Source organism: Bemisia tabaci, chromosome 2, assembly GCF_918797505.1.
Source record: "Bemisia tabaci chromosome 2, PGI_BMITA_v3".
NCBI lineage: Eukaryota > Metazoa > Arthropoda > Insecta > Hemiptera > Aleyrodidae > Bemisia > Bemisia tabaci.
Window position 1 is genome coordinate 16,535,248 of NC_092794.1, and position 1,147,022 is coordinate 17,682,269.

Consider the following 1,147,022-nt stretch of genomic DNA (forward strand, 5'->3'; position numbering starts at 1 on the left):
TCTTCCATGCTGCGATTTGTACTCAAAAATCCTGAAATGCTTCCCAAGATTTACATACAAAAATTGAGGGCAGGGGGGGGGGGGGGGGTGATCTTGAGGGTCAAATGCGTTGGTGGGGAGGGGGGATGTTCCTTTTTCGGTCATCGCTGAGGTGAATATAGCTGTCACATGGCACAAGAGCAAAACCACGTATCTTCATTGCAATGTTTCAAAAGCGCTCCTATTTTATTTTTCCGAACAGAACTTTGTAGCTTGAACTTTACACAGAACATGCGGCTCACAGAGCAGAAAAATCCAGGAAGTTTCCAAGAAGTTATGTTGGCTTATTTTTCCCTCAGAAAAGTAAAGTACAACAAGAAGTTTGCAACGTCGCAAACGTAGATATGCGGTTTCGTACTCTAGCTATCAATATTTAAGTGATCAAGTTTTCGAGGAGGCAAGATTTTGTGAAATTTAATACCTACAAGAATGTTTTATAGAAATCACATGCGGACGTTACTTCTCTGCTAACCTGCCGCCATCATTGTGCCCAAATCAATGACGAAACTTCGAGTGTACTTGCATAAGGATCTATTTTGGTTGCTTTTCACAGAATAGTGTTCTAACCCTATGCTCAATTGCCATTGAGCATTTTGAAGGACTTGAGGTTGCTTATGTAAAGATCACTTAACTCTTAGTCATGCCTGGATTTGGCTATTTGCAGCCCTGAGGCAACTAATGTTGTGTCAGCCCCATGATGGTTCCAAAGGGTAAAACTAAGTACCAGATGGTCAGAGGGACCTCCCCTAGAAAATTGTCAAAAAATAATTTCCCTTTGGAGCTAGTATCACCTTTTTTTCATCAAATTTTATCTGCGCAGCTGTTCATTAAAAAAAAAAAAAAATGAAAAAAATTTCTTAGTTTTTTTCTTCTCTCCTCAAAAATTGAATGCTGCCGGGCAACTACCTGGGTTGCCTACTCAGTAAATCCAGGAACGGTCATAATGACTGATTAAGATGTGATTTATTTGATATGCTCAGAAATTGAGATGTCTTGAAAACAATTTTCAACTATTCACATCGGAAAATTGACTAAAAATCAATTTTGGAGATTACAGGAGAGCCATGCACTCATTTAAGAAAAATCCTCTTTATTGTCTGGTGAGGGCCCATGATATTGGTAAAGCATACAATCCTCACTACTGATTTTTTCTCACAGTTACTTGAGGATAGCACACTCTACTTAAGATTGTTAGTTTTTTATCGATGACCATATAAAATCAAAACTAATAGGTGATCTAAGAATGAGGGCACACTCATTCCATAAAAGGATCAGAGAGGCTGCTGAAATCACTCTGCAGCTGTATTAAAAAAATAAATATTGATGAAATTCAACTTAATTTAATTTATTGAGAATTGAAACAATAAAAAAAATACTTATTTTATTTTAAAACATGTGTACATTCTTTTTCCGCAGGTTATCTTTTTTTGAATTTTTTATTTTTCTTCTGATATTTTATCCTCTTTCTTATTCCAGTTCCATCATCCAGATCATCATCAAGTGCAGTACTTTTCCGTTTCTTTTTCCCACTCTTTTTGTCATCAAGATCTTTGAGACCCTGCAAAAATACACAGCATAAATTAAGACTATTGCAGTAAAACAATTTAAAAATTGTAGGTAGACTCTTCATTCTATAAAAAAACTTTCGAGTAGATTCTAAAACTTCAGCTATTTGCTGCTAATTTAAGCTGTACTTGATAAGATGTAAAAGTAGAAGTAAGCTCTTCATTTTTTTTTACACCAACCGAATAAGTTATAGAATTAATTAATAGGCAGTAAGGTCAAACTGAGCTGCCTGAATGAATTTTCAGAAAAAAAAAGCTGGTAAAAAAGTACAAATAAAACAAGTGAAATTTTGAAGACCAGAAGAGCTTGTTGTTGTGCGTCATATTATCCTTAAGGACATTTCTCTTACAAAACAGAGATCAATACATACTCCTGGTAAAAATGTTGTGCTAGAGAAGGGTTGACTTTGACCTTGCATAAAATTTAACAGGTCTGAGAATTGTAAAATAATAATTCCAGTATGATTGATCAAAAGAAATAATTTTTGAGGTACACAAGGTGAGGGAAAAGGGACTAAGTGATGGTTTCACATCAAGCTTTTACAGTACTTACTATTCTAGCCATCCGTTGTGCATCTGTTACTCGCTCTTGCAAACACATGACTTCCTCCTCTTCTGTTTTATACAAAGGTAGTTTCTTGCCTATCAACTGCTCTATCCTTTGATACAGCTCCACATCATACTGTATAAGTTAAAAAAAAGAATTATCATGAAAGTTTCAGTGAGAGAACAGGGATTTTAGACAAGAATGACAGGTTCAAAATACAAACTGATTGCTTTCAGAGTCATAAATAAATTACCAAGTACTTGTTGAAACAAACATGTATATTGGTTCATCATGTACTGTATTTCTTGGTAAAAGAATCGTATGCATAGTTTCAATATTTGCCCAGTAGTAAGCAAGATTTTGGAATAGTGCTCTTGCCTCAGTAATTTGAGGATAAAACAAGTATGACTTAGGTAGTGTTTTCAGTGTATGATAATTTTCAATGGTTAATTTAATGCACTACAAAGGCTGTCTCAAAAGTAGTGAGCATGATGCTAACTCCATAACTAAAAAAACTTGTGACATCATCTTGGTTTCATTCAAAAGATCAACTCAAAAACAGTTGATTCAGACCTAGACCAACTTATTCTGTTAAACATTGACAAAACTATGACAATTTAAAGTTGACAGTTAAAAATTTGAGCCCTTGCGGGTCTTAGTGAATATTTCTCTTAAATTTTTTCCTGCTCAAAATTAGTTCCTATAACTACTCTTTGATGCTGTAGTTCCATCCAAGATACCTTCCAACTACAGACGATAAATAACAACAGTGTCTAGCTTTAGAGATAACTGTATTTATGGTAATATCCGTCCCCCAATAGCTAGATCAAAGTCCAATCAAGAGAAATGTTTGCCAGAAGGTGACAATTAAATATTGCATGTCGACAACGTAAGTACGCAATCACATGTCTCGCTTGCGGAGTCTGAAAATCTCCACCTCTATGTTATTTTTTTGAAGGAGAACACATTGACATCATTCCTTGAAGTTTTTGCAGAATTTTTTTCTCACAGAGAAAAAAAATCACTGCAGTTTTAAAGAATATTAAAAAGGCGAGTAGGTGAGTGGTTTAAATTGAGTGGTTTTCCGTTTAAAAAATAAAGTATGTCAGGAAGTCCGCAACATCGCAAACCGAGTTATATGATTGCCGACTTACACCTTCAATGTGTGTTGTAAGTGTTCTGATGGTAGTTTTCCATCCATTTTTATTCTATTTTTCAGGCATATAAATGGATTCTGAGAAGCAAACAGAACAGTGTTTGTGAAACATAATTGTATTCAAATTGGACTATCTGTAAGTGAAACTTTCAAAAAATGAAAGAAGACTTCTATGATGAATGTTAAGCGAATGCTTTAGCTGAGTCACAATTTCTTGGTGACATAAAAACTTCCCAAAAACACAAGAAAAAATAACCTGGTTACCTGAGTGACAAAAGTTATGGCAATTCCTGAGCGCCCAGCTCGAGCAGTCCGTCCAACTCGATGGATGTAATCTTTGCTATGAGTTGGAATGTCTAAATTTATAACTACATCTACGTGTGGAATATCAAGACCTCTGTAAAATTAAAAATCATGTTTGATATATGATAATAAAGAACATAGTTAGTACAAAATAAAAAAAAATGGAATTAGGAAATGGAAAATTAATTAAAACGTTTTGATTTCTAGATTCATTTGATAGAAATGGATATGGAAGAAAAAAAAAAATAGAAATAGTGATGATAAAACAAATTAAACCTAACATTGAAAAAACCATAGACAAAAATATACTAATTTTCATAAAAACTACTAAAGCTTCAAATCTCGGTTTAAGATAAATTTAGAGCCACCTGACATCAAAAATACCTACTGCAGATGCACAAACGAGTTGGCCAAGTAAAATATTTTCTTTAAAGATAATTACCAACCGAGCTGATACTAACTTATCAGGTCTTCAAGTCCAAGGACAAGATTGGTTGCTGAAGCGAAATATAGAGGCGTTTTAGATACCATCCTTAAAATTTCAAACGATCATAAGTGGTCTTGCCTCACGTGTACTTTTAATTTTGACTTGATGGGGGATGCACTTATGTGCAAAATACAACCTTCAACAAAAGTTTTTACCTCTTTTTCCTAAGGTACCTATATGTTTGCAATTTTATTTCTACAACAATAAAAAAAAGAAGAAGAATGCTGAAAATTGCCCAATCTCCGAGATAGAGACTTGCTTATTTTGAAAAGATCAACCTCAAACCTCTCACTGCTCCATGAGTTCATTTCCTTTACTCTATACATGGACGCTAAGATCAGTGATCCTAAGCTTGCAGATTTATCCGTGCTGCACGGACATTCCGTTTACCGACACCGACCGCGTACGGACAAAAACCTTATGGGAAAACGCTTCCCTATCTTAAAATATCCGTATGCTTGGCATCATAAAATGACGTAGCAGCCAATAGCAGCACAGAGAGCAGCAGAAGGTACGGGTCTCGCACATGGAGCACTAGAGAACACTGGCTAAGATTCCTTTTTTTGCAAGTGCCATTAGAGTTGAGAATGAATTTGAGAGGAAGGAACTCCAGGTATTTACCTGCTAGCAACATCAGTTGAGATAAGTATAGACCTAGTTTTAGCTTTGAATTTTGTGAGTGCAGCTAGTCTTTTGTTTTGAGACATCTGCCCATTGAGAGGAATGGCACCCAATCCTAGGTTCCGCAACATCAGGGCTACTCGCATTGTGTTTGCACATGTTGAACAAAATACCATGAAGGAATTTCCAGCCATTTCGTTTAATAAGTGAACCAGGTACACATCCTAGAAGCAAAAAAAGGTACATCGATTTTAAGTACACTTCGAAATCTTAACTTTTCTTGCCTTCATGAAAGGGCACACAAGATAAAAAATGCCTGAAAATTTTTAGCTCTGAGCTCCTTCCAATAAAAAAGGAAACAAAATTTCTGATATTTGAATAATAATTACAAAACAAGGCCCCCCTTGCAAATTTTACATAGCGCCCATTTTTTTAACACATAATCTCAACTACTCTCTTCCTCTCCAACTTTTCTCTCTTTCTCAAGAGATTTGAAGAAAATCAGAGCAGAATTAAAATGAAGGCAAACACCTTACTTTTCTTTTGAGTGATAAGCAGGTACATAGTAATTATTTGAATCTCTACGGCAGCGCTTACTTCCAAAAATTCATTTGATGAAAGGTGGGGTCAGCTGTTCTTTTCAAAGCACAGAACGTATTATAATCACTACTTTATAATTACCAAAATGTCATCTGGCCCTTATTGTTTCTTAAATAATGATACATTTCATGGGCTATCTCTTTGAATATAATATCTGGTACAGCAGCAACACTTTCTAAGAAATTGTATGGATCAAATTAAATACTTCGCCCTGCAGTTAACTAGTTAATATTTACTTCAAACTATTGAAGCAAAGCTAGGATTGGTAATCTGAATGTTTTGCCAAGATTATACGATTTCTGAATGTTGAGACAACTTTTTTTCAACTTTTGCCCTGTTCTGAGACATAAAGCTCTAAACTCGGTTCGAGTGACTCATAACTTATGGGAGGATGTAGCATTTTTCAATCTATGGATCTGGAAAAAATAAAATACAAATATACAACTCATACTTAAACTTGTAAAGCTATCACTTGACAGAAAAAAACAGTACCAGAAATTCCCTCCTCTGCAAGCCGCCTTCTGTGACCAGGTGGCAAATAAAGGGGGAATTATTCCTGGACCTTTCGAGAACCCCTCAAATTTGATTGAGGTTGAGCGTAAGTAGAAGAAAAGAATAAGGCTTGCAAAAAAGGACAATGGGCAAAACCCCCCCTGTCTGATTATTTCAGTAAGTATGAACAAAGGAATGATACATAGATAAGAAATCGATAACATGATGGTAGGCATGAAATTTTTTTAAAATGGCTTTTTAAAGAAAATTTTTGAATGTTGTGACCTGAGCTTGAACAATAAGACGAGACTGTGACACCTTATTTAATCACACATGATACACACGATAATCGATGAAAAAGTACAAAACTCAAAAATGTACTTGAAAGTGGGAAAAAGGAGGATCCCAAAACGACTGTCAGCATAATGGACTAAATATAACTCTTGGCAGAAATTAACCAGAGGAAAGCTTTAACATTCATACTACCAATAAAAAGAAACTCTAACCTTGAACTTAACAGGGATAAAAATGTAATACTGCTGCAACTGATCAACTGTTTGATACTTTGTTGAAACTTCCACTTTCACAGGATCTTTCAAAGAGGCTCTCTGCAATTTTTGAACTTTCTTCGTCATGGTTGCAGAGAAAAGCATTGTCCTTCTTTCTCTGGGAATCACTTTCAATATTTTGTCCACTTCTGTCTCAAAATCCATATTTAAAATTCTATCAGCTTCATCCATAACCTTCAAAAACATAAAAAAAACTAGTACAATCTGAAATACTTGGTATATGTAAATATTAAAAAAAAAAAAACAAAAAAAACACATGAACATAGTATATAGTACATAGTAATAATGAAATCTGCCCAATCTCCTAGTTTAAAACCATATTTCACAACAATACCTTGTTTTTCGGTAAATAATTTCTAAAAATCTTATTAATTGGGAACTGCGACCCCTCACTGCATCCCTTGAATTTTTTAGGGAGCTGGAGACTTTAAGAACAGAAGGGGAATTATAACCTACTAATAAAATGTGTCAAATCTCAAAACATTCTACACTAGCGAATTAAGACCTATCTTGTACAAACCCCTTCTCATTCTCACTACCAAGATGAATTAGGAAATTTGTCTGTAGTGTTTTACTTAAAAGTTTGATAAAAAAATATTTATTATGATGATTGGTTTCCAACACTGTCTGGAGGTTTTTTGAGATCTGATATTCAAAGCATTTCCGAGAATTTGGCTCATCACAATGGACCACTAGACAAGGTACGAATTTAAGCAATCTGATACATGTTTCTTAACCAGAATTTCACGTAGAACACGATTAGCGCAACGAATATTACTGAAACTAACTCCTAACGAAGATTTCAACGTTTTTATTTTACATTGGTTACGAGGAATTTGAACTGCCCGCTCACAAGAAACTCAAAGCTCTACTCGAGTCATATCGCGCGCTACAACGGTTTCAGCAAGCTTCTCCATCGAGCAATGTTCATTTCCCATCATATGTTGTTTAAACCACAAGAAATTTGCTATAGCTGAGCTAAACCGTCAAGATTGAGGTTTCCAGATTTTTATATCGCAGAGACTATCATGATGAACGTTTAGCGCGCGATGTGAATCACGTAGAGCATTGAGTTTTCATGAGCGGGCGGTTTGAATTCACGCATCATGAATCATTAAATATCTTCGTAAGGAGTTGATTTCGGTAACTTTTACTATGCGCATCGCGTTTTACGTGAAATTTTGGTTCAGAAACATGTATCAGAATGCTGAAATTCGTACCTAGTCTAGTGGTCCATTGTTTGTATCAAGATTCGCAATGACAGCCCTGTCTGAAATAGAGTTATGAAATAGAGAAATACTAATGTTATTAAAAATTTTATATTCTATTTTGTGGTAAAAATGATGGACTTTGCAGGGATGGCCAATACTGTGTGAGCACTTGCAAAATCTGTTCTGTTGAAGGGACTATTGCGCCATTGCGGTGAGAGAAAAAAGGTGCCTTTAGTGAGTGAAACATAATTACCAAAAATTTCAAAGCTTTCAAATTGAAACCTTTTGTGTTTTCTAAATGATCAACAAGTCGTCCAGGTGTTGCAATAATAATGTGAGGTTTTTTTGCCAACATGATTGCTTGAGACATCATATCCATGCCCCCCACAATGACGACACATTTCACCCCAATTCCTGCACCTGTGGAAAGAAGTAAAAAATTACTGTTGCAAAAAAAAAAAAAAGTCAGACATCATTCTTGCTCTTATTTATGTTGAATTTAAACTGAGCCATATACATAGGTTGTCCTAAAAGTAACGCAACCAATTCTCATACAGTCAAAAAATACAGCTGGCCAACTACAGCTGGCCAACTACAACTTGTGCTGCCTTCAAGAAATATATCAATTACCTTCCAAAAAAGCCCTCACTTGATTGAAAATTTGATAACTACTGTGCTGTTAAGATACACCATTGAGTAAAGCCCTAAATTATTTCACGACAGTTTATCAAGACAAAAGAGAAACACTTTTAAACTAAGATAAAAATTAAATTTTTGGAAGAAGAACCCTTTGAAAACAATTTCTGGCCAGAGAGTGATAAAAATAAATTTTACTCTCCATTAGAGGATTCAGATATTCTTTGATTTTCAAAGCACCGCCTATGACTCTTCAGAGACAGCTAAATTCTTTCTACTAATTTCTTAAAAATGGTCTACCTGAGGGCTTCTTCTGCAAGGGTTCTGAAAAACATTTTAACTACCCGTAAAGTCAAGCTGCGTACCTTGTAAACTTTTATTCAGTTCTGGGAAAAACAAAAGCAGCATTGATTTAGATCTGTAGACGCAATGAGGAATTAGTTTGATTCCTTTTTGCTCTGAGAATCTTGGCATAAATTGTGATTTGTGTGAATAATGACTGGGCGTTTTTATCATGTTTATGTGGTGATATGAGTAAAATACATGGAGAAAAAAGTAAATGGTGGGAATTAAAAATAAAGCAAAGGTATTGTATGTATACTTTCAATATATTCTCTTTTACCTCTCCACTGTAAAAAAAAAAAAAAAAAAAACAAGATTATATTAAAGAGCTGATAATGAAAAGAGTTACCTAAAGCCTCAAACTGTTCAGAAATTTGAAAAGCGAGTTCTCGAGTAGGAGTCAAAATCAATGCAAAATACCGTTGAGGGGTATCTAACAAGGCTTGCAAGATGGGTAGTGCAAATGCAGCAGTTTTACCGGATCCTGTCTCGGCTAAACCAATTATGTCATTTCCTGTTGATTACAAAACAAATTCAATTAGAAATACTTCATCTCAATGCCATTACGATTGGTAGATCAGAGGTCTGAGTGCTCTTGGCACCTTCTCATGCAAAAGGAATCTTGGGCAGCGGTGGTGGCTTGTCGTTTTTTGCAACGGGACAATGGTACAAACGTAGCAAAAGTTTCAAACAAGTGGAAAGAAATGTAATTTCATTACTGTTGATTGAAAATTTAATTGTTGCAGAAAATCAAACGCAATACATCATTTGAAAGTCTGTTGAAAGTCATGACTAAAAATATCAGTATTACATTGAAAAAATAGTGAAGACGTACAAAAATACTTAAATTCTGAGGGTCTTGGTGATAGATGGGAGGATAAAACAATTATGGTAGGAATCGGATTTAATTTTTTTAAAGTTACATTTCAATAAACACCTTATTTACAGTTGGGGAAAAATACCTTCAACCAAATATCAATGATTAGCGTGAGGATTTCTTGAAAATTTCTAATTTCATTTTATCATACCTTTCAAGGCGATTGGAATGGCCTCTTTCTGAATTTTTGTAGGAGCTTTCCACTTCAATGACTTGCACGCTTGACACAAGGAGTCAATCACACCCTAAAAAAAAGACAATTATTTCAATTACTCATGTGAATTTTAAAATCAGAAGTTGATTTAACTTAAAATATGTAAAAAAATAAGAGTGATAAAATTTTATATTTTCATGAGGGCACTTCTTAAATAAACTAGCAAGCTTTTTTTATGATATTATTCTACAATAATTGGATGAGGAAAAACAAGATTTCAATAATAGAGTTACTGGTCCCACTGCGTTTTCCATTGGATACAGGCATTTTAGAATATTAATAATTTCTGGAGAATTCCTCTTGAGGGGATTTTATGAAATTCATTTCTAGTTTTTTTATAGCAGGTAAAACAGTGGATATCTTCCAGCTCAACCTTATGGATAGTTCCAAATCCTGAAAAAATTAATGGACTTTCAATAGTCAGATATTCACAGCTAAAGTCTCTGCAAACTGGGTAAACAGTGTGGATTAGGGGTATGGTCAAAGTAAACTATAAGGGACTGTTCGGAAACGTAGTTACCCGATGCCATACGGACGAGTATTGTCAACTCCATTTGAATTACCGGATGACTTTTAAGTTTACAAATGGGTGCAGAATGTTTCTACAAAACGTCCAGCATTAAATGGAGGTTATCAGGACCATAGGAGTCCGTTCAGTATGCAGAGGAACCAAACTTTATTGGATAAGCTAACTTAGAAACCCAATCCATGCAGATCTCAATGAAGCAAAATGCACAGAGTTTCCTGATACTTAGAGTCAATTCAGTTCGATCGCATAAGTCCGCTATCACATATCTCGTTTGCAGTGTCTGAAAATTTCCGCCTCTAGGTTAATATTTTGAAAGAGAACAAGTTGATATCATTCCTTGAAGTTAATGCAGAATTTTCTCCGCACAGAGAAGAAAAATCACGACAGTTTTGAAGAATTGCCATTGAGTGGTGTTCCGTTTTGGGACATCACAAGCCGAGTTATGTGATTGCCAACTTCCACCGTCTTCACACCTCTTACTCCTAAGTTGACAAGGAGGTGGTCTTAAGTCGGTGGGCCTGACAAAAGGGGGGCTGAACTTTATTGGTATTTTGGCACTGAAATTCAGCATTCGGCAATGAGCCCGAACTGCACTGCCAGCCAATCACTAGCAGTAGAACAGACCGAGATGCCAATGCAACTCGTTCTGGGTATATTTAGAAGGGCTTGTTCTTCCCGACTAAATCCACCTGTAGATAAAAGAGACAATTTTCCTTACCAAATCTTTGAATGTGACAGGAGGCTCAGGGTCCATGATGATGGTCTATTTTACGTATAACAATTTTAGAATAAAAAAAGAATTTAATAATAACTTTTCCGGAGCTGGGATTCACTGGGACATAGTCAGAGAAGAGGAAATTGCGAGATAAGGTAATATCGCGTGTAGAGCTAACAAATTCATGGCCAGTTCACAGCTTAGCATGCGAGGCAACTTCAAAGGTAGGTTAGGAAATTCATGCTGTTTTTGTTTGGTCTTCTAACATTGTTGTCAATTTAGGGTCCCCCATAGCACGAATTGGGTCGGTGCTCGGTGGAAACATTTCTGCGGAATATCTGCCGGTGAATTCCTCATCAAAATTTCACGGAGAAGCCAAACAGGATTGTAAAAAGTTTTTACAATCAGAGAGAGTAATCCAAAATCCTTACAGATAGAAAATGTGAGGAAAAGAAAACTAATTACCACTAATCACCTAACACCTAATCACTAAAATCTGACCAATCAGAGGCTTGTCCGACAGTCGTGGAGATGACGTACCAAACCATCAGCTGGGTTTCAGCCAATCAGCGAATGCGATCTCTCTCGCGCCTCGCCTGACCGCCAAAAAATGTCGGTTCAAATGGATCCAAATTTGGCAACTTAAAAATCTATTTCTCCGTCATTTCTAGTCAGAAAAAAAAATCCGTAAAAATTGTCGACGCTCAACTCTCTCTATGAAATCACTTCATTAAATTATTTTGGATTTTTTTTTCTTTTTTTTTTCAGTAGGAGGCTATGTAAACTGAAGAAGTTGTTAGACACCGTACATTGCAAGCTGATCCCATAGCTGATCCCCCTCCTGCCCACAAGTAGCTCAAGAAATACTCTGTCTCCGTTGGTCTCCCCGGGCAATTTATTTTTTTTTAGAAGTGTCGAGTGCTACAGCTGAAAACACGCCTAGAAAGGAGTAATTATGTGTAAATGATGATATATTTGCAAGTATCGAAAGAATTGAGTGACAAAATAGGAAATGAAAGGCACCATGATGACACGGAACGCTACCCTCTTTGGAAAAGAAGCAAGTCATATAATCGGTGAAATGACACCTTATTTACGCCAAGGTTGATTGCTCCTTCAGATAATGGCAACCGAAAAATTTAATAGACAATGTAATATAGTTCGAGTAATAATACATTGTTGAGCAACGCGAGTAATTTTTGTGAAATACTTATACTTAAATTACCCCGCATCCTCATTCGGTATTTAGATTCAGGGTTGTCAGGTACAGCGAGAATTGTTAAAGAAAAAGTGAAAAATCAATGTTAAAAATTTGATTTTACTCGACAATCTGACAACTTCAAGTAAGGCACATGACGTTTCTGATGACGTCACTCATGTTAAGAAAATTGGTTCGTCTTATCGATGGCCACATCAAAATCCGTGCAATTTGTGCCATCTATCAAATAATTTTGAAATTTCCGGGAATCTAGTAAATTAAAACTGTTCCAAAAACAGGAAACCAAAATGCAAGCAGGCACAGAGATTTTTTGTCGCACGTATTTCTGAGAAGCCAACTGCTGAGCATGCTGGGAGATTTCATTCAGCGCGCATGCGCGGTTCAGTTTACAGTTGGCTTTCGGTAGAAAATGGCGTCAGTCAAGTTTCTAGAGGATGCGGATCATGTAGTGAGTAACGGAGCTACCGAAGCTATGAGCATTATTATTAATTCGAATTCTAGTAAACCGATAATAACCAATAGTCATCAAAGTGCTAATGTTTTGCCTTCTAATATTCTAACGACTCTTTCCTCTCAAAATGTGTCTAATTCTAACCAAAACTCGTTTGTGTCGCAATTTACTCCCGCTAATAGCAATCTAAATAAAACTCAAAGTGTAGGCATGGACCAGGCTAAGCCGACTGGGACCGCGTTAGTTATTAAGACGCACAATAATGGTAACCACAATTCCATTCCGACGACGCAAGGCCTCGTTTCGGCCCCGATGACGGCCAACTCGACCAGCATGCCCACGATAGTGGCCAATTCCTCGCACATAATCCCGGCTAATCTCGGGAATGTACAGTTTGTCAACGTTAATGCCATCAGGGCCAACCAACCGGGTCAGAAAACCATCACCCAAAGAGTGATGATACCCCAGATGATGGGCACCCGACAAGGCACACCAGGGGTAAGTTCTTTTCGTGTCAAGTAAATTTACACATTCGTGCCGCTCTTTTCTCCGCCAGTGTGGCTGCGAAAATGTTGGGAAGAGCTTTGCTCATAATATTTGAGATGTTCGCAACAGGTACAATCTGCACGTCTAAATCTCAAATTTTCGTCAAACTCACTGACGAAATAGGTTTAGTCTGCAGGCAGAGGCGGCAGGTTAGATTTAATGTCTCGACCTGAATTCGCCAGTCGATTTTGATTCTTAAATCTACAATCCGGTCGCTTTCTTGTCTTCAATGGTACAATTCTTTGACCAATTGGCCCTGAACTGATACTTTCATCAAAAGTGAAAGGTCTGCCGACTACACCACACCTACAGTAGTACAGTGATCCTTTCAAACGGATCATTCATTTCCGCAGATGAATTGAGTATTCAACCAAGCAGCAAGGATTATTTCTTGTACCAATTAGAAGCAGAATTGCAATTTTAGGTGATAAATTAGTTCTTTCTGCTTAGAAATTTACTCGCCGAGGAGGTAATATTGAGTAGTTATTTGGCCGAACGTAAGTAAATAACCCTCTGCAACTTCCGTATTCTGCCGACCATAATCATAACGGTACAGTGCATATCATGCCGCTACCTTTATAATTAATCATGTTTATCGAAATTTCAAGGAAATTTTTACCCTAACCTATTAGTTGTCAAATCAGCTCTTATTTTCATCAATATTTTCCCAACGGTAATGACTGCTAGGGCATTCGCAGAGGATTCACAAAACATTTTGTAATCTATTGACTTGCCCAGCAAGCACTGAAAAATTACAGTTCAGAGCCTCAATTGTGAAAAGTACATTGAGTGAATGTCGACACTCAACCAGGATCTGTCACCATTTAAGTAGGGCTAATTTCAGTGTAGGGACTTATTTAAGCATATCCTAAATCCTTCACAACTGTATCAATTTTCATTGTGGAAACAAAGTAATCCCAATCGGAAAGGCTGGAGTTTTTAGAGGGCTTATCACAAGGTGTTTGAGACTGTTTAGAGATTGAGGTTAGGATTGACTGCAAGGACCCAAGGCAGAGCACCTGTTCTCTCAATGCATAAGTCACAATATCGTACCTGCATCGTTTGCTTCCTTAATTGTCAACATAATGTAGAAAGTAATTTTAGCAGCTCACTTATTGAAAGATTAAACATCTGCAAATAAAAGTTTTCACGTGTATGAAAGGAACTGCCAGTGTCCATTTGTTGAGAGAGCAATACAAATATGTTCTGTGCAGAACTAAAAGTAAACAGTTTATGGTTTGTTTTATCAAAGATTTGCTGGAAAATATTTTTGCAACTTTGAGAGGTTGAAGACAAAAAATTGTTGAGATTATCAGTTACTAATCTCTTGCCTTCCGACTTGCACAGGTGCAAATCGAAACTACGCCAGATGACCTTATCTTCTATCTTCCTTACCGTATTTTATTCAGCGATTTTATCGTATCATAGTTTATTTTTCAAAATTGAGCTTCTGAAGTTAGGAATATCTTATTTTGACAATCGTTCTCAACTGTCGGTTAAAGATGGAAACTTCAATGTATATCTTGAGGGGCTTGTTGAAAAGGTATCTTCGAAGATTCTGAGTAAAGTACCCTTTTTCAGAGAGAAAAATAGTTACAGCCAGTCTAAGAGTTAATGAAGCAAGCCCCGCCATAGAAAATGTAGATTCGAACAGAATTCTTGGAACATGGTCAAGTGTTAAGTTACTGTTAGAGAGACGGAGAATGTCTGACCTGAATCTTCCTTGAGATGATATAAGAAAGTTACAGTCTATTTTTTTTTTAAGAGATCAAATTTACTGAACTAGGGATTCTGCAGCATATGATAGAAAGTATTTGGTTTTAAGCTTACACAAGTTCTTCTAAAATGAAAAGTTCGCAGAAAGCGTTGGAATTAAAGTTTATAAAACCGAGGGAATGATAGTGAAGTTGATTTTTCTCCTCAAAGTAACTTACAGTAACTTCCGAGTTGTATTGGTCTATGCAGGCCTCCTCCATCTTCAGGTTTACCATTTTTAATTTTTATTCTATGAGTCAAAAGCTTCATGTAGGTGTTAATTAATCTATTCATCTTTTTAGGGACAGATAGCTTTGCAAGCAATCCCCGGATTGGCAGGAGCCAGTGGCAGTCATATATTGGTGAAAACAGAAAATGGCCAGATTCAGTTGCTAAGAGTTGCCGCAGGACCAGCGACACCCAATGCCCCCATAGCAGCAAACCACGTGACATCTACGGGCAATCAACCAAGTTTCCGGATCCAAACTGTTGTAACGGTAAAGAAATATTCAAAACCTAATATTTGATTGAAAATATATTAATCATGGCATTGGTAAGAAACTTGATATCACATGTAGAAAAATGCATTGATAACTAATGAGATTAAGTGTAAATGGTTGCTGCACGATATTGTTGTAACCACTTATTGTGCTGATTTAACAAACATTATAGCCTCTGACTGCTGAGACCTAAATGCCCGTTAGCTCCGTTTTTCTTTTCTTAAAACAGGTGTAAAATTGTCCCAAGGGCTACGCAAACAAGTTGCCTAAAAATCACTACTTATAACTGAGTGAATTTTTGACCAAATGAACTCAACAAAGTTGCTCGGAAAACTGATAAAATTACTCTGATAAATGTTTAAAGAGTGCTGTGCCCTTTGCAGCAGTCAATTTGAAGTGGAAATCACAATTTTGGCAGTTTCCCCACAGTTTTCAATAAGTGTGGAAATAGTGAAGGTAAAACAGTGGAAGGCTTCCACAATTTTTAAATTTGAAGCAACAGTCTCGGTTTTTGCACTACGCAGTAGAAAAAAGAAATGAAACATTCAAGGGTTTTCCGCTAAAACGGCGATCCTAGGATCGTGTGATCTAGGATATTATTAATGCCTGTTTGAGATAATTTATATTCGAAAAAGAATCATGTTGAAACCGAAGTATAAGCTATATTGATGGTTTCTTGTGCCATTTCAGCAAGCAATTACTGGTGCTGCCGTTCAAACTGCTGTACCTCCATTAACCACAGTTCCAAGTCCCAGTGTTCAACCTCAGCCAGTAAGTTTTGTTCAAGTATTTGTTTGAAATAATTTTTTATTGGTTTCATTTGAAAAAATAAGTTTTAAACATGTTGGGACACCAAAATCAACCTGTTGCCCGACAAGTTTAAGAGGGTGACAAGTTCTGCAAAAGCTCTTGTACCTATGAGAAGTCCTGTAACAGTCCGTAAATTTTACTCAACCGTAAGAAGTCAGAAAATTTTCGCAACAAACCTCAAATTTTCTTATTTTATTGAAACTGTAACCTGGTTCTGATCACATTTATACACTTTTCATATCACTTGAAATGAATTTTTATGCTCGAAATCCTGGAGAAGTTATGTTGAGAGAAGTCCAGCCAAGATGTCTCCTAAAACTTTAGGCAAAAGACGGAACACTGCTGTGGAATTTCTTATAATGACTCAACTTTACATACCTTTTTTTTTTCTGAAATAAGCTGTTAATGCGTATAATATATTTCTCATTATTTCATCGACGATATCAGTGGGAAAAATTTTCTCACTGAACAACTGGGTTCTGGGACAATATGAGCCCACCAATCCAATTAAGTTTTATTTTTAAATTTATTTTCTATTTTTTTTCTCAGCAGGTGGCGAAATCAGACACAACTAAAGAAAAGTGCCGTAAATTTTTAGCCAATTTATTAGAATTATCAAGTAGAGAACCCAAACCAGTAGAAAGAAACGTCCGGAAACTGATACAAGAATTAGTTGACATGAAAGTTGAACCTGAAGAATTCTGTGATCGCCTAGAAAAACTATTAAATGCATCACCCCAGCCGTGCCTCATTGGGTTCTTAAAGGTAAGTGAACTTGTTATGTTACTCTTGTTTTTCGGAAGAACAGGGTTTTCCATATAACAACAGAATCATTTAAACATACGTGCCCACGTTTTTAAACGGATACAAATGGGTAAACAGTAAAAATAGGATTTTTTTACTCCAATGGCTGCTCGGATTGTAATAGGCTGTATTTTGCAATTATTGTTTGAAAACAATATGAAAATAATTATGAATGAAAATTGAAATGAAATTTCTCAAATGAAATTTGCTTTATAGAGTAGGTTTTTTGGGTTGATCACCCTTGAAACTGAACCGATTTTAATGGGGGAAATCTTGTTTTTGTGTATTCTATTGGAGAGCAAGCACATGTTTTTTTTCGACCTGAGACAACTCAAGATTTTGTAAGGAAGTTGTGGCCGCCAGTTCTAGAAATGGTCTGGTAAGTCAAATATTTTACAGGATTTTTTTTTTGTGTGTGTGTTGGCACCTGTTGGATACCAAGGGGCTGACCTTTCTAACTGTTTTTTTGAAGCATCTAAATAATGTAGTACCCTATGTATCATTTCTTTAGTTTAATTTCAATGTTTGATTTACCTCAAAGCAGGGAGTTTACTCAAAACAGGGTTTGTGAAGACACGTCTTTCTGATAAAATATAAGTTAAGTAATCACAGGTAGAATAATTTTGCTGTGTAGACACTTATGTTTCCTCAATTTTTCATTTATGTATTTATTTTTTCATTTTATTTTATAGAAAAATTTACCTTTGCTAAGGCAATCAATGATAGCCAAAGAACTGGTGATTGATGGTATCCGACCACCACCTCCTTCTGTTTTATACACCCAACAGCAGCAGCAACAGCAACAACACCAAACTACTCCTGTTTCTGTTGTCCAACAAGTGCAAGTAGCCAACACTCAGGTGTGTTTTCTAAGTGTTCATCTACATTTTTCAGCCCTCATTTTTGCCTACCATAATACTGAAACAGAAAAATTAAATGTCAACTCCACGGATAAAGCATATTATGTAATGAACTCACTGAAACAGTCTGTGTAATCCTCACTCATTAACTATGACGCATTAAAATTCCTAGATTAACAGACAAAAACAGCGGAATTAAATTGTTTTAAAATATGTAATATCCAAATTCAAGGAGAATAATTATAGAAATTAATTTTTTAATTAATCAATTTTTTTTTATTTTCAGAACAATTTTTTATAAGCTCCGTTTACATCATTCTAATTTTTTATATGTATAAGTAGGGTAGTGTACTTTCTTTCATCATAATTATTTGTTCACAATTTTTATTTAGATTTATTTTCTGTCAGCATCTCATAGTGAACAACTTTGCTCAGCAGGGGGGGTGCTACTGCTTTTTTTAAAATGTACTATTGTGATACATGCATAGAGTTTGTGTTGCCTACTTGTAATCTTTGACCCTGTGAAAACTTCTAAAGCAGAGGTGCAGAGATCTTTCAATCGTACGACTGGCAAGTTGTATTTAGCTGCTGACAAAAATGGGAAGACTGATTCGCCAAAGCCAAGGACAGCGTGTTTTTTGTTTAAGGATTGCAAAATTGCTGTGTGTGGCTGTAGTATGGAACTTCCACAGTTGGTTTTTAGATCAGAGTTATGCTGTTACTACTCTTTAATGTCGCTAATTACCATTTGTCTCTATTGCAATAATTGCTCATTTTTAAGTCAAATTATAAGTTAGCAATAAGATGTTCTTTTTAGAACTAACACTGAAGATTCACCTTGAAGTGTCTATCGAAGAGTTCAACCAATAATCGGTTTTTTTTTTTTGTAGGCAACCAATCAAATCCGGACTGCAGTCCCTGCCAGTGTCACGCCACAAATGCGAATTATCGCCCAGCCTGCGCAAGCTACGGTCCGAACTGTTGCCACTGCTCAGCAAAGACTAGTCACAGTAAGCTAAATTTATGTCCTTTGTTCTTGTATTGGCTTCGCTCATAATTTTCATTTCTCCATTTTTTTACAGGTGAATTGTTTCAAGCCATGTACAGCCAATACCTCTGACTTATTGCATCTCAAAACAGCAGATTCTGTGATTAAACCTTAACACGTTGATTGCCATACCTGTCAATTCAATCAGTATCCCTGTATTCCGGGCTAACTAGTCGTTTAAAACAACCTGCTTCCTATGTCAGCTGAGCTGCGCGGATCTTGATATCTCTCGGCATTTTAGTGAACTAGCAGTATTACTAAATGTCCTGACACAGGGCCACACCGTCATTTAACGGGGAGAATTGCACACACTGTATGAATTTCTGAGGAGCATTTTTTGTGTGTTTCCATGGCTCTGCAGCAAATAAGTGCCAAACACCGTTGCTGTGGCAGGCAATGCGTTAAGTATAGAATCAGATGAAATGCGTTAAGTATAGAATCAGATGAAATGCATTGCTCATTGTATGGATAATACTTTCGGAGGGATGTGAGGGAGGAGCCATTTACAATAATTGAATAGCAGTTGTCAGGCAGCTGTACTTGAACATCTATTGCTGTAAACAGTATCAACATAAAAGTGGGCCTTTTTTAAACCTCCCCTGCAAAAAGTCAATGTGTCTGTTGTATGTAAGATGTACAGCCAAAAGAATTTATGTCTTTCCGGGAAAATTGCGCAAAAATCTCTATGGTACCTAACATAAGTCTGAAATCAACTCCTTAGTGTGCAATCTGCATAGTTAGTACTATTTTTTTTTCCAAATTTACAGCAACCTCTAGCAGTTATTCCGAGTAGCTAGAAATTAGGCTTACCCAGAAAGAGACAAAAGAATATCCAACCTAAGTCAACAGACAATCTTGCACACTGTTACAAACATTTCCATTGATTTAAAAGCTTTCGTTTTTGCAAAAAAAAGAAATAAGAGGGAAACAAATGCTTGTATACAATTGAAATCATGAGCAATATTAAAGCTATATTCTTTGTTTAGCTCCGTCAGGTTTTCTAATGTCTCTTCTTGCTCAAATTTGGTTGCTGGTGACCATGAATAACTGCCTTCGGGTGCTGTAAATTTGTGAAAATAATTTCCAAGCCTTGCAACTTACGCACTAAATAGTGGATCTTAGACTTTTAAGATGAACCCATTACAGTTTTTGTGTTATTTTACCTACAGTAAGTCTACTGCCTTGGATGTAGCTCTCACGTGTAGCAGGCGCCATTCCATGGCTCTCATGCAGACCTGTAAGTTTAAATATCCTTACTACCTAATTCAAGTTACAAACTTTACTCTTTCTTCCTTTTTTTTAAAAGTATATTTTCTGTTTCCCTTAGCCTGCTCGTGTTCAGACTCCAATCACCAAAATCGTTGGGACATCCGCCATCTCAGTCGGCGCTCAATCCACAGTTCCAACCAACGCGACAATGACTAATTGTTTGCCATCGCCACGTGTGGTAACACCAATGCGACCTCCTGTTGTGAAGGCGGTACCAGTCAAGACTCTCCCCACTCAGATGACTATACGACCAACAATAGCAGTGGCAGCCACCACCACTACAACCAAGCAGAGTATAGTTGGCCGACTTCAGCCGGTTACTGCAGCCACTCCTATTTCTAAACCACAAGCGCCTTCCCTCACACCCAAACCAGCTGTCACCACCAAAAAAGAAAAAGCATTTTCTGCAGCCTCTTCCTCATCTGCATCATACGCGTAAGTATTATATGTAATAACTATCGATTTCTTGTGTTGCCAAACGATGCTTTTAAAACTTTATTTTTTAGTTACATTTTTTTAATGCACTTTTGTCCTCAAATCATTATATTATTCAAACATGGTGTTTGCAAGCTGGGAATGTCTGGATAATCTGAGAAAGGGCGGAAATTTTGAAGTAGGTCTTGAAGCTCTGAGAAAGTACGGAAAATGTACCTCTGGAATTTTTTATTTTATACGGGGTTATGAAACAACCAACTTCGTGTTTAGTTTTCATGTTTTTGAAAAGCTGCATCAAAGTCTGCATAATCAGTCATATTGAGTGTGTTATTTTACGGAGTTCAAATGTTAACCTCAGAAAAGTATTTAAGTCCGCCCAAAAGGGTTGTACGTAAATTCTTTTAATAGTATAGAAAAACCACCTCAAAAATGGAACCTTCTTAGTACTTGGAGGTGCACCAGCACCCTAATTGCACTGAGTAAATCGGAATCTGCCTTTGTGCAATGGCCTTCAATCTTTTTCTTCTCTCCCTCCCTGTATTCTCTTCTCTTATTTGTTTTCTATATATTTTTTTTGTATCATGTGATAATATTTCAATTTTCCAGGGCTGATGATGACATCAATGATGTAGCAGCTATGGGAGGAGTCAATTTAGCCGAGGAAACCCAAAGAATTCTAGGTTCAACGGAGTTTGTTGGAACGCAAATTCGGTCATGTAAAGATGATTTATATCTTCACTCGCAACCTCTTATGAAAAAAATCAAAGAAATTGGTGGGTTATATTTTTAATTCAAATTTCCAATGCACTATTAGTTTTTCCTTTAATCCATGAACAGCACCGAATTTGTACCGCTGGAAAGTAAAGTAAATCAAGATTATCATAAGATAAAATTTTTAATAAAAGTAACTACTTAGCACATCTCTTTAGAAAAGGAGGGGTATTGCCAAGGGTCGCTTTCGAGCCCACCTTTAATACCTGCAACTCCACAAGTTTTCGTGCATTGAAGATCTATATTTTATGAAATAGATTATGATTCAGCCATTTCCAGACTCTAGTTGGGTCCGAAAGTGGCCTAATGACGTAATGGCTTAGGCGTGAGTGAAAAGCCCGATTTTGGCAAGAGATGCAGGTTTTTTGGCATTTAATGTTCTGTCTCATATCATACTATCAAAGTGGCACAAAGTCCTACAATATGTTGATTAGGGATATGAGAGAGTCATTTTGGATAATTTTAGTGAAAAACTAATCTTGCGCTTATACCAAACAAATAAGAAGTGTTGAAATCTTTAGCTTTTAGCTACTATTGTTGTTGCGCCGATTTTGATTGGCCTGAACGAATGAACAGTCATCTGTAGGATTGGAATGACAAAGATGATTGTTTTCAGACAGTTTCCAAGATTATTGATGGTAATAAAAGATACAAATAATAGAAATGCCAAAGCTGAATTTTATTTATCTATTAGACGTAGTTAATTCAGTTATGATCCCGAATTTTATGGAAAGAAATCTCAATGGTTGTTGTCCTTTCAAGTGCTGGGTTTCAATTGTGTTCCCTTTTTTTTTCCAGCATCTCAGCATGGTTTAGATGAACCTAGTCCTGAGGTAGCTGCAATAGTTTCTCATGCAACTCAAGAGAGATTAAGAAACCTTGTAGAAAAATTAGCTGTTATTGCGGAACATCGGATCGATTTGAATAAGGTTTGACTAGTTCTAAGTTAATTAGATTTAAGCCAGCCTTCAGCAACAGAAAGACAGCAAGTCACTACATCAGCATAACTTGCTTGAAAGTTTTTTTACTGTTGAAGCAATGATTACTTACAAAAGATGCGCCTGTAACAAATCAGGGGAACTCTCAGCTAATTTCTACCAAATAGACGCCTGAACATGGTAAAACGTAAGCAGTGCTCATTGCAATGTAAAGATGAGATATGTTTGATGAGACGAGAAGATTTTACTGTCAGAAAAAAGCGCATCAGTTTGAGTTTGGGAACCTTTTAAATGTTTGGTTTTAAAATCAGTTCGGATTCAAAATTCTAGGTTCTTACTTTTCTAAGAATCATAATAAATGTATCGCAGTAAACAAAGTTGAGCAAAAAAGAACCAAGAACATTGTAATGTTTCTAAGATGGGATCATTTCTATTTCAGTGTTTGTGGGGAAAAACTGAAACCAAGAATGAAACTTAAAAATATTTTTCTTGCATTTTTTTTTTCTGACTTTCTCCACGCCTAAATGACAGCAACTTTTTGATTATTATTATATGATTTCATTTCTAAAAATCAAAAGTGGTTAAACTTACATTTTTTTTTTTTTTTTTGTAAGATAAGAGTCCCTCAATCTTAGTAGCATTTCATAGCACTTAATCATTTCTAACTAAATTCAATCCATTTATCAATCACCGTTCATTTTTGACAAATCATAGAAATTCAGAATTGAATTTATCATCATCTGTCATATCTATTACATCTCGATTGCCCCCTTTTAGATTGTGAGAGCTGAGTGTTTATTATCTTACTGCAAGCGGCTTTAAATATGACTAATTTTGCATTGTTTTGTTTTCGAACTCAGGCTGATTGGCGGTATGAAGTTTCGCAGGATGTTAGGGGCCAACTTAAATTCCTGGAAGAATTAGATCGAGTGGAACGGAGACGGCATGATGAGGTTGAAAGGGAGCTATTACTCAGGGCTGCAAAAAGCAGGTCGAAGTCGGAAGATCCAGAACAAGCGAAGCTCAAGGCTAAAGCCAAAGAGGTAAGAGCCCTGCTAGTGTTGCAACGGAGAAAAGCAAGACCCTCCTAATGAGCACTTTTCATGTGTTTTTTTATGACTCTTGTCAATGGATTATATGCCTTCACTTTTTGCAAAACTCACTCGCAGAATGCTGCCACCTCCAAGTTGAAATTTTGACTTAAGTTGCATTTAATAAAACAATTCTGCAGTATTCAGTAATTCTGCATTCTTCCTGTAAACTCCATGAAAATAATTGCACCATAGACTGTCTTGAAATTATGTGATGTGGGACAGTCAGCATGTTAAGTTAGTGCGAGTGCGGTGGCCGTAAGAAGAGCACTTTGAAAAGAATGCCAGTGGGTTGCGAAGATAATCGGCTTGGAGTCCTAGTGACAGATGATAGCAGAGCTTGAAGGGACCGAGAGACTGCTGTCCCAGGTTTGAGTACACAGATTTGCACCTCTTAAAGAAGATACCAGGGCTTGTTGCTCATTTTTACTCGTACAGAAGTTAATGTGTTTTTTTTTCTGTTTCTCATCGTAGCTTTTTCTATTGAGTAATGATAATTTTTCGTTTTGTACTACTGTTGATGTTCCTTGCAAAGTTTCTTTAGCAGAGCTTTTTGTGATGAAAATTTATATGCCCCCCTTTTTTTTTTCCTCAGATGCAGAGAGCAGAAATGGAAGAACTGCGGCAAAGAGAAGCCAACTTTACTGCTCTTCAAGCGATTGGACCAAGAAAAAAACCAAAATTAGAAGTGCCTACTTCAGCCAGCAATGGCTCCTCTATGGTAACCTTATTCTCTCTTTTAATAAACCTCCTGAGGTTCTTTTTAATTTTCCACAGTGAAGCGACGGAGGGTGGAGGAAGAATTACTTCAGGAACTTCTTAACCGTCCCATTTTTCAAACTGGCCCTTTTATTTTATGAAACCTTCCTCTTTTTAAATCGTTCCTTATAGAATTCCAGGGTTGCCAGCGACCGAGAAAACCGGGAAAAGTCAGGGAAAAAAAATCAACCGGGAAAAGTCAGGGAAAGTCAGGGAATTTCGGTGTTGGTCAGGGATTTTTCTGATTTTTCGTGGAATTAGGGCGGTCTCGGGCTCGCGTTGCGGGATCAACTGACTACTGCATTCGATTGCGGAGGATGGTGGGGCTCTCGCTCGGCTTCGCGAGGAACTACCGACATTCCGACCATCGCGTCGCGTCGGACCTGCGCGTGCAAGTGAGGGTGTGTGTGTGCGCGTGTAAAAGTCAGGGAAAAATATTGAAAAGTCAGGGAAAAGTCAGGGAATGGAAAAAAATAATTTGGCTGGCAACCCTGGAATTCTCTCTCTCCTTATCTATAAGTTGCTGTGTTTTTGCCCAAAAAAATGCTATTTTCCTGCGGACGCGAACTAGCTTTCCTATTTTCAGAATCCTTTTGGCAACCCTCTCCAGTGTTCAGGGGTTTTTTTAGAGCCGTAAGCTGAATTTAATACTGGTTTTTCACGATCAAGACACTCAATTCTTTTTGAGATGGCAACCTTTAAATGGTGGGGAACTGGAATTTTTCCTGTTCTTCGATGGGTTTGCTTCAAAGGTGATATTTAGGGTTACTATGGATGCTCAACATTAATTCAACTCTAGTTCATCAAAATACAATGAGATTCTAGATTTAAAATGGCAAGAAAGTGGTATTTTTGCGGTTCTCTAATGGAGTTGCTTTAAACTTGAATTCAGGAGGGGTTGAAATGCTGAACACGAATTTTATATTAGTTTGCCAAAGTACTCAGCCATTTTTAAGATAAGGGGCCCTAAATTGCAGGAAATCAGTATTAATCCGATAAAAGTCTCCAACTCGGAAAGGATTGTACATTTTGTTAAACTAGCATCAAATTCATGTTCTGTGTCCCAAAAAAGCCCTGAATACCAAGTTTAAAACAAATCAACTGGCATATAAGAAAGATATTGATTTACTGTTCCTTGAAGGCTGCCATCTTCAAAAGGGCTAAGTATTTTGAAGAAGTAACATCTAATTCCTGTTTAGCATTCCTATAAACTCTCGGATTATATCAAAGCAAATCCATTCAGAGGTTGCCGATATGCTTTTTTCACCCTTTGAAACTTTAACCAGCACTCGATTTGTACTTCTCAATAAATAACAAGGTGGTAAAATGATGCTTGGTCCACACTGTTGCGGGGAAAGCAACGCCAAAAAATTAAAAAAAAATTTCAGTTAGAATAAGAAATTTGAGCTCTGATGAGTATCTCAGTTTAAGACTGTAGAGGCTCTAAGACTCCAATTGGAATGTTTAGCCCTCTTTTCTTTGATAAATAGTGTGGACTTAGCACTACTTTACCATCTTGTCACTCACAGTTCGGGCCACATTTTTCGTGTTTTTTCCTTGTCTTCTCATGGAATCTAGATCTACTCTTAATCTCAGAAAATTTACTGATTTGATTGCATTTTGCTCTTCTTCCACTTTAAATTATATTAGAGGATCAGAATTTGTATTATAAACCCAGGTGAAAAAAAAGGGAAAAAATTAGAGCAGCCTCTTTTTAAGTGTTATTAATTTTCCCTCATTCCTTAATATTTTTTCCCCCTATTAATGAATTTGTATTTATCCTTTTACAGGCTCCGGGTAGTGATAGTTCTCAAATCTCCTCAAGTAGTGTAAATAGGCCACAAGTAAGTGAAGATATTTTTAATTAATGATTTCCCTGAGCATTCTATCAACAATTAATCTTGCTCTCCCACCCCAGACAAAAAGTTTAATTTCCCCCCTAAAAACCAATTTTAGCTTCCGTCCAAAATTTTTAGACTGACCTTGAATGAACTTAAATGCTTTTTACCGTGAAACCACAATAGCTCGGTATCTAGATGAGTTGGAGTTTGCTTAAGTTCAGTAGATTTACTGGAGCAAACTATGGCCTCTGTAATGCTGGTCTTTTCAGACAGGTGTTGACTGCCTGAGATCGAGGATCCATCGGCAGTCAATATGTAGAAAAGCTTGTGTAATCTACAAGTATTGTTCTACATTTGCAGTAAGTCAATTTTTTGGATTGACCAGTAAAATGAAGGTTTCATTTTGGAAGGACTCAATCAACTGTTATATTGCCTCCAATAAAGGTTTATTTCCACAATTGGATTTGGTTCATTTTTTGGACCAAATTCTTGAATCAGACCTTTTTTTTTCAACCCAATCTACCAGTCAACCGAGCTCATCAGAAACCGGTGTTTGAATCAAATCCAAAACTTCCTGATCCACCTCTGGTGGTGGGTCGAACAGTGGATGAGAGTAAACAGTTTCACCGGGAACTTCAAATTTTAAACTATATGCTGAACAAATGGCAGTAGGAAGATGAAGGAGGCTAAAGTTTCGTAGCAATTGTATTCTAAACAATGCAAATATTCAATAAAGTGTAAGCAGTATATATTTTTGCAACTTTGGTACCTGTATATTTTTACTTCATGTTGCGTTGATCAATTGGTGCGCTTTTTTTAACCCCATCCGAAATTCGGTTCATTTTCTAAAGGATTTTGTTGAATATCTAATACTCAATTCTAATTACTCCCAATTCCATTCGTGATGTAACATTCAGTCATCCACAAAATGAACCAAATCCAGTCGCAGAAATTCGTCGTAACATGTCTTTATTATTAATAACAGACTCACAACCGGTGTTCATAGTACTTTAAAGTAAGAGATGTAAACTAATTGAATGTTTTTACTCCCAACAGCTGGCAAGTCGTCCTAGACTAAAGCGGGTGAACATCAGAGACTTCCTCTTCCTCCTAGAGCAAGAAAAGGAAACGTGTCATAGTCAAATGCTCTTCCAAGCGTATCTCAAGTGATGTTGTGTACACAAGTGCTGCGCACCTTTCCCATTCACTGAGGTACAAAACCAATGGGGTTTTTGTTTTCTCAACTTTCTTTGTTATGTCTTCATAGCACACGTATGCTACCATGTGAAGAAACTTCCCAGTCGAACAGTTACGCTAGCCCTAAAGCAGCCATGCTCAGTGCACAAGAGCGTAAGTTTATTTGAAAAAACATTGTTATGACCTTTTGTCACGACTGATTAATCATGCCATGCTTTGATCTGTTTTCAATTGCAAACCGATGACTTTGTTTTCGAAACAGGTTTCACCTTTGTGACCTCTTGTAACGGAAATAAATTTCAAGAATGCAGAAGAAAACTTTATATGAAGAGAGCTAGTTATTTCTACTGACCCACACTGAGTCTTTTTCTTTATCGTTGAGTGCGGTAATATTATCAGTCGCATATTTTGAAGCCACTTTTACAAATAACACTAAACATGATTTGACTTCATGGCATTGCTTAAAAAATGGTCACCTGATTCCAGTACATCCCGTCCCAGATTTTTTATGACGTTTTTTGTCTCATTTTTTAGTCGCTAAAAATTGGATTCGTGTGAGGCTCATTCAAAAATTCATTGTTTTAGGTGGGAAAGTCTTTTTACAAATTAGTCAAAATTATGAAACGAAAATTTTCGAGTTTTAGGATTAAATCTAAACCATAGTACTAAAACTGAGGTAGCGGGGAGCAAGTTCCTGAAATCATAACTAATTTCTAAAACCAAATTTCAATAACTAACTTTAAGTGTTTGCGTATGTAGAATCACATACATAATTTTATACATGTTTTACTGTTTGTCCTCTAACTTCTTTAAAAAGGAAAACTAAAGAAATAAATAGACAAAAAAAAATCATCACAAATCAATTATTCGTCTCATTGGAAAATTATAGTTTATACAATTTTTCCCTCAAATTATCAGCTTTTGCCTCAAGTTTAGTTGTTTGCCTGATTCTAATGGAGTGAAGGAATCATTTCGGAAAATGAGATTATTACTCTAATGATGAATAAGCCAAATTAAATCTAATTCCTAGTGCTAGTGCGTGTGTCTTGAAAGTGATCTTTAGTACTCATGTGTACCACTGGCATAATGGTTCTTTATTGTGATTTTTGCTTATTTGTCAAACATTTCTGACTTATTTTGAAGTAATGCAGTCACAGAAATCACATAAGTTTTGATTTTGCCAAAAATGTTTGTACTTTCCCTTCATATTAATATTAAAAGTTAGGTCGGTGAGTTTATGATGGGCTGGATGTTTGTAAATACCCGTAACTGTTCTATTTAGGGTGTTCTTTTCATGTGCTTGTTTTTAAAATCTCTAGGGGTTTTCTTTTTTGCATGAATATTGGCAGAGATCTATTTTAAGCTCTTGTCAAGCTGTTGTTGTATTTGGTTGATCTCCTCAGAGTGGCCACTGGTCAGTTAGGAAAGGTTCGAAAGATTATTCTTTGAAACATGTATTTTATGAAATGTAAATAAATGAAAAATAGAAATTTTTATCAAAAATGAACCAATGATGCCTATTCAGAAAGACAAACAGTTTGAAAACGTGTTAAGGTTAATATTACCTAAATCATATGTTGTAATCAACCAGAAGCTGGAATTGAAAGCGTAACACTGATTTTCTTTTTCTATTCAATACGTAAATATTTTACTTTTAAATGATATCTGAAACTGCAGATGAAGTCTTTTCAGAACTTTAAAACTTGCGGAAATACCGTTAAATATCAGCGTTTGATCATTACGCCAGCAAAATATGATTATCTTTATTCAGAATCATCAGCTGGTTTTGTTATGAATTTAGCTAGGGCTGTAAGAGTCCTCAAATTTCAAATCTAGTCAAGCGGAGTTCCACAATCTCGTCTCAACTTAAAAAAAGACGTGATGCTTGAGCAAGTCTTCAACTCACAACTCAAATGCCGAAGACCACCCACTTTGAGTTGTTTTGAGCCGAAAACGCCACAATGAATCAGATTGATGATTAAATATGTGCTAATGAGTCAGTGAGGAGTGGACAAATCTATCATTCTAACAGAAATAATGAATACTCACATGCTGTCGTGAATTCAGAATCTGTCTCTTTTGTTCAGAGCAAGCAACATCAAAGGCAATAAGTACGCAACCACAATGTAAAAACTCGAACTCGATTTAAACCGAAAAAGAAAACTTGCTCAACCTTAGATCCAGCCCTGTTGCAGCTTTCATTAAGTTTATAAACAAAACCTATATGCTCATTATGTATTCCAAGTTTTAACTACATACGTACACTTGTCAGAAGATATAGGTCACAAAAAGCTACAAGTTCTATAATGGACCTAGAATTTCTCTCTTTGGTGCTGTGAGAAGAAACACAAGTCTTGAGTGAAAGAGGTGTAATCAGGAGTGATAAATAAATAACCTTTGAGCAAGAACTTCTTTACCATCTTTGAAAATCTTGGGAAATGAAGTGAATGTTCAGATAATGAGATGTTATTTGAAATGAAACACCATTTCAGATCCAGAGAAAACCAGCTTGATGTTAGGAGTTTGAATTGCTATTCCTAACTCAACATGCGGAACAGGTATCTTTCTTTGGACAAGGGTGCTTAAACTCTTCCACGTTTAAAGATATAGGTCGAATATCTTGGTTGTATGTAATTGAAAGCAAACATAAAATGTATGAGCCAATCGCTGCAGCCAATTTTTTAAAGTTTGAAAGAATGTTTTCAAAAGTTGAGTGCTTCTGCATTCTGTCCAGAGCTTGTATTTAGAGGGATCCTATGATAAGATGTTTTTTCTTCCCTTCGAATTGTTGTCCAAGCATATTTGAGCTATGCAATCTGATTATTTCCGTGTTTATAGATAGATGCAACCAAGATCAGGACTCCATCTTTGACCATTCAAATGTTACAACGAATGTTATCCAACCCGAAGGAGGAATTTGAACGAGTTAAAAAGTAATAATTTATATACTGTTACTTTAAATTTACTCAGATTAAAGACTGGGATCTAATATTGATTGCAATCAGAAGGTAACACATAAAGATGCCTGATTCAGTGGATTGTTTTTTGAGCAATTTTTTTATTGGCAAACGTGAGTGGAAGCTGAGTGCGCAACTGCACAAGTATGTTTCCCTAAATTGAAAGAATGCCTCAGAATTTAACCGTTTTTTTGTTTCACATCGGTAGTTTTTAAGCAACTAAAGGCTGAGGTCTGATCTTGGTGGCGTCTAAAAGATGAAGGGTAAATATGACAATTTTTGTCGCAGTTTATTTCTTGGAAATTTATCTACAGATATCTACAAGATTTAGGAAGCATATTTTCTTGAGCGGAGCATGCATGCTTGGTTTTTTCGGGTCTCCTTTTAGCCCTAAAAAATATTGTTTGGAGAAGAAAAAAAAAACTGTGTTTACACTGTGTGTACTTTTGAATGCATCCAGACCGAATCGATATCTGTTTAAAAGTTCCAGCAAGAAACAACTAGTTTTTAGAGAATCCTGCTAATGAAGTTAAAAATATTTGTTTTGCCTGCGACCTGTAAATGAAATCTTCATTTAAATAATGTCTCACTTTTCTCATTAATAGTTATTAACTCCTTTTTCTGTGTTTTGTTTTGTTTGTAAGTCTTACAATTTTATAAAGGCTGGCAGTGCAATTAAGCCGCTTTATTAATTACACTTTTGAGTACATTGTGACATGTAAAGTCACATAAAAAAGTTATATCCATATCGGTAAAGTCCAAACTCCACCTTTAGCATCTTACAAAAAATTTCTCAAGTTTTATGTCAATAGCAGTCATGCGAATTGTATCAGGGAAGCTTGATCATTGCATTGGCAGCCTTTTTTCATGTCAGAGTTGATTACTGAGTAGTTAATTAAAGGTAATGCTATCTCACCTGAAAAGCCTTTGTGTGGAGGAGGTAATAATTACTAAATTCAGTTTTCACGAGAAAGTTCTGGTCTGCAGCTTGTGTGGATTTTAGATTTGACTTGCGTAACCACTGTATCTCTCACTAGACTTGGCGAAAAATTTGCTTCAATCCCATATTTCTGTTGGACTCAGAAGATTGTAAGACATATTCATCTCTTTGAATAGTATTGTTTCATCTTGTGTTGTTTCCCAGTCAAAACCACTGTGAGTGTGTCACATCAGTGATGATTGTAAAATACTGCAGCTCTTAGCTAAATTCATTGGTTAGGTTCCTTTTCATAACAGATTTTTTTTGTTGAGAAATTGTTATCTGTGGCTTACTCTCTAGCCCCCAAGGATCCCTCTTCAAATTCCACTGTATCATGTTTTTCCAAGAATAATCGAGGGCAAACTAGTTTTGAGTCTAAGCATTTGTCCCAGTTGGCCACTCTGACTCTGTTAAAATTATTGAAATTAGTTTAAAAATGTTGTTTTTTCTGCTATTTATTATTCTTTATTTTTTTAAGTGTGTTGTTTTTTCTTTTTGCATCATTTTTCTCTTCAAAGAGTAATGTTTTTTCAATGCAGGGGATGACATTTTTATTCCCTAGGAACATTTATGAACTAAGTTGCAGTGTCAGGTTTTGTTGATAGTAAAATGTTATATGTATGTCTTGGTTTTATCTAATGAGTCACTAAAGATATGGAGTTTATTAAAACAATCTTGGATCACCATGATTTTGCAGTTTTTAAGAACTGTTCTGCTGTGAAAATGAATACCTAGTGAGTAGCGATGGCTCAACTTAGGACTCATGCACCTTGGTTTGTGAGCTCGGTTTGTAGGCTGACCAACTCCATAATGAATTAACACTTAAATTGGTTTTTTTAAAACAATATCAGTGAATTTTCTCCCTTCGTACGAAAATATCCTGTAAACATTTCAAGTCATAAAGTTGCCTAGTTTTTCCTTTTAAACAAATTAAATAATAATAATGGAAAAAAATTAAGAACTGCAATGTATAAGTGCAGTTTCTGAGTGTAGCCATAAGCTAGTATGTGAAAATGATTACATAGTTATGGCTCAACCTAGGAACCATGCGCCTCGGTTTGTGACTATAGATTCTCATCATGAACTAACCAACTTTATCATGAAGAAACTATTACTTATTTCTTTTAAAATAACTAGATAGATTAAATATCTAGATTTTCAGCTCATCTTTTGTATTCTATTACCTTAAAATCCTGAATTTTTTTATTTATTTTTTCTTTCCCTTTAAAGAAACCAGACTTCTCAATGATAGTTCACTTGTGAAATAACCATAAACTAGTCTATGGAACAATACACAGAGGTGTAAACGTGTAGACCTCAATTCAAATTAATTGACCTTTTTAATCTATTTGCACCGCAACTGTAATTTTTACATGTGCTAGCTGAGGAAAATCGTAAACATACCTGAGATAGAGCTCAACTACATCTCAGAAGGTACCATCAATAAAAATTAACGTTTTGAACTTTCCTGAGGTCCATTTCCACTGAAAGGTAAAAGTTAAAAATTATGTAAGGAAATTAACATTCGGTGGACTGAGGTGTGTATTGATGTAATTGATCCTTAAAAAGGTATCACCTGCCTTTTCATACTTTGAAATTCAGGGCAACCACCACAACATAGTCATAGACCAAACCTTTGATACTCAACCTCATTGTAGGAAAACTGCTGTTTAGATGTATGCAGCTCGTATGTTGTTGTCCGTTGTTCCAATCAGTAATCCATTTCTTTTCTAAATAATTTGTATCATTTCTAAATAATGAGGAAATATGAACAAATCCTTGGAAATGCTGGTAAACATTATTTACTATTTTCTGATTACACAGCATATCCTCAATCGTCTTAATATTTTGTACTATTGTTTATATTTATTTGTGAGGCTACTTTTATGACATCATAATCAATGAACAATTAATGTAATCAATGAACAATTAATGGGATTTCAGTCAGGGGTACTATGTATGTCTCATTAAGCAGAATCTAAAGAAATGTTTCAAAAGCACAAGCGTTTCCTCGAGTAAATAATATTGACTGATCTAGTTTTGATTTTTGCTGTATAATATCTGTAATTTTCTTCAATTTTCAGTCTATGTTTGATTAAAATTGCTACACTTCCAATGCGTCAATAAGCAAAGTGCGAATCCATGTATTCCCATTGTGATGCTTCAAAATCCCCCCCCCCCCCACACACTTTATTTTTTTCAAAGAGAAACAAGCCAACTTTCTAGCTTATAAGTTATGAAGAATATTCTGACAACAGAAAAGAAAAATCAAGGAGATTTTAAAAAAATTACATTGCCCAATTTTCTAAAGAAAAAACGAAGTACGACAGGAAGTCTGTCGCAAACAGGTCTGCATGGTTTTAGACTTAGGCCATTGATATGCAGTCATTTTCAAAGGCATAACCATGTTCTTCTGCAATTGGTTCATGTAACAAATAATCGAAGTTATGAATTCATTAATTTAATTTTGTGTCTAAAAAATAAAGGGGGAAAAATTGAAAGAAAACTCATTTTAAATTGTCAAAAGGCATGTTGGAACATCTTTAGAGAATGCCAAATGATATTAGAGTGGTCAATGAAAGTGGTGTACCATAAGTAGCTTTCACATCCTACATCAGTAAGGTGTCCTAGATATTTTTTTTTTCATTCAAGGAGATTTTAAGAATTTGGGAGGATATGGATCAAAAGCTGAAGGAGATCATAACAAAATGTCCATATCAAGGAAATTCCAATTAAAAGTTTGCAGGATATTTCGACCCTTTATGACATCATGTGCTTCCATCTCTCTTCTTTTTCTGCGCACTAATTTTTGCAATGTATTGTTCAAAACTTCAAAGTTTTTAATAATAACTGCGGAATAGGTAGCATGAGGGATCCGCTTAAGGGTCATTCCATGAGAAAGCATCCAGAGGCTGTTACTTGACGGACTCGAGAACCTTTCAAGTCTATAATCTTTTTCTAAACAGGAAATCACTTTGCAAAGTGTTAACTGTAGATAAAGCGCAGCTACTAAACTAACTTCAAGCCTTTCAAATTAGAGTAATCATTGGCTGGAGTATGTGATGTAGACTACCCATTTTTAGTGACTCATTTTTAGATGCACACTATGATCTCCAGAATATGTGTGAACCATGTTATGTATCTATTTAATAATTATTTGGGTTTGTTTTAAGTACTAATACAAAAAACTAGGACAAGCCAAATGGCAGGGAGAAGAGGGAATCTTGCTAACCACTTCTAGTGATAATTGGTCAAGATGTCACTACGTATCATATATTTTTTTATTTGCATCTCTTCTTTTTAGTTATGAGCAGTTGATTTGAGCATGGTGGCTTACATTTTTCCTTATTTAAAATATTGAGGTGATCTGATTATTAAAAAATTCATTGTTCTTGAACTAAGAGTATTGAAAAAAGCCGAACAGCAGTAATGATTTCAGTTTCATTAAAAGTTTCTACTTTTTTGCTATGTAATTTGTCTCTTAATTTTTCCATGTCGATATGCGCCTGAACAAGAAATTGAAAGTAAGTCGAGGAAACCATTTATCATTTCATATTTGACACGAAATAGTGATCATATTCATTCATATTTGAATAAATAATGTGCTAAATTTAGAATCAGATTTTTGGAATAACATTTTGTCAGAGAATCAGTTTTTTGTATTTTCGTACAGCAAGATTATAACAACCATCTCTGTGTAATCAACATTTGACTGGATTGCACTGGATTTACTTCACAAATAAATTGACTGTCCACTGAGCATTATATATTCAGATATGTGAATATCTGTCACCTCAGTAACTCATTAACTTCCAGATTATGAAGGAAATTTCAATACAGGAATCAGAAGCTGTAAAATCAGATCTCTAATTGATCGCATCCATAATAGTTCTTTTGAAAACTGACTGTAAGGAATCAAGAATTCGTTAAACCTAAGATGGAAAAAAATCATTTGGAACTTTCATGTTTCCTCCTAAAGATCATTAGTCAGTTTGTAATCATGACAGGAAATGTTAAGTCACTTCCAGTTCTATAATTTTACGTAGAATTATTGATGTTGCTCAAAGCAGAGTTTCACAATTGTGAGTTCTTATGGATCACATCTGGATTTACACCTTCTCTTTCAAGAGAAATTAAATACTGTTTTAGGCTGTAAAACCATTATAACTTTACTATAGTTCATCAGTTGTCAATCAACATTAACTCATCTGTAAGATCCTTCATTTACGACCTAGATTCCGTTTATTTTACAGACAGTCCTAATTCTGGAAAAATGTAAAAATAAAAAAAGAAAAAAAAAGGAAAAACTAAGCAACTTTGTTTGTTTTCATTTGATAGATTCGGTTACCATTGCTTACATGGTTTTCTCAACCAAGAACCATTTTTGAAGTTCAAACAAATGAATCAATCATTCTCAACTTGATGTGCCAAAAAATCGAAAATTTAGTTTTTGGTGGTTCTATAATGCTGAGGCATAGATACATCTAATAGCATAGTGCCAAGCAGAAAATCGGATTTTTAAGGCCTAAAATACACCTGTAAAGTCAACCTATTCTCCAACAGACTCAAGCGTTGTAAGGCACTCACTTATCTTGATTTGATCCGATTCAAATTTTCAAGAATAAAGGGGTAAATATTTGTTCTTTTAGACCAGGCATGTCTCTGTATGTGAGATTTTAGTATGTTTTTGCCCTTGGAAGCGATCATCAGTAATGTAATTATTAGTAGGTGAGGTATTATTGTACTTTAAGAGAGAGAGTGTAAATGAAAATTGTGATGCTCATTATGGCTTGAAACACTGAAAATTTGACTCTAAATTTGGAAAACTTTCTGAAGTAGTTCCATTCATTCCCTAAAGTTCAAGCGCCAATTCTTGTTTTTCTTCTTTTTCTGTTTGAATTGTAGGAAAATTTCCGGAACAACCACAATCCGATTTTAAATTGCAGTTTCCTAACTTGTTCACTTCTCTGGCCTAGATTTAGAACGGGTTGATTAAAAGAGTTTTCATCGTTTTTCTCGAATTCTAACTTGTAGCACTTCAGTATTTTTGAAATTGATTGATTCAGTCATTGACATAGACTGAAATAAATTCAGGTGCATTATTGAATCCATTGGTTTGGGCTGTTCAAGACACTGCTTGACAATCCGCAGGAAACTTTCAGTTATTAAAATAATCAAAGGCTTTTCAGGAGTACATCAGCTGGCCAATAGTCAATTTTATTGTAAAGAACAAAATAAAGATCCGTCTTTGTAATTTTAGTTGATAATCAATGCAATGGCTGCCTACAACAATAAACAGAATGTTAATCAGTAAATACAAATAAGACCTTTGTAAGTGAACAGGGAACACCTGCTTCAAACATGCAGCCCCTTTGCACAGGCCACTTGTCCCAAGTGTTTCCTTATGTGGCTGAAACAAACTTGCATTATAATTTATTAATGTTCCACTTTAATTTCTAGGACATTTTCCCCCATTTTTTCTTTTTTTAAAAAAAAAATTGAGTTTTAAATATTTTCCTTTTGTGTCTAAGCAAGCTGACGAATGCTGTTATGCTCATTAAATTCAAAGTACAGACTTTTTTATGAACTTACGTGATTTTTCCCCTGGTTTGTTCACTTCTATTACGAGAATGTTGTTAAAAATCCCTTTATCCTCTCTTTTGGCACAAGAATCAATTTTTTAAATAATGTTATCATTTTTATATCAGTGAAGTATATGTTGAGTTTTTCATGTTGATTTTTTTTCTATAGCACATGTTTTGTTTAACCCCTACAGTTTTTCTCTATTATAATACATGTGTTTTAACCTCTGACAAAGAGAATTCTCTGATTCTCCCAACCATTATTTATCTGGATAACATAAAATCTTCTTCCCAAAAGTTGACGAAGCCTTGCCCAAAAAATTGCTGTTTCTCTTAGTTGCTCTGTAATTAATTGTAAAATTCTGTGCTGATAAGTCCTCTCGTGGGACTATGTCCTCTTTACAAGCTCTAGTACTACACGGGGAGTTCTTGTTCAAGCCCTGAAATGGACCTGAATTTATGTCAGCCATCTGACTGATCTTAAGTTTGAATGTTTGCAATAGCAGCTTATGGATCTGTACAATGAAACTCATTCCATTGCTTTAGTTAGTATAGAAATTGTTTTTATTTTCTAAAAATCAATCCTTAGTTATCATTATTATTTCTTAATTTTTTCATTTTTCTATCCTATAGTCACCAGATCCATCATTAGCTGACATAGGATACCAAAGAAGAAAAATGAAAAATAAACTGTGTTGTTGGGTTATTGTCTCCATTGGAAATCGTTAATTGATAAGTTTGGCACGTGCAAGTGGAGCTTGTTAAGTCGAAACTGATGTGTTTTGAATTCGTATTCGATAAAATCTTACTTCTAGTCCCCATTTCAGCTGTATGTGCTCATCAAAATATGAGGAAGCCGAAGAGCTGTAATGGAAAAATGTGTTTCATCATGTTCGCATCATTATCCTTTGTCACCCTGAACAGCAAACTTTCTGAATTTCCGTCTATTTTAATCAGACAATGCGAATTCAAAATCCAATTGTTCATAAGTGTTAATCAGAATCTGTTATCTCCTATTTTCATGTTTGTCAATGACGAAGCTCCTAAAATATCTGTAATTGTAAATTTCAAAATTTTAACATGTATTTTCTCTTTCTGGCTTGTGTTTTATCATAGTATTGCTGCACAATTTCGAAATTATTACTGCTAGTCGCTTTGCTTGTTGAAAAGTGAAGTTGTAAAAAAGTATTGTTACTTTATTCCTTGAAAAATTTGCCTCCTCTGAAGTCTGGAGTTCATTTTAATTGAAGTGAAACTTACAATGATCATTATGTTATTAAGTTACATAATGGGATGTCATAGCTTTCACAGTGAAGAACGATTTTTTCCAGAAAGTCAAGTCGAGCAATCGTTGAAGAGTGAAATGTTGAATGCTACATTGTCACCTTCCGGCCAAAGTATCACAAGTGTCCATTTGTGCTGCTGCACCATGTTGCGGAACTTCTCAAACTTTTCCAATTTTTTACAAAGAAAGTAAAAAACAGAATCACTTGAAAATTTTACTAAATATTTCTTTTATCATCAAGATCAACCCTAGAATTTTTTGAGAAAGCATGTGCTAAAGGTTCATAGAAAAAATTTAAACAATATTGGAGATGTCCAGCCACACAGCGTCGAAGCATAAATGGTGCGTATGATGCTTTTGCCGGAACCCTATATATCTACTGGCCATAGTGACTGGATGAGAGCAGCTGATCTTGAGTTTTCGTCCAATGTCACTTTAGTATAGAGACTTTTTCCTGAGCCCTATTCATGATCATCTGGCCTCCACCAAACTTGAAGACAATGAGAAATTTTTTTCGAAAATTATACAAAGACTTAGACTGTTTGTCATTTCAAAAGAAATTTTCAAATAGCTCTCGAGTTTGCTCAAAGTAGGTCACACTATGTTCAAGGAGAAAAAAAAAAGATCAGGATTATTATGTCTCTTTAATCGATTTGTTTTAAGATTATATTCATTTGAATGTCTTCTCAAAACTTGTTTCACTATTAACTTCTTCACTAATAAAGGTCGGATGAAAACAGAAGCCTTAGGCTTTAGTTCTTCGATTTTTTCAAATGAGGAGTGTAATTTGAGCTTTTCAACACCCCTTACTAGATCCTTTGTTTCCACTCTACTTATGAAAGAAACGCCAGGCCAGATTTTAATGTATGTGATAAGCTGCAAATCTGTGTAAATATTCCTTTTGTTACCTTATTTATTTTTATGAATTTTTTCCCTTGATTAGTTTCTTTTCTTGTTTTGAAAAATCATAGATTCTGAAATTATTTTAAATTTTTAAATAATACAAAGTATAAATTGTTCTAAGTGATTTTTATATGTATCTTGTATATATGTAAGTATTTAAATAATGTACATACTTGTGAATAAAATAGTTATTCCACATATCAAGAAATATGTGAATATAAAAATTAATCCTAAATTTCACTGGCTCCAATTTTTTCCCTCATCATTGTTCAAGCTCCAGTCAATTCATTGTAGGAAAACAGATTTTAAGTAAAAAAATTTGGATTTACTGATGTACAGAAACGTTAAAGGAGGATAATGAGTTGGAGGAAAAGTAAGTTTTGCAATATCTCCTCATTAGAAATTGTCGAGATTTTTTTGGTATCTCACTTGACTGAAATGAGTAAAATGTGTTATGAACACTAGGGACACCACATAAATTAAATTGCCATCCTTAAATTCAGTATAACTCAATAAAACCTAAAATAATGTATGCCCTTATCCCATTCTCCAGAAAGTTATGACTCTTTAACTTTAAAAGGCTCCCTAATTATTATTTCAGCTTAAGAACTCCTGATACTGTGCAGATTTTAATGGCATAAATAAAAAATTCAGAAAAGCAGAGGTGTCCCTTGTGCAGAGAAGCTTGCAAAATGGGTTGATGTAGTTTCCCTAATGTGAGCCATGCCAAGAATTTTCTCAGATGATCTTTGTTACGTTCACTTTGTATCAGAAGCATGTAGTATTGTTGAGAGGCTTCTAAGAGGTTATTTTTGTTGTTGTTAGTTTGACTCATGCCATGGGGCTGCATAGTGCATATTCGTAGTATTCAGCCTCTGCGCTTCTTTCGGTTTTCAGTTAGTTTTATTTATTTTAAAAGTCTCGCACATAAAAACTGCAATTACAGTCATTGCACAGGTCAATAACAAATGAAAGTATTACAATAACAGCAAATTAGCATAACGCATATTCTTTTTGAAGCAGCTCATCAATACTACAAAAAGCTTCACGAAGTAGGAGCTGTTTTAGCTATATTTCCCATTAGAATTTATTTTTGTCGTAAGTAACATTAGTTAAGAGTCCGCACTAAATAAGAAAACGCACTCTCCGACTGCAACAGAGGATCTGCCAACTTGATTCTTTCATTTACTTTCAATGCATAAGTGACCTCAAACGATCTTTTGGCGCAGTCTAAAATATTAAAACTTACTCGGCATGGACTATACCTAACAGGGGCCGCTAGACAAGGTCCTAGATTAAAGGCAATGATACAAGTTTCCTCAACAATATCCACTTGGAACACAGTGGGAGAGCATTTTCAAATTCACCTCAAGAAGAAAAATCATTCACACAAGTGAATTCACCTCACTAGTGAAGTTCGTTCACGTTTGTGTTTTAGTTTACGAAATGTCAAAATCTACTGAAGTCAAATTTAGCTTAAAACTAATGTTTATATGTAATACGATAGATGACATTTTTTTGTGCACTGAATTTTTAAAACCAAAATTTTACAAATTAAGTTAAATTGAACACTGATTATTTGCTGAGTGGACAAGATGTTCTCATGTCCGACTTGAACTGCTTTGTTTTTGGTTTTTTTTGTAAGCAGGAAGTTTGAATTGACTAATCCTAATGAGACTACTAACGTTGATTCTTCACTTGTAGTATGAAGTATGTTGAAACGTTCGGATACACTCAGCATATCCTTAAAGAAATTTTGATAAAGGACAAAGTCTTGAGGAAGTTGAACTCTTACCCTGCATATTGGTCGATTATGAAAGGAGACAGAAAAAGCTATATTTAAAGCTAATGTACTTAAAAAAGTTATATTTGGTATTTCAGAGGACAAAGGTATGGGTAAAGGAACTCAAACAGTGCAAAAAACAATCGTGAATTCCGTGAGAGATAGAAAGGATAAGAAAAATGAAAGTAATGACAAGCAACGTAGGTAAAGAAAAGTTTATTCTTTAAATTAATAAAAAATTCATTGCTTAATAGTTTTAAATCTTTAATGAAAGTTACAAAAAAACTAATCTCATCTCTTTTTCACTCGAAGAAGAAAAATGGCAATGTGAATAAGGCCTTGCAGTAGACTTCTTACTTTACCTCTGTCTAGATAATTTATTAAAAGAAAGTATGCACTCAACACAATACTGTGTTGCTGACTCAGGACAAGAGTCATCAGTGTTAATAGAGGCACTTTCTCTTTGACTTGAAGTAATTAAGGTTGCCGAACGGTAGAATTGGTATGAGTACAATCTAGCTGAAACTTTAGCCACAAGGTGATGTCTTGGAAATGTGTAATGTGATTTGAAATTTTTTATTACGCTAACTTCCATTAAACCACAACGATAGTCAATATTCTCTCATAACTTGGTATGGCTTGTCACAAGAAGAATTCTTTTGTTCGATGATAAGAAAGGCAAAACACATCAAGATAATTTGAACTACCTTTCCAAAGATGATGTCCCTGCAATGCTGCCAAGATTGTGCATACAACTTCTTTTACCATGCAAGGATACTAAACAATTCAAACTGTTTCTATGAATGCATTCAAAGAATATAAATAAAAATGGAAGTTTTCCAAGTACACTCATTTTTCGGTCCACTTTCTGTTATTTGATAGTAACAAATGAAAATATATCTGTAAACAATTGATACCACATTGCAGTGCTCTTGATTCCTTTGTGCAAAATATAGTCCAGTCGACAGATAAGTTTTAGGCAATTCAAACTCCATTCTGAGGGACCTCCTCAGAAGTCTTGTTAGGGCTGGTTCTGCACGGAGAGGGATAAATATCAAATTGCGGTCATGCGGATGGAGGCAACAAGTGCACAGTTTGCGATCTTGGAGACAGTGGTCGAGGGTAAAAAAATGTAAGTCGTACACTCCTTCATTCTCTCATGACTAGAGTTGCCTCTTCAGTGGCCTTTAGATGGCTGTTTGTGCCTGGCAATTAATCGGGCAGCTTTCGGGCAAGGTTATTAAGGAGTGCAGGCTAGAGCAAATTTTGAAATTAAATATCGCATTGATGACAAAGGTTCCAGAATGCAGAGAAAGGACACTCATGGTTGGTTTCAATCATCGCATCACCTTGAAGTGTTTCATTAACTTGAACATCTACTGTACCGATTTGCATTTGGAGAGTAACAAAATTCTGTCAATACCTTGAGTGAGAATATATCTATACCTAATTATTTAAGTTAATGAGTTCCACAATCTTGTAAAAAGAAATAAAGAGTATTGCAATATTGCTAACATTTAGCAGATTTTTAATGTGCAATGAAATAAATAAAATGAAACAAAAAAAATTAAATTCATAGAATGATTTTCTAATTTAATGAAAAATGACTTATTTTAGGCTGTCGGGTTGAAAGGCAAATACAAAAAGTAACTAGGATGACAAAAATTCACAAGAATATAGAGTTACATAGATAAACGAAATCAAGAAAGAAACAATTTATTTGCTACTTTCTAAGTTATGAAACATGCTCAGGGTAATCTAAAAGTTCAGCACCGTCCCTGTACTTTTTTCGCTGACGGAGCTATCAAGTTGAATCAGCAAGAAAGTTAAAGGGGTGATGTGGAACTTTCAGATCACCCTGTATATCACAGAGGCTTTCAAAAAACAGGCGAGATTCTATACATGACCAAATTTATTTACACACTGATGAACTGATATAATACTGCTTTCAGCTCTTCAGGTTAACTTTTTCATGGAGCATCGGTAAAATATTGGGGTTGTATCCGTTTTCTTTTCGATTTCTACAGCACTGAGACCTTTGTGCTCGAAAATCTGGTTCCCTGAAAACATTTTCAGCACCAAAAACTCCATACCAGAAAATTTGTGAGGCTAATTGCACAAATCTCGGACAATTAGTGGAAACTCATCTCATCGAGTTTGCCAAACTTTTCAAGACTGAGCTTCACAGGGTGATGTTTGGCTGATTGCACTTCCAATAAGCTCAGCTTCGGAGAGATTTTCCGACTGAAAGGAGCGAAGCTCTTGAGATAGAGGTGACAGAGGTGGAAGGATACTTTCCACAGCTTGCTGAGCCTGCGACTCAACTAAGCCCTCCCTTGTGTCATTACCTCCGTTTGAGTCGCAATCGTGATTTTTGAAATCTGCATCGTCTGCGCAAATTTTCAGACAGTTTGGACATCTAATGTTTTTAATCTCATTGTTATTGTAGTGCCTTTCTAAGTGTTTCCTCAGCAAAAGGACACTTGTCAACTGCTCATCACAGATATTGCATATGGCTGGATATTTGGGATCATGTGCAATCCTTTCATGTCGCATGATCGTTAGTGCAGTAAATACCTTTGGACACAACATGCACCTTCTTGTTTTTTCTGATGACATATTCGAAGATGGTTCAAAATATTTGCATATCTGCGAATGGATGATGAAGTGCTTCCTTAAAGAGTAAGTGTGATTACACATATCACATTTAAAGCTATATTTATTAGTATGCTTTGTGCGTTTGTGTATGTATAATTTATCCATGGTCTGAAAAGATTCAGAGCAATACTGGCAAGCATAGCAATTAATGTCTGAGTGCAGTCTTGAATGTCTGAGTAGAAGTTTTGAGGTGCGAAAAGTCTTACCGCATTGTGAACACAGGTGGGGCCGTTCTCCAGAATGAATGGTTTCATGGTTGCGCAGAGATGTGCTATCAGAGAATTTTTTATGACAAAAATTGCAGGCTAAATTTAGATGCTTATGCTTCCTCTGTTTCTGGATCTTAATTACCTCCCCATCACAGTTTTTCTCTGGATTTGCATCTTTTAAACGTTCTTCTCGTTGCTTTCTACAACGTGCAACGTGCTCTACACATTTTTCTTCATTAATGCTAACAGCATTACACAGGTAACAAACCAACTCGCTGTGAGAGGCCCTATGTGTCTTCAGCTCTGCCGATGTTTGAAAAATTTCTGAACAAAACGTACATTTGAGAGGTGCATCGATGTGTGTCTTCGTATGAGCAGCCAATTGTTTAAGGGAGGAAAATGTAGCAGAACAAAGATGACAAGATTGTTTGAGTTTCCTGTGAAAAGATTCTTGATGTTGCTGCAAACAGTTCTCTGAGACAAACGATTTGCCACAAGTGTCACACGTGTACGGCTTATCTGCATGATCAATTTGAATGTGCTCTTGAAGAGAGCCCTTTGAAATAAATGAGGAAAAACAAAGGTCACAGGTGTGGTCTTTTGCATGGTTTTGGATGTGCTCTTGGTAGGCCTCCAGGCTCTGGTGCTCACGAAAGCAAAGTGGGCAAGATCTCTTGAAAGACTCTCCATTTGCACTGCATACCTTGCGATGTTTTATCACGGTCTCTTCAGTAATGTACTCACCGTCACAATATCCACATGCCACTATCTTCAGATCGTGGTGGTAGACATCATGGAATGTCTTATGAACTCTGCTGATGAAAAATTTGCTACACCTTTCACACTTGAATTTCCCTTCCTCGTCTGAACCAGTGGTCCACTTTTTCTGAAAACAGAGGAGAGAAATCAATTTTTTTCCCCCACTTTTTGAAGGGTTACCAATAAATCATGCAACACTCTAGAGGGAAAATGAGAAACAGTTAATGCCTCAATTTTCAGATTTGATGGAAATCTATTGATATAATGGAATTGATACATTTTTAAAACATAAAATAACATTGAACTTAAATTGTAAATGTCTTAGAGATGGAAAGTCCTCTGAATTTACAGAAACAGTTTTCTCTCTTTGATTTTTTTTTTCTTTTTTGATGGTATATCATGAATACAAGCATGGGATTGTAATTCGAAAATTTGGAGTGGGTAAGGAGACTCTTAATTTTGAAATTTGATACATTTCCTGGTGCAGTTTGCTTGAAATGGAGTGGAGTGTGAGTTGCTCAAATTGCAAAGCATTTAAAAAAAAAAAAAAAAATTAAATTTTCATCGGCCTCTCAAGCATTATGAAGGATGCAAGTATGAGATACGTTATCAAGTTAAAATCAGACACCGGAATCTCCTCAAGTTTAAATTTAATATGTTTCATTATAAAGTGAGACCTCGATTTATTGGAATTCACAGGAATGACGAATTGATCCATTGAACTTCGGAGTTCGTTAATTCGGGAAAAATTGGAAGGAACCAGAAAATCGATTCAATACATTGCGGAATCCGTTAAAGTGCGATCCGATAAATCGAGGCCTTAATGTATTTGCAGGAAGAAAGCTACAAACGACCAATATATGGTGTGAAATCTACTCTCAGCTCAGAGTGTCTATAATGCAGAATGAGCATGATAAATTTCATGCTGTGCAGTCCTGAAATTAGCTATTTCAGGTGGCAAACAGGGAAAAAGGCGATGTCTTGAAACAAAATTGCAATTGTTTGTCTCCAGCTACTTGGAAGCCTACCAGGCAATGCCCTGATGAGAGGTGAACTTAGAAAGCAAACTCCAGCAGTCTGTTAGTTGAAACTTTATTTGACTTAATAGGCAAGATAAGACAAGGCATAGCTCTCATTTCATAAAACATTGACTGTCGATGTCATGTCATTCTGGCAGAAATTTCAATATCAGGTTGCAGAGTTTAGTTGTTGAGAGATTATTCAATTGCCTTAGGAATTTTGAGACTTGCTAACATTAGCCTTTTTTGTTGCTACTTCAAGGGAAACATATTTTTATATTCAAAATATTGAAAAATGAAAATTCCTGATAAATACTTACAAGTTCTGCTTCACTGTGTACTTTGCGATGGTGGAGTAATGGCTGGATAGAGGCTCGACTGAACACTCTTTCACAAACAGGACAACACTTGTCAGCAGCTGCGTGCGTTTGCATGTGACAAAGAAGTTGTGCTAAAGTCCCAAACTTTTTGTTACATATGTAGCACCCATGAATGACCAATTTGGTGTATTTTGGGAAGGACTCCTGTGATAATCGGGGCATCTGCGGCGCATTAACTGGAGACTTGGGATCAATTTGAGAAATCCTGGGGCATAAAAAGGATAGATAAAATAGAAATTTCCCCGGAAAACGAAAAAGGTGCGGAGAATTTAAATCTTCCAAATTTTCGTGTGCAATGGCGGCAGCTCTTCACATTTTTTCTGGCATCCCTCAATAAACTTTCTTGCCATCATAAAAAATGGAAACTTCCGTTTTCTTTTTTCTTTTGTAGATGTTTACGGTGGATATTTCTGAATTCTGCCTCACTTGAGTTGCTCTAAGAGCCCCAATTGAGATGCTAATACAGTGAATTTCTAAGCAGACAGAGACAAATACATGCAAGCATTTTGATCCTTGAAATTTTTCCCCTGTCAAGATTTTTTGAATCTTTTGTCATTCTTTTGTGGCTGCTAAGGCATGTGATCAGGTATATGCTGCATCCCTTGAATATAAATTGTTTGAGATTTAGAAAACCAGGATCATTTCAGCTTGCAGGGAAAGATGTTTACTTTCAGTAACTTATTACAGATACCTCTCTAATGATTTACCAGGCATAAATATACGTTACAACTGACCAAGCTTTATCAGATGATAATTTTCTTATTCATTCTCATAGGTCTTATATTAACACCTGAAGGATGATGAGCTGAAAAATACATGGCTGAGAGGAGTGAGCCGATCATTAGAAGTTGATTTGAGGAACAACCTTAATATCCAAGAAAAGTTTCTTAAAACAATTTCTTTGTATTTGTTAAAACTATTTCGCCAGATCCAATTTAAAAATCAAATTGGCCGCTCATACTTTGACTAATCTAAAGAATATTGTTGCGTTTTTCCTAATATTATTAAAAATGGATTCGGATGCTTACATTTCCACCTGCATAGGTACAGAAAAGTAGTTAAACTATCAATCACAGAAGTTAAATCGGCTGTTGGAAATTAAAAAAGCATTAGGGGCTTTGATGACAAGTTGATAAAAAGAGCATCAATGAAGTGAAAACAGTAACTTACGTAAACATCAATCGCTTTCTCTTCTTGGCAGGTGATTCATTTGGACTTTGGATGGTACCCGAGATAGGTTTAGAGGGCGCATTTAAAAATTCTTTTGACAACAGTTTAGAAACCTGTGCAAGTACTGTTTGTCGGTTAAAGGAACTGATTTCAAAGCCTTTTGGAGCAACAGGTGACATTTTGCCGTTGCCGAGTGGAAGAGTTGGTAGTGTCTCAGCAGGTTTTTTTTCGGTATCAGAGTGCGAAATATTGGAAGGAACAATATTTATCTCATTAGAATCATCCTCGCTGTTCTGCGTATGAGTTGACAACATACATTCTACAACACCTGAAAGAATTCATGAAATATTTCTTGAATAAAGGATGAGATCAAAAGAACTTTAGATATGAGTATGATTAAAAAAAAAAAAATAATCAAGGCACTTGAGAAAGAAGTCCCAGAGATATACAAGTAAAAATAGACCACTTTCAAGAAAGCATTATTGGCTTGGCTAAAACTTACACAGTTAAATGACTGGATCAAACTTGAGATGAATAACATAGAAATATTGGAGAGAAAATTAAAAGAGGTTACAAATTTTGGCATAGTTAGAATTTTTTACTCAGGGGTGCCAAGGGACTTAAATTTCTACAGTGTTGAGCAGCTACATATAAGATCACCGCTTTTATGAGGAAGGCAGACCCCTAAGGAACCATCTTGATAATACCTGCAATTATGTACATCCAAATTACTTTTATGCCATATTCTGATACTATGTGGCACCTAAGCGCTTCAGTCTCCTACCTTCTTCAAGCATTTACGCCTAGCTACGCTCTAGCTGCAAGCTGAGCTTGGTAGAAGTATTCACTAAAAACAACGAATGGTCCAGATTTTTTTTTTTCAATTACTTAGACTACCACCACTTTGTCAATTTTTGATCAAATGAGTTGATCCTGGCCTTCATCCATACCTTTTGACTTGATCTTTCAAATGAGACCAAGATTTATCCGCTAGTTGGCTTTGTTTTTGAATAACCAAACTAGTCTAGATACTTTTTAGACACCCTATGTGTATTCCAAAGAAGGTTATAATAAAATTTTTAATTTGCACAGAATTTTCTCCCATTAAAGAATGGATTTCTTAAAATAAGAGAGGCGTTTTCTGATGAATCAACGAACAATTGGAATTGTTTGCATTCGGGTATAATGAATGAGACTTTTGATTACTCAGTGAGGGCCATAACAGTTTCGAGTGCCTGGGTTTGAAATTCTAAACATAATCGGGAAAAATCATTAAGTACACTTACTTGTGGGATCGATAATGGAATCACTAGCTGAATTTTCTTCTGAATTCAGACCTGCAAAATCATTGTTATTCCCTTCTAGACCTTTCAACCATTCTGGTTCTTGGTTGGCTGGTTTGGCATAAGAATGTTCAAAATCTGAAACTCTGTTAGATTCCTCATCAGAGCTATAGGCCTTGAGAGACTTCTTGCTGCATTTTATTGGAGTACCATATTTAGTGTACCTCACTGATTCTTGAAATGGCATTGATAGCTCATTTTTCATGCGTTTATTGAGCTTGCTTAAAGGCAGTTGCCTTAATTTGTTTGAGTCAGCTACAAAGTTGTTGACAACATTAGTTTTAGTCAGATATAAACGACTTGGTTTGGCTTTAGAAGTAGCCTGTGAAACAGATTTGACAGATGACCTAAAAAAGGAGGAAAGTACAATTACTGATCTCAATTGAAAAACAAAATATTTTCAAACTTCACACACCAATGATTATCCTCATTTTATCAAAATGTTGAGTATTTGAATCATTAACTCACTGGGTGCCCAGTTTATAGTCGACCGTGGTTATAGAAAAAAAATATAAGAACCTAAAGAAATTAAAGGCATAAAATAAATGTTTCATCACGGACTTATAAATTAAACTCAAAACACCACAGATGAATTCTCTTGGTTCTTAAGAATTTACACTGTTCCAAAAGTACTGAATAATCACGTTTTCTAAATTGTATCATTCTCAGTTGGTTTTGGGAATAATATAAATGTTCTTTTCTTTACTTGCATATTTTTCTAAGGGTAAACTAACTCACAGATACTGATTCCAAACGATAATTTTTGCTGTATTGTGCTTCTCTAATCAAACTGCTAATTATTGGAAAGACATCAGCTGAGCATGCATAACTGAAGGGTGGTGCTAATGGTAGAAGTTGTTTTTGTACATCTCTAATATCCAAATAGCCCATAATAATGCAAGGAGCCAATATACTAAACTGTTACAGAGAGCTACTTATCTTCTTTTTGTTATGTCAAAATGCTTCTCAGGAGAAGACGAAGGAAAAAATTCGCAAATGCACATTTCATCAGAAACTTAATCAATTTCCTTTCTCAGAAAACTTAGTTCATTTGCATCGGTTGGGTATTCAGCTTCATTTCAAGATGACACATTGCATTGATGATTCTGCAGAAATCGTGATTAACTCAACTTGCATAGCAAGCCATGAGTCACTTATGAAGAGAGTGACAAAAGGTCCTTTTGGTGAAACCCTGGCTAAATGCAAGGCAAATGAAGTGAAGCAGATCAGCTAGTATGTCGCTTCAGAGTTGAGCCATTATGACTGCTGAAAAAGGTGGCTGGGGACTTCAAAAGATATTTAGGAAGATTCAGGAGAGAGCGCAAAAGAGCATCATGGCCCAAAGACTGATGGGTCAGTTGCGCTGGTCACAGAATCGTGTTTTGATGCTTGATTCCTGTAGATTAGCTGAAAGTAATAAGATCTGTTCAAACCACAACTTCCTACATAAATATTAACCGAGATATCGCCTTTTGCAAAGCCAGGTTTTTGATGTCATCCAACGCGGCAGTGACACCCTTGGTTACTTCTTCTTTTGTCCGATCAGTGATGCAGAAGGTGCAACTCAAAACTTCAACGATGTTCAACGTAAACAAACTGGAGGTGAACTGACTGACCGCCTAATCTCTTCGGGGCGCATTATCGCATGATAAGATCTATAAAGTGCGAAGCCGTTAGTTTCTTGAGTTTCTTTACGTTTAATAATGTTGAAGTTCCGCATTGCACTTTCTGCATCATTGATTGAACAAAACAGAAAGAAACCAAGGGTGTCACTGCTGTGGTGAATGATGTCTAAAACCTGAATTTTCAATGGGCTATATCTCCGTTAATTTTGAATGTAGAAAGTTGCGGTTTGGATGAATTTTATTATTTTCAGCTAATCTACAAGAATCAAGCATCAAAACACGATTCTATGATCAGCGCAACTGACCCATTCCACAATATTACAACTGGAAATCTAGAATGCTAAAAAGAAAAAACTTACACTCTGACAAGATTTACAGAGGTTAGGATTTCAGGAATTTGATCCGCTTGAGCGGCTGAGGCAGTTTTGGAGCAGTCACTGGGAAATTTCTCCTGGGACTTTGATTCACAGAAACTGCTGCCTGAGCTAGTCCTCGTTTGGGAATTATTGTCAAATAACGTTTCAGTTGCTGTTGAGTCAGTGACCTTTTCAAAGTTATTTCTGAAAGCAATGTCAACCTGAGAAGCTCGATAAGCCAAGTCATTCGTTGTTTGCAAAATTCCAAGACACTCCAGGCAAATAGTTTTTGGATAAGGGTCAAATTCGCCAACCTACGACAAAAGACATGAGATGTAGGTGAAAATATATTTCAATGAGGGCAAAGACTCCTTGCTGAAAAAAAATTATACTAAAATCATTGAGAAAATTTAAAAGACCACTAGACAAGATACGAATTTCAGCATTCTGATACATGTTACTTAATCAAAATTTCACGTAAAACACAATGCGCACAACGAAAATTACGGAAATAAACTCCTTAAAAAGATATTTAATGATTCTTCGTGCGTGAATTCAAACCACCTGCTCATGAAAACTCAATGCACATTACTTGTACTTTTCTGTGGTTTTTTATAACTGACCGATGTCGTAAATGGGAAGGCTTACATGCAATGAATGCAAAGTCAAATGAACTTTTTTAGCTTACATGGGTTGAAAAATACATTGGAATGCCAAAGGCTGGCTATGCTATCAAATAGGGGGGGGGGGGGGGGGGGTCGAGACAATTATCCATCAAGCTACAAGCCCCATAAAAATAAGCTAATTAAGCTAGAAATGTGCAATTTAAACCTTCCTTAGACTCAAAAATTACAATTTCACCCACACCTGATAGGGTAAAATTATGCTGTTTTTAAATGACAAATGCTACTAATGATTAAGAAATCAACAAACCTGAATGGGCAAATAAGTGTTCACTAAATTTGCTATTTCTGTTATTTCATTAAATATCTTCAAACATTTTGTTGCATTGATGCCACAAACTCGACACTTTGCCTTAAGAAATCCATTCAATGACTTCAAGGTAATTCTTTGAAACGATTTATTCTTAAAATTAGAACCAGGTTGGTTGCAAAATTCATTGTTTTTTTTGCTGCAGCCCAATTTGAAGTCAGTAACTGACAAAGAATTTTGGAGCTTCATGCTTGGGATAAGTTCATTTGGATTCTGTTCAAGGCTAGCTCCAGTCGATGAAGTTTCGTTGGAGGAATGCATTGTATGATGGTGAATCTGAGAACAAATAGATTAAAAATAAAAATTACTACTTGTGTAATTCATAATAGGCACACAACATTGAAGCGTACAAGAGATTTGATTTCATCTGACGAGTCCAAGATCAATTAAATAGAGGCTCCTTCTCTGTTCTTGCTCAGTCTTCTGCTGTTATACACACATTTATTGTGACATCACATCTCCATATGATTTCAATATCTCGAAAGTCCGAACGTGCCCCAACAAACCAACATAGGGAAATCCAGAGGATATAGGCAGGAGGGCGGGAGGATTCACTTGATAACTATGTATGATGTTCCAAGCTTATTATACCATCAAATCTTGTAAATGTGATCTCAAACATCTTGGTACATGGCTGGCTTTCATAATTTTGAAGTCTCACACATTAATTGTTTGATTTCAGGCTAGTTTTAGCATTCTTTCGCCAATTGTTCATTTCGGAGGGCATGTTTGTTTGTTGGGGCACATTTCGACGTTTCAGTTATCGAGACGACCGTGTTGATCCGTGACTGCACCTTGAAATGCATCTTTAGAAAGCAAGTTGTTTGGATGTCAAATCAAATGTTTTTGTATAATTTAATTCAGCTTTAAATTTGATTCCTTTGACATCCTTTTGATTTCCTTGGATCTAAAGACAGAATATGCCCTAAACTTTATATCAGTCTCAAGATTATTCACCGCAATGACAGTCTCTGGTAATAAATAGTAAACCTTAGTATTTATAAAACATGGTATTTGCTTGTTTTCCAAAAATTTTCATTGCAAAAATCCAATATTATCAAGGCAGGGAATCTTCTTGAATAGCACTTCGTTTTCTTGCTAGGAACCCCTCACAGGAATGCCAATAGTATTCTTGTGAGAAATACTAGGATGAATACTTTCTGTGCAGGATGACTTCACGTCATAGCCCTGTGTATCATTGCAAGCCAAACTGTAAACCCATTGGTCAAATTGTTTGCAATTGGATTTTATCAAGTTTTTTACTTACTGCTAATCTGTGTTACAATAAAACAAAATTCCCTACAAAAAATGGTGCACCTACAATGTTTCGACGGTGTAAGTCGGCAGTCACATAACTCAGTTTGCGACGTCGCAGACTTTCTGTTACACTTCATTATTTACACAGCAAACTACTCAACAGCAATTCTTTAAAACTGCCATGATTTTTTTTCTCTGTGAAAGGAAAATTCTGCAAAAACTTCAAGGAATGATGTCACTTTGTTGTCCTTTAAAAAAATAACATAAGAGGTGGAGATTTTCAAACACCGCAAGCGAGATATGTGATTGCAGACTTGCGCTGTTGATTTGGTCTTTGTACTGACAGCAATGACAACCACATTCAAAACTCTTGATCCACATCGTGAGGTGGATTGAAGAGTTCACGAAAGTGAATGTTGACCAAAAATCAACAGGCCCCTGAGATTAGTTCTTGACTAAGCCAGGCATTGTCCTCCTCTGCGATGCAATGCTGCCGATTTGGTCAAAAATTTGACCAGATCCACTCGCAGAAATTCACCTTACACATGTGAAAAGTTAAGAAAGGCAGGATTCATTGCGTCAAACATTACCTATCATCTCTAAAGATTGCTCTACAATTAAACTTAGGGACCAACACGAAAGAAGCTTCTAGTGGCAAACTAGAACTCCCATTTTCATGGAATGTAGTTCTTGGACAAACCAAGCAAACACCACCAGCATTAATTACTGCACAGCGGTGGACCGCAACTGAATGCGTTCCTTAGGCGGTGGGTTAAATTCTCGTCTCGATGGTAACTTTCGAGCCAGTTCGCAAGATGAAAATAAAATATTATCGGTGTATTGTGAAAGAATAAATTCATTGATACTTACAGCGAGCACTGAAATTGAGCGTCAACAAACAAATTAAATTTAGAACGAACTGCAACAGAGTAAAGTGAACAGATGTAGATTGTATGCACTTATGTTGGAAAACATAATCATGCTGCAGGGGAGCTTTTGAGTTTGTTAAATTAGCGATTTGGGGTTGTTTTCAAATAGTCAACAAGCACAAATTCTCACGAAATGAGCACGCGGCAAAGGCAAGCGCAAGCCAAGCTCAACTTACAATACAAAAGTTCAATGTAAATAATGTCTGTAGGTAGAAAGAAGAAGAAAACAGGTATGGAGGCACGAGGCAGTAAAGCAAAGCAACCTATGGGGGAGAAGGTACTTCAGTTGTGACGTAAGACTGGCGACTCACCAATCAAACCAATTGAAACAGAGAATGAAGAAAGAACGCAATACGCACCCCCGTTGGCACCCCCGCTTCCATCCCTTTTTTCATTGGTTGTATTTACTCATTGGTGGTCTCATAATTGGTTTTCATTGGTTGTTGTCAACTAACTTGCACTATCGTACTTACCTACGTCATGAGGATGACCGCCAAAACTTAAAACTGACCTTGACCTGCTGAAGTGGTGCCTTACTTACCTAACGTTTCAGAAGGGTGAGGGGTTGAGCCCACATTTCGGGTATAAGGCTGCGTTATTTGACGTAAAATTTGGTGCTTGAAAATGTTGGGGGGAAAATCGACGCGAGGTTGCAATTTTTTTCAAGTAAAATTAATTTCAACCCGCCAAGTTGAGGGAATAGACGGAGGGGGTCGGGAGTTGGATGGAGACTTCCGTAATTTTTTTTTTTTTTTGGCCTTTATTATGAGTGCGTTACGGCGAAAGGGGAGTAGAGAGAAACAACCAATTTTTAGCGACATGTATCTCACGAACGGGCCCCACCATAAATTAATTGAGCGAAAAACAGGCCGTTGCGTTGCTCTACTATACACAGATAAATACTTAACTTTACTAACTGCGCCTCTAAGATTCGATCACGAACCGAATTGATTCGCTATAAACTTACAAACCCACCTCGTTCGTAAAATGAAGCTATATGCCATGTGTTGGATTTTCAGTTCGTAAGTTTCCTCATTGCAACCCTTAGCATTTCGCACACTATTGCGTAACTTTTTTTGAGATGCGCGCAATGTGCTGTTCTCGCTATGTTTTGTTCACTTGCTGCATATAGCGCTCGCTTTTAAACTTTTTTTCAAATACATTGCTATGTTTTTTATCTATGGAAAATAATTCTTCTATCAGACGACAAACTCTTCCTTGATATTCGAACTTCATTCCGTGGTCTTGATAAATATACTCGCGAGTTCGCTATACTTACCTACATGAATGCGTGAATCGTGGATAAGAACGCTGCCATGCTGCTGCAGTTTCGACGTTTGTCAAGGTGTTGCAAGTGCTAGCCGTCCCCCAACTTAGTGCGAATGGACTTTTGTGCGACTTTACTTGATTATCTGACGTGTTTTCGGCCGTGCGTGCCTTCGGTATTTATCCGGGACGTATGACAAGGGTCGTTCTTGTTCTGATTGAGTATGTCAAGCTCCACTGCGATTTTTAACGGGGAAAAACTACCCAGTGACATGGACCCAAACATGGTTTCTATCACAAAGCCTACCCGTGAAAGATCGCGGCGTATTGAAGCTCATTCGGTCGGTGACAAATGTTTTGAGAAATCGGCTCTCAATTTTGACCACTTGTACGCTAGCACTGTGAAAAACAGCGGAGAAAACTTCAAATTCTCCGAAGTCAAGCAAATAAAAGAGCTGTTAGTGCTGCATCTCGATCTCATTCAACAGCAATCTGAGGAAATTCAAGCGAAAGATAAACTTATAGCGGCTCTTCGAGAAGAAAATGAGCTGGTAAGTAATAGCTGCGTCTCTCTCGTGCCATTGAATTCCAAATTCCCGCATCTTTTTGTCGGAATTTTCTCCAAATTTTGAATATTTTTCAGACCTAACCCAACTTTTCGCTCCCTGTTGTTGTCTTGGCAGTTCGTTACTTGTTTATTGACATCCGTTGGTGGGGGAAGGGAGTGCTGCGGAAGAAGTGTTTCAAATTTCGCCTGGATTTATTATGGCTTTCTTGTTTTATTCCTCTTAATTTTTGTAATATTCTGTATTCTGATCGGCTACTTCATCGGTAGGTATTATAATTAAATTCCTAAACTTTCCTATAGTTTTTCAATACAGTGCTCATAATCTGTGTGCAGCAGTAGGCATCCACCATAACCTCTCAGGAACCATTCTGAAGTTTATGTGGTGAATTCTACCATTGTAGAACATTTTATCGCGATCTCTCGCGAAGAAAACGTTTTTTGACAATATTTTAGCCTTTATCACCCTTATCTGAACGCCCAGATTCGATACATCGTTAAGTGCCTTCTAGTTCACCTTACTTCCCCATTAATTTCTTCATGGAAAGGAGGTGTGACAGCATGAAAATAGTGTGGATGCTTGGACATTTTGTTTTGAATTTTTGTCCTTAATTGTATGTGTTCACTACTGAAATATCACCTAATTCTCAGTTGCAGTATTAATATATTTATAATAATGATGTGTAGCTCTGATGAAGTATGGTGTATGAATTACTATTAGTTTTATCAATGGTGTTCGTCTCTTGCTGTTCTCATAGCTGGTAAGGTTAGAAATTCAGTTTTGCACCAACTATTTTTAAGCCGTGTGCTACTGCTACTGCAGCGTATATTGGTTGGCGTGAATAAAAAAATCTACAAAGCAAATAAAGCTTCAAATTGAAAATAGTGTAATAGCAACAAATTGATATCAGATAGGATGATAGACCTATCTTCAGACAAGGTGTTAGTTGTTTGCTTTCCATGTACAGCTGTGATTTTTCTTAAAACTGTCCGAAGACTTGAGCAACTCACCTTTTATCTTGATCCTCTGGGTACTTTGGCAACTCCCCTTATATCTTCAACAGCCATGGGGAAATATGGCTGTTCCGTTACTTAGCCGAGCAATACCCTAAAACTGGGTATTAGAGCTCACGCATCCTATGTTGAGGCAAACGTCAATTTCCGATCAGCTCTGAATTTGCACCAATCAACAGGTTAATACATGTAGTCAGGTGGCACAACTGGTGAATGGTGACCTAAACACTACTTTGACGATTGTCTCAACATTCGATACACGAGCTGTACAACAGTACATTCCAAGGAGAAACGCAGTTCTATGACATCCTAAGCTCTAGCAGATTTTTTGACTGAAACGTAGATGCTTGCAACAATTATCTAGATTTACATTCTCTCTATTATCCTTAAGATGAGTAACAATCTTTTATTATTTTTCAGCTGAAATTGCGATTGCAACATAGCGAGGGGCGTATGGCCCTGAAGCGAAACCGTGACTCACCACAGCGAGAAAGTAGAATTGAGTCACGCTACTTACCAAAAAGGAATGATATATGTGATCCGGACGCCAAGGCAAAAATGGGCGGCAATGGAACCTCAGTGCTCTCCAAAAAAAATGTGCTTCTCCTTGAGTCTGACACCAACTGTATGGTGAACTCCTCCGTCATAGCGCCTGACCGCAAAGAACTTCACTCGAACAAACTTCCTCTCAGTGAGATCAATGTGGCTTCGGCAGATATGGAGAGCTTTGAACTAATGAACATCTCTGAGAGTTCAACCTCTAGTGGGTATCTAAATGGGGTTTCACACTCAAAGCTCTCATCCAGCAAAAAGATAGGGAGGCTAAAGAGAGGGAGCAGGGAAAGCATAGTCTCCGCGGGTAGTGCGAGGAGTAGTCCGAAGAGGACGGTGCCATTGAATCATGAAACTAGCTCCAAAAATGAAAATCATCTCTCCAGTCCTCTTGAAAATGGGCCTCTCAATCTGCGGATAAGGATAAAGAAGTCTGGTGAGTTTACAAACTTATGCAATATTATGAATCAAAATCTTTGTTTAATTTGTTTTTGGTGCATGCTATGTAAGCTTCTTTAGCTGAAGTTGAGGCAGCAGAGTAGCAGAAGCAGCAACCGATTTCTTGTGCCATCCTGAATGGTGCACACATATGAAGCTCTCCTCCTTGAGGCCTGCCTCAACCTGTCATCGGGAGAGTGCATTATCCTGATAGCTTTTCTTTTTTTTTAAAATATACTCTCTTTTCATTTGCCTGCAGTGTAATGGGCTTTTACTTTTGTTTTGGGTTTTTTTTTTTTATTTTTAAGAACATTAGATTTAGAGGCACATAAACATCTTGGTGTCTTGAAATGAAGAACTTCATCAGATTTTCACAACAATTTTGTTTTCCCTGCACTCCAGCTGTTGAAAAGTCCAATTTACAGAGAGGAATAAATTTCTTTAAAGTTACTGCGATTACAGGGTACCCTCCTTACAATAAAATTACAGTAATGCTCAAGAAGCACAATTTTGAAAGATTGATACAGAGGCACATAAAAATCACGGATATTTTACCATTAAGGGTTTGGGATCAGGATTCTCAAGATGAAGCAAAAATAATCCTTGGGAGTGTGCTATCCCTCCACACAGTTCACTTTTTCATGTCCTTGCGAAAGAGCCGTATGCAAAAACGACATTTTTTGCCCCCCCCCCCCCCCCCACTAAAACGTATTCAAACTTCGTCTATCAGTTACTAATACTGGAGCGCTTCTTTCCCCAAATTTTCAGACGCCCCAAAATTTTGGGGGGGCGTGGGGGGGGGGGGTGGAAGTCAAAACCTGTGAACCTCGATATCTTTCGAACGAAACAAGATATTGAGGCCCGGTTGGAGAAAAATCGTCTAAAATTGCATACTTTAAGATTCTTAAGGTCAAAATCCCAAAATTACATTTTAACTTAACTTATGTGCTTTTTTTCAGTTTTTGAGGAAAAACAATTTCTTTTAAACACACTAAACTGAAAGAGCACAATTTTGTATTTGAACCAAAACCAGTTTTTTAAGTTGCTCGTTTTTTTCCGCATCCAACGAGTGGTCATATAAGCTGGGGAACCGAACGGTTCCGGAGTTATGATCGATTGAAGTTTCCGCTCAACGCGCGCCGACCGATTTTCGCGCGCAAAAAAGTCGGATTTGACTGTTATTAAATCAGATTGAATGTTCAAACTGAGCCAAATGCATTATTGGGGACTCTAGAGGGTCGCTGAGTTCGAAAATTACAGGTACTCCAAAAAATTCACGTTTTTAAAATTACATCTCCGTACAGGACCACTGAGCGGCCGGTCGGCGCTCAGTGGGCCTCTAAAATAGCGCTATGGAGCTGTAATTTTAAAAACGTGAAATTGCCAAAACTTATCTCTAAAGGTACGGAACCTTAGGCGCGTCTGGACGCGGCGTCCAGACGCCGATAAATCTGTCTAATGATTTTTGCGCGGGGACGGCACCTTAGCGGCGAAGAGACGCTGCGGAAAACGCCGATCGAGGACGCTCCGATCTGTCGCGAACAGATCGGAGCGAAGACGCCGAGAAATTCCGCTCAGTCCGCTGCCTTTCCTACCGATTTTTGAATGTGTTTAGTTCGACAAACCCACGAATCGATCACAAAGGCCGTGAATTGATCGACAAAAGCCGCGAATCGATCGAAAATTCCGTGAATCGATCGACAATTCCGTGAATCGATCGACAAGAGCCGTGGATCGACCGACCCACCCGTGAATCAATCGACAAAAGCCGTGGATAGATCGACAAACCTGTGAATCGATCGAAAAACCTATGAGTCGATCGACAAACCTGCGAATCGATCGACAAACCTATGAGTCGATCGACAAACCTGTGAGTTGATCGACAAACTCGTGAATCGATCGACCAAGTTGTGAATCGATCGAATTACGTCGATTGGTTCACGTTTTGGTTTTTCGATCGATTCATATCGATTGACTAGATACCGGTTTTCCTTTTAATTGTCAATCATTTCTCGTCTATCGATCCACATTTTTTGTCGATCGAATCGACACCCGTTTTTTAGTAATTTGTCCATCGATTGGTGTCGATCGATTCACGTTTTTATTTTTCGGTCGATTTTTGTCGATCGAATCCACACCCTCCTAAAAAAAAGCGCGTACAGCCATTTTCGCGGCCGAGAGCATACTGTCCGATCAACGAAAATTCGAGAAATTGACGGCGGACAGAGCGGAAAAAATCCACGGATTCCGCTCCTAAGGTGCCGTGCTCCAAAATGTGAGCGTCTTCTCGCCCTCGACTCGGTAGCAGCATTTTCCGCCGGCGCGGCGTCCAGGACGCCGCGTCCAGACGCGCCTAAGGTTCCGTAGCTTAAACGCGCGATCATCGAACATCTTACGGGGTGGTCGCAGTTGAACATCTATTTAAGTTCGGAATATCCGTCCAATTGGCTCCGCGAGTTCGGCCAAAAATGCGCCGCGCCGGTCCCGGCTTTTGACCACCTTATTAAATTTACTGTAGTCTATTCGATATTTTTGTAATCATTCCTCTTTATCGCTTCGTGACACAATAGTTCGTTTCTTAAGATTTGCCGGAATTCCGGACACCGCGCCGCTTTTTAGCTGTCTCCTCAGCTGATCACCAGTTCCGCTTCCAAAATTCCTATGGTTACCATAGGAATCTTATCATCCGAGATTATTTTGTTGCTCCACCTGTGAAAGCCATTTGTCGAGAGGGATTCTCGTTGATATTTCGCATTAAACGTACTAACTTCTGCCAGATAGCCATGCGTACTTTGCAAGCGCTGACATTGTTTGAATCGGGATAGTTTCTCCGTTCAGTTCGATTTTGTATCGATTTTCATCTATCAAGGGGTGAAACTAATCTCAATTTCCTTAACTTTATAAGTGAATGAGAAGCTCTAAGAAATCATAACTATTCTCGATCAGGAGTTCCTTGTGATTCCCAGAAGTGTCTCAGTGTGCTTATCAGTTTAGTTGGTCAAGAGTAGATTATTTTCTCTCATTTGTTTGATTCTCCCTGAGATTTGATAAAGTGAGAGTCCACAAGTTCTCTCGGAATAACTTTTAGTATCCTCGATTTTTCGGTTCGTAGAAAACGGAGCGCAGGCCCTCGGATTTGTGCATCAAACTTTGTTTAGCGGCGTCGCGAAATCTCCCGTAATTTATGAATGGCTCATGGGTAATTTTAGCGGAAGTTGCTCGAAACTTGCATTAAATGCCGATTCGTCCGATTGCGCGCCTGAAACTTCAAATTTACCTCACCGTTCTTGTAACGACGGGGATGAGGTTCCATCTACCGGAAATGCGCCGATCTCTAGACCTGTTCCCGATCCCGATGCCAATGCAGACTTCCCGGGAGGTAATTTCGTCTTCGATCGGTATCCAAGAGTTGTGCTGCTTCGAGAGCCCATGATCGAAAGAAAGCTTAAAATTTACAACCGTGCGCATTTTAGTCACGATCTAACATCATCAGAAACCGGAGGAGTGAAACTTTGCCGCCAGGGGGTGGTTGAAATCGTGCCCTCTGAATCGGAAACACATCGATTTTCATCACCGGAAATGGACGCGAACCCATTGTTCGGATCTGAGCTCATCGGACTTCCGAAATCCGAAATTGTGGTAACGCCAGCGGTTTTTGAACCGGAAACGACGGTAAACAAATACTCTCTAGGCCAGGAAATTTTTCTTTCCACTCCAGAAATGCCAAATATACTTCAACTTCCACCAGGTAATTCAATTCCTGTGTAATTGCCGAACTCATTGAAATGTTACAGCTGGATAGTCGTTTCACGGTAAACGGCAGGTGGAAAAACGTTCTTTTACTCACAGTAAAGTCATTCAAATCGCGAAGTCTTTTAAACAGTATTTTGTAGAGCTCAAGTTTTCATTTTTGATAGAAAATGAACCATGTCAACATTTAGAAAACAATTACTGGCTTCGTCCTGCCTCTCCACTCCCGAAAGTAGATTTCTATCAAGTTTTGAGATTTTTACTTCTTTCATGTGTAATTTTGCTCCTCTTAGCTGTAATTTCTCTTTGAAAAGTCAACTAGTTCTACATATTACACCTAATGTTCTCATGTTGTAGATGATGAGTGCAGTTGCGATGAAACGATGGATAGTTCAGATCTAATGACAACTGACGTTCCTTACTATACAATGACAGGTTGCGCTCCTCCTGATATCTTGAATGAGAAAGATATAACTACCGATAAGTTAGAGGTAAGTTCAGTGAACATAATTTACTTTTTCCAACTTTCGTTAGTCGGACAATTTCTGGACTGCCTAATTCATCGCAAAATTCCGAAGAGCTGAATGGAATCAATGCTTTATGTTAATAATTGTTGGGTAAAATTCCATTGAAATCAATTCCATTACTTATCCTTCTAATTGGCTGAAAAAAGGAGAAAGTGAAATTTTTATGTAAGTATGAGGCACATCAAAGAAAAAATGCCAGCATATTATTAAAACAGCTCAAGGTGACAGGCAAAAGCAGATATTTATTTTTTTAAATCAAACCCCACTTGTGCGCAAAAGTTGTGCAGTTACCTTTAAGCCTGCTGAGGGTTTTTTTTTTATTTTAGGTAATGTTTTTTTTTACAACCTAAGAAATTTTTTTGAGATTGGGCCCTTCGCTTTTGTGAAAAGTAACTTCTTTTAATCATATGTTTTTTGCCATTTCAATCATTTGCGTTTTTTTTTTAATGCTCTTTTGACCCGTAATGTTGAAAGAACATTTTACTTTTTCATGGAACCACCGCAGCACAAGTAGGTCTAAAAATTTTAGATTCTCTCCTCACAAGTTGTGTAACAAAAAATCTCTAGAAATTTCATAAAATTTATGTGACGGTTCTCTTTTAAATAAATAAAATCAGTATTTCTTTCTTACATTTACATTTCAGTAAACAGTGCAATCAAGATTCATTCCTTTGTGCAGGAGACAACGATATGTAAAAAGGAGATTGCCTGCTCTTTTTTCATAGTAGAGATTCACACTAATTTGTAATTGCAATTCAAAGAATGAACTTTGTATATAGGAATCTTGTAAAAAGTACAACAAAAATTCCTTGTAAGGCATTTGAAAAGTTCAGAACTCTCCTTAACAAGGCCGCATGATTCAATCATGTTGACAATGTATAAGTAGTGTGTTTAAAATTATCTCTCTTTAAGGTACAATGGTCTAAGGGCAGGGGCAGTGTCAGTTGTATCCAAAAGACACAGTGAAGTGGAAAGATTTATCATAGGTACTGTCACACAGAAATCATGATTTGCACATTAGCAAAGTCTGAAATCTACTATTTAACGTACAATCTGTTTAGGTTGTAACTTGTTTTTTCAACTACCCCTCGCCCACTGGCACTTCTTCCTAGTCAGTGGTGCCTTACTTTGACTCGAAAAGGACAAAGAAAACCTATCCATTTATTTCAATTAGATTCTTTTTTATATGATCAATTTATTTCAATTAAACATCGTAATCAAGTAAAATATAAAATAAAGAAATTTAAAAAAAAGGAAAAAGAGTAGAATCGAAATCATGCATCTTGATTAAGATGAAAGTAAAAATGACAAATTTAACTTAACTAACGGTATAGCTTGAACCTAACCTAGAATATCTGACATGACATACTTAGTCCGTTTCTTTAAAGTAAACAATCTTGCAATATTTTTCTCGCGCATGATTTCAATTTTTTTCAAGCGTGCTATCTCTTGATCTGTTCCATTCCAGTATAGTTGGCTTCTCAATATAGTAAACTTGTCATGTTTGTTAGCAAGTAATAAAATCTCATCAATACTTCATATTAATTCCAGATTCCCAGTTGGAGGCATAAAGTTTTTACTAGTTGTTACTCAATGGAAGGTACAGAGAACCTTTCTGATGATGTTTTTGAGAAAAGGCATGCAAGACTGGAACAAGAAGAAAAACGACGGAAAAGGTAAACCAATTTCACAAGTTGATTGCCGTAACATCTTTTTTCTTTACTGTAATCGAAAATTCTCTACCAAACTAAATCACTCTGAAAACTGCAAAATTAAGTGGAGAAAATTCTCATGGTGATTCCTGTGCGTTTGTCGTGAAAAATGAGCCACCTAAAAAAGGTGATAAGTGACCTGTTCCCAAAAAGCGTCTGGTCGGTTACTTATTTTTAATTTTAAAAGTTGTTGGAGTTGTTTACCCATATTCTTAATAACAGCCCATGAGTTAAAATACATACTTAGGATAAAAAGAGCAAATGAGTATATGCATCTGAGTGATGCTTGATTCAACTTGATAACACACGATACCGGTGGTGTCTGATGAAGTTTCAGAAGAAATCTGGGATTTTTAAAAGGACAGCAGACAGCTCCATATTCAGTTTGAGTTTTTATTTTTTTCATTACTCATTATTATTATTCAATCATTTCAATAACTTGAGTTATTGTGAGAATGAAATGTAATAATCTTGTAAACTGAGTCTTAATCTGGCAAGCTGCTAAGCAGCTCTTATAAAAGCTAAAAATTTTTAGGCCCAAATTTTTAATTAATATATGTAATAAGCTTTATTATATCTATTTCTATTTATTTTAGATGGGATGTCCAGAGGATAAGAGAACAACGGCAGCTTGATCATTTGCGAGAAAATGAACGGAAAAGGAACTGGCTTGCCAAGTCAGATGATGAGGGTGAAAAAGAAAGACAGCGGGTGTGTTCTCTATATCCCAACGTCTCAGGGACAACACGTATAAGCATAGATGAATCTCTTCCTGTTAATGCTCTCGGAGTAGTACTCAAAAGAGTGGAACCCAGGTTGGTATTACTTATGGTAGTAGTCTATATAGTCTTAAGTAGTGAAATTTACTGTGATATGAAATTGGATTGCAGGTCTAATACCTACTATACTGGTGATGTGAGGTAAGTATATAATGTTGTATTTGTCCAGTCACTAGAGGTACAGCACTTGACCTCGGTTCAGCTGAAGAAAAAATTACCATATAGTCGATGAATCCTACACAACCATTAGGAAAGATTATGGAAATTCACTAACCTTGTACTATGAACCTCAGAATCATGAACAATGACCAATCCACCAACCTACTAAATGGTCCTTCTGTGGGTCGATTGTTGAATCGTTATCGAAAGAACTCGATCGATAAATCCCTATCTCGGTAATGTTTTTTATTGATCAAGGTCATTCGATAATGATTCAACAATCGACCTGCTGGCCTTTGTCGGCTGGGAATCTTGCTGGGAAAACCACCAGCCTTGCACGGTGATAAACACCAAGCATGTCTCAATCCTATGTGCGCTAGGTGCGAGTAGCCTTGGTCCCCTTCCCCCCAAAAGAGAGACTCCAACGTAAAATAATTTTTACCTGCTTACTTTCAGGACCTTGTTTCATTTCATTTTTTTGTTTGTTCAAACACAAGAGGAATCTACTTCCGTATGGGTATATTATGAAGGGGAAAAGTAAAGTGTTTAAATTGAGCTAGGAGGGAGGAGCTTTCAACCGTGATCTTGGGTGCCAATTACCATTCGCTAGGGGTGCAGAAATTTCTCGATCCTGCGACCAACAGGTTGCACTTGGTCACAATTGGAAGTAGGAATGCCCAGGGATTGGGTTTTAAAAAGTAGGAGGGCCGACTTGTATCAGTGTAAAATTTGTGTGATTTCAAGTTATTCAAAATGGATATCCTCTTTGATTTCGGAAAGAAGTAACTGCTCAAGAAATGCTGCCAAGTGAAGAACAGCTATGCCTGCAAAGCAAAATGTTATGCGCGGAATATTATCCCAGTGTATTTTCCCCTAAATCGCATTGGGCAGGCCATATTCTATCTTTTCCGGCCAAAGGGTGACAGACATGTTAAAATGGTTGAAATTTTTTCCTCCAGGTTCTTCAGCTCGGCAAAATCAATAAGGATTAACAATTCATTTATTCAAGTGTATGGAATTCTTATTTAATTTGCAGAGACTAATCATGATATCATATCGAAACCATATCTTGCAAACTTATATTGAAGGGCAAAATGATCCCTTTGCCTTTCGCTGTTTAAAAATGGAAAAAAAGCCATCTTTCTCAGTACCCTCACCAATAGTCCTTCCTTTTTGCAAAAAATGTTAATCCTGTTTTACTAAACACCTCTATTATTACAATCTGGGCATGCATTTAATTTTACTATTTTTGCAAGGTATATCAAAACTACTGAACTTCATTGGTTTTATTTACACAATTTAATAATTGATTCTTATTTTTTTCAGAGAATTTTCGCTACCATGGAAAGATGGTAATACCAGTTGTGGGTTTAGTTACGATAAAGATACATTTACTATTAAAACTCGGCGCAAGTAAGAGTCACCAAGTAGGAGGTAAGTGAAAAGTTCAACTGAGAATCTATCCTAATTATCTCAGCAGATTGTACGAATATGTAGGAAAAGAAACTTGACCAAAAACATTTTAATATCAAATTTCAATTGTTTTAAATAGAATGAACTGTTTAAAACAGACTGTCTGTTCTCTATTTAGTAAATCAAGATAAGGATGATTATAGAAAATTCTTATAAAAATTAAAAGAAAAATTATTCAATACCCATGAAAAATGACAGTCTTGTCATCTTTTTTATAATTTTACAAGTTTCATTTTACCCACTGATTTGACATTTTCCTGTAGGGTTTTTCTTTGAGCAATCTGTGTTATCACCAGTCTACTTATGGATCCATCCAGAATCCCAAAAACCTTGAGTGTATGATGTAAATGGGTTTGATACATTTGTTCTGATAGGTACATAGATAGTCCAAAAAAAAAAAAAAAAAACCCATTAATTAAACTCAAAGAGTTCTGCTTTGATTGGATACAAAATTGAAACAGGATAAATCACTAAGAGTTCTCTACTATTTTCATTATTTGCAATCTTGGGCAACGGTCAATGATAATTATGCCAGTTACTGAGTAAGTTCCGCTTGCAGGACGTTGAAACAGCAATCATACAGCACCTGGAGTCAAAAACTTAAGTGGGACTCGATAAAGTTCTCTGATGTTCCCGTTGCCAGGCTAATGGGAACAGTTACCAAATTTAGTGAAACGTTGCTTCATTCAGATATTTTTGTTTCAATTACAGCCAGCTTTGTTGCATTTAATGGTATTTTTTAAAAGAAATCCAGTTGAAAAAGGGTACTCTATTTTGTATGGAGGCTGTGCCCTGGTGTTAATTCCACACTCACAGCATCTTAAAATTTAGGGGAGACCGGGGCACAGTGACCTGGGATTTTTCCTTTTGCTTTCTCTGCTCTTCCTGAAGAGGTTTCTGAAGATCCGCTATGAGGGGATGATAAGTGTATGTCAGTACCTTAAAACCCCTGGAAGTTTCAAAGATCTGCACCCATTAGAAAAATTGTGAAAAATCCAAGAAAGTTGAAAAAAATGTTGGCCACTGTTCCCCAAGGCTGGGGCACAGTGCTCACGGGACTAGGGCACAGTGACCATTTCTCTTGTGAGTGGCCTTAGGAACCCTCTCTACCCATACAGGAAAGGAAGTTCGAACTTTCTTATCCTGTAAGGGAATTAGGATTCATCTCCTACTCAGAGGAGGGTATTAACGAAATCGTGGGGGGGGGGGGGGGGGGGGTAAATTTTTGGAGGGCAACAATTTGCCAAAATTCACCAAATTAGTCAGTATTTTGGTTAAAGAAGTGATTTAAAGAAAACGAAGGGGGGGGGGGATCTTCATCCCATGCTCCCCGACGAGTTAGGTTAGGTTGGGGGGGGGGGGGTGCCTCCCCCTTCTCTGCCCCTGAGGAAAGAAATCAGTGTGCCCCGGTAGGAGTTTTCATGAACATAACCTTATAACGTGATGATTCTGAAATAGTGGTAAACTTTTCAGTACAGGGTAATACACCCAAAGACATGTGCATTCGAAAATAGCAAGTAGATTTTCCTTGATTCATAATGTTAACGCCAAAAGAAATCAGTAATTAAATATTTAAAATGTGCAAAAACTTCCCTCAAAATAAATGACCTGTTATCATTTAATTTCCGTTGTCAACAAACTGAAGATGCACAGCATAGAAATGAAGTACCTATAGAGAGCTAACACCATACACAAACAAATGTTTCCCCGAGACAACCATAGGAGCGCTAGCGTCGCTTTGTTCACTGTGCCCCGGTCTCCCCTACTCAAATAACTGACCACGAGAAGTAAGAAGGGAGAGGATGGATAAACTTGTGTTTCAATCCTGTGCCAATTGCTTGGTTATATACGTTTGTCATTCTTAGTACACATGAGATGAAAATTTAAAAATGAATTGTATGGGTAGATTTTTTGTGCACAACAAAGAAATACTAATGAATAATGGACCACCAGACTAGGTGCTAATTTAAGCTGTATGATTTATATTATCTCATTAAAATGTCACATAAAACTCGATTTGCACAAAGAAAATTACTGAAAGTAATTCCTAACAAATATATCAACGTTTTTCAATGCATAAACTCAAGCTAGAACACTGCTTCATTGCGAGGCATCTGAAGACTGTTGCACAATTTGATTCACGCAGACTGTGGTTTTTCTTGTGAACAGAAAATTCAAACTTTCTGTAACCAGTGCTAAATAAAAGCTCTAATACTGTGGTTAGGAGTGTACTTCAGTAACTTTTGATGCGCAAATGGTGTTCTGAAAGAAATGTCCTAGAGGAATCATGTATCAGAATGCTTAAATTGGTACCTAGCCTTGGGGTCCATTCAAAGATAGGAGAATCACTGTGGTGTACTAAATTTAGTAGCATATATTAATTGCAGCTCAGTACCTCTAAAAAATGATTTTTTTTGTATTTTCAGGTTCTCTGAATGGTTGAATGGGCTTTTTACGCTTCTGTAACAGGTTGGATCTGTTCAAATTATTTGATTTTTCTTTATTTTTGTTTCAAACATTTTTTCCATGTTCAATCATGGAAATATTTGTATTAGAATTTGAGAAGCCCCTGCTTCCTCTTTCCTATAACAATCACTCAGATTGCTGTGTACCATTGTTTCATTATTATCTACATGAGAACTGTTCTTTTGCATGTATATATTTGACCATGTACATTTTTTTAAGTAACCCTCTATGGCACTAATAATTTTGGGTTTCCAATTCTGGAGAACATAAATCTATGCTGTAGCTTTTGCAAAGACAGTCCCAAATTTTCCCCTTAAAATTTCAAAATTTTGGTCATCATTTTTTCAGAAAAGAAAGCATTGCTAAAAATTTGCAACATCATGCCACTGAGGAATAGCTCAATTTATTATAAAACCAAAAAATAGGTTGTTACTAATGAGTATTATTATGCCATAGAGGGTTAATTGTAAGTTTTACTGCTCTCCAAATTAAAGTGATCAGACTTTTTATTCAAATATTGTTTTGAGGCTGTTTTAAAGTTTATCCCAACAGCGCGTGTTCTTTGCAGATTATCAGTTTGATGAGAAATCTTAGAATTAAAGCAAGGAAAAATAAATGCTGTAGAGTCTACCAATCAAAGCGCAAACAAAAGAATCAAATGAATCGCGCGGCATGGGGACACATATACTTCGAGGCAGAATTTGCCTCATGTAATTAAACTCATTAGAAAAAATGTAATTAATTTTTTCATACTCCAAACTCATCTTTCTCTTGTGGGGAAGACTAGTTTCCAAGAAACATAAGCGTAGGAGAGTAATGCTCAAAGAACGAGAATAAGTATTGATTTTGTTTGCTTTGCCTGAGGCCAATTATAGTTATTATACTCGTATACCCCCCGAATTTCTTTAAGTTATGTAGTCATCAGTTCAGTTGGGTGTCACAAGGTCTCTTTAATCAAGAAGGAGCTAGTCAAGGTGTGTACTTCCATCGACTGATATTCTGTGATATTTGATCAAGTAAATTTCAACTTTATGATAAATCTTTCACAAAGGAACTCTACTCTTATCCTCAGATCATGTGAATCGTTCCATCTTCAATGTATTGATTGCACAAATTGTAAGACAAAAAAATCTTTAAAGTCTCCCCACCCCTCAATCATTTTCATTTTTAACTGGATCTTTTAATATCTATGAACCATCTTATTATTTGATCTGTCATTTTATTAAGTGGTATCCAAAATCTTGATAAATGCAATAAAAAATGTAACCAAAAGTGATCCCCTCAGTCCTGAGTGATATAAACATTTGAATTAACCATGAAAGAGTAGAAATAACACACAAAGGAGAAGAAGGGAAAAAAATTGACTCTGTATTTTTGGGATTATTTTTTTACAACGCTGACTTCATCTACTTTTTGTTCTCTTTAACTCACCTTTGACCCATTAGCCATAAGTATTGCTGTTTGTGCATTCTTGAGAGTCTTTCTGATGTGTTATGGTGGGTCAGTTTAAATAAATGACGAGAGTTGCACCCGGGGAGTTCAGCAATTCTGAAGTATATCCTATGAGCCATTCTGCTGGGTATTTGTCCAAATTTTCTTTGATAGAACAGTATTTATCAAAAAAGTTATGTATATTTTTCCTCAAATTTTGCAAACAATTTGTTTGCAATTAAATTTTCTATCGGGGGAAATTTGACAACATTCAAATGTTTATACAGCGTTTGTTCTTAGCACAGCAGCATTCAAGTGTTGCATTACTCCGTCATTTATTTTCTCTTTCTCTGATTTCATTATACGATTCCCAAATTAAACATGATATCAACCATGACAGACATCTCCTCTCCCAGGTGCCCACTTACTCGCCACCAAGAACTGTACTGACCTCTTGTCGTCACTGAGGTAATTGGGTTTAAGAATTATCCAAGTGGGATTTTTAATTTCTTAAATTTTGTTTGTTTGTTATGATTTAACACCATATTGTATCTCAGCAAAAAATATCTGAAAATGAGAAGTGTAAAACTCTTTAATTAAATCTTACCTAGAAATTTTCATGAGTCTTATACATATGCTCCACTGGAACTTGTAAGAATACTGATGTTATTCGGAAACCTCTGATGGGGAATGTTGCTAAAGAATTCTTACATCGTAGCTCATATTTTTAGTATTATAATAATGAATGTAAGTACAGTGAGACCTCAATTTATTGGATCGCGATTTGATGGACCAATCTTCTGGTAACTTCAAGGGCTTCAAGCTAATTCAAATTAATAGATTTTGCAATTTAATAGCTTGATTCGTCAGTCTCATGAAATCTGATAGATGGAGGTCTTCTTGTAAGGGCTGTACTTTCTCTTTTTCATAGTTTTAATCTGAAGAGGAATAAATCCATTTTGATCTGCTGCTCAACAATAACAATAAAAACCCAAGATGAAATAAACCGCATTAAGCAGAAAGGAACCAAGCCACATCAGCTATGGCCGAATTTGATTGTGCAATTTAATTTTTTACTTAAAACGGTTGTGCAGATTTTTGAGCAAATTTTAGTGAATTTTCTGCTCAGTACAAAGACAATTTTGAAGGAATTCACACAAACGTTCTCTTCTTAAAAATTAAATTGCCCAGTTAAATGTGGCGATGGCAGATGTGGTTTGGTTCCTTTCTGCTGAACGCGGTCCAAATCCCGTCCGGTCCTCTGCAATAATTTGATGAGAATTCACTCAATGACAGATCAAGAATGATCCAGAATTTAAGGTTTACAGTTGTCCTAAACTGCTAACAAATTTCTTGAATTTCTTTTTCATTTCTTTTTATTTTACATTTTCTGTGTTATTAAAAACTGGATAATTTCCAGTCAACATTATAATGTAAAACATTTATTCCTAAGTTTCAAACTTAAGATTTTTTAAACTGATTTTCGATGGATGTAAATTTAAGCGCTCATCACTTGCTGTGTCATTGTAAAGGGGCTAGCAATATCTGATCGAACATTTTCATCTCTTTTTTAGAACAATAGACAAAAGTGTCAATCTTTTAGCTTCATCTTTGAACTTCTTGAATAGAAATGTGTTCTTTAATGTTCATTTGCACACGTTTTTTAAGTCCACTTCTATGAATTATACTTCTACATTAAAGTAATTTTTTTCTGAAAATTGTATTAAAATTTGTTGGAGGTTACACAAATTTGAGTTCTGAACCACAGCATTCCAAAGTTTCTTGGAGTTATTTTTCATTTGGCTCTTCTAATGTTTCACATTTGTTTTTGTATCTTACATATTATAATTCATTGTTGCATTTTCATAAGTCAAGAGAATCATACTTTACCCATTGTCAATGCTCTTTTAATGTCGGGTTGCTTCCTGTTTTCATTTACATCTTCTATCCAATCAAAATAGAAATTTAAAGATATTGCTTCATCAAACCTTTTAAATTTTTTAGGTTCTCTGGTAAAATTAGCTGTTTCGTCCATCAGCTCTAAGGAGCGAGACTCTTTTGTGAATGATATACCAGGAATTTATTATCAACTGCATGTTCAAGTCTGGAAACCAAATAATAGATCTACAACGATATTGAACTTGCTACTAGCAAAAATTTAAAATTTTTAATTTGATCATTAAGATTCTCTGGGAAACATTCTTACCCATCATTTCTTTGTTTTTAATTCTCTGATAATTTTTCTATCTTTTTTTCTATGTTGAAAATAAATCTACTAAATGACCATAGACATTTCAATAGTTTTAATCATCTTGTTTTAAAAGCTAGAATTTTAATTTAATACTCAGTTCCTTGAATGATGATTACAAGGAATCATGAAATGTTACTGTAAACAGTTTTCTATCCATTCGGAACGTTTTATTTATCCACACATTTTCATCACCAGTCAGATTTTAGATGATGCATAACATTTTTTATTGACCCCACGTTACTAATCTTAATTTTTTCCAATTTTTTACTGGCACATCCATCAATTGAAGAGTTTGCCCCCAGAAAGTCGTCTTCGAAAAATGTTTGTTTTGAGAAAAACTCATTTGAAGCTTTGAGAAAATGGCTTTGCACATTTTGACCTTTAACTCCGCTTAGGAACACCGGATCAACATAAAAACATGACTTTGAGTTTCGAAAGGCGCGCTAATGCTGTAAAATTGATTTTCAAAACAAAGAACAATTTCATAATACGCCTTTTCATGGGCAAACTCTTCAATTATCTCTCTGTTACTCACTCAGTAATTTGATCCAATTTATAATATAGTATCTAATACTCTTTTATTTGGAAGTCTATTTCATTTCATAGAAGTGTATCAGTTTTTACATGATTATTACTACCTATAATCCTTCTTTTATCACAAAATACCTCCATTTGTCAGTTTATATTGTATCAACACGCATCCATTCTTGCTGTAGATTGTATCTCCTGTAATGTTTAATTCTGTTAGGCCTTGTCTCCTCGGGGCGTTTTCTTGTGATTAGTCACAGCGAAAATTTGCACTTAGGAAGTGGTGAAAAATATCAAGTGACTCAATGTCAATAACCGCTCCAATTGCAACTTCCCAACGAGCGATCCAACTGTGTAGTTTCATCATGAAGCAACTGAGAGAACAAGAATAAGGAGCTAAAGCATATTATGTATGTCTCATTTTGTTGTTCACTTGATCTGTTTTTATTTACGTTCAGTCAGCTTTACCTATCACTCTGTTTCCCTGTATCCCACCTAAATTTAAAGTAACTTGTTTAATCGTTAATTTGACTCTGTCGCAAGAATGTGAGTTTCATCTCCTCGAGTGGTGACAGCGAAAAATGGCGAATGCTTCTTTTGCTCAACTTGACGCTGGGACAAATATCTCGAAAGCTCCCCGTGGAAACAAGGCATTAGTTCTCATTTGTCCACTAGACTAATCGGGTTTGATCTTATCTCAGGGTGAGAGCTCTACTAAACTTTTCACTCTCATTTTTTAAAACCCAAGTTTTTAAAGGAGATTGTACAAGCGTTTGAAGAACTTTGCCAAAATCAACAAGATTTTGTCTTTATACTTAATTACTGGCACTTAATACAGGACACTATTAAATGTAGCATTTCGGAAATATCCAGAAAGATTCATTCAGGAGTGCAAGTTGTCGATTGTGAACTTCCTAAGGCGCACCCGGGTTCAGCAAATGGTTGTTCAAGGGTCGTAAAGAATGATAGTGCTAAATAGTGTTTCCCCAATATGTTGAATTTATTCTTAATTTTTTATCGATCACAAGTATACAAAAAACATTGTTTCTGACCATTCTCACAAGTTCACCTATCTAAGAAAGCTCACACCAAGAGCTTTGATATCCTCAGAATCAAGGCAAATCTCCCTCAGAGGTTAAATATCCTTTTGCAAACTCATTTTATCATGGAAAACAGAGAATCAAGAACTGACATCTGGGAGATACATCATTTTTAGCCAATTTTGCAATCAGAATTTGAAGTGGTCAAATTATCTTGTTTGTTAATGGAAGAAAATTTCGGAATCATGCTGCGCTTACATAGATCTAATTTACTTACATTTTTAAGCTTTCAGGAATGTTTTAACTCTTTGCTGCATAACTTTTTCAATCAGTCTTATCAGTATCTTTACACTTATCACAGTATTGCAAATTCCAGTGAGGGTCGATTCCTCAGGTATCCTGTTTGTTGCCAATACCTTTCTTCAGCCGAGAGCAAGATGGAAGAATAATAAGTCAAAGGCTCAGTCACTTCCTGTAGTTGTGCCATTTGGCAGTTCAAAGTTTGGCAGGATCCAAAAAACCCTCGACATCAATGATTGTGAAAACAGAGTTTTGATGAAGAGGTTGAGACATCTTGTAGCAGAAATTTTATGAAGAATCGCTCAAAAAATTAAATAATGCAATCTATAATTAGCGTAATTGTCTGAAGTCCTCCACGTTATGCTAGGCTTGAATTCCAAAGTTTTTTGAGTTAGATGCTAATGCTTAATCTTTACTAGGGTCGAAAATTTTTATCCATCCGGTATACATTTATCATCAGTAGCTCTTATTTTAGCAATTCACACGTGGACTTCTTGTAAAACAATTTGAATATCCTACATTGTATATAGCCACTGATTCAGCACAATCTGAGGACATTATTAACACTGACTTCAGAATTGATTAGCTGAGTACTTCGAGGTTCTCAGCCAGTTACAACTACAATTTTGACTAAATGACTTATTATTCTTTTTTTCTTCTCCTCAGTTGAAATTGATTGAATGTATGTAATCTACCAATTAAATTAAATTGTTTAATTTAGGTTTAAAAAGCTTTGTTCTAAGGTTACAGCTGTATTCACAGGCGTGTTTTTATTGTGAACTGTAAATATAGGTTACAGATCCAGGCTCTTGATCTTCGTAATTGAAACGTCACACAAAATTTTACCCTCAGGTGATCATGTTTGTCATGAGGTTCTATCACGAAGGTCCAGACTCAAGCACCTTCATTACTTTTAATTATATCTGTTGTGTGATTAGAATTTTATTTTTATTAAGTACCTGTTTTTCCTTTAAAAATCAGAAATAAAGTTTGTTTAAATACTTCGTTCGTTTTCAATTTTCATCACATCCAGGAATGATAAGTCATCTTATCACCACAGAATCCATATAATTTTTCTCCCCCCTATGGATCCTTGCAACAATGATCTTTCAAAAATACACTCATCAGAATTTCTCAAAAAAGCTGTTGAAAATAATTTTTCAGGAAACTCTTTTTGAACAATATCAAGAGTAAAATTGACATAAAACAGTCTTCAAAATTCATCACCTGTTACCTATTAAAGGTTTTTTCAGAAATTTCTCAAACAAATTTGAGTGAGGTAAGTCTTGTAAAACTTGTAGAAGGTCTAATGTTATTTTTTAACACTTTCCTCACCTAAGTTTAACTTTTTGTAAATTTCACCTAACGTTTTTTAACACTTTCCTCACCTAAGTTTAACTTTTTGTAAATTTCACCTAACATGAAAAAGGGTTTCCTAAAACATAAATTTTAATAGTTCGTCTCGGAGTTGTCTTTTTAAAATTTGCAAGTTTTCCTAACATATTTCTAAAAACCGTTGGAAGATATTTATGTTTCCCTCTTTATCACAGTATCAAGCACAAATTGTTTCAAGAATTTTGATGTACCTTATGTGCACAATTTCAACTACCTTGTATGCAAGAATAAGTACCTACCTAAATCCTCCCTTGCAAATAAATTCTCTTCCGAAAAGAAGAGTTTAATACAAAATTGACCTCCTCTTCTTCCCTGGATTTTCTGCCTTTTGATATCTTTAGAGAGAAATTAAGGGGCATTTTCCCCAAAATTTCAACTCTCGAAAAAATCAGGTATAATGGGGGGATTAGAAGTTGAAGAACCTGGTGAAAGACTTCCCTTCGTATCTTTTCGACAAATAAAGATATCGAAACTCAGTTTACATAGACGACTCTTAAATTAGCTTTTGAGCTAGTGTAAATATCGAATACCTCTTATCTTATAACTTAAAGTTAGGAGACCCGGACGGATTTGAAACCACTTTTTTTCTCACGTTCTTGGAAATACTGGAGAACACCATACTTACAATTTAACCAGAAGGAGAATTAGTTCTTTAAATTGTGCAGAGCATGAAAATCTTAATGCATTGCATCCTGGGAAAGTTTTTGTTGGCGAGTAATGACCGGATAACCTGGGATGACCTACGAAAAACACCGCTTTCGCGCCATTGCATTGGTCTGTACTCAGGTAGAGTCCCGAGTTTAGAACTCGGCTGTTGCCACATCGTCACCTTTCGACCAAAGTATCTCAAGCCAGGGCCTGATTTAGGAGGTGGCCACATGGCACATGTGCCGCGGCCCATGGCGGCAAATTTAGGGGGCGGCAAATGTTGTAATTATTTCAAATGTAGGTATCAAGAAAAAATCTGATTTAGAAAAAAAATCACAAACGAGAAAAGGCGAAAAAATCTCTCATTTCTTGAGAGTTAAAGTATAGTAATTTCTAATTTGTTCGTCTACCGGTGATGCAAGAGACAGCGCCTTTCATTGGTCTAGTTGAGAGAGAAACCAAACACGCAATTTGGCCTGGAGCGGCACGGCGCGGAGAGCAATGATGACGAGGAATTGAGATGGAAGGGAGACGCCCTCGGCGCGGCGCGCCGATCAGCATGAGCACATATCAGCGCCTACAAGACTTAATGAATACTTCACGCATTGCGTCAAACGTAGTGCGGTCGGCTGCGGTTGGCGCGGAACGCCTAGCGCCTACGAGACTGCATGAATACTTCACGCATTGCGTCAAAAACAGTGCTGTTGGCGCGATGGCAGAAATTAAAATCATTAAACCACATTCATGTTTATTCTTTCATAACTTTTTCGTTCATTTCTTATAAATGAACAGCCTTGTCCACACAGAGATAGGTTTCCGGAACTTAATTTTCGCGCAAAATTTCGTGAACTTTGGCTAGTGTTGGTAGGGCTTTCACAAAAAATGTGTCCGACACGAGTAAACGCGTCGTATGCACCCATCCTCCTTCGGCACGTTCACTTGATGGTTTGAATCGATGTTTCAAAACGAATGAAAAGGGACGGCAAAATACAGGCGGCAAGTACCTAGGTAAATCCGGCCTTGTCACAAGCGTCATGTAACGTTTAAAAAATTCTGCCGCCATTTGATTTTTTTACAGAGAAATTTTTCGACGAAGCTGTCCAAAAATTTCAATGAATTTTCTTTGTGCTGCCGATAAAATTAAGTGAAATTTTCAAACAGATTCAACCAACAATTTCTCTGTAAAAAAAATCAAATGGCGGCGGAAATTTTGAAACGTCGCATGGCGCTTGTGATACTTGACCGGAAGGTGACATGTTGCCCGGATCCGTTGCAATATTTTTAAGGGCATGGCGTTCGTTAGCGAAAATTCGGCAGTATCTAAATGAGGGCCATGGAAAAACGAAAATAGGAAGAAACGCCTTAATAATACTTAAACGTCAGTTTTCCAGAGCACGACATTGCAGGTACCAAGTTTCAACTTTGAGGGAAATCGATGGAGCGATTCTATTTGTGTGCGATCGGAGTGAATGATTTGCACATTATTATCATTATTTTTAAGTACAGCCTCTGCTTGTATTTAGAGATAGAAAGACCCTCACTCTACATTATGATGATTACCTACCAAGTCGGTGTTGCCAAGCTCAAGAGTCAAGACGTGGATGGCTATGTGAGTAATTCCCATTAAGCCCTGCTTAGAGAAAGCACAGTAATAGTAAATCAGGAAAAATTGGCAGTAGCGTAGCCCTGTTCTCCCTCCCCTGAGAATAATTCTCCCCAAAACCTTCATTTATCCTTATTTTCAGGATTTTTTTCAAAATTTGAAGCCTCCCCCCCCCCCTCATGGAAATGGATCGCAGACCCCCATTTTTCCTCTCTGGAAAATTTCTGGCTACGTCAACGGAAAGTATGAGTGGGTATTCGCCTTGCGTAATTTTTATTTTGAAATCCTGCTCATCCTGTCACCGGAACCATACAAAAATCTAAAAAAGTACGTAATTTTTTTGATAGACTTGGCAAGTAAGCTCGAACGGCGTGTGGCCGATGCCGTTTCCGTTTCCTCTCTAGATTCCAGTGTCTTTTAGCGTTCGTTTCGGTAAGGCGAGGGGGGGGGGGGGATTAGGAGATAAGGAGAAACTGTATGTACCTATGTGAGAGTATCTATGTAAATTTCCTCTTTAAAAAATAAATTTTACTACAGGTAACGCGGGCAGGATGTGTGTTATCGATATCGTGGTTAATCAGCATGACTCCAACGAAATTATGGGCGCCCGCATGTTGTCGTCCGTTTAGCATGCATGTGGGCATTTTTCTCCTGCTGTATTTCCGATCCCCCGCACCTGGATAATCCCTGGAAAGCCTAAGTTGTGCCCGGGCCTTTTTATGCGTCGTCTCGGACTTTTCCCGCCGTAAAATTTTGGCGGGCTGTTTTAAAATTTGTAAGCTCGAAATCAGCTGGCAACGTGTTCTTATCAGTTGGTTATCAGTTATCGCCGGGTTGTCGTGCTCTTCAGTCCAGTCTTCTCCGCGTCAAGTCTTGTTTCCAACGAAAGTTTATCTGCTAATTTAAAATTTAGATGAGTGCCTTACTTACCTAGTGCTCACTAGATAGTTGGTGGCTGCTTTAATCTAACTAATCTTCAAACTAGCTGCGCAACAAGTCCCTGTGAATATTATTATGAAAATGAACAAAATTTGACTCACTTATCTTTTTAATTGGAATTGTCCACGCCTGGCCATTTCAAAAAGGTTAGTAAGCTGATAATTTATTTTAACAATACAATATTGTATTTTATCCACTTCCTTTCAATTTTTTTTTACAATTTGAAAATCCCATTATAGTAAGTACTTAAGAGAACATTAATTCACAACAGAATTTTGAACTAAAATTTGGTCCAAAAAATTTTCGATGTTTAATTTCTATGGAAAACTGTCACAGCAAAACTTGGGAAAGATCTACAGAGAGATTTATGTGTCAAATGTTGAGAAAAAATTAAATTATATTAAAATAATGTATAGGTAGGTACCTATAGCAAAAACATTGTTACCTATCATTTTACAATATTATTGCAATATAATGCAGTACTTAGGTACTTATTTCGGTTACAAAATGCTTTTTGGAGAATCATCTTCCACAGCTGAATGAGGAAGATAAATGACAACATGCTCTGTATTTTTGTTCCTCACAAGGGTCAAAGCACCTTCTTTCGCTTAGTGAGGAATTCCAGTAGAGAAACAGTCACCTCCTTCATTATACCTTGCTCTGGTGATTTTACCTTCCTCCTCAGTTAATTAGTCTTATTCAGTCTACTCTCCTAGCAACAATGATCAAGGATGTTTGAGTTCAACAGGTTGCCATTCACAAGATTACTGAAAAATTTTAAAGTAGTGACCAAGTCTGTTTATAATATCCCCTGAAATCCTTTAGGTATGCTGAGTAAACTGCAAACTGGCATCACTTACTACAGCTAGTACGAACTTGGATCATTTGCTTTGATAAATTCATGTAGTAAGTAAAGAATGATTTAATTAGATGTCATGTAAAAATTATTAAACAAAAAAATCCATACTGGCAACTCTGAGCTGGAAGATGTTCACAGCCCAGACCTCTCTTTATTTAGCTCCAGTAAGTAATTTGTTCTTTTCATAAGTAGTTAGGGGGCACAATAGTTTGTGGACAGAAGAGTACCAAATTTAACAGCTGCAGGAAGCAAACACTTTTTAACCTTGATCTTGACACGTCTTGATCTTGTGCTTGTGTGTATCTTACATTTTGTTTCAATCCATATTCTTATAACTAAAGTATTAGACTGAAAATTTAACTGAATTTTTTTTGTAAAAACACGTAAGTATTGAACAAAAGCTTGTTTACACTAAAATGACAAGAAAATAATAATTTAAAAAAATCTTTAATTCTATAAATTTGAAACCTACTGTGGCTCCTGAAATTCTTCCTGTGATTATTAAGACAGTAAAATTACTTCTTTTTTTTTTAAAGAAACAGACCAAGTTTACTACATTGATGAGAAATGTATAAAATAAATACATTATACAAAGATAAATCGTAATTTGTATTGATGCCTGCCACAGCAGTTGGAAGGAAAATATTTGGGTGCGCGTCACTGTTGTCTGATAGGAAGCTAGTTCCCTGAATATTTCAGCCATAAAGCGCCTCTGGAGTCAACATGTTCAATTCAATTAACATTTCTCTCTCTTCTTTCTTTCTTTCTTTATCTCTTGTTGATTTTTATTTTTTTGTTGCTTTTTTTGTTTCAGTGAAGATGTCTCGAAGCTTCACCGAGTGGTCAATATGTTTTGGTGTGTTTTTAATTCAGTGCAACTTCATAAGTGGGTTGTGTGACCTGACGTCGACAACACCTTGCAATAATGAGATTGATAGTAGCCCATACAAACCTACTTGGGAAAGTCTGGATAAAAGACCTCTACCAACATGGTATGATGAGGCAAAATTTGGAATTTTCGTTCATTGGGGCGTGTTTTCAGTGCCTTCTTTTAAAACAGAATGGTTTTGGAGTAATTGGAAAGGTAAGATCCATTTCATTTGAATATTCCTAATCTCTTTCACCGACAAAAAACTTACAATAGTTGGTTTAGAAAATAAATTTTACAAGTAATTTTTAGTTTTCGAAGAGAAAAACTAGAAGAGCTAGAAAATAAATGGAAGGTACAGTTTACAAAGATTAATAAGACGAATAAGATTGGAGATAGGATATCAACTATTCAATGGGTTAGTGTCTGCTTGACAGATTAGGCCTCCACGTAAGGTGAGAAATTAAGCTTGAAAGCACTTGTTTCCTTGTCAAAATTTCTGGTAGAACATGATGGACGCATTCAGAATTTCCATTCCAACATATAAGAGAAATTACCGTTTGTTATTTTGAACTTCTCACTTGAGAAAAAACCAAATTTGCCCCAGATGTATTCAACTGTTTTTAATGTACAGTAGGTACTTTACAATTATAAAATTTTCATAATGAGTTTAATTTCCCTTGACTATAGAAGAACCTAGCACTAAAGAAGGAGGAAAGTCTCATAGAACCAGACTACAATTACTCCTAAGATATAAGATTGTTCTTTAAAAAAAGAAAAAAAAAAGTTTTTCTTCTTTGATTTTGTTCTTCCTTTCCTAGGAGGAGAAGGGGATTCGGTGAGAGGTGACCTAAGAACCAAATTTTTTACTTGAGGGGTATCTCTGAATTTTTGATGCTTAAATATCTCTCTGTTAAATCTTCTCCAGTCTGGTGGTCCACTGAGTATAGAATATCAGAAATTACTTTTTTGCTTCGAGTAATCAAGTTGTTTGCTTATCTTTTATGTGATAAATTGGAACATTTTGGGGAATAAGTATTGAAAGCAGCAAAGAAATAATTAAGCTAAATTTAAAATTATTTCGCATTGCAGGGGAGAAGCCCAGTAAAATAGTGGTGGATTTGATGAACAAAAACTACCGCCCTAATTTTACTTATCAAGAGTTTGCCAAAGATTTTACAGCTGAGTTTTTTGACCCCAATGAGTGGGTGGACTTGTTTAAAGCATCTGGAGCCAAGTGAGTATAATATTTTTAAGAACAATCAGTATCTTTTCTCCTCTCTTCTTCCAATTTCCTTCAGTTGTACCCCTGATTAAGGAAATCAGTTTTAAAAATTTGACGGGAAAAAAAGAGGAAAAAATGTAAACGACACTCAATGCAACGCTATTTACCATTCAAAAGACAAAGATATATTGAGACCAAAGCCTGGCTTCTGACTGTTTAAGAAGTACAACTTGTCTAGAGCAATAGAAGACTCACAAGTCACATCACTGACAAGTAACAGGATTAGACATGATATCTCCATCCAAAAGCGTTGCAGAAAAATTTGTCAAAACTTTTCCCTTCAACTTTGAAAGTTGAAGCAAACATATAGAGAAAAATTAATTCTTCCGACACAATATATTACATATAATTATTTATTACAAGTTACTGATCTGGTAATGTTTTAGATATGTTGTGCTCACATCTAAACACCATGAAGGCTTTACTCTTTGGCCTTCAAAGTACTCTTTTAGTTGGAATGCAGTTGACATTGGACCACACAGGGATCTAGTAGGTATAATAAATCATTGATTACTTTTGACGTGGTTCTGTTACATGTAAGAGATCCACCTCACTGAATAGCCTTCATAAGCATAAAATTGCACGAAAGTCACGCTGAGTGCAGCAGGAACAGAAATACCTAGCACACACTCCGAAACACAAAATCTGCATAGTCTGTATCTTGTATTTTCCAAATTAGCTAGGCACGCTGGCACTTTCTCCTTGGTCACTGCCATTTTGGCTGGCTTGGAGGGAGAGACCTTTAAGAAAAATTTGCTGAATGAAGAAAAAATCGGTCATCAATCTTTTTCATAGATGATTTAAACAATTTAAGGTGCTTATTAGTTTTTACTTCTTTTTTTTAAATGAGGAGAGCACAAAAACGTTGAAGGCATTAAAATTATCCTTCATAAAGACTTATGACAGTTTCCAGATAGTTTATCTATTTTATGTACTCATTCATCTCTCAGGGCAAAACTGTTGCCGGCAACTGCAAGAACAGACCTGGAGAGACACACTGAATTTGAAAATATTTGCGTTTCAGAGTATACTTCAGATATTTCTGATGTGTTCAATGTGATATTCATGAAACTTTACTGACAAAAACTTGCAGAGTCTCTGATACAGGTAGCTATTAATTTTCGGAATTATTGGACCGATCAGTTCAAACTATGACACTAACAGAAATTAAAAAAGCTATTTTGTTCAAGTATCAAAATCATGAATTTGTGCATATGCATTTCGTATGCCTACCCTGATCACAGTCGATCTCATGGTCCGATTAAAAAAAAGAAAAAAGGTGGTTTACAATCCTAGCCCTGGTTCAATTCAGTGTACTCTTTCCTCTGAAAAGAATTCCACCCTGTTAGCCAACGGCCAACTAAGTATGAGTTAGCAATGCAAAATTTGGAGAATGCGCAAAGTTTCAGAGGATATTGTAAGATCCTAATATTAGAGACATGCTCTTGTTCTCAGAAGATTTTTATTCTCTTCTAAAACATTTAGTTACTAGTTTTCCAGGATAGTCGTACTAATTTGAAAAAATTTTCTCTTTCCTTCCTTCAGGAGATTTGGCTCACGCTGTCCGCACAAGGTCCAATATGACATTTGGACTTTACCATTCTCTATTTGAGTGGTTCAATCCACTTTGGCTGGATGATCTCAAGTCTAACTTGACAACGCAAAACTTCGCCAAATTTAAAACCGTTCCTGAACTGTATGAGCTGGTAAGTGATCAAAAAGTAAACGGCATCTGTTAGTTGAAATAATACAGCCAAGTAAGTAAGTAGCAATTATGAGAATCATAAAAATGATTAGACCAAGCTACTGTGAATGTCTCCAAGGCTGAGATTAATTAACTGCTGTGCGGCTACATTACATCAAGAATAGATGACCAGGATGAAATGACAGAAATTTCTATATTATGGCTTGCCCTATGCCTAAAACATACATTTTTTTGAACTGATATTCAGCTGGAATGAGATATTCACTCTTGAGAGATATAATTCCACCTATTCCTAAACAGACTTAACATGAATGTAACAATTTTTATAGCTGAGTTACCTTACTTTCTACATTGGTGTACAAGTTCTAGGTGCAGCTGTCAGTTTCTGGAGGCCTTAAACAGAAAAGCTAGCTTTTTCCTCCGGTTGTGTTAAAACTATACTTTTTCAATGTTGATATTGAATTAAGCTTTTGTAAGAGTACATATTCAAACTACATTAAAAATAGTAAACCTGAAAATGGCGCCGTTAATATTACTGAAAAATTATGAGGTTTGCATATTTTAAAGTATTGCGCAATTGTACATGATGTTGTTCCATTTAGGTGGAGAAGTACAAGCCAGAGGTAATTTGGTCTGATGGTGAGTGGTGGGCTCCGTCTGAATATTGGACATCGCAGGAATTTTTGGCTTGGTTGTACAACTCTAGCCCTGTCAAAGACACAGTCGTTGTTAACGACCGATGGGGACATGAAACACTGTGTCATCATGGAGGTTTCTACACTTGTGCGGATCATTACAACCCTGGTGAGGATCCAAGAGCCAGGCAAACGCAGCCTGACTGCTACTTTCAATAGTCCTTTTTTCACGATTGCAATACTAACAGGATTTAAGGTGATTTTAAGTGATCTAAATATAGGATACACAACTACATTGCGCTGCTACACGGTCTCTGTCTTTAAGAAGCAATAATTATCGTAATGAACAGGTTAATGCAAGAATCGGATCCATGTGTAGCAGCATTAATAGTATGTAGTATAACATTAAATTGTGAGGATTCATTGAAAATAATTTAGATCGGAAACTACCATAACGGAAATTGCTTATTGACTCAGTGTGTAAGAGAGAGATAGCGTATTGATATCTCTCTTTCGCACATCGAGTCAATGAGTGATTTCTGTTGTGATAGTTTCTGATTTAAAGTTTCAATATATCTTCACAAATTTGATGTTAAACTGCTCAGTATTAATGCTGCCAAACGGTAAGGATCAGTTTCTTGTATTAAATTGTGCATTACGATAATTATTTCTTCTCGAAGGCACAGACCATGTAGCAGCACAACGTCGTGGCGGATCTGAACCCGAGATCACTCGGAATCCTCTCAATAGAATAAATATTGATTCCAAAATTAATCATATTTTTCTTCTTTTCTTCTCGGGAAAAGGGAGGGGGGGGGGGGGTTGAAATGCATATGTTGAATGATTTTCTTGTTTTTTCTCATTGTTATGGACCAGAAATAAAACTATTTTTGGTTTTTTATTAAAAGATGGGTGACCTTTTCAGGGTTCACAGATTTTGTTCGCATACAAAAGAGCCCAAAATTTTGCTTTAGTCTGTTCCTATACTGCATGATTTGATGGTTTGTGAAATGTTCAACAGTTCTTGAAAAACAATACGGAGTTAGTCCTTTCTTGAATATTCTGTGAGCTGTACTCTTTAGACCATTATCAAAGAGATACACTACCCTTTTCGAGAAAATTTGTTTAATTTTGTAATAGCGAATTCTTTGCTCTCAGAGAATTTACCTTCCAGTTTAGCAAGTTTTATCGCTTCTTAATTTTAAGATTTCTCAAACAATCCATAAAAATTGAAGGCATTTATTAATATTACTAAAATGCAATGACCACTCAAAATGAAAATAAATGAATAAATAATGCTGATTTCCATCATGCTGAACTATTTATGTACTGTTTTATTAACATCCACAGGAAAACTACAAAAATATAAATTTGAAAATGCCATGACAATTGACAAGCAGTCTTGGGGATATCGTCGCAACGCGAAATTGTCAGAATACTACACCAGTGAAGAGTTGATAGCAGAGTTAGTTACTACTGTCAGTTGTGGAGGTTTGTGACCATTTAGATTTCAATTACTAAATAAAAAGTAAACAGCGAGCATAAAATGTTTTGCGTCAAACTTGAAAGCTAGTTTCTGACTAGATTTTGGTTTTAAAACATTTTTTGTTTATTTTGTTGAGGATAATTTATTGGTATCAACTGTTAAGTTCTGTATTTCTACATTTTGCTTTGTCATTAAGAAAATACTTGGAAATTTTAAAAAGATAAAAAGAGCCCTCTATTACTTTTCATCATTGAAAAGCCAGAAGAAGGACAAAGAGCTACTTCTTTAAAATTAAAAGCAAGTGAAAGAATTAAGCAATGTGAAGAAAAAGAAGAAGTGGCGGTAAAATAAAACCACACGATTTTTTTTGCCAGCACCAAAAGCAGCACAAAAATTTATTGCATCTTATTTCATCTGTCAGTCACTTTCAATATTCAAATGTCCTATCAATTCAGTAAAAGAAAACTCGTATTTGATTGTTTGCAGGAAATTTTCTCCTGAATGTTGGACCAACAAAAGAGGGTGTCATAACTCCAATCTTTCAAGAAAGGTTACTGGACCTTGGCACCTGGTTTAACACCAGTGGAGAAGCAATTTATGGTTCAAAGCCTTGGGAAAGATGTCAAAATGATACTTTGACAGGGAATGTGTGGTATGTAGAAAAATTCAAATCAAATAAAAACTTAGAATCGTTTAATCCTTTGTTTATTTGAAACGAAGGCATTTTTAAATGAATTTCTAGTTTCTTCATTGTAAATTAAGGGTTGCAAATAAAAATTAAGATATAAAAATGTTTGGTTTAGTTGAATCGATTAAAAAAAAACCACTTTGTGATAGTGTATACCTCAGATGAAAAATGCTGTAAAGAAGGTTGGAGAGATTTCATACTTTAGGAGAAAAATAAAAAAAGAGCTACGTAAAATAATGCAGTTTTATCTCTCTCCAGTGGAATAGTTGTTGGTTTTACAAAGGCTGATAATTTAGTCTTCTGTCCTGTTCAGGCCGCTCAAAGTAACGAGGCCAATATTGAGTAAAAGGACATAATTCTGACAGAATTGAATCATTCAGTTGAAAAAACTCACTCATTAATTTGAGAGCGTTCATTTGTTGCTCCCAAAAAAATGCCTCATCCCAAACAGTATTAAATAAAAAGGTCCTCAAATAGATCCTTGCCCTCCCCCACTACCTTTACACAGCTGTTTTTTGCGTTGACACCATCGGATATTGGCTGTTAAGAGTTTTTACTATACTTATAAAATTTAGTTTCTCAGGTCTTAATTATTATTAAATGATGCTATTCATTAAGCGCATTCTTTTTACTTTCTTATCATTTCTGTAATTCTCAGGTATACATCAGTTTCTCGAAGTAATTCGCTGTACTTGTATGCCATATCGTTAAGTTGGCCAAAAGATGGTATATTATCACTAGCATGTATCAAAGGCTTGAAAATAGCCGAGCCAGTGCTTCTCCTTGGTTACGACAAACCCATCAAGGTAAGTTACTCATTGACTCATATTTCGGAATTCTTTGGAAAAGTATCTATCTAAGTATAGCGGCAGATGATTAGCAACCTCCTGCTATTTGAGATGAGTAGAAAAAATGCAATCCATCCATGGATTTTCTTCGTTTATGCCCTTAATTTTTTGGTTTCTATTTTCATTCCTTAGCTGGAATACAGGCTCGAGGTTATTGAGGGCAGTTTTCAGGGAGAAACATAGTTTATTTTGTTTTTTAAATTCTGGATATCTCTTGGAGGCCGAATCTAGTCTTCTTACTGAAGTTATTCATCACCATTTCAGAAGAAGAGTTTTGTTCTTTCTACTGGTTTGCTACGCTACAAGTACCACATAAGGCCACTTCTCCCTCCTCCTACCCTCTTTTAGAGGCATTTGTAAGTCAGCCCCGGATTTCATCCCCCTCAGGCGACTTATGTACATATGGATTTTGGACAACTGTATTTTGTGTTTAATTATTAGATTGAAGATTAATGTGTGTTTACTCGAACTCCTTATGGACAAGGTAAATTTTTTCATACCATTTTGTACCCCTCTGATTAATATATATCAGCATTTATTTGTGTGGATCTGTGTCATTTACCTTTGGCTCTTCTTTGTAGTTTTCAGAAGGAGCTGATGCAGTGAAGCTTTACTTTCCATCAAAGGCAGAAACTGACATGAAAATGGGCTACACGTTCAAGTTCACGTTCGCGTTCAACCAAAAATGAGACACCTCTATGAGATATCTTCATACGTAAACGAAGATGAAAGTACTATTTGCGTATATTTGAAAGTGACATTATGAAATAAGTACCTAAATTTATGTTTAAAGTATTTAATTCCCTTTTGAATGATTTTCTCCGCTTCCATTGAAGTGTGCTTCTTCCGTTTTGTATTTATAATTGGACGTATTTCTGCCAAACGGAACTATGTGCATTGAGCCATAAGCCCTGAGACCTATAGGAATACATGCACAACAGGGCTCACATCATAATGCACATAGTTCTGTTTGGCAGAAATACATCCTATCACTTTTAAAAAAAAGTTGTACTCCCTGAATTGACTGTACAGGTCTATAAACTAATTTACTTTTTTCATCTTCCTCCCTTCATTTTTCTGAGGGTCTCAGTGGAAGAAAATCAAAATCAATTTTTTGTTTTTTCACAGTCTTAAATGGTCCATAGGAGGAGATGAATTGATGGCCAACATTGATTGATTCATTGATTGATTTATTAACAATTCCATATGATTATTTCTTTGCCGATGCATTTTCAAAGTATGTCAAACTGAATACACTTAGAACATTCTTACTCACTCTAGTTAAATTACTGGACACTGGTTGTTCCCAATGGTGTTTTTAGTATGTATGCAGACAGACAAAGTAGAATAAATAAAGAGAAGAATGATATGAATTTTGATTTTCCTCCTTACTTGTATAATCTGGCTTTGAAGTAAATATTTAAAGCCTCCTGAGGCACTTGAGAACAGATGCCTGTGTCAAAAAACTCTTTGAATAAACCTATTGGATTACACAGAGATGTAATGCTATTCAACAAGACTGAGGCTCATTATCAACAGCAGCGGACTGTTTCTCAAAGGCTCAATTTCAAGCCTTAAGCTGTTTCATATCGATGGTTCTGAGGAGAGAATATTTTTCTTGAAGCGGATAATTTTTAGTATTGATAACTATAATTTGCTTGGGAGAAAGCACTGTGCTTGCGAACTATCACAGAAAAATCCTTGCAATCTGGTCTAAATCTAAATATTACTTTCCAACTCCAGATAATAGCATCCACCTTTTGGGCGCTTCTGGTTTACCAGACGCGCCCTTCCCAGCCACTGGACTCCTCATTGTAAAATGTGTACATGGGACATAGCTGGTTGTCTCATGGGAAATGACGCCATTTTGATAGAGGCGGTAAAACTTTGATCTTGCTCGTTATCTGTTATTTTTAAAAATAAGCGTAGAATGTTGAGTTTTGGCAAAAAAAATTCTGCAAGGATTTATTACCAGGTTACATTAGTTTAAGGTCCTCGTCATGCTTAAATATTTATTTCCGATCTGTACTTTCTGAGTAAATTCGACAAATTTAGGAGTATCTCTCCATTTAGTGACGTATTGCTGTGCTTTTCTAAGATTGGTTCATTTTCCAATTGTTTTGCTTGTATATCAGTGGACAGTTGCTGCCGCCATTATCCCACCTCAAATTTCAATAATAAAAAAAAAAAAAAAAAATGAGCTTTGCACATGAAGGAAAATTGCTCTAAAGGACTCACTACGTCTTTAACAGCCAAAATCAGACGTTCACATTGAACGATTGATTGATTTAATTCACGAGAATCCAAATATTAATTTGCCTCAAGGCCAATCTCATTGGGCCAAGACGCTAAGGTGGAGCTTCAAAACCAGTGGCGTGGCGTGCTTTGCGATATATCGATTGATCGGTCATTTAAACCTATGGAAAAGGATCGATATACAGGGTGTTCGCAGCGAACACCTTAATAATCGATTATTTACCATAGGTTTAAATGGCATTACAATCGATACATCGCAACTCACGCCACGCCACTGTTCAAAACAGCTGTGGCCAATGAGCGAACGCAATTTCTGAACGCGCCTCCTCATTCTCTGAGCTATGAGTAAATTTTTTAGTTAAATAGTGTAGTTTCTCTCATCATAATAGTGCTTCCAGAGTGGCTAAGTGCCTCCGTGTCCGGCTTAAACTCCAGAGGTCGAGGTTCGATCCCTTGCCTGGAGGAATTTTTTTTTCATGGTTTTCTTTTATGTTTTATTTGACTAAAAAAGTATGGGCAACTATATTACTTCCTTCTGCCACTGAGAGAAGCGCCCTCCGACGCAATTGTGTTGGAACATCTTGTTTCCTTTCTTGAGTTAGTCCTTGGAATTGGGTAACTCAATGGCATTAATTAGAAAAAGCTCCATGGAATTCTTGTAAGTTTTTTTGCTAGCAAAGCACTATTTTTCCAGAATCAACCATACTTTGTATTGAGGATATTATCAGCGATTCTTGAGGAGAACGTTAGTCATTAACAGGTGTTTATTTGGTAAACTGTTAATACTTACAAAATAAATTACACTCTAAAAGATCCAACTAGTAACAAATGCAGAAACTTAACTGAAAAGTTACGATAGTCCAAGTATATCTTTTACCGCTTCCTTATATTTTGCTAGTGTATCAACATCTTCCCCTGAAACAGTACACAAAATGTAAGGTGAAATAAGTCAGTTCAGCTCAGTGGGCCGATTAAGATAAGATGATTAAGATAAGATAAGATAAGGTGGCAAGATAAGATATCGAAATGCAATATATTACGCAGTTAAGATAGGGCTATGTTTTGTCGTACGCACATGGGTTCAATGATCAGACTGTGGAAGAGAACAACCTGCGATTGGTTGTTTCTCGCTGTTTAAGGCAAGAAAACACACATGGAGCTCATTAAAATCTCTTAAAAATTAGTTCTTATAGATATAAATCTTTTGCTCCTTGAGGGGAATCAAAACCAAGGTTGAACTAAATTGCAACCTCATCAGGTTAGTCTAATGGTTGAAGCAAGATGATATCAGCACTGCTAAGATAGCGAAGAAAGTTAGAACTCTTCGATTTCGAAACTTTCGAAATGAAGTTTCCTTCAAAATTTGTTTAATCGAATTTGAAATCACTGATACAGCTAAAATAGCAAAATTCATCTAATTCATGTACACATGAGACCAATGAGAAAGCTGTAAATGAGCAGAAATTGACACTTTTTTAGAAGAGACAGCCGTAAGGGGCATGATTCCTCCAGACAGCCAGTGAGAGCTATGCTTCCAAGTAAAATGGCACCCGTCTCTGCTAATTTCCAACCTTAAAATTTGTTCGTTGTGTGTCTGAAACGTAACCACAAATGCATGCAGAGGATAGCACTTACGGCTATCTTGCCCAACACTAACCCGACAAGGAAAGAAAAATTCTTTTTTTTACACAGTTGGAAATAAAATTTGTCGATATTTAATCCTCCATATGATTTATGAGTACTCCGCCTGAAATATTCGTTCTTTCCAAAAAATTGTTTCAGACGAGTACATCACGACACTAGGACATTAGTTTTCTACAAGATGCATATATATGCTTCGTTATCAGAAAATACTTTCCTTGTCATTACAATATGTCTGATTGATATTGCCTGATATAGTCTCTACATTGGTAACACAGCTGATTTTATTAATGGATTAGATCAGTTTTAACTGTTCTAAAAAACCCTCCTCAAAGTAAGTTCTTAAAATCGTTCATAAAAGCTCAGTACCCGCTAATTTTGTCTGTGGTTTATCTCTGCATTAGAATTCAATGTATTCGAAACTTAATGCTGCCTGTGATGGACGCAAAGACACTTTGTTCAGGTTTTGAAGAGAAAAATGTTGCTTTTGGCTGATATGCATCCAAGCATGAATTTGTGCAAAAACCTTACAGAATAATTTTCTTTTTTTTTTACCTTTATTAAATAAATCAGTGACAGCATTTCTATATTTGATAGCCTCTGGAGTGTTAAAGTCAACCGTTTCAGGATTTGGTTTTCCAGGCCAACACTTCAACTGAACGTACGACTGCTTGGACTTGTTCAAATCCCAGTCATAGTACTCCATATCCACTTCTGATTTCTCTTTTTCCCACTCTGCAAAATTCTGTGGACAGTTTTTAAAAATGAGTAAGGTGAAACAATGACGAAATGCACCCATATAGAAGTGTCAACCACACAGAGATTAAATTTTTTATCTTCATTCAATTAAAGCAGATTCAATGGGTTGTACATCAAGGTTCTTTATTACTATGAAAAAAGAAAAGAAAAAAGAGAATTTATCCACACGAGTAAACTTTGAAACTGTACACATACAACTCACAATTTGTCGACCTGTACACTTGTCAACTCCAACAATTGTGATTTCAATTTGTATTTGGCCTTAAAAGAGGGGGTATTTGAACTTATACATGCTCCAAAATTTACTAAATTGGGGGGGTAGAGGGCTTACATCTAGTCTTTGAAGGAAAAGCCTTCTTGCAAGCCCAAGAGGAGATGATGCTCCAAGAACGACACCATAGATACCTTCAGTGCTCAAGAGATTTAGTGGCTCCAGAGTTTATACATAAAATTAATTTTACATGAAACTACATAAACGAGCTGCAAAATATGTGTCATACCTGCAACAATAACATTTCAAACAAAAAAAGCTGGAATTCACCCAAAAACCTAATTTTGCATCTTTGCTTCTCTGATTCTCAATACTCGTATCTTCAGCTGTTTTCCGGGTGACTCTACAGATTGCATAGAAAACCAGTATTCATAGAAAGATAAAACGTAGTGCCGAGTTGTTTTTTATTAGTTACCCCTCCTCTTGCCAGAGCTGCATTTGCTACGCCAGTGCTCCTTGAGCAACTCATCAAAAGAGTCCAGCATTACGATACAAAATTTTTTGGGATTGATAGAAGCTCCAACTTCGTAAAGCACGCTGTTTTTCCGAATTATTTTTTAACCTTGACTTGATTAAAACTTGGCAAAAAATTAAATCAGAACCTTGAATCTATGTTCACCTATTTTGAGATAAAATGTTGAATCTTATTTCTCAAAACTTGTAGCGCAGTTATTCTCTCGAAATTCTCGAAAGTTGAAGTTCTTTTTAAAGATGCTTGAAGAGTTTTCAAGAGCATCTCTTTGTTGCTACACATCTTTCAGAATTAATACCTTTTTACCATCAAACATAAGAAACATAGACAGTTTTTTGGCTGTTCTGACAAACTGTATTTTCTGAGACCAATTTTTGCAGTTTCACCATCAATATGTGCCTTGAAATTAGTGTTCAAAACTCACACGCGCCAACATGCCCAATGCGCCTAAGAAATTGGTCATGGCGCCTAAAAAATGAAGGCTCTGCGCCAACGTGGCCCCTTAAAATTGCCCCTCCCCCCCCCCCCTCATAAAGAAAATCCTAATTTTTCTGTTTGGCGATTTTTTTTTAAATTTCGACGCGCAGCACTGGATTCTAACTTTTCACTAAGTGCGCCGTGCTATATAGGCAAAAAGTCAATTTGGCCCCTAAAAAATCTTCGATGGCCCCTAAAACTCGAGCTTGATGAGCCTCATGGTTTCTGAAACCCGACGGTGAGTTTCGAATACTGCTTGAAATAGGATCAAATCTCAAGCCTGGATTTCTCAGTTTCCATTCATCATTATTAAGGTTTTTCTAATATCTATCAAGGCTTGAACAAAGTTAACAATTTGATAACAAAGGATAGGATTACAACACTGGAAGAGCTGAAAAGGTGGGCGATCCCAATAATCTGATTGGACTTACCCAAGCCTCATGGTAAAGTGCAGTAATGAGATACATAGCATATTCGTAGTTCTGCTTGCGGACTGGACACCTGTCTGCTACAATACAAACATCATCCCTTTCTTCACTATAATTGTCCTTACATAACCTTTTAAACTTGTCTTTTGAATGTTTGCCTAGTTTCAAAGCCTTCACTTTGAACTGAAATAAAAAGAAAAATGCAAAGCTGTGAGGCGGACTTGATGTTTGACGTTTAGTGAGGATGTTTTTTTGAGTAGGGCCATTTTTTCCACATAAAACCAAAAAATTTCAATTTCATAAATCCTGCAGAAATTTCTGGTGACTTAAGTTGAAATTTTATATGTCCCTTAAACCTCCTTGACTTGAAGTCCTCTGGAAAGTTACGTAAGTGTAGGAATTGTAGCGTACATGAGGAGCACATGAAAATTTTAAGTCGTTTGAGTTTCAAAGAACATACCAAAAACTTTGGCCTAAGAGCAGCTTAATAACAATTTTACAAAACATACATTCTGAAAATATTAATTTTTTAACCAAAGAAGAAAGACAATGTTTGACAAAGGAGTTTTGTATTAATAGAGAGTTTAGAAAAATGACTTTTCTGAAATAAGATAACATTTGTTCTTTCATAAATAATGACAAATAGTTGTAAAACAAGAATTAGATCATATTATACAAATTCAAAGGGGCACTTTTGTGATACCCAGTTTTCTTCTAAATTCAGCTGGGTTGTTTTTTTTTTCATGACCCCAAGCCATGCTTTTAATTGAGATATTGTCAAGTGGGTCTTTGTTGCCGGTTTTTGTTATAAATTGTTGTCAACTTTCAATTTGCCGATAAGAATATCTATATTCACTTTTACAACGTATTCAAGTAGTGGTTCTCCTTGTCAAGGCTCATCAAACTCAGCCATACTCATGGCTTGAGCACATCCATCATGTGGCCAAAAAAATAGTTCCAACTGTCTGTCAAACCCTCGAGTCAGAATGCAGTTTCTTCTGCATTTCCTTGGGAACTTTCTTGAATTGTGGCCTTTTAAGGTGTTTATAGTCCCAAGCTTGGCCTGAGTTAAGGTAATTTGACTAAAGAGAAATGAAACTTAAAAATTTAATGTTAATTTACACAGGTGAACCTTAAAAATTACAGTTCTTTCCTGCAGTCCATCCTATGCTCTTTGGTTTGAGACAAGATTATTTTTAACCAGCATAAAGGCACGGCCTACTTTAGGCTCAAAATTGGCTTAAAAGAGCCTTTTAGGTGCATGAAGTTGTCCAATTCATTAGAATACTTACTTTAACAGTGACAATTCTTGCTTTAGGATCTCTGATTTTTGGTGCAGAATGACAGTAGTCTGAGGTGATAACTTCAAGTGGAAAATGTTGCTCGATTTTTTCATCAGTTTCTAATCCTTCCGGCCATGCTGTACAAAATTTCCTCAGAGCTTCTGTTTGCTTCTTTACGGCAGGAGGGGTTAGGTGAAGGAAATTAGGGATTTTCATTAACTCTGCATTGGCAAATTTCCCCACAGGTGGCAGTCCATCTGACATGTTTCCTTGGAACATAGGTAGCGGAACAGTTGCTGGGTGAAAAGATCTAGGGCCAGGCCAGACACTTGCCCAATCTTGATCCACAGGCATTCGTGTGTACCTACATGATAATGATGAGAATATTATTAGACATATATTCATAATCCCATCAAAAGGACTTTTGAGTAAAAGTTGGCTGTGACTTGAAAAATATTAGAGATGACTGGTTTGCAAAAAAAGAAGGGATATCATCACTTCAAGACCATGTTAATTCTTTTTACAAGGTCTCATTTAAAAAAAATTCTGAAATATTTTTGGTGCAGTCGCACAAATTAGCAATAACAGTTCCTAATATTATTGCTTAAAACCTTATGAAAACAGCGTTGAGATTACTCAGGACAATGTACTTAGCCTCTCTTCCAGGGACAAGTCATATCAGACTTTTCATTTTGCAGAACATTTTTATTTCTTATGGTTTTTGATGAGGTGGAAGCTTTGTTGAACATTGATAATATTGATTTACAAATGCTAGTTTTTTGGATTTGACAAAAATTTCTAAATTGATACTTGGCAGATTTTTCAGTGTTAATTTTGTAAGTGACTTATTTCTTTCTCAATTGACTTGGATAGTAGTCCAGGCAATTGGGCATCAAATAGGGGCTCTTGGGGAAAATTTCCCGGAAAACTTTTTGATGAGTGATTCCTACGTATTTTTAGACGCTGAATCCGAATTTCGCATTTGTGTAGAGATCTTTTCGCCGCTAAAGCCGCCATTTTGAAAAAATGGCCTAAAATCCCAATTTTTGAAAATATCTCACTTATTTTTGATTTTTTGACCAAAGTAGTTATTTTAAAAAATAAACTACATAAAATTCTAAAGAAAACAAGTTCTTATCAATTTTTTGATATGACTGAAATTTAAGCCGCCAGAGCGCGCTGAAAAAACCGCCGAAATTCGAATTTCGCCAAAACTTGCGCTTTTCTCGTGAATAACTTTTCTCGGGGTGACTCTACGTGAAAAATCTTAACTATTAAACTTATAGAGCAACAAATGTAATACTAGGAGTTGCTTTTTTTATTTTTCTTAATCCTGGACGCCACTGACAAGTTTTTGAAGTTGGACTGAAAAAAGCTGAACCGAGCATGGACAGGGCTCGCCAGTATCTGCGTAATTACTCTTCTATGGACTTTTCTAGGGGACTTATTTACGAGTCAGATTGTAAAATTTCATTGGAAGGTGACCCCCCCCCCCCCCCCCCGAAGACCCCCTAATAATTAAATGTCACAAATTACCCCCCCCCCCCCCCCTCACTCTCGCAATTTCCGCTGTTGGCGCAATTCATTTTAGTGAAAGAAACGTGAATTCAATGATTTCATCGGTGATATTTCGAGTAACATTAATAATCCATCAGGTAATTTCTATAAGTTTTCATGAATAATTGCTCATTTTTGGACGGGAAGAGGGAAAATGGACGGAAAAAAGCTTACTTTAAAGTACACGGAATGTATGTACATTTGCATAGTTTTTTCAAGTTGCAATAAAAACATTTCAGAGTTCTCTTAATTTTCACAAATCAAGCAAGTTTTGAAGAAATTGTACTGTGCATATACAAAGTTAAAAAATGCAAATCAAGTAGTATGTCGGGAAACAATCGCAATTTCCCCAAAATTCTAGGTTTTCTGGGGGAAAATCATGCCATGATGGAGGACGACAATGAAAGAATTCTTCCATAGCATGCCTGAGCATATTCCCTGCTGTTTCTAATTACAAAGTTTTTTCAGTCAATTATCTTAATCTGCACTTATACGACAATATTTAGTTCATTGTATTGTTTTGCATCAGAAAGGATGAAACATTTTTTTCCAGGTATCTAGTAGGACTAACCCCAACTAATTTTTGCCCCTGGAGACAAAAATAACTTTAATTCTATTCCAGCAGCCACCACTTTTCGGAAAATCAAATAAAATAAAAATATAGGGCTTTTTCTGCTCAGAAAACCTTCCCTCTATCAAAGAGTTTAGTTTTCAAAAAGTGGTGGAAAACAAATATGGCCATTCCTTTTGGCAGTAAAAATTAGGTGTGAATACCTCATTTGACACTTGAAAAAAAATTTGTCCCCTCCTTTCTGATGCAAAACATTCAGATAAGCTTCAGTACATCATTAGGCTTTCTTACCAGGAAAAGCCGCGCATATTCTCACACATGCTGAAGGGCCAGTAAGCAACAGAATTTTGTTCAAAATGAAAGACCGGTAATGAAGGTATTATCATGACTGAGAGAAAAATTGGAAACTGAAAATTGGGTAAAACGCAAGTAATAATCGTAATTACAAATTTAAATCAACCCGATATTCTAATTGCTGACATATCCTGCAAATTCCTTGTTAGAAAATTATTTTTAGCATTTACATAGCTTTTTTATTATAGTTGTTAATTCGAGAGATACATTTTCAAATATAAAAACTTGGTAACATGGCAGCTAGGATAGGAATTTGATACTTAATAGCCTTGAAATTGTAAAGGTGTATCTGTATACTAAGGAATAATACACTTAAAATAGATCAGCGTACAGGGGTATTTCCGATTTCAAATACAAATAATTAGAGGCCATTCTAAATACACTGCTCACCGTGGAGGCAGGACTGGTTTTTCCTCCCTTTGGAATTTTTTGACAGATTTTTGACTTGTTTTCTTCAAATCAATCACTCGAAATTCTTCATCTGAAAATAATTAAACATATTAATTCAGTACAAGAAAAAAAATAGTAGAAATTTGGCATGAATACTGCTAGTAACAGGATGGTAGAATCGGTCTACACTATTCTGTAGGGGAAAAAAAGCTGAAATTCAAAACATGTTAATTAGATGTAGAATTTTCTTCTTTCTTCTGAAATCTTAAACAAAGCTTGCCCTAAGGTTTATCTCTGTTGATTCCGGCATATCTTTAGCCCATTTAGTCAGCTCAAACATCACATCTGTTGAAATACTTTTCACATTAGCCTTGGGTTTATTCAGTTCTCTAATGTAACTCTCTGACTTTGAAGGACTCCAATTAACACTGCTGTCGTCTTACTTGAACTAGGATCAGCAATTATTTTCCTCTCTAACTTATAGAGGATCCTAGAAATCCCTAACTTCCCTCATTTTCAAGGAAATTCATACGCACCAACCAGAAATATTGAATCACATAGACCGTGCATCCTGTTTCCCGGAAGGCGAGACAACTTTTAAAAATTCACATGTCACTGAGTGTTGGCACCGACCCGCATCGATGAGTTCATGTGTCCCAATTGAGCACATCTGCGCATGCGCAGTAGTGGCTCCAGTGAATTTTTGTCGGATCAAGAGGCTTCATTTCTTGGTTAATAAATAGTTCCGAAAAATGAAACATTGCTGTTTGGTTGTAAAATTATATGTTCTAAAACTTTTCTTCTTTGGAATTTCATCTGAAAATGGATTCTAAAAGAGGTATTTGTGAAAAATTGAGCGCAGGAATGAATTCTCCATTACCTCTCTGCAGTCTCTTCGAGCGCTCTCATCCCTTCCCTGCCCGCCCATCATGGGGCTCCGAGAGACTTGTCTCGCTCCGCCTGTACTAAACCAAGCCGGACGCATGGTCTGCGTGATTCAATGTCTTTGGCACCAACTGATAATTCATCAAGTTTTCCGCATAATGAACTTGGGAAAATGGTCAAAGTATGTGCTGATTAAGTGGTTTTTATAACGAAACCTATCGACAGGGGAACTACCAGACCTTGTTTCTTGTTTGTGGTGTTTAAAATCTCTGCTCCCATTACATTTTAAGGTGAACAAATCAATATAATTTCTTGAAGTTTTCACTAAGTTTCCTTCGCGCGGAAAAGAAAAATCACGATGTTTTCAAGGATTGACGTTGAGTAGTTTTCCATTTAAAAAATAGAGTATGACAGGAAGTCTGCAACGTCGCAAACCAAGATACGCAGTCTAGTAGTTTCATCCTCAGTAGAGGATACAGCATCTTGCAAATCCAAGGTATCAGTGCATTTGCAAGTTGATTAAGCAGATACGTACCATCATCTAACAGCCCTTCCGTTTCAGTCTGGAGCAACGCACTGGTTTGAAATAAAGAGCGAACATGGATTGAAGCCACTGATCTGCATGTTACAAAGAGTTCATTCCAGGGTTTTGAGACAATCATTTTGGCACACTGTAAGGTATCCTTCCCTTTGAACTGCAATGACCGGCCGTAAGCTCGTCCGGAAAATCACATGCTCGACCCTCTGGGCTCTACTCTGGGCATTAGGAAAACGTTGTGAGTCTTGATTCTAGAATTTGAATATTTTGGAGAGGAGGAGAGTCTCTTCGTCGAACGCAAATATAAACAGCTACTTCACAAGCTGCATTGAAGTGTTCGGCACAGATTTAGTTAACAAATTATAAGAACATTTCGGTTCTTCTGGCACTACATCAACACTAACCTCAAAAAGTTGTATCAAGTAAACATTGTAACATAACCTTAAAGCCATTGACGCAATTCCTTCATTTTTCAATTTTTCTGTTTTTCATGCGCCTTTTTGTCTTTTTACTTACTTTTTACCATCAAAGTGATCGAGTGTCTATTTTCTAAATCTGTATCGTGCAAACCTTGTTTTTGTTTCGTTATAATTATCGGGAAGAAAATTATTCTTCACTATGAAATTTGATCGTCCTTGTCAATCACATTTCTATAAGTGTTAACAGGTTTTTAATTTGATCCTTGAATTGTAACGCAGAAACACATTTGTACTTGTCACTCAGACAGAGTTGATGATTTAAGATTCGTAAGTCCGTTATTAGTTCCTTAATTTCAGGACTAAATCACGTGTAGATAACTGCTGCAGCAAATCCTTTCAGGGAGCCAGCGAAGTCTCATAATGGTGGTTGGTATCCAGACGTTATTTACGTAGCCAATTTTTTTCATCGCCAACTTCATAGAATAATGAGACTTCTTACACAATGAGGTACTTTGTTGAACCAAACTTATCAGCTACAGTTTTGTTTCCTTGTTTATTTCATGCAATGCAATGGTCTAGTCAAGATCATTGAGTATGTGGTAGAATCGTTGGACATTCTTATGTAAGTGAATACACAAATCGTCTGGTGATTCAAATGTAGTTCAACAATGCTGACCATTTGGCATTGAGTGTATCCCTTTCCTCACAGTCCGAAACAGTTTGGTTTAACAATGCACCCACAATGGACACTCGTGTACTAAAGTGCTCATAACGATATTTGCCAGTGGTAAGAGGAAGAATTTGATCAAAACATTCCTTGCCAGCTCTTAGGATGGTTCCAAAACTGAAACAGTGAAGCCTATCAAAATAGAGGTTTGTCAAATAAGATGACAGTTGTTTACTTCTTACTGTCGTGCGCAGTAGTCACATTCAGCAGTAGCCCTCAAAGGTAGGTAGATATTGGTTTTCAGTATCTGCATACAACGGCAGCGCGGCTAGCTGTCACTGCTTCCAGTCAATTCTTGATCGCAATTGCACGGCAGCAGCACGGTTGCTTGTAAGTGAAAACATATAGAATAATAGCTTTTTTACGGTGGAAAGTAAACAACTGCTGACTTATTTGACAACCCTTTAATTGGTATTTTTATAATAATGACGACTTCCTGAATTAATGAAATATTATGAATAATACTGGATAGTGAATGGTTGTTTCTGTTGTAATCTGAAATTGGATTATAGAAACTTATCTACTTTTTGTGCTAATTTTTCATAATTTTTTGTGTAGGCCCTGAGACAAGAGATGACCAGTGCCTGAAACTTTAATTAAGAAGAAGGCACAACTGTGAACATTGCTGAAAGTAGGAAGCCCATAATGGGAGACGCTGAAGATAATGCTGGTGACTTAGCAGAAGATGTAGGAGAGTTGAGTCTCTCAGAAAAATCTGAAGCTGCCTCCAAAAAATCTAAAAGTAAGTGCATATCTGAGACAAGGTTGCTTTAATAGCTGTGTTGAATATGAACGATTACCTACTCTCTGCTTAACGTTTAAATCCTGCAGTGAGTAATTCTGCCAGTCAACAAGCAAGGTGAGAAACCAAGCATCTCATCATAATTCTACTCAGAATTGGATGGACTCTAAAAATTTCCAATTGCCATTTCATTTGAAAATTCAGTGCTTTTATGTGCTTGAAAATCCAAACTTTCCTTGCCAAAAATCAAAGTCTTTTTGAGTCAATTTGGTCACTCATTGAAATTTGTACATATACACAGAAAGGTTTTGAAAACCCAAAAAGCAAATTTTTAGGAAAAGGACATATGTGTTCTATTGTCTTTTTCTTGGCAATCTCTCCAATGGAATCCTCGATGAAATCTCATTGGTTCCAATAGAGTTACGCAGTTTTTGACATCAGTCATTTACATCTTCCTGATAGCAGTCAAGAATGGAGAAATTTTGATAAATATTCCTCTCTCCAAATTCCAGAGTAAAAATGAAGATAACATTTTTTTTCATCTTTAGGTGAAACAGTTTTTTGTTGGATTGAAAGCTAAGAATTGCACCGCTACTGCTTTATTGCGCTTTAATGATAACCTCTTTGGTTTTTACTTTATCAGTTTATCAATTGTTTTCAGTTGAAATTTTGCTCAAAGCCACTGGTAACGCTCCAATAGTGAAGAAAAAGAAGTGGTTAGTAGAACAGGACAGAACAATTGGCTCGGTATTAAATTTTTTCCGGCGATATCTGAAACTAGATCCAGCTGAGAGCCTTGTAAGTAATAAAATTTATCATTGAGTTTATTTACAAGTTGATTCTAGGTGGCAGTTCATTTTGAGTCTCATCTTTCATAAACTTACTTAGTGATGTGTGTGCTACTCATAAACAGAGCTGAATTCTTAGTTACTATGTAAAGGGTACTAGGGCTTTTATAGCGAAGTGTATTGAGGCGCATCATATCGTCATTGTGACTGTAGTGTGCTACATAACCCAAAAGAATTATGCTTCCAAAGTTATATGTCAATGAAAAAATGGTAATTTTCTTCATTCTAAGTGAGTGATAGAGGGGATGGCATTCTTCTGGTTGTCTCTTTAAGAGCACCGCGCAGGAACTCGGCTCATTAAGAGACAATTCAGATGTCTACTTCACACAGTAGAATGTATCTTGATTGGTTACATAAATTTTCCATATAAGTCAGCCACCCTGTATTGTTTTCTTGGAAATGAGATGTGTGATCTGAATTTACAATGGAGATCTTGTATGCATCAGAGATTTGCGATTGAATTCCTTATCTCTATGTAAAATTTTGCAAGAAACATGCTAGTACCACTTGTTTTCTCTAAAACCAACTCCGAAGCTCAAAAAAAGCTTTCCAAGTTGAGGTTCTAATGGAGGGTTACCTTCATGCTACGTCAAGAGTCCATCTCTATATTAAGTCAAACTCTCTATGTGCAGATAGGGAGCATCCACGTTAGCAGGATCGCTGTTTTCCAGCTTTTGAGTCCCCAGACAAAGTGGCAACCCTGCTAATGTATTTGCTCCCTATCTGTGCACAAAGAGTTAGACTGAATATAGTCAATGTAGCGTGGGGGATCCCCTCTATGACAGCCTAAACTTTAACAGCTTTTTTGAGCTTGGGAGTTGGTTTGAGAGAAAACCAGTAGCAACATCAAGTTTCTGGCAAAATTTTAAATAGGATGAAGTCCTGAAATCGCAATTCTCTGACACATGCAAGAGCTCCATTTTTTGAAACACATCAATGCCAGTTCAAGAAATGCCTGTATTCGATTGAAATAAGTAGTAATTATGAATCTCAACAAGTTTTTGATCAGGGTGTCTACAAGTCCGGAATTTCCGCAAAGTCAGGAAATAGTACTGAATTTTTAAGAGCGGTTCGGAAGGACTGAAAAAGTGCGGAAATTCCGCAAAAAGGTTCAGAATTTTGGGCGCTTCTGGGTACCAGATGCGCCCTTTCCAACCGTTCGACTCCCCCGATGTAACATGTACTATACTACATGCCCTTTTGCCTTATGGGTAATGACGCCATTCTGGTACACCCGGGAAAATTTGATTTTTTTCTGCATCTGGTACTCGTAAAAGTTTTCGTGAAGTGTTTTGCTTTTAAGCATAACAATCTCGCACGGACGTATTACCTGGTTAAAGTATTTTAGGGCCTCCTTATGCTTTAAATACTTATATCCGAGGCAGTACTTTCAGATCGATTTGAAAATATTACGAACAGTCACGTGATCTCTTCATTTTAGTGACGTATTACTGTGCTACTTTGTGATTGGTTCATTTTCTTGGCGCAGCATCGACACGTCAGCTGTTTGCGGCATTGAGCGGAAGGTTTAAGGTTATGTCATGGACCAAGAGAATGAATAAGGACCCCCAACTCCAGTTAGCGGAGACATTAGCGCTGCCTGCGTTCACGCCGTGAATATGGATGGGTCCAGCCAGCGCCGATGTCACCGCCGGCCGGCCGGTCCCTCTCTTCCCCGCGACCCGCGCTTCCCCTCCCCATTGCTGAACTCCTCTTCACGCGGCCCCGCTCCCCCGCGACCTGCGCGCCCTACCTCGCGGCGTCGCGACGCCGCTGTCCGCTAGATTGCGTTGACGCACCAGCTTTAGAGGTTCCGCCGCTCTTTCCCGTCGTCTGATTTACAGTGAATCCTTTATGTTTCCATTCGCCACCGACTAAAATTCATCACAAAGTGCTTGTGGAAAGTTTCAGGTCTTCGCGGTCGATCTGAAGTTTTGAAGGGTTTTGCGGTTAAAGAATCCCACTTTAAATTCCAGCTTCGTCAGTCTTCGGGTACATAAGTTGGTAGTAATATGCTTTGACAAAGAAGCGCCCTTCAACGCTTGGGCGTTGGAACTGCTTGTTTTTCATTTTTTTGTCATTTTTGTCACAGTCAGAGCAAGAAATTCAAATTTTTGAAAATTTTAGAATTTTGCCAAATGGAGGTACTGAAAAATTACTGAATTTTTCTGTTGAAGAGGTACTGAATTTTTGGAAATGTACTGAAAAAGTACTTATTTTTGGCCAGCCGATTTTAGTAGACACCCTGTTGATGGTTGTAAGAAGTACCGCAGATTTTTTACGCATCAAATTTCAGCAAAAATATTTGAATGTTATTTTCCTTCTTTCCAGTTCTTGTATGTCAATCAATCTTTTGCTCCTGCTCCGGACCAGATCATTCAAAACCTCTATGACTGCTTCGGATCAGATGGAAAACTAGTCTTGCATTATTGTAAAACTCAAGCCTGGGGGTAATGTCACAACTCATTATTTTTTACTCTCTAATATATTCCTTCTGTGAAGGGTTACTATCTCTCAGCATGAAGAACAGTACAAGGAGAGATCCCCTAACATTCTGATTTTTGGTACAAGTATGGTACATTGTGATAAATTCTCTATTGAAGGGGAGTGAAATCTGTGAAAATCTAAATTTTCAAGATTTCATTTCTCAAACTTCTAGCGTGGGCCGATTGATTGGTTTGCTTCTTCTGTAAAAAATATTGAAAGCAACTGCTAATAGACTATCTGTAAGTATACGTCAGCTCAGAAGTGAAATTTTCTGCTGTTTCAGGGTGTGAATTATTAACTGAAAATACTGTACAAATTTTTATTGATCGCTCTTAAATATGTTTAAAAGTTACATTTTACGTGATTTGCTTGTTAATAAACCTATGTTTTCAATGAAAGAATTCTGTGATCTTTTAGTTCTACTTATTTGAGAATCAAAATTCATCGCATTGAAGCAGCTTTTGTATTAAAGTGTTTCTTACACAAGAGCTCTGCTGTTCTCTTTTTTAAAACGTCAGTAGTAGTTTTGAAAAGCAGGTGGGCCTAAACTTACAATATTCAGGCAAATCAAGGTAATCATTCTGTCTGTTTGGTTACATGTTAACTTCAAACTATTACGCTTTTTCTTCTAATTTTATTGGTTCTTTAAGTAATCCTAATGAATCACTATACACTGCTAATTCTGTTTTTTCAACCATATTAAATGAAAAAAATTTAAAATCAGGAGAAGCCTGAAGCTTACTCCTGATTGGAGCATAGTTAGATACTTCGTTGTTTAACTAAAAGGAGCTAACTTTTTTGGTGCATTGAGACTGCCTATCTACAATTGGACGTATTTCTACCAAACGGAACTATATGCATTAAGATATGAGCCCTGAGGCCCATAAGAATATATGCATAACAGGGCTCACGTCATAATGCACATAAGTCCGTCTGGCAGAAATACGTCCAATTGATACCTCTTGACAGAAATGAGTTTTTACAAATGTGTCCACTTACGGACAATGCGTTTATCGTATTGTTAGATGAGTAGCTCTCATTGCTGTCGGAAAGGAAATTCTACCGGTGATTTCTTAGAATCAGTTTGACAAAAAAATTTCAGAGGAACGCTTTTCCTCATTTTGCCTATGTTCCTGAAAATTACAACCTTAGATAAATTGCTCCACCGTTTAAGCATGTGGTGAATTGTGAAAGTAGTTTACCTTTAAAATTGTTCTTGAAGATACCTTTCAAAAACTGGCCACATCCCAAGAGAGCTTTTAGGTTCATTTCATCTTCAGTGCAAGGTTACCTTATATTTTTACTATAAGCCTGTTCTTTTTCCGAGAAGAATCATGAGACATTGCACTGCATCCAATATGAATGCCCAAAATCAGCTGAATAGCATATGTTTGAATACACAGTAAATCAACATCGTCACGTGTGTTCCAAGCTGATTTAAAGTCATATTCGGCAGGAAATCAGATGAGATCAAAGTTCTTGAATTTTTTTTAATCTTTTGTAGTGTAAAGAGTCAATCGATACAACTTCCAGGCTCTCAAGGGTCCTTGAGCTTTCAAGGGCATACGAGGTCCAAGAGTAGTTTTGATTCTGTTTGGAGTCGAGTTACAGCCAGGTGAGCTTTTAGCTCCAGCTCCAGTTTAAAATCCAGTTCCAAATCCAGCCCCAGCTCCACCTCCAGCTAGGATGGAAGAATTATGTGAATGAGTTGATAATAATAATAATCATATTAAAGGACCTCCTTGAAAATTGGCCGTTTCTGACCTGAGCCTGATCCTTGAAATATTTTTAGGAATGATAAAAAATCACCTTTTGGGTCTAAATTTTTGAAATATGTTAATAGTAAGGGGAGGAAATGAGGGTCGAAGCCGAAAGCCCAAAACAATGTCTTTTCTCGATGGTTTGTCGTAGAAAAATGATCTACATACTTAAGATCTGTTAAATCTCAGTTAATATCAGTACAGTAGTCATCAGTCAGAATCACTCTGTTTTAACTAAACTCACTTTGCCGTACGCACTTGTTGTGCCTCTAATTTTTAATCTCTTCGATATTGGGCTGTAGCGTTTGATGGATGGCTGGAGGAAGAAAAAAATTAAATTCCTCTTTAAGTACAAATAGACTGTCCAGGCTTGAAAACAAGTCCAAGTTTATGGTGGACGTAAAATAATTTGGTCGAGAGCTATAATTTCTCAAAGTTGGTGCAACAAGTGAATCTGGTTCTCTTTCAGCCTGAATATCTTCAGGGCCACCTCATCAACTGTAGGCTGCAAGCTAGTGCATTGTTTTACTTCTGTATATTATTTCTGAAGGAAATAATTTGACAAGGATTAAAAATTGAGTTGTATGCATGTAGTGTATAAAGGAGTGAAGGCTTACATTTAAGGCTACTCTAAAAAAACATCATATTCATTCAAGAGTTTGTGTAGAAGAATGATTTTTGGTGAGTTAGTGACTTCACTAGCTATTGATTTTGCTGAGCATGATGAGGGAATTTTCAATAAAATCTACTAGAACATCTTTCTAGGGGAAGCTATCAGGGACTTAATGTTTTTTTATTTTAAACCCTCTCCATCATAATCATTCAATTCAGTGATTTTGGGCATTGTACTCTTAAAAGAAAATTCTGTATCAGTCCTAAAAATTTTCCAAAGATCAGACTTAAATCAGGAATAGCTAGTCATGAATTAGGTTTTTTTTTAATTTATCAGCCACGGTCAATAAGTGGTGTATAAACACTTAAAAAGTTTTACACGCTTTATCACTGCTCATGCATTAGCTTATCACATTTCCATGCAATTTTCAGAATGCGCAGTGTTTCTCACTCTACTGTCTATGGCTACTTGTGCTACGCTTTGTAGACTGGTACAGACTTTACAAGTACAGGTTTCATTATATCCATAGTTGAAAATCTGCAATGGTCTTGAATTCTTAAACTGATATGTTCTTTCTACAGGAAATTTAAGGAGAAAAATTATCTCCACTTCAAAAAAATCTTCAAGCACTTTCTAAGCTTTGTAAAGCTTTGGAAATGTTTAAAATATGGATTTGTTGTGATGAGAAAACGTCAAATTTCAGTTTGATAGATATGCTGTGATATTAAGCTGTCCAGTAACTTCTGCTTTCTTCGCAAATGAATGTAAAAAACTCTTTGAAGGGAAACATAGGTATTCGATGCCGGATAAATTTCATCATTATTTGATATGATGCTCTTCATTCCCCCCTAGCACAATGGTTTGAAATATCGACTTCCTGTGTGCCAATTTTGAGGAAATACGGGCTGAAAAAGGAATTTTTTGGCATCTTTATGTACATTTGCCCACAAAGATGTGGCACCGCCATTGTTTTGGATAGGTGCAATCTTTTGTTTTGAGGTAATGGATGCGGCGTTTGCCTTATCTTTTCAGCTGGTGCGCTGCTAGGAATTTGAAACTTTCCTCAGTCCCAAACATTTCCTGCACATAATGCATATAAAAATACCAAGAAGTTAACTTTTTAGCCCTGCTATCCTCAAAATTACCTACCGCATGGTAAGATTAACTTTAAACAGTCATAAGGAGGTCGTAATGCACATAATATGCAATAATGACAAAATTTACTCGTCGCCGCATCTTATGGCTTTCTTTGCAGGGTCCTTTAATGAGTTGGCCAAAAATATCATATTTTTCTGGCCATTAATCATGCACCAAGTGTTTTGCATTAGTCTTCATGGCAATGTTTGAGAAAATCTTCTCTCTCGCTAAAGTTGTATTTTTACACTTGAAACAAGCTCTGCAAGCTGTTTTGACACCAAAAGAAATGTAAACATGGCACTTAGAGGACAGACCAATGGTGTAAACATGCTGAAAGTAAACAAAAAACACGCAATTTGGAACTCAGGACACGGTCAAAATGTTTGTGCCATTCACCAAACCTAGATTGTGGTGAGCAAACTTTTTTTATCATAAAATTAGTTTATAAACGACTCCTTTTGTGCCAAAATGAATGTACGTAAAAAAGGTGTGAGTTAAGCTCCGGGTACCAATCTATTATATCTCATTATTTTAGGTGGAGGTAAGCAAAATCTAAAACTTGTTTTCCTCCAAAAGTGTTCCTAATTTTATAAAAATTAGAAGAATGCCAGGGATTTCAATTCTTCACCTTCTTCTTGAATTGAATGAATGGGGAAAAAAAAAAAAAAAAAAAAAAAAAAAACCATGCAGGTATCCCATTGATCGATGCAACAGAAAACAGTAAAAACAGGCCAAAAACTAAAATACAAGTGCAGTAACAATAATTGAAAAATGTTGTCTTTATTTGTAAAATTTAGTAACAATAAAAAAATAGACAGGTAACTTTAGCTTATAAAATATCACTAGCCTTCTTGGTTTCGCTCAGTGCTTCTGTTGACAAGTTAAGAGCCGTTCTACCTTTTTATAAAAGTCAGAGAACGAGAACAAGAAAACTTTGCCCTAACCTGAGTCATTTTCGGTATGCATTCAATAAATATTCTTAAGATTTCTGTACAATCTACTAAATTTATTATCTATTTTTTATAACACAAGGTTCTGTATACAAAAATAGCCTGCAATTTTGAGGACATACTCTCGAATGAATGCATTCCTTCACTGCATTTACTCTCTCCGCAACCATACCTAATGTATGATAGGAACAGTATTTAAACATAGTGCACGCCTGAGAGCCCAGCAGCCCAAAAACCATTCATTTTTATTATTGCCCAATTTTCTCAAGTGAATACTTCTCCACTTCAAGCATAGAAGGGTTAAGGATCAGTTGACAAATACATTGCTGAAGGAATTGGCATTCAAATAAAATGCATCATTGGTCTCGTATGTATTTTTTTTTATAGAATTAAAAACCTACATTTTTTAAACTATTATTACATCTTACAAGGACAAGTATCACCCTTTTTACAACATGCATAACGTACTGTATCACAAATTCCATGAGATACAGAAAAATAACGCGACATGCTTTTTTGATCTCTAACATGTAACAAAGTACTAGTTTTGGGTCCCAAGTTCTGATAAATGTTATTAACTCAAAAGAAATGTCATTATGTCAACTTATAATTAAGCTGCTTTTCTTTCCTTACCAGCGGTCTGAGTTTTTAGTTTCACAGAAATGTAGTGAATAGGTATGCTAATAAATTCTGTTTGGTTTTGGAGGCTGTAAAAATGTTAATTCAGTCTAAAAAATACCTAAATAATAGTCGGCCTCATATCCAGCAACTATCTCTGAATAAGTGGATATGAATTTCTGCGGAAGTTGGGATTTGTTTCCTGGACGTAATCCGCGGAAACATAAAATCTCTTTTGAACCATTTTTCGAGGCCTGAAGTCAGTCATGCAGTAATGGAGCTCTGTTCACTAAATACAGTAAAAAAAACCAGAGAGGATAAAGAGAATTTACGATGCAATTGATAGAGAGCGAGCTCCAGCTGACGGTGTTGCAACGTAGAAAATAGGTGTTCGTGAGTATTTATCGCTAATGTGATTGACAACGTTGTGAACCTTGTCCTTAGCCACAAGTGTAACTGTGCAACCTCCAAAGCCTCCGCCTGTCATCCGAGATCCAAGCACTCCCTCAACCTCACTAGCCAGTTGGACTAGTTCATTTAATTCAGAACATGTTACTTCGTAATCCTCCCTGAAAAATCAATATAAATTTATTTTAACTTGTAAGCTTTATTACTTATTCTTACTGCGTTCGAAAACTTTCAATTGTTTTTTAAACAAAAAAAAATTGCATTTACACCCTCTCTATTTAAAGCCATAGCTAAGGGTTGCACACTGCAAGGGATGGAAGTTTTATCCCCAGTTTTCACATTTAACGCCAAAAAGAAATGCTAATTTTGAGCCCGGTATATTTAAAAAGCATTTTCATTTATGAACAGGCATATCTCAGAAAATATAGAGGTAGCATACGAAGAAGAAAGAAGGTGTTGTCTTTTTCTGCAAGGGTGGTGAATCTGGTGCAGTGCCGAAGCAGCAGCTTGCATAAAATTTGCAAAATATCATTTTAAGCAGGAAAGCATAATCTGTAACGTAGGTACCTACAAAAAGGAGAAGAAAAAAAACAGATTTTCACCTCCTGTGTACTTCAAAATTTTCCAGGAATCCCGCATGAGGTAAATTTTGTAAACGAGTCGATATAAAAAGTAAATAGACAAATAGCATGAAATTGCCAGTAGAGCGACGGTTTGAACAAAATTTTAAAAGAATCAGGCTTAAGCATTCTCAAAGTATTTTTACTGGACCTATAAAATGAACCAACTCCTTACCTGAGGGATTTGTGGCTCTCATACATTAACCTTCCGAAGTCCTCTAAATGCCCTGCCTCTAATGCTTTTGCTGCCTTTTTGGTTCTTTCTATTTCTGTAACAACGTGACGAGCTCTTCGGTAGATCTCATCTTGTAGCAGTCCCTTTTTGTTGGCCTCTGTCAAAAAATGTCATGGTTATTAAAATTGTTTTTTGTTTGTTACCTATGGTAATTCCAGTCTGGAAATATAGTTTTACAATTATTACACCATTATTGAATAATATTGTATTGAACAAAATCTAATTTTTGGAACTGGGCATAAAATATTTTAATTCAAAGCCATTTTGAAAACTAACTAATACGCCTTTAAAACGCATAAATCTAATATGTTTGTGGAAAGAAACTTTTAATCACTTCTGAAGATTGTAATGAGTTCAAGTTAAAAATTGGAACCAAACCAAAATGTTGAAAATTAAAGAAGAGACTACGAACAGCTACACTTATACCCACAATATACCAAGCTATGAGTTTCTTTGGTGTGATGAATTTCAACTTTCAAGAAGAAAAAAGTCCCTTCCCCTCCCTCAGGCAGTAATTTTTCAGTAAGAATATGGTTTGCCATGTCACCTTCTATATCATTAAGCGTTGCGTCCCTGAGTTTCTTCTTGTTCAAAACTTGAGCTGCTTCGGCACATTGCTTCACTCTGGCTGCAAATTCACTACTTCCTAGTTCATGGCGAACATTGGAATTTGTAATGAGGAAAACATGTTCTTTGCTTCTGATTGGTACTGATTGAGCTGTATTTGTCCTGAAAATATTTGAGAAAGATTGAAGTTTTCAGCAAAATCCCCTACATAAAATCACAGTAAAACATTATTGAAGGCAAAATGCTCTCGACCTGCTGCCCGTTTTACCTAATCGTATTTTAAGGAATAGTATGTGTCTTAAACGGAACGTTTCGGAATTTCAGAGCATCTTTAATTTGTTGTTTAAAAAAATAAATGAATACGAAACTCCCTGTGAATATATTCGGAGAGATTAAGAAAATCTGCAGACAACTTTAAGAATATCTGTGGTTTATTTTTCTAGCTTCTGCTTCTTGTTTTCATTTAGTTTTCAATGGACTCTTTATTCGAATATTTTTGTCTGTACTCTGCATGATTCGTTCCTTCAATTTTACCCGTCCACTCTTCAAACTTATTATCTCTCCTCTGTCTCTACAGTTTCTTTCAAATCTAATGCTGTATCATCGTTTCTAATCTCGCCAAACGTAGGTAGTGCGGCTGTCGGTCGGCGCGACACGCATACTAGCGCCTACAAGAGTGGAGGAATACTTCCTGCATTGCGCCTAACGTAGCGCGGTCGCCAGTCGGCGCGGGAAGTATGCTAGCGCCTACAAGACTGTAGGAATACTTCACGCATTGCGCCAAACACAGTGCGATCGTTGCACACTGGAGAAAGCAGCCGATCTAGCGCAGCAAAAATCGTGACGCTCGTGGAGTTCACTGCATCTCATTAGTTTTTCACACTTAATCGATCATGAGATCTGAACACTAAAGAAGCATAACGCGCCGATTTTTTGCATATCAAGACTGCTATCATGGATAAATTTTTACCTGCAGTCTATTAAAAGGGCAGCACCCTCATTACCCATGACAGATATGAATTGATCCATAATGCCACAAGGCATTCCTACAAAGTTTCGCTCTGCTGCTTGACAGGATAGTGCCTTTTGTACTAAACTGAAAGAAATGGAAACATAGGTATTACTAATTTATTTTTATCTCTTGGAAGACATCAGGCACCTATATAATAGACGTATGTACTTACACTTTAACAGTCCGGACTAAGGAATGGAAAATATTTAGACCAGCACCAAAGAATGGAAGTAAAACAAAATTTGAAAACATTTATTTCCTCCTAGTGTTCAAAAATTAAAAAAAAAAAAAAAAAAAAAAAAAAAAACAGTAAAATATGAAGTACAATAGCATCGTACTCTTTATGAATGGCTGACTTTTCATGTTTGTAATATAGTTAGGTATCATGAAAAATTTCCTAAGGTAAAAAAAATTGGACCTCGAGAGCCTCCTCGGTAGAACCGTCTATAGATTGAGGGGCTTGGAGGACAAGGCGCATAAATGCAGTTTTTGCTATTTCGAGGAGTACGAGTTTGAATTTTCAAAATTCCATGAATTCCTGTGACGGAAAGAATGCTCAAAGCGACTTTTTGATGCTTAAAAATTGGAGTTTGGGACACAGTATATTCATTCAGACTAGTTTCACTTGAAATCATTCGACACTCTATGAAGTTGATAAGAGTGAAAAAAACAAGGTGGAAAAACGGGAAGCAAGGCTAAAAATACTTAATTAATAAAACCAGAGACGTTATTCGACTCAAAACTGAGTCATTTTCAGTCGGAAACAATACAATTTTTAAAAAAAAAAAAAAAACAACAACAACAACAATTTACTCTTTTTCTCGGATCCCGGCCACCACCATGCAGGGCTCAGGTTTTTTATTCGTTTTTTTTTAAAATTTTTATTGTTTCCGACCGAAAATGACTCAGTTTTGAGTCGAAACGTCTATCGGGTTTTATTAATTGTGTATTTTTATCCTTGTTTCCCGTTTTTCCACCTTGTTTTTTCCACTGTTATCATCGTCTCGGGCTGCTCTTAAAAAGAAGTTGATAAGCAGAGGAGCCTACCTTTTGGTGCGTTGCTTTGTTAATTCTTCCAGGAATGTGTATGTTGCTACTTCCAATGCTGCACTGCTTGAAAGTCCACCACCCATCGGTACGTCAGAGATAATCAGGGCATCAAATCCTGGAATATCCCCTGAAAGTACGAAGTTTGAAACTCAGTAATGCTGAAACCTTTGCCCGTTGTTTGTCTCCGGTATTTTTAGATTTTTGTTGGATAGGTATCCATGTATGGTCAATAATGGTCTCGAAATGTCTGTTTATGCAAGGACATTTTTCTTTCGTAGGTACCGGATATTGCACTCAGCACCCATCGAAATGTCCGCATCACCGACATTTCTAATCTTCTTGGGGGGGGGGGGGGGATCCGGGGGTGTACGAGCATATCACTGAAGAAAGAAGTTCGGTCATATGAGCCGAACGTTTAGTGTTCCATATTACACTACGGACTATTCGGCTTGTCCAATCGAATTCTTGGTTTGTCCAACCGGATTCTCGGGTTGTCTAACCAGATTCTCGATTTCCCTGGTAAAAATTGGCGATAGGAGCTGCGTTTCAAAATACCCTAGGAGTTCTTATAGCCGACTGAAGAAGGCGATAGAAAATCATAAAGCTGGCTGTAGAAAGTGGAAAAAATCATACGGCCGGGCTACACGAAGCGATAAAAAATTATGCAGCCGGGCTATCGTTCCTATCACCGGGCTTTACACTTTATCGCCTGGCTGTTGCTTTTTCGCCATCGATTATAAAAGGCTGCAAGAAATTGTGTCGAAATTCGTGTGCTTTGGAAATCATTAAGTTTGAAACGGAACCACCTTAATATTTACAAAACGCACATTATATTTTCCTTCAATACGTATTTTTTTTTTTCATCAATTAAAATGAGAATAATCCATACAGAGTGTGCAAACATTTCAAAGTCATGAGTCGAATAACGCTGACTCCGCCAGATTAAATATTAGAGCCTAACACAAAGCGGAGCGGCGGCGCACTGGCGCCTACAAACCTAACAGGGATACTTCACGCATTGCGCAATGCGTGAAGTATCCCAGTTAGGTTTGTAGGCGCTGGCTGCCCGCCCGCCTCGCCGCGTCGCAGCGTACCACGGCGCTTGAAGCAACTATTTCACATCAAAGGTATTGCACAGTATCATACGAAATTGAAGGCGCTCCAACATATTAGGAATGGCAGGCATCTTTCAAAAGTACGGAGCTTTCCTAGCAAAATAAATCAATATACTATACTGCCCAAAAAGAGAGCGGTAGTCCAAAAACTCACCAAGTCCTAGCATCCGTAATTAGTAACGTTTAGCACACACTTTATGGCCAGGCTGTCGCTTAATCGCCATCGGCTATAAAAGGCTATAAAAAGTTGTGTTGCCGGCTATAGAAGCTTTTGGAAATCTTACAGCCGGCTGTAGGTCCATAGTATTTTTGAACACAGATTCTACTGCCAATTTTTACCAGTGTTGTCCAAACAAACGCTCGGGCTACAGGATCGAACTTCGTTCGCCGGTTTGCTTTACCGCTGGAGTTCGGTTACACGATCCGAAAGTTCGATTTGACAAACCGAATAATTAGGGTGATACGATATACCGAACGTTCGGTTCATATGCCCGAACTTTCATTTTTCAGTGACTCACTTACTAGGTTTCGAACGAGCTTCGCTAAAATACTCTTTTCCCCTCCAACATCGCTAAAAACAAGTTTAATAATATCACTAGTTTAACTATAGTGTAAAATGCTCTACCGGATCCTAATACATGATGCTTTAGCTAAACGTGACTTCTATCAGAAAATTTCAAGCAATCTGTCTAGAAATCTAGTAAAAGCTGTCGAATCGACCAATTGACTGTTAACCCAATCGTCCTCGAGAGTACTTTACTTGGCTTCAGCTGGTGAATTTTAGTTTGCGATTTCAAACCAGTACTCAGACTATTCTTTCATTAACTTCTTGTTTTTTTTTACCTCTTATAATCAAATCATTCATTTAATTTTGCATGAGCTTAGAGAATTCTGTTGGTACCTACCGGATTTTTTTGCTCGCCAGCGCTTCATACGAAGTACTTGTAACAAAATACTTTTTTTTTTTATTTATTCTTTATTGCAAAAAAGGATTCACAAAAGGAGGGTACTAAGGCCCTTTGGCATACATCCCCCAGCAAATACAAGTTTACAAATAGTTCTTAAAAGTAGGTCAAAATATGTGTCAAACAAAATTTGGTCTAACCTGTAACAAAATACTTGTAAACGATCCTATTTTTCATATTTCTTCGATTGCTTCATCGACGTGCTATCGGTTTGAATGTACCGAGTTTGGATTTTTTTGGACTGGATGAGACGGAATATGCCTAACTCAATATTAGAAGGAGCGATTCGTCTCTTTAATCAAATTCGTGCATGGGAAGTCCGAGGCCTGTGTCTGTAAACTCTATGATTTCGTGCCCAATCATAAAATCCAAAACTAATAATGGTTTTTGTATCTTAGAAAATTAGATCAGGAGTAGAATTAGACTGTTTTAATACCTTCAAAGTTTTTTAGTGTGCCTTTCACGTAATTAGCCCATTTTGGTGGATCATCTGTCGGTTCCAACGCCTTTACTGAGGGTATCGGAAATTCCGTCCTGCTAGGTTTATCAGAATCACTCTCTAAAGTAATTATTCTAATGGTTTTACTGTTGTTCTTCCTTCCAACGACAATCGTTACCATAGGCAGTGCCTGAAAAAAAATGCTCAAATTAGGAGGTGTTATTGTGTGTTTTTTATTTTCCATCAAACTTCTTGATCGACTTAATCCTGGAGAGTGAGAGCCCAGCCCTCTGTGCAATTTTCCGTCTTGGGGAAAGAGGAATTTCTCAATTTCTTCGTTCTTAAACATTTCAAAAATTTGTAGGGTTTAGTTCATCCCGTTCTCTCTTACCTCGGTGAAAACAATGGCAAAAAAATACCTTTTTGCAATAGTTTTAAGATGTTTGATAAAATGAAAAGAAAAATGATATTAACCTACACATTTATGGTTGAAGTGCAAATCCACGTATCTCCATTGTGGTGTTTCAAAATTGCCTTTTGTATTTTAATTTTGCGGGGAAAAACCAGCCAACGTTATAGCTTGACATTTTTATAGAATAAGCTCTCTGCTAAAAGAAAGGAGAAATCAAGGGAGGTCTCGAGAAATTACGATGTAGAGTTTTCCATAAAAGAAATGAAGTGTGACAGAAAGTTTTCAACGCTGCAAACAGAGATACATGATTTCGCACTTTTGCCATCGACATGTCAATTCATCGTAAGGACAAAGGGAGTTTCAGTGATGCGACTTTAAAATAGAGGAGGGGGCACTGTCCTTAAGTAACGTCAAGTCAGTGGCGAGGCGTGAATGATCGATAATCGATATTTCCCCATTTGCAGCTGTGGTAAAGAATCGATTATCAAGGTGTTTGTTGCAAACATCCTGTTAATCGATCCTTTTCCATACGTTTAAACGGCAGATCAATTGATGTATCGCAAAGCACGCCGCGCCACACAGTGGATCGAGTCAATAAGAGAGGTCGGACTATATTTGGAAACATTAAACGCTTATAACTCCATTTATACGAAACTTGGAGGTTCTAAATGTGGTTTCATTTGTTTCCTCGTGAAATTTTCTCGAAGAGGCACCACTTAAAGTTTACTTAGATTGTAGCGAAATAAACATAAAAATTTGCAGTTTTAGTCAAAAATTTCATGTCCGATTTCTCTGATTGACTCGATCCACCGAGCGCCACTGCGCCAAGTACTTGGAGACTGAAAGAAGAGGGTATTGGACTGCCTTATGGACCCGTTTTAGGGAGGATGAGAGGGAAGAGTGGACGCGGTATGCGGGCAGAGTGGGGTCAAAAAGGTGGAAACAGTGCTCGCGGCATCATTCAACAACGATTCTTTAGCTTTAAAAGAAAATTTTTGCACACAGTATCTTCAAAGTTGCCATCAAGGATTGGAAAAATTGTATTTTTTTTCGGAGGGAGCAGAAGAGTGATATAAAAGCTAGAGAATGGTGTATCAAGGCCAGAGCACAGCGTCGTTAACTTTGCCCGCGCTCACATGACAGCAAATGTGCCGCTTGTTGCATGCATGCAAGTTTGAAGGCGCTTTCTTTTCAATATCGCACGACCTGCGGTGGCGCGGCGCTGAAGCGGAGCACAGTGGAAGGAGCCAATGAGAGAGGTCGAGCAAAACTTGAAGACATTTTAAAGCTTGTATATCCGTAAATATAAAACGGCGAAGTTTTGTAGTAGTTCTACTGGTTTTCTCGACAAATTTCGTGTTAGAAACACCCCTTAGAAATTAGAACCGTTACGAAGTTATCATCAAAATTGCAATTTCAGTAAAAAATTTCATGTCCGACCTATGTCAGTAGTAGCTTGTTCCACTGTTCGGCGAGGCGCTGCGTATGGGGGGTACATCATTATGTCAACGCTGCACTGTAACTTCCTTGTTTTCTTAATGAGGTTCCTCTGAGTCCATACCATTGTATTACAAGCTTCATCAGTTATCTGAGACGTTTACCTACTTAACACGAGCATATGCCTCTTTCGTAGCCGCTATATTTTGAAGGGAATCAGAATTTGCAGGTTTCACATTGACGGTGAATCTACCAAACCACATATCTCGATTTGCGATATTGCAGAGTTTCTGCCATACTGAAATTTTTAAATGAAAAACTGCTCTACATCAATTCTTGAAAACACCCGTGATTTTTCTTCTCTAAGTGAAGAAAACTCTGTGTGCACTTCAAAGACTGATATTGAGTTGTTCTCCTTCAAAAATAATAGAATTATAGTGAAGATTTTTAACACATAGCAAACGAGATACGTGGTCTGGTAGTTTCACCGTCGATATTCATTTAAAACGGTGACTGAAGATGGTGACTCCATCGTATTCTCTGTATAAAATTATGCACGGACGTGCATCTCTGTGCTTAATGTTTTGCACCCTATCTGGTGGTTCATCGGTCCCTCCTCTACCGTAAGGTCGCACCTCTATTTCCACATGACCCCCGAATAGTATAAAGTTAGATGGAGAACAGGTGTCACGTGGAAATCGAGATATCTACGCCCATACGTCAGAGGAGCGACGCATTGTGCTGGAAAATATTAACTGAAAGCAGCAGGGAACAATTGCTTACCATTGGTAGGACGAATCCATCATTATAGTCCAAGTGTTCTCCTATGAGATTCACTCTGCCGGGAGCACAAGCTGCAACTTCGGGTTTCGTTTTGAATTCATTTTCAAAAGCATCGCAACCTTGTTCCAACAACTTCTCGACAGGGATGGTTCTCTTAGGATCCGGCATCCTGAAATCAACGTAAATATTCCATCATAAGAGCTGGAAGTGTTTGTTTTATCCTTATACAAGAAAGGAGATGAAAACCCGACATTGCATGCGTCAGGATTCAGGCATGTGATATTTTTCCGATTGCGAGGAAAAACGTATTTTAAGTTCGAAATTAAATGGAGTCCTATTTACGGCACAAACAAAACCAAAACTAGCCCGAAAGCCGAAAACCGAGTCTTGATACCCGAATTTTTAGGATCATAATACTTATTCTGTTATGAATCCTATTTCGAAATCGCGAAAACCCCATTTTTCTTTAAAAGAGTTCCTAATCTAATCAATGCACTCATCTGGGCCCTTCAAACGAAAGGACAGGAGCCAGAGGAGCTTACTTGCATTTTAATTTGCAAAGTTTTGTTTGAACAATCATTTTTTTTCTCAAGAAAGGTTCATATTTTTTAAACTTTAAAATAATTTTCTTCGTAATTCGATGAATATTTTCGGTTGTCGAAGTATAACATAGCCCAATAACGATGAATTAAAAAAAGTAGGTATGGATTAAGGGTGGCGCATTAAAAGCGGCTGCCACATGCGGCATCTCAACACAGACGCTAAATTGAGAGGGAAGAATAATAATGAGGAAAAGGAGGAGTGAAAACATGAAGAGAAATGGTAATTATTTATATTTGTAAAATTTATCGGGACACGAATAGGTAGCAAGTTATTCGAAAACACAGAAATCCCGCTGCGGGTTTTCACTGATTTTGAACCGATGAACGATGTCATTAACCTTTGGTAGTACTATCTGGAGTCGCCTTCAATGTCACGCATAGGCAACAAACATACCGGAGAGCTCGAATAGTTATCTACTCGAAAAATACATATTCACATCGCTCGATAAGTTTCGATCGAACCGATATACGATGTTGGTGACCTTTTCGTAGTTATTGTGCATCTAAAGTTGACCTCCAATTTTTTTACACAGGCAACTAACAGGGCCGCATTAGCGCACAAGAGCCTAGGGTGCTGGTCATGAGGGGCTTGAAATCCAGAAATTCAAAGGCCGCATGAGCCTATGATTCCCGAAATTCCAGTTTTTCTAAATCCGTCTCTTAGACTTCAAAGATCCCTAGAGGATCTAGAATATATATTTTAAAACAAAAATTTCGTATACCGGTGAGCACGAATAGTTCTGTTACACTATTTGAAAATGATTTTATCGGCTCATGGCCTTTGATCGATTCAGGTCAAAATGTTGCCTTTGACATCCTGTTTAATGACACTGGCAAGTCGCGTCGCACATTGGAACGGCAACATTCAACATCTGTCCAAATCCCGCCCCGTAAAATCAATGACTGCTAATTATAATTGGATGGAATTGAGAGCATCAAGGACCAAATTTGCCAACAAAAATACGCAGGGTTCGATGAACTTTCTTTCTCATACAGGAAGAACTTATCTAGGTTGCGAATGTGGAACTGACGTCTAGATACTACCATTTTAACACGTGGGAGCCCGTATTGCCTACATTTCGAAATAGAGGCAACTTAAATGTCGCCTAGTAAAATCGCTGAACCAACTACCTCACTGAGAAAAAACTATGGTTTATAAACCTATTAGAGGTAAATATGGAACACCTATAATGGATCACTAGACAAGGTATGAATTTAAGCAATCTGATACATGTTTCTTAACCAGAATTTCACGTAGAACACGATGCGCTCAACGAAAATTACCGAAATTAACTCCTTACGAAGATATTTAATGATTCTTGATGCGTGAATTCAAACCACCCGCTTATGAAAACTCAATGGTCTACGTGATTCACATCGCGCGCTAAACGTCATCATGACAGTCTCTGCGATATAAAAATCTGGCAACCTTAATCTTGACGCTTTGGCTCAGTTATAGCAAATTGCTAATAGTTTGAACAACACATCGTGGGAAATGAACATTGCTCGATTGAGAAGATCGTTGAAACCGTTGTAGTGGGCGATTTGACTCACGTAGAGCTTTGAGTTTCTTGTGAGCGGGCAGTTCAAATTCCTCGTAACCAATGTGAAATAAAAACGTTAATATCTTGATTAGAAGTTGGTTTCAGTAATTTTCGTTGTGTGAATGGTGTTTTGCGTGAAATTCTGGTTAAGAAACATGTATCAGATTGCTTAAATTCGTACCTTGTCTAGTGGTCCATAGTCGTAAATAAACTAATGATTCTCGGTCTGTGAACCATACTAAGGTCTCTGTACCTAATTAAGGTACAGAGACCATAACTAAGGTATATGTGCTATTATTATATGTAGAGGTACTACTATTAGTGGTGTTCCATATTTACCACTAATAGGTTTATAAGCCATAGTTTTTTCTCAGTGACAGAGAAAATTTTCCTGCCGCGGGAGGAAAAATTGTCATCCATTTCTGTGCCTAAATTATTTGATTACAATTTTCAAAACGTCGTCTTGTCTATGTTTGAACCAAAACGCCGATAATAAAGAGGATTATTCAGCAATTAATGAGTAAAAGTTTTTTTTTTTTTTTTTTTTTTTTTTTTTTTTTTAAATCGATTAATACCGATGTGATACGATCTGGGTGAAAGGACCGCATACTTATTTTAAAAGCTTATCGCACTCCGATTATTGTTTCTTTGGCCTTACTATGTTTTCAACGAGCAACTCGTACATTTTTCAAGAGCGCCATATTTTTATCTTAACTTTTCCCCTTCCTCGTATGTGATGTAATCAAAATTCCCGGAATAATCGCGCTTGGCCTCAAAAGAGATTGCATCGATTTCACACCAGACATTTTAGAAAGCCAAAACCTTCACAAATAGCGTGGTTATTTGTTTTTCAGCGAGCTCCGTTAACTTTTTTACGGCACTAATCAAAAAAGGTACGTACTAGCATCACTTCGCAATTAAACACGAGAAATATTTAGAAAATGAGTTTCTCCTTTTTCCTCGAAAGCTATCGCAACTAAAAAAAAGAAGAAGATAAGAAAAAAAACCTTTCTGAAAGTGTTTTTTTTTGACCAATCAAACGCTCAGAATCAGGTTAGAAAATAGGGAAACTTCTATTGAGTAAAAAACAATGACTAAAAGATAGAGAACAAAAACTAACAACTAAAAGAACAAATCCAACTCGGAGCAGCGGAGCAACAAAAACAACTAAAAGGTACACCATCAGGAAGGGATGAGTGGAGGCTATATTTGACGGTCTTAAGCAACTGCCCTCTCTAAGCTATTCGCGCGATGCATGACATTAAAAATCTAGGGGAAAAATGTTTCAGGGTATGCGATTGGAGGATGGTCTCTAAAGCAAAATATTCTCTGGAGACAGAGGGAAATACATACTTTTTTTCGGTTTTCCTCACTCAGAGAGAATAAAATTAAGTAGGCAGTGCAGCATTGCTGCCAGATGGTGCTGAAATTCAGCTCTTTCTACATGTAAACAAATGTAAATTACTCACATTTTTTCGCAAAATCCGGCAATCCTGCAATGCAGAGGGGTTATTTTTTTTAACAGCGCGTGTTGCGCCGCACTGTGGATCGAGTCGATGGGAGAGGTCGGACAAAATTTGGAAACTTTAAAAGCTTATAACTCTGTTGAATCAAAATTTTTTAGATTTTAAAAAAGGTTCCATTGGTTTTCTCGTGAAATTTTCTTGTAGAGGCACCCCTCAAAAGTAAAAATGTGACGAATTAAACCTCAAAATTTGCAGTTTTAGTCAAAAATTTCATGTCCGACCTCTCTGATTGACTCGGTCCACTGTGCGCCGATTCAGCGTCCCGTGTCTTTGTACTATCGCCGAATTTAGTTTCACGCATAGGCCGCTCCAAATCAAATGTAAACTGTGCGACGAGGCGCAGCGCGGCGTGGCGCGTTTCGGAGATATCGGGTGCTGACTGGACCTATCTCATCTCATGCCAACGAGGAAAACGGAGGCACATGAACAATTGACAAATCTGCTACTTTTTCAAGAAAATATCCCTCAGACAAGCATCTATAGGTGCAAACCCATAATTGACAGCGCAACACCGCGGTCACTCGAAAATAGAGCTAAAATTTCATGAGGTGCAACTGATTTTTTTCTTCTAGACACCGCCGTGCCGGCAGGTTACATGGAGTTCTTTGGGACAAAGGCGTATGCGCGCATCCGCCCTTTTTCCGGAGAACGCGTTTTCTGAAACTGGATTCTTCCTAGTTTCAGGAAATATACATAGTGTATTAAAAAGTCGTGCCCCCCCCCCCCCACCCTTTTTACACAACGATCCACGTTATCTTGTAGGGATCATAGGGGAATGTAGTCACAATGTTCCGTTTTTGCAAGTATACTCTCAAAGACTTGTTCTTTCAAACTAATTAAATTTCGTGCGAAGATATTGGCTAGTACCAACGCTATGCACTTCTGAACTTTCAAATGCGATTTCCGCGGAACTACCTTTTTGAGCACACACCCTTGTTCCAAAGGACTTCTTAATTCAGGATATACTTCTTCGCGCAGGAAGTTTGAAATTGACGCAAAACTGGTCCGCTGTTGAATATGAAAGATTACACAAGTATACACCGAAAAAAAAATGAATGCTTCATTAGCGAATTCTCGTGTAATATTCAGCCCTGGGTCCAAGTATGACCTCGGTTTGTCCCTGTCTCTGCCATTTTCCAGGCAAATTGGGATTATTTAAAAATGAATTTTCCAAGGAAAATTTGATTTTCTGGAAATTGATGCATGATCGAGATAAACCGAAGTAATTCTTGAATTTAGGGGCCAAGGATACATAGACACTAGCCAGACATGTATTGCATACCGCATGTCCAAAAAACATGTCTCCCTTTTTCTGATGAGAGTTTTCCGGTCAAAATGGCATTATCCACCCACGAATCATATATAAAACTGATCCGTTGTTTTGAGTCCGGAAGGACAAAAAATCATTTTATTCAGATAGCTATAATTGAGCTACTATATCTTATTTTTTGCTTCTGACCCCGAATCGACCTTTGTATTTTCCACAACCCACTAATTTTCCGAAAGATCGAGTTTGCAACAAAAAAAACCCTTATTCAGATGCCAAAAATACGCATTTGTATAAACCTTCGGATTTCCAAAATATTGGTCAGAAGTATATATAAAAAAAAAACACGGCCATTCTCTGATCTAGCAGCAAACATATAGTTAGTGGAAGGTCCTCCATTAAGGACCTAGATAAAATAATTTTTCCGTTCTTTCGGACGAAAAACAAAATGATGCGTTCCACTTGGGGCTTTACAAGCGCATTATGTCATTTGACTGGAGAAAAATTGTTATTAGAAAAAGTGAGAGACATTCGTTGGACGTGCAATAACCTGTATCCTTTTGTATTACTCGATCCAAAAATTACCTTATTCATTTCTATCGGACACCAGTTCCCTCGTAAAATTAAACGTTCCTCGCATGGACGGACTGGCTCACATCTAAGAGCGTGGACCCTTGGCCGGTTAAGGGGGTGTCGTATGATATTTCCCGGGGGATGCACCCCCAGAGAAAAATTTTTAAAATTGAGCGTGTTAAAGTAACCGATGGACTTGTGAAACGAAAAAAAAGAGAACAAATCACAGCTACCAGACGCATCCAAGCTCCGTTATTTCTAGAGATTCTGAGGCAGATCTGGCCACCTAAAATACTGCTTTTAAACACTAAAAGTCTGAAAATGATGAACCCAAGAAACATGACAGCTGGAAAGATCTTTTTAGCTTCCTCGATTGGAAAATGAAACATGCAATCTAGTTAGTACAAGGTGAAATTTTGAAGGAGAGAGAGAGGGAAAAAGAGTGTTGAGTCTAGCAAAGGACAAGGTGTTTAGTAAGGCAAGTAAAAAAAAGAGATAGGAACAAATCAATTAAATGCATCAGGTATATACGGCAGGAAGATCCATTCAGCAATAATTTTGTTGGAAATGAGAATATTTTCAGACGTGACCGAACAATTGAAGCCTAACTTTGTGAGATAGCATAACCAAATTTTATTGAAATTCACAGACTGAATGGCCTATTTTGGATCCAATGTTGAATACTGACTTTTTGCGAGGAAGGTGCAGTCATTTTAATGATATTTTTATTAACACTTAAATGCTGAAGCCGGGTCAAATTGCGAGGCTTCCTAACAAAACCTGCCCCGCAGATTGGATGGGGCCGGTTCACGCGAGCTTTAGATGTTGGTCTGCAAATCATTCCAAAAAAGAATCGAGTATCAAATCAACACAGTCGAAGAAAGGAGGGACCTATTTGGGCCTCTTTTTTAACTTTTCTCCCTGAATCTAAGAGACACCTCATTGGCAGCACATAGCGGAGCATTGCGAGTTCATGCCCCGGGCCATTGCGCCTTCAATTTTGCAGATGCAACACGGACATCCATCAAGCACGAATAGTCGTATCTCTGCGCCGTGATCAACGCGAGTCCTTTCCCTTGCTCCATTTCCTTATTGTGTTGGTTTCGTTTGTCTCACTTGTAGTGGTGCTTTAAAGGCTACGTGAGCAACACAGTCGAAGGTAAGAAAAACGTAATCCGGCCTCGCTTTTTAACTTTTCTCGCGGATCTGACTAACAGCCTAGAGAAGAGCATATTGCGAATTCACGCCTCACGACTCACGCCATCGCGCTTTTAATTTTTCGCGATAGAGGATCACTTTCCGAGTCCAAAACACCGACGATTTTTGAAATCAAACAAGTACGGATAGAGAGAAAAGGGTTCAAAGATAAATATTTCAACTCGCATATCTCGTGAACGGTTTGTCGTAAAGCGATGATCTTAGTCTCAAAATATAGAGGAAACCACCACCTTTCAGACAATGATGACAAAATTGGTCCATTTTGAAAATGTCATCCATTGCTGTCACGTTGCCGTAGTTCAAATTTTCAATTTTTAGCTGGGGCGATACCTTTATAGGTCACTCCTAGATTAAATCATTCGTCAAAAATGACAAGATCAGGATAAATGAGTAATATGCAATGGATACAGGGAAATCAAAGTTTTCGATCATAAAAAAATGTATGTTTACCTTCAACGGTTCGCTCGGTAGAAATAAGAGGAAAAAAGAGGAATTGCTAATAAAATCGTACCATTTGAGCTTTTTAAATTTAAGTCCATCCTACAGAAACGATTTGAAAAAGAGGCATGAATTTTTGTTGATGCAACGAGAGTCAGCTGAGGCTAGTCTTGTAACATTCATATGTCTCGATATTTTGTTCTTTTTTAATAATTTTCTTCGGGAATTAGCTATAATGGGGTATAAAAATGCACAACCTTGCAATTCGTGATTGGTTTGGGGGCATTTGGTGATCTTGGGACTCGGAACAAACCAGGTCCAAGTGTACCACATCCACTTTGAAAAATCATATCTCTCCTCCAACTTGTTTCCTCAGGATGAACTTGTGCTTGTTTTAAAGCTTAAACGGTCTACTTTCATCAAAAAATAGTTAGATTACTTTTTGTGCGATTCCTTCAACGTCGCAGCTAAAAAGGTGAAAAACTGAACATTTGAACTTCGGCAACGTGGCAACAATGGATGAAATTTCCAAAATGGACCAATTTTGTAATTATCGCCTGAAAGCTGGTGGTTTTCTCTACATTTTGAGACCAATATCATCTTTCTACGACAAAGCGTTAGCGAGATATTGCGAGTTTAATTTTTTTACTTTGACTCCCCTCCCCCTCCCTCCGTGATCGTCCGATTTCAAAATGCGTCAGTGTTTTAGACTCGGGAGGAGATCCTCTATCAACTTTGAAAATATTTCGAAGATCAGGCCAAGGTTGAAACGGACAATTTGGAATGAGGTCCTTTCTTCCTTGCTCTAGTCACAAGAACAAGAGGCAAGTGAGAATGGGAATCGATGCGCGATACGTCATTACGAATCTTTGTTTACATTCCAAAGAGCCAAAAACGTGAATTCTCACGGTGAATGAGTGAAAATGTCTGTGTGTGTTTCATGTGCGTCTGTGTTAGTGACTACGCGCTCACAAAGGAACCAGTGCGTCTTCATGAGAGCGTTATCAGGCAACGCGCCGCGCCGCGCCGTCGCTAAATAGTCACCAGAGACTCTGCGTGAAACTAAATTCGGCGATAGTACGTGGGTGATATCGTTTGTGAATGAGGAATAAAATTTGAAGTGTTTTCAATATGATCAATATCGAAAATACTTTCTCTCCTCAAAGGGCTGAGCTTTGAAGTGTTCTGAGTCATTCGCACTTCATCCACGCCCATGTGCTTGTACGCAGTTTCAAGCTCTTTCGTGTGAGCATTAGCATTTCCTTTCTTACTTCATTCGATTTTGCTCTAGGAGGACCAATTTTGAATCTTTTAAAAAACATTGAGTATTCCACAAATTGTTGATGTAGATTCTTGTAAAACGAGTAGATATAGTAAAAACATAAAAAAAGAAGATCACCACAGTCAAAATGTAAAGGTAGAAACACTATCGGACGGCAGATGGATCGAACGCACACTGGAAAAAAAACACATTGGATCTAGAGTCCAGACTCTTAAAAACATCGACAAGAAAAAATACTCTTGATTCAATCGGATTTTTGCTTAAGAACCAAGCCTTTTAATTTGGGCGGATTTCCTTTTGATTCAGGCGAAAATCTGATTGAATCAAGAGTATTTTTTCTTGTCAATGTTTTCAAGAGTCTGGACTCTAGATCCAATGTGTTTTTTTTCCAGTGCATGTAACAGAATGGTATCTTGATGGTTATTTTTGTAAATTCGTACATTAGAGCGAATTTAATTTAGAGGCTCGGTACTACTTTTGTGCCCGAACCTCCGAGCTGCCATTTTATTTGAGTTCGGAACTTCCGATTCGATAACTAACGATTCGCAACGTTGGTGCGTGATTTTGGTACCACCTCGCGAGGTGGTTGTAAAAAAGGTTCGACCTATCGAAAAACAACGGACCTGATTGGTCGAATCTGGTAACAACGGTGCGGTGTCCTCTGGTGTTGGTGACTGATGAGACAAACCGGGACAGAACTTCCCAAAGAGGTTCGGAACTTTGAATAAAATTCGCGTATAGCTGTACTCAATTTAGGGGCAGAAGGAAAGGAAAAGAAAAGAAAGGGGAAAAAAGAAAAGAAAGGAAAGAAAGGAAATTCGGCAACATGTGAATGCTCAATGCCCCTACGGCTTTTTTTCTCAAAGCGGCAGCACTAACCGATATTTTATGCAGTTTTACCCTTTCCGTTTGAATTTCTTTGATCACAAGGATTTCTGGCAGGATAGATTTATTTTCTGACGTTGTATTTTTGACAGATCGTAAAAGCAGGGACTAAGAATACCCCCGGCACGCTCCCTCGCCGCCCACCGGCGCTTCAATTGATCCAATTGATTTTGCTCTTATTTACACAGTTGTCGCTTCTGATAACACACGCGCGTCGATAACGAGCCGGAGCGAAATTTCAAACGAAAACTTCGGGCTCCTTCTACCCACCCTGCAACGAGATGGGGGCAATATCGGAGAAAACAATGGCCGGGCAGTAATGGCCTCTCAAACTTTCTAGCTTTTTGCGATCCACTCGATGATGGCTATAGATCCTGTATTATTTCAGCATCTGTTTCAATTTTTTGGACACTCTGCAGCTTGGATATTAGTTCTGCCACATTTTGAAATTATCTCAGACTCAATCGACATATCAGACGTATTTTCGGAGTTTTTAAAAATTGAATCTTTCCCCAGTGGCATGATTTTGCAAAAGTCCAATAGTTTTTTTTCCTTTTTTTGAGAAATTGATTCCCTTACCTCTAAAATGTTGGAAAAAAAAAATTGGTACTCTGTTTTTTTATGCAAGCTATAGCTACAAAATAGATTAGTGTCCCCTACAATCTGAGATCCAAAATTAATTCATGCCACAGAGGGTTATTGGGCGACATGTTTGCGCTCTTGTTTTGCGCAGTTCCGTTTCATGCCCTTCTATTTCCCTTTATGAATTAATTTGCTCCCACATCTTTTCACTTCCTGCGCAATCGAACCAATCCCAGGAGCACAGAGCGGCCGGCCCGCCGCGCCGGAGAACTCCCAACGGTCCCATATAACCACAGGCCTGGACCGAACCTCTACTTCGAATGGTCATTATCAAAACATGACCGAGAGTGTCAATGCCCCACAATTCATTAGCGTTTCCGCTGTTTCGTCACAATCCATCGGAAAAGAGAGGGAAAGATGTGCGCGACTTGAGGTGAATTTTATTTTAAGTTCCGAACCTGTTTGGGAAGTTCTGTCCCGGTTTGTCTCATCAATCACCAACACCATCCTGGTAAAAATTGGCAGTAGAATCTGTGTTCCAAAATACCATGGACCTATAGCCGGCTGTAAGATTTCCAATAGCCTCTATAGTCGGCAACCGATATCTTATAGCCTTTTATAGCTGATGGCGATTAAGCAACAGCCTGGCGATAAAGTGTATGCTAAACGTTACTAATTACGGATGCTAGGACTTAGTGAGTTTTTGGACTACCGCTCTCTTTTTGGGCCGTAGTATCTTGATTTATTTTGCGAGGAAAGCTCCGTATTTTTGAAGGATGCCTGCCATTCCTAATATGTTGGAGCGCCTTCAATTTCGTATGATACTGTGCAATACCTCTGGTGTGAAATAGTTGCTTCAAGCGCCGTGATACGCTGCAGCGCGGCGCGGCGGCGGCAGGCGCATGGCGCCTACAAACCTAACGGGATACTTCACGCATTGCGCAATGCGTGAAGTATCCCTGTTAGGTTTGTAGGCGCCAGTGCGTCGCCGCTCCGCTTTGTGTTAGGCTCTAATATTTAATCTCGTGGAGTCAGCGTTTTTCAACTCATGACTTTGAAATGTTTGCACACTCTGTATGGATTATTCTCATTTTAATTGATGAAAAAAAAATATGTAGTATATATAATGGAAAATATAGCTCTAATTCCATACTCTCGAATGTGGCGTTTTTCCTTCGCACGGCAGATTTGGCAACCGACGATTTGGTGTTTTTCAGTGGCGTAGCGTGCTTTGTAATATATCGATTGATCTGCCATTTAAACCTATGAAAAAGGATCAATAAACAGGGTGTTCGCAACGTACATCTAAATGATCGATTTTATACCGTAGTTTTAAGTGGGGGAAATATCGATAATCGATCATTCGCGCCTTGTCACTGGTGTTTTTGGATCTCTAAAGAGCTGATCTGCTTGAATCTGTGTTCCAAAATACCATAGACGTACAGCCGGCTGTAAGATTTCCAATAGCTTCTATAGCCGGCAACACAATTTCTTATAGCCTTTTATAGCCGATGGCGATTAAGCAACAGCCTGGCGATAAAGTGTATGCTAAACGTTACTAATTACGAATGCTAGGACATAGTGAGTTTTTCGACTACCGCTCTCTTTTTGGGCCGTAGTATCTTGATTTATTTTGCGATGAAAGCTCCGTGTTTTTGAAGGATGCCTGCCATCCCTAATATGTTGGAGCGCCTTCAATTTCGTATGATACTGTGCAATACCTCTGGTGTGAAATAGTTGCTTCAAGCGCCGTGGCACGCTACGGCGCGGCGGCGCGGCGGGCGGGCAGCCAGCGCCTACAAACCTAACAGGGATACTTCACGCATTGCGCAATGCGTGAAGTATCCCTGTTAGGTTTGTAGGCGCCGGTGCGCCGCCGCTCCGCTTCGTGTTAGGCTCTAATATTTAATCTCGTGGAGTCAGCGTTTTTCAACTCGTGACTTTGAAATGTTTGCACACTATGTATGGATTATTCTCATTTTGATTGATGAAAAAAAATGTGTAGTAAAGGAAAATATAATGTGAGTTTTGTAAATATTAAGGTGATTCCGTACAAACTTAAGGATTTACGAAGCACCCGAATTTCTACACAATTTCTTATTGCCTTTTGTAGCCGATGGCGAAGAAGCAACAGCCAGACAATAAAGTGTAAAGCCCGCTGATAGGAATTATAGCCCGTCGGTGTAATTTGTTATGCACGGAGAAAAAAACTTCGTGCGTGGGACCCGAAGTTTAGGTCATGTAGATCTCTGAAGTTTTCGGATTGAGCATCCGAACACTCAAGGTCCAGCTGCTGAGGTTTGGATCTCACATCTGAAACTTCAGTTCTTACATCTGAAGTACTTCGGTTTTCACATCCGAAAAACTTCGGTTCTCACATCTGGAGTACTTCAGATGTAAGAACTGAAGTTTCAGATGTGTGATCCAAACCTCGACAGCTAGACCTTAAGTGTTCAGATGCTCAATCTGAAAACTTCAGAGATCCATATGACCTAAACTCGGGTCCCACGCACGAGGTTTTTTTTCTCCGTGTGTAGCCCGGCCGTATGATTTTTTCCTTTTTCTACAGCCAGCTATATGATTTTCTATCGCCTTCTTCAGTCGGCTATAAGAACTCCTATGTTATTTTGAAACGCAGCTCCTATCGCCAATTTTTACCAGGGCAGTGGACACCGTTGTTACCAGATTCGACCAATCAGATCCGTTGGTTTTCGAAAGGTCGAACCTTTCTTAGAACCACCTCGCGAGGTGCTACCAAATCACGCTCCAACGTTGTGATTCGTTGGTCACCGAATCGGAAGTTCCAAAATCAAATAGAATGGCCGCTCGGAGGTTCGGGCACAAAAGTAGTGCCGAACCTCTAAATAAAATTCGCTTTTGGAACGATGTTCACACTCTACCGGTTTTCGAAGACTCTCTCACGGCGATCATCCGAGAGCAATTATATCTCGATGCCTGCCATTTGGGAATAAAAAATAACGATGTTTGCCCTGCGAGCCAGCACCCCCTACCTCTCTCTCCTAGTCGTCCGTCAACCCCTGTGCTTCCGTGCTAAGGGAGAGAGCCGTATTGGTATTCTGCTGTTGCCGAATTCCCTCTGTCACAATATTTCTTTTAGAGAAAAGTTGTGCATATATCTCCTTGGAATTTTTATGTGTTTTACATTAAAATATGAACGAAATTGTCTAAAAAAATTGGTGGGAAAATAATCAGAAATTTCCCAGTAAATTCGTTTTTTAATTGAAGGAAATGTGGCAACGTCTGATGGCTCATACGGCGTTCTTCCTAAGCACGGCAGTGTGGAGAGGGCAAATCCGGCTGGGGCACCCAAACATTAGGATTTAGCTTGGAAAAGTACAACTCCACGTGTTCTAATATTTCGCTTCGATCGGTTCTCTAATATTTTTCGAAATTGATTAGGTAATCAAATGGTATGGGCTGAATCCAATCACCTCTTTTTTGAATAATCAAAAAAGAGTCATCAATTGAGTCATTAGCTCAGCCACATTCGTACTCCCCCCCCCTCCTCTCGTAACGCACCGTAACGCTAATTCCACCCCCCCTTATTGCTTACGTAATACTTTAACGGCCTCTAAAAGCCGAGAAAGTTTTTAAAAGTTCCGCAAAACAGTACGTTGTTAAATGGCATTTTTCGCAAAACACTATATGTTGTTAAATTGCCTTTAAGAAGGCAAATAGGCTCCGTGGGCCTGGTTACGACTCGACCAGATCAATCATTCACTCTCCCTATTTCTCGGCCCGTTGGTCCGGATACCGGAAAAGGCTGCGGCTGGATAGATTAAACGAATTATTATCGAATTTGTGGGGCACCGAAAATGCCAAATGTCCCAGTGGCCCTAGGAAGGAAAGAATCCTTTTGTTTCGATCCCCTGACGTCACCGTTTTCGATCACATTAAAGACGAACTTGAAAACAAGTCGAAGGAATAAGAAGAACAAAGCGAAAGTCGTATAATCCTCCCTGGAAGTAATCGCTAGGCTTTAACGCGGGCATCGTACGCGAGCCGCGACAGGTTTTCCCCTTGGAGGCACATTTTCCTTCTCGTAACTACGTAAAACCCTCGCGTTGGTGTAAAAGTTGTAATTTGCTTTCTCTATCGTAATCCGACCTTAAATTTTGAATCTCTCTCGTGTCACCGGTTTTTTTCGATTTCAGATCGGTTTTCGAGGTAATCGCGATGGCTCTTAAACAAGGCGGGAGGGAGGGGGGGGGGGGTTGCTGAGAACATCTATGATCAAAGTGCGGAACCCCGTAACCCCATTGCGCTGTTTCAGAATTTCCGCTCGTATTTTATTTTTTGGAGGAGAAGCAAGGCATTCTTATTTTTCGACACTAATGCAGAATATTTTGCAGACGGTGAAGGAAAGTGAAGAAGATTTTCAATAAATCACGTTGACTAGTTTCCCAAAGGAAAAATAAAGTATAACGGGGTCTGCTACGTTGCAAACAGAGACACATGGTTTTGCACTTTCGCCATCGCTAATCAATTCGAAGGGTTTAGAAATAGAAGGGGCTTAAACTGCCTTTAAATTCTCATTTGACAATTATTTTCTATTGATTATTAGGTGTCTAAATTAAATTGAAAATACGCGAGTTTCGTCGAATCAAACAGAAAAGTCACAAATGGCCCGTAGAAACTTTTCGCAAGTATGACTTTTGATCAGGATTAATAAAGGCGAGTTAAATGCAAAAAAAAATTGGAAATCGAATTGGGCACATATTCCCATAAGCAGTTTGCGGGGTCCTTTTCATTCCTGCTTTTACCGGTAAAATGGCCGCAAGAAACCACATCAACGCGGAAAACAGCTTTTTCACTCTTTCAAAGTCTGTCAAAGTCAAGTCTATCAAAGTCAAGTCTGTCAAAGTTGTCTCGCTAAGAAAATACATATGTACGGTGTATGACGCTCGTACGCATGACGATCTTTCAGAAAAACCTAGCTTTGCCGGCCAAGAGTGTGATCTCTCTGCCTGATTTTTTTTCGGCCACTTTCTATGTATAGGCTCGAATTTTTTGCGCCACTTTCCAACCGTCGCGGATAACCGAAGGTCTGTATAGATGCATTGCAGCCTAAATGGACCACAGGGAAGTTAAGCACAGCTTTTTTTACGACGTCTTCTGTTTATAGAGGGCAAGTTCACCGTGATAAGATTTATCTACAACCCTTGAGAGACGCATGAGTTGTGATATGGATTAATGAGCATGTCCCTCTTCAAAATATCAATTATGCTGTGGAATAATTTATCCGCGTCTCTTTTAATGATTAACCGATCCTCGGCGGAGCAAAACCTCTTGGAATTGATTAACCAAAGTGTTTTGCGGATAGACTGAAACTAAACTCTCGAGAGTTAAATTTTTCCATGCATCTCGATCTCGAACGTAACCCAAAGAGAATCTGATACCTATAAGCTCATAGAATGAGATTGCTGTTTTTGCGAGTGTTGCCATTTCGAGAGTGCAATGAAAACTTGAGCCAAGAGGCTAACAGTAATATCCTCGAGATATTACTTGAGCTCTTAAATACTCTCGAATCACAAAGTTTCGTAGCCAATGCCTATGTGGTTTTATATAATGTTTAAACATTTCGGTTGTAATGATAAATTTTGTTGCCGATGTGACATTTTAACCTCAGTTAGTTAGGTTTTGAAATTGAGGCATTATGGGTGCAGAAAGGGCATTAAGGGCCCCCCCCCCCCCGGCCCCCTAAGTATTGACCCTACATTAAACCTCGGAACATCCAATTGCCCACGAAACTAGTCCATTCATCAAGAATGCAATGATTTCAACTGTCGAGAGGGTATTGTTGCCTAGTGAACATAATGAAGGGCATCCCTCTTCGCAACCTCATTCTCATGTAGGTAAAAGTGAACAGGATCTCGTGAGTAAGTAACTCCGTGGTTCAGCAACATTCTCGTATTTTTGAAAATTATTAACTCGGATAGTTTTAGCTTTATTTATGTCAACCATTGTACTCGGCATTATACGTAATCGAGAAAGCATTTATCGAGGGCCGATGTTGATATCGGATGCTTTGATTTGATGGTATACAAACCGGTTTATTTTCATCTAAGTCTTTAAAGAAAACACCAATTTTCTTCAATTTTTTTTTTCGATTACGAGAATATTTTGTGAATTTTTTCCGTACGATAACGCTTTTAAACAGCGAATTTTTTAAATTTTCGCTGAAGAGATACGGGAGGATGGAAAGGGTGACACGCTTTTATTTTTCTGCAAAAAAAAATGATCACTTGTGTAAATAGTCACACGTTCGCATAATTCAAATGCATTTACGAGTAAGTTCTGACTTTTAAGACCATACCAAAGCATTAAGCTTTTTAATTACCGCGCCTGACAAAGTCAACTTGAACGGATAGAGGTCAAAGATAAGCACTGAAAACACTGACCTGCGGGTCAGTGACGTTACTCGTGTGATAAGACCACATCAACATTATAGAGCGACCTACGCAAACAACGATCCAACGAAAATCGATTGAAAGAAAGTGGGAAAACTGATTGAGTAGGTCGTCATGTGATGGCATTTGAGCGGCATTTTTGTGATTTTAAGGAGAATTGTTTAAAGTTCAAAAATGACAGGATATTACGGCTCATATCGACGGTAAGTCGGCAATCACAATACTCGGTTTGCGACGTCGCGGACTTCCTGCCATACTTTAACTTTTAAACGGAAAACTACTCAACGGCAATTCTTTAAAACTGCTGTAATTTTTCTACTATAAGCGAAGAAAATTCTGCAAAAACTTCAGGGAATGATGTCAATTTGTTCTTCTTTAAAAAAATAACACAGAGGCGGAGATTTTCAGACACCGCAAACGAGAAATGTGATTGCGGACTTACGCCGTCGATATAAAGGATAATAACATGTTGCGCAGTTGAATGAAAGGTCAGTTTTTGGTCACATTGATTGAAAAGTGTACCTATTTTGAGACGAGTTTTGTTTTAAATTGCCAATATCTTCCCCGTTGCTCCCCCTCCCTCTCCTCTCAAGAAAAAATTAACATAGGTCACATAGACATAGAGTGACATCTTACATCCTTCGCAGGCTCTAGCGCCTTTAAATCCTCTTTGCACTCGAGATTCAGTGGCGTGGCATGAATTGCGATATATCGATTGTTATGCCATTTAAACCTATGGTAAAGAATCGATTATTAAGGTATTCGCTGCGAACACCCTGTCTATCGATCCTTTTCCATGGGTTTAAATGGCATAACAATCGCTATATCGCAAAGCACGCCACGACACTGTCGGGATTATCATTAAAAGTCCCCGGAAATAACTCAATTTTTATATTCATCCATTCTAAATCCATTCAGGGCCGGATTAAGGGGGTGGCCACATGGGCCGCGGCCCATGGCGGAAAATCCATAGGGAGCAGCAAATTTTGAAATTTTTTAAATTGTAGGTATAGAAAATTCGGATTTAGAAAAAAAAATTACAAACTAGAAAAGACGACAAAATCTCTAATTTTCTGAGAGTATAGTAATTTTTACTTTTGTCGTCTTTCAGTGATACAAGAGACAGCACCTTTAATTAGTAGAGTTAAGAGAGAAACCAAACACGCAATTTGGCCTGGACCGGCGCGACTTAGAGAGAAACGATGACGAGGACTTGAGATGAAAAGGAGAAGAACTCGGCGATCGGCATGTAACACATATTAGCCCCTACATTAATGCACGAATACTTCATGCAATGCGGCAAACACAGTGCGATTAGCGTGAAACGCATAGCGCCTACAAGACTGCGTGAATACCTCACGCATTGCGCCAAACACAGTGTGTTTAGCAGCTGTCGGCGGGAAACTCATAGCGCCTACAAGACTGTCGGAATACTTCACGCATTGCGCCAAACACGGTGCGGTCAGCGCGGCGCGGCAGCGGAAGTTAAAATCATTAATCCACATTTATGTTTGTTCTTTCATAATATTTTCGTTCATTTCTTATGAATGGAAGGCCTTGTCCACACAGAGATAGGTTTACGAGACTTAACTTTCGCGCAAAGTTCCGTGAACTTTTACTAGTAGTGTTAACAGGGCTTTCCCAAAAAATGTGTTCAACAACAAGTAAACGCGTCTTATGCACCCCTCCCCCGCTGGCACGTTCATTTGATGGTTTTTATTTATGTTTCAAAACGAATGAGAAGGGGGCGGCAAAGTACAGGCGGCCCACGGGCGGCAAGTAGGTAAATCCGGCCCTGAATCCATTCAATAATCACGATTCTGCTCAAAGAAAAGTAGCAAATAGCTCATTGGAGTTAACAACGAAGAAAACGCGAAGCGCAAAATGTTTCAAGTTCAGAATTGTTTACTCATACTCGAGTTTTTATTTAAGTGAGTCAGACAAATGGACAGCATTTAGCAATTTGGAACTATAAATTCTGGCTGCTCTGGAAAAACACTTGTGTGCGTAGGGAAACTTAATGGCACATACGTTGTTTTTAAACCGGGATAGAATTAACAGTTCCAAATTGCAAAATGCATGTATTCTAAAAGTAGTATTGCGTGCCACTTTTTGAGTATACTTGTGGGAGTGCTTAGGAAAATTGAGCACAGTTTTCAGTACTACCACTAGGGTAGGTTCATAAGTAGGTGCATAGCAGGTATCATGATCGTGGAGTCAACATTGATTCCCGTAAAATATGCTAACAAACATGGAAAATGTACATAGCTGGTAAAACGTTCTATTTTTTAAGTTCTCGCATAAAATTCTCTTAAAATTCGAAGTGGATCGAAACCGCCGGATCGCTTTAGTGCAACGTTAAAAAACGAGCTGAGCGATGAAGTAAAAAAATTCAAAAAAGTACTTTCTACGAAAAAAATTGACATCAACTTCTCTACCCATGTAGGTACGGTAAATGGTTGCCTTATCAAAAAAAATCAAAATGGTCTTCAAGCCGTGACGTCGCAGTGAAAACGTTCGTTCACCTCGACCAATAAAAAAGGACCCGTTGGTTATATCTTTCAGATTATGCGTTTTTAAACTTTAAAAGGGTTTCCATTCCTATTTTTTTCCGCCGTCGCTCAGGTACTTTAATGTATTAAATTTTTTGCGGTTTGTTTTTCCTCGTGGGTATCTTTTCCTCATAAGTGCTGAACAACATGAAATAATAAAGGGATGTATACGTGTGTACCCTCTTTGCTCACCGTTCGGATTGTTCTCGTGAATTATAAAAGAGCCTCTCTGTATTACAACTTTAGCCGTAGCGAAATCACGATTTAACACTATCTCGAAATGTCATTGGAATTCTCGAAAGAATTTTTCTACCATCAGGGGTTACGCCCCTCTCACCGCCTCGCGGTCCAACCTCCCGAAGCACTTCGCGCCTTAAGAGTCATGCGTTACACGTTCCAAGTAGCAGTGATCGCGATAAATAGCGATTTTATCGGTTGGTTATCGCGATTATATCGGTTGCAATATATCGAGATATTATCGCATAAAAAATTACGATATATGGCGATTAAATCGCTACACATCGCAATTTTTGGTTCGATAAAATCGCGATCAATTTTCGTCGATAAAATCGAGATTAAATCGCCATTCATCGCGAGTTTTACTTCGAAAATATCGCGATAAATTGCCGGGCGATAAAATCGAGATTTTATTCCGATAAGATCGAGGATAATCGCTCAGATGTTGATGATCCTGGCGATTTTATCGCCGAAAAAATCGCAATATATAGCGATTTTTCTCTCGAGAAATGCTACTTGGGGTTACGCGTTATGCGTTATGCGTTACTCTTTTGATTTTATTTTGTAAAGTAAGACTTTCGACGAACTGCCGCTTTTAATCGTCATGACGTGAAAAATATTTATTGTGATTTTTCATGTGAATCACCACTTCAATGCAGATAGAGCCAAGGAGGAAAAGAAGCATGAATCTCCAAATTAACTTGTCAATACACGATCCCTTAAAAACTCTCCAGGAGCATTTAGCTCGGAATTGTGGGGACATGAATTTTTGGTTCGCAGTTTTTCAATTCCAAATGTTTAATGGAAGTGCGTTGATTTTTTATTTCAGTCCTCTTTTTATGATAACTCATGCAACCTGAAAACTCTAATGTACAGGTAATGCTCAGGAGAGCAAGTTCAGACTGTGCGTGCTAGTTTTTTAGAAGATTTAACGGACGCACGTCAATTTTTTACAGAAACTTAGGGAAGATACGTGCAGGTTTTTCCTCTCATCTCATGAGCCAACCATTTTTAAAATCGTTCCGTCTAGCTGCCCGACTTTGAAGGACGTAAATTGCGTTTCAGTTCGCGTTTGTGCACGTCTTTAAAAGCTTTTGGATGACGGCAACCCAACAAAAAAGAAAACTGTACGAAAGCACATACGCGTACTTGTAGTAAAAAATGTAAAGCCTATTTACAGGCACTCAAAGCAGAGCAATTTGCTAGAAACGGGTTCAAACTGCCTAATGAATGCGAACAGAAACGAAGTATCTACGCACTGAAAGTTGGAACAAAGTCAAGTATGATTTTCCACGGAAATCGTGAAACCATTGTGGTTGTGAATCCATTTGATTTGACAGGTATATTTGAGTTGCGTTATATAAGATAGGTCCATGTTTTCGGTTTTTTTTTTTTGTTTTTTGTTTTTTGTTTTTTTTATCACCGCCGCTCGATTTTAGTTGAATATTTTCCTGCTTGTATCGCATCCCGTATTGACCTGAAAATTTCGATGTAGACGATGCTGACATTTTCAAAACCGAAGCTTACTCAGATACAAATCGAATTGGATACCTAGAGAACTAATATTAGTGTTCTTTCTAGATTCTTTCTACTTTCCTGTAGTTTGTTTTCTGGATGAAATCACTCTCTTATCTCGCTGTAGTTACGTACCATTCAATAAAGTGCTAACCAATTCTTCTCTATTCCCTCGTGCTCTATGGAGTATGTTTTCAAGAGATCATCACGCATGTAACTTATGAAAGCTCTTTGACTCCCTAAATTGCTCATAGTTCGTTCAAGAGATCTACTGGGTATAATTACATAATTTTACAGGATATCGGTCCGTTCTACCTGATAACATTTTTTAAGTATGATCCATTAATTTAATATCACGCAATGAAATTGTGAATTTTTCATATTAAATGATGTAAATTTTCATATTTTGTCATAGTTTGCTCAAGAGATCTATTGAGTCAACTTCACGATTTTAGCTGGCATAGGCATACCTTCAGCTGTAAATGAGCCAGCTCTCATTAAATCCTTGAAATATGACTCAGAGAGCGGCACCATCGAAGGCGCGAAGCGTCCTCTGATAGGGGAGGGGGGCGTCGCCGTCAAGTATCGGCCAGGGGATGTACCGAGTGCCCCCTATGTGACAGAATCTGTGAGGAGGGACCTTATCCTCCGGGCGAAAATTGTCTGCAATTTTTTCCAGAAACTTGCACTACGTTCTTCTACGACCGAAGAATTTTGTCTGGAGCCTCTGTACTCACACCTTCTTCAATTTTTGAGCTTTTAGGATGAAGCTTGCACCAAAGCTCCCAGATTTTCTTCCTTCATGCATTTGAACAACGTCAAAGAGAATTTTCTCCCGAAAGGATATAATGGCACTTTTCACAGATGTGGTCACATATCATCACCTTCCGGCCAAAGTATCACAATCGCCATGCGACGTTTCAAAATTTCCGCCGCAATTTGATTTTCTTACTGAGAATTTGTTGGTTGAATCTGTACGAAAATTTCACTGAATTTCATCGGCAGTACGAAGAAAATTCAGTGACATTTTCGGACAGCCATGTTAAACAATTTCTCTATAAAAAAAAGAAAAAAAAGGAAAAAAAAAAATTGGCGGCGGAAATTTTTAATCGTAGCATGGCGCTTGTGATATTTGAGCCGGATGTTGACGGTATATTAAGAAAACTCATCGCAATCTATATAATACGGTGTATACCCACACCCGTAATGAAATAAGGATTCCTCTCGAGACGTTGGACGGCATCCGAGCGAGTGAAGAAAGCTGCTCCGTGGAGAATGTATCACGTTGAAACGCTCAGCCAGAGCTTAAAAGCCTTATCAATAAGCAGAGGCTCTCTCTGTAGGTGTTTTCGTGGGCTGTATTAATTTCGAAACACGTCGAAGTTTGACTGAGCGCACCGCGCGGTATAGCTTTTTCAGCGTGTCCCGAAGGATTATAGCACATAGTTGGATATATTGCGGCTTCAAATCACGGTATTCGCTCACGATAACATTGCCTGCGAGATACACTCTATCACCACTTGACAACAATTTTCTCCTCATTCCTCTTTTCGAAGACCCCTGCAAAGTCATTCTTCCCTGAAACACCTTCCGAAGGTACCTAAACTGTGAACTCGGGAGAACTCGTTCCTTTTTGACTAAATCATGATTGATTAGCAACGTTGTATCTTTGAACGCGGAAATAAAATATGGGTCATGGTCGCTGGACGTGTGAGCGAAAATAAACCATCGGTACTTGCTTGCTAGCACAAATTATTATAAATATAGGCTTTCAACAGGTAGTTTATTCGATATTAGGGTGTGTAAAAACTTTACAACACTGTATAGTTTTTAGTTGCCAAGTGATTCTCCCTGCTGTTCTGTATATGCTGTTAATATATAAAAGGTTATTGCGACCTGTTTGGTTTCCTCCGGTATTTGAGATTATTTAATTATTGATTAGTTTAGCTATTGAAAATAGCTCCATTTGGTGACCCCGACGTGATTATATACTCGAAATCTCTAGTCAAAGTGAAAAATAATAAGGAATTAGAGTGAAGATGAAATGTTTGTGATTGAGATAACCTAAAAAAAAAGAGAGAGTAAAAGTAGACGTTGCGTTTAACACTTTGACAAGAGCATTTCTTACTAATTCATTATTGAGGATGCAGTGAGCGGTTTTCGCCTCCATCCGATAATAATATGAATGCAGTGAGCGGTTTCCGCCTCCATTCAATAATAATATGAATGCAGTGAGCGGTTTTCGCCTCCATTCGATAATAATATGAATGCAGTGAGCGGTTTTCGCCTCCATTCGATAATAATATGAATGCAGTGAGCGGTTTTCGCCTCCATTCGATAATAATATAAATGCAGTAAGCGATATTGTCGCATACAAACTGAGAGCTTAAAAGCTACATCATTGAGAATGTAGTGAGCGATATTTTTCGCCTCCATTCCCGATGTGAACTCATGAATTAAGCTTGGATAGAAATAAGATTGCAGTGAGCGATATTTTCGCCTCCATTCTTATCCTTGCAATACTTGTGTAAGACCTGGGCCTAGGCTTCTCATTCGATCGGACAGAGGCGGTGTCTCGACACGAACGAAAATTCTAAAATAAAAAAAAAAACGCATTGCTAGGTACATTGTTGCCAGGCAAGCTTGATGATGGATTAATGTCATTTAGACTGCATAATTTGATAATTTAAAATTGTGTAAATCCATTTATTGATTTTTAATGCCGTTGGAAGCGGTAAAGTGCGGTTCTTAAAAAATAATAATGAAGAAATCAAGAACTGTCAAGGCATCGAAAGCTTCGCGAATCAGCCCAACGCTTCCCAATACTGATCATCATGAAAAGTTGAATGGATTATTAACCTCAAAAGAACAATTGGAGCGTCAGCTGTTGAATTTTAAGAAATCTGTGGAAGGTGATGTTTCCTCACTTTCAGCAATAAAAGCGCGGTATGATGAATCCGCGGCATTGTTGCCACATTATTTCAAAATTTTGCGTGAAATAAAAAGCATTGATATGCTATATGGAAATAATAGTCATGTTGATGAAGACAACTTTGATAAGTTTGAAAGCACTTATTATGAAACTGTTGGAAAAGCTAAAGAATTGTTGGAGACGCAACCAAGTGTGTTTCCAGTAGCCAAACCTACAACGGCTTTGAAAACTAAATTAAAACCACCAGAATTACCGACCTTTTTTGGAGCTTATGAGCAATGGCCTTCGTTTTTCCAAATGTTCAATTCTTTAGTTCATTCAAACATGAACTTAACGGAGATCATCAAATTTCACTATTTACGGTCGTCTTTATCAGGAAAAGCCCTCTCTTTGATCAGAAGCATCGACTTCACGGAAGCAAATTATCTAGTTGCGCTTCAAACTTTGAGAGATGAATTCGAAAATAAGAAGATAATAATACGCAATCATTGCGAAGCGATAGTCAATCTTGGTTTCCCCACGTGTATTTGTAAGAAAAAGGAAACATTAACAGCAAAAGATTTAGAAAATATACACGACAAAATCAATCAGGCGGTACAATCACTGAATGCTTTGAAGGTGGATACTACCTCTTGGGACCCACTAGTGGTTCATTTAGCAACTGCAAAATTCGATCAAAGCACACTGACGGAATGGGAAAAGGTGGTGCCTACAAAAGATCACCCAAGGCTTCAAGAGCTGCTTGAGTTTTTAAAGAAACGTTCATTTTTACTTGAGTCGGTAGAGCGCAGAAAGTCGCAGTCAAAATCAAATCAAATCTTCTAAATAAATTTTCCAGCTTGAACAAGATACTACGAATTCTAGCATATCTATTAAGGTTTATTAACCGTTGCAAAAATGCAATCAAAGGCTCAAGAAAAGGTAACATCAAAAAGAAGATGAGTGCGCTATGCGCTATGATGATGCCTTTGCGTGCGCTATATTCAGAGAGAAGCATTTTCTCAAGAAATAATGTACCTGGCTAAAAAGTCTGGAATGGTTCTCCCTTCAAGCAGTGTTAGATCGCTGCACCCTTTTTTGGATGAAGACGGAATTTTGAGAGTTGGAGGCCGTTTGATAAATTCTGAACTAACATTCTCACAAAAGCATCAAATTCTGCTGTCAGCAAAGCACAGGTTTACAAGGCTGTTATTTCATCCAAAACACCTCAAACTTTTACATGCACCGCCACAAACCTTGCTAGCACACGTACGGCGAGGATACTGGCCCTTAAATGACCCAACAGAAACAAAGAAAACTGTAAACAGCTGCATGAAGTGCGCAAGGACTAGTCCAAAACAGTGCTCACAAATAATGGCTCCGTTACCAACGTCAAGGGTGACACAAGCGAAGCCGTTTTCAAGGGTGGGTATTGATTACACCGGAGCGTTGAGCGTAAAAGCATCATCCAGAAAAAACGCTAATGTGTTGCGGACATATGTCATAATTTTTGTATGCTACGTGTCGAAAGCAGTTCATCTTGAAGTGGTTTCTGATCTATCTTCAAAAGCGTTTATTTCTGCATTTAAAATATTTGTAGCAAGAAGAGGATTACCTACAAAAATTTTCTCGGACAACGGTAGAACATTTTTAGGAGCAAGCAGTCACCTTCGAAAACAGTTTGATTCACTAACAAAGGATCCGGATATCCAAAAATACATGACAGAAAATATGATAGAATGGAAATTCAACCCTCCCAATTCTCCTCATCATGGTGGACTTTGGGAGTCAGCAATAAAAATATTCAAATCGCAATTGTATAAAGTAATAAGAGCAAGAATATTTACTTTACAACAATTAACGCAGCTTGTCCCTCAAATTGAAGCTGTGCTCAATTCAAGACCTTTGGTACCCTTGTCCAGCGCCCTGAAGAGTTTGACGTATTGACGCCAGGTCATTTTTTAATAGGAAGACCTCTCACGTCTTATCCTGATAACACACCTACAAAGCAATCTACAAAAATTCTACAGGCGTATGAGGCAATACAGGAAGGATTCAACATATTTTGGAGGAAATGGCAAAGGGAGTATCTTCAACACATTCAAACATTTTCCAAGTGGCACTCAAAAAACGTATCTCCGAAAATAGGATCGCTAGTCGTAATAAAGGATAGACACTGTCCCCCGATGTTTTGGAAACTAGCAAGAATACAAAAACTTCACCCAAGATCAGATGGCATCACAAGAGTAGTTACATTGAAAACAGCAACATCCACACTAGTGAGAGCCATCACTGAAGTTTGTGTATTACCGTTAAGTGATGACTAATTTTCAAATTTTTAATGATATTCAATCTGTATACATTTTTTAAGGGGGGAGAATGTAAAAACTTTATAACACTGTATAGTTTTTAGTTGCCAAGTGATTCTCCCTGCTGTTCTGTATATGCTGTTAATATATAAAAGGTTATTGCGACCTGTTTGGTTTCCTCCGGTATTTGAGATTATTTAATTATTGACTAGTTTAGCTATTGAAAATAGCTCCAGGGTGTATAATTAGTATTGAGGCCGTGCTGTTACAACCTGATCATCAGCAAAGCATTGGACGTAAAGGGTTCACATATGTAGTAGGGGTGGAACGCTCAATTCGGCACTCCTCTTTCGCCATTCCCTTGAAACGTGATCTAGGTACCCCGTAAAGGCCGCATACCTCAAATAATGACGTATTTCGGTCCATGGGGGACGAGGGAGCCCCCGAGGATGTCCTCCGTGTCATCTTACACTCGTTATATCCCATTACACAATTTCTCAATGGATTTTGCTAAAACCACCGTGTTCTAATACTCATATCCGGTTTACAAGCAGATAAGCTCTTTAGAGATCCAAAAACACCAGTGGCGAGGCGCGAATGATCGATTATCGATATTTACCCCGTTTGAAACTATGGTGTAGAATCGATCATTTAGGTGTTCGTTGCGAACAACCCCTGGTAAAAATTGGCGATAGGAGCTACGTTTCAAAATACCATAGGAGTTCTTATAGCCGACTGAAGAAGGCGATAGAAAATCATATAGCTGGCTGTAGAAAGTGGAAAAAATCATACGGCCGGCCGGATTACACGAAGCGATAAAAAATTATACAGCCGTTCCTATCGCCTGGCTGTTGCTTTTCCCCCATCGGCTATAAAAAGCTATAAGAAATTGTGTAGAAATTCGTGTGCTTTGTAAATCATTGAGTTTGTACGGAATCACCATAATATTTATAAAACGCACATTATATTTTCCTTTACAACATATTTTTTTTCATCAATTACAATGAGAACAATCCATACAGAGTGTGCAAACATTTCAAAGCCATGAGTTGAAAAACGCTGACTCCACAAGATTAAATATTAGAGCCTAACACAAAGCGGAGCGGCGGCGCATTGGCGCCAACAAACCTAACAGGGATACTTCACGCATTGCGCAATGCGTGAAGTATCCCTGTTAGGTTTGTAGGCGCTGGCTGCCCGCCCGCCGCGCCGCGCCGCGCCGCAGCGTACCACGGCGCTTGAAGCAACTATTTCACACCAGAGGTATTGCACAGTATCATACGAAATTGAAGGCGCTCCAACATATTAGGAATGGCAGGCATCCTTCAAAAGTACGGAGCTTTCCCAGCAAAATAAATCAAGATACTACGGTCCAAAAAGAGATATGCGGTAGTCCAAAACCTCACCAAGTCTTAGCATCCGTAATTAGTAACGTTTCGCATACACTTTATCGCCAGGCTGTTGCTTAATCTCCATCGGCTATAAAAGGCTTTAAGAAATTGTGTTGCCGGCTATAGAAGCTATTGCAAATCTTACAGCCGGCTGTAGGTCTACACTGGAAAAAAAACACATTGGATATAGAGTCCAGACTCTTGAAAACATTGACAAGAAAAAGGACTCTTGATTCTATCAGACTTAAGCTTAAATCAAAAGGAAATCCACTCAAATTAAGTGGCTTAGTTTTAGATTTAAGCTGAAATCTGATTGAATCAGGAGTATTTTTTCTTCTCGATGTTTTCAAGAGTTTGGACTCTAGATCCAATGTGTTTTTTTTTTCCAGTGAAAGAACGTAACTCCATTCCAAAGCTCCAAAATTGATTCAAACAATTCATTTTTTTACAAGAATGTATCTATGCAATTTTTGTCCAAAATTCTCCAGATTTTCGCATGAGATTAGAAGAAAAATCAGTGGAATTTTCAGTTAGAAATACTCAAGCTTCTCTCAGAAAAAATGGAATTAGGGAGTGGAAATTTAGCAACATTGAAATGTAGTCACGTTTCTTCGTCAGAGAAATGACGAATTAGGCATACGCTGTAAAAACGGCCCATTGTAGCAAGATCATACTGATATCTAGAGTCCCCAGTTCGGATAACCTATTTATGTCAGACTGTTACGTCGATGTGTGGAAAAAAGGTTCAAGTACATACAGGGTGTTTTCCATTTATCGCCACGACAGCGTTGACGCGAGACTTCGTTTAGCGTCCGTGGGTAGAGCCGGTGGCGAAAACTCGACGAGATAATCGGAACTGACAATGAGTGGGAAGTGCATCAGTAGCTGCAAAAATCTGTCAAAATTTGATAATGACGGAGATTCGTTGTACCAGAGCACGGTTGGCAAGAGGAAAGGAGGGGAGGGGGGTGTTGGTCCTAATCCCCCATCAGATCATTTTGATTAATCGCTATTGGTTTCTGTATGTTTTCCATACATGATGGGTTATTTGAGTAGTTTATTTTTCTTTGATTTTTGGGCCACCACAACGATGATGAAACTGCGGAAGTGGGTATCTCGGAAAACACGATATTTCAGGAAAGCAAAAAAACTGTCTATATTCCTCCTGATGAAAATTCCTACGATGAAAAATAAATGCGAGGTTGCAATTTTTCATCTAATATTCATTATGAAACTCTAATTTGTGGGAGAAGGTGGCAAACAGATTATTACAAACATTTTTTTTGGGGGGGGGGGGGGTGTAACCTTGTGCTATGGTTGCGTTACCAGGGGTGGAGAAGTCAAAAGTCCGAATTTCTGAGTTAATTATTTTATGAGCGGCCCAAAATACAAATATTACTAATTTTTCAGTTATGGAAGGCATGCTGTGTGTTGATAAAATGACATTTTTCCATGCTCAGTGCACTGCAACGGAGATTCTGCAAAAGCCGGACGGAAGTTTTTTAAGACGGGGTCAACAGATATTGCTCGTCTCACCGACCGGACAATTTATCTCTGTTTTCGCTCGATAAAGGCTGTAATTAAAGGGGGAGAAAAAAAAACATGATCCATTTTCTTAATGAGTGCGACGATGTCAGCCCGACCCGACCATCGTGCTCTCGGCGAGAAATGTGCCTTACTCGAACTCGAACAAAACAACGCAATATAGAACTTTTCATATTTGTTGCGGCAGCTCCACTATTAACGTATCCCCCGTTCAGTCAAGGTTTTCCAAACAAGGAGGAAAGGTCGCACTGTGGCCAAGTTGAACGTGACCCACTTTTATCGCCGAATGAAGTCGCATAGGGTTAGATTGTACCTAACCATGGCCCGGAAAAAACTCGTCAATATTTTGCCGATAAGATTCTCATGTTCGAAAACGAGGTACTCGAAGCTTTTTAGTGCACAATGTTCGTTTTTTTCACATCTGTGACAGGGGATTAGATAAAACCTCTATGGCATACAATGCCAAAAAAAGGAGGAAAACGATTTTAAAATTTACAATTATCTCAGAGGATTATGGGTCTCAAGTATACTTTGGATTTTTCGAAAATTAGCGAGCACGGAAAATGCCATTTTCTTACTCGTAAATAAAATTGAGAAAATTCTAACAAGTGCTTCGCGTCGTCATCCACTTAAAATTTCGTTGAGAACACTCGTAAATTCTGTTCCTTAATCTCTGAGTCAGTCAAGTGGCTCGTTTTAGAACATTGCTTGAATCACTGGAGTCAGCCAGGCTCCAGCGTAGCACATCAATCTCGGGAAACTGTTGGATAGTGTGATGATCACTGATCAGGCTCGTGCTTTTTTTTCTTTTTCTTCTTATTTCTTTTCCAGTTTATTTGGTTTCTATTCCTGTTTATGTAGTATTTTAGAAATCTACAGCCATCTATATACATACATGAGTTTTAATATGGAGATAATTTTATCGTCAGCAGACATCAGGGGAATTCAGGCTCGTGCTTCAATCGTAACTTTTTTTTTCACAGCACATAACTGCAGTATTCAAAGATGAAACCATTAAATCCAGGAGGTGTCACAAGGATGTGCATCTTTAATGACGAAAGCCTCATTTGGACGTATTTCTGCCAAACGGAACTATGTGCATTAAGACATGAGCCCTGTGACCCATAAGAATATATGCATTACAGGGCTCACGTCTCAATGCACTTAGTTCTGTTTGATAGAAATACGTCCATTTACTATGAGGAAAAATGAGATCCGCATCTCGAATTGTTTACACGATCTTACCTGGCTCCTGTCGAATTTGCATTTTTGCTCACCTATCGTTTGCCATCTGGCGTGAGAATGCGACTCCAGGAAGTTTTTCCCGTCTCGTAAAACGGCGAAAGACATCACTGTTATTTATATCGTATGCTGTTACCACTGTTTCGACTCCTGTGGCCCCGCTTTTGCCTACCCACTAAAATGAAGGTGCAGCACCAGCCTATTACTCACTAACAATACTTCTACAACTGACCAACGCATTACGATTTCTATGATATTCCTACTGCCTATCTCCTAAAATGAAGGCTGAACATGGTAGTTTAATTAACTGATGCCGGAATCACACACTGAATTTGGCAGCTGAATGTAAGAGTCTACAGTCATCGCTCAACGGCTGAAATTTCGCAAATTCGAGTTATTTTCACGCAGATTTGTATCGAATCTATTCGAATAGTTCAGACAAATCTGACAGTGTCCGATGTTGGCTAAGCCTCGTTGCTGAATTGTGCACGACATGCGCAAAATTCAGGCATCAGACCCATGACTTCCAAATTCAAGCCATATTCAGCTTGTGATTCCGGTTTAAGGAGTTAGATGAGAGGTAAACAGGTGATAATGTCCAAAAAATGCCAAAAGTTTCAAATTGAATGGAAAATTAATTTACCCACTTCATGATCTCATATTTTCCATGAAATTACTAAGCTTATTCATTTTTTTAACATTAATGAGATGAGGTGTCAGTGAAAGTTATTCGATTTCACCCATGCAGTTTAAGAGTAACGTTGGAAACTTGGAGACTACAAAATCTTCACTGGCACCATTTCATATTGCAATGATATTTTTGGGGTGAATTGCGCAAATAAAGCGGGGAAAATCATGGAGATATATTTCTAACCCTCTAATCGCCCTCCATCTACTGATCGCTTTGGTTATTTCTTAGTATACTGTCCGATATCAGCAAAAAGCTCTAAAACGCATCTCTAAAAGGGAGGATCGTGCAACGGTTGTACTTTGTTCAGTGTGTAATTGTACTGTGATCGGGTCAATAAAAGTAGTCTATGTGGATTTTTTTTCGCAGAGAGTGATTGTGCAGAATTGAGTGGGATTGCAGGACGTCGTTTTGCGATTAGGAACTACAATTTCTTACTCATCCGTAAAAACACTTACTTGCCCAGGGAAAACTAATGGTACATACGTAAACTGAGTTAGAAACTGTAGATTCCAAAATTGCAAAATGAAGTCCGATTGGCTATCTGAGCAGCATGATCGGATTTTGGTTCAAAGATTTAAGCGCTCTCAGTGAGGCAACTAAACGAGGCATTCGGTTGCGTTTTCCTCACATGAGAACCACCATCAAAATTCTTGCTCCCAGTCTCGATTCGAAGATGAGGAAGGCGGATTTTCTGTAGCATTTTTAAAGTCAGCTGACAGAAGCGACACTTGTGGTAATTGCAAATTCTGCTGAATCCCAGAGCACCCAAAGAAATTTCGAAAATAAAAACGACCGGAAAATGTCACAAAAAGATCAAAAGCAGAGCACGTGTCTCTAATCCCCTCTCCCATGTAAAAATCAGGGGCATTCCTTCGAATATGCCTGGACAGGAAATCGCTAAAATTATACGTCATCCGTGGTTTTGTTAAAACTTTTTTGAACTTGCAAACAAACGACGAGGATAAACATGGATTTTGTAAAGAAGGGGATGTAAAGAAAAGCACCCCTCGACCTCCCCTCCCACGATTTCCAGGTCCCTAACGTAAACTGCGGGACGCGATCGAGTCCTCGGAAGTATGATCGGGGTCACAATATGAATCAGAGCTAACAATCTTGTAGGCTCCACGCAAGTTTACACAGATTTGGAAACAAGTTACGTGCTTTCAACTTAGTTTCTAAGATTATATCAACCCTTCTCGTAAAACTCAATTTTTATCGAAGCGAACTTTGCGCCTCACCCCTTTCACCGTCGCAAGTTTTCACTCTGTACCCCCCTCCCCACCCCTGGTTTTAAAATAAACTCAACGAAAAGCTCTATCGACAAAATTTTGACGAAGCGTCAGATAAGGTTTTTGAACCGCACAAGTTAATTTTTTTTTCAGCACAACTTATTTTTTTCTACAAAGTTGTTCAAAAGTGTATAAATGCAAATCAGCGAGACGGTGGCAGGGGGACTTGAAGAGATTCTCATTCAGGCGGAAAACTTCACTCCAAGTGAATCGAATTTGATACGCTTTATCTTTTTTAACTTTCGCTCTAGGAAATCAATTACTTTCTGATAATACCTAACAGTTGCTGGTGTAGCACGCACATGAGTTTAATTGATTTAGGTACATTCATTTCTCCGAATTTTTGACGTCGCAGCACTCCTGTTATACTTAAAATAATTCTTACATGGAAAGTTAGTCGACGTGAACTCCTAAAAAACTTCCATGATATTTCTTCTCCGTGTGAAGGCAGGTCTGTGAAAAGTTCAAGGAATGGAATTGATTTGTTCTCCTTACAGAAAGTAACCCAAAAGCGGATATTTTGAAACACCGGAAACGAAAAACGTATGGTAGTTTCACCGTCAAAAGTATGACGGACAAAACGGGAAAACTCCAAACTGAGCTATTATTGCTTAAAGGAGTGCTTCGCAAACAGTTTGACACACGGAACGCTCGAAAATTCCAAACCAAACTTAAGTTATGATAGTTTGAAGTCACGGTGGTTTTATCTTTACATTGTAAACTACTTGCGTATTTCTGAGGAAAGTCATTCAAATTTTTAATCCACCGTTTTCATAGACTCCCTGGTAAAAATTGGCGATAAGAGCTGCGTTTCAAAATACCATAGGAATTCTTATAGCCGGCTAAAGAAGGCTACAGAAAATCATATAGCTGGCTGTAGAATGAAGGCATGGCAATTTCTAATTTTGTCGTCTTTCGGTGACACAAGAAACAGCACCTTTAATTAATCGAGTTAAGAGAGAAACAAAACACGCAATTTGGCCTGGAACGGCGCGCCGCAGAGAGCAATGATAACGAAGACTTCACATGAAAAAGAGGAGCCCTCGACGCGGCCCGCGGTTGGCACGTAACACATATTAGCGCCTACAAAACTGTATGGATACTTCAGGCATTGCGTCAAACACAGTGCGGTCCGCAGTGGTCGGCGTGAGACGCATAGCGCCTGCAAGACAGTTGGGGAATACTTCACGCATTGCGCAAAACATGGTGAGGTCAGCGCGGTGCGGCGGCGGAGGTTAAGATTATTAAACCACATTTATGTTTGCTCTTTCATAATTTTTCCGTTCGTTTCTTATAAATGGAAAGCGTTGTCTATACAGCGATAGGTTTACGAGACTTAACTTTCGCGCAAAGTTCCGTGAACTTTTGCTAGTAGTGTTGACAGGGTTTTCGCAATAAATGTGTCCATCACGATTTAACGCGTCTTATTCACCCCTCCCCTCCCCTCCCCTTCCGGCATGTTCACTTGATGGTTTTATTGATGTTTCAAAGCGAATGAGAAGGGGGCGGAAAAATACAAGCGGCCCATGGGCGGCAAGTAGGTAAATCCGGCCCTGTTTGAAGTCACGATGGTTTTATCTTTGCATTGCAAACTACTTACGTATTTCTGAGAAAAGCCATTCAAATTTGTAATCCACCGCGTTCATAGACTCTACATTTTTAAATTAAAATACAATTTCATACTCTTATGATGGGCATGCATAGAAATAAATTCAACCGTTATGTGATTCATTTTTTGGAATACTACTTCTCAGTCGAAAACTTGAAGTTCGTTTCGTGGACCCAACTTGAGAGTTCCGTTTCCGCAAAAAGTTTTAGGCTTGGGAGATCATGTGGTTGATCCCTCTCTGGAAAGTATTATTCTTACTTGAGTACCTCCAATGCTGGAACTCAAAGGAAATTTTTCTTGCGGTGGCGCTCGAGTGTCAATGCATTGCAAAAAATTGGACTACATTTTGTACTTAGGAACTCCAATTTCTGGCTCAGTTTGAAAACAACATACGTACCCTTAGCTCCCTTATACACTTATGAGTATTCAGGGATGAACTGGAAATTTTATAGTTCATACAGGGTGTTTCAGACCACCCGTACCAGGCCTTTTTCTCGGCTGTTTTAGGTCGCACGAAGTCGGGGACCGCGGGGTTGAATAGGGAATCGACCCCAAGGAATCCAAATTTTGTGGTCCCGAAACCCCCTCATCCCCCCTTGGGAGGTAAAGGGGGGGTCACGATGCTAAAAGTCACGGTTCCCGACCGAATTGCGGATTAATCGCATCAGAATTGAAAAGCACGGAAAATTTCACGTGAAATTGATCCCTAAAAATCCGTAATTGGCCCATCCAAGGCCTATAAATGACCCCCTAAAGAGGGGGACTGTACCCCCTCCATAATTTCTCTTTGGTCTCAAAATTGACGTAGATTAGACGTAGATTAGAATTGACGTAGATAGAAAAAGATGGTTTCCCAGGTAATCGACCCCGAGAAATCCAAATTTCATTGTCCCGAATCTCCTCTAGCCCCCCTTGGGGGGTAAACGGGGGGCTCAATTTTAAAAATCGGGGCTCCTTTCCGAATCGCAAATTGATTGCATCCAAATTGAGGAGCAGAACACTTTTACATCTTTAGTGACCCCAAGAGTTTTAATTGACCCCCCTGAACGGCAGAAAGTAACCCCTGAGGAGGGGGGCTTCGCCCCCTCCAGAAGTTTCTCAAGATTCCTCTTTGGTCGCAAAATTGACGTCGATTCTCCAGAAAAAGACGGTTTCTGCCCACATGGGCAGGTAGCGGAGCTTAGGGACCATGAAATTCAGAGTCCTCAGGGTCGATTACCTGGAAAACCGTCTTTTTCTGGAGAATCGACGTCAATTTTGCGACCAAAGAGGAATCTTGAGAAACTTCTGGAGGGGGCGAAGCCCCCCTCCTCAGGGGTTACTTTCTACCGTTCAGGGGGGTCAATTAAAACTCTTGGGGGTCACTAAAGATGTAAAAGTGTTCTGCTCCTCAATTTGGATGCAATCAATTTGCGATTCGGAAAGGAGCCCCGATTTTTAAAATTGAGCCCCCCGTTTACCCCCCAAGGGGGGCTAGAGGAGATTCGGGACAATGAAATTTGGATTTCTCGGGGTCGATTACCTGGGAAACCATCTTTTTCTGGAGAATCTACGTCAATTTTGAGACCAAATAGAAATTATGGAGGGGGTACTGTCCCCCTCTTTAGGGGGTCATTTATAGGCCTTGGATGGGCCAATTACGGATTTTTAGGGATCAATTTCACGTGAAATTTTCCGTGCTTTTCAATTCTGATGCGATTAATCCGCAATTCGGACCGAAATTTATAGTTCTTAATTGCAAAATGTAGTCCAACTGAACTGTTAGAAGAAAGTGGGGTGAGGCAACATGAGAGGGGGTTGAAAAATCTTGAAATCGAGGATCACTGTTTTCAGGCGTTTTTTGGCCTTAGAATGCACCCCTAAATATTTTAAAAACATGTCATGTAACTTCATGAAATTTCACGCGAATTTTCATGAAATTTTCCATCTCTTAACATGCCGCATACTGCATACCGCATACTATTGCTCACCCCATGAACTCGTACTTCCTCTTTCTGAATTATGCTCCCCCACAACAGAAACACGACGAACCAATGGATGAGATACGGTGCTGGACAGTGGCGAGGCGTAAATGACCGACTATCGATGTTCCCCATTTGAAACTATAGTAAAAAATCGATTATTAAGGTGTTCATTGGGAACACCTTGGGAACACCCTTTGGGGTATCTATCGATCCTTTTCCATAAGTTTTATATCGCAAAACACGCCAAGCCACTGGTGATGAAGCCTACCATATATTAATGGGAGGTGGAAAGCTCCCGCGGAAAATATTCCCATTATTAAGACGGAGGTAAGGAAAGAGAGAAATCCAAACTTTTCATCGTTTGAGATGAACCGGGTCTAGTTTTTTTTATGCATTTATCTCAAAAGGAATTGACTTTCAGCCGAAGTTTCGCCGCTTTAATTCCGAACATTTAAGAATTAAACCAGGATACTCTGTTAGTAACAACGTTTTGTAGTAACGTGAAATGCTTCACCTTCTACTCGGATCATGTGTGAGATTGCACGTCCTGATTAAGCTCGAAATCCATGAAATGTCGAGATAAGAAAAAAATTCATTGGAAAATAGCCGGGTTTAGCATGAGAGGAAAAACTGAAAGTGCAAACGTTCCGTGCCTGTTACACTTTTTTTTTCATCTACGAAGAAAAAAGCGCCAAACTCGGAGTTGTGACGCACTACCCAACTTTACCTACTCTAAATCAAAGTAGGTATACACTGGAAAAAAACAAATTGGATCTAAAGTCCAGACTCTTGAAAACATTGACAAGAAAAAATACTCTTGATTCAATCAGATTTTAGCTTAAATCAAAAGGAAATCCGCTCCAATTAAGAGGCTTGGTTCTTGATTTCAGCAAAAATCCGATTGAATCAAGAGTATTTTTTCTTGTCGATGTTTCTAGGGGTCTGGACTCTAGATATAATGTGGTTTTTTGTCCAGTGTAGGTAACCATTGATATCGATGATAACGTAAGTCATGCTTACTTGTTTATCTCTAGAGGCTTTCTTTTTTGTTTACTTTTATGTTTCATTTTATTTTTTTTCGTTTATCATTCCTTCTTCCTTACATAATTATTCTGATAAAATTCACCATGTCAAGTAGCTCCTTGCATTGTTCTGCTCGTTTCAGATGATAGGGGGAACAGGCATACGACTGGTTTAAAATGATTTGTATGTTAATTTTGTTACTATTTATTTTTCTCTCACGTAGTACTAATTTTCTGCAAAGCTTAGGTACGGTTCAATTAGAAGTTGATGATAATGCCGCCTTCATAACGGATTATTTTCTCCTTAATTTTATTCTATTCTCTATTGAACTTAAAATAAAACGGAATTAACAAACTTAAATAATTTCTTTAACTTTTTTTTTAATAATTTACGGAATTAATGAACTTAAATATAATCGTGTTAGTGTAGTTGTCAAGGAACCCACAAAGCAGAATTATTCAAAATGATTCAGTTAGTTTTTTCTTTGAAAAATATTTTTGTTTACTTTAATTTCTTACCCGGCACTGGAGCTGTATACCTATATAAATAATTGGTCTACTCTGTAGAAAAGTCTCCGAACTTTTTAGTTGCACATTCATCAATTAAAACTGCAATGTAGGTCGCGTATACCTACAGCCACAATGAATTCTCGAAAAAATATTTTAAGCCAAAGTAGTGCGAGTTAAACAAAACTTTACCTACCTAATTACTCAGAATACACAAATTTTGTAAGAGGAGGAAGTGTTTTTAACATAGTATAATTAAATCCGATCGCGGTCGCTAAATAATAGAAAGTTACAGTAGCAATTCATAATTTGATCATCCTTTACACAACATGACATATTTCGTCGAACAATAAGTTTGGATTCTAAGTATATGTTTTCCCGAGTGTATATTTCACTTTCAATAAATTTCACGGACGCACAGTACGTAGAGTGAGTACGTGCTGTGCGCGGAAATGTCAATACTGAAAAAACTCACCTGGAAATCCGATTGTTGTGTGCTGGAACAAAATCCCGGGATGAGCTCACACGTGGACGCGGAACTGACGTATTCCCGAAAATCCCGAAACTTGAGAGCGAACAAGCGGTCTGCGCGGTGTGATCCACACAAGTGACTTAATTTTACGATAAGCTCCCGCAATTGGCGTTCTTTCAACTTTTGAACCGACAGGCGCTGCTGCCAAGTCGGGCTGTCACCGCTTGGATTCTAAAACTAAAGACAGAAACGAAGTAAGGATTTTTATGTCCCCTTAGAAAGAAGGACAAAAAAGAGGGAACAGATTTAATAACATACATTATGAGTGGCATACTTCTTTTGTGCTGATTTAAACGCTATCCTGGTCCTCCTTAATTATCCTTTTTCTAAAGAATTTACATTCTATTTTGAAAGTATATTTGGTTTAGTCAAGTCACCTTACATTACCTATAATTCGATGGCCAGAGTGCGACTGTGCAAGACCATGTATCGCCATTGTTTTGAAGATTTCCGCAACAATTTTATTTTTATCGAGAGAAAACAAGCCAACCTTACAGCTCGGACTTAATGCAACAAATTCTGCAACCAGAGAAGAAAAATCCAGGCATTTTCAAAGAAATCACGTTGAGTTTTTCACTGTTTCTCTCTGGAAAAATAAAATAGGAGCGAGATTTTGAAACAGTCTAAGGAAGATAAGCGGTTTTGCACTTTAGCCATCAACATGTCGCAGACAATTGGCATCCCTGGCCATTTGCAAGTGCCTGACATGTTGATTCTATAAATTACAATCCTGCGCATCAGCGCAATGAATATTTGATGGATGATATCCTCCAAAAGCGCTAACTCGGCTTGAAGCGCCTTCAACTTTTGTGATACTCAACGCATTGCCACGGAGTTAGTTTAGTTGCCTGTCCGATCCAAACTTAACTCGGGTCATGGATTTTACTACTCGTTTTCCTGAGTGTGGCTGCTACCATCATTTTATCGCGGCGAAAAAAGTGTCTATTAACATGAAGGAAAAATAAGCTTTCTAATCTTGTTATTTTATTTCTGAATTATATCTTTATCTAATCGTCCGTTAGTGGCTTGCAAATTGGCAATTACCGATTCCCTGCGACAAATAAATCCTGTGATAAATAATTTGTAGCTCCATGCGTAACTAATTTTAATCTGAAACTTTGCTATTCTTTAGTACAATATTGACGGCTAAAGTGCAGAGCCACGTATCTCCGTTTGCGACGTTGCAGAATTCTTGTTATACTTTACTTTTTCTTTGAAAAACTTGTCAACGTAAGTATTTAAAAACTCCCTTGATTTCATTTCTTTGTCAGCGGAAAATTCTTTATGAATTTCAAGCGATGAAGCTGGCTTGTTTCTCCTCCAAAAAATAAAAGAGGAACGGAAATTTTGAATCGCTGTGATAAAAATACGTGGTTTCACGCTTCGTCCATTGATATGTATATATTTCGATATTTTACTTTGCCTTTGCGAGGATGAAAAAGAGAAATACGAGTAGCTACCATCAAAAAGCTGAAATATCATGCAATTATAGGACTTTCCGACCATTGGACAGCAGAAAAGTACTGCTTTCATAGCCTCCCTCAAAATTCATGTCCCCTTAATCGACCTTAAAAAAATCCTCGAACGCCAATGTAAAAATCGCCGACCATCGGAAGGCACGAAAAATACCGTTTTTATAGCTTTCCTGAAAATAAATGTCCCCTTAATGGGTCTTAAAAAATCCACGAACGCCAATGTAAAATCTTCATGGAGTAGCACATCATTTTCCTTCATATTTTTGCATGAAATTAGTATATTTGCGGTATTTTATGGATGACCATAAATCTTCACAGACTGATTTACCGCATTTTTTCTCAACATTCTCAAGTACCCTGCCCTATGTGTATTCAATTTTCACCTAAAGAATTGAGAATCATAATTTTAAACTATTTTCATGGATTCTTTACTTAAATTAAATAACAATTTGATTTTCCTCCGAAACTCGGCATCTCGCATTTGAACGAATTCCAATCGCCGTTGCTAACTTGAGTGACGAATGACACACTTAAACTACACCACGTACCTCAATGAAAGTGCAAATTTAATCTAAATCTAATTCGGCAACATGCCATTTCGTTTCAGCCGGGCTCAACAGTTGGGTCATGCTCGTGAAGGCACACCAATGACGTAACGGGCGGCTATTCTTCAATTTCTTATTGTAATCGTTGCACATGATAAGGAAAAACGGGACATGAGCAGATGGGTCCACCCTTGAGCCGCTCATTAGAAGAGTCGTCAAAGTCGCGAGTTCTTTGACTCGAAAGCTGTGATAAGGATCACTATATTATTATGCTCTCGTAATCAGGTGGTAAATTGTTTACAGCAAATCATTGAAAGCTGTGCTGAGCTTATCTTATCTTTTTTATCTAATTTCCTCTTTCTCCTCCACTCTTTGAAGTGGGCTTTGGCTTGGATCGACGGGTGTATGTGCTACACCTATACTTAGTGCAATGCACTTCGGCGCAATTTTCTAGATTTCACCGCGACCTGTAAGATTTTGCTGCTTGTATGATTCTCTGAGTTCGAAAACAACCCAACTATGCTCTTTACGATGTTCATTTTTTCTGCGTGGAGACACTCCTTTTCTGGCTGTTGCGCAGTGTTTGTCGTCTCTTATGAAAAATTTCGTTTTTTCGAGATGGTCGTTTTTGAACTGCGAGAGATTCGATAAGGAACGCTTGGATACACGTTGGAAAAGTACAGTCTTGACATTATTTTCAAAATTGCCTTGTATGTTATATTTTTTTAAAGATGAGGACCTATTAATCAAAACGTCTCCTTGCAATTTCCTGGAAATAATTTACAGGGAAAATTGAGAAAAAACCGATTCGTTAAGTTTATCTCAAAAAATAAAAAATCAAGGATGATTTGCAACGTCGCAAACGGAGAGACATATTTCCAACTAGTACAGCTTTTAAAATAATACCTACCTATTGTATTCTGTCAATTATCGTCGAAGATTAGATAAGTATTCAAAGCTTTGGGCAAAATAATTATTAAGTTTCGAAATGTGTACATATTTCTATTGAAAATTCTTAATTTTAATTTTTTTTTTTGTAGCATTGTTATCTGGTCACTTCATTCATGGAATATGAAGTCAGAGATTAAGACAAATGTTATCACCGATTAACCCAGTTTCACGGACTTTGTAATCAATGGTACAGGCTCGGACTAGCCATAAGGCCAATCTGCCATTGGCAGATACGCCCCCTTAGCGCGCCGAAAACGCGCCCCTCTGACAGATAGCAAAATAAGAGGAGAGAAAAATTACGACCGAGAATATATGAGGAAAATTTCTTAAATGAACGGGAGAAGAGAGAGTTGGGAGTAAAGAAAGGTGCTTTTACGCATGATAGTGGTGAAAAGAGGTCCAAGAACTACTTTCTGAAGCGTAAACACTTTTCTGTGAAATTTTCACCTTTTTGTTGACATTCAGGCGCTTTATCATCCCCTCCTTCATTCGCTATGTGTAACTCCCTTAGAAGCGATGTTGATTCAATTTTTAGACATACGGACCCTTTATAGACCTCTTAAGAGGCCTTTAAAAATATATCTTCCTTTTCAAAATGACTATTGATTTGGACATATCATAGCATCTCGGGCAAACTGAACCTTAATTTATCTTGAAATTCAAAAATAAGAGACATCTAAAGTGTAAACGCGATACAACTATTCGCGCAAGATGGATGTCCACATTGCATATGAAAAATGTAAGACGCGATGGCGCGAGTCGTGAGCTCGCAATGTTCTGCTCTATGCTACTAGTTTGAAGCACCATCACGAATAAACGCAAACAAACACAATATGGAAATAAAGCGAGGGAAAGGATGCGCGTTAACGACGGCGCAGAGATACAACTATTCGTACTTGATGGATGTCCGTGCTGCATCTGAAAAATTGAAGGCGCGGTGACGCGAAGCGTGCGCTCTCAATGCTCTGCTACATGCTGTCAATGAGTTGTCGCTCAGATTCGGGAGAAAAGTTTAAAAAGAGGCCCGAATACGTCTTGCCTGTCTTCGGCTGTGTTGATGCTCGTTCTTTCTTCTTTTTTCAGGTTCTTGTCTGATTCTTTTTTAGGATGGATTTGCAGACCCACGTCTTATAAGCTCGTGTAAACCGCAGCACTGGCTCGGTTCTTTTGGAAATAATGGTGCTTGGATGCGTTTAGTGGCTTTAATTTTTTATGTATTCTTTAATTTCAGAAGTCTATCGGTTACTTCAATACGTTCAATTTTGCAATTTTCACTCGGTACGATTAATAATTTTTGAATCTGAAAATAGACTAAACTTGTGCTGCTTTGCCAAAATTTTCTGAGCCCCTCACCACGTAGGGGTTGCCCTACCCGGAAATATCACATTATGCCCCTTTAACCAGCCGTGGGTCTACGCCCTCAGGCGCGAACCAGTCCGATCCTGCAATAGTATATTTCCTACATGGGTTTTTAGGTAATAATCGCACTTTTTGAGCAAATCCAGCCATATGTAGCAAAAATAATCGCTTATACTATTGAAGGCTGATTTTTATTGAAACGGAAAATTTATCATCGAAACCTTTGGTTTTCTCAGGAAAGTGGTCGGATATAGTGGACCATTTTTTACCCAGTGCGAATTTGATTTGCCGTTCCACTTTCCCTTTAGTGAGCATAGATGCACTTACAGGTCCAGAAAATGCCCTATTAAGGGAGACACGAATATCAGCAATTATAATTATGCAGTGCCTAAAAATGTAATAAGTATGAATACAAATACATTTTGTTGTGAAAAATGAAACTTGTAGTGTGAGTTATCAGAAAGGAATCATTATCTAAAAATGTTCCGGAATGGGTGTCCCTCTGAATGATGAAGAAACTCTTTACACGTTATGCTTTGCTGATGACCAAGTACTTATCGCCCAAGATCAGGATGATGCTGAGTACATGACTCGAAAGTTGGTGGCTGAGTATCGGAAATGGGGCCTCGAGGTGAATGTCAGCAAAACCGAGAAGTTGGCCGTTGGCGGGAATCAGCAAAGTATAGAATTAGAGGATGGGCGGCAAATTGGAAGCTGCGATATTTACAAATATCTAGGAGTGTTTCTAACCCAGGATGGAAGATTGGACCAGGCCATCAAGAAGAGGAATATGCAGGGTAGGAGGGCAATCGCTATGTTAAATGGAGTCCTTTGGGATCAAAGGATCTCCAAAGAGAACAAAAGAAGGATCTACAACGCGATTGTCAAGAGCATAGTAACCTACGGGTGTGAAGTATGGCCGATGAAACAGCGGACCCGGGAGGTTTTAGAGGCAACGGAGATGGACTTCTGGCGTAGATCCGCTGGTATTTCCAGAAAGGATCGCGTCAGGAATGAGACGGTACGGGAAATCATGGATGCCAAGCAGACCATCGTGCATGACATTATGACGAAACAACTCATCTGGTATGGTCATGTCCAGAGAATGGCAGGAGACAGGTTGCCGAAGAAGGTCCTTGACTGGGTTCCTCCTGGGAGAAGACGCAGAGGGTGCCCAATGAAAGGTTGGAGGGAAGGGATTGAAGCGGAAATGTTAAGGTGCTCAATCCCCCAAGATTTGTGGTTTGAAAGAGAGCAGTGGAGGTTAGGAGTCGTAGAGCGCGAGGGAGTGCTGTAAAGCGACTTTTATGTATGTATCATTATCTAAAAGAAAGAAGAGCTTACAGCCTCATTCAATCAAAGCAGGGAGCGAAATTTATGTATGTGTATGTTTTTCAGAGGGTGACTATATTCATGCGCCTATGTAAGATTGTGGCCTATCCGAAAAAATTGAAGGCAAATTCCGGTGGACAAGATTACTAACACGCATTGTCTATTGCTTCTATCAGAGCTCGGGGCGAGATGATAATAAATAAATAACTGTTGGTTCCCTGTCAGATTGTTACCAGGTAGGGCCAAATTTAAAGCGGAAATCAAGTTTACGATTAAGAGGAAACATACATACATATAAGTCGCCTTACAGCACTCCCTCGCGAAACGACGCGTTAAAATGAAACTGTCATTCTACCCAGTCAGCACTTCATAGAAAAGGAAAATGAATATTTTTCTACAGCACCATATTTTTTTAACCCAGCGTCTTCCAGTGGAGATTTTAATAGCAGTAATCCAAAATAATATGTGCACAGGGCCTCCCCTCATCAAACCAACTCTTTGTCCATACCTCTACCTTAAATATTGTTTTTGAGTTTACGGCGAGGACATAGGCCTACGGCAAGAAGGTAAAACAATCAATAGGAGCTGTGCAAAAACTTGGAAAGCTTGAAAAATATCTTTTTTAAAAATTCTTTTTCGTTTTTATGTTCTTAGAAAAAGTAACGAATATGTGGCATGAAATTTTAACGGGATAATTGTAACAAAGGTAAAAAAAAATCTGAAATAAATTCGCGAAATAATAACGAGTTGTTTTTCCTCCATGATATCAAATATAAGAGGAAAATTGCAACGTTGTACTTTCAGATACGTGTTTTCAGAATTCCTCCATTAATTTTGCTTCGTACCTACTTATGGAACTTTCGCAGACGATGTGTGAACTGAGCCTATTCGCAAACGTGGTCTACTTGAAGTTTCCCTTCCATTTTCTCGGATAGGCAACAATCGCACAGGAGAGCAAGTTTAAGTAGATCTATTTTGTGACACGGATTCATTTCGCTTCACATTTTTTTAAGACAGGCGCCAGAAATACTCTCTCACTGCGCTTTCAAGTTACAGCGTCAAGTGAGTAGGTTAGGTACTTATCGGTTAACACTAATATGACAGCCACCTGTCTGACAATCATGCACGCCTTTGCACAAATGAAACAATTTTCTTGTCATCTACTCTATGATTTTTCAATTCCATCTTGATGAACTTCGTTTGATGAAGAACCTTCTTGTACCTACCTATTCCCCCAATGGAGATTTTGCATGCACATTTTTTAATGCTTCATCTGAAAGTGCTTAAAGAGCTGATTTCACAGTATTTTTTATAATTTTTTTCTGATATGGGGAATAGTATAAAAATAGATTTAAAAGTGAGGAAATGCACCGCCTAGTGACGTCATCTGGCGGTATTTCCCATTTAAACACATGTATTTTAGCAGATTGAATAATTTTGTCATATCTTTTCCAATAATTGTTCAATTCATGAACCAAGGGTATCATCGTGTTCAGTTCACTCAGTAATTTCCACTTAAACACGAAATTCATCAAATTTTAGACGCCTCCAAAGTTTCTATTGCTGCGTTTTAGCCGATGAGAATGAGAATGAGGATACAAAAAAACTTGGACACTACCTCACGCCGCGCGAACATACTTGTCCAGAGGTAGATCCAGCAATTTGGCAACACCGGATTTCCTCCATTGAAACCTATGCTAAGTAATCGATTCTTGTGGAAGCACGACCCTGGTAAAAATTGGCGATAGGAGCTGCGTTTCAAAATACTATAGAAGCTCTTATAGCCGACTGAAGAAGGCGATAGAAAATCATATAGCTGGCTGTAGAAAGTGGAAAAAATAATACGGCCTGGCTACACGAGGCGATAAAAAAGTATACAGCCGGGCTATAGTTCCTATCGCCGGGCTTTACGCTTTATCGCCTGTCTGTTGCTTTTTCGCCATCAGCTATCAAAGGCTATAAGAAATTGTGTAGAAATTCGTGTGCTTTGTAAATCCTTAAGTTTGTACGGAATCACCTTAATATTTACAAAACGCACATTATATTTTCCTTTACTACATATTTTTTTTCATCAATTAAAATTAGAGTACCTGTATAGCGAGAGTATGGACAGATGTGAAACTCCGAAAATCCATCAGGCCTTCACCGATGCTTCTGCGAATAAAGTTAGGGCCCAGAAATGCAGCCAACCTATGAATTTCAATTATCCAGAACGATTTACTAATACTATTGTTACGAACCGTCGTTTATTAAGCACGTGTTTGACTCAGTTTTTGCATAAATTTACTCAATTTTGCGGAAGAACGCTCATTTATGTACATTCTTGGCCATCTCGGTTAGAATTGGAACCTGCAGACTGGCAGTGAAATTTTGTGCGTTAGAAGTAGGTTAGAAGGGTGGTTGCACTTTTGGGCCCTAAGCCCTCCATGAAGCGATCTGTCCATACTCTCGCTGTACAGGTACTCTAATTAAATGAGATGAGAATAATCCATACAGAGTGTGCAAACATTTTAAAGTCATGAGTTGAAAAACGCTGACTCCACGAGATTAAATATTACAGCCTAACACAAAGCGGAGCGGCGGCGGCGCACTGGCGCCTACAAACCTAACAGGGATACTTCACGCATTGCGCAATGCGTGAAGTATCCCTGTTAGGTTTGAAGGCGTCAATGCGCAGTGCGCGCTGGCTGCCCGCCCGCCGCGCCGCGCCGCAGCGTACCACGGCGCTTGAAGCAACTATTTCACACCAGCGGTATTGCACAGTATCATACGAAATTGCAGGCGCTCCAACATGTTAAGGATGGCAGGCATCCTTCAAAAGTACGGAGCTTTCCTCGCAAAATAAATCAAGATACTACGGCCCAAAAAGAGAGCAGTACCTATTCCAAAAACTCACTAAGTCCTAGCATCCGTAATTAATAACGTTTAGCATACACTTTATCGCCAGGCTGTTGCTTAATCGCCATCGGCTATGAAAGGCTATAAGAAATTGTGTTGCCGGCTATAAAAGCTATTGGAAATCTTACAGCCGGCTGTAGGTCTATGGTATTTTGGAACACAAATTCTACTGCCAATTTTTACCAGGGAACCTGGCTTCTCCAAGAATCGATACATTTCCATAAGTTTAAATGGAGAAGAGACAATGTTGCCAATTTGCTGGATCCGCAAATGTACTTGTCCCAATTCTGTCACTTTTTTTCTACTTGGGTTTGGGTGTGAGGTGTAAATGTGTATTTCGCCACTCGCCATACCTCTTCCTCATTTTCCTCTATGACCCAGTGTGAGTACCTGAGTATGATTAAAGAAGATTGGCTATTCAAGATGGTTTATTCGGAGGAGCTCGGTTGACAATGGACATGACCGATCGATTTGAAGGCGACCTTTAACTCTGGAGTTAATTTCCAGAAAATGTTCTTAGGGAGCTTCCTTTTCATACGGGGTTTCCTGAGATCGGGTACTTCAAGTCCCCATTCAATTCATGATGACTGTGCAGTTAGCTTATAAAATAGTATTTACTTACTCGTAAAAGGGGAGAGTGAATGGATCCATGAGAAATTCAATTTATTGAGTTTAACTTGTGTTGTTTTTACCTCTTTTCTTATAACTTACTTACTTACGGTAATTTTTGTCTCAGAAAAAGATGAGTGAAAAAAAAGCTAGCCCGAAAATAAAAAATACAAGATACTGTGTTGATCTAAATCTTTCCTCAGTGATTTTACTTTCATTTTCCTGCTGAACTGATGGGAGATGAATTTGTCGTCAACTTCTTGATGATGCTCAATAAAGAGAGAAATTTTTGCCCCTTTCCGTAAAATAATATGCGTTATTTTCTGATCTGATGTACATCAGTACATCAGATCAGATAAAAGTAGAAGTAAAATCAGTGAAATTTAAGTACTTACCTATCATGCCCTCGCAGTAGTTTCGTCACTTTTTTCCAGCCCCGGAAATAAGGAGCACATTTACTTAGAGCTAGAGCTCCCTCCGCCTCTCACTTTGGCGAGTGCGCCTTCAATAACTGTGACGGCAAAATACGCTGCTTTGGAGTACTAAATACTTGCGCGCGGTAGTTTTGTTACTTCCGCTCTGTCTCAGCAAGAAAAGGCCCATCGAGAATCTGTCATTTTCGTTCTCACTTGACCTCTACCTATGTATCGTCATCTCACATAGGTACCACTTCCAAAAATCGTGAAAATGGGCGTTTTATCTTTAACTTTTTTGTTATGGATTGCATTAAATGAAAACAACCCCAGTTACCTAAGACTATTTTTCAAGGTGCTATTGTCAACCCTTGAGTGAAAGTTTTCCAGTCGCACACCTTTTGTTGAACCGATTGCTCAGAGGTCGGCTGAAAGCCTAGGGCCTACGGCCCGTCAATAATGTGCCCATTTTTTGGGAAACATGGGGATTTTCTTCAAATTGATCCCAAGCAAAACCTAATGATGAAACATCCTCTGATGAAAGGTTTGGCAGAGTTCAAAGCGGTAATACAGCAATACAGCGCTGCAAAGTTTGCATTACTTACTTTTAAATAACGTCGTAATCGCGTAATAACGCCTTGATGCATCTATACGTGCTCTATATCCATATTGCATAATAAAAATTGAAGACGCTCCGGTCATTCTAGCCCATGAAGCAGAGCTCATAGTGACACGCTGTCAGTTAAAATTATGCGTGATGGTGAAATATGATATCTTAATTCGTGAAAATAGTGCAAAAATATCCTTGTCTATCCTTTACCCTTAGTTTTCATCTTGCCGCTTAGGTATCTGTCTGGGCAAGATGCGCCACACACGGCTGCGTGCACTGCTTCATGGCAAAGCAATAAAACTATTTTCCAGTTTTTCATATGCAACACGCGGGTTCATTGAGTATGATTAGTTGTATAATAGCATAAACATCAAAATAATAGAATATGTTGCTTATCTGAATTGAGATGCATGAGAAGCCCGGCAATGTCTTATTCTACCCAAATGCCATTTAAAAAAATGAATTAAAGGATGTACTAATATTTTAAAGTTGTTCAGGTGAACAAACAACAATCTTTCTTCATTTTCAGGGGCTCAATTTCGTTGCGGAAGCGCACAGTTGTATTGTATGTGGACAGTAATGTGAAGGCTGCCTTAAAAAATAAGAAGGTATAAGACTTTCTACACCCCTGATTGTAAGTATATCCTTAACTTCATCTCACCTGTCACTATCTCTTCAAAATTCTTTCCTTAGTATATTTGATAAATGAATGCGCGAGGAAAAATAAAAAAAAGAAATATTTTAACTTTCAACAAAGCTGTATTGTTTCACTGTACATCATTTTTTATATTCCAGACATGGGGACTATGAACTTAAATGCTACATAATAATTTCAACAATTAAATAAAACATAAGAAGGCGGATGAGGGAGAAACCTTTACTGTTGAATCCATTGGGATGAAAATAGACCTAAATTCTGAAAAAAAGAAAGAAAGAAAGTAGGTATCATGAATTTCGAAATTACAACACCAAAGAGGTTTTAACAAAAGCAGTGTGGCAAAGCAGACAACAAACAACCAGGCAACTATCTCATTCTTGTACTGAAAATGAATCTTAGGTACGGAAAAAAAAAAAAAAAAAAAAACACTTTTAAAACTATCACAGGGTCCATCCATACATGACATGAGGCACTCAAAGAAGACGGATGGTTTGAGCCTGACATGTAGAATTCACTGAAAAAAAGCCTGTGACTTGACATTTAAAAAGTAGATAGGAAGAGAGAATGGAAATTAAAAGTAAAACTTAAACTTCTCTATAGCTTTTGGTGCAAAAACTGTGGAAGGACACTTGACACATCTGGAAGGAAGGGGGGGGGGGGGGGGGGCAGAAACAATTGATAATTGCCACAGTCATACATAGAAGGACTGATCAAAGGTTTACAATTTTTTTCATTTTCTCTTCTAACTCTTCATTGAGAAATTGAAAATTATACCTAGTGAAGGTATTTGAATTTTCATTCCAACTCAATTTCATATCAAGAAGAGGAAGAGAAGAAAATACCCTCAAAGATTAAAAACCTTTCATAATTTCAACAATACTTTATTGGAATGATGAGGTAGGATGAGAAAGAGAGATTATCCATTATCATTCCTGGAATATTTTGACTTTCTCCTTAAACAGTTTCTTAGCATTTCTAGAATTTCAATTCCCGACAGCCTTCTTCCGGCAAGTAACTGTACTACATCAAAACTGTCACCGAGTTTATCTTTGCTTTCTCTGTGAAAAATACATTTTTCTCACAGTGGATGTGCAGGCCACTAAAACTACACCAAAATAACTAAACCTGTACATTTAAACTAAAAACATGCACCAAGACCTTGTTCCTAGGGGCAAAACGTACTCAATAAAATGGTGCGGAGCACTATTTTCATTTTTAACCTCCTTCTCGTTTAGTCCACTATATGTGATTACCTACCTTCATGTTGAAGATATGCGCAAAGATTTAGTCCTGATTCAATGGAGGCCAGTTTCGGTACTTAGTATTATACAAAGGTACATACTGCAACACTGTCCTGAACTCAGTGTAATAGAAAAGGGTCAATGTTCCAGCAACGCCCCACAGCCCTGCTGAGGTTACCCTGCAACAAAGATTGCAAACCATTAAAAATGGCATGAGAAGACTGAATAAAAGATTCCTTAATAGGTACACATATTTTGAGTCTTTTGAATGAACATTATAAATTAAGGGCTTAAATTTTTATAAAGAGGCAAGTGACAAATTTTTATAATAATTGCATTCAAGTATCTCCTGTTGGTAAGACAGGGATTGAAAATTTCCTCGCCTTCATAAGCCCTCATAAAGCTCTCTGGTTTGGGGCTAATGGTACATCCTCCTGGGCGAGAAAGTTTTACTTCAAAAATATTGATTATCAATAAACTGAACCAGCTGAAGAAAGAGACCATTGTTAGAGCAATAATTTTCTTGTTCCTAAACCATGTATCTCAGTTAGCAATGGTGCAGATTTCCAGTCCAAATTTTTTTTTTGGTACAAAACTATTCAACCTCATTCTTTAAAAACCTTCAGGATATTTTTCTTCCGTAGGTGAGGGGAAAAGTTTCTGAAAAGCTCAAGAATTAATATTGCCTTATTCCTCATAAACAAAATTGAAAAAGAAAAATTTTGAAACATTGTAATCAACAAGTGTGGTTCAGGTATTTAATCTTCGTTGAGATCAATGGTGGAAACTGATGGGAAAACTGACATGGCTTAATCAATGACGAAGCCAACTACACACATACAAGCCACTTTCACAGCACTCTAGAGCTCTGCGGCGCCTAACCACCACAGTGCCCAGAGAAACCAACTAAAATTTGGACTACCTGATGGTGCTGCAAAGGTATATTGATGTTGAAACTCCCAAATCATGCATCTGTTTCACAGTGTTTAAAATTTTCCACTCCTATTTCATATATTTCAGGGGAAAAAATTAACATTGTTACCAGAAATTTTTCAGAAATTGCTTTGCGCAGAGAAGAAAAATGGCAGAACTATTTAAAAGATGACTTTTGTATATTTCCACTTGAAAAAATTAAGTATGACACAAATCTGGCAACGTTACAATTCAAAGGACATAGTTCCAGAGTTTCTTCATCGACATGCGATAAGGATATTAACAAGAGGCTCCTGCCTATGCTAGTATTTCAGCATAATTTCTCTCACGAAGACTAGAATTTTCTTATTAAAATATTTTTCCACATTGTTGAATGATTTGGAGGTCCCAGGATATTCACACCATTGATTCAACAATGCTAACTCATTCAAAAGGTGTTTTCAATTTAGATTGGTGTACAGGAGGTACAAAGACTATCAGAAAGTTATTTATCTTGGGTGACATTTATTGTAACCATGCCAATATGAGACTTCTTATCTAATCATTGCATTGTCACAAAAAAATTGTAAATTTTCTCATTTCAATAAAATACAGAGCTATTGTTTGAGGCTTTCCTCCATCATTGGCTAATCACTTTAGAGCAAAAGCTCATTCTCTGCTGGAGTTGGATGCGGTATTAAATAAGAAGTCACGCTGAAATAGAGATTATCAGAAGTAATGCCAGAATTGAACCAAGTAATTGGTTTTCTTCACGCAATAAATCCTCCTCATACCTGAGACTCTCTCTTCATACACTTTTATCAAGGCCTTCCACTTAATCAATAGATAATACCCCATCGGGAATTAAAAATGAAAAAGATGAAAAAATATACCAAAACACGCATATTGTTGAGTAAGATTTAATGGCTTGGATCTATTTCAGGCTTACCCCATCTTCAGCAAGCACTTAAAACAAAACACAGAAACAAGTTTATTACAGTCAAGAATTGTCACAAAAGATGGGCTAAGCCTGAAATGCATCCAAGCCATTAAACCTTATTCAACAATATGCGCGTTTCGGTATATTTTATCATCTGTCATAACGGCATGCGAAATGCGTTTTTCCAGTTAATTAAAAATGTATAAGTTAGGTCTTCCATAGTCCTGACATCATATTAGCCTAGGTGCACTCCAGAGGAAAGTAATTTCTTTTCAAAACATCTTGTGATATCACAGGGTGCAATGAAGGTACCACTTCTAGAGAGGGTTTAGAGCTCCAAGAAGTGACTAGGGAACTACAAAAATTTACAGCTAGAAACAGAGGGAAAGATGTTTGCAGTGTCTAATGCCACTTTTTCATGTAAAAGGCAATTTATGGGAACGTAGAATTTTTCAAGAATGACTCGTGTACTTCAAGGGAGCTGGCCCTCGATAATGGCCGGAACCACAAAAAGTCAGGAGTGTGAAACATCTCTGATAACTTTTACTTGACCTTATAATGTATGAAACCATTAAACTGTTATCATCTGAGAGGCCACTTTCAATGTAAGTTCAAATGCAGTGTAATTTAGTAAATATAGTATAGTTTACTTACGCCCTGAGATTCAACGGAGAAGAGCTGACTATGACCTTACTAAGGTTAAGCCTGAAATAAAACACTAAGTAACTTCAATGAAACTTACCATGCCTTAGCAAGTTGGAAATGTTTCGGTCCAAGCACCATTTTCGAGGAGTGTGGTGGAATACAATAAAATCGAAAAGGAGAATTGGAGTTTTTTCCAGCTGACTTCCTCTGTTGACTTGTTTGATAACCTCAAAAAATATTGATCAGTCGAGCCAGAGTCGAGCTCAGTGCTGCTGTCGTGGCTAACACGCTAAACTTGTCGCGGGACTTTTTAAAATGACGCGGGATTTTTTGAAATGACGCTCCGTCCACAGTCGTGCGCTATCAAGCCGTCAACATTGTATTTATCCTTCTTTCCCAATTTTTTGTGCTTTTTCATTTTTATATATATCAGGTGGCTTAATATAATATTATTTGGTTTTTCGGGGCCATGATACGTGGCCCGAAAGAAATTAATCCACAAATGCGAAAAGCACCTTAACTAAATGAATTTTATGCGGTCAACCTCTGCCCTTTACGTTCATATTCTACTATACCAAAATCATCCACTATGACATAACTAAAAACATAAAAACCGTGCTGGGATCATTTTATTTTTAAACAGGTCCTTTGCCTAGAGATCTAAAGTCGTATAAACCAGTGGAGCCGTTATACCTACTGAAGTCAAAAGAACTTCATACGGGAGAAGGTACTGCGGACCCATTCCAATGAACACTCATATACTTAAACGCTTTCGGATGCTTGGTTGCGTGCCATCACAAGGGATGCTGGGAAGGGCACACAATGGCTTCCTGGGGGGCAGGGCTCCATGGATATCAGGTGGGGCACCCCCGGGGGGTTGGGCTTTTTCGATGTCAGTATGGAATGAATTCCGGGAAAAAAAGAATATTTTTAAGGGATGCCTCAATCGGGGAGGGGGGGGGGAGGCGCTGCTTTTTGACATTTACGTAGTAGATTAAGTAAGGACGTAGGTACAATTTGCAAAACAAGCTGGGGGAGGGTCCAGAAAAATGTCACCCCCCCTTAAAACTATATAGGTCCACGTCATGCGTCTACCCTCCCCTGGCTAATTTTATTTGCCCCCCTCCCCCCGGTCAATTCTAACCCCCCCCCCCTCTAATTCTACTCGTGCGCGCTGCACTATACCTATTGCTTTGCCGTTTCTTTGGCGGAAACGGAACGTTTATACCGCCATCATTTCTGTCACGTGATTTTTCCTTTTCGCAAAAAAAAAGGCGAAGAAGAAGAAAACCCTCCTCTTTCTCCCGGGTTTTTTTCGCCCACTTTTTCTCGGCACTCGACTACATAACGTCAAGCTCAAGTAACGTGGTCGAACTGGCATGCGATATATCGCATCGATTAGGTAAAAAATCTCGGCAGATTTTGAATTTTTAGCATAAAAAAGGACGATAGCCCCTGCGCATTAACCTAAAGAATCATTCTGAACCTAAAAATCGGCAAAATTCAGAGAAATGAAAGCAGAATAGTGTTTGGAAAAAAACCTCGCATTCGATACAGAAATCGATAGTTGAATCAAATGCGAGGTTTTCTTCCAAACACTATTCTGCTTTCATTTCTCTGAATTTTGCCAAGTTTTGGGTTTAGAATGATGCGCAGGGGCTATCGTCCTTTTTTTTGCTAAAACCTCAAAATCTGCCGAGATTTTTTACTTAATCGATGCGATAAATCGCGTGCCAGTTCAACCACGTCACTTGAGCTTGATGAATCATCTTAAAACAAAATTGGACGGATTTGAATCAGAAAGTACCTACTACATTCATTGTAATATGATCCCTGTCGTGCATGCATTCTTATTCTTATGGATCTCAGGGCTCATGTCAGAATGAATATTGTTCCTTAATACAAGGACGTTCAATTGGACTACCCTGGTAAAAATTGGCAGTAGAATGTGTGTTCCAAAATACCATAGACCTAAAGCCGGCTGTACGATTTCCAATAGCTTCTGTAGCCGGTGTAATATCGATGGCTGAAATCGAAGAATGCATAGCTCAATCGCAACATTTAAAAATCTCTGGCTATATTTTGCTTTCTTTACAAATAGGAAACCAAAATATTTTATGAAATTTTCTACGTAAGTGATTTGGAACGCGTAAAACAAATTCACAAAAAAATTAAAGGAGATAGTTTGCTTATATGCTTTCAAAGAAAACAGGACTCGAGAGTTACAACGTCGCAATCGGATACACGCATTTTTCATTTTTAGCCATCGATACCCTGGTAAAAATTGGCAGTAGAATGTGTGTTCCAAAATACTGTGGACCTAAAGCCGGCTGTACAATTTCTCATAGCCTTTTATAGCCGATGGCGCATGGCAATTAAGCAACAAACAGACGATAAAGTTTATGCTAAACGTTACTAAATACGGATACCAGGACTTAGTTAGTTTTTGGACTACCGCTCTCTTTTTGTGCCGTAGTATCTTGATTTATTTTGCGAGGAAAGCTCCGTACTTTTGAAGGATGCCTGTCATTCTTAATATGTTGGAGCGCCTTCAGTTTCTTATATTACTGTACAATACCTCTGGTGTGAAATAGTTGCTTCAGACGCCGTCGTACGCTGCGGCGCGGCGGGCGGGCAGAGAGCGCGAAAAGCGCATTTGGCGCCTACAAACCTAAAAGGGATACTTCACGCATTGCGCAATGCGTGAAGTATCCCTGCTAGGTTTGTAGGCGCCAGTGCGTCGCCGCTCCGCTTTGTGTTAGGCTCTAATATTTAATCTCGCGGAGTCAGCGTTTTTCAACTCATGATTTTGAGATGTTTGCACACTCTGCATGGATTATTCTCATTTTAATTGATGAAAAAAAAAAAAAAATGTTTTAAAGGAAAATATAATGTGTGTTTTGTAAATATAAAGTATATATTCCGTATCAAACTTAATGATTTCCACAGCACACGAATTTCTACACAGTTTCTTATAGCCTTTTATAGCCAATGGCGATAAAGTGTAAAGCCCGGCGATAGGAACGATAGTTGGTGCTTTTGTTGACGGTCAAGAATCCGGCGAAACTTTCTACGTGTTTCATCATGGGGTCAACTCTTGCAAGTTCCTGAGCTTCTGCGATATGTCCGGCTTCGATGAAAGGAGTCAGAAACAGGGCATCATCTTCCTTCAGTACGTTTTGGCTATCAAAATGAGTGGCATAGCCGAATGTTTCAGGAATCAAATACAGCAAGGATACTAACAGAGAAAGGGTATGTGGTGACATTTTAGTAAGTATTTATTAGTGATGAACGTATGTCCTTGTCATTTAGTGTTATTTTTCCTAGCTTTCAAGACTCTGCAGGAAAAGTTGAAGAACAATATTGCAAATCTGCAGAAAAACACCGAAATATATACTGGAGGCTTCTTTCACCCTGTTGTCTAAGAAATCTTTTTGTTAAAATCACTCATGCGCAAGTCGCAGATTATCAGGGTTGAGAATTTTACAACGCGATAGGAGCCTAATATTAGGTTTCCAGAGCTATGAACGTATCCTATTTTTGGAGAAGGAAAGGAGAGGATTTATGATAATCACAGATGATCCTAAAAATGAAAGCACACAGTTAGTAATAAGTGCATCACGTGTAGTGCATGTCCCTCAGCAGTTCCGATATATTATGCGGGTCATTAAGGTTGTAGTGGTATACCTCTATCTATAGCTAAATTCACACAGACTCGTTCTCCTGAATATTTAAAGCACTTTATTCGGAGGATCTTTCTAGTTGTCCGCTTACGACAACAACCAGAAATGAGGTGACGCTACATTTTTGTGCATGTTTCCTTCTTTTTCTTGTTGCAAATTTGTAGCTAAATAAATTTTGACTGATTAAAACACAGCACAATCAATTTTAGAGGGTAGAGAACAACTTGAGTGGATATCACATCACTATGAATTAATATACGAAGAGACTCGTGGTAAATTCATAATGCGTGTAATAAGATTAAATGCCTCTCGAGGTAAAGATATCTTTTCAATTTTCGTGAATGAGATAAGAAGCACTTACGAGTGGATTAAAAGTCCCGCCATTCAGTTAAACCCGCATCTCTGTAGTTTGTTCTGATATCGGAAGGTATTCTGCCAAATTAATATCTTTGTGAAAATATTGACTGAAAAAAGCACACATGTATAACAGAATGGACGAAATGGATGTTAGTTATACGCGGCCTCTGTCATTTCTTAAATCCCCTTCAAATCGCCGTGACGCAAAATACACAGCTTCTTTGAAAAGGCTCCATGAATCGTTTAACACCCGGGTGTGCTGTGGTTGTAGTTGTTCAGCGGAATCTATTCTTTTTCATATTGATATAGCGTCCTCGTGAACTCTATTTATCCCGGTTTTCCTTATGTAAAAGTGATTTATTGCTCATTCAATTTAGATTGTTGTTAAATGTTTTATAACATGTAGCTGTGAAGAATATTTTTCGTAAAATTATATTTGCCCTCACGGATTTAGAATGGTCTGGATATTCAGGGCTTCCCAGCGCTCTTAATGTGAGAGGAGAGGGAGGCAGGGAAGTAGGGAGGAAGAAAGTGTGGGAGGAAAACGGAAACATTTTCGCAGCTTACTGAAGAGATGTGACAATATTCAATTTCATTTCCAGTAAAAGTATTAGGGAAGGTGTGTTGTGAAAAAGAGCGAAGAAGACTTGATTTCAGAAGGATTGGAGTAAATGAACTGAAAAAGGAGCTAAATACGGATGTCGGGGAGATTTTTACGCCCGAAACAACACTAGACTTCAGTCGTCACATCCATGTCTTGTGGCCATTTTCCCCGGATGACCATCTCGATTTTGGAATTTTAAGATTTTTGAGCTGCAATATTTGGACGGCCTGTAGAGATTTTTGGAAATTGGATCTGAGAGAGTTAAAAACGCTCTATAAATAGTGGAGCCCATCCGACTGGTGAGAAAAAGATGTCACACCCATGCCCGTTGACATTTTCCGCGAATGACTATGTACAGCGCGGTATTTTGAGTTTTTCTAACTACGATATTTTGACACGTATGGAAATGTTAAAACTCTCGATCCGCGAAAGTGAAAAACGAGCTATAAATGCGCCGCAAGTGAAGCAGCGGGAGCTTGTCTGGAGAATCAAAACGCCTTCATTTCCGTGCGTATGCAACGCGAACATCCATGTGGAGCCCGAATAGATGTATCCAGGAGTTATAATGAAGTCCTTGCATTTGTGTTCGTCGCATGTAGTGCAAACTGAAGGCGGTTTGCTTGTTTCCGCTGACCCTTGAATTAATTCCAGCGTCCTCTTTTGTGCCAATAGAGTAAACTTTTGGCAATTTTTATCGTGATACTGCCAATTTTTTGGGAGAATGCTTTCATTGGTTTTCGCAACAGTCAATTCGCAACGTCGCACATCGACATACGCGTTTTGCAACTCTCACGGTCGATTTGGAAAATACCGTGGAGTTGAGAGGGATGAAATAAAAACAAATTAAACAGCTGGTAACAAGGCTAATTTTCACATAAATGCCACCAAAACGTCTCGGCTGAAAACTCAACCTTCCTCAGTTGGATAAAAACAGTAAACAATTTTAAAGATCTAAAAACTTAGTCCTTGGCTGTACCTTTCAAAGCGAGAAAAATGTTGTTATAAATTACTTTTGATACTTGATTACTTTTGATAACAACGTTTTTCTCGCTTTGAAAGGTACAGCCAAGTACTAAATTTAGATTTTTTTAAATTTTTTTGAAAATTAAAGCTGAGTTTTCAGCCAAAACGTTTTGGTGGTATTGATGTGAAAATTCGTCTTGTCACACTGTTCAAATTGCTATTATTGTATATCTTGCTGAGAAGGATGTAGCTTATCGAATCATCACGGAATCTAATCGATACTTGTCCAGCATAAATAGAAAATTGCAGTGAGAATTAGAAAAATCGCAAATAGAGAAAAAGGTCTACTTTGTAAAATTCACGATCGAGAGTATCTTTGCACGTTGGATAAGTCCCAAAACCCGAGACCCGTGCTGCCCAGAGGCGTGGCGTGAATTGCGATGAATTGATTGTTAAGTCATTTAAACCCATGGTAAAGAATCGATTATTAAGGTGTTCGCTGCGAACACCCCATTAATCGATCCTTTTCTATAGGTTCCAATGGCAGATCAATCGATAAATCGCAAAGCACGCCACGCCACTGGTGCTGCCGACAGCAAAGAGAGCAGTAAGTGAATTTCTGTATGAGCCGTGGTTAGCACACGCTTTTATGTGTCTCGAGGCTCATTCCAGCGTGCACTTACTGCTCTCTTCGCTATCGTGGCAGTGTGCATGGAAAGCAGGCTGCCGGGGCGAGAGCTCTAAAGTGTTTACCCTAACCCTTTCATCCATAACCGCCCACCACCCCTCTCACGATTGCGAAACATGAATCATCAACCATCGATAGTTTCACGCATTTAAAGCCGGCGATGAATCGACTTTTAATCGTCGATATTATTCCGAAGGTTCAAATGGTAGATCGTTCGATTCATCGCAAAGCGCGCTACGGCACTGCCCCCCCCCCCCCCCCACGATCGCTACAAGTAGGGGCGCAGCGAACCCGGAATCCGGAAATGGAATCAGAGTCTGGCGAGTCTCAAACCCGCGCTCGCGAGGGGAACCCCAGAGAAAACCCACCCTCCCCTTCTTTCCGGGGGGGGGGGGAGGGGGGCGCATGCGTTCCGCCGAGTCGACCATCTCGGAAGGGCGCATTCTTCCCCGTCCGCACACGGAGCGTTTCGCAACCGGGTTTCCCGATGATTCCGCTCTACTGACGTGCTAAGGAAAAACGCCGTATGAACCTTCAGGCGTTGCCGAATTTCCTTTGATTAAACTCGAATTTCCTAGTGAATTAATGAATATTTCTCGTCCAGGTTTCAAGATAATTTTTTTTCGCAACTTTACACAAATTTCCTGAAAAGTTCAAGGAAAAATTTTCACAACTTTCCTCGAAAATAATCATTTTACCGCAGGGAATTTGACAACTCTCGAATGTTCATGCGGCGTTTTTCCTTAGCACGGCGGTCTAGTTTTTCTATAGGAGTGGAATCGCAAATGGGTGAAACCTCGCGTAACGGTTCCTTTCGGTCAGACATGGACAATTTTAAGAAATTTATTCGCGTGAAATTTCATGAAATTTATTGAAACTTCTGGGGATGCATTCAAGAGGCCAAAATGCGCCCAAAAACATCAAGTCTCTCTTACTGTCAAACTCGTTGGCTCAACCAAAGGGGGTCAGTAATCTATTGAACACACGCTGTGAAAATTTTGATACGTATGAGATGTTTTTGCCTAGTCGCCAGAATGAAGGAGAATAATAAGCTGCGCTATGGAGGGGTCTAAAACGACAACAAGTACCTGATGAGCCTCCGTTTGGATGACTTGGCAGGAACGGATACAACGCTAAGAGTCGAAAATAGTCACAACTTCAAGATATTTGCCTGAGTGTCACTTACAATATTGAATGCTAAAACAGCCTCTAAAATATTGTTGATGCTTCTTTGTGCTGCTTCGTGATTTTTTTTATGAGTGGCATTCTCGTCAAGAATGGACCTGAAAACCTGGAATTTTGGGCAAATTTACTAAGTTTTGCTTATCTAAGGACCTCGAGTATTATGCAAAACATGATTTTGGCATTGACGCGATCGACCAATTTTCATGAAATAGTATCTCTTAGGGTGATTTTTTTGAGGCTCAATTGTCGTTGAACTGGCAAGCAATAATATTCTATCGAACCGGTTGAAAATCTCCAATGATTTTGAATTTTTAACCAAAATTTGACGACTGCCTACTGTGCTGAAATCTGATTTAATATTTGAAATGAAAAAAGTTGCAGCATTCGAATAAATTAAAATAGGAGTAGCTGGACAGTTTCGTGGTCCCCAACTCTCAAAGAACTTTGTGCCTTCAGGAGTAATGCATTAATTACGCGTTACTCTTATTGTTTTTTAATATAGAGTAAGATTTGGCGACGAAAAAACTATCGCATTCCGCACAGCAACCGTCGGCATTGAATTCATTTTCATTCCAAATCCCATTTTTATTTATTTGGAAATCGCGAGTTTTTTCACAGCAAATGATTGTTTTGATTGCGCATTGCTTGACTGCCTATCATCATTTTTGTGGCTTAAATGTCAAAATAAAAAAAAAAAGTTTTCAACCTAATCAATGCAATATATCGAGCGCCTGTTTCGTCACGCTGGAGTTTAGGACGAATCGTCTTAACAGACAAACAATCCAAGTGGCGAGGTTGCAATAAATTGCGCTCTTATTATGGAAAAATGATTGCTACTATACTGCATTGCAGTGTTGTTCATGTTGCCTATCCTCTAACTGAAGGGGCGTCTCTTACTGGAATTCATTTCATTTATCTTTGCATTGCAAATTGTCTATCGCTGGCTTAAGTGCAAAAATCACGAATCTCCATTTGTGACGTTGCATACTTCCTGCCATACTTTGCTGTTCTTTGGAATATTAGTGAACGTAATGACTCTGAAAATTTCCATGAGTTTCCTTCTCTGTTAGCAGAATATTCTGCAAACATTTCAAGCTATAAAAAAGCCTTTAGCATTTCTCTTCGAAATAATAAATCAAGTGAGAAAATTTTGAAACACCGCAACACAGATTCCGCACTTTGGCCATCACTATCTATCTGGACCATGGAACTCATCTTTTAAAGAGTTTAAAACTGCCATTAATTGATCAAATGTTGTAAAAAAAATGCAATTTTATTGCATTACGTCGGAATTTTACTTCAATTTGTCTATTGCACCGCGCCACTCCGCAAGTGGCGTGTTGAGACGCCAGCTTCATTTGGACTACACTTTGCAATTTGGAACTATAAATTCTATCCCGGTTTAAAAACAACGTATGTGCCATTAGTTCCCCTATGCACATAAGTGTTTTTCCAGGAGAGCCATGAATTTATAGTTCAAATTGCAAAATGCAGTCCATTTATCGGTGGCCAGAATGCGAAACCACGTAACTCCAGTTGCAACGCTACAGACTTCCTGTCATACTTCATTTTTTCATCGGAAAACTATAGTCAATTTGATTTCTTGAAAACTTCCTTGATTTTTCTTCTATATTAGCGGGATATTCCGCAAAAATTTCGAGTAATATCGTTGATTTGTATCTCTTCGAAAAAATAAAATAGGAGCAGAGATTTTGAAACACCGCGATGAAGATAAGTGGTTTCGCACTTCAGCCATCGTTACACTGAAAAAAAGTTATGGGCTATATATAGACATAAGGTCTGTTCCAGGCTCACAGGCCGAGAGTTCCGGGTGCTGGAGCCGTAGCTTCGATTGCTTCGGGTGCTACACCCGGAACGCGGACGGTATGTCTATACAGCCCGTAAGTACGGCTTCCACGGCCGGAGTTTTTTTTTCAGTGTATGGTGCCCTCAGTTGACAGAATTGGTGACGCAGCGTTTAAGAATATATTATTTTCAATTTGCACGTTTCGAGGCGACGTTTCTCGTGGTGGGTCGGCGGGTTTCAGAATTGGTTTCCAGGGAGGTCCGCCGAGCTTGCGCGGAGAGAATCGTCGAGAGAACCCGCTCCGGGGCGCCGTCTGATGCAGGGTTGGAACTAGCATCAGTGAGTAAGCGGCTCGTATTGACGTAGCCACGCAGCCCCCTCTCGGCTCGCACCCCCAAACCGCGTGTCGCCTCGCGTGTTGCTCCCCTCGATATCCGATTCGATACATCGACGCAACGATTCTTTCCACGCGCTCCATAGGTCTATCGATGCGATGTCTCGCCGCCTGACTGCGCCGCCGAGTGCCACTATCCGTCCTCTTGGTGCCTGTCGCTCTTTTTGTGAGTAGAACTTTGTTTACCTATGTCACGGTGGATTTCGCATGGGTGTGGCAGGGAGTTTGCACTAAGGGGAAAGAATGAAAAGCCTGGCTGGCTGATTTTTTTACTACGAATTCGAGAAATTTTAGCCGTCAGACTACAGATCTGCGATTTGAAACTCTGATAGCTGCATGATAATAAAAGTTTTTGTTCGGAGTATTATTGAAGGGACTCAAGAATTGAAATGGGAAATTCGACACGTGACCCGAGACATTTTTTGGGTTTTTTTTTGGGCAAAGTTACAGTGAATAATTTAGATTTCTGAAAGGCAAATCTAATTGATTTGATGGGGAGAGTATTTTAGTGGAGACCTAACCTCACTTTTCGAAGAGTGCTTTAAAAATGTTTGGATTTCTTGTGTCATTGGCAAGATGCATGTTCCTATGATCACTCTTTCAGACATTTCTTGAGTCTTAGTGGAATGAACTGTAAAATACTAAAAAATATTTCAAGAAAGACCCACCGCGCTGTTTCTAATTTTATCTGAAAATTTCGCTTTTAATTTGGAAGGAAGTTTAGATTTAAATCCAACTTTTTTTTTTGCATTTTTGAATAATTTTAAATTAGTTTTATTTTACAAAAGTTAAAAAGCATCGGTAGTCAACTGTCACGAGGTTTTTGCATTGCATATAGACGGAGTCTAAAGGAAGCTGAACCAAGTATAACTACGTTGCATTTAGCAAAAAACCCTCCTCTTTCAATCTTTAAGCAAACTATATATCGCTTTTATATTACGAGCATGTTCGACAGAAAACTTTAGTACCTCTCTTCAATAGCATTAAGGAAAATCTCAGTAAGAACGGTGACCAGTCTCAGGAACATTCCGATATCAAAATTCTAATGCTTGTTTACCGTTCGTCATTTAAGAATGGTGTTTGCGGAAAACGACATGATTTTTGGATGAATATGATGAAGGGACCTCTAGCATTTATTCGGAACACCTGTATGATAATCTAAATGATGGGAAATTACAGCTCTATTCATGAAAAAGATATTTCAAGTGTGTGCTTATGCCCGGAAAGAGGTACTTACCTTGAAAATCAATTGCTATGTATATTCCTTGGTTTGAATTTCATCATTCATTCATCTCCTATACAACGGCTGGATTTATTTTTTTTAAACAATCCGTCGGCGGTAGAGCATTTTTCCCAGTAAAAGGCACTTAGAATTAATGAATGGTGGAAGGGTTTTCTCGAAGCGTACACTTTCAAAAATAAGTTGTAGAAAACTAATCCGGTAAAGATCTATGCGAGGCGTGAGATTTCTCTGGTAAAAATCACTTAATGGTAGGAAAATTTTCAAACTGTCTTGCAAAGCAGAATGAAAATTTTGGTGGTAAAGTATTCTCTCAATAGTGAAAACAAAATTTTTGATAAAAGCACATGCCGGCAAATTTTTTCTCCATTCAACATTACCTCAATTAGAAGTTAACAAAATTTCCAATTTGGCCCGTAGTGCAACAAGCAGAGTGGGTTTTGCCCAGAACAAGGCTCCACACAAAGCCGTGATCGGTTTATCTTTGTTTTTTTGGGAAAAATCTATGACAGTTCATCAAATTCCACTGGTAAATTACGGATGGATCGACTTGCGTTTCAAAATTTCTTCCTCTAATCGATTGAAATAACGCGATTCCCGGGATGGTAGCGGGATTATCATCCCTATATATATATATAAAGTCGCTTTACAACGCACTTCGGCGTTCTACGACACCCAAACGCCACATATGCCTGTCTTCCCAGAGGTTATCGGGCAACTGACAACGCAACATCTCTTCGTCAACGCCCTGCCGCCAACCCTTTACGGGACGCCCGCGTCGCCTCTTCCCAGGTGGTACCCAATCCAAAACTTGTTTGGGCAACCTCTCCTCCGACATTCTTTGCACATGTCCATACCAGCATAACTGCCTGGACATGACGTCGTGCACGATATCTTTCTCAACCTTCATCACCTGGCGAATTCTCTCATTACGGACACGGTCCCGTCTCGAAATGCCGGCAGATCGCCGCCAAAAATCCATTTCAGTTGCCCTCAACATTTCTTGCGTTCTTTTCGTCAAAGGCCACACTTCACTACCATAGAGCACGATACTTTTAACGATGGCGTCATATATCCGGTGCTTGTTTGCCTTTGAGATGCTCTGATCCCAGAGCACCCCGTTCAGCATCGCGATGGCTCTCCTGCCCTGGATGATCCTGTCCTTAATTGCTCTATCCATCCTTCCATCCTGATCAAGCCAGACACCGAGATACTTGTACTCATCACACTCTTCGATGCGCCGTCCATCCTCAAGCTCTATGCTTTGCCGTTGATGCGCTGCTCCCACGACCAGCTTCTCTGTCTTGGACACACTAACATCCATGCCCCATTTCCGATATTCTTCGACCAACTTCCGCGTCATGTAATCTGCATCTTCCTCATCTTGAGCTACAACGATCTGGTCATCGGCAAAGCATAGAGTATAAAGGGTCTGCCCATCAAGGAGTGGAACGCCCATTCCTGCAACCTTCTTCCTCCATTCCTCTAAAACGTGCTCTAGGTATACCTTAAATAGTGTTGGTGACAAACAACAGCCTTGTTTTAGTCCTTTTGTGACGAAGAAACCTCCGGACAACTCTCCACGACATTTAATTCTTGCTATCGTCCCGTTATAAAATGATTTAATTGCCCCCACAAGTCCTTTGCTAAAACCCCTTTTTTCCAAGGCTTCCCAAAGTTTCACTAACGGCACGCTGTCATAAGCTTTCTGAAGATCCACAAACACCAAGTGCAGCTCCTGGCTGACCGCCCTTTTCTTCTCGATGACCTGGGTAATGGTGAACAGATGGTCGACGGTAGACCTACCGGCTCTAAAACCAGCCTGTTCTTCGGCTTCCTGGCCGCTCCAAAACTCTTCGACCTTTGCCTTGAGAATTTTACCATAGACCTTGCTCAAGGTCAAAATTATCATCCCTACAGACGCAAATATCCCTCCTGTGTTGATTTTGAGCAGTAAAGAGGATGCATCTATTTCAACTCTTGAGAGGGTTTTTGGCCCATCTGATATAATGAAGGCGCATGGCAGTCGGCAAGCCTGTCAGCGTTCGTTAGATAGCTGAATTCATTCTTCGTATTAAAAATATTTCTCCCCTGGTGAAAATTGGCGATAGGAGCTGCGTTCCAAAATACCATAGGAGTTCTTATAGCCGACTGAAGGAGGCGATAGAAAATCGTATAGCTGGCTGTAGAAAGTGGAAAAAATCATACGGCCGGGCTACACGAAGCGATAAAAAAGTATACAGCCGGGCTATAGTTCCTATCGCCGGGCCTTACACTTTATCGCCCGGCTGTTGCTTTTTCGCCATCGGCTATAAAAGGCTATAAGAAATTGTGTAGAAATTCGTGTGCTTTGTAAATCCTTAAGTTTGTACGGAATCACCTTAATATTTACAAAACGCACATTATATTTTCCTTCACTACATATTTTTTTTCATCAATGAAAATGAGAATAATCCATACAGAGTGTGCAAACATTTCAAAGTCATGAGTTGAAAAACAGTGACTCCACGAGATTAAATATTAGAGACTAGGTAACACAAAGCGGAGCGGCGGCGCACTGGCGCCTACAAACCTAACAGGGATACTTTACGCATTGCACAATGCGTGAAGTATCCCTGTTAGGTTTGTAGGCGCCAATGCGCCAATGCCAGCCCGCCGCGCCGCGCTGCAACGTAGCACTGCGCTTGAAGCAACTATATTACACCAGAAGTATTGCATAGTATTATACGAAATTGAAGGCGCTCCAACATATTAGGAATGACACGCATCCTTCAAAAGTACGGAGCTTTCCTCGCAAAATAAATCAAGATACTACGGCCCAAAAAGAGAGCGGTAGTCCAAAAACTCACTAAGTCCTAGCATCCGTAATGGGCCTGTTGCAAACTTTTGCTAGAGCTAAAATAAGAGTTGTTTCTTATAGATAATGTCTCAAAAATAAGGATGAGCGCATCGGCAAAGTCTGAAATGCACTCATAACTTCACAATTTTCGTAAGAAATTTGCGTTTTTTTGAGCTTCCCGCTTCAAAAACGATACTACGGCACAGGTGATCATTTTGTTAGAAGAGTCGCTCCATCGTCGGCAATATTCATCATGGCCGACGCTTGCGCAGTTCCGCGCGTAATTCGAGGAGAGTTCAAGGTCAATCAAGATGGGCGAGGAAAATATGAACGTAAACACGCCGATTGTTATCTGGTCTAATCCTGTTCAGGTGTTATCTCGTCCCATCAAACGTGTTTTGGCGGATTGGCGTCGGCCATGATGATTATTGCCGACGATGGAACGACTCCTCTTACAAAATGTTCACCTGTGCCGTAGTATCGTTTTTGAAGCGGGAAGCTCAAAAAACCGCAAATTTCTTACGCAGACTGTGAAGTTATGAGTGCATTTCAGACTTTGCTGATGCGCTCATCGTGATTTTCGAGGCATTATCTATAAGAAACAACTCTTATATTTGCTCTAGCAAAAGTTTGCATCAGGCCCATTAGTAACGTTTAGCATACACTTTATCGCCAGGCTGTTGCTTAGTCGCCATCGGCTATAAAAGGCAATACGAAATTGTGTTGCCGGCTATAGAAGCTACTGGAAATCTTCCATCCGGCTGTAGGTCTGTGGTATTTTGGAACACAGATTCTACTGCCAATTTTTACCAGGGTCTTTACCTAGAAATCACCCAGATGAGGAATTTTAGTGTGATGTTATTTATCTCAGTTCAATGGTATGTATGGATGTATAAAGCCGCTTTTATAGCGCTCTCTGGCGCCCTGCGACTCCTAGCCGCCAAAGTCCCCTATACTCCCAAGCCCTTCAGGGAGTTGGCAAACCCTTATTTCTTCTAAAACCCCCTGTTGCCACCCTTTCATTGGGCAACCCCTCCGTCTCCTCCCAGGAGGAACCTAATCAAGCAACTTCTTTGGCAGCCTTTCGTCTGTCATTCTATTGACATGACCATATCAGACAAATTCAATGGTATAATGGACAAATTATCGATGCACAATGGTTGATCATTATCAGTGGCGTGGCGTAAATTGCGATATATCGATTGTTATGCCATTTAAACCTATAGTAAAGAATCGATTATTAAGGTGTTCGCTGCGAACACCCTGTTTATCGATCCTTTTACATAGGTTTAAAGGGCATAACAATTGATACATCGCAATTCACGCCACGCCACTGATCATTATCAGGCCATCTGCTGCGCTCTTTACACCTAACGTTTTGGTCGATCATGTCTATGTGACCTTCATGTAGCGCTACGGTTGTTATCACGTAACAGAACCGTAAAACGGTGCGTAGGGCTATGAGTTTTCTAGTATTTAAGAGCAGGTGTACAACAATTTCAGAATTATTAATCCTTATGGTGGCACGAGGTAATCTATCAAAGGTATAGTTTAATCAAGTTCTTTTGTCGAGACGTTTTACCGATGTCGCGTCGTTGCTCGACTTCGAGAAACTATTTCAACTCCCATGTGATCACATTGCATACCCAACGAATTGAAGGAACTTGAGTGATAGCGGAGATCTGCAAGCAAGCAGCCGAATTAGTGAAAGGCGCTGCGCGCCGTGGCTGGGGAATGCCTCAACCTCGAGCGTTGTTTCAACTTCATCTCAAAACTTTTGAAACTTTAAAGTTTGCAAGCCTAGTTTTTAGTTGTAGCCTTAGCCGGAGATTGCCAAGAGCTATGCAAATTTTTGATAATTGGACGTATTTCTGCCAAACGGAACCATAGACGAGTGGGAAAGATGGGGTGTGCTCTAGAAAGTTGCATAAGAAACAATATTAAAGTGGGTGTGATTCCCTTTGGAGTAATGGAATAGCGGGAATTTACATTCTATCAAACGGAACTACTTGCCGACTGAATGTGGCACTCATGAGCCATGGGTATGGGGTAAGAGCGTTGTGGACAGGGCTCATAAGTTAAAAACTTCCGCGGCAGCGGCTTCGTCGCTGACGTCACTGGTACTTTATAATTTCCATTCGTGCTTAAGGCCCTCAACGAACGAGTACACCCCTTCTCTCCAACCTGTTTCTGGTTCCGTTTGGTAGAAATACGTCCAATTTTGAAAAAAGCAGCAGCAGGGAATGAGTGGAATCTCAACGAAGTACATAGGTAAAATCAAGGCGGACATATTTTTTTAGGCGTCATCTCCAATGACCAGCTCGTGAATGTCTCAATTGTCTCTTTCTTGTCTCTTTCTTTCTCTTATTTTCTTTCAGCTTCTATCTTCCTTATTCATTTAGTCTCTAGTCTCTCTGCTCTCTTAGTCTTTTCCAGTTACCATGCCACCGTTGCGGGGCCTGCTTCATAAATTTGACCTTTTCAAGGCAAATTCAGAAAAATTTCTCTGATCTTTGGAAAATGACACTTGTTTTGCCTAGAAAATGAGCCAAAAAATGGTTCATTCTCCCCTAAAGCAGTCTATTTTGTTATCTCATCTAATACCAATCTCTGCACTTGCCAACTTAACATGTTTGAAATAGGTAAATTGGGGAGCTTGGAGGACAAGGCGCACAAGTGCAGTTCTTGTAACCTCGAGAAATGCATGCTTGAAGTTTCGAAATTACACGATTCCTTCTGGCGGAACGAAAGTTCAAACTGCATGACATTTCGATGCTTTAAAATTGGAATTTGGGAGGGAACTTTTCACAGAATATGCATCAAGACTAATATTACTTGGATTACATTTTGCAATAAGGAACCACTATCTCTGGCTCTTCCACAAAAGCACGTATCTGCATTGGGAAATCAATGGCATATATGTTGTTTCTAAAATGAGCCAGGAATAGTGGTTCCTTATTGCAAAATGTAATCCACTTGAAATCATTAAAATCTCAATTATTTCAAAAACTGCTTTTATGCGCCTTGTCCTCCAAGCCCTTTATCTGTGGCGAAAGTAACGGGGTTTCAAGGCGTCACTTCCTTGTATGCCTGAAGGGTTTATATGCAAATCAATATTTTTCCACTGGATCATCTCTGGCCGCGTTTGTTTACCTGCCGAGCCGTGCCGCCGGGGCAAATATTAGCCCCGTCAGTTTCGTTGCCACTTCAACCGCATAATTTTGTTAGCGGTGAGATTTTCCCTCCTTAAAATTTTCATATTAGTAGGACACGTATCGAAGCTCCCCTCCCAATTGTGCGCTTGCAATCAGTATAGTGTACCGTATACCAAAAATCTCGCTTACAGGGACCGATAGTTCTTCAGATGTTTTTCGGTTCAGATGACTAAGCCTTCAGAAGGCAGGACTGAACTTTCGTTCGGAAAACGAAGAGATAATCGGACCGCGTTAAACAGAAAGGAACCATGCTAGATAATAGCTGATGAGCTATTGCCAAACTTAATTGGAAGAATTCATTTTTTACATGAAAACGGTTGGGCGGATTTTCGTGCAAATTTCAATGAATTTTCTCCATAATACGACGCAACTTTCTTAAAATTTTCAAAGGAATCCGCACAAACGTTCGCTCGTAAAAAATTGACTTGCCCACTTGAATTTGGCAACAGCTGATGTGGCTTGGTTCCTTTCTGTTAAACGCGGTCTAATTCTGAGAAGTGAAAATCACAGTTCACATGGAACATGGAACCAAAGTTCATGAAATTATACAATAAAATTACAATTTTCTCTTAATACAACTATATCGATGGTCAAAGTGCGAAACCACGTGTCTATGTATGCGACGTCGAAGACTTCCCGTTATAATTTATTTTTTCTTTTTAAAATCCGCAATTAACGCAATTTTCCAAAACTTTTTTGATTTTCCTCTCATGCAGTCGGTAGAATATTCTTTATAAATTTAGCTATAAAGTTGGCGTGTTTCTCTTCTCAAAAAAAAAATAGGATCAGAAATTTTGAAACGCCGCAATGGAAATACGTGGTTTTGAACTTTAGCCAATGATATTGTAATCCATGTTACGTGAGTAACGGGTAGGTACAACAAAGAAGGTCCAAAATGAACTAAATCGGTACATTTCATCAATATTTTCAGTAAACCAAGTAACAGAACAAATTTCTGTTTCTCTAAAAGAAATATAAAAAAACATATCTGTTATCTATATGGTAGCTTTATATAAACAACGTGTAACGCTTATATAAAAAAGATAAAAGTTCAGACCTAACCATAATATATGAAAAATGATAAAAACTAGATATGGTAATTTTTTTTTATAAACAATTTTTTTATATAACGCATGCATACGAAAGTGTTAAAAGTGAACATTTTTATGTAACTATTGTATAAAAAAAGGTCATCATTTTCGTGAACTTTTCGCGAATTAGGAGAGTTTTTAGTATGTTTGCGAAAAGCTCACGAAAATTATGACTTTTTTATGTAATGGTTAAGTACATAAAAATGTTCACTTTTAACACTTTCGTATGCATGCGTTATATAAAAAAAATTAACTTTCGCACATAATCTTTATCTTTTCCTTCAATGGTTATGCTCCTAGGGAAGTTCCAATATGCACTAAATCGGTACATTTCACCAATATTTTCAGTAAGTGATATAAATTCGGTGAATAATGATCTTTCAACGGTTGGTCCCTTTTTTCGGACGTGCCATAACGTGAACTAATGACAAATCAATGGACGCCCATTTTTCACCTCATGGCAGCGCCCACGACTGTAAATTCAGAACAGCGGGTAAGGAGGGGTGTGTTACGGAATGAATGAGGGGCGCCGATTAGCGTTTTCCATCCTGTCAGGTCTAAATTAGAGGCGTTATGCCTCTGTGTAGAAGGGAGGGGCTGCATTCTCATTATAGTGCCTTGCACGGTGCCGGCAACATTTAGCGCACAGCAAGCCTCGAATTTGTCAAAATTGACCCACTTTTATAATGGCGGCGTTATTGCCAGCCAGCCAGGGCATAACTCATCAAAAGCCTTTCGAGGGTATTTTCTCATTTGAAACCGCGTGGCATTGCTCGTGTAGAGTGATGTTCTTGGCCGACCCGTATTTTCAATGCTGACTTCATATGTACTTATCGATGGCTGAATTGCGAAACCACGTGTCTCCATTGCAGTGTTTCAAAATTTCTGCTCCTTTTTTACATATTCGAAGAGAAACAAGAATTGCCTTCATCAAATTGCCTATATCGACGGCGTTAGTCGGCAATCAAATAACTCGGTTTGCGACGTCGCAGACTTCCTGTCATACTTTATTTTTTAAACGGAAAACTACTCAACGGCAATTCTTTAAAACTGCCGTAATTTTTCTTCTCTGTGGCGAAGAAAATTCTGCAAAAACTTCAAGGAATGATCTCAATTTGTTCACCTTTAAAAAAATAACATAGAGGCGGAGATTTTTAGACACCGCAAACGAGATATGTGATTGCCGACTTACACCGTCGATATGTAAGCGTTTCACGCCGCTGACCATTTCGACCACTGACAAGCAGCGACCGCACTGTGTTTGGCGCAATGCGTGAAGTATTCAGGCACTCTTGTAGGCGCTAGTAGAAACTGTAGAAACAGAGGAGAAGTTTAAAGAATGGCTGGGTAAAATTGATGAAACGGCTCATGCAGAGTGCAGACAAAAAAGTTCGAATAAATGCTTGGTCGAAAATTAAATGAGAATAAGAAGCAGACGCTAATGCGAGTACATATTTACCTGAGAAAAAGAGACTTACATCGGAGGAAAATTTTGACGTAAAGCTAGCGTTTATTTTGCCCGTAAAGAATGGATCTGCTGCACGCAAGAGATACAGCCAAATAAATGTACTGTTTATGGGTAAAATTACACGAACATCTTGCTGGGTGACATCACAGTCTGAAATCAATTCCTTAGCGCGCAATCTGCGTTGTTTGTAAAAATATTTTTCAAGTTTCTCGCGTCTGCGGGCAGTTTTTTTCAGTCACCGACGACCAGGTTTGCAAGATTATCCTGAGTAAACAAGCGATTCCACTTACTTTATCTATTGTATGATTTCAATCGTTTTCTAGCATTTGTTTCCTTCTTGGTCTTTATTTTTCAAAAATAAAAGCTTTGATTCAATGGAAATTTTACAAAAGGAGAGTTTATAACAGTTCGCGAGATTGTTTATTTACGAATTAGTTAAGGTCTCTCTCCGGGCAAACCTGACTGCCGGTCACCAAGAAAGACTGTCCGCATCAGGACCGGATTTTCCTACTTGCCGCCCAAGGGCCGCCTGTATTTTGCCGCCCCCTTCTCATTCGTTTTGAATCATCAATAAAAACCATAAATTGAACGTGCCAGCGGGGGAGGGGTGCATAAGACGCGTTTACTCGTGTTAAACACATTTTTTTTTGGGAAAGCCCTGTCAACACTACTAACAAAAGGTCACGGAGCTTCGCGCGAAAGTCAAGTTTCGTAAACCTATCTCTAATGGACAAGGCCTTCCATTCATAAGAAATGAACGAAAAAATTATAAAAGAACAAACACAAAATTTGGTTTAATGATTTTAACTTCCGCCGCCGCGCCGCGCCAACCGCAACGTGTTTGGTGCAATGCGTGAAATATTCACGCAGTCTTGTAGGCGCTTTGCGTTTCGCGCTGACCGCACTGTGTTTGATGCAATGCGTGAAGTATTCATGCATTCCTGTAGGCGCTATCCGTTTCACGCTGACCACAATAACCGCACTGTGTTTGATGCAATGCGTGAATTATTCGTGCAGTCTTATAGGCGCTAATATGTGTTACATGCCGATTGCCGCGCCGAGGGCTTCTCCTTTTCATCTTAAGTCCTCGTCATCATTTCTCCCTAAGTCGCGCCGTTCCAGGCCAAATTGTGTGTTTGGTTTCTCTCTTAACTCGACTAATTAAAGGTGCTGTCTCTTGTATCACCGAAAGACGACAAAATTAGAAATTACTATACTCTCAGGAAATGAGAGATTTTGTAGCTTTTTCTCGTTTGTAATTTTTTTTTCTGAATCCGATTTTTTTTTGTACCTACATTTAAAATGGTGGGGTGGGGGTGCCCCACGTGACCACCCCCTTAATCCGGCCTTGGTCCGCATACGTGGTAAGTTTGAAAAAGCGTGGTACAAACTACGCAAATTGCTCACCAGGGAGTGGATAGGAGACTTTTCATGACGCGCCAAGCCGAGACTCTCCGGATGTAGCAGGGAAAAAGAGGGAAAAAATAACATTATCTTCAATCGGGGCTGCTGGTCATTATTACCTACAACTCGTGCTACTTTGGGGGAGGGTATTGAAGAAATGAAATTGATCTATGCGCAGTAGCTTAAATGGCTCATCTCGTAAATCTATTAGAATAAGTGATGCCGTCTCATTTTGAACTGCGACAATTCTTGAGACTCACCGTACATGGCAGCCTGCAGCCGTCATTGGGTCGGACCACATAGCGATCCAGAGGCACTTACAATTAGTAAAATGATAGTCACTGTCCTCTTGGAAATTTTATGCTCCTCCATTTCAGTGGGAACAATATTCCTCAGATTAGCCTTTTTTAAAGCTAATTGCAGATATCGTGGGAAAAGCGCGATTTCAAGGAAAATTCGACTTTTTCAGCCGCAAAAAACTACCACGATATCTCATGACCCAAAAGTTACAAATTAATGAATGTACAGTGTTTCTTATGGAAAATTTTGAGTTCTTTAAAAAAGGTCCTTGAAATTTTCCCGTGTGTTTGATTGTTTTTAAGATATAAGCAAAAAACCGGTCGCCGGCGGCGTATTTTGGTAACCTGTAGGCCATAGTCCAGTCAAATTAGCTCTAAAAAAAGGGCAATCTGGGAAAATCAATGTAAGTATAGAAGGTTTCTTTCCGGAAACAGAACAACTCATCAAAATTTTACTGGAATCGGCTGTCCGCTAGCTGCTAAGGCTCACAGAGGGCCAGGAATCGAATTTAGCTGGACAAAAGTCCATTTTGGCTTGTCCAGAAAATTCGAAAATAGACACCACTGAGCGATGAGGTATATCATGGAGTATCTGTACATCACTGGGTTTGGGGGTCTTATCACTAATAAGACTGCGATGCCAAGATTTTCCCGAGCGCGCGTGGTGTGTTTATTTATCCTATATGCTGGCTTGGTTCAACGCTCATCCAAAAGGTTATGTTCCACAAACCTTCGAGTGTTTCCCAACATAACGAGTGTTTTACCAAGTTAGATTCACATGTTTTCATTTTACTTTAAGGTATTTTTATCAATTTTGTGCATTGTATAGTCTGGTACACAAAATTAAAAACTGGGCACGAAAATGTCCTAATTTTTAGGTTTAAAGTGGTCTGCAATTTTCTGTAAAGATCTGTAAGGTTACGGACCGCTACCATGTGGTTCAGTACATCCTAAACATCTAAATTTTCATTGGTTCATTTGCTTTTTCTTGCTTTACCGTGAGTTATGAATTTTTTTGTGACGCAAGATCGAGGATTTTATGCTAATTTCTTATATTAGATCACTCACGTGCCAGGCATTGGCGATTCTTGCATGTTGGCATCAATGCTCTTTCTCATTGTAAATACACTAACGAAAATCGATTCTAGGTTAGGATTTTCGATATATATCGATTCTATCGTAGATGTGTTCATATGGATGAAAGACAGTGTTGCCAAATTGCAAGCATGTCGTATAATGGCGCTATCCTTAATCTACTTATATTGTTATTATAGATGTCCATACAATTGCTGCCCGACTTCTGGGGTTAAATTATGACTGATTCTGAATAAAATTTTCTAATTCAAGGTTTTATTCCGGCTTTGCCTCTCTATCTTCTAATTTCTGGCAAAAGAAGCGCATTCTTTAAAACAATATTTTCATTGGTTCCGCCAAAAAATACGCGACAAGCAGACGACTCCTGAATTTTCTGGACATGTCTGGAGAGTTCAAATGGTCAATTTTGTGTAAGAACACACTCCGAAATTTTAGAATTTCTTTGGTCTACTCGCAATTTTTCGCAATTTTCTGAGCAATGAGTATTTTCGTTGGGCGAGATGAGATTCAATACTATAATTACGCTGAAAAATACGCGACATGCAGACGACTCCTGAATTTTCTGGACATGTCGGAAGGGTTCAAATTGTCAATTTTAAGTAAAAGCACACTCAGAAATTTGAGAATTTCTTTGGTTCACTTGCAGTTTTCGGCAGTTTTCTAGGCTATGAATATTTTCGTTGGGCGAGATGAGATGCAATGCTAATTCTGCTGAAAAATACGCGACATATATTTCCATATATTACCCAAAGATAAATCATCACTTTTCAAATTTTTTAAATTTTAAACTGAAAAATGTTGAACAAAGAAAGCAAAACTGTAATTTACTCACTAAAATAACCCTCAGAAACCAATTTCTTCACACAAAACAATCTCAGGTACCTCTGAAGATTTGAGTGAAAAATTGCTATTAATTACCCGTTGATAAAGCAATTTTTTTAAATAATTCTCATCAAAAACTTCAAAATTTCTTTAAAGAAACCCAAAATATGGATTCAGCGATCTAAATTACCCCTAAAAACATACATTCTCTCATATTAGTAAGTTCAGGCGCCTCTGAGGACTTTTGACCGGCTAAACTTGGCTGCTGGCCCTCCGTGGGCTGCCTTGATGTGTGTTTGGCGCAATGCGTGAAGTATTCATCTAGTCTTGTAGGCGCTAATGTGCTTTTGGCGGCGACCGCACTGTGTTTGGCGCAATGCGTGAAGTATTCCTGCACTCTTGTAGGCGCTAATATGCTTTCGTGCCGACCGGTGAGCGCGGCGGCCACACAATATTTGGCGGGATTAGAAACGACGATACAGCATTAGATTTGAGAGAAACCATAGAAACAGAGGAGAGATAGTAAGCCCGCTTTTTTCTAGATGATGACCTTAGCGGACAGCCGATTCCGGTAAACTTTTGCTATGTTCTTCTGGTGGCCTAATGAAACATGTTTCCGCAAAGAAACCTCCTATATGTATATTGATTTTCCCAAAAAAATTCTAGATCGACTGGACTAATGAAAATGTCATGGTGAAGAAAATTGCGATTCCATTGGCTTAAATGGCAATTTTATTTCAATATTTTCATTCCACCGTGCCACTTTGGTACCTGGCTGTGGAGTGAACAGGATTATCCTTTGAATACTTCAAAGGTGAAGCTTCTTCGATGTCTATTGGAGAATCTTCATAATGGCAAAATTTGCTACGTCAGATTTAAACACATTTCAAACGAGGAAATGGTGCCGGTCAGTCTTCAATAATCAATGGACTGTAAAACTTGGTAGCCAGCAAAGTGTCGGGCGATTCACGCCACTCTTTCTTGGGAATAATTGGATATATTTCTGCCAAACGGAACTATGTGCATTATGACGTGAGCCCTGTTATGCATATATTCTGTAGGGTCTCAGGGCTCATGTTTTAATTCACATAGTTCCGTTTGGTAGAAATACATCCAATTGAGCTTTCGTAAGTACACAGAAGTGTGCAACGGTGTTTGCAGTTGAGTATAGGTATCTTAGTGAATCCGTTAAACTTGGAGAATGTGTGACTGTGTGTTTTGCGTCGTCTTAACTATGACTCCGTATTTCTTTAGTAAACGTCTTGCCAAAAATCAATCGTCTAGTCAATCAAGAATCCTGTCGTTTAACTTACATTCGGAATCGGTTTCACATTTTATCACATTTTCACCTAACTTAGTACCCGCGGCGCGATTACTAAGTGCGCATTACGCGAAGTTTGAATCACCGATTGCAAAAACAAAGGAGTTGTAGTCGTATGGGTAAATTAAGTACGTGTGCTGTTTTTACGTGAGATTATGATGGAGCAGAGATCGTATCAACCGTGTCTGGTGATCCATTAGCCTACTGCAATATGAGTCAGCATATTAAATCAAAATTTCCTAATCCGTCGGGGTTCGTTGGTTTCATGGCATTCAGTACCACATTCATTAACACCTACTTAAAATACTTTTTTCACCTCAAACCCAGGGTAGCGCCTCACACCCCCTCCTGACGGCCGACCGGAATTTAGAGCTTCAAGCGCCCTTTTTTTTCAACTAAAGCAACTGGAGTCAGTGAGAAATGTACGAACAACAAAAAATAAAAGAAGGAGAGAACAATAGAACGTTCATTAAAACAGGACATTATCAGCTCAGGGTGGTTATTTCATGGGCGGTCGCATTGTCCGCACAGCCTATCTTCAGGGTAGTCTATGTCTGAGTCATCAGACTCTTTTTTCATTGGTCTGTTGTTTATCTCAGTTGAAACTGAAAAATAATCGAATTTTGTCGCACAATCTGACAATGATACACTTGGCAAACGGTGAATAAAAGGGCAGAATAGTACTCGCGGGGTTGAAATGGTCGAGTTTTAATTAAAACAAGAGGGAGCAGTGCGTCGCGCATCGTCTAAATTGCACGGCGCAGACGAAACGCTGTTGGGTGAGACTTTTCGTCGTTCCATCCACAAAAGAACGTAACTGTATTCCAAAGCTGCCAAATTTTTTCTAACAAATTGCATACTAACCAAGAGAATCTTGGGCATTCCTTACTGAAAATTTCACAGATTTTTCCTAAGATTCCATGCAAAAATCAGAAAAATGTTGGATAAAAATTGCAGAGGCACATTTTTCGCTCATTTGACTAATTCTGACTCATTTGTGTCAATTTGGCAACCTTGGAGTTAAATTCAGTTCCTTCGTTTGAACGACGACGTTTTGTCAACAGAATTTTTTTTACATCTCTTTTTAATTTTATCAGGATTATGACCTTATAAAAATGGTAGTTAAGTGTGCCGAATAAGATCACGAAGAAATGAAGAAGGAGGGGTTAAGACGTAACCTATTATGCATTTCCAATGAATTTTGGTAGCATCCTAATAAATCAGGTGACTTATCAACCCAAATGTTGCGGCACTATCCTATACCTTAAGTTGCGGAACAACTACTACTACTACTACTACTACTACTACTACTACTACTACTACTACCACTACTACTTCTTATACTACTACTACTACTACTACTACTACTACTACTACTCCCTGGTAAAAATTGGCGATAGGAGCTGCGTTTCAAATCACCATAGGAGTTTTTATGGCCGACTGAAGGAGGCGATAGAAAATCGTATAGCTGGCTGTAGAAAGTGGAAAAAATCATACGGCCGGGCTACACGAAGCGATAAAAAATTATACAGCCGGGCTATAGTTCCTATCGCCGAGCTATACACTTTATCGCCTGGCTGTTGCTTTTTCGCTACCGGCTATAAAAGGCTATAAAAATTGTGTAGAAGTTCGTGTGCTTTGTAAATCCTTAAGTTTGTACGGAATCACCTTAATATTTACAAAACGCACATTATATTTGCTTTTACTACATATTTTTTTTTCATCAATTAAGATGAGAATAATCCATACAGAGTGTGCAAACGTTTCAAAGTCATGAGTTGAAAACGCTGACTCCACGAGATTAAATATTAGAGCCTAACACTAAGCGGAGCGGCGGCGCACTGGCGCCTACAAACCTAACAGGGATACTTCACACATTGCGCAATGCGTGAAGTATCCCTGTTAGGTTTGTAGGCGCCAATGCGCGTTCAGCGCTGGCTGTCCGTCCGCCGCGCCGCGCCGCAGCGTGCCACGGCGCTTGAAGCAACTATTTCACACCAGAGGTATTGCACAGTATCATACGAAATTGAAGGCGCTCCAACATATTAGGAATGGCAGGCATCCTTTATTAGTACGGAGCTTTCCTCGCAAAATAAATCAAGATACTACGGCCCAAAAAGAGAGCGGTAGTCCAAAAACTCAGTAAGTCCTAGCATCCGTAATTAGTAACGTTTAGCATACACTTTATCGCCAGGATGTTGGTTATCGCTATCGGCTATAAAAGGCTATAAGAAATTGTGTTGCCGGCTATAGAAGCTATTGGAAATCTTACAACCGGCTGTAGGTCCATGGTACTTTGGAACACAGATTCTACTGCCAATGTTTACCAGGGCTAACATTAAGTCACTCTCATAGCGCTTCTGTGCGCCCTGTGACACCCAACCATCACTGATAGCGACTTGCGGAACTACCACTGTTAATTTGAAATGCCCACATCATCCCACACATGTGGTAGTGTCAGATTTTACGGGATAACCCCTGACACTTTTTTCCGTATGTTTTCTTCAAAAATATGGCGGGATCTGTTGAAGGAGAATTAATAAAATTTGTAACTCCTAATTAAGTAAGTCAGTGGTCTCCTTTTAAAAAGTAAAATAAGAGTGGAAATTCGAATCACCACAAATGAGACACGCATTTTCGCCGCTTCACTGTCCAAACATAGGTCTTATCTGTTCAGATAGTTCAATGTCTATACTTGCTCTCTAAGTGTATAGAGAGTGACTGTTACATTTCCGGAAAGCTGGCGACGATGCTGTTTGAAATGCATAGTGAAATCCGTTCCACCAGTTCACGTTCAACTTTGGCTGAACGCCTGATGAAGTTGTAGGGCGGGACAGGAGCAGGTTCCCAGTAAAATACGGTCAAAGTTTTGCTGACGATCAACTTGAGCTCAAGTTTGAAATGCTCTACGAATGAGCGCATCGTTAGTTGTGCAGAGGGCGCATTCTCATGCTCGAATTTGTATCCATTTTTTGGATAAAATCTTTTGGACTGTCGACGTTCTGCAGTAAATGTTTTTTGTTAATAACCTATCAAGAGTAAAGCAAAAGGATAGAATCGTTTCATAGGATTTTTAACTAAATACCTCATTGCTCTCCTCTTCCTGACGCTATGCAGGCATTGGCGGATCCAGAAAATTGGCAACATTGCCTTCTCTCCATTTATAGCAATGGAAATATATCGATTCTTAGAGGGGCCAAGTGCTCCGCCAGGAATCGATTATTTAGCATAGTTTAAATGGAGGAAATCCGGTGTTGCCAAATTGCTGGATCCGCCTCTGTGAACAGGGTTGGTCAAGATACTTTTCCTTTTCTTTCATCCCAGGCGCTGTATTTCAGGAGTAAAATGAAAAAGGCGCGCACAGTTGCCATTTTTTCAGAATGGCTATTCAACCGGTAGCAATCTGAAATTTTGAAAACTTTCGTGAAATGGCAACACTGGAGAAAATCCCCACACCGAGGAGCTTTTGTGGTCTTCAGGACTATACTTACTTAAAGTTTTAAGCTCCGGAACAATACTCGATCATTCATCCTCTCTTCAGTTGCAATTGGACGTATTTATGCTAAAAGGAACTATGTCACACGCAATCCCTATGCACATAGTTCCTTTTAGCATAAATACGTCCAATTGAGGGGCTTATTTCAAAAACGGTGCAAATACTATTGAATCCCAATGTAGCAAGCGCCTTTCTTGGGAAAGAAGTAGTTCAATGCGATGCTTTCGCTTCCTTCACTACGCTTCTCCATGACTTCCTTTGTTCTCTGCTCTTTCAGTTTTAATTTATGATTCACATTTTTTCCTCATATGTGTAGCAGATACTTTAGCAGGAGGAATCTGCGTAAGAGGGTTGAAATTTAAAAAATAAGCATGTAGCAAAATTGCGCATCAATTTACAATAATCTTTAATTTCCAGTTTTAAGAGTTAACGAGTTTACGCATTTCAAGGTTGCCACTGGTCCCATTGCATACTTAAATAAAGACTTGTACTTTTTTGTGTGAATTTATATTTTAAAAATGGCATTTTGAATGTTCATATCAATGTATAAGTGTCTTGATCAAATGATAATTTTGAACCTAATATTTCTTCAAAAATTTCTTGTAAAGTATCACAAACACAATCATTAAAAAAATACCATAAATTATCATATTTAATTCATTAAATTTGCAATAGTTATTTTTTAAAATCAAAGTTTGTTACTTATTACATTTTAAGTTAACCGCACTCATGTCGGCGATGGTGAAAAGAGAACTCGCATCTCGATTGCTGATTTTGAAAAATCCACATTTTATGGTATTTTCTAGAGAAAAAGTAGACTTTTGGGGGAAATTTTAAACGAAAAAAATACGATAACGTAAATAATTCGATAACGTATATTATGACAGTTGGGTTCTCTTTAACGTCGCAGATGGATGGCCATGTGGTCAAATTTCGTAGTTTATCATGAGTGTCGCCGTCTGTCACTGACACTCACGTTGTCATGGTAGAAATATCTGCATGAAAAAAAAGATAACAGATCAATTACTAAGGGACGATTCGACTGTTCTCATAAGCAACGTAAAAAGTTGAATGGGAGCAAACAGCAGGCTGCGAAAATGTTCCGCTTTTTTCGGGATTAGGTGAGAGAGATCGACACCAGGCATCATCTGTGATCCAGCGGAATTGCCAACTGTTGGAAAAATTTTGCCTTTTCTACCCTGTTCCTCATGAAAAAATTCAAAAAGCGTTAGGCAGACTAGTGCTTGTGTTTCACCGCGGAGGATTAGAGACCTATTGTGAGAATGCGCACCGCACCACTGAGCGAGAGATTTTTGAGAGAACAAAAGGGACTCTATACTTGATTGCATGGTGAATTCAACGAGACTCATTTATCGATTCTTCCTGGGTTCACTGGTGAGTGGTCAGTTAGTTGGGTGGTTGCAAAAAGCTTTAGCTGCCTGTAAAAGTTTTCGCACAAAAAATACGTAGCTAGAAATGGTGCATTTTGGACAAAATGCAGCAGGAATTTGTCTGAATCGATCCATGTGAGGTGGAGTGCACCAATGCACTAATTCCAGACGAAACCTTCATTTTGATCACATGCCATCTTTCAAAATGAGTCTCTTCTAAAGTATCTCTCATTACTGTCTATACTTAATTTTAGGTATTCTCTTCGACGTTGCAGACAGCTAATGCGGTCGAAATTCCATATAATTTATCATTGATGTAGCTGTCTTTTTCTTACGCTCATGTTGTCATGGTAGAAAATACTTGCATAGAAAAAGTGAAAATAGATTATTATATGGACTATTTTGAGGTATCTGTAAATGAACTGACCCTGCCGCATTCATCGTTTTTGGGTCAATAAGTGTAAGGGCCCTATATAGCCGTCATATCAGGAGGGCAACTTTGTAATACGTTAAATAATTAAAACCTTTTTCGAAAAATTGACTCTGTCACGACAAAAATCAGAAATCAACTTTATCGGCACGTTATTCAACTTTGGAATTATTAAATGTGCAAGAAAAACAAACAAAACCCTCACTTGGTGTCGCGTGCAACAAACACTGAAGGACTCAATGAGTTTATTTCATAATAACGCCTGGATGCAACTATTCGAGCACAATGGATGTCTGCATTGCATACGCGCGAAAGTGAAGGCGTTTTGACTTTCCGGGTACTCTCGGGATCACCCGCAGCGAAGACCGGCGCAATAGCGGGCGGTTAGTCAGAGATGGAAAGTAAAATTTCAAAGGGCTTGATTACAATTCACAAAATTTGAAATTTGTTAATATTTTTGGACGCACTTATCAAACCTTTGGAAGTCTGGAAGCGTTTCAGATGAGCTTCCTGTTGATGCTGTAGTATGTGCTGCCCTTATGAGGTGAAATACTCTAGAGGGACATAAAGGGGAGTTTAGAGAGCAATTTATCCCCAACCTAACCTCCAAACCAAACGAAAACTTTTACAAAGCGTAAATGTTTTAGGCGCGGGGTGCAAAATGTCAAAATCGAGAACCACTGTTCATAGGCGTTTCTTTGCCTCCCGAATGCCAAAAGTTTCTTGAAATTTCGTGAAATTTCAGGGGGATATAAATTTCCTGAAATTTTCCATCTCTGCGGATAGTATTCTAAGGATCCAAGAAAACAGAACGCCTTCAACCTTCGATCATAGAACTACAAACACATCTCTTAAACGTGAATAGTTGCAGACAGGCGTAGTATGTGAGTATCGTTCGTGCTTCAATTTTGACATCGCGATTTGCTGCACATGATTTTTAGAACAACATATGTAATGCTTATTTTTTAGCGTGCAGACGTGCTAGACTTTGCAAATTTCCGATCGTTTTCTCTTTTAAAGAGTACTAGGTGAGTTTTCCTCAAATTCACGTGGACTTTTTGGGTGCTAGGTAGGTAGTCCCCAGGAAGCCTAAGATGACTCAGCCAATCAGAAATGGATCTTTAAGTGGTCTCTTTCTTGACGCTGACATTACAATATTAGAAAAATCCGTAGGATTTTTGTCATTTTTTATTTTCTTATGCACGCATTTCTTCTTCTATGAGTTTAAATTTGGCAATATGCAGTTAAGTGCGGGTTTGATATGCCTGCATTTATGCAAGTATGCAACCGGCTCAGCGTCCAGCACCCAGTTGAAGGGACTGTATGGAATGGGGGCGCTCGAGTCTGCAATGATGTCGTTGTGCGGTGAATATTAATCATTTCTCCAGCGTAACTAACATAAAAGCTTATTTTAGACGTAAAAATTGACAACGCCGCTTCCAACCCGCTTGATTAAAACCTGCCGCGACCCATTCCAAGATAAATATAATGCACTCATTCTCTTCCTCCTTCATTTCTCCAATCCTCTCGTCGCTCCTCTGGCGTAAGGGCGTCTCTCGATTTACGCAAGAGCCTCAAAAAGCATGGGTTTCAATGTAAAATAGGGCTCACGTGGAAACTGAGACACGCTCTTATGTCAGAGGGGCGACGCTTCCTGCTCGCCTTTTCTGGAGAACTTCGCGAGTTGAGGCTCATTTCAGCCTTGCATAGGAAAAATCTAGAAACGCCACGTTGCACAAAAGTAAAAACTTTTTGGAAAATGTTCGAGCGAGGTAGAGGGTAGATCTATAATAAAATATTGAAGTAGAAAAAACACTGATTAAAACAAAGTTTTCGTGAATCAATGACTGAATCGAACTCTGCAAGTGAAAGTATTGATATCGGAGGACCTAGAAAAAATCAGTAATCTACAGTATGCAGTATTAAAACGGTCCCTTCTAATTACCCAACTTTAGCCGTGAACTTTCAGTTCAAGATAAAGTTCATAGTGCCGCTCCTTTTTAACTCCACGCCGCAGGAATATATCGACGGTGTAAGTCGGCAGTCACGTAACTCGGTTTGCGACGTCGCAGACTTCCTGTCATACTTTACTTTATAAACGAGAAACTACTCAACGGCAATTCTTTAAAACTGCCGTGATTTTTCTTCTCTGTGCGAAGAAAACTTCAAGGAATGATGTCAATTTGTTCTCCTTTAAAAAGGTATCATAGAGGCGGAGGTTTACAGACACCGCAAACGAGTAAAGTGATTGCCGACTTACGCCATCGATATAATACTTTTAATAAACGCTGACTAGAACCTATATGCTATACATTTTATCAATATGATAAACGAAGATGGTGGTCTGTCTTTTTGGATCCTCGAAGTACAGCCCGTCGTCGTTGTCGGCGCGCCGCGGGTGAAGTGACGAGTGCCTGGAGAGTTAAAACGCCTTCATCTCCGCGTGTATGCAACACGGACATCCGCAGAGCTCGAATAGTTGTATCCGGGCGCCGTCACCATCGCATCGCTGCGCCCAAGCATAGCGACGCGACAGTGACCTCACTTCTGCGGGTCGATTGTTGAATTGTTAGAATATTGATGCAATGGTATCTCGATATTGTCAATAAAGTGTCCGGGAAAAGTGAATGGGTAACATGTTGGTATCATGGTGGACTATTTCACTAAGTTAATACCATGCTGCTGCCATATCGACAATCCAATCCCAACATGCTTCTGGCATGTTTGTTTTTAGCACACTGAAAAAGAAATCTCGGTGAATTTACTAAGAAAAGGGTGAAATTACCAAGAATTCAGGGCTCTATTTGATCCCAGTTTTTCTTGGTAAAATTACCATTTATAGAATTGGTAATTTACCGAGAAATCTCGGTAAAATTATTGACTTTCTCGGTAATTTTACTGGACCCCGGTAATAACGCCATTATTTTTTATCGACTGTGGTAGAATTACCGAGATAAAATGGCAAAGTTACCGGGAATTGATTACCAATAAAAGTGGTATTTTTACCCCCAAAAAACAGTAAAAATACCGGTTTTTAGGTAAGCTTACCACTTACCAGTCTGTCTTGGTAAAATTACCAATAATTGGTAAAAAAAATGAGATGGTGAAGGCACCAACGGACCTTGGTAAAAACGCCGAGAATTTTTTTTCAGTGCAGGCGATTGAAGCCACCGCGGATCCGACTTACAGATTTCTTTAATATCTGGTTTTTCTGGACAATCTGGAAGCCGCGGCCATTCAGAAACTAACTTTTGCCACAAAATTTCTGTAGTATGCATATTACAATTATTACATGTACATTAAAATTCGATCATTTCATGATAATAATGTTTTCAAAAGTGTCATTATATGGTATCTCAAACCGTCGCTGAATAAAGGAACCAGCTCCAGGCTTGTAAGACTGAAATAATAATTATCTATTTCTGTTTCTTCGCATTTCCACTCTTTGATTGTAAAGTTGCACGAACTGGGTTTCGCTTTAATGCAGTCAACACGGGTTTAACGGATCTTTAATTTACGTCTCCAACTCGACAATGAGCCTTTAACCTACAGCTTTGAAATATCCAATCTCTCATCCCAGCTCGAAAATGAGGAAGTACAAGCTTGAAACACCAATTTCTTCGCTACCAGCACAGCATGGCATACAATGGAAATAATTTGAAAGAAATTTAGCTGAGGATTTAAGGAGCCGAGCTTTTCGGCTTATTGGATATTGAGTTTATAATATTGGGCATTGAATATTTTTCCACAATAAACGTTTCCATGACATGCCTCCCAAATCACAGAATTCAAAAATTTTCTCCCACAGTGCGTTAGCATCATCTGCACTGCCGTGCAAAGGAAGAACGCCGTATGAACATTTGAGAGTTGCCAAATTTCCCTTGATAAAACGTTTATTTTGGATAACATTCATGCATATTTTTCCTTTACTGGAAAAAACACACTGGGTCTAGAGTCCAGACTCTTGAAAACATTGACAAGAAAAAATACTCTTGATTCAATCAGATTTAAGCTTAAATCAAAAGGAAATCGCTCAAATTAAGAGGTTTAATTCCTGATTTAAGCGAAAATCCGATTGAATCAAGAGTATTTTTTTTGTCGATGTTTTTAAGAGTCTGGACTCTAGATCCAATGTGTTTTTTTCCAGTGTTGAAATTTTCAGATATTTTAGATTAAATTGCGTGCATAATTATCTGAAATTTTTGGAAAATAATATTCAAAATTTTATCGGTAGTTTCGGTTCCTATCGGAGGAAACTTGGCAACGTCTGAAGGCTCATACGGCGTTATTCCTTAGGACTTCGAGCCTTAGCGTTCTTTTTAATTGTCTTCGATACGGCCGGGCGCCAGAGAAGTCACCGGCGCCCCTTAAAAGTTCAAGCAGACGTTTAGCGTTTTAATGCTTAGTAGGAATTAATATTTTAAAAAGCACGGGCCAAACTCGCCCGTTCTCTCCTCTCGTCCTCTCTTCCTTTCTATTCTCAACCCTTGGCCTTTTATCTTTTCTTCTACGTTCATCCACTCAGCCGCACAACTCGGCTCTTCCGCTGCGGTGAATTCTAAGCGGAGTGGGATGAATGTTTTAGAAATAGTCGCTTTTGTTTCCAATTCATTCTCCAAATTAGAACCTGAATTCTTTAAGGTATAGTCCATTTTGATGTTAAAAATGTTTTTGGAAGATTGAACTGAAGCTTCTACAAGAAAACCTTTTCAACTTTGAAAATGAGACCGGTGAACCAACCAAACCAATTAATAAACGTGCAACACACATGTCAATTCGCTCCATTCGTGTAGTTATAGTATGGGATTGGTATAATGCTTATACTTTAATCTGTAAATGCATGAGTCACTTATTTGAAATCTTAATCATGAATAATTTGCCTAAAAATCCCTGATAATTTTTCAGCCCCCCTCTTTATTATTTTATCAGGACGGTTGAAAGCACCGACTTTTCACTACCCGTTTTTAATGTTGAAAAAGGTGCAAAAACGAGCCACCTTACCCCTTCCCTCACCCTCCAAGGGTAGCTGAGGGGCTTTTGAGACCATGAAATTCGGATTCCTAGGGATTAATGGTCTATACAACCCCATGGTCCCTGACAACGTACGATTTAAGGGAACCGCACTGGAAACAAAAAGTCGCTTGGATCTAGCGTCCAGAGTCTTGAAAACATTGACAAGAAAAAATACTCTTGATTCAATCGGATTTTTGCTTGAATCAAAAAAAAATCCGCTTAAATGAAGAGGCTTGGTTCTCGATTCCAGAAAAAATCCGATTAAATCAAGAGTATTTTTTCTTGTCAGTGTTTTTAAGAGTCTGGACTCTAGATCAAAGCGACTTTTTTCCCAGTGCGAGAAAAAAGCCTGGTACTAGTGGTCTGAAACTCCCTGTTTAAATCCCCAGATGTAAAGAAAAAAATTCCGTTTTTCAATGAAGAAAGCGATTAAATATAACCTAATTAATAATTAATTCACTACATCGGTCGAATCTCACCCGTCCTCTAACTATCTTTTTTAGGGTAAAATGACGATATAATACAAAGTTATAACCAGTGTAGCTCATGAGATTGCACAGAATTTTCGGTCATACTTTTGTTTTTAACAGAACATTGCAGCATTGCGCTGTATACAAGAAATGACAAGATTAGGTCCGTATTAAGTGCTAGAAGCAGAGACGTAAGAACCTATATATTGTGCTATTGCAGTTCTTTCTCAACCTCTTCCTATTATTTCTCCTTTCCATACAGCTAACTTCTTCAGTGTAGTAAATGTTGGCTGTATTAAACTTTTCCGAAGAAACTGCGCCGTGGACTTTCTCAACTGTCTTTGAAACTTATGAAAAGCTGCTTAAACTTTCACAGGACAGACTTTTCTTGCGAGAATCGTGTGAATAAAGATGCCAAACTGGGACGAAACCTTATAAAACACTTAATAACAATAAAAGCTAAAAATTATCAGTGGATACGGCCCCTGACCACTACTCGGCTAAACCCTCGATTGATTAATCTCCCAGTGTGTTGATCTGAATAGAGCGGGCTCATTTGAGGAATTTCTTCTATCAACAGCCTCAAAAATCATGAGGATGGCGCGGTAGATCTTTAGAACAAACTGCGGAAAAAATGAAAATTTATGATGTTTAAATAGGAAAATTCACAACTTCATCACATTATATACACAAATTTAGGTAGATATTATTCTCCAAATATGGAGTGTGCCATGGCCGGATTTACCTACTTGCCGCCCATGGGCCGCCTATATTTTGTCGCCCTCTTCTCATTCATTTTGAAATATCAATAAAAACCATCAGGTGAACGTGCCGGAGGGAGAAGGGTGCATAAGACGCGTTCACTCGTGTTGGACACATTTTTTACGTAGGCCCTGTCAACACTACTAGCAAAAGTTCACGGAACTTCGCGCGAAAGTTCAGTTCCGTAAACCTATCTCTGTGGGGACAAGGCCTTTCATTTGTAAGAAATGAACTAAAAAATTAAGAAAGAACAAACATAAATGTAGTTTAATAATTATGACTTCCGCCGCCGTGCCGCGCTGACCACACTGTGTTTGGCGCAATGCGTGAGGTATTCATGTAGTTTTGTGGGCACTGTGCGTTTCACGCCGCGCCGACCGCTGTCGACCGCACTGTGTTTGACGCAATGCGTGAAGTATTCATGCAGTCTAGTAGGCGCTATTATGTGTTACATGCCGACCACCGCGGCGAGGGCTTCTTCTTTTCATGTCAAGTCCTCGTCATCATTTCTCTTTGCGCCGCGCCGCTGCAGGCCAAATTACGTGTTTGTTTTCTCTCTTAACTCAACTAAATAAAGTTGCGCAGTCTTTTGTATCACCGAAATAAGACAAAATTAGAAATTAATGAACTCTAAGGAAATGAGAGATTTTGTCACTGTTTCTTATTTGTAATTTTTTTCTGAATCCGATTTCTTTTACCTGCATTTAAAAAAATTGCATTTGCTGCCCCCTAATTTTGCCGCCATGGGCCGCGGCCGATGTGGCCACCCCCTTAATCCGGCCCTGGAGTGTGCGTTTATGTAGGGACTATCACCTCTTAAAAAATCCGAAAAAATCATGGAAATTGGCTCAGTAGAACGGTAGAATGGACCGTGACAAATAATCGAAATTTAGGAGAGACGGTGAGTGAGTTTGTAGTGCCTAATAATGATTGAAAGTTCCATGTTTTTATGTGTCGTTACCATCTATCTATATCTATACTATAAGCTCCAAGACCTCCTAATTTTGCGAAACTGGTAACGCTTAGTTCAAGCGTTCTACCGGGCCGATTTTCATGATTTTTGCGGTTATCGACGGGCAATTGTCTCTAGATAAGCCAACTCTTTTCAGATTTTCAAAATATGGCCCAGGTTTTTTTATATTACGTGGTAAAGTTGCGAATTCTCCCATTTAAACAATGTAAATTTATACTTTTTGTCATAGTTCGTTTGAGCGTTCTACCGGGCCGATTTCCATGATTTTTGCGTAAATCGACAGGTAATAGGCCCTAGATGAGCCCGCTGTAATCAGATTTTGGAAAAAGGACCCAGGTTTTTTTAAAATCACGTTATAAAAGTGAGTGAGTTTATAGAATGCTCTGGTACTGCTACCGCTATGCGCGGGAGGATGCGCAGTAGTCGAGGAGGTTGCGCAGTAGCTGTGTAGCCTGCGCATCAGCTCTACACTTATGTACACAAGATTCGCATTAGCAAATTCACGTCGAGCGGTGGCCGAGTCGTCTAAGACGTCGAATGCGTCCACATGTCTTCGATATAGGTTCGATTCCCGACTCAAGAAATCTTATAATTACTACCTGACTATCATTGATCATTGTTTTACAGCAATATTTCATCAAGCAGTCATTCCAAAACGCGTCCTTTTAATTTTAAAGTAATTTTAAGTATAAAGTTTAAAATTAAAGTATATCTCATATCGTAATTTTTTAGGGGAAAAATAAAACTAACACTGATAGGAGGGTAAAAATAGGGCCGCGAAGCGGCCCACTGATGGCGCGGGGCGCCTTCAGGGGGTTGGGCCGCGTAGCGGCCAGGGGGCGTAGCCTCCTAGCAAATAAATGAATAGTAATTAATGAAAGTTCATTCGTTGGGACAACACGGAGAAAAAATCCTCGTGCGTGGGACCCGAAGTTTAGGTCATATGGATCTCTGAAGTTTTCAGATTGAGCATCTGAACACTTAAGGTCTAGCTATCAAGGTTCGGATCACACATCTTTTTCGGATGTGAGAGCCGAAGTTTTTCGGATGTGAAAACCGAAGTACTTAAGATGTAAGAACTGAAGTTTCAGATGTGTGATCCAAACCTCAGCAGCTGGACCTTAAGTGTTCGGATGCTCAATCCGAAAACTTCAGAGATCGATATGACCTAAACTTCGGGTCCCACGCACGAAGTTTTTTTCTCCACGAACTTTCTGAGAGGGGACAAACCTTTTTTTTTTCTTTCTTTCTTTCTTTCTTTTTTTTTTTTTCTTTGTAGGCTTCTTTTAGATATCGACGGTGAAACTACCGGTATCTCGTTTGCGGTGTTTAAAAATCTACGCTCGCATTTTATTTTTTTGAAGTAGACCAAATTAATATCATTCCTTGAAATTTTCACAGAATTTTCTCCGCACGAAGAGGAAAAATCACAGAAATTTTCAAGACTGGACGTTGAGTAGTTTTTCATTTAAAGAATAAAGTATGACAAGAAGTCTGCGACGTCGCAAACCGAGATACGTGGTTTGGTAGTTTCACCGTCGATATGTAATGTCTTATTAACTTATCTTCGGATACCGCTTTAAGTTTACTCTAACGCTCCCTTTCTCTAATCGAAAGAGATTAATGTAGCGCGCAAGCCCTTTGCACTTGGTTCCTTTTAGCATAAATACATCCAGTTGTTCCATCGGTTAATGACTTTACGGTCATAAATACCTAAGTGTAATCTCATTCAAGATAACATGATTCACTTTATTAAGATAAAGTGAACGCATTAAGCGAACGCTTAAGTTATGACGCTGCTGGAACGAAATCATTAATTTCGATTGTGGTAACCGCATGGGATATTGTCGATTTCATTCGCTTACTTTACGCCATTATCTTCAATAATCGATTTGAACAAAATCGTTTTCACCGTGATCGGTTTGTCGTTGTACTATGAGCACAAGTTACATGCTGAATTGACGCAATGTGTTTCAGATGAGCCAACAGTGGACATGTAAGAGGGCAAAATGGTGAAGTAGCGGGCTATCCGAGACTTTCCCGAAACAAGGTAAGCTACTTCATGTCATTTTGGATGAGTGGGTTGATACTTTTGAGATTTACTTTTTCATTTGGCGACCACTTGGAAATTGTGGGAACTATCCCGTGAACTCTCTCGGGCATAAATAAAGCGATCATTGAATTTGGAAATAAGTCTCGATTGGCAAAGACTCGTAAATATTTTCGTGAAAAACAGGCTCGCCATAAGATTTTAGTAGTTTTGGTTGACTTTTTAGACCGATTAGCAGGTACGTGCGTATATTTTACCTACGCTCATTTATAAGCTCCATGAGTTTAACTTTCGTTTGATTGGCATTTTTCATATTGGTTGTAGACATGCCAGAAATAATAGTGTGTTTACAAATTATTATTATAATTATCGCTTTATCCTCATTGGCCGACAATTATTTCCCTTTCCAAAATCACAAGAATTTATAAATTAAAAAATTGAATTAACAAATGCCTCATTCGGTTTGAGTGCATGTATTGACCGGTTAAGTCCACGAAATTTCGGGTTCAAAAGAGAAGAAAGAAAGTATAAGCTGCTATTGAACTTTTATGACGAAAAGTTCATGAATGCAATGAATTGCATGACTGCATTCATCTAAAATGAGCTCTGAGCTTCTTTTAAGTATGATATACTGAATCTTCATGTGATATCAAGATTACAAACACTTTTTACAGCGTCTGTAAATATATGCCGGGGTCTATACTTATTTCAGAAATCAGTACTAATTCTCTCAAAGAGGAAATTCCACCTCTTATTAGGGGTACTCCCGAAAACACCTCTCTCCAATAATGTGTCACTCTTTTTGGAATGAGCCCTGGGCAGTCCTTATCATAATATGTTTTCGTGCGCATCAATGCACGAGTGTTTACCTGCATCGCTGAGCCTCAAATATAAGCGTCACGAGGTAAACATTGGTCACACCACCAGGAATCTAAAATAGCTCCCACACGATCGATTTACCCTTCCCCTCCAATCCTATCTCTCCGCCACCAGGCTCATCAATTTTGCACGACGAAAAACAGTTTAATTGGCCGAAACGCCGAACTGAATCGTCTGCTGCGCTTTTCCTACCATTCCAACACGCTCGATCGATGGGTTTGAACCTCGTTTAGCAGCTTTTTTTCTTAAAAAAAAAATAAAAAAAAAATTACCTATTCTTTATTTTTTGGATGAGCACTGAATTTTTCTAAAATAATGTCGCTGCTGAGGCGTTAAAAAAAAGAAGAAATAAAAAAAACATATTGAAGCGCTAAAAGGAAACAGTATCTTGATAGCATTTTCCTAAATTTTACTTGTATTTAATTTTCCCAAGATATATATATAGGTCCCCTCAAGCTTAAAATGTTTCGCAGAATTTTCTCACGGTGTTGGTATTTGGTGCATGACGTTTCTGCATACGATTTTACTGATTTTTTTGGGCTTTTCACGATATTTTACTCAGGAACAAATATACTACAACTCTGTAAAAAGTCCCTGCCCCTGCCCCATTTCCACATGTTTTACTTACCATTGTTTTGGCAAATGGCATTACTTGCCGCATTGTTATCGCGTGCGAAAATTGTTATTAGTGAGTATTTGATTGTGATCAATTTGTGCGGATTACCGAAAAATCACACTGAGAAAAAATGACACTAAATAGGGAAAAATACCGATAAAATTAGCTCTGAATGAAATCAGATAGGTAACCGCTGTGTGAGCTGGCTTCTGTTTTATTTAGTTTGTATTGTTTTTCAAAAATATTTTTCTTTTTAGAACAATGCAAACAAGTGCATTGACACAACATATTACATTATCATCCCAAACTGAAATTATTAAAGATGCTTTAGCTTTTTTGAAAGCAAAGTCTCCAAGCAACTATTCGCGCATAAAGGATGTCCGCGTTGCATGTACAAGAAATTGCAGGCGCTCTAAAAATTCTAAATCGCAGCTTACAGGTAAACATGCTGTCACTGTAACAATCCTCGGCATTCCGGGTTGTGTCGCTACAGTGTCACCATATCGAGTGATTAGTATTGTCAGGAATCATTTGTGATACAATCGTTGTGCAAAAACGTTTTCTTAGGAAAACTTTGCGCTAAATTATTAATCAACCATGTCATGCACTCTCATAAATTTTTGAATTAAGTGCGTATTTTAATGACTTTTTAAAATTGAAATTTTCTATGAATGTCTTTTCACTCATTCAAAATGCATACTTCTCAGAAAATTTTAAGGGAAAACTTCAACAGTGGTCTTTGAAAATTAAAATATAATTAGGAGGTTCCGTCCCCTAGCCTTTTTGCGGTAGAAGCCCCCGAAGCACTTTGAGGCTCAAGCGTTATGCTTTACGTGCTCCTCATATGCCTTTATATGATAGAGTATGATTGGAGAATTTTAAACTTTGCTATGGAGATACGCATTTTTCGACTTTTGTCATTCATATGAATACTCTTGGAGGCTCTGGAATTTAAAACACAACTATTACACGATGGTATAATATGATCATGTTCCTATTTCGCTCATTTCATTTTTTTACCATGTTAATCATTGCCTTCCTTAGTTTTTTGTCTACTCTGTCTTTTATTGCCCAACGACATTTTATACTCCTCATTGATATCATTCACTGGCCTGAAGTACCTACTTCCGAGGGTTATGTCCTACTGAAAGACGTGGATCGACCTTTTTCCGTGGTACCCCTTTAAACCTACTCGTGAAATGCCAACCTTGACCCATCGCTTTTTTATTTGAGGCGACATTTTATCGATGTTGTTCCCGGACATGTGTGTACTTTCGTTCATTCGAACACTGACCGCCGCTAAGTGGCATCAATTTTCGTGCTACGCTTATTACCTTTACGCCCACCTCTTTAACTTACTCTTTACGTTCTTTGTGTTGTCATGTCACCTGGAAAATGTTCGTTGGCGTTATCCAGAGAATAAGATTAGATCTATTGGCACTAATTTTGGTATTTTTACTACTTAATTCAGTTCGGTAAAATTTGACTTAACCTTTTTTTTTTAGCAGTAACTTAACCATTTGAAAATACTACCTAATTTTTCAGAAGTTTTGTGAATGTTTTTTATCGAAAATTTTGAGATAATGTAGGATAGGCATTAGTACCGAATTTCTAGAGAATGCCCGGACGCAGGTGGAGTAAGTTCGCAACTAAAAAGTTTTGTAGGCGCTCATATGCGTTTTGCACCGACCCGCGCGACCGCACTATGTTTGGCGCAATGCGTGAAGTTTTCCTGCAGTCTTGCAGGCGCTAATATAACTTCCGCGCCATCCGGCGCGCGGCGGCCGCACTATGTTTATTTCAAGCTATAAAGTCGCACTTTGGCAATCGATGTGAACTTATTTTTATCAGCATTGTCTTGGATTCAACTTGGTCTATTAGTACTCTTGTGAATTTATGATTTTTTTTCTGTGTTTTTTGGTACTCTTTCGATCAGCCAATTTTCAAGGCAATCAGATTTTCGGCGATGACCTTCAACTGCAGCGTCTACGCACTAACACGAAGATAATTTTAACACCGCGGCGTGGCATCAAAGCCTTTTAAAGCTCCGCGTTTTGCAAAACGTTCGGGTGGTTCATATTTGATGTTCATAAATCAGTAGTGATTTTGCAGGTTGACAACAATCTTCAATTCCATTCCTAAATCCATTAAAAATATCGATTTTAGGGGAGGCAAGCTGCCTCACCAAGGATCGATTGTATTACATACATTCAAATGGGGGATAAACAGTGTTGACAACTTTCAAGCAGTGCCTTTGGTCTAATTGCGGTCTCCCACTCCGCCGTTCTAAGGAAGAATGCTGTATGAGCCTTAAGACGTTGCCAAATTTCCTGTGAGAAAACATGAATTTTCTGAAGAACTGGCGAATGTTTTTCTTCCAAATCTGAGAATTTTACTCGTAAATCAATCTACAGTGTGTGAAAATTTCAAGGTAAAATATTCGTAACTTTCCTCAAAAATAAATATTTTATAAGGGGAAAGTCAACCCTTGAATGCTCATACTGTGTTTTTCCTCAGCACAGCGGAATGGGGGTCTCAACGTGTGCAACAACTTTTGCCACGCGTATTATAGCAAGTCGATGTCCAAAGAGTGAAACCATGTATCTCGGTTTGCGACGTCGCAGACTTCCTGATATTTTTTCTTTGGAAAACTAGTCAACGTGTTTTCAATTGAAAACGTCAATGATTTTTGATTTTATGTGAGCAGAATATTCTATAAATAAACAAGCCATTAAGTCAGCATATATCTTCTCGAAAAAATAAAATAAGAGCGGAAGTTTGTTATACAACGCAATGGAGATAGGTGGTTTCGCTTTTAGTCATCGAAGTACTTTACCAAAGGGTTTGAAGTCAGAAAATTTTGCCGCTTTATCGACCACTACCGAGACAAAAAAGAGATGTCCTCGTGTCACATGGAGACAATGAGCTTACGCCGTAATTGGCTGTCAAGGAAAGTTCCTCTCAGTGTGGGGGAGGAGTTTTCTACGCGCTTTACTCCAATTTGTGAATGTGATGTGTTGTCGCATCAAAAGTCGAATGAGGTTAGTTGTATTGCCGGGGGTTGGAAAAGCGCGTACTTGAATTTGTGACTCCAACTTTATTTCGACCAAAGAATAAGAAAGTTAACTGGATCCTTTGTGGAACCGGGGAGGTTACCATTTTACAAAACACGGTTTGTCTTTCCAAAAAAAGACCCGAATATTTCTTCGACATAAGCAGCTTCCTGTTCGGCACAAAAAACCCCGAAATTAAATGAGGCTTAGTTCTTTGGCACCATTTCTTCAATGGAAGAATCTGGGGGACCGAAAAAAAAATCGACCGCGGCGGATTTTTGTCAAAAGCGTTGTTTGACTTGACAAACTTTTACTGAAATTCAGAATCTTTATTTAGTGGGTACTTTAATATACCATTTTATTTGATGGTTTTCAAAATTCTTTTACGTAGAAAATGAGTCCAGTAAACTGTATTTAATGAAGTAAATAATATGGTTTTGAATACCTGGATAAGAGATGTATCTTTTTTTTTGAGCGCGCCCGCTGGCGGGGTTTTTTTTATGGAGAGTCTTCATGGGAAAACGGTCATGAAATATCTCATCGTTAAACCTAAATTATTTATTACCAATAACATGGGGAGGCATTTTCTTGTATACAAAGAACGTAAATAAAATTTTTAACACTGCCTTATCGGAGACGGACAATATTTTTTTTAAGCGTTGACAAACAAGGACAACGCAAATTTGGTAAGGGATGCGACTAGACGGCGAAATTAAAGAGACCAACCTCTCACCAAACTGATCTGTTAAATGTTGAAGGCATAAAAGCCAAATAAACCACAGGAAGAAAAAACAAATAAAAAACCGGTCAGTCGCATTGAAGATGTGAACCGGACTCACAAAAAACGCGGGGGGTTGGGCTGCGTAGCGGTCAGGAGGCGCAGCCTTTAGTAGAGATGAATTTTTCGAGTGATTATTTCAAGATGAAATATTGACACACCCATCCACACGTTCTCCACCAAGTATTAAATATATTAACAATACTTCAGTCAATCACGGAATTAACTCCCGTAAAATTGATGTTTTCAATCATCTTGATTTAAAAGAAGCAAAGTGTAAATTGCAAGTCACCTGATACGTATGTTACGCCTCCGTATTCAGCCATCTCAGAATATCGTTTCAATTCCAGTGGAGTGGCGTACTTCGCGATACATCGATTGATCTGTCCTTTAAATCGTACGAAAACCTTAATAATCGATTATTTATTACGGATTTAAATGGGAAAATATCGATAATCGATCATTCACGGTTCGCCACTGTTCAATTCCTGTGGTTTTTGCGACGCTCGAGGGCCACAACCTGGTGTCGGACGACGATAGAGTGAAAATTGTCTTTAGTCTCTCGTCGCACCTCCCATCCAGGCTCCACCGTCTCGCTTTTCATGGCTCGCAGTCATCCCGCCGGGATTAGAGCAAAATGAACTGGGTTTATTAGAAATCAAAGCTCCTCTCGCAGAACTTGACGAAAGTAAGTCGCCTGTGCCAGAACCCTTGATCCCCTGGAACTTCCATGTGCAAGGCTTATGCACAGTATTGCCTGTCTGTTTGAAAATCTTCCCCGATTTCCCGGGACTGTCTTCACTTTACGAAACGTATAGAGAAATTGAATCGATTACTTTCAAAATTACGTGAGTAATCTCTATTTTGTTGGTAGAGGGGTTGTTTTTTCTTTGTTTTCTCTGTTATAATCAACCATGTCTGACTTTAAAATAGCCTTCTAAACACTTTCGAGTAAATTTTTTTTTAATGAAATTCAAGAAATGCTAAACGTATTTAATTACGGATGCTACGACTTAGTGAGTTTTTTAGATTACCGTTCTCTTTTTGTGCCGTAGTATATTGATTCCTTGTGCGAGGAAAGCTCGTACTCTTAAAGGATTCCTGTCATACTTGATGCATTGAAGGACCTTCAATTTCGTATGATACTGTGCAACACTTCTGTCGCGAAATAATTGCTTGAAGCGCCGTGGCACTCCGCATAGCGGCGGGCAACCAGCGTGACACGCGCATAGGCGCCTACAAACCTAACAGGGATACTTCACGCATTGCGCAATGCGTGAAGTATCCCTGTTAGGTTTGTAGGCGCCAGCGCTGCCAGCGCGCATTGCGAGAAGTATCCCTGTTAGGTTTGTAGGCGCCAGCGCCGCCAGCGCGCACTGCGTGAAGTATCCCTGTTAGGTTTGTAGGCGCCAGCGCGCGCGTTTCGCGCCGGCAGCACGCCGCTGAATGACCAACTAAGTGGGATTTTCTGGTCAGGAAAGCTCCACGAGCCCGGTGAATCGCGAGGGAAGCCTCGGAGCTACGCGCAATCGATTCAACGTCTAGGATCTACTACTAAAACTAAGCCTACTACTTAGGATTCAACACTAATCTCGAGATTTTTCTCCATATTGAAGATCGAGAAAAATCGACAGTGACAGTGGTACCATGTTGTAAATGGGTCTGTTGCATGAAAAGATTCAGCCAACATAATACTCTTATCAAGAGTTTTGCTTGAAAATCACGCTGGGCACATCAAAAAAGTCCGAATTCCTCACCTTAACGCGCAATCTGCGCAGTTTGTAACCCGCTTTTTCAAGATTGCCACGTTTCCGGGCAGTTTTTCTTAGTTTCCGTCGACCAAGTTTGCACAGGCAGAGGAGTGAGAAAGAACTACCCAATTATAAAAGTTTGTGGGATGCTAGAGATTCTCATTCCGGCAACGTTATTAGAGACAGTCGAATTTATGATACAAAATATATGAAAAAGCCACTAAAACTAAAGAAATGCATCCGTGGAGACTTACGTGAATTTCCAATGATTGACTTCGCACATGCGGTTAATCAACAGTATCATATCATACCGAATCAGTATACATAATAATCTCGATGTCCAAAGTGCGAAACAGTGCATCCTCGTTTGCGACGTCGTACAGTGGCTCGAGTCAATCAGAGAGATCGGACATAAATTTTTGACTAAAACTGCAAATTTTGATGTTTATTTTGTCACATTTTAAATTTTAAGGGGTGTCTCTTGAAGGATATATCACAAGGAAACCAATGGAAGCACTTTCAGAGCCTCAAAGTTTTGTATGAACGGAATTATATGCGTTTAAAGTTTCCAAATTTTACCTGATTTCTCTTAGTGACTCGATCCAGTGTGCGTCGCAGACTTCCTGCCATACTTTAACTTTTCTTTGCAAAACTAGTCAACGTATTGTCTCGAAGATATTCTTGATTTTTCTTCTCTGCCAGAAGAAAATTGTGTATACATTTCATTTCATAGGGCGTTGGCTTGTTTCCCTCTGTAAAAGTAAAATAGGAGCTACAATTTTGAAACACCGCAATCGATTTACGTAGTTTTGCACTCTGGTGATCGATATGTTGGTTCAATATACGACATTCGTATAAAAACACGCTGGTGCGGAAAACTAATACAATACCAGTATTATATAAAGAACATTATCATGCTGATATCATACAGGAGAATCGACTAATTCACATTATGATATCATAGAACAAAATACCAAGCGCAAGTTCACAATTTACGTTGCAAATCGACATTACAACTGCGAAAATTCGTATTTCGATTGCGGTGTTTCGAAATCTCCGCTACTATTTTATTTTTTAAAAGGAGACCAAATCAACATCATGGCTTGAGTTTTCACAGAAAATTCTGTATGAAGAGAAGAAAAATCCCTGAAATTTTCAAAAAATGACGTTCAGTAGTTCCCAATGTAGAAAATAAAGTATAATAGGAAGTCTGCAACACCGCAAACCGACATTTCTGCAGTTTCACCATCGAAATGCTATTAGTGTCCCTGAACCGCCTTTCCCTCACCGCATGCTCGGTACACTCAAGCTTTTTACATTGTTTTTTGTTCGCCATAATCTTATACGTCTCAACAAGACTTGCAAACGAGTCCTTGTGTTGTGGCTGCCGTGCAAGCTCTACCTGTAAATCGCGAAAGAAATTTCTAGGAAGGACGCGAATAAAGCTGCATACATTTCATACGTTTTCCCCCTCCACTTGACAACACTGCTCGAGCCCTTTTTTTGGCGGGCCAAGTCACTCTGCACCGTGTGTGATAAAACTTTCTATGCCACGGTTGTTTGAGCGTTTTACCACCGGCTTCGATGCAAATCGTCGCTCCTCTGGTGAAAGACCGTATCTCGATATTTGCATGAGCCCCAGAAAGCATAGATTTATGTGTAAAACGGGGCTCACTTGGTACTTAAGATACGCCCTCACGTCAGAGTGACGAAATTGATGCCGGCTTGCGTGTATTTTGCTCCTTTTCTCCGTCAGTTTGGGTCACGTCCTAATTTTAACACGGTAATCCACTCACATGCTGACATCTTATAAGAAATACCGGCATTGAGAAAATTCATGAACAAAAATTCCAAAATCGAATTGTCATGTTGAATCATTGCTCTCATTTTCCGGAACTGGTACCAAATTTCGGGACATTTGAGATTTTTTTTTCTGAATTTCTCCCGAAACTTATGAAATTCCCGAAATTTTCCGGATCTTTTGCATTTTCCGGAACTTTTGATAAAATCTAAAAAGAATCTTGGAAATTTTGACAGTCATAGAGTGGGAGAAATTGGAGCAAAAAAGTTCCGGATCCCGAAACTTTCGACGGTCATGGAATGGGAGCACTGTGTTGAGTGTCCTTTTATACGCTTTTATGAATTGCTCGAGGTATACGAGGACCGATTTAACAGAAGCGCACAAAATTGTTTTTGGAAAGGATGAGTTGAGGGTAGTTTTGAATTTACCTCCTCATCTCACGTTAAAAAGTTAAAATATTTTGAACGTGGAAACGCGTTAAATGTCGTCCTGGACATCAAGTCTGAAGGAGCAATTAAAGATCAGACTTCTTCCTTGGTTCAGACTTATCCGTCTATAGAATTTGTGACAACGTATTTTTGGGATTTTGAAAATTGAATCTTTCCTCTGAGACATGATTTTGCAAATTTTCATTAGCTTTTTCCCTTTTTGAATAATTGATTTCCAAAAATTCAAAATGTTGAAGAAAAAACATTGGTACCCTATGTTCTTCATGCAAGCTACAAAATGTGTCCCCCAGAATCTGAGATCCAAAATTAATTCATGCCATGGAGGGTTAACGCGCGATTTAGTGCGTTTTTGTTTTGCACTCTGTCTACGTTGCATCGAGCCTACTTTCATCGCACCCCCCCCCCCCCCCCCCCACACACCAACCCCGAAATGAATCAGTGCACCATGAATTCCGCATCACAAAATTCCAACACTGCGAATTCCCGGCAGTGTAATTGTGCAATTGTAGAAAATACTAGTTATCATCTCCGGCGTTTTCGGGTGATTGCTGAGGTGAGGGGGGGGGGGGTTTGCAAAGGTTCAGTCGTCTGAAATCGGTGTCAAGAGGAAGGCGAATAATGGTTGGCCCAGAGCTCAGCATTCATCCTTTCATCGGCGCAACCAAAACTGCCGTCAACCCTTGCAGCTCCTACCTCACCCCCATATCCTTCGCCCCCCCCCCTTCCCCCGTTTGTCAACTTTGGCAGGCGGTCGTGTTTGCTGCAGTGACTGCAATCTGCTATTGTCTCGACCTCCGGGACTCGAGTTATTAGCAAGACGGCGTTGTCAATTTTCATGGAGAGAAGGTTTCTCGCGGGGATGTTTTCGTGCGGAGACGCTCGGATGGTTTCAGAAATTTCGCTAGCATACAGCGTCGAGGCAGAGCTCAATATTGGACTTGGGGTCGCCACTCCACGCGGAGAATATTCGGTCGATAACATATGGACTACATTTGGACGTATTTCTATCAAACGGAACTATGTGCATTAAGACATGGGCCCTGAGACCCATTAGAGTAGATGCATAACAGGGCTCACGTCATAATGCACATAGTTCCGTTTGACAGAAATACGTCCATTTTGCAATAAGGAGCCACTGTTTCTGGCTCCTTCATGAAAGCACCTATCTGCACAGGACAACCACAAAAACATATTTACGGTGAAATAGCAAATGTGTGTATTTCTGATGCGGTGTTCAAAAATCTTCACTCTCTCTTCGTTTAAATTTTTTAAAAGGAGACTAAAGCAACATCATGACCTGAAATTTTTCTGCTGAAAACCTATCTGCACAGGACAACCAAAAAAACATATTTACGGTGAGACAGCAAATGTGTGTATCTCCGATGCGGTGTTCAAAAATCTTCAATCTCTCTTATTCCTATTGAATGTTTTAAAAGGAGACTAAACCAACATCATGACCTGAAATTTTTACCGAACATTCTTCTATTAGAGAAGAAAAATCATCGAAGTTTGCAAGAATTTACGTTGAGTGTTCTTCCGCGAAGAAAAGAAAGTAAAACAGGTAGTATATAGGGTGATCCAAAAGTCCCTTCCACCCCCTCTAACTTTTTACCTAATTGAGGTAAAGATTTGAAACTTGGGGGATATTCCTAGGTCAAAGGGAGCTACTTTTTGGCCCCCCTAAAATTATCAGGGGGGCCCCCCTTGGGGGGGGGGGCAACGGCCCCCAACTTTTAATTTTCAAATGGGAAGACCCCCTTTGTGATAGCTCGTTCGAAAGAGCATAAAAAAAGAAAACTTTTCGCGCAAACCCGAAGTCAATATCTCAAACCGTTTCAAAATGGCGGCCGGTTAAAGTTCAAAATGGCCGAAAATTCACACCGGTTATTTGTCGATGGATTTGCGCGAAAATCGGTATGTAGGGGTATTTTGACACGAGAAAAACGAATTTGACGTTAGATTTTCAAAAAAAACCGAAATTTCCAAAATGGCCGCCGGTTAAAGTTTAAAATGGCCGAAAATTGTCACCTCGGTTTTTTGCTGATGGATTTGCCTTAAACTTGGAATTTGAGAGTATTTTGGCATAAGATAAACAAATTTGAACTTAGATTTCTAAAACAATCAATTTTTTGTCATTTTGAACTTTAACCGGCGGCCATTTTGGAAATTTCGGTTTTTTTGAAAATCTAACGTCAAATTCGTTTTTCTCGTGTCAAAATACCCCTCCATACCGATTTTCGCGCAAATCCATCGACAAATAACCGGTGTGAATTTTCGGCCATTTTGAACTTTAACCGGCCGCCATTTTGAAACGGTTTGAGATATTGACTTCGGGTTTGCGCGAAAAGTTTTCTTTTTTTATGCTCTTTCGAACGAGCTATCACAAAGGGGGTCTTCCCATTTGAAAATTAAAAGTTGGGGGCCGTTGCCCCCCCCCAAGGGGGGCCCCCCTGATAATTTTAGGGGGGCCAAAAAGTAGCTCCCTTTGACCTAGGAATATCCCCCAAGTTTCAAATCTTTACCTCAATTAGGTAAAAAGTTAGAGGGGGTGGAAGGGACTTTTGGATCACCCTGTATAGACTCTTATAGACGTTATATAATACGTCTATAAGAGTCATCAGACAACGATTCAACAATCGACCCGCAGAAGTGAGGTCACTGTCGCTATGCCTGGGCGCGGGCGCAGCGATGCGATGGTGACGGCGCCTTGATACAACTATTCGAGCTCTACGGATGTCCGTGTTGCATACACGCGGAGATGAAGGCGTTTTAACTCTCCAGGCACTCATCACTTCACTCGCGGCGCTGCACCAACGACGGAGCGTGGTTTTAGGAGCAATTATTTGCGCCTATATCAAGTTGCTTACAGTTTCCTGGTGAAAGAATAAAACATGATTGAAAATAAGATAGTACGGAACGCAGTTAGGTTGGTTTTGGCTAAATTTGTCCAGTTGCTCGCGCACTATAAATCATCCGTCGCACCTCCATACCTTTACAAGGAAAGGTTACCTGTGATCCGGAGTTAGATACAAACTATACGGACATCGAAACTAATCAGCTGGCATATTTTAACCTTGAACTGGCATTACGTACAATGAAATTCTCGTTGCAAATTGGTTATCTCTTTTACCTCCAAGCGTTATCTTTGCAATTCGCTTACTTAAAAGCTCGCTTGCAGATTAGACTCCCGCGCAATTTTAAGACCTCTCATAAATTTGTAATCTCGGCTGTGTCAGAAGTCGCGTTTGATAAAAAAAAAAAAAAAAAAAAAAAACACAGTATTTTTACGATGCTACATACAGATGGTAGCCTGGTAGTCAACACTGTAATTGCAGATAACGGGGATTCCTAAATATATTCTGGGGGAGTAAGAAAAAAATAAAATTCAGTTGTTGATTCAGTAAATTGCTGCCGGCATTTTCGATGCTGTTGAGGTTAGCGTGCTTAAGATCTTGTCTTGTCGTCGCGTTTTTTTGTAAGTTAATTTTATCGGCATTTTTGAGCAATCGTTTTTCTCTTTGAAAAACACGTGGAAAGCGTTTTAGGTCGATTTATTTAATCGACCACCTTCTGAACTAGATTACAATCCAAGCGCGTAGACGTGGATGTGTATCGCTACTCAGGCCGTTGAAAACTTTCAATCACATTTTAAACATTTTATTCGATCCACTTCATATTTAAACGGTTTTGAAAGCGATTACAAACGCCTTTAAGTTCTAATGAACATTTTTTGAGTATAATTTTATTCAAATTAGGATTTTGTTTTGTTTAAAAAAAAATATTAATCAAAGAAAATGTAAAGTACCTACACGTAATCAATAACAAATTCAATTTCTTCGAATGAAACAAAATTGGAATTCAAACTTTCTGTCACTCAAAAATTTTTATACTTTGTATAAAAGAAATTGTTCGCATTCTCATTAAAATTGCTTTAAATCAATCATTCCGTCCTCTTTGAAAAGCGTTTCTAACCATTTTTTTTAGGGGGACTCAAGTTATTTTATTATTAAATTAAGGTGGTGATTGTGTTTGTTATTGTTGAAGGAATGGGGCGAGCGGTGCGGACGGCGCTGCAGAGGAACCGTGATCGGGCGAACCTGAGCTTCTTGTTGGCGGTGACATTTTTCGTTGTTTTCTCGGTGATCGTTCTCTCGGAGGTCTTCTTCATCGAGGAGAAGAATCGCACGGGGCCTCGCTCCCAGTTCCACCAGAACTACCGCCCGGCCACTTCCCAAGATTCGCCCAGTTTTGTCCAGGTAAATCCTTAAATCCCACCTTTATTTGAATCAGTGAGAACGAAAACACACCAACTAGGAAAAATCAAAATAATCAAGACCCACACAAAACTGCACAGTAGGTGAAGAAGTGAATTTAAGAAAAATATTTTTGCTGCTGAAAGGCAGGTGCTTATGGACTTTTTATGGGTGCAAGCTGGAACAGATGCGCTAACTGCAATGACCTTTGTGTAAATTAACTGTCTTCAGTGGAAATTGAGCATTTTCGAGTTACCTAGTTGGCGTGTTTTCGTTCTCACTGATTTATTTTTAGATACATTGCAGGTAATCATACTGAAAAAATGGTATGCTGTTTTAGCTCCTAGGATGTCAAAAATATGTCTGGTGATTCTCAGATGCTGCCTTGATTGCCTACGCAGTTGAATTTGCGTTCACAGGATGTAATAAAGTTAACTGCGGGGGCAGTAAAGGCAGCATCGTGGGATCACCAGACATATTTTTGACCTCCTAGGTGCTAAAACAGCATATTATTTTTTTTAAAATGCAGTTAAATCGGGCCTTTTTTTTATTTTCATCAAGGTATTTTCATCAATGCCTATGCAGCTAGTCGAATTTTGAGTTTTCAAAATTGTGTAAATTTACGGCGAAGAGCTCAAGTGTCTACTTGCTGGAATCGCCACTGGCTCCATGTGAATAATACCTACACAGCGTTCCTGCTAGAATAGGTAGTCTCATTTGAGGGTCAAGAAAAAGCGAAAAATCATGCTAACATTTTTACTTTCACAATTTATTCCTATGACTGTATTAAACCAGTATTTTATTCGATTAATCACAGCAAAATTTCGAAAATTCGTGGGCAGGAAAGCTGAGAAAAAAAAAGGTCGTGTCAAGGGAGTTATCCGAGCGCGGTCTGATCCTCCGTTTTCCGCCTCCCCCCCCCCCCCCGCTTTTCCGCCTTGCGGTGCTCTTCCTTCGTCGATCCTCTGACGTAAGGGCGCGTCTCAACCTCCGCGTGAGCCCTGTACTACATTTCAATCCATGCTTTTCGGGGCTCATACGGCAATTGAGATACGCTCTTACGTCAGAAGAGGAAGACGTCTTTACGTCGCTCTCTGTGGGTGCATTTTAGATTTCTAAGCGACGCACACTTTTTTCAACGGGGATTATCGGAGGGGTCTCGATGGTTTCTCACGGAGGGGCAGCGTCGCACAGTGGATCGAGTCGATCAGAAAGCTCGGACATGAAATTTTTGACTAAAACTGCAAATTTTTATGTTTATTTCGTCACATTTTAAACTTAAAGAGGTGTTTCCAGAAGAAAATTCCACGAGGAAACATATGGATCCACTTTTAGAAGCTCAAAATGTTGTATAAACAGAGTTATAAGCGTTTAAAGATTCCGAATTTTGTCCGACCTCTCATTGAAAAAAAATTTTCAGCGTTTTTACCAAGGTCCGTTGGTACCTTTACCATCTCACTTTTTTACCAATTATTGGTAATTTTACCAAGACAGACTGGTAAGCTTACCTAAAAACCGGTATTTTTACTGTTTTTTCAGGTAAGAATACCACTTTTATTGGTAATCAATTCCCGGCAACTTTGCCATTTTATCTCGGTAATTCTACCACAGTCGATAAAAAATATTGGCGTTTTTACCGGGGATCAGTAAAGTTACCGAGAAAGTCAATTATTTTACCGAGATTTCACAGTAAAATTACCAATTCCATAAATGGTAATGTTACCAAGAAAAAACTGGGATCAAATAGAACCCTGAATTCTTGGTAATTTTACCCTTTTCTTGGTAAATACACCGAGATTTTTTTTTTCAGTGTATGAAGTTTCCAAATTTTGTCCGAGCTCTCCTATTGACTCGATCCACCGTGCGTCGGTCGCGGATGACGGATGGAGCTTTTGTGAGCGGAGCGCTGAACTATGACGGATAGACCTTTGTGCGCGGGCATTGTAAGCTCGGTCCCAATTAATGGCCTCCTCGGGAGGTTTTTTACCTGCTTGTCTTCGTCCTGCCTGCGCGAGGTGCATCCTCGTCTGCGTAATGACCCGCGCTTTTTTTTAACGTCAGGCGCTCACCTTCCGTTGCTGCCGTTTTTCCAGTCGTGTTCGGACGGATTTAACCTGAGCTAGCCCGACCGCATTTTAAACTACACTTTATCTCCTCGATAACTCCTCTCAACCGATCCATCGAGAAAAAAAGGAGGTGTTAGCATCTCGGGCATTTTGGACTTTTTTGATGACGTCCCAAGTAGCAGTGATCGCGATAAATAGCGATTTTATCGGTTGATAATCGCGATTATATCGGTGGCAATTCATCACAATATAATCGAATACAAAATTGCGATTTATGGCGATTAAATCGCTATGCATCGCAATTTTTTGTTCAATAAAATCGGGATCAATTTTCGTCAATAAAATCGAGATTAAATCGCCATATATCGCGATGGATTGCCGGGCGATAAAATCGCGATTTTATTGCAACGAGATCGAGGATAATCGCTCAGATGTTGATGATCTTAGCAATTTTATCGCCGAAAAAATCGCACAAATCGTGATTTTCTTTTAAAAAATGCTACTTGGGATAGGTCGGTACGGACGAGTCTGGAAATGGTGTAGTTTAAGAAAAAAATGCATTTTATGTGAAGTGTTTGAAATTACATCATGAGTTGATTTAAGCCAAAAAATCGGACGTTGTGGTTCGTTTTTCATACTTCGAATTCCGGATTTTACTGGAATATCGACGCCATGTTGTACCGACCTACGTCACAGGGTAAACAATCCTCAAGATGCAAACACCGATGCAAGAACTCAATTTTTATTATTCATGCAACCGATCGACGAGATCCGATCGACAACCGTGAATCGATCGATCAAGCCGAGACTCGATTTACATTAGCCGCGAATGGATCAAAAAATCTGTGAGTTGATCGACACACCCGTGAAGCGATCAACAAGTCTGTGAATCGACCTGCTAAAACGTGAGAAACACGATAGTGCCACTGGTTTTCTCTGAAATCAACCCCCAAGCTCAAAAAAACCTCTCGAAGTTGAGGGCGTAATGGAGGGGATATCCACGCTATCCTGAGAGTCCACCTCCACATCAAGACAAACTCTCCATGCAAAGATAGGGGGCAAATACATTGACAGGGCTGCCACTTTATTTGGGGACTCTAAAACTGGAAACACGGCAACCCTGCTAATGTATTTGCTCCCTACCTTTGCACGGAGAGTTTGTCTTGATGTAGAGATGGACTCTAAGGATAGCGTGGGATATCTCCTCCATTACAGCCTCTACTTTGAGAGCGTTTTTTGAGCTTGGGAGATGATTTAAGAGAAAACCAGTGGCACCATCGTGTTTCCCGCAAATTTTTGCATAAGAATCAACAGTCAAATCGCAAATTCCTCACACATGCAATATCTCCATTTCGTATGATACTGTGCAACACTTCTGTCTCGAAATAGTCGCTTGCGCGGCGGGCAACTAGCGTGACACGCGCACAGGCGCCTACAAACCTAACAGGGATACTTCACGCATTGCGCAATGCGTGAAGTATCCCTGTTAGGTTTGTAGGCGCCAGCGCTGGCAGCACGCCGCTGAATGACCCAATTGGGAATTTCTGGTCTGGAAAGCTCCACGAGCTCGGTGAATCGCGAGGGGAGCCTCGGAACTACGCGCAATCTATTCCCTTCATTACAGCCTCAACTTTGAGAGCGTTTTTTGAGCTTGGGAATTGATTCCAGAGGAAATCAGTGGGACCGTCGTGTTTCTCGCGAACTTTTACATGAGAATCAAGAGTCATATCGCAAATTCCTCACACATGCAACATCCCTATTATCGTCGTGCAAATCGTGCTCCACGTGAAATTTTAAAGAGGGAACATGGATGAGAATGCTTAAATTATCGTACCTTGTCCAGTAATCGATCGATTCGCCCTGTTTCCCTATTGTTGCGGATATATGCCCACCGGAGCGAGCTTCTAACGAGCAATGGAGATGTTGCATGTGTGAGGGATTGCGATTTGACCATTTATTCTTATGTAAAAGTTCGCGAGAAACGCGTGGTGCCACTGGTTTTCTCTGAAATCAACTCCCAAGCTCAAAAAAAGCTCTCAAAGTGGGGCCTAAATGGAGGGGATATCCCACCCTACCCAGACCCTGAGAGTTCACCTCTACATCAAGACAAACTCTCCATGCAAAGATAGGGAGCAAATACATTAGCAGGGTTGTCGTGTTTTCAGTTTTGGAGTCCCCAAATAAAGTGGCAGCCCTGTCAATGTATTTGCTCCCTATCTTTCATGGAGAGTTTGTTTTGATGTAGAAGTGGACTCTCAGGGTAGGGTGGAATATTCCCTCCATTTCTGCCTCACTTGGAGAGCTTTTTTGAGCTTGGGCGATGATTTCAGAGAAAACCAGTGACACCATCGTGTTTCTCGCGAACTTTTACATAAGAATCTATGGTCAAATCACAAATTCCTCACACATGCAACATCTCCATTGTCGTCGTAAAAATCGTGCTCTACGTGAAATTTTAAAAAAGGAACATGGATAAGAATGCTTAGGCCTTCTCCACACGAGCGCGGTTCGCGGAACTTATTCCGAGGAACTTGCTCCCGGAACAAGTTTTAGCTGAGCTAAAAACTTATTCCTCCAAAACCCGGAACTTCCCCCGTACTCCGAGCTTCTATATATGTTTCTTTTGATGTGAATTTGTTATTTTTTGTTTTTTACGTCCTTTACATGTCTTGACATTTATTTTTGTTACTTTGGCGGCCGTAATAATCTATTATTTTGCGATAATTGTATAGTTTTATTGAGGTTCCGGTTTCAGTTCGGGCGAACTCGTGTGGACAGCATGCCTCGTTTCAAAAAATAAGTTCCGGGAACTGAGCAGTTCGTCAAATAAGTTCCTCGAACTGCGCTCATGTGGACAGGGCCTTAAATTCGTACCTTGTTCAGTAATCGGTCGATTCGCCCTGATTTCCTTTTGTTGCGGATGCCCTGCGGAGCGAGCTTCTAACGAGCAATTTCAGCCGCAAAGAAAGCTAGCTGCGGCACTCGAGGGTGGCCCTTCGCCGCTTTTATCGGGCACCATGTCGCGTCACCCTCCCCCTCCCCCTCCGGCGCACGTCGCCGTGTCGGTGCCTTTCTCGCAGCGAGTGTTTGTGCTAATCGTGCGGTCGCCGGAGCTCGGGGGCGGGAGGAGCCACTTTGAGCTTTTATCACGTCGAGTGTCGTATGGAGTCCCGACCGTCGTGTCGTGTGCCAGCGGCGAGACAGACACTTCGATAATCTCATTTCCACCGCGAGAGGGGTTTCGGGTCCTCTTTCATCCTCGCCCAAACAAATCTTTGCTCCGGATAAAAAGCGACAACAGCCACTTAAGTTCCCGGATGAATGTTGCAAAATTTCACGATGACGTCATAGTGATAGCCTCAGTAGACTGATGACTGATTCAGTGGCTACGTCATTCGATAAAATATCGAACCCTTGGTGCAAATGTAAACAAAGACAGAACATTGTTTCTGATTCGCTCGCGTCATTTTGCGATCATTCCCGCCCTTTGCACCATGGTGGTAAAATGTGTCCGAGTTGATGAGCACTTTAGTTGATTTATGACCGGTCAATGAGTGAATTTTAGTAAATTAGTGCAATTGACTCATGAAAACAAGTAAAGAGTGGCGACAAGGGGTGGAGGAGGAGATCAGAAGGTGGCAATTGCCTGATGATCTCTGGAGGATAGGGGCGATGGCGATTGAGCGTCGCAGAGCGCGAGGCTGCGCTATGAAAGCGGCTTTCATACGTAGGTTGAAATCAAAAATCGCTCACTATCGGCTAAGCTCTTAATTGTGTGCTAACTTTAAAACCACAAAAAGCAGGTGCATATTCTCTGATTCATCGCAGATTGTTTGGCATGGAAAACTAAAAATAATAATTTTTGATGCTATTTGTTTCCGCGCTTTTGAAAAGTCAGCCAGAGAAGTCAAAAGCGGGCTTCCTTCTCCCCACGTAGCATTGATCAAGCGAAAAATCGCGATATTTTTAAATTAAGTTGCGATTTTTCTCCGATTCTTTGGCGATGATCGCGCTAGATCATCAGCATCTATCGATTATCCTCAATTTTGTCGCAATTTTATCTCTATAATATCGCATTCGATAAAATCGAATTTTATCTCAATTTTTCACGATTTTGGTTCGACAACATTGCGCTATATCGCCGTCGATAAAATCGCGATTTTATTGCAATTTATGCGATGAAATCGCAATTTTTCATACGATAATATTGCAATAAATCGCGACGTCGATAAAATTGCAATACACTCTCCGATCAAATCGCAATTTATCGCGATCACTGCTATTTAGGAGCTAGAAGACACACTGTGTCTACTTCCGCTTCTCTCGGTACACAGTGGACCTAGTCGATAGAAGAAATCGGACAAAATCTTGAAACTTTGAAATTTTAGATTTTCGAAAATCAAAATTTGAAATAGCCAAAAATTTCGTGGCCTGCCTCTTCTAATAGCTTGTTCCACAGTGCGGTGTCCGCTGGGAAATAATAATGGAGGAAGCATCAGCGTTGGTCGGAAACTAAGGAGCCGAAGTTGGGCGAACGTTAGGAATTCCAGACGTTTACTCGGCTTTGTCCCTTCGCCCAATGCATGATTAATGAAGGTATCAAGCCCGCGCCAGGGAAATTAGGTGAAGCGAAATTCGAGAAAACTTACACCCGGGATTTGATTTATTTCCACCCGCCGGCCGCCGTGCCACACCGCCGCGCGTGCACCCCTCCTGCATCCAGTATTTATGATCCGAGAGCGACACTTCGCGGGAGAGGAGTGGAGCGGGTACAGATGCGACCTTTATTCACAGCGTTGTCTGCCTTTCATTTTATCTCAGCTTTTTGCACCCAAGTGCACAGCGTTGGACAAGGTAACGACGCAGTGAGAAACCACAATATCTGCACTTGCAAATACATAAGCAATACGAATGTCCCTCGGTTATTCGGCGATTTAGGACAGAGGTTCACGCTGGATGGGGAAAACGCTAAGGCCTTGTCTCCACGGGACGTTTTCATGGGATTTTTCCCAAGTTCGAATCGCAGGAATGAAACTTCTGAGATTTTTCCCAGTTACCGTCTCCATGGAACAAGGCTCATACGCACCTGCGACTAGTTTGCGCGGGAAGATAACTTAGTCAAAGTTGCGAGTATTTAACCGGGATTAAAATAATAAGTGCACTCAATTGATAATTAGACACAGTATTTTAACTAATTAAACATGAACAATGGAGTAATCAACAAAATATCGCACAATTCGTTTACACTTCTTCTTCTTCTCTCAGTGGGTCCTAAGGGTAAAAGGACCATACTTGGTACTGGGAAAAATATTGATTAACTCAATATTTTTCCCAACTTCGTAAGTGGGATTTTTCCCTGGGACAAATCTCGTGAAACGGCCCGTGGAGACAAGGCCTAAATAGATCGAAAATACGAATCGAAATGCCGTCGTAAAAACAATACAAAAATATACATACATACATACATTTTTTCCGTCACAAAAATATACATGTAAATCGCGACCGTTGTTTCGTCTCGTGAGTTACGACCCGAGCAGCTTAGGCATGGGATAGCTAAAGCGCCGCACGTAACCGCGAACCGGATGTGCGAAAATTACTGTACGTCAAAAAAATAAAAAATGAGGGGTCAACTCCCTACCCACCCCCCCCCCCCCCTATTGGCTAGCGCCAATCCTCTCTACGCGTCATACGCAAGGAGTAAATCGATGGCCAAGGTGTGGAACCATGCATGTACTCCCATTGCAATGTTTTCAAAATCTCCGCTACTGTTTCATTTTTTCAGAGAGAAACGAGCCAACTATATAGCTTGAAATCTATAAAGAATATTCCGCTGACAGAGAAGAAAAATCAAGTTTTCATGAAATTAAGTCGATTAGGTTTTCCAAGGGAAAATTAGAGTATGACAGGAAGTCTGCAACGTCGCAAACGGAGATACATGGTTTCGCACTTTGGCCATCGAAATGTATTTTACCGAGTGCGGTATCTCCTTGACGAATCGTGTCCCTCCTCCCGCCCAAAATTTCAAAATCATGATGTAGTCCAACCGATTCCGAATAAATATATACATTCGACCGATGCTGTTAAACCTATAATTTTTGTTTCAATAAATTTGAACATAGAGAGCACTGTTAGGATTGCTTGAAGGATTCATAACTTCGAAACTGGTGAAAGAACTATTAATTTCATTCATAGACCTGCACCTATTAGAGCCATCGACCTTTTTTATTTTTATTTATTCATTTATTTATCTATTTTTATGTATGGTGTTTATTATCTTTTGTTCAAACCTCGCCATCGATAAACTCACAATCAGGAAGGAGCCGTGAAGATAGACGCAAAGTTGGGTTCATCTTTTGATACAACTATATCAACTCTCGCGTAGCGCACGGCGGTATCTCGCTAAAATGAAGGCAGTTTGATTTCGGTTGATTCGGCTTCTCATTTTGCTCTTACTCCTCCACCTTCTAACTCCTCTTTTCGCCCTCCCCTGTTTCTTAGGCATATTTATCTTAGCACTATTTGCGACTTGTCCCTCCTCAAATATGCCAACCAACTTATTTTTCAATATATCTTCCTTTCCTTCCATCGAACGCCGTTGAGAAAAAAATAAACCAATGAATCTTTTCATCTCCAAGTGGAGGTTTTTTTTGTCATTTTTCTGGTACATACTTTATAGCGATGGCGAAAGTGAGAAACCACGCGCCTCCATTGCGGGGTTTCAGAATTTCCGCTCGTGTTTTATGAAAAGAAACAAACCAACCTCATTGCTTGTTTATAAAGAATATTCTACTATCAGAGAGGGAAAATCAAGGAAGCTTTTAAGGAATTACTTAGTTTTGCTACGAAAAAATGAAACATGGCAGAAATTCTGCAACGTCGCAAACGGAGATACGTAGTCTCGCTTTTTGGTCATCGATTATGATACTGATGGAAGCATGTGGATCCAGGTACGAAATACAGACTGTTCGAGTTGCGGACACGAGTGCATTTTAATACCTTGAAATGTTACCGAGACAGCATCAGCTAACATATGGACTGCATTTTGCAATTTGGAACTATAAATTCTGGCTCATCTGAAAAAACACATATGTGCATAGGGAAACTAATAGCACATACGTTGTTTTTAAACCGGACCAGAATGTATAATTCCAAATTGCAAAATGCAGTCCATATCACACATCGATGACCAAAGTGCGAAACCACGTATCGTATCTCATTCGCGGTGTTTCAATACCTCTGCTCTGGTTTTACGTTTTTGAGGAGGACAAGCCAACTCTATAGCCTGAAATTTTCGCAGAATATTCCTCCAACACAGAGGAAAAATCAAGGAAGTTTTCAAGAAATTACGTTGATATTACTTCAAGGAATGATGTCAATTTGTTCTCCTTTCAAAAAAAATTAAGAGGCGGAGATTTTCAAACACCGCAAACAAGGTACGTGGTTGTGGACTTACGCCATCGATATGCATGTAGGAACCTTTATGTAACAAGGTGGAGAAATGGTGCTGGGTCCACACCATTTCGCGGGGAAACAAGGTCAAGAAATTCCAAAAATTAAAATTAGAGTCAAAATTACTTTAATTAAATTATTTATTATTATTATTATTATTTTAAATAATAATAATTTTTTTTATTTAATTTTAATTTTTGGAATTTCTTGGCCTTGTTTGCCCGCGAAATGGTGTGGACCCAGCACCATTTCTCCACCTTGTTACAGACAGTTCGGGCCACTTCTTAGTGTTTTTTTCATTCGGAACCTTTATGTTCATGTGCATTTATTTAGTTTTTGAGTCGGAATATTCCGGATAGGGAGGAGCGGTAACTGTTAGCCGATTGGTGTTTCAACTGAGTTGTTATTATTTTTCAGTCGAATGAGGTTCTGTACCCGGACGACGGGGACAAGTTCATCGCTCTGCTCCAGTACTCGGGTCAGCTCCGAGCCACGGGAGGAGGAGGCGGAGGAATTGGAACGAGCGGGAGCTCCAGCACGAGCGGAGCCGCGAAATTCGGGGCCGCCTACCCCCTCAGGACTCACCCCTTGCCCACCGCAGAGAACCTCACCGCAACCGACGCCCTTTGGCTCCCGGTCGCTGCCACCACGTAAGTGTTCCTCCCCCTCCCCCCGCATCCGTCCGATCCCATATCTTTAAAATAAAAAAAAACAGAATGGATCGATGGACATGGACAAGGTGCGAATTTAAGCAATGGAAAATCTGCCTGCCCAGGCAGCCATAAGAAACACTGGAAAAAAAAAACCACGTCGGATCTAGAGTCCAGAGCTCTTTTTGTCTTTTCCTCTTCAATATGCTTCTCGTATTTTTAAATGTTGAAATTCCAAAAATTCTGTATCTTACGACGTGCTGAAAATTTCAAGATCAGTGTCTCTTCGGGAGCTAAGAATTGTTTAACATACTATTGTGTGTGCAAATTTTTACTGAGAATTTTTTCTTACAGGAGTAATGAATTATTTTGTCTGAAATTAGGAAAAGAGTCAGAATTTCAATCTAAGATAGAATATTTGACTATTTGCCTAGGCATTTGATTATTTGCCTGCGACACATATAAGGCATAATCTCATCTTTAATTGGACGTATTTATGCTAAAAGGAACTATGTCTCACGCAAACTATTAGCTTATAGTTCCTTAAAGCACAAATACGTCCAATTTAAGCCCAATTTGTTTTAAAGTCGGATAAATGGGACGCTCAGGTCATCTCTACCACGCCGTCTTCGTTGCGTTTCCCACCACCTCGAGAAGCTCGATAAGTCATCATTTTCGGAATCCACCTGGCTGACATTTTTTGTAATTCAATCATTTATGATCAACTCTACACTGGAAAAAAAAACACATAGGATCTAGAGTCCAGACTCTTGAAAACATTGTCAAGAAAAAGGACTCTTGATTCAATCAGATTTAAGCTTAAATCAAAAGGAAATCCCCTCAAATTAAGAGGCTTGGTTGATTTAAGCTTAAATCTGATTGAATCAAGCGTATTTTTTCTTGTCGATGTTTTTAAGAGTCTGGACTCTAGATCCAAAGTGGCTTTTTTTCCAGTGAACAAATAAACAAACAAACAAACAAACAAACAAACAAACAAACAAACAAACAAACAAATAAACAAACAAATAAACAAACAAACAAAAAAAAGCTGGAAATGAGATATTTCGAGGAAATTTCACTACTCTCAGCCAATTAGTACTCATATGAATCAAAAATCTATCACAAAAACCCGCTCCCTCAGATTACTCGATTGACTTTTGAGGCTATGTTTATGTTTTGAACCGATCGACTTCGATACAATCTCACCCGTTCGATGTATCGAACACAATCTATATGACATACACTTAAGGTAGCGTCAAGGTAATGAATTGCAATTGAGGGGCTTGGAGGATAAATCGCATGAGTGCAGTTTTTGCTACTTCGAGAAATACGTGTTTGAAATTTCGAAATTACGTGGATCCTTACGGCGGAAAGTTTTCTATTTTTTTAAACTTTTATTAAGAACACAACTACAGCGTATTAAGTGTTTTTACATTAAGGTGATTCGTCAAGCTCAAAATAAGTGGTCGAACTGGCATGCGATATATCGCATCTTTTAGGTAAAAAATCTCGGCAGATTTTGAATTTTCAGCAAAAAAAAGGACGATAGTCCCTACGCATGAGCCTAAAGAATCATTCTAAACCCAAAAAATCGGCAAAATTCAGAGAAATGAAAACAGGTTAGTGTTTGGAAAAAAAACCTCGCATTCGATTCAGCTATCGATTTTTGTATCGAATGCGAGGTTTTTTTCAAACACTATCCTGCTTTCATTTCTCTGAATTGTGCCGATTTTTGGGTTTAGAATGATTCTTTAGGCTCATGCGCAGGGGCTATCGTCCTTGTTTCCCCTGAATATTCAAAATTTGCCTAGATTTTTGACCTAAAAGATGCGATATATCGCATGCCAGTTCGACCACATCACTTGAGCTTGACGAATCACCTTAATAATTGATTCTGTACCATAGTTTCAATTGGGTAAATATCGATGATCGATCATTCACGCTTGGCCACTGCTATTGATAGCCGCAAAAATCATGAAAATCGGCCCGCTAGCTGATCTTTAGAACAAGCCGTGACAAAAAATACAAACTGAAATTGTTTCGATGGGATTTACAACCCTTCTACTCCGGAATATAGGTACAGAAACTGGCGAAAACTTTTCAAAATCTGAGGAGAGCGAACTCATCATAGGACTATCACCTACTGATAGCCGCAAAAATTATGGGAATTAGCCCAGTGGAATGAACTGTGACGAAAAATGCAATGGTTCAATGACATTTCGACACCGATTTTTTGTCCGCACACCTGGTTCTTCTAGTAGTTTATGTCCACGTATTTTTTTCGGCGGGGGACTTCGTGCCGTAGTACCTTGAATTATTTTGCGTGGAAAGCTCCGTGCTCTTGAAGGATGCTCTATCATTCTTAAAATGTTGTAGCGCCTTCAATGTCATTTGATACTGAGCAGTACCTCTGGTGAGAAATAGTTGCTTCAAGCGCCGTGGTACGCTGCGGCGCGGCGTAGCGGGCGGCGCCTTGATACAACTATACAACCTCGACGGATGTCCGTATTGCTTCCAAAAAATTGAAGGCGTTTTGAATCCCTGCTCGTACTACCTGTAGTTGATTCGATCGCCAGACGCGTTGGTCGGCGGTGACGGGGACTTGATGCAACTATTTAAACTTGATGGATGTCCGTATTCCACAGACTGAAGTGCGAAACCACGTATTTCCATTGCGGCGTTTCAAAATTTCCGTTCTTTTTTCATCTCTTCCATGAGAAACAATCCAAATTTACGACTTTAAATTTTGAACCAAATCTTCTGCTATCGAATACGAAAAATCATGGAGAATTTAAGTTTCATGTTGACCAGCTCCTCGAAATAAAAATAAAATTTCTAAGGAAGTCTGCACGTCGCAAATGGAGAAACGTCGTCTCTCATTTTGCCCAAAAATATGTATGTATAAAATTGAAAGCATTATGACTTCCCTCTCTCAACTTATTTTCGTCTGTAACGATAAACAATGGGACTCGTTTGCTACGGCGCGGGCGGCTGGCCAACTCCCAACGCGCATTGACGCCTACAAACCTAAGGGGATACTTCAAGCATTGCGCAATGCGTGAAGTGTTCCCTTAGGTTTGAAGGTGTCAATGCGCGTTTCGTGCCCGTAGCACGCCGGTCCGCTCTGTGTTCGGCTCTAATATTTCAAATCGCGGAGTCGGCGTTTTTAAGCTCATGATTTTGAATTTTTTGCACATTCTCCATGGATTTTCCTCATTTAAATTGATGAAAAAAAATATATCAATGGAAAATATAAAATAAGTTTTGTAAATATTATGGTGGTTCCGTGTCAAATTTAATGATCCCCATAGCACTTTAATTATTTCTTTTATCTTTTGGTTTTTTCCCCTTTTATATTCATTTTTGTATAGTTTCTTTCAACACAACTCTTATTTTACGCGTGGACGTAAACTACTGGACAAAACAGGCACGCGGACAAAAAATCGTCGACGGAATGTCCTGAAACCAATGCAAGGAATCAAGGAGTTCATAATAATGATGTCTGAAAATGTATTATCTTTTCAGTTTTAAATTCTTCGTCTATTCGGCTTATTTGGATCAGCGAGGCAACAAACTTATTCGCGTAATTGCTGCAACTAAGACAAGGAACCCTGAAAGAGTGTGGTGTAGACTATGGTCTCCTTCGGGGAATGATTCCCAAATCGTCAATGGAAAAGTAAAGGTATGAATTTCAGTCCCTTTGACTGCATATTTTTACTTTTTTTAAATCATCATCGTTGTTGCATTATCTAAATTAAGGTATCCAGTTGCTTTGGAAGTGCCGAAGTTAAATCTAAAGGTGACCAACAGGGCTGTATAGAAAAGCGGGGTGTGGCAACTGAGGGGATGCAGTTCTTTGCAGCAAATTATGGAAAAGTCTACGTACATGGAAAATCTGAGAAGTCTTAAAGCAAAGTAATTTACATAATCCTATGGATTAGATTTCAAAGAGCGAGCAAAAATGAATCTTTAAATAAATCACAATTCTAATACAAAAGATAAAATATTGATTTTAACAGCTTTCCAAAAATGTTATTTTTGGGCCTTAAAAATATGAGGAGAAAGCCATTAAGAAATTTAAAATACAAGACAATTTTGAAGAGAATTTTTTTCTCTTTTTTCCCATCATTTTTCTCACTCTAAACAATAAAAATGTGAAAAAAAAATATTGAGTGATTAAAAATGAAAAAAAAAAAAATCTTGGTCAAGCCATTCATTGTTGTTTTCTTCCATACATATATTGAAACCCTTAACATCAAAGAGCTCGATTAAAAAAAAAAAAAAAAAAAAAAAAAAAAAAAAAAAAAATATGCATTGAGAGTATGAACCATTAAGTACCTACATTCATCGGAGTTATTTTTGTCCAGGTAATTAGAGAAAATTGGAACCTGAAGTATAGTGCAGTATTCATACTGTGCTCTGTGCCTCACAACCTGACATTTGGATTATGGTCGGTGTCGGTTATTCATCAGTTACATGCACCCATCACAAATCTGCTGCTGATAAGGAATCTAGATGTTCCTTCCCCGGCTTTCTCTCTCGGCCCTTCTCTCAACACTAGCTCTAACACCAACACCCTGGCTGTTTGCGTCAAACCTCTTCACTTTCACTATAACAGGGTAAGGAGACGAAATCGATAAAAGTGACGTAAGGGTAAACAGAGCATGATTAAATTTTATAAAAAAACTACATTTCATCTAATGTTTGGGTCTTTGAACTTTCAAGTAAAAACAAGAAAGAAAATAATAAATAAGTTCTTTCAAAGCAGTACCTATACGATCACAATTATGCCATGGTATCACTTGATGGTAATACTACAAAATGATGTATCTCAATTCGTAACGTTGCAGATTTCTTGTCACATTACTTTTGGGGGGGGGGGGGGGAGGCGGAGGGGGGTTGTCTACTAATGGCAAACAAGTTTGTGTGATTTTTCTTCGCCCCTCTTGAACTCTCTCAAAATTTTGCATAAAAAGTCTAGTAATACTAGCTGGTCTAGTAAGCTGGAAGATAATTTTGCTATAGAAATTTTGAGACACCACACTCCAGCTACATGCTTTGTAACTTTAGCTGTCGCATTGGTTCAGTTGCCTATACATTTCTTACGTATTACTATAGACCTAATCTTCATCTTGTTTGATTAGCTTCTGTCTTTGTCTGTGTAGGTGAACCAGCTAATTGAATTTATCGAACTAAATCTGCTTCTGGGAGCGTCACATATGATTCTGTACAATGCATCGATTGGGCCTGATGCAACTTGTGTCCTGAAACAATACGTTAATGAGGGCCTCGTTACAATTCTCCCATGGAAGCTGGACATGATTTCTCAGAAAGAGATTCGCACCGTAGGCCTCTTTGCAGCACTCAATGATTGTCTTTATCGTTGTATGCACCGCTACTCATATGCTGCATTCATCGACCTGGATGAGTTCATCATTCCGCAGCAGCAGAAAACACTACCTGAATTGATAGGGTAAGGCAATTCATTTGAAAGGTAACCTGTAGGCCATAGTCCAGTCAAATTAGCTCTAAAACAGGGCAATCTGGGAAAATCATTGTAAGTATAGAAGGTTTCTTTCCGGAAACAGAACAACTTATCAAAAGTTTACCGGAATCGGCTGTCCGCTAGCTGCTAAGGCCGCCTTATTGCGTGTTTGGCACAATGCGTGAAGTATTCATCCAGTCTTGTAGGCGCTAATATGCTTTTGGCGCCGAACTGCGCGGCGCGGCGACCGCACTGTGTTTGGCGCAATGCGTGAAGTATTTCTGCAGTCTTGTAGGCGCTAATATGCTTTCGTGCCGACCGGCGAGCGCGGCGGCCAGACAATATTTGGCGGGATTAGAAACGACGATACAGCATTAGATTTGAGAGAAACTTTAGAAACAAAGGAGAGATAGTGAGCCCGTCTTTTCTCAAAATGGTGGCCTTAGTGAACAGGCGATTCCGGTAAACTTTCGATGCGTTGTTCTGGTGGCCGATTGCAACATGTTTCTGCAGAGAAACCTTCTATATATTGATTTTCCCGGAAAAATGTTAGATTGACGGGACTACCAGTTCTTCAGAGGGGTAAATTTTTGAAACAGTGGCACGAAATAGATTCTTCTTACAATTGTTCCTGTCACTAACATTAGGGAAAAATTTTCGTAAATTTCGAAAGGTGACGAAATGGACAAGATTTGTCTGTATATTTGATAATTGTTATTTAACTGATATGGTTGATTTTTGTTGATAAATGCTTCAATATTCAGCTCACTTCAGCTGGAGTAGATTGCGTTGTCATACAGAAGCCACCATCATCTTAAATTACGATTACCTATCACAATTTCAATGCATTCGAAAAAATTAGTCACAGTTATCGTGACCTTATGACTTCGGCCGTTGCATACTTAGCAGTTCATCCCCAAAGAGGTCCTTTTTAGAGCTCTTAGACCACACAGAGTTTGACGCACACACAAGAAAAAAGAAAAAAACCATTTGAAGAGCTTTTCGGCGATGTTTTGTACTTCAGGTATAGACAAACTAATGCTTTCAATCATTATTATGATCCCCATCGGTAACCGCATTGATAATAAGATTATGTCAATAAAGTTCAAAACTTTAAAGTTGCTTCATTAACTCCACTTTCTTTTTGACAGATGGCTTGGACAAAAACTGAATCTGCGAACAACAGCCTCCTACTCTTTCCAGAATGCATTTTTCTACCTCCAGTGGTCGGATGACAACACAATTGACCGCAAATATGCTCCAATAATCAACAACTTCGTAACACTCCGCAAGACACGCAGAAAAACGAAGCTTAACCCACACAAGCAGCGCTCCAAGTATATTTGTAGACCAGAATTTGTCGTTGAGGCAGGCAACCACTTCATCTGGGAGTTTCATCCCTGGGCATGGTACATTGAATGTCCCTTCTGATGTTGGACTGCTCCATCATTATCGGGTCTGCGAGTTCGGTGGCAATGACTGTGTCAAATCCAAGTCTGTTATTGACCAGATAGCATACCGATATGCAACACGGCTGGTGGTTAATTTTCATGAGAGGTACACAAGCTTCCCATGCGCGTTGCCCAAGTTGCCTTTCACCTTGACACTGTCACCGGGGGCATCATACTACAATCTTACTGACATCAGCGAGATGAGTAGAGGCATCTTGACCAACATTACACGGAGGGTTTCGATGAAAATGAAGAATTACTTGTTCTTGAACAAGAGGCCTGTTAGAACTTTGTAAACTCGATTCGCACTGATCTGTTAGGGATGACTGATCTCATGTTCAAAATCTGACTTAACTTACGATCGTTACTGTCAGGGAAATGGTAGAAAAAATGTCATCGTTCTGTACAGATATTTCCTTGGATATATTGAAAAAATATTAAATATTTTGAGGCATGTTTTTTGAACTTTACAGAATAGATCAAACTTAAAATAAATGATACCTTCGAAAGGACAAAAGGGGTCCTCGTCAACCTCTAGAAAACCTTCTTCTACGAGGGTAATCCCAAGTCTTGCGCGTTTTTCTCTCATTTCAAAATTATTAAAGCTAGAGAAAATCCGATTAGACGTGCACATTAGGCATACTTTCAGCTTTAATTTAAGCTCAAGTTTTTAAAAATCGGATAAACAAGACGCTCAGGAGGTCAATTCTCCCGCACCGCCTTCGATGCGTTTCCCGCCACCTCCCGGCGCGCGGATTGGACCAACCTCCGGACATTTCCATCGTTCATCGCATTTTCCCCGTACCTACACTGCTTGAAGTCTGGGTGTACCTAATGTTACATGGCCTAACACCTTCCAAAGTCAAAAATCGAATTACTGACCGAACTTCACAGTTCTCTGGCTTTGAAAGTGCCATAACTTTAAATCACACTTTAAACAAGCTTACACGAATGTCGAAAGAACACTGATTGCACTTATCATAGAAGGCCTAAAAAATAGCATGCAGCACAGGTTAACGACCTGGTAAAAAAATTGATAAGATTTCAATACGATTGGATCAGATTGGCCGCAATCGTCCTCACATCTTACTTATCACGGAGACCGTGCGCCTGGAAACGCATCGGGGGAAATGACCTTCTGAGCGTCCCGTTCATCCGATTTTAAAAAAAAAAACTTGGGCCTAAATTAAAGCTGAAAGTATGCCTCATTTATGCACGTTTAATCGGATTTTCCCTAACTTTATTACTTTTGAAATGAGAGTAAAACGCGCAAGACGTTTGGGATGACCCTCGCATTTTCTAAAAATCAAAAACGAGTTATGCCCTCACCAGAAATATTCAGTTTCAGATGGAGTTGTGACAAATTTGAACTTTTTGGGCTTTGTCGTGTTAAACGAGGTATACAAAAAATTCAGCTTCTGAGTACTTAGTATATCATCTACTTGGTTCAACTCGAACTTAATTTCTGCCGACATTTGAATTCTTCCTGGATAAAAGTGTGTTTATTCTCATAAGAACAATCGAAAACACAGGAAAAAGCGGAAACAAGGCTAAAAATACACAATAAAAGGCAGGACGTTTCGGTACCTTACGGCACCATTATCAACTGCAAAAAGAATTAAAATTAAAAAGAAATTAAAATAAAAACCAGCAAACGGCGTTACATCGTGAAATTGGTAAATGAGACTGCCTTCTCATAAGAATACCAATGAATTCTTCTTTGAAAAAGGAACTTCTCTAAAAAAGAACCAAAGAATATTAAGGCTCGAGACACACAATCTGTATTGAAGTTGATAACACGTTCTACGTGAGAGAAAATGTTTCTACCCTAAAATAAATTTTTTTCTCTTCAGCCTTAGAGGCCTTAAGGGTAAGAGTCATCCTAGAGATTGATCACTCTTGCACTAAGGCTAGCAAGATTCAGCTTGCCAGATAAGAATAAAAGCCCTATAGGTGTGAATGGTATTTCGTAAGCTTGTTTTTATTTTCATCTATTTCAGGGAAAGTTTCTAAAAACTGCTTGTCTATTTAAGTATCTACGCCATTCACTATCGGAAAAGCTTTTGATTCATCTCTGAAGGTTGAATTTTTGATGTGATACTTTAATTAATTTAAATATTTAGAGTTATTTGTTTCCTTCTTTTAATTTATTTAATTTTCTGATCCTTGTTTCATGTTCTTTTTGATCAATTTTTCTAACTTTTTAAGCAAGGCATATTCGCAGAGACAGGTATTGATTTTACCTTAGTTTATATTTAGGCCGTTACCATTGCAGACCTAATACTTGAAATTTCTTTTCAGCAATTTGATGAATTTTGGTCGTTTCTTAATTATAAGATTTTGAAAACTCACTTCTTGTTAAAGCATGCTCACATTAAAAATGATAATATTACGATTTTGGTTGAAAACAGTGGCGGTTGTAAAGTATTAAAGATAGAAAATTGATGATAATGTCAAAAGTTCAGTTTCCAGTTTATGACCTGAGAAAGATCTATTGCCTCACACTGATTAAGGAGGAATTGGCATTGTTATGATCATTTAAATTAAGTCTTAGATCCTCTTGGATTGATTGAGCTGCTTAAAAAGTTTTCTTCCATGAATTTTGATATTTTAAAATTGAAAGTTATGGAGCTTCTTGATTTATTGCTGCTTTGCCTTTCGATAATCATTTCTCTAAAATCCTTGAGCGAGTATCAGTTAGAGATACTTCAATGGAAACACCCTTTAATGTGTACTTGAAAATAATAAAGAAAATTAAAGGTTCTCTTCATTGCATGAGACCTTCGAAGTACTTTAACCCACAGAATATCGTGGATTTCTATGTTTACAATAAAAATTAGAAAATAATGCTGAAGTCTACTGCATGTGACAGTCAAAGTGAATAACTATGAACTTATCTAATGCGAGTTTTATAAATTTTTAAGGAGGGTTAAGTTTTCGCAACAAGTAGCTGTATCAAACAATACAAAATGTGTACATATGATGCAAAGTATCGAAAGCAATTACAACACTTGCGTCTTAGAAGGCCACTCTTCTTCAGTATAGTGGAATGATTTTTGAAACTTATGACAGCACAACAAGACATCAAAAATCTATATCTAACATGGTGCAGAGAGGGTTTCATCTTACTGTGCTGACATATTTCCACAATCGACCCACTGATGATTAGCATGGTCGTGTTTTACCCGAATTTGATCTCTCTATAATCCAGTATTTCTAGTTGTAGAAAATATTTTCTCAATGAATTTCACTATTTTTGTACATTTTTAACGTGATATTTAATGTTAAACTCTCATTTTATGAAACTTTATTTTATAAAACTACTAAGTATTAGGAATTATTATGCATGTATTATGCGAATCCTACGCACGCATGGAGGTGATACCTATGTTTAAGTTACTGCAGGTGATACCCTGTTTTTCGATAAAAAAACTGAAAGAACAGCCAAATTAGTTATTCTTCATATTATTGTGAGGAAAGAGTTTTGCATTTAAAATTGATTGAGCAGTCATTATGCCACACTTGATAATGCATAACTACTAACTGCTTTTAACAGGGACAGATGAAAAATTCCTCATTTTTTTGATAAGAATAATTTTGTTTGTTCTTCGCCACAGAATCTATGCAAGAATACTCATCTGAACAAAAGAAGCTTTACATATAAAAGTAGCGGATGTTGACATCCACGATTATTGGGGTTAACAACTTTTTAAATCCTCAACCCCCAAGGGGGTTTCTACTAAATTTCAGACTCAACTTTCATTTTAATTATGGCGAGTAGTGAATAAAATTGAGGCAGTGAATGTGATGGCAGTAGAAGTCAAAGGCCTGCTTTGAGGAGGGGAGTCCTTCCGGATGCTCGAGATGCAGAGGTAGACAAAACTGTTGATTATATCATAAATGGACTTTGGGAAAGTCAATTCTAACCCCTCTTCCTTTCCTCCACAAATCGTTAAAAGAGAGACAATATGAAAAGATAGTAAAAATAATCACTTTCCAGTTTTTGAGCACAACGGAGATGGATTGCAAGGAGGTTTTGAAAAGTCGAAAACCCTCTTCCAGCCAACACTTTGTCTGGAACTCATGAGTAAATATACAAGGGTGCAGAAAATCACTCATTTCTCAATTCTCTTCGCTCAACAAGCAACTTTGATGTTTCCAAGTAGTGAGGAAAATTTTCAAGGAAGGGAAATTTAGGGGCTAATATTACACTTGATTATCGCTCCTCGGAACTTTCTGTACCCCTGAACAAACAGAGTGTTCCGCTAGAAAATCGGTTATTGGTAGATTAAAATAAAATTGAAGTTCAAAAATTTTCTGTTTTTTTGTTTGCAAGTGAAATTTTGCCCGTCAGAAGGATTTCACTCTGGAAGGGAATTTACTATGACTGTTTGTTTCCATTTATTACTATCTTTGTGAGAGGCTTAGAGGCTAAAATATTCAGCCAAATTCCCTGTGCAACCATGTGAATGACTCACAAAGTTCTAAGTTTTTTAAAATCTAATAGCCCTTGTTGCATCAAAGACAGTCACATGTTAGGGTGGAAGATGGGTTGTTTTTAGTGAGCCCAATCTTAAGTAACTTATTGCACAAGACATGAGTTGAATGCTTCAAATTTGTATTTCTTCTTCTCGATCTTTCAATTGTTAAGAATTTCCAACATTCTTGTAAGCATCCATATCATGTTTGGCTCCTTCATTTGCTTTATCTTCAAATGATTTATTGTTAACCTTGAGGATGAATTTTTAAGACATTTTGTAAATAGATGACTCTTCACTGATGTAACTGATGTGGTTATATTTTGAAAAAAAAATGTCTTCCAGTTTATAAATAAACTATGATTGAAAATGAAAATTGATTTCTTCTTCGAACCAATTTCTGGCCCAAATCATCACGGAGCAAAAAATATAGAGGGAGATAAAAATGTGGATTAGCCGCTCAAGCCTATTATTTATATCAATTTTTCACTCCAATTTTCTACTGCACTTAACTTTTCCAACCAACTAAAGAATTAAAAAATTTATCTCTGGATGTCTTGATTTAACCTTTTGACTCCTGAGTTAGATTTGCAACCGTGCTTCCCCACCCTAGGTTAGGAATGGCAAAAAAGACTATTTTTAGTTTACTGACCCTCATTTGCCTAATTTTCGACCAAACAGCTTGAAATGGACGGAGTTAAACAGAAAGGAACCAAGCCACATCGGGATCGAACCGAGAAAAAGAGGTTTAAAGTTTGGCTTCTGCATAAGACTCAATGTAAAAGATAAACTTCAAGTTCAATTTCTGCAAAATTTGCTACAACAAAAACTTTGAATTTTTGGCGATAGATGGTAAAGAAGTGGTTGAGTTCAAAACCACTCATAACTCAATTTTTTCCAAAATGTGGGTTGGTTCCTTTCTGTTTAATTCAGTCCAAATGTGTGTGCTTTATCTTTAAGTATGTACGAGTGAAGATCAGTCATCAAAAGTTGACTACTAGCACCCAATTTTTTTTTTTTTTTTTTCAATAAATAAAACCAAAAATGAAGATTTTTGAGGTTCCAAGACGGGAATACTTGTCCATAAGGGCTCAGTGCGGTATTGCGATCACGCATATACTCTTCCGTAGGAGGCAAAGGGTTGAGAATGACTCAAGGGTATCTAATAAGAAGCAATACAAAAATACCTCAGTTGTGTGGATTTTCTTTCTTTTATTGAAAACAGGTCAATTGGTTAACTTATACATTATGGATTTCTCTGAGACGTCTGATGGCTGATCTCACAGACGTAGCGGCAGTTGTGGCATAAACATAAGCTCCACCGGCAACCGTTCTTCGACACCTGTCACATGACCAGATTCCTACACACGATCTTCGCATACTTTGCTGCAAAGAAAAAAAAACACAAATCAATTAGAAACAGTATCTATTAAATAGTAGCATGGTAGTTCATACCAAAAACAGAAAACTAGGCTTGGCTAATTTTCTTGATCTAGGTCGTATCCTCGGGTGCATAAAAAAACAAAGGTTTGAAATGTTGCTGCCCCAGATAGTAATCTGTGCCACTTGCCAAAAAAAATTGTTGCCAGAATCTGGGTTATTCATAAATTTTACTGGTACCAAAAGTCAATTCTAAGATGAGATTAGTAATTTTAAGTTTGACCCTCCATTTTGTACAAAAAACCTATCATAACACCAAAACTGTGCGTTTGCATAAAAAATGGCAAACAACCAGAATTGTAAAATGTGAAATTTTGCTCCGGAAAGACATCATTGTTGAAAATGAAAATCAAATTAACCTGGAAACATTTGCTGCTATATTTTTTTTTGGTCCTTGGACCTCCACGTCCACCATGTAACTAATTGTTAAGAATCAATATGTTCTGAAAGGATTCACCAGCACATGCATATTAATATTTCTGATGTGGACGCGTTTTGAAGGATCTATCTCCACTTTGAAACACCTCTTCATTGGGAAAATTAATGTAAAAGTGCAAGAGAGTCCTCGCAGGAAATATTGACAGTTAATTATCTACATGCAGCCATTCTTAACAGGTGGTTTTCCTGGTATGTAACGGGCATACCAGCTTTTGTAGTATCATTATTTGGTAAGAGGATTTGAAAAGTGCGGTCACTCAAAAAGGGCGTGAGCATGCATATCCACGGTGTGAGTCCGCAACTGCGTATCTTGGTTTTGCAATGTTGCAAAGTTCCTGTCATACTTTATTCTTTAAACGGAAAACGACTCGGCAGCACTTCCTTAAAACTGCGGTGATTTTTCTTCTTTGTGCAAAGAAAATTCTGCATACTTAAGCTTCAAGGAATGATGTCAATTTGTTCACCTTTAAAAAATAACATTAAGGTGGAGATTTTCAGACACTGCAAATGAGATATGTGATTGCGAACATACGCTGTCGATATAGAGGCGGAGATTTTCAAACACCGCAAACGTGATATGTGGTTGTGGGCTTACGTCACCAATATGCCTTCACATCAAAGAGGTCACCAATTGAATGTGCTGATGTGACAGCAAGATATATAATAAGAACATTATTCTTAAATTTTAATTTTCCTGATTAACAATGACATAAAAAAAAAAAAAAATCCTTTGGACATCCAGAAACATCTTGCAATTTTCTTCATATAGGTAAATTCACTCTTAAAGGGAATAAAAGTATACGCCCTTGATTGCTGCAAGCATGTTTGTGTTTTGTTCAGATGAATTTTCTAAATGCTGTAAGTTAAATATAAAAAGAGAAATAAAATTATGTGCGATCGGCATACCTTTCCACAGAAAGAACATGTGTATTTGGAGTGTTGGGTTATTTCAATTTTCTTGACCTGCTTACGTAAACTGGCACCATATCGAGTACCGTATTTACCAGTGATTCCGACCTTCTTCGTTCCGCGAGTCTGAAATCAGGCATGAAAACCGAGCTAAGTTTAAGTGCATACAAAGCTACATCAAACAATAGAGAAAAGTAAATCTGCTATCGGATAGAGCTGAATAAACATATCACATTCATGTGACTAAGATAATTCCTTCCAAAGAAGTTACTTGGTATACCTTGTTGGTCACTTGTGTTGCGTTGACTCTACTAGCTTGGATTGTATCAAAATAGACATGGATGAAACATAGAATTTGCCAAATGCATATTCACAGAGACAAATTGAAGGTGAGGAATTAAAATCAAAACCCACATTAACTTCAACTGAGATAGTGAATAGTAAAGCAGGGACTGGTTGTCATACGAAGCCGTACAACCACTATACCATGTGGTCTGGCTTTCATTGCCTGAGGTAGAATTTTCTGGGGACTGAAAATGCTTTTTCCCGTTGTTAGAAGAGGGAAGTGTGGCAACAGAATGCTGCATTTTCTTTCGTCTGAGTTCTATAGACTAATTCTGAGCTTCCTCCATCGAAAACAACACAGGCCTATGCGAGTTCAGAATGCGATTGCTAGGTGAGGGTAAGGCGCAGAATGCTCAAAAATGAACCTGTTATAATTTTTAGCGTGTAATGATGCATAATAATTCTTTGGAAAGAAAATGTGACACTTACCATGTTTAGAACTAGGTAGTTCTCGGTTGTCTACGTAAACGCACACGTTTTTCCGTGAAAAATAAAGTAAAGATGGTATCCCTAACCTCCAAACTCCAACTGCCCGTCAACGTTGATTGATAAACAACAATCAACTGCCAACAAGCGACACCGATTGGACACCGTATTCTGGCGTACGTATGCCGCGAGTTTTTGAAAGAGGTCAAGCTTTTAGAAGTCAAGCGCTACTTGTGCTACTACATAATAGAAAGTTTTTTTTCTGGTAAAGTAATCCATTGTAAAGGGAAATGATCTTTCTAGTGATCAAAAACTATCGAAGAGGCTGTTTGCCTGCAAAGCAGAAGTACATAATATGCCTGGTAAGAAACATAACACAGCGACGCGAGTCCCGATTTTAGACCTCACACTTATTAGACTTGTTATACTTAGTTCGGAGAAAGTATGATGTTCCTTTCAAATCTGTGTATGATTATTGATGAGTGAATACTGTGTTTGTGCCATTGGTAGAAATGACAAAACAAAATTTTACAGTAATTATTCTATACATCGGTCTGAATGAAAATAATGAAATATACGTAAGTATTAAAGGTGTATCAGCACTTCTTGGCGACTGATTCTTTTTTCTCTCGATGGGCCAGTCATACGAGGACGAACATCTGAAATAGCATAGCGCACCAAAACCTTCTTTTCTTTAAAAAAAAAAAAAAAAAAAATTTCAGTACATTACTGCATCTTTCTCACACTTTTCCTCCAATAACTACTTTTTGCTCTTTGAATTAGTATGAGTTTTTTAACTATGACAATAAATTTTTTTTCTTTTAAGTACCTTGGACAAGAAGTTTACAAAATTAAACTTTGATGTATACAATCATGGATTACCATGGGTGGTGGTGTTTTGCATGTTGTTATTTTGAGGATTTCCAGAGGTAAAACAAGTATAAGAGAACTAAGTACTAACATCAAAAGCCCTTAGCTTCTCATATGCAAGCAATGTAAAAATAATTTTAAACCGACCTACTTGATATTTTGACCTTGTCAGTAGATAGGATCGTTCGTAATTTTCATAATTTGATTTACTTGTAATTTGAATCTTTTGTAATAGTTAAGTTTTGCATTGATTTCTGAATTTTTTGGATTTATTAATTTCAATTACTTTTTGAAACAGGTTGTGGCAAAGGACACCAGAGTTTCCTTTAGGTACTTAAGTTAGATATTTTACAGGTTGAGTTGATAATTTTTTCTTTTTTTGTTTGTTTTTGTTTGTCTCTTTTCTACATGGATAATTATTATAAAATATTTGAAAATATATATTGTTGCTAATTGTGGCTTGCAAATTTGTCCTGGGGATCTTAAAAATATGAGAAACCATTATGAATCAAAAATTGAAAATCAATAATTTAAACCCCAAATCAGCTTTTTTGCTGTAGGTACCTACTGGATTATTCAAATTTCCACCTTGGAGGCGTTTTTACCTCACACAATCACATCAACTAAGTAATTTGTTTGTGTACAACATGAAGATACTGCTTTGGAGGTAAAAAATATATGATGAACTTTGAGAGTATAATTAGATTACAACAACTTTGTGAAACAACTTTTATTGCACGTGGTACTTAAAACTAGATGAAATTAACAAATAAAAAAATTGTGTTTGAAAAAATGTATTACCATTTATTAACACTTCTGTGCGTTTTGAAAAGATACATACATTTGGACCTAAGATACAATACACTCCATAAATTAGTTCTTGAGCTGACTAGCTCAAAAGGAGAGATTACCTATCAGCTTTGGTCAAAATGAGAAAAAACTGAATAAAACTGCATTTATGTATCTTGAACACAATATGATAAGAAGTAATTTGAAAGTGACATCCTTAGATAGAAACGTAAGATTTAAAATAAAACAACATATTCAATGGAAGATTTAAAAAAATTAAATTTATTTCCTTTAAAAAGTAGGGTGGTTTTCAGTGTCTACCATGATCATCTGTCATTTTCTTTGATAAGTTTTAGCTGTTTGAATTACTTCATTTGCAAGTGGATTGATAAAATAAATAGGTAACTTTTATGTTTTAAAAATAAAAATGTTGTACCTGCTACTGCAAGATATCATGCTACAAACCCTCTCATCAAATAATTTAAGAAACTAATTGTTGCCTTAATCTTTGCACGGTTCTGCAGTTTAAGTAGTAACATAATTTAAACACAGATGCAAACAATATAAAATTTGACTTGAAAATAAATTAAAAACATATGACTAAACAGGAACTAAACTGTACAACATTGAAATGATTATAAACGCATTCCTTCTTGAATGCAAAACTTGTCAAAAATACTTCACGGATAAAATCTACATTTTTAAAAAAGTCAAAAGTTAAAACTTTGGAATTTAGAGGTTTACCATTTGAAGAGAAGCACCTCTAGACAAGTGATTTTTTGTTCAAATTCAGTAATTTTTCTAGAAGAACTTAAGTGTTTATTATTTTTTTTTAAAATTCAAAATTGTTTTCAACAATTTGCCATAGCTGCCGAGACAAATGAATAAATAATAAATTATCAAGTCTGGTTTCAAGTGAACAAGTTCCTCTCTTGACATTCAGCAGAAGTCATAAAGACTGTACTTCTAACTGATCGCAGAAACATCAATTGATGGCTGAGCTATGCTCCTATTAATTTGCTGGTGTTCATGCATTTAAATTCAATTTGGCCTTTTTGAAATTATTGCCTCAAGCTGCGATACAAAAACTTAATTATGTACATTTATTTTATACACTTTACAAACAAAAGCAAAAAATCTACCTAAGGCAACCAATGTCCGCAAATGTCTTGCATTCTGGAGAGGATAAAGTTGTGCAAAACCCATTTGAACTTATATTTCTCTCAAAAGAGACTTTCATCTAAAACGTCTTTACTGAAATAATTTGCATTTCATTGTACTATTTTGTTGAAATTGGAGTTCTTATGTAACAAATGGCCATTGTTGACTTAACAAACAGAAAAACAAATATAATTTTTAAGAAACTAAGATATTCAGAGAATACATACATACTGCGGAGAGGTCCTGTCAAAAAATGTTTTTTTCTGAACTTTCATAGTCTTTTACCTCATCATATTTGCAGACATTGTGTGAATTGAAGAAATCTTTGACACCTTCAAGTTGCAAACACTAACTAAAAGAGATCGGCTAAACCTTTCGGTCCGGCAAAACAAGGTACTTCAAGTAGGAACTGAGCTAAATTTTTTTTTTACTTGACTCTGTTTCCCAGTCAAGGAGAGACTTAACATTAAAAGGCTAGAAAATATCACAATTTGCTTATCCACGACTTTCTTGAGTCACTCATTTAGGGCTGCCTGAAGAGCACTCCATCATCTGGTGAGGGTTGCAGAGGAGAGTTCTGTGGCGTAACGATCCATCATTTCAAAAACGACTCCGTTGCTCCATCCAAAACCAATCTGAGACTCATACTCTCCACCTCCACCATTGTCACCTGCCTTTTCCACATTGTACTGGAAAAATAAGATGTACACGATTAGCACCAAGTTGATACTTCAAAATTTGAGTGTCCTTTGAAAGATGTTCAGTGTAATTTCATTCTTAAATCATTTCAATGCACCTCATGGGGACATGATAACAACTGAAAAGTAGGACATGCATGATTTAAGACAGATTTTTAAATTAATCGAGTATAATTTAATTAATTAATTGATTGAGTTTCGAATTAGTACATTTAGCAGACACGAGCCAGCAAAGACAATACTTGAGTTTGTCCATTCGTCTCATTCTAATACACATAGGACAACATTGGTATGTTGAGTCGATTCTACATTTATGTATCAGACCCCAGATACAGATATACCGACCGGCGTTTTTTTTTTTTTTTTTTTTTGCCATTAGCTCCATTAGTCGCCATATTGTGCCATCAGAGTATGATGTCCCGCGTTATGTTAGACTTAAAAAGAGGTACGGTATCTTTCATGTCACTGTGAGGTCACCATTTTTTTTGATAATCATCTGTTCAATCACTCTCAAGGTTCTGATAGCAGAACGACGATCAGTTGAAGCGCTTTGATCAGCTCATGCTGATTGAAGCGCTCCTGGTGAGCAGAATATGGAAGTTTGAGCAGTAATCTCAAATTTTCAAATTTCTCAAGAGGCTTGGTAATCAGTTCAACATCTTGAATCATAACTCTGATGGCCCTAATATCGCCCACGATGCTGATCGTAGTGAACAAAATGCGACTGTGGTCTTCTCATCAGCATCAAAACCTGGTCATGGGGGAGGATAAGGGATCACAATCTCATCTCTGTGATTATTAAGTAAGAACTAAGTTCTGCGATGAAAAAAGGGGGGAAAAGCTCAGAAAAATTTTGCTCAATATTACAAGAGGGTTTTTCACAGTACAACTTAAAAAATCTTAAACCTTGGCATTGATTATGAGGGGAATCTGCTAGGGAAGGAGAGAAAATTTTACGCAAACGAGTTGTTCGCAATCCTAAAAGCTTGGAACGAAAACGGTTGACTACCAAAAATTTTCTTCAATATCAAACGCATTCTGCTTAGAGAATGATAGCGTTTGTTCAATATTTACTGCAAAGAAAAAAAGGAAAAAAGGAAAAAGAAGTTATATAACCACATTTGCTGTCTGATGGAAATGACTCTTTGAGGCTACTGGTAAAAAATTATTCTAAATCAAAATGTTCCATAACACAGGAGAATTAACTTACTTTTTCATACATAAAACCAGTTTTTTGGAAACCAAGGTAGTTGGAGTGGACCCAGTCTTGTGCTAGCTTCAAGGCGATTGCTTGCGCCTGGGGAACATTGGTGCGGTCAAGGCCTTGAATCAAGAACACTTGAACAGGGGCCCATGCGTTGGGAAAGTCCCATTGCTGTCCTGTCCTTTCCAAAGAAGAAGGTATACCTGAAAATGATTAAAAAACATGACAGCGTCTTTTAAAAGTTCCTGGAGTTTGATTTTTGTGCCTGACTTGTACTTTCATGCTCATTTTTTTCTGCTCCTTCAATGTAGTTGATAGGGCATCTTTTTTTTTTACTTTTTTAAGCTGTAGCAAATTTCTTCATTAATATTCTCCCACAAAAAGTAAAGGCTATAGAATGATCTCGAATTTACTCAAGACTAGCAAAGCTCAAAGGCACTAAAATTTTCATTGACGGCTTTTGGTATAGTTTTGATAAGTTTAGTAGAGTTAAGAGTAAGTGAGTCAGACAAGATAAGCACCTCTGTATGAAGATGTACCTACCATGATAGTGAACAGTGTAGTCATCCTTGATGATTTTCTCCCGTTTTATGTACTCAATGACTTTGGCTGCCATGAAGTTTTTCGGCTGAGAGTAACTCTCAGTCCATAGTGGGGCAATGTTGGAAGGGAAAAAGTATTTTCGGTGCTGTTTATTTATTAAGTCATAGTCAAACCAGGATCCAATGTTTTCATTCCATAAAACCTTTAAAAGAAAATATGAGAAATTCAAACATTGAAACAAGCAGGTACACCGGAGTCGGTAAAAGAAACGCCTGATACGCCATCCAAAGATACGTCACAATTGGGAGATCCCCATTTGAAAATGTTGAAATTTTTGGAGACTGCTCCCTTCCTTAGACCCCCTTGAGGATTGAGGGGTCGTGACCTCTCCTCCCCTGCCAAAGTTATCCCCTTGATGATTGGGATAATAGTCCAAACTGGAAAATTTTAACTGAATACGTAAAAAAGTTATTGGTTATCAAGCGTTTCTTTTGCCCATCTCAATAGAAAAAGCTAAAATTATTTATCTTTACTCTCATACAACAGAGCAGATTGCAAACTTGCTAGGGTGTAACTTGGTCTTTTTTCTGTAGGGATATCAATATTGCAACTGGCAAACAGGAAGCAGCGCTTTTGCGGAGCGCTGCTCATGCCATCAAAACTGTACTACCAAGACCCTTGATCATATTCCTTGTAGTTCAAATAAAAATAACCATATTGTAGCTTTGTCACACATCAGCAACTAAAGAAGATTTTCTACCATAGATCAAATCTTTTATTTTCTTTGGGGAATTGAATTTTTTTGGAAAGAGTGATTTGGTTTTCAAAAAATAGATATCTAATCTTAGAGTTTAGGATGATTACGGAAGAAGGAATTTATGATAATTTCAGGGTTGAATAACACAAACATTTTATATTTAAAAAGGACTCGGTTTTAAAAAATTGAATCAGCACATACCTCATTTATTGAAGCAAGAAGTTTTTCTGCGATTTCCTTAAAGTACTTTCCTCGGTACTTATCGCCCATCATGTACCACCATTCGCTCAGTAAGACAGCATTCTTGTGGAGAAATGCATTTAAGTCGACAGGTATTATACTAGGCGTGTGAACATCCAGAAGTGTGCCTTGAAACAGAAAATTGTTTCAATAAATTCCCCAGTTTATGATAAATGATTTGATCTTGAGAACTCATTTACAATAAATGAGATGTACTGCTTAAGAATCTAGCTTAAATTTATCAAAATTTCTGACTTTCTGATTCAAACTTGCATGTTAGGATCAGTCCAATTCTATTCATGGCGTTTCCTTCTACAAATAAAATACCAAGTAAAAAAACAGTGCTATCACAGGTGTACAAGATGGAGAATTTAGGTTTCAGAGTTAGATAAATTTTATTTGTTCCAAAGCTGAACTGGAAAAAAGTATTTTTTCACTCAGTTAATGGAAGTTCAAATGAACGTATCATTACTAAATTAGAGTAAGTACAAAACAAACGAAGAAATCATCCCCGGCATTTCATCATTTGACCTTAAATCTATAAGAGCAAGTTCAAAACTTACCATTGCCTGCACCGTCTTTGATGAACCATCTAGATGAGAAATCCCACCCGCTTTCAGCTGCTGACTTGATACGAGTATACCATCGGGTGCGCTCACTTTCAGATGGAAGGGTTTGAGCAATTTCATAATCCTCTCTATAAGAATATAAAATATAATAATATATCTCTATAATAATAAAAAAATGAAGGCTACTTTGTCAACACTTGCAAATTAGCATAATGATGAAAGTTAGAAGACAGAAAACTCACGTTTCTTCTGCAATTTATACAATTTAGGGGGCAATTCTCCGCTTATTTGCTGGATTACTTTATATTCCTACCATTGAGTGACCAATGTCTCATAATTAGATGGTCTGTGATGAGCCGAGGTTGTAGGGCAAGTATTATAACAATCAGAGAGAGAATGAGAGAGTATAACAGAGATTATCATTTACTGATGAGGTATTGATTTTTGCAGGATTACCATCAGTGCACTTAGACGCTAACTTCCAGATCATCAAGATAATGAGGTAGCAATTGAACAATTATGAAAATATTGATGACTCTAAGCCACGTTTTTGGGAAGTAGGAATTCATTATTCATTCTTATGACTGGTTCATTAAGATTTATTGAGATGAATTGCTCACCGATTTTCTTGGATTCTACATGTTGGAGAAAGATGCTGCTGCTGCTGATAAATTTTATTCTCTCACTCAAAAATTTGAATGAAATTAAAATCATTTCATCCAAAAAATAAAATGTTTTGTGCAGATGAACGACTTTAAAAAATGTATCTCAAGGAATGTATGTACTAGCTTTGAGGCAAACACTTTTCTGAGATTGAGTTGTTAAACTTGCTTTTTAACGAATAATTTTTGAATAGAAAGTGAAAGACCTGAAAAAGTTAGTGTCACTCATTATCACTAAAATAAATACACGGCTCGTAAAAATTATGAGCATTATTGCTTAAAACTTCAATGAGTGTACATTAAAATTTAAGATTTAGTAATTACGGACAAAAAGTGAAATATTCTATGAGCAATAAAACTGAAAAAAAGTAGATAAAATATCATAATAGGAACTACATAATTTACCTGTAAGATTCTGGTCTTGGTCCATTTGAGGGAGCATAATATCGGAACATATTGTAAGTTTTTTTGTCTTTGATAAATTTTACTTTCCGGTTCGTCTGCCACCATTCAAACTCCTTTGTCAAAGTCTGTGCAGCATAAACATGTAAAAGACTATTAGAGAAAATGGGATTCCGAAGTACTGTAATATATGTATTACTTTGTTGGCGAATCAGTGTAAAAATATAGGGTGCTAATGTTTACTTTTAATACCGTTAGGGGACTACACAAGTTGAAATTCTTTAAAAAATTATTTAAAAACACAAAGATAAAACACACTCACTTGCACAATTTAATGAACAGATTTAGCAAGAAAATAGAAACAACAGAAAAAGATGACTCTGCAAAACCTGGGATATATGAAATCAACTGTAACACTTGCCACAAATGTTACGTGGGCCAAACGAAAAGATCATTGAAAATCAGGGGCCAAGAGCATGTGAGGAATATGAAAAACAGAGAAATCACACGCTCGGCGGTGGCACACCATTTTTGGTCCACAGGACACAATATTAATTTTGAACCCAGGCTCCTCAAGGAAGTAAAGGAGCAAAAACTGTTAGATGTATGGGAGAATATTTTCATTTACAAAAAGCGGAACAACAATTTCAATTTTGACGAGTCGGGCGCCACGAATGTGTTGTTCAAATTTATCGACGACAAACATGACAACCCGGCAAATTGGCAGAATGAGCTGCGAGGTAAACAAACACCTTCAGTCGCGGCTGAGGATGGGAGCTAAGCTCCCGAAACGCGTCCCGGTTATTATTTTATACAATTTTACGCAAGTGAGTGTGTTTTATCTTTGTGTTTTTAAATAATTTTGCTAATGTTTAATCTTGATCAAATTTTCACACATGAAAATGAAAAAATCATGCTTATTCAAGAATTCAAAACATTGAAAATTTGATGAACTTCAATGAATATGTTTTCTGAGATTTTGCTCAGGGCAAAAAGATGACATATTCTCCAATGAGGGGGGGGGGGTCATTATGTTCCTAAAATATTCGATGAATATTTACTGTTATCATTGTGCAGAAACTAGGCTCATTGATAACAAGAGAATATTTTAGACACTGGTTCTGTATGAGTGTGTTTTCCTCCTCTGTCTACTAGAAAAATCTTCTGAAGTTGCAAAAAAATAACACCTGGTTCATTAACCACTTGACAAACTAACCATTAAGATGCTATTAGTCGAAGCTTGAAAACTTCTTCAGATTCCTAGGTAGGATGGGAAAGTAAATAAAAATTGTTTTGAGCAGAAAAGCACAATGATAAGAAAAATAAGAGGGGAAACAACTGAACTGGAGTTCAGGAAAATCATGAAAACAGTGAACGATAAAATCGAGAATTTAGAGGAAAAAGCGGAATGAAAAACACTTGATAGAAATTGATAATGAAATTACGTAGCAAATCTGAATGACGTAGCACACTTAAGTGCCAAGTGATTTATCTACCAAATCCTAGAAGTGCGCAACTAGTGAACATAACAAATAATGTGCAATTATGATAAGAGCAACACTTGTAAGAATCTTGAGTACTTGGAAGGGTCAAATAAATTACGATCAGACAAAATCTACCTTTGTGTACGTATTGTATGTTGTATAACTTTGTAATGCTCTTGCCTTCATCAACTTCAACTTTGTGTTCAGTATTCACCATCACACCAAATTAAGTTTCAAAATTTCCAGGTCAAAAAGGATGGAAAATAAAGTTGGACTGCAACTTCTTTACAGCAAGAAAAAGCTAATACAATCCAAATGAATCAATGAACTCACCTTGATATTTTTTTTGATGAACTGAAAATCATTGGTAGCTTTGTAATAATTATTCATCATCTGGATTAGCAATGGAGGTTGTGAGCGGTTCAAGTAATAAACTCTGGAGCCATTCGGTATGAAACCTATCTTTTGGACAAGGCTTAGTAGATTTTCAATGATTCCTTTGGCTGTATCGTTCATGTCACTCAAAAGGAGTCCATTGATGATCCAGTATGTGTCCCAATAGTACAGCTCTCGGAACCTGAGGCCATAAATTACTGTGTTTAACTTTATATTAATGATGAAACAAAAAAAAAAAAAACATATCTCGACTTAAAGACTTTTAAGAGAGCAAAATCTTTTTTGATCAATTTTATCTACCATTCCAAAACGGTTCTTGATACAGGAGGGGAAAAGTCCCGAGATCAAATTTTTGTAGTAATCACTATTGATATCTTTAATTGCAACTGTAAATCAGTGATATATCTACTGATATAAGATATTCTCAATACTGAAACAATTGGTATAAATTATACTTTGTCATTCAGAAGACATTCTATATAAATCTAGTTTGACTTTAAAAATTCTCAAAAAAGAACTTATAATTTAAGTACATTTAATTTGAAAAAAATAATTTTGCTCCTGAGATATAGCACTCAAAAATAACCTTAAAAGGTAAGAGATCAAAAGAAAGGAAGGAGACAATATGACGGCGTAACTCACCTGCCACCAGGAATGCAAAAGCCGTTTGGAACATATATCAATGAATAACGATCACTGTTTTCATTCACTTCTGGTTTGATCTTTCGGGCTAGAATTTTCCAAACTTGTTGTAGTCCACTCAGGAATTTTTTGTAACCTGTAAATTGAGCAAAAAACTGCCAGTCAGAGTTTATAACAAAATGTGATAGAAAACGATGGAAGAATGAAATGAGGATGTCACAGAGGAAATATTCAGGGCTTTGAAGTCCCAAACTCTGTATATTCCTCCTCCCACACCTTTAGATTAGGTGAGCCTCTTCTACAATTCTTACTTTCATCACAGATTTTGATTTGTCTATGAGCTAATTTCGATTGGTAACCTTATTCAACAAAACGGAAAAAAGAGTGAAAAAAATAAGGCTGAGCTGTTTAAAAACTTCCTGATTATCATACCTTCATCCGAAACTTTGGCCATGAGAGTTGTTTCAGGTTTAAAATCAGGCGGGTCCCACTTTTCGAGTTCATCTCCATCTTCAAAGTGCTCTGAGACAAAATCGACAAGCTCTTCTTTTGAAGGCGGTTTTCCCTCATTCTTAGCCTTTAGTTCTTCATATTTGGACAGAATATAGGGTTCAGAAAATTTCATCCGCTTGTCCACAAAGGTCTTTGAGTCAGGATAGATGTGGGCCAGTTCAACATCATGCAAGAGTTCACTGTCGCAGTAGATTTTGCTGTAAAAGGAAATAGACAATGAGGATAAAAAAATTACCATCAGGTCCATTATTTGTCGTTCACAACCACAAATTAACATTGATCATACATAGGCATGCCCTCACAAAGAACCTAGGCTTTAAATTCTTTCAAGCAATCTATTTAACAATGGATGGTAGCTTCTGTTGACTTCCAACACAAGATTGACAGGGATTAACTGCCACCAAAATGAGGGCTTTAAAATAAGCAGAGTTATTAGGCAAGAAAACTGAAACAATCGAAAGTTCAAAGAGTTCAAAGTTCCCTTTTCTCCTCTTCATGAAAAAATAGTAGGGCGCAGCTCAGAACATTAAAAGGAAAAAAAATAAACATTTCTTGAGTATTAAATAAATGACTCTTTCTACCCTCTACATAAACTCTCTTCCATTAAAAAAGTTATTATTAAAAGCTAGAAGCAGCAGAAAAACACTTCCTTTTGAAATTGCTTGTTCCTCTCAGAATTTTTTTGATAGTTAATTGGTTGGAATGGTGGTATCAGCAGAAAAAAATAAGCTGGGGCTTCACTTTTTGTAGAATTTTTTTAAGAAAAGAATTTCTTAAAAATTAATAAGAATGTTACCTGCTCCTGATAAAATTTAATATTTTATTAGATTAGGTTCAAAATATTAGACTAATGTTGAATTGAGGCATTCAATTTGAAAAAGAAAGGAGAAAGGGAAAAATACAAAAACAAACACACTATGCAAAGTAGAAAAAATTACTGATTAAATTTTGACCGAATTTTAAGTCGAGTATTAAAGTTGAAAAGTTGTGCAAGATTACTTGAATGTTGAATGGAAAACATTATTTTATAAAAGCATTTGAAAAAGCTAAATATTTAGGTGCAATATGCTCACAGATGAAAGAGTAATGAAAGTAGTGAAAGGTAGTGAAAAGAGTATCTTTTATCTTTTTTCACTGTTTTAATTTTATATTTTACTTTATAAAGACAGTAGACTCTTTCATTTTTGATATCCGATATATACGGTTACACAAGTTAATATTTACATATTTCTGCAAGAGAGTCTACTCTGTGATGATTGAATTACTAAAACGACATGAAAATTTAATTTAGATGAATGCTCAAAAAATTAAAATCGTTTTACGGGGAGATTAACTCACAAATCAACGGTTGACAAACAAGGTAAAGTTAATATAATGACATATTTTTTTTTAAGAATATTAATTTTAATTCATCACTCTAGGGTCTTCTTTATAATGTTCCATTTATAGTCATAAAAACTTTTAAAACTAGAAATTGTGTTAAAATGCTATTGCTTTGAGTCAAAAATTACATTTCAAATCAAAAAGAAAAAAATAAATGAGAAAAATATACTCTTTGGAAAAAATTACCTGTAACAAGAGGGTAAGTAGTTAGTATTATAATCATCAATAAGATTGTAATCAAGGCTTGTTGATAAGCAAACTGCATTTAATGCGGCTGAAACAACCAATAAAAACCGCATTTTGGGGACGGAAAATTACCACTACAACAAAATCAAAACTCTGCAACCATTAAATGTATAAATGCTGGGAAAACTTGAGAATCCAAATAAGAAACCCCGAACAAGAAAAAGATTCAAAGCTCACACCCCACCGTACGAGAGTGAAATCTTGGAAAAGCTGACTGCTGAATTTGTGCCAATCTCCTACGAATATATAGCAAATCTACTTGCTCTTTATCCACCCCACTTCCCCTTGCCCATCAATCTCATTGTCAGGAGTGACAACAATCAATGTAGATTAGACAAAATCTCAATTAGCATCTTAAAAGGAGTGAAAAACAACTGACGTAAGGAAGAGAAGAATAACAAAAATCTGAGCAGAACCTGGTGAAGTGTTTAGCATAATTCATAAGTGGTCAAGTTGAAGAGCAAGAGAGGGTGGAGGGTAGGGACTCTTCTGTTTGCTTCTTTCTTTCTTGTCTCCTTTCATCTCTCTCAATTCTGAAAAGAATTAATGAAAGCTCTGAATACTTTAGCTCACCTTTTCTCCTTCCGGCTGCAAAATAGTGATTGTTCCTATTCACTCGCCTGCGTGGCCAAAACAGGTGGTCTGACAGGAGTTGAAGCTGAAAGATGTGCAAATTGTGGCCGGCTTTGCTTTGATCACTGAGAAGTAAATTAGCACTTCGGGCCAGTAAGTGTGGGAAGGTCTGCCACAACATTCTTTTAAAATGTGGTTGGACACTGAGTTTAGGATGATCTGTAGCAAAAATTTAAAGAGAAAAGTTATTAGAAAAAAAGGAACCCATGTGCTGATTTTTATAGAATGTTTAAAAATTTAAGACCTGTGAATCAATTGAGGGGCTTGGAGAATAAGGCACATAAGTACAGTTTTTGCTATTTCAAGAGATACTTGTTTGAAGCTTCTAAATTACATAGATCCTTATGGCAGAGAGAAAGTTTAAACTGACTTTTTGATGCTTAAAAATTGGAAATCAGGAGCGAATTTATCACAGAATATGCATTTAGACTAGTTTTACTTGAAATCATTAATAACTCAATTTTTTTCAAAAACTGCACTCATGCCGCTTCTTCTCCAAGCCCCTCGATTAGTCTTCTACTAGACAGTGCTTTGATTTGTTTAGTTTTTACACACATATGAGCGTGTCAAAAAATTGTGTGTGAAAGGATAGCTTGTAATACAGTCATCTACTCTTCGAGGAATGCATTAGCTTTGGAGAGCTCCATGCTGTTAGAATTTTTTTGTGTAGGGAGGCACAAGCATTTTGAGAGGGCCAGGCCTGCAAACTTATGCTCATCCCTCCTCTTTACCCCAAAGAACCCCCATCAAAGAGACCCACCACTTATTTATTTATTTTGCCATTGATGCATTTACTCCCCTCTGGGGTTAGTGCAAGTCATCACAACATCATAATATTCATTTTTAAAATACACAATCATTACCATCAACATTCTTTGGCTAACATTGTGCTTTTAAAAGTACAAAATTTTACTAAAATATCCACAGAAATGTTTAAGAATCATGATACAAACTACAGTGGTTAAATAAGACAATGCAATAGAAAATAAAGAGCAAACGCATGAAGATGAAAGATGTACCACTGGAAAGTTCCTGTTTGCTGAATGGAATTCAAATTATATTAATGCTTTTCTAGAAAATTAGCTCCTGAAACTATGAAAATAGATAGAATTAAAAAAAATAGTATGGAACAAGAATGTCGTGTAATTGATTGAAATTTCTGAATAAAATTTTAAAAACGTTAGATATGTTAAAATACTAAGTTTTTATTGCCACTTTTGTTACAACTGATTACTCTTCCTTGCCCTTTTTCTACTACATTTCCCTGCACCTAAGATGGTTGTTAAATACCTAATTAATTTGCTGATTTTACTATTTTAATTAACTATTTAATTTTTCTTGGACTTACAATGTGCATTCATATCATAAATTCTATCTAATATCTAATTTTTGCACTAAAGAGGGCAATGGTGGGGGGGGGGGGGGGTCGTTGAGAGGAAATGTTTTTTCTTCTATTTAAGGTCTTATAAATGTACTTATTCCCTCGCTGCCCTTGAAATTCTTTCCTTAGTTACAAAGAAGAAGAAAATAAACAAATATGAGGTACTTAAACCGTTAAAGATAGGAAAATGCAGAAGTAACCTTGAGCATTAGTCTCTTACCTATAGTAGATCAGACCATAAGGAGGTTAAAAAATGACACAGACAGACGCACAATAATTAAACAAACGTTGTGCAAGCACATAAAATAATAAACAGACCCAGCTCAAGATTTTTTTTTTTTTTTCATTAAAATGGAATGTAAATAAACCTTTAAGTGTCACTCATGATGAGAAATTTAAGGTTTTTCAATCTGTCACGATAAAATTTGAGTGTTTTCTGAAGAGTTTCATGAATGAATATTGATATCATATCCCTAGATTTAATTCTGCAGCTGCAGTGAATTAAACAAGGGGTTAAATGCTTATATATTAAAATTTGGCTTCGCGGCAGAGTGATAAAATTTGACATTTAAAAGACGTGACATGGAGGCACGTTTTGCAGCACATGTTGGAGGTAAGTGCTGTCTTTCTTTGACGTCATTCATTCTTTTAAGGAGTGTACCTAATTATTCATTTAAAACTGAAGTTTTCAGATAAGAGAAAAAATTAGGGGACAATTTTTTGATGAGATACATTTTGAATCCATTCATGTCACTAGAATGAAATGAAAATGAACACAATGAATGCATCTTTAGCTCCAAATTATTGGGCCAATCTGTGGAGCAATTTGTCTAAAATCTGAAATCTATCATCAATTAGCCTAAAATATAGCTGTATAACTGTATTTTACATATGAACCGTGAAACTGCAAAAATGCCTATCTTGGTTATAATGCTTCAAAATCTCAGCTCATATTTTACATTTTAAAAAGAGATCAAACCATAGATGAAAATATACGTAGTATACGTATACGTGGTATCTTTTCATCCTTGACCAAGCAACGTAGACCTGGCCATGTCCTTCTTCTGATGTCGGCTCAGACCCCCCCCCCCCCCACAATCTGTTATTTGAATTGATAACCCAATTTTTAAAATTTAATGCAATTTTAATGCTAACTTTTATCTTTTACAAAGGTGCTTCATTAAAATATGGCATAGGAAAAGGGACTAGAGAGCTCATGGGCTGTACACTTTCCTTTACATCGAGTAATTCAGTGCTCATGCATTTGTTTCTGTACTTAAAATACTAATTACTTCCACCCATTAATTTTGTCCCTGATTTCCTTTCAAAGACTCAATGAATTTCATAAAAGAAGGATTCAATGACTGAGAAATTCTCTGCAGCTCGAATGAAATTTCTGCAACTCTTACAAATCATAAAAACCTCTAATAAAATATAGTTTGAGAACACGGACAGCCTTCATTGATAGAATGATCGAATAAGCTACTTGCTTTATTATGAAAGAGGATAAGATGCACATGAGTGAGTATGCACTCTGAAGGCCACCTGTAGTAAATAGCACATGAAACAAATTTTAAGATAAGATGTGAGTGAAGGAGAATGAAGTAGGTTTGAAATGCCAGCAAAACTATGAGCAATGACCATTCATCATGCATAGACGTGGATTCAGTCGATGAGGTCATTAATTCAACTGCAAAAAGAGTGGCAAAAGAGATATATTCAAGTTCTGCTTCCAGTGCTTGAAATCATTTGCTGGGAGATAAAGGGTCAAGTAGTCATCGAGTTTTAGAGGCCCTCCAGTTACGAGATCATCTGGACTTAACTCAAAGTGTTTGATAATGAAATACGTCTTTAACAAAAGTTGATAAAAATTAATACTTAAACAATCAAGTTTAAAGCTGCTCTTTCTTACAAATTAGCATTTCAATACTTATGAAATGTAGTTTAAATGATTTAATGCTCATGTGTCCAGCAATGGTGAGGTCAATGACTTATAACCACTATTAGAGTATCATTTGAAAAAGATTCCTTCTTATTCGAAGTTTTTCTATTCTTTATATTTTCTCATGGTGGTTTGTAAGTATACCGGGTGATCCAGAGCACCCGCCCACTGTCTCTATCCGGAGAACCACTGAAAATCGAGTTTTGAGGGCCAGGCCCGCCACAAGGGTGTGGATACTGAGTCCATGGTACCAGGGCTCGGGCCTTGGACCCAGTATCCCCACCCTGATGGTGGGCCTGGCCCTCAAAACTCGATTTTCAAAGGGTTCTCTGGATAGAGATAGAGGACGGGTGGTCTGGATCACCCGGTATATTACAGTGGGTTTTAATTCTCACCTAAAATAGGCCTTAATTAAATTCTGATGAGGAGGGGAGGGGTTCAAAAAGGATGGAATCCTATGGGACGCACAGTGGCCCATCTCAGGAGTGCCAAAAAGTAATGACGTCCTCTACCTTCCCTCTTCCACAAAAACACCAGTTTGAGAAGTATGTGATAATATCGAGAACTCTCACATCTCTCTTCGAATATTAGTACATTGTCATAATTCCCTCAATTTTTTATCATAGTTTAGCTGCTCTTTCGTACTGCATTAAAGGAGATTGAAATCTTCAAATTTTTATCGATCACATATGGTGGGATACTTACTTAGAGATTGGAGGCAACTGATAACACCTTATCATGGAATTTGTGTTCTATATTTCGATTGGACATAAACATTCTCCAGACCTGCTGCTGAGGGAGGGAGGGTTTCGTCACAAATCCTCCATCTTTTCTACATCTTCAGTTAAAGTTTCCCAGTATTTTGATTTTTCAATGCCCACTTTTCAAAGAGGGAGACTTTAAATTTCACAGTAATACGCAAACGAGTCAAAGATAAAATTTTAATGATTGTGGATCATCAATCATCTTAATTAGCTACAAAAAAAGTGTTCATCACTGGAGAAAGCACAGTAAGTTCGGATCATCATCATCGGCCCTGGTGAACCATGAAGTCCTCCTTTTTAATTTCTAAAAGATTATTTGTTGGTTTGAGTCCTCGAAAAAGGCATGAATAAAAAAAAAAAAAAAAAAAAAAAAAACTGTCTGATCTACTTTTCTTCCTGATCTGGACTCAGGAATTTCAATGAAAAGCAAATATTGAACTAATGAGTAGAAAAACTTCACGACAAGCACCTAAAGACGAAAACATCCAAGAAAAAGTTACTGAGAGCTAAAATCATGATTGACATCCAAATTTCAAAACTGTATGAAATTTCTTCTTTGTATTAACTGATCAAGGAACTCTTAAGGGCTTTCTTTTAATCCGAACCGCGGAGGATCGTTACAAAACGCAGCACTTTTTATCCTGTTCCACTGGCACGTTCCAGTGCGTTCCATGTGTTCCAGTGGAACTCTTGGACCACTCTTCCGAGGTGGGCTGAGGTTGGTTAAGGCTGCAGTTAGACCAGTCGAACCAGCCTGATCTGCTACCATTGCGTTCCACGGATAAAAAAAAGCCCTTCAGACAGAGGTCATGTTCATGCAACATCAGTCAACCAGTATCTACAAACAATGGTCATTCCAGGAAGTGGGCTTCTCAAAATTTTTGGTGCAATTTTGATAAATTAGAAAAACAATCCACACTTCAAAAGTTATTTATAGGAGCTAGTCAAAATGGCTCAGGATGTTCTAGTTTGAATTTTGACAACAGCTGTTTCCTGAAAATCTGCGATAGTAATTTAAGAGCATGCCCAAATAGTAGAGTCATCGCCAAATTAGTTTATGCACTTCTAGACTGTGACAGAAGATCGTCTGATGTCACTTTTGCATGTAAAGTAACTGGAAGAAACAAGATGGAAGTTCATCCATCTTAGTCTGAAAGTGCGTAAACTTACTTGGCATGGACTATAATTGATCTTAGTAACTAGATCATGCTCCTCACTAGGGTGCAGTATGCATCAGGTACATATCAAATGAATAAATAAGATCAATCGAATCTACCATGCACCTCAAGTACGGCAACATTCAATTTGAGCCAAACGATCACTGTCTAAATTGGGAGGTTCGTGTTCAAATTAAGGTTGTGCTTCGGATAAAGCGTGGAAAAAATTGAATGATAAATGATCAGAGGAGTTTGTTACCTTCAAGGAATTGAATCTGCTGAATGAAAAACGATGAGGAAGAAACAAGAGTAACTAACAAGTACACTTTGGTTTGAGTTGTTTGAATGCTGAGAGGGAAGAAGAGAACAAAATAGGAGTTTACAAAAACTTCATCAATAAATTTCGGAATCGCAACCTTGGAGCTTGAACTTATGCACTTCCTTCATATGGTGAGAATGAGAAAAACGTTAAAAATATAGGGTCGAGGCCGTGAAGTAAGTCTTGCAGCGCAGTACAGCATGCCCGTCACTAGGGTTATGTTTATGTTTACAAGATGCTGATTGGCCCGATCGGTCAAATTCAGCCATCCTCAGAAACCGCCAAAACTTTAAAAAACCGCGATGAGTTCTACTTTGAGGAGCCTGAATCCTAGTTTCATTCGAAATATTCATGAATTCTATCCATTTTACGGACGTATTATCTATCTGTAGTCCAGGAGGTGGCTGTCATTTTGATCTCTCACGTCAAAATGGATAAATTTCTGAAAATCAACAGAACTGCTCTCCCTGATATTAGAACAATGGTCAGCCCAATCAGAGCTGGAGCATTTAACGCCGAAGGGCTCTGAGGGCAAGAATGCCAAAAAAATGTCTTAACCCATAATAAAGCAACCAAAGTTTTTCCAATGCAGTATAGTTTCGTGCGCAATCAAAGAGTTCCCTGTGATCAGTTGATGTGACCGGAAATGCTGAGAATTTCTGGAAGATACTTTCTTGGCGCTTCCCTTTCTTCTTTATAAGACAACTTCTTCTGGGACCAGGAAGTAATATTGCATGGGAAAAACTTTGTCTGCCTTAATGTGAATAAGACATTTTTCTGGCATCATTGCCACTTTTAGAGCCTTACTGCAGTAGGACGCCCCAGCTTTGGTTAGGTCGACAACAAGGTTTAAAAGCAGGGAAGAAGTTTTGTCGATTTTAAAAAATTTGTCCATTTGTAATGGGACACCAAAGCAACAGCAACCTCCTGGATAATAAGAAAGGCTAAATAAAAAAGTGGGTAAATGAAACAAGGATTTCAAGAGATATGAAAGAATACATCTGCATATTTCACTTGAGGCAATTATATACTGGAGAACACTAACGTCAAATTATTGAAGTTTTGCTTTGAGTTTTTGGCAAAAGCAGGAATCAATACATTAAAAAGGGCAGATCAGCTGATTATTCCCAAAAATTATTCTTTCATAGTTCTAATTTGAAGTATAAAGTATTCGAAGTATTGATTAGGAGACTTTATTCTATTATATGGAGAAGAAAAAAGAATTACTTATTATTTAAATCTTGGGGAAATCAATGAATAGTGTTGTACTGTTGAAAGATTCTGTTTGGTTGCACATTGATCCCTTGAATAGTAAAAATCCGATTGAAAACAAAGTATGTTTGAAAAGAAAAGGCATTTGCATTTATGTAATCAGATCAACGTTTATTTGTTGAATCATACTTGGCAAAAAAAATACAAAATAAAAAAAAAAATCATTCTGTACAAAACAACGTTACTAAACAACAAATTCGAAACAATCACTTCAGTCTGCTTATCTACAAAAAACTTAGGAAAAACACTGTACACGACTTTTCACAGGAATAGTTACAGAATTAGACTCGAATTTAATGGAGTGAATTCCTTCAGTTGTTATTCCAACCCTTATTTGCAGGATGCAGTTCATAAACTCAACTATTCATTACCAAACCAGCATGATTTCTTCCTAGCTAGATACCTAATAACAAAGTACCTACAATGAAAAAATAAAGATATTCATGCATACATTTACTGTGCAGACATGCGAACAGACATACTTAAAAAAGAGGCGATTATTCTATGACAGGACAATAGAAGTTGAAACAGTTACTGGAGAGAACAGTTGATCAAATATCGAACAAAGAAAAATAGATCATTTGAGGAGAGCTGTTCCTCATTGAGGTAATTTGGGAACTAACGGTGAATATGATGAAATTCTCCATCGCACAAAGAAGCATTTGTAACATGTTGGCAATAAAAATGAACAGTGCCTTACAAAGACTGCATACAATATCCTATTTTTCACTTTATAATTTTATGTTTTCATTGTGCACGGCCTTGTCCATTCAGTTTTTGCCGACTCACCTAATACAAAATAAATCTGTAAAAAAATAGAAATCAGACGGCCCACTATTCCAATACATGTCACTGAAATCAAATGAATAAGTAAGTTGGTGCATTCTTGTGTGTAGAAACAATTTTCCACCTCAAAATTCTTTGTATTCTAAATTGAGAGTAAAAGTCACTTTAGAATAAAAATAATATTCTGTCAAGAGTGACTCATTTACACTTATGATATTTCTGAGGCAAGAAAATAAGCCTTACTCAGTTTGCGGGGGAAAAGGAGAAGTTGATGGTGCACAAGCTATTCTTGCTTAGATACTTTGTGATGTATTGCATAGTGTGAAATGAAAGACACGGATTTTTTTTAATTTTGAAAAAAAAAGAAAGGAATCCCTTACTGTATTCCTTTCAGCAACTATTTTCAACCAAAAATATTACAAGAAAAAAATGGTTATCAAGAATTCCTTTTTTATGTGAGATGAGCTCATCTTATGAGCTACATTTTTAACTGAAATCATGTTTAATCGAATACCTGAAAAGAAATTGATTCATGATTTAGAATCTCAAGCAATTATGTTTTTTGGCTGACCTATGGCTTTTCTTCGACTATTCCCTCTCTTATAAGTTTAGTTGAAAGCACAAAAAGAAAATTTATAATCCAGACAACATATTATTAAATATTTCTGGGCTGTACAATAATACTGAAAAATAAATATGGCTGCTAGTTCAATACAAACCAATTTCAATTAATTAAATCTAGTTCAATCTTCATCAGTGCTTTATAATCCTTTATTTACCATCAATTATTTTTTAATGAAAATTTACCTACATCTTTGCAATAATTCAAGAACTTTCATGAAGTTTCATGGCTTGGAAAATCGTAAGTTGAAGTATGTTAATTTACCTCAATTTTTTTTTTTCAAAAGAATCTACAGATATACTGTTGAAATGAAAATTCATGGTGTAGAATTACACAGAAAGATCTGCTCTTGAACTCACAGCCTGAGAGCCAGGTACATATTTTCGCAGTTCAGTCATTAAAAGAGTACATTATGATGAATGTACAATATATGAGCTAGAAGCTGAATAACCCTCGACGGAGTTTACGAACCCCGTCTCATACTGTTTCTACTTTTCCTTTCCGTCGCGCAGTTTTCTTGCTGGAGACAGAAATCTGACTGAAAGAGGTTTCAAGGTCTGATGGTTCTGCTGTATCATTCACAGGTGCATCTTGGCTGGAGCTTGCATTGCTGGTCTCAGATTGTTCTTCCACAGATGAGGCCACGTTTGCTGGATTAATTGTCTGTGAATAAATGCAAAAAAAACCAAATGAAAGTGATGAACACTGGCTGCTTCAGTTCATGGTTTACAGCGTGGTTTATCCTTTGCTTCAGAGCAAAACTTACCAAAAATCAAATCAAAATAAACGATGAGGTAAGTTTTTGATGGTTTTAAAAAAATGTGACGGTATGATGGCCAATACTTGCATCTGAGTTATTTTATTTAGGGTACGCTGAGAGATGAGCACAAACTCCAGATGTAGATGTTTTCTGCAAAATTGATTTTTTTCATAAACTATTTGATCAAAAATTTCAAACCGACAAAGTAACCAAACTGAGAATATGTTGCTGCAATTCGCAATTGCACTGAGAGATGGGCATGCAGTGACAGGTAGCTGTCTTAGTAAGCCCCCGGATAAATTCTCAAAAACTCAGGCTAGTTTAATAGATGAAAGAATTTCTGAACTGTATATTTTTACTAATTTGATTCTTCTCTGGTAGATAAGTAATAGGGAGCTTAGCTAGACAAATGACTCTCGTATACTTTCAACGAGCAAGAATTGTTTTTTGTTAAGGAAACTACACACACATACCTTTAAAGCAATATTTTCTAAGGGAATGTCTTCATTGGGACAATAGGTTGTGGAAGGTTTTGGAGAGCTAGACAAACTCCGACAATGACCATTGGAACTGCCATTCTTTGCTGCTAAAAGTGGAAAAAAAAAACAGCAGAAATTAAACTTTTGAAAACATTGCATGGTGCATATAAAAAAAATGTGAATTTTAAAACTCTAATTGAAAGAACAAGATGGATTAGTTGCTATTTTATTTCTCTACTCCCATCATATATTTTAAGAAGTTACCACGAAAAATTTCAGATCAAGACTTTGTGGAAAATTTCAATACCATATGATTGTTTTGTTTCTGGTTTTTTTTTTCAATTAATTTGAAATTAATATAATATACATGAATACTACTTTTACTTTTTCCTAAAAAAAGTTCCGGTAGTTTTTCATATTTTTAAAAATTTATCCCAAGAATTTTGAAACTCAAAACTAGTGTGTTTTTTTCAGAGAACAGACTGTAGTAACAATCAGAGATTTTGCCATTCAGTTTGACAATTCAAGGGTAACTAGCATGGCAGTTGTCATAGAGCAGAGTGATTCCCTTATCTTAGATTTCTCAGTTACATGTACATCTGTAATAAATTTCGAATCCTCATGAAAATGAACTTTGAGTAATAGATCATGATGCTTCCATGGGTAAATAAGTAAGATTGGGACATTAAAAAAAAACAATGAAAAGGAAATAAATGGTTCAGAATAAGCAAGGAGGCAAAAATTAAAATTCAAGACAGAAAAAAGCTTGCGAGAAGAATGTAAAAGAATTGCAAAAGGAAGACCAAGAGGAAAAAATTCAGAACACAGGAAAGAGAGAGCGGAGGCAGAACAAAAGAAAAAGGTTTTCAGAGTATGCAGCACTGGACAAGAGAAAATTTTCGGTCAAGGCTGACACTTTTTTTCTCTTACTTACTAAGTTGATGATAAATTCTTACGATCATTATGACTGTAAGATACTTCGGGACATATGCACCAAAGAAATTAACCATTTCAGTCATCACACAAAAAATTTGGTATCTTCAGTAAAATAAATAATGTAACAAATAAAAATAAATACTTCTTAGGCCAGTAAATGTTTTTATGTTGGACGTTTTTCCCGACAAAACTCTAACCTCTAACCTCTTTTGCTATTCTAAGAAAAAACATTTTGACTTTTTGAATGAAAAAAAAAATAATCTTGCTTTCTCTAGAGCTTTCTAATCCTCAAACATTAGTTGAGACTGAATATGACTCTCCACACAAAAAATCTGAATTTTAAAAAAGAAAAATAAAAAAAACTTGAGAGGGGACAAAGAGGTCATTATCAGCTAAAGATTTTGAAGGGATGAATGAAATTTGTACCAGCAAAGGAACTAGACGGGACTTTGATGGGAGCAGCAAAACCGGGGAGTCTCCTTCCGCCAGATCCTGCACATAAATTTAAAGTGATGATAACAACTGAGGAAGCGAAAGTTTGCTGAGGATAGATTTACAGGTACAGAAAGCAAATGACCATTAGAGTGTTTGTAGAGAACATACATAAAAGTTTGTCTCAAACCCTCCGGAGATGTAAAATATTCACATTTTGTGGTTTGAGGCAATCCTCCCTCGCCTTTTGGCATAATGATACGTGCAGGACATGGAAGGCTAAATCCTAGCGAGGCAGTGCACAACTATGCATCACTGCCACACCCGTTGAAAACACATATTCCTTGAAAATGAGGGAAAGTTAGGAAGGAATTTCTTGTTTTTGCTTCCCTGTCAAATATTTATTCCTTCACGCTGGAGCTAATGTTTCAAACATTTTAAATTCTCATTGACATCCCAATTTTTTTTTTTTTTTTATCAAAATGAATATCGATTTCAGTACTTGTTTTGAACTTGCATTATTAGTTTTCAAAACCCTTAGTCATGTTAAAAATAATACACATTCAATATGACCTCTGATTCTGTTGAGGAAAATTAAAATACCTACACATGATCACGAACAAATCCTAACTCGGTCTGATCTGGGGGAGCGTGGCATGGCTAATAACCTAAGACTGCTCAAGTTGGGAAAATACATAAAATTACAATTTTTCATCGTCCTTCACACCAATTAGCAGTGATGTTTAAGTGGCAGTACAAGGAAACGAAACCTGACCCCAAAATTCGATAATTTTTTAAGTAAGGGGCTTTTGAAGCTAATACTTACACAAAATGCAAAGATAAAGTACACTAATAGATTATCAGATTTCTTTCAGTGTTAGTAGAATATAAGAAAAAGCAAAATCTGAGAATTGCCTGCATGACTATTGGCAATACGCTTCCATCCTTATCAAGACAAGTTAAATCCTTGTATCATTTTCTCTGAATATTATCATTCATTATATTACATTGCATGCTATATCCTGAAATTTGTTGCAAAATTTACGGCAGGCTTAACAAGACATGGTTGCAGATGGCACGATACTGATTGGCTGTTGAAAGTTGACTTCACTTACGCGGATGGCGGAAGAACATTCGTGAACCAGGCGAAGAGTGAGTAGTTTGAACAGGTAGATCGAACAATCTGGCCAGTTGGTTCAGTTTTTGCACTCTAGCGATGGTCCTAGCTTTGGTTAATCTAAAGAAAAATTATATAGTGGATAGAAATTTGAGAAACTCTGATAGTGAAGAAATAACAAGGAAGGAGGTAAGACAGATACCAAAAGATGTAATCTTTCTAACCCCATGAGAATTATCAAAAAATAGCTATTAAGGATATACAGTAAGACCTCAACTTAATGGAACAATCTACTGGTCCCTTCAAGGACTTCCAGCTGATTCGAATTGACAGATTGCGTGATTTAACGGATCAATTCGTCAGTCTCATAAAATCCGGTATATCCAGGTCTTACTGCAGCTGTTTTATTAGTAAGACTTAGAATAAAGTATGTTACCATGTACGCATGGAAACAGAACATTCATTAAAATAATGAAAGTTATGTAATTTTGAAGATTCTGGAGATGGATACAGATAATGTAAATTCTCCATAGAGAAAATGGCAAGAAATTGGTAGAAATGAATTGACCACAAGCCTTTCAGGAAACTCTGCAACCTCTTGATGGCTAATTTCTATCATGTTCGTTCCAGTCAGAATGGGACTGTTGCATGCAAGTGATACAGTCTAATTAATATACTCTCCACAGGCAAATTTACACAAAAATCAAGTTCCGAAAAAGTCCGAAATCTATTCCCTAGCGCACAATCTGCATAGTCTATGGAATGCTTTTTCAAATTTCCTGCGTCTGTGGGCAGGTTTCCTCAGTCACCGCCGACCAGGTTTGCACAGGCAGAGGACGAAAAACAACTAACCTGAGTAAACAAACGATTTTGCTAACTTTTTCTAATGTAAGACTTCAATTGTTTCCAGACGTTGATTTTCTTTTTCTCTCTTTATTTTGCAAAAACAACAGCTTTGAATCAATTGAATCTTACGCAAGGAGAGTTTATAACAGTTCGCGAGATTATTTGTTTATTTAGGTTAAGTCTCTCTGCGGGCAAACCTGACTTCTGGCCACCAAGAAAAACTGCCTGCATACCAGTAAATTTGAAAAAGCGCGTTTTACAAATCACGCAGATAGCATGCCAAGGACTAGGTTTGAAACTTCTTTGATGTGCCCAGTGTGATTTTCAAGCAAATGTACCCATACAGTGTATTCAGTTGCCTGTATCTCTTACATTCAACAGACTCTTCTAGCAATAAAGAAGGAACCATGCAGCCATAATAAATACTTTAAGTTCAATTCTATTTAGGAGTTTGAATATTCCAAACACTGCTTCTCCCCCATAATGTAACACAGGGTGTTCAAGAAACGCTTAACAAATATTTAATTCATAAAATTTAGTGTCTCCTGTGACAGTAATTTTGCGAGAAATTTTTATGACTGAACATGCAGGTCATACAATCAAGAGTATTGCTTCAAAATGAAAAAAATTATTGACAAAACCAATCTGTAGCACTACTTCTGAGAAAAATGAAGATTTTGACTAAGAAAGTGTAAAAACTAGGACTATGAACTATGAACTATGATAGAAAATTGTACCTTTGTTTAGCAGCCATACATCTGACATGATCATCGAAAATAAATTTGGCAGTCAGAGCTCCAGATGTTGAGTGGTGCATTGTGACTGATAGACACTGCGGATTTTCTTTATCACCAACAACCTGTATCCAGAATACACACTTAAAATAGGTACTCACTTTAACAAACCGAGATTATTAATAGGTGGATAAAAGGATTTGCTCTGTTTTCAATAAATAAGGTTATGTTGTCCAGAAATTTTGAATTTTCTTGCTCTCTGCTGATTCCTTGATTTTTTGGAGGCAAATCCCTGATTAAAATCAAGGTTAACTGTTTATTCCAAAGTTAAAATTAAATTCATTGTTTTTTTTTTTTTTTTCTTTCTTTATAAATTTTATAATGCTCTATCGATACAGACCATCAAATTGATATGGTGGTTTTGAAATAGCCAGAGAGGAAATTTTCTGCTCTCAAGACCATAGGAATCCCCTGATTTTCGCTAAATTTATCATTCTCTGAGGAATCTCGATATTTCCCTATTTTACCAGGTCCAAGACACCATGAATAAAACGTAAGAGATGGTAGAAAGGTATGAGATGTAGTTTCATTGAGTTTTTGGTATATTACAGTCAAGTTAAAATCAGGACCTTAATAATCACTTTGAAGAAACTTGGCAATAATATTTTCTTCCTGCTTTTTGCTACTTTGGCGTTTTTCTGGGTTTGAAAACTTGTAAATAAGCAAAGTAAAAGCTTTTAGACAGCTGCTTTTTACTGTCTTCCGACAAAATGTATTTTATTTGCTGCACATTTCGATTTTCAGAACATTCAGATAAGTTTTAAGACTGATTAGAAGAATCCTATGTAACTAATTTAAGACTGATTAAATACCAAAGCTGGGCGCAAAGAGGATAAAAAAGTAATTGGAGGGCAGAAAGTTAAATTTCATCACTTGACCACACACAGTTACGAAAAAGACAACAGCAGCAGATGAGATTGGACCTCATTATCATATTAGACCTGTAAGCTCCAAGGAGCAAGGTAAATGTCTTTGTAACAGGATCCATTATATAATGGTTAAAATATCCGTTTGCATGGGCAAGATCCAGTGCATGCAAGTGTAGTATTGACAATGTTCTATGCACATAATATGTATTTTGCTTATAAATAATAAAATTACAAAAATGTATACTTCCCTAGAAAGAGGAACAAAAATCGCAGAGAGCAATGTCATGATTATTAGTCAGAAATCGTCCTACAAAAGATGAAAGAATTTAAAAAAAAAATGTATTGTTTGAAAAAAGAATAACAATGACCTCTATGTCCTGTAGAAAAGCTGCCAGTTTGACGATTCCCCAACCTAATCGTGAGTCTGGCTCGATCAGGATTAGATGAGTTGAGTCAATTACGAGGAACCGTTTAGCTTTGATGCCGTCTTTACCGATGAATATACAATGAATTAAGTCAGCGTTATTAAAATCTAGGGCAGAGTTAACTTGATAACAGTTGCTCCTGTCCGTCAGTGGCAGTTGAAGCTCCATTTCTCCAGTTAGCATTAAACTGAACTCCCGAATCAACAAAAATACCCTGATAGCACGCCTTGCCCTTTCAACCTGAAAAAGGATAAAAAGGAAATGATGAATCAATAATCCGCCAATTTAGGAGGCGTCTCATCACTAGCATTCTAATTGTTCAATTTGATTGAGTATTTGCTTTTTTCTTAGCATTCTCAGAGCACACTTGACTGAAACTTTGAAATAGAGTAAACCCATATATTTTTGATAATTCAAGGGGAAACATAAACATGGGATGAATTGATGAAGTTTGGAATTATTGTATTTTATTCAGAAATACGTATTCCTCTTTAGTATATCCTTGGAGCATGATGTTTTCTAGTCAGTGTACTCCCAAGCCCTAGAAAAAATTTGACTACATGCATTTATTTTTTCATTCCGTTCATTTAAAATTGATTGATTTCATCTTAGCTGAATAAACATGAAGAGGAATTTTATTAAATCTGTTTTACACAAACAAATAAAGCAAAGAGAGTGAACTTTGGAAAATAATATCCCTCACATTAATCCCTTAAAAGGGCCCGTCAAAACTTGCCAAAAGGAGCTCCTCAGAACCTTTCTGGGCCAGTTCATGGAGCAATCCCCTGCTCGCCCAGTCCGCCCCTGGAGGTATCTCTTAATTTGCATATCCTGCAATGCGCAAAGTTAATAAAAGGAATCTGTTCTACATTCATAATTAAGTAGAATGGGAAAAAATCGATGTACACAAGATCAAGAGACTTACGTTTCCACAGGGAAGACGTTTCCTAAATTCTATACCAGTTAGTGGAGTGCAAGTGGTGGAAGGTGAAAGAAGAATTTTTGAATCCATCATCAAAAACTCAACATTTAATGGTTTCCGTTTCATATCAGTGTATTCATCCTCAAATGTGTCCAGGAAAACATCATCATTCTACAAGCAGACGAGAAAAACTTAGAAAAACAAGGGACATTGGAGACAATTTTAAGAATTGACTTTTAAATACATTAGAAAGATAATGGAAGTTGAGGATAGTTTTGAGAACTTTGAATTTAAAATACATTTTGAAACATACTTATGAGCAAAAAATGAAGGAAGCTTGGTAAAAAATCCTGCCAGAGGTTACTGATTTGAATTTTAAATATTCCAATTACAGAGATAATGATGTTAGAGTGCTTCTTATTGCATACTGAAAAAAGAAAAGCAGATGTCAACTGTTTGAAAAAAACCTCACAGCTTTGAAAATGAGTTGGGACATTTCATCGGTGCAAGGATTCAAGCTTTTGCCAAATGAACTAAACCCTATTTTACTAAGTATGCTTCATACCTTGAAAAAAGTCTGAGCTAATTGAATAGATTCCTCTTTGGCGTCAATCACAGCTGCAAAATGAGCGTCTTGTAGAATTGATCTGCCATTTAGCACCACAAGTCGTTTGAGTAAAGCTATTGTCAGTTCAAGGGTTACTAATCTGATACCGCTTCCTGGAAAAAATTAATGCAGACAGTGACTACAAAATTGACGTTATTTGATAGAAAAGGGAGAAAAAGTCCCACACACACACACTTGGTCAAGAAACATGACAAGCACAAAATCTTTTTTTAGGGGGAAAAAAAAATTCAACCTGAACCTCAAAAAAAAAAAAAAAAAAAAATGCATCAGCATTTGTGAAAAGATGTTCTATTTTTCTCAAACACAATTAGCATTTTACAAAGGGAAATGAGAGCTTTACAATGAGCTACAACTCAAGGCCAGTTAAAAGAAAGAAAAAAAAAAACAATTATTCAGTACGTTTACAATACAAATTATTACAGAAAAAATATCTGTCTCAAAAGATTCTATTTTAGCCTGAGGCATTTCCTTTGATAGGTAAAGCTAACAGTCTGATGCAGCAATAATATTTTCCTATGTAGTTGAGCTAGGGGTTCAAATTAAGGGGTAGAAACAAGGGGAAAATACTTACTTGGTTGACAACTTAAAGACATGATTTCAATTAATTTTTCTACGAGCCGAGTATTATATTTTGGTTTTTCACTGGGTCCTGCAATGAGAGTACCTGCTAGTAAGTCTTGATTGATACCTACGAATACAGAGAAAATAATTAGCTGAAATAAAAAGCATTTAAAAATTGACCGACTAACATGAATGTAAACATGAAAATTTTGCAAATTTTGAGAAAAATTGAAAAAATAAAATTTTCAGTTTTGCTACTCACTAATCTGCAAAGTTCACTGAAAAATTTTGATTTTTTCCCCCAAATTTTTGGATGAATTATAAGCTATAGTAATACTTGACCATTCACCCTTAACTTGTGTATATTTGATTACACGGTATTTTTGGTATCCGGCGCAGGCTTTGCCAAAATGCATTAGATAATCGAGGTATTCTTGTAAATCTTTTAAAATGAAGTTTGGAAATCCAAGAAATACACTTGTATCAGTGAACGGTTAGGCTTGTAGAAAAAAAACTCTTTTCAAGGTTATGTATTTCAACCTGAATTTGTCTTATTTAGGAGCTGACAATCATATTTCCAAAAGCACTTCATGCTATACTATTAAAAAAATAAACTTTAAACACAGGAATTAGTTTTAAGATACCATTTTTACCTTTGTTACAAGATATTGAGTGCAAAAGACACAAAGCAAAGAGCGCTTTATGGTCGTTTTCTTCACAGCTGAGTGCTTTGATGATAGTTTCAAAAAAGAAGCCTGTCTGAAGCTCTTGTGCAAGTATTTGCTCCTTTTCTTCATCCGTGATGTTTGAAACGTTGGATTCTGTTGTCGAGACTATGCTTGTACTTGGAGTCGTTGCACTATCTAACGATTCCTCTAGTGTTTTGGGTGGAGGCACAAAACTTGGTATGATAAGCTGCAAAATGTGCGAAAGTGATTAAAAAAATGCTTAATAGGAGGATTGCACGTTATAAAAAAGGGATGTACAGTGTTCCTCTGAAAGTGGGAAATCATACATACTAATTATGCTGGTTATTAACCTATTTTCAATATCCAATGGTCCATACGCTGCATCTTGATTTGCAATACATCTGGACCTTTTTTTTGCAATTTGCCACATACTAAATAATTCTTTTGGCCTTATATCTTATTGTGATAAATTTATGTTCCAAGGCATGAATCATTTTATGACTTAAAAACCTACTTTACATTTCCAAAATACAGCAACTGAAGATTATACTTAAAATCAAAGTTTGTTTCAGTAGTAATTTAGAAAGTTACGGAATGTGATGCAAGGAGAGATGTAGGTGAGTGACAAAGTAACAAAATGCATTCACAAAATCAAAAGGACTTTTAAATTTTAGGATACTCCTTCTAAACTTTGAGCACCTATGATGGAATTATTTTGTAATTTTTGAGACATTTTTTCTTTATCTCTTGCACAGCATTTCTATTGGCTGATAAATTAGATAAATTTAAGAACATACCTTGTTGGAGACAGGCGAGTCTTCGTCGTGTTCAAAAATATCTAGGCTTCCTTGGAGAATGATCTCTGTCAGGGTTCGAACTAAAGGATACATACTGATGATGAGGAAGACTTGTGACAAGAGGAAAAGTGAGACAATTGTACTCATGCGCGGTTTACTAGTTTGTGCAGGTTTGAGCTGATCATCAGGTATTAACGAGAAGATGTAGAGAGGAGTAAGGAGTTTGTTAAGAAGGTGATCATTGAGCACCTCATTTAGATCTGATATATCCAGAGTCAGGATGTCGTTGAGGTAGTGCAGATGGTCCAGGTGCTCTGCAACCAGGTCTGCAAGGCAGTGGATTTGGTTTTGATTGCTGCAAAAAAGAAAAGAGTCCCCTATTAAAAAGTACGCCATAACATGAATAAATTAATACAATTTGATATACCTACTATTTTAGCTGTCTTTTTTATCATGTTGTATTCATTCAAATTTCAATTTGAGTCAGTACTCAACTATAGATTGCAAAACTTTAGAAAGCTAGGTTTATCAGATCAGATTCCCTTTCTTCATTTCCATTTTTAGTTGTATTTTTTACTTGACCAAATTCTGAGATCGATACATACTTGCTCATGATTTACTATATGGTATATGATGTGATATATTTTCGGATATATGAGAGCTAGACATAGAATACTGTAGGAGATAAAATCTTAAGAACATACTTAGCATCATTGGAGACACAAGCATCTAACTCTAGCACATGACTGCCGATAAACCAGACGAGGTTGGAGAAATATGGAGCAGCTGTTTTGTTCCGAATGAAAGATAACATCGACTTGTCTCCTACTTTATATACATTGAGCGTTAATGTCCTCACAGCAATTCGAACCATTGACTCAGGATGGTTAAAAAATTTAATTGCTTCCGTGTACAGCGGAAAATCATTCGTGTGCTGAAATCACAAAAGCATGCAAAGCATTGGTGATATTCTTCTTGGTAAGAGGCGAATTCTTTACAATATAGAATACATTTGTACATTAATATTTCTATATAATGTAGAGAATATTTCCATGTTATGAAGTATATTTGTGACAAAAAGTGGAGGCTGAGGGATGTAGTTGGTGAGCAGCTCTGTCTACTGTCTAGGGGTTGATAGGCTTTGGCGACCTCAGGTTGTATGAACTAGCCAATGTATCTGAAATATAATCCTTAACAAAAACCTTAAGACAGTCACTTACTCCGCACTGAGCTTACTAACTGACACATTTTGTGGTACAGGCTGTAGCTCTCTCTACTTAATTTTCTCTCAGAGGCTATTTTGGTCGGTTATTTCCTAACTCTACCAAAAGAATGCCCAAAAGCCCCTAAATTTAGAAAACTACAAAGAACCAACCAGTTCTTTATTAATGGTGAAATTCCATAGATGGGTTAAATTTGGTACTGACCAGGCACTACCAACTCTTTTCAATTGGGCCAAATTGAACAGAAAGGAATCAAGTCACACTTCGGGAAAAAATGAGTTATAAGTGATTTTAAGCAGAACTAGCTGCAAAGCCTGCATACTTCAAGTCAAAAATTCTGAGTCAAGATAAAATATTAAGAATGTGAAAATAAGCATTTAATATTGAGTTTTACAGAAAAATAAAACTTCAGACCTGTTTTTCTCCGTCTGAACTCGAGTGACTTGGTAGCTTTCTGTTAAACTTTGTCCACTTTAAAAGTAGCCTAAAATATTTGAAAGATGACAAGACTTCCTATTTTTTGTACTGAGGTACCAGAGTGTCAACTAAAATTGACTGGCAAAAAATCGGTGATATTTTTAGGCTTCATGCACCAATAGCCACCCTAATATTGGGCCACTTAGTGACTTGTATTATTAAAAAAACAAAAAAGCAGTATTATGAGCAGTCACAGTTTTGCCTTGCTGTAAAGTGGTGAGTTTAATCGGTGACATTTCCTCTTGGGTAGCTACAGTAAAAAATTGTAGATTTGATCACTACAAAAAGAAGAAGAAAACCTATTCCTCATTACCTGCTGGATGCTGAGAAATATTCATTTATTTTACTTGTTCTTTCATCACTTGTTTTGTAAAATCATTTATAGAGATGAGCTTACCACATTATAGAAGAAATTCACAGTATGTACATTCAGTTTTAAAGATAAAGTCTTCAGGAATGATATGTAATACGCCATGACTTCTTCGTCCGAGAAATCAAATTTATGAACAATTATGGAATTCACATGGTTATTACTGAGCAAGTAATCTGAAAATAAGATAAACATTGATTTAACCTCAACCTGGTCTGGCATCTCCTGTTTCACACAGGATATGTGATTTCAATATAAGTTGAATTCGAAACACATGAGTTGTTTAAATACCTAGCTTACTCGTAAGATAAAGTCAATTAAAATGCAACAAGGATTAGCCTGATAAAAATGAGATTACCATTGAATTAAAGATTTATATTTCCACAGAAGACAGGGAACTGATGATTAATAGAGTTATGCGCAGGCTGCTAACTGAAAAGTAATTTAAAAATTCCCCAAAAAGTACCACAATCTGTGGGAGTGAGGTTTGACAGCTTAAATTGAGATCTTAGAAAATCTTGAAGAAATCAAGAAATGGACATTCCATGGAGATCCACTGATGTTATGAGAAGAGAGCATCTTCATAATGAATAAGTTCATGCAATAACGGGGATTGAAAATAATACAGTGTGTGATATCATGACCAAGCTGCCAAGCAATTGGTTTAGACAAGTGCTAAGGCTGACGGAAGGATGGTTGCACCGACAAATGCTGACTTGGGTACCTTCCAGAAGAGGGCAGCATGGATGTCATGTGCAATGTTTGAGGAAGAAATCAGTGACGTGGCGTGAATGATCGATTATCGATATCTCGCCATTTAAAGCTACGGTGAAGAATCGATTACTACTTAAGGTGTTTGCTGCGAACACCCTGATAATCGATCTTTTTTCATAGGTTTGAGCGGCGTATCAATCAATATATCGCAAAGCACGCCACGCCACTGGAAAAAATAGATGGTGACATTTGCTCGATGATCTGTTGGAAGATAAGTTTCAGTGGTGATAGGAAGTTGCAAAGGGCCTGACTTGTTCACGATAATAGTGAGATTTTCTGTCCATTTGTAAAATTTAACTTATATCCAATAAAACAACAAAACAAAAAAAAAAAAAAAAAAAAAAAAAAAAAAAAAAAAAAAGGAAAAAATCTGATTACTTACAAAGAGAAGTTTCATTACGAATATTTTCAAACAAAATATTTAAAGTCTGCAAAAGCTGTACATTCACGTAGCTGCCACACTTCTGTTTCAGGATTTCCAGAAAGAAAGATAGCATATTTCTTTCAAGAAAAAAACTGTAGAAAAAACAAAAGCAAATAATTAATAAGGGAAAACTTGTAAACCTTGAATAAGCATACTAGATCCAACTTATAATACATTCCTACGATGCTATGCCCACTTTTTTTCAAACTAAAATGAAAATAGTGTATGTCTCAAAAAATACACTAATAATAAAAGTATGGGAAGTTTCCTCCCAACCACTGAGAGTGTAGTCTTGGAAAGGATTTTGAAAATTATTTGTTATCAGGATCTGATAAATGCGTTTCGATGCTTGATATGAAATGAAAAAAAGCATAGTATCTAAGAAAATTCTGCTTAAATTTTGATTTTTCCTTCTGCAAGTAGTTACAAAAATGGAAGCTGCGATTCTTCCAGCAATTTCTCTACAAAAAACACAGATGCTCTTGCAATGGCACACTTTTTTTTTTATACATTTATTGGGCCCATGGAATATTGATGGTGAGACTCCCAAACCACATAACTCCTTTGTCGTATTTTTAAGTCTTGGCTCTTATTTTACTTATTTTTTAAAAGGAGGTCAACATCATTCCTTGAAGTTTCTACAGCATTTTCTTTGCAGAAAGAAGAAATTTCCATTTAAAAAATGAAGTATGTCAGGAAGTCTGAGATGTTGCAACAGAGATACGCAGTTTGGGAGTTTTACCATCAGTATAGCATGAAACTAGCATGACCACTTTCTCATCAGTCTTTTGAAAGATTTTAAAATGGTTTGTATAAATACAAATTTTCATTGAACCTCAAAATTAGAAAAATATAAACGTTTTCCGATGTTCAACACTTTAAAATGAGATATGTATTAGGATGGGAAATTCATACAAAAATTACACAAATTATGTAGATGGACATAATAATAGTTAAAATAGTGAATCTCCTGGAGTAAAAGTATACAATTTTTATGAATATAACTGAAGATAAAAGGGCACACACACCCTGCGTATTGCTTTGATAATAAAATTGATCATGGTGATTCATCATCCATTAACATTCATCTGACTGCATGCGTTCGGCATCCCATTACAGAGAGTCTGATCACAAACAAGGCACTTTTTCTCACTATTGCCTGCTGACTTGGCTTGCTCTCTACATTGCAGGGCATCTTCAATGTCCATGCAAGTCCGAATAATATGCCACCTCGAATTTTTGCGATTGCATGATATAACACAGGATTTCCTAAAGCAAGTGCGTAAAGCAGCATTGTTTGTTGAGTTAAATTTGTAGCATCGAGTTGTGGAATCGCCCCTGCATTCGTAGCAAGGAAGAGCAACTAGAATATAGCCCACCCATAATGTAAAACCTAACATCACCAGGATACAGAAAAATTTAGCGAGCGCATCCCCAAACTCACAGTCTATACACATTTTAAAAATCACATGTCAAATTTTGATACTTTCCAAATTTTGAGGTTACAAGAGGAGTTTATTGGTTATACAATTACTTAGAGTTTCTATGGAAACCTGTAAGACATTGAGGATAATACTTCCTGATAAGAATGAAAATTTGAGATTATTTTCAAGAATGTCCAAGACATGACATGACAGGACTTAAACTTGGCTAATAAAGGTTTTTTTGATCAACACAAAAATTTGTTGCCTGAAAGTATAATAAGGAAGTCTTTGACAGAAGAAAAGTTTCCAGAAAGCAACAGGTTATGCTGGAAAGGAATTGATTAGCAGCAGGCTTTCATTTTTTTGTTCTCTTTTTTATCATCAGTACTGTGTTATAATTTACTGACCACCATTCCTAGAGAATGGACTCCAAGGTTTTCACAGGTAACGTATTTGAATGAACTTACTCAAAAACACTGCTGTCATTCTGGTCGCCCCAGATTAAAATTTCAGTTATTGACCGAAGAACTTCCACCAGTAGACCTCGATTGTTATCTGTGACGGTTTTATTTTTCAAGAGAACATTGTACAGATGTCTGAAAAAGCATTAAACAGTCAAAAGTCAATAATGATTGTAACAAATTATTAAAAGCTTCTCTAAGTTTCTGACTAGGGAAGGAACTAAGGAGGCGCTGAAACGCGGATTTCTTAAAAAAGATTGTAACTGTTTTCAGACGTTTTATCAAGAGAATTTAAAAAGGAGCCCACATTCCTTTTCCTGGCGACAGCACTGAAAAAACAATAAAAAAATCTCTACTATCCTGTCACCTTTGAAATGTAGAGACTAGTGTTTGTACTTTGCATGACTATCCCTGGATACGAGGAGTAGTAGTAGTAGTAGTAGTAGTAGTAGTAGTAGTTTATTATTCAAAAAATACATAAATACAGGAAACAGAAGATAATCACTGGTGGCCAGCCTTAAGAATACTTTAAGATATAACGAGGCGTCTCTGTTGCAATATTTTCTCAGATCATGACACTACATGTCATCTCCAGTACGCCAAAATTTTCACAGTTAGACTATAATTTTGTAAAAAAGTCCGTACTAGTTGCTGAATGACAGAAATATTTGTCCTTGGGACTAAATCTTATACCATGAAAGGCTATATGGGGAAAAAATCAGCGACAGCGATAGAGATGGTTTCGTCACTTGAAACAAGAAGTATTCTCACTGAAAAAAGAAGGAAATTTCTCTGGAATGCACTCTAAGCTTTGTTTGTTTACTTAATGCAAAAGAACTCCATGAACTCCTAATTTTTGAACAGTTACATTTCTTTTAAGTTTCACATTGCAATAATATCAATCAGAATTGAGCGTTCAAAATAACTATGGACACAAACCATTATGCTCCATTGGGGAGTGACTTACCCCTGCAAGAATCAGAACACCTAATTAGATGAAGGCTGTCTTGTAAGAAAGGCAAGACTCAAATACAGAAGTTAAATATGTATGCGCTGACCTTTCACTGATGAAAATGAGAGACTCGGCTACCTCTAGTAATAATCGGCTTTGGGATAGAAAGAACCAAACAATGACAAAAGCATGCATAAAAGAAAGGTGTGCTGATGACTAAGACTGGTCTTAATGAATAAGACAAAGTAAACTTTGAACTCTTTGAAAGAAAAGTAAGAAGTCCGACTGTCGAAAAACTTTCAGCCAAATGTTGAGATTGCCACCTAGTATCTACCAATGCCATTTGCAATATCATCATTGGGACCTACAGTACCACTAATGCACTCGCCAATCCGTGAAATCAGTGACTAGTTGACTTCACTTTCGGGAACAATGCGAAGAATCAACAGAAGTTGACTTACTTTAGATTCTCCAACGAATGAGGGTTCTTGGGTTTCCCAAACCCACCAAACAAACGATACATTGTGGGCGGACTTTGAATCGAAAATAAATTCTAAGAACACAACACAATAATATTGAGCACAGGGCAAGACATTTTGCGGGAGAGTTTTTTTACGTTCATGGAAGTTTAAACTTAAATAACAATCTGTGATAACAGATAACAACAGGGGAGAAAAACAATAAAGTGAGGTTAATGAGACTGTTTATTGATGCGAATCGTTACGCCAACGTTTAGTCATCTTCTTCGAACACGAAAAGCACGAAATACGAAATCTCCCGCCCAATTACGAAATTTAACGCGCGAAAAAAGAGCGCAACTTATCATTTGACCGTTTAGACTCTTAAGTCCGATTACGCGGGTATCCGTGACTTTTGAGCTGAGAAGTAGACGTTTGGGAACAGCTATGATTTTATACGATCTTAATTCAGTCAAATGGAAGTTGAACTCACTAGAGGGAAATAAAATATTTTGGTAATTTTCGACATGGGGCGGTAAAACTGTACCATTTCCAAAGCTTTTCCTTGCTCTTAAGCTCGATATTTCCATTACATTAGCTTGTAGAAAGAGATCAATATATAAATTAGCCAAAATGGGAAATATTAATAATAACAGAATATTTTTTTTTTAAAAAAAAAAAAAAAAAAAACCTACACACCTGTATTCAAATACTTACATTTATTTCAATGTGCACGGTAAAAAAGAAAAGAGGTAGAAGAAGAATGAGATTTTCATAAAATAAGTAGATTAATGATTTATTCCCCCCTCCCCCCACTGGTTGTTTATTTCCCGGGACATTTTTGTAGAGTCACTTCCAATAGATGACTTAAAAGACCGAGAAGAAAATAGGAAAACATTACAGACTTCATATTTACCAACCAAGTACGATATAGTAGTGACAATAAAATGTAACTTCATTGTTGTGGTGTTCTTTTCTTGGCTGGACAGGGTGTTGGCTGACTATTACATAGCACCGAATCACAGACAGCACATTGAGCCCTTCCTAAAGGCCTGTCATTCTTTTTGCTTTTCTCTGCCTCACTTCTGCAATAAAATGTATCGTCAAGGCTCATGCATGTTCGGGTGATAAACCACTTTGTATCCTGCTTGGAACATTCTGTGATGCAGGATTTTCTGAAACACGTGCGCACGGCTGCACTGTATGTTGTGTTGAATTTCCAGCAAGCACTTGTCTCAATCTCTCCTCTGCACTCATAACAAGGAAGAGCGACAAGGATGTAGCCCACCCATAATGTGAAACATATCATGAACACAAGACAGAATAATTTTCCAATTATATCACCTATATTTATGCACATATTTTGAAACTCACAGGATAAAATTTAGAATATTTTCAATTTTGAGGTTAAACAGAGTTGTTTTTGTAGTTGCTGCTGTTGTTGCGTTCATAAGGTTAACCATGAACAACTCTCCGGTGTTTCTATGGAAACTTTCGACAGAAAAAAGATCTTTCACGTAAATTCAATTAAATAAGTAACATTGAAACTAGTGCTCACTCCTGAGCATTAGGAAATGCAATTATGATGCTATCACCTTGATATTCAGATGGCTTGTCTAGCGACTACACTTAGTGCAGCTCAGAGAGAATTTCCCTCTTAGTCATTGAAAGAGAGAAGAGGAAGGAAAAAAATATGATAAGGGAAAAATTTCAAATAGAAAGAAGGAGAAAATGTTTGATTAGATGTCTTAAAAGATTCAATACTTAGATAATAAAAAGATGAGGATGTAAGAAAAAATATTTTATACCCAAATATAGAGGTAAGGATGTCTGGTGGATTTGGTAAAACTTGAGCTAGTCTGAAGAAAGAATGATGTTCAGCACTACGTTTGTAAATATACTTTCAGATGCCTCTGGATAGTATTCGATCCATAGACGTTTTCTTCATTCTGGCGGGAAAAAAAAAACCAAATTACAAACATTCCATCAATTTCATGACAAATAAGTTGGCATTTTACCATTAAGTACTTGATTCAGCAAGTGACATATGAAGAGGATTCACGCAATGGAGCTCACTCCCTAAAATTAGAAGGTCTCCAGCAAACTTTACACGAAAAAAGCATGAGCTTACATTTGAAATAGTCGTAAATAGTCAGTCAATTGTTCCGGGTAGAACATGGCTCACAACTTAGAGCTTAAAATTTTCACAACTAAATTAAGAATACCTGAAAAGCAAATATTAGAGCAGAAAGGAATTCATGTGCAAGTAGTTGCCGTTTTAGTATTTTATACATTTTTCTAGAAGAAATACCTAATTTGAGGTGCATCCTAGGTGGAATGCATTTTCTCTTCAATTTCAGACTCGAAGTATAGAAAAGAAAAACTGCAAAAGATGAAATCATAGAGGCCTAAAAAAATTCATATTTTACACCCCAAAAGTATGAGCTTCAAACCTTTTACTTTTTACCAAATTTTTACTTGATCTACAGGGTCCTACAAAAATTACAGTCCAGTGTTTCCAGCAAGGTAAATATAATTTATTAGGTGATAGAATAGATAGTAAATAATCTTTTTGGAAACTTGAAAATACCCATTCTGACAGGGTTTTACTAAAATTATAAAACAGAAAATTTGAACAGACCATGCATCAAATTTTAACAAATCTCAGAAGTTGAGGATTTTTTTTTCCAGATGGAGTATCAAAAATTCAAAAAATAGGAATGTTCCCAAAGCTTTTAACCGGATTTGTACCAAATTTTATTTTAATACAGCTCAAATTAAGAGAATCATAGTATTATCAAAAGAATCAGAATTTTAATTCTTTTAATACGACCACTGACAAAATTCTAATTACCATCTCATTGCAAGAGAAAATATTGGAATAGAAAGAGAATTTCCGCAAGTACATATCCCACTATATATATACCCACCAATCAAACATTAATGTTTGATTGGTGGGTTGTTAAAGTGTGTTAGTTCACAATGTCACAATGAAAAATACAAAACATTGAAGGATCTTCTTAAACTTACAATTTTATCACACACTGGTGCATGAAGTATTTTCCTTTTGAGTAAATTTTGGAGATTCTTGTCCTGAAAAAAAAAAAATGGTGAATATTAGGAACAAAAAATTGAGGTGCTTTCTTTGAAGCTCAAGTTGTACGTTAATCCTAACCAGCACATAAAGACCTGGCCCCTTACTCTCGTTAGTTCATAAAACTTAGTGAAATTAGTCAGGCTCTCATGTACCCACTACACATAAATATAAACCTCTACAACGGCGGCCCGATTATTGAAACCATGTCAGCCCGACCGGTCTGATACTTCACTTTATTTAATTTAAATATCATCTGATGTGGCAAAATTAAAATAATGTACCTAAGTGAGAGGCCGGTTTGTCTGAAGAATTAACTTACAGCATCCACAGGTGCACTTAAAAATCTGAAGATGATTTGCACACACTAAGATTGCAACAGTGAAACTCCAGAACCATGTACCTCAAGTGCGGTGTTTTCAAATCTACACTCTTATTTCAATTTTTAAAGGAGAACAAATCAACATCATTCCATCAAATTTCACAGAATTTTCTTCTCACAATGAGGAAAAATCACAGCAGTTTGTGAAAATTTCCGCTGAGTAGTTTTCCAGGCAGGAAGTTAGCAATGTCGCACACTGAGATATTGGAATTTTACGTCAATTTATCAGAATATTTTTTAATTGACAGAATTGGTAAATTTGTGCTGGTGAGGCAGAATACCTGAAATTGATTTTTCAATAGCACAATCTTGCACCTTACACACTTGCGATTGATTTATTACTTCTCAACTTGTTTCCCAGGATTAGGAAAATTCAGTGATAAAAAAACAGAGGATCCTCTTGAGCCTCGGCAATTTCTATTAGCAATCTACCAGCTTCGTCAAATTTGACGATGCATTGTCCTGAGATCATGACACCAGAATAAAGAATCTTCAAACTCTAAAAATATCTGAATATTTACAAAATCTAAAGCACTGGATCTCCGCGTCGTTCTTAATTTTACATCCTAATTATTTGTGCTGTAGCAAACACAGCAAGACTACTGAGCCTTCCTAGGAGCCAGAGTATTTGGAGACTAATAAGTTAGGGGTTGAAATCTTCCCACATCATACTCTAACCTCAAAAGTTTGATAACTATTTAAATCAAATACATACGATAGATTCAGTTGACAGTAAATTGTCTATGCCCATGGTTGAATCGGTTGTAGATACTACAGCTACCTGAGGAATGATTATGAGGGTAATAATTGGAATCCATGAACGATTGAGAACAAATCTGGGATCATCTGAACTTCACACTCGAAAAAGCAACTATTGACGCATCAACACGTTCTGTTTTTCTGATGATTCCACAAGACCGGAATGAAGATATGGCAATTTTAACATCTTTGCTAAGCATAGATCTAACTTTAACACAAACTTTTAAATCAATACGTAGAGGAATTTACGTCGTAGAAGTAATAAAAGCCGGGAGGATTCACCGTTCACTAGCTTTGTTTACAAACTTAGCCATGTGCGTGCCCGCCATTTCTGATTCATGAATGAAGCATTCAGAACAGAACGGACCAATGAGAGACCGAGAATTTGTCATCGTACTCATCGTAGTACTATACGTAGTATTCTGTAGTAAGTGTTGCCAGATCGAATGAGCAGATGACGGTATAAGCTTTCTAGGCATAGACAAACGGAAACAAACCAGATATTTCAATTGAAATGTTGCAATTTTGCAGCTTTCGTGCTCTAATAACTCGATAGCCAACTGAACCTTGCTCAGATATATTCTTTTACGGTATTAGGGAGCATTTAACGTCGAAATCTAAGGATTCGATTTTTTTACTCTACTTGACGAGGTTGTTTATAGCTGAACAATTAGCCTATGCGGACTAATGTTATTTTTCTCTCGAACGTTCACACTCGGATCAGAAAACCTGTCCAGTCAAAAAATTAATCCCCCCCCCCCCCCCCCTATCTTTTTTCGGAAAAGTTCTCTATGAGAGAACTTAACACGTTTGTGGAGGAATTACACCATGACGCAAAATCGAATGCGTGTTTTACGACAAAAATCATCACTTTTTAAGATTATTCCATGAGAGAACCTGACACGTTCTAAAATATAATTCTCTTGTAGCATATCAAGAAAATCTAGGAGAATTATCAAAGTCATGACTCACTTTACACACTCTTGGAAACATTAAATGGACTGCATTTTGCCATTTGGAACTATAAATTCTGGCACATCTGAAAAAAACACTTATGTGCACAGGGAAACTAATGGCGCAAACGTTGTTTTTAAACCGGGCCAGAGTTCATAGTTCCTAATTACAAAATGTAGTCCAAATGACCTTCCCGACGTATAGGATGTAAAACTTTGCTCAGGAGGTTGGCGATTTTTAGTTCTAAACGGAACCTCCCAAAGTTCCAAGGTATAAAAAAAAAGGTGAGGACACTGACCCCCTCTGCATTGCCCTTTTTTTTACTTAATGCGGTCGCGTGGTCAAAATTGAAGTACCTACTTTAATATGTAAGCAAATGAGCCACTTTTTAATTGAGTAAAATCGTAGAAATAACAAAGTGTAACATCCGTATGGTTTCAATTTTTGAGAGCTGTATCCGTATACTAACGAGTTCAACCATTATTTTTCTCTGCGCTGACAATGAGTGTGGCATTGAATCTGTGTCGGCAGGTTTGAAGCTGTCTCGTTGCATTAAGCCGTGATTCGATCACGGGTTGAATTACATTGTAACTAGCAACCAATCAGCAAATTACAATGATATAAGTTTGCCTGGCAAATAGTGGTTCTAATTTACATGCAGACACAAAAATTTCGCTGAGAAGTCCCCGCTTCTCTTTTCCTCTCAATTTTTCCTGTATAAGTTTCAGAAGTTGACATCTGCGTGTATTTTTCCCGGATCTTGGATTACATACAGGGTGTTTAAGACGACCCGCACCAGGTTTTTTGCTCGGTTGTTTTCAGTCGTGTGAATTCAGGAACCGCGGGGTTGAATAGGGGGCGGACACCAATTAAGGAATCAAAAGTTCGAGGTCCCGAAACCCCTCGGCCCCCCTCGGAGGTTAAGATAGGGGGGGGCGTCGTGACTTTAAATGTTGAGGTTCCCTTCAAAATTTGAAATTATTTCGTCAAATCAATTTAAGAAAGTGCAACAAATTTTACTCTAAATCAATACTAAGAAATCCAAAATTGAGCCACTCGAGTTCGAAAAATCGACCTCTATAGAGTTTGGGCAAAAGGCCCAGACCCTCCTCCATAAATAATGCAATATCGCCGATTGACATAGAAGCTCAGGAAAAAAATGTTCTTCTGCGGGTAATCAACCAACAGGAATCCAAATTTGACAGTGCCGAAGCCCCCCCCTCCCCCCCGAAAATTTTCTGGTGTGATACAGAGGGTCCGAAATTTTTTAAACGTTCCAAGTTTAGAGGTGCCTTATAAGCACATCAAAAAAATGTTCGTTGGGCTTCGAGACTGTCGAATTAGGATTCCTGGTCTTCGATTACCTAAGAAAACATATATTTTCTGAGCATTTATGCGTCAATTAGAGGTATCGAATTTCATTGAGGTGGCCAGGCCCAGTTTCCTACCATTAGGGGTCAATATTTCGAACAGGAGTGGCTCGATTTTGGATTTCTTGGTATTGATTTGGTGTGACATTGTTCGTACACCGAGAAAAAAAATCATAGTTACTCTACGGTTATGCGGTTGTAATGTCACACGGGATTCCGCGATAGTAGAACCGTGGACTTTGATAAGATTATTGATGAGCGTAGTAGCATAACCATGCTTGTAGTAGAATCATTGTGCTCACTGTCATATTACGGTAGTCACGGTAGCATTGCCGTGCTCATCATTGCAATCATCAAAACCCACGGCTCTACTACCGTGAAATCCCGTGTGACATTATTACCGTGGTAACCGTAGGATAACCGTGTTTTTTTTTCTCCGAGTGGCTTCTGGATTTTACGGAATAACTTCAACTCACTCAACCCCTATGTATTACACGGTGGTGCCTAATTGTTGTTCTTTATCAAGTCAGTTTCTTGTTGTTTTTAATTCATACTTCATTTTTTATTCAACGAAAGTTCATAGTCTAAAGACCGTGCGCAACACGTGCTACTAGTTTGAGGCACCATTACGAATAAGACAAACGCAAACAAACACAATATGGAAATAAAGCGAGGGAAAGGATGATCGTTTACGACGGCGCAGAGATACAACTATTCGTACTTGATGGACGTCCGTGCTGCATCTGAAAAATTGAAGGCGCGATGACGCGGAACGTGAGCTCTCAATGCTCTGCTGATATACTGTCTAATGAGGTGTCGCTTAGATTCGGGAGAAAAGTTAAAAAAGAGGCCCGAACACATCTCTCCTTCTTTCGACTGTGTTACTCACGTAGTGCTGGAAGCACCATTACGAATAAGACAAAATGAAACAAACACAATATGGAAATAGAAGGAGGGAAAGGATGCGCGTTTACGACGGCGCAGAGATACAACTATTCGTACTTGATGGACGTCCGTGCTGCATCGGAAAAATTGAAGGCGCGATGACGCGAAGCGTGAGCTCTCAATGCTCTGCTATATATCTGTCGATGAGGTGTCGCTCAGATTCGGGAGAAAAGTTAAAGAAGAGGCCTGAACACGTTTTTTCTGTCTTCGGCTATGTTGATACTCGTTCTTTCTTCTTTTTTCGGGTCCTTGTCTAATTCTTTTTTAGGATGGACTTGCAGACCCACGTCTGAAGCTCGCAGCACTGGCTTGGTTCTGGAAATAATGGTGCTTGGATGCGTCTACTGACTTTAATTGTTTATGTTTTTTTTAATTTTAGAGGTCTGCCGGTTACTTCAATACGTTCAATTTTTCAATTTTTACTCTGCACGATTAATAAACTTTGAACCTAAAAATACCGTAAATTTATGCTGCTTTGCCAAAATTGTCTGAACTCCTCTTCATGTAGGGGATGCCCTACCAGGAAATATCACATTACGCCCTTTTAACCAGCCAAGGGTCAGCGTCCTCAGATGCGAGCCAGTCTGACCCTGGGAAATTGACAAATCCCGAGAAACGTCTCGTGGAGACACGCACACCAGTGGTATGGCGATCGATTATCGATATTTCGCCCATTTAAAGCTGTGGTAAAGAATCGATTATCGAGGTGTTCGTTGCGAACACCTTGTTCATCGATCCTTTTCCATAGGTTTAAAGGACAGATCAATCGATACATCGCAAAACACGCCACGCCACTGACGCACACGGCCCGAGAACATTTTAAAACCAGCCGGCAATATAATTGAAATCTAATATTTCACAATCCAAGTGTTTTATGGCTGTTTCACGGTTAATTATCTTTTGATCAGTTCAAATTTTCCACATGAATATTATTGGCTCTTGTATTTAAATCACATTCTCTCGCTCGGTAGTAATTACCATGAAGTTTTAGTGAGAACATCAGTGAAAGGAATCATTTAGAGATCGCTGTCCACATTCGCTCGGGAGAGAAATGACACTAAAAGGCGACCGTCTCGACGCATCCTTGACCGGTGGCATTAGAGTGCGACGCATCTTGCGTGATCTCCGAAACCAAATGCATCGCAAGTGCACTCCATGGTTGCCATGGTTGAAATTGAGTTCACAAGAGATACGCTCCTCGCTCCATCTTCTATGGTTCGTTTTGCTCTCATGACCAGATTTAAATTTAACTCTGAGCACCAAACAGTGTTCCCGGGTGCGAGATCCGTACGCTCTACCGCTCTCCGTGCTGCTATTGGCTGAGCGTCATTCTGTGACGTCACGCGTACGGATATTTTAAGATAGGGAAGCGTTTTTCCCATAAGGTTTTTGTCCGTACGCGGTCCGTGTCGGTATAGGGAATGTCCGCGCGGCACGGATAAATCCGTACGCCTGGCATCACTGGCACCAAGAAGATGACGAGGGGTGGCGGGAAGGGAGGCGGATTACACTGGAAAAAAAAACACATTGGATCTAGAGTCCAGACTCTTAAAAACATCGACAAGAAAAAATACTCTTGATTCAATCGGATTTTTGCTTAAATCAAGAACCAAGCCTCTTAATTTGAGCGGATTTCCTTTTGATTTAAGCTTAAATCTGATTGAATCAAGCGTATTTTGTCTTGTGAATGTTTTCAAGAGTCTGAACTCTAGATCCAATGTGTTTTTTTTTTTTTTGCAGTGTAAGAAAATGATAACTTAATTTGACGAGTAGGGAATTTGCGCGGGAAATCGTTTCGCTCCGTTTTTGTTTTTCTCGACGAGTAATAAGGAATGAGATTCGTATTGCTTTCGGTTTATTCAGGTACTGGTAATGAAAAACCGGTAAGAGTCAGTTCTCCATAAATTCCGGTAAGAGTCAGTTCTCCATCAATGTTGGCCTTCTCATCCACTGCCACAATGGTGCCTGCCTGCCACTGGGAAGCTGAGACAATAATTCATGTAACATTTGTAAATAGTATCTATTTATAAAGTCTTAGAGTCTAGTGACTCGCCAGCTAATAGTTTAACCGTATATATAATGTTCATGTAAAAACAATTAATACCTAGTAGTTTTTTTAACAAATAAAGATTTTAAAAAAAAATTAAAAACAACTTAATCGGCCAGAAACGATAATAAAAAATAAACAACTTATTGAAATGGGACTAGGGTCACAAAAATTAATAAAACATGAGAAACCGGGACCTTTCGCAGCTATTACAAGCGCATTTTCAACCGGAAAATAAACAGAAAAATTAAACAAAAACTCAAATTCACTAAACCTCATCGTTGTTAATGTAAGGCTCTAAATTTTAGGTGCTTACTCGCAAAATTACCCGTATTGCGCACGGTCTTCAGACTATGTAGGTACTTTGGTTGAATAAAAAATGAAGTATGAATGAAAAACAACAAGAAACAACAATTTGGCACCACCGTGTAACACATAGGGGTTGAGTGAGAGTATAAAGGAGTGATTTTTGTGTGTTCCTCGCCGGCACTGTGCATAGGCGGCAAAAATACTGCACGCAACTATTCAAGCTCCCATGCCGCTCATATTGCCATCACAAGAATTGAAGGCAAACTGGCAGAATGAGAGACACGCAATAAGAGAATGATTTGGATCGCATTTAGCAGAAAAGAACTAGCGTGATTACGGTGCTGTGAAAATGTTGCTTCTTCAAAATTATCTAACCAATCTCCCAGAATAGCAAATAGTTTTTTCTCCCCGCCAAAAAACTGTTAATTTTAAAGAAAAACAATTGGGTAAATTTGGACACTGCACATATATATCAAGTATTTTAAATGGAAGAGAGGAAGTTTCACGATTTTGAAAACACTGTAATCAAGGTTGTTTCGCTCTGCCGAATGCGATCCCTTTATCGTGTTTTGTCTACCAGGACTGTACTCAAGTGCTACTGCTTTAACTTTTAAGATACGAAATTTGGTCATGCACGAATAGTTCGAAAAGATCCCGCAAGTACATAGTCCAAATAATAATCGGAATCCACAGAACGATTATGGTTGCTGGGATTTTTTATTTAACAAATAGTGCTTGAGATACCATCAAAGTTCGAAACTCTGAGTTAAATGATGTTTAACCGTGGCAAGAATTAGGTTGATTTCAAAACGGGGTTGCTTATATGGGAATCTTGCGCTCCGTAAATTTCTGAACTCGCTCAGATCTTCTCGTAGGTAATTTCTCTTCATCCACCACCACCACCACCACCACCAGTGGCGAGGCGTGGATGATCGATTATCGATATTTTCCCATTTGAACCTATGTTAAAGAATCGATTATCAAGGTGTTCGTTGCAAACACCCTGTTTATCGATCCTTTTCCATATGTTTAAATGGCAGATCAATCGATATATCCAAGCACGCCAAGCCACTAACCACCACCACCACGGACTGTACCTTCCCGCAATGGAGAAAGTAAGAGTTTAAGAGTGTGAGAGTGCGAGGGTTGGAGGTTTGAGTTATAATTGACCCTAGTCAGTGTTCCAACATTGATGTTGCCAAATGTTTCATTCGTTGCAATGATCATCACTGTAGAATAACTTAAAGGTTTTCCCATAAACTTTCTGGCATCATTTTCATGCACATCACAGGAGCGCTCGAAAATACCAGAAAAATTTTTAGTTATAAACTTGTATAACTACAAGGAAGCTTGTTTCTCTTAAGTTTTCCCATCATAAATTGTCAAAAGTCGCTGCGAAACCACGTATCTCCGTTTACGACGTCGCAGACTTCTTGTCATGCTTTATTTTTTCTTTGAAAAACTAGTCATTGAAATTTCTTGAAATCTTCACTGATTTTCCTTCTCTGTCAGCAGAATATTCTATTGAAATTCTAAGCGATACCTAAAGTTGGCTCGTTTTTCTTCGAAGAAATAAAATAAGAAGCGGAAACTTTGAAACTATGCAATGGAGTTAGGTGGTTTCGCACTTTGGCCATTGAAATATTAATTATGTACACTGAATTATGTACATACCCAGGGTGATTCATTAATTCCGCACCATGCTTCTTACTTTTTTTGCTGACTGCCTGAGGCTTTTCAGAGGTATTGGTGTAAAATCTGGAGTTCTTTTCATTCGAAGTCAACTCCCCCCCCCCCCTTCCCCAGAGACCCCAAAAAATATGAATGAGGAAAGAGAGTGGGCTCCTCAAAAGGAGTGGACCCTGCTCCGCACTCATATAACTCTACGTTCCTGGGTGCAAAATCGTGGCAAGCGAATGATCGATTCTCGATATTTTCCCCATTTGAAGCTGTGGTAAAGAATCGATTATTAAGGCGTTCGTTGCGGAAACCTTGTTTATCGATCCTTTTTAATGAATTTAAATGGCAGATCAATCGATATACCCCAAAGCACACCTTGCTCGTGCAAAATAGGTTACGGAGTAAGATGCACTCTTCCGATATTTTCGACAGTGCATATTGTTGCAAGGGTTGTCTAAAGCCCAATTCACACCATCAAACTTGTCATCCAACTCTTGGATGCAACTTGTCGATTGAAAAGTTGGATATTGTGATACTGACGAGAGAAAACGACGATTTGATGAAAAATTGAACGGAAACTTGAATGTGACGTCACATTCAACTTTACGTTCAACTTTCCAACTTTTGGCAGCGCCAATTTGATGGAAAGTTGAACGAAAAGTTGGAACGAGGTCTTCCGACCGACATGAGTCGAAGCTGTGTCTTCGCGAACCGCAGGCTGAAGACGATATCACACTGTAACGGTGATTGAATCAAATTTTTTTGCTTCCAACTTTCCATCCGACTTTTCGTTCAAATATGTCGGATAAAAAGTTTGATAGTGTGATTGGGCTTGAATTTCTTGCGATTAATGACGTCTCATGGAAGCCCTTTATGAACAGTCCCGCGGTTACCTGGCACAGCCAAAATCGACAACAACGGCACGGCGGGCAATTGTCGTTTTTCTACGCTTGCAAACCTGACGCAATCGAGAGCCGAAAGACATACAAACGGACCGACCCGCCACAAACAAACATCAGCTAGGAGCGGACACAATCATGCCCTCACTCGCACAATATTGTGCGACAGCCAGACAGAGGTGAGGTCCATTCTCCATTTAAACACAGCCATCAGTTGTTAAATGACGCAAAATCATCTGGCAATACTTAATACACAAAAAGTCCGATTTCCGCGTAAAAACTTCTCTGAGAACTCTAAAATTTTTTACCCAATTTAGGGTCAAAATAGGTCCTTACAAACACCTGTCTGTTTATGTCGAAAATTTCCAACTAATGTTTTAAACTCAACTTTTAAGCAAGAAAGCGGTTTTTTCGTATTCGTGAATTATTCTGTCTTCTTATTCGCAGAGGTATCTCAAATTATTTCAACCTGATGTGGCACTAAACCAATAACAGTGTCCTTTACAATGAATTTTTTTTTTTTTTTTTTTTTTTTAAATATCCTCGAATAATTTTATTTATTTTGACAGATTTCATTCTTATCATCTCTAAATGTCTTAGCGTTGCCTTTAATCAGCGGAATTGAAGTAGTTCAGATGTTTCCTGTTTTTTCCTTTTTGAAGATCAACGAAATGATAGACACAAGTTCCACACGTAAGAACGAAAAATTCCGTCTAATCGAAGGAAACCTAAACGTGCCATGAAAAAACTTTGGTGAACACCTAATGATTGTATTTTCTGCGCAAGTTTTATCTCCGATGTGGCAACAACGGTTCGATGCCAACGCAATGCGACATTGCGAATAATTAGCGATAACAAATGATCAATGTTGATCGTTCCAACCTAACACCACAGTACTAAACCGCATCATTAGCGAAAATCAGATTTGGAACCAACCTCTAACGGATCACTGTGCCCGACCCGGGTGACCCTATTTTGATTCAGCAGCAGGATTGTCACTTGTAGAAAAATTAACGGGAATTTTCAGGCAATATCCAATCAAATGAAAATTGACGATTTTTGGCCGCACCGGATCGCTTGACCTATCTACGGTGTCCATCCATCTCTCTTCCTCTTATTTATAACTCAAGACAGTTACGGAGAGTAAATTTCCACAAATTTTGACTGAAACTCAAACCTGAAACGTGGCTACACTGCTGCGGGCGATTGTCACAGCTCCTGAGCCACTGATATTGCCTATCTAGGACATTGAAGGCGAAATGGTCAGAATGAGCGCTAAACTCTGTGAGTTGAGTTAATACCAGTTGCATAATTTCTCTTGTTTAAACGAATGAACAGGATCCATCTGCTTTAAAGCAGCTCGCATTGCCCTCTTGCCTTTTTGGGTTTTTCGGAAGATATGGTCATTGATTTGGAGAGGATTTGTGGGTCCTTGAAATTGCTAAAACTAGATTTTTCCCTATACTTGCATGTGACTCTGTCCAGACCGTAGATCTACAGCTTGGATTCACGGAAATACCCTAAAAAAAATTTGAAAAAAAATATATGTACATATATTCGAGTATAGGTCTTGAAAAAATTTTCCAGACAATTTTTATTGAAATTCTATAAGCTTGAAATAAGTACCGACGAATAAGTAAATCATGAAAATAGTTTTTTTTCCCACCCAAAATTCCATCAAAAGGTAAGCATTGAAAAATTTTAGAAGCCTCGAATAATCTTGTCATTTCAACTAAGTCACGGCTAAATTTCCCAATAACCTAAACTCATATGATTATTTTCCAGAGGTTTGGCCCCGGGTACAACATTTATATTCGAGATTATTGTGCATCACTATGAAGCTGATTCCGTTGGAGTTGTTGTTGTTCCAGAGTCACACTCACACTCTCCCTCTTCACGCGGGTGTTCACGTACACATGCAAGAGCTAAACCAATAGACTAATATCCCAACAAACGAAATAATGAAGAGAAAGATAAAGCACTATGGTGAAGAGCTGAGTCATGCGCGCGTCGCTAGCGTAGTAAAATCGACAGCAAAGTTTCCAATTTTCTCCACAGCTTAGATCGCCACTAAATTTGTTGCACTATTTGACATACTTTTGACTGAAAGAGTGAAATACTTACTTACGAACACACTAAAAAAAAGTTCCTATAATTTCAAAAAAATCTCATTTGTTTTCACAGAATTTTCATTATGTGATTGAACAGTTTTGTCAGATTTCTCGCGGAGACAAAAAAAAATTAGGAAAAAACTATGCGTGAACACAGACATTTCTTCTAGGTTTGGAATGGGGGGGGGGGGGTGTTAGGCGATTTTGAAGGGCGGTATCTGATTGTAACTCCTTTTTAAGGCACTAACTTTGAGATGTAGCTTCGTAGTGAGCGGCATGAACCAGCGTCACTCATCAGTATGAACATGAAGCTCGGTTAACGTTTTGGTAAAACCCAATGGAAAGCTTAAGTTCTAGAATTCTTCACCGTCAGGTTGAAAAACAATATTACACCAAACTTCGCTGTAAAAGTCCAATGAAAACACGTATTTACCAGTGCTTCATCGTCCAAACAAGTTTTGACTACAATTGGACATGAAATACCGAAAAAACTGTATCTTTAGGTTTTTACTGCCTGATTTTGACGAGGCTAATTTTAACCCGTAAATTCGCGTTTTGACTCTGCATAACATGCACATTTATGCACAAATATAACATGAATGTATTTTTTTTTTTTTTTTTTTTTTTTTTTTTTTTTAGTGAGAAAATGACACGAACTCTCTGAGTTATGATTGTTATTTACAAAACTAGCGATTGGAAGCAAAAATTTCATCTCTAAACTGGTCGGATTTTCCGAGGAAAATAAAAACACGTTTAAAATGTAAAATCTCAGAGGTATTTCTAAACCACTACATCTCGACTCCGTTCCGAACCCCGACCGCTTTTGCGCTCGGCACACTACGAGTGAAAGAGCAAGCATCCAAGGCCTTATGTAAATTTATCAGCAACTATTTGCATTTCAAAATTTCAAACCCTCAACATTTTTTTTGGTTTTGCGCTGTGACTGAATTTTTTCGTCGTAGGGGTATTCAGTGAAGCAACGTCCATGACAAACGCTTAGAACAATGTCGCGTCTGGAAATATTGATGTCTACGTGATTCGAGAATCATCAAATTTGTTCCCTTTTCTGTAGTATTTTTTTATTTGAATTTTTTTTTACAGTTTGGTGTGAATTTTGCAAAAAAATGGACTTAATTTGTCGTCTCCGCTTAGTGATGTTTTTTAGGTTTATTTATCATTTTTATGTATTACTGTGCGTGCCTTATACCCGATACCGCTTTCATTGTCTAGAGTTTTTAGATCATTAATATTGATGTAATTACTCTCTGTATTATAATTTTTTCAGTTGCAACAATCATTATTTTGAAGTGATCTATGAATTTAGAGATGGATCTTGATGATGGCTAAGCAATAACGGTAAAGTAACAATGAAATTACTCTACGTAAAAAGTTTATGCTCTCTCGTTGGTTTTATCTCTATCATATGGAATTTAACGATGATTTTTTTTTTGATATTAATTTAAAAAGAAAGGAGAGGGTTCATGGCTGGTAGTTTTTTTCTTATTTGCGATGTCTCTATGCGACTTTCCATTAATTTTTCATTATGGCTTACATACGACTTAAACTTGCTATGCGTTTATTTGCCCTCACACTTTTTTACATAGTTTTTTCAATACTTTATGCTTCTTAATTATTCATTAAATTTTTCCTCATTGAAACAGTCCGGCGAGCGGGATTAAAAAAGTTAACAAAGAAGCTCATTGAATGTTGCCGCGTAGGCACGTGCTTTGCATTTGGTCAACTGGCTAGTTTGAAGGCGTTTTTGAGAAACAGGTTTCCGCAAGTCGCGTTTTCACTTTCCCTGTGCTTCGCGAGCAATGCATGAAGATTCGAACTGCCTATGCCTATGGCGCAAAATAAAGGGATTGTAAATTTTTCATACTCCCTTAAAAGGGGATACGCTGATCATATTTTATATCATCAACATCTTGCGGATTTTAATTTGAATACAGTTGTCTCAAAATAAATTAGTTCTATCAAATCGTTCTTTCTTCAATGAAATTTTCAGTAGGAAATTATTCGAGGATATTTTCTACGAGCATGGATTCTCAACTCAAGAGATTACTAAGGGACAGCTTTGTGTTTTTTTTTTATATTTTTAAGTTGACTAGTGAATACGAAAAACTTATACTTATCAGAAAAGCCCGTAGTGAGATGAGCACTCGTCGGAATTAAAACGAAAACCGCAGCAATAGTGGAAGCAGAGACAAAGAGAAACCCTCCATGGGTATCTTGATAATGGTGGAAGCTTTTACTTTCCAACATTCGACTGTTTACCTACCTACTAGGTGGATGCTTGACAACGTGTTGGAGTACTTTGTTTTTCAAACAAACCGAAGTTTGGTAAACTTGTTTGGCTCACGATGTCACCCACAGCTCATCGTCTATCTGGTACCTAAGTAAGATGACTGGTGCCTCCATGTAATTGTTCATGAGGATGTGTTATTCCAGAAAGTAAAAGTTTCCACCTTTCGCCAAGAAGTTATTGGAGGGTCTTTTTGTCTCTGAGTAGAAGGTTCATCGAAATGCTTAACCTTATTTTCGCAGAATCGCAACGCACTCGAAATACGCTCTATTTCTCTCTCCCATTTTTAAAAAGGCTTGTCGCTGAAGCAGGTGGCTCATTGCAAGACAGAGGTATTCAGGGGTCAAAAATCAGTTATATCATATTTGATCCACTCTCACACTTTGAGTCACCTCCTTCAATGACTTCTGCATCTCCAGGTGCACTCACCTCGATCTGCGTTGTTTGGCCATTTCCTTGCATGAGATAATAAATATTACTTTAATGCATTTATAGCTCTGTTACATCGTCGAGTACCGTGATCGCTCACCCTCTATGTCTCAATTAGGAGGCTAATAGCTCTGCGATTGTTCTTTTGTGCATAATTGCACCCGCACACGCAAACAGCGTTGCCAATTTGAAGATTTGGCCTGCAACTTAAAGCGGGAATAGATATCAGGGGGTAAAGCGCAAAACCACGTATATCCATTTGCAACGTTGCAATATCTTCCTACCATACTTTACTTTTTAATTGAAAAACTAGACTAATTTATTGGAAACTTATTTGATTTTTCTTCTCTGTCAGTGGGCTATTGTGTTTCCAAGCCATGAAGTTGGGTTGTTTTTCTACGAAAAAAATCAGATATCGGCAGAAATTTTGAAACATCGCAATAGAGATACGTGGTTTCGCAATTTCGTCATTAATACAGGGAATGTAACCGGAATACATCGTTATGAATCGAGTAACATCGAGATTAATGGGCGATAAATTGTGACAACTTGAGATGAATGGGTTCTAGCTTGGATGAATCGAAATTAATTAAGATAATAGTTATATTACGCTGGGAAAAAAAACTCCGCATCTGACGCCTGCACTCACGGGTTATATAGACATAACGTCCGCGTTCCGGGCTCAGAGGCCGAAAGTTTCCGGACGTGCCACCCGGAGCAAATGAAGCTACGGCTCCAGCACCCGGAACTTTCGGCCGCTAAGCCCGGAACGGGCGGTATGTCTATATAGCCCGTAACTTTTTTTTCCAGGGTAAACATAACACGTTTGGGGCGTTGTTGTTTTTCTTTTTCGCATTTGATGTGTTTGTTGATACAAGTACGTACATTGCCCCTCCCCAAAAAAAACTGTGCTCCAATGCAGGGCGTAACGACAGCACGCGGTCACGTGACCAAAACAAATCCAGCTTGTATTGTTTACACCACCCGGCGAGCGGTCACTCGAAGAAGACAGGAGCCACACGCGGCCCCCTCCTCGACCGACCATCGGGGAGGGGGGGGGGGCGCCGTTAGTATGGGAATGGAGAGAGTACAATCTACGGTCTACGAGCTCGTCATTCTTAATCGGACGACCTTGGTTGATGAACTTGAAATTCGTGGCGTGAGCCGTGCAGCGTCCCGAACTCGCGGGAAGTTGCGATTCATCGCTGCCGTCTGATATTTCGACAGAGGTGCATCTCGGTTCGACGTGGGCCATCGATCGTATTTCATATAGTGGTTCGATGGATTGTTTGGTTCAATGCAATGGAAAATAACCTAAAACAAAAATTTTAGGGTTTAAGTCAGAGAAGCTGAAGAGGAGGAAATTCCGAACAATTGCACTTTCCATTTTCAACCATAGGATCCCTTCATTTTCCCTTTTTCTCCTTCATCTATCGTTGTATTTATAAATTTAAACGGACTAACCAAAGGCCACCAGCGAGAGACTCCATAGTTCGTCTATTATTTTCCCCTAAGTCAAAAAGAATCATCCGTTTCAACCAACGGATCACTAAATTTTCCCTTTACCTCCTTTGTCTACCGCTTTGTCTATCACCTTTGTCTATCAGCTTGCACGTTACTGACCGCAGATATCTGTACTTCCTCCTAGCTCCTCATACTTTTGTACAAGTACGAGTATGTATGCTAACAAGGAGTGAATTTCATGCACATTTTTACGGAAAATCTTTGGAGACTTCGAGCGCAAGGATAGAAAAGAAGTCTGGATCTCAGGCGCGGCGCGGCGCGGCGGTATTCTTACTTTAACAGACCTTACATTTTGTCCTTTCCAGGTCTTTTGCGAACTTGGAAAGAAAGCAGGTTTATATGGAGTGGTCTAATCACGTACAAAAATTCTCACGAATCAGCTCGAAGGTTAATTACCCTATTTTTTTGCGCTTTTGATTTAATAAAAATTTAGCAAAAAAACTTCAAAAAATTATCATCACGGATAAGACATTATTAAGTTAATACCTGCACCAAAATTTTCCCACATTTAAATCATCAATATTGTACCACCCCCCTCCTATCTCCAAACTGTTTACCAATAGGGATAAGACTATAAATGAGGAAAAAAAGAATGTTTGATATTTCCATACATATGCTAACTCGCTACATAACAACTTCTTTCATTCGATATTTCAAAGGAAGTGCTGATTTTGGAATTTACTAATGAGCTCATGAATTTAGTTCGTAAAAGTGGAAATTTGCTGCTGTAGTTCGATCATATTTCTTGCGTAGAATAGCGGTGCACATATCTTGGAATAACCCGATGAGGAATTTTATCAGAAGCTGGATACAGTTACTTATTATGGTAGGTCAGCTCGAGGAGATGAGACACAAACGAAGCTAACGTAAAGTCACAGGTTTCAAATTAATCGATCCAATAAAAAGCAAGTTAGAAACTAAAAAAATTACCGCCCAAGAACTAACGAGCACACCCCATATTTCCCACTCGCCCATAGTTCTGTTTAATAAAAATAGGTACGCCCGATTTATTTTTACTGGGAAGTATTTTTTTTATTTCTTTTTCAACACTTAATACTGACAAAGAATGTTGCGTCCCTAAAATAAGTCTTTTGCTAGCCATTCAAATTTTCTTATTTACATCCCTATCGCGATAACATTCTGAGGAGATTCTTGGTTTGTGTGTCAAACCTTGTCAAACCTACACCTACATCGGTGCTGCGCAAACAGTTATACGCTCCCGGTTGACTGTATGGTAAGAGTAGATTGTATGGTAAACCTAGACTGTATGGTAAAAGGAGACTGTATGGTAAAAGTAGACTGTATGGTAAAAATAGACTGTATGGTAAAATTATGCATTGCGTCAGACTTGCATGGGCCGAATTTCGTCGGTTTTTTCACACTGGGTGCAACATCCATTGATGAGTTCAAACCGCACCACCGGGTCCATCGGCCAATCAGAAGCGCTAAGCCGGACTCAAGTGCAGCCGAGACCCGTCCTAAATATATTTAAGTACGGTGGAAAGACCGACAAAATTCGGCCCCAGTTATCAAGCCGCCTGGATGGCAGCTATGTCAACCGTTTTCATATAGTGAAAATGCATTGAGATGGGATCATCATCTGAATTGGTTTAATCGCTGCAATTAATTTTCTCTAGTAATCGCTCGGATTACAGTGTAAAAACAAGTACCAGTGTAACTGATGATGCAAACCGATATCTACGCTTCATTTCAGAAAAATCAAAGTTACTTTGGTGATTGATATACTTACAAGTTGTATTGGTAGTCTTCATCTCAATGAGTTTATAGAGGTAGTTCATTCAACTTGTCTATCAGTCCCATGATTTTAAGGCTTTCTGATAAATCAAAACTGGACATGCTTTTTACTCGATTGTGGGATGGGATTAATTGGATTACCGTTTGCAATAAGGAACCACTATCTCTGGCTCTTCCATAAAAGCACCTTCCTGCATAGGGAAACCAATGGCATATATGTTGTTTCTAAAATGAGTCATGCAGAAATTATGGTTCCTTCTTGCAAAATGTGGTCTATATCATGCTCATTTATAAAAAAAATCTGTCAATAGCATATCAACATTTCAAAAATTGTGTACCAAAATCGTGTATTCCACTATCAAAAATTCAAGTATGGCAATCCGATTTATCCAAGAGTCTTAACGTTTCCTTTCTTTGTGTTTTTCAGTTCCATACGACAATCTCACAAACATTGATATTGAATGTATTTGTTTTGAACTATCAATAAAAAAAAAAAAAAAAAAAAAAAAAAAAAAAAAAAAACCAAATGAACTCTTTGCTGTATTTATGAGCGACTTAACCTACAACTATATCAGGCCCGACGCTGAGATCGTCGAAATATCGCCTTGGTGTCTATTGAAGCAACGCCGTGGTTTGTTCCCTCTTTGATTTTACAAAATTAGGAAACTATATTTTAGAAAAAAGTGATTTTACAGAGTTGAAGATTTTGTCGGGAAATTCTGCAAAGTTTTTTGCTCTTATTTGAAGTATATATTTTAATTAAATAATTTAAACGACCCTGTTTCAAGAGCGTCATCAATTTTAAACGGCTACAAACGTAGTTAGTGTCTATAAAAAACAATTAAAGGAGACTCACTGAGTTCAAGTTTTTTCGCTTTCATGTCTACTTAATAGATTGGATCTTTTTGTCACTTTTTACACTTCGTTAAATACTTTTCGATGTGCGAATGGTAATTATTGAGTTGGGTGGGTACCAAGCAAAGTGTCTCCAGAATTAGTTTATAACGATAGATAATGAAATCTTTTGACTCAAGCACACATGCTATGTTTTTTTCACAAGGACGAGACGTATAAGATTCTAGGAGAGAAGCGCAATAAAGGTGCATCGTAATAGTTTGAAAATCTAAGATATCATCTGGCGACGATCTTTGCCGATAACGAGGGTTTTCATTCGGTCTCATTGCGAACTCCGCCCAGGTAAAGGGCGCTAAGAAAAGTCCGCCTTTCATTGACTTATGATCTACTCAAGTAAAAAAAAAAAAGAAAACCTTCATACAGTTGCCAAATAAACCTACTAATTTGATCTCCGCACTTGCGGAGCGGATCTCTCTCTGCGAAAACAGTAGATTCCGGTTCGTAACATAAGATACATATATTACCGGCAAAATGGGGCGATTCTGCTTCTTATGAATATCACTAGAGCTTTTTGACAACCATAAAAGTTCCGGATGTCATTCTGAGCTTTTCAATGGTGCACTCCGTCAAATTTTAACTTACCCCAGTGCGTAGATCTATGTACAATTGTATACGTGATACCGGCTTTGGCATATGTATGTATAAAATAATTCATTCTGATAAAGACTTACTTATGAATAAATTTAAAAAAAATCTTTCTAGGTATCGTCGGTAGAATTCACTAAAAAAAGAGAGAGAAAAGCAATCTCCAAATATTAAAAACGTAATAAGTGGTGAATGGTTTCAGAGGTATATTAGGTATAAAAACACATTTTGAATAATATTTTGTCAAATATTATTTCAGGGTTAACATTCGCAATTTTTAGATGACCACCGACATGACTTTTCTTACACTTCATAAAAATAATAACTTTTTTAAAGTTTACGCATATTTTTTTCTTCTGCGACAGGTACATTACCTATGTAGGTTTATTCTTTGTTTGCAAATGGAATTGTGAGGGAAATATCTTGGATCATTAAAATTTGAGGACGGCAACCATGCACATAATCAAATTAGCGAGCCAATTAAAAAGAAACGCATACTAATTAGCAGCGGTTAAGGATCGAGTCTGGAACCGCTAATGGTGTCATTAATGTCGTATTCACATCATTGTATTCGACCACCAATATTTTCCTCCGTTTTATGTTTTGTTTATTTGTTTTCATTATTCGTTTCATCGTTTATTACTTATATGCGAATTTTTTTAGTCATAAGCAAGCATAAGTATCATAGTCACGAGAAGAGAGCGTAAAGTTAGTTCATTTTCTCACGATTGAGACTGATACCCAATTATTTGTAGCCCCAGTGCTCACTGCAAATCCATTAAGCCTACTGAGAATTTGGGGGGGGGGGGGAATGAAAATGTAATCTTACCTTGGTCAAATTATGCGTGTTGCCCTCAAATTGAACTACTCTCGAGTAAACTCTAGGATAGGCAGTCCAAAGTTAAGCAATTGATGGTTGTCTATGGAAGTTGGATGTTCATTATCTAAAATTAGACGTGAGTAATTTTTAAGTAAAATTTTGATAAATATAGATGAAACAATTTATTGTAAATGATGCGAACATGAGAGCATGATATTAATCCACTTTTCATTTTATCGCACGTATGAGAAAGATTATACTTGCATCTTATGAATGCCAGATTTCTGACACTCTTTGAGCTCCAAAAAAACACCGATCGTATGATATTACACTATTCCGTGGAATTTAACGTAACCAAGTCACAACTGCAACAACTTAATATCTTAGCTCAAATGCTGGGAAGAATGTACGGCGATTTTTCATTGTTTTCTTTATTCTTTTTTTTTTCTAACCGAAAACTTTGTGGGCCCAGAGTTGATTTATCATTCTGCATAATTATATTTAAAATAGCTAAACTCACTGCTCCACGCTGAGTGAAGTCTATTCCAACTTTTTCCCTCGTGCAATCGTGACATCAAATAGTGATACCACTATTCGTCCAGGTGGGAGCGTGTATTGCCTACTTTGAAAACTGAAGGCGAACCAGCAATGGGCTAAAGTCACCGATCGCGCTATGTGTGTATTTCGACTATGAAGGAGGGCGTGTTGCCTAAACTGGAAACTGAAGGCAATCTGTCGATGAGCTAACGCTCGGTATATCACGTTTTTTTAAGTGTATTTTCCGAGGATATACACTTTTTTCTTATACCCGGAAAAGTCCATGGATCCCAAGTAATCAATAGAGAATAATCCCCAGATTTGGGGATGAATCCCAGACTTTGGATTGCTATTGCCAGGTAAGCGAGTGTCATACGTAGGTATGGTGTCTATAATCCAGAATCGTGTAAAACCGCGGATGTTATTGAGATAGGGTTTCAACCGTCAGTAAAAACCGGACGGACCAGAAAATATCAGGAAACTTGATGTAATCAGGAAAAATCAGGACAAATCTTACTGCACTCAAAAAAAAGTTACGTCCGTAGTAAAGTCCGTTCCGGGTGCTGGAGCCGTAACTTCAATTGCTCCGGGTGCTACGCCTGAAACTTTTGGCCTCTGAGCCCGGAACACGGACGGTATGTCTATATAGCCCGTAATCACGGCTTCCACGGCCGGAGTTGTTTTTTTCCATTGTGGTACGAGAAATTGATCCTTTTTTTAAGTAGATGAATTATATCTTAATTCTATCATTGAAGTTTTTAGTGTATTTTAGTGCCGGCTGTCGGCTGTTGATGTGTGAGTGGAGTGAATACCCGTCTCGATGGAGTTTTCAAGCGCTAATAACTCTTGTCTGGTTTCTCCAGTTCCGCAGAGGCGGTTTCCTTGAGACGTTCATCCTTCCATTACGTCCTATCATTATTAGATTAATTATTACCGATAGTTATCAAAGCTAATGAAGCTTCAACTTGCCTCTCTGGTTTGGACTTAGCCTTCTAGCGCAACCCGAATAGCAGTCGCAAATTCACTCCCGTTAAAAATTTTGAGTCGAGATACAATATTTTGAGCATGGAAATTGTCGTTAAATTCAGTCTCACGAGGAATAAAGATTGTAAACTCTTATTTTTTATTCAAATCTGATGAGATTCTGTTAAACTCGGGCCATTTGGATTGCATTTTGCAAAAAAGAACCGAGAGCATTCCTAATGTCACTAAGCTTGTGCAACTTTTTTTACCTTGCATGAATAAACTGATCATCTAAAGAAGATTCATCTTTACTCTCAATAAACTATAAATTCAAGACAAAAACCCTTTTGTAAATTTAATTTTTTGCGTGATTCCAGTAATTGTGTTGCAAAGAATGTAAGTTGCACAATCCTAGCGACATCGGAATGCAAAATGCAATCCATATATTTTATGGGCCATTTAGGCTTAATTGGATTACATTTTGCAGTAAGGAACCACTGTTTCTGCCTCTCCTATAAAAGCACCTTCCATGCATGGGGAAAGAAATGACATATATGTTGTTTCTAAAATGAGCCAGAAATAGTGGCTCCTTATTGCAAAATGTAATCAAATTGAACCATGAAATAGTAAAAAGAACTATGCTGCACGCAAACCCGTCTGCAACGTTGCAAACGGAGATGCGAGGTCTCGCACTTTGGACATCGAAGAGCGGTTTATGATAGTAGAGTTTAATGTAGGGTAAGCCGAGGCTCGAAATACACCGTCATTACGAGAGAATAATGAGAAAAAAGTAAGAAGTAATAAAAAACATGAATTTCATGACAATCAAGTTCGCAACACTGGCGGACAATGACGTCGCGCTTACGGTGCGGTGCGGTATGCTGCCGTGCTAAGGAAAAACGCCGCGTGAGCATTCAGACGTTGCCATATCTCCTTGAATGAAAAACGAATTTACTGGGAAAGTTCCGAATATTTTTCCTCCAATTTTTCAGAGAATTTTGTTCACAATTCAATCTAAAATATCTGAAAATTCCAAGGAAAAATGTGCAAAACCCTCACCAAAAATATACGTTTCATTCGGGGAAATTTGGCAAGTATCGAAGGCTCATACGGCGCTCTTCCTTAGCACGGCGGTGATGATGATGGACCAAGTGACGCAATACAAGGTTGCTAAAAGCTTTCTCGCCACTCCGCCCGCTCCGGCCAAGTGGCCAGTAATGTGCCGGGCGGCCGGAAAAACGCCGTATGAATATCCGGATGTTGCCAAATTTCCCGCTACAAAAAATGTATTATTGAGGACATTTGTGAATATTTTCCCTCTGAACTCTCAGATACTGTAGATTAACCTGCGAAATAAATTCTCTAAAAAATTGGGCTAAAAATATGTACAAGTTTCCTCGGAAATTCGTGTTTCATCAGAGGAAATTTGGCAACGCCTGTTGGCTTTTCCGGCGTTTTCCCCAAGCACAGCAGTAATGTGGGTATTGGACTTAACTCCCCTGGTCGCAATCTTCGCCTGCGAGTAACCTTGTCACTAGTGACACGACCATTGCCCAGTGCCCCCCCCCCCCCCCCTCCCTTGCAGTTGCTTATAATTCTGCAGACCATAGCGTGCGACCGAGAGGACATTGCGCCTCTCTTGAAGACGGAGATGAGTGATTGTATTTGGCGACAACAAACGTCGATAGACGCATCAAAAATTTTCCAAACAAACTGATGACCTCAAAATCTAGAGCAATTGAAAATGTTGATATGCCAAAATCTACTGCATTACCTCCGCTTCGCGTCATCATGCGAAGATAAGAAAAAGAGGTCCGGTGGTCTACACTGATTGCATTTGTAATTACGTTGAATGATCTTGTGCTCTACACTGAAGCAACACAGCATGCAAATTAGCATTCAAGTGATCCTTGATTGTAATAAAAACGTGAATTTACGAGTAAAAAGAACGGGCATTTCGAAATAAAAGTTTGGCTGCCCTTTTCGGTCATACCTTCGCTCGCAGAGGCATCGCTGAGGGCCTGATGGATTCTCAAAATAACAGAGATGTCCATTATTGTCCATACTCTTCCTATGTAGGTCCTCTCATTTGGGAACATTGAAATGAAGAGATGCTGCACTCTTCTACTCTGTCATGTGCCACGACAAGCGAAATTTTTCAATTACAAATTAATTTCAATAAATAAATAAATAAATAAATAAAATAAATTTCAATTAATTTTACAATTCAAGCTCTCGTCGAAACCGAAGTTTTAAGTCGTTCTTAGAAACTTCCTCGGGTCAATATTTCCTAGGGTTCTCTCCAGTGTAATGAAAATTGACATGCCCCATGCACATTCAAAAAGATTTTAAATCAATGAGATTTGCAACAGTCTTTTAAAAATTGCAAAGCTTCATAAGTTTACATTTATTTATCTATGTACAGGGCCGGATTAAGGGGGTGGCTACATGGGCCGCGGCTCATGGCGGCAATTTTTCAATTTTTTTTAAATGTAGGCATAAAAAAATATCGGATTTAGAAAAAAAAATTACAAACGAGAAAAGGCGACAAAATCTCTCATTTCCTGTGAGTGTAGTAATTTTTAATTTTGTCGTCTTTCAGTGATACAAGAGACAGCACCTTAAATTAGTCGAGTTAAGAGAGAAACCAAACACGCAATTTTGCCTGGAACGGCGCGGTGCAGAGAGCAATGATGACGAGGACTTGAGATGAAAAGGAGAAGCCATCGGCGCGGCGATCGGCATGTAACACATATCAGCGCCTACAAGACAGCACGAATACTTCGCGCATTGCATCAAACACAGTGCGGTCATTGCGGTCAGCGTGAAACGGATAGCGCCTACAAGAATGCATGAATACTTCACGCATTGCGCCAAACACAGTGCGGTCAGCGTGAAACGCATGGCGCCTACAAGACTGCGTGAATACTTCACGCATTGCGCCAAACACGGTGCGGTCTGCGCGGCGCGGTGGCGGAAGTTAAAATCATTAAACCACATTCATGTTTGTTCTTTCATAATTTTTTCGTTCATTTCTTATGAATGGAAGGCCTTGTCCACACAGAGATAGGTTTACAAAACTTAAATTTGTGAACTTTTGCTAGTAGTGTTGACAGGGCATCCCCAAAAAATGTGTTCAACACGAGTAAACGCGTTTTATGCACCGCTCCCCCGCTGGCACGTTCACTTGATGGTTTTTATTGATGTTTCAATACGAATGAGAAGAAGGCGGCAAAATACAGGCGGCCCATGGGCGGCAAGTAGGTAAATCCGGCCCTGTCTATATATAATTCTTCCTTGATCAAACGAGCACCTCTATACATAAATATAGCAATTTTGTAATAAAACTTCTCTCACACAGCTATTTCAAAGTGATGAGTTGTGAAATATTTCGAAAAGAAAAAACAATGTCTCCGCTCTACGCTACGTTTGGTGAATAAGTCCTGCTTTCTTCCCTCGGCAATCGTGACATTTGAGAGTGATGCCACTATTCGGCCATGCGGGAGCTCGTGTTGCCTACTCTGAAAACTGAAGGGGAACTGACGGTGAGCTAAAGCCAGATCCACGTCGTTTCTCAAGGTTTCCATGTTGCTGAAACAATCCTCTGATAATTCTCGACTTTTCGGGTTAAATAATACGTTTTATGATTATCAAGGTTTTTAAAATCCATTAGGAGGACCCGCGAACCCTGTATTCCTGCGATTAATTCATAAGGCCGCGGTGTTGGGTACGGGCCTCCTAGCACGCCTTTCGGGCATATTTCCACTAGTCTGGCTCTATGCTTTAGTTCCTATACATAATAGTGAGAAGGATAAAGTCTGATAAAGATTTGCCAGAACTGACTTGCTTGGAAAATCATTTCAAAAAAGTAAGGGGATCATGTCTAAAAAGACCTGTGCGCGGTGTCGCGTTATCTACTTGTTTTATAAAGATGGGTTCTCGACCTTTAAAAATTGAGGCCTTAATAAAAGCATGCAACTTGCCCGGAAAACTACCCTAGCAATTCTTCCATAATTATAAGAAGGAGAAAATATGTCACATGATAACTGACACTGATGAACGGTAATCGTCAGATTTGCAAGGCCTCTATTTCATTTGCGAGGGTAAATCATACAGGTATAAAGAGGTTTTGCAAACGTGCTTCACTCCTCTACAGTAAGGTCTCCTTGCCTGCGAATCTCGTGAAATACCTATCATCATGAAGTACTCGTATGAATCAATGTTGAATAGTAAATACGGAAGTTTGGGGGAGGAAGAAGAAATAGAGGTGCGAAGTGGAGATGATGAGTCAAAGCACATAGTTGCCAAGGATTTCAATTGCCCCCATCATTTTTTTTCTTCAATAATTATATGAAGGTTTTTGACAATCGCCGGTAGAAGTTAACAAGTATACCTGGACGGACTGGCTCATCAATTAAGGAAGTTTTTAATACCAAAAAACATGCATGTGTCAAAGCATTATGATGGTCAGGGTGTATTTATGAGTCATTTTAAAAATTCCCTTCATAAATAGAGACCCAACTCGCTCATTGACGTCCCCATGACGTTCAGTATAAATGCCTATAATCATTAATTTGAGAATTGCAAATCAAAGTTAAAAGTCCCAAACCATGTACCTCGGGAAACCCATTTTTTTAAGAGAGCGTAGGAACTACCTTTATTTCTCATCTTTAAGGGTGGAGGGGAAATAATTTTTGGAGACGAGATTCTTGGGAAAAAATGCTTTTCATCAGCATTTTTTGAATGATATTTCCATTTGTCGGAGAAACGACCAGGAAATTGAGATACTTGTTTTTGAGACTGCGAGCCAACATCAAATCGCGAGTTCCTTGGTCTGAGAATTACTGTTCTAAACCCAATTGGTGCGTATTTTGATCAGATGAAGGCAGAGAACAGACGTTAGCGTAACCGTACACTATCATTTTGCTTCTTAGACGGTTCAGTCGGCCCCACAGCTAAATTGGACGTTTTTTTTGTCAAACAGAACTATGTACATTATGACGTGATCCCTGTTATGCATATATTCTTAAGGGTGTCAGGGCTCATGTCTCAATGCACATAGTTCCGTTTGGCAGAAATACGTCCAATTGAAAATCGTGTTACGAATAACTTGAATGCCATTGTTGCACGAGCACAAAATTGAATGGTTAAAAAAATTCCTCGCCTCCGGAAGTATTATTGACAAAATCTCCCTCCGCGAGATTCCCGGATTACCAGTCGCCTTCAATTACGCACGTATGCCACATTGATAACAAAAGATTACCTTCTCTCCTTTAACCGTCTTCAGTCACGGACATTATTCCATTTCACTGTCTTAAAATCAGGCCTGGTCATTTGAGTTTTGACAGTCCTTTCACCCATCCAAATATCTCAAACTCAACTCTAAGTTATTACAATCTTAACTTGGTAGAGACGAGAAAAAACTCCAATAACGACCCGAACTGTATGTAACAAGGTGGAGAAATGGTGCTGGGTCCACAACATTTCGGGAACTTTCTTTCGGAACCACGTGACTTGATGCAAATTGAAATTTTTTCCAAAACCGACCGGTCTCGGAACCATTTTTTGGAACTATCGGCTTTGTTTTCCTTCGAAATGGCGTGGGAACAGTATCATTTTTCCATCTTGGTAGAGACTCGATGTTTACATTTTAGTGTGCCAAAAATTGTATTCTGCCACACTAAAAAATTTGCCTTGGTTCGTGGTTCGTATACGCAGGTATAAACAATGTTACCCAGTCTAGGTTACTTGCCAGTTTTTGGACGAAGTTACGCGTTCTCATTTTTTTTTTTTTTTTTTTTTTTTTTTTTTTTTTTATGCTTTAAATATTTCGATGGCCATTAAAAAACATTTCATACACCTTATTTTTCTCCACTTGACTCAAAACCTCCAAAATCGAGGCACGTGGTTTGGGACTCCTCCGCCGAAATGTACCTATACCTATAATACCTACACGTACCCTTAGGCGCTTTCCTTAAAATTACCGCCCGGAGGTAATTGTATACTTTTTAAATTAATCTTACAGAAGTTGAATTCGTAATTTTATCACTGGAAGGGAGAGAGTGTAGAATCCTCTTTAAGAAAAGCAACGAGCTGATTATTGGAATGGATGGACAAAGCTATAGACAAAGAAGATAAAAGGAAAATGGCGTAATGTTATTGATTGAAAGCTGTGGTTGTTGTGGACTGAGGGCGAAAATTATGGACAATAAGGCATCTCGTGGGTTGCCGTTACTTAACTCATCATTTCCCTTCTCTATCCATAGCAATCACCCGCTTCCACCAATAGGTTTGCTCCATTTCCCCTCTGTTCCTCTTTGTCGGTCGCTTTGTCTATCAATTTCAATGGCCAGCTTCAACCGAGCCAAAACTCAACCACCGAGGTAAGTTTGGCGAGCCTCTTCGGCCAAAATTCTGGGCAAGTCCACTCGCGTATCCGTCGCGTCAGCGAGTCAACTGAAAATGCACACACGGCAACAATGCTCAAGATGATGAGTCGATGACGCATGACGGACCGTCATCGCTGGAGGTTACGCGAGTAGAGTCGATGCTCTAGATCAATGGGTGATCGTGACTTACTTATTGCAGGCCCCTGCCCCCCCCCCCCCCCCCCCCCCCCCTGCGTTCCTTCCTGTCTCGTATCTCGCTCCTCACTTTCCGATTTCGACGTCGAGGCTCAAAGAAACCGAAACCGTCGAGAGCATGCCGCGTGCCGCGTAGCGTCGCGACGCGACGGGCGACGCACCGAGAGAAATAATTCAGCCACTTTAATGACGCGCGTCATACGTCATCACTGCAATGCGTCCCGATCAGAAGTGGATCTGTCGCATGATTTGGGATTAGCCTGGAAAGTACCTGAGTGCTTGTAGGGCGAATTTTAGCGGAAAACATATACCCGAACCTACAACAGTTTTTGTGACTGGAGATAAGAGGCTTGAAAGTGTACTCTGTAAATATATTTTCATCAGCTTGAAACTCATATGACGTCACATGAGCCGACGATCCATGAGTTCAACCGCCGCGCCGTGCGATATACATCGCGATGAAACAATTCATGGGCTTGGAGGACAAGGCGCATAACTGCAGCAGATTTTGCTATTTCGAGAAATATGTGTTTGAAGTTTCGGAATTACATGGATCACAGCGTAATTACAGCGGAAGGAGAGTTCTAACTGACTTCTTGATGCTTAAAAATCGGAATTTGGTAACGAATATTCCACAGAATGTGCATGAAGTCTAGTTTATTTTGGAATCATTAACATCTCCATTTTTTCAAAAACTGCACATATGCGCCTTGTCCTCCAAGCCCCTTAATTCCTTTCACGAAACGCAGCAAAAATATTCACTTCAAACAGCGATGACATTGTGACTACAGTTGGGATATAAAACCTTTCGTAACTAATTGTAACTGACAATGAGAAGGAAATGAACGATCCCGGATGGAAGAATCCATGGCGGTCACTTCTTCATATGGCGTCAGGGAATGCGTTGGCTCCATCTCCCACCGTTTGAATAAGGTTGGAAAACCGGCAACTTTGAGAGACGTTTTCTCGGGTATTTGCTTACCTAAATGAACAAGGTTAGGTTGGAACAAGGAACAAGGTACATGTACATTTTTATACATAATTTCCAAAAATGAGAGAAAGTGTTAAAATCTGTGCAACAACTCTATCGGGAATAAGAGGGCACGAGCTGGGTTTTTCCTGGGACCTCCGTCCGACGGAAATTGCCGCTAGCAATCTCCCCTGTCATATTCCCTTCAATTAAAAACGAATTTACTGGGAAAATTGTGAATATCTCCTTTCCAAATAGCTCACACTATTTTTTTTTCGCAATTTTATCTTAGATACCTAAAGAACTCAAGGAAAAATATGTCTAACTTTGCTCGAACATACATGTTTCATCCGAGAAAACTTGGCAACCCTCTAATGTTCATACGGCGTTCTTTCTTAGCACGGCTGTATATATCGGGAACGCAGTCTGCTCATTCGCGTATTTGAAGAAGAGTTTAAGTGAATTCTTTTAAGAGGAAAACCCGTGCCAAAACCTCGAACCGACTGGCACCGAGCTGCGCTCGCAATATCTGTCGATTCGATTCCGTCATCACCACTCCCAAGGTGCTTGTCTACTTTAATTTGACCCTAGATGACTATCGATCATATGAGGGTCATCAGGGTCATCCTAAAAGTCTCACACATAGCTACGGAAAAGTGGTTGGGTTCTCAATCCGTAAACTCAAAATTGGATTAGGTATTGATGTTTCAGCGGAAAGAAATGGTCTGCAACAAGGCAAACACCACTGATACAAACGCTTAAAAAGGTGCTCAGAAGTTTGCCTTTCAAATAATGCAAGTCGTTACCCTGGTAAAAATTGCAGTAGAATTTGTGTTCCAAAATACCATAGACCTACAGCCGGTTGTAAGATTTCCAATAGCTTCTATAGCCGGCTACACAATTTCTTATAGGCTTTTATAGCCGATGGCGATCAAGCAACAGCCAGGCGATAAAGTGCATGCTAAACGTTACTAATTACGGATGCTAGGACTTAGTGAGTTTTTGGAATACTGCTCTCTTTTTGGGCCGTAGTATCTTGATTTATTTTGCGAGGAAAGCTCCGTACTTTTGAAGGATGCCTGCCATCCTTAACATGTTGGAGCGCCTGCAATTTCGTATGATACTGTGCAATACCGCTGCGGTGTGAAATAGTTGCTTCAAGCGCCGTGGTACGCTGCGGCGCGGCGCGGCGCGCTGGCAGCCAGCGCAAAACGCGCATTGGCGCCTACAAACCTAACAGGGATACTACTCGCATTGCGCAATGCGTGAAGTATCCCTGTTAGGTTTGTAGGCGCCAGTGCGTCGCCGCTCCGCTTTGTGTCAGGCTCTAATATTTAATCTGGCGGAGTCAGCGTTATTCAACTCATGATTGTGAAATGTTTGCACATCCTGTATGGATTATTCTCATTTTAATTGATGAAAAAAAATATGTATCAAAGGAAAATATAATATGTATTTTGTAAATATTAAGGTGGTTCCGTATCAAACTTAATGATTTCCAAAGCACACGAATTTCTACATAATTTCTCATAGCCTTTTATAATCGATGGCGAAAAAGCAACAGCCAGGCGATAAAGTGTAAAGCCCGGCGATTGGAACTATAGCCCGGCTGCATAATTTTTTATCGCTTCGTATAGCCCAGCCGTATGATTTTCTCCGCATTCTACAGCCAGCTATATGATTTTCCGTAGCCTTCTTTAGCCGGCTATAAGAATTCCTATGGTATTTTGAAACGCAGCTCTTATCGCCAATTTTTACCGGGGTAAGTTCGAGACTATCGAGACAGAGCCTTTTGAAGTTCTAATGCAATAAAATCGCTCATAGGCGGTTCCAGGAACTTCAAACTGAGAGAGGGGCGAAAGGGGGGGCGGGGGGTCCGGGGAGATTCCCTCAACAAATTTTCGAAATTTCAACGCATCCAATACGCATTGTGAGTCGATTCGTAATGGATAATTATGAAAGATAAGCTTTCTCCCTTCTTTCCGTCGTTCCTTCCTTCTCTCATTCTTCCCTCCCCCCGTTTTTCAGGGGGGGGGGGCGTATGCCCCCCACGCCCTTCCACCTTGGATCCGCCTTTGATATCATCACTAGTCACTTTTAACAGGGCTCTTTTGTATTTTTTGAAGTGATAACTCGATTCGCAATACATGCCCGTTGGCCGGGGAAAATCCAGGCTACGGAAACAGCTACTATCGACTTTGTAGCGTGTTCGCATGTACACATTAGTGCGTATGCACCTGCTTATATTCACTTAAAACCTGTTGGTGCATACGAGCAGGGCTGCGTGGGGTTGTGTAGCACGGGAGCTGCGACCTGCGTGTCAACAAGTGTCATTAGCGGAAGGGATTTCCGGCTTGCAGAATGCGAGTGATGCGAAGTCGGAAACTGGATGGCGGAAAGGACGCCGCGCGCGCGTGCTGGCAGCGCGGTGCGTTGCCACGTTCCTCGCCGAGTATTGTCGATTCGATATCAAATATGGAGAAAAAAACTTCTTTTCGTCAACAGTTGACAAGAGCGATCGGCTGCTTACTGATCGTGCCATAGGGGCAAGAAAGACACATCGGTGCCGAACAGCTCAAAGAATTCCTGAGGTCCTCTGAAGAAAATAAGGCTAAATAAAATGAAATTTAAAAAAAAAATTAAATAAAATGCACTAAAATATAAAAAAAATAATCGAAAACAAAATAAAATAAAACAAAATCAAATTCAATGAAGCAGAATGAAATAAAATAAAATAAAAAATAAAAAACATTTAAAAAAAAAATAAAATGAACTAAGCATCAATGCTGCTATGCACAGATATTGATGAGGGAAAATGCCGAAAGAACATTCGGCAGCAAAATCTCTTGTCCCAAGTATGACGATGTGTTTTGAGAAAAAAAGGTGTGAATATTATTCAAACGGCAAATCGACGGTGTAGGTCCGCAACCACGTATCTCGGTTTGCGACGTCGCAGACTTTCTGTCAAACCTTATTTTTTAAATGAAAAACTACTCGACAGCAATTCTTGAAAACTGCCATGACTTTTCTTTTCAGGGCAAAGAAAATTCTGCAAAAACTCAAAGGAATGATGTCAATTTGTTCTCTTTTAAAAAAAATAGGAGCGGAGATTTTCAAACACTGCAAATGAGATGTGTGTTGCGGACTTACGCCGTCGATATAGATACAGTACCGTTTGCAGACAAATTTGCACAGAATTTGAAAAAAAAGTCTGCAAACTTGCAATTTTAATCAATCCAGGTGAAGCTAGGATTGTCCTTGTGAAGGCCCTTTTCTACTGATAGGCTTAGAGAAAAATATGCGGCCGAGCTGCATGATATTTTTGCGATATTCGTATTATAAATCAAGAAATTTACAGCGCTGGTTTAAAAGTAGACCAATTACAACAAAATCCATTTTATGGTAGGTGCATGTAAAAAGCGAATGTTGAATATTCAACCCAAGAATACAGACGTGTGCGAGTAGTCATTGCTCAAAAGTATGGACTCATTGATGAACATTCTTCTTGGTGCTCGTTTTCGTAAGAATTTGGCCAGAGGAGCAATTAATTTTCAAGACTGATTCCAGGATCAGATCATTCCATCGATAATTCTGATTGCTTAATATAAATTCATGAGTACTTCGAGTTCCGCCCCATTTGAATTTCACACACTCCGAATAACATCTGAATTAATGGATTCCAGGCATGAATTGAAATCAATTTACCGTGGTTTACATTAATTCGTCAACAGGTTTATCCATTATATGATAATATTAATTCTGCTTTTGTTATTTTTTTAACAAATGCAAATTGCACAATGACTAATTTTCGTGAATAGAGTTACGCTTTGAGTATTAAGTACAGGAATTTTTGCGACATGATTTCATCTCATACAGTGACTGAAAATAAAATAAAAATATAAAAGTAAAATTGAGTTTCTTTTGTTTCATTAAAACCAAATGACAAACATTACCGAATTCTGGATCCCGGGGGGGGGGGGGGGGATGGTCGTATTTGATACATCAAACAGGTAAGATTTATCTTTATCGATTAGTTCAACAAGTAAACATAGCCTCAAAGTCAATTCAGAAATCCGAGGGAACGGGTTTTTTGTGATAGATTTTATATTCCTTTGAGTATTAAATGGCAATGTAAAGTGAAGTTGTTAGGAATTTTCACATTTTCAGCTTTTCTAACTTAAATCCTACAATTTTTGTTTGGGGTCATGCTCTATTATTTTGAAAAAAACTATACATCAAACCATTATCGAATACGATCCATTTCATTTCATTTCATTAGGATACGCTGTGTACATTTTAGTCAATTGATGTGTGAATGTGACAACGCGGATAAGTGCGCACTTGCTAAAACAACCAGTTCTGAGCTTACAAGCTCTTAGTTCCCGTCTAAGTGGTCTGTCTCACGATCAGCCTCCCAATCAGGGATGTTGCCAGGTCAACATTTTTTACTTAGAAACAATAAGGGTATACTTCCAATATTATCATATAGTGATAATTATAATTATTCGGCCGTGACGCTTTATGTGGCTAGCGTTATTGATACCTCATTAATCGCCTTCTGCATCGATTATTTCACAGAGAATAACTCGAGTAGCAATTCACTATACATAAAGTACCTGAAACAAAGCCAACTCTGTTACTTTCATAGTTAGATTAAGGTAATTCGATGTCAGCAGTTGTGCCTCGAGAGATTAATCTTTTATCCGGTTGAAAGATCATCGTGCAGTGCTTTAATGGCTTATGGATACGTAGGAAAGTGATTAAACATAGCATGTACCATGTACTTGTATCACGTTAATGCATGAATATATGGGCTTTATTGGTGCAGGACGTTAAACACACGATTTCGATTCGGAGCGCCTCCGTTTGCTCGTGATACTTCACGCACTGCCGGACGGTTAGTTTAATTGCCTAGCCGACCCGAACCTAACTTCGGGCTCCAAAATTAGGTTTCTTTTCTTCATTTCAAATACGATTTTGGCCGCAGAGAGCGTTTATGTCTAGTAAGAAATACTTTCTATAGCTATATGAATTGTACGCTACTAATGCCGCGTAGAATTTATGATATTTTAGAAGGAGTAATGTTATTCTCGTGTTTTAACGAAAACCATTGAAATCAGCAGAGTGAACAGCCGTTCCGTTTAAGACAGCATGAAGAGTTTGAATTTTAGTTGTTTGTGTTGGACCCCGTTGGCAAAATTGTCTAGTCTGGAAATTGGGCAACTTAATCAACGATTTCTGGGGACACTTCAAGCCACCTCAAGTCATACCCCAGTCCACAAACTAACCGATGCTCTTATGACCATTCCATGACCTGGGCAGCCAGTCCGCATGACTGACCGATCAAAAGTCTAAAAATTACGGCAACACGTCACTTCAGTTAGTGTATTTATATATTGTGTATTAATTTTACAATAAAGTTTTTTTCCCTCTCTCAAAAGTTCTTAGTACAGATTTACAACGCGTTTTTTTTTTATTTATTTATTTTAGTCGTTCGTTAAAGTATAGCTGTAAGTACTTTCATCTCAACGGCGCTCACCTTCTTCGGGGAGCTTAAAAACACGTCTACATAGAAAACTTATGAGCGCTTCTTACCACCCTGAATACGAACGTGATAGAGCTTTCCCGCTTGTTTTCATCCCTCTCCCATTTTTCTTCACACGCTCTTTTAAAACCTTAGCTGTAAGGCAGCTCTTGAGCTCTTCCTTGCGCAGTATAGCGATAGACACCAAATTATACGTCTTTATATTCATCCTAGGATCTATGCATTACTTGCCATATGTTTTTGACGGATGATCCGACAACCACGCCTTCAGTACCCGTGCGAGTAACCGCTGCTCAAGGTCAAGGTTCACGAAACGCGCGCGCGGGCCGCGGAATCCGACTCCGAAGATTCCAAAATTAAGCTCATTTTTTTGCCGCGCAACGCGCTTATTCTTTCTCGAAGACATTTATTTCCGAGCCTTCTTCTTCTTCCTCCTCCTTTTCCACTGCTCGAGCTCGCCCACCCGCCAGCGCGGCGCGGCGCCCGCGCCCGGGGAATCAGCTGATCGCCTCGCGCGGGGCACGCGCCGCGCGATTAGATCTCGCTCGGCCGCGGCGTGGAAATCCGAAACTGAAACGGACTCGACACGCTCCCGTTACCCTGATCGGCGGAACGTTCACGCCTGATTGTCTTATCCCCGGCGGCTAATTTTGGCAACTGCATACTGGAATCAGTAGCTCCGTGCTCCTGAAGAGTGAAGAGTGATTTGCTGGCGGACTTAGGGCCGTTTGTAAGATCTCTTGTCAACCTGTGGTTACCAAACCAGTGGTCAGACTCTGACCAGCAGTCAATCTGCTACTAGTTTGAGAGAGAGAACAAAGGCTGACCGGGACTTGACCTGAAGAAAACCGAGAGTCATACACACACCTATACTGCCGTGCTAAGGAAAAACGCCGTATGAACCTTCAGGCGTTGCCAAATTTCCATGTATTAAACACGAATTTCCTAGTAAACTTATGAATATTTTTCTTCCATTTTTTCAGATAATTTTTTTGCAATTTCACCCACAGTTCCTGAAAATTTCAACGAATAATATTCATAACTTCCTCAGAAAAAAACATTTTATTGAAGGAAATTTGGCAACTCTCGAATATTCATACGGCGTTTTTCTTCCATAGCACGGCAGTATACCTCTGGTCAAGCTCTGGTCAGCTCAAACCACCGGTTTGACAAGCACCTGACCATAGGTCTTATAATCGGCCCTTACACTGTCAGAAATTTTGGAGTGAAATTCTCTTCCGGAGTCTATATAGCACCTAAAAATCCTGAATGAACTCGTTATGCGGATTTTCAAACGCTTTTAAGGTGGTAATTACACTTCGCATTCATATTCCTCGGGATCTGCAGGCACCAAATACGGCTTTTCAACGACTTGAGCGCGCACCGTAGAATACGCGCAATGCATGAAGTATCCTGCGTACTTGTAAGGCGCTATACGATGCGTCGCTCGCACCGTGCTTTGCGCGCAATGCATGAAGTATCCTGCGGACTTGTAAGGCGCTATACGATGCGCCGCTCGCACCGTGCTGTACGCGCAATGCATGAAGTGTCCTGCGGTCTTGTAAGGCGTTAGTATGTAGTTTCGGGCCGGGCCGCTCAATGTTTGATGCGATTATGCAAATTTGCGGAGTCAGCTGTTTTTAACTTATAATTTTGAAGGTTTTGTGAAGTTTGTTGGAACTATTGTCATTTCAAATGATAATATATTACAAAAAACCCAACTAATTTTTTATCTCTTCGTGTACATCTTTTCATAAATAATTTTAAATAAAAGCATGCAAATGAAGCAACTTTTTCGTGTAGGCTCTCACGCTGCTTAGCATTGTAATGGAGTGATCATTTTGCTATTTGGCACTACAATTTCTGGCTCATCTGTAAAAACTCTTGTGTGTATAAGGAAATTAACGGTACACGTCGTTACTTACCAAAGTCAGAAATTGTGGCTCCTAATTTCAAATGAAGTTCATTTGATCAATGAATCCTTTCAAAGCGCAGAGTATGGATTCGACTAAGCGGACGGAGGGTACAGATTCCATCGAAATGAATCGATCGAAAAGTAAAAACGTGAATTGATTGAAAAACTCGAGAATCGATCTAATCGACACCGGTTTTTTAACAACTTGTCGGTTGAACTGGTGTCGATCGGTTCACGGCCATCGGTAAGGCGGCAAATATTTGAAAGTTTACTAATTCAATTATAAATAATCTAACACTTAAAAATCACATATGTTTGTAATTAATTTTGGAAACAGTTGTAAAGCAAAATTATAATATATACTTCTTTTGACAATAGTGACAACAGATTTAAGAGAGAAAAAATCGGCAGGAAAAGTTAACTGAGCTAAAGAAGACCGCCGTATGAGCCATCGGGCGTTGCCAAATTTCCCTCAACGGATCACGAATTTCCAGGGAAATTTGTAAATAGAAGCGAATTTTTGCGATTGAATATCACTCACCGTTGAATGATATTCGACGATTGTGCATTTTTCTTTAATGATATTCGACTTCTTTGTTGGTCACACCGGAGACCGTTGAAATCCATCAATTTTAAATTTCGAATTCACCTCGGGACTTGAATTCGATTTTTGAATTGATGCAATCGATGTCAGAAACTTCATCTTTCACCAGAATTTTTGTCTCTTATTCTGTGTGCGTGTGTTTTTTTTTTTCAACGATGATATTTTTTTCTGTAGGTATATTATATCGAGTATTCAAGCTTTCAAAGCATTTATCGTGACATGAGTATTATATATTAATAAATTACTTTTCCCGATTATTTTGTTTTACTCCCTCTATTTTTTATTTTGAACTCAATGCTGAAATCCCCCTTTCATCTAGAAGCCTTCGTCCGTGTACTGCACAATTGCATTTTTACTGAATTTGCTTTTGAACCGAAAAAAACAGCTCTGAGAAATAAAACCAATACTATTTCTAAAGCATGAGAGTCGCTCAAGATTATGATTATGAACCGAGAAATTTTCAGATTTCCTAAGCCTATTACGATCTGTCATGATTTGTTCATAAATACGAACTGATTAATTTATTCCGTCGTGGCAGCTTTCGACTTATGTCATGCAGATATCTATGAAAGGAAATTAAGTTCAAGGTAGGTTTTTTCAGAAGCGTCTCGGGCGATCTCTGTCGGCTAAATTTTTTAGATGAACCGCTTCACAAGAAGAAAAAAAAACTTTGCAAATATACATATACCCGCATGGAATATAACTGTCAAAACTACCTTATTTAACTCGTAGAGTTGATCAATAAGGCCAGGCGTGAAAACCAGCGGATACATGATAAATTGCCTTGTCACTGATATTATTATATAATTTTTGTTATATCATGCATTTTCCTCATCATATTAGATTTTTTTGACGAAAAATGAAATAATATGAACGGAAAGATACGTGTTTTCCGCAAAGTTCTTGATAAAAATGAACCTTAGTTGATTTTCCGAGAGAGGATATTGTGAATAAATAAATCCGACCATGTAAAGAGTTTGCACTATTGTGAAGCAACAAACCTATCCAAGGCAATCATACGTTGAATTGTCGATCCGTAAAGCATTTTACTGATTAAAATATAATTAACTTGTTGGGTGCAGAAAGGGCATTTTTCTGTTGAGGTGTTTCAGAAACTCAACCTCTACTCTATGTTTTAGAGAGGAAACTATTGGACGAATTCTCTGAAATTTTCCGTTTTCAGCGTTGAGGATGAGGCTCTAGACAAGGTACGAATTAAATCGCTACTCTAGATGTCCTCTCTTCAAAATTTCACTACAAAAACGAATCACGCAACGGAAAGTCTGAAAATCAAATCCTAAACAAGATATAAGTGTTTACAATCGACATTGGTTAAATGGCAAGCAGTGGCGTGGCGTGCTTTGCGATCTATCGATTTTCCCCCATTTGAAGCTGTGGTAAAAAATCGATTCTTAAGGTGTTCGCTGCGAACACCCTGTTTATCGATACTTTTCCATAGGTTCAAATGGCCAATCAATCGATATATCGCAAAGCACGCCACGCCACTGCTAAAATGCAAATGACGTCATTTGTACACTCGAGCTTCCATTTGACCTGTGTCAAGAATATTTGCTAATGTCTCATTCAGGAGTTGATTTCCGAAACTCCTTTTGCGTGATTCGTTTTCAATGAAAGATTTTAAAGAGAATTCTTGTGACGTTAAAGTCTAGTCCAGATCCTGTCTAATAGCCCATCTTAAAGAATATTCAATAAAATTTTCAATGAACTACGTACATTTGCTTTAATCATAATAGATGAAACGTTAGCGGTGATTTTAAGACACCGCAACCAAGAAATGTCCTTTCTGCATCCAGCAGCGCTTCAATTATCGAAGTTTAAAGCACTGGGCGGCTTTATTTGAGGTAAATGAGATATTTTAAAGAGGGTCACCAAAAGCGCTCACCGCTCGTTTAGTTTTGTTTCACTCCACGTTTCAGGTTACGCCCTTCTGCAGGCCCTAAGGATCTTCAGGAGTCGCGTTTAAGCCCCTGAAGACGGGCGTAGCCGGAAAGAAATCGAGTAGAAACTGAACGTGCGTTCGGTGACCTTTTTTTGAAATATTTTATTTAAAACATTCTTATAGCCTTAGGGAGATCTAATTAAATTTTAAAACAGAAAAACGGCGATTACAGAGAAGTAATTACTGAAACCCGAGCGGTAAGTAGGCTGGCTCACCTACCAAAATAAAATATAAAACAAAATATACGCATTTTTTTTAAGCAAGCGGAGTAGTTTAAAACTGGCATTTTTCCTTCTTACAATTATCGATATTCCGGCTAATTCTGTGCAAATCGTTTTTTCTGGGGCCTCATTCGCCGGCTTCAGAAGCTTCGCCGCACACTGGACCGAGATAGTGGGAGAGGTCGGACAAAATTTGGAAACTTTAAACGCTTTTAACTCCGTTTATACAAAACTTTGAGGTCTTAAGAGTGGCTTCATCGGTCTCCATGTTACATTTTCTGTTAGAGGCACCCCTTAAAATTGAAAATGTGACGAAGTGAACATCAAAATTTGCAGCTTTTGTCGAAAACGTTATGACCGACCTCTCTGATTGACTCGACCCACTGTGCGCCGTGAAACAACCATGCCTTTGAGTCACTATTACCGGTTTTTGACGTTAATTTTCGTCAGTTAATTAGGATTAGATCGGTAACCAAGTACCAAGTGAAGGAAAAATGTAAAGTTTCATAAAAACTTCCATTTATTCAAACTTAAAACAGGTCCGAAGTTTTTCAGCGGCACAGCAGCTTTTTTTTCACCTACAGCACGTAGCTACCAAAACTTACAATAGCCTACTACTATCGCTATATACCCACAATATCTATTCTAAATTCAGTCAGTTCACTAATAAAAAAATACATTAAAATGAGGGTCGAATACTGTAAGTAACGGAAAAGTAGAATAGTGCTGGGTTTATACACCGAGACAATCACAACCTAAAAATCCAAAAATTATGATTTCCCTCTAGTTATAATTTTTAGATTTTTTCTCTTTTGTTTCTCCCGCAGAGTAGTGTGAACCTATATCTATTCAACTATCATGATTTTTAGTTAATCATTAGACTTAACCACATTTATTCCCAACAATATTTCTTATCGATGTAAGTAAAAAGACATGTAATCTGTCACGCTAAGGAAGAACGCTGTATGAGCTTTTAGACGTTGCCAAATTTCCCGTGTTAAAAATCGGATTTTTGGAGACAACTTGAGGTTATCCCCCCTTTTTTACAGGAATTTTTCTCAAAATTTGATAAAAAAAATATCTAAAAACATCAAGGAAAAATATTCATAGCTATCCTAAAAAATGCACATTTTATCGGGAGCGACTTGGCGACATTCGAATGATCATGAGGCGTTTTTCCTTAGCAGGCAGTAATAGTGCACGTGGAAAACTCGTAGATCAAATATGACACACATCTCCCATTGGTTGGGTACTGCATTCTACGCCTCCTTCTCTTAACCCCTCCTTCGCCCCCCCCCCCCGCCCTGGTGCCCCAGGCGACGAAGCAATCACTCAACTCCTGGCGGGTAGGCCGTCAATCAGTCCTACCTAACCTGATCGTGAGTATACTACATGCTGTCGCGCAAGTGGGCTTTTGCTGGTGCGGAAGTGTCGCACCGTCGCGTCATGTCAGTCGGAGGACTGTGGTAGCTTCTCAGATGGTGCACAAGTTTTGCTTTTGCTATTGTGGGCCCAGTCAAGGCCTGATATGATAGATGCCAAAATGCGCCTCTTGTCTGCTGAGTCGGTTTTGCCATCAAGGGGTAGGGGGTGAGGGAGGGGTCTACCGCGAGTGTCAGCAGCTTTGGTATAATCAGCCTGATCCTGTAACTTATCGAGATATGAAGCCATTCAAAACTCGATCATTTCGGAGAGTGAAACGTGGTACCATGTTGAAGTCAATATGATATCAACGTAAGACAATACTTAGAGTAAAACAATTGGACTGCATTTTGCAACTATAAATTCTGGCTCTTCTGGAAAAACACTTATGTGCATAGGCAAACTAATGGCACATACGTTGTTTTTAAACCAGGCTAGAATTCATAGTTCCAAATTACAAAATGCAGTCTAATTGCTCTGTTAATTTTTTTAGATTTTTGCAGCCTCTATAAGGAAAAAAACATTATGAGCCGTCAGACTTCACCGAATTTCCTTTGATGATCTAAGTTGTTCCAGGAAAACTTGTGAATATTTTTCTTCCAACTTTTCAGAGAATATGCTTTCAATTTATTCTATGGTATCTGAAAATTTCAAGGAGAGATATTCATAAATTATCTGAAAAAGTATTTTATGGCGGGAAATGTTGGCAACGTCCGATTGTTCATATAGCTATTTTCCTTAGCACGATACTACAAACTTACTATGCAACTTTTTAAACTGACGTTTATGAGTCCGTCAGTGACGAGCAATTTTTACATCTTATTTAATACTGAAAAAAAAAAATCGTACGGATCCATGTAGGATTGTAGGCTAACAGAAATTCGACACTTGGAATGAAAATATGCCAAAGAGAAGATAAGAGCGTTGTTCTGCTGTCTGATCCAAGGGAGACAGCTCATAGTCATCAGCAAGGCCAGAGGCCTTAATGAAGCCAGTGGCAGAAACGATCTGAATTAATGATTGATAGACTCGCAGCGTAGTGCAGTGGGTGCCAAGAAGTCTTGTCACTTGAGATTGAGATGATTTAATAAATGAGGAAAACATTCAAGAACTTATTACATTTATTAATCGAAGAATTCTTATTATCATCGACGAAGACTCTGAGAGACTTTAAATTGAATTTTTCACCTCCTCGGAAAGGGTTGATGATTCAAGTCCAACGGATGATTCCTGATTTAGGCATCGTACCTGCAGCCTGTCCTCCACGCATCTTATTGCGAGAGAGTTACATTCAATTTAACATTTTTCAGCGGCACCTTAGGCTACTTTAAGGTATTGCTTGACCAATTTCAAGAAACTGGGTATTTCAACGTTAGATAATAGATAATATTTCTATAGTGGGCGAATATAATTTAAAACCCCATGCTACCTAAGTTACCACATGGAGGATGTCGTTAACCAAAGCTAGGATCCAGACTTCTTTCCTATCCTTGCGTTCAAGTCTCCGATGATTTTCAGTAGAAGTTTTGCATGAAGTCACTACTTTTTAGCATACATACTTTTTATAGAAGTATGAGGAGCTACGAGGAGGCACAGATATGTTCGGTAAGTAACGTGGAGGCTGATTATTAAAATTGATAGACAAAGCGATAGACAAAGAGGTAAGGGAAAATGAAGTGATCCATTGATTGAAACGGTTGATTCTTTCGAACCAAGAGGGAGAATAATGGACGAACTACAGGGTCTCTCACGGGTTAGTTACTTTATTTAAATTGATAGATAAAGCGGTACGGAAAAAATGTGTTAGGGGTCATCCCGTAAAATTTTGGTACAACCACAATTTGTTTGATGATATGGACATTTCCAACCAATTGTAGTATAGCACGGCGACTTAGGTTGGGATAGTACCGCAACATTTGGCCGAATTTATTGGGGCACTATTGCATTTAATTGGGATACTACCACAATTAATTGGAAATACCCATATCATCCAACAACCCATACCTCTTTTTTTCCGTGGATAGACAATAGAGATAAAGGAAAAATCAAAGAGACAAGCTATAGGGCCTCTCGTAGGTTGCCGTTAGTTAGTCTGTTACTTGCCTCGTTCGCTCATTAATTCCACCCATTTCCACCAATAAAATTGCGCCATTCTCTCTTTGTGTCCTTTGTCTAATGCTCTGTCTATCAATCCACTGAGTAGGTTTGTACTTGTCAAAAATGTGAGATTTCTAACGTTGGCTGACAGTCCCAGTCTCGCGCCTACGAATGAAATTAGAGTGTACCGCACCCTCTTTTTTCGTCGCTCCTCTGACGTAAGGTCGTATCTCTATTTCCTTATGATCTCTGGAAAGCATAAAGTAATACGGAGAACAGAGCTTACTTTGAAATGAGGATATGTCCTTACGTCAGAGAAGCGACGTTTAAGAAGTCCCCACTGAGACATCGTTGGAGAATTTTTCTGCCGATTGCGGTGCTAAGGGAAAACGCCGTATGAACATTCGGGAGTTGCCAACTTTCCGCCCATAAAACGGTTATTATTGAGGAGAGTTACGGATATTTTCTCTTGACGTCTTCAGATAGTTTAGGTCTGATATCGAACAAAAGGCTCTGAAAAATCTGAGGGAAACTTTGAAGAAAAATTTTCACAGATTTCTTCGAAAAGGAGTCACTAGATCGTGAACAAAAAAAAATCGATTTTTTTTTTTTTTTTTTTTTATAAGAATGAATGTTCCTGGGCGATTTTCGTCCAAAATTTGTCTAACTTCAGCATAGGATCAGAGGAAAACTCAATGAAATTTTCAGTAAAAAATGTCCACGATTTTTCCCGTATCAATGCTGTATGCAAGGGGAAATTAGGCAACATTGAAATGTGGTTACGTTTTTTCATGAGGGAAACGACCAATACTCAGAGAAATTCCCTGAAATTAATATATTATCGTAGGAAATTCGGCAACGTCTGAAAGCTCATAAGGCTTTTTTCCTCACGATGGGAGTAATCTGCCGTGGAAGAACGCCGTTTGAGCCTTTAGAGGTTGCCAGATTTCGTTCAATAAAGAACGGATTTACCGGGAAAATTGGAAATATTTTTTTTTTAAATGTTCAGATAATTTTCTTCGCAATTTTATCTTGGACATCTGAAAATCTTACGGAGAAATATGCATGACGTCCCTTAAAACTACATGTTTTATGCGAGGAAATTTGGCAATTCTCGAATGTCCATATGGTGTTTTTCCTCAGCACGGCAGTATTGGAACTATTGGACTGTCGGAAGGGGATCTGAGGCAGAGAGCGACACGGGCAGAGCAGAGAGCGAAATGAGTGGCAGGCGATGACTGCCATGCTAAGAAAAAACGCCGTATTAACCTTCGAGCGTTGCCAAATATCTCCAGATAAAACATGTATTTTTGAGGATCGTCATGCTTATTTTTCTCGAAATTTTCAGATATTTCAGATGAAATTCAAAACAAAATAGTCCGAAAATTTGAAAAAGATGATGACAGTTTTCCGTAGTAAATTCGTTTTTTATCGGAGGAAATATGGCAACGTCTGAAGGCTCTTACGGTGTTCTTCCTTAGCGCGGCAGATGAGGTGGGGGTGGGAATGTGAGTGAATTCCTCCGGGTGTGCCACCGCCTTCACGGACAGGGTCTGGGTCCAGTCTGCGGTGAATACTAATGGCAACCATCAAGGGAGGACCTTCATCCGGCGTCGCCTTGTGCCCCGCCGTCGCGAGTCGCAAACTTTGAACTTGAGCTTCGACTCGCACCATCCGAGCCAGGTGCTATGGCTCGCAGAATTTTGGACTCCCACCAGAGCAGAGGCGAGACATCATAAACCCAACGTATAGATCCAGAGACCTATGGATTTGTGTCAACGACCGCCATTGACGAACCAAAAACCTGATTCTTGAAATTGATAGACGAAGCGATGGACAAAGAAGACATATGGAGTATGGAGCTACCCTACTAATTAGATTGCATTTAGCGAAAAGGCGCCAGCGTGATTACAATGTTTTCAATATCATGCAAATTTTGTTTTTCTCTTAAAAATACTGAATATATGCACGGTATTACAATTTGCACGACTATTTCCCTTTAAAATTAACAATTTCTTGGTGGGATGCAAAAACTATTTGCTATTTTGGGAGATTTTTTACATAATTATGAAGAAGCAACCTTTTAATAACACTGAAATTGCGCTGGTTCCTTTTTATTAATGGCGATCTAATTAGAATGGGTGGTTCTGGACTAACTATAGGGAGTATAGGGTTGCCATTAGTGGTTTATTGCCTTTACCTCGTTTGTCCATTGCAACCACTTGCTTTCACCAACAGGATCCTTATATATTCCTTTTTTCCTCTTTGTCTATAGCTTTGTCTATAAATTCCAAAAATTGGCCCGCTGAGCTGTCAACGGACCTTAAAAGCACGCTTGAAAAGTGACAGTTTCAAACAGCGAGCTGCAGTGGCGAGTCTTGAAAATTGGCAACCCAGCTTTTCTTCAATTTGAATGTATGTAAAACAATCGATTCTTGATGGGGCAGTTCCACGTCTAAAATCCATACTTTTAATGGAGGAAAAACAGTGTTTCCAACGTGCAAAATCGCCACTGGCGGGCTGATTGCACGGTTTGCTCGCAAGTAATGGTGCCGTACAGTTGCGAGGCGTGAATGATCGATTATCGATATTTTCACATTTGAGACTATGGTAAAGGATCGATAGTTAAGGTGTCCATTGCAAACACCCTCTCTATCGATCCATTCCCATAGGTTTAGATGAAAAATCAATCGATGTATCGGAAGGCACACCACGTCACTGATGCCGGACCGCGCCTAACAATGAGATCTGGTCTTTTTTCTACCCTTGCGTTCAAGTCTCCAGTGATTGTTCCATCAAGTACCGCATGACGCCTCTTTGTTAGCATGCATACTTTTTACAGAGATATGAGGATTTAGGGAGAAGCACAGATATTTTATGAATTTAACCTGTAGGCTGATTATTAAAATTGATAGACAAAGCGATAGACAAAGGAGGTAAAGGGAAAATGAGGAGATCCTATATTGGTAAACGGGCGGTTGATATAGATTTGTATCTAAGAGTTATTAGAAAACTTTGGCAATCGGTAAACTAGAAAATAACGGGTTCCTAATCTGTTAAAAAAGGAAACTTGAACCTGTGGAGTTGGTAAAAAACTTCAGTTATGTTTTTCAGCATTAACGTAAAAAAAAAGGTCATCATCCTCTTGATTTTGGAAACTTGTCCCGTGATCTGACCGAAAGTAAACGTTTTGGTTCATCGTCTCTGTTTTTAACGCAAGGGAGACGAAAAGACCAAAGAGGTTGCCATCATAGACTCAATGGATAGAAACGTCAACTGATCCGCAGTGATCGACGTGTTATGAAGCGTGTTGATGTTCGAGTTGGAGCGACGCACTGTGAATCGAGTCAATGAGAGAGGTCGGACAAAGTTCGGAGACTTTACAAGCTCGTAACTCCGTTCATACAACACTTTAAGGTTGTCTATAGATGGCTGTAGGTTCCTCTCTTGGAATATAAGCCAATAAACCATCAGAAGAAGAAGAAGAAGACACTTTAAGGTTTTAAAAATGGTTCCACTGGTTTCGTCGTGAATTCCTTCTGGAGGCGGCCCATACTATTTAAAATGTGACGAAATAAACATCAAAATTTACAGTTTTAGTCAAAAATTTCATGTCCGACCATTTTGATTGACTCAATCTACTGTGCGACGTCGTTAATATTACACACCTAAATATACCTATTCTTTTATCGAGTGATAACCAAAACTATGCCGGAAAATGTTTCACAAGTATATTAAAAACATTCGCATCATTTCAGAATTTTTTTTATATTTTTCTCATCAGGTCTGAACCTCAAACGCTTAACAAGTAGCGCGAATATAACAAAACTCAATCTGCAAATGCGTTGTGAGAACGTTCAATTTTTTGAAGTTTAAAGTCTTCTTTAGTAGAAAAAGAGTTTAACACTCCCTCTGAACTGGGAGGAAGGATGAGCCAAAGAATGTATGTTCCTGCAATAAAATCAGTCACCGTATAGATCTGTTGTTTCATTTGGTCCGAACCCCCCTCCCTCCTGGAAACTGAAGATTGATAAATATCTCTTGTTGTGGAAGGATTGAAATCTAGCGAAAATATAAAAAAAAATACATCACACTTTATTCCAAAACTGCGGTGTAGTTTTAATATTAAACAGTCACTTAATTAAAACAGTTGTTAAAGTTGTTTTAATTTATAAAACAGGTATTCACCTGTTCCCATAGCTTTCACAGTTGTTCTATATCGTTGAAGTTCACTCGATTTCCAAAAATAGCTTCGCACGGAATGTTAATAAATTTCTCAAAATAACTGGATAAGGGAAAAAATGCACGCAAATGAAAAGAAGTCGTTCACTATTATTTTTTCGTTCAAAACACCAGGAGATTGCATAGATGTAAATAACTGGCGGAAAATCTTCGAGGTTACACAGTCAAAACCCTCTAATTTAAATTCAGATCCAGCCATACTTTAAACCAATTTAAATTTTATTAAAATATACATACATGTGATTCCTTTTCTCGGATTAGTGCAAGGAAAGAGAGGTGAAAAGTCTTTCTACTCAGAATTATAAAGGCATGCACGTTGTGTGTGTGTGTGTTCTGCAGTATTTCAGTGCTTTTTTCGCACGTCAATTTTTTCTTGTTTTTATTTTTACTGATATTGAATATTTCTTTATCCTCGGGGAAATTCTCAAATCCCATCCCACTCCCTGACTATTTATGCTTAGAGCTTAAAATCAAAAGAAATCAAATTAACTTGATCTTAATATGTAACCTTAAACTTAGCATCAAATCCGAGTGGAACTTCTTGCCAATGTTAACGCAAACGCAGCCTGCGACTTTAAAGTGAGTTTTCAAAACTCTTAGCCCCCTGCCCCCCTCATTTTTGGTTGCAGAGCGGGTAAAAACCGGGAAATTCACTACAAATAAGCCCGAAACTAATGTCCAACTTGAGAAGGACCCTTGAAACGTTGCGATCAGTCGGAGCATTGAAATACAGGGACTGCCGCCCCCTTAAAGTACCGAAACATCCATAAAACCCCCGCTGCCCCCCTCATTTTTTGTTGCGGAGCGGGTAAAAACCGGGAAAATCGCCAGAAATGATGCCCGAAACTACTGTCCAACTTGACGCGGACCCTTGAAACGTTGCGCCCAGTCTGAGAACTGCAATATAGGGACTGTCGCCCACTTTAGGGACGGAAACATCCATAAAACCCCCGCTGCCCCCCTCTTTTTTCGTTGCAGAGCTGGTAAGAACCGGGAAATTCGCCAGAAATGATGCCCCGGTTCCTATAACAGCCCCGCAATGAAAAATGAGGGGGGCAGCGAAGGGTTTTATGAATGATTCCGACTGATCGCAACGTTTCAAGGGTCCTTCTCAAGTTGGACATTAGTTTCGGGCTTATTTGTAGTGAATTTCCCGGTTTTTACCCGCTCTGCAACCAAAAATGAGGGGGGCAGGGGGCTAAGAGTTTTGAAAACTCACTTTAAAGTCGCAGGCTGCGTTTGCGTTAACATTGGCATGAAGTTCCACTCGGATTTGATGCTAAGTTTGAAGCTCTTCTGTGACTTTCCGCATTTTAATGCAATGTTTCATTGTAACAGGCCCATCCCCCCCTACGGGGGGGCTGTGGTGGCCCGGGGGCAATATGAAGACTTTGGTATCAGACCTGGAGTATTCAAGGACTCTTTGAAAAGAGAAACGGTACGTCTAAGAGCCGCCGAAGCTACTCTAAAAAATGAAGGTACGGACCCCCTAAATAACCTTTGGACCCCCCTAACTTTTCTTATAGCATACAAATATAAGTTATGTTGAGTGGTCATTCATCAGGAAAGTACGGAGTCAGATGGGATTTTAACAATTGGACCGCGTTAAGCAGAAAGGAACCAAGCCACATCAGCTATTGCTACTTTAATTGGACAATTTATTGTTTTATATGAAAACGGTTGTGCGGATTTTTGTACAAATTTCAGTGAATTTGTTTTCTAGTGCAAAGAAAATTCGTTAAAATGTTCAATGGAATCCGCACAAACATTCTCTCGTAAAAAAATTAAATTGCCATGTTAAATTTAGCAATAACTTATTAGGCTTGGTTTCTGTTAAACGGGGTCCAATTATTAGCAGATCTAGTAGGGCCAAGGGGGCTGTCTGTCCTCCTCTTTCCACCACCCAGAAACCCTACAATGAATGAAAACAACCAAAGAGTGTGTGAGATTATCTAAGAACATCATTTTTTAGTCAAAACCTAAAATTCTCTCCTCCTTCCCCTCCGTTTGAGATGGTTGAATCCACCCTTGCTAATTAATTACCTTGCTTTAGATGTGTATGATGCTGACTTTACGATAACAGACCAATTGATTTCTTATACGATTCCACACGCGAAATCAGCTTGTCGTTGAAATCACTGACCAGTGTGTACAATTCAAGAATAAGTGCTCTCCCGTGTTCATCTCCGTCTTCGGACATCCAAATAGTTATGGTCGATCGACAAGCAAAAGGAGCAAAGGACTATTGTGACCTTTTCTATTACAGTACTGCCATGCTAAGGAAGAACGCCGTATGAGCCTTCAGGCGTTGCTAAATTTCCTTTAATAAATCACAAATTTTCGGGAATGTTTGTGGACATTTTTTCTCCAGATTCTCCAGAAAATTTTGTTCGTAATTTGATCCAAATGGTGTAAAAATTTCAATGAGAAATATTGATAACTTTTCTCAAAAATAAAAATTTTATCGGAGGAAATTTTGCAACTCTCGAATGTTCATACGGCGTTCTTCCTTTAGCACGGCAGAGCAGGAGCCAGTAGCTCTTAATGAAAGAGACAAAAATAGTTCAGCTTCTAGCGCAAATAATAACTGAACTGTTTCTATTCAAGACTAGAGCTTAGATGTCGCTAACCTCCCCTTCATTAGTTCCTTGATCCGGCTAAGGAGTGATGACAATTTGAATATTATCCGAAAGCAGATCGGGCATATGATTTATAGTTCGGATACCTCGCTTCGCTTGATCCTGTGAATGAGTCGTTTATGTAACATTAGGTAAGTGCAAAGCCGGAGCTGTGAGCCCAACGCACAGTTGACTACTAAACTCGTGCGCAGTACTTTATCACACTTTCGGAAACTCATTCCGCCGGACTTTTAAGTTCGCGGAACTAGTTCGGCTGAGGTTCGGTGATTGTTAACGCGCATAGACGAAGCCTAATGGTGGTGGTAAATGGAGCGTTAATAATGAGTCAATTTATGAGCCACGGTAATACACTGTGAGTCCTTTCATACGGTTGAAAGCTACTTATTAGACTGCAGGCTGCAGCGCATTGCTGCCCAGTAAAGTGAGTCTCAAAAACCGAGCTACCACTGACTCTACTGCAACTGACTACGTCCTCTCTAGACTGAGCTGTAAATGAAGTCTTCTCTTCAAGTACCGAAGATATAATTTCATATTCCAATATTCGCATGATTGGTTGAAAAGCTGAAACTTTCAAAATAAAATAAACATGGAATTTTGAAGTTAATCAAAATATTCGAGAGTACAGTTTCTGATAAGAGGATTAAAGTGGAAATTCAAGAATAAATTAAATGAACTTTTTCATCGAAATGTATATTGTTTTAATCTTAACGAAAATACTTCTATATTCTAAAATTGAACTTGAATTTATAATTTTGGAAATTACGGGTTTTATCTCGCCTTTAAATTTAATTTAAAAAATTAAAAATTTAAGTAAAATTTAATAAAAAAAATATTACACACTGACATCACAGAAATAACTTGTTTTCTTCTTATTTTCTTGCTACCGACTAATGCACATTGTAAATACTTGAATTGAACCGATTAATTTCCAAATCACGTGAGGGCTAATCTCAGTTTTGGTGATAGAGGGGTTGTTGTTTCTTTGTTTTCTCTGGTATAACCAATGATGTCTGATTTTGAAATAGCCTTCTAAAAGAACATACATTTTTTGGAATTTGAAGATTGTCAACAAAGCGAATAAAACGGTTTTCTGATTTTTCTCGCATTCGCAATTTTGGCACTTGAGTGATTTGGGAGATAATTGGTTCAATTACCTGTAGTTATTGATTTCCTAATTTCCAGTGGTTTGTATCAGTTCTGTACCCACAGTTTCTGGGTAGGAACAATTTTTACTTCGTCCGATGCCTCGTCGTTATGAAACAACGAAAGTCCAGTTTCGAGCCCACTTTGCGGTGGTAATCTCCAGCACGGAAACGGAGCGCAAATCAGTAGCGGATCTTGTTTACGTCAAAACCAGTTTGAACCCAAGCGGCCAGCGCGGCGCCGCCGCCGCAGCGCGGTGAATTAAACTTGAACTCGCACCCACCTCGTATCGTGCGAAATTTCAAGTTTAAGGTTAGCCTCAAAATCACAAGTTCAAGAGGAAACGCAACGGCACCACATGCGGACGCCGCGATGCGCGCTACCTCGATTTTCACGCGCTTCCATTTTCGCGCCATCAAAACAAAGTTTAGACATGCACTGATCTGGTCATGAGGGGGCTGTAACCCCCCTATAAGCGGAACCAAAGGAGGGCCTGGGGACCTGTCCTTCCCCTGTATCATTCTGCGGGCTGATTATTGAAATTGATAGACAAAGCTATAGACAAAGGAGACAAAAGAGATATGAAGAGATCCTATTGGTGGAAGCGGGTGGTTGCAATGGACAGAGGAGGTAGGTAATAGACGAACTAACGGCAACCCACGAGAGACCCGACAGTTAGTCTATAATTTTCTCCCTTTGTCTATAGGAACCACCCGTTTCAACCAATAGGATCGCTCCATACTCCCCATGTCTTCTTTGTCTATAGCTTTGTCCATTAATTTCAATAATCAGTCCGCTGACCCCTTCCGAGAAAAACGAGAGATTTTGCAGACTAAGCGCGTGATACGTTTTCCATCTCTAAAATTGCAATTGGATCAATTATTTGGTGAAAATAGCTCAAAATGTGCTTCTAAAAGCCTCAGTTTTTCTAAATCATCCTGCGAAGGCCCTCAAGACCCCCCTATGAAGCTAAGAAACTCCTCGGCCCCCTCCTTTGAAGCTGTGGGATCCCCACAAGCATCCCTTCGTGAAATGTCTTTTAGTGCATCTCTGAACACACCCTCCCCTGAGATTTCGACTCTCCTAACAAATTCTCTAAGAGTTTAGGATGAACCTGTAATAATAGCTGACAGTGAGTATAGATCATGAGGTGTTCTAAAGATTCTTAATCATTTCATTCAAATTTCAAGGAAGATTAGGGTGCGCAACGGTTCATGATTGATCCCTGATCGCACTACGTTTGAATCCTAGAGTGAGAACACATCACCAATTAGTCAGATTTGAGTATTGTAAGACTAAATCGCGAGCTTTTTCGCAATCGATGTTTGCAATGGAAAACGGTAAAGCGCAGTTCACATCGCTTAAAATAACAAAAGGGTCACTGAGATCGATATTTATCAACGGCTCTTGAAACGATACATGATGAATATCTAATTTTGATGAGCATTGAGATACACCGCGAGAGGGACTAAAATATCAACGCGAGAGCTTTGCTTTGAGATTTTCAAGTCATTCTGGGTGACATTAATCCGTCGCTGAAGTTGAAGCCGGCCATTCGTAGGCTTGGTATTTCAGCTTCGAAGCCCAAACGAGAGGTAAGTTCTCAAAACTTTTCTTTTGACTGGATTAAAAAAACATCAAAGCTGGAACATTCTGTTGAAGCGCATTCCGCAGTTCTAAAATGTAAATCTATGGGACCCGATCAGTTTCCCGAATTATAGCGATCATGCGGGTTCCTTTAAGTCGGTTGCATCTCAACCACTATGTCAAGCTTAGGTCTTCGGTAAACCCTCTTTAAGTGCACCTCAATAGGTGGGGCTTAAACACGAATCCACCTGCTTGGAATTGGATTCTCTCATCATCTGATCAGTTTCAAAGTTTCCTCTCAAGTTTCAAATATAGAGGGTTAGACTGTTGATTTTAAAATAATTCGTTCATATCCTAGGTATTGAAGGAAACTTTCCAAATTTAATTAATTAGTAAGAAAATAGCGTTTTTTATGCCCGTCAATTTACACTTCCTCCTCGTAAAGAAACCAAAATTTGCTGGAATCAAATCGAGCACTAAGCTAATTTCGGCTGTACATTTCACAAAAATTTCCTGCTTGGTGACTTTTTTTTTTTTTTTTTTGACTTGATTGCCTAAAGGTGCCTCATTGTATCAGAATAGGGAAAACATTGTGAGACAACCAAGTTCAAGTTATTTGCCAAAATTTCAGGTAGCTTTCAATGACTGATTTGACCTACGTTAATTATCATTTTTTAGCGAACGGGGAATTTGGATTTACCGTTAATAGTGTGAACTACGAACGCTGATTTCTCACTAATGAGTTCATTTGGATAGTCTCCGATGAATGTTCAAGGTGTTCCGCGTGAAATTTTAATGAAGGAGCTTTTATTTTAGAGGTATAATTCGTATCCTATAGTGTGACCCACACTCTGTCCTCATTGAAAGTGGAGAGAGCCTTAAGTGCAAAAATACTATTTTGAGAAAATACACCTTTATGGGTCCAAGCGTAAAATGTTATTGACAAGTCTTCCGGTTTATCACTTATCAAGCAGAGGATGCATAAAGATACTTCAAGTGATTAAAAATCAACGATTCTTATTTTCAACTTTATAAAAAGGGCTTTTGTCATATTCATGTCGATGTATACAGTGTAAGGCAAAACAAACTTAAGTGCTATCTTCTGCATGCTCTCGTGGTCTTTTGGACACTCAAACAAATTTTAAGGTTCGCAATTGGCAGACAAGGGCACCATTATACTAAAACTACAGTTCTGATTTGCTCTCTGGTGGGATAATACCCTAAACTGTTGTTTTGTGGGAAACGACATCAATTTTTACGCACTTACGGCTCTCTCATAGGTCTCTTTTGTACGCAAATATTACAAATTTTGCTGTATTAGTTACCCAAACAGATCGAAATCCAAAATTATCTCCCTCTTTACCATCCCTTTAGACTCTGATAATTCAAAAGTCATTACTGAAATTTTAAAACTTATTAAGCACCTAAATCCCAATATTTAATGAGTTCCCCTGGAGAGATACGTAAATAGCCATTGTTGCTAATCATCTTTGATAAACTAACGAACTAACTAACTAACTAACTAACTAACTAAATCTGTGATTTCATTTAAAAAAGATTACATGGATTTTGAAACCAACTCGATTTCGAAAATTTAGGAGGCACGGCTCGCTTCATCATCACAGCAGCACTATACAAGATGTGGATAGAACTGAGGGATTTGGAAGGCCAGTGGGAATGAGTACAGTTTTTGACGATATTGATCTATTAAGAAATCCAACTGAAACTAGTTTTAAAATATGTCTTGTGAAAAATTCCTTACCAAAATCCAATTTTTTACACAAGGCACAGAAATTGAGTTTGAATTTTCTCCACACTATTTTGAAACTTTAAACATCCATTCCTTAAAAAAGCCAGGGCCGGCTTTAGAGGATGGCCACATGGGCTGCGGCCCATGGCGGCAAATTTAGGGGGCGGCAAATTTTGCAATTGTTTTGAATGTAGCTATGAAGAAAAATCGGATTCAGAAAAAAAATTACAAAAGAGAAAAGGTGACAAAATCTCTCATTTCCTGAGAGTATATCTCTAATTTTGTCGTCTTTCTGTGATACAGTAGACAGCACCTATAATTAGTCGTGTAAAGACTAAGAGAGAAACCGAAGACGGAATTTGGCGTGGAACGGCGCGGCGCACCCTCGGCGCGGCGCGCGGCGCGGCAAACGGCATATGACACATATTAGCGCCTACAAGACTGCATGAATACTTCACGCATTGCGTCAAAGACAGTGCGATCGCTACGGTCAGCAGCGGGCGGCGGGAAACGCATAGCGCCTACAAGACTGCAAGAATACTTCACGCATTACTTCAAACACAGTGCGTGGTGCGTGCAGCAGCGGCCGCCGTGAAAAGCATAGCGCATACAAGACTGTAGGAAAACTTCACGCATTGCGCCAAACCCATTGCGGTCAGCGCGGCGCGACGGCGGAAGTTAAAATTATTAAACCACATTTATGTTCGTTCTTTCATAATAATTTCGTTCATTTCATATAAATGGAAGGCCTTGTCCACACAGAGATAGGTTTACGGAACTTAACTTTCGCGCCGAGTTCCGTGAACTTTTGCCAGTAATGTTGACAGGGCTTTCGAAAAAAATGTGTCCAACACGAGTAAACGCGTCTTATGCACCCGTTCCCCTCCGGCACGTTGACTTGATGGTTTTTATTGATGTTTCAAAACGAATGAGAAAGGGGCGGCAAAATATAGGCGGCCCATGGGCGGCAAGTAAGTTAATCCGGCCCTGAAAATAGCAAAAACTAAACCTTCACCACTTGTACTCCAAGCCCTTCGACTTATTTTTCATCGATCTTCACAACCTTCTTTTCATCTATTAATTTAATATATTTAAGTGCTGTTTTGTAAGTACAGCACTTAAATATTACTAACTACATTCAATAATGTATATATAATTCTACCTCTCCTTCCTCATTGCTAATGATTAATATATATATTATTCTATCTCTCCTTCTCTATTGATAATGATTGTTAAATATCTTCTTTTCATCTCTTATCACACTGGAAAAAAAAAAACACATTGGATCTAGAGTCCAGACTCTTAAAAACATCGACAAGAAAAAATACTCTTGATTCAATCAGATCTAAGCTTAAATCAAGAACCAAGCCTCTTAATTTGAGCGGATTTCCTTTTGATTTAAGCTTAAATCTGCATGAATCAAGAGAGTCCTTTCTCTTGTCAATGTTTTCAAGAGTCTGGACTCTAGATCCAATGTGTTTTTTTTTTTGTTTTTTTTGTTTTGTTTTTTTTTTCAGTGCATATAAATCGTATCTTCTTACATCTGGATGAAATATTCGGACGTCAAAAGAGACATTTGTCTTGTAATGCAGTTTTTGACATGCTACCGCTCAGTACATTTAAGTCTTGTTACGTGGTCGCTCGTTCAGTTGACTTCTATTACCTACCTCTTCGGAAAAAACCTGGGTAACAATTCCAGACGGGGAACCGGCAACGTTGACCTCTTTTGCGACGCCACTTTTCGTCGCCGAATCGGTCGACGCTGATTGCGCAAAACTACCAGTGACGTAAACGCAACGGAGTTTAATCCCCTTCCAGTTTCCCCGACAAATTCCACTACCTACAATTCATATTTTGACGCGCGACTCCTTTTTTCATTGGGTCTTGGTCTTGCAGCTGCTGCAGAATGTCGGACAGAACTAAATTAATACAGAGTGATCCAGGGTTGAACGGCCAGACTGCAGGAGCCAAAATTCCCCTGAGCCCCCCACTGAAAAAAAAAAGCTCGGTGTATTTACTAAGAAAATGGTAAAATTACCAAGAATTCAGGGTTCTATTTGATCCCAGTTTTTTCTTGGTAAAATTACCATTTATGGAATTGGTAATTTTACCGAGTTAATTCTCGGTAATTTTACTTACTTTCTCGGTAATTTTACTGGACCTTGGTAAAAGCGCCAATATTTTTTATCGACTGTGGTAGAATCACCGAGATAAAATGGCAAAGTTACCGGGAATTGATTACCAATAAAAGTGGTCCAATTCTTACCTGAAAAAACAGTAAAAATACCGGTTTTTGGGTAACCTTACCAGTCTGTCTTGGTAAAATTACCAATAATTGGTAAAAAAAAAGAAGTGAGATGGTAAAGGTACCAACGGACCTTGGTAAAAACGCCGAGAATTTTTTATCAGTGGACAGAACTAAATTAATACAGAGTGATCCAGGGTTGAACGGCCAGACTGCAGGAGCCGAAATACCCCCGAACCCTCTCTTTAAATTGAGATTTCGATTTTTTTTTTTTGATCATTTATGAAATCAGGGGATAAACGTACGGGGGATTAAACATTTTCATGAGATTTGGTCCACAACCGCTGCCAAAATTCAGGAAATGCGCGATTTACATTCCGAAATTTTGGGGAAGAGCGTGGCTCCGACTGGGGGCACTTTTGGAAACAACTTTATACAACGAAAAAGTCTTCTCTTGACCCATAGAACCCGCTCCTGCAGTCTGGCCGTTTAACCTTGATCACCCTGTATTTTAGGGCCCATATCCTTCATTTCGGAGATAGTGCATACTATAATTACTGTAGTGGAAAATGCAGGACAAAGAGGGTCCAACAACTGGATCGCATTTAGCAAAAAAGAACCAGGTTACAGTGTTTTCAAAATCGTGCAACTTCTCTTTTTGGTTTAAAAATACCTAATGTATGTATAGTAATAAGATTTACACAATTATTTTCCTTTAAAATTACCAATTTTATGGTGCGAAGCCAAAGCTATTTGCTATTCTGAGAGATCTCTTTAGATAATGATGAAAAAGCCACATTTTTACAACACTGTAATCGCGATGGTTCCCTTTTACTAAATTCGATCCAACTAGACTTCAGGAGCATGAGTCATGAATCGAGAGAAGTATTTTTATTTGTAAAGTTATTTTTTTTAAAAGTGCCTTGGTCAGAGCTACAATCTCCAAATATTTGGGAAAATCGTTGTTTCTTCCTGCGTTTTCGCAACAATTTGGTATGGACCAAATCTCCAAAGGGGGGAAGGGAGTTGAGGCAAATGTTACGTAATCGTTTTTGGGGGATTTGAACCATCATTATAGGATCACGTTCCAGGGGGTGGGTGGGTGTCAACAAATCGGGAAAATCGCATTGTGTAATTTATAGCCCCCGGGGCCACTGACCAATGAACTAAATGTTTTTCTCGTCAACGCTGTCGAATTTTGGTAGGGTGACTCCCAGCGTTTGATCACTACTTAACTGCCTAAAAGGCATCTTTAAGCCGAAAAAACCTGAAATAAAACTGGATTTTCAAGCCATTACTTGATACTAGCTGGAGAGTCGAAGATGAAATTCTTATTCGATCAATAATACATATAAGGCTGGCCTTTTACAAGAGATGGGGAGAAACTGGTCTCATAAAACTCCAATGTTTCTTCTTTGCCTTTTCGATGGATGTAGCGATACCGCCGGTATTAGTGAGCATAAAAACTTGGCATCTGAATACAGTAAAAATTAATTTTTGCTAAGCACAAACTACAAATATCTAAAGACACGCATAGTGATCCATTATAAGCTTCGAGAGTATCGGTTGCTCTCAGCATCAGTGTATATTGCTGGTAAAAAGAAATAAATAATACGGTATAAATAAACGTTTTTTCTCGGAGATTGCGGCAACACTGTATGGAAAAATGGAAAGTTTTGGTTGGAATCCCCTCGTAAATGACTCGGTCGGAATAGGAAGGAAAAAATATAAAAAGAATAAAAAAATAGGGAGGAAGAAGAAGATACGCGAAGACGAATCCGGAATCAAATCTGGCATAATTACTATGCGCGCGGATTCTATTTTAATCGAGCGGCAGATTTTCGGATGTTGCTGATTCGAATTAGCTCAGGATCACGCTCCGCCGCGTCTTGGCGCCGGCGCAGCGTTGCAGTCAGCAAGTTTCCACCCGTATTCCGGTTTTTTGACGATTTTTCGCGTAGCAAAGAGACTCCTGGCAATTAAGTACTCAGTATCTGGTCATTATTTTCGCATTCATCGCTTACCCAAACTTGAAAAATCATCGGATCAGGATGACTGGCAAATGAAACACTGGAAAAAAAAAACACATTGGATCTATAGTCCAGACTCTTGAAAACATTGACAAGAAAAAATACTCTTGATTCAATCGGATTTTTGCTTGAATCAAAACGAAATCCGCTTGAATTAAGAGGCTCGGTTCTTGATTTAAGCTAGATTCTGATAGAATCAAGAGTAATTTTTCTTGTCGATGTTTTTGAGAGTCTGGACTCTGGATCCAATGTGTTTTTTTTTCCAGTGAAAGAGGAAGATACATGATATCAGTTCGATACGCGAAGATGCCTGTCATACTGCTAATTTTCCCGCAAACCAAAAATGCAAACAGAAACTAACTGAATCGTTGAGTTCAGTACACTCACAATATTAATTTAAACCTAAGGTTTTTTTCTTTAAAACTGGATCAAAATGCAGAAACAACTTTACAGACTTTAACGCACGGGCAGAAAAGTAGGCGCTCCGAAAAACTGCTTGACGCATGCTTGACGCAATGCTTGACGCATCGAAACATTCTTATTTTAAAATTTGATGATGCTGAACCACCCGAGGGATCGCCAAGACTGCAAAATCCTCCGAATCACTTCAGAGACTTTAACGCACGTGCAGAAAAGTAGGCGCTCCGACAATTGCGAGTTGCTTGACGCATGAAGACCTTATCATTTGAAAATTTGCTCATGTCGTACCACACCAAAGATTTTTAGATCTTCAGTGGCACACATTTGTTCCCTGCCTGCAACTTTGATTCATTAAAAAATTATGAAGGTTATGAATATTGTTCCTTGAGATTTTCAAGAACTTTAGATGAAATCGCAAACATTTACTATAAAATTGGAACATAAATATCCACAAGTTTACCAGGATATCCGTGTTTTATCAATTGAAATTTGGCAACGCCTGAAGTTCATACGGCGTTTTTTTCTTAGCACGACAGCGTGGGAGAGAGGAACCAATAATATCGCCGCTCTCTCTTCCTGCTGTATAGAAACTGATCATTGGCATTACATGCTTATTTTTGCTATAATTTTTGGGCGTGGATGATCGCGCTGTCTTCAGAAGTTATTTTAATTTCAAATAGTCTCAGTTTTTATAATTTCAGAGCACTTGCTATGAGTACTTGTAAAGAGTCAGTGAATTTCCATTTCCATAAAAATAAAAGCTATTGCGATTTTATTTTAAACAACGAAATCCGCACTATGAAAAAATTCAGGAGATAAGGTCATTTTCCCATACATTTAAGAAAATTATACACTTTATGTCCAATTTTTAACATTTAAATGTAACTTGTCATCAAATGAATTATTAATTGAGAAATATGATATGCATCGTTCACAACTTAGTCCCATAGAGACTGCTAACAGCATTCTGAATTTTATAGAATCGCCCAGGGATCTTGGAATACAGTGAGGCCAACGATGTATTTTCGAAATTATTTTGCAACACCGACGTAATGTTTCACCGACTTGCACATTCGAGACTCATCAAAAACAAATGGAAATGAAAATGTTGTTGTTCTGGTGATATAATCACCATTCGCAAATTTCGAATGTACATACGTGAGGTTGCTCATTGCAAAATCTGTTGATACCTAATGTTTTTTGCTGTAATTTACTCAAGGCGGTGATTCGCATTTTCTAGCCCAGAGCAATGCCTTCGACCTTGCACCCTGTATGTGTCCGTCCGAATGGCCAAAACAAAACAAAAAGAATCGCACATGCGGTAATGTTGCAAAATGTAAGGCATTCACGGAAGAGCGGATGCTTACAATTCGTAAAAATAAGTTCAATTTTAAATAGAGCGATATAGAAAAAAAGATGTTTTCGACTTTTGCAACACCACATAGGTATATAGGTATACGTATAATAGAACTTCGAACAGTCTCTGAAAATTATTTTAATGCACCCGGGCCATTAAAATTGATTGTATGTATTTTAATATTGAAACTTTATTCATTAAATGGTGTATATATTTTCTTCTCTCCATTGAAAAGTGGAATTGCTCTAAAAATTGTACTAGTCAGGTAAAAGTTGTTCGGTATACTCGAGTTTCCGACCGTGATAACTCTCTAGAATCCCAAAGAATATTCTTTGCGTGTATTTTAGATCATATTTGTGCCCATTAAAATTTTTAAAGAAAGTTGTATTTATATTTGACAGGTTTCGACCCAACACAGGGTGGATTAAAATAAATAACGTTACCTATTCTAAACTACGCTCTTTGAACAGCAAACTTACAACTACAATTTTCCACTTTGATTAGAAATCTATTGCACTGAAATAATCATAAGCCTTTTCTCCATGCAGAAGTAAGTACCAATGAAATTTCAATTCCAAATTCTCGGCATTCAGGCCTCTCTCTCTGCGATCGATTCTGAAAGTGTAAAGAGAATACGATATCTCCATCCTAACAATGTTCGTAATGGTGTCCTATGACTTGTCAAAGACTTCTCAAATTATAATGATTATGCCGGATGTGAATTTAAGCGCATCTTGATGATCGTCCCAACATGATCAACGATGTGTTGTTCATGTCAACGCGTTTCCTTGCTTGAATGAAAAATCGTCTCTACTTCCCTACGGCTCGCCTGAAATTAGAAGCACATTATAACCGCAGAGCTTCTAAATTATCCAAACTGACTCGCTAAAATTATAGTACAGTCTAGAATGTGAGTGGCCTCATGTTCAGTGATTTCCAGGCTCTATGAGGAGCATAAGTACCTCCTCAATTAGTCGATTGCTAATTCCCCGGTTTTTTGCGAGTTTTCGTCCCATTCCTATAATATGTTTACTGATATGAGGGAATTTTACACGAGGAAATTCAAAACTCAGAACTACGCCGCACACTGCGTCTTCAAAATTTAAACAGAGTTTACAAATCTCAACGTGGTTTCATTGCGAGGTATAAAAATGATAGGTGTAAAAGGAATAGCCAATAACAAAAAAATAGTCGGGGGAAAACATTTAAGGTTTTTTCTCTGTATCACGCACCTGAGAAATATTTGATTTTGAGCGAAATTTCCAAAATTCTCGACTTTGCGGGATTTTTGCAGGGACTTTTGACCTTACAAATAATTTGGGAGAAAATGCGGTCTTATAGACCAATCGTCAGTGTTCAATAATGACTCCGAGCGGTGTACAGCTCCGAGCTTTTATGTTCGGTTCAATTTTTATGAAATTCGGTTGCAAGAATCAATTTTTCAGTTATGTGAATGAGAATTTCAATCTGACAAAGTGAACACTTCACACATTACTGTCCACAAAAACTAGGTAAAATTCATAATTTCTTTGTTCATTCATATTTTTTTTTTTTTTTTTTTTTTTTTTTTTTTTTTTTTTTTTTTGCCCCTTTAGTGTGATAGAGTGTTAGCTATACCTCCATCACATCAGAGTCGAGTGCTTCCCTGGCTTAAGGGAGATCATGCCTAATGAATGATTCACAACTAAAAGATAATTTTAGCGAACAACTACAAAGAGAGACCCGTTATTTTACTAATTCAAAGAACCATTAGACTCCTTCTTTCTAAGCGCAATCTAAGCTCTTTCGACCGCACTAGAGGTAGGTCTGACTGTATGTATGTCCCCAGTATGCGATAAAAAAATGTTATCCTTTCTATATCAGTGGCGAGGCGTGAATGATCGATTATCGATACACCTTATTTGAAGCTATGGTAAAGAATCGATAATTTAGATGTTCATTGCAAACACCCCGTTATCGATCCATTTTCATAGGTTTAAATGGCAGATCAATCGATACATCGCAAAGCAAGCCACGCCACTGTTCTTTATTGACAACGAGCGGAAGAATTCCGATCGGAGTCTGTATTCCAGGCCTAAAATGGATGTTTTTCTCGCTTTGACCTTTTGAAACTTTCTTTAGATGTCAAAGACTCTTGAAAAATGTGTAAGACTTCAAGGTACGAAGCAACGGTTTTCCTGCAGCCTTTAGGTGTGTTTTGGAATTCAAATTCAGTTTCGTTTTGATTCGAAGCGCTTAGATCAAGTATATAAAATGCATTTAACTTGTAGTGGGATTTCGCCAGAACAGCTTCTCTAACTTTAAGTCACTAGGCTATTGACTGATATTTACGAGCGCTGACACAAGACAGCATCCTCGACAGCTCGAGAAATAATGTGGATTTACTGCTGTTTTGTCTAAAACGACGTGCGTTGTTTCTGGTTTCTTAAAAATCCCACTTTTTTTAAAAAAAAAATGAGACGAATTTTGCCATTTTAGCTAAGTCAGTCATTTAGGTTAGTTCGCAGACTTCTCGATAGAAAATTTGTCGTATTTTCCAACTTTTTTCCGCTTCCCAAACCCCGAATATTCGTGACTCGGCTCGGCACTCGGCGAATGCCGCGTAGTCTGGACCCGGCTTAAGGAAGAACGCCGTATAAGCCTTCGAGAGTTGCCAAATTTCCCTTGATAATATATATATTTTTGAGAACATTCATGTATATTTCTCCTTGAAATTTTTAGATATTTTAGATTACATTGTGTACAAAATTCTTTGAAAATTCTGGAAAATAATATTCGCAATTTTCCCAGTAAATTCGGTTTTTATCGGAGGCAACTTGGCAACTCTCGAATGTTTATACGGCGTTCTTCCTTAGCACGGCCGAATGGGACCTCTTGATACCCGGAGCTTGACACACGCAAAAAAGGGAATTTTTTTTTCCCCATTTCGAAACTTTATCTGTCATCTGATTGACGAGAGCGAATGACCATGAATGGTGTCTGAGCGTTGGACTGATTCATCCCCCACTGGATCTAAAGTCCAGACTCTTAAAAACATCGTCAAGAAAAAGTACTCTTGATTCAATCAGAATCTAAAGCTTAAATCAAAAACCAAGCCTCTTAATTTAAGCGGATTTCGTTTTGATTCAAGCAAAAATCCGATTGAATCAAGAGTATTTTTTCTTGTCAATGTTTTCAAGAGTCTGGACTCTAGATCCAATGCGTTTTTTTTTTTCCAGTACCCTCTAAATTCACACCGGGCGAAAAAGGAAATGTGCGCACCAAAGAAAAATATTCCACTCACGCTTGGCTTGGTGTTAAAGAGCAAGAAATTCGAAATAGTTGACCACGATACGCTTCTTTGGACTGCTTTTAAAAGTCTTATAGAATCAGATGACTGTTACATAATGGTATGAAAAATAGGACGGATTTTAAAGTATCGAATTCCGCTTTTCACGAGAGTCCAGCTCGAAGGAAAACCGGAAAACGAGACGGGGAGGTTGCGTCGCCTAGAGTCCCTTTATACTGAGAGTCAAGACAATTCGGCTCATGGATGTCACAAACGGGAATAAAGATTACAGAAATTGAACGTTTTTCGTAATCTTTGATCGGCCCATTCTCAAATTCCTTTCTCCGTTCCTCCTCTCATTCCGTTTGTTCCTTGCCGAACCCGTAATTCCCTGGTCCATTCCAGATTATAATCTTTGCATTCGGTAAAAATGTAATCTTTATTCCCGTTTGTGACACTGTGGAGGCCTAAAATACGGGAACCAATCAGAAATGGATTCAAATTGTCTTGACTCTCAGTATAAAGGGACTCTAGCGTCGCCGAGTGGAGGATGTAGATTTCGCGAAATTCCTCGGTACGAAAAGAAGCGGGCAAATTAAGCGGCGATCCACGTGCCGGGCGCTATGCCCCGGTCTACTTGCGCGACTTGATCTCGCCAGGAAGCCAATACCTACCCTGGACAGTAAGGAAGAACGCCATATGAGCATTCGAGAGTTGCCAAGTTTCCTCCGATAAAATGTTTATCTTTGAGGAAGATCATCTTTATTTTTCATTGAAATTTTCAGAATTTTTAGATCAAATTACGAATTAAATAATATGAGAAAGTGGGAAACAAAGAGAATGTAGAAGCAGCCCGAAACGGAAACGACAATCGAAAACACAGGAAAAAGCGGAAACAAGGCTAAAATACAAAATATAAAGGCAGGACGTTTCGGTACCTTACGGCACCATTATCAACTGCAAAAAGAATTGAAAATAAAAAAGAAATTAAAATAAAAACCAGCAAACGGCGTTACATAGTGAAATTGGTCAAAAATTGGTGAAATTGGTGAAATTTACCAATTTCACTACCTATGTAATGCCGTTTGCTGGTTTTTATTTTTATTTCTTTTTTAGCAGTTGATAATGGTGCCGTAAGGTACCGAAACGTCCTGCCTTTATATTTTGTATCTTAATCTGAGAAATTGGAAGAAAAATATGCACAAATTTTCTTGAAAATTAGTGATTGCTCGAAGGAAATTTGGCAACGCCTGAAGGCTCATACGGCGTTTTCCCTTAGCACGGCGGAGTGGACAGGAACCTTCCGAAGTTCACTCGGTGTCTAATCCAGTTCCCGTCGAATAAACCAGTCTCGATCGAGATCGATTTGCGAAAGTGTCAGCCCCATCACTCCGACACCCGCGTCGCGTCGCCTCGCCACCGTCGAGTCGCAAAAATTCGAACGCTCGATCTGTTGAACTTTCGTGGGAAAATCGGGTTTTTTTCTCAAAATTTGGCGTTGTCGTGCGCGCGATCGCGAAGCAAGTTTTTCTGCTCGGAAACCGGAATCGGGCGAACAATTGGCATTTTTTACGACCTTTTTTTTCCCCCCGTCGATTTTTCGAGGCGAGCGCTCCAGCTCACCTTGGTCTTGCCCGTGTCTCGCGTCGGGTGCGAATTATTTTTTCTCGCTCTCCTCTCCTCTCGGATTCTGCGAGGCGGAAACGCGAGCGGTGAAATTCGCGAGAGGAAAAAGCTTCGCGAAAAATTTCTGCGAGTTTTTTCTGCGTCTTGCGGCGGCTGCGACGGGCCGGGATCGGCGCGGCTTCCGGTTTCGAAACCGGAAATCGGAAGAGGAAAGCGCTCCGGTCGATCGGGTGGCTCCTCGAATGTTTCAGCCGGTGGCTTCTTGCTCATCAGCTCTGAGCCACGCCCCGCGGTGGCTTCTCTCAATTATTGCGATTCGGAAGAATTTCACGAACAGGATTATATGGTCTTAGTGAGAATCCAAACTCACTGTTAAGGTTAGGAGGAAGACAGAGGCATCATCTCATCGACCCCACTTCCCTATTGGGATCGCACAAAGAAAAATCGCAAAAATAACGCACAAAGAAAGAGTAGCTACATAGTCAACAAACAATAAAAACAGGCCGTCCTCGTTGCAAATGTTCAATTTCCGATCGAAAACCAACTTTTTTAAGGCTAGAACGTGCAATATACTGCCGTGCTAAGGAAGAACGCCGTATGAACATTCGAGAGTTGCCAAATTTCCTTTGATAAAACAGGTATTTCTGACGACATTCGTGCATATTTTTTCTTAAAATTTTCAGACATCTAAGATTAAAGTGCGTGTAAAATTGTCTAAAAGTTTTGGATGAAAATAAACACAATTTTCCTAGTAAATTCGGTATTTTTCGAAGGAAACTTGGCAACTTTCTGAAGGCTCATACGGCGTTCTTTCTTAGCACGGCAGTATAGCTCAGGATAATTTGCATACATGTGTCTGAAATTTGATGAATTTCGTGTTTAAGTGGAAACTACCGAGTGAACTAAACACGAGGATACCCTTGGTTCACGAATTGAACAATTTTTGGAGAAGATAAGACAAAATGATCTAATCCGCTAAAATACGTATGTTTAAATGGGAAATGCCGCCAGATGACGTCACTAGGTGGTGCATTTTCTCACCTCTAAATCTATTTTTATGAAATTTCCCGAATCAGAAAAAAAAGTATAAATAAATACTGTGAAATCAGCTCTTTAAGCACTTTCAGATGAAGAAAAAAAAATTTTGCTGAATGAATATGAGAATACTGATCACTGGTATTCCTGGGAATTTTATCGTTTTTCGGAAAGTTTACAGCGTTTTCCACAGCTAATTTGAATTAAATAGCAAAATTAATAAACATTAATAATTCATATGGAGTTGGTTCAATGGTTAACTTTTCTACTCCTGCGTTAAAGTCACTCAGAGTCTCCGAGTGTTGGCCCTTTTTGGATTAAATAGCAAAATTAATAAACATCAATGATTCTTATGAAGTTGGTTCAATGGTTGACTTTTCTACTCCTGCGTTAAAGTCCCTCAGAGTCTCCGGGTGCTGGCCCTTTTTTTCACGTTTCTTGGATCGATCTATTTTAATAAATACGTTATTCTGATGATCGGTACTTAGAAGGATTGGATGCGGTAAATATACCGCTGATTAAGAGAGAATGTTGGTGAAATACAATTCTATAAGGAATAAATGAAGTGAATAAATTTTATGTGAAAAGAAAAAAAGAAGAAACCTAAATAAATTTCAAAGAATCCATTTTTTTTTATTCAAAATTATTGTAACTGATGGATTTAGTTAGATTATTCCATACAAAATAACTCATGATATGCGAGAAATACTTTTTGATGTACAGTATTAATTAATATTGAAATTCTGTTTTTCTTTGTTTTTTTTTTAAAAAAAGTTTCTCAAAACAAGTGACTCCAAGATTATTTCGACATCGCTTCCAAAAATAAGATCGTGGATTCTGAATACTGTTATGCAAATTTAGGTGTACATAATTTCTTCTGACGTGCATAAATTGAGCAACGAATGAAAACAGGGAGTGTGCGTTATTGCAATGATACCAGCAAACCTATACCATGATAAAACGATGCTATTTTATTTTTCTTGCGTTTCTTTGTTCACTTTTAAGTAACATGTTCAGGTTGTATAATAACATAAAACTTCAGAGTTGCTGTTTGGTCGGAAAAGCTTCGAACTGAGAATATGCGATTAGAATAAACGATGACTAATACGTACTTACCTAGCGCCGCAGGCAGATTTCCAAAGCAGGAGAAAAATGAGAAAATCTGCATATTAACCAAGTCAGAAACGGGGCTTTCACAGGGATGAGACATAAGAGCTGGAAGGAACGCCTGTAAAATTGTAAAATTTCGGCTCTAATTTGGGAAGTGAACTTTTCACCCACGCACTTTCACTTCAAGCTCTTCACTGAAATTTTTTTTCTTAGGATATTATTTTGACTTGAAGCGTCGTCTCTTGTCGACAAAATTTGGTTTTTTTTTTAGAACTTATAATCGGTTTTTTTTTAGTTTAAGAGACGGTGTTTGTCATCGTATTTTTCATTTAAATCCAACGATAACAAAAGAATGTTACTTTTATTTTAAAAAACTGGCTTTAAAGAGAATTTTTCCGACAAGTCAAGTCTTCAAGTCAAAATAGAATATCGATAAATTTTTTTTTCAGTGTTGACTGATCAACAGTGAGTATCAACGATAGAAACACTGATCTTGTTTTTTAAATTCTACTTGTAGATTTTTTCATCCATTTCATTTCATTTTTTATTTCATTAATTGGAAGAATGATGATTATTATTGTTGCCAATCCCCTGAAGCGCTTCGCGCCTCAAAATAAATGATCAATAACATGCGAATATTGTTAACGCAATAACGCATTGTTATCCGTGTTCTCGAAGTTACAGGCTGAATTCAAATAAGCTGAGAGGACTCAGGCGCGATAAGAAGTCTACATCCGCATTGCCGGTACATGAGTAAATGTTCCTTTTTCCTGCGAAGTCGAATTCTTCCAAGAAAAAAATCTGACCTCGATTTCTTGTATCGGTGAAGTAGATTCACGAGACACAAGAGAAAGAAGAGAGGACAAGAGAAAAATTACTCATGCACACACTACTTCTGGTCGTAAGTAAGTTCGAACGGATAGCCAAAAATGATAGTGTTTCCTTGGAGAATTTTCTCTGTAAAGTAATAAAGCAATTTTTTATATATAATATGCCGTCTCATTAATCACCTGAAAGAAGTTGAGACATCAAATCTTCTGTACCGACAAAACAATGAAAATGAGCTTTGCTCGATTGAATAATAAGATTTTAAGAAAGCTGATAGGAGATATTATAGAATAATCGTTTGTCTGTGTAATGTGTCTTATTATTTTTTGGAGGCGGGAAAAACCTATCACGAGTAGCATAAACTATTACCCACAAAAGAGAGTGTGGTCTAACTCGACAAGTATTGCAGTCGCTGTGAAGATATTAAGCTACGAAAAAGGTGTTTTTCTACCTCTTCATTTTTGGCAAGTCGAAATGTATTCCGATTAATCTTATGCCCCTATCAAGAAAGAAGCTGAAACCACTTAATTGGGTCTTCAATATTAAGAGAATAGCGACCATTGAAAAAAGTGATTATTTGGAAATGCAAATGTTGTGCCTCACTCGCAATAATATTTGCACATCAAAAGAAACATATCCGTGCACTGCTGATATGTATTATTAATAATGACATGTTTTTTTTCATAATCTCTACAGCTTAAAATGATATTAGCATGCTCAGCAACCATTCGATTTCGATGGCTAATTGCATTACCTTTTAAAGTACTTTATCGTGAAATAAATAAAGACTTCAGTCTCAAACTTCCAGATTTGTATAAACTATGAATTTCATTCATTACTTGCTTTTAACTCGTAAACGGAGTCCAATTTTTGAGCGAATCGAAAATAGAAGATTCAAAATTTGTGAAAATTTGATTTAATAAATATTTTTTTTCTTTTTACAATAAATAGAACATACAAAATTAACATTACATAAGAGCTAACCTAGACTTACAGAGGTACATGAATCAAACAGGCACAATGGATAGAGAGCAAGAATACCTTACACAGAAAAGATGCTAACGGGATGGGGGGGATAATAATAAATAAATAAATTAATAAATAAATAATAACAACAGAAAAGACGTGTCTAGAATTTGCAAAGTATGAATTCGGAAATAATTACAAAGGGGAAAAATGGGGGGAGGGGAGGATGCTTGAGTTATCAACGAGGTGCGGATTTCACGCAAAATTAAAATTAATCATCATAGTCGACAAAGACTATCTCGAAACACCAGGCTTTTTTAGACGCTTTTAGTGTATTTTTTCTGATTGATGGTCCACGCGTCGAAGATTTCGACGATAAGATCATCGAAGTCTGAAGCGTCTCGTTCACTTTTATTCTCATCTTGTAACAGGTTTTCAGGCAATACAAGTCTCGATAAAGTGAACAAGAGTTAGGAAAAATAGGGACTCTGAGAGTGATGTAGATAAAAAAATTACATAAACGTAAAATACCCCTTCGAAAACCCGCTCGTCAAGTTTCAAAGCAAGTATTTAAAGCTACAATTCAGGTTTGTTTGCCTTAGACTAATGGACTTAAACTACAGAGTCAGTTGGATCGCGGAAAAATCCGAGTTTCAGAGGTCTCATGAGGGGAACAGATTCTAAAGAATTATTCGCCTCGGCTGGTTACGAGTAAGTACGAAAGCGCTCCTTGCGTCTGGCGGGAAAACAACTAATTTATCCGCTGCCACTGCTTGTACAGGTCGTGGGCATTGATCTGGCCGGAGTTACTTTAACAAATATGTACCCGTCTTCGTATAAGGTAAGGCGAAAAGATTTTGGATCGAAAATGCTAATTAAGGGTGAAAGAAAAATGTACACAACTTATTCTCGAATATAGTCAGGTATCGAGCCAAAATATTTTTTGCCGTGAGACTAGATTTTGACTCTCCCGTTGTAGAAACCTTACTAAAATTTACTTGCTTGACAATTTTTGAAAAAAGTGGTAAAGACGAGAACTATCTTTGAGTGCACAGTAATGTTGTCGATTTATAATCAAATTTATGGAAATTATTGCTGAAACGATACAACTATGCAAGAGTACACGCAGAAAATTTTATTTTGTCCTAATTTGGACCCGAAAGACCAGAATGATGGTTGGTATCTGGGAGCCAGATGGTACTTCAAGGGGGTCGCTGAAACGCAGTAAAAAATCGCGTCAGACCATGCTGGAGTGAGTGCTCATCAGTGGCGTGGCGTGCTTTGCGATATATCGATTTATCCGTCATTTAAACCTATGGAATCCGATCGATAGAGAGGGTGTTCGCGACGAACACCTTAATCGATAATCGATTCTATACCATAGTTTCAGTGGGGAAATATCGATAATCGATAATCGGTGTTCGCGCCTCGCCACTGGTGCTCATCTACTACATCAGGATCTATTGACAATGCGCTGGTTAAGGTATTTGTAAAGCTGGGAGAGTCGCTTTACGAAGAGGATTAGCCAATCTGTTACGTAACCCCATTCATAAGTGAGACGTTAATCACTAGTTTAAACAAGGGCAAATATATATTTACAAGCAAATAGCCGACGACGGGGTGGCGCGAGGGGAGGGGGCGACATTCGCGCTCTTTGTCGCCTGGGAATCTCAGGAATTCGGCGGAGACTTCCAGTGACGGCATCACGGTCCGCCAACCACAGGTCATCCAAACAGACTCTCCTTCCTGTGAGTAACGGAGGAACACGGAAAAAATTTAATTGCGGACTTGACAATTCAATCACTAAAAAAAAATGACTGCAATGTTTCAAATGTAAATTTCACAAAATGGAAAGCTAATTTAACCACGGGGGTGGTTAATGTAGCATTTTTGTGTTGTAAAATCTACATTTGAAACATTGCAGTCACTTTTTTTAGCATTTGAATTGTTAAATCAGCAATTTAATTTTTTCCGTGAAGGAATTTTCACATCTCTTCTCTTCCCAAATTTTACTATTTTCCCTTTTCAGATCCGAACGAGCATCATATTTACATCGATGTCGAAAACAGATAGGCCACGCGTAAATAAGCTTGTGGTCTTAAAGTGAGATTAAAATTAGTGAGTATACTCAGAAAAATAGATTACGATAGAACCGTAGAGCTTATGTGAGAAGCTTCGTAAAGGCAAATGTAATTTTCGAAATTTTTGAGAGCTTCCATCGTAAGTTTCCTCAGTATTAGCCAATTCTGGCTCCATTACTAATTCAACTGTAAATAATATATGTATATGCAAAGCTTCTCGCGGATCTACTAAACTCTGCGGTTTTCTATCGAAAGCTACTTTTCTCTGCATAGAAGAAAGAGATGCATGAACCTGCTATTTTAATGGTAACTTCATGCCTATGTTAAAGATCTGATAGGAAATGGCGAATAAAAGGATCTCATGAGGCTTTTCTGAAACTCAACGAATTTTTCCTCGTCAGGTTGAAGGTCAACGTGATGGCTAACTGACGCATTACTCCTTAAATGACCGGGTCTGATGTATTTCAAAGAATGTTTAGTTTAATTTTTGCGCAGAAGGTATTGTTGAATCTAAAAATTTGGTTCGATTGTCAAATGTTTTCAAATGTGTTCAACTCATTCGATCCGAAAATACGTAAATTCTATCAGAGGAGGCTAAATTAGTCATCACGATGACCCTTCCCGAGCGATCATTGTGAGAAAACAAACTAAAAGGAATTTTACAACTACACAGTACAAAAAAGGTGAAAATCAACAACAATTTACAAATACTAGACTAAACACAATAAACAGGGAACATTAAGTCCAAGTCAGCCGACAGCTGGGTTACAACTGAAAAAAATACGTGGGTTAGGCACGTGGAAATATTTTTATGGTGTCGCCGTCAAATTGAACGGCATTAACGGGAATTGAGGCCCAACTAATTTTGTGAAACTTTAAAGAAAGAAAAAAATTGTACTTCTATGAGAGAACCGCATACAACGCGGAGCAGTTTCGCATGTTTAAAACTGCCCATAAGTGTAGGTAAGCCTCTCGTGCCAGATGATGCCATTTTGAGGATTCATCTCGTAGCTGTAGCAATTTACAATAGGTACCAAATGCATGCGATCGAAATTTAAGTCAAAGGGAGGTTTACATCATCAATCATCATTCAATAAGTCTATCTGAAGAAATCTAGGGGAAAATAATAGAATTATTAGAGGTTTCAAAGAGGGTTTAAAGGATACTATCACGTAAGTATGAGTATGTTGAAAAATAGGAATGGAATGTTTTCAATCACTCATTAACGGTGAAAAAATAGATCAATTTGCAGATAACGTCACAAAATGAAACGATCATTCGAAGGCAGTAATTATAGTACATTAGAAAAAGTTTGAAATCGTTGATGTTGTGTTTTGAGAAGTTCAGTAACTTTTTGAATTCTAATTGCTTTGAGGTTCGTTCATGATACTCTCAATATTAGAAAGAAGTTCGTCCTAATAAGCACTGCACTCTCTTCAGCGTAACTTGGAAAAAATTTGGCGTTAAAATTATTTGTATCCAAAATATTTTGATTATAACATGAATGCATGCATCAGTAATGAATTCTGATACATGTAAGTTAAGTACCTTCTGAATTTACTTTTCAATTTACAATGCTGTCGCTCGCTGCTTTGTGCATGAGAAAAAGGTCATTTAAATGCAGGTAGGTATTGAAAGAAGGAATATTGCACGTGTAATTTTTAAAAACAACAGATCCTTCGGCAACTTTCTTTCAAAGATAATAAACTCATTAGTATAATTTCCATAAATATCGTAAATTCAGTATAATACAAGTGACTGTATCAGTATTTTCCGAAGCACGGCGGACTTCAAAAGGTGGCAAAATAAAACAAACGATTGTAGTCATTTTGGCACATAGCTGTTCGGTTATGCGACTTAATGACATCATTCGCCCATTATCACAATAAGGAAATGATCATCAATTCGCGTAAACTAACAGAATGCGCAAAAAATCCTCACAATCAGACATGAAATTTTTCTTGGTGTTTATCTCGGAGTACAAGAGATAGCAGGGAGGCGTTTCCAATCAAACAAATCACGACAAGATCAACGAGATCCTATCGAAGTGTAGACAGCACGTTTTAATGGTTGTTATTGCACACGCATGCATTTTTAATCTTCTTCATACCGAGAATGGAAAATAAATAAAAATTTTACTGCAAAATTGGTGGCACTAAAAGGATCATTTTGAATGATAGGTCAACTTCAACTCGCAAGGAATAGATTGTTCTGATGAAATGCAAGCGAGCGACAATGCTTTGAGGAAAGGAATGGAGATAGCTCTAGAGGAGTCTATATTGGTAATGGCAAGATTAAGGAAAAAGAGTTAACTTATATCTTATCTCTACAACAAAAAGGGACAAACTATCTTTAAAAATAAACATTACTCGATTGCCTATCGTTTGAGCAAATAAGTGTGAAGAATCGAGCCGAATTGAGCGTTAAAGAACCAGTGCCATTAACAGAGCTAGGCGCTCAGCGGATTCCTGTCACTCTCAGTTTAAGAAAAGACATTTGTCCGAATGCATTAAGAAAATCGTACAATTACATTGTTATAGCGTAATTTTTGATTTGAGGACAAGTTAAATACCCAGTAGCGTGAATTATCATTACTCTCTGTACAACAGCTCCGAATCTACACTAGTTACTATTCTCGCGTAAAGTAGTGCTATATGATCTTTCTACTGCGTTTCTTCAAAAGTGTAATTGACGAAGTTTCGCAAATTCCTATTTCGCCTTCAATTTGGAAGGTAGGCCACCAATTATCCAGCGTGCAGTTCGCAATAATCTATCCGCGGTAGATCTTGTCTGGTAGTATATACATGTGTTAATGTATGACTGACGATTTGACTTTAGGGCTAGTTCCTATCAAGTCTCTGTGTGGTGAGTGAAATAAGAACTTATCTAAATTCTTGGGTTTTGATGATTACAAGGGATGGATTACGGACATATTTTCAGAGTTCCTTCGTCGTTTCTTGAGGCACAGGTCTTTTTTCGCGGGCTGCTAATAATATTTGTATCTAATTAATGGAGTACATAATGTCTTGAGCGAAGGTACAGTTGAGCTGACGGAAATATACATTTTATTAAAAATCCAGGTACGAGTTGTCATCGCAGCCGGTTTTAGAGCAACTTGCCAATTTCGCATCCGGAGAAGAATAGCATGGACGCTAATCTGGCAACAGCGACGACGACCGGTCGAAGATTTCCTGGCGCGTCGCGACGAGTATGCAACATTTTTTTCTCTCGCTTAGCGGTCGAATCGGAATCGCCTTGAGATGAACTGACCGAGAAACAATTATTACGACACGAGGAAAGGAATTTTTGTTCCGCTGCGGCGAAAGTTTGGCAACGCGGCGCTTCATCAACGCGTTCGGACCAGGATCCGGCCAAGGGTCCAAATTTTCGCAATTAACTCGTTTGTTGATATAAAAGACAAATATTGGTAAAATTCCACATTTCCTAAATTTTCTTGAAGGAATGTTCGCCTTAAGAGGAATTTTCCTTTAAAATATGAATACATAGTTCGAATAGTGAAGGAAGTGCATGAGGTGCAAAAATAGGTACCAATTACCTAAATGCTCCTGCAAATGCACATCTGAAATGGTGTTTTCAGTTACTTATTATCACAGTATTGGGATTCTTTAAGGAAAATATTTGAAATCGAAATTTTTTTGAAAAATGAAGAAAAAAGAGGCGGAAATGGGATAAGCTTAAATGTTGCTCTTTATACAGAAATTGGTGTTACTCTCATTAATTACTTTCAGTTTAATGCACTCCGACCAATTTTGTGAGAGATTTGTAAGTCACCGGTGCATAAACTTGTATTGAAGCGCCGTTATAGTGCTGTTACGTAAAATTTAGCGGGTTTCGAGGAAATTAGACGAAAAGACGAAGGAGATATAAAACCGGACGAAGAAGCGAATGGGCGTCAACTATAAGTTTTTCAATGTTACGGCTACGTACGGAGCAGGACTTGTCGTCCGGGCCCCGCGGGCACGCGTCTGATGAAGTTGCACGCACAGTCCAGAGCTGCCAAAATGTGCGAAAATCGACCTGTTTTCGATGCATTTTAATGGAGAGCCCGGCCCAATCCGACATAGCCGGAAAGCCAAAATCTGTGCACCAGCCAAACTGCGCTTCACTTTCGAAAACGCGACGCATCTAAACCGGTTCAACGGTGGCAGTTCAACGCACCGGTTCCGAGGAATCAATCGCGCTGATTGCATCAAAGCCCCGCACGCATTAGTGAAGTTCGGCAGCTCGATGGTCGCATTCATGAAGAACTTGGCCGAAAATCCGGCCCGGAGGAACCAAAACATCTGACGACACGGCGCGCAGTGGGAAAAATTAGGAGTTCATGGGCGAAACTGAAAAATTCCACCGCTATTACTAGTAATTACAAGGACTACAATAATTTCTTAGTTTGGTTTTTAAAAGCCGGGTTCATCCGTAAGAATGAGACCTATCTTAAATGATTCAAACATATTTCACGTCAATGAGCAAAAAAAGTTCGCGGTAAGAATTGAACGTTCATACCGACTGATTTTACCTCCTGATGGGGTGATTAAAAGTTGGTGTGATAGTCTGTTAAAGGCCAGTTTTTTTATCACTTGCGTACGATCGGTTTGCCTACATAACTTTAACTTCGACCCACTGCTGTTCTTCTCGGGTTCAGAAACCTATGGAACACGTGCGTTGATAGAAAAAATTCTTCCTCTTATGGATCTTCATCAACATCTTTCTCTTCTTCCCGAGTCCACGCCAAATAAATATACGCACTTTTAGACTACGACAGAAGATCCGCCGTCTTGTCTCTTGCATTCAATTTACGTGTACAAGTGACATCAGACGATCTTCTGTCGCAGTCTAAAAGTGCGTAAACTTATTTGGCGTGGACTCGACTAGAGTCCCTTCATAGAGAGAGTTGTGACAACGCGGCTTATGGATGTCACAAACGGGAATAAAGATTACACAAATCGGACGTTTTTTTTGTAATCTTTGATCAACCCATTCCCGAATTCTTATCTCCGTCCCCTCTCTCATTCCAGTTGTTCCTTGCCGTACCCCCAATTCCCGGTCCATTCCAGTTTATAATCTTCGCAATGGTGAAATGTATCTATCCGTTTGTGACACTGTCGATGCCTAAAGTACGGGAACCAATCAGAGATGGATTCTCATTGTCTTTACTCTCATTACGAAGGGACTCAAATGACTCAATGCCTCAATGGGGGGCAATGCGTCAACCGCGCGTTAGAGGGCTAACCACACACCACCGATAGGTTAACAGTACCGGGGGAGGAGGCCGGCCTATTTGGCGGTCGCGGCCGTTTCATAATCGGGCCGTTGTTGTTTTTTCACTGTTTACGCTATTGTGAAGTGTAAATACCCGCGTTGATTTCGTACGTTTTTGGCATTGGCTACTCCCTGCCTGCTCGTGCGCGCGCGGGCCTTCCGATCAATTAGTGTCTCGCACCTTGGCGCTCCATCGTCGCGCCGCGCCGCGTGTCTAACCTCGGATTTCCAACAACAAACGTCTCGCCGCGACCTGCGAGTTGCGAGCTGCGAGTCGCGAGTCGCAGCCGCAGCCGCCCGGCCGGAAGATAGGCCATTTTCGTAGACCGTTTGTCGTTTTTTCCGCGTCCGATTTTCCGTCGAGATGATTGGGCATCTGGCGACGCGGCACGGAGCGCGGCTCAAAATGTTGAAAATCGAGCCGATTGTTATTTGTCGCCTGGCGGAAATAATCGCGCTTCGATCTGACCCATGTGTGTGGCAATCGGAAAAGCGCGCCTCAGATGGCTGACCTTGACCAACCTCCGCGAATTTCCCTCCTCGCTCGGTGGACGGAACTAGGTCTTTCGGTCACGAAAAATTTCGCTCCGTCGAAGCTTAAAATTGAGTAATCAGTTATCTTAAGTCTCTGATCGTAATATTTCAGCTCTTGCGCTCACAAACAGGATTCTGCGACTGAAAAGAAAACTCGGTGATTAGATATTGGTTACATGATGATTTTTCTCCTTGAGCGGTGGAGAAAATTTACATAAAAGGGGATGAAGAAAATGGTCTATGAGGACGATTGCAATTTCATTGCTTTCAATTTTTTGGCGTTTAGCTGAACTTAAAGTTTGCCACATTCCATGATAAACTAAACGCTAAACCGCTAAAAGCTGGAATTCATTGTCAGCGGGGCCCACAGTGCACTAAAACGTCCCGATGTGCCAAACGAACGAATAGGTATTCATGCGGATTTTTGAATCAACATTAAATCCAGAGAAATTAGGTCAGGGAGTCCTTTGTTATTTCCTGAAGCGCCGCTATTAATACACGTATCAATATTCATAGTACAGGATGCCAATTCATCGATTAAAATTATTGTATCTCTCAACTATTCAGTAAAAGCTGACAATTTGACTTGTCAACGTGGCAATGTTGGCTTAACGCACTCTCTCAGACTCATACATAATTAAATTACTTTTGAGGATGATTGACGAAAATTGCGCTGTTGACAAACTTGGTAAAAATGACCAATGCATCGAATCTTAAAGGGCTCCCAAAAGGGGATCCGCAAAATGACATTATCAGTGCGATTTGTGTTCCTTTGCAGTCAGTGGTTTAAATGCAAAGCTACATGGATGGCTCCCTGATGTGCAAAGGATGGACCCGGATTCTGGCTACACGCCCTCTACCGGGCCAGCTGGAAAAGGAGAAAAATTGCCGGTCGGGATAATTGTTATTATAGATATATATCAGTATGTTTTCCAGTCATGAAAAATTGCTTACGTAAAAGACTATTTGCGCGCGACGCAAGGAATAATTAATGATTGTACGAACTAGGAAACTCTCGGCCGAGTGAGAAGTTAACAATTGTGCCTTTGCGTAGAGCAGATTATATTGCAGCAATTTAATGAGCTTCGATCAGATGCTGCCAAGTTGGGCTCGAATTTTTCGTTCAAACGATGCGAAAAAGAGGTATTTATGGTCTCAATGCGGCAACGCTGCATTCCGTCATCCACGAGGATCGGGAAAACTCGAGCCTTGCCTTGGTTTTTCTCGTTACCCATTTCACAGCAATGAAAACGAGCAAACTTCAGCAATTTTCAGAAAAATGGTCTAAAATTACTATGCAAAACCACGAATAATGTGCGAATTTTTACTCAAAAAATTACTTAGGTCCACAATAGTCTCATTAATGTGACGAAGATAAAGACTTGTATGTCAATGGGACCATAATGTACAGGAGAATAAAACTTTTGGCGGAATTCACTGATTCAAGATGTAAGTCTTTCAAAAAAAGATTTCACCGAGAGTGGATAAGTGCTCCATATATTTTAATAACGCAACGCTCTTACTCACGAAACTACTAGGACAAATGGTTAGAATGATTGGTGACATTTCCACTACCTGGGGGAATAGAAACCAAATAGAGAGGGCGAGAGACTTGTTTGGATCCGGTTAGACTCTAATCGGTACACTTCGATTGAGACGGTTTGCGATCTCTAATGTTATTTGCTGTGCGAGTTTTGAAACCGCGTGAAATTGAAAATTGCTATGCGCAGCATGCTATATCAATGGAAATTATTGTACGGTTTTTTTAATGCATTCTTATGGACTTTTAAGAGCAAATTTGAAACTCTAGCTCTTTTTTATTTTATTTTTCAAGAAAATCGAAAATTTTGAACATGAGGATCTTCGTGCCTCCTATTAATATATTTTGCCTTTTATCGTGACTTTTCATTCTTCACAAATAGTATTCAAGTCGTAAGTCATATTTTATTTTTCTTAAAAAAAAAAAAGAAAAAAAAGAGGTCCGAATGAATTGATAATTCTAAACAAAACAAACTTGCCGGCAGTTTTTTTCTATTTCTTGAAACCCACTTTTTTAAACTTTGTCTCATAAATGTTTTTACCGTATGAAAATGCATTGATTGATTTGATGTAAAATCAAGTTTTCGAGGACTCTACACATTTCTAGATATTGAAATTTAAAATTGGCAATTGCTCGAAAACAATCGTATGTGTTGGCAATCGTGCAGCTCGATTTATCACAAGAATATCAATATCACAATGTTCCGCTAAAGTAGTTACAAAGAATTCATAGATCGTGCAACAAATTCGGCAATGAAATTATAGAAGGGTTTTTTTCAGTCGTTTCCACAGATTTTTCCTAATTTTTGAACTTCATGAACTAAGAAAAGTACCTAGGATATTTATTAAAATGGGCATCGATAAACGTTAAAAAATGAAAAAAGTATTCAGGTTGATCAGAGGAGAATGCAAGCAGGATGATGATTTGAACTATGATTTCAAATGTATTTTAATTCATCAATATGGATCATGTGTTTAAAATAAACGATAGAGACATTTCAAATGGAGTGCTTCGCAAACTGTGCGATTTATTTTTTCTTTTGAAAAAACTCTAAATCCATGTGTAACTGTGAAAACGCACGATTGAAAAGGGCATGTCCTTTCAGTGGCGATATATTTACAAAAATTCAGAAAAATACGGATGTCTTATTACGTTTAGGTATGTATTTTGCAATGCTAAGCACTACGGATTCGTAATAATCTGGAGTGCATAGGTACTTGCCACAGAAACAGTCTGATAAATTTTTTTTGTTTTTTTTTTTCATGGACTTGCTTTCATGACGTGCAAGTATAATTTCTGTCATGCAGACACATCTACGTAATCAAGGAAATGTAGAAAAAACTCTGAGTCTGTAAATTTTTGAGACTCAATCTCATTATGGGACTTAGCACATCTTATTATTCGTCAGGACAACAGTTAACTAGCAAATTAACCTACCGAACTAAACGACAGTCATCAACACACTTGACAACTCAATTAAACCCAACTTTTGTCAGAAGTATAAAAAACGGTTTCTTGTTTCTGGTCCATAACTTCCCACGGATGGTTGGGATGTTATTTATTGCACTAGCCATGAATAATAAAAAAATAAATTATTAACTTAAGGAAATTAGGCAAATTAAGCCGCAGTTTTTATCGGATTGGAGATAGTGCCTCCGACAAATCTTCACAAAGGCACTGTCTCCGGCGAATTGTCCTCTTTTTGGACAATGAGGGAACTTTTGAGCAAATTTACACCGTCAAAACAACTTTCAAAAAAAGGGAGTGAGGGCAATATAAATACCACGGCTACTCAGACTTTGGCAACTCTATATCAGTTTTTCGCTTAGTACTCAAATCAAATGACTGTATGAATGTTGATGCTCCATCCAATGAAGCATCAACCAATGAGCAGCATCTAAGACCGAAAAACTGACCGTTGTCCATCTGCGAATTATGGCGGTTGACCAGGATGACTCCTTTAACCTGACACTTAAGAGCTAGCAGATATGTTAAATGTAATCATAACTTTAGGAGAAAAGAACCAAAAGGGGGAAAGTTAGACATTTTTGAACCTCTCCGAACTCTAAATTAGACAACCATAATGAGGTTTCATTCGGATTTGAAGATTCTGTACAGAGGTAAGTAAACTTTGGAAATAATTTTACGGACTTCCTTGCGTTTACAAAACGCACCACAGTTTTTCAGTAAAGCGTTATGAATATAATCATAAAACAACTTTTAGGAGCTACTGTACCACCCGCCAGAATCCTTTAAATTGAGGGTTGTTGGAGACGCACTCCTTTCTGTACAGGAAAAGGAAAAAAATCACGAGAAATAATTGCACGAACGGATACCAATATTTCCACAGGATAAAAAAATCCGGCAACTCCGTAAATTATGTACAAATCGAAAAGAGAATCGGAGGACTTTCCCAGCCTTCACGGTAAAAATCGGACCGCGTTTAACAGAAACGAATCAGGCCACATCAGCTATTGCCAAATTTAATTGGGAAATTTAATTTTTTACGAGTGAACGTTTGTGCTTATTCTTTTGAAAATTTTCAGGAATTTGCTTCGTGGTATGGAGAAAATTCACAGAAATTTGAACATAAATCCGCACAACCATTTTTATGTAAAAAATCAAATTGCCCGATTAAATTTGGCAATAGCTGATGTGGCTTGGTTCCATTCTGTTTAACGCGGTCCATTTGAATGGCGTTAAAGTTAGTTTCCCACTTCTCTTTACGGCCAAAGAACGGAGTCAACCACAAAGGTCCATTCGCGCAAATTCCTCGCAATCATCACAGGACCTTTTCCCGTCAACAACCCTGCACCAACTAACATACGACTAAATAAATAAACGATCCAGCTCCGGGGGCCCCGGAGGAGATTCTGTGATGCGAAAATTGATTGACTAAAAAAGTTTTGATTGGCACTTATCTGGCACCCGCCCGGCTCCTGAGCGACGCCTCCGGGGAGATGTAGGAATTCTCGAGGGTCTGCGCCGCCTTCGGGATCGGCTTGGACGCGTCGTGGACAGCCGAGCCGTTGGTCTGCGCGGCCTGCTCCGCCGCGAGCTTGGCGGCCGCCTTCTGGCCCTTGGCGTACGACTGCTTGTAGAAGTCCGTGAACAGGAAGTAGAAGAGCACAGCGTGGGCGCCGATCCACCAGACGAAAGCCTTCGGGTAGTCGCAAGAGATGAAGAGGAGCTGGAACGCGTGGACCATGATCAAAACGAACTGGACCAGTTGGAGGACGGTCAGGTACTTCTTCCACCACAGGTATTTCTGGACTTGCGGCCCGAAAGCGGCCAACATGTAGTAGAAGTACATGACGATGTGGACGAAGGTGTTCAAGAGACCGAAGAAGGTGGAGTGACCGCCGGGGGTGAACTTGACTCCGAACCAGACGGACATGGGCATGATACCGTGGTGGATAACGTGGAGGGTGGACACTTGGTTGTACTTCTTACGCATGATGAAGAAGAAGGTGTCGAAGAACTCCGTGAACTTGGAGAAGTAGTACCACCAACACATATCTACCGTGTCCAGGGCTTGGGGTGAGTTCGAATAGTCTATCGGCTGGCAGAAGAACGAATAGTCACCCCACCATCCCGCACGGAGGGCCCTGTAGAAGAGCCACGCTGAAAACACCACCTGGAACGCGTTGTAGACGATAAGCGTGTTCTTTAGTTTGTAGGGCTTGCGATTTTCCATGAGTTTCGGGCCGAGGTACTTGACGATGAACACGTAGGTCAGGACGATCGACAGGGTGGGCGCGGGTCCCGACATGAGGAACCAGCCCTTGACCCTCGGGTCGGACTTGTTGTCCATCAAATCCACATACCCGTCGCGGACGGCTCTTATAACGGACGCCATTTCTTTAAAATTTAAAAAAAAAACTAATTATTTGATTGAAAAATAGTCAAACTGGGTTTAGTAGTGCGTTTTCGAAAGGTATATTGGAGTCGGAAGGGATCGGCAAAGCACTGAGCACGACACTTAGTAATCCTCGTCACAACACTGGGTAAACACTGAAACGCGCGGCGCACTTGAAACGCGATAAGATTAGGGTGCGATCGCGGTGCGGTGCGATCGCGAGCGAGCGAACGAACAAACTGAGGAGTGCGAGACGCTGCGGGTCGCGAGTGGCAATACTCTCCGTTCGACGGCAAGGTCGGGTCGGCCAGTGTCAGTCGGCGGCAAGCCCGGCAATGTTTTATTTAATCCGAGAACTGGTACTGGTATTCGGTAACTGGTGGCTGGCCGGCCGCGCGCGGTCCTCCGGCCCGGAGCGGCTCACCCCCGGCTCCCGGCTTTTCGGAAAACACGCGGAACGGCCTGGGAAACGGGTTCCCCCGCGCGGATTTTTCCAGCGGCGGCGGCGCCCCGAGATTCACCGCAAAAGCAGCGCTCCAGCCCGCGCGCCCGGCCGCGATGACGTCAACAGGAGCGGAGAACCGTTGCCGGGAATCACCGCCACGTTCCAGCTCATCGTTGCCTCACAGGTCTTGTCTCCACGGGACGTTTTCATGGGATTTGTCCCAAGTTCGAATCGCAGGAATGAAGCTTCTGGAATTTTTCCCAGTTACCGTTTCCACGGGACGAGGCTCATACGGCCCTGCGACTAGTTTGCGCGGGAAGATAAATTAGTTAAAGTCGAGTATTTAGCCGGGATTAAAATAATAATTACACTCAATCGACAATTAGACACATTATTTTGAAAAAACAAACATGAAAAATGGAGTTTTAAACAAAATATTGCACAATTCGTTTTCACTTCCTCTTCCTCTCTCAGTGGGTCCTAAGGGTACAAGGACCATACTTGGTACTGGGAAAAATATTGATTAACTCAATATTTTTCCCAACTTCGTAAGTGGGATTTTTCCCTAGGACAAATCCCGTGAAACGGCCCGTGGAGACAAGGCCTCAGAACGGTGTGCAGAAATATTCTGATAGCATTTGATTATGCCATGCAGAAATTGCCATTTTTTCCATTTTTCTTTTTGATGGAGAGATGCCAGCTTCCGAAGGATCTCTACCGTGACAGATTCTTGTGGCGGTTAGGCGTAGCAGAGCGCCCCAGCGCGCCGTTAAAGTGACTTTTACATACTTACATTTTGATTTTGCCCAGAATACTCACATCGAAATTATTTGGACGCAATAGTAATATTAGCTGAAGAAAGAGACGTTGAAAATCATCCTTGATTTTCCAACCTTTATTTGCGTTTATGTAATCATTGAAGGAAAAATGTGTTTGATTTCACTGTTTAAAATCGAGGAGTGGAAATGGATGTCGGAGTTTATACAGCGCCCAAAAACCCCGAGTGGTTAGAATGCGAAGTGACAGTAGCATCATAAAAGAGCAGATTCCGCTCCGTAATAGTGTAATTCACTCCTTACGGAGAACAGATTCCACTCCGCATTCATAGCACTCAGGGTTTTTAGGCGCTATATACCTACACTTTAGCATAGCACAGCTTATAAGACCAACAATTATTGGTCGTATAGCCTCAAATATAAAATGTTTATTCCCCAACGCTTGAAAAATTTAATTGAGGACTAAATTATTCCTTCATTAGAGAAATAAAACAAGTGCAACATCCTCACGTTAGTTGATGCACACTGGAAAAAAAAACGCAATGGATCTAGAGTCTAGACTTTTAAAAACATCGACAAGAAAAAGTACTCTTGATTCAGTCAGAATCTAGCTTAAATCAAGAACCAAGCCTCTTAATTTAAGCGGATTTCGTTTCGATTCAAGTTGCAAAAATCCGATTGAATCAAGAGTATTTTATTCTTGTCAATGTTTTCAAGAGTCTTGACTCTAGATCCAATGTGTTTTTTTTTCCAGTACAGTTGCAAAAATGATGCAGCGGCATCAGGTTAAACAGCAATCAATAACCTATCCTCCGTTTGGAATGCATGGCGTAACGAGAGTTTGAAGGAAAAGAGGTACGGAAAGTTCACAAAGTGTAATTTAAATGCAACGTTCTTTTGAATACATTTTTACATGTTTCCATAAGGTACAATTTTTAGAGTAATCTTCGGGGAATCCCGAGACTTTCCGGTGATGGAGGCCTGAAAACGTTTCACGTTGGTTTCACCGTAAGTGACTCATCGTAGAAACAGGAGACAACCTTGATGTGCGTTTTGGAGTCTATGCATTTTCCCGCGAGAAGAGGCTACGTCAGGGTACGATCCAACGAGAAGGTGGACACCCATGCACTTTTCCATTGGCGCGCTCATCCATAAATTATGATAATGGAAAAGTCATGGATCGCGGTTTGATGTGAACATAAAATATTCTTCGCGATAATATCCATAGCGATCAGGCTGCATCGGAATTTTGACGCATCAGAGCGGATTGAACTGCTAAAGTTTGCATCGAGATGAAAACGGCGATGAAAATACCCATCGGACGCACAGTGGATCGAGTCGATCAGAGAGGTCGAACATGAATTTTTCTACTAAAACTAAAAATTCTGATGTTTATTTCGTCACATTTTACATATCAAGGGGTGCTTTTAGAAGAAAATTTTGCGAGGAAACCAAAAGAACCACGTTAGGAACCTCAAAATGTTGTAGTATGACCGGAGTTATAAGCACTGGAAAGAAAACCACATTGGATCTAGAGTCCAGACTCTTAAAAACATGGACAAGAAAAAATACTCTTGATTCAATCGGACTTTTGCTTAAATCAAGAAGCAAGCCTCTTAATTTGAGCGGATTTCCTTTTGATTTCAGCTTGGATCTGATTGAATCAAGAGTATTTTTTCTTGTCAACGTTTCCAAGAGTCTGGACTCTAGATCCAATGTGTTTTTTTTTTCCAGTGAGCTTTTGAAGTTTCCAAATGTTGTCCGACCTCTCCTATGGACCCGATCCACTGTGGGACGCAGCATTGAACCACTCTCCTTGTAGATACAAATAATCTGGGAAGAATCGGGTTCATTATCATAAGAAAACAGCTTTTCTTCGCAGTTTCTCGCTGAGCCGAGGAAAATAACCCTTAAGTCGCGAAATTATGATCGACTATAGTGTAAAAAAAATATATTTGTGACGACGAAAGTTCCCTTGTCGTGATGGCATGATAGTTTCATCACGATGCAGGGGAATATTCGTTGTGACAATAATTAAAGTTGTAATCGGAGTGATCAAACGTGTTCTTGACGCAACCACTATCCCAGAAAATTGTTCCTTTTTGATAATGAATCTAATCGTTCCAGCTCATTCAGGATCATTCAATTTTCAATGATCCTGAATGAGTTTGAATGATTCTTCAATGAGCTTGAATGATCCCGAATGAGCTTGAGTGCGCTGGCTCATTGGATCGTTCAACTTGAATGTGCATCGGGTCATTCACCCAATGTGCTTGAATGCGCTGGCTCATTCGATCATTCAACATGGATGCACTAACTCGTTGGATCGTTCAACTTGTATAATCAGGATCATTCAATTTGAATGATTCAATTTATCAGCTTATTCAAACTCATTGGGCCAATGATCAGGCTTATCGTAACTGAATCATCGAGAGCATTGAAATTGAACGACCCAACATGCTGGCTCATTCAAGCTTATTAAATCAACGATCAAGATTATTGAAGTTGAATAAGCCACCAGAATGATATGGATGATATGATCAGCAGATTCGGATATTCAAGTATCGGTCTGATGAGAATCTATCATAAAGAAATTGTAAAAAGTATAGAAGCAAAAGTACGTGGGTATCCATACTCACTTTGCAGTTTTTCTTCAACAGAAAAATGAAAGGGGAAAAAAAAACAAAAAAAAAAAAAAAAACATATGATGATAGAAAAAGTTAAAAAAACACAGGCTCACCAGAAGTTTAATCCAATTCCTTTTGAAGTAAGCTCATCCTCCGCCCTATTACAGTAATAGCGTGAATGTACCTTTAATAAAAGTAGTTTGAAGGTGAAAATTTTTGCTACAAACCATCTCCCCCACGCTGTCAAGAATTCAAACCACAAAACAGTCATGATGGGAGAGGCTCGTAGCTTTGCCGCCGAGTTGTAAAGCTGCTCTGCTCTGGCTCTGCCGTGCCAAGGAAGAACGTCGTATGAGCCTTCAGACGTTGCCAAATTTCCTCCAATAAAAACCAAATTTACTGGGAAATTGCGGATGTTACTTTCTGAAATTTTCAGATAATTTTGTACTTAATTTAATCCAAAATATCTGAACTTTTCAAGGAAAAATATACAAGAATGTTTTCAAAAATACATGTTTTATCAAGGGAAATTTGGCAACTCTCAAATATTCATACGGCGTTCTTCCTTAGCACGGCAGTGCTGCGGGGATACTTCTCATTGACTACTGAAAAAGTTAACTAAAAGGAAACATGTTAAATTAACAGCATAACCAGAAAAATGTTGAATTGAAGAATGAACCGCGCGTTTAGAATTACACGAGCAATGTCGCCGTTACTTTGATTTTAAAGAAAGAAAGCAGCAAAAATTACATTGGGATACAAGGATATGTAATTGATTTTGTCTTTGAAATAATTAAATTACCTTAGATTGTGCTTTGAATTGAAACAAGGCCGAACGTACTTACAATTTTGTGCTCGAGTGTTCGTTCTAATGAAGTGTCATCAATGGAGAAAATTTTATCGGAATAAAATTGTGTCTTCGGAACACAAAGCAGTGCATTTGATGGCTGGAACACGACTCACAAGTATAAGGTAAGTTCATACTTATAACTTGTTAAACAGTCTAGGGAAATAACAAGAGATAGAATTCAAAGCAGTATAGAAGAGAAATTACAGAGCAGAGGATTTTAATTATCGAGAAAAGAAGGGTTTCCCTCACACTAGCTTTTCCGGTAAATTCGTTAGTCTTATGACAATAAAAAAAATGAGCCTTACATGATAATATAAAAAATAGAGACAAGAAAGTGACGTAATCGTAGCAACCCTTAAGACAGGAGGATGGAAGAATATTTAAGCAATGTGGCAACGCCGTTACTTCCCCGCCTCCCGCCACTGGCCACTCTGCAGTTTGCTGCGTGAGGAAAACAAAGGAAGATGCCGTTGAGCAAGGGAAGATTTGGAAATTCCACCCCAAACCTACGCGGCCGAGGGCTCGCGGGGCTCGCGTTGGTCTGATCTGATCAGTCTAGGACTACGATTAGTCTTACTGCCTGCGTATCATTAGCGTGTCGCCGCTCAGATTTTTCTTCTGTGTTGCTTTAAATTTTCTCGTTTTTTCCCTAGACCGTTTAACAAATTATCAGTATGATCTTACCTTATACCTGTGAGTTGTGCTCCAGCCATCAAATGCACTGCTTTGTGTTCTGAAGATACATTTTTACTCCAATAATATGGTCTCCATCGTTGACACTTCATTTGAACAAACACTCAAGCACAAAATTGTAAGTACCTATTGGCTTGTTTCAATTCAAAGCACAATCTAAGTAATTTAATTATTTCAAAGACAAAATCAATTACATATCCTTGTATCCCTATGTAATTTTTGCTGCTTTCTTTCTTTTAAATCAGAGTAACAGCGATGTCACTCATGCAATTCTAAACGCGCGGTTCATTCTTCAATTCAACATTTGTCTGGTTATGCTGTTAATTTAATATGTTTCTTTTTAGTTAAATTTTTCAGTTGTTGATGGAAAGTATCCCCGCGGCAGCTTTGCAACTCGGCGGCAAAGCTACGAGCCTCTCCCATCATGACTGTTTTGTGGTTTGCATTCTTGACAGCGTGGGGGAGATGGTTTGTAGCAAAAATTTTCACCTTCAAACTACTTTTATTAAAGGTACATTCACGCTATTACTGTAATAGGGCGGAGGATGAGCTTACTTCAAGAGGAATTGGACGAAACTTCTGGTGAGCCTGTGTTTTTTTAACTTTTTCTATCATCATATGTTTTTTTTTCCCCCTTCATTTTTCTGTTGAAGAAAAACTGCAAAGCAGTGAGAATGGATACCCATGTACTTTTGCTTCTATACTGTTTACAATTTTTTATAACAGATTCTCATCAGACCGAGACCTTGACTCATTGGAATTCAACGATCAGGATCATTCAAGCTGGTTTGGATTCAACGATCAGGATCATTCAAGCTCGTTGAAATGCAACGATCAGGATCATTCAAGCTGGTTGGGATTCAACGATCAGGATCATTCAAGCTCGTTGAAATTCAATGATCAGGATTATTCAAGCTCGTTGGAATCCAATGATCAGGATCATTCAAGCTCGTTGGAATCCAATGATCCGGATCATTCAAGCTCGTTGAAATCCAATGATCCGGATCATTCAAGCTCGTTGAAATCCAATGATCCGGATCATTCAAGCTCGTTAAAATCCAATGATCAGGATCATTCAAGCTCGTTGGAATCCAATGATCCGGATCATTCAAGCTCGTTGAAATCCAATGATCCGGATCATTCAAGCTCGTTGAAATCCAATGATCCGGATCATTCAAGCTCATTGAAATCCAATGATCCGGATCATTCAAGCTCATTGAAATCCAATGATCCGGATCATTCAAGCTCATTCGGGCGCATTAAAATTCAATGATCAAGTGAACGATCTGGATCATTCAAATTTGAATGAGCTGACGAAAAACTCATTCAAATTGAATGATCCGGATCGTTCATTTTTCAATGAGCTTGAATGATCCATTTTTTCTCGGGTATGCCTTTCTGTAGGCATCACTTAAATTACAAAGAATAAATCTGTGCATAAACGGAGTTAAAAATGTTAACATGCTTATCTACTGGGACTAAACCACTAAAAGTAACTATAAGTTTAGTGTTTTTAAAATTCACTGCTTAAATCTGACTCTCAAATAAGAAAATAGACGTTGATCTGACAACTTGATATTAGCGAGAAGCTCCGTGGAAAAGAGGATACAATCATCGGGTTAAAAAAGGCGTTCCTTCCCTCTACGAGCATAGGCGTAGCTAGGTGTAGGGGCCTCTCCCCCACCAAGAGAATGATTCCCCACCTTGATCGCACCCTCACCGGGAGGTCAATGGGGTACGGAATATTCCCCTGCACGGAAGGGAGTCCGGAGGCATTTCCCCAAAAAATCAGTGGCGTGGCGTGCTTTGCGATGTGTCGATTGATCTGCCATTTAAACCCATAAGAAAGGATCGATAATCAGGGTGTTCGCATCGAACACCTAATAATCGATTCTTTACCATAGCTTCAAATGGGAAAATATCGATAATCGATCATTCACCCCTCGCCAGTGCAAAAAATGTTTGGCAACACCGCGCGTGAAGCAGTGGTTCTGGCTCAATGTCAGTTTGCATTCAATTGTTAGTGTAGGCAACACAAGCTCCTGCGTGATCGAATAGTGGTATCACTCTCAAATGACACGATTCCGGAATTATTTCCAGAATGTTTTGCGCGGGACAAAGAAAGGTTAGTGCAACTTCTCGAGAACAAATATTCTCGTCGGTTTTCCTGGTAATAAATAAAATGTGACAACAAGCCTGCAATGTCCCGAAAGATGATGCGTATTTTGCGACATTCAACAGCTATATACCTAACATGTAACAATAATAAAGCAAACAATGAAAAACATGGCACTGACTCTTCTCTGATTATATTAACCTTTGTAATTATGAAAGTGTGATGCAAGATAGCAGCCCTCTTCCATTAATTTGAATACATTTAAAAATTTCGCGACGAAAATACTGAAAACGTCGTCTTTTTCCGAATTTAATTCTAGAACTTTATGTCGAATGCATACTGTGTATTTACACATGCGCGATTGAAATCTGTAAAAAGAACTCAAAGCGTACTTTGACCTCAATTTAAATCAGCTCATAAATCCACCTTTTAACGAAACTACGACACTATAGCACCACTAAATGTAGCATTTTATTTGCCGTATCCAAATACATAAGAGGAGACCAGCGCGCACTAAATCTGTAGATGGAGCGGGAACGGCATTTGCTTCACCTCCCAACTTTTGAGGATTTTTAAATGAAGAACTGAATATGATGAATTATTCCTGATGCTTCCTTTCTTGATATTGTGAAATCTGAGAGTGAGATTCTATTCGGTCACAGAAGTTCGTATTTCTTACACCTAAAACTGAGGGCAAACTGGAAATAAGCTTAAGTCAGATCCGTGAATTTTGCAATGTTTTCCCTGGTGCTAAAAAAAGTCTCTGATAATTCTCGATTTTTCAGGTTGTCGCGAAATAGAAGGTAGTATCTTTTAAGCATTTAACAGCTTTAAATCTTTGAAGGGAACTAACGAGACGTACACTATAATCTCAAGATGTAAGTTGATAAATCTACGTTTTATTGCTGCGTTTTCAATGCACTAATCGTTACCTACCTCACTATACACGTCGATGATGAGGATTTCTCTTACTTAATCTTTTTGTCCGTGCATCATTGTCTCCGTCAAAGCGGTCTTTTGGCCTCAGCTCGAGGATACAGTTCTCACGTTTCCTCAAGTTTCAAAGGGACATCAGGTATGCTTCTAGCCTCTAATAAGTGCGTTTACTTCTTGTGTCATCCTGCGTTCAGAAGTACCCGCGATACCAAAGTTGCTGCAGCTATATTTTTGGTTTGAATTTACATGTATGTTATAACATACTTTAATTTAGCCAAAAAAAAAAAAAAAAAAAATCCAAACGTAAAAAAAAAAAAAAAACATTTTTCTGTTTTGATGGCAACAGCGGAGAGGCGTTTCCTCGCTGAAGGATTCAAAAATCTACAAACGAAAAAACAGAAAATCACGGAAACAACATGCTCGCTCGATCAGCGTCCAGTATGCCAAAGCCGCACGAAAATGATATTTCCATATTATATAATAACTTGGCCGTGATTGCACGGGGATGGGAATTTATTTCACTTTTTCCTCCTCCTGATTGCAAAATGTCAAAGTTCGATTACACTTTTCATCTCTTCCACGTTGTTATAACACAGAAAAAATTGATGACAATGGTCTCCAAAATTCCTCATTTTGCGACACAGTCAGTCTTACGAGTGAAATGTCCTCCTGGCAGGGCCAGATTTAGGGGGTGGCCACATGGGCCGCGGCCCATGGCGGCAAATTTAGGGGGCGGCAAATTTTGCAATTTTTTTAAATGTAGCTATGAAGAAAAAGCGGAATAAAAAAAAATTACAAACGAGGATAGGTGACATAATCTCTCATTTCCTAGGAGTATATTTCTAATTTTGTCGTCTTTCTGTGATACAATAGACAGCACCTTTCATTAGTCCATTTAAGACTAAAAGAGAAACCGAACACGGCATATGGTCTGGAACGGCGCGGCGCAGAGAGCAATGATGACGAGGACTTTAGATGAAAAGGAGTAGCCCCAAAGAGTAGCCCTCGGTGTGGCGGTCGGCATGTAACAAGACTGCATGAATACTTCACGCATTGCGTCAAAGATAGTGCGGTCGCTGCGGTCAGCAGCGGGCGGCGTGAAACGTATAGCGCCTACAAGACTGCATGAATACTTCACGCATTGCGTGAAACACAGTGCGGTCAACAGCGGTCGGCGTGAAACGCAAAGGACCTACAAGACTGTAGGAATACTTTACGAATTGCACGAAACCCATTGCGGTCAGCATGGCGCAGCGGCGGAAGTTAAAATTATTAAATCAAATTTATGTTTGTTCTTTCATAATTTGTTCGTTCATTTCTTCAAATGGAAGGCCTCGTCCACGCAGATATAGGTATACGGAACTGAACTTTTGCTAGTAGTATTGGCAGGGTTTTCGCAAATAATGTGTCCAACAAGAATGAACGCGTCTAATGCACCCCTCTCCCTTTGGCACGTTCACTTAATGGTTTTTATTGATGTTTCAAAACGAATGATAAGGGGCGGCAAAATGCAGGCGGCCCATGGGCGGCAAGTTGGTAAATCCGGCCCTGATTAGTAACCTCTCAAGTTTCAATTTCAAGCACATAGGTTATTTCCCCCCGTGGATAGTCGCTCATTCATAACTATCCGGGAAAAATCGGGCGAAATATTTTTCCAACAGCTATTGAACTATACCATAACCAAAATGCAATTACAATGCTGGTTTTGTGGTTGCTAATGTGACTATACCGCCATTATTTCATATTGACATTTGTGAAACGCGTACCTCCTCGTTTTTCCTTTACTGCATTAACTCATTCTAATATTAGCGAATAGGTATTGAAAGCTTTCGTTTTTATGCAAAAATGTTTAGTCATATTTTTCTGGGAGGGGTTACTAGATACACATTTAAATGAATGCGGTCTTGATATTAATATTTCCGCACGCAGCACGCACGCTCTCGTTTTTTATAATCTCTCAAAGATGGTGCACAAACGAATTTCTTCTTTTGAAAATATCTTAAGAAAATATCAGGAGTAGGGAATACTCCAAGAATCAACATTCTATGCAATGACACTTCTAACGTTACGAGGTAATTTTTACTTATATTTTAAAATTAAAATTTGATTTCTCTTCTCGGGCACAAAATTGACCGTAGTTTATGCTAATAAGCGTGATAAAATCAGAAATTCGCGTTGGAAATGTGAACACAGTGAGCACAATCTTAGAGACACTCAAAATGGCATGCACACTGAGTTTTCTTGAACATTCTGTGGATGGCAAAGATTCCTGATAATATTTCGCCACGGGTATATGTTTAAAAAAAATTTTCTGCAGGTGTCATTCGAATGAAATAATGTATTCATTACTTAAAATGTTTGTTCATGTAAACGCAGGTCCGTCTTAATGAACTCTCAATAAGTACGATTTGTAGTCCATACCTACTACTTTCAGTTTTATGCGCGAGGCTCCTTCCAATTTCGTGCCGATACTTGTATTTTTGCCGAGTATCCATGTATACGAAAATACTATTTCAAAGTGAAGATCAAACCGGACTATCGCGATTTTACATTTTATTTCAATGCATATCAGCACATAAAAACTTCACCATACCTGCTCGGGGTATACGAGGATCAACTGCTGAGGACTTCTGACCCGGATCGAGGATCGAGTGCAAACTAATTTTCCGCCAAGATTGATCTGCGTTTTGGACTTTCGCGCAAAATTTATGAATGTAAATCACCAGGCAAATCACGGATGTTGTTAAAACTCCAGCCTCGTAGAGGAAATTCTTGTTTAATCAGACATTCATGAGGTGTTTTCCAGTATCTAAAGAAAGAAAAATAAACCTCCGTGTACTGGTATATGACTCCAAGAAATCACAAAATATTCGGTGCAGTCTCCCCCCCCCCCCTCAAACAAATAAAATATGGCAACCTCAATAAAGGCACGTTGGCTCAGCTATTGCATGTTGCTTACACTTTGAACAACGCAGAGCAGAAAGCAACACTGCCTCTTCAAAAGCCTGCCAAAATAACATATCGACGGTGTAAGTCGATTTACGACGTCTCAGACTTCCTGTCGTACTTTATTTTTTAAACGGAAAACTACTCAACGGCTGTTCTTTAAAACTGCCGTGATTTTTCTTCTCTGTGCGAAGAAAATTCTGCAAAAACTTCAAGGAATTATGCCAATTTGTTATCCTTTAAAAAAATAACACGGAGGCGGAGAATTTCAGACACCGCAAACTAGTTATGTGGTTGCCGACTTACACCGTCGATATATTATAAAAGACGCAATATGGTTCAAGTAAACAATGATTTTTCAAATTAGCGGGAGATTCAAATTTTCCATGACCCAGGGCTGCATAAAACGTTGGTATCTTGGTCAGGAGTTACCTAATTTTAAAAATTTAGGAGGCGGCAAATTTTGCAATTTTTTTAAACGTAGCTATAAAGAAAAATCGAATTCAGAAAAAAATTACAAGCGAAAAAAGGTGACAAAATCTCTCATTTACTGAGAGTATATCTCTAATTTTGCCGTCTTTCTGTCGTATGATACAAGAGACAGCACCTTTAATGAGTCGATTTAAGACTAAGAGAGAAACCGAAAACGGAGTTTGGCTTAGAACGGCGCGGCGCACAGAGCAATGATGACGAGGACTTTGGATGAAAAGGAGTAGCCCTCGGTGTGGCGGTCGGCATGTAACACTTATTAGCGCCTACAAGACTGCATGAATACTTCACGCATTGCGTCAAAGACAGTGCGGTCGCTGCGGTCAGCAGCGGGCGGCGTGAAACGCATAGCGCCTACAAGACTGTAGGAGTACTTCATGCATTGCGCCAAAACACAGTGCGGTCAGCTCGGCGCGGCGGCGAAAGTTAAAATTTTATTAAACCACATTTATATTTGTTCCTTCATAATTTTTTCGTTCATTTCATACAGATGGAAAGCCCTGTCCACACAGAGATAGGTTTACGGAACTTAACTTTTGCGCCAAGTTCCGTGAACTTTTGCTAGTATAGTGTTGACAGGACTTTCGCAAAAAATGTGTCCAACACGAGTAAATGCGTTTTATGAACCCCTCCCCCTCCGGCACGTTCACTTGATGGTTTTCATTGATGTTTCAAAACGAATGAGAAGGGGGCGGCAAAATACAGGCGGCCCATGGGCGGCAAGTAAGTAAATCCGGCCCTGTCGTTAACATCTCAATTTTCTTAAAAACTGCATGTATGCGCCGTGTCCTCCAAGCCCCACAATTGACCAATAACACTAATTAATCACCAATGGTTACGTTCAGTATCCTATAGCTGTTTTCCTTGCGTCAAAATCTTCAATTCGCTCAATCTATCATTATTTTAGTCCTCAGCTCCATAACATTCCCGATTTCTTACATTTTACGACAGGGCTCCTTTCGGTTCAAGTATATGTGAAAAGGAGGAAATAGAAATGACCCAAATATGCAACAACAAAAAAATAAATAGAAGAGGAAGAAGAAGAAGAAGAAGAAGAAGAAGAGAAGGTACAAGTTTCCATCAGTTAATAACCTTCAAATCATTTGAAAACTTCAGCCAATCAAGAGGTATTTAAAGGGAGGTTCTACGCTAGTTGACCGGTCAACCTGCTGTTGTATCATGACAAAGTGGTCTAAGCTGATTATTGTGAGTGACCAGCTGACCGGCAGACGGCACGCGCTACGCAGTTCACCGCACATTTCCTCACTCTAGTTCCATTCGGTTCCCTCGGTTTTTTTGCCACGTGCGACCTTTCGCGATTCGTGACCTCCTGTTTTCTGGTTCATTGTTCCACGACGCGCAAAGTCGCTACAAGAATCAAATCCCAATTCGAGCAAGTGACGCAAACATGAGCTTTTTTCCTTCAATAAATCAAACCGAGCTCGCAATAGGGTTACGAGAAAAAAAAGGAACAGAGCATCGCTGGGTTATTTTAAGCAGATACCGGAAAAATATATGAGATCTTGTCTAGAGATAATGTGAGCATTCCAATACTAGTGCGGATCGTCCACTCTCCACAATACCTCCTGCGGGCCGATTATTGAAATTGATAGACAAGGCGGTAGACAAAGAAGACATACCGGGAGTACGGAGCTATCCTATTGGTTGAAATGAGCGGTTCCTATAGACTAAAGAAGAAAAATGATGGACTAACTATCGGGTCCCTCGTGGGTTGCCGTTACTTAGTCTATTACCTGCCTCTTTTGTCCATTGCAACCACCCGCTTCCACCAATGGGATCCCTCCACATCTCTTTTGTCTTTTTTGTCTGTAGCTTTGTCTATGAATTTCAATAATCGGCCCGCTGATCCCAAAAAACGTCTAAAAACAGCGATTTCAAGGGAATACCTACAGCTGATCGCCGGAAACACTCTTTAGATGCGCGCGCAAGTTGGGTGCATAGCTGCGTTAAATGATTATTTTCCGGAAGTAAACAGCATTTCCGGTTACATCAGCTGATCCCTGGAAACACCCTCTGGTTGTGCGCGAAAGTTACAGCGTCAAGTGGATATTCACCGGAAATATTCGAGCATTTCTATTTACATCATTACATCAGCTGTTCATGCCCAATCAGAGTGTCTCCGGTGATTAGCTGATGTAACCGCGAAATGCCGTATACTTCCGATGAATATTTGATGCTGTAACTTCCGCGTGCAATGAAAGAGTTTTCCGGCGATCAGCTGCATGATCAAACAGTAAATGCTGAGTATTTTCGGTAGAAATTCCCTCGAGAGACCACGTATCTAGATTGCGTGTTTCAAAATTTCCCCTCTGAGATATTTCATTTCTTCGCCCAAAATAAGACAACTTTGTAGCTTAACAATTTTTACGGGTTGTTATACTACAAAAAGTGAAAATAAATAAAAAAAAGGGTTCAAGAAATTACGTTGACTATTTTTCCGATAAAAAATAAGCACGACAAAAAGTCTGCAACGTCGCAAACAGAGATGTATGATTTCGTACTTTTGTTATCGATATGGTGGATATGATATACTCTGTTACACCCCATTGGTATAATTGACTAGTCCCCTTAGAATGAAATTCTGCGGGATTCTTTGATTAGATCATTAATCCAGGTACGAATTTAAGTTTCCTAATGTATGTTTTCTTTTTAAAATTTCTCGAGGCACTTTTTTCTCGTGATGAAATTTACTGACATTAACTCCTAACCAAGATATTCACGTTTTCGTTCAGCGCTGGCTACGAAAAATGTGAATGTCCCACTCACAAGAAAAAGCAGATTCTACGTGAATCAAATCTCGCACCGAAACGGTTTCGGCAGGCTTCCTAATCAAGCAGGGTTCCTAGGTCTTTCAGTTGTAAGCAACATGACAGCAAAAGCTGATCGTGAGCCGATTAGTCCGGGAGATTGCTGTTATTTCGGTGTCTAACTTCAAAATAGACAAATTTTTGAAAACTGATAGGACTTTTCTTCTTGATCTCAAAACCTATTATCGGCCTAACTGGAGCTGGGGCGTTTTGGGAGGTGTGAGGCTGTTGTTGACAACAAAATTCTTGGCTCCACTCTCATTAAAATTTGACAAATCCTTTGTCTTCAAATGATGTAATCGGATTACCTGTCACCAACTGTTCCGATCGATTTTAGATGAATCCTAACATTCACCGCGAATCTTAACGTCATCGTCATTTGGAGAGGTAAACCTCGCAACGGCCGACCGTCGCACAGTGGATCGAGTCAATGGAAGAAGTCGGACATGAAAATTTTGACAAAAATTGTAAAATTTTACGTTTATCTCATCACAATTTTAATTTTAAGGGGTGCTTTTTATAGATAATTTTAAGAGAAAACCAATGAAACTATTTTTAAAACATCAAAATGGCATATTGATGAGGATATATGCTTTTAAAGTTTCTAAATTATGTCCGACCTCTCCTATTGACTCGGTCCACTGTGCGTCGCTGGAAAAAAATATGGGAACGTCAGTCGGCTTAACTCCCATTGGAAATTTAAACACGCACGCGGATTTAACCAAACGCCAAGTTTTTACATGCAACTTCAATGGAAATTCCGTATGTTCGAAAAAAAAAAAAAAACAGCGTTCAACGTCACCTTCACAGCGTTGGTGCATGCATACCATCATTGCTGCACGTGGAATACCCAGAGCAAATCTTCTTAACCTCAACTTATTTTTTTAAATTTCTGACATGGAATCCCAAAGTTTACCTTTTAGTTTTATCAGCTTCTGAAAATTTGCTCCATAGCCCAGTGGATTGAGTCAATTAGAGAGGTCAGACATGACATTTTTTACTAAAACTGCAATTGGAAGTGACATATTGAATTTCAAAGGGTGCCTGCAGCAGGACATTTTACGAGGAAACCAATGGAGCCACTATTAGAACCTCAAATTTTTCCACAAACGGAGTTAAAAGTGTTTAAAGTTTCTAAATTTTGTCCGACCTCTCCTATTGACTCGATCCACTGTGCGGTGGCGCATAGATGCAAGATGAGTCGTCTCGGGAGCAATGTTAATTGAGCTGTCCGTGCAAAAAAATTGATACAATGGAGATGTTGCATGAGTGAGGAATTTGCGATTTAACTATTGGTTCCTATGTAAAAGTTTGCGAGAAACACGATGGTGCCACCAGTTTTCTCTGAAATTAATTCCGAAGCTCAAAAAAAGCTCTCATGTTGAGGCCAAAATGGAGGGGATATTCCACGCTATCCTGAGAGTCCACCTCTACATCAAAACAAACTCTCCATGCAAAGATAGGGAGCAAATACATTGGCAGGGCTGCCACTTTATTTGGGGACTCCAAAACAGAAAACACGGCAACCCTGCTAATGTATTTGCCCCCTACCTTGGCATAGAGAGTTTGTTTTGATGTAGAGGTGGACTCTCAGGATAGCGTGGGATATCCCCTCCATTTTGGCCTCAACGTGAGAGCTTTTTTGAGCTTGGGAGGTAATTTCAGAGAAAACTAGTGGCACCATCGTGTTTCTCGCGAACTTTTACACAAGAATCAACAGTCAAATCGCAAATTCCTCACACATGCAGCATCTCCATTCCACAAATGGCGAAAATATCACCCTCTCATTTCGCAGAATCCATTATGCTTCTTAAGGGAAGTTACAAAAATTTCATGGACCTCACCCTCTTCCCCCACAGTTCAACCCGTCAATGAGTTTGCACGACTGTGAGATGTGGCTATGTCGCGGGTAAAATTTCTAAACCCAATATCTCGAGGTCACTTTACGCCTTGCGAAATTCGCACTGCCAGAATTATGCCGATTCCGAACCTATGCAGACCTTTCCTGCGAGGTGAATTGGCCAGATGAATTGCAAATGAATCGGATTTTCGGCGGTTCTTTCCATGTTCTGTTTGTATCCTTTCGGTTTTGTTTATTTCTGCATATACTTTGACAAATCACCGGTGCTTTGATTTGAGAACCGCGAAACAGAGAGCAGCTCTGATATGAATTGATGATTTTTCGATTCACGAGGTAATGTTTCGGAAGACGGGTGACTCCCGATCAGGAAATCATCTTTTTATGAATTTGTTACGGCAATTTTACGTAATGGAGGTCACAATAATTGCATGATTTTTTCTTACCCAATTCCACTAACATCTTGATCCCGATTAATTTTGAATTATTGGATAAGAATAATACATGAATGGTGGAAGTGACTCCCCATCCCAAGCTCTAGTCCATGCGTCGGCGCCACTACTGGCTAGGGTCGTTTTGAATGAGCAAAAAACCCTTTTAAAAGCAATCCACTGATATTAAACAGAATATTTAGCTTTTATTTGTTAAGGACTGTTTTTTTTGGGGGGAGGGTTCACGTGGGGGAGTTTCACGTGTAAATTGAATTTGGAGATTTTAAAAGCACCCTCGTATATTCCATGAGATTTTCATCAGGAAACATGTGCTATACGGTGTTTTTTTCTTACACTTCAGCTATAGTCCATTTTAATGTAAGACTTCATTGTGTTCCAGTTACATATTCATCTTTAGTTAGGATGATTTGCAATTATAAACTTAAAATTATACCAGTTGATCTGTTTAGGAAATTTGAAAAATAGCTAAAAAGAGAAACTTGGGTCATAATGTCCTCAAAAATTCCAATTTTTCGAGATTTGTTTTTTTAACGAGCAGGGCCGGATTAAGGGGGTGGCCATATGGGCCGCGGCCCATGGCGGCAAATTAAGGGAGCGGCAAATTTTACAATTTTTTTTAATGTAGCTATAATGAAAATTGGATTCAGAAAAAAGATACAAACGAGAAAAGATGACAAAATCTCTCATTTCCCGAGAGTACATCTCTAATTTTGTCGTCTCTCTGTGATACAATAGACAGCACCTTTCTGTGTCGAGTTAAGACTAAGAGAGAAACCAAACACGGAATTTGGCCTGGAACGGCGCAGAGAGCAATGATGACGAGAACTTGAGATAAAAAGGAGAAACCCTCGGCGCGGCGCGGCGGTCGGCATGTAACACATATTAGCGCCTTCAAGACTGTATAAATACTTCGCGCATTGCATCAAAGACAGTGCGGTCGCTGCGGTCAGCAGCGGGCGGCGTGAAACGCATAGCGCCTACAAGACTGCATGAATACTTCACGCATTGCGCCAAACAAAGTGCGGTCAGCGCGACGCGGCGGCGGAAGTTAAACTTATTAAACCACATTTGTGTTTGTTCTTTCATAATTTTTTCGTTCATTACTTATAAATGGAAGGCCTTGTCCACACAGAGATAGGTTTACGGAACTTAAATTTCGCGCCGAGTTCCGTGAACTTTTGCTAGTAGTGTTGACAGGGCTGTCGCAAAAAAATGTGTCCAATGCGAGTAAACGCGTCTTACGAAACCCTCCCCCTTCGGCACGTTCACTTGATGGTTTGATTGATGTTTCAAAACGAATGAGAAGGGGGCGGCAAAATACAGGCGGCCCATGGGCGGAAAGTAAGTAAATCCGGCCCTGTTAACGAGAACTTTCAAGCTCTCTTAAAGTTCACATAAGTGCGATCTGCTGTGTAATTTACAATTTCGTGACGCCTGATTCTCTAAAAAAATATGCTGTTTCGCTGAAAAAATCTGCGAAGAATGAATTTTTGCGCTAAGAACATTTTTTAGAAAGAAAAAAAATTGGGACAGGTAGAATTGGGCGATAATATTCTTGCTTCAAACGCCCTTATTGCGCTATTCGCATTATGAAAAAAAGAAAATGCACCGGGAAATTTAGCAATGTTCAAAAATAAGCCAAATTCAGTCGAGTTTTCTCGAACGTGGTTTCGACATACATCACTAGTTTTTTCAGCCGTCATGAGTTCGCATTTTTCCTGAGTTCTGAGTATCCGACTGTTTTGCAACTTACCAAAACAGTGATCTAATTCACCTCACAAAGCCCAACCTTGCCCGGATCTTCATATACCTCTTTTTGACATTGCATATATCGAACCTTTTGAACTAGTGTGACAGCTTGAGGGGCGTTTTTGCTCTTCGTATCCTATAAAGTGCGAAATATAGGGATGCAGCGGGCTGAAATTGATAGACAAAGCGATAGACAAAGAGGACACAGCATGGAGCGATCCTATTAGTTGAAATGGTGGTTCCTGTGAAATCGAGGGAGAATATGATGGACTAATAAGAAAACCGCACTTTTTTACTTTTAATTCTTGTTTCAGTAAATTTTTAAATAATCAAATTTCGTCCGTCTAGATTTTGCCTTCAATCTCACGCATAGGCAACAATCATTTCGGAGAGCGCTTCCGAAAAGCGAGTTCTTTCGGGATATCCTGTTTCCAGAATACGTCTCCTCACTCTCTCCTATTGATTAAGCGTTTCGTTGAAACAAATCTCATACTTAGATTTCGTCTATGCAATTCGGCATCAATGCATCGAGAACAATGCTTCATTAAACTACCAGCGGCTGGTCTTTGAACACTTTTTTCACTTCAAGTTCGACCTGATGACCCGTTGAAATTCGGCGCTTACGATCACCTTGATCCCCAGTGTTATTGCCCGAAAGTGTTTGCGTACCCACTGCAAGATCAACTGGACGTATTTCTATCAAACGGAACTGTGTGCATTATGACGTGAGCCCTATTATGCATATGTATTCTCATGGAGCTCAGGGCTCATGTCTTAATGCACATAGTTCCGTTTGATAGAAATACGTCCAACTGAACTTTTTATCTCCTTAGGCACAATGGACCACTAGACAAGGTACGAATTTAAGCATTCTGATACATGTATCTTAACCCTATAGTCTGCCTGAGTGGGGTCAGATTGACCCCACGGGAGTTTCAACTCTTTGACATTTCTCGTGGTATGCACGACATTTTTTGTCCTTCACAGAAAAAAATGTGCATGAGAGATCAAAAAATTCACGAGTACCCCTAGAAAGCTTGAGCGGGGTCAGATATCCTTATAACATATATTTTACTATTTAGCATCACAAAAGCTTACTTTGAAGGTATATTCCTTTGTCTCTTTTTAATTTTTTCAGAAACTTATAAAACAAGCAAAATTTTTCAGATTTTTTTCGTTTTCAGTATTTAGTAGCCCTATGATTTTTTTTTTCTCATGCTGAGAACAACATGGGAACATGTGTGTGATAAAATGGTTGCATATCCTGCGCCGTGTTTTTTAAAACTTAGATATGCTTTATGGCTAAGGCCTGTAAGGTTAGTGCACTGATATTAACTAAAAACATGAAAAAAACATAGCTAACTAATTGATTTTCAGCTGGGGTCAAAGTGACCCCGCTCAGGCTTTCTCGTTGGTTCAGAGGCTCAGGCAGACTAGGGTTAACCAAAAGTTCACGTAGAACACGATTCGCGCAACGAAAATTACTGAAACCAACTCTTAACGAAGCTATTAACATTTTTATTTCACATTGGTTACGAGGAATTTGAACTGCCCGCTCACAAGAAACTCAAAACTCTACGTGAGTCAAATCGCGCACTACAACGGTTTCAGCGATCTTCTCAATCGAGCACTGTTCATTTCCCACCATGTGCTGTTCAAGCTATAAGCAATTTGCTATAGCTGAGCCAAAGCGTCAAGACTGAGGTTGCCAGATTTTTATATCGCTGAGACGTTTATGATAACGTTTAGTGCGCGATGTGAATCATGCGGAGCATTGAGTTTTCACTAGCGGGTGGTTTGAATTCACGCATCAAGAATCATTAAATATCTTCGTAAGGAGTTGATTTCGGTAACCTTCGTTATGTGCAACGTGTTCTACGTAAAATTTTGGTTAAGAAACATGTATCAGAATGCTGAAATTCGTACCTTGTCTAGTGGTCCATTGGACGTATTTCTATTAAACAGAACTAAGCGCCATCGGGGGAGGAAGGGAGAGGGGGGCTTGGATTGGCGGGTGTTGCGGAACGTGATGCTCGTTCCGTCCTATACTCGCAATGCTTTTCCATGGCGCTTAGTTCCGTTTGACAGAACGCGCTTTCCGGGATTCTAAAATCCTCAAAAGGAACTCAATTTGGTGCTTAGTTCCGTTTAACAGAAATACATCCAATTTATGTACCGTGAAATTTTTCTGATAGAAAAATTGAAAATTGCACATATTTGATATCAAGATGGTAGAAAATAAAAAAGGAAAATCATCGCAGTACTTTCAACATCTATGATTAAAAGAAATTTCAAGGATAGCTTGTTCTAAACGTTTGAATGTTTCTTTTACATACATACAAGTCGCTCGCACAACGCGCTCTGGGGTTCTGCGACACCCAAACGCCATATAGATCGCATTTAGGAAAAAGGAACCAGCGTGATCACAATTTTTCAAAGTCGTGATTTGGATTTTGTCACCGATTTTGTCGTGTGATTATCATTATATTTATCGTACGACTATCAAAACAAGATTTTATGACACTTGCTCATCACTCATACCTATCGACCATCACCTTGCGCCATCCCTCTTAATAATAACCGAGCCTTAACGCCTTAACGCGGAAAAATATTGTGAGACCCAATAAAGTTTGCTTCGAACAAGTCGCAACGATGTGTTAACGGCTCAAAGTCATCGGAGTGACACTGAACTTCTGAGAATCCTGAAAAGCACTCAAGAGGCTGACGCGCGGGTTCAGGTGGCGCCTCGCAGCAAGACTTCCAGGCGCACGCTTATTAACGTGCTACCTTTATTAACGCGCATTATCCGCCGAAGCAAATATAAAGTAACTAAATTGCAAATTCGATAGCAGGCGGAGATCGAAGCTCGGTACAGACACGAGCGCGGAAACGGTCTCTTTTCCTTTTCGCCTGGGTAGAATGATCCTTGTTGACCTTGCGTCTGGAACAACCGGGTAATCGACCGCTTCATTTGGCTACTCGAAAAATATTACACGCGTTGATGCTCCATAACGGTAGCTGCGGTAGGTTTCGGCAAGGCAAGAACGAAAAAAACATCGATCTCGCTGACATAAACACGATATCTACAAGAACCTGGACCATCACGAGCTACTCCTGTCACAAAATCGTGTTTTGATTGGTGGTTCTCACACACAACCTTGCGATGACGATATCGATTCACACCCATTCACCTGAATGACAAGTCTTGATTCGTGTATCTTTATAGGGAGAGTATGGCGACTGGGTCTTATGAGGACTCTTAGGATCAGAGGTAATAACGTCGACTTTAGGAGGGGTTTATTGACGCAACCTTTGACGTTTATCACCTGCTCCACCTGTACCTAACCTTGCCCGAGTAGAAGTTTAAGTTGAAAGCCCCTATCAGACGATCAAATTAGGGCTCTCAAAGTGATGTCAGGTGCGGGGTCATGCGACGCCACTTTGAGAACTCTACTTTGATCGCATGATACGGGTAAAGAGGTATATATTTTTTTTTCTTTTTTTTCAAACGTAATGCACAAAATTTATATCAAAGCTGAATGCATTTATACGCTCACTAATGTAATTGGAGTGAATTTCACGATGATGCGAAGAAATAACCTTACTATCTGCCCTTTTGAAGCATCCGCAGGCAGCATCCATTTTTTTTTTTTTTTTTTTTTTTTTTTTTTTTTTTTATCCCATGAGCTTCATAAAATCTCAGATGGCTAAGCCAATCGGAGGAAGATCCTCCAATGGTATGCTTTGTCTCTAAAGGTACCTACTCTAGTCTTGATCAATTCATTCACCGAGTCAGCGTAAAGAATATTCCATACTGATTTAATCGCGTCAATGCTGCATGTGAGGTGCACAGGTGCAGACTAGCGATGGAACAGTGACACGCTTATTGAGACCCTGTTTCTTCCAGGGTCCCTCTGAGAGCCTGGCTGGACTTCTCTTAGCAGAGAGAAAGTTTAGGGGCCATCTCTCGGAGTCATATACATACACATCGATACCCACATACAAATTGACAAACTCATTGAGCACTGTGTTTCAAAAAAAGTATCAAAAAATGGATGAGGGAGTCCCCAGTCCCGCTAGGAGCCTGTTGCGGAATATCTGTATTTGTAGATAAACATGTTTAGAGCGTGCCTGTACGGTGGAATTCAGATTTTAAAACGTGTTATTTAAGGGTAGAAGTTAAGAGAAGTTTGTGCAAAATGCGGAGGACGACCTGTCTGAGTGTAGACACGTTCAAATTTGGTCGAAGAAAAACCAAAACATTAATCATCAACTGTCTCCTACACGGGCATGGTGTTGGCATGTTTTGAATACCCGATACTGCTTCCTCTTTCTGGCTGTGATCTGAGAGGAACAATTCATTCATGAAAGATCTCTCATGAACATTGAAAGTCATGTTGAATAAAGGATTTCAAGGTCCAAGAAGGTTCGACTCTTTGGTCTTTAAAAAATAACATTTACGCTGTTTTGTAAAATAATCTCGGATTCTTTGTGATCAAATCTCCAAATTATTTTTAGATCTTGCTTTCCTGCTGTTATGAGTGGACGGTACCTAAAAAATCGGCAAATGAAAGAAAGAAAAAATGAAAACCGAGAATATTTCACCCAAAGTATCAAAAAATTGAGAATTCATGCAAAATCTGAATTCTTGCCCTCTTAAGCCAAACCGTTGCGAAAGCCTAGCGTGCTGAATAGCCTGCGGTTGTTTGATACTTAAAAATGAAAAAGTCCTGTGAGGAAAAATTTCAAATGGCGAGGATTTGCAATTCATAAAAAAAACAACGGTTTGATACCTATTCATAATAATTCCTAAATTCTAAGAAAAATGAAACATAAGTACACAATTTTAAGTCACATTTCTTTTTAATTTACGCGCAAAATAGGATTTTTTTTAGGTTTTTCGTTCATTGATTATGTATGTGAGCGTTATTTTTCCTCTAGTGCCAACAAATACCTGCGATACTTACTGTCAGCCTAACATCGCATAATGATATCACCTGTGCTAAATTAATTCAGATCCATGTGGTTCTCTGGTGTGATATTTATTATAAGAAATCTAAGCGGCTTGCAGATCAATCGTGCGAGACTTGAAGTCAGTTTTATTGAGTTTTAAAAACGATGTTTTGTTATTGTTTTACTAACTTAAACTTAACGATAGCAAAACGACGCTTATTTCACTTTAAAAATAATCGACAAGAAACGAAGCTTTAAGTAAAAATAATAAAATTTGTTTTCAGTCATACCCTTGATTCAACCGGCTGTTTGCTCACATCAAAAGGAAATCCGCTTAAATTAAGAGGCTTGGCTCTCGATTCAAGCAAAAATCCGATTGAATTAAGAGTATCACTGAAAAAAAAGTTGGTTTTTTTCAGTTAAATAAGCGTCGTTTTGATATCGTTAAGTTTAAGTTTAAAAAAATAAAAAAAAAAAAACAATATCAAAACAACGTTTCTTTAACTCAAAAAACTGACTATAAGTTCTGTACCATCGATCTGCAAGTCACTCAGATTTCTTGTCAAATTTTTTAAGAGTAAAATAACAACTTAATTTGGGTATAGGCTGCAAAAAAAAAAAAACAAGAAAGGTTAAACAAAAACCCGGAACGTTTCAAAATATAAACAATTTCATTCTCAACCGGAAAAAAAATAAAAATAAGCCGTCGATTTGCTGTTATTGCGAGACCGAGACTCAGACTTTTTCAAGAGTCTAGACTCCGGATCCAAGAGATTTTTTTTTCCCGTGCGAGGTGAGAGCTTGCCCGCGTTAACCTAACCTAACGCGATGTACGCGATGCCAAGTCCCGGACTCCCGGCTGGGCGCAGCGAGCCCCGGGCGCCCCAGGTCCCGGGTCGGGGAAATCCCAGGAGGAAAAGAGGATCCAGGACGCGGGAGGCAGGAGAAGCCGCTCAAAGGCACGGGAACGGGTTCGGTCGTTGGACCCGGATCTGTCTGGGGCATGAGCGGAATCCTCGGCCGGGGGGAATCTCCCGTCTCTCGCGATGCTTGGATATTTTTATCACAATTTATTCGTAAAGATTATGATTTTAATGAATTGGAAGATCGGGACCCCGGAATGTGACTCATCGCTGCAAAAAAGATGTCCAACTTCCACCCGGTCTTCCGTCACAGCGGTGTGACATTGACACTTTATTCCGGCAGTATACACTGGAGATTTTATTTTTATTTTTATTTATTTATTTTTTTTTTTTTGAGATATTATTTTGAATTGAAGCGTCGTTTCTTATCGACTGAATTTGGTTTTTTTTCTTTTTTAAGTTAAAGCTGGGCGGATTCAACTTAGAGTCAGTATTTTAAAGTTGAAGAGACGTTTTTTTTTTTTAAAGAAAAAAAAAATTAAAAAGTACCAGCCTAGGTCAACAGTTAAAATGAAATAAAATTTGAAACTCACTAGTCAGCGAAAATTACGAAACCGTCCGACCCGTTGGATCATCATCAGGGGCGCGACTCAAAAAGACGATGTTTTATTTTAGTGAATTTAACTTGAATTCAACGATAGCAAAACGCGACGCTTTTTCAACTCAAAACAACTAAATTTTGTCGAGAAGAAACGACGCTTTAAGTCAAAATAATATCTCAAGAATTTTTTTCAGTGTACCTTCGAAAGCCGCTCTACAGCCCTAGACTACTTTTACAATGCCCTGCAAAAATTATTAAAAAACATTTTTCAAATGAAAAAAGGCTTGAATTCTCATTGGAAAAATTATCTATGGCCTTCATTTTTTTTTTTTTTTGAGTTAGAAGAATATTTTGATTTTGTTAACTCCATTGAAGAACAATTGAATGATAGAAAGGGTATCCCGGGATAAGCATGTCAAAATGCCCTTGTGAATGGATTTTTATTTTAACCATTTTAAGTCATCAAGGGGGTCCTAAAACTTAGGTTTTGGGGGGTTTTAGCCCCCCAACCCCCTCCGCCCCCCCTCAGACCCCCAAAAACCGCTTTTTTGGGCTATTTTTGACTATGCTAACGTCATTTCCTCATAACTTTCGTAATTTTCGATAGAATTGAACCAAAATTTGTCAGAATCTACATCAATTAGCTTAGTTTGTGTAGAAAAAAATTCATTATCATCGGATAATATTTTAGCCCCTAAAAAAATTCGTAAAATTTTTGAAAAAATCATTTTTTTCCTTTTTTCGCGGCTGGGTGGCGTATGGAAACATGTACACAAACAAAAATTGTCTCTTTTCTTACTTTATACATCCAATAAGATACAGGAAAAATTTCGTGTTGATCGGAGTGGTGCGCCATACTTAAAAACGCAATTTTCTAACCTCAAAACGGCCTAAAGGCCACCATTAGCCTCCTTTGATGACTAGGCGTGGAGAAATGTAGTGAGAAATATCCGGTTTTATCGTCTCACCTCTTAAGTGATCCACTTAAGTACCTAGAGTCAAAATTTCGAGTCGATCAGAGTGGTGCGCAACACCCAAGCACGCAATTTTCTAACCTCAAAACGCCGAAATTGCCCATTTCGGCACCCATTATCACTTCATGTGAAAAAATAAGAAGAGGTACATCCGATATTATTGTCCTACCTCATGAATTAGACACTTAAGTGCATTTAGTCAAAATTTCGTGTCGATCAGAGTGGTGCGCAACAACCGAACGCGCCGATTTCTAACCTCAAAACGCCGAAATTGCCCATTTCGGCACCCATTATCACTCCGTGTGAAAAAATAAGAAGAGGTACATCAGATTTTATAAAAAATGAGAAGAGATACATACGATTTTATAGTCCTACCTCATGAATTAGGCACTTAAGTGCATTTAGTCAAAATTTCGTGTCGATCAGAGTGGTGCGCAACACCCAAGCACGTAGTTTTCTAACCTCAAAACGCCGAAATTGCCCATTTCGGCTCCCATTATCACTCCGTGTGAAAAAATAAGAAGAGATACATCCGATATTATTGTCCTACCTCATAAATTAGACACTTAAGTGCATTTAGTCAAAATTTCGTGTCGATCAGAGTGGTGCGCAACACCCGAACACGCCGCTTTCTAACCTGAAACCTCCCAAAATTCCCATTTCGGCACCCATTATCACTCCGTGTGAAAAAATAAGAAGAGATACATCCGATATTATAGTCCTACCTCATAAATTAGGCACTTAAGTGCATTTAGTCAAAATTTCGTGTCGATCAGAGTGGTGCGCAACACCCAAGCACTCAGGGAAACCTCTAAACTCCCAGGATATATATGACGGTAGGGAGGCTCGCCCATCCCCACGAAGAAGCGTTCCCTCCTCCAAACTTCCATAATACGTAGCGGTGCAATGAGTACTGGCAAATTCAAGTCAATAAATTAACAAGAGGTTAGAAAGAATCCTAAAGTGAAAGGAAAACACTTTTTTAGTCAGGAAACTTTGTTATGAGTGAAAGAAACGGGTTTTTTTTTTTAAATATAATTAATATAAAACGGTAAATACGACTATATGTATAGTCGTATTTACCGTGGTCTAGCATTGGCCTTAGTATACCCTTCAGCTCGCCCAGAGGGATTCCCTTCATGAATCCCCAGACACACCACGTGAAGTCTGACCCACTTCAAAAAAAAAAGAAACCACACCTTCAATTTGTTTTTTTTGTTTTTGTTTTAACCTAATATACGTACAAATTGTTTCAGAGGTAAACAAAAAAAATTGTAATGAGCAAGTGTTTGTTGACAAAGTCTGTTAAAATGAACTTTCTTTGCCAAGAAGAAATCATACCAAATACCCACCAAATTAGGTCAAATTTATCTCGTGCTTCTTAAAAAAAAATCCATCCTGTAAATTCAAACGCGAAATTGCGATTGACACCAGCAAAATGGAGCAACTTAAAACCATTGATCACTCGTCTTTATTTCTTGACACTGATTTTTGTTTATTTTCCGATTTGTATATCATGTCTTACCTTAAGTAATAATTTTGTCATCTCTACAATTGTAAATATTAATTATATTTTAAAAAAAAAAAAACCCTTTTCTTTCACTCATAACAAAGTTTCTTTACTGAAAAAGTGTTTTCCTTTCACTTTAGGATTCTTTCTAACCTCTTGTTAATTTATTGACTTGAATTTGCCAGTACTCATTGCACCGCCACGTATTATGGAAGTTTTGACGAGGAAACGCTTCCTCGTGGGGGATGAGCGAGCCTCCCTACCGTCATATATATCCTGGGAGTTTAGAGGTTTCCCTGAGTGACCGGGTCTGCTACGCGGCAGGGTGCCAAAATAAACTTTGAAATGTGCATCATGCAATTTTCAAGCGGGATCTTGGCTGATATACAGTGATAATGAATGCCAAAATGGGAATTTTGGGAGGTTTCAGGTTAGAAAGCGGCGTGTTCGGGTGTTGCGCATCACTCTGATCAACACGAAATTTTGACTCTAGGTATATTCAAGTGTCTAATTCATGAGGTAGGACTATAAAATCGAATGTACCCGCCTCTCTTTTTTTTACACAGTGATAATGGGTGCCGAAATGGGAATTTTGGGAGGTTTCAGGTTAGAAAGCGGCGTGTTCGGGTGTTGCGCACCACTCTGATCGACACGAAATTTTGACTAAATGCACTTAAGTGTCTAATTCATGAGGTAGGACAATAATATCGGATGTACCTCTTCTTATTTTTTCACATGAAGTGATAATGGGTGCCGAAATGGGCAATTTCGGCGTTTTGAGGTTAGAAAATTGCGTGCTTGGGTGTTGCGCACCACTCTGATCGACTCGAAATTTTGACTCTAGGTACTTAAGTGGATCACTTAAGAGGTGAGACGATAAAACCGGATATTTCTCTCTACATTTCTCCACGCCTAGTCATCAAAGGAGGCTAATGGTGGCCTTTAGGCCGTTTTGAGGTTAGAAAATTGCGTTTTTAAGTATGGCGCACCACTCCGATCAACACGAAATTTTTCCTGTATCTTATTGGATGTATAAAGTAAGAAAAGAGACAATTTTTGTTTGTGTACATGTTTCCATACGCCACCCAGCCGCGAAAAAAGGAAAAAAAATGATTTTTTCAAAAATTTTACGAATTTTTTTAGGGGCTAAAATATTATCCGATGATAATGAATTTTTTTCTACACAAACTAAGCTAATTGATGTAGATTCTGACAAATTTTGGTTCAATTCTATCGAAAATTACGAAAGTTATGAGGAAATGACGTTAGCATAGTCAAAAATAGCCCAAAAAAGCGGTTTTTGGGGGTCTGAGGGGGGGCGGAGGGGGTTGGGGGGCTAAAACCCCCCAAAACCTAAGTTTTAGGACCCCCTTGATGACTTAAAATGGTTAAAATAAAAATCCATTCACAAGGGCATTTTGACATGCTTATCCCGGGATACCCTTTACCTTAATTTTTTTTCAAAGATAATAAAATGTCATCGATGACAGAGTTAAATTTCTTCGAAGTGAAAAAACTTCTTTGCATTAAAACAAATTCCTCCACTCAGCAAAAAATTTCTTTCGGTCAAATACATTTTTCCATAAGTAGGTGAAAAAAATTGCGCCGAATAAATTTTCTTTAAATGGAAATCTTTGTTTTCAGTTATAAGGACGTTTCTCACCACTGTTTCAGAATGAAGTCGAAAAAAAGCAAAGCCAAGTAAAAGAAAAATAAACTATTAACATTTTAATACTTCATGTTTATATTTGGCTTCAGTCCAAAAATACGTATTAATTATTAATTTGGCGGTGCGATTTTTTCTTTTCATTTACCTACTTCAAAAAAATTAATTGACATTTTTACATAGAACTCTCAGTTCTTTTTCATCATTCATAAGAATTAGCTCTAGGAATGTGTCATTGAAAAAATGGTTTTCCAATATCCAGGCACAGCAGTTGGCGGATCTTTCTGAAACCTTGCGCTCACATACATAATGCATGACCATAGTGCGAGTACTTACAAATCTTATACTCAGAGCATTATTTCAAAGAAATCTAGTGAAGAAAAAACAATTTTTTTTTTATTTCAATGTAAAAAAACAGCTGCGGAAAAATCAGCCTTCGACAGAACTTTTGACTCTATCCGACAATAGTTTGCCACTGTCGTTTAAGGCTACCTTTCCCGTCGACAGTCATATACCTATACTTGCATTGATCTTAATTTAACGGCTCTCACATATGAGGGGATTTCATAGTACATAGAGAAGGAGAATTCTGTATTGACTTTATATTTGATTCATTGGCAACATCTAAAAGGTGAAGCAAATTATTTTTTAATACCCGACCCGTGTGGATTGGCATCAGGTCACAGAATTGCACGTATAGAATTCGTTTGGCATCACCGTAGATCGGAGATAAGCTGCAAATATGAGCTCACTTATAAATAGATGGCCGGGTTTTTCCTTAAAACACCCACAAGGCAAATTTATGTCGGATGTATCTTATTAGATCGGATTCTCCGTCGACTTGGGGGTCCATTGTTGCCAAATGTATCAAAGGAATTCAGCATCTCTTTCCAGATATAAATGGAAGACACCTTACCTATAATTACGCTGAATAATAAAAACATCAATGACGCAAACGCATAATGCTCGTGCGGAAAAATTCCTAATAAACAATGTTATGGAAAACTTATTGATTGAACAATGGCTACGGGCAGTGCTCTACAATTTTTTTTATTGACAACATGTTTTAGCTATGTTTTGACGCATATGATTCACGCACCTTTGGTCCCAAAACTTTTAAGAACTCGCCAACATTTATTTGGAGAAGTAAAGTCAACGTGGAATGAGACAATCGTTAAGTTTCGATGAGTTTAATTCCGTGCTTTTATTTTTCTCAGTTTTTCCCCCACACTAAAAATTTACGAAAATTTTGGGGCTGACTTCCTCCTGGACCCTCAATTTTTTTGTGAAGTTTTCAACATGGCGAAGTAATGTGAACAAGGTTTTTCACGCATTTAAATTTACTGGAATCAAAGCCGCGTGTAATATGTTTCAGCACGCCCACTTGTCAGTTGCTTGAGAATTTGATTCCATTGCATCGATTCGAACCCAGTACTTGCTGACGTAGAAGCAAAAGTGCTCACCAGGTCAACCCGGCCAGCATTTTGACAGAGGTGTAAGTAAGGAATAGAAAAACCGACTGATTGAAAACATTATACATATTTTTTTTTATTCGCCCTATCTCGTCGACCAAGATGACACTTGTTATTGACAAATGGAAAAAGGTCTCGAGAAAACGACATTTTTTAACGTTTATCGGAAAAAGTGAAACCAGTTTTCCCCTCTGACATGGAATTCATACTCTGACTTCTCTGAGGATGCGGTCCAGTGGCTTCGCGCTGTTTACATCGAATTTTTCAAACTAAAGGCCATCTACCTATCACAGCGCTTAGGGGATACACGATTGCTGGACACCCTCAATACTTTATTCTCCTTCGCTCATTGTCATCCAATTACCCGTGTATTCAAGAATAAGGGTAAAACCAATTTTCTGAATTTGCATACAAGTCTGAAATGCTGATTTTTGTTTTAAACCAGTTTTCTAAAGGTAAATAGACCTGATTTTACTTCGGCCTTATAAATTGCTACGAATTACGATAGCCAGTGGCCTGCGTCCCCTGGCTGGTTCACAGCCGAGGACTCCAAGTTGCTACAAGTTCCTTTTGTGTAGGTTTACGATAGCATTATGGGATAGGTTTGTTCATGCCATGAAATGAGAATGAAATTAAATACAAGCGTTTTTATAAGAGAGTACATCGTATCGTCTTTTTGGACAACCTTTCTGGAAAAAAGTGAAAGTTCAAGTCCAAAATCCCCGAAAAAGTAAATTTCAGCATCAATAGAAATAAAAATAAAACTAGCATTCTCCATCCATTTAGATTATCAAATAATCTTAAAGTAGCCCCTTTACCTTAATTCCTACTCTTCCAATTCTATACACAAATATTAATATTTATAGCAATGGACATTCGCGGTGCTCGGATAATTTTTTCCTCAAATCCATGAAATTTTCTTCAAATCGTGAATATTTTTCTTCAAATTTTACCGACCATGTTTTGCGCAATTGAACCTATAACATCCGAAAATTTCAACGAGATCTATTCATTCTTTCCCCCAAAAATACATATGTTGCGCCTGGAGAAATCTGGCAACTTTCGAATGTTCATACGACGCTCTTCCATAGTAAGGCAAAAGTATGAGAAATCCTTAACCGCGGATTCTCATCTCCCAATAGATTCGTCATAAACTTTTTCCATCAAAAAATCCGCTCCTTGAGCCGCACCGATATGGAAGTGAGTCACAATGGAAATAGAACGGGACATTTCAGGAAGTCGTCCATTGCGTGGCGGGATTTACGTGCTCTGGACGTAATACTCTCGCTCGTTCCAGCCGTTGGAACTAGGTACATGCGACATTGCCGCGCAGCGCACAGTAAGCAGTGAGCACCGGTCTAGTCCTCAATGACGTCATCGGGACGGGGCGGAGCAAGAGGCTCGATGACTCGAGCAGAGGAAAAAAAACCGCAATGAAACAGTAAATTTTGACCGTTTTTTATGAGTTTCTAGGTTTAACGACCATCTAGGATGTCCTTACCGTATACCTACCTTTTTAATGCATAAATCACTTCAAACTCTCGAATTTTGGTATTTTTTGATACGCTCTGATATCTTAACCTCAAATCCAGAATTTCAACCACATGCGTGAATATGCCCGAGCACCGTTGCCAATAATCACACGATTTGTCCGCACCGTAGCCGTCCGTACCGTAGCCCGTAGCCGTCCGGTACCGTAGCCCGTAGCTGACGCGCGATGCGGCCGGGTCTACGGTAAGTACGGACAAAATGCGAAAGTCATCCAAAAATCGGTGCGCTGTTTGATAGATCATCCCACTTTACTTTATTTTATCTATCACCAAAATTTGGAATTTAAAAAAAAAAGAGAGACGTATTTTTTTTTAGTACGACGCGACTTAGAAGAAGGAGGCTTTTTTTTCGATGATTGCATAAGGATCGCCATCTTTTTATTTTTTTCATTTTTCCTTTTAGAACTTTGAGTCCTCTTTTTCGTCTGAAGTTCATAGCAATTTATTCGTTTAATATTTATTCGTGAATATCTAACTTATTTTTTTCTTATTGTCCTTTAAATATTTATTTAAGGTGATTTGTGACCACATTTTCGATAAATTTACCTTTTTGTTTTCTTTCTTATTTTGTAAAAGTGCACCTGAAACGTTCTAACGTTGTCAAGCTTGTTTTAAGAACTCAGCTTCTAAGATTTGTCCCTAATTATTTAATGCGTTTACTTTAAAATAAAAGCAGTTCATTATTTTTGAAAAACTGATTTACTTACTCTTTTTACCTTTATTGCCTGTAATTATTTATAAAAGTGGCACTTATAAGCTATGCTATAACTTAGCAGTTTATTCCCCAATGAATTTCAGTTCTTTATAATTCGGCCCTTGCATACAGTAATATTTACGAATGCCTCTTCGTCCTTACCGCAGCCCGTTTGTCCGTACCGTAACGTTATTGTCCTGTACCGTAGACCAGTAAAAAATTGTACAATTTGTAGCTTTAAAAAGAGCAAACCTGTAGAAATTCTTTAAAAAAGTTGTCTACCACATCTTCTAAGTTAGTTCTAAAGAAATTAATTAAAATTAATCGTATAATTACATTTCCCGGTTTTTATGGGAGAAAAATGATGGCGCAAAATTCTATAAATCGGACTTTAGAGCAATTTGGGTGCTAAATTTTGGAAGTAAAAACTTTGAAGGAAATTTTTTTTTTATTCTTCTACAAGAATATATCTCATTGAGTGCAAAAAAACTTAAAACGGTATTATTATCGCACGTATTGATAGAAAAACAAGCCTGTTTAATTGGTCTACGGTACGGACAAAAAAACTTAACTTCCAGCGATAAAAGAGGCCAAAAAATTTTTTCTGTTGAAAAAGAAGATTGACCACTATTAAAATCGATTCCATATCATCCAACAAATTGGGGTAGTATACCACAATTTTAGGGGATAACTCCTGGCACTTTTTTCTGTGTGTCATCACGCGATCCCAAATTTCCTCCGACAAATCACGAATTATCAGGAAAATATGTGCATATAATGTTTTCCATTTTTCAGGGAATTTTGTGCGTAATTTGATCTAAAAAGTCAATTTTTGTAAGGAAAAATATTTATGACTTTCGTGAGATATATATATTTTCTAAGAGGAAATTTGGCAACATTCGAATTCTCATACGGTGTGCTTCCTTAGCACGGTAGCAGCTCATCTCTATGCCGTGTATCTATAGAAGAGCGCTACCACCACACAGCGCTGTGTATTATTTCCAAAAGCACCGACGAGGCAAGAGACTTTAACGCCAATGTAGGAAAGTAAACTAGTAATGAATATAGCAGTAACATCAGCTGAATGTGACATGAATAGTAGCTCATCTTTATGCCATGTATTTAGAGGCGTTATTATAATTCTGTGTTGTTTATTTCTAAAATCATTGACAGCGCTAAAGACTTTAACGCCAATGTAGGAAAGTAAACTAGTAATGAATGTAGCAATAACATAACTGAATGTGACATGGATAGTAGCTCATCTTTACGCCGTGTATTTAGAGTCGTTAATATCACGCTGTGTTGCGGATTTCTAAAATCATTGACAGCGCGAGAGACTTTAACGCCAATGTAGAAAAGTAAACTAATATGAACGTAACGAGTTGCGCACATTGCAAAGACTGAGTCGAGCTGGCAGGTTATGATACATTTATATGCATGTTCCTCTCTTTCTACTAGGTTTTTGACCTAGGGTTTTGACCTTACTGGACAACATAAATGTGGCGTTAAAAACGCTGGACGCACCGAAAAAAAAGTAGCTTGGCTCAAGCATGACGATTCTTGAATTTGCAGCCAAAAATTTTTTTTATCTTGCTTTAAGCTGAATTTTTCTTGATACAAGAAAAATGATGCTTGGGTTAAGCAAAAAAGTAGTTTATATTAACCAGCAAAATTCTTGATTTAAGAAGAAATACTTCTTGGCGGAAAATTTAAGATTCTTTTTTTTCTCAGTGACGAGAACGTAGGACCAACTATAATTAGTAGGACGAATTTCCTAGGACAAAATTTCGAGGGTGGAAAACCGTGGAGAAAACAAATTGGAAAAAAAGGTTTATGCACAAAAAAATTGGACCAAATGTCCTTAAACCGAATCAGAGAGTCATTATCAATTATACAGCCCTTAAAAAATGAGAGGGAGAGGTGATCTCTTTTAGCGTGACGGGAGCAATAAAAGTTACAATCAAAATATCAACAACAAAAATACCGATATTCACCTCAAGAGGGGAGGGGGTGAATCAAAGCGTGACGCGCATATGGAGGGAGATGGGGGAGTGGTGTGGAGGGAGGCGTAAATCTGCGTGACGAGGGGGAGGGCGGTTTAAAATTCCGAATTTCAGTTTGATGTAATTTATGCACGGCCCCTATAGGAGTATTTTTCCTTTAGTCATAGGTCAACGCCTTCGACGCAAGAGGCCTCGATCACGAATCAAAGACCAGGCGCACTGACGTATGAGAAAATTTTAATCTAAAAGAGTCCATTAAGTGTAAAAACAATGAATTTTTTAAAATCATCTGGCAACTCTGAACCAATACTATTGCAGAATGTAAAATTTACACGCACATAAACTACCACCTTGCTTAGGGAATTATTCAGGTAGCACCACCTATTCGAAACATGATATATTTTTCTTTATTTCCTTCTTCTTTTATACGTTCTTCCCATTTAAACGAGCGGTTTTAGCCGTGCAGTTCTGGCCGAAAGACTGCGCGCAGCAGTGGAAAAGTTTGCACACAGCGCATGCACTATGCGAGCCGCATTCGTAAAATTTCCCGTATTTTTCCACCGCATTCTTATCTCAGTCCTCTTTCTGATCCGCAGGGAGCCTCAAAGTACTTGAATTATCCGTGTGGGTGAAGTTTACGAGCCATGGTTGTCAAATTATGCAAGCGCACTGAAACGAATACTCTTATGCTAAGGAAGAACGCCGTATGAACATTCGAGAATTGCCGAATTTCCCTGCATAAAACGTGCGTTTTTGAGGAGATTTGTGCGTGTTTCTTTCAATTTTTCAAATATTTCAGAAAAAATTGCGGGCATAATTAATTGAAAAACTGGAGGAAAAATATTCACAATTTTCCCCCAATAAAGTTTTATTTTATTAGAGGTAATCTGGCGACGCCTGAATGTTCATAAGGCGTTCTTCCTTGGCACGAAAGAATAGGTAATTTAAGTACGGGTAACCAAGTGCAGTCATTTATACTGAGTAAATCTTTATTCCTTATACACTTTGTGAACTCAAAAACTGCTCATCCTTTTATATTGCCTCATTTTGCAGTAATAAAACGCCTCGTTATACAGTCAGCGAAGAAGTATTTTATCAGCTACTACTAATTCTTTACGGTTTTTACAAAATATCGATGATGAAACTTCCCAACCATGTTTCTCGGTTTGTGACGTTGCAGACTTCCTGTCATACTTCATTTTTTTTTTTTTAAATTGAGAAATATTCAATGTCAACATTCATAATGTGAAATTTTGGTCAAGTAACACGCATTAGAACTTTTCGTTTCTTGTCTACAGTGGCGTGGCGTGCTTTGCGATATATCGATTGATTTGCCATTTATACCTATGCATGGGAAAGAATCGATAAACAGGGCGTTCGCAGCGAACACCTTAATAATCGATTCTCCATCATAGGTTTAAATGGCATAACAATCGATACATCGCAATTCACGCCACGCCACTGCTTGTCTACTCTACCGTGCTAAGGAAGAACGCCGTATGAGCCCTCAGACGTTGCCAAGTTTCATCCGATAAACACAGAATTTACTAGGAAAGTTATGAATATTATTTTCCAAAATTTTAAGGCAATTTTGTACGCAATTTAATCTAAAATATCTGAAAATTTGAAGGGAAAATATGCATGAATGTTATCAGAAATACATTTTTTACCAAGGGAAATTAGGCAACTCTCGAAGGTTCATACGGCGTTCTTCCTTAGCACGGCAGTACTGGTCCGTTCAACCAGAGGAAAACTGGAGCACCGTGAGAGGAAACGGAAGGAACCGGGAGGAAACGCGGCGCTTGTGCGGTGCGGCGCGGCGCGAAATTGAGGCAGAAGCTGAGGTGATTGATATTCTGCGCACGAGACATGATGCTATGAGTGTCCGACGGGTAGAGTGCGAATAACCAACGAAGGACTGTCCATTGAGTCATCCCACACTCAGCTACGACTATCCGACCACCTCATAGCATCGCCATATTTACGGAGTATATCAAGTCTTGCTATGAAGTCTGTTCCAGGATGACGTAATACGCTGGTAAAAACGACGATGTTGGTACCTTGTTGAGATCATGTTGTTGCCAACATGGTCTGTTTTGGGAACGGTGAATGGAAAATGATTTGATGCTAACAATAACATGGTTTGATATCGAACCGGAAAAGATTACAATAACACCGTGTCAGTTCGCCTTCAATTTTTCGTGTAGGCAACGTGAGTTCCCACGTGGTCGAAAAGTTGTATCATCCCCCTTATATTAGTCCGCAGGTCTTTGTCGGGGAATTTTTGGTGGACACGATAACTTTTGTTAGAATCGCGTCAACTTATTTAAATTTTTTAGTGGTCTGCCTTTTCGGTCGTGTAAAGGCTAAGTTATTAAGTTAACGAAGTGATCATTTATTTAAATTACAATTTATGGCAAAGCATCTAAACCCGTAATTTCAATCAACATTTTAAAGTATTTCGCTAGTATTTAAATGAGCAATATCGCGAAATAATTCTAACGTATCATGTTAATCGTTTCCCTGGTAAAAATTGGCGATAGGAGCTGCCTTTCCAAATACCATAGGAGTTCTTATAGCCGACTGAAGAAGGCGATAGAAAATCATATAGCTGGCTGTAGAAAGTGGAAAAAATCATACGGCCGGGCTACACGAAGCGATAAAAAATTATACAGCCGGGCTATAGTTCCTACCGCCGGGCTTTACACTTTATCGCCTGGCTGTTGCTTTTTCGCCATCGGCTATGAAAGGCTACAAGAAATTGTGTAGAAATTCGTGTGCTTTGTAAATCCTTAAGTTTGCACGGAATCACCTTAATATTTACAAAACGCACATTATAGTTCCCTTTACTACATATTTTTTTTAATCAATTAAAATGAGAATAATCCATTAAAAGTGTGCAAACATTTCAAAGTCAAGAGTTGAAAAACGCTGACTCCGCGAGATTAAATATTAGAGCCTAACACAAAGCGGAGCGGCGGTGGACTGGTGCCTTCAAACCTAACAGGGATACTTCACGCATTGCGCAATGCTTGAAGTATCCCTGTTAGGTTTGTAGGCGCTAATGCGCGTTCCACGCTGGCTGCCTGAGTGCCCGCCCGCCGCGCCGCAGCGTACCACGGCGCTTGAAGCAACTATTTCACACCAGAGGTATTGCACAGTATCATACGAAATTGAAGGCGCTCCAACATATGCAAAATAAATCATATGCATGGAGATTTCCTAGCAAAATAAATCAAGATACAACTGCCCAAAAAGAGAGCGGTAGTCCAAAAACTCACTAAGTCCTAGCATCCGTTATTAGTAACGTTTAGCATATCGACGGTGTAAGTCGGTAATCACATAACTCGGTTTGCGACGTCGCAGACTTCCTGTCATACTTTATTTTTTAAACGGAAAAATAACCCATGAAAATTCTTTAAAACTGCCATGATTTTTCTTCACTGTGCGAAGAAAATTCTGCAAAAATTTTAAGGAGAGACGTCAATTTGTTCTTCTTTAAAAAAATATCATAGATGCGGAGATTTTCAGACACCGCAAACGAGTTATGTGATTGCCGACTTACACCGTCGATATACACTTTATCGCCAGGCCATTGCTTTGTTGCCATCGGCTGTAAAAGGCTATACGAAATTGTGTTGCCAGCTATAGAAGCTATTGGAAATCTTACAACCGGCTAGTAGGTCTATGGTATTTTGAAACACAGATTCTACTGCCAATAATTACCAGGATTTAAAGAGTTTGCTCCCTTCTTATTTGTTTCTTCTGAAAAAATGAATGCTTTCAATCCATTAAATCTTCGATGAATGATGTGTAACATGTTACGGAGATAATTTGTTTATTTGGCGGGCGCCAGGTTCTCCCTGACTTTTCAAAATTCTCTGACATGTCCCGGTTTTCCCACTATGTGCGACTGTGGCTATTCTGGCTGTTTTAGCCGTTTCAGTGATTTCATAAAAAACAAATGAGATGAATTTTGAAGGAAACTCGAATTCGAAATTTGAGAGCTACACTGGAAAAAAAAAAAAAAAAAAACACATTGGATCTAGAGTGCAGACTCTTGAAAACATTGACAAGAAATATACTCTTGATTCGATCAGATTTTTGCTTAGATCAAAAGAAAATCCGCTCAAATTAAGAGGCTTGGTTCTTGATTTGAGCAAAAATCCGATTGTATCAAGAGTATTTTTTCCTGTCGATGTTTTTAAGAGTCTGGACCCTAGATCCAATTTGTTTTTTATCCAGTGTACGGCTCTCTTGGCTATCACGGCAGAAAGTGTGCGATGTCTTCAGAGCAGGCTTTTCGCGCACCGACAATCGCAGCCGTATCGCTCGATCGCGCATACCTACTTACGCTGCACCACGTTTTTCAACTCGGCGCTTGCCCCACCGCGTCGCGTCGAGCCGGACAGGAAGCAGCTAGCGAGCGTGGAGGGGAAGTGTTTGCACTTGGCGCAGAGTTTCCGGTCTCGACTTTTGCGCAGTCGCACGCTGAGCCGCCGCCGCAGCCGTCCGGACGCGGGCTTTTAACACGCCCGTGCGAAAATCAAAATTGCCCAGAATCGGAGAGCTTTCTTGGAAACTGATCCGTGACCGCGGACCACGTGTCAAAAGGGAATCATGTATCTACCGCCGTCAAAAGTAACCCTTTGACATCAAATGAGGCTGCGAAAAACGTCGACGACCTGTTCGGCCTTCACCTCTAATCTTTACGTCAGCAAAACTGTGGTTTCTGCCGAGACTTGAGTCAGCCGTAACTCCCATTTTAATTTTTCGGGGAGCGAATCGAAATATTTCGACCAAGATTGAACCAATATTCTCCAAATTTTCCAATCTCTATTTTAGTGGTAGAGGGTTTCTTTTTCTTTTTTTTTCTCTGGTATAAGCAATCGTGTCTAATTTCAAAATAGCCTTCTAAAAAAAGGTACATTTTTTGGAATTCTAAGATTGTCAACAAACAAAAGGGTTTTTCTTGTTTTTCTCGCATTCGCAATTTTGGCGCTTACGTGATTCGGAAGATAATCTGTTCAATTATTATTGCCCCCCCTTTTTTTTCCTGCTTACTCCGAGCGTTAGTCGGCACCCGAGACAAGAGGCCCTCCATTGCTATCTTGGCAATGGTGGAATTTTTCACTTTCGAGACTCCAATATTCAACTGTTTACCTATCTATTAGGTGGATGGTTAACAACGTGTTGAGAATTTTTTTTCGTAAACAAACCGAAGTTTGGGAAACTTTTTGGGCTCGTAACGTCACCCGAAGCTAGTGGGTCACCTAGTGGGTAGGTCAAAAGCAGAAAAAGGGTGATGACTGGCCCTCCCTTAAATTATCCATAAGAAAGTGTTGAATCCTCGAAAGTAAAATCTTCCACCTGTCGCTAGGAGCCCAGTGGAGGGTCTCTTGTCCCTGGTCTCTTGGCTATATGATCAGCACCATTGAGTTCTCGAAGTAAAGTTAGTTCTCCGCCATCAAAATGTCTCACCCTCGATGCATTTGACTTCGGTCCTTCGGTTACTACACGGAGAAAAAAACTTCGTGCGTGGGACCCGAAGCTTGGGTCATATGGATCTCTGAAGTTTTCGGATTGAGCATCTGAACACTTTAGGTCCAGCTGCTGAGGTTCGGATCACACATCTGAAACTTCAGCTCTTACATCTGAAGTACTTCGGTTTTCACATCCGAAAAACTTCGGTTCTCACATCCGAAAGACTTCGGTTCTCACATTTGAACTACTTCAGATGTAAGAACTGAAGTTTCAGATGTGTGATCCAAACCTCAGCAGCTGGACCTAAAGTGTTCAGATGCTCAATCCGATAACTTCAGAGATCCATGTGACCTAAACTTCAGGTCTCACGCACGAGGTTTTTTCCTCCGTGTACATTCGCCGTTGCCGGTTTAATTTCAACCTATTAAGAAAACGAGCCTCGCTGTTCACGACTTGGCGGGTCAAACTTTCGAGAAGAAAAGGTGGCGCCTTAGAGCGGAAGGACTTCGCATATCATCAAGTCGAAAGCGGCGTTGCGGAGGATCGGAATCCTGTCTCACAAGTGAGCAACATTGGCGTTGCTGTGTCGGCACTGAGGCTGTAGGAAGTGCCGGTGCGTTATCAGGTAATGTCAGTGCCAATGTCAATGTCAAAGTCAATCGAAGCGAGCAGTAGCCGAGTGCGAACGGTACCCCAAGTCGGGAGTCCTAACCCGGTTGTCCCGGCAACGAAAAAACCGGTTGCGCGCCCCAGTCGCGCGCCGTCGCGCGCGAAACTGGTCTCGTTCGAGCCTTGATGACGCAACACGGCGAAGTCGCGTTGATTACAGAGTATAGAGAATTGGGCGCCTAAAATGCCTCCGACTTAAAAATTTTTGATGCGCAGATTATCCCTTAAAAAGTATGATGAAGACAGGCTGGTTGAGTGAAAACCTTTGAGGATTCAAGTCACAACTGATCGAATTTCTATCGAGGTGGATGTGGTGAATTTCTTAAGTGCGGCCAAACTTTTGGTCTAGTGCCAATAAATCGATCTGAGGCGTGTGCAAGGAAACGGGCCGTCGATTTTGCTTTCACTGAAAAAAGGATGCATCTCAAAATTCCTCTCTTGTTATTTCTATTATAACGTGTTATTTTATTTCGTTTCGGCGGAATGCATGCATATACTTTCTCGAGTATAAATCTAAAGAAAAAAAACTCCCCGAAAATAAAACTCTACCTAGCTGAAGATATATTTTTATCCGTCATTTCATGAAACCAGATGAGCGCGGTAAACCAACGACTGAGTGTGTAGTAAAACCGTCGGAAACTCTAGCAGAACCAGTGTCCGCACCATCACACCTCAATCAGTGGCTTTAACAATTAAATTATTATTCGTTCCTTTTCCCCTAGTGTTTGGATGATAAAAAAGAGAATCTTATTTTTACAGGCTAATCGTATTTCATTTCACCCTAACTCAATTATTTTTCCCCTCATTGTTATCCTCCCACAAATAAAGACGATTCACTATCTTTGCGTCTAGTCTCAAAAACGGCAATTAAAACCATACATGTTGTAGTTAACATATATATAGGTAGGCACTCCAATTACCACCGATCAGCCAATACTAAAAAAATCTCGAATCGATAAATTCTTGGGAATAGAGGTGAGATTGCTCTCCTGACTCCTGAGGCGTCCATGTTTACTATTGTCTATTTCAATATCAAGGGTGTCTTTTAAGTTCAGTACTTGGAAAAGTAATCGACATTCATGCTTTCTCCCTGTGTTCAAGTGATAAAATTAATATCGGGGAAACAGAATTACCAATCCAAACTAGCTAGCCCTCTCATTCAATTGGATCATGAAGTCAAAAGGATCTGCATCAGGACAAGATGATGTGACTGATTCGAGATGCGAGCGTCTCAAAATCCTCAAAAAGCGCCTTCAATACTTTGCTTCGGCAACCTTCGCTTCAGCCTACTCGTTACACTGGGAGAGACTTTTTCTGATTCAGCATATTTCATGCGGACGTTTAGGTACACTATGATATGGTATATATCATTAATTATGACGTCACTAGCTGACTATGCGCTGTCAAAATTCAATTTAACAATACAAATTAAATAATAACTCCGCGGTATTTTCAAGATTAAATCCGGAGAACTTCAGCTTTTTGCCAGTGCTACGCGTGTTTGAAAGCACTCGAAATACATTTTCATTTTTGAACAGAAACAGCAATTCGACGGCCCTAGTGCAATACCACGTATCTTCATTTGCGACGTTGCAGAGTTCCTAGAACACTTCAGTTTTTCCTTGGAAAAATATTAAACATGATTTCTTGAAAACTTCGTGATTTTTCTTCTCTGTAAGCAGGATATTCTGTATTTTCAAGCTGTATAATGTTGACCTGTTTCTCTTTGAAAAATTAAATTAGGAGCGAAGATTTTGAAACACCTCAATGAAGATACGTGGTTTCGCACGATATCCATCAAATTCTAGCCACGAAAGTCAGTCTATGATAATTGGCCTAGACTTTCAGACTTACTATGTAGAGCAATCGAAAAAAGCTTTTAACTGCCTGTTAACCAAATGGTAGCGATGAAGTTTAATCGAGTTTAACCTGAGTTTATTAATTAATTAATCATCTCTGCGCTGATTTGAAATCGTCCACATATTAGACATCCTCGGTCCCAATGTTATGGAGCCACTAAAGTTCGAGCCAGTCAGGAGCTGACCTCTCATTCAAAGATGACCCCATAGTTATGTACCAAAGTTTTCATTTCCAGTAACACACGTCTCGCGGCTTAAAGCACCTTTTCAAAGCGGTTGCAGGTCGGAATTCAATTAAGACGCTGACTTATTACCGCGGTAATTGTTTCGTGCCACACCATCACTTTATCCAGCATGACACAGCAATGTGACCTGAAGAAAAATCAAGCAACTCATAACGCCCGCGTGTCATCTGGCGCCATCGTTCTGCCAACAGTAATTTCTATCCTAGATGCTCGATGCTGTCTAAGTAAACCTGACATCCCAGTTCCATAGCATGCCTCTGCACTGCCGCATTTCAATTACCAATCGAATGTAACAATCTTTTTTTTATTAGTATTGGTTTAGTAACCTCGGGGCCGCTTCATTCTTTCTCAGCGAGCTGATTGTTGAAATTGATAGACAAAGCTATAGACGAATAAGACATAGGGAGTAGGGAGTATTCAGCGATTCTAATGGTTGAAATGGGTGGTTCTTACAGACTGAGGGGTGAATGATGGACAAACTATTGGGTCACTTCGTGGGTTGCCATTAGCTAGTCTATTACCTACCTCCTTTGTCCGTTGCAACCACCCGCTTCCACCAATGAGATCCCTTCATATCCCATTAGTCTTCCTTGTCTATATCGCTTTGTCTATCAATTTCAACAATCAGCCTGCAGGCCCTATTTAAATCTTTGAATACTATAATTTCGAGGTCCGGGGGCTCTTTAGTTGCTTTTAGAAGCCTTTACAGGACCCTGTTAATATTACTGAAAGTTTGATGGGTAACGTGCGCTAGTTACAGAATCGTGTTTTAATGGTTTGGGTTTGTAGTTTAGGAAAAAATAGTAAGATCGGTGGCGATTCTAAGAAGTTGGCAACACGTGTGACGTCATCCGGCGGCGTTTTCCATTTAAACACATTTACTTTAGCAGAATCGCTTATTTTGTCATATCTCCTCTAATAAGCGCTCAATTCATGAATCAAGGGTATCTTCGTATTCAGTTCACTCAGTAGATTAAGATAAATAGAAATTTATTTATTCCTATGATGATTTTGCATTAAAAATAACAAAATTTATGTTTCAGTCAATTGAGTTTCGATACTTTTTTATTCATCGGTTGAATACGCGTTTAAAATGTGCTGCATGGCAGAAAAAAGTGAAGATATTTTCGATTTTGTACACCCACACTTCCAAGGAAGGAATTCTCTCTTCTGAGGCCTTGACGTGCACCATTTACCCCATCATCATTCTGTTTCGTAACTTGCAACTCCTGTGATGCACTTCAAACGCATACTTTTCGGTGTGATGTCACCGCCCCTAATCCACGAGGAAAATCGCTCTTACGGACAATTTGTCTGCTGCGAGTGGCAGAGAACGACTGATTTCGTTCGATTACTAGTATTAGTCTAGCATCTCTAGTAATGGACCCGCGTTGTCAAGTCTGCTGAAATTTGCTGAATACCTCGATGGGAGTGAGAAAAAGTGAGATTTTTTTTGCCGATATGCTTTTCCAAAATAATCCGAGAGTGAATCAGCATTTTTAGATTTTACTATACTATCAATGGAGAATTTGCACGAAAAAATGTCGGTATCGCTTCATCTGATTGTGCCAACTTGATGAGCTGAGTTCACAGTATTTTTCATAATATTTTTCTACTATGTGAAATTGTAAAAAAAGAAAATGTACCGCCTCGTGACGTCATCTGAAGGTCTTTCTTATATAAACAAATATTTTAGCTGATTCGGTTTATTTTGTCATACCTCCTCCAATCATATTTCAATCAATAAACTAAGGATATTCTCGTACTCAGTTCTCTTAGTAAATTCATCTTACACATAAAATCTATGAAAAAAATCGAAATTTTACGAGAAAGGGAGCCACCTCACGGTATTACTCTCGTAAAACTTACGTCCAGGGAAATGTATGTAAACATTGCTAAAAATACTAAATAGCGTAAATATTTTGAAAATGTCTTTGGACACTTCCTTACTCAAATACCTTGTAAGTGTAAATACTTGTAAGTGTCACTGAAAAAAATCCGGTAAAAGGTTTCCTTCTTTGTGAAATTAAACAATTTCCTTGAGAGTTGACTCTTTAGAATTTCGAAGTTATTTATGCGTTTTCAACAGCATTTTTTACACGGGATGTTTGATCAGAACAGATTTTGCACGCTTTTTTAAGTGCACAAATGATGTTCGACCCTGCTAAAAAGATCATGTTGATGAGTGAACCATGGTATCAACATAAGACAAGTAAAATAAATGATCTGTTAATTGGAAATATTTTTAAGCAGTCTCTGAAGCAGATTTTTCCTGTACTCGAATTCAGCAGGAGAATGGCTGAAATAAACATATAATGAATGACCGTTTTCCTAAAAATAAAATTAAATTAAATTCACGTGGGTTTCATGAAATTCCACACCTTCGAAGTTCGAACACAGCTGTTAAGGAGATACGCGGAGTTTTATTCTTTGGGTGCGTTGGCAACCAGGTAATGGTCTGCACCACGACTGAATAAAGCAATGCGCATCATTGGGAACTCATTTCTCTGTGTCATGCTTTAATTAGCCACGCGATCACGGCTGGCGATCATAGCGCTCCGTGGCTTAAAGATGCACTTTGGAGGATATTTAAAATAAATTAAAGAAAAAAATAAGCCCGCAAGACAAGGTTAGAATATTACGAAACTATCAGCACATCATCTAGCCGATTTTTACCGAGGCACCCACGCCATAGACAAATCATGCTTAGCACATCGCTGTATCGAAACTGAAGTACAAAAAGTATGCTCACATCCGATATGCGTTTGTGCAAAATTTCGTGGGTATAGTGGATGTCATTGTAGCATAGATGAAGGATTAAAGACATTCTGTCATTTTGGACGCAGTACTGCCGCGCTGCAGGGCCGGATTTAGGGGGTGGCCATATGGCGGCAAATTTAAGGGGGGGGGGGGAACTTTTGCATTTTTTTTAAATTTAGGTATAAAAAAAATTGGATTCAGAGAAAAAATTACGAACGAGAAAAGGCGACAAAATCTCTCAGTTCCTGAGAGTATAGTAATTTCTAATTTTGTCGTCTTTTAGTGCTACAAGAAGAAGCACCTTTAATTAGTCGAGTTAAGAGAGAAACGAAATACGCAATTTTGCCTGGAGCGGCGCGGTGCTGAGAGCGATGATGACGAGGACTTGAGATGAAAAGGAAAAGCCCTCGGTGCAGCAGTTGGCATGTAACTCATATTAGCGCCTACAAGACCGCATGAATACTTCACGCATTGCGTCAAACACAAGGCGGTCAACAGCAGTCGGCGTGGAACGCATAGCGCCTACAAGACTGTAGGAATACTTCAAGCATTGCGCCAAACACAGTGCGGTCAGCGAGGCGCGGCGGCGGAAGTTAAAATTATTATTTATGTTTGTTCTCACATAATTTTTTCGTTCATTTCTTACACATGAGAGGCCTTGTCCACACAGAGATAGTTTGTTAGGAGTGTTGACAGGGCTTCCGCAAAAAATGTGTTCAACACGAGAAACCGCGTCTTATGCACCCCTCACCCCTCCCCCTCCGGCATGTTCACTTGATGGTTTTTATTGATGTTCCGAAACGAATGAGAAGGGGGCGTCAAAAATCAGGTGGCCCATGGGCGGCAAGTAGGGAAATCCGGCCGTGCCGCGCCGCAGTTGAAGTGATGAGTGATGAGCGCCTGGATGCAACTATTCGAGCACCACGGATGTCCCTGTTGCATAAGCACAGAAGTTAAGGCGTTTTCACTCTGTGGGCAGAAAACGCCTTAGCTTCTTTTCTTATGCAACAGGGACATCCGTGGTGCTCGAATAGTTGCATCCAGGCGCTATACCGTAATTTACTGATTTTCATCGAAACGTTGTCAATTTTTTGAAAAATGATTTGACTGTTTTACATGTATCACAAAGTTTTCCTTCCAGATTAAGGGCTGCAGATTTGCATTATCTTGCCTACGAACTTAAGCAGAACAGAACCTAAAGAAGTTCTTCGAGCGTATATCACGTAACATGATTGTTTCTGCGGAAGAATTAAAAAAGAAGTTCAGTTAGAAATATATATTAACTTGCGGTCAGCCCAGAACCCGGTGAGGCAGGACTCAAAACTTGTAGGAAAAATGTCTTTATGCCGAATCATCATTCGCGCTTTTGAAAATTTTGAAAGCTGTGGCAGTGTTTTTTTTTTCTTTCTCCAAAATCTCATTAATGTTTCGTCATTAATACCCTTAATTGACTGAATAAGCTGCTAGTAGTAAAAGAGGAGAGGCTTGTGGAAAGAATATGAGACGATAAAATTAACGCTGAGGGCAGGGGGAGTTCCAAAAAAATCCTGATTCATGACGACAGCATCCCTTTATTTTTCATCTCGCCACGCCACTGTCGAATGTATTTTCCAAGTGAATTGAGTTTAGCGTAGGAAAGGGCTCCCATCAAATCATGAGCCTGTCATCTGATTTATAATACTTCCGCGCACAGAGACGAAGCACTTCAGAGTAACGAGGGAAGAAGTTTCCCTAACATGCATTCATGAAAACTTTCCTGGTCCATTCGCGTGATCTAGGTACACGGCGTCACCCGACATGAGTTAGATGCAATATATTTAAAATGTAGACCGGTAACCTTTGTCATTGAGCTATTTTTACCAAAGCCTCCTCGTGTTGCGTATCTCCGCCTACTGTAATTACTGGCAAATCTGCGGTTCATCAGCAGGGAGCCTCGGAATACACGTACAACGCTGCTCAATTTGTAATAAGATCAGCAGACAGCTTGTTTAGACACTCGAGCGGAATAACATTTTAGCATTTAAAAAAGAAAGGGGGGAAATGTTGAAAGTAGTCGTAGATCCCTGCTCCTCCACGAGTCCAAGCCGAAGCCATCGTCTTTCGATGAGTTACAGTACGAATTAGCAATTTCAAGAAGGATTATTATGGAAAACAGGTATTTGCGGGGTTATTTTTAGATTCGCTAGTCCTACCTTTCACATATTGATAAAAGTCGTCCTGCTCGAATCGACCCGTCAAGCTCTTTCTCTCTCTTTTCTGTAGTTTCAATTTCAATAGTAGCTTGTGGGTAAATATATGGTTCATCTTAATTTCACGTTTTCTTGTTTGTTTCTTTGTGATAAAGAGATTCTCAATTTTAATTACAAATGAACGAATTTATGTTGATACGAGGGGTATTCAATAAGTCTTTGCATCTCCCCACCCCTCTCCATTTCCACAAAAATCATCCAATTTTTAAAAACGATATAGGATGAAGTAACATCCCAGATATCGCAGTTTTCAATTTTCACGGTAGATGCGAGTTTTCTACTGATTTTGATTAGCTTTTTTGTCCATTGAATCGGTGTTGGTCGGTTCACGTTTTTATTTTTCGTTCGATTCGTGTCGATTGAATACACACCCTCGCGTTACATTACATGCAAACTTCCTATACTCTTTTTTCTTTTTTTCTTCACCGAACAATTCGCCTTCTCCTGCTTCAGCAGCAATTGTTGATACAAATGTGTTATGCGTACTGATTTCAGGTCATTACATACTCGACTCTTTTAGGGCGTTTTATGTGCGAAAGCAAGTCGCCTTCAACTGCGTCCGCAGCAATTGTTGTTACGAATATGTTGTGCGTGCTGATTTCAGGTTATTACATACTCGACTCTCTGAAGGCGTTTTATGTGCGTAATTAGCGCGACCTGTCGGAGGAAAACAGAAGTCAGATTTGAATGACTCTCTCAATCCCTACTTCGTTCGTTCTCCCACAGGTCGCGCTAATTACGCACATAAAACGCCTTCAGAGAGTCGAGTATGTAATGACCTGAAATCAGCACGCACAACATATTCGTAACAACAATTGCTGCGGACGTAGTTGAAGGCGACTTGCTTTCGCACATAAAACGCCCTCAAAGAGTCGAGTATGTAATGACCTGAAATCAGTACGCATAACACATTTGTATCAACAATTGCTGCTGGAGCAGCAGAGGGCGATTTGCTCTGTGAAGAAAAAAAGAAAAAAGAGTATAGGAAGTATGCATGTAACGCGAGGGTATGTATTCAATCGACACGAATCGAACGAAAAATAAAAACGTGAACCGACTGACACCGATGCAGTGAACAAGTAAATAAAAAAATCGAATTAAAACCAATGGAAAACTTGCATTTACTATAAGAATTTCAAATTGCGATATCTATCGAAATTAGGATCAGCCAATATGTTGATTTTTCGCGTTTTTAAGTTCACACGTAGCATAGACTCTCTCATTGCAAACCGTTTTGGGGTGTATTTCCGTCGCATTTTTTTTGCTTCGTGGTGGCAAGTCATCTTTCTTAAAACATTGTTTCCTACTGCAAGTTTTCCTAATAATTTTTTCCAACCCGGTTTTTGTCCCCGGTTTGGTTACTTTGCGATACAGTCAGTCCTACTAGTGAGATGACCTCTGGTAGGGCCGGATTTAGGGGGTGGCCACAAGGGCCGCGGCCCATTGCGGCAAATTTTGCAATTTTTTTTAATTGTAGCTATACTAAAGAAAAATCGGAATCAGAAGAAAAATTACAAACGAGGAAAGGTGACAAAATCTCTCATTTCCTGAGAGTATATTTTTAATTTTGTCGTCTTTCTGTGATACAGTAGACAGCACCTTTCATTAGTCCATTTAAGACTAAGAGAAAACCCGAACACGGAATTTGGTCTGGACCGGCGCCGCGCAGAGAGCAATGATGAAGAGGACTTTAGATGAAAAGGAGTAGCCCTCGGTGTGGCGGTCGGCATGTAACACATATTAGCGCCTACAAGACTGCATGAATACTTCACGCATTGCGTCAAAGACAGTGCGGTAGCTGCAGTCAGTAGCGGGCGACGTGAAACGCATAGCGCCTACAAGACTGCATGAATACTTCACGCATTGCGTCAAACACAGCGCGTGCAGCAGTGGTCGGCGTGAAACGCATAGCGCATACAAGATTGTAGGAATACTTTACGCATTGCGCCTAACACAGTGCTGGTCAGCGCGGCACGGCGGCGAAAGTTAAAATTGTTAAACCACATTTATATTTATATATATTATTTATTTATATATTACACATTTATATTAATTTTTTCGTTCATTTCATATAGATGGAAGGCCTTGTCCACACAGAGATAGGTTTACGGAACTTAACTTTCGCGCCAAGTTCCGTGAACTTTTGCTGGTATAGTGTTGACAGGGCTCTCGCAAAAAATGTGTCCAACACGAGTAAACGCGTCTTATGAACCCCTCCCCCTCCGGTACGTTCACTTGATTGTTTTTATTGATGTTTCAAAACGTATGAGAGGGGCAGCAAATACAGGCGGCCCATCGGCGGCAAGTAAGTAAATCCGCTCCTGCCTCCTGGCTTTTTTCCTAAGGGTATTTCCTGGTCCGAGTTTCAATTTTGAAAATAACATAGGTACCTCACAAGTTAAAGTTGTGGCTGCATGCCCGCAAGTAGTCGACGACTTTATCCTCTTTCTTGCATTGAGGATATAGAAGGCTCATATTGAAGACCTCATATTGAAACAAAAAAAAAACAAAATAAACAAGAGTAAATTGGAACGAACAAGAAATGAAGGTAAGAATCTACTTAATCGACAGCCCTTCACTGCGGGTTATAAGGGGTTGCCTCCATCAGTCATCCAAATCTCCTCAGAACTTCAGACAGCAACGAATTCTTAATCGAAATCGGAGTGAATGAGCGATGAATTGAGTTATATGAACCCGATTGGCCCCGTGACACAGTTGCATGTAAATGTGGGTGTGCATTGTATGTTTATTATCTGACAAATGCCAACACACAGTTCGTTGTGACCACAAAATCGAGAGGCACCATCGCAGCGGGGAGCGGGGCCCCCGAGAAGTCTGCAAAGGTCGTAACCTTGACTCCTTGTGGCTCTGCAACTTAAAATTGCGAGATTCTTATTCCTGTCCGTTTTGGGCTAGTGCTGCTCATTATTGTCATAAACGATTTTCTTAACAGAGAGAAGAGGTGCTGCCTGACTATATCTCTGGTCCCAACATAAAACGTGAAGGGGGGCGGGGGGAGCGACGGAACTGCCTCCCTCCAGAAATTTCCCCCCTAAGAAATATGTAAGGGATTTTGCTAATTGCGTGACGTACCGTTCAGTTTGGAGATTGGCATCGGAACAATTTTTCAGTGAGAGCAGCTCAAAATGCTCCTCGGACAACTCAATTTATAAATATTTTCCAGGGACGGCCTCCCGGACCCCTCCCTTAAAATTTGGGATATTCCCCGAACCGTTTTTAATGACTGTACCGTATCCAAACTCCCTTTGGAATAATTTTAGCTTGATTCTGTAAGCAAAGTGACTGGGGCGCGAGGTGCGTACAATAACACGGCAATAACTCCGGAAATACAATTTTTCAGGAAAGTGTAAAAACTTCCTAACTCCCCCCCCCCCCCCCCCAATTGGCAATACAAACGTAAAACTTGGTGAAAATATCAAGAATAAGATGCTTCATGAGTTCCTTCACATTTTTTTGCAAAATAATGTTAGCAGTTACGAAATATACTACGGTAGAAATACGGAGATACGTGTTTTTGGAACCAAGGACTTGGTATACTCCCGGAACGGAGATACGTGTCAGTGGCATCGGCGATTAAAACCTGTTTTTTACCAATTTCAAACCATGATTGCGGTCAAACGGCGAATAAAACATAATAATTCATCGATTTCGTGTTTTGAGTGAACGAAGTTTGATGCGCCTTCAATTCAACATGTATGCAATCTTTGAGCTCTCGTCCGCTCTAGCGATCTCGTCTCGGTGATCGAAGCTGCCCATGAGTTGTAGCTGGTAGAGGCTAAATGAACCAATAGAAAGCCCGTGGACTCTTACTTACCTTCAAATTATTATTCAGAGTTATTTTACCCACGGGATTTTGAAACGGGAACGGAGCGGGTTTCTTTCATGGTACGTTTCTACATGACTTCCCCGCATGATTAGAAACATGAATTTGAAAGAAAACACTCGGAATCAAATGACTCCGATGAGAAAAAAAAACACGCCGAAGTTGCATCAACCACAAATAACAAAGTATTCTTTGACTTGCATGAATATTCACAAATTAACAACATGGAAAAACACTGTAATGATAAAACGCTTGAGTTAGTTGCGTCAACACAAACAAAAAACAGCTGATAGCTGATAGTCAGTTTAGTTCAGCTCCGTGCCGACAGAGGCCGCTTCGACTGACTGCATAATGCAATAGTGATATCTCTTATCACTGACAGTAACAATGAAAAACATTAGTACGTTTCACAACCATGAAAGAGACATGAACTTATTCAATGTCAAATGTCATGAAGTTTCGTATCGAAAATTTTCGTGAAGATTTTCCTGTTGTTTTCCTCGATTTTTCGTGAGCCCTTTAGCACTTCTCTATGTTTTAGTGCCACTGTATGCACTAATTACACATTCTGTTCTGAGGTATCCTTGTGTCATCAACGTCCTGATGTAATGCCATCGTGATCAATTATTTCTTCTTATACTTATCCATTCAAATTTAAAGTTTCGTTCTGTCCTGCGAGTTTTTGGTAAGGCATTCCATCTTATGTAATTCCTTTTAAAATTATCATTTTGATGTAATTGTTTGATGACAGAAATCGATAGGTGTATCGAATGCGAATTTTTTTCCTAACACTATTCTGCTCTCGTTTCCCTGAATTTTGCCAATTTTTGGGTTTAGAATGATTCTTCAGGCTTGTGGGCAGGGGCTATTGTCCTTATTTTGCCACTAATTCAAAATCTGCCGAAATTTTTTACCGAACCGATGCCTTATATCGTATGCCAGTTGGACTGTATTGCTTGACCCTGAAAAATCACCTTAATGCTGATTTTACAATGTCACAAAATTCAAACAGTCGATCGTTTGGTTCAGTAGTGATGCAGGTTTCTATCATCCAGCCATAATACATACCTACTTCTGGCTGTGCTTGATAAAAATGTTATCTCTACAGTAGAGTGTTTCAAAATCACTGCTCCTATTTTATTTCTTCAGAAGGTAATGGGTCAGTTTTTTGTTTATCTATCCATTGTGCAGAACATCTTTAAGTGAAGACGGAAAATCATACAGCAAAATGGACTGCATTTAGCAGAAAGGAACCAAGCCACATCAGCTATTGCCAAATTTAACTGGGCAATTTTATTTTTTACTGAAGAACGTCTGCGCGAATTCCTTTGAAAATTTTAAGGAATTTGCTTCCAACTAAGTATGACAAAAAATCCACTGAACTTTGCACAAAAATTCACTCAACTGTTTTCATGTAAAATATTAGATTGCCCAGTTAAATTTGGCAGTAGTTGATGTGGCTTGATTCCTTTCTGCTCAACACGGTCCAAATATCTTTAAAGAAAAGATGAAAATCACGGAAGATCAAAAAAATTCACATCCATGAATTTGCCATCGAAAAGTTTTGTATGATGAGAAGCCTGCTACTTTGCAAACTGATTTACAAGTCTCCTCAGGTTAGCGATCAATAATAATTATATCTTGGTGTCACAATTTGATTTGAATGAAAAATTAATTTTTTTCCAGAATGATGAGAGGGAATGTGTCACTGCCAGGTTATGTTACTTTACACTGTGCTGAGGAAATCATCTCCTCGCTCACTTCAGCAGCTTTTACATCCGCAAAGCATAAGGCAATATTGTAAAAATGAGGAAGAAGGGAGCAGTGAAGAAAAACGCAAAATGGAATTGTTCTCCCAACTGGAACTTCCAGAGGAGCCAACAAATTGCTGCATGTCTGGCTGTGCCAACTGCGTTTGGATTGAGTATGCCAAGGAACTCCAGACTGTCTTCCATGGAAGTAACGAAAAAGCGAGGGACATTATCTTGACTAAAATCTCTGACCCAAATATGAAGGCATTTCTCGCCATGGAATTGAAGATGTTGGAGAAAGAGTGAATTTTATCAAAGAATGTATTGCATGTAGTAAAATGGTATATACCTTTCTATCTTATTTATTTAGTCAATGATTCTACTATTCTTTTGTCGGCCATATGCCAAATTATGTTTTTCATAAATAATAATTATGAGATCTTAATTTACTCCACCTTCAAGTTTAATATACTGTCCAATCGGGATTTCTTAATTTTACGGCAGGCTTCAAGTTGTCAATAGACGAATCATTTTGACTTTCTTTGTCCTTTGCCAAAGATTATCCAACACTTCGCCTCAGCCCTGAAATCCTAAAAAAAGACCAACGCAGCCATGGCTAATCTTTTGCAAAACAGTATATGGACAATGGACATCCTCAGACTCCCATATATTTTTAGTTAGATTTTTGAAAAGAGAGTTTAAGGTCATCCAAAAAGTAAGCAAGTTTTCCAATTTTATAGCTCCCATAGCAGAAGGAATAAATCAATTGGTATATTGTTATGTGGCTGGCATACTTTGAACTCTAAATAAGCTCAAGTTTTTGAAAATTGGTTGTGAGATTTGGAGGAAAACTTTTTTTTACCGAGACCCTCCTGAATTTTCCTAATTATACTTTTGACGGGTGCTGGGAGGTTAGACACTGAATGTATTTCGATCCTTATTTTTTCAGTTTTGATTTGGTATTTTTTTTTTTAAATAATACTAATTTTGAACAACCAGCAAATCCAATTTTTTATGAAAATCTCCATCTTCAAAACGGAGGGGCTTGGAGGACAAGATGCATAGGAAAGTGCAGTTTTTGAAAAAATTGAGATATTAATTATTTCAAGTAAGACTAGTCTTAGGGCATATTTTTTGAAAAATTCGCTCCCAAATTCCAATTTTTAAGCATGAAATAATCAGTTTAAACTTTCTTTCCACCATAAGGATCGAAACTTCAAACACGTATTGCTCCAAATAGCAAAAATTGCACTCATGCGCCTTGTCCTCCAAGCCCCTCATGTGTTAACTTTCAAACACGATGTCAGATTCCAGACCCTGCCCTGATTCCCCTCTCTGTTACCTTGTGAAATTATGCTTACAGTCTTCAGACAATCTACAAGCAATGTATTAATTTGTACTAATTTGTCAATATGTTCGGATCAAGTCAGTATTATTGTGGGCTACTACAGAAGAACTAATCAGTCCATCACGTGCTGAGTGATAAGAATGCACTGCGGATGGCGATTAACAAATAACAAATTTGAGTTTCCGGTGAAACTGGTTGATTAAGAACTGAAACACCAAATTGAAGCTAAAAATTGAGGATTAAAATAACATTAACATCGTTGTTTCTATCACTCTGTACGGAGGAGACCCAGAAATTTCTATGTCATCCACCACTGTGCTAGGAGGTGAGCATGCGTGGAAACGGGAAATGTGTTCTCAATACCGTTGAGTTCTTCAGTGAACCATCGATTGTTTTTCAAAGCCTCGAACTTGTTCTAAAGTTGAGAGTATGCCTGGCACATACTTTTTTTACTGAATCTAATATATTTCCTTATGCGTATAGGTATAAAATAATGAAACTTACTGTTCAGGCAATCTTTTTGCCTTACTTTTTTTTTTATAAATTTTTCCTTCTTTATGTTCTGTATTTAATGAACTTGCTATATAGCACTTATTTAGGTGATTTTTTTTTCAGCTTACATTTATTTTTTATCACTTTTCTCACTTTTTTTTATTTATTGCCATTACTTTGTCATTATTCAGGCACAAGGAAAAATGGAATTCACCGTTTGGAGAAATGCTTGTGCTCCAAGATGACTATAGCCTCCTCCCATTATTTCAATGCCAATGACCAACTCTTTACTGCCGTTGCTGAGTATGTTAAAATCGGCTTCAAGCAAATCAATCCAGTGAGTATTCGTAAATGCTTTAGCTCTAAAAATTGAATTAAAACTGTGTGATTCTAAACCTCCATTATAGAAAAATAGTTTTTAAACTAATTATTTTTCTATAAATGGAGAGGTTGAATCTGGAATCCTTGTTTGAAAGGAATTGCCAACTCTTCACTTGGTAAGCACGTGCTCCCAGTCAACGAGTATCATGGATGAATTTTTGTATTCTCACGATTGAATCAAGGAAAATCCTAGGAATTGAACCAAATTGGACCAAGAAAACCAATCCACATTGAAAAAAAAATGAGTTGGGAGGAGCTTTAAGTGCTATTAAGTGAACTCCAGTATGCCGCAGAGATTTGCAATTTAAGTACTTTTTTGGAGAGTTTGGCTGGATGTCAATGTGAGCTCTCACCATAACATAGGTGATCCCTTCATTTACCGCCTCAACTTTGAGAGCTTTTTTTGAGTTTGGGGTTTTGGCTTAGAAAAAACCATTGGCACTTTCGAAGTTTCTTGAGGAAATTTAGCTCAAGAAAAAATACTTCAATTGCAAATCACTGTGGCATGCCAGAGCGCCATTGATTGTATATTTTCTTCCATTAAAGATTAATGAGTGGGAGGGGGAAAAAATGTATTTTGAATTTTGGGAGTAACCTTAAATCTTTGCATTTAGCATTAAGTCTTAGTTCTGTGCTCTCATGCAAAATAAAACTTTAATCTCTTTTTCTCAGTTTCATTGTGATTCGACTTGTTTCCTTCCTGATGACTTTGGTTCAGATAAAGTGGTCAAGGTCCTTCATTAAAAAATGAAGTGAAAATAGTAATCTCATAAGAATGCACCTTTAAATATTTATAAAATTTATTTATTTTTACATCCATGTAAATAGGTACATGGATTTAGACATCAGATAAAAATGTGTGCTGTTATTTGGTTTAGGATGATGAGATGAGATTTGTACGTAATGAATTAGACACAGACATCTAGGGCAGGCAATTCTTGGGTTCCCTGACACAAGTACTCTCAAGTTTTTGGAATGTATGTGTAGATCAGTCTAAGGCCAACTAAAACCAAAGGTTTTTTGATAGAAAAAATTACTCTAAACAATAATAGCTTTTTTATTTGTATTTCAATTATACGATCACATAATGAAATGCATGAGTGTCTGAAGATCAATGAGTGGCAGGATTAAAAAAAAGTCTATATATTTTTTTCTTTTTCTTTGAGAAACAAAACGTAATATTGCGATGCAATACTAACGCAATGATCGATGGTCAACTCAGCATGAAGGTATCTGGTGCTTGGCTCTGAAGGAATATTTGCACAATTTTGTTGTAAACTTCAGCTTATTATATTAGGCACTCGTCATTTTTAGGACTCTCAGGAATCAACCGAACACTTTCTACTTCATCAAAGGCACAACATTCACAGACATAATGATGAAACTTGTGAGACAAACAGCTATTTCCAAGTTGATCACTAAATATAAGTCCTCACAGATTGTTTTCCCTTGTTTTCTTAGCAAGTCAGTTGTTCTTGGATTTTTCTTTTATTTTTCAATGCCAATGCCTCTAAAAATTCAGAAACATTAATGCTAATCTAAGATTTATTTTTTTTTATTTTTTTACTTTTTTCCAGCAGGTGTGGAGCGATTCAATAAATCTTGGAAGGTTCTCTGGTTACATTTCAAAGTAGGCGATGAAGGAACTGTGTCTCTGAATGGGCATAGACCTAATTTTGAAAAAGATATTTTTATCTAAATCACAAGGAATCAAATCAGTCTATAAACGTCATGAACTTTATGCAAGATCATTAAATACCTAGATGTAAGGCGTTTCTTGATTTTTATTATCAACCAAAGCATTTTAGAACAACAGGCACACCGTTTAGTGTATTTCAAACGAGTTGTTTTGATGTTCGATCAAAAGTTTTTGTACAACTTAAATCAGTTTTAAATTTAATTCCTTCAATATCCTTTTGCGTTCCTTTGTTTTAAAAATAGAATATGCCCTAAACTTTTTTTCAGTCTCATGAAAATCCACCCTAATAGCAATAACTTTTAATGAGCAATTTTCAAGAACTCTTATAAAAATTGTTAAAATGTCAGTTTCAGGAAACCCTATTGGCTATTTTTCAAAATAAAATGTTGACTCTTTGTGAACTGTATGTAAAAGTCTCCTCCAAAATAGGTATTACCACATACTTTTTAAGAGTTTTTTAACACTTTTCCTTAAATTTTATCTCTTGTAAATTCCACTTCAAGTATACTGAAAAAGAGTTTTTGAGTACTATTTAATAGTCTTTTTAAAATGTAAAATGTTTTCAAAAGGCATTGCCCAGTGCCCAGTGCCCTAATGGCATCTAGAGATTACAAAGCTCAAAAGACAGCTCAGTGTTGAAAAATCAGGTTTCAATACAATTTTCTAAGCAAAGCAAAAGCTGCTGATAGTATCACATTTATAAGTAAGTGATGCACTGTACATCTAATCAGGTGCATCTTCTGGATCAAAATGAAAACGTTGTAAATGTGGTCTTACGGCTGTGTCCATTGCATGATCAACGGTTCTGTCAATTGGTTGAACAATGAACGGAATAGTAGCTAACCCTATTGCACTAACAAGATATTGCTTGTCGACCCGTTTTGTTTGCACATTACGCAGGCAGTATCGTGCTGCATAACAAACACGGTTGATGAGCAGACCAGGGATTATCACAGATGCAAAAGCTTGCCATAATAGCACATCACAGAATACTAGGAAGGTCTTTTTGATGCGTCCATTCTCCGTAGAGTTCTGAAAATTTTTAAAAAAAATTAGGTGAATCAGGAGAAATTGCCTCAGAAAATCGTTCTACAATTACGCTGTGAAAATTGATGTTTTGGTTAGTCAGGAACTGCGAAATGTATTTATTTTAGAGCTTTAATTTGCAGTCATGCTCTTTTTTCCAACTTAATGCACTCTTTTTAATCCAATGGTGCTCATGAGTTTGAAACAAGATGATCTAAAACAAATTATCATAGTAATTAGAAAAAGGAGCATCGAAAATTCAAATAGGTCTGTAATTCCTGAAAATTTTCGGCAGTGCTCCATCTAAACTGAATATAAAAAGAGAACCTTGTTCACCAAATCAAGATTAATATGCCTACATTCTTAAATGAAAAACAATTTTTTTTTCTTTTTTTTTTTTTTTGCAAAAGTCAACTCATTACCCACCGAATGAGTCTCGGTGGCCTTATGAATAGCATCTGCTGCCACATAGGTTGATGCAATTCCATATGTGAAATTGACCGCTCGATTACTGATGATACCTCGGAATGCTTCTCCAACTTCATTTGCATAGCCTGAAAATGTCAAAATAAGGCATCCGTGTGTGTAATTAACAGTCGAAGGACCGAACGTAATTGATACAACTGAGTAATATTCTTAGAAGAATCTAGAATTCAATTCTAGAAGTTATTATTCCGCGAGATTTTTAATAGTTTCCATCTGCAAAGACTTATACTTATGTGAGTGAGAAAGTGCTGAAGGAAGAATTTTGCTCTTTCGTTTACTCAGCTAAATACCTAAATGATGGTATCAGTCTCTGGGCATTCATGTCATTTCCTGTGGTGCACTTTCATAAAAGTGCGTTGTGATACATTTAAACCTTTACTTAGAGCATTTTTCGTGCTCTGCGTCGTGATACATTTAAACCTTGAAGAGCATTTTTCGGGAAACAGATAATGTCACGATAAAATTCAGTAATAGTTTAATTTATTGATACAATACGCAACGCTGGAACTAAGTTAAGAAGTTAGAGAAACAAGAAAAGTGCCCTCAGTATAACGCATGCGACGAATCACCACAACGTTACAACGCCTGGATGCAACTATTCGAGCTCTGCGGATGTCCGTGTTGCATACGCTCGGAAGTGAAGGCGTTTCAACTCTCTAGGTGCTTACTCACATATTTGTCCGCGGGCGTAGACTGCGAACTACGATGATCAAAACTGACAGATTGCTTTATACTACGACATTCTATTTCTCAATATACATTCTATTTCTCATTCTAAATTCTATTTCTCATTCTAAATTTTATTTCTCATCCTACATTCTATTTTTTTTCGTCTATATTAGAGAGGTATCTCTTAGGCACGAATAGTTGCACTCAGGCATAGGATGTGAGTATCTTTTGTGCCTCTGTTTTGATAACACGGAACTGACGATACCTGCCTATACTGATCATGAATAAATTATAGATCAACTATTTGCGCCCGAGTAGTATATGAAAGGAGAATGAAAGCAGCGCTCTGTCACGGATCCTCACACAGTGCAGCCCGGCGGCGGCCCGCCGCGGGTAATGACAGTTGTTGCATGGAAGGTCTAAACGCCTTCATATCGGTGTATATGCAACACGGACAGTCGTGGATCTCGAATGATTGCATCCTGGTGTTATGAAGAATTTTGTTAAGTGTCCGTCGCATGCGATACTGACCGAGGCGTTAACTTAATTCCAGTGTTGCGCTTTGCGTCGAAGAAGTAAACTGTCACTGAGTTTTATCGCGACATCGACGATTTTCCAGAAAGTGCATTAATGGCTAGTCCTCGAAATCTCAAAATTTAGGAATCTGAGGATAATTTTTAGAGTTTCCTTTAACCTACCCTGGTATAAAAATTGGCAGTAGAATCTGTGCTCCAAAATACCATAGACCTACAGCCGGCTGTAAGATTTCCAATAGCTTCTTTAGCCGGCAACACAATTTCTTATAGCCTTTTATAGCCGATGGCGATTAAAGCAACAGCCTGGAGATAAAGTGTATGCTAAACGTTACTAATTACGGACGCCAGGACGTAGTGAGTTTTTGGACTACGACCGTTCTCTTTTTGGGCCGTAGTATCTTCATTTATTTTGCGAGGAAAGCTCCGTACTTTTGAAGGATGCCTGCCATTCCTAATATGTTGGAGCGCCTTCAATTTCGTATGATACTGTGCAATACCTCTGGCGTGAAATAGTTGCTTCAAGCGCCGTGATACGCTGCAGCGCGGCGCGGCGGGCTGGCATTGGCGCATTGGCGCCTACAAACCTAACAGGGATACTTCACGCATTGCGCAATGCGTGAAGTATCCCTGTTAGGTTTGTAGGCGCCAGTGCGTTGCCGCTCCGCTTTGTGTTAGGCTCTAATATTTAATCTCGTGGAGTCAGCGTTTTTCAACTTATGACTTTGAAATGTTTGCACACTCTTAATGGATTATTCTCATTTTAATTGATGAAAAAAATATATAAAGTAAAGGAAAATATAATGTGCGTTTTGTAAATATTAAGGTGATTCCGTACAAACTTAAGGATTTACAAAGCACACGAATTTCTACACAATTTCTTATAGCCTTTTATAGCCGATGGCGAAAAAGCAACAGCCAGGCGATAAAGTGTAAAGCCCGGCGATAGGAACTATAGCCCGACTGTATAATTTTTTATCGTTTCTTGTAGCCCAGCCGTATGATTTTTTCCACTTTCTACAGCCAGCTACATAATTTTCTATCGCCTTCTTCAGTCTGCTATAAGAACTCCTATGGTATTTTGAAACGCAGCTCCTATCACCAATTTTTACCAGGGATACTTAGATGAATCAGCTTTTTTTTCCCATTTTTTTCGCCTTTTTGAAACTACTCTGCCATGCTAATGGAAGAATGCCGTACCTATGAGCCTTTAGGCGTTGCCTAATTTCCTTTAATAAAATATGAATTTTCGGGGATTGCTATGAATATTTTTCCTCAAATTTGCCAGAGCATTTTACTTGAGAATAGATCTAATTTATCTAGTTTCAAGAAATAATATTCGAAACTATTCTCTCAAAAATAAACATCTTATCGGAGGAACTTCGGCAACCTCCAAACCATACGGCGTGTTTTCCTTAGCACAGCAGTAGGTACCTACTTTTGACGTTAATGTACGTGTAAAATTTCTAAAGCACATAATCGCTGATAAACATTCATGAACGCTCCCTAGTCACATCACACCGAGTAAGGGGGGGGGGGGGTGTTGCATGAATCTTACATAACCCTCTTAAAGAAAACACACGAATATGGCATAAAAAAATACTGCAAATTTTAGGTTTGTGCTCAACAGTTAACCACAATATTGGGCGTCAAGCGTCACGTACTTATTAATGAAGGGTTCGAGATTACGTTAAAAAGCGTCACAATAACGGGGGGGGGGGGGGGGAAGTGCGAGAAATGCGTCACTGAATTTTGAGCCACCCTTGTGATGAATGACCCTAAGTTCAGAGACACTGCTAATGCGCACAATATGCATCAAAATACGTTATAAAACTTACTAAGTAGTATACCTAATATCTTTAAAGAAAATGATTCCAGATTAGATTCAGGATCATAGAGTCCAGATTAGGATCAGCGGCTCTCGTCCTGGAATTAAGGTCAACCAGTCATACTGTGTTTGAAAGGTCAGTATTTTAAATCGAAATAAATAAGTATGTACCTACGTACCTAATTTAATACCTTTTAACTTACGATTGCAATTACAATTAGGAGGCTATAATCCAAAAGAGGCAGAGAATGTTTAACAATTTTTAAGGGGGATTTTTTACAGGTAAAACACAAAGTAGAACATAAACCCACCTAGAAATCTAACTGGGGTATCTCTGAACAAGTCCTTTTCGGTTTCCGCATTTGATGACATGAGGCTGAAAGTTCAACACGATCTCGAAATCGAGCGCAACACGAGTTGGGCGATCACTTGAATATGACCTACTGCCACTGATAAAGGCACCGTGTAAAATCGTTGCCGACATGAAGCAGTTCCGAGCATCGTGCACTGGCATAGAGAAAAAAAAGGAGGTGTTTGCATTTCGGGCATCTTGGAATTTTTTGATGACTTGATGACGTAGGTGGGTACAGTGTGGAGGGGACGTCCCTGTACCCAGCTGTACCCACCTACGTCATCAAGTCATCAAAATATTCCAAGATGCCCGAAATGCAAACACCTCCTTTTTTTTCTCTATGGTGCACTGGCACCAACAGATTCAAACTGCATCAGCTGTTGGAACTCAATTGGCTCAATGGATCTTTTGCTCGCAGTGCAATCTGTTGTGACCTTTCGCCGCGGCTGACTTGCGCCGAGCCCGCGACGATGTGAACCTGCTTGATTAATAAACGGAGGTGTCCGATTGGTAGATCTGGATATTGGCGCGAAAACTCAAACTTCCACCGGTGTGCATCGGTCCTGAGGTCACGAATAGTAGGAACTTTTCTGTCTCGATCCTGTGTGATTTTCCTTGTCCCTTGAAAAATTTTAATCTTCAGAGCAGGCGTAGTGTCGAGATACCTGCTTTAATTTTAGTTCAGGTGACTCCTCGATCTAGACTCGTGAAGCTTTTTAGACCAGAAATCGGACTCATTGGGTCATATTACAGAGGTCCAGTTTATGGTTTCACCCAGATCGGAGCACTTCCGATCTCGACCCCCAAATTCCAGTCCATGCAAGATTTTTCTCGACTTTTCGGACGGGAAGAAAAATTTCAGATTATCGTCGAAACTTATGCACAGGGGTCTTGAAGCAAAAAAATGCGACAAAAGTGTACCCAAAAAACGATTTACAGGGGGTGAGTTTATACTTGTGGACTTAAAATCGCGAAAAGTCAAAATCTTGGCTAATCCAGGGCCGGATTTACCTACTTGCCGCCCATGGGCCGCTAGTATTTTGCCGCTCCCTTCTCATTCGTTTTGAAACATCTATGAAAACCATCAAATGAACGTGCCAGCGGGGGAGGGGTGCATAAGACGCGTTTACACGAGTTGAACACATTTTTAGGGAAAGCCCTGTCAACACTATACTAGCAAAAGTTCACGGTACTTTAGTTACTTAAAAGTTACACACGGTACTTAAAAGTTAAGTTTCGTAAACCTATCTCTGTGTGGACAAGGCCTTCCATTCATAAAAAATTAACGAAAAAATTATGAAAGAACAAACATAAATGTGGATTAATGATTTTAACTTCCGCCGCCGCGCCTCGCAGACCGCACTGTGTTTGACGCAATGCGTGAAGTATTCATGCAGTTTTTTATGCTCTATGCGTTTCACGCCGACCGCTGCTGCACGCTCTGTTTGATGCAATGCGTGAAGTATTCGTGCAGTCTTGTAGGCGCTAATATGTGTTACTTACATGCCGATCACCGCGCCGAGGGCTTCTCCTTTTCATCTCAAGTCCTCGTCATTATTTCTCTCTAGGTAAGTCGCGCCGATCCTGACCAAATTGCATGTTTGGTTTCTCTCTTAACTCGACTAATTAAAGGTGCTGTCTCTTGTATCACTGAAAGACGACAAATGTAGAAATTACTATCCTCTCAGAAAATTAGAGATTTTGTCGCCTTTTCTCGTTTGTAATTTTTTTTCTAAATCCGAATTTTTTTTATATACCTACCTACATTTAAAAAAATTGCAAAATTTGCCACCCTCTATAGATTTGCCACCATGGGCCGCGGCTCATGTGGCCACCCCCTTAATCCGGCCCTGGGCTGATCCTGCTTTTGAGATATCGCATTTTAAAATTTTCAAAGTAAAGGCAAGTTTCTACCGATTTTGATTCGCTTTATTTATTTATTTGTCCATTGAATCGGTGTTGATCGGTTCACGTTTTTACTCTTCGTTCGAATCTTGTCGATCGAATACATACTTACACTCTCGGTACATGCAGACTACCTATCATACTCTTTTTCAACTGAACAATTCGTCTTCAGCTGCGTCTGCAGCAATTGTTGTTATGAGTATGTTGTGCGCGCTGATCTCAACTCATTACATACTCGACTCTCTGAAGGCGTTTTATGTGCGCAAGCAAGTCGCCTTCAACTGCGTCTGCAGCAATTGTTGTTGAGTATGTTGTGCGCGCTGATCTCAACTCATTACATACTCGACTCTCTGAAGGCGTTTTATGTGCGCAAGCAAGTCGCCTTCAACTGTGTCTGCAGCAATTGTTGTTACGAGTATGTTGTGCGCGCTGATCTCAACTCATTACATACTCGACTCTCTGAAGGCGTTTTATGTGCGCAAGCAAGTCGCCTTCAACTGTGTCTGCAGCAATTGTTGTTACGAGTATGTTGTGCGCGCTGATCTCAACTCATTACATACTCGACTCTCTGAAGGCGTTTTATGTGCGCAAGCAAGTCGCCTTCAACTGTGTCTGCAGCAATTGTTGTTACGAGTATGTTGTGCGCGCTGATCTCAACTCATTACATACTCGACTGTCTGAAGGCGTTTTATGTGCGCAAGCAAGTCGCCTTCAACTGCGTCTGCAGCAATTGTTGTTGCGAGTATGTTGTGCGCGCTGATCTCAACTCATTACATACTCGACTCTCTGAAGGCGTTTTATGTGTGCAAGTGGCGCAGTCTGTCGGAGAACGAACGAAGTAGGAATTGAGCGATTCATCCAATTTCACTTCTGTTGTTCTCCAACAGGGCGCTCTACTTTTGCTCATTAACCGCCTTCAGCACGCACAACATACTCGTAACAACAATTGCTGCAGACGCGGCAGAAGGCGAATTGCTCAGTTAAAAAAAAGTGTATGATAGGTAGTCTGTATGTAACGAGAGGTCTGCATGTATTCGATCGACATGATTCGAGCGTAAAATAAAAACGTGAACCGATCAACACCGATTCAATGGACAAATAAATAAAAAAAGCGAATCAAAATCAGTAGAAAACTAGAATTTACTGTGAAAATTTCAAAATGCGATATCTCGAAATTAGGATCAGCTAAGATTTTGACTTTTCGCGATTTTAAGTTCACACGTACTTTAGACTCACCATCTGCAAGTCGTTTTTGGGTACATTTATGTCACATTGTTTTTGCTTCAAGACTACGTAGTTCGAGATCTAGAATTGATCGTATAGTACCAAGGCTCCCCGGAACTTTCTCAGCCGAGAGACGGTCATAAACGAGGCTTTTTGACCTTTTTGAAAGTCCACCGAATGCGCGAACCAGCGGACTCTTAATAGGCTCTTATAAAGCTTTACATACCAGAAAATCGGACTCCTCGGTTCATTTAAAAGATGACAATCTTTATTACGGCCCGGTCGAAGAACTTTTGATTTTGACCCAAAGATTAGTTTCTAGAGACACGAGATTAGTGTCGTCGAATCCTACCTAGTTCGAGGCATAAAATCGGGTGTTTTTGACTGTTTTGATCGCATACCGATGTGCGTTGATGGTGAGATCCAATGAACTTGTTGAGCATTTCTGACTAGAAAATCGGACTCAGTGCATCATTTCCAGGGGGACTACTTCATTCCAGCCCCATCGAAGAACTTTCGATTTTGCCCTTAAAAAGTTAGTCCCTTTGACACCTGTCAATTTTCTTGCTATAGGTAGGAGGAGAAAAAGGAGGTCTTTTCAGACCCAAAAATTGGACTTATTGGGTCATTATAAATGGAACAAGCTTGATTACAGTTCAACATGAGAGCCTCCAATTCTGGCGGTTGCTCATTGGCTTCATAGATAATGCAAGAAGCAATTGGACAGTTCAAATGTGATAACTAATTGAGAATATATGTATATGATAATACATCTCAGTCAAAATTTTGACTTACAGCCTTATTTTGTTGAATGGCTGTGGTATTTGAAAGTTATTGATGAGGCAATGCTATCATTCTTTGAGGAAATTTCCCTTAGATTTGCTTTTTCTGAAAAAATATTTGATTAGGATCCTTAGATAGACAGAAATTAGCTTTTTCTTAATGCCCTTATTGCAAGATGCTGGATTGCTTTTTTTATATTATGAAGACTGGGCTTAGTCAATATCAGACAAGAAAATTTTCTTAGTATAGATTATCATTACTCATTGATATTGAGCGATTGAGACAATTACATTTCACTGGATCTTGGCGCCTCAATACTTTTTTTTTTTGGAAGAGCTTTAATGCTTCTTATAAAATCTAATACTCCTTAAGGAAACTTAGGCCAGTAAAATGTTAGTTTCAGGAGAGCAGATAGAGGCAGATTCTGTCATTGAGCTACTTAAGTGACAGTTTTTAAAGGGCAAATGGACAAAAGGTAAAAGTAACCAAAACTTGAATTCAACATTCAAAATCACATGTATTTTTAAACTTAACAAATAAAAATAATTTACAGGAATAAATTAAGTATTAACAAATTTTTAAGGCACTCATCATTGAATGCCCAAAAGCATCAAGTTTTACAAATAAGTGTTCTCAGAAATTAACTTGAATGCGTCAATCAACAAGGAAGTAGATAAATTTCAAAATGTTCAATTCATGTACGCATAAAATATAGCTATGTTTGAAAAATTCTAGGACTACATTTTAAAGACTTAAGACCGACCGTTCAAAAATATATTGGAAACACTAGACAAAAAAGTAACATTGTTAGGGCCAGTTATTTTTTTAGATGAGTCAATGAATTCAAGACAAAAAAAATTCACACCTGAAATGAAAGAAAGAGTTCTCTTTTTGTGTGTACCCGATTTCTGATCTTCATTTTTATTCCGACTTGGCAGCAGCAGCAGCAATTTTAACTACAATGATCTCAGGAGGAAAATTTTTTAAGTGAAAATTCATATCATCAAGTAAAATATATAAATCCTCTAAGATTCAAAGCATTCCAATAAAAAGTGAATTTCCAGGGAGCAAAAGTTTTTTTTTATGTATTAATCCAGGGAAAATTAATACAGAAAAAAAAACCAGAATCTCTGTGCACACTTTTTGAACCGTCATAATGGACAAATGACGAAACAATTTTGGCCATTTCATGCATTGAAGATGATAAATAAGTGAATCAGGAAGTTGCTTAAAATTTTAAAGGAATATCTAAAAATAATATGTATCTATAATTGGTAACTCTTCATTAAAATTCATAAGAATTGAACATTTTAGTTTATAAAATTAAGATGATCTAGGATAGGCCAGAGGATAAAAAAATGAGAAGAAAATGATTTTCCTCGTACAATTTTTGAAAAATAACCAGAGGAAAATGTAATGGTATTCCTTAGATTCTTACTTGTGATTCAAAATAGATGGTCAAAATTCACTTCGTTTTACTTCAAGTTAAATCTTCAAGCTCTTCTTCAAATTCAACCTTGAAGCTTTAAAGGGGCTCAGTTAATGCCTTTTTTGACGCTCTCATTAGCCAGTGCAAAATACAAGTAGGATGATCGATGAGCAACTTTAAAGTCTCTAGTTTGAACTTGGAGCAGGGAAATACAAAGAAAGAAGAACATGTTGCAATAGTTTTATTTTTAATGCTTACTTTGTACTAGCACCCTAAATTGGGAGCTGTACAGAAGTTTTCTCTTACAAAATTTTGTGACGAGGTTCCCCATTTTTCTATCCTCTGTAATTCTCTTTATGTTCTCATCTACTTCAAAAATAATATCGTTCTATTCAAGAACTCTTAAACCAGTAAGGGAATCTTACTGTTCAAGCTGGCCTTAGAGTTGCAACCAAAAACATTTTTTGAGCAAAAAAATATTTTTCAATAATATACTCTTACGGAGAGGCAATGGATAGTAATCTAATTACGAATATAGTGGAATAGGGGCAGGAATATATTCTTCAGAAAAAATGAAGGAGTTTTGGGAAAAGGGAGTGAGGACCTTAGAATTACTCTTATTTAAACAGCTGTCGAGCATAATACCAAATGCGGAAGAAATATTCACTCCTACGCAGGAGTGAGCCCCGAGCATAAGTCCTGATGTCTGCGTCCATATTTGCTTCCCGAAGCCATGATGTAGTTGTCTCTGTGCTAAAACTGAGCGATGGCGTATCCTTTTCAATGCCCGAGATCTCTTCCACATCTGCGTCTTCAGCTCCTGTTAAAGGACAAAGCAAAAAAGACATTTTTATTTCATGAGCAACTTTTTTAATATTATTGCTCACCACAGCGAGCAGCTAGCATAACCTTCTTGGAAAATGTGAGTACTTTGAAGTTAATTTAAAATCTCAGATAAACTTATGTAAATTTAAAGAGGATACTAAAATTTCATGGCTGCAGACATATGACACACACTTAAGTAGTGCTGATTGGATAGGGACAGCGGTTTTATTGTCATCTACGTATATGACCAAGACCACTTGATACAGACCATTCATCCTACGGGCATTCACATGCCAATTATGCTCCCTTTTACCCAACATTTTTTAAATAATGATTGACTATTAAAGTTGACTGAATGGTTAAATATGAGTATTTTTCAAAAATCTTTATATACCATTTATCGTTTTGTCCTACTTCAAAATATCAATGTAAAAGTTAACGACTAAGATCAAGGCCCACCAAAGAAACAAAAGAATAAATTCTTAAATAATGAGTAGAAATGGGGAAATTACTTTCTACCACCCTGTTTTGGAGATTTCAACGCAGTATTTCTGAGAGGAAAATTCATATGTGATGGTAAAATGCCCCCCTCCCCCCAATCGTCATTCTAATATCATCACCAAATGAAAAAATTGTGTTAACGGAGGAATATTAAAGCTACAATAAAGCTTGAACAATTATGGAAAAAGATATGACTCTACGATGTAAATAAAAATCACAGGTTAAGTAACTTAAAGTGTGTTTCTGAACCTAGACACAGAATCTATTTACAGAGGGAGAGGCACCCAACGTTAATTTACATGTGCTCGGAAATGGTTGGTATCTACTAACTTTTAGTTTAGGAGGAAGGTAAGTACATATTAATTTTTCATGCCTCAAAAGTTTTAATCCCAAAAAATGTGCTGATTAGTGAATTACATGGCAAAAATTGGTTATTTCCGCTATTTTATGGAAGAGAAGATTTGATCCATTCCTCACTTTGTAAAAAATGATTAGTTGATTTAATTTTCCAAAGTTCCGTAAAAAAAGAATTTTGGTTATAAATTATAGAGATATACACTTTAGAGGTTTCGTACAGGAAAATTTACACTTTCAGTGAGTCAACTCTATAAATGAACGGTGCGGTAAGTGTTAAGAAACAGATACATCCGGGAGTGGAAAATTTCAGAGTGAATACTCTTTTCTCGTCGATTTAGGGGATGAATTTATATCAAGACCTGTACAGAAGACAATGAGCGAACAGTGCCGGCCTCAGGACTAAAATGTCACTTAAGTTAGTATTATTCTTGTTATAAATGTTGCTAATATGAAAACATGATACATCCAAAGGAAAAAACAATTTTCTCATTCCAAACGGAACATAGATTTGGTGCTCAGTTATCCCTTTCGAGAAAATGCTTCTGACATCTCACGTAAAAAATTGATCTTGCACCATTCACACATCCTCTAATTCCTCCCTCTCTAGATCGTGCTAAAAAAAAAACTACTTCCTACGTTGGAAAATCATACATTCTTCTGCCGACACTGTGCTCAGTGATTCAAAACAACAGATCGATCAACAAGGGAGACATGAATATGTGCACTGGCTATCACCGATGCTTAAAAAGATTGAGCTTACTAAATTATGACTAGGTAAAATATAATTGACCAACTAGACTATTCAACTTCTTCACTTTGCCCCTGTGTCAACTGAAATAAAAAATCAAATCGTCAAGACCAACTGTCAAATTGAATATTAAATTTCGAGTGGAGAAAAAAAAAGAGAAAAGTTTATCACTCAAAAAACTTCTCAAAAAAGTTTGAGAGAACTTTTCTGAACATTATACATTTAAAGTACTCATTACAGTACTTTACTTCTCATACAAGGTACAGTATCTTCCTCTCATTATTTTAGAGTAAAACCATGAGACGGAAGAGCTGATCCATTAACGATGGAAAAAAATAACATAATGGAAGACTTTTTACATTGTAAATTTAAATTTAGCCTACCTGATGGTCGTTGCATTTTTAGCGGTTCTTCGGATTCGAGAGGTTCACTTAGACCCACTTCATTTCGAGCGAAAATTCGGATCATGTATTCGTGATTCTCCTGAAGCAAACAGAAAAATTTATCATTAAGTATTTTAGAGGTATATACTTACTATAAATGAATTAAAAAAATGTTTTGGTTTGTACTATTTGCATTGAACTCAAGTTCACAATTATAAATATTACATCAAGAATGTTCCAAATTATTTGGTTCAAGAAAAGGGAAGAGCTATGACATCATCAAGCCTTCAAATAAATTTTTATTTTCGGATTTAAAATTTTAAAATTGTACACCACCATTTTACTTAAAAGGCTCCCTACCTGGACGATATATCTTGCTAACCCAAGGCAGTTACATGCCATAGTTTCACATGCGCTCAAGCAATATTCATAACATTTCATGAAGTTTTAAAATCTTGTAAGTCAAATTTTTTGGTCAACAGACTGACCATTTTTTCTTTCATGATACTAGGTTGAGCAACAAATACAGCAAGAGATGGCCACTGGTGCTTTCGGCCAGAACCCCGCAAAAACCTTAGGCGTTAGCTTCCAATAACGTTAGGCTTTCACTTTTACAAAGTTTTGGTATAAAAATGATCTCGATTTAAAAATGAACTTTGCCAGTCTGCTGAGAAATGTTATATCAAGGTTTCATTGTACCTACTCTCTTCAGATCAGACTAGCCCCTTGACAATAATCTTGATTGATGAAGTGGTCCGTATTTACAGTAAAGGGTCTGATGCAGATTGTGTCAATGATTTCATTTATAAGGAAAAAAATAGTGACTAAACTCACTTGTAAGTCCTTAACCGTCAGTTTCTGGACATCAGCCTTGACCTTTCCAACTTCCATCCACATTTTCTTAGATTTGTCTTTGATGGCAATGACGTAACCTTTGACTGGAGAGCCACCATCTGTTTCCGGAATGCCCCAAGCAAGGACCACTGAGTTTGCAGTGATGACTCTTGTCTCCAGGGGTGCAGTTGGAGGGGACGGAATAGCTGTAACAAACAACACAACAGTTATGTTCCTTCTCTGAAGCCTACATACCGATGAGAACATAATACAAAAAACAGGAACCTACTTTCCTGTAGTTGAGTGCAAATAAATAGATTCCAAACAGAAATTTATCAACAAAGGCAAGCTTAAACTTGAAAAAAAAAAAACAACAACGACGACAAAGTAAGAGGACCAGTGATCAGATACATAATTAATTGTTGACAGTTAGCATTGATCTGACATCACCCCACATTAAACTTGGAAGAGTGATAATGACCTGGAAAACTGACAGGTATTACCCAATAACAGAAATGGCAACTGTACAGTTCCATGCGGAGGACACTTTCGATGAGACTCTTTCTGGTGACATCAGTCTTGGAAAGTGCGAGACTTCACACCCTAATGGCACTGATGTTGCTTATGGCAACAAACAAAATAAGTCTAAAATCCCAGCTTCATTATAAAGTTTTAACTTCTTTGTCACAAACAAAACTCATTCATGTGAGCTTCACACTGTAATTTAGCTTCAACAAAAAACTTTTAGCAAAAAATAAAAGTGGTTTCAAACTTTGTGAACTCACTTGCTGAGGTTTTCAAGGCGATCACATCAGTTGACGCTGGAGGACTTAGTCCGACTTTGTTCTCTGCTAGAACGCGGAAGAAGAAGGAGGATTTCTCTTTGAGATTCTCAATGGTATATTCCATGATGTATGGTTCTAATGTGACAACTTTCTCCCATCGGATTTTGATCCTTAGTTGGGCTGAATCTTGCATCTCTATAACGTAACCTTGTTGGGGAAAAAAAATATGATTTTAATGAGAAAACAAACATGGAAACTTTTAGGGCAAATAGAGGTGGACGAATGGGGTAATTTTTAGCCTTGAGTCAAATTGAAATATATGTTTAAAAAATAATTTAGCTACTGAATAGAATATTTTCACTCATTTTTGACAAGAACTATCTTCTCTGTTGTTTAAGGCAGAGTAAAAAAATGATTATTTGTGAAGCAAGCATCTCTTAAAAATTTGAACGCAAAGATTCCATTTTGGTGCTGATTCCTTAGTATAGGAAAGCAAGTGGTAAATCAAGTCTGAAAGACAGAAAGTAGTTATTGTTGAGGATCATTAATGAATAAATTCATTAATCAAATAATTGAATGAAGGTTTTGCACAGAGAACTATGCCCAGAATACTGAGAAATTCTGCTCCAGCTAAATTTCCAGCTTTTTTCATATGATGTTTCTAACGATCTCTTGCGGAGGATGAGCATTAGAAATCGAACCTTTTACTGGAAAAAGTATTTTTCAGCAATTCAACGCATGATATTTTACAAAGACAGGGCCAATTGCAATGTTGCATTGTTTTTCTGGTGTTTTGGATCAGGAGTAATAAGTATTACTCGCGTAAAATTGATCTTGACTTATTGTAATGTATCTTGTAAAACTTATTCATTTGGATAAGTACTTCATCTTTCAGGGGGAATTTTTTTTTCTGTCTTTTTCCGTTTTTTTGATCTCAGTGCAGTTTGTGTAGAAAAAGGCAAATTAAACTTCTGCCCTACCTGTTAATTCAGTATTTCCTAAGAATTCTGGTTGTTTCCATCTCAAAGAGACACTCTTACTAGAGATGTTGGTGACTTCCAATGCAGTGGGAGCAGAGGGAACAGCTGAAATGTTGAAGAAAAAAATTGAATATTCACATGCATTAAAAAGAATAGAAATCAACAATTTGAAACCAATGTAAGAAAATACTGCAGGCTTCAATATCAAGAAATCCTAGCAAGAGAGAATATTATAAACAATTAAACAAATTTATGTACATATGAAGGCTGCTAATAATAATTCATTGGCAAATTAATAAAAACTTAAATATCATAATTTTCTTGCTAAAGTTGTAAGCTTGTCAACACTACTTTGAGAGTTTGTAACTTGAAACCTATTGATGCACCACTTGACTGAGGAGAGACAAAAGCAACAGTCTTGACTGTTGCCCAAAACTCTACGTTTTCACACTTCAGAAGACAAAAAATTGTGGTTTCTAGGGAAAATTTCTAAATCAATTCTTCTTGATGCAAATAGCAATATAAGTATTACACATTGAATAGCTCAGAGACAGTCTGTAATTAATAGTGGCATAAATATAAACTACTTTCACAAATCCAAGGGCCTCCATCAAAGTCAGCATTTACTCTATTAACACATAATTAGATTTCAACTTTCAACTGCGACACAAATTCTATAAGACTAATTTTCAGGCAGTCCCAGAGATAATTCTGTTAAAAAAAAAAGAAAAAAAGAAAGAAGAAAAAACAGGAAAAGAATTAATTCTTTCCTGTGACATGCAAACTGTGGACTTTATATATGTACATGCACTGATTTGATGCCTAATAAAGCTTTGTGAACACCTGCAGGTGTTTGATGTTGAGCCAGTGTATACCCGACAATACACAGCAAGAGTTACGCTGAAAGACACATTGCTATGACAAAAGTGCGAAACCACGTATTTCAATTGCGATGTTCAATATTTCCGCTTTTGTTATATTTTTTCGAAGAGAAACAAACAAACTTGATGGCTTGAATTTTATACAGAATATTGTGCTCACAGAAACAAAAATTAAGGAAATTTTCACGTTCATTCATTTTGCGTTGACTAATTTTACAAAGAAAAAATGGATGCCAGGAGGTCGGCAACGTCGCGAAGAGAGATATGTGGTTTTGCACTTTAGTCATTGATCGGTATTTTGATCATTTTTGACAAAAATTATGATAATTAGAATAAGACCAAAGTGAGGAAGGACAAGCCTCATTGATTCATACCTGGACCTGTTGGGAGAATTTTTGGTAGGGGTGGGATAGGATGCTTGGAGAAACCAAGACCTGAGACTTCCTCTTCAAACTCTGCTCCTGCCTCTGGCGCGGGGCCTCGGGCATTTTTGAAGCTGAGGATTGTCTTTGGGGGTGAATCAGTCATTCTAGGTCTAGTTGGTCTAGGGGTCGATGCTGGAGCTACAGGGGCTACAGCTGGGGCAGAGGCTAAAGCAGAAGTAGGAGCTGAAGCAACTGAAGTAGGAGCTGAAGCAACTGGAGTAGATGATTCCTCTGCAGGTTGGCTGATCTGCCGCTTGGCTGGGATTCTGATCGTTAACTGGGCTTCCGCTCTAAAGTCTAGTTAGCAGTGAAAAGCAAAGCAATAAGCAAAAAACTGCGTAAAGCAAGAATGAAGTAGGGCATCAAAATAATACAAAGCTGGAGAAAAGTTTCGCAAGCATTTTTGGTGGAAAATGAAGTAGCAGATTGAAAAGCTAATTTTCTTTTCACACAATGGAGAATTTGCAAGATAAAATTGTATTTCATCTCAAAAAAGTGAAAAATATGTGCCAACGAGTTTGTTATCTTTTACAAGTTTCTTTTCTTATCTCTGATTAAGATAATTCGGTAGTACTGAGTAGCACTAAAAGTAGGAGTGATTAATTGATTTTCTTTTGAAGAAATAAGTTGTAAAAGGGTGGAAAACACAGAATGCATATTTGCCCATCCTGTCAAAAAATTTTTAATAGTAATTGAATTAAAAAAATCAAAGATATTCACGTTTTTAGTCATTAACAATAATTAATAATTACATTAATATACTTTTGAACACTTGCAAATTTTCCAATGAATTCAAATTGAAAGATCCACACGATTTCAGTGAAACAGAAAGTAGAGAGGGACAAGACTTATTTGGAAGACATTTTGGAGCAGTCGATGTAATTTGATTTCACTCCATAATTTCAATATCTCATAAGTAAAATATGATTAAATGCAAAGAAGTGGCATTTAAAGTAAATGAAGTCTAAGAATTGAAAACGATAGAGCCACTCTACACACAAAAGTTGCAATAAAGCAAAGGGGAGAGAGGAAAGTAAAACCAGAAATACTCACTTATTTCTCTACCAGCAATAATAGATTCTTCTGCGACATATGGCACACTCTCGCCGATACGATTTCTTGCAGTTATCCTGAAATCGTAGGATTCATCTTTCTTCAAATCTTCAATGCGTAGATGTCTCTCACTGGTGACTCCAACCTTTCAGATTAAATGAGAAAAAGAATCAGTTTTAGGATGAAAAAATGATTTGGCTTATTTTCTAGAAATGACTTTGGAGTAATGAACGATTAAAATTGATTACAGGTCTTCCGCTTATACCTAGGTTACTTTGTAATTTCTTATTTTTTTTCCCCTCCCTTTTTTTGTTCCGTTTTTATACGGAAATTTCTATTTCTTTTTCAGACCTTCTAAAACCTTAAAAATGGTCCCCTAGGCTATACACTTTGAAGGTAACAGTGTAAGTATTTATGATAATAATTTTTGTTGACTTATGAATACTTTAACAGAATGTTATACCACGAGAACGCTCTGGAAAATTTTTAAATTTTGTATAAGACTGGATGGAATTCTAAAATTCTAACTTTTTAAAATTTTCCAAGAAAAATTAGGCTTTGCAAAATTCCTTGCCAATGTAACAAGTGAAAGATTAAACAAAACTATTCTATCGGGAACTAAAGTTACAGAAGGGTCTTACTATGATGGAAATAATAAATTATTTTAGCCTGTAATATATCTCTGAAAGCTGTTGATACACTGATAGACTTAAATTGTGTTTAATTTCCTCATCAAAGGCTAAAACTAAAAGAATCCACATAAGTATTACGGTTTCAAGCTTTCTTATTCCACAAATTCAACTTTGCCTTGGACAGGGTATAACTTAAAAATGAACTGAAGTATTACCTTCCGCCAACTGTTACTATTTGATTCTTTCATTTCTACAGTATAGTCTATTATGACAGTGCCACCACTCTTTTTCGGGGGCTGCCAGGAAATCGTCATTGCGGTATCTGAAATATCAGTGACATCCAGCGGACCTTGTGGAGGTGATGGTTTATCTGTAAAAACGAAAAATTCATGTTTTTTTAAAAACACTTTATGATAAAAGTTAACAACCAAATACTTTCTAAGCTGCTGCTAAAATTTTCACAGACTAGAGCCTTGATGTAAGATTCGAAAGACTCGATGTAGGCATACCTTAAAGTGCCACTAAGTAAAGGTTGAATTAAAGAGTTCAAAGGATTTTAAATGCATACAATACTTGCTCCATCCTTATTATTTCACAAAAAATGGTAAAAGCAAGTCTGAAAAAATTTTCAATTTCATTAATCACTTCATCTTTAAATTTTTAAGTTGCTTCAATAAACATCTTGGTAGAAAAATGTTAATGACTTACCGAATTTACATTTTATTGTAATTGGTTCACTTTCTAGTGGTTCTGAAACTCCGATTGGATTGTGCGCCGTGACGCGGAACATGTACTCGCTGTCTTCCTCCAGCTTTTGAACAGAGTAGGCCGATATGTCTTTATTTACGTCTCCAACCTATAAATGATAATTTTGTAAAAGTTATAGAAAACAGAGAATTTCAAACTCAACTTGATTTGAAAAATACGGGATTAAATAATTGCACTCAACACACTTTGCAGAGGATAAGCAAATAACAAGTTAAAGGCATGAGCACTTTTCTAGAAACTTCTCTTCACGAAACTTTTTGACAATCACGACAACAATCAGAAACAACAATCATTTAACAATCAGGAAGATTACTTAACAATCATTTACAACAATCAGAAAGATTACTTGAATATAGAAGACTTGTGTCTTGCACTAAGATACAGATGTAAAGGTATCTATTACCTGTTGAAAATACATCAATGAAAAATACAATTAGTAATCAATGGTGCCAAGAATTTTTGGCAGGCAGAAGCCCCATTGATTGATCTCTCGCCTTCTGTTTACTTTGATAATATGATGAGAATAATTTTATTTGACATTGTTTGAATCAATGAAGACTCACTTCCTCTGATAGAAAATGTTAGCAATTCAATCGGTGTAGCTTTACCTCTGACTACTTTTTATCATAAGTTATTACGGTGACTCGTTCCGGACTCTTGGCAAGATCAAACTGGCGTATAATGTGTCGTCATATGTGGTCGTATAATGTGTCGTCATCCTCAAAGTCAGAAATCTTGGCAGATTTTGACTTTTAAGTTAAGAAGGGGACAATAGCCCCTAAGCATAAGCCGAGTGAATCATTTGCAATCGAAAATTGCGAAATTCAGAGAAATGGAGGCAGGATTTTTCTTAGAAAAAAAGTCTCATTAGATGCAGAGGTTGATTACTGAGACCAAATGCAACTTTTTTTCCCCAAGAAGAACTCTGCTTTTATTTTTCAGAGTTTTCTCAATTTTTTGGTGGAAAATGATTGGGTACGCTTATGTGCAGGGAATATTGTCTTCTTTTTAGCTATGAAGTCAAAATCTGGCGAGATTTTTCACTTAATCGATGCGATACATCGCACTCTAGTTCCACTATGTCTAGAACCAGGGATGCATCTTCTCAGAAAGAAAGAGGAATATAACTAAGGTAAAGTTGGACTCAGAGTACGAGTACCTTCTTCCAGATCATTTTGTTTGTATCACATTTTTCAATCGAATATTTAGAGATCTCAAGACCGCCATCATCTGTTGGCGGCTTCCATTGGATAGTGGCTGCAGTTTGATCCATTTCTTCTACGATGATAGGTCCTTGAGGTTTCCCAGGTTTATCTGCAAAAACATCATGAAATAAGATACCAATTTTTTCAAATTCTTGACAACATTTTGAAACATTTCGGACAAGGAGATGTGGATAGTGCTGCCACAGAGCATGCAATTGGACACAATTTTGCAATTAGGAACTAATGCTTTAGGCTCAACTACAAAAGCACCTATCTCCATGGGGAAACTAATTGCACATAATTTGTTTCTGAAAAAATAAAAAATAAGAGAATAAAAGTATAAAGTAGACCGAATAAAAGTTCCTTATTGCAAAATACAGTTCTAATTAAAATCAAAGAAAAAAAAGGAATATTTAGGGAGCCTTATGTTTTCGTGTATTTTACTTCCGCAAGTCTTTTTATCTCTATCAATAAATTTAAATTATAAAAATCTTTTGATACAAGCATCCTGTTGGGATTTACCGCAAGTTTGAATTGGAAAAATTTAGACCAGAAGGTAATAAGTAACTATTGATTCCAGAAAACTTTTCATCTTAGAATAAAAATTAGGAATCCTCAATTACAAAATTTTTGTGACTAACACTGCGAAGAAAATTTTTCCCCCTCGCATTACATGAACTGGGATAACATGCTGTCAAAATTGGGAACTTAGTTCTTTTTGCTTTATAATTATGCAGCACTGTGGAGAGAAAATATCTTTGAAAAAACATTATAGAATTAAAATTAAAAATTCATGTAAGATGAAAAATTTAAGAATATTTGGAGCATAGGTGACAAAAATAATAAGAAGTTATACATTCGCATTCAATGATGCAGACATGTAATCATATACACTTGAATCGAAATGATAATGAGAAAGAAAACAAATGTCAAACAGTTTCTTACGCAGGACAGGCATCTTATTTTTTTAATTGGAGGGAACAGAAAATATTAGGAAACGGTCCAGAAATATTAGGAGTCGTTACTTGGTCTAAAAAAATGCAAGAGGAGAAGAAAAGGAAAACAAGAGTATATTGGTTATAAAATGAATTATCCATTTCAATTCGGCGATAAAAAGGTAATTTTTAGTTATTATGTATCCTTAATGTTTGTGAGGTTTTCAACATTTTTGGAAACATGGTAAAAGGAAAATGGTACAAGAGATGCAAGACACTTAGATATCACTCTACAAAACCTCAAAAATCATTCAACTGTCTCATTATATAAAATGTTTATCTTAAAAGAGAAAAGTGCCCTTTTTTATTGAGTCCCTCCCACCTGATAGAACTTATTAGGGGGCTTAGATGAAATCAAGTCTTGAAATAGCAAAACCTGGTAGGGATATTATTCCAGTCAAGATGTAATTTATTTTCCATTTCTGATTGTCTGGTTACTTTAAGTAACAAAAAGGTACTACTTTCCAGTTATATACAGAGAAGGAGGCACTGCAACATCTGGTTTTTATGTTACTTTCCGTCTTGGATCTCATTAATATTGACCGGTAAACTGCTGTTGTTTAGTCGGAACAAACTTATTTTTCAAAATAGAGACAAAAATTTAAGAAAATGTTCTAATTTGCAGACTTTTAAATTTTTTGATGATTTGGATTCATTTAACAGGCGAAAGATGGGTTTATGGGAATTAGAGGAATTTTTTTCTCTTTTATTTTTCAGAAAGAGTTCGAAACAATGGATGCAAGATTTTTTTTTACAGATGGACTCAACCAACATATAAACATTCCCAAAGATGCTTGCAAAAGCATTCTATCACAGAATCCGTGCAAATTTTTGAAGAAATTTACCGCCTGAATCTTCATCGTCTCCAATATTCTCTTCATCTGTTGAATTTTGCAAAAACAATTAATGAGTAACAAAGCAGCAAAAGGAAAAAAGCTCAGAAAGCTCAGCTGTAAGATTGTGCTAAAAATGATAAAACCATGAGCAATGGATCAGTTGCGTCTGTCAAGAAATTTTGCTTTTATGGTAAAAACTCATAGGATGGCAAAAAATCAGTCCAGACGCCAAGTTTCTGGTGTCAATACTGACATATATATCACCATTTGAAAAGTAAATGACATTATCTATAACAGTACAGCATACCATGGTTTGTTTTATCTTGATTCAATCAGAGTTATCCACTGCAAAACCAGTGCAAATGGGTATACAATAAGTAATGAATCCATGGTGGAAAAAGATACTGCAGCAATGCTTTAAATTTTTACAGGTCAGTACTGCCGCTTATTATTATTTATCATGGATATCACTACCTCAAACATCAGAACAAGATTTGAGATACGTACAACTGATCCACTGAGTTGATTTAGGTGTGATTTTGTGGGGGAAGGAAAATTCTCAGATTTAAGTTTAAGAAATCCTGCTGCTAAATTGAATTAAGACTTGAATACCGGTGATATTTTAGTACCAACACCAATCCTAGGGTTATGAAACTGTTATTATTTTTTACTTACATAATTGAAAAAGATAACAAGAAGCAGAAGCAAATAATTAGAAAGTTAGTTGATGATTTTGTGCGTGGCCATGCCTGCCTGGTGTTCTTTAATGAAAGCAAAAATAATGGTGCTGTTGATGTGATACTAGCAAAGCGTTTTCTGAGCACCTACCTGAGCTAAATGCCCTATCCTCCTTCCCTCTCCAATAAATACAATTTTTTTTACTGAAATGCACCAGAATCTTGCTTTGAAACTCTAATACCTAATACTTTTGAAATAATCTATTTAAACTCCAGTGGTATAAAACTGGAAACATCATAACACAGTATTCCCAATTGGTACTCCTAAAATAGGAGCTTCCATTGTAATTATTAAATTAATGTTGTATTTTCATGTCGTTGGCAAGAGGTGCATTGCTGAAGCAAACTGTTAGGGACCGTTTAGAAACGAAATTACTCTATGCCAAAAAGTCAGCATAAGCTGTTGAATTACCCTATTACTTCTAAGTTTACATATGAACGACCAGCTTTTCTAGTCAACGATCAACAGTCTTGAGTAGTCGACTGGACCACATGAGCTGCATTAAGTACACAGAAGAACTGAACAGAATCGGATAAGTTTACCTCAACAACGCACCTAAAACTCTGTACCGGCCTCATTAGGGACAAGGGACGACTACATGTCCTATGAAATTACCTGATAAAAAAATCATATTTTATTACCTTCCTCAGAGAATTTTTACCCCTGAAATCAATTGCAACGGTTTGAGTCCCTTAGCTGCTCAAATAAGGCTTAGGTACAGATAAAAAGTAAGGTACTCTTGTTTAGAAATCCTAGGGCCCCATAACTTAATTGTAAATATGTATAATTTCCAATCGCTGGCTGAAATAAAAAAAAATATTTTTCAACGAAAATCATAATAAAGACACATACCTATAACTCGGAGCACCAATTTTGTTGTAGCAGTGCCTGCGCTGTTTGTTGCAGACACAGTATACGTAGCACTATCCGTCCTTTCCACTGAGTAAATGGCAATTGTTGTACTTTCTTCATCAATGTAGATCTTGCACCGGTTGTCACCTGTGATAGTGTCGTTGTTCTTCTGCCATTTAATTTCTGGCCGAGGGAATCCAGAAAACCTTACCTCAACCTTCCATTGACCTTTGACCCGCATTGTTTGGTTAGTCAGAGCTTCATCACACTCTAATTTGGGAGTATCTAAAAAAAAAATGGAAATTATTGTAAAAGATGGCAAAATTATTGACGCTCTTTGGTGTTAAATAAATTCAGGTGGGAGGATTGGCCGCTCAGAATAAAAAGCGAATCTGTGGCTGAACCCTGGGAGCATGCATTTTAATTGTGATATTGTGAATTTTTCATTGTGATTTATGTTTAAAAAGGTAATTTTTTTTTAAAAAAAAATCCACAACTTTTGTTCTTCCTGTGAAAAGCATTCTAAAGAGATTACAGACTGTAGATTTGGTTCGTCTCATTTTAAAAAAATAAAATAGTAGTTAGCCATTGGAGAATGAAATTTTAAAAAGTAGAAAAGATGAGTCCAGATTACCATGCGTTTTTTTTTTTTTCTAAATCAGTTCTCACAAAAATGCCAGGGGTGATGTAATGGCAGGGGTGAGATTACTGAAACCTCCAAACACATATATTTTTTTCCAAGTTAGTATTTCACAAAGGTATTCTTAAAATTACTTAGTTTCCTCATTTGGAATACTAGACACAAGTTGAAACCTTTTTACCATAGGCGAGGATGATGTTTCATGCTTTCTTCCAGAAAAGCACAATTTGTACCTAAGCTTAACCGCCCTAATACTTGGGCCATTCAGTGTTACGTATCTTCCCTTATTTATCTTTCCTCTTTATAGTGACTGAGGTAAAGAAAAGGAGTACCTTGAACTTTAACGACGCATTTAGTTTCAGCTGATCCAGCTTCATTCTTGGCTTGGCAAGTGTAAGTCCCTTGCGTTGTTTCCAATGCCTCTGAAATTTTGTACTTTGCAACATTGTTTTCATAAGTTATTGACTTGGACTTGATGATTGTTCCATTTTTGAACCTGTTGGCACAAATAAGAGAAGCATTATTCATGCACTAAGCTTGCAAAAGAAAAAAGTTAATTAAAATTCCAAGTCTAATTTAAAACCACCACTATTCAAGGTGCTAACCAGTTGGCTGGATTTGATTTTTTGCGGTCTTTGTCAAAATTGAGTTAAATTTTTTTTGAACTGTTAAAAACTTCAAATACTGATGCAGAGAAATGAATCATAGGTAGGTACATTGGCTACTGTGCTCCTTTTTTTATGCTTTTTTTCTTCATGATTCAAGCTCAGAGGTTTGGCTTTTGATGCAGATTAGCTTCAATCCTTAGCAATGTTACTATTAAGTATCACAATTCTTCGAAATACTTACAAGGTATGTCTTAATACATACTGTGGAACAGTAGAGATTGTAGATTTTGATTGATGATGTGTAATTTGTATTACATAACAAATTCTACAGCTAATTTAAAAGTCACTAGTGATGTTTATACCATTTGATTTCTGGTGCTGGGGTTCCGCTGACCACACATTCTAATGTCAATGGTTTTTTCAGACCGACAGTAACATCTTTCAGTGAATCTTGAATCAGCGGAGCTTCAGTTGAGAGAGGAGCAGCAATCTTTACATAACGAGTGTTTTGCGAAACTGGTCCAACTCCTACTTCATTGACTGCCGCAACGCGGAACATCACTTCATGGTTCTTCTCAAGCCCTGTTACTTTTACTGTTGTTTCAGTGGTTTCAATTTTCTTCCATCTGTAGAAAGCAAAAGAGGAGAATGCAGCTTATCTAAAGGAACGCATTATAGAGATTCATTTATTGTCATTGATCATCGAATCTTTGTGGCTAGAACTCCAAAAAATGCATCTACCTTTCTTTTTTCCTTGAGAGAAGACAACCTCTAGTACTGAGGGAATGTTAAGGCTTTGTATTGTCTAACTTTCATGTGACAGAAAACTAAATGTATTTATTTAAGAACTTGATTACTGGAGTTTTCTGATGTAACTTATTAACCCGTTGCCTGCCATGCTGGTTGTGTCAACCAGCATAGAGGAGTTTCGCCATACCAGTGATAGTTTGCATAGCTAGGCTACCATGAGACTAGTGGTTGCTGTAGCCGTGTATATTTTTAAGGCGTACTGACATGGCCCCAGCAGGACAAAGCGACTTTGTGGTGCCAGAGGAAATATGTATCTAAAATACTGTGACAAGCAATGTGTTCAGCAAATACTTAGAGGGTACTTAAGAGGATTAGAAAAATTCTGAAAATTTTGAGACGTGGATTTCAAGCCCTGAAAATTATTATTATACAAAAATACTTACACCATGAATTCATCTTTGTCATGATGTTCAAATACATAACCAGTTATGGGTGTATTTCCATCAAATTGCGGAGGTTTCCAGTGCAAGGTTGCAGAGTTGTCAGTAACCATAACAACTTCAGGAATGTCCGGCGCACCAGGAACTTCTGTACTCAAAAGAAAATTAATTTTATGGGTTAAAACTTGAATTTATGTATAGTAGAATGAAAACATTGTTTTTTTTTTTTATGGAGAAATTATAAACATACTAATGTTGCAGCAGAACAATTACAACAATTTTTAAAAGCCTTAGAAATGTTATCTTTTTTGTTCAATTACCATATTATTTGCAAACTTTGGGGATCAAACCCATCCCCCATCATGGAGCAAAAAAAAAAGAAAAAAAAGGGACATATGGTTCTAGTCCGAGAGCCAGATGATGTTTAGTGACAAAATCGTGACACAAAATTTTACCAATTAAATCTGCACTGACACAGAAAATGGTCGTTTGCTACGTGATGGTACATACTTGCTACAACGTGGCAGACGACCATTTTCCGTGTCAGTACATGTAAGGTCCATCGATTTACGTGGTCAAAACTTGTGTCATGTGTTGGTCACTAAATATTGACTGGCTCTTGGACTATTTTCCCTGGAAACTATTGCACGGCACCTCCTGATTTTACTGCAAGCAAGTTGACAATGTGTCTAAATACATCTATTCCAAATCAGGCAATGTTACTTCATACGTCACCTATCAAAAATGTCTCGAGAATAGATTTTCACCTAGAATTCTAAAAGAAAAAACTTCACCAAATCGTGGAAAAATAAGAGTGGTCTGACCTACAAATACTGAGTGGCTTACCTAGCATAATGAGTGTCAGTTCTGCAGATGCTTCTCCACTATTGTTGACCAATCTAAGTGTGTAATTTCCAACATCACTCTTTTCTACTTGCTTTATTGTTAGGCTTGCTGACTCCTCATCAGAGCTAAAACTCACCTGAAAACATATGGTTAAATTGGATTAAATACTGAAGTATGTATTCCTGATCTTTACCACTGAATGATGTAAAATTGAGGATTAAACAGAGAGGAACATTAAAATGAGAAGTAATGATGGAAACATGATATTACAAAATTTACTGAGAAATCCCAGCTTTTTTCGAGAAAATTAAGCTAAACTCTCTGTATAAGCAGTTGAATATACTTTTAAGAGATCATAAATAGTGAGTAGTGCCTCTTTAAACTGGAATTTAAATTAAAGGGAACTGAAACAACTTTTAAAATATACACGGGTATAAAATTACCCGTTTCATTCTACCATGCCAATTTCATTTTCTGATGTATCGCTTTGAGTATTATCAAAATACTCACAAATAAGATAAGTATCAATGTTACATTTTTAGAGGAATCACACGTCGACAGTAAAACTCCCAAACTGCATAACTCATTTGTGGTGTTTTAAAACCTCCACTCCCATTTTATTTCTTTGCAAGAAAACAAATTAACATCATTCCACGCAGTTTCCACAGAATTTTCTTTGCACAGAGAAGAAGTATCATCGAAGTTTTAAAGAATTAACGTTAAGTTGTTTTTAACTTAAAATGTTCGGTGGGACAGAAAGTCTGCAACCGAGGTACGTGATTCGAAGGTTTCACTGCCAAGATTTCTTTTGTTCTCTAGGTCATATGTTTTGAGCCATCAACTGTTTTACACACATCTACCAAAAGTATACTGTAATAAAAGTTTTTAATGCCTGACTTACCCGCTTGGACTTTTGAATAACTTTTCCATTAACAGTCCATTCTTCTTTCACAGGTTGATTTGATGAGAATTTTATTGTGAAAGTGACATCCTGGCCTGTCTTAACTTTAAACTCTGTGTCATGAGCCTCTATCTTTGGAGGAGTTTTTGTAACTGAAATAAAAATTACAGGTTAGCAGCACAAAATACCTCCTTAAAATCTTTGAAAATAAATTAAATGATGTTATGTAAAATGCCTTTCTATTTGAGAACCTGCTTTTATGCCAATAAAATCATCCAAATTTATAAAAAAAGTTAGACTTTATTTATGTTATGTCTGCATAAATTATTGGTAAAATTTGTCCTTGAAAAGATACTCAGCTAAGGTGAGCGTGGTATCAAATTCAGCAGCATTTTACCAAGGAAAAGCAAATGCAAAAGCAATTGACTTGCTATGAAGAGAAAATTTTTTTGAAGCATTCTATGTTTGAAGTCTGTAGTTCTTCTATGAAGCTAAGTGTAGAAAACAAGTTAAAATTTGGCGCGCTAAATATTCTCTGTGCACTTTAGATATTTAGAAGGAGAGTACAAGTTTCTGAATAAGTTCGAAACTATCCTTCGACTCAACTTTAGAGAATATGAAATTTGATTCCCTGTTGAAAAATGCTACTCAATTTTACTTGAGAAAATAATCCAACGTTTAAAATAAGGAGGTTTCAAACATACTTTCACACTTGAGTTTTGTTGTCGTCTTAACATTGGCTGCAACACAAGTGTAATCCGTTTGATCCTCTACAGTCGTCTTCTTGATGATAAGTTTCCTGGTTGTATCACTTGAAGTGATTATGTACTTATCAGACTCTGTGATTTCTTTACCTTTCCTAAAAATATCAGGCAAATAATTTTGACTTCGTTAAGTTGTAAATTATAAACAGGTGAAAACATGCATTTGATGGTGAAAAATGTAAGATATCAAACTAGTTTCATTCAAAAAGGTTTGTACCACACGGAACTTTTCAAAATTAATTTTGAAACCACTAAGCAAATTCCCAAGTTTCTATTTAGGTTTTCAACTGCTCTTAGAAATCAGAATGCCCTTGCTATTCCCTAACTTTCTTGATGGAAATCCCATGAGTACTTACTGAAAAATTCTCAGACTTGAAAAAAAGAAGAAAAAAAACTTGCACTCGGTGTGGTTTCCATCGGAATGAAAAGAATCCTTGATCACCAGCGAAAATCCGTAACTTTCCAGGTTTCTTCAAATTCTTGAGCTTCTCCAAGTTTATTATCGTTCATTATTGATACGAGATTGCTGCCTCTTATTCTCTCTTGCTTTTTTACTCTTAGCCTCTGATTATAATTATTGAGACTAATTAATGGCCTAACAGATTAGCTGAAGGTTATGCATGAACAGCACATTGTAAATTAATACTGGCACTTATAAGAAAAAAAAGCACAACTTACTTCAGCCACTTAACTTCTACATCAGGTTTTGAGAGCTCAACAACAAATATAGCATCCGTTTTGATTGGCACAAGAGTAACCTCCGGTAGTCTTGTGACGAATTCTACAGCAGGTTCTGTGAAAAATAAATACTTGACTTAGGATGACTCAAAATAAAAATATTTGATGGATAACCTTCACAAGATACAGCGTAAAGAGAACTCTCAATCCTTCATAGGATGAAATATTGGGGGAGTTCTCATGACACAGCATTTTAAACATGTAACAATTCTACTCATAGTCAAAAACCCAAAACCGTAGGTACTATTTAAAAACTTTGTTTAACACCTGATTTTTCAAATCTCAAGCTTAGTTTTTATAATAGGGAAGCTGTAAAAGCATTCTTTTGTGATTTGATCCCTCTTTAGGGGTCCATGTAAAATACAAAAGGGTACTCAATTAGTTCAAATATCAAAGAATACTGAAATTTAACTTGAATTTAATTTCTTACATCATAAGTTTTAACTACTTTTGAAACCACTTCTGTGGTTTTCAGTCCTGACATATGAGAGCATTTTTGGTTCTTTCTCTTCTGATAAGATTTTGAAATCCTTTGATCACCATGTTTACCAATAAATTAAATGGCGAGATGTAAAGGAAAAAAAAACTTTCAACTGCGCCATAAGCAAAGCTTGCCCTGTTAGTTCCTCTTCTTTTTACACTTTTTCACACCCAACATCTTACTTAAATAAGGTCATGTAACTTTTGAAGCACACAGTACTTACCCTCGACAGTAAGTTTAGCCTTAGATACTTGGTCACCAACACGACAGGCATAGACGCCACTATCCTCCAACTGCGTCTGATAAATCTTCAGTTTTTGCTTCTTTCCATCGATCGAAAGCTGAACATGCTCCGAGAACTGTAGTTCTTTGTCATCCTTAAACCACCTTAAAAAACAAAAGACAAAACTCTTGAAGGATTCTTTAACAATTAGGTACTAGGGTTCACATGAATATCTCTCAAAATAATATTTGCAATGCTCAGCAGAAAATTTAAATAGTTTTACAAAATGCGAAGATACTCATTCTCGTTGAAAAAAAATAACTTCCGCATAATTGATGAGGAGGAAATCAAACTATTGTTACAAGCAAATCAATGCAAATTTTCAGTGACTGAAAAGTATTTGCTGTCCAATTTTTCTAGGAATTTTATTCACAATGTAACAATTCGCAGAAAGCATCTGAAAATTTTAAAGAAAACTTCATGGCCTTTGTGAGGAATAAATATTTTATCCCAGGAAAGGTACTGTCCAAACATTTATGTGGCGTTTTTCCTTGACTCAACAGCAGAGTGGTACAAGAATTGATGGTGGAGGAGGGAAGGGAGACATCGCGACTCACTCCAGTTTATGCTTGCTAAAAGACAAACATCTCAAAAATTGTACACGGTACCTCTTTCAACTGTAAGAAGTTCAGTACAACATGACATGCTGAACAGCATATACATAGAATCTAAGCTGATTTCATTGGAGGTCACTCTCTGTAAAGAAATAAACTCGTCCATTACAGACTTTAATATATACAGAAATAAGATTCAGACAACATACCTTCGAGTCAGGCATTACTTTCAGTGCTATGCAAGCTGGAATATTCCATTAAATATGTATATCAGTACTTAACCATAATATTTGGATAGCGTTGTCCAAGAAACATACAATAAAACATACCTGACCAAAGCATCGCCTTTGCTCAGCTCCACATCAAACACTGCTTTGTCGCCTTTGGAAATTGTCTGATCTTGCATCTTGGTAATAATCTCTGGAGGAAGCTCTACTACGGTTACTTCAGCGGAGCAAACATTGTCATCAACCGAGCATGTGTATTCACCCTCATCATGCACCGATGTTGAGCGGATGAGTAGCTTCCGAACAGGGCCTTGCTGCTCTGTCACATACTTCTCACTGGGTTTAATTACCTTTCCATCTTTAAGCCACTTTACATCCTTTGTTTCAGATGAAATTTCTACTTCCAGAACAGCTGTTTCTTGCTCTGTCACTTCTAGATCTTCCAGCTTCCGCAAGAAATCATGTTTGATGCCTAGAATATGAAAAAAAAATGAGTGATATCTCCAGAAATCTTCATGGCCTTTGAGTAAATTGAGCCAATTTTAGCAGAAAAAAAAATCAATCCATGTGATGTCAAAACTGAGAAAAAGTTGGAAGTACAATTTCTCAATGTGATTCAAAGTAAAGATGAGATTTATAAAATATTTTCATTTTCAAACAGTGAATAATTGATCTTGACTTCAAATTTGTGATCAAGGAAAAGATGATGATAAGATTGAGTAATTTTTTGAGAGGTTCAGATTCCCAATTTTGATTTAATCCAGTCTCAAAATTTATTCCAGGAACATTCGAATCTGTTTTCGCCCAGTTAAAGGGCAAAATCAGGTCCAGGTTGGACTGGTAAGAAGCTACAAAAACCCGAAAAGGTATTTCTAGTTTTTTAGGGAGACTTAAAAGACTTCAGAAAGAATAGATTTAGAGGAGAGGGAATCGGCAGAACAGCGAACATCCAGAGTTTCCTTGCCCAGTACAGTCACTCTCAACATTCCTTTCAAATGGTGAGCTGGATAAGGAGAAATCAGCTGCACTATTCTGAGACAAGTGAATAGTAAATGAATGATTATTGCAAGATACTCTTCCATGCTCCGCCTGTCAGCTTCGACTATATTCAGAATTCAGAAACTTGCCAGAATACGTTCAGTCTGAAGAAGATACTTCTGGACTTCTCACAGACAAATCTATAACATTGGGCGAGTTGAGATTTTGTTGGTGAAAATCCGACTTAGATGCTTATTTCAAATTTCCACTTAATGAGTTCCATTTAAATGGAACCCACCGCAATTTAACACAGCGGCGGTTAACTGTATCTAAACACCTTTTTCGATTCCACAGTCCTCTTTCACATTCCTAAAGATTTAGCTCAATTACAACAGACTACCTTGAAAAAAACTCATTAATAATTAATTTAATGTAGATGACACTCCATCATGATGGTAATGATAGCATAACTAAAGAATAAACTTACTGTGAACCGTAACCGTTGTGCTGGTTTCTTGGTTCTTGACTGAGCAGGTGTAGGTGCCTGAATCTAGGGGTGTGGCACGTTTAATGATCAATTTATGCGTACGTCCATCTTGAACAATGTCTCGATGGTCCATTCCGCTCAACTCTTTGCCATTATGTAGCCATTTTGTTGAAACAGTATGAGATGTTTCACACTCGAGAGTGACTGTTTCTGTTTCATCTACCTCAAATTTAGACTTGAGCTTCTTAGTAAATGTTCTGAAAAAAAAAACAATCAAATTAAAGTTGACAAAATTAACCCCTTGTATTTTAGCAACGACCCTCATCAACAGAACTGCTTTACCACTCTCACTTGGGTGTCAATATGTAAAGTAGTGAGATGATGTGCTATTTTCAGTGAATATGTTCCTAAGCTATCAAAGATCTAGGAATTTCTACAAATTGTGAGATATATTCGCTACTTCAACTTTGGAATACCGATTTTGAGCGTGATGATAAAGTGTCAAAATGCGATCGTTCACTTTGCTGGACACAGCGTTTAAAACACAATATGTACAGACTACTTTGTTAAGCAGGTTATTGGTTTTTCAAAAAGCCAATAAACATTGCATTTGGACGCGCAGTGGGCTAGAAATTAAGAAAATTTCGTTTCTGACGTAACAGATCCTTTAAATGCAAATATAGACAGGTAGGGTGACCCAAAAAATAATTTTAGAGCTAACAGTCAAATTGGTAAAACTCATATGGCTCCTTTTCCTGCATTAAATCGCCTGCAGCCTGGAGAAGATTACCGAAAGCTCGTATCAGTCACAAAAGAGACCCCTGAAAATTATTTCATTTTGACTCTAGTGTATGATTAAAAACTAATTCTAACACTTTCTCGATGACTTACACTTTTTCCACGTCAACTGTGATCCTTGCACCATGTGTAGCTGTACCCAGGTTATTTGAAGCTACACACTTGTAATCACCCGCATCTTTTTCTGAATCTGCATTCTTGATTACAAGTTCAATGTTCTCTCCATCAAAGGTTTCTTTGATATTGGGTGAGTCCAGCAATGGTTTGTTATTTCTGGACCAACAAGAAAAAAAAAAAAACAATTAAAATGTAACCAAGTAAAAAGGTGTTAGGATAGTGCTGGGTCCATATTATTCTGTAGGGAAATAAAATGAATCACACAAATTACTTTTGATCCTCCTCGACTCTACTATCTTTCCTAATTTAGCCTCTCCGATTTCTCTTCACACCAATTCCATTGCTAGTATCTCAGCTCGTACCTGACCAAACCACTTAATTCTTTGGCTTCGCTTACGCTTGACAAGGATCTTGATGATGACCTCTTGAAGTTCCATCAAAATGTTCCGAGAGCCAGTAAGCCTGCACTGGTGTGCAGGCTTAATCTTAAAAGAGAAAGCAGAACGCCCTAATTTTAAAATATGGGATTTTTATAATAATAAAATAGGAATACTTAGACGCTAGGTAGTTAAATACAAAGGACCTGATGCACTGAATTTTCATATGGTAAGATATCAATAAAATCAACTGAATAATTTATGAACCAAACTAAGAATTGGCGATAGTCACTTGCGAAGGTGAATCATACAACTTACCTAAACCATGTAATGATGGGAACAGGATTTCCAGTGACTTTTGCATAAAGTTTAATGGTGCCTTTCTCTTTGACTGTTAATTCTTGGAATCTTTCAACGAATAATGGTGCTTGCGGGCCTGGCAATTCTGTCAAAGAAAAAAACATTAGCCATGATTAAATAAAAAAGGGAGATTATAGATGATGTTTCATTTAAGAGGTACCTACAGCTTTTTGAAGAAAATTGAGTAAATAAAAGGTTTACAAAATTTAAAAAGTTGATGAAGATGATTTAAATTGAATGATAAAAATGTAATGACCAATCGGCAGTGAATGATGGGTCACTAAACCATGAACGAATTTTGACTTGCGAATACATTTTTCTGAGGGTAAATGATGCATAGAAAATGATGCGCACATTAAACCCTCAAAAAGTAATTAAAAAACCAGAAAATAAGCAGTTCAGAAAGTGAAACTCTTCCGCAAATTAAAACCGCCCCAGTTTCGCCCCCAACTGAATGATGTCTTCCGGCACCAATCAAGGGAGCACGGGTTTCTACGGTTTCCGTTAAATATCTTTTTACTCCTCAAATACAAAATAATAAGAAAGTAAAAACTATACCTCCAGAATCAAAGAATCGAATATCATTCATGTTATCTGCGGTAAACAAGCGGAAATGCTACATTAAAATATGTTTTATTTTAACAAACATCAGTGGAAGGAAATGACAGGACTGCCGTAGTATGTTTTTTCCATCACTTTCCCACCATTTCGGTGCGTTTGAAATTCCGTCGAGTCTTTGGACTTTATAAAAGCAGGCTTGTCCAGGATTTTGGCTCCAAAAGTACTCAATAATCACCCCGTAATCTACTCACCTGGTTCATTCAATTATTATTATTGAATATTATTATTTTATATTATATATTTAATTATATATATATTTAATATTATATTATTATTAAATATTAAACACAAGATTTAGGGACCCATTGGCTGCAAAGCCACTTGAGAGGAGGAGCAAAGTCCGGCTTGTCTGTAATTATTCCTTTTGATAACTTTGCAATATGTACATACAGGTCTATGACTAAATTCAAAAGGTGAGTAAAAGTTTCATCTAAATAAACTTTTTCACAGATTTAACCCTCTATGGCATAGTGTTACAAATTTGTAACAACGTATTTTTAAGGTTTTAAAAATTGAATCTTTCCCCTGTGTCATAAATTTGCAAAATTGCATTAGTTTTTTCTTCCAAATTTTTGAAAAAAAAATTTTGGTGCTCCATTTCCTTTATGCAAGCTACAAAATAGATTAGTGTCCCCTAGAATCAGAAATTCAAAATTAATTCATGCCATAGAGGGTTAAGATAAAAGTCAAAATGCATATGGCTGGATTGAGTAAAAATTACGATGAAAAAAAATGTCGTACCAGTTTCAACTTTAGTAGGTGGAGGGACATTTAGCCCTGGTATAATCAAAGTGACTGAGTCCTCAAACTGAAGGTCGCTCAGGGCTGGAATGGAATTACAGCAAGGATGGAAAAAAAGAAGCAACAAAAGAGATTTAAAAGCATTAGAAAGGATAAACAAAAATGAGGGGGAAAAAAACTTGCAAAAAAATTTTAAGCAGATCTGGCACCTGAGTACTGATCTTGGATCATTCAACAACTTTAAATTTTCTTAGAGAAGCTCTGGAGGAGCTAGCGATTAGAGAGGAAGATTTTTTTGAGCACCGTGTCCTCTTTACATCATACAAAAGCAGGAGCAAATAAAAGCAAAAACTAAAAAGAGCACACTTAAAAAATGAGCTGTAAGCATCTACATTAGAGTAGTCTTTAACTTTAATTTGTTTGATATTTTAAAGACTGATACCCTAACAAGTCCCAAACTGGTGAGTTCTGAACAAAATTCAAAACTCACCAATTTGATACTTTTTGGGAGGTCAACTGTAAAATGATTGAAATGGTTAAAAAAAGGACCATCCTAATCTTTAAGCTAAAAACTTTTGATTCTTCATGTTCAAATGTAATGGTGCGGGACAAGCAAAATTTAAAACTTACATAAAACATTATTAGTGACTTTCGAATTAAAAAAAGCTGAAGAAAATGTAATTTAATAGTAAGAGTTTGAGAAGCAAAAATTATAATGGTTTTTTCAGGTAGTCTGATGTTAGTCCAGACTTGATAAATCAAACAATATTTTATTGAGAGTAAAAACATTGTTTACCTTCAACAATTAGAGTGGCTCCAGTCTGGACAGTTCCCAAATTGTTTGTTGCTGTGACTGAGTACCGCGCAGAGTCCGAGGGCAGAGGTTTGATGAGCGTCAAAGAGTGAATACCATGCTGAGACTTAGTCAGGTTCTTTGAAACAGATTTGCCATCTTTAAACCATTTCACAGTTGGAGCTGGGTTCCCAGTAATCTGCGTACTTAGAACGACGCTGTCTCCTTCACTTATGGTCACATCTTGTAGTGGTTCCAAAATTTGAGGTGGCTCTTCTTCACCTGTTTTCACCTGAAATTTGAGTTTAAATTGGTGAAATGATGTTTTGTTAATTTCTTGGATGATAATCAACTAACCATTTATTTATCAAAGGATCCTGCGTCAATGACAAATTCTTAAGAGAGATCAAAAAGAGTATACAAGTGACAAACCCCAGGTTATATTAAGTTAACAAGGAAGAAAATAACATATTTTTTTTTTTAAAAAAAAAAACAAAAAAATAAATTTTAAATTTTAAATTTTTTACAAACCCCATGGAATTGTGCAAAACCCATAAGATAGCATCTTGTGTGCAAGTAACGAAGTCACATCAGTCATAACTGAGGGAAAGAGTTTTAAATTTTTCTTCTCCCATAAGACTCAATGTAAGAGAGAAACTTAACTTACATGCCGGAGATACTCAAATTTTACAGAGGGTTCAAATTTTCAGACGGAGAAAATACAATATTAAACCGACAGCTTAGAAATATATATGCTTGGAATTTTTTTTTAAATTTGTGGCTTCGTTCTTTTTTCCTATATGCAGCCTAGTAGTGGTAGTAGTTCAAGTATTAAGTAACGCATTTTCTCCAATTTTTTTGACTCCCCTCCCCTTCTTGTAACAAACCCGTACCGCAGCTCTATGCCCTCTTTTTGAATTACGTAATGCTGGTCTGACCCCCCCCCCCCCCTCCACCATTTTCAGAAAATCAAGACAACGCTGAGAAACCAGCTTGAGGAAAATTCAGGGTTTTTGTGGAGATATTTTGCTAAAATACAACGGGAAGAGATCAACAAAGGTAAGAAAATACACAATTAAATATCAGCTTATTTAACAATGAAGTTGAGGATATTCTTACCTTCAAGACAATATCTATTTTTGCTTCTCCTTCTCGGTTTTTCACTACCACAGTATACTTCCCATCCTGCTTCTTGGTGACTTTCTTGAGTTCTACTCTACTACTGTAGCTATGCATGTCTGATTGTGTGATGACAGTCACTGTTTCCGATGATTTAACTTCCTTGCCATTGAAGTACCATGAGACCTCCGGCTCAGGCACAGCCACAAAGCGGCACTCCAATTCGACATTAGTGTTTTCATCTGCACAAATAGCTTTTGGTTTTCTTGAGAAAGTCGGGGGGATGCCTTCGATAATGTCTGCTAAAGATGATTCTCTGTAAAAAAAAAATGGTGCCAAATAAACTTTGGTTAATTTTGATAAAGGAGGAAGAAGAGAAGAACCTTTTAGAAAACAAAGTTTAGTTCGAAAGAAAGAATCGGATAACAAATGAAAGACTATTTCCTCGTCTTATAAGATTTTCATATTAATTCTAGCTGCCCTTTAGGCACTTCAGGCAGCGTCAAAAACTTTGATTGAGAGACTGATTTGGTTAGCATATTGGAGTTACTTGAAAATTCGGAATCTTGGTTCTTTACAAAAAGAACTTTTGTCTAATTTCTATTCAACTCAGGAGATAAAATAATTTTTTATTTGTATTTAATACTTTGTATGATTTCTCTCAGTGTACCCCTGTATATTTAATAAAATTAAATAAATCGGTTTTTTTTTAAAAAAAACAAAGGAAGAGTGGAAATTTTGAAAAACCACAATTGAAATAAAAGGCTCAATAAATTCTTCAGCTTTGCTAATTTCGAATCAAAATTAAATCATTTCCTATTCACATGGACCCCAATGGCCTCTGATATAGGTCATGGATAAAATACCTGGATAAACTTCTTCTAGAATGCCCAGTTATATCGGATCCATGCTCGGATAATGGAGCATCAACAACTAATTCAGTCGTACTAGACGCAAATCCTGCAGCGTTTTTCGCCACACAGGTAAAAGTTCCTGCATCCTCGGGGAATACTTCTCTAATGATCAGGGTTGCAACATTGTCCTCATCATAGAATATCTGAAAAAAGAAAGCAGACATCAACCTTTATTTCACATCTGCAAAAGGGAGGTCACGAAGAAACAGATTCACCCTTGTAACCTTGAATCTCAGATTTCAGAGGGAAATCTGACTTGAATTTATGGGTTCGGTATGAAAAAAATAAAGCCTAATTTTCAACACTAAATTGGAGATATGTTTAGAGTTTCTATAGAAAGCAACATTTTTCACCTGAAAATCTTGAGATGGCTTGATGATAGCTGTTTGTCTGAACCAAGTAATTTGTGGTCGCGGATTGCCTTCAACTTGACATTCAAACTGCACAGTGGCTCCATCAGGCACATGCTTGGGCTGAAGTTTCTCAATGAATTTTGGTGCAGACGTGGCGTCTCCTGGTTCTGGTTCTGAAATCAGGAATAAATCAAAGTTAGCCAAAGTTACCCTCTTAAAACTGGGATGCCACTTAGTGATCAGAATGGTAGATTCGGTTTCTATGCCTAATAATTTTCTCTAAGGGTAGTGACCATGATACTGTGAAAACTTTCCGCGTGGCCATCAATCATTTACAGAAATTTTTTTTACGGAAGCTTTTCGTGAGTTCCTCTCATAATGCCTGATGATTTTGAGTTCCACCAATGGCAAAATTCCATTTTAAGATGTATAAGCTTTGATTCAAAAGACCAAATCTAATGAGTCATCTTTGGCTGTCTGATAACAATGATGACAACTTTAGAGGCATTTTTTTAATGATTTTTTTCAAAAGGGCCGTTCTTCCTAAAGCTCCTCATTAATTTCTATTACACCAAACACTGATAAACACCTTGAAGACCAAACACTCATTCTTTTATATACCTGTAGAGGGGTTTTCTTTTAAATTAATCACAGATAATTATTCTTCTAATTATTTTCTTTTTAAATATTATATTTACGAGTAGATGGAATTTTGGTAGTCCGAACATACATAGTTACAATAACAAAATGGGGAGACAAGGTTTAAAACGTAGGAAATCTGAGACGTTCTAGGTCTGAACAGTCCCTTTTTGTATCGGCGAATACAAAAAATAAGAGACAAAAGCTAACAATCTGCTACGTTTCAAACAGAGCAAATAGACCCAAATGTCTCTCTGAAACGTATCGGATTTCCAGTGTTTTTATCCTTGTTTCCCAACTTTGTTTTTGTAACCTTATACATGTATAAATCATTTATTGAGACTGTTTCATGACTTCATAAAACCTACAATGATTCAGTACGATGAACTTACTTTTAAAGACAGGGAGTTTGTCAATTTTCTCGTGCAATTTCTTCTGCACATATAAGGCATAGCTGGCTTCATCACGCAAGTAAACAGCTGGAACCCATCCTTTCTCTTCTGTCAGGTGTTTCTTCACAAACCACCACTCCTGATTTGTGCTCTCTGCTCATAAAAAGAGGAAAAATAGGGCAATCATCAAACAATTATGGGGGGGGGGGGGGGGGTTAAAATTTGTTAGAGATAAATGGACAAAGATGATAAAATTATTTTTTGCAAAATCCCATGTCTTTTGCTACAATGATTTAAAAAATAATGAAATCAGTAGGTACTTTTTGGACACAATTTCACAACTAGATACAAAGCTAAAGCTTTAATTATATTGGAGAAAAGCTTTAACAGTAATTTTAACATTGACTTCTTAAATTAATTCACAGTTCCTTTCCTGACCTGCCATTAGGAAACTAGCCATTAGAGTTGACAGAGACTCCTTAATGAACTATTACTACGCCAACATTGACTCCATTATTAACTATGGCATTCACCTGTGGGGATATGCCTCGGATGTGAGTGATATCCTATTAGCCCAAAAGAAAGTTTTGCGAAAAATAGCAAAAAAGGTAGACTTCAGTCTTGTAGAAGGCTGTTCCCTGAACTCCGAGTTTTGACGGTCTCTGCTAGTCACATTCTTATCTCAATCAAGGAAGCGATAAAAATGGCATATATTAGTATAGGAGAGAAGCAAAAATGACCATCGAATGGAAACAAGAAACATTCTGGAGAGAACTACTAGAAATGATGACACGGGCTGGGACTGGGATGGCTTTGAGTTTAGGGCTGTCAGATTTTTTAACAAGTTACCCAAAGAGTTGAAAGAAATCTTTGTCAAAGCTGAGTCGCCGAATTTGTTCATTAAGGTTTTAAAAGAACACTTTTTAAAAAACCCTTTCTACGCCTTGCAAGAGTTTTTAAATTTGTAAGATTACTTTTTTTTGTAACTTTTTCTAATGTGACTTGTATTGAGCCTTTCTGTTCAGGCTAATGTACTAATCTTTACAAATAAATAAATAAATAAGACCTTTCCTGACATCAAAATAAGTATCTTTTTTTTAACTTTCTCTTTTTTTTCTCTTCAAATAGCCCACGAGGGCTAATCCTTGCGCTTTAGTCCCGTCCCCCCTCTGTCCCTACAACCAGTTCCAGGCAACCATTGTTTGAGACCATCAAACTCGGGTCGCCTGGCCGGGAATCGAACCCGGGACCTCCCGATCATAGAGCTAGCGCAATAACCACTACACCATAGGAGGCCGACTTTCGAAGTATTAACGGTTTAGATATTAAAAAGACATTTACCTAGAACATAGACTCTTTCACCTTCAACAAGGCTGAGGGCATCTTCATTCTCAGCGACATACGAACAAATTGAAAACAGAATTTCTCCTTCATGATCAATATCTGTTGTTTCTGAAAATGTAAAAAAAAATCCAAATGAATAAATACAGTACTTTTTGGTTAATTGGTGTGATAAAAATGTTTAAAAAAATAAAGAAATTAGTTGATATCTGGTTAGAAGAAAAAAGGTAAACCTAAAAAATTTTTAAAATCACAAGCCAGATTTTCAATTCAATTTCAGTTTGATATGCAGGATTTGTTCATACAAGCGCAGAGAAGCAGTTGCTCCGTTTTGCAAGTATGAATTTAACTAGAAAAAAATTAAGTTAAAAAATGGTGTTGAACTTTGAAGTGATGAATTAGACAGGGAAACTGAAACTATGGGATCCATTAAAATATCTGAAAATAGCTTGCGCCTGAGAACTCTTACCTTCAAATTCTTGTTCTCGAGTGATGGTGGTGGTGACAGTTTCTGAAAAAGGGAGGAAAAAGGAAGACAAAAAAATTAATGAGAAAGATTCACGAAGAAATGAGGAGGGCAGAAGTTAATGATAAAAAAGCTGAGGTGTGTACTTTAAAAAGTACCTACAAAATGGAGGATTTATTCTGCTATATGAAGGAAAGGATAAATCAAAGTGAGGAAATTATTTTTAAAATTTCTGTTTTGACTTATTTAAATGAATTCAATTTTTATTTTATACAGTTAAAAGGGAAGACAATTTTGTTTTGCAATGTTTTTTTTTAACCTTTGACCCTTCCTTAGCAAATTTTTAAAACATATTTATACAAAATTGCACAAGAAGAACAACACCTAAGTAATCCAGAACATTATTAAGTGTCATTCCCGCAAAGAAAATAAAGCAACTAAGGTGGAAAGTATCCTATTTAGAACAAAAATTCCTTACTGCAGAAGGAAAAAGCTTCGTTTGCACATCCTCTTGTCTGCACTAGACTTTATGACAGATGTATTCTGAGTTAGTATGAGTTGCATTTATCTACCTCTGTTCATAGAGAGTTAATGTAAACATTGTGGATAAGATATTTAACAAGAGCTGATAAAATAAAAACTGCTGGACTCTCAGGCAACCTGGATGGTGTATCGATGTTGGAGTAAATATTGGTTACTGCAGCACTTCTATAAATTTAAAACGATTAAAGAGTTAGGAAAAAAGTCAAAACAGAGTAAAAAATAAAAGAAATTTATTGAAAAATAGTACAAAGCGATGGAGGGGGGAGGGAGAAGCAAAAAACGGAAGAGAACAATTTAATAATGCAAAGATAAAAACATACATCCTTGAGAAAATAAATGACAAAAATTGTGAAAGCTTTCTTATAATAGTTATAATTATTATGATCGAGAAGTAGGTATTAGAAGAAAAAAAAAATAAAAAAAAAAATCATTAAGCTGCTGGAAAATTTATCCTGAAGGTAATAAGCTGCGTAAAGAACGATGCACAGTAAAGTTGATGAAAATGAAAAATATTCAAAGACAACAACACAATCAGAAAGATACAGAGACAGCAAGAATTTCTAGGATAAAAATGGCTATAGGGATGCAGTCCTTCTTGGACAAAACTTTTTTTTTACCACAGAGAAATCCAATGTGAATAAAAATTATGGCTTCTTTCCAGTCAGCTCGGAAGTGATCTTTTTAAAGATCCTTCCCATTATTGTCGCTCTCATTTCATGCTTTTAATTTTCCTTGTTTCTTCGCAATCAAGCAGAGAGTGATCTGATTTTTCTTCTTACTCAGAGACAAATATCTTAAATATAGCAGATAAAATTTCGGAGCTCTCCACAAAAAAGCGGTAACAATGATAAACAGAATAAGATAGTATTTAACTTGCTTCAAATTCAACAAAAATAAGCCTCTCATGTGGTGTTTGCTCTAATTTTTCAATTCTAAGAAGTAAAAGGCATAAGCTTTAAACAAAGGTCTAAGCGGACAAAACCAGAAGCTGGAGAATAAGAAAAAAATCAGCCCGACAGTGCAATCAGAGCTACAAATGGAACAGTACCTTGATGGAAAGATGGAGCTGATGGTTTTCGTTTGACTTTGATATTCAATGACTCCTCTTCACTGATAATGCTCTTGCGCTGCTTCAAATTTCGCTTGACCTGGACTTCCTCCTCGTCAACCTCTTCCACACTGTACTTCACTACGGAACTCTTCCTCCTTTTAAGTGGAACACTGATATCAGCTTCTTCTTCCTTAATAGTCACCTCCTTCTGAACTGTTAGTTCTGCAGACTCTTCCTCAAGCTTCGGTTGCAGAGACGGCTTCCGTGCCAACTTCACTTTGCCAGTCATTGATACATCTTCCTCCTCATAGGTGTTGAGGGAGATCTTGAATTCCTGATCAATATCCTCAACAGTTTTCGTCTTTCGAGGTACAAGTGTAAACTCGCTCTCCATTGATACTTCCTCTTGTGGTTTGGGTTTGGGCTTGGATTTTTTTATTGAGAACTCAACTTCACCCTCTTCAGTGACCGATGGCTTCCGCTTCTCAACCCTCTTCTTCAGCTTAAATGACTGAGAAGTCACCTCTTCAGGCAGCTCTTCAATCATACTTATATCCTCTGAATCATCCACTCCAGTTTCTTTAATGATGGTAGTCTCATCTGAGACTTTTTCCACAGGTTTCTTTGGTTTCTTTTGCACCAAGGTAACCTCTTCAGAAATGCTTTCATCGACACTGGATTTTTTGCGTTTCTGTTTGACTGTTGTGACTGTTTCTGTTTCTTCTACCTTTGGTTTTGAGGGTCTCCTCTTCTTGAGTGTTTTTTCTTCAGTCAAATCTTTTTCATCTGGTTGATCGACAAGCTCTTCGATGATGACGCTCTGAGGCTCCTCCTCCTCCTCTATCTCTGCCTCTTTCTGAATTAAAATCTCATCGGCTGCTTCTTCGACGACTGTTTTCTTAGGTTTCTTCTTCTTTAACTTAATTTCTCCACTTATCGTTTCTTCGGGGCCAACTTTTTTCTTTACCGGTTTGGAAATAGTGATTTCCTCTGAAACATCTTCTGGAAGCGTCTTTTGAGGTTTCTTCGGTCTTATTACAAATTCTTCAGGGATTTCTTCTTTAACTTGTGATTTTGTAATGGTAACCTCCTCTGAAACCTCTTCTGTCACAAGTTTCTTTTTTGGTTTTAATTTGATTTCTTGCATGACTACATCTTCATCTGATTCTTTAGCAGGTTTCTTTATTGTTATTTCCTCAGCAACCTCTTCAGTGCGTGATTTTTTAGGTTTCTTCGGTGTAACTTTAACATCTTCTGAGGTCACTTCTTCCAATACTTCTTTCTTAGGTCCAGGTTTCAGAGTTATGTTTTCTTCAATGATTTCCTCTGTGACTGAAACCCTGGGCTTCTTCTTTATTTTCACCTCCTCTATGACCTCCTCCTCAGGCTTTTCTGCATCTGGCTGAGGTTTAACAATCGTGACTTCTGCTGCAACTTCCTCAACAACTGATTTCTTCGGTTTCTTTGGTTTAATTTTCAATGTTTCCACTGCAGTTTCTTCAGGCTTTTCTTTATCTGATTTTGGTTTCACGATCGTTACCTCTTCAGAGACCTCTTCTACGATGGACTTCCTTGGTTTCTTTGGTGAAATTTTTACTTCTTGAACCTGAACATCTTCAGGCTTTGCTTCTTCCGACTGCGTTTTTACAATTGTGATTTCTTCGGTAAGGTCTTCCACAAGAGACTTCTTAGGTTTCTTTGTTTTTAATTTCACTTCTTCTACCACGACTTCACCAAGTTTTTCATCAGGCAGTGGTTTAAGAACTTGAACTTCTACTAACTCCTCAGTGATCGATTTCTTCGTTTTCTTTTTCTTTATCACCCCTTCAACAGGAGCCTCTGGTTGAGGTTCCACTGCTAAAACCTCTGGTTTCTCTTCTCTATGTGTCAACTCCTCTGGAATAATAGGTGAGGGAGTTGCTTCAGTCGCTAGTTCTTCCGGTTTCTTCTCTTCTACTGGTTTCGATTCCTCTAATGGCACTGTGGGTGTATCCTCAGCTACGGATTTAGCTTTTTCTTTCTTGGGTTTTTTCTTCTTGACTTTGACCTCGTCAACCACATCAGCAGGTTGCTCATCCTCTTCTGAAGGCTTGAGCTGAACTGTTAAAGAAGCTGGCGCTTCATCAGTCGGTTTTTTTATTGAAGTTGGTAAAGCAACTTTTTCTGAGACTGAGACGTCTTCCTCATCATAGGTATTCAATTCAATTTTGAAATCTTGGACAATGTCTTCCACAGTTTTCTTCCGTGCAGGTACAAATGTAACCGTATCTACAATCTCAGGTTCTTCGACACTTTTTTTGGGCGCTTTAATTGGTTTCAATGAAACAGTTGTCTCAATTTCTTCTTGATCATCGATTGGTTTCACCACCAACTTTTTCTTGGGGGCAGGTTTTTCCTCAATTACTTCAGGTACTTTTTCGGGAATAGGTTTCAAAGTAACTGCCTCTTTTTCGTCTTTTACATCTGGTACTTGTCCTTTTCCAAGCTTCAAATCTGGAACATCTGGTTTTTCTTCCTTGCGAACTGGTTTTTCACGTTTGAACTTGTGAAGTTCAGGTTCAAAAACTTCTTTTTCTGGTTTCGTGAACTCTGTTGGACTGAATTCTTCAAGCTCGGTCTGCTCCAGATCAGACAATTTAAGAGGCTTTACCTTCTTTTTCTTAAGTTTCTTAGCTTCCTCATAGTTCCTGGATAGTACACCGTGGTCTACTTGAACTGGTTCTAATTTAGTGATGACAGGATGTTTCTCTTCTGTTGGAAACGGCACAGTTTTTAACTTACTTTTCAAATGGATTTTTGGGATTTCTGTTGTTTTTGGCTCTATTTTTTTGGGAATTTTAGAGACTTTTTTCAAGGGAAGGACAGGCTGATCAATTTTTTCTTCTTTTGACTTGGGTTTTTCAAGCTCTTCTGTTTTAGGTTTCGTTGGTTCCAACTTTTGAGGCAATTTTTCTGGCTTCTTTTCTGGTAACTTTTCTACCTCCTTGGGTGCATCTTCTGCTTTTTCAACTTCTGGTAGCTTTTCGTCTTCAACTTCTGGCTGCTCTTCTTCCTGCGATTTTTCAGGTTTTTTCAATTTCTTCTTCTTTTTGGCGATCTTGATTTCATCTTGATCAACGTCAGGCTTCTTGGGCTTATCTTTTTCTTCTGGAGGTTTAAAATCAATTACTTTCTCTTCAGGAGGGGCAACATCTTCTTTTCTTGGAATAGGTCTCAAATTTAATTGTTCAGTAGGCTCAGGCTCTTTTGGTTTCTGTTTGTATTTCAGCTGAATATCCTCTTCAGGTTTTGGCAATTTTTCTTTCGGCTTCCCTAATGGAATAGATTTTTCTTCAGGAATTTCCTGCGTGTCAATCTTCTTGGGCTGTTTTCTTTTTGGTTTCTTTTCAGCTACTTCACTAGTTTCAGGTTGCTGCAAAGGTGACTCGAGATCCTCTTGTTCAACATCATGATCCTCAAAAGAACTAGGCTTGAATTTGGGAGGTGAAATTTCTTTTTCTGAGGGTTTACGATCTGTTCTTGATAGAGTCGGTTTCTCTGAGATGGTCTTTTCAACCAAAGGCTCCTCCTTCTGTTTCTCAAATGGCACCTTCTTGAGGGTGACTGTTTCTCCATGATCAATTTGTACGGGAACTTTGCCTTTGCCTAATACTAAGTGCTTTTCTTCAATTTCTTCTCCTCTTGGCGCAAGTTTCAACGGATGCTGGAATTTTGTCTCCTCTACTACAACATTCTCAGGATGGTGCTCAAAAACCTCTGGAACATACTCTTCAAGTTTAACAGGCTCTAAGTCTGGTAGGATCTTGGTTTTCAGTTTGGGTTTCTTAATTTTCAAGGCTTCTTGATAGTTCCGAGACAAGATTCCATGATCAAGCATGGCAGGCTGCATTTTAGTGATAACAAGCGTTTTTTCACAAGGCGGATATTCCACTCGAACTAATCGACTTTTCAACAATGGTTTTGGAACTTTCGGCTCTTCTTTATCTTTCTTTTGAGGCACGGGACGTTTCTTCAACTTGATGGATGTAAGAGAAATTGGCTGTTCCACTTCTTTTGTCTCCAGCATTTTCGGTTTTTCCTCTTTTCGTTCCAGTTTTTGGAGTGTAGGTTTTTCTTTCCCCGGCTTTGGCTTCATCGGCGTCAATGCTTCCTCCTTAAGTTCCGGTTTCTCAACAGTCTTGGGTGGTTGCAAGGAGTCGGTTTCAGGAAATTCTTCGGATTCTTTTGGCTCTTTTAATTTCTTCTTGGGTTTCATTTTTGGAATTTTGGAGACCTTTGCCTCAGGTACTTCTGGAACTTCTGAAAAGGACAGAAAAATATTTTAGACTGTGCACCTAAATTTGGGGGGGGGGGGGATCTAAAATCTGCACCGTATATCAAAGCAGTAGATTCGAAAATCTGTAAATGTTATGCAATGTGAATGATGAAAAACAGAACTTGAAATGACCTCAACGACGTTATACCTTAAGCAGCAAATGGAGTTATCTACCTAGAATCTTACAAAATCTGCATTTTTCTAGCTCTATTTGTTCAATCATACAAGGGCGGACGACGAGATAGTGACACCTAAGATAATTGACTTTAAAGTTGAGAAAAATAGTTGACGAAAGAATACTGCTGATTAGTAATAATGTCTATATCGACGCTAGCTTTTTGCAGGAAAAAAAAAATAATTCGACATGAGAGGTTTATTCATTAATATTTTGAATGATATACTGAACTTTCTGATGTAATAGAGTCAATCATGACTGATAAATGAAAAACCCTCCAAAGAGGGGACAAAAATTGATGAAAAGCCCATCAACATACTCCCTCCCTTTCCTGCACTTTTGCAAACTTTTTGGCGGAGTAAGAGATGAAGTAAAAATTATCTGGTCTAAAAGTAATCTATCTAAAAGTGAAAGTATCTGGTTTTAAAAAAAATTGGAGTATATACACTTTGAAAAAAATTATTTAGAAGAAAAATGTCATTATTTCAGTTCACAAAATGAGCTTCTTCATATTACAGCAAAAATCATGCGGAGTCATGGGTAGATGTTGTAATTAAGGGCTGAGCGTTACATCGAAAATAAAAATAACATTGTTCATTACAATGTATAGAAATCACTGACTGCCTTGTACAAGGGGTACTTTCATAGCCTTTCATCAAAGTGAAAAATTAAGTTTTTGATAAAACAATCAAAGATCCTAACAAGACACATCCTAACCAAACAGGAAGTTGAAGATTTAGGTTGAAAGCGTTAGTATTCCTCATTTGAATGTCTAAATTATAATTGGCCTGGGGTGTGCAAAACATTTTTCAAATTCTTGAAAAAAAAGAGAAAAAATCTAAAAACTTGACCACTAGAAGTTAGCTGTTCCAATAAATCCTGTTATCTTCAAGAGTGAATTCGCGAACGACCTGCCCTGATGTATTAAAAGATTTAATACATGTTCTCTTGTGAATCTGCCATGATACTTTCTTTGAAGTTTCCAATGTCTGAAATAGCTATGGAGGAAGTAAAAAAATAGAAAATCATTGAGGAACCACCATTTCTTATAAAAAGAGGAAAAAAAACGGATCCTAGAAGTGTAAGCAATTATCGGAAGTACAAACAATGAATTTTTTTTCTTTTTCAAAAAAAAAAAAAAAAAAAAAAAAGCATATCTACACACCTACCTAAAATGATTAGCAAAAGGCAAATTGTTACGGAGCGCAATGTGAAGTGCAAAAAGATAAGAGGCGTAATTGCATGCACTCAATCAAAAGAACAATGAGAATATTGGAGAGTTCCAACAGTGGAAGTATATAAATAAATTGTATGGAATTAAGTTTTCTTCGTTTGGTGAAAACTTTTGTTTAAACACAGGATTAGAGGTTCCACAAACAGGCAAAAGCATAATCAGATATTTGATAAGGTAAAAATAAAAATAAAAACTGGCCTCTTAAAAGTTAAAAAATAATATTTTGAAATAAATTAATACACCATGCATGGAAGCTATCTTGTCTGTGAGAAGATTCCCATTTAACTTACCTAAGTGCCGTAAAATAACTTGTATCACAAGGGTAACCTTACAGACGTTAAATTTTCAGGGAAAGATGTGCCCCAGGGCCTATAGGTGCTAATGCCAAATTAGCTCGCCAAATTTTAGAGAGCGACAGGGAATCTGCCAAGATGTTTCCAGCATTTAGTTTTAATGCAAATAAGGAGGCAGATGAGGATAGAACTCTAAAACTCAGTTTCAGAGAAGAGGTTACTGAGGCTAATACAGTAAAATCATTTGAATGAGACTGAATTTATGCTAAAAATAGAACGAGTATGAGAAGCGACAATGTTTATGAGCAACTATTAAGTGCAGTAAAAGTAAGATGAGTGATGAGCATTATATGAATAGATGGGCAATGTGTGGTAAAAATGAGGAATTATTTTATTAATCATTTTATTAATCCATGTAAGAACAATGTCATGAAGAAACATAAGAGGGTCTAAATGCTTGATTTAACGCTGGTAAAGAAACCAAGAAAATACTCAATTTGGATGTTATGTCATTTTTGTTCCTAATGAGGAGGGATGGTACTTTATAATCTTTCAGAAAAAATTTTCTTCTTCATTCAATGTTCTATCCAACCATAGTCTTGATTACAAACTTGACAATTTCTTATAATATTTTATTTTCTTCCATAAAATATACTACTTCCCTTTTTTATTTGTAAATTTGTGAGTGGTATTTTCTAAAGTCTAAAAAGTATACAAAGGAAACGTAAGGCCATAAACAATAATCAAGACTCCTCTAAAAAATGTTAAATATGCCACGAGATTTGGAACATCGCAAACCAAGATGCACAATTCAGTATAGTTTCACAATCCATAATCAAACATAGCAAGAACTCGTTACGCAAACGGGTGTGTGTGACGATGCCTGCAGGGATAACTTCAAAATAGATAAAGTTGATCCTCTTCGAAATCCAAAGGCCGAAATTTTCTCCCCGGATTAAAGTAAGACAAAATTTAATACAGCCCCATTTTCAATACCTGCTTAGATCATAGCAATACCAAGACATTGTTCTTTATATCATGAAATTAGTAATGTTAAGTGAGTAAGTGGAATCCACGGCTTATTCATCTCAAATAAATATGAAACGAGGTGTTACCTTCGAGAGGGATAGTATCATGTGGGCCTGGTGCATCATGAGTATCTAATATGAAAGAACGCTCTTCTTCCTCCGGTAAAATCTTAACATCTCTTTTCCTCGGTGGAACTTTGCGAGCATCCTTTTTCTTAATTGGTCCACTATTCGGAGAACCCTTTCCTTCATTAAGAATCGGTTCAGAAAGATTTTCAGTGTCAGGACATACATTGCGCTGAAGGGAAGATTTCGGAGTGTCATCCTGATCATTTTCTGATGGTAACTCTGTTATTGTCAAAGACATTTTTCGGAAATCCTCAGGTTTTTTGGCTACATCGTCAACATCTTCCTCCACAATTGAAACATGCTCACCTAAATCATCAACCGTTTTGGTAACTAAACGACTAACTTTTTTCTGAACACCATCTTTCCCGAACGTTGTCACGATTTCATTGTGCACACTAGTTACCTTTTCTTTCACAGGAAAATCTAAGTCAGTTACTTCAGATATTAATGAACTCCGACGACGCGCGTATGTTCCGCGAATTTCTTCAAGGTTATCCTTCAAATTCAAACCATCCTCGACTTCTTCAACGAACATAAGTTCAACACCATCTTCTTCCGGTTTTGAAATTTTTCGTCTGACAATTACTTGCAGCTCGTTATTGGCCGTTATGATCTTCCTCTCGTTAACATCCGCAAATTGTAAATCACAAATCGATGGAGCAGTTTCCTCTTCCACCGGAAGTACGTCAAACGGCTCCACTTCTTCAGAGATTTCATCCATTGTGTCTGAGAAGGAAATACGAGCATTCGTTTTTCCTAAAACATAATCAAGACCTTGATCCTCCGATATATCTTTCGGGAACACAACATCGTCCCTCAAAGTTCCCGCTTCCAAATCCGACAGCTCTTCAATTTGCGGACGTTTGATCTCTTCTTCCGCCACTTCGACGGTTTCCTTGCCGTCGCGGACAGTTTTCTTGGTCTTGCGCTTGACCACCTTCTTGCGGCCTTTGTCGTCGACTTGGGTCAGCGTTTCAACTTTGGTCACCACGCTTTCCTCGGTCGGCTGTTCGGATTCTAGGGCACTCACCGGGCTCGGCGCCAACGGTTGGAGCTCTTCCGGTTTCTCGTCCGTCAGCTCTTCAATTTCCGGACGTTTGATCTCTTCTTCCGCCACTTCGACGGTTTCCTTGCCGTCGCGGACAGTTTTCTTGGTCTTGCGCTTGACCACCTTCTTGCGGCCTTTGTCGTCGACTTGGGTCAGCGTTTCAACTTTGGTCACCACGCTTTCCTCGGTCGGCTGTTCGGATTCTAGGGCACTCACCGGGCTCGGCGCCAACGGTTGGAGCTCTTCCGGTTTCTCGTCCGTCAGCTCTTCAATTTCCGGACGTTTGATCTCTTCTTCCGCCACTTCGACGGTTTCCTTGCCGTCGCGGACAGTTTTCTTGGTCTTGCGCTTGACCACCTTCTTGCGGCCTTTGTCGTCGACTTGGGTCAGCGTTTCAACTTTGGTCACCACGCTTTCCTCGGTCGGCTGTTCGGATTCTAGGGCACTCACCGGGCTCGGCGCCAACGGTTGGAGCTCTTCCGGTTTCTCGTCCGTCAGCTCTTCAATTTCCGGACGTTTGATCTCTTCTTCCGCCACTTCGACGGTTTCCTTGCCGTCGCGGACAGTTTTCTTGGTCTTGCGCTTGACCACCTTCTTGCGGCCTTTGTCGTCGACTTGGGTCAGCGTTTCAACTTTGGTCACCACGCTTTCCTCGGTCGGCTGTTCGGATTCTAGGGCACTCACCGGGCTCGGCGCCAACGGTTGGAGCTCTTCCGGTTTCTCGTCCGTCAGCTCTTCAATTTCCGGACGTTTGATCTCTTCTTCCGCCACTTCGACGGTTTCCTTGCCGTCGCGGACAGTTTTCTTGGTCTTGCGCTTGACCACCTTCTTGCGGCCTTTGTCGTCGACTTGGGTCAGCGTTTCAACTTTGGTCACCACGCTTTCCTCGGTCGGCTGTTCGGATTCTAGGGCACTCACCGGGCTCGGCGCCAACGGTTGGAGCTCTTCCGGTTTCTCGTCCGTCAGCTCTTCAATTTCCGGACGTTTGATCTCTTCTTCCGCCACTTCGACGGTTTCCTTGCCGTCGCGGACAGTTTTCTTGGTCTTGCGCTTGACCACCTTCTTGCGGCCTTTGTCGTCGACTTGGGTCAGCGTTTCAACTTTGGTCACCACGCTTTCCTCGGTCGGCTGTTCGGATTCTAGGGCACTCACCGGGCTCGGCGCCAACGGTTGGAGCTCTTCCGGTTTCTCGTCCGTCAGCTCTTCAATTTCCGGACGTTTGATCTCTTCTTCCGCCACTTCGACGGTTTCCTTGCCGTCGCGGACAGTTTTCTTGGTCTTGCGCTTGACCACCTTCTTGCGGCCTTTGTCGTCGACTTGGGTCAGCGTTTCAACTTTGGTCACCACGCTTTCCTCGGTCGGCTGTTCGGATTCTAGGGCACTCACCGGGCTCGGCGCCAACGGTTGGAGCTCTTCCGGTTTCTCGTCCGTCAGCTCTTCAATTTCCGGACGTTTGATCTCTTCTTCCGCCACTTCGACGGTTTCCTTGCCGTCGCGGACAGTTTTCTTGGTCTTGCGCTTGACCACCTTCTTGCGGCCTTTGTCGTCGACTTGGGTCAGCGTTTCAACTTTGGTCACCACGCTTTCCTCGGTCGGCTGTTCGGATTCTAGGGCACTCACCGGGCTCGGCGCCAACGGTTGGAGCTCTTCCGGTTTCTCGTCCGTCAGCTCTTCAATTTCCGGACGTTTGATCTCTTCTTCCGCCACTTCGACGGTTTCCTTGCCGTCGCGGACAGTTTTCTTGGTCTTGCGCTTGACCACCTTCTTGCGGCCTTTGTCGTCGACTTGGGTCAGCGTTTCAACTTTGGTCACCACGCTTTCCTCGGTCGGCTGTTCGGATTCTAGGGCACTCACCGGGCTCGGCGCCAACGGTTGGAGCTCTTCCGGTTTCTCGTCCGTCAGCTCTTCAATTTCCGGACGTTTGATCTCTTCTTCCGCCACTTCGACGGTTTCCTTGCCGTCGCGGACAGTTTTCTTGGTCTTGCGCTTGACCACCTTCTTGCGGCCTTTGTCGTCGACTTGGGTCAGCGTTTCAACTTTGGTCACCACGCTTTCCTCGGTCGGCTGTTCGGATTCTAGGGCACTCACCGGGCTCGGCGCCAACGGTTGGAGCTCTTCCGGTTTCTCGTCCGTCAGCTCTTCAATTTCCGGACGTTTGATCTCTTCTTCCGCCACTTCGACGGTTTCCTTGCCGTCGCGGACAGTTTTCTTGGTCTTGCGCTTGACCACCTTCTTGCGGCCTTTGTCGTCGACTTGGGTCAGCGTTTCAACTTTGGTCACCACGCTTTCCTCGGTCGGCTGTTCGGATTCTAGGGCACTCACCGGGCTCGGCGCCAACGGTTGGAGCTCTTCCGGTTTCTCGTCCGTCAGCTCTTCAATTTCCGGACGTTTGATCTCTTCTTCCGCCACTTCGACGGTTTCCTTGCCGTCGCGGACAGTTTTCTTGGTCTTGCGCTTGACCACCTTCTTGCGGCCTTTGTCGTCGACTTGGGTCAGCGTTTCAACTTTGGTCACCACGCTTTCCTCGGTCGGCTGTTCGGATTCTAGGGCACTCACCGGGCTCGGCGCCAACGGTTGGAGCTCTTCCGGTTTCTCGTCCGTCAGCTCTTCAATTTCCGGACGTTTGATCTCTTCTTCCGCCACTTCGACGGTTTCCTTGCCGTCGCGGACAGTTTTCTTGGTCTTGCGCTTGACCACCTTCTTGCGGCCTTTGTCGTCGACTTGGGTCAGCGTTTCAACTTTGGTCACCACGCTTTCCTCGGTCGGCTGTTCGGATTCTAGGGCACTCACCGGGCTCGGCGCCAACGGTTGGAGCTCTTCCGGTTTCTCGTCCGTCAGCTCTTCAATTTCCGGACGTTTGATCTCTTCTTCCGCCACTTCGACGGTTTCCTTGCCGTCGCGGACAGTTTTCTTGGTCTTGCGCTTGACCACCTTCTTGCGGCCTTTGTCGTCGACTTGGGTCAGCGTTTCAACTTTGGTCACCACGCTTTCCTCGGTCGGCTGTTCGGATTCTAGGGCACTCACCGGGCTCGGCGCCAACGGTTGGAGCTCTTCCGGTTTCTCGTCCGTCAGCTCTTCAATTTCCGGACGTTTGATCTCTTCTTCCGCCACTTCGACGGTTTCCTTGCCGTCGCGGACAGTTTTCTTGGTCTTGCGCTTGACCACCTTCTTGCGGCCTTTGTCGTCGACTTGGGTCAGCGTTTCAACTTTGGTCACCACGCTTTCCTCGGTCGGCTGTTCGGATTCTAGGGCACTCACCGGGCTCGGCGCCAACGGTTGGAGCTCTTCCGGTTTCTCGTCCGTCAGCTCTTCAATTTCCGGACGTTTGATCTCTTCTTCCGCCACTTCGACGGTTTCCTTGCCGTCGCGGACAGTTTTCTTGGTCTTGCGCTTGACCACCTTCTTGCGGCCTTTGTCGTCGACTTGGGTCAGCGTTTCAACTTTGGTCACCACGCTTTCCTCGGTCGGCTGTTCGGATTCTAGGGCACTCACCGGGCTCGGCGCCAACGGTTGGAGCTCTTCCGGTTTCTCGTCCGTCAGCTCTTCAATTTCCGGACGTTTGATCTCTTCTTCCGCCACTTCGACGGTTTCCTTGCCGTCGCGGACAGTTTTCTTGGTCTTGCGCTTGACCACCTTCTTGCGGCCTTTGTCGTCGACTTGGGTCAGCGTTTCAACTTTGGTCACCACGCTTTCCTCGGTCGGCTGTTCGGATTCTAGGGCACTCACCGGGCTCGGCGCCAACGGTTGGAGCTCTTCCGGTTTCTCGTCCGTCAGCTCTTCAATTTCCGGACGTTTGATCTCTTCTTCCGCCACTTCGACGGTTTCCTTGCCGTCGCGGACAGTTTTCTTGGTCTTGCGCTTGACCACCTTCTTGCGGCCTTTGTCGTCGACTTGGGTCAGCGTTTCAACTTTGGTCACCACGCTTTCCTCGGTCGGCTGTTCGGATTCTAGGGCACTCACCGGGCTCGGCGCCAACGGTTGGAGCTCTTCCGGTTTCTCGTCCGTCAGCTCTTCAATTTCCGGACGTTTGATCTCTTCTTCCGCCACTTCGACGGTTTCCTTGCCGTCGCGGACAGTTTTCTTGGTCTTGCGCTTGACCACCTTCTTGCGGCCTTTGTCGTCGACTTGGGTCAGCGTTTCAACTTTGGTCACCACGCTTTCCTCGGTCGGCTGTTCGGATTCTAGGGCACTCACCGGGCTCGGCGCCAACGGTTGGAGCTCTTCCGGTTTCTCGTCCGTCAGCTCTTCAATTTCCGGACGTTTGATCTCTTCTTCCGCCACTTCGACGGTTTCCTTGCCGTCGCGGACAGTTTTCTTGGTCTTGCGCTTGACCACCTTCTTGCGGCCTTTGTCGTCGACTTGGGTCAGCGTTTCAACTTTGGTCACCACGCTTTCCTCGGTCGGCTGTTCGGATTCTAGGGCACTCACCGGGCTCGGCGCCAACGGTTGGAGCTCTTCCGGTTTCTCGTCCGTCAGCTCTTCAATTTCCGGACGTTTGATCTCTTCTTCCGCCACTTCGACGGTTTCCTTGCCGTCGCGGACAGTTTTCTTGGTCTTGCGCTTGACCACCTTCTTGCGGCCTTTGTCGTCGACTTGGGTCAGCGTTTCAACTTTGGTCACCACGCTTTCCTCGGTCGGCTGTTCGGATTCTAGGGCACTCACCGGGCTCGGCGCCAACGGTTGGAGCTCTTCCGGTTTCTCGTCCGTCAGCTCTTCAATTTCCGGACGTTTGATCTCTTCTTCCGCCACTTCGACGGTTTCCTTGCCGTCGCGGACAGTTTTCTTGGTCTTGCGCTTGACCACCTTCTTGCGGCCTTTGTCGTCGACTTGGGTCAGCGTTTCAACTTTGGTCACCACGCTTTCCTCGGTCGGCTGTTCGGATTCTAGGGCACTCACCGGGCTCGGCGCCAACGGTTGGAGCTCTTCCGGTTTCTCGTCCGTCAGCTCTTCAATTTCCGGACGTTTGATCTCTTCTTCCGCCACTTCGACGGTTTCCTTGCCGTCGCGGACAGTTTTCTTGGTCTTGCGCTTGACCACCTTCTTGCGGCCTTTGTCGTCGACTTGGGTCAGCGTTTCAACTTTGGTCACCACGCTTTCCTCGGTCGGCTGTTCGGATTCTAGGGCACTCACCGGGCTCGGCGCCAACGGTTGGAGCTCTTCCGGTTTCTCGTCCGTCAGCTCTTCAATTTCCGGACGTTTGATCTCTTCTTCCGCCACTTCGACGGTTTCCTTGCCGTCGCGGACAGTTTTCTTGGTCTTGCGCTTGACCACCTTCTTGCGGCCTTTGTCGTCGACTTGGGTCAGCGTTTCAACTTTGGTCACCACGCTTTCCTCGGTCGGCTGTTCGGATTCTAGGGCACTCACCGGGCTCGGCGCCAACGGTTGGAGCTCTTCCGGTTTCTCGTCCGTCAGCTCTTCAATTTCCGGACGTTTGATCTCTTCTTCCGCCACTTCGACGGTTTCCTTGCCGTCGCGGACAGTTTTCTTGGTCTTGCGCTTGACCACCTTCTTGCGGCCTTTGTCGTCGACTTGGGTCAGCGTTTCAACTTTGGTCACCACGCTTTCCTCGGTCGGCTGTTCGGATTCTAGGGCACTCACCGGGCTCGGCGCCAACGGTTGGAGCTCTTCCGGTTTCTCGTCCGTCAGCTCTTCAATTTCCGGACGTTTGATCTCTTCTTCCGCCACTTCGACGGTTTCCTTGCCGTCGCGGACAGTTTTCTTGGTCTTGCGCTTGACCACCTTCTTGCGGCCTTTGTCGTCGACTTGGGTCAGCGTTTCAACTTTGGTCACCACGCTTTCCTCGGTCGGCTGTTCGGATTCTAGGGCACTCACCGGGCTCGGCGCCAACGGTTGGAGCTCTTCCGGTTTCTCGTCCGTCAGCTCTTCAATTTCCGGACGTTTGATCTCTTCTTCCGCCACTTCGACGGTTTCCTTGCCGTCGCGGACAGTTTTCTTGGTCTTGCGCTTGACCACCTTCTTGCGGCCTTTGTCGTCGACTTGGGTCAGCGTTTCAACTTTGGTCACCACGCTTTCCTCGGTCGGCTGTTCGGATTCTAGGGCACTCACCGGGCTCGGCGCCAACGGTTGGAGCTCTTCCGGTTTCTCGTCCGTCAGCTCTTCAATTTCCGGACGTTTGATCTCTTCTTCCGCCACTTCGACGGTTTCCTTGCCGTCGCGGACAGTTTTCTTGGTCTTGCGCTTGACCACCTTCTTGCGGCCTTTGTCGTCGACTTGGGTCAGCGTTTCAACTTTGGTCACCACGCTTTCCTCGGTCGGCTGTTCGGATTCTAGGGCACTCACCGGGCTCGGCGCCAACGGTTGGAGCTCTTCCGGTTTCTCGTCCGTCAGCTCTTCAATTTCCGGACGTTTGATCTCTTCTTCCGCCACTTCGACGGTTTCCTTGCCGTCGCGGACAGTTTTCTTGGTCTTGCGCTTGACCACCTTCTTGCGGCCTTTGTCGTCGACTTGGGTCAGCGTTTCAACTTTGGTCACCACGCTTTCCTCGGTCGGCTGTTCGGATTCTAGGGCACTCACCGGGCTCGGCGCCAACGGTTGGAGCTCTTCCGGTTTCTCGTCCGTCAGCTCTTCAATTTCCGGACGTTTGATCTCTTCTTCCGCCACTTCGACGGTTTCCTTGCCGTCGCGGACAGTTTTCTTGGTCTTGCGCTTGACCACCTTCTTGCGGCCTTTGTCGTCGACTTGGGTCAGCGTTTCAACTTTGGTCACCACGCTTTCCTCGGTCGGCTGTTCGGATTCTAGGGCACTCACCGGGCTCGGCGCCAACGGTTGGAGCTCTTCCGGTTTCTCGTCCGTCAGCTCTTCAATTTCCGGACGTTTGATCTCTTCTTCCGCCACTTCGACGGTTTCCTTGCCGTCGCGGACAGTTTTCTTGGTCTTGCGCTTGACCACCTTCTTGCGGCCTTTGTCGTCGACTTGGGTCAGCGTTTCAACTTTGGTCACCACGCTTTCCTCGGTCGGCTGTTCGGATTCTAGGGCACTCACCGGGCTCGGCGCCAACGGTTGGAGCTCTTCCGGTTTCTCGTCCGTCAGCTCTTCAATTTCCGGACGTTTGATCTCTTCTTCCGCCACTTCGACGGTTTCCTTGCCGTCGCGGACAGTTTTCTTGGTCTTGCGCTTGACCACCTTCTTGCGGCCTTTGTCGTCGACTTGGGTCAGCGTTTCAACTTTGGTCACCACGCTTTCCTCGGTCGGCTGTTCGGATTCTAGGGCACTCACCGGGCTCGGCGCCAACGGTTGGAGCTCTTCCGGTTTCTCGTCCGTCAGCTCTTCAATTTCCGGACGTTTGATCTCTTCTTCCGCCACTTCGACGGTTTCCTTGCCGTCGCGGACAGTTTTCTTGGTCTTGCGCTTGACCACCTTCTTGCGGCCTTTGTCGTCGACTTGGGTCAGCGTTTCAACTTTGGTCACCACGCTTTCCTCGGTCGGCTGTTCGGATTCTAGGGCACTCACCGGGCTCGGCGCCAACGGTTGGAGCTCTTCCGGTTTCTCGTCCGTCAGCTCTTCAATTTCCGGACGTTTGATCTCTTCTTCCGCCACTTCGACGGTTTCCTTGCCGTCGCGGACAGTTTTCTTGGTCTTGCGCTTGACCACCTTCTTGCGGCCTTTGTCGTCGACTTGGGTCAGCGTTTCAACTTTGGTCACCACGCTTTCCTCGGTCGGCTGTTCGGATTCTAGGGCACTCACCGGGCTCGGCGCCAACGGTTGGAGCTCTTCCGGTTTCTCGTCCGTCAGCTCTTCAATTTCCGGACGTTTGATCTCTTCTTCCGCCACTTCGACGGTTTCCTTGCCGTCGCGGACAGTTTTCTTGGTCTTGCGCTTGACCACCTTCTTGCGGCCTTTGTCGTCGACTTGGGTCAGCGTTTCAACTTTGGTCACCACGCTTTCCTCGGTCGGCTGTTCGGATTCTAGGGCACTCACCGGGCTCGGCGCCAACGGTTGGAGCTCTTCCGGTTTCTCGTCCGTCAGCTCTTCAATTTCCGGACGTTTGATCTCTTCTTCCGCCACTTCGACGGTTTCCTTGCCGTCGCGGACAGTTTTCTTGGTCTTGCGCTTGACCACCTTCTTGCGGCCTTTGTCGTCGACTTGGGTCAGCGTTTCAACTTTGGTCACCACGCTTTCCTCGGTCGGCTGTTCGGATTCTAGGGCACTCACCGGGCTCGGCGCCAACGGTTGGAGCTCTTCCGGTTTCTCGTCCGTCAGCTCTTCAATTTCCGGACGTTTGATCTCTTCTTCCGCCACTTCGACGGTTTCCTTGCCGTCGCGGACAGTTTTCTTGGTCTTGCGCTTGACCACCTTCTTGCGGCCTTTGTCGTCGACTTGGGTCAGCGTTTCAACTTTGGTCACCACGCTTTCCTCGGTCGGCTGTTCGGATTCTAGGGCACTCACCGGGCTCGGCGCCAACGGTTGGAGCTCTTCCGGTTTCTCGTCCGTCAGCTCTTCAATTTCCGGACGTTTGATCTCTTCTTCCGCCACTTCGACGGTTTCCTTGCCGTCGCGGACAGTTTTCTTGGTCTTGCGCTTGACCACCTTCTTGCGGCCTTTGTCGTCGACTTGGGTCAGCGTTTCAACTTTGGTCACCACGCTTTCCTCGGTCGGCTGTTCGGATTCTAGGGCACTCACCGGGCTCGGCGCCAACGGTTGGAGCTCTTCCGGTTTCTCGTCCGTCAGCTCTTCAATTTCCGGACGTTTGATCTCTTCTTCCGCCACTTCGACGGTTTCCTTGCCGTCGCGGACAGTTTTCTTGGTCTTGCGCTTGACCACCTTCTTGCGGCCTTTGTCGTCGACTTGGGTCAGCGTTTCAACTTTGGTCACCACGCTTTCCTCGGTCGGCTGTTCGGATTCTAGGGCACTCACCGGGCTCGGCGCCAACGGTTGGAGCTCTTCCGGTTTCTCGTCCGTCAGCTCTTCAATTTCCGGACGTTTGATCTCTTCTTCCGCCACTTCGACGGTTTCCTTGCCGTCGCGGACAGTTTTCTTGGTCTTGCGCTTGACCACCTTCTTGCGGCCTTTGTCGTCGACTTGGGTCAGCGTTTCAACTTTGGTCACCACGCTTTCCTCGGTCGGCTGTTCGGATTCTAGGGCACTCACCGGGCTCGGCGCCAACGGTTGGAGCTCTTCCGGTTTCTCGTCCGTCAGCTCTTCAATTTCCGGACGTTTGATCTCTTCTTCCGCCACTTCGACGGTTTCCTTGCCGTCGCGGACAGTTTTCTTGGTCTTGCGCTTGACCACCTTCTTGCGGCCTTTGTCGTCGACTTGGGTCAGCGTTTCAACTTTGGTCACCACGCTTTCCTCGGTCGGCTGTTCGGATTCTAGGGCACTCACCGGGCTCGGCGCCAACGGTTGGAGCTCTTCCGGTTTCTCGTCCGTCAGCTCTTCAATTTCCGGACGTTTGATCTCTTCTTCCGCCACTTCGACGGTTTCCTTGCCGTCGCGGACAGTTTTCTTGGTCTTGCGCTTGACCACCTTCTTGCGGCCTTTGTCGTCGACTTGGGTCAGCGTTTCAACTTTGGTCACCACGCTTTCCTCGGTCGGCTGTTCGGATTCTAGGGCACTCACCGGGCTCGGCGCCAACGGTTGGAGCTCTTCCGGTTTCTCGTCCGTCAGCTCTTCAATTTCCGGACGTTTGATCTCTTCTTCCGCCACTTCGACGGTTTCCTTGCCGTCGCGGACAGTTTTCTTGGTCTTGCGCTTGACCACCTTCTTGCGGCCTTTGTCGTCGACTTGGGTCAGCGTTTCAACTTTGGTCACCACGCTTTCCTCGGTCGGCTGTTCGGATTCTAGGGCACTCACCGGGCTCGGCGCCAACGGTTGGAGCTCTTCCGGTTTCTCGTCCGTCAGCTCTTCAATTTCCGGACGTTTGATCTCTTCTTCCGCCACTTCGACGGTTTCCTTGCCGTCGCGGACAGTTTTCTTGGTCTTGCGCTTGACCACCTTCTTGCGGCCTTTGTCGTCGACTTGGGTCAGCGTTTCAACTTTGGTCACCACGCTTTCCTCGGTCGGCTGTTCGGATTCTAGGGCACTCACCGGGCTCGGCGCCAACGGTTGGAGCTCTTCCGGTTTCTCGTCCGTCAGCTCTTCAATTTCCGGACGTTTGATCTCTTCTTCCGCCACTTCGACGGTTTCCTTGCCGTCGCGGACAGTTTTCTTGGTCTTGCGCTTGACCACCTTCTTGCGGCCTTTGTCGTCGACTTGGGTCAGCGTTTCAACTTTGGTCACCACGCTTTCCTCGGTCGGCTGTTCGGATTCTAGGGCACTCACCGGGCTCGGCGCCAACGGTTGGAGCTCTTCCGGTTTCTCGTCCGTCAGCTCTTCAATTTCCGGACGTTTGATCTCTTCTTCCGCCACTTCGACGGTTTCCTTGCCGTCGCGGACAGTTTTCTTGGTCTTGCGCTTGACCACCTTCTTGCGGCCTTTGTCGTCGACTTGGGTCAGCGTTTCAACTTTGGTCACCACGCTTTCCTCGGTCGGCTGTTCGGATTCTAGGGCACTCACCGGGCTCGGCGCCAACGGTTGGAGCTCTTCCGGTTTCTCGTCCGTCAGCTCTTCAATTTCCGGACGTTTGATCTCTTCTTCCGCCACTTCGACGGTTTCCTTGCCGTCGCGGACAGTTTTCTTGGTCTTGCGCTTGACCACCTTCTTGCGGCCTTTGTCGTCGACTTGGGTCAGCGTTTCAACTTTGGTCACCACGCTTTCCTCGGTCGGCTGTTCGGATTCTAGGGCACTCACCGGGCTCGGCGCCAACGGTTGGAGCTCTTCCGGTTTCTCGTCCGTCAGCTCTTCAATTTCCGGACGTTTGATCTCTTCTTCCGCCACTTCGACGGTTTCCTTGCCGTCGCGGACAGTTTTCTTGGTCTTGCGCTTGACCACCTTCTTGCGGCCTTTGTCGTCGACTTGGGTCAGCGTTTCAACTTTGGTCACCACGCTTTCCTCGGTCGGCTGTTCGGATTCTAGGGCACTCACCGGGCTCGGCGCCAACGGTTGGAGCTCTTCCGGTTTCTCGTCCGTCAGCTCTTCAATTTCCGGACGTTTGATCTCTTCTTCCGCCACTTCGACGGTTTCCTTGCCGTCGCGGACAGTTTTCTTGGTCTTGCGCTTGACCACCTTCTTGCGGCCTTTGTCGTCGACTTGGGTCAGCGTTTCAACTTTGGTCACCACGCTTTCCTCGGTCGGCTGTTCGGATTCTAGGGCACTCACCGGGCTCGGCGCCAACGGTTGGAGCTCTTCCGGTTTCTCGTCCGTCAGCTCTTCAATTTCCGGACGTTTGATCTCTTCTTCCGCCACTTCGACGGTTTCCTTGCCGTCGCGGACAGTTTTCTTGGTCTTGCGCTTGACCACCTTCTTGCGGCCTTTGTCGTCGACTTGGGTCAGCGTTTCAACTTTGGTCACCACGCTTTCCTCGGTCGGCTGTTCGGATTCTAGGGCACTCACCGGGCTCGGCGCCAACGGTTGGAGCTCTTCCGGTTTCTCGTCCGTCAGCTCTTCAATTTCCGGACGTTTGATCTCTTCTTCCGCCACTTCGACGGTTTCCTTGCCGTCGCGGACAGTTTTCTTGGTCTTGCGCTTGACCACCTTCTTGCGGCCTTTGTCGTCGACTTGGGTCAGCGTTTCAACTTTGGTCACCACGCTTTCCTCGGTCGGCTGTTCGGATTCTAGGGCACTCACCGGGCTCGGCGCCAACGGTTGGAGCTCTTCCGGTTTCTCGTCCGTCAGCTCTTCAATTTCCGGACGTTTGATCTCTTCTTCCGCCACTTCGACGGTTTCCTTGCCGTCGCGGACAGTTTTCTTGGTCTTGCGCTTGACCACCTTCTTGCGGCCTTTGTCGTCGACTTGGGTCAGCGTTTCAACTTTGGTCACCACGCTTTCCTCGGTCGGCTGTTCGGATTCTAGGGCACTCACCGGGCTCGGCGCCAACGGTTGGAGCTCTTCCGGTTTCTCGTCCGTCAGCTCTTCAATTTCCGGACGTTTGATCTCTTCTTCCGCCACTTCGACGGTTTCCTTGCCGTCGCGGACAGTTTTCTTGGTCTTGCGCTTGACCACCTTCTTGCGGCCTTTGTCGTCGACTTGGGTCAGCGTTTCAACTTTGGTCACCACGCTTTCCTCGGTCGGCTGTTCGGATTCTAGGGCACTCACCGGGCTCGGCGCCAACGGTTGGAGCTCTTCCGGTTTCTCGTCCGTCAGCTCTTCAATTTCCGGACGTTTGATCTCTTCTTCCGCCACTTCGACGGTTTCCTTGCCGTCGCGGACAGTTTTCTTGGTCTTGCGCTTGACCACCTTCTTGCGGCCTTTGTCGTCGACTTGGGTCAGCGTTTCAACTTTGGTCACCACGCTTTCCTCGGTCGGCTGTTCGGATTCTAGGGCACTCACCGGGCTCGGCGCCAACGGTTGGAGCTCTTCCGGTTTCTCGTCCGTCAGCTCTTCAATTTCCGGACGTTTGATCTCTTCTTCCGCCACTTCGACGGTTTCCTTGCCGTCGCGGACAGTTTTCTTGGTCTTGCGCTTGACCACCTTCTTGCGGCCTTTGTCGTCGACTTGGGTCAGCGTTTCAACTTTGGTCACCACGCTTTCCTCGGTCGGCTGTTCGGATTCTAGGGCACTCACCGGGCTCGGCGCCAACGGTTGGAGCTCTTCCGGTTTCTCGTCCGTCAGCTCTTCAATTTCCGGACGTTTGATCTCTTCTTCCGCCACTTCGACGGTTTCCTTGCCGTCGCGGACAGTTTTCTTGGTCTTGCGCTTGACCACCTTCTTGCGGCCTTTGTCGTCGACTTGGGTCAGCGTTTCAACTTTGGTCACCACGCTTTCCTCGGTCGGCTGTTCGGATTCTAGGGCACTCACCGGGCTCGGCGCCAACGGTTGGAGCTCTTCCGGTTTCTCGTCCGTCAGCTCTTCAATTTCCGGACGTTTGATCTCTTCTTCCGCCACTTCGACGGTTTCCTTGCCGTCGCGGACAGTTTTCTTGGTCTTGCGCTTGACCACCTTCTTGCGGCCTTTGTCGTCGACTTGGGTCAGCGTTTCAACTTTGGTCACCACGCTTTCCTCGGTCGGCTGTTCGGATTCTAGGGCACTCACCGGGCTCGGCGCCAACGGTTGGAGCTCTTCCGGTTTCTCGTCCGTCAGCTCTTCAATTTCCGGACGTTTGATCTCTTCTTCCGCCACTTCGACGGTTTCCTTGCCGTCGCGGACAGTTTTCTTGGTCTTGCGCTTGACCACCTTCTTGCGGCCTTTGTCGTCGACTTGGGTCAGCGTTTCAACTTTGGTCACCACGCTTTCCTCGGTCGGCTGTTCGGATTCTAGGGCACTCACCGGGCTCGGCGCCAACGGTTGGAGCTCTTCCGGTTTCTCGTCCGTCAGCTCTTCAATTTCCGGACGTTTGATCTCTTCTTCCGCCACTTCGACGGTTTCCTTGCCGTCGCGGACAGTTTTCTTGGTCTTGCGCTTGACCACCTTCTTGCGGCCTTTGTCGTCGACTTGGGTCAGCGTTTCAACTTTGGTCACCACGCTTTCCTCGGTCGGCTGTTCGGATTCTAGGGCACTCACCGGGCTCGGCGCCAACGGTTGGAGCTCTTCCGGTTTCTCGTCCGTCAGCTCTTCAATTTCCGGACGTTTGATCTCTTCTTCCGCCACTTCGACGGTTTCCTTGCCGTCGCGGACAGTTTTCTTGGTCTTGCGCTTGACCACCTTCTTGCGGCCTTTGTCGTCGACTTGGGTCAGCGTTTCAACTTTGGTCACCACGCTTTCCTCGGTCGGCTGTTCGGATTCTAGGGCACTCACCGGGCTCGGCGCCAACGGTTGGAGCTCTTCCGGTTTCTCGTCCGTCAGCTCTTCAATTTCCGGACGTTTGATCTCTTCTTCCGCCACTTCGACGGTTTCCTTGCCGTCGCGGACAGTTTTCTTGGTCTTGCGCTTGACCACCTTCTTGCGGCCTTTGTCGTCGACTTGGGTCAGCGTTTCAACTTTGGTCACCACGCTTTCCTCGGTCGGCTGTTCGGATTCTAGGGCACTCACCGGGCTCGGCGCCAACGGTTGGAGCTCTTCCGGTTTCTCGTCCGTCAGCTCTTCAATTTCCGGACGTTTGATCTCTTCTTCCGCCACTTCGACGGTTTCCTTGCCGTCGCGGACAGTTTTCTTGGTCTTGCGCTTGACCACCTTCTTGCGGCCTTTGTCGTCGACTTGGGTCAGCGTTTCAACTTTGGTCACCACGCTTTCCTCGGTCGGCTGTTCGGATTCTAGGGCACTCACCGGGCTCGGCGCCAACGGTTGGAGCTCTTCCGGTTTCTCGTCCGTCAGCTCTTCAATTTCCGGACGTTTGATCTCTTCTTCCGCCACTTCGACGGTTTCCTTGCCGTCGCGGACAGTTTTCTTGGTCTTGCGCTTGACCACCTTCTTGCGGCCTTTGTCGTCGACTTGGGTCAGCGTTTCAACTTTGGTCACCACGCTTTCCTCGGTCGGCTGTTCGGATTCTAGGGCACTCACCGGGCTCGGCGCCAACGGTTGGAGCTCTTCCGGTTTCTCGTCCGTCAGCTCTTCAATTTCCGGACGTTTGATCTCTTCTTCCGCCACTTCGACGGTTTCCTTGCCGTCGCGGACAGTTTTCTTGGTCTTGCGCTTGACCACCTTCTTGCGGCCTTTGTCGTCGACTTGGGTCAGCGTTTCAACTTTGGTCACCACGCTTTCCTCGGTCGGCTGTTCGGATTCTAGGGCACTCACCGGGCTCGGCGCCAACGGTTGGAGCTCTTCCGGTTTCTCGTCCGTCAGCTCTTCAATTTCCGGACGTTTGATCTCTTCTTCCGCCACTTCGACGGTTTCCTTGCCGTCGCGGACAGTTTTCTTGGTCTTGCGCTTGACCACCTTCTTGCGGCCTTTGTCGTCGACTTGGGTCAGCGTTTCAACTTTGGTCACCACGCTTTCCTCGGTCGGCTGTTCGGATTCTAGGGCACTCACCGGGCTCGGCGCCAACGGTTGGAGCTCTTCCGGTTTCTCGTCCGTCAGCTCTTCAATTTCCGGACGTTTGATCTCTTCTTCCGCCACTTCGACGGTTTCCTTGCCGTCGCGGACAGTTTTCTTGGTCTTGCGCTTGACCACCTTCTTGCGGCCTTTGTCGTCGACTTGGGTCAGCGTTTCAACTTTGGTCACCACGCTTTCCTCGGTCGGCTGTTCGGATTCTAGGGCACTCACCGGGCTCGGCGCCAACGGTTGGAGCTCTTCCGGTTTCTCGTCCGTCAGCTCTTCAATTTCCGGACGTTTGATCTCTTCTTCCGCCACTTCGACGGTTTCCTTGCCGTCGCGGACAGTTTTCTTGGTCTTGCGCTTGACCACCTTCTTGCGGCCTTTGTCGTCGACTTGGGTCAGCGTTTCAACTTTGGTCACCACGCTTTCCTCGGTCGGCTGTTCGGATTCTAGGGCACTCACCGGGCTCGGCGCCAACGGTTGGAGCTCTTCCGGTTTCTCGTCCGTCAGCTCTTCAATTTCCGGACGTTTGATCTCTTCTTCCGCCACTTCGACGGTTTCCTTGCCGTCGCGGACAGTTTTCTTGGTCTTGCGCTTGACCACCTTCTTGCGGCCTTTGTCGTCGACTTGGGTCAGCGTTTCAACTTTGGTCACCACGCTTTCCTCGGTCGGCTGTTCGGATTCTAGGGCACTCACCGGGCTCGGCGCCAACGGTTGGAGCTCTTCCGGTTTCTCGTCCGTCAGCTCTTCAATTTCCGGACGTTTGATCTCTTCTTCCGCCACTTCGACGGTTTCCTTGCCGTCGCGGACAGTTTTCTTGGTCTTGCGCTTGACCACCTTCTTGCGGCCTTTGTCGTCGACTTGGGTCAGCGTTTCAACTTTGGTCACCACGCTTTCCTCGGTCGGCTGTTCGGATTCTAGGGCACTCACCGGGCTCGGCGCCAACGGTTGGAGCTCTTCCGGTTTCTCGTCCGTCAGCTCTTCAATTTCCGGACGTTTGATCTCTTCTTCCGCCACTTCGACGGTTTCCTTGCCGTCGCGGACAGTTTTCTTGGTCTTGCGCTTGACCACCTTCTTGCGGCCTTTGTCGTCGACTTGGGTCAGCGTTTCAACTTTGGTCACCACGCTTTCCTCGGTCGGCTGTTCGGATTCTAGGGCACTCACCGGGCTCGGCGCCAACGGTTGGAGCTCTTCCGGTTTCTCGTCCGTCAGCTCTTCAATTTCCGGACGTTTGATCTCTTCTTCCGCCACTTCGACGGTTTCCTTGCCGTCGCGGACAGTTTTCTTGGTCTTGCGCTTGACCACCTTCTTGCGGCCTTTGTCGTCGACTTGGGTCAGCGTTTCAACTTTGGTCACCACGCTTTCCTCGGTCGGCTGTTCGGATTCTAGGGCACTCACCGGGCTCGGCGCCAACGGTTGGAGCTCTTCCGGTTTCTCGTCCGTCAGCTCTTCAATTTCCGGACGTTTGATCTCTTCTTCCGCCACTTCGACGGTTTCCTTGCCGTCGCGGACAGTTTTCTTGGTCTTGCGCTTGACCACCTTCTTGCGGCCTTTGTCGTCGACTTGGGTCAGCGTTTCAACTTTGGTCACCACGCTTTCCTCGGTCGGCTGTTCGGATTCTAGGGCACTCACCGGGCTCGGCGCCAACGGTTGGAGCTCTTCCGGTTTCTCGTCCGTCAGCTCTTCAATTTCCGGACGTTTGATCTCTTCTTCCGCCACTTCGACGGTTTCCTTGCCGTCGCGGACAGTTTTCTTGGTCTTGCGCTTGACCACCTTCTTGCGGCCTTTGTCGTCGACTTGGGTCAGCGTTTCAACTTTGGTCACCACGCTTTCCTCGGTCGGCTGTTCGGATTCTAGGGCACTCACCGGGCTCGGCGCCAACGGTTGGAGCTCTTCCGGTTTCTCGTCCGTCAGCTCTTCAATTTCCGGACGTTTGATCTCTTCTTCCGCCACTTCGACGGTTTCCTTGCCGTCGCGGACAGTTTTCTTGGTCTTGCGCTTGACCACCTTCTTGCGGCCTTTGTCGTCGACTTGGGTCAGCGTTTCAACTTTGGTCACCACGCTTTCCTCGGTCGGCTGTTCGGATTCTAGGGCACTCACCGGGCTCGGCGCCAACGGTTGGAGCTCTTCCGGTTTCTCGTCCGTCAGCTCTTCAATTTCCGGACGTTTGATCTCTTCTTCCGCCACTTCGACGGTTTCCTTGCCGTCGCGGACAGTTTTCTTGGTCTTGCGCTTGACCACCTTCTTGCGGCCTTTGTCGTCGACTTGGGTCAGCGTTTCAACTTTGGTCACCACGCTTTCCTCGGTCGGCTGTTCGGATTCTAGGGCACTCACCGGGCTCGGCGCCAACGGTTGGAGCTCTTCCGGTTTCTCGTCCGTCAGCTCTTCAATTTCCGGACGTTTGATCTCTTCTTCCGCCACTTCGACGGTTTCCTTGCCGTCGCGGACAGTTTTCTTGGTCTTGCGCTTGACCACCTTCTTGCGGCCTTTGTCGTCGACTTGGGTCAGCGTTTCAACTTTGGTCACCACGCTTTCCTCGGTCGGCTGTTCGGATTCTAGGGCACTCACCGGGCTCGGCGCCAACGGTTGGAGCTCTTCCGGTTTCTCGTCCGTCAGCTCTTCAATTTCCGGACGTTTGATCTCTTCTTCCGCCACTTCGACGGTTTCCTTGCCGTCGCGGACAGTTTTCTTGGTCTTGCGCTTGACCACCTTCTTGCGGCCTTTGTCGTCGACTTGGGTCAGCGTTTCAACTTTGGTCACCACGCTTTCCTCGGTCGGCTGTTCGGATTCTAGGGCACTCACCGGGCTCGGCGCCAACGGTTGGAGCTCTTCCGGTTTCTCGTCCGTCAGCTCTTCAATTTCCGGACGTTTGATCTCTTCTTCCGCCACTTCGACGGTTTCCTTGCCGTCGCGGACAGTTTTCTTGGTCTTGCGCTTGACCACCTTCTTGCGGCCTTTGTCGTCGACTTGGGTCAGCGTTTCAACTTTGGTCACCACGCTTTCCTCGGTCGGCTGTTCGGATTCTAGGGCACTCACCGGGCTCGGCGCCAACGGTTGGAGCTCTTCCGGTTTCTCGTCCGTCAGCTCTTCAATTTCCGGACGTTTGATCTCTTCTTCCGCCACTTCGACGGTTTCCTTGCCGTCGCGGACAGTTTTCTTGGTCTTGCGCTTGACCACCTTCTTGCGGCCTTTGTCGTCGACTTGGGTCAGCGTTTCAACTTTGGTCACCACGCTTTCCTCGGTCGGCTGTTCGGATTCTAGGGCACTCACCGGGCTCGGCGCCAACGGTTGGAGCTCTTCCGGTTTCTCGTCCGTCAGCTCTTCAATTTGCGGACGTTTGATCTCTTCTTCCGCCACTTCGACGGTTTCCTTGCCGTCGCGGACAGTTTTCTTGGTCTTGCGCTTGACCACCTTCTTGCGGCCTTTGTCGTCGACTTGGGTCAGCGTTTCAACTTTGGTCACCACGCTTTCCTCGGTCGGCTGTTCGGATTCTAGGGCACTCACCGGGCTCGGCGCCAACGGTTGGAGCTCTTCCGGTTTCTCGTCCGTCAGCTCTTCAATTTCCGGACGTTTGATCTCTTCTTCCGCCACTTCGACGGTTTCCTTGCCGTCGCGGACAGTTTTCTTGGTCTTGCGCTTGACCACCTTCTTGCGGCCTTTGTCGTCGACTTGGGTCAGCGTTTCAACTTTGGTCACCACGCTTTCCTCGGTCGGCTGTTCGGATTCTAGGGCACTCACCGGGCTCGGCGCCAACGGTTGGAGCTCTTCCGGTTTTCTCGTCCGTCAGCTCTTCAATTTCCGGACGTTTGATCTCTTCTTCCGCCACTTCGACGGTTTCCTTGCCGTCGCGGACAGTTTTCTTGGTCTTGCGCTTGACCACCTTCTTGCGGCCTTTGTCGTCGACTTGGGTCAGCGTTTCAACTTTGGTCACCACGCTTTCCTCGGTCGGCTGTTCGGATTCTAGGGCACTCACCGGGCTCGGCGCCAACGGTTGGAGCTCTTCCGGTTTCTCGTCCGTCAGCTCTTCAATTTCCGGACGTTTGATCTCTTCTTCCGCCACTTCGACGGTTTCCTTGCCGTCGCGGACAGTTTTCTTGGTCTTGCGCTTGACCACCTTCTTGCGGCCTTTGTCGTCGACTTGGGTCAGCGTTTCAACTTTGGTCACCACGCTTTCCTCGGTCGGCTGTTCGGATTCTAGGGCACTCACCGGGCTCGGCGCCAACGGTTGGAGCTCTTCCGGTTTCTCGTCCGTCAGCTCTTCAATTTCCGGACGTTTGATCTCTTCTTCCGCCACTTCGACGGTTTCCTTGCCGTCGCGGACAGTTTTCTTGGTCTTGCGCTTGACCACCTTCTTGCGGCCTTTGTCGTCGACTTGGGTCAGCGTTTCAACTTTGGTCACCACGCTTTCCTCGGTCGGCTGTTCGGATTCTAGGGCACTCACCGGGCTCGGCGCCAACGGTTGGAGCTCTTCCGGTTTCTCGTCCGTCAGCTCTTCAATTTCCGGACGTTTGATCTCTTCTTCCGCCACTTCGACGGTTTCCTTGCCGTCGCGGACAGTTTTCTTGGTCTTGCGCTTGACCACCTTCTTGCGGCCTTTGTCGTCGACTTGGGTCAGCGTTTCAACTTTGGTCACCACGCTTTCCTCGGTAGTCTGATCGGATTTGATGGTGCTTTCCTCTTCTTCTTTTGTTGACGTTTTCAGAGTTTTCAGTTGTGGCTTTCCGAATTCAATTACCTCTTGAATTGTTATGGTGTTTTCTTCATCAGAATCATTTCTTTTACCTGTTTTAAGGACAGTAGTTAAAATTTTTCTTTCTGAACCAGAATGCTCAGGAAGGTAAGGGCCAATGGAATATTCCTCTTTTCGCTCGATTATACCAGGGTAGGAAGGGCGTTCTATAAGATACTCATTCTCAGTCATCTCTGTTGTTGTTTCTAGGTTTGTAATTTTTGGTATCGCAAGAGCAATGCTTGATGTCGCGTTGATGTGGTGTTTGTGTTCATGTGTTTCCAGTGTTCCTGAAAATTTAATGAGGTAGAATGGAAAAAATCCTAAAACATTTGAACGGAGGTCTTGAACCAATTTTTTTTCCCCCGATTTTTTTCATTTTTCAATCACTAGCGCTTTTCAGGGGAAGGTAGTTGAGGGGGGGATGAGCTCTGATTCTATTTTGCGTATTCTCATGATAGGGTCATGCTTTTTTCCTAATTGAGAAAGGGGTAGGAGAAACGAATCGGTTTTCATTTTTTTTTTTTTTTCGTGTGTGAGTATAGTGAGCATGAAGAATTCCGACTTGTTTACAGGAATTCGATGAAGTGGGGGATAGTTCTCTTTTGCATTTTTCCAGGTATTATCTGTTTGTTTATAAGGTTCATCTCCTTGATGAAAGCATAATGATTCAGGACCTGTAGTAATTCTTCCCGTTTGGTTCACCTTTGAACGAGTTCATTTTTGATTATGTAACACTCAAAGTACAAATATACACAAATAAGGGGAAAATATTCATATGGGTTAAAACAGGATCTAACTAAAATACTTAAGGAAAAATTTTCACAGAAATCAACACCGATAAATATACTTTGTCTACATTGAAATATTTATCAGTATTTTCTACACACAAAGAAAGGAAAACACAAGTCTGCAATTCATGTAATATAAAGTGGAGAAAGTATTGGCCTTCTGAAAAATGTAAATATGTGTAATTAAGTTTTAATGGTTTATGTATAAAGATGGACTTGCAACTTTATTAAGCAATTTCTTTTAAATTTTAAATTTTTAATTTTATTTATTTTTTTATTTATTTATTTTTTTTTTTTGCTGTTTTGCAAAGAGTTAAAGGGCAATCATAGAGCTCAGAGATGGATATACAATGAGCTCTTTGTGCTAAAAACACTTTTTAATGCCTCTCAATTATATATATTCGTACATGAAAAAAGTTGTTTTCTCCATCACAGTGTGCTTCGCCGTAAGTATAGCAGAGCATAGTGTACAAATACATATGAGTCCCTTATAAAAAGCAAAATGAGAAAATGCATCTATTTGTAAAACTCTATGAACATTTCAAGTTTCGTTTCTAGAAAAAGGGTGAGAATTGCAATTGCTATTGAACTTCACAGTTGTTGATAAAGAGTTCCTTAAAATAGCGATCATTTTCATGATATTGCAAACAAGTGTCAAGAAGTACGTAAATTTCTTACGGCTCAAAAATGCATTCACATCTAATCACATCCATCTAATCACATACATTTGCTAACAGATAAAACAAAAGAAATAGAGACTTACCCTCTTTTTCTTCAGCCTGGACCTCTGTTACAGCAACCTGAGCCATACTTTCTTCGATTTTGGTGTCAGGAATCCTTGGGTGGGGTAGTGTCTCAACTGATATGGGAGTGAGTGATTCTTCGGCAGTTTGTGCGTAAGTTGTGATGTGATCGTGTGGTTTGGTTAATATTTCACTTGCAGAAAGTGTAGCGGGTGAAGAAGTTTCAAATGGTTCTGTAGAGGTAATGGGAAGAACCTCTGTTGTGATGGCAACATCTTTAGAAGTGTCGATTCTTTTAGGTTTGACAGATTTTTTCTTGGTGGTCTGTTCTGTCATGGTGTCACTATGTTCTTGTACTACCACATCAGTCATGATGAGGCTTCTAGCTTCCTCAAATTTTGCATCACCAACTGCAGTTGCTTTTGGCGACTTATTCTTTAAAACGGTTTCAGAATCCTGAATGGTTACGGTAGACGTTTCATAGCTTTCAAGGGGTAAATGAGTAGCATCCACTTTCTTTGAGTCTGGCTTTTCATCTTTCAGTTTTCTGATTGATGATGATACAATTACTTCTGTCTGCTCGAATGCCTCTAAACTCTGTACCTCGGATGAAGCTGTGATAGTTGCGGGTGACTTTTTAGCATCGTAGGGTTGTTCTTTGTCTTCTGGAGTGACATGTTCAATTAAAGGACTGACTTTGGTTTCATTTAGTGTTGGTGTTGCTTTTTCTGCTGCGGGCTGGACTGTTTCAAGTTTCTGCTCAACTTCATTGGTGTCAACTTCTGTTTTTATGACACTTTGAAGAGGAATATAATCTGCTTCTGCAATAAATGTTTCCGTTTTCTGCTCAAAAGATCCAGTCTTGTGACTAACAACAACCTCTGACTTCTGCGCAACTCGCTGTCCTTCAATGTTGAAAGAGGCTTTAAAAGAATCGGTTTCAGGTGCACTTGGTAAGTCTTTTTCTTTATAATTTGGAACTACTTGCGTGACTTGTACACTTGATGTCTCTTCCATTAAAACATTGGGTTGTACACTTGGTCGTACAAACTTACCAGTGAACGAGTCCTCTTTTTCTTCCACTGTCCTCTGAGAAACAATTACACTTTCAAACGGCTCTTGGGTCTTCACAGCTTTAGCTTTAGGGGTGTCTCCTGATGTTAAGAGACTAGTTGAAGAAACTGGCAGAACTTCTAGTGCCTGTAAAGGCTCTTTACTGGTAAGAATTGGTTTAGCAGTTTTCTTGGATGGTTTTTCTGGAACTACTAACTCTGTTTCCTTTTCCTGGACTGTTACTTTCATTACACTTGGACTGACTTTGGCTTCTTCAAGAGATATTCCAGCAATTTTCTTGTCAAACTTGGGTGTATCTGAGAATTCCGTTTCGTGCTCATGTGTAAGCATTTCGGTTTTTGTAAGACTTGTGAAAGTAACATGTTGTACACTTGCTTCACTCATGGTTGGCTTTTCTGGTATTAGTCCCTTTTCACTGATAGCAGGAACGACTTCTAAAACCTGCGGAGCTTCCTGTTCTGAGAGGATGGATTCAGCTGTTTGAATAGAAGGTTTTGAGTGCTCTTTCATCTGTTGCTCTTTGTCTTCAGAGATAATCTCTGTGATGGTTAAGCCTTCGTCTTCTTTGAGACTTATTTGGGCTTTCTTTCCAACTGGTTTGAATTTTTCTTCAAACTCTTCACCGAATTCTTGAATGATGGGCTCATTTTGAACTAAACTTTGCAGATACGATTGATCTGGAGTAGCCTCCGCTAAAAGTGGTTTTTGTAATAGAAGAGTGGACGCATCAGAGTGGGTTACAATCTCGCTTATTTCCACTCCTTCATGCGCCTGAATGTCTTGCTCTGCTGTGGATGAGAATGGTTTAGATGATGGTCCGAATTCCGTTTCACTTTCCTGGATGACAATTTCAGATACATGGACACCCTTATGCTTACTCAGGCTGACTGACACTTTTTTTGTTTGAGTTTTGATTGACGAGAATGAGCTTTCTACCTCATGAACCATTGTTTCTGAAAGTTCTGCTGTTGGCAGATAGTCTTGACTTCTTTCGGCTTTACTTGGTTTTGTTGGCTGGACCCTTAAAGGTTCAATTGCTGATTCAACTCCTACCTCAGATGTTTCAGCCACAGTTTGATTTGAACTTACAATAGCGATATTAGGAATTTCTGAAGGAAGAGGTTTGCCTTCAAAAGTGCCTTCTCTCTCTTGAGGGAAGACTTGCATTACAGAATGAGCATCTTTGCTTTTTTCAATTGCTGGCTTCGCTGATGTTGAGAATGGTTTGAATTTACCGATGAATTCCTCTTCTTTTTCAGTTAAATATTGCTCCGAGACCATTACACTGTGCAAATTTTCTTGATCAGGTTTTGCAACTTCAAGAGTAGGTGCTGAAAATTTATCAAAGTCTTCAACCGATAAATTGACTGTTGTTTCAGATTTTTGAGCTACTTTTCTAGTTTTTGTAATATCTGTCCCTGCAGTTTTGGGTTGAATTTTTTTGGATTCTGTATAAGTGGTTTCTTTTTCATGGACAAAGGTCTCCGTAACTGAGACGGAATCACCAGTCTCAAGAGAGACTAGAGCAGCAGTTGTTGCTGGCTTCTTGTCACCTATAAAGTTTCCTTCACTTTCCGGAAGGATGTTTTCTTGTTGAATCAAACTCTCATGAGGAACAGTTTTAATACCAGCTTTCAGCGGTTTTTGAAGATCATGTTTGAGATCTTTAACGTCAGTGTTAACAATTACCTCAGAGACCTCCATCCCCTCTTGTTCTGGGACAATGCGCTTGGCCAATAATTCCTGCGGTTTAGCTTTGAGCTTGAGAGCATCTTCTCTATCTTTTAATGCAACTTCTGTTACAGTTATACTTTCTACCGTTTCCAAAGTTGGTATAGCTGATGATTTGGCTGGTTTTGGTTTGGAAACCAAAGTAGATTCTGTCTCAATAGTAATTGTTTCTTCTTGCTGAATAGATTCAAATGGCTGTTGAGACATTGTAGCACTGACGTTGGGCTTTTGGGGTTGTTCCAAAATTCCTTCTTTATCTTGAACACGAATTTCAGTGACATTTAAACTCTCAGCCCCACTTTCCAATGAATAAGAGGCACTTTTTGAGGCTGGACTGACAAATTGAGGTAACTGAATTTCGGTGTCTGTGGGTACAGTGACAGTTGTTTCCACACTACATAAGGGGATAAGCTTTTGTGAAACATCTTTTGTTTCTGGGGCTGAAACAGCTAAATTACCTAAACATTCATTAGGAACTACTTCTGCAGCAGATGGGAGATGCTGAGGGACAACATTGATCTCAGCTGCAGACGAATCGGGCATTTTTGAAGGTAGAAGAGATTCTTCTTTGATTTCTGATGAGCTTAGCGTGACCATCAAACTTTCAGACTCAGTTACACAGATATCTGCTTTTGATTTGGTAGGTCTCTCTTCCTTTGGCAATACTTTCTCCGATTCATGTACCACAGTTTCACTAAGCATGATGCTCTCGGAAGCCGGCTGGATAGGAACAGCTGAAACTATGTGAGATTTGACATCCTTAGACTCATAATCAGTGGCTGTTAATTCAGTCATAATTTCAATATTTTCAGCTACAGGATGACCAGTAAAAGCTGGTTGCGCCTTTGCAATACTTGGTTTTGTATTTTCTTCCAGAGAATTCTCTTTGTCACCAGGAGTTGTAACACTGACCATCAAGCTTTCGACCTCATCAATTCTTTTTCGAGCTTTTTTCATATCTGTCTGCGTCTTTTCAAAGGAAAGTTCTTTTTCAGAGATTGTTGTTTCTGAGACGAGTAAACCTTCTTGAGGAGATTGCTCACGATGGGCAAACTTTTTAGGAGACTCCTTAGTGTCAAGGATTTTTGCTGTTCTGAGATCCATATTTTCAAGCACTTCAGCGACAATTTTTCCAGTAAAAGCTGTGTGCGCCAGTTCACTTTTTGGCTTTTCTAAAGGCATCAAAATTGACTCCTTCTCGTCGGGATTTACTTCAGCAACAACAGCACTAAGTCTACTCTCTGCTATAGATGGTTTACCTTTCTTCTTTTCTGGCTTTACCTTGGTTTTAAACTCTCCTTCCTGCTCGATAGGTGCAATTTCTGACTGCTCTAAACCTTGATATTGTTCCTGCTCAGGAACTCCATGAGCTTTCTCCGGGGAAATACGGATTATTTCTTTAACGCTACTCTGGGGTACAATTTCAGTTTTTTCAGCAACTAACTGAGGAGAGTAGCCAGGCACTGCCTTGCGTTTGTCTGGAGAATCACGTTTAAAATCAGTTTCTGACTCAGCACTAGTAATTTCTGTGACCAGGATACCAGAAACTGCATCAGTTAACTCAAGTACAGCGTGTTTCTCATCAGGTTTGACATCATTCTTAAGTTCACTTTCTTTTTCTGCATAATCAATTGCAACGACTTGTATACTTTCAAAAGCAGTTTCAGATGTAACCTTAGCTACATCAGTTCTACTTTTGACATCTTTCAGGGGAGAGACACTTAACTCTGGTAGTATTTCAGTCTTAATTGCTGTATTCTGCGGTAAAATGGAGCATTCTGCAACTTGCGATGAGAGCCTTTCTGGAGAGGACATACGAACTTCTTGGTCTTCTGCAATTGTTTCTGTTATATGCACACTATCTTGCTCAGAAAATGAGATGGATGCCTGGTGTCCAATTCGCTTGACTCCTTCTTTGAATTTGCTGTAAGCTTCCCCGATGACAGCTTCCTCCACAACAGTTTCTTGAAATGGACTGTGATCAATTTTGGCTATAACTGCAGTAGGTTTTTGTTTCTCCAAATCCCCTGCAGCAGTATTGGGCAAAACTTCATCAACATTTGCCACTGGCAAATGGTGAGTGGGAACTGGTTTGCTCCGATGGCTTTCTGGCAATTCAAGCTGGGGTAAACCACTCTCTTTTTCTGCCGTTTCCAATTCTGTAACTGTGATACTGGTTTGAGGGACAACCCCTTGTAATCCATGAGAGAATGTTGGAGTCTTCTCAGTGAATGTATTTTCACATTCTTGCGCTATAACTTGAGTAACTCGGGTAGCTTCGACCATTTCATGACCAACGGAAGCCTCTTCTGGGACAAATTTCAGTGGCTTCACAAATTCAGAGAAAGCATCGCCTGGAATGGCTTCAGTCACAGACAGTGATTCCTGTGGTTGATAGACTGTATTAGGTAAAACTTCAGTTGGCTTTTGCTTAGGGCTGAACTCGCTTTCTGCTTCATGGAATATCACTTGTGATGTTAAAGAAGTTTCCAAACAACAGACATTCGTTTCAACCTTTTTCATTGTTGGTTTTTCCTCCTCTGACAAGGTAGTTTCACGCTCTTCAGGCTGAGTTTCTGTCATTACCAGTGAGTCTACAGCCGAAAGTTGTACATCTGCTTGTCGATTTTCAGGAGCAAAAGTCTCAAATAATTCTTCTTTATCTTGAGCTTGAACAGACTTTACTTGGATGCTTTCTTGTTGCACTAATTTCTCTACTGCATGAGTCAAGTCAGGTCCTTTGCTGTGTGTCAAATTTTCTTCGCTTTCATTCACTCGGACCTCAGAAATTATCATGGAGTCTTCAGGCATTACCTCCACAGCTGCTTGTTGGGAGATGGGCAATCTTGCTGGAGTGTAGGAGGACTCTTTTTCTGGTAACTGAATTGTATCTGTAACAATTAGCTGTTTCTCTGGAACAACTGACTTTGATGCAACTTCCGTGGCCACTTTAAGATCTGGTTGGTAATTATCGGGCTTCATTTCTGGGAAGACTTCACTAATGACAACAGACTCAACTGCTGGGATCTCAACATTAGGCTTCAGCTCATTCGACTTGGCTTCACATGGAAGAACTACTTCCGACTCTCCCTCAAGGATTTCAGTCACCTCAACACCTTCTTGTGTGATGACTGATTTTTTTGCATGCGCAGTTTGAGATTTCGTGCACGTGACCGTCCCTTCTTTAATGGACACTTCGGTCTCTGACACGACTTTAGCCGCGTGAAGCTCAGTTAAGGTACGGGATGCTAGAGTTTCAGGTTTTACAAACTCAGGCGTACTGCTGAAACTCGAGTCAGGATGTACTTCATCCACTATTAAACCTTCCTTCGGTGTGATTGCTGGCGATGCTTTCTTCCCTATTTGTTCAACTTTTTGAAGAGGCTCAATCGTATCCAATACGTTGGGCTGCGAGATTGAATACGGCTCCGTTGGACTCATTTTCCGCTTGGCTACTTTCTTCTCGGGGGCAGTGGAAGTTTTTGTTTTGGCTTCTTTTTCTTGTTGTTCGACAATTTGCTGGGTTGCCACTTTCTGTACAGATACCCCGATACTTGCTGTTTCTGCAGAAATTCGTCCATCATCAATTAGAGAAACAGACTGGCCAGGAACTGATTCAGTCACTTGTTGGGAGCTTGTTATAGGTAAGGTTTTCAAGGACGGTACACTCAAAGGCTCGATAGGCTCAGTTACTTCTTCATCAAACTTAGCTTCTTTCGGCTTCACACCTTTGATTACTGTTTTCTTTTGTTTCTCAATGACCTCTTCTATCAATTCTTCTTCAATTTCATCTTTAAACACCACTTTTTTCTTCTTTTCTCCTCGTTTTTTCTTGATTATTGTTTTACCTTTCTCATTAACAACTTCATCAACTGTTTCTGTGAGAGAGACGATAGTTTTTTCATCATCGGTAGCATTTTTGATTGTTGTGTCCTCTGTTATGTCCGTTATTGTCAGCCTGTCTTCTGATTCCCTCCGTTTACTCTCAGTGGTTACTTGTGTTTTTGTTTCTTCAACTGATTCTGTGAAATATGTAAAAAGATGTGTTAGAGAGAGGACAGTGATCTAAAAGTGCTTGAGGTGATTACAGAATTTCATCTACGACATCGTGTCTTTCTTTTACATTATAAATGTCATTAAATTAATACCTGGGAAAAACTTGAAAATGTACAAATAAACATCATAAATAGGCACGTAGTGTAAGTACCTGTCTAATTTGACCTTCCTAGAATTGCGGACACAAAAGAAGAGTTTTGCTTCTAATTGTTGGACAAACATTTTGCATCTTTTATGAGTGATGCCCTATCAATTTGAGAGTTTTAGTCCGAACAAATCAAAGTAAACTTATCAGGTTAAGAAAATGGGATTTGAAATGGCAATTTTCTGATGATGCTAGGGTTGGACAAGGTTGTGATATATGTACAACCAAATAGAATAAAGTGATACCTATATTTAAAATAATTTTTCTTTCATTGTAGGTATAAGGTAGTGAGAGTTGTCTAAAGCACTAAAGTTGTAGATGAAATCCTTGGAAAAAACAGAATGATAGAAAAAGAAAAAATCTGTGACTGCTCTGCTAAGGTTCTGGACGGACTCATTTCCATTAGAAATGTGTTCAACAGATAAGAAGGTACGTAAGTATGAAGATGAAGGAATGTTTAAAATACAGTGAAAAATTTTTGTGCAAGAGTACAAGACTAAGTCTTAAATTGGAAAGTATTGTAATGAAAAAGATGGGAACGTGTGTTACAGGGATGAGGATTCTTTGCAAGGTTATATTTTTTAGATTATTACATGTGTTGTCAAAGGCTTAAATGAAAGAATATTACTATGTTAGATTATCTGTTTTCTGTGATTTCTATGTCTATGAAAATTACACAGACAAGTGCACTACTGTAGAAGATGATGTCAATCATCCCTTTTTTCCCATCATTTGTCAGCAATAATTCTGTTAATATTAAATATTTAACACCTCGGCATGATATTTTCCGTATGGACAGACAAGTTACATTCCACTGTAATATTGTTTGTTAGTATGTGAATTTCAACCATCAATGTAAAATTTTGTAATGATCGAGACTAATTTATTAGGTCTCAGCTTCAACTTTAGGTAAAGGGTTGTCTAGTTGCCTCAAAGTGCCGACATCATGAGAAAATACACTTCTGTGTTTTAACCTCCTCTTGATATCAGGAAAAATGTGATATCCTTATGAGGCATCAAGGGGTTCTGCAAGTGATAAAACTTGAACTTTGACAACACATCTAATATCGATGGCTAAAGTTGAGAGTTTTTGCATAGCTTTTGGCTGATGAGTCAACTGCAATACTAGTGAGAAATGTTAATGAATCTGAACTAAAGGATTAAATTATTAGCAAACTGCTGATACATTAAAAGCAATAACTTAGGAAGCTAAGCTGTTACTTAGAGATTTATCCACTTCGAAAATTAAGTAGGAATGGGGGCTTTGGCAGAATTGTTTTTTTCTTCTTTTTTTAAAAAAAAAAATTCTTCCCCTTCTTGAGCCCTCAAAAGTATTCTGTTCAACATCAAAAAAAAAAAAAAATGACTTGAACTGTAAAAATGTTGACAACTGAACGCTGATTCCAAAAATGATCTCCGTTTTTCTTGATTACTTCGGTTATGGCAGGAAGGATCGGAATTTTCCCTAAAAATAGAGCTTTATTTTGGGTAATTCAATTTTCTAGAAAATCTGTAGAGAGGAAAAAATCTAGGTAATTTTTAAAATTCAGAATGTAACTCTAATGAAGTAGACCTCTTCATTCAGCATATGAATAGAGCTTCGAGCAAATTTACAGAAAGGCAGCTTACTGAACGTTCAAAGGAAGCAACAATTCAAATACTATACTTAGGGCTCCCTTTGAGGGATATCCCACATGGTTTGATACGCAGAAATCACTCGAGATTTAGGCACCATCATTCCAACAAGTAAAATTAATAATTGAAAAAGTATGCCTTCCTATTTTCAGGCTGTTTCCTACAAGAACCAAGCAGTATTCATGGAAATTTTTTCAGGAGATTGGACCATTCCTATGTTTAGAGGAAAATAGCAGCGCAATTGCTGCGTGTAAGGGCATGTCTTTTGGATGGGAAAATGTAAGCAATGACTCTGATTAAATTGGCTTTAGTAAACTTCTTCTTTCTGTTTCCAGGTGCAAAAGGAAAAAAATCGAAACTATACTTACTTTTAAAGCTTCTCAGATGTGAGATTCGCCAAACAAACTGCAGTTAATGAGAACAAAAAAGCTCACACTAACAAATCACGGCACTAAATTCTTGATAAAAAGCATAATTAAAGCCACACATTTAAAGAAAATTTAAAGCATTAGTCAATTCACAGTATCCTAAAAAAGCAGGATTTAATCAATATGGATTTGAAATTTTACAAAAATTAATAAAGGCACTTCAAGGGATGAATTTTTAAAATATTTAAACGAATAAATTCGAAGTTACTATATCATCTTTTGAAAGGAGGAGACTTTAAAACGTAGAAAAGAACAGTCTTTTGTATTTTCAAGTTTCAGCAGATAATTTGAAAGCACCTGAAAAACTATCAAAATTTAACTTCCTTGGAAAGGCAGCAATGCAGCATATTTTAAAGCAACTTTTTGATAAAATACACAGATGCTTATTGTATTTACGACCAAAGAGTTGAAAAACCGAAAGTAGTGGGCAAAAAAAGTTAGACAAGGACACAGGCCTCTTTTGTTGTGGTAGTTGTTAAGCTTGTTCTACAACTAAGAGATCCTGGATTTAATTTCTGGTCAGGGTAATCATGGTCTAAAACAATGGATTAAGTGGGGTGGAGATTTGTCTCTGGAACTATCTAGTCTGGGGAACGAGAACAAGAGAGCAAAGGAACTTTCTCCTAAGCATCAAACTGTCTAATGCTTCAAAAACTTGAGATTGCGACACTAAAAAATAATTAGTTGTATAAGAATTCAACAATAACTGTTAAGAGAAGGCAACGGAATTTTAGCAACATTTAAAACTTAAAAGCAGTCTACATTTGTGTAAAAAATAATCCTACTGTGATATTTTGTCAAAAACCATTGATCCTTCCCCAAAATCAGTGTGTTTAAGTAATGACGAATGGTCAAAAATACTATGAGCAGTTGGATAAATCGATTAATAAGTATCTAAGAGAGGAAGATTTTTGAGTTTCTTTATGGTCAATTGACTCTTCTGCAAAATGTAGTTGATAGAATAAGAAGACGGAGAATACATTTTGAGAATTTCAGTAACTGATTGAATAAACTTTACAAGTCAAAGCAGAAGAGTGTCTTTAAAAATATTATCTGGTGAACGAATTCTAACATGAAGCTGACCTTTTTGAGCTGCAACTGATCAAATAGAGATGAGAAGGTTCCAAAGTAAAATTACATTGAAATCTTAACCACAATGGTTTTCTTCAAATTGACTTTTGAAGCATTTTAAACTCACTATAACCATGAGTAATTTGTTAGAAAGCAGAAGTTTAATTTTAATATAAAAAAGAGGTCCTTTTTTGCACCACACATAAATAAGCAGCAATAAGCAGTAAATAAAAGCATGAAAACTATTTTGGGAGACTTGATGGGTATAATGAACAGTCCGTACAATAAAATAAGACAAAAATAAAAAAGGGAAAGAGAAATCAATCAAAATAAATAGTCAAAAAGAATCAGGAACCAAATTCCATTGACCAGCATGGGTTACAACTAGATCGACCCACCCACAAGGCTAGCATAAGCTCCCTTATTAGCTGACCCCACTGGGTTTGAAGGGTATGTTTAATTTATTTACGTCTTACAACATCTAACAAAATTCAGGTCTAAAATTTAATAGGAATTTTATCAAAATTCGTGCTGCTTAAAAATTGCTTGTACAGGTTCAGAAGCTTCAAATCTGTTGTGTACTTTCAGGACTAAATGGGAAAATGAACGAGTAATATCTCAGATCAGAACTCAACAGTGATTGCATTTAGTGATAACTAGGCTTGAAGTAATAAGGTGGTAAAGTAGTGTTCAGTCCACACTATTCTGCGGGACAAATTGAGGCAAAAAATTCTAAAAATTAGCATTAGAGTTAAAGAATGAACTGTGACACTAATTTATGGCCTTCATTTCCCTGCAGAATGGTATGGGCTCAGCATAATTCTACCACTCTGTTACTTACAGCATTCAGGCCAAATTTTAAGTATTTTTTTCTTGTCGGAACTTAAAATGTACGTGAAATTTTAAATGCTCCTTTTTTATGTAGTTTTGGCAAAAAAGTAATTCATTAATAATACGTAGAAAAACATACGCTTCAATTCAGACTTGGAATTCTTCCTGATTACGAGCAGGAGATAAAATTACTTCCATTTTAGAGGCAATATGAATTGAGCATGGTTGCTACTAATAGGCGTTGTGTATCTTCCTATATAATCATGATGAACTTTGAAACGAATGTTCAGGAAAATGTCAATTCTACTCTGACAGTAGATCCCCATTAATAGGTACTGTCAGATAGGTGAGTACATTTTTTATCTGGTTATGCCTCACGCAAAAAAACCAGAGAACTCCTGCATTCATTTCTACACTTCCATAAGTGCACACACATAAAAAGTGCAACAAAACAAATTTTGGAGTACACAATCGTCATCAAATTTCAATGATTAATCTTATTTTTTCAAGAGTTTCCGTTTTAATAAAAATATGCTGGTAACAGCTTGGTTACATACATGGTAAATAGAGCAGAATTGTTGATGCATTCAGTCCTGACTGATATGCAATCAAATTTATAGAGCTGAACGTATTTTAACCAGTTCTTGGTAGATACGTAAAACACTTTAAAAAAAATTTCGTCAAGACTTGAGAGAAGATCTGAATCTTTTAGCTTATGACTTACTTTAACATTTTTGACTAATCTATTAGCTTAGCAACTCAAGTCATTCAATAAATAAAACTGTTTTGGAAAAGAAAAAAATTAATGAACTTTTGGCAACACTAAAATTTCTTACAATAAACAACCCATTTAAAAGCATAAAATATATGATTGAATGCAATTATGCAATTTTGAGTCCTTGTTTCTTTTTTTTTTTTTTAAACGGTCATTAACTCCCTCAATTTAACATACAAAATTTGAACAAAATGGACACTTGAAACCCGTCAATAATTATAAAATATGGCATACATTATTCCCTAAATTTTTACATCTTTCTGGTACACTTTTAAAGTAAACTGACCGAAAAAATTCCGTTTCAAAACAAACTCAATGCTAAACAAGAAAAAAAGTGAAAGTAATATAAATTAAGTTTTTAAACTTCTGACTAAAAAGAAACTAACCTTCAGTTTCATCACGGCGAACAATTTTTGTTCCTTTCCTAGAAACTTTTTTACTCTCTGAAAATAAGAAAAAGTCAAAATAAATTAAACATTGAAAGGGAAAAAATTCTCTAATTTTTATCCAGTAAACTACAAAGTCAGGGTAGTTTCTGTCAAAATTTTCTTGGTTAAAACATTGTAAAATGATTTTTTTTAAATATCAACACTGACACTGCCAGAAAACCATAAAATTCTTCAATTTACTCCTTACCAGAATTAGTTTTCTTTCATGTAATGAACAGTCCGAAATTAGAAAAAGCTGAATTTATTTAAGATAAACCTCTATCAGGGTGTAAAACAAATTGACCAAAATAATACAATTAAAATAAGTAAATTGTTTGGTAAAACGTTTAATCAGAAAATCAAACAAAAACAGAACAAAATAAAACAAGCAAAAAATAAGTGAGCATTCAAAAAGACAGACAAAAATTACAATTTTGTCACTCAACATTAATTAACATTTTAAGTATGAAAAGCAAACTACATGCAGTCACAAAAAGAATATGAAAAATACGAAAAACCATAAATAAATGTACTAACATGAGGCATATAACATGCTAGAAAAAAACATAAACTTACAGCAGTAGAGAATCAGGCAAGGGACTCAAAAATAAAAATACTTACAAATAAATCAAAAATTTGTAAATTGTGTGGTGTGGCCCATAAATCATTGAAAGTAAATCTAAAATGAGTACTTAAAAAGGATTTACTCAATTTCAGGGATCTGATTTAGATTGAAACAGAACACTTAACAGAGAAGATGTTCTGTCTGTTGGTATCAAAAAGGGAAATACAGCAAGACCAATTTTCAATGGATCAGTAGACAATGTACAATTCAAGCATTCTGATTTATGTTTTCTCTTCAAAATTTCCAAAGGAGGCGATAGGCGCAACGCAAATTACTGAGAGTAACTGCCAACTAAGATAAAGCGTTTTTATTTAGCAGTTGGTTACAAAAAATTTGAACTTTTCCCTTACAAGAGTAACTTCGGTCTACTTGAATCAAATTGCATACAATAAAAGTTTTGGCAACCTTTTCAATAAGCTGTATTCTTTCCTTGCCCTGTGTTGTTTGAAGTGTAAACAACATGCAACAGCTGAGCCGAAGCCTCAAGATTGAAGTTACCATAATTTTATTCCGCAGAGACCATTATGGTAAAGTTTCGTAACTCTAATAAATTATGGTTTTTCTATGAGCGCTAAGTTCAAATTAATGCAAGAAAAGATTATAATATTTTTGTTAGGAGTTACTTACAGTAGTTTCTGTTGGACTAATCAGGTTCTACGTAAAATTTTGATAAAAGAACATAAGTCATAATGCTTAAATTCACACCTTACCTATTAGTTCATTAAACCAATTTAATGCACATGGCTTTTTAGCAAGACCACCACTTAGGAAGTCGAAAAATTGGTTCAAGATCAGTTCTGCAAACCAAAAAATTTTCGATGCTTTGATATGGAATATTGGATGGCTTGATAAGAATTGTCCTACTAGACTACTTTTAATCAGTTGGAAATAACATCAAAGCAGAAGATGCAGAGAGTTACTAGGAACTCAATTTTTTTAAGTAAGCATTTTAATGGCTTTAATTTGCTTTGTCCATTTACGGTAGACTGTCAAATTTGAGACGTTGAAATGTCCAGGAAACATGCTCACACCTGATGCATTTTGTAATACTTCAGATATAAATCATACATATAAATGTTTGCTAGTCCTCTAGCATGTCTACACTTGAAATAATGAAATAAACTTTGGCATCACAGACAAGGATAAGATAGGTATAAATAAAATTATAAAACATCATTAAATAAATGCAAAAACATGACAAGTTGAAAACTTCTTAAAAACAAACACAAACATCGTGCAATTTCAAATTGTAAATGAAGAAATATATAAATAAAATAACAAATTCTACGGTCTTAAAGAAATCACAAATAGCAGTAGCAATTTAAGCGAACTACAACATGAGTTAAGAAGTAATTTCAATTTAATGACACTTGGACGAAGATTAAGCACATAGTACTCTCAAAATCCTACAGGGTTATAGAGTATTGACCTTGTTTTAGTTTTCTCAAAATGATCATAAGAGTTTTAGAAGACCAACAATTTTCGGGAAAAGAAAAATAGTATCTTTGCAATGAGTTAGAAGGCTCTACCTGAGCTTAGTAATAATTTTTGACATTATATATTCAGGTAAAATATGCTTCAATTTAGATGTGCCAGCCTATTGCAAACTGATGGAATGGTATTAAAATATTACCCAAAGAAGGAGTCATTCATTACAACAAGGTCAAAAAACAATGATCTATTTGTAAGCAGAATTTGTTTCACCTATCGTATGCATGGTACAAATAATAGATGCAATCAACTACAGAACAAATAAAATAAAATAAAGAAAAAAACAAACAAAAAACACACTTACACGTACATGGATGATAAGAGAAGTTTTGGCTCACCTTGAGTGGTAACTTTGACAGTCTCTAATTTTCTGTCCTCCGTTGATGCCTAGAGAAAAAGCAAATATTTGTCAAGTTGACTAACAGGTAGAGAAATTTTAGAATATGATTGTACAGGAAAAACAGATCGACAGTGAAACTGCAGGAGCATGTATTTCAGTTTGTGACGTTACAGACTTCCTGTCATAAGCTGTTTTTCTAGATGGAAAAAAACTCAACAATTTGTTGAGAGCTTTCTCGAATTTTTTTCTCTAGGTGAGGGATATTCTGTGAAAATTTCATGCAATACCGTTAGTTTGTTTTCTTTTCATTGAATAAAATGAACGCAAAGATTTTGAAAAACCGCAAACAGAATATGAATCGCTGCACTTTTTTTGTCAAAATAAAGATCCTTGGATGTATTAAAATTAATTAAAATATATCTTCTCTTTTAATATTTTCTAATGCTTCTCTCTACCAACCATATGAACTAGCCATGAGAGCCCAAGGGGTACCTATAAGGAAAGACCTGTCTTGAGGGAAAAAAATGCCTGAGCTGAGACAGGAAAAAGAGTTCACAGCCTGGCTGACAAAGGTGCAAGTGGCTGGGAGAAAATGCTAAAAAAGGGATGAGCAGATTGAATGTATTCACAATATGAATAAAATCGTGATGTGGCATTGCATCACAATGTAACAAACCAGATGTTGGAAATCGACGGTGTAAGTCGGCAATCACATAACTCGGTTTGCAATGTTGCAGACTTCCTGTCATACTTTGTTTTTTAAACAGAAAACTACTCGACAGCAATTCTTTAGAACTGCGATGATTGTTCTTCTCTGTACAAAAAGAATTTGGCACAAACTTAAATGAATGATGTCAATTTGTTCTCCTTTAAAGAAATAACTTAGAGGCGGAGATTTTCAGACACAGCAAACGAAGTATGTGATGGTGGACTTATGCCATTGAAATAGAAGACAGAGGGATGATATGAGGAACAAAATACTTAAGTATTTGAAGAAGAATCCATACAATACATTAACCAGGGCAAAAGGGCTCTACAGTAGAATCTTACCATAGCAATTTGCTCTTGTTGCCAGGGCTCCGACTGGAAATCAGACGGAGAGAAAAGTGTCAAAATTTCCTCCACTGTTGTATGTTTAAGCTCGATAAAAGAGAGGAATGCACGGAAAACACCAGTCATGATTTGCTCTGTTGTTGTTTCTTGCTCGAACACTTGTGATATCAGGGAGCTGTGTCCTTCCCTCTCCACCAGGGACACCATTGCTGCCTGTGCAATGGGTGTTCGCAAAGCAGGGAATGATGCAGTCGTGAATTGTGTAACAACCTTGGGAAAAATAAATCAATAAATTTAAAAAATATCGTGGGTGACGAATGGACTACTTGACAGGGTCAGAAATTAAGAACCACATTATGTGTACCCTCCATCAAAATTTTATTTAGAACACAATGGACCCACTTAAACTTTCCGAATTGAACTCACAGGTTGGAAAAAAGTGGTTTTTGCCTAAGTTAATTGACGCTTCTTGCTCACAGAAAAACCAAAGTCTACTCAAGTCAAACCTAGCACTCAAGTAATTTCAGTAAGTTTTACAATGGAAGAATTTTAAAGATACCTTCCTGTCATTGGATAAAGAAAATGTGTGTGAAACCAAGCTCTAATTAGTTGTCTGGCACTTAGGTTGATTTCAGTGGTTCAAGGTTGCATTAATATTGATCTACTAACCCACTGGTCCCCAACAAACGGGTGAAATTCATTCCTATTTTTAGCCTAATTGGAGGAACTTCGCTCATGGCCTGAAACATTATCCAACAGTCTTAAAATGCTGGTTCTTTGAATGGTCTATTTTAATTGCAAATCGTTTGCACAAGATAAAGATCCTTGGGATAGCATGTAAAAACGATAAAGTAAAAATTTCAATTGAGAATGAACAAATAATACCTCTTCAGTTGAAACACCGCTGCTCAGCATGATACCAACTTTGGCAATTTCTTTCAATGGTTGCTTCCCTGGCCCAAACTCTTCTGCATTCACAAGTTTCATTAATTCTTCCACTTCCACAGCAAATCGTTTGTCTATCACTGGTTGTGCTCGACGAAGAGTTTTCTTTGGAACAACAAGCTCTTCAGTGGACCCCTCTGTTGTGACTTGTGACACAGAGATAGCTTCTTGTGTTGTCCTGGATGTCTTGGCCGTTCTTGTAACCGTTTGTTGCTGCTTTAATGTTGTTACATCTACTTCAGATCGAGTCTCTGTGACAGTGACTGGTTCTTGGACTGGACGCAGAATCTTGGCCATGCGCCGCAGCCGTTCTTTAAGCGGCTCAAGTTCACGTGCTACCTCTTCTGCCCGAGCTTCAGTTACTTCTATCGGCTCTTTATACTCTTCAATGATCTTTGCTATTTCAACTTCCGACTTAAGTTCTTCTACTTTCTCCTCAATTTTCTTTTGAGTGGCGACAGCTGTTACCTCAACTGGTTCGGCAACTTCTAATTTTGTGTCTGCAACACCCTGAAGAGTGATCATAAGACCCATGAAAATTTTCATACATACAATCAAATAGGTTAGACCTGAAGGTAACAAACACAGAAATCAATGCTCATGCAAACTGGAAAATATTTGATAATTGGTACACCCCTTCATTCTCTTTCTAAGTTGAAATTTTCATCTTTAGACATTAACGGGGCAAAGGGAAAAACTTTGGATTCAAGATGGTGTGTCCCTCACATGAGAAGGAAAAAAAGACATGATTTTCAAATTTTGCAATACAATGGTAGGGAAAAGTATTTGGGCCTTTGAAAAAATAAATTTAATGCAAGGTAAAAAACTTTGAAAAGATGAAACTTCACCACTTTTCATCCCTGCATGTAAGAAGCAGGATCTGAAGTGATATCTGACTAAAAAGTGCTTTCAAAATATTCAAATTGGTGGTATGGTGCACATTTTGCCAGGTATTGAGAACTGTATTTTGAAAAACATGGCAGAAAATTAAATTTTGAAATTTGCCGATCTTCCTATTAGATTGCAAAATTAAAAAATTGTGATCCTTGATGCACCCTATTGTACCCAGTCTACTCATGAAGATGCCATTAGAATGCTGCTTCCTCCTCCTTGATGTGATTCAAGGTTTACTGAGTGCAGGGTAGGGAGATGAGCTAACTATCTTCGCACCTTTTTAGTTTAAAAAATGCCGCATATTTGTGAAATATTTACCTCTTCAACTGGTTTTGGAGTTAGTTCTTTCGTTTCATCAGTTTCCGGTACTGCCTCTGTTTCTTGGACAGAACCCCTGAAAAGAGAATAAAACAGCGTTAATACGTAGACAATTAAGACGTTTAGTAAAGCAATAGAAGCATGACAAATAGTCAAACATGATGCTCCACTAATGTAATTTCATTTTGTACCGTAAAAATGTATCACACACTTTCAGTGGGGTTGAGGGAAGTCAACACAGACAAAATGATAAGTGGGAAAAAATAAAAGTCCCGGGGACTCAGTGGAATTATTTGATCTTGTTTTTCAAACCACATAGGCAGAGAAATCACCTAACTTGGAAACTGCTTGTTTGTCGTTGAAATGAGTGCCAGTGCCATTTGCAGTGCCATTAATTCACATGAAAAACATAACTTCAATTTACTGATGAAATGTTGCGATGCTAAAGGGGATTCTCTGAGACTGGGGCATTTTGAAGGTAACAAGCAGCAAATTTACGAAGCGATGATTAAGGCAATTCTGCTCTTTGGTAATGAAGTGTGGCCTTTGACGAAGCAAAAGCAAAATATGTTAAGGGCAACTGAAATGGATTTTCGGCAGCGGTCTGCACGTCCGTAAGAAAAGAATTCGCCTGATAAAGTAACATCATGCATAATATCATGTCTAGACAGTTTTTGATGAACAGAGTCGACGTTGACAGGGCTTCATAGTGAAAAATATAGGAAACAAATCTGTATATTTCTTGAAGCTGACCAAAAGTAAGTGAGTTTCCTGTCAACTAACCGCTTTTCTTCTAGATCCTTGGACTTCTTCTTCTTGATGACTCTCTTCTTCTTCTTGACTTTAATTTCTTTATTTTCTTTTTCTTCTTCTGCTTCATCTCTTATTTGGGATTCAAAGGCTTCCCTTTCCTCAGGTGTCATGTCGCTGGCTGCAAGGAAAAAGACAAACTTTACTCCTTACAGTATTACAAAATACAAATAAATAAGATATAAAGCTGAGAATAATGGCAAAACTCAATGTTGCCTCACACCAAACGATCACAAGAATTAAAAGAAAAAAACGAATGGAGTCAAAAGTATCAAGAGCAGATACTTTCAATCTTCGAGGAAGGAAAAACAGTACAAAAAGGAATGAAAATAGAATAGTACTAAATGCATTAAAGAACCGAAATTAGTTATTTAAAAAAATGTACGTTCCAGATACTTGTGTGTTTGAAGATCCCTGGATGCTGGTTTGACTGTCCCTGCAGTTACATATGCATTTCCAGCATTTAAAGTTAACTGCGCGGGCAGTCAAGCTGGTATCTAAGGATTACCACACTCATTTTTTCAGACAAATTCACTACTCATGACATCGTGCATATTCCAAAATTCGTTAGTCGCAAAGGCGTGATGTTCGCAAATGTCGAATAGTACTTGAGTCAGCCGAAGCGAATATTTGCTGAATAATTGCGGCAAATATTCACAATTTCTGAATATACGCACAGCCCTACGACATAATAAATCTACATAAACACTCCTCATGTGATGTGACTCCTCGAACACTCATATGATGTGGAAAGAATGCTTTTTATGAATGTTGAAAGCATGTGCTCTGAACAACCTTCCAACATGGGGACTATTTACAGACTTTATCACCCGCCACTGCAACTGCTATATGTTTGTTAAGTCATAGCTAATCAGAAAAGCTCAATTTTGTTTTATTTTTTCAACAACACTCTAATTAACGCTTTATTCTTTGTTGCGGCAGTACAAAGTTTTCCTTACTGATGATCAAATTTTTCAGGAATTGTAAATGCTTACGGATGCAGTAAAGTTTGGCCTTTGTCGTAACTTCTCCGACATCACTAACTGCTTTGCAAACATACGTTCCTGCATCTTCAGGTTTAGCGCTTAAAATTTTGACAGAGCTTCTGTTGTTCTTGATGGAGATTTTAACATTCTCAGAATTGAACAGCATCTTGTCATTACGGTACCAAACAACATCTGTTGACAAAAAATTAGGCTTTGATTAAACATCATTGACTTGCTTCTGGTAAGACTAGTTTCAGAACCAAATAAATACAAAGGCAGAAAGATAAATTTGGCGGACAAAAAGAGATAAGAAGTATATGTCTTCCCTTTGTGTCTCCAAAGGATCAATCGAGAATTTCATACCCTTACGTTATATAGACAGTAAACAATTTCGAATGGGCGTACTCAATGGACCTCTGTACAAGGTACACATTGAGGTATTTTGATGCATGTTTCCTCCTCAAAATTACATACAGAACACGAATAGCGCCATTGTAATTTCTGAAATCATCTCTTGACCAAGATATTGGTCTTTTCATTTAGCATCATTTACGAAAGATTTGAATTTTCGGCTAAAATAAAAAACCAGAGTCTACTTTCCTTCCCCGCTCTGTATTACTGTAAGTGCAAACAACGTTCAATAGCTGAGCCAAAGCGCCGAAATTAATGTCATCACATTTTTGTACTGCGTAGACTTTCATAGTAATGTCCAGTGTATTTAATTAAAATTCTTACATTCAGCCTTCCCGTTCATAAAAAACCATAATTAACTTAGGTTAAATCGCACGATACAAGTTATTGTGGCGGTCATTGCAATATGAAAGTAAGGCAACCTCAATCAACAGCACAAGGTGGGGAAGGAGCACTGATGGATTGAGAGGCCTGCCAAAACCGTTGTAGTGTGCTGATAAGATTCATATAAACTCTGGTTTTATATCTAAGCAGGAAATTCAAATTTTAAAAAACCAATAAGTAATAAATTTAATAAAATCTTGGTTAGGAGTTAATTTCCGTAAGTTCCATTGTAAGGCGTTTCCTACGACAAATTTTGATTAGAAATCATACATCATTAAGCTTAAATACGGACCTTGTCCAGTGGTCCATTGTTATACGGATTGAAGAATTTGTAGTGACAATGGCCACTAAAAACTGAGAAGTCAAAAGAGGGAATTTTAAAACACTGATTGTGAGTGGACTGAAACTGAAGGTATTTAATATATCAGTGGATCAAAACAAGTATTACAAATAATTTTAACTACATTCACTGAAATAATTCTGTCTTCTGTACAAAATCTTTCGGCGTGCTCAACGAGATCTAAACTTAAAAGTATTTTGCTGCATTTACTGTGCGTCAATAAAATTACAAGTATTCACCAAAAGCATATTGAAAAATAAAAAAATTGAGAGAAGAGTCAATTACACAAACCTGGTAAAGGTTTTCCAGAAAATTGACAATCAAAGGAAGCAGTTTCATACTCTCGTGCTCTTACATCTGTGATTTCTTGAACAAATACAGGTGGAGAACGAGTGTCTGAAAATTTTAAGAAATGAAAAGGTGAAACAATGCAAAAGCTAGATGCAAAGATTAAAAGATACAGAGAGGGGTTAAACCAAAGCAGATAACTGTTTTGATTGATGCTGATGCATTACTGCCTTAGTTTAAAATATTTTCACAAAAGGAGACTTCTACAAAAATAAGGTCCAATTATAGTTTTTCATGGTTTGGAAAATTTTCATGTCGAATGGAAGAAATTATTCAGAGGGGTTTCGAGGGGTTGATTCCATACTTGCTCTATGATGCAGAATTTCAACATTCACAGAAAATGGAAAAAACAGGCATTCAATTCGACTGGGTTCATCCCCACGACCAGTGATCTTCCTAGAAAGCCCTCTATAGACTTTACAGATAATTTTTCTTGAATAAAGCACTTAAGGATCCAGAATTTTTTTCTGAAATGATTCATTTTTGCACAAATTCTGATGAGCTATTACTTTCTTAGGAGCTATTCGTCAACCTTATTTTCAAAATCATCTTAAAAAACAATTTCTTTGAATCATCTCCTATAAATGTTATGAAGTTCAATTAAATTCTTTTCGAGAGAAAATTTCATTCATCAACATACTTTTGGAAAACCAACATTAACACTTTAACTGCCAATGCCTTTTTGGTTCCTGGTCTTGCTTGTGGAGGCAGGTGACTGACAGGAAGAAAGTTAAATACAAGCGTCTTTAGAGAACCACCAGCGCCATCTCCCATATGTGCATATGTATACTGGGTTAGCACAGGTATTAGAAAATAAAATTTTGTGACACCCTCCTGAAATTTTGGTAAGATTCCCGAATACCTAATGATATGAGAGAGGGCTAAAACCTACCTATTCCAAACCTAAACACGCAATATTTTTGGTTTGTGACATTAAAAACATTCTAGATAGCAAAAAAAGCAGATTTAACACTTAGCAGTTTTAACAGACTAATTTCTGGAACTTCCTGAAATTTCATGGTTTTCCTAATTATCTCCCACTTAGGCAACCCTGGTGTATTTATGAGACTGTTAAAGGGTAGCGATAAAAATGCATCTGCAATTTTTTCTTGATAGTCTTTCCTACTTTTTTGTTTTTTTCATTGGACTTAATTGCTACTTACACAGTTAAGCTAGTTTGAGGATTATTTTATTCTACCGTATATTGTGGGTTAATGAGAAAATTTGAAAGCAAATTCATATTTTTTGAATAAAAATGATACACATGGACAAGTGAATTTAAATGGATTGTTGCTTTTGCAAACCCAGCAAAAATAGTTGGAAGCCACTGCAGCATGGCAGGAGGGAATGTCACTGCCAGTCCCTGCCGACCAGTTTAGCGGTCAATGTGTTAAACGGTTTCCTGGACAGCATTGAAGTTGATGAAAAAATGGTAAACAGGTATTCAAAAATAAATCAAAAGAGAATGGAGAGATAAAATTTATACAAACCTTAAATATTAACAGGTGACTAGAATGATTTTGTGGTACTGTCAGTTTTCTGAGCGTAAAAAGAAAATGCGTTAGTAAAAATCAAACACAGGGAAACAAACAAAAAACAAAAATGATAAGTTCTTGGGGAAAAAAAGAAAAAAAGAGAAATCAGGTTAATGAGGGTCAAGTTCTGAGGGGGAAAAAGTATTAATAGAAGGCCAAGGAAGAAAGTTATGGTATGTTAACTAGTCTTTTTTAAATAATCTAACAGAAAGACAAATGCAAAAGTTGGAGAGGATTACAGAGGAGTTGGAAGAAAACAATTATCAGATGGAGTTGAAATAAGATAATCAGATACGATATGTAGGTATTATAAAATTGTTGATGCACAATGGCTTCTCGGGCCTGCAAGTAGAGAATAGAAACTTGAGTAAATGATGTAAAAAGGAAAAATTTGAGATGAGGTTATGAGCAGACTGATGAAATTTAAAAAATCATGGCTATTATGCTTTGCACAATTCTACTCTAACTTGAGTAGAAAAAGGTACAATGTATTCTAATACATCCTATTATGGAAAGTTGGCGAACAGTGCCAAAGAAATGAGATTCTTTTCTGAATTTTCTTAAAATATGAAAAATAGACCATCCTCCATCCGGTTTTTTAACTGTTTCTGAAGAGACTGTAATCCTTAAAGGAAGGAAAAACTTAATAGGAGGTTAAGATACGAGAGATAGCTGATGATGAAAAGACAGGAGTTCAAGAGTAAAACTGGATTCATATACTTTATTAATCAATGTGCTTAATCTTGTTTTGACTGAGTTCATTACGAAATAAGATAAAGCTCAATGCTGAAATAATTTCCGTCTTAATTGCAGTATTATTATTATTTGTATTATGGACTATATATGCGTCATATATAGATGGTTCAAGTTGAGAACTGTGTACCTCGGCTTGCAATACTGTAAAGATGTCCATACATATGTATAAAACACATACTTTTCTTTTTTTACCAAACAAACAGTTCCTCTCGAAATTTGTTGTGAAATTTTTTTCCTTATCCAAATAAGTTCTCTCACAATTTAAAAAGCATAAGTTGATTAATTTCCTCCTAAAAATACAAAATATAACTATAGAATTTGAAACATTGAAATTAAGACACACAATTTCTTACTTGAGCCATCAATATGAATATTCTTATTTTAAACAAGAAAAATTTTCGACTGAGCCCAGGGCAGAAATTTTGGCAAATCACTATTACTTTTGTATGATGTTACTTAATTGATTCACTGCATTAATACAATCTTTGAAAGAGAAAAAAATAAAAAATGACCACCTTAAAATTTTTTTAAAATTATTCCCCTACATTCCTACCACTAAACTATACAGGTATGTATCTCTGTTTGATGAGAATAAATTCTCAAGAACGTTTATATTTCTACTTTTCTCCAATTTTTGAAAAGATGAGTACTTTTTCATTTGAAGATTTCTCAAATTAAATTCGAGTTTCATTTAAGAAAATGGCCAAATGTGTCTCAAGGCACATTGGTTTGGATACCCTTTTTTCAATTTTTTCTGAGGATAAGAAAGTCTTTTGGACTACATTAAGCAAAAGAGAAATCATGCACATTAAAAAAGACAGTGCTAGACTTGTGGTTTCTTTTTGCTTAATGCAAGCCACTTAAATATTGGTTCAGTGATCACTGCTACTGGGGTGCAAACAAAGACCTATTTAGAACCGTTAATTGACCTACTAATACGTCTGCTCCTTTCTACTGGGCTACCAACCATGGTTACTCAAAAACAGCACAAAAGCGTTAGTACCTGACAACTTGTCAGAGGTCAGGAAAGCTGCGGCCAATCCATCCTCGTTGGTTGAACACTGACTCTCAAGAAGCAAAAACTCCTGCAACTCCTCCAGACTATCCGCCGTATGGAGTTGAGCAAATGCCTCGGGATCAATTTCGCGTGGCTCCAATGGGTACAGCGTGTTATAGATTGCGCAGTTGCGCAGTGGGCCTAACTGGGGGTTGGAAACAGAGAGCTGGGCATAACCAAGCCGTGGATTAGCGTAAATATTATGGCAGGAAGCTGACAATTGTCTATTGTCCTGAGGAAGTAAGAAATGGGCAGGATCTGGGGCGGAACTTGAGCTTGTCGATGGTTCAGAATTCTCTTCAATTGGGGGCAGGAGATGAAAGCTGGGGGAGGAACCCATATCTACATCATCATAGTCAGGATGTGGAGAGAATCTGGGAGAGGTAGGGGAAGAGGGCGTTACAGAGATGTCACCCAAAGAGGCCCAACTACTTTGAGGATTCACACTGGCATGCTCTAAGCTGTCCACACTCATACGATCCGCCAACTCCTCGTTACCTTTCAGCTTTTCTTGGAGAGCTTCCATCTCCGTCACCCATTTCGGTTTGCGGTAGTCTTTTGTTCCAACAACACCTAATAAAAAGAGACAATACAATCTTTGAGTAAAATAATCTTACAAGTGTTTGGATATGATTGCGTTAACTTTGCTCATAAAAACACGCTTCTGCAAGAATGGCAATAAACATATATGAGTTGCTCTTTCTGTTAGACTAAAGAGCTTAAGTTGTTTGAAATCACAGATACTTCTTTTAAAACACACATTTTCTTCAAAGTGCATGGTAACATAGCCTAAATTAAACTGTTTTTATGAAGTTTTGATCTGCAAATGCTGCATTTTAAACTTTCTCTTCATCACAATTTATGGCAACTAAGGAATGGGACTTGATTTATTTTAAAGGCATCAATAAATACATAGACTTGCTTGGCTCTCAATGATAAATTTAGTTTCATCCAATTGCATCCTAAAAATGTTTGTAGAAGCAAAATATAAAGGACACATTCATAAAATAAATAATGATGGCTTTGTCATGATTACTATAATTACGAAGAATTGTATAATTCGCTAAGTTCAGTGCATTTTTTTCACATGAAACTTGAAACATGTGCAGTTCAGTTGAAAAGCTACACAGAGGAACCTTCTTGAATTTTAATTACTGGAAAGCTTTCCATAATAAATGAATCAAAATAAATGTGACTTAAAACTACCAAGATAAAAAACAATTTAATATACATGCATATGTAGGCCCGATTTTATATGAGTAAAATAGGTACTTTTTTCTGTTTATGCAAATCAATGTTTGGATACATTGAACACGCGAACAATTGCACTCAATTCAGCTCTTTGACTAGAAAAAAAGTACCAACGACGCTTCCTGCAATAAATACAATATATGTGACACAATAAGGCAAAATGTGTTTTAAGGTAGGAGGAAAAAATACTGTGACTAGACAACAGCTTACAGTCTTTAATTCTGTATCAATTACAGCACAAAAGGTACAAAAATTGACCCATGGCCAGCAGTTCAAAGTTCGAGGATGTAAAACAGAGAATTTGAGAAAAAAGTAATTAAAATTAGTAAACGATATTGCCAATCTTAAGGAAGATTTCTTCAAACGCTTTTAACATCATGAACACATAATGCTAATTACGGTTTGAAACTTTCAACCAGTGTTCTTGAGAGTATTAAACAGTTTTTAGTATCCAAAACTGTGTATCAATATTTTTTACCCTAACCTCGATTTTTCGATGTATTGAACTGTTAGAGTACCCACCTTAAAGCACATTTTCCCCTGCTGCGTCACATATTTTCTTGATACATCAGTATAAAGAAACAAACATAACATAAAGAGAAAAATTATGTCTTGTGATGAAAATATTAATGAAAATTCAAACAGTGAGTGAAAATAAGATTTGAATTTTGTACTGTTTTGAGCAAAATGTTAAGATGGCTGCATCTGTTTTGTGAATGGTTATGTATGTAGCGTGAGATTAGGTAAGAGGAGAGAGAAGTTCAGGAAAAAAAGAGGAAAAACCAGAGGAAGGAGAATAAAAAAGAAACAAATTTCTCCACGGGAAGGAGAGAAGAGCATTACTTTTCTAGCAGAGAAATAGAAGCAGAGTTAGATGAGCATGACCTGGAAATAAAAGAAATATCATATTATATTAGAGTAGATTCAAACCTCATGGTATTTGCATCAAGTTGAATAATTTTTTTGACATTTTATCAATTATCTTTGGTTACACCACCAAAAAGACTACTAAACTTTTGGGAGGAGTTGAAATGGGAATAAAGTTCAAAAAAATTTGACCAATACGGCAAAATTACTTTAAAATAGATTGCTTAACAATGAGCAATGTTGATTGATTGATCTAAAGATGTATAGTTTATGAAATTTGTTAAAGTTGACCAAGACTTTGCACACAAAAAAAAACTCAAATCTAGCAATAGATACTAGATAACTTTAAAAAATAGTTAGGTGAATTACCATGGAATTGATTCACCGAAAACTCAATTTGTTCACCAAAACAAATTTTTCAGCTTAAAAAAAAAAAAAAAAAAACCTCACCAGCTAATGGAAATTAGATATTTTGGGTACAGCAGAAATAAATTAATATAAGATAAACTTGTTGAGAGCAATAGCACTTAAACTATTGCTCATGTTCTACTTGGAAACATGAGAGTGGCAGCAAAGCTTAAAAGAAAACAGCAGTCAGCGTAATCTCAAATCATTAGAGGAATAATTATTTGAAATTGGATTGCTTAAAGTAAAGCTTATCTAAACAAAATAAGAAGATAAAAAAACAGCTTTGACGCAAAAAAAGAGCATAGTTGCCAAAGATATATTTAGGTGATTTGATTAGCAAATTCAAGAAAATACCAGCCATTTAGAAATTATTATACTGAAGGACTTAAAAAGTAATGAACTCCACCAACAGTGTCTTTTTGTTATTTAAGAACCACAAAATTCTAATGAAAATGAGAGAGAGAAAAATCAGGCAAGCGATATTCAAAAGCAAGGATTACCTCAGACCTGTAGAAAACTTTCAATTATTACTAAAATTAACTCACAGCCTTCAGTGGCGATTATGCCTTGGCAAAGGAGCTTTTCTTACGTCGATTCCACAATCATGAGGAAATCACGAATCATAAAATTCAGTAATGATTTGCTAGCAAATTTAGAATTGAGCATCTTAAAGCAACTTCTGGCACAATTTATAGGAAATAATAAAAGTATCAGTATGAGGTGCACTTCATCCTCTGTCTTACCGAAGTACGAAACACATGAGGAAGCACCCGCTTCATTCACTGCTTCACACATGATTTCAATCAAATGTTCCTCAGGTTTGGCCTCAGGAATCGTTAGCACAGATGTTCCGTCTTCAAAATCTTCAATTTTTGTATTGTCAGAAGGATATACTGGGTTACCATTAATGTACCATTGGATTTCCGGTTTTGGCAATCCTTCAACTTTGACTTCAAATCTGCAAATCACAAGAGAAAATAAACCATTATAGAGGATTTTACTATTTATTCCAGTAGGAAAGGTCAATGTCACAGCTAATGTGGAAGAAGCAGGAAGGGGGGGGGGGGGTGTTTCACCCACCCAATTGAATGCAAATCATTTGTGACAAGAAGAGAGTAAAAAATCTGATTATTCTAGGTGATGTTTTGTGAGATAGTAAAAGCTGTGAGATGAAAGGTTGATATGTACGATTCCTGGGATAAAAAAGTGTGGACATTCTTTATCCTCCGGCGAAACCTAGAGTCTATACGGCTTCGCGGCACGACTAATAATAATTTTATCTTGAAAAGAAATACCACACATCACTTCTTAGCTTTGTAAAGTCTTAATCTATCTTTTCACTACATACTAATACATTCTTTCACTGATAATAAATAAGTTCAATTAATTAATCAATTGATAAAAGAAAAGATTTTGCTTAAAAATTAGATGCCCAAGTCTGCTTTTCATTCTAAGCGCACTTTCTTGAATCTTTTCAATACATAGAGTTTAAAAAAGTAGCGTTCATTAATGTAGTACTTGTGTTTGAAAAGAGTATTTCACTAATTTTTTTCTTTTCTGTATCAACACTAAATGTTTATAAGCAGCCATGATTAAGAGAACTACGATACACATTTACAGAGTTAGGTCAAAGAGTTGGCAGTAAAAGTGGTGTACAATCATAAATACATGGGTCTGTGGACTTAAGAATCAATCAGGACAAAAAGCACGTTTGAAGTTATATTACCTTGCAATATCATTCTCTTGAACAACTAATTTTTCTTCCAGGGGTACAATAAAGTACGGTGCTTTATCCATTTCAACATCTGACGGCTCCTCTGAGACATCAGTCAAGAGGTCCTGGAGACAAAAGACAAGTTGGTTTCAAAAGGGGCACAAAATAAGTAGGATGACGAAAAAAATCAGTTTGGAATGTTATTTTTCAATAAATTGCACCAACTTATTGGATACCATTCTGAGATTGGAATTTGACTCAAAGCAGCTTCCAGGAAGCTCAGACCATTTTTTCCGGCTAAATCACATGGACTAAAGTTTGTAGGTCGATAGAATGGTATGTCGCAAATTTCAACTACAGCTGGAAGAGAAGTTGTTTCTCTGGAGTGGCATTTTTCAAAGGGTTAAGTTGCTACTTGAGGTGTCTGATTGAGGATTTCTAAGTTTGATTAAAATAAGAAACAAGCAGTTCCAACGCCGAAGCGTTGGAGGGCGCTTCTTTAACACTGCGCATGCGAGGAACGTTTTCATACGGCCAAGCGAGAGTATTGCGGACGGACGATGTATAACAAATTGCCTACGTGAAGGTGGTCCGGCAGCAACATACCCGCCGCTAGTCTCTGGAAAACAATAGAAAATAGTAGTTGCGTACGTTGCCAGCGAGCGCGCTGCGAGCGCATCTGTTTCAATTACCTAGCATCGAGTCGGGCCTCTAACTTTCTATTCTCACTGACATAACCTTAAACCTTCAACCCAGAGCCGCACACAGCTGACGCTTGACGATGCTGCGCCGAGAAAATGAACTAATCACAAAATAGCACAGTAATACGTCACTAAAATGAAGAGATCACGTGACTGTTCGTGATTTTTTCGAATCAATCTGAAACTACAACCTCGAATATGAGGCATTTAAGCATAACGAAGCCCCAAAATAGTTTAACCAGGTAATACGTCCGTGCGAGATTGTTATGCTTAAAAGCAAAACATTTCACGAAAACTTTTACGAATACCAGATGCAGAAGAAAATCAAATTTTCCTGGGTGTACCAGAATGGCGTCATTACCCATAAGGCAAAACGGTATGTAGTATAGTACATGTTACATCGGGGGAGTCGAACGGCTGGAAAGGGCGCATCTGGTACCCAGAAGCGCCCAAAATGAACTACGATTACAATCAAACTGCAATAAAAATTGGAAATTTGTTATCATGTCATAGATGATGGTCTGTTTTGCATCTATGATCCATACCTTATTATTGCGGGCAATACCTAATCCAGAAATACGAGCTGATCTACGACAGAGATCATCTTGGTGGCCTCTAAGACCTGCTGGGTTTGCTGTTTCAAGGGCCATACTTTACACCAATAAGTTTATATACGTATGACAATTGCGTGATAAATCCGCCATTTGATATTTCTGAAGATCTTTTGGTCCCAAAGTACTCGATCGAACATGGGCTTTATGGGAACATGAGCTTTCCTTGGGGTGCAGCTTATTTCCGTCATCTCTGAAAATCGACGAGGTCTGGGTGGAAATCGGTTCTGTCTATGTGAAAAATAGACTGTATAAAATTTGAGAAAATTTGAAGCTTTTTTAGATGATGCTCAAAGGGATCAAAACTACGGGCAAAATTACATTGGTTTGAATGGGCGGAAAAACGACTGATCTGCGAAAATGCTTTTTATGGATCTAAAATGCGCTTAAATGAGGAAAATCTGACCAGCTCTTAGTGAGGCATCTAGGGGCCCATTCAAAACGAGAAAATCACACTTTTGATCCATGAAAGGGCACAGGTAGATCACGGCATAGCCGGTTTTGAGGCACCGCGCCCGCAGCTAAGTGACCGCTTTTGAGACTTTCTGATCGGACTCAAAATAAGTGTTCCGAAGTTGAAGAGGCAAATGTATCTCACAACTTGATGAGAAATAATGTATAATAGTTGTTTTCGCCCTTGAGAACTATACTTGGCCCTTTACAATGTTGCCTCCCATACTATTTCTCGGGCTTGGAACAAAACTGGTGTACATATTTTATCTTGCACTTGAGTGATTCCCCCTACCCTCACCCATGGGTCAAAAGTGTGATTTTCTTGTTTCAAATTGGCCTCTAGATGCTTCTCTAAGAGCTGGTCAGGTTTCCTTCATTTAAGCGCATTTAGATCTAAAAAACACGTTTTCGCAGATCAGGCGTTTTTCCGCCCATTCAAACCAATGTAATTTTGCCCGTAAGTTTGATCCCTTTGAGCATCATCTAAAAAAGCTTCAAATTAGCTCAAATTTTATACAGCCTATTATTTTTATAGATAGAACCGATTGCCACCCGGACCTCATCGATTTCCGGACACGGCGGAAATAAGCCGCACCCTAAGCTTTCCTGCCTTGCATATTTCTATTTTTAATGGCTTGGTCCAATCTTACATCCTTTGTTATGAAAACTCCTAAGTGCTTGTATAATTCACAGCTTTCAATCTGCCTTTCATGTTTTAATTCTTTGCTCTGGTGATTCCTGCCCTCAGTTAACTCCTTTGTTGAAGTCACATTAATGTCAATGCCCCATTTTCAATACTCAGCCGCCAACTTTCGAGTCATGATAAAAAACCTGACCAAATACGCGTTGGTAACCATGAAAAATGGACTGAATAGTCTCGTTAAAAGCTTACTGTTTTTCAACATTGTAACTGGTTGCCAATATAAGCGAAGTTGTCCAATCGTTTAAGAGGCTTTGAGAGAATATCTCGAACAAATAAATATGAAGTTACCTTATCAGCAACATCTTCGTCTGAGTCATCAGGAGCAGGAGCCACCGATGCTCCTACTGTTATTGATGCTATTTCAGAATCAGGAGAATATTCATAAGCTGCAAAAAAGAAGAAAAAACTTAGCAGTGATTCATACAATTTTTTAATGTGTCCAAATTTTTTCATTTAAGCAAAAAAACAAGACCAAAATAATACTTTGCGTTGATATGATCAAATTGTGATATGTACATAATATTACCCCTCCCTCCTTCTACCAAAAAATTAAAGAAATAACATAGTCTTTAAAAGTTTCCGCGCTGACAATAACTCTAATAACTTCTTTAAAAGTTTCCGTGCTGACAATATCTCTAATAACGTGGAAACTCTAAAAACCAAAGCTTGAGAAAACAGCACGGAGCAGATATTTTGATCTGTCATTTTTGGGGCTCAAAATTGTGGACATATTCACATGACAAAAAAGACACAATATCAAGAATGCAATATTGGTAAATTTTTCAATGACTCCATCAATGTACTGCCAAATCAGCGATTTTTTGTCATACAGTGGGCTCTGGTTAACTCAAACACTCTTTTATCGATGATATCCCTCAGAAGGAATATGACAGGCTGAGATTAATATAAAATAACTTACGTTCGACAGCCAAAAATGTAGAGCAAACTGCTTCACCAGCAGGATTGACGGCTTGACACACATACTGACCGCAGTCTTCGGGGAATACTTCCGAGATGGCCAACTCACACACACCTTCGCTATTTTGTGTTACAGAGACCACCTTCCCCTCTTTGATCGGTTTACCATCATGAAGCCATGATACCAAAGGTATTGGATGTCCTGTTACCTGAAAAATTTCCAAGAACAAAAATTAAACCAATGAAACTAAATTGGGCAAAGCCTCACACATGCACATGAGAAATAATCTTCATTAACCAACCTTTAAATTAAAGGAACTTTACGCTTGGATGAAACTTACTAAAGAGAATTCAATGATTCAGATGTAAGCTCTTCCTCAGGCCTATTTCTCTCTAAAATGGTAGAAATAGGCTAAACTATGAATTTGACTAAATTTAACTAACGTCACTTACAAGGGTCTAAAAACACATAAGAGATTTTACCTTAGCTTTGAAGAGAACCGGTTGACCATCCATGACTCTTGCTGATTTTGGTTTCACAATAAAGCTGGGGGGAGTGAGGTCTTGTGCTACATCCATCTCTGGAATGACTGAAAGAGAAGCAGTGCACGTTACTGAGCCCGCAACATTTTCAGCCCGACAAGTAAAATCACCAGCATCTTCATACTTTGCTTTTGCAATCATCAATGTTGAGCGATTAGCTTCTGAAGTGACGCGCAATTCTGGGCTTGACTGGAATGAAAGAGAAATAGAATTGCTTATATGTGATAGAAAGGTCAGCTGCAGGCAAATATGTTCAAGGTTTGGACTCAATTACATAACAGAAGTGTAACTGTTTTTAATTTGTTGTATAGATGGACTTATTTTAAGAAAATGCCATCTGCCGCTATTAGTGAAAAACTTAATTTTTTGCAAACATCTGTATGATAAGTTGATGCACGTCGAAAGTGAACCTGTAGGATGGCGCACCTCCATTTGTGACATTGCAGACCTCTGTCATTTTTTATATGGAAAAGTGCTTGACATCATTTCTTGAAAACTTCCCTAGTTCTCCTGCCATGTGTGAAGGCTATTTGGTGAACTTCACAAATCAGTAACACAGATTTGATCCCCTTAAAAGAAATTCAGTGACAGCGATGAATCAAAAACACCGCAAACACGATATGCATTTCTCCAGTTTTACTGCTGATAAGCAGAATGCTCAAATCTTACACTTGAATAGGCTAAAATCTATTGGGATCAGTGTTAAAAAAATTGCCTAATATTGAATTTTTTAGAATTCAGACCCCAAATTCAAATATTTTGAATTAAGGAGTGATTAGGGAAAATTTTGAAAAAAAGGAATTTTCCAAGAAGCTCTATAAATTGAAATTTTGAAGCCAAATGCTCTATAATTCAAAATGGACCACTAGACAAGGTACGAATTTCAGCATTCTGATACACGTTTCTTAACCAAAATTTCACGTAGAACACGATACGCACAACGAAAATTATCGAAATCAACTCCTTACGAAGATATTTGCTAATTCTTGATGCGTGAATTCAAACCACCCGCTCATGAAAACTCAATATTCTAAGTGATTCACATCAAGCGCTAAACGTTTATCATGACATAGTCTCTGCGATAAAAAAATCTGGCAACCTCAATCTTAACGCTTTGGCTCAGGTATAGCAAATTGCTTATAGTTTGAACAACACATGGTGGGAAATGAACATTGCTCGATAGAGAAGATTGCCGAAACCGTTGTAGTTCGCGATTTGACTCCTGTAGAGCTTTGAGTTTCATGGGAGCGGGCAGTTCAAATTTCTCGTAACCAATGTGAAATAAAAACGTTAATATCTTCGTTAGGAGTTGGTTTCAGTAAATTTCGTTGCGCAAGTCGTGTTCTACGTGAAATTCAGGTTAAGAAACATGTATCAGAATCCTTTAACTCGTACCTTGTTTAGTGGTCCATTGAAAGGATGATAGAGAATAGGAACGAATAATGGAACAACTTTGATGACTTAAAGATAAGAGGCCAGAAAAATCCCTCACTACCTGCTAGCGTGGAGGTTTACTTGAAAGCCATGCAATTTATTTACTTTACCTATTTATTTATTTATTTATTTTACGTTTTGGTTGTAGTTAAATAGAAAAAACTACATGGTGAGTGATATACACATTTTTTGGAGAAGAAATCTGTAATTTTGAACTTTTCCATGTTGAGCGCACAACCGCTCTATTCAATTTTGGAACTATGCACTGATTACACAGCTAATTTTCGTTGGTCCGACAGGAGAAGCAGAAGATTTAATCACACATTCCCCAGGTTTTAGTCCACTCCCATCAACCCAAACAGAATAGGAATTCGAATCACAAAATATATGGTGACAAAATTTCAAAGTACAGAGAGGCAGATCCCGCCAATCCAAATTACAAAGCGCTTGGTCCAACTCCTTCAAATTATAGAGGTGATTAGCAGGTTGTCCAGGCCCAGCAAAAATTTTGAATTTCTGTGGGGGGGGGGGGAGGAATTTCATTAAATTTTTACAAAGTAATGCGATTTGTCCGCAACTAGCAGTCGTTCATCCTGGTCGTAATGTGCTAACTGGGATGAGATGATGGCACAAAATGACAAGTAAGTTACAACATAAAATATACTTACTAAAATGTGCCAACCAAGTTTTCAGAGGAAAGAAAGTTGCATTTCAATAAGAGAGAGAGAAAGGTGGCCAAAAAGGGGAACCTACCTTGATGGGTGTGGAATGTTGGAACCATTGGAATGAACATGTTGGATATGAGTCAACCAGAACTTCCATGATGACTGCACCAGCTTCACACACAAATTGGGGCTTTAGAGCTTCAATAAACCTCGGGCCTTTGACATTCTCCATTTCTTCATCTATTTTGTCTGAAAAAGCCCCAAAAAACCTCTAAGTAAATTTTTTACAAGTCATTTTCCAAATGCTGCAACTTAGTCAATATGTTTTACTAGAAACCCTAAAAAGGTCTTTATTTATAGGTAAGAGTCCAAAGAAAACCAAGTATTAAAAGCTTTTTCTATTCATCAGATGGTAGTGTCACTATATAAGAAGACAATAAATTTTACTAACCAATTACAGTCACAGAGCTTGAAGTGCGCGCTTCACCAACAATATTAATAGCTCGAACTTCGTACTTTCCAGCGATGTTTGATTTGACATTTTTCAAAGTTAAGGTGCATTTGTTTGGGTGGACCTCCAAGTCCGATGTTGAATCTAATTCTTTCCCATTTCTGAATACTTTGACCTCAGGTTGAGGGACACCAGTGAATTCAGCCTCTAAAGTCACCGTTGAACCTTTAGGTACGGTCAGAGCTTCCAATGGTTTAATGATGCGAGGGGCCTCGAATTTGGACACCTCTTTCACGACCGGAACTTCACCTGTAATAGAGATAAGGGTTTCATTTCTTTTGCCCTGATTAATGTTTCATAGAGTTAAGTATTTGCTTTAGTAAATGATGATTTAGTAAAGCATCAAAAGGTGATTTTAAACTTCCTTTCACCTATAGGCCTCAATGTAATTTTGAATAGCAAAAAATGCACTTATGTGCCTCATCCTCCAAGCCCCTGAATTGATCATTTTACATGAATTGAGAAGAGCCAGTGTTACCAACAAACAAGAATTGTCATTGCTAGACAAACTTTTTACAAGATTATCTAACAGGTGATGCCATACATGGCAAATAAATATTCACTTCATGCATTGTAAGACTTCTGTCGACAAATATTTCCTCTCAGAAGTCACGAAAAAAAAGATACAAAACGAAATAAGTCACTCTCATTACAGAAAACGTCTCTGCACTTTCAATTCAATTATGACCTGAAAACCAGTTTGAGAAAATGGGCTGATTTTCCGGCTAATTACCATTTATTTCAGTCCTATTTTTTTTTAAATAACACGATCTTTTATTCATTTCGTTCCTAGGAAGCCTAAGATTTTTGGATGGTCTCAACCTTTCTATTCCCTTAAAACATCAACTTCTTTCGAGGGATTGAAAAATGCATTTAGGAAATTCTCGAACATATAAAAACTGTAAGTATAAGTCATTCCGAACTAAATTACCTCCCATTCCTCCTCAACTATTAATGGAAGCCTACAAAACAAACAAAAAAAAAAAAAAGAAAGGGGGGGAAGGAGGATGATGAATGTTCAACTTTCTGAGCTAAATCGTTGAGAAACCAAGTTGCAAATACCTGGTATTTTTACGTTTTATTTGGACGTCATTTTGCAATTAGAAACTACAATCTCTGGCTCGGTTTAGAAACAGTGTACGTGCCATTTGTTTTCCACATGCTCTAGCTCGGTTTAGAAACAACATACGTACCATTGTTTTCCTATGGATATACATGTTTTTGCGGATGAGCTAGAAATTGTAGCTCTTAACTGCAGAATTAAATCAATTTGCTTAGGTACAGATATGACATAACTGAGACATATGCACAATTGAGCGACAGTCACTATTGAGCGACACCTTCTACAGTTGGACTACATTTTGCAATTAGGGACTGCAATTTCTGGCTCAGTTGAGGAACAACGTATGTACCATTATTTCCCCTAAGCACATAATTTTTTCTACGAAGGAACCGCTTCATGTGGGTAGTTCCTAATTGCAAAATGTAGTCCGGTTTCCCACAAGGTCATGCACACAGGATTTGCATACTTACTCAAGGTCGATAGACCTAGGTCAGTCCGTTGGAAAAGTTGGGTGTGATAATCTCTGCAAATCGGGGGTGAGGGCTGTCCGCGTTGCCAACAGATTCCCCCGATTTGCTTGTCCCACTCTGCTGTTCTACCGATCCGATTACATTGGTCATATGCAGATCGGGAAGATTGGGGAGGAACTATGCAACGGGGCCGCGCAAACGCAAATCGGGAAGATTGGGGAGGAACTATGCAACGGGGCTGCGCAAACGCAAATCGGGGAAACGTTTGGAGTGAAACAGCAAATTGGGAGAATCCATCGCCAGATCGGGAAATTCAAAAGAACGTCTTGCTAACGGACCGACCTAGGTCTATCGACCTAGATACTTACTGATGACGAGGTTGGCTTTGCACTCGGCCCGACCGAAGACGTTGACAGCCTTGATGGAGTATACGGTCTCGTCTAGCTCGGTCACCTCGGAGATGGTGAGGGTAGTGCGACCCGTCTCCGGGTTGAACTCTACGACGTGGGTTTCGTCCGGGACGATTTCCTTCTCGCGGGCGAACCAAAGGACCGTGGGCAGCGGCGAGCCTACAACCACCGCTGTGAGGACCGTCTCCGAGCGCGGCTTGGCCAGCACCGGCTTCAGCGGCTCCGTAAACTTGGGCGCATCGCCCGTCACCTCCGGCTCTGCAAAAGGAAAAAAGAAGTGTGTTACGAAACGTCGATACCCCTTGGAAGTGCTGTACGGTGTCTTCCCGAGTGGAGATAAAAGGGAGAAGCAAGAGAAAAGAGATCGAAATTTTGAAATTAATTTGCCGAGCTGTTACTGGTTACATTATGTCTGCACGGAAGAAGCTAAAGGCACATCGACGGTGAAACTGCTAAAACATATACCTCGTTTACGTTATTTCACAATCTCCGCTCACGGTTTAATATATTACTTGCCCGGATGTGGCTACCGCCACTCATGATCAAAGGAGAACGAATCGACGCTATTGCTTGAGTTTCGCATAATATTACAAGATAATTTTCAGGATATGACGTTGCATATTTTTCCACTGAAAAATACATTATGACAGGAAGTCTGCAGCATCGCTAACAGAGATACATGTTTTGCGGTTTCACTTTCGACGTGTATTTTCTCGAAATCTATACATCGGGAATATTTTTATTCAAAACTGGCCTGGACAGAACATTTTTTTATCAAATTGCACCAATACACCTTACATGCCTTAAATTTTTCGTGCGATATTAAAATGAGTCCTAGAGGAGGATTGATAGGTATGTGCCACTATTAAGGTGAAAGTAGAAACATTTTATTTGAGCTGTTGTGGTTTCAAGTGCTCGGCAATCAAAATAACTCGAGTAACTTTTTAGAGCGAAGACAGTAAATTCTGTGGATGATAAAACGAAATCAGGAATACAAAACTGAGCAGGGAAACCGCTAAGTGGTAGGAGGTATATTAGTGAGCATTGGCAATAATCAAGAAGGCATGCTTTGCGGATAAGCGAACAAATATTTTTATTTTTTCAGACCCATTGTTTGCAAAGATAATCACACACTTTTCACAAAGAGCAACTGATAAGCCTAAAAATGAATATAAATCGAGGCGTTCTAGATACCTGGCAAGGCAACTTGTTGATTCGCGTTAAAATTAGTAGAGCAAAATATTAAAGAGTTCAACGGGTAAAAAATTTGTTTAACAGTTTTAAGTTTTAAGCCTTTGTTACTGAGCTCAATAGGATCCCTCTCCTCCACTGTTGCCAAATAGTGCTGAAAAAGTATCAGAACTTTCCCTCATTTAAACCCATATTAGTAAAATATCGAAAATGCATTGCAAAATTTAGCAATTATTGTGCCCTCCTCCCATCTTACGTCAAATATTGAATGGTGCTGTCAAAATTTCGGGAAGGGATTCTGAAGATGCGAACAAGTGATCTAATGAACAGAAAATGATCAGCGAAGATGTTACTTCTCTTCTTCATGAAATAGTTTCTAAAAACTACGTAATGCCAGTAAATAGACTTCGAAACTTTGAAAGACACCAGCTAGGGAGATTTTTTTTTTTTTTTTGCAACACTGGTAGGGCTGATAGACTTAAATACTTTCCCTGAATTAGACATTTGCAATTCGGTAAGGATACTGAAGATTCCTCTTTCAAAAGAATTAGACCATCTTGACTTTCAAACCTAAATAATATTTTCCTCGGCGAGACCACATTTTGTGTTTGTGTTACAGAAAAACAAAAGCACAAAGTTAAAATCTTATGTTATTTGGTATGAAAAGTTACACAGGAAAAAACAAAAATTGAATATCTATTATGAGTAAGCGCATTTAGAGAGCAAAATTAAATTCGAATTTGAAAAGCAAGGTTTTATGCCATCCTGATATAATACTTGCGGTTGTTAGTGCTGATGACAACAGCACAAACAACCCCTGCAATGAGTCTCACACAAAATACTTTTCCAGCCCGTTTTGCAGGCAGCTGGTTTGCAATTTACATGGGTTATCTGCGAGCACATTGCAAGTTCCCAGCGATCACTACAATTTCCCATAACGGACTCAAAGCGTGAAGAGTAAAATTAAGGATAAAAAAGGTGAAACTTTGAAATTGCCGTGAAAAAAAAATAAAAAAATTGAAGATTATTCATGGCCAAAGGATTACCTTGAAATGAATTTATGGATATAGGATAATCGAAACAGCTAATCAAGTAAAACATTACAGATTACTATCGACTTTGAAAAGTTTTCCTCTTCGACACGAAAAATGAAACATACCACACGTCCAATATTGCTAAGGCAGTTAGTTTTTTCCCCCATCTTTTTGAGATAGGTCACGGTTACTAGGCACTGTTCTGGCAACACGCGAACAAATTAAAGCGAACACAAATTTTATTGTAAATCCAAATTCAAACTCAAATCCACACGCAATCTTCATTTCAATCGCAAAATTGGTACCTAGCAGAATGAGGTTGGCTGTGGAGGTGGCCACGCCTGCCGAGTTAGCCGCCTTACAAGAGTAAACCCCGACGTCCTCCTGTCGGACGGAGTGTATCTTCAGTGTCACGCGGTTCTCCTCTACAATGAATGAGTACTTCTCTGACTTAAAATTTCCAAGCCATTGAAATACCATGTGATCTCGGGGGACGGAACGGCCTCTACCACACATGTAAGTGCACACGGCATATCATGCTCGGTCACGACCGGCTGGAGCCGCTCTGAAAATCGGGGTGCCTGGGTCACCTTCCGGAGGGGAGAAGGCGATTTTCGCCCATCACGCTTTTCAACGAGAAGAGTGTCTTTCTCTTTCTTTTTCTTCTTCTTCGGCTTCTTGTCACTTTCCACTTCTTCGACGGGCTGTTTGTCGATAGGTGCCGGTTTGCCGACTGACAAATCTTTTTCAGGACCAGTATCCTCAGGCTTGTCTTTCTGGATAGGTTTCAGGGAAATGGTTTCGGGTACTTCGTCCTTCCGCGGGCCCTGTTTGTATCTTAAATTGATGTCGGGAATTTCGTCTTCCGGTTTAGGCTTCGGTTTTCCCAAAACCAACGGCTTTTCTTCCGGAGCGGGCGCTTCTGGAGCAGGTTTTTTAGGCTTTTTCTTGGGTTTTGTTACCTCAGGTGATTGATCAGGCGTTTCCTTCTCAGTTACCTCAGGTAAAAGCGTTTCGTCTTCTGGGAACGTTGTTTTGATCGGTTTGATAGGTTTTAGCTTGAAGGTAGCGTCTTCCGCGGGTTTGTCTTCCAGATGAGGGGACGGTTTAAGTTTCTGGGGTTTATCTTCTTCCGGTGGAGCTTCGGGTTTTTCTTTACGTGGGATCTTTTTCAACGTGACAACTTCCGGGAGATCTTCCCCGGGAGGCATTTTGCCTTTGCCTATACGTAGACCTGGCTTCTTTTCGGCTTCATCTTCAGGCTTCGCGGGTTTTTCTGCAGGCTTTGGCACATCCGGCTGCTCTGGCTGATCTTCAGGACGTGGCGTCTCTTCGAATGGTTCAAACTTTTCAAGTTCTGGTAATTCCAATTCAGAGGGCTTGAAACGTCTAGGTTTGGTTCTCCTCACCTTCAGTGCCTCTGCGTAGTTTCGAGATAGTACCCCATTATCTACGTAAATTGGTTCAAGTTCCGATATCTTGGGCTTTTGCTCGGACGGAGGGTATTCTAAACGCACAATTCTACTCTTTAAGAGGATTTTCTCTAATTTCACGGATTCAATTTCTTTCTTTGGTTTTACAGGCGCTTTTTTCAGTTTGATGGTGGCAAAGCTTGGTAAATGATCAACGTCCGTCATTTCTAACTTGGTAGGAGAGACATCCGTTATCTCCATGGGGTGAAGCGTGTACTTCGGTTTTTTCTTTCTCTCGGGAGTTAGTTGAGGGGCAGTTTCCTCTTCAGGGAGTTCTTCTTCTGGTGCTGCTTCTAAAGTTGAGTCATCAGGTTTACTTTCACGGGCTTTTGGCTTCTTTTGTTTCTTCTTCGGCTTCTTGTCACTTTCCACTTCTTCGACGGGCTGTTTGTCGATAGGTGCCGGTTTGCCGACTGACAAGTCCTTCTCAGGACCAGTATCCTCAGGCTTGTCCTTCTGGATAGGTTTTAGGGAAATGGTTTCGGGTACTTCGTCCTTCCGCGGGCCCTGTTTGTATCTTAAATTGATGTCGGGAATTTCGTCTTCCGGTTTAGGCTTCGGTTTTCCCAAAACCAACGGCTTTTCTTCCGGAGCGGGCGCTTCGGGAGCAGGTTTTTTAGGTTTTTTCTTGGGTTTTGTTACCTCAGGTGATTGATCAGGCGTTTCCTTCTCAGTTACCTCAGGTAAAAGCGTTTCGTCCTCTGGGAACGTTGTTTTGATCGGTTTGATAGGTTTAAGCTTGAAGGTAGCGTCTTCCGCGGGTTTGTCTTCCAGATGAGGGGACGGTTTAAGTTTCTGGGGTTTATCTTCTTCCGGTTGAGCTTCGGGTTTCTCCTTACGTGGGATCTTTTTCAACGTGACAACTTCCGGGAGATCTTCCCCGGGAGGCATTTTGCCTTTGCCTATACGTAGACCTGGCTTCTTTTCGGCTTCATCTTCAGGCTTCGCGGGTTTTTCTGCAGGCTTTGGCACATCCGGCTGCTCTGGCTGATCTTCAGGACGTGGCGTCTCTTCGAATGGTTCAAACTTTTCAAGTTCTGGTAATTCCAATTCAGAGGGCTTGAAACGTCTAGGTTTGGTTCTCCTCACCTTCAGTGCCTCTGCGTAGTTTCGAGATAGTACCCCATTATCTACGTAAATTGGTTCAAGTTCCGATATCTTGGGCTTTTGCTCGGACGGAGGGTATTCTAAACGCACGATTCTACTCTTCAGAAGGATTTTCTCTAATTTCACGGATTCAATTTCTTTCTTCGGTTTTACAGGCGCTTTTTTCAGTTTGATGGTGGCAAAGCTTGGTAAATGATCAACGTCCGTCATTTCTAGCTTGGTAGGAGAGACATCCGTTATCTCCATGGGGTGAAGCGTGTACTTCGGTTTTTTCTTTCTCTCGGGAGTTAATTGAGGGGCAGTTTCCTCTTCAGGGAGTTTTTCTTCTGGTGCTACTTCCGGAGTTGAGTCATCAGGTTTACTTTTACGCGCCTTTGGTTTTTTTGCTCTCTTTTTCGAGCCCACTGGTAGCGGAATTTGACTTGTAACTTCATCTTTTGATTCTGTGGGGGACATTTGATCAATAGGACCAATCTCAGAGTCTAATTCTTCCAATGAGGCACCTTCAGGCACTTCTTCCTTCGGCAGTGAGGCTACATCTTCATCCTCTGACTTCTTTGCTCCTGACATGGGACTTTCGTCTTCACTCGAGGACTTCAATTGTTCGGTATTTTCTGGCTGCAGACTTCCTTCCTGAGCTTCGCTATCAAGCCTGGCAACAGGTATTTTAGAGGGTTTTTTCTTCTTTGATTTCTCTTTTGTTGGTCTTGCTTTAAATTTGTCTAAATCAATCTCTTCATCGTCACTCTTTCTACCTACAGGTGTTAATTTTTCCACTGTCAAGTCTTTTTCAGCGTCATCTTTTTCCAATTTTGGTTTCTTGATCGGTTTTAGCACAATCGTTTCTGGTATATGTTTTTCGGGCGGACCTTGCTTTTTTCGAAGATTGATACTTGGATGTTCTTCCTCGCCTTTCTTCTTCGGTTTAGCGAATATAAGAGGCTTTGTCTCCGGTTGGGAATCTTCCAATTTCGGTTTCTCTACTTGCTCTTTGGATTTGTGGGGCGCAGGCGTTTCTTCTTCTGGAAAAACTGCAGTTTCATCAGGTATGGGAGTTTCATCAGGTGAGTGAGAAGTATCTACTTTGTCTATTGGTTTCAGCTTGAATTCAAAATCTTCCGGATGTTTATCAACAACTGATGGGACTGATTTTAATGTCTGCGGTACGGTTTCATCTGACTTCTCGGAGGGCTTTTCTTTGGTAGGTATTTTACGAAGGGTGACTTCTTCAGACTGGGCAATTTCCTTTGGAATTTTACCTTTCCCGATTTTTAGTTTTGTTGCCAGGGGCAATTTTTCTTCTTTCTCACTTGGTTCTTTTTTCGGCTTGAGTTCTCCTAGTTCTTGGGGTGATTTTAGTACAGGAGTTTCTTCATAGGGCGTATATTTATCTAGGTCTGCCAAGTCCGATTCGGAGGGCTTAAAACGACGAGGTCTTTTCTTTTTCAATTTTAAGGATTCTTCGACATTCCGAGATAAGACACCATTATCTACAAAAACGGGCTTCAAATCTTCTACCTTCAAATGCTTAATCGACGGAGGGTACGGAACCCTTGTAAGTCTACTTTTTAATAAAATTTTCTCCACTGACACGGACTTTCGATCTCGAGGTCGTTGAATGGGAGCCTTTTTTAACTTAATTTCGGCAAATAATGGCACTGCACTAATATCTGAGATTTTTGGTTTCTTGGGACTTATTTCTTTCTTCTTCAGAGGGAGCAATTGAAGATCCGACGGTTTTTCTGGTTTAAGAACGTCTGGTAATTCTGATTCCTGAGAAGTTGACGCAGGAATTTCTTGTTCGATAACAGTGATAACCTCCTCTTCATGAGGTGTTTTCTTTGTTTTCCTGCGAATTTTCTTCTTTTTACCTAATTTATCAGTCAGCACTTTCTCTTCTACTAAAATGGGAATACCCAATTCGTCTAACTCGACAACTGGCATTGCTTCGATTACTTCAGATTCTTGCAACTCTTCAGGAATTATTTCAACGGCGTCTTCTGTATCAGCTTCATGAACTGGTAGTTCTTCAATCACTACATAATCAAGTCCATCCTTCCGAACCTTCTTTGTTCTTTTTTGCTTCACCTGTTTCATTCCCTTCTCGTCAACTTCAGAGACGGTCTCAATTTTTTCGATTACTTCTTCTACGGGTCCTATCTTCGATGGACTCGTTTTATCTTCAGAAAATTCGCTAACCTCTGATTGTTTAATGACCTCTTCGGTGACAGTGGTGGTTTCTTTTCCATCTTTGACAGTTTTCTTTACCTTTTTACGCAAAATTTTTTTAGGCAACGTTTTCAGTGGAGTCTCCTCTTCTGGCGCGTGACGTAATGAGTCTGTATGAGTTGCAGGCGTTTCGATTAGATCATCTGGAATTTCTTCTACCGTGGGTTGCTGTCTTTCTTCACTAAAACACCTTTCGGATACTTCATCGGTCACATCAGTTATTTCTGGCTGGTCAACAAATTTGTGCTCAACTTCAACGACCTCTTTCCCGTTCTGAATTGATTTTTTAACTTTCTTCTTGACAAATTTCTTCCTACCAGATTCGTTAGTGTCGGTAATTGTCTCGGTGTTAGCATTCTCATTATCCTCATCGGATGGTTGCTCCACTACAGGTTGAGCGTCTTCGGGACCTTCAACTGGACCCTCAGTAATGTCCTCGGGATGTTCATCAAAGGTAACTTGCTTCACTTCCTCCTCAGTAATAAGAATGACGTCTTTATCGTTTTGGACTTTTTTCTTGATCTTCCTCTTTATTAGTTTTCTATTTCCCGACACGTCAAAAACTGGCTTGATTTCGACAACGACTGGCATATTCATTTCATCAAATTCAACTACTGGTATAGTAGCAATAATATCGAGAGGACCTGTGAAATATGGCGCAGCCTCGTCAGTCAACTCAGTAATTTCCGGGCCGCGTGATGGAATTTCTTCTGTAACTACGGTTTCTCGCCCTCCTTTTTTTATCTTCCTCGTACGTTTTGTAATTACTTTTTTTCGACGTCTTTCATCAACTCGCAATAATGATTCTTCTTCTATTTTATTCTTATCCAGCGAAGTCAATTCTTCGACTAGCTCATGTGGCGCTATTTTCGTGATATCTTCTTCAACAATAGAGACAGATTCCGTACCATGCTCTTTTATTTTCTTCGTCTTCTTGCGCACGATTTTCTGTCGACCAACATTGTCAACAAAAGATTTGACTTCAACTACCGACGGAGTTCCTTTTTCATCGAATTCTACGAAAGGAATTGCTTGGATGAACTTAACGGACGGCAAAGTGGGTACAATTTCATCAGTCATGTCAGCGATATTCGGTTGCTTTATTTCCGTCTCTTCCACAGTTTCAGTTTCTTTTCCATCCTTCTTCATTTTTTTCGTTCTTTTTCTCACAACTCTGCGTCCACCCTTTTGGTCATCAAAAATAAATGTTTCAACTTTAGTTACAACAGCCTCTTCTATCGTAGCTTCCTCTACAGCGGACTCCAGTTGTTGCTCATCCGGTTGCATTAAAGGTTGCACTTCTTCATCAAAAATTTCAGATGTCGACGGCTGTTTTATTTCCTCTTCGGTGATAGTAATGATCTCCTTCCCGTTCTCGGTGGTCTTCTTTGTTTTCTTACGAACCACTTTTTTCTGACCGAATTTATCGATGAAGGATTTGACCTCGACAACGGTGGGAGCACCACTATCATCCCTCTCGATCACAGGCTTAGCCACGGTTAAATCACTACCTGGTAAACTGGGTGCAAGTTCATCTAAGACATCATTAATCTCAGCATTGTCGATAGGCACTTCCTCTACTAATTCAGTTACACGACCATCTTTTACTATCTTCTTCTTTCGCTTCTTAATTATTTTTTTACGTCCAGTTTCATCAACTTGAATAGTTGTCTCAACTTTCACCACTTCCGCTTCATCATAATCAGATTGTTCGGGTTTCATTACTACATCTGAAGGGCATTCTTCAACTTCTTCTGGAGCCAAATGGGATACATCTTTGGACCTAGGAGACTCATGAGTCTTGAGTTTCTTTTTCTTTTTATCAGGAGTATCCGTAATTTTCTTCGGTTTAATTTCCTCGGCATCCGATGGGACTTCGAAGGGACTAGGTTTACCAATTGAAATATCTCTGCCTGGCAACGTATCATCCACTTTTTCTTTCTCAAATGGTTTAAGTATTATGGAATCTGGTGCATCTTCTCGTGGTGGGCCTTGCTTCTTCTTAAGTTTCAGAACTTTAGAATCTTCGTCCGGTCCTGCCTTTGGTTGTCCCAGTACAAGCGGTTTGTCCTCAGGCTGTTGATCAGCCTCAGGGACTTTGGCTCTTTTTCGCCCCATTTTGTCTGGTTTGAGCGGATATCCTTCTGACGGCTTCATTTCCTCTGGGCTAGTCGGTTTCTCATCCATCTGATGCTTGGTCTCAATTTTATCGAACGGTTTAAGAGTAATATTAACATCATCACGAGGAGTTTCTTCAATTGTTCGTGACGGTTTGAGATTCTGGGGTTTTTCTTTACCTAAAGATACCTCAGATTTCTCTTTTGGAGGTATTTTTTTCAATGTTACTTCCTCAATATTTGAATCTTTGACAGGGATTTTCCCTTTTCCGAGTACAAGTTTTGGGCTTAGTTGAGCCCCTTCTTTTGGCTCAACTTCATCTGGTTTGGACTTTCGATCTTCAAGAATGTCCGGAATCTCCTTAGCTGGCTCATCTACAAAGGGTGTATATTTTTCAAGCTCTGCAGTATCTACTTCAGATGGCTTGAAGCGTCTGGGCTTTTTCCTCCTGAGCTTTAACGATTCTTCTACGTTTCGGGATAAAACTCCATTGTCCACGAAAACTGGTTCCAACTCTTCGACGGTGAGGTGTTTGATAGACGGTGGATACTCGATTCTAGTTATTCTACTTCTGAGTAAAATTTTTTCAATAGAGACTGTCTTTTGAGTTGTGGGACGTTTAACTTGAGCCTTTTTCAATTGAATATCTGCAAACAGAGGGACTTGGCTAATATCAGCGAATTTTGGCTTTTTTGGACCAGCCTCTTTCTTTTCAATAGGTTGTAACTTGACGTCAGACGCTTTTTCAGGCTTTGAAGAATCATGTGAGGATACAATTTCTGAAACGGGTCGTGAAATTTCTTCCTCGACGACAGAGATTATAGTTTTTCCATCTACTTTGGATTTTTTCGTTTTTCTTCGAAGCTTTTTCTTGTTGCCAAGTTTATCATAAAATACCTTTTCTTCAACTAAGATGGGTGCGCCCATTTCGTCTGACTGTATGTTGGGTACAGCATGAACGAGGTTCGAAACGTCCTCTGGTACATCATCGAACAGCGAAGGCGTGTCGGGAATATGAACTGGGACATCTTCAACGACTATTACTTCTTCGTTATCTTTCTTTACTTTTTTAGCCTTCCTACGTTTGACTTTCTGCGGTCCCCGTTCATTAACATCTATTAGAGTTTCAACCTTTGTAACAGTAACCTCATCAGGGTAAGCATCTTCTGAAGTAAGGGGAACTTCGGAGGATTCAATAGGTTTTGTAGCATCAGGTACAGTATCAGAAGGAATCGGAACTTCCTCTTCGATAATAGAGACTACTTCGTCCTTCCCGTCTACCATTTTTCGAGTCTTCTTACGGATAACTTTCTTTTTTCCTGATTTATCAACGTAAGCTTTCACCTCAACTAGCGTAGGAACACCTTTCTCATCAAGTTCCACGGATGGTGTCGCCTTAATAACTTCATTCTGAATACAATCCGGAACCATTTCATCTAGAACATCTGAAATTAGAGGTAGACTAACCTGCTTTTCTTCGATTACGTCAATTTCAACTCCATTTTGAACGACCTTTTTTTTCCTTTTTTTGACGACTCTTTTATGACCTGCATCATCAATTTTTATGGTGGTCTCAACACTTGTAACACATTCATCTTTTTTAGGAACTTTTAGAACCGAAGCTGTATCTGAAGGTGCTACTTCGAAAGGAAGAGACTTGTTTATTTCGTCTTGTAACTCTAAGACTGTTGGTCGTGTTATTTCTTCTTCAACAAGGGTTTTCGTCACTTTCCCATCGATAATTGTTTTCTTCGGTTTCTTTCGGATGGTTCTTGCGCGTCCATTTTCATCTATAAACGTTACAACTTGGGTAGGCGCTGCAGACTCTTGCGGGAAGATGTCTTCCTCTTCTGGCTCAGAGAAACCTTTCAATGGTTTCTTCTTCTCTGGAGATTTTACGGGTCTATCTTTTTTATCCTTGACCAAAGATATTTTTTTCACGGGGTGATCGGTTTCTTCCGGCTTGCTATGTGGAATTGCAGGTTTATCGAAAGATTTCTCTGGCTTTATTGCGCTTCTAATTTCGTCGGGAAGTTCTGCTATTTCAGGCTGTTTGAGGAACTCTTCGACTATATGTAAAACTTCTTCACCATTTTTCGCACACTTTTTAGATTTTTTGCGGACAACTTTCTTACGCCCAGTTTTGTCTAAAAATGCCTTGACTTCAACAACAGTTGGCACACCCTCATCATCGAACTGGATAACAGGCTTTGCTTTGATGAGCTGTAAATCAGGGAGAACTGGGGCTAACTCATCTGATATCTCGGTGATTTCGGGTTCCTGAATGTATTCTTCCTCCACAACTACTTTTTCTACACCATCTTCCAAAATATTCCTCTTTCTTTTCTTCACGATTTTTTTCTTCCCACTTCTGTCAAGTGTTACAATCGTTTCAATCTTAGTAACGGTAGTTTGCTCTTCTGGTTCTTCTTCCACTCGTGGCTCTAACGATTTCAGAGACAGGTGTTTCAGCGGGTGAGTCACATCGTCATCCAATCCTTCTACTACAGGTTGCTTCAATTGCTCTTCAACGATAGTTATTATTTCCTTTCCAGCTATTAATTGTTTCTTAGTTTTCTTTCGCACGATTTGTTTCTGTCCGGTTTCGTCAATAAATGATTTTACTTTAACGATACATGGCGTTCCTTGATCGTCAAATTCAACTGTCGGTGTTAATTCGACGACATCAGTGGTAGGCATTTCGGGTAACAATTCGTCTACTCTTTCTAGACTTTCAGGTTCTTCAAACATCTTTTCCTCCATGGTTTCCAGTACCTTGCCGTCTTCGGATACCTTTTTCTTTTTTCTTCTTATTGTTCTTTTTCCGCCTTGGGTATCAATTTCGATTTGAGTTTCAATTTTTTTCACCTCAGTTTTCGATCTGGGTTGAATCGTATATTCCAATACTTCAGAAGGAATGTTCTGAATGGAGAGCGGCTCGACGCTATCGGTCAAAACTTCCTCAGTTATAGACACCACTTCCTGACGCCCATGGACGGATTTCTTAACTTTCCGCTTAAGACTTTTGGGGCGTCCAAGACTATCAATGACAGGCTTGATTTCTACTATCATTGGTATGTCTTTCTCATCATATTCTACATGAGGCACAGCCTCCAACGCAAGCATATCTAATGTGGTTTCGTCTGCTATTTCAACAATTTCCGGCTTTTCGGCCAACATCTCTTCAGTGACGATAGTTTCTTTTTTATCTTTGACGATTTTCTTAGTGCGTTTGCGAATCGTCTTTTGATTACCACTTTCGACGACTCGTGTTAAGGCTTCTTGGACGGGTGAATTTTCGACGGCAGCCAATTCAGCGATTACATCCTCAGGGGCACATTCTGTTAGATCTTCTTCCGTTATGGTAACAGTTCCTGCTCCATCACCAATGTCTCTAACGGTCTTTTTACGGACAATTTTTTTACGGCCCGTTTTGTCAATAAACGACTTAATTTCTACTACTGCTGGTGTTCCTGACTCAGTAAATTCGATATACGGAACTATTCGAGTGCAATCAACATCTGGGGTAAAAAAAGATGTAGTTGGGGCCAACTCATCGCAGATGTCACTGATGACTGGCTGAAAAATATTTTTTTCTTCGACAGTTTCAATTTCACTTCCATTTATTATTTTCTTCTTTGTTTTCCGTTTGACAACACTGGTTTGATCTTTTGGTCCGATCTGTACGACGGTTTCTATCTTTGTAACAACCGTTTCTCCGAGTGTTGCATCTTGTTCCACGGGCTTTACATCTTTTGGACTTCGAGGAGTTAACTCTTTGACTGTTGAATCTGATAAATCGTCCACCACAGGCTGTTTGATCTCTTCCTCGACAATTGTGACGATATCCTCTCCACCATCGGAAGTTCTTTTCGTTTTTTTCCGAACTACTCTCTTACGACCTAAGTCGTCAACAAAAGACTTGGTTTCAACCAGAGTTGGAATACCTTTTTCGTCACGTTCAATTATAGGTTTCGATTTGATGATTTCAGTGTCAGGTAGACTGGGAATAATTTCTTCCAGTAGATCCGTCAACTTGGGTTCATCTATATGTACTTCTTCAACCACTTCTGAGTCTAGGCCATTTTTTTTGACCTGTTTAGTTTTCTTTTTTAGAATTGTTTTTTTACCTTTGTCGTCAATGCGGACAGTAGTCTCTACTTTGGTTAAGATCGTGTCATCATCAGGTACATCCTTCATCACAGGTCTCTTTCTTTTCTCAGCAGTTTCACCAAATGGTTCAACCGTTTCTTGGGGCGTTTCCTCAAATGCGTGTTGTTTAATTACTTCCTCAATAGTCGTTACAACTTCTTTGCCACCCGTTAGAGTTTTCTTCGTTTTTTTCCGAATTGTTTTTTTGCGTCCTTTCTCATCAATGAAGGACTTTATTTCTACCACTATTGGAATGCCTTTTTCATCACGCTCAATTGTAGGCTCTACTTCAACAAATTCTATGGAAGGAAATCCGGGAACAATTTCATCACATAGGTCAGTAAGTTTCGGTTCAAGTATCTGAACTTCTTCTACCACGACTGAGTCCTTGCCGTCTCGTTTGACCTGCCTAGTTCTCTTTTTAACGACGGATTTTTCACCTCGTTCGTCTGTGCGTACGACTGTCTCGACTTTAGTAAGATTATCTTTTTCCCGTTTATCTGGCTTCAAATGGATTATTTCTGTTGTGGTCGGAATTAATGGGTGTGATTCATCAGTTGAAACATCTTCTATTAGAGGCTGTTTCAATTCTTCTTCGACTATTTGTAAAATCTCTTTGCCGTCCTCGGTTGTTTTCTTAGTTTTTTTCCGGACCGTCTTCTTCCGTCCTGATTTATCGATGAACGATTTTACTTCCACTACCGTGGGAGTGCCTTTTTCATCAAGTTCGATCACAGGCTCGGTCTCAATATAATCGATACCCGGAACAAGTGGCAAAATTTCATCTCTGACGTCTATCGTATCAGGATTATCAATTTGAAGTTGCTCCACTACTTCAGTATCTTTACCATCCATCCGAACTTGCTTTAGTCTTTTCTTGAATACTTTCCGCTTACCTTTCTTGTCCGTGCAAACGAGTGTTTCTACTTTGGTCACTATTCCTTCATCTTTCTCTGGCTTCACTTTCTTCACAGATTTTGGACTTTCGAAATCTACATACTCTGGCTTTTCTTCAGATGAAGGTTGCTCTAAATCTTCTTCTACCACTGTAACAATTTCATCTTCACCTTCTAAGACTTTCTTTGATGTTTTACGCACAGTTCTTTTGCGTCCCGTTTTGTCAACAAAATGTTTAACTTCCACAAGTGTACAAAAGCCTTTTTCATCACGTTCAATAACAGGTTTCGATTTTAAAAGTTTAAAACCTGCAGCAAGGGGCACAATCTCATCCGCGACATCAGCAATTTCAGGGTTTTCAAGTTCTACTTCTTCTACAACTATTGACTCTTTACCGTCTTTGGATATCTTCTTCGTTCTTTTCTTTGTGACCTTTTTCCGACCATTTTTCTCAGATCGAATGCTCGTTTCAACCTTAATAGTCACCGAATCATGTTTTGAAATCTCGAGTGGATAAGGCGTAGTACCTTCCTCTGGCAGAGAACCATGAGGCTGACAAGTATCCATTAGCTGTTCAGCGAATGGCTGTTTCAATTCTTCTTCAACAATAGTCAAAATCTCTTTCCCACCTTCGACAGTTTTCTTCGTTTTCTTACGAATAATCTTCTTGCGTCCTTGTCCATCAACGAAAGATTTAACTTCAACTACAGTAGGTACATTCTTGTCATCTAATTCAATTGCTGGTTTAGCCTCCTCAACCACTAACCCAGGGAAAGAAGGTATCAGCTCATCAGTTATATCAGTCAAGTCAGGTCGATGAATTTGAACCTCCTCTACAAGTGTAGTCTCTTTGTCACCTTTCAAAACTTTCTTTTTCTTTCTTTTGGAAACTTTTTTATTGCCACTTTCATCTATCTGGACGACGGTTTCGATTCGAGTGACGTAATTGTCATCCGATGGTTGGTCATCGAGTTCCTGGGCTTGAATTTCAGTCTCAGCAGTTTCCTCTGGCGCCGATGGAGATTTCTCGGACATTGGAATCGGTTCAACGCTCATTTCTTCCGACGATATACTAGGTGAAGAAGTTTTAGGTTTCTTCCTCTTTTTATCGGGAAAGACTGGTATTTCTCGCGGCGACAGTTCCTCAACGTCACTGGTTCCATCACTTGGCTTTGGCTTTCCGACGGATAGTTCTTTTTCTGGCTTATCTCTCTCATTCTTATCCTTCGGAAATGGCTTTAGCTTTACTTCATCGGGAAGATTATCCTTCGGAGCTCCTTGTTTGTACTTAAATTTTACATCTGGACTGTCCTCTTCCGTTTTAGGCTTAGGTTTCCCATACACTAGGGGTCTTTCTTCAGGTTGCGGAGTCTCTTCAGGAATATTATCACGTATTTTTTTCGGTCTCGTAAGGCCTTTCTCTTTAGAGGAAGGTTGTTTTTCTTCCACCGTTAAATTTGGAAGATCGTCAGGACGGAAAACAGTTTCAGTTTCGTCTAAAGGTTTTAAGCCAGAATCTGCGTCCTCGCCAATTTCATTTTTTATTAACGATGGGGGACTGGGTTTAGTAGGTTTTTGCTCCTTGGGTGAAACATCTTCTATTTTTCGTTCTGGTATTTTCTTCAGTTTCACTTTTTCTTCAGCTTTTTCATCGTCAGGAACTTTCCCTTTCCCAATGAGCAACTTGCGGCCGTCAGAGGGTTGCTCTTTTTCTTTAACAGGAGCTTTGCGAGGCTTTCGATCTTCCACGGTTTTCTCTTCTTCATCAAGAGGATGGTCTTCAAAGGGAGTGTATTTTTCTAATTCGACTGAATCTGACTCTGACGGTGAGAAACGTGAGGGTTTCTTCCTCTTGACTTTCTTGGCTTCCTCAATATTCCGCGACAACGTCCCGTATTCGATAAAAACAGGTTTTAGTTGTTCTGAGATCGGATATAATAGAGCCGGAGGATACTCAACAATTACTTTCCTACTTTTAAGATGGACCGGCTCAATCGAAACGGGTTGCTTCTCTTTTGCAAATCTGGGAGCGACTTTTTTCAACTTGACGCCAACGAAAGGGGGTGTGTCTTTTTGCGGCGAATCACCGGTCTCTTCCGATGGAATAACCTTTTGAGGTTTGGGCGGTTTTACATCTGATACTTTAGCTTCAGATTCTAGTGAGCTAGGTAGCACTTCAGTGACTTTACTTGTATCAGCCTGTTCTTTTGTTGGTGTTTCTTCAGGCAAGCTCGGTTTCCCTCGTTTTATTTTCGGTTTTTTATCAACTTTCTCGCTTAATTTTGTAGAGCTTACTTCTTTGGGTGAAAGTTGTTCAGGAGAAGACAATTCTTCCGAAGTCTGCAACTCAGGAGCATCTTTTGATTTTGTTTCCGTTAAGGATGGAGCAAGAATGGCCTCTTCTGCCTTTTCAATGTGTTCTGGTCTAAACTGGCTGCTAGACGGCGTAGTGGTTTTTTCCATCGTAACAGGTTTTTCTTCGGGAGCCCCAAAAGGTCGCATTTTCAGATCTTCGTCATCCAAAGAAGGTCTAGGTCTTCCGAGTAACTGCGGGAGTGCTTCTTCTGCAATTTCAAGTGCTGGACTTTTATCAACTTGTCCTGCGACTGAGGGACGCTTCTTTTTCCTCCATGAAGGAATAAATGATGTTTCAGGTACATTTTGCTCAGAAGGAAGATCTTTACTTACTTCTGGAGTGGCATGAAAAGCGTCAATTACTTTTACGGGTTCAACTAATTCAACGGACTTACTTAAAAATTCTGCATCTGAAGGAAAAGATTCCTGTTTCAAAGCTTCTAACGCTTCTTCAGCAGAATCAACGGGTTTTTCACCGGATGTCTTGCCACGTTTCTTTTTCTTTATAAGTCTGATTTTGATGATTGGCAGATTGTCATCTGTATCACTCAATTCAGGTATTCCAGTCTCCTCGACTACGGACTTCTTAGGCCCCTGAATGACCGGCTTTAATTTGACCGTTTCCAACGTCTCCCTTGGAATTTCTTTCTTTTCGAACTTCCGTGGTTTGAGCTGCACTTTTTCCTCAGTCCAAGGAACTGTTTTTTGTTCCAAAGGTTGGTCTTCGCCGTAAGGTATTACAAGATTCCCGTCTAACACTCCATGGGGGGCCGAGACGTCAATAGCGGGCCGTGATTCTCCCTGTGACTTTTCAGTTTTACGTTTTGTCTGCGATTCAGGCCTTATTTTTTCTTCCATCCACGGTCGTGGTGTTCTTTCGGTTAAAGATTTCATTCGTTCGGGGCTATGTTCTTCGAGCTTTCCTACATCTGGTATTACATCAGGAGCTTCGTCAGCTCTGTCCTCAATTTTCTGTTCATGAGTTTTTGACATTTCACTAATACGGGGTTGAGGCTGCACTTTCTTGGGCCTCCTCCACGGTGCTATCGTGGTGTCTGGTAAATCTGATTCAGCGATTTCTGAAGGAGCAGTGGCCTTGACTCCTTCGGTCTGTTCATTTGGTTTGGTTTCCAGAGGTGAAGTAACTGTTTCGCTTGATGGAAGGCTTGGCCTCTTCCTCCTCCATGGAGCTACGGATGTTTTTTCTTCAACCGTTGAAGATGATACACCAGGTCCGTCAGGTTTTTCCGGTCCTTCGATCTTCGGTTGTTTCAAGTTATCTGCAGCGCTGCCTTGCGTTAGCTCAACAGGTTGGGGGACGTTTTTGTTTATGAGAAGATTTTCAGAGGAATCCTTTCTTTCTGATGGTTTCTTTTTCCTCCAGTCGAGTAGTTCAGTTTGCTCAGATATTTCGAACTGTTTGGCATCTGATGATTTTCTTAAGATATTTTCTGATGGCGTGTCCTTCGGTTTGTGCTTTTCTTTTAGAGCAATAACATTTTCTGATGAATCGCGTCTATAGGTTCGGGTTTTCTTCCGCCAATCTTGGATCTCCGTCTGATCAGACACTTCCAATAATTTTTCACCATCAACATCATCTTCCGACCGTGGTAAGTTTTTCAAGTCCAACAAATTTTCAGATGAATCTCTTCTTTCTTTACGGTGTTGTTTACGCCAATCCAACAATTCTGTCTGATTTGAGACTTCAAAAACGTTGTCCTGCTTTTCTGTCTGCGAGGTCTTCTGCTTCGCAACAAGCTGTGATTTGGAAATGTCTTCTGCTTTGGTCTGCCATGGGTATTTGTCTTTGATTACTTCCTCCACGTTCAAAAACGATTCTTTGGACTTGACCGATTTGAGGGTAACTTTTTCAATCGTCTCTTTACTGGGCTTTCGCTTCTGCGTTTCAACTTTTTTCAGATTAACCACCTCTTTCGTCCAAGGCTGCGTCTGATTGGTCGGTAACTCGCTGACAGGTCCCTCGGGGATCTGTTCTTTCATTTCGATTGTCTTTTCAGTTTTCTTTAAAGTAACAGTCTCCATTTTTTCTTTCGTTAAGTCCTTTTTCGGTAATGTGGTCTTTTTTAATTTGATATTTTCTTCCTTCCACTGTCTTGGCGCGCGGTATTCTTCCGTCACTTCTTCCGCCAAATCTACGTCAGTTTCATCAGTTTTAGCTTTTTTAATGACTTTTTTCAAGTCTTGCTTCAGAGACTTGTACAATTTTGCCGGAGAAATGTCGGATTTCGATGTTGTTTCCTCTTCGATCCTCACTACTGCCGTATCATCACTAGTTGACCTCAACTGAACTTTCTCAACAGTCTCGTGAACTATTGGCCTTTTTTGTGTCTTTGTTTGTTTCAGTGTGATGGGTTCTTGAGTCCATGGTATGACTTGAGACTCCTCTCCTTCTTCTTCAGGGATCATAGGCACTGTTTGGGAGCCTCGCCTGACTGGTTTCAAGGAAACTGCCTCCAATTTCTCTTTCTCGATCTCCTTTTTTTCGCTGATTATTTTCTTCAGTGATACAGGAGTTTGAACCCACTCCGGAACGCCTGTTTCTGCTTTATGGCGCACCTCTTCTATTTCTGATTCAATTGTTGCGTAATCATAGGATTTCCTTCTGACAGGTTTTAAACTATCCTTCAATGTATCATCTACATGAGCTTTTTCCGATACCGGCCCTTTCAATTCCATTTCCGCGATTTTTGTCGAAGCCTTCTTCATGACGTGCTTCAGCTCCATTTTGTCTAGCTTTTCTTTGTGACTTTTTCTCTTCTCAACGGTTACCTTCTTCAAAGCAATGGGTTTGTCCGAGAACGGAATTTTTCTGACCCTTTTGTCTTCGTCTTCTTCCTCTTCTTCAACTTTTTCCTTCATTTCTGTGTCTTCAATTGTGATTTCTTCGAAAGTTAAAGATTTCCGCCTAATTCGTTTTAAGTCGAGCTGTTTAAGCTCTTTCTCAAGTTCTGGACTTTCCGGTTTTTTCTTTTCAACGCTGATTTTCCGCAGCGAGATTGGCTCTTCAATCCATGGAACTACCTTGACATCTTCCGTCTCCGTTAGAGATCCTCTTCGGAGCTCTCCTTTCAACTCCTTTCGAGTTTCAGTCTTCCTTAAAGTGACCTTCTCTTCAGTCCAAGGAATAGGTTGACGCCTATCATGGAGAGAACTATCCCGCGGAACAGTTGAGGTTCCTTTACGACGCATTTCGAGGGATCTACTCCTACTGCCGCGCCTCCACGGCGCACCCGCGGAGTATGCCCGGCCACGACGTGAAGTCTTCCGCCAAGGTAAAGTATAATCACCAAAAGGAAGAAATATTTCGCCTACCATTTCTCGCGGTATTTCGCTTAATGCACCTTTCATTACGGGCACTTCCGGTTTCGGAGATTTTCCCGGCACCCCGCTCATAGCACTTACCTCCCCGAGATCACTTTCGTCGAACACCTCGAAGTCGTGCGACACTCCTTCCCTTCCTGAAAGTAAAATGTTCGTCAGGAGTCTGGGCGGCATACATTTATTTGGACACCACGCGAAAACACGAAACACAACAGAGAACAGATAGTGACAATTACACTAGATCTAAATACATAATACATGAGAATAATCAAAAGTTAAATGAGATTTCATTGAAGTATAATCCAAAGTTTTCCACACTTATAGGTACTAGACGGAGCACCTGCAAAAAGGAAAAGAGGGAGGGATAACCATCTGAGAACTTAATTAAGAGGAAAGATGCCGAAAAATTCGACAAAAAAGTATTTGCACGATTTAGAACTCCTCAATGTACTTCAGTCTGTGTCGCACTAATAATAGAGAGGAACAACAAAAAAACGAACTGGATGTCGTGGAATACTCTTTCGAGTATCTATGCGCTCAGGAAATATAAAAAAAAAGAAAAGAAAAAAAAGAAGAAGAAACATTAAAACACACTAACCAAATGAAGGCAACGATATAAATCCATGTAATGGGTCCAGAAATTCGCTGTTACTATCAGACTATGAGTCATGGCTCCATTTTTTTTCTTTTATTTCTTTTTTCTACGGTGCTGTGAAGTCCTTTATTCCAGAGTTAAATACTGCGGCCTTAGAATAGTTTTTAGTTGTTGTCAGAGAGATAATGTAAGTTGGAGGGGAGTGTTAGTGTTGTAAAGGAGGTTGTGCACATCTACATATTTATGCGTTGGACTTTCAAATTTTCAAGGATTATTTAGGAAGACTATTTAAAATCTATTTCACCAGACCAACTCGTCAGTCGCATGAAAATCTGTCGCCCTCGCCACCTCTGGGATTCAAACCCGGGTCTTAGCTCCACAAGATTGTGACAGAATATCAGTGGAAAGTGAGTGAGAAGCTAAGTGAGAGACAGCGATAAGATACGGGTGCAGACAATTCTCTATCATGATTCACATTTCATGTAAAATTCAGCCAAATTATATCGCGGCGCAAAATTTGATAAAATTAAGCATGGCTTTTTTCTTATTGAATTGTTATATGAAACTTAATATTGCCTTTTTAAGGTAACTTTTGGCGAAGATTTATTTGAAAATTCACTTTAAATAAGTCGGAATTATTGCTCCTCTGAAACCATTTTAGAGACCGCCTTAAGTTTTTCTACGCCTGAAATGAGTTCGTATACCTAAACAGTTGAGTAGAATTTGAGACTCGAATTTAATCAACGCCTTCCCAGTATCGGTTCAAAGAGAGAAAAAAAAATATACACCACCTAATTTTAGCCACAACATCAAAACGGACACGGCCTTCAGAGCCCTGAACAGGAACAAAGTCTCCAGTGTCTTGTTGTATAAACACAGATCACCGCACGATTAAAAATACTTGAGATCCAAGGCAATCACAGGAAGACGTCACGCATCAAGATACGAGCCTACTTTTATGGAGACCAATTATTACACTTAGGTTCTAAATGTGATGAAAATTGGAGGGAAAATAGACTGATTAAACTACAAGTTTGAGCGAAATATATGTATTCGATCACAAAAAACAATTTCATTGTAAATACTACAAGACAGTGCTACCATTCCATGTCCGTCAAAAGTTCCGGGATTCGGAACTTTTTTGTTCCAATTTCTCCCACTCCATGACCGTCAGAAGTTCCGGAAATCTTTTAAGATTTTTTCAAAGGTTCCGAGAAAGTTCCAGAAAATTCAAAAGTTCCGAGAAAGTTTCGGAAAATTCAAAGTTTCAGGACATTTCGGGAATTTCAGAAGTTCCGGAACATTTCGGAAACTTCAAAAGTTCCGGGAAAAATTCAGAAAAACCTCAAAAGTTCCGGGAAATGGGAGCACTGCAAGAGACTAGGGATAAATTACCTAGTGTCTAGAAAATTCGGTCTGTAGGTTTTTCGAGTGAATGTGAAGGCGAACTCGAAGGGGTATTTTAGCAGTAGGTAATGGTTGCGCTTTCTTTTGGTGGTTCCTAAACTTACGTAAAATCAAGGAGGGAGGGGAGGATAAAGGAATAAAATATTTTTTCGGACATTTCAGGGCAAAATGCGAGATTTGCCTATTTGCCGCTCATACGTACAATTAACATTCCCTTTTGAAATTTTTGGTGACTTTTTTTACGATTTGAAGAACATTTCCTGAATTGGACTGCATTTTGCAATTTGGAGCCATCAATTCTGGCTCATCTGAAAACCCACTTATGTGCTTGGGGAAATTAATGGCACATACGTTGTTTTTAAACCGGGCCGGAATTTATAGTTCCTAATTGCAAAATGTAGTCCAATTTATGTATGACAGCGGCGGAGACAAGGGGGTGGGGGCGGTCCAGGGGGTCTAGACCCCTCCCCCTCTTAGCCTCGTTAATTGTCCCTTTTTTTACTTTCGGAGGGCACACATGAAATATTATCAGGGTCGTCCGATGTAAATGGACCCCCCCCCCTCTCCCCTTAAAGTATTCCTAGCTACGCCACTGATGTATGCACAACATTCATACTCATAACAAGATAAAATAAGCAGTCCAAATCATAGAGGAAAAAAAAGGAGGTGTTTGCATTTCGGGCATCTTGGAATTTTTTGATGACTTGATGACGTAGGTGGGTACAGCGACGTTTAGCTAAATATGAAAAACGGACCATAATGTCCGATTTTTTTACTTAAATCAACTCATTATATAATTTCAAGCACTTTTTATAGAATGACTTTTTTCCTTAAATTACACCATTTCCAAGAAAATCGACAGGATAAAAACGTCGCCTGTACCCATCTACGTCATCAAGTCATCAAAAAATTCCAAGATGCCCGAAATGCAAACACCTCCTTTTTTCTTCTCTATGAGTCCAAATAAACTTTTGAGGAGTTGCAATGCAACTGAGAACCTCCGGCTCTTACCACTTCAATTCATCTTTTAATGCCGGTATATCTCAACTTCTCTCGTCGCCGTCATTCGTCAATCCTTCAATGTTTCTCGCGGATCATATCTGCTCGAAGCAGCCACCGACGAGATCAATTCTCGAACTTATATTTCACGATGAAATAAATAATATGACGGGCGGTGGGCGGTGAGAAAATAAACGGGGGATAAGAACCTCGTCGGAAAAGTGAAACACGTCGAGAGGGGGTCGTAAATCAGGGCAGAGGGGACGGTGCACGCCCTCGGGTGCGTCAACTCGGCCCACGTGAGATTTGTCACGAAAAGTCAAGTTCACAGCTCCCTAATCCCATTAATCGATGACAATTGGCACGGATTTAGATCGGTGACGTTGACGTTCCTCCCGGGAAAAAATCCCGTCACCGAGGAATCTCGTCGAGAGAGGCGACGAGTGAATTCACCTCGGGGGCCGACTATTCGTCATAATCGAAAACCGAGCAGTTCGGGCTCCGTCGAATTTCCAATGAGTCAGTCCTGAGGTCTGAATAAAAATACATAAATAGATAAGTCCTCATCCCGTGTGTCTAGTTCTTTTCCATATTGGGAAATCCTGATTTTTCCTGATTTATGACTGCTAAATCCTGATTTTATAATTTTTCCAAATCCTCATCAATTCACCGAGGAATCTCGTCGGGAGAGGCGACGAGCGAATTCACCTCGGCCCGACTATTCGTCATAATCGAAAACCGAGCAGTTCGGGCTCCGTCGAGTTTCCAATGAGTCAGTCCTGACGTTTGAATAAAAATACATAAATAGATAAGTCCTCATCCCGTGTGTCTAGTTCTTTTCCATATTGGGAAATCCTGATTTTTCCTGATTTGTGACGGCTAAATCCTGATTTTATAATTTTTCCAAATCCTCATCAAATCCTGATTTTTTGCGGAGAAAAATTTAAATTTCTGTATAAGCGTATGCGAAAGCAGAGGAACTAGCTCGATAAAAAAATCCGATCGGACAGCCGACTTTTCTCGAATCCTGATTTTACGACCTTTTTTTCCCTCAAACCTGATGAAATCGGGCTTGAATCCTGATTGACCTCAAATCCTGATAGAATCGGGGAAATCTGGAAAATCCTGATGCTGAACACCCGGTCATCAAAATTTTTCGTAGAGAACAATTTCCACACAGGTCAAAGTCTCATGATCACGCAAGTATTAAAAATTATCATGGTCCGCGTAGCATTATGTGAATTACATATCAGCGCTGAGATTTGTGATATTAAAACTACGTTCTTGGGTAACTTCCCGATTTTGTTCGACAAAAAAATTTTGATAGCAGATAAAGGACATGTCGAACAACTAATTTTTGCAAATCAAAACCGACAAAAATCGAGATACATGGTTTGGTAGTTTTACTATCAATGCTGCGATAACATGGATGAATTTCGCAACTGCATGGGAGCGTTATGTATGTTGCCTATCTACTAATTGAAGGCGCTCCTCTTATAGTGATTTAGTGCGATGCATGTTTGCAATGAAAATCATTGCCCATCTTTCTGATACTTGGAACTAGATTTGTTGATCGTTTAAAATTAGCATTTTGAGACCAAGTGGAGTAAAAATATTGCTGTTTCATGCTGAAAAACTGCAATGTTATTGCAACTGTAATTCAATGTAAATGTCACATGCCAGGGCTGTGGTTTCCAGAAAAATGAGTAAGTACTTAAAATTTGTGAAATGGTGAATTAGGTGTTGAGTTCTGATGTGTACTAATGTGTAAGTTACGTATCGAAGGCCAAAAAGGCAAACCGCGTACCTCAGTTTGTGACGGTGCAGACTTCCTGCAAGACTTTATTTTTTCCTTGGAAAAATAGTCAACATACTTTCTTCAAGGCTTCCTTGATTTTCTTCCTCTGTTGGCAAAATATTCGAATACATTTCAACCTAATATTGACTGGTTTCTTTTCAAAAAAATAAACTAGGAGCGGAGACTCTGAAACGCCGCGTTGTAGGTACGTTGTTTTGCACTTTGGCCATCGATATTTTTTAACTCTACTAACTAGTTCTACAAGCTGCAAGAACACTTTGCAGAAGAGAACAGCAAGAACAATTCGATGTGGTTACGTTTTTCCTTCTTCCGAAAGAAATTGAGCGCAAGGTTTTAAAATGAAACAATTAATAATTAATGTCTGTCGAGTGTGCACAGGCGTTGCAGTCGGAAATCATACGCAAGATAACACCCACACTCGCGGGATTCAAACCGGTGACCCGTCGAATGAAGACGCACGTTTCGCAGATGACAACCATGACCTCGGGGCTCCGACCTCCCGCCGCACAGTGGGCCAAATCGTGTCCGTAGCGGCGCTTAATTGATAACTCCCGCTAGATCAAGCATATCGTTCAAAACATGATGATTCTTAGGGTAATTTGATCCCCTCTTTCCAAATTTTGTGTCAAAAAAACCGGCAAAAATGTCTAAATGTAGGTTTTGGACGTCGAAAGCTGAAGAAATTGCTCGATAAAAAAGAGGATCTTGTGCTCTTATAAAATGGGGGAAAAACACAATCATCGAACTGGAAAATGCAATCTTATCATCTAACCTTGTAATTCTATTGGAAGGAGAATATTTTCGGTTTTGAAGATCCGAAAAATATTGATTTTTAGCTGCAGGGCATGAGATCAAAGTTGCCCGAAAAATAAGCCTTAAAAAATGAATTTTTCAGAATATTGTAGACTGGGAAAGTGTCATTGCGGTTCGTTGCGCGGTTCTCTCTGGTATTTTTAGAAAGCACATATCCTAGAGATACCATATACCAAAGCACAAACGGTACAAACCGGTACAACCATATTTGTCGGGTGCTTATTTGAGGCGACCTCCAATTTCCGCGAAAATCAGATATAGAGGTTTTAAGGAACTACGTCACACAGTAAAGCGGCCAATGAAATATTTTAACACAAATTCATGTTTCAATGGTTTTTAAGGTTTCTAATAGCATTTCTCGCTCTTTCGATACATTAGGGTGGAAGGAGGGGGAGGGGGAGGCCGACCAAAATCAGGCAGTCAAAAATTTTTTATGGTTAACAATTTTCTTGAGCTCAGTAAATAATGATAATTTTTTTACATCCGTTCACGCATTCAGCCCAAATAGGACTGGTTTTAAACCAATTTGGCAATGAATAAGAAAATTCTACAGTACCATTGGTGTCAGCGACGGTCAACTCACTCTAAACTTAGGTGCCATGGTACTGTAGAATTTTCCTATTCATTGCCAAATTGGTTTAAAACCAGTCCTATTTGGGCTGAATGCGTGAACGGATGTAAAAAAATTATCATTATTTACTGAGCTCAAGAAAATTGTTAACCATAAAAAATTTTTGACTGCCTGATTTTGGTCGGCCTCCCCCTCCCCCTCCTTCCACCCTAATGTATCGAAAGAGCGAGAAATGCTATTAGAAACCTTAAAAACCCTTGAAACATGAATTTGTGTTAAAATATTTCATTGGCCGCTTTACTGTGTGACGTAGTTCCTTAAAACCTCTATATCTGATTTTCGCGGAAATTGGAGGTCGCCTCAAATAAGCACCCGACAAATATGGTTGTACCGGTTTGTACCGTTTGTGCTTTGGTATATGGTATCTCTAGGATATGTGCTTTCTAAAAATACCAGAGAGAACCGCGCAACGAACCGCAATGACACTTTCCCAGTCTACAATATTCTGAAAAATTCATTTTTTAAGGCTTATTTTTCGGGCAACTTTGATCTCATGCCCTGCAGCTAAAAATCAATATTTTTCGGATCTGCAAAAGCGAAAATACTCGTCATGCAATGGAGTTTACCGCAGTCAGATGCATATAATGGTTTGAGGTTCACGAGTGCTTTGTGAAATCAGCGAGTATACAACGCGCGCCTCAGGTTGCAGAAATCTGGGTTCATCACATTCCACATGCTGCATATCTATCTACGTGGAAACCGCAGATATAATGAATATTTTAGATATTCCCATGTAATTTCGTTATCAGTAGGTATCTAAGCATCGATTAAGATAGCTCTGATGTGGAAAAAAAAATGTCGAAAAATTGCATTTCGCGCCGCTACGGACACGATCTGGCCCACAGTGCGCCGGCTACGTACTTGACCTCGAAAATTGCCCATATAAACCTCCCAGATTCGAGTTTTTTCGAGTCAAGGGCAAAAAAGAAAATACAAAATGTACAAGTGTTCGAAGTGCAAAACCACAGGTACGAGGTTTGCGTTTGAAAAGTTCTTCCTCTATTCTATTTTTTTAAAAAATGGACGAGCAAACTTTATAGCTTGAAACTTTTACAGGATACTTAGCTAACCCGGAAGAAAAATCGAGGAATTTTTCAATAAATTACGACGACTGGTTCTCCAAAGAAAAAATAATGTATGACAAGAAGTCTGCAACGTTGCGAACGGAAAATGGTTTCGCACTTAGGCCTTCGATATAAAATATTGAGTTAAATATAATAATCGCGGTGTCAAGTAGGTACGGTTTTCGTGCTCCTTGCAGTAATCCAAGACCAACTACACTGAGAAAAAATTATGGTTATGATTACCATATTAGTGGTATTCAATATGAACTCATGGTTAGTAGTTGCCATAACCAATAATAGAGATATTTTTACCATTAATGGTAATTTTACTGCCGCACACTTGTAAAATTACGATAGCTCCAGTAAAAATATCACTTTTATTGGTTATGGCCACTGCTATTTAAGAGTGCATATTGAACACCACTCATATGGTAATTATAACCATCGCTTTTTCTCAGTGTGAGAGAGGAAGAAGAAGTGAAAAGACAATTGTGTGAAATTTTTTGTTTCCTCGATTGTTTGTATTTGTTTGATCTTTAATTGAGTTGAAACCGGTAAAATACTCAATTTTACGAACAGGTATATCTTCCCGCGAAAACTTGTCGCCTGAACGTAAGAGCCCCACCCCGTGGAGATGATATCATGGGAGAAATCCCCGAAGCACCATTCTCGGGATTCGACCCTGGGACATATCCCATAAAAACGTCCTGTGGGGACAAGGCCTAACAAAAAAGGAGTAAGTAACACCAAGATCGAACCAAGGAAAGATATTTATATTTTATTCTTCCATCAGACTTGATGTTAGAGATACAGCTCAACGCCTACTCACATTCATAATTTTCCTAATTTGCTTTGAATTTTTGACGAAAAAAAGTCTGTGGCTACTTAGATAATCTCAGAATAGACTCATTTTTTCTCCAAGAGGAGACTTAGCCCCTTTCTATTTCATTCTATATAATCACTACCGCATTCATTCGTAGTGGGATTCGGGGAACTGAAATAGCGAAGGGACCGATTCGGAAAGGGACCGTCGGAGCGAGCCGACACCAACGCGGAGAAGACGCATGACAGCAGGGGCTAAAATTAGCGCCCGTGATGTTGGGCCCCCCGAGTGGGCGTCTAGGGGAGGGCTCGGCGCTCCACGCTTCACGGTGCGCTGTCTGAGAGCTCTGTAACACGGCACACTTGGACGTGGAGAGCTGACTACCGTCTCGAACAATGCGTGTGGTTGACACTTCCTCGGTGGTGAGAAACCAGAAACGTCGAGCATGGAGGCTCCCGCGGTGAAAGTTAGGGGAAGCCGCAGAAATTGGTCTGTTGCGCACGAGAGATTCAGTCGACCGCGTATACTTTCAAAAGCTGAAGTCGCACGAAAATGGAGCTCTTGCACACGGAGAAAAAGAACCTCGTGCGTGGGACCCGAAGTTTAGGTCATATGGATCTCTGAAGTTTTCGGATTGAGCATCTGAACACTTTAGGTCTAGCTGTCGAGGTTCGTCTGAAGTACTTCAGATGTGAGAACCGAAGTTATGTGTGATCCGAACCTCGACATCTAGACCTAAAGTGTTCCGATGCTCAATCCGAAAACTTCAGAGATCCATATGACCTAAACTTCGGGCCCCACGCACGAAGTTTTTTTCTCCGTGCATGTGTCAGGAATTTATAATGTAATAACCTTGGTATCTATCGTAAAATTTCGCGGAAAACACGACGATGCCACTGATCTTCTCTGAGATCACTCCAAAGTTCAAAAAAAGCTCTCAAAGTTGAAGCCGGAATGAAGGAGATCCTACGCTACCCTGCGAGCCCACCTTACCTTAATAACAAGTCACACTCTATGTAAAGATAGGGAGCAAATACATTAGCAGGGTTGCTGTGTTTTCAGTTATGGAGTCCCTTAAGAAAGTGGCAACCCTGTTACTGTATTTGCTCCCTATCTTTGCATAGAGAGTTTGTGTCGATATAGGAGGTGGACTCTCAGGGTAGCGTGGGATATCCCTTCCATTCGGGCCTCAACTTAGAGAGCTTTTTTCTTAGCTTTGGAGTTGTGAGAGAGTACGGAGAGTACGAAAGTATGAAATACGAATCATGAAAATGCAAAAAGTACATAATGCCGGAATGCTGAAGAGTGTTCAAATCGAGCATTGACACCCTTTCGTCTCGCTCTCTGGGGTATAGGAGGTTCGTGCTGAGATCCGAAAACGTAAAAGCGGGAACTAGGTTAAGCCGGCAGTTAAGCGGGCCCAGGTGAAGGGAGTTGAACCGTCTTCGGTAAGTGACTTATTAACGACCCGTAACACCTAAGTTTCCCGACAAATCAACGAAGAGAGTACAATTTACGCTCGGTGAATAATGCAGAAATAGTGGATTCGTTCCAAGAAGACTGAGTTAAGTAATGGGGCCCGGCGCGAGCCTAGGAATTCGTATACCCCTTGATTTTCTTTCTTTTTTCCCTGTACACTTCCGCGTGTTATGCATTCGTCTGCGTCCGTATTAATGAGGGCTTTGTTCTTTTTCACGTTCTCCGTGTCGGGGCAGTAGAAGGGCCTGATTCGGGAGTCCTAAACTTCGGTGATAAAAAGAGCAAGTTCAAAATTTGAAGAGATTTTTCAGCTCATGTCTATTCCCAGAGGTGTCTGTGTGTCTTCGAGCGGAGGAAACTTCCTAAGACTTAGAAAGGTGTGGTGGAATGTTTGAGTGGATTTTTGTACATAAAAAGATGAAATTACATACGTATTTTCTCATTTGAACACTGACAATGTTCATTAATTGTCACAATTCGTTCTTCGTACAGGACAGTAAGTGTCCGAACCAGGGTTGCCGCAGAATTTAAAGAATGAAATTCCCTGACATTTCTCTGATTTCTCTGTCACATTTTGGTTAAAATCCCTGACAATTGAGGACATGCCAGATAATCAAAAAGACATGATTTGAAAAAGTTTTCACGCAAAATTCTTCGTTCGAAACGTCAAACCCATCCTAGAAAGTAAATAAAGGTGACTTACCACTTTTTCCCTGACTTTTTCCGTCATTTTCCCTGACATTTCCAGTATTTCCCTAATTTTTTAGAATTCCTTGACGTTTCCCGGTTTTCTCGGTATTCCCTGACTGTGGCAACCCTGCTGCCTTCGAGCTACTCGAGCAACTGAGAAACCCAACAACTGCCTTCAGTGCCGCCGTGCTAAGGAAAAACGCCGTATGAACATTAGAGAGTTGCCGAATCTCCCTTGATAAAACGTTTATTTTTGACAACATTCTTGCATATTTTTCCTTGAAAACTTCAACAATTTTAGATTAAATTGCGTATCTACAAAATTGTCTGAAAATGTTAGAAAATAATATTCACAATGGAGATGTAGCATGTGTGAGGAATTTGCGATTTGACTGTTGATTCTTATGTAAATGTTCGTGAGAAACACGATGGTGCCACTGATTTTCTCTGAAATCAACTCTTAAGCTCAAAAAAAGCTCTCAAGTTGAGGCCAAAATGGAGGGGATATCCCACCCTACCCTGAGAGTCCACGTCTACATCAAGACAAACTATCCATGCAAAGATAGGGAGCAAATACATTAGCAGTGATGCCGTGTTTTCAGTTTTGGAATCCCCAAATAAAGTGACAGCTCTGTCAATGTATTTGCTCCCTATCTTTGCATGGAGAGTTTGTTTTGATGTAGAGGTGGATTCTCAGGATAGCGTGGGATATCCCCTCCATTTTGGCCTCAACTTGAGAGCTTTTTTTGAGCTTGGGAGTTGATTTCAGGGAAAACCAGTGGCACCATCGTGTTTCTCGCAAACTTTTACACAAGAATCAACAGTCAAATCGAAAATTCCTCACATCAATTCCTCCATTTTCTCAATAAATTCGGTTTTTATCAGAGGAAACTTGGCAACAACTGAAGGCTCATACGGCGTTCTTCCTTAACACGGCAGAGTAGACAAGCGCCACGAGTCGACAACAATCCGAAGCGAGGCCACGCGCCGGCGATCGTCAAGAAGGCGGGAAAAACAGTAAAAAAGCATGAACAGGGAGCAGGAATGCTTTATGAGCATGATAATCCGAGGGGGGCCTGCGGGGGGGGGGCGAGGGGGTTGTCACGGCAAGGAATAAGTCACTCGGTGGCGTGGCGCGCGCGGCAGTGCGCCATGCCGATGAGTAACGGCACCGAAATAGCCCCGTCTCCCGCGGGGCGGCCGCTGAAAGCGCTGAAACCACCGGCGTAGCTAAATTTAAACGAATATGACTGTATTTTCTTGGAGGGGCGTTGTGACGTATTCCCGGTTATTGAAATTACTTGTTTGTCTGGAGGACAAGATTGCCGTGATTTTCGCTGAGGAATTAGTCGTTTGAACATTCCGATGTCGCCCCGATAAGATATTCATTCTTGACGTAAACACACTGGGAAAAAAAAAAAAAAAAAACACATTTGATCTAGAGTCCAGACTCTTAAAAACATCGACAAGAAAAAATACTCTTGATTCAATCGGATTTTTGCTTAAATCAAAAACCAAGCCTCTTAATTTGAGCGGATTTCCTTTTGATTAAAGCTTAAATCTGATTGAATCAAGAGTATTTTTTCTTGTCGATGTTTTCAAGAGTCTGGACTCTGGATCCAATGTGTTTTTTTTCCAGTGCACATAAGTTTTGTATAATGGTTTGGAATTTTCAGATAGTTCAGAATGAATGGCGAGTAAACTTTTCTCGACGATTCGAAGAAAATGTTGTTTCCAAGCCTTCCTGGTAAATTCGTATTTTATTGAGGAAAATTTGGCAACGTCCCGAAGTTCATGCGGTAGTGGTGCGGCATGGCAGTTTTCCTCTGCGCGGGAACAAAAGTTCAGGAAAAATCAACAATGCTTTCGGATTTTCCTTCACGAAGAATTGATCATCTCACTGGATTTTTACTTCGACGTGATGGGAGACTTGAACGCTGGATGAAGAATATAAGCGTGGTTTTTCAAGTATGCATGTTTCTTATGATTTGACTTGCGTTGATTTTGGCTTTCCCGCGAGCGGGATGTATGAATTCGCTGATTTTCATGTTAACGATAAACGCGAATATTTCATGTATTATGTGTGAGCAAATTTTTGAACTTTTTGATCAGTTCAACGTATTCTGCGTGCCTATTTTTCTCACAGGGACATGTCTCGAGAAAATAATCAAAATTAAAAAATTCTTGAATTTAATTTATTTCTTTAATTTTTATTGTTATTTATTGTTTAATTGTGTGTTTTCTATTTGGACCATATTTTGCAATCAGGAACTACAATTTCTGACTCAGTTTAGAAACAGCGTGTGAACCATTAGTTTCCCGATACACAGATGTCTTTCCTAATTTCTTTCAAAGAACCAAATTTCCTATTATTTTCTGGTTTTTACTGACGTTTTAGAAACCCTCCAAATGCATCCTCAGTCCATAAGTTTCAAAACATTTCATGAAATTTCACGAGAATAAATTACATTTTCCATCTCTGTAAGACATCCTGATTTTGTCCTGCTTTTCCTAAAAAACATCGAATTTCCTAATATTCTCCGGTTTTGATTGACGTTAGGTCTGTGTAGTCACCCTTCAAATGCATCCTTGATCCATAAGTTTCAACAAACTTCATGTAATTTCTTAAAATTTCATTTTCTATCTCAAATTGTCTGTAATTCACTCTGATTTTTTCCTGGTTTCATAACGACATCGAATTTCATAATACTTCCCGGTTTTTACTGACGACATAGACTCCTTCCGAACACTGGAAAAAAAAAACACATTGGATCTAGAGTCCAGACTCTTAAAAACATAGACAAGAAAAAATACTCTTGATTCAATCGGATTTTTGCTTGAATCAAGAACCAAGCCTCTTAATTTGAGCGGATTTCCTTTTGATTAAAGCTTAAATCTGATTGAATCAAGAGCCCTTTTTCTTGTCAATGTTTTCAAGAGTCTGGACTCTAGATCCAATGTGTTTTTTTCCAGTGAATGCATCCCCATTCCACAAGTTTCAAAAAAGTTCCTGAAATTCCTTGAAAGCTCACGTGAATAACTTCACTTTATTGCAAGACACCCGATAGATTTCAGCTTTACGTACAGATCCGACATCGCCTGAACGAATCACCTCCCGCACGCATGAGGAGGGGATAGACCTCGGCGAAGAGGGACGATGAGGCAGCCCGGGGGGGGGGGGGGGGGGGGGGGCAACGCGGCTGCCGGGAACCGCGACTCCGCAGCTCGAGTCGAATCGGGTCGCGGAGAAGGCGCCAGTTTTTCAAAGCGCCACGCCTGAAACCGAAGTGGTCGCCGCGCGCGGGTCAAGTTCGCCCGCCAATCGAAATCGCGACGCATCGACAAGTGCTTCGAAAGTGATAGGTCAGTTCGCGCGTGTCCCTATCGCGTCACCGCCAGGATGTGGTATCATACGGCTAAATTCAATCGGAAGTGATTGGGAATCGTTCGCTTATTGAAATCATGATACGCGGATTGCAAAAAAAGAAAAAAAAAAAAAACCCATGTGTAGTGGTAACGCTTTGAGCGCGGGAGACAGTGCGAAAGTTCATCGTTCGCGCGGGAAAATTTCCGAGAGTGATTGAAACACCTGAGTTAAAAACAGAGCTCGTTGAAAATGTTACAATTTAGTGCTGGAAAAATGAAAAGTTTCTAAGTTGAGCCGGTTTCACTGTTAACCAGGATTCGTGCGATAAGTTAATCCGAAATTATTTTAAGGATGTCGTTGATAAAAATCGTATTGAATACAGTGCCGGAAACATGGTGTGCGAGAATTACTCGGTGAGAACAAGATGACTTTAAATGTTTCCTAACGACGATAAAAATTTAAAAATTACTTTGGTTATCGCGTGGACTAAGTGCATCATATTACTTACGTAGAAATCAAAATACCGTTTGTCCCAGTGTTCACAAATTCATTCAAAAAGGAGGAGGAAAAACATTAAAATCAGGTTAAGGTTCCAATGTTCAATTTGAGAGTTCGTCGGGCACAAAATTCGTTGGACCACGAGAACTAGTTGTATTTAAGAAGAGGAAAAAATCAAAGGGAAAATCCTGTTGCAGAGAGTTGTTCCACAGCTGAATCTGTTAAACTATTGAAAGGTTCAGTATGAATTGTATGATAGTCGAGAGAGAGTCAACATTTTGGTGCGATACCTTCCCACGAAAAAAATTATACAAATTACTGTCTCTCAATCAAACAAAATAGCAATATGCGAATTTATAGAGAGAGGCAAACGAGATTTGACTCTCTAAATAACTAAGAGCTTAAACTACGAAAGAGCTAGAGAATATTAATAGGAGGTGAAGTGCTTGAAACTTAAGTCTAAAATTAAATTCTTAACTTTTGTTACTATTCTAAAGATAGTTGAAAGACTTTAACATCAGAAAAATACATGACTTAAAATAATTAGTTAAAAAAGGATGATAAAGACTATGTCACAACATATTTAAAGGAAAATTTTAAAATTAAAAAAACTTAAAAGTATAAATAAGAAGTGAAGTGCTGGTGAAGCTCACATAAGATAAAACATTTAATTCAAATTTGTTATTCTGAAGAGCTGAACAGAACTTAAAATTTGCTCTACTTTGAAAAGAGAAAAAGCTAAACAGTAAAAACAAAATAAGGAAAATTGCTTGAAAAAATCCAGGTACCCCAAGTGTGATTGCAGGAAAAGAACTACCGATACAAATTCAACAACTATATCAAAGGATCAGTAGTTTTTTTGTTCAGCTACAAAAAAAGTAGCATTTTTTTTCGTAAAAATGAATTCATTATAATTGTTTTTAAAATTAAGAGGGTTTTAGTTAAAAGGATTTTTCCTCCTCCTTTTTTTACAAATACTGATTAGATGAAAATTCGAAAAAACGATTAAAATTATCTGCTTTGATCCTTAAAAAGTTCAAAGTTTCCAGTTTTGAAAGAAGTGAAGTGAAGGTTCGTGTGAAAGGAGTGCTACAAGATTAGTGTAAGTGTGAATCTTCTACAGCACCTTCAGTGAGGAATTTGCAGCAAACATGGATTACAATTCTGGGGATACCTAGCTCGTTCATATTTCCTTTAGAAATTTAAGTTTAGTTTTAATTTCATCACTAAAGACTAAAATTTTGTTTTTAAAAGGAAAAAAACCAATAAATGGAATCACGATACAGAACTCACTGTTTTAGAAATGTCATTAGAAAATTATCCTTACTCATCCTCATTATTTAAAGTTGGTTTTCCTAAATATAAAACTTGCATGGACTACCAGTAGTATGAAAGGGTATGGAAACCACAGAAAACTGATGACCATCTGATGAAATAAAAATATTGTTAAGTAGATATCAAATAATTGGAGAAACATTATCAAATATTTCATATACAAAAACTGCTTAGTTATAATGATTAATGCGAAAATATAACATTTACTATTTCTATCATTTCAGATACATAACTTGCTATTAACTGCAGTAGTCTATGGTTTCGATATCCTTTCAGTTGAACAAGAAGAGCTATCTTTCTTCAATAATCGTTTCATACCAGTAGGTTTGAAGAGTGCGTCAAATTCATTATTGAAACAGCACTTGATTCTTAAGAACTTACGAATCAGAGAGGGAGAATATTTTTAAAGGATGATGTCGAGAACTTGAAATAGTGAGTGAATCACCCAACAATAATAACAACAAAGTACTATAAATAATTCCACGCAAAAAATATTTGATGGCTCAGACTAGTCATTCCCACGGCCAAGTTCATTATCATTAAAGGCGAAAGCACCTTCTACCTACACAATTCACTCATAACTTTGACATTTTTGTTACAACTTGATAGAGTCTCCTAAAAGAGGGTTGAGCACTTCAAAATAAATTGTCAGATGGGATCTATAAACTTTTGGTTTTAAGTTTTCCACTTTTAAAATGCAAAAAAAAAACAAATTATTTCGTCAATGTAGAAGTAAATGAAACAGTGCTCAGTGTATTTACTTATCACTAAACCTTAGAAATGCAGATTTATACTGGAGCATTTATCAGTGGATTTATAAAAATATTCTCCCTCTCAATTCCTTTCATATATTTCCTACATTAATTGAACTTTATTTTGAAAGTTAATGCAGTATTCGTAGAATTGGTAAATATTTTCTTTGGTTTTCCTGAGAGCAGCTCTTTTGAGGCATTAAAGTCATAGAAAATTCTTCTTGATTGTTTGAGTTTTTTTCACAGACTGCTAAAATTAAGTTCTTGAAGACACTTCCTTTTAAATATAGTTGGCAGAAGACTGCTTGCACATGTTATCTCAGGTCAATGTATTCTTGACAGCACCTGCATGCGGTCTAAATCTTTCATGACTAATGACTTAAAATCTAGACCATTCATCGACAAGAGAGCGCAGTTGCAGCAGTCAAAAATTGGCACAGCTGTGCGTAGTTGCCTGTCAATTATTTTTAAGGCCCTGCTAACTTGACAAAGCAAGTAAAAGGGACATTAAAAGCTACAAACTGATATGAATCCTTCCCATTATCCTTCACAAGGAGCAAAGTTAGGTTTGCAACCTGTCTGTTGCCTTATAGTGGGAACAGTTGCCTTTGGGAAACAGATTTTGATCTCAATTATGCCGATTTAATTGGGCTGGCATGAGGTTTGGCCTTATTCAAAGGATATAAAAGAATCAAATGGAACTGAGGGAAAAACATTTCTTGCTTCAATTCTAAAGAAGTTGTGAGAAGTTTCTTCTTCAATTTTTTTAATTGAGATGGGTGATTTCATGTAAGTTACGTTTCTTTACTTCGAAAAAACTTGAGTGGGGCAACATTTGACCACTCAAAATCTCAAAATGATAGTATTTTATTTTATGAAAAATACGCTTAATGTTTGCATTTTGTAAAGGGGTAAAAAATAAAACTGGCAAATTAGATTAGCAAACATTAATTTTTTAACTTAATCTGCGAATTTTCTCAGCTGTCAGCATTAAAATCTGGTTGAATGGTGAAAAAAACTACATAATTGCAACTTAGCATTTTTGGAGGTACTTTGTTTGCTTCATTGAAAGAATTCAAAGATCTAAAATTATGCTGCCAAAAAGCAGAATTGCTCGTGAAAGAATAGACGCATTATGGAATAGCTATACTGTAAATGATAAATTCTTCAGAACAGGAGAAAACATGATGAAAAATTTAAGAAAACCCTTTGTGTGACTTATTTATGAGATGTTTTCACGGAAGATTTCATGAAAAAAGAAAACTACTTTTACAGGGGAAAGGGAGAAGACCCTCACTTTTCCTAACTTGGATGGAGGAACACTCATTTTTTTCAGATACATAAATAAAAGGAACCGTGATCTTTCCAGGAGAAAAAAATATGATTTTAAAGAGGTAGCTTGTAATAAGGAAAGGTAAATATTTTAAATATCTTGACAAATTGAAGAACCTTCATTTATACAACTCAACAAAACAAAATTAAGGATTTCATCTTGTGCCTCTATTCTCTTGATGATTTGAAATACTAGTGGACTGAGAGTACTCTTATATGACAAAAAAACACAATCAGTATTGGTGATTGTACACCACTAAAATAATTCAAAAAGAAAATTTTCAGAAGGTAAGTACCTACAATTTTGTCTACTAATTAAAGGAAATATTATTCAATTTATCATGGAAAAAGAATTTTCCATGAACAAAAACTACCTATGAATGAGACCTGAAACTTTACTAAAGTTTTTTAGAGAACAAACTTATTTATGAGACACATCATGAATAAATTGAAAAAAAGAAAGAAAAAAGAATGTACGACATACTGGGTAAGTTATGAGGAGGATGAGGGGTTCAAAATATCAGCCATCATTTTTGTCTCTGGAGTACAAAATTGGAATGTCTTGAGCTTTAATAGTCATGGCATAACATTGAAAAGGTTCTCGACGAGGTTTGACAACACAGCATGAATGATGACATATTACCAAATTGATTGTAAAATTATTTTAACTACTCTAAGATTATTCTTCTGAGCTTCCGATTTGGTGGAGAAATTAAATTAAAACTACGGACTTCTATTGTTGTACAAGAGGGTATTTGATCGTTTTTTTAAAATTACATGCTTGAGACTTGATCATAGTAATGCAGTCTTTCCTCATTGACCCGTAGCCAATATTTTTAATTTTTAAAGGATTTCAATTTCCTACATTACTGCGACTAGAATTCAGCTATGAGATTGAGCTATTTGAGAAAATAAACACTCCTTGCTCCCATTGCAATTAAAAGTAACATAAATATCTCTGCTGGTGAAAATCTACCTAAACTTCTTGGCTCAAGCAACAAAAAAGGGACAGTTCAACAAAAATCATTCAACATTTCATCAGCAACTGCGTGTTTCTCATTCGGGCTCTCATTAATATGACCCACTTCCCTCTCTAAGCAATTAGCATGACCTTGCCGTTTGGCAATATTGGTCGAGTGCACACTGTATTCTCAATTAAGCTTCAAGTAAAATCACTTACTAAAACTGACAGATTAAAGTTGGGTCAAGATTTCTCATTGCCAGTTGAGACTTTGATTAAAATTCAACATTCTCAATTTTGAACTCCAGTGCTGATCACGATAATGGGATATGTCCGGTGGAAATAATTCCAAAAACAAAATGTCAAAAATAATTTCTTAAGTTTTCTAACATTTACGGTTTAGTTTGTTCCTTGTACTTAGATTTCAAGTCCTATTACAGATTGCAGGTGAAAATAGGAGAAAAAGAAATAGAGCAAAAGAAGATCTGCAAAAAATTGATTATACTGAAAGTTAATTATAGGAGACACTTTTCAGACTCCTGATTTTTCACCTAGTAATCATTGCAGTGGAAATTACCTTTTGAATTTTGTGACTTCTTTGAATTAAGAGAATTTTTGAAAAGTTTCCAACAGCGATGACAATAGTCAATTATTGATTTTTGCAAGACATACATACATGGATAACTGAAACTACGTATTTAACATTCTTACTGAAAAGTGTTGGAAATTATAAAGAAACCCTAAAGGGACACGTAATTTCAGTGATAATGAATTAGACATAGTTTTAAACTCTTAATAAGCAGACTGCAACCAGGGACGCTAGATGCCCCAGAAAATGCTGACATGAAAAACCTAGAGCAAAACTGGGGACTTATAACCGAAAACTTGGCAACCCTGGATGCAGTGTGCACCTGTTTGCCAGAAAAACAGCGTTCAGTGAGAAAAATAAATAATATATCAAGATGCAGAATTTCTTGGCAAGCGTTCTGAATTATTCTCGTGTTTGGGCAGAGCAGAAAATCTAGGTAGATGTGCTGCAGAGGAAAAACAGAAATACAGGTGTTTTCAAACAAATTTCGTTTTATTTACTTAACCACAACAAGACCGTTTTTTCTCTCCTTTAGACTAGAATGAATTTCAGAATCACGAAAGCGTCGTCTCGGTATGTTTTGATGCGATCATCTTCCTTCGTTGATCTCAAAGCAGCTGTTGGCGTGAATAGGTGTGAGTGCAGCAGTGAGCAGGAATTGATGTTGCAGTATTTCAATCATGATAGAGGAAGATATAGGAATAACTCGAACAATCTCATAAATTTGGTAATTTTAGGAATATTTCATTTATCCAAGGAAAAGATAGATGAACAGATAATTCATTAGAAACTCCTCTCTTTTTATACCCAACTTATGTAAACGCATTGATTTGATTGCGAAGGGAGCAGAATGACAGCAGTTGACCAGGCCATTTTTGAGGGTAATAACTCAAAAATGTAATGATATGACTATCTAGCAGAGGTATCCCACAATTTTATTGAACTTTAATGGAAGAAAATCCAACTTTGGATGTCTTCCGAAAAAGTTGAGTAGTGAAATAAATCATTTTCTGTGCCAAAACCAAACGTGTTTTTTGAGTTTTATCCTTTTTTTCTAAAAAAAATCTTCTTTTTATAGAAGTTCCTGTCTTTAATGGTATCATTGACAATCAGTTAAAGTTGCATTCATCTAAATGCCTTCCTGCTCTAGAACATGATTAATCCTACTCTATTAATGCTATTGCACTTTTCCCCATTTATAATGCTCCTCATTTAATACGGCTTTTTTCAAACCATCTTTACACTGAACTGTTTAAAGGACACTATGGGCACTATATGCGCAAGTATAAAAACCAGATAGGGCAGGTTTGCTTGAAAAAATCTTGCACATGCAGTTTAATTTTTTTCTCCAGTCAAAAATTATTTTTGACGCCTATGCAAGATGAGAGAGAAAAATTCACTTCTAAATATTTTCAATTTGCTCCCAGAAAAACACTATAAATCTCTCTTTTAAAACTGAACAATTGAAGTTTTGGAGGTTCCTCGCCAATTCAAAATTTTGAATTTCATTTCTTCTAAAACGCAATTATTTCTCTTTGATGATAACCAAAACTAAAATTACACAAGGGCAATCTCAAAAAATTTGAAAATTCTTTATCTCCGGCTACTAGTGAAAACGTAGGTATGGTTTTCGGTCAATACTGGAGAATCAGTAGCTGGCAGAAAAAAGTAAAAAAGCATAACATCAGCAAGCACTCAGACGTAAACAGAGATTATGTAAAAGAATTAGCATCAATCATGGGGAGGATTGTTGAATGGCTGGACAAAAGGCCGATTAAGGACACTTAGCCAAATATGGAAGGTTGTTGGATGCAGAGCACCAGCCTAGAATTGTATGCCTATCATGGTCAAGCAGGCCAAGGGAACCACTCCAGTTTAAGCTCCACTGGAGACACCTCTTATTACTTTATAATATACTCTTTGTCTTGGTGGACAGAGGCCACCACTGCCTTTGTTGACGAATTTCACTTTAAATAGCCTTTTACTCGTGTGGTTATGAGAATCATTAGGAACTCATACTCGGAGTCCAAGGTTTTGAACGATTCCAAAAATTTTATAAAAATATTTGATACTAAGGAAATTCAAAAGATGCCATTTGAATTTTGATAAACTAAAACATAACTCCTGTCGTTATTTTATGAAGGCTTAAATTTTAAATTCTTTTCAAAGATTGATTTTTGGGCTTCCAACATCAGAAAGCAGTTCCAATAAAACTTGAAGTGTAACATTTGACAAGAACAGAAATTCTAGGAATAGAGGATTGAGTTTGCTTCAAGATTGAAATTTCTCTGACAAATTGAAGACTAACCTTCGACTCTAATCCCTGCTACGAATTTTTAGACGACTGTCACAGAGGTGAATCGACAAACAACTTGAGAATTCAACCTGTCAGACTGAAACTTGATTTTTCAGATTTGATATGAGACAAAGTGTTTCATCTCGTTCTACAAAGTACGACAGATCGAGCTGAATATAAAACCTTGAAAAAGTTAACAACCAAGCCAACAAGCTAGATCAAGAAGATTCGTTCGAGTCAATTAAAGAAGAAAATAGTCGCAGTCATGATTCATTAACCTAGCTTCATCACATGATAACGAACTCCCACAGAGATTAGATCAGAAAATAATCTTCATGCCCAGATAATATTTGGCACACGGACCGACTTCTTGATGAGGTTGGTTCCACCCAATATTTAAGCACCTAAATCATAGGGAATCTACTTGGAGTCACTTGACAGCACATTGCACACAGTTCAGTGGCAAATTAGTCATGATTTGTGAAGCACTTGAACAAATCAACACTACATTTTTGTACTAAATCTTCATACATTTTTCAGTCACCTTTATAAGGCTTCAGGGTTCATTTAAATACATTGCTTGGCTGAAAAGTAATAATTAGACCTACAGAGTCACGGTAAGCCAAATATTAGGAAAATTATTGTAACAGTGTTGGACAGTACACGGATTGCTATAAAATGTGTGAGTTTGGTCAAACCTCAATTTCATGGAGTAAAATAGTGCGTTCTTACTGTTTAAAAACCTCTCGATTAGTTTCTGTAACTCGAAAGCTGGATAACTTATTACGCGGATCTTGGTTTCATTTGAAGGAGGGCATAAACAGCCACAAATTAAAACTGAAGTCAACTTATTTGAACTAAAAATTGACAAGAGTGTGGTAGTTTAAAAATAGGCTGCATCTATATTTGTTGGGGCATTTTTCTTCTTCTAATAATTAGCCTTGAAATCTTCATTACAGATAAAGTATTTACCTGAAAATGCTGCTTAGTCACTGCACTACTCAAAATGTGACCATACGTAGTAAAAATGCAGAAATGTGTGAATAGTCAGTTGCATTAAGTTCGTGTTCCCTGAGAGACATGAGTTTCACTTAAACGATGCTCTTGGTGGAAAGTTACCTTTTCGAGTGATTAATTGTATGTCAATCCATGCTTTGGGTGATTACACAAAATGTCATTCTTCCGTCAATTCCTTGACTAAAAAAGTTTGCAAGAATGGTGCAAAACTGGAGGAAAGGGTCATTTAAAAAAAACAACACTTGAGGACAGAAAAATGGTGCAACTGACTGATTCAGAAATTTTTGCTAGGTTACCATTAGTACATCTCAAAAAGGTATTCTTATGACTCAGCAGCGCTGAAAAGTTGCGTTACATGATTTTTTTTTTTTTTTTTTTTGGAAAAAGAAAGTCCAAAAACTTCCTAGGAGACAAAAAAATCCTAGACAATTTACTTATTTTTTCACACTACCATATTATCGATTTTTGGTTCAAACAAGCTGATTTTAGTTTAAACCAATAGCTATTGAGGTTTCTTCATAATAAATCAAAATGAGCTCAATGAGTAATAAAGTCTTTAAGTTACAGGCCCAGGTCGTTTTAGGCATTCTTGTAGTAATTGATGACAAACTATAAAAGGGCCACGAAAAGGGAGGGAGAGCGAGAAACAGCAGGAACCAAAATAGTATAAAATCAGAGGAGACTATTCATACTTCAACAGAGACAAACTTAGAGGCTTTCAACCGCCAACGGCTGAAATATACTATCAAATTGTGCAGGAGAGTGCTTTCTCAAATGGAGTTTAAAACCTAGTGAAACTAGAACTTGGCAACCACCTCTAAGAGACCCAGATAGGGCAGAATTTAACCACAGCGGAATCATTCAGTTCTGTCCACAAAAATAGATGGAGGCAGACTCCAGTAACTAAAAAATTGGAAAGCCTAATATGAGTCAAACCAAAACTTAAAGTTCTCACAGGTGAACACACAGTTGTCAACTTTCAAAACTTCTGGCACATTATATTCATATTAAGTTCTAGAAAGCATACATTCTAGCAAAGAGACCATAATGTTCTGAAACACATTTTTCAGATGCGAGACAGAAGCTGCTTGTGATTGTATGCTTGAATCGACAGAAACATTTTGACTATTTGTAGATATAAATCCTCCTCGGTTTTCTTAAAATTTTAAAAGCCCTGTGTTCCTTAATTTCCCAATTTATACTACGGTTCTATGTGACACAAGGCTGCCAATCAAATTTCTCCTCATTACCACGAGTTTTCTAATTTTAGATGTTTTTGCAAATTTTCCTGTCCAGTCCTCTTGTGCCATACATTGTGGATTTCTCCATTTTGCTAATAAATGTTACTTTTGATTTTTGAGTCTTTTGGGTTGCACTATTTTTCACTCCCAAGCTGAAGTTCATAATAATGTTGGGCAAAAAATATCACTCACCCATTATATTAACAAAAATCAAAAAGAAAAAAAAAAAGGAGGAAAAAAGAGGAGAAAAATCAAAGCATTCCAGAGAGGAAAATTTACTGAGTAAGCGAACAGATTGTTGACCTGGCAATTCTCTTGTAAGCTGAGACTTTTTCTTTTCTTATCTTGGTGTTGGATACGTTTGGTATCTTAAGAAGTGTAATTAAAAAGCTTCACCGAGATGAAAGCATATAAATAGCTTTATGCTTGGCAATAGTTTTCTGTCTAGCTTTTTCTACATAAGTAAACGTTCAGAGTAAAAAAGTTGTCATAAAACTTAAAAAGGAGGAGAAAAGCTAAATTCCTATTTTTTTCTCACTAAACATTGCATTCGAAGAAAGTATTTAGTACGTAACCGACTAGGTTTCAAGCTGAGTAAAAAATTCATTTGTGAAACTGAGGGTAGTCTCAAAGTAATATGGAAGCTAACTGGCAAGACTGGGAAAACAAGACTAACTTAACCTGATAAACTACTGAGGCCTGAAGAAAGAGAAGTAACGAGGAAAAGAGGAAGAAGAGGGGAAGTCCGCACAGAAATAATAACAGGGGTCCCTTGCCTCATGACTTGCAGAGGAAGAGGTGAGACGGAGGCAGGCTTGCCCATGAAGCCAAGTAAAACTGCAAGAAATAGAATTTTATAAAACAAAAATAGCTCTCAGCTGAAAACTTCTCTCCTCCTCGACGCAGCTGCAACTATGAAAACCTATTAATCACACCTCTGTCAAATCAGCATTAGAGTGTTAGCTCTTATCGAACGATATTTACGATCAATTAAGTTGGAGGAAAATTCGAAAGATTTTTCAGTGTTTGGTCGAGATATCGTCTGGTGACAGATAAATTAGCCGAGCCAAGCTGATGATTTATGACTGCCAGGAGAAACAGAGCTCAGTGATGTCAAATTTAATAATTTGAAAAATAACTTATTAATATTTTTGGGGAAATAATGACTGAAATTATCTAACTGAAAAAATGGACGAAAAATTTGTAATAAATGTTTGATAATTTCCTTCTTTTGCCGAGATGAAAAAAGTCACTCAGTGTGAGCTCTTCACAACTTTTACTAAATAAAGATAATCACAGGGCAATTAGGACCATTTTAGTTCACTAAATTTAAAAAAAAAAAAAAAAAAACCATAGCACAATAGATTTCCCCCCCCCCCCTGATGATTTCTCAAAAAATAAATCATCACATTATTTAAGGAGCAAAAGATGAAGAAATTAAAAAGGTGGGTGTCAGGTGGGGGCCAAACTTTTTTCTGACTTATGATAGCAAATTGACAATGCTGGCTGAAATGTTTAAGTCTAATCTACTAAAACCAAACAGATGCCGTAAGAAAAATGGAAACAGTCCATTTTAAAAATAGATTTGGGAGAATCAATTTACAAGCGTTTATCAGAGAAGTAGTTTCTTTGAATTTGTTTATTACGTCAAAACTGCATGAAACTCAAAAAGAGAGATAAAGGTTTCATTCAAACTTATTTTGAAACATGGTTGGCCGTGAGAGCTGTAAGTAAAAGTAACGAAAATAACTGACTATTTACATTTTAGTTCCATCTAAAGCATGCTGAAACATCAAGTGCAAACACAGCCTTGAGAGTTTACCACTTTCCAACTATTCCTCACTCTTTTCACCTCTGTTGAGCTACATACCTAAATAATAATACCGGCCAGAGTATAACCTACTGCAATTTTTCAGATCTCGGATTAAAATAAAAATAATTTTTCACCATGCAAATATCTTGGGATTGAACATTGCTCACACAAAATACAAGGTAGAAGATTACGACAACTAAACTGACCAAAAATTTAATGCCACTCCTTGAAAAGAAATTTCACCTTCTTCAGATATCTCAAGCCTCACAGATGAATAAAAGGAACAACTAAAGATTAAATTGCTAATGAGTAGATGAGCTATCCCAAATTTGGTCTGAGTCTAACCTTCACTCTCAGAAATGGTTACAACACAGACACACAGTCACTCAGGTCCTCATTCATTCCAAACCATTGAATTCAAATGATGAGAATTTTAGACCAACTTTGATTGGATGCCAGACTAACAAAAACCAAACAAGCGAACATACAAGAAAAAAAAAATATAATATGCAATGTTGCCCTTCTAGTGAGAGAAGAAGTAACAAAAGAAATATAATCCAACATGAATATTCTTCACCAAAATAAGGGGCCGTTTATAAAATATGTAACGTACTTAGGGGTAAGGGGGGGGGGGTCAAGGAGAACGTTATCCTATTTTGCTTTAAAGTGTTAAGGATAGGAACAGGACCAGGAGCCCTTGGTCACAAAAGTATTACAGGGGAGAGGGGGGTCGAAAAATCCGAAATACAGCCTTTTGTAGTTACATAACAGCCCCTGGATTCTTTCAAATACGGAATACGTGAACTATTAAAGCTCATAATTCTGAAGAATTGTACTTCACAAACTGCCGGGAAAAACTTCAGTAAAGGGCTTCCGGATGTACTTTTTGAAAGAATATCTTGCTACAACCTTGATTGATGCATATACTGTAGTCAATGTTGACAATACAAAAATGTTAACAATTGACTTTGGCCAGCGTAGCTTAATCATCATGTTTTCAGGGTAATAATTTTGTAATTTCACGCGAAAAAAGGTTTCAGTGATGTAAAATGAGAGAGAGAAGCAGCACATTCTGGCAATCACGGGGATACATCGAGTGCTGTTACACCTACTAATCAACACCAGAAACTTAAGATAAATTTTACAGTAGAAAAGGAGGGTTCGTCTGATGCTGTGATGTTATGCTCCTTTCTAATTGTTACTTTTATCTTCTAAATTCTGCCCATGAAAACAGGACAAGACATTTTTTCTAATCAGAGACTTTTATGATCAACAGCAATTTTATTAAATACAAGGTTACAAAAGACAAGCTTAGAAATAAAACAAAACAAACTATCAATGAGTTAATTCAAGCACTTCACCTTAACTTTAACATTTTTAACATTTGTTTTCATTCTCTTATACATTTTCAAGCACTTTTCCCCGAATTATTTAATGAATTCTTATTCATTATTAAAATTATAATAGTTATATACAAACCTAAGAGGTTTTAAAAATTCCTTCTAACAAAAACTCCAACCCTCATAGTATTCGCTGGGCGAAGAAAAAGCACTATGATTGTAATAAAATAGGTATTACACTTATACCTCTTTCATGAGGGAAGAGAACGAAAACGGCAGAAAAAATAACGTAACATGATAGTATCAAAATAAAAGATTTCCAATGAGCTGCATCAACATATTCTTCCAGGGAAAAAGAACTGTTAATGTAGGGACACGTGGAAATCTAAGGGCTATTCGGGAGGGAAACAAGAAGATGCTCATACTTAAATAAAAAAATAGACTCAAAAGAAAAAAACTAGGTCAGGATTAGCGCTTGAAGCATGCCTGAGGGCACTTTTCACTTGGTTAAAAGCATAAAAATAAAAACATTGAATAAAACTAAAATAACAATATTTTGAAACCCCGAGGGCAGGTGAAAAAAAATGGTTGCACACTGCCATATCAAAATTTCTACAAGATTTTTTTTGTCAGATACTTTGTTCAGCTCTGGATTTGACCGCGGATAGAAAAATAAAAACAAAGTACTAAAAACGGACGTTTTCCTACTGCAAGAGCCTTTCAAACTGAAGTTGTTGCTGAAAACAAAACCATTTCACAGGTAGAAAAGAGCGCTTACAGGAAACTCCCAACATACAGGCCTAGTTTTATTCACTCAATACTGGAGTTTCAAAAACGTCTGAGCACATAGACACTCGAAAGGAGTCAACAAAATATATTTACAATGCAACCGTATGATAAACTGACTTTAAAAATTTGGCGACGTTTCTCAGATGGTTTTATAATACGTAATAAGGTTAGCAGAGTGCCAAGCATACAAAGAAGTTCAAAAGATCATTTCTGAAATTTTCACTTTAATTCATAAATCGATTCTATCAGAGAATTTAATATTACATTCATTAACACTATATCACACCTAACTGTTCAATAAGCAGAGACGAAAACCAGAAAAGCAGTACAATTTGTAAAAAATGTGGTTTCTCTACAATATATTATTGCGAATTATAAAATTTTAATTTTCTTTGTTAAAGAAAGTTCAATGCTCCAAATTTTGAAACTAGGAAAGAAGGTATTAAAGTTTAAGGCCGTCGCCATTCTGTACTTAATCAGAGGCTAGGAGTTCAAACCTAAAGAAAAAAATGAACGTTAACAGCAGTTCACAATAAATCGTCAATTGGAATTTTCAAATTAGAACTATCAAATTTTTTTAAATAAATGCTTGACACTCTGTTGGTGAATTCAAAATCATTGAGGAACAGATAAAGAGAGAACCACAACCAGAAGCACTTCCTCTGAGAGGAGCAGAGAGAGAGAGAAGACACATAGAAAATATACAGGGAGTAAAGAAACAGGGAGAAAGAAGCGTGATTATTTCTTACTTTTGACGATCAATCGAGCCGATGTTTCAACCTGTCCTGTCGTGTTGGTTGCTTTGCAGGAAAACACCCCTGAGTCCTCTTCGTAAGTGGAGGATATTGTTAGGACAGCTTCGTTGCCTTCATGGATCATCTGTAAGAAGGAAACGGAGAGGTTGATTACTGTAAACTATAATCGACTTCAACAAGCTGATGATTTCAGGAAGGACGTATACATAAGAAATTCTATAATGAAATTAGCAAAGATCAGGGAAAAGTATTGGTACTAGCAGTTTCGTTTCTTTCGAATGAGATAATGGATAAAGCTAAAATTGAGAAGATGGACACATAATACAAAAACGGGGCAAAATATGTTCAAAATTGCCACTAGAAAAGGTACGAATTTAAGCATTCTGATGTAGGTATGTTTACTTTTCAAAATTCATGTAAAACACATTATGTAACAAAAATTACTGAAATCAATGCCTGATCAAGATAATAACGTTTTTTATAATAGCACTGGCCATGAAAGAATTGAGGTCCCCACTCACAAGGAAAACCAAAGTCTGTCAATCAAAACACCCACTACAACGGTTAGCAAAGCCTCCTGTATCAAGCAGTGTTCCTTCCCAGCAATGTGATGTTCACTGTGTAAACAATGTGCATCAGGGGATCCAGCAAATTGGCAACATTGTTTTTGCCACATTTAAACCTATGGAAATGGAGCGATTCTTGTAGGGGCCAGTGCTTCGACAAGAATCGATTATTTAACATAGGTTTGAATGGAGGAAATCCGGTGTTGCCAAATTGCCCAGCCTAAACATTCTTTCATATCAAGATCAGGTAGAGAAAATAGAGTGCTCTTCGATTCTCCTTTTCCTGTAGTCGCATGCCTGCGGAACCAATATTTACAATACAACAGCGCTTGCTAATGGGAATATTTTCACCGATAATAAGCTGTTCTTTCAGTTATAACTTTCTGAAATTATCTAAAAACTTTCAGGGTGTTCCATGAAAGTTTTCAAAGTAGCAATTACAAAAAAAACTGGTTTTTGACGCTTAACTCAACTTTTGTGGAACATTAAACGTTTTGATCAAAATATTGACTAGAATGTTCTTTTGACGTTTTAGTGTTATCTGACCAACTATTTTTGCCAATCCTGGTTCTTGACCCACATGATCAAATTGAAAACATTGGTATGAAACAATTTTATAGGCTGATTTCTTTGTGAAGTTATACCATTTTCTGATTAAAGAGAGGGGTGGCTTGTCAAAGTTTGTACGTATTTTTTACTAATATATTATCATCTTTAATTTTCGAACAGCTACAAACCTGAAAGTCGGGTGAGTGCGGGATTAAAACGCCTTCTCTGAACCACTGAATAGAGGGAGTGGGCTTTCCGGTAACTTTGGTGCGGAATTGGGCAGAACTACCTTCTGGCACAGTAACATCTTTCATTTTCGATAAAGTTGGTGCCACTTCTTGACTGTCAGGGCCTGCAAATTGACAGAAACCAAAAAGTTATTTTTGTTGGCGGTAGAGACACCTGCAAAATTTATTTTCTGTAGATCATAAGGTAAACTTAAAACCTGGTGAAATTTTTACCACCATTAGGATCACAAAGAAGCATGCGCCTCAGAATTGGCTGTAACACTCTGATGCTTTCGTTTAATCCACTTAAATTGTTAGTTTAAATAATATGAACTAGATATATTTAATATGCCATTCTATTTTATGATATCAGGGCTGAATATTCTTCTGAGCTCCAACAGGAAGGGTTTGATAATTTGCCCCATTTTCGTGTGCCACAGTTCCTGAGGAGTGTGAAACACCCTTAACCTTTTTTCTTCAATAATTCAATTTTTTTTCTGAAACGAAAATTTTTAGGTCAATTTCGCATGGCTCCACAATAGCTTCATTGTGTGATTGCCGTCATATGCATTGATTTTGTGAAAATATGTGTATTTCACTTTTTCCTTTGCAGCAGCAGTAGATAGCAGTAAAAAAACCAAGCAATATTTGGGATTTAAATTTTGTAAAGATATTTTTCTTAACACAAGAGAACCAAAAGTTTTGAAACATTGCATTGTTTAGTTTTTGGTTAAAACAATACAGCAAAAATTGGTGGAAAATTAGGGGACCAGAGATGAACCTGCTTTCTAGCTAAAGCCATCCAAATGTTACTTCCATTTTCATATTCAGCCATTCATTATTACTGAAAAATTTTTGAAGGTTAGATGCTCACCTAGCACATTAAGATTTGCTGACAAGACGACTTGGCCACCAGCATTGGAGGCAATACACTTGTAGACACCTTCGTCCTCTGGAAACGCCTCTGAGATCATGAGAGAATAGACATCGCCCTCTTTGGACATTTGGAAATATTTCGATGGCTTGATCACTTTGTCTCCTTTCTGCCACTTGATTTGCATTGCTGTAAGAAGGTAAACCAATACCTCACTTAAAGGATCACTCATTTAAAAGGCATTCCGACAGTTGAAAAAAACAGTCTTATTTTTTAGTATATTTATCTTTGATCTCCTAATTCACATTGAAACAAAAATGATCATCAAAGAACAGCATGATGCCACATGACATTTGTAAAGGAAAACTTTGCACAACTTTTTTTCATCATTGGCATATTAAATAAACTATGTACACATTCCCTGTGGGCTCATTGATTTATTGTATCTCTGTTTGTCAACTTTATTAAGGTGGAGGAAAATGATTATCAATGAATCATTAAAAATCTAGAGCAAGGAAGAGAAAATACCAAAAATAGACAACAGAAATAGACATTTTGACAAACAGGGGGGGGGGGGGAGGATCTAAAATAAATTTAGAGAGGAAAGTTGCTCCAGTGGTTCTTTACGTAGGGCTACTACTGTGTTGAAGGTTAAAAATCAGCAGAAAGAATTTGAAAAGCTAATGAATATGAATAGTAAATTTTTTCCTGCAAATTATGACTCTCTCATTCTTAACAAGGTGGTAAAATAGAGCCAGGCTCACACTATTTTGCAAGGAAAGCAAGGCCAAAAAGTTAAAAAATTTCAATTGGAGTCAAGAATTTTTTAGATTTTTTTTCTTCTACTTCTTTTTTATTACTAACAGATTCTCAGATTTGCCAAAATTCGCAGACTGACTTGTAATAAGTACTGAATAGACACACTTTCTATTGTTAGCTGGCATTAATATTTTGAAAGAAGATAGCTGAGAGAGGAATCAAACACAAAAAATGCAGACTTACGAGGATTGCCAGAGATCTTGCATCTGAACTTGACTGGCTGACCTTCTTTCATGGTTTGATCTGCCAAAGGTTCGAGCACAGCAGGAGCTTGCTGAGGTGAAGGTTTTGACTGAGCAAATTTGCTCGCATTAGACACAGGAGTCTGAATTAAACATTCTGCTTCACATCTACGGAAAGCAAAAACAATTCTTAACAGCACATGATTACTATAGTTGGAGGGATAAAAGGCAGGTAGCCTGACAGAGAAAATAAATAAGTTCCTTGGATAAATCTTTGAAAAGGTTCTAAAAGGGGTGTTGACCATAGAACAAAAAGACACTTCAACGGAGTAAGTCCACAACCATGTATCTCAGTTTATGATGTTGCAGACTTCCTGTCGTACTGTATTTCATAAATGAAAAACTGGTTGACGGCAATTTCTCATTACTGCTGAGGTTTTTCTTCTCTGCAAAAACTTCAGGAATAATGTCAATTTGTTGTTCTTTCAAAAAATAAAACAAAAGCAGAGATTTTCAAATACCGCAAGTGAGTTACATGGTAGCGGACTTACTCTGTTGACATGCATTTCTAGCATGTAGTTTGAATTTTGTTTTAACGCAAGGTTATAGTTCATTTTTTTATTTTTACTTAAAATTGTGTATGTACTTCTAATGAAGTGTATCTTTGACTTATGTATTTGATTCTTTCAAGTAAATTCATAAAAGAAGAGTTAGAAGTTGACCGATCTTACCTTGCTTCCCCTGCTTTGTTAATGGCTACACACTCGTAAGTTCCACTATCCTCAGGAACTGTCTCTATTATGAGCAGTGTGTACAAATTGTCTTCTTCGATGGTTTTGTAGCGAATATCAGATGAAATTTTCTTGCCATTCTGGAAAATGAAACCGCACAAGTAGGTAATACAACAGTAGAAAAATGTAATTCACAATTTTTGTTACAGTCAACATGAGCAATTTCAGCCATTTTTTCTTTCTGAGATATTCTTCCATAAGATACTAGCATCTTTGGATCAATCTTAAAATGTATTCTGTCAAGAAAAAATTGTCGAAGCCAGAGAGAAAAAAAAGAGTGACAATTGTAAGATTTTAAATCCTACTTAAAAACATAATCAATAGAAAGATTTCGTATTCTGACTTTCGATTTTTATTCTCTTACATTTCTCCCAAACATCCTGTTACTTAGAAAGTTATAACGGTATTTGATCCATTTTGTTTACCTTCAGCCAGTAAACATCCAATGGTTTTGTTCCTGTAATCCGAGCATCAAAACGAACAAGTTGGCCGGTATTGACAGCTGCACTTTGAACTGTGTTAAGGAAGCTTGGTGGCACAACTCCACCCCTTCCTGGTTGCCTACGCTCCTCAACCACCAAATTGGCACTGCACTTCGCCTTCCCACCTCTGTTTTCGGCGATAACAGCAAATACACCTGAATCCTCCATGAATACCTGTTCAGAAAGATTAAAGAACACGGTAAAACAAAAGAAAAAAGAGGAGATCTTAAATTTGAGAACTGAAGCTAACATAAATGTCGGTAACTTTTAAAAACCCAACACATAGGATGTCCAGTGCCTCCGAGTAAAGAGAGGCGTAACTCAAGTTTTTGGAAAAATGAAGCCAGAAAACACATTTTCGAGTTAAACTATGGCAAGTAGCATTTCCAATTTCATTCAGGAAATGTCTTTACATTTTTTGGAAAAGAGGGAAATAACAACTGCTGAAATGTGTGAATAAAATTAATATGTTTTGTATTATTCCAAATGGTATTTTCCATTAATTTATTTTCACCCTTACAAAAGAAAAATGTCATTTAGAGGGGTACCAGATTAAATCTGTTAAAAAAACATGTTAGGTTCAACGATTAATACGAAAGTACCTGACGGATGATCAGGACCGACTTGGTGCTAAATGTATGGATCTGGAAGTCAGGTGAGTTTTGGATGAGGAAATCTTCACGGTACCACTTGATTGTAGGTAATGGATCTCCATCAAATTCAACTTCAAATCTAGCTTGGTCTTGCTCAAAGGCACGACAAGGCTGAATCTTCTTTGTAAAGATCGGAGGTTTCGATGGTTTCTAGAAATAAAGATAGAATTTTTTAGGAAGAGGTTGCTTACAGGGTAGCCTGACCTGTGACTTCTAGGCGCTTTTGAAGTTTATTTGAGAGACTTTCAATCGGAGAATTGAATGCTGAGATCACGGCTCATTTGAAAGAGAACACGGCTCACCTAAATGCAAATGATTTTCAATAATGCATGATCATACGAAAATCGGAATTAGGCCTCAAATCAGTTATGTCAGCAGCAATTACCTTGTGATAAAATTCAGTTACCTTTTTACGAAAATATGTTCTGAGTAAATAGTCAATTTGGTCGAGGGAAAATAATATAAGATTAAACAAAAGCAGCTTTCCATAAAATAAGATATACATCGGAAAATCTTCAAACAAGCTGAAAGTTAGTCCAGTTTACTTTCCTTCATAAATGACGGGTATTTCTTAATAATGAAGGGTGAAAGTCATTACAAAACTATACAAAGACTATATCCTTCATCAGGATAATCATAAAACCAATATTTTACAGCCAAAATTTTGAGACGCGCTCCTTGAAATTATCTCAACTTGAAATCTTTTTGGAACTGCCTTAAGCATAAAATTTCAATATACATTTGAAACTCTCAGGGAGAGTTCCATTTCAGGACGCCTCTGGAAAGTCTGGCCTAAGAATCTGTCTTAAAAAGGTCTTTAACTGAAGACAATTGAGGTATCTTCACAGCTACTGGCTCAGATCAAGGCCAAAGTTTCTCAAGCAATTTTGACTGATAGGTTAGCATCTTAGAAAAATCATTCACAAGAAAATCATTAGCCAAAAAACATCACATTGCCAAGGTAACGCGAGCACCAATTACATTTTACTAAAACGTTTAATCATTAATAACGAGTCTAGCAACATAGTGCTGTTGCCAACAAATCAATGTTATAATTTTTCATTATAAAAATTTGCGCACACTATTATGACAATTTCAAGGACTAATCTTGATGATAAAGAAATATTAGATAAAAGTTTTGAGTAATTCTGTTGAGTAATTTATCCATAAAAAGTTGGCAACACAGTTCTTCAGTACACATGATGCATAAGATAATTTGGCAATGAGGTAATGAGAAGTTTTTTTTGTGCTCAGACGAGATGTGTTAAAATTTGAAAGAGTTTCATGAACAACACTCCAATTAAATAAAAAAAATAACAAACCTGCATGCATAAAAAATCTGTGGTTACTGATACAGATTTTTAGTATATTTTGTTTTTCTCCTGCATTGTTTTCAGGGCAAGGCAAATAGTGCATTTGACTTTTAAATGATAAAAATAAAATAAAAGGATTCCTTAATTTTGTCATTTTTCAAAGATTCTCTGAATTATACCATCAGATACCCTTTTTTGGATCTGCCTCCCTTAATAAAAAAAAAGGATCATTTTCTTTCATACCAAGCTTTTCTACATTTAAAAAGTATGTAATAAAACAATTTATGCTACTTTGTTTACACTGCAAATGCTAGGACTACAATAACGCACTGACTACTTGCACTTCACCTACGAGCCAAGAAAAATAGGACGTACCACTGGGCCTTGAACAACACGTTCATGGGTCTCTCCTGTGTGCTCGACTTCCGTTGTTTCAGTTGCAGTAATTTTTCTAGTGATTTCTTTATCACCTTTCACCTATAGAGGGAATTGCGGAGAAATTTATGGTTAGCTCAGCACCGAAACATTCAACATTTTAGATAAAAACAAAACCAGCTAGTTTAGGAAAAAGGCTTGATTCAAAACAAATGCGTTGTGCAAGGCACAACAGGTGTAAAAAAGCAAAAAAGACAGAATAAGAGAAGGATTAAACACTTGAAATCTATTCAGAATTTGAAGAGTGTTCATTTATACTTAAAGCAAATAGACAAAGCTTCAACAGCTTCTGTTGGGCTACACTGAAACTGAACTGTAGAATGAAATGGAATACTTTAATTATTTTTAAGCACCTGTTTTTTATTTTTTACATTTTTTTTTTTGTTCTTATAATTTCCTTCATATTTACTTTTTCATTTTTTAAATGCAAGTTATCAAAAAAGTTTTAAAGATTTGTTCACAGAAGACAGTCATTACAAGAATCTCCAAAATATCTGACGATAAAGAGCTAATAGTTGTCCTCTTTCTTAAAATTTACATACTTGCTGATACAGTTACATTCACATGATAAATTAAAAGATTAATATTGCATAGCACAACAAGAATAAGCACCTTGTGAGTCCTCTAGCAAGTAACTCTTGTTTTGTTTATTTCGCTCACTTTTCAATATAAAAAAAGCGAGGGAGTGAAGAAGCAGGGATGATCTTCAGCAATTCAGTACCATCTTTCATTGGCAAACTGGGAAGTTGAGAATTGCTGTGCAGAGAGGGTATTTTTACCTAAAGGTAATTACGCATCACTGAATCCTGAAAGAGGAAGGAGGATGAGGTGAAAGGTTAAGGGGCAAGGTGTCATAAGCTGATAAATGGAACTTTCATGGTTAAGCTAGCCAAAAAAAAAAAAAAAAAATAATCACCTCTTTTTGTGTTTGCTTCTGTTTTTGAACATACACCTCTTTTCCATGCACCTTTGATTCATGTGGCTCTGGCACAGACTTTTTACGCTCGACAACTTCTGATTCTGTGACTTCCGTGTCTTCTGATGTTTCAGACTGATCTGTTTGGCGTCTAGACTTCAGAATTTTAGATTTTTGCCAAGGCATCAGTTCTGGCTCAGGTTTATCCCTGAAAAATAAAAGCGTTGTCAAAAGTAAATACCAGCTTAAGCCGTGTTTAAGCGTAGTTGATTTGATGCAGATTGGATACAGATCTGATTTTGCAGAATAGACCTTGTGGAGTTGAACCGGCATGTTGTATACACTCTTGATTCTGATGCATTTACAAGTTGACATATTATTATCACTATTACATTCTGCACCACTTCATACTCTTAACTTCAGTGGGACTTGACTAGACGCACTCTTGATTTTTTTTAGTGTTAGACTTACATTGTTGTGCGCACATGGTTGTTTCTCTGATGAGCTGCATTAGTTTGATGCGTGGCATTGACACCCATCTAGACTCGATTTATTTAGACTTAATTTTGTAATAAGTGGCTACTATTACAGGCTTATTTTAAAAAGGATACATAAGCCATGAGTTTTCTTATGCAGATAGGTTTCTTTATGGATCAGCCAGAAATTGTAGTACCTGACTACAAAACGTACTCCAATTTTCCTGCAATTTGGATGACAATGTGTCCATCAAATAATACTACACCTTTTCTGTGTCAAATTAATTGATCATTGATGCAGCTATGACATTAACATGATAACATGACATTAGCAGATGAACATTTCTTTAGTGAAATAGTTGAATTTAAAAATAATTAATATGGAAAGAATGAAGATCTTGGAAAGATCTATTATACAAAAGACATTGCAAGGTTCATTCCCTGAATATTCAAGGATGATACTTTGCTCAAGTAACATATAAAAAGTACTTCAACATATTTATGCTAAAAAGAGCTAGCACAAATGAATTAACTCAAAAGCAACTGCGTACATAGGATTTGCGAATTTTTTACTTCTTGTAGATTCAATTTTTCTTTATTTTTGGGAGATATGTATGTGCAAATTAAGATTACAGACAAAGAAACTTTATTTTACTTATTTGCTCATTACAGAGAAATGACCATCAAGTAACGATTAATTGCTTGTATGAATAAATTATCACATCTGAAAAGAAATTTGAAGATTGATATTGGTCAAAACAGATCTGGTAACTTTCACAGTTGACCAGAATTTCAGATTGAACATAAATAACAAGAGTGTTCTTCACTAAAAACCATCAGGGAATAATTTTCATAAAAATGGAAGGGTGAGTCACTGTTAGAAAATAGATTGAAGGTTGATGCTTCACTTACAGTTTAGATTCATAACTTTGTGCCATGCCCTTCGCCAGAGACTTTTGCGATACTTTTTCACCAGGGATAGCAAACTGATGGGAAGCTTCCCGGATCCTGGTCTCTTTGACAAGTTGTTCATCTTCCAGCTGAACAAAAATTTAAAAAATTGCTTAGACTATAATAAAATATCCATGAAGGAAAGAAGACTATGGGGGAAATGAGAGTCCAATTTTAATTAATTTTTAACTTGCTACAGTACCTAACAAAATAGAAACCATATGGAATTTAAATTAAACAAATTCTGATTACAAAATTACATTGAAAAACGTAATAATATTTTAAAACACCAGAAGAGGAGAATGAATTACATTTTTGGAAATTTTTACTAGTTTTTCTCAGTTTGAACCAAAATTTTGGAAGGAGATAAATATTTGTTCAAAATCTTAGAAAGAGGTAACTAGGTAAAATGTAGTGCTTTCTGTGATTGAAGTTGTTTTAAAAAAATTTGAATTATTAATAGAGGCGTTTTCTTCTCTCTACCTGGTCAGGAGGATCAATAAGTGGGAAAAGGATGTTCATCTGATGATATTCTTAAAAAAGTAGACTGATAGAGGAATTTAATGATCCAAAATCCATAAAATCGAAGGGATCCAAGCAATCTCCTCGCAGGAGATAGAAAAATTGATTCTCACCTCTTTCAATTTGCTATAGTAGTCCTCACTCTTCTTCATCTTGACATTCTTGGTCCACTCAGGCTCTGGCTCCTTGACCACCTTCTGCTTGAGGTGGTCAACATTTATCTCTGTTTGCGCCGTGCTGTGTCTCTCCTCAAACACTCGTTCAAGTTCACAGTCTTGCCGATCCTGTTGATAAGCTGTCAATTCGTAGTCATACCACGCTGAACAAGAGAAAATTATCATTATAGCAACTGAAAAACTGAGAATATTTTTTTTATCAACAATGAGACCCTAGGAGGGTATTTTCAAAACAAGAATACACTCGACAGCTTTTAAGAAAATTAACCTGCTTGATTTACTTTAGAAAAAGTCTTTTTCTCTCACAAAAGAAAGGATGAACATTAAAAAAAAAAACATCTATTTTAAAGAGACAGGAAAAAAATTTTAATGATGAAACTGGTCGGGACAGTTGCGCAATACGTATTTTGACTATCTGAAGAGTAAATTTTAATGGATGTATAGAAGTAATAACTTATGAAACCTACTAAGGTTCCTAACATATCAAATGCACATCTTAGAAGAAATAGAGTGCATTCAGCATTCAATTGCTTTGATGCCTCATTTATTTTTAGTAATTACTGACACCAGATTTTTGCAGGATGGTGACATTTTTCTGCCCTCCTGTTAAATCAATGAAAATTCTGAAATTGAGGGGTTAATTTTCTTGGAATTTTCTAAGATCTTTCATCAAACATCAAGGAATCTTTTCCCAGCTTCATTAGATAAACGCATCTCAGGCAACATCAAAAACTGTCGAGGAATATCTACATGGGGAAAGGAATGATTCTAAGCAGCTTGACAGTGAACAGTTATAATTTGCTACTGCTGATTTTGTTCCATAAACGAAAGTACAAAGCGACTAAGATAATTGGGAAACTAAGGTGTAAGCCATGCAACTCTCAAGACTTAAAGGGTTGAGTGGCTGCAAGAGAGGCACAAGAGACTTTAAAGCCTTGACTTGATGAGCCGCAAACAGCAGCAGACCTTCAAGTCCGGACAAATATTTGAGATGAAAATTAAGTGAAAATAAAAAAAAATTGAAAATAAAAATCAGGCCATTTTTTTAAAACTTGAAGGTTATCTATGATTAAATTTTGAATTCCCTCCTGCAACATTAGATATTTTACAACATTTGCTTTCAAACTTCAATGAAAAATAAAAGAGCAGTCCAACTAAATAATGTCTTACGAGATTTTAAACCTATATACAGAACACATCAAATTTATCATGCCCTCCACTCTCTAGATTTTTAAGTATACTGTCATGTCTTGGAATTCATGCTGCGGGGACGAGAAAGGCTTTTACTGTTGTAGACAACAACAGCAACAATAATGACTAAGGGCCAGTCATATAATATTGACCAGAGGGAATGGACACACCAAGGAAAAATTTGGCATGCATAATCGAACTACTAAATATTCTAGATATCAGTTGAAAACACATAGGACACCTGCACTACAAAAAAATCTCCTCAGAGGAAGTCACCTCAATACAGGATTTTTGAAAAATCTTGAATGCTCAGAATGTAAACATAGTTGACAACATGGAAATTCAACATGAATTTGATTTTCAAAAAACTCTACCTCTACCAAAAAATAAACAATGAAGCAAAAGGGTATGTACACTTTAACAGATGTTTGGTTGAAACATGTTTTGTTACATGGAGTGACAAATAATCTTAAAGCAGAGTTCATGCTCTTTTGCAACTTTAAAATTACCATATTCGATTAATTTTTTACTATATTTAGGTTTTTTGAAACGAAAACTGAAGGCTAAATAGACGCTAAATTGCAAATCTGTCACTAGGTCTTTAATAGAAATAACTAAAAATAATATTTAGTCGTGTCCTGCAATTCGATCATTTATAATCTATAGTTGCCCTGACATGTGAAGGGGATTTTTCAATGGGTCTGTGGCATGCAAGAGACACAGCCAACTGCATACACTTCTTGAGGGTAAATTCGCTCGAAAATCACACAAAAAAGTCAGAAATCCACTCATTAGCGCGCAATCTGCTTAGTTTGTAACACTCTTTTTCAAATTTACTGCGTACGCTGGCAGTGTTTTTTTGTGGCCAGCAGTCAGGTTTGCCCAGAGAGAAAGACCTAACCTAAATGAACAAACAATATTGCGAACTGCTCTAAACTCTTCTTGAAAAAGGTTTCAATCCATTCAAAGTTTTTTTTTTTTTCTTGGCAAAATGGAGAAAAAAAAGAAAACAAACACTTGAAAAAGATTGAACTTATATCATACAATAAAAAAAGTTAGTCAAATCGTTTGTCTACTCGGATTAGTTTTTCTGATTCCTCTGTCTGTGCGAACTTGGTTGACAGTGACTGAGAAAAATTGCCTGCAGACGTGGGAAACTTGAAAAAATGTGTTACAAATTGAGCAAAGTGCACTCTAAGGGATGGATTTCAGACTTTTTTGATATGCTCAACGTGATTTTCGTGCGATTTTACCTGATAGTGTATTTATTTGGCTGTACCGCTGGCATACGACAGACCCATTCTGAAGATAAACATGCCAATTTTTAAGTTCTGACAGTACGCAAAGTTACCGATTGTGACACAGTGAACACATTAATTGGTGTTGGATATATATACATACATATAAATTAAACAAGGAACAGGATTCTGTATGAAACACAGAAAAATAAGGGGAAAAAACAACAAATACCTAATCCCATGATAAAATTGAAATGAAAATCCATCATGCTGTTGGGCTACGTAAAATGAAATACACAGCGTACCCACACAAAAAGACAGTGAGAAAAAAATGATATCATACCTGAGAAAAATTCTTCAGATGAAAGCAAAACTGTAGATTAAAACCAAGAGTTAGGGCGAAAGATCCTCCGAGCCAGAAAAAAACCATTAAGAAGCAGAAAAGGTTGGCAATTAAAAAAAAACAGGAAGAAGGGAATGACTGGATCGGAAAATGGTTGGGGGCAAAGGAAATATAAGGTAAGAGGATGTTCCAGTGTGATGTGTGGTATGTTTGGAATGCAAAGCTGAGATTTCAAGAGTAATCTCGTCTCCCGATTCAACATGACAGCACAGATGATATGCTTTCAAACCGAGTTTCTTGTGGCGAAAGAAAGAAAATTACTCTGGAAACAGCAACTTTGAACCGGAATGTATAGCTGGAGTGTTAAACTAAATAAAAAATTACACTATGCAATCCATTATGAAGTGCTATCGGACAGTATCTACTCAAAATCTGAGATCATGAGGAGGATCGTTGTAGCTCTACATGAAAAATCTCTAATAAAAGTCACTCATCTTTGAAGTAGGTACTGCTAAAAAGATTTCAAAATATTACAAACGGCAAATTTGTTTTTTGAAAATGCTACCGCTACGGATTTGAGACTGAGACACATGAAAAGAAAACAACTAACATTTCACATAAAATTTTGAATAACATTTCAAATTGAAAACATCTACATTTTACTCAAACAGTACAATTCCCTCAACAGAAATTAAAAATCGAAACCATTGGATAATGGAATGCATATTGGGTAATATGTATGAGTGCCAAAGTGCATTTTGCTGAAACAGATCCTCAAAATAGCAAACATTGAGAGTGAAAATTTGGTGCTGCTACCGAGGTAACAAAAGTAGATATGATTTCTTAAAGTAAAATTTTCTGAGAAGTAAAGGAGACCATTGCAGAATATGATGATTTTGAAGATCTGTTCCATGGAAGTGATTAGGTACCTGATGCAATGTTAAGTATGCGTCTGGTGAGTATGCGTTTGTATGCGTATGCATGAAGAGTTGCGAAATCGAAAGATAAAATGCGCTACTGTCGATGCAGTGTGTGAAAATAAGAGATGGCAGCCAGAAAATGAGAAAGTGTAAATCTGAGATGATAGTGAAAATGTAAAATGTAACTGAAAAACTTATTCAAAAAAGCTGGAAAGAAAGATAAATTAAATCAATATGGTTCATTCACAGTTGAACTGGCAACTGCAGCTGCAGCAGTTGCAAATTTAATAAAAAAAATAAAATAAAGTGAAATGATAATGATAAAAAAAATAAAAGAGAGATGAGACATAATAGTTTAACACTGTGAAGAAACAGCTGAAAAGTAGAAACAATATTAATTAGAACAAAAGATGAAAATTGTAAGAACTAATTCTAAATGAAAACTTTATGACCAGAAAAAATAAAATTGGTTGACCACTCACGTCTAGGCGAGTTTTTGAGAACGCCACGGTAATCATTGGCGCGTGGTTTGACTGTAAGTTCGGTCTCAACGCGAGCTTCTCCAGCCGAATTTCGGGCAACAATTTCAACCTTTCCGTGATCATACTGACGTGTCTTGGGGATATCAAGATGCCACATGCCGTCATAGGTAAGCTTGTAACGCATTCCCTGTAAGCAAGAAAAGTAAGACCATTTTAGGTACAGATGATTTAGAGTTTGCATAAGATAAGCATTTCTCTTTATTAACAAAACCAAGATTCTCTCATTACATTTAAGATGAGGAAAGTCAAGGGTGGCGAGAATTTGCGAGTGGCAAACTTTTGGACTTTGCTGAAAAAAACATCCTTCAGAAATGCCATTGAAATAGACGTCCCTGTATTCCTTTTTCTCCACTTGTCTTTACAAGTCATGGAAAGATTTGAATGCAGCAAATGCGAAACCAAAGCGGTCTCTCAGGAGGCCTTTCATAAATTACTTCAAGCTGTTGTTACTAGGGATGGACGATTATCGAATTCGAATGCGATTATTTGAATATTCAAAACTTTTAGAATGTGATTATTGCGATTGTTCGAATCTTGCAATTTTGAATACTTTGGAAGCGAATATTGGCATATTTTCGATTATTGCCTCGATATTTGATTTTTTTGGAACCATGGAGCGTGGTACGGTTATTAATAGAGATAAAAAGACACTTTTAACTAAGTCGGTCATTCATTCCCAAGTGGAGTTGTGGACGAGTTTTAATTAATAACGAGATTGACGATAGGGATGGATGGTTATCGGATTCGAATGCGAATATTCGAATCTTGCGATTTCGAATACTTCGGAAGCGAATATTCGAATGTGATGCGATTATCTTGGTGCCAATAATTCGAATATCGAATATTCGATTACCTAAATATTCGACCATCCCTAGTTGTTACTGTAGTCATATTCTTATTCTATAGATTTTTAAAATCTTCCATGACATTACGCAGAATCCTCAATAGAATTATATAAGGTGAAATCTAACACTTACATTTACAATTGTATGACCGTTAATAACCCACATCACTCTTGGTCTTGGATAACCAGTAACACGGCAACAGAAGCGAGCTGGTTCTCCTTCATTGACAGTGCATGGTTCAGGTTTACTGGCGAAAACTGGTTTTGCTTTTGGTTTTTCTTCTTCGTCCGGTTTCTCTACCAAGCTCCTGAAATTATGAAAAGTTAATTAATACAAACTGAATAATCATGTACATTAGTGTACAGGAGTTGAAGGAGACATTCTGATTAATTCCCTTGATTAAAGAAGAACAAAAGCAGCAGGACTATTCAGTATTTAAGGATCCAACGAATCTCTAACAAATACAGTTTAAATAAAATTCAATACAGAAGAATATAGCCGTATAAGCCGTATAAATTAATAGCGTATAAACCATAGAGGAGCCTTCGTAGGGATAAATGAGTCCATACTGCAGCCTTGGGGTTTCTTCTCTTCTTGGAAAAAATTCTGAGGTTAAAATTATAGTTCTTTATCGAATGAATATTAAACCGTTCTTTGGAGTTGTCACTCTTGGTATTACATCACTTTATCCCTTCAGGGTGAAAAATAGGAAATGAATGATGGATGTAAAAAATTCTTACGTGGACCAAGCAGCTTCCAACTTTCTGATCTGCTCGATACTTTTCATTCCTTTGGGCAATTGGGAGTCATAGATGATTCCTGGTTTGCCGGTCGTCTTGATGATGGCTCTTGTTTCATCCATACCGTACAGATTAGTCGCTCGGCAAACATACTCTCCACTATCTTCAGGATATACCCAGCCGAAGTTCATAGCAACGTAGCCAAAATCGTATACAGGAGTGAACCGGTTCTCTGGAAAAAAGAAATTAAAGGTTGACAGTTAAAGAAAAAGAAAGGCATATAAAAATTTTGAGTTGAGTAACTATCAGCGGAAAAACTCATTGTTGTTTCGAGGTCTTAGATGAAAATGAACCCTGCTAAAAAACGCAGTCGGTATCCAGTAATCGATTCACATCATTATTAAGACAAGATGACATCAAGAATATTTCCCAAGTTCAGCTTAGATGGTAGCCTTTTTTCTATTACCAGCCAACGAAAGAGTCATTAAATCATACTCAGTCTTGCAGCGATATTATGAATGAAAAATACTTTGTTAGCATAGAGATTTTGACAGAACTGGCGAGTGGGAAAAAGTTGGGAAATTGAAGGTTATGACATTAAGCTTTTACTGTAGGTTCATTTTAAATAGACCACTCTGAATGAGTCTAAACAGTAAAAAACGACCATTACTCCTGGCTTGAAAATAAAGTAAAAATTAGAGGGTTAAACCTTAAGATTTTAGGCCTAGTGTTAATTTTTGACCTTCTAAAAGTACGTGCTTACTTTGTGGTAGGGGTTTGCCATTGAAGAACCATTCAACTTTCATGTTGGGGTCGCCTACAGGAGCAAGCTGACACTCAAAGAGGGTTGATTGCATTTCTACAAGATTTTCTTGGTTCTCAATCTGGGTTACAAACCTAAGTAAAAACAGAAACAAAATCGTCTGGAACTGGTAATGTTTATCAATACATGGAAAAGAAATGACAAAGTACTACTAATTACCACAATACTATATTATTATGCTATAAACTTGTTTCAATACTTCTGAATTTAAGATGCACAGAAACACCGTAAAAACCTTTCAAATCCTAAGATGTTCAGGCTGGGATGCCTAAAGCTTTCAAGGTTCATTAATGATCTGCTGATTAAGAGGCAAAAAAATTGGTACATTCACTATGTTCTACTTTGGGTCCATCATGATCTCTACAAGAATGTAAGACATTTCTAAGACTGAATAAATTAAGGCATCAACTGAGGCTATTCTGTGGTCGGTGCCTACTCACTATCCAGATAGTTTTCCGAAAAAAACTCTTATTTCTTACAAAGTCTCTTCATTTTGCATGTCATTTCCTACAAAGCAATTTTCCATGATCAGTTTCTGAGCTTAAATTTCACCCGCTCACTACTTCAATTTCATTGATCATGAATATGAAGGAAATAGAATTTGAATGAGATTCTTACCGAGGTGGCTGTTTCTTTTCTGGTTCATAAAGATCCTCCTCTGTCAGGAACACCTCTGATGTATATTGCATGATTGTTGCTTCCATAGCGATGACAGCATCTGATCTTTTCATTCCTTTGGGGATTTGGTTGCTCAATATGATCGTCGGAATTTCTGTGACCAATCGAAACTCATTATTACTTCATTTTATGAGATTCGCACATATTAATAGATTTCATGAGGAAACATTAGATGAAGTAATACAAGTTGAGTAAATTAGAGGAACACAGCGCTTACTAAATATATTTACTAACCCTTCAAAATCAATCAAAGCAGTATGAAAATTAGTGCAAACCCATTGGTATGAATTGTTTTTTAAATGTTTTTGGTATAATTCTTTAATTTTGGTCTTCGAACAGTTAAACCAGGGACTGTGAAATGAATAGAAAATAACAATAAATAAGTTGATTAATTGGTGCAGGATTCTTACTCGCCTCTAATTTTGATGAAATTCAATCGAACAATTTATGTGTGATAAAAAGAGAAACCTACTTTTGCAAGAAACAGTGGCTTTGGTGAAATCTTCCCCGAAGTTATTGTAGACTCTGCAAACGTACTCTCCGGAATCTTCTGGATACACATAAAGAATGTCAAGCGAAACGTATCCTAAATCAAAGACTGTCTTGTATCGATGACCTGAGGGGAGGAGTTTTCCATTACGGTACCATTCAATTTTCAGGTTTTGATCTTTCTTTGGCTCAACTCTGGTTTCAAATCGCACCGGTTCTGCCTCTCCAACACTTACAGATTGAATCTGAAATATGATGAAAGAGAAAATTAAGTAAAAAGGAAGAGATGGTGAAAATGCTACTACTTGTAACTCTGATTATTTCCATAGGAGTAAAAAATAATTTCAAAAAAAGTTGTGAGGGTGAAAAGACACTTTCAGCAAATTACGTTCAAAGTTATTGGCTGTCATTGCTGTGGAGCCACCTTCCTTTAGAAACAAGCATTTATGTTACTAAAAAAACAATATCTAGTCTTAGAATTTTGCAAAGTAACACTTGTACATGCACTGAATTCATGATGCACTTCTCTAAAAAAATGATGCCAACTTGCTAATACTGTTTTTCCACCTGGAACCTCATAATTTCTATGAATTTACCTTAACTTTAGTGAAAATTGTAAAATTTATTGTTATCATAACACTACAAAAGTAGCTGATATTTTAACATGAAAAATCAACATCACTATCTTAAGCTATCTTATGCCATCAAAATGCAGTTTTGAATTGAGATTCTGTACATTAGATGAGGAAGAGAAAGATCAAGTTGGAGGATGCGTTTGTGAAATATTACCTGAGAGAGGAATCGAGGTGGTTCCTCAATAACGACCTCTTCTGGTTGTACTTCGGGAAGCATACCTTGCTCAAGCTTCATCAGTTTGTCCATGCTCATTGCGTCTGGAAGTTGTGAATCCAGGACAATATCTTGTTTCGCTGTTAAAGAAAATTAATTTTCTGTCAATACCATTATTTGTTTTTCTTAAATATGTGCTACCCAATTTAAGGGCTGCGCTCAACTTGATTCTACTTGACTTGAATCGAAAGTCATTTTCAAAGATCAAGAACACTTAAACTCGGATTGCAAGAATGATGAGAAACTTTGATAATCATTTCAAACCAAAAAATTCAAGCTTGAACAGGCCAAGATATAATAGAGGCAATTTCTTACCCTGATAGCAAACCTTATTTTACAATACTGAAGGATATATTACTTTACGTGAAACAAGGGCTGGGCGGATTATTAAAAATAAATCCTGAAGAGATGATAAGAATTTGAAAGGAATGATTATAAAATCAAATGGGTTAAAGGAAATTAAAGTCTCTGTTTTGCAAATTATGCATGAGAAATAACATGTGTCACAAATCTCAAGAGAATTCTGAATAATACAAATAAGAAGAGAGAGAGAGAGGAAAGAAAAAAAGAATTTTAAAGTTAGTTAGGTAGTTCAAATTTCCTCACCTAAGCAGGTGAGTTTGGCCTTCGTGAATGCTGTACCCCACTTGTTTGTAGCCCTACAAAGGTACTCTCCGGAATCTCTGGCATAGCAGTAGTCCATGTCCAAAGAAATGAATCCAAATTCATTAATCATATGAACTCGAGAACCAGTTGCGAATGGACGCCCGTTGAAGAACCAGTCGATTCTCATGGTTGAGTCTTTGGTCGGTTCAACATAGCATTCAAAGTGAGCAGGATTACTTTCCTCAATTTCGATGTCCTGGGAGAAAACAAAATTTTCGGTACAAACAAATTCATTTTTCAATGTTTAACTAAAAAATGAATGGATACACAGAGATGATGTATTCCAATACAAGAAATAATACCATTTTTACTCAGTACTGGATGAAATAGAGACCATTTCTCACTCTGATAAGAAGGCTCACGCTACACTACTTAAATACAGATTAGTTCATGTTAAACGATGGCTGGAGGGGTTAAAAGATTTGATAATTTTGAGCAAATAAATTTAAATTTTGAGGGTTTCAAATTAAAATTGAAGGGATCAAACAATTGACGAAGTTTTATGAAATTCTGATGATTGATAATATTAGAGAGGAGATTATTCCCTAATTGACACGTTAAAGAGCAAATATAAAAACTAAAGTAAATTTTCCCAATCAAGGGTTTAAACTCATTATTATGAATGTAAATGGTCGGTGTTTTCATGGTGTTACTACTTTTTAACGGAGCTGTTCCGAAACCTATTAGGACACCCCTACATTAAGTACTGAGATTTTTATCTAAGATCATGAAGTGATCATCATCATTAGACAGTAAAACAATTTGATTCAGAAAACATTTTACCGAGATTTCTGTCATAAATCTTGGTGGAATAGCCTCTTCCTCCTCGGCTCTGAGTTCCTCTCTCCTGTGCAGAGATTCTTCGAGCTTCTGGATGTGCTCGGTTGCATTTAAGAATATGTTGGGGATCTGTGGTTCCAAGACAACCCCTTGTCTACCTCGGACTTGGAGTTTGCAAGATACAGTTGCTTCACCATGACTGTTAGTAGCCTGAAAAAAGGATTTAAGTTGAAGGAGCATCATATAGGAAATTTTACTTTACATAAAAAAACCTCACAATGAAAGTTTGAGCAGCTACATAGACTTAATAGTCATTGAAGTTGAGATTCACATCAAGTTATGGGATTTCCGCAGAATATATATGTGCCATCTGGCTGAGGATATTACAGAGAAAAAAAATTCTGCACGTTAAGAGGTTAATTCATAATTACGGAATTGAATGAATGACCAAAAGTTGTTGTCGTCAGCAAATATTCCATTCCATTGATTGAATACAGATGATAAAATCAGGGGTAGAAGATTTGACAAGCTAGAGACCGATACCTTCGCAATGCTGCAACATTTAACATCTACAGCTAGTTGGTGACATTTTTTAATTACAGACATCTGTGGTGACATACTTGGTGGGGAGCATGCACAATTTAATTTCCTAGCTTCAAGAACTTCTGAAAATCTCATTTGATACTTCTGATCTTTTACAAAAAATATTCTGAGATCTCAGCTGACTGACTTTAGGGCAAGAAAAATCACTTAAAAACCTGCGGTATTTAATAAAAACACAGCAGGATCAACTTTTTCTAATTTTGATTAAGCTTTGACAGGAACAACTTACTTTGCAAGTATAAAGCCCTGAGTCTCTAATATACACGCCAGAGACCTCAAGAATGACAAAACCAAAATCATTGATGGTCTTGATACGCGACCCAGCAGAGAGAGCTTTTCCATTGTGGAACCATTCAACTCGCATGCTGGAATCGTTGGCAGGCATGAGCCGACATTCAAAGTGTGCCAACGAATTCTCCGACAGGGCTAGATCTGACGGGGTGGTGATGAATTCTGGTGGTTTTCCTTGCTCATCTTCTTGCTCGATAGGGCCACGGACTTGTCCCAGGCCTTCCAATTGCGCAATTTTGTCAATGGTACCTTCCATTCCTTTCGGAAGTTGTGACTCCAGGATGATGCTTCTCTTGCCTGTGAAGGAATGAACCAAAATGATTGTAGTAAATGCATGATTAAAAAAGATTGGCGAAATATTACTAAATCTGGCTATCTTACGTCTTACCCAATGTACGTTTGAAAGTTCGAACTTCCGATGTATCTTTGTAAAGCTAGACATATTCTTCCTATGGACTTATTGGTGAAAAAAATGATTTAATGTTTCATATTCCCCCAATCTTTAAGGAATATGATATAACCTCACTTTATCCAAATCTTTCACTTTTATTAGGAGTCTAAAAGCATTGTTCCAAAGAAAGCAAAACTAATTGAACTTAAAAATCTATTTAAAGAAATATATTAGTAACTTTTCAGGGATTTTCAACAATGAGCTGAGTTTCCTTTTTTTATATATTTTTCAATAAAATAAAAAGTAACGTTTAAGTTTGATTCGAAACTCAGAGATCAAATTGTGAATTGTAGATTCTGTTTTTGGCTAAAAATCAATTTGGTTTCCTTTCAAAAGATTTTCCATCTGTAATTATTTATGCAAAACAGCTAGAAACTTTGAACTCAAAAAATTAAATTAATCCATGTCAAAAATGGCAAAGCATGTTATAGTGAAGGTCATTTACAGCACGGAATATTCTCAAGTGCCCATTGGCACACACTTCATGATGATAAAATTCATACAATTTTCATTTAACAAGGACATATTACCTTGTACTTTCATGTGAGATGTGGTGACAGCTTGGCCATGCTCGTTAGACGCTCGACAAGAGTATTCACCAGAATCTTCAGGGTAAACTGGAGAGATTTCTAAGATGACAAATCCAAAGTCGCAGAAAGTCCTGAATCGAGAACCAGTTTTTAAGGGATAACCATTCCAGAACCATTCAACCTGTGGGGAATAGATTCATAAACCTTTCAGAAAAAGAAACCTGCGATAAGATAGAAATACATTTTACTTAAAATAAATACAAAGCTACTAATTCAAGAGTTTTATTATTTTCTGAGTGTCTGGCATAACCAGAATATTTAATGTTCAATTGATGTTCCAAAATGGAAAAGGAAAAATTTAAGTATAAAAAAAGCATACATACCTTAAGTTTGGGATCATCTGTTGGTACGACTCTGGCCTCAAAGTGAGCGTTTTCACCTTCTCGCAAGTCGTCCACATTTGCCAATGGGATTGTGAACAATGGCGCCTGTTTCTGATCGATTCCAGTTCTCTCCACACGCGATGATACCATTGAGTCTTCCAGGGTCTGAATTTTCTCTAGACCTCCTTCCATGCCCTGTGACAACATACATTTATGTGATTAGACACCATTAAAAAAGAGTTTTTCTGAATGATGACTTGTGCATATGAGTGGGGTTAGAGCTAAGAAGAAATTCGAAATTTTATTGCACAGTAGGAGTCAATGTTAATGATACGTTGAACCCTAATTTCCACATTCATGATATTTTTTCTTAACTTTGTATTTTTGATAGAAAAATGTCAATGGTTAAAGTAGCATAAAAGTTCTTTACTTTTTCTCACTTACCTGAGGTAGTTGTGATTCCAAAATGAGGCTTGCCTTGGACAAACAGGTCATTTTTGCTTGCGTTGTGTCTGTTCCATAGTGATTGGTAGCTCTGCACTCATAGACACCGGAATTTTCTTCATAGCAGTAAAGGATATCCAGAATGACAATACCAAAATCATGGAAAGTTCTGTAGCGATGTCCATGGGGTAGTTTCTTGCCATTGTAAAACCACTCAACCTGGAGCAGAAAAAAAAAAAAAAAATTAAAATGAGCCGATTTTTTGGTTTACCTCATTAAGACAGACAAGGTTAAGGGACTTATTAGGTTAAGGAACGGCAGATTTTGATTATTCCGGTAATAGTAACTTTAACAATTTCTTTTTATTTGGATTCCTAAACTAGCCAGAATTCAATCATCAAAAAAATGAGAAATCGTATGAGTGTAAGAGATTCTGCGGTCTATACAGTTTGATATCATGCGGAAAATGACTGTAGGGCTCCTATAAAATAATCAACCTCAATTCTGAATTTCCGACTGTCACAGGAAAAATTTATTTTTTATTTTTCACTGACAACTTCGCATCTCGCAGCCAATTTCCCTGAAAATTTCAACTTCCAGTGCAACATTGGAAAATATTCATTTTTTTACTGGTATTTTTAGAAGATTCTGCCAAAAAGTTTTGATGCTTTCATGATACATTTGTGAATACAATTTTGAAATCAAAGTTAGTGAAATTGCTTTTTTTGGCAAATGCTACTGTACTTTTCAAAAGTAGAAGGAAAGGTTACTAAACTTACGGTGAGATTAGGATCATCTATTGGCGTAAGTCGGGCTTCGAAATGAGCACTTTGCCCTTCCTTCAATTGTGCGATATCCATGATATGCGAAGTGAACTTAGGTGGTTCTCCTCCGGTTGGTACTCCATCGGGGGTAAATTTGACACCTTGAGCCTCCAACTCACGAATGCGAGCCAAGGAATCAGGTTGCAAAGAGTCTAAGTAAACGCCTCCTTTGCCTTCACACTCAATGAAAGCACTTGTGGTATCCTCACCGTACCTGCAGGATTGTAAGAAAAGGGCAATAATGTAGACCACGCAGTTAAATATAAGTTGAACAGAAAGTTAAGAATAAAGCATTTAGTATTTTTGGGAAGTGAAGTTTAAAATTAGAATAGTTCAATACATTACTTTTGGTCTCAAATAGAAAAAGAGCATGCATGCATCATTTTAAAGGTAAATTCTCTATTTAAAGGGTTTATTCTGATCTTCAAAAGTTATTACAGTAAGGTAGAGGAGAAATGCGAACTGATTTGAGATTTCTAATACTGAATAAGCCATGCTCTTTTTATTCTGGTCAAAGTTTCACCAACAAAAAACATTTTCAAAAACCTTTGCTCTTCCTGGCTTTCTGCCTTGGTAGATTTATAATTTAATGGTGCAACTTGAGCAGAGTATTAACTCAACATTAAAATAGGTCATGAGAGGGCTTACTTGTTGCTTGCTTTGCAGACGTATTCTCCCGAGTCTTGACTTTGCACGTAGGAGATGTCCATGACAACGTAACCAAAGTCAGAAACTGTCTTGATACGGTTCTTGTGACGAAGAGGTTGACCGTTATGGAACCATTCCACCTTGAGGTCTGGGTCGTTGACGGGGATCAACGTGCATTCGAAATGAGCTGAGTCACCATCCTTGAGACCAGTAAGGGACTGAAAGGAACAAAATTAGTTCTTTTATTAGATGAAAATTATCATTTACGAGTACCCATAGAGGGTGTTGAAGACAAGTTTTTAGGTAAAAGAGAGGCATAATGTCACAAAGTCGAGCAAAACTACTATTTTGGCAACATGTCGAATGCATTGACTGCCTGAGTTTGACTGGGTTTGATGAAATATGAAGAAAAGGATGCCACTCTCCTCTTGTCATAAAAATGAATCTAGATACTTCCATTAGCATGAGGAAAATCGATAACTGACGAAACGAAAGTCAGCAACACAGGCGTAATTAACAAAAATAAAAATAAACATGACAAAGGTCATGCTAAGGCCGGCTAAGGGAAGGAAAAAACAATATAGGGTAATCATTTGACTGCTCTCTTGATGGAGATGTAAAGGGTCCTTATAGTCTCAGGGACAGATTTCTTGAAAAATGTATAAAATTAGTCAAATAAGTTTAACTACATTTCTAAAAAAAAGTAAGCAAAAAGTAAAATTAAGGTGTTGGTATCATCGTTTGGTTTCAGCAAAAAAAAAAAAAAAAAAAAAAAAAAAAATTGGAAAAGAAGAGAAGGGGATTTTACAGGAGCATAATTAGCAGGAGATGGACTTCATTAGATACAGAGAAAATAGTAGGAAATCAATGCTTGCACAGGAGTTTTCAATAATCCACAACAGACAGCACCAGGAAAGGGGAACCATTCAAGTCAGTTCCGGATCTCTTTTAACAAAAATAAGGAACAGGATTAGGTTTTATAGACAAATAGTGAGGAGGAAAGTATAAAGTATGGTGAATCTATTCTATTTAAAGAATAACTCAAAATGTGGATCACAAATTAATATACTCTTCTACTCGTCCATTCGCACGAGTAGGTTAAATTCGTAGAGCAAACACAGATGGATTAAGGCACACAGACTGATCATTTGGGTAAAAAAAAAGGGTTTTGAGGTATTTCAAAGTTAGTAGTACAATAACTTTACAAGGAAAAAATATGTAACAAGGAGTCTCACCTGAATTTGTGAGGTGAACTGAGGGGCTTGTCCCTTCAACTTCTCGCTGCAGTTGAGTTCAACATTGATTTCAGCTGTGCCCCATTTATTGGTTGCTTTACAGGTGTACGAGCCTGAGTCTTCAATCTTCACATCAAAGATTTCAAGCAGCACCATTCCAAATGCATGAACAGTGCGTATGCGGTGACCTAAGGCGAGCAAGGGATGATAAAGCACATTAAAATATGATAGCTTACAACTCAGATCTAGTCTGCCGCGCATAACGCACGTAAAATTCAACGTGTGTTTAAGCTCTGAGCAACTTATTCTAAACAAAGTGAATGAATGTAGATAAAATGAAAAAAAAAAAAAAAAAAAAAAAAATCAGCTTTCTCTATCTCTTTCATTCACCATATTTTACATACTAAAAATGCCTGAAAGACGTTTCCTTGAGTAGCAAAAAATACTAATTTTCACAATGTTTACTTCGTCTCATTTTTTTCTTTCTATTTTTAACATTTTTTTCCAACAGACTCAAATCAGAAAATGAGCAAGAACTTATGATGTGATAAAAAAGAAGAGCATTCACACTCAGAATAGCAGCTCGTTCTTTTTATTTTCTTTATTCTCATTTTCACAATGACAGAGTTTATTCGTAACTAAAAGCAGGTGGCTGCAATTGCACATTTTCCCCTCCCTTGCGAAGCTTTTTTTGGTATGTTTGATAATAGTAGGTCGGGGTACTGTTAAAAAAAGGTTGTCATTAAAAATAAAATTAAAAAATTCCTTACTTGCTTCAATCTGTTTGCCATCCTTGAACCATTCAACAACCATGGTTTGGTCACCAACTGGTGTCAAAGAAGCTGTGAAGTGGGCATTTTCACCTTCCCTAAGATTTGAAAGATGCTCAAACTGCACAAAAAAATTAAAAACAATTCCATATTATTGAAAAAAGATTTAAAGATCTTCATTGGATAGTAGTTAAATCTGATGAGGAGCTCACTGATTTTTCATGTTTCAGAGGTTTGTTTTCTTTCTTGTAAAAAATTAGGGAAACCCCAATAAAACTAATTTTCAGAAGGTGCAGATTCTGTTCCCTTGAAATTTTTTCCCCTTAAATTTGACATTTCTCCATACAGCATGCTTTTAAATCACTTATCATAATATTTGCGCACAACTTACAATTTTAATAAGGCAGTTTTCAATTAAAATAAAGTTTTGTTAACAGCATGATCTTCCAAAAGAAGTCAAGAAAAATTAACTATTAGGAGCTTGATCATTTCCTTTTCATTATGGAGGGAACCAGAAAATTCAGTAACCTGAAATTAAAACTAGGAAATTCAACTAAAAATACTTGATACTCGTAATTCCTTTTTTCTCACTAGGATATTGAACGCACCTGAGTTGTGAAGACAGGTGCATGTCCCTCTTCTTCGATCTCAAGGCGTTTCTCTTCTTTTTGCAACGATTCCTCAAGATGCTGGATGATCTCAAGACCAGCCTCTCCCTTAGGATGCTGGGTCTCTTCGATTAGGCTTGTTTTGGATGTGCAGTAGATTGTAGTTGAGGTGTACGCCTCACCCGCCAAGTTGGTTGCTTTACAAGTGTAGACTCCTTGATCACGTTCATAAACCTCTGTCAAGTCTAACGTTACAAAGCCGAAGTCACTCGTCATTTTGAAACGAGATCCTGGAAAAATTGAACGAGATTTGTTGGTTTTGATCATTTGGTAACAGCAATTAAGAGGATATTTTTAATTACCAATTGATGACAATATATTTGCTATAATTAAGAGCTTCACTGTAAATTCAATGTCTAAATATTATGATAAATTATTTCATTTTGGTTTTGAAGTATTAATTTGATCTCATAAAGACATTGAAAGGTAAGTAAAAAAGTTCAATTAACTCAAAATAAAAGAGAGAAAGAAATAGATCATTTGAAAAAATAAAGAAAAAGAGAGGAGCCAGTTACGACATCAAAAACATACTGACTTAATAGTTCCTGCAGATAACTTGCAATTATTGACAGTAAATGATTTTTTTGCTTCATACCAAAATATTTAAATTTCTCACCAACAAAGACACTTATTTAATGGTGTCAAATGACTTACCATGTTCTAGAACATTTCCATTGAGGAACCATTCAACTTTGAGGTTGGGGTCGTTCTTTGGCTCGACTGTGGCCTCCAAATGTAAGGCTTGGGTTTCACCCAGTCTAAACTCAGGCTCGAGAGGGGTAATGAAAACTGGTTTTGCAAAAGTTGTTTCTGGCGCTTCGCTCGGCCGCTGGTAACGAGAACCGATTGAGTCTTCAACTTCTTTCACGCGCTCTAACCCGGCTTCGCCTTGAGGATGTTGCGTGTCAAGATAAATATCTTTTTTGCCTGAAAAATTAGTAGCAACAACTATGAAAAAAGAAAACGAGTCACTTGGACAATTATCGCAAAAAAATAGGCTTTTGGTTGATTCAATTCTACATATTCGAAGGTATTTTTAATTATTTTTTTCCCTTATTCAATTGTCACCTTCCGGCCAAAAAATCACAAGCGCCATTTATGCTTTGGCACTATGTTTCTCAACTTCTCGAACTTGTCCAGTTTTTTTACTGAAAAAGTAAAGAGCAAAATCACTTTAAAATTTTACCGATTACTTTTTCCGCCATCAAGATTAATCCCTAAGATATTCATGAAAGTATGTGCAAAATCGTTAAAGAAAACATTAAAACAGTATTGAGATGGTCGCCTAAATAGCGTCTGAGTATAAACGACATTTGTGACCGTTTAACCGGAAGGTGTCGAAATATTAATGCTTGAAAGAGAATTCATACTAAGAAGAACAAAAAATTCGAGAGAAGCTTACTTGTGCATCTGAGAGACCCGGCAGTTGTTGCTTGGCCTTTGCTGTTGGTTGCTTTGACAGAATAAATACCAGAATCTTCTGCATAGACAGATGTTACATCCAAAGCGACATAACCGAAATCATAGGTGGTTTTGAATCTTGACCCGGTGGGCAGAGGTTGACCATTAAGGAACCATTCTGAAAGAATTTCATAATGGAAATATAGAGATGGAAAGATTTTGATGATAATTTTAGCATAGAATTTTTGCCACTTGATGCAGGAAAGAATAGTACGAGGCATAATCAAAAATTAGGCATTATTCAATAATGATAATAAAATATTCTTCCTGACACCATTTTCTATGAAAATATGAGGTACATAGAAAAGAAAACGCTTTACTGACAAAAAATTTTCTATAAACAAATAGCAATTGGCAGAAATGCAACCCAAATGTTGCTAGGTGACAAAAATAGGTTTCTGGGACAAAATTACTCTCTGAAAGACAGATCATCGAACAGAATGAGAAAATAGAAACGTTGTACATTGAGAACTTTGGGCTTCTTTACATCAAGGAACTAAAACTCATTTAATTTGAGTCAAACTACAAGGTCAGTGGAAAAAGTCCTTCACTAAAAAACTAATAAAAAAACAGAGATATGAAGTTCTTCTCACCAATATTCAAAGTTGGATCCTTTGATGGTTCAACACTACACTCAAAGTGAATGTTATCTCCTTCATTACACTCTACGTTGTTCAAGTGAGAAATGAAGACAGGGATTTCGAAGATGGGTTCGGGTGACTCTACTTTTGTTGGTTTTGGTTCTTCAAGAGCCTCAATCAGTGGCAGCGCATCTGGGTGAAGTGGTTTGGAAAGAAGCCAGTGGCGATCTAAAAATTAAATTACGGAACAAGTTAACAACCTTTGTAGAACCTTTGAAACGGTAAAGCATATTAGTTTAACATTAATTGCAGAATTATTCTTAAATTTTGAGAATCAATATCAGACATACATAAAACATGATTGAATTTAACAAAAACATTAATGCACACAAGACAGTTGAATTCTTTTTTAGAGCAAAACAAGAGTCACTGAAAATTGTTTAAAAATTCCTACATGGATTTTTGAGGGTGGTTTTTGATTTTCACATTTTTATTTTTTTCTTCACGTATTTCATTTTTTCCTTTTTCTTTTTAATACAAGACTGGAATAATTAATAGAAACATTCTCACCTTCAATTTTTAAAGTACAAGTAGAAACAGCTTCTCCCAAAAGATTTGTTGCTTTGCATGTGTAGATGGCAGAGTCATCTTCACGGAGGTTGTTAATTGAAAGAGTGACCAATCCAAAATCAAAAGTACTGCGAATTCGAGAACCTGAGGTGCACAAAAAGATTAAACACTAAGTCATAAAATATTCATTCAAGACAGTGGTATTTCTTAAAGTTACTGGGGGCTGGAAGTATCTTCAAAGATCTTCAATAAATCTTTTTAATTTTAAAATAAGTCAATTTATACAATATTAATCATTCACATGGACCCTAAATGTACTAAGTTGAAAAATTCTTCAAGGAAAAAATAGGGCTCAGCATAGTGAGGGACAAGATTGAAAAATATGTAACATCAGTCTTACCAGTTGTGAGAATAACACCATTTTTGAACCACTCAATACGCAGGTTAGGATCAGCGCGGGGCTCAACTTGAGCTTCCAAGTGGACATGCTGGCCTTCCACCAATTTTGCCTGATTTTCTAGATGAGTGGTAAATACTGGGGCTTGCTGCGGGCTCGTGTCAATGAACATTTCTGGAACGCGATTCATCTCAGCTTCTTTCAGTTGGATCTTCTGCCAAGCATCTTGTTGGATAGCATCAAGTTGGATGGATGATTTTGCTGAAAAAGCAAAAGCATTATGAAAATTCATCCGCACGAAAACAGTTCACAGGATACAACTGGGACGCTGACCGCATCATTTTCTCACCCCTTAGAACCAAACTCAGGAGTGAGAGAACGGTTGCAGCAACTGCATATTATCCTCACATCTTAACTAAGAAAGAAAAACCTTGGCTGTATAATTCCAAAATTATTTGAACATAGAAATCTAAAATAAAAAAAAAAAAATCGAAATAAAAAGTCGAATTGACATCTCAGTTTCTCTTTTTTTTCCGGTCGTGAGTTTGTAATCATCTCAAAGTTTCTTGGGTTTTTTGCCCGATTTCTTTTGTTTTTGATTTTTTATATTTTTCAACAACCTTTCCTTGATTAAGGTGTTATTTTCCTTTGTTTTTTGGCTGACTAAGTCAGTCTTCGTAATGATTTATGATTGATCATACTCTGAACTCCAATAAAGCTGGATTTTATAAAAATTTGAATGAGAAAAGAAGCCTAAACTTACATTTGATTTTCACAGCTGAAGAGCTGACTGCCTCTCCAGCTTTGTTAGTGGCTTTACACATGTAAACACCCGAGTCTTCTGCAACCGTCTTCGAAATATCCAAAGTGACAAACCCAAAGTCATGAGTCGAGTGGAATCTTGATCCTGAGCAAAATAGAAGTTCACATAAAAAAGCCGCAAACTTGCAACTGATGATGGTATAAACTCCTACTTCACTTTAATTTCACTAACATCAGTTTATCCAGGAGAAAGAAACAGAACATTTGAAAATTTCTATTGATTGAACATGTAGCGGTAAGGAATATCTGTGATTCAGTGATATTGATTTTATTAAGTAGATATATTTTCTACCAGGCAAGATAGAGGTGGAGCCATTTGACACAGTCTATGCTGATCTAAATCTAAATTGAAAAAAAAAAAAACCAAAACATTCATGAAGAGCGTTCACAGTTATAATAGAGCAAAAAAGATCCATGGTGAAGTTTAATGATGGTCACACTGCCAATTATGAAATATACAAGAATATTACAGCAATACATACATGTTTTATGCATAATAATACCTTAATTATTTGCTCTCACTTATCCAGTTAAATAGCTGTTCTTTCGTTTTCTTCATTCTTAATGCATATTACAAATGATTTTATGTCTTTTTAAGCAGTTCCTATTATCCAGTGGTGCCTGGCTTGCACTTCTGAGACTATTCATCAGATAATCGAGGTATCACCATAGTGTAAAAAATGGATGATTACTGCTGAAACTTACCCATTTTCAGTTCCTTTCCGTTGACATACCAATCGAATTTCAAGGAAGGATCACCAACTGGCACAACCCTACACTCAAAGTGTGCCGTTTCTCCTTCCCACAACTCTTGAGGTCCAGTCAATAGCTGAGTAAAGATTGGTTTCTCGAAGTGTCTCTCCGGTTCTTCTGGTCTAGGTGTGACTCGCCCTTGCTCAAGTTCTTGAATCTTCTTCATACCTTCTGGATGTTGCGTCTCTAATTGAATATCAGCTTTGGCTGCAAGCACATTGTACACATCACAAATTAAATTTTATTGAGAGAACAATAACTTCCAAACTCCATGATAACGTCATAACTGGAGTTTCTAGATACGCAGTCAACTTCCAATGATTTGTATCTCAGCTGCTTTGGACAAAATTTTCATAAAGTTAATCATTTATGTGGACTAGTCAAATTGCTGTACGATATATGTTAACACTTTACTACTAGCTTGACTTCGCAACTAGAATGGTGTCCACTTAATTCACTAAACCCACTTGACAAAAATTGCTTTGACACAGAAAAATAAAGCAGATCAGTGTGCTATAAAAAACATTTGGAAGCTTTGGGAAATTTGTATTCCAGCCAAGCTGGTTGCAGCAATACACCTTACGGCTTTAGTGCAGAAGCAAAAGAGAGGTTACGATGAGCGAGTTTTTACTTTTGTAGGAAGTAGTAGGGGATAAGATGCATTTAAAGAACTTTAAAAACTTACTCTTTATCTTCATGGAGGCTACTGTCACAGCCTCTCCAAGAGCATTGGAGGCTCTGCACATGTAAACACCCTCATCTTCATCTCTGACATGAGATATATCAATGGCAACATAACCAAAGTCTTCTGTTCTTGTGATTCGAGAGCCTGTGAAAGATAGAAAATAAAAATAAAGTACAAAGCTAGAGGGGAGGAAAAGCAGAACAATATGCAAAATGGGTAATATTCTTCCAGGCATTCTTCCTCTTTGCAAATCAAAGTCGGTTGCTTAAAGAGAGCGGTTTTGGGCCTACAACGGAAGGGAATGACCGTTTTTGAGTTATTAGGGTTCGACTAGATTCAGGGAAATCTACCCCCATTTTTTCTTGGACTTCCTTTTTTTTCTAACTGATTATCGAATTTCTAAACAAAGCAGTAATTATCAATAATTTTAAATATGTTCATAACTGATACATCATTAAAATGTGATTTTTTTTTGGTGCAGAAACATCAAATTTTAAGAAATGATACATTAGACAAAAGAAATTTGAGAGAGAACCAAGGGTGATCAACACATGTTCTACCTTGTTCATTAGAGGTGCTTACTTGTTTCAAGAGGCTTTTCGTTCCTATACCAGTCCACTTTCAGAGTTGAATCTCCGACTGGAATTAAACGGCATGAGAAGTGAGCAGTCTCTCCTTCGTTGATTGAATCTATGTTCTGAAGAGGTTGAGTGAACACTGGTCTCTGTATTGTGACAGGTTCGGGAACTTCTGGCTTTTGAGGCAAACCAGCCTCCTCCAATTGCCGGATTTTATCGAGTCCCTCTGGTCGCTGAGATTCTGTGATGATACTATCCTTGGCTGAAAGTAGAAAGACAAACTAACATAGAAAATTGATCAACAGTGTTCAAATCCAAAGAAGGCAAGATAGCAGAAAATGTGGCTACATACTTAAACTTTTTAAATGAGAGTAGTTATGCCACTAAAAATTACTTCCAAAACATCACTATAGAAAACTATCTGATTATATTTTCAAGCTAGGGGCATGCTGCTTTTAGCTTTGAATATTTTTCTTTCTTCAGGGTCCTGTCAACCTAGTTTTACTTGTTGAAGCACTATTCTGGATGAAAAAAAATAACAAGAAGAGGTAGCAATATAAGAAATTATACTGAAATACGAGCAAATAAAAAAGCATGTTGAGGGCTCAATGCAGACTGAGCAGGAGTTATTCGAGGAATATTATGAGCCTGGCTTTGGTTTGGTTAATATGTTTGTTTCAAACAAAATTGTAGAAAAAAGTCATCATTTGTTCATTAAAATGGCAAAGAGATAAAAAACAAACCTATGACTTTGAGTTCGATGGTGGACATGGTTTCTCCAAGGAGATTGAGAGCGCTAATGGTGTATTCGCCCGCATCCTCAGGGACACAATGGTCGATGTCGAGCGATACATAGCCGAAATCAAAAGTGATGTGGAATCGAGAGGCGGACGGAAGTGCTTCGCCTTCGTGGTAAAACATAATATGCAAGTTCGGATCATGCAAAGGCTCAATTTGGCATTCAAAGTGAGCGGTCTTGCCTTCGTACACCTCTGTTGTACCCTGTGCAAGCAAAGAGGAAGGTTAAAAAAGGACAAAAGAACAATCAATAAAATTTCAACAGTCTATTAATAGTCTATGTAAAACTATGATCAATTAAAAAATGTCAGGCTTTTACAATTCCTTAGGACTCAAAAATTTCTCTTGGCAAAATTTGAACATTGAATTAAAAATCTGATCAAAATCAATTTTAAACTTTTTGGCAAAATTGAAAAAAAAAAGGAATTTATGACCAGAGTAATTTTAAGTGCGGCGAATTTTATTTTCAGGCTTCATTATTCCACAAAAATTTCACAATTTATTCCACCTTGTTTTAAATTTTTTTATCCAAAAAATCATTGGAGCTTTTCTTGCTATCAAGTATCTACTAAACTACTAGAAAACATTTTTTTCCAAGATTTGGAGCATAGAAGTTTGCTGTATTTCTACATCTCCTTCTTGCGTAGAATTTGCGACTTGTTTTTTAGAATCGGTATAAATAACAAGGGCATACAGAAGAAAAATTAAATTTAAAGGGTAGTTTTTTACATTTTATTGACAGTATCAGTGTACCAAGAGGGAACCGTTTACTATTCAGGTTTTATTGCAAAATAAAAAAAAAGTTGCACAATATTAGCAGCATTGAAATCCTCTTGCTCCTTTGTGTTGAAATGAAGTCAATTCTTCCTTGGGAGAAAAATGAATATATCTTTGCAAAAGCAGTGGCACTGTTTTATGATTAACAGGGACACCTTTGTTTTAAACGCAACCTGAGGACCATCAAGAAAGGTCAGCGACACAATTTTCAAACAGACACGGATTTTAGCTTAACATTTTTTGGTAACATATTCAAAATTTCATCAAGATTCAACTAAATCCAGAATTTGATTGAATACAGGTTTCATCTCCTATCAGAGTAATTATTAATTTTGTAAGGAAAGATAAAAGAGAAGAGACTTCAAAATATGGACGACAAAAAATTACCCTAAGCTCTGAAACAAAGCGTGGGGGGATTTCAATGGGTTCTTCAATTTCCAGTTTTGCTGGTCTTCCTTGAGCTTCAAGTTCACGGATCTTCTCCAAACCATCAGGATGCTGTGACTCTAGATAGATACTGCGCCGAGCTGTAAAACAAAATTAAGAATGTTTCTTCTAAAATATGCAAAAATACTAAAAATAAATTAAAAATTATGATTAGTATTCAGCTTCAAAGACTGTGAATTTGAACAGCACATGATAGTGTAAAAGAATGCGAGGAAAGAAAATCATTGAATGATATTTTCCAAGAATTGAGGAAAAACGGAATTAGACTTAGTCTTAGAATAAAATTTTGTGCGGGAGTAGAATTTCTTGTTTTATTTTTTCTTAATATATTTTTTCAATATTAAATACATTTTCAACCAAAATGTCTCATTCCAGTGTACTGTATATTCTGTCAATATTCCTGAAATAAAATAGGAAACCACTCACATTGAACCTTGATTTCACATGTATTGACTGCTTCCCCATGTTGGTTAGTTGCTTTACACATGTAAGTTCCGGAGTCCTCAGGATAGGCGTAAAGTATATCCAGGGCAACATATCCAAAATCATGAGTGGTCCTGAATCGATGGCCTGTCTTAATTGGGACTCCATTGACAAACCATTCAACGCGCAGGTTAGCATCGTTGATAGGCTCCACGCGACACTCCAGATGAGCATGGTCACCTTCACGCAGTGCCTCTAAGCTGTGAACGAATGAACACAGAATGAAACTTGATAATTTCTGGTAGCTTTTTTGTAATATTTAAAGTCTAATTTAAAGACTACGAATTAATTTGGAATTTTGTGTCGAAAATTTGTGAAAAAGGATCATTCTTTAGATTTTATAACTTCCCGGATCGTCCTGTTCAAAAATATTTTTTCAGCGAAAAAACTGTTGCTGTGCTGATCACTGTTTTTTTGCCACATGAACTTTGATCCATGGTGCATTCTTAAAGTTCTTAAGTAGAATTTTCGGGCTTACTTCGCAAATGAGGAAAAACAAACCTGCACTAATGATATTTAAAGATTAAAAAAATGGGTTACCTGTTCAGAGGCGTGATGAAGACCGGTCTCTGAACTTCCGGCTCAACTTCCTGTGGTTTGGGACGTTCGTACGCCTCTAACTCACGGATTTTCTTTAGCCTTTCTTCATCAAGCGTATCCAATTGCAAACTGGATTTAGCTGAAAATAGGAACAAAAAATCATCGAAATCTTTCCTCCACTACTTTAGGAATTTAATGTGCCCTTATTTCTGTCTTATATCCAACGTCCTCCTTACTCTATCTTCACACAACAATAATAAAATTTAAAGTGGTTTTTATTCTCAAATATGTGGATGAAATAAAGAATTTTAATCAAATTTTCCTCCCCTTTAATGATCCTTTAAATAATATTTTGCAATGGTTACCATTATGAAAGCAAGAAGATATTAGTTGAAAAGAATGATAATTATTTTCAACTAGAACTTTGATCATCAAAAATTATCTTTTACAATTCCTGAAATCCTGAAGCGACATACATGGAGACACTAAGCATATGCTTAAGTTACTTAGTAGGTACTTACTTTAAAAGAATACATCCGACAGAAATGCATCAAAACAAAAAATGGTGGATATTATAACCTTGAATTTGCACATTGAAAGAACTTAAAATTTCTCAGCATTTTCATTAAGATTAATTAGAAAAAAAATTGTTGAGTAGAATAGAGAGGAAATTTAGAAATAACTGAGGACTATTACAAATTTAACAAAATCATTATCATTACTAAATTTTGAAAGGAAATGTGGCAAACTGGAATTATTTGAAAAACTAAAATTTAAAAGAGGTTAGGTTAGATGCAAATATCATTGATATGGCAACCGTGAAGACTTGAAATTTTTCATGAAATGGGGAAAATTCATACAAATTGAATTGAACTGAATAAAATGGTGCTTTTTAAGGGAAATAAATTCGAAATTTTCTGTAATCCAAGAAACTGTTAAATGTAAAAATAAATAAATAGTGAAAACAACAGTTACTTAAATAAAAATAAATAACAATGATAATTATTGAGTGTCTTCCTGGGAAAGGGCAGAGATATGAGAGAAGAAGAGTTGCTTAAAAAATTGGATGAACATCCTCATCGTAAAAAGTAATAATTTGGGGTTATTGGGGTGTATCTACGATTGATTCACTTGAGATTTGTCATGAAAATCTATTTGTAATCATGGGATAAGTGTTTACTTGGTATTATGAATGGTAGTATTGTTAGGTATTACTTACAGTCAACCGATACTGAGCAAGTAGAGATAGCTTCTCCCAAGGAATTTGAGGCTTTACACATGTAAGTGCCAGAGTCTTCAGCATATGCATACAAGATATCAAGTGCAACAAATCCAAAATCATATACAGTTTTGAAACGATGACCTGCAATACATTGAATACACGAATCAGTCAATTTGCTCATATTGAACTTAATCTACATGCAAGGGAAGAGGAATGTGCAAAAAATTATCTTTTTTGGAAACATCGTTTAAAGACGATCAATAGATAATATATTTTTCCATCAGTTTTAGAATTATGGTTATTTTTCTAAACAAACTTTGAAATTCTTTATTTTGGTTCATTTTCAGTGCGTTGCTCTTATAATCTTTTTATGCTGCCTTTGTTGCGTTTATTGCAAATCCTTATTTTGATTTTCAAAAGTGATTTTTATTACGAATTTTATATGTATTCATCATAAAGTAGTTTGAATTTTTTTCCGTTGATTCAATGATAAGTTCAATGACAGAGAGCTGAATTCAAATCGTTCTCAGAAATTTTTGAACCAATTAATATTTGAAAGAGTGTAAAGGCAGTGAACTTTCATACAAATGAAAGGCAAATTTTTATTAGATCAGCTTTGAGTTGATCAGTTACTAAATTGCGCCTTTCTTTTAAAAAATCATCACCTTGAGGTATCGGCCTTCCATTGCAGAACCACTCGACTTTCATTGTGGGATCATTGACAGGCGTCAGCGTTGCTTCCAGGTGAGCAGACATGCCTTCTGCAAGGTGTTCAATATTGTTCAGACCACGTCCAAACATCGGTTTCTCCAAAAGAACTGTTTCCTCTGTTTGAACTTTTTTGTAGCGAGAGTCATCTTCAAGGTACTGGATCTTTTGTAAAGCACCTTCGTGCTGGGTGTCCAAAATGATCGATGACCGAGCTAAACAACATTCAAGAATAAAAATTGTCAATACATAGATGATACACGATGATGAAAAAGTAGGAATAAGGTGTTAGGAAAAGAGAGAACAGATAGTAGTTTGATAAAAAATTATCTGTTAGATTTGAGTGACGGTGACAGCCTCAAGTAAGGTTAACCAACAAACAACAATGCAGAAAGTCCAGAAAAATGTGGTATTTTTCTCCCCTTGTGATGATTTTCTCTTAGGTAAATATGCATATCCATAAAATATGCGCTTCATTTTTCGGTACATTCAAGCTCCAGCGAGAAGGTAAGAGTATTCAACTTGAACTCATTGGCAAGTCATGACAAAAATACCAGATTATAATTGACCTTTGTTAGAAACTACTGAAAAATCCAGTAAATAGAAAAAACTTTTTTTTTTTTTTTTTTTTTTTTTTTTGCAGCAACAATTCTACATTTGGAATTCTGCTTGTGGAAACCATTCTTTGTACATAGTTGGCATACATTGCAAGGTATAGTACAAGACTGAGCTCCAGAATAGTATAAATTAAATTAGTTTTCACCTTCGTTGGATGTTTTTTTTTTTTTTCTTTCTTTCTTTTTTTTCTGGTTCTCATCCCCTCTTAATGGGAACAGAGTAAAAAAAATGTCAACCTTGACGGCATTTTGTGAATGTGCTCATCGCGATTTTTGAGCCACTTTCCATTAGATGAATATCTTTTTTTCACTAGAGCTAAACTTTATGAAAAATCTATCTTCCACTAAATAGCAAGGTATTAAATAAATTTTCGGTATGGAGAACTGGCACAGACCTGAAAAAAAATCTGGTAAATTGTTAAATCCAGTTAGAAGAAATTAGGATTAACTTACATTGAACGTGCAATTCAATATCAGATGTGGCTTGGCCGAGTTTGTTGACAGCTCGGCATGTATACTTTCCAGTGTCTTCTCCGTAGACCGACAGAATATCCAGAGAGGCAAATCCAAAATCAAATGTAGTTCTAAATCTGTGTCCTGGATAAAAAAGGATGGTTGTCAGTAAGACAAAAATAGAGATTGAAATCCTTGAAAATGTTGAGCACAAGACAACAAGAGTATGTGTGTATTTTTACTGCATGTTGACAGAATAGAAAACTCCTCATGAAAGGTGATATTTGTTGATACAATATAATAATGTCAGTGAGTCAAATAAGACCGGATAGGAGTAATTCTTGGATTCTTGCAATGGAGCGCAATCGTTTCATCCAGAGTTATCAATGGAAGGGATAAAATTCGATAGTTCATTGTAATCCTTCTAAATCTTATTGAAATCAAGCTGACTATTTGCTCTCATTACTTACAAATTTCAATAAGTCTGGTTGCAGAATGCAAATAGGATCCTCGCTTAAAACCATTTAAGTTACTAAAGACACTCATTACTGCAGCAGGTGGCCTATGTTCTTGCAAGATTCTAAAAATAATTTGTTCGTTGTTTACATATAACATAATAGAAATCAATGCTCTGCTAAATTCTGTAACCTTTGCATTTCGTAGGTTTTTTTTTTTTTTCTACTAAAAAAACCTTTGTAAATGCTAGTTAACAAGCACTTGGGATGCAATTAAAAATCTGCATGATAACTTGAATTTAATGAGAATCAAACCTGTTTGTAACGGTTTTCCATTGTGATACCACTCCAGTTTCAAGCTAGGATCTGGGTACGGCTCAATACGGCATTCATAGTGGGCATTCTGTCCCTCAACTAATTCTGTAGGGCCATTCAGCTGAACGGTGAAATTGGGAGCTTGCGTAACTTTGATTTCTTCTTCTTCTCTTCGCTGGTATTTTGTTTGTCCTTCTAGCGTTTGTATCTTTTCCAGAGCGCCTTGATGCTGGGTGTCCAGTTGTAGAGATGCTTTGGCTATAGGGCCGAAAGAAAAATAGATAGATTTCAACAATATGGATTTAAAACAAGAAGATGGCGAATACATTGTCTTTGTGAAGCCAAAGCTTGCAATCAAGCAAGGAAAATTGGGGCTGATTATTTTTTAATGTTACGCTCATCTAGAGGAGTGTTCAAAAAGAGTAGCATTAATTCTTAACATTTTTATTGAAAGTATAAAGTTATGAAGGGAAAGATAGAGAGAGAGTAGAAGAAAGGAGGTGCTCACATTGAACAACTAATGTTGCAGAGGTGATGGCTTGACCCAAATCATTCACGGCTCTGCAAGTGTAAGTTCCAGAATCTTCAGGGTAGACATACTTCATGTTCAGTGCCACATAACCAAAATCGTGCATTGTTGTGACACGATTTGCTGCAATAAGAAGGAGAATAATTGGATCAATAAAATGTATGGTTGACATGGAGTTTGTTTTTATAAAAATACTAATAAATATTTTTAAGTTAAACTAAGGAATCAATTTATTCGATATAATATTTTTAATTCGTAAACTTTGCAAATGCATTATTTGCAATGCTCATTTCATCGTTGAAACAAGTCTTTCAATAGTCTCGACCAGTAGTCAACCTTGATGATTGACAAAATATATGGTTAATTATTATGCTAGTTTGACAGAATGGAGGGTCACAAACATAATACTATGGAACTTTTTCAAGTAGGTAAAGTATTGTCATTTCATTTTTATGAGCAAATACCAAAAAAGTTATGATAAAAAAAGATGTGAAAAACTTCAAAATAATGCAAAGTTAATCGCTTAAGGTATCGTTGACTCTCTTGAGAAGAATTTTTGAACAAAGCATGAGCATACATTTTTTAATCAACTTACATGCAGTGATGGGGACGCCATTTCTCAACCACTCAACTTTGAGCCTGGCATCACCTACAGGTATAAGCCTAGCCTCAAAGTGAGCAGCCTGGTTTTCTGCGACTCTCAAATCTCTCATAGGTTGTGTGAAAACAGGAGCTTGATTAACAATCTCCTCTGTTACAGCAGAGCGATGGTAGCGCGAAGAGTCCTCCAGCTGGTGAAGGCGGCTCAGAGCATCTTCATGATGAGATTCAACAAAAATGGATTTCTTGGCTGAAATTAGAAAAGACAATTTATCAATAACATAGGTTGAAAACCAGTTGAAGGCAACTTCGTTTTGTAATTTTTTAAATGTTCTAAAATATTTGAACAATCCGCCAAAGGAAACCATGGAAGGAGTGACTACATGAAGGTTCACTGCACACAAAAACTTACCTGCAGCCATGCAATAAACTAGTAAAATATTGAAAGAAACTTGGCCCCTAAATCTACAAAAAGTGCACCTTGGGCTTTCATTTATTTTTTCATATTATGACAATTAGGTAATATCTTTTAATTCATTGGCATAATTTTATTTTTTTCCAGTTCAATGGCTGACCCCAAGTCAATCTTTTATGATCTTCTCCTAATAGGAAAATTGATACCTACACTGAACATTTAAGGCAGCTGAGGTAACAGCTTCACCCAAGATATTGTATGCTCTGCAAGTATAGGTTCCAGAGTCTTCTGGTAAACAGTGTGTAATGTCCAGCGCAACAAAACCAAAGTTGTTTGTCTCAGTGAATCTTGAACCTGTGAAAAATAGAAACAACGAGTTAGTACAAAACCTTGGCAGAAAAAGGTTTGCATCCCTGAATCAACATGAATATTTTGTTCACAGACAGACGACTTACTAATTTGAAGAGTTTGCCGAAAAAGGGTGTATTGTAAAATTGGTCTTTGTTTTAAAAATCAATTAAACAGCATCTAAGAATTAGAGGCAAAAATATGCAAAGCCACTTTGAGCTCAAAGTTTCAAATGCGATTTGCACAAAAAGGAATTGTTCCACGACGCCTTTTTGCAGGCAAACTTTCACATATTATTAGAGCTTAAAAAGCACAAGTATGAGGTTGACATCATTTACTGGTATCTTGTTAACTATTGATAAAAAATAAAAACTTACAAAACCCAAAATTTTGGATGTATGCCATAAAGACCTAGGTAGCTTCTACAATACCTTAATTTAAAGTAATCTTGTGACATGTACATAGCAAAATTATAATCATATTTTCATATATCTTTTTCACATCAGTGCGGCCACTATGACCAAAAAAGCGCTTTCACTGCCAGAACTTTATTAAGATGAATTCAACACCTTTGTAGAAGTCCAAAAACTATTTTCCGGGCAAAGAAAAACTCATTATTATGAGAAATACAACTGCTTATGGAACTTCATAAAGATAAACAATTGAACCACATTTAAATACATTTTTACCAAGAAAGGAAAGTAAACATCAATCACATACCTGACTTTAGCGGAACATTGTTGTGGAACCACTCCACCTTCATTGTGGGGTCAGAGACAGGAATAATTCTGCACTCAAAATGTGCTCGCTGGCCTTCCTTGATATCACAGTTTTTCAACGATGTAGTGAAAATCGGAGCTTGCGACGTTGTCTCCTCAACATCTTCACGACGCTGGTACCGCGCACGGTCTTCCAAATAGTGGATCTGTTCAAGACCAACCTCATTTTGGGTTGAGGTCACAATTTGGGCTGAGGAACGACAAGTTAATGTGACTCTGGTTTCATCAACGCCAACTAAGTTTGAGGCACGGCAAATGTAAGTGCCAGAATCCTCTGCTATAAGGTCGATGATGTCCAAAGCCACATAACCAAAGTCGTGGATTGGTCGGAACCTATGCCCTGAAAAAGAATAATTCATAATTTAATGTATGAGTTGAATTTTTAAATTTTATGTCTGTCCAATGCAAATTCAATTAATGGAATTAACAGATTATTAAATTACAAATTCCAATACATTTATTATATCTTGATCTGGAAAATTTTGCAATTTTTTCTCTGATACTAAGGATTTTGAAGCCTTCATGTCTCCTTCTTCAATAGAATCCTAATACATTCAGACCATTTTACAAATCATTATTTGACCTGTTTTTTAACATTTTGAATCAAATGGCACTTAACATCATTCCTCTATCTCTAAAGTGTCTTGCCACAATACAGCATTACTTCACAGTACTTGGTGAAATTCCTACCTCTCAGCTAGAGATATGTAAATTCATGCCCATATAAAAAACTGGTGATCACCAAACTGGAAGAAATCCGCCAGTTGAGGTAAAGACAACCTATTTTTACAGGAAAATGAGAAGATGGGTGATTAATCCTTACCGATTGTGACTGGTCTTCCATCTTTGAACCATTCAACTTTAAGATTAGGGTCTGTCACTGGTTCTAACTTGCACTCAAAATGAGCATGCGCTCCTTCTCGTTGATTCTCTAAAGGTTTAGGTTTGGTCAAGAACCTCGGTTTGATCTTGATAACTTCATCTACGTATTCAGTTTTCTTGTAGCGAGAGGAGTCCTCCAAGTACTGAATCTTTTCCAGGCCACTTGGATGCTGTGTTTCCAAGAGTAAGTCTTTTTTAGCTGAAAAATTAAGGGTTTAAATTAAGTTTTTTTGTATATTTTAAGACTCGGTGTTTGGAGGTGCTCTGTAATATGAAACATTTACATGCTCCTAATTAATTCTCGACAGTTCAGGCTGTTTTACAGCTGGGCACAAGATCAACAAGATATATGAACACGCTGAATATTAAGGGAATTGCCAAGTTTTTTTTCGATTCAACGCTTCATTGATTAATTTTTTTGCAGAATCTTAATGGGGTTATGTAAAAAGGTAAATTTTAAGGATCATGAAAAGTAAGAGCGCTTTCACTTTCAATTTCATTATGGCTGCTAAATATTGGGACAATTGTTGCATTATGGTTTACTTCCACAACTCTACATGTTAGACATTCATTAAAGACCTTTAGTTCATTTCAGTGTTTCTGATAACATCATGTCAAACAATCTTACGTCACACTACTTTCCATCTGATAAATACAACACACTGAAAATACAGCATAAAATAATCAAAAGATAATCCGTAAAAAAATTCTTACCAATTATTCTAACAGAGCAAGATGTTACTGCCTCACCAAGCTGATTGCGAGCTTGACAGGTGTAAACACCTGAGTCCTCTGGATACACACACAGTAGATCCAAGGCAACATAATCGAAATCGTATGCAGGTCGGAATCTATGTCCTACAAGAGTAGAGAAAAAATTAAAATAATTCATGAAAGAAATTCGTTTACATTCTAAGACAGTAAAACGGGGAAAAGCGGTTAGGAATTGAATTAAAAGAACAAAATTTCAAATTCAGAACGGTTCCTTTTTTGATATGCCGATGAGATGACATTCCTACGACAAAAAGACAATATCCAACATACCTAAAACTATCTAACTAAAACTGTGATGAATATTTTATTACAATACTTAAAATTATTTGAAGGAAATATTTAAAATCAATTTTTTTTGTTTTTTTAATATTTCACTTTAAAATGTATATATATATGGCCAAAGTGGGAAACAAGGTACCTCCATTATGTTGTTTCAAAATTATTGCCCCTAATTTATTTTTTAAAAGAGAAACAAGCCAACTTACTTAGCTCTAAATTTATGCAGTATACTGTGCTAACAGAGATGAAAAATCAAGGTAGTTTCCAAGAAAATACATTGACTAGTTTCCCAATGAAAAAATAATGTATGACAGGAAATCTACAACTTCAAAAACGGAATTACGCGGTTTTGCACTTCGGCCGTCAATATATCTTCTGAATGCCTCTCCAAACCTAATATCCCTACAATAATCCTGCAAGAAATTGAAACAAATAAAGTAGCGTAAAAGGATTGCAAATCAAACATTAGGCATTGACCACCGGTAGAGGTAATAGTAAATGTATGTAGTAATGTATATGGAGGAATTTAAATGGAGAAATTTTACGTACCAATTCTAACAGGTCGGCCATTGACAAACCAATCGACTTTCATGGAAGAATCTCCAACAGGCTGAAGGCGACACTCAAGGTGAACGTTTGTACCTTCAACAGTCTCAATATTGTGTAGCGATTTAGTGAACTGTGGTGGCTGCATGATTGTGGAATCTTCGGTAATATACTGGTGATGGCGTGATCCTTCTTCCAAGTACTGAATCTGCTCGAGGGCTGATTCATTCTGCGACTCCGTTATGATATCTGAACGAGAGGTAACCTGGTACAAAAAAAAAATCAATAAATAAATACAAAAAATGAAATGATATTGTATTTAAATGCAACTGGGGGAAAAGACACATGGAATACTGAAAAAAACATTTTCTTATGACACTTTTGTAGTCTTCCCTGACATTTTGAGGTTTTCTCTGATATTTTAAAATTCATTAACATTTTCCGGTTTTCCCTAAATGAGAAGACCCTACATAGTTGTTTCCTGCAGTTATTGATACAAGAAATACAATGATTAGGGTGAAATTGCTCAGAGCATGGTCCCTGTAGAGAAATAATGCTTCCTTCTGCAAAGCAGTAAAAAACAGAGCGCTTATGACCAAAATCTTCCAAAAGTATTTTTTCCCAAATTGTTGTTATAAGAATAGAAATGGAGAAATTGCAGGTGTCTGCAATTTTGTGAGTTGCGTGTTTAAGTGGAAACCACTGAGTCAACTGATCACGAGGATACCCTTGGTTTCTGAATTGAAAAATTATTGAAGGAGATATGACAAAATGATCTAGTCTGGTAAAATACATATGCTTCAATGGGAAATGCGACCAGATGCCGTCATTATGCAGTGCATTTTCTCACTTTTAAATCTATTTTTATATTGTTTTTCACGACAGAAAAAAATTACAAGAAATACTGCAAAATCAGCTCTTTAAACTTTCTTCGATGAAGCAAATAAACATTTGTGAGCAAATTCTTGATAAAGAAAATAACAGTGAACTCAATTCACTTAATAATTTCGAATAATGCAATGTGCCAATCGGCAGAGCAAAATGTAAAACATTACGTAAGAGCCCCTCAGGTTGGAACGATGAAGTTTAAAATCTAATAATGAGATGAAATCATACCCGGACACAAGCAGATGTATGAGCAGAACCCAAATGATTTGTGGCACGCACAGTGTATTCTCCTGAGTCGATGGCAGTGACATGAATGATATCCAGAGCAACATAACCGAAGTCATGATATGTTCTAAATCTTGATCCTATTACAAGAAAAAGCAGAGACTTGGTGCTTAAAAGTTTCAAAAATTTAAACAAAGAAATCATTGAAAAGGCATCTCTCAAATCGAAAACATAAAGGTATACCGATGCTTACAACCTGAATGCAGAAAAAATAAAAAACCAATATATTAGATGGATGCTCCACAATTGTGCAACTGCTTTCCACTGATTTGATTTCAGGATAGTAATTTGGCAGACTTATGCTATTTCGGTTCAATTGGTACATTCCATAGATTCAGCTTAAGTTCAAATTTTTAGAGAGATTTAAAATTTTGTAAGATATGATTACAGTTGAGAAAAGAATTGTTGGTTAACCATGCAGTTGTTTATAATTCGCAAAAAAATTGCCAGAAAAGACAAAAATTTTATTCACTAATTGTTTAAAAGTAAAATTGAACTGCCACAAAGAGCTTATGGACTATGAAGCAAACATAAAGAGCACTTACCAATCGTAATGGGTTTCCCATTTTGGAACCACTCAACTCTCATTGTTGGATCACCCATTGGCTCTAGGCGGCATTCAAGATGAATATTCTTTCCTTCGCTGACAGGAGGAGGATCGCTCAGTGGCTGGACAAATATTGGTTTGGATTTTGATATTTCTTCAATCTGGTAATGCGGTTCGACAAACTTTGAGCTTTCCAAGTGCTTCGTTTTTTCATAGGTGCCATGATGCATACTAGATGTATCAATACTTGCACGAGTTTCCACCTTTATACAAAAGTATCAAGTGTTAATTGGTTCAATTCAATTTTTACATCAACACTGAGTAAGTTGCTTATAATAGGTTCAACCTGAGACCTCTAATCCTGAAAAAACAACATGACCTCAAAATATGAATCGAAGATGGGCATTATTTTTTTTGATGAATTTCTGATGAGATTAATCCTTTGCAATATCGATACCAAATAGCCATAGCAATATAAAGGGCAGAGAAGCAGGGGAAAGCAAGGAGCTGTAAAGTCTCAGCGGAGGTTGAATGAGAGTTGGACGTATTCATACTTAGAGGGATTATAGGCATAGGGTTTTCGTGCAAAATAGTTCCTTTTAGCACGAATAGTCCAATTCTATATTAGGAGGGGGAGGGGTGCAGGTGAGAGCATGACATAGGGGGTGGGGAGGAGGCAACTTCGCTTAAGTACCAGGAAGGGTAGAGGATGCGCTGATATGTGGAAGTGACAGAGCACTGTTATATGTTATGCTCATAATTTTATAACCTACAGTGAGATTGATTCTTATGACTTAATCTAGTCAATTTTGAAAAATCGTTGCTATCCAAAACACTGTTCATCATCAGTTTTCATAACTGATGAAGAATAGAAAAAAAAGAAACAAAGAAAAAAATTAGTTGCTTCTTGCTCTTTAAGAACATTAAGAGTAAAAACTAACCTGCATTGATGCCGAGAGGTTGGCTTCTCCCAGAGCATTTCTTGCAACAATGGTATAAGTTCCAGCATCTTGTGGTCTGACGTCCAAGATATCCAGGGCAACATACCCGAAATCATGATACGTTTGAATACGGTTGGCAACCATTAACAACTTCCCATTGAAGTACCACTCGACAATCAATGATGTATCGCTCTGAGGCTCAACTCTTGCCTCAAAGTGTGCTTGTTGACCTTCTGCAATCTTTGTTGTGCCTTTGAGAGGGCCTAAGAAACGAGGTTTTTCTGTAACGATAACTTCTTGCTCCTCTCTGCGACCATAACGTGAGGAGTCCTCAAGGTATTGAATACGTTCTAAACCGCCTGGGTGATGCGATTCTGAGATAACATCTTTCTTGCTTTGAACCGTGAGCTTGGCAGAAGTGTGGGCTTCACCAAGCTGATTATAGGCACGACAAGTGTAGGTACCGATGTCAAATGTTGTGACCTGTTTGATTGTGAGAGCAATGTAGCCAAAGTTAAAGAAGGTGGTGATCCTGGAGCCTGTGGACAGCAAAATTAAAACAGATAATAGTAATTTATAGTAAAATCTTGATTATCTGGCCTAATTTTCCAAAGTAAGGAACGTTCTGGCAAAAAATAAGAGAAAGAAAGCAGGAAGTATAGATTGAGAGAGCCTGGAATTTTGAGGCTCCTTACTCTTTAACGAACTTCCACAAACTTCATGTAAATTCTTTGTTAAGCAAAAAGCTTAAATTTGCTCCTCAGCAACTTATCATGTTCACTGTCATGCCCATTACAGTGAATGTTTTGTTGTTGATTGCACCAGGCCTAGGACGAGGAATAGGACTGAGAATAAACCAAATGCTGGTTAAAAGATACGCAGCGGTCAATTCTTCATATGATGTTAATAAATCTGTTAGCCCAATATTTTTCTGTTTGAAACAGTATTGTATTTTTGAAGAATCATTTCCTCAACTGTACTTTGGTTAAATGAGAAAAATTGAAAGGTAGGTGATCTCATTTTTCACATCCTTTCCAAAGGAATTAAAAATAATCTGCAAAAGTCCCTTTATAAATAACTTCAAGATGAGATCTGCTCATTATTGAAAGTATATTTAATACATCTGTGAATGTAGTTATTGCGTAGTTTTAAAGCAACTTATGTGTTTATATGAAGTAAAAAAAGAGATACATACTTGCTTCGACTGGTCGACCATCTTTAAGCCACTCAACACGTAACGTCGAGTCACCAAGAGGTTCTAGTCTAGCTTCAAAATGTGCGAAACCACCCTCTCGGATGTCCAACTGATCTTTGATTGGCGATTTAAAGACAGGTGGACTGATACTCTCGGGTGGTTCTGCCACCATTTTCTGAACATGTCTTTGTTGTTCTAATGCTTCAGTTTCATGGATGTAACGTTGCTGCTCCGGAATACCCAGATCCCCTGTGACACTGCTCCGAGCTAATAATCATTGAGGAAAATTATTAGGTAGAAGAAACATAATGGAATTCAGAAGATAAAAAAAAGATTAAACTAGTGTAATTTGATTAAATTTTAAGATTTATGCTTCATTTACAAGTAGATCAGAGTATTACTACAAAAATATGCTGACCATTTTACAATAACAAAACAATACAAGAATTATTGAATCTATCATTGTCAAAAAATTGTAGAGGACATAGGTAGTTATAATAATAAAATTGATGTAACTATATTATTTTAGCACATCTAAAGAAGCTGATGAGGACTTAGGGAAGCAATGTATTACACCCAGTGACAAATATTGAGTAAAATATTTTCATCATAATCAAGTACATGATAAAAATCGATGATTTCATCTATTAAGAAATAAATGCACACAATAAAAACAGTAAAATCGTAAAAAAAGCAATTATTATTGGCAGAGCAAAATTGATCCATGATGATTCTATAGTTCATTTTTCTTTTTAAAACAATTTGACACAGAAAACTTACCGAACACCTTCAAATTGGAGGTTGATGTAATTTCTCCCCAACGGTTAATGGCTCGGACGGTGTACACTCCAGTATCTTCTACTCGGAGATGCAAGATGTTCAGCGATATGTAACCAAAGTTGAAAATAGTCGTGATCCTGGAACCTGTGGGCATAATTAATCATTAGTTTGGAAGAGGGCAAAATTAAAAAATGGAGGTTAATGGAATGTGCAAATTGTATAAAACAGACTGAGAATAAAAACTGATGATTCATGTGCGCAGGAAAAGTAAGTATTGATAGCAATTTGCAAGGTGATGGTTTCACTGCATGCAACATTGCACGGCTGAAATGCTGTAACAACTACACACTAAACTAACACTAAATTTTAGGGCCTAACTTGAACTATGAATCATATTGAGTTTAACTAAAGGGGGAAAAATTGGAATTTTTGGAATCTTAAGAAAAGGATATTTAAATTTTTAATAAATTCGTAAGTCATAAAAATAGCTTACTGGCAGTGATAGGTTTCCCATCCTTGTACCACTCGATTTTCATTGTAGGATCGCTGACAGGAGTGATTTGAGCCTCAAAGTGAGCATTGCGTCCTTCTTGCAGCTCGCCTAAGTGGTGCAAGGGTCGAATGAATGCTGGCTTTTGCGCTGTAATTTCCTCTTGACTTTCTTGCCGCTGATAGCGAGAGTAATCCTCTAGCTGCTGGATGTACTGTAAACTGTCAGGGTATTGGCTGCTCCGTTCGATCTCTGCACGACCTGAATGAAATAGAAAAAATGTTGGTATTCTTCCGAAAAGTAAAAGTATGCATCATTAAAATTGAATTACACTTCATAGTCACAGAACAATAATCCAGTTGTTCAGGCGACCCTATTTTTATCTCGATGTTGCTCTCTATAGGATATTAAGAAAATTGGTGACTTTGATAAGTCTATCTTTGCTGTCAATCCAAGCACTTTATTTCACTCTTAGATTTTCTCCAGGCTCAGAGCCCTCCTTTTCTTAATAACAGACATTCATCGATAAACTTGTCACAGAATATTACCTGTGACTGATAGCATGGCACTTGAGTCAACACCTCCCGATGCGCTGGTCACACGGCACGTGTATTCTCCACTATCTTGTATGATAACGCTTAAAATGTCCAATGACACAAAGCCGTAATTGAACATGGAATTTACTCTGGAGCCTGAAAAACCGAATAAGAATTGATAGATTAGACACACATTTCAATGTTTAAGCATGGGAAAATGAAAAATAAATGAATATAACTATCTCCTTTGGATCTTTACCTCTTATAAAGCTATTTCACCATGGCGAAAACTGGCACCTGTCTCCTGAAGTGTACTGTGCCTTATACATGATCTCTATACCTGCTTTCCTGAATGTTACAATTAAGGTTAATTAGTACAGAAAGTTCCAGCCTTCTAAAATTCCCGCCTGTCAAGTAGTTTTCCACATTTCCCCTGGAATTTTAAGTGTGGCTTTCTTATTTATTCATCATTGATTTTTTTGCTTATTAGGTATTTGCTTTAATTCGATAGTAAATATTTTGCAACTGAGCAGTTCACAGCACTGTGACTGTCCGCGAGAATGTATTAGGTACTATCGCAAATCTCTACGCTTAGCAAGATAAAAAAAGAGGCAGAACTTTTAACAATTTTTCCACCTTTCCATACTTTTGAAGCCTTTCCATAATTCCATGCACCTGCCTCAGCACTGGATGAGCACTCCCACATTTTCCACATCCCTGAATATAAGACTGAACTTACTTGCAGGAAGTGGGTGTCCATTAAGGAACCATTCAACTTTCATTGATGGGTCCCCAACAGGTTCGATTCTGGCTTCAAAGTGTACACGGCCACCTTCATTTTGGGCTTGATCTGATAGAGGAATTATAAAATGAGGAGGAGGATAGTAGCGGTCTTCATCTGGATGCGGTGCGTGGGGCTTGGCTCTTTCCACGTGTCGCAAATAAATAATTTCTGGACCTGGTGCTGGTCTGTAAAAAATTGTGAACAAATCGACTTATCATAAGAGACATAATGGAAAAACTAAGCGACTGCTTTTCTCCAATAATTTGATCAAAATTTCAGTTTGAAAGAGCTGGTCAATACAAAAAAGAAAAAGCTTTAAAAGTTGTTCATTTTCAAAAACAAACAAAATGTATTTTGCAGGGCAGTTATTAAACCAATGTAAATATTTTTACATGCAAATAGTATTTTAGAAAAAAAAAGACTTCAATAAGGTTGTGGTATTTATTGAAAATCTGGAAGGTGTACAGCACATAATTTAATGAGCTTAAAATGGACTTTTTGATGACGTCTAAATTTGATAGTTAATACAAAATATTTCAATTTGAGCAACTGAGGACCTCAATGTTGATCCAAATGAAGAGGAGATAGCTTAAAAGCCTTCTACAATCTTTATTGCATTAGACTTATTGAACTGAAAGCGAGTACTTCAAACTAAAAAAAAAATGAAACTATGATAAAAGAGAATTAGAAAAAAGGCATTTTCAACTTTTTTGTCTAATTTATACATTTCACACTGATTCACTTTTTTGTCCAAGCTGAAATAATTTTCAAAATATATGAGTATACTTAGAAATGAACGGTCGAGTCTCATATTTTTATGCTTCTTTCAATCTGTGTGATTTGCTTCCTTGGTTTGCTATATCTTAAAGGCTTAGAGATGAAATACTTACTCAGGTTCTATTACTCTAGTTGGTCTAGGCAGATTCAGTCTCCTGGGTTGATCATCCTCATGAACATGAGGTCTTTCAACAAACAGCCGCGCGCGAGTGGCTGTAGAACCAGCAACATTTTGAGCAGTGCATTGATACCACCCAGAGTCACTCAGCTGCGCGCGAGAGATGTCTAAAACAGATGCACCACCATCTGTAGACACACTGATGGTTGGTCCTGATGAAATTGGCACACCGTCCTAGCAAACAAAACGATAAAATTCCATTGATTATTTAGATTTAGAGCAAATAAAATAAGTGTCGGGTGAGGAGGACAGCATTACCTGGTCTTTAATAGACTGTTCATGTTCTATCAATTTTAATCATAAAATCATTATAAATATAATTGACTGAACTTTTAGTAAACAAATAAAAAAAAACATAAATATTATTTTCCTTACTTTTATCCTCAAATATTCCGAATAATTCACTTTTTAGATAGATTATGCATTGCTGGAAGCAAGATGTTGACTGAAACAACTATTAAAGCAATGTGAAACAGAGGGAATAAGATCAGTGTTTTGGAACCAGAATTTGATTTATGCTGATTCAAGGAAAAATGTAATTTCACCTACTTTGACTCGGAGTCAACCTAATTTGCGTTTCATAAATAATTATTACTTTGACAATACATATCTTAGGAGTGGCAAAAATAAAAAAAAAATTAAAAATGAATGTAAAAGAATAAAACAGCTTTAGTTTTAATTTGAAAATCAAATAAAAACAGGCAATTTTCTTGCCATCAATCAGTGAATGCTGATAGCTTAGAATTATGAATAAAATACTCCTCACTTTCTGCCATGAAATCCTTGGAATGGGAGTACCGACAGCTCTGGCCGTCAAGTTGACTGGTTCTCCTTCTTTGACGTGCACAGAGCTGAATCTTTCTACAAATTTTGGCGCTATAACTAATTCTTTTTCAATAACATTAAGATTACACTGAAACAAAAAAAAGGTACAAATGATAACCATATAAAATCTTGAAAATGAACTCAACATCATCACATATCATAATTAAGTTGTTCAAAGGGAAAGTGGTAAAAACCCCTTAAATTATTTCTGAAGGCCTGAGGATAATTCAGTTCCACAAGAAACCTAGGAATTGAGGAAATTTGAAAGAGGTGTGCAAAAATGTGAGATTGCAGGTTACATTAGGAAATGTACCTACAGGCAATTTTGAGAGTCAATAATCGCTCCTCCCGCCAATGTTTGCAAGCACAAGCATATAATGAAATATTGCAACCATGAGCCCACACAGCAGTTTTGCACTATAGTCCACGCCACGAAAAGTGGCGGGTGAGGGGCGGAGACAGTCGGCCGGTCTAGTCTATCGTTGAAGGGTTGAAGCGCAGGTATTGGCCCGTAGTTGAAACGGGGTAACGACTGGGCCAATACCTGCACTTCAACCCTTCAACGCTAGACTAGACCGGCCGACTGTCTCCGCCCCTCACCCCCCACTTTTCGTGGCGTAGACTATAAGATTTCACGACTAATATTCAGTGCGGAACTTGCAATCACAATCTGCAATTTTGAGCGAAAATACTTCAATTTTATTAACAACCTCTCGATTTACCTTTGAGGGACCTAAAAAAATGTCTTGCTTTTTTACCTAATTTTATTTTTTGTTTTTTTTCCCTTCATAAATGAATTGTCGACGTTAAACTTTCTATGAGGTTTCCCGACACAAACTAAAGAGAAGAAAGTGCAAGAGAGATACTGCTAAGCTAAAGAAAAATGCTGTATGAACATTCAAGAGTTGCCAAATTTCCTCCGATGGAATGTTTATGTTCAAGTAAACTTATGAATATTTTTTCTCGAAAATTTTAAGATAAATTAGATCTGAAGAAATATTCACAGATTTCCCTGAAAAGAAATTTAGCAGCATCTGATGGCTCATACAGTAATCTTCCTGAGTTTTGCAGCTTAAGAATGAAACACAAAAATAGCCCGAATAATTTAACAAAACAAAAAACAATAAAATAGGGAATCAAGGCTAAAAACGAACAGAATATGTTTTGGGGTGGTTTCAACTCCCTCCTTGACTATGAAACAAAAAAATAAAATGGCAGGATACAGAACACTTACTTGGAACGAGGTTTCACCAGCTTTATTCCTTGCCACGCAAGTGACTACACCAGCGTCATTACGACTGACACTGGTGATCATAAGAGCATTATTTCCTGATTCATTGACTAGAACCTTATGAGTGGCATCATCACAGACCGGTCTGCCGTTGATGTACCAGGTAACATCTGGGGCTGGCTTTCCTGTCACTCGACAATCAAACCTGGTCATCTTTCCTTCCTGAACATCTCGATCTGGGCATACTTTCAAAAAGTTAGGTCCTAGCATCTTAACTTCATTACTATCGATCACAGACTCTACTTGTTCCACTTGGGACATTTTTCTGTAAAAAAGAGAAAGATTTACATTGATAGGATGCAATATTAAAGCAAATCATGTGAAAAGATAAGTCTAGTCTGGTGAAGAAGTCAAAGAAAAGTCAGTCTAAAAATGTGACATGCTTTGATTTAGGATGATAACAGCTGCAATCGCTGGTTGTTCAACATACTTTAGCACAAATCAGGCAAAGATGAAAAGTCACTCTGATTTTTTTTGAGGCAATCTGAGTAAGTTTTGGTTCCCACCATCTGTACAATTATTATTATGCTAGCGAAGTCAACGTTTGTTTATAATGAGAGAATGTAACTTTTATAGACAAGTAACTTAACTTCAACTTACTTTTCATAATAACTATCATGAATTGCCGCAGGCTCCACAGCCAGGTAGGCTGAGGAGACAATACATCCTTGAGGATTTTCAGCGAGTAATGTATAGTGTCCAGAATCCTCTGCGGTAATTTTTGTGATTTTCAGAGTAGCTTGTTGATTTGAAAAATTCATTTGTACTCTCTGAGATGGTAAAATGCGCTGTCCGTTTTTGAACCATGTTAACTGCAAAAAGAAATTCAGTCTTTTAATTCATCACCAAAAGCTTCCTATCAAAGTATTTATACACAGTGATGGGGGGGGGGGGGGGGCATGCAAGGAAAATATTGATAAATCATATGTACATTTTCTTTAATTTTGCATCCTGTTAATTTTGATTTCAAACAATTTTTTTTTTTTAATTTTGGAGGACTCTGAATAATGAGAGAGAAGCATCTGGAACCCAAATTTTGAAAGAAAAGTTCACTACAGTCAGGTTTCCTATATTTACTCACTAGTTTGATTGACAATTTAAACAACTTTTATTACAAAGCATGATCTTGCTTGATGAAGAAAAATCAATTATCGCTGATAGTTAATTTTTCTAACACAAGAGTAAAACTCACGCAAGAATAAAAATATTTTTGATATTTGACACAGTCTCATTCCATTTACTTCAATTATTGGTGTTTTTGGGGATCAATGGGCGAAATACTGAATGTGAAAGATTTGAGGAAGTCTTAACATAAATGAGTTAGATGTACGAGAAAAAGGCATTATTCGACATCCAGTAAAGTATTTTTGGCTTGGCCTTGATCCAATTCCATTATGCAACCTCAAGCATTGCTTCCAAAGCATATATAGATATACATCCAAAGAAACTTTAAATCTGCAGTTTTAAAGTTTCATATGATACTGATATACACAAATTGGCTGCCATCAAAATTGAGGTAAATCACTCAAATGGTTTTTTACATTTTCTTTAAGTATTTATTTATTTAAATTTTTGTTCGACTACATGTAAGAGGAGTCTTATTCTGGAGCTTAGAAGAAGAAAAGAAATTGGTCTTCCATTCACTGATGTTACCAGGTAAAATACCGACTACATTTTACTGGGCCAAAATTTTTCAGGTTCAACAAGTGACTTGAACTTATACGTTCATGATTGTTATCTTTGTTCCTAGTCCAAATCAATTTTAAACTTGTTGCATCAGCACCTATATTTTTTGAGACTAACATAGAAAAAGAAAAACCCAGAAAACACAGGAGACTTAGCAACAGCTTCATAAAAGCAATGGGACAGTCAACAGGTTACCTTGCACGTTCTCTTTTTCCCTGCTGGACTTGGGTTATTTTTTGTAGGAAAAAACCAAAGGAGAAAAAACACTGAAAGGAGAGGTAATTAATTATTTCAATGAGTGTCAATGGCAGCTACAAGGTGAATAAGATACTTTAGAGAGGTCTTGAGTTACACTTACTCTAGGTTGAGGGTTGGCAGATATTTTAGTAATAAATGTGGCATCAGAGCCTTCGACTAATTTTGAGTTCCTTGGTTTCTGAGATATTCGCGGCGCAGTGATTGGTCCAGGTGATGGTGTAGTTGTTAATTGCGCATCAGTTTCATTGATATAGCGACGCGTGATGGACTCTCGGAATGAGACTTCGCGCAAAATGCGATATTCGAATGTGTCAACTTTGAAGTCCTGTAAGTAAATACAAAATAGTAAGAATAAATAAAACTCAAAATTTACTCAGGAAACAAGAAGTTCCTAAAATTTTCTTGGGAGGATACGCAGGAATAAATGCGAATTGAAATCTGGATGAAGTAAGGAGAAGTTGTGTTTTTAAGACAGGAGGAAGACTGAGACTCGATCATAAAGCTTTTCCAAATGGATATCAATGGTTAGGGTGCAAAACTCCATGGGTACCTCCATTACAGTGTTTCAATATCTCTGCTCCAATTTTATTTTTTTGGACTGAAACAAGCCAACTATATAACTTGAAATTTCTACAGAATGTTCTGCTAACAAAGAGGATAATTCAAAGAAATCTATAAGAAATTATGCTAGCTAGTTTTGCCAAGAAAAGAAAAGTATGAAAGGAAGTCTGCAGCGTTGCAACCAGAGATAGGTGGTTTCCCACTTTGGGTATCCATATAAAGGTACCTTCCGGAATTTAAACTATACGTAAACTGTATCATGAGCTTAATATTACACTCAATTATATAAAATCATACGGATAGCAGGTCTTGCTAACCATGTCACAATTTTTATTTTTTTTAATATTTTTTTTATTTTTTTATACTCACTTCTTCTACAACCGTATGACCATTGGAATAAATATTTTCAGCCCTATGATTTGTAAATTGAGGTTGCGGCATCTGTTGCAGTTGGCCTGGAAAATTAGAGAGAAAAAACGATACTAATTAGTTTTATTTTTAATATTATTTTCTTTAAATGAAAATAGTTTGTTCACTGTTATATAAATCATTTCCATGTTACTCCTAACTGAATGACTAGCTTCAAAAACAGACAAACTTGAGATCTGTTCAGATTCAAATTTTCAAACTTTTGATTTAGGTTTTTTATCTTCCGAAAAAATATTCATTCCTAACTGCTGCTTAGATTTTTTTAAATTGACTTATTCAGATAAAAGACTCATGCCGGACATTTGACTCAATTGTCTTTCATTTGCTGGGAGATTTTCAAAATTCTGAGTTAGGCGCTTTTCAGAGCACGGCATTCGTGTTGCTTCTGTAACACTAAAGACATTTACGTTGCACTTGTTTTTCTTTCTATTTTTGAATTAACATACCTACAACATCAAGTTACATGAATCTTTTTCAACACATTAAACGCTCAAACTCTCCCCCTAAAAGAAGAAGAAGAAAAAAAAAAACCATTCTAAGAGAGCAACGTGCTTTGATTTTCAAAAATGACAGCCTTCTGAACTACCATAAATTTCTCCTCATCAGTGTACCATGGAGATCAAAATTGTAGGAATAAAAAGTTAGGTAAATGAACCTGGAAGCAATTATACATTATGAGTTGAAAACTTGTTCCTTCAGAAGGCAAAGCGTCAACCTTTACAGATCCTATCAAAGTAAAAAACCCTATCATTATCATGCTCTTATCTACATCTGGCTCCACACAATACAAGAACGACCAAATTTCACAAAAACTTCAGCTGCGTTTGAAAAAAATACCCATTATAAGGTAGTGAAGGTTGCGATGCTCAAGGCTTCATTTTCGGACTTGATTCTACATTTATCAAGCATAGATAAACAGGCAAATCAACATGAAAGCAAACTGCAGGGCCTGCTCGTTGTCGAAGCACAGACAAGAACTAAGGTGAAGTATGAAAATTACCTTCTGGTTGGATGAACACAGCACAAATGGCTTCTCCATACTGGTTTCTTGCTGAGCAAACGTACTCCCCTTCATCGCCGGGACCCACTTTACGGATGAGTAGAGAAACATTCCCTGTTTGTTGCTCATACCTCATCTGGTACTTATGGGAATCTAAAATAAGGCAATTAATTTTAAGTGGACTGCAATTTAATGGTTACGAAGTGTCAATGAGGTACCAACAAGGGATTCTGGTTTGAGATGATGATAATAAATAAGGCTTAATACTTGAAAACAAAGAACATTGCAATATCCGTAAAGGGTATCCCGGGATAAGCATGTCAAAATGCCCTTGTGAACGGATTTTTATTTTAACCATTTTAAGTCATCAAGGGTGTCCTAAAACTTAGGTTTTGGGGAATTTTAGCCCCCCAACCCCTCCACCCCCCCTCAGACCCCCAAAAACCGCTTTTTGGGGCTATTTTTGACTATGCTAACGTCTTTTCCTCATAACTTTCGTAATTTTCGTTAGAATTGAACCAAAATTTGTCAGAATCTACATCAATTAGCTTAGTTTTTGTAGAAAAAAATTCATTATCATCGGATAATATTTTAGCTACTAAAAAAATTCGTAAAATTTTTTAAAAAAATCATTTTTTTTCCTTTTTTCGCGCTAGGTGACGTATGGAAACGAGGACACAAACAAAAATTGCCTCTTTTCTTAAGTTATACATCCAATAAGATACAGAAAAAATTTCGTGTTGATCGGAGTGGTGCGCCATACTTAAAAACGCAATTTTCTAACCTCAAAACGGCCAAAATGCCACCATAGCCTCCTTTGATGACTAGGCGTGGAGAAATATGTAGAGAGAAACATCCGGTTTTATCGTCTCACCTCTTAAGTGATCCACTTAAGTACCTTGAGCCAAAATTTCGAGTTGATCAGAGTGGTGCGCAACACCCAAACACGCAATTTTCTAACCTCAAAACGGCCAAATTGCTCATTTCGGGTGATTTCGGCACCCATTATTACTCCGAGTCAAAAAATAAGAAGAGGGACATCCGATATTATTGTCCTTCCTCATAAATTAGACACATAAGTACATTTAGTCGAAATTTCGTGTCGATCAGAGTGGTGCGCAACACCCAAGCACGCAATTTTCGAACCTCAAAACGGTCTAATTGCCCATTTCGGCTGAATTCGAAACTCATTATCACTCCGTGTCAAAAAATAAGAAGAGGGACATCCGATATTATAATCCTACCTCATAAATTAGACACTTAGGTACCTTGAGCCAAAATTTCGAGTTGATCAGAGTGGTGCGCAACACCCAAACACGAAATTTTCTAACCTGAAATCTCCCAAAATTCTCATTTTGGCATTCATTATCACTGTATGTCAGCGACGAGCCCGCTTGAAAAGTGCATGATGCACATTTCAAAGTTCATTTTGGCATCCTACAGCGTAGCAGACCCGATCACTCAGCGAAACCTCTGAACTCCCAGGAATTATATGACAGTAGGGAGGCTCGCTCATCCCCCACGTAGAAGCGTTCCCTCCTCCAAACTTCAATAATACGTAGTAGTGCACTGAGTACTGGCAAATTCTAGTAACTAAATTAACAAGAAAACGGCGTGTTCGGGTGTTGCGCACCACTCTGATCGACATGAAATTTCGACTAAATGTACTTAAGTGTCTAATTTATGAGGTAGGATTATAATATCGGATGTCCCTCTTCTTATTTTTTGACACGGAGTGATAGTGGGTTTCGAATTCAGCCGAAATGGGCAATTAGACCGTTTTGAGGTTAGAAAATTGCGTGCTTGGGTGTTGCGCACCACTCTGATCAACTCGAAATTTTGGCTCAAGGTACTTAAGTGGATCACTTAAGAGGTGAGATGATAAAACCGGATGTCCCTCTTCTTATTTTTTGACACGGAGTGATAATGGGTTCCGAATTCAGCCGAAATGGGCAATTTGGCCGTTTTGAGGTTCGAAAATTGCGTGCTTGGGTGTTGCGCACCACTCTGATCGACACGAAATTTCGACTAAATGTACTTATGTGTCTAATTTATGAGGAAGGACAATAATATCGGATGTCCCTCTTCTTATTTTTTGACTCGGAGTAATAATGGATGCCGAAATCACCCGAAATGAGCAATTTGGCCGTTTTGAGGTTAGAAAATTGCGTGTTTGGGTGTTGCGCACCACTCTGATCAACTCGAAATTTTGGCTCAAGGTACTTAAGTGGATCACTTAAGAGGTGAGACGATAAAACCGGATGTTTCTCTCTACATATTTCTCCACGCCTAGTCATCAAAGGAGGCTATGGTGGCATTTTGGCCGTTTTGAGGTTAGAAAATTGCGTTTTTAAGTATGGCGCACCACTCCGATCAACACGAAATTTTTTCTGTATCTTATTGGATGTATAACTTAAGAAAAGAGGCAATTTTTGTTTGTGTCCTCGTTTCCATACGTCACCTAGCGCGAAAAAAGGAAAAAAAATGATTTTTTTAAAAAATTTTACGAATTTTTTTAGTAGCTAAAATATTATCCGATGATAATGAATTTTTTTCTACAAAAACTAAGCTAATTGATGTAGATTCTGACAAATTTTGGTTCAATTCTAACAAAAATTACGAAAGTTATGAGGAAAAGACGTTAGCATAGTCAAAAATAGCCCCAAAAAGCGGTTTTTGGGGGTCTGAGGGGGGGTGGAGGGGGTTGGGGGGCTAAAATTCCCCAAAACCTAAGTTTTAGGACACCCTTGATGACTTAAAATGGTTAAAATAAAAATCCGTTCACAAGGGCATTTTGACATGCTTATCCCGGGATACCCTTTCAGATGAAACATACTTTCTTTTGAAAAGAGAGATAAAATTTCGCGTACTCTTTGACAATTTTTTGGGACAAGTTTCGGGAAGAGATGGCCTCATCATCAGCCAGCAGCGAACTGCAAACGGCCGGCAGCGCATTTCTCAACCCCGAAACCGTCCCAAAATAATTTTAAATAGCGCAAGTGAGTACGCGAAATTTTATCACTTTTTTAAAATATTGTCTTGTGACTGTCCCCTGCAAAAGTTTCTATACTTCCTTCCTCCAGGGCAAATACCTACAAGTCTTAATATAAAAATTAATGAGAATTTTCTTTGTTAAGTTGGTGAAAAGTATCAGATGTTTGAAAAAGTTAGGTAAATGAATGTTTCTGAGAGACGGAATTATACACTGTCTTCCCCAAGTGTTGGCACACCTTAATAATGGTCAGTAATACTGCCCTGCAGAGAGCCGTCTGTTCTTGAGGAAAATAACTCCGGCATGTTTCAATCTATAATAGACGCAGTCAAGATGTGTGTGGCAAAGAGAGGCTCTTCTATTGCTCACTACCTTTGGATGTTCTAATGGTATGGTAACATTAAAGCTAAAGTGTATACATTCCCCGAACAGAGTTAAAAAAGAATACCACCATTTGAGCTTCCACTACTTTTGCAACAAAAAGGTTAGCAACCGGGAGGAGAATATTCCAATTACTCTAAAGTTTCAATGCTCAAGAGGTAGGGGAAGAAACGATGGTACTAACAATTTTCAGTTCAATTCTTGCCAGAAAGTCATCAGATCAGCTACGCATTAAATAAACATTAGAAGCTGATCTGCGGGCAGCTGACGCTAGTGCATTAACGATGAAAATGTACACAGTAAATTTGAGGGGGGAAAAAATCTAAGTTATGACAATACTCACCGACAAGAGGAACACCTTTCCTGGTCCAAGAAACAACCGGTTTAGGAACACCAGAGACTTTTCCTTCAAATAATGCATCTCCTCCCTGAGCAAATCTGGCATTACGAAAAATTTGATCGAATACTGGTGGAGAGGCATTGTTGGGTCTGAAATCAGAACAGGCAAAGTAAATACATGATGTATCAAAAAAGCGTGTTACAATGTCTCCCAGATATAATGCAAGGAGGAGTCAACTAACAATGCAAATGTGACAAATCAGTCAGCTTAAGATTTAAGTTACCTTCTATTATTAAAAATATACCCATGTACATACATAGCAGTTCTAGCAAAATTTGAGTACCTAAAGGCAAAATGATTATTTCATTGTAATGCACAAGTTCCAGAAAAACATTATCGATGGCTAAAATGCAGGACCAGATGTATCTCAGTTTGCGACATTGAAGACTTCCAGTACCTAAGTACTTTCTTTTTTCCTTGGAAAACTTGTCTTCATAAATTCTTGAAAAATTCCTTAAGTTTTCTTCTCTGTTAAAAGAGTATCCTGAATAAATTTCAAGCTATAAAGTTGATTTGTTCCTGTTCGAAAAAATAAACTGGGAACAGAGATTCTGAAAGACCACAATGGAGGTACCAGGTGTCTCACTTAAGGCATCATTCTTGAATAATCCATCATCTCGTACTTGATTATTCAAACCTCTATTTCCAGCCATCAACCTGCAGCCTTATTGTTGAAATTTTTTGTTTGTCGGGACGACATAGATGACATAGGTTAAAAGGCAGAGCGTGATCGGTCGGCTATGTCTTATCGCTGCTTAGTCGTGTCTATGTCGGGTTGAACTCACGACAAGCTAACGGCACCTCATAAGTTTCCGACAGTATGTTGTCCATTCTACCTGACAAAGGCACGACAAAGCAGCAATAAAACATAGCCGACGAATCACGCTCTGCCTTTCAATCTATGTCATCTATGTCGTCCCGACAAACAATGGATTTCAACAATCAGGCTTCTGATCTCTTCTACTTATAACTGCACATGAAAGCATGCAGTTTCAATTCATTTCTGAGTTGGACCAAAACAAATTTAAAACAGATCATGAGGATAGAGATAATTATTTGACGATAGGTGTGTCGACAGCATAAGTCCGCAATCACATATCTTGTTTGCGGTGTCTGAAAAAAATCTCCGCCTCTATGTTATCTTTTTGAAGGAGAACAAATTGACATCATTCCTAGAAGTTTTTGCAGAATTTTCTTCGCACAGAGCAGAAAAAGCATGGCAGTTTTAAGAATTGCCATTGAGTAGTTTTGCACTTAAAAAATAATGTAGGTATGACTGGAAGTCTGCGACATCACAAACCGAGATACGTGGTTGCAGACTTGAGCTATTGAAATCTTAGAAAACACCAGAAAAATGACCCCTTAGTCAAGTAAACTTGTACGAATGTACAAGGTAAGGTAATAATTAAGTAGGTAATAGGTATGTGGAGGAACACCTGACAGGACTGGTCCGGTCTGGAATGAAAGGCGATTAGAATGCAACAAGAGATTAACAAGCATAAATGATGTTTGAGACATGAATAGATACCTTCAAATCTCGGTTTGCACGAAATATAGTGGTGCTCGGCTTGCGAAAATTTCGGAAGAAACATAATTAGTGTGGAGTAAATGCTCTGAAATGAATAAGTCCAACAAGTCGGCGTGATAAACATGAAAAGATGTTGTTGTTGTTTTTATTGTTATGATTTTAGGTTGGGAAGAAGAAGAAGACACAAACGACGTGGGAAAAATTTGCAAGGAGGGCCAACTTATGCGGAAAAAAGCGAACATTTAGAATAAACTTTTACAGTTCTACAAGTTTCGAAAATGTTTTGATACCGTAATATTTCTGTTTTACTTTTTGGAGATGCGCTGAAGAACGTAAAAACACAATTTTCAGCACGCTTATACATTGAAAGATGCGGATGAGGTAGTGGTTTTCTTCTTCCATTGGTGGCAGACATGTAAACTTAACGATCCGTTAAGTCAACTTAAGTCTGAAGCGCCAAATTTGAAAATTGGCGGGAAGTTTCAATTTGACGGGCGATGGGTCACTGTGCCGCAATCTACAAGGTGGCCCTAAAGTGACTGAAAAGTGCCTATAACCTTTTGACAAATAGAGATAGAGAGTCCTGGTTTGAACCATTGCTCATTGTGACAAGAAGCTGATTTTTTAAAAGGGCTGAGTTTTGTGTCCCCTCAACGAGCGCGCGGAGGGGGGGGGGGGGCCTTGAAATTTTAATGGGGCTTGAAAAATAGAGATAGAGAGTCCTGGTTTGAACCATTGCTCATTGTGACAAGAAGCTGATTTTTTAAAAGGGCTTAATTTCGTGTCCCCTCATCGAGCGCGCGCGGGGGGGGGGGGGCCTTGAAATTTTGAAACGACAACCCCCCCTTGTGTGATATATCGTTGAAAAGAGGACACAAAAAGAAGAATGTTCGGGCAAATCAGGGATCAATCCAGCTGATTTGATTGCCTTATTGGGCCCTGAGAGCTACATCCCCTAACCTCAAAATTACCGACATGTTCGTAGTCTCCCTATGTAGGTACCATAGAGTACATAGAGTCGTAAGGTAAGTGGGAGAGCTGGCGCCACTTTTAAGCATTTTCCATGTCCCGAATTCCGAGACTCCTGTGTGACGCCGGGTCACTTTTTCGATACATAATCGATTGTTTGCGATACACGGGTACCCGGCCATCCGATGACAATAACAACAACAACAAAGGAGATAGGAATTACCACGTATTCCACACCGCCATTTTGGATCGAAAATGTATCGAAGAAGCGACCCGAACTCGGCGCACACCGGGCTCGGAATTCGTCGAGCAGAACATGGCGCCAGCTCTCCCATTTACATTACGACTCTATGTACTCTATGGTGGGTACTCTAATGTGCATACGAATTAATTTCAACAGGAAACTAGGGATATCCCCGCATTTCTCCGTTCATTGCTGTCCGATTGATGGCGTCGTCGTGTGCGATGCGGAGTGTCAACTACCCGTGACGCCGTTTATCTTGCCGCTTGCGGTTCCACGCCCGTCAGAAATTTGGCGCCTAATCGGAGATGCAAGTGCAACTGTTTTGGCACCTGAGGCGAGTTCGGCCGGAGCCGCAAGGCCAGCAAAAACTCACGCAGAACTAACAACTGCTCGTGTTTACTTGGGCGAACTGTCTCGGCCCGGCCGTGACGTCTGTAGGAATTTTGCATCGATGCAGATGTCGCCGGCGCACAATGGATCGAGTCAATCAGAGAGGTCGGATACGACATTTTTGATTAAAACCGCAAATTTTGATGTCTACATCGTCATATTTTAAATTTCAAGGGGTGCCTCTGAAAGAAAATTAAGTGAGGAAACCAATGAAACCACTTTTAGAACCTCAAAATTTGTATAAACGGAGTTATGAGTGTTCAAAGTTTCAAAATTTTGTCCGACCTCTCCTATTGACTCAATCTACTGTGCGTTGTCGTCTTCGGGAAAAAGGTTGGAGCGTCGCGCCTGCAGACGACGCGTCGGCCACAGAAAACATTCAATGCGCATTTTTTTGTCACGGACATTACATTTTGGCACTTTCGAGTGTCATTAAGTCTTTAATATTCGGAATAAAAAATGTGAATGAATCCTTAGACCCACGTGAGGACACTCGCTGCTCGATACCCCGATCCGTGGATCGTAGTTAGACGGTGTTACGGTGTCCGGTGTACACCTCAAAAACACAGTGTACTTTCCGGTACACGCAGTATCGGCAATTTACAGAACGGAACGTACGTGTAACGGTGTAGCGTTTGAAGTATATCTGCGATGTTGAAGGCGTTGTATATGGTACGCGCGGGCGGGCGCGCCTTTTATTACCAACGATAGTTCGAACTTGCAGCGCCGCCGGCTAATAAAAATTATTATTAGAAGTGCATTCTTCTTGCTAAAAACTCTGCATGTGCTTTGATTTGTATAAATATGTGTAAATTACTACTCGCACATTGGTTTTTGTGTGATAATTGCAACTGCGCTAAAAAAACTGTTGATAGTAAGCAGACTGTGCGTATTTTGTGCGTTGAAGTTACTTTGGCTGCGCTGAATTTTTTTTTTTCAAAATTGACTCGACTGCGGAAATCTTTCTTCCCTCGAGGTGAAGGCAATGACCTCGACTCGTATTTCCAAAATCTAGTGGTAAAATGTTACACGGAAAAAATGGATCGCTGATTTACCAATTTTGTAGTTAAAAAAAGTTTTCGACGTGTTTCAATGTAGATTTTACTATGAAAAATGCTAATTTAAACACGTCCGTGGTTAAATCAGCTTTCCACAATTGTAAAATGTACATTTGAAACATGTGGGACATATTTTTCAACAATTTAATGGTTAAATCAGCAATCCATTTTTTTCCGTGTAACATTTTACCACTAGATGTTGAGAATCTGAGTCAACATCATTGCCTCCACCCAGAGAACCAACATTAAGACAACACTGAAAAAAAAAAAGAATCTTAAATTTGCGGCCAATAAGTATTTTTTCTTAAATCAAGAATTTTGCTGTTTAATAGAAACTACTTTTTCGCTTCACCCAAGCATTATTTTGCTTGTATCAAGAGAAATTCAGCTTAAATCAAGATAAAACGAATTCTTGGCGGCAAATTCAAGAGTTATCAGGCTTGAGCCAATCACCTTTTTTTTCAGTGAAGTTTTGACGTACGCCTTATTCATTAAAAAACCACACAATTTTCGGGAAAATTAATCACATAAATATTCATAGATAACCAAGACATCCAATACGCAAAAAGGCAAACACCTCCTTGTTTTCTACATAGTGCAAAACGTTTTGGTGACCGATACCATGAGAGAATTTCGGCCAGGACCTGGCTTTCCAGGGATGAAAGGTGTTCGCAACGGTGTGGGAGAAAAAATTCGCGAGGGAATCTGGGTCGCAGCCAATTTGTTTTGACGGCTGCGGGACGGAAGAGCAGCGCAAAACACACATTTTTCACCCGAGACGAGGGGTTAAAAATAACCGAGACCCGATACTTTCTCGACTCCGCGACATTTTTAATTATTCGGGTTTTGTAATAAGTTCCAGAGTGCGTAATTCGGTAGGGCAACAAATTCTCCGCCGAGAAACTCAGGATGAGCAGGGCCATGCAAATCGACGCATAATAAAATCAAAATCGGACGTATTTTTGTCAAACAGAACAAAGCGCCAATTTGAGTTCCTTTTGAGGAATTCAGAATTCCGGATAGCGTGTTCTGTCAAACGGAACTGAGCGCCATGGAAAAACATTGCGATTATAGGAAGGAATGAGCCCGACGCCCGATTCCGCCGCCAATCCAAGCCCCCCTCTACCTTCCTCCCCCTATGGCGCTTAGTTCCGTTTGACAGAAATACATCCAATTGATAGAGAAAAAAAAGGGTCAAATTTTAAACTGTTTAGAAAAATAAATAGACTGATTTAGTGACTACGTCATTCAAGAGTTCGTATCGAACTCTTGGTTCAAACCACAACAAACTAACGTAACCTCATGTACGCATTCTTTGTGAGTTATTGTGTTGATTTATTAGAATTTAATCATTGACCGGTCATAGATCAAGTAAAGACTCATTAGACACGAGAAATTTCGACTGTAAGAAACACTTTAGCACCATGGCGCAAAGGGCGCGAATCAGTGACAAGGTTCTGTGTTTGTTTACATTTGAACCAGGGGTTCGATATTATATCGAATGACGTAGCCCCTAAATCAGTCTATTGGAGAATTGGACTTGGAGGATCGGATGGTCTAAAAGAGTGACTCGCAGATCTTAATTTTATGGCTGATGAATTGATTGAACATCTCGGTCAATTAATAGGGACCGTCCGCAAAGAAAGAAAAACGAAAATTACTTTAAGCTTAATCCTTTCTTGGAACAATATCCATAATGATTCTACCATCGAGATCCAACGGAAATCATTTCAAAGCTCTCGGCCTGCATTGTTGATCAATGCCGTACCTTCTTCTTTCGAATATAGCCAATTTTTATTGATTTTATCTCTTCCGATTTTTATAATCACTTTTAATAATTCAATATCTGCTCCGGTTTTCGCACCCTAGTTGCGTTGTTTTTCCTACGCATCGTTTAAGTCTCTAAAGCAGCTATACTACATGCTCCACACAATTTCAGCTTCATGTAATATCCGTCATAACACAATCTTGTGACTTATTTGGTCACACTTTTATCAAACTTCAACCATATTTCGAAGAAATGTTGTCCAAAATGTTCGTATTTGAATCAAATTTCTGAGACATGATTAAATTTTCGTCTGTTAATTCGACGAATTGTGACTGAATTCAAGCGAAACTCAACAACTTTTGAACGTTTGATAACATCGGACAGTGTTAGAAGAAAATGATAAAGCAATTGCGGGTGTTTCATCAATTTCAATGGAAACTCAATCGAGTTTTTAAAGTTCAATGAAAATCATCAATGTTGTAATCGTGTGAATATTGAGGATGCGCGATATTTTGATAAAGTCAGAGTTGCATGCAAAACAGTCAAATAGCGAGAGTTTGATGTAGGCGAATTCTGACGAACTTGAGGAAGATCAAATAATTGGTAGAATGAAGCTTTTGCATACGGTATAGGGATTTGTAATTCAAGTGTACGCTGATTTGTGTAAAATTTCGCAAGAAATAAAATGGTACCACTGGTTTTCTCCGAAACCAACTCTCAAGCTCAACAAAAGCTCTCAGATGGAGCTCTTGCATGTGTCAGAGATTTGCGATGTAAGAACATTTTCTTGTTTAAAACTTCGCGAGAAACACGATAGTGTATCCGAAATCAACTCTCAAGCTCAAAAAAAGCTCTCCAAGTTCAGATCGTAATGGAGGGGATATCCCGCGCTACGTCGAGAGTCTCGTAGATACTACTGGATGTGGCGACTGCCATCCTGAAGGGCGGGGGCACGTAAAACTTCTTCATCCCTCTCTGTTTTTTTCCGTAATTAGTCATAAAGTGGATCGGTATAGGCCTACGGGGGAAGCAACCACTATTAAAAAAAGAAACAACGCGCCACTGAACTTACTTCCTGAGAAAACAAGTATTTAAAAGTCGGTCTTTCCCTGGTGAAAATGATCTGATGGGTACAGCCTTTTTTTTTTTTTTTTTTTGTTGGTTCGACAATCTACTCTGGGTATTCAGCCTGAATTTTGATGGGACGATTGTCATTGGCTGGCGTATGATGTGGGCGCAGCCCAATGGCGGCTACCCCGGTATTGCGTGGAAAGAGTTCCATTGATAATCAGTAAAAAAATTCGACTTCAACCGCAGTGGCGAGGCGTGAATGATCGATTATCGATTTTTCCCATACGATAAAGAATCGAATATTAAGACGTCCGTCACGAATACCCTGTTCATCGATAATTCTCCATAGGTTTAAATGGCGGATCAATCGCAAAGCACGCCACACCACTGACTTTGACCTATCTCAATGGCAAAGGACGAAATTTGGCAACCTTCGTACATCCATACGGTTATTCAAGTTATAAAAGTTATCAGAATTTTCGCAGTAAACGGCAACCGAGATGCCGGTGTCCAAAATGTAGGGAACGATATTCCTTCCCGTTGAAATGAGACGGGAAGAGTGAGAGGGTGTGAGTTGGGCGGTCAATAAATAATAGGGACACCGATCGTGCAATAGTGTTTCTGGCAGGAAATCAAAATGAGGCGAGAAGATAATTAGCAGCACTTACGTGACAGGCTGTGGCTGTGTTTGTGAATGTTGACGGACCATGCCTTGAACTGGAACAAACAGACCAAAAACATCATTAGCAAAATTTGGCAGACTGTAAAAAGGAGTTATAAAATAACAGGCAAAAGCACAATGGAGTGATGAAACCATAACACTAAAGCTTCGCAAATATTTCTCCGGGTCGAAAATGGTCAACATTCAGGTTTTATGGGTCTTAATTCTGGATGCTCTAGGAGCCTTGTTGATTCCAAAGTTTAGGGGGAAAGATCAAAACAGCTGAAACTACGATACCTCGTAGTTTCAGCTGTTTTGATCTTTCCCCCTAAACTTTGGAACCTTCAACCTTTGGAACCCTTTTTGAACTTTCTTCATCTTACCAGATGAAGAAGTTTTGGTAAGTTGAATATACTGTGACTTGGAGGGTCCTGCTGATACCGGTGATAGATCAGTCACAATATAATGCTGCGGGCACCGCATGCCGCAACATTAACAGCGTAATATCGTTGTAAATATTGAACGTAGAAAAATTTTGTTCTGATGAATCTTATTGTTTTTAGTTGAGCCACAAGAATCAAGCATCAAAACACAATCCTGTGACCGATGCAACTGACCCATTGTAAAATTGTGCTCATAAAATGCGATGGAAAATTAAAAGTTAACGCTGCATACAGTTCCTTAATACTGAGAGTAAAGATAATAGAAATCCATTTCTGATTGGTTTCCGTATTTTAGGCCTCAACAGTGTCACAAACGGGAATTAATGCCGCAATCACACGCTGAATTTAGCAGCTGAATGTGGAAGTCAACTGTCAACGCCCAACGGCTAAAAAGCAAATTCGAGTTATTTTCATCCAAATGTGTATCAAATCTACTCGAATAGTTCAGACAAATTCAACATTAGTTCGATCGTTGCTAAGAATCGTTGATGAATTTTTCGCGTGACGCGCAAAATTCAGGCATCGGACCGATGGCTTCCACATTCAAGCCACATTCAGCTCCCTCATTCAGCGTGTGATTGCGGCAAAAGATTACAATTTCACCAATTGCAAATATTATAAACTGGGATGGGCCGGGGAATGGGGGTACGGCAAGGAAGTACGGTAAATGGAATGAGAGAGGGGACGGAGATAGGAATTCGGGAGTGGGTTGATCAAAGATTACGGAAAACGTCCGATTTGTGTAATCTTTATTCCCGTTAATGACATCCATAAGCCGTGTTGTCTCAACTCTCTCTATAAAGGAACTCTAACGCTGCATGAATTCAAGATTTATAACGAGGGAAAACAAATTAGGGTGCACTGAGAAAAAATTCTCAGCGTTTTTACGAAGGTCCGTTGGTACCTTCACCATCTCACTTTTTTTTACCAATTACTGGTAAGCTCACCTACAAGCCGGTATTTTTACTGTTTTTTTTTTTCGGGTAAGAATACTACTTTCATTGATAATCAATTCCCGGTAACTTCGCCATTTTATCTCGGTAATTCTACCACAGTCGATAGAAAATCTTGGCGTTTTTACCAAGGTGCAGTAAAATTACCGAGAAAGTTCAATAATTTTACCGAAATTTCTCGGAAAAATTACCAATTCCATAAATGGTGATTTTACCAAGAAAAAATTGGGATCAAATAGAACCCTGAATTCTTGGTAATTTTACCCTTTTCTTAGTAAATACACCGAGATTTTTTTTTCAAGGCGTGAGATAGAGCGGCAACGGAGGTGAGTGGTGAACTTGGGCGAGCTTTCCAGGCTGCAAAACTGCTGGAAGACGGTGCGCTAATTCGCATTGACAAGAGAGGTCGCCTGCGTACCAAATACGGCACCAAAAACTCCTCCCCGAGCCCCAGCGCAAAGATTATGCATCATCCGAGTCATATCTCATGATCCGACCAGACCGGACCCAGACAACAGTCACAACAAGACCTTCTCGGAGCACTCGCCGAGAGAACGAGATCCCTACGTCATCGGTGCTTCTCGAAAAGAAGTAGGTCAATTTTGTAAGTGGTCAATGGAGATGTCGCATGTGTGAGGAATTTGCGATTTGACTGTGGATTTTTATGTAAAAGTTCGCGAGAAACACGATGGTGCCACTGGTCTTCTCTGAAATCAACTCCCAAGCTCAAAAAAAGCTCTCAAGTTGAGGCCAAAATGGAGGCGATATCCCACCCTACCCTGAGAGTCCACGTCTACATCAAGACAAACTCTCTATGCAAAGATAGGGAGCAAATACAGGACATTGCCAGGACAAAATTTTGAAACAGGGCGGAGAAGATACATGAATTTACACTTTGGCCATCGATACATATTACGAAAAATCGACTTTCTGTCTTTTGAAACAAAATTTATGCTTTTAAATACTGAGTATAGATAAATTAAAGAGAACATTTCATAAATTTCAACAAGACTTAGATAAAAGCGTGGAGCAGGCATTGGCAGATCCAGCAAATTGGCAACATTGTCTTTTCTCATTTAAACCTATGGAAATGTATCGATTCTTGGAGGGGCCAGGTGCTCCGACACGAATCGATTATTTAGCATAGGTTTAATATTGTAGGAAATCCGGTGTTGCCAAATTGCTGAATCCGCCTCTGGGCGCGGGTAAAAGTAGAGTACACGTATCTGATCGAGTAACAAGCAACTTCTCACCTAGAAGAATCCACATAGCAGACGCCGCGAGCAATGCGAGCATCAAAAAGGGCGCCTAGAACCCCAGAGTGTTTAAACCCCCCTCCCCCTGTCACGCGGCTACACCCTCCCACTGAATTGTCACACGCCGGATCGGATTATGTTTTATTTTCATGTAACTGTCATCGCTCGTTCCGGTCGAATCCTCAATGAACGCCGTTGTCAAATTTCAGCATGGAGGACCGTGATAAATTAAAAATGAGGGAGACCTGTCTGGTTGTGGTAGGATTTGGCAAAAAGTTTCCTGCCCCATTCAAAGAGGAACTTTATTAATAGAGCGCACGTTCTGAGGATTCACCTCTTTCCTGAACGCTCGGATCTCTCCCACGAACTATCCGCGTTTATTTTGCGATCTCGGAGCTCGTATCTTCGGATTTAGAAACTAGACGCAGAGATTGTTACAGGCATTACGCCATTATTGAATACTTTTACGACGACAACAGGTGTCAAATAACCTAGGCCGATTTTTAGGTATAAAGCGCCATCTTTGCTCTAATTGGTCGATGAAGAAGCCAATCGAAAAACGTCATTAGAAAAGCATAGATGACGTCGAAAACCGTAATGATGTCATCTTGGCCTTCTTGACTACTTCCTCTCCAAATTATAGTAGTTTCCGTAATACAATAATAATAATATAGCCGAATTTATTTTTTGAATTGAAGAGACGCACTGGGAAAAAAAAGAAAAAAAACACATTGGATCTAGAGTCCAGACTCTTGAAAACATTGACAAGAAAAAGGACTCTTGATTCAATCAGATTTAAGCTTAAATCAAAAGGAAATCCGCTTAAATTAAGAGGCTTGGTTCGTGGTTCTGATTGAATCAAGAGTATTTTTTCTTGTCGATGTTTTTAAGAGTCCGGACTCTAGATCCAATGTGTTTTTTTTCCAGTGCGGGGCTAGAATCGTTATTCCAAAATATTTTGCTTCGTGGAAGTATCAGGTATACGCACACTGACCTATGTTAGGATTGTTTTCAGTTAGTTATCCTTGATTTTTAAACTAAACTTGCACGATACTCGGTGCCGATTGTAAGCGCGAGAATTTGCACCGTGTTCAATGCAAATCAAGTTCAAAGCAAGGAATCCTCAGCAGCACTCAGCTGGATTTGCGTTGTTTCAATTTATTTGCATTCCACGTTTAAAAAATAAAGTAAAGACCCCGGTTGCTTTTTAGACTAAATATGAAGACTAAATAGGTGCTTAATAAATAATATATGACGTTTCAATTGCACAGATTTAAAAAAAAAAAAAATATAAAAAAGATTGAAAAAACGTTCAAAACGGTATAGTCAAGGTAATGTGTCCATTTTTCCCTATCTACAAGGCGCAATTATACTGGCAGTAATTAAATATTCGCTAGATAAGTTTTACGCGTGAGGTTTCCATTATTCGTGTTATGATTGCTACGGGTGACAGAAGATAATTCTACACAACTGGCAACAATGCAAAGCACGATTCTTGCGTGGATGCGATCGGGTGCCAAACTTATCCGTCGAGCTTTGGGACCGGGATCGAGGAATCTGTTGACCTTTGACCCACGGTTTAAACTCCCCAGACCAGACGTGGCTGCCCCACGACTGTTGCCAGGCATCCCCAAAAAATCCCCGTCTTGAAAAAGTAAAAATATTGCAGTGCACCAGGGCCGGATTTACCTACATGCCGCCCATGGGCCGCCTATATTTTGCCGCCCCCTTCTCATTCGTTTTGAAACATCAATACAAACCATCAAGTGAACGTGCCGGAGGAGGAGGGGTGCATAAGACGCGTTTACTCATGTTGGGCACATTTTTTGTGAAATAGCCCTGTCAACACTAGCAAAAGTTCCCGGAACTTTGCGCAAAAGTTAAGTTCCGTAAACCTATCTCTGTGTGGACAAGGCCTTTCGTTTATAAGAAATGAACGAAATAATTATGAAAGAATAAACATGAATGTGGGTTATAATTTTAATTTCCGCCACCGCGCCAACCACACTGTGTTTGGCGCAATACGTGAAGTATCCCTACAGTCTTACAGGCGCTATGCGTTTCACGCTGACCGCACTGTGTTTGGCGCAATGCGTGAAGTATTCATGCAGTCTTGTAGGCACTATGAGTTTCACGCCAACCGCTGCTGATCGCACTACGTTTGACGCAATGCGTGAAGTATTCATGGAGTCTTGCAGGCGCTAATATGTGTTTCATGCTGACTGGCGCGCCGAGGTTTGCCACCCAAGGCTCCACCCTCCTGTCAGCGGCGACTCTTGAAAATTGGCAGCACTCTCTGTTAAAATGTATGTAAAAAAATTGATTCTTGGTAAAGCAGCTGCCTCAAATCGATATTTTCAATGAATTTAAATGGAGGAAAAACAGCGATGCCAACATGCAAAATCGCCACTATCGCAAGAACCAGATACTGATTTTATTGACAAGTCAACCAGATTCGTCAACATTGGTCGCGTCAAGAGCGTGAACGTAAGGGAATAAAAACAATTGGGCGATAAAGCTAGCATCGGATTCACGCGAAAGCCGCTCAGGTGCGAACCCTGCCAAAACGGCGTTCCTTTTTCGACTATTTTTGGTGATTAATTTGCAGCGGATTGGAACTTGGAAGCCTCCAGCTGGCTGACGACCAGCGGACCCGCCGCAGCCGCGGCCCTTTGCCGAGCTTCGACTCGCGTGGCATACGAAATTCATCAACAGAATCTGACTCATTTACGGACCGATGCGATGTAAAAAGTGAAACTTCTAGGAGCAAAATGCAAAACCGCGTAACTACATCGCGGTGTTTCAAAATTTCCACTCCTGTCAGGGTTGCCACACAATTTGGAAAATGAAATTCCCTGACATTTCCTTGATTTCCCTGACATATTTGAGTAAAATTCCCTGGCAATCGAGAATATGCCATACGGCCAAGAGGACATAATTTGGAATTGTTTCCGGGCAAAATGTGTTGTTCTGGGTGTCAAATCCATTCTAGAAAGCGAATAAAGGTAAATTAACGATTTTTCCCTGACATTTTCGTCATTTTCCCTGACATTTTCAGGTATTCCTCGACTTTTTAAAATTCCCTGAAATTTCCCGGTTTTTCCTGACTGTGGTAATCCTGTCCTAAGTCAGGGATGTAAAACGACCCAAATTACATCGCCAAAATCAAGCCAGTGCTACATGTATGCTCATTCACATTCATTTGTTGAGGAAAAATCAAGAAATTTCCAATCCTCTGACAACCGCGGACCACAATGATGTCTCCCACCGACCAAGTCGCATCGTCTATAAATACCTGCCATTGACGCAGATCAACATCCATAATCTTTGCTGCTTCCCTAGTCTCAAAATGTGTCGCATTCCTTCAGGTCCCAGTAATTTAAAGTATTCCAAACACTACTTCACTCGTTTCTGCTACAAACGGTCTGCATTAATGGGTCACACTGAGAAAAAAACTTCGTATCATTTGAACCGAATGTACGGTGTTCGAAATCGGCCGTATTGTTCGGTTCATGTAACCGCTCTCTCGATTTTGGGAACCGTGTTTTGGGAACCGTATCCTCGGTTCATGCAACCGAGCAATCAAACCGAACAGAACTAACGATAAAGTTCGGTTGCATGAACCGAGATACGATCCCCAGAACCGAGTGAGCGGTCGCATGAACCGAACAATATGGCCGATATTGAACACCGTGCATTCGGTTCATTTGAGCGAACTTTTTTTCTCAGTGCAGTTGCGTTGTCATAGAATCGGGTTTTGATGATTGACACATCAGCAAAAACCAAAACTTTGAATACTCGTAGCCTCCCTGTAAACCGCCAGTTTGAGAAAGTGGGGTTTCTTGAAAAAGGTAAAATAAAAAAGTGAATAAAGATAATGTCGAATTTGGTGTTCTTGAGCCAAAAAACTCCTGGGTACCTAGTTTTACGCGAATTCACCAGTAAGCGAGGGAGATTTCGATTTTTGCCGTATTTTGAACTATGACCAGCCACCATTTTGTCCAAAAGAGGTTGCCATTTTGAAAAATAAAAGTTAAGGATCACAGCCGCAGCCCCCCCCCCCTCACTGGAGCCCCAAAAGTAGCTCATATTGATCCATAAATATCCCCAAAGTTTCGTTCCAAAATATGAATTAGAAGTTCGTGGATGGGATAGACCGGCCTCATGGGGCACCCTGTACATTAATTTCCTGAGTTCTGAGATTTGAAGGGTTCAAACAAGTACTACGTGAGGTAAGCAGGGGGAGTCTGCGCTCGCTTTAAGGACTTTACTAGGGGAAGGGGGGAGGTGGGGGTCAAGCCCAGTTTTGCTCAATTCAAAAGCAGGGGTGACCGGGGGGGGGGGGGGTGTGGTTCATCAAGAAGTCGGCAAAAAAGCCTCACGCAATACTTGAAACGAGCCAAATACGTCAATTAACACAGTTTCCACTGTTTTTCTCGTAAGGTCGTTTCTCCAGCTGGAGTGTTAATGAGAATGAATGATTCAGTCAATGATCACACTGGAAAAAAAACACATTGGATCTAGAGTCCAGACTCTTGAAAACATTGACAAGAAAAAGGACTCTTGATTCAATCAGATTTAAGCTTAAATCAAAAGGAAATCCGCTCAAATTAAGAGGCTTGGTTCTTGATTTAAGCAAAAATCCGATTGAATCAAGAGTATTTTTTCTTGTCGATGTTTTTAAGAGCCTGGGCTCTACATTCAATGTGTTTTTTTTCCAGTGCACCACAAAAAAGGGGGATCCAGCGCTATCTGGCCGAGTGACCTAGATCCAGATATCCAGGCGAAAATCTGCGCTGTCATCACATCGCCCACCGCCCTCAGCGCCATTTGTCTCCGGGATGGTTCGAGGTGGGAAGCGGGATTCGAAGCGGGGACCTGCCGTTGCGGAGACCCGCGAACGGGGCACTTGACCGACGCGGGGAGGCGGTGCGCGACGGGACGGCGGAATTTGGCAGGCGCGGCGCTTTCTACTTTTAAAGCGGCGCCGGGTGGGATTCGCCCTGCTCCCGCGTGTTTATCTGGCGGCCGCGGCCGGTTAATAATTTTATTGAAATGCTATCGCGTTACACGAATTGGGGCGCTTCCGCCGCTGCCGAACGGGGCTCTTTTCCCACTCTCAGCCTCATGGAGAAAAAATGAGAAAATTTCAATTTTTTTCTTCTTCTTTTTGGAAGACAATACTTCCTTTACCCGTGAGGGAGCACTGAAAAAAAAATATAGTGTATTTACCAAGAAAAGGGTAAAATTACCAAAAATTCAGGGTTCTATTTGATCCCAGTTTTTTTCTCGGTAAAATTATTGAACTTTCTCGGTAATTTTACTGGACCATCGTAAAAACGCCAATATTTTTTATCGACTGTGGTAGAATTACCGAGATAAAATGGCAAAGTTACCGGGAATTGATTACCAATAAAAGTGGTATTCTTACCTGAAAAAAACAATAAAAATACCGGTTTTTAGGTAAGCTTACCCGTCTGTCTTTGTAAAATTACCAATAATTGGTAGAAAAAGTGAGATGGTAAAGGTACCAACGGACCGTGGTAAAAACGCCGATAATTTTTTTTCAGTGAGGCAAGAAAGTAAAAAAGGAGGTGCACTGGAAAAAAAAACACACATCGGATCTAGAGTCCAGACTCTTAAAAACATCGACAAGAAAAAGCACTCTTGATTCAATCAGAATCTAGCTTAAATCAAGAACCAAGCCACTTAATTTAAGCGGATTTCGTTTTGATTCAAGCAAAAATCCGGTTGAATCAAGAGTATTTTTTCTTGTCAAGGTTTTCGAGAGTCTGGACTCTAGATCCAAAGTGTTTTTTTTTTTCCAGTGTGTTGGAATCTTGAGGATTGTTTACGCCGTGACGTAGGTCGGTACAACAATGCGTAGAAAATCCGGAATTGAGAATTTGCAGGTGTCTGAAATTTGATGGATTTCGTGTTTAAGAGGAAACTACTGAGTGAACTGAACACGAAGATACCCGTGGTTCATGAACTGAACAATTATTGGAGAAGATATGACAAAATGATCGAATCTGCTAAAACACATGTGCTTTAAATGGGAAATGCCGCCAGATGACGTCACTACGCGGTGCATTATCTCACTTTTAAATCTATTTTTATCCTATTTTCCCATTTCAGAAAAAAATTATAAAAAATACAGTGAAATCAGCTTATTAAGCACTTTCAGATTAAGCAATTAAAAATTTGCATGCGAATTCTCCATTCGAAGTATGAAAAATGGACCATAGCGTCCGGTTTTTTTGTTTAAATCAATTCATGATATAATTTCAAACACTTTTTGTAGAATGACTTACTTCCATAAACTACTTCCAATGAAATTGCCCGCTTTAATTTTTATGTTTTCGACGAAAGCGGAGTTGGGAGCTATAAGTGAATGACCGCGAAAAGCGATCGAGAGAAAACCGGACTGCAGCGCTTAAACGTAAACAAAACCTTTCTGATTTTTCAAAAAAATCGAGGAATTTGAAGACTCGAATCTGATCGAATTTGGGAAATCCTTAGACGCACGCTACACTCGAAAAAAATAATCGTGAGAATCGGCCTGTTCGATGTACAGATCTTACTGGTACAAAAAAACTCTTCGTTTTTTGAAGATATAGATTATAGGGAGTAAAATGGGCAAGATGTAGGATGAAGGTCACGCACAGTACTGTTTCGCCTTCAATTTTTAAGTTAGGCTAGGGAACACCCTCCGTGCAGTAATAGTTGCCTATTCGAAGATTTGAGAAATATATTGTCCCAACTTCAGTGGATACAACAAGCGATGCATGGATTTGAAAAAAAAAAATCCTCCAAACCCGCTTCATGATAATTCGTCACCTCCCGGTCAAAGTATCACAAGCATCATGCGGCGTTTCAAAATTTCCACCACCAGTTTAGGTTTTTACAGAGACATTGTTCTACGGGCAGGGCCGGATTGAGGGGGTGGCCATATGGGCCGCGGCTCATGGCGGCGAAATGTAGGGGGCGGCAAATTTTGCAATCTTTTTGAATGTAGGTATCAAAAAAAGAGTGGAAGAAATCGGATTTCAGAAAATAAATTACAAACGAGAAAAGGCGACAAAATCTCTCATTTCCTGAGAGTGAAAGTATTGTAATTTCTAATTTTGTCGTCTTTCGGTGATACAAGAGACAACACCTTTAATTAGAGTTAAGAGATAAACCAAACACGCAATTTGACCTGGAACGGAGCGGCGCGGCGGTCGGCATGAAACGCATAGCGCCTACAAGACTGCATGAATACTTCACGCATTGCGTCAAACACACTTCGGTCAGCAGCAGTCGGCTTGAAACGCAAGCGCCTACAAGACTGCATGAATACTTCACGCATTGCGCCAAACAGTGTGGTCAGCAGCGGTCGGCGTGAAACGCATAGCGCCTACAAGACTGCATGAATACTTCACGCATTGCGCCAACACAAAGCGGTCGGCGCCGCGGTGGAACTTAGAATTATTAACCCCATTTATGTTTGTTCTTTCATAATTTTTTCGTTCGTTTTTTATACATGGAAGGCCTTGTCCCAAAAAGGATGGGTTTACGGAACTGAACTTTTGTTAGTGTAGACAGGGCTTTCACAAAAAATGTAGCCAACACGAGTAAACGCGTCTCATACACCCCTCTCCCACCGGCACGTTCACTTGATTGTTTTTCTAGATCGTATTCGACAGATCACACAGGTGAGATTATATTGATATCGATTGGTTCAATATGTAACCACAGCCTCAAAAGTCAATTTAGTAAATCTGAGGTAACGGGTCTCATGTGATCGAATTTTATTCTCTCGAGTACCAAATAGGCAATGAAAAGTGAAATTGTTAGGAATTTTCTCATTTTCAGCTTTTCCAAATTAAATCCTAAAATTTTTGTTTGAGGTTATGTTCTATTGTTTTGAACCAAACGATACATCGAACCACTGTCGGATACGATCTATTGATGTTTCAAAACGAATGAGAAGGGGGCGGAAAAATACAAATTAAATCTTTGTGCTGCCGATAAAATTCAGAGAAATTTTCAAACAGATTCAACCAACAATTTCTCTGTAAAAACATAAAATGGCGGTAAAAATTTTGAAACGTCGCATGACGCTTGTGTTACGGAAGGTGACGATATGCAGCCCTGCGGTTCTGCAAGCTGTCCGTAGGGACTGAGGGGGTGTAGGTGGGGGGGGGGGGGGGTGTTGGAGAGCAAAGAATTCAGCCAACACTGCCCGGGTCCGGGTGACGGAAACGTCGCCATCAAACTCCCACGAACGCAAGACAGAAACATAACAACGTGGGGTTTAACTTGCGACTGGATGCGCCCATCATCGGGGAGCATGGTTGTCGATGAAACTGAAAATCCTAATTCTCCGATTTATTCGTTTTCGAAAAGCAAGTATAGGAGTTCCATCTACCGGCACAGTTAAAAATCGAGGAGTGAAATTCGGTGCCGGAGTCTATGTAGCGCCCAAAAACCCCGAATGATATGAAAGCGAAGTGAAATTAGCACCAGAAAAGCGTATGTCACTCCGCAAAAAGAGTAGATTCCGCTCCGTAATAGTGTAAGTCACTCCGTCAGGAGTAAAGATTCCTCTCCGCATTTATATCACTCGGGGTTTTTAGACGCTTTATAGACTCAGGTACAGAATTTCACTCCAAAATTTTCATCAGTTTTCCGTCCCTTAGATCGTGTGACTTTTCGACAGAAACATTTCTAGAAGAGGTTAAGTCCTCTTAAAAACTTTGGACAAAACGGACAAAATTTGTCGCTATCGTTTTTATTCTTTTTTAAATTTTCAATAAAGTCAAAAACGTGCTAGTACAGTAAAATATTTTTGAAAAAGACGGCATTTATCATGAAAATAGCCTGCAAATTGATTGTTAAAAAAAAAAAAAAAAAAAAAAAAAAAAAAAATCTGAGAAACTATCATATTGAACGAAAGAAGATTTTAATGGTAAGTCTTTAAGGATGAACAAAACATCTCTTTTTCTCGGTTTCAGCTTTATACAACTTTGGTTGCCATCTGATGAGCTCGGTCCCTTTGATGTTATACTTTCAAAGTAAAAATCACAGGACATGTTGGAAACGCGATAAAAAATGTTTTTATTTTTTAAGAGTGCTCACACTAAGCTTCAAGAGGATATTTCACCCGGAGCAATTTTTAGCCTCACTGTAGGCGGCTGGCACGACTGGTCACTTCAAGCTCCTTTTTGGCAACAGGGTGCGATGCGACACTTGGTGACCACGTCTCTATTAATCGCGAAACGCGGATCAAGTCTGGACACTGAAATATTGTTTCCGCCGGAAAAAGCTCGTCCATGTTTTCGGCGAATCCGTGACGAACGGCGACGCTGGCGAAATTCGTTTTTTCTCGGGTGCTCAACTCCTCACTGCCCACATTCTAACAAACGACAAGGGATGAAAAATGATCCCCCCCCCCCCCCCCTCACTGAATGCCCACCTAAAAACTTTGCGTTTCCTTCGCTGAGCTAAATTTGATAGCTGCTCCCGATAATAACGAAAATCGGAAAAAACAAGGTCGATAGACCTAGGTCAGTCCGTTTGTCCCATGTTCTTTGGAATTTCTCGATCTGGCGACGATACTTTCCAAACGTTTCTCCGATTTGCGCTGCTCCGCTGCATACCTCCCCCCCCCCCTCCCGATCCCTCCGATCTGCATAGGACCAATGTAATCGGATCGAGGGAACAGCAGAGTGGGACAAGCAAATCGGGGGAATCTCCTGACAACGCGGACAGCCCTCGCCCCTCGCATTGCAAAGATTATTACACTCGACTTTCCAACGAAAAAAAAATTAAAAAAAAAAATATAAAAAAACATTAAAAAAAATAAAAAAATAAAAAAATTTAAAAAATAAAAAATAAATTTAAAAAAATAAAAAATAAATTTAAAAAATTAAAAATAAATTTAAAAAAAGGTTTTCCTAACGGACTGACCAGGTCTATCGACCTTGGGGAAAAAAGTATAGATCTCATGTCCAAATTCACGGAAGATAATTAGGAAACCTCAGATTCTGCACATTCTGCCTCTCATTTCATCCCATACTGAAGTGCTCATAGTGTACGTAACCATTGCCTAGGATCTTCCTCGTAGGCACCGGTTTAAGATGAAACATGCTATTCAATTTTATCCACGCGAATGCATTCTTTCCGATTCCGAAGGCTGCATCGGGAGCATATCATATTGCCGAGTCCACAAACTTTGCATTCAGCCCATTTCAGTATGCGCCCATTGACTACGACTCGGAGAGCCGTCAGCACTTAATTAATACATAATAAAGTGCGAGGACTGGGCGCAGCGTCGTCAGATTTCAGCCCAAAATGTGGCAATTTCACGCGGCAGGAATAGGGTAATCGGGTGTTTTTTCGCAACCAACGGCACCCACGAGGACCGTCTAGTGCCCGCGCCGGGTGGCGGATGAATCACGACGACTCGATCAGCAGATTAACACGCCCCCCCCCCCTCAACTGTTGGATGCGGGGGGAGGCGGTGAGTAGAAATCAGTTTCCTTTTACGGAAACAACCGAACGAGTTACTGATCGTTGGAAGTTGTAGTCCGGCTGCGAACATCGCGGCGCTGAGGAGAAGACGGACCTTGCGTCTGACAGATAACGAGAGTCTTAGCGCCACGCGATGCGAGGGGGAGGAAGGAGCTGCTTTACGGGGTGCTTGGCAGTGATGCAACATTTCCTGACACTTGAATATAAAAATATACGTGAAATAAAATTTCATGAAATTTCGTACGTTTTTTTAAAAAAATTCATGCAACAGACGTCCGTGGAAATGTCAGCTTCCGGAGGATCTCTAGTATGACAGATTCCTGTGGCGGGTAGGCGTCGCAGAGCGCCTTGGCGCGCCGTAAAAGCGACTTATATATGCATACATCCAATGAACATGGTATGCCATTAAATGCACAGAAACAGAAAAATCCAAAATTTGAAAAAAATATCACGAGGCGAATTTTAAGTTTCGTAACAAATTCTCGGATGATAGTTGCGGGTTGCATAAAAAACGGTCGCAGCCCCTAGAAAACCGTTGCTTCGATTATCGGCGAAATGAAATTTCACAAACTTTCATTTCGTGAAATTGATTTCGAATCTCTGAAGCTCAAAGGCCGATTCCAACTTCGAGGAATTCGGATTTTGGTGCGCGAGATTGTTCAACAGTCGAATAATTAAGCTTTACTATTACTGCTGATAATACTCTAATTTTATGTATTGCTTATAATTGCACAGCACTCGGGGGCTACAGCCCCTGACCACTTTGCGGTTCAACCCCCTGACCACTTCAGGCCTTAGGCGCAAGGCGTTATGCCTACCATACCTACTCTACCTATGCGATGCTCTTTCCTATATGAAACGCTATAAACCGCTTTTTAATACACGTTTTTAAATGTTCATTTTAAACTGCAACACTCTCAGAACAGTGAGCTGACTGCTGAATGACCAAACAGCGGTAAGCAGAAATCGTCTCCGGAGAGAATACATCTGGTCTTTTTGACTTTAGTTGCAATAAAACTTGGCAACAATGTTGAATGGGTCTTCTCCAGGCTGCCGGTAACTTTACCAGTGGGTAACCCGGTCAAGGTTCTCTTGAATAAAATCAAAATACATTATAGCGCCATCCGTTTTTCTGCACCTGATACCATTCTTGAGCTTGTTTCTTTATTGTTTTTTTGGTTAATTTTACGGACCTATTGTTGGCAAAATTTGACTCGCAGGATCTCGCCGTTCACCGATCTGAAATCAACCGTGATTGCATGCAACGGAGAAACATGGACTTCGAGTTGCCAAGCGGCTCAAAATGTCTGCTATATTTTCGGAGGACACATGAACATACTGTCATTGCTAAGGAAGAACGCCGTATGAGCCTCCGGACGTTGCCGAATTTCCTTCAGTAAAAACCGAATTCACTGGGAAAATTGCAGATATTTTCCCCCAACATTTTTAGACGATTTTGTACACAATTTAATCTAAAATATCTGAAAATTTCAATGAAAAATCTGCTTCAATTGCGTCAAAAATACACGTTTTATCAAGGGAAAATTTGGCAACTCTCGAATGTTCATACGGCGTTCTTCCTTATGCACTGCAGCATAGGTGTCCAGGAATTTTTGCTTAACATACGGCAATCCTGCATAAACCACAACGTGCGCATTCATTGGATTGCATTTTTCAATAAACTACAATTTCGGGCTCAATTCAGAAACCACGCATGTACCATAACGAAACTGCCAGACCGCGTATCTCGAAATAAAGTATGGTTCCTCATTGTAAAAAGAAATTCCGACGTATGTTTTTATGTTCATGAGATCAAAAATATGACATTGATTTCATTTTGTAATGACAAGCCACTACTTCTGCCTCATCCATAAAGTACCTATCTGCATTGGGAAACTACGACACAGATGTTGTTACTAAAAGTAACCAGAAACAGTGGTTCCTTGCCGCAAAATATAGTCTACATAGAACAAAACTGTTTCCTTCTGAACGCGAATACGTTAAAAGTTTTCATAATATTTGGTGCTTTTAATTTCATAACATCACAAGAGAGACTTTTTAAAGATCATAGAGAGGTTTCACCCCACTTACAGCTCTCATGACATCTGAAAACGGTAATGCGACAATCGGAGAAACGACGTTATTTTACGATTAAGCACAACACAGTTACATTCAGTTGCATAAGCGTGACTCAGAGTTAATTCAGGCCGAAATTTAAGTCAAGTCTAAAATTAGAGCCGCTGGCTAACAGTTGCGGGAATCGAGATTTTCATTTCGTTCAGAATACGGACGTACCAACTACTTTCGCTGTGTACCCTCAATGACGTATGAGCGAGAAGATAATGATTAAAAAAGCATCCTCTGGCAAAAATATTAAAATCGTCGGCTTAAAAACCGTCCGAACTTAGCCCGGCGCGTTTCGAACTTAATGCGATACTGTCTAGAGACTGGGACCATTATGTTTACATCTGTACTTCATTTTGCACTCAGGAACTACAATTTCTGACTCATACGTAAAAACACTTATGTGCATGGGGAAACTAATGGCACACACGTTGTTTCTAAACTGAGCCAGGAATGGTAGTTCCGAATTGCAATATGTAGTGCGACTATGGTTTGAAGCTTGATGCCCATCCCGGCTTGGGTTGCCACAACAGCCTTTTGGTTATAGCGGAAAGTGAATGTCCTTTGGCTCTATGAGAGCCAGCCCGGACCCTTAATACGGCGCGGCGCCCTTTAAGCGAGATTTGTTCGGGCGCCCCTGGTGGCGTAAATTGGAGGGCACTTCATGCATTTTTTATTTTAAATTTGACAAGCCTTAAAAATGACCCGAGAGGGTAAACAGTTGGAAGATAAGCAATATATGTTTTAGTGATTGGTAGATATGTCAGAAATTCAGAAATTCCTGACTTTTCCCGCGAATTCCCTGACTTTTCCCGGGAAATCCCTGACTTCTTCGACGAATTTCCTGACTTCTCCCGCGAATTTCCTGACTTTTCCTACGAATTTCTTGACTGTACCCTCACTTTTCCACAAATTTCTTGACTTATCCTACAAATTTCCTGACTTCCCTTACTTTTCCCACGAATTCCCTAACTTTTCCTCTACTTATCCCACGAATTTCCTGACTTTTCCTGCGAATTCCTGACTTTTCCGGAATCCTGACTTTTCCGACGAATTTCCTGACTTCTCCGACGGATTTCCTGACTTTTCCTACGAATTTCTTGACTGTGCCCTCACATTCTTGACTTGTCCTACTTTCCTGACTTTCCCTTACTTTTCCCACGAATTCCCAAACTTTTCCTCTACTTTTCCCACGAATTTCCGACTTCCCTTTTCCACGAATTTCCTGACTTCCCCACGAATTTTCTTACTTCCCCCACGAATTCCCTGACTTTTCCCACAAAGTCTGTTACTTTTCCCGGTCGTCGCAAATTCCCTGACTTTCCCAGTATTCCAGAAAGCCCTACTAGTGGTAAAATAGCTTTTGGAGTGAAATGCACTCCAGATTTCACTTGGAGACGTCCAAGAGCGTGACAAGAATTCGTCTCGGAGCGGGAGATCGGGGGACCGGACTGGATCCGCGTCTTTCCGGGTTATTTGGCGTCGCCGTTGGTGAGCGGGGATTTGGAAACGGAGCCGGGATCGGGATCGGGCGCTGCAGGGTCAACAGACCCGACGCCGCTAAAAATACCGGCAAAAATAGGACGCACACGGCACATCTTATAGTTCTTACGGGCAACGGGCGCGGGCAACAAGCCGTGTCCACCGAGTTTTCTTTTCCCCGAGGTGCTTCGTCCGTCGTCATGTCTTCGCCCGTGTCCCGTGTTTCAGTCAATGTTAATATCCGCGGAAACCCCGTCGACAGCTCCCGCGTATCCTCTTACACCCCCCACCCCCCCACCCCCCCTCCACCACCCCGCCGCCGCTCCCGCCATCACCACCACCGCACCACAAGTTCACAGTTATAACCTTCTCAACGCGAGGATGCTGCGACGCAAGGGGTTGTCTTGTCAGCTATGAGCTCTTCGGCTCAGCTCAAGTTAACGACGGGCAGGGTCAACGTGGAGGACCTACATATCGTCGCTCCTCTGACGTAAGGGCGCATCTAGATTTTCACATGAACCTTAGAAAGCATAGAGATATATGGAGAACGTCACGTAGAAACCGAGATACGTCCTTACGATAGAGGAGCGACGACATGAAGAGAGAGTATGGAAATGTCGGAATATGGAGCTCTCAGGACCCAAAAGGGCGGCCGACCTTCCAGCACGAAAGATACTGGAAAAATGCCGCTGCCAATCTTCAATTAGACATATTTCTGCCAAACGGAACTAAGTGTATTATGACGTGAGCCCTATAATTCATATCTTCTTATAGGTCTAAGGGCTCATGTCTTCATGCACGTAGTTCCGTTTAGGTTAGGTTAGGTTTAGGTATAGTTCCGTAAATACCCCACTGAGGGGGTCTGGAGGAATCCACTAACTCCCAAAAGAGGGTTCGGGGGATGCCCCAGCTTCATAGGAGATCTGAGGACCCTCCCCGGGAAAATTTACACGTGTTTGGAAAGCAGGTGCCTGAGTGAAGATACGATAACGAAGTGCGATAAGCGTTTCTAATATTGTTTTTTTTTTTTTTTTTTTTTAACTTCAACGAAAAAAGGTGGCCATTTTGAGTTTCGAATAAAGTTTTAGGACCGAGTGACTCATTTTTCTTTACCGTTGTATGCTTTTTAGAGCAGGAAGCTCTTTACGTGAGGAGACGGTAAGGAGTAAACATCAGAATTTACCGATGCGTAATTTTTCAGCCAATTTTCTTTAAACACAATTATTTTCCTCGCTTTGGTTGAGGTCTGTAACACACCCAGATGATTTGCATCAGAACTCGGGCCTACATGAGCCTATGAATGCGCTCTCTGATGGGTCATTTACTGGCGACACGCATACCTGAGGATGATTTTTCTTCTCTAAAATTAATTAAACTGAAAGATTCCATCAGGACGAATATGTGACGGTACAGTTCGGTTGTGAGACACTCGGATCACTCACTTGCAATTTAAATATTTTCTTGCGAGCCTTCATGCTGGAAAATGTTGTGCTTCCCAGGGGCCCTGCCGCCCCCCCACCCCACCCCCCGGGCCCTTGAGTCCCGGCAACCCCCCCTTCCTTGCGAGAGCCCTGCAAAGGGACCGTTGGTTCCGCGAGAATCTAGGATAACTCTTGAATTTTTGACGGTCAGACGAGGAACGAACACTGTTTAACATTTTTGAGTGGAATTCTGCGCCGCCCAAAAGCCCCCGGGCGAAATGAATGCGGAGCGGCTTACGGAGCGACTTACACTATTACAAAGCGGAATCCACTTTTTTTGCGGATAGTATCATGGCACTTTCATTGTGCTATTTTCACTTCTCACTCATTATCACTCGGGATTTTGGGGCGTTACACAGACTCCAGCACCGAATTTCATTCCTCGATTTTGAACAGGGCAAAGCAATTGCTGAAAAAGTCGGCGATGAACGGTACCTTTGTGCCTCGTGAAGACGTGTATGGGCCATTCCGTTATCATTTTGATCCATGTGACACCACCCACTCACACACAAAAAACCACGGCACGACACACGACGCCGAAAAAAACCACGGCGGAACGAGGAGAATGCGAGGATATTAACATGAGATCGAGGAGACTGGCCGTTCGGCGGCGACAGTAGGTTAGGACTGATTTGAGTAGGTCTCGTTAAGGCAAAGACAACTCGGGAGCCGAGACCTGTGCATTCGACCTCCGGGGAGTGTGCGGCACGGCTTCGGCGGGTGGCAGCGATGCGACTCCAGCACCGCGGGTCCCTGGCTCCAGGACCGGGATTAATGACACCTTCCCCTCGCCCTCGCCGTCATGCCAGGAGCAGGTCCTCCGGAACGTCGCGTCGTATGCGTCGAGCTCCTGTGAAAGCTCAATGAATACGATGTGTCGCACGGGTAAGCTCTTACACTCCAGGAGCTGGTTCTGTACAGGGTGTTCCAGGATTAAGTACGAATATTGAAGGAGTCGATTCTTTGGGTCGAAAAAAGACGATTGCGTGGTGTAACTTTTTTCCAAAAAAACTTTCCCTGGGTGCCCCATTATCCCCTACACTGGGAAAAAAACACATTGGATCTAGAGTCCAGACTCTTGAAACATGACAAGAAAATGACTCTTGATTAAATCAGATTTAAGCTTAAATCAAAGGAAATCCGTTCAAATTAAGAGCTTGGTTCTTGATTTAAGCTTAAATCTAATTGAATCAAGAGTATTTTTCCTTGTCGATTTCTTTAAGAGTCTGGACTCTAGATCCAATGTGTTTTTTTTTTTTTCGAATGTATTATCTACCTATTATCCCCTATTATCTCGAAAACGATAAGGCATATTGAGCATACTGAGCGGAAAAACGCAGGAGACATTTTCTCAATATTTTTCAACGCTAAGTCTAGTAGTGCCGTTAGAGATCAATTTTTGTCGCTAGAAACATTAATTTTGGCTACTTTTAGGTTCGATACCCCCCTAAATCCCCCCTCAAAATGAGTTTCCCCTTTCTTGGAGGTCAGCAATGAAAATAACGCAAAAATTACCCCCAGATACCAATTTTCTATTATATTGGTTCATAAACATTGTCACACTGTTAAAAAGACGATTTTTTTCTCCAACTTTGGGGGCCGTTACCCCAGGGAAAGCGTTTTCGGAAGAAATGTTATACCACAAAAACGTCCTTTTTTGACCTAAAGAATCTACTCCTTCAATATTCGTACTTAATCCTGGGACACTCTGTATAGAGCCCCTTTATATTGAGAGTAAAGGCAATGCTGCCGTGCCAAGGAAAAACGCAGTATGAGCCTTCAGGCGTTGCCAAATTTTCTCTGGAAAATCACTATATAATTTATGTAAAAAATTTTCAATATTTCTCTGCCGATTTCTCAGATAATATTGTTTGTAATTTGATGTAAAGTGTCTGAAACTTTCAAGGAAAAATGCTCATAATTTAATTTCCTCAAAAATAAACATTTTATCGGAGGAAATTTGGCAACTCTCGCACCGACAAAATTGTGAAATCATCGCATTCATTTGCGATAAAATCGCGATTTTATCGAAGGCGATCTATCGCAACATTGTCGAACAAGAAATTGTGATGATTTGAGATATAATTACGATTTTATCAAACTCCATTTTACAGAGATAAAATTGCAACAAGATTGAGGATAATCGCTCAGATGTTGATGATCCTAGCGATTTAATCGCCATAAAATCGTAAAAAAATCGCAACTTAATTTCAGAATATCGCGATTTTTCTTTTTGAAAAATGCTACTTGGGCATGAAGGCATCATGATAACCTAAAACTCGTAAACCAATCAAAAAGTGGCACAACTTTCCTGTACTGAAAACATGGGAATGACAATACGCGGTCTGTATATAGGTATACTCTATACCCCGATCGCTAAATTTGAGCGCTAAATTAACAGGACCTCACAAATACCAAAATCTCAAGTTAAATGCGGATCAATAGGAATTCTTAGATCTTCCAGGGTTTTTAGTTGGAACTGTGATTACTGCTATATGTGCATACTGCACGGTGCCTGCTAATAAGTACCACTGCAGAAGACGATTATCGGCAGCCCTGATACCGAGTTTTTTACATTTTGAAAAAAAGTCACGAAGCAAACAAAAGTTAAAAAAAAAAAGTTCAAAATTATCCAAAGATAAATCCCATGAAAACAAACATCTCACGCTAGATCTCTGATGCTATTGAGTGCACGAGGTCAACTTGCACCCCCCCCCTCCCCTCTTTCTGCAAAAAGAGGAACTGGTAGGCTAGGTAATGCTGTTGGCCGTTTACTAACCATACCCTATGAATAGATGGACTGCACTTGCAATGAGTAACTATTATTTCTGGCACTTCCATAAAAACACCTATCTGCGAAGGGAAACTAATTTCACATACGTTGTTTCTAAAATGAAACAAAATTGGTGGTTCCTAATTTTAAAATGCTGCATGTCCAAATGTATGTGTACAACTTACAGCAGATTCTGAGCAAAAAACGCGATAAAGGCACGAAATATGAAACAAGGTGTCCCATTCCGTGGGGGGGGGGGGGGGTGTGTTGAGTCTTGGTACAGAAAGTAAATGAACGTATGCGATATTCCTGAGTGTTGATATAGCCTTTTACTTCGGAAAAAGCGTATACAGCATTTGGCCTCGCAAAAAACGGTTGCTTAGCACCTAACCGTTTAAAATGGATGGTTAAACTTGGCAACTTTTTGAGCGAAAAAAAGCTTGACCACTTCCAGCGCGGATACAGAGAGAGAATCGGGGTTCATTCTCTTGAACAAGAAGAAAAAACCAAAAAGAAAATGCTGGTCGTTGATAAGATATTTCCGGTTAAGCATATTTCTTTACTATACTGATGGTTACATTGAAATTTTCAGGCTGGGTAGATGTCTATGAATAGTCGCACTTAATGCTATACGGAACTATGTTGCACGCTAACTATGTGCACATATTCCTTGTAACATGCTGAAAGGAAATATGTGCAAACGACTTAAATAAAACGGAACTACGTGCATAGATTTTGCGTGTCCTTAAGTTCTTCAGATATAATCATTTGCACTTAGTTCCTTAGCATGAATTACGTCCATATGGGTGGTAAGCTTTTATGCCGAGCGCGGACTTAAAGTTTTTCATAGACTTTGAGACCAGGGGAGCTCCCCCCCCCCCCCGGATTTCCTAGGATCACAAGCAGCACTCTATTCAAAGGCTTCTACCTTGCTGCTGCTGCACGACATGCTGCTCGATCCTGATCTGCCGCTGCTGCGTCACCTGCTCCGTGTACTGTTGCTGCTGCATCTGCTGGATTTGCTGCTGCTGAATCTGCTGCTGATAGCGCTGCTGTTGCTGCTGCTGCTGCTGCTGCTGACCGAACTGCCGATTCATGGCGCACACAGCACACAACACTCACAGGGGCTAACACACCCCGCACTCCGGGGGCAGACGACAGGAACCGCGGTAAAGGGCGCGAAAATTGGTAAAAGATAATCGATCGGACACGATTGGCGAGCGATAAGCGATTCCTAATCACAGCGGCGGGACTGGGGTCATATCGTACGCGCACGGTCGGGTTGGGTTCGGTTCGGGGTTGGGTTTTTCGAAGCGTCGGAAGAGAATCTGAAGGAATGCGAGCCGCGTCGAGGCTTTGGGGAGGGCCCGCGCTCGGGGATGCGAGGGGGAGGGGGCGACGGGTCCAAAAATACCGCCTGGTTCCGCCGGGCGTATTTTGAGACGACTGCGCACTGGGCCCGTGTCCCCCGGCACCCCCCCCCCCCCCTCATCGGGGCAGGCACACGTAGCCTACATACTTGCGGGATTTGCGGTGGCGTTGCACCGGTGTATGAATGGCCGCGGAAGGAACAATCCACGTTACAACCCGAGATGTCCATTATCTGATGAGCCCCAAGCTTCATGAGTGTGCCTGAATGCTAGGGTGCATCAGATAATGGAGAAGACCTATTTAAGCACCGACCCAATCAAATGCGACATCCGAACATTGCCGTGCTGAGGAAGAACACCGTATGAGCCTTCGAACATTGTCAAGTTTCCTTCGATAAAAACCGAAATAACAGGAAAAATTGTGAATATTTTTCTCCGAAATTTTCAGAAAATTTCGTACGCAATTTAATCTAAAATATCTGAAAATTTCAGGGAAAACTACGCATGAATGTCGTCAAAAACACATGTTTTACCAGAGGAAATTTGGCAACTCTAGAATGCTCATACGGCGTTCTTCCTTAGCACGGCAGAATAGCAGCCTCGCAGAATGTGAGCTTCGCTTGACGATTCTCCAGCCTTTGGATGGACCATTGCAGTCGAATACTTCACCTGCCCGGCAATAAGAATGGCGGTGATATTGCAGCAACATTGAAGCTGTAGTAATGTTGTTGCAATGATTTCAGTAAACCCATTGAAACACCGTCAAGCACCGGTTCCAGCATCCGTATCTTTCGGCCTCTGAACCCGGAACGGACGGCATGTCTGTAATAGAGCCCGTAACTTTTTATTTCAGTGCACCATATAGGTACCCAACTTCGCCCAAGAGACGACGAAGCGTTGGGAAGTCTGGGCTAAGTGCGCGGGAGTTGGGGCATTGGTGCAAGGATAAGGAGTCTATGACCCATATTGCTCCAATAAGTGGGGATGCCACTAAGTGTAAACTTATTAAGGATGAACCCGAGTAGTTTACTCTAATAGGAAATTAATGAGCGATAATGAGCCGAATTGGAGGCGTTAGGGCCGCCAAGACAAGATAGGTCAAATAAACAGACGCGTCGAGCGGGCGCCGGCGCAACGCTCTTCCGACTCCACACTCGACAGCGATGCCGGCTCCGGACTGATTATTGAAATTGATCGACAAAGCTATGGATAAAAAGCACGACGGGAAAATGGAGCGATCCTAGTGCATCGTCACCTTTCGGTTAAAGTATCACTAGCCCCATGCGACGTTTCAAAATTTCCGCCGCCATTTTACTTTTGTTACAGAGAAATTGTTTACCGAAGCTGTCCGAAAATTTGAATGAATTTTCTTAGTGCTGCCGATTGAATTCAGTGAAATTTTCAAACAGATTCAACCTAACTCAATTTCGCCAAAAATTGGACTTGTGCCCTTTTAATATTTAGTGATTCAGTTGCTGTTTGCTATATTTACTCGATCTAGTTATAAATTATCGATTGGTTTTTGTTACATCGTCCCGATCTTGTTTCAATCAGTTCGCCTTCAAAGCCTGGATAGGCAAAATGAGCGTCTTGGGAGCTCGAATAGTTGCTTGTCCGCTGATTTGCTAAATTCACTCACTATGTGGAGATTCTCGATTAGCACATGTCAAACCGTGCTATGATACTATTGGGTCCAGCCAGCCTCTTCGAATTAATTGATCAGTACAGCCAATAGTGGCGTGATTAAATGACGGTCAAAAAAGGTTTAGCCTTCCCCTTAGATTAAAGGAGAGGGCAATGGAAGGTTCTATCGTTGATTGATAAAGAAAGAGCCGTATACAAAAACGACATTTTTCGCCCCCCCCCCCCCACTAAAACTTATTCAAACTTCGTCTATCAGTTACTAATACTGGAGCACTTCTTTCCCCAAATTTTCAGACCCCCAAAAAATTTTGGGGGGGCGCTAGGGGGGGTGGAAGTCAAAACCTGTGACCCTCGATATCTTTCGAACGAAACAAGATATTGAGGCCCGGTTTGGACGAAAAATCGTCTAAAATTGCATACTTTAAGATTCTAATGGTCAAAATCCCAAAATTAAATTTTTAACTTAACTTATGTGCTTTTTTTCAGTTTTTGAGGAAAAACAATTTCTTTTGAACAGATTAAACTGAAATTTCACATTTTTTGATTTGAACCAAAACCAGTTTTTTAAATTGTTCGTCTTTTTCCGCATCCAACGAGTGGTCGTATAAGCTGGGGAACCGAACGGTTTCGGAGTTATGATCGATTGAAGTTTCCGCTCAACGCGCGTCGACCGATTTTCGCGCGCAAAAAAGTCGGATTTGACTGTTATTAAATCAGATTTAATGTTCAAACTGAGCAAAATGCATTATTAGGGACTCTTGAGGGTCGCTGAGTCCAGAAATTACAGATACATCCAAAAAATTCACGTTTTTAAAATTACAGCTCCGTACAGGACCACTGAGCGGCCGGTCGGCGCTCAGTGGGGCTCTAAAATAGCGCTACGGAGCTGTAATTTTAAAAACGTGAATTTTTTGGATGTATCTGTAATTTCTGGACTCAGCGACCCTCAAGAGTCCCTAATAATGCATTTTGCTCAGTTTGAACATTAAATCTGATTTAATAACAGTCAAATCCGACTTTTTTGCGCGCGAAAATCGGTCGACGCGCGTTGAGCGGAAACTTCAATCGATCATAACTCCGAAACCGTTCGGTTCCCCAGCTTATACGACCACTCGTTGGATGCGGAAAAAGACGAACAATTTAAAAAACTGGTTTTGGTTCAAATCAAAAAATGTGAAATTTCAGTTTAATCTGTTCAAAAGAAATTGTTTTTCCTCAAAAACTGAAAAAAAGCACATAAGTTAAGTTAAAAATTTAATTTTGGGATTTTGACCATTAGAATCTTAAAGTATGCAATTTTAGACGATTTTTCGTCCAAACCGGGCCTCAATATCTTGTTTCGTTCGAAAGATATCGAGGGTCACAGGTTTTGACTTCCACCCCCCCTAGCGCCCCCCCCCAAAATTTTTTGGGGGTCTGAAAATTTGGGGAAAGAAGTGCTCCAGTATTAGTAACTGATAGACGAAGTTTGAATAAGTTTTAGTGGGGGGGGGGGGCGAAAAATGTCGTTTTTGCATACGGCTCTTTGAGGTAAGAATGCTATCGGATATTGTATGAATTCTCTTCAGGTACACCCCCGGAGGGGTAACCTGTAAAGTCAACCGTGTAAAGTTACGACAAGAGTATTTTAATTCTATTCTGGATTTTACAATTTTTTTGTAATAAAGCGTTTTGTGACATAAAAAAATTGAAAAATCTGAATGGAGTTCCGGCGCGTTCAGGCTGTGATCAGGCGTGCGACTGTAAAGTGGCACTAAACGTAGTTTGCCTCTATTCAGACGATAAGGCAACAACAGATACGAGGAGTTGAAACAATCGTACTTAGCGTTTAGCTCAGTTCAAATCGTTTTCCTGGACTTACAAATGTTAAAAAGCAATTCGACTGACTGCAATTTCATTGCATTGAATTACATTACATCGTAAAGGATATTAACGTTTGGCCTATATTTTACGACGTGTCTACCGCGCACGATCTCGATTAGGTGTACTGCGTCACATTGATTTTTTGAAGTAACCAAATCAATACATTCATTGAAATTTTCACGAATTTTTACTGCGCAGAGAAAATCCGGATTTCAAGGACGGTATTGATAGTTTTCATAAAAAATAAATTATGACAGGATTTGCGACGTACGCAACCGAGATACGTGTTTGGTAATTTCAACGTCGATTTTTAAGACTTGTTACGCGCAGATCGATAGGGACGGTAATGATTATAAAAAATTAAAATTAATGGAAGGACGCTGATGGACACGTGATTTTACTTCCGTACGATTTTGTTTACTATCCTTGCCAATAAAACACTCCGCTGAACTGTTGATAGCTTGAGGTACACAACATTGTTGATATAAATTTAGATTGCGTTGTTTTTGTTATTGTTGGTAAAAAATTCTCAAATTAGTTAGGACTCATCTCAGACAGAAAGTCCCTCTGATACGAAGTTGCCAAAATGTGCTGAGCATTTTTCCGTACAATTTATCAGGCATAGAATGAGGCGAGGAAACTGGATTGCTGCCAAAGTTTGGCGACAGTGCCCGACGAGAAATATGTTGTTGCTCCCTTCGTCTCTCACCCTGGAAATGTTACGGACTCAGATATTCATGTTTTAAGATTTTTTTCACTCACGAAATAGTCACAGTTTAGCGAGAGCGAGGTATCTCAGTTTCCTACACTGAAAAGGAACCAGATTCGTTCGATTTCAGTTATCTAGTCAAACTGCGTTACCACCGATCATAGGAAAAAGGACCCTAGGGACCGTCTAAGTATTGCATAGAGAAAGTTCAAATAGCCCGTGTGAAGAAGTAAGACCTTTGCCTACTGATATCCATTGGCGGATCCAGCAAATTGGTAACACTGTTTTTTTCTCCATTTGAACCTATGGAGATGTATCGATTCTCGGAGGGGTCAGTTGCTCCGACAAAAATCGATAGTTTAACACAGTTTCGAATGGAGAACCAGTGGTGCCATATTGCTGGATCCGCATAAAGTGCACTGTTACAATTCCCCTTCCGTCTGCGTCACTCTCTCGATGACCGCACTCAAAACTCGAAAAGTAAAATAGAACAGGGCTACGTCCCTTCCAAAGAAGAATAAAAATTAAAGAAACAGCAATGCGTTTTTTTTAGAAGAGCTTTGTTGCGGGGTTTACACTATAGATGCTTTGTTTGTCTCCACGGCTTATACTGAGCATAAAAGTAAAGAATCTACGGTATACGACTTGACAACTGCGAACGAGAATATAAACGACCAGATGTCAAATCAGTATGCACGACGCATCGTCCTTAATGATGAGCTTAGCGGCGTGGATCTGTTCGGAACTCAATTACCGGTCACACTTCCAAGAGAACAACTAACTTACATGATCTTTAAGAGCTACTTTGACACCCGAGCTTCCTCGCAAGATAAATATGACATCATATTAAACTTGCTTTATTAAAAGCGTGCATTAGCGTATGATGGGTGTATTTCATTAAAATTGATTTTTCTATCAGATGCGATAAATTTTAGATCACAACAGTGTCTAATGATACTTCAAAATTCGTTTCCCCGCAAAAGGCTGTAAGACCTCTTAGGCTTGCAGGCTGATTGTTGAAATTGATAGACAAGCGATAGCAAAGAACACAGAAAGGATATGGAGGGATCTTATTGGTGGAAACGGGTAGTTGTAATGGAGAAAGGATGTAGGTAGGTAATAGACTGACTAACGGCAACCCACTAGAGACCGGATCCCTATTCCCGGATTCCTTCATCTATGAGACCCACCCATTTCAACCAAAGTATCGCTCCTTACTCTTCATGTCTTCTCTGTCTATACTGTGTCTATCAATTTCAAGAATCAGCCCGCTGGAACTTTCAACTTGGCTAAAATGTCGTTCGTGACATGCATTCCTAAAAACATAGTCCAATTTTCCCCCTCTTTTTTCCACGTCTTTGAACTGCCCTGGTAAAAATTGGCAGTAGAATCTGTGTTCCAAAATACCATAGACCTACGGCCGGCTGTAAGATTTCCAATAGCTTCTATAGCCGGCTACACAATTTCTTATAGCCTTTTATAGCCGATGGCGATTAAGCAACAGCCAGACGATAAAGAGTATGCTGAACGTCACTAATTACGGATGCTAGGACTTAGTGAGTTTTTGGACCACTGCATGCTCTCTTTTTGGGCCGTAGTATCTTGATTTATTTTGCGAGGAAAGCTCCGTACTTTTGATGGATGCCTGCCATTCCTAATATATTAGAGCGCCTTCAGTTTCGTATGATACTGTGCAATACCTCTGGTGTGAAATAGTTGCTTCAAGCGCCGTGGCACGCTGCGGTGCGGCAGGCGGACAGCCAGCGCGAAACGAGCATTGGCGCCTACAAACCTAACAGGGATACTTCACGCGTTGCGCAATGCGTGAAGTATCCTTGTTAGGTTTGTAGGCGCCAGTGCGCCGCCGCTCCGCTTTGTGTTAGGCTCTAATATTTAATCTGGCGGAGTCAGTGTTATTCAACTCATGATTTTGAAATGTTTGCACATCCTGTATGGATTATTCTCGTTTTAATTGATGAAAAAAAATATGTATTAAAGGAAAATATAGCGTGTGTTTTGGTGTAACGAGGTGTAAATGGTCTTAGATGCTAAAGCACCGCTTTAAAATAAACTTATCTTACTACTTCTACTTTCTTTCTTTCTTTCTCTCTTTCTTTCTTTCTTCCTCCTTTTTATCGGGGAACGGAAGAGCGGAACCACCTCCCCCCCCCGCCCACGTGTTCTGATCTCATTAGCTCGACTGATGCGCGGGATTATGGGCTTTGCTCGGACAAGTCCCGTTGCTTCCATAGGTGGCTGCAAGTTGTGTGCGATGCGGCCTCAGTTGGGAACTTTCGATCATCGCTTTCTGACAAGTTTGACGGAGCCCGAAGGCCAGGCCGCGCGGCATCTGCGATCGACGCATTCTTCGCTGCGGGCCGCAGTTCATCTTCGTCAACGCACTAACTGGTCGCCGCCCAGTGTCACCGCGGTTGACCAATGACCAACCCAGTTTCCCCCGACTCCGCAGAGGAAGATACAGGGTTGTCATTTTCTGGATGACCAAAAGTTCAGCATCATAAAATTCCCTGACTTCCCTGACTATTTCCTGACCTTTCATGAGAAGTTCCCTGACTTTTTGACTCCAGAAAAATTGCTCTGCGCACTTGCTCAAGAGGCAAGGCAGCAGAAAAACCAAAATTTGGAAATTAAAAGCCCATACCTTCTCATAGTTGTACCAAAAGTACACTTTCCATCCCTACATGTAATAATCGAATCCGTGAGAATGAAAACACACCAACTCGGGAAAATGAAAATGTTCAAGGGACACGAATACGAACAGTTCACTTGAAATGCGCTAGAGGAAATCACCACAACCACACAGCAACAATTCAAAAATTCCCTGATTTTCTGTCAAATTTCCCTGACATTCCCTGAAATTTTCCGGTCGTTAAAAATTCCCTGACAATTTCCCGGTTTTCCAAGCCCTTCGGGCCTCCGGCGTTATGCGTAGCTTTCATGATTTTAAATCATCGAGTAGATTTGACAGTAATCCTGCATTTGCTTCAATTTAATAAATGATGGTCTTGGTTTCGAACTTGCTCATAAAATTTCCAATTTCTCTTTCGCTGCGTTGCAAAATGGGAAATAGACTGAAATGTTCAAAGTTTTTATTGAAATTAAAAAAAAAAAAAAAAAAAAAAATAGTACCAGCGGTGACATAAATAGCAAGACGACAAACATGAACCAGAAAACTAAAAGTAAAAATAAACCCGTTGTAAACTCTAAATTAGCACGCCAACGAGCGGGACTCGAACGTCAGACCTCTCGAACGAGAAGCATCTCTCCACCGACTCGACCGAAAAATTAATCTCGGAGAGGTTGTCACCCGCAAAGCGCGAGGAATGCAGTGAGAGAAAACTCTAACGAAGCAAAAATATGGGAACATTAAACATCACAACATAAGTTACTAGGAATAAGACTGAGGGATTAGGAGATTATCGTAGCGCAGTGAGAAAAATAGAGCTTTGGTGGCTAATAGCCAGATTTTAAACTGAAAAATCTCGATTAAAAAAAAAAAAAAGTTGATGTGTTGCAGTAGGTGACCATATAAAGAGAAATTTGGGATTAAGAATTGCGATAACCTACTTTTATAAAAAGAGTCAATAAAATATAGGGGACACGGAAAAAAGTGGCGCCCTATTAAGAATTACGGAAAAATGCAGCCTACTCTGCCGTGCTAAGAAGAACGCCGTACGAACATTCGAGAGTTGCCAAATTTCACTTGATAAAACATTTATTTTTTACAACATTCATGCATATTTTTCTTTAAAATTTTCAGATATTTTACATTAAATTGCGTAGTAAATTGTGTGAAAATTTTGGGGAAAAATATTCACAGTTTTCCCAGTAAATTTGCTTTACATGGAAGGAATCTTGGCAACGTCTGATGGCTCATCCGACGTTATTCCTTAGCACGGCAGTACTGGAATACAGTTACGGACACTAACGTAGTGGCGAAGATCATCACAGCGCTTGGATGCAACTATTCGTGCTCCATGGATGCGCGTGTTGCTTGGAAAAAATTGAAGGCGCCCTAGTGTTTTCTCGCTCTGATGCTTTGCGCAAGGAATCTGGTATTAAGGCCCTAATTTCCTGGAGAGTGTGTAGAACTTAAACCCACAACCATCCTTTTTTTCGGTGCACTATTTTAAGGGACATTATTCTAGTCTCAAGATGTCCGTCCGTACCAAAAAATCGTTCACCTTCTGGAAAAAAAATTGAGATTACACATTTTGGGTCGTATTTATGCCTCTCGTGGGACACTCGTGACTGTTGTTCTGCCCTACTAAGGAGGAACGCCGTATGACCTTCAGGCGTTGCCAAATGGCCTTTGATAAAACACGAATTTCTTGGTAAACTTATGAATATTTTTCTTCCAATTTTTCATATAATTTTGTTCGCAATTTCACCTAAAGTTCCTGAAAATTTCGAGGAAAAATATTCATAACTTGCCTCAAAAATAAACATTTTATCGAAGGAAATTTGGCAACTCTCGAATGTTCATACGGCGTTCTTCCTTAACATGGCAGTGTTGTTCTGTCCTCCTAAGGAAGAACGCCGTATAAACCTTCGAAGTTGCCAAATGGCCTTTGATAAAACACAAATTCCTTGGTAAACTTATGAATATATTTCCCCCAATTTATCAGATAATTTTGCTCGCAATTCCACCGATAAGTCCTGAAAATTTCAAGAGAAAATATTCACAACTTTCCTATACAATGAACGTTTTATTGAAGGTAATTTGGCGACTCTCGAATGTTTCTTACGGCGTTCTTCCTTAGCACGGCTGTGTTCCACATGTAAAAATGAAGAGATCTTAATTTTATCCGCGGACAGCAACCGATTTGGCTGTCGGTTGCAGGTGCTGTTAAAACCGAGGAAAAATAATTGGGGCTACGAACGTGAAGGGAGATGGGAAAAGGGGGAGGAGGGAGTGAGGGAGGAGTCATAAGCATGAAGTTTAACAGCGGACGTTACCGCGGATGAAATAAAATTGGAACTTGTGCGAAGTTCTGCAAGGTCGTTAAAATAATTCGGACACTATCTGTTCTGTAATGAAACTGTTAATACAAACAATGACAATGGCGTAGGTTTGCAGGGAACACAGATATCAGTGTGCGGGGGTAAGGGGGGGGGGGTTGGGTCCAGCGGTGGGTCTATGGAACTTCGTTTTTCTTTAAACTGCTAAATTTCAAGCCACCATAATATATTAGGGTTTGGTTAGACACATTTTGAGGTTTTTGTCTCAAAATGTTCGTGATACGATTCTTAACTCTTTAGTATCCGTAACTCAATTGTGAGTTTTTTGGTGGACCACGGCCTCTTCTCTTCTATCGTACGGATAGCAGTTAAAGTTTTGATGCAATTCAATTTTAAGACTTAAGACCGTGTCAGATTCGTCAATACGGAAACTCAAAATAATTGTCTCGGCATATCCTAACATAAATCATTATTTTAAACTGCCTCTGAGAGTTGAATGAGCCGATTTCCCGCGGATAACCGAGAATATACATCATAGTTTTTTTTTTTAATTTCTTTAATGCGTCGTTATAAAGAGCTTCTCTCTCAAGTCAACGAAATATCGACGGTGATACTGGGAAATCAGGAACCTCGTCTGTGACGCTGCAGACTTTCTGTCATAATTTATTTTCTAGATGGGACAATACTGAAACGTCAATTCTTGAAAACTGCCCTGAGTGCCCTGTTTTTTCTTCTCTGAATATTCTGAATATTCAAGAATATTCTGCGAAAAGTTCGAGCAAAAAGTTTTGGTTCGTCCGCCTTGGATGGAAGAAAATGGAAACGGACATTTTGATACGCCCCAAACGAGATGTACGCCTTTTTTCAATATCCCCGTCGATATTGATGTCCAAAATGGGAAACAACGTATCTCCATTGTGGTGAATTAAAATTTCCGTTCCTTCTTTATTTTCTCGGAGAGGAACAAGCCAGCTTTACGGCTTAAAATTTTACAGAACATATTGCTCGCAGAGAATGAAAATCATGGAAATTCTCAAGAAATTACGTAGATTAGTTTTCCGAAAAAAGTCCGATAAGAGTCTGCAACGTCGCGACTGGAGATACATGGTTTTATACTTCAACCATCGATTTACTTGATCGGGATTTACTTTGTAGATCTCAATTCCGAACACTCCTTCGTCAAATGCTTAATTTAAGAACGGTGATGGTTATAGCCGCGTGTCGTGCCGCTGTGTCAAAACACGCATTCCTTTTTTATTACAAACGGCAATTAATTGGTAGTCTAGCCGGCGCTAAATTTGTCACTTGCTCATTTGCTGCGTCAGCGGACTTTCGTTGCACTTGGTGATGAAACGACGTCCGGCCGCTTTCGGTCGACGCCTCTAGAAAACGCCCCCACATCATCGTCGCCTGAGGTCCAAATGGACGCATTTAAAAGAAAAAGGCACCATATCCACTCTAACATGAGCTCTGAGATCCATAAGAATGCGTCCATGACAGGATTTATGTCACGATGAATAAGGCTCTTTGGATTAAAATAAGTCTTTCACGCAGTGATATGAGTATGGTATGGTGAAGCATTTCACGAAATTTAGAAGAAAATGAAATTTTCGAAAAGTGTGAAACATTCATTTCAGGGGCAGGGTAAGTAACCCGCGCTAAAAATGACCTCAAGAAGGAAATCCTATTTTTTCCATTTTACTCTGAATTTCCTTTCCCTTTTTCTCATGTGTAAGACACAGGGATGAACATTCGTAAGAACTTATATCCAAACAATACCAGCAGCGTTATATACCGTGGGCTAATAATCGACGCAGCTCGAAACATATTTTTCATCATACTTTATTAATTGAATCGCTGGGTGCAAAAAAGGCGGGTTGCGGTACCTCAGGATCTCCATACAAGTTTCATCCACTATACTTAAAAGCAAATGAATGGAATTCGTTAAAATTTTCACTAAATTTTCTTGATGATTTTGCATCGCTGAAATATACAAATTTCAGAAAATTCACCTCATAGTTTCCTCTCTAAAATATAAATTAGCACTAGAGATTCTGAAACACCGCAATCGAGAAATGTCTTTTCTGTACCCAACGCATCAACAGCGAACCACTTCCGGAAAAACATGAGTCACAAAAAATTTGAGGAGATTTTGGCACCCTATTAATTACCACAAATCAATCGACTATTCATTTTTGAGGTCCTCTTTTTCGCGTATGAAAAGAGTTTCAGATTAAGTTACCACCCCTAGGAGCAAAAAAAAAAAACCAGTTTGCTTGGATAGTCCAACTTTTCAATTAGTCAAGAGGGCGTGTCTTACTTAGAAGAGGAGATTGTCGAGGGAGGGAGGGTAAGAGGGGGTTCGCGTGGAAGACGGGAGCAAACATTTTTATGATGTCATTATGGCACTTGCCAAATTTATACTCCCTCTCTATTTATAGCCTCTCCATCTTCCGCACGGCATGCCGCCAAATATCGCAAGAAAGAGTTCGAATTAACCGTAACCATGCAGCAGGCGGCGCACTTTATCCAATCTGACAACAGGGGAGAGGTCTCCTCTGTTTGCACTTACAGTCATCAGTTTCCCATTTGATTCGCGTCTTGGGGGTCCGAGTTCTAGCGGACAGATTTTCGCGAAATTAACCCGAATCGTGTTCAAATTTTTTTACAATTCTATGAATATTGCTCACAAGCTATCCAGGCTAGTCCTACAATCATGATTTCCGTCGGATCTCTGTCAAAAAAGACAGAGATCGCATGGTTCAAAAAGTAGAGACTCGATGATTTTAAAGTTTAACGTAGGTATGTTCAGTTAATCGGTTCAATTGGCGAGGTTCGAGAGGTCTCCGATGGAACGAGGGTTCGACTTCCGAGAATAACTTTCGGGGGTTGCTAACATGCAGTTGCACTGAATTCGTTGTATTATTCTTAACTGGACGACTGTGTTCTCCCATAAATCGTTGGAAAAGCGCGGATAGTCCAACTCCTCCCGAATTGAGAGCGAGGCACGACTAGAACGAACTTAAAGGATCCGAAAAATTCTTCCTGGAACTACTGTGGTACAAAGAACGAAAAATAGTCGATCCAGAGCGGCCGAGGTCTGATCCAACCATCCGTTTCCGGAAAAAAAATCGAAGAGGAGTTGTATAATTCGTCTGAGGTAACTCCTGGCTTCTGTACAGTTGAGAGAAGTATCAGAAATTTTGTATAAATCAGGGGGTTAAGCCCCCTGACCGTTTCGCAGTCCAACCCCCCATCCCCCCTCCCCGAAGCGCATCAGGCGTTATGCGTTACTCTAATGATTTTATATTACTCAAAGAGCTAAACTCAAAAATGCTAATTCACAATTTCCACCCGAAAAATTATTGTTTTTTACTTCTTCCAACTCCAAATCCCCATTTCATTAGCGGAAGGAAGAGATGAATCCGCCACTTTCCTTCAATATCTTGATTTGTCCCTATTTTTGTCAGGGGATAATTTGAATATTAATTTTGAAGACACTTGGACGTATTTACGCTAAAGGGAACTACACTGAAAAAAAAAAACACATTGGATCTAGAGTCCAGACTCTTAAAAACATCGACAAGAAAAAGTACTCTTGATTCAATCCGAATCTAGCTTAGATCAAGAACCAAGCCTCTCAATTTAAGCGGATTTCGTTTTGGTTCAAGCAAAAATCCGATTGAATCAAGAGTATTTTTTCTTGTCAATGTTTTCAAGAGTCTGGACTCTAGATCCAATGTGTTTTTTTTCCAGTGTATATTGCACGCAAATCCTATGCATATAGTTCCTTTGAGTAAAAATACGTCCAATTGGGGCTGTACTCCAGGCATTTGAACTTTCATTATTTGCAGGCGGATGCGTAGAACACCTTGAACGGCAACCCTGTCCCAAGGCCGTGGCGAATTTTGACGTGGCGCACAGCGAGGTATGCGTTGCGTAGGCCGAGGAAATGGTGGTCGATATCCCCGCAATCTTGTTACCATGTTTACTTAGAGCCTCCCGCGGCCCGAAAGATTGTTTACGTTCCCTGCATCCATTGCAGATTCGCACGGTAAACGGATAGAAGGTCGTTACTGCAAGACTTCATTACACTGGCCTATATTCCTTTCGTTTTTGTCTAACGTAATAGAGACTACAGAAAGGTAATATCCGGCTGAGACAACAAGTACATTATTTCATATAAATACTTCATCGAAACGAATAATGGAAGGATAGCTGGCGATGATTAAAGTACGCTACAAGAAGTGCTCATAATCCATTATGCTTCCCTTGGTTCCGACTAACAAAAGCTAACAGATATTTTACATTCGCGGTTAGTGTAATCTCTGCACCAACTAAAGAAAACTCCGCCACTTCCAACGAATTCAACGCAAATATTCAGAGAGTTAAACCCTTAGATCTATGAAATCATCAAAAGCCATATTGAGAATAGCCGAATAATTGTGTAATTTTTCAGATCATTGTTAATGGCTATTTGTGTATTACTTAGACTAAAATACTCCCCCATCGCCCCCCCCCCCACACAAGAAAAAAAAACACCTATTTTTTCACAATCAAACAAAGCAACATTGTTCCTTGAGGTTCTCAAAGAATTTTCTTCGCGCAGAGAAGAAAAATCATGACAGTTTTTAATAATAATCGTTGAGTAGTTTTCCATTTAAAAAATAAAATACGAAAGAAGTTTGCAACGTCGCAAATCGAGATACGTGGTTTGGGAGTCGATTAAGTAGTATTCACGATAAAATCCTTAAGCGTATATCCGTCAGTTCGGTTAGGATACTCCTAAGTTGGGTCATACCACTATTCGTGTTCTGGTGTGAGGCTGGAGGTATCGAATTTTTTTGAAGGCGGATTGAATCTTTCCGGCTTACAGACGCATGGAATAGGAAATAAATACGACTTGAGAGAGCGGGACCCTGACGTTAATACTTGAATGAAACAAACACATTAAACAGATGTATTTGGCATAGGACTGACTTGACAACGGATGAACATTTCACTCAGTTTCCCGTACACTGTAGCGAGTAAGTTAATACTGCGTGATCTTGGCCAAGAAAAATTAACGAGTTGGAAGAGAGCATCGGTGCAGGTAACAAAGACGCGGATATTTTTGACACGATCCTCAGCCAAACGGTCCCAGCAGGTGGGGAACGTTCTTTTACATCCAAGTTCATGGAAGAAGTGCAAATATTTTAAGAATATCGGAAAATGAATTTCTGGCTGCGACGAGAGTAATGTTCACTGCGCAGATGGTCACCTGCTGGAGAAAGAATGAATGCTCACTTCGGGATTACGTTGAATTTTTTTGGATCTAAGACATTCAGTACGATGAGAAATACGTTGCAACGTTGCTGTTACTTGAGGATTTTTTTTTGCGTTTGGCTGGAAGCCAGGTGGACGCTGTGTTGGGGGATATTCACTAATAATGAAGTTTAGTGCGTGAGGCGGAGTTCAGAGTAGGAGAAAAACTCTAACAATCCCTAACTCAACGTTGTTATAATAACACCTTTTCATTCTTCTCTTAAAATACGTCAATGATTTCGAACTTTAGCGATTAGGTCTGCAGTTCAAAATTTTGAAGGATGACTTCGTTTTCATACGGAGATATTGCTCGGAGCTTCTCGCCACTAGCGAGAGTTTCAGCTCGAATTGGAAAACTTATTTTCACCCCATCTTGATTTCTGAGTAGATAGTTCTAAAATTGGTACTCCACTGGGAAAAAACACACTGGGTCTAGAGTCCAGACTCTTAAAGCATCGAAAAGAAAAAATACTCTTGATTCAATCAGAATCTAGCTTAAATCAAGGACCAAGCCTCTTAATTTAAGCGAATTTCGTTTTGATTCAAGCAAAAATCCGATTGAATCAAGAGTATTTTTTCTTGTCAATGTTTTCAAGAGTCTGGATTCTACATCCAATGTGTTTTTTTTTCCCAGTGTTGAGTTACACTTTTCCGGGGTTGTAAATTGATTCTTCTTGACCTAAACAAGGAAGCAATTAATTGCACTGTCCTACCCATGTCCAATCAATTTAACGGGGTAGAAATGAGAGAGAAAAAAAAAAAGAAAAAAAAAACACGTTTTTCGTGGCGATGCTTCAAAAATTCCTCTATTGCCTACTTTATTGACCGATTGACGTCTTGTATTTTTTTTTTTTTTTGACAAAGCCATACTGGCATGAAATATTGTGGAAGTAATCTAACTAGTTGGGCAAATTTCGCGAAAAGCAGCGATTCATTTTTGTTGAAAATATAAAATGGGCCATTGACTGACTGAAGCATAATTTATCAATTAAAATTGATGCTTTGTTCGTTGCTTCGCGAGAGAAGTGTAAACGGACGTAAAGGGCCATTTTATTATGATATAGACGCTTTTGAGAACGACGGAACTAGATGCTGAGAAATTGGGTCATCAGTTTTGGACACCTTCACGCTTTGTCATTCGTCATTTGATCAAAGACGCCGGAACCGAAAACCGAGGGATTTTGTAAAAGTAAAAGAAAGACCAATTCGACGAAAATAGCTCAATCAAGCGGGCGTGGGAGCGGCAAAGACCTACAATAAATAGCTCATCGATGTTTGACGGGGTTGTCGTGATGTACAATAAAATTCTTCCGCATTGCGATTTTAAAATCGGAGTTTTGGATGATTAATTTGCGAACGGCAACAATGCGCGACAAACGTTGCCGTTCTGAGGTCAAAATTATTCTGCGGGCCGATTATTTAAATTTATAGACAAAGCTATAGACAAAGAAGACTAAATGGATATGAAAGGATCCCATTGGTGGAAGCGGGGGGTTGCAATGGACATAGGAGGTAGGTAATAGACTAACTGACAAGACCCACGAGAGACCCTATAAGTAGTCCACCATTTTATCCCTTAGTCTATAAGCCCCTTATTTCAACCAATAGGATCGCTCCATACTCCCTATGTCCTTTTTGTCGATCGCTTTGTCTATCAATTTCAATAATCAGCCCGCAGGAGCAAAACGGGCGCGCCGTTACGCAACACGCACATGTGGAAATATGGAGCTGTTAGTGCTCAAAAGGGCAGCCAATTTTTTAACACATAAAAATGTCTTTGCCGATCTTCAGATTCCAATGTCAACCCAGGATGGCCAAGAATGTTTATAAATGAGCGTTCTTGCCGCAAAAAATAGTGGATTTATTCGAAAACTCTGTCAAATACGTGTTTTTCAAACGAAAAGTAGTGACAATTGTAATAATAAACCATGCTGGATATTTTGAGGTCATAGGTTGGTTGCACTCTTGGGCCCTAAAAGCTCCATGACCTTACCTCAGGGTGAAACGAGGCAACGCTGGACTGCTCATATGGCGTCGAAACACAACATTGGCCTTTCAAGCTCCACTTTTCTATGCCGCGATTTTCTTAACGCGAATTCGAATAATCGCGCCGAACACGGTGCGGTCGTTGTGAAGCTCATATCAGCGCCTGCAAGACTGTAGGAATACTTTACGCATTGCGCCAAACAGTGCGGTCGGGGTCTAACGCATATCAGCGCCTACAAGACTGCATGAATACTTCTCGCATTGCACGAAACGCAATTCAAGAATTATTTGCGATAAATACTCGACAACGGGTATAGGCACATTGCCGCTGACTGGATTGAAGGCTCCCTACGTCTTCTTTGTCTATAGCTTTGTCTATAAATTTTGATAATCTGCCCGCTGTTCGTACTTTATGAGTATTTATATATTTTCTCAAGACGAGTGGACTTTCAATGCGTAAATAACCGACAAAAACAATGGTAAATTTGAGAAAAATTTAGGAGGGGGAGGGAGACCCTGTGAGATTAATGGTATTTGAAACGATAGCTGTTGGTCTATCGGTGGGTGCTCGGGTAAACTTGTGGTTTTATTTTGAACTACATTTCGCAAAAAGGAGCCACTACTTCGGTTATTTCAGAAACAATACTTCAATGACTAAAGTGCGAGACCACGTAAGAGCTCCATTTGCAACGTTGCAGACTTCCGACCATATGTTATTATTTCTTGAGAAAGCTAGCGACGTAATTTCTTGAAAACTTCCTCGATTATTCTTCTCTGTTAGCAGTGTATTCTGCCGTGCTAGGGAAGAACGCGGTTATCGGACATTTCGTCGACGATTTTTTGTCCGCGCACCTGTTTTTTTCCAGTAATTTACGTCCAGTTTTTTCGGCACGGGAGTTTTGGTCCACGAGCCGGTTGAGACCCACAGTTAAATGGCCCACATGTAAATACAAACGACAATGGCTCACGACGTTATTGGATGAAAATGTATAATATGAAAATGAGAATAATATATAGTTGAGAGTTTTGGTAAAAATGGGGGAGCGTCAATTCCATGAGACAAAATTCACTAAGACTCTATACACCTCTTTGGCGTAACAGACTTAATTATCTTTCAAGAAATTCCCACCTTCTTATACCGGAACCGGATAAACCTCTATATTTGCCTCAGCTAAAGACTCTTAGATTTTTTCTGTGTACAATAAGTATCTTGATTTATTTTGCGAGGAAAGATCTGTACTTTTAAAGGATGCCTCCCATTCTTAATAAGTTCAATTTCGTATAATACTGTGCAACACCTCTGTTGTGAAATAGTTGCTTCGAGCGCCGCCGCACGGCAGGCGGGCGGCCAGCGCGAAACACGCATTGGCGCCTACAAACCTAAGTGGATACTACAAGCATTGTGCAATGCGTGAAGTATCCGCTTAGGTTTGTAGGCGCCAGTGAGCCTCTCGCGCTGGCAGCACGCCGCTCCGCTCTGTTAGGCTTTAATATTTATACTCGCATGGTCAGCGTTTTGTAACTCATGATTTTTGTTTGCACACTCTGCATTGATTATTCTTTGACTACTTTGACCATCGATATGGGTGGTTCCACGATAACTGGAATAGTATTGTCGCCGTGACAGACAACACATTTTTCGGTCATATTTTTAGTAGAAATGATGATCACTCTAATTTTTTCGCATTATTCTTCAAAGGGTTGCGTATTATAATGCTTTCTAATGATTTATCGCTCTACTTCTCAAGTAATATTAAGTAAATTCCGAAAATGTGCTATCTGTTACGCGGTAAAAAGTCAGCGTAACAGACAGCATATTTTCGGCCATTAATATATTCAAATTGAAAAGCAGAGCTACAAATCGTTGACAAGCGTTGTGACACGTAACCAACCCTGTATAGATTAATGCAAAAAAATTCGAGTGATTGTTATTACTACTAGACATATGACCGAGAAATGTGTTGTCTGTTACGGCGACAAAACTATTCCAGATAACGTGAAACCACCCATATGCAGTTCCACACTTCGGTCATCGATCATCGCGCCATTAGTTTCCCTATGAACGAAAAGCGCTATTCTGGAGGAACCAGAAACAGTGGCTCTTTGCAAAATATACCTCATTTCGCGATAAGGAACCACTATTTACGGCTCATTTTATAAACAACATACATGCCATTGGTTTTCGTATGCAAAAAGGTGCTTTTACGGAAGAGCTGGAGATAGTGGTTCCTTATTGCAAAAGGTAATCCAAATGATGTCCATTTGGTAATGGCTCCGTCGATTGGTCAGCGTTGCACGATGTAGGGATCACCCTGCCTCTTAAACCCACCGGAGCGAATATCGCACTGTAGAAGCACCGCGACCGGCGCACAGTGGATCGGGTCGACAGGAGAGGTTGGACAAAATTCGGGAACTTTAAATGCTTATAACTCCGTTCATACAAACTTTTGAGGTTCTATAAGTGGTCTCATTGGTTTCCTCGTGAAATTTTCTTCTTGAAACATCCCTTGGAGTTTAAAATGTGACGGAATGAACATCAAAATTTGCAGTTTAAGTCAAAAATTTCATGTCCGAGCTCTCTAATTGATTCGATCCACTGTGCGGCGGGTGATAACTAAGTTGCATGATTTACGAGCTTCAGGCGTTCGATGTTTTCGTCGTTCAGAAATGGAAAAAAAAAAAAAAAAAAAAAAAAAAAAAAAAAAAAAAAAAAACATGGAATTGAATCGCGGGTGTAAACGGGGTTCGGGAATTTCTCTCTTTTCCGCATATTCCGCGGCGATGACGGTGGAGATGGTCTCACGCTGAAATGAATCATTATTATGAGGTCATCCGCGCGGCGATTCAAGGAGGGTATTTCTGGACGCCTGCATCATCGAGAGTGTTGCCGCGATTGTCGTTCACGCAAAAAGGGAGTGGTACACACTCAGAAACGGCCGTTTTCGTCCACCCTTCTCGCACCTTCCTCGAATTTTCACACCTCATTCCCTCGCATGAGACTCGCTTTTATCGTAGAATTTTCTTGTTGGAAAAAGTTTCGTTCACACGAGGAACTAAAAACCGGCCATTTTTGTCCATCCTTTCTCGCATCTACCTCAAATTTTCACACCTCGTTCCCTCGCATGAAACTTGCCTATATCGTAGAATTTCCTTCTTGAAAAAAGTTTTTTTAACACGAGGAAGCGCGGCACAGTGAATCGAGCAAATGGGAGAAGTTAGACAAAGTTTGGACACTTTAAAAGCTCAAACTATCCGTTCATACAAAACCTTGAGATTGTAAAAGTGGTTCCATTGGTTTTTGGTTTGGTATTTTTGAATGCAAAATAAATAGGTAGCAATTTAATGTCTATTTATTGTAATTAAAAATTCAATACTTAAAATTGTGTGTGCATCGTAGATTTGGAATCTCCGTCAGATTCCAGTCTTCAAAGCCCGCGAACTATAAATAGCATTATATATTGATAGAAAGATCGACTCATAACTCTAAGTTTTAATGATAAGGAGAACGTTATTTTTGACGATGGACATTATTGAGAAGCTTAGAGACAAGACGCATAAATGTAGTTTTTACAATAATTCCGTGAAATACGAGTTCGAAGTTTCGAAAATGCATGGCTACCTATGACGGAAAGAAACTTCAAACTGACTTTGTGATGCTTTAAAAATTGGAATTTGGGAGTAAATTTGGCACAGGATGTGCATTAGGGTTTTACTTGGAATCATTAATATCGACGGTGTAAGTCGGCAATCACATAACTCGATTTTTGGCGGTTTAAAACGAATTCCAGGATTTTGAAGTTTCACCGTCGATGTATTAAAAATCATCCACAAGTTAAAAAGAAAGGCCCAGTCAGGTAGTCCGCAAAGGCAAAATGTTCAGTGGAGCGATTTTGATCGAGTTGGGTTGAAAAATCAGATTTTAAGCTTTGTTTGTGATCTGCAAGAACTACCGCGCGCTGCAAGTCTTCAATTTTCATCAGCAGTACGTAATGAGAGCTTTTGAGCTGGAGAAAAGTCTCAGCTGATAATAATTATTGTAAGGGCGTCTATTTCCAAATTGTAGGCAAATTTTCAAAGTTAAATTCAGATCCTCGAGGTCTCTCTTAGCCGAAGAGATTAATGTACTTCAAGAAATGGGAAAATGCAATTAAATGGATGTAATCATAAATCAATGCAGAGGTGGTCGCAAACCTGTAATTAATGAGAGAAGGTAAGACTACAGTATGCTGGACCCGAGTCAAAAAGATCAAGGTCTCATGTACAAATTAACTGACATGGCTTGAAACTATGATATGAATTTGACCAATCAATGTTTCCAACTTCATTAGTGCCGAGATAGTGGATTTTAGTTTTCAATTTTTCCTTACTTTGTACTAAAACCACTTAACACCTGTAAATTGTTTCTCACTAGCGTGTTTTAGACTTCTAGAGTAATTTACTACTTTAAAAGTAGCTTTTGGATGGATACTGATGATTAAAAACTTTAAAATTCCTGACAATCCAGATTGACTCGGTTTGAAATAAAAATAATCAAAGAATAGAATTACTTGGTTAAGGGATATTTCAAATCTTCTTCAAATTGAAAAAAAATTATCCATGAAAAGTTTCATTGTATAAAGATCTGCTCCCATACTTTAGAAATATTTTCTATGCATTTTTAGAAAGGATGGCGTTATTCGGCGGTACGGTGCCGCCGAATAGCCACTTCGTTTTAGAAAAATTGAGGGGCTCGGAGGACAAGGCTCATAAGTGCAGTTTTTGAAAAAATTGAGATATTAATGATTTCGAGTAAAACTAGTCTTAAAACATAAGCTGTGAAAAATTCGCTCCCAAATTTTATTTTTAAGCATCAAAAAGTCAGCTTGAACTTTCTTTCCACCATAAAGATCCATGTAATTTCGAACCTTAAAATACGTATTTCTCGAAATAGCTAAAACAGCTCTTCCGCACCTTGTCCTCCAAGCCCCTTAATTCCAGAGGGTATTCTTTAATGTTTCTCTATTTTCTTGGTTCCAAGTCCGGAGGGGGTTATCCCACGCTTAAAGTTAAAGCCCCATCAAACAACCAGCCCCGAACAACCGTTGTTTGGAACCATCGAACTCGGGTCACCGGGTCAGGAATCAAACCGAGGACTTCCTAGCCGTATGGCCAGCACTATAACCACTACACGCTGTAGGCCGACGAGAAAATCGATAGAGAAAATTGGAGATTCACCCTAAAAAATCTAATTTTCTTACCCCTAAATATCAGGGCTCTATGAGTGACGAAAACTTGTATTGGTAAGGGAAAAATACTCATTTACACTTCTGACCAAAAACAACTAAGCTGTTTTAGAGTGGGTAACACATAATTCACTATTCCTGCCACGTGGTGACAATCATTCGAATTGAAATAAAAATAAACAAATTGTCAAGAAAAAGTATCACCTACCTTTTCTGGAGCCAATAACTTCAGTCAAGATACATACTACTGAAGTTGTTTAATGATAAAAATATGATACACCATCACCACAATCAATAATACAATCACTAAAGTAATCTAAAGTTACTGAGATTTTCGAAACCAATTCACCAAAAATCCCTGGTAATGACACGTTTTTAAGGAATGGCGCATTAAGGAGAGAAGATTTTGCTTTGGAAATAATTTTATAAGAGAGAACCTTGCCCTACATTAAAAAAGAGTGCTGTTAAAGTCTAAAAATTCACTAAATTGTACTATTTTATCGTTGCTCTTATTATTTCCAGTGATGGGAACCTACAGCCTCCTACACATTACTTTTAAGGGGGGGGGATGTATGTTTGAGAATTACGAGTACGTTGAGAATAGTAATATTCGTGATGTGTAATATATCACATAAACTAAGGGAAAAATTAACGATTTCCTTGCTGACAAGTTTCAAATTTTAAAGATAGTAATGAAAAAATATTGAAAGAAACAGAAAAACGTGACATTCCAGGGATTCAAACCACCACCACCGAAACTATCTGCTTCATCGCTAATAATATATTTGCTTTTAATACAAATATGATTCCTACGATATAATCTGTTCATGAATACTACAGTCTAAGCAAACCGATTAGACAGGAGTCGACCATCATTGTCATTGACCAGCAAAGAGAGTCTCAGCCTTAAACTTGAACGTTGCTCATAACACCTACTTATGGCTCAACATTGTTGTGAGCAAAATTCTCATTTGCTGAGACGATTTTTATACATTTAAGAAAAAAATCGGTAAATTTTTTGTTGCCAGTAGACAATGAAGAGGTTAAAAAACGTTGAGATGAATAAACTGGATGCTCGCTGAATCGAAACAATGCTGCAATAAAGCTAGCCTGAGGCCAGCAGGTTCTTGCAATAATGAGACATTGAAATTCTTGGTATGCCTGAAGATGTATTTAATCTAACATTGTCTGATCTGTTTGCATGGACCATAGTTATCATATGAATCTGATTAAAAAATTGAAAGTTTATGTTGTTTGTTGTTTGATGAGAGGAAAATGTGACATTACAGCAAAATTGAAATTGAATGATTATTTTGTGAATAATTTGAGAAAGAATTAGAATGAAAAGACAAAGAAAGTTGATGAAGACAGGACTATTTTGGGCAAGATAGAGCAGAGATCATGGGACTTTTTCAAAAATCATTTGAAGACAAGGGCCTGCATAATCATTGAACCTTACAGAGGGTATTAAAGCAAAATCACAATTTTAATTTATAAATAGGAACATTATTTGAAGATTACAATTTTAAATACCCATCTTCCCATCGTCTTAATCAGCTGTGAATGTTGTTAACCATTAAATTACTGACTCAGGATTTTAATAAGGCATTATTTAAATGGAAAATGTAAGAGTCCACTAACATGTTCGAGGAGACTCAAAAAAATCTTTGTATGGTAAAAATATAAAAAAATGACAGCATTTCTCTTATTTGAAAACAGTAAGGTCTTAGTTTGAGGATGTGTTCACTAAAAGAGGGTTATGCAAAACGGCCAAAAAGTGACCCCGCGGGGATTGTACGAAACTTTGTGGGATGATTGTATAGGTCATTTTGGGCCTGCATCTGGCTGCTTTTAGGCGAAAACCGCAGGGAAACAGCGTTGCCATTTTTTAAAGTCGTAACCTTCAAACAACCATAACTTTCGCAAAAATGCAGTTACAGAGCTCGTATTTATACCAACAAATGCGGAAAAGTTTGCTCTATCGACCAACGCAAAGGAAATTTTTTTTTGAGTCCTTTGTTGCCACGTTCTGGCCATTTTTTTAATTTTCATAATGATTAAAAATCACGTTATCACCTAAAAGTGTGTTTGCAGTTGGTGGGGATTGAATAAAAACCTGTCGGAATTATTGTTCGTTCGATTCCGCATCCATTGATATGTTATACTTTTATGAGAGGCTTAGAGAATCCAAGTTACAGCGATTTAAAAATTCGGCCACACGCCCGACGCCCGATTTTGACGCTCGTTAAGGTACGTTTCGCGACTCCGTGTTGAAGGAGAACGCCTAGATAAAACAAAATTCGAAGAGCCAGTTCATGTTTTACGCTTTTTTGAAACTTTCACGTCATTTTTAGAAATTCAAGTAGCGGCGGTGTGGCCGGTTTTCGATATTGTATCGAGATCAAGATCGCTGGATCTAGGTCCCTTTCCAAAACTAATCATCAGACCGCTCGGGTGATTCGGTAGCCTTAAATTTCGATACCTCGTTATTGTCGGGCACCAGTGCCGTTGCAAAGAGATAGAAGAAACCATCGATTCGATAAATCGACAATTCCAACTACAGAATAAGGCTGGACGTGATTTAATGAGTGATACATTTTTTTGTGATTGCTGCGGCGGTTTCCTTGAAAACTGGCAACCCCGCCTCTACGCGAATTCCGACGGAAATTAGGCGACGTTGTTAACATAATGTCGCAAATGGTCAGTTTAGGATAAACTATGTAGCTAGACGTGATTAAATGAGTACTACTTTCAATTGTGATCGCAGCGGTGGTTTTCATTGAAAACCGGCAACACCGCCGCTACTTGAATTTCTAAAAATGACGTGAAAGTTTCAAAAAAGCGTAAAACATGAACTAGCTCTTCGAATTTTGTTTTATCTAGGCGTTCTCCTTCAACACGGAGTCGCGAAACGTACCTTAACGAGCGTCAAAATCGGGCGTCGGGCGTGTTGCCGAATTTTTAAATCGCTGTAACTTGGATTCCCTAAGCCTCTCAGAAAAGTATAACATATCAATGGATGCGGGATCGAACGAACAATAATTCCGACAGGTTTTTGTTCAATCCCCACCAACTGCAAACACACTTTTAGGCGATAACGTGATTTTTAATCATTATGAAAATTAAAAAAATGGCCAGATCGTGGCAACAAAGGACTCAAAAAAAAATTTCCTTTGCGTTGGTCGATAGAGCAAACTTTTCCGCATTTGTTGGTATAAATACGAGCTCTGTAACTGCATTTTTGCGAAATTTATGGTTGTTTGAAGGTTACGACTTTAAAAAATGGCAACGCTGTTTCCCTGCGGTTTTCGCCTAAAAGCAGCCAGGTGCAGGCCCAAAATGACCTATACAATCATCTCACAAAGTTTCGTACAATCCCCGCGGGGTCACTTTTTGGCCGTTTTGCATAACCTCTTTGTATATAGAATTTCTTTCAACCTACTATCCTTAACAATCCGTCAATGCAGAATGAGTGTGCCTTTAGAAATCATGAATTATTTGTCACAACTGTTCTAGGAAGGTTTCAAAAACAATTCAAGAAAACTTCTGGTCAAGGATTTTCAAGACACCTCTTAAATCTTTAGCCTAGCACTGTTCCAAATTCCTACCGTTAAAAAGTTTCACTGAAATATAGATTTTAATCTGGTTCACAAGAAATTGATGGATTTAGAAATGATAGTCTCTAACTATATAATAGAGCAAAACTTAAACGTTCTAGCTTTCACTGAAAAATTTTCCAGCTCTTTCTCAGAATTAGGTAGCGAATTTTAATTTAAAAATAGTTTACGTTATTTTAGGGGGCCAGAATATTAGACGAAAAAAATTCCCTGGCTTTTCAACATTTTTCCTCACCATAATGATGAAAATTCCCTAACTTTTTGCAACAAAAATTAGCATGAGAGCAAAGAGCAAGAGCAAGAGCAAAGAGCTAAAAATGATAATGGACCACTAGACAGGGTATGAAATTCAGCATTCTGATACATGTTTCTCAGCCAAAATTTTACGTAGAGCACGATGCGCACAATAAAAATTACCGAAATTGACTCCTTACGAAGATATTTAATGATTCTTGATGCGTGAATTCAAACCACCCGCTCATGAAAACTCAATACTCTACGTGATTCACATCGCGCGCTAAACGTTATCATGACAGTCTCTGCGATGTAAAAATCTGGCAACCTCAATCTTGACGCTTTGGCCCAGCTATAGCAAATTACTTATAGTTTGAACAACACACGGTGGGAAATGAACATTGCTCGTTTGAGAAGCTTGCTGAAACCGTTGTTGTGCTCGATTTGACTCACGTAGAGCTTTGAGTTCCTTGTCAGCGGGCAGTTCAAATTCCTCTTAACTAATGTGAAATAAAAACGTTAATATCTTCGTTAGGAGTTGGTTTCAGTGATTTTCGTTTTGTGAATCGTGTTCTACGTGAAATTCTGGTTAAGAAACTAGTATTGGATTACTTAAATTCGTACGTTGTCTAGTGGTCCATTGGCCTTATCTCAATACAAATGACAGAAACATATGAGCCCTGTTTCTTTGGGTGTTAATCATCAATTACCTCAATAAAATTCCAATTCCTTATGGAAATTCATTCCTCAGCCCACTATTTTGAGTGTGATTCAGAGCTCATAGCTGGTTTTTTTTTTTTTTTTTTTTTTTTTTTTTTTTTTTTTTTTCGGAATTTCAAGTTTTGAGATGTTTCAAATTCCCAGTCTTCTTCACGAAATTTTCTGACTTATTCCAGTATCCCTATTTTTTCTGGCCTGAAAAAATTCTCCAACAATTCTCTATTTTCTAAATTTCCAAACCAGCAGACATATTGTGTCTGTTTCATTCACTGATGTATTTATTTAAGTCTACTAGGGATTTTATACACTTTCAACTGCGTAGCATTCAAATCTTATTAGATTCAGTCACCATTTTTATAAAATTGTATTACCTTCATTCATCCAGCATGACACAACTATAAAGGCCAATTTTCTTTAATGAACTCAAACTAAAAGTTTTTACACGGCCATTTATTGAATTTTACAATGCACCTTTGTACACTTAACAACATTAAATTGACAACAAGCCTATCATTGCTTAAATGCACGGTTAACAATTGATAAGAGAATACAAATTTGAAAGAGAGAAACAACAATCAATTAAAATACATGTAAAAAGAGGCACAACAAATTTTTCTAAAATATTCTTCATATAGATCCAAGGAGACTTAAAACATGGCAGATTGTGGTTAGCAAATTTTAATTTAAAAAAAGAATATTTCTATGGAAGAACTGTGGACGGTGCTTCCCTGAAGAAATAGGAAATAGATAAAGAGAGAAGGGGGATAGAGAGAGATTTGATGATAGGATCTCATTCCCATAAAAATATTTACTTAATTTCAATTACAAAATAAAAAATAAAAAAATTCAGTGCCTATCTGAACAGCAAATATGTCAGGTTGACTTATGAATGGTATGGTCCAGAAAAAAAAATTGAAAAACGAAAATAAAATAAAAAGATGAAAAAAAGAAAAAAAAAACGGGACTTCTTGATACTTTGGTAAACAATTATCCGTAAGATAATAGCACAAGTATCAGTTCTAAGAATTGATGGTCAAATGATCTGATTAGAACATAGTCAAAGGCTAATGCCAGTCTCACCAAAAGGCCTCTTTCATTCAAGGCATAGCAAAATCACATTAATTTAAAAAAAGGGCGTTTTTTGGAAATTACTGAACATGAGAATCATCTAACTGTTAATCATCTTTTGCTTGGCAGCCTAAAAAAAACGTTTTTAAAAAACTCGTAGATTTTCTGCCATTTTGTTGTAACACCCAGCTTTATGGGATTACCTTTAATTCAAGAGCGGCAAGGACTTTTAACAGATGATATCTCACTCAATACTTTTGGGGAAAAGCAAAATTTCTTTAAGAACTGAAACAACCTTAAAGTACCATTTCTGCGATTTTAGATTAATTTATTCCATACATGATATGAGTAAGTATTCAATTTAACTTACATTTAATGCATCCATGCCAGTCTCTTTTTTCCAATGAAACCACAAAGAGTTATAGAATACATCTTAAAATTAGAGAAGAAGCCTTAACTTTTTTCTCTGATTCTGTCTAATTTTTCTCAGACAAGTCCATAATTTTTTCAATTAGTTGGACTGCCTGCCAACCAACCAGTTTGTTTTCCAACTCTTCAAAAGTATTTGATTTTTTTTAAAAGGCTCCCGACCACTTTAAGATATTTAAATGTTGTATAAATCTCTTTGAGCTCCCAGACCTCCACGAATCTACAAAAGAGCAGATTCAAGGGTGAGCATTTAAGTTTCTAGTTTTCATGAGCGATATGTTGTAAGGTCGTCTAATTCACGACTTAACAAGCATCAGATTTCATCATCATTTACAACCACAAGTTTAGCAACAGAAAATGATGATAAGGCTCCACCAAATAAGAGAGAGAGAGGGATAGACAAGAAGAGAGTACATAACTGACACCAAATTTGATGAAAGAACCGCATGCTCCACCCCGCAGACTTAGAGAAGATTTCTTCTATTCTCACCTGAGACTGTCAGGGTTGCAGATGTATCCGAAGTACCGTGTGCGTTATTTGCACTGCATCTGTATAAACCAGCATCATCTAAGAGACAGAAAAATCAGTTTAGAAATGAGAAAGACGCACTGATCAGCTTAAGAGACATGAGATTATTACAAAAGGTTTTAGGTTTGAAACAAAAAGGAGTAAGACCAAAATTGCCTTGACAAGTCGGTAAAACAAAACCTGAAGGCGCAATACAACTTTAAGATTCTTTAATTTTTGTCTCATGATTTTTAAACACAAAAATGTTCAAAATGTATACAACGATGCACCAAAGCTGGAAGTAACCAGGTTCCTAAAACAAATTTGACAATTTAAAATATTGAAAAACAGTCAAAGTTTCTTTCCGAAAATTTTTGACACCCCAGTGGCGTGGCGTGCTTTGCGATCCATCGATATTCCCCCATTTGAAGCTGCGGTAAAAAATCAATTATTAAGGTGTTGGCTGCAAACACCCTGATTATCGATACTTTTCCACAGGTTTAAATGGTCAATCAATCAATATACCACACAGCACGCCACGCCACTGTGACACTCTTCTAAAATTTACACTCAAGTTTTATTTTGTTAACATTGTTTAAAATCCCATGTTTTCTGGTTAAAGTAAATCAGACCATCAGAAAATGATTTTAACAATATCACACCATAAAGAGAGTTTTCCATAAATTTCCTGACCATGGTCTCCTTTATGAACAGATAGGATAAGCAAAAGTTTGCAAAACTTACAGGAATATGCTTGAGGTAAAGTCAATCTACAGACACCATTGCGGAACTGAATGTCATATTGGTCAGAAGCTTCAATTACGGCCGTGTCTTTGAGCCAGGTTATTTGAGGTGTTGGTTCTCCTTGGACTATACATTCAAAACGAGCACTTTGCCCTTTCACAACAGCAATATCACGGAGGGGCTGAAAAATAAAAGTTTGTGTGAATCAGTTCAAAAAAGAAAAAAGGTTTAAGATATGTTGAAACCAATAAAGTGGATTAGCGTTACCGATGATAAATTAAGCTAATGAAAGTTTAGACTGACTGAGAAAGAAAGAAAAAAATGATAGTGAATACAATTTTGAAAAACCCATTTTTGAAATATCGAATACACATCAATAATACAACTGTGTTCTGAAGATTCCAGACGAATACTTCATGCAATGCTGTGAGCAAGTTCTTTAACTGACAAGAAGAGAGGGAATAAACTTAGTTGACCCTGCTTTTCTGAGATACTTCATTTGACTGCAACTCCAATTCTAACTGGTTGAATTCTGCTTGTGGATAGCACAGACAATGGACCACTAGATAAGGTACGAATTTAAGCAATCTGATACATGTTTCTTCACCAGAATTTCACGTAGAACATGATTGGCGCAAGGAATTTTACTGAAACCAACTTCTAAAGAAGATATTAACGTTTTTATTTCACACTGATTACATGGAATTTGAACTGCCTGCTCACAAGAAACTTAAAGCTATACGTGAGTCAAATCGCGCACAATAACGGCTTCAGCAAGCTCCTCAATCGAGCAATGTTCATTTCCCACCATGTGTTGTTCTAACTATAAGCAATTTGCTATAACTGAGCCAGATTTTTATATCGCAGAGACTGTCTTGGTAATGTTTAGTGCACGATGTGAATCACGTAGAGCATTGAGTTTGAATGAAATGAGCGGGTAGTTTGAATTCGCGCATCAAGAATCATTAAATATCTACGTAAGGAGTTGATATCGGTAATTTTCGTTGTGCCAATAGTGTTTTACGTGAAATTTCGGTTAAGAAACATGTATCAGAATGCTGAAATTCGTACCTTGTCTAGTGGTCCATTTTGAGCACTAAGCAAAACAGAGTAAACTGATGGTCTAAGTCACACTCTCCATACCTACAGTAACATTTGCATCAATATTTCAGTGATGCAGAGGTACAGCATCTTTGAGCTGTTACCAAATTCTCGTCAGGTTCGACACATCAATCAGCAAATCAATAATTATCAAACTTTAGTTGCTTGCAAGATTTAAATGGATTTTGGGCTAGAAAATGACAACATGCTACCCAGGCAGATGGAATCTGCAGTTGCATAACTGAGCTGTGTTGATGGCTGTGTTCATGTTGTGACAAAAGCTGATGGGAAGATTAAAATAGTCTTCAAGATTCAGAAAAAAAATATGTCAATATATTGCATAATCACTAATGATGAAAGACAACTGGAAAAGATTGAATACTGAAAATGATCATAATAGAGAGAATATGAGGTTTTGATGCACTTACAGTAGTGAAAAATGGCGGTTTTTGAATCAAATCTCTATTAGCACCAGCATTAACAGGTGGACCACCAGAGGAATATTCTGGAGCTATCCTGCTCTCTCCCCAAGTTGTACCTGAGAAAATAAAGAGAGTGAGTATTAGAGGGGCTATATCTTCACCAACAGAATAGATCCTATTTTCGACATACTGAACTATATACGTGACTATACTTAGCTATATTGTAACTTAGTGGAAAACTCCTATGAATATTTCATACACTTTTTAAAGTGAGATCAGAGAAATAAGAGTTTTAGATATAAATGGAAAAAGGAAATTAATTTGGAAATACAAAAGGTACTCTTCTAAAAATACTGGAAATTTTTCTGGAGAAGAAATTCTAGTGAGAAGGTTGATATTCTTATCAACTGTCTATCAAGTTTCGATAGCTGAGCAGAAAAAATGGAAAAAAGATCAAGTGAAAGAGAGACATTGTAAAGCATATCATTTTACTGGGGGATCAATGTACATATTTATTTTTTACTCTTTTTTTATGGCATTTTTACATTGGCCAATTTACATTGGCATCAAACATTTTTAAATGTTTTTCACAAAATTATCTTAATTCATTATTTGTTGACACAAAAAATTCACAAGGAGGAAACTACACACAATTAATAAATCGATGCCCAGTTATCCACCAAGTGTTAAAAAAGTTTTAAAAAGCACATTGATATAGATTTTGGGGGGGGGGGGGGAGAAATATACTATCAAGAACTAAAGGTGATTTGGACTAAGATACCGTTTGCAGGATTACCTATTCTGCAAGAAACAAGAGACAATATGGAAAGTTAAAGAGACCCTCATCTTGAAGAATTAAATTCAGCATTGAACTTTTGGCAAAAACTTATGTAATTTTTTTGGCAGCATTTTTCTATTCAATATAAAAATTGAAGATGTACATGCAACTGGATGTCATTAAGCAATGAAACCGTCTATAGGAGGCATTCAAGGAGTCAGTTGACACCCCCTGTTCGATCAACAAAAATGGCTGAGAATAATAATTCTGATCTCAAAATTTTTCTTAGGGCACACTGAGCCAACAAAAGGAGCTGCAGAGAAATTGAACATGATGCAACCAGAAGATTGCACTCCTCACGTGAATCAGTGGCAAGGCATGAATGATCGATTATCAAACCATTATGCATGTAAAAATAATTTGGAGCAGGGATTATTTTGCAATTAGTCCAAAAGGATAAGCAGGCTTTTAAAATAAGATTACCTTGCATACTGTGATGAAACAGAGTTTAGAAAGGGAGATGAGTAGTTTGAAAAATAGTTTCTAAAAAAAACAGGGCGTTGCCTACCTAGGTTAGGTATGAGGTTTGAAAAAGGAAAAAAATGCATTTCCTTTCAAAACGATAACAATATGTATGTTCTACAGAAGAGAAAATTAAAGAATTTCTAGTATTCTGGAAACTTTATTGATTGTTAAAAACACTTAAAAAAGAGAACCTATTATGATGATGGTTGAGAGGGCAAAAGAAACTGCAACGACACATCAAACAGACTCCTTCAAGGTATGTAAAAATGATACTTGAAAAGGGAATGAGAAGCACACAGCACACACATAAGTGAGACAAGAAGCAAATGACACCAATTAGGGAGCAGGATTGCAATAAGGAAAGTTTGAGAACACAGTTTTCATCCTTTCATACAATACACATGTGTCTTTGAATGTAACCAGAACTGAAGGAGGTAGCTAGAAAAATTGGAACTGAACTACCATTTTCCTGGCATCTGGTGCTCATATTTTGGCGCAAAATGCAATTGCATACTACTTTTTAGAGAGGAAAAAAGTTCACTTTTTAATATTCCGCGCAGCAGACAAAATTTCAATAAAAATCAGTCACACTGTAACCATGAGACAGCAAAAAAAACCATTTATATCTAAATAAAATAATTTCAGAACGAACACTTTGACCAATTTTACAAACAGAACATTGAAAATGTCAATTTTACAATATATGTTTGAGTTAGAATGAAGTAGAATATATGTTGCAAAGTGCCATTTATGCAAATTAATCGAATTTTCTAATCATGTTTCAGGACAATACAAGCCCAGAATTTGATGAAATTGATAGCCCATGATATTTCCTTTCCTCATAGAATATACAGTCGGCCTAGAGACTTACGGGTAATTTTTTTTTCTTTTTTTAAAGGTTCAGGATTTACAGGAGGTTTTGACAAAATTTTAATCTTGGAGAGGAGCCATGAAGTTGGAAAAATCAACCCAAAAAAAAGGGATCTATCTATGTATGTGACTTCAAAGGAAAAAGCAGGATGATTAGGCACATCGATGAAGAAAGATTGTTTGGAGGATACAGGAAACTGAACACAGATTGATGAAAACACAAAAGGGGTCCATACACATGATCGTAGCGCAAGGAAATTGTTTCTAGATTTAGTCATTACTTTACGAGCATGGAAAAGAACCGATGACTAAAACCTATCTTTCAGCCCTCATTCTTGAAATTATTACAGGCAAGAATCTTCGAATTTTCTTGAAGACTTCATAAAGTACACAGCTGGAACTCTGAGATTGACTAACAACTACATACAAAACATGTTCTGACTTCCCTAATTTTTTTTTGTGTTTCAGGTTTTCCAGAAGAGGGCGAGTCTACAATGGTCGACTGTTGCTTGAAACTTTTAGATATTTTTTTTTATTACCGCTTGTATTCATAGAGAATCTGATCACAGATAATTATTTAGATGACAGCAGAAACAACTTGATTAGTTATCTACAGCAAAATACCAATTTCCCTTATTGTGGATAGACCCCTTTAGATGAGAATGAATTAATAACCTGCAGAGTGTCGGCGCTGGTTGAGGTTGGGTGAAAGAGAGGAAAGAGGAGAAACTGGTGAGCTTGGAGAAGAATACGGGATGATGGCCGATGTGGAAGACTTGAGGCAGGAGCGCTTCCTAGCCTCATTTCCAGAGAACTCACTTTCCGACATCGGATCCCACGTGACGGACTTTTGTCGTTTCGGTTTCGACCGATTCGTTGCTGCTGAGTTATCATTTGGAGTGACAACTCCGAATTCGTATCCAAAATCGTACTTGAAATAGACTAACCCAGTGGATGGATCAATCTGTTTTGATCCTGGAACCATTGAATTTTATGCTTATACTAACAAAAATGTTATTCTTAAGAAAAGTAGGACCTCCGTCTGTTAAATTCTTCATTATTTTTTACTATTTCTTGGCTTTGAATCAATTAAAGAAACCGCACAAAACCACACACTAGCCACAAGGAACACTTTTGCTTCTCCTTGGTACAATCATCAAGAAGTGAATTGCTAACCATTCTTACTGAATGATGAATGAGTTGTAGGATGAAAAGGGAAACAAATTTCAAATGTTTTTTATGATGATGAAATTTGAGAATGATTAACTTTTCAAAAATTGTAAGATAAAGATGGGTATGAGAGATGAATGAGATGTACTGTTTTTTTTTAAAAAACAAATATGCAGTTACCTTTCAAACAGTTTTTTTCATTATACATATTCTTTTGTGGAAGACAAACAATTATATGATCATGAATCAAAATGAAAATGATATTTTATAGAGAATTCGGTACATGCTGTCCATAAAATATAATTTTCTGCTCCACTTAACAGATCTCAAGTTTTATTTACAAAAAATCTTCAGCAGATAATTCCACTCTCAGTGACAAAAAAAATTGGTTAGTTTCTTACCATGTTCGATATTCCTGGATTCTTGTTTGTAACTTTGAACATCATTCGTTCGTAGTTGCAGTGCTTGACTATCTGAATCTTTTCTATTCACATCTGATATGATATCACCAGTAAATTTTTGAACTTTTGACTTGAATCTGTTGTTCAAGTTTTGCATTTGATTGTTCACTTCATCTGAGAAAAAAAGTTTACATACATGATCATCACAGTAATTTCCATTTAAAATGTGAAGATAGTCGAAGAGAACTTTAAAAAAATCACATTTCTAGTAAAACAGGTATTTGAAAAAGAAATAATTACATCAATTTTCATTACGAGATGCTTTTTCAGTCAATTTGAAAAGGTGAGGGGAGAGATATTTGGGATCAAATAGAAAATTCATACTTTTACAGAACAACACATTTTCAAGTTTGCTCTCTTGAAGAAAAATAAGTGTGGAGAGGTCAATTAATTTCTTTTTTTTATTATTAAGAAACATTTACCACTGACATAAAACAATGTTCATTTTCACATTTCAAATGAGTAACTTATATACATTGCGCTTGTATTAAACTCTCTGATAATACTTAATCCATACAATGAAAGAGCGACGCCAAAAACGACCGTTTTTTGGCACAATTTGGGCCAGAAGGGATTTTTCTGAAACCGGGCCCAAACGATACCTTATGATACCCTAAAACTCTGGTAAAAATTTTAGCTTGAGTATACGCACGATTTTTGAGAAATGAGGGGGCAAAGTTGCCAAATCGCCATCATTCTGGACAGCATTTCTACAGCAAAAAGACGGGAAAAATGGACGAAAAAGTTACACCTTTGATGGGTTTTGGCTGTAAATGTTCTCATTGGGCCCCCAAGCATTTAACTGTGTTCAGTTTCAAAAATTTTGGTCGCACAGTGGTCCAAAATGAGGGGAAATCGTCGATAAATCAGGATTCTTTGTCAATTTTTTAGAAATGGAAGTAAAATTGTCGGTCTGCTGCAGTTTTCATGGCTAACAATGTTCGTATCGGTCATCAATGCATGAAATTGTGTTCAGCTTCACAAATTTACATCGCACAGTGGTCAAAAATGGGGGAATTAGTGGACAAATTAGAGATCCTCTGTCAAACTTTTTAAAAATGAAGTGAAACTGTTGATCCCCGGTAGAGTTTAGATCCCGGAAAAATTATTTAAATTCTTTTTTTGACTATTTAAATTTTTTTTAAATTTTTTCTCTCCATTTTTCCTTCTTTTTTTTAAATTTCTGAAAGTTTGCATATTTTATTGAGATAATGCTACAAAGTCTATTCTATAACAAAGTTCTATAAACAATACGGTCTGACATGTAGTAATAATTAAAAAAATTAAAAACATGAATTTTTCCGGGATCTAAACTCTACTGGGGACCAACAGTTTCACTTCATTTTTAAAAAGTTTTCAGAGGATCTCTATTTGTCCACTAATTCCCCCATTTTTGACCACTGTGCGATATAAATTTGTGAAGCTGAACACAATTTCATGCATTGATGACCGATACGAACATTGTCAGCCATGAAAACTGCAGCAGACCGACAATTTTACTTCCATTTCTAAAAATTTGACAAAGAATCCTGATTTATCGACGATTTCCCCCCATTTTGGACCACTGTGCGACCAAAATTTTTGAAACTGAACACATTTAAATGCTTGGGGGCCCAATGAGAACATTTACAGCCAAAACCCATCAAAGGTGTAACTTTTTCGTCCATTTTTCCCGTCTTTTTGCTGTAGAAATGCTGTCCAGAATGATGGCGATTTGGCAACTTTGCCCCCTCATTTCTCAAAAACCGTGCGTATACTCAAGCTAAAATTTTTACCAGAGTTTTAGGGTATCATAAGGTATCGTTTGGGCCCGGTTTCAGAAAAATCCCTTCTGGCCCAAATTGTGCCATTCTTGGCTGTTACCACTTTTTATTGCAGTTGAGTAAGTACCAGATTTGAGATGGATAATAATGCAAAAAAAGGCTGAATGGTCATTTTGAAACAAAAACTTGTTTAACGCAGAGCTCAGAGCCTAAGATTTCAGAACAGTTTGCAATTGCGCTTAAGAACCTTGTAAATATTCATGAAATGAATTTTGAAAAATACTTACTAGACACAGAATTGGTGGTTGGTGATCCAGCAAGAACAAATTCTGGTGGCTCTCCTGGCTGCAAGGTAATATCATTGCTACTTTCAAACCGTTTTCTCATCTGCTCTACCCGCTCCAAACGCTTTTGTTCAGCCATGTAGCTATTTGAATCAAAAGGTATGCTATGCTGAGATACAGTGCTCTGAGATCGCGACTCGCTTCCATGGTCATAACTATAGGTTTTTGTTGTTTTTTCTACATTCACTATGTGCTTGCTAGTTTCTGTTGATTCAGTATAACTTACTGTTGATGATTCTGTGGGTGCAAGTTTTGAACTTCCGATATAGGTTGGTGTGGTTTTGGTCGGAGACTTGGGCTTCACCATCAGTAATGAATTAGGTCTAGACTGTGTTTGTGAAAATGCTTGTGTTTGATACGAGTGGTTTGATGATTTTGATGCATTTGCTGATACGTTGACTGCGCTTGGTGAGACTGATTTTGATATGTTGACTGCACTTGGTGAGACTGATTCTGATATGTTGACTGCGCTTGGTGAGACTGATTTTGATACGTTGGCTGAGAGGCAAAAGTCTGATATGAATTGCTGGGAGAAGATTGAGGAAAAGACTTCTGCATCTTTGTTGGCGACAAGATTTCTTTTAGTTTAACAGGGGTTGTTGATTTTTCAGGTTCAAACTTGGATCGTGGAGAATCTTCAAAGTTAAGCGGAGGAAGGACATTATTTTCATACTTTTTCCGCCTTGAAACTGGTGTTAAGTTCGGGCGAACAGGTCGGTATGAAATGTCTTCAGAGTCTGAGTCATGAGGTTTCCAAATCGGAGGTATCCGCACGGATTCATAGTCTGTTCCATATTCACTTTGGCGGAAATCTCCTTTGATAAATTTGGATGGACTGGCAGGTGGAGGCACGATTTGTTTTCTAGCAGGTTTAGCTGGCTCTGGTTGGAAGGGAAATGGCTCTAGATTCAAGTCTTGCAGTTTGACGGTTCTTTCTTCAGGCTTGAATGAGGTAGCTCCCTGAAAAAGAAATAAAATTGGTCATTTTTATTGTAATTTAAGTTAGGTATCATTACTGGGTTAAAGATTGTAGAGGTAACAAATAAAGCACAAAAGAAAACAATTTGTACAAAGGGGAAAGGAGAGCCTCAAAGACCATGTAAAATTCATGGAAAAAATGGAGAGTAATAATTTAAAACTATATAGAAGTTTCTTTTTATTATTACTATTTCTTGCACGTGTCATGATAATGCGCATGTGCTTCATTTTTTTCATGCCAGTTTACGATCTAAAGCTCCTAAAGTTAATTAATTTTTTAAAAACTTATTGGGTGATTGATATTTACTCCAATTATGAACGCAGTAGATCATACAGAATGAGAAAATAGGAATTTTTGACAGAGAAAAAAAAACTGAAAACATTTGCTCCAAAAGAACCAGTCTAACTAGTAAAAAAAAATTACAAATGTTTCCATAGTTCAACAAATATAAATAAATTTAAAACAACTCAATTACCAGGGGGGGGGGGGAGAACTGGTGATATTTTGACCATCAATAAGCATCAAGTGTAGTTGGCTTACGGCAAAAGAAACGGAATACAGCAGGAAAATAAAATAAATGAAGAAATAAAATAAAATACAGGGTAAAAATGAAAAAGAAAAAAAAAATTGGGAAAATAGGACAAAGAGCACAGCAATCAATATACACATCTGTAGAGCAGTAGTCATTGTTCGGCTGAATATTTTGGACGGCATCCGTTAGAAAAAGCAACAGATAAATATGTATAGATTACTATCAAAACAACCGCAGGAAATTGAGAGGGAAAATAATTGAAGAGTATATATCAACGGTAAAACTCCCAAACAACATATCTCGTTTGTGGTGTTTTAAAATCTCCGCTCCTATTTCATTTATTCAAAGGAGAAGAAATCAACATAATTATTTTGAGTTTTCACAGAATTTCCCTTGCAGAAAGAGGGAATAATCACAACAGGTTTTAGGAATTACCATTGAATAGTGTTCAATAAAAAATAAAGTATGTATGATGGAAAGTCTGCAAATTTGTAAACCTAGATACTTGGTTCGGAAGTTTCACCATCGATATGTACATCCTTGAAGAAGCAGAAGCAGAAAAAGGGATATCATTGGCAAGGAAAAGCCAAAACTTTCCGTTATTGAACACAAGCAAATCTCTAAAGAAATCTCGAGGGTATGGATGAGATTCACATATGACTAATAATTCATGAGAAAAAAAAAAAAAAAAAAAAAAAATTATTTAGGTAATTATTTTGATTAACGCTAAACTCCTTTCACAAATAAAGAATTTAATTAATTTTTAAACATCTGTCACACCCACAACAAGAAAAAGCATGTAAACTATTTTGTAAAATAGGTTTCATTAAAAAAAAATGAAATACTATACATTATGGATTCGTTTGATGAACATGAAGGAGATGATGAATTTTAAAAAGCAGTTCTAAGAAAATCAGTAATGCAATTGAAATTTGGATTTATACGCCAATCGCACTCGATTAAAATTCAAACAAATGAAGGAGTGGCTTTATGAGGAACGCAGGAGCTATCTCTGATGTTTATCAAAAGCAATTTTTGAAACAAAACAAATTACACTCAGCTTTACACTTTCGATTAGTGAAAATATTAACTGCAGGATTAAAACACTCTAAAACATCATTCTCGGTGTTTGAAACAGGCTAACCTTCTTGTAAGCTTTTGTGGAAGCGGGCAAAGTTGCATACTTTCTTTGCTGCCAATTTGATTCAGAAAAGTTTGACTGCTTCAACAAATGTCTTGGCTCATCAGTATCAGCCATGTAGCCATCCGATTGGAACGACTTCTTCGGTTTCGTCTCCACTTTTGTCGTGCTGGAGAAGGTGTTGCAATACTCAGGTGGAGAAGACGGCTGAAGTGAGTTAGGCAGTGCACCTGAATACTGTGTTGAACTAGACTTATACATTTGCTCTGAATACATCTCCGCATAACTGTCCATATGGCAAGACACAGGTCTCAGCTGCCGCGATGTGGCCGAGTACGAAAACTGGTTCGGAGGGATCTCTACAGACAATGGTCTCTTAGTGTGAGCAATCCATGGTGGAGCTACTTTCTGGTCATGGGTTTCACTGAATCTTGACTCCTGATAGGACGAATGGACATTTTCTTTCTGACTTTCTGCTGTTTCTTTGGAGCTTGGTGGCGGAGGTATGGTGCGCACAGCCCCTAGCAAACATTTGCTGGGACCTTTCTCTATGTCTTTTTCAAGTCCTTCTTCAATAACCTCTACATAAGATTGTCGTCGCAGGTTTTGCGGTGGCTCAGCATATGCTAACACTGGAGGAGGGCCAGGTTCTAAGTGTAACGCTTCCAAAGAGACTTCTGTCACTGGAGGCTGGAACATTTTCACAGGTTTAGGGGTAAATTTTTTTGGAACGTAGTCTGGTTCAGAGGGCTTGCCTGGAGGCCAAGATTTCTTTGCCTCAGAGGGTTTCAGAATCTTCTCTTCCACCACAGCAGGAGACTGGCTATGGAAAGGTTGGAATGCAGACTGTGGTGTTGGCTCCGTATGCTGAATGGTTTGATTTGTAGATCCTGAGGAATTGTAAGTTGTGGACGAACTGTACGATGAGTAGGAAGACATCATTTCTCTTTTTTCTGATGTAAATGAGGGCGTAACTGACTTGGCTCTTAAACTAAAGGCCGGTTTTCCCACAGACTTTGTTTGCTCACTGCAAAAACTTTTTGATTCGGCCCGGTAACCACCTGGTATTGCTTCGCAAGTCGAAGACTGTTCGACAACTCGATTAGACCATGGCGCTGTGACTTCCTCTTGCGGTGACTTGGCAGGAGGCCAGGTTTTCTTCAACGGTTTAGTCTGGATGGGGGTTTTGGTCTCATATGGTAATGGCTTTGGGAACACGGGCGAGGTTGGCTTAAGTGGAGCAGCACTGTGGGGCCGAGACCATAATTTCTCCATAGCAACACCCTCTGCAGATGGACGTGGCGAAACGGCTCTTTTCAACTCTGATCCATACCAAGATGCAGACATCTGCGATGACACGAAGGAAGGAATGGGAGAGGAAACTCTCTGAGACTGAGGACTAAGAAATGCAGGTGGAGGAGATGCCGCGCGGGGCTGAGGACTGAAGTATGAAGGGGCTGGGGCAGCAGACTTGAAGGGCTGCGGGCTTGCATTAGCAAGATTAGAGAAGGGAGCCACTTTCGTTGGACTTAGATACGGGGAAGAGGCTCTTTTGACGGGTGATGGAGTTCTTTTAACAGGTGACGGTGTTCGTTTGATGGGTGAAGCGGGCCTCATGATAGGTTCTCCAAGGACTGTTGAACTCTCTTCCTTATGTTTACTAGACCATAATTTTTCCATTGAGATACCTTCTGCGGATGGTCTGGGTGATGAGGGCCTCAGAGTGATGTTTTCTGCTTGGGGCCGTAGAATTGGTAAATGATCTTTAACTTTCTGATCTACATTCGGGAATGGCGCAGGCTGAGTTTGTTGCAAAAATGTTGCATCTTGACTGCCACTGAACTCCACTTTCTTCTTCACAAACGCCTCTTCTATTACCTCTTTCCTCTCTTCCGTTTTAAACGATTTCGGGGGCACATTTTCAGAGAAAGGAGTGGTTTGATATGCTGATGTACTTTGATGGCTTGGGGAACTCTGATACGCAGGAGTGCTTTGGTATGCTGGGGGACTCTGATAAGCTGCGGTGCTTTGGAAGGCAGAGCTACTCTGGTATGCTGGTGGACTCTGATAAGCAGAGGTATTTTGGTATGCTAATGTACTCTGGTAAGTTGGAGGGTTCTGATAAGTAGGTGTCTTCTGATAAGCTGACGCTTGCACTGATTTCTGTTCCACTCGTTCTGAAAACTTTTGCTGTAGCTCTGAGCTATTTTTCCTGCTGATTGTTGGAAAAATCTTTACACCACCAGATGGAATTTCAATTGGAGATAGCTCCCTCTGCGACTCTTCAATTTTCCGCACTCGGCTCAGCATATCTGGTTTGGGTCTTGGAGCAGTGACTTTTGGAATGTATCCTATTTCTGGAGGTGGCCCAGGTTCTAACTTCAGCTCCTGCGGGAAAGGCTCGATGGTCTTTGTCTGTTTCATAAATGATGAGCTAGACTCAGAAAAACTTTCATAACTTTTATTTACGTACGGCGATGGTAAGCTCGTTAAAACCGGTACACTACTACTGAAGGAGGGTTTCGGAGTTTCTTTGACCGGTTCTGAAAATGAACTAAAACTTTTAGTGCTTGACTCGTATTTTTCTTGAGAGCTCCCAGTTTCATTCTCTTTGATTATATTCTTGAAAAAGTCTAACGCACTACGTTTCGTAATGGATTGGTCTTCAATCGTTGTCTCCTCTGTGGCGTTGGAACTTGTTGTCATGAAGTCTGGTTTCTCGATTGGTTTATGTTCTACAGCCGTGGTGAACATTGGAGTGGGTTCAATCGGTTTGGAGGGAGAGGTAAATTGAGCTAGAGGCTGAGATTCATTGCTAAGTTTGATTACAACCTGTTTGTCTCTTTTGACCGTCTCAGAAACGAAGACAGATTCTGACAAAGCAGATGAGGATTTTGATTCTTCATGAAATTGTGATATACTTTGCGTGGGATGAGAGTTGCTGTTTTGCCATGTTGATTGCATAGTACTGCTGGGTGCGGACCAGTCACCCTAATTAAATAATAGAGAATTAGAGAGAATGAGATAAGTTGAACATCCTTTTCTATTGTAGAAAAGAAGGTAATATAAGAAAAATTAAAAATTACAAAAGTACCTGCAATGATTTAAAAGACTTGTCTTTTGAAGAAAAGGACGAGAAAAAGAGCGAAACAAAAACTAAAAACTAGTAGGGGAAGAGAGAAAAAGAAGATTATAGATGATAACATTTAAAGATTAAAAATCTGCGTTTAGAGCAGTAAATAAAGCGACTAGCCTCAGGGGCAGCAATGTGATCAGACTAAACATGAATGACGAACATAATTAAATTGAGAGATACGTTGTTTGCACTTGAGGCAAGTTCCTCAGGGAAAGTTTAGGAAAATTTACAAATATAAAGTCTCGAAATTTTCAAAATTCATTAATTCCTTTGCCTCATTTTACACAGACATACGTTTCCACATATCAAAAAATAAGTCAGTGTAAAATAAGGAGGGGGTTTATCGAGTTTTGAAAATTTCGAGACTTTATGTGTATTTACAACAATGCTCTTCGTTTATAATTTAATTCTCTTTGCCATTATTTCAGCATAAGTAGATTTTTATTTGGTTGAAGAGAAACTGGAAAACATATTATAAATGCCACATCTTATAATTACTTACCGATAATTTGGTTTCAATGACAGTTTCATTTGGTGCAGATGAAGGTGGTGGCTCAAAGACATACACTGAAGCAGAGCTACTAGATTCGCCGGCTTCATTCTTTGTCTTCACTGTGTATTGGCCTCCGTGTGAAAAAGACACTGTTTGCAGATGAATGAAAAGCACAAATCAGAGAAATAAGAAGCACTGGTATTCTCTACATAATATTCCAAGATTCAATTAATCATAAAAAAAGAAGAAACTCATTACTGCGACCACAATTAAGGGGCTTAAAGGACAAGGCGCATCAGTGTAGTTTTTGAAAAAAATGAGCTATTCATAACTCAACTAAAACTAGCTTAAAAGCATATTCTGTGAAAAATTTACCACTCGAAATCCAACTTTGAAGCATCAAAAAGTGAGCTTAAACTTCCTTTCTGTTGTAAGGCTCCATGTAATTTTGAAACTTTAAACACATATTTCTTGAAATAGCAAAAACTGCACTTATGAGCCTTGTACTCCAAGCCCCTCAATTGAATTTCAAATCCAAGGGTGTAAAAATAAACATTTTAGGATCAAATTAGTATTTATACATTAAATAGAAAACTGAGATACGTCAGAAATTCTGCAATTCAGAGAGTTTGGTGCAATTGTACTTATTTTTTTAAATAAATTTGTTTACATCCACAGTTCAGGTTATTACCATTGAAAAATTGAAAGTCACACTCATACATTGGTATTGAAATTCCTGAATCTTATCTTCTAGATCTCAATTAGATACAGGGTTTTAGAATCTCCTCTCCTATTTCATTGCTGTAATTAGGAAATAAGCAAAATTATTTCTTAGAATTTTCAAGGAGTTTTTTACACCCATAGAGGGGAAATCCCAGAAGTTTTCAAGAAATGGCATAAAATGATCTTAAACTAAAATTATGAGATATAACAGGTAGTCTGCAATGCCACAAACCCAAATAAATCCTCTGAGAATCTCACTGTCAATATAGAAATTTACCGGAAATCTTAATGAAGCTGAAAGAACAATTCAATTGTTCACAAGAAAGATTTTTATATTGTAGACAAAGGATCTTTTAATTTTTTATTTTCCCAAATGATTCAAATTCTGCTGCCAGAAATAATCATAACTGCATATTTGTAATATCTTGCCATTGCTTACCTTTATCAATGATTAGAGCATGGGAATTTCCCTGGCTTCGAAAACGGAACATTCCAGATGATTTTGGGATTTCAAGATTGTCTTTGTACCACGTCACTGTTGGTTCTGGCTGTCCCGTCACCTCCACCTCCAAAATGACTCTTTCATTTGTTGGTACTGTTTGAGATTGTAATCGGCGACCGATTATTGGCGAAAATACATTCTCTGGAAATGAAGCAGAAGAGGTGAAAATTCTACAGGATTATACAAGGTGATAGAAAGGAATATTCAAAGGAAAAAAGCCTTTGCTAAAAACTAGGTAATTCAAGTTTTATGGCTGGCGTCATCGAAGTGCATAAATATATCAACTTAAAGTTAAAAAAAAAAAAAAAAAAAAAAAAAAAAAAAAAACAAGCCAAACCAAAATAAGTATGTAATGTGCCTAACAATGTTTCTAAGAAGCCACAAATGCTGATTACATTTGTGGCTTCTCAGGATTAATTGATGCTGGTTCCCATAGACTGGTAAGGCAGTTGACGTGTTAATGGGTGCCACAGGTATAACCTTTTCTACTATTTATTGATCAGTGAATACGTGCCAGGTACTAGACAAAACCTTACTTGAGTACAGCACAATTTAATCATATAAAATTCAACAAAAATAAAGAAAAGAGAGTTTACGTACTTTTCACAACAATATCAGCAGTACAGGTTGCAGAGCCGAGATCATTTTCTGCTTTGCATGTGTAACGCCCTGCATCTTGAAGGTTGACATCACTGATTTCCAATGATGCTTTGTTTAAAGACCAGCTGATCGTGAGTTTACCTGGGATTGGGTACACTTCCACACCATTTTTACTCCAACTAATGTTTGGTGAGGGGAATCCTTAACAAAATTAGAAAACATTAAGAGAAATTGAAAAAAAAAATACAAAAATACAAAAATTGTTGGTTTGGTTAATTCTTGTCATGTTTGCCAATATTGAAGTTGCACAAACAAAAATACGATTTGATTGTCCTGCATATTGAAGTTAATGTTGATAGAAAATAGTGTAAGTCTGTCTTGGGAGATTAGAAAACTACTGAATCGTTTAAAACGAAAATTTCTCGAACTAAAGCTTTCACTGATGAGATCCTTAGAACAGATAATCTCCAATTTTCAATCCATTCCTTACAAATTTTTCTCATTCACTACATTACTAGGTGCTTGCAATATATGGGTGCATTAAAACTCTTATAGATGGTTCGTTGACAAAAAAACAACAAACAAACAAACAAAGAAAAAAAAGGGAGAAGGAGGAGAAGAAGAAAGCGAACACACTAACCCAAAATTTTCTTCTTGACGGACGAAACAGTTACACACCAAGTAAATTTGATGGTTTTTGTTTCGGAGGGAAACTATACCTTGTGGGAGTAGCTTAAATGTTGCTACCAATTTTTCCAGTTTTGACATTAGAAGCTTCAATTACATATCTAAGTTAGCTCCTGTTGTATTAATTTTAAAATTTATGTAAACAATAATTATACTAAAAATAAGGAACAGTAAGGCATGACATCCACTTACCATCGATGATTCCTTCCAAGGCAACATTAGATCCTTGATCTACAATTTTTCCCATCAGCGTGGAAACAAACCTGGGTGCTGTTTGTTTGCGAATGGGTTTCGGAAAACTTAGTGCATTGGGGAGATTTGTATTCGATTGATAGCTTTCATGTTTTTCGAGGATGCCACCAAAATTTGATGAGCTCTTGGTGCTTTGATGATGTGATTCTTTTCCATTTATATTTTGGTATTCTTCAGTTTCTAATGATTCCATCTATTGATAAAAACAAGACCATAAGATTAAAACGAAAATAAAAATTTTCCATAATTATACCTTTCAATGGTATTCACTACAACAAGTTTAACTCAAGAAGATTAATACATATCTCAATGTTTCGAATACTTGTGGCCAGCTGAGTATTAAGGAGACCTTGTTTTCTCATACGATGGGGATGAGGAAAGTGGTTGCAGTAAACAAAATAAATTCCCGCTTCCAAAAAGAAGGGGAAGACTATGAGGTTTCCAATGTAACAGTAAGAGTCAAAGCTGCTATTGTAGAATGGTGGTATTTTTACTCAAAGTAAATGAATAAATAAAAGGACAAGAAAAATTAAGAGAAACTGGAATGACAGTCACTGAACCAGTTGAAGGAAATGGATGTTTGACTCATTGTTCAATCCACAGTGGATTACAAAATAAAGGTGAAAATATAATGAGAGAGATGACAACAAAGCACCGTTTTTGAAAACAAAAGTGGCTGAGAGCAGTCTCAAAGCTCCTTGTGACAACGTTCTCTACTGCACATGGTTGACACCTTTCCAAGGTCGATGACTTCAGACTGTCATTACTAAATGTCACTCTGTCTGAAACTGAAATTAAGCCAGCAGGCTAGACTCAGGACCCAGGACTCTAGGCTTGGAAGATTTATGAGCTGCTAAACTTCAACTCATTTAAAACTTCCCAGTATTCAACACTATTTTCTTAGGTCGTGGAATGAGTCCCTCTGACTGAAGGCTTAGATTGTGACTCACACGCACTTTTAAATACTTGAACACCTTACGAGGTTGTTGGGTTCTTTTCTAAGGACCAATAACAGTAAAGAGTAATTTTTTTTGGGGTGTTTAACATCTATTTGAGAAAACTGACACAGTTCCCATTACACTGGTGTAATACTTAAAAAACATTTGAGGTTGAAGGGGTTAAAAAATGGTATTCTTGATTTTGGATATTATGAGTTTTTCAGTATAACCAAGCTAAACAAAAGAAAAAAGAGGGCTTGAAAAAATACAAAAAAAAAGAAGAAAAAAATGAAGGAATCAGTTTGCACACGTTTATAGAAGAAAGTCATTCAGTCTCCTACAATTTATATTTTAATTAAAACTCATAGCTGAGTAAAATATTTTTCTTTCCCTAGAAGATCTCTGTACAAAGAAATTTGATTGATATAAACTGGAATATACAACTAACTAAATTGATATAAAGTTTGTCATTTCTCCACCAAATACAAATCTAAAAATCCCACGATAACAAAATTTTCAGTTACATTGTATTTGAAAAAATTCTCTTAAAATGAGAAACTTGAAATGAAGGGATCATTTAGCTGCGATAGGGCAGGATTGACACAGCAAAATTATTGTAGAGGCTGTCTGCCCATTACTTATATTCAGAGACATTCACTCACTTTATATCAGATGGTAAAGAGGATTTTGGCTGAGACTACTGAGGCTTGAAATAAAAGCCTCACCCTGAAAAATGAGTGATCGCTCACAGGACTCATGAGTTTTCGGAGTTATATTTGACCATCATATTAATGGTAACATTAAAACAGATTTGAAAAGCTTAAGGTGCAGTTAATAAAGGGCAAAAAGGTAACAAGACACTTACAGTGAGTGGAGGCTGACTTCCGGACTGTTTCATACCACTTTCACTGAGAGACTTAAAACTTTGGATCTGTTGGGTCGGAGCACAGCCGTCGATCGATGATGATTCCGAGAAGAGCGAACGTTTCATTTCATAAGAATAGGACTCTGAGGATGTGTCCATTGTTTGGCCTGGGGCCGGAAACAATTCCAGCCTTCTTCCGATATCTGCAGACAAAATATTTCAAATTATAACAAGGTAAAAAAGGGATTTGTAAAAGATCACTGAGAAAAGACATAAGGTGTTCAGTCAGAAAAAAATAAAAATATGAAAACACAAATGAGCGATTATTTGTAGAGTAGTAGAACACTTTACATGAGAGAAAAAAAAATGGAAATTATGGAAAACCAATGGCATCACATGTGAAAAAACCTCACATTTAATAAAAAAAAGAAAAAAAAAAAAGGTAAGAATGTTCCATACAAAGAAGTGGTTTGAACAGATTTTTACCAACCTCTAGGAAAATTCTCTTGATGCAAAGGTCTATGTTTGAGTTGGAATAGAGGATTTTTTGTGTTTGTGCATTAGTTTTCATAAGAAACTTGTCTGTGGTACGTCAATGGTAGTCAATTTTATTGGCAAATAAAAAGTGAAAAATTGCAAATAAAAGCAAAGAAATGGGTCTGTGGTAAGTTTAGAGTCAATTTTAGTGGCAAATAAAAAGTAAAAAAAAATTCATAGGGAAGCTTAAACATTAAGAATAAATAAATAAAAATTTAGAACTGAGAGATGGACTACAGATAAAGAGGCTGATCAAATTGATTGCAACAGAAATTGTAAAAAGTTGATGTGAGGGCAATGGAAAAAAACAGCAAATTCACAAGCAATTGAAAAGAGGGTATGATTTAGAAGGTGATTGTAATAGTTGTAGCTGTTAATGAGAAAAAGTAGAAACCTCAAAGAAAAGGCCTCCATTTGTTTCCCGCAGCACATCATTAAACGTTTTCATCTACTTCTTTGGAACAAATATCTTTCTTGCAAAGAATTAGAGTTATATTCAAGCATCATACAGACAAAACGCAATTTAAATATTTTCAAAATATTATATTTTTTACCAAAAAAAAAAGAAAGAAAGAAATTGAAATATTCATGAAAAAGAGGCAATAGGATAGATAATATTGGGGAAGAATTTGGATTGAATGCCGAAATTTTCTTTCTAATCCAAATTAAACTATAATCCGTCTTCTTGTCCAAATTAGTGATCTATAGTTTCCAGGGATATTAACTTTCTAATCCCACATAATCTGTCAGGAAATTCTGACAGAGTTATCTTCCTATCCCAAAGCACATTAATCTGGGTGCTTTGGTTATAAAATAAACCAATCTTTGTAAAAATCAAAAGAGAGGCGTGTTGATTCTGAGCGTTGAGTATAATGTTTTGACAGAATGACAAGGGATTAATGAGTAGTAAGAAGACACATTAATAGTTCTGTGAGCTTGGTTGAACGTAGTGATACAAACATATTGTTATGAAAAACAACAGACATTAGTAAACACCAAAAGGAATGATTAGAAAAAATAATTTATGTTGGAGACAAAGCTGTACATTAGTGAGGACTCTGAGAAAGATCAAAGAGACTGAAATTTAATACAGGCAAATAACTATAAAAGTGATGGACTTCACAAGTACACAAAAAATGTAAGTTTATAAAAGAAAAAAAGGTCAAAGAGAAGCAGAGAAAAGGGTGTAAAGAAAAATACAATATAGAATTAATGAGACTATATCAACACTTAGAATGGTTGAAAATTATTTCACTATAAATTCAATATATCGCATAGATATAAGTACTGGAGGAAATAGAGGAAGTATCTCACACAATAAAAAAATCACAAATAATTCAATAAGTACAGATACAAATTTAAATGAAAAAAAGAATGAGACAGAGGGGACGAATTGGAAATGAAGAAAATTTAGATTGAGTAAAAAAGCTGGTGTTTTAGAGAGAGGTTAAAGAGACACACCAACACTGAAGTGCGAAGGTAAGCTAAGATGATGAACAAAATCTACGAAATTTAACCTATTCTAGGCAAAAGATTATGAATGATCATTGATCAGATGATAAATTTGTTCTCAGTCTTCTTTCTTTTGAGAGAGAACACTGATAAGAACCACACATGTTTTTCTGAATTGAAACTACTGAAGGACGAATATGTTGAGATAGGTGGTTAGTGAGGGAGTTTAAAACAACAAAAATAGGTAATAAAAACGACCGAGGAAAATAAAAATAAAATAATATTAATGATTCATCTGTACAAAAACCATATTAAAACATAGAAGCGGGATTAGTTTTAGTACTTGAAAATAGTTCAAAGAAAATTGGAGAAAGAATAGACAAGGCTGATGCATGTCCAGAAAAATAGGAATAAAATAAAACAGCGATAAAATATAATAAAAAGAAAAGGACACAGTTACCTGAGGTTAACATGATCAAGTAGGATCAGAATAAGAGAGAGTCAACGGAGAGTAGGTAAAGTGTGAGACTGATAAAAATACACGAGGAATTAGACTCAGGCTATTTTTAGCGCAGACATGATTCTTGCCGTTACTCTGACCTCACAGTTCAAAAACTCGGGAAAATTGGCCCGACGCACCATAAAACATAAACATTCAGGACATGCACGTATGGATCTGCAGTGAAAGTGATAATCACAGAGATACAACCAATTTCAAGTCTTGATTCCTCATTAGCGACTGCTAAATTGCATGCGCAAATGTATGCTAACAGCTTGAGTGTGTGTACATGCGCTTCATGTGACTCAGTTTTAGTTTGCTCTTTTTGGCTCTTTTTATCTTTTGCTTAAACCTCGCTCACTGAAGGTTCATAATTAATGGCACAGTTTCCACTTATTTGGGGATCTGCTGATCATGACAATCGGATTAAAGATTAATGATAATATGTCTAAATATTTTTCAGCAATTTGATTGTAGATTAATACATTCACCATTCACTTTTTTTATATGTGTCACCATCTACACAGCGACAAAATTAAATAATTATCCCTTAAAACTGAAACTGGCTTGAATTCCTTTGTAGCATGAACAGTTTAGGACTAACGACTCAGTTTTAATGGAAAGAAAGTTTAAAAAGAAAAAAAAGAAAAAAAAAAACTGTCATGAGTATTGGTCCTGGATTTATTTTAAATGATATTGGTGTGTATGCAATAGGAGAATTTTTCCTAGCAAATATCTGAGGTTACATAAATAAATCACCAATTGTATTCTAGCTCTCAAGTTTTTAAGTTCTTAAGAGTTGACCTCATATTATTTCTCAAAATATCATACACCTTTCAAAACCAATTTCCAAACCTAAATCTAAAAACAAATTCTAAAGCTACATCCATTTCATGGAGAGAATCTTTTAAAACAGGAGAATTATCATTACTCAGAACTTTAAATACAGAGAAATTTCCATGAGTAACAAACATGTTTTAATAATAATTTTTGTGAACTAATTAAAATTGTTTAAATGGTGACGAAAGTAAAGTAGACTTTATTTCTATCAATGAGTTCTACTAATGATTTATTTTCTCTTGGACTCCTTATAGAATGAGCTGTCTTTGTCTATTTTAGGGAAGATAAAGTTAGGTTGATGAAAAATATGTCGAGAACCATGTACCTTTCAGAATACAACCTTCGCATGGGTCTTACTTTTTCATATGACATTTCTGACTCTTTGATGTGAAGGAACAATTTTACAGGACACCGAAGCCAGTAATACCCGCGACACATAGTTTGTCAAACTCCCTCTGTCTCCAAACAAGCAATGGTCTAATATTTCATCAGCTTTATCAGTTTGAAGTCCTGCCCATGTGGAATTTCGGTTTGAGAAAAATACTCTTTTACTGCAGGTGGATAAGATAAATCTAGCGAAGAGTCAAGGGTATTGGGGGGGGGGGGGGGCGCTATTGATGATATTAATAAAAACCTGCAGGGACTGCGACATTTTCAAATCCGGTGAGATGTTTGAAGGCTCCTTGGAATACGTGTTTCATAATAAACCCTTCCGCTTGTTATAGGTGATTGAGGAACTGATTGTGTAATGGAAATTAATTTTGTCCACGACCTCCCGTTTCGTTAGGAATATACCTGAGAAAATCCTGACTTGATGGATATTAAAATAATCTGATTTTTGTTATCACGCTCGTTTCCTGGTCTCTGAGTGCGCGAGTGATGTCTGCGGGCCTTGGTCTAAGCTTTGTACTGCTGTAGTTACGTATGTATTTATTCGATAGAAAGTTGAAACTTTTCTTCTTTTATTAGCTCAAGGGGGAAGAGGACGTGCTACCTTCGGGAGGGATCCGCTCCAAAAACCCCATAATCACGCCACAGTGTCGTGAATGTTCAACGTGAGGCAACTCCAATTATAAATTAGGATTGAAAAGCTATTTAAGTTGACGGCAAGTTGATGAGGATTTTTCATTTCCGAAATGAAGGCCCCTCTTTCTGAGGCTATTTTGAAATTCCCGCTCGCTGACAGACATCAAAAGCGGAAGGGGGTTTACTGGCGTCCTTTCAGATAACAGAAAAATGCGCAGCTTCATCGAAAAGTCCAACTGCAATATTATTTCTCAAAAGGACATTACAGAGTTCTACGCTCGACTGCAGGAATACTCTTCGCATTGCGCAAAACACAATGCGGGCGGTGGTCGGCGCGAAACGAATACTAGCGCCTACGAGAGTGCGGGAATACTTCACGCATTGCGCCTAGCACAGCGTGGTCGCTGGTCGGCTCGAGGGGCGTATTAGCGCCTACAAGACTGTGGGAATACTTCACGCATTGCGTGTTCAGTACAGTGCGCGCTTTAAAGATAGTCGATCAGCAAAAGACGGACGAGCTTCGACGTCAATGACTCAATATACTAAGATACCATTCAGGGGTGCAAAATCTCTTTAATCACTCGATCCTAGGATTCCAAACTCGGGATGGGCACTGTTCGGAAATGGTCTTCCGCGATTAAAACGAGAACCTCTCTATAGCGAAAGAAATCAGCCAGTCCCTTGAGTTCTCGTCATAGAGAGAGGTTACTATATTATCATTCTCTATTCCCTTTTATAATGTCACCTATCAGTAATGCACGAAAAGCGATCAGATAATGCAAATGTGAATGTGTGCATTACTATTTTATGGGTTCAGTTGTGTATGTAAATCAGTAGTGCTTTGACGCAAAAGGAGATGCCGTCGACTTATTCCTCTCTTCTCTTTTAGTTCAGTAGCTCAAGTAACACCGATGGAGAGCGTATATCGATGGCCAAAGTGCAAAACCGCGTATTTCCATTGCGTTGTTTCAAAATGTCCACTTTAAGTTTATTTTTTGGAAGAAAAACAATCCAACTTTATGGCTTGAAATTTATCCTTACGGAATATTTTGTTAACAGAGAAGAAAAACCAAGAAAGCTTTCAAGAAATTACGCTGACTAGTTTTCCAAAGGAAAAATTGAGTCTGATAGGAAATCTGCAACATCGCAAACAGGGATACGTGGTTTCGCACTTTGGAAATCGATATCTGTATTTTTCAGTGTGAGCCTCCCGGAAAATTAAATTTCAGCCGCGAATTCCCGGAAACTTTCCCGTCTCGGGAACAGGAGAAAGTTGTCACGAAATTACGCTGACTGATTTTCCAAAGGAAAAATAAAGCCCGACAATCTGCAACATCGCAAGCAGAGATACGTGGTTTCGCACTTCGGCCACGGATATCTGTATTGTTCTGTGTGAATTTCCGGGAAAACTAGATTTCAGCCAAGAATTCCCGGGAACTTTCCTACCTCGGGAAGAGGAGAAAGTTTTTAAGAAATCACGCTGACTGGTTTCCCAAAAGAAAAATCGAGCCTAACAGGAAATCTGCAACATCGCAAACGAAGATACGAGGTTTCGCACTTTGGTCATATATATGTGTATTTTTCAGTGTGAGTTTCCCCGGAAAATTAGATTTCAGCCGGAACTTCCCTGTCTCGGGAACGAGAGGAAGTTTTCACGAAATTACGCTGACTGGTTTTCCAACAAAAAGATAAAGCCTGACAATCAGCAACATCGCGAACGGAAATACGTGATTTCGTACTTCAGCCATGGATACAAGTATTTTTCTGCAAGAGTTTCCCGGAAAACTGGATTTCAGCCGAGAATTCCCGGGAACTTTCCTGTCTCGGGAACGGGAGAGTGTTTTCAAGAAATTACGCTAACTTGACAGGAAATCTGCAACATCGCAAACAGAAATACGTAGTTTCGCACTTCGGTCATCGATACGTGTATTTTTCTGCGTGAGTTTCCGGGAAAACTGGATTTCAGCCGAGAATTCGCGGGAGCTTTCCCGTGTCGGGAACGGAAAAGTTCCCGGAGCATCTTTTTCTCGGGGCAGAGCGCGAAGCAAGGCGTCACTTCCGCCCCGGGGCCGGGGGTCGTTAATTCCGGCAAATGAGGCGCGGTGTAAGTGCGTGAACCCGAAGTGGGCAAGGCTGCCGGTCCACCTGGGAACTTGAGAAAATCCGCATGGGTTTTAGGGTTACGAGGAGCGATGTGGCAACACCGCTACGAGCGTGACACACCTTAGCACCTGTTCTCGACGCTGTGCGAGTTGCACGAGGGTTGCTAAAAATACCACCCATGTGATTGCATTTCCCGCGTGCGGCGTGGCCAAGCGCTTCATGTCGGAAAAACAAAATACTCGTACTCAATTTCCCAGAATTCTCAAGCGATAGAAAACATTTTCCAATAAGGAACTATAATATTTGACTCATCTTTACGTATCGACATTTTCATGTGCATGAGAAAACTGATGGCACGTAAGTTGTTCATGAACCAAGACAGGAATCTCAGTTCCAAACTGCAAAATGTAGTCCAAATCTTCAATTCAAAGACGTAAAATCAGAATATTAAATAAAAAACACACGATTTAGTGACTCATTCATGTCATGTTAGGAAACAAGTCGTATGAGCCTTCAGACGTTACCATATATCTTCAATAGAAGTCTTTACAGGAAAAATTATGAATTTTCTTTTAAGTTTTCCGACAATTTTAGTCGCGATTTGATCTCAAATATCTAAAACTTCCTGATGTTTGTTAAAATAAAACGTATTTCAATGTGGCATTGGTGCTTGTTTACTACAGACGACATGAATTAGATGTCCTTCTTTTTATTCTGAAGGTAGAGTTTCGACTTCCCAATTGTTTCCATATATATACGAAGAGAGGAGAGGCACATTCGACGGAATCCGTAGAAATCCGTACTAGCTTTTGATCGGTGCAGGATGGCATCGTTCGGTTCGGCGCGAAACCGTGGCATTTTATTGCGGAAAAGTCGCACTTTTCGAACTGCTTATTTCCAGGTTTCTGAGTTACCTTTTCACGTTTTTAATGTGTGCATCATGTTCTACGCGCCATTTGCCTTCAAAAAGACATGTTCGCAAGTCATAATTCGTTCATAGTTTTGTCATCCATTTTTGGGTCGAAATCCATGTATCTACAACCATGAAGAAGGACCTATCGTTTTAAAAATCGGACGGACACGTTTTGAACCTTCTTTCAAGCTGGCCTATTTTTCTCGGTTCGAGTACAGAGGACTTGCGGGTACAAAATGCTGACCGTCACTTGACGCGTTGAAGAATAATTAATACTAAAACAAATGCTGCATTCACATTCGTCTTCAACTTAGAGGGTAGGCAAAACGGCTCCGCTGAGCTGGTTTAGTGGCATGGTATCGACTATCAGACTAAAGTTCTGAGAAAAAGCTTCACTCACTACTCTCATCATGTCGATGGCTACAGTGCGAAACCACGTGACTCCATTGCTGTGTTTTAAAATCTCCAAACCTCGTTTATATTTTCGCGGAGAAACAAAACAACTACATAGCTTGAAATGTCTACTGAATATTCTGTTAATTGAGGGGAAAAATTCAAGGAAGTTTTGAAGACATTTCACTGAAAAAAAAGTATCACAATCTATAATATATGAACCGCGTTTAACGGAAAGGAACCAAGCCACATCAGCTATTTCCAAATTTAACTGGGCAATTTAATTTTTTACGAGAGAACGTTTTTGTGGATTACTTTGAAAATTTTAAGGAATTTGCTTCGTACTACGAGAAAAATTCGCTGAAATTTGCACGAAAATCCGCACAACCGGTTTCATGTAAAAAATTACATTGCCAAATTAAAATTGGCAATAGCTGATGTGGCTTGGTTCCTTTCTGTTTAACGCGGTCCATATACTCCTGGCTGATTTTGGCGCTAGATATAAGAGTAGTTTCACTAGCCAGAGATATGGTTAATCCAACTAAATTTTCGGTAGACTCAACCGTACCTCTGACAACTACTTTTAAATCTGGCGAAATTGTGATTCTTTTTTTCCGTGTAAGTTTCGTAAGTTTTCGGCTGAAGTCTTCAACATCACAAACGGAGACACGTGGTTTCGCACGTTGGCCATCAATATCTCTTTCAACGCGGGATTTTTCAGTCCATTTTCCCCCTACATTCAGTGCTCTTCTTTAAAAGGGTAGACCAGTGCAGGGTATCTGAAATGTACTGGATTTGTGTTGGATTTCCTCTATTGCTGGGGTAAAAAAAAAATTATTTGAATTTTCCTTGTTCGTTGGATAGTTTTGATCGTCAAAAACCTACTAATCCGTACTGCTGATACACTAATCCTAGTGTTTTATCTTCAGTTCGTATTGATATTCGGCACGTGAAATGGAGATGTTGCATGTGTGAGGGATTTGCGATTTGACCATTGATTCTTATGTAAAAGTTCGTGAGAAACACGATGGTGCCACTGGTTTTCTCTGAAAGCATCTCCCAAGCTCAAAAAAAGCTCTCAAGTTGAGGCCAAAATGGAGGGGATATCCCACCCTACCCTGAGAGTCCACCTCTACATCAAAACAAACCCTCCATGCAAAGATAGGGAGCAAATACATTGGCAGGGTTGCCACTTTATTTGGGGACTTCAAAACTGAAAACACGTCATCACTGCTGATGTATTTGCTCCCTATCTTTGCATGGAGAGTTTGTCTTGATGTAGAGGTGGACTCTCAGGGTAGGGTGGGATATCCCCTCCATTTTGGCCTCACTTTGAGAGCTTTTTTTGAGCTTGGGAGTTGATTTCAGAGAAAACCAGTGGCACCATCGGGTTTCTCGCGAACTCTTACATAAGAATCAACAGTCAAATCGCAAATTCCTCACACATGCAACATCTCCATTCCGATTTTCCGAATGTGATTGCTGCCGGCGTGAATCATTGAGCGCACGCAGGATTGCAAGGTGTGCCGGAGCCACGCGGCTGGCGTCGCACGGCGTCGCGACGCCCATCGTGCGAGGGCGGGGGACTCCGACGTTTACAGCGCAACAATTAAGACGCCTTGTTTTCGGTCGCGTGCATGTCATAGCCACCCGTAAATCTTGTCTAGACTCCAAAAAGTTATCTTCCTCCTCCCTGTTATTTTTTATGCGTTCTCGTCGAGCAAAGAAAACTTAGGAATCGTTGTTGCAACGTTTTGAAAAAAATCAACCTGCAAGTACCCACGAATCCTCCAAAAATTGCGATTATGCGTAATTATTTCCGCCTGAGTGCCTGATTTACCAAGAAAATTCGTAATCACACCCGAGTTCTTGCCAAAATCGATATAAAATGTTATAAGACAAAATTCATTCGTCCAAGAGCGTATCGGATCGCAATGAATTAGAAAACTCGCACGTAGCACAAATCGTCGCTTTCTTCCCAAAAGCACGCAACTACATTTCAATGTAGCCAAATTTTGCTTCGCAAATTGCATATTTACCAGGAGAATCTACAATTTCAAAATTAATGATTTCCGATGGTTTTTTCTGGCTTTCATTTCTTTTGAAAAGATATGTCTCATAATTATACATTATTCTTTATAAGTCATTTTTAAATGTGTAATTTTAGTTTTTTTATAAGTACAAAAATATTGCAAAAACTTAACACATTTTCAAAACTTATTTTCCCTTTCACTGGATGTTTCCCTTCGTGTCGAACTGATTCCGGCAAAATACTTCCGCATCATGTTTCAGCGACAGATGAAATGAGGTTTCCTTTCTGCAATCGTGTACTTCTATTACCAAAACAGAAACAAACGAGCAAAAATCTGGCAACATTGCCAAGACTTAGTCTACACAAATTTTCCGTAGGGACACGACACCGCGCTTGAAACTCGTCAATGCGTCAAATTGAATCGTGAGGTTGTGACTACTTATTCATAAGAATATAGTCGTGTTGGTTGCATACGAACGCAGTGGAAGGCGTTTTCCTACTGATGTGAGGCACATGGCGCAGGCTGGAGTAGAGCGGAGTATTTAAAAAGTTTTATTCGAACTACATTAAGAAATAAGGAACTACTACTTCTGCTTAGTCATAGAATCACCTATCGGCATATAGATTAATGGCACATATGTGCTTTCTAAAATGACCCAGAAATATCAGTTCTTTTATTGCAATACGGTGTGTTCTTAATTCAAGCAAAAGCACGTCGACGGCCAAAGTGCGAAACCATGTTTCTCCGTTTGCGACGTAGCAGATTTCCTGTCATACTTTATATTTGCTTTGCAACACTAGCCGACGTAATTTCTTGAAAACTTCCTTGATTTATCTCCTCGGTTAGCAGAATATTCTGTATACATTTCAAGCTATAAAGTTTGCTTTTTTCTATTCCAAAACATGAAATAGGAGCGAAATTTTAAAACACCGCAATGGAGATACATGGTTCCACACTTCAGCCATCGATAAAGGTGCCGTTTAAGCCTGATCAATAAAGCGCAGTTGGTGTCGGGGAATCAGTTACTAAGGAAGTATATTTCACAAAATATTCTTAAAATCAACACAAAACAAGTAACCGTCCACGGGGAAAAGGTCCACAAAAAATTAAAAGTGCATGAGTTACTGATACCCGAGGGCTGATTATTGAAATTGACGGACAAAGCGATAGACAAAGAGGACGTAGGGAATTTCGAACAATCCTATTGATTGAAAAGGGTGGTTGTGATGGACAAATGAGGTAATAAGTGATGGATTGACTGAGGGCATCCGGCAAGAGACCCTACAGTCTGCATGGAGAAAAAAAAAACTTCGTACGCGGGACCCGAAGTTTAGGTCATATGGATCTCTGAAGTTTTCGGATTGAGCATCTGAACACTTTAGGTCCAGCTGCTGAGGTTTGGATCACACATCTGAAACTTCAGTTCTTACATCTGAAGTGCTTCGGTTTTCACATCCGAAAAACTTCGGTTCTCACATCTATGTGAGAACTGAAGTTTCAGATGTGTGATCCGAACCTCGACAGCTAGACCTAAAGAGTTCAGATGCTCAATCCGAAAACTTCAGAGATCCATACGACCTAAACTTCGGGTCCCACGCACGAGGTTTTTTTCTCTGTGTGTTAGTCCATCGTTTTCCCCCTTGGCCTATAAAAACCACCCGTTTCAACCGGACAGGATCGCTCCATACTCCCTATGCCTCTTTTATCTAACGCTATGTCCATCAATTCCAATAATTAGCCCGCAGAGCATTGTGAAATATTATGCGCAAATTTGCCTTGTTATGATGTTAAAGTCAAGCAACGTTTTCCGTCATTAGACGTATTGGATGAGAAACAAGTATTTCAAACGCAAACGGACTCGCATCACATATGTTTAAAATGTAAGCAAACTGCTCTTCAATCATCATCAGGGGCCGGTTAGTTATGCTAACGTTGAGACATCAATCGCTACATCTTTAAAATTGGCGAACGTTGGATCTCTAGCAGCGCTTGATTTAATATGAAAAAGTTTCGACCAGAGTCACAATCACAAGTGCCGCGTTCGTTCAATTAGAACTTTTTCTTCGTGAGACCGTATGTACATTACGTTACGTACTTAGCATACCTTTGATGATTGTTACAATCAGTGGCGAGGCGTGAATGATTGATCGTCATCGTTTGAAGCTACGGCAAAGAATCGATTATCACAGTGTTTGTTGCGGACACTCTGTTTATCGATCTTTTTCTATGGGTTTAAATGTCAGATCAATCGATATATTGGAAAGCACACCACTGGTTACAATTGCCGAATCTGATTGATTTAAGGTTTCTTGCTCATTAAATTTTATTGTAAGTGATACGTTCGTAGTCAAAACATGCATATTTTCGAATCACGTGGTAGACGTTACACATTCCTTTCAAGATTAAAGTATAAGAAGAGTATAATTATTTAGATTATTCTTTATCTCTTTAAAAGTTAAAACATTCAAAAATCTGAATTACAAACATGCAACCATTTCTTAGCAGTGGTCAAAAACTAGATTGGCATTTGACAAGATGTCCGAAAATATGACATTAGTTTATGACATGTAAACAACTAGTACGTCTGAACGCACTTAAGTTAAAAAGTAATATCTCAATTGTGGCATGGGCTCTGCCATGCATGTATTTTTTAGGTCTCAGAGCCCAAGTCACTACGAAGATAGTTCCTTTAGATTTGAAATAGGCACGAAAACCTAACTCATTCAGAACGGCGACGAGCGTGTCGACAAACTATCCACGAAGTTTAACGAACGTGCAACCGGCAGCAGATGAAAATTCGTTGCCAAAAAGTTTGGGCTCAGATCTCTACTTTTACGAGCTTTCGATTTCACCAAAAATTCGAGCGTATTTTATGTGAGTGAAACTTGTTTGGCCACGTCCATCGTGATTATTTTGATTGCCGCGAAATTAGACTTGCATTCTCGTTCGCTTTCAATACACTATTAAACGCGGGATATGACGCCAGGTCCCTAAATGGAGGATTTCCTTGACCAATTCTCGTAATAACTGCCAGCGCCTGAACGCGAGGCACGCCAAAAATTCAACCGCTAAATAATCGGCGGTTAATGGAGCAACGTGCAAAACTGGGTCAAAATCGATCGCATTTATCGAGCGCTGAAATGTAGTGCGCGGTTGATGCATTTGAATTTTGATTTCAGGTAATTGTGATTTTCCGAGAATGTTGGTATTGAAATAATTGATTTCAAACAATTGATTGATTTTATCAAACAATTCGAACATTTTCTTGAAAAACTATAACAATGGGTTTGTTAAACTTAAACGTTGGGCGTTTGTTTGATGTTAATCGAAAACACTGCAGCCAAAGTCTCTATTGCGAATACTGAGCGGAAAACACGTTTACTTCTCTTGATGCACTTGCAAAAGCTTTCAGGCTACACAGTTAAAAATATCCGTCTTGAATGTCACTCTGTGTTACTTTGTGTTACTTTTCTTTGTGTCAGGTCAACCTAAAAGGCTTGGTTCCTCAACACAATTTTGTGTTAAATCGACCCAAAACCGTGGGTTACTCTGAGAAATGGGGCAAAATTATCGTCGAATACCCGTATCTCGGTGGTTTCACTGGGCGTAGACTTCAGCATGTTTCAAAAACTCGCTTTCAGGTAATTGAAACCATGTTCACCCTGCCAAAACGTGCTCATGAAAGTATTGCACGGTTTCCCATGGACCTGTTGAGAATTGGCCCAGGGTCCCATAGGAAACCTCAGGGTCTGAATGAACCATCTGGGAGCGCTGAGGGTTTCATGCAGGTTACTCTTGCTGCCTCATAATGGGTTCCTCTCGGTCTCTTCATTTAACCCCATGAGGACCCATGGCATGGGTTCCACTAGGTTCCTATGAAATCTCCGAGGGGACCCACTGAAATCTCATGGGCCCCCATGAGACCGTTTTGACAGGGCAGTTTCACGCGAAGTTAGTGACTCTGGGATGGCTCGCCTGTATCAAATTATACCTTCGCCTAAGTTTACTCTTTGAGGCGGAAAGACAAAAAATTGCGCTAACTTACGCAGATTGTGAGGTTGAGAGTTCTGTCCCGATGTGCTCATGGTGTGCTGAAAAAAAAGCTCCGGCCGTGAAAGCCATACTGACGGGCCATATCGACATACCTTCCACGTTCCAGGCTCAGAAGCCGAAAGTTCCGGGTGTAGCACCCGGAGTAGTCAAAACTACGGCTCCGGTGCCCGGAACTTTCGGCCTCTGAGCCCGAAACGGACAGTATGCAACTATGCAACCCGTCACTTTTTTTTCAGTGTGATTATTGAGCCACTTTTCGTGAGAAGCAACTCAACTCATCGCTCTAGCAAAAGTTTGCGACAACCCTATTACAAACTTAAGAGGGATGCCATAAGGGTACTGAAGTAATAGATAACTTTTTTTTTACGCTGGAAAAAAAAATCCGGCCGTGGAAGCCGTACTCGATGCTATACATGTAGACATATTGTCCGCGTTCCGGGCTCAGAGGCTGAAAGTTCCGGGTGTAGCACCCGGAGTAGTCAAAGCTACGGCTCCAGGACTCGGAACTTTCGGCCTCTGAGCCCGGAACGGACGGTATGCCTATACGGCCGGTAACTTTCTTTTTCCGCAGTGTACCTTTATATTTGCCGACGCGTTTCCGATTATTTTCGGACGCCTGAAATGATCTCATTGGCGATTCATTGCCGAGTTCCGATGGATCGTGAAATAGGGGAATCAGGCTGGGAGGAGCTGGAGCCTGGCGCGGCGCGGCTAATAACGCGAGGGTTTATTTCGCTAACGGCCGGTCTGCTTTGGGCGGGCGCGACCGGAGTCACAAAACGCGGATTTTACGGCTTTTATTCGCCACTTGGACGGCGGCCAGGCAAACGCTATATTTCCGAGAACCCGGGCAACGCTCGGAGCCCGAGCGCGGGAAACATGATCTTTGAGATCTGCTCCTGTTGCCTGATCGACCCACATTTCACTCCGTTTCCAGCTGGAATCCTCTTACAGTGAAGCGTTCATCCCTCCACGTACAAACTGGAGCTCTCAAACTGGTTTTACATCAAACCATCCGTCAAACTACCATCCCTTTTCGTCAAACTAGATACCACACTAAAAACTGGATGCGAATGGTAAAATACGGAAAATTTTGTATCTACCATGGTGTCTAGAGTTGTTGACTATGCTCATTCCCTGATTTTTAGAAACTCATTCCTTCACTGGAAAAGAAAAAACACATTGGATCTAGAGTTAAGACTCTTGAAAACATTGACAAGAAAAAGGACTCTTGATTCAATCAGTTTCAAGCTTAAATCAAAAGGAAATCCGCTCAAATTAAGAGGCTTGGTTCTTGATTTAAGCTAAAATCTGATTGAATCAAGAGTATTTTTCTTGTCGATGTTTTTAAGAGTCTGGACTCTAGATCCAATGTGTTTTTTTCCAGTGAAAAGGGGTGGTAGTTTGACGGATGGTTTGATGTAAAACCAGTTTGAAAGCTCCAGTTTCTACGTGGAGGGATGAACGCTTCACTGTAAGAGGACTCCAGCTGTTTTTAAGTTATGTTTTTAAGAGTCTGGACTCTAGATCCAATGTGTTTTTTTTCCCAGTGTCGTCAAACTAGATACCAAACTAAAAATTGGATGCGAATGGTAAAATACGGAAAATTGTGCATCTGCCATAGTGTCTAGAGTTGTTGACTATGCTCATTCCCTGATTTTTAGAAACTCATTCCCTGATTTTTAGAAACTCATTCCCTGATTTTTAGAAACTCATTCCCTGATGAGAAATCAAAGTTTTCCCTACTTCCCCGAGATTTCCCCGAGATAAAACTAAAAAACACTCTGGAGTTACAGGTATCGATTTTTTTCCATCTTTTAGCCAATTATTTGCCGCACATTAGAATATTTAATTCCAAAAGCGTTTTTATCTTCACATTATACGGTCGATGAAAGCTTCTCTAGGTATTCTTGGGACGATTTGAACATACAAGTGGTCAATAATGACGGCTTAAGTGGAAAGGCATGAACATTAAAATGGTCTCTAAGCGGTAGGGGAGATTCCTGGTTTTTGGCACAGATGCCCTGTTTTTCCCCTGAAAGTTTTCATTCTCTGGCGAATCACGGTTTTTCACGATTCTTGCCACCACGTCTATGATTTATCCGCCAGTTTTGCACCAAATTTTTTGAAAGTCTCAAGGTCTGGTCTAAGATTTTTCTCAAATGCATCGGTCTTCTTCGAAGATTGCCATCCCGACGATCTTTGAAAGGCAACAGACAACAATCACTTACACCCATTAAAATTGACAGACAAAGCGTTGGACAATGAGGACATAACGAGTACGGAGCAATTCTATTGGTTAAGGGTGGTTCACACAAACTGGGGGGTAGAATAATGGACTAACTGAAGGGTGAGCTGCCGTTATTTAGCTCATTACGTACCTCATTTGTCCATTCCAACCACCCGCTTCCACCAATAGGATCCCTCCATATCCTTTTTGTCTTATTTGTCTATAGCTTTGTCCATAAATTTCAACAATCAGCCCGCATCTCTCTGATTATTTGCGCGTGGAGGGGACGCTTGAGAGTTGAAGCTCACTGGTTCTTCCGTAAAACGAGTTAGTTTAACGGGAGACCCTGCGGAGCACAATCTGGAGGCAGTGTTCCAAAAAAGCGAAAACGCATGTATTTATAATGGCGGCTCCATTAACCTCCTGTTAGCCAAGGAGGAGTCTAATCAGTCATTCTTTCTCCAAAGGTGCCGCTCATTACGAGCTGCGTTCCCGTCAGAACAAAAAGTGTGTCTGACACCCGCCGCACAGTGGATCGAGTCAATGAGAGAGGTCGGACAAAATTTGGAAACTTTAAAAGCTCATAACTCCGTTTGCATGAAACTTTGAGGGTTTAAAAGTGGCTTTACTGGTTTCCTCGTGAAATTTTCTTCTGAAAGCAACCCTTGAAAATTATAATGTGACGAATCGAACGTCAAAATTTGCAGTTTTAGTTGAAAATTGCATGTCCGACCTCTCCTGTTGACTCGGTCCACTGTGAGCCGGCTTAAATTAGTTGCTTCAGCGTCCCACAACTCTCGCAGCACTCGTGTAAGAAAAGCGAAAGAGGGTGATTCATGGTCGTTTGCTTAGTTCCTGTTCATTCTGAGTTCTGTTGATTTAGATCCGGGTTTTATACATTTTTCATGGGAAAAATTTAGCGGTCACATTTTGAGACTGATTCATTAGAAAGTGATTTTATTTCGGATCCGTTTAAGACTACGGTGCTATTGGCATAAATGAGGGGCTTGGAGAGCAATGCGCATAGTTGCAGTTTTTGCTAATTTGAGAAATGCGTGTTTGAAGTTTCGAAATTACATGGAGCCTTCCGACAGAAAGGAAGTTTAAACTCACTTTTTGATGCTTCAAAGTTGGATTTCAGCTGTAAATTTTTCACAGAATATACTTTTAAGCTAGTTTTAGTTGAGTTATGGATAGCTCATTTTTTAAATATTTCGTTCTAAAAGGACTATTCTTCATGGGTTTGGGTAGAAGATATTTAGGGATGGGAATAGGTGTCAATGAGACCGTTTATTTCTTGTGAGAAATTAGTAGAATTATAAGTACCAGCAGCATAAGGTTAAAAGTTTCGGGGGGGGGGGTCGAGCATCCTGACAGAGTGGCCAGGCTTTTTCCAAGAAATTTATCCAGGCTTCGTGCTCAAAGATCGAGCTGGAGATCACAATTTGCATCAAGCGATTTGCAACGTAGCAAACAATTTCACTAAGAGGAGCTCCTTCTAATAGTAGACAGGCAACATGCACAGCACTCCGATGCAAGGGAAATAATTTTACCATGTAATTGCAATCTGTGCTGCTGGGGAGCTCGCTGCGAGTTTCAAAATGATGTAAGTGGGAATTAAACTGAACTTTCATGCTGAAGGTATTTCATCTCGTCTCAATTAGAGTTCAAAACAATAACAGTTAGTTCTGTTCCATCTCTCTTCTCCCTTTGCCGATGCCGAGAATTCCGCGAAGAGAAATGACGTCATTATTTAGCCCGGCAGGCACGCAGAACCTCTCATCGACCGCGTGAATGGAATAGATCGATTTAGGAGTCGTGGCCTTGACCAAGTGGATTTTGATATCGGAGCGCATCGCTTTGTCCGTCAAAACACGAACGAAGGGGTTTCCTGGAAATGCTTTTATAGCCCTGGTTTTAACAAAACTTAATTTTTTGATAGACCTTCATTCCCTATATCAAATTCTAAAAATTTAGTCTTCTCTCCCACAAAAAAGGGAGAGAGAGGGGAGAGAGGGGAGGAGAGGGGGAGAGAGGGAGAGAGAGAGAAAAACTAATGGGTCTGAAATTGAAAAAGGCTTAAATCAGAGAAACCCCAATTTTTAATTTATCTCATTCCTCGATATTACCCTGATTTTTAGCAGCAATAATACTGAACAAAAATCATGCAGAGATGAATTCGATTTAGAGAATAAATTGTGTAAACAAAAAATAAAAAAGAATAGTAAAAACATGGGAAAAGATGAGACTGCAGATCCAAATATGTTGGCAAATAATTGGCTCCTTGGCCTGATATTTAGCATGACTGGCAGTGGACCAACAGTTCAGGGGTCTCTGGTTCAAACCCCGCGAAATGTTTTAACAGCAACAGCAAAAGTAAAAATAGGAAGTTCGTGGGTGGCATTGATTTATACTTTCCGACATGTACATCATGGTGTGTTTTAATTTTTTTGGATATAGATGAACCAATGGTGTAGTATTTCCTCTTTTCACAGTGCGATTTCATGTAATAAAATTTAATTTTAAGTTTAGTGCGAGAATTTTGCTTTGAATAAAATTTTGAAAAAGTGCTCTCAAACAAGTGTTAGACTGTGCTAAACTGCTTTTATTTTAGATCTTAGACCTATTTTTCTCATTTCTTGCACAGAAGAAGCAGCTTTCTTAAAAGGCGTTTTCCAAGATAAGGGCCTCCTTGCGCCTAATTTCTCAACTGAGTAAATTGATTGTGGTCCCTCGAAATATTGTGCTTAAGATCAGACCATCAATTTCGAAACAATGATATGTACAACATTTGAAGAACATCAACATTTTCAAAAATACCCAAATTCACGATGGTAAAGTTTCAAGAGTTTCAGTTGATTTCTATCATAGACATACTAGCTTAAATTACAATACTGCATTCCAGAGTGTCCACTTAAACCGGCAGGCAAAAATTAAGTACTTTTATGGTACTATTTCAGTAATTTCCAAAAAAATTTAGTGCCTCTTGAGCATGAAAAAATCAGTACTTTTTCGGTGCCTTTAAAATGATTGTTGATTTGAGTTATTTTTAATTAGTTATTTTTCTTATAGCTTGTTTATTTTAAATTATTTTATACAAATTATCCGTTTGCTAAGTACAATTGTAGCTTGAGCGCACTTAAACTGTGCGGTCAAAACTGCAATTGCAGCTAAGGAAACCCGACAAGACTAGCGTGAAGGCTACTTCAATATCAATCTTCCATCGCATTGCTAAGGCGCAACGATACAACTATTCGTACTCTACGGTATGCGTGAGGTATCACGCCTCAATTGAAGGCGTTTTCGAAATTACCAACTTTCCAAACCGGGATTCTCGTTTCGCATAAAATTCGGAGCATGACATAAACGGAGTGACTGATTTTACGACTTAGTGCAACAGTTATGCGCACATCTACTTCTTTAAATTTTTGTTTATAGCTTTCACTGGAAAAAAAACACATTAGATCTAGAGTCCAGACTCTTAAAAACATCGGCAAGAAAAAATTCTCTTGATTCAATCGGATTTTTGCTTAAATCAAGAACCAAGCCTCTTAATTTGAGCGGATTTCCTATTGATTTAAGCTTAAATCTGATTGAATCAAGAGTATTTTTTCTTATCAATGTTTTCAAGAGTCTGGACTCTAGATCCAATGTGTTTTTTTTCCAGTGTTCGTTTCAGTTGATAATATGCGTGTAATTTGTTCCGATGTGTTTTCGTTCTATTTCAGCTTTTTGTACACATTTTTTACTATACTTTCGTGTACTTAATGGTTGATTAGAGTTTCTTTCATTTAGTTATTTTTTTTACCGCTTGTTTATCTTGAGTTCTTCTATAAAAATTATGAATTTGCTAAATACAATCCTAGCTTGAGCACACTTTAATATATGCGGCCAAAACTGCAAAAGCGGGAAAGGAAACCCGACAAGGCCAGCGTGGAGGCTACTTCAATATTAATCTTCCATCGCATTGCTAAGGCGCAATGATACAACTATTCGTGTTCCTTGGAATGCGTGAGGTATCACGCCACAATTGAAGGCGTTTTCGAAACTGCCAACTTTCCATAATGGGATTCTGGTGTCGCATAAATTGGGTGTCTACTAAAAATGGCTGGCAAATATGAAGTTCTTTTACGGTACTTTTTCAGTACCATCCCAAAAAATTCGGAACCTCATAAGCAGAAAAATTCAGTGTTTTTGTGATGCCTATAAATAACGAAATTCGAAAATTGTCGAAATTCACGCGCAAATCGCGAGAAAAATGACGTTGCCAGGAAATTCGAAGCTCATTGGTGGCCTGAGGATCAATTGGCTTTAAAATCTCGATTCAGCGGGAAAATACTGCACTAATAATCATTGCGCAACGGATTTCATATTTTCCACGCTGTTTTAAAAAAACCCGTGGTATGAAGCAAAAAATTTCGGACCTTTATAGGGAATTTCCGTGCTATTTCAGTACTTCCGGAATGCCCTCAAAACAGCAGTGCTACCTCTGGAATTTACGGACTAGTAGACACCTTGCTTTCCTTTCTAAGTGTGTAGAATATGAGTTTATGAAAATATAAAAAATTTATTTTAATAATAGCTCCCGTAAACCTACAGAGAGAAGGCACCAGTCATGACCCTCGTGGATCTCATGATATAAATAATTGAATTCGGACGATTTTCATCTAAACTTCGATGGAATCAAGACTAGCACATCAACACAAATTGACAAATCATAAGACAGTTACAAAATTGGCTTGAAAAATTCCTTGACCGTCCACGTCCTTTCTGGCAAAATAAAAGATGACTCCTGATTTTTCATGTCAACAATTTGCACCCACAAAGTTGAAAATGAAAAATTTGTTGTTTCAATTTCATCGCAAATGACAGAAATTCGTGAATTTTTTCTTCAAGAATATCTCATTCAACTAACTGAAATTGCAATCTTCACTGATACTGATTCCTCTATTCACTATTCAGAGTATGACTTAGAGCACTGACCCTCAAACTAGACAGGGATTCAGTTTGATCCAGAGAACAGCACCGACTTTTTAAAAATTTAAAATCAAAAGATCTTTCAAAAATCCAGTCTATTTCATAAAGTTCTCCGACACTTCCCTGATTTCCCTAAAGTGATGATATTTCTGGACAATTTCCTGTTTTCAAGGTTCACCAGACCTGTAGATACCTTGAATCAAAACAAAGTTTTGTGGTTTCTATGCAATTGTTAATGGGGAATTTCGATTTCATTCACTTTGAATATTTCATCTGTTTGCAAGACAGCTAGCTTAGGAGCTTTAAATTTTGGACAAGCACCAGAAATGCATTAGGGAGAGTGTCAAAACAGATTTGCCACATTATGAGGCACTAAAGTTACTGGCAAACTTTATGTGTGCATTCAAGTGCTTGCGCACAAACTGACACCACTGGCATTGCAATGCACATAACTGATGCCCTAGTGGCATTAATAAATCTGGGTGAGCAACATTCCTGTTATCACAAGAATTTTCAATAGAATATTTCAAACTGTTCGGAAGCTATACACACAGCAGAGTTTAAATTCTGACCAGAAATTGGGCACTCTTAAGAAGAGCGACATTAATTAGAAGGGCAGAGAGTTCTATTTACATTGAGAATTCCGGATGTCAAGCAAAATTTTCTATCCCTTCTCCCTGACTTTCTAGGTTTTCCTTGACCCTTGGATTTTCCATCTCCCTGACTTTCCCTGACTTTTTTTGCCGAATGGAAAAACATAGTTCAGCGCCAAGTATTCGTACAGATTGATAGAGGATTTTTTGCAGAGAAAAGTCTGATACAGACCAAGAGAGAGCGTTGTAAGGCTCCTTAGTAAAGCGCCATGAAGTTATGCAAAAAATAACAATCTTGCACAAGAGTTATAATTCTCTCAGTTGTGCATTTACTCTTCCTAACTTTCCCGGTGGCAGAACACTCTGGAGGATTTTACTCCACAAAAAGCAAAGAAGTAAAAGTGCTGTCTGTAATCCGTAATCCAGTCACTAGCCGTTTCACATCGCAACCAACACTCCATCTTTCAAAAAGCAACTTCCGAACGACAGATACAATTACTTTCCTCTGAGTTAAACCCTCTTTAAGTGAAATTTTCCCCTAGGTCGAATTTTTTTAAGGTCCCATCAAACTTTTCATTCGTACAAAAAGCCCTTCAAGTGGAATTTCTTTCTAAGTGGAACTAATAATCAGGTCCCTGTGCAGTTTAACTTGGAGGGAGTTAACAGTAACAAGAATTTCAAACACGGATCAAATGGGAGTAGCATAATACAAAAGATGCCAATTATATTTTTGCCATTCAATTAATATTTATGTGAACACTATATTTTTGATTGGAGGTGAATTTACAGACTTCCCATCGTGTGATTTGTTTTTCTCCTTAACCTTCAAAGAGAAATAAAGTTGCGCGGGGCTAAAATTCATACCTTGTCTAGAGGCTTATTTGGAATAATGTGATTCCTTGGGGCATTTAAGACGATTTAAAAGTTTCCACACTCTTTTAACAAATACATCTCTCCGTATGGTGATTTTCAATTAAAGTACACCAGACTCTACTTGATCAAATTAAAATCAGAGATAAAAATTAATGAAAAGAAAGACGTTAAAACCAAAGAGACCTTGCTTTTAAAATTAGATTGCGGCATCAACTAATAGCAAGCAAAGTGATTGAAGGTAACAACTTCCCGAGAAAAAAAAGAATATGATCAAGGTCTTACCTTCGACGATGAGGTGAGCATCGCATGATGTTTTACCAGCCTCGTTTTCTGCAATACATGAAATTTTACCCTGATCTTCTGTCCTTACTTCAGGAATTGTCAAGATTTGGCGATCACCACTTGTTGAAACTAAGAAGTTACTCCCAGAGACAGGTTCATTGTTGAAATACCATTTTATCTATTTAAAAAAAAAACAAAAGTAACAATTGATTGAAGGTTGCAGTTGTTAGGGAAGTAAAAAACAAATAACAGTACTGGTCTGAGGTAGTGACGTGAATGAAATCAGATTCTTGGGGGAAAATGAAATTACTGATTTGAATATGAAAAAGGGACAGTTGGCCCCTTGAGACAGTGAGGCATATTCAATCAGAAGGAATCTGTTCCCTGTCTTGCTATGTAATGGAGTGGTTTTATACCTTGGAAAATTGAATGAGACAACAATCGTCAAAATGAAAAACAGAAATACAGGACCCAGCAAAGAAAATAAATATAACAGCATGGCTATAAGCATGCTAAAAGATTGTTTCTGAACTGATTAGGGATTCCGCTGGGATGTAAACATGTGTTAAAAAATAAAGCAGAAAGACTAGTGAAAAAATGTGTACAATTTTTTAGAGGGATCTTTCAAATATTTTTTCTTAGTTTCCTCCTTCAAAATTAAAATAACATTATTTCCTCCCTAGTAAATAATAAATCACTCCAGAAGTAATAAGGAAAATGACCTCTTTGACACAAATCAGAGGTTTTTAACTCTTATTACAGTATCATATATCACTGAACATATATCATAAGAAGAGGCTGATAATGGAAAATTTCGAAAGATGGTTTACCTTTGACCAAAACATTCTTTAAAGGCTAAAAAAAACGATTGACGTACAAACATTTCCTACATTAAATCTCTCTCATTGAGAAAATTCGTCCGTTATCCTAAGAGACAGACTTTAAAGTATGGTCTTAACTTCAAAAATATTTTCAAATGTTTAAAATACTCTATTTTTAAAGAAAAAAAATCTTGCAATCTTGCTTTAACTTGCCTTTGGTGCTGGTTTTCCGACAACTTTACATTCGAACTTCACAGATCCTTCAACAGGCACAGTTTTGTCTGAGAACATTTCAATAAAAGCAGGGATGGATAATTTTTCCTCTAACTGAATGTCTGATGATGGTTTAGAGTCGAGAGTGGTATTTTCTTTCACGATCAGGTGAGAGAAACACTTCACTTCACCTAAGGAGTTGATTGCTTTAACTGTGTAGACGCCTCTATCCTCAGGTTTAACATCGGTGATGTACAGTTTGTGGGTGCCATCTGCATCTTCTGAAATCTGAGACAGGCAGAAGAAATTAGGTATCTGAGTTTTAGGAGTTGGAAAAATTGGGCCTGAGGGCACTGCACTTCTGCTTCATAAAGAAATTTAGCGCTGTTCATTGGGATGATTGAACTGCATTTAGCAGAAAAGAACCTAGCCACATCAGCTATTGCCAAATTTGACTGGGTAATTTAATTTTTAACACAAGAAAGTTGGTTCTACCACTTGAGGGTACTGGTTTAAACAATCTTGCAAATGGGATGTTTTTATTGAATGTCAATTATTTCTTCAGAGGAACTAAAATGTAAAATTTCATAATCCGACTTTTTAACAATCTTGTGGTTACAAACTTACTTGGACTCTGCTTGATGGAGCTATTTCAGCATTGTTCAGATACCATCTAACGGTTGGGGCCGGCTGCGCAGAGATTGAAACTTCAAGAGAAACTGAGTCACCTTCTCGTGTTAAGATATCGTCTAAAAGTTTATTGAATTTGGGTAAAACTGTTTCTGTTACTTCGATAGTTTCAGTGCTTTCAGGTCCTTGTGGTTCTTCGATAATTTTGACCTCAGGACCTACGTACAGAGAATTCACATTAAAGTTTGAAACAAAATTATGGGTGGAAGATGAAAAATTGAAGGTCATTGCGACTGTCATGGCTCATTATTTTGCTCAGAGTTTGATTGTGTGGAATGAAAAAATAAAAATAAAAAACTGAGCTTTGAATCAAGTGGCAATGTGTGAGTCTTTTAAAATTAACTGATTTATGCCACTTTTTGACAATTTAAATTTCAGAAAATAACTATTTTTTTTTTTTTTTTTTTTTTTTTTTTTTTTAAATGCAAAAACGTCTATTTTAGAGTATTCACACACAAAATATGTCTGCTGGTACTACAGATGAAAAAAAAAATTGAGGTAAAATTACTTTGAACTGATAGTGAGCAGGAACTTGAGATTTCTCCAGCTGAGTTAATGGCAACTACTTCGTATTCACCACTGTCTTCTTGACTAACATGGTCTATGACTAGAGTACAACGGTCACCAGCAAAAATCAACTGTAAATCGGACGATTCTTTCACAGGTTTTCCTTCAAAATACCAGATTACCTGTCATAAAAAAGACACACAAATCATTATCCACTTCTCAAATCATAATATTTCACCAATTCAAACGAGCACATATTATAATTTATCATTCCAAGTTGATTGAAGATTGAGGGCGAAGCAACCATAATTTTTATAGCAGTTTTCTACACTATCAAATGGAGAGATTTTTCTAAAACTGTGCAAATACTCGAAATCTGTCACCGAGACCACCAATGCTCAACCGATTTTGATGGAAAAGTTGGATTGCATTTTGTAAAAAAGCATTATTTTTTTTTTGTAAAGCATTGCAATGGTGCAAAGATTGTGCAACTACATCCTTCGCAATAAAATTACTGAAACCATAAAAAAATATGAAATTTACGTAATCATTTTTGTCTTAAATTTATAGTTTTTAGCAAGTAAATTAGGACCTGTTGATGGATAATCTGGTTTTTCTTCCAAGACAAAAGAAGATGCACAATTTTAGCAACATTGCAATGCGCCTGGTTCCTTTTTGCAAAATGCAATCCAGTTATCCATATAGTAAGCGCAAAAATTTGTCAGAATCTACATGAAAAAAGAGGAGGAAAAGTTGAAGTTACCTCAGGCTCAGGTTGAGCAACAATGATACAGTCCAACTGGGCTTTTTCTCCTTCAACGACAGTCGCGTCTTTCAGCGGCATTTTTATCACTGGCTTCACCAACTCAGAATCACTAGCCAGTTCAGAATCAGAAGTTTCTAGAGGAGGGATTCCTTTCACAGCTGCAGTACAAGAACAGGATGCTTCACCACTCAAGTTTTTGGCGAGTAATCTGTAAACACCTGCATCTTTCGGAAATGCTTCATTGATGGTTAGGCCAACTTTATTCCCATCATGGAAGAACTGGAAGGGGAAAAAAATAAACTGATATTAGGAAAAATCGAAACCTATGGAAGGCAAGTTTATTTTGTACAGGCTAACAGGCACACTAGGTAAGTATGACGCAAGCTACTATTAGATTATGCTATAAATGCAAAGCCTGTACACCAGGAAACGCAAAACAAAACAAACGCTCGATACGCCGTAACTTTTTCAAATTTTGAGTTAAAATATTCCAGTATGGACTGTTGTCCTAATCAACTAAGAGAGGATCATGACCCCTCACCCTTCCACAGGAGGCCGGAAAGGAAAGCAACCCCCCCCTCCAAAATATCAACGTTTTCAAATGAGGACCCCCTACTCATGACAGATCAGGTTATGGCGTATCAATCATTTCTTTTGTCCATCCCAGCAAGTTTTCCCTTCACAATCAAAGGACTAGACAGATTATACAGTAAGACCTCGCATTATCGGATCACAATTTGACGGATTTGGCCTCCGGTCCCGTGAAATCCGATAAATCGAGGTCTTACTGTACATTCTTTCAAAGAGACGGCTCAGCACATATTGAACCAATCAATACCTATCACACTTTATGGCATTTGATCTTGTCAGCTTTCACTTTTGATTCCTACCGTTATGGAGGTCATACAATTTTGCAGAGGATCGACAACTTTTGAACAAGTATTCCGAAAAGGTAACATAATTGCAGTGAAAAACTTACCTGGACATCTCTTGTCTCAGGGATGACTTTATCATTGTGTATCCAAATAAGCTCAGGATGAGGCTCTCCTTCAACTTCACACTCCAACTTGATCTTCTGGCCTGCACGAGCCATTACATTAGAAGGGGGCTGATAAATCTTGGTGCTTTGCTCACTGCCTCTTCACTTCCTTTGCCTAAAATGAATAAGGAAACAATTTTAAGATTGTTCACTAACATTACTAATAAGTAAAAACAGGGAGAGAATATGCATGAACATGATATCAAAAATTGTAAGAAATCTTAGGTTCTGAACAAGGTATGATTTTAAAAAAAGTAAAAGTTCTTATTTTTCGACACATTTTTGGATTATTTTTATACTTTGGTTTCTTTATGGTGGTCAACTCTCTTTCTAGCTTATTACTTGATTTTTTTTTCCCATCCATCAATCTTTTCACTTTCTTCCCCCATGTAAGTCTTTTTGCAGTGAGGGTTGTTCCGCAGTTTTTAGTTATTCAGAATAATTCCCATCTGTATTGAGATCATTAAAAACTAGACAGGATATGGACCAAAATTATTACGACCTTCTTCTAACACTTCAGCATATTGATGGTCAAAGTGCAAAATCTTGTATCTATGTTTACAAAGTTGCGGACTTCTTTTTTTACTTTATACATTATTTAGAAATTTAATCAACATGATTGCTTTCTTGAATTTTCCTCACTGTTAACTGAATACATGTTCTATAGAATTGCGAGCTATAAAGTTGGCTTGTTTTTTTTATAAAAAAATAAAATGGGAATGGAGATTTTGAAACGACACATTCAAGATACATGGTTCCTGGTTCTTGACTGTAATTTATTATTTGGGTCCAAATCATTTAGTCTATTTTACAGGCCCTAGGTTCTAGAGCCATAAATTGAGAACTCCTGACCAATAGTGTACGATTATCTCTGGGAAATTTCAAAATACTTACTTTCAACAGAGACACTTGCATGTGAATAACTCGATCCCGATGCATTGGTGGCTTTGCATGAATACTTCCCGCAGTCATTCTCCGTTGTCTTTTCTAACTTCAAAATAGCTTCCCCGTTGTTGTAAGATATTACATAGTCGGAGCTGTTATCAATACAGACGTCATCTTTGTACCATTGTACAGTTGGTAGGGGGTTGCCTGTGACTTGACAAGAGAGTTCTAGCTCTTCACCCTCTTTTGTTACTGTGTTTTGAAGCGGTTTCACAAACTCAGGAGCAGAGATGTGTTCGTCGGATGGAACCTCTGAAAAAGTAAGGAATATGATACTCACATTATTTCCTTAATTTTGAGTTCTCATGCGAGTATTTTACCATTATTTCACTAAATTTGTGATGAAGAAACTCCTGTATTTAAAAGTATTATGAATGGCTTTCTAAAATGATTGAAGCTATGAGCAAGGCTAGTAACATCTCAACAAGTTGGCTGCCATGCTGTCCCATGGGGACCTGCGATGACTGGTTCCACAAAACCATAGAACTCACTAAGGAAAGTTGATACCATTGACGTGCGCAAAAAATTTACGGTGAATGTGCTAGATCGAGGAAATCTGAGGTGTGTGAAAACTCTGGGAAACCTCCCTTCCTAATGAATGAAACCCCCAAGATTTACCCGCAAATTTTTTTTTTTTTTAAAGCTTTAAACTTTTTAAAATAATTGTAAGTGTACATGCGGACTCTAAGGAACATGTGATGTTGGCCATGAGAAATTTCACCATGGAAAATATTAGTGAGAAAGGAGAAAAATCGTGGAGAGAATTTTCATACATAATAAGTCAATTAAATGCGAAAGAATATTACCACCAAAATTCTAAAACTCTTCACCTCTCTTAATTTAAAAATCTAAATTTTCGTTTAAACTCCCATTTTCAAAATTATCCGTAAAGACGTTCATGGCCTGAGACGCTGAATGTCTTAAAATTATACTAACTAACTAACTAACTCAAAATTTGTTGGTGTGTCAAGGCACACCCTGGCCTACTACTGCGTATACTTTGTGTGATAAACACACACAAAAAACTGGCCAGAAAAGTAAGAATCACATACAGATGACAGTGGTGCACTCTTTAGGATACTGCAATAACAATCAGTCATGATCATAACAAGCTGGCAGCTCTAGTGGCACTCTGGCAGCTAGCAAACTACAGCTGGCGTAACACTGTGTACCTTTGGAACGACGTTGCGTTGGCTTTGTGAGACTGGGGACTGAAAAAGCCTAGACAGTCAACTAGCTTAAAGCAAGCTCTGTGATGTTCATTTTACTCTCGAATCTCAGATTTATATGTTTCAATAACGAAAAGTTGCTTAAGCTACATCAAAATTTAATACAAACTTTCAACTGAACTTCACTCTTACCAGTGACAGAGAGTACAGCCGATGTTGAGACAGAACCTGCCTCATTAGTTGCAACACATGTGAACTGTGCTGAGTCTTCAGCAAATGTTTCTTCTATTGTCAAAGTGCAGATACCATCTTCAAATTTTGTCAGGTAATCAGGATTATTTTCTATCGATAAATTATCTTTGAGCCACTTAATTTTAGGAGTCGGACTACCGGTAATTCTGGAAAGTACAATACAAGATATTTTAAAAAAGTAAATATTAAATGATAAAATATATATGGGATCATGAACTGATCAATAAGTACATTGAAGGAGAATCACTTTTGCGGTGTTTTTTCATCTTTTACTTTTGACATTGAGAATTAGGAGATTTATTATTTATTAGTGCTCCGATTATTTGTAAAATAATTTCGTCTGCTCAATGACCCTAGCTAAATTTATTTTCTCAGATAACGTTCAATGATTTTCTAAAAAGGCTATTTTTCAGGAGCATACTGTATAATCTTGACATCAATAGCTTGGGATGAAAATCTTAAGGCTTTCAACCAGTTATTGAATGATTTGGAATGAACAACTTTTTGTGAAACAAAATGGTATATTTGCTATATGTAGCTTATTTTGAAAATCCTGATATTATTATAAATAAAAAAAATTTCAAACACTACCTAACACTGAGATGTTACCATAAAAATACATACCTGCATTCTAGAATGAATTTTTCACCTTCCTGTACGGTACATGGTACGAGAGGTTCAGTAAAAACTGGAGGTTCAAGCTTCTCCTCCTCGTTGAATTTTGCTTTTTTTTCAGGAGGTGGGGGACTGGGAGATTTTCTATCCTGTTTTTCAAGTACTTCTATTCGTTCGTCTGGAGGTGACTCTTGTATCTGAGACAAAATAAACAGTACCCAATAAGTGGAAAGAGATCGAGAAGAGGTAAATTAAACTAAACCTTAGTAATTCCCAGATACATACAGATTTCTCCTTGAGGAATTCGTCATTGTTCTCGAGAAAGAGCACAACTCCATCCGAAGGTTCCAAAAGTAATTCAAACAATTTTATTATTCACAAGAATGTGACTGCACAGTTTCTGTCCAACATTTTACTGATTTTTGCTCTGTATTAGAGGGAAAAAACCGAAAATTTCAAGTAGAAATGCCCCATAGTTTCCAAGTGAAAAAGATAATTTGCTGGGGAGTTTCTGAATATTCCAACTACCACGAAGAGGCAAAAGACAGTTTTACTTTTGAATTTGAAAAACATTTGAAAAATGAGATTTTGGTGCAGTTTTCAGTTAATTTATTTGGGGAGTTTCCTCACATTTCTGAAACACCTTGGCACAATCAGGGTGTCTACAGACTTAGCAGGAAAAAATTCCCTGATTTTCCAAGATTTGACCTGTCGAAAATGATCGACATTTTCTGACTTTTTACATTGACAAAATAAAGACGTAGAACTGAAGATAAATGTGATGTACTCACAGGATCGACTTGAATTTCTTTTTCTTCCTCCTCATCAACTTCCTGAATGGTAAGCTCAGAATGCTCATTTTCTTCGGAGATCTCAGATGGTTTCTGTACTGTCTCATCCAATTCCATTTTCATTTCTTCAGTTTTCCTATATGAGTCTCCGAGAGCTTCCAATTCTTTGCAGACTGACTGAAATGATTCAACTAGTTCCTGACTTTCAGAGGTCATCTGTTCTACAGTGCTGGGTTTCTCCTCACCTGAAATAATAAAAAAATAGAACAAAATATGTAGAAATATTAATAATTGAATTGCATTCATTTATTTCCCATTCTTCTAATCATCTACGGTATTTTTGGTAGTTATGAGATGGGGTACTAGAGACACTTTCTCACCACTAAAGATTGCAACGGAAGTCGGCCAAAGAAAATCATCAGTTATTATCACCTGATAGTTTATGAAGATAAATTACTTGATGACCTCCTGAATTTTAGAGTTTGATCATTACATGGAAAAAATTGTTTTCCATTTCTGGAGTTCCTTCAATAACTTCAAGGTTTGTGAAACATTGAACAAGTTTTTAAAATAAAAGCTAGCCTGTAACAAACTTACCAAAAATTTGAGCTGCAAGTTGAGATATTTTGTCAAGCCGCTCTTCTTGCCTAACTTCTTCCGGCTTGAGGAAGAGTTCTATTTGTTCTAGTAACTGATTGATTTCATCAGGGCGTTCTACTTCTGATGTTTTCCGTGCAATCATAATTAAGAGTTTACTTCCTTCCCTGAACCACTCTTGCGCCTGAAAATTTGAAAAGCAACACTAAAGATTAGAAAGTCTTACATGAGAAGCAAAAAGATTTATTCTTTCACCAGCTATTCGACCGACTTTGCTATGAGCTGTATGACTTGCGGTAAGCTAATTAGATGTTAAGGACAGGAAAAATTTATAGTTTAGAGTCGAAAATTGTTGTCAAACTTGTGCTAGGTTCTAAATTAAACGAGTTAATGCATACATGTGAAAATGAATAAAATCAAAAGGAACTGTGTGAGTAGGTTTTACAAATTTCATTGTTCGTTTCAATTTTGCGAATAGTTTTTTTGAGTATGAATACCTCCAATTGACATTACACTTTTTCACAGTCTCGCCTCTGAAGATGAACAGTAAAAGGAAACAAATGCTTACTCAGTTAAAGTCTCATGAACATACAAATTGACAAGAAAAAACGCGGCAACATTTTTTTTTATAAAAAAAACTTTTTTTGAGTTTACTATTGACACAAAAATTAATAATTAAGTATACCTATAATTTTGATGGGGATGATTGGTGCTACTTGACTAGAAAATAAAATACTTTTCTGTCAATGATCTATGACACTTGTCAAATCAGTTTCATATTAGAACTTAAAATAAAACAACACATTTATTTTAACGAGATCATGGAAAAATGAAGATGCCTGAATTAAATGGAATCGGACTTTAAAAAGAAAGATTTCATAAAAAAGTTCTTACCTCTTCTACTAATTGGAAATACTGGATACTTAAATCAATTAAATGCCTACTTTTGTTAACTTCCTCTAAAAATGCTTCCCTAGATTTCTTTAATTTGCCTAGTTCCTCATTGATATGGTCTGAGTTGCATTCACCGCTATTGAGCATAGCCTCAGCAGCAGTGATGAATGTTTCAATACGTTGTTCTAGAAGCTGAAACAGAGAGGGTTTAAAATGAATGCAAATCTAGGGCTCATTATGTTGTGCCACATGAAAAATATTAAAATTTTCTTTTCATTAGTTTGAATTTCATTCTCTTTATTTCTATTTAGGTAATTATTTTCAATCTTGATTTAAAATTTAGTTTGCTCAGAGATAAATTGGTGATTAGCAATACATATTTATGTTTAAAAACATCATAAAACTTGGAGACTCATTTAAAGTTTGATAAATAAGTATAAAAGAAGATATTTCAGTTTTCATAAAGTAAATAGAAAACAGTTAAGTACACTACAGCTCATTTAACGACAGTATTTCTAACTATGGGATAAAAACTCTATTAACGCTTAAAAATTTTGTTCTGCAGAACCTTCAAATTGTGAGTTTGGTGACATCAAGCTTTGAATATTCTGAAGATTTCTAGCAATAATTGAATTTTTAGCTCCATATTTAAATGAAATCTTGTAAAAATGAATTTTTTGTTTTCAACTTTAAACTCTCTTGTAACCATAGCATAAAGTTGTTGATCAATTTGCAGACTGAGTCTTATAGACATGAGGTGTTTGCAAAAAGTTGACTTTTTTGCACTAGAGAGCAGAAAAATTTCGGAATGGGAAGATAACCTTCCATGATACGATCCTGTTTCCATGTTGAAAATACGAGTAATTCAATAATGACATGATTACTCTGATCTCAGAGCTTGAGTTCTACAATAATTCCAAAAAAACTACATAGAAGGTAAATTCTAAAATATGCTTAGCAATTCTATAGTAAGCAGAAAAGTTCAGAACTTTGCAGATAAATTCTTCAATAACTTCAATACCTATTGATACAAGTTCTCTGTGGTCTAGCTCATTAACAAGTGATAATACCTGCACAGTTTTCTCAAAGTACAGGAATGCAAGAGATGTTGATTTGGCTGAGGAGAGGCTTTCGCCATACTGTCCACGGATGGTGATCAGCTGTTTAGATAAATCGTCTAGATGGTGGTTGATATTTGCCAGATCTGTATCAAATTGACACAGCTGCTGTTTTTGTTCAAGCTTAACTTTGTACTCCGCCCAATTCCGTTCCCAGCTACTTCGTTTCATGTCCAGCAAACGCCTAATACACGATATGTCCCTTTCACCAGCACTTTCTGGTTCCTGCATCATAAAACAAAGAGGGAATCAATCAAAGATGGTACCTGAAAAGTATACTTCAATTGTATAATACACTTTTTCTGATTGTATGGCTTGACACTAAAAAGCGCTTGTGCTGTGTTCTGTGAGTTCTAGAAACAACTAAGGTACACTATGAGTAAAGCCCTTCCTCTGTACATGCATATATACCTCAATCGGATATTCAGATAGAAGATATGTTGAATAAGTTAAGTTACACATACTGCTTAATTATTAGAATTAGAATTTCTGAGCCTTGGAGAAAAAAAAATGGGGGAAAAAAACGGATCAAACCAAGCACGGCATTTACAAAACAATTAGAGAATAAATTATATTATTTTGCTTTTCAAATTAACCATGTAGGTCTCTGAAGAAAAAAATATACTGCTTGGAGAGTAATAAAGCCTCAGTTAGTTTGTTCAATGATCTAAAAAAACTTCTGTACCTGTTGCTTGATTTGATTGATGACTTTAACGCTTTCTGAATGAGACTGTCGAAAACACTCTGATATAGATTGTTTAAGGCTATCATGATCATCAATTGCAAGATCTACAGCATTTAAATTATTTTCTATACTATCAGCGTTGTAGTTTGATTCAGATTTTATGACTGTTTCTTCTACCTGTAAGCGAAAAGAAACAAGTTAATTAGAGAATTAATTGAGTAACGGTTTAGAAAAGGTGCAAATTTCAACATTATGATGTACGTTATCTCATAAAAATTTCATGTGGAACACAAAAGATGAGACAAAAATTATTTGAAGTAACTCTTAACCCAGGTATTAACGTTTTTTGAAGCAGAAATTTCAAACTTTCCGCACATAAAAAAACCACAATCTACTAGAATTACATCAGACACAAAGCATTACCATAACAGTCTCTGTGATATGAAAATATGGCAATCTCAATCTCAACACTTCGGCTCAGCTGTTGCATGTTGTTCACACTTTGAACAGAACAGGGTGGAGAAAGAATATTACTTGATTAAGAAAGCTTGCCAAAATTGCCGTAGTGCCCGATTTGATTCACGTGGACTCAGGTTTTTTTTGTTTTTTTTTTTTGAGGAATTCAATTTTATTTGTAACCAATGCTAAATGAAAATGATCTTGGTTAGGAGCTAATGTTAGTAATTCTTGTTGCATAAATCGTATTCTACATGAAAATTTTGCAGAGGAAACATGTATCAGAAGGCTTTTCCACGAAAGTTCCAAAAACAAATTTTAACCTTGATGGAATAAATTAATGAAATAAAAAAAGTCAATACGTATTACTTGAATAAAATTTATCATGTTAACAACAATCAGGATAAATACAAGCAAGATGCAATCTATACTGAAAACTTTTTCTTAAAGAAAAACGTTGGATAATCTTAAAAGTTATTTTATCTGAAAACTACTGAGAAGTTGAGTTATGAGACTCAGGATTCACCGAACAATATGGTAACACAGCACCATTTAGCTTTCAATAAAATAATCTTGTAGCAGTCTATCACGTCACAGCTTAAATTCAACTCAAAGCTGCCAAATTGAACAGAGTCTGTATTGTTTGGTGTGCAGTAACAGGGAAATATTAAAAATTCCTGCATATGATGGCAATGAATCTCCGACTGCATGAAATTGGTGGCATGCCTTGATGCAGTTCTCAAATTTTTCTCTCTCATCTATGGCAGCTAGCCAAATATTTCTTCTGAACATCGGAAGCCTGATTGTTTTCTTCCAGGGTTTGGAATGTGATTCAACTCATTTTGATATTCAATGTAGCAACAAATTTTTCTTCACAAAACAAAATAAATATATGTATTTGACCAAGCAATATTTAGGGTTGGCGAATATGCACCTATTTTCTATTTGTATTTAACAAGCTAAATATTTTGTACTCACCTGAGATAAGTTTTTAAAGAATTTAATAAGCATATCTGCTAAATTTTGATAATCTGAGATAATCGCCAATAGTTTCTCGTTGAGTTCTCGTAAGCGAGGTGGCACTGCATCCTGAGCCTCACCTATAATCAATTTAAAAAATCTAAGTACTGACACAAATCAAATTCTTGAAATGCAGCTAGTGCATAAATGAAAGAGCCTCTCAAAATAATTGGTCTATATTGGCCACTTCACCTTAAACACCAAAAGTTCATTGATAAAAGGCTTTGAAAATGAAACCTCAGGATGAGGAATGCCTATTGTAAAAGTTTTAGCTTGAGCTATGAGCTAATTTTATTGACGCGGCTTTGCATAATGAACACTGATCGGCATGAAATAACCCCCTTGTAGATGTTATAAATGTAAACTTTGAATCGTTAATTAATCAAAATCAGGTTTGAACGCAAATTAAAAATTCTGACAAAGGCTTTTCCCATTGAAAAGTTGTATTTCAATCACACCTCGATGAAATCCTCAGGTTCCCCAAGAAAAGGGGCCACTTTTGAGGAGAATCTTCTTGGAGAGAGAGCACATTAATACATTTTTTGGGAGGAAGAGTGATTGCCTTCAAGGAAAAAATGAAAAGCTTTAGTATTAAAGGGAGATGACTAATGTGGTTTTCATTTTCTTCCTAAAGACAAAAAAAAAAAAAAAAATCAATCTTAAAAATTACATCATATGAGAGTAAAGGAGTGAGTAAGATTAACTGTTCATTTCAATATCTTTTGCTGGGTTGTTCAAAGCTTTGAGCAACAGATTGTCATTAAAATTTTAGAAATGGAGAAATTTTGATAGAACATAAGTGTAATATATACATACTTCACAAGTTTGAAACCATTTGATTGGACATTTATAGAAAATTATTCTATCTAAAAAGGTTGCGGTGTCAATTGGACGTATTTCTGTCAAATGGAACTAAGCGCCAATTTGAGTTCCTTTTGAGGAATTTAGAATGCCGGATAGCGCGTTCTGTCAAATGGAACTAAGCATCATGGAAAAACATTGCGAGTATAGGACGGAATGAGCCCGACGCCCGGTTCCGCCGCTAATCCAAGCCCCCCTCTACCTTACTCCCCCTATGACGCTTAGTTCCGTTTGACAGAAATAAGTCCAATTGAAAATGAGAGATTGATAGAATTCGTTTTCTCTAGGATTCATCTTCACTTCGATGCACTGTGTGATTTCCAATGATTAGAAATTATCTCTAAATACAATCTCATGAGCAGAGGTTATCAACTGCTCCTTAATCTGGGAAAATTTCGCGAACACAAAATATCCTGAAATCCTTTGCAAAATCAAGAGGGAATATCTTAAGAATTCAACTTCAAAAACATCCACTCATTACCGCTGATGAGACTCATGAGAGCTACTTAAAACCAGCAATGGATAGATCTTTCACGGATAAGGAAAAATTTAAACAATTTTTTTTTTTTTTTAAAAAAAAGTAAAAAAGGAAAGAGAGTAAAAGAAATAAAATGTAATATTACCTTTGCCAACTAAAGCCTCAGCAGTCTGGATTCTTGCTTCGATTTCCGATTGAGTTCGTTTGACTTCCGGCAAAATAACGTTGAGCTTGTTTTCAATCTCAGTTACTACAGCATCCGATGTAGTAGTTTCTTCGTTTATAATTGGGTAAAGCTGACTATCCAGTTTGGAAACCCAGTCCATGGTCTAGAAAAAAACAGACCAACATTTTATTTTAGTCAAACCGATATAAATCAAAATAATTCTTGTAACAAAGTTGTATCAATTTCCTGAGTTTTACCAAATTTGATGACCCAGCTCCACTAAGAAGTCAAATGCAATCTGTGCTTCACATTCTTGCTGAACATTTTGTTATGCTGAGAGTTTGCCTCTGCTGTTTTGTTGCTTTGTATACTTTCAACAACATGATTTAGAACTCATAAAAAGTCAAAACTTCACAAACATATTTGTTTGGTCGAAGATATGTATTTTTTCTTCCTCTCATTCAAACTCATTTAAAGGTAAATCAAGTTAGACAGTGAACTGAATAGTAAACAGATTCTGTTTACAAAATTAAGAGGAATTATACAAAATCCGAGAGGGGCTTTCAGGTACTCAATATTGTTTTAGAGCAAAAGAACTGTTCTTGACCTCATCGTGAAGAATTCTGCATTCAACACCCACAAGTTGAAAGTGAGAAAGACCAATGAATTCTTTCTGCTAAAAAAATAACCTACATTCTGAGACAGAGATTCAGTCAGCGCAAGGGGAATTTAGACAGGACATAAATTGCCAAAAAGTGAAAACAATGGATTAGAGGAACTTGGGTTTCACATTTTGTTTTCATTTCATTGCCCCTAAACTTAGGAGCTCTCATCCACGCAAAGAGACTGGCTCGTAAAGACTTATTTGATGCTCTCAAATAGTTGGGACAAATTTAAAACGGAGCACTGCAGACATGGTCTCTCAGTGAGATTTTGTGGCTGTTAAGCCATTACTGAGTTCATTGAAGTACTTTTTGGTTAAACTAAGGGCTATTCGACTATTTTTAAATTATCCATAAAGTATTATACATTGGAGCCAAGTTGAACTGATAGAATGTATGTGGCATGCAGATTTGTTTCCCTAAAATTTGGAGACACTTCATATATCCTCTGAACTTCGGAGAGAAGAAAAGTATAAATAAAATAAAGCTTGTCAAAGAACAATTAACAGATATTTTGAGAGACAATTACCATCATCAGGGAAAATTTTCATTCCTCAATAATATTTTAAGTAACAGGTTTTGATTCAAAATTTACTGAACCAATTATTTTGATACAGAAACCGGAAGATTTAATTTTGCTAATTTTAGAATACTTTAATCACTCCGACTGACATAATTATTCTGATTGATGATGTCATCTCCCATGTTAGGTGAGCCTTTCATGTCATATGTCATGAGTTACCAAATAAATGCAGAAGTATGATCATCCAAATAATTAGGGAAAAATAATACATTTTAGTTTCTGACTGAAAAAGAGCCCTAATCAATAGATAGACAAATAATGGTAGTTATACCTATTACTATGGTTTCTACCTGGTTGACCAGTACATCACATTTCGTATATGAAGAGACTATAAAGTCACCTTTTAACAGACAGGTACAGTCTCGACGTCAAATATTTAAAAAAACTTTCATTTTTAGCAACTTTTTTTTAGGATTTCATTTTTCTTCTTTCTTTTTGAACGGAAATATTTTTGCACAGAGACAAGATTTTCCTTTGCATTATGTCATGGTTATCGACTTTAAGAGGTCCGAGTTAGTGACCTCTTTGCCTTCTAGTGACAGGAGATACTTGCTTTGATACCAATAGCATCCTCTTAGCAAAGGAAAAAATTATGAGAAGGGAACTTTCTGATCACAGTTGCAACATGAGGCTGAAACACAACTCTCACAGGTTCAAGCACCTACTAATAACATAGATCATAACTAGTACAGCCAAATATACAAATATACTCAGATTTCCCTCCTAATTTGACAACACTGATATCTTGACACAACAAGCATACGCAAAGAAATTAATTAGACTCAATTCAAGGACCATGCGGTGGTTTGACACGGCGTCTCCGTCCGACTGGGAGTTGGCAGTGCACCAAATTGTATTCTATAAACATGCAAAATTTGAGTCAGGGGATCTGTTTGATATGTCTCTCACAGTTTCCCGTTCGAAGGATTATTCAGTTTCCGAGTCAAAGTTCATCCACATCATGAGAATGAGCAATTAATGCAAGTCCAATCAGTCACAGAGCTCATTAATCTTCATTTGCACACATTTTTAAAGATCTAAGTGAAAGATTCAAGTTGAAGTATCTGCTTGAAGAGTTCACGGTTTTAATTTTGAAACATTTCCAAAAGAAGCTAGTAATATGAAATATTTTAATCCCGAATTCAGCAAAAAAGATAATTAATGAGACAAATTTTGAAATATGAGTATTTTTCATTTGGCTGAAAGAAGTTGGTTGACTTTTCAGTTAAAATCAATATGAAATTTGGAATTTCATAAGAAGGATTTTGCATTAGACAGGTTAGATAGACCCTGGTGGATCTATGAAGGTTTTGGTAACTTCAGATGAGAAACATTTATTGAGTTCACTTTCATGAATATACTCTCAACGATTGGCAATCTTGCTGTCAACAGTCAGTCAACAGGTCGATAGGGTTTCCAACCTACTAAAGCGCCAAAAATTTTGGCAGGTCACTGCATTTCTCAGACACGTTGCATCTGTCTTTAAAGTTGGGTTTTGCTATGTCTGATTCTGAGACGTTACAATGATATTTGCACTGCCCGAATAGTAAAATTAACTTTGGACAAATTGCTGACAATGACCTATTTTTGGATGTGATTAATAGCTGGCCTTCAATGAGGGCAAGAGAAAAGTTCCAGGACGTAGCGTGTAATGAGTTTAGCTGGCAATCACCCTACTTATTTAATTATTAATAAGCTTCTGCGTTACATAAAACTAATAAAACTGCAATGACAGCCTAGAACTTCAAAGTATCCGATCTTATTTCAGAGTTCCATGTTTCATATTAGAGCATGCTATTTTTAATTTTACTACGGCATTGAAGAGACTAAAGAAAATATTGATGTCACTCTATTAGGAGACATATTATTTGAAATTATTGATCCTCCTTTTACCTCTTGATTTGTCTTTTCTTTTGTTGATTCTTTCACTTGATAATGGTCATTCCCGAAGGCTTATTATCTTCAGATTTCGACCAAACGATTCATGTTATCAAGATAGGATGATGATAATTAAAAAAACCAAGAACTAAATCGGATTAAAAAGTGTAAGTTAAAACTAAGTCTGCGGACAGAGAAGATAACTATTGTTGTCTTCTTACAACAATGAAACAGTCTCGTTTCCATCCGAGGCTCAGCTATAGCTGCTTTAAAATTTTATTTGATTTAAATTTTGGTTTTTTCAATTCCCTTTATTTTATTTTGATAATGTGACAACATTGTCTGGTCAAGATCTGGAAATGGAAGGGTAAGGTCTTCCTATATGGCTATTATTACGTGAAACAAACAACAAAGAAAAACATGAATCAAGAGGTAAGAGGATTGATAATTTGAAATGAATTGAGGAGACTATTACAGAACCCCAAAATTATGCATTGACATTCCTCCACAGAGACAATAACATTGACATTGAAAAACTGCAGGATTTTAGGAGAACCTACAAATAAAGTCATGTGGACTGACGCGATGGGAAAATCATCAACTATGAGTTTCAACTGGACGTATTTCTACCAAACAGAACGATGTGAATTAAGACATGAGCCCTGAGACCCATAAGAATGTATGCACAACAGGGCTCACGCCATAATGCACATAGTTCCGTTTGGCAGAAATACGTCCAACTGTAGTATGCTTTGCTCTGATAAAAATATAATTGAGTGATACTCAATTAAAAAACAAATCAGTTACGTCAACTTAAATGCAGAGAAATTCTTTACAGGCCGGCTTTAATGGATGACACGCAGAAAAACTGCTTTGCTCCTTACACACTGTGTGATTGTTGAAATTAAAGTAGGTAATCTGCTCTGTAAATTTACGAGGGTGCAGAGAGTTCTGAGCTTTTGCATTATCATTCACTCTTTATAGATAGCACTACCCACCTCTCATAATATTTCCCTCCAATTTAAAAAATGATGCCTTTTGTTTGCTTTGATGTTAATTTTTGATACAACAGGTGCTGACAGAGAACAATTCAAAATTTTGCCCAAATTGCAGTTGTCTGATTGTCTGTGCCGATATGCAAGTGTTGCAAAGCCCCACAGGGATTAAGAAAAAGCTCAAAACTTTTAACCCTTTAAATTGTTCACCCTTTCTACATTTTCATGTGGTTGAACTGAGATGTAGTCGGACATATTTAAGCATTTAAGCTAATACCAAAGCTACCTGAGTGAAAGGTAATGATAAGGTAGGTGCATAACTTTGAGGAGAAGATAATCCCAATTTCAACAGTCACAGTTTGCGAGAAGCAATGCCATTTTTTCCAGTATGAAAGATGTGATAAAGACAAGATCTGCTGTAATGTGCTTGATGATACTAATGATACAATTTACGGAGGTATTCAAGTCTCACTAAAGTTAGAGGCTTTGAAAGAGAATCTTTGCACTCATGTAATTATTGATACCTCCGCAATATTTACTAGGTTATATTGTTGCTAAATTTATACTTGCTTTCATTGCAAGGTTTGTCAGTTTGACTCATTTTTCAACTGTCAAGAAATTCAAAATAACTGATTTCACCGAGTGCATGAAAAACTTATCTAGGAGGGAAAAAGCCTGAGAGCTTTTAATTGAAGCTGAAAATTTGCCATAGCCAGTTAAAACGATGACTTTTAAGGAGACAAAAGCATACAAACAGTTATGTAAACATCAAATTGTGATCTTATATATCAGATATATGAGTGGTTGAACAAATTTTTATCATGTAGATATCCTGTGTAGTAAATGGTCCTTATCCTATGAGAATGCATGGAAGGGGACTGAGGGTGTAATTTAATAAGTGCCTAAAACTAATGCTGAGCTCTTTGCACCTTGAGTAACTTTAGAAGATATTATTTTCATTTTGATCATTAGAAAATTAAGAACAGGAATAAGACCAAGCTCCTTACTTTGGGCGCTGAGGAGTAGTGCTGCTTCCGATAAAATATTCTGCTGACAGTAGAGAATTTTACCCAAAACGTGGTCAAGCTGATTTACACTGCTGTGATGGTAAGAGTCTATAGTAATCAAAACTGCACGCACATTCACCGTATCCGATAAGACTGTCACCACAAGCTTCACTGCTTTGTTCACTATTGAATTTTAAACTTTCTTTTTTTTCAAAAAAAGTAACAAAAATTTGAAAATATAATTTTGTTCTTCAAAGCAAAAATATACGACACAAACTTAATAATTTCAAAATCGCACTTTCAAATGTTCTCCCGACTTGTAGGCAAAAACACTTCATTTTAAAACTTGTATGGCAATCAAACATTTAAACTATCAGTTGCGGTTTCATTAAATTGGAAGCTCAGAAACAATTCCAAATGTTTCTTCACGAACATACAGAAATTAATTTTTGACAATACGACAAAATATCTTCAGAAAACAGTTCTTATTTTATAATCAACATTTAAAACATCATTTAAAAAATTCATTATAGTGATTACACACAGGGCATACACTGTCATGAATTATTGCTTAACACCTGTTTTTATCGCGCACTGTTAAACTTCTTTATTTTGAGAGTTGAGCTATAACACTGATTTCCTGTTGGTAAAAATTTGACTGGATGTTGCAGAGGAAAATGAGAGTGCAGTAACTGAAAATACTTTCATTGCTAAGAGAAGAAAAGTCCTGAGCCAGACAGGAGGGCAGGACTGTTTTTAGGCAGGACGAAAAAGAAAATAAAAAAGCACCCCGAGAGTCCATTAATTAAGGCGATTGATCGTAAAACACTTCACTGGCGACACAAATTGCCCGAGTAGACTCACAGCTGCAAGTGACAGGTCGAGAGTCAAAATAAACAAAAATAGTCTGAATTCCACTCACCTTGCTGCTGTCTGCCATATTCTGCTGCCAGAGGTCCCCTATTCGCTTCCTGTGTTCGCAAATCTGTGCTTCGATCGTTGAGAAGATGGTGCTTAGGCGAGTTTCGCGACTGGTGAGTTCTTTGATGAGGGCGTCGATGCGTTGCTGAGCATGGTCCACATCGAGGTACACATTGCGGCTCTGGAAGAATGAAAAAAATAAAATACACTAGACAAATATAAAAAAGAGAGAAGAGGCTGGTAATCTGGCACTAAGTCAAGAAATTAACAGTCATTTTTTGACTCAAAATTTCTTTGCATTGATGCCAAGTTTTCTGAGATGAAAACAGGCTCCTCTTGAAATGAGAATAAACTCTTGAACCACATCTTTGAATCCTTCTATACATTATAATTAATACCTTCCTGTAGGCCTGTGCGTACATGCAAATTTACTGATCTCCCCATTTGGTGACAGTCGAAGTTATGATAAGTTCATAACTCGAGATATGAAACCCTAATCCTTACATTTACAAATTTTACATTTCTTACAGACTTGGATAAATGTAAACACACGCAGACTTCTACTTTCACCCCCTTCCCCCTCCCACCCTCAAGATAACTGCCATTCCAGTCTAGCTTGGACAGAGGTATTGGGTTAAAAAACAGTATGAAGAAGATCATATTTTGGAACTACACGAAATACTTTTCAGGACTTTGATTTAATTTCCCATATTTATTTTTTGTAACTTGTAACTGGATGTAAGAAATATCATGCATTCCTAACAATGAAATGCCCACAAACATTAAGAAATAGAATTTGGAAAATTTTGAGATTCAACTCTACTCTACTTGAGCAAGCAAAGGTCTTCCAAAAAATTACCTCCTTTTTATGTCTACTTCTGGATCGACATAAACAGATTTCTTTCCAAATAAATTACAATTAGGTTGGAACTTTCACTCTTGTTCTTTTTTCATGCATACAAACATGTGTAAAAATCGATTCAATAAAACATTTTAGGCAGTTCAGGATCAACTTAAAAAAATTATGCAAAAAAGAAGAAAATGCTCTTTCTTCCAAGGTTTCGAAGATGTTTTTTTTTTTTTTGGGAGAAGCAACAACGTTACATGTAAGGAGAAGGTGAAAATTCCATTAATAAGAAGTTCACAACGCCGACTCCTTAAAAGCCCTCCCCCCCCCCCCCGCCCACGAATAAAGCCCTGAGAAATCTTTGAATTACTATTGAAAGGTTGGCAGATTTATATTAAACCTCATGAAGAATTTTTCGGATGAAAAACTGAACTAACCACTGGGTAGATTCTGTGATTCTAATTCATTTCGAACTGCACGTGTCGTGCACGAAACTAATGGGGGTCATTGATGTATGAGAAAGAAGATGTTAACTCGCGAATGACAGAGATTCGTATAGGTAACTTTCTGTGGAGCATTCAGTCAACCGGGAGTAAATCATGGTGTCTAGAATTACTGGCCATGCTCATTCTCTGATTTCCCCCTAATTTTCAGGAGCTCATTCCCTGATGAGAAATTAAAGTTTTCTCCCATTTCTTCAGGATTTTCTTGAGAAAAACTATATGACTATCCGGAGTGCCAGACATGAATATCGTTTTTTTTTTTAAAAAAAAATCTTTCAGTCGAATCTTTGGCGCACATTAAAAGTTCTAACTGCAAAAGCGTTGATGTTTAAAATTATCCGGTCAATGAAAGCTCCTCCATTATTCTGGCGAAATAAAGGTTCAAGAGGTCAATAATGGCGGCTCAGGTGCAATAACATAAACCTTAATATGGACGTATTTCTGTCAAACGGAACTATGTGCATTATGACGTGAGCCCTGTTATGCATGTATTCTTATGGGTCTCAGGGCTCATGTCTAAGTGCACATAGTTCTGTTTGGCAGGAATACGTCCATATGGTCTCTGAGCGGCAGAAAAGGAAATTCCCGGTTTTTGGAAGAAAATCCCTGATTTTCCCAGAAATTTGTCATGCCTTAATGAAACCCGGTACACCCGGGTTGCCCGGTCTTAGACACCATGGAGTACTTAAATAGGCAGATCCCTCGCTTAATTAAAAAAATCCTTCAGCCTGAAAGCGATCTGTGTGAAAAATAGGTCCAGAGATTGGCTGGCAACGGTGCGCATCCTGCGGTATTAATAAAACGGGATCATAAGGAAAGCCGAAGTTTTCTGGAGACACCCCCGCCCTTCCTCCTCGCCTGGTCGCCTTGCCTTCCCCTCCTTCCAGGGCTGGAGTGGCTGGAGGACTCGTTAAATATTTTTGGACAGAGGAGGAGGAGGGGGCGGGCCCTAGCTTCAAAGGAAATGAACTTCAGTTGTAAACGGCGTTGCTGCAAATGATGTCGTCGTAAGACGCGCGACTGCAATACTCTCTTCGGGCCACCACGTCACGATTTCACAATAGCCATCTTCCGGGGTAGGTGTTCAGTGGAGTTCTTGCCTGCGTCAGGAATTTGCGTTTTTTATGTGAATTTTGGCGAGAAACACGGTGGTGCCACTGGACGCCTCTGAAATCAACTCCCAAGCTCAAAAAAAGCTCTCTAAGTTCAAGCCATAATGGAGGGGATATCCCACGCTATAATGAAAGTTCAACTCTAAATCTATAATAGTCAAACTCTTAATGCGCAGATAGGGAACAAAATATATCAGCAAGGTTGCCGTGGTTCAGACCTAGGAGTTTCCAAACAAAGTAGCTCCCTATCTTTGCATGGAGAGTTTGACTAGATATAAGGTGAATTCTGAACCTCGGGTTATGCTTTCCGTTGCGGCCTCAACTTCGAGAGCTTTTTTGAGTTTGGGAGTTGATTTCAGAGAAAATTAGGGGCACCATCATGTTTTTCGCGAAATTTCACACAAGGAAGAGCACTGAAATCGCAAAACTCCAACGGGTGCAAGAACTCCATTGCCATTTTGCGGGGGGAATGTTCAGTTTGCTCAGTATGCTCAGTGGAGCAAACTGGAGCAACTGGCATCTTAAAAGCCCGTATCAGACGATCAAAGTAGAGGCTTCAAAGAGACTCATCGATTGCCCCGACTTGAACCGCCGGCCAATGAGAGGGCCAGAATAGGCATCGATGAAACTCTTTGAAGCCTCTACTTTGATCGTCTGATACGGGCTTAACTGGAGAGACTTGAACGCGTGACTGGATTTTACGATTTGGGCGAATGATCCAGCAGGATCCTGCCGTAGAATCACGCCTCGAGAGTCAAGCAGCATTCGGAATTTTTATTAAAACTCAATCCCATAACATTTTCTGACATTCTTGGCGACAGTTCGCACAATTTCGCATGAAAAAGTAAGTTCGTTGCAGATGAATTTAGTTCTTGACTGCAGCAGAGTGTTTTCCTCTCGTGGTCTGCAACCCTGCCGATCTGGTTGAAAAAGTCGACTAAATCCACCACTGGAAAAAAAAAAAACACATTGGATCTAAGTCCAGACTCTTGAAAACATTGACAAGAAAAAATACTCTTCATTCGATCAGATTTTTGCTTAAATCAAAAGGAAATCCGCTCAAATTAAGAGGCTTGGTTCTTGATTTAAGCAACAATCCGATTGAATCAAGAGTATTTTTTCTTGTCAATGTTTTCAAGAGTCTGGACTCTAGATCCAATGTGTTTTTTTTTTTTTCCAGTGACTAAATCCACTCGCGAAAATTCGCCTCTTTTCTCTCGCGTTATGCAATAAAACTAGCAAATGCAACGGTTCCGAGGCTATTTTCTACTGCGCCGATTTTTTAGAAGGGAAGGGGGTCCAGTCCAGACTCTTGAAAACATTGACAAGAAAAAATACTCTTGATTCGTCAGATTTTGCTTAAATCAAAGGAAATCCGCTCAAATTAAGAGGCTTGGTTCTTGATTTAATCAAAAATCCGATTGAATCAAGAGTATTTTTTCTTGTCGATGTTTTTAAGAGTCTGGACTCTAGATCCAATGTGTTTTTTTTTCTAGTGACTTGCGAAAATTCGCCTCTTTTCTCTCGCGTTATGCAATAAAACTAGCAAATGCAACGGTTCCGAGGCTATTTTCTACTGCGCCGATTTTTTAGAAGGGGGGGGGGAGGCCCACCCTGGCCCCTTTAGAGCAAGGCTCATGACAGTGTTGCGCCCTTTTCGCCGGGGAGCCAGGAATGACGTGACTCCCACTCCACGTGTAATAAACGCCGCGTTGCGACGTTTCGGGAGTTTTGAGCCGCGCGCCTGGCTGTCGCGGCGGCTTAATGACGCGAAGCGATCTTTCGCTGGCGGTTCAAGCTCTGACAGGAGGGCGTAAGAGGAAGCCGCGAATAGGTGTCAAGACGAACATCATCAAGCGAATGGAAGCGTGCCGGCTAAACTTGGATGCAAAACGCCCCGAGTTGCGAAATTTTCGCTCGAGCACGCGTAATGAGAACGCTGCCGCACTGGAAAAAAAACACATTGGATCTAGAGTCCAGACTAGAGTACCTATATTAAGAGAGTATGGCCACCGGGCCCCATGGAGAGGCTTAGGACCCAAAAATGGCGGTGCTTTGTTTTGGTTTTTGTGGATGGGAGGAGGGTCATTGCCAACTTTTGACGGTTATCACCAACCGCACTTGCTGCCAACCTTACTACATCTAAGATAATTTTTCTCAAAAATTGCACACGATCAGCCTTAAAAATATGTAAAGATGTCGCAGTGCATTTGAGTAAATTTCTCGTTACGATGAGCAATGAAAACTACATTTTCAGTCATTTTGCATTACATTAATTTATGGCGTCCGCCATTTTTGGGTCCTAAGGGCTCCATTTAGCCTAAGATGGCTGAGCCAATCAGAGGTGGTAACCCCAGTGGCCATACTCTCTTAATATAGGTACTCTAGTCCAGACTCTTGAAAACATTGACAAGAAAAAATGGATCACATTTTGCAAAAAGGAACCGCTAACTCTGGCTCTCCTGTAAAAGCACATATCTGCATAGGGAAACCAATGTCATGTGAGCTGTTCCTAAAATGGGCAAGAAATAGTGGTTCCTTATTGCAAAATGTAATCCAAATACTCTTGATTCAATCGGATTTTTGCTTGAATCAAGAACCCAGCCTCTTAATTTGAGCGGATTTCCTTTTGATTTAAGCTTAAATCTGATTGAATCAAGAGTATTTTTTCTTGCCGATGTTTTCAAGAGTTTAGACTCTAGATCCAATGTGTTTTTTTTTCCAGTGTGTCAAAAAAAAAACGCCGTAGGTATGTGCCTTCAGGCATTCCCAAATTTCCTCAGACAAATCACTAATTTTCAGGAAAATTTGTGAATATCTTTCTTCCACTTTCTCAGATAATTTTGTTTGTAATTTAATCGAAAGTGCTCGAAAATTTCAAGGAAACATATTCATAACTTTCCTAAAAATAAACATTTTAACGGAGGAAATTTGGCAAACCTCGAATGTTCGTACGTCGTTCTTCCTGAACACGGCAGAACGAAAAACACTCTGCCCATCGACGATGAGACTTCCAAAGCACGTATCTCGTTTGCGGTGTTTAAAAATCTCCGCTTCTATTTTATTTTTTCAAAGGAGAACACACCTACATCATTTCTTGGATTTTTTCAGAATTTGCTTCGCACGGTCAAGGTCAGTCGACTCGGGTATTGAATCTGAATAATCCACATGCAAGTCGATTATTGAAATTGATAGATAAAACTTCAGAAAAAGATGACAAGAAGGGATATGGAGGGATCCTTATGGTGGAAAAATTGCGACAAAACGTCGCTAATCTTGAATCCAATCCATGCGTTAACCGCCGAATGTCTCCAACTGCGGGCTGATAATTGAAATTGATAGACAAAGCGATAGACATAAAAGACAGAGGGCGATTCTTTTGGCGGAAGCAGCGAGCTGATTGTTGAAATCGATAGAGAAAGCGATGGACAAAGAGGACAAAAAGTATATGGAGGGAGCCTATTGGTTGAAACGGGTGATGGCAATGGACAAAGGACGTAGGTAATAGACTAACTAACGGAAACCCACGAGAGACCCGATAGTTAGTCCATCATTTACCCCCTTAGTCTATAAAAACCACCAATTTCAACAAACCCAATATTATTGTCCCATATTTTTTTTTTTTGGATAGCTCCGTACTTTTTATGTCTTCTTTGTCCATCGCTTTGTCTATCAATTTCAAAAATCAGCCCGCGGGTGGTTGTAATGAGCAAAAGAGGTGCGTAAAAGACTAACTAACGGCACTCTACGAGAGACCTCATAATGAGTCCGTTTTTTTCTCTCAAAGTCTAAAGGTACCGCCCATTTCAACCAATCCCTGGCAAAAATTGGCAGTGGAATCTGTGCTCCAAAATACCATAGACCTAAATCCGGCTGTAAGATTTCCAATAGCTTCTGTAGCCGGCTGTACAATTTCTTATAGCCTTTTATAGCCGATGGCGATCAAGCAACAGCCAGACGATAAAGTTTATGCTCAACGTTACTAAATACGGATACTAGGACTTAGTTAGTTTTTGGACTACCGCTCTCTATTTGTGCCGTAGTATCTTTGATTTATTTTGCGAGGAAAGCTCCGTACTTTTGAAGGATGCCTGCCATTCCTAATATGTTGGAGCGCCTTCAATTTCGTATGATACTGTGCAACACCTCTGGTGTGAAATAGTTGCTTCAGACGCCGTGGCACGCTGCGGCGCGGCGGGCGAGCAGAGAGCGCGAAATGCGCATTGGCGCCTACAAACCTAACAGGGATACTTCACGCATTGCGCAATGCGTGAAGTATCCCTGTTAGGTTTGTAGGCGCCAGTGCGTCGCGCGCGATGCGTGAAGTATCCCTGTTAGGTTTGTAGGCGCCAGTGCGTCGCCGCTCCGCTTTGTGTTAGGCTCTAATATTTAATCTCGCGGAGTCGGCGTTTTTCAACTCATGATTTTGAAATGTTTGCACACTCTGTATGGATTATTCTCATTTTAATTGATGAAAAAAATATGTTTTAAAGGAAAATATAATGTGTGTTTTGTAAATATTGTAATTCCGTATCAAACTTAATGATTTCCAAAGCACACGAATTTCTACGCAATTTCTTATAGCCTTTTGTAGCCAATGGCGATAAAAAGTAAAGCCCGGCGATAGGAACTATAGCCCGACTGTATGCTTTTTTATAGCTTCGTATAGCCCGGCTGTATGATTTGCTCTGCTTTCTACAGCCAGCTTTATAATTTTCGATAGCCTTCTTTAGTCGGCTATAAGAACTCTTATGGTATTTTGAAACGCAGCTCCTATCGCCAGTTTTTACCAGGGATAGGATAGCTCCATACTCTTTATGTCTTCTTTGTCCATAGCTTTGTCTATCAATTTCAAAAATCAGCCCGCGGGTGGTTGCAATGGGCGAAAGAGGTACGTAAAAGACTAACTAACGGCACTCCACGAGAGACCTCATGATAAGTCCGTTATTTTCTCTACAAGTCTAAAGGTACCACCCATTTCAACCAATAGGATCGCTCCATACTCCCTATGTGTTCTCAGTCTATTGCTTTGTCTATCCAGTTCACTCCACGAGAGATCTCATGATAAGTCCGTTATTTTCTCTACAAGTCTAAAGGTACCACCCATTTCAACCAATAGGATCGCTCCATACTCCCTATGTGTTCTCAGTCTATTGCTTTGTCTATCCAGTTCACTCCACGAGAGATCTCATAATAAGTCCGTTATTTTCTCTACAAGTCTAAAGGTACCACCCATTTCAACCAATAGGATCGCTCCATACTCCCTATGTGTTCTCAGTCTATTGCTTTGTCTATCCAGTTCACTCCACGAGAGATCTCATAATAAGTCCGTTATTTTCTCTACAAGTCTAAAGGTACCACCCATTTCAACCAATAGGATCGCTCCATACTCCCTATGTCTTCTCAGTCTATTGCTTTGTCTATCCAGTTCACTCCACGAGAGATCTCATAATAAGTCCGTTATTTTCTCTACAAGTCTAAAGGTACCACCCATTTCAACCAATAGGATCGCTCCATACTCCCTATGTGTTCTCAGTCTATTGCTTTGTCTATCCAGTTCACTCCACGAGAGATCTCATAATAAGTCCGTTATTTTCTCTACAAGTCTAAAGGTACCACCCATTTCAACCAATAGGATCGCTCCATACTCCCTATGTGTTCTCAGTCTATTGCTTTGTCTATCCAGTTCACTCCACGAGAGATCTCATAATAAGTCCGTTATTTTCTCTACAAGTCTAAAGGTACCACCCATTTCAACCAATAGGATCGCTCCATACTCCCTATGTCTTCTCAGTCTATTGCTTTGTCTATCCAGTTCACTCCACGAGAGATCTCATAATAAGTCCGTTATTTTCTCTACAAGTCTAAAGGTACCACCCATTTCAACCAATAGGATCGCTCCATACTCCCTATGTCTTCTCAGTCTATTGCTTTGTCTATCCAGTTCACTCCACGAGAGATCTCATAATAAGTCCGTTATTTTCTCTACAAGTCTAAAGGTACCACCCATTTCAACCAATAGGATCGCTCCATACTCCCTATGTCTTCTCAGTCTATTGCTTTGTCTATCCAGTTCACTCCACGAGAGATCTCATAATAAGTCCGTTATTTTCTCTACAAGTCTAAAGGTACCACCCATTTCAACCAATAGGATCGCTCCATACTCCCTATGTGTTCTCAGTCTATTGCTTTGTCTATCCAGTTCACTCCACGAGAGATCTCATGATAAGTCCGTTATTTTCTCTACAAGTCTAAGGGTACCCCCCATTTCAACCGACAGGATCGCTCCATACTCCCTATGTCTTCTCAGTCTATTGCTTTGTCTATCCAGTTCACTCCACGAGAGATCTCATGATAAGTCCGTTATTTTCTCTACAAGTCTAAGGGTACCACCCATTTCAACCAATAGGATCGCTCCATACTCCCTATGTGTTCTCAGTCTATTGCTTTGTCTATCCAGTTCACTCCACGAGAGATCTCATGATAAGTCCGTTATTTTCTCTACAAGTCTAAAGGTACCACCCATTTCAACCAATAGGATCGCTCCATACTCCCTATGTCTTCTCAGTCTATTGCTTTGTCTATCCAGTTCACTCCACGAGAGATCTCATAATAAGTCCGTTATTTTCTCTACAAGTCTAAAGGTACCCCCCATTTCAACCAATAGGATCGCTCCATACTCCCTATGTCTTCTCAGTCTATTGCTTTGTCTATCCATTTCAATAATCAGCCGGCGGCAGGATGGTGTCAACAAGAGGGCTTTGACCACCCCTTCCGAGCGACCGGGCAACGTGAGATGAGAAGGGCGAGGTAGAGATAGCGGGGATACGAAGGGAGCCGCGACAATTTATAATCGACGCTTTATTTCGGGCGCGGCGCGTTATTTATAGCCGGCGAAAACCTGGAAAATATTGGGCAAAACGAACGGAGATAGCTCCTGCAGGAACCGCGGCGGATGGCTGGAGGCTGCATTGTGCGAGGCCCGATACTGCCGTGTTCAGGAAGAACGCCGTATGAACATTCGAGGGTTGCCAAATTTCCTCTGATAAAACGTTTATTTTTTAGGAAAGTTATGAATGTGTTTCCTTGAAATTTTCGGGCACTTTCGATTGAATTACGAATAAAGGTATCTGAGAAATAGGAAGAAAATATTCACAAATTTTCCTGAAAATTAGCGATTTGTTGGAGGAAATTTGGCAACGCTTGAAGGCTCATACGGCGTTTTTCCTTAGCACGGCAGGATAGACTCTGGAATAGCGTTGTGAGCAGCCAGGAATTTTAACCGCATGAGGATCGTGAATGAAAAGATACTACTACGATGAACATCTCCTTATTGTAGTTGCGGTCATCACCGCGTGAAACCATGCATTTCGACAAAAATCGCCTGAAATAGTAACTGGTTCCGATAAAGTTTCCTAAGAGTTGAATAACTTCAACTTCCTTCCGTTTGGCCGCATACTTAGTTGCTTAAAAGAGAGAGAAAGGGAGAGAGAGAGAGGGAAAAAACGCTGCCAAAGACAGGGGCTTAGCCATGTCAAGGATAAATGAGACTTTTGTGCATCAGAGTAACTTTAAACGTACTTGAGGGGTTGCACGACATTTTGGCGCCATGTTGAATTTCTCGAGGTCAAAGTGGTGTATCACTTGAAATTTTCGCGCCCGTGGGAATTTTTCCACCGTGTATTTTTGCCATCGGCGTAAGGAAAAGTCTTTAGGACATTTTCAGGGACACCTCTTCAATTTCCACGCGACTTCACTGTCAAATTAGCAATAATTAAGGAAAAGATTATCACAAGGTTTACACAGAATCACCGATTCCCTGAATCGCGATTTTCTGACTGAGTAAAAGTAGAGCTGAAAATATTCCTAACGATCAATCGGATTTCAAAACACTGGTATCGATTTCGAGAGGAATTGCTGTTAACAAGGCGGCGCTTGGATGATCACGAATGCGATATGACTTCGACGATCAAGTTGGAGGGAACTGACGATAAAAATCGCCTGCGCGATGCGAGAGGTACACGGCTGTAGTAGAAGTTGTATACCTGGCGTTTTGAAGGAGTTTCTACGTCAAGGTGCTCCACGTATATTCGTGGATATAACTGTGAATAAATAAACAACGCAGCGCCGAAGAAAAGACGAGAGGTGACAATATTTTATTGTAGGTTTTTGGCAAAGCTTTCTCTTTTAAAAGATTTAATGCCCTCCTCCCCCCCCTTCCCACACAAGTTCTATAGAGGTCAATACAACAATTTCTTAGTTTATTCACCAAGAAAATATATGTGCTATTTTTGTAATTGATATTGAACAACAAATTAAACAGATAAGGAGAATGCTGCTGACTTTTCTAAACAATAAAATTAGCCTCTCTTCTAATGCAATCCTGGCGGAGATCCTAAAACAGTTGAAAATCTGTTTGACTTGGGACAGACAGTCTGTGCTTCATGCTGCTTAAAATTTGAGCACTTCTCATGTCATGATGCAATTTCAAACTAAGAGGCTGAGATGTTTGACCTTTTACATGTAATTTTTTAGACAGGAAAACTCATTCATCCAAAAAATATTCTGGAAACTATAACCCTGAGGAACTACAACTGTTTTACTACATTGTAATTTTTCAGACAGTAATTTTTTGTAGTTTTCAAGAGAGAAAGCTTTGGATTTCGATGAAATGACTATTACTTCATACCTCACTTAATATTTCTGAGAAGCAGTTCCTGTTTTATTCATTACTCATTAAAGTATCGAGGCACCAACTGAGCCCGGCAGAAGCTACAATGCTCTTGGTCATCATAAAAATGATAGCACTATACTACATTGCCTCTTCAGATAGCAGGAACTTTAGCTACTAACTACTACTAGCTTTTTCAACTAACTACTTGAAAAAATTGGATTTTCCAAAAAACTGTTTGGTAATAAGAAAAACTATAATAATTTCGGATGAAAATGGTGAAAACTAGTAGGACAGCAGCACAAAGAAATTATTTTACATTCAGACAAGAAAGAAACAGATAAACGTTGGTGTGATAGAAGCATATCGGTGCATTTATGGCCTGCATCACCTCATCATTAACCTGCACCCCATGGTACACACATACCAAATATTATTCGGATTGTAGCAAATGTAACTTCAGCTGAAGCTGAAATACATATGAGACGACACATATGAAAGGAATGGATGACAACATCCACTATTTTTAAGGATGATGGTTTTAACAATCTCTGGACCTTCAAAGAAGAAATTTACGATGAAAAATAAATATACAATTCCATCATAAACCTGATAAGATTAGAAAAAACTGGTGACAGAGACTCACCTCGTTTACAATTTGCCGGAAGTTTGTTTCCTCTTGACGCAGTTCTTGGAAATGCGCCTCTGTTGTGGCCCAATACTCCCTCAATGTCCTGAAATTTGCATCATCCATTGTTCCATCAACTTTGATATCACTTTCCAGGGAATCAAACTCGCTTAATACAGTTTGTATCTTGCTGTAAATTCGAATGAACGCTGAAAGAAGTGAGACACGCCGTTCAAGAACATTCTTCAGCTGAACCCAAAGCTTATGGAGCTCCTCTATTTTTGTTGTGACATCTAATTTTTGCTCTGAGTTGAGACGATCCAGGAAGTCATGTGGCAAACTCATTAACAGTGAATTTATTTCACAGCCTTTTCCCTAAGCAAAGAAGAAAAAAAAGAATTCATTAGACCAATAGTTTCATAATATAAAATTAACAAGACTACTGTAAGAGTTCGTCAGACAAAATTAATTTCTTTCTAAAGACAGTCTGACACTCACTAGTCACTACTGAGAAAAAATTGGAGCCTCTGCTTCAGACTCAAGAATTAGGAACCTAATTTATGATTGTCCGTGATTTAGTTCCAGTTTCTGTTACCAATATACTAAGGGTATAATACTACACATTTTGCTTTCTGAGATGTTCAAGTTATTGAAAAGCAGTAAAAAGGAAATTTTGCCCAGATGAGATTAAAACACTGAGACTAGAAACAATTTCAATCCAGGAAAACAATCTGCATTCCTTGACAGGCAGATGTAATTAATCTACAGTAAGACCTCGATTTATCGGATTTCACAGGACCGGAGGCCAAATCCGTTAAATCGCAGAATCCGCTAAATGGCGCTAGTCGGTCTCGCTGAAGGGACTGGAGGATCGATCCATTAAATCAGGATGCGATAATTCGAGGTCTGACTGTAATCATATCTGAAAGAACATGAATCATGGAAAAGTGAGAGTTAATAATTTCTTCACTGCTGACTTGCTTTCATTGAAGATTGGACAGGGACATAAAACTATTGCGACAGACTTTTGCAAAAAACACTATGTAATGCTTTTTGTAATTTCACATCAATAGGTGAAAGCAAAAGTGATTATGTACAATGAAGATTTCATTGTGAATACACATTGCTGAGGACTATAAGAGGTCCTTCTATTGGAACTTTTCTGGATTAGCCTCAAACCTAAGTTTTTTGTATTTAAATTGGTCTTGCGTATTTGAGGAACAAATGAACGTCACGCGATTTGGAGAAAAATAATTAATTTCTCTTCGGAGGGCAAACAATTCGTATCTGCGACCATGATTACTAGAGTACGTACAGTCTGGAAATTTTGAACATAGGTAGTCACTCAATATTGAAAAAAAAATCCATTAAATTGATCCATACCTGCATTTCTTCTAGCAACTGCAAATGTGACGTGAGCTGGTTCCTTGCAACGATGTCACTATGTCCAACATCTTTGTTACTTCTAACAAATGTATCCGGGTCATTTATCAGCCACGAATAAAGCTGGATGGAGAAACAATGAAGGATTATTATTTTTGTACATGGTTGTGATACTTATGAGCTGTATGAGAAATGATTCCAATTTTTCGCACAGTGACTTAGGTATTTCGCTGAAGTAAACCGATTTTAAGGTAGTAGTAAGTAAACCGAAGTAAAGACATTTTGATGTAAAGATATTTGCGTAATCACACCTTAGTCTCGAGAGAACAATATCATCACTAGATACAAGAGAGACAATTAGGAAAGAGCTAGAAAACCATATACATAAATATTTTTTTAAAATCAATTTATTTATTGACTAAGAGCTGTCTTCATTATGGTTGATGGGTGAAATTAGTCAGAGAAATTCAACATCTAAATTATGAGAGACATTAAGGTTGAGACTTCTGCCTATGTAACAAAATTTGCCATCAATACAAGATATTTCTCTGGCAAATTTTGACAAAATCTTGACAAATTTTGGGGTCACCATTTTGCTCTATTTCATAAATGTTGCAGTGCCTTTCAAGGACTCTTTTAAATATTTTCGCTCCTTCACCACGAGGAGCCCCCAATCTTGGACCAGTATTGGAATGGCTAAATTCCTGTTGGACTTAATATCAAAGACTAAAGATAGTTTATGAACTCACCTCGTTTTGCTTTTCTAGGAAACTATTTAATAATTCTGAAATTTTGATATGCTCTTCTTGATACAACACGCTTAGGTTTACTTTGCGATTTTCTATTTCTTCTAACACTTTTTTGATACCCTGCAAAAGTAAAGGTAAAACTTACTATTAAACAAATTATGGTCTTCATAAGCACAATTAGAGAGGCTGAAAATGAAATTTTGCATCAAAAATACATGGATAGAATACTTTTTGATGTTCGAGAGGGGCAAAGAAATTGCTTAGAATGCGACAGGCTGGTCATGGTTTGATTGTCTAAAAAACTATGAATGCTACCAAAAATTTGAAAACATCAGGGCTTTCATAAGTTTCTTTATTCTTTCAAAATGGTGACATTTTGAATCTACCTGTTTGCTAATTTTTGCACCAAAAATGGTTTGACGTGCTTCCTACGTGAAGAGGAGAATGACGGGCATAGATTCATGTACACATTGATGTGAGGGCTACCTTAAAAAATGAGCAGGCAAAGAACATTCTACACATATTCCTGATATTAGATATACAAGTTGAAATGTTGATACTGCAGCTTTGATTTCTACATTGAAACACAGCTACAAAAAAACATCACTAAGATATATTTTGGATAGGTACAAAACCTTTGTCCACACTCGTTTTTGTATTAAAACATCCATAACTAGGTGCTACAAAGGATATGAAAATTGAGCAAAAATAGTAATGTGTAATGTTTATCGTGTGGTCAACATAAGTGTACCTCCTGCACACTGAAACATTATGAATCTTTGCTTAGAGTCTATCAAAAGAATGAGCAAACAATCGGAAAGTTTCATTTTTTTTAAACATTTTTAAATGATTTTTTTTTTTTTTGAGTGTTTGATCATACTATATTTTTGGTGTTCAGAAGTGAATCTAAATAGAGCAAGCAGCATCGCTGACTTTTTTAAGTTCCTGGCTAAAACACTTAAATCTGTTGTATCAAGAGCAAGCAAGGTTTATAATAATTTTCATTTTGATCTTTAGAGCACGCCACTAGAGGCTTCTAAGTCCCTAGTTTCTGCTCATTTCAAGGGTGTTATTTAAGTTTAATGTATTTGTTTTTAATTTGTGATGTCCTCTTATACGCTGACCATCTCGTCATTTTGTTTTGTTTCCTTCTTGTTTGATAATGGATTTTTCTCCCAAAGGCGACAAGGTGCCTTAGAAATTTTTACAGTTCAACCACACCTCATTGATCAATTGATAAAAAAATATTAAGTATGTGTGCATGGATGCAAAAATTTGAGGGTAATACAGCTTCTCCTGTGTATTTTTATTGGGCATTGTACATATGTACATATCATAATTTTTTTTGTTAACTGCTCAGCCTTTTTCATAAGGATTAGATTGAAGGAGTCTTTTGCCTCGGTAAATTAAAGTTGTGAGAGAGAGAAGGAAAGACAGCTTACCTCAGCACCTGGAGCTTCTTTCAATATTAACCGTCCTTGCGCTATGACCTCATTTGTGGTTTGATTTAACCTCTCAATAACTGAAACATCAATTTGCCTTTGGACATCTATTTCAACTTGTAGTTTGTCTAGCTCTGCAAAAACCTGACAGCAAAAAGTAGGGAAAAGTCTGGTTAGAACTCTTTTGTAAACGGTCATGCACAAGTAAATTTGTGATTTTTTGGTAACACAGAGCTTGGCTTTTCATAGAGGATGGAGTCTTAAAATCAAGTTGAGTCTGAATACAAACTTTTTGAGAGATTTGGAGTTTAAAATATACGATAAAATTTGAGACAAGTAACATGCAAATAATTTTAAATAGGTAATTTGAGGATGAGATATTTGTTCCCAACTTTCACCATGCTTATAGATTTGTGATGAGATTATGTTGTCTATTTTAAGATTATTTTCCCTCATATTGACAGAGGATTTTACCGGATTTTAATGAAAAATTAGATTAAATCAAAGATTGATTTTTAACGTTTTACCTTTTCTCCCATTGTATGAAAACTAGCCGCCTCCTTTATTTACAACATTTACCCAACTTCTGAAACTGTTAAGATAATACATCGCTACATGAGGTACCTACGAATTTATGAACTCTAATACAGGTTCCCTCTTCAAAATTTCCTAAACAACAGGATTCACAGAAATTAACTCCTGACCAAGATATTTATATTTTTCTTCAGTACTAGTGTTGAAAAATTTGAATTTCCTGCTCCAGATAAAAAGTAGAATTTACGTTAATCAAATCGCGCACTAAAACGTCTTAATTGGCTTCTTAATTGGGTACTGTTCCTCCTGTGTTGTTCAAAACGTAAACAATGTACGAAAGCTGAGCCAAAGCATCCAGTTTGAGGATCATATTATCATACTGAAGAGACTGTTACAGTAATGTTTAGAGTGCAATTTAACTCAAGTACATTATAGCTTTCTTAAGCAGAAAGTTCTAGTTTATGCATAAAAATCGTTAGGATCTTTCTTAGGAGTTATTTTCAGTAATTCTTACTGCAAAAATCGTAATCTTCATGAAATTTGGATGAGAAAACAATGAATTCACAACTTGTCTACTGGTCCATTGCAATAATTAGTGCACCACTTAAAAGTTTTAAAACATCTACCTATCTATAAAAAAGTACTACTGCAATGCAACACATTGCAGTTCCTAAATGATATTCCAATTTAGCATGATAAATTTTTCCAGAAATCTCTCTTCATGCAGTCTTTTGTAGTTCAACTTGATTTACAAGAGAAATATTGAATAAAGTAAATGATAATTACATTATTTGCAGATTGATAAAATTGAATTGCTTGGTTGAGTAACTCCTCTCTCCCTTGCAATTCCTGAATGTATTCTGCAGATGATTGGAGGATGCTGTAACCGCGCTTTGAAGAATCTGCATTCACAGGGTGGCCACCCATGAGTAACTGCTCTCCCGCTCGCAACACTTTCAAACTTTGCTCCTGAAGCTCCTTCAAGAAGAAATACATTATGAAATTAACCAAAGTTGAGGGTACAAGCAAATTGGAGAGGAACATTACATACGATATTTGAGGACGATACAAACTGACAGGATTCAATGAGGAAGGAAGAATTAATTTATGGCTGATTATAAATCCTTCCAAAACTACAGACAAGTATACCTATCCACTGGTTTACGCACTCCCCGAAACTTAGATGAGTATGAAAAAATATGTTCCTCCGATTGTGACATTAGAAAACTCGGCTCATATTCCATTTATTTTTAAGAAAATCAACTGACGATTTTTCTTGAAAATTCCCACTAATTAATTTCACACATTTAAATTAAACAAAAGAAAATTTCAAGGAGTTTTCTTCTGTAAAAATAAGATGAGATTGGAGATTTTTCAAACTTGGATTGGAGTTCTTTCATTTCATTAAGCCATCAATACATGATCTATTGGTAAGAATATGAAGTATTCGAACACATTCCACCAAAAAAATTGTCAAAAGCTGGAATACTTCCAAACTGTCTTTTCTAAAATCTGATCATCAGGCATGATGCTATGAGCATCTTTAAAGTTCTGTGAGGATTTTCAATTTTAGAGCTTTTTCTTAATCTTTTGAAATTTTATATAGAAAGAGCAAATGCTAACGATAGTAACTGTGTCATTCACAAGAGACATTGAGATCATTAATTTGATTTAAAGTGCACAAAGGGGTACATGATAAATGAAAATATTTTAGGCACAAGATCTACAAGAACTTACTTTAGCTTCAGGTAACAAAGATTGCAGGGATTCTAACAAGGACTTCGCTTCAGTCTCAGAGCTTCCAAGGTTGTTCTTCAATCGACTTAAAGTTTCGTGTCGATCGAACAGAAGAGATTCTAGTAAAGTTAAATCAGTTGCTAAAAGTGATAGAGCAAGGCTCTGCTCCAGTAAAGTTCTTCTTCGTGCCCATATCTGTTCAATGAGGTGTCGTTGGTCATGAAGCTGCTCTATCCAATGCTCCACTTGTGATATTGCTAAAAAGAATTAAAAAAAAGTTAAATTAAATCATACTTTAAACTTTGATGACCCCAACACCTTACAAGATGCAAACCAAAATTCAAAATGCAAAACCACTCCTCCACCTGACTCTAAATCTCTTCAATCCAATCCCTATTTCCTAAAACATTTACCAACAATTTCTTTTACCCTGTTTTTAAAAGGTTGTATAGGTATTTATGGTAATTTCCTGAAATTGCTCGTCATGTCTTAACTTTCACGCAATCCAAAGATTACAAGGATGTGCATTTGTTGCATCCAGACAGCACATCATATGGCTGTTCCTGCACTTAAGAGATTCTGCTGAGTGACAATTATTCACAAGTCCGGAAAACCCTTTTCATTAATCAAAGAAGTTCAAAATATGTCTGGAAAAATTGTAGAAGATATACAAGTGTTACATTATAAACATAATATCTAGGAGGTTTTACACTGCCAGCGGCTTCAATGAAATAATGGTCGGTTACATTTGGATACTTACTTTTGTCAGAAATTGATATTTTAAAAGTTACAAATCATAATGAGATATTTTGAAGATATGCATCATCACTATTTTTAAGTATTGCAAAGATTCCAAGTTGCATTTTGAGTAAACACCAAGCATCAGTGAGTTCAAGAAATCACATAGTTCATTCGACATGCAAAGAAGAAACTATGTATCCAATTCACATGTTTAAGCTTCTTCTTCACTCTGTGAAAACAGGGGCATATTTACGATTGATATTTTTGTCTAGAGAAACGAGTGAAAGGATTCGAAGTCAGACGAACGTCCTCGAGCGTCGCCTCATTTTTTCTTCAGGAAGTTAGTGGATTTTTTTTCTTCTCATACTTAAAACAAAACATGCATTGGTCATACATACATTCATACATGGTCAAAACATACATTTGGTCTTGTATAAACAGTTTTCCATTTTTTAAGGTCTTTTAGGAGAAAAATAGTGGAGAGCTTCTTACCACTTTGCATGACTAAATTTGTTAAAAAATGGGGTTTCACAGGGTTAAAATCCTGAAAATTTTCTCGAAGCAGCCCCCCGGACTCCCCGCTGCACCTGAGGGGTATTCCATTCCCCCTAATGGGAGGCTTGTCCCCCCTCCCACAGAACCTTATCCTGCATACGCCACTGTGAAAATAGTTGATTTGGGCTAGTAATTGGAAAAAAGAAAACAAAGAGGGTTCTATTCCAATTTCCATGTTGAATATAAGGCTGAAAAAATGGACGCCATAACTTTAGAAAAAATAAAATTCATTCTTACCTAAAAGAGAGGAAGTTCTTGTTCCATCTGGTCTGGAGTCTCTTTTCTCATTTGCCACTATTCTTAAGGTTTCAAGCATCACTTCTCCTTCCTGAAGTGTCGACATTAGAGACTCCAGCATGGCACGCTTCACTTCTTGTAAATGCTCTAAATTTTCTCGTATTAATTCGACATTGTCTGGTATCGGTGACCCGCTACAAAGTAATTCTAATGCTCGCACTCTTTCAAAATAAATTTTGGCTCGACTGAAAAAGAGTAGATATTTTTAATGAATAAAAGAGACTTAAAGAAAGAATCCAGTAAAATTGTCCTATAGAAACTCACTAAACAGACTTTTAAAGCCCTTTCTTACTTTCTTTTGTTTTTTTGTAAGTGCATAATAGAATTTATTGTCATTTCTACGGATGTAGATCAGCGCAGTTCTTTAATGGTACCTATATTCATCTTTTTTTTAAGAACAGTAACACTACACTGAATTGCTGAGAGGTGATCTTAGTGATTTGGATGAAAAACCAGCCACTGATGCAGTAGACACAAATGTTTTGAAGAATTTCATTATTTTCGGACAAAAAATTGAGAATGTGACACTTGTTTCCCCCCTTCTTGCAAGCATGGTAACAATTAGGAGAACAAGTTTTTAACAATTACAAATCTGAATTCTTGCAAAACTCTGGCAATTTGTAAAAGACATTCACAGTTTACAAAATTTTCTTCACTCATGGCTTTAAACCATGCAAAAATATCCCATGTCAATTTTTTTGGGTGTTGATTAGCAAAAGTACGGACTTTCTTGAAACTCTCAACTATGGTGGGATTCATTTCTTTAATGCTTGATAGAGGATATCCAGGAGTACCAGCTTTTTTCAATGCTTCCCTACAACCTGAACACCTTTTTAACTTACTTAGTTATCTTTATCTGTACCTTTGGTAAGAGACATTTAGATTTAAAATATCTCTCCGCCGCATAAGGTGTTTGATGACGTCTTCCCACGCTTGGCTCAAGGACTCCGCCATTGCTGCATAAACTTCTGGTCGAGGTCGCTGAGATGCTATCAGTTGGTCGGCTTTTCTAAGTAATTCCTCTGTTGGACTTTGCTTGCTCTGGAACAAGTAAAGATTGAATAAGAGAGGAGATAACCTTAACAGATCCTGAGATTAGGTAGTGAATGGAAAATCAGCAACTCAGTAAGTTCCTGCATGTTTTCTTAACCTACTGTCTTCCATACTGAGGTGTCCATTTTTCCAGAAAAGGTAGTTAGATGAGATCTGGCTTATTGTCAAAATTTCAATTGAAATTTTTGGAAAAATTAGTTGACCATTAATTACTTCACTGCCCTTTTGCTCTAGGCTACTGATACAATGATGATAACACTCTACCTATAGATCGATTTTGGATACTTACTTAAAGGTGATCATTCACACGGCACTAAAACTGAGTGCTGTCGGTGTAGCAAGGGCAAAGAACGTTATGACATAGATTAGCCACCTGAATGAGGGAAAATCAATGCGATGTAAGAAACATTTTTTACCTGAATTTTCATTATGACGTCTTCGTGAGTTTTTTGAAGCTGAGTGGCTTCTTCTAAGGAATCTCCAAGAGAGGTTAAGGCAGGTATTGCCTCGAGCATCTTGAGATGAAACCATTCTCCACTCTGAAAGAGAGAGGGATCAAATGTTAAATTGATATTGAGGATGGCTTCCACACATATTCGTACATTCAATTCACATATATCAGTCAATAAAAAGTTCCTTACGTAACTTGTTTCTTGACACTTGTCCAGAGAAGATCAAGGGTCCGAGAATTACCTTCGGGAAGATTGGTCTCGTGGAACAGATTCAGTCATGTACAAATTGAACTAAGGTACACTAGAAGAAAGTATCATAGTCAATACCCCCTAGACCTAAGAGGTATTGCAATAGTGAAGGTTTACCGGAGGTATTGCAATAGTGAAGGTTTGCCAGTGATTGAGGACTGACAGGGAATCTGTATCTAGAAGCATGGATGAATACATACTAGTGAGTAAAACGGACCATAAAATCTTAAGAAATATAAAGTACGAGCAATGATGCGTAACAACAAAAGAAAAAAACTCGCGGATTATAGCTTGACTTACTTATATTTAGAACATTAGTAATTAAGAAAAGTGAATAAGTATAATTGCACGTGGGATCGGAATGTTAGTAAACAATCGCTAAGGTGAGGTGGGCGCGTGCGCTGGTCCGCCATATTGCCCGCGGCGATTCATGAATGAAGCATTCAGAGCAGAATGGACCAATAAGAGACCAAGAATCCGTTATCGTACTCATCGTAGTACTATACGTAGTATTTTGTAGTAAGTGTTGTCAGATCGAATGAGCAAATGACGGTAATAGCTTTCTTTGCCGTGAAACATGAAAATGTACCCGAAATTGCAAATGAAATTTTGCAATTTCACATCTTACGCGCTCCATTATCACGAAATCCACTTTAACCTTGAGCAAATATATTCTTCAGGACGCTAAGGAGCATTTACCGTCGAAATCTGAGGATTCGATTTGTTGACTACTTGACGAAAACCGCGTAGCTGAATACTTAGCTCTGTGGACTTACGAAGTGTTCGTTTCTTCGAAAACGCGTTTACATTCGGAACAGGAAATCTGTCAATTGAAAAAATTATTTTTTAAATTGAATTATCAATCAAAAAAATTATTTTTTAAATTGAATCATCAATCAAAAAAAGTATTTTTTTAATCGATACAATGATTAATTATTGACCCTATCCCCCCCCCGACGTTTTCGGGAATTTTTTTTTTTTTTTTTTTAGTATTTTTGTCCGTGGAGAATTAGGAAATAATGTAAAATCGAATGCGTTATTATTAACGACAAAAATAATCACATTTTTTGGCCATTCCATGAAAAAACCTGACACGCGTCAAAGATTAAATTCACTTTTAGCAAGTTTTTAAGGGGCTGAGATAAAAAATTTGGCAAAAAAAAAAATGGGAATTTGAAATTTCACGTGAAAGTTTATGAAGTTCTCCTATTTGTAGGCAATTTTCATGAAACTTTGGAAACTTTTAAAAATTTCATTTCAATTGCACGTGAATTTTCAGGTTATTAACGTGTAATTTCTAAGGCGCTCTCAGTGAGGGGGCATTTCTTGAAGACGAGAGATGTGAGAGAGCACAAGTCAAGCACAGATGCGCAATCACGCCATAACACCTTATATGCAGTTCTTGTCTCTGCTTCTTTAGGAACAAAGCGGCAACGTGGAATAGACCCTCATTCTTGTTTGCATTGTTGCATAGGCATGATTTTGAAGGCACTTTCTCCCTAGTTGATCGCGGCATGTGGCAATGCGGCATGTCCATCATGATATGTCGCATGCAAGCATCCTACGCGCTTGCAGAGATTCCTGTGCAGCTCTGCTTATTTTCTTCAAAAAGAGGATTCGAATCACAGTGGTTGCGGAAACGATTAGATGATTGTTCGATCATTCTTTAATGTTCCTGGATTTTTAGTCATATTTTCAAAGATCTGTGAAAGTCACGTCGCACTGTACAACCGTGCTAAGCAAAAACGCCGTAGGAGCCTTCAGACAAGGCCAATAATCTCGTGAGATAAAATAAAAATTGCCAGGGAAATCTGTCAATGATTCTCTTTCAATTTTTCAAAGAAATTTATTCGCGATTTGATCTAAGTTATCTAAAAATTTCAAGAGAAAAAAGTTATATTTCTCCTCTAAGATAAACATTTTATCAGAGGGAATTTGGCAACGTCTGAGGGCTCATGTGGCTTTTTTCCATAGCACGGCAATGTAGAGGCTGTCTGTATTATAGATGAATGCACTAGAAAAAAAAACCACATTGGATCTAGAGTCCAGACTCTTAAAAACATCGACAAGAAAAAGGACTCTTGATTCAATCAGAATCTAGCTTAAATCAAGAACCAAGCCTCTTAATTTAAGTAGATTTCGTTTTGATTCAAGCAAAAATCGATTGAATCAAGAGTATTTTTTCTTGTCAATGTTTTCAAGAGTCTGGACTCCAGATCCAATGTGTTTTTTTTTTCCAGTGTGAGGGTCAATTGGGAAAAAAACCAAATTCATCAGCTTGCGAATTTTAAACTTTAGAATTCGGCAAAGCAGTTAACTCATTTTTGCCAAAATTGTCAGTTAGGTTGTATTGTTCGTTAGCCCTCGATATGCATTTAGGTAGGGACTCGTATTTCCTCGAGAAATCTCGGTTTGGAAAGAGATGACACAAAAGCACTTCTGAGGAAGTCATCAAAATACAACACGTGGTAACGTTGTAATTCGCTCGTTCTTGGCCACCAGTCTACTTCAACGAAAAAGGCGAGACACGAATCACGAAATCATGCCGAGGGATCCAAATATTCCTTAAATTTTGGCACTATTGCGGCGGATTCGTGTTTCATAGAGATGTAATTCAATGCCAGGATGGTTCCGGTGCAAAGTCATTAAATGTGCGGTGAGTACTTGACCAGAATTCATTATTTTGTAGGAGAGCCAGTGAGCCAGTGAGCTGTTGGAATTATAATTCTTGTGCGCTCTCATCTTGCTCGAGGTTCGCACCTGCGACGAGCCTCGCACTGAATCGCTTGTTCCTTGGTCTGTATAAGAGTTTAACAACCATTTCGTTGAATCTTCAACACTGGGAAGGGTAATAACTCAAAATGAAGGGTGCCAAAGTTCAGAATGGACTACTAGACAAGGTGTGAATTTAAAAATTATGATACATGTTTCCTCATCAGAATTTCACATACACCACGATTAGCGCGATTAGCGAGGATCGGAAGCGCAATGAGGCTCGCCGTTGGCACCGCGCAACGGCGCAACACAGTTGATCGAGTTAACGGGATAGAGATCGGACAAAATTTGGAAACTTTAAAAGCTTATAACTCCATTTATACAAAACTTTGAGACTTTAAAAGCGATTCCACTGGTTTTCTTGTGAAATTTTCTTCTAGAAACATACCATAAAATTTAAAATGTGACGAATTAAACATCAAAATTTGCAGTTTTAATCAAAAATTTCATGTCGACCTCTCTGATTGACTCGATCCATCGTGCGCCGCCGCGCAGCCTGGAGTGCCCGGATAGTCAAAACGCCTTCATTTCCGTGCGTATGCAACACGGACATCCATGGAGGCCGAATAGTTGCATCCAGGAGTTAAGAATTTTAAATGAGTGTTCGTCGCATCCGGCACTATCTGAGGGCGCTTTGCTTGTTTATCTTGCACCATGACTTAACCCATTCCAATGCCTGATTGATTTGCCTGCCGGGCCTAGAAATACGATGAAGTTTTTTAATAAAATACTTGGTTGCACCAATTTAAAAGAAATCTGTTTGATATTGGAATCTGAAGATTAGCGCAGCTGCAGTTTCCTAGTATTGTTAATAGTTTGTCTTGCTTGATGATTGGATGTTAGATGGTAATGTTGGGGTGGCGCTGATGTCATCATTGGGGTGTATGAGGTGCCGTCAGTTTTCTTTAAACTTAATTCCATCAATTTAAAGTTGAACTTCTTTTTATCGGGCTGCATTTTGTTTGATGATATTACCTTTCTCCCGATCACTTGTTATCAGATTTTAGGCGATAGCTATTTCGATGTTACTTACACATCATCATCAGGTCACTTGGATTTGATAAACACTAAAAGTCAACTTGATGTGTACGTAACATCGAAATAGCTATCGCCTAAAGTCTAATAACAAGTGATCGAAAGAAAGGTAATATCATCAAACAAATTAATATCATCACTTAAGTACACTCTTAGAAATTAAATTGTTATAGTATAAACCCTGTGTTCATAACGCATTTTTGATGAAAGGATCTATGAGCACAGGATTTGCGTGGAGCATAGCCCTTTCCAGTATTAATACGTCCAATTCTAAGATAAATACAAACTCTGCGGTAGGGCGATCCATTGGATCGTGCTTAGAATCTAACATTTGATGGCGAAAATGTGTGAAATTCATATCATCTTATAAACACGAACCACTACAATCATCAAACATTTTTGAGGGTGTACTCTCTTCATGTTTAAACAGTATCAGCACAGCAGGGAGAGTCTTCAAGATCGAGCCAGTGGCATGCTTAGCAATATATCGATTGATCTGCCATTTAAACCTATGGGTAAGGATCGATAAACAGGGTATTCGCAACAAACACCTAAATTATCGATTCTCCATAGCTTCGAATGGGGATGTATCGATAATCGATCATTCAGGCCTTGCCACTGGACCAGACAAAATAAGCTCTTTAGTGCGTCAAGCCATGATCGACTGGCACATTTTTGAATCGATGACTCGCGATCTATTTTCGAGTCCGGGTTAATTATGTCGATGCCCAATGCATGCTCGCCTCGCCCCAAGTCCATTTGCCGCACAAGTGCGTGGGTGAATATATGGCTCCATTAAAATTGAAAATGGGCCTGTTGCATGCAAGAGATACAGCCGCGCGAATAGACTTTTCAGAGGTTAAATGACACGAAAATTACGATGGCCACATTAAAAAAGTCGGAAATACACTCCTTACTGCGCAATTTGCGTTGTTGGGAACGCGCTTTTTCAAATTTCCCGCGTCTGAGGGCAGTTTTGTAATCACCGGAAACGGCGGGCTCGGTGATTTCCGGAAGATACCGAGTCGTTGTTGTTGTTGTTATTTTTTTCCTTCAGTTTGTTTACAAACCCAACGTGATCTCTTATAGTGGTCCATATACGCTTTATGCGGTAACCAAATCGATCAACTTTTAAATATCCAACGCAATCCTTCTACATTTCATTTCACGATATCACGAGCTCCGATTTTTAGGTTATGTTGTCAGTTTTAAGTTGACCGGAATAGCTGCGAGTTGCCGTTAATTGTTTCCGTTAGAAAACTGCCCCCAGCCGCGGGAAATTTGAAAAAAGCGCGTACCTAACAACGCAAATTGCGCAGTAAGGAGTGTATTTCAGCCTTTTTTTAGGTGACCATCATAATTTTCGTGTCATTTAACCTCTAAAAAGTCTATTCGCACGGCTCTATCTCTTGCATGCAACAGGCCCATTGAGTAATTATTTTGTGCCAATGTTCTTATTCAACAGGATGAATCTGCACGTAAAATTCACAGTGCGACCAAGCTCTTAGGCCAACATTCTTCAAAATTCCATCGCTGAAGCAAACTCCTTGTAGGCTGAAGTTTGGCGGAATACTGAGTTTCAGAAATGTGGAGATGTAAAATTGAGATTTAAACGAGGTATAGCGCCTTGAGTGTAATCGGAGACTGGGAGAACCTCAAAGGCCGGAAAGAGAAAGAGCGAAAGAGAAATTAGAGAAGGGAAGGTGAAACGTGGAAGCAGAGAGAAAGAGGAGAAAGAGGAATAAGATGATGAGGTGGGCGAAAAAGAAGATAACAGAGAAGAAGAAGAAAATCGGAGGAAGGGTAGGATGAAAACATTAAGAAGAAGAGGCAGAGGAAAAGAAATACAATAAAGCAGACGAAGAAAAAGAGGAGGAATGAAATACAGGAGAGGAAGGAAAAGAAGAAAATAAAGAAGAAGAGAAAGATAAAGAAAATAGGAAAAAGAGAAAGATGAAGAAAATAGGAAAAAGAGAGAGATGAAGAAAAGAAGAAAAAGAGAAAGATGAAGAAAATAGGGAAAAGAGAAGATGAAGAAAATAGGAAAAAGAGGAAGTAGCGGAAGATAGAGAACAGCGAGAAACAGAGGAAGAAAGGGAGGAAAAAGAAAAGATATAGACGAAGAAGAGTAAGGAAGAAGAAAAAGATTTAAAGAAGGAGAATAAGTAAAGGAGGAAGAAAAAGGCAGAGTATTCTCAGTTGAGGGTAATTCGGTAAAAACTTTTCAGAGACGATGGGACTTCAACGCCCTTGATGGGTAGTCAACCATTTTACAATTACACTTGGAAGAAAGTGACTCATTTTGTAATGATCCCAACTCTGTACAGCGGACACTTTTAATCTGGAGAACATGTAAATTGTATTAAAATGTAAATATTGTAATTCCGTTGTACGGGGGTCAATAAATATTACTTAAAAAAATAGATATATAAAAAATAAAAATAAAAATAAAAAACAATAAAAAAACGTGAAAGAAGATCCATCGACCCATCATACTGAAAGGCAATCGAGGCATGGAGGCGGGGTTACTGGTCAGCGTTTGACCGTGGCCGAGGTCGGGTGACCGCCAAGTCGGCGGACTCGCGAAGCATCCGCGGCACGTCGCGTCCGCGTCGCGCGGTGACGGCAACGCAACGGCATCAACGGGGGCAGTGTCACACACTCCATCAGTCACGCAATCCAAAGCCCCGTTCCTTCCTTGGTGTTGGTGCCTCAAGCCTCAGGTTCCAAGTTCACTCGACGCATCCCTCAAACTCGGCTAGTCCCTCAACCGCTGAAAGGTTCCAAAAACGCACTGCCGTGCTGAGGAAAAACACCGTATAGCCTTCAGGCATTGCATATTTCCTTTAATAACCGACTTTACTGGGAAAGTTCTGAATATTTTTCTTCCAATTTTTCAGACAATTTTGTTCCCACTTTCATCTAAAATATCGGAAAATTTCATGGAATAATACGCATAAATTTCTTCTTCTTTAACACGGCAGCGTGGCGCTTGGATTAATGGCCACCTCTTGACTCAATACCGAGCCAATGATCCATTGGACAGCAGGTCAACACTTGGCTCGCATTTAGCAAAAAGGAACCAGCACGAGTACAGTGTTGTGAAAATGTTGCCCCTTCATAATGGAGAATCTGCACGCAAATTTTTAATTGCTTCATCTGAAAGTGTCTAAAGAGCTGATTTTACAGTATTTTATATAATTCTTTTCTGCTATGGGAAATAGTATAAAAATATATTTAAAAGTAAAAAATTGCACCGCCCAGTGACGTCATCTGGCGACATTTCTAGTTTAAACACATGTATTTTAGCAGATTAGGTTATTTTCCCTGGTAAAAATTGGCGATAAGAGCTGCGTTTCAAAATACCCCAGGAATTCTTATAGCCGGCTAAGGAAGGCTACAGAAAATAATATAGCTGGCTGTAGAATGCGGAGAAAATCATACGGCCGGGCTATACGAAGCGATAAAAAATTATGCAGCCGGGCTATAGTTCCAATCGCCGGGCTTTACACTTTATCGCCGGGCTTTACACTTTATCGCCTGGCTGTTGCTTTTTCGCCATCGATTATAAAAGGCTATAAGAAATTGTGTAGAAATTCGTGTGCTTTAGAAATCATTAGGTTTGATACGGAACCAACTTAATATTTACAAAACACACATTTTATTTTCCTTTAATACATATTTTTATTCATCAATTAAAATGAGAATAATCCATACAGGATGTGCAAACATTTCAAAATCATGAGTTGAATAACGCTGACTCCGCCAGATTAAATATTAGAGCCTAACACAAAGCGGAGCGGGAAGGCACTGGCGCCTACGAACCTAACAGGGATACTTCACGCATTGCGCAACGCGTGAAGTATCCCTGTTAGGTTTGTAGGCACCAATGTGCGTTTCGCGCTGGCTGCCCGCCTGCCGTGCCGCAGCGTGCCACGGCGCTTAAAGCAACTATTTCACACCAGAAGTATTGCACAGTATCATACGAAACTGCAGGCGGTCTAATATATTAGGAATGGCAGGCATCCATCAAAAGTACGGAGCTTTCCTCGCAAAATAAATCAAGATACTACCGCCCAAAAAGAGAGCAGTAGTCCAAAAACTCACTAAGTTCTAGCATCCGTAATTAGTAACGTTTAGCATACACTTTATCGCCTGGCTGTTGCTTGATCGCCATCGGCTATAAAAGGCTATAATAAATTGTGTAGCCGGCTATAGAAGCTAAAGGTAATCTTGCCGGCTGTAGGTCTATGGTATTTTGGAACACAGATTCTACTGCGAATTTTTACCAGGGTTGTCATATCTTCTCCAATAATTGTTCAATTTATGAACCAAGGGTATCCTCGTGTTCAGCTCACTTGGTGGCGTCCTTTTAAACACGGAATTCATCAAATTTCAGACACCTGCAAATTCTCCATTGTCTAAAAAATCTCCCAGAACGGCAAACAGTCTTTGCTTCCCACAAAAAAATTGTTAATTTGAAAGAAAAATAATTGTGTAAATTTTGATATGGTACATGTATCACGTATTTTTAAAAGATTAGAAGAAGTTGCACGATTTTGAAAACACTGTAATCGTGCTGGTTCCTTTTTTACTAAATGCTATCCAATTGAGAATTGGTCTCTAGACAAGATATGAACTAAAACACTGCGGAACATGTTTTCTCTCTCAAATTTCACGAAGATCGAATCACATTATTAGAAGTTAGGAAATCGACTCCTGGGCAAGATATCGATGGCTAAGGTGCGAAACCACGTATCTCTGTTCGCGACGTTGCAGCCTTCCCGTCATACTTTATTTTGGTCTTGGGGAAACTAAACAACGTGATTTCTTGATCACTGCATTAGTTTTTCTCCTATGTTGGTAAAACACTCTACATTAGTTTAAGCTATGAACTTGGCTTGTTTCAAGGAATGATATCGATTTGTTCTCCTTCAAAAAAAAAAAAAGAAAGAAAAGATTTTTGCATAAGATCAGCAGAAAAATCAGAGAAAATTCCAGTTAGAAATTCTCACAGTTCTCCTGGTAAAAATGCAACTTGCGAGAGGAAATTTGGCAACATTGGAATGCAGTTACGTTCTTCCATAAGTTGAAGGACGTTTTGAGGTGAAAACTCAAATCATCGGTCGCTGACAGTCGGGCTCTTAAATGGACGGTGATGAAGTTGAATTGGACGTATTTCTGCCAAACAGAACTATGTGCATTTAGACATGAGCCCTGAGACCCATAAGAATACATGCATAACGGGGCTCACGTCATAATACACATAGTTCCGTTTGACAGAAATATGTCCAATTGGAAGCTCGTTTGGCTTGCTTACCGCTCTCGACGCCCCCGACACGACGGACGGACAGCACAGCCCGGTGGGCGAGTTTTCGCCCCAGCAAGCAAGACAACGCCTCAAATCCTCGACAAATCGTCCATTCTACGTAGAGTTGACTAAAGTGAACTTAACTTTCTTGGCGAGAGTAATGCGAAAATACGCTAAGGTCAGGAAAAAATTGAATGACATTTGGACTGAATTTTGCAATTAAGAACTTTAAATTCCGGCCGGTTTAAAAACAACGTATGTGCCATTAGTTTCCCTATGCACATAAGTGTTTTTTCATATGAGCCGGAATTTATAGGTCCAAATTGCAAAATGCAGCTCATTTTATAAAACCATATTTATAAGCCGAAAATTATGATTGGATCTTTAAACTCTCCAACTTTCCGTCTTGATTCCGTTTTCCCCATCGGTAATCCAGGATTGCGCGAAAGGTCCAAGAAACTATATGAGAACTGCGCAAAATAGGCGCAAGGATTGCGCGAATAGAAAACTTAACATCTGCTACAGGAATGCGTGAATTTAAAATGAAATTAATTTAAGGTAGAAGTTTGGCAAAACAGGAAACAGTCGGAAAATAAACGCATTTTTATGTTAACGCTTGTTGAGGTTATAGTTTGTTGACAGGTCATCGATATCTTACCTTCTTATGGTAAATGAAGTGAGAATATTGAATGATGGTCGTGGGTTTAAAGAACCTTCTTAACTTTTCTCAGAAAAAATATTTACTCGGGAGGAACGAGGCAACGATGGAATGCTCATACATCGTCGAAACACAACGTAGGCCTTTTAAGCTCTATTATTCGATGCCGCAATTATTCTAACGCGAGTTCGAATAATCGTGCAAAACACAGTGCGGCCGGCGTTAAACGTATATTAGCCCCTGCAAGACTTCAGGAATACTTCACGCATTGCGCTAAACAGTGCGGTCGGCGCGCAGCCCATATCAGCGCCTACAAGACTGCATGAATACCTCTCGCATTGCGCCAAACGCACCGCAGTCGGTCAGTTGGCGTGCGTAAACACATATTAGCGCTGCAAGACTACATGCTACGAGGAATGCTGTAGGACTGCGTGTAATCATTCTTGACTTTCTGTTCCCGTTTTTACCATAATTAAAGGGAAATATATGTATCCTCATTGTAACGACTCAGAAACTCTGATGATATTTAATTTAATTTTGATATGTGCAGTCGGTATCAGAAAAATTCGCGCAATCCTAAGCATCTCTAAAATGATAAAAAGGGGGCATTCGCGCAATCCTATCATAGCCTTCCCTCTGACTTTGTCACAACTAATGTTGCTTGAAAACCAATTATGACTTGACTCACCAGAACTTCATTTTCTTTTGACACTAAAGATAAATGAAAAATGCATTGCTTCCTTACCTGAAACAGAAAAAAAGACAAAGAACAATGAGTAAAATCGGGGGGCATTCAACAAATTATGGGTGCCTATAGGATGAAGCAGGTACATGCGTGTCATATCCTAAAAAATTGAAATATTCATTGATTTAAGTTAACTCGACCCGGCACAGGGTGTCTGAGTAAAGCGGTATAGGCTCAGATTCTCTGTTTCAGCCGCCTCAAAGTTATCGATCCTAGTCACAGCCAATATTTTAGAGAGTCCGCACTACTACAGATCTTCCCAATAGAGGGTGAAAGTTTCTTTCTGGGTTCAACGCTTCGAAACACCTAATGATGACAGGCGACCAAGAGTTGAGCAATTGGGTTAGCAAACTTAACTTGCTAAAGTCGCCCAGGAAAGTGCTCACCCCGACGTTCATCATTCAACATTTGGCGAATTTTACACCAGAAAAGTTGCACATCGATTAGGTATCGTTGAACGAAAAGTAGCGTATACATCCGAACTTAACTTTTTTGCCTCGCCCGATTACATTGGCGGATCCAGCAAATTGGCAGCATTATTATTCTCCATTTAAACCTATGGAAATGTATCGATTCTTGGAGAGGCCAGGTGCTCCGATGAGAATCGATTATTTAACATAGGTTTAAATGGAGGGAATCCGGTGTTGCCAAATTGCTGGATCCGTCTCTGCCCGATTACATTACACATTATTATTAGCACGGTCTCTAAAATATATTGTCTCTGATCTCGGGTGTGAAAATTCGTTGCCCAAAATGTATCCGGTTTTTCGGATCAGTGATGAGAGGCGACAGTTTAATGACCGGAACGGAGTGATGGCAGTGGCCGCCAGGTCTCAAGGGATTGAAAAAAGGCCCATGACCGCGAGTTCGCTCTTTCGGCGAGCGTTGTCAGTTGCCGAGTTCTGCACTGCCTTGTTAAGTAAAAACGCCGTGTAAACTTTCAGGCGTTGCCAAAGTTCCTTTAATATAATACGAATTTACCATGAAAGTTGTAAATGTTTTTCTTCCAAATTTTCCCGAGAATTTCACTCGTAATTGGAATCTAAAGTGTCCGATAATCTAAATGAAATGTTCATAACTAGAGTACCGATATACGGGAGAGTATTGCAGTCTCAGTCCTTTTACTACAGAAAAAGTGTGCCACTCTCTAATTGGTCGGCTGTCACGAAGCCTCAGAGTTGGACTGATGTAAACAAATCCCAGCCCCTCCGCTCCTAGTTTGGCCCAATGTAAACAAACAAGATGGCGACAAAGTTCTACAGAGTTTTAGACATGATTTTGGATGTGACAGAGATTTTTGTATGATCGACTTCTGAATCGCGCTCCGACCGACCTTTGATGGATAATTTTGCCGAAAATTCACCTCTGAATGTGATTATCATTCATATTTCAGCCGATAATACGCGTTCCTCTGGGTCGTGTTTGTTTACATCGGACCAACTTTGGAGCTCCATGATAGCCTAAAACTGATGAACCAATCAGAGAGCGGCACAGGGATGGCCATATACTCTCCGGTGTACAGGTTCTCTAGTTCACAATTGAATCAGTGAGAACGAAATACACCAACTCGGTAACTCTTAAAAGCTCAATTTTCATCAAAGAGAGTTAGTTTTCATAAAGTTCATTGAAGTTAACGTATCTGTTTCAACTTGGACCTTTGAAGTGTCCTTAAGTACTTGTCTTTCGGCACCAAAAATCTTTTTCTTGTGTAACTTCTCCAACTTCTGTGCAGTCTTGCGTGTGTCTTGAATATGTTCATTTTTTCGAGTTGGTGTGTTTTCGTTCTCACTGATTCAATTATGCTTGTAAATATGTACTTTTTTTGGAGTTAATTTGGCAACATTCGAATGTTCTTACGGCGTTTTTTCTTTAGGCCGTGGTCGCGGTTCATGCGAGCCATGACGGGTGGTGCTCCGGTGACCGAGAGAGCATCAGCAAGCGTCAAGCTGCCGTAGAAGGCCAAGTTAAGCTCTTCGCGAAACCGTTGCTTTTTGCTCGTGTTCGTGTCCAGTCTCCGTTGACTGGTGACCGGTGACTGGTGAGTCTCCAGTTTACCCGGGCTGGATCCTTGTTGGGCCCTCCAGGCGATCAAATTACCAACATTTTGTGGCACTCATCATAGGCGGATCTAGCTACCCGCTACCCCTCCTTCCCTCCCTTGATCAGGGGGAGCCAATTCTCTCTAAACTGGATCCGGCCGTTTTCTCACTTTCTTCCGTCTTCCTTAACTCTCCATTCACGCAATTATTTGGGGGGGGGAGGGGTTGGAGGAAAAGGCGCATAAGAGCAGTTTTTGAAAAAAAATGAGATATTAATGATTTCAAGTAAAACTTGCCTTAAGGCCTAGATACGTACGGCGATTAATCGCCCCGAGTGAAAGACAAAAGCCAATGGAGAGCCTTGATTTCGATATATCGACGTCAATGGATCGAAATCAAGGCTCTCTATTGGCTTTCGCCTTTCACTCGCGGCGATTAGTCGCCGTGCGTATCTAGGCCTTTAGTGCATATTTTGTGAACAATTTGCTCCCAAATTCCAATTCTTAAGCATCAAAAAGTCCGTCTGACCTTTCTTTCCGCCACAAAGATCTCTGTAATCTCGAAACTTCGAACACATATTTCAAGGAACGGCAAAAACCGCACTTAGGCGCCTTGTCCTCCTGCTTATACTACTTAATACTACTCGGTCCAAAACTACAAAAATACATATTCGTTCTACGAAAAGCTACCCCGTAGCGGAGTTGAGAAAGACGCACACGTTTCTCTTCAGAGACATATCGTCGTTTTCCTCACGAAAGAACGTAACTACATTTCAATGTTGCCAAATTTTCCTTCATGAATTGCATTTTAACCAGAAAAATCTTAGGCATTTCTAACTGAAAATTTCACTGATTATTCTTCCTAATCCATGCAAAAATCAGACAGATTTGGATAAAAATTGCACACTTACATTTTTGTAAAATAAATTAATTATTAGAGTCAATTTGGCAACCTTGGATTGGAGTTACGTTCCTTCGTGCGGGAGACGACGATATTTCGAGAATTAAAATATAACGGCGTTCACTGTCTTCGGTCATGGTTGCTAGGCGACTCGACGCTTAGAGGCTAAACTTGAGGGGCCCCCTCCCCCCTCCGCGGGGCCGGAGATCGGGATTGGAGGAAGATCGGTTTGCGAAGTTGAGTTGTTGATGCTACGCGTGCCGCTACTTCATTCATGATTCCTCGAGCGAAGCGCAGGGGCGCAGGCGTAGTTAGGTATCTGCCGCGCTGGCGCTGTGGATCCAAATGGGAGGTTCCTCCGTCTGACGGACGCCGCACAGTGGATCGAGTCAATGTGAGAAGTCTGACAAAATTTAAAAATTCTAGAAGCATATACTTCCGTTATTACAAGATGTCTAGGTCTTGAAACGGGTCTACTAGTTTTCTTGTAAAATATACTTTAAGAAGCATGCACCCCTCAATCCTTAAAATTTGACGAAATAAACGTGAAAATTTGCAATTTTAGTAAAATAATTAATGTCCGTCCTCTCTTATTGACTCGATCTACTGTAAGCTGGCGTACCTCCGGCACGTTTGAAGCTTCAAGAAAAAAACGGAGGTCGTCGCAATTTACGATTTGCCCACCCCGTGACGTAGGTGGGCTTGCAACGGTGTCAAAATTCCGGTAGAATCCGAAATTCAAAATATGCAAAACGGAACATAACATCGGTTAATTTGCCTCAGTTTTTTGAAAACATAATTTCCGACACGCTGCCAAAAAAGATGCTTGATTGGGTTCCTCCTGGGAGGAGACGAAAGAGAACGCCTGGTGAAAGGGTGGCCACATGGGGTTTTGGATGAGGCGCCTATTCAATCCGCTACCCATATTTTACTACTCCACCCCACTTTCCCTTACGATTTTTTTTCGCGATTTTCATTCCGTTCTTATGCCTCTTTTTCTTTCGACCATCGTAGATCATGTTCCGCTATGCTCTCAGTTAATTTTCTCTTTCATTTCTACTTTTGTTCACCCATTCGGGGATTTCAGTGATTTTTTCAGTGATTAGTGACGTAATATTAACAAAATTGTTTTCTTTTTCATGGTAAAGTATCATTATCATTGACTCCCTCGACAATTCTGAGCTTATAATACCATTCTTTTATATTTCCTCCCTTTCTATAGGAATTAACGAAAATGAATGAGCCGCTTCGCCCCACAATCATTAATACGGTCCCTGATGAATCGTTTTTTAGAGCTTTGTCTCATTTCATGCGAGATTAACTCATAGGAGATCCGCAAAGCTTACCTTGGAGGGTCGCGCCCTCGGGGGGGGGGGGGGGAGCGTGAAGCGGTCAGGAGGCGTAACCCTCTTGTAACCCTACTTTGTAATTTTACCAATAATCGAATAGCTTCCATTCAATTGACTTCCAGACTCACAGACTCCTATTGAGTTCATCAAATGGATAACCTCTGACGTTGACTCTTTTGTAAATGAGTGCTCTGCATAATATACACGTTCACTAAGATTTAAACGAGCTTCTACCAGGTGAACGACTCTTGACAAGATACGCAAAAAAATTTAGTTTTACTCACCACAAATTCAATAAAATGTGTGTGCGATTAAATCCTGAAATAATTAATATTTGAATAAACTGAAGAAAATGCTGATAAAATGGAAGATCCACGATGGGCAAAAGTGGAGACAATCTCTACCGTTGACCAATTTATCGATTTTATCAAAGAGAGAGTTGACTTGAAAAAAAAAATGCCTGTTTTCCGTGGGTAGAAAGCTAAGACCCTTTCTTCAAATTAGAGGAGAAGTGACCACGTGACTAAGATATAAATATCATCTGCTAATACGTGATATCGGCGTCACAGAAATTATCAGCGCGTTGATAAAGATTTTCTTCGAGAAAGACATACTCTCAGTTTAATCAACCAATTACATCAAGACACCGATCAGTGGCTCGTCGTGTTAAACCAGCAACTTATTTACGAGCATATACTAATAAAAGTACATATTTTTCTTATGTCAAAATAAGTGTTGATCAGTAGTCCTATGAGCACACTAATATAAGTATGCACGTTTCTTATGTGAAAATAAGTGTTGATCAGTAGTCATACGAGTATACTAATTAAAGTATATATTTTTCTTGTGTGAAAGTTAGTGTTTATCAGTAGTCATCCGGATAAACTAAAACTTTTCGAGTCGTTTCTTGTCTCTAACATGTTTATATCCGAATATTCCTTCGCAAAGAGTGACAAAATTTTCATATATTGTGTTCTGATCTTCGGCGTTTGTGGCCGGGGCCTGGGCAGCTCGTGTTCTTCCTATAAGGGAGATTTCTCTTTCGTAAAAGCGGAGATTGATAGGTTCTCTCACTACGATAGAAACAAGAACGGACGGTTAGATTGGCGTGAATTCAATTCAATTTATAGAGATCTCTTTCGTAATGACAAAACCGGGCAGCAATACGATTTACCACAAAGTGTTGGCGACGATATATTCGAGGTCTTCGATCAAAACTCCGATGGTGCCATCGACCGAGGAGAATTCATCCCGTGTGCTAGTGAGTGGATCGCTCCCTTAAAACACCCGCGAAGTGCTTTCTTAGCCATCGACGTCCAGAATGATTTTATATCCGGGCCCCTCAACATCAGTTCGTTCCCGGCGGGACACAACGGGAAGGACGTTGTAGAGCCGATCAACCAAGTACTGCGCACAGTGCACTTCGGGAACGTTTATTTCGCCATGGATTATCACCCTGCAAACCACTCATCGTTCATCGAAAACGTGCACTTGCGTGAATTGGACCCATCGAGTGAAGTCAGCGCCGCAAATGCCAAAGTGTTCGATACAGTTGTCTTCAAAGGGCCCCCGAAAGAGACCCAGAAGCTCTGGCCGCGTCACTGTGTGCAAGGAACTTGGGGCTCGGATCTCCATAAGGACTTGATATTGCCCAATGGAACGGTGAGGATATTCAAAGGCACAAAGGACGACGTTGATTCGTATTCAGCGTTTTGGGACAATAATAAATTATCTGAAACGGCTCTTAATGCACTTTTGAGGAAGGACGGTGTGACGAATGTGTATATTGCCGGGCTCGCGTATGATGTGTGCGTCCGGGCGTCTGCGCTGGACGCCCTGAAATTAGGCTACAACACGATTTTGATCGACGACTGCTCTCGCGGTCTGGACCCCGCAGGGATCGAGGCCACCCGAAAATCGGTGTTGGAAAATCACGGTCTCGTCGTGAATTCCACTGAAGTGAAAGATATGGTCGACGGAATGGACAGGAGACCGGAACTAGGCTTCAAACTAGCTTTAACGTTGAAAAGAAAAACTGCTTTGACGTTGAAAAGAAAAACTGAAAACGAAAATGAGCGACCAGAAAAACGAATTTCGAGTGTACACGGAAAAAAAAGGACTGTCATTTTAATCGTCGCGACTGTTAAGGGAACAGCCCTTGGCTGTTAAAAAACGGCACAGCATCCTGGTTATTAAAATAACATTACCTTTGTCTGTTATTATAACAGGCGCTTTGCTGTCACATTGACAGTACATATATGTAACAATGACAGCAAAATCTGCTCAACCTACATCAAATAGTATGTTACACTGACAGCGCAGCTGCTGGCGTAAACGCCGGTTCCCCATCAGATTGACGTTCACGCTGCTTTCGATTTAACAGCGGCCGCTGCTGTCGAAAAAGCAGCGTCGCTGTTTTCATGACAGCCGGTTCGTCTTTGAATTAAATCCACGTTGCTGTCGATGTAGCAGCGCTGCTGCTCATGTAAACGCAAATTAGCTTTTGAATTTTCATTCACACTGCTGTTAATGTGGCAGACACGATGCCACGCAGCTGTAAAAAACCATGGTCATACTTACATGCTTATGTAAATAGCTGATAATTGCTTAACTGGTTTCAAGTAAATGATACAAAAACCGTAGATAATATTCCGGTCAAAGTAACATTTACAGACTAAATCAGTTTCACAATGAGTTAATTCACAAACATTTTAACAGTTTAAATGCACAATAACACTACATTAAGTATACATCTTTGCAGTTCTCGGTTGGGCAGAATTGATCATGGCCTAGGGGTCGGCAACAAATTATGTGAGGTACATTTTAAACCCTTCCTCTCCACAGATTATTTTCGTTTTTCCAAATAACCCAACTTATCACTCGCGGCCTGGACAGATATTGCACATACACTGTATTACACATTGAAACACTTTACGTCATTAAGACAATGTAACGGTGTCACGTTGGCGTCATCAATAAAAAACAACGTAAGAACCAAACAGCCGATCGTGCTCATGAATTAAAAACACCAAAAATGTATTATAAAAGAGTTCAAAAAATTCTACCAAGATTAGGATTTGCTAAATTATAACTTCAATTCATTTCAAAACAGCCTAAATTTCTTTAAACCAAAAAAAGGAAAAAATCACACAATGGAATTAGGATTCTGCAAAAACCCATCGGAAAGTATCGAAGACAGGGCTGATGGTATAAATCTACAGGAAACGAAATAAAAAGCGTGCCTGCATATAAATATGTAAGGCACGCTAAAAATAATAATTGGATGCACTGGACGCAAACCTAATTGATTTGAGAGTGCATGTAACGTCAAGGTGAAGTTGAAACCAAAAAACGCAAATATATAGCAGAAGAAATTCCGAGTTGAGTGGATTCATAATGATGCCTTACAAAATGACGTCTGCCCGCAACTGATTCCAGTGTGCCCAAATTTGATTATATCGTAAGAGTTACTTTCCTACGGAGCTACTAATTTTGCAGATCGCGCACTGAGTATCAAAACTAATCACTTTCTTCGCCAAAATTCACTCGCACACACAATTTGAGCACGATTTCGAAACGCAAACGCAAGACTTCTCCGACTCAAAACCACTGACTGTTGAGCAAACGAAATCCCTTTAAACAGTGATATGGCCGCCTCAGCGAACAGACTGGACTGGACTGGAATGCGCATACAACGCCGAGGGAAGAAACAGCCGTTAGAGTTTTGAGAATTTCCCTGACCGGGCCCTTTGTCAGATCGGCGCGCAAGCGCAACCCTCGAGAAGGAGGGTGGACAGTGGAGACTGGAGGGTAAGGAGAGGTTTTCTGCGTCACCACTCGCAGCGGGGCGATCGACGACTGTTCATAACTGCGCATGCGCGCTGCGCCGATCGCGCGGGACTGGCTGGGATGGGATGCTCCGTGCAACGGTCAGGATTTTACCGTCAACCCGCTGTTAAATGAGCATTCGAAAGGGCTGCTATTTCGACACCCTCGCTGTTGCTTTAGCAGATTATTTGTGCGAATTTAACGGCCTTCAAAACATTAGACCAACACCTACACGAATGTAAATTTAAAATCCAAACGAATGTCAAAATAACGTGTGGACTGTAAAATCAAAAGTCAATGACAGTCATTCCAAAAGCTTCAGGAACTGTTGATTTAATGAACCGCACTGATGTTAACTCAGCAGTCGTGTGATGATGGAATAACATACAGAATGTTATTTCAAAAGCATTAATAAGATGTTGAGCTAACAGATTTGCACACTTTTGTTTCAACATACTTAAAATGTTCAATTAACAGTCACGACAACTAAAAGAACAGAGAAACGTCAAACAAATTTAACATTCAATGCGACTGTTAAAATGACAGGTCTTTTTTTTCCGTGTAAACGTTGCAAGTGCCTCCTCTGAGATTAAGCCCTTATGGGCTTTTAAACCAATTACTGCTTCATGTCCCCCGTGGAAATCGACCTCATGTAAGTGTAACTGTGTAAGTGTCTGCTCTGAGAAAAAGCTGTGGCTTATAAACCAATCACTGGTTCATACTCGTACATGGAACACCACTAACAGCAGTAAAAGCAACATACGTATAATAATAGCACATATACCCTAGTGGTGGTATATATACCTTACTATGGTACGAGATACCTTAGTATGGTTCACAGACCGAGAATTATTAGTTCATTTAGGACTATCAGTGGTGTTCCATATGAACGACTGAATTGGTTTATAATGCCATAGATTCGTCTCCGCGTGAAACTTTGAATTTTTTTTTTTTTTTTTTCTTTTTTTCCAATCCTATTCAGAGCATAAAAATGCTGTGTATTAACGAAAATAATATTGGCTCTCCTCCATTTGATGATACACCGAACGTTTGATACAAGTAATCTGACACAGATTTGAAGACGTGTTTGTCCTTTTAATGACTTAAATAAATTAAATAAACCTTTTAGTGAAAAATCAATACGATGCTTGAATTGAGCACTTCATTCTCTGCATGTATTCTCAAGATTTCTTTCGCAAGATGACTGGTTTTATGACATTTTTCAATTCGTAATTCAATTATATCCACCCAGAGAGTAAAGCTTTGCAACGATAAATACGTAGAGTCCTAGCCAAATAAGTTTATACGCACAATCACACTGCGACAGAAGATTATCTGATGTCACTTTCACATGTGAAGTAGATGGAAGACTCAAAACGGCGGATCTTCGGTCTCAGTCTAAAAGTGCGTACATTTATTTGGCGTGGACCAGAGCAATACGTAACGGAACTATAAAAATACGTACATTTTTCGACTCCAGGATTTTAAAATACTTGCATAAATTTTATTTATCCTCAAAGGAGATAAGCTGAGTTTTTGTGCGGAATTTATTAAAAAAAATGTTCGAGGGAATAATCTTTTTACCCAGCATTGTAAAATTTAAAAAAAATATTAGATTAATTTTTATTTACCTCTTTATTTATTACATCGTATTTACGTCTGGCAGTGACAAATAAATATGATTTTATTATATAAAATTGCAAAAAAAATGTGATTTATCTATTACAGAGCAGTTTCTTCTTCTGAGTTGAAACTATACCACCATTTTACGGGCATCATGCCTAAGTTTAAAAATGAAAAAAAAACATGAATGGTTTATTAAATTTTACTTCTCTCATAATAAAACCAAAGTCTGAATGTGAATAACCATAACTCTGACAACCGATCTACACGTGTTTTACCATGCTTAATTGGAATTGCTTACTCTGAATCGGCAACAGTGATGATATAGCTGCAGTTAACATAAACAGAGAACAGGCGTGCTTTGCGCATCGCACGGAATAAGCCCAATTGTTTCCGGAACCCCTGCCAATTTTTTTCACTATTCGTAAACATAGTAGGCTCGTATTAATGTCAGTTCCCGACTTGACTAACATTAGCTATTTTTAAGTTTCCTATCTCATGAACTACATATGGTGCTCATTGGCGATTCGTCCTTCCAATCTTGGTAACGGAAAGACTTATTTGCGAGGCTATAAGTGAGGCGGGTGAAAGTGGTCTAAATTAGCCCGAACGTTTCAAATAAACCTCTGAATTTATTATTTCTTTTTACTGGAAACTTACTTGAATCGGTGAGAGTGAAAACACACCAAATCTGATGGATACAAATGGATCGCATTTAGCAAGAAGGAACCAGCGCGATTATACGGTGTTTTCAAAATCGTGGAACTTTTTTTTTCTCCTTTTAAAAATACTCAGCATGTATAATGTACAGTATTCAAATTAACACAGTTATTTTCCTTTACAATTAACAATTTTCTGGTGGGAAGCAAAAAGTATTTGCTATTCTGAGAGATTCTTCAGATACTTTTGAGGAAGCACCATTTTTACAACACTGTAATTGCGTTGGTTCCTTGTTACCTCTTTCAATAAAATTGTCCGTAAAGAAGCTTCTGAGCTCGTTTCCTCGAGACTTCGTTTTTGCACTTACGGCTCTCTTCGCTATCACGGCAGTAAGGCCTGCGTTTGCTAACTAACTGATATGGCGGCCGATTGCTATTCTGCCGTGCTGAGGAAGAACGCCGTAAGAACATTCGAGAGTTGCCAAATGTCACTAGATAAAACAAGTATTTTTGACAACATTCATGCATATTTTCCTTTGAAATTTTCAGTTTTTATGGATTAAATTGCGCACAAAATTGTCCGAAAATTTCGGAAAATAATAGTCTTCATTTTCCCCAGTAAATTCGGTTTTTATCGAAGGAAAATTGGCAACGTCTGAAGGCTTATACGGAGTTCTTCCTTAGCACGGCAGCATTCCGTGAAGTGGGGGCACCTGCTGAGTGGGGGACTGAAGTTTCCCGACAACATTTTGAATGGAACTAAAGTTCCCATGGCAATAGAGCATAAACAAAAAAAAATATACGTAGCAGTTGAGAGTAGATTAGGAGAAGGAAAAAAATTGTCAGTGACTCGGTTTGTTTCGTTAAAATGAAGGTTGGTGAAAATGCCCCAAACGAATTTTTCGATTAACGATTAACTTAACCATCTTTTAGGTACATCATATTTTACCCCACGTAACGGTAGGTGACTAAAATTGAAAACACCAACCCACATCATTGTTCAGAGAATTATACGATAATCATACTACATTGCTGCTTGCTTCCAAAGTCATGAAATTGACTTATTTTACTCTCCTCATTATGAATACATAGACACGGCTCCGCGGTGTCCGCGCCCAAATTTCAGCCAAATGCATTTATCTATCTGCATCATAATTACCGAATCTCGTTTGCTTTGGGTCGCGCGAGGACCCATGTGACGCTTTTGTAGTGATGACACGCTGTCTTCAGAGTTCACCCAGTTGGCAAATTTCCGGCACCAGGCTGCCAAGTAATGATAGGTTTTTGGGACGAACAAGCAAAAAGCAAAATTTACTCATTCAAGACTTCTCGAATTTCCTTTGGAAATTGCACTAAATTTCTACTATTGATACATAATTTTCGCTGAATTTTGCCACTTTTCATGCATGGGAAATTTTCCAGGACTTTTTCTGCGTTATGATTTGTTTTTTTTTTTTTTTTTTTTTTTTTTTTTTTTTTTTTTAACGTGTTGCGAGATACTCAGAAGCAGAAGGTGGATAATTGGAAAGATCAAATAAAATGTTTAAAAATTTTGTTTTTTTCAGTATATTGTTTCTTTCGTATTTGTTTTCAGTATATGTTTACTACTTTCTGATTCCGTGGACTAACATCAAATGGGTGATTATGTAATAGATATAGGTAGGTAGCAGTCCTCGTTACGTTTGTCAAATAGGCGGGGAAATTGAGGGCAGCCTTTAGTTTAAAGTTCATGGAGCGAGACATGCCTGAGTGTTTTTTGAGGAAACAATTATTCGTACTCCTCGGTGTGTTTGTTGCCTATGCAGAGACTTTGAAGGCGACGCTCAAGCGAACAATGTTTATATAACTTTGCTTACGCATTGCTTATTGGTTATCAAAGTTCGCGGAATGCGCTATAAGTGTGTTCTCCGACGATACAACTATTCGCACTCCTCGGCTCGTTTTTTGCCAAGCGGCAAATTTGAAGGCGACTCTTAAGTATATCCTGTCAATAGGTACATAACATCATTTATCGGCTTAAGCAAAGTTCATGGAGCCCTATACGCGTGAATTCAGAACAGATATTGAATTCACTCGCGATGCGGGTTGTTTCATCGCGTGTGCGCTTCAATTGAAGGCGAATTTTAATATCTACCCGAAAATAGGAAACTGAACCTTTACTGGGTATGCGTTGATTAAAAACGATTTCTGTACGTGTATACAGCTCGCAGGACAATTTTACGGATTTTATTTTCTGTTCACTCACAAGTTAGGGTGCGGGAACTTAAGTTTCTCCTCAAAAGCCTTCATACGAAATACTTGAAGGAACAATCGTCAATTTAAAATGAACGCAACATCGGATTTCGCCGACTGACACTTTTCTGAAAGATCACGGCAAGGCCAGAAAACTTCAAACCGCCATACGACCTGAACTTCGGGTCCCATGCACGAAATCGTTTTCTTTGAGCAGCAGATTCGATTTAAATAATTTTAAGGTCATGTTCTCTCCCACAACATGGCCGATGGCTTGCCCGGGGAGGGAGGGGGGAGGTGCTGTCGGAAATCCTCCCCCCTTCCCCCCGGCCAGTGACTGGAAAATTTGCCCAAAATATGTCAATTCTTCGTGCTTTCCAGGAATTTTTTACCTTGTGGGAAATTTTGGACCGTGATAGCCCCCCCTTACGCCCCCCCTCGCGGTGAAAAATTTTGGCTACGCTACTGAGCACGGCAGAACGGGATTGCATGGAGAGGAATCAAAGAGTCCGCCGACGAATGGGATATGGGAAGTGACTCATGATCTACACCAACCGGAGTAATCTTTCGCGGAGGAACTAGCACTCGGCACTCGGCAGTATGCTGCCGTGCTGAGGAAGAACGCCGTATGAGCTAACAGACGTTGCCATATTTCCTCTGATAAAATACGAGTTTGCCGAGAAACCTGTGAATTTTCCCTCTAGTTTTCGGAGAATTTTATTCGTGATGAAGAATTTGCACACACAAATTGTGTTGCTTCATCCGAGAGTGCTTAATCAGCTGAGCTTGCAGTGATTTTCATCATTTTTTCCTTACATGGGAAATTGGCGGAACTTAGATTTAAAGGTCAGAAAATGTGCCGTCTTGTGACTTCATCTGGTGGTATTTTCCATTTAAAGACATGTATTCTTTTGGATTAGGTTATTTTGTCATATTTTCTCCAATAATCCCTGGTAAAAATTGGCGATAGGAGCTGCGTTTCAAAATACCATAGGAGTTCTTAGAGCCGTCTGAAGAAGGCGATAGAAAATCATATTGCTGGCTGCAGAAAGTGGAAAAATCATATGGCCGGACTACACGAAGCGATAAAAAATTATACAGCCGGGCTATAGTTCCTATCGCCCGGCTTTACACTTTATCGTCTGGCTGTTGCTTTTTCGCCATCGGCTATAAAAGCCTATAAGAAATTGCGTAGAAATTCGTGTGCATTGTAAATCCTTAAGTTTTTACGGAATCACCTTAATAATTACAAAACGCACATTATATTTTCCTTTACTACATATTTTTTTTCATCAATTAAAATGAGAATAATCCATACAAAGTGTGAAAACATTTCAAAGTCCTGAGTTGAAAAACGCTGACTCCACGAGATTAAATATTAGAGCCTGACACAAAGCGGAGCGGCGGCGCACTGGCGCCTACAAACCTAACAGGGATACTTCACGCATTGCGCAATGCGTGAAGTATCCCTGTTAGGTTTGTAGGCGCCAATGCACGTTTCGCGTTGGCTGCCCGCCCGCCGCACCGCAGCGTACCACGGCGCTTGAAGCAACTATTTCACACCAGAGGTATTACACACACACACACACACCCCTACCATACGAAAGTGAAGGCGCTCCAACACATTAGGAATGGTAGGCATCCTTCAAAAGTAAGGAGCTTTCCTCGGAAAATAAATCAAGATACTACGGCCCAAAAGAGAGCGGTAGTCCAAAAACTCACTAAGTCCTAGCATCCGTAATTGGCATAGGCGTAGCTAGGGGGGTCCTGGCCCCCCCAGAAATCTCGTGGCCCCCCAGGAGAACGGGATCCTCCATTCCTCACCTCCCCCCGCTCTCTTCACCACGAGAGGTGGTCCCATGCCCCCCCCCCCCCCTAGAGAAATTTCCTAGCTACGCCCCTGGTAATTGGTAACGTTCAGCATACACTTTATCGCCAGGCTGTTGCTTAATCGCCATCGGCTATAAAAGGCTATAAGAAATTGTATTGCCGGCTACAGTAGCCATTCTTACAGCCGGCTGTAGATCTATGTTATTTTGGAACACAGATTCTACCGCCAGTTTTTACCAGGGATTGTTTAATTTAGAAACCGACCATGTCGGTGTGCTCAGTTTTCTTAGCAGTCTCGTGTTAAGCTTTTTCTCTTTTTTTTCTCCTTTTTTTGTGTGTGTGTGTGTGTGTCGCACTAGGTGGTTTTAAAATTCCCGAGGAAACACGAGATTCACAAAATTTCAGACACCTGAAAAACTCCATTAAATCTAAAGGATTTGAAACTTTCAGAAGAAGATCATGATTCTCCTAAAAAAGAAAATTTTACTGGAGGAAATTTGGCAACTCTCGGGTGCACATACGGCGTTCCTCTTTAGCAAGGGAGTATGAGACTCCGCTCCTAGGCGTTCGTTAAAGTCCACCCACGGCTTAAGCCCCCCCCCCCCCCCGGCTCCGCCGGCGCCGTCTCACAGCGCAACGCAACGCGGAGAACAAAGAGCTTTCACGCGGACCGCTCCCGACGCGACCAAGACGCGATTCACTCGGATGATTTTCACTCTTTCCAACTTTGACGGAGCTCCACGTCCGTTGTTCCGCCGCGGATACCCTCTCCTGATTGGCTCGCGAAACATATTAAGGGGCTTCCACACTCGTAAAAATCGAGGAGTGAAATTCGATGCCGAACCCGGTAAATCGCCCAAAAACCCCGAGCTATATAAATGAGAATTGAAATTAGCACCATGAAAACGTATAACGCTCCGCAAAAAGAGTAGATTCCACTCCGTAATACGTCGTTCCCTCACGAAAGGACGTAACGATATTTCAGTGTTGTCAAATTTCCCCTCGTAACATGCATTTTTATTAGGCGAATTTTAGTCAAAATTTCGTTTTTTTAGGACGTTTAATGTTTTTTCGTTTAAATGTAATTTTTTCTGAATTTTTTGAATTTAAAAACTGGTTATTTTTTCAATACAACTTTTATTATTCATGCTCTCCTACCAGCGATTAGTAATGTTTAAAATAATACCGATTGGTTTATTCAACACCATTTTCTCATTAAATTATAGATTTAAACGATAGAAGGAGGGGAGGGTCTGGCCAGCCTTACGTAATTATTTAGGGAGGGCCCAGGCTAGCCTTTCGAGTGCCTTACGAGTGCCTTACGGGGGGGTCTAAAAATCGGAAAAAGTGCCTTCACGTTATTTGTGGACGGCCTCTTAATCATTGGCGGATCCAGCAAATTGGCAAAATTGTCTTTTCTCCATTCAAACCTATGGAAATGTATCGATTTTTGGAGGGGCCAGGTTCTCCTACAAGGATAGATTATTTAGCATAGGTTAAAACTGAGGAAATTCAATGTTGCCAAATTTCTAGATCCGCCTCTGCCCTTAATATCAACTGGACTACATTTTGCAATTCGGAACTATAATTTCTGGTTCAGTTGAGAAACAACGTGTGAACCATTGGTTTCCTTATGCTCACAAGTGTTATTACAGATGAGCCAGAAATTATAGTTCCGAATTGCAAAGTGTGGTCCAACTATACAGTGCGCGTGTGTTTGTGTCTGCGTCCGAAAAGTAGGTGAAAGCTTCGTCGGAGCCCATGCGCTCGATTCCGTAGAACAGAGAAACAATTTTAAGTCTCGCAAAGTTCGCTGCATGGGGCGAACCCCCTTACGCCCCCCTCCTCCCCTCCCTATCGCCTCGCCCGACTAAATTTAGCGCTGAATCGTGGCTTTAACTCGCATGCCCGATCGAATTGTTGCACTGTAATAAAGCGGAGATGAATTACGGGATGATAAAAATTCTTGCTGGCAGGACGCCTCGGGAGCCGGGGTCTCGGGTTCGCATCTCGGCCAAGGCTCCGCGCTCACGCATCAATGGAGAGGAATTTTACAGTTGTTTGGGATTCGCTTGAAACCCGCAATAACCGGCGAGATGTTTTCGGGCTTTCAAATGGCCCGTTCAATGAGTATTGTATATAATTAGATTTGGTCTGAATGAAATTTATTCTTGGAGATTTTATGACTGCCTTTCCATTGGCGGATCCAGCAAATTGGCAACATTGTTTTTTCTCCTTTTAAATCTACGGGAATGTATCGAATTTTGGAGAGGTCAGGTGATACGACAAGAATCGATTATTTAACATAGGTTTAAATGGAGGAAATTCGGTGTCGCCAAATTGAGAGATCCGCTTCTTCAAACTTCGCCTCAAAATGTTTAATGCTGCTTATGGATGCAGCGAAAATACTCAATAATTAGATAATATGCTGAAGATTTATTTTTTTGATTTTTCGCCCACCCCGACATAGATTGTGCAACGTCATCCTTTGCAATAAAATTACTGAAATAAGGAAAAAAAATTGAAATTTACATGGTAATTTTTGTCTAAAATTCACAGTTTTTAGCGAGTAAAATAGAAACAAATAATGGATAAGCAGGTTTTCTTCCTAGACAAAAGAAGTTGCACAATCTCAGCAACATTGCTCCAGCAAAGCTCCTGGTTCCTTTTTGAAAAATGCAATCCAACCGGCCTAACCTACCTGACCAAGCCTAACTTACTCTGCTCTAACCTAACCCTGCTGACTCTCCATGTGCTTCTGGAGGCTATGCGAACTTTTCGGAAGTCGACCCATATTTGGGGCACTAAGTGCAAGCCCTCAGATATGGGCATGTTTCCACGACTGTAAGCTGACGCCATCAGCAGGTCCTCACATCTGTTGTATGTAGCGATAAAAGCAGCTAAAAGAGTGTACAGCGTGGGAGGAGGCAAGCTAGAGGAATGCGGATAGACGAGCATACTGTACTGGAGGTACTTACATTCGCGTCGCTCATAGATCGCCGCGAGTTGTAGCTACGCGCGCATTGGCTATTCTGCCGTGCTAAGGAAGAACGCCGTATGAACATTCGAGAGTTGCCAAATTGCCCCGGAAAAGCCATGTATTTTTGAAGAAAATTATGTGTATTTTTCCTTGAAATTTTCAGACGTTTTAGATAAAATTGTGAACAAAATTGTCTGAAAAAATTGAAGAAAAATATTCACAATTTTCCTAGGAAATTAGGTTTTCATTGAAGGAAATATGGCAACGTCTGAAGGCTCATACGGTGTTCTTCCTTAGCACGGCAGTATTTGCACAACGCGCGAGTCCAAAGAACTAAGCCGAAGATGCATACAAATATATTTATTTTTCTGGAAGCGGTGTAAGGTTTATGGAGGCACTTGTATGCAAAATATACCGGCGGGCTGATTGTTGAAATTGATAGACAAAGCAATAGACAAAGAAGACATAGAGTATGGAGCAATCCTATTGGTTGAAATGGGTGCGGTTCTTGTAGACTAAGGGAGAAAATCATGGACTAACTAAATGGTCTCTCGTGAGTTGCCGTTAGTTAGTCTATTACTTACATTTTCTTACATGCGTTCTTATATTGTAAGGCTCACTAAGGAAACCCTCTAATTTTTTAAAAAGTATTTTCCAAAACTCGATTCAACCAAACATTCGATTCGACCACTTATTGGACGTAAATTTATCAAATTAAAAACCAGCAGCTTCCTACATGCAGCAAAATATCTATGCTTATTCTGTTTATTTATTGAAATCAATGTTTATTTTCGTTCACAATTATTAAGATTAGGGTAAAATTATAAAATTAAGTTTTTTTTGCTTAAACGCACCTAAGAAAGGGGGATGTGGCCACAGTAAGCAGGTATCCAAAGAAAGCGTTGGCTATCCTGCTACAGTTGCCCTGGTAAAAATTGGCAGTAGAATCTGTGTTCCAAAATATCATAGACTTACAGCCGGCTGTAAGAGTTCCAATAGCTTCTATAGCCGGCAACACAATTTCTTATAGCCTTTTATAGCCGATGGCGACTAAGCAACAGCCTGGCGATAAAGTGTATGCTAAACGTTACCAATTACGTATCGACGGTGAAACTACCAAACCGCGTATCTCGTTTGCGGTGTTTAAAAATCTACACTCACATTTTATTTTTTTGCAGTAGACCAAATCAATATCATTCCTTGAAATTTTCACGGAATTTTCTCCGCACAAAGAGGAAAAATCACAGAAATTTTCAAGACTGGATGTTAAGTAGTTTTTCATTTAAAAAATAAAGTATGACAGGAAGTCTGCGACGTCGCAAACCAAGATACCAAGATACGTTTCACCGTCGGTATGCTAGGACTTAGTGAGTTTTTGGACTACCGCTCTCTTTTTGGGCCGTAGTATCTTGATTTATTTTGCGAGGAAAGCTCCGTACTTTTGAAGGATGCCTGCCATTCCTAATAAGTTGGAGCGCCTTCAAGTTCGTATGATACTGTGCAATACCTCTGGTGTGAAATAGGTAGTTGTTTCAAGCGCCGTGGTACGCTGCGGCGCGGCGCGGCGGGCGGGTAGTCAGCGCGAAACACGCATTGGCGCCTACAAACCTAACAGGGATACTTCACGCATTGCGCAATGCCTGAAGTATCCCTGTTAGGTTTGTAGGCGCCAGTGCGCCGCCGCTCCGCTTTGTGTTAGGTTCTAATGTTTAATCGCGTGGAGTCAGCGTTTTCCAACTCATGACTTTGAAATGTTTGCACACTCTGTGTGGATTATTCTCATTTAAATTGATGAAAAAAATATGTAGTAAAGGAAAATATGATGTGCGTTTTGTAAATATCAAGGTGGTTCCGTACAAACTTAAGGACTTACAACGCACACGAATTTCTTTACAATTTCTTATAGCCTTTTACAGCCGATGGCGAAAAAGCAACATCCAGAAGATAAAGTGTACAGCCCGCAATAGGAACTATAGCCCGGCTGTATAATATTTTATCGCTTCGTGTAGCCTGGCCGTATGATTTTTTCCACTTTCTACTGCCAGCTATATGATTTTCTATCGCCTCCTTCAGTCGGCTATAAGAACTGCAATGGTATTTTGAAACGCAGCTCCTATCGCCAATTTTTACCAGGGTGCTTTAGCTACTAAGATAGATAATAAACCATTCAGGTCATCACGGTAAATACAGTCATTAGCGGGTAGCTAACAATATTTAGTATTCATCTCCGTGTTCTCAGGGAAAAAAATGAAGCAGTAATACAAGAAGAAAACGTCACTACTTGTTCTCTCTACTTCATTAGATACATTTTGTAGATAGTTAAACCTTTGTGCCAAGTGAAAAATTCATGACGGATCAAAATTAATTCAATGCTTCGGTAGTAGTTTGGCAACTGTGCGCCTTGCCGTTTATTCCTTTGACGGATCCACGTTCGTCTGCTCCCAGTTTGGCGAAGGGAATGCATTGACAGTGAAAGGCCACGGCGCTACGCGACAGTGATGGGATGCATCGGATTTTTTTGTCAATGGGCCGCCAAAAAAGGGAACCACCAATAGGTTTTTGAGCTGTTCGCCATTCGAAGAGTTTTTTTCTTCTTTTTTTTTCTGTCTTGCGTGTGAAGAAAGTGTCACGTTAATGTCACATGGTGTGGAGTTTAGAAATTTCCTTCTTTCTGTTTCTCTTCTCTTTCTCGAGATATAGTTCCATTTCTTAAATATAGCAACTTCTAGTCGAATTTAATTTGGTCTAGCACTGACCTTTAGTTCCCCCCCCCCCCAGCTCGCCCAAAGGGATCCCCTTCCGGGATCTCCCATACATCACGCGGATTCTGTCACACTCAGAGACAAGAGACACTCTACTGGCCTCTTGGTGACAAGTGGAAGCTTTTACTCTTGGGGATTCAACAGTTCCTTCAATACTCTTTTTTCGGCTGTTTACCTACCTACTTGCATGGTGGGTGATGAACTTCGGGTGACGTTATGAGCCAGACAAGTTCCCCAAACTGCGGCTAGTTTGTAAAACGAAACTGCCAAACCATCAACCATGTAGGTAAGTCAACAGTTTAATGTGGGGTTTCCGAAAGTAAAAGCTCCACCATAGTCAAATTACGAGTCGAGGGTCTCTTGTCTCTGGACGTACTCCAAGAAAAAAAAAAATTATTGAAATTAAAGGAAAATTTAATTAAAAGGATGTGTCCCATTAAGGAGGGTATTTTGGCCCTAACTTTAGTCGAAAATTGAATCAGCTTAGAAAAATGTCATGTATGGTCAAATCGACTCTTTATCAACTACCCTGTGAGAACTTGTTATTATTTGAGGTGTTTTTGAAAGGTTTTTGCCTGATTTACCAGCGCAAAGTAGTGAAAATTTACAGGTTTCTCGAATAATTCCTCATTATCGGCCCTAAATTAGATTGCTTATGTATGAGCACAAGCGACTACCACTTTCTCCTTTAAATATGTTGTAATGAGTGTACTAAAGATTAAAATATTCGAATATGAAAACGGTAGTCGCTTAAGCTCATACATGAACAATCTAATTTAGGACCAAAAATGAGCAATTATTCGAGAAAACTGCAAAACTCCACTACTTTGCGCTGGTAAATCAGGCAAAAACCTTTCAAAAACACCTCAAATAAGGACAAATTCTCACAGTATAGATTATTAAGAGTCGATTTGACCATGCATGACATTATTCTAAGCTGTTTCAATTTTCGACCAAAGTTAGGGCCAAAATACCCTCCTTACATCCTTTCACCGTGAAATTTGGAACTCTTATTTGTCATGAATTTTTCCATCTCAGCACTTGGGTATTTCTGCATTTGCGGCAACCCCGCCAGGGGCCGGCGTATGTTCTGGCCAATATTCACTTGATCGATTCCTTGAGCTTTAAAAATAACCGCGGTGCAGCAGCAGGCCCGGCTCCAGCTCCGCTTCTGGGCCGAGTCGCACGGGGCGATGCGTGCGGAGCAATATCTCCGATCAATGGAATCGGATAGGGGGCATCCGGCATCCACCATCCATCGACGAAGACCGCCACGCAGATGGACGATCCATTTATAAACTCCCGTCAACGGAGCTCGCGGTGCCATGACCCCGCGAGCCGGTCCCAGGATTCGCGAGAGGGCCTCGTCCAACTTCCCTCGCATACCACGTTGCATCCGTGCTAGCCAATCAGGGACGCGGGTTGTCGAAGGCAGAAGGAGAATTTTTGCGATTGGATATCATGTACGTTTTTTCGATGAAATTCAACCCGCTCTAGAGTCCCTTCATACTGAGAGTCAAGACAACATCCCCTCTTGGAGTCACGAACGGGAATAAAGATTACACAAATTGACAGTTTTTCGTAATCTTTGATCGGTTCATTCTCAAATTCTTTTCTCCGTTCCTGCTCTCATTCTGTTTGTTCCTTGTCGAACCCGTTATTCACCGGTCCATTCTACATTATAATCTTTGCAATCGCTGAAAATGTAATCTTTTTTCCCGTTTGTGACACTGTGGAGGCCTAAAATACGGGAACCAATCAGAAATGGATTCACATTGTCTTGACTCTCAGTATAAAGGGACTCTAACCCGCACGCAACATGCAGAAAAGTTAGCCGACAACACCGGCTTGGACCGAGTCAATAGGAAAAGTCTGGAGTATTTGAAAGCATACATTTCCGAAAATATAAAAAACAAAAGTTTAAAAGTAGTTTCATTGGTTTTCTCTTGAAATTTCCTTTCAGAAACACCCCTTGAAATTGAATTTGTGACAAAATTAACATCGATATCTGGAATTTTAACCATGAATTTCATGTCCGACCTCTTCTATGAGCTCGTTCCATTATGCGACAGTCAGACAAATAACTGGACGGCATTGTGCGATACGGAACTGCAATTTCTAGCTTATTTTTGAAATAACATATGAAAGGCTTAGAGAACAAGGCTCATATGTGTTGTTTTTGAAAAAATCGAGATATTAATAATTTCAATTAAAACTAGTCTCAATGCACATTCTGCGAAAAATGCCCCCAAATTCAAATTTTCGAGCATCTTTGAACTTTCTTTCCGCCATAGGGATCCCTGTAATTTTGAAACTTCAAACACGTATTTCTCGAAACAGCAAAAACTGCACTTATGCGCCTTGTCCTCTAAGCCCTGCTTCATCTGTTTCAGTAATTTTCCTATGTAGATGGGTGTCTTCATGTATAAGCCAGAGATTTTAGTTCCTTATTGCAAGAATGAATTCTAACTGTTGTGCGCTACATTACGATACCTAAAAGTTCAAAATCGGCCCGAAACATAATTGCTCAACAAGTACTGGCTATTTCTTCGATTAATCAATCGGTATACTTCGATTAATTGAGGCAATCTATTATCAGGACTTGGCGGGATACCGATGGCAATTAATCGAATAGTTAAATGATCGAACCTCCCAATTAAAGACACTTACGACTTTACCGTCTACAGTGACGGCGAGATGCCAATGAGTCTGTATATTCTTTTCAGCCTCATTGGCTCACAATACCGATGACAATCTATGATTCTGTTCAAGATATGTTTCTCATGTCTCCATATACCACGAAGAAATGCTGAAATTGCGGATACAACACATGCTGTGCGCTTAGTTCATATGACAGCTCGACTCAAACGTTTACATTTTCCGAAAAATGAACTAGGTAGACACAGTCCACATTTCAAGAAAGAAAAAGCAGAAACGTACTTGATGTAAATTTTACTAAGGGTGTGCCGATTTTGGATTTTTAGGCACCAATTTCATGTGAAATTTTCCGTACCTTTCAAGTCTGATGAATGTGAATCGCAATTTTGTCGGGAACCCCGACTTTTAGGATCATGACCCCCCTTACCCCCCCCCCCCCCAAGGGGGGCTGAGGGTGTTTCGGGACCATGAAATTCGGATTATTCTGGGTCAATTTCAGAATTAACCCCGCGGCCACTGACTTCATACAACCTAAAACAACCGAGAAAACAGCCTGGTTCGTACGATGCCGATTCTTAGAGTCGCTCGATCAGTGTAATCCCCGATAATTTGAAAAGTCGCGCGTCAATTTGAATATGTCGCCGCGCGCGCCAATGGAATTGGCGGGAACCAATGGGAGTGCGAGTCTCGACTCGTTTACATTCGCGTTATTTTGATGAGGAAGGGAAGTTGTGAACAAATGTGGTTACTCGTCTTCTTGTAAGTGTTGAGGGAAAGTCTTTTTAAATATTTAAAGCTGCTCGAGGTACTTTATTTTTTGTATGAATACGAAGTAGTTTTCATGTGTCTATTTTAACTACGTGTCTCCAAAATATATTCAATTCTATGTTCCCTCTTTCAATCTTCACAAGTCGACGATTGAAAGTGTGCTCTCAGTGCTTACCGATCTGTTCTAAAGTTCTCGCATAAAACTTAGGAAAGGCGCTGGTGAAAACCAAGTAAGTGTTTTTTCTTTTCATGTTTTCTGTATTAAGGCATCATGCTTTCAAATAACCCTCACAAATATGTTATAACTTTAGAATATTTAAAAAAAAAACACACGCTTTCACTAAGAGATTACATGTTGGACGCGTTTTGCTGGCGACCCGGGAAACCATCATCAACTGACATCTCTAATCATGTCATCTTGTAAATATTTTTCCTCCGATTTGAGGATTCCGTTCGTAATTTAATAAAAAAAAGTCTGAAAATTCAGGAAAAAAACTTCATAACTCTCTTCAAAAATATATATTTTTCGGGAGGGAATTTGGCAACATTCGAGTGTTTATACGGTGTTTTTACTTAGCACTGCAGAAATGGTGCCTTCACTGGGCCAGCTCAATTGAATCGGTTGGTTACAAAAGGGCTCAAGCGCCAGGTATAAAAATACGAAAACAAAACAGTAGAAACTGTATAAACCAACCCGTTTTAAATTTCAGATTAATCAATAATATGATGTATTAATTCATAGCTTTCATATCTTACAGCTCTGAAATCTATGCGAGGGGTCAATTAAAACGGTTATTACCATTTTTCTCGAATTCTCAATTTTGACGCTTGAGCCCTTTCGTACAAGACCGATTCAATTCTTCTCTCCGAGTCTGAGTATTGATATGATACTCTCTCCCGAGTGCATATTTGTCTGCCCACAGATTGCGAGAATGGCCCGGTTATTTCCTTGGATCGAGTGGTACGCGCGCGGAAGGGTGGGGGGGGTTAGGAAGAGGGGGGGGGGGTGCCAGGGCGTGTGTCGTAGATGCACTACGAGTTGTACCCCCGCACGAAGGAAAAAAACGAGCACGGTCACTTTCTCCGATGCAGAATGGGCGGCGCACGGCGGGGGGGGGGGGGGGGGTGGTGACCGTCGTGCATTCTGTGGCGCCCAACGTGGGACCTGTCGCCGGGGCCCGGGGACACCGGGACGCACTCCAGACGCCGCGAGGACGGAAGCCGTGGGCCCCTCCTTTCAAAATGGGGTGGGCCTGGGCCCCCATAGTTACTCCTGGGACAATTAAAAATCGGTGGGTCCGTCGCATTTTTCAGGAAGGGACCAGAAAACAGGGTACGAATTCAAGCATTCCGAAACATGTTACTTAGTCAAAATTTCACGTAGAACAAGATTTGCAAACCTTTCAAAATCGTGGAGTGAAATTTGGTGCCGGAGTCTTATTGGTGTCCACGGAAGCGGTGGGCCCCTCCTTGCAAAACGCGGAGGGCCTGGGCCCCCCTAGTTACTCCTGGGACAATTAAAAATCGGTGGGTCCGTCGCATTTTTCAGGAAGGGACCAGCAGACAAGGTACGAATTCAAGCATTCCAAAACATGTTACTTAGTCAAAATTTCACGTAGAACAAAAGCAAACCTAAACTGAACCTAGCAGTTACTTTTCAAAATCGAGGTGGAAAATTTGGTGCCGGGGTATAAATGGTGCCCAAAAACCCCAAGAGATATGAATGCGAAGTGAAATTTGCACCATAAAAGCGTATGCCACTCCGCGAAAAGAGTAGATTCCGCTCCGTAAAAAGAGTAGATTCCGCAAAAAGAGTTGATTCCGCTCCGTAATAGAGACAGAGGCGGATCCAGCAATTTGGCAACACCGGATTCCCTCCATTTAAATATATGTTAAATAATCGATTCTTGTTGGAGGACCTGGCCCCTCCATTAATCGATACATTTCAATAGGTTTAAATGGAGAAAAACAATGTTGCCAATTTGCTTGATCCGCTAATGTTTCGAGAGTGTCACTCGCCATAAAGAGAATAGACGGTTCCGCTCCATAATCAAGTGAGTCACTCCCCAAGAGAGTAGATTCCGCTCTGCATTCTTATCACTCGGGGTTTTTGGGTGCCATATAGACTCCGGCTCAGAATAATATTCCCAAAATTTATAACTGTATATAACTTAATAACAATAACTTGAATACAACTGTGATACGTTTTGTGCTTGCAGGCACCTCTGTACGAAGAGGTGGACGCTGTTGACTAGAAAACGGAGCTGATTGACCGATATCGGTCGCGGCTGCGGCCGTATGTTTAGCTAAGCAAATGATTGTAATCGAAACTCGGTGGTGAGTTGGCAACACTGTTTTCTCTCCACTTGAGTGTATGTAAAATAATCGATTCCAGGCAAAGCAGCCATGCCTCACCTAAATCGATATTTTCAATGGATTTAAATGGGGGAGAACAGTGTTGCCAACTTACAAAGTCGCGAGCGAGCGATTCGCACCAACGACGGACGACCTTCACGTCTCGGCATTTCCATGCAGATTCAACAGCAACCAGTTTCCCGGGCCGCCGCCGTTGATTGTTTGAAAGTTGCACCGGTGTCAATGATCAAACTAGAGTACCTCCGTCCTCCATTCAGAGAATAATGTCATTCTGCGCTGTTTTTTCATTGGTTCATTAGCTTTAGGCGTTTCATGGGCTCTTCAGGACCGGTGTGCTGATTATCGAAATTGATAGACGTAGACAAATGAGACGGAAAAAAAATGGAGCGATCCTTTTGGTCTGCCGTACTGAGGAAGAACGCTTTATAACCCTTCAGGCGTTACCATATTTCCCTTGATAAAACACAAATTTCCTGGTCAACTTATGAATATTTTTCTTCCAGTTTTTCAGATAATTTTGCTCGCAATTCTGCATTAAAGTCCCGAAAATTTCAAAGGAAAATATTCATAAGTTTTCTCAAAAGGTACACGGACTTTATGTCCACTTTTTTTACGTCCACAGACTTTTTGTCCACAATTTTTACGTCCACAGTTCTAAAGCCCACACTATTGTCAAGTCCATTACTTAAACGTCCTTTAAGATAAATTCACAAATGTAAAGTCCACTAAAATCAAATTCAAGCATCATATTTTAGTTCGTGTGTAAAATTATATTGAGAATATCGAAATGAGAAAATTAAGAGATAATGAGGTGTTGTTATCGTGACTCATATTTTAAATGAAATGTTAATTTCTTATTTTGATTCATCTTTTCAAATTGTCTTTGGTAAATACTTGGTTTCATTTCTATCCTTGAAACTTCCGATATAAAATATGCCTTAAACATAGTAAAACAAAACAAAACATAACAAAATATGCCTTTTTAATGAAATTGATTACTTCATTTTAAAAACATTTACATTTTTAAAACGTGGTAAATATTTGTAAAATCTTTTCCAAGCAATGGCATCGATATGAATCTCAATGAGCCGTAGTTGTGATGCAAGAAACAATATACAAAAATTAATAAAATAGGAGAAAAATTAAGAAGCACGCAATTTTTTGTTTTTAACTTATTTGTACATCGACCTTCTAGAGTCAAATACGTCCAATTTTGAGCGTTTAGTTGCGCTCACACCACGCTGCAGCACAGTAAAAGCCCAAAACATAAAAGAATAAATTTGAATGCTTTGGAAATCATTATATTTGACACGGAACGACTATTATACTTACAAAAAACACATTATATTTTCCAGTAGTACATATTTCTTTTCCATCAGTTTAAAAGGGAATAATCAATGCAGAGAGTGCAAACATTTCAAAATCATGAGTTGAAAAACGCTGACTCCGCGAGTTTAAATATTAGAGCCTAACACAGAGCGGAGCGGCGTGTTAGCAGCGCAGAGCGCGCACTGACGCCTACAAACCTAACGGGATACTTCACGCATTGCGCAACGCATGAAGTATCCCGTTAGGTTTGTAGGCGCCTATGCGCGAGTCACGCTGGTTGCCTGCCGCGCCGCAACGCTTTAAGCGACTATTTCGCGTCAGAGGCGTTGCACAGTATCCTACAAGATTGAAGGCGCACGAAATAACTAGTTAAAGAGGACTTTCAATTTTGACTGCATCTACTACTGAAAAATGTTTAATTTGGCATTGGAGCGTTTCCTAGACTCCCGCTTTGGTTTTCATCTTATCATATCCGTACAGTGTACACATGAACATATGTTTTTATCTGCTTTTAGAGTCTGTTCTCTTTTTCAAAATTCTCTGTAAAGACGTTAATAGCCTGTGACGTTGAACGTCTCAAAATATACTAATTAACTAATTAACTAGTGGTAGTATGCATTTATTTTTGAGGTGGTTCCTGTCATTTAAATGAGAAGAGAAAAATGTGGACATAACATGTCCACAATTTGGACAATTTTGGATATATTCATGGTTGGACATTAAATCATGTGGACTTAATAAAGACTGGACTTAACGTTTAGTGGACATAAATTTAATTAACATTTATTTAATGGACGAAAAGTAGGTGGACATAAAGTCCTGGAAGCCCTCAAAAATGAACATATTATCAAAGGAAAAGTAGCAACTCTAGAATTTTCATACGGCGTTCTTCCTTAGCTCGGCAGTGATGGAAGTGGGTGGTTGCAATGGTGAAAGAGAGTAAGTAAAAGAGTAACTAGAGGGTCCTTATTTCAGATTGAATTGCGAACATAATTGTTCGGAAAAATTAAAGTAAAATATTCACGATTTTCCCGGGAAATTCACTTTTTGCCGAAGGAAATATGGCAACATCTGAAGGCTGATACGGCGTTTTTCCCTAGTATAGCCCCCCGAAACAGGCTTTCGAGTGGACATGCGGCACCCGTGAGGATGAACATTATGACGGGCCTCGTCTAAGAATGGACCCATCACCATCACAGACATCGCGCGGCCGAATGACTGGGGCCCAGCCTCATGAATAAATTACTCTCACCTTTTACTCCTCACCCGCATGACGCAATACGATCGGCGAAGGAGCATTGGATGGCGTGGCGCTCTTTACGATATATCGACTGATCTGCCATTTATCCCGTGGAAAAGTATCGATAAAGAGGGTGCCCGCAACGAATACCTTAATAATCGATTCTTTACCATAGCTTTCAATGAAGAATCGATAATCGATCATTCAGGCCTCGCATCTGTGAAGGAGTGAGGTGGGCGCGGTGCGGGGCTCACCCAAAGATGGACTAGCGACTCTGCTGCCGCACCAAATAGGTGTTAGCGGGTGGCGCTTCTACGAAATCCCGCGCCACGAGCCTTGTGGATGTGTACGTTGAGTGAGGCCTGAGACGTGAGGCGAACTTGACGGAGCTTTTGGCCACCGTGTGGTCCTCCAGAACACCATAAAAGAGGTCAAGTTCTATATTTCCCTCGCCTGAGCCTGTAGAGACCTTTTATTCTGGAGGAATGGTCGCATCTATGTACAGCGAGAAACGGTGACCGAAATTCTGAATTGATATGGGAAGTAGAACATAAAGTAACATATTTTTCAGTTAATTTTTCTTTGAGTTACATTCCTGATTAAATTGATGTGTTACACTGAAAAAAAAAGCGAAGTTGATTTAACATTCTGGACGTGAAAAAGGTGTGTGAGAACTTACAAACTGCTGAATTAACTGCTACAGTAGTTATACTTCAGCAATGTCAAGGTGTAAAACGAACTGCCGTAGTGGGTAATTTAGCATTGTGTGAGTTCTCGCACTCTTTTTTTAACATCCAGAATGTTAAATCAACTTCACTTTTTTCCGGTGTTGTCTTGGTTTCATTCATCCCTCCTTTTTCCCGACCCTGCTATTCCTTCATGTTTTGTTCCGCGTGAATCATAATTCCAAAATTCAGGGTATTGGCTCATCGAACTACCTTTCTGACCCAGTCAGACCATATGCTTGAATATTTTCCATTTGGTGATGTGTGCCAGGGCAGATTTCCTGTTAGATCAAAAAGGATTTTTGTTGAAAGTGCCCAGACAGAAAGTTCTCGTTAAAACTACCTACAGGATATCTGATGTATCAGATTTTTTGTCGTACTTTCCTCTTTAAAAGGAAAATGACTTCTTGAAACCTTCCGTGATTTTTCCTCTCTGTGTGAGGCAAATTTTGAAAAAAAAAAACTTCAAACTGTTAACTAAAAAAATAGCAAAGAAGCGGAGATTTTTAAGCACCTCAAACGAGCTACGTGGCTCGGGAGTTTTACCGTCTATGTGTAGCAGGAACATTAATTTTCTCAGAGTGCAAGTATTAGGATTTTAATCCACCCGACAAGGATACGACGCACTCGTTTCATAATTTGATTAAGGTTTCTGAGAGTGCTTTGCCTCTGTGCGTTGATTGCGTACCTCATCTCCATCTTCTAAATCAGTTTTCTAGTTTATAGCAGATGGAGTCCTTAGGCAATCCAGAGAGGGCAGGAAAGTACTCCGTCACTCAGTGAAACAAAGGAGTATTCCGTGCTCGTAAGTGCGGTGTTATTTTTGTTGCGAAAGAGCCAACGATGCATTCTAGAAAACAATGAATTCTCCACGCCAACGTATCAATGCTCATGATTTTGAGTGCTCAACGCAGTTCAGCACCAGTAAGCAATTGTACGGCAATAGTTAGCAAAATTTTTTATACGAATCAATATACCTTTTTGCTGACAGGTACAGAGGTAACACACGTTTTCGACAATGGAAAACACTCTCTCCAAATTTAATTTTGAAGGCAAATTTTGATTCATAGAATTCGTTTGTCTATTAAAGCTTTCATTTACTTATTTCACTCGTCCTAGGTATTTCACCAAAACATGACATCATAAAAGAATGTATAATTTTTTTTTTTAAAAAAAAAAGGAAGAGCAAAAGTGAAGACTTATATAACATCTATCCTTCCTAACACAATACCTACCCTAAGTTCTGGCAAGGAAGTGCTAGTGAAGGAGAGATATCAGCACTTAATTTCAAGTGCTGAGAGCAATACAGAAAGAAGAAGAATGCCGTATGAGCATTCAGGCGTCGCCATAATTCTTTCAATAAGAACCGAAATTACTGGGAAAATTGTGAAAAATTTTCCTCGAATTTTTCAGACGATTTCGTTCGCAGTTTAATCTAAAATGTCTGAAATTTTCAGGGGAAAACACGCATGAAATTCTTCAAAAGTACATGTTTTATCCGGGGAAATTTGACAACTCACGAATGTTCATACGGTGTTCTTCCTTAGCACGGCAGAATAGCTTAAGTTTTGTCGATTTAAGGTGGTTTCATCAATTTTACTCCGTGGATCACATTCTGTACTTAGGAAAACACTGTTGCTCTTCGTTCCGATGCCAATGAAAAGAGGAAACAATTGTAGGAGTGGTTTGATTTGATCATAAAATTCTTTAGAATTTTGTCCGTAGGTAAGTCAATAACCCAGCCTCGCTCAGGAAAAACGCCGCATACTGTGGTATTTGATCTCCTGAGCTGGTGAAAGATAAGAGACGACAGATACCTGCATAGCAAAAGTGGGGGGCGGGGGATGTAAAAAAAATCTGAAAAATTTTCTGACGGCATTTATGGCCTGCAGGCTGCAGATGCATGCAAAATTCAGCCAATTGCAAACTTCGCTACCTTAAAATTAGCAGAGTGATCCGGCAGAGACGGTTCAAGGCCGTAGCGCTGCGGCTCCCACTTCCAAGAAACAGAGGCCCGACTACGGCGCCGATTTGCATAAAATGTAATCCACCGTCTTAACTGGCCCATTGATTTTGGCCTCTCTCTTATCGAACCCAACACGACAAACGATCCATGTATTCGCAATTGCTAAAATATCGACAGTCGATACATCAAAAGTAATCGATAGCTGCCGTAAGGGTTCATTAACATAACAAAAAGTATCGAAAATATTGATGCTTGGCTTTAATTGCGGTTTGCTGTAGGTATCCGCAGAAAACAATCGATACTATGACAGTCAAACGCCAGCTAAGAGCTATGCATGAGTGTTTGACTTTGCACTTATGGCCTCTACATTTGAGCAAAAGCGCACTCTTACAGACATGAAGCAGGCTTGCCAGGCTAATGTAATACATCAATGCCTAGTTTCGGCGAATCTGATGTTTTAGACGATCCAAGTGGCAGCACTGATGTGTGGAGGTGACGGAAGTCACAGAGGCATGAACGGTAGTCGAGGTGTCTGTTGACATCGCGTCTTGGTGACAACATGAGCCCAAGGAGCAGTAAAACGTCATTAGATGCCATATTCATAAGAGCTCATTCCTTTAATTTTCAGGCCTTCTCGAGCCCATAGAAATACTTTGGTGAAAGAAGGCAACCCTGGTAAAAATTGGCGATAAGAGCTGCGTTTCAAAATACCATAGGAATTCTTATAGCCGGCTAAAAAAGGCTACAGAAAATCATATGGCTGGCTGTAGGATACGGAGGAAATCATACGGCCGGGCTATACGAAGCGATAAAAAACTATGCAGCCGGGCTATAGTTCCTATCACCGGGCTTTACACTTTATCGCCTGGCTGTTGCTTTTTCGCCATCGATTATAAAAGGCTATAAGAAATTGTGTAGAAATTCGTGTGCTTTGGAAATCATTAAGTTTGATACGGAACCACCTTAATATTTACAAAACACACGTTATATTTTCCTTTAATAGATATTTTTTTTTTTCATCAATTAAAACGAGAATAACCCATACAGGATGTGCAAACATTTCAAAATCATGAGTTGAATAACGCTGACTCCGCCAGATTAAATATTAGAGCCTAACACAGAGCGGAGCGGCGACGCACTGGCGCCTACAAACCTAACAGGGATACTTCACGCATTGCGCAACGCGTGAAGTATCCCTGTTAGGTTTGTAGGCGCCAATGCGCGTTTCGCACTGGCTGCCCGCCTGCCGCACCGCAGCGTGCCACGGCGCTTGAAGCAACTATTTCACACCAGAGGTATTGCACAGTATCATACGAAACTGCAGGCGCTCTAATGTAGTAGGCATGGTAGGCATCCATCAAAAGTATAGAGCTATCCTCGCAAAATAAATCAAGATACTACGGCCCAAAAAGAGAGAAGTGGTCCAAAAACTCACTAAGTCCTAGCATCCGTAATTAGTGACGTTTAGCATACACTTTATCACCAGGCTGTGAGTTGCTTAGTCGCCATCGGCTATAAAAGGCTATAAGAAATTGTGTAGCCGGCTATAGAAGCTATTTGAAATCTTACAGCCGGCCGTAGGTCTATGGTATTTTGGAACACAGATTCTACTGCCAATTTTTACCAGGGAAACTTTAGTCTCAACTTTACCAATAATTCTTGAAACTCTGTTTAAACTTTTCCCTTCTCCTTTTGCATAATGCAAATGAAGCTAAGAAATGAGCTGGTTTTGAGTATGTTTTCTAGATACGTACATAAAGCCGCTTTCATAGCGTTCTTTGGCGCTCTGCGACATCCAGCAACCAAAGTTCCAAAATCCTTCAGAGAATTTGCTCCCACTCCTTTCCTCTAAAACCCCTTATCGCCACTCTTTCACTGGGCGTCCCATTTTTCTCCTATGTATTTATATCCCGTACATTTTCTATTATGCAAATTTTCAAGGGAGAGGGGAGGCAGATGATACCATTTTTAAAAGGCCCCTCTTGGAGACTTAAAACACCCATAAGGCTCCGTCTGAAATTCAATTTTCCACGACAGCGCTATAATTCGTCGTTTATCTGACGTAGGGGCGTATCTCGGTTTCACATGAGCCCCAGAAACTATGTATTTATACGGGAAACAGGGCTCATGTGGAAATCGAAATACGCTCCGTACGTCAGAGGAGCGTCGAATTACGGGGCAGATCGGCAGCGTGGATGGCGGCCGGAGAAAGCCGGGTCGCGGCTACCCGGCCGGCCACGCGGCGCGGCGTCTTCGGCGAAAACGTTGCAACACGCTTTGACGTCTGCTTCCGATTTGAGTCCGCCACTTTGCCCCATTTCCGCACATCTGGAAGACATTTCCCACTTTCCGTTGAAAAAAAGGCCTTAGCGCGTTTAAAGGTCTCGTCAACCCGTGCGTGCGGTGCTTAAAAAGCAAAAAATGTATATGAAATCAATCAAAAGTGTCTTGAAAACGGTTGAATCAGAAGCCGCACTCCAAAACTCGACAAAATATTATGCGGAAGCCACATTTCGAGATAGGGCTCAGAAAAAATTAGACACTCTTTCTAGTCTCCTAGTGACGGTAAAGACTTTAGCAGGACTTCACCACTCAGAATTAAATTATATTTCTTTTGGATAGATGTATCAGGGCCGGATTTGCCTTTTGAGCGAGGCGCGCGCCTTGGGGCCCGCACTACAAGGCGAGGGGCAGGGGCCTGCACTGCAAAGTTTTCCCGCCTTCTAACTCCGGCATATACTTTTTAATTTTTCCTTAACCATGGTATTTCCCGTTGTTTCCTATTGGCTTACAGTTAATGCTGCGAGGGGCCCGGCCCTCTTACTCCCCATCGTCGCGCCTCTAAATCTGTGCGGGAAATACTCCTCAAATCGCGATTTAGAGGAGTTGAAATTTAAAATTTTATCGAGCCCGAAGTAAAAACATCACTAAACGAACTCCCTTCTTCGTTGAGTTGCATACACTTTTAGGTAGCCTGATGTGGAAGCGGAAGAAGAGTCAACGTTGAAAATGAAAACATCGAGCAAAAATTTCACAAATGAGCACAAATAATTGTGGTTCTTGTGAGATTCACAATGAAATTCCTCAAAATGCACTGCAAAAAAAGAAAATACATCTAGAGTCCAGACTCTCTTAAAAACATCGACAAGAAAAAGTACTCTTGATTCAATCAGAATCTAGCTTAAATCAAGAACCAAGCCTCTTAATTCAAGCGGATTTCGTTTTGTTTCAAGCAAAAATCCGATTGAGTCAAGAGTATTTTTTCTTGTCAACGTTTTCAAGAGTCTGGACTCTAGATCCAATGTGTTCTTTTTTCCAGTGTGGAGTTTAATTCTGCAAACAGAGCCAGAGGGGAGAGAAATTTTTTGGTGGGGGGGGGGAGGGTTGGTCCTAGAGTTACCGGTGACCCGGAAAAGCACAAGGAGACGAGTCTGCTCAATTGGCATTACTGACAACCATATGAATAATAATAATGGTAAAAAAGAAGAAAAAAATTGCGACGTGTTTAATTGGTAGTTTCACGCGTCGTAAATTTTTTCCCGTTGGGAATTGCGTGAAGCACTCTAGTAGGTTCAGTAAACTTTTCTTGGCGTGACCCGACAAGTCCACGGGGCCCGGCGCGGCGCGACGCGGCGGCCCAGTCGAGTCTCCATGTGGGGATCATGCATGGTCGCGCGGTGGTACCGAATACCGGTATTTAGCTCGGCTCCATAAACAGATGTACCGTAATTACGCAAACTGGGGCTCCCCGAGGGGGAGGAGAGGACTCGAAATCGGTGGGCAGCTAAAAAAGCGCCGCGCCGCTCGATTCCGGCACCGGAGTCTCGGAATTCACTCCGGAAGGGCTTTGGCCCCGGTCAAGCGATTCCGGTTGAGGCAGAGGCGCGATTAAGAGAAAAGTGAGAACATCAAGCGGTGGAAGGTCACCATTGCCGCTTGGATCGGATTTAAATCTTCACCTTCCGGCCAAATTATTACAAGCACCGTGCAATATGTACAACACTGAAAGAAAAATCTCGGTGTATTTACTAAGAAAAGGGTATAAAATTACCAAGAATTCAGGGTTCTATTTGATCCCAGTTTTTTCTTAGTAAAATTACCATTTATGGAATTGGTAATTTTACCGAGAAATCTCGGTAAAATTAGTGAACTTTCTCGGTAATTTTACCGGACCTTGGTAAAAACGCCAATATTTTTTATCGACTGTGGTAGATTTACCGAGATAAAATGGCAAAGTTACCTGGAATTGATAACCAATAAAGTGGTATTCTTACCTGAAAAAACAGTAAAAATACCGGTTTTTAGGTAAGCTTACTAGTCTGTCTTGGTAAAATTACCAATAATTGGTAAAAAAGTGAGATAGTAAAGGTACTAACGGACCGTGGTAAAAACGCAGAGAATTTTTTTTCAGTGAATGTTTGAACCAAATATTTCAAAATTTGACCAGAGATTGATCCAAAGAAAATTGCAATTATTTGAGCAGGAGTAAAAAGAGTAGGGCACACGTTTACGAAGAAAGTACACACGCCTTCCTTATTTCGTCACCTTCCGGCCAAAGTATCACAAGCGCCATGCGACGTTTTTAAATTTCCGCCGCCATTTTATTTTTTTACAGAGAAATTGTCGGTTGAATGTGTTCGAAAATTTCACTGAATCGTATCGGCAGCGTGAAGAAAATTCGGTGAAATTTCAAACCGATTCAACTAAAAATTTCTCCGTAAAAAAATAAAATGGAGGCGGAAATTTTTAAACGTCGCATGGCGCTTGTGATACTTTGCCCGGAAGACGTGACGAAATAATGAAGGCGTGTGTACTTTCTTTGTATGCTTGTGACCTATACCTTTTTAAGCCTCGTCGAACTTTGATTTAGTTGGTCCGATCATTGTAAATTGATGACAAAAGTGCGAAACCACGTATTTGCTGCGGTGTTTTAAAATGTCCGCTCCATTTTTCGCAAATATTTACTCTAATTATACTTTAAGTTTGTCTACTTCTCAAAGTCCTACCCTCAGACATTTGTCTAATGCAGTCACAGCGCATCTGTAATTGTGTGCTTACCCAAAGTGGCAAGAACCCAACAACGGCAAGAACATTCTTCGATTGTCACAAGAAACATTTTTGAAGCTCTAGGAATAAAATTACCAGCAGCGATCATTTTTTGTATGTAGGTAAAATGAAGATGCTTACTTTTCTCGTTTTTACACTCTGTCAGATTCAAAAGCAATGTAAACAAGAAAAAATTCACTTTTTGCTTGGTTATACGGTAATGGGTTGAAATCACCATTCTTATTGATAAGTTTTAGACGTGTAAAAATCTTCATACTGGGACAAAAGTTCATCCACTTTCGTTTTAAATCCGCTGGCATCCTGAAGTAAAGTTCATCCTGATCAAAGCCACACGTGTTGTTTCTTACTCACAGTCTGCCTCAAGACGAAGCGAGAGGAGGAGGATTTTAAGGCATTCGCGCCAGAGAAAACAACTCAGTAGCCATGTTTACAAACAGTTCACTTTGACGGGAAAAATAAACCAACACCAAGAATTTGATGATCAGAGTGGCGTTGTCACTTTAGTCGGTTAAATTTGACTGATTTACATAATTTCTAATGGAGAAAGAACAAGAAATATTCGCAAATTGGCAAAACGGGTTTTGCAAATTGACGCATGGAAAGTTATTCATACGTACAAAACACGTACTAGCAGGTTGATACGAGTCTTAATTTGACGAAAGTTCATGCAGGTGTTTACAAGACATGGCTTGCTAACCTTACTCCATGATATAAAATCGTATAAGTAACGCGTTACGAATAACGCCCGAGGCGCGTTAGCCCCCTAGTAATTTTGAAAATGGCTGAGTTGTATATACTCGAAACATTTTGGTAGTCCGTAAAATGGAAAAATTGTGGTTCGCACTTAAAGAGGTAAAGTCTCATTCCTAAATTTTTAGCGATCTGGATACTTGAAGGTACAAAAAAAATTGCGTCGATTTTTAATGTTGTATCGTTGTGAAGATTCATTTTTTTAAAAGGAATAGAAGAGGGGACAGAAAAGAAAGAGGTATTAGTGAAGTAGAATGGGTTGATTTTTGCAAGATTGTAAAAATAAACCCATACACCAGAGGCCATTCACACACCTGGAAGAAAAAAAAAAATACGAAGAAGAGAATGAAAGAGAGGTCAGGTTCCTGCATTTTTTTTCTGCATTCTCTTTTTTTCTCCATTGCAAATTGGTAATGATGATCTTCCAAATCCAATAAAACGAGGTGAGTCGTGAAAGGCCGTCATTAAGTTCATTGATCTTTCAGGTTCGCATGTGTGACAAGTCTGAAAGTACACGCGGCCTTCCAAATGGGTTTCATACTCTCTTCATCAGAGAATTATCTCTCAAGCAGAATGGTACAACGCAGGGTGTATATTGCTGCGAAGGCGAAGAAACCCAAGGCGCCTTCATTTTGCCTGGATACATCACGGACATCCGTCGAGCAATATTAGTTGCATCCGAGTGTTACTATTTTCGTGAATACGTTGAAGAAATGACAAGAAACATTTCTTTACATACATTCCAAAAAAAATTAGGTATCATTTTTCAAACCCCACTTACACGAGACTTAAGTTGAGACATGAGGCTACTCAAAATAAATGAGTATAGTGTCTAAGGCAGCCATAGGTTTTTCTTTAACTGTAAAAGGCACTTACTTTAAGTAATGCGATGACGATGTTTGTGTCACCACTCTGAACAGCAATCGTGCTCACAGTAGTTGTTTGAGCCGTAGAAACAGCTGGTTTGTATCCGTTTTCGGCCATGGCACTTTATGGAGTTCACAAAACTGCTAGAAGCTCATGTGTATGCTTATCACAATCACTCACATCACAATCAGCGCGGTTAAATTCTAAGAGCAATCCATAATTAAGAAAGGTTGAGGTTGAGGACCAAATTACGTACGTAAGAACGGATCTTTGTAGGTGATGCCTTTCATAGTTTCATCCTTGGAACAGTCGTCACTGCTATAACGTAGGGCGTATCTTAATATCCACGTGACCCTTATTGTCTATATATCTCCATACTTTCCAAGGCTCATGTGAAATTGAAGATACGGCCTCACGCCAGAGGAGGGACGCAATGAGTAAATGGTTTTTCATGGAAATAAGAGTAATGGCACGTGGAACTTTAGGGGCAAAACACAAAAAATCTTTGAAAAGATGAACTTATTAGAGCACAGAACAAAACTGATTTCGTTTACATATCTCACCATGAACGAAAGAAAAAAAGCGAAAGAAAAGATAGAAAAAAGTCCTCTTTTTCAGTTTAGTAGATATTATAGTAAACGAGACAATTTTTCTGGGGTTGGAATTGGTGTTTAAAGGATTTTTAGTTTCCTTTTAGATACCCTTTACAATTTTTCGAGCTTCCACATATACTCGATGGAGTTCAAAAGGAAGGAGCCAATTTCTTTTAAAAAACAAGGAATCTATACTCATCGGTTGCTAAGCAGAACTTAGTGAACATCACTATCTACGCTGTTAATATTTCTCTTTAAATCGATTTCACCTTTAGGGAATCCGAAAGAAAGAGCCGACTGAACTTTTTATGCTCGTCTCTCTGAATTGGTTTGGCTTCGTTTTCATTCAGAAAAAGGGAAGCCAACTTATTAAATATTAAAAAAATGATGATTTTTACAGTTTATAGGACTTTTTTATGGCCACAGAGGCAGATACTAGACTATTTTAGTTTCGCACAATTAAAATTTCGAAAAAAAAAATTTCACAACAAGCAGACCTCTTGTTTCTCCAAGAATTTGATTCCTTTCAGTTAAACTCGATCCAATTTCAAAAACTAGTCACACTCACGTCATCATTCTCCCGTAACTCGCATACATACAAAGATCCGCGTACGTAAGCAAATTGGATCTAAAAAAAAAAAAAACTAAAGAAAAAAAAGCCGAAATTTCAATTTTTTTTTCAAAAACAAATTACGCGGGTTATCGCATCGAGTCGGGGTTTCGCGGGTCGAAAGCGGCGCGGCGCGGTGCGGTACGAGACTGGGTCGCGAGAGTTAAGGTTAGGTCGGAACTGAGCCCGCGACTCCCAATCAGCAAAACATTGACTCCCCCTTCCTAGGCGCTTGCCGCCTGCCTCCTTCTCGGGGGATTTCTGCTTTCTTTATTCTTTCGTGTGTTGCTCCGTGTGCCTCGAGTGGGGGCCCCGGGAGCTGTGCCCGGTCGGGAAATTAGTTCGCCCGACGACCAACCGCCGCGCTGCAGTTAGTCGCTTTCGCGCCCCAAGATCTCGTCGGTGCGACATCGTGCGTTGTTTCCCGTTTCTTACCATGAGGTTGCTTCTGTAATTAAAAGTTCGATTTGATATGTGCCTAACCCAGGAACTAAAAAAAAAAAAAAAAAAAAAAATGGAAATAAAAAATATCGATGACGAAAGTGCGTAAGGTATCTCCAGGTTGCAACGCCGCAGACTTCCACCATACTTTACTTTTTATTCAACATGCTATTATTTTTCATCAAATTTTTATCAATGATATTTTTTCCACCCACTCCTTGTTAGTTTCTTTGATCTAAATTAAATTTTGCAATAAGGAACCACTGTCTCTGGCTCTCCCATAAATACACTTATCTGGATAGGGAAACCAATGACATGTATGTTGTTCCTATAATGGACCAGAAATAGTGGTTCCTTATTGCAAAATGTAATCCAGATCGAAAAAACTAACAAGAAGTGGGTGGAAGAAAATATCATTCAAAGTTCGTTCAGATTTTACATTGAAATTTGGAAATTAGAAAATCCATTATGGCCTAATTTTTCGACCTGCACGGTAATCCAGGATTGCGCGTAAGGTCTAAGAAATCATATGAAGATTGCGCGAAAAAGGCACAAGGATTGCGCGAACAATAACCTTAACATCTGCTACAGGAATGCGCGAATTTAAAATAAAGTTAATTTAAGTTAGAAGTTTGGCAAAACAGGAAACGGTTGGAAAACAAACGCATTTTTATGTCAACGCTAGTTAAGGTTAGTTTGTTGACAAGTTATCAATGTCTTACCTTCTGATGATAGATGAAGTGAATAGATTGAATAATGGTCGTGGGTATAAAGAATTTTTCTAACTTCTCGAGAGAAATATTTAATCGGCAGAAACGGGGCAACGTTGGAATGCTCATGCGGCGTCGAAACGCAACATAGGCCCTATAATTCGATGCCGCCATTATTCTAATGCGAGTTAGAATAATCGTGCCAAACACAGTGCGGCCAGCGTTAAACGTGTGCTAGCGCCTGCAAGACTTGAGGAATACTTCGCGCATTGCGCCAAACAGTGCGGTCGGCGCACAGCCCATATCAGCGCCTACAAGACTGCATGAATACTTCTCGCATTGCGCCAAACGCACCGCAGTCGGTCAGTTGGCGTGCGGAAACACATATTAGCGCTGCAAGACTATAGGAATGCTGTAGGACTGCGTGTATTCATTCTTGACTTTCTATTCCCGTTTTTACCATAATTAAAGGGCAAATATGTATCCTCATTGTAACGATTAAGAAACTCGGATGATATTTAATTTTTATTTTGGTTACATTAAATGAAAATAGAACAAACGAAAATACCGCGTCGAAATATTCGATACTTTTATTCGTATCATTATTCTTTTTTTATATCATTTACTTAGGTAAATTTGTAGAAACTTTTTAGAAAAACTGTGTGTAGCTCTTTAAAAAATATTTATTAAAAATGTAACATCAAATGCTGCACAACGTTGCAATCAGAGATAAATATACGCTTTCTTTTGAGTGCACCCGTCGGGTTTTGAATCCATTCATTACTTAAAAATCTTAATAGGGTTGTTCTACGATTTTTTACGTGTAGTTTTATTCAGTGGAAATACGTAATTGCGCTCTTTAGCCATTGGCACGGATTGCATTTCAAATTAATGACCGGTCGTCTAGCTTTTCTTTCGACATTTGTCTAATCTATCTTAGATGAGCTGAATGATATAATAATACAGCATTTGTCTAATTGATACCAGAACGAAATTTACATATGAAAAGCCACAATGCGAAACCACGTATCTTCATTGCGGTGCTTCTAAATCTCTGCTCCTATTTCCTACATATATATAGCTTTAAAATATCTACGGTTTATTCTGCTGATAGAGAAGAAAAATCAAATTTTCGATGAAAAAATAAAGTATGAGAAGAAATCTGTAACGTCGCAAACAGAGATAAGTGGTTTTGCACTTTGGCACTCGAAAACTAACACTGTAGCGGTATCTATCGGAGAATAAAAGCACTTTCGATTACGGAACGTGAGGCATCGCACCGTGGAGAGCCCATTATGACGTAAATTGCGTAGTTTGCTTATCGCAATGACTCACGGTATCATCTCCCTTCTCCCTTGCTCCACTCCAATGTGTTTGGCTTTGGAGCATGTTTACCAGATTGTGCAATTAAATAGGTATATTTTACATGGGTTTGAATGGGAAAAGTGCTGATTTTTTATGCATTATCTAGCAACGATGCTTTGGAGTGGATCTTCCGGCGCGTCCGCCGGCCGGCCGCGGGACCAGTTCGCAATTATTTTCATCTCGGATTCCCTGCATACCAGTCTGTCTGAATAATCGCTCCCGTTTAAAATTTGTATTCAATAAGTGAACAGTCCAAAAAGTGATTGTGTTAACTATGAGCATTTATTAAACATTTATTGTGCTTTTTTGTTTGTATACCACCCAATTCCTCCAGCACTTCAGTGAGTACTATAGTCTTAACTCTTAAGCGTATGCGCTTTGCAAAATTTGATTTAAAATTATTTTAATTCTTCAATAACTAATTAACTCACCTTTGATTCAATTATGTTTTGAAAACCCAACTTTTAACTGCCTGAAAACTGATTGCAGCATTGCTACCGGGTTCAGCTCCGAGGTGTTGATTTTTCCGCCATCAATATCCATTTCCCGGCTGAAGTATCTCAAGCGTCATGCTACGTTTCAAAATTTCTGCCGCCATTTTACTATTTTACAGAGAAATTATTGGTTGAGTCTGTTAGAAAATTTCACTAATTTTATCGGGAGCACAAAGAAAATTCATTGAAATTTTCGGACATCTTCGTTGAACAATTTCTCTGTAAAAAAATAAAATGGCAGTGGAAATTTTGGAACGTCGCATGACGCTTATGATACTTTGGCCGGAGGTTGACGATGTGTTGATTCGGTTCTGCTTATTTTGTTCTTTACGACATGAGAATCGTAAGTACATTGATGCTCTGGGGATCATGATTCATGATTGTGGCGTGTGTCGTTAATTGAGAGACCGAAAATGAAGTGTTCTTGCGTTTCAATGAGTGCAATGAGTGTTTAAAACTTAAAAAAATTTGATTGTATTAAGTGATGAATCATCATCCAACCATAATTGCTTAATCGTTTGTGAACGTATAAGCTGAGGTGGCTTATATTTGCTAGACTCTTGATAAGCACTCGGGGACCTGTCATAACATTATTTTGACGCATGCCGATTTTTACACACTTCTTATCTATTGTCATGATATGAGTGTCTCTGCTATTCTTTGTCGGTAATCACTATTATCATGTCAAAGGCTAAATTTTAATAACATCAAACTGAATGACAATATTTCAAAATCGTTTTTTTACATTCATTTTTTTAAAATCAATTAATATTATGGCTTTCAATTTTTACCAATAATCGTTACGCAAAATAGAATGCCGCATTTTGAGATAGGCACGAGTTTCCAGAGCTAAGTCATCGATACACTACTGAGGACAAGGGTCAAAAAAGTCAGTGACCTGTGACACAGAGATGAACGTTAACGGGTCGATCAAAATAATTTATAATCAGTGCCTAAATAAACAAATAAACTTACATCTTACTATTTGTATGAGCTGAGACCAACTGATATTTAAATGCCAATCGGCTTCAATAGAATGGGGCACATCGCGTTTTGTGAGGGAAGGCACTACTTGTCCGCAGAAGAGTACAATTAGGTATATCTCAAATTTACATATCCATTAATATATTTTTTTATAGCTCCATACTTATACGAAAAAAGTACACGCTGCCTTGATATTATCTCTAATAAGATGGTTACTGGTAAAATCTGATAGAAAATTTTCAAAAAAGTATCTTTAAAAATAAGCGATAGAAAATGTGCTGAATTTTGTTCCCTTAAATTCATCCTACTTACCAATGGGATCTTCAAAGGCCCTAAAAAAAGGTCAAAATACACTTACCGTGAACGGAGAAAATCGATCGTGCAGATAAAAATCTGCCCGTCATACGAAGATATGAGTTCGTAAAATTGAAAAATAATTTAGCAGTTACAAAATGCTCCAAATTATTTCACGTCTTATTACTGTAAAACGATAGGTACTGCATATTTCGCACAAAGATTACATAACATGTAAGTACAAATAAATAAATAGTGCATAACTTCTTTCCGTGTAATTTTAACGTAAAGGTTGCGAGTCATTACGCACTTATTCGGAGATTCCGCGCTGTAATATTTTCTTTGTAAGTTCTCAATTCAGAAAAAGTAATTTTCAAGAACAGATTAGCTGTAACATCTACCCAAAAGTAAATCATACATTTTAACAAAAGCTGAGCAAAACCTGAAATTTTTTTGCACCTGAGTTACTTCTTTACGCATTAAAGTTTTTCATCGTTCAACTTCAAAATCACATGGCGATGGCGAAACTACCAAAGCACGCATCTCGTTTGCGGATGTTTAAAAATCTCTCCTCCTATTTTGTTTTTTCAGAAAAGAACAAAGTAAAATCATTCCTTGTAAGTTTCTCAGGACTTGCTTCGCACAGAGATGAAAAACACGGTATTTTATAAAAATTGACATTGCGTGGTTTTCCCATTAAAAAATGAAGTATGACGGGAAGTTTGCGACGCCGTAAACCGAGATACGTGGTTAGGGAGCTTCACCATCGATGGGTAACTAAGCATTATGTTACAATAAGGGATATTTTTCAAGTTATCGCGCCTCTAGACCAATTATTATTATGGAACATTTTCGGGAATAACGAAGAAGATTTACCTCAGTGATGCGAAATATTCACTCATGCTTCTATAGATTAACCGACACTAATATGGAACATTATTTGAAATACTTTTGAATTTCAGGAGAGAAAATTCATCTGTTTCTTATTTTATTTTACTTCATTTTTTTTTCAATATGGGTGTCGTTTTTTTTTCAACGATGAGAAAAGGATGATAATTTAAAAACTTTTTAAGCGTGAGCATGACATGTTCTTTGTAGCAAGCCGAGTAATTGGACTGCGCAGTGCAGAAAGGAACCAAGCCACATCAGCCATTGTCAAATTTAACTGGGCAGTTTAATTTTTTTTACAAGAGAACGTTTGTGCAGATTCCCTTGGAAATTTTAAGAAATTTGCTTCGTACTATGCTGTTCACTGAAATTTGCTCAAAAATCCGCACAACACTTTACATGTAAAAACCCTGATAAAAATTGGCTGTAGAATCTGTGTTCCAAAATACCATAGACCTACAGCCGGCTGTAAGATTTCCAATAGCTTCTATAGCCGGCAACACAATTTCTTATAGCCTTTTATAGCCGATAGCGATTAAGCAACAGCCTGGCGATAAAGTGTGTGCTAAACGTTACTAGTTACGGATGCTAGGACTTGGTAAGTTTTTGGACTACTGCTCTCTTATTGGGCCGTAGTATCTTGATTTATTTTGCGAGGAAAGCTCCGGACTTTTGAAGGATGTCTGCCATTCCTAATATGTTGGAGCGCCTTCAATTTCGTATGATACTGTGCAATATTTCTGGTGTGAAATAGTTGCTTCAAGCGCCGTGGTACGCTGCGCGGCGGGCGGGCAGCCAGCGCACTGGCGCCTACAAACCTAACAGGGATACTTCACGCATTGCGCAATGCGTGAAGTATCCCTGTTAGGTTTGTAGGCGCCAGTGCGCCGCCGCTCCGCTTTGTGTTAGCCTCTAATATTCAGGGTGAGCGAAAAGTCCCCGACCCCCCTCTAACTTTTGAACGAATTGAGCTAAGGAAATGAAACTTTGGGAATGTTCCTATCTCAAAGGGGACCATCTTTTGAGGGGGTCAAAATTTTGGTCCCCCCCTCAGGGGGGACAGGGGCCCCCAACTTTTTTTCTTCAAATAGCAACCCCTATCTTGTGATACCTCATTCGAAAGAGCATAAAAAACTAAGAATTTTGGCGCAAACCGCAGATCAATATCTCAATTTTTGACCGAGTTATGATAGGTCAAAGGTCAAATTTTACCTATTTTCAAAAAATCATAACTCCGGTTCAAATTATCGTAAAGAAAAAAATAAAACGGGAAAATTTACCAAATTGTGTTCGCTTTTACGTAACAATTGCAGAAATCACTTCGATTTAATTTTAAGGGGGGGGCTCGGACCCCCAAATACGTCAATTCAAAGGTCATTCAATTTTCCCGCGAAATAAGCCAATTTCCTCTGGATTTGCCTCCACATTATCTCAGTAAGGTCAAAATCAGTTCAACATTACGTTGGAAGTCCCCAAATTTCGGGAAAAGTTAAAAAAACGAAATTTAAGGTGATTAAATTTGACCGTTTAAATTTCGTTTTTTTAACTTTTCCCGAAATTTGGGGACTTTCCAACGTAATTTTGAACTGATTTTGACCTTACTGAGATAATGTGGAGGCAATTCCAGAGGAAATTGGCTTATTTCGTGGGAAAATTGAATGACCTTTGAATTGACGTATTTGGGGGTCCGAGCCCCCCCCCCTTAAAATTAAATCAAAGTGATTTCTGCAATTGTTACGTAAAAGCGAACACAATTTGGTAAATTTTCCCGTTTTATTTTTTTCTTTACGATAATTTGAACTGGAGTTATGATTTTTTGAAAATAGGTAAAATTTGACCTTTGACCTATCATAACTCGGTCAAAAATTGAGATATTGATCTGCGGTTTGCGCCAAAATTCTTAGTTTTTTATGTTCTTTCGAATGAGGTATCACAAGATAGGGGTTGCTATTTGAAAAAAAAAAGTTGGGAGGCCCTGTCCCCCCCTGAGGGGGGGAAAAATTTTGACCCCCTCAAAAGATGGTCCCCTTTGAGGTAGGAACATTCCCAAAGTTTCATTTCCTTAGCTCAATTCGTTCAAAAGTTAGAGGGGGGGTCGGGGACTTTTCGCTCACTGTTTAATCTCGTGCGTGGAGTCAGCGTTTTTCAACTCATGACTTTAAAATGTTTGCACACTATGGATTATTCTCATTTTAATTGATGAAAACAAAAATGTAGTAAAGGAAAATATAATGTGCGTTTTGTAAATATTAAGGCGTTCCCGTACAAACTTAAGGATTTGCAAAGCAAACGAATTTCTACACAATTTCTTATAGCCTTTTATAGCCGATGGCGAAATAGCAAGAGCCAGGCGATAAAGTATAAAGCCCGGCGATGGGAACTATATAGCCCGGCTGCATAATTTCTTATCGCTTCGCGTAGCCCGGCCGTATGATTTTTTCCACTTTCTACAGCCAGCTATATGATTTTCTATTGCCTTCTTCAGTCGGCTATAAGAACTCCCATGGTATTTTGAAACGCAGGTCTCTCTTATCGCCAATTTTTACCAGGGAAATTAAACTACCCAATTAAATTTGGCGATAGCTGATGTGGTTTGGTTCTTTTCTGCTTAACGCGGTCCAATTGCCGGGCTTGGAGGACAAGATCCTTAAGTGCAGTTTTTGAAAAAATTACGATATCGGTGATTTCAAGTGAAACTAGTCTTAATAAATTTTCTGTGAAAAATTCGCTTCTAAATTCAAATTTTTAGCATCGAAAAGTCAGTTAGAACTTTCTTCCCGCCATAAGGATCCAAGTAATTTCGAAACTTCAAACACGTATTTCTCGAAATAGCAAAAACTGCACGTATGCGCCATGTCCTCCAAGCCCCTCAAGTATTGATTTTTGAAGTACAGTGTGTTTCTAATAAGCTTATTTTTCTTTGTTCAAGGAAGTTGCCGAAGCATGGAGTACTGGACAACGGTGGGGACGGCAATTGCCGGTCTGATGATCGCCCGGACGATGTTCCAAGAGTATCTGCCTCAGAGGTTCCGCAGCTTTTTCGCGAGGTTCATCAACCGATTCATCGGGTTCTTCTCTCCACACATAGAAATCACTTTTCAGGAGCTCACAGGAGAGCGCCTCAAACGCAGTGAAGCCTACAGCGCCATTCAAAGCTACCTCAGTGCAGAGTGTTGCGCCTCAGCGAAACGCCTCAAAGCCGACATCTTCAAAGGCAGCCAGTCCATCATCCTCTCCATGGACGACCACGAGGAGGTCTACGACGTCTTCCAAGGCATCAGAGTGATGTGGTTCTCGTGCAAGACCACCCCCAAAAACCCGTCCGTTTCCTTCTACCCCTCCGAAACAGAGCGGAGGTATTTCACCCTGACGTTCCACAGAGATCACCGGGACACCATCACCAAATCCTACATCCCTTACGTCCTGGAGGAGGGCAAAGCAATCGCGTTCAAGAACCGGCAGAGGAAGCTCTACACGAACAACCCGAGTTCAAACTGGTACTCTTACAAGCCCCTGAAATGGAGCCACGTTCCTTTCGAGCATCCCGCAAGTTTCGACACCCTCGCGATGCCAAAGAAAGAGAAGGAGTCCATCAAGAAAGACCTCTTGAAGTTCAGTAAAGGGCAGGAGTATTACAATAAGATCGGGAAGCCGTGGAAGAGGGGGTATCTCCTGTACGGCCCTCCAGGGACCGGGAAGTCAACGATGATCGCAGCGATGGCCAATTTCTTGAGCTACGATGTGTACGATCTTGAACTTACCACTGTCAAAGACAACTCCGAGTTGAGGAAGCTGTTGATCGAGACAACTAGCAAGTCTATCATAGTGGTTGAAGACATCGATTGCTCGCTTCACCTCACCGGGCAAAGGGCGAAGAAGGAGGAGGAAAAAGTTGAAGAGGAAGAAGAGGACCCAGACAAGAAGGTTATCAAAGAGATGGAGAGGAGGCTAAGAGTGACAGCAAAGTGACTTTGTCTGGTCTCTTGAACTTCATCGACGGGATTTGGTCGGCTTGCGGCGGGGAGAGGATCATAGTTTTCACGACGAATTATGTCGATAAACTTGACCCGGCTTTGATCAGGAGAGGGAGGATGGACAGGCACATCGAGATGTCGTACTGTTGCTACGAGGCGTTTCAATTGCTCGCTAAAAATTACCTAGGCGTTGAAGATCATGAATTGTTTGTGAGGATTGAGAAGTTGCTTAGCGAGACGAAGATGACGCCAGCTGATGTTGCGGAGCATCTGATGCCGAAATCCGATGACGATGATGCGAAAGGGTGCTTGATGGACTTGGTCGAGGCCCTTGAAACCGCCAATATTGATCAGGCTAAAAATGAGGAGAAGGAGGAGAAGAAGGAGGAGAAGAAGGAGGAGAAGAAGGAGGAGAAGAAGGAGGAGAAGAAGGAGGAGAAGAAGGAGGAGAAGGAGGAGGAGGAGGAGGAGGAGCTGGAGCAGTGGATAATAGAGAATAATAGGGCATGTGAGGAGAAGAAGGAGGAGAAGAAGGAGGAGAAGAAGGAGGAGAAGAAGGAGGAGAAGAAGGAGGAGGAGGAGGAGGAGGAGGAGGAGCTGGAGCAGTGGATAATTGGGAATAATAGGGGATGTGCGAAGAAGAAGGAGAAGAAGAGGGAGGAGAAGAAGGAGGAGGAGGAGGAGGAGGAGGAGGAGCTGGAGCAGTGGATAATAAAGGATAATTGCTACTTGGCAAAAAAAAAAGGGGGAAACAGGGAGCAGAAACATTAGTTTAAGAGATTGTCGGATTTTAACAGGATAAGCCTGACTACATTTCGTGTTGCATTTTCTTTCATTTCTCAGGTACTTCTTTTAAACATGAAAAATATGAAAAAGTATACCGAAACACGCATATTGTTGAATAAGGTTTAATGGCTTGGATGCATTTCGAGCTTAGCTCATCTTCAGCAAGCACTTAAAACGAAACACAGAAACAAGTTAATCACAGTAAAGAATTGTCACAATGCATGATGGAGAAAAATATCGAGAGGCAAAGCGAACTAAAAACTTGGGAACTGATCAAAAATGAAAAAATGTTAAAAAATGTTAAAAATGTTTAAAAACCAATGGAAATAGCTGATAGAGTTAGCAGAAAAATATAGTAAACAAAATGAAGTATAGAGTGAAAGACGCTAAATATACGCTTTCGGTATACTTTTTCATATTTTTCATGTTTATCATAACAGCACGCGAGATGCATTTTTCCAGTTACTTTTTTTAACCGAAAATTTAACAGAATAATGCCTTAGACCCTTTCTGTGAGGCAGGGACATTAATAAGGCCTCTAATTGGGCCCTATTTGAATTTCCTCAACTTTATGATTTTTCCCCATCGAAAGTTTATATTTTACGAAATTCAGCATGATTAGATCATTTTGGACTCTTCGGGTCTAATACGGGTCTAAACATGGGCTCCGTGAAAAATGTGCGGTAAAATAGTTAAGTAATGGAATGCCATCAGAAAATATGAGGGTCTCTTCAGTTGATTTGTAAATAAAAAAAAAGTTCTAAAAAGTTCTAAAAAAAAAAAGTTCTAAAAAAAGTTCTAAAAAAAGTTTCTAAAAAAAGTTACGTATAGTTACATATATAGTATATTATAGTTGCATATAGTTACATAAAGTTTATAACTTGGTGACTTTGGTCCGCTTAGCTATACTCTTCGATGTGTTAAAAAAAAAAAACGGATTATAAACATTGAGGATTATTATGATCCTCGAGGACTTTAATGTATCCTTTAGTTTATTGCAAGATTATGCATATTGTATCTATTTTACTAGTGACCTAATAACAATTAGGCCTGTTCATGGATTCAGGCCTAATTGTTATTCATTCACTTTGAATACTAATTTATGTATGATTTGATTTAAAAATTTTGCAACATCACTTTCAATTTGTGTCCGTAATGATAACAAGCAATCGCAAAATTGCAGCAAAAAGTTGATTGACTGGGGTACGGGGTGGATCGTACGAACTGCGTGAAAAAGTCCTCAACAGCGCGATTGCGATTAAAATCATGATAAAATAACCGCGTTAAAGACATTATGAAACTAGTGAGAATGCTCAGTAAATCTTCGTAGCTGAAATTGCTGTAACGCTGTGAGTTCCTATTGTTTTGCGGAAACGCGCAAAATTCATCACCATTATCTTATGTTTTGGTGTAATTTTTGGTGTTATTAACTTTTACCATCAATAGAACGATCAAACAGGTAACTGTATCGTTCTCTTATTTTAAAATGTAAGGTTATCTTAAAGTCGAAACACTTTTTGATCGCTCGTCGTTGTTGAAAACGAGCGATCTCTTGTTGCTACGGGTCCAGTGATTTTAAAAAAGTCGTATACCTAACTTCATAAGCGATTTTGTTTTTTGTGTATCTCCAATGGAGACTAAGCTCATTTTTAAGAGTGATAGAATGAGAACTGAAAATTTCAGAAAAATATTGTAAAAATAAATTCCTGAATTTTCGTATTTTTTAAAGGTGCTCTCCATAATTGTACGTGTTATATTATAAGGAAACCTTTCTACTTAATACTAATTACTTAAATCATTACCAATATGTTGTATTTTACTTTTTTAATAAATAATAAATTAGCTCTCTTGGCTTGAGGAGAAAAATTCAAGCTTCAAATCAAGTGTCATTTTGATGTGAAAATATTCACGCATTCCTCGCTTAAAAAGTGAACTCGCACCGCATTTTTCAAAGGAATAAAGTCATTCGGTCAATGCCTATTTTTATGATGAATAAAATACCATGAGTCAGAAAGGAGATAATTTGGCATTTGACGATGAAAAAAACCCCAACGTATTTCAATTTTATTGCAAAGAATTTCAGTAAGAGGAGCCCCTTCAATCTGTGAGTAGACAACATGCATAACATTCCAGCACAATAGCAATAATTACACTATGTAATCGGAATCTGTGCTACCTGGGCTGGGCATGTATGGCCGATCGGTTAACCTCATTGTTTAGAACCCCCTTGCAATAGGAATTGTTACTTACTTACGAAATGATAAATATTATATAAAAACCGCATAATAATGAGAATTTATTCAAATACTATAATCATAAAAGTGGATGACGAATTTTAATCGCTTCACAAAAATTTATACAACTAAAATATTGAGATGCTTTCTTAAATGACTAAAAGATGCTCTTAATACTATAATTAATCACTATCGTCGAAAACAAACATGCTTATATTAGCATTTAGAACGCCTAATGAAATGTTTTTACAAGTATAATAATTTTAGACACAATCAATGTTAGCATTGCGCTTAAAAATGTCCTGCTTTTTGAAGCTAATAATAGTACTTTGAGCAAATTCATACTTAAATTGATCATGGCAAGAAATTCATAAATGAATGAAATCCGGGGTCAGGTGAAATTGAAAGAAAGAAAAACAACAACAACAATAACAACATCAAAAACACCATTTTAGGAGTTGGAAATTGAATTTGAGACCTTCTACCCTCTGAAAAAATTAAATTAGGTGCGCTGTTGCATCTTTTTCGGTTTTATTCGAAAGGATTATACTAAAAACTCCATTTTATAGAAACATCATAATTATGTGGAGCTACTCATACACGTGAATCTTACTCGTCCGAAATGAAAGGTAACGGATCACCTTAATAATAATAATTGAACAGTAGAGATTGAATGGAGATTTTTCCTTCACAATTATGACAATAACAATATTTTGTAGCTTATTCATGCATAAAGTCTAAAAACGTGGTCAACAGTTGTGTTCATTACTACACTTTCGAGAAATTTGTCTTCGGAATTTTATATCCATATGTTCTCAGCGCTTTTGCTGTATTTCTGAAAAAAAAATTACGCACCAACTTTGTCTATTTAAAGTATGAAAAACTGGTTACTTCCTCGGTCATTCAATGTGCGGTAATTGTAATTATTTCTATCACCATGAGCAGCTGATGATAAAAGGATGAGATATTAGTCAACGTAAAACACGATAAGTTGGGAACAAGTTTCCGAAATTTTGAGTCTTTTGACTCAATTCGCCACTTCAGTTCGTTTTAAAGTGAAATAAAAAAACATGGACAATTAAGAACATTGTAAGAGGAAAACGAAAATTAAAACCAAACAATAACAAATAAGGAGTAAAACAAATAAATCTATGAATCAGAAAGTTACTGACGATTCAAACTTATACTGAATGATAGTAACAATTCGAAAAGAAAATTTAATCACCACTTTAATATTTTTAATAAAAATATGGAAAACCATTGCACAAAAATTAATGAGTGGTCAAAATTAGTAGGGTACCCCACAATCATTGCTAGAAAAGTATGACTTTTTGTTTGTTTTTTTTGGTTTTAAGAAAATATCCAGTCTTTACCTTATTTGGGGATCATTTTTGAAAAAGACTAATCTTTCAGGATTCTATAAGTGTATCGACTATATGAGAATGGGTGCATTTGTCAAATCAGGCTAACAATTAAATCTCAAGATCGTTAAAAAATTCATCTCTCTCTAACTTTTTACTCGTGGTACCTTCAACATCTCAATTAAATTTTTTTGTTAAGTGAATAAATTGCGCTTAGTATCAGTGATGATAATGTTTATTTTCAAAATTTCTAGTGATGAAGTGGAGGATCCTATGCGATAAAAGTATATCAGTCTTGTTAATTTAATTATAAAAATTAACTAATTAAACAGCAGACGTAATCTTCAAAGGGTGTGAATAGTGTTTCAAACTTTTATGCGAGTTAAAGTTACCATGTTATTTTGGGAGTTCTATGTCTCCTGAGTTATTACAATAAATTAGTGAGCAAAATTTGAGGCTTTTCATTTATCCAAGGATGGGTGGATCTGTGAGTGAAAAAAAAAGCTGCGAAATAACCGTGAAGGAACGGGTGAGAAAAGTTTAGTGACCACAGAAAATTCAACTCAACAAGCAGCTGCATTTATCATGCGACGCATTTTTTAAACTTGTAAAATCAGATGTGAAACGTGCATTAAATAAAAATAAATTACACGTCAATGACTAAAATGATTGAACTGACAATGAGTATTTTTAACGCACCGTTTAAAAACCTTCAAATTGTAAAATTTTTTGTGAATTTTTTTAAATGCCTGAAGAAAAAAACAGAGTGAAAAATAAGGAAAAACTCTACTGCAATTCAACCCTCTTTTGAAAAAATGAAATTGGAGCAAAGATTTGAAACGTAACAATCGGAAAAACGAATTTTTCGACTTTAGTTTCGAGTTTTTAAATCACAAAGGTCACTATTTAAAAGCATCGAGTTTCAGGTTCAAAATGTATTTAAAATCAAAGTTATGCTCTATCATAAACTTTACGAGTTGTTTAACGTACTCAGTTCCCACTTCTCCTCCGTACGTAAGTTGACGTTCAATGATTTCGGGAATCGTCATCTCACGGTACTCCATCTTCGTCCAATCATCTTCGAACATCGCAGGCAGAAAGAAAGCGGCAAAAGTGTACCCGTAAAAGCCCCTTCGTCGAACGTCCAGCTGGATATTTTCGAAAGAGGGAGGCTCTACAGGACTGAGATCAAAGTTTGACGTCAAAGCCGTATGATAGGTCCGTAGAACGTCATTCCAGTGATCGGCCTTGAAATTGGGGGAAGAATTCATAAAAAGATAAAACGAGAGATCGATTACAGGAGATGAGTAACGTGAGGTAGCAAAGTCGAAAAACATAATCTCTAAAGGTTTGTCATTTGAGTCATATTTATAGAATACATTGTTCCTACAGAAATCTCCATGACAGACCACTGCCAGAGGTTCCTCCGGAGCGACTACTTTAGCCATCGAAATATCTGTCTCCTCAACGACGGTTAACAGATCCTTTAACTTTTCCTTAAAATCTGGATCATTTTGTAGGGGCACGATGCCTCTTTTACAGTTTTCTTTGAAGAAGGCGTCTGGATTTTGTAGCCTTTTTTTCGTCCAGTGAGTCTCCTTAAATTTGGCAACGATCTCATTAAATCTTCGGGGGAACTTATGCTTACACGTTAAAGACATCGCGTGGAACTTTCCCAGCCACTTGACAGTGAGTTCGATATGAGCGTAATCATTGAATGCTCTCCACGGTGACATTCTAAATCCGTATTTTTGTACGTTCTCAAAAATTATAGGATATCTTCAACCGGGTTGCTTTCGTTTGCGTATGCGTACACTGAAAAAAATGAGTTAGCGTAAGATGACTAAAAATGGTTTCTATACACTAACTCATATTGTGTGATTTGGACACACATGATTTTTGGTTTCTGTACACTAACCACTATTAGTGCTGGGAACTAATTCCGCTACTCTAATTCGCATTCGGTTGGGTTGGGTCAACCTAACCTCAAAACTGAGAGAGGAGAAAACGGCTTAGCGAATGATAACTGGACAATACTTTCAGGAAAAGAAGATTTCTTAAAAGATGAGAGGTAAAAATCAACTGACCGGTTCCAAATGAACGACAGAGGAAAGGAATATCCCATAGGTATGTGCAAGTAGACAGAATTATCCTTTAGAGAGACACACACTCACACATGAAACGGTAGCGAATGTTCACACTGAATAAACATATCTCGTCCGAACACTTGAGATATTCTTTTGAAATTACGGAGAACACGAACTATAGAAGTAAGCAGTAAGTTCACAGATTTTCGTAAAATATAAACTGAACGCGGAACGCTTTAATCGCAATTTAATACAGAAGATTGACGACTCCAACGAATATCATGCTTGTTTACGTTTTGAATCGAACAGACGATTTCTAACCTTAACAGGTTTATTTATGTTGCTTTCGAACGTTTTCAAGAAAGAGAGGACACTATAAATCATACCGGGAGTATTTACATTGTCAAACGAGCCCGAAATTTCACATTTTAATTGATTTTCACGAGCTGACGCGATTGAGGCTGTTGTACCGACGCCACTTTTTCGAAACTAAATAAATGTAACGGACAATGTGGCAGTTAGTGTTGAGGGCGAATTAGTTTGACCCGAAGGTGAATTTGTCTTACCACAGCGCTAATTTTACAGCTAGTGCTGTTTTCCAATTCTGGTTCGCGCTCTAGTAAAGTCAAGTCAGCGTATGAAGCGAATTGATTGGTGCTTCAGTACAATAAATTTAGTTCTGAAGCCTAATTTTGATTCTACTTGGCGAGAACTTACCAAATTAGTTCTCAACGCTAACTACTTTTTTTCAGTGTAGAAGCACTTGGGAAAGATTTTGGAGATGGAGCCGCTTGGATCACACTCGCGGAACAGAGGAAGGATTTCTGAGTAAAATAAAACCTCGTTGTAGAGTTGGATGTTAAAGGAATACCTGTCGGACTCTTCGAAAAGTTTGCCACCAGCTTGTGCCTTTACCACAACACTCAGAGCTTTGCGATGTCCGTTTTTGGTCTCAAGAATGACGTCACCAAAAAAGATGCTCGCGGATAAATGATCCGGTGCGTTATGGTCTTTATCTGTTTTGAATTCCACAAATTTTTCTATTTCTTGGCCAAAATTTCCCTCCTTTGCGACTTTCGGCAATATTTCGGAAGTCAATTTTTCTAACACAGACATCGTTTTGAACAGCGCGACTTTCTCAAAATGCGTTGAAATCACTGCAATGTGTGTTTCGATTGCTGTTGAAAAATGAGTGTTTTGTAAATTGGATGGGTATAAAAATTAGATCTAATCGTGAATCTGATCACGAATACCTGAAAATCGATAATCCCGACAAAATTTGATTGAATATGAATTTAAGCTTACTGATGATTTAAATATTTAGTTTTTACCAATACGACAACCTCAATATAACGAAGGAATTGGACGGACTCGCTGGCATTGTTAGCACATACAGGAAGAGTTTCTTTCTTTGTTATTCACTAGATACAGCGCACATAAAACCACGATATCACACACACCGCAACTTACTATCAGAAATTACATTGAAATACCCCTTGGATTCAATCTTTTTGAGCCTCCCTCATCGATGCATTTTTTATGTTTAAAAGTACCACAGTGATTTCTCAACGCATATTTACACGATGTATATTTGACTAACGGACTCGACACGATATGGAAACGAATTTGACAGCCCCATACGGACGCAAGATTGATGCGAGGTACAAGTTATTGATTTTTCTTATCTATTTGAAGTGGCGGTTATTCCTCTGTCTGTGGTGGGCTTAGATTAAAAGAAAAATATGAAGGAAGTCATAAAATACCTGGCACAACAGTGTGAGTGAACGGAGTTTATTCTATGTAGGTACGTAATTGCCTACTCATTGTCGTAATTTGTGACCACCTTTACTTGTAGCGGATACAAATCTGTGTTAAAATGAAAAATCACATATCTCCATTCGCGGCGCTGCAGACTTCCGATCATAATTCATTTTTTCTCTGGGAAGTCAACTTATTCTATTGATTTCCTTGATTTTCAGACATTCCTCGGAAATTTCAAGCTACATAAATGACTTTTTTCTCTTCGATAACATAATGACTGATGGGCAGAGATTTGAAACACTGTAATGGCGAAACGTGGTTTCGCGCCTAGGCTATCAAAATATTGGAAGGAACGTTTAAATACTGAGTAGGGTGCAATTCACGACAGAATATTGAGAATTTCATATGGCCTACACTTTGCAATTCGGAGGTATAATTTCTGGCTCATCTGTTAAAACACTTATGTGCATGGAAACTAATAGTACTTATGTTATTCCTAAATTGAGCCAGAACTTGTGGTTCCTAATTGCAAAATGCAGTCCATGTACCACACGCGCGGGAACGTTCGAACGGGGGGCGGGGGGCTGGGGCTCCCTCCCTATAATTTCCGAGATTCTTTCCTCTCCTTTATCCTCCCCTTTTTTTCGGAAGAAGGGGGAGGGGGGCGCACGTCCCTTACGCCTTCCTGGATGAAAATTGTGAAAAGTCAAAATTGCATCAATAAAAGGGAAGCTGCCCTCCTCTCGACTGAGTCAAACCTTTCAAACACACTAAACACAAGGTCCCTTTATTCTGCCCTGCCAAGGAAGAACGCCGTATGAACATTCGAGAGTTGCCAAATTTCCCTCGATAAAATATGTATTTTTGACGACATTCATGCGCATTTTTCTTTGACATTTTCGGATATTTTAGATTAAAGTGCGTACAAAATCGTCTGAAAATTCTGGAAAAAAATATTCACAAATTTCCCAGTAATTTCGGTTTTTATCGAAGGAAACTTGGCAACGTCTGAAGGCTCATACGGCGTTTTTCCTTGGCACGGCAGTATTGGAGTACGTTTTTAGACAGCTTAAGATTTTTTTATCGTGTTTCACTTGGGCGAGACGTGACAAAACGTATAAAGTTTTTAACTTGAGTCTCCAAATGGCATGAATCGCGTTGACGCGGATCATGTAAAGACGCCTGTCATTGCCTGCCGGGCAAGCTCTCCATAGTAGTTCTTGGAGAGACAATCGGAGTCGTTGTTGTTCCGCTCGAGCTTGGATCGTTCGGGAAGTTCGCCGTTGGGCAAGTCACCCTTGGAGGGGCCTTTCGCCTCCGGGTCCGCCATTTTGGGGCTTGGGTCTGTCATTTTGGAACTTGACCCCGACGTGGATTCCTCCGAGGCAGGTGAGCTGCACTGTTCCGAGTCGCTTTTCGAGGACCCCTCTTTTGGATCTGGGGTCGAGTCTCCCAGAGGTGGAGTCGTGAATTCTTCTGGTGGACCATTCAGGGTCGCGCCCTCTGCGAGGGTGTCCTCTGGCGGAGGAGGCGGTGACTTGTCTTGCTCAGGTTTTGGTACTTCTGGGCTCGACGTGGATGCCTGTAAATATCAACAAATAAAGTGTTGGTGATGGAACAATAATAGTGTTTCATTAGATTTACTCATTGATGGCACCATGAGCGTGTGAATCTGCCTTTTTTAAAATACGTTTTTGGATGAAAATGTAAAATATTTTGGAAGAATGAGGGTTTGCTTGTTTTTTCCATGTTTTCTTTTCCTTTGGTCCAACGGAGAGTAATATATAATTGAGATATTTAGGTAATAATTGGGGAGCGTCAATTCTATGAGACAAAATTCACTAAACCTCTCGACATGACACTTCTTTGGTGCAAGAGGTCTTAATTATCTTCCAAGAAATTCCTACCTCGTTATACCTAACCGGGTAAACTTTTTCATTCGCCTCAGCTGAAGGCTTTTAGATTTTTTCTGTGTACGATAAGTATCTTGATTTATTTCGCGATGAAAGATCTGTACTTTCAAAGGATGCATGTCATTCTTAATACGTTCAACTTCGTATAATAGACCTTTGTTATGAAATAGTTGCTTCAGGCGCCGCCGCACGGCGCGGCGGGCGGGCGGCCAGCGCGAAAAGCGCATTGGCGCCTACAAACCTAAGTGGATACTTCACGCATTCCGCGATGCGTGAAGTATCCGCTTAGGTTTGTAGGCGCTAGTGAGCCTCTCACGCTGGCAGCACGCCACTCCGCTCTGTTTGGCTCTAATATTTATACTCGTAGAGTCAGCGTTTTTTAACTCATGATTTTGAAATGTTTGCACACTCTGCATGAATTATTCTATTGAAAATTGATGGGGAAAAAATCTGTATCAAAGGAGAATATAATGTGTGTTTTTTTAAATATTGGTGGTTCCGTGTAAAATTTAATGATTTTCAAAGCATTTAATTTTTTTTACATTTTGTGCTTTCACTGTTTTACTGTGCTGCAGCGAGGTGTACGCGCAACCAAACGCTCAAAATTTAACGGTTTTTACTCTAAAAGATGGATGTACAAATGAGTCACAACCAAAGATTGCGTGCCCCTTGGTTTTTTCCCTCTTTTATTCATTTTTGCAATTTATTTTAACACAACTGCGGCTCATTAAGATTAATATCGATGCCATCGCTTGGAAAAGGTTTTACAAATATTTGTCACGTTTAAAAAATGTAAATGTTTTCAAAATGAAGTAATAATTTCGTAAAAAAAATAAATAAAAAGAAGTACCTATACATTTATAAGGTATATTGTACATCGAAAATTTTAAGGATAGAAATAAGTGCAAATATTCACAAATGACAATTTATAAAGATGAATCAAAAGAAGGAAGTAACATTTCATTTAAAAAAGAGTTATCATAACAACACCTCCTTCTCTCTCAATTTCTCATTTTTATATTGTCAATATAATTTTACATACGGACTAAAATATAACGCTTCGACCAAGTCACTGTTGCTTATTTTACGCGTGGATGTAAACTACTGAACAAAACAGGTGCGAGGACGAAAAATTGTTGACGAAAGGTCCTGAAACCCCCAGGTGTGTATGTTGCCTATGCGGCTAAATTGTAGGCGAATCTCAAGTGAACGATTATTACCAATATTGTCGTGCTAAGGAAGGACGCCGAATGAACATTCGAGAGTTGCCAAATTTCCTTCGGTAAAATTTGTATTCTTAAGAAAAGTTACGAATATTTTTCCTGGAATTTTTCAGGAACTGTATGTAAAATTGCGAACAAAATTATCTGAAAATTGAAGAGAAAATATTCACAAATTTACCAGGAAATTCGTGTTTTATCAAAAGAAATCTGTCAACGCCTGAAGGTTCATACGGCGTTCTTCCTTGGCACGGCAAAATAGGGAAAAAATTTCCTTGCGTCCAAAATGTCGCGCGTTTTGGAGGGCACGAAGCGCACTCCTGGGAATGGGCCGTGTAGCGGCTTGGGAGCCAAACCTCCTAGTTTCTTATACACTGGGAAAAAAAACACATTGGATCTAGAGTCTAGACTCTTCAAAACATTGACAAGAAAAAATACTCTTGATTCAATCAGATCTAAGCTTAAATCAAAAGGAAATCCTCTCGAAACAAGAGACTTGGTTCTTGATTTAAGCAAAAATCCGATTGAATCAAGAGTATTTTTTCTTGTCAATGTTTTCAAGAGTCTGGACTCTAGATCTAATGTGTTTTTTTTTTCCAGTGCTGTTAAATGTTGCGTGTGAATCAATTTATGGTGGTTACCTCGGGCGTGGACTGTTTCTCATCGATGAGTTCGAGATCAGAGCCGGTTTCGTCCCACCACGGGTCGCCCTCGGACGCCGTCTGGAAGGAGGCCTGCGAGGGTGGCGTCCCTTCGGGCGTGCCCCCGGGGGTGCTCTCCGATGCCGTCAGGAAGTCCTCGTCGGATCGGTTCTCGTGTCCATCCTCGGATTTCGGCTTGGGTAGACTAGAAAACCATTCCTGGAGCGAGCAAAACGTGACAAGCATGACAAGCGTGCAAACGTGACAGAACAGTTTAAGTTTGAGAAAAGTCGAAAGTGTATAAGCGACGAACAGGAGAAATTTGTTACTGAGTGATCGACAAGACGATAAGAACAAGTGACGTAACAGCCAAAAAATCAGTGGTGAAGCGTGAATAATCGATTATCAATATTTTCCCCATTTGAAGCTATGCGCGCCGCGCCGGTCGGCGAGAAACGCATATTATTAGCGCCTTCAAGACTGCAGAAATACTTCACGCATTGCGCCAAATACAGTGCGGTCGTCGCTATGGTAAAGAATCGATTATTAAGGTGCTCGTTGCGAACACACTGTTCATCGATACTTTTCCGTAGGTTTAAATGGCAGATCAATCGATCGATCGCAAAGCACGCCACGCCGCCACGCCACTGCAAAAAGTGTGATGCGCACGCGTGATAACCATCGTGGAATTCTGCTCCGATTAAGGAATGAGGTGGGTGATTGGGTCGAAAATAGAAGTATGAGCGTGCTCATCATCAAGTTTTTTTGCTCATAACAAGTCATTTTTACAGATTTAATTGATAACGTCTTACAGTGGATGAGATATCATTCAAGTGATATCGTTCGGATGATATACCATCTGGACATTTTTTCAACTATTTGAGCCGTGCATTAAGGACATCAGGTCTATTCTTTCCAATTTTTAAGCCTATCTGTCTATTTTTCTATTCATGTCATTCTATTCTTATATTCATGTTGATAGCTAAATTCACCACAATAAAATTTTTTTCTGATACCTACAACATTTTTCTGAGATGCGATTGAACTTGAACTCCTAGTTTCAAAAACTTAGTAGCCTTTCAAAATTTCGTAAAGAAAGTATAAAGTGTATACATTCTCGATTGTTAATACTATTGCGTAGGTCATTTTATTTGAAGTAGGTATTTATATTTATTAGTATCGCGTGATTTGTCTACTGAGTTGTTTAGATGATGCTTCATGTCAAACGACAAGGGATACGCGTGTAATTACCTCAGATGATGGAACGGATGAAAAGATGCCTTCGAGGATTTTTTTGACTTCGGATTGCGAGCCACAAAGAGCTGCATCCAATTTCTCGGCTGATCCTGTCACTTCGGACAATTGCTCGGCAATGGCCGCAATGGCAGTGGAATTGCTTTCGTCATTCCTGTTAACAACCCAAAGAATCAAACATAAATCAAAAAGCATAATCTAAAGCTGTTGGTGCTTTTAGCCGTGTGCTTGAATTTAAATATCGTTAAACAAACCAGTCATTGGGCCCTTTATGAAGCGCCTGTCTCTTTATGTGAAAAAATTAGGTTTTTAATCGCATAGGGGCTCGGTTGGAGTAATTCTATACAAAAAGCCCTTGCACAGTAGAAGATTGAAACTATGACAGCCTGGAACAGACGGAATGTTTTTCCTCAACATTTTTTTGTAGGTGTGATCACACCGCTAAACTTTGTTCAAGCGAGAATTACACTAAGCAAATAAGTCATACCTATACAGGAGGCTTTAAAAAATTGAAGTGGCCGTGGAGCTTATGGATTTTCGGGTGATTTTTTCGAGGGCTTCCGGTGTGTTAAGAGACGTCTTGCGGAGCGCTTTGCGGCTACACACTATCTAAAAATCTTCAATTTGTCTCAAATTTTAGATAGTGCGTTAGTATTTTTATGGTTTACAACCCGTATCTAATCAATTGGTCTGCATTTTGCGATTTCGAACTATAATATTTGGCTCAGTTTAGAAACTGCACACTAGAAAAAGAACACATTGGATCTAGAGTCCAGACTCTTAAAAACATCGAAAAGAAAAAGTACTCTCGATTAAATCAGAATCTAGCTTAAATCAAGAACCAAACCTCTTTAATTTAAGCGGATTTCGTTTTGATCCAAGCAAAAAATCGATTGAATCAAGAGTATTTTTTCTTGTCAATGTTTTCAAGAGTCTGGACTCTAAATCAAATGTGTTTTTTTTTTCCAGTGCATATGCAACATTAGTTATTCACTATGCACATGAGTGTTTTTACGAATGAGCCTGAAATTTTAGCTCCAAATTGAGGAATGTTGTCCAATTTTCCAACATGAGCGGAATAAGCTGCACAAGTGCACCCTTCAGTAGTGCAAAACTAGTAAAGACATTCATGTTGGAACTCACGCTAATTCTTGGCAAAGTGGTTCCTTGAGCCGTGTCCGAAGTAGTCGGCCAAGTCTGACCATGCGTCCGACCTCAAGCAGAAGTCTCTCCCGGCTGGCCAATAGCCGTTTTACTCTCACACGCCATTTCCCCTTCCCCGCCGCTCCCTCTTCTAGCTCCATCTCTTTTAACGTCTTTAATAGTTCATTTAGTTGTTTGCATTGCTGAAAAAAAGAAATAAGCGAATAAATAAATAATGAAAATTAACAACTTTATGGTTAATTGATAAAACTAAAGAGAGACGGATCGTAAAAACGCCACAAAGCAAACTGAAACGCACTAATCAACAGCTGCTAGTCCATTGGTTAGGACATGAACCTCTGATTAATTGAGGTTTTTCTCAAACGAAGCAACGTTGGAATGCTCATACGGCGTCGAAACGTAACATACGCCCTATAATTCGATGCCGCGATTATTCTAATGCGAGTTAGAATAATCGTGCCAAACACAGTGCGGCCAGCGTTAAACGTGTGTTAGCGCCTGCAAGACTTGAGGAATACTTCGCGCATTGCGCCAAACAGTGCGGTCGGCGCACAGCCCATATCAGCGCCTACAAGACTGCATGAATACTTCTCGCATTGCGCCAAACACACCGCAGTCGGTCAGTTGGCGTAAAACACATATTAGCGCTGCAAGACTATAGGAATTCTGTTGGACTGCGTGTAATCATTCTTGGCTCTCTGTTCCCGTTTATACCATAATTAAAGGGAAAATATGTATCCTCATGGTAACGATTCAGAAACTCAGGTGATATTTACTTCTTTTTTTTATCTTTTTTTCTGTTTTTTCTGTTTTTTTTTTGTTTTTTTGTTTTTTTTGTTACATCTAAAGATAGTAGAACACACGAAAACATCGCATCGAAATTTTCGATACTAATTTGAGATCATTTTAGATAAATTCGCGGAGACTTTTTAGTGAAACTGTTTTTAGCTTTTTAAAAACATATAAAAATGAAACATAAAAGTGGTGCATACGTTGCAATCAGAGATAAATATTCGCGTGAACAAGCGGGTTTTCAGCACCAGAAAAATTCGCGCAATCCTATGATGCATCTCCAAAACGATAAAAAAGGAGGCATTCGCACAATCGTAGCCTCTGAAAAAACGGACAAGCGTATTTTTTCCGATCGATACACTTGAGATTCGGGAATAGCTTACCTGCTGAACGGTCCTATAAAACACGGCTGAAACACGGAGACGGGTCAGCTGCTCCTGGCCGACTAGATTGAGTTTCTTCCAGGCTTGCCATAAGTTATTCGTCAGTTCGCCGTTCTTCTCTTGCGGTAACTTACACGACTGTCGCAAAGTCAACGCGGCATTTAGTAGCTGACACCCGTACTCATACGATGCCTGCATATATAGGAGTAGATTAAGTATGCATGTAAGAAACAATGATGTTATTTTTTTCAAAAACACGGCACTTCTTTTCTTTTTAAACAAATGTTACTAAAAAAAAGGTAACTACTACAAGAACTATAAGTCTTGTATGTATATCTACATGCATTAATTCAAATTTAAGAGGGTATTAAACAACAAAATAATCTTAGAATAGGAATTACGGAATTCTCGATCTGTATTTTCTTTCTTTCGTTCTTTCTTTATTTTTTGGAGAAACTAATAATCTTCTATACTATAAGCTCCGAGACCTCCTAATTTTGCGTAACTGGTGACGCTTAATTCTAGCCTTCTACCGGGCCAATTTTCATGATTTTTGCGGCTATCGACGGGCAATTGTCTCTAGATTAGCCAACTCTTTTCAGATTTTCAAAATATGAACCAGGTTTTTTTATATTACGTGGTAAAGTTGCGAATTCTCCCATTTAAACAATGTAAATTTATACTTTTTGTCATAGTTCGTTTGAGCGTTCTACCGGGCCGATTTCCATGGTTTTTGCGTAAATCGACAGGTAATTGGCCCTAGATGAGCCCGCTTTAATCAGATGTTGGAAAAAGGACCCAGGTTTTTTTAAAATCACGTTATAAAAGTGACTGAGTTTCCAGAATGCTCCGGTACTGCTACCGCTATGCGCGGGAGGATGCGCAGTGGTCGAGGAGGTTGCGCAGTAGCTGTGTAGCCTGCGCATCAACTCTACACTTATCTACCAGTGATGCCAGGCGTACGGATTTATCCGTGCCGCGCAGACATTCCCTATACCGACACGGACCGCGTACGGACAAAAACCTTATGGGAAAAACGCTTCCCTATCTTAAAATATCCGTACGCGTGACGTCACAGAATGACGCTTAGCCAATAGCAGCACGGAGAGCGGTAGAGCGTACGGATCTCGCACACGGAGCACCCGGGAACACTGCTTATCTACACAAGATTCGCACATGCGACTTCAAGTCGAGAGGTGGCTGAGTCGTCTAAAACGTCGAATGCGTCCTCTGTGAACGCGGTGTGGGTTCGATCCCCGACTCATGTAACCTAAATTATTACTTGACTTTACCATTGTTCATTGTTTTACTGCAATATTTCTTCAAGCAGTCATTCCAAAACGCGTCCTTTTAATTTCAAAGTAATTTTAAGTAAAGTTTAAAATTAAAGTATACCTTATATCGTAATTTTTTAGGGTAAAAATAAAACTAACACTGATAGGAGGGTAAAAATAGGGCCGCGAAGCGGCCCATTGATAGCGCCTTCAGGGGGTTGGGCCGCGTAGCGGCCAGGGGGCGTAGCCCCCTAGTCTCTCTCTCTCTATACTATAAGCTCCGAGACCTCCTAATTTTGCGTAACTGGTGACGCTTAATTCTAGCCTTCTACCGGGCCAATTTTCATGATTTTTGCGGCTATCGACGGGCAATTGTCTCTAGATTAGCCAACTCTTTTCAGATTTTCAAAATATGAACCAGGTTTTTTTATATTACGTGGTAAAGTTGCGAATTCTCCCATTTAAACAATGTAAATTTATACTTTTTGTCATAGTTCGTTTGAGCGTTCTACCGGGCCGATTTCCATGGTTTTTGCGTAAATCGACAGGTAATTGGCCCTAGATGAGCCCGCTTTAATCAGATGTTGGAAAAAGGACCCAGGTTTTTTTAAAATCACGTTATAAAAGTGACTGAGTTTCCAGAATGCTCCGGTACTGCTACCGCTATGCGCGGGAGGATGCGCAGTGGTCGAGGAGGTTGCGCAGTAGCTGTGTAGCCTGCGCATCAACTCTACACTTATCTACCAGTGATGCCAGGCGTACGGATTTATCCGTGCCGCGCAGACATTCCCTATACCGACACGGACCGCGTACGGACAAAAACCTTATGGGAAAAACGCTTCCCTATCTTAAAATATCCGTACGCGTGACGTCACAGAATGACGCTTAGCCAATAGCAGCACGGAGAGCGGTAGAGCGTACGGATCTCGCACACGGAGCACCCGGGAACACTGCTTATCTACACAAGATTCGCACATGCGACTTCAAGTCGAGAGGTGGCTGAGTCGTCTAAAACGTCGAATGCGTCCTCTGTGAACGCGGTGTGGGTTCGATCCCCGACTCATGTAACCTAAATTATTACTTGACTTTACCATTGTTCATTGTTTTACTGCAATATTTCTTCAAGCAGTCATTCCAAAACGCGTCCTTTTAATTTCAAAGTAATTTTAAGTAAAGTTTAAAATTAAAGTATACCTTATATCGTAATTTTTTAGGGTAAAAATAAAACTAACACTGATAGGAGGGTAAAAATAGGGCCGCGAAGCGGCCCATTGATAGCGCCTTCAGGGGGTTGGGCCGCGTAGCGGCCAGGGGGCGTAGCCCCCTAGTATTAGTCTACTAATTTAGTCTCTTTGTTTTTACATTTTTCTCTTCGCATTGCATTCACATTCTCATACCCGATGCATCGCATCGTATTATTACAAATCAAACGGTAAAGATAAATAGAACTTTACACTCCATTTCGACGGTGTAGGTCGGCAATCACTTGACTTGGTTCGCGACGCCCCAGACTTCCTGCTATACTTTACTTTTTAAATGGAAAACTACTCAACGGCAATTCTTTAAAACTGCCGTGATTTTTCTTCTCTGTGCGAAAAAAACTCTGCAAAAGCCTCAAGGAATGATGCCAATTAGTTCTCCTTTAAAAAAATAACATAGAGACGGAGATTTTCAAACACCGCAAACGAGATATGTGATTGCGGACTTCCGCCGTCCATAGTTTTCGCAGTTGGAAACGTTGATGAGTTAAAGGTCTCCAATTCTGTTCCTCAATAAATAAATGGAATTTGATAAAAACCGAACCTTTGCCGTTTCTTGGAATGCTTGAAGACGGTCTTTTTGCATTTGAATTTCGTAAATGTTTGAGCCAACGTAGGAATGAGATTTGAGCAAAACGTGAAATAAGTCCTCCAACCACTGCACCGCCTGAAACACACCCGCTGAATTATAGTAAGCTTTCATTTGAAACATAATTAATTCCTATAAAGAAGGAAGGAGGAGCCAGATTCTTTAAAATATTCTTGAAATTTTTGAAAGGTAATGCTTGGAATTTGTTTAGCTTTACGCGGATCCTAATACCGTTAATACCTTTTATGTCCCTCACCGGTTCAAATCTCGCTAAATTGTCTCAGCTCAAGCAATAAAGTAGTTTCTGCCACATATTCTCCTGTGAATTTTTTTTAAAATTGTTTTTATTGTATGCTGCATGCCTGTTAACTTGTCCAAGTGCAATGACTCGCATCGACTTAGTAAAGGTTTGATTGGTGAGGCGCTTTAAAAACACGGCCTCGGCTGAGAGCGCCTTCAATTCCTGGCGAGACTCTCCGCTTTGCCAGGCAGTTAGTTTAGTTGCCTATTCGAACAAAACCCAACAAAGGTTACTGATTTCACTATATGTAGGTACTCACGAGTTGAATTTGATTTTCCTATTCAACAAAAATAGATTGCGCTATATATGCTGTGGGTTGCGAATTGCTTGCGCCACAAATATGCCATGATCTGCGAGATCTCTTGTTATCTGCTTGGAACAGTGTTTGAAACTCATCTTAGAGTTTCAAGAGCCATGTGGCGCATCAAGCTCGATTTTAGGCGCTTTGAGGATTTTTTGCCTCTTTGCCTCTTTGATCGACTTTTTGCATATAAATCACGGCGCATTTAGTGAAAAGTTAGATGCAAGATGTTTTAGGTGCAGAAATAGTAACTGTAACTTGGTGGAAATTTAAAAAATCACCAAACAGAAAGATTAGGATTTTTTCGGAGGGGAAAGGGCAGAGGCGGATCCAGCAATTTGGCAACATCGGATTTCCTACATTTAAACATATGCTAAAAAATCGATTCTTGTCAGAGCACCTGGTTCCTCCAAGAGTCGATACATTTCCATAGGTTTAAATTGAAAAAAGGCAATGTTGCCAATTTTCTGGATCCTTCAATGGGAAAGGGGCAATTTTTAGGGGCCACGTTGACGCAGAGCCTCCATTTTTTAGGCGCCATGACCGATTTCTTAGGCGCATTTAGCGCGTTGTCGCCTGTGAGTTTCGAACTATGGTTTGGAATCAGAGACAACTTGGAATATACCTGTGTGGCGTCATTTTCATAGTCGTGGATGTGGGTGACCTGCTGGAGGGTGAGTCTTTGGAGCTCGACGCTGTCCCTGAAGAGCTGCCTCCGAGCGGTCGTCATATCCAGAATCTCGCGCACGTTGATGATATCGCCCTCGTAGTCCACCTCCAGCTCGCAGCCCAGGGCGTCTTTCACCGGCATCGATAGTAAATCCGAGAGCTTTTCGCCTTCTCGCACTATCTCGTTCTCCAGATTGTCTGCGGAAGGAGTGAAGTGAATAATAAAAATGAGGAAAAGCAAATAAAAAAGTGTTCTACACTGGAAAAAAACACATTGGATCTAGAGTCCAGACTCTTGAAAACATTGACAAGAAAAAGGACTCTTGATTCAATCAGATTTAAGCTTAAATCAAAAGGAAATCCGCTCAAATTAAGAGGCTTGGTTCTTGATTTAAGCTTAAATCTGATCGAATCAAGAGTATTTTTTCTTGTCGATGTTTTTAAGAGTCTGGACTCTAGATACAATGTGTTTCTTTTTCCCAATGTGTTGGAAGCAAAATGACTGTCTCAAAACCAGTCCTGAAGAGAATGTTTGAAATTTATTTAAACACTACGAAGCCCAAAAATAATATAGCGGGGTAATACGTCCGTGAACAAATTTTTTTATCGAAAGCTCAAAATTTGACATCGGTTTTTATAACCACAAAAATATGAAAAATATTCAAATTTTGGTGCCTGTACTAGAATTGCGTCATTTTCCATAAGGCGACACGCTATGGACTCTGGTACATGTTACATCGGGGGGTCTCAGCGGCTGGCATCTGGTAGCCAGAAGCGCTAAAATTTGAATATTTTTCATATTTTTGTTGTTATAAAAACTGATGTCAAATGTTGAGCTTTCGATAAAAAAATTGTGCACGGACGCATTACCTTGCTACACTATTTTTGGGCCTCGTAATGTTCAAATAAATCTCAAACATTCTCTTCATGACTGTTTTTGAGAAAGTTGTTTTGCTTCCAACAGGGACGTATAGTGTTTGGCTTTTTCTGTTCCATTTTTTTTTTGGTTTTACGTTGGGAACTTTAGGGAGTCCAGTTGAAACTATACTTCTACAAGACCAACTTTAATAGACCCATGTTTCAATATGTTCGTCCATACTACATTGGATTCCTAAGAATAAGACAGGGTCAAGACAAAAAGGGTTGTTGATCATTGTCGACTTGGGAGAGCGGAAGACATTTTGAACTGAGTAGCTAAAATGTGGGCAGAGATAGTTGTTACTTACCTATGTTGACTTGACAGTCTTGCAACTCTAATAATGTATAGTGGGCAGTCTCGGAGTTTTCGATGTCGGTTGACATGACAAGATTTTCGTAAACTTCACTCGTCGTTTGGAAATACTAAAAAAGGATCAAATGAAACTGGATTAGGATTATAAGTAGAAAAGGCACTAACACTGCTAAAAAATGAGTTGATAGAATGGGAAGTAACGTTTTTCTGTAATTTTCATTTTATTTTATCAAAACACGGTAGAATTTTTACAATCATTACAGATTTTATATAAATCCAACGGTGGGATCTCTAACAGACTCACTGTTAGATGCTTCTAATTAGAGTAAATAATTCTCAACCGATCTCAATCAATCTTAACTGTTTCGTCATTCTGTTTTTAACGGAGAGGAAGATATATAACAAATTTCCTCTAAGTATCCGATTCTTTCAATGCTTGCTCTTTTACGTCTCCAGATCCCGATAAGATAACTTGAGTTGCGCCTTTTAAATTCGAGTGATTGATCCTCATCTTTGGCGGAGCCAGCAATTTGGCAACATTGTTTTTCTCCATTTAAACCCATGGAAATGTATCGATTCTTAGAGAGGCCAGGTGCTCCGACAAGAATCGATTATTTTATATGGATTTAAATAGAGGAAATCCGATGTTGCCAAATTGCTGGATCCGCCTTTGCGTTGCTTTGAATTCACCTGCACATTGCTCGTGCTGTATTTAAGCATCACGTAAAGCTCTGAAGTAATATTTGCGTGGACTTACTTCAGCGACCAGCCTGAAAAACCGAGATGACGTAATGAGAATATTCCGTCTCCTCTCCAGTCGAGTTGCAAAACTTCTGCAGACGAAGTTCATGAAGTCTCTTTGGGCCTTTAAGTCTTCGGGAAGGGTCACTCCATTCTGCGCTAGAGTATCTATTTTATGTAGAAGCTCCGCAAAATGGCCGTACGTTTCCTGTAAAAAGAGTGAAGAGCCATTATGAGGTTGATCTTGATTTGTTAACAGAGGAAAAACATTGCAAAAATGAAGTGCATTGTCACGGGTCCTCCTCATTTTCCCCTACGTGAAACCTACTTGGAAGGAAATGAAAATTCTCTGAAATTCTAACGAAATAAACTTTCATCCAGACAACTTTGACCTATAATATGGAGGCTTGTAATTCAACGTTTCTGGTTGAAGATCACCGCGTGACGCACTGTGAGAAAAGCTGAAAATACGATGGGATTCAGGTGGAGTGTGACATTTGGCCTAACCATCACTTTGAAGGGACTTCCTTTTTCACGAGGTAAATTTTGTAATCAAGATAGTGCTCCGGACTGCTGGTAAATTAATACTTCACATTTCATATTCTGATTTTCTCCCTCTCTTTTCGAAGCATTGGAAAATCAATGTCTTTTTTTTACTTTTACTTTAATGAGTGTATTCATCCTTTATGCATAATGGTGTGCATTAATTTTCAAGACCTAGGCGCATGCAAAGTTTCTATCGAACGTTTCTATCTAAACCATCCATTTCAACCAATGGAATCGCCTTATGTCCCCTTATGTATTCCTTATGTCCTCTTTGTCTACAGCATTGTCTATCAATTTCAGCAATTAACCCGCTCAGCTAAAAATGATTGATTTTCGGGTTTTATACACTGGAAAAAAAGTCGCTTGGAGCGAGAGCCCAGAGGCTTAATAACATTGACAAGAAAATTACTCTTGATTCAATCGGATTTTTTTTTGAATCGAAGAGCCAAGCTTCTTAATTTGAGCGGATTTCCTTTTGACTCAAGCAAAAATCCGATTGAATCAAGGGTACTTTTTCTTGTCAATATTTCTAAGAGTCTGGACTCTTGATCCAAGAGAATTTCTTTTCCAGTGTAAGTATAAAACCCGAAAGTGATCATCTTTGAAAGAAAAAATGATCATCTCTCTATGTAGAAATCTCGATGTGGAGAATCATTTATTTTAAACTGATTAGAAACACCTCACTGGAAAAAAACACATTGGATCTAGAGTCCAGACTCTTAAAAACATCGACAAATACGCTTGATTCAATCAGATTTAAGCTTAAATCAAGAACCAAGCCTCTTAATTTGAGCGGGTTTCCTTTAGATTTAAGCTTAAATCTAATTGAATCAAGTGTCTTTTTTCTTGTCAATGTTTTTAAGGGTCTGGACTCTAGATCCAATGTGTTTTTTTTTTCCATTGCTGCGCAGAGTTGAGGGTAAATTTGCGGTTTGGATGACAGAGTTAGACGGAGGATACGGAGAGATGGTAACCTAATATGGGTTGAAAGGTTCTTTTATGTGGCTTACCCGACACTGGAGCTCGAGGGCCTCGTGGTCCCGGCGGAAATCCTCCGAAGAGGCGACGTCGTAGCCCACTTCCTGTTGAGTGTTGAGCATCGTCTCACCGGGTCCCAGAACCCAATCGGTCACCCGCCGGACACCCTCCTCAAGAGCATCTATCTCCTGTTATCAAAAATTAAACAAAAAAATCAGTTTCCTGCAATAAATCATGCGCTTCGAAATGCGATTTAATCTCGAAAAAATGATCTTGTCAATGTTATTGGGAAGTTCATTGGACAGATATAAAGTCTCGTAAATGCACTGCCATAGAGTTTAAGGACATTCTAACGTACTAAGGAAAGCTCCGTATGAACTCTCAGACGTTGCCAAATTTCTTTGACAAATCACAAATTTTGGACAAAATCTGCGAATATTTATCTTCCAATCTTTCAGGGGATTTCGTTCGTAATTGGATCTACATTGGGCAATTTCAAGACAGGTAATATTTATATGTATTATATATATATATATATATATGTATAAATTATATATTTATTATTATAGTTTTATTATAGTTTATATAGTTTATATAGTTTTATTATATATTTTATTATAGTTATTTAGTATTATATATTTATATATATAAATATTTAATATAAAAATATTTTTTCAAATATCATCAAGTATGTGCTGAACTTACTTTGGCATTGAATATTTTCCTATGTAAATTGATCCATGCTTCCTCAACGAGAATCAATTTTTGTTCTATAATTTCTAGGAGTTTATTTACTCTATCTTTAGTATCGATTAGATCTTGCGGTAAAGTTTCTAGGTAAGCAAAATCCCGGTCTATTCGTTCTAAAAGGCTTCGTCCTGCAACATAGAAATGAACAACGTTATTGGCTTATACTAGACAATTTCAAAAAGGGATTGATCCGTAAAGTACCCTATGAAATAAAAATAAAATAAAATTTTCTGACTTTACATTTTAGCTGAGAACGATTTTCCATTGAGAAAATGATTGTTCCCGCGCACGTTGCTGCACGAGTGCGCTGTTCAATAACGCTCAAGAAAATTCTGACGTTAAAAAGCGCCGATTATAGATGCAGACTGGAATAACTATTAAAGTTCAGAGAAGGCGCAAAACACGATGGTGATCGACACTGAGTCAGCCAAAACATTCATAGTTAGCAGTTGCTGGACCTCCCGAAATGGAGTTTTCTGTGTTGAAGTTGAGTTCCGAATTTTTGTGCAACACTTTGACACCTATGTTTGTGAAGAGGTAAAGAAAGACCGCGATTCTGATCCTGGCTTTTGGCTGCAGCATTCCATTACAAGATGAAAAAAAGCTTTGAATTTACCCGCCAGTTACGATTTTGCAAGTTGACAACGCTGTTTTTTCTTCATTTAACCCATTAAAAATATCGACTCCAGATATTCGATCGATTATTTGATAATCGATCGAATAATTGAGAATCGATTTTTTACATACATTTGAATGGAGGAAAAACAGTGTTGTCAACTTGCAAAATCGTAACTTGCAAGAATTGTCATTGTTATCCACACGGATCGTGATACAAGACATTTTTTATTCGGCCGTCTGTTCGCCATGTGAGCATTTACATTTTAATATTCGAGTAAAAAATGTAGATCGTATTGAAGAAACTCTTTGAAAATGTTACTAACAACAATTTGGCATTATTGGTCTTCTTAAAACATGCAAATTGTTGACCCACATCCGATATCTGATCTCTCTGTCGCGAATCCGGGCGGGTGATCAATCTCCAAAGAAATTCAGACGTCTGTCTGCAGGGATTTGCCTCACGACTCGATCAGGCCTGTCCAATTCGTCTTCCTCCTGACATAAGGGCGTAACCACGCCCTGTAATGAACCCTGTCTACCATACAATTCAATGCTTTTCCGGGCTCATCTCAATAAACAGTTACGCCCTTTTGTCAGCCGGAGGACGAATTTATTGAGGAAAAAGACTGCAATGCGGAAGTAATTTTTTAGAGTGCAGCCAGTGGCATTGCCTGTAGTCTGCTCAACATGGTATTGATGGCAGAAGGCAAAACATGTTGATTCCCTAGAATAAATGAATGCGCAAGTCTCATAGTATTTCATTCACATTTGTCGGACAAGCTATCATAATTATGTTGGCTAAAGTTGAAAAATGCTCCAAAAGTTGACTCTGGCATTGCTGTCATTTTACTTTGCCGGGATCAATTCTGATTTCCCAAAATTACGAGAAAAAAGTTCCGATTTTTTCAAAAGTCCCGGGAAAAAATTCCGGAGTACACCCGGATTTTGACGAACGTCAAATTTGATAAAAAAAAAAAAAAAAAAAAAAAAAAAAAAAAAAAAAAAAATCGGATTTGCTAGAGTCCAGACTCTTAAAAACATCGACAAGAAAAAGTACTCTTGATTCAATCAGAATCTAGCTTAAATTAAGAACCAAGCCTCTGAATTTAAGCGGATTTTGTTTTGATTCAAGCAAAAATTCGATTGGATCAAGAGTATATTTTCTTGTCAATTTTTCAAAAGTCTGGACTCTAGATCCAATGTGTTATTTTTTCCAGTACAGGGACTTTGTGGCATACTTGTTTCCAAAACTCACCCTGATGTAGGGCCTTAGCAGCGAGATCTTTGGCGAAACAGTAGAGGTCGGCGCTTATAGACAGAGAGGCCTCGGCTGTGCTGAGTCTCAGAGCATCTTTGTCTCCCCCAAGTCTCAGGCGAAGACGCTCCAATTCGGCGACGGCATTCTCTGCATCCTTCACGAACACCTCCACGTGCTGCAACAAAAAATCAATTTAAATTGCAATTTTAAAACACTCAAAGCGAGATCCTCAATAAAAAATACAAAGTTATTGCTTGTGTACTGATAAAATAGTTATTTCCCTCACAAAAAACGTAAGCGCATATCAATCTCCCCAAAATTTCCCTCGCAAATTGCATTTTTACCAGGGGAATCTCGGGCATTTATGGCTTGAAATAAATTCAGTAAAAAATACAACGTTGCCATTTTTACTGATAAAACAGTCATTTCCCTCACAAAAAACGTAAGTATTTGAAATGTTCCAAAATTCCCCCGCAAATCTCATTTTTATCAGGAGAATCTCGGTCATTTCTGGCTGAAAATTTCTTTGATTTTTCTTCCGATCCCACGCAAAAATCAGCAACATTTTAGATATAAATTGCATAGACAAATTCTCGTAAAAAATTGAACTGTTTGAGCAAATATTGTAACCTTGGAATGGAGTTACATTCCTTTGTCCGGATAACAAATAAATGGACTGTATTTTGCAATGTGGAACTAAAATTTCTGGCTCAGTTTAAAAACAACGTATGCGCCAATAGTTTCCCTATGCACCTAAGTGTTTTTACAGATAAACCAGAAATCGTAATTTCGAATTACGAAATGTAGTCAAAATATCTCCCTTGATTCGAGGTTACGAGTATTGAGAGTCAAAACACTCGTAATGATGTTTCACTTTCACGCACTATTTTTAGGAGTATAGTATCTTCCTTTTATTTAGGAGACCATAATATTTCAGAGATTTGTCAGATCAAGCAAACCGGTTGGAGAAAAAGTCAATTTAAGGGACGACAGAGTTTTTAAATATCTAGTTAGCCACAATCTATCTCCAGGAGTGGGACTCATAGTGGAGCAAAACCGCACGTCCGAACAGAATCTCCGGAGACTTAAACGACCGGTTAGGAAAAATGAACACACTTCACTAGATATTGTGAAGTTTAGAAACAGCTCGTCAGCGTGTCCTGAGCTGATAAATATGAGTTATGAATCTTAAACCTCTCTTATAATCGGCTACCACTAGATTAGTATCCGAAAATGACTAAAAATGAACCGCAGTTGGATCCCACAGCTGATCTCCAAGTTTCAATCAAACGCTTCATTTTTTCAGGCTGTTCGTCGAAAATGTTTGCCGAATCATATGAAAAGTATCAGTAAATTCAGAAATCATCTGCAAACTGATTCTTAGAATAATTCTGAAAATGCAGCTTGAGCTTGGCTACGAAGATACTCATAGAGAAAAAAGATGCATAACTTTGATAGTTTTGGCAAAGTCTGGAAAAAACTCAACAGTCTCGACTGACCTCAACTTTTCAACAGAAATTTTGCCCATTCGTCCGATATTTTAAAAGATGCTATCCAAGATTTTTCAAGATTCCAGATTATCGAAATTACCACAGGTTAATTTTTGGCGACTGGCGGCTAGGAACCTTCTGCACATCCATTCCATATGAATTAGTTGTTTTCAAAAAGGGCCAGGTCCATTTCTTGATAAGTTTCAATTTAGCATGTCCTTTTATGTAACTCAATGCAAAAATGGACTTGTTCCGTTTTGAAAACAATCAATTCATATAAACATGTTAAAAATCGCGCTCATGAGTGAAATGACTCCGATGTATAAGGAACTTTTAGAACAGCCTATACCTACATTAAGTGCTCATCTACATATCAACTTATCTAAATTAAGATCTGCTTAACCTGGAAACATTAATATTTTATAGTGGTCTATTTTGTAGATGTTATGAGCCGCTGTATGACATTCGGTGGAATTTAATCGGATAGACTGCTCGCCATAATGTGAGCAGTGACGAACACGAGAATATAATACCACGAATTTGGGAAGGAGGGGGGGGGGGGTTCGATTCGAAGCTGAGTTTATGATGTTGTCATGATGCAGTCACAATATTTTATCGAAACCATTCTGAAATGATGGACAGTTTTCAGTGAGCCAGGATCTGTTTTAGGTCTTATATTTGAGTTTCAAAACTTTTTAAAATATTAAACCCACTTTCGTTCTTTAATTCGATCTCCTCAATTAACATATTTAATTGGTAATTACAAGAGTATGGATCGAGTCATCATAGAAAAATTCTATCTTTGAAGGAATAGTCGAATTTCATCTTCTGAGAGAACGTTTGGGTACCTTTTAAGGAATTCGCTTCGAACTATGCAGGAAACTCGCTGAGATTCGCGCAAAAATCCGCACAACCGTTTTCCTGTAAAAAATTAAATTGCTTAATTAAATGGCAATAGCTGATGTGGCTTGGTTCCATTCTGCTTCACGCGGTCCATATCTCTCTATTTCCTGCATAATTCCTTGTGCAAGAAGGACGTTTGGCGCGGATGCAACTCTAGATTCCTCCTGGATTGCCGCAGGTACAAATGCTGGAGCTCAATAGGCCGATTCATTTGCGTCGGAATCACGATCGGGATGGGACTCAATTGTTGCCAGTGAGCCGGGCTGGCCGGGCAGCGGAAGATCAAAACAATCGCGATAAAAAGAATCAATCTACATACTGATTCCAGTTGAATGACCCAAGCCATGCTCCATACTGCTCGAGCGTAATCTCTTACGACTCCGGATTATGGCTTCTATCACGCTCGAAATGCGAGGAGACGCTGCGTACATGGACGTGTTCGTGCTAAAAGGAACTATGCGCATAGGATTTGAGTGAAACATAGTTCTTTTTAGCATAAATATACGTTCAAAAGATCACACCGTGTTGCGAGTTCAGAGCAAAGAGCCTTGGACGGAGTTTACAAGAATTGAGGGGCATGGAGGATAAGACGCATAAGTGCTATTTTTGCTATTTCGAGAACCAAGTGTTTGAAGTTTCGAAAGTGCATATATTCTTATGGTTGAAAGAAAGTTCAAACTGACTTTTTGATACATACAAATTGAAATTTGGACGTGAATGTTTCACAGAATATGAATTAAGACTAATTTTACTTGAAATCACTAAATTTCAATTTTTTCAAAAACTGCACTTATGCGCTTTGTTATCCAAACTCCTGCTCATTCATTTCAGGTCTAATCCGCATAACATTTGTGATTCAGACTTAATCCTCATGGGGTATGAGCATTTAAACCTATCTATCTGGGTGTTCTGGGTGGAACCAACCAATGTATCGAGCGGCGTAGTTACTGAATCACTCTATAGATTGATCTAGTGGCTACGTCATTTGATATAATATCAAACTCTTGGTTAAAATGTAAATAAACAAGAACCTTGTTTCTCATCGCGCCCATTTGTGCTCTTTGCGCCATGGTGGTAAAATGTGTCCAAATTGTTCCTTACAATTGAGAGTTCTCGTCTTTGAAGAGTGTTTAATTGATTCATGACCGGTCAATGGCTAAATTGTAATAAACTGACTCATGAAGAACTCGTACATGAGGTTCACTGAAAAAAAAAGAATCTCAAATTTGCCGCCAAAAAGTATTTCTTCTTAAATCAAGCATATTTCTGGTTAATATAAGCTTCTTTTTTGCTTAACTCGAACATTATTTTTCTTGTATCAAGAAAAAGTCAGCTTAAAGCAAGATAAAAAAAATTCTCGGCGGCAAATTCAAGAATCATCATGCTTGATCCAAGCTATGTTTTTTTTTCAGTGTTATGTTAGTTTCTTTTGGTCTGAACTAGAGTTCGATATTATATAGATTGACGTAGTCATTAAGGCCTTGTCTCCACGAGCCGTTTCACGAGATTTGTCCTAGGGAAAAATCCCACTTACGAAGTTGGAAAAATATTGATTAACTCAATATTTTTCCCAGTACCAAGTATGGTACTTGTACCCCTAGGACCCACTGAGAGAAGAAGAAGAATTGAAAACGAATTGTGCGATATTTTATTCATTACTACATTGTTAATGTTTGTTTAGTTAAAATAATGTGTCTAATTGCCAATTGAGTGCAATTATTATTTTAATCCCGGTTAAATACTCGACTTTAACCAATTTACCTTCCCGCGAAAACTAGTCGCAGGACTGTATGAGCCCCGTCCCGTGGAGACGGTAACTGGGAAAAATCCCAGAAGTTTCATTCCTGCGATTCGAACTTGGGACAAATCCCATGAAAACGTCCCGTGGAGACAAGGCCTAAAGCTCTCTATTCTGATGGATGGTAAAGCACGATGGTGGAGGTCGTCCCGGTTGCAACTCGCTCTTTTCGCGCGGAGTGGAAGGCGCAGTGAACTTGAGCCAGCGACGCGGCGGTCAAGCGCATAACCTTTCACGACGGGCTCGCAACTTTCCTTTCTGCGCGTCTGGTCGGACAACCAGCTGGACCAGAAGGAGGACCATATCGGGACCGCAGCCAGCTGTAGCCACGTGAGAGCGACATCGGAACAGGAACGCAGTGACATTTCGCCGGGAGCATCCGACTGGTTTCCCGGATTCGGACGCCGCCGCGCTGCCGCCCGGTTCGACCGCCGAGTTGATCGGTCCCCGGTTCGGCTCCGGCAGAGCCAGATTCGACCCGAAAAAAGTTCACGCGAAGCAGGAAAACGCAACTGCATTTTTGAGTCGCGGTAATTAGAATACATTAAACGGGAGAGCACGCTGTAAAAGAAAAGAATCTTAAATTTGCCGTCAAAAAGATTTTTTTCTTTAATCAAGAATTTTTCTGTTTAAAAGGAACTACTTACTTTTTCGCTTAACCCAAGCATTATTTTGCTTGTATCAATAAAAATTCAGCTTAAATCAAGATCAAACAAATTCTTGGCGGCAAATTCATGAATTATCATGTTTGAACCAAGCACCTTTTTTTTAAAAGTATTGCCATCTCTATGCCGTTCTTTCATAGGCTATCATAGAGCTTTAACATTGGCACAATGTAAACAAACCCGACCTAGAGGAAGACGTATTATCAGCTGAGAAATGAATGATAATCACACCCAAAGGTTAATTTTCGGCAAAAACATCAAAGTTCGATCCGCACTCAATTCAGAAGTTGATGATAAAAAATGTTTTTATCACATCCAAAATCACGTCTATAGACTTTTGTAGAGCTTTTTCGCCATCTTTTTTGTTTACACTGGGCCAAATGCGGAGCGGAGGGGCTATAGGGTTTGTTTACATTAGTCCAACTTCGGAGCTCCATGACGCAGCCGACCAATCAGAAAGTGGCACACTTTTTCTGTAGTGAAAGGATTGAGGTGGCAATACTCTCCCGTATATAGGTACTCTAGACAAAGCGATAGACATACAAGGACTACAAGACTAAGAGAAATTGAAGTGATCTTATCGGTGGAAGTGGCCACTGATGATTGCCGGAGAGAACTCATCAAAGAGAAAACAAGAGTCGCAATTTGAATTACGCACCGAGTGGCACCCCCTACTTTTACGAGTCGTCTCTGATTGGTTGATCAGTCTGGTTGGTTGGTTCATTGGTTGGGTGACCATTTTCTTTGCCCTCATAGAAAATAACACGGGGCTCTTTTGCATCGAGAATATCTCGAAAACAAGGAAAAATTAAACGTTGGAGATATCAGAAATCAATTCTCCAGATTTTTCTGAAAAATATGAAATTTTTCCATAAAATATCGGGGAAGGTTGTTCTTACACGTAAACTGTGACAGGTTTTTCCGCGTATTCTTAAAATTTACTCGTCATATAGAAGCTTTTTCGAGTAGCTTCGTTGCCAGGGATGTACGAGAACACGGAGATTTCACACAAAATCTGACATCGCATCACAACAGCGATGGCTGCAAACCGGATACTGGGAGTTGTCATAAATCTCGACGCTGGGCTGATAGGCAACCTGTTGCCCATTGGATCCGGTGCATGACGGGGACCCGATCACTTGTTGCCGGATCAAGTGGAAAATTATATCGCACTGAAAAAAAATTCTCGGCGTTTTTACTAGGGTCCGTTGGTACCTTTACCATCTCACTTTGTTTACCACTTATTGGTAATTTTACCAAGACAGACTAGTAAGCTTACCTAAAAACCGGTATTTTTACTGTTTTTTACAGGTAGAATACCACTTTTATTGGTAATAAATTCCCGGTAACTTTGTCATTTTATCTCGGTAATTCTACCACAGTCGATAAAAAAATATTGGCGTTTTTACCAAGGTCCAGTAAAATTACCGAGAAGGTTCAAAAATTTTACCGAGATTTCTCGGTAAAATTACCAATTCCATAAATGGTAATTTTACCAAGAGATAAATGGGATCAAATAGAACCCTGAATTCTTGGTAATTTTACCCTTTTCTTCGTAAATACACCGAGATTTTTTTTTCATAGTGCGGCTCCTTAAACGTGACAATACAAAATAAGCAATTTCTGTAAACAAGACAGCTCCTCGTGACCATTGCTGCGATGCCTCTGAAATTTCGCTGTAAAAATCCAATGTAACCTGTGAGTTTTTTGCAATAATCGACAACCATGGATGGATGCGGGATCAAGCGATTCGAACGGCAGGTTAATGAGCACGCCTGCACCTGGAGCTTCGAGCTTCGCAACTTCAAATGGTCGGGGCTCTAACCCCCCTCCTCCTCTCACCGCGCGCGCGCTTCAGTGTAAGTCGCAGAAACTTTCTCTGTCTCTTTCTCTCTCGAAAATTCCATTTTTATAACTCGCTGTTTCCAATTTTTTACTCGAATACCTTTATCTTTGATATGAAGAAGAAAAAGAATGAATTGATCCTGAGTAAATATTAATCTTCTGTGCTAAATTAGGGTTTTGTCCGATTAAAACTCTCTAAAATGAACTGCGAGGGTATTTGCTGTTCTTTCTACAAAAAAAAAACAACGTAATGCTGAATCGCAACATCCACTGATAAAAGTTTTCCAGTTCTTTATTAATTTAACAAAAATTTTCAATTTGCAAATCTAATCTTTTTGGGAAAGTTACATCATGTATACCATTTGCAGGAATCACACTCGGATAGCATTTAGCATAGAGGAGCCAGCGCGATTACAATGTTGTACAAATGTTGACTCTCCATAATAATCTGAAAAATCTTCCAAAATAGTAAATAGTTTTGATTATGTTGTAGCATACTGCACAATAGTTTTGGTTTCCCACCAATAAATTGTTAGTTTCAAGGGAAAATTATTGTGTAAATAATACTGTGCACATTATTATGTATTTTTAAAAGAAAAGGAGAAGTCGCAAGCTTTTGAAAGCACTGTAATCGTGCCGGTTCCTTTTTGCTAAATCCGATCCACTTTATCTTACAGAAGTGAATTGAACTGCTTTTTTTTAGCAAAAAAAAAAAAAAAAAAAAAGAAATTTAGCACGGAAGACATAACGATGATTTTCCTCAATGACCCCTTTGAAGGGTTTAGATTCAAGCAATATTAATGGAGAACTGGGCTTCAGTCAATGGCTGTGCAATTTTTTATGGAGCCCATGTCTCATTAAGAGTGAAATACACACATTTTTTCACGTATACAGTAATCGTAAGAGTGCTTACGTACTGGACGTGTTTATGACAATGGTTACACAGCCTCGGAAGGACTGGGTATAATCATGCAATCAGCTGAACTACCGTGCAAAGATCTGTGAAAGAAGGAGCACGCTCCGGAAATTATCCGCACAGCTTTCCTCCGTAGTATCCCTTACAAGGATGACACATAGTGCGGTATTCTTTTTCATTATTAAACCAAGGGCAATGGTATACGATCGTATGCTCCTAGAACGGCTAGTGATTATTTTAATCGTTGATTTTGTTTTTGAAAAGACATATGGTTTGTACAAAACTTGAGAACTCTTTTGAGGAATGGAAATTCAAAACCTGGTTAGCGCTTTCAGGTTTTGCTTGGACTGTGCAACAGTTAATTTACCAAAATTCAAGGCCATCCGATGGCCCAAAAAACCCTTTGGGAGCCCATTTGCTTGAGAATAACGGATGATGTCATGAAAATACGACCAAAATTTACAAATAATTTTTCAATAAAAAGTCATTTTAGCGAAGGTATTTCACATTTTTTGACGGTGAGAGGCACATTGATCAGTTTCAGCGAGACCCACTGACCATTACCAAGTTTTAAATTTCTATACCTTATTAATATTACAATTAAAGAAAATAAATTAAGTTGGTAAGAACGATTCAAACGTTTCCATCTTAAATTGATCTCAGTAAACAAAGGTGCCTATTTCACATTAAATATGTTTTCCCTCAACGTACGTAAATACCTATACCACAGCACCATACCATGGTGCATTGGTCAAAGATGCAGTACTATTTAGGTCACTCACTAAAACTGACATCAAGAGACTGAACTAAGCTTTGATAATCAAAAAATAATTTCCTCGATGTTAATTTTTTCCTACAGTTGTTTCATGTATAAGAATTTCAGCCCGCTCTGACTAAAAAACCGACCTTTACGGAAAAAGATATTATCATCTTATGTTGAGTCATTGCTTCCCGCGAGTGGAAGTCTGAATGATTGATTACTGAATCTGACAACTATGTTTCTTGTGAGCTGGACCAATTAACATGACGGTGGCTGGAAGCTCACATCACGGTCGACAGCGAACAATTCTTTCCATTCCTTGCAACAACTTTTTAAAATTATTGGAGAAGCATGATGAGACACAGGAAAGATCAAGGAATTTAGCAGGAAGTTCGCGATGGAAAAAATCCAATGTATGGAAAAAGTAAATACCGAATTCAGAGGGGAGAACTCTACCTGATGACGAAATATTATATCAATTATACTTTAAATATGAATGTAATGAGCGTACAATTAGATGGTAAACTTACATTTCGATTGTGAATCCACTGATCGTGGTTATAATGCCAGGTACCGTTCAATTCTGCAGGCAGTTGCGATGGGTCGACATACTTGTGCAATCTGGACAGCGGTGTGTAGGTAGGCTGAAATGGAAAAATCAAATTTTTAAAACTATGATTATTTGTGTTGTGTTTTTAGGAGCCAGCAAAAAAAATCATTGAAATAAATTATCATTTATTTATTTTTCACAAGCAGAGCAGGTTTGAGGACGTTTCCTAACTTTTACATGGGGTCGGCTTGATTTTTTGTTTTATTTAAACTGATCTTAAGGTTCAAGAGTGTACAGGATTAATTGAATGTCTGATCATTTTAATCTTGAAATGGGATGAATCAGTTTGAATGCTTCGATAGCGACCATTAAAATTCAAGAAGAGGAGAACACAGTGTTCGAGTTGCCAGCATATTCATTCATTCCTTTTTCTTCTGTTCTTAGTCTTCATATTTCAGTATTGGTGACATTTTCAACCTCCTATCATACTATTAGTTAGGTATATAAAAATTCCTCGACGACATTTTTAAAAATTTCCTCAATGATTGTTTCTTGTTAGCTTGTAAAACTTTCAAGCGGTGAAATTGGTATATTACCTTTCAAAAAATTAAGAACATATTTTTTTGCAATGTCACGATCAAAATAGGTATTAGCACTATTTCACGATGAATATGCAATCATATTTTATTATGGACCATAATGAGCATCTGATTGAGTGTCTCGCACCAAGTTATAACTCAAATCTTGAGCATACAGCCTCTCTCTGAAAGGCGCGGCTGAAGGTGTGAATACTCGGAGTTTCGCGATACTATTGAATATGCCATGAATTCCCTTCGCCATCTGCCAAAGTCACACCTCTCTCAGACAAGCATGCAAAATGTCGATTGCGCGATCCGTGGATCGTGGGCTGGTGGTGTGCACCTCAAAAGACGGTGAACACTCTAGCAGGAGCAGTATAGGCAATTCGCACAACGGAACGTGTGTGCAACGGTGTAGCGTTTGAAGTATTTACACGAGTTGAAGGCGCTGCATAGAATTACCGGCGGTAGTGCGCATTCGTGGCGCCGCGCCGGCGAACTGAAATTATTAGAGGTGCGTCCTCCTTGCTGATAACTCTACACGTGTTTTGATTTTTATAAAAATGTACACATCACTGCTCGCACATACTGACTTTTGTCTTGATTACTGCAGCTGCGGTAATGTTTCGTTGATATTACCTACACTATATATTGATAGCCAACAAGCGAAAACCATGTGCCTCCGTTTACAACGCTGCAGACTTCCTGTCATACTATATTTTTTTCCCTGGGAAACTAGTCAACGTAATTTCTTAAATTGTTTTTGAGTTTTCTCCTTTGTCGGAAGAACATTCTCTACAAACCCCCAGCTTTTAAGTTGGCTTGTTTTTTTTGAGGAAGTGGAGGCGGAAATTTTGAGACACCGGGATGGAGAAATGTGCTCTTTCGCACATTAGCCATCGATATTTTTTCTTGTTTAAGTTACTTGGACGGCGCTCAGTGAATCAAGTCAATCAAAGAGGTCGGACATGAAATGTTTGACTAAAATTTCAAATTCTGCTGTTTAATTTAATTTAATTTTGATTTAAATTGCAAGGGGCAGCTTGGTGAAGAAAATTATACGAGGAAACCAATGAAATCTTTTTTAGAGCCTCAACGTTTTGTATAAATGGAGTTATACGTTTATAAAGTTTTCAACTTCTGTCCGACCTCTCCCGTTCCGCCGATCTATTGTGCAGCGCCGATTTTTTGGTCAAAATTATGTCGACTGCGGAGAGTTTTCAGCTGAAATTACTCCGACCTCCTTGTATAAGAGTGCTTGGGGAAAAATTGTGTTCGCCGGTACGTGCGTACACTGTAGAAATTTTTTCACCCCGCATCAGGTTCAAGTTCTTTTTTCGTATTGTTTATTGATTTATTTTGTTTTTACCGCCATGGCGTGGGTTTTAATAAAATATATCATGTAGGAAATAGTTCACTGGAAAAAAAAACACATCGGATCTAGAGTCCAGACTCTTAAAAACATCGACAAGAAAAACTTATTTTGATTCAATCAGATTTAAGCTTAAATTAAGAACCAAGACTCTTAATTTGAGCGGATTTCCTTTTGATTTAAGCTTAAATCTGCTTGAATAAAGGGTCCTTTTTCTCGTCAATGTTCTCAAGAGTCTGGACTCTAGATCCAATGCGTTTTTTTTCAGTGTAGGCGTTTTCCACGAGCTTTGGCTCGACTTTTGAATCGATATCGAATGACCTTAATCGATAAAAACATTGCTAATAAGATAGGGTTGTATCGATCAGGATGATTCGATAATTCGATAAAAAATCATTGCATACCTCTCCATCCTTGTGAGATCGGGCGCAGTTGTCGACGCGTTGCTTGTCCCAGAAGGCCTCCGGCCGAAGAACGATGAGCGCTGAAACGTCTCTGCCGAGAGTCTCGCTCACCTGTCGCACCACCAGTCGAGCCATTCGCCACGAGCTCGCTTGCGCGTCCACGATCGCACACACCCCATTCCGCCGTGTGTCCGGACTGAAACACAACCATAACCACATCAAATTTACACAAAAAGTAAGAAGAAGTAAACAAAATTGAATGCAATGGACCACTAGACAAGACACGAATTCAAGCATTCTAATACATGTTTCTTAACCAGAATTTCACGTAGAACACGATTCGCGCAACGAAAATTACCGAAACCAACCCCTAACGAAGATAATAACCTTTTTATTTCACATTGGTTACGCGGATTTTGAACTGCCCGCTCACAAGAAACTCAAAGCTCTACGTGAGTCAAATCGCGCACTACAACGGTTTCAGCAAGCAAGCCTCCAATCGAGCAATGTTCATTTCCCACCATGTGTTGTTTGAACTATAGGCAATTTGCTATAGCTGAGCCAAAGCGTCAAGATTGAGGTTGTCAGATTTTAAAATCGCAGAGACTATCATGATAACGTTTAGCGCACGATGTGAATCACGCAGAGTGTTGAGATTTCATGAGCGGGTGGTTTGAATTCACACATCAAGAATCATTAAATATCTTCGTAAGGAGTTAATTTCGGTAATTTGTGTTGTGTGTATAGTGTTTTAAGTGAAATTTTGGTTAAGAAACATGTATCAGAATGCTGACATTCGTACTTTGTCTAGTGGTCCATTCTGCCAAATGTTACCCCAGACAAGTGGGAAAGAATGTAGTAGTATGAAGTATGTAGTAGAATGAAGTATGCTTGTTAGTCGAGGGCCGTAAGAATGAATGGAAATTATAAAGCGCCGGTGACGTCAGCGGGGAGGAAGTCGCCACCGCACTTGGTCGTCGTCCGTATCAACTCACGAGCTCTGTCCACAACGCTCTTTTCCCATACCCACGGCTCATGAGTGCCGCATACAGTCGGCGCTTAGTTCTGTTTGCTTGAATATAAAATCTCGCTTTTCCATTTTCCCATAGGGAATCACGCCCACTTTTACATTGTTTCTCATCCAGCTCTCTAGAGCACAATCCATCTTTCCCACTCGTCTATAGTTCCGTTCAGCAGAGATACGTCCAATTTTGTGTTGATGTGGGAAAACACGGAGTAAGACAAGCTGTTGGTTGCTTTTTTTGTGTTAGATTTCCTGTGTCAAATCGACCAAATCTTTGTGTCGAAAATCTGCTTATTTCTTTCACGCCTTCTTTTATTTCTTGTATTTCTCATGAACTCTATTTTCTAAAGTGTCAATGACTTATGTACTGTTTAGCACCTGTAAATTAACGTCTTTACCAACCAACCATTCTCTCCGCTTTGAAATAATAGAGCACGTTCGTTATTACTGTGAGGTCAAAATTTGTTGTAAGCTACGCAATACGAAGGTTCATTTTTCACTTAAATTAAATGCTAAACGTAGGGAACAGTGAAAACCCAAACTTTCAGGATGTTATACGAGATAGTAAAATTGCCATACAATTTAATACCATTTGGACGTATTTCTGCCAAACGGAACTATGAGCATTATGAAGTGAGCCCTATTATGCATATAATCTTATGGGTCTCAGGGCTCATGTCTTAATGCACCTACCTTCGTTTGGCAGAAATACGTCCATTTTGTGTGTGCTTGGCTCCTTTTTGATAAAAACTGCGAGTACATTTACAAAAAAATTATCAATGAGAAAGTACTGTTGTATTATACGTTTCACGGTGGTTCATCTCTGAACGTATGAGCTCTCGACTGTTGAGTCATTCAATTTTACGTGTATCAACTAATTGTTCCCTCCTCAATTTCCTTTTACCTGGCTCGAGACATGTCTAGAGAGGTAGGTAGAGATTGGTCTTGCGTTGTTATCTGCATGGTTTAGACCCTCACTCACCCCCCCCCCTCCTCATTGCTCTCGGGTGTTTGAAGAGTAAATTAGATGTTGAACCGACCGGCCACGAATTAGGCAACCACAGCGCGACATAGACAACCAGTCTATGATTTTATTAGTTTAAAAGGTTTTTCACGCTGTCTGACATTCTAACTGTCAGGATTTATTACGTAGCGGCTGTAGACATGGCTTTCACTCTCGTCCGAGAACGATTAGTTCCTTCGGGGACTCGAGACTTTAAAAGGCGTCCAGATAAACGGTGTGTACACCAGCGGATTGTTAATGCGACGACCATGCTTTGTGGAGAGATTTTAATTGTATCCAGTAATTTAGGATGACAAAAAAGGAAAAAAAAAACGTAAGGTTATGAAGTTTCAAACTCACTTTTTTCCGCTCTGTTTTCAACGTAAGTATAACTTGAATTATGTAACGAAAAAGTTAAAAGTATACTGAAATTCCATCAACACCCTCTCGAAATTTGAAATTTGCACTCTAAAAAAATTAGAAAATTGATTTATTCATTTCTATATTCCCAAACAAAAAATTGTAAACTTTTACTCGTACAACAGGTTTGGAGAAAGCGAGAGACAAAGTTTTAGAGCTAGACTGCTGTCCTAAAAAAATACGCTGCTTCTGCACGGAGAAAAATCTATGGCTTATAAACAAATTAAGGGCTCACGTGGGACACCACTAATAGTAGTGAAGGCAGCATATAATAGTTAGTTAGTTACTTTTATTTAACGACGATCAGCATCTAGGCTATTTACGTCGGGGACTAGGCAATTTTAAATTTTTAAATTTAGTTTCTTGAAGAGTTTTAAAATTTCTGTTACTACCATTGGACTATCTGAACACAAAGGGTGGATGTTAAATGGTACATATACCTTAGTTATGGTATATATACCATTACGAGCTACCGCAGTATGGTTCACAGACAGATAATCATTAGCTCATATACAACTATTAATGATGTTCCATATGAACCACTGATTGGTTTATAAGTCAAAGTGTTTTCTCAGTGTGATACCATGCAAGAGAACATAAATAAGAACTTGCCTGAATATAGAAGCGAAGTATCTGAGAACTGTATCTAATCGGTTTTTATTCCAAATCTGCGTCTCTGGAGGTGCAGGCACTATGAGAATGGGCCTCCCTTCTCTGTCTCGGCCTCCCGGGACCAATGCTACTCGAGCTTGTAGCAGGCCTAAAATAGAGGCTGCCTCCATCTGCAACAGAGATATACCACAATATTTAGTTAATCATAAACTAGAACAAACACAGAACAATGCACTGAAAAAAAATCTCGGTGTATTTACTAAGAAAAGGGTGAAATTACTAATTCTATTTGATCCCAGTTTTTTCTTGGTAAAATTACCATTTATGGAATTGGTAATTTTATCGAGAAATCTCGGTAAAATTATTGGCTTTCTCGGTAATTTTATTGGACCCCGGTAAAAAAGTCAATATTTTTGATCGACTGTGGTAGAATTACCGAGATAAAATGGCAAAGTTTCCGGAATCGATTACCAATAAAAGTGGTATTCTTACCTGAAAAAAGGTAAAAATACCGGTTTTTAGGTAAGCTTACCAGTCTGTCATGGTAAAATTACCAATAATTGGTAAAAAAAGAAATATGATAAAGGTACAAACGGACCTTGGTAAAAACGCCGAGAATTTTTTTTCAGTGTGGGTAAACAAGTTTAAAAACAAAGATGTAAAAACCTGGAGCGTTTCGGGGTGATCTCAACCCCCTCCTCGCCCAAGAAACAAAAATGAAATTTAAAAAAATAGGAAATTAATAAAAATAAAAAAATAATCATAAACAGCGAGGCCAATATCCTCAGTTACATGATGCACGACTAGAAACTTCTATTTTTTTTATTTAATCAAGAGCTGGAGCCCTCTCTAGGTTTGGTTAACTTTTAGGCCGCTAGACAAACATCCACCGCACATGGTCGGTACACTACACATCCATGCTCCAGTATTTTAAAAATTTCAGGAATGAAGGGCGAGTAGGATCTGTTTCAGTAGATCTACTTGACAGTTTCGAGAAAATTTGACACCACTACCGAGATTCAGACCCTGGACCTATTGACCTAAAGTCAGACGCGCTGACCACTAGGCAAACCTAAATAGGATAAATTACACCTCTCCTACTGTTTGCAACAACCTAAGGAGTATGACGGCATGCTTATGGAGTCGGCTTGGGGCATTCTGCCAATTATTCAGCGACTCTATCGATGCTTAAAGTGCATCAAAGTGTATGAAGTGTAACGACGTATCTCTTGCAGACTTCGTGTCATAATTTATTTTTTCTCAGGAAAACTACTCAGTCAATTTCTTAAAAATATACTTGATATTTCTTTTCCGTTGCCAGAATATCCTGTATACATCCCAAGCAAAACATTTGGTCTGTTTTCCTTGGATAAAATAAAAAAGAGGTAGAAATTTTGAAACATCGTAATGGAGATACAAGGTTTCGCACTTAGGCACTCGATATTCCGAGATGGAACGGCATCGGCAGCAGCAGGTGCCTGGCAGTTCTGCTTATCAAGATACACAAGAGTTTCTTGTGCTCCAGTTTGATGAACTTATCCAAATTTTAAGCTTTTTGGCTGCATCTTCTCTAATTGGAAAAAAGGACGTTGGTACAGCATCAGCATTATTTGCGTATCAGTGGTGTGGCTTATTTTGCGATATATCGATTGATTTGCCTTTTAAACCTATGAAAAATGATTGATAAACAGGGTGTTCGCAACGAACACCTTAGTAATCGATTCTTTACCATAGCTTCAAATGGGGAAATAGCGATAACAGTGTTCGAAACTCACAGGCGCCAACGCGCCAAATGCGCCTAAAAAATCGGTCATGGCGCCTAAAAAATGAGGCCTCTGCGCCAACGTGGCCCCTAAAAATTGCCCCTTAAAAATCTGGATTTTCACAGGAAGTCACATAAAGAAAGAAAAACAAATCTATTCGAATAGAAAAAACTCAGAATTTTCAGCACTACAAGTGAAAATTTGCTGTTTCTATTCTTCACGATATCATTCTCAGTGCTGCTGTCTTCCCCAAGTTACAGCTACTTACTAGTTTTGATACAAAAATATATTGCGTCTAACTTTTCACTAAATGCGCCGTAATATATAGGCAAAAAATCAATTTGGCCTCTAAAAAATCTTCAATGGCGCCTAAATATGGGGCTTGATGCGCCACATGGCTCCTTAAACTCAAAGGTGAGTTTCGAACACTGAGTCGCGGATCCTCCACCCCCTAACCAGGCAGGCAACACTGTCCTGGGTGTCTGGATGCGTCTCAGAGGAGCAACAGGTTTTAAACAAGGGCAGAGGAGGAGGTGACTCCCCTGGCTGGAGTTGCTACTGGCGCGATGTTCATGGTTGTGTACATTGGTCGGGTTGTATTTATTGATAGATGCGCGGGGGTTACTCGCCTCAATCTTAGTGGGGAGGGGGGGGGGGGCATCGAATAAGATTGGAGGCAAGCTGGGCATTGTTTCAGGGACGTGGCAAGGAGCAGACATTATATCTGGTTATGTCTGATCTGCTTTGTATTTTTCACTCTTCCAACCACCCATCAACCGGTCACTTGAGAGTCACGATTGAATGGTGATTAGTTCGACTCCGAGCTTTAACAGTATAGGTACACTTAGGTACACGAAAGTGAGAAGATCATACGGCTCTCAAAATGTTTGACACCTCGCTGGTTAATGTTAGGATTAAACTTCAGCGTGCATAGCTTTCATAGTGATTTAAAATTAGTTGTGTTAAATTTGAAGAATTTTCAATAAATTTAAACTATAATTATTTTAATAATTCAAATAAGTATATAGTCTCAAATGGGAGTCTAATTATGGGATTTATAATGATACAAATAGGTATATTCCCTTTTTATTTACGATTTATTTCTATCTTTGAAAATCATAGTTAATTTTCGTTCTTTTTTTCCTGGCTTCTAGTTTATTTTCCAAACACGGAAAAAATAGACTGCTGATTTAACAATGAAATTGTTAAAACGTACGTCCGACATGTTTCAGATGTACATTTTACAATAGTGGAAAGCTAATGTAACCATCCCGAAGTTAAATTACACGGAAAAAACAAGACTAGTGTGAGCACTACTGGCCGTTAGTGGGAGTAGTTGAGGCTGGCGTCTAAGCGCTGTACAGCTCAACACCGGAAGGCAGTGCAGGTGGGCACTGAACATGAGTAGTGCTAATTCAGATGCCGCGAGACGTAGTTGCGCTTAACAGGTGTAAATTCACCCACGAGACGTCGCACGGTGGATCGAGTCAATGGTACAGGTCGGTCATGGGCGATTCAGGCGAATCGCATTTTTTAAGGGTCAAAAGTGTTCCTCAAGAGTTATATTTTTAAGGATCTGACATTGATTTGAAAGAAATATGTTCATTTTTGTGACAGAAGGCATCAAAGAGGGGCTTTGCGTAACTTTTTATTTTAGCGACAAATCGTCCGAGTCTTGCTATTCCATTTAACTTGCTTCTGTTTAAATTAATGCTAATTTCATTGACATATTCTTGTTCTTCAGAGTCTGGAGAACACATGCACTAGTAATTTTTTGTATTTGGCCCATTTTTTCAATGATTAAGTTTGCGCTAATGTGCTCATCTCAAAAAAGCGAAAAAAAAAGTTTAGGTAAACTTTAACTACCCATCCGCCACCATCCGCCAGAAAAATTTTGTATAGGCATGTTCGTAGAGTCCTGAGAATACGATCCCCCCGCAAAATTTGGGTGCCACTTTGCGCCACTTTGGCCGTGACGTCACTTTTCTGTTGCGTTTCCGAGATTGTGCGCGAGCCCTTATCTCGAAAATCAAGCGACCGTTAGGCTGCCGCGGCACTTAGCTTGCTTCTGTTTAAATTAATGCTGGTTCCATTAATTGATTCTTATTTTTCAGAGTCTAAAGAAACACAAAACGCTAATAATTTTTTGTATTCGGCCCATTTTTTCAATGATTATTTTTGCACTAATGTGCTTATATCAAAATGCAGAAAAAAAAAATTAAGGTAAACTTTTAACTGCCCATCCCCACCATCCGCCAGAAAAATTTAATTAGGCTGTTCGTAGGAGTCCTGAAATACGATCCCGCAAAATTTGGGTGCCACTTTGCGCCACTTTGGCCGTGACGGTCACTTTTTCTGTTGCATTCCGAGATTGCGCGCGAGCTTTATCTCGAAAACCAAGCGACCAGTGAACTCTCGTAACTGCTAAATGACCCAGGTAGGTATGATTCCTGTACATCGAAACTGAAAAAACAAGTTTCATCACCATCAAGACGATGCTCTTTGGCCCGTTTTTTTCGTATTTTCATTATTTCCTAAACTACATATCTATAGGAGAACTAAAAAAAAAAAATCGGGCATATTTCACTCGGACATCCCTTCATATCCCTTATAGAAAGCTTTTTGGACGTATGCGTAGATAGCTTGAGGAAACATTTAGCAAGTAACCCCTCCCCCCTTTACTTGCCTGGCCCCTGACTATGAGCCATTTTATCTGTTGCCTCCGCGATCGCGCGCGACCGGTCACTGGTGAACTCTGATAACTGATGCATCTTTCAAATACGTACATATTTTTTTAATTTTACAACCTATTTCGATGTAAACAAAGTGCAGTTTAGTGCGAACGAATTAAAACATACACTGCGAGTACGTTTTAACGTTACAAGTCCGGGAAATTTTGGAATTTTTTGCGGTTTTTTTGCGTTGCTTGTTTTTTAAGTTTGATGCGGTTTTGAGAGCGGAAGACGAGATGAGAGTGATGGGAACGAATATGAAGAGGAAGAATAAGGAGAAGCAGATGACAGATGACTGTACATGCATGTTTAAAATTTTTTTTTTCTTTTCTTTTTTTTTTCTAGCCATCTAGTGTTTTTCCTGCTCTAAGTCCCTGTTCCGTCCTTGAATGTAATATGATGATTTTAAAGTAAAAGTGATCTTGATATTTTCAAAGAATTCATAAATGTATTTCATTTGTTTTTCTCACCGATCTTTATGCATAAGAATGATATCTTATGACAAAGTTTCGAAATTAACTTTGCAGTGAAGGGAATGATTTATCTGATGCAGCAGCTCATAACTGGGGAGGTATTTTTGCGTATTTGTGACACTTATTAGTAAGTTTTCATAATTTTATTCATAATTTATCCTCTTCCATCATGAAAAATTAAAAACTCCGTCCTACGAAGTAAAACACAGACCCTAAAACTTTGCACCTGTATAGTTTTCCCCGACATAATGCACAAATACGGGTCTTCAGGTACGTTGTTCACCAAAAATAACATCAAAAATGAATTCTAATCGCGAAAAAATTACATGAGATTGATGGTACATAAATCGATCAAATGACCAGGAATATTCGTTATCCTCGTAACATTGGAAGCGCAACGCTCCATGACCGACCTCTCCCATTGACTCGATCCACCGTGCGTCGGAGTCACGATAGCCTGGTGGTAACGCGCTGGTCTTCCACCGGCGCAACCCGAGTTCGATCCCAGGCGGAGACGTTTCATATTTTACGCTCGCTCCAAAGTCACTCTAGGGCTTGACACTACTTCTTCCTTAGTGACCCAGCCTCGAGCTGTTTAGTGCCCAGCACTCCTCTGACTTGCTGGCTCCATTTGATCTAACCCTCGTTAGTGGCCCAGCACTAACATGTAGGTCCCAACCCTAAAACTCGTTTTTTTTCTTTTCGTGTAGCATTTTTTTTTAACTGTAAAATCTACATTAAATGTGTCGGACGCTCATTTTAATTACAAATTGTTAAATCAGCAATTTCATTTTCCTCCGTGAGGTGAGCTCTCAGCTGCAGGAGTAATGGAGTCTGCAACTTGCTTTGAACTCCGATCATAGGTTATTTCTTTGCACAGGACGTTGTTCCTCGCTTTAAGTCATCACAAAGGAAAATCCTCGATCGTAAAAAAAAAAAAAAAAAAAAAAAAAAAAAAAAAAAACCGAGAGAAGTTTGGCGCTCAATGTGAACAGAGTAAACTCTGGTTTTTAAGAGAGGGCAGTTTCAATTGACGTAGACAAAAACAAAAATTATCAGTAGATCGATTGACTACTGACTGTCTCCTCATAGTGCTGAAGAACCACCTCAATTTTCACCCTTCTTTAATTATTTACCCTATATGGTAGTTCATTCCCTTAGCTTTAGAAGAGTATTTCGGAGGAGCGCAATGCTGTTAAAATCATGTAACGAGCCCTGGCCTCGCCACACACAGGGACGGTGTCAATAGCAGAAGTCGGACAAAATCTGTAAAGAATTCTTATATTTTCGAAAATATAAAACAAAAATGTGTAAGAGTGGTTCAATTGGTTTTTTCGTAAAATTTCCTTGCAGAAACACCCCGTGATATTGGACATGTGATGAAATAAACTTGAAAATTTGAAATTTTAGCCTAAAATTTCATGTCAGACCTCTTCTATAAGCTCGCCCCACTGTGCGCCGGTGGCAAGATTGCCAATCATCACGCGGACTAATCACTTTCACACGAACGCCGAGCCCGTGTCTCAGGTGTCTTAGGTGAGGCGCTGAGCACTGCACTTAAACTAAAATAAATTTGTTTTTTACTCGGAGCCGGAGGAGTTTTGCATCTCGACACCGGTAATTTCGCCCGGCAAATGACGGTCTCGGCATCTGGTTCTCAAGTAATTGCCGCACATTGCGGTCGCAACCTGCCAGTACTAAGAAGGAACGTCGTATTAGCCATTAGGCGTTGCCAAATTTCCTTCGACAAATTAAGGATTTTCAGGAAAATTTGGGAATATTTTTCCTTCTATTCTTAGAGGATTTTGTTCGTAATTTAATGTTTAGAGTCCGAAAATTTCAAGAAAATATATTCATAGCTTTCTTTAAAAATAAACGTTTTCTGATAGGAAATTTGGCAACATTTGAATGCACGTACGCTGTTTTTACTTAGCAATACAGCATAGCCCGCATAGGTCCTGTTCCCGTTTTTGACTCAACAACGCTGTTGGGCATGAATAAAATAGCAAAATTTGAAATCGTAAGCAATTAAGTTCGAATTTCATTTTGCTCTTACATGAAAAAGCAAACATTTGAGTTGAGAAACCTATTTTTTAAAATACTGGTTTCATTTTGAATTTTTCAAAAGTTTTTTTGAGTTTTTCTTGTGAAAGAATTGCAAAAAAATACAATAATATTTAAGATTTCAAAGACCACCGCGGCTAAAACCCACACTGAATCTTACATTTTATTTTAATTTTTTGCGATTCTTTCATATGAATTATTTCTGTCAATTTTATCACTTGCGATGTGGTAATGCGAAACGGGTGAAATTTGAAGGAGAGTTAAATTCCCCGCGCGAATTTGCCATTTTTCCTCATAATAAAAAAAAAAAACCCCGATTTTGCATTCGAATAATTTTAACTTTATTTTAGGTAAACTATTACAAGACATTTCGCGCGAAGTATTCACAAAATATTGTAAGAGGGTGGAAAAAATCTCCCAAAATTGTATGCCAAACATTTATGGAGACTCCTTCAGAAAAAAGGGGAATGAAAAAAAGCAATCTAGCGAAATCACGGGCTTTACAGAGTTGCGATGCTTTCGTAATTTTCCAACCAAAATATCCTTTTCGTAAGCAAATGAAATCAGATCATCAACTATTTTTCTGGCCGCAAATGGTTTCAGTTCACGATTGACCCCAAGGTGCGAAACTTGCATAAATTCGACTTTTAGTCGGAAAAATGATATTCTAAAATGAAACCGTGCGCAAGTTGAGCTTTTTCTATAGCATGCTCGAATCATCATTAGTTTCTCGGTGATGCAAACCATTCATTAGCGATCAAATAATATGGTGAACATTATTCCCGTAACTTTCAGCCGTAAATAAGCTGGCTAACATGATTTGGGCCCAATCAGTAAGGTGTTGAGTGTAAACGACTCAAGCCGTCTCTCGAAGAGTCGAAGAGGGCCAGTGGCGTGGCGTGCTTTGCGATGTATCGATTGACCGCGGTCATTTAATCTATGGAAAAGGATCGATGTTCGCATGCGCAACGAACACCTTAATAATCGATTCTTTATCATAGCTTCAAATGAGGAAATATTTATAATCGATCATTCACGCCACGCCACTGAAGAAGACGCAACCTCCAAAAAGTGCAACGGGATGGAATTAATGGGTAGCGAAATGAGGACTCACTGTCAGCGCGAGGGATTAGTTATCACCAAATCTCATCGCATCCAATGGAAATACGAGACCAAAAAATCCGGTTCTGAAGAGCCCAAGGCAATAAGAATGGTCTGTGTCATTACGAGCTTAAAATGCAATTCAGTCACACTATAGGGGCCCAAGATCGTAAGGCGCCATTCGAACAAATTGTGTACCCCAGCAGCCTCGAGACAAGCTCAGAAGCCACGCAATCGTCAAAAATTAACTGAAAAATTTGTCCAAATAACAAGGATTTTTATTTTTAATATCATCCTCTTTTTTACTAAAATAGATACATAACATGCGGTATAATCATGATAGCATAATAGTTAATAGTATAAGTATACCTACTATTAAATATATTAATATAAACACGATTTAATCTGAAATTAAAATTGTTGATAAACCTACATTCTCTTTCCAGTGAGGGGTGTGTTTGTCACACTTCAGTTAACGTTCGTACGGGCAAGGGTGTGTCAGATGTTGGAGAATTGAGACGTCGATTTTCGAGAAGCACGCGTCAAAGTATTTACAAAAATATGCGGAATTTAGGAATAAAGGAGTTAAGGAATTTATTCTAAGCCTTTGTGATAACCTCTCTTTCTTAGCATTACAAATGGGGGGTCCGCGGAGTTTTATGATTTTTATATTTTTGTTTCCTGGTCGATGAGGGAGGGGTTGAAACCACCCCAAGACATCCCAGGCATTCTAGTTTTTTAGCCTTAGTTTTACATTCTCTTGTGTTTTGTTTTGTTTAGGAATAAATCAATATTACATTTTAAAAATATTCAAATTTGTCTTTATCGCGGATCATTCAATTCTATCGTCCATTTCTTAAACATCTATCTGATGCCCGCTAACTTGGTAGTTGGCTGGTTTATTATTCCACAGTCTTAAAGCTGGGACGAAACTTTCATCGCCCCCCCCCCTTCTCCGCCTACTCCCTTGGAACAAACCAACGGTTGTTCGTATATGGGTCAAATATCAGGCACTTTCGTCGTCACGAATTTTTTAGCCATTTCAATAAAAAAGAAAGAAAAAACCTGGGCAGTAAGTCATCAATATCAGACGCTGGTGTTTAATTTCGGAGCGGGGGCCCGAACAAGAGGGGGTGGGAGGGGGAGGCGGCAACGATTTTGACACTCGATCAATGGATTTAAAAACAAGGTAGGCTCCATTAACTCGGATCGCCCCCGGGACGAATAAACAACGGCGGACGGCGGCCTGCCTACCATTAAAAAACACACCTATAATATCCTAGTAAACATAGTAGTCCTAGGCCCACGCTTGTTGCCGAATCGCCGGTACATTACGAGTCTTCTATGTTCCGATTGATCGATATTGCGCTCTGTATTGAGTTCACGTGAGGGTGGTAATCTGACAGGCTCGGGTATGTTAGACCCAATGTGCAATGGAAATCAGAGGACAGCGAAGAGAAAAAATAAAAAGAGGAGGAAGCAACAGTAACGTTAACAAGATAAAGAAAAATTAGAAGGAATAGGGAGAGTATATGAAGAAAAGGAAGAAGGAGACGGAAAATAGATGGAAGATGAAAAGGAGGAATAATAGCTGAGAACGAGAAACGAACAGAAGAAAGGAGAGAGAAAAAGAGGAGGAATATTACAAGGAAAAGATACACTTATTTTATTCATCCATCTTATTTTCTTCTTCCTCTTTCTATTCTTCTTCTTTTTCTCTTTTCTTTACTCGTCTTCATCCTTTTTCTTTCCTCTTTCTATTCTTTTTCTTCTGCTTCTTCTTCATATTCTTCTCGATTGTATTTATGTTCATTTTTATACCCTTCTTTCAATTTTCCTTCTTCTTCTTCGTCTTCTTCGTCTCCTCCATCCTCTTCTTCCTCCTATATTTCTCTTGTAACAAGCCTCGGGACTAGAGAATATAAGGATAAGCGTAAACGCACTTCTTGCCCTTTCAGCAACGCAAATGAGAGGAAAATACTATTGATGTACGAAATGAATTATACAATATTACCTCTTTGGACAAGGAATACATAATCCTCTTCATTATACTTCAGGCTAAGAAATCTTCAAAAGTCTGAAACTGTCAATGGTGATTTTTAGACACAGAATCCAAGCAGAAAATCATTTACTTTCGAAACGCTTCGTCTATTATAGCCGGACACTCCAAAGGCACTTTGATATATTAATATTAATATAATAGTCAGACCCTTAAAGGCAACGCCGCCGGACGCTGGGAAGCGGGGGCAGCGCCACCGTCCATTTTACGGCCTCCTTTTGGTTTCATTTTTTTCGACAAGCGGCATGGCCTAAACTCAGCTGCTGGAGCAAGAGCGGGTTCAAAGTGCTTTTTTATCCCTGAATGAAAAGGTGTGAGAAATCCGAATGTGATGACTGCGTTCCTTCAGCTACTTGGGGCCGTGAGGACGTGGGGGTGAATCAAATTAGACGCGATTTCGTCATCAAAAGTAGAGGAAATATATGAACATGTTCTCAAGTTAGTCATCGAAGCTAAAAAGGATCCTACTTAATACAGCTATGAATAGATTACAAAATAATATATAGTATTATATCTTCCTCCCATGCACCAGTGAAGGGTCTTTGATTAGTACCTGGGGTTTTGAAATAAGCGAACAGAAAGCTTCCGATTTCTTATTCGATCTCGACGTAACCATTTCGACCCCCCCCCCCCTTTGTTTGTAGTGCTCTCGTGACCTAGGTTCCTATGGTTCAGTCAGTAAAAACAAAATAAAGTAATGCTCTTAATCAGCGTAACGTTTTTTCGTGGACGCTATGTTAGCTTCACTGAGTATGATTCTCGTGAAATTTTCCAAATGGAAGATTGGTTAAATTACAAATCTCTGCTGCATACTCAAGAATTTCATCGAAAGCGCGCGACCTAGAAAGAGACACGTGTTTTGGCAAAACATACAGCCCAGTAGTCTGCACACAGTGGGCTGCTGTGTGGAATGTTAATGTTCGTTGTCATTCATTAACATTAAATGAAACGCTTAATTTGAAGCCCACACGTACCTGTTTGCTACGATCATTTTTAAGTAGGGATTTGGGTTGTTTTTAGAAATCGTCCGTAATATAGTTATGGTTCGGTGCCGGCACAATGCCCACTTATCAATTATTATGAGCGCCAAATTTTTTTAAAAGCAATGTTAAAGATACTTCCGCATTCAATTATAAGTTACTACATTTGATTTTTCCCGGTATTTTTGATGAAACAAGTGCGTTTACGCCCATCACATCCGATCTGTCTTTCTTCATTTTGACTGTTTTTCAGTGAAATCGGGTTGTTTCGACAGAATGGCTTGCGATGGCTGGATGGCTTGGATGGCTTGGATGGCTTACAATGTAGATCTTCATAAAATCAGTGCTCCAAATGTAATATCAGACTTTTTGTCGCTTTTGATTATTGAGATCAATAGTGGCATTGCAAAAATAATATTTTATTCGTGTTGCGCTGAAAAAAAATAATAAATAAAAAATCAATGCTAATTTTTCGTTAAGAACCCAATCATTTACCGGGAGGAAAATTTTTAGCATCTCATGACACCCTCATGAAAACTACCTAAATAGTTCAAACCAGTTTCTTTTAAAGTTGGGTTTGTTCTCTTCTGGCAAATTGAAACTTGTATCAAATGTAAACTAAAATGCATGTTTACTAAAATTTGCCCCTCCAAGCTTTGACTATCCTCTTCAGTTGATTCTCTTCCAAAAATATATCTTACCTATATCGCAAAATTTCGCTTGTGAACTGCATTTCTTGAGGATATTTATCTCCACAATTTAAGGGAGAGAAATAAAAACAACGATCTCGCATTTCTGAATCTGGAAGAGAAAATGAAGCATGTGTCTGAACTTGAGTGGTTTCATTACCACAGTGCCGCGATGGGAACGGGTTTATGGACTCGATAAAACGCGGATAAACGCAGCACACTCGTCCAGGAAGACAAATTGCCCGATTTAGGATCCCGCGTTTGGCGCAGGTAGCCGGTTTTTGGCATTCTCCTGATGAAGGCAATTTTGGTGAAATTTGTCGTGTTTTCAGGCTCCACTATTACTAGTATAGTGGCTTCAGGGTTGCGACTTCTCAGGAATTTGATCTATTAATGCTATGTGTTAACTACTTTCTTTTTCGACGCAGGAATTGTTGAGTAGTTTATTAAAATTTCAAACGTTTTTGCTGATATGATTAACAAAACTAAAAGAAAAAAAACGAAGGAAAAAGAGAGTGAAGATCCGAAATCTATCGTATCGCCTTTTAGTTAATACCTCGGCATGAAAGGAATGCGCTATTGAGAGCGGCACTTTGATGCAATTGTGCCTGCCCGGTGACAAACGAAATAATGAAAAAAATAAAGTAGGATGTAATTAGTTTTTACAAACTTCTCTAACACCTATTTTTGGGGATTTACACATCCCATATAAAACAATAGACCTAAGGTAAGACAGGTAAGAAAATACAGAAATATATTTTATGCTCAAAAGCCAATAAATATTTCATGAATATTATATGGAACAAAATGACGCCAGTGTCGTGGATTGCTTTGCGCTTTATCGATCGATCTGCTACTTGTATCTATGGAAATGGATCGATAAACAAGATGTTCGCAACGAACACATTAATAATCGATTCTTTGCCGCAGCTTCAAAATTGGAAAAAATCGATAATTGATCATTCACCCGAGCCACTGAATGACGTATTTTACGTATCTAATACTTGTCCATTGAAAACGGCAACGAAAGTCCTAATCTGTCAACCTTGCCGCTCTACATGCACGATCCAGTGGCGTGGCGTGCTTTTGCGATATATCGATGTGTTATACCATTCAAACCTATGGAAAAGGATCGATAAACAGGGTGTTCGCAGCGAACACTTAATAATCGTTTCTTTACCATGGGTTTAAATTGCATAACAATCGATACATCGCAACACTCACGCCGCACGCGCCACTGGCACGATCCATGGTGAATAAGCGCGGGAGTCCAGAATTTTCGTGATCTGTGTTCGTAGTGACTGCTCTAAAACTCCAGACACAAAACATCAAATACGGGGATTGGGAGTTAAATTAAGTGCTCTTTCGGCAATGGTGCCAAGTCGCGCACGAAATTTTGTCCTTTATACTTCAAGGTAAATGGAACATTACTCACAGTTGCATGTCGGCAACCGAGTTTCCAGATCGCATCTTGTACTTGTTCGACAATCTACTGACAAATCTAACATTGCAGGTAGATTTAGGCATTTACACCTCGAGCTTTTGATGTATGGATTCTGAGACTAGCGCACCACGTGCAAGAGGTTGGAGTTTCACATGCGATTTGCGTGTATTTGATGTAAACTCCTAAAAACACATATTTTGGAACTTTACGGAGGATTACTCTTAAAAAAATTAAGTGAAATTTTAATTTGCATTTGATAAGACATGATTTGGTTGAAAGGATCAACACGTGTACGGTAATTTCTGAGGTTGTAAATTTCCAACAAAATATCACAGAATCGAAAGAAATTCAGTACTATTTTTCTTCAAAGCTCTGTCAAAGTTTCCTCTCCCCAGGCGCTTTAACAATACTAAGAAATTTGAATATGCGATGCCTAATAATTTTCAATTGAAGAAAAAGATCGTTAAATCTCTTAGAAAATTTGAAGGTAGTATCATGAAGGTATTTTCATGGTTTAACCATCCACACCATATTCGGAAATGAAACAACAGCAACTTCAGTGCAGAATTAAAATAAGTTTAAACACGCTGAATCGCAATAAGATATTTGGTGACTTTACGCTGGAGTAGGAAAGTAAACTAAAGTGCCAAATCTACAGAGAACTTTTGAAATTTACTAATTTTGCCACTGAATCCAAATCAGATATAAGAGATCGAGTGGGCAGGAGATTGAGAGGTGAACACGCTGTGTCGCAATAAGATATTTGGTGACTTTAACGCTGGAGTAGGAAAGTAAACTAAAGAGCCAAATCTACAGAGAACCTTCGAAATTTACTAATTTTGCCACTGAATCCAAATCAGCTATAAGAGATCGAGTGAACAGAAGATTGAGAGGACAGCTTGCCATTAGACTTGAGATTTAAATAATAGATTTATCAGGAAAAAAAGACGAAACCATGCATGTTCAAAATTTGCCTTTATTTATGCCTTTATTGATTCAAGTTGGTACGAATGATTGAATTGTACGTAGTTCCATCGTTTAGGTTAGGCTTCCAAGCAAAATAACCTAGCTACGTCTATGAATGGCAAATAGGCAGTGAAAGGGAGAAAAAATATACGAGAAAAAAAGGCAAGAGAAAGGTTTCGAAATTTGTGATGCGTCATAAAATACTACAAATATCAATTCAAGCACTTTAAATTGCCGCAACGGTTTTTCCTGCTCCTTCAATTTTTAACTTATAGATACCTACTTGTACTTGAAAGTCTTACTCTGAATTTCCTGGTGGGCAAAAATTCTGTATTCTGAAAATCCACTTGTGTTTTTACCAAATTATTTTTGTGTAACATGCGGACTACTACACTATTCCTAGTGTAGTTTCTTAGTGCCCATTTTTTAACGGTTGTCAACGGAGTCATGGAATTTTAGCGTGCAGTGCACCTAACATAATGTAACGACTTCATTGACAGCTTTTTGACCAGAGTATTTGTAGCCACTATTCTTGTTTATGGTACTTGCATTAATATCGGGTCGTACAACCTAATCTTTAGTTATAATTAAAAGGCAAATAACTAAACGAAAGTATATCCATTACTTATAAAATGATTGAACTAATTATTTTTGTCTTTATGATTGATAATTTTTGATAGAGAAATTTACTAATTGACCAAAAATTAAAAATCCTTTCAAAGATATTTAGTTTAATATTAGTCTCAAGTGCCAATACAAGTAGTTATGGTTCTCTTGCTCCCGTTCCCATGAGAACCATAATTTTCCGCAGGAGATCGTGAAATATTCTCAAGCATCGCTTCAAGTGCGCTCGACATCTTTTAAACACATCAGAGAATTAATAAGCCGGCGTATTATTATGTATAATCACTTTTATAGTCCACACAATCCCTGCTCGATGATGCTCCAGAGTGGAAAAAATAGACACCGGAACAGGAGGATCGGATTCCGCGGTCACGGCCTGTCGGTGGTCAAACATCAAGAAAGCGAATATTAATGCGAAACCTACAGCGTTTTTTCCTGAGATCTTCACAGGGAGTTAAGGTTTCGTTTTGTTCCAACCTAGCCTCGGAATCGCTGTTGCCCTTTTGCTTCCATTCACCTGAATAATATCTGGAAAAGAGAGATCTGCAGGTGCTGAAGGGTACGTATAGTTGCCACCTCTAAGGATTAAGAAATAAGACTCTCAGCAGAGCAATGATAACGTTTCTTCGGGTTTCAAGAGGTTTTTTTTTTTTAAATTTTACAGAACCTCTCTTTTTGACTTATAAATTACAGTGAAGTCAGAAAAATTTTTCTCAGAAATGGACATATTTATGCCAAATAGAATATTTAAAAATGAATGAAATAAAAAGAACTTTACGCACAGGATTTGCATGCTGCATAGTTCCTCTAGCTTTACTTCATGAGTACATAGTTCCTTTCAGCATCAATACGTCTAAATGAGGCCTCTAAAATTGTCAAAATGCGGGTTTTGGAGATAGCGCTAGTTAATAATTTTAGATTTTCATTTGAAAATTCAAAGAGGCCAACATCGTAGGAGATGAAAATTGTCTTTCAGTTGCATTAAAAATGATATTTAACTCGTAAAAGACATAGGTAACATAGGGTATCCTGAATAGCTTACCGACTGTGTAAGTCCACAATCGCACGTATCTCGCTTTGCGGCATGGCAGACTTCCTGTCATACTTTATTTTTTAAATGGAAAACCACTCAACAACAATTTTTAAAAACTGCTGTGATTTTTCCTGTCTGTATGCGAAGAAAATTATGTGAGAACTTCAAGAAATGACATCAATTTGTTTTCCATTAAACAAATAGAATAGGAGCAGAGATTTTCAAACACCGCAAAAACGATACTTGGTTGCGGACTTACAACCCTCGTTATGCGTCCATTAACACTTGACTTTTGCACTATGATGACCGTAAACGTTGATCAACACTGAATTTCAGTGGCGTGGCGAGCTTAGCGATACATCGATTGATCTGCCATTTAAACGTATGGAAAAGGATCGATAAATGAAGTGTTCGCAACAAACACCTTAACAATCGATTCTTTACAATGCCTTCAAATGGGGAAATATCGATAATCGATCATTCATGCCTCGCCACTGCGCTGAATTTCTATTCATCATTCTTTTGATATCAAACAGTGCATATGGACAAATCAAAACGGATGCTCAAGCAAATTCGACTGTTCCTTCATCGCTCAGCAGAAACGCTTTCAGATCAGCGATGGAGGCTGGAACCACCATTGATCGCTTGAATTTGTGAATGCAGTGAAAGTTCCTAAGCTGCGCTCAGGATCAACTCGATGAGGACATGTATTTGAATATCCTCTCGCTTCCGTCAGATGTGCGTCAAATGTCTATTTTATAATGATCATAACGTACTTAGAATACATGTGCATTATGCTTGCACCGTAGCGAGAAGATTGTAATGATCAGTGTAGAAATGGAGAAATCCGTCATTCAATTATTACACAAGCAGGAAAGGACCATTAAATATTCAAAACAAGATCTTCATAAGACGTATGCAATTTATAAGGTGTCCTTTAGAAGATGTGTTGGCAATTTGGCTAGAGCACTTCAATTTTTGTTTAATAGCGCATGCAGAGCTCCTATATCCTCACGACTGAAAGCGAAATGAAAGAAGAAAAATTCAGTAATATCAACTCCGCGGTGTATTTTCCACAATTTCTTTCAGCGAGTATCTCCAATCACTAGGAGGGAATATTGAGATAAACGAATAAATGAAACATACCTGAAGGTAACTGCCATTCTGTTTCATTTCATACGATAAATCTCTTTTCCATTTGGTTAGATTTTGAACGCATAAAAGTTTCTTATACAGCTAGGTTGATCTTACGTCAATCTCGAGCAACGTGAAACCAAGCGGTTTCTTGCAAAATGCAACACTAATCACAGACTGCGTGTAGCTCTAAATGACTTGAATTCATTGTTAGTATATTAAACGTTTGCCTATGGAGCATCAACGATGCAATAATATTTGCTGATACCAATCTCTCCTCTTCCTTAGTTTTCTTCTAATCAAAGTGTGTGCGTGAGAAAAATGTTTCCACTCGTTGCCCCGATGGGAATCCACAGCCCTAGGCATTGACCTACGCAAGTTAACGTGTGCACAATGCCGTCCAGATTTTCTCCCGCGGTGACGCGCCTTTGTTCTTTCACATGTTCAATTACTCCTTTTTGCTGAGGAATAATTAGACGCACAATGCTACTTCCTGACTCTTAAAGAAAGCCTCCAAACGCAGACGCGGTTAAGAGATTTTCTCCGACGAGCCTGAACGGGTTGCGAACTCTCAACTTTCTTGAAAAAAGCTTTTGTGGCTGCAAAAGCTCAAAATACGAATATGTTCAAGCAATCGCCATTCTCAATGAATAGTCGTGATCGAAATATTCAATACAAAAATAAATAAATTAAAGTAAAAATAATGAGTGTTAATTTGGATTTTTTGAACTTTTTTTTAAATACTATAACCTGAATTAAGAGTCATTTTACCTCTGCAGCTTAACTTGTAACACCCCTCCGGTTTTCAACTGCGCCTTAGGGATTCTCAAAATTAGCCCTAACGTGTTTCGTGATGGTTTCTGGCGTGCAATATATTGAATCGACTAGGTGAAAAATCTCGATTGGAAGAATTCACAGCTTCATCACGAAAAACATAATAGACAAATAAAAAAATCAGGGTCATATTTCCAAAATCTAAATAGTGCGGGTTTGTATAGGAAATATCTCCTACTTGACACGAAACGAAACTCTAGGGGGTCCGAAAGCTTAAAGGAATGATGGTTAAAAAGTTTGTTTTGTCCTGACCTATTAGACAGAGCCTATGATCGGATTTACAAATCAAATATAGATCAAATCTAGATACTGATCGGGCAAACATTATTTACTGAGCTTTTATTCAGATCCGAATCAATCCGTCTCTCTACGTCTTCCATTATCTCAAATTGCGCTGCCGATGGCTTTCTCCTTCTTCCGAAGAAAAAATGTATAAGCGGAGAAATCCTGCGCGATTAAACTTCGAGCAGCGATGCGAAAAACAGGTCCTCGCAGATTATCGGTGACCTACTAAACGGTGAAGTACAGTCACCCGCGATTGGCAAGGAATTGGAAAAAAAGGGCTCGAGCGAAGATGAAAAAAGTCATAAAACAGCGTAGTATTTCCAGAGCCGAGAGCATGCGGTGGACATCTGATTAACTGCCCAAGAGGGGTCCATAATCAGTGCATCGCAGTTGCAACATCAAGCGTGGAAAACTTCAAATTAATAGTGGTGTGAAGAATTCAATAAATTAGAGCGGAATAGCTCAAATTTAAATGCATTTACGAGATAAAAACAGTACGCCTTAAAGTCATCTTGTCAGATTTTAGTCAAAGGATTGTTTCTCCGCCTCGCGTTTCCCAAATTCCGTTTTAAATATCCTAGTGTTTGAGATTATCTCAATGGTGGCAATAGGAATCTCAATTCGCGATATTGCAAATTTAAAAAAAAATAGTTTTCAAGAAATTAAGTTTATCGAAGTAAAGCTCATCAACGTTTTGAACTTTGAAATTATTTTGTGCTTTTTTTACTGCTTTTTTGCCGAATTTACCTACTTGCCGCCCATGGGCCGCCTGTATTTTGCCGCCCCCTTTTCATTCGTTTTGAAACATCAATAAAAACGAACAGGGGGGGGGGGGGGTGCATAAGACGTGTTTACTCGTGTTGGACAAATTTTTTGCGAACGCCCTGTCAATATTACTACCAAATTCACGAAACTTCGCGCGAAAGTAAGTTCCGTAAACCCATCTCTGTGCGGACAAGGCCTTCTATTTATATGAAATAAACGAAAAAATTATAAAAGAACAAACATAAATGTGGTTTAATGATCTTAACTTCCGCCGCCGCAGCGCCGTGTCGCACTGTGTGTTTGGCGCAATGCATGATGTATTCCCTCAGTCTTGTAGGCGCTATGCGTTTTACGTCGACCGCTGCTGATCGCACAGTTGTGTTCGACGCAATGCGTGAAGTATTCATGCAGTCTTGTAGGCGATATGCGTTTCACGCCGACAGCTGATGACCGCACTGTGTTTAACGCAATGCGTGCAGTATTCATGCATTTATGTAAGCGCTAATATGTGTTACATGCCGACCGCTCCGCCGAGGGCTCCTCCTTTTCATCTCAAGTCCTTTGTCATCATTGCTCTCTACGCTGCACCGTCCCAGGCCAAATTGCGTGTTTGATTTCTCTCTTAACTCGACTAATTAAAGGTGCTGTCTCTTTAATCACCGAAAGACGACAAAATTAGAAATTACTGCACTCTATAGAAATGAGAGATTTTGTCGCCTTTCCTCGTTTGTATTTTTTTTCTGCATACAATTTGCTGCCCCCTAATTAATTTGCCGCCATGGGCCGTGGCCCATGCGGCCACCCCCTAAATCCGGCCCGGGTACTGTACCTTTAAACAAAACTTTATTCGTTAGTGCTCTACCTTCGAATAAAACGGCCAGATCTCGGCCACCAACATGTAGGGTTCAGGTTTTTCATCTTTTTTTCCAAACTGTTATTTTTCCGACTGAAAATGACTCAGTTTTGAGTCGAAACGTCTCGGGTTTCATTAATTGTGTATTTTTAGCCTGTTTTCCGTTTTCCTCCTTGTTTTTTCCACTGTATTACTGCACCTAAGCCGTTCACATTGCCTATCTTAGTATTGAAGGCGAACTTGTCAGAATGAGCGCTCAACGAGACACTGTTCATAGCAGTCAATTAAAACAATTTTTCATCCGAATTGTCGTGTTAACATTGATGGTTACATTTCTGCGCGTAAGATTACCGTGTCTACTTAATTCCTCCAAATCATACAATAAGGTCATTATAGATGGAGCTTGTTTATTGACTTGAAGAAACAATTTATCACTGATACTACAATTCCTGGGCATGAGAATATGAATGGCGTTTTACCAGTAAAATTTTGTTCGCCTCCTTTTTCAAGTACCTACTGCAAAAGTCACTCGGTAAAGTCAACTTAACGGTAGAAAGTTTTCCGGTTAGTTTAAAAAAATTCATTCGATAAAGACATATACCTTAGCGGTAGAAATTTTTCTTTTTAGGGATATGGCACCAACGAATGACGTTTCATTGGAAGCCACGGTGCCGACGTATAACGCTATCCTTTTTTTAAAAAAAAGAAAATAAAGAGAAAAGATTAATCGCACACACAGACTTTGGAGTACCTATTCCATAATTTAATTCGTGCGTGGTTTTCGTTGATCTCGAACACAAGTTTCAAACGTGTGTATTCCGGGCAGGATAGAATTAACCTTGCGAAGCTACGCAGCTACAGCTCCCGTGGGACACGTTGTAACTCCACCCCAATATTGCAAAATTGACTCAAACAGCTCAATTTTTTACCGGCACACGACCCTGCAATTTCTGTCCAAAATTTTGCTCATATTTGCGCATGATCAGAGGAAAATTCACCAACGTTTTCAGTTAAAAAAACGTCCATTTATCTTGGAAACGACGATTTCAGAAAGTTCAGAACTGTATCAGCTTTGAACGCTTTACGCTGGCAACATGGCGTACCTTTTACTCGCGGCGTAATCGCGCGAATCAGCGAGCAGCAACTATCCATTAAAGCGTTTTATGACGCCGCATAACGGGACATTTTGCGAGTAGATAAGAAGAGGATGGAAAAAGGATAAAGTCATGACGATGCCTCCTGCAAAAGAGGGGAGACACAAGTTTGACGCGGTATCGTCATTCGAGATTACGGGGATAGAATATATGTGTCACCAAATGAAGACATTTACTCGAATTCTCAGCTTTTCAAATTCTATGAAAACGCACAACCTATGAAAAGTAGATATTATCACGTTACTCTCTGATCTTTTTGGACTTTATCCGCACGATCGCGGTTCGCGGAACTTTTGAGCGAATTCGTTCAACGAATTGGGGTTTTGCGGAATAAGGTCCTCTAAGAAATTACGTCGCGGTATGATGTTAACGTATCCCCCCCCCCCCCCCCCCGCCGCAGTCTGCGGTTCGCGGAACTTTTGAGCGAGTTCGTTCAACGAATTGGGGTTTTGCGGAATAAGGTCCTCTAAGAAATTACGTCGCGGTATGATGTTAACGTATCCCCCTCCCGCCCGCAGTCCGCGTAAAAAACAACATTTTTTAGTCCTGCGGATAAAAATTCTCTGTTGGATTCAAAGAAACTCCAATTATAAATTTCCGGACGAGGAATCTCGTTTTATACTGTATTTTTGTCATTTGGACGTATTTATGCTAGGAAGAACTATGTTGCACGCGAACCCTATGCACATAGTTCCTTTTAGCATACATAGAGTACCTATATTGAGAGAGTATGGCCACTGGGCCCCATAGAGAGGCTTCGGACCCAAAAATGGCGGTGCTTTGTTTTGGTTTTTGTGGATGGGAGGGGGGTCATTGCCAACTTTTGACGGTTATCACCAACCGCACTTGCTGCCAACCTTACTACATCTAAGATAATTTTTCTCAAAAATTGCACACGATTAGCCTTAAAAATATGTAAAGATGTCGCAATAGTGCATTTGAGTAAATTTCTCGTTACGATAAGCAAAGAAAACTACATTTTGAGTCATTTTGCATTACATTAATTTATGGCGTCCGCCATTTTTGGGTCCTAAGGGCTCCATTTAGCCTAAGATGGCTGAGCCAATCAGAGATGGTAACCCCAGTGGCCATACTCTCTCAATATAGGTACTCTAAGCATACAGACATTCATTTTAAAGAGATGTCTCGTCATTCTAGATATATTTTCGGTTGACTCAACAAATATCCTCGTACGGAAATTATCAGCTGGAGAATGTTCCTAGCAATAAGTGTACATAAAAGGGATTTTTAATAAATCCATTGAAAATATTCACATTCAGTGTGACTTCAAGTTCCTCTCTCGCCATGAAGGTGGACCAAACCTCTCCTTCCTCCTGGTGCGAGATATAATTATTTATAATCGGTCTCGAAGATCCGCCACTGGTATACCTCGATTGAGGTGTAAAAATTCCGACACGGCTGTGAATGAAAGTGTTTTCATAGCGGCGAGATTCCCAGACGATTCGAGTAGAACTATTAAAAGCTTGGTTTTATCACTGCATTCATCGAGCGGTTGGTTGAATCCGGCATTCTCTAACAAATCGACGGTGAAACTAAAAAATCACGGATATCTGTTTTGGTGTTTGAAAAAGTCTTCTCATGTTTATCATGCTCGTCCGCGCATTTTGGCGCCAATTTTTAGAGAGTATTCTAACAATAACAAGAAAATTTTACAAAAATTTTGGGCCAAAACGAATATCAGGATCTCTTTTGAAGAGTAAAATGTGACAAGAGATCTGCACCGTCACAACTCAAATGCGTAAGATTGGTGCTTTCACTATAGATATTGTAATTTGCTTCTATTGCAAAATTTACTAATCTCCTTTTTGTACATGTTATTTTTCTTAGTCAATAAAACAGACGCTCAAAAAAAAAATTATCGATATTGAGTGAACATAAGTCTTGGATCCCCTCTTTAAACTCGTGATTTTCATGAGGTTATACAGATTAATGAAAGATCATTTATGAATAACTTCGTCCAGAATTATGATCGTCTCCAAATTAGCATTTTTCATATTATATCTGTTTCCCGCGACGAACAGAATTTACAAACTTTCCCTAAACGAGCGCAAAGTTTATTTACGTAAAATAAATACGACCGGTGAAATTGAAATTGCCATTCGCAGAGAGATGCATTGCGCTTTTGGGTCACTGAATTTTCTCTGACACGATTGAACCTCAGCTGCTGAGAAGTGGTTAGCTACATTCAACTTGATTGCATAAGTATCAAAAAAGTATTTACTCATTCAATCTTGGATGCTGTTTGGTGCAACGTTTTATTCACTCCAACATTCACCACGCGGTCTTGTGGTTCAACTATGCGGCTCACCTTCACCTTTTGTGCATTTCACTCGCAAAATATGGGCATCGGCTACTTCGCGCAGTGAACCGAGAACAATGGTGAACCAGCAAATTGGCAACATTGTATTTTCTCCATTTAAACCTATGGAAATGTATCGATCCTTGGAGGGGCTGCATGCACTGACAAGAATCGATTATTTAGCATAGGTTTAAATAGAGAAAATCCTGTGTTGCCAAATTGCTGGATCCGCCTCTCACCGAGAACTTCAATCATACAAGCTAAAAGCTGTGCTTGTAAAATGTATCTATCAGTATTATTATTTATTTCCTTGAAAAGTATCGTTGTATCGGCTGCATTTAATCATTAATATTGAAGTGGATCTCCAGGAATTAAGAGTGAAAGAAAAATGTTCTGCTCAAATGCTACTAAATCCACTTACTCTAAACTTCATTTTTACATTTACTACTCAGTTAAAAATATCCAAATTTATGGTTGGGATACTTCCGAGTTATTTTTTTCCGGTCGGATCAACGGCTTTCCGCTAGCGCATTGTGATCCAGGATCGATCCTGGTGGCTCGCGTCAGATTTTTTCAGATTGCAAATTTTCAACCCATAAAGGAATGTACCCTAAAAAACAAACTAACTAAAACATATTAACCTCACGTTTAAGGTACTCAGTGTTGTACTCCCCATATTAACACAAAAAAATGGATCACTTTCTCACTAAATGCTCTCTTTAGTGACACAGCCAGGGTGGCATGAAACGTAGGTAAGAAAGAAATGAAAGGTTGGAAATTCAGTACTGTATTTCATGAAAGTTCACGAGGCTGTGAAATATTTCATATTTTTCTAGTGGCTAGAGTAAGCAACCCGCACTCAAACACACCAAAATGGAAGAAAGTCACAAAGTTTACATTTTGTGAAATATGAAAATGAACCGGTATCTTTCAATAGCTTTCATAAATTTCTGAAATTTCTTGAAATATTTCACGAGAAATTTCAAGAATTCATTTTTCACACTGGAAAAAAAACACATTGGATCTCGAGTCCAGACTCTTGAAAACATTGACAAGAAAAAATACTCTTGATTCAATCGGATTTTGCTTGAATCAAAACGAAATCCGCTTAAATTAAGAGGCTTGGTTCTTGATTTAAGCTAAATTCTGATTGAATCAAGAGTACTTTTTCCTGTCGATGTTTTAAGAGTCTGGACTATAGATCCAATGTGTTTTTTTTTTTTTCCAGTGCATGAAAATTTGCTGCCTTGAACGGGTATGCCTAGAGTATGCAACCCGCACTCAAACACAAAAAAACAGAAGAAATTCACAAAGTTTACATTTTGCGAAACAAGAAAATGAACCGATATCTCCATAGCTTTCATAAATTTCTGAAATTTCTTGAAATATTTCACGAGACATTTCAAGATTTCATTTTTCATGCAACCTCGCCACCTTGAACACGACAAGACGCACACCCAGCAAAACGAGGATGCTGAAAATTGACGAGGTCAGGGCGAAGGGACCCGGAGCCCCGGAGGAGAGCGAGGCCGAGACGAGAGCATGACTGGGACTCACCAAACGTGCTCTCCGGTCGTTGAGGTAGGTTGCAGGATCCAGGCGATGCTGATAACAGCGGGCACAACACAAGCACAGGCACAGGACACACACAACACGCGCGGATCGCGAGCGATCGTCCGCAGATGATCGGCATGGGCGCAGGCTCCGGTGAGAGCACAGACGAACGGAGCACAAGCACGGCCCCGCGAACACTGACTCCGCCGAGGACCCCAACCCAGACCGGGTTCATCTCTGAACCCCCCCCCCCCCCTTCCACCCCCGCCCTAGCCCGAGCGGGTCCGCGGGCCCGGGGGCTTATCCCCGGCCAGTCTGGTAAACCATAACCCCGGCTCATGGTGGGATACTCCTGCCGGCGTCCCGAGGATAGGACCTTGAATTGGATGCTCAAATACAAACGAAAGGGGGCTACTCCGAGGGGGCTAAAATTTTAGCCTCCGATTAACGTTATTTTCCGCGTCTTCTTGAAGTGTTCAACATTTTGAAGCGCAGAGACACTCTTCACCGAAAAAAAGATGCTGTAGTAACATTCCGGATGTTATGGTTGTTAAAAAATGTGCGACAACTCTCGGATGTAACATCCTAGGATGTTACTTTAACAGCCAGAGTGGTAATGACAACATCCAAGGGTTTTCGCACATTTTTTCAATATCCCTAGGATGTTACTACAGCACCTCTTTTTTTTCGGTGTCTGTAATTACCGCGCCGATGTTGATGATCTCTGTGTTATCTCTCTCTCTTATCACCAGTTTTTCCGTCCAAAGGAAGCTGGTGATTAAATGCAACCTTAGTAATCTTTGTTTCCACGAGCTTTGATTTTGCTCCACTGCATGGGCCAAGTCTGTTTATATTGTAATCTCGGTCTCGCAATAACAGCGAATCGACGACTCCTTTTTATGTAATGTTTTGGTTTCCGGTTGATAAGGAAATTGTGACTAGTTCGACGCGTTCCGGGTTTTTCTCTGATTTGATCCCCTTTTGCAGCCTTTCCCCAAATTAAGTTGTTATTTTACAAACAAAAGTCCAAATTGACCCAAGAATAGGTAGATCGCATTTAGTAAAGAGGAACCAGCGCGATTACAGTGTTTTCAAAACTGTACAACTTCCTCTTTTCTTTTAAAAATATTCAATATATGGGTAGTATAAACATTTACACAATTTTATTGTGTTCCTTTTCCTTAATTTCCTACGACGGATGGATCTTCAGATGCCTATTGGTACTTAGGAGATGGTTTGAAAAATTTGCTTGATTTTTTCTTCCGGATTTGAGCTGAATCTTTCAATCTCAAGCACGGTGTTTTGTCTAACAATTGCTCACGTAGCATTATTGCTGCGTTTGTCTCCGCTTTATTTGAGTGTGAAAACTGAACTGTGAAGTAAGTAAACCACGATATCTTTTTATTCGCGACTGCGCTGCGGAGAAAATACGACACCGCACATCTCTTGAGCGCACGATTGTATCTCCACAGGTGTATTTGAGTGCAAATATGCCGGGTCAATTATATTTTTCCCGAATTCCAGGCTATTTAGAGGCCTAAAGTCGGATTTTTTACTGGAAGGAGGCAAAACCTTTTTCGTTTGCTTTTGTAATGAGGAGAGGTTAAGAAACTGGCGGGAATGCACAGTAAGGAAAAGAGTGAACGAAAAGTGACAAACATTTGGAAGAATTACAAATGACGAAAATTAGAAGCAGAGCTATGCATTTAGCTGAAGCGTCAGTTTCATGTGGACACTATTAAAAGCCATAGAATCATAGAAAGCTCCTTCAAGGCATTAGACAGGCAAGAAATCACCGCAAGGCACCGATTTTGTTCAAATACACGTTCATACATCGCTGCATTAACGAACCATATTGTTAATTTATTGGTAAGGATCGTTCATCTCAAGTTCGCCTTCAATGTTCCTACATAGGCAACAAACACACTGCAGAGCACGAATAGTTATCTCCTCAAAAAACACTAATTAATCTCGTTCCATAGACTTAAATAAATTTAAATACCATGCTTAAACCTATTGACAGATATCGGCCTTTAGAAATCAGTATAATCAGAATTTTTACGATCATTTTAAAATACAGAGATTATAATACACGTATTTTATTAAATGAGATGAGGGAGTGTCAACTCCCTGATGACCTGTGGGAAGACCGAGCTTTGTGGCGATTAGGCGTCGTAAAGCGCCAAAGAGCGCTATAAAAGCGACTCATATATATATTTTATAATAGAAATGTATTATTTTTAATCAAAAATAATAATTTTCCAAACATCTTTCTTTGGTTTTAATTTCACTTCCAACACATACCAAAAAAAGAGAAATTTATTTTACTATACTTATGTGTTCGACAAAACTAAGGAAAATAATTTTCTTCCTGAATTTAACTTTCAAAAAAAGAAAAGAAGAAAAAGAAAATGTGTACATATTTCTGTTGCATTTCATAACTTTGGCGATCGATCCGACAATGCCGTTGAGAAGGTCATTGGCGATGTGGACGAGGGAACGGAAAAGGAGCACGGTGGAGGCAGGCCAGGACCCGAGCCAACTTTTCCCAGACCTCGCTGTCGCGCTAGCCTCCTAAAAATTCGGTTTCGAACCGGCGTCATGCGCCCCTTGCACGAGCTGGCAGTGCGTGAGCCTAAGTCGAAGGTAAAACGTATTAATTCGTGGTCGGCTGTAAAAGGTGGGGCTGCGGCAAGCAGCTCGCACCGCGCCGCCGCAGTATGCACGGAGGAAAAGGCTCAGCGACGATGCTGCCGATTTCAGATCGAAACACTGCAGGATCGGTATTTAAAAGAGGAGTTTTTATGATACTCGGCAACCCTGAAACCGGTTGCATGTTCGTTCGCTCTCTCGGTGCACTCGCTGCACTAGGATGCAGCAGTGCCGAAGTGGGAGACTGCGAAAGGAGCCGCTGGAAAAGGATCATTGCAGCGAAATTAAACTGAAGGGTATTCAAACTGCATTCAGTAATACTACTATAGTGAGTGGGCGTACACGATTTTGGTCTACATATATCAGTAGAAATTCTACTCATAGCAACTGAGTATATAATATCGGTGTAAACATGTTGTATACATCAGTACGATTATTTTTGTTTTCTTTTCTTTTCGTTTCATTTCTTTAAATGCGATCCTTCTGCTCATGAGAATCTCCGTATTAAGTGAAATTCAAAAGTAATCAATTTTTGTTTGGGTGTATCTTATTTTTATTTATCTATTTATTTTTTTATTTCTTTTAAATTATGCAAGGACTACCTACTATTTGCAGGGCATCATAAATTTATCGTTTGCTCCAAAATATGCCGACAAAATATGCTCATTTTTACTTACAAATTATAATTGGCCAAAAACGAGCACAGAGATACTGATATGTCATTGGACGTTTTGCTCGCATCAAGGGCAATTCAACTGACATCGATATAGTGACCCAACTGACACCAGTAGAATTCTATACCTATTTTCACTCGTCGTCATTTTCAGCGGGGTTTTAGGGAAATAAAAATCATCTTGCTGGTAGCAGGTCAAGCCTCTGAAATAGATCCTGAATATGCTTAAGTGGAATATTGTCTGCTGAAATCATTATTCTTTTCTAGTTTTGCATGTCTATTACGCTGACTATTTACCGCAGAATAGATAGCACATTTTCGGAATTTACATAATATCAATTGAGAAGAAGAGCAATAAATCATTAGAAAGCGTTATAATACGTAACCCTTTGAAGATTAATGCGAAAAAATTTGAGAGATTATCATTTCTACTAAAAATATGACCGAAAAATGTGTTGTCTGTTACGGCGACAAGACTCTTCCAGTTATTTTGAAACCACCCATAGTCACGTTCACGCGGTTTAACTATAGCGTTAGCAAATTAATATATCTCCCACTAACTATGGCGAGGCGTCTTGCTCTTACGAAGGCCAGTTTGCCTTCAACATCTGAGTAGGCAATGTGATTGATTTAAAACCAATCATAGTTGCTTGCAGCAGTTTGGCCACTCACGAGGTTTTATGAATCGCTACACAAGGTGCAAATTTAAGCATTCTGATGACTCTTAAAAAAGATATCTCACATTTTTTGGTGCGTAAATTCGAACTTCTCTCTTTAGAAAAATCTAAGTCTACGTGAGTCAAATCGCACACTGAATGTCACCGTAATAGTTTCTGCGGTATGAAAGTATGGCAAGACCATTGTAGTGCGGGATTTGATTCAAGTAGACCATTGTTTTTCTTGTAAGTGGCAGAGTTTTTAAAGAATTGTTTTACCAAATTCCACCCTCAGGATCAGTATTTTTTTCAGTGGAACAAGGTGTCAAAATCGTATCCCTGGAGACTTTAACGATGGGTTAGGAAGAATGAACACACCTCACTAGATCTTATGGAATTTTCAAGCAATTTGTCAGAATGAATGAGAATTAAAACTTCTTAAGTCCTACAAGTGGCTGCCTCGAAATACATTTCTACATGCCGCCGTATGGTACCAAATGTTTTCTTTTTCTCGAAAAGATAAGGTTGCACCCATAAGATGCCGCTCATGTGACTTAATCACAAAACATTTCGGTCCCCCCTCCGTTTGCTTTGAAAAATTAAAATTGTTTGAATATTTACGCTAGATATCTGAAGCTTTTATCTCCGGGACGGATTAAATAATTAGGCCACATTACTTAATGAGAATAATACTGTAAGCAATGTTGCCAAGTGATGTGACAGTATTATAGCTCAACATCATTACAGTTCATCATTAAAGGGAGAATGTCGTGGCAAGTTTTGACCGTAAGAATGTCGAATGCTGGGTTGAAAGGGAGGTATCCACTAGCTTTTTCACCCCCTGAGTGTAAAATGGTTAAATGCGTGTGAAACGTGCGCTACCTCGAAATACCCGAGAGAGGAGGTAAGGCAGCCCGCAGCAACGCTGTAGTTCCAGCCAGCATCCACACCGACGCTCAACAATCAACAATCAACAAAGCGTGAACGGTGAGCCCCCGATTAGCTAAGCACGCCAGGAGTGAGATGATAACCAGATTAAATGAGGCACGGAAACCGGGATTAAGGTTAGACATGTGCAGTACTCGTGCCCTCAACCCCTCTCCCCCCCCCGCTAACTGCCCCAGACGGCCGCGTGACAGGTGAAGAGCAGAGAAGTGGCTTAAATTGCAGCTTGATTGCTGGACTTTGCTGGATTCATGGCGGATGACCGCGGAGTGCTGAAAAGTGCTCCAACTGACTCCACTGCCGTGATAGCGAAGAGAGCAGTAAGTGCGTGCTGGGATGAACCCCGAGACGCATAGAAGCATGTGCTAACCACGGCTCATACGAAAATGCTCTTACTGCTCTCTTCACTATCACGGCAGTCTAGCCACGGCTTGAATACTTTCCAAATGAGACCGACTACGAATCATTCTGCTGTGCCGAGGAAAAACGCCGCATATACCTTTAGGCGTTGCCAAATTTACTTTCACTGGAAAAAAAACACATTGGATCTAGAGTCCAGACTCTTGAAAACATTGACAAGAAGAAGGACTCTTGATTCAATCAGATTCAAGCTTAAATCAAAAGGAAATCCGCTCAAATTAAGAGGCTTGGATCTTGATTTAAGCTTAAATCTGATCGAATCAAGAGTATTTTTTCTTGTCGATGTTTTTAAGAGTCTGGACTCTAGATCCAATGTGTTTTTTTTTCCAGTGTTGATAAATGACGGACTTTCTGGGGAACTTGTGAATATTTTCCTTCCAATTTTTTAGATAATTTTGTTCGCAATTTCACCTAAAGCTCCTGGAAATTTCGAGTAAATATATTCATAACTGTCCTGCTCAAGAAAACATGTTTTATCTATAGAAATTTGGCAACTCTGGAAGGTTCAAATGGCGTTTTTCCTTAGCACGGCAGCATTGGCGAAGTTCGAGCGGCGTTTGATTTTGCTCTTGGTGTGAGGAAAAATCATCGTTCCTCGGTTGAAGGAGCGTAACTCCATTCCAACGTTGCAAAATTGTTTTGAATGATTTAATTTCTCAGAAGAATATAACTTTGCAATTTTGGGCGAAAATTTGTTTCGCTTTTGCCCGTGATCTAGGAAGAAAGTAGCAACATTTTTGGTTAAAACCGATCAACAGACTCCTAGTAAAAATGAAATTTCCGATAAATGACTTTGCAACGTTCAAGTATGGTTACGTTCTTTCGTCTTGGAAATGGCGAAATGTGAGGCTGATAAACTGCAAGCCATTTGAAAGTATGAGCACTAATTACATTAGCGGCTTTCAAATTTAGTTGAATTCATATTCTTGGCTAGAGAAATTCAGGAATTTCTGCATGCCTTCTCTCTTATTTCTTTTACTCATGAGTACACTCTCACAGATCAAAATGTCAAATTAGCACAATCAAAGTGTTCATATGGCATTTGAATTCTGTGATCAACACAAGCTCATTGGTAGGACGATACACTGAATGTAGACATTTTTGGAACTATAGATTGATGGTGAAAAGTGCTCGCACCGGTGTGATACTCAATGTTGTTTAAGTTTTAATATTAATTACAACGCAAGCTTTGAAAATTCCAGCATATTGCGTCGATTTTCTTTGGTAAACTTTAAAGATTTCATCTTTATTTTATCGACAATGCATACATTACTCCCCAAACAATCGATTATATTTATGTTTCCCACATTCCTGCTCTCTAAAATCTGTCTGCTTGAAGACGACCTTTGAGTTGTTCATAATTTTTCACTTATTTCTAGGCTCCAAAATCGTTAATTCAAAAAAATCACGTAATTCAGAGGTCTTCCATGGGTTTCCATCGCACGTACTGACAGTTTTCTCCTGATTTCGTATTTCCGCTTGTCATAATCTTCTATAAAATATCAATTTTTCGAGTTGGGTTGTTTTTAAACTGACATATTTATTTACTAAAAAACTTTTCCTCAGTATGATCAATTGTGGTAAAACGTTCATTGTGCACCCATCCTGACCGGCTTTTTAAGAGGTAAACCTGTAGGAACTTATGGAGATTTAATTGAAGAAAAAGAGCGCAACATTAATAGTCGTTATTGTTTCGCCGAAACATGCAAGACTAGGGTGGACACGGAGTGGGGTATCTGGTGGGAACACTGACAGGAGATTTATGTCACCACCAGGTAGGTAAGGTGCCGCAGATCCCAGCTCGCCCTCAGTGGCGTGGCGTGAATTGCGATGTATCGATTGTTATGCCATTTAAACATATGGTAAAGAATCGATTATTAAGACGTTTGCTGCGAACACCCTGTTCATCGATCCTTTTCTATAGGTTTAAATGGCATAACAATCGATATATCGTAAAGCACGCCACGCCACTGCTCGCCCTACGTGCTGCTTGCAAGCTGGGTCGTTTCGCAAGTTTTATGTAGTGGAAGAGCGAAGTGGTTCAATAAGTGCATCATGCTCGCAGGTTAAGTGCACCGAAGCACACAGTCGGGAGAAAATGTATCTTTGGTGGTTAAAAATTAGCACCCACTATATACGAACATTTACAACTACCTACTGCCAAAGCCACTTGTAGGCTAGGTCACTTGCTGTTATTTGGATATCACAAAAAGGAAAATGTAAAAAAGCCAGTTCATTTTCTTGAAAACTATTTTCAGCCAAAATAAAAATGGTTTTTGTCACCGAAGGTTTCGGTTTGGTACACTGTGCGATTGAAAATATCGGCTTCTGATTGGCATAGGTCGGACCCAGTAGAAAAGCGGTTGTAACTAGAATTCTTAAGAGACTCATGCTGCCCTGCTAAGGAGGAACGCCGTTTGAACATTCGAGAATTGCCAAATTTCCTCAGATAAATTGTCTACTTTTGAGGAAAGCTAAGAATATATTTCCATCAAATTCTCAGGAACTTTAGGTGAAATTACGAGAAAATTATCTGAAAAATTTGAGAAGAAATACTAACAAATTTTCCTAGAAATTCGTGATTTACCGAAGGAAATTTGGCAACCCCAGGAGGTTTATCGGCGTTTTTATTTAGGACGGCAGCATGGGGAGCTGTACTTCTCTACATTGGTGATTTTGCAAGTCGGCAACACTGATTTTGCTCCATATAAATCCATTCAAAATATCGATTTTACCGACCAAGAATCGATTGTTTTACATTTTAAGTGTAGACAAAACAGTCTTACCAACTGCCTCTCGAGGATCCCTGCGTATTCACCGTGTCAAGCGTCCACAGAATAAAATCAACTGGAGAGCATTAGAGAAAACATGAACAGCACAGGACCGGATTTAGGGGGTGGCCACATGGGCCGCGGCTCATGGCGGCAAATTTAGGGTTCGGCAAATTTTATAATTTTTTTAAATGTAGGTATAAAAAAAAATTGGATTCAGAAAAAAAATACAAACGAGAAAAGGCAACAAAATCTCTCATTTCCTGAGAGTATAGTCATTTCTAATTGTGTCGTCTTTTAGTGATACAAGAGACATCACCTTTAATTAGTCGAGTTAAAAGAGAAATCAAACACGCAATTTGGCCTGGAACTGCGCGGCGCAGAGAGCAATGATGACTAAGGATTTGAGATGAAAAGGAGAAGCCCTCGGCGCGGCGATCGGCATGTAACACATATTAGCGCCTATAAGACTGCATGAATACTTCGCGCGTTGTGCATTGCGTCGAATACAGTGCGGTCAGCAGCGCAGCGGTAGACGTGAAACGCATAGCGCCTACAAGACTGTAGGAATACTTCTCGCATTGAGCCACGCAGTGCGGTCAGCGCGACACGGCGCGGCAGTGTCGGAAGTTAAGATTATAGAACCACATTTATGTTTGTTCTTTCATAATTTTTTCGTTTATTTCTTATAAATGGAAGGCCTTGTCCCCACCTAGATAGGTTTACGGAACTTACCTTCGCGCAAAGTTCCTATATTCCTCAGTTTTTCCTACAGTTCCTCAACATTAAAAATATACTCGGTTACCGGAGGCAATGTTCATTTTTTATTGCACCACCATTATTGATGAAGAAATGATGCTAGGCCTGCACCATTGCGCGGGGAAAACAAAGCCAAGGAGCTCAAAAAATTTTCAATTACAGCCGAAAAATAGTTTTTTGAGCTCTACTTGAAAATTTTTGGAACTTCTTGGCTTTGTTTTCCCCGCGAAATGGCGTGGACCCAGCACCATTTCTCCATCTTGTTATATAAAGGTCGACCCACTTTTCAGTGTTTTTTATCTCGCACCATTAGAGTTAACTCGCCAATATTTTTACTAATGTGTTCAGTTTTTGGAGCAAAAATGTACTATAAGGATCAAAACTCCTCGGATATCAATAACTATATTCAATATATTATTAGATTTGAGCCAAAACTGTAAATTCATAAATTCCCATTACCCTCAATGTCCGATTCTTGAGACCATTTTCACTTAAAATCGCTTATTTAAGCATAGCCAGAACTTTCGATGTATATATGTATGAAAGGCACTGAAGGCAAATTGAAGTCAAAGATATTTCATTACAGTATCTTTAAATGTTGGCATAAGTAATGTCAGTCAATGTCAAAGAGATATTGAATGCTGCACTCAATGTAAGGAGCCACGATACGATACGTAAATCAGAATTAATAAATCCAGCGTTGTAAAATAGTGCAGTTTCAATTTATATTTTCGTACTGTATTGTGCAAATGGTATAAAATTAATGGGAAACTACGCACCGGTGTGTCGAATCGGGACCTGTCAGCCGGGGCTAATTGGTTTTAGTTTCAGCACATAATCAGGCGCTTCGAGACAAGTACGTGCCGCACTGCGCTCGGATTCTTGAATCGTTCTCGAATGACCTGATTCGATACATCCCTATATTATGAATGCATCTATCGATTGAGGTCTATTCAACAATCGATAGTCTGAACACCGGCGCGGAGTCCGGATTCTAGACTCAAGGGTCCGCACATCAAGATCCGTTAAGTTCCGATTTTGTGAAAATTAGTGAGTTGGCAAAAACTGCAAATGCCTCGTCATCACGCGGAAAAAGAACTGCAGTAGAAGAATAAGTGCGCGCACCCACCATGGAGAAGTCATCAGATTACTCTGATGTAGCATATTTTCACCGCGGGGGCGGCACGCAGTACCCGGTTTCAGCGTGGCATTGAAGTGGCTATTTAGCGGCCAGGTGCATCCACCCCGGAATTTGAAAAATCTACCCACCAGATTTTGGCCCTCAAATATGACTTTAAAGTATCTTGCTGCACGATGCAAAATGAGTAGAAAAGAAGGGAACTATGTACTGAAATAAATAAAAAAAACCACAAAATTGTTAGTACCTAATAATTTGTGTCAGGGTGCCTCATAGTGCATCTAAAATTCAGTCAATCCTTCAAAGTTTTCCAGGGAGGCCCCAAAACCCTCTTTGTACAGAAAGATATGATATGATATACTCTCCCCTTCTCGGTGAGAGCGGTTACGGTTTGGAATAACTTTTTTAAGGGGAGGGGCGGAACTCTCCCCCCGAAAAATTAACAAGCCACGCCTATATGGTGCGCACGGTAAAAAGGAATATCTTGAAATTTTGTGAGTGCTCCCAGGTCAAAGGAAATAACTTTTGGGTTCCCCCAAAATCTTTAGGGGATCACTCTGAAAAGAGGTAAGAAGTCTACGGGTAAAGGGATGAAGCGGCCAGACTTTTGGATCACCCATGTGTGGCGCAAAAACGGACTTGTCGCGAGCTTACAACGCGATGTATAGAAAGTCTCATCAGGATGTGACTGATATTCTAGTTTCAGCTGACCCACAATTTATTCGGAGATCCAAGGTACACCATTGCATTGCAAGCAAACTTTCCCCGCTGGGAAGCGCCCCTGAATACTCTAACGACACCGAAACCCAATTCTCTCGGCATTCGACGGGAACAGCTCACAGCTAACCCATATCCGCCGATTACTCGAAGAAATTACTATGATTCTTCAATGAATAATAGGTTACGGAGCCACCAGCTCGAGACCAATCATCCAGATGGGCTCCCGATACGGAAGTTCATGGATAATATACATTCCTCTCGTTAACTTCCCAGCGGACCTCGTATATGAGAAATCGACGCCTCGACAATCGAAGTGCAATTCATCGAAGCCTAATATGACCCATCCTCCTACTTGATCTCTTCCTCTTCCATTGATGACTATATAGCACGGCTCTGATTGTCGACCTCTCAAATTATTCCGAGCGTATACAAATGACTGATGAGTGTAAGATTCGTCAAAAAGAAACGAGATCGGTGCTTTTCGCATGGTCTCATAACTGCATAACTTACTTTGTGTTCTCCTTCACAAATTAACACAAAAATTAGGATACTTCTTCTTACTGTGTAGGCCTATCGGGATTTATAGCAAGGAACATTAATTCATCAAGTATATTTAAAAATTAAAAGAGAAAAATGACGAACGGACCGAGTTAATCAAGAATGAACCAGGCCACACACAACTTACACTGAGAAAAATAGGTTTAAAGTTTTATTCCTCCATAAGACTCAATGTAGTCAATAAACTTCAACCCCACTTTCACATTCACATATACTGATTTTTTTTTTCGACTTTGAGTTTTTGGCAGAAGAAAATATACGACTAGTGGAACTCAAAAACATTCTGAACTCAATTTTTTCGGAAATGCGGGTTGGCTCCTTTCTGATAATCTCAGCTCAAATGGCAGCAAGATGAATCCCTTTCTCCGTCTGATAAACCCGCTATGCTGGACCAATGCCTGGATACGTATGGAGATAGACTCGGAAGTAAATGGGTGAGTAGGCGAGTTTTTAATTAAGTCCGACCGCTTGGTTCCTTTTATCGCGTAATCGATTCACCGGTTCCCGTTTTTTGATCGGTTGCGTCGCGCTTGCGACTATCGAGGGCGGAGTTTGTTGGCGGCTTTTCCAGCGGTGCCTCCTCTTCCTTCCGGAGAGGAAAAAAAATCCTTTTTCAGGTCGTCTCTGTGAAGGAAAAGGCTCACTGGAAAAAATAACACATTGGATCTAGAGTCCAGACTCTTGAAAACATTGACAAGAAAAAGGACTCTTGATTCAATCAGATTCAAGCTTAAACCAAAAGGAAATCCGCTTAAATTAAGAGGCTTGGTTCTTGATTTAAGCTTAAATCTGATTGAATCAAGAGTATTTTTTCTTGTTGATGTTTTTAAGAGTCTAGACTCTAGATCTAATGTGTTTCTTTTTTTCCAGTGCTGCGATTTGTACAGAAGAATAGAAAGCGGCCAGAAAGTGAATAAATAGAGGGTAAAAAGATACACGACGGCCTGATTTCTTGTGATATCACAAACGGCCTCATATGAATCCGTTTAAAAAGGGGTTGAATTCTTGGTGACTTTGAAAATAATTTTTTCAACTCTCTGCGTTGACGTCAAAAACGTGTCAGCTCTAAAATACAAAATTTTTCAGGAGACAAGAAAACCCGCACAGGAGGTGGACAAGGATCACTTTTCCGACTAGAACTCAATTAATTTCGAAGAAAAATCCGACTTGGCACCTTTTTGAAAAATGCCTCAATTTGATTACATGCGTAATGGAGAAATGCAGGTATTTTCATTTTAATGTACTCCCGGAAACGAATTTTAAAATAGAAATGGAGCGACATCCCAATACTTTAACGTAACACCTCTTTCTCCTTTCGCTTTGGCATCAATGCATTGGCCCACTCGAACTGTGGGTCCGTCGAGATGTGTGATTTACGGGCACTAAAATCGTAACTGTGTGTCCTATCCTACCTGACGATCAAATACTGGCTGTTTACACCTTGAAAATGACTTCTTCCACGCTGATGGGTGCTTAACACTAGCACACACACAGTATTGACGCCGAATATCTCGAAAAAAGGCGAGATGAATCCTGTTGTAAACACAAATTACCATTCTATTCTTTCTGAAAGCAAGCATCAATGGAGTCATCCGCATTAACCAACTGACACAGTTTTTGCTTACAACTGCGTTAGACAAATTAGGTTCCATTAATGACTTCTTATTAACGCTCATCGGAAAAAAAATAATTTTCAAAAAAGTTTTTTTATCCAAATGTGACGAATGTTTATACACTATGAGAGTACTGATATTTAATGACTTCTCTCTCTCAAATAAAATTTCCAGAGATTGATTAATACTCTACTTTGCAATTCTTGCGTTGTGTTGTGAGTAGGTGCTTTTGTCATTTTTTAGCAACAGCGATTTTCACCTTTTTGATCGTAAGTTGAGCTGCTTGTATTTCTATTCGAATAATAGTTACTCGTGGGATTTCCTCATCCACGTTAGCAATTTATTTACCTATTAGTTTTCTTTCTTCCAGGAAATTCAATTGCCTTGCCGAATATACATAATTATATTCAGCATAATTCAGAATAAGAGAATAGTTAAACAAATGTTAATAAAGAACGCTCTATCAGACGGATATTTAAGGAAAAGGTCTTGGGCAACCTCATTTCTCTGCAAATCTCAGCATTTTCTCCTAAAAGAAAAAGAAAACGTAAAATTCAAACTGTTTTATCCATTCCCAATTTTTATTGGATCATCGTTCGAATACATAATGCGGAACAAACATCTAGAAACAGTATCTATAATATAATTCGATCAAAACCCGCTATACCTTAAGCATTATTTTCCTATGATGCGTATTATTTCACAATATAGGTCTTGACTACTCCTCTGTTATCCAACTTTAATAAACTCCGCCCTAATTTTGATTCCGTACGTTGGTTAAAAGCTGCGAGTCCCCGGTTACTAGCAAGATCATCTTTTTACTACAAAAGAATAGGAAGTACTTCTGCCAATGTGAAAAACAGCCTTGACCATCTTTCACGTGAAAAATTATGAAAATGATTCCATCCGACAACAGCGCTTAAGGGCGTCGCGATGCAGTTATGAAGCGCGGAAGGGGGAGGGGGTTCAAAATTGAGGAACAATGCAGGTCGTCGAAGTCATGCTTACACCGTGGAGCACGTCGCGACACGTCAGCTGTCGTAATTACAGCCCAACGTTGTCATATTTTCCCTAAATTTTCAGTAAGGATGAAGCGTTGAGTGAATTATTTTTCCAGTTAAATCTGGCATCGCAGCGTGAGTGGCGTTACTGCTAGGGCGGGCGTAAGTGTGAAGCTTGCAGCCGAGTGGATAATCGGCCACCTCGTCGACGTGACTGGCCGTCGCGACGCCGACGCATGAGTGCGAATATGATGACGTCTTTGGCGGATTCAGCAATTTGGCAACACCGGGTTTCCTTCATTTAAACCTATGGAAATATATCGATTCTTAAAGGGGCCAGGTGCTCCGATAAGAATCGATTACTTAACATGGGTTTAAATGGAGGAAACTCGGTGTTGCCAAATTGCTGGATCCGCTTCTGGATGACGTCACAGTAACACACGACGCACACCAAAAAAGGTTAAGGAGGACAACATGGGAGGCTCAAGCACTGGTATGAAGGTTACTCTGCAACTTGAGATTATACGCGTAGTTAGGGTATGCTGCTTTGGGAAGAGCTTGCCCCCCCCCCCCTTACACCAGGGGTGTAGGGGGTATAGAATACCCTCCAGTTTAAAGGGGGTGTCCCAAAATGTTTGAGACTTGCACCCAGGTCGAATATTTTTTCTTTCCGTGGTCACCTTATAAAAATTGCTGGTCATGAATTTGATTTTATTCCTTTTCCCTCTAAAAATGAAGTATACGCTGGTATTTTGAAACGTTTCGATAGGGATTCGAGTCTTAGTAATTGGATTCTAACGTGAATGATCGTTGAAAATTTTGATGCTGAGAAATGCTCCATTTACGAGGAACTTTAAAACTACGATTCTCGTCTCAGTGCGCCTTCATCGTTGTGTGATACTCTACGCTCGGCCACGCAGTTGATTTAGTTGCCCATACCGCTGACGTAGCTTATGGGACCAGCTAGTGTCAACAGTGCGAAGTATATCTGCCTATATCTTCGTTTAAGTCTCTGTGTTATTGCACTAGCTGCCAACATAGGAGCATGGCTTTTTACAGTAGAGAGCTACGTATATCTAACTGGAAACTTCATGCAGGAACAACGTTTTTGTTCACACGACAGTCCGATGCACACCTTCCTATCCCTTCGTTTAAGTCTCCGTGTCGTTTGAAAAAAAACAATGTTAAACCAATAGGGGAAAAACAGGTCTCAATATTTCTTAGTCTACAGGAACCTGGAACTACCCACTTCAACCGATAGGATAGCTCCATACTCCCTACGTCTACTTTGTCTAAAACTTTGTCTATCAATTTCAATAATCGGCCCACAGGCATATCTCGTAGTGAAAATAGGGTTTCAGGACATTTTGTCAACGATTTTTTGTCCGCGCACCTTTTTTGTCCAATAGTTTGCGCCCACACGTAAAATAAGCAACAGTGCTTGGTCCAAGCGTTATATTGTAGTCGGTATGTAAAATTATATTGACAATATGGAAATGAGAAATTGAGAGAGAAAGGGATGCTGTTATGGTTGCTCATTTTCTGAATGAAATGTTATTACTTTCTCCTTTTGAATCATCTTTTTAAATTGTCATTGGTGAATACTCCCATCAATTCAAATGAGAATAATCAATGCAGAGTGTGCAAACACTTCAAAATCATGAGTTAAAAAACGCTGACTATGCGAGTATAAATATTAAAACCTAACAGAGCGGAGCGGCGTGCTGCCAGCGCGAGAGGATCACTGGCGCCTACAAACCTAAGTGGATACTTCACGCATTGCACAATGCTTGAAGTATCCACTTAGGTTTGTAGGCGCCAATGCGAGTTTCGCGCTGGCCGCCCGCCCGCCGGCGCCTGAAGCAATTATTTCAAAACAGAGGTGGTGCATAGTATTATACGAAATTGAACGTATTAAGAATGACAGGCATCCTTTAAAAGTACAGATCTTTCCTCGCAAAATAAATCAAGATATTTATCATACACAGGAAAAATCTGAGAGGCTTTAGCTGAAGCAAATATAGAGGTTTATCCGGTTTAGGTATAACAAGGTGGGAAATCTGGAAAGATAATTACGTCCTGTTACATCAAAGAGGTGCAGAGAGTTTTAGTGAATTTTATTTCATGGAATTGACGCTCCCCCATTTTTACCAAAACTCTTAACTATATATTATTCTCCTTTGGACCAAACAGACAAAACAAAAAAAAAACAAGCAAACCCTCATTCTTCCAAGACATTATACATTTTCATCCAAAAACGTCGTGAGCAATTGTTGTTTGTATTTACATGTGGGCCAATTAACTTTGGGTCCCAACTGGCACGTGGACCAAAATTCCGTGCCGAAAAAACGCGTGGACGTAAATTACTGGAAAAAGCAGGTGCGCGGACAAAAAAACGTTGACGAAATGTCCTATAATCTGAAAATAGATGAATGTATCCACATTTTCAGCCATTTGACCGTCCGATTGAAAAGTTAGAACTGCTATACAATCAATATTCCTCTGTTTTGATCTTGGTGCGAAGATTTTCCCAATGGGCTAAAAATGACGCCAGCGAGAGACAACCACTGCAGCGAGGCAATTAAGGAGAGCAAAGTGATTGCAGCTCAACATTCAAGTTGCAACAACCGGTTTTATAATCTTTACGTGCGACTAGTTGCTGTTGCCGGTTGAGTGATGCCAAAAATGTGCAAAGGGCAAGGAACTCCGCGATTCATTCGCAAAACTGACCGCGTCCTCGCAAAACAATAATTTCATTGCACTGAGTGAAATACTAGCATATGCGCTCTTGAAAATGAGTTTGCTCGGCGTCTGTATAGATGTCTGAAGCTGCGCCTTTTAACTTCTTCTCTCGTCAGGAAAATTTTACAGGTTCTCGATGATTAGTGATTCTTTTCCATTGCATGACCCCCATTAGGGCCCAATGGAGGTCTAAGGCTAGACATGTACAGCGGACCATTCAGCTAAATATCCAAATTTATTTCCACACTCTGACAAATGAAATATATATATATACGGGCCAATTTTTTAAAAAAAGGGATATAGATAAGGGTCGTTTTTGAGCCCACCATAGCTCAATTTCCTCAATTCTACAATTTTTAGCCCATTGGAGTAGGTACTTTATTTTACTGATTGCATTACGAGTTGGTCATCTCCGGTCTCTTTTCGGGTCTAATAATGGCCTAAACATGGATTTGAATGCCAATTTTGGCGCAAAGTGCGGATTTCCGGTAATAGACCGTAAACCTGCAAAACTCGCATTTTTTTTTTTTTTTGTTGCCAAAATTGGCCTTCAAACCCATGTTCAGACCAGTATTAGACCCAAAAAGATACAGAAAATGACCATTACGATGTATTCTGCGACATACTCGACTTCTAACGAGCAAAAAATCGCAGAGTTGAGGAAATTCAGCTCTAAAATGGCCCTTACTGATTCCTCTCCTTTTTAAGGAACGAGTGTTTTCAATTTGATTCAACGCTCAATTGGTGATAGGTCAAAATGTCCAAAAAAAAAATGTCCAACAAGCAAGAATGTCCAGAGTTGAGAATGTCCATATTGTAAAAATGTCCAAGTATCTTAAATGTCCAATACTGGTTTTTTGGCCAAAGACAAAAATGCCCAAAAGTCCATTCCCTTTGCAAAAAAATTAGAAGGTGGCGACATTGTCGGCTTGAATACTAAATAAATTCGAATCCATGGAGACGACGGGGAAGATTTGAGAATCTTTTTTCTTGAACTAACCTCAGTTGTGAAACTTTTTGGCTTTTGTAAAATTTTCGTTTGTTAAAAAATGCGGTAAAACCAATTACAGGGGCAAAATTTTACAATTTGTGATTTTTTTATGATTCTAAACTAAACTGATTGGTGAAAACTAAAAAAAATTGGTGATTTTATTGTGATTTTTGTGATGGCGAACCCAAGGCTATTGAAAAGCCAAATCAAACAACATTGATCAAACAACAAATTTCAAAGAAGTCGAAAAGAAATCAGGAGAGAATCCTACAGCGCGTCCAACGCTATCAAGAATTCAAAGATGAAGATGACATTCCACGGTACCTAAGGGGCATTGCCTATTACATTCGAGTTTCCAACGAGCCCGAAGACGAGAATAATGAGGAAAGTGATCAAGAATGAAGAATATCTAGAAACAAAAATAAATGGACTTTTGGGCATTTTTGTGTTTGGCCAAAGAACCAGTATTGGACATTTCAGATACTTGGACATTTGTAAAATAGGGACATTCTCAACTCTGGACATTCTTGCTTGTTGGACATTTATTTTGTGGACATTTTGACCTATCACCGCTCAATTAATTTTAGAGTAAATAAATCACGATAACCAGCTGAAAAACTTTAAAAACAATTACGTAAGATCTCACTTAAAATTTTGGGCCTCTACCTTGGATTAAGTTTAGTATCTTCGTGGAACGATTATATAAATGCTTTTCGACCCGTCACACTGCAAAAAATCCTTTGGTTGCATGACGATGCCGATAAGATGGAAACGCGATCATTGCACCAAAGGGGGATCTAGGCATTACAGGTTGTTCAACCGGTGCGGCGTGGCGTCAGCTGTTCTGCTCGGTCTCTTGATGTTGTGACTCCTCGCGAATATTGCTAGCTCCCGTATTGGCTGCACCCGCAACACTTCAGTTCCGCGCTTGACCGGCAATGCGAGTTATGCGTATGGTTTAGAAAATTAGGTTAAATTTGGGGACCAATTGACCGTATTTATACCAAAAGGAACTATGTCTCACGCAAACCCTATGCACATAGTTCCTTTTAGCATAAATACGTCCAATTGCTCGGCGCCGTGGCGGTCAATTTTCACCATTAGGCGAATCTGCCCAGAAAAAATTAACTCCAGCTGCGGAAGCCGCATACTTACGGGCTACATGTATGGACATACCGTTCATTCCGGACTCAGAGGTCGCAAGTCCTTAGGTGTAGAACTTAGAAATTCTGCGGGCTGATTATGTTGAAATCCATAGACAAAGAAATAGACAAAGAAGACAAACTGAAAATGAAGCGATCCTGTATATTGGTGGAAGCGGGTGGTGTAATGGACAAAGGAGGTTAGCAATAGACTAACTAACGGCAGCCCATGAGAGACCCTGTTGTTAGTCCATAATCCCCCCCTTTAGTTTATAACTACCTCCCGTTTGAACCAATGGGATCGCTCCATGTTCCTTATGTCTTCTTTGTCTATAGCTTTGTCTATGAATTTTAAGAAGCACCCTGCTGGTCTCTAGCTTGCGGCCCGATTATTGAAATTGACAGACAAACCTATAGACCAAGAAGACATAGGGAGTATAGAACGATCCTATTGGTTGAAATGGGTGGTTCTGATAGACTAAGGGGGTAAATGATGGACTAATTATCGGGTCTCTCGTAGGTTGCCGGTAGTAAGTCTATTACCTACGTCCTTTGTCCATTGTAACTTCCTGCTTCCACCAATAGTATCCCTCCATATCCTTTTTGTCTTCTTTGTCTATAGCTTTGTCTATCAATTTCAATAATCGGCCCGCTGGAACTCATACTGACGGTATGCTTATAAATCCCGTAACTTTTTTCTGTGTAACCGTTGAATTCCAAACGTAACTTTTACCCTTCAGCAAAGATAGCCGAACGAGGCCTCAATGGTAATGACAACCTCCCTTTGGAACCGATAGGATCTATCCATGTTCCTCGTGTTTCCTTTGTCTATAGCTTTGTCTATCAATTTCAATAATCGGCCCGCTGGAACTCATACTGACGGTATGCTTATAAATCCCGTAACTTTTTTCTGTGTAACCGTTGAATTCCAAACGTAACTTTTACCCTTCAGGGAAGAGAGCCAAACGAGGCCTCAATCTCTGGTGATGACAACCTCCCGTTGAAACCAATAGGATCCCTCCATATCCTTCTTGTCTTCTTTGTCTATTGCTTTGTCTATCGCTGTTTCTATCAAATTCAATAGTCAGTCTGCTGGAACTGATGGTCTGCTTGTAAAGCCCGTAACTTTGTCCCGTGCAACCGTTGAATTCCAAACGTAACTTATACCCTTCAGGGAAGACAGCCGACTGAGGCCTCAATCTCTGGTGATGACAACCTCCCGTTGGAACCGATAGGATAGATCCTTGTTCCTTATGTTTCCTTTGTCTATCAATTTCAATAATAAGCCCGCAGAAGTTCACAAGCTCACAGTTCTTTCCCCCTTTTCCCATTGCAACCACCCGCATCCTCCAATTGGATCCCTCCACATCCTTTTTGTCTTCTTTGTCTACTGCTTTGTCTATCAATTTCAATAATCAGCCCACTGGTCTTTGAAACTGACGGTATGTTTGTAAAGCCTGTAACTTTTCTCCGCGCAACCGTTGAATTCCAAACGTAACTTTTACCCTTCAGGGAAGATAGTCGAACGAGGCCTCAATCTCTGGTAATGATAACCTCCCGTTGGAACCGATAGGATCCCTCCATATCCTTTTTGTCCTCTTTGTCTATTGCTTTGTCTATCGCTGTTTCTATCAAATTCAATAGTCAGTCTGCTGGAACTGATGGTATGCTTGTAAAGCCCGTAACTTTTCTCCGAGCAACCGTTGAATCCCAACGTAACTTTTACCCTTCAGGGAAGAGAGCCGAACGAGGAGGCCTCAATCTCCGGTAACGCTCGACGGTTTCTCCGGATGCCTCGATGCAGGATCCATAATTTTTCGGGGCCGACCCCAATCCGACCTTTGACGGGGGCCCCGGCCGGACGGACCAACGAAAGTGGCCGCGGCCGGAGACGACTGAGACGAGCGGAGCGGCCGGCGCTAAAAGCTCCGCAGACGGCCAGCGCGAGTCGCGGACGACATTCCTCGGCCGGCCTCGCACTCCGGCCGCCGCAAAGCCTTGCGCCTTGCCTTGCCTCCTGGCCTACTTCGGGTACTTTGCATCCCCCCCCCCCCCCCCCCGCCTCGGACCGAAGACTCCGATTCAGCATCCGACTGCTGAGTGCTGCTGCACTGCGAACCCGCCTTCTGACGTCATAATTGCCACATCGAGCGGTGAAATTCACCCGCCGCGCCGGTCGGTTTCAGACTTCTGAAAATCTTGGCTCTGAGCTCCTCGCGCGACTAGACGACGAACCTTGGAGGAAAAAGAAGGGTTGCACAAGTGGGATGAAAAATATTAAGGATTGGAAATTGCAGCGGTGAAATGGAGATGTTGCGTGTGTGAGGAATTTGCGATTTGACTTGATTCTTATGTAGAAGTTCGCGAAAAACAGGATGGTGCCACTGGTTTTCTCTGAAATCGATTCCCAAGCTCAAAAAAAGCTCTCAAGTTGGGGCCAGAATGGAGGGGATATCCCACATTATCCCACGCTATCCTGAGAGTCCTCTTCTACATCTAGACAAACTCTCCATGCAAATATAGGGAGCAAATACATTGACAGGGCTGCCACTTTATTTGGGGACTCCAAAACTGAAAACACGGCATCACTGCTAATGTATTTGCTCCCTATCTTTGCATGGAGAGTTTGTCTTGATGTAGATGTGGACTCTCAGGATAGCGCGGGGTATCCCCTCCATTTTGGCTTCAACTTAAGAGCTTTTTTTGAGCTTGGGAGTTGATTTCAGAGAATACTAGTGGCACCATCGTGTTTCTCGCAAACTTTTACCTATGAATCAACAGTCAAATCGCGAATGGGCCCGTTGCATGCAAGAGATACAGCCGTGCGAATAGACTTTTTAGAGGTTAAATGACACGAAAATTACGATGGTCACACTAAAAAAGTCTGAAATACACTCCTTACTGCGCAATTTGCGTTGTTAGGAACGCGCTTTTTCAAATTTCCCGCGTCCTGGGGCAGTTTTCTAACGGCAACTCGCGGCTATTTCCGGTCAACTAAAACTGACAACATAACCTAAAAATCGGAGCTCGTGATATCGTGAAATGAAATGCAGAAGGATTGCGTTGGATATTTAAAAGTTGATCGATTTCGTTACCACATAAAGCGTACATGGACCACTATATGAGATCACGTTGGGTTTGTAAACAAACTGAAGGAAAAAATAACAACAACAACAACGACTCGGCATCTTCCGGAAATCACCGAGCCCGCCGTTTGCTCGTTTCCGGTGATTAGAAAACTGCCCCCAGACGCGGGAAATTTGAAAAAGCGCGTTCCTAACAACCAAAATTGCGCAGTAAGGAGTGTATTTCAGACTTTTTCAATGAGACCATCGTAATTTTCGTGTCATTTAACCCCTAAAAAGTCTATTCGCGCGGCTGTATCTCTTGCATGCAACAGGCCCATTCCTCACACATGCAACATCTTCATTTTCAACACTAGAAAGGAGTGAATTTTGAATTTCCGTGCAGTGCGGCAAGGTCGGATGCCGAACCGGGGCTGGCCCTTTGCCGAGGTCCAGGATAACGGCGCAGGGCTTTTTTTCTCCGCCTAGGGCCAATCCCATGTCCAATCCCCACATCAATCGGCTTGCAAATGACCGCTCACTCAGTAGCGTGTCGTGCTTTGCGATAAATCGATTAATCCGTCATTTAAACCTGTGGAGAAGGATCGATTATGACCGAGTATCAATGTGTTTGCATCGAACACCTTGATGGTCGATTCTATATCATAGTTTCAAATGGGGAAATATCGAAGGTCGGAGATTTACACCTCACTTCGCGCCTGCGCGGAAGCTTGCTCGAGATACAGTCAAGGAGGATCCGCCGGCAATTTTCAGTGGCGTGGCGTGAATAATCGATTATCGATATCTCGCCATTTGAAGCTATGGTAAAGAATCGATTACTAAGGTGTTCGCTGTGAACACCCTGATAATCGATCTTTTTTCATAGGTTTAAATGGCATAGCAATCGATATATCGCAATTCACGCCACGCCACTGGCAATTTTTCCTACGCGGCGCATGGGAACGGATCGCCTGCGGACACGCACCGTTATTAGGGACTGCGCGGATGCACCGGGAAAATATTCACAGCTAGGTTTTGTTATTATTGCATAACATTCAATTATACAAATCAATGACCCGCAGTCGTCGAGAGGAATGTTTGCGGTATTTCCTATGAATTTCTGGGCGATTTTCAGGATGTGTTTTTGCGAATCGCTGCTATTTAACATCAAAATGTTTGTTGACACTTTACTGTAAATAACGTAAATTTTGTCCTAAAATTAATCCATACTCATTATCCTACCAGGGAGCTATGCCCTACGACCGCTACGTGGCCCAACGGTTTATAGGACATTTCGTCAACGATTATTTGGATTACATTTTGCAAAAAGGAACCATTATTTCTGGTCCATTTTAGAAACAACATACATGCCATTGGTTTTCCTATGCAGATAAGTGCTTTTATGAAAGAGCCAGAAATAGTGGTTCCTTATTGCAAAATGTAATCCATTTGTCCGCGCACTTGTTTTGTCTAGTAGTTTACGTCCACGCGTTTTTTCGGCAGGGGAATTTCGGTCCACTTACCAATTGAGATTGTGACCCAAGTTAATTGGTCCACAAGTAAATACAAACGATATTGGCTTACGAGTTTTCAGGATGAAAATGTATAATGTCTTGGAAAAATGAGGGTTTCCTTGTTTTTTCTTTGTTTGTCTGGTCCTAAGGAGAAAAATATATAATTGGAATTTTTGGTAAAAATGGGGGAGCGTCAATTCTATGAGGAAAAACTCTCTACACCTAATTGGTGCAACAGGACTTAAGTATCTTTCAAGGAAATCCCATTTTGTCATACCTGAACCGGATAAAACTTTGATTTGCCTTAGCTAAAGGCTCTTAGATTTTTCCTGTGTACCATAACTTTGCGACGGCGCGGCACCGGTGCGGCGTACCACGGTGCTTCGCTACTATTTTGCCACAGAGGTGTTGCACAGTATCATACGAGATTGAAGGCACCCCGACGTATCATGATTGATGGCATCTTCCAAAAGCACGAAATTGCCTAGCAAATTAAATTGAGTGACGACGACAAAAAAATAAAAAAAAAAAAAAAAAAAAGGTAGTTATTAAGTCCTAGATTTGTATTCGATAACGTTTAGCATGATTTTGTTTCTTCATTAGCGGACAAAGTGACTTGATTCTAACAGAGACATGCTTAAATTTACCGCATAGAAGATTTCCTTATGAATTATAATAAAGAAAATAATGCTTGCACTGGAAAAAAAACCACATTGGATCTAGAGTCCAGAATCTTAAAAACATCGACAAGAAAAAGTACTCTTGATTCAATCAGAATCTAGCTTAAATCAAGAACCAAGCCTCTTAATTTGAGCGGATTTCATTTTGATTCAAGCAAAAATCCAATTGAATCAAGATTATTTTTTCTTGTCCATGTTTTCAAGAGTCTGGACTCTCGATTCAATGTGTTTTTTTTCCAGTGTGTTTAAAGAGGAAGAGATACTTATTTATAAAGAAAAGTCACTTACATCAAGCAGAAGCCCACTCCCATTCAGCGATTTTATTCTTGGTTCAAAATAAAAACTTCGTTACGGCATACTCAAGAATGTTTCTGCCTAAATCAAGTCACTTTTTTCTCTAATGAAATTCAAAAATTAAACTAAAAGTTATTTAATATAGATGGCAGGACTTGGTAAGTTTTTGGACAACCGCTCTCTTTTTGGGCCGTAGTATCTTGATTTAGTTTGCGAGGAAAGCTCCGTACTATTAAAGTATGGCTGTCATATTTAATATGTTGGAGCGCCTTCAATTTCGTATGATACTGTGTAAGACCTTGGTTGCGAAACAGTTGCTTGAAGTGCCGCGGCGCGGCGGGCGAGGGCATCCAGCGCTACACGCGCATTGGCGCCTATAAACCTAACAGGGATACTTCACGCATTGCGCAATGCGTGAGGTATCCTTGTTAGGTTTGTAGGCGCCAATGCGCGTTTCGTGCTAGCAGCACGCCGCTCCGCTGTGTTTGACCCAAATATTTAAAACTCACGGAGTCAGCGTTTTTTGACTCATGATTTTGAAATGTTGGCACACTCTGCATGGATTATTACTCATCAATATTTTTTCCTCTTATTAATGATTCATTCATAATTGAAGCATGGATCAATCGGAACTCAGTTTACTGCATCTTTAGATGTTTTGGATGATAAAAAATTCATCTGTGTAATTCAAAACAATGTATATTACAAATTGTATAACAAAACTTTATTGAATCAACAGCTACATTCATATTACAGGATATACTTATGTACAATTGTTCTCGCAGGGAGAGATTGGTCAAATTTCAGCGACAGTCGAGAGTCAACATAATAAACAAATAAGCATAACACAGGCATGTAGAAAAATTCGATGTATAAACTAAATAAACACGAACTTGGAATTTATCCGTGGTATTGATTTAGTTTTTAACCACAAACATTGAAATTTCATCATCTGAGCAGCTTGCATATACCAATTAGGAGAGCAAGATTACTGAAAAGGCTTTCTGTCAAAAGATTTTTGGCAGTTTAGCCTGAAATAAACTTGAATGCTTCCTTTCATTTTTCATAAAGAAATATAAATACGAATAAATAAACCAGGCACACAGTAATTTGCTGTATTTTCCATAGAATTGGTCACGACTGAATTTCTAAGCATGTAACAAAAGCAAAAACACTATCCGTTATAAAAATATAGTATAAAAATCAAAATTTTACCTCTAAAAAGTCTTGCTATGGTGAACTTATAAAAATTTATTGATATTTCAATTATCAGTATGGAAAAAGCAAAGGAGTATATTAAGCTCGATCGGCTTTTCGTAATAATTCATGAGTTCCTAAGAACGTAACAACAAATTGTACTTTGAAAGTTTGAAAATAGTTTCCCCTCTTAAAACCGGACGAGGCTTCTTTGCAGATCAGCCAAGAATCCAAGGAAGAAATAAATGTGTATACTTAAAAGATAATTTCCGTAAGGTTTCAACACGGTTTCGACGTATGAATACAACTTGAACATTCTTCGGGGCTATCTGGGTATAATCAATGATTTCATGGTCAACGTCGGTCAGTGCAATGGTGAATCTTACGACGAACTCTGGGCCCTTTTCTCTCCCCCCCCCCTCTCCCACAAAAAATTAACAATTAAAAATAAATTCTGAATCAAAGATTTAGTATTACCTTGTAAGCCAGGTAAAAAAGCTTTAGCCGATTTGTCAGTAAAATTCTCTCTCAGCCAAGACTTGCAAGCCGAAAGCTGTGCAATTGACCATAAGTCCATTATGGAATGGTTTCAAATTTGGATTTGTCTTTTCACGAAAAATATGCCTCATTGAATCTCGAGGTCTTTTCCGTTAATTTTGCTAATAGTATCTCTGGCCTCCGCCTGTTTAGCAGCGTTTCACTCTTCCTTGGGTTTCCGCCACTTCCGTATCTTCTCTTGCACCGTTTCCTGCACTTGCCGACAGAGCATCAGAACCAGGAAGGGTATCGAGTACAGCGCATTGTCGAAGAAATAAAAATAGCAGGCTACCAAAAACAATCCTAAGTCCATGACGTAATCACACAGCGAACTAACCTTCTTCTCGACTTTCCGCAATTTTTCCTCCTCCTCGGGCGACAAAACCGTCTGTTGAGCAACTTCCTCCACCACCTCTGGTTCGGGTTTCACTTCCGGCGTCTTAATTTCCGGAGCCCGAGCTTCCGGCGATGAGACGACTTCCGTTTCCTCTTTGTCTTCGACGCTCTCCACTGCCTCCGGCGCTTCTTGCGCCGCCGCTTTCAGATCCTCGTAATTGAGGTACAGCGTCTTCGGGGCCTTCTTCAGTTTCCCGAACTCCCGCACGATGTCGCTGTAGTGGCTGATGAGCACGCTTCTCGGATCGGGGTCCACCCCGGACACCCTCCGCTCGGCGTCCTGGAAGTTGACCGACTTGGACTTCCGGTCCAGGGAGGCCGGCTCCTCGATTCGGACCCGTCTTCCTGTCCGCCGCTCGAGGTCGTCGCCGAAGGCTTCCGAGGACAGGGCTTTCGGGATGATGTTCAGTTCGGACTCGACGACAGCGATCGGGGCTTTGCCCGCGGCGTCGTCGGAGGGTCTTCGTTTCAAGATCGGCTTGAGGATGTTCGATTCCGACTTCATCTTCGTGCCGTTGGCTTTGCTCGCCTCCAGAGTGTTGACCGATGGGAGGTGGACATCAGGCGGGATTATTATCTCACTGAAAGTGTCTTTTCGAGATAGGGACGAGCCTCTCGGCGGTGGCTGGACTTTGGGCTCAGGTGGCGCTCTCTGGCTGGAGTCTGCCGAAACTCTTGACAGCGGACTGCGAGAGCGGCTTCTCCTATCCGTGTGCGAGGTCTGTGGGTCTACAGACGGCCGTGGTACGGGGATCATGTTCCTAGGATGATATGTTTCCGTATCGCTTGTCCTTGCGGGTGGTTTAGTCGTCACTGTTCGACTCCTGGGACGGTAAGCCTCTGGTCTTGCTTCGAATTCATCGGATTCTTCTAGCTCCTCGACCTCATCAAAAGTCTCGGCAATGAGCGGCGGCCGCCCTTCGACCCTGGTGTCGAAATCAAAGTCGTCTTCGTCCGAGACGTCATCTAACGGTTCGTTGACGTCGTCCAACTGCTCGTTCGCCTCCAGCGAGGAGTTGTACACGTTTGCGCCGAACGTAATTTTAAGCGGCTTTTTCAATTTAACGGAAAGGATCCGGTCATCAGCTTGTCCCGTTTCCCGACCACCCTTTCGCTCCTCCGGTTCCGGTGTAAAACCTCGCCGAGTGATTTCCGGAGTAGAGTGTTGGATCTTCACCTCTGGGACTGTTCTTCGGTCCCTGGGTTTTAGTTCCTTCGGCTCTACTTGCTCCGGAACTGTGCCCAAGCCAGTTTTCCGTAGGCTGCTTTCTTGTGGTTTCACGTCTGGTTTCGCAATTTCCGAGCGTTTGAGGAGTGTGTCTTTCTCTAGTTTTGCTTTCTGAAGTCGGTTCTCGATCATCATCTCGTTGACCTGTTTGTTTTTGCCGAGAGACGACCTGGAGCCGAAAGAGTGGCGCCTCTCCAGCTTTTTCAATCGATCCATCTCGTCCTCTGTGAAAGCTTGGTAGAATCTGGCCATGGCTTTTTCGTGGAGCAGTTCCGTCGAGCTGACAGCGTTCCGGATTTCTACGTCGTCTGGATAGTCGCAGCTGCCCAGCTCCGGAGCGGACAAGGACATGGGTGGGGCGATTGCCAAGTCATCGAAATCTGATAGGTAGCTCTCTCGATCTACGTTAGCTCCTGATTGGGAGAAAAAGAGTTTCAACATTACTTTTACACGTCAATTCGTTTCTATCAAATGGATTACATTTTGCAATAAGGAGCCGCACTATTTCTGGCCCATTTTAAAAACAACATACATGTCATTGGTTTCTCTAGAGGCCCTCGGCTTGAGATAGTGGTTCCCTATTGCAAAATGTAATTTAAAAAATGCCATTTTGTAATCTTTTGTGAATTAAAATATGTTGGAATGTCGAAAATGCTCTCTGTTAAGGTTGGTAATAGGGCAATAGGGTCAGCTTTATTGTAGATGCATATTTCTTATTTAAACTGAGTGTATAACTTTGAATACTCATGTCAAAAAATGTAAAAAAAAAACTTTCGCTCTCTTTGCAAAAAACAAGAATAAGTTTAAAAACACAAAATATAATATTACACAAAAAGAAGAAAGCGGAAGAAAAAGAAAGAAGAGCAAATCACAAAAATAAGCACTTTAAGCATCATAAATCCATAGAACCCTCTCCCTTTTCTGTATGAAGCGAACTTATAACATGCATAAACTGCTAGCTGATTCAGGAGATGTGAATAGGAAACGTTATTTTTTGGATGACCCTCGTTTAAGTCATGTGTCGATGGTGAAACTCCTAAACCTCGTATCTTGGTGTGCGACGTTGCAGAATTTCTATCATACTTTATTTCTTAAGTGAGGAACTACTCAATGTCAATTCTAAAAAAAAATCCGTGATTTTTCTTCTCGGTACGGGACAAATTCTGAGATAATTTCAAGGACTGGTGATTTAATTGTTCTCCTTTAAAAAAATAAAACTGGAGCGGCGATTTTAAACACGGCAAACGTGATACGTGGTTTGGGATTTGGGGGTTTCGTCGTCGATATGCCGTTAAACGAAAAATTGTAATGGGAAGTACCGGTGAATGTTATAGCAGTCAAAATCCAAAGCTGTAAAATCAAGTAGAGCTTTTTTTGTAAAAACGAAGCAATAAAAATGAAAGAGGACTGCTCATTTCAACGTTATCAATGTTATAAGCTGTCAGCTCATCCCCCCTTCCCCGCGGGCAACAGATGGGCCTAGGCTAGTCTGTGAGCGTATTGGGTTCTCAGAAAAACAGATCTGCAGGTTCAGATGAATAATGTAAAATGAAATATCAGATTTTAAGAAAGAGCCGATTACAATGGCCGAAAAACAATTCAGTGCCCATGCTTGGAGAAGCAAGCTGAATGGCAACACAGATTTTCGGTAGGTGCCAGGCCTATTTGGATTAATGGCTTGCTTTTCTTGCTCTGCAATTTTAGGGCCAATACCTACCAAAAACTTAGGAGGTGCCATTTCGTCGTTACTCAGACATAAGGGCGCATTTCGATTTCCGCATGAGCCCCAGAAAGCATGTATTTATATGTAAGACAAGACTCACGTAGGAATTGGGATACTTCCTCCAGAGGGACGACTGTTTAAAATCAGGCATAAGGGTGCCAGGACTACTCACCCACACGTTTTTACCCGGGACTTTTTAACCTACGTATACCTACGTAACCTAAATTTTAAGTGCAACTCTTTTAACCTACGTATTTTTTTTTTTTTTTTTACCCACAGGCATTCCCATCAAGTTGCAAGTTACAAAAGTTAGTATTTAACTCCGCTCTCGCAGTCATGCTTGAAAAACTGGTAACCGGAGTTAGAAATCAAGTTGGCCTTCAACTCGCTGGATACAATTTCAGCGGCTCAGGAGTTGAAATAGTTGTATCAGGCATCCTAATTTAGCTTGATGTCTGAGACGAGTGACTTTCGGTGTAATCTTTGTGTTTTCAATAAACACCGCAGGGAAACGTCGAATTACTTTTATTAGAATCTTCTCACCGAAAAATATTTTGATATTGCCATTGAAAATAAGTTCAAAGGTTAAAATTATGAGCACAGGTCTCGTGGACATGTCTGAATAACTAGGAACTGGAATCAGAAAATCAAGTCGCACTCCACTCGACCTCCCCTACGACTTCTACGGGTAGTGTAAAATACATGCAGGTGAAAACCCATTATTTGCACGAATTCATATTTAAAACAGTGCATGAGGGTATAAAGTCCGGGGGTCAAGAGTTGTGGGTGAGAAGTCCTGGGTAAATATACCGTGGGTGATGAGTGTGGGCGAGTCCTGGAATCGGCAAAAGAATTACTCCTACGAAAGCCTGAAGCTCACTTTCACTGCGGGCATAATGCGCCACGGATACGGCGAGACAGCGATGATAGGTAAGTAAATATTCCATAGATATTCAAATTTTCGCTACAATCGATGAAATACCCTCCCTCGACCAATTTGACCAGTCCCTAATTTGTCCGTGTAATTGGAAAAAAAAAATGTTGTGAGGAGGACAAGTTTCTATCAAAACAGCCCAGAAAACCGAAAAAGCTAACGTGAAAGCTAACAAAAAAGCACACGAAGCCTGAATCAAAGAATGCTTGGGTCATTTATCCCAAATGGAAGAAAAATGTGTAAAAATAGCATATACGATTGTTGCTGCTGCAACCCGCGACCGTAACCAGTTATTTGGGCCTTTTTGTTTTTGGATCTTTGATCTCCAGACATTTTTACACTTAGACTTTTTTTGGACATCATCTCATCACCGCTGACACATACATAGGCTTTAGTTGTGTTCCTCAATCGCCTAAAGAGCTTTATGTTATTATGTCTAGTGGTCCATTATTCGGGCTACTCAGGGTGGCATGAAACGTAAGAAAGAAATGGAAGATTGGAAATTCAGTGAAATATTTCATGAAATTTCACGAGGCTGTGATATATTTCATATTTTTCAGGGGCTAAAGTATATGTACCCGCAGTTAAACACACAAAAATAGAAGAAAGTCACAATGTGTACATTTTTGTGAAACATGAAAAGGAACCGGTATTTTTCAACATACATTTCATGAAAAATTGCACGTGAAATTTCAAGATTTTATTTTGCATGAAATTTTGCCACCCTGGGGCTATTGTTGAATATCCTTCTTATCTTCAAGAATACGCGAAGCGTGTTTTAGCGAGTTATGCGAAGCTTACGCCAACACCAGAAACCAGAGGAAGGAGAAAAGAAGACAGCTCAAACTGGAAGCTCGAGAGCGAGAGGAAACTGAAATACCTTCATTTTCGGGGTGCCCCGACTTGTCGGGCAAAAGGACGAGCATGAGCTCCGAGTTGGACGTACCCATTTCGAAATCATACATGGCGCTCATGTATGCCGTCTCGGACGCGACGCTGCCGCCACCTGGCGGCGACTCGAGCTGAGACCCGGACTCGACCGGAACCTCCGGCTTTTTCACTTTTTTCCGGGGCTTTTTGACCGGCGCCACCGGTTTCTCGGTCTCGATCTCCGGGATCTCGAAGTCGATCTCCGGGACGACGGAGATGCCCGAGTCGACCTCCGGCGACGGCGACGCCTCGTGGGACCGAGTCGCCTTCCGCTTGGACCGCCGGTGGGAGACTACCCTATCCTCACTGACCACTATCTCCGGCACCACCCCGGAGAAGCGGGCTGGCTTGTTTTCGTCTAGGTTAACACTGTCAATTGTATAGTTACCGAGTCTGGAGCTTGCGTCGGCACCCGGCGGTTCAAGTAGCCTGAAAAAGAGGTAAAAAAAAGGAGTTACAACACTGAAACAAGTTACGGGCTATATGCAGAGACAAGAGACCCTCCACTAGTATCTTGGCCATGGTGGAAGCTTTGACTTTTGGGACTTCAGCATTCTACTGTTGACGTACCTACATGGTTGATGTTTAACAACGAGTTGGCAGTTTCGTTTTGCAAACAAGCCGAAAATGGCCGAAGTTTAGGAAACTTGTTTGGCTCATGACGTCACCCGAAGCTCATCATCGACCATGTAGGTAGGTCAACAGCCGAAATTAGGGTGATGACTGTTGCTCCCTTATAATTGTCCATAAGGAACTGTTGAATCCCCGAAAGTAAAAGCTTCCACCTGTCGCCAAGAGGCCAGTGGAGGGTCTCTTGTCTCTGGCTATATGTCGCAGGCAAATAGTGAAATCAGGCATTTTGTCATATCCATCGGCAGAAAGTTAAATTTTGACGGTCTATGAAATTTTGTGAATTCATGGCGAAGAGCTCGCGAGTTTTATCTTCTCATTCGCTTTGAAACAGCTGTGAAAACCATCAAGTGAACGCGCCGGAGGGAAAGGGGTGTATAAGACGCGTTAACCTGTGTTGGACACATTTTTTTGCGAAGGCCCTGTCAACACTACTAGCAAAAATTCACGGAACTTGGCGCGAAAGTTAAGTTCCGTAAACCTATCTCTATGTGGACAAGGCCTTCCATTTACAAGAAATGAACGAAAAAATTATGACAGAACAATCATAATTGTGGTTTAATAATTTTAACTTCCACCGCCGCGAAGCGCTGATCGCACTATGTTTGGGACAATGCGTGAAGTATTTCTACAGTCTTGTAGGCGCCATGCGTTTCACGCCGACCGCTCTGTCTTTGACGCTATGCGTGAAGTATTCATGCAGTCTTGTAGGCGCTAATATGTGTTACATGCCGAGACTGCTACTCCGAGGACTTCTCCTTTTCATCTCAAGTCCTCGTCATCATTGCTATTTGCGCCGCGCCGCTCCAGGCCAAATTGCGTGTTTGGTTTCTCTAATAACTCGACTAATTAAAGATGCTGTCTCTTGTACCACCGCTAAACGACAAAATTAGAAATTACTATACTCTCAGGAAATGAAAGATTTTGTCGCCTCTTCTCGTATGTAATTTTGTTTTGGCGCGTATACGTAGTATACCGCCTTTGCGATCGTTTCGAACCCTGCTCGATACAATAACCGAGTCCCTTAGTTCCTTACCGAAAAGTGACTACCGCGAACTTCTGAGATTTTCCAAAGCGTGTAAAAAGTTTATTTATCCATCAATAATTATGATTTAAAGTTGTTTCTCATTCTGGGGCTCATTAGTTTATGTGCAGTGAATACCAAGAGTCTACGTTACTTGGTTTTTTCAAAAAAAGCCTAAGAATGCGACGCGCTGATTTAAAATATGCATATATGAGCAGAATCAAGCGAATTGATTCGAGGATGGCTGAGCAGGTCGGCACTCTCGAAATGAGAATTTAACTCCTCCGTTTTGTTCAAAACGTTGCTTTGACAGATCTGTAACCTCGGTTATACTTTCCAAAAGTTGGTACCCGTGCTCTGATAGTGCAATCTGTGTAAGTGCAATCTGTGATGAGCCTCGAGACTCATTAGACCATTAGCTAAACGTGGCTCATACAGGAATCCACTTACCCCTCTCTTTCCCACGCTCCTGCTCACTGCGTCGGCGTCTCGACGAACAATAGCTAATGACGGTTGCCAAGCGATGCCGGGATCCTCAGCCCCTCGCCCAATTACTTACGCTTCATTAACCATTTCACCGTCACGCTAGGATTCGTCCAATTTTCAAAAAAAATTGTTTCGCGAGTTTTTAGCAATTTTTTCCTTACTCTCCGTTAAAACACGAATTAAAAGAGGTCTCATTCATAAAAATCGGCCAAATAGAAGAGAAGTTACAGTATTCGAAATCCGAAGAAATCAACAAAACTTCTCCAAACAAAAAATAAAATGAAGGGGGGGGGGAAATGTATAAATTACAATTTAATATGATTGACCTCAGAATGTGACAAGCAATTCAATTATAAAAAGGAGAAAAAATTGAGTGAAATTACAAAAAATTAGCCTCTTGCAAGGGGCTTCCTTGTATGAGTTTTGACCTGAAGACAAGTAAATCCCGTTATATTATTAAAACGAAATTGACTCCATAGTTTAATGCCTTAGTTCTTGAATACGATTATTTTAAGCACTCGATTTATATCAGCAATTTTACCCATGAGGTGATTTCCTGAGAGCTGATAATATCACGAATTTCTCATAGAGCCCTTCAAAAATGGCTTGCTTTTTGGGCAGCCGATTCGGCCATCAAATCGGGGTTTAAATGGAAGCTGATAATAACACAAAGCTCTGAGAACAATTTTAAGATGAGTATAGGAACGGTTTGTACATTACGAGGAGAGGCGGGCATTCTGTTCAGCATATCGATACATAAGTATTTTCACACGTAGAATTCAATTTTCACGTCAGGGAGTCGACATATTTTGATTTTTTCGATTTTATACGGGAAATTTATGGTTTTTCGGGATTGAAATTACTTACAATTGTTTCATGAAAAATGAATGCACCCAAAATGACTATAGCATTTTGACTTTCACATACCTACGTGCACTCACTAAATTGATTGGTAAATTCAAAGAGTGGGTACATCGACCTAGTATATCAAGTTTCTGCGATTTTTTACGGCAAATCGGTAGATTTTCGGGATGTGGATTGCTTACTTTCAATTCATGAATGAATAAAGCATGGACATGGTTGAGCTTCTTTGCATGAAAAGACGTTTAAAATAACAAAATCAAGACATATTTAATACAATTGCATTTATATCGAGTCAATTTCTTTTCAATAATATAACGGGATTTATAATACCGGTGATTTGGGTATTTTAGCCCCAAAATACCTTTAAATCGACTTTATCTTCTAGGAATTCGACAGAATTTTTCCTTTCTTCGCTTAAATTTTTCCGTAGCACTTTTCTTCAAGAATCTGATAAGATTTTGCTTGAGGCGGATCAAAAAACTTAAATTTGTTCGAATAGCTTTCTAGATTCACAATACACGGTCTCGTCAAGGTGCGTCGTTGACCTTGCAGTGTTGGATCGTGAATTCTCTTGTTGTGCTGCTTGCCTTTTTTGAAATCTCTGTAAATGAAAACTAAAGGGGTTGATATGTGCGAGTTAATGACGCGCCTTATCAACACATTGTGTTGGAGTTCACTGCTTGTTTATATCTGCTTTTAAAAAAATTGCAAAATTTGCCGCCATGGGCCACGGCCCATGTGGCCATCCCCTAAATCCGACCCTGCTCCGGGTGCTGCGCCCGGAACTCGGACAGTATGCCTATGTAACCCGAGAGTACGGTTTCCACGGTCGGAGTTTTTTTTCCGTGAATCATATCATCTTCCGCGATAGGTCTCAAGTTCGAGTCCCGGTACACAGTAAGAAAATGTAACCTATATTTTGTGTTATTATGGGAAGTACAAAATGTTGGTCAATTTTTATGTGTTAGTTTTTCCTGTGTCAAATCGACTAAATTTTTGGGTTGGAATGACCAAATCTTTGTGTTGAAAATCTGCGACCTCGTTGAAAATTACACGGCAGCCGCCAGGATCACTTCGGCCCCGTGAGATTCCGGCATGAACAGGTTTCACTGTATTTAAATTTTAAGTTTTGAAATATTCTAAATTCAAGGAGATATTATTGTTTTATTGGCTATTTATAGAGAGCGATAATTTTCCACTTAATATATAGTGATATTGCAAAGTACATTGAAACCTGTTCATAACATAAATTCAAAAAGACCGAGAAATGTTTTCGTTTTCGGGGTTTATGAGCAGGTTTAATCACATGCATGCATGTACCACAGGACCGGAAAAATTTCCGTTAAGATTGGTTTTCCGGTGTAATACACAATTCCTATATGAACGATTAATAATCTTCTTTTAAGGTCGAGAAGGTTTTCTCACATTTCTTCATCAAAATTAAGCATGGCTAAAAACACAATAACATATTCTTAGTAATGACAGAAAGTAACGGCTCACCCTCTTTTTGGATCAGGAATAAAGATGACGTCACTTTCACGGCTAGGCTCACTCACACCGTATGGATTTTCCGCTTTAACCCTAAACCGATACTTGGAACCTTCGATCAAATCAACTAATGTTGTTGTTAGTTGCCGACACGTGGCTGCTTTAAGCCAAACGTTCCAGCCTATCTACAAACAATGATAAAAAAAACATACTTATTAAAATGACGCAAAAGTACCTAAAAACATAATGTGGGTCCCCGCAATGAACCACAAGACAATGTCCGATTTCAGCATTTTGATACATGCTCCTTGACTACAATTTCACGTAGATTACGATTCGCTCAACGAAATTAACTGAAATTAATTCCGAACCAAAATATTTAATGTTCCCTGGCGCGTGGATTTAAACCTCTCGCTAATGAAAACGCAATGGTCTACGTGAGTAAAATCGCGCAATAAACGTACCCACAACAGTCTCTGCGGTATGAAAATGTGGCAACCTCAAACTCGATACTTTGGCTCAGCCTTTGCTTGTTCTTATCACTTTAAATAACAGAGGAAGGAGAAGGAACATTGGTCGATTGAGAGGTTTGCTGAAACTGCTGTAGTACATGATTTGACTCACGTCGAGTATTGCGTTTCTTGTGACCAGACAATTCAAATTTCCCAGAACCACTGTAAAATACAATCGTTAATATCATCGTTAGGAGTTGATTTCAGTAATTTTCGATGCAAGAATCGTGTTTTACACAGAATTTTTATTATGAAATACACGTATATATCAGAGTGCTAACTTTGTACCCTCTCATAGTGGTACACCATGCTAGAATGAGAGCGCTTGAATTTTTCTGGCCGATGTAATCCATTTTCCACATAATGTTTCACCAAGCCTCGAGTGCTCTTATCGTCATGGATCTTCTTAGCGATGGATACTGTATTATTTTATTGTATAATTTGCATTATTTAAGACGTATAAATAGAAATTACTTAGTAAGCGTTGATGGCCGCACGTAGACATTGTTTGGATATTCAAAGAATGATGTTCTCAAGGAATCAAAATGGAATTATAGATTTAAATTCTGTCACTGCGTTGTAGGTCAAATGAAATTCAAATCCAGCTTTAAAGAATCAAACGTTTTACACATGGTCCAAATTGCGAAGGATTCTTTAAGCCCTCATGCATCAGCGAAGACCACAAATTTCTTAAATATTTTTTTTCCACTTGACAGAAGAGTAACCAATGCGCGTACTAGTGCGCAGGTATTTAGCTCATGATTGTCGTGAATAAATGATCAATCCTTCTACTTTACACATTTGATACATCTTTGATTAATTTTTTTTACGTTGAATGAGTTTGAAATCGGCACTTGGATACATTCTTATTTAAAAAAAAAAAAAAAAAATGACTTCCTTTCCATATTTGCCAAAAAATTCCGGTTGTTTCACAAATTACCTTCATTGTAAAGAGCAAAATAAAATGAAGAGGTACATCTTGTTGTTTCAGAGCAACTGGACTTTTTTTTTTTAAACAACTGGAATTATTTTACGAAATATATTGATAAATTTCGTTCCATTTCGATTAAATTTAACTCAATGCGGGTAAATTGCTTAGTAGTTTGCAATTTACTAAACTGCTGCAGTAAACCAAAACGTTACGTTAAACGTAAACCAGATCACGAAAATGATAACAGTTATTTTTGGGCGTCGCCACCATAAAAGGGGAGAGGATATTTTATTGTAACTTACCCTATTATATTCGATGATGTAGTTGCCTATTTTGCAGCCACCATCATCTTGTGGCTCAGACCAGGAAAGCGTCACTGATCGCCCCAACGTCATCACAACTTGAATAGAGTCAGGAGCTTCTGGTCTATCTGTAAATTATTTAGAAACGCCTTAAAAGTTATTGGCATGTGTTCTAATCATATCCAGCTCATTGATTGAATTGATTGTCTAGTAGATTCAAAAATATTTGCTCAGTGTGCTCTGCTGAGTTTAAGATACATTCTCCGCAAGATTGAGCTCGACCGCCAATAAATCGCCTTCAACTACAGAAGATACCACACCACATTACAGATGTGTTCGAATAGTCGCATCACTCTATTTTGCAAAACTTATGAATCTACATTGTGTGCAAAAACAGTAAGCGATTTCAACTTCCTACTGTTCACTCATGAAAATTTTTGATCCATTGGTCGGGCGTATCACAAGACTAATTTTCCATCCCAGACATTTCAGTGCACCGAAAGTGGTGATTTAAAAATATGTGCATTTGGTTCGAATGTCAATAAATGTACTGTAGGGCCAAAATTAGCCTGGAGTATTGTTGCTTTTGCTTTTTTCCGTGTACCCGCAACGGTGATCTAGGTTAAACGCCAGACTGCAGAGCGAAACACCCTAGACCCTCTTTTAACATTGAGATTTCGACTATTGTCAGAGTATCTATGAATCTCAGAGCATTAAAGTACGGGGACACAAAGGACTAAGAAAATTCGGCCCCTGAGCCTGATTCTCACCTGTGACTGTGACAAGAAACGAGGCCGTGTCTTCGGATATGTTGTTGTAGGCCCTGAGCGTGTACTCTCCTCGATCACCCCTCTTGGCTTCGGCCACTCTGAGGGTGGCGTATTTGTCGACGAAGGAGATCTCGTATCGTCCCCCGTGAGAGAGGAGCTCCCCGTTGTGGTACCAGCACACCGTTGGAGAGGGCCTTCCGCCGACGTAAACTTTCAGCCGAATTATCTCGTCCTTCTCGAACAGGAGCCCGTCCTCGTACTGCCGGGATAGCCGAATTGTTGGCGGAGCTGAAAATTCAACATCGTCATTTGAAAAACTGTCCTGGGGAAGGGAGAGCTAGCCTGTCGTGATAGCGAAGAGAGCAGTAAGTGCAAAAATGAAGTTTTGAGAAACCGGGCTCAGAAGCTTCTGACCGGGAAACTCTATCGAAGAAACCTCCGTTCTTCGTCAAATTGCCACCAATCGTCCGGAAGACTTGTAGAGATAGTTTGGATGACTAAAATTCGACTGATTTTATTTCAATTATACAAAAAGGGTATTTTTCATTTTCATGGCAGGCTATTTTTAGACAAGAAGGCCGTAAGTGCTATCTATGTATGCTTTCATGGTTGCGTTTTGGACACACAACAAACACATCTGCAGGTTAGGAATTTCCAGAGGAGGGCGGCACTTTACTTGAGAGCACTGTTTTCACGGGCTCTCTGGAGGATTAATGTCACTTATTGCTGTCTTGCCTGAAACTGTGTCATTTTTCGCGCACTTACGGTTCCCTCATATGTCTCGTTTTTATACAAAATCATCGTCTGAGATGACTCATCCCAGATAGCACAAAAAGTTCGGAGAATATTCTGACAATGTTCCGACTTTTTGGGCAGCATTTGAATATTCAGAGAATATTCTGAGAATATTCTGGATCAGCAGGTAAACTCGGAATATTCTCAGAATGTCCTCTGAACATTCGAGCTGAGCTCGTACCCGCCCGTGGCGGCGCGGACCACCTGGTATATAGGTCCCATGTAATTTTCATGCTTCAAACGCGTTTTCTCGACATCACAAAAATGTCACACCTGATTTATGCACTGAACCCCCCGCCCGGCAAGCCGGCAATGTTGACGTTTTGGCAATGTTTCATGGAAATGTTTCACGCAACATTTCACAGTAATATTTTTCAGCAATGTGTTGATATGTATTTGCAACGTTGTCTTATAACATTTTCTGACAATGTTTTAAAATAATTACAAGAAACATTACAAAAACCTTGCAACGCAACATACTTGAGTAATATTTCATGATAATGTTACGATAATATTTAACGCAATATTATTAAAACGTGAATAAGTAATGTTATTATCATATTCATAAAAAACACTGCAGAAATATAATACAATATTTTTCAAAACATATTTTAATTTAAAATTGTAACAATGTTTATTAAATATGTTTCCAAATAATATTATAAATTAACATTTCAGTAATGTGTAAGAACTTTATTACGTAAACGTTTCCAAGTGTCACAGCACGCGTCCATAAAAAGTTACTCGCTGTGGAACGTAGATTTTCTTATTCTAGCCGTGGACATTGGAAGAAGGACCGATTGTATATAATGTTGCCGCAAAGGCCCTTGAAGGGGCACTGTTTATGCACCGATACGGGCAGTCCGAGTCAATCTTCCTGCAATGCAGCGACCTTTGGCAGCGACGTATCAACTCTTTCGATCTTATCCTATTCTCGACGAAGATTTTTTTTCCTCAGTGAAACATATTTTTGAGTCAAAGAAATTGAGTGTAACTGAAATGAAGTATTTTATTTAAATTTAGAAAAAAATTGGTCTCATTGATGTTTCTTTAGATGAAAAAAAAATATTAATTTTAATTAAAGAAAATTTCTTTGTCAAGAAAAAATTAGCTGTGTGGGTGCCTTTCTTTAGATTTTCGCGTTTTCGGATGATCTGCTCGTGCTTGAAGAAAGTTTTATCTTTAAAATATGGTTTAATTTATTTGAAAACGCGAGCCGCGCCGTAACCATACGATCATACGATTCGGCTTCTTCCGGAACTTTTCGGGTAAGTACGACAGCGTGCTTCGTAGTTTCCCTCCAAAACTCACGACCTAACCTACAATTCCGCCGTCCGTTTCCGATATGCCTGGTTGCGGTAGCGCTAGCCGTTACCTCGTTGTTACAGCCAGAGACGATTTTGGTGTATTTTTCCAGTCTCTCTTCTGATGCAGCCTCCAAAATAAATGTAAGTACTTAAATTTTGTTAGTATATCATTCAGGAAATGTAGATCGACAGACCCTACCCAAAATTAATGATCTAAATCAACTGAGATCTTCCTCCCTCCAGCAACGAAATTTCTGTTCTCACTTCCTCACATGAAATGACATACCTGTCACAGTGTCATTATTATGAGAAGAAAAGTCGTTCTGGAAAACATGGAGAGGGCAGGTATCGTTTAGGACTCACTGGAAACCATGAAATACTTTTGTCTCACAAGTTGGAAGTCTCTATTACTCTCATGAGACAACACTGCAGTGATAGCGAAGAGAGCGATAAGTGCAGGCTGGGATGAACTTCAAGACAAATAAAATCATGTGCTAATCATGGCTCGTGCAGAAATGCGCTTATGGCTCTCTTCGCCATCACGGCAGAAAGGTGCGCAAATTTAGACCTTCGTCCCGATTTGACCAATGTCCCACTCACTAAGTTGGGCCAAGCTCATCTCGCTATTAAAACATCTCATCGCTTCTTTATTATTAGGTCATACCTCCATTTTCACACAAACCCTGCAAGTACGCACCAAGTTATATGAACATTATGGCTCAGTACAATACAAAGTTGCGTCCATTTGTCCTAGGAGTGATGATATGTCCCGTTCTCTATTATTTTTACTACCCACTCTACCTGGTACGTTTTCATTAGGTTGATCCAACACATAACCTCTTCTAATTCTCTCAGTGAATGTAAAATGATACCTCTTGAATGTTCAGTACATCACTCGCGTGACTTAGCACTGTCAGCGAAAAGGACCTGCAACTAAGTATCATAATTTGTTTCTGTGACATATACAACTGACCCATTGTACTTTTCTTAAAACTGAGCTTCTGCATGTTAGAATATCTAGTAGGGAATAAAAAGAAATGATGTTCTCGTGAGCCCTGCCTCCGTCTCTTTGTCCCTTGATTATTTACTACCACCACGGCAATGTAGATTGCCGTAAAAATTAAGCATGATCAATCATCACATCGGAATAGCATTTCATTAAACTGCGTGTAAGGACCAAGATATGAAAGTATCCAAGCGTTCAGAGCGAGCCAGTTTATCGTCTCTCAGGCTCCGTTTCACTTGTACTGAATGCTAGGGCATTATTACACAAATGAACTAGAGTGCGGTAAACAGTATGTTTGTTTTTTCCAAGAGCACAATAAATGAGAAAAATCATGTTACATTGCACTAACCTAAATTTTGGGAACTTGTAAGGTCAATTTTCAAAGAGATATGTGTTAATGATGTAACAATTTCAATTGTTGTGTTTGATTGGAGGGGGAGAAAAGAAGATAATTAAAGTCCGATTTCAGATGCCTACTTTTTCTCAGTTTAAATATTTGCTGAAACGGGTTGAAAATAAATTGTTGGCAACTTGGTTTTGGTAAGTGTTCCTCTTACCTGTACCTCACTTAGGTACCTGTTTTCTACATTAGACAGGGCAAAAAATTAAAATCCTCAGTTTCAAGAGAGTTCTGGAAAAAATCTCTGGTATTAACAATTGAGAAGTTACACCGATTTATAGTTTTTGAAAGAATTGCAATTTTATGATTATTTTAAAATTTCATTCTACTGAAATGAAACAGCTGGAGATCTAGGTAATTTTTTTTTTCAACGGATAAAATTTGCACGTCAAGTATGAATAAAATCTAAGAGCTAAACAGTCACAAGTCACCTCATCGAACTGTCACCATGCCTTGTATAATGCTGTTTATTTGTCTGTTTTTCAGGTTTTTGAAGGGCTTCCTGCACTCCAGCTTGCTCCCTCTTTCTGGATTTCTTACATTCTGGATTAAGAAAGCGGCTACTATTCTATGACATGGCTGTCAGTTTCTCATCTGAGCAGTCATCCGATAGGAAATTAGCAGCGACTAAAAATCATCTGGTTTTGAGAAATTCACCATGAATCGCCTCAAAGCAACATCATCAAAAGAAGTTGAAGTGTGTTCAGAGAAAATAAACATAAGTACTTAGCAGCTATTGTTTTCCTAAAAATTTTATGTCTGACCGGAAATTTTTTAAGAAATTTGAAGTGGTGTGAAGTTCGATTAGTTACCTTTAATATGCATTGCTCTATTCTAAAGGAGAAAATAAATGAAAGTGAAAGTGCTGTGTCCAAAGTATCATGAATAGCATCATTGGTGTTTTTCTTCAGGTTTTATTTTTGATGAAGGATCAGTTGAATTTGGTGAGTCATATCTATTATATTTTCCTTTTGCATGCTATTTTGCCACAGGAAACTGTCAATAAATGAAATAAAATTACCTAATGCCCTTGTAATTGAATCAATTCTGCATTTTTTCCCTTCGGTTTGTTGGCTCCATGAGTCTGAAGCATGTAGGTACAAATTTATTCTGAGATATAAGCCTGAAACGGGTGGTGTATATCACCCTGTTAAATTTCACCATAAAGTATTGCAGCTAACAGGCCTCGTTCCGACACTAAAGCTGCAGTAATATAAAGAAAAAGAAGATAAGGAAGGAGCAAATGGAACTTTTCGGCTCTGAAGTGATGTAAGCTTCAATTGATAATCAATGCATGAATAAATCGTCACCTTTCGGCCAAAGTATCACAAGATCCATGTGATGTTCACAAATTTCCGCCGCCATTTGATTTTTTTACAGAGAAATTGTTCGACAAAGCTGTCCAAAAATTTCACTAAATTTTCTCAGTGCTGCTGATAAAAATCAGTGAAATGTTCAAACAGATTCAACGATTTCTCTATAAAAAAATTAAATGGCAGCAGAAATTTTTAAACCTCGCATGGAGCTTGCGATACTTTGGCCAGAAAGTGCCGATATCAATATTAGCTTAAATTTTGGTCCAGAAATGGACACCTCAGAATTATATAAGTGTTACTTAATGTACAGTAAATCGTTAGGTAATCATTTGGTAAAACTGATTTAATAAACCTCAAGTAACGATTACTTAAAGTCCTTCTCAAAAAAAGTGACAGTTTTACTCAAAATTGATTAAGGATCACTTAATCGTGAAGTAAATGTGAATTCACCATTACTTTAAGCTTACCTCAAGCTTACTTTACGTTTACTTTTCCCTTACTTAATCTTGAAATCCAAATGCTACATGGGATCACTACGAGCACGATCACACACACTACGAGCAATCACTGTGCTGTCAATACTTTTATTTTTATAAGGTATCATTGTATTTTTTGGTAATGTTTAGGAAAATAATCATGATTTTAAAATTAAATGCGTGTTGAAGTTACAATTTCAATTCCTTATCGTCATTTAGCTTCATTTACTGTAGTATTATAAATTTCCACCGTCAATATTTCTTCAAATCATTATCATCAGCAAGTATGTCAATTCTCAATTGTGTTACCTGTTTTGTGACTTTCGGTAATTTATATTCAATTTATTATGTTTCTCATTTTCTTTATTTTTTCTAGTAGGTAAGAGTTTCTCAGGGGTAATTTATATTAAATTTATTATGTTTTTCATTTTCTTTATTTTTTCTAGTAGGTAAGAGTTTCTCAGGGGAAATCCTTGTGATAAGAGCCCCAAATTTGTGTTTTCTTCCTAAAAAAAGGCGCAGCTAAGCAATGTCAAAGCGCACAAGTAGGTGTTATTTTTGGCGTTCGAATTGTAAATTTTATTTTCTCATTTGACCACTTCTCCAGTTCAAGCTATCATCAGCGTTCTGTTCTCAATCGCCTACAGCTTATTTGCTAAATTTGATTTTTGAATAAAGATACTTCTTTCGTTTTTCCTCTCTAGATTTTATGGTATCTTATTTCAAAGTTTCCACTGCCAGCTTCAATTACCGTAGAATCATGAATTTCCACCGACATTTTTTGTTCCCCCCTGTTACGAGAAATCCCTGTACTGTCAATTCTTTCTTAAAAAAAATATTACAATTTGTAATGACCAGAAAAATAATCATGATTTTAAAATTAAATGTGTGTCAAAGTCGCAAATGATCATTCAACACGCAAATGTATTTAATTTTAAAAGTGTCTTGATTTCCTTCCTTTTTTTGAATGCCATAGAAAATGTTCAATTTTTTTTCTATCAAAATTTAAAAAAAAAATCTTGAACATTTCCTGTTCTTCAATCGTTAAAAAATAAAATGTCCGTGGAAATTTTTATGTGGAATTTTCTTCTCTGTAATGTCCCACGGATGTTCTTTGATGGAACATTCCCAGAATATTCCTAGAATATTCCTAATGTTCTGAACTTGTTTCATTCACACTTTCTCAGAATGTTCTGAGAATATTCCGAGAACATTCTCAGAATATTCTGAGAATGTTCTGGATTTATCAATGAATGTCCTCAGAATATTCTCTGAATATTCCTGTGCTATCTGGGATCGCAGGCAAGATATTGTAATACTTCCATCATAAGATTACTTATAAGCCGTCAAAATCCATTCTTGTAATGAAACAAATCAAATGTCCTGCTCCAGAAATATTGACTCACCCTCTAGAGTTAAGAGACCCGGAGAAAATGAATTGTAGTCTCGTAGTAGAATGAAAATTAGAAGCGGATCCAGCAATTTGGTAACACCGGGTTTCCTCCATTTAAACCTGTGTTAAATAATCGATTCTTGTCGGAGCACCTAGCCCCTCCAAGAATTGATACATTTCCATAGATTCAAATGGAGAAAAACAATGATGCCACTTTGCTGGATCTGCCAAGGAAGTGATCCTACGTAAGGAGCCATCTTAAGAAAAACTTTTTTTAAAAAGATGGAATAGTTACCCTCGAGGACAAGTTTAGCCTTGGTCTGAGCGTGACCAGCCCTGTTGGTAGCAGTGCATTTAATTTCTCCTTCGTCGCTCATGGCGGCCTCGTAGATGATGAGCGAGCTCGCGTCTCCATTGGTCACAATCCGCTGCCGCCGGTTGCTGAAGATCTCGAACCCGTCGTGGTACCATGCTACTTGCGGAGTTGGGGTGCCCTCCACCCGCACTGTAAACTCTACCTGAGTATCAAAAAACATGTGATGCATGGTAAGCAAATTCAAACATTTTTTTTTTTTTTTTTTTTTTTTTTTTAAAGTATACTTTATTGTTAGCTTCCAACAGGGGAAATATAAACAATTTGCTTAAATTACGAGATAATTGTATAACAAAGCGACAACATGATAATCGGTTATTAACATAAGATTAAATTCAAACATAAAGAGTGGAAAGGTTTTGTTTAAAATAAATAAATGACTTGTCTTGACAAAAAAAAAAAAAAAAAAAAAAAAAAAGAATGGAAAAGGGACTGAACTTATGCAAATCAAGACTATGTTTCATAGCTGTACTAAATATGACGGGCTTGAAGGACAAAGCGCAAAAGAGCAGTTTTTGAAAAAATTGAAATTTTAATGATTCAAAGTAAATCTATTGTCTTAATGCATATTCTGTGAAAAATTCGCTCCCAAATTCCAAGTTTAAGCATTAAAAAGTCAGTTTGAACTTTCTGACCGCCATACGGGTCTATGTAATTTCGAAACTTCAAACAGGTATTTCTCGCAATAGCAAAAACTGCACTTATGCGCCCTGTCCTCCGAACCCTTCATACGTGATTCTTTACATGCTGATATTGACGTGAAGGCCTTGAAACATTCTCGCCGCATACCATACTTAAACGTATTTCTGCTCATAAAGGCTATTTCCATTTAAATCTTCCGTCACATTCTTACGGCGCAATGATACAACTATTTGAACTCTCCGGAATGCGTGAGGTATCACGCCGAATTTGAAGGCGTTTTCAAAACAGCCAAGTTCCGTTATCGGAATAATCGTTTTGCATAGTTCATATTATTTTGTTTCCATTTCTAACCACTTGTATTTATTATGATCCTCCATAAAAACCACCCATTTCCTAAATACAATTCTAGCTGAAGCGCACTTAAGCGCACTCATGACTGCAAAAATGTCAACGGAAACCGAAAAGGCCAGCGTGAATGAAGGCTATTTCAATTGCAAACTTCCGTCGCATTTCTAAGGCGCAATGATACAACTATTTGAACTCTCCGGAATGCGTGAGGTATCACGTCGCATTTGAAGGCGTTTTCAAAACAGCCAAGTTCCGTTATAGGTATAATAGTTTTGCATAGTTCATATTATTTTGTTTCCATTTCTAACCACTAATTTAATTATAATCCTCCCATAAAAACCACCCATTTCCTAAATACAATTCTAGCTGAAGCGCACTTCAGCTATGCATTCGCCACTGCAAAAATTTCAGAGGAAATCGACAAGCCCAGCGTGCATGAAGGCTATCTCTATTTAAATCTTCCGTCACATTCTTACGGCGCAAAGATACAACTATTTGAACTCTCCGGAATGCGTGAGGTATCACGCCTAATTGAAGGCGTTTTCAAAACAGCCAAGTTCCGTTATCGGAATTATCGTTTTGCATAGTTCATATTATTTTGTTTCCATATCTAACCATTTGTTTAATTATAAACCTCCCATAAAAACCACCCATTTCCTAAATACATTTCTAGCTGAAGCGCACTTAAGCGCACTCATGACTGCAAAAATTTCAGAGGAAATCGACAAGCCCAGCGTGTTCAGCCACAGCGCTGTTTTCATTGATTCCCTTGAGAAATAATGTCACATCCTCCTGTCATGCCTGAAATTACGTCATTTTTTGCGCACTTCCGGCTTTCTATTATGTCTCGTTTTGATACAATTACGATGAATTTTGCTGTTTTCGATATTTCAGTGATTTCACCTAAAAGATATTAGACAAATTTTGAAGGAAACTCGATTTCAAAAATTTGACCCTTACTGCTCTCTTCGCCATCTCAGTAGTCTAGGTTCCTTTTTGCAAACACTGAAAAAAAAATCTCGGTGTATTTACTAAGAAAAGGGTAAAATTACCAAGAATTCAGGGTTCTATTTGATCCCAGTTTTTTCTTGGTAAAATTACCATTTCTGGAATTGGTAATATTACCGAGAAATCTTGGTAAAATTATTTAACTTTCTCGGTAATTTTACTGGACCTTGGTAAAAACGCCAATATTTTTTACCGATTGTGGTAGAATTACCGAGATAAAATGGCAAAGTTAGCGAGAATAGATTACAAATAAAAGTGGTATTCTTACCTGGAAAAACAGTAAAAAAATACCGGTTTTTAGGTAAGCTTACCAGTCTGTCTTGGTAAAATTACCAATAATTGGTAAAAAAAAAAGTGAGATGGTAAAGGTACCAACGGACCTTGGTAAAAACGCCGAGAATTTTTTTTTCAGTGAAATGCAATGAATTTGATGATATAAAATTGGGCTGACCTTCTCATTTTCGAGGGCGGTGGCGTCGTGGAGCTCCTGGTAGAAGAAAGGGGCGGAGGCGACCTGCCTGTGGAGGGTGACAGCGAAGGGCTCGGAGAGTGGGCCGGGTTCGGAGAGGCCGGCCGCGTTCTCGGCGCTCACGCGGAAGTGGTAGCGCCAGCCGGGCTCCAGACCCGACAGAACCAGCTCCGTGCCCCGGACCAGGGCCGGCGTCGCTCGCACCCAATGAGGGGACCCCGTCCGCCGGTGCTCCACAAGGTACCCTGCCAACAGAAAATCCTCCTTAATACACAGGCATCAATACATCCAGGGCCGGATTGAAGGGGTGGCCACATGGGCCGCGGCCCATGGCGGCTTTTACATTTTTTTTAAATGTAGGTATAAAAAAAAATGATTTAGAAAATAAAATACAAACGAGAAAAGGCGACAAAATCTCCCATTTCCTGGGAAAATAGTAATTTCTAATTGTGTCGTCTTTCGGTAAAACAAAAGACAGCATCTTTAATTGGATTACATTTTGTAATAAGAAACCACTATTTCTGGCCAATTTTAGAAACAGCGTACATGCCATTAGTTTCCCTATGCAGCAGTGGCGTGGCGTGACTATATCTGGTAGGCGTTCGGTAGGAGTGTTAACTTTAGGGGGGAGGGGGTAAGAAAGGTTCAATCCCCTTCCTTAAAGGGGGGTTCGGGGGGCCTCCCCCGGAAACTTTATAAAAAATGAAGCCGCAAGAACACGATTTTAACCCTTTCTGGTGAAAATTTTGCCGGTAAATTGTCACTGAAATTTTGATCTTTTTACCGATCGTTTTCCTGTAATTTATTTTGTTAAATGATAACGTATTTTCGCAACTAGCACCTGCAGAGAGAGGTGGGAGAGGGAGACTGTGAAACTGGGAGATGCGGCCCGCAGGCGCAGGGGGGGAGGGGGGGAAGCGGAGGGCGAATCGCGGCATAGAGGAAATTCGGCGGTTCGCAAACCCCTGCGGACCACTGTTACAGGAAACAGCTGGACTGATGAGCGGCTCTCCTCTCTCGTTCTTTTCCCCTTCCTTTTCTCTCTGCTGTGTTCCCTGCGCGAGCGCGGTCCGCACTCGTCTCCGAACCCAATGCTCACGCTCCGCTCTGCGCCGCGCGCCGGTGCCTCTCCTCTCTCGTGTACCCTTTGCCCCTTCATCATTGCACCCAGGTTCTCTCTCCTCATCGTACGCAGATCATCCAGGTTCGGTAGCCGGTGCGGACCAAGCGTCACAGGATTTTCTCTCTCCGCCGCGCCACATGCCGCTGTCGGAAGCCAAGCGCCCGATACTTATTTGCGATCTACTATTCTGTATTCTGTATATTGCTTCCCACATTCTTAGCCATAATTTATTAATTGTTTCAAAATATTTTAGGGTGTTCGGCGAACACTGCGAACCTATGGACGCCACGCCACTGGCTTTTATGGAAGAGTTAGAGATAGTGGTTCCTTATTGCAAAATGTAATCCAATTAGTCGAGTTAAGAGAGAAACCAGCCTGCCATTGGATTACATTTTGCAAAAAGGAACCACTAGCATTGCAATGATGCTAAGATTGTGCAACTTCATCTTTTGCAATAAAATTGCGGAAATCGTGAAAAACTATGAAATTTAGATGGTAATTTTTGTCTTAAATTTACATTTTTTAGCGAGTAAAATAGAAACTATTAATGGATAATCGGGTTTTTCCTCCAAGGCAAAAGAAGTTGCACAATCTTAGCAACATTGCAATGCTAGTGGTTCCTTTTTGCAAAATGCAATCCAATACATCCAGGGCCGGATTTAAGGGGTGGCCACAAGGGCCGCGGCCCATGGCGGCAAATTTTACAATTTTTTTAAATTTAGGTTTATAAAAAAATCGGATTTAGAAAAAAAATACAAACGAGAAAAGGGCGACAAAATCTCCCATTTCCTGAGAGAATAGTAATTTCTAATTTTGTCGTCTTTCAGTGATACAGGTGACAGCACCTTTAATTAGTCGAGTTAAGAGAGAAACCAAACATGCAATTTGGCCTGGAACAGCGCGGTTTAGAAAGAAATGGCGACGAGGACTTGAGATGAAAAGGAAAAGCTCTCGGCGCGGCGGTCGGCATGTAGCACATATTAGCGCCTACAAGACTGCATGAATACTTCACGCATTGCGTAACACAGTGCGTTCAGCAGCGGTCGGCGTGAAAGCGGCTACAAGACTGGTGGAATACTTCACGCATTCTGCCAAACACACTGCAGTCTGCGCGGCGTGGCGGCGGAACTTAAAGTCATTAAACTACATTTATGTTCGTTCATTTCTCATAAATGGAGGGCCTTGTTCGCACAGAGGTAGGTTTACGGAACCTAACTTTTGCGCAAAGTTCCGTGAACTTTTGCTGATAGCGTTGACAGGGCTTTCCCAAAAAATGTGTCCAACACGAGTAGACGCGTCTTATGCACCCCTCCCCCTCCGGCACTTTTACTTGATGGTTTTGATTGATGTTTCAAAACGAATGAGAATAAGGGGCGGCAAAATACAGGCGGCTCATGGGCGGCAGGTAGGTAAATCCGGCTCTGAATACATCCCCGAGATAGATCTAGGCTGAAAACTGTGTACGAAGCCCGTGTCTCATGATGAAATGAACTCATCAAATGCAAGATGGCGGAAATGCGTACTGGTTTCCCCGCAATCAAAAGTGGGCGGGCCGTCAAATGTTGATGAATAGAGCCCAAGTGGACTTGCGCGAAAACCAGTACGCATCTCCGCCATCTTGCATTTGATGAGTTCATTTGATCGTGGGATATGGGCTTGATAGAACTTCAATTTGGACCGCGTAAAGCAGAAAGGAGCCAAGCCACATCAGCTATTGCCAAATTTAATTGGGTAATTCAATTTTTCACATAAAAATGGTTGTGCGAATTTCGGTGCAAATTGCAGTGAATGTCCTGCATAGTGCGAAGCGAATTCCTTAAAACTTTCCAACGAATCCACACAAACGTTCCTTCGTAAAAAATTAAAGACAAAAGCTGATATGGCTCCGTTCGTTTCTGCTAAACATGGTACATTTATAAGTGAATATTATGAGTGAAATTCGGGTTTTTTTCTTTCAAGCGAATGTGATAAATAAAGAAATGAATAAAAGTCTACTTTTTATAATGTTATATTGATAAAAACTCAGACCCTCCATTCACGCGCTACCATAAACGCTCAAAACTTTCTTTGAAGCCCTAGGGGCTGGGACTGCCTATGGCGCCGAGCACCTCATTTCTAATTCTGATGGGACTTAAATCAACGAGACGGCTCTTCAATGGCGGCATAAATCTCGGTGGGCCCGAAACTGGGTCATTGTTAAGCATCTCGAATTGTTTGCGAATTCCCGCAGCGTAATTATTCCGTCTGCCCAAAGCCCGGCGACGTTTTGACTTAATTTCAGCCAACGAGACGCTTTTCGTCAGCTTGTCCAACTTCGCTTGTTTTGACACTCGTATTCTAAGTATAATGAATGGAGTGCATGTGCTGGTTATGCGACAAAGCAAGAAGAAGGCGAGAGAGAAGAATAAACCTCTACGTATTGTGCCCGAGCCGAAAATTCACCTATTCAATTCAAATGTGTCCCATTAAGGAGTATATTTTGGTTGGCCCTAACTTTGGTCGAAAATTGAAACAGCTTAGAATAATGTCATGTATGGTCAAAGCGACTCTTAATCATCTAACCTGTGAGAACTTGTCCTTATTGGAGTGTTTTTGAAAGGTTTTCGCATGAGTTACCAACGCAAAGTAGTGAAGTTTTGCAGTTTTTTCGAATAATTGCTCATTTTCGGTCCTAAATTAGATTGTTTATGTGAGCACAAGCGACTACCACTTTCATATTCGAATATGCTAATCTTCAGTACACCCATTACAACATATCTAAAGGAGAAAGTGGTAGTCGATTGTGCTCATACAATAAAATTCGGAATTCATGAAAAACTTGGGGATATTTCTCTATCAATTTTTTACAAGAGTTCAATCACAATTTAATCTAGAGTATCTAAAAATTTCAAAGGAAAATATTCATAATTTTTCTTAGATATAAACATTTTATCGGAGGAAACTCGGCAACTCTCGAATGATCATACGGCGTTCTTCCTTAGCAAAGCAGTATTGGCCTGCGGCAAAATCTCGAGTCATTGAATCCCTCAGTTTTAACCCATAAACTAAATTTAGAGCCAAATCAGGTGATGGGTAAAAAATTAACCATTAGAGGTTTCAAACTTTACAGTTCAATGTCACCGCAGTATTATGCAACTAGGAAAGACTCAGAGAAAGGGTTTAAAGAAAGAGTTCACTATTTTTGGGCCACAGCCAAAACGTGTTGACAATTGAAAATTCACATGCTCCCTTTGATATTCAGGTTTAAAATTTACTCACATCACAAAGTTTTTCCCCTTAATAAGTAGGTTTGTTTAGTTCTACTAGTAATTAACTACTTATACTGGTAATAATTAAGCCGCTTTTGTCACGAGGGCTCGGAAGTTTTGCGACCAGTAACGCGTTTTTCCATCAGCAACCAGTCGTTACTTTTTCAGCTCTACCACTCGCACCACTTGAGCACCCCCATCTCCTTCCGTACAAAAATTTCCAATAAAGCGATTCAAATGGAGTTATGGGTCGAAAAAAAAAAAAAAAAAAAAAAAAAAATCAGATGTCGAACTTTAGGCGGTAACCTCTCAAACGCATTTTGAAAAGGAAGTTAAGAGCGGTGTTTTTACTTTTCGCGCCACGAGAAGGTGAAAGTTCAATTGTACTTATGAAAGTTTGTAAACAAAGCATATTAAGATTTCGAGTACATTTTTCTCGAAACTACCATAAATTTTATGAACTGCAATATTCAAATATTCATAACTCCGGTTCGGTTTGACAAGTTTAGTAATGTTTTTTGTCTCTTCCTCCCCCCTCCCCCTAATGTTCATAGAACACTTCTTTAGACCCTGACATCAATGACTCTGTAGACTAAGGTACCATCCAGGGTGTAAATGAATCTCTATGATCCCTCGATCCTTGGAGTGCGGGCTCGCTATGTGCACTCACTGGAAAAAAACACATTGGATCTAGAGTCCAGACTGTTGAAAACATTGACAAGAAAAAATACTCGTGATTCAATCGGATTTTTGCTTGAATCAAAAGGAAATTCGCTTAAATTAACAGGCTTGGTTTTTGATTTAAGCTAGATTCTGATTGAATCAAGAGTACTTTTTCTTGTCGATGTTTTTAAGAGTCTGGACTCTAGATCCAATGTGTTTTTTTTTTCCAGTGCTGGTCGAAAATGGTGTATGTATACTGCGGTAGGTCTGGCACGAAGAAATAAAAATTGTCAACGATTAAAGCGCGCACCGTAGTGTACGCGCAATCCGCGAAGTATTCGCATAGTCTTGCAGGCGCCAAGTCAAGCGCGCACCGTAGCGTACGCGCAATGCGTTAGGTTTTCCTACGGTCTTGCACGCGCCAATATGCGTTAAGCGCGCACCGTGCTGTACGCGCAATGCGTGAAGTATTCCCACAGTCTTGTAGGCGCTGCACTGTGAGGCAAAGAAAATATTGTTTGGCGAAGATCAAATCCACAGTTCTGTATTGCGATTTTCCAAATTTCCGTTTGTATTTGATAATTTTTCAAGAACAACTGCTAGTTGTCAATATAGCAATGGAGGGTCTTTTGTCTGCGACTTCAATAAAGAGGTAAAAATGTATGAAGTTTACGTCACGGTGGTTGCGACACATGTCCCGGCACATGATAAACTGTTCAAAACTGTTACTGTTCAACTGTCTATTTGAAAATAAATTTTTGAACGTCTTTAGATATCCGAACTGGCTAACCACATTTTCAGTTCGGAAAATCTGGGGATTAGAGCGAATGAATTCACCGTTTTGGATTGGGTTGGCATGTTTATTAGTCTTGAAAAGTTTGACAGTATTTCCTTCTATTTAAAAGAAAAAAAGAAAGAAAAAAATATTAAAAAGTAACTCAGGAAATCAAGCATTGTGAGACTGAATATTTCTCCTCTATTTTTTCTTAATTAAGGGGTGAAAAAGATAGCCACTTTGATAGCCATTAATGTATTGTTAATATTGATGCAAATCGATAGCGAAGACGTACTAAACCGCGTATCTATGTTTTTGACGTTGCAAATCTTCAGTCTCATATGATGATTCACAGAAGGGATTATTGTTTTTGCATATAGTTTCGTTTGATTTGTTTTTTGTTTTCCTTTGAAAATGTTGCTAAATAATTTCGAGCAGTAGGTATTCTTCTAAAAAATAGAATATGAACGGAAATTTTAGAACGTAAAGCAATTGCAATCCATTGATTTAGTTTTACCGTCGAACGTTCCCGGCAACTAATGCGAATCTTGATGCCAAGAGTGACGATTCTTTCCCGAAAACTTAGAGTAACTAAATAAAGCAGGACGTTTCAATGTTCACTAAGGAAAAAGATGTAAGTACGCTCCTAAAGAAGTAAAAATACACACATTCTTACAACTCCTGATGGCACTTAAAATATGTTTTTAATGTTTAAATGTGACTGCTCTTCGGAAATTACGAACGTTTCTTTCTTTAACTTGAAGGAAATGAGGGGGTTGATTTCCAACTGCACTTTTAAAGTGCAGCGACACATCGGTAAAGTTGGCAGCAGTGTTATAAAATCTGTCATCACTAACATCCACTCTTCAAATGCTCCTGAGCTACATCTTAAACTCTAAATAGCACATGACAAGCCGCAGCCCATTGCAGCTCGTTCACCAAGATTAATGACTGATGGAATCGTTGTGATGCGATGACCACTCTCGTCTAACATAAAAAATACTATCGAGGGAGAAAAATTTTGGTGCACCCCACGATGAATTCTCTACATTTTAGTGCGAAAGAAAGATTATCGTTGGGTATGAAGATCAACTCACCGATTATCCTGGATCCACCATGATCATACGGTGCTTCCCACTGAATAGTGAGCACATCTGGAATTGTGTTACTGGCATTTGGCACTAAAAAAGGCTTGCCTGGAGGAGAGGGCCTTCCTGAAATAATGGGAGGAAATCATTAATAAAATAATATACTGGCGGACAAGAGGTAGAATATTTGTAAGTCCAGCAGGCGCTGTTTTTAGAGGATTGAGCCAGTGGCGATTTTTACAAGTAGGCAACACTGTTTTTTTCATTTAAATCCGCGAATGATACCGATTTTAAGCGAAGAATCTATTGTTTTAAATACGTTTAAATGTGGAACAAAAACGTGTTTCCAACCTTTAAAAATCGCCACTGGACTGAGCCTTTAGTTGAGCAAACTGACCGCTTCAACTTACCTTAGGCGTCTCCCCCCCCCCCCCCCCCCCCCGTTTACCCGAAAAAAAGGTGAAAGAAAAAAGGGAAGAAAGAAAGAATGAAGGAACGGAAGAAAAAAGAAAGGAGGACGCTTATAATTGAACGTATTTATACCAAAGGGAACTATATGCATAGGGTTTGCGTGAAACATAGTTCTTTTTAGCATAAATACGTCCAATTGGTAATATTCATTACAAAATGAACTCCAACTGCATATTAGATGCTTGAAAATTTCGAAAGATTTTCAATGGAGTCCCCCGGACCCCGCTTACGTCCCCCGTTAGAAGTGTCAGAATCCGCTTATGTAGTTCACAGAACTGAAAAACTTCCGACGGCAGAGCGTGATTGGTCGGCTACGTCTTATCGCTGCTTTGTCGTGCCTTTGTCAGGTGGAATTCACGACAAGCTAAAGGCAGCTCTTCAGTTTTCGACAGTATGTCTTCCATTCCACCTGACACAGGCACGAAAAAGCAGCCGACCAATTTCAGCAGCCGTTTTCCATTTAAAAAGAAGAGTATGCCAGAAAGTCTGCAACGTCGCGAACCGCGATGTGTGTTATGGCATTTTCACCGTCGGAGTGTGTTCAAGACACATCAAAGGGCATACCTTTGATTTCAAGGAATTTCGAGCTTGCTGGCTAAGAAATTAAAGGATTAGTGCCAATTTGAGAGCTCGACTTGGATCCTTGTACACGGGCCGAATGGGCAATTGCTTCTGGAAGAGAGCGCGAAGCGCCTTCTCGGGGTTGGGACACTCAGCGGCCAGGGGGCGTACCCATAGTGAATGCATAAGTCTCTACTGAACAAACTGCGTCGATTTGGTTGATATTGCTGATGTCACTTTCTCCGTTCGTAAGTCCTATTATATTCCTGCCTCCAGTGAACATTGCATGGTTGCACTTTTGCAGCGAAAGCACACATGGTATCATTTCGCCTACCCGCTTTTCTTTTCGCGTAAACAATTGCGACGGACGCTGACCGGTCCCCTCTGCCCCCCTGTGCCCTTCTTTACAGCCACCATCACGCGAGTGAGACGTCTGTCATTCGCGCGCCGTTCGGTGGCCGGCACCGCATTGTCACATTGTCACCGTAAAATTCAACAGAGCGATATAAAAAAAGAGTGTTCACAATTCGGGCAGTTTACAGAGAAGTCGATGACGAAAGCGAGCACAACATTTCTTTCATCGATTTACTCGAATGTGGTGCGATGTACGGAAAGAAGTGATTTAAAAGTGTTTAAATTTGAGGCCTAAAGGATCAAAATGCATTATCTGCATTTTTTTGGGTAGTTGAGCTAATATTAATTATTCCAAGATTTTTTGCCCTCTCCCCGAATATGAAGCCCGCTTTCATCGGTAACGACGGATCCATGCTATATGTTTAGAATTTGTTTCATAAGAGACGAAATCCAAGCTAAAACTTTCGATTTTACCTCATTTTTAAAGTAACAACAAGTGAGTATCAATAAAAATTATTAACACCAGTAGGTTTTGGTTCTTATTCTAAAAACTACCTAGCACCTAATTTCAGTTACCTAAAATTATAAGGAACTTGTCATCTTGTAGATATTACTTCATTTATATAATCTCTTACTTGAGCTTTGTATTGTAGTTTAAAACATGTATCAAATGAAAGTAAAGGCAAGTACTGTTTAAAAATCAAATGAATCCCTAGTAAAAGTGAGTCAGCATGACGTCAGGCTATGTTTCATAAACTACCCTGAGTCAGACTGATTCAGGCTGACGTCAGGCTGATTCACTTTTACTAGGGAAACTTCACTTAAAAATCGTGTAAATATTTGTACCATCGAACAAAAGTTTTGCTAAAATTCATGTATTTAAGTGCTTTTTATAAATATTTGCCACTAGAGTAGCCTCTAATAACATAATTCAGGGCAAACTGATATTTTCCTGAGATTCATCTTATTATTGTTACCATGGCAACAACGGAGGTGGAACAGACGCGTGCCGCTTGAAGTGCCGCTTACACTTACCGAAATAAAACAGCGTCTGAATTCTCGCCATTGGCACTACTTCCCTCCCCTCCCCTCCCCCTCCACCTCACCCCCGGGGGCCAGCTGCGTCATGAGTCTGATCTCATTCGGTAAAGCTCATGGGTCGAACTTGTCAATTATTATCGCTGGGGCCGCGAATATTCGAGGCCTGCTCGCACCAATGTATATAGGGTGATCCAAAAGTCCTGTAACACCAGGTCCAGGCATCACACTTGTAACTTTTCAACAATTTGTGATCAAAACATTGAAATTTTGTGAGAGCTCCTAGGTGAAAGGAAACGACTTATCGGACCCCCTCCCCCGAAAATTTTCAGGGGGCCGCCCTGAGAAGAGGCAAGATCCGTAGAAGTTGGTCACGCGGGAATGTTGGATCGCTCTGTGCATCTCTGAGCCTCCAGTATACGCGAGGCCATGCCCCAGGCCCACATATGGATTAAGATGAAAGCCGGGGTCCGTGGGTTGAGATCGTTTCGATGCAGAAATAATTACGAGTTTTGGGGTTTATTTTTTAAAAGCAAATCGGATCCACTGGAAGTTGATTTACATACATACATATCAAGCCGCTACCTCAGCGCACTAGAGCGCTCTGCGACTCCAAATCGCCATCGGAATCGATTCTCCCACAAATCATCGGGCAGATTACACCGTCTGATCTCCCCCTCCACTCCCTCTCGCCAACCTTTTACTGGACGTCCACGCCGCCCTCTTCCGGGAGGAACCCAATCAAAAGTTGAAAAGTTGGAAGTTGATTTATATTTCATGAGAAAAGTATTGAATTTTGAAGTTAATGAGCCCATAAACAAGTCAAAATTACGGCGAAGAATATTAATTGAATTATTAGTACCGATATCGATCTATACAAATTTTTTTTCGGCAGTACATTTGAATTTTTTTTAGTGGGTTAATTGCAAAGACAGTTATTTTCAATTTGGTTTCATTAAAAATCAGTGGATTCTAGAGGTAAGGATGGCTGGTGTGCCGACCGCGTCGAAGACTTAACGAAAGGTAAGGCGCCTTCTTCCATTTGCATATGCAACCCGCGCAACTCTCGTACACTATTAGTCGCATCTCTCGAACGTCGAACTGCGATCAGAATGTCACGTCATCCCGTTCATCGACCGATATTAGATTAAGGATGTTTCTAGGGACTGAGACAAATATTAAATTGAATTATGCTTTTGAATTCTTGGATTTGAGGGTCTCAATTGAACTTTATTTAGCCTTTATAGTCTTAATTTAGCCAATAGACCTTAATTTAATAAAAGGGTTTCTTTTGAATTTAGCAAAAAAAAAAAAAAACTTCCTTTACAACTTTGCGCGACTAAGTTCCGTTAAACTACAAATTATGTTTGTCTAAATTAAACAAACCTTTGACAATTTCTAGCATGTTAGACGGTTGGATGCACTTATGCTAAAAGGAACCATATCTATATAAATTAAATCAAAAGGACATTTAAAGAGGGCAAATTCTATTTGCGCTTTTTCTTTTGCGCCCTCCATATAGCCAGCAGATGCTTTGGGGCCTAATAAATTTAATTTACTACTAATGCGACTACAAATTATTAAAGCACACCTCTGCCTAATAATACATACTCTCCTTATAATGTGTTTGTAAATAAAAGAGTGTTCCAAGTAGGAGTCAATAAAACATTCCTCTCAAAACAATACTTTAAGTGTTCTGAGAGAGGATAATGAAAAAATCTTTTTGATTCAGGAATCCACACAGACGTTCACTATTCGATTATCCACTCACAGACTGAATATTTTCGTTGATAAGCACTATTCTTCGCCCCAACCATAAATATCCACGCTACACCAAATAAAAAGGTGCGATATCCAACATTGAGGTTGTTAGACAATTTTCACACGTTTCTCAAAATGCTTATTTTACTCCACTTCGATGGCTACAATGCGACATCACGTATCTCCATTGTATTGTGGTATTTCAAAATCTTCGCTCGTAGTTTATTTTTTCAAAAAGGAACAAGTCAACCTCATAGCTTGAAATTTATACGGACTATTCCACGAGCAGAGAAGAAAAATCAAGGAAGTTTCCAATAAATACGTTGACTAATTAGTCAACGTATTTATAATGGAAAATTTTCCATGCAAAAAATAAAGTTTGACTGAAAGTCTACGACGTCGGAAACTGAGATATGTGATCTCGTACCATAGCCATCGACTTGTTATTCCTTACATCAGTGTCCACGTTAGACTCACATCCTGATATGTAAAAGTAACGGCAGGTAGGTAGGCATTTCACAGTTTTTGCACACTTTTTAACAACCTCGATGTAGGAATGGAGAATTTGCACGCAGATTTTGTATTGCTTCATCTGAAAATGCTTAAAGAACTGATTTTGCAATTTTTTAATGATTTTTTTTCTACTGTGGGAAATAATATAAAAATGGATTTAAAATTGGGAAAATGCACCGCCTAGTGACGTGACCTGGCGGCATTTCCCATTTAAACGCATAAATTTTAGCAGATTAGATCATTTTGTTATATCTTCTCCAATAATTGTTCAACTTATGAGCCAAGGCTATCCTCACTTGATAGCGTCCACAGCCCGTATATGCCCAAAACAATTTTTTTTAAAATTGATTTTTCATTTACTCGTTGTTTTTGACGTTATGTAGACAGGGTAAAGACGTGTTGAGGCACAACAAAAATAAACTAGGCTTGCCTATATCCCAGACATGGATTATCCTGAGTTGAACACATAAAATTCCCTAATTTACACTGACACTAAAAGTCAAAAACTGCGATGGGTCGTTAACGACCCAAAGGGCATATATGGGTACACGAAATTCTTCAAATAACAGACACCTGCAAATTCTCCATTGCGCCTTTTATCCGATGCAAACAATGAAAAAAGCACTCGGCGAATACAAATCCAGAAGGTGAGATGGAAAATCCATTGGCCATTTTATGGATTGGACCGAAAAATATCGGACCAAACTTACTGGACTAAGCGGTACTGGGCGAAATTTATTGGACTAAAATTCTCCAGGACGAAAAAAATTGGACGGAAATTCCTGAAACCCAGCTAATGAAGGTAATCAGCAGCCACTCCCAGATTACTCACAGAACGGAAACTTACTGAGTCGAGGTGCTAACTGACTTTGATACCTTTAAGGGTGGAAATCCGTGCTTAAACAACACTCAACGGTCGGAAAGGAGGTCCATGGTAACATGATACGAGGAGCCCGGCTCTGAAATCTCGACGCGCACCACAATCACAACATGCTCGCGAGAATTTTCGACACGTTGACACTCGCGATCGGCGTGGGCGCATCCCGAATTCCCGACGCGGGTTCGAAGTTGGAAGTTCAGGTTGTGCTTCTCACCTGTTCCTGAAGAGCGGTAGTAATCCTTTTGGCTGAAAGAGTCTCTCCTTTTGCTGTGGGCAGCGCCCATGTTGGGCACTCGTCAGGCGAACATACTCCCGAAAACGTTCGCGCCCCTCCGTGCGTCCGGCTGTGAGCTCCGGGGCGTTGCCACGCTTTCGTTAGCTCCTTTCTCCCTTTTCACTCGCGTGGAGAGCGAATGGAAAGCAGTTCTTCTACCTCTTCCTCTCTCTTACTAATAATTGTTAAAAATTTTCTTCACATTTATCAATTTAATATATTTTAGTTATATTTAAGTGCTGTTTTATTAGTGCAGCACTTAAATATTATTACACTGAAAAAAAAAACTCCGGCCGTGGAAGCCGTATTTACGGACTATATAGACATACCGCCCGCGTTCCGGGCTCAGAGGCCGAAAGTTCTGGGCGTTGCACCCGGAGCAATCGAAGCTAAGGCTCCAGTACCCGGAAATTTCGGCCTATGAGCCCGGAACGTCCGGAAAGTCCATTTAGCCCGTAATTTTTTTTAAGTGTACTTATATTCTTCTATCTCTTCTTCTCTCTTACTAATAATTGTTAAATATTTAAATATTTTCTTTCCATCCATCGATTATTTCTCTTTTAGAAAGCGTTTCAACATATTTGTTGATAACCTCTTCGAATTTCCTTCTCTGTCAGCGGAATATTCTGTATTAATTTTAAGCTATGAAATTGGTTAGCTTCTCTTGGGAGAGATAAGATAGGAGCGGAAATTTTGAAACATCGCCGTGGAGATACGTGGTTTTGCACTTCGGTCATCAATTTTTTTTACGGCAGCAGGTCGAGAAGGCACTTTGGCTATCGAAGTAGCCAAAGTGCGATACCGCGTATCTGCGTTTGCGACGTTGCACATTTCCTGTCATACTTCATTTTTTCTATGGAAAACTAATGTCAACGTAATTTCTTGAAAATTATCTTCATGGTTCACCCCTGTCGGCTGAATATTCTGTACCTATTTTTTTCAATCTACAAAGTATAGACTTTTTTCTCTTTGGAAAAAAAATAGTAGCGAAAATTTTGAAACATTACAATGCAGATACGTGGTTTCTCACTTTTCCGTACCCCGATCTACCCCCATAGTCTTTGCCGGGCTTCTCAGTATTTGCTGCACAAATTTTGGGAAGATTTGTTCTCGTGCTGAATCATTCAACTGTTTTTCACAATAAATGCTGTTGTATACATCAGTTAATGAAGGAACCTTAAGAATAAAACTACAAATTGAGAGGAACTATCTCCATTGTGAAATGATTCCTGAGAACCATAAGGCTAAATCCATGACAGGGCTCATGTCACGATGGGGATAGTTCTTTTTTATTTAAATACGTTTGAATTTGCCACGACCCACAGTGGATCGTCAACGGGAGAGGTCGGACAAAATTTGGAAATTTTAAACGCTTTTAACTCCGTTTATACACAACTTTAAGGTTCTGAAAGTGAAATCCATCGGTTCCTTGGTAAAATTTTCTTCCAGAGACACCCCTTAAATTTAAAATGTGACGAATTAAACAACAAAATTTGCAGTTTTAGTAAAAAATGGCATGTCCGACCTCTCTCATTGACTGGATCCACTGTGCGACCGTTGGTTGTAGAGCACATTATTCGGTGAGAACAAGGATCTGATAATGATATTTCAATGGCACAGTGTAGGAACATAGTAGGTCATTGAGATTTTTTGGAAAAATGAGACATTGATTGTTTGCAGCCGAACTGTGCTCATAATATTGCACGTAAGAAATAGAATCTCAGAACTGAAAATTCAACTATTAACTAGGTATAATAACTGTTAGATTAGACCAAGAGGGCTTATTTGATTTTTCAGCATTTTTCAAGCCAAAAAACTTGCCATTTCATATATTCACACACTGAATTGCGATTCGATTCTTTCAGTTCCGACTTGTACAATTGCCTCTTTAGTGGCAAACGAGGCTGAATGTTGAGAACCACAGTGAAAATCATAAGTCCGCGGTGTAGAGTTTTTGAAATTATGTGGGTTTACTTTCGTTAGCTCCTTTCTCCCTTTTCACTCGCGTGGAGAGCAAATGGAAAGCAATGGACCACTAGACAAGGTACGAATTTCAGCATTCTGATACATGTTTCGTAACTAAAATTTCACGTAGAACACGATGCGAACAACAAAAATTACCGAAATTAAATACTTACGAAGATATTCAATGATTCTTGATGCGTGAATTCAAACCACCCGCTCATGAAAACTCAATGCTCTGCGTGATTCATATCGCGCGCTAAACGTTATCATGGCAGTCTCAGCGCTATAAAATTCTGGCAACCTCAATCTTGACGCTTTGGATCAGCTGCAGCAAATTGCCTATAGTTTGAACAACACATGGTGGGAAATGAACATTGCTTGATTGAGAAGCTTGCTAACAACGTTGTAGTGCGCGATTTGACTCACGTAGAGCTTTGAGTTTCTTGTAAGCGGGCAGTTCAAATTCCTCGTCACCAAGGTGAAATACAAATGTTAATATCTTCGTTAGGAGTTGGTTTCAGTAATTTTCATTGTGTGAATCGTATTCTGCGTGAAATTCTGGTTAAGAAACATGTATCAGATTGCTCAAATTCAGACCTTGTCTAGTGGTCCATTACGGAGACCATGTCGCACTGTGGTTGAGTTACATGCTTCCAAAATGGAGGCATCCAGTGACGTTTTCTGACTGAAGATTGAGAAGCAGCAGATTGGACGCACGTAGGCCAGTGGTACGGGAGCTACAAACATCCCTATTTCGCCTTCAATTTATAAAGTAGGCCAAAGAACATACCTCGGGCAGGATTAGTTATCTATTCGCAAGTTTGTTTTTCGCGAGTTTACAAATTATTGTCCGGCAATCAATAATCCTCAACCACCGCATGATTTTGATACTGGCTCCATTTTTTTGTGAAAAAGAAAAAAGAAACAGGCTTGCTGCTGAAAAGTACACGATGTTTAAACAACCTGACGAACATTACCATGTGAGATGAGACAAACCCATTTAAAAATAATACAATAATCGGTTGGCGTGAATTTTTGGATACTTAGAGAATCTCAACGAGTTTAAAATTGAAACACACGCTGGAAAAAAAAAAAAAAAAAACACATTGGATCTAGAGTCCAGACTCTTGAAAACATTGACAAGAAAAAATACTCTTGATTCAATCAGATTTAAGCTTAAATCAAACGGAAATCCGCTCAAATTAAGAGGCTGGGTTCTTGATTTAAGCTTAAATCTGATTGAATCAAGAATGAATTTTTTCTTGTCGATGATTTCAAGAGTCTGGACTCTAGATCCAATGTGTTTTTTTTTCCAGTGCAGCAAAAAGGAAGTATAGGGTAATTTTTTTCTCGAGTTCTCCGGAGCGATCAACCTTAGGTTAGGCTCGGTTAAAAGGCGTTTACCGGTTTGAATTCTATAGGCAGTGGTTGGAATGATAAAAATCCCGACTTGTCTGATCCGGCAACAATGGTGCGAAAGGCGCAGCCGCAAGGGAGACGAGAATAGCCGTCGGGATAAATTATAACTGCGGTGGCGACCTCTCAGTGGAAGCGCGTAACTCAGAATAGACCCTGCCGGAGGAGATACGCGCCCGCCCTGAACTCAAATTTCCCCCGCGTCCCCCTCCCCACCGATAAGCGCCTCCGAGTGGGGGGACCACAAAGCAATTTTTCAAGTAGAAAAATCTTTTGTTCTACGGCTGAGTAGGGTTGCGGTTTTTTCGAATGATTCGATTTCGGAAAATCGATTTGATTTTCGGTAGCAAATCTATTTGATGTTAAAATCGGAGGAAAAAAATCGATTTCAGAAATATCGTTTTTTTTTTCGAAATCGATTTTGCAACCCCTTAAAAGTCCATTTGGTATCCAAGCGCCTCCGAGTGGGGGGACCACAAAGCAATTTTTCGAGTAGAAAAATCTTTTGTTCTACGGCTGAGTAGGGTTGCGGTTTTTTCGAATACTTCGATTTCGGGGGATCGATTTGATTTTCGGTAATTAATCTGTTTGATGTTAAAATCGGAGGAAAAAAATCGATTTCAGAAAAAATCGATTTTGCAACCCCTTAAAAATCCATTTCGCATCCAAGCGCCTTCGAGTGGGGGGACCACAGAGCAATTTTTCAAGTAGAAAAATCTTTTGTTCTATGGCTGAGTAGGGTTGCGGTTTTTTCGAAAACTTCGATTTCGGGAAATCGATTTGATTTTCGGTAATAAATCTGTTTGATGTTAAAATCGGAGGAAAAAGATGGATTTGAGAAAAATCGTTTTTTTTTTTCGAAATCGATTTTACAACCCCTTAAAAATCCATGTTCGGCGGCAAAAACATAAATACTACTAAAACTGAGCTTGAAATGAAACCCGGGTCTCACAGAACCTAGGCCTTAAGACACGTCCAGCGTTCTGCCTTCCCAGGCGCCATGCGCAAATTGCGCCTAAAAATGGGGGGGGGGGGGGGGGCTGGGCCATCGTGGCGCCGGTTATAGGACATTTCGTGAACGATTTTTTGTCCGCGCACCTGCTTTTTCCAGTAATTTACGTCCACGCGTTTCTTCGGCACTGGAGTTTTATTCCACGTGCCAGTTGAGACCCAAAGGTAATTGGCCCACATGTAAATACAAACGACAATTGCTCACGACGTTTTTGGATGAAAATGTATAATGTCTTGGAAGAATAAGAGTTTGCTTGTTTTTTTGTCTTGTCTGTTTGGTCCAACGGAGAATAATATATAGTTGAGAGTTTTGGTAAAAATGGGGGAGCGTCAATTCCATGAGACAAAATTCACTAAAACTCTCTACACGTCTTTGGTGTAACAGGACTTGATTATCTTTCAAGCAATGCCCACCTTGTTATACCTGAATCGGATAAACCTCTATATTTGCCTCAGCTAAAGGCTCTTAGATTTTTCCTGTGTACGATAAGTACGAGTATCTTGATTTATTTTGCGAGGAAAGATCTGTACTTTTAAAGGATGCCTGTCACTCTTAATACGTTAAATTTCGTATAATATTGTGCAACACCTCTGTTGTGAAATAGTTGCTTCAGGCGCCGCCGCACGGCAGGCGGGCGGCCAGCGCGAAACGCGCATTGGCGCCTACAAACCTAAGTGGATACTTCAAGCATTGTGCAGTGCGTGAAGTATCCACTTAGGTTTGTAGGCGCCAGTGAGCCTCTCGCGCTGGCAGCACGCAACGCGCCGCTCCGCTCTGTTAGGCTTTAATATTTATACTCGCATAGCCAGCGAATTTTAAATCATGATTTTGAAATATTTGCACATGCTCTGCATTGATTATTCTCATTTAAATTGACGGGGAAAAAATATGTATCAATTTATCAAAGGAGAATAATAATATAATGTGTGTTTTTTTAAATATTGGTGGTTTCGTGTCAAATTTAATGATTTCCAAAGTACTTTAATTTTTTATTTTACATTTTGTGCTTTTATTGTGCTGCAGCGAGGTGTACGCGCAACCAAACGCTCAAAATTTGACGTATTTGACTCTAAAATATCGATGCACATGAGGGTTAAAACTAAAGATTGCGTGCTATTCTTGGTTTTTTTCCCTCTTTTATTCATTTTTGCAGTTTCTGTCGGCACAACTGCGGCTCATTGAGATAAATGTCGCTTGGAAAAGAATTTAAAAATATTTGCCACGTTTTAAAAATATTAATGTTTTCAAAATGAAGTAATAATTTCGTAAAAAAAAAAAATTAAAAAAAAGAAAAAAAAAGTACCTATACATATATAAGGTATATTGTACATCGAATATTTCAAGGATAGAAATAAAACCAAATATTCACCAATGACAATTTAAAAAGATGATTCAAGAGGAGAAAGAAATAACTTATCATTTAGAAGTGAGCAACCGTAACAACACCTCCTGTTCTCTCAATTTCTCATTTCCGAAATGTCAGTAGGTATAATTTTACATACGGACTGAAATGTAACGTTTGGACCAAGTCACTGTTGCTTATTTTACGTGTGGGCGTAAACTACTGGACAAAAAGGTGCGCGGACAAAAAATCGTTGACAAAATGTCCTGAAACCGTGGCGCCTAAAAAATTTGACGGATTGAACTTGCAATCGGAAAGCAGCGGTCGCGATGAAGCGCCCTCTATACGCTAAAATTTAATTGGGCTCCTAAAAAATGGTAGATGGCTCCTAAAAATTAGGCTTTCCGGCCAAGGTGGCTCCTAAAATTTTAGAGAGAGGGCAGAATACTGGACATATCAACGTCGGGAATTCCGATTTTTTTCAATAATTCGATTTTGGCTAAAAAAATCGATTCGATTCAATCGATTTTTCAGCACAACGCAATCGATTACAAATTGTCATCCCTAGGCTGGAGTGGCTTTAAATTGCGCGGAGGTTAAAAATTTCCGCGGGAAAGGTGCCATTCTGGTGCTCGAGAAATTAAACAGCAATTTTCATGCAGTTCTTTCATAGGTAGCTTTTCCATTACTAAGACCACCAGGCCCGCCACAAGGGGGGGGGGGGGGATACTCGGTCCCTGGTACCGGGGCCCGGGCTCCGGAGGGGGCCCGTGTTACCCGTGAAAAACCACTACGAATTCACATGCAACCCTTGTTTCGTAAGAAAAAGTGAAAAATTTACCCTAAAAATTTCGCAAAAGGTGAAAAGATTTTCAGAACCACGCTGGGGCACTATAGAATTCTTCTTAAATTTTTAAAGAAGTATACTTCTTGGAAAATTTCTATATATTCTCAAGATTTTCAGTACAGAGGGATATTTTTAGTAACTGCGTTTCATTTTCTTCCGTCGTCAGATGCTAAGAGTCTCCAGTCTGGGCATCCTCGACTTCAATGGCTCATGGCTCAACTCCCTTGCCATAGACAAACGAAGAAGGAGTCCAGGGGGGCCTGGCCCTCTTAGAACTGAAAATAGTATCATATGCCCCCCCCCCCCAAAAAAAAAAAAATTTCCAGATGTTTTGAATGCAACAATTCGCAAGTATTTTGTGCTGAAAGTATAAAAAAAAAAAAAAACATAACTATTCCGCAGAAATTGATGGAAAAATTCTTTATGGAAGCTTCAAAATGCGTCCGATTAGTCGTATAAATTCTAAAATTTCTCGGGGATACCCCTCGGACCCCCGCCCCCTCCGTGCTTGGGGCCCGGAACTTAAAACTGGTACCAGGGCTCGAGATGGGATGTGGCGAGCCTGCATGAAGGCTATTTCCATTTAAATCTTCCGTCACATTCATACGGCGCAATGATACAACTATTTGAACTCTCCGGAATGCGTGAGGTATCACGCCGCATTTGAAGGCGTTTTCAACACAGCCAAGTTTCCGATACCCGGATTATCGTTTTGCATAGTTCATATTCTTTTGTTATATTCCGTACCACTCGTTTATTTTTAATCCTCGTAGAAAAACCACCCATTTGCGAAATACAATTCTAGCTGGAGCGCACTTCAGCTATGCATTCACCACTGCAAAAATGTCAAAGGAAATCGACACGCCCAGCGTGCATGGAGGCTATCTCCATTTAAATCTTCCGTCACATTCTTACGGCGCAATGATACAACTATTTGAACTCTCCGGAATGCGTGAGGTATCACGCCGCAATTGAAGGCGTTTTCAACACAGCCAAGTTCCGATACCCGGATTATCGTTTTGCATAGTTCATATTCTTTTGTCATATTCCGTACCACTCGTTTATTTTTAATCCTCGTAGAAAAACCACCCATTTGTAAATACAATTCTAGCTGATGCGCACTTCAGCTGTGCATTCACCACTGCAAAAATTTCAGAGAAAGTCGACAAGCCCAGCGTGAATGAAATATTTTTTTTTTCTTTCTTTCATTCTTTTTTAAGAGCCTCTGAAATTGACCCTCCGTCCATAAGAGAGAGAGAGAGAGAGAAAAAAAAAAACATTCTTGACAATGTAATGCCAATTTGTGTCGTACCACCTACGCCTTCTCGAGGTTGAAACTTTTGGTCATCCTTTAGTAAAACTTTTTAAAGAACAGAGACTCAATGTGTAAGAAAGTATTGAAAAAAGGGGTTAAAGCAAGATGTTCTTGTAGAAAGTATTTCATTAATGCTCAAGTCCTATTGAGATAAAAAAATACCTTGAGTGTGAAATAACATGTCTCAATCCAGTGAATTCTTCAGGTATGTAATTACACCTAGAAAGTATCTGAAAATAAGAGAGCTAGAAAAGTCCATGACAGACATTTAAATTACGATTGCATCGACGAATGTATGTATTCTTTGATATGAAAAGATTAATAAATACCTACATTTTTATGATGTGTGGAGGTCAGACAGAATTTAACAAGAAAATTTAACGTCAAAAAATCTATAACATTTATTTTAAATACTTGTATGCAGGTGAATACAGTTTAGATTTTCCAGCATGCACAAACAGTTTGGAAGCAGTCAATGATTGGGTACAATATGTTCCCTACTTGAAAATTGTGTCTTTTTTCTTAATTAAGTATGCCACTTAAAAAGTATTATAAATGAACAGATCAATAGACACTTTCAAAAAATATAATTACTTAGATGAGGGTTATTACATAGACTTACACCTTGCAGAGTGCACTCTCTTCAAAAGAATAAGCATCAGAACTCAGGTTGCAGCTTTGAAGACGTACCTTGTATTTATTTAAGTCTGTGGGACGCATGATTTCCTATCTTTTAATGAGGTAGAAAATATATTTTCTCAATATTTACTCAATTTGTCTGAAGCATCCTTTAAGTGCAATAGGGCAAGATACAAGACAACGTAGTGATTATTTAGCTTTGTCTCTGACAAAAATAGAATCACTGAAATTAAAACAAAGTGAAATATGAGTTCTCATTGAAAACTTTTTTGCTTAGCTTTACCTTTCAAAAATAATGAGTTAATAGATTTAATATTTATTTTTGCTCAGTCAGAGGAGACACAACATCAGGACATGGTAGGTTCAGCTGAAATTATGAGTCCTAGCGACTAACCTTTGAGGTTTGAGAGAGCGACAAGTTTTGGTAATTGGGACCTTAAAGGTTTCAGAGGACCATTCATTTAGCTTCAAAAGCTCCGTGAAGAAACAGAGGGTCATCTTGGTAAAGGATGAAATAATTCATCAGAAGACTAGTAGGTATTCTAAAGTAATTTTACTCCTTTGACTTAACACAAGGTAGTGAAGGAACTTTGTACTAAGGGTTTAGGGAGGAATAGTTTTTTCGCTGTTGTTTAAAATGGAGGTGACGAACAAAATAGAATCATAGGTATCAAGGGAAACAATCACAAGAGGATTACCTACTTTCTGGACTATTTTTAACAAATTGTTTATGATAAGTTACATGTGACGTGTAGATATCATATCCTAAAGAAACAAGATTGTCATAAAAAACACGATATTGTACCGGAACAAAATAAAAGTTGACAACCTGTGCAGGAGGCCATACAAACCACTCGGCTATGTACAGATTGGTTCCTTTCTTTTTAAAGTCCTCCAAAATTGTGGGAAAATCTGCATGCTCTAGCGTACCTAGGGTTACAAGTAAAACGAAGATCCCTACAGGCGAGTATACTAATTGGTCTAACAAAACTTTCTTGACAACTGTTCGCATGGTTGTTCCTGGAAGTATAGATTCCAAATATTTATACCAGGTATGGCATATTACACCAACTGTAACACCAGATATGGTAAGATTGAGGGTCCGCCTTGGGTTCCATTTGCTTCCTTCGAAATGCGCTTCTTGCCGCTGCTCAATTATATCTCCAACACCTGATAGCGTACCAGACAGCCCGACATTTGTCACAATCAGATACTTGCTGAACAGGAGTGATTTAAGGCGCGTTAACTTTTTGAACATCATATGAAGTTTATCACTCTCACGAGCATAAAAAATTCATCATACAGGTGCAGAAGTATTAGCACTCCTTGGTGAAATCTTTCACATTGAAACACGTTCTTCAAGAGCGACAATTGTCTGTTGATAGCTCCCAGAGTGACTTTGATAGGAAACAAATTCAATTGTTGTCAGTTTCATATACTAAGAGCCACTTTAAATCAACGTTTTAGGAGAATAGAGTGGTTACAACAACGCTGTTCTTTAAAAATTCATAAAAAATGGAATGTCAAGACCACCTACTTGCACTCTGGAAAATTAAATTTAATGGTTTCACATTATACTGTCGAGTTTTCGAACCATCCAGATGAAAATTATGGAATGAAGCACTTCACTTTGTATAATCTTGAATTTTGTCCGAATTATTTGGCGAGAAGCTTAAAAAATAATAGAAATCAAAAATATGAGTACAGCACTGTCGATCCGGAACCAATTCTTAACTCGTGACTGCGGAGAGGTTATGTTATGAACCAGATAACAATAACAATGATAAGATTCGAAGAGCCAACCTTAGAAAAACAGTTCAGCTCTTCTTACCTTCGAGAAAACTTTGAAGCATTTACTTTAATTTTCATCCCTGATTTTTAAATGTTTTCAAACCATAGATTTTTAGCTTTGGTAAGATATTAAAACAATTATCAAGTTTTCAATTTTGTCCTTAAAAGACGGCATGCCAAGAACGCAGTGTAAAATTGGTGTCTCACGTTGGCTACTTGTTGTCACGTGACCTCGAAAATGTCCTTTTGTTGATAAACACCAGAATTTCAGAACATCCAGATTTCCAGTGGCTATTATTTGCAAAAATAGTATTTTATCTCCATCTTAATCCTGTAGTGCACATTAGTAGCTTTGCTGAGTAAACTTTTTGAAAGTCGTTCTTTTTCTCCTAGTTTGATGATGTCAACGTATTGGGGTCACCGTGCAACCAGCCTCGATGTCTCTAGAAGATGACTCCCAACTCCCAAGCATGACTAAGCACTTTTCTTTCATTATAACAAGAGAACGCTCGAGAATTGTGGCCGCAGCCTATTAGCCTGTCGTGAAATTGCATTTTATCTATTTTCAACGCCTCACAACTTTTATTCTATTTCGTGAATGTTAGTGTATTCCTCAACCTACATCTACCTATCAACGCATTCATAGGAAGACCAGCTTCCAAAATGAACAGGAAATATGAACGAAAAATTAGCTCCCTTGTAAGTATTCATCTCATATTACTTCTCAACAGCTGTTAAATATGAGACCTGCATCTTTTAAGCACTTATTGAAATTATCCTGTCATCAGTATTAACATTTATCGAAGTGGTATAATCGAAGTTTGAATTCTCTGCGATGAATTTTAGGCAGTTATATTAATCTTGCCCAGCCCTTGAGCATATGAGGAAATGAAGTTTTCAGCAACCTCTGTTTGATCCCTGTATTGCAGATGAGAATTATAATTGTGTAGGCCTGACACAAGATAGTTTATCTTCAGGAAAAACTCAATTTGGCAAACAGGTCTCATGAGCTCTTGTTTATTGATGCTTTATCACAGTAAGACTTGTTTCAGTGTGGTAATCAGTACATAGGGCTTTTTTTTTATCGCGGATCAGGGTGGATCGCAGTGGAACGCGCTGGATCGGAATCCTGAGCGATCCGGACCGATCCAAGTGTTCCAAGTGATAAAAAAATCCAAACTTGGAATTCGGTTCGATTTGTTATTGTTTTGATTTTTTGGGGACGGCAATCACGGCAACTTCCTCGCATTAGGTTAGGATCACAGTGGATCGCGAGCTCGCCCCACCTCGGAAGAGCGATCCAGCGTTCCACTCTGATCCACCTGGAACGCTTGGATCACGCTGAGGAACGGAATAAAAAAATACCGATGTTCCTCGCGATCCACATAAAAAAAAGCCCTCATGTACCCTTGAAAACTTACTAACTATAACATGACCAATATTTTGCGAATCTGCATTTCAGGGAATGCTTACATGTTTGCCCTTGTGTCCTGCTTCACAGTTGGGAAGTGAATTGTTATGGGTAGTTCCTGGTTGATGACTCATGAAGCTAATTTGAATTCTTCAGCCTTTGTATCATTGCACTCAGAAAGAGTATTTCACGAATGAATTCTAGGAAAATTCTCACCCTAATTTACAGATAAATTGTATTTAAGAAGAGAGAATCTTAATAGCTGTGTACTTAAACGTTTGTCAATTTATAACATTTTGTTGCTTAGTCTTAAAGCTTTGTTTCTTGTTTGTAGCCTCCCCTATCGCCAAACCCTCTTCTAGACATCAGTGATGATGAGCTGGTTTCAATTTCGGTCAGGGATCTAAATCGACAGCTGAAGCTCCGAGGGCTAACCAAAGAGGAGATTGTGAAGATGAAGCAGAGACGGAGAACTCTTAAAAATAGAGGCTATGCAGCAAGGTATTTCTCAACATTTTATCTATTAAAAACTAATCAGTGAAAGAGGAGTAAAGGGACGGAACCTCAGGCGGGTCTTTCCGCTGATGAATCTACCAGATGCTCTTGCTTGGGGACGGCAGTTCAGTTAAAAAGTCAAAATTAATAAGATTTCTTATTTTATTGATGCAATATATTATCTGCTGAGTACCTGTGATGAATCACCTAAGAGTGTCATACTAAAAAGTATGTCTCAAGAAGGGATTGCCTAGTTATATTTATTGTGATAATGCCAGCAACCATACATGAGCTGCAAATAGGTGTTTGAAACTTACTTCTGCAGCCGGCCAATTGCACAGCTGAACCCAGGAGGAGGAGCTATCTTAGATATATAATTAGGCTCCTCCCCCGGATTCAGTCCGGATATTCTCTCCCTCTCTGGGCTCGTAAGGATGGTGCCTGGTAGGGGGGTGGACGTCTGTCTTAGTCTAAACTCCTAAGGGAGTTCAGGGCGAGCTGGATGTCCAAGCCCCAATTGGGATCAGCTGATGGAGTCTCGGATAGGGAGAGGAATTAGGTTTTTTCTCAAACCTTTTCAATTTTGTACTGTTTTTTTGGTGTTGTCTGATGTAGAGAAAAGTTCGAAAAAGTCTAGAAGTTTTATCCATCCCGAAAGTGAATTCCCTTTTATTTTGTCTCCTGCAGTTCCTTTACGGGTACCTGATTCCCCATATTTTTCACTATTGATAACTTTTTCTCCCTTTTTTTCCTAAATAGAATTGAAAAAAAATGACAAGTATTTATTCCTCAATTGTTTGTTTGGTTTTCAGTTGCCGAATAAAACGAATTGAGCAGAAAGATGAACTCGAGACGGAGAAATCCCAAGAATTGAGAGATCTCGAAATGATGGAGAAAGATAACAGTCTTATCAAAGAAGAAATAGAGCAAATTGTCATCAAATTTGAAGCTCTGAAAAAATTTGCGCTGATGAGGAAAGTGCCTATTCCACTTGATCTGGAGTCCTTAAAAAGTGGATGCTTATGATGCTTTTGGTAAGTATAATTTCATTCAAAGCATTGCCATTGCATACAAGGAATATGAAAGATAGGTGCATGTACAAAAATTCAAATTTTTAAATTAATAGAGGCAAAAAGTTTCAGTAGTTTCATTGTATCATGTATTCATGCACATAATTTTTTATCAGATGGAAGCCAAACGGTTAATGGTGCTGGTAGTTGAAATGCAGTAGGTAGAGAAAAAAAAAATAGTGAAACTGCTGTGTTTAAATAACTACCAATTGTGAATTTTAGAAAGTGCTAGGAAGAAAAATAAGGAGCAATCAAACTATTGTTATTAGTATAACACAAACAACTAAATAAAAGTAGTGGGAAACAAGACTAAAATCATGCAAACAACTCGGAACATCAGGATCAGAAACATTAATATGTGATTTTATTTAGCTTTATTTTTTAAAATTTTTATTTTTCGGTTGATAATGACCTGAGAAAACAAGTCAAAACGTCCCAAGTTGTTTGTGTAATTTTAGCCTTGTTTCACACTAATTTTGTTTGTTTTTTGTGTCATATCCAGGGTTTCAAATTTGTACTGATTAGTATATATTTACGACGAACAAACTATTCTCTTACAGTTTCACCAGTTTTAGGTATGAAGATCATTTCCTCAAACAATGATTTTTGATAATTTTGGTGATGGAAACAGTCAATATTAATCTGGCTGAAAATTTGTAAGAAATATTAGTATTATTTTTTTGGAAAAGAGCATAATCATTTTACGAATTTTACAAACCAAACCGGCTACTCTTTTGGGGCACGAGGTTGTGCATTTTTCTTTAAAACCTTGAAATTTTACCTCTCATAATTGCTTTGTTTGGTCGATGAAAGGTTATTAAGTACTCAAAAATGTAAATTTCCTTTGTTTAGTTGGGTTGTTCCACCAGGTGTATCTATTATACTAATGCCAGCATCGAATGACGTAATATTAGCGTTAATATTTACCTTTTCTTTTTCCAGGAATACGATGCTCTTCTGTAATTATTGCGGTGGTGGATGATCTAGCATTAGAAGAGAATTCAAAGTCAAGTGAAACTCTGCCAGCCACTATTTCACTTGTGGCACCTGAGCTCAAAACTATCGATGTCCTTTCAAAGTGTTCAAGTGTAGCCATTTTGTTCAGTGATTTATGGGTAGAGTAATGTTGAAATTAGCGTTTTGATTCTTTTAAATCATTTGCCATCTTCAGGAGAGAGTGCAAAAAATCTCGAGTTCTTTTCTGAGTTTGATTTATTGATCTCGCTACTCATTTCCTTCAAGGAGAAAAGGGATCCACGGATGACAAGCTATATCTGTCAGTGAATCTTGAAGATAATAGTTTTTGTGTTTTGCCCCTCAAACTTGTTTTTGTGTCCCACAATGGTTTCTAAAGGAGACCCATCAGTATATCAAGACACGCAGTTTTGGTCTCGGGTAGTTCCAGTTTTGTTTCTATTAATAATGCTCTCATCCTCTGCCTCTGTCATTTGACATTTCTCTTCTTTCACTCTATGCAGACTAACAAGCCTGTATGAGCCAAGGTGAAAAGTTCCTATCAGTTTGCTTCTGTGCAAAGTTTTCAAGTCGTTCAACCAAAATGTCTAACTGGTGATTCTGCCAGCAAAGTATGTATTTATGAATATTATGACATAAAAAGAAATTTAATCATGAAATTTAGTCCAAAAAATCTAAGGTGAACTTCTGTGAAGACTCTCATAGGTTGCTGTTATAATATTCTTCTAGGTTCTCTTCCAACCATTGGTCATTCCTCAGCAATTCGTTTCCTTTGATAAGCCTTGTCTCCAAAGAACGCTTTCTCGTGATTTTTTGCCATTGAAAGTCGCACTTGCGAAGTGGCGACTAATATTGACTAACTCGTTATTAAAAGCAGTTCCGAGTAGGGTCCTTGTCGATAGTCCAAGAACTAGTGAGGGAGGAAGGGAAAGCAAATTGTGTGATAATTTGGCATTCACTCAATTGTTCTTGTCTGTTCAATCTGAATGACTTGCTTTGTGCCAATTGTCCTCAACTATTACCTTGATTGAGTTTAGATACTCCATTTTTACTAACTTATTTTCCTGTGCAAATTTGTCGCAGGAATGTATGAGCCCCGCATCATATATATACCCTGCGATGAATGTTCAGAGAACTCCTCAAGGAGGCAAGACCTTGAACTAGAGTAAAATTTTCTCAAGGCTATCTTATTACCAAAATTATCGTCTAAACCATTAGAGTCATGTCCAGGGAGAAGCCACTATTGTGATCCCTTGCTGCTGGAAATCACCACTGATGGACCCCGGTTTTGTTAAGTTACATCACAGTGTAAAGTTCCTCAGTTTTCTGAAAAGGACAGTTAATTAAATAGAGACTGAGCTTACAATTAATCTCAGAGATTTGATTAGCAGAGATAGTATGGTACTAAATCCATTCTAAGGTCGTATTGTATAGGATTGACCAAGTTGTCTACATCAAGTATTGTAAATATGTGAGACTTTACTATTCTTCTGCTAAGTTGTGACATTTCATGCAATTCCTTATTTTAAACGTAGTTTGTAAGGTAATTATTTTTTTTTTCATTCGTGGTACTGGTGTAAAATTTATTTTTGTATCAAAAATAAAAAATAATTTTTAAATATACGGCGAGTTTTTTTTTAAAAACAAATAAAAAAAATTATCCAAAATATCTCTTTAAAATTTTGTTTGAATATTTATAATAAAGAGGGGAAGTATAACAAATTTTGAAAAGACCGGTGGGTGGTTCCCTTTAAAAAAAAATAAATAAATAAATAAAATAAAATGAAACAAGTATATGGAGAGGCTTGTAATTCCAAAAGGAGAGATATACATTTTCTGGCTTCAACCATCAGTGTTGACAGTTTGACTTGGAGTCAAAATTACATTTAGTTTTGCTCGTCCTTCATGATTGAGTTAGAGTTTCGCTCATAATTTGCAGACTGGTCATCTTGATATTGTATGACATTTTTCATTAGAAGAGAATTAGGAGTCCTGATAAGATAACTAACTAGTAGACATTAAAGCGGTTGAGTTTTTGAGCTCTATATTTATGTACAAATTAGGATGAAAGTCGGACAAGTTTTCATTATTCATGAAAGTACAAATTATTTTGTTCTGTTAAACAAATACCAATTTTAACAAAGAAATATAAAAGTAAAACTCATATGAATTTACATTAAAAGTAAAAAAAAGGTGAAAAATAATTTAAGAATCGAGATAAATAAAGAACAATATCATAGAAGAATTAAATAAAAATTTACAAAATTGATTCAAATTGAAGAGGTTGAATTAAATGCCGATAATATTTCAGTTGTTGCTGACTCAACTGATTCAGGAGAGCATGGAGATACCCATTTAGTAAACTTTTCTCAGAAGGTGAAGGGACAATAGCTTTTTGAGTGTGACATGTCTATGAGAAAAACGCATTTTGATATAAATTGTGGCCAGTATAAAAAGATGATTAAAAGAGATAGAAAAAAAAGAAAGAAATCAGACACGTTGGAAAAAGTTATCTTTGCACATGCACTTAGGTTGAAAAAAACTTAAAAGAGACAAAGGAAAAAATAGAAAAGAATAAATCATACAATAAATCTAGAAAATAAGCATCTACATACATCCTCGATTCTAAAATTTGCATTCAAAGTAAATTTTAATTTGCCTAAGTAAGCAAAAGAGAGACGCTGTTCGGGTTTTAGTCACATTCATGGATGTCCACAAAGTTTTTCCTTCCCATCAAGATGTCAAAAAGCATAAAACATTCTTAACTCAAGAGGATTGTAGTAATACTACAGTAACAACATTTTTAATTATTCAACATACAAAACATAAATAAATCCTTTACACAGTTTAGTAATTTTCATTCAATGAAAGTAACTGACAAAGACTTCTTCGCAATTTTGAAAGTACAGTTGAGTCTACTAGTGGAGAGTAGAGTATCTAATGAGGAGAGGCTTTGAATATTAGAATTGTACTGACCCTATGACGCTCCTACTTACACAAAGAGTGAAAAATATGTAAAAACTATTAAAATAGTTGGGAAGCAAAAAAATAGTGCAAAAAAGCCTTGGGCAATTAGCTCATTACACAAAAACGACTTGCTGATAAACATGTTTGTACCTCTAGTACAAAAATAAGCATGACTTGATAGCAAATATGGCTAATTTGACCTGAAAATTAAAGATGCAATATGACTAACATGTATGTATTTACAAGTTATTGTGTACAATGAAAACAAAAAATTAAGGCCTTTACATCACACATTCATAAAAACTAGAGAGAGTAGAGATTTTGGTGTGCATTGTGCTTCTAAAGGTTGTCGGCTGATGGCTGCAGAGCTATTGCCTGATTTTTTGCCTTTGATGGGTTTCATTAGTTTTAAAAATGGATTGGGAAAAAATGCACTTATAACTTAAGGTTTATCAATTCCTATCAAACATGCAGCTAAGGGAGTATTTGAAAAAGTATAGAATGAAACGGCATCAACACTTTTAAACACAAAAAGAGAGATCTTGCATCAATGAAAATAAAATTTAGCGGATGGACTCTATGGTCAGCTAGAACAGAGATCATTTTTAACCGACATTAGAAGACAAAACACCGAAGGAGAACACGTATGACTCAAAAACTTAAAGAAAAATCTTAAGTATCATGCAAAGATATAAAAACTATAGGTAGGCTGATCCTATTGTCAATTATGAGGTTTGTTCCCCATCATGAGCAAAAATAAGGTAAGGTCGAAGATAGTTAGTTTTCATGGTCATTTATGGGATTCTTACTGATTCTAAGCTTAAATTCAATTTTAAACTGACTCTTTGAAAATCTCGGGTCCACATATAAACCTTAGGTAGCCTCCAAGTGAATTTATAATAAGAATTCTATTGTTAAATTCTTCATTAAAAAACTTTCATGGGAACCCATGTTATAGAGGTTATGGAATAGTTCCACCCCCTGCCCGCCTGTTAAAGGACCGCTCCATGTGGAATGCATTTTTTCATAGGCCACCACCCACCTATAGTTTTTATGTCGTTGGTAGAGTGCGATGAAGCTGTAATGATACAAAAGGATGATCTAGATATGATGATGATTAAAAAAAAAATTAATATCCACAAATTGCTCAAATCAACAGATAGAAATTAAAATTACTTTCATTGATAGGCAGACATGTACCTGTGATTGATGTTTGTAACAAAAGAAAAGTGAAATGAAATGAACTAAAACTTTGATACTTATTGACCAAGATGATTTTTGGCATTGCATTCATTTAACCTCAAGATCACAGTAACGTGTATAACAGCATGGTCACGGTTCTAATTTTATTGGGAACAGCTAATAACTGCTAACAAAGGTATTCTTGTCTACAGTGAGAGAAACATCAAACAACTATGAGGAAAGATTTTTCAAGTTTCTGCACTAATAAATTATTTTAATTTTCGTACAAGTGCTGCAATTTGGGCTACTACCTCACTCCTGTGGAAGTGAATTCGAATCAGATCTAGAATCATGTACGGTTGGAAATACTTAAAGTTGCCTTGAAATTAAGCAAAGGACAGCATTTAAGAATAAAGAATTTGCACATTTGCCCTTAGCTGAAAAATTCAAGAGATTAACTTCCAAAAAACTGAATTGCTGCATACTTAGTGTACTTGCTTTCCCCTGAACTTCAATCATCAATGCTTATAAGAGTATTTAGAGCTAAGAAAGCCCATCTGATGAATGAAAACAGCCTATTAGAACCATGACCAAAGATGCCTCACAGTAAAAACAGATTAAAATTAACAAGAAGTAAAAGTGATCAACAATTGACTATTCATAAACGTATTGAGGGATCTTTTTTCCGTCCTACAGTTTCTGTAAAATTCTTGATCTTTTTTTAGTGCAAATTTGTTTCACAAAACTTCTAACAGTGATTTAAAAAAATCATTCTAGGTAGAGCTGTTTGTCTATTACATACTTGAATTTAATTTCAGAGAGGATTGAAAAAAAGACCAAGAAATAGAACAGAAAAACTTCAGAAAAATTGGACTAAGTTACGAATTGCCATGTAACATAAATATCGTAACTGTGAGTTTGAGTTTACAGGGTAAAATCTGTGAGATTTGATGAGAAAAAGAAATGTATCCAGAACAATTCTAGATGAGCAATTGGAGGCTGTATCAACACAGTGAAGTACGCACCATGTATTCAAATCACATACTTGGTTTAAAAATGTCGGTATTGCAATAGTATTTTGAAACGGATTTCTGCTGGTATGTTTACCGTGAGGATAAAAAAAAAAGGTAGAGTGAATAAAGTAGGGTGCTGACTACTAAAATGAATCTTCATGGGATAAGAATGAGAAAATAAATAAATAAAATATGATCGTAACAGCCTCAAATAACGCTGACTAAGCTAAAATGAATACTTAGCAGCCACAACTATCTACATGATTTGTAGGTACCTATAAAAAATCATTTGATTTTAATTACGACTATCACTCACAGCAGAAAAGTAAGAGAAAAATAAGTATAATATGTAACAGTTAAATATCAGAAAAATACTGCTGATGTGTCCATGCAGTAGGTTCTTGTTAATGAAACAAAATGGTCGAAGCTTAGAGTAAGCAAATAATTATGATTTAATCTTGTTGCGAAACAGCAAATACCTCAGCCTCTGATCAATCAAAATTTGATTGACTATGCACCTGTAGATTTGAAAATTACTTCATTCTACTTTTGGCCTCCAAAATATAACACCTGTAAGTCACCACTTTACTACTTTTTGGGTAATTTTTGTTCCTTCAAGGATAGAGCAAAACAGAGGTGGAATTAGAATTGGACAACAGTTGGCAAACGGTAAAAAAAAAGAGGAAAAAAAAGGGCGGAGAAATGCTTCTTACTTGCATCATTTTGAAGAAAGACCTATCTGCCAAGGAGACCTTGTGAGAAATTAAGTGCCACTTTCAAAGAAGTCATTGTAGACGAATCCTGTTTATACAGTGACCTCAGATAAGGGATCTGAACTTGCTCTCTTCAACTCCAACCATATTTAAATTTCTAAGAACAAGGATGCACCAGAAGAATTTGGTTTCTTGAGAGCAGATTATTAATCTGGAGACAAAGGTGAACCCTGGGCTGAATATGCACAGCATTAATGCAAGTGTCTTGATGTCTTGGCACACAAAACTCTGATTAACAAGATCCAATAGACAATACGAAATCACAATCAAGTTTCGGATCATGGAGGTACGGTTTTCCTGAGTTATAGCTATCACATTTTTGGTTTCCTCATGTTCCATGTATATGTTTTTATCCTGACTGAAAGATATTGTTTTACGAAAAAGACCACTGTCATGATCAATGGTGAGAAGATAATAATTATAAAAAATGACATCATGTGCCCTGTTAAAGGAAAATCATTTGACTTGAAAATTTCCTCAGAGTGATTTCAGTGCTCCTCTCTCACTCAATCGACTTATTTAAATAGTACAGCTTTCAGTAAATTTGACTGCCCTACATTAATTTCAACCGACAAGTTGAATTCTACTTTAGAATGCACTTGGTTTTCAGGCCAGAGTGTCACACTCGTGTGAGCCCAGGGTTCTGCCCAGTCTCGGGGATGACAGTCCCTGAGTACTAGAAAACGAAGTCACTTGATTAAAAAAATAAATCACATTAATTTGGGTTCAAACCGGTTGACAGATTAGGTTTGACTTCAGAAAGAGCTGCGGCAGAATTCTTGTATGATCCGCCAGACTTTATCATCAAAGCCATTAATGTACAGCATGTTTGACTTCTTGTAATACTGCTTCGGTTTTGAACACATGCCATTCAGCGATATTGTGATCAACCTGGAAAGTTGAGAAATCTTGTTAGAAGGGGGGAAAATTCCATAAGACCTATCATAGTCAAATACTGAGGTTGAAAATTCTTTTTTTACGACCTTACAGTTCCTAACACTCTCATCATGTAGGTAGGGGAACTGAAATATGTATCACAGAAAAAACGCATGAACTGACAAAACCCAAAATAACTGTGATTATACTTGGACGGTTTTAGGTTTCGCCGCTCGTTACACTTTTGTGATTTAGATTTCTATACTTAGACTCGAAAAAATAAAATGGCTCTCTGCTCTCTCTCCCCATGGAGCGTTACATATTTTAAGAACAGCTTTTAAGATCTGTTTTGTAATTACCATTTTCAAGCCCTTGAGCTTACTTCACTGTCGTTTTTTTCATCATACCATATGCGTTGAGAGTTTCTAGAAGCTTTAAATACACATTTTACCCATAGCAGAGCTTGCTGTTTTTAGAACAAATTTCTTCATACTTTGAATATTTAAGATGCAATACACCTCCAACTTCAAGGTGCAAGTTTGTTTTATAAATGAGAACATTAGTCACAAAATATGAACAGACTTACTTGACATTTTGCTCTTCTTTCTTGAGTTCTTCACAATAATGGACTATTCCGTTGTAGGGATCACATGGTGTAATATTTGAAGTGCTGATTAGCACAAAAACATCTACATCCTTCTTCTTTGCTGCTGCCCAGTCAAAGAATTTCAGCACATTTACAGGGCCGCCAGTTTTAGACTGAAAACCATAATTTATGATAAATATTTTCAACTATATATTACTGCTAAGAATTAATTTTTTGCCCCATCCCTCTATACTATGTATGTGAAGAAAAAAGTACATTCGCTAATTCTTTTGAGTTTTTACAACAGGAAATGACTATGGAAACTGAACAATAATTAGAAAGAGGAGTGTCAGAGTGTCTTCAGAGTGTCTACTGGTGCCCTGCCATTCAAATTCCTTGCTTTTACAGTACCTTTTCCTTGCTTTTTCCTTACTTTCCTGAACATTCCTTTCTTAGCAATTATTGAAAATCTTTGCTTTTTCCTTATCTTCTCCATATTTTTTCCTGTAAATATCTCACTCACACGCATTTTTAACTACATTTGGATTGGAAAAGTGGAATGATGGAATGACAAAGGAATAAATCGAAAAATCGAGGAATCAAACTGGGATGTTTATAAATGGATTATGTTGGGAAATCGCATACCCCCAAGGCTACTGTCTAGGGTTTGTCACAAAAATCTCGAATTTCTGTACCTCTTTACCAAAAATCCGTACCTTTTCCTTAATTCCGTATCGACCTTCTGAAATCTGTGCTTTTTCGGTGTATCCGTACTTTTTCCATACAGTCGACACCTTGCTTCATATTACAAATAGCCTAGGTACTCCAGGTTTCTATTGGTGAATAATTCACTCGTAACAGTGATTACTTAACTGCATGAACAATAAATAAAGACTAGCAAAAATATAGACAATTCAGGGGCATTACTATCCTGAATATTTCCTGTGTATTCTATGAGAGCAATTGCACAAAGTGTGTCCACAAAACTAAGGAAAGACAGAATTTGACAATAATCGAATGGGAGTGAGTGAGTTATGAAAGGAACTACTTCTGGAAAGGAGCTATTTAGGGAACGGCTATGAATACAGCTCCTGCACAATTTGAAATTGCTCATTAGCAAAACAGCTAATGTGAGCGATTCATCTAGATTTAGGTTCTTGACTGGTCAAATGATTGGAGAATTACTTACGGAAAGGATTTGAGTTGTTTCTTGCAGCGACAAGCCGGCTTTCAAGCCAGTAAGTTCTTCGATTCTGTAAGATGAGGTGTTCGGTTGACTTGACTCCAAAAATGAAGTGACTGTGACCTTCTTTTCATTCCCTCCATTTTCTGCTTGGAGGAAAGATTGCAGAAGCAAAGCTGCTGCATCAATCGACTTCACAAACGGGCATTTGACGTACATTACAGTTGATAAAACATTACGTGTGTCTACTCCTATCAAGAAGCGCTTCCCTGTTGGCTTCAAGCTCTGGAATCAAGACAAAATTGATTTACATATGTGCCAAAAGTAAGGATTACCATAGTAAGAATTTTATTGCAGCTCCTGCTTCCCTGCAAAAACCACTTGCGATATTATTATTTTCACAATCAATGGCATCGTTAGAGATGGAGACGCCAATTGCCTATTTGACATGGGAGAAGCAGAGCCACTTGGACTGACCATTTGACAAGAAGAAGGAAGAAGTTTGTAGGATGAATAGGAACTTAAAGTTTCCAACGAGATGTGAAGAGAGGTAACAAAAAATATTAAAAATTAGCTGTGATGGGTTTTTCATTTTTGGCTTTCTCACCTCGAAAATCTAGAGGGTTAAAATCATTAGTAAAACTTCCATTTCTCAAGAGTTATCTGCACTGAAGAAAATGAAAACATACGTTATCCACTTTAAAAAGTAGCATAACTCTTGTGCTACAAACAGAGGTGATTAATTACAGGGTGTCTAGCGACCTGGAAAACCAGGAAATGTCAGGGAATTTTTTGTGTGTCAAGGGAATCAAGAAAAATGTCAGGGAATCCGCAAAAATTCTGCATGTCAGGGAATTTTACTTTTCAAGTGATTTCTGTGTCAGGGACACATCACGGAAATTGAAGAACATGGATTTTTTTTTGTTGAAAATCGAATCAAATTTCAGAAAAATGAAATTGATACTAAAATTTCTACCAGAATTTCCGCTGATGTATTTAAATTTTAAAAACGAGGAAAAGGATCACATATAAGTTTAGGCACCATATGTTTTGCTCTATTTATTACATTATATCTCTAAAACAGAAAAAGTTCTTCCTCACATCTAATCAGTTCAACCGTATCGAAAAGTTGGGAATATTTTTCCTTTTTGTCAGGGAAACATCCAGAAATCATTTTTTTCTGCCTGTCAGGAAGTTCTAAATTTTTCTGTCATTTTTGGCAATTTTTGTCAGGGAAATGAGGGAATTGTCACAGGAATTTGTTTTTAAAATTGCTAGACACCCTGTATAGATGCATGACTTCTTGTGATAAACAGATAATTTGTTCTGTGGTTAGGTATTAATATCTGAATTAAAAGTAATTAATTAAGCATCAACATTTAAGAGTAAAAACCTGATCAATTTGCTTTTTACCTCATCCAAGTTTGGCTTCACCAAATGGTCAAAACCAATGAAGGCTCAAGAAAAATAAGTTCAAACAATAGTTTACCTTGAATGATCTGACTACTAGATTATTCAGGGCTTCAATTATCTTTTTGTTCAACTTGAAAGTGGGATACAGGTCCTCATTCTTTTTTTTGTCACCAGCGTTGCTGCTGGCCTCCGTGGAGTTCGCTGCTTCTTCGGCTCGAAGAGCTGCAACAACTGATTCAGGCAGAACATCATGCCCCTTTTTTTTCAACATTTTGAAATACTCCTTTTTCCTGTGAGGAAAGATCAAATGCACAAATAAGTAAAACAAGGCTTCTTCTTTTAAATGGTAGTTAGAAATACAATTTTATTTTCTGAAGGTGCTTCTAGAGCTGCTTTAGGCCACATTTGATACTTCACACCTAGTATACAGTTCGCAAATTGAGTGGTAGTCAGTTCAGCTGATAGAATTAGTTTAATACATGTAATTCTGAGTATGCACTTCTCCGGTTATCACAGCTCCCTTGCCAAAGATAAAAATATTTAATAGGGTTCATGATACTACCGGATGACCATGTTCCTCCCCAACCTGCTTCCTCTAAGGAACAACACACAATATTGAAGTGGCATGTCATGATTACCCACAGCCACGAGGATGGATTAAAAAGTGTCCTTTGAACCCTGTCACCACTGAAGATTGAACCCAGGAGTCCCAGGACCTTAGCGCTACCAGGAAACTACTTTAACCACTACGAGCACCATTGAGGCTGGCAAATTGTTGAATGGGTTGGTCTTTAAATCTTGTAACAAACGTAGTCCCGTTCTCCAGGTATTAAATCTTTCGTAACATAAAAGTAACACACAAGCATACAAAAACATCGTAGCTGTGGCAGTCATTCTTGATTTAAAACCAGATAACATTATTACTACTCAGATTTTAAAAAGAAGAAAATATATCAGCCAATCTATATAGAAGGCGAAATGTCAAATGTGCAGGATATTTTAAAAAATCGAACAAATGCCTGTATTTTAAGAGTAAGAGAATAAATCCACTGATGTAAATGAGAGATAAAATCTTACAGGTATGAAGGAGTATCTTAAAATTCGAGAGAATCTTTTAAGTAAGAAAGTTTGATAGCAAGTTTAGAGGCATGTAAGTACATTCATAAAGAGCTAAACAAGACATTTGGAAAAAAATGGGACTGGATTCAGATTCAAGCGCTTACCTGGGCAGCATTTCAAATGTTTTTAATTCAATAAACGCTTGGGTCGGATCGATTTTCGAATTCGGTGGAATTGCTTCATTGGCAATTCTATCTGCATATACTGCAGCAAAGGGGCAGTTGTTTTTCAGCAATTTTAGCTTGAAAAAATGCTGTGTCATTTGTAACATCTGGTCCAAAGTTAGGGTTGATGCAATAATTGACCACACCTGAAATCCCCCAAAATTTAAAAATTAAGTGGGATAGAGCAAGGTAATAACTGTGAATAAAGTGTAAGGAAGTTGTCAATCGTTTAACTACACAATTACTTTGCTGGGAATTGATTCATGGATAAACTTACGAACATCTGTTCATGAACTATTTTACTGCTGACTGGTGATGACGATTCTTGGATCGATCTTCCAAAAGATCGGTTCTCCAAGACCAAAAGATCGTATCGATTCTTTCACGACGATTTTTTGCGTGGATCGATTCATTTCACCTGGAATCGGATCGAAAAAATCGGTTTCTTGATCCTTGGTCCTGACGAATCGATTTTCAGTCAAAGAATCGCCATCACTACTACTGACTGTAGTGTGAGAAATATATTTAAAAACAGGAGGAGAAAGAATACGTCAAATGGGTGAGACAAAAATTAATTATTAAAAAATTCACTTCTCTCCCTTCCCTTTGTTTTTCAGTCGCAACTTGAGGATGGGTTGCATCTAGGCCCAAAAAGCATCTTAACATGGGAGAAAAGCGAGGTTTTGGATGATTAAGTTTCGTTCCATCCATTTTATGTATTTTGCTACTATTATGAGTATTGATTTCAAAATCGTAAAATGGGTTCTTTATATCTGAAGCAGTATGTGAACTTGTCTTGTCTTTTACTTGTCTTTGATATATTTTCCATTCATGATACATTTATCTAGGTAAGGTTTTTAATTAAACAGGTTACATATAAATCTTGGCAAAGCTAAAATAAAAATGAATTAGAAAGAAATTGCAAGGAGAGAGCTAGATCTCATCTGATGCAACTAGGATACAGTTGCTGCTTTTGGACACAGCTTATTTAGTTATCAGTCCACGTGAGGAAAAAACTTTAGGAGGGGGGAAGAACTGAAAAAAACCGGAATGAAACACCAAGAAACAAGAAAAGATTAGAAACATGTGAGAGGATGTCTTTCATCACCTCTGATGAGAGGTGAAGTTTGGGCGGCAATGAGTGCGGTGGAATCTTCGGTTTGTGTTTTGTCAGTAGATCTACTGCAACAGACTCTTCTGTGGTTGTTAATATCTGCTCAACAATTCCGATGTACTCTAAAGGGGCTGCTGCCTCCAGATGGTCTTTGAATGCTTCTTTTGTTTTGTCGAGATCTGTCATAATATAGCTGAAGATCGCTTGCTTGGCTGAAATCAGAAGAGCAAACGTAGCTGGTAATTTAATTCTAACGGTGTGAATAGAAAAACAGACATCTCACTCCCAGTGTTTTGAAATATCTAATCTAAACAAAACTTACTTTTTTACAGAATAACAGAGTTCTTATAACTACTGATTACACGAATTCCCAACAGGTTTCCCACTTCTTTTGAAGATCATTTCCCCTGATTTTTTTAAGTAACCTGGGCTTGCATTATGCATTATTGTACAATGGATCTGTCGCAAACATGAGATAAAGTCAACTGGGACAAGTAACTATACATAAAATTGCACAGAATTGACTTTTAGCAAATCAGGAATATTTAAAATAAGCTTTCAGACTCACAATGAAGCTCTTGCATGTGTCAGGGATTTGCAATTTAGGCGCTTTTGTTGACCTAAAATTTCGTGAAAAACATGATGGTGCAATTGCTTCCCTGCAAAATCAATCCCTAAGATCAAAAAAAGCTCTCAAGGTTCAGGTTATAATCGAGGGAATATCTCATGCTATGTTAAGAGTCCACCTCTATATCCAGTCCAACTCTCCATGCACAGATAGGGCGCAAATATATTAGCAGGGTTGCCACTTTGTTTGGGGACTCCAAAGTTGGAGCCACAGCAACCCTGCTGATGTATTTGCTCCCTATCTGCGTTTAGAGAGTTTGACCAGATATAGAAGCGGACTTTCAAAATTGCTTTGGATATTTCCTCCATTACAGCCTGAACTTGGAGAGCATTTTTGGAGCTTGGTAGTTGATTATAGAGAAAACCAGTGGCACCATCGTGTTTCTCGCAAAATTTCGGGTGGATTATATGAAAAGGACGCTCATTTACTCATTTCTGGTATATGTACATGAAAGTAAACTTTGATAAAAATTACAGTAGTTTTTGATTTGAAAGGAGCAACTACATCATTTCAAGTCTTTTGTTTATAAGTCTTTTAATGACGCTCTCAGCTCATGAACAAATTAAATTTGGTTGGGGCGATTTTTTTTCAATTCTTGGGATACATGATACACAGAAGGTAACAAAGAAATATTCTCCAGGTCTTTGACTCTAAGTGCAAATTTCCTAGCAGTCGAGGACTAATCAGCACCATAAGATTGATGAGTAGAGGCTAAATATGCAGTAACTACGTACCTCGGTCTTCACTTTTCATGTGATACAGTCTCATCAGGTCTTTATGCCGCAAACGGTGGATCTTGTTTTTCACAGCTACAACTTCTGCTAGCTCTTGGGGTGTCTTTTTTTGGTACCATTTCGTGATGGTACGCCGCATACCCTGACCACCTTTGTTGGTTGAAAGCTTATAGCAGTAGTGCGCGAAGTCAAATAAGTCCTCCTCATTCAAAAGCAATGCTCGAGCTTTTCTCTGGGCGTTGACTCTCAGCTTTTCAGATTCGGTCTGAGTTGCACATACTGCCAATGCAAACATAACTGATGTTGGTGCGATGGAGGTACCTTCCTTAAACACCTAAAATGAACACAGAGAATGACATGGAATACATACGTTTGGGCAATTTCATTCTTTCAACAGAAAAAGTGGAACACTTCACATTGGAACAGGCCCTAAAAACACAGAAATTTTTGAAAATCCCCATAGCCACTTGACTGGATGACATTTGGTCTGAAAATGAGTTCACGCAAGAATAGTTTTGACGCAAAATGCTTGAAATTGGAACCAAGCTTCTTAGGCATTCAAAATGAAATGCTGTGGCTTACATGAATTTCACTGCACATTTTACAGTATCTTACACTTTGTTACGGGTACTGCGTAAATCACATTAGGTGCACTCAGGATAAATGGTTCCTGATCATGTAGGTGATCAAAATGCCACACAATTTTATTCATATTGACCCTTTCTGGAAAATTAGACGTACTTACCTTTTCGATAGATGGTAAAATTACATTTTCACCACCTTCATCAGTTGGGACAAGGGCTAATATAGATTTGATATTATCGGGGAAGAAGTCCTCGGATCGCCGCGGCTGGGCAATGTAGATTCCTTCTTCACTTGCATAGTGGAGAAATCGCTTGAGTCTTACTTCTGGGGGAACAGCCATTACAGCTTTCTAGGAAAGAAACGGATGCGCATTCACCTTTCTGGGGAGAAGAAATATTAAAGTAAATGAAAAGTCATTAAGCACACTTGAGATGATTGTCGTTGGATGACGCCATTTTTTATGATTGCAATAGAGATGAACCATAGAATTTAAACTGAAATTTTAAAACTTTACTATGGGAAGAATTTTCGATGATTCTTCTCTGATTTAAAAAAATTATGCAATTATGTTGCTTTTTCAGACACGGCCATTAAAATAAGTTTTCCTTGTTTTCCTGTCGATAGAAGCTTGTAGGGGGTCAAAATGTCACGGCTAGTCTAAGAGGCTCACTGATAAAATTTACTTGAAGTATTTGATAATTGCTTGGAGACAAAGAGTGTTCTATTAAAATTTATGAGAGTTTGAGACTGAAGGACTGAGTAACTTGCACTGGTTTGCTTCTGACTTAATGGCAAGACATCTAGGTAGGCAAAAAGTTGCAAATTAACCAAGTTGAAAAATGTACATCCCTTTATTGCATTTGTAGATACACATCTGGTGTAAGTTAGGTAAGTGTTAGAGTACACTTTCTGTATAAGTGCTGTGCCTGGAAAAGTGATTAACGTAAATATACTCCCAAATTGCCCTGCCCATTGGCAGCATTGGTACAGCTTTCGCATCGTATGGTGAGACTAATGTCAATCATTGATTAACTCTGAACTAGCACCGCTCAACAGGTTAGTACATGCAGTCGCATGGCACCACTGATGAATGGTGACATAAAGAACATTTTGATGATTAGCCGACTGCACATACAGCAAGTGGGGACCTGAAAGGTGCAACATCGGTGCTGCTGCGTTGAGTGTTGATCGTGCAAACTACGCTGCCCGCGCAGTTGCAAGTTCACCAATGTAACCGATGAGCCACTTGCAGGTCCCCACTTGCTGTGTGTGCAGTCGGCTTTTGTCTCAACATACAATGCGCAAGCTCTGACATCAATGGTGCATCCTCACGATGGCAAGGATCCACTTTGTTGTAATGTAGAATTCCTATAGCAATGTTACGACTGACAGCATCTCAGTGTGACCGAATTTCAGTAGACTTGATGTTTAACTAACTTTACTTAATCAATTGTATGGTAAAAATAATGTCTTTGAAAAGGGCAAAAATAGGTGAGTTAAGTATGTTAATTTGCAATTCAGGTTAGAGTATTGAGTACCTACCAGCTATGCTTAGAGTAAGAGCTCAAAGCGACAAATTTTCTGGTCAGATGTATCGATCTATAGCTGCTCACATGGAGCCTTAAAAGTCTGATAATGTTATCATCAAGGAAATCTTTTTAATTGGCTTGTCAATTTTGTTCTGCTAGGTACAATAAGCAATTAAAATACGGGTAGGTAACGAAGTTAATCAGAAACAGATTCCCAGGCAGTGTTTTCATTAGATGTGAGATTGAACAGGCTTTCGATGATTTTTTCCAAGGAAAAATATCCAGGCCTGAAATTTGGTTCGGTGCTCGTTTATCAATAATGGAGATACAATGAAGTGATGACTGCCGAAACGTGCGTCTGTCAAGGTGTAAGCGATCAAAGAGGCAGTGGAAGATTATCAGACTAATGAGTAGCATTAGGGAGAGACATGGACATAGGAGTGACTATACTGATTGAATAGCTAAATTTCAACTCCAGAAAGTCTGAAAATGTGCTCAAATAAATTGATGAAAGAGGGAAAATAGGTAACCTGTGAGAATTGTGATACAAACGATAATAAACAAACGGGGTGGAATTTGAGTGCCAGATGAAAACACAATTTCGAAAATTAAGAAACTTCTGTGCTCAGAAGGACGAAAAAAAAATTAATTGAGTCAATTAATTAACTTACAAAATTCCGAAAAAACGTGTGATCAGCGAAAGTAAATACAAAGAAAGCAGTGAAGAAGCAGAAGGAAAACAAGTGATAAATGGCGGATGGTTGCTGCTGCGCTCTACCGGTGTTTGTAGGAACTAGTATGAACAACTACCAATCTTAGTGCACGAAATGACCTACAGGGAGCACTATAACCACTTCAACTTGATGAATTTTGACTGTTTTGACCTCAAAAAAAGGCAACATTAATTCAATTCATTTATTTTAGTTCAGTGACACATTAAAAATAATTCAATTTAAGCTCCATCCCCCACCGAGAGCACAGCTCGAGTGGTGGGTGTCTGAACAACCGAACAGCATTCAGATAGAAAATATAATAAAAGACTTTTGTATATTGGATGTTGTTTTTCAATGTGTTTTTTCTCTGAATTAATGCATTTATCTTCGCAGAAATAGTTACCCTTCAAACTGTGCTAATCTTATGAAATACATAAATTTTCTATGTATGACCCTTACGAAAAAAAAAAAAAAAAAAAAATATCAAATTAAATTCACCAACCTAGTGAGACTTGTATGGAAAAACATAAGAACCTACACCTCTGAATTATTAAGGACAGGCAACAAGCAATTTTCATCAACTCGCTTAGGAAAATATATCCGCTATGATATGTAATCGCTTCAAGAATCGCTTTAAGAGAACATTTTTGGCTATGTTTATAGAAACATTTGACATTTGACTCCAAACATTTGACTCACAAGTATTTTGACTCTTGCTTAAAATATTAAGTCTTGGAAAAAAATGCCTACTTTGATAATAGCTTTCTTCTACACACTCATTTATATTGTTGAAAAATTACAGTTGATATTTTGAGAGATTTTACCAGTTTTTGAATTAAATTTTACCTCTTGCAAAAATTTTACTTTGAAACGTAGGTAGGTATAGGATTTTTGGAAACAATCTTTTCTACAGTTTTTTTAAAAGTTGCCTCTTCATCAAAATTTACAAGATTTTGAAAACTTTTTTTCAAAAGTCGTTGTCACTGAGGTCCAAACCTTTATTTGCCATTCGAAGAAAAATGGGTATAAGGGACGTGGAAAAAATAGATGCAGAATCTTTAATTTTGACTGGAAAGTTATTGCTAAATACCTGTTTGTTGAGCTTTCCTTAGAAAGTGCGTATTCTTATTTTATCTTGTAATGAAAGATAGGGATTGTGGGGGGGGGGGGGGGATAATCTAAAACAGTGATTGGTGCTACACTCGCTCATTTTAAGGAGAAAATTTGAGTAAAGGATATTCAAATCAAATGCTAAAAATTAACACATAAAAAAACTTTATTGTAACAATTTTTAACAGCAAAATAACAATGACTTTATTCCTGCGAGAAAGAGAATACAATAGTAGGCTGTTCTTTTGGAAAACATTTCAAATGAAGGAGATATTAAAGAGGATTCGGGTACAGTAAAAGTAAAGACTGAAAAAGAATCATGGGCTACCAATGAAAAAGGTGAATGGCACCTGAAGATGAAGGCATGACAGTTACTTCTTGTTCTTCCACGATGGCTGTTGTCCAGTTTATAAATTAAAGTCTAGATACAAATTTAACTATATTTACACACAAGTACAAAAAGACATTCACGCAAGTATCCAATGATTTTTTAAAATGGCTAGCTTTGACTAAAGTTTTTGAAACGTTTAAAAGAGAACTGTAGTGATTTCAGTCCTATCCTATGATAAAATTGCATTTTCTTCCACAAAGTAAGTTATTACCAAGTTTAAGAAATTACATACTGTCAGTGAGACAGTGAATATAATTTCTTAAAAAACTTTTGACGCACTGACAAGCAAAAATCAAATTTCACAGGAAATTTCTATTAACAGAATATTTGTCGCTAACATGCTATAAATTTGAAAGACAATAATTAAAAGAATAAATTTGAATAGAGATAGAATCAATCACAATGTTTGCACCTCAGTTTTCATCATTTTAATGGTCTCATATTAGTAGCAATATTAGAGCAAAAGGGCCGTAACGAACATTTTTAGAAAAATCAAGATGCATTGCAAATATGGGGCTGCAAGGCATTATTTTGTGATATTTTTAAATGGGGTAAAAAGTAGAAGTTCAACCCTTCTGCTCCGTGCGGCTGAAATAATAATATAAACTTTCAGTTTCTTAGTTAAATAGTTTCAAAGGTAGCCTTCAAGTTGGGGAAAAATTTAACGAAAGTGATTGAAGATTGCCGGGAAGTCTGGCCTTTGATATGATCATTTATGAGAGAAATGGGCTAGGTATAAACGGGAAAAAAAATCAGGAGCGCGATTTTTGACAAGTTAGTTTAAAAACTTTAATTTGTTTTAAATAGACACTATGCTTGTAGACCAAATGACAGAGGGTCATAGTAATTAGACTTTTCTTCCATAGATCATTCATGGTAGACAAAAAGACTGGAGACTGGCCCCTTTTCTTGTGGACAGCTACATATGGGAAACTTTCTATTGAAAATCAGTTTTAAAGTTTGTAGGGCTTTTATAACAGAGCGATCTCTTAATACTTATCTTACATTAAACAGTTCTTACTTGGATCGCATTTAGCAAAAAGGAACCAGCTCATTTACAGTGTTGTTAAAATGTTGTTCCTTCATTCTTATTAAAAAAATCGACCAAAATAGCAAAAAGTTTTGGCATCCCAACAAAAAATTGTTAATTTTATGTGGGAATAAATTTAATACTGTACATATATTTAGTATTTTTAAAAGAGAAAAAGAATTTGCACAATTTTGAAAACACGGTAATCATGCTGGTTCCGTTTTGCTAAATACGATCCACTTTGACCTCCTAAGTGATAAAAAAATAAATGTACTCAAGGCAAGGCATGATAAGGCCAATACACAAAAAGTGATCATGGACTTATGACAGTGAAATATTATTCAGAAAAAGATAAGAAAACAGTCTTGCAGATAAAATATTATTTTCTTTCCCTGTCTTTAAAGAATTTTTGTTATAAGATAAAACTTACATCTAGTGAAATCATATTTTAAAAGCTTGGACTAAGATAAACTCAATAGACAGGCGGAGGAAAAGTAGGAAAATGAAAAGGCTTATTAAAATCCAATGTGGATGAAAATGTAAAGCAATTGGAAAAAAAAGGTAAAAATATAATATTTGGTGATTTTTCATGATAAGAAGATGTATACTATGTGCCATTTGTTGCAGAAATAAACATATCCTTTGGTCTTTTCATGAGATAAAAAAATTTGAAATAAAAAGAGAAAAGAGGCAAAGATTGTCCTAATTCTGAATTTTAGAATTGTATTACTCATCTCGCAGGTCTTGATGTTTCTCCTAATTTTCATTCTATGATTTATTCCTTGGGAATCTTACATATTAAAAATGATTATTCACTTTGTTATTTCTCGGTGATTTGTCTATATTTGTAAGTATTTATTCAGTCTTAACATGACTATGTCCTAGTTAATTTTCTAAGGTACAGTTCAAAAGAGTTCTTAAAAATGTTTCTTTTCATGGGGTAAAGAATTCAATATTAACAGTACCACTTTTATTCTTGTGAGCAAGGATTAGAACGTTTTGAATGATACCTTTTACAGATGGATTTTCATACTTGTTCCATTATGTTGAGCATCCTCATCATGCTTTCACAATGTTTCCTTAATTCAACTTTAGTTGATTATTTTGATAGACCTAAAAAACTTTATGGCAGAGGTTAAATGCTTCTCACCATAAAATGACTGCCTTCAGGGTGAAGAATGCTGAATCAAAGCATTTAACCGAATGCATGAATAAAAGTTATCGCTCTTTCTAGTTCTTCAATTAAAAACAACAAAGGAATTTAAATGTAAGTTGTTTTCTTTCCGTTGATCTTCTCTAGCTTATCCCGTGAGATTCGATCAAAGAAAAGGAGACCAGCTGCGCGTTCAATGCTCTCTGGAGGAACCTAAAATAGAAGGAAAAATATCTAAGAATCATTGAAATTCATTGAAGTAGGTAGAAAGAGAGACGAAGGGGAGAGAAAAAGAGATACACAGTGGTTTTAACCTGGATTTACGAAGAGGTATTAGAGAGTAGGGCAGAGAAAGATGGAAGAGATTAAGGATTGATGTATGTTTGAAAAATGTATGACTAGAGGCGTGTGCCTGCGAAGATATTGTTAGGTATCAAATTGACACCCAACAAGTTTGTTATTAAGGTGATTCGTCAAGCTTAAGTGACGTGGTCGAACTGGCATGCGATATATTGCATTGATTAGGTCAAAAGTCTCGGCAGATATTGAATTTTTAGGAAAATAAGGACAATAGCCCCTGCGCATGAGCCTAAAAAATTGTTCTAAACCGAAAAATAGGCAAAATTCAGAGAAATGAAAGCAGGATAGTGTTTGGAAAAAACCTCGCATTCGATTCAGCTATCGATTTCTGTATGGAATGCGAGGTTTTTTTCCAAACACTATCCTGCTTTCATTTCTCTGAATTTTGCCAATTTTTGGGTTTAGAACGATTTTTTAGGCTCATGCGCAGGGGCTATTGTCCTTTGTTTTGCTAAAAATTCAAAATCTGCCGAGATTTTTGACCTAAAAGACGCAATACATCGCATGCCAGTTTGACTACTTCTTTTGAGCTTGACGAATCACCTTAATGCACATTTCTACTTAGGTAGGTATTCCAGAATTTTTTCAACATTTTTTTTGTTTTTTATTTTAATTTTCTATAATTGTAATTACTACTGCTGGAAAGTGGTTATGAAAAATGATGGAAGAAGTCCCCTACCTGAAACACATGGAGCGGAGTATCATTTTCAATAGCTTTATTCGGCATCAGGTATGCTTCCATCTCTAATCGACGATCTTTAGATTCCATGACCACCACTTTGAAGAAATGCGTTGGCACAGCAACATTATTTGGACCTATAACTTGATAACTGATGTACAGTTTCCCATCACTTTCTCTCCTAAAAAAAGAAAATCACATACTGTGTTATAAAACAATGAGTGTCGTTTTAATGTAACAATATGTCCAAACTTTCCTAAAAGTTGAAAAATTGATTGGTTCTTCAAGAGTTTCACTGTCAATGAGTCTCTTAATCAATTTCATATGCAATTTTTAAAGTACGAAAAATAAACTTACTTACCTTGGGAGATATAAAGGGCCGGTACAAACATACACATTTGCATAACTGTCTGTTAGTTTTCGAACATACTTTTCAAGCCTGTTCCAAGAGTCACGATTAAAGCCAGGGCCGACTTGAGGTGCCATATTGGAGAGGAGGAAGGTTTGCTCAACATGTTTTTGGTGAAGTCTATGATTTCCTGCTGCAGCCAGATGACCTCTATCATAACCACTCCTTTTATAATCCATATTTGTTGACCTAAAAAATATTCACACCTAAAATCAAACTCTACGTAAAAAACAATTTTTCTTTCTCTAGGAAGTACTGAATAGATTCTTAAGTTGGGCAACCTGAAATCAATGGGTCAGTGGTATCCATTCACATTATTTACATTTTTGGGTGTACAATTTTCTGTACAGAGTGGGCCAAGCTTACAGGAATTCTTCAGATTTTTTTTGTCTCTAGATGGTGAACAAATCTCAGTTTTCAAAATGCCAAAATGGGACCCATTTGAAACAATATTTTTGGTGGGTTGACATGACGTGACAAAGAAGGGAGAGCAACATTTGCTGATTGGCTGATCTCAGCTTCGGCATCGTCTTGCTACGTCAACTCCACTGTCAGCTTTGAATTCAAGAAGGTTTTGATTAGCTTTTCCTGCCCTTAGAAATGATTTTTTGAACTTTTCAATAAATTTTTTGGTTTTGGACTACTACCATGCAAAAATTCCTTGCCACTAAACCACTGTATTTTAATTTTTTCTCAGTTACATTTTGAAAATTCATATGAAATAAAAATATTTATACATTACAGATATGCACAAATGTTCCTTGTAGAAATGAAAACGTTAAAGTTAATAAACTAAATTAGTTTTATTTTACATAGGGCCAACAAGTATCAAATGGACGTATTTGTGCTAAAAGGAACTATGTTACATGCAGTCCCTATGCACATAGTTCCTTTTAGCATTAATGCGTTCAAATGAAGAGAGCAGGCTTCAAAATGTAGGTAGGGCCCTTTACGTGCTTCATGAGATAGGCAGGAAAAATATGCTAAAATAGGGTTTACTGGGAATTATCGTCCTTAAAAAGTGTTGGCATAAAAAGAAGTGAGAACATTGATTTCGTGAAAAATGCTGAGAATAATGAGAATCATTGCTTGATCAACAAAATTAATAATCATTGAGTTCAGCCCTCCAATCAGAGTGCACCTCGTAATAGCATGACATGTGACGTCATGTCATCTTTAACAAGGCTTGTAAGCCTGAATTGCTGGTTGTTCTCTGTTTGTTAGACCAGCAAACTCTATTTGGCATCTTGTTTTTGATCTTTTTTCATCTCTTTGACCCGAAATTCTGTACTTCTGTTTGTAGACCAGCAACTCTCATAAAACATTCAATTGGTTCCAATCAAATTCAGGTAAATTCTTATTGGCACACCCCCGCATCATTTTCGCATATTTCAGTCCTAACCTTTAATAGATAATAAAACAAGAAGATCACACCTGGCATGCTTAGATTAGGATAAAAAACTCAAGATTCTTGCACACCTGAAAAATTGGTGAATAGAGGGATCTTCCCGGAACTCGCACTTTGAGCGGTCAATTGTTTCATTTTTCTTCAAAGTTTCTTTAGTTAGATGTTCAAAGACCCAATGCGCAACACGGTTTCTTTGGTCATATGATAAAACATAATCGTCGTAGGACCTTATGTTCGCCAAACTTGGAAAGCCATACTTCATGATCTAAAACAGAAAATTGACACTATCAGGTAAAATTTTTCTGCAGTTTTACCATCAATATTGCTGGAAGGGTTCAAAGATTGCCCTGCATGGTTCCTCACACTTCTATGCATAAAAGTGTTTCATGGTAAATTAATTATTGATGACCTTTGATTGGAGTCCCTTCTACAGTTAGATGAAATAAAATGAGAAATAGGAAAATTTTATATTTTCGAATACTAATGACGTAAAAAATTATGCTTCATGTTACATACCGCGACTGCTAATTGTATACTTGCTTACAGAAATGCAGAATGAATACTAAGAAGCTTGAAGAATGATTGCAGATTTCTGATACACATTTGTGCTATTTTTTGCTTTGTTCATACCTGCAGCTTATAGATTAGCATCAGCTTACATGCTTGGGCTCAACTATAGCTTAGAGTTTGCCCCTGATAATTTGAAACTGACTTCTTGTTTCCAAACAACCGGGCTGTTGTCGTTTGGTACGCTTACTTAAGGATTGACCAACGATGCCGCCACTAATGTTTGTCAACACTTAAAACAGTCTACTGCAAATTACAGTCAGAAATAAACACTGGTCAACTTATCCGTCATGAGCTCTACCAGAGAGTCTCTTCCTTTTATGCAGAGAATCTACTGAGAATGATTGTTGTACAAAAGATGGACTGAATTCTCACTTACTTGTCCTACTCGATTAGGGGCCACCTTCCCATCATTTGGAATGGGTGGAGGTACTGGTACACCAGATTTTTCTTCAATGGTGAGTGGAGATGCGGCAGAAACTGTCCCACATAATGGAAGACCTGGAAGATGTGGATAGTCAAAATACTCGCTGAGCTTCCTCCGCTCAAAGTAAATCCCAAGACAGACGCCTCCACCGACGCATCCGACCAAAGCGCTGGACTGTATTAGCAGTTTTCGATACATGGTAGGTGCATGAAATATCATCAATTACCTAAAATTCATTAGATTTGAGTAAAGTTATGACAAAATTGAAATGGGGTGCTTCCTGTTCTATTGAAGTTCAGAGACCTGAGGAGCCAGGGATAGAGAAACAGATTGAAAGCCAATACCTTCACGACAGTAGAGGAAGTTTCAGGCACTTAACACTTTCCGATGGTTTCGAAACATTCGTAATATTCATTCCCAACTTACAGCAACTTGAAGACTTTCATTTTTCATTTCATACGCAAACGGCAAAAGTTTTAGAGGTTAGGTGCTGTTCTACCAAACTGTCAAACTAAAATACAGTAAAATACGCGATAATCAAAATACAAATATAACTTATGGAGTGCTAAAAGTGTTTTGAAAATGCTAAAAGAAGGAAAAAGAAAACAAATATCATGACCATCGTTCAGTTTGAATGTTAAAAGTTTCTTTGTAATCATTTTAGAGCTTTTTAAGTTTCAAGTTCTCAGAGGTGCATCACTGCAAAAGAAATGTAAATATAAACATAACCTCAAACTTTCACATGTCATCTCTGTTTTTTGGCTTTTTCGTTGTGTTGTGATTTTGTGAAAAACATTTTCTTGTCGTATACTCTTAAGTGTTTTTTAGCATCCATTTTGCTTCTTAAAGGTAATAAAGAAAATGATAATTTATCAGATTTTGTTATTAATTTTGAGAAATCTCTATTGAAAAAAATTATGCCACCACTGACCAGGGCATCATTGTACATTTGAGACACCCCTCCGTTCTTTCTCAAGCCTCAGAGAAACGAGGATAAACTGTCAGGTCTATGTTCTTTGTTCCTGTTTAAATTTAGTTTTTAATACTTGTGTAGAAGCTTGCATTACTTTTGAATCATCGGTTCATCATCAAGAAAGATGCTTGTTTTTTGAGTGTTACAGGTGTCTTTTATCAAGAAGAATCCACACAGGACAGTGAATTAAATACATCGGATGTATGTTCCTCAGGAAGATTTGGAAGTCAAATTTGATGTAACGCCACTTCACATTGACTCCTGAACAAGAAGTTTGAAAACTATGGAGTTATGTGAAGCATATAAAATACTTGTCACCCTCACGGATAATGTGGTAAAACCTACTATGCCTATTAATTCAGTATGAGAATGACTGGAAAAGAATGATTTCTTCTTATCCTTTTAAATATGTGATATCACTAATTGCCATGATGCATAACACTGAAGTGAATTAGCAGGAATGTTGTCAGTAATTATTTCCTCCTTACATTTACATCCTTTAACCAATTTCTTTCAAGACAGTAGTCAGAATGGGTGCAGAGCAAATCGACGGTGTAAATCCACTTATCTTGTTTGCGGTGTCTGAAAAGCTCCGCCTCTATGTTATTTTTATAAAGGAGAACAAATTGATATCATTCCTTGAAGTTTATGCAGAATTTTCTCCGCATAGAGACCAAATATCAAGGTACTTTTAAAGAATTGCTGTTGAGTAGTTTTCTGTTTAAAAAATAAAGTATGACAGGAAGTCTGCAACGTCGCAAACCAAGTTATGTGATTGCCGACTTACACCATCAAAATACATCAACTAGCACTCAAATGGTCATCTGATCAATGTGATTATTGCCTATAGAAATTCCAAGGTATTTACTTTCTACAACAGCATTTTTTTTATGACCGTCACTCATTTACAGTGAAGGACCATTATCCCCACTTTATTCACCCAAAATTGAATCATGATTGAACCTATATGATTACACACACACTTCTCCACTTCCTTTTAACAAGCTTAATATTCTTAATGATATTATGAATTTATTTCCCTTTTCAGAAAAACAAAGACGATGAAATGCACTTAAAAAAGGAAGTAAAAAAGCAATTATTGCCAGCTTTCACAAGCCGGGAAGAGAGTAGAATAACAGAGGCATTGCAGTGTTATCGAGATGTATGTAATAAATTGAGAACCAATAACTTTGAGGTAAGTTATGAGATTTTTTCCGTATTTTGCTTTAGGAGTCTACTTTATTTAAGAGCCTAAACTTGATCCATGATCTTAAATCCAGATGATGATGCAAACTTTCACCTCTGCATCATTGCTGAAACATTTGCCTCTAAGAAATTTCTGTCATCTCTGAAAAACTTGGAAATCACTGGGCATTAGGTCTGGAGAGTGAGGTGGATGTGGGAAAATTTATTCCTTAAATCATCTAGCTTGCGTCAACAACTGGCTCAGGAAGTGGACCAAAGTTTCATGAAACCGGTGTGCAGAAGTTGTGAAGCCGATATGAAAAATGTAGAAATCTGGCGGGTGACCACATCCCGAAGTTGGGAAAGACATTGTAAAACAGTATATTAACTTCATTCAAGGAGATACCAACCCTTTTTCCACTTCTCTCCATACCTTATTTTTTTTCTAACATTCCACTGCGTATGGGTATGTTTGGAGATGTGGAAATAATCCATAATTTCTCTGCAACATGTAAAAACCAAGTTTTAAAAACTATAGCTTGTTATAGAGCTGAGAGTATGTGTGTTCCATTGCTTGGTTGACTTTTTTCCTGGTGTTGATAGTTCTTGGAAAATGAAACAAAAAACTTAAAAATCCACCCTTGTACAACAGGACCGATTTGGATAATTGGAGGTCTCAAGAAAGGGAGCACTATTCAGTACGTACTTGTAAAGGAAAAGCATGAATCAACTTGAAGGTAATTCAAAATACATCAAAAGGGTGGATTCTGTGAATGCAGTCTCGAGCGGAAAATTTCAAATTACCTATTACAATACCTGCAGAATTGTTCCTCATCTGCTGATTCTTGTTGACAGTGGGATGTTCTAGATGATATAGACGACTTGCTTCTCTCTATAATGGAAAATGAGCAAAACCTTGCCTTGCGGAAATGTTATGAAGAAATTCTACTAGCGGTTGTCTGTGACTCAGGCTTATCTAGCTTGAAATGGTCAAATAGATTAACTGCGCTGTTCAAGGATTACTGCAGGGTTGATATTGGACCAGGATCTGGGCTGAATAGCCTCAAGGTAAGCCATCATTCAGGGCATGTTCAAGGCTCAACTATAGTTTGACACTGATCACAAGCACCAAAACTTCCTATATTTCTTCTTCTGTAATTCAGATATTTCAAAAGCACTGACCTGCTTTCCAAATGAGAATTTTCTAAAATTTTCTTTCATCCTCACATTCTCAGCTTTAACATGATACATTGACTCGATATTTTTAATCAACTGTCCAGTAAGAGTGCATGATTTTTTCTTTTTTGCTCTCCAACATTCCCTAACTCTTCCTCAGAATAGGTATAAAAGTTCCGTATTTTAAATGGACCTTCCGAAAAATCCTATGTATGTCCTATTAATTAATCAAATGACAAACCAATTCCATTGAACCAATTTCCATCAAACTGAATGATGTAATAAGGCTCTTACCATTTGCCGCCTTGCAAAATTTTCTGCTATATGTGCCCGCCCGCACTCCACGCTCAGATGTAATTCTGGCCCTCTCCTCCCCTCCTTTTCACAAATTAGCTCACTTGAGATGAAATAAAAAGCAGGCTTCAAAATTCCCTTGCTTGCTCAATTTTTTATTAGTCTTAATTCCAAGTCTTAGTCTTCTGATCACTGATTGTTCACTTATGCCATCAATTTTCTTACATTTCATTTTGCTTTTTCAGGCTCTCAAAGCTTTTATTACAAATACTTGGCCACGTTTAAAAGAGAACTGGGGTCGACTGACAGCAATTGTGTTGGAGTCGCTGTTTGACCTGTATCATTCAAAATCAATTACTAGGAATGCGGAAGAAACTGATGAAATTAGGAATGTTTGCATTGATAGCTTGGTGCTTTTACAGAAAGCAGTTCCTGATGAAGTTAACCAATTCATTCAAGAAATTCTAAAACGGGACATATTTAATGCAGAACTCAACAAGCTTTTGAAAGAAGTTCTTGTAAGCTGTAATGAAGAAACTGAGAGTGAATCTTGAAAATAAATTTATTGATCTAATATCAGGAAACAATAGGTCAGTGGGTAAAGATTCAAGGTAACTCCCAATTTATATTGGGCTCATTCTATCTTTGTAAGATCAGAAATGGGCAAGAACAGTATTTAACAAAGTGGCGAGTGTCTGTTTACTTCAATGAATCTGCCAATGTCAAATCAGTAGCAACCATTTTTTGTAATGGCTAAATACCAACAGAAACGAGTCAAAAACATTTATTCCTCTATGACCAAACATTATAAAAAGAGAAAGAAAAAGTTAATGTTGAGTTCGCAAGTTTAGATTTAAATTTTTCAGATGAATTTCAATTATCATGTAATATCATGCAAGCAATTCCAAACAAAGTCATAGAAGTTGTTCCTTTCAGTTCTTATCGCATAAGATACTGCATTTATTTTTTCATTTTCAGAGGTAATTTTTTCTTTCTGTGATTTCATTATTTGGTATATAATGGGTACTTTTGATCTTTTAATCCAAGGCAATCAAAGGTGCGTTGTTGAAGTAAACTGTTTTGGACTGTTTGGAAACCGAATTATCCGATGCCAAGTGATCGGCATTGTTAACCTTTATGACTGATTGAATTATGACTTGAGTGTTTACTTAAATGAATGCCTAATGCTTCTACCAAACGCTCAACAATCTTGAGAGGTATAGGTAGGACAGTTGCATTTGGTAAACTGAAGAACCGAATGGGATCGGATATGTTTGCTCGGACAACACATCCCTAGAATCTACTCCTCTCCCAAAATTTGAGGAAAAGTAGTCTTATCATCTACCAGAGAGTCAGTATTTAATTAATTTTTTCAAAGGAACTAACAGGTTACAAGTGAAAAAATTTCATATTTTCTTCTATGTTTTTTTTACCTTGAAAATGTTTGATTTCATTTTGCCTTTTAGTTACCTTCAAGGGAAAACATTTTGAAAAGCGGTAACTTTTAATTGTGTACCTACATACTCCAGTTGAAAGCCGAATAATCTTGAGAAGAACCTAAGTTTTTGTTAATATGTTCACATTTGTAGAAAGTAAGCTCAAATGAGTAGTGGTCATGAATTCAATAGGCAAATTAAATTATTTTTTGTATAAATGTCTTTGCTGTTACCATTAAATTGTAATTTTACAAATTTGTTTACAATTTTTTTTTTTTTTTTTTTTTTTACACTGCATCTAGTCAATGATAATATAATTTATGATGAGCAATGGGGAAGCATGTATTTCGTTACCTGATTGCTGTATGAAAAGACATAATTTATTTTTGGATGGTGAAAATTTATGGTAAAGGCAAAAATTAATAAAATAGGTAATATTTATTAACAAATGTCCTCAGATGAAAGAAAACACTTTATTTACACCATGCCTACATGAAGAAATTTCAGCTTACTTAATTAGAATTTTTATGTTGTACAACAACCTGGCATGATAAGACTCAAGAGATTTTTCCTTCAATTTCAGATTAGCATAGGTAACTAGATTCTTGTAATGTTGTATTGTAAGTAGGAGGCAAATTTCCAAGCAGGATTAGGTTTTGTGTCGCCAACCTCTGTTACAACTAAACGAAAATCCCTTCTGTTATGACATTCAGTTTTTCGAGTTAGCAGCCATGACGACCACTAAAAAACTCTTGCATCACCTTTGAAGGTGGATCGAAAAAAGGATGGGTGCAAACGTTGGTCAAAATTCATGAAGCAACTGCAAGTTTAGTTCTTGACATATGCCAAGCACTTTTCTTCCTTAGATTGCAAACCTGCCAATCGGGTAGAAAAAAGTTGACCCAATCCACAAGGAAATTTGCCTTAAGCAGTCTAGAAACTATCCTTAAAAAAAAAAAAAAAAAAAAAAAAAGTTACAACATGAAATAATTTCCTTTCCTGAAAATGGTTGATAATACATATGACTGTTTTACTTTTCATCGATCAGGTTCGCAACATTAAATTATGATCATCCTTAAAAAACAATGACCCCAGAGAATGAAATTGCCTATTTCTCTCTGTTTTGGATTCAACGAAGGTACTCATTTTTCCGAAATTGCGATTTCCAGGAGATACTGGTCAAATGATTAAAAATGAGATACTTGGAAATTTAAACTTTAATTTTAGAACTCGCAGGATCTTATTTTTTGACAGGCGCAGAGAAAATGATTCAATAGGAACACTGTTAATGCAGTTTTCACATTGCAAGTAGAACCAAAAATACAAAATTACAAAATTCAATAGGAAAACGTATTGAAAAAGTATACATACAAGTGAACGATGTAAGTATTTAGTTCACAAACATAAAAAAAAAATTCTTCACAGAAAAAAATGACTAGAGTTCAGTCTTCCGCTCTATTAGTGTCAGCTCTACTTCAAAAATTAGTGTGGCATGTGCAGGAATTTTAGGAGGAGCTCCATTTGCTCCATAGGCAAGGTCAGGAGGAATGATCAGTTTACGTTTCTCTCCTTCACACATTCTGGTGGCAAAGAGAAATAAAAATTAACATCTTCAATACAGTCATGCAGTTATATTAATAAACAAAATGGTTTCAGAAAGTCAAGACAAGAGAAAGTCCTGCTACTACTGTATCACCTTGTTCTGGCGGGCCCACAATAATATAATCATTACTGACATGATCCCAAACTTTTCCTCATCTGACTACCGTAAATGCATAGCCTGTAGCCAAGTAGGTACTGCCCTGCTAAAAAAGGGCACACTGCATACAGGAAGGAAGAATGTAAGATCAATATACTTTTTACTTGAACTATTGAAGGATTAAAAGAAAAAATCAGTTAATACTTGAATTAATCATTGAATAAAATCCATACCAAAAATTGCTTTAAGGTAATTGTTTGAGTTTTAGCATTTCTCGTAAAAGTGTCCTTGAATGTTAAAGAAACCGATTGTTTGTACGTTTTGATTAGGTAGCTCTAAGATAAGCCTTTTTACTTACCCAATTAAACCTTGGTCCCAGCCTTTGATGACCTGCTCAGCTCCTAAAGTGAACGTCAGAGGTTCTCCCCGGGGAAGACTGCTATCAAAAACAGTGCCATCCTCTAATTTACCCTGGATTCACATGAAAAACAGAAAATGTAAGTCCTTGAGAAAAAGCATAGAAAATTTTGATTGTAATTTACTGGTGCTATTTTTTTAAAGCATCACTATTCAAGAGGGTTCTAACTTAATCCTCAAATTCAGGGAATCATCTTGATGTTCATGTCTAATTTCCGGGAGCTATTAAACCATTGACTCATTTGACAGACACAGAAATTCAAGGAGTCAGGATGCAACAGACATACGCTTTATGACAGTGTAAGTCAGCAATCACATAACTCGGTTTGCGACGTTCCTGACTTCCTGTTATACTTTATTTCTTAAACGGAAAATTACTAAACAGCAATTTTTTAAAACTGCCGTGATTTTTCTTCTCTGTACGCATAAAATTCTGCATAAACTTCAAGGAATGATGTCAATTTGTTTTCCATTAAAAAAACAACATATTTGAAGGCAGAGATTTTCAGACACCGCGAACGAGATGTGAATTTTGTAGAACGCCAATTCATAGCATGTACTTAGTGGCTCTAGCACTACTTAACAAACATGTGCAAAGATGTTATCACAGCACTGATGATGGGCAGGTTAAATACTAAATGATGCAACAGATATGATATCAAATCCTCAAAACAAAATAATGTAACAAAAGGAATTTACCGTATAATGGATATGGACAAAATCACCCTTCCTGGTCTTTTGGTTACAATTCGTGCCTCTTTTCGTGATTCCAATCTGCAGTTTCTTTTTCGGTTTACCATCTGCATTTGCTGCTACATAGGTCACAGTAATCGCAAGAATTGCTAAAAGTGTAAAATTAGGCCTCATTCTGTGCGAGATGAAACAAGTTTATGGAAAGATGCCACACAAATGATTACAATAATAATGGTTTACACATCAAACTGAAACATAGACACCTGTGCAAACATTGGTATACCATTCTACCGGCGAACAGCAGAGAACATGGAACCGACTATAAATTTACTGATAAATCAACACCAGAAAAAATTATGTTCACGCACCTATAATAGAAAATAATATAATAATATAGAAATGCTATAAAAATCAGTTCGTAATTGTTCGCAGTCTCAGTCTCACTTGACACTTGGCTTGGCTTGGAGGTTATGATACTTAATGTAAATATTTATGTTTTCTTATCAACACTTTTGCATTAGCCAATGAGAGCTTAGCTCAGCCAAATTGGAGATAGAAACTTATTGACCGGAAACGGAAACCCACAGACCGGAAATCGTACGGAGAGGATTTTATAATGATGCTACTCTACTGTTTGCGGAATTAATAATTGTTACAAACTCATTAATTGAGTTATTCAAAACAATTCACTTGAACGACAGACTGAGTTTGTTCCAAGACATAATTCGATCGAGAAATGAAACAAGTCTCTATTTCTATATTATTTCTCGATCACTGTTCGATCGATTCTTGCAGATATTTTAATTTTTCACTTCAGTATTTACTTCCTTCTTCTTCTCAATCTTCTTTCCATTATTCAACTCATTTCTTTCCTCTCTGCTTCTTATTTTCTGCTTCATTTTTTCGTCCACCCTACTTCTCTTCTCTTCTTCTTACTATTCGCAATGTCTGCAAAAAATTCGCTCGGAGGCCGTCTGACTGTTGTATGGGAGATAATACCATACTATTCGACCACGTGCGTGAGAGCTCGTGTTGCCGACACTGAAATTGAAGGCGAACTTACACGCCGTTCATGTAATTTTTTCCTGTGTGGTAAATAGTAATTTTTTGCGCGTGTTCTGGGCAAGCGTACACTTTCACAGTGATGCTTCTATTCAACTTCTTTCTCATTCCTCTTTTTCTTGTTCTAATTTCAGAGATGAGAGACTTCTCGACGCGTGTTGATGACAACGAGATGACAGGGGGACAACCATTCGTGAAAATGAGACAAACGAAACTAACAGGGGCAGACTGGTAGTCGAAAAGTTAGGAGGAGACCTAAATGTAAGGGCCCCTCCTGTCGTTCAGGGGCCCCTCTAGGAAGGTCCGGGGGCCCTCCCCCGGTAAATTTGAAAATGTCACACTTTTTAAACACGAAGGCATTATTGGAGTTGGATTCTACAGTACTGAACTTCAAAATAACCCATTCTCAGGTTCATCGGGGTCCCTTCATCACGAATGCTTTTGGCGACCTTCATGTCTCTTAGAGACAAATTTTCAATAAGGAATTCGGGGCCTTTTAGTGATTGAAGGAATAAGAAAATTACAACATTACGGGAAAAAAACGATGACTCGAAAAAAATTCGCCGCGGGGGCCCCTTCGAGACCTCCGCGGGAAATTGTTAGGGGGCGATCGCCTCCCCGCCCCCATGGCCAGTCCGCCCCTGGCGGCACAGGAAAGCCGAAAAACCAAGCGGGGACGCTACTTCAATATTAAACTTCCATCGCCTTGCTAAGGCGCAGGGATACAACTATTTGAACTCTCCGGAACGCGTGAGGTATCACGCCTCAATTGAAGGCGTTTTCGAATCTTCTGTATTTACATGACGAGACTTTCCAAATTTGTTTGCATTATATTGTAGATTTGAGTTCCTTTTATTATTTAGTTAAATTATTCCTGCTTCTTAATTTTTAATTATTCTGCAAAAACTATCCATTTGCGAAATACAACCCTGGCTTTAGCGCCCTTAAACTACGGCCTTAACGGTCGAAACTGCAGTAGCGGCACAGGAAAGCCAAAAAACCAAGCGGGGACGCTGCTTCAATATTAAACTTCCATCGCCTTGCTAAGGCGCAGGGATACAACTATTTGAACTCCCCGGAACGCGTGAGGTATCACGCTTCAATTGAAGGCGTTTTCGAATCTTCTGTATTTACATGACGAGAATTTCCAATTTTTTTTGCATTATATTGTAGATTTGAGTTCCTCTTATTATTTAGTTAAATATTCCGGCTTCTTAATTTTTAATTATTCTGCATCAATTATCTTCTTGCGAAATACAATCCTGGCTTTAGCGCCCTTACATTACGGCCTTAACGGTCGAAACTGCAGTAGCGGCACACAGGGGCGGACTGGTAGTTGAAAAGTTAGGAGGAGACCTAAATGTAAGGGCCCCTCCTGTCGTTCGGGGGCCCCTCTAAGAAGGTCCGGGAGCCCTCCCCCGGTAAATTTTGAAAATTTCACACTTTTTAAACACGTAGGCATTATTGGAGTTGGATTCTACAGTACCTAAACTTCAAAATAACCCATTCTCAGGATTCATCGGGGGTCCCTTCATCACAAATGCTTTTGGCGACCTTCCATGTCTCTTAGAGACAAATTTTCAAGGAATTCGGGGTTTTTTAGTGATTGAATAGGATAAGAAAATTACAACATTACTGGAAAAAAACGATGACTCGAAAAGAATTCGCCGCGGGGGCCCCTTCGGGACCTCCGCGGGAAATTGTTAGGGGGCGATCGCCTCCCCACCCCATGGTAGTCCGCCGCGGTAAACTAACACAATAAGGAAAAAATAATAGAGGGAGGGAAATGATGCGCATTGATGACGGCGCAGAGACACAACTATTCGTGCTTGATGGATGTCCATATTGCATACGCAAAATTGAAGGCGTACAATCGCGTTAGGCGTGATCTTGCAATGCTCCGTTCTATGCTGCAAGTGAGACGACGCTCAGATTAGGGAGAAATATTTAAAAAACGAGGCGCGTTTACGCCTTTCCTATCGTTGGCTGTTATGCTCAGGTAGTCGTGAAACACTACTACAAATAAGACAAGTGGATGCAATGCAATATGGAAATACAGCGAGGGAATAAAGGACGTACTTTGATGACGGCGTAAGGATACAACTATTCATGCTTCCTGGATGTCTGTGTTATTGCATCTGCAAAGTTGAAGGCGCGATTGCGCGAGGCGTGAACTCGCAATGCTCCGCTCTACGCTGCCAATGGAGAGGAATGGAGGAGGCTAAATGTGTGAGGAATTTGCGATTTGACTGTTGATTCTTCTGTAAAAGTTCGCGAGAAACACGATGGTGCCACTGGTTTCCTCTGAAATCAACTCCCAAGCTCAAAAAAAGCTCTCAAGTTGAGACCAAAATGGAGGGGATAACTCACGCTATCCTCAGAGTCAACCTCTACATCAAAACAAAGTCTCCATGCAAAGATAGGGCGCAAATATATTGACAGGGCTGCCACTTTATTTGGGGACTCTAAAACTGAAAACACGGCATCACTGCTAATGTATTTGCTCCCTATCTTTGCATGGAGAGTTTGTCTTGATGTAGAGGTGGACTCTCAGGATAGAGTGGGATATCCCCTCCATTTTGGCCTCAACTTGAGAGCTTTTTTTGAGCTTGGGAGTTGATTTCAGAGAAAATCAGTGGCACCATCGTATTTCTCACGAACTTTTACATAAGAATCAACAGTCAAATCGCAAATTCCTCACACATGCAACATCTCCATTATATGTGCTCAGATTCGGGAGAAAAGACGTAAAAGAAGGCCCGCATACATCTATCTAACTTTCAGCTGTGTTAATTGACATGCACTCGATTTTCCTTTTTTATAAATTTGATGTCGATTCTTTTTTTTACGATGTATTTGTCTTATACCTGAAAGCTCGTATGGACCAGCCCCATACAACCCGCGGGGAGGTAATCCAGGATGACGCGAAAGGTCTAAGGAAATATATGCGGAGTTTCTCGAAAAAGGCATAAGGATTGCGCGAATAGAGACCTTAACATCTGCTGCAGGAATGCGCGAATTTAAAATGGAGTTAATTTTAAGTAGAAGGTTGGCAAAACAGGAAAGCAGTTGGAAATGCCATTATGTTAATGCATCTTTATGTTAGCGCTGGTTTAGGTTAGTTTTTGACAAGTCATCGATGTCTTACCTTCTGATGATAAATGAAGTGAAAAGATTGAATCTTGGTCGTGGGTATAGAGAACTTCCTAACTTTTCTCTGAGAAAATATTTGATCGAGAAAAACGAAGCAACGTTGGATTGCTCATACGGCGTCGAACCACAGCATAGGCGTTATAAGCACTATTCTTCAATGGCGCGATTTTTCTATCGCAAGCTAATCGAATAATCGCGCCGAACGCAGAGCAGCCGGCGTTAAACGTATATTAGCTCCTGCATGACTGCATGAATACTTCTCGCATTACGCCAAAGCAGTGCAGTAGGTCAGTGGCGTAAAACGCTTATTAGCGCCTACAGGACTGTAGGAATGCTGTAGGACTGCGAGTCATCATTCTTGAATTATTAAAGGAAAAATATGTATCTTCATTGTATAACTATTCAAAAACACGGATGATATTTAAATATTTTTTGGTTACATTGAATAGAATGAACGAAAATATCGCGATGAAACTATCGATACTTTTATTTGAGATCGTGTATGTAAATTCGCAGAAACTGTTTAATTTGAAACCTGTGAATTTTCCGTACCAGAAAAAATCACGCAATCCTATGCATCCCCAAAATGGCATTCGCGTTTCAAAAAGTGGTCATGTTTAAAAAAAAAGACTAGGAAATTTCGAACAACGAAAAAAAAAAAAAAGTGAATTCAGCTGAATATTTTCGATGCATGGTGAAACTTTTCAGTTGTATGTTATTCAATTTTCGAAGAAACTCGTGCTAAAGAACACGAAACTTCTGGGTCACTTCAATAGTTAAGAGCCGTATGACCTGACTACCTTTTGATACAAACGAAATTTGGATCCATCTTTTTAGTGTGGGAGGGGAATTATGAAAAAATCAATATAAAATACATTAATATGCGCTCAACCCTACAAGCAAATGGTGCACAATAAAACGGAAATTTTATCTTTTCTGGGACCCAAATCGCATATTTCAACGGAAAAATCGCGATGGTTTGAAATTAGGTCTCGATTTTTTTTATGATGTTTTGGCGATAAAATCGCTAGGATCATCAATACCGAGCAATTATCCTCGATCTCGTCGCAATTTCATCTCTGTAAAATCGCGTTCGATAAAATCGAAATTTTATCTCAATTTATTACGATTTTTTGTTCGACATATTGCGATTGCGATAAATCACCGTCGATAGAATCACGATTTTTTTTTGCAAATTCATGCGATGAAATCGCAATTTTCATCCGATAATATACAATAAATCGACGTCTATAGAATCGTGATACATTCTACGATCAAAACGCAACTTATCGCGATCATATGCTATTTGGGGATGAGGGATTTCCGAAGCAAAGTGTTCAATTCTGCCCACACACTGGTTTCAAGAGAAATTGAATTTTATGTAACAGTAATGTAAAAGCTCATTTTCTCATTGGTTGGCGAGTATGTAATACAATATTTTATAACTTAGATTCATAACAGGATGCCGCTCCACCGCGCCGTTGTGCGTTTGATGATGACCTTGACTTTGAACTTTCTCGACGAGCAGCTTATCAGTGTATGCTTTCATTGAATGCTTATCAGTTTTGCTTGAACGTGTATACATGAAAAACATTGCAATTTTTTTGCTCTGGTTAGATAAAGACGTACCTAAATACTAAAAATTGAAAACGGGACAGCGGGCGTATGAATTTTTTAACCGAATAATAACATAAAAATTATATAAGAAGTGTATCAAGTCGCATGCACTATAAAAAAAAACACAGCCTTGCGGATAATCTCTTGCGTGTCTGAAAGTCTAAATTCTCAGAGGAAGCATTATTTAATTCCCAAATTTATAAATCTCGAAAAGGAGCTAAGTATATTAAAGTCAGGTAGAGTCCATCCGGCCATAGACTGTATAGTCTGTAATACACGCATGAGAAGCTATTACAAAATTATAAAAATGATCATTTATTAAAGAGGATCCAATTTTTATAAATTCAGACCGAGTAAATAATCTAAAAGAAGTACCAATTAACCCTCCTCGAAAACCAAAAATAAAATACAGCATAATATATCCCTACAGGATTCATTTAAAAATCTCAAATTTTCATGTGATATTATTAGTCAAAAATTGCTGAAGAAAATATTGGCTAGGAGAAAATGTACGTCGAAATTTTTCTTTGAAAAGTTAAAGTTCTGAGTCTGAGATAGGAATTGACTCACGGCCACTGACTCACGCCCTTACGCAAAAATAGATTCATCTTGGGCTAAGTTCACATTCAAATATCGATGACCATAGTGGGAAACCACTTATCTCCATTGTGATGTTTCAAAATTTCCTCTCCTATGTTCCTTTTTAAAGAGAACTTTGTCAGCTTTATGGCTGGAAATTCATGCAAAATATTCTGCTGATATAGAGAAGCAATATCAAGGATGTTTTCGAGGAATTATATACAAAGAAAAAAATCAAGTATGACAGGGAGTCTGTAGTGTGGCAAACAGAGATACGTGGTTTCGCACTTTGGGCATCGATATCTCAGGCATTGTCATTCGAAGTTTCATGATGTTGAAGTTTAAAAAGTCTCCACAAGAGCCACCTAAATATTTGGAAGTGAATAAAAAATGTGAGCAAATCATGCGGAATCCCCTTCGCTATGATTGTTAATGATAATTAATGGTTATTGAAATCTTGTCATAGATTGGAGTGTGATTAAGACACTGTTAAGAAGACAGACGATTGTTAATAAGAATAATGACAGCATGCGTTTGAAGGACGTTTCCTAGCTAATATTTGTACAACAAAAGACAGTTACTTGAATCCGTTGAGAAGTGTGACTCGTTTTCAGGTGTATTTTTTAATCTTAGTTCGCCTTCTTAGTTTACCTCTAGTTTCGCTCCTCGATCCATTTTGTAAGAAACGTTTTCCAGCTGACAACACTAGTTTTTTACATATTTTTGGTCGATTCCGCAGTTAAAAAAGTGCTGATAGCTATTTTTTTTAGACGATACGGCGATTTTCCATAAAACCCTGTACCTAACAATAATATGCTCGTCATACCGTTTTGGGCGATTTCACAAGAACCGGGAAAAGGCATGTTAGGTACCGGTAGTTATGAGCTACTCACTGTAAAATATTTGAAAACCAAGGTGAAAAATAAACCAAAAGTCATAACTAAGTTGCAAAAAGAAAAAAAAAATTAAATTTTCTCATCATTGCACAATTTGCCTGATAAATGTGCAAAATTTCGATCTCCTTGCTTTCACGAGAAAAACATAATTTAAAACGGATTAGCGAGTCCAGTTCGAAAATCACAAGCGGTACTAAAAACGACCAATGACCATGCTCGGACGTTCATGACGAAATGTCTCAAATATCACCAATCCGCGAGGATACTTTCTCTGGGTGAACGTAAAAAGTAATAACAAATATGGACTCAGTGAAACAGGTCTAGAGAGTAAATCTCCCCATCTCCTGCATCCATTCATGACGGTAAAATCGCGAGACCGTTACGCAAGCCAGGTAGCGTATGGATCTATATCTAACTTTTTTCCCCTCTTTTTTTTTTCAATTGAGTTTTCCATTCGCATATAGAGATAATGGGAAAACAAGCTTGCGATTCGCCCGGCTGAAGTTCAAGTCATAACGTATTAGATGAAGAGGGGGGACTCTTTTTATTCATTACTATTTTCTAATCAAAGGAGCCCATTTTTCACGTAACGCATACATGTTCAAGTCCTTACAGGATACGGGTGTGCAGGGTCATAACACTACACGCAAAATTGATATCGTTCTACTCGTCAGTTTTGGGAACTACGCTACCTGTTCAAGAGTTTTTAAGCAGATAAAATTTACCGTAAGTAAAACGAAAAATAGAATTGATATATATCTATAACTTATTTTATGATTCGTATGGTGAAGTTAGTACTTATGGGATTAAAATTTAAATCATTATATGTCAACGAAAATTATGTGCCGCTTGTTAGAAGTAGCTATAATTTATATTCTTCGCAGTCTTCTAAGTTGCATGAGGTCTTCATTTTTCTCCCCCTTCCCAGTCTTAGATGAGGGTAATGCTAACTTAGTGTCTCGATGAGGAACAATAAATAATAGAAAATACTGAAAATTAAAGCCTCTAATTAAGTATCCACGAAGAAAGCGCGAGAAATACAAATTCAAATTTTCTCTAGTTCACTATAATTTTCTGGTTGAGGGTTACACTCAGACGACTCGATACAGGCACCGTTTCAAAAATCAAAAAGGGCCCAATTTACAAATTATAGTATTTTTTTATTTTCACGATGACTCACTCCAATTTAGTTTTGTCTTTGCTGGTGGTCTGATAATTTTTCTGATTAGAATATTATGTTCAACTCAGGAAGTAGATGTGAAAAGGAACCGTGTTACTTCACTTAACGTTTTTTTAATGAATGTGTCACTCACTCGTGGCATTTTGATAATTTTCATTTAAAATTTTTGAAATTTAAAAAAATCTTTAAAATTGACATAGATTAGCCTCTACGTTACTGGATTGTTAGTTTTCGTAAAGTGAGAAAGATATTCATTAACTAAGAAATACATTTTTAGAGCTCGATTTATTTCAGTTTACGTACAATGGGAATATAACATGATGTATACGTATTATTCATCACGTGAGAATATTATCAGTTTGAACGTTGTGGGACCGAACTGGCTCCAAATTTTTCAGGGGACAGGTCCCCCAAAAATTCAATTGGGAGCTTCGTCTAATAAAAAGGAGAAGGTGTTTTCAAAAGGACCTTTAGAGGCTCTGCGATATCTCTAAAAAGTGCCGAGTGAGGCCCTCAAATTTTGTCTAAAGAGACCCTCTGCAATAAATTAAGGCCCTATATGTTCACAGCTCAGGAGCGATCGCCCCCACCCCTCAGGCCTAATCTGCCCCTGCCACATCTGTAAAATCATCATTTAACGGTACCTACATATCAATGACCAAAGTGTGAAACCACATAACTCCGTTTGCAACTTTGCGGACTTCCTGTCATTCTTTATTTTTCCCTTCAAAAAATAGTCAACGCAATTTTTTGAAAACTTACTTGATTTTTCTTCTCTGACAGCAGAATATTTTATTATGATTTCCAGCTCATGCAATAGGTGGCTTGATTTTCTACGGAAAAATAAATTGGTAGCGGAAATATTGAAACACTGCAATGGAGGATACGTGTTTTCGCTTGTTAGCCATCGAACTAAAAATTAAGGGATCAAATGGACGTATTTCTATCAAACGGACCTAAGCGCCATAGGGTGAGGAAGGTAGAGGGGGCTTGGATTGGCGGCGGAATCGGGCGTCCGGCTTATTCCGTCCTAAACTCGCAATGCTTTTCCATGGCGCTTAGGCCCGTTTGACAGAACGCGCTATCCGGGATTCTAAATTCCTCAAAAGGAACTCAAATTGGCGCTTAGTTCCGTTTGATAGAAATACGTCCAAATAAAACCTCACTCAGTTGGTAATTTTTGTCGTAATTTTTTCTCAGCGCGTAACCTCTATGTAATGAGGTTCTCTTTTGACAACCTGGTAAACCCTTATATTACTCTTATTATAATATCTTTGTATTTCAGTGTATAATTTTTTTTGTGAAACTGCTACAAAGGCGTGCTGAAATCTCGTGGGGTGCTTTAATTTGACAACAATGCTGCCCTTACCGAGCCTGGCGCTAAACTTGGCAGCGTTGCTCCTGCTTTTGGTGGCCTGCTTCGTATTTTACGTGAAAAAGACCCATGTCCACTGGAGGCGCCGGGGTGTACCCTTCCTGAGGCCGACGCAAGACGTCGTCCTCTCACGACGCAACAAATCCCTGACGATCCAAGAGCGTTACCGCCGCCTCGCACCTCATCCCTGCGGGGGCGTCTGGCTCGCTGCCAAACCCTACCTCATCGTCCGCGACCCCCAGATCGTGCAAACGGTGCTCATCAAAGCCTTCTCGCACTTCACTGATCGTGGCCTCATCATGCCGGAGGATATAGACCCTCTCAGCGCCAACCTCTTCAACCTCAGCGGGGACCGCTGGAAGAACATTCGTATTAAGCTCATTCACAGCTTTAGCGCTGTCAAGCTCAAGTCCATCTTTATACTTCTGGAGGAGTGCACCAAAGTTCTAGACAAGTAAGCCCGGTTTTCTGAATTTTATTTGAGGGGCTTGAAGGACAAGGCGCATAATTGCAGTTTTTGATATATCGAGGAATTCGTGTTCGAGGGTTCGAGATTACATGGATCCTCATAGGCGGAAAGAAAGGTCAAACCGACTTTTTGATTCTTAAAAATTGGGATTTTGGAGCGATGTTCTCAAAAAAGATATGCATTAAGACTTGTTTTAGTTGAAATCATCAATATCGCAGTTTTTTCAAGAATTGCACTGATGCGCTTTTTCCTCCAAGCCCCTCATTTTTAGAAGAGGGGAGGATTGATTTCAATCAATTCGTCTGATAATGATTAGTTATTAATGCTGATAATTTAATAGCGATGACGTCCTTGGATACTCACTATGGTATTTACCCGAAACATTCGGCAAATATCAGGATACCTACCTATGCATTTGTATGATTGGCAGAATTGAGAAATTAAAAACTGCGATTTTTTTTGAAAAAAGTAAGATTACTAAAATTAACTTAAAGTACATAGATTATCCTCCGCTCTAATAAAACAGAGAATAAAAGCAAACTACAAAACTCTCAAGTAGAGGAGGCAATCCTTGAATAGACACGGCTATTGAGAGACATGAAAGCCAGGGCGCCTTCAATTTTTTTGAATGCAACCGTGACAACCATAGAGTACGAATAGTTGTATCACTGAAGGCGTTGTGAATCCCGCCGCGTCGTGTCGTGTCTTTCGGCCAATCTTTGGGACCAAGACCAATGAATCAGAGGAGAGGGTAAGAGCCTAAGAGGTTAGGTATCCAAAAATATTTCCTCACGAAATTTTAGGCAGAATATATTCAATACTTGTCTAAATATGTGTATCTTGCAAAGTAAGTGAAAATCACTATAAAACTTCTTGCTCGGAAATCAGAATCAACCTAGGTCGATCGGCTATCGGTGGTAGATTTACACCTTCATCAAACCACTGATATTTCGACTCTGCTCTCAAAAGCAGTTTTTTCTCCTTTGATGCGTGAAACATTGAAAATTGTCTAGGAAATTTCAGAACTGAGCTTGAGCTGACATTCGAACCTTGCCAAGTACACTGAGATTAATTTTACGTCGAATTCAACAATCGACTAGATTTATTTCAAGCAATTAACTTTTTTCCTAATCATTTCCTAGATAACCAACTCCAAATCATCCCCGTTTTATCTGCTAATTTAAAAATTACATACAATTTTTGTGAGAAGAATCTTCAATTCACGTCGAAAAGATAAACTATTCACGTAACATTCATGTGATAACATGAGAATTCTTTGTAATGACTATACTGGCCTTCTTTTTAATAGCGTAAATGATGTAAAATGGATTTAATAATGATGTAAATCATATGACAATTTATTATGTATTTTCCATCCAAAAAAAAAAAAAAAAAAAAAAAACACGTCTTCTTAAAACACGTCTATATTACGACGCATTTAGTGAAAAGTTAGACGGAAGATGTTTTCGTAACAGAAACTAGTAAGTAGCTGAAACTTGGGGAAGACAAAAGCACTAAGGATGAAATCGTGAAGAATAGAAAAAGCCTTCACTTGTAGTGCTGAAAATTTCGAATAATCACCTAATATGAAAATTCAGATTTTTGGGGGCAATTTTGAGGGGCCACGTTGGCGCCATGGCCGATTTTTTAGGCGCATTTGGCGCGTTGGCGCCTGTGAGTTTCGAACACTGGTTCTTATGTAGTCGTCCATCTGATTTTGAATACATGTACATCCCATCTTCATGACTTAAACTTTTGCGGTCGTCCTTCATGTGTAATTTTGGGGTCATCCTTCATGTGTAATTTGCTTGAACGCAGGTACCTGCAGGAGAAGCTGAAGGACGCGCCGGAGCTGGAGGTGCGGGACATGATGATGCGGTTCACGATCGACGTGATCGGGACGTGCGCCTTCGGGTTCGACTGCAAGACGATCTTCGACGCGGAGTCCGAGTTCCGGCGGGTGGGCCTGAAGTTCGCCCCGAACTGGGTGCGGATGGCCCTCCGCGAGGCGGTCGCCGCCGTCCACCCGCGCATCGTCTCCTGGCTCAACTGGAAGAACATACACCCGGAACTCGAGCACTTCTTCACCCGCGTCACCGAGGACACCGTCCGCGCCCGCAACCAGAGCCCCCTCAAGCGCAAGGACTTCATGCAGCTCCTCATCAACGTCCAGGAGGAGGAGAGGAAACTCCTTCAGGGACAGGATCCCAAGGATCAAGGTGAGTCCGGTCTGACTCTAGGTCAATAGGTCCTTGGTTCGAGTCCATTGACGTATAATACAATCTAGACCGCGCATTGGACCCGAATTTAGGCGGGGAAGGTAAGACAGCTAGGGGGGTAAAGACGCGCCTTCAGCCTAGTTGATACCGCCGGATATACGAGCTAAGTGTACCCGTGTCAGGCAACGGCACTGATAAGACTGGCATTTCCATTGTCTCGGCACGTATTGCCGGTACACTTACTGAGTGTTGCTGGGTTGCCTATCGTCTCGCCTGAAGGGACTCTAGTCTTGCCGAAATTTCCTAATGCGCGCTCTAGATTGTATTATACGTCAATGTTTGAGTCCCGGTGGTGGCGACAAATTTTCATGGAACTGACGAGTGGATCTGCAGAAACAGATTCCACTCTGTCTTAATCCCTGAAAATTTAAAAGCCTGGAGCATTGGTGTGCACTAACCCTAACCCGATGCTAATTCAAGGTTGCGGAATCCTCATATGGAATAAACACCTCAAATAACTTTTAAAAAAAGGTTAGTCCGCCACACACTGAGAAAGAGTAACCGACATTGGAGAATTTCCAGGTGTTTGAAATCTTGTAAATTTCATGATAACCCTTTATTGCATACCACTGCATGAAATCAACAGATGGTTTTCGACCTAATTTCTATGCTTGAGTATTAAGTTGATCAAAGCAAGAAATGGTCTCTGGGAAGTACTATCAGTCTGATCTCCTAATTTTTTTTATAAAAAAAACACTAAAAAAAACCAACTTAGCTGCCTCTATTGTCGAGATATGTGGGTCGTCCAAAAAGTAAGGTTCCCTACCTTGTATCATTCGAACGAAAAAAGATAAATCAAATCGGTAAAAAAGGCATTATTAGACATACTTTAAGCTTTTAAACAAGCTCAAGTTTTTGAAAATCGGTTTAAGGGTTCGCGAGGAAACTCACTTTTACTGCGATAATCTCCTGTTTCTGGTGTAACCTCAGTCTCCTTGCCTACTTAACTCATGCACCATTGTCAGTCTTGAACTACTTTTCTGAAAATCATCTCTGTTTCCCATATTTTCCTTATGATTAATCTTTCGATTATCTAGTACTTGGTATTTCCTCCTTACAAGGCTCCACTACGGACCCAACCTTGTGTCTAATTGTATTTTTTTTTTTTTTTGAGGCCAAAAAATAATTAAAAAATAAAAAAAGTAACTAACATTCTAATAAATTTCTTAGCCGCAAAATAACAAAGGGAATAAAGCTCGTACTTAAACTCATTTTTTGTAAAATTTATGAGCATAATTATTAGGAATGACGATGTAATGAGGTGGTACGTCTCTTTTTCAGAGCCCCTGTTCACGGACCAGATCCTGGCAGGCCAAGTATTCCTGTTTTTCGTGGCTGGATTTGAGTCCTCTTCGATTACATTGAGCTACTGTCTCTATGAGTTGGCGTTGAATCCCGACATTATGGATAAACTGCACGATGAGATTCATCAGGTGCTGGACGCGCGTGATGGGAAACTTGACTACGACACGTTCAAGGAGATGCCTTACCTGGAGTGCGTCATTTATGGTAAGTATCCAGCCCCTAAATCCATTGACTGTCAAGCCGCTCGACTCCTTATAAATCATAAACATATAATGGATCTATTGCAGTTATTGCAGTTATTGCACACATCAAGAGGCACAGTTTAAGGCCTTGTCTCCACGGGACTTTTTTTTTATGAGATTTTCGTCTCAGATCCCGGGGTCGTATTACGAGAATATAAGTTCTATAGTATCATTTATTAACGAAAAATCGCGATATTTTGATGATAAGTTGAGATTTTTTAGAATTTTTTGGCAAAAAAGTCGCTAGGATCATCAACATCCACGCAATTATCCTCAATCTTGTCGCAATTTTATCTATACAAAATCGCGCTCGATAAAATCGAAATTTTATCTCAAATAATCACGATTTTTTTCCCGATAATATTGCGATAAATCGCCGTCTATAGAATCACGATTTTATTGCTTTATGTGATAAAAGCGCGATTTACCAGAATTTTTAACCGAAAATATTGCAATAAATCGCCGGCAAAAAAATCGCGATACATTTTCCGATCAAATCGCCAACTTGCCGTGATCACTGCTACTTGGGTTCGGGAATTGTTCACAGTTATGTACTTCCCAGATTGCAATTTTGCTAGTTTTCCTCAATTTAAAAAATAAATGATAAGTAATTAATAATTAGTGTGAGATAAAACCGAACGTGTAGCTTTACTCTGAAAGATGATTGTCCTCCCGAAGTTCAGCGTCTTTTAATCACTTATCAAAGCGAGATGCGAATAATCTGGGTGGGAATGGCAAAGGCCTAATGCCGTTCCGGTGAAAACTCGTTTCCCTGCTAAAAATTGGCGATAGGAGCTGCGTTTCAAAATACCATAGGAGTTCTTATAGCCGACTGGAGGAGGCGATAGAAAATCACATAGCTGGCTGTAGAAAGTGGAAAAAAATCATACGGCCGGGCTACACGAAGCGACAAAAAATTATACAGCCGGCGGGCTATAGTTCCTATCGCCGGGCTTTACTTTTTATCGCCTGGCTGTTGCTTTTTCGCCATCGGATATAAAAGACTATAAGAAATTGCGCAGAAATTCGTGTGCTTTGTAAATTCTTAAGTTTGTACGGAATCACCTTAATATTTACAAAATGCACATTATATTTTCCTTTACTACATATTTTTTTTCATCAATTAAAATGAGAATAATCCATACAGAGTGTGCAAAAATTTCAAAGTCATAAGTTGAAAAACGCTGACTCCACGAGATTAAATATTAGAGCCTGACACAAAGCGGAGCGGCGGCGCACTGGCGCCTACAAACCTAACAGGGATACTTCACGCATTGCGCAATGCGTGTAGTATCCCTGTTAGGTTTGTAGGCGCCAATGCGCGTTCCGTGCTGGCTGCCCGCCCGCCGCGCCGCGCCGCGCCGCAGCGTACCACGGCGCTTGAAGCAACTATTTCACACCAGAGGTATTGCACAGTATCATACGAAATTGAAGGCGCTCCAACATATTAGGAATGACAGGCATCCTTCAAAAGTACGGAGCTTTCCTCGCAAAATAAATCAAGATACTACGGCCCAAAAAGAGAGCGGTAGTCTAAGAACTCACCAAGTCCTAACATCCGTAATTAGTAACATTTAGCATACACTTTATCGCCAGGCTGTTGCTTAATCGCCATCGGCAATAAAAGGGTATAAGGAATTGTGTTGCCGGCTATAGAAGCTGTTGGAAATCTTACAGCCGGCTGTAGGTCTATGGTATTTTGGAACACAGATTCTAATGCCAATTTTTACCAGGGAGATGAGAAAGAGCCAACAAAACTGCTTGGAATGCTCACAGAATATTCTTCACTTAGAGAAAAAAATGAGGGAAGTTTTCAAGAAATGACATTTAGCATTTCTTCTTTTAAAAAATAAATAATGGCTGGAAGTCCGCAGCGTGGCAAATCTTGATTTGCGTTTTTGCAGTTTTTCCGCTGTATGAAACAATGCAGGAGGACGCATATTAGCGGGAAAAGCCATAATCGTAACCATTTGCATTTTTCAGAGACACTCCGAAAATACCCAACGCTCGGCTGGTTGGACAGGATTTGCACGAAGACTTTCGAGGATCCCAATTCGTCTCTGATCATCGATGAAAACACAAATGTGATAATCCCGGTTTACGCGTTGCACCACGACCCACAGTATTTCCCGAATCCGCAGAAATTCGACCCGGAACGGTTTAACGCCGAAAATAAATCAAGCATCGTCCCAGGCACATACCTTCCCTTTGGTGCTGGACCCAGAATTTGTGTCGGTAAGAAAATAATCTCTCCTTCTTTCTGTTGGTAGCATCATTTATGAATGTCCAAGAATATCTTAAACAGGAAATACTTACATTCAACAGACCATCGGACATATTATGAAATCGAGCACTACTCGGTAGCGATTCTTAAAAGTTGGCAATTTTGTTTTTTCTCCATTTAAATGTTTTTGTAAAACAATGAACTTTTCACCTATAATCGATATCTTTGATGGATTTAAATCGAGGAAACACAGTATGTCACCAACTTGCTGAACATCGCTACTATAGCTCTGCAGCACATGTTTTGTCCTAAAAATTTCACGCAGAACACGTTAAACTTTGAATTTTTCTAAAATCAACTCTGAAGTGAGAATTAAACTCTCTGATGTTATAATACAGGCAGTAACTTTAAGTCTCCCGCTCAAGTAAAAACCGAACAGCATAGGAAAATACCATGTTAGAGCTTCCTTCAGTAGAATACAAATATGGCGAGAAGAACAAGGAGGGGGGGGGGGGGGTAAATGATCTTCGTCTGAAATTGTTGTAACTTTAATTGGATAAATTTGGGTCAAAACTCAGATTCCCTAGAATCACTTAAAGTAATCCATCCTTTACCAATCATCCGTCAAGTTCTCCACCGAATGCTTGTTGATATACTCTTTGTTCTCCACGGAAAACGATTTCTTCGTTAATGATAAACGGGAAAATCCTTAAGATAACGAACAATGAGCAAGATGAAGAGACGTTAGTTACTTATCTACGTTCGCATTTTTGTTATTTTTGATTGAGTACATTTACAAGCCGAAATTTGTGTTTTTCACTGACATCATTAAAAAAAACCATCGTCTTCCGAGTATTCCTCCATAATTATTGACGAGTCTCCTCTTTTCTACAGGAATGCGATTTGCGTTGTTGGAGATAAAAGCTGCGCTGACACTGATCATCGGAAAGTACACGGTGCACCCAACCGAACGGACGCCAATACCCGTGAAATTCCAGCATCGTGCCTTCTTCAACATCTCCAACCAAGGACTCCACCTCCGATTTAAGGAAAGGCCGAAGGTGGCTTAAATAAATGATTTCTCATGCACACCGCGCAGTTCTGACTTCAGCGGGTCCCCGCTGTTTGTCATTTTATATCTGTGGCCTGATGAATGCATTCTTTTGACAAAAGATACCGTCGAGAATAAGAGTTAGTTAGGGAAGCAGCTATAAATCTTTAAGCTGACAGTCCATACGCAAAAGTAATTTGAGCTTGAAAATTACGCTTGTATTCAAATAAGTAACCTCCGTTTTTCTGTGAAATTTAAGGGTTTATGATCTGTTAAAAATACGCTTGCAAAACCTCCAGAATATTTTTGTGATGTTAATTGAATATGACAAGGAAGCAGTCAATCTCAGGTTGTGTTTTGAGAAAATCGCTGCCAATTCAGGACATCCATGCAATCAACTCAAATTTTCATCTTGTAAGAACAGTATTGTTAAAACATAATGAGTAAAACATATAATCGCGGGAAGTTTTCAACATTTAAAATTTCCATCAATTGAAGTCAAGAATAAATTTTTTTGTGCTCGCATTTATATGATAAATGCCAGCAAAAATATCCGTTTTGATTTTCCATAAATACTGAAAGATTTTCGTGACAAACAACAAAGTTTTAGAGATTACACAAATATTTTGTTGCCATTTTTTATTTTTCATCATATATTAATTTATTATTTCCGGAGTCCACTTACAAGTTTGGTCTAAACATTTTCTAAGGGTAGAAACCTCGTCAAGTTTAATACTGATACTTGCAGCGAACCGTTCTCAAAATTTACATTAATTTCAGAAGGATGTTGGTATTGTTGGTGCGAAAATGCGGGATTTCCGTCATTTTGGCGACAAACTTCACTTTCTATATTTTCACCACTTAATTCTACTAGATTTCATGCATTCAAATTATTTTATCCTCAAAGACACTGCTTAGTCATGAATTATGATTACTGCAGAATCACCAGACACTTGAAATTTTGGAGACAGACAGAGGGCCCGAGTGCGTTGCCGAAATGACGTCATTTTGGCGACGTGCCCCTCTGCTTTTGTCCAAAAACTTTTGTCCTTTTACCCGGAAACGACCCTTAAAAGATAGTGTGTATAAATGGGGGTTTGGGTGAAATGAAAATGTTAATGCATTTTATCTCTGTATTTACATGTTGTATATTTTTTCCACTCATTCTCAAGTTTTAATCATATTTACATCATCAATAAATTTTTATACAACTTGTTTATCAGACTGTGTTTCACAAAAATGTCCGATATTACGTTGGTATAGTAAGTCGAGTTCTAAAGGTGTTATTTGGCAGAAATTATACAGACTCATTAGTTGTCACTTACAACTAAAATACAACATTACTTCATAGAGACACATCGGGCATAGTTCACCCCTAATTTAATAAATAAATTAATTATTGTACAACGATAACAAAGTACGTTTCTACCTATAAGGTAATACTGTTTGATGCCGAAATCATGAAAAGAGAGAGCACATAAAACTACGGTATGAAGTACCTCCTATATTTACAAAAGTTTTTACAGCTGTTCTCTCACCTGCACAAATATATTTACAAGTGCAAAAAAGTATGTTGCATTTTTTCGGAGCTTTTAGAGTGACATTACTTTAGCTATTACCAAAGATACATTTTGCGATATCTTCGAATTTGGAAAGATAATGAATGAAAAATGAGTTAATTAACTGAAGTAGTAAACAAATCTTCCAATGATTCAGAACTTTTGTTGAAGTATTTACCGAAGCAAATTATTTTTACGATGTACGGTCATCGTATTTTCCATGTGTTTGTCATTTTCATTGTGCAAGTGAAAGAAGCCGCAGACGGAAGAGGATTACTTTCTTTCATAAATTTCAGCAATCTTTTTTCGCAGTTCATCGGGAATATCACCGAGCGACTAAAAATACAATTTATCAATAAATAAGTAACTAACAAACAACTTTTAAGAATAAATAGGTGAAAAAGTGAACTCGAAGTTATGTCTTCGAACAATCATGCTGCGTCTATATGACGCCGTGCGTGCCCGCCAATGGCAAGTTCAAAGCCAGGAGATATTGCGGTTTATCAAAACTAGATTGAAATTGAATTGAGAGGTTATCGACGGTTCACGCGGCAAGCACAAGCGGGAAATCGTGTCGAAATTCCCCAATTAAAATTTGATTCACACGCGTAGAAATTGTTCTCTATTATCCCAATTATTCTTTTAGATGAATTGCGGTATCATATCAGTGTTTTCTTCCTATTCTTCTTTTTTTTATGAGACGATTGAACACCTTGATTGTGCGTTGGGGAAATACGCCAAATAATTTTAATCGAACTGTGTAATTTTCCGCCGAGAAGGTAGGTAGGTACTGAACATAGGTGGGCTTACATCATAAGGGTGAAGGGTGATGAAATACCGTTTAAAAGAATGAAATAAAGAGAAAAATCGGAATTCAATTTCCCGGACGTTATAAGTAAACGACGAAATAATTAAACGATTTTTCCGGAATAATTACGTCATATCTTTTGATACCAACTCAATGTTATTTAAGTCGTTTCAGTACTAGAGTATGTGATGAAAGCTCACATTATGCATTCCTCGGAGAATTTTCCACTCGACAAGTGCTGCTGCGAAGGAACCGCCATCTACTTTGCATGGCTTAAAATCAGGGAAGGATTTTCCGTATTGAACAGTTAGCAACGAGATTGTCAAGTTCAGAATGAAGACATGATGTGACTAGGAGATCTATATCCTCTGTGTGACTTGTCGGATCCAGTCTAAGTAGTAGGCAACTTTAGTGTAGACCCCAGGAACTCCATATTTACCGCAGCCAACGCCCCAACTGACAATACCGACCACTTGCCAAGTGCCTCCACGTTCGCATACCATGGGACCGCCGCCATCACCCTGAAATCATTTCTCGGATTAGTGATTGGCTGGGAATGGTTTACCAAATCGATGAATGAAATGCCAAACCACGTATCTCCGTTTGCAAAGTTGCAGACTTACTGTCATATTTTATTTTTTCCTTGGGAAACTAGTCCGAGTAATTTCTGGAAAACTTCCTCTGCATTTTCTACTTATGTTAGAAGAAAATTCTGCATACTCGTAAATGACAAGCTTTAAAGTTATCTTGTTGCTTTTTAAGAAAATGTAATAGGAGCAGAAATTTTAAAATACTGCAATGAAAATACTTGGTTCTGCACTTTGAGCATCGATATGGTATCCGTGTATATGATATTAGTAAGAAAATAGCGCCAGAAAATGCTGCAATCATTCAGCTTCAGTGTGACTGGATGGGCTTGGAATCCAATTTTTAGATTTACGGTTTGGTTCACTAATAATTTTAAGCGTGACCTATACAGATAGTAGGAGCCAAAAAATAGTCGGATGCACCCATGAGATATAGAAAACTAAGTATTAATGTAAATGGGGGAAAAACTAAAAAGATCATTTGATGAAGATATACATAAAGGTGTCAAACTAAAGAGATATTAGAGCTCAAAAATTTTCCTCTCTGATTGAAATTTTTGCACTTTTTAACCTTGCGTTCCCCGCAAGATAATGTTGACCCAGCACTATATTACCACCAAGCTATTTATGTGAACCTATGATGAAGGAAACAAACTTCAGATGAAGCATTCAATTGTGGTGTAGTAGATAGGCGGGTCCAAAGGGGAGGACTTTGCTTGAAAAAAAGGACGAAGAAAAAGAGGAGGAAAGATGAAATTGACTCAAATTGCATATTAAATTTAGATGCTTAAAAAATGCACATTTTTTTGGGAGAGACCCCCGGTCCCCCTCCCCCATGTCCGAGATGTCTGGATCTGCCCATGTAGTAGTAGAGTGGTAGTAAAGCTTACCTTGCAGGCATCCTTGCCCTCTTCACCGCCAGCACACACAAAACCAGGGTGCAGTTTGAAATCGTAACCAAGTCGTGTCTGCTGTAGCTGCGACTGACATTGTTGGAATCCAACAACTGGTACATCCACCTCCTGTCAACAAAAGATTTAGTTTTTTCAAATAAAAAAGCTACGTATTTAGCAAAATTGAAGAAAGGTAAGGATCCACTTTAGTTGTCGCAATATCTTTCCTTTTTTAATTTTTTTTTTTTTTTTTTTTTTTTTTTTTTTTTTTTTTTATACCTCTTTTGGAAATTATGCGGCTGAATAAATGGAAACGTTGTGAAATTTTCCGTTTTCGGTAAATGCCTCCTGTAGCCACCGTTGAACATAAGAACACTTGGGGCCTCCCTAAGGAGCTGAGCTGTTTCAGTAACTATCGCAACATAAGAATGGTCCTTAGAGTTAGCTTTGGAGGTGAATCTTACCTACTTTAAACAAAATGGAAGAACTAGTGCCGTTTTGTTAAAGAGAATTCTGTTTTGCAAGGGCGTGAATTTACTCGGCGAGGAGTCGGCGTAAAAAGCCCCTTCGTTTCATCTTGATACTACTTTACCCGCACGCGTGCCGTAATAGTTACAGCCCCGCGCCTTGAGTGCCGCCTCTCTCCAGTAGCCGCCTGATGTGAGCTTCAAGTCTATGTTTAAAGCAAAGTATGCAATCCACAAGAGCCAAGTATGTTTTATAATATATTTTCAGAACTGATGGATTGTCGCCTCCATAATATATAAAATTGGAACCATTTATGAAGATTTAATAGAACAGTGGAGATACGGTAGGGAATAAAAAATTGAAAAAAACCCCAATAAATCAAGAGAGACTCGCTTTCCAAGGAGCACAGTGCAATGAAAATATAGAAATAAAATTGCGATTTATATTGCAATAAAATTGGGATTTTTAACTATGAAATTGCAATACTCTCACATCATTTGGCCAATAAATGCCGATTTTAAATGATTAACAAAGTGAGTTCCATGTGTCGGAAAGACAGGGAAATATGCGGATCAATGGGGAATTGTAACTTATTTCAATTTTATCGCAATAAGTCTCAATGAGCCGTGTGCCCTCAATTAGTACATAGGCAACACCCACAACACTCAGATGCACTAGCAAACATTTTACCATGTGATTGCAATGTATCGCAATCTATCGATATTTCCCCATTCGAAGCTGTGGTAAAGAATCGATTATTGAGGCACTCGTTGCAAACACCCTGTTCATCGACCTTTTTCCATAAGTTTAAGTGGCAGATCAATCGATGAATCGCATATCACGCCGTGCCACTGCAATCTATGCTACTTGGGTCGGTCTACTCATTGAACAGACATATCTTTATTCCTCACTCCCTTCGTATTGAGACAGTACGTCCAAGGACTGGAGGACTGACCTTGAGGATGTTCTGGTATTTGCCCTGCTCCCCAAAAGCGTCCTTGCCCCATCCGGTGGTCCAACAGCGGGTGCCAGCGTAGTCAGAATACTGATCTGGGAGGCAGGCTGGAGAGATGTGCGGTGATTGGGTGAAATCGACAGGCTTGTCCAATCGCAACACGGCGATGTCGTTGTAAAGGGTGCCTGCGTAGAATTCTGGGTGTACTACCAACCCAACCACGTCACGTTCGACGTACGGGTAGAATTCTACGTCGTGGTTGACGTCCCACTCACCTAGACGTACGCGTAGATCATACTCAGTGTAGCTGAAAAAAAAAAATAATAATAATAAATGCTAATTGCTGTCGAGAAAGCAATATCTCACTGGAAAAGAAACACATTGGAACTAGAGTCCAGACTCTTAAGAACATCAACTAGAAAAATTACTCTTGATTCAATCAGAATCTAGCTTAAATCAAGAACCAAGCCTCTTAATTTAAGCGGATTTCGTTTTGATTCAAGCAAAAATCCGATTGAATCAAGAGTATATTTTCTTGTCAATGTTTTCAAGAGTCTGGACTCTAGATCCAATGTGTTTTTTTTCCAGTGCTGAAAAGGAGAATTTGCAAGAAAAACACACATTACTGCATCTGAAAGTACTTAAGGAGCAGCGCTCACAGAAATTATCATGATTTTTTTCAATATGGGAAACTGTAGAGAATGGATTTAAAAGTGAGAAAATGTGCCACCTTTCACATTAGAATGGAAGAAAGTACTTACGATTTCACGCAATGAGCGGCAGTAATGATGTGAAGCTGATCTATTAAAGTTCCACCGCAAACGTAAACACTCTCTTGGGGATCCTTCTTCAAGATTGCTACTTGCCACGGGTATTCACCTGAAATAAAATGAAGCGATGAGTAAACTTACACATAAAAGTGAGAGATAGTATTTTATGGACTACTAAACATTTTCTAGATATTTTATTTATTTCAGTCAGGTTTATTCCATCTATCTTAATTCAAGTCAAGTCTCGCAAAAAAAAAAAAAAAAAAAAAAAAAAAAAAAAAAAAAAAAAAAATCCAGTTGCAGCTTCTTTAAACATGCGTAATGTAGACGACGCAAATTATGCCTTTGGTGCCAGGGCCGGATTCAGGGATGGCCAAACGGGTCGCGGCCCATGGCGGCAAATTTAGGGGGCGGCAAATTTTACAATTTTTTTAGACGTTGGTATAAAAGAAATCGGATTCAGAAAAAAATTACAAACGAGAAAAGGCGACAAAATCTCTCATTTCCTAGGAGTATAGTAATTTCTAATGTTGTCATCTTTCGGTGATACAAAAGACAGCACCTTTAATTAGGCGAGAGAGAGAAATCAAACACGCAATCTGGCCTGGAACGGCGCGGCGCATGCAGATAGCAATGATGACGAAGACTTGAGATGAGAAGGAAAAGCCCTCGGCGCGGCAGTCTGCATGTAACACATTTTAGTGCCTACATAACTGTATAGATACTTCACGCATTGTGTCAAATATCAGTGCGGTCAGCAGCGGTCGGCGTGAAAGGCATAGCGCCTACAAGACTGCATGAATACTTCACGCATTGCGTCAAACATCAGTGCGGTCAGCAACGGTCCGCGTGAAACGCATAGCGCCTTCAAGACTGTAGGGATACTTCACGCATTGCGCCAAACGCAGTGCATTCAGCGCGGCACGGCGCGGCGGCTGCATAAGTTAAGATTACTAAACTAAGGCCTTGTCCACACAGAGATAGGTTTATGGAACTTAACTTTCGCGCATAGTTCCGTGAACTTCAGCTATAGTAGTGTTGACAAAGCTTTCACAAAAAATGTGTCCAACACGAGTAAACACGTTTGATGCACCCGTCCCCCACAGGTACGTTCACTTGATGGTTTTTATTGATGTTTCAAAACGAATGAGACGGCAAAATACAGGCGGCCCATGGGCGGCAAGGAGGTAAATCCGGCCTTGTTTGGTGCGTATTTCGATGGCCAAAGTGCGAAATCACAAATCTCCGTTTGTGACGTTGCACTTCCTGTCATACTTAATTTTTCATCGAAAAACTGGTCAACTCAATTTCTTGAAAAATTCATTGATTTTTCCTCTCTCTATTCATAATAGCAGAATATCCCGTAGAAATTTCAAGCTACACAGTCGATTAGTTTTTCCTCGATGTAATGAAACAGGAGCAGAGTTTTTGAAACCCCGCATTGAAGATACGAGGTTTCGCACTTTAGCCATCGATCTGAGATAGTTCTCATGTGCTCACCCACCGTGAAAAGGGAGAAGGAGAGAAAGAAAAACCACGTACCGAACTCACTGTCACCATCAACAAAGACGGGATTCTTGATTCTTCCATTGATTCCTTGAGCATTCCTTCTACCGCACTGTGCGTAACCAACGGGCTTTGGTCTGTAGCTCTGTTTCCTCAAAGGCCTCCTGCAGCAAACTTGAGCTCGACCGCACTTGTTCGGTCCACCATAGTATGCTTGCCTCTGAAAAAGATGAAGCATATTTAAAGCCATTTTCATTAAATAAATAAATAAATACATTTTTCTCGTGCGCACCGGAAGATGATGTTCCAATTTCTGAAAAAATATCTAGATCCGCGGATAAAATTTTGCAACGTCTAAAAGAATATTTGGAATTAATTCTGACGAATATTACAAAATATCACATTTTTTTTGTCGTTTTTTTGGTCAATTACAAAAGCAACGGATGCTGGGACCTATCTGGTTGATTCGCGGCTTTTTTAATGTAAAGTCGATAAGAATGAGCCCCATCCCTTAATAATGAAATTTGTCCCAGAAATTTCTGCTTTTCTAATCCCTCGACGAAAGCCCAAATAATTTGATTCTGATTCCTAACTGCAAACTATTTTTCTTTATTTATTTATTTTTTTTTCAAACCGCTGCAAGGAGATACGTGCATCTTTTCTAGCGTTGAAAATTTCCAACATTTCGCAGCTACCGTATTTGGGTCGTTTTCCAGCAGAACTAAATGTTTTTTTTCCACAAAATAGCACAGCCTCGACTGAATTTTCTTCGATTAACTTTCCCAAAACTTAATGTCACCCTCGCTCGAAGATGTTTAATCATTTCATGCATGACCAAGCAAATTTTATGTAGAATTTGTATGTTCAAATGCAGTAAAAATACTTTAAACACCGAGGTCGAAAATTCCAACGCTGACTATATATATTTCGCGTTTAGGCTCAGGCTATCACTGACTTGAAGATGACGGTTGAAAAGACAATACAAGTAATGAAGCAGTGGCGTTTAGTTAAGGTATAAGTTAAGCGGGCTGTTTCCGTCCTATTATTAATATTTTGAATGGATGAAAAATATATATTATCAATTTTTTGTTTGTAAACGTGACTTTGATTTTGATTTTTAATCGAGGTCTCGAGAATATGGAGAACAACTGTAAAATAAAGTCTGAAATATGTAGCTTTTCAGTTCATCAACTAGAAAACACAACTTGAAGTTTGTTGAAAAAGGTGGGAACAACAGATAAAAGTCGCCGAACAATGCACATTAATTTACAACCATGTCCGACTTTCTTGGTATCTTTAGAGCCTTGCGCCACGTTTGAAGCTCCTTCAATTCTGTGCTTATGCAATTTTAAAATATTTGACGTGTCTGAAATTGCATTCTACATCACAATAATTATCGTTAGTGAGTTATGAACTCACTAACGATGCCTACCTTCTCTACCGAACTATTGACTGTCACGGATCCCCGATTCATTTCAAAATTAAGTAGATCAAAGTGGAAAGCAAATCTATTTTTCTTTATTTTCCAAGATGGTATATTTCACTTTTTATGAAAGCTTAAAGAATAGACAAAAGCTTTCAGAGCCAAATAAATGTTGTGAAATCTCCAGAATCAGATTAAAATCAACTTTTGTTATGTTGAAGTTAAACCCCATGATAATTAAAGTGCCTGCATTTCATCTCAATAGCAATACCACACATAATATACTTTACTAATTAGTGTTCGAAATTGATGATTAGAGTTTGCCTTCGTGACGAGGACATGATTTTGGACTCAGAATAAAATACACAGCTATACTGGAATTCTACAATGGATCATCACTGTTCCACATTAAAATGTTTCATAAGTAATTCGCTAGCTTGAACAGCTAGATTACAATTTGCCCTTATTGAGAGCATGACAAGTAAAAAATCGTATCCAGGTCTAGACATTTGACTGGTAAGTAATGTATGTAATTTTTACCTTCAGTGATAAAAATTGGACTAGGAATTTCTTGTTCTCTCTGATCAGCTTGATAAAGTTGACGGAAATTCAACTTTCTTTTACGCTCTCTCATGAACGGTAATGGGGAAAATCTTAATATACACAAATAAAAATACCTAGTGTTGAAATTTTAAGACTCTGTTTTAAAATTACTTCAATTTTTTAAAACTCCAGGACAAAAACTTTTAATAAAATGAACTGATGAAACTGACCCTGGGATCCGTTCCGGGCTCTGAGGCCGAAAGATCCGAACGCTACGCCCGGAATTTTCGGCCTCTGAGCCCGGAATGCGGACGGTATATCCATATAACCCGTAAATATACGGCCTCGACTGCCGGAATTTTTTTTTCCAGTGTAGCTGTATTACGCCATTTCTACACTTGTCTAGTCACACCTCACCTTGAGGCCAGATTTACTTACTTTTTGGACGTCATCGGCGTCCCGCTTACTGCGGAACGACACCTCTTCGGAAGACCTACGATCGCTCGGGAAGGCTACCTTACCGGCGCCGGAAGCCCCACCCCCTGTCGTCGTCCCCGTAGCGGGCGTGGCGTAAGGTTGCATCGTCCCTTGCGCCTCGCGAGACTGGAATCGAACAGAATTCTGGTCGGCCGCTACGGACACGTTGTTGTTACGGTAATAGTCGTCGTATTCGTTCAGCTCCTCTCCTCCGTAAGAACCTCCTCCGTAAGTACTTCCCCCGTAGGTATCCTCGGGGGTATCATCGATATCTCGGTAGGAGTTGTACTCGGGTGCATAGTGGGTATACTCAGGCGAGTGGTGAGAGGGGCTGGTGATGGGGTAGTAGGGGGGCGGGCCGTAAGAGGAATAATGGGGGCGCGGCGGTCGGTAGTAGCCCGGGCCGTAGGAGGGCGGGCGGAAGGTGTGGTAGTGGTTATGGTGGTGGTAGAGCCCGGGTCCGTAGCCGGGTCCGTAGCCGTAGGGGTGGTGCTTGAACTTGTGGACGAGGTAGCCGAACTTGTCGACGAGCCCCTGGTTCGGGGTGACGTGGAGGTTGACGAGGGGCTTGACGATCTTCTCGCCGTACTCGTCCTTGGTGACCTGGAGCGAGAGCAGGGGGTTGACGTTGACCAGGCCGAGGTTGACCCCGTTCGGACCCCCGATGGACCCTCCGTAGGGGTTCAGCGCCGGGTTGAGGGGACTGTAGGGGTTGACCGGGTAACCGCCTCCTCCAGACGGGAGCCCGAAGGATACGCCGAACGTCGGCCGGACTTTGAGCCCGCTGCCGGCTGTGTCAGCATCCGCGTCGCCTCCTCCGCCTCCAAGGCTCAGCTTCCTCCGCTGTAAAATTTTCACCGAGTCATTAAATTCCGACCTCCTGGGAGGCGCAGCCGCAGGTCTTGCTTGTTCCATCGGGTAGGGGAAATATAGATAGCTCGCTCTCCTCGAAAAGGGGTCAAAATGGACAGTTTTCCAAACAGAAACTTCAAGACTGCTGCACAGCCCTAGTAAAATTATCATTTTTTCAGCATCCATATGATGTGCAGGTCCACATTTTTATGGAAGAATTCTGTATGAAGCTGCAGTTAAAGCTATCCTCTACAGGGGCACTGAATTGGTATTACCGGCTGGTTGGGGCGGAGGAGTTGAGCAGTTGAGCTTCAGCACTATTGCGTTAGACATAAATAAGGGCCGAGGAATGTCTGTAGAATAGATCAAGAGGGTTCCTCTGGGATATAGTGGATTTGTTTTTCATTATATTCCTTTTTAGGGGAGGGCAAGAGGTTTATACTCTAGAATTCGAGGCTATGCAGATAATTTTAAATTTTCTAATTTTCATCAATTCCTTTTTTATCTTTTGTTTTTACATGTCGCCATCTACGAAAATTGATCAAGATTTACATCATTTTGGCAATCCGATATCGGGGCTGCAGTACCTTCAAAGTCCAGAGGAGGGGTTCCAGTTTTATGGTCAAGAATCACGTTCAATCCATCAGTCCACTTATTATTACGAAATTTATAAGATCGTCACTTTTCTGAAGAGTAACAATGAAGTAGTGTAATGAAACACAATTTCACACCTATTCTTCCTTCTTCATGATTGACAAATTTTAATGAACCCACAAATTTACCCTGTTTTTCTTGTCGCGTTAACCATAGATGGTAAAACAATATATCGGCCTCATCGCATGAAGTCTTCATGATTTTTGGGACCGTAAAATCTTTCAATTTCATAGGTCGATGCAAGTTACTAATAATTCCGACGTATTTCATTTGAGGAAGTTGTAATCACACGCTTAACAGTCAGATTTGATAAATTCTGAAGACACGCCAGATGTTCAACAACTTTGTAACTTCTCATTCGGCTTTTATATCACGATCCGTTTTTCAATTATATTGAACTCTAATAGTCTTTTGGGGACGTAATGTAAGAATTAATCATCTAACTAACGAGATTAACGACTTGGATCCAGATTAATTTAGACTTTTCGCGCAGAAGTAAAACAAGAGACGGGATACGAATGTTAGAGAGACTCAATATTAGCTTCTTTAAGATGGGGGAAAAATGTGCTACCCCTATTCCGTGGAATGAGCAGCTATACAGTTACAACAGCCGTGTGGATCGTTTATCCTGAAGATTTATGATTAGATACTATAATTTTTCAACTGAACTACGATTGAATAAAGAATCATTAACTAAGGTCAACTATACATTGCGATGTAAAATTCTTAAAATATTACAGAGAAACAGAAACGAGGCTTTGAAATCACCCAGGTATCTGCAATTACTATAATTAAAAAAAAGGATCAATTTATCGTTTCGCTGAGATCATCTGGAGCAAACTTACAGCAAAAATATAGGAAGTGTGAACTGCTCAAACTCTGAATGGAAGAGAGAAAGTCCATCGGTGGAAGAAGAGCAGTATCGGATGTTATTTTTGCAGTTTAGTCAATCTGGCCCCAAGAATCGTGCAGCAAACCCGTGCAAATTTTGTCACTCAAAATGTTCATGAACGGGTTCAAAATTCATGCGTTTGTGAGGAAGGACGAAGAACAGGTGTCATAAAAATGCATGAATAATGCAAAACGTATTGAGCTTAATTGAAGCTTCGAGTCCCTCAAGCATAAAAAGATGGACAGATGGATTAAACGTTCTCTGGAGACGAGGTGCAATGCATGTTAAAAGTGTCTCGGTAACTAAAAGCATGTAACATGATGCTGAAATTCGCCAGCGAATGAGACCACCTTTTGACACTGGTAATATGAATGCCACCTTACGTCATACTTGGAGGAGGGAAGTTGGAGGGAACGAGCAAGACCTTACGATACACGCACTCCTGTCAAAAAATTTGGAAAAGCTGCTGGTGATGCAAAAGCCAAGTTTTCCCGGTTAAAAAGCCAAACTCAGCTCTCTTGCGATTTGGTTGTGTGCGAGTGGCTTAGCTTGACTCCATTAGTGAAAATGTAGCAATTGGTGTTAAAATGTTAATAAGCCCTTATACTTAATGAAAGCAATTTCTCTTAGAAATAAAACGAAAAGATGACCCTGCCGCCTGCACACACCTTGTTATAGAATAAATGCCTGTAAAGGAACAAAAGCTCAATTTCAAGCACAGAGAGGACAATGAACTTTTTTGCACAAAAAAAAAAAAAAAAAAAAAAAAAAAAAAATCCATTTAATATCAATCCTTCACCAGAAGTTAAGTTTCTTTAATTTTATAGTTTTCCTCGCGACAAGATGGAGTGTTCAATTTGTAAGTTACGTATCCTCGGTTTCGAGGCAAATGTCAATGACTACTAAGTGGGAAACAACCGATTATATCACTGTTCGTAGAAAAAACATGCATCACTATTAATCTGCAACCAAGAAATTTCTAATGAAAGGTTTCATGTAGAGCAATGTCGCGTGAATAAGAATTTGGGAACGTACTAATTTTTTTCAAAATTCAAGATCTGGGGCCATTGAGGTCTTGTCGTTGCAACACTGTTTTTCTTTCATTTAAATCCATTAAAAATATCGATTTACTACCCCGCCAAAGATAATGTCACACGATCAAATTCAGCCGACAATTAAACGATCATATCCCATCAAAGACTGATACGCTCATTCGATGACCAGCACCAAATAAAACAAATGGGCTTGATAAATTGATAGCACGGTTTGATCGTGTGACGCAAGCGCTAGAATCGATTGTATTTTATGCATTTAAATGGAGGAACTACAGTGTTGCTAACTTAAAGAATTGCCACTATTAACAGGGGCAAGGGCTCATCTTTTCGATTTTTTCGGATGGTGCTGTGCCGTGGTACGGAGTCTGGAGGAGGAGGTTGTTTTCAGCGAATTTAGTGTGTTCGAACGGCCGTGCTAGTGGAGGCTGAAATCGATGGGTGAGGCAATTGAGGCATGAGTGATGTTGAGCCCGCGATGGTTCAAACGTTGCTGGAGCTCTCTTTCTCTCGATGGTCCACTCATTGATCTTTGCTGGTGCCGTTGGATGGTCAGGTCAGGTGGAATTTGAGGTGCTTATGTGACGTCATGACGTCATCATCATACGTCGAGCGTCGTAACCCCAGTATGTTCTAAGTGTCGGTCATGGTCGTTTGTTTGCGTTATAGCAGTGTAGCTGACGATGAAAAATTGCAAAAACGTTAATAAAAGGGAGTAAATGGTAGCATCGAAAATCATGCACATATATTTTGAGGTGGAAAAACACAGGTAAAGAAAAGATGAACATAAACGTGAAGATGAGCTTATGACTTTTCTAAGTATTTTGTGAATATTTTTATTTTTTTTTTTTAGAATAGTTCAGATAACTTTGTGATTGTGTCGTTTACGCTGGAGCAATGACAATACATTTTATCGTTTGATTTAACGATTTTCAACTAAAAAATGCAATCAACGCTTGAGCCAGAAGGGGTGCATCTCTGAAATAAAGATTCCGCTTGATGAACAGTTGCGATTCTTAAACATTGGCAACACTACTTTCCCTTCATTTAAATGGACGTATTTCTATCAAACGGAACTAAGTGCATTATGACGTGAACCCTGTTATGCATGTATTCTTATGGGTCTCAGGGCTCACGTCATAATGCACATAGTTCTGTTTGATAGAAATGCGTTCAAATGATAATTAGATGAGGCAGCTTGCCTTACCTAAAATCGATATTTCCGATATTTTAAACAGAGAAAAAAACATTTTCCAGTCAGTCGAGGCCCTTGAAAACTTTGTCATTCGTTTTTGGTGAGACCTATAGTATTGTAAATTTTTAACTCAACAGGAGCCAAAAATTGAGGCCCCTGGAAGCTTGCTGAGTAATTACATCGTTAAAGTAAGTTTCAAAATCAATCCAACGCCCCCCCCCCCCCCCATTCACGTCAATGAAGATCGGCAACGTTGAACAAGGCGTCGTTCAAGACGATGGACTGTCAGTTCCGCTCGTTTGGTTTTCCTATTTTTCCTGTGATAAATCGGATTAGGCATCAAGTTGATTCTTCCGATGTCGGTGCGGTGCGTTCACGAATACCCGAGAATCAAATCGGTTGCGCAACTGCGTCTTTCCATCGTTTCGTAACCCGGTTATGACTCGCACTGACGCAGACTCAAACAGCTCGAATTGGGGCAGTGTTAATATTCACCAAATTTTTTGTTAGCCGAAAGTCTGATCCGTTGCCAAGGGTGATTGATGAGTTACTTTTATTCCTTCCCCAAATGTACGACTGAGTTTTGAATTTTGTAAGAGTAAACGGATGAATTGAATGTACAATAGCCACCAGTTCAAGGGAATGAATATTACGGCCCATGGAATACTGATATATTCCAGGAGCCTGTAGTAGCTTTTTTTCAGACAGAATGTGTTTCTTCCGAGTCAAGTCTTTTTCGGCGAAGGAGTCCAAACAAAAGAGGATGCGGAGTACCATGAAGTTTATGTGATTTAAAAGAAAATAATTTAAGTTTGTCTGTATGTAAACTTACTCGCAGGTTGGGTGCCATCTTAGGTCCTTGCACCTTGTAGCCGTTACTTTTTAAGTCCTCGACCTTTCCGCCAACTGAACGCTAAAAAGTTAGTCATGAGTGAGTAAAATGTACAATGTAAAAGCTAACCAAAGTTCTGCACTGTTGTGATAATTGTGAAGTCTTATATGAAGTTGAGGTGAACAAAGTCAATGTTTTGTTAGAGTTTCTCCTATCAAAATCAACATGTTAGTTCCTTCTGAATTAATAAGGTTGGATGAGACGAAAAAAAACTGAATTTTAAGATCTGCGGAAACTAATTTTTAATTTCAATTTTCTGAGATTAGAGAAAGGAAAATCAATCTTGCATTCCACAGAAAGACAAGACTTTGGCGTGAATTGCACTTCTGAAACTTGTCGTATATCGTTTCTCATCTAATCTGCACACTTATTTTGTGTCATTTATTGTATTACCGACAACCTCAAAGGAGATATGTTTTCAATGTAAAACCATAACTTTGATTTTGGTGGCATTAAACAGAGGATCAAAAAAAGGAGATAAAAACGGATGCCCTACAACTGCAGAAGAAATTAATTTAACAAAAACTGAAATTTTAAAATAATGTAAAAAACTTCGATAGCGTAGTATAATACAGTTTTAGTATGAGATATAATAGCAATAGTAAGATCAGGAGGCTAACAAAAATTTTCATTTTTAATTTATAGTGAAACTTGTCTCTCGCTGGAAAATTCCAAATTGAACATGCCTGTGCAAGAGCTGCGCCAGAAGAACAGGATAGGAACCACCCTCAACATCGAAATAAAATAAACTACAAAAAGTTGAAGTCCCATAGAATGCACCAAGTCGTGAAAAACAAAGTCCAAGTATTTAGATTAAGATTCAAACGGATTTATTTGGTCTAGCAACAAATAGGAACAATTGATCCTATTTTCCTCGTTGCCAGTATATAACACCTATAATATTTACAAAATGTTGGAAAACTAAAGAGAGAGAGAAAAGAGGAATCACCTAAGTCACCGGTCAAGAAAATATACTTGAAAAGATAGAAGACAAAATTATATATATGTAAAAGTTGTTCGAAGAAGGAAATGATGACCCCTCCAAGTGACAAGCTCAAATATTATGTGGTGCCGTAACTAAGCGAAAATTTCGAGAGAAAACTAAGTAGACAATATAATGAACACCAAAAGGACCTAAATCACGTACACGTACAGTATAGAGAGTTGATAATAAGTCAAGTCAAAAAAACCGAAGAGCGCAAAAGTTGGAGCCAGAAAAAAAAATTGCCGATAATTAGTAAAGCGTGCACGCACATATGGATAATAGATACCCTGTTGAAACCCTGAAGATTAGTACATGATCCAAAACTCAAGCAGATCATTAAAAGAGTTTTCAATTGTATGAACCCGCTTTCAATTCTTTCTTAAAATGCAATTCAGAATTTCAGAGACTTGACGGAATTTTTGGGTTTTGACTAATTTTGAACTAAAAAGTTTCGGTGTCTGAACATGATATGTTGTTGTAACATTAATTTTGTTAAAGAAATGATGGATTGATGTAAACGATGACACAATACGAATGATTGTCTGGCGTTAGCGCGCAAATTTAACACCCTGAAACGGGATTTTATTCGGGAACATATCACTGGATTAGCCAGGCAAAAAAATTACCCTGGGACGGCGGTAAAATTGGACGACATTCACATTATCCAGAAACAACGTAACTTTTCGCTTTGCCTGATTTTCTTTCTTGCTTTTCTCTTTTTACAGGAAATTAAAACAAGTAATGCTTTGAAAATTACTATTAATTTCTCGAAGATGCTAAAGAACATACTCACAAAATTATGCATCAGAATTTTGCGTACTTCTCCGCTAAAAAAATATATGAAAAGAAATCAGCCATCATAGGATTTAGTTAGACTAATCCGTCTAGTTGTGGTTATCCTGAAATTAAACGTCTCTCTCCACCCTTGTTTCCGTCAATCTTACAACCTAAATATTTCTCATGTCTCCCAAAAATTGATTCTCTTTTGCCAATCTTAACCTATAATGAGTCATTAAGTAAGCCAAACCCCTGATTCTGAAAGCAGAACTTAATATTCTTTGTCGGAGAAGCTCATTGTTAGTATGTAGTGTATAGTGTTATACCTCTATTATCATGCAAAGGCTAAGTGCTGGGTAATTATCGTAGATGCGGCCTCTTACCTGGGAGATCTGCTCATCAGACGCGGCTTTGCTATCCAAATCAACCGAGTCGAGAGGACCTTCTCTTTCCTCCGTTTGCCTCCGGGATCTCGTCTTATCGCTCTCTTCTGAAGATTCCTCTCGTTTATGGTGAGATATGATCGTGCCATTTCCGTCGGTGATGACAACGTCATCTAAACCTGCTCGCAAGAAAAAAATCCTCATCGTTATAACAATCGACTAAAAGCTAAGTCTGAATAGGGACAAAACGATGAGAATGGATCCATCACCATTGTCTTTCCATGGTGTTATTCGGAAAAAAAGGACCACAATCCCACATATACTTCTAGCTGATTTTGGCGCCAGAAAGTAGTTACACAAGCCAGAGGTATGGTTAAGTCAACTTAAAGTTTGATTTGATCAGCCATATACCTCTAGTTGGGTACCGCCCGAGAAGTAACGAGCACACCCAATCCTTCCCACCCGCACATAGTTTTGTTTGGTAGAAATTCGTCCAATATGAATTCAACATGCAAAAATAGTTGGAAATAGTCTTCTGCCAGGCGCAAATAGTTAAGAAGTTTCGTGAATGGCAATAGATAATTCTCTTAGAATTTAGTCTCGTCAAGAAATATTTATCACCAAGAATAACGTCTTATTCTATACATTAAAATTAGAGCTACTAGTCGATCTTTCTCTCTTTCACAGTCGCCGGTAATTTGCAATTTGCATGCGCGTTAATTCGTCAAAATGCAATCACTCTCATCGACATAGTAAACGATTCTCCATCGGTAAAGAACTTCATGATCACGACCTCGCCGTAACGCCTTCGAATGCGGTTGATACCCCACGCTTTGCCAGAGAGTTAGTTTAGTTGCCTATTCAAACCAAACCCAACAGTAGTTCTTTATTTTACTGCACACTCGAGAGTGTGCTAGTTGGCACCACGCATCCAAGAAGTAAAACACGTCTGTTGGAATCTCGTACATAATAATCTGTATTTTCTATCTTGTTTTTTTTTTTTTTTTTTTTTTTTTTTTTTTTTTTAATTTTTACATTTTTGTTCATTCAACGCAAATGGATTTTGATTTGCCGGAGACTGGTAATTGCTTGCTGATGTATAAAGTTGAAGAAGTCGCTGTAAAGAAGTCCAATCGGAAATACTTAAACTCCAATCCTAAAATCTGAGCCATTCCCTCAAGAGCTAGGTTTTTCTAAGAGCATTTTCCGAAGTAGGTGAATTTCCGCATAAATGAGATCGATTAAGGGGCTTGAGAGACAAGACGCATAAATGCAGTTTTCGAAAAAAATGAGATATTAGTGATTTCAACTACAGCTAAGCATGAAATAAAGTCAGTGAAATATTCACCGGTAAAATCCAACTTTTAAGCATCTAAATGTGAGTTTGAACTTTCTTCTCGCCTTAAGGCTTTTAAACACGTTTTTTTTTCGAAATATAGCGAACACTGCACTTATGCGCCTTGTCCTCCAAGCCCCTTAATTTAGTTTGTGGAATGAATTTCAAATTAGAGCTTACCGATAGCTTGAATGTCGGGTTTGTTTACAGTTCTGGGGTCAATAGCGTATCCATCCTCTTTGCGAAGGACCTCATGGGGGAGACACTGGTCCCATGGCACACAGTAGCAGTCGTCCTCACCTCTTGGTGTCTCGTAAGCTGGGTATCTGTCGGCGTAATTATTTCCGGAGGCCGTCTGTAGAGAGTTACCTGTGAACAATTCAATACAACATTTTCTTTGAGTGCATTGCAAAGTGCCTCAATAGTCATCTCATTAATTTTGCATTCACCTAATCTGAACGAATGTGTATGATTCCCATTTACACAGTTAAGTCGGAGAACAGTGGATCATCAAGGGGAGAGATCGGACAAAATCTAGAAATTTTAAACGCTTTCAACTCCGTTTATACAAAACTTTGAGGTTCTAAAGGTGGCTCTATTAGTTTCCTGGTGACATTTTCTCTCAGAAACACCCCTTAAAATTTAAAATGTGACGAATTAAACATCAAAATTTGCAGTTTTAGTAAAAAATTTCATGTCCGACCTCTCTCACTGATTGAACCTAAGATTGAAAAAGTTGGATAGCTGTTTTTTTTCTGCGGTATACGAGTGAAATATCTCAAGAATTAAACTTGTTACTCCGATAATCCAGGAACAAACTTCAAATTATTTCATAAAATGTATACAAATTTTTTTATTGCATCACTGTAAGATTTTTAAAATATGAAATTTGATCAAATTCAAGAAAATCTTTTTTGTGGCTTTGCCTGACTGGCGCGAGCCTGAGCGCTCGGTAAAATTATCTGATTCCACATTTATAATTTTGCAATCTATGGACAGCTCAGCTCTTTTTGTTTTTACAATTTTCACACCATCAAGTAGAAATATTATTAGACTTTGGCTTGGAACAACATGGGAATTAAGCAATATTTACCTTGGACTTGAATTGCTTATTATTTTAATTCAGGTTTGAGTCAAGCATTACTCGGTTTCCACGTTGAATCTGCTCAGAGCCAGTCTAATATGAACTTTTTACTGCGTGAGTTTCTCACTCTTTAAAATTAATGTACATTACAAACACTACGTTTTTCTAAACGTTCTTTTCTAAATATCCAGCCGATGTTTGAAGCTAAATTGCAAGCAAGCTTTGTACATGATATGCTTGCATTTCTGTTCCTTCCATGTTTGTCCTTGTCACTTATGAAAATAATGTTATGACAATTAATCATCAAGCCTCCTTGAAACAGGCAATGAGGTTTAGAAAGGCCATTAGGGCAGCTATGCCTAATTATCTTGTTCTACACTTTTCCTCACCTACGTAAGGTTTATTTAGGTTGAGTTCTTTCTTATAGAAAGGTCCTTGGCTAACGGCGTAATTATCGTAATTACTACCATAGGTTCCCAGAGACTGTCCACCGTAGGTGAGAGAAGATGGCTCAATAGACTGCTCAACAACTCCTAAAACAAAGCAAAGCAAAGGAGTAAGCGAGTGCGCGAACATGGCACGACCATGGTACCATGGCACATGGTACACATCTGCATTTACGTAGACATTTTTGGAATTTCGGAATTTGATTTGCGGCGGGCACACACATTTTATCTGAAAAGGACTGAGAAGCAAATAAATTCATGTGAACTATATTCACATAGAGGTCAAATGTCGCAGAGCAGCATTTGAAAGTGAACACATCTTGTGCACCAGAGCATGAAAGGTAACTTGGAGGTCTAGATAAGCTTCAAAGAAATAGTTTAATATTACATTTGTATTATGCCTTGTGAAAGTGGGAGGATAAAATGCTGATAAATGGGGAAATATATTGAGCGGAACAATAAGTAATTATAGAATTCATTTCATTTTAAGCATGCTATCAATTAAAATTATGATACATGATTTGAGAGGAGATTAAAATATGAAACCAAATCAGATTTGTTTTTTTATGGCAGCGGAAAACTTGAGAGCATCAATATACTTTTTTTTTTTTTTTTTTTTTTTTTTTTTTTTTTTAAAAAAAAAGACCGGATCAACGAATTAAAAGCAAGTTAAACGGCACTATGTTCCAATCTTCAAATTCACAGGCCAGTTTGTATAACCTCTCTTTCAATCAAGGAAGGAATCTCGGCAGAAAATTAAGCAAGAACGAAAAAAAGAAACTATAAATGAAAGAAAAGGAAACATGATAATATTCAAAGGAAACAACGTGATCTTATTTACATAATTGCTGTACATAATTGAAGTTTTTATACAGGGTAGTGCATGAGATTTTATACAGTGTAGGGAGAAAGCAGTGTTGAATCCTTTTGCATCATTGAGTATCTCTTGCGCTATGATTTTTATATGCCAGGCATATAAAAAAATGTAAAATAAATAAATAAAAAATAATGCTTCGTCTAAGGTTTTATCAGAGGATGTTCGATGTTCATCTCTAATTTTCTATAAACTAGCTCAAAAAATTCAAGAGATACTCATTGCCACAAAAGTTATGTATTGTTTTTATTATGTTCATGTCATGGATGGATCCATGTTTTCTTTTAAGTGGAAGCGGGGTTGCCAACTCTAAATGACTAGCCTTCTTTAGCTTCGGAGAGAATAGGCTGATTAAGTGTAGAGACTAAATTTTTTATTTTTTTTTACTTTTTTTTTTTTTTTTTTTTTTTACTTTTTTGTTCATTTGAGAGGTTTTTGACGCGTAAATAATGCAATGAAAACTTTCATCTCAGAGATTTTGGGGACGAACACAACCTGTTCAGCCCTTGGTTAAAGGGTGGGTAGAGTGTGCACCCCTGGTTAATTTAGGTTAGAAATGGAAAATCATAAATAAAACTTGAGTCCCACTAAGATGTCTGGGGAGGAATTATCTTCAGGAGCCAATACATTTGAATAGGGTAGTATCAGGGGCTAGTCAAAAAGGTTGCAGTATTTATAATCTGAGACGGCAAAAAAGTGCGATGATGGAGATGATTAACTCAAAGATACTGCGATTCACGTACACGTCTGCAATTGCGAAGATCAAAAGCTTGAATTTAGAGCCTCTAAAATAAAAGCAGGGGCTGATTAAAATTATTTAAGTATACAGTTCAATGAAATCAGGAAATTATTTACACATGCAAAATTTAGCTAAATCTGTACCAATGTAACATTTTTACGCCGATGTAATGACATCACGATTCGGCACAAATACCTAAGCAATGTCGCATGACGTTTACATTTTTGCAATTCTCTTTTAAGCACTGAATACACTACCTAACTAAAACTGATGCAATTGAAGTGATCATAAGGGTGAAAATAATTAAATATTGATTCTACTTCTGATTAATTGGAGTGAACAGAACAATCTATTTGGAGAGGCAAAGAGGAAAATGAAAGTGCCTTTTAATGCGCAAATCCGCGAAAAATAAATTGCAGGGTTGAAGCTAACGATTATACGATGATTTTCAATCTCTTGGAGGTAGGGAGTCACTGAGCGACAAGTAAAAGCAAACTTTAGACCCAAATTGCCTCTCTATCTGATTTTAAATTTCCGAGACCAAGTCGCGATTGAAGAATTGTGACCATCGCAGTATCTTTGTCAATGTGCTAGAGGTGGTGAGCGTGTCTGGGGTTTGGGGGGGGATGTCTTACCAGCGGGGGTTTTATCGGCGTTGTGGTGGAAATGGTGATGGACGTGTTGCTGAACTCCGTGTTGGGCTGTCACCTGTAAACTGGGCTTCTTGCCAATTTCATGGAACTCAGACCCCTCTATGTAGGGTCCAGTGGGAGGGGTCAAGGGGGGCCTGGGTCGTGGACCACCGTAGCTAATTGGTCCTAAACACAGAATCAGCCATCATCCCATGATTTCCACTTTGTAAGCTGATCAGCCAGGTAATATTTGTAATAGTGCCTCGTACCTATAATCTTCTCTCGAAATATCTGATGTATTGATCAAAACCGCTTGATTTTTGAACATTTTTCTGTGGTAAACTAGTATTTCATTTTTGTTTTGTTTTTTTTTGTTAACTTTGTAACTCCTTTTAAAATCTAACTGAAACTTCCTTTTTCAAGGATATTATCAGACTGATACAATGCTGCTTTGAAATAAGATTTAATCGTTTTCAACGTATTTTTAGTAATACTCCAAGAAAAATCACGAGAAGTGTTCAGCTAAAAGTTTAGATGAAACATGAAAAGAAAGAATGGAGAAAAAGGAAAAATAACTTTTACAAATGAGGATTTTCATAATCAGCGCGTTACATGAATCTCAGAATATATGTTTATGAAAATGTCTGTATGAAAATGACTTCAGCAACGTCGCAAAGATCGATTTCTAAATCCCATCTCAGTATTCCAAGAATGATGTAATCATAAAGAGAAAAGGGAAATTTTGAGGGCTACAGCAGTTCAAAAAGTATTTTTAGATACTGAAGTAATAATAGAGGAAAAATTGAGTTATTTTTGCCTTTGCTTTCATGATTTTATTACCATTTAAATAATTGCTCTCTCGGTTCATAAGAAACATAGTCATCTGAGGAACGTCACACGTTAAGTCACATGTTCTATGCATTTTGTTTCCAATTTTGCATACTTAAATTAAAAGTCTCCTTTTTTTAACGGAAAAAGCGTCTACATTGTGTACGATGCTTTCCTTTCCTTTATTTTCTATTGTAAATATACTTTTTTTAAGAGCTCACCTGGAGGGGGCCGGGATCCGGACACGTAAGGTCTCCCGGAGAAGGAAGAGGAGGAGCCAGAGGGGAAGGGGACCGGGCGAGGGGGTCCGTAGCCGGAGGGGGGTCCGAAGGAGTCGGGGTGACCGCCGTAGCCGCCGGCAGATGGGGGGCCTCCTTTGATGGGAACGGCCGCGATTGGTCCACCGACCGGCTTAAGTCGCACTGGCTGAGCGTAAATTATGTCGGCCGGTCGGATGTTCCTTTTCGGTTCCGGATTCGTACCGTCTTGGTATTCTTCTTCTTCGTCACACTAAAAATACGGAAGAAGAAGATAAATGTCAAGTATGAGCCACTGAATAACCACATAAGAGCTCAATGTTATGATTTGTTTAAATCGTAAAATTGTATAGCAAAAGCATCGATGGCTAAAGTGCGAAACCACGTGACTCTCTTAAGGGGTTTCAAAATATCTGCTCATATAGTCTGTCCCAGATACGAAGAGCGCTGGAAAATCGGAATAATTTGCACGATGTAGAAGCAAGGTATCGTTCGTTCTATTGATACCCGTCTAATGACCGAGCCAACCCCGCACCGCACAGAGGGCTGGTTACGAGCTCCGCGGCGCGGCGGCGCCTTGCGTCGGGAATCCGCTCCTGGGTCCCGGGGAAAACCGGCCTCGTGCATCGCGTTAGTTCAGACGAACACTATCTAGCTTCTTATTGGTGGGTGGTAATCAATCAATAAGGGATATAACGCAGTCCCTTCTGTGCTTAATTCGCACTCGCATTCTGAACTTTACTGGAGCAACACCACCGGACGATGGCAGCAACAAGTGGGAAGAGGCAAGTGCTCCACTCGCAAGCTCGCGAATTTGTCGCTCGAGTTATCAAGTACTTCGAAAAGGAGAAGCAGAACAACGGACCCTTACTGGGCATCAACCAAGTCTTGGAGAGGACTGCCCAAGCGCTAGATATTGGATATTGTACTGTCAGAAGAATCAAGAAGGAATCCGAGCTTGTGGCGTCTCAGAAAAAGCCGAAGTTTTCAACACCTGGGAAGACGCATAAGAAGAAAGGCAAGGAAGTAGACGACTTTGATGCCGAGGCTATTCGGAGGCATATATACGGTTACTACCGTGATAAAAATGTGCCGACGTTGGATAAGCTGCTGAAATCTCTGGCTGAAGCTGACCTTTACAAAAGCTCACGATCTGCACTTCACCGCCTTCTTCAAGAACTAGGTTTTACCTATAGAAAGCTGAACAATCGCGTCGTTCTCATGGAGAAACCAGCAATTGCTTTGGCGAGGTGTTTCTTCTTGCGCTCTGTCCTGAAGATCGACTGGGAAAAAGTTATTTTCCTGGATGAAACATGGATCAATAAAAACACCTGCTCGACCCACGGTATTTCAGATGGTACCGTCAAAGCACACATCAGCGATCCCAAGCTGGGGAAAGGAGAGAGACTGATAATTTGTCATGCTGGAGGTAGCACAGGATGGATACCTGCACCTCCATTGATATTTTCCTCGAAGAAGACGGGTGACTACCACGAGGAGATGAATGCAGCAACATTTGAAAAGTGGTTTCTGCAGACACTACTTCCAGCTCTTGAACCCGGATCCACGATTATTATGGACAACGCTCCATACCATTCACGCGTCAAGGACAAACCTCCCACAACATCGTCGAGGAAAGCTGTCATAATAGAGTGGCTGCGGAACCACAACGTGCCATGCTCTGAAAGCATGCGGAAGGTCGAACTTTTGGAGTTAGTTCGACGAACCAAACCACCGAAGCCGCAATACGTTCTGGATGAAGAAGCTAAAGCTCAAGGATTCAAAGTTCTACGTTTACCGCCATATCACTGCCATTTCAATGCTATTGAGATGGCGTGGGCATGGCTAAAAGGCTATGTCCAAAAGCGGAACACAACACAGAAGCTTGGTGATGTCAAAGAGCTTTTCCTGGAGGCTGTTGAAAAATTTTCTACCGAGGCCTGGAAATCTTACGTCCAGCATGTGAAGAAAGAAGTCGAGGCTGCCTGGGAACGAGAAGGATTGGCGGATGAAGAAGTAGAACAATTTTTGATCCATCTAGGCGCTGATGACGATGACGATGACGAATCTGATTGGTCTGAATCTGATGACGAAGCAGAAGACGAAATAATGGACGAAAGCGTCGCAGGTTTCCTGCAAGAAGACGGCTACACCCTCGGAGTTGGGTTCCTGCCCTTAGAGAAAGATGATCACAACAGTAATCATCTACCTTATGCTCAAGATTTTATTAATCTTTGAGCCTCGTCGAAAACGGCCCTTTTCAGGGCCACCAAATTTTGAGCATCCCCCCCCCCCTCCACTTCGTTCTCTCACATTCTTCCTCTTAATAATTTAAGCGTTTGGAACCAAAATCTGGGAACAGACCAGAAAACAAATAATCAAAAGAATATTTGAAGCTACGCGTATAGAAATGCCGCTATTCAGCCACATTTCGTGGCTCCTATGACGCTAAGGCATACATCGATTTTCACGTGAGGCCTGCAGTTGCCTATGTAGCTTCATGCTTTTCGGAGCTCACGTAAAAATGGAGGTAAAACCTTTGGTCAGAGGAGCGACGAATAATGTCAATAATCAGGGATTTAAATCGCCTATCCCGGTCTGGAGATGCGAAGGGAGTATGCGTTGCCTCAAGGTGGCTTGCGACCCTCTGTGCGACGCATGTGAGAGGCGACGAGATGACAGGTGACGAGGGTCGAGGCACCCCAACCTGCCAAATAGTGCTAATTATTCCGATTTTCCAGCGCTCTTCGTATCTGGGACAGACTATAATTTATCAATTTGAAGAGAAACGAGTCAACGATATAGCTTGAAATTTAGAACACTATCCTAGTAGGTAGGGAAGAAAACTCGAGTAAGTTTTCAAAAAAGTAAGTTGACTAGTTTTCCAAACAAAAAAATGTATGACAGAAAGTCGGCAACTTCGAAAATGGAGATACGTGGTTCCGCACTCTGGCCATCGGTATGCTTCGCCGTGCTATAATCCATACCTTGCCTTGAGGTTCATTCGGTCTGCGCATAAACAAAGAAACAATTAGGAGCTTTTAGCTAAAGTCCTAGATACACCTGCAAACTAAACGCGCGTCTTGAGCGGCGAGTAGGACAACGGCTGCGTTCGGCAATCTCCGTAGCCTATCAGGTTGCAAATCGCCGCCCGAAATTCGCTCAAAGTAGGATCAGATCCTACATTTTGCGTCTAGACGCGCGTCTAACAAGCAGGTGTATCTGGCGCTTAAGGTTTATGCGGTGAATCTTGAAAAGTCCTCACTTTTATAGATCAGTATAAACAAGATAGGTTAATCCTAAATTCCGATAGTCCACTTCTCGCAGGAATTCCAACTTACCGCCATGAGTCCGAGCCCGCAAAGTTTGTCCCGAACAAAGTGTCTCGGCTCGGTATCGTTTCCGGCCAGCTCTTGTTTGCTCTCGGGGTCAACGTAGAGGTCATCGGTGACCTCTAGGTGGCGCCCTTCCCTGTCAGCGGGCCCTTCGTTCTTTTGCCCCTCCCCGGTGGCTGGAACAGGGGTTGGGGCGACCACAGGGTTTCCTGAGCTCGCATCTCCGCTTGACTTGTCCTTGTTCCACGACCATGAATCACAGGAAACCGCCGTCAACGCTGCCAGCAGCAGCGCGATCTGTAGTCGCATCCTGAAACAAACGGCAAGAGGTTAGTTAGGGTGTTTGGAGCAAAAAACTTAATATGCACTGAAAATTAAACATGAGTAGGAATTTCATTTCGAAAAGTTTCGTCAACTCGCACCTCGTCATGGGGCCCTTACATTTTAGGATTTGGGGCCCCTAATGACGAAGTAACCCAAGCCTTTAAGAGCTGATCCGGCTCTACAGATCCTGATTATAGATACAATTGTAAATTAGAATAAGCATTTCATTCAATTGAGTACATGAACCTTTATTCCAAATTAGAAATCGGAAAAATGAAAGATCATAACTTTGACTTGATGAAAGTTACGCCAAACAAGATATCCATTAAGTTTGTTGATCAAAATACTGAAACGTCTAGTTCAAGGAGATTTGAAGTGATGGATTCTTTTCAACCTCACGTGAAATTCCACCTCTTCCATCTTCACCACCTGATGTGGCACTGCGAGCTTTACTCCTGCAGGAATAGAAAGTGAGAGTGCTGTTTCCAGAGGGGTCATTAACATGTCTTCAAGCAAGACAATTATGCATACCCGCTCGAATAGCTGACGAGTGCGCACGTTTCAAGCTTGTGCCTTTTCCGCATACATGGTTAGCTGATTTACGGTGCGAGAAAATGGACTGAAAGAAAAACTTCGGCCGTAAAAGTCGTATTTACGGGATATGTAGACATATACCGTCCGCGTTCCGGGCTTAGAGGCCGGAAGTTCAGGTTGCAGCACCCGGAGCAATTGAAGCACGGCTCCAGCACACCCGGAACTTTTGACTTGTGAGCCTGAACCGGACGATATATCTACATAGCCCGTAACTTTTTTTAGTGTGCGACGGCTATGCGTGGTATGAGATATTAGGTATATCTCAATACTTAAAAAAATATATTCAATTAGCTGTAGTTCTTGTATACATCATATCTTAAGCATTGAATTATCTCAGTTGCAGGATTTATACTGTGTCTACCACCGCATAAAAACTGTGTCAATTTAAGTGTACTTTCATCTTAGAATCATTCGTAAGCCACCGCCGCGCATTCGTAGAGTGTTTTAGATCAAACCTTGGCTGTTACTACTTTCTTACACCCGCGTTAAAGTCTCTCAAACACTGCTCCCAAATGCTCCTTACGCACGGCATGCGTTTAGATTTCATTTTACAATAAAATACCACTATTTCTGGCTCGTCGATGAAAGCACCTATCTACCGAGGGAAACTACACTGGTAAAAAAAAGTAGCTTGGATCAAGAGTCCAGACTCTTAAAAACATTGACAAGAAAAAATACTCTTGATTCAATCGGATTTTTCCTTGAATCAAAGAGCCAAGCCTCTTGATTTAAGCGGATTTCCATTTGAATCAAGAGTATTTTTTCTTGTCAATGTTTTTTAGAGTCTGGACTCTAGATCCAAGCTACATTTTTTTACCAGTGTAAAGGCTCTTGTGTTGTTCCTTAAATACGCCAAAAATTGTACCTCTTAATTGCAAAATGAAGTCCATTTCATTTTAGTTCATCCTAAAATTAGACCGAAGTGTGTAGACTGTTCTTGATCAAACCTCAACTGTCGCTACTTTCTTGCACCAGCGTTAAAGTCTCTCAATCACTGGTCTCAATACACCAGATCCGACTCTACTAAAAAATAGTGCCATGCACTTCCATACGAAATTTCATCTTAGTTTAAAATCAATTCTAAGCCACCGCTGCATCATGTTCTAGATCAAACCTCGACTGTCGCTACTTTCTTACACCCGCGTTAAAGTCTCTCAACCACTGGTCTCAATACACCAGATCCGACTCTACTAAGAAATAGTGCCATGCACTTCCGTACGACATTTCATCTTAGTTTAAAATCAATCCTAAGCCACCGCTGCATCATGTTCTAGATCAAACCTCGACTGTCGCTACTTTCTTATACACCCGCGTTAAAGTCTCTCAATCACTGGTCTCAATACACCAGATACGACTCTACTAAAAAATAGTGCCATGCACTTCCATACGACATTCCATCTTAGTTTATAATCAATCCTAAGCCACCGCTGCATCATGTTCTAGATCAAACCTCGACTGTCGCTACTATCTTACACCCGCGTTAAAGTCTCTCAATCACTGGTCTCAATACACCAGATCCGACTCTACTAAAAAATAGTGCCATGCACTTCCATACGACATTCCATCTTAGTTTATAATCAATCCTAAGCCACCGCTGCATCATGTTCTAGATCAAACCTCGATTGTCGCTACTTTCTTATACACCCACGTTAAAGTCTCTCAATCACCGGTCTCAATACACCAGACGCGACTCTACCTACAAACAGTGCCGCTTACGCACGGCAGTTCTTTGGCAATGCAGGACAAAGTTGGGGCGGTGAATGCGCTATTGCGCGGTCGGATTGTTGTCCCACGCGCAGGCGCAGCGCAGGTTATTGTCGGATGTTTTTTGTGCGTTTTGCAAGATCGGGTTTCCCCGGGGCTCGGCGACGTCATCGCGTCACAGATCGCTGCTCGCACTCGAACCAGATGACGTAAGCCGGGCGTCTGGCCGACGTGCCACTGATCATTGAGCGTCGTTTGCTTTGATGACACTGCCGAACTCCGACCCCGTTCGGGTCGTGAAATTCAGGGGAGTTACTCTTCTCCGAGCTGTTTGTTTCCGGGCGCTTACGATCACGATCATCTGAGAGATTCAGCGTTTTGTGGTTGTAATACAATTATTCAGTGCTGCGGGCTGATCGACAAAGCTATAGACGAAGAAGACAAAAGGGATTTGGAGGGGTCCTATCGGTAAAAGGGGTGGTTGCAATTGACAAAGAAGGTAGACTCACGGCACCCCATGCGAGACCTTCGAGTTAGTCCATAATTTTCTCCCTTAGTCTAAAGGAACCGACCATTTCAACCAGTAGGATCGCTCCACACTCCCGATGTCTTCTTTGTCTATAGTTTTGTCTAACAATTTCAACGATCAGCCCGCTCTTTGACCCTCTCGATCACATTTAACTGTTATCACTAACAATAGGTCACTAAACCATGAACGAATTTTGCTCTGCGGGTTCATTGTTCTGGAGGCAAATGACGTGTAAAACACGATGCGCATTGCGTTCATTAAAAACGCCAAAAAAGAAATCAGGAAGCGAGGAATACGTAGTTCAAAAACGCAACTTTTCCGCAAATTTAAAACGCCCTGGTTTCGCGCTGAAACTGATGATGCCATAAGGCACTGATTGGAAGCGAACACGGGTTTCTCTCTCGCATGAGAATACAATAGGAAAGTGGAAACTATAAATCCAGAATCACAAAATTGAATCTCATTAACGTTAACCAACAAGTCAACATTAAAATAAATAAAAGTGGCTAGTTTAGCGCCACCTATTCACATTTTCATTTAGGAGGACTACACTTGCTTTGTGACGATGAAATTTTTTAATTAAGACGACCAAAAAATGTCATCATCATCAGAAAGTTTTCGTTGTTACAGCAAAATTTTTATTTAATGTAATACACAGTTTCCTGAACGCATCAATAGATTTTCTCAGAGCAGCAAGAAACTGCCAAAATTGTTTTTCTCTTATTGAAACCGATATTCCTCGGTGAAGAATAAGGTGCAAAATTCGTATCACCCTACGCAAATTAGAGAAATTTCTGTCTGACTTTTGAGTGATAAAGTTGGCACCAGTGTAAAGTCGGGAGCGCAGCGCGCGACGGATTATTACGTTTCCGGCTTGCGGCGGGCCGCTCATTTCCGGAAACATCCGTTTACACTCCCAATTAATTCACGCCTGGGTCCCAGCGCAGCGATCTGAGATGAGAACCGGAGCTCAGTCTTTGTCTATAGCTCTGATTACTGTCTTTAAATTCCATTTTCTGGTCCGTTCTGCTTGCCGCGCCTCCTCCCGCCTGGTTTGGAGGGTGATAGGGAAAGATGATCCCGCAGTTTTATGAACCATGACGATTAGTAATTAATGAAGTACACAATAGTGTAGAAAATTCCTGATTTTTAAGATAGTAGCGGTGGTTTGTCAATGAAACTTCTCACTCCTTTGCGTAAAATAGATCTCGCAAGAGTGTAAAAGAATCCTTTTTTGATTTTCTAGAACAGTTGGTCGAATTCCAAAATGTTATGTCATTGGATGCTAAATATCTGGGAGTAAAAATTTCGTACTACTAATAAGTCGCTCTCATAGTCCGAGAGCCAGACGGAATTTAGTGACAAACTCGTGATACAAGTTTTGACCACTTAAGTTGATAGCCTTACATGCACTGACTTCGAAGATGGTCGTCTGCCCCGCTGAAGCGTGTGCCAATACGTGGCAGACAATCGTTTTCTGTGCGAATACAGATTTAATTGGTCAAAAATTGTGTCACGATTTTGTTACTAAATATCGTTTGGCTCTCGGGCTATCATAGCGCTTCTGTGCGCTCTGCGACACCCAACCGCCACTGACCGCGATCTTGCCAGAGCTCCTCCGGCGGATCGCATCTCCACATTTCTCGCCTTATTCCCTCAATCCACGATTTGGCAGGGCGTCCTCTAAGTTTTCTGTCAACTGGGACCCAATCCAGAATCATCTTATGCAACCTATCATCTGGCGTCCTTTGCACGAGCCCGCAGTAAAAACTTTCCTGACCAAAAAAATTTCACTAACGGAGACATAGTCTGTTAAAAAAACATAATAAAATTAAATTTCCTACGTCTGTATCAAGTGCAAACTATGGTTCCCTCCATCGACGATCGGTCAAAGGATCATCGCACGGATTTACAAAAAAAAAAAAAAAAAAAAAAAAAAAAAAAAAAGAATTTTGTCGATAAGAAACGACGCTTTAAGTCAAAATAAAATCTCAAGAAAATGTTTTTCAGTGGATATCATCTTCGAAGCTAGAGTTCTATCCTCAGAACGCAAGTCCCAAAGCTATAAAACGGTTTTAGGATTTCATTATGTCCGTATGAGTTACGGGCATCGGCTCAGCTGCCCGTGAACTATGATGAGTGATGAGACTTGGAGGTGTCGGAGAAAAAGTGTAATTAAGACGGTCAGCTGACCTTGTCGATTGAGTAACGGGCATGGCTGGTGTAAGTGGAAAGTTGGCTCTATCTAATCAAAATCAATGTCCACGCATGAGCTGCTTTTATGTCGCGTAACTCTGGCTGTGCCAGCATTCATCGCGGTTGCCGAGTTTTCTCGAGCCCATTTACAGGTGACAAGTCATTTCCCAAGATTTTTTTTCCAACTCCAAGTTTTCGTGATAATTTTTCCTAATATATTCTTTTTTCAGAAGGGGTCCGCGAAACACGCCTTTGGAAAAATGATGTATCTTGGTAAAATGTTGACAAAATATGTTCAACAAGGGCTCATTTTGTAATCTAGAGCCCTGAAAATCGCATAGACAGGTTTTTTTTGTTGGCGCATTCAATGCATATCGTTGCAAAATTTTTGGGACCGCTCCTATGTATACATAAATGCGATACATGAAACTATTTCCGTGATTTGTAATTATTTGTAATTATTGTATGTTTTTTCAGCCTCGTCCCCTCCTTTTACTGTCTATTTTTACTCTACATTCTCGGGCTGCCATAAAGTACTTTTATCTATAGAACTATTTAACTTGGGTTCAGATTTTTTAGCGATCATCTTTTTTTCAATGAATACTATGACCATACTATGATGACCATATAACTTTATATTTTACTTTAATAATGTACGAATAAGAACAAATAGGTTAAGAAAAGTTTAAAAAAATATAAAATATAGGTTTAACTGTGTATACTCTGTCTACGATTTTAATTTGCTAGCAGATGAATCAGGCACGACCACCGTACTTTTTTTTTGCTAGAGAAAGTCACTTAAACGGGTGGGGGGGGGGGGGGGGGCAAATTCGAGCGTGCATGTGGGAGACAGTAGTTGCGAAATTTCGTCCGCCTAATCTGCACGCTCTTATGAAGGAGGGAGGAAGAGCGTGGGTATTTCGCGAATTGAAAGGTGCGTTCACGGCAAGGTATGGAGATGTTCAAATTAGGAAGCGAGTAATTAGTGGCTAGATCATGACAATAGAGTCCGTTGTATAAACACGTGAGAATGAAACAATGTTTAAGAACTGCAAGATTGTCCACATTGTGGCCATTTGCATTGTCAGTGATGGAGTTTTGCTCTATCGATCGACCCTGTTTCACATTGATTTTCTTTCTTGAAAATATTATTGATTCTTTTCCCAGGTTTTTATAGTAAGCTATTTGATGTGATCAATCGCGATCTTATATTGAAATTTAAGAGAAAAGTGAGGGCAGAGGAAAAGAAGGGAGGATGTAAAATTTTCAAATTTGAAATTTCAATTAAAAAAAAAAAAAAAATTCTTCTACAGGATTGGTGAGTCGTCTATCTTAAGCAAACCTTACATCTACTCTGTTTGGAAACTGACACCAGTGGTGAAGCGTGAATGGTCGAGTATCGATATTTCTCCATTTAAAGCTATGGTGAAGAATCGATTATCAAGGTGGTCTTTTCGAACACCCTATTTATCGATCCTTTTCCATATGTTTAAATGGCAGATCAATCGATGTATCGCGAAGCACGCCATGCCACTGACTGATACCTTGACGAAGACGCCTAGGCGATGTGAATGACAGAGGTTTCTTTTATGGGCCTTTCTGTTAACGGACGTCTGTAGCATGACAAACAGCATGCGATAATACCACTTACGCTCCAACGTCAGATGTCGCGACGCCAGGGCCGGACTGGCTAAGGCAGCTAGGCAGCGATCGCTGCCTAAGAATTGTCGGCTCAGGGGCCCCGACGGGGCCCCTGAGCCGACAATTCCTGAATTTATTCTTCAATAAATGAGATGAATCCATGAAAAAGTGAAAAATCCTTGAAAAAAATCCTTGAATTTATTCTTCAATAAATGAAATGAATCCTTGAAAAACCCTCGTTTTTTCCAGTCCTTGAGGGTTTAACTCATAACACCTTCTCTGAGCCCTTCCGGCATATAAGGGTTTTTTACTTTAAACAGCATGACTCTTTCTCTGAGACCCCTATAGCCCGAAGAAGGTCACTTCTGGGGCCCTTGAAAAGATGTCAGCAGGGGCCCCTGACCCTGGGCTCGAAAAAAAGAATTTCACTTTCAGGGGCCCTTCCGGGTCTCGAAAGCTCTTTTTTCCGGTCTTTGAAGGTTACTCGATTTAAAATGACTTCTTTTTTGAGGCGCCCCTACTGGCCCTGCAGCCGGGAGAAGGTAACTTCAGGGGCGGGGCCTCTGAAAAGATACCAGCAGAGGCCCCTGCGTATAAGTTTGAGGAGGTTATGTGCTTCTTTATCAACAAGAGAAATCGCCGAATTTTTCAAAAAATATCTAAAAAATAGGTGACATTTTCGGAGGCGCTATCTATCAAATTTCAATGCGAAAAGAGCCTAAAACTTCTATTTTCAGGGGTTAAATTTTCAAAATGTGGGGGAGGACCCCCACACCCCCTCCATCCCTGGGGGGCGACCCCCCAGACCCCCCATAGGGGCCCAGTTTTTACGTCAGGGGCCCCAAAATCCTAGTAGCTGCCTAACTTTTTTTACGCCAGTCCGACTCTGGCGACGCGGCGATTATGTAACTGAAATAGTAACAGAGACTAAAAAGCGAAATTTTTTATGTACTTTTCAGTACGCACGCCATCAAGTCGACCTAATACTTTTGGTTTAAATCGAAATACCGTTTTAGATACCAAAATTATGTACAACTATTATAGTATTAGAGTGTTTATACAGTACGGACATGCGGGATTTGTCGGAAGATGGAAAGACAACTCTATACCTACAACCCTCTAACACAAAAAAAGTGTCTGCCAATCTTCAGATTCCTTAGGAATTCCTTCAGACTCTTCAGGTTTATAAATGAGTGACTCTCACAAAAATGAGTAACTTTTATGTAAAAACTATTTTAGTCAATTACGTGCCACATTAACGACGGGTCCTAACTCTTCTAATAATCCACTCTGTATAATTCGAATTCATAGGTTGGGTGGCCTTTTGGGCCCTAAAAGCTCCACGAACATGAACTTTTCTCCGACTTAAAGTAGATGGCATGTGGAGTCTCCAAAATATATTGCTGGCCAAAGTGCGAAACCACGTGGCTCCGTTTATGACGTCACAGACTTCCAGTCATGCTTCATTTTTCTGAAAACTATAGTCATCATACTTCCTTGAAAACTTGTTTGAACTTTCTTCTCTTTCAGCAGAATATTCCGTACGAATAGCAAACTGTGCCGGCTTGTCTCTTTCGAAAGGAAAATAAAAAAATAAAATAAGAGCAGAAATTCGGAAACATTTCAACGGAGATACGTGGATTCGCACTTTGGCCGTGAATATTACCTCTGGATAGAATCGATACACATCCAACAGAGGATACCTATAGTGACGTCATAACTTTAACAGCCCATCAAGCTTGCCCGTCCTGTTGCACGAACAGTTCGACAAGAAGTGGCCGGCCGGCGCGGAAGAAGAAACGGTGCGACCGTAATACGTAATCGCTGAGAATAAAAACGAACGGTTTCAAGGTCGTTACTCGATGGTCGTTGGCTCGTCGGAGCGTTGGTCGCTGCGCCTTCGTAGAAAGTAAGAGTGGTCTCCCGCAAACCGCGCTGCGCCTACTGCAGCACCCACCCGCCCCCTCCCTTGGTGAAAGCTCAACTTCTCGCGACGCCGTCTTTGGACACACGCGGCTCCCTCCCACATGAACGTACGACAGGGCCTCCTCTCATCACTTCCAGGTTTCTGGGCGATTTTTGACATCCGAAATAAACTACATTTCAGCGGACAACGTCTGAAAGACAGGTTTATCCATAAGAAATGCTTAAAATACGTAAATACGTAACGGTCTAGGTGGGATGGATGTCTAAGCCTGCGTTACAACGCATAGCAAGGTGGAGGGAAGAGGCCAGGATTACGTTACGTCACCTATATAGTGTTGAATACGGCGAGGAGCGCCAATTTTTTGGAGGCTTTATCAGATGACAAATTGATGCGATGTGGCAATTTAAATTCAAAATGCTTTACAAAACACTGATTTGAAGAAGAGGTCGACTAGAACGTTTCGTAATTCTTTAGGGAGGCTCAGACCTTTGGCACAGGTCCGTGTTACAGAGAGAGGGAGAGGGGGGTCGTCATAAATTTAGATTTCAGCGTTACGTTTTCATGAATGTCCCCTAGTTGTCCTCCTGTACTAAATCTCTCATTGCCAATACCTATCTCGTGCGAAGTCAGTATTTAACAATACTTCTTACCCCACCAGTGAAATCACTGTTACCCTAATTTTACATACAATCTTTTCAACTTTTAAACTTTTTTTTACAACTTTTCTCAAGGATCCCGTGAATTTTACTCTTCGGAAGTGCTTAATGAATATCCGACGGCTTGATTGTATGTATGATATTTAACTACACTGAGCGGCACGTAATTGCAACCTCCAGGTTTTACGTTTTTGAAAGGGCTTTGAAAGGGCGTTTCAGAAAGGAAAAATATTAATTCAAAATTTTACGGTCTTAGAAATGGTAGGTTTTCCTGTTTACACTGAGATCCGGAAAGGAAATTATGGAACGTTGAATGAGGGGCTTGAAGGGCAAGGCACATAGTGTAGTTTATGCCATGTCGAGAAATACGTATTTAAAGTTTCGAAATTACAAGGATCCTCGTGGCGGAAAAAAATTCCAAAGTGACTTTTTGATGCTTACAAATTTAAAGGGACCGAATTTTTCACAGGCGATGCATACAGACTAGTTTTACTTGAAATCATTAATATCCTATATTATTTTCTTAAACTGCTCTTATGCGCTTTATCCTCCAGGCTCCGCAAATGTTATAAAGCCAAGTGTGCGCAAAATTGAAACCACTCCGGCTCCATTTTTGCGCTTTTTTTCTGATTAATTTGTCAGTGAAACATGTAAGTAGCCGCTAAGAATTGTCATGAAAGTTGCGAAAGGTATTTAATGATGAGTATTTGAGTACATAGGCGATAGTTTTGACACCTACTTAGGATACTACAACTAAAGTGTAAGTGTGCGCCACACCTCTCACCGCTAACGAAAGGCGTCTTTATAGTCTCGTGGGTATGACTAAGTGGCGATGGCGCAAGTGCACCGAGATGGAACTAAATTCTGGCGCCGGACGCATGAAGTGAATTTTAATTCGAGTATCCGACCCGGACGCATTTCACGACAACACCTGCGACACCGCCACCGTCTTGCGCAACTGCAAGTTTTCGAAGACGCCGCTTCTTGCAAAAAATTCGTCAGTTTTCATGCTGAACTTAGCAACAGTTCTGATTAAACAAAAATGGCATACACTGAAAAAAAAAATATTAATAAAAGTATTTTAAATTTTTAAAGCAAATCTCGGAATAAAATGATTGTTTTTTACATTAAGAACAGCTTTTTATTACTCCTTTCAACCTCTTTTTAACCTATTTCATCAAGCTTTTGAGTTGAATTGTGTGAAAACTGCTCTTGTCCCATACGACGAGTGATCCATATTATGACTCGATCAAAGTTGCCATCTTCGCGTGAAGTTGATCTGAACTGATCAAAGAATCTCTGATCAAAATTTAGTCCAAGAGCTTACGACATACGTTGTTTCAAAGTAGTTCTTCCTCTCTCATTCTTCTTTTCTACTAGTAGAAGTAGAGTACCTACTTCTAAGCTTAAAAATCTTGATTCGAAAACCGTCACCTGTTAGGAAATAATGGTGCATGACATTAGATTTTGAACCGCCCTTGTTTATTAAATAAAAAAATAAAAATGTGTTTGCTTCCGATAAAGTAAGACGAGATTGGAGTCATTGCCCCGAGAGCCTGATGAATGATGAGCCGATGACATCGATTCTCATCGGTGATGTAACCGGCGCGCATGCGCGATGGTGGCCTTCAGATGTCGACGGGTTGCCTGAACTCATTAGAGCCCCTTGAATCGAGGGTTGCCACCTTGCTAGAATTTTTCGAGTTCGACCATAGTAATTAAAACTAAAAAGAGCGAAAACCGGCAATGTCCGATTAATTATGTCTGATCCAGCGCAGTGGGTTACCATAGATTCAGACGCATTGTCGAGAGCGTGAAGGACAGAATTTTGGTCTATTTACGGAAGTGCATCGCGCCTTCAGGTATACTCGAATCGCTTCCGTTGTGATGAATCACCTATTCGGAGGGATGATGGATTATTTTGATCACACTAATTAGCGTAGTATTAGACAGAGACGTCAGTGGGCCAGCTTTGTTGGCTCTTGCTATATCTACATACATAAATTTCTGATGAAAAAGTAGTAAGGTGAGGTAATAGAAATAGACAGCGGGTACGAAAAATATTCTAATCTAACTACCATGTACAGGCCTTTCTCTCTGTCTCGTCCTTTCATATTGATAAATTGATTGCATTTGTAAAAATGAAGGATCCCTGTGTGCCCCGGTGAGAGATTGACTCAAAGACTTAAACGCTCGGGCAGAAAGATAGATGTAATCAATTTAAGGAGCTTACTGCAAGCAAGATGCAAAATGTTGGCTATTTATTTTGCTTGCGTGCAAATGGAGGATCTCTGTTGCCTCCTCTGAAATGTGGCAACGTCTGAAGGCTCTTTTGAAGCTATGATATTCGGATTATTTGGCCATTCGTCTTTTCCGACTTTATCCGACCTAAAATGACCAAGAAAAAAACCTGGGAGTCTGGGACATCCTGTATATAAAAAGACCCTATAGTTAGCCCATCATTTTCTCCCTTAGTCTTTAGGAGCCACCTATTTCAACCGATAGGATCACTCTATACTCCCTATGCCTTTTTTGTCTATAGCTTTTTTTCCCCATCAATTTCAATGATTAGCCCACTGGAATATTCACACCTCATAAAATCCTAACGATCGATAGGTTAAAGTAGTGCCTAAGTTTCGATTGCATGCTCCCGAAATCCTATCTTAATTTTCCCTCCTAACTCTTAAACAAAGAAAGGAAACTAAAGATTTCCCGAGATCGCGTGTTAAGAAAACACTTCCTTTGGTCCTCGGAACTGCAGGGGGGAAATCCCGCCATCAACGCGCGGAACGCCGCAAACGCCGAGCTTTCTTTGGATAAGTTGCGCTCACCTTGGAATACTTTTCAACGTTGCCACTCCGTGAGAAATTCGCCGGGATTTCTCCTTTTAAGAAGCGAATATTTGTTTGTTTCGTTTGTTTTTCAAATGAAAAGCAACACTGTCTAGCCTTAACCCGGTCTCAAGCTGTTCTAGGATCGCACGTGATGGGCTTGGCAATTGAAACCTAATGACCGGAACATTGCGAGTTAGAGCCAAAAATGGAGTCGTTGCTGAGTCGAGTAAAATTAAGGAATTACCGGCTAGAATTTCGAAAGACAAACGTATGATTTGCTCCTGCAAATTTTGGATTTGAACATGACCGCATCGTATCATATAAGGCCTCGCTAAAAAGGTAAAAGGTAAGAGCTAGGCAAAAGGTCTATCTGCTTTTGTATCTCTCAGATCCACAATTACAGAGCGCTTTGGAATGTTTGACTCAGTGGCGCCATCTTACGAACATCTGAGGAGGGGGGAGGTAAAGTTTTTTAGAAGGGTTGTTCATATATTTGCTTGGACAAGGGGAGGAGGTGGCGAGACTTTTCTACAAAACTTCTCTTAATTTAATCAAAATCCCTGTAACAGACTCTCCTGTTTCTGCTGCATGTGTAATCAAGCTTGTTCATGAAGTTAAAGAGAGAATGATCAGAAAAACGAAAAAAAGAAAAAAAGTATCCTCCCTGACCCCTCCGCATCCTGTCTTTTCGACTTATCACTGTCTTTCTCAGAAATAATGGAAGCGAACTGCCTGTTACAAATGAACTTTAAGCTGACAGCTTTTTATTCCTTTTTTTTTGGGGGGGGGGGGGGAGTTCACACGACTTTGCAGCATTTACATTCCGGCGAAAATTTTAGTTTGATTACAGGGTTATTCAAAGTTACGCACCACTGGCCATAACTTTAGTTCTAATTATGATATCGATTTGCGGTTTGTGGCGTCCTTCCTCATATCGAGGGGGAAACTTTTTGAGGTACTTTCCACTTCTTCACCCCCCCAGGGGGAGGGGGGGCGGGGGGCAACTCAAAAATTTCAAATGGCAACCCCCATCATGTGATACATCGTTAGAAAGAGCATGAAAAAAGAAAATTTTTGGCGCAAACCGGAAGTCGATCTGACCCCCCTATCAAAAGTTAGGGGGGTCCAAAGGTTATTTAGGGGGTCCGTACCTTCATTTTTTAGAGTAGCTTCGGCGGCTCTTGGACATACCGTTTCTCTTTTCAAAGAGTCCTCGAATACTCCAGGTCTGATACCGAAGTCTTCATATTGCCCCCGGGCCACCACAGCCCCCCCGTAGGGGGGGATGGGCCTGTTACAATGAAACATTGCATTAAAATGCGGAAAGTCACAGAAGAGCTTCAAACTTAGCATCAAATCCGAGTGGAACTTCTTGCCAATGTTAACGCAAACGCAGCCTGCGACTTTAAAGTGAGTTTTCAAAACTCTTAGCCCCTGCCCCCCTCATTTTTGGTTGCAGAGCGGGTAAAAACCGGGAAATTCACTACAAATAAGCCCGAAACTAATGTCCAACTTGAGAAGGACCCTTGAAACGTTGCGATCAGTCGGAGCATTGAAATACAGGGACTGCCGCCCCCTTAAAGTACGGAAACATCCATAAAACCCCCGCTGCCCCCCTCATTTTTCGTTGCGGAGCGGGTAAAAACCGGGAAAATCGCCAGAAATGATGCCCGAAACTACTGTCCAACTTGACGCGGACCCTTGAAACGTTGCGCCCAGTCGGAGAACTGCAATACAGGGACTGCCGCCCACTTTAGGACGGAAACATCCATAAAACCCCCGCTGCCCCCCTCTTTTTTCGTTGCAGAGCTGGTAAGAACCGGGAATCGCAGAATGATGCCGAACATGTCAATGCGGACCTTAATGCGCCGTCGGATCCGAGCGCATTTAAGGTGTCATTACCTTCGCATCATGCTGGAACGAAACGAAAAGAGGGGGGCAGCGGGGGTTTTATGGATGTTTCCGTCCTAAAGTGGGCGGCAGTCCTATATTGCAGTTCTCCGACTGGGCGCAACGTTTCAAGGGTCCGCGTCAAGTTGGACAGTAGTTTCGGGCATCATTTCTGGCGATTTTCCCGGTTTTTACCCGCTCCGCAACGAAAAATGAGGGGGGCAGCGGGGGTTTTATGGATGTTTCCGTACTTTAAGGGGGCGGCAGTCCCTGTATTTCAATGCTCCGACTGATCGCAACGTTTCAAGGGTCCTTCTCAAGTTGGACATTAGTTTCGGGCTTATTTGTAGTGAATTTCCCGGTTTTTACCCGCTCTGCAACCAAAAATGAGGGGGGCAGGGGGCTAAGAGTTTTGAAAACTCACTTTAAAGTCGCAGGCTGCGTTTGCGTTAACATTGGCAAGAAGTTCCACTCGGATTTGATGCTAAGTTTGAAGCTCTTCTGTGACTTTTCGCATTTTAATGCAATGTTTCATTGTAACAGGCCCATCCCCCCTACGGGGGGGCTGTGGTGGCCCGGGGGCAATATGAAGACTTCGGTATCAGACTTGGAGTATTCGAGGACTCTTTGAAAAGAGAAACGGTATGTCCAAGAGCCGCCGAAGCTACTCTAAAAAATGAAGGTACGGACCCCCTAAATAACCTTTGGACCCCCCTAACTTTTGATAGGGGGGTCAGATCGACTTCCGGTTTGCGCCAAAAATTTTCTTTTTTCATGCTCTTTCTAACGATGTATCACATGATGGGGGTTGCCATTTGAAATTTTTGAGTTGCCCCCGCCCCCCCTCCCCCTGGGGGGGTGAAGAAGTGGAAAGTACCTCAAAAAGTTTCCCCCTCGATATGAGGAAGGACGCCACAAACCGCAAATCGATATCATAATTAGAACTAAAGTTATGGCCAGTGGTGCGTAACTTTGAATACCCTGTATAAAGGTCATTTTCTAAGCTTCGAGCGCACGCTTCAGCTGATAAAAGATCAGGGACAGCCTAGAGATTTTGAGGTCTCTAATGAGGAATACTCGGAAGATTTGAAAGATTACCGGCCAAAATTTGCAGACTCTTACTTCCCGGCTGAGTCGCAATCTACTTTCCCCAGCACGCCAGCTGTCGAAAACAAAGCAAATAATTAACCCGAACAAGTGCTCTATACACGCGATCGCGAGTCATATCTGCTGATCTGCTGATTTCTGCTCCACTGATTTGCTGATTCCCCACCTCAGAGCTTTCCTGATTTGCATTTTTCTCGGCGCGCTAGATTTCGCTCATCTCGGAGATATCGAAGAGAGGTCGCGGAGAGGAAGTCTTTCGCGTTTTGCAAGGAATACCTAATAGACAGTATATAAGTAAACTAATGTCAAAACTCCTATCATATAGGTTAGAGGGGCAGAAGTTGAGCTACGACTATAAATTTTAACTTAAACAAACCAACCAGAGCCATATATGTATAACGGAGGGACTCGGAAAAAAGAGAAAATTTGACCACTAGATAAGTTATACAAATTTAAGCATTCTAACACCGGTATCTTCTCCAAATTGTAACAAAAAATACGATAAGTGCGCAACGGATATTACTGCAATTGACTCCTAGGCAAGATATTACGGTCCGTCAAACATTTTTCTCCTCCCAAGAATGCAGCATCCGGAAGTTCAAAATTGGACGAAGAAGCCTCACGTCCGTCTATTTATCTGTAAGGTCTAACGATCAAAACACGATTTCGTCCAAATTAAACTAATCCGTCAGCGCAGGAAGGGTCCCAGATTTTTTTCAAAAAGTACCCCTAACGCTGGAAAAATTGTCATGAAACTTTTTTTTTTTAACAGTAAAACATTTTGTCTTTGTGTTTCATGTCGGGGAACTTTTATAGTTGCAAAGTAATTTTTTTTTTTTTTTTTTTTTTTTTTTAAATTAAAATTACGTTTTCAATAACTCAAAGAACTATACGTTTCTCGTCATGACAAATTACATTTTCTTCGAGTTAAAAATCAACCATTCAAGTCGAAAAACATTTCCTCTCATTCAAATTTGTTTTTAATAAAAATACAATCTAAATGAAGAAACATTTTTCACCTCAAGCATTTTTAAATCAAAGCGATTTTTTTCATAAAAAAATGAGAAACAGTGTTCATTAACTTTATTTTTCAGTGTGGGAGGGAAATATTTAAAATCGATTCATGTCGACCTGGCCGGCACCGCTTATTCATAACATTGCTGGAAGTGCCAGAGCGTCTAGACAGACAGGTGTCAAAGTGGTCCACGCATGCGTGGTGTGGTGTACCGCGCAAAATGTAGGAAGTGCTTGCGTAAGAGGTGTAGGTTCTGCAAGTCGGGGAAATGGGACAGAAACGGATAACGTATGGCCGGGGCCGAGGAACAATGCGTCAAAATCGCCGTTCATATTCAAATCAATAATTAGTCTCAGTTATAACACTTCAACACCCAAACCCAGTGTTATACAAGGCATCATTGCCGCGCGGTATTAAAATTAAAATTTAAAAGTCAAATAATCTGAACCGGTGAGTGATCGAATATTTTCCCTTCTTTAAATTTTTACCAACATGATACTGAGCTCCCCCCCCCCTCCTATCGATGAATATGATGGATAATCGAAACACAGGGTGCAAAATGGGCATTTTTTGGTTGTGGTATCTCAGAATCTTTGCCAATGTTTCATCGCACAATTGGAGCAAATGTATGGAATTCGTTGACATTTTTACCGAATTTTCTTTATGATTTCACGATGCTGAAAACGAAAAATTTCAGAAATTTCATCCAATGGTTTTCTTTCTAAACTATGAATTAGTAGTGGAAATTCTGAAACACTGCAACCAAGAAATGCTCTTTTTGCTACCAACGTCTCAATCACTGAAAACCACATTTTTTTTTTTTTTTTTTTTTTTTTTTTTTTTTTTTTAAAGAAATACCAGCTCCAATCCTCCAATATTGACATTTTTTATTTCATTTTTGCGATTATGTATTAAATTACTGCCACATCGTTAGCCGCTTAATTGAAATATTTTCAGAATATTATCTTAATTACAGGAAGAGGATCATATTTCTCAAATGTATCCATTTTCTTTTTTAAAGTTGTGTATTAGTACAGTTAGATAGAATATCATGCCTAAATATATAAATAGGGCGCAGAAAATTTTACCAGATAGGAAGGAGATACAAAAATTCCCATTACTGAAAATAAATAATGATGTAATTTTAAATTGACAAACTTTTTCTTCTGAAATCTTGAGATTTTTTTTTTTTTTTTATTAATTAAAACTTTGTAAAAGTGAGCAATGTCAATCAATCATTAAAACCTCTCTATAAAATAGGGCATTATTAAATATAAGTTAGTTCCTGCTGGGAGATTATTATATTTTTCGGAAATTTTAAAATGTTACAGCTCCATCTTATTTTGTAAACAATGCAATTAAAGATTTCAGAATATTTAATTTGTATACATAGTCCATCTGCATCTTAAAAATTCTGGGCAACATATAATATTGATTGCTGCTGATGGACACGGATCACAACACAATAATTGATATCGATTTCCGGTTATATCGCAACATAACAGTACGCATTGCGCTGTGTGGGGGTCGTTTTTTTTGTAAATCTCTAAACGAATTTAACGCAGGCGGTACCCACCAGGTGTTATGTAAAACGGTTACAGTTATTAAAGACGTGCCTAGACGAGAGAGAGATCGGATTTAATTCCAAAATAAGTGAGCACAGAACGCGATTAGGAAGTTGTTTTATGAGAAGAATAGGTTCTCATAGAGCAGTCACCGCCCATGCTTTTAACTTATGGACGGAAATTAAATTGTTGATACCATAAAAATAACAGCCATAAACCATAAAGCTTTACTTCGCAGTAAACACAGAGAGGTAAAGCTGGGCTGACCAAATCAATTTTATTTTTTCCATGATATTCATCAAGTCTACATCTACTATACGCTGTGTCGAGATGCATTCTAGCCTTTTCCCTATTTTACAGTCCAAAACCTTCGATTATTTTTTTTTTTAAACAAAACTAAAAATTGGAAATTTTCTGTAAATATTTTCTACGAGTGAAGATAATTCGTAAATAATTTCATGGAGGTATTTTATTTACCCAGTATTGTTAAAGAAATAAAGTAAAATGAAGTTGGAGCTTTCAGAAAGTTGCGATGAAGATACGCCTAAATCATTGAGTATAAATCGTTATTCTGGCCCGGTAGTTAGAGTGTTAACCACTTCACGGTGAAACGATGCTTTTATGCGTGCTTTTTCAATGAAAGAATGTTGACATGCTTTTAATGAGGATTAGTTAATCTCAACAACGATTAATTTTACCGAAAAACTCATTTCATGATTTGAATATTTGTAATTTTAGATGCATTTTTTTAAAATAAAATGATGAATATGTCACCTAGTAACATTTTTTAACATAACTCCTATACCTTCCAAAGGACTGTAAAGGTAGGCATGTCTCTTACAGTATACTTCAGTAACCTAGAAACTATTTCCAAAAGTTTATTGAACTTTTTATTCAATATTTTCATTCGGACGTATATTTCATTCGATGTAGGTGTACTCTAAGCCTTTTTCATTGGAGAAAAAAGTCTCTTGAATCCAGAGTCTAGATTCTCAAAAAGTTTGACAGTAAAAAGTACTCTTGATTGAATTGGATTTTTGCTTGAATCGAGAGCCAAGCCTCTCAATTTAAGCGGATTTCCTTTTGATTCAAGCAATAAGCCGATTGAATCAAGAGCACTTTTTCTTGTCAAATTGTTTAAAGGTCTGGACTCAGATCCAAGAGACTTTTTTCCAGTGTTCTAGTCACTTTTTATAAAAGAGGGAGCAATATTTCCGCACAAGTTAAGATAATAAAACAACTTGAATTTTTTTTTAAAAAACACTCACTTGCGATGATGTTTTAAATTAATGATGGGCCGCATGCCCGAAATGCGTCTGCTAGTTAATTTAAAGAATCGTCACAAGTGAGTGTTCTTAAGAATTTTTTTAAAATTTTTCTAGTAACTATCCGTATTTTCGTCTTCTTTCTCTGTGCACTGGAAAAAAAAAACACATTGGATCTAGAGTCCAGACTCTTAAAAACATCGACAAGAAAAAGTACTCTTGATTCAATCAGAATCTAGCTTAAATCAAGAACCAAGCCTCTTAATTTAAGCGGATTTCGTTTTAATTCAAGCAAAAATCCGATTGAATCAAGAGTTTTTTTTCTTGTCAATGTTTTCAAGAGTCTGGACTCTAGATCCAATGTGTTTTTTTTTCCAGTGTGGACTCGCGGATCACTCGATCCAAAATTCCATCCCCTTCGTGTCCAATCGAAATGAAAACAAATAGAAAGTCAAGGAAAAGGCTTACTTGTTCATCGGCACTCCAATTCTAATCCAGTAACGAGCACCAAAAATCACAATCACTATCACAGACGAGCACGGCGCAACTCACGATAGTCGGTCTTGGCGGTGGTATATCACTTTCTCCCCGGTGTCGGGAGTATGTTTACAAGTCAAGAGCCGAAGCTGCGTTTTATACGGAGCCCCTTCCTTCCACCTTCCACGCTCCTTCCTTCCTCGCCGGCCCCGGAGATGACTTAACCAGTGAAAGTAAGACACCGCCGAGTCCTGCTCCCTGCGCAGGGAACCCCCCAGGGTCGCGCCGCTCAAGGACCCTCCGATTCGCGGTCTCCCCGTCGATCGCCTGGGAAATTTTTCACCGGGAATCGGGTCCCACCGAGTCGCGTCTTCAAGGTGTGCAAGTTCGGAGCGGATTTTTGCGGGTCATTCCTTGATGATTCCTGAAATATTTTGAGTCATGCACTGGGAAAAAGCCTCTTGGATACGGAGTCTTTGTTGCTGTTGTTGTTGTTGCTGCTGTTGTTGTTGCTGTTGTTGCTGATGCTTTTGCTGTTGCTGATGCTGTTGCTGTTGCTGTTGCTGTTTCTGTTGTTGCTGTTGCTGATGTGTTGCTGTTGTTGCTTTGTTGTTGTTGTTGTTGTTGTTGTTGTTGTTGTTGTTGTTGTTATTTTTGCTTGATTGGGTTCCTCCTGGGAGGAGACGAAGGGGACGCCCATGAAAGGGTAGCGATAGGGGTTTTTTAAATAAAATACGGGAGTGCCAATTAACTTCCTGACGGGTTGTGGGAGGATCGAGAACATGCAGCCACGCGATAAAGTGTAAAGCCCGGCTCTAGGAACTATAGCCCGGCTGCATAATTTTTTATCGCTTCGTATAGCCCGGCCGTATGATTTTCTCTGCATTCTACAGCCAGCTTTATGATTTTCTGTAGCCATCTTCAGCCGGCTATAAGAACTCCTACGGTATTTTGGAACGCAGCTCTTATCGCCACTTTTTACCAGGGTGCATGTGAATTCGTAGTGGTTTTTCACGGGCAGCACGGGCCCCGATACCAGGGACCCAGTATACCCCCCCCCCCTTGTGGCGGGCCTGCGCCTCTTCATCTCTGTTTACGGAAGAAAAAAATATTAATTTAAGTACGCGACGAACCATTCTAAGGCACCAAAACAGACTTATTGATGACTATGATCTCCAAAGCCAAGGCAAGAGTAATTAACTGTGGAAAAGGATTCTATATGATCATTAACGACCGCATATAATAGGATGCTATAAAGGATTTTGTGAGGATCGCGGATGTTCAAACCATTTGGGCCACGGAGCGGAATGGTGGAGTTTGTTTACGAAACATTGCGGATCTGTTTCTGAGATCATTCTTCCGCAACAGTGCGCGGACTTGTACCCCTTGCTCTTCTAGAGTCCAGGAACGACGAACCGAAAACCTGCTTCAGGTGCGATCTAAGATTCTGACGTCTTTTGTATTTCCCGAGTTGTATGGATATGTTCATGGTAGGGGTCTAAAAAAAATACATTGCGGGCTGCAATCATAATGGGTCTGTTGGGTAAAATTGCACAAAAATCACGTTCAGTATATTTTAAAAAAGTCTGAAATCCATTTCTGAGCGCACGATCTGCGTATAGTATTTGACAGTTATTTTTCAAGTTCCGCACGCAGCAATTGCTGCTCTTAAACCTCTCACATTGTATCATCTGATATTGAAAGACAAACTGGCCGGAGCGATATCGAAACAATGCAATAAATATTCTGCTTGTCACAGGGATTTGCGATTTAAATATATTTAATCTTTGAGCAAATTTTTGAGAGGAACTCGATACAGCCGCTGGTTTCCTCCAAAAGTCTTCTATAACATCAAAAATGGTCTCAAAGTTGCGAAACACGTGGACAGTGTGATTATCGACTTTAATTTTACATATTCAATGATAACTCTCCTTCTGTTGTCAATTCAATAATATATACATGCCAAGGGATATTTTCAAAAGCCCAAAATATACAAAAATCAGTTTAACCACGGTAACACGGTGTGCCTTCAAAGAGACTTGAACGCAGGGGCAAGAAGCTAGAGATGTGCGCTGCAACTGAAAAGCCCCCTGATCTGAATAGTTTCCAACATTTGCTCTTACCATTGGACCCCTATAAGAAATTTGTGACCGAGAACTCCCCTCTCCATGAACAATTTCTGGTTAAACTACTGATTTGGTCGAGGCAACATATATCTTTCCAAATTATATTGAAGTATACGTATAACTAGTTCGTAATTTGAATTCTCAACATAATTATGTTTCAGGCCACATAGTACCTTCCCTAATCTTAATATAAAATGACGTAACGTTGGAAGTTGAAGAACGCGTATTTCAAAGATTATAGAGGTCCAAAAACTCTATTATTTTTTAATTTTTCACATTTTTCGGCTGAAAATATTCCAATATCAACCACTTGTTGTATTCTCTTTTCCTTTAAGCTGATGCAATCTCAAGAATAATCTTCACCGTCTGGTATTTTCATGCTATACACATGATGTGGTCATTTAAACTCTTTTCCGAATATTTTTCGAGGATTCCATTGATGATTTTTGGGAGCATCGGCGAGTGGATTTCTTCAAAGCCAGTGTAAGGGAGTCGGAACCAACAGGAATGCACCAGCTGACAGTTTAATGCACCGCTCTGCTTCCTCGGGAGGAGGTAGGGGGGAAGAGAGGAGAAGATGCATAAAATCTAAGAATGGGATAGATCCGGTGCAGCCAAGACCACAATCCGGGCTTTGCGCATAAACGAGGCATAGCAAGTGACGTTGCCTAGTTCCTCGTGATTGAAAATTGTTACAAGCGCACCAGCGTTGTCATCTTAGCGAGCGGCTTGCCCTTTTCTTTAAACTTTCTTTCATCTCGATCAGTTAGGCAGAGTTCGGCAAAAAGGAGGCAGGTGTTTTGACGGACAAGAAGGGAACGAGAAAAAATTCTACCGAACAAAGTTTAATAAAATAAAGAAGATGAAACATAATTTACACTAATCAATTCAAAAAAAAAAAAAAAAAAAAAAAGGACAGCTTTACAACGGAAACTTTTCCTCCTGAGAGAAAGCTCATCAAGGAATTTTAAAAAAAGGAAAATTCTCCATTAAAGAAGATTTTTCCCTTACTGCTAAATCGAACTTTGAATATTCGCTTTTAAACAGATAACTGACTTTTGACTCATCTCCTCTTATAGTTATCTTTTAGGTCGACTCTGCTACTCTTCTTCTCATTCTACCTTCAATAGTGGTTGGCTTATATGATCTCATTTTAACTTACCTTGTCCGATCTTATCGCATACCGTACCATACTTTTCTGTGCTGTGCCTTATCTTACCCTACCACACTTTACCCTCCCTTACCTTACCTGAATCTATCTTACCCTACCTTGTATTTTCTTATCTTATCTTATCTACTTGTGCATTAAATCCTTATTTTATCAGTCAACCTCAGTTCGTCACCTTCCAGCTAAAGTATCACAAGCGCCATGAGACGTTTCAAACTTTCCACCGCCACTTAATTTTTTTACAGAGAAATTTTTGGTTGAATCTGTTTGAGAAGTCCTTTGAATTTCATCGGTAGCACGAAGAAAATTCGGTGAACTTTTCGGACAGCTTCGTTGAACGATTTCTCTGTATAAAAATAAAATGGCGGTGGAAATTTTGAAACATCGCATTGAGCTTGTGATACTTTGGCCGGAAGGTGACGAGTTACACTGGAAAAAAAAAAAAAAAAAAACACATTGGATCTAGAGTCCAGACTCTCGAAAACATTGACAAGAAAAAATACTCTTGATTCAATCAGATTTTTGCTTGAATCAAAAGGAAATCCGCTCAAATTAGGAGGCTTGATTCTTCATTTAAGCAAAAATCCGATTGAATCAAGAGTATTTTTTCATGTCGATGTCTTTAAGAGTCTGGACTCTAGATCCAATGTGTTTTTTTTCCAGTGTATCTTATCTTCTCTTCTCTTATCTTCTCTTATTTTCTTATCTTATCTTATCTTGTCATACCATATCTTATCTTATCTACGTGTACATTGTCCTATCTTATCAGTTAACTTCAGTTAATGCAACCATCAGTTATCCTCATTGAGCGATTCCAAAACCGTCCCTTTCAAACCGGGAGGATCCCCTGAAAACCGTACTAGTTTTCGGGGGGCAGCTGGCGGTGCGGCAACGTAGGGGGGCCGTGCGGCCGCGAGTTTGAATGAGAATCGTTGCGGGCAGGGAATTCCCGGGCGCCTTACGTAAGATTACATCATCCCCGCGACCCCCTCCCCGAGTTATGTCGCCGGGGCTCCAGCCGGCCACGATCGCCCGCCGTGGGCATCGATTGTGCGCCGCGCCAAAGGTTTTTGACTCGGCATCCATGATGCTCGCCATCAGCTGATTCTGGGCCTCCTTTCGGTTCCTCCTCGCGTTTCAAGGTCATCCCAAGAACCGGGTCAAACTCTGCACCGCCGCTGATTGGCCGCCGTCACCCGAGTGGATGGACTCAAATCCGGGTATCGAGGACGCGAAGCTCATCATTGGTCATCGTCTCGTGGACGACGGCGAGGTTAGAATAATCGACTTTCGATTATTCGACTAATCGATATTTTTCCATTTTAAAATATGGGAAATAATAGATTATTAAGCTCACTGGAAAAAAACTCATTGTATCTAGAGTCCAGACTCTTAAAGACATTGACAAGAAGAAGTACTCTTGATTCAGTCAGAATCTAGCTGAAGTCAAGAACCAAACCTCTTAATTTAAGCGGATTTCGTTTGGACTCAAGCAAAAATCCGATTGAATCAATGGTATTTTTTCTTGTCGATGTTTTCTAGAGTCTGAACTCTAGATCTAATGTGTTTTTTTTCCAGTGAGGTGTTCGTTGCAAACTCTCTGATAATCGATCATTTTACATAGACTGAAGTGACAGATTAATCAATTCATCGCAAAGAAAATTGAACATAATCACGTGACCAGTCTAAAAAACGCCGTGGAATCAAACTCAAAATAAAATTAATTTCTTCTGGAAGCTATTTATTCTTACTGTGCTCTTCCATAGCGGGGCAAACTGTCTACTCAATTTTCCAGATCTAAGTAGTGGTTTGGCCGGGACTCCAAATTTGCAAACCAAAATCGCCTTCAATCAAGTGTGATACCTTTACACCAACATCGGAGTTAAAATAGTTGCATGGAAGACTTGAGGTGGTCGCCTCAGGCGCTCCAAGGAGATCACCAGAAAGGGAAGGGGAAAATTCGCAAAGAACGCCACGCTACTGCTTACGTATGACCATCTCAGTGGCGTGACCAGACATTTTTCATTGGGAGAGGGGTATACGATCACACATTTCTCATAGGGATCCAATGGTAAGAGCAGATGTTGGAAACTATTCAGATCAGATGGCTTTTCAGTTGGAGCGCACATCTCTAGCTTCTTGCCCATGCGTTTAAGTCTCCTTGAAGGCACACCGTGTTACCGTAGAGGCTTTAGAGGATATCGCTTAATATTTATACATTATCAATTGAATCGATAGCAGAAGTAGAGTCATTGATAAATATGTAAAATTAAAGTCAATAAAATTATATTTCGATCGCATTTTCCACGCTTTACCGGAAAGTTTGTGTGCATATCTGATGAACTACCTTTATGCTTCGTCCATTCCGTGAGGGCATAAATGAAGAGAACGAGAACCAATTGCGCCTTCAGGAAGTGAGCTCTCAAAGGCATTGAAACAAATTTAATACAAGAGGTATGTCGGATGAAGAAATAAAACTTTGAAATAAAAGGCTTCTCAAAAAGGCCGAATCGATAAGAATAGAAGGAAAAATGACGGTCTCAAATTGGAATGAACACATCCTTCAATTTATCATCTTTTCCACACAAAAATGAAAGAAAAACAACGAAGCTCCTTTCAGACAAGTTTCTTTTCATACATATTGTTTTAAGGTTTATAATCATTACTGTGGGCTCTCTGACCCCCTAAAATGTTAGATTTTGTCACAGTTCGTTCTGCCGTTGGGCCAATTTCATGATGTTTGTGGCTATCAACAGATGACAGATACTAGACGAGTCTTCTTTATTTAAATTTTTGAAATTCAATCCACATTAATTGTTATATCACTCGATACAATTTTGACAAACCTCCGTTAAACAATGTAAATTTTCATCATTTGTCGCAGTTCGGGCCGATTTTCACGGTTTTACCGCTATCGATTGGAGATATAGTCCTAAACGGGGGCCCGCGGAGCGCCTTTTGGGGATCGGGCAGTGTAGCTGCCAGGGGACGTACCCCCTAGTATCTTCATAAGATCTTATCATCATTTATGGGGGCAAAAGTATCTAGAGTACCTTTATAGACAGAGTATGGCCATTTCTGTGCCGGTTTTTCATTGGTCGCGAGAAAATAGGCTGACACGATGTTCTTACGGCCGTAAATAAACAAAAAAAAATGGATGTTATCAGCAAGCAAGTTTGAGGTTATGCACATTTTACATCCTCCTATGATAAAGGCGAAAGGCGATTTAACAGTGTTTTCATGTGTTTTTCATGTGGTATTCGTAGATATGCTATTGTAAATTGTTACCGCCGTATGATTGAAATTTTTGTCAAATTTTATAGCTTCTTATCAATGTTACGGCGGGTCGCCACCTTGTTTGTTTATTTACGGCCGTAAGAGCATCATGAAGCCTGAAAACTCGTCGACCAATCAAAAAGCGGCACAGTTATCCTGTAGTTACAAGATACGAATGGCCATATACTCTGTCCATAAAGGGACTCTAAAAGGATCTTGTGCCTTGACTTTTGCTTATACTTCGGCTTTAATATCAACCGCACCTGCTTATTCAACGTCAGCGGATTCCCGCGAGACCTTGAGCCTCAAACATGATATTTATTTTGTTTTTTAACGACGGTATCAACCGCCCAATTTCGTGGTGAGCTTCCGAGGAACTCGCGGGGATTCCGCGAAGCGGAGGGGATCCGTGGGGGATTCCGGGCGATTACAGGTTCGAGGAACCCTAGCCCAGTGGCGCATGCGTAGTATTGACCCAGATAGGGAGAGGAGAACCACTGTCATGCCAGCCTTGCCGTTTCGTGGAGGTCCCCGGGTTCTCGCCTGAGGATCTCTGCGGTGAAATCATATTTTGACGAGAGATTTGGCAACGCTCGCAATGCGACTACAACATGCTAGACGCCATGAATGAACGGACCGGGTCACGAGACCGCGGCGAGGTCACCGGCGAACAAGTCATTCTCAAGACGGAGTCGCGGGGAGTTCCGAGGACATTGCTCCACGGAACGCATCGCGAGGCACTGTCTCAGAGTTTGTATGAGAAAATTGCCGTAAAAGGCATTTTATAACTGAAAATCTAAGATATCAGTTACACCGTAGTCTTGGAAATTATGTTTTGGGTTAAAGGTTGAAATTGAGAGATTTGGAAAAGATAGTAAGGGGCTGCTCGTATAATATGCGTAATGCTTGACAAAGTAAGGGGGAGGGGGGGGGGGGTAGGTCAGAGCCTGCGTTACGGATGCATTTAAGTGAGAGGGGGGAGTCAAGGGTTGCGTCGGCAACGTTGAAATCTGTACTAATTTTTCGAAAATTCAAGATGATCAATCGACGCGAGATGGTGATTGTACGCGTTATTCGTAGCTTCATTTTGATTTCATGATGAGAGCGAAGCTCATGAAACAGTCATAGTGTCAAATGGGTGCATCTTTGATGTATTTTTTCAATTCAATTTAATTCCATTCAATATAATTCCATGCAATTCAATTCCATTCAATTTGATTCAATCCAATCCAATTCAATTCAACTCAAAACTCAAAACTCAAAACTCAAAACTCAAAACTCAAAACTCAAAACTCAAAACTCAAAACTCAAAACTCAAAACTCAATTCAATTTGATTCAATTCAATTTAATTCAATTCGATCCAATTTGATTCAAATCGATTCCATTTAATTCAATTCAATTCACGATCATAAGAGTAACGTGCAACACATGCATAAAACCTAAGATGCGAAGCGCTTCGGGGGGTCAGACAGAGGACGTACCCCCTTTAGTATCATGTAATTTCCCGGACGAAAAACCTATAGAAAATGCATTTTAGTACAAACACGTTACTATTACTCGTGCAGCTGCGTCATTGTGTTGCACAGATTCTGGATTTAGAGGAAAATGCTTATAAGAAACTTTCACGATTCATACAATTCATCCGATTTCGGCTTATTATGGCACTCATTACTAACTTTCATATCATTCAAATCAATACATTTTGCTATATGTTACAGCTTCTAGATTTTCGGCAAAATGAAGGATTCATAACGCCAGAGATTTATTAAAGCTGTAACACCTAGGAGAATCTATTTCGTTCAAATCAAGCTGGAGGTGGGCGAACCGCAAGATATTCCTTTTCAAATTGAACGGTTACTTTCACGTTCGCATACTTTCAGCTTTAATTCCAAAAAAATTGAGAGTAAACGTTTGAAATGTGCATTTAGGCGTATTGGTTCCGTTTTGTTCCAAAAATTCGACGTGAAATCAGTACTTAAGCAATATTTACTTGCTACCTCAAAGGTGCCTACTCCTGCTGCAGATTTCCTTAAATGTGGCGCCACCTCAAATATTGCAAATTCTGCTCGAAATCAACTGTTTGAGCCAATCGTCTACAGGTGCTTTCTACAAAAGTTTTTCTTATACGTCATGACAAAACTTTTTCATGGCGCAACATCATTGTTGGCAATTTTTTCTCCCTTTAAATATGGACTTGAACCTTCTCATGACAAAAACATGAAATATTTCTCCGTCATTGAAGGTTCAGTCATGACGTGGTATTTCTAATGCTTTCAAAGTTGAATTGGTCCAGGGTTGTCGCAAAATTTGCATCGATTTAAATGACTTCAGAAGGTAAATGGGCGAAAAACCATTGCTTGGCAACACTGTTGCGGTGATACAAGGAGCTTTATCCACCCACGCGGATCGGCGAGCAAGTGCAAGTGTCAGTTCCCGATTCGTGAGTCATGGGAGGGAGAGAGGGGACCGAACCCGGATCTTGATCTGCTTGTTGTCAGATCTTGTTCAAATAAAAAAAAATTAATATTTAGGGAAATTTTAGGAAAAGCGTAGAAAAAAATGTGGCTCCAAGTAATCATGCACATTATCCACGCAGTTTGTATTTATATTTTTAAGATGAAAATTGAGGGTGGAAGTCAGCTAGAAAGCACGTATTTGCACTGCAGTATCTTTAACTCTTCCTTTATTTCTTCGAAAGAAGAATGTCTAAGTAATATTTTTACATAATATTCATCAACAATATTTCAAACCGATTTAAAAAAAATTACGCATGATGTCATGCACAAACTAAAAATGGTGGGTTTTCCTGCGTTGAATTAAACGTTTAAGAGATTTTTGCACTACCTCCGTCCCAGACTGGTAGGCACTTTTTTTCTTTTCTTTTTTTGCTAGTTTTAGTTTTACTTTCATCATCGGTGTGTAATTAAGGTATGCGATTTACAGGTTAGGGTCCAAGAACCTCTATTAAAATTAAGAGTCGTTCAAAATTGTATAGAATTAAAATAAAGAGAATACAAGACCCTGAAAATGGTTTCGGTGCAAGAAGATATTTTATAGGAATAGAGCGTTTGGCTACAGTTAAAGAAAATACCCATGTTTGCTTTAAACAACATATGATTGAGACAACCCTTTTTATTATGATTGCTTCCATTGGCAATATAATGATCAAGTGTAATGATTGATCTGTTTAGTTCATCAATATATGTACTCGAAAAATAATATTGCCTAGTTATCAGGCTCCAGAGCATCAAATGGCTATTACGACCGCGACGGAAAGGAAGATTAAACTCTTTTTTTGATGCTTCAAAGTTCGATTTTAGTTTTGAACTTTTCATAGAATGTACTTCACGACTAGTTTTGGTCAAAATCATGAATATCTAAATTTTTTTAAAAAAACTGCACGTATGCGCCTTACCCTCCAAGCCCCTTAATTTTCGGATTAAAAAGGCACAGAGAAGTACGGTTTGAAATTTTTGGGAACATAAATTACGGGAATAGTAGAATAAAAAAAGAACAATTTACATTTTTAAGTGCCGAGTATTGAAGTTTTTAGGGATTTTAGCTGCTCGATTTTGGGATTAAAAAGAAACAGAGAATTAAATTTTGAAATTTCTGGGAGCATGAAATATGGGAATAGTAGGATAAAAAAGAGCAATTTTCATTTTCAAGTGCTAAGTAATAAAGTTTTTATGGATTTTGGCTGGTCAGTATACTGAGTATATTATAATCTAATCTGAAAATAAATCTAAATAAATTACTATTCAACAATAATGGACGGCAACTCTGCCAGGTCCCCCGCACTGTCCGTCTTGGCGATTGAGTAACAAACTTCCATCCGCAGCGGCCACATTAAGATTCCTGTAAAAAGACTTCCCCGCTCTGCCGTGCTAAGGAAAAACGGCGCATGAGCCTTCAGGCGTTGCCGAATTTCCTCGGACAAATCACTAATTTTCAGGAAAATTCATGAATATTTCTCTTTCAATTCATCAGATAATTTTGTTCGTAAGTTGATCTTAAGTGCCTGAGACTTTCGAGGAAAAGTATTCATAACTCTCCTCAGAATTAAACATTTTTCGGCGGAAATTAGGCAGCTCTGGAAGGTCCATTAGGCGTTCTTCCTTAGCACGTCAGCGCTGCGCATCGTATTTAAATACTAATAAACAAACGGTTCCCGGTAACTTCGGCAAGGGGGCAGCATCCAGAGACTGAGTCGACGGACGTTGGGTCGCAGAGCACGTACTTTCTCCCGGACTTGGCTCCCGCACTCGCAACGGGCAACGGGCAACGGCAGCCCGCGCTCGGCAGTCATTACGATTACGATTACGATTACGGTGCCGATTACGATTTCGACTCGAACACGTAAAATGGAGCCGCGGAATCAGGATGCGCCCCCGATACCCTCTCCCCTCGCCCTCCGCCCCGGCCTCCTATGGAGCCAACGACCTTCGCAACTAGACTACCTTTTTAGGGAGAGGATGGCCACTGGGCCCCATGGAGGGACTTATTAGGACCCAAAAATGGCGGGGCTATGTATTGGTTTTTGAGGAGGAGAGGGGGAGTTATTGCCAACTTTGGACGGTTATCACCTGGTTATCAACTTATTACAACCAACCGCACTTGCTGCCAATCTTCCTACACCCAATATGATTTTTCTCGAAAATTGCACACGATCCATGTAAAACTATGTAAATACGTTGCAGTGGTGCATTTGCGTACATTTCTCGTTGCAACACGCCTCCTAATTCCTAATTCCTAATCCTAATCTAATTGGATCCTAGAAGGCTCTATTCAGCCTCATGCCGGAATCACACGCTAAATTTGGCAGCTGAATATGGAAGTCAAAAGTCATCGCTCAACAGCTGAAATTTCGCAAAATCGCGTTATTTTCATTCAGATCTGTATCAAATCTATTCGAATAGTTCAGACAAATCCGACATTATCAAAGACATTGGACATTATCCGATGGTCGCTGAGAATCGTTCAAATTGCACAAAATTGAGGAATCGGACCGATGACCTCCACATTCAAGCCACATTCAGCTCTTAAATTCAGCGTGTGATTACGGCGGCTCATACGGCGTTTTTTCTCAGCACGGCAGAGTACACCCACAAAAAGAGATTGGAAAAGGATAAGGCTCATTGGTGTGCGGTTTTTTCATTGGTCTCATGAAATGGCCGCAATGATACTTTTATGGCCGTAAGCGTAGCGGAGGTGGGGGATCTGCCCCTCCCCTTTTGACCTGAAAAATTTCCTCAAAATAAAATTTTTTGTGATTTCAGAAATGGATTTCTATTAGTGCTTGTAATTTTAATTCAGTTTGTAACAGGATTATTTTTAACTTTTCATTATGCTGCAGCTAATGAATGTAAGAGTTGCCTTCGATAGGGTTATCCAAATTATGCGAGATGTTAACAATAGGTGATTTCTTCGTTATGCACATATCAATAGGACTTCGTTTTTTTATTTTCATTTATGTCCATATTGGTCGGCGGATTTTTTATTCGTCTTTAAAAAAAAAAACATAGTTTGGCTAAGAGAAGCTACAGTCAGAGAAAGTTATACCAAGTTGGTAAATTTTTCGTGAATACTTATGTAAAACACAAATGCATAGTGTATAAAACATGCACATTGCATTTAAATTTTGTCAAAATACTGAGAAAATTCACAATGAGAAGAAGTTACGGTTTAATGCATTGGTGGCTACGGAGTTTCGGCCCTAAACTCTTCAACCTGCATTGTACTGCCGTCCTTAATCGTGTCGACGAAGCTTGTTATGCTGTGTGCCGCTCATGAAAATGAAGGCGTAACTAAGTGTCTCTCTGTGCCTCGGAGGAGATCGCCGCTCCTACACAAGTTTCACCTATGCCACGGTATAAAACTCTTACTCTCGAACACGACAAAAATGTGTACTTATGTGCTTGCTGTGAGGATTATCGTCATTTCTTTTCTTCGCAGAGGTCCACACGAGGTCACGATGAAATCCAAAACCCTGGGTTTATAAATCCCAAATTTAATTCGCAAATCATAGTGCGCTTTTCACGGAATACGTGAACGTAGATTATGGGAGTCCAGGGTCGAATATAAATTTTCATTTAGCGATTGAAAAATTTGCAATGAATCCGATTATCTCAGAAATATTTTTAAAAATATTTCAGACGGAGGGGCAAACAATTACGTTTTAACTCTATAAATGGACGTATTTCTGCCGAACGGAACCATGTGCATTAAGACAAAAGCCCTAAGACCTATAAGGGTATATGCTTTACAGGGCTCAAGTCATAATGCACATAGTTCCGTTCGGCAGAAATAGTTCAAATAACGTCAAAATAGTGAGGTACTCGTACCCTTTCTACTCTTTGAGAGTTCCGAAGCAATATGCCAAAAGAACTCCTCCCAAAGTCCCAACTTTCTTTAAAATTACAAAACCCCTTGTTTGAAGGGAGGAGGGGGGGGGGGATAAATATACGCAAAAACTTCAAAACTGCAAAGACTGGAGAAGATTTGTGATCAATTGTTGTTCCCATATCTCCCTGTGACGATGAAGGAATGCCGTCCATTCCCCAGAACGTGACAGAGGTCAGATAGGTTTTTTTCTTCTTTTCTTCTTTTTTTCTTTATTTTTAAAAAAAAAAATTAGAAAAAAAGAAAAAACACAAATTTGAGAAAATTAGCCCACTCTTTGAGGTAAACTTCTTAACTTTTGTCAGAAGAAGCTAGGAACAAAATTGAATCGGTGAGAACGGAAACACACCAACTCTGTAACTCGAAAATGCTTAATTTTCATTAAAGACAGTCAAATTTCACAAAGGTCATTCAAGTAAGTGCATCTGTTCCAGCTCGGACCTTTAAAGAATCCTTTCGTACTTGTCCTTTGAAACCAAAAATCTTCTTCTTAGACTAGTTCTTCACCTACTGTGCAGTTTTGTGTGTGTCTTGATTATTTTCATTTTTTCGAGTTAGTGCGTTTTTGTTCTCATTGATTCAATTCCAAGAGATAATTAAATGCAATGCAGATGCAAAGGGTCAGCACGACCTCAGCCGCCCGACGAATAAACACACCTTTGCGGTGTGACTGACCTCAATATTAAATACCTGTTGTGCTGAATAAAACCTCACAACGAAAGGGACATTCTAATGCTGTCTATAAAAGGTTATTTTGGCAGAGAGTTTGCTCAGCATTATGCGGTACGCGAAAAGCAAGAAAAAAAGCGCAAGACGAGGTGAAAGCATTTGCGGTTTGAGACAATAAGAGAACACGGCCAAGGTCTCAAACGAGGAAGTCTTCGCGTTGACCGATTGCGTCTGAGCGCCGTGATTTGACCACCGTTGCATGATTACAAGCAGAAAAATAGTCTTACGGTATCGAAAGTAATGCTCTTTTTTCTGATTACTAGGGGGTACGCCCCTTGACCACTGCGCGGTTCAACCCGTCGAAGGGCTTCGCGCCTCAGGCGTCATGCATTTTACGCGTTATTCATAATTTTATATTATTAATAGAGTATGCTTTGCTTGTCATAAGAGGTTTTAGCACGAGTAGCGTTGCAAACCTAGGACATCGCTATATGACATTCTCAAAATTTATAAAAATTAATTGCATGCTAACATTGCATGCAAAACATAGTCAAATCTGCTCTTTTCCCCCCGGTGAAAAATCCTCGAAAATCCGCCACAAAATCCTCTGTTGTGAAATGATTTAGGAAAATTCTCGGAAAATTTCGAGAAACACTGTTGTTTGCCTTCTAAAATAAAGTAAATAAAGTAAAATGGAACATAAGTGTCGATCAGCAACGTTGGTTTCGGAGAAAAACCAGGTTTTTCCTTGTATCCATTAATATTTGACTAGGATCGCACGGAAGGCGCTCTTCATACAACTATTCGACCACGGAGGATGTCCATATTGCGGCTAGCTGGATTGAAGGCGTTTTGTCCTGCGATGCTCAAGTACCCTGCGATAGCAGACGGCACGGCGCAATAAGCAGCGTCGCAAAACTAGGACATCGCTTCAACATATTGAACCTGCTTCCTATTTTTATCTTAGTTGAACAAAAAATATGTATCTTAATTGCAACGTTGCACAATTTCGGATTATCGGAAATCCCACATTACACATCACTACATTCAATAAAAAAGAATAGGGAAGTAACCGAAAAGATCGCCACGATATCCTCTGTTGTGAAATAATTTTGGAAAATTTGCGAAGAATTATGCGAAAAACTTTTGTTTGACTTCTTAAAAGAATAAACAAACACCAAAAAATGAATGGAGATGTGCATTTTTCAACGGTGCAATCGAAGGAAAATTGGCTCTTTTGCCCATCCATGGCCATCCATAAAAAATATCACAGCAAAATTAGGTTGTGAAACGATTTGGGAAAATTCTCGGAAAATTTTGAGAAACACTGTTGTTTGCCTTCGAAACTAAAATAAATAAATCAAAGCGGAACACAAGTGCAGGTGTGCAACGTTGCAATCAGCGAAAAAGCGCATTTTTTTGCTTGTAACTACCAATATTTGACTAGGATCACGGAAGACGCTCATCTTGATACAACTAGCTCTCATACAATTTTTTTTCTGTCCTATTTTTGTTTTCAAATGTCAACTCAAGTTCAGAATCAGATTAAGCGGGTTACCTTAAAGGACCCCTTTATTTAAAGTATACACCCGCAATGAATGGGCCTTTTAATCCCTTCAACTTTCTGGGATCCTGAGCGCTAATGCGGCCCTGTTTTAGTTCCTATTTTTTCGTTTCATTTCTTAACACTTGTTTTTTAGCTCTCCTATAAAATGACTCATTTCTCAATACAATTCTAGCTGAAGCGCACTTTAACTTTGCATGCACAACTGCAAGAATATCAATCAAAACGTCCAAGGTCAGCGTGAATGAAGGCTAATTCTATTGTGATCTTCCGTCGCATTACTAAGGCGCAATGATTCAACTATTCGTACTCTCCGGAATGCGTGAAGTATCACGCCGCACTTGAAGGCGTTTTCAAAACAGCTTTTCGAAATCGAAATTGTCGTTTCCGATGTATACCACAGCACTTCGTGGATCCTCTTGACCGGGTACTCTCCTTTGCTGTGGATACCCGCACGGAAAACTCCTAGGTGGATTTCACTCTTTTATCCAGGAATGTCCATAGGATTTTGAGACAGTCTTTAAAATATTTCGAATTCGATGTTCAATAATAATTTGTGATGCTGAAATAACATTACAACTAGAATCGAACATTTGGCGCCTCTCCCAAAAGATAATTTGGTTAAAAAAGGCGCAGATTTTCAGTGAACTTAAATATTATAGATCAAACGTTAGAATACTCTCAGAATCTTAGGGAGTCATTACCCTCGCGATATTTTTATTCATCTGGAATAAAAGTTTTCATCCTTCAGAGCTTTTTCTTTTCTCTTATATCGAAAGGTGTCCCATGAATCATTGATATAGATAAAACCTTACTCAAACCGACCCTTTTCCCACCTTTGCTTCATTGTTTTCTTTTTCTTCATTCTCCTTTCCATTCAATTTTAATTTTTTTCTCTCCTCTCATTTTGAAGCTTCTGCCGTCATTTAACCTGACGCGAAGGCCCCTAGTGCGCCGCGATGTTGCGATTCTTGAAAGTTGGCAACACTGTTTTTCTTCCATTGTAATGTATGCAAAACAATCGATTCTTGGTGGGCACCTAAATTGATATTTTTAATGGAATTAAATGGAGGCTAAAGAGTGTTGCCAACTTGCAAAATTGCCAACGGCGCCGAACCGCCCTTAATCCGGACCGGGTTAAAGTAAAATCTAAAAAATACTGCTTGGCAATAAATTATAGACTAAGTTTTGGACAAGATGACTTGATCTGCGTGTACTGCGTGAATATTAGGGTTATGTGTGATGATAGTTAAAGAATATAAATTAAAAATGACAACCCTGCCCCAATCTTTTCCTTTAATGATCACAAATCTACAGTCAAAACGTGGGATAATTTATCTCGTTCGTCATAATTACCTAATTAGAGATAAAGAAGGGTTTAAGAACGTGGGAGTAAACACTCAGACTTGCGCCAAAATAAACTGACAACAAGGAGGAGGTGGCCGGGCGGCCCACCACTGCCCACTGATCTATCATTGAGTGAAAAGATGATCATGATTTAGCGACGCGGAAATGATTGGTTGATCAAATTAGTGAAGTGTGCCAAGCTTGCGTCATCAAATATTTTTCTGTGTCATTAACCATGTTACCTTTAGTTTCGTTCCTAAAAGTAACAAGGAAAGACCTACATTGTAGTATGAGAGCCAAAGCGCAGTGGCCATTGTTGCGTATTTGATCATTAACAAACTGAAAATGCTCGCTCACCGTGGATTTACACACAAATTTTACAGCTTTGACAAGCTTAGTAATGAGCAAAATATCAAAGATTTTTTGACAAACTACATTTGGACCGCGTTTAACAGAAAGGAACCAAGCCACATCAGCTATTGCCAATTTTAATTGGGCAATTTAATTTTTTACGAGAAAACGTTTGTGCGGATCCCTTTGAAAATGTTAGGAAATTTGCTTCGCACTATGGAAAAAATTCACTGAAATTTGCACGAAAATCCACACAACTGTTTTCATGTAAAAGATTTAATTAGCCGATTAAATTTGGCAATAGCTAATGTGGTTTGGTTCCTTTCTGTTTAACGCGGTCCATTTATTAATTTATTGCAACCAGGTGGAGAAATGGTGCTGGGTCCACACGATTTCGCGGGGAAATCAAAGCCAAGAAGTTCCAAAGATTATAATTACAGTCAAAAATAAATCTTTTAACTCTAACGAGTACCAGTACAAAACTGAAACAAAACTGTTACATATAGTATTCGGGCCACTTCTCAGTGTATTTGTCTCATTTATTAAATGCCTGTGTATCCTTCGTCCTAAAATAATTTTTAAGTTGCTCATTCACTATGCATTCTACTGCTGATGTACTGAAATCTATTTAGCGAGCCAACACATTTTTTTAAAAACCACCCTTTGCAGGATCGAGTAAAATATGTATTTTTTAATGTAAATTTCGAACGAATTTGAGTAACGCTTTGTGAGAGGAAAACACAAATCAAAGTACTTGACTCTATATTCGAGTAATTTTATTGAGGGTCATTAAAAACATTTCATGAACGCGGGAGTTTTATCCAAAAACTAAGTGGTACACCCCCTGACAGCTTCGCAGTTAACTCCCCCTCAAGCGCACTCATATGATTTTTCAATATGAAGTATGATATGAGTGACTATATTCCATTTCCGCGATGCGCTTATTTTCCTACCTTTGCGTTAAAGTCTCCGTTGAAAATGAATGGATTAATGATTGTCACGATGCACGAAGAAGTTTCCCAGGCGTAATGCTCTCGGCAGTCATTGATGCCACCAGTTTGGTCCATTTTGAAGAAATTAAAACGTTGATTTGAATGGTGCCACTCTCTGAAAAGTGGCAAAACTAAAACGAGATGATGAGATTAATGCGGGACTCAGATATGTAGATTTTGTCATAGAATCAGATTAATACTGATTCAGTGCCCATTTCGTTTTCCTCTTTTTGCCATACTTCTTTCAACACGTATCGTCTAGATCCTAAACATATAGTTCATGAATTATAGCTGTTATTATCAAGAAAATTAGGGGTTGCGCTCCCTGATCACTTCGCAGTCCACCCCTTCCACCTCCCAAGGGCGATTTCGTACCTTGTATATACTGCCGAGGTGAGAAAAAACGCCGTATAAACCTTCGAGAGTTGCCAAACTTGCCCTTGATGAAACATGTATTTTTGATAGCGTACATGCTTATTTTTCCTTGAAATTTTCAGATATTTTAGATTGAATTGCGTACAAAATTGTCCGAAAATGTTGAAAAATAATCTTCGCAATTTTCTCAGGAAATTCGGTTTTTATCGGATGAAAATTGGCAACGTCTGAAGGTTCACACGGCGTTCTTATCTAGCAGGACAGTATATTTAGACCACGTTAAACAGAAAGGAACCAAGCCACATCAGCTATTGCCAAATTTAATCGGGCAATTTATTTTTACATGAAAACGGTTATGCGGATTTTCGTGCAAATTTCAGTGAAAATTCTCCATGGTACGAAGCAAATTCCTTAAGATTTTCAAAGAAATCCGAACATACGTTCTTTCATAAAAAATGTAATTGCCCGTTAAACTTGGCAATAGCTGATGTGGCTTGGTTCCTTTCTGTTAAACTCGGTCCATTTGTCCATTAAGGAGGACAAGTTTTTGGTTTTTTGGTGATGAAACACTTCGTCGGTAAGAAGCTGTAAAAATCTAAAATGTACAGTTTCAGCGTTTTCGCTGAGGACGGCAGTTCCTCAGAGAAACCGGTTCAGGGTTGCAATTTTTCATGAAAAATACAATTTTGAAATTTCATGTGAAATATTTCATGAAATTTCAGGAATTTAAGAAAATTATTGAAAAATACCAGTTCCTTTTCATGTTTTGCAAAATGTAAAAATTGTGTCTGTCGTTTATTTTTGTGTATTTGAGTGCGGGTTGCAGACTCTAATCCCTGAAAAATATGAAATTTTTCACAGTCCGTGAAATTTCATGAAATATTTCATGGAAATTTCCAATCTTTCATATTTTCCATTTCACGCCAGCAACCCTGTCTACAACTCCCTCCTCAAGACAAGTTTTCTCTCCGAACTGACGCAGCGCGTTCTCCGCTGACAGTGGCGACACTCGGTAGCTACCGCCGGTCGAATTTTCTTCTCGGTCTTCGTAACCGCGATCGTTTTTCCCTAACGGAACGCGGCGCTTTTTACGGCCGCAATTTCGCACCCACCCAGCCTGTCGTCCGCTAATACCTACGTTGGTCCGGTAATAACGAGCAACGACCAGCCCGCAGGACACTTCGCCCATCGGCCGAGGGCCACGCCCTTCATAATCACGCCCGACATAGCTGCCATAGCCCATTGAAAATCGGCATAACGAACTAGAACACTCAGGAAATCATCAGACTTTGCCAGATTCTGGAGGAGCATCTAAAAGATCCAGTCACTGAGATGAAAATCCGAGTGGCAGATTTTGTCTTTTAGACGCTCAGTTGGTAGCGAGGGAACGCTTCTTACATTCAACCCGCAACTACACTGGAAAAAAAACCACATTGGATCTAGAGTCTAGACTCTTAAAAACATCGACAAGAAAAAGTACTCTTGATTCAATCAGATTTAAGCTTAAATCAAGAACCAAGCCTCTGAATTTAAGCGGATTTCGTTTTGATTCAAGCAAAAATCCGATTGAATCAAGAGTATTTTTTCTTGTCAATGTTTTCAAGAGTCTGGACTCTAGATCCAATGTGTTTTTTTCCACTGTAGATATCTAATGTGGAAAGCTGCAGTAGTTAAGCGACAAAACAGTAATTTCCAAGATGATAAAAAACTGCCCTATATGTTTAGGCTCATAATACCATTGTGAATTCGTCTATCGTCAATTAGCATACTAAAATTTACCAAGCTCGAAAACTGTAATTTTCTTGCATCTAGCTGTTATAAAAAGAATACGTATTCTTCTACTCGGAAATTTCTTAGCGTTTTTCACTAATTTGTTCGGAGTTTACAAAAATTCATCTTCTTTGATGATACGTATAACCTTAGTGAGGCGTGCACGCTCTACTTTCAAAAATTCCTCTATCTTTATGTTTTCTTCTTTAAGACTCTTTGAATGTCACAGCAATTTCAATTTTATCATAAATCTTTTCTGATAGCCTCTCTGCTAACTACGTATCCCTTTCTTCTTCCGTGGCACTTTTTGAGAAAAAGTAGATTCTGAATATATTTTGGAGACGTATTGTTTTCTTCATGTAAGAATCAAGGGAAGGGCACGCACATTAACAGAGATCATGCAGAGAAGCTATTTCATGGACCAAATTCGTAAAATTGCGGAGTCTGTTTGGCAACTGCGCATCATGTTCGAATCAAACCCAGCAATGAATGTTTTTTCCCCTTCGGAAAGAAGGGGAAAGAAAAGCTGCGCGTGCTAATGAAAAACTACATATGAGCATTTGGACGTCGTCAAGTTTCCCCTGAGAATCCCGAACTGTCTCGAAAATTTATACGTGTTTTCCTTTGAATTTTTTTCAGAAATTAATTTAATTTTCAATCTGTAATACTAGTCAATTTAAAAAATTAAGTGCATGAAATACCTATCTTAAAAATACGAATTTTAACAGATGATATATTTGGCAACGTCTTGATGGTTATACGGCATTCTTCCTCAGCATGACAATTTTGCTCTTGCAAGTTACGTGAGACTGTGGAATGCCTATTTTTAGATCGTCAGGCGGTCTTTTGTTGAGAAACTTTATTGCCCTTGTTTTTCTCTGCAGGTATTTTGTAAAATTTACCAGAGTTCAGAAACAGTAGCTTTGTGCGAAAAGTTACGAAGAGAAAAAATAGCTTCAAAAAGTAAGTAACGCCCTTTAAAATGCGTAAATGAATAGAAAAAAAACCAAGACCAGAAAAAAATCTCGACTTCGGGAAGTATTCATACATGCAAGTGCAACAAACGCACAATTTTAAGGATACATAGTCAAGTGAGCCTTTCACTTAAAATTCTGTTTCTCTTTTTTATATATCAGTTACTCTCTCTATTCTTTTACGCCATTTTCGAAGTTACGCACTTTTACCCGTTTTCTTCGCGTGATTGACTTAACTATATTAATTTCATCTTTTACCCTCATTATTAGGAGAGGAAAAATGCATACTTCCCTGCAAGTCTGAGAGAATAAAAATATTTATTGCTTTGACATAGTTACACAGATGAGCCAATGTTGTTCATCCTCAAATATCACCAGTATGTACTCTCCAGTACCAGTATGTATCACCCTCTTGCTGGGATGTACTTCTATAAAAAGTTCAGAATAATTAATATCTGGTGGTACATGTGCCCTTTCATTTCATGATGTAGACAAAAAAGTACCGATAAATGAAAATTTCTTTGTAAGACCTTACTTTGTTTTGCTTCCTTGCTTTATTTAGTTACCGGATGTATTTGAAATCGCATTCGATTTCAAGGGAATCATTTTGGCAGAAATGTATTTCAAACTAAAATGATTCTCTCCCACCAGTCACCTAATCGCATTATGTGATGTCAATACAACACGCTAAATTTTCATTGACCACTCTAAGAATTCAATTTCGGAAAATTTGAAGAAAAAAGCGTCCATTTGGCAATATGAAGCATCGACAAAAATCCTGAGTCCAACGCCCATCCAAAAAAAGATTAATATTTTTCTTTCACCTGTGGAATGCAGCAGAAAATGTTCTGATCGCCCGATTGGGTCGTGATTCTTGCAAACCGGATGAGATTTTCACTTATTTTTGCTGGTCAGAGTCCCAATTTTTATTATTTGGCGGCATGGATAGGAGGGAGTATTGCCGTGCTAAGGAAGAACGCCGTATACTAATGCAGGTGTCGTCAAATTGCTTTTGAATAAATATCTCTTCTGGAGAAACGTTATAAATATGTTCCCTTGAATTTTCAGAATTACGAGGATGAATTTCGCAAAAATTCTCTGAAAAAATAAGAAGATCTCAAGGATAGCAAAAATGCGCATTTGATCAGAATAAATTTGGTGTTCCTACCAAAGGTTCCTACGACGTTTTTCCTTAGAGCTGCATCATAGGAACTGCCTTGCGTGGTGTCACTATAGTGAGAAAATTTCGCATAGTATTCTTCACTCACACTAATTGTAGTTTTTGTCGCCATCAATCTCCTTTCCAGATGAAAAGCAGTGAAAGCAAAGAATTATCTGATAGTGAAAGTACAAGTATACCATTCTCAATCTCAAGGTTTCAATGTGTTTAAAATATTTCACTTTTTCGAGGCAAAAATCATCATTAATCGACAATTTTATCGAGTGCTCATTCGCGGTGAATAACGTTCTGTAAATTTCAATGCATGACTTGCACTAGTTTTCTTTATTTTATCGTGTAAATTCGTTTGAGGTAAAATGATTTACCGGGTTGAAACAATACACGCTTGATGTATATTTACACTTGTTTTTTTCAAATTTTATTTACGTTAAATACCTGAATGAGGCAAGTGTCTCGCAGCTGTGAATTATTCTTGTCATTAACAGGCCGAAATTAAAACCAATTAACGCGAGTCATTATCATGCGCCGGAAGAAGCATTTGAAAAAGTTGTCACTCAAATAGCGCATTTTCCACACTAAGGCAACATTTAATTAAAAAGGAAGGTTTCACAGAATAGTTTAAAGAATCTGAGTTCATGAGCTTTTGTTAAAAAGTTCATTCTCAAATGCATTTTTTTTTGCACCCTCGAAGATCTAAAAAATACTTCAAAATTATACTTCAAAATTTGAAAGAAACAAACGGGTGAATTGTTCAGCAAGCACATTTTAAATAAAATACAATTTTTTAACAAACTTTACTCTCGAATGGATTAAAATATCTTTAAAAGTATCAAGAACTGTTTCCTGTTTTTTAACAATGAACCAATATTCAGAAACGGATTGTATTTTGCAAAAAGGGACCAAGAGTATTCCAATGTTGCTAGGATCGTGCAACTTATATTCTTCGTGATAAAAATTACTAAAATCATGCAAAAAATTATAATCACCCGGGTAATTTTCTTCTGGAATATATTGTTTCTTGGAAGTAAATATACAACTGAATTAGATGATTAGTTTACGTTTGCAAGGTAAAAGAAGTTGCACAGTCTTAGCGACATTAAAATGCTCTTGGTTCCTTTTTGCAAAATGCAATCCATATATGACTAAAATTATTTTTTATTTGATAAAAATGTGTACATTATGGTGATACATATTTAATTCGGTTTGATGAGCTGAATCCATTTCGGAGGTAGATGGGTATGTGTTTTTCGCTGTCTTGTCGCTGTCTTTCGAGGAAATGTAAAGAATACAAGAGCCATCATTCGGATTTACTGTTTTATTGTTGTAGACAGAAAAAAGGAAAAAAGTAGGACAAAATTAAAGATAAAAAAACCAAAACCTAAACTAGGAGTAACTTGGATGCGACTGGCATGTCGCGGGGAGTGAGTGTGGATCGTCAGGTATAAGTGACTTAATAGCTAAGTTTGTTCTAAAGTAGATCACAGCTGAAGAAGGAGAAGGGTTGATTTTGGGGAGAGCTTAGAAAGCAATTTTGTATCCCCACTGCTCGACGGGCTCAACATGTTCGGCGATAGAGTGGCTGTAGATGGAGTAGGGGGCGGGGATGGGGTAGCCGGAGGCCACAGGAGCGGCGTAGGGGTAGGCGCCTGCTAAGTATTGCGGGGCGGCGAAAGCAACGGCCAAGATGGCGGCGACGAGAACCAACTGAAACACACAAATATAACCACATTGAAATGGCAAATTTACGGCGGGGAAAAAAATGAAAAAAATACTCAGTTTGAGTTTATATAAGTAAAAAGCACAAGAAAATGGACAATTATAACCAAAAACAAACAAACGGAATGCCTGGGTCGTTTTGGGGGTAGTTTCAATTCTCTCATCGACCAGGTACCAAAACATATAAAATTATAAAAATCAAGAAACCCCTTGGACCCCCATCTGTGATAACAAAGATAAAGAAGAGTAAGATAAGAAAATTATCACAAAAAGGTATCTTTTATATTTTTTGTTTCCTGGTCAAGGAGGGGGTTGAAACTACCCTAAAACGTCCCGGGCATTTTGTTTGCTTGTTTTTAGCATTGGTCGCCCATTTTCTTGTGTTTTTAACTTAATTTACATGGGCTACTTTTGTGTATTATTTTCCTGAGTTTATATTTAGAACGAACTTTGAGGTAATAATAGCCGTTGATAAACTACGTCAACTACCCATGGTTGTGGAGGAGAGGGGGTGGAGGGGTTGTGTTGAGTGAGGAATGTCGAAAACTGACGGTGGAAGAGGAAAAGGAATGACATGAAGGAGGAAGGGGGAAGGTTGAGGTGGAGATAAAAATCCGGAAAAATGTTTAGAGCAATTTATGGACGGCCCCGTTGGAGAATTCATTGAATGTGCCTAAGACGACTTGGATTGATTGAAATCTAGTCTAAGAAATAAACGAGAATGAATGGGTGAATGAATAATGACTTCAAAATTCATATACATACTTTCAAATAGTTTACTTACTACACGAAAGACAGAGAACTCAGTGCAGTAAAGACATAAGTGCATGAAAGGAAGAATAAGATAAAAATAAGTAAAAGACCAAGAACAAATGTGAAATGTTTGATCTCCGGCTCTCAGTACCCATGTTGCGACAATTTTGTGCCAAACATCTTTTTATATTAATTGCTTCAAAAGTGAAATACCTATCCTCACAATTTTCGGTTACTTTATTTTGATCCCATTAAAAAGTAAATCTTTGAGATATGTTTGAAACGCGTTTGATCCACACAAGTGGTTTTGAAATTTTCAAATTTGTAATAAAAGGCAAAAATCCATTTAGTCATCAGAACCAAAATAAAAAATAAAATTATAATTCGATAAGATTAAGTCGTTTTTAATTTTTTTTATCGCAGTGATTTAAAGTCACATTTTTCCATGAGCGCATAAGCATGAAAGTTTATGTCTCACTGTCAATTAAACTATAAAAAAAAAAATATTTTTTAATGACCAAGTTGAGTTGATGGGTGTTAGTAGTACACATAGTGTTGTAGTTTCTTGAGGTCATAAAAGTTTTCCATAATTTACTTGACTTTGAGATTCAAGAAGAATGAATAATAATTCCTAATAAACTGCAGTGATTAAGAAAAGATGATAAGACTTTACCGCGAAAGCAAATACACAAGTAGCTAGGATCAATCAATGTTTAGACGATGACTATTTACATATATTTTTAACCCTTTTATGACCGTAAAATTGAAATTTTTCGTGGACAAAGAAAAAGTTTAAAGGTATACTAAGGTTCCTGTTATTGAACTTTTTACAATTTAAAATTTGGTGATGATCTTTCAATTGTTTATTGCAATGATGATAAAATTAGTATTTTTAAAATTGAGCAGAGAGTAATTTTTTTCAAATGTATCGCAAAAAAGAGGCAAAATCAGGAGGGAGAGAAAGAATTGACACTGAATTCAAGAGATTTTTAAATCGAGGAGGGAAACTAAGGCAATGAAATACGTTTCCTATGAGATATTTTTTTGTTTTATTTTGACTACAAACTCACTGCTAAGAACACCTGCAATCTCCTCTTTGGAATGACAATATTAATGCAATAATTGCAATGCCAAAGTAACTTCTTAAAAAACCATCCTTTCTCCCATCTGAATGCACCCTTTCAGTATTGCACATGCCAGGCCTCGTCGAATACGTATAGAATAGAATGAAATATAATTTTGATAACCAAAATTGAATAAACACTTGATTTTGTTACGCACTTTTTTCCTTCAAATGGTGAAAATTCAATTTGCAGTACGCCGAAAAAAAGAGTTTGTAACAGGAACAGAGACTTTATGATTATTTACCTAAACTAAATTGTATAGTTCCGAAGAAATTTAATAGATTACTTGTCTGACCGTTTTATTGCAAAGTATTAAACCACCGGTTTCGATTAACTTATGAAGTTCATTTCGTTCCTCAACGAAGAGAGGAAACAGGACGTTAAACACTACAGATAATAAAAAAAAAGAAATAGACAATTGTAAGAGGGTAACGCGCGTTAAAAAAACAGCGAAATCACTTAGAGAGTATATGGAATGAAAATTTTAGTGCTAAAAGTTGTCCCCTTTGCTGAGACTGCACTCAAGTGCTAATCGTTAATTCAGGAAACCCCGAAAACTCGGAAAATTCCCATCCGATTTAAGAAATTACATTATTTGGAGAGTAAACAGCGAATAACACAGAAAACAACAGTAAACGAAAACAAAACTCACCAATTTCATCATTTTGGAAGGGTGTGGGTTTTTGGCGGTGATCGACAAACAAACTAAATCTACTAATATCTTATACGAAGCTGAGAATGGTCGTGCTTTTGTATTTATACGAGAACGTATTTTGGCTCCACCCTCTGGACAGCCTTGAACGGGAGCTAAGAACTCGCGTTGGCGCTGACCGTTTTTCCACGACCACCAGGAGAAAAACAACTTGGCAACTCATGCACACACCCATACTCAACGTCACCGATGTGTATCTGCATTTGCAGGATTTGCCCAGAACATCTATGCAGTAGAGAAACAAAGGAGTCGTTATAGCTTACGGGCATCTTGGAATTTAGCATAGAGTATCGACAGGTGTGATGACGTCCATGGGTACAGGCCTTCACGATTTCTTCGCGAATTTTCTGGCAGAAATGGAGCTAATATGAAGCGCAATACAGAGTCATTTACTAACAAGTGCTTACGAACCATGTCTATAAAGACGTGATTTAAGACAAAAATCGTGCATAAATTTACTCGTTTTTGACAGCGTCAACATAACCCTCAACGAGCCGTCTTGTTTAGCATTGGATGACGTAGGTGGGTACAAATTTGTGCGAGAGATGCAGAACAGGCTGCACTTTTGTGCCCTAAGCCTCATGAAGCGATCTGGTCAACTCTGGATCAGTTACTCAAGCTTAACGCAATCAATTGAACGTATCTAATGTAACAAATCTTAAGATGAATGTACATCACATCGTAAATAAACAAGCAGTGGGATATCGACCAAATTTTGCTGAATCAAGGGTTTCACTTTGAATTTTTGGCAAAAAACGGATCTTCTACGATTCGAGCATATTTCGGCTGTTTCTTACCGGAGATTCTATTTTGTAAACCCTGAACAAAGCTGAAAGAATGCGGTCGCAAGATATAGCGTTCTATCAGTAAAATTAAGCGATTGGTTTTCGCAATCGAAGACTTCCAGCTTTAAATCAGGGTTCACAAACGAGACTCTCAGGGATGAGCGACCGAAATGTGTTTCTATGCGTCATGATACCGTTTTTTGTCAATTATTTAAAAAGAAACCAGTATTTTAGCACGACTTGTTCTATATCCCAATGGTAAGTTGCTTACCTCCTTTTTAGTCTCACCCGATGGAATTTTTCTCAGATTTCTTTTCTTTACGCTCGTCAAAGTGTAAGATGCAGAAATGTACTTGTGCGTGGAAACGATGCATGGCTGTAGTAAACGTAATTCTTATCAAGGTATCATTCACTATTTTTTTTTTTAATTTTATTAGTCGGTATTTTGGGAAATATGGACCACATTTAGCAAAAAGGAACCATCCTTTCTAGCTCACTTTATAAGCCGCATAGGTATATGTCACTGGTTCAGTAATTATACTTGCATCACGACTTGCTCATTTTTCAACGGGGGAACTCATTGCATTATTGGAATTCACACAAGGAGGATGCGCCTTCATTTGAACAAGTAGGCAAAACGAGTTCCTGGGAGCGGCATGTTCAAGAAAGAGCTCGTAAATATAGGCCTTTTTGTGCTATTTTGTGGGAACGTGAGGGTTTCGTTCAAATCTGCAGTCCCAAACAAAACCTTAAAATGAGACAATTCTCCAATGAAAGTTTTAGCTAGAGTTCGAAGCTAGTTTTGACAATACACTATTGCAAGGTTTACATTTTTCACTACCAAGTATATGATAATATTTTGAGGTTGTTTGGTTAAAAAAAATACTCCAAACGATTTTTTTGTATTTTGTAAGGCACAATTTCATTAGTTGATGTTACTAACAAAGACTGTTCTTGACACAAAGATCCTGATAAAGCGTCGCGAATTATGCACAAGGTGTCCCAGACCCACTGAAACAGGCTTTTTTCTCGGTCATTGAAGGACGGTTAGTGTCTAGGACCAGAAAATTCAGTACCAATGGATTCCGAAGAGGAGCTAATGGGCTCTGAAGTCTTGAAAGTCCAATTCTTAGAGTTCATTCTTTATTCAAATCTCCCATTTCAAACATCATTCGACCTATAACATAACCGAGAAAAAAGCCCGGTGCGGGTGACATAAACTTTGCAACGCTGTATCAAGACTGATTGCTAGATCGTAGTATCAAAAACCAGTCTTAATCCCCGAGGAACACCAACCGATGCAATTTCGCCCCTGAAAATAAATAAAAAAACAGTTCAAGTTGTTCTATTAACCGCACATCTTCAAAATAATATCATTTCTAATAGTTATACAAACTTTGCAATGTCGTACAGCCAAAACGAGGTTTGAACTCAAGCCAACATTTTTTCCGGAGGACTGTCTCATAATTAGATTTTGCTTATGACTGATTTGAGCGAAATCTCTGCGTTTTTAAGAAAATGGCACTTTTTTGCCTGGCTTATTCTAACACAACACGAAAATATCATTAAAATTGGAATTTAATTATTTTACTCTTTACAATGTAAGGGAAATTTAGAGATAGTTTGAGGGCATTATAATGTGTTAATGTCTCAAGTGCGAGACCACACATCTGAAATGCAGTGTTTCAAGATGTCCACTCCCAGATTACTTTTCCGTTAAGAAACAAGGCAACTTATTGTAGAATATACAGAATATTCTGCTAACCTAGAAGAAAAATCAAAGGAGTTATCCAGTAAGGAGTCCAGAAATTCTGTTGACTAGTTTCCCCCCCCCAAAAAAAAATAAAGTATGACAGGAAGTCTGCAACGTTGCAAACGGAGATACGTGGTTTCGTACTTTAGCCATTAATATATGTACTAATCGTTTTTTCATCGCACTTTGGCGCTTTGCGACACCTGACCGTCACCGGAATCTGTCAAAGTAGAGACTCTCCAGAAACTGGCATTCCTCTTTCTCTTTTGGGATGTCATTTATCCACCTCATGGCTGAGCGCCCTCTATACGATGCTTGCATAGAGGAACTCAACCTTCTTCAAAAACCTTTTTCGGCTACCCCTGGTATCGGCCATTCTCTGCACATGCCCATACTTTATTAACTTTTTGGCCAAAATCATCCAGAATACATTACGTTGCTTACTTTTTTCGTAAACAAAACAGGTGCGAAGAAGAGTTTGGCAACATGTGGTCAGTAATGCTGATCAATGCCGTCTAGCAGTATCAATTGTTGCAAGTTGGCAACACCGTTTTTTCTCTATTAGATATATGTTAAACAATCGATTCTGCCTGTCTCACTAGAATCGATTTATTCTGTGGGTTTAATGGAGTGTAGACAGTGTTGCAAACTTACTGAAACTGCTACTGCCGTCCGGTTATGAATATTTTGGCTGGCTGAGCTATCAAATAAGAAACAACGCTTCATCGAGCTGGAGGCAAAAAAAAAAAAAAAAAAAACTGCAAGTGGTGTTTTTTTAGGCTTGTCGATCGATGTAGTGTCGTTTTGTCTAATTCGATATTTATACATGTACGCGTTGAACTATACACTAAATGCTCAGATTTCAACATTAACTAATATTCCATCGAATTCAAAACTTCAGATAGTTCTGTGCTCAGTTTGTTTTCTGCCCTAATGAGGTTCAACAAATGATGTTGGGCTATTTGGGTGCGCCTGAAGACTACTAGATGGCGGTGCGGTCATCAAAATTGGTTGATCCGCCTCCTTCATTCGAATAATTACTTAGCCGGCTACGTAACATAACAACACTACCGCACTTAGGTAGAACGCCGTATGAGCCTCCAGGTGTTGCCAAATTTCTCTTGATAAATCACGAATTTCCTGGTAAACTTATGAATATTTTTCTTACAATTTTTCAGATAATTTTTCTCGCAATTTCGCCTAAAGGCCCTGAAAATTTCAAAGGAAAATATTCTTAACATTCCTTAAAAATGAACATTACATTGAAGGAATTTGGCAACTCTCGAATGATCATACTGCGTTCTTCCTTAGCACGGCGGCAGTACACTCCTCCATCCGACGCAGTAAATTGTTGTGCCAACTCCATGCCTTCCTCTACAGAGGCGTTAAATGATTATTGTCAGGTTCAATAAACTAAGTTGCGTGCCTATTTATCATCTCTCACTCGAAATTGTTTGCAGTCCACAGGAATATCAGAAAATTCTATCAACATCCTCAAAATATCCCTTTTTTTCTTGTAAGCCCAAAATTTTCTTGCAAATGCAGCTCTGTTTTTCTTCTTCCTCTTATTTCATAAATACTCGTAAAAGTTTTCTTAAAATGCATTGAAAAGCACGAGTACCTCTCAATCATACTCTAGATGGGAAGTTCCAAATTGTAAAACTGGGAGTTTGAAATCGAAGGAAAGAGTCACGATGAAGGTTCTCAAAATAATTTAAAAATAATTTGACTACGTCATCTTCTACAACACTCTGGATCCATCGCACCAACTCACGTTTGCGAGGCGGTGCACAGTAGATTGAGTCAATCAGAAAGGTCGGACATGAAATTGTTCCTTAAAACTTGAGTTATTCCTTCTTGAGTTATGCCCAAAAAAGTGATTTTCATTGGACCCCCCCTCCTCCCTCTCCAGGGGGGGGCCAGATCAAAAAGTTGGCCATTTTCGGACACCCTAGACCATACCCTTTGATACCTGAAAAAATGAAAAATTTCCATTCTGGGCCCAACTCATATGGCAGATGGAACAACCTCTTTTGATGCTTATTTTGTCACATTTTAAATTTCAAGTGGTGCTTTAAGAATAAAATGTCCCGAAGAAACCAATGGAACCACTTTTAGAACCTCAAAGTTTAGTATATAAACGGGGCTATAAACGTTTAAAGTTTCCAAATTTTGTCCGACCTCTCCTATTGGCTCGATCCACTGTGCGGCGGTGACCATTCTGGGAAACGATTCAACAGGGATCTGATCTTGCGGTCTTTGATCACGGATACGCCCTCTTTGAGTGGTTACTTTCCACTTTAGAATGCTAAAAATGTGACTTCCCAAAAATCTGCCGGTTCAAACTCACCCTGAGTTACAAAATTATTGGTGTAAAGAGGCGCAAGGGGGGGGGGGGGGTGACGACAAAGTCTGTTTCGCAATTTTGCCAGATACGGTGGGAGCAATTTACTAAATAACGATGGGCAATACAAAACACATGACTCAGGACGAATTATTCTTCATTGATACACGGACGCATTTCTGCCGAACGGAAATATGTGTATTAAAACATGAGCCTTGAGGCCCATAAGAATATATGCATATCAGGACTCACGTCATAATGCACATATTTCCGTTTGGCAGAAATATGTCCAAATGCCGTGCGCACTGTTAAAATAAAAAAATAAAAAAACACTGTATAAATGGCACTGTTCGCAGGTAGAATCGGGTCTGGTATGAATTGAGACCAGCGATTGAGAGACTTTAACGCAGGTGTAAGAAAGTAGCGACAGTCGAGGTTTGATCTAGAACAGTCTACACGTGTGCAGCAGTGGATTAAGGCTGACTTTAGAATAAACTAAGATGAAATGGACTTCATTTTGAAATTTTTGGCTCATTTAAGAAACATCGTAAGAACCATTAGTTTCCCTCAGAAGATAAGTGCTATTATCAACGAGCCAGAAATAGCTGTCTTTAATTGCAAAATGAAATCCAAATGCATGCTTTGCGAAGGTGTACCTATTGAGACAGTGATTGAACAACTTCAACGCATGAGGATCACGTCATAATGCACGTACTTTCGTTTGGCGGGAACACGTCCATATGTAGGTCGAGGAAAGCCCTGCATGCCTAAACCTTGTGACAGAAGACGGTAAGTCCTCATGACCGGATTTGCTGATCGGCTAAAATAATAGACTACGACGTGAGGGCGCAACATTCTGAAAGGCGGAACTTTTTAGAGACGTCATCCCAGAACGCCATGTACTTGTGAATTAAAAATTAATTATTCGAGACTCTCGTCCCTTTTTATTATCCAAATCCGACTTTTTTTGCAATCGGTATGTGAAAAACATATAAAAATCATGTTTTTTAAAGATGGACTTGGAATTTTTCTCCCCGGCATCTCACCAACCTAATATCCTCTTTTTTTCAAAAGAGCAAGGGTGAAAGACGTCTGGGACAGACCCCCCCCCCCCCTTTAGAGCGCCTCCTTTTAGACCGTAAATTGGACCGCGTTAAACAGAAAGGAATCAAGCCACATCAGCTATTGCCAAATTTAACAGGGAAATTCCATTTTTTACGAGAAAACGTCTGTGAAGATTCCTTTGAAAATTTTAAGGAATTTGCTTTGTATTATGGAGAAAATTCACTGAAATTTGAACGACAATCCGCGCAACCGTTTTCATGTAAAACATTAAGTTGCCCGATTAAATTTGGCAATAGCTGATGTGGCTTGGTTCCTTTCTGTTTAACGCAGTCCAATCAAAGTTCAACCTATGGCGCTCAAAATGCAAATCCGGCCACGTAAGCTCTGTGAGTAACGAAACTACGATTATTTTGGAAAACTAGTCAACGTAATTTCTTAAAAATCGCCTTGATTGTTCTCTTTGTCGGCGGAATATTCTTTATAAATCTCAAGCTAAGAAGTTGTCTTGTTCATCTTCGAAAACGAAAAAAAGGAGCTGACATGTTGAAACCCCACAATGGAGATACGTGGTTCCGCACTTAAGCGATCTATATTCAGCGTGTGATTCCGGCAATAGGTGAGAATTAGTGGCTTCCCCTGCAATATGTGCACTGAGTGTCAATCTTCCAAGGTCGCTGGCCATTTCTAGACGACCTTGCCTCGCCCTTCAGATCCGTGGAGCTTCCAGTGCACGGGCATTCAGCCGGATGGGGTGATGCTCTTCTAACTGTCACAATAAGGCACTGGGCGCTCTAATTCTGTCGCGCTAAGGAAGAACGCCGTATGAGCCTTCAATGTTGCCAAACATCCTCCGCAAACCACACATTTTCAGGAAAATGTGTGAATCTTTTCTCCCCGACTTTTGAGCGAATTTTGTTCGTAATTTGATCTGAAAAGTCTGAAAATTCCAAGGAAGGAAATTCAAAACTTCCTTCTAAAATAAATAATTTCTTGAGGGCAGGGCCGGATTAAGGGGATGGCAACATGGGCCGCGGCCCATGATGGAAAACTTTAGGGGGCGGCAAATTTTGCAATCATTTTGAATGTAGGTATCAAAAAATGAGAGAAAACAATCGGATTCAGAAAATAAATTACAAACGAGAAAAGGCGACAAAGTCTCTCATTGTCTGAGAGTAAAAGTAAAGTAATTTCTAATTTTGTCGTCTTTCGGTGATACATAGAGACAACACCTTTAATTAGTCGAGTTAAGAGAGAAACCAAACACGCAATTTGACCTGGAACGGAGCGTCGCGGCGGTCGGCATGAAACACATAGCGCCTACAAGACTGCATGAACTTACGCATTGCGTCAAACACACTGCGGTCAGCAGCAGTCGGCTTGAAATGCATAGCGCCTACAAGACTACATGAATACATCACGCATTGCGCCAAATAGTGTGGTCACTTGGTCAGCAGCGGTCGGCGTGAAACGCATGGCGCCTACAAGACTGCATGAATACCTCACGCATTGCGCCAACACAGTGCGGTCGGCGCGGCGGTGGAAGTTAACATTTTTATCCACATTTATGTTTGTTCCTTCATAATTGTTTCGTTCTTTTTTATAAATGGAAGGCCTTGTCCGAACAGGGATGGGTTTACGGAACTGAACTTTTGTTAGTGTTGACAGGGCTTTTACAAAAAAATGTGCCCAACACGAGTAAACGCGTCTTATACACCCCTCCCCCACCGGCACGTTCACCTGATGGTTTTTATAGATCGTATTCGACAGATCACACAGGTGAGATTATATTGACATCGATTGGTTTAATATGTAACCACAGCCTCAAAAGTCAGTTTAGAAATCTGAGGTAACGGGTCTTATGTGATCGAATTTTTATTATCTCGAGTACCAAATGGCAATGAAAAGTGAAATTTTTTGGTCGGTTATCTCGACCAGAATATTGGTTACTCTGAACAGAATTCTGGCTATGTCAGCTAGGATTTCGATCGCTTGAACTAGAACTCAAGTGCGAAATTAGAAATAACATTAAAACGAGGGTTTTTTTAAATGCAACAAAAAGGCACCAAATTCAGAGAACTCATTTCCGGCGCTGAAATGAAAAATTCTCATGAATGTTTTGATTGTGTGGCATATACTAGGGGAAATAAAAGGCACAATAAAGATGACTATGGACTTTCGTAAAACTTAGAATTAGCTCGGTTAATTTAAGACTGGTATTTTTCTGTCACCTGGGTCTCATTGCAGTGATTATTTTTTCCTGTTTGATCAACGGTTTGCTCATCTTAGTTCGATAACTAGAGCAGGGGTTGAAAGATGATGGTCGCGTTGTCCATGAAAGTGCATGCACCAGCCATTGACCGTGCCTACCGCATGCGTTATGCCTGCTCTCATTGCATTCAAGCACAGAGAATATTCCTGAAGTCAATTTTATGTGAAAATGTACTTATTTCACCCAAACCTCTCTGGTATTTTCAGGAAAATTCCACGCATACTGGCAACACTCAATACACCACGGCAAGGCGTTGCGCAAATACTTTGCGTAATAATCAACAGGATACAGCTGCTTTTAAGATCACCCGTTATTTATTCATGAGATATCTCCATCCGTTGATTAGATGAGAAATATGCGGAACAAAGTATTTAGTTTGAATTCAATTGAAACATAAGTTTCTTGAAGTGATCAATTAGAGCTGCTCAACGCCACTTAATTTCTGTAATTTTGATTTTTTCAACTTGGAAATAGAGTTAACACATGAAATATTAACCATAAAAATTAGAGGAAATTCAAAGGCTGCTTTGTAAAAATAGGTATTCAGAAAAATGGATGCGAGTACATTGCATTGAGCAGAAAATGTTCCAAACCGCGGAATACCAAGGCTACAAATACAAAACAATACAGTATCACGGAATCCCAAGCGAAAATGTCCCAAAAAGCTTGAAATATTAAAATTTAGCACTGACGTTCCAACTTCCAAATCTGTTTCGATGCAATTGGGATGCAACGAAATATTGGGGTTTATAGATATTGGAGGGTACTGTTTTACAAGAGCATTTTGCAATGCTTTTCCTCGGAACAGAAATGTCGAATTTTCGAAAACATTACTCTGTGAGCCTTTTCCGAGGTCCCAACTCAATCTGCATGCGATGCTCCAAACCCACAGAATCTCTCGGAATGCCATGAGATCTTGACCTAGAGTGCGGTTTTTATCTTGTTGTTTTTTTTTGGGGGGGGATACTGAAGATTTTATCAGACGGTTAGTGGAACTTTTTAGGTGATAAGTTAAACCTTTTAATTTTACATAATTTACAGGTAAAGCCTTTTGGATGAGGAAAACTCCGGAGGGATTTTGGGAGTCTAAAGAGGTTCTCCGCTAAGTTTCAAAACATTTCCAAAAGATTCATCAATATGCCACATCAACCCAATTAAAATGGCGAATCAGTTATGGGTGTTATTCTTTGGTACTTCTCCAGAGGTCGACGACCTCAAATGTTTCGCGTGTGTTTTGCTTTGAACCAGCTTCTAAATCTGACTATTCGGGCCGGTTTTGAAAAACTGAATTCATCCGACGTTTGCAAAAATCATCGGAGTGAGATGAGGCGCGTCGCAGCTGGAGAGACACAGGTATGATTATCGAAACCGGTTTGAGTGGTCATTGGCATGAAAAATATGATTATTGAAATGCGAAAAAAGTATACATACACAGTCCAGATAGGACGTTATGCTACTTTTATTAGGCCTGTAACCTTTGATATTGCCATCAAAGGTGCATTTCCCTCCTTTCGATTCACTCGGGGCACTGATGAAGGTAACAGTGACGTGGCATACTTTGCGATAGATCGATGTAAATGCCATTCAAACCTATGAAAAAAATCGATTATCAGAACGTTTGCAACGAACACCATAATAATCGATTCTTAACCGTAATTTCAAATGGGATAATATCGTAGTCGATCATCACGCCTCATCCACTGGAAGGTAATCATTTCATTGGCTTCAACAATCACATGAGACTATATGTTGAGCGTTGACCACTTGAATTTTGATGATGATGCATAGTATCAAAATAATTCACGTTTGCTTTATGTTTTTCATTCGGTTAAAATACAATGTTAACGAAACGACTGCAGCTGTTTAGGGTTATGAATATATAATCAATTATAATGAGCATGACGTTCTCCGACTTTCCAAATTTTCATTTTTTGTCATGATTTGTTCCAGCAGATCTACTGATTCCATAATTTTTGCGGCGATCTTGGCAGGATACATTTTTGAAATAGGGACATCTCGGAATAAGTTGCCCTTTTGAGAGGAGGAAGTGTTCTCTTGATGTTGCACCATGTAGCGGCCAAAGCCTAGATGACTGTATTTTTCTAATACTTAAGAAGCTTTCGCAATCGTAACGCAAATTAAAAAAGATGGATTATAAATGAACTTATTTTTAACCTCCTTTTTTCAACATTACAACTATCCTCAATTATCGAGAAAGAAATGAAGATCCTCCAAAAATCATGGAATTAGAGTTCTCATTAGCTTTGAAGACAAAAATGAAAGTTAGCTTAAAATTAAATCAAAGAGAGAAGAGAGAAAATAAGAGAATAAAGCTTTAAACTTGACAACAAAAACTCACACAATTTCAAGCCTGTTTTATTTCCAAGTTGAGTTTTTTCATCCCAAAATCATCCAAAAGGGCGTTTCCTTAACCTCTATCTCCTCTCTCGATTTGCCACATTTAGCAGGAATGATTTTCTATTTCAAATTGGCCACTTTAGCGAGAAAGAGAACATTCTTGAGGAACTGGTGTTTCTGATACATTTTACTATAAAGCAGGATTTCAAAAGTGCCTATACTAAATTTCTAATTATATCGAAACCTGCCTCCGTATGCGAAAAATAAATTGCCTTGCAACCATGGGGGGATTCGAAACAACCTTTTTCAAGGGGCGTTTTTTTTTGGGATATTAAATTTGCTAGAGGATTCGTCAATAATGTATTGCAGGGGAGTGGAAAACTCTATCATTTATTTCACAGTTGCCACGACAAGCTTCGGAAGTAATTTTTTTTCTATTTTATCTTTCACCCAAAGTAGCGTAAGTTTGTTTTTATTGTAAGAAAATCAGCTTAAGTGAATGATTTTAATAATTTATCTACGAACTAAGTATTTTATAAATTAATGAAACTACCCTTAATGTGTACCAAAAAAATTGAAGGACCCTGTATTTAAATATTATTTACTTCTTTGCCACTGATATAAATTTTGAGATGATTCAGAATAATCAACAGACCCATGTCAGAATTTCACTGTGACTTTCCAATCACATTTTTACTTCGTGAGGAAAACCAAGCATAATATTTTTCTTTTCAGCCTTTCGTGTGCCCTTCCCACCAAGGTATATTATCTTTAAAAGCCTTTGAGCACAATTGTGCTTAAATGATGTAATTGTTTACTGTATTGATAATTGTAACGTTTTTTTAAAGATGAATCTAAAGTAAATTGAATGTTCTAAACAGATACGGAATACCGGGAATTCGCAAGAGAGTAAAAAATCACAACTCTGAAAGAAAACAAGGATCAGACTCAGTTAATGACAAATATTAAGCTCAATTGGCATCACCGATTAATTACCAATGGACACGAGTCAAGCACCGGCCTTCCTAAAGGTCAAGATCGCCATCAAATTCACCTTACAGCCTTACACCCATGGAGTGGTTCTGGGCTTGGCGAAATTCCGGTTAATGGGAAGGTATGCCGATGTGTGAGGGTTGAAAAACCGATTACTCTAAACTATTCAATTTTTATTGCTATTCTTTGCTAACCTGGCAACCCTGCAGTAAGTATGATTATAAAGGATTTAAATCCGTGAAAGGATCCACCCATCATAGGTCTGCAAAGAGAGGAATGAGAGTTTTTCAGAGGCATCGCAAGCATTTTTTTCAAAGAGGCCGCTTTGGAGTGGGTTAAAGTGCCAGTGCATTAATAAATAGACTGGCAGCCTTTCTTTATTCGGTAAAACGGTAATCTCAAGAAGTTTGGCTATTTTTGTCTCGAAGAAAAGTGACAGTGCGAGAAAAAAACAGACTCCTCTCTGTCCTCTTTTCCTTCTTTCTTCTGGTAGAGGATGATGAAATATAGAGACTAATCACTTAAAAAGTCAAAAGTACAATCAATTAGACGGATTCAACTAAAATCATCCTAACTACATCTAAGGGGCAGAGGCGGATCCAGCAATTTGGCAACACCGCATTTCCTCCATTTAAATCTATGCCAAATAATCGATTCTTGTCGGTGGGCCTGATCCCTCCAAGTATTGATACATTTCCATTGGTTGAAATGGAGAAAAAACAATGTTGTCAATTTGCTGGATCCGCCAATATTAAGGGGTTTGGAGGACAAAGCGCAAAAGTGCAGTTCTTGCTATTTCTTGAAATACGTGCTTGAAGTTGCAAAACTACATGAATCCTCATGGCGGAGAGAAAGTTCAAACTGACTTTTTGATGCTTAAAAATTGGAATTTAGGAGCGAATTTTTCACAGAACAATGCACTAAGACTAGTTTTACTTGAAATAATTGTATTAATATCTCAGTTTTTTTCAAAAACTGCATTTAAGCGCCTTGTCTTCCAAGCCCCTCGTCTAACATTTTATATGTTTAGTTTAATTAGCAGAAGATCAAGCAAAATTCTCACTAGGACCATAAAAGCTAATTTTCCTATTGAGAAAAAAGCAAAAAGAGCACCATCCTATAATTTTTTACCTTTTACATTGCGTTCATTGATATTAGACATTGTATTTTTTATATTCAGTCATATACTTAATAAGATCGTCTATATTCCACCTATAAACACTTGAAGGTCCCTTGAGTAATATACGAGGAAGTTTTGACGCATGTGCGAGTTTTAAAAGTGGAGATCAGTGGGATGGAAGAGCTTTCTAAGAGGAATAAACATAAAATAGACGCATCATCTTAAACATTTGGGGGATCCCCAGAATTTTTGAGTCCGATGACCAGAGGTACAAAACCTCTCAATCCTAGGTTACTAACCCCGAGTGTAAAAAGTGAAGAAATTGAGTTTGGTTGGAGTCGGTAGATCGCCAAGTTAGAAATCATTTTTAAGGCAAAATTTATATATTTCAAGAAACTCATCTTCCATCAGATGTTTCTTATGGAATTCGGCAGTAGTGCGGCGTACTTTGCGATGTGTAGATTGATTTGTCATTTAAGCGCATGGAAAAAGATTGATAAACGGGTGTTCACAACGAACACTGATAATCGATTCTTTACCGTATAGTTTCAAAGAGGAAATATCGATAATCGATCATTCACGCCTTGCCACTGGAATTCGGAAATGATTGGAGAGGGAAAACTGAAGACAGCCACGCCCTTCATAACTGTATCTCCATTCGATCTGAGTTCTCTCACGAATTGACAACGAATGTAAGGTATCTATGTCTGTGGGAATATTGACATATTTTAGAAATTACAAAGAGTACATGCTCTTCGAGTAAAAAATGTAATGTTGGTACCACAATGAAACGGGCAACCATCTTGGGTTTCAAACTTAGAGTAAAGTCCTAGCTTCATCGCATTCCCAAGTACCATTTTCTAACGGAAAAATCTCGACATTTTGAAATTAAGTTGCTATTTTTATACAATTTTTGGCGATAATTTCGCTATGATCATCAACATCCGAGCGAATATCCTCGATCTTGTCCAATTTTATAAATTCATAACGCTGCGATCGATAAAATCGAATTTTTATTCCAATTTATCACGATTTTTTTGTTTGATAATATCACAATAAATCAAGGTCGATAAAATCGCGATATATTTTCCGATCAAATCAAAACTTATCGCGATCACTGCTACTTGGGCTAACAGGTGCAGGAAGATTCGTACAATTATTATTTTTTTTTTTTTTTTTTGCACTCGTTATGTAAAATTTTGCAGCTTAAAATCATGCCTTGTCAACCAGCATGCAATAGCTGAAGACTGCAGATACCTTTGAATCATCATCGTTTTGACCATACACGGAGATAAAAACCTCGTTCGTGGGACCCAAAGTTTAGGTCATATGGATCTCTGAAGTTTTCAGATAGAGCATCTGAACACTTTAGGTCTAGCTGTCGAGGTTCAGATCGCACATCTGAAACTTCAGTTCTTACATCTGAAGTACTTCAGATGTGAGAACCGAAGTTTTTCGGATGTGAAAACCGAAGTACTTCAGATGTAAGGACTGAAGTTTCAGATGTGTGATCCGAACCTCGACAGCTAGACCTAAAGTGTTCAGATGCTCAATCCGAAAACTTCAGAGATCCATATGACCTAAACTTAGGGCCCCACGCACGAAGTTTTTTTCTCCATGTACACCTGTTCACGTTTGAAATGCTTGAAAATATATGTCTGTTGGTAACCATCAGTAATTCATTATTCATATACCGATCTAAAGTAATAACGATAATCAAATGGAGACGAAAACTAACGATTTTAGAGTGTGCTAACTCACTCATTATGTTTTAAGCATAATTTATCTTACTCAATGTATAACAAAATCACAAAATGGAACGCATAACGCTTAAGGTGCGAAGCGCTTCGGGGGTTGGACCGCTTCGCGGTCAGATGGCGTACCCCCTGATGATAATTATATCCAATGACAAATAAGAGAGAGATTCTTCACCTCTAAAATTCCGAACTTCTGGTTTTCACTAAAAACAATGTGAAGTAGGAGGCATCCTGGCACGCCCTTTCCGGTGAACAAACAACATCGCGAGGCGTTCGCTCAAGATGGTAAATGATAGTTAGTATTGAAATGTACTACTCGATTGCTGTCATCAGTTTCCTATAGATTCAATTATGTCAGGTTGGCTTATGAAACAGAGTGGGTTTTTTGCACACAAGAAATGCACTAATTGAGTTTATTTTTCTTGTAAAATCATGCGGAAATCACGTTCAGCCCATCAGGAATGTCTAAAATTCATTTGCAAAAAGCTCCTAGTCCCTACTGCGCTTTTTAAAATTGCGTTCTTTATCTATCAGCTCATAGGTTTGCCCGTTAGGCAGACCAAGCTTGGTTTTCACGCGAAAACCTTTTCTAAAAAAGCAAACAATCTAAATAACGAAAATGACGATCAAGATAAATAAACTATCTGAATAGATTCTAAACTTTTTCTCGTGTACGATTTCAATTGTTCTCATGCTTTTTGTTACTCCATATTTCTTTGTGATGATTTAAGAGATTTAATAATTTTGGCTTGGAAGATGAGTGACAGCTAGTGAGATTTGTTGCTTATTTAGATTAGGTTTTCTCGAAAATGCTGCAAACTCTGAGATATTAACGGGGTTTTTTAAGTTGATTTTTTGGAAATATAATTGTATTGATGATGTATTACCCTCTGATCTAGTTATTGGAAATGTATCGATTTATACTAAAATTTAAAAAACTAGGTGTAAAATAATTAAAAAAAATTAATAAAAAAAAAAATTAAAAATGTTTAACAAAAGCGTATTTCATCGTGGAAAAGTTTGGGGAATGAAACAAACTACTAAGGCACCCTGCACAATGATTAAACAATTTGCCATACATCGCTTAACTCTCATATCCTCACTTTTCTAGATGCACTAAAATTAAGTTCAAGTGAAAGCAAATATCTAGCGATTAAAATTTTGTCAAAACCCGCCCTTAACGGTATAATTGCATTGTAAGATTTTGCCTTGAAGGCATCGAATCAATTATAATGCTTTCTTTATGATAAATAGAGATCCTACTACATCTACTTTCAGAAAAAACGAGACAACGCTGAAGTTGGCACAACAGTCAGTTTTATTGTGAGAAAAAAAAGAAAACATTTAAAAACTATTTTCGGCTAGGGCTTTTGTTGGTCAACAAAAGGCCGGAATAGGAACTCAAGTAATGGAGATGAAGATCTAGCAGGGAAGAGAGGTTGCTGGTGAACAGGTGTATGAGATTTACTTCTTGATGTAGGCTCCGTGAGCGGCGTATGCTGGGGCAGCATAGGCGACAGGAGCGGCCAACTTAGCGGCGTAAGCTGGGGCAGCTACAGCGGGGGCGGCATAGGCAGCTGGGGCAGCTACGGCAGGGGCGGCGGCGTAGGCAGCTGGGGCAGCTACGGCAGGAGCGGCGGCGTAGGCAACTGGGGCAGCTACGGCAGGGGCGGCGGCGTAGGCAGCTGGGGCAGCTACGGCAGGGGCGGCGGCGTAAGCGACCTTAGCGACGGCTGGGGCAGCGGCGTAAGCAACTGGAGCAGCGGCAACTGGGGTGGGGATGTCGTGGACGGCGACCTTAGCGGGGGCTACGATGGGGGCGCCCTGGACTGGGTACTTCTCGTGGACGACGGGGGTTGGGCCCTGGACAACTGGGGTGCGGACCTCAACTTCTCCAACGTAGGGGCGGGGGACGGGCACGTCGTAGGGCACTTTCTGGACATGGACTTCGGGTTGGACACGGGTTTCCTGTGTAAAAAAAAGGAAAATTAGTTTTTGAACAAAAGGCTACACTGTCATCTAAAATGTGTGCTTTTCGCGAGGCAATATGCTATTTTTTAGGATTAAAATTCTCAATTCATAGGGGTGAATCAATTCGGGCTGAGTCCTTGATGGAACAAGTTCATTCACTGAAGGAACAAAAAAATTGAAAGTTAATGGTGGGACACAAGTTGAACTCGAATTTTTAGACGTTAAGAAGTTCCACACGTTTTTTTTATTATATTTTAGAAAATCTCAATTCGTTTTCTTGTCTATGAATTGCTCCTTGAGATTTGTCTTTTTCGACTTGAAAAAATAAGCTTTTAGAAATTTTTTCAATATTTTTTAGTGTTTGTCACATTTCATGCTAATTTGTGTTAATAATTCTGTAAGAGTTAAACTTCTTGAAATTTTTTTTTTCTCTTTCAATGCAGGTCAAATAAGTTAGGTCTCGGTGTATCTTACCTGGGGGATGATGGTCTGGACCTTGCGGCCAGCGGCGACGACTGGGCTCTGGGCGTACTGGAAGGGTGGGGTGGCGAGGAGTCCCAAGTTGGGCTTGATGATGCTCTGGCTGTATCCGGTCACTTGGGGAACATCGGCGATGTGGACGGTCTTCTGGATTTCAGTTCCGACTTGTTGGTTGGCGGTGTAGGTGACAGCGGGTTTGATGTGGGTGGCAACTGGGGCTTGAGCGATGGTTACTGCTGGTGCGGCGTATTTGACAGCGGGCGCGACGGCTACGGCGGGGGCGGCGTAGGCAGCTGGGGCGGCGATGGCAGCGGGGGCGGCGATGGCAGCGGGGGCGGCGTAGGCAGCTGGGGCAGCGATGGCAGCGGGGGCGGCGTAGGCAGCTGGGGCAGCGATGGCAGCGGGGGCGGCGTACTTGACTGCTGGGGCTACAGCTACAGCTGGGGCGGCGATGGCAGCGTGGGGCGGCGTATGCAGCGGGGGCGGCGTATGCAGCGGGGGCGGCGTATTTAACAGCGGCAACTGCAGGAGCAATTGGGGCTGGTGCAGCGAAAGCAGCTGGGGCAGCGTAAGCAGCAGGGGCAGCGATGGCAGCTGGGGCAGCGTAGCCGTAAGCGCCGGCGGCGTAAGTGCCGGCAGGGTAGACACCACCAGCAGAAGCTAGGGCTACGGCACAAGCGAACACAACCTGCAATAACAGAGTATTTGGTCAAATTTTGGGACTCAAATTTTCAACTGTATCGAGACAAGAGGAGTATGATAATTTTAGTTCGATATCAAAGTATAGTCCAAGAGGATTTAGAGATCAGACATTTATATGCCGAACAATTTGAAAGATTGCATTTTTGAAATATAACACATTTATTATCAATTTATTGTTTTTTTTTTTATTATTGTTACTTTTTAAAATGCCCTTAGGCCTATAAAACAATTTTGCCGGGGAGGGTGTATAGGATAATGTAAGAGAAATGGTCAAATAGGCGTTTATACATCTCCTTTCCGCAGCCACAAACAAGATATTTCTTGAACGATTGGGTTCCGTAGTGAGGAATCAAGAAAATCTAGTTTTTTTAAGAGTCTTTGAAAAAACGACAATTTCAGAACGATTTTCGCACACAGGTAAAGAATGGAATCTTTTCAATGTTAGGACATTTTTAGCAGCAAGAGTCAACCGATAACAATCTAAACTAAAGGAAGATTTAAAGAATGAAGGATCAAGATATGAGTATTATAGTGACACATTCTGTCACCTTCAAATGAGGCACAAAAACTTGACTAGTCCACTTCGGGGGTAATGACGTATTGAAAAAGTAAGAAAGTTCTCGGGGAAAGAATTAAATACTTGTCCACGGTACAAGAGAGGCGATCTTATTTCAGTGCATTAATCCGGCTTTTATTTAATCCTAAAAACGCAAATTAAGGATGAGTAGAAAAAGAGAGCCAACACAAAACATTTAAGTTTGAGTTAGGGGGGGGGGAGGACAATTTGATTATTTTAAATATTTTTTTAAATTGTGTATTTATGTGCGATTGTCACCGATATTATAAAAGCTGAAACTTTTTAAATATAAAACAGCTCATGCGATGCAATTTGAAATATCTCGGAATTTTTCAATGAAATTTTTTTTATGAAATGAAAGGGCATTACGAAAAAATTTAAGGCACCACTCAATGAAAATCTAAGCGCAGGCATTTCATGGAAACTTGCATTTAGACTATAAGTGTAAGAGCAGCTCTCGGTCAGTCACTTCAGATTTTAAACAATCTTAAAGCATTCTAAAGAAAAGGAAGATTTCAAACTGAATTTTAAAATTTATGACTCACTTATAAACTAAATACCTTGCTCCAGATTTTGTAGGTGTGAATTTTGAGATTATATAAAAACACTTTTAACGAAACATTAAGACAGGACCAATGTTTTTAATTTTAAGTCTCCTTTTGTCAATAACACTTTACAAGAATCGATGCATTCATAAAAATGGTTTACAGACTCGAATTCATATCAAGGTAACCCCAAAACAAATCTTTCCCCTACTTTCATGGTTGTACCTAACCTTGAAATGTAATATCAACCCCCAAAAACTGAAAACTGGAAGATCAAAAAATAGAGTTTTTTTATGACCCGAATTTGTTATAAGTGCGATATTCCTCAAAGTGAAAACAAATGCTTCTTAAAATTTTCAATAAATGATGAAATAAAATGATATCAATCAACTCATGTGGGCATACGTGCAGTGCAGTCATGGAGCTGTCAAAAAACCGACACACAATTATCCGGAGCCCCAAAGTAGCAGTGTATATTTTTTACACCCGGTAAAGCACAGTGAATATCAATTGAACTGCATTTTGCAATTTGAAACTACAAATTTTGACTCATCTAGAAAAACACTTATGTGCATAGGGAAACTAATGCCACATACGTTGTTTTTAAACCGGGCTTGAAATTATAGTTCCAAATTGCAAAATGTAGTCCAAATTTAGGCAGGCGTGATGGTACGAATTCGAAAAAATTTCAATGTTGCCACTAATTAATTAACCACTTCATCAAAACAAGGGGACTCGCGACCGATTCATCCAACCCGTCCACGCATACAATTTTTTATCGCTAAATTTGACAACAGGTGCCGCACTTGAACAACTCTACAAAACAAGGGAATGGAATAAAAACTTACCAATTTAAACATTTTGCCGAGTCGTCGCGCTAATGTTTAACTAAGTGAGCTAACTGTACAAGTGTGCTGTTCCTCGGGTGGTGGGATTGTTTTATACTGAAAAGCTCCCGGCTCCCTGCGGGGTGTGGTCCGGCAGAAGCCGGCGACCTTCGGCTCCCGGCTCGGAGGGCAATTTCTTCGCCAGGAAAATTTTCGCCGTTTTCTCGACCGCGGAGAAAGCCGAGCGTCGGCCGCACCGGACCGGACACCCTCATCGGATCGCTCTAGAACATTTTTTTCGACGGTCCTAACTTTGATTTCACACCCAGTGCTGCCGTGATAGGGAAGTGCAGAAATGAATCAGTGAGAACGAAAACGCACCAACTCGGTAACCTGAAAATGTTCAATTTTCATTAAAGACAGTCAATTTGTCACCTTCCAGGCAAAGTATCACAAGCGCCATGCGACGTTTAAAAATTTCCGCCGCCATTTTATTTTTTTACAGAGAAATTGTTCAACAAAGCTGTCCGAAAATTTCACTGAATTTTCTTTGTGCTGCCGATAAAATTTAGTGAAATTTCCAAACAGATTCAACCAACAATTTCTCGGTAAAGAAATAAAATGGCGGCGGAAATTTTTAAACGTCGCATGGCGCTTGTGATACTTTGCCTGGAAGGTGACGAATTTATAAAGATCATTGAAGTTAGCGCATTTGTTCCAACTTTCATCTGTAAAGTATCCTTGAGTACTTGTCTTTCGGCACTAAAAATCTTTTTCTCAGACTAACATCTTCACCTTCTGTGCAGTTTTGTGCCTGTCTTGATTATTTTCAGTTTTTCGAGTTGGTGTGTTTTCGTTCTCACTGATTCAAATGAAGTTTTGAGAGGATGGGCTCAGTAGCGTCTGGGCGGGAAATTTTATTGAGATAAGCCTCCGTTCTTTGTCGAACAGAGAATTTTCAGATGTCTGAAATTTTATGAATTTCATGTTTAAGTGGAAACTACTGAGTGAACTGAACTCGGGGATACCCTTGGTTCATGAACTGAACAATTATTAGAGAAGATATGACAAAATTATTGAATCTGCTGGAATACGTGTGTTTAAATAGGAAATGCCGCCAGATGACGTCACTAGGCGGTGCATTTTATCAATTTTAAATCTATGTTTATACCATTTCGCATGTCAGAGAAAAATTATAAAAAATACCGTGAAATCAGCTCTTCGAGCACTTTCCAATGAAGCAATGTGCATGCAAATTCTCCATAACATCAACATCCGAAAAATTCACAGATTTCGTTTGGATAATTGAAAATCGACGAATTTTATTTCAAATTTCATTTTTTCTCATATGTCTCGTTTTTATACAAATCAGATAATTGTTGATGTGTTGTCTGTTTCGGTGATTTCATCCTTAATGCGGAACCCGTGGAAATCTCTGTGAAATCAATAACAATGTCCAATACGCTGTAAAAAAAAAAGTAACCGACATTATTTCAAAAACTGCACTCAAGCGCCTTGTCCTCCAAGCCCCTGAATTGTTTTACACATTTTACGACCATTCTCACGATCAATTTTTACTAGAGTCATAATTTCTTACTGGAGCAAATTTCTGCCTTCAGATTAGCCTCCAGCGAGTTATCCTTGATTTTCTATTTTTATAACCCCGCGTTAAAGTCTCTTCACAATATTACTGCACCAAGATGTTTTGAAATTCCTGCTATTTTCATACATTGAGGAATAGCTGATAACCATACAGAACATCCCCTGATATTTTTACGGTATAATATTCAATAGATAGGGCAAAATTCCTAGAGACTTTAAGGAGTAGGCAACAGTAGTTTTTTCTCTCCATCATAGAAAAAAAACTGCAAAAAGAAATTTTCGCTAACTGAGCGAGAGTTGCAAACTAACAATGAGATAAAATTCCTGTTATTCCAACCCATCAAATACATGTAAGATTTTCATTTTATGTTAGGTTAATTAAGGTTATTTTATTAAGAAATTTTGACTACAGTTTGTTGTCAAAAGAAAACATTTCCTCTAAGTGCATTGTGGCATTGAGAAAAGTATTGCAAGTTTTTTAAACTTTTAAATATTTATGCGGTCTAAACATAAAAAACCCTTCCTTTGAATTTTATCAATTTTGTTGACCTGGACATGCTGTTGTAAAATTTAGCTGCAAATTGGTTAGTTCGAAAACTGTGTAGCCATTGTAGCATAATGAAATAAATTTAGAAGTGACTGTAAAATCAAAAGCAAATTAATGAAGCTGAAATGCAGAAAAAATATCTCAGTTTGTGACTTTCGAGAAAATATTTTAGCAAAATTCATTTCAAATTTTGAAGGCTTGGCGCTGGCGTCCATATCATAAACATCGTCATTTTTCATAGCATTCAACACAGTCACTCATTGAAAAAGTTCATTTTCCAAACCTAATCAATTGATCGGATTCGGTTGATCCAAGGTAACAGATTTGACGCTGAAAGTAAGTAATGAAATGCAGCTGTCTGAGATAGCGGTATCGTTGAACTCGAAACCTTGAGGTTCATGATCAAGAGCAATGACCCGATGGCCACAGTAGAACCGTTGCAATAAGTTGAACTGTTCTATTTCAACTTTTATATTTCACTTTACTGCACCGCACCGTTGTCCAGTATGTCAATTCATGACAATTCATTACTTGTTTTTTTTTTTTTTACGGTAGATCCGCCGCGTTTTGGGGATTGACGCACCGAAAATTGTTTTAAGGTTGTAAAGATATGGTCTATCTGTGAGCTTTTCACGATATTGGGTCAAAGAATTGATCTAATGTCCAGATCGGTTTACTTTTTCTTTTTTTTTTCAACTTCTTTCCAATTGAGTACTGAGCTAGCATTGATGTGCACATTCAATGTTGACATTCTTGCTTTCATAAAGGTATATAGCAATTTCTAGACTTTTTCAAATTATGTAGACTAGAATTTTTTGAAAAAATGAAGTAGAACATTTCTTATATTTGTAAGTAGGCTGCAATTAGGGACTACAATTTCGACTCAGTTTAGAAACAACTTAAGCACTATTAGTTTCCCTATGCACATAAGTGTTTTTAAAGATGTAAAAGAAATTGTAGGTCCTAATCGCAAAATGTAGCCCAATTGATCCTAGGTGAGCCAGCCCTGTCTCACCTAGAATCTATACATTCAATGGATTTAAAGGGCATTTTAAAAATGTTGCCAACTAGCAAGTTTGCAAGTTTTGCCAACTTGCTGGAATCGCCACCGACCACTAGATAGGGTGCAAAATTAAACACCTTAGTATATTTTTTCTCATCGAAGTTTCCTGTGTGAAATTTTACGTTACCCGCTTTAAAAATTTCCCCATTTTACATCCAAGTGCGAAAAAAGCGTTTCCCACTTTAATGAAAATGTTCTCTCACATTTCTTTGGGCTTTTTTTTTTTTGGAGAGACTATCTTGATTATGTCAAGCACAGATTATATTTTTTGCACTGTACATCGTTTAAATCGGTTGAAATCGAATGCAAATGTAAATCGTGGAAAGGCTGTGCTACTAGGAAGTATTTCTTTAAGTTCAGTAACTTTCAGGCTTAAGCGCAAAAAAGCCACTACTCCACCTACTTAGTTTATGTGTGTTACGTTGAACCAACGTCAGAGAGATTGTTTGGCCAGGAGCCCGTGATTCACTAATTGACTCTCAGAAAAAGAGGTGCAATTTGATGAACTGAGCTAATGATACTCATGTCTTGCCGCGTAATACAGCAGGGACTCAATAATCTGTGCCGATTTTTGCCGGTGAAGTTATGTGGGGTTATAAATTGTGATTGAGCAGAATTTATGAGATAGGAAGCAAAATTCACAGCATTTAGCAATAAGGAACTGCTGTTGCAAGCTCGTTTTAGAAACAAAGTACGTGCAGCATGTTTCTTTTTGCATTCAGGTTCTTCTATGAATGCACTGGAAAAAAAAAACACATTGGATCTAGAGTCCAGACTCTTGAAAACATTGACAAGAAAAAATATTCTTGATTCAATCAGATTTTTGCTTAAATCAAAAGGAAATCCGCTCAAATTAAGAGGATTGGTTCTTGATTTAAGCAAAAATCCGATTGAATCAAGAGTATTTTTTCTTGCCAATGTTTTTAGAGTCTGGGCTCTCGATCCAATGTGTTTTTTTTCCAGTGTGAGCCAGAAATAGTAGCTCCTGATTCCTGGTTCCTCCCACGAAAGAGAGTAACTACTTTTCACAGTTGCCACATTCCCATTGCAAATTGCATATTAACCAGGCGAATCTCAAGCGTTTCTGACTGAAGCTTTCACTGATTTTCCCTCTTTCGTGTGAAAATTAGGCAAATTAGCATCAAAAGGCACTTTTAGTGTCTTACGAATCAATTTGTTTGGAAAAAGAGGTTTCCTAAAGGCTAATAGATTGTTTACATTAAGTAGTAATATTTTGCTCAATACGGAGAACTCAAACAAATCAAGGGAAAAAAAATTGCGTCCATGGTTCCATTATATGCATTGCTGAACAGTTTTTAAATGGCTGAAGTGACAAAACTGCGTATTGCGCTTTTTAAAAATCCTTGGTTATCTTTTACTTTTTAACAGGAAAACAACCGAGATATATCTTTAAAATTTGCTGGGAATATTAATAAAACGAGTAATTAAAATTAAGTGAAAAAAGGTTATAGAAAATATCTAGAGAATATGCTGATTAGTATACCTATCTCATTAAAAAAATAAAACAAGAGCAGATTAAAATTACACATTTATTACTATTTGAAATGGTGTTGTCGCAAATTTATACTTGACGCTCAGAGAATCGAAAAAATGGGTGCACTCGAATCTGACTCGAATCAAAATTTTAAATCACATAATTGGAGTTTTCATGGGTTTTTCCTTAAAACTGCTAATTCGGAAATAGGTATTGTCAAATGACTCAGTTGTTTTCAAAAGAAAACAAATCCATTTTTGCATGAGCCTTAGCTTGCAAAAAAGGGCATGCTAACTAGGACTCATCGAGAAATGGATCTGCTCTTTTTTGAAAACAACTTATTCAAATATCCTGAACTCTTTTTCAATGAATCTATTTGCAATAAAAAATAAGAATTTGAGGCGGCGACCCCATCTATAAGTCCTAACAAATACTCCTCCAGTATTCGATGAGTTATACACGTATATCTCTGGAGTGTCCGCCCAAACTATTTTAAGCCCATCTGATACACTGTAGGAACGCTGAGTTGCAAAGTCGTTAATCTTCATTTTCCATTGTCTCGCCAAAAATGGCTCTCATGTTCGTTCGATAAGGCGGAAAAGTCACCTCAGTTTCTTGACATAAGGGCGTAACTACACTCTGCAATGAACCCTGTCTTCCATACAATTCAATGCTTTTCCGGGCTCATCTCAATGTGTAGTTACGCCCTTATGTCGGCCAAGCGATGAATTGAGCCAGCTTGAGTGCGTGGCGGGGACTTGAGGGAGGAGTCTCTTATACTCAGCTTGAAGTTACGTAAAAATCTACTCTCTGTGCTGATCTCTCTAATATTTTCAAGAGCACAGATTTTTTTCCATAAAAATGCAGAAGTCAATCCGGCACCCTAAAATAAGACAGCAAAGAACTATATCCTTATAGAATAAGCTACATCAACAATATTTTGAACATGCAAGTACAAAACGCAGACCTAATCCCTAACCATGCTCCTTTTATTTATGCAAATATTTTAACTTCGAGAAAAAAGAGAAAGTGAAAAATACTATACAATTTTCATTGTCTCTAATGGACCATACGACAAGGTAAGAACAAGACTATTAAAACGTATGTTTTCTCATCAAACTAGCCATTACAACGTTTCGTAACGTAAGTAAAGATCATACCAGCCCTTTGAACGCAACGAACTAAAAATCCCTCCGACAATAAATCATACAGTAAAAATAATTCTGTCAAATTAGGGTTGTTAAAACTATTTTAACCTGGATGAAACACAGTTTTTCCGTCGAGGAAATTGCATAAATATTTCTGTGTGAGTTTTAAGAGTCATTGAAACAGAGGAATTTTAATCGTGTAACAATCTTGCATTCCGATGCTGAGGATACCTTCCTCGGTCTCCAGGAGTGTTTGTTATTTTTACGTTGGAGTTAAAAGAATGGTGCCCAATGTAACAAGCAAAGAGAGTGTCATTTTCAGCCACTCATTATGCCAGATCTATGAATTCTTTTACCCAGGGCCGGCTTTAGGATTTTTGGGCTCAGAGGCGCAGTCTGGGGTGCCGGGCCCCCCCAAAGGGTACTTCCTCCGAAAAATGGCCTTAGCCTTAAAAAAATCATATTTCATGTAAGAATTCACCCTTTATACAGTGATTTTGCGAGCACGAGTGTCTAAATAAGCAATCCAGAAAAGTTTTTTAAAAGAAAGTTTCAGTTCGGATAATTTATGGCACATTAAATACCATGCATAAGTTTGCTTGTTCGCGCGGTCAAAGTCAGTACCTACAATTTATTGAGTAAACTAAATCAGTATGCTGTTAAATATATGATTTCAACAAACGAGTTATGCAACAAAAAAGGTGAAAGAACACGACACTGTACCTTGATAAGTTTAGAATAGGCGATTCAAAAAGAATAAGTAAATTGTGTTTTAGTAGTCGAAGGAATTAATCCTAATCAGTAAAAAAACTAAAATAATAAGAAAGAATAAAGAATGAAAATAAAACATTTTCTGGCACTTGCTACGGGAACGAGGAATCTATAGCCTGTTCAGTTAAAGCTTATGAAGCTGGAAAGAGTATGCACATATTTCGAAGAGATAACTATTCGTACTCCGCGGTAGGTTTCTTGCCTATGCTGCAAATTGAAGGCGAACTTTAGTCGACGATATTCAACCAATATGCAGACGTGCATTACAATGGTGCGATTATAGCACGCTGCAGCAGAACTGTTTGTTTTTCGAAAAGACAGCTATTTGTCCCGGTGGATTTGTATCATTTGCAGTTACTTAGATGGAGTTTTTTTTTTTGTTTTCAAAATGTTCGCCCCGTCGTTATGTAACTAGGATATGGGAATGGTGAAAGCAGTAAATGCTTAAAGCTGTTGATATACTGCAATCACTGTCAAGCAGTTCATGGGGCTCTGGATCTTCGGTGCGTCACTGAACAAGCGCGATCTTAAAAACTCTTCACACGATTTTTTAAGAGCCTAGAGAGTGCCTGCACTCTTCCATCGAGCAATTAGTCATGCACTCAAGTGCCGTGTATCTTAACCGTCTTTATTCAAACCTGACTAAATATACTGAACGTGGAGCTTGCTTCCTCCGCACAGAGCTCAGTCCTTCTTTTCCCTTCTCATTCCCATAATTTAATCTCAGTGCAATAATTTCAATGGGATGGAACAAAAAAGGTTATACGTACACGATCTCTATGATTCATGTCATCCAAGAATAGTGACATATAACTTAAAATATCATGGATCGGCGAGTCATTGACCCTCGAATACGAAGATGTTGATCGGATACGATGAAACACTAACCAATTTTCCCTGGATGTTATAAGAGGTCATTCGACTCAAACAAACTGCAGAATGACCTGCCGATGCGGCGTCCCAAATCCAGACGCGCCGAGAGTTTTTACCATCGCACACCGTCATTTCGTAATGGTGTCAATGTTGACCTTGCCGGTGTTACGGCCTCGACGCATTTCAGAAAATCATATTTTTCTGAAACGTTGGACCATCCTTAGTGAAGTAAAGAAATCTCTTATTAACTGTGAGTTTTTACCCATCAGGTTGGACCAACATTTCAGAAAGAAGACTATTTTCAAAAAAAAAAAAAAAAAAAAAAAAAAAACCGGTGTTATACTCGGAGTTGCGCTTTAAGGGTTTTGAGAATTTTGGGGACAGGAACTTGTAAGATTCTGATCACTTTTTCCGCCCGATCCACGGCCCTATTTGCTAAATTATTGTCAGAATTCTTCAAACTTCGTCCATCTGGTAGCTTTTCTTTCTTTTCTTTGACTTTCTCTAACTGGCGTCTAAAATGAAGTTTTTTGTTGGTAGTCCAGCCATATACCCGTGCCTGACCCATCGGCTTTCCTAATCTATGCAATTCATATTTATGACACTATTCCTCCTTTCAACTCTTAGGATACGATACCTTCTACTGCTGAATAAGCCTTTAAAACCAACAAATTCCGTCAAATTAGCCAATATGAATTTACTTGAATAGAGTTGTAGTGATTTGTTCGATAATGCATTGACACTGACCACAGTTAAAACATCAACTGAAAGAAAAATTGCGGTCCGTTATCGGGGGCATTAAATCTCGTATCTAGTATGAGGTGTGTGAATTTGTGACATTGCATAGTCGACAGCTTATAAATCGGTCAGGAAATGCAATGATCCTTCGCAGTTCTTTGGGACATGTGTGGCCGGTGATTTGGTTGGTGTAGTTGTCTTGTGTTTCAGATGGTTGTGGAAGTTTCAGAATTTTGTCTGTGATTTTTAGTCACCATGAGTATTGTTTTGTAAATTGTTACTCGGAGGTTTTTTGCAGAAGGTAATAATCACTCGACTTAATGTAACTAAAGATATAAAGCGAAGAGAAATTGATGATTTATTGAAAGAAGAAAAAATGATTTCCAGTCAGAAGGTCTACAGACATAATGTCTACTGCAAAAATGTCTACTTTTTATTGCCTACTACACAAATGTCTGCAGTTGGTATGTCTATCATTAAGAAGTTTATTAAAAAGAAAGTCTATTTGTTGAAAGTCTACCGTGTACGGTGACTATAAACGTGTAGACTGTGGATATAGTGTAGACATTATAAAGAATTATTAATTTAAAAAAGAAATTACCTAAAATGTCGTAAAGCCTGCCTCAGAGCTTTAAGCAGCTAGGTCGTCTGGGTTTTCGTCGTCTTGGTCGTTTCGATTTTCCGGGAACACCTTAAGGCAATGCCCGATTACATGCAAGTATCTGTCAACCATATTATTTCCTTTGTAGAAGGTATACCGAGCAACAATTCCTTCAAGTCTTCTCATATTCCTCCTGTACGATTTTTTAATCGGATGTCTGATTCTAATGTGGCCCGCCAGTAATTGCAAAATCAGAATTTTAGTAACGCGTATGAGGTATTACCAAGTCGCCAATTTTGCAGGGAAAATTATGATTTATTATTTATAGGTTATGATTTTTCAGAATTTTGCGGGAAATTATCCATCACCGGACATCTAATTATGTAGACATTTATAACTGTAGACATGTAGTAAATAGACTTTCTTTTAAAAAAACTTTTTAATAGTAGACATACTAACTGTAGACATTTGTGTAGTAGACGAAAAAAAGTAGACATTTTTGCAGTAGACATTATGTCTGTAGACCTTGTGACTAACAACCGAAAAAATACTAAAAATTTGGCCCAAGGTAAAGAAGAAAAAAACTGCATGTAATAAAGTATTAAAATAGTGTCCACGCATGTCCCAAAGAACTGCGAAGAATCATTGCACTTCCTGATCGATTTATATGATGTCGACTATGCAATGTCACAAATTCACATACCAGGTACGAGATTTAAATTAATCTACTCTATCGATTTATAGGGATTGAGCCATTGAGCGTGGAGCGACAGAAATTAAAAACGCCTTCAATGAATTGTATAGGCACACCGAGCGCTCAGGAGGTCGAATAGTGGTATCGCTCCCTACAGCACATACTATGAGATTGTATTATAAACCGTATAGTTTTAGGTGATTTTTTGGGGAGTTAAAACACTGATTAACTTTTGCAAAGTTGATTTTATTATTTTTCAAGTTATCTGGATTAAATTATATTGAAACGAGAATGGCCTCAGTTTCAAACGAGGCGAAACGTATTACTATGTATTACGAAGACTAATTGCACTAAAAATGCTTTACTATACCTGGCACTCGGGCACGAATGAATAAATCGAGTTGTGGTTCATGCAGACTTGTCAAATATGTTCCGTGCTCCCAAAATATCTCTATTTTTTTTCTTGCTTTCTTTCTTTTTATATGTGGGGATGGCAAAGCAGGTGCAAAGAATTACTGAACGCCCCTCGTGTAACGCAAAGCTTATCAGCAGCGTACATGAGCCAGCCGTTGTCTATTTCGACGTCCCTGCCACCGATGACCTTGACTTGGGTATCAAAATGAGCAGCGGCCTTGATAATGTGTGTAAAATGCATTTACTCAATTATTACCACAATTACCCAGTAAATGACATCAAACCAGGAAAAATGCATTCTCCTTGAATACTTAATTTTCAGATTGGATGTTAAAACGGACCAATTGAACTCAACTGCATGAGAAAAAACAAACCGATTTGGTTACGTCTTTCAGTTGCACTCAATTTTCTACTTTGCGTTTGGGGGATAAAATTACAAACCAACTGCTTATATTGGTAAATATAGGTACATAAGAAAACAAAACGATGTTTGAAACTGTACAGAAAACTGTATAAAAATTACGCGCGTATTTTAACAAAGATTTATTTAAATTTGAAAAGGACAGGTTTTAAACATTGAATAGGCAGTAGAAACATTTTTTTCAGAAACTATTAAATTTTTGGATTTGTAACAATAAAAATAGAAATGACCCAGATAAGACAGACAAGAGTTTGGCTCCCTCTCTGTGCGTTTCTGAAGTTAGCTGGGATGTGCTATGGACAATTTCAATTCCCCACGGAGAACCCTAAGCCGGTGTTTTTGGTTCACGGAATATTAGTCAGCGGAAATAATTTGGCCTACCTGGCAGCTAGGATAATACAGGTATTTATAAATTAAATTTGTGATGTTTACTCTCTCATTTAAGATTAGAATGAACATATAGGTAAAGCATAATTCATGAGCTTCCTGGCAAGTGAAAACTTTGCAGGAGTGCTGTATTAAATTAACGGATGACATATGGCTGAGAACACAATATTTGCGTATGTTTTTATTTTTATGTTAGAAACCGAAAATTCAATGGTTAACTTGATCCAGGTTATTTTCGATAATTTTTTATTAAATCAATACGAGCCATTTAAGTAAATCGTAAATTTGCAAGAATATTCAAAATGGAATAAATACAATATTAAGTGAAATAGAACGATAAAGCAAAAGCATAGCCTGAATATACGAATAAAGGAGGAGAGAACTAAAATATGGGTAAACAAGGCTAAAACATTAAAAACACTAACAGGCAGTACGTTTCGAGCTGTTACCAGCTCTTGTTTTTTGTTTTGTGTGTCTATTTGTTACCTGTTTTTTGTGTTTTTTTTAGCTGAAAATGAGCTGGCAACAGCTCGAAACGTTCTGCCTTTTAGTTTTTTAATGTTTTCCCTGGTAAAAATTGGCGATAGGAGCTGCGTTTCAAAATACCATAGGAGTTCTCATAGTCGACTGAGGAATGCGATAGAAAATCATATAGCTGGCTGTAGATGTAGAAAGTGGAAAAAATCATACGGCCGGGCTACACGAAGCGATAAAAAATTATACAGCCGGGCTATAGTTCCTATCGCCGGGCTTTACACATTGTATTTTCCTTTACTACATATTTGTTTTCATCAATTAAAATGAGAATAATCCATACAGAGTGTGCAAACATTTCAAAGTTATGAGTTGAAAAACGCTGACTTCACGAGATTAAATATTAGAGCCTAACACAAAGCGGAGCGGCGCGGTGCCGCACTGGCGCCTACAAACCTAACAGGGATACTTCACGCATTGCGCAATGCGTGAAGTATCCCTGTTAGGTTTGTAGGCGCCGTTTGGCGCTGGCTGCCCGCCCGCCGCGCCGCGTCGCAGCGCACCACGGCGCTTGAAGCAACTATTTCACACCAGAGGTATTGCACAGTATCATACGAAATTGAAGGCGCTCCAACATATTAGGAATAGCAGGCATCCTTCAAAAGTACGGAGCTTTCCTCGCAAAATAAATCAAGATACTACGGCCCAAAAAAGAGAACGTTAGTCCAAAAACTCACTAAGTCCTAGCATCCGTAAATAATACATAATGCTTAGCATACACTTTATCGCCAGACTGTTGCTTAATCGCCATCAGCTATAAAAGGGTATAAGAAATTGTGTTGCCGGCTATAGAAGCTATTGGAAATCTTACAGCCGGCTGTAGGTCTATGGTATTTTGGAACACAGATTCTACTGCCAATTTTTACCAGGGTAGCCTTGTTTACTCATGTTTTAATTCTCTCCTTCTTTATTAGTGAAATATAATTTTGAAGATACGGGAAATGGACCATTGCTGGTGCGATTATTTGTCGTTAGTAGACAAGAGCCAAGACATGAGTCCCATGTGAATTGTAAAGTAACTAGGTAACTCATTTTTTTCTCCTCTTTATTTTTAAACCAATGTGGCCCTTTTCGAAATGGATTAGCTTAATTATCATACAGTGGCGTGGCGTGCTTTGCGATAAATCGATTGTTATGCCATTAAAACCTATGGAAAAGGATCGATAAACAGGGTGTTCGCAGCGAACACCTTAATAATCGATTCTTTACCATAGATTTAAATGGCATAACACTCGATACATCGCAATTCACGCCACGGGACTGTTATCATACCTTTCTAGAATAACCCGCGAACACTTGTATTCAACACATATGCGTACTCGGGATTAGCAAGCCTGACACCGCTCCAGCAGCAACTCGATGGAACGTTGGGACAAGAATTTAAGAATTTTTCTGACGCTCATCCTGAAGGATTCCACTTAATCGGTAAAAATTATGCATTCTCGTTGTGTTCCTTGAGGTCAACTTATGCTTCCATAAAACAGAGTATTAATAACAAATTTTCCAAGAAAACGACAGTCCACACAAGTGACGTCCGACATCCACAATCAAGGATACAAGATTTGCTTTTTTTTGGGGCTAGGGGAGGGATGATACCTGGAGCCCCCTCCCGGACAGAGGCGGATCCAGCAATTTGACAACACCGGATTCCCTCCATTTAAGTCTATGTCAATTAATCGATTCTTGTCGGAGCACCTGGCCCCTCCAAGAATCGATATATTTCCATAGGTTTAAACGGAGAAAAACAATGTTGCCAATTTGCACGGATTCGCCAATGCTCCCAAAGCATTTGAGGGGCTTAGATGACAAGGCAGTTTTCACTATTTCGATGAATACGAAGGTTTGAAATTACGTGGATCCTTATGGTGGAAAGAAAGTTCGAACTGACTTATTGACACTTGAAAATTGGAATTTAAGAGCGAATTTTTCAGAGAATATGCCTTAAAGACAAGTTTTACGTGGAATCATTAATTAATCAATTATTAAAAAAAAAAAAAAAAAAAAAAAAACCTGCACTTATGCGCCTGGTCCTCCAAGCCCTTCATTTATCTATCAACTTTGATCGAAAAACACGATGATATAGAGTTTTATCAACATATCCGTATTGAGTGTAATAATTCAGAATCAAAATTTAATGTTCCTCTTTGCCTACCGTGTGAAATGAAGGGGAATCTTTTCGCTTAAGTAATTACGCGATCGTAAATCCTTGTGTTATGTTGTGATTCCCCTCCTCCTTATCTCTCTCGCCAAAACGATGTACCCGGAACGTTCTCATACATTTACATTATTTTGTACAAAATTTGAGTATTATTTGATAATTCTAATCCACCTTTCTTGATGATTAATACTTCAGCGCTTTCTACAAATAAATATTATTAAAAACATGAATGAATTCATGGTTTAATTTATTTAATTGTTGACACTAAAATTATTAATAGTTATTAATATCCTTACATTTTTCAAATCTTCTTTGAAGATTATAAGTGTCTAAGCTCTGTATTCTCATCACACGGTGAGAGTACGAATCAGTTAGACTTGACGTACATTTAAATAAATATGTTTGAGTCCTCTGTATGGTATAATTAATCGAGTTTAAAGTGTGCAATATCAAGGATAAATCGTTGCCTCTGTTCATGATTAGTAGGCAAACAGAGATCTGTTTTTTTTCTTTTTTTTTTTTAAATCAAAATGTTGATCCATTTATTTCTAATTAATCCATACCGTTTTCTCAGGACATTCACAAGGGGCTTTGATATGTCGGACGCTAATTCAGAACTACCCTCAGCACAATGTCCGCCACTTTATCTCCATTGCAGGACCCCAAGCAGGTCAATACGGTGAGTTCAAAATAGTTATGGGTTGCAACATTTATTTCCCAGTTCAGAGAGGACTAACTTAAAAGCTAATAATTACATATTTTCAGAAATAACGACGGTGAAACTACCAAACCACGTATCTCGGTTTGCGACGTCGCAGACTTCCTGTCATACTTTATTTTTTAAATGAAAAACTACTTAACATCCAGTCTTGAAAATTTCTGTGATTTTTCCTCTTTGTGCGGAGAAAATTCCGTGAAAATTTCAAGGAATGATATTGATTTGGTCTACTTCAAAAAAATAAAATGTGAGCGTAGATTTTTAAACACCGCAAACGAGATACGTGGTTTGGTAGTTTCACCGTCGATAAGTAAGTAATAAACAAATCACCGTACGGAAGGGTTCTCAGATCATAAAATACACTGAAAGTAGATTAGTGCCCAATATGACTAAGATATGTCGTTCAACTGCGGTATAATTTCTCGGAAGAACATTACAGTGGTCGACGCTCGACTGCAGAAATATTTGTACCTCTCGCGTTGCGCCAAACTCAGTGCTGTCGCTGGTCGGCGCAAAGCGCGTATTAGCGCCTACGAGAGTGCAGGAATACTTCACGCATTGCGCCAAACACAGTGCGGTCGCTGGTCGGCGTGAAACGCATATAGTCACCTTCCACGCCGGACCAAGTATCACAAGCGTCATGCAACTCTTCAAAATTTCCGCTATTTTATTATTTTACAGAGAAGTTTGGTTGAATCGGTTTCAAAATTTCACTGAATGTTTTCTGCAGCACAAATCAAATTCGGTGAAATCTTCGGACAGCTTCGTTGAACAATTTCTCTGTGAAAAAATAAAATGGCGGCGGAAATTTTTAATCGTCGAATAACGCTTGTGGTCCTTTGG

At 38.7% G+C, this 1,147,022-nt stretch overlaps 30 protein-coding genes and 5 long non-coding RNA genes across 76 annotated transcripts; 13 read left to right on the plus strand and 22 right to left on the minus strand.

Moving 5' to 3' along the window:
- Positions 1-1,363: 1,363 nt before the first annotated feature.
- pths (probable ATP-dependent RNA helicase DDX47) lies at positions 1,364-11,152 on the minus strand. The gene is made up of 9 exons (XM_072296781.1): positions 10,907-11,152; positions 9,597-9,690; positions 8,918-9,082; positions 7,844-8,010; positions 6,317-6,553; positions 4,719-4,942; positions 3,572-3,704; positions 2,158-2,286; positions 1,364-1,597 (listed from the first exon to the last, which is right to left on the minus strand). The coding sequence occupies exons 1-9, from the start codon at positions 10,940-10,942 to the stop codon at positions 1,457-1,459; spliced, it is 1,326 nt and encodes a 441-aa protein (XP_072152882.1). The 5' UTR covers positions 10,943-11,152; the 3' UTR covers positions 1,364-1,456.
- Positions 11,153-12,501: 1,349 nt separating this feature from the next.
- Positions 12,502-40,457, plus strand: LOC109033739 (transcription initiation factor TFIID subunit 4). 2 transcript variants are annotated; one of them, XM_072296779.1, is made up of 13 exons: positions 12,502-13,071; positions 15,177-15,371; positions 16,065-16,145; positions 16,737-16,949; positions 17,681-17,848; positions 18,739-18,858; positions 20,224-20,600; positions 21,207-21,373; positions 22,170-22,300; positions 23,170-23,352; positions 23,996-24,121; positions 25,950-26,003; positions 27,057-40,457. In XM_072296779.1, exons 1-13 carry the CDS (start codon positions 12,532-12,534, stop codon positions 27,168-27,170), a joined length of 2,469 nt encoding a protein of 822 aa, XP_072152880.1. In that variant the 5' UTR covers positions 12,502-12,531; the 3' UTR covers positions 27,171-40,457. The 2 variants fall into 2 exon arrangements, with proteins under 2 accessions (XP_072152880.1, XP_018902041.1); XM_019046496.2 differs by having other exon boundaries at positions 12,503-13,071; positions 16,734-16,949.
- Positions 40,458-40,887: 430 nt separating this feature from the next.
- On the minus strand, positions 40,888-53,601 carry LOC109033747 (uncharacterized). The gene is made up of 7 exons (XM_019046506.2): positions 53,326-53,601; positions 51,139-51,474; positions 50,209-50,519; positions 48,168-48,571; positions 46,882-47,209; positions 45,652-45,916; positions 40,888-44,439 (listed from the first exon to the last, which is right to left on the minus strand). The coding sequence occupies exons 2-7, from the start codon at positions 51,457-51,459 to the stop codon at positions 42,856-42,858; spliced, it is 3,213 nt and encodes a 1,070-aa protein (XP_018902051.2). The 5' UTR covers positions 51,460-51,474; positions 53,326-53,601; the 3' UTR covers positions 40,888-42,855.
- Positions 53,602-54,178: 577 nt separating this feature from the next.
- On the plus strand, positions 54,179-74,636 carry LOC109033667 (male-specific lethal 1 homolog). The gene is made up of 7 exons (XM_019046376.2): positions 54,179-55,201; positions 56,650-57,217; positions 61,327-61,460; positions 63,048-63,172; positions 63,805-64,023; positions 65,473-65,580; positions 68,046-74,636. Exons 1-6 carry the CDS (start codon positions 54,875-54,877, stop codon positions 65,561-65,563), a joined length of 1,464 nt encoding a protein of 487 aa, XP_018901921.1. The 5' UTR covers positions 54,179-54,874; the 3' UTR covers positions 65,564-65,580; positions 68,046-74,636.
- Positions 74,637-78,077: 3,441 nt separating this feature from the next.
- On the plus strand, positions 78,078-87,967 carry Fuca (alpha-L-fucosidase). The gene is made up of 10 exons (XM_019046369.2): positions 78,078-78,366; positions 79,894-80,163; positions 81,040-81,184; positions 81,619-81,725; positions 82,778-82,938; positions 83,540-83,741; positions 84,923-85,063; positions 85,545-85,710; positions 86,405-86,552; positions 87,176-87,967. The coding sequence occupies exons 2-10, from the start codon at positions 79,899-79,901 to the stop codon at positions 87,281-87,283; spliced, it is 1,443 nt and encodes a 480-aa protein (XP_018901914.2). The 5' UTR covers positions 78,078-78,366; positions 79,894-79,898; the 3' UTR covers positions 87,284-87,967.
- Positions 87,968-89,596: 1,629 nt separating this feature from the next.
- On the minus strand, positions 89,597-98,865 carry mRpS35 (mitochondrial ribosomal protein S35). Its single transcript, XM_019046371.2, has 6 exons — positions 98,474-98,865; positions 97,054-97,144; positions 94,191-94,545; positions 92,902-93,081; positions 91,047-91,236; positions 89,597-89,765 (listed from the first exon to the last, which is right to left on the minus strand). The coding sequence occupies exons 1-6, from the start codon at positions 98,598-98,600 to the stop codon at positions 89,701-89,703; spliced, it is 1,008 nt and encodes a 335-aa protein (XP_018901916.2). The 5' UTR covers positions 98,601-98,865; the 3' UTR covers positions 89,597-89,700.
- A 97-nt stretch (positions 98,866-98,962) lies between these two features.
- Positions 98,963-104,100, plus strand: Atg12 (Autophagy-related 12). 2 transcript variants are annotated; one of them, XM_019046373.2, is made up of 4 exons: positions 98,963-99,321; positions 100,181-100,364; positions 101,026-101,162; positions 103,544-104,100. In XM_019046373.2, exons 2-4 carry the CDS (start codon positions 100,268-100,270, stop codon positions 103,664-103,666), a joined length of 357 nt encoding a protein of 118 aa, XP_018901918.1. In that variant the 5' UTR covers positions 98,963-99,321; positions 100,181-100,267; the 3' UTR covers positions 103,667-104,100. The 2 variants fall into 2 exon arrangements, with proteins under 2 accessions (XP_018901918.1, XP_018901917.1); XM_019046372.2 differs by having other exon boundaries at positions 98,967-99,222.
- Positions 104,101-105,171: 1,071 nt separating this feature from the next.
- On the minus strand, positions 105,172-227,373 carry LOC109033663 (galactokinase). Of its 2 annotated transcripts, XM_072296782.1 has the most exons (10): positions 227,370-227,373; positions 155,428-155,561; positions 117,821-117,989; positions 115,186-115,378; positions 112,667-112,796; positions 111,578-111,703; positions 110,588-110,769; positions 109,981-110,137; positions 109,110-109,346; positions 105,172-105,380 (listed from the first exon to the last, which is right to left on the minus strand). In XM_072296782.1, the coding sequence occupies exons 3-10, from the start codon at positions 117,986-117,988 to the stop codon at positions 105,323-105,325; spliced, it is 1,251 nt and encodes a 416-aa protein (XP_072152883.1). In that variant the 5' UTR covers position 117,989; positions 155,428-155,561; positions 227,370-227,373; the 3' UTR covers positions 105,172-105,322. The 2 variants fall into 2 exon arrangements, with proteins under 2 accessions (XP_072152883.1, XP_018901915.2); XM_019046370.2 differs by lacking the exon at positions 227,370-227,373.
- LOC109033787 (cytochrome b-c1 complex subunit 10) lies at positions 166,416-170,328 on the minus strand. The gene is made up of 3 exons (XM_019046563.2): positions 170,170-170,328; positions 167,592-167,754; positions 166,416-166,592 (listed from the first exon to the last, which is right to left on the minus strand). Exons 1-2 carry the CDS (start codon positions 170,208-170,210, stop codon positions 167,619-167,621), a joined length of 177 nt encoding a protein of 58 aa, XP_018902108.2. The 5' UTR covers positions 170,211-170,328; the 3' UTR covers positions 166,416-166,592; positions 167,592-167,618.
- On the plus strand, positions 208,911-245,662 carry LOC109033711 (beta-1,4-galactosyltransferase galt-1). The gene is given in 8 exon segments (XM_019046439.2): positions 208,911-209,132; positions 222,504-222,715; positions 232,645-232,877; positions 236,403-236,559; positions 237,245-237,496; positions 238,043-238,350; positions 239,514-239,754; positions 239,756-245,662. Coding segments are annotated over 7 exon segments (1,755 nt in total). The 5' UTR covers positions 208,911-209,132; positions 222,504-222,505; the 3' UTR covers positions 240,110-245,662.
- Positions 245,484-248,006, minus strand: LOC109033712 (large ribosomal subunit protein eL43). Its single transcript, XM_019046441.2, has 3 exons — positions 247,853-248,006; positions 247,076-247,204; positions 245,484-245,677 (listed from the first exon to the last, which is right to left on the minus strand). Exons 1-3 carry the CDS (start codon positions 247,853-247,855, stop codon positions 245,531-245,533), a joined length of 279 nt encoding a protein of 92 aa, XP_018901986.1. The 5' UTR covers positions 247,856-248,006; the 3' UTR covers positions 245,484-245,530.
- A 1,428-nt stretch (positions 248,007-249,434) lies between these two features.
- LOC109033709 (trehalase) lies at positions 249,435-266,719 on the minus strand. Of its 2 annotated transcripts, XM_019046436.2 has the most exons (12): positions 266,545-266,719; positions 260,982-261,200; positions 260,349-260,436; positions 258,699-258,976; positions 258,267-258,402; positions 257,562-257,805; positions 255,748-255,872; positions 254,675-254,808; positions 254,073-254,239; positions 253,115-253,316; positions 252,578-252,774; positions 249,435-251,358 (listed from the first exon to the last, which is right to left on the minus strand). In XM_019046436.2, the coding sequence occupies exons 2-12, from the start codon at positions 261,160-261,162 to the stop codon at positions 251,218-251,220; spliced, it is 1,893 nt and encodes a 630-aa protein (XP_018901981.2). In that variant the 5' UTR covers positions 261,163-261,200; positions 266,545-266,719; the 3' UTR covers positions 249,435-251,217. The 2 variants fall into 2 exon arrangements, with proteins under 2 accessions (XP_018901981.2, XP_018901982.2); XM_019046437.2 differs by lacking the exons at positions 260,349-260,436; positions 266,545-266,719 and having other exon boundaries at positions 260,982-261,122.
- On the plus strand, positions 264,834-274,827 carry LOC109033710 (uncharacterized). 2 transcript variants are annotated; one of them, XR_002009073.2, is made up of 4 exons: positions 264,834-265,374; positions 269,869-270,078; positions 272,942-273,197; positions 274,602-274,827. It is a non-coding gene; the product is annotated as an uncharacterized lncRNA (long non-coding RNA). The 2 variants fall into 2 exon arrangements; XR_011899244.1 differs by having other exon boundaries at positions 264,844-265,374; positions 272,942-273,043.
- On the minus strand, positions 267,967-288,051 carry ema (C-type lectin domain containing ema). 7 transcript variants are annotated; one of them, XM_072296777.1, is made up of 17 exons: positions 287,911-288,051; positions 287,023-287,187; positions 284,699-284,827; positions 282,766-282,899; positions 281,637-281,785; positions 280,244-280,473; positions 279,540-279,894; positions 278,707-278,968; positions 278,064-278,180; positions 277,430-277,584; positions 276,868-277,035; positions 275,886-276,182; positions 274,592-274,713; positions 273,007-273,128; positions 271,886-271,951; positions 270,518-270,630; positions 267,967-269,947 (listed from the first exon to the last, which is right to left on the minus strand). In XM_072296777.1, exons 4-17 carry the CDS (start codon positions 282,878-282,880, stop codon positions 269,762-269,764), a joined length of 2,457 nt encoding a protein of 818 aa, XP_072152878.1. In that variant the 5' UTR covers positions 282,881-282,899; positions 284,699-284,827; positions 287,023-287,187; positions 287,911-288,051; the 3' UTR covers positions 267,967-269,761. The 7 variants fall into 7 exon arrangements, with proteins under 7 accessions (XP_072152878.1, XP_072152879.1, XP_072152876.1 ...); XM_072296778.1 differs by having other exon boundaries at positions 287,019-287,187; XM_072296775.1 differs by having other exon boundaries at positions 287,008-287,187.
- A 67,410-nt stretch (positions 288,052-355,461) lies between these two features.
- Positions 355,462-423,731, minus strand: LOC140223939 (uncharacterized). Of its 2 annotated transcripts, none has more exons than XR_011899205.1 (3): positions 423,493-423,731; positions 422,048-422,141; positions 355,462-356,373 (listed from the first exon to the last, which is right to left on the minus strand). It is a non-coding gene; the product is annotated as an uncharacterized lncRNA (long non-coding RNA). The 2 variants fall into 2 exon arrangements; XR_011899204.1 differs by lacking the exon at positions 355,462-356,373 and adding an exon at positions 382,239-382,592.
- LOC109030474 (very long chain fatty acid elongase AAEL008004) lies at positions 367,898-371,728 on the minus strand. The gene has a single exon (XM_019041449.2). It carries the CDS (start codon positions 371,338-371,340, stop codon positions 370,399-370,401), a length of 942 nt encoding a protein of 313 aa, XP_018896994.1. The 5' UTR covers positions 371,341-371,728; the 3' UTR covers positions 367,898-370,398.
- A 3,552-nt stretch (positions 423,732-427,283) lies between the features above and the next one.
- On the plus strand, positions 427,284-429,247 carry LOC140224007 (uncharacterized). Its single transcript, XR_011899245.1, has 2 exons — positions 427,284-427,429; positions 429,051-429,247. It is a non-coding gene; the product is annotated as an uncharacterized lncRNA (long non-coding RNA).
- On the minus strand, positions 428,513-434,221 carry LOC109030482 (mitochondrial fission process protein 1). Its single transcript, XM_019041466.2, has 3 exons — positions 434,026-434,221; positions 430,625-430,752; positions 428,513-430,204 (listed from the first exon to the last, which is right to left on the minus strand). The coding sequence occupies exons 1-3, from the start codon at positions 434,084-434,086 to the stop codon at positions 429,896-429,898; spliced, it is 498 nt and encodes a 165-aa protein (XP_018897011.2). The 5' UTR covers positions 434,087-434,221; the 3' UTR covers positions 428,513-429,895.
- A 4,254-nt stretch (positions 434,222-438,475) lies between these two features.
- Positions 438,476-716,249, minus strand: sls (sallimus). 18 transcript variants are annotated; one of them, XR_011899246.1, is made up of 129 exons: positions 715,886-716,249; positions 713,776-713,949; positions 712,880-713,179; positions 710,038-710,147; positions 708,509-708,689; positions 707,747-707,824; positions 657,085-657,133; positions 649,332-649,477; positions 645,616-645,768; positions 644,556-644,641; positions 643,726-643,950; positions 642,282-642,493; positions 641,625-641,946; positions 640,332-640,478; positions 639,501-639,739; positions 638,566-638,795; positions 637,839-637,982; positions 637,294-637,551; positions 636,801-636,944; positions 636,021-636,287; positions 634,826-635,364; positions 633,883-634,147; positions 633,281-633,417; positions 632,168-632,429; positions 631,280-631,423; positions 630,507-630,764; positions 629,625-630,023; positions 628,767-628,910; positions 628,137-628,391; positions 627,521-627,664; positions 627,013-627,270; positions 626,243-626,386; positions 625,130-625,387; positions 624,462-624,605; positions 623,243-623,381; positions 622,646-622,902; positions 622,160-622,299; positions 620,941-621,199; positions 620,202-620,459; positions 619,620-619,763; positions 618,887-619,141; positions 618,123-618,266; positions 617,363-617,620; positions 616,963-617,106; positions 616,405-616,620; positions 615,753-615,929; positions 615,005-615,277; positions 614,291-614,580; positions 613,683-613,803; positions 612,913-613,100; positions 611,678-611,895; positions 610,985-611,243; positions 610,206-610,424; positions 609,762-609,956; positions 609,379-609,559; positions 608,336-608,694; positions 607,507-607,713; positions 606,664-606,919; positions 605,998-606,137; positions 605,192-605,453; positions 604,660-604,813; positions 603,982-604,115; positions 603,219-603,450; positions 602,611-602,785; positions 601,574-601,760; positions 600,172-600,201; positions 597,337-597,542; positions 596,663-596,790; positions 595,275-595,482; positions 594,299-594,400; positions 592,560-592,760; positions 591,901-592,131; positions 591,416-591,555; positions 590,686-590,852; positions 589,684-589,872; positions 588,771-588,934; positions 587,462-587,591; positions 539,124-539,423; positions 537,163-537,471; positions 536,800-536,960; positions 534,553-534,801; positions 534,071-534,278; positions 533,440-533,537; positions 530,696-530,808; positions 529,713-529,927; positions 526,942-527,016; positions 523,039-523,143; positions 521,622-521,804; positions 520,600-520,747; positions 519,817-519,892; positions 518,545-519,114; positions 517,657-517,929; positions 516,605-516,653; positions 514,109-514,165; positions 501,997-508,803; positions 472,525-476,826; positions 470,937-470,978; positions 470,468-470,578; positions 469,127-469,279; positions 468,096-468,268; positions 467,695-467,885; positions 466,829-467,144; positions 465,713-466,001; positions 464,917-465,000; positions 463,513-463,639; positions 462,794-462,973; positions 461,903-462,159; positions 460,540-460,909; positions 459,597-459,760; positions 458,833-458,947; positions 458,095-458,249; positions 457,391-457,542; positions 456,490-456,625; positions 455,647-455,791; positions 454,816-455,079; positions 454,178-454,341; positions 453,206-453,490; positions 451,625-451,660; positions 449,739-449,893; positions 448,520-448,667; positions 448,027-448,181; positions 447,180-447,324; positions 446,076-446,423; positions 444,821-444,925; positions 443,841-444,047; positions 443,056-443,261; positions 442,222-442,321; positions 441,851-441,921; positions 438,476-440,227 (listed from the first exon to the last, which is right to left on the minus strand). XR_011899246.1 is itself a non-coding variant. In XM_072296788.1 (128 exons), exons 1-128 carry the CDS (start codon positions 716,247-716,249, stop codon positions 440,025-440,027), a joined length of 35,352 nt encoding a protein of 11,783 aa, XP_072152889.1. In that variant the 3' UTR covers positions 438,476-440,024. The 18 variants fall into 18 exon arrangements, 14 of the variants coding, with proteins under 14 accessions (XP_072152889.1, XP_072152884.1, XP_072152890.1 ...); XM_072296788.1 differs by lacking the exon at positions 441,851-441,921 and having other exon boundaries at positions 713,024-713,179; XM_072296783.1 differs by lacking the exon at positions 441,851-441,921.
- Positions 502,011-514,102, plus strand: LOC109030451 (uncharacterized). 3 transcript variants are annotated; one of them, XR_011899250.1, is made up of 3 exons: positions 502,011-502,129; positions 509,260-509,411; positions 510,770-514,102. It is a non-coding gene; the product is annotated as an uncharacterized lncRNA (long non-coding RNA). The 3 variants fall into 3 exon arrangements; XR_002008718.2 differs by having other exon boundaries at positions 510,953-514,102; XR_011899251.1 differs by lacking the exon at positions 502,011-502,129 and adding an exon at positions 502,137-502,275.
- On the minus strand, positions 716,249-840,870 carry zormin. Of its 5 annotated transcripts, none has more exons than XM_072296800.1 (24): positions 840,436-840,870; positions 839,158-839,351; positions 790,392-790,514; positions 789,785-789,963; positions 788,863-789,107; positions 787,330-787,586; positions 786,379-786,570; positions 785,059-785,202; positions 783,617-783,736; positions 782,868-782,990; positions 781,503-781,859; positions 769,725-769,904; positions 763,657-763,840; positions 762,131-762,252; positions 760,697-760,873; positions 759,964-760,236; positions 758,894-759,085; positions 758,000-758,183; positions 757,403-757,647; positions 756,621-756,808; positions 755,937-756,142; positions 754,525-754,827; positions 753,571-753,745; positions 752,668-752,870 (listed from the first exon to the last, which is right to left on the minus strand). In XM_072296800.1, exons 2-23 carry the CDS (start codon positions 839,263-839,265, stop codon positions 753,684-753,686), a joined length of 4,164 nt encoding a protein of 1,387 aa, XP_072152901.1. In that variant the 5' UTR covers positions 839,266-839,351; positions 840,436-840,870; the 3' UTR covers positions 752,668-752,870; positions 753,571-753,683. The 5 variants fall into 5 exon arrangements, with proteins under 5 accessions (XP_072152898.1, XP_072152901.1, XP_072152899.1 ...); XM_072296798.1 differs by having other exon boundaries at positions 840,310-840,870; XM_072296799.1 differs by having other exon boundaries at positions 840,239-840,870.
- Positions 840,871-843,010: 2,140 nt separating this feature from the next.
- On the plus strand, positions 843,011-852,174 carry LOC109030442 (uncharacterized). The gene is given in 3 exon segments (XM_072296804.1): positions 843,011-843,208; positions 848,457-849,449; positions 849,452-852,174. Coding segments are annotated over 2 exon segments (1,800 nt in total). The 5' UTR covers positions 843,011-843,208; positions 848,457-848,470; the 3' UTR covers positions 850,273-852,174.
- Positions 852,175-854,784: 2,610 nt separating this feature from the next.
- On the minus strand, positions 854,785-855,618 carry LOC109030450 (uncharacterized). Its single transcript, XM_072295973.1, has one exon. The coding sequence runs from the start codon at positions 855,616-855,618 to the stop codon at positions 854,785-854,787; it is 834 nt and encodes a 277-aa protein (XP_072152074.1).
- LOC109030449 (SEC14 domain and spectrin repeat-containing protein 1-B) lies at positions 855,615-914,998 on the minus strand. The gene is made up of 16 exons (XM_072296803.1): positions 914,783-914,998; positions 889,953-890,122; positions 886,894-887,089; positions 884,520-884,633; positions 875,610-875,787; positions 873,692-873,864; positions 873,019-873,174; positions 871,479-871,670; positions 870,717-870,831; positions 869,447-869,688; positions 868,175-868,297; positions 865,098-865,289; positions 863,902-864,104; positions 862,756-862,912; positions 861,505-861,723; positions 855,615-859,312 (listed from the first exon to the last, which is right to left on the minus strand). Exons 2-16 carry the CDS (start codon positions 890,120-890,122, stop codon positions 858,899-858,901), a joined length of 2,844 nt encoding a protein of 947 aa, XP_072152904.1. The 5' UTR covers positions 914,783-914,998; the 3' UTR covers positions 855,615-858,898.
- Positions 914,999-939,815: 24,817 nt separating this feature from the next.
- MnM (myomesin and myosin binding protein) lies at positions 939,816-975,436 on the minus strand. Of its 3 annotated transcripts, none has more exons than XM_019041445.2 (9): positions 975,288-975,436; positions 969,505-969,621; positions 962,581-962,843; positions 960,054-960,276; positions 953,066-953,353; positions 952,296-952,423; positions 950,563-950,735; positions 946,447-946,487; positions 939,816-942,884 (listed from the first exon to the last, which is right to left on the minus strand). In XM_019041445.2, the coding sequence occupies exons 1-9, from the start codon at positions 975,355-975,357 to the stop codon at positions 941,008-941,010; spliced, it is 3,180 nt and encodes a 1,059-aa protein (XP_018896990.2). In that variant the 5' UTR covers positions 975,358-975,436; the 3' UTR covers positions 939,816-941,007. The 3 variants fall into 3 exon arrangements, with proteins under 3 accessions (XP_018896990.2, XP_018896989.2, XP_018896988.2); XM_019041444.2 differs by having other exon boundaries at positions 946,075-946,487; XM_019041443.2 differs by having other exon boundaries at positions 946,009-946,487.
- Positions 954,303-959,068, plus strand: LOC140224008 (uncharacterized). The gene is made up of 2 exons (XR_011899252.1): positions 954,303-955,308; positions 957,060-959,068. It is a non-coding gene; the product is annotated as an uncharacterized lncRNA (long non-coding RNA).
- An 8,184-nt stretch (positions 975,437-983,620) lies between the features above and the next one.
- LOC109030470 (mpv17-like protein 2) lies at positions 983,621-985,643 on the minus strand. The gene has a single exon (XM_019041446.2). The coding sequence runs from the start codon at positions 985,142-985,144 to the stop codon at positions 984,578-984,580; it is 567 nt and encodes a 188-aa protein (XP_018896991.2). The 5' UTR covers positions 985,145-985,643; the 3' UTR covers positions 983,621-984,577.
- A 275-nt stretch (positions 985,644-985,918) lies between these two features.
- On the plus strand, positions 985,919-991,246 carry maf-S (MAF bZIP transcription factor K). The gene is made up of 4 exons (XM_019041447.2): positions 985,919-986,373; positions 987,420-987,586; positions 988,393-988,614; positions 989,593-991,246. The coding sequence occupies exons 1-3, from the start codon at positions 986,338-986,340 to the stop codon at positions 988,604-988,606; spliced, it is 417 nt and encodes a 138-aa protein (XP_018896992.1). The 5' UTR covers positions 985,919-986,337; the 3' UTR covers positions 988,607-988,614; positions 989,593-991,246.
- Positions 991,247-991,652: 406 nt separating this feature from the next.
- Positions 991,653-1,006,289, minus strand: LOC109030473 (RNA-binding protein RO60). The gene is made up of 9 exons (XM_019041448.2): positions 1,006,163-1,006,289; positions 1,004,123-1,004,342; positions 1,003,378-1,003,711; positions 1,002,010-1,002,227; positions 1,000,842-1,001,047; positions 999,695-999,908; positions 998,212-998,490; positions 997,023-997,195; positions 991,653-996,451 (listed from the first exon to the last, which is right to left on the minus strand). Exons 2-9 carry the CDS (start codon positions 1,004,300-1,004,302, stop codon positions 996,316-996,318), a joined length of 1,740 nt encoding a protein of 579 aa, XP_018896993.2. The 5' UTR covers positions 1,004,303-1,004,342; positions 1,006,163-1,006,289; the 3' UTR covers positions 991,653-996,315.
- A 1,952-nt stretch (positions 1,006,290-1,008,241) lies between these two features.
- Positions 1,008,242-1,014,214, minus strand: EndoG (endonuclease G, mitochondrial). The gene is made up of 5 exons (XM_019041468.2): positions 1,013,691-1,014,214; positions 1,012,816-1,013,009; positions 1,011,289-1,011,525; positions 1,010,928-1,011,108; positions 1,008,242-1,010,101 (listed from the first exon to the last, which is right to left on the minus strand). The coding sequence occupies exons 1-5, from the start codon at positions 1,013,955-1,013,957 to the stop codon at positions 1,009,997-1,009,999; spliced, it is 984 nt and encodes a 327-aa protein (XP_018897013.2). The 5' UTR covers positions 1,013,958-1,014,214; the 3' UTR covers positions 1,008,242-1,009,996.
- A 235-nt stretch (positions 1,014,215-1,014,449) lies between these two features.
- Positions 1,014,450-1,019,778, plus strand: LOC109030490 (TELO2-interacting protein 2). Of its 2 annotated transcripts, none has more exons than XM_019041475.2 (5): positions 1,014,450-1,014,587; positions 1,014,860-1,015,045; positions 1,015,760-1,015,906; positions 1,016,752-1,016,964; positions 1,017,612-1,019,778. In XM_019041475.2, the coding sequence occupies exons 2-5, from the start codon at positions 1,014,995-1,014,997 to the stop codon at positions 1,017,918-1,017,920; spliced, it is 720 nt and encodes a 239-aa protein (XP_018897020.2). In that variant the 5' UTR covers positions 1,014,450-1,014,587; positions 1,014,860-1,014,994; the 3' UTR covers positions 1,017,921-1,019,778. The 2 variants fall into 2 exon arrangements, with proteins under 2 accessions (XP_018897020.2, XP_018897021.2); XM_019041476.2 differs by having other exon boundaries at positions 1,014,465-1,014,587; positions 1,014,852-1,015,045.
- A 223-nt stretch (positions 1,019,779-1,020,001) lies between these two features.
- LOC109030491 (peptidyl-prolyl cis-trans isomerase FKBP2) lies at positions 1,020,002-1,022,071 on the minus strand. Its single transcript, XM_019041478.2, has 3 exons — positions 1,021,618-1,022,071; positions 1,020,860-1,020,972; positions 1,020,002-1,020,382 (listed from the first exon to the last, which is right to left on the minus strand). The coding sequence occupies exons 1-3, from the start codon at positions 1,021,783-1,021,785 to the stop codon at positions 1,020,238-1,020,240; spliced, it is 426 nt and encodes a 141-aa protein (XP_018897023.2). The 5' UTR covers positions 1,021,786-1,022,071; the 3' UTR covers positions 1,020,002-1,020,237.
- A 7,396-nt stretch (positions 1,022,072-1,029,467) lies between these two features.
- On the plus strand, positions 1,029,468-1,040,260 carry LOC109030486 (probable cytochrome P450 6a13). Of its 2 annotated transcripts, none has more exons than XM_072296809.1 (6): positions 1,029,468-1,029,644; positions 1,031,416-1,031,927; positions 1,033,761-1,034,161; positions 1,035,503-1,035,730; positions 1,037,752-1,038,003; positions 1,038,887-1,040,260. In XM_072296809.1, the coding sequence occupies exons 2-6, from the start codon at positions 1,031,455-1,031,457 to the stop codon at positions 1,039,060-1,039,062; spliced, it is 1,530 nt and encodes a 509-aa protein (XP_072152910.1). In that variant the 5' UTR covers positions 1,029,468-1,029,644; positions 1,031,416-1,031,454; the 3' UTR covers positions 1,039,063-1,040,260. The 2 variants fall into 2 exon arrangements, with proteins under 2 accessions (XP_072152910.1, XP_018897014.2); XM_019041469.2 differs by having other exon boundaries at positions 1,029,469-1,029,644; positions 1,031,384-1,031,927.
- Positions 1,040,003-1,086,361, minus strand: LOC109030487 (uncharacterized). 3 transcript variants are annotated; one of them, XM_019041471.2, is made up of 13 exons: positions 1,085,961-1,086,361; positions 1,066,252-1,066,555; positions 1,062,875-1,063,163; positions 1,061,829-1,062,011; positions 1,059,524-1,059,667; positions 1,058,231-1,058,419; positions 1,056,715-1,056,893; positions 1,054,510-1,054,590; positions 1,046,626-1,046,809; positions 1,045,075-1,045,192; positions 1,044,314-1,044,620; positions 1,042,888-1,043,019; positions 1,040,003-1,041,931 (listed from the first exon to the last, which is right to left on the minus strand). In XM_019041471.2, the coding sequence occupies exons 1-13, from the start codon at positions 1,085,966-1,085,968 to the stop codon at positions 1,041,770-1,041,772; spliced, it is 2,280 nt and encodes a 759-aa protein (XP_018897016.2). In that variant the 5' UTR covers positions 1,085,969-1,086,361; the 3' UTR covers positions 1,040,003-1,041,769. The 3 variants fall into 3 exon arrangements, with proteins under 3 accessions (XP_018897016.2, XP_072152908.1, XP_072152907.1); XM_072296807.1 differs by lacking the exon at positions 1,061,829-1,062,011 and having other exon boundaries at positions 1,085,961-1,086,360; XM_072296806.1 differs by lacking the exon at positions 1,054,510-1,054,590 and having other exon boundaries at positions 1,085,961-1,086,360.
- A 41,847-nt stretch (positions 1,086,362-1,128,208) lies between these two features.
- Positions 1,128,209-1,132,290, minus strand: LOC109030492 (uncharacterized). The gene is made up of 3 exons (XM_072295986.1): positions 1,132,096-1,132,290; positions 1,129,359-1,130,024; positions 1,128,209-1,128,881 (listed from the first exon to the last, which is right to left on the minus strand). Exons 1-3 carry the CDS (start codon positions 1,132,288-1,132,290, stop codon positions 1,128,378-1,128,380), a joined length of 1,365 nt encoding a protein of 454 aa, XP_072152087.1. The 3' UTR covers positions 1,128,209-1,128,377.
- Positions 1,132,291-1,147,022: the final 14,732 nt, after the last annotated feature.

What these genes read in the sequence shown, in the direction of transcription:
- maf-S (XM_019041447.2), top strand. Translation starts at nt 986,338, where the DNA reads ATGAACAGGAAATATGAACGAAAAATTAGCTCCCTT. An exon ending in AACGAAAAATTAGCTCCCTT is followed by an intron (nt 986,374 to 987,419) that starts GTAAGTATTCAT and finishes TCTTGTTTGTAG; the next exon opens with CCTCCCCTATCGCCAAACCC. An exon ending in AATAGAGGCTATGCAGCAAG is followed by an intron (nt 987,587 to 988,392) that starts GTATTTCTCAAC and finishes TTTGGTTTTCAG; the next exon opens with TTGCCGAATAAAACGAATTG.
- MnM (XM_019041443.2), bottom strand. Translation starts at nt 975,357, where the DNA reads ATGGGCGCTGCCCACAGCAAAAGGAGAGACTCTTTCAGCCAAAAGGAT. An exon ending in CTACCGCTCTTCAGGAACAG is followed by an intron (nt 969,622 to 975,287) that starts GTGAGAAGCACA and finishes CCATTATTTCAG; the next exon opens with GAAGGCCCTCTCCTCCAGGC. An exon ending in ACATCATCGAATATAATAGG is followed by an intron (nt 950,736 to 952,295) that starts GTAAGTTACAAT and finishes CATTGTTTGTAG; the next exon opens with ATAGGCTGGAACGTTTGGCT.
- LOC109033787 (XM_019046563.2), bottom strand. Translation starts at nt 170,210, where the DNA reads ATGGTGCTTGGACCGAAACATTTCCAACTTGCTAAGGCATG. An exon ending in TTCCAACTTGCTAAGGCATG is followed by an intron (nt 167,755 to 170,169) that starts GTAAGTTTCATT and finishes TCTTTGTTGCAG; the next exon opens with GGTAACCTCAGCAGGGCTGT.
- LOC109030450 (XM_072295973.1), bottom strand. Translation starts at nt 855,618, where the DNA reads ATGTCACCGTGGAGAGCATTCAATGATTACGCTCATATCGAACTCACT.
- ema (XM_019046431.2), bottom strand. Translation starts at nt 286,167, where the DNA reads ATGTATCGTTTGTTTGGTGGGTTTGGGAAACCCAAGAACCCTCATTCG. An exon ending in AATGTTCTTCCGCCATCCGC is followed by an intron (nt 271,952 to 273,006) that starts GTAAGTGAAGTC and finishes ATTTATGTGCAG; the next exon opens with GATCTGGCGGAAGGAGACTC. An exon ending in CCCGTCTAGTTCCTTTGCTG is followed by an intron (nt 270,631 to 271,885) that starts GTACAAATTTCA and finishes TTCCACTTTTAG; the next exon opens with CAGCAAAGAATGGCAGTTCC.
- LOC109033667 (XM_019046376.2), top strand. Translation starts at nt 54,875, where the DNA reads ATGTCAAGCTCCACTGCGATTTTTAACGGGGAAAAACTACCCAGTGAC. An exon ending in TAACTACCGATAAGTTAGAG is followed by an intron (nt 61,461 to 63,047) that starts GTAAGTTCAGTG and finishes TATTAATTCCAG; the next exon opens with ATTCCCAGTTGGAGGCATAA. An exon ending in CTCAAAAGAGTGGAACCCAG is followed by an intron (nt 64,024 to 65,472) that starts GTTGGTATTACT and finishes TATTTTTTTCAG; the next exon opens with AGAATTTTCGCTACCATGGA.
- LOC109033712 (XM_019046441.2), bottom strand. An exon ending in CATGTTCTTTCTGTGGAAAG is followed by an intron (nt 245,678 to 247,075) that starts GTATGCCGATCG and finishes TTTTCTTTGCAG; the next exon opens with CAAAGTATGCGAAGATCGTG.
- EndoG (XM_019041468.2), bottom strand. Translation starts at nt 1,013,957, where the DNA reads ATGATATTTCATGCACCTACCATGTATCGAAAACTGCTAATACAGTCC. An exon ending in TCTATTCACCAATTTTTCAG is followed by an intron (nt 1,011,526 to 1,012,815) that starts GTGTGCAAGAAT and finishes AATATTTTTTAG; the next exon opens with GTCAACAAATATGGATTATA. An exon ending in GGCCCTTTATATCTCCCAAG is followed by an intron (nt 1,011,109 to 1,011,288) that starts GTAAGTAAGTTT and finishes TTCTTTTTTTAG; the next exon opens with GAGAGAAAGTGATGGGAAAC.
- LOC109030486 (XM_072296809.1), top strand. Translation starts at nt 1,031,455, where the DNA reads ATGCTGCCCTTACCGAGCCTGGCGCTAAACTTGGCAGCGTTGCTCCTG. An exon ending in TGCACCAAAGTTCTAGACAA is followed by an intron (nt 1,031,928 to 1,033,760) that starts GTAAGCCCGGTT and finishes GCTTGAACGCAG; the next exon opens with GTACCTGCAGGAGAAGCTGA. An exon ending in CCTGGAGTGCGTCATTTATG is followed by an intron (nt 1,035,731 to 1,037,751) that starts GTAAGTATCCAG and finishes TGCATTTTTCAG; the next exon opens with AGACACTCCGAAAATACCCA.
- LOC109033663 (XM_072296782.1), bottom strand. Translation starts at nt 117,988, where the DNA reads ATGCCGGATCCTAAGAGAACCATCCCTGTCGAGAAGTTGTTGGAACAA. An exon ending in ATGGATTCGTCCTACCAATG is followed by an intron (nt 115,379 to 117,820) that starts GTAAGCAATTGT and finishes ATTTTTTTTCAG; the next exon opens with GCACTGCCTATGGTAACGAT. An exon ending in CACACTAAAAAACTTTGAAG is followed by an intron (nt 112,797 to 115,185) that starts GTATTAAAACAG and finishes TCGTACTTTCAG; the next exon opens with GGGATATTCCAGGATTTGAT.
- LOC109030491 (XM_019041478.2), bottom strand. Translation starts at nt 1,021,785, where the DNA reads ATGAGGCCTAATTTTACACTTTTAGCAATTCTTGCGATTACTGTGACC. An exon ending in TTGTCCATATCCATTATACG is followed by an intron (nt 1,020,973 to 1,021,617) that starts GTAAATTCCTTT and finishes ATGTGAATCCAG; the next exon opens with GGTAAATTAGAGGATGGCAC. An exon ending in TGGGACCAAGGTTTAATTGG is followed by an intron (nt 1,020,383 to 1,020,859) that starts GTAAGTAAAAAG and finishes CTTTGCCACCAG; the next exon opens with AATGTGTGAAGGAGAGAAAC.
- LOC109030474 (XM_019041449.2), bottom strand. Translation starts at nt 371,340, where the DNA reads ATGGCGTCCGTTATAAGAGCCGTCCGCGACGGGTATGTGGATTTGATG.
- LOC109030492 (XM_072295986.1), bottom strand. Translation starts at nt 1,132,290, where the DNA reads ATGAGGGTGTCCGGTCCGGTGCGGCCGACGCTCGGCTTTCTCCGCGGT. An exon ending in ACCCGAGGAACAGCACACTT is followed by an intron (nt 1,130,025 to 1,132,095) that starts GTACAGTTAGCT and finishes CCGTAGCCCTAG; the next exon opens with CTTCTGCTGGTGGTGTCTAC. An exon ending in TCCAGACCATCATCCCCCAG is followed by an intron (nt 1,128,882 to 1,129,358) that starts GTAAGATACACC and finishes TTTTTTACACAG; the next exon opens with GAAACCCGTGTCCAACCCGA.
- LOC109030487 (XM_019041471.2), bottom strand. An exon ending in GCGGGCTCGGACTCATGGCG is followed by an intron (nt 1,063,164 to 1,066,251) that starts GTAAGTTGGAAT and finishes CCGTATTTTTAG; the next exon opens with TGTGACGAAGAAGAAGAATA. An exon ending in TGATGGTGACAGTGAGTTCG is followed by an intron (nt 1,045,193 to 1,046,625) that starts GTACGTGGTTTT and finishes ATTTTATTTCAG; the next exon opens with GTGAATACCCGTGGCAAGTA.
- pths (XM_072296781.1), bottom strand. Translation starts at nt 10,942, where the DNA reads ATGGACCCTGAGCCTCCTGTCACATTCAAAGATTTG. An exon ending in CTGTCACATTCAAAGATTTG is followed by an intron (nt 9,691 to 10,906) that starts GTAAGGAAAATT and finishes TCTTTTTTTTAG; the next exon opens with GGTGTGATTGACTCCTTGTG. An exon ending in TCAACTGATGTTGCTAGCAG is followed by an intron (nt 3,705 to 4,718) that starts GTAAATACCTGG and finishes TTAATTTTACAG; the next exon opens with AGGTCTTGATATTCCACACG.
- LOC109030490 (XM_019041475.2), top strand. Translation starts at nt 1,014,995, where the DNA reads ATGGAGTTATGTGAAGCATATAAAATACTTGTCACCCTCACGGATAAT. An exon ending in TGAGAACCAATAACTTTGAG is followed by an intron (nt 1,015,907 to 1,016,751) that starts GTAAGTTATGAG and finishes TCTTGTTGACAG; the next exon opens with TGGGATGTTCTAGATGATAT. An exon ending in CTGGGCTGAATAGCCTCAAG is followed by an intron (nt 1,016,965 to 1,017,611) that starts GTAAGCCATCAT and finishes TTGCTTTTTCAG; the next exon opens with GCTCTCAAAGCTTTTATTAC.
- LOC109030449 (XM_072296803.1), bottom strand. Translation starts at nt 890,122, where the DNA reads ATGGAGGCAGCCTCTATTTTAGGCCTGCTACAAGCTCGAGTAGCATTG. An exon ending in AGTGGATTCACAATCGAAAT is followed by an intron (nt 875,788 to 884,519) that starts GTAAGTTTACCA and finishes TTTTTGTTGCAG; the next exon opens with CACGTGGAGGTGTTCGTGAA. An exon ending in TTTTCAGGCTGGTCGCTGAA is followed by an intron (nt 870,832 to 871,478) that starts GTAAGTCCACGC and finishes ATCCTTTTTTAG; the next exon opens with TATTTCCAAACGACGAGTGA.
- LOC109030482 (XM_019041466.2), bottom strand. Translation starts at nt 434,086, where the DNA reads ATGTCATCAAATGCGGAAACCGAAAAGGACTTGTTCAGAGATACCCCA. An exon ending in TACCCCAGTTAGATTTCTAG is followed by an intron (nt 430,753 to 434,025) that starts GTGGGTTTATGT and finishes TGACATTTTCAG; the next exon opens with GCTATGCAAATGAAGTTGGA. An exon ending in AGGCCACCGAGACTCATTCG is followed by an intron (nt 430,205 to 430,624) that starts GTGGGTAATGAG and finishes AAAAATTTTCAG; the next exon opens with AACTCTACGGAGAATGGACG.
- LOC109030470 (XM_019041446.2), bottom strand. Translation starts at nt 985,144, where the DNA reads ATGATGTTCAAAAAGTTAACGCGCCTTAAATCACTCCTGTTCAGCAAG.
- zormin (XM_072296797.1), bottom strand. Translation starts at nt 753,684, where the DNA reads ATGGCTCGTGCAGGCCAGAAGATCAAGTTGGAGTGTGAAGTTGAAGGA. An exon ending in CTCCATCAAGCAGAGTCCAA is followed by an intron (nt 750,917 to 751,255) that starts GTAAGTTTGTAA and finishes TGCCTGTCTCAG; the next exon opens with ATTTCAGAAGATGCAGATGG. An exon ending in TCATTGAAACCAAATTATCG is followed by an intron (nt 721,586 to 722,232) that starts GTAAGTAATTAT and finishes TTATTTAATTAG; the next exon opens with GGTGACTGGTCCGCACCCAG.
- mRpS35 (XM_019046371.2), bottom strand. Translation starts at nt 98,600, where the DNA reads ATGATTGTCTCAAAACCCTGGAATGAACTCTTTGTAACATGCAGATCA. An exon ending in GGAAGGGCTGTTAGATGATG is followed by an intron (nt 97,145 to 98,473) that starts GTACGTATCTGC and finishes AATTATTTTCAG; the next exon opens with ATGAAGAATTTCGAGTGATT. An exon ending in CAAGAATTGTCACTGTTAAA is followed by an intron (nt 93,082 to 94,190) that starts GTAAGTATTCTA and finishes TTTTTATTTCAG; the next exon opens with TTCAAAGTGAAGGCTTTGAA.
- LOC109033709 (XM_019046436.2), bottom strand. Translation starts at nt 261,162, where the DNA reads ATGTTGTGGCAGACCTTCCCACACTTACTGGCCCGAAGTGCTAATTTA. An exon ending in TGCAGCCGGAAGGAGAAAAG is followed by an intron (nt 260,437 to 260,981) that starts GTGAGCTAAAGT and finishes TGGTTGTTTCAG; the next exon opens with CCGCATTAAATGCAGTTTGC. An exon ending in GGCCAAAGTTTCGGATGAAG is followed by an intron (nt 258,403 to 258,698) that starts GTATGATAATCA and finishes CTCAATTTACAG; the next exon opens with GTTACAAAAAATTCCTGAGT.
- Fuca (XM_019046369.2), top strand. Translation starts at nt 79,899, where the DNA reads ATGTCTCGAAGCTTCACCGAGTGGTCAATATGTTTTGGTGTGTTTTTA. An exon ending in TTTAAAGCATCTGGAGCCAA is followed by an intron (nt 81,185 to 81,618) that starts GTGAGTATAATA and finishes GTAATGTTTTAG; the next exon opens with ATATGTTGTGCTCACATCTA. An exon ending in GTTACGACAAACCCATCAAG is followed by an intron (nt 86,553 to 87,175) that starts GTAAGTTACTCA and finishes TCTTCTTTGTAG; the next exon opens with TTTTCAGAAGGAGCTGATGC.
- LOC109033739 (XM_019046496.2), top strand. Translation starts at nt 12,532, where the DNA reads ATGGCGTCAGTCAAGTTTCTAGAGGATGCGGATCATGTAGTGAGTAAC. An exon ending in TGCAAGTAGCCAACACTCAG is followed by an intron (nt 17,849 to 18,738) that starts GTGTGTTTTCTA and finishes TTTTTTTTGTAG; the next exon opens with GCAACCAATCAAATCCGGAC. An exon ending in TCCTCATCTGCATCATACGC is followed by an intron (nt 20,601 to 21,206) that starts GTAAGTATTATA and finishes TCAATTTTCCAG; the next exon opens with GGCTGATGATGACATCAATG.
- sls (XM_072296783.1), bottom strand. Translation starts at nt 716,249, where the DNA reads ATGGTGAAGCCCAAGTCTCCGACCAAAACCACACCAACCTATATCGGA. An exon ending in TTCAGCTGTGAAAATCAAAT is followed by an intron (nt 617,621 to 618,122) that starts GTAAGTTTAGGC and finishes TTGCTTTTTCAG; the next exon opens with CAAAATCATCCATCCAACTT. An exon ending in GACAAAGATGAATTCATGGT is followed by an intron (nt 455,080 to 455,646) that starts GTAAGTATTTTT and finishes TGCTTTCTACAG; the next exon opens with ATGGAAGAAAATTGAAACCA.
- Atg12 (XM_019046373.2), top strand. Translation starts at nt 100,268, where the DNA reads ATGGGAGACGCTGAAGATAATGCTGGTGACTTAGCAGAAGATGTAGGA. An exon ending in TGCCTCCAAAAAATCTAAAA is followed by an intron (nt 100,365 to 101,025) that starts GTAAGTGCATAT and finishes AATTGTTTTCAG; the next exon opens with TTGAAATTTTGCTCAAAGCC. An exon ending in TAGATCCAGCTGAGAGCCTT is followed by an intron (nt 101,163 to 103,543) that starts GTAAGTAATAAA and finishes CCTTCTTTCCAG; the next exon opens with TTCTTGTATGTCAATCAATC.
- LOC109030473 (XM_019041448.2), bottom strand. Translation starts at nt 1,004,302, where the DNA reads ATGGCTGTTCCCCCAGAAGTAAGACTCAAGCGATTTCTCCACTATGCA. An exon ending in ACATTTGAAATGCTGCCCAG is followed by an intron (nt 999,909 to 1,000,841) that starts GTAAGCGCTTGA and finishes CTTTCCTCACAG; the next exon opens with GAAAAAGGAGTATTTCAAAA. An exon ending in AAACAACTCAAATCCTTTCC is followed by an intron (nt 997,196 to 998,211) that starts GTAAGTAATTCT and finishes TATGGTTTTCAG; the next exon opens with TCTAAAACTGGCGGCCCTGT.
- LOC109033747 (XM_019046506.2), bottom strand. Translation starts at nt 51,459, where the DNA reads ATGCATTCCTCCAACGAAACTTCATCGACTGGAGCTAGCCTTGAACAG. An exon ending in ACACTTATTTGCCCATTCAG is followed by an intron (nt 50,520 to 51,138) that starts GTTTGTTGATTT and finishes CTTTTGTCGTAG; the next exon opens with GTTGGCGAATTTGACCCTTA. An exon ending in TCTGTAAATCTTGTCAGAGT is followed by an intron (nt 48,572 to 50,208) that starts GTAAGTTTTTTC and finishes CTCCTTTTTTAG; the next exon opens with GTCATCTGTCAAATCTGTTT.